Source organism: Bos indicus, chromosome 11 (genome assembly GCF_029378745.1).
Source record: "Bos indicus isolate NIAB-ARS_2022 breed Sahiwal x Tharparkar chromosome 11, NIAB-ARS_B.indTharparkar_mat_pri_1.0, whole genome shotgun sequence".
In the NCBI taxonomy this organism is placed as follows: Eukaryota; Metazoa; Chordata; class Mammalia; order Artiodactyla; family Bovidae; genus Bos; species Bos indicus.
In genome coordinates, this window is record NC_091770.1 from 93,194,039 (window position 1) to 94,347,471 (window position 1,153,433).

A 1,153,433-nucleotide genomic window follows, 5' to 3' on the forward strand; every position below is an offset into this window, starting at 1 on the left:
AACCACCTTCATATTTCTTCTTTCTTTTCTAGTGTTTTCCGGAGCTACAAATATAATGTTTCTCACGTTCAGTTTTAGTAAAGTCCAGAATGCTTACCTTCTCAATGCAGTATCTTGTTATAAATTACTTTTGATGGTTTGCTAAAACTGAAGTAAACTTTAATTTTACTGTGCTTCTGACAATAGGGAACCACAGAGTAGTCCATCAAAATACCATATTTCCCCATTCTAGGAAGACTATAATTTTTTCCCTCTAAATTGAATTTTTGTGTTGAGAACAGCCTTCAGCTGTCTGATTAAGTTTAGTCTGGGAAAATGAGTGTTGTCTTTTTCCCAAACAGAGGTCTCACTTCTAATAGGAAAAAATTAAATGCATAAATTTACAATTTTTGCACACAAAAATATTTACTGCATGGTAGTATATACCAGGCAATTTTCTACTTTCTGGGAATACAGATTTTAAAAAATTGATCCCCTTTTAGACCTTTTATTCCAGCCCTCCTGATTCTGCTCATCACACTCCTTTTTTTTTTTCCACAGCAGTTTTGAATTAACACACCATAAGCTTTACTTATTTTTTAACTGTTATTGCTTCTTTACTGGAATGTGAGCTCTATGGAAGGTGGTTTTTGCATCTGAAATAAATCCTAAGTTTTGCTTGTAGGCAAAAACTTCTGTGAATAATGGAGGCATAAAAAGGGAGGGCAAGCATGCTGGGGATGGGGTTCCTAATTTAACATTGTATGGTCCAGGAGGTAGAGCTTCTTGGAAAGATAACAAGCAAACAAGACATTAATGAGGACAGGTAAGCCAGCCATGGGGGTATCTGGTTAAATGTATTCCAAGCATGGACATCAGCACCTAGAAATACTCTGAGGTAAGAGGGTGCCTGGCCTGTTCCAGGGACATTAAGGGACCTGTGCAGCTGGACAGGCTGAGTTGGGTAGAGGTGGTAGGCAATAAGCTTAGAGATATCAGAGGGTCAGATTTGTAGGGCACTTAAGGTTATAGCAAGTGTATTAGTCAAGGTTCACTAGGGAAATAGAATGAATGGTGTGTGTGTGTGTGTGTGTGTGTGTGTGTGTGTGTGTAGAAAGAGTGTTATTGGAATTCGTTCATGGAATTGGCTCAGAGGTTAAAGCGTCTGCCTGGAATGTGGGAGACCCGGGTTCAATCCCTGGGTCGGGAAGATCCCCTGGAGAACTAAATGGCAATCCCCTCCAGTATTCTTGCCTGGAGAATCCCATGGAGGGAGGAGCCTGGTAGGCTACAGTCCATGGGGTCGTAAAGAGTCGAACAAGACTGAGCAACTTCACTTTCACTTTCATGTAATGGTAGACACTAGCAAGTCCAAAGTTTGCAGGGTCGGTTGGCAGTCTGGAAACCCATGGAAAAGTTACAGTTTGAGTCTGAAAGTAGTCTGAGAATAGACTTGCCTCTTTTTTTTGGGGGGGGGTGGGGGGTCAGTTTTTCTCTTAAGGCCATCAGCTGATTGGATGAGACCCACCTACATTATGAAGGACAATCTGCTTTATCAGTGTCTGAGCACTGAAATGTTAACCTCATCCAAAAAATAGCTTCATGGAAACATCTAAAGTTGTATTTGACCAAATATCCAAGTCCTGCAGCCTAGCCAAGTTGACACATAAAATTAACCTTTATAGTAGACTTTCTGGTTTTCAGTCTGAGGATTTGAGAACCCTTATAAAAAGGGATTCAATAGAGAAATAACAGGGCCACACTTTTTAAAAATTGTTTCTTTAAAAACACCCAGATTTGAGGAGGGGGTGTTCTTGCCTGGAGAATCACAGGGACGGGTGGGCTGCTGTCTCTGGGGTCACACAGAGTCGGACACAACTGAAGTGACTTAGCAGCAGCTGCAGTAAGTGATAAACAATAAACTTTGTATATCTAATGTACACTATTTGACTAGTTTTAAAACTATCACTGCAGATCATGAAGATCATGAATTCTGGCAGCTACCCTACTTTTCTCTCTGCTTGTCTCATCTGTACTCAGGGGAAACACTGATCTTTTTCTGTCACATGGATTAGTTTGCATCTTCTGGGCTTCCCTGATAGCTAGGTTGGTAGAGAATCTGCCTGCAATGCAGGAGACCCCGGTTCAATCCCTGGGTTGGGAAGATCTGCTGGAGAAGGGATAGACTACCCATTCCAGTATTCTTGGGCTTCCCTTGTGGCTAACCTGATAAAGAATAAGTCTGCAATGCAGGAGACCGAGATTCGATCCCTGGCTTGGGAAGATCCCCTAGAGAAGGGAAGGGCTATCCACTCCAGTATTCTGGCCTGGAGAATTCCAGGAGCAGTATAGTCCATGGGGTCACAAAGAGTAGGACATGATTGAATGACTTAAAGAAAAAAGAAAGAAAAAAAAAAAAAAGAAATTAATTTAAGTGGAATCATACAGCTTGTATTTATTTCTTGCTGCCTTCTTTCCCTCAGTGTAAGTATTTTGAGATTCATTCATGTGGTACTGTTTATCAACAGTTCATTTATAAAAATTGGTAAATAGTATTCCATTGCATGGATATACCACAGCTTTTTTTGATGGATATATGGGCTATTTCCAGTTTTAGCTATTAAATAAAGTTGTTGTGACCATTCTTGTATAAATCTATGTATAGATGTATACATTCTTTTTCTCTGGAAAAATACCTAGTCCCATGCTGGGTACAATAACCTCAATTGCAAACTTCCAAAGATGCAAATGTGTCCCTTTGTGCAAGTTGTTATTTGTAGTATTGCCCTTTTCAAGGTACTGTTCTAGAAGATTAAAAATGTTTTCTTTGCTTTTTTGTGTTTGTCTTTTATGTATTATTTGTGTGAAAAGTATTATAAACCTATTATAGTATTGTACTCTACAGCTGATTGTGTTAGTTGGGTATCTAAGCTAACTCTGTTGGACTCGTGAGCAAATTGAACTAATAAAGGCACTCTCAGAACAGAACTTGTTCATATGTAAGTAACTTACTGTATATTTTAACTTTTTTCCCCACTTCACTACTTTTATTTTTTTAATTTTTATTGGAGTATAGTTGATTAACAATGCTATATTAGTTCCTGCTGCATAACAAAGTGAATCAGTTATACGTATATCCATTGCTTTAGATTCTTTTCCCATATAGGCCATCACAGAGTATTGAGTAGAGTTCTCTGTGCTATGCAGTAGGTCCTTATTAGTTATCTATTTTGGTATATGTTTAGCTTTTTTTTTTTTAAACTTTACAATATTGTATTAGTTTTGCCAAATATCGAAATGAATCCACCACAGGTATACATTTGTTCCCCATCCTGAACCCTCCTCCCTCCTCCCTCCCCATACCATCCCTCTGGGTTGTCCCAGTGCACCAGCCTCAAGCATCCAGTATTGTGCATCGAACCTGGACTGGCAACTCGTTTCATACATATTATACATGTTTCAATGCCATTCTCCCAAATCTTCCCACCCTCTCCCTCTCCCACAGACTCCATAAGACTGTTCTATACATCAGTGTCTCTTTTGCTGTCTAGTACACAGGGTTATTGTTACCATCTTTCTAAATTCCATACATATGCATTAGTATACTGTATTGGTGTTTTCTTCTGGTTTACTTCACTCTGTATAATAGGCTCCAGTTTTAACCACCTCATTAGAACTGATTCAAATGTATTCTTTTTAATGGCTGAGTAATACTCCATTGTGTATATGTACCACAGCTTTCTTATCCATTCATCTCCTGATGGACATCTAGGTTGCTTCCATGTCCTGGCTATTATAAACAGTGCTGCAATGAACATTGGGGTACACGTGTCTCTTTCAATTCTGGTTTCCTCGGTGTGTATGCCCAGCAGTGGGATTGCTGGATCATAAGGCAGTTCTATTTCCAGTTTTTTTAAGGAATCTCCACACTGTTCTCCATAGTGGCTGTACTAGTTTGCATTCCCACCAACAGTGTAAGAGGGTTCCCTTTTCTCCACACCCTCTCCAGCATTTATTATTTGTAGACTTTTGGATTGCAGTCATTCTGACTGGCGTGAAATGGTACCTCATAGTGGTTTTGATTTGCATTTCTCTGATAATGAGTGATGTTGAGCATCTTTTCATGTGTTTGTTAGCCATCTGTATGTCTTCTTTGGAGAAATGTCTATTTAGTTCTTTGGCCCATTTTTTGATGGGGTCATTTATTTTTCTGGAGTTGAACTGTAGGAGTTGCTTGTATATTTTTGAGATTAGTTGTTTGTCAGTTGCTTCATTTACTATTATTTTCTCCCATTCTGAAGGCTGCCTTTTCACCTTGCTAGTAGTTTCCTTTGATGTGCAGAAGCTTTTAAGTTTAATTAGGTCCCATTTGTTTATTTTTGCTTTTATTTCCAATATTCTGGGAGGTGGATCATAGAGGATCCTGCTGTGATGTATGTCAGAGAGTGTTTTGCCTATATTCTCCTCTAGGAGTTTTATAGTTTCTGGTCTTACGTTTAGATCTTTAATCCATTTTGAGTTTATTTTTGTGTATGGTGTTAGAAAGTGTTCTAGTTTCATTCTTTTACAAGTGGTTGACCAGTTTTCCCAGCACCACTTGTTAAAGAGATTGTCTTTAATCCATTGTATATTCTTGCCTCCTTTGTCAAAGATAAGGTGTCCATATGTGTGTGGATTTATCTCTGGGCTTTCTATTTTGTTCCATTGATCTATATTTCTGTCTTTGTGCCAGTACCATACTGTCTTGATGACTGTGGCTTTGTAGTAGAGCCTGAAGTCAGGCAGGTTGATTCCTCCAGTTCCATTCTTCTTTCTCAGGATCGCTTTGGCTATTTGAGGTTTTTTGTATTTCCATACAAATTGTGAAATTATTTGTTCTAGCTCTGTGAAGAATACCATTGGTAGCTTGATAGGGATTGCGTTGAATCTATAGATTGCTTTGGGTAGTATACTCATTTTCACTATATTGATTCTTCCAATCCATGAACATGGTATATTTCTCCATCTATTAGTGTCCTCTTTGATTTCTTTCACCAGTGTTTTATAGTTTTCTATATATAGGCCTTTAGTTTCTTTAGGTAGATATATTCCTAAGTATTTTATTCTTTCCGTTGCAATGGTGAATGGAATTGTTTCCTTAATTTCTCTTTCTGTTTTCTCATTATTAGTGTATAGGAATGCAAGGGATTTCTGTGTGTTGATTTTATGTCCTGCAACTTTACTATAATCATTGATTAGTTCTAGTAATTTTCTGGTGGAGTCTTTAGGGTTTTCTATATAGAGGATCATGTCATCTGCAAATAGTGAGAGTTTTACTTCTTCTTTTCCAATTTGGATTCCTTTAATTTCTTTTTCTGCTCTGATTGCTGTTGCCAAAACTTCCAAAACTATGTTGAATAGTAAAGGTGAAAGTGGGCACCCTTGTCTTGTTCCTGACTTTAGAGGAAATGCTTTCAATTTTTCACCATTGAGGATAATGTTTTCTGTGGGTTTGTCATATATAGCTTTTATTATGTTGAGGTATGTTCCTTCTATTCCTGCTTTCTGGAGAGTTTTTATCATAAATGGATGTTGAATTTTGTCAAAGGCTTTCTCTGCATCTATTGAGATAATCATATGGCTTTTATTTTTCAATTTGTTAATGTGGTGTATTACATTGATTGATTTGCAGATATTGAAGAATCCTTGCATCCCTGGGATAAAGCCCACCTGGTCATGGTGTATGATCTTTTTAATGTGTTGTTGGATTCTGATTGCTAGAATTTTGTTAAGGATTTTTGCATCTATGTTCATCAGTGATATTGGCCTGTAGTTTTCTTTTTTTGTGGCATCTTTGTCAGGTTTTGGTATTAGGCTGATGGTGGCTTCATAGAATGAGTTTGGAAGTTTACCTTCCCCTGCAATTTTCTGGAAGAGTTTGAGCAGGATAGGTGTTAGCTCTTCTCTAAATTTTTGGTAGAATTCAGCTGTGAAGCCGTCTGGACCTGGGCTTTTGTTTGCTGGAAGATTTTTTATTACATTTCAATTTCCGTGCTTGTGATGGGTCTGTTAAGATTTTCTATTTCTTCCTGGTCCAGTTTTGGAAAGTTGTACTTTTCTAAGAATTTGTCCATTTCTTCCACGTTGTCCATTTTATTGGCATATAATTGTTGATGGTAGTCTCTTATGATCCTTTGTATTTCTGTGTTGTCTGTTGTGATCTCCCCATTTTCATTTCTAATTTTATTGATTTGATTATTCTCCCTTTGTTTCTTGATGAGTCTGGCTAATGGTTTGTCAATTTTATTTATCCTTTCAAAGAACCAGATTTTGGTTTTGTTGATTTTTGCTATGTTCTCCTTTGTTTCTTTTGCATTTATTTCTGCTCTAATTTTTAAGATTTCTTTCCTTCTACTAGCCCTGGGGTTCTTCATTTCTTCCTTTTCTAGTTGCTTTAGGTGTAGAGTTAGGTTATTGATTTGACTTTTTTCTTGTTTCTTGAGGTATGCCTATATTGCTATGAACTTTCCTCTTAGGACTGCTTTTACAATGTCCCACAGGTTTGGGGTTGTTGTGATTTCATTTTCATTCATTTCTATGCAAATTTTGATTTCTTTTTTGATTTCTTCTGTGATTTGTTGGTTATCCAGCAGCGTGTTGTTCAGCCTCCATATGTTGGAATTTTTAGTAGTTTTTCTCCTGTAATTGAGATCTAATCTTACTGCATTGTGGTCAGAAAAGATGCTTGGAATGATTTCTATTTTTTTGAATTTATGAAGGCTAGATTTATGGCCCAGGATGTGATCTATCCTGGAGAAGGTTCCATGTGCGCTTGAGAAAAAGGTGAAATTCATTGTTTTGGGATGAAACGTCCTATAGATATCAATTAGGTCTAACTGGTCTATTGTATCATTTAAAGTTTGTGTTTCCTTGTTAATTTTGTGTTTAGTTGATCTATCCATAGGTGTGAGTGGGGTATTAAAGTCTCCCACTATTATTGTGTTATTGTTAATTTCTCCTTTCATACTTGTTAGCATTTGTCTTACATATTGTGGTGCTCCCGTGTTGGGTGCATATATATTTATAATTGTTATATCTTCTTCTTGGATTGATCCTTTGATCATTATGTCGTGTCCGTCTTTGTCTCTTTTCACAGCCTTTGTGTTAAAGTCTATTTTATCTGATATGAGTATCGCTACTCCTGCTTTCTTTTGGTCTCTATTTGCATGGAATATCTTTTTCCAGCCCTTCACTTTCAATCTGTATGTGTCCCCTGTTTTGAGGTGGGTCTCTTGTAGACAACATATGTAGGGGTCTTATTTTTGTATCCATTCAGCCAGTCTTTGTCTTTTGGTTGGGGCAATCAACCCATTTACATTTAAGGTAGTTACTGATAAGTATGATCCTGTTGCCATTTAATTTATTGTTTTGGGTTCGAATTTATACACTGTTTTTGTGTTTCCTGTCTAGAGAATATCTTTTAGTATTTGTTGGAGAGCTGGTTTGGTGGTGCAGAATTCTCTCAGCTTTTGCTTGTCTGTAAAGCTTTTGATTTCTCCTTCATATTTGAATGAGATCCTTGCTGGGTACAATAATCTGGGCTGTAGGTTATTTGCTTTCATCATTTTAAGTATGTCTTGCCATTCCCTCCTGGCTTGAAGCATTTCTATTGAAGGATCAGCTGTTATCCTTATGGGAATTCCCTTGTGTGTTATTTGTTGTTTTTCCCTTGCTGCTTTTAATATTTGTCCTTTGTGTTTGATCTTTGTTAATTTGATTAATATGTGTCTTAGGGTGTTTCGCCTTGGGTTTATCCTGTTTGGGACTCTCTGGGTTTCTTGGACTTGGGTGATTATTTCCTTCCCCATTTTAGGGAAGTTTTCAACTATTATCTCCTCAAGTATTTTCTCATGGTCTTTCTTTTGGTCTTCTTCTTCTGGGACCCCTATGATTCGAATGTTTTAGCATTTAATATTGTCCTGGAGGTCTCTGAGATTGTCCTCATTTCTTTTAATTTGTTTTTCTTTTATTCTGTCTGATTCATTTATTTCTACCATTCTATCTTCTAATTCACTAATCCTATCTTCTGCCTCTGTTATTCTACTATTTGTTGCCTCCAGAGTGTTTTTAATTTCATTTATTGCATTATTCATTATATATTGACTCTTTTTTATTTCTTCTAGGTCCTTGTTAAACCTTTCTTGCATTTTCTCAATCCTTGTCTCCAGGCTATTTATCTGTGATTCCATTTTGATTTCAAGGTTTTGGATCAATTTCACTATCATTATTCGTAATTCTTTATCAGGTAGATTCCCTATTCTTCCTCTTTTGTTTGGTTTGGTGGGCATTTATCCTGTTCCTTTATCTGCTGGGTATTCCTCTGTCTCTTCATCTTGTTTAAATTGCTGAGTTCGGGGTGTCCTTTCTGTATTCTGGCAGTTTGTGGAATTCTTTTTATTGTGGCGTTTCCTCATTGTGTGTGGGTTTGTACAGGTGGCTTGTCAAGATTTCCTGGTTAGGGAAGCTTGTGTTGGTGTTCTGGTGGGTGGAGCTGTATTTCTTCTCTCTGGAGTGCAATGAAGTGTCCAGTAATGAGTTATGAGATGTCTATGGTTTTGGGGTGACTTTGGGCAGCCTGTATCTTGGAGCTCAGGGCTGTGTTCCTTTGTTGCTGGAGAATTTGCTTGGTATGTCTTGCCCTGGAACTTGTTGGCCCTTGTGTGGTGCTTAGTTTCAGTGTAGGTATGGAGGCGTTTGATGAGCTCCTGTCAATTAATGTTCCTTGGAGTCAGGAGTTCCCTGGAGACAGGGTTTGGACTTAAGCCTCCTGCTTCCAGTTATTGGTCTTATTTTTACAGTAGTTTCAAAACTTCTCCTTCTATACAGCACCGTTGATAAAACATCTACGTTAAAGATGAAAAGTTTCTCTACTGTGAGGGTCACCCAGAGAGGTTCACAGCATTACATGGAGAAGGGAAGAGGGAGGAGGGAGTTAGAGGTGACCCGAATTAGATGAGGTGGAATCAATAGAGGAGAGAGTGGGCTAGCCAGTAATCACTTCCTCATGTGCACACCACAACTGGACCACTCAGAGATGTTCACGGAGTTATACAGAGAAGAGAAGAGGGAGGAAGGAGACAGAGGTGGCCAGGAGGATAAAAGGGGGGAATGAAAAGGAGGGAGACAGATCCAGCCAGTAATCAGTTCCCTAAGTTTTCTCTACCATCTGGAACTCACAGAAATTCACAGAGTTGGGTAGAGTAGAGAGGGGTTAGGGAGGAGACACAGGTGACCTGGTAGAGAAAAAGGAGGGTCTAAAGGGAGAGAGAGCAGTCAAGCCAATAATCTCGCTCCATAGTGAAAAATGGGTACTGAAGATTGGATTCTTAAAGATACAAAATTGGTAACAAATACATAAAAGCAAAAATTAAAAATCTAGAGTAGAGTTTGGAATTTCAAAAATAAGATGTTAAAGAAAAGAAGAAGGAAAAGAAAGAAAAAACGAACAAACAAGGTTGTGAAAATTATAAAGAAAATATAGGTACAAAATTGATAACTAATACCAAAAAGCAAAAGTTAAGAATCTAGAGTAGAGTTTGGAATTTCAAAAATACAATTTAAAAAAAAAAGAAGAAAAAGAAAGAGAGAAAAAAACAAAAACAAACAAAGTCGCAAAAATTATAAAGAAAATACAGGTACAAAATTGATAACAAATACCAAAAAGCTAAAATTAAAAATCTAGAGTAGAGTTTGGAATTTCAAAAATACAATGTTAAAGAAAAGAAGAAAAAAAGAAAAAAAAAACAAGGTCAAAAAATTATAAAAAATATATATATGAAGTTTGCTGTAAAAAAAAAAGTCTTTTTTTTTTTTGCAAAGTAATAGGTTATAAAAGTGAAAATTAAAGGAATAACAGAGGACTTAGAATTTTTTTTTTAATTTAAAAAAAGAAAGAAAGAATGATCGTAAAAATAGTAAAAATATATCTAGGACTTTCTCTGTTTTTTTTGTGAGTATTGTGGATTCAGTTCATTTTTGGCTAGTTTCTTGGTCTGACTTATATTTCTCAAGATCTATAGGCCCCTTCCTAGGTAGTCGGTAGTAACTACCTACTACCTAGGGTAGTAGGTAGGGTTTTAATCTATTGCCTGTAGCTTCCAAGGCGGTTCCCTCTGTTATAGCTTCTTCTTTTTGCTGGTCTCTTCAGTGTCTGATTTCCACCCTGACACACAGGGGACGGTGGAGGGCACTTTTTTTTTTTTTCTTTTTGGGCTCACTTGTTCAGTTGCGCTGTGGGGAGGGAGGGAGGGATGCTGCAAACAAATAACACTGGCGTGTGCTCACAGTGCCTCAGCCACACTGGGTCTGCCCCCGCTCACGGCGCCTGTAGCCTCCCTGCCCACACTGCTCAGGCTCTAGGTTGTTCTGCAGGGAACCATCTGTGGCCGGTCCTGGGCTGCCTGCACCTCCCAGGTCCAAGCCGCTCAGGTTCAGGCACTTGGGTAGTCCTCAGAGGCACAGACTCGGTTGGGCCTGCGCTTTGTGCCCTTCCCAGGTCCGAGCAGCTCAGGTGATGAGGTGTTTGGTGAGCACGATTGCTGCAACTTATCGCCTCCCCACCGTTCGGTTATCTAGGTGTACAACCGGCGCACCTTCTCAGGCAGATGTTGACCGTCCAGACCCCCAAGAAGTTTTAGTTAGCAAAGAAGCCTGCTTACAGTTTTATAGATAGTGTTGCTCTGGGGCTGCGATTGCCCCCTTCCGGTCCTGGCTGCCTGTCACTGGAGGGGGATTGTCTGCAGCCAGCTATCTCTGTTCAGTCCTTTGTTCCGTGCAGGGGCCTGGCCGTGTCTTAGGTTAGGGCTGGCTTTTCGCATGGTAGATATCCCACAGTCTGGTTTGCTAGCCCAAATTATTTCGGTCAGATAGCGCTCAGGGTATTCAGGCCAGGTCCTCACTCTAAGCGATGCAGCCCGCGCCGCGCCTCCCTGCCCAGCCCCTGCTTGCTAATGGTGTGTGCAGGTGTCTGCGCTCTTTCTCCGCCTGGGGAGTTACCGTAGGGCTCACAATCTGCGGGTTTTAATTGTTTATTTATTTTTTCTCCCTGTTATGTTGCCCTTTGTGCTTCCAAAGCTCGGCACAGATTCGGCAGTGAGAAGGTTTCCTGGTGTTTGGAAACTTCTCTCTTTTTAAGACTCCCTACCCGGGACGGAACTCCGTCCCTCCCTCTTTTGTCTCTTTTTTTTTTTTGTCTTTTATATTTTTTCCTATCTCCTTTCAAAGACTTGGGTTGCTTTTCTGGGTGCCTGATGTCCTCTGCCGGCCTTCAGAAGTTGTTTTGTGGAATTTACTCAGCGTTTAAATGTTCTTTTGATGAATTTGTAGGGGGGAAAGTGTTCTCCCCATCCTACTCCTCAGCCATCTTGGCTCCTCCTCCTATGTTTAGCTTTTAAAGAAAATTTCAAACTGTTTCATACTCCCATTAGCAGTGTATGAGAGTTACAATTCTGTCATACCTTCAGTGACACTTGATAGCAGTGGTCCTTTCCATTTAGCCATTTCCATTGTAGCCATTCTAGTAGGTGTGCGATGGTGTAAACGAGTTTACAGATCTGGAGTCACTTGATTGAAGGGATATCTGGGCTTCTGTGAAAAATAACCCTGTAACACTGAAAAGACATGTAACACTAGGTCTTTTCTGAACTTCTTCATTCTCCCTAACTCTGCCTGATTTTTATCATGCCCCAGCACTTTTGACCATTTATCTGCTATTCATTTTGCATTGGTTTTTTTTCTGCACCACTCCTACTTGGGTGTGTATTTCACAAAAGGGATATCTGTTGATATTATTCACTGTTATGTCTCCAGAGCATACATTAGTGTTTACTTTTATGAGAGCCTTAATGATCATTTAAGCACATGAATGAAAAGATGAATTCATTCAGTGATTATGTGTGTGTGTGTGTATCAGGCGCTCAGTCTTGTCCTGGACTCATTGCTACCTCATGGACTGTGGTCCGCCAGGCTCCTCTGTCCATGGGATTCTCCAGGCAAGAACACTGGTTTGGGTTGCCATTCATATCTCCAATTCAGTAATGACCAGGTGTCTATTGTGAGCCATAGCTGATCCCTAGTGACAAAAAGGGATTTCACAGGTAGCACTAGTGATAAAGAACCTGCGGGCCAATGCAGAAGACTTAAGAAATGTAGGTTGGATCCCTCGGTGGGGAAGATCCCCTGCAGGAGGGCATGCAATCTGCTCCAATATTCTTGCCTTGAGAATACCATGGACAGAGGAGACTGGTGGGCTATGGTCCATAGAGTTGCAAATAATTGGACATGACTAAAACGACTAGTATGCATGAACTCAGTGATAAAGACATTGACAATAAACCTTAACATTTGTCAAGCTTTCAATAAAACTCATTTACACATCCTTCAAATTGACATGAAGGAAATGATTATTACTTCTACTTTGAAGAAACTGAATCCGAGCTCTCTGATAACTTGCTCAGTCATGCTCTCTTACTAGGGGGAGAGCCCTGAGTCTTTTTCAAAGTTATAGATTCAGTTCCCCTACTCCTGAACAAGGCACAGACCTTACCCTAGAGAACCTCACAGAAAAGTGAGAAGACCTGTACATTTTAAGGGACTTTGTGTTCTAACATAAGCCTGTGTAGATGTTAGGAAGCCTGCAGAAAGAAGCTTGCTGAGATCATAAGGACTGTGTGTACCATACATTGGTAGAGAGAAGCTGAACGCACGATGCAGAGGCCACAGGGAATGGGGGAACCTCTGCCTCCCAGCTGAGTCTTGACCAGAAGCCCAAGGTACCACTGACTTTAGGGACAATTTCTCCTGTGGCTGCAGGTATAGCTCAGCCCCACTGCACTCCAAGTATACTCCTTCCTGAGGGGCCAGGAGGAAGCTGGGCAATTAGCCCCAGTTGACTGCTTCTCTAGTCAGGGACTGGGGGCTGTTTCTCTCTGGGGTTTCTTTCTCATGAGTCAAAGGAGACCTTCTTGCCTGTTGTTTTTAGGTTGCTGAACAGACATGAGAGTCTGTAAAGGTCCTCAGGCCACCAAGGTTTGCTTTTTTTCTTTGGATGCTGGGTCTTTTGGGCAGAAAGTGAGGATTCAGGTAACAGAAAGAAGAGGAAGGTATCTGAACTCATATCACTGTTATAGCTCAGGAGGAGCCCAGAAATCATGCATGTGTGTCGTGTGTAAACGTGTGCATCTGTGACCATGAGGGACATTGAATGTATTTGTGTGTGCATTGTGTTGTACAACTATATGTGTTTTTGTAACTGGATTTCCAGAGAAGCTGGAAATTTCCTATCAGTGTGTGCTCACTTGACTTGCATTCTTTGCTTGTGTGCTGTGTGTAATACCTTCTGCATGGCTCATGATTCAGATATGAATAACCTCTTGGACTGCAGTATCTGTGTAGAGGATGCTTGAGCGTTCTCTGTGTGTAGTTGAATTGTACACGTACATTTTGTTTGTGAGTTTTGCTGACACACATCCTGACTGTATTCACCTATTAATAGTTTGAGTATGTGTGTATGTGTGTGTGTGTACAATTGTGCTCAGTCATGTCCGACTGTTTGCAACCCCATGGACTGTAGCCTACCAGGCTCCTCTGTTCATAGGATTTTCAAGGCAAGAAAGTTTTCTCTGCTTTCCAGATATAAATAAACACTGATGGACTGAACAAAATTGAAGGCAAATAAAAGCCATTTACAGGCTAAAGGACTTCAGGAATATGAGTGTTGACAGTTATCTGAGTAGAAGACTCCATCAGATCTTGAAATAACACATCTTAAGGTCCTGACTATTTTCTCTAACAAAAGAGAGACAGAGAAAGAGTAGAGTCATAGGAATAGACATTCCAATAAATTAAAAAAAAACACAAGAGATGAATGTGACTATAGAAGCTACTGTATGAACATGCTAGCTTCCTACTCTTTCTGAGTATGTTGACAGTGAATAATAACACCTACCTCTTAGGACTGTTGAAAAAAATTAGTGAAGCTATTATCCAAAAATTTATTAGTCTGACATAGTGTTCATTACATGTCAATAATTATCCAGTGTGAAGATCAATATTGGGGAATCATGAATGATCAATCAGGCAACTAAATTCTAATAAACCCTTCCAATCCTTCAGTATCTCCTAGCTCTCAGATCCCAGATCTCAGGTGTCTTCCTACCTATGAACATCCAGATCTGAGTCAACATGAAGCACCAGAAATGTTGGAGATACACTTACAGAAGGATGGTTTATTTCTTGACAAGAAGATAAACAAGACAATTAATGATATAAAAGGAACATTTCAGGCAAAGATGGGCTCAAAAAATAACAGAAACAGTATCGACCAAACAGAAACAGAAGATACTAAGAAGAGATGGAAAGAATACACAGAAGAACTGTACAAAAAATGTCTTAATAACCCAGATAACCATGATGGTGTGATCACTCACCTAGAGCCAGACATCCTGGAGTTGAAGTCAAGTGGGGTTTAGGAAGCATTACTCTGAACACAGCTAGCAGGGATGATAGAATTCTGGCTGAAACATTTCAAATCCAAAAGATGATGCTGTTAAAATGCTGCACTCAATATGTGAACAAATTTGCAAAACTCAGCAGTGGTCAAGGCACTAGAAAAGGCCAGTTTTCATTCCAATACCAAAGAAGGATAATGCCAAGTAATATTCAAACTACTGCACAATTGCACTCATTTCATATGCTTGCAAAGTCATGCTCAAAATCCTCCAAACTAGGTTTCAACAGTACATGAACCAAGTACATGTTCATTTGGATTTAGAAAAGGCAGAGGAACCAGAGATCAAATTGCCAACATCCGTTGGATCATAGAAAAAGCAAGAGAATTCCACAAAAACATCTACTGCTCCTTCATTGCTTACACTTAAGCCTTTGACTGTGTGGATCACAACAAGCTATGGAAAATTCTAAGAGAGGTGGGAATACCAGACCATATTACCTGCCTCCTGAGAAACCTATATGCAGGTCAAGAAGCAACAGTTAGAACTAGACATGGAACAATAGACTGGTTCCAAATTGGGAAAGGAGTATGTCAAGGCTGTATATTGTCACTCTTCTTATTTAACTTTTATGCAGAGGACATCATGTGAAATGCCAGGCTGGATGAAGCACAAGCTGGAATCAGGATTGCCAGGAGAAATATCAATAACCACAGATAGGCAGATGACACCACCCTAATGGCAGAAAGCAAAAAGGAACTAAAAAGCCTCTTGATGAAAGTGAAAGAGGAGAGTGACAAAAAGCTGGCTTAAACCTCAACATTCAAAAAACAAAGATCATGGCATCTGGTCCCATCACTTCATGGCAAACAGATGGGGAAACAATGGAAACAGTGATGACTTTATTTTCTTGGGCTCCAAAATTACTGTGGACAGTGACTGAAGCCACAAAATTAAAAGACACTTGCTCCTTGGAAGAAAAGCTATGACAAACCTAGACAATGTATTAAAAGGAGAGGCATCACTTTGCTGACAAAGGTATGTATAGTCAAAGCTATCATTTTTCCAGTAGTCTTGTATGGATGTAAGAGTTGACCCATAAAGAAGCCTGAGTGCCAAAGAATTGAACTTTCAAACTGTGGTGCCTAAGAAGACTCTTGAGAGTCCCTTGGACAGCAAGGAGATCAAACCAGTCAATCCTAAAAGAAATCAACCCTGAATATTCACTGGAAGGACTGATGTTGAAGCTCCAATACTTTGGCCACCTGATGCAAAGATCCAACTCATTGGAAAAGACTCTGATGCTGGAAAAGATTGAGGGCAGGAGGTGAAGGGGGTGACAGAGGATGAGATATTTGGATGGCATCACCAACTCAGTGGATATGAGTTTGAGCAAACTCTGGGAGATAGTGAAGGACAGGGAAGCCTTGTGTACTGCAGTCCATGGGGTCACAAAGAGTCGGACATGACTGAGTGACTGAACAACAACAAAGATATGTTCCCCTAGGGAATTTATCCCACTAATAGGATCCAAACTCAGAAGTTCACCTTAAGAGTGTGAGAGCTCAGATAGATGCAAATTTTAGCCCAGTTTCTTGGTCCTTGTGCTGATCATCTCATAATATTGTTTTATTAAGTCCCTGAATTTGATACTGGGTTTTTGGATACTTATCCTATCATAAAAGTAATCAATAAAATTTTATATGTGTTTTATGCAGGATTCTGCTCTTAGATAATTAATTAACTAATTAATGCACATTGAATTAGAACCCTCTGATTAACTCTATGAATGTGTGATGTGTGATATTGGTATCTCAGCGTTACAGAGGCACAACAAGAGGCTAAGAGAGATTTAGCATCCCAAGTCATACAGCTAGAAAACAGTGGGGCCAGGATTGCAGCATGAGGAATCTGGCTTCAGATCCATAACGTTAGTCAGTCCTTTGGCAGATGTTCCTTAGAAGGTTAGTATCCAGACAGAAGAGGCCCTGTGCGCCTTGTTTATTCCTATATCTTGAGTCAGCTGATAAAGAATCCACCTGACAAGTGGGAGACCTGGGTTCGATCTCTGGGTTGGAAAGATCACTTGGAGAAGGGAACAGCTACCCACTCCAGTATTCTGGCCTGGAGCATTCCATGAACTGTATAGTCCATGGGGCCACAAAGAGTCAGACTCGACTGAGAAATTTTCACTTTCTAGTCAAAAGCTTAGTTCCAGAAACATGGTTAATTAAAAAGAAAACCAAAGAATGAATGTACTGTGGTCTCTATCCAAATTAATCTATCGAGCATTGAGGATTTGTCACTTGCTCTAATAGTACTAGGTGATAAAAGAAATTTAGGAGAAAATTCTTCTTCTCTATGAGTACGTTAGAGACCTTAGTGTGTGTGTGTGTGTTAGTCACTCAGTTGTGTCTGACTCTTTGCAATGCCATGGACTGTAGCTTGCCAGGATCCTCCATCCATGGGATTTCCCAGGCAAGAATACTGGAGTGGATTGCCATTTCCTTTTCTAGGGTATCTTTCCAACCTGGAGACTGAACCCAGGTCTCTCGCATTGCAGGCAGACTCTTTATTGTCTGAGCCACCAGGGAAGCCAGAGAGACCTTAGTGTGGCAGCCTTAATTACAATATCAAAGCTTCTGACATTTCCCCCTCTCCTTCACCCCCAGGAGACATGAGCAAAGCATGAGGAAGGAGAACCAGAGCAGCGTGTCCGAGTTCCTCCTTCTGGGGGTCCCCATCAGGCCAGAGCAGCAGGGTGTGTTCTTCGCCTTGTTCCTGGGTGTGTACCTGACCACGGTGCTGGGAAACCTGCTCATCATCCTGCTCATCAGGCTGGACCCTCACCTGCACACTGCCATGTACTTCTTCCTCAGCCACTTGGCCTTCTCTGACATTTCCCTTTCCACTATCACAGTTCCAAAGATGCTGATGAACATGCATACTCAACAACAATCCATCCCCTATGTGGAGTGCATTTCCCAGATGTATTTTTTCATACTTTTTGGCTGTTTTGACAACTTCCTTCTTGCAGTGATGGCATATGACAGGTACGTGGCCATATGTCAGCCACTTCACTACACCACTGTCATGAGACAGGAGCTGTGTATCTCACTGGTAGCTGTGTCCGGGTTCTTTTGTTGTATCCATGCCCTGTTGCACAGCCTCCTCTTGGTCCAACTGTCTTTCTGTGCTGAAAATACTATCCCCAACTTCTTCTGTGATCTCCCTTCCCTCCTGAAGATGAGCTGCTCAGACATTTCCATCAATGAGCTGGTCATCTTTACTGAAGGAGGAATGCTGTTCATCTTGCCTCTGAGTATCATCTTGGGCTCATATGTTCATATAGGGACCATCATCCTGAGGGTCCCCTCCATTAAGAGACTCTTTAAAGCCTTCTCCACCTGTGGCTCCCACCTCTTTGTGGTATCTTTGTACTATGGGACACTTGCTGGTGCTTACTTTTTCTCCTTATTATGGGACTCCAATGACAAAGACGTAATTGCTTCAGTCATGTATACAGTGGTTACTCCCATGCTGAATCCCTTTATCTATAGCCTCAGAAACAGAGATATAAAACAAGCCCTAGAAATATTTGTCTTTAGGGGTAACTTCTTCAGATGAGAATAACTAAATCCTCTGTTTGCAGTCTTGAGCACAGTGATACATATCTTCTAAAATTATTATATGGTTGGCAACTCTGCTTAACTTCAAATGAATATGCATTCTGCTTTCATGTTTTTTAGTCATTCAGTTGTGTCCAATCTTTGCAACCCCATGAAGACCAGCATGCCAGGCTTCCCTGTCCTTCACTATCTCCCAGAGTTTGCTCAAACTCATGTCCATTGAGTCAGTTCTACCATCCTACCATCTCATTCTCTGTTGTCCCTTCTCCTCAATCTTTCCTAGCATCGGAGTCTTTTCCAATGAGTTGGATCTTTGCATCAGGTGGCCAAATTATTGGAGCTTCAGCATCAGTCATTCCAGTGAATATTTAGGGTTGATTTCCTTTAGGATTGACTGGTTTGATCTCCTTGCTGTCCAAGGGACTCTCAAGAGTCTTCTTTAACACCACAGTTCAAAAATATCAGTTCTTCAGCACTCATTCTTTACAGTCCAACTCTCACATCCATATGTGACTACTGGAAAAACTACCCCACTCCACTACTCTTGCCTAGAGAATCCCATGGACAGAGGACCCTGGCTGGCTATAGTTCATGGTGTTGCAAGAGTCAGATACGACTTAATGACTAAACCACTCCCAGCTTTCTTTTGGTTAGTGTTTACATGGTATTTTTTTCCATCACTTTGCTTGAAACTTTAAAAAAAATTAATTTATTTATTTTAAATAGAGGCTAATTACTTTACAATATTGTAGTGGTTTTTGCCATACATTCACATGAATCAGCCATGGGTGTACATGTGACCCCATCCTGAACCCCCCTCCCACCTCCATTCCCATCCCATTCCTCAGGGTCATCCCAGTGCACCAGCCCTGAGTGCCCTGTCTCATGCATCAAACCTGGACTGGCAATCTAATTCACATATGGTAATATACATGTTTCAATGGTACTCTCTCAAATCATCCCACCCTCACCTTCTCTGTTCTTTGTATCTGTGTCTCTTACTGTCTCGCATATAGGGTCATCATTACCGTCTTTCTAAATTCCATATATATGCATTAATGTACTATATTGGTGTTTTTCTTTCTGACTTACTTCACTCTGTATAATAGGCTCTAGTTTCCTCCACCTCATTAGAACTGAATCAAATGCATTCTTTTTAATAGCTGAGTAATATTCCACCATGTATATGTACCACAGCTTTCTTATCCATTCATCTGCTGATGGACGTCTAGTTTGCTTCCATGTCCTAGCTATCATAAACAGTGTTGCAATGAACATTGGGGTACACCTATCTCTTCCAATTCTGGTTTCCTTGGTGTGTATGCCCAGCAGTGGGATTGCTGGGTCATATGACAGTTCTATTTCCAGTTTTTTAAGGAATCTCTACATTGTTCTCCATAGTGGCTGTACTAGTTTGCATTCCCACCAACAGTGTAAGAGGGTTCTCATTTCTCTGCACCCTCTCCAGCATTTATTGTTTGTAGACTTCTTGATAGCAGCCATTCTGACCGACGTGAGATGGTACCTCATAGTGGTTTTGATTTGCATTTCTCTGATAATGAGTGATGTTGAGCATTTTTCCATGTGTTTGTTAGCCATCTGTATGTCTTCTTTGGAGAAATGTCTGTTTAGTTCTTTTGCCTCTTTTTTTATGTCTTTATCTGTAAAGTGTTAGTTGCTAGTAGTGTAAAGTTGAGTTTTGCTTTTTTTACATGGATTGACAATCATTGTATTTCTGGAGAATTTATCTCTTCAGTTCAGTTGCTTGTCGTGTCTGACTCTTTGTGACCCCATGGACTGCAGCACACCAGGCTTCCCTGTCCATCGCCAACTCCCAGAGTCTACCCAAATTCATGTCTACCGAGTAGGTGATGCCATCCAACCATCTCATCTTCTGTCATCCCCTTCTCCTCCCACCTTCAATCTTTCCCAGCATCAGGGTCTTTTCAAATGAGTCAGCTCTTCGCATCAGGTGGCCACAGTATTGGAGTTTCAGCTTCACCATCAGTCCCTCCAATGAACACCCAGGACTGGTCTCCTTTAGGATGGACTGGTTGGATCTCCTTGCAATCCAAGGGACTCTCAAGAGTCTTCTCCAACACCACAGTTCAAAAATATCAATTCTTCAGTGCTCAGCTTTCTTTACAGTTCAACTATCACATCCATACATGACTACTGAAAAAATTTATCTATTAACATCTAATAATAAATGATAGAATGTATTTGAATTTATATTGCCTGTTATTTCTATATGTTTTTCTTTTTCTTTCTTTTTTTTTTTTTGCTGCATCGTGTGTCAAAGTAGGATCCTATTTCCCCAACCAGGGATCAAACCCATGTCCCCCACATTGGGAGCAGAGTCCTAACCACTGGACTGCCAAGGAAGTCTCTGTATTTCTACAAGCTTTCTAATTAAGACATCTGATTTCCTATTTATTGTCTCTTCTCTTACTCCCTTTTGATTAATTAAACATATATTTTATTTCATTCCCTCCTCTATTGAACAATTAATCATATATTATTACTATTTTACAATTCCTTTTCTCTGCTTTACATTATGTAGAAATTATGTCTTACTTTTCCCTTAAATTTTTTTCATTGTAGTATAATGTGTGTGTGTGTGCTCAGTCACTCAGTTGTATCCAACTCTTTTCAACTCCATGGACTGTAGCTTTCCAGACTCCTCCGTCCATGGGATTTCCTAGGCAAGAATATTGGAATGGGTGCCATTTCCTTCTCCAGGGGATCTTTGTGAGCCACAGATTGAACCTGCAGCCCCTGAGTCCTGCATTTATTTGCAGGCGGATTCTTTACCACTGAACCACCTGGAAATCCCATTGTAGTATAATAACACAACATGAAATGTACCATTTTAACCATTTGAAGTACACAGTTAGATGGCATTTGGTACATTTATCACTGCTATCCCATTCTAGGGCTTCAAAAGAAAACTCTGTGGAACATCAGTGCAATTGAATACTTCGCAGCTATGAAAAAGTAATGACAAAGATACCTATGAATCAATGTGGAGGGATTTCCAAGCTATATTATTAAATGGAAAAAAGAAATGTAAAAGAGCATCTATAGAATGCTACTTCTCATGTGAAAATGAAGGGAAGCTAATATCGGGTTGGCCAAAATATTTGTTTGTGTTTTTCTATTAAATCGTGTGGAAAAACCAAATGAATTTCTTGGCCAACCCAATATATACATGTAACTTCTCACTGAGCAAGAAGCACACAAAGAATAAATCAGAAACTAATGAGCCTGTTTACCTACAGGATGTGGGTGGGAATGGGATAGAAAAAGATGGGGAGATGAGTATATCCATTTGTATAATTTGACTATGTTATCTTTTACCTACTAAAAACTAAATAGAAGATAATGGAGAATAGAGCAAAGTAGAATAAACCAAAAAATGAGCTTAACTATATTTCAAATTAATACCCAAATCAGACTAAATTGGAAAATAAAATAAGTAATTATCAAACACAGAATTTTGTATATAAACACTAAGTAAGTGTTTGAGGGGAAGTTAGTTTGTCATTAACAGTGGTTTGAGTTCAAGATTCTGAAATTACTTATATTCAAAGCTTTAGCAAATAAATAAACTTATTCTGGAAAAGGGAGTAATTCATCAGTTGGGGAAAGATGCCATGTACATGGAAAAGGAGAGGCTGGAAAGAACTCTTTGGTGTCAAGCTAGAACTGGATATACATCAACTTGAGCTCATGAGTTTTAATATATCTAAACATGCTGAAATTTTATAATCCATAAGAATATTGGTTCCCATCCCACACTCTTTCTGTCCCACTCCTGACCTATCTCCTATTCCTTTAGTTCGTTAGACCCTAGTTCATTTTTATCAAGGTTGTTCTGGATTTTGTGGGTCTTTGTGGTTCTATATGGATGGAATAAATGGTAACAGTGGAATGTGTGCTCTAATACAATTTGAGATCAGTGGTGTGGGACTCTCAAAGGTTAATACTGCTCTGTCTGGACCTTACTGTGATACATGAGGAAGCATTGCTGAGTTCACTGCTGAATTCTTCAAAGGTCAAAGGCATTCACCTCTCCTCCTCCTCATGAGCAGGCAGAGGGGTGGCTAACATGTTAGTGACATTAGGGACACCTTTTCCCGGGACTCCTGCGGTTCAGCCCTTTGGCCTCTGCAAGGATCCATCTCAAGAGGAAGGCAAGAAATTGGCCAATTAGCTCAGCTGGTTTCTTCTCTAATCAGAGGCTTGAGCCTGAGTTCCCTGGGGCCTTAGTCCTATTGGTAAAAATGAATCTTTCTGCTCATTGTTCTAGTTCTTGTAGTCAGACATGGAAGGTGCTAAAAATTCTTAGGTCATAGAGATCCAAGAGATGGGTATTTAGGGAGCAGCCTGGACCAGCAAGAATCAACAATGATCTGAGCAAGGTGGGAGACCCTCTCTTTTCCTGGATGTGTGCACTGACTAGGAGAAAGAGAGAGAAAAGGTGTGTTTATGTTACTTGTACAACTATGTGTTCACTGGTGCACACACTGACTCAGTGGTGCTACCAGCCACACAAGTGGCCATAAAGTTAAAATGAGTTAAAATTAACTAAAGTTAAAAATTTGGTTTCTTGTTTGCACTAGCTCTATTTCAAATCTTTAGTAGTCACATGAGGTTAGTGCTACTGTATTGGACAAAGCAGATGTAGAATATATCCACCTTTGTAGACAGTCCTATAATGGGGTGATACAGACCATGGAGGGCTGGAATTCTCATGCTCTGCATGGATGTGTGCTTATGTGAGTGTATGTTAGTTATTTATGTGTTGGGTTTGACTATGTGTGATTCAGTGTGTGTAGTGGAGTTTCTCTATGTGTGTGTACTGTTTGTGAACTGTCTTGGTGAATGGATGTGGTCTTGGCATATTTTTTTAAATTTGCTTTTGCAGTGTGATTATTATAAAAGACTTTACATATCTAATGTATACAGTTTGAGGAGTTTGGACACACACATGTGAAGCCATCACCACAATCAAGTCATCGACATGTCTATCTCTTCTAAAAATTTCCTTGTGTCCCTTTATTGTGGTAGGAAACTTAACAAGGACTTCACTCTTTTAAGGAGATTTTAAATGCACAATATAGAATTTTTGACTCTAGGCAATATGCTGTATAGCAGGACTCTAGAATTAATTCATTTTGCATAACTGAAACTTTATATTGATTGAATAACACTATATTTCCCCCCCTTCTTCTCTCCAGCCCTTGATAATCTTCATTTATTCTCTGCTTTTATGAATTTCTTAAACTGAAGCCATTTCTTAAACTGAAAACTGAAATAAAAAAAGTATTTTTCCTTAAAGGACTGGTTTATTTCACTTAGCATAATATCCTCCAGGTTCATCCCCACTGTCACATATGTCAGAATTTCCTTTTTTTAAAGGCAAAATGATATTCCACTGTATATCTATGCCATATTTTTTTTTATCCATTCATCTGACAATGGACATTTTGGTTGTTTCCATAACTTAACTATTGTGAATAGTACTGCAATACACTTGAGAGTAGATATATCTTTGAGATCCTGATTTCTATTCTTTCTGATATATACCCAGAAATGGGATTGCCAGATCAGATGGTAGTTCTGTTTCGAATGTTTTGGGGAAACTCCATACTGCTTTTCACAGCAGCTGCACCATTTACATCCACATCAACAGTATAGAAGGGTTTTTGTTTGCATGATTTTTAAGTTGTGTAATGACAAAGTACTTCATTTTAAAGGTGTGCGTAAGTTGGTCTGAATCCATAAAAAGCTAAAAGAAGCACTTTGTTACTCTCTGTGTCTGTTTTTGTGTACAGCACCCTCACAATCTAATTCTCTCTTTGAATGGGTGTAGAGCAGAGTGGGCTAAGTGAGTGACTTAGAAACACGTGTATGCATTTGACCTGGGAGACAGCCTCGCAGCCTGACTCTTCTCTTGTCTCAGCTCTAGACATAAAAGGAAGCTCTAAACAAAGTCCTCTATATGCCAAGTTGGTGGCAATTTGTTCTGGTGGCTTGAAGGTTGCTGAAGTTCTCTAGGATTTTTTTCATCAACATTTAATTATTTCCACACTTTGGGGGACATGGTGGAGTCAATTCTGGCAAACCTTGTCTAGTTAATCCAATGACTGTTAATTCTGATACAACTTTTTGGTCCTACAGCATCTGTAATGTCCTGGCTCTCTGACCACACACACCATTGGGTAAATTCTCATGTCACTCATTTTGCGAGTATGCTCAGAACTCACTCAGCCATTTTAAAACACTAGAGATGGAAAGGAAGAGAGAGGCAGTGGCATACAAGAAGGCAATTACATGTGTCATGGTCAGTCACTCAGTCATGTCCGAGCTTTATGACTTTATGGACTGTAGCCCGCCAGGCTCCTATGTCCATGGGATTCTCCTGACAAGAACCCACTGGAGTGGGTTCCCTTTCCTCCTCCAGGGAATCTTCATGAGCCAGGAATGGAACTGGCATCTCCTACATCACCTATATTGTCAGGCAGATTTATGAAGGCAGTTACTAATATTTATTCCAAATTTATTAAAAGTTCAGTGAGTCAAGGGCTATGGCGTGCTCATCTTTAGGGACCATAGTCTGGGCCCTGGATGTGAGGGGAGACCCCATAAGTCAACACACATTTTCAGGAAGCTTCTTGATCTTGCTTGATGGTCACCTCATATCTTTGTTATATTTAGTTTATGATCTGGAATCTTGGTCACTCACTCTGCCTAAATAATGAATTGATTTATTTAGTTTTTGGGTCACTCTCCTTTTGACTGCTTCTTTTTAGTCAATGCTTATTAACCCTTGTGACATATTTCTAAATTAACAAATTTTTATTGTGCTAAAATGCATATAAGTGTTACCATTTCAATGATATTTAAGTGTACAGTTCTGTGGCATTAAGTACATTCATATTGTTGTACAGCCATCACCATCATCCACTCCAGAACATTTTTATCTGGAGCGTTTCCAAAGCTGAAACGCTGCATCCACTGAATAATAACTTCTCAATTTCCTCCCCCATGCAAGGCCCAGCAACCACCATTCTATTTTTTGTCTCTATGAATTTGACCATTCTAGGAATCTCATGTAAGTGGAATCATGCAGTATTTACATATTTGTGACTAGCTGATTTTACTTAACATAATGTCCTCAAAGTTTATCGATGTTGTAGCATATGTCAGGACTTCTTTTCTTTTTAAGGATGAGTAATATTCCATTGCATGTAGAGACATTTTGTTTATCCATTCATTTGTCTGTGGATACAGATTCTTTTCATCTTTTGGCTATCGCTTTAAACATGGCTATTCTCTTGTGGCTCAGCTGGTGTAAAGAATCCACCTGCAGTGTGGGAGACCTGGGTTCAATCCCTGGGTTGGGAAGATCCCTTGGAGAAGGGAAAGGCTACCCACTCTAGTATTCTGGTCTAGAGAATTCCATGAACTGTATAGCCGACGGGGTCGCAAACAGTTGGACACGACTGAGCAACTTTTACTTCACTTCACTTCAAACATGGTTATGCAAATCTTTTAAGCCCCTGCTTTCAGTTCTTTGGGATATATTATCAGAAGTGAAATTCTGAGGTGTTAGTCACTTAGTTATGTCCTACTGTTTTGTGGCCCCATGGACTATAGCCCACCAGGCTCCACTGTCCATCGAATTCTACAGACAAGAATACTAGAGTGGGTTGCCTTTCCCTTCTCCAGGCAATCTTCCCAACCCAGGGATTGAACCTGAGTGTCCTGCATTGCAGGCAGATACTTCACCGCTGAGCCACCAGGGAAGTCCTGAAATTTCTGAATCATATGGTAATTCTATGCTTAATTTTTTGAGGAAATGACATAATGTCTCCTTACTTCCTTTCTCCCTTCCTCTCTCCCTCCCTCCATTATTTCCTTTCTATGTCATTCTAATGACAAGAGGTGAGTTTATGGGTTGAGTGCTTATTTTGTACATGGTGTATTACTTTTACAATAACGCCTTAAGTGGTATCTCTATGTGTGTGTGTGTGTTTGTGTCTGTGAGTGCGCAAGACAGACACAAGCACATAAGCAGTCTGGTTGTAAAGCCATGAAAGGGACTGTATCTTATTTATTCAGTTCAGTTCAGTTCAGTTGCTCAGTTGTGTCCGACTCTTTGTGACCCCATGAATTGCAGCACGCCAGGCCTCCCTGTCCATCACCAACTCTCGGAGTTCACTCAGACTCACGTCCATCGAGTCAGCGATGCCATCCAGCCATCTCATCCTCTGTCGTCCCCTTCTCCTCCTGCCCCCAATCCCTCCCAGCATCAGGGTCTTTTCCAGTGAGTCAACTCTTTGCATGAGGTGGCCAAAGTATTGGAGTTTCAGCTTTAGCATCATTCCTTCCAATGAAGACCCAGGGCTGATCTCCTTCAGAATGGACTGGTTGGATCTCCTTGCAGTCTAAGGGACTCTCAAGAGTCTTCTCCAACACCACAGTTCAAAAGCACCAATTCTTTGACACTCAGCTGTCTTCACAGTCCAACTTTCACATCCATACATGACCACTGGAAAAACAATAGCCTTGACTAGACAGACTTTGTTGGCAAAGTAATGTCTCTGCTTTTGAATATGCTATCTAGGTTGGTCATAACTTTCCTTCCAAGGAGTAAGCGTCTTTTAATTTCATGGCTGCAATCACCATCTTCAGTGATTTTTTCTATTGTCGTGTCTCCACTACGTTTAAAAAAGAATGAGGTCTTCCTGATTTCCATTGAAGAGTTTGACTGATGTTCATTCATTAATGTGTTATTGGTGTCTCCAAGTGACTGTGTCAGTGTTCAGACAGATCACATTTTCATTGTTCTCACCACACTGGATGAGGCATCAATGTGTGAGTGAAATTCAGTGATATTTGTCTGTACAATGACACAGCCACTGGGAGAAAGTATGTAACCATATGGTAATTGCTATGTTCAATATGTCTAAGTTCCTGACATTTCCCATTTCCGTTCATCCCCAGAAGAGATAAGAAGAGCATGAGGCCTGAGAATCAGAGCCACATGTCTGAGTTCCTCCTCCTGGGACTCCCCATCTGTCCAGAGCAGCAGGGCATGTTCTTCGCTCTGTTCCTGAGCATGTACCTGACCACAGTGCTGGGCAACCTGCTCATCCTCCTGCTCATCAGGCTGGACCCTCGCCTCCACACACCCATGTACTTCTTCCTCAGCCACTTGGCCTTCACTGACATCTCCTTTTCATCTGTCACCGTCCCTAAGATGCTGATAAACATGCAAACCCAGGATCAATCCATCCCTTATGCAGGGTGCATAGCACAGATGTATTTTTTCCTACTTTTTGGCTGCATTGATAACCTTCTTCTTGTAGCGATGGCTTATGACAGGTACGTGGCCATCTGTCACCCTCTCCACTACACCACCATCATGAGGGAGGGGCTGTGTATGTTTCTGCTGGCTGGATCCTGTCTCCTCTCTTGTGTCATTGCCCTGTCCCACACCATCCTCCTGGCGCAGCTGTCCTTCTGTGAAGACAACATCATCCCACATTTCTTCTGTGACCTTGCTGCCCTGCTCAAGCTCTCCTGCTCAGACACCTCTGTCAATGAGCTGGTCATATTCACTGCAGGGACTGCAGTTGTCATTCTTCCACTGAGTGGCATCCTGGTCTCTTATGGTCTCATTGGGGTCTCCATCCTGAGGGTCCCTTCTACGAAGGGGATCTGCAAAGCCCTGTCCACCTGTGGCTCCCACCTCTCTGTGATGTCTCTATTCTATGGAACCATTATGGCACTGTACTTTTCCACCTCATCAGGCAAGTCCAAAGACAAAGACATGATTGCCTCACTGATGTACACACTGGTGACCCCCATGCTGAACCCCTTCATCTACAGCCTAAGGAACAGAGACATGAAATTGGCTCTGGGATTTCTTTTCAAAAGCAATAATCTTCTCATCAAGTGAGAATCACCTAACTATGTTCTTATTTAAACCCACCGACTTTGTCAGAAACGCTCTCTTAAAAAGTTGCGTGTTGACCATCCATGTCTCTAGCATCATCCCAGTTATTCTTTATTTTTTTAACTTTATATTTGTTTATTTATTTAGAACATTATGAAGCTTGATTAGATGAATAATTTTGTTACTGAGAATTATATATTATTGGTTACTATTTTTTTTAACTTTTTATTTAAATATTTATTTTAATTGGAGGCTAATTACTTTACAATATTGTATTGGTTCTGCCACACATCAACATGAATCCACCATGGGTGTACACGTGTTCCCCATCCTGAACCCCCCTCCCACCTCCCTCCCTGTGCCACCCCTCCAGGTCATCCCAGTGCACCAGCCCCAGGCATCCTGTATCAAACCTGGTCTGGTGATTTGTATCTTATATGATATTATACATGTTTCAATGCCATTCCCCCAAATTCATCCCACCCTCTCCCTCTCCCACAGAGTCCAAAAGACTGTTCTATACATCTTTGTCTCTTTTGCTGTCTCCCATACAGGGTTATCATTACCATCTTTCTAAATTCCATATATATGCATTAGTATACTGTATTGGTGTTTTTCTTTCTGGCTTATTTCACTCTGTATAATAGGCTCCAGTTTCATCCACCTCATTAGAACTGATTCAAATGTATTCTTTTTAATGGCTGAGTAATATTCCATTGTGCATATGTACCACAGCTTTCTTATCCATTCATCTGCTGATGGACATCTAGGTTGCTTCCATGTCCTGACTGTTATAAACAGTGCTGCGATGAACATTGGGGTACATGTGTCTCTTTCAAGTCTGGTTTCCTCAGTGTGTATGCCCAGCAGTGGGATTGCTGGGTCATAAGGCAGTTCTATTTCCAGTTTTTTAAGGAATCTCCACACTGTACTCCATAGTGGCTGTACTTGTTTGCATTCCCACTAACAGTGTAAGAGCGTTCCCTTTTCTCCACACCCTCTCCAGCATTTATTGCTTGTAGACTTAAATGGTCACTATGTTACTTGGCCAATTCCTTTTATTTTAGTCATATCTGTTTTCCATTCATTCTTCCATTGCCCCACAACACACATGCAACTTGTAGTCTTCAAAGCACCAAACTCCATATTAGTGAGATATGTGATTGATCATTCTAAATACATTGTGCTATTTTTTTTTTTTTTTTAGTATTTATTTATTTGAGTGTGTTTTACCTGCAGTACACAGGATCTTTGTCGCATCATGTGGGATCTTTCTTTGCAGCACATGGACTCTCTGGTTGTGGACCAGGGGCTCAGAAATTGCTGCACGCAGGCTTAGCTGCTGCATGGCATGTAGGATCTTAGTTTCCCAACTGGAGGTCAAACCTGTGGCCCCTGCTTGCAAGGAAAATTCTTAACCCCTGGACCACCAGGAAGGTTTCATGAATATGTTGCCCTATTGTTTTAACTTCCTGAAGAGAGAAAGACTTGCTAAAACAACACCACACATCAACCACCTCTCTTAAAAGGAAAACATGACAGTGGCATTTGTGCTTCCCTTTTAATGATGAAGCCAGGCTTGTTTTAAATTTAGGCTAAGATTAGAGGTGTGAAATATGGTTGTATATTGGAACAAGCTGTACCTTCATGGGCTTCCTTGGTGGTAAAGAAACTGCCTGCCAATGCAGGAGATGAGGGTTAGATCCCTGGGTCAGGAAGATACTCTGGAGTAGAACATGGCAACCCACTCCAGTATTCTTGCCTGGAGAATTCCATGGACAGAGGAGCCCGGCGGGCTACAGTCCATGGGGTCACAAACAGTCGGATTGAAGCCACTTAGTAGCATGCATGCATGTACCTTCTCATATCCTGGATTTCTGATACTCAGGTGGTCAGATCAGATCAGTCACTCAGTTGTGTACGACTCTTTGCAACCCCATGAGTCACAGGACACCAGGCCTCCCTGTCCATCACCAACTCCCGGAGTTTACTCAGACTCACGTCCATCGAGTCACTGATGCCATCCAGTCATCTCATCCTCTGTCGTCCCCTGCTCCTCCTGCCCCCAATCCCTCCCAGCATCAGAGTCTTTTCCAATGAGTCAACTCTTCCCATGAGGTGGCCAAAGAACTGGAGTTTCAGCTTTAGCATCATTCCTTCCAAAGAAATCCCAGGGTTGATCTCCTTCAGATTGGACTGGTTGAATCTCCTTGCAGTCCAAGGGACTCTCAAGAGTCTTCTCCAACACCACAGTTCAAAAGCATCAATTCTTCGGTGCTCAGCCTTCTTCACAGTCCAACTCTCACATCCATACATGACCACAGGAAAACCCATAGCCTTGACTAGACGAACTTTGTTGGCAAAGTAATGTCTCTGCTTTTGCATATGCTATCTAGGTTGGTCATAATTTCCTTCCAAGCAGTTAGCATCTTTTAATTTCATGGCTGCAGTCACCATCTGCAGTGTTTTTGGAGCCCCAAAAAATAAAGTCTGACACTGTTTCCACTGTTTCCCCATCTATTTCCCATGAAGTGATGGGACCAGATGCCATAATCTTCATTTTCTGAATGTTGAGCTTTAAGCCAACTTTTTCACTCTCCACTTTCACTTTCATCAAGAGGCTTTTGAGTTCCTCTTCACTTTCTGCCATAAGGGTGGTGTCATCTGCATATCTGAGGTTATTGATATTTCTCCCGGCAATCTTGATTCCAGCTTGTGTTTCTTCCAGTCCAGCGTTTCTCATGATGTACTCTGCATACAAGTTAAATAAGTAGGGTGACAATATACAGCCTTGACGAACTCCTTTTCCTATTTGGAACCAGTCTGTTGTTCCATGTCCAGTTCTAACTGCTGCTTCCTGACCTGCATACAAATTTCTCAAGAGGCAGATCAGGTGGTCTGGTATTCCCATCTCTTTCAGAATTTTCCACAGTTTCTTGTGATCCACACAAAGGCTATGGCATAGTCAATAAAGCAGAAATAGATGTTTTTCTGGAACTCTCTTGCTTTTTCCATGATCCATCGGATGTTGGCAATTTGATCTCTGGTTCCTCTGCCTTTTCTAAAACCAGCTTGAACATCAGGAAGTTCACAGTTCACATATTGCTGAAGCCTGGCTTGGAGAATTTTGAGCATTACTTTACTAGTGTGTGAGATCAGTGCAATTGTGCAGTAGTTTGAGCATTCTTTGGCATTGCTTTTCTTTGGGATTGGAATGAAAACTGCCCTTTTCCAGTCCTGTGGCCACTGGTGAGTTTTCCAAATTTGCTGGCATATTGAGTGCAGCACTTTCACAGCATCATCTTTCAGGATTTGGGATAGCTCAACTGGAATTCTATCACCTCCACTAGCTTTGTTCATAGTGATGCTTTTTAAGGCCCACTTGACTTCACATTCCAGGATGTCTGGCTCTAGGTGAGTGGTCACACCATTGTGATTATCTGGGTCATGAAGATCTTTTTTGTACAGTTCTTTTGTGTATTCTTGCCATCTCTTCTTAATATCTTCTGCTTCTGTTAGGTCCATAGCATTTCTGTCTTTTATCGAGCCCATCTTGGCATGAAATGCTCCCTTGGTATCTCTAATTTTCTTGAAGAGATCTCTAGTCTTTCCCATTCTGTTGTTTTCCTCTATTTCTTTGCATTGATTGCTGAAGAAGACTTTCTTATCTCTCCTTGCTATTCTTTGGAACTCTGCATTCAGATGCTTATATCTTTCCTTTTCTCCTTTGCTTTTCACTTCTCTTCTTTTCACAGCTATTTGTAAGGCCTCCCCAGACAGCCATTTTGCCTTTTTGCATTTCTTTTCCATGGGGATGGTCTTGATCCCTGTCTCCTTTACAATGTCACGAACCTCAGTCCATAGTTCATCAGGCACTCTATCAGATCTACTCCCTTAAATCTATTTCTCACTTCCACTGTATAATCATAAGGGATTTGATTTAGGTCATACCTGAATGGTCTAGTGGTTTTCCCTACTTTCTTCAATTTAAGTCTGAATTTGGCAATAAGAAGTTCATGATCTGAGCCACAGTCAGCTCCTGGTCTTCTTTTTGCTGACTGTATAGAGCTTCTCCACCTTTGGCTGCAAAGAACATAATCAATCTGATTTTGATGTTGACCATCTGGTGATGTCCATGTATAGAGTCTTCTCTTGTGTTGTTGGAAGAGGGTGTTTGTTATGACCGGTGCATTTTCTTGGCAAAACTCTGTTAGTCTTTGCCCTGCTTCATTCTGTATTCCAAGGCCAAATTTGCCTGTTACTCGAGGTGTTTCTGACCATCTACCACTCAGGTGGTAGATGGTCAGAATTCTCCAATGTGTTACAGCACTTCACTTTCTATAATGAAATGAGCATTTTGGAATCTCAGGTAAAGTCAAATTAAGTTTTATGGAATATTCTTTTGATAAGTTATAGAACCCTCCTTAGTAATAGGTGATATAACTTTTCATTATAACTTAGAGTTTCTGTCTGCTGAAATAAATTAGATATAACCCTTTAGAAATAAGTCCTTTATTTCTCATTTCTTGTCTAGTGTTTTCCAGACACAAATATTCAGTTAAGTTTCTAATTTTTACTTTTAATTAAGTCCAGAATGCCAGCTTCTTACTGCAGAATCTAGCTAATAAAGTACTTTTGATGGTTTGCTAAAACTGAAATAGACTCTAATTTGATTGTACCTGTGACAGTAGTGGACCACAGAGTAGTCAATCTGATTACCAAATTTCTCCATTCTAGGAAAACTAAAATTTTTCCATCTAAATTGGATTTTTGTGTTGAGAACAGCCTTCTGCTGTCTAATTAATTTTAGTATGGGAAAATAAGGGTTGTCTTTTACCCAGATATCACACTTTTAATAGGAAAAAACTAAATGCATGAACTTACAGTTAATGCACACAAAAATATTTACTGCATGACTACTATGTGTCAGGCAATTTTCTACATTCTAGGAATATAAGTTTAAAAAAATTTTCATCCCCTTGTAGAGTTTACATTCCAGCATGCCTGATCCTGCTCATTATGCTCCTTTTTTTTTCGGTAGTAGTTTTGAACCTTCCAACACACCATAAGCTTTTTACTTATTTTTTGTCATTGTTACTTTACTGGAAAGTAAGCTCTACAGAAGATGGGTTTTTGTCTGATATAGATAAATTCTAGGTTTGTTGGTAGGTAAAAACTTCTATGAATGACTATGCCAAAGCCTTTCACTGTGTGGATCACAATAAACTGTGGAAAATTCTGAAAGAGATGGGAATACCAGACCACCTGACCTGCCTCTTGAGAAACCTATATGCGGGTCAGGAAGCAGCAGTTAGAACTGGACATGGAACAACAGACTGGTTCCAAACAGGAAAAGGAGTTCGTCAAGGCTGTATATTGTCACCCTGTTTATTTAACTTATATGCAGAGTACATCATGAGAAACGCTGGGCTGGAAGAAGGACAAGCTGGAATCAAAATTGCTGGGAGAAATATCAATAACCTCAGATATGCAGATGACACCACCCTTAAGGCAGAAAGTGAAGAGGAACTCAAAAGCCTCTTGATGAAAGTGAAAGTGGAGAGTGAAAAAGTTGGCTTAAAGCTCAACATTCAGAAAACGAAGATTATGGCATCTGGTCCCATCACTTCATGGGAAATAGATGGGGAAACAGTGTCAGACTTTATTTTTTGGGGCTCCAAAAACACTGCAGATGGTGACTGCAGCCATGAAATTAAAAGATGCTAACTGCTTGGAAGGAAATTATGACCAACCTAGATAGCATATGCAAAAGCAGAGACATTACTTTGCCAACAAAGTTCGTCTAGTCAAGGCTATGGGTTTTCCTGTGGTCATGTATGGATGTGAGAGTTGGACTGTGAAGAAGGCTGAGCACCGAAGAATTGATGCTTTTGAACTGTGGTGTTGGAGAAGACTCTTGAGAGTCCCTTGGACTGCAAGGAGATTCAACCAGTCCATTCTGAAGGAGATCAACCCTGGGATTTCTTTGGAAGGAATGATACTAAAGCTGAAACTCCAGTTCTTTGGCCACCTCGTGCAAAGAGTTGACTCATTGGAAAAGACTCTGATGCTGGGAGGGATTGGGGGAAGGAGGAGCAGGGGACGACAGAGGATGAGATGACTGGATGGCATCAGTGGCTCGATGGACGTGAGTCTGAGTGAACTCTGGGAGTTGGTGATGGACAGGGAGGCCTGGTGTGCTGCGATTCATGGGGTCTCAAAGAGTCAGACACGACTGAGTGACTGAACTGAACTGAACTGAACTGAAAAAGGGGGATCAAGAGTGCCAGGGGTGAGGTCTGACTCTTTGCAGCCCCATGGACCATAGCCTGCCAGGATCCTCTGCCCATGGAATTCTCCAGGCCAGAATACTAGAGTGGGTAGCTGATCTCTTCTCCGACAATCTCCCCAGCCCAGGGATCAAACCCAGGTCTCCCACTTTACAGGCAGATGTTTTACGGTCTAAGCCACCAGGGAAGCCCAAATTTAACAAAAAGGGGGTTCAAGAGTGCTAGGGGTGAGATTCATAATTTGATTCCACGTGGTCCAGGTAGAGTTTATTGAAAAGATAACATCCAAGGTTGTTAGTGAGGACAGGTAAGTGAACCATGGAAGTATTTGGGCAAAAGTATTTGAAGCATGGAAATTAGTACCTAGAACTTCTCTGAGGTGAGATGGTGCCTATCCTGTTCCAGGGACACTGAGGGGCCTCTATAGCTGGACAGGGACAAGTTGGGGAGGGATGGCAGGTGGTAAGTTTAGAGATATCAAAGAACCAGATCTGTAGGGTACTTAAGGTCATAGCAGGTGTATTAGTCAAGGTTCTCTAGAGAAATAGAACGAATAGGCTGTGTGTGTGTGTGTGTGTGTGTGTGTGTGTGAAAGAGAGAGAGAGATTCACTGGAATTGGCTTGCGTAATTGCAGATACTAGCAAATCCAAATTTGGCAGCGTGGGTTGGCAGCCTGGAACCCATGGACAAATTGCAGTTTGAGTCTGAAAGTAGTCTGGGGACAAAAGTGCCCCTTCTTTAGGGGAATCGTTCTTCTTCTGGTGGCTCAGTCAGTAAAGAGTCTGCCTGCAATGTGGGAGATTTGGGTTCAATTCCTCGGTCAGGAAGATCCCCTAGAGAAGGGAATGGCAACCCACTCAAGTATTCTTGCCTAGAAAATTCTGTGGACAGAGGAGCCTGATGGGCTACAGTCCATAGGGTCACACGGAATCAGACACGACTGAGTGACTAACACTTCCTTCAACTGATTGAATAAGGCCCACCTACATTATGGGGGACAATCTGCTTTAATCAGAGTCCAGATTGCAATGTTGCTGCTGCTGCTGCTGCTGCTGCTGCTAAGTCGCTTCAGTCGTGTCCAACTCTGTGCGACCCCATAGACGGCAGCCCACCAGGCTCCCCCGTCCCTGGGATTCTCCAGGCAAGAACACTGGAGTGGGTTGCCATTTCCTTCTCCAATGCATATGAGTGAAAAGTGAAAGTGAAGTCGCTCAGTCGTGTCCGACTCTCAGCGACCCCATGGACTGTAGCCCACCAGGCTCCTCCATCCATGGGATTTTCCAGGCAAGAGTACTGGAGTGGGGTGCCATTGCCTTCTCAGGATTGCAATGTTAATCTCATCCAAAAATACCTTCATGGGAGGGAGGAGCTAAGACGGCAGAGGAATAGGACGGGGAGAACACTTTCTCCCCCACAAATTCATCAAAAGAACATTTAAACACCAAGTAAATTCCACAAAACAACTTCTGAAAGCCGGCAGAGGACATCAGGAACCCAGAAAAGCAACCCATTGTCTTCTAAAGGAGGTAGGAAAAAATATAAAAGACAAAAAAAAAGAGACAAAAGAGGGAGGGACGGGGCTCCATCCCGGGAAGGGAGTCTTAAAAAGAGAGAAGTTTCCAAACACCAGGAAACATTCTCACTACTGAGTCTGTGCCAAGCCTTGGAAGCACAGAGGGCAACATAACAGGGAGGAAAAGTAAATAAACAATTAAAACCCACAGATTACGAGCCCTACGGTAACTCCCTCAGCGGAGAAGCAGCGCGTACGCCTGCATCCGCCATTAGTAAGCAGGGGCTGGGCAGGGAGGTGCAGCATGGGCTGCATCGCTTAGAGTAAGGATCTGGCCTGAATACCCCGAGCACTACCCAAGTGAAATAATTTGGGCTAGCAAACCAGACTGTGGGATATCTACCACGCAAAAAGCCAGCCCTAACCTAAGACACCGCCAGGCCCGCGCATGGAACAAAGGACTGTACAGAGATAGCCAGCTGCAGACCGTCCCCTTCCGGTGACAGGCAGCCAGAGCCAGAAGGGGGCAATCACAGCCCCAGAGAGACATTATCTACAAAACTGTAAGCAGGCTTCTTTGCTAACTAAAACTTCTTGGGGTTCTGGACAGTCAACATCCGCCTGAGAAGGTGCGCCGGTTGTACACCCAGATAACCGAGCGGCGGGGAGGCGATAGGTCACAGCAACCACGCTCGCCAAACACCTCATCATTGAAAGACAAGTATATGTCTTGTCTTTTCTTGTCTGAGCTGCTCGGACCTGGGAAGGGCACAAAATGCAGGCCCAGTCGAGTCTGTGCCTCTGAGGACTACCCGAGTGCCTGAACCTGAGCGGCTTGCAGCCCAGGGCTGGCCATGGATGGTTTCCAGTGGAGCAATCTAGAGCCTGAGCAGTGTGGGCAGGGAGGCTACACGTGCCATGAGCGGGGGCAGGCCCAGTGTGGCTGAGGCACTGCGAGCACACGCCAGTCTTATTTATTTGCAGTGTCCCTCCCTCCCCACAGCACAACTGAACAAGTGAGCCTTAAAAAAAAAAAAAAAAGTGTCTACCACCGCCCCCTTTGTATCAGGGCGGAAATCAGACACTGAAGAGACCAGCAAACAGAAGAAGCTATAACAGAGGGAACCGCCTTGGAAGCGACAGGCAATAGATTAAAACCCCATGGTTAGTACCGACTACATAGGAAGGGGCCTATAGATCTTGAGAAATATAAGCCAGAACAAGGAACTAGCCAAAAATGAACTGAACCCACAATACCCACAACAATATCGGAGAAAGTTCTATATATATTTTTACGATCATTCTTTCTTTCTTTTTTTTAAAATTTTTTTAAAAAATTTTAAGTCCTCAATTACTCCTTTAATTTTCACTTTTATAACCTATTATTACTTTGCAAAAAAAAGACCCCCCTTTTTTTTTAAAAAAAAAGCAAAGACCCTTTTTTTTTTTAAAAAAAAAAAGCAAACTTCATATATATATATTTTATAATTTTGTGACCTTGTTTTTTTTTTCTTCTTCTTCTTTTCTTTAACATTGTATTTTTTAAATTACAAACTCTGCTCTAGATTTTTAATTTTAGCTTTTTGGTATTTGTTATCAATTTTGTACCTATATTTTTTTTTATAACTTTTGTGACTTTTTTTTTCTCTTTTTCTTTCTCTTCATCTTTTCTTTAACATTGCATTCCTGAAATTCCAAACTCTACTCTAGATTGTTAATTTATGCTTTTTGGTATTTGTTATCAATTTTGTATCTATATCTTCTTTATAATTTTTGTGACTTTGTTTTTTTTTTTTCTCTCTCTTTCTTTTTCTTCTTCTTTTCTTTAACTTTGTATTTTTGAAATTCCAAACTCTACTCTAGATTTTTTAACTTTTGCTTTTTGGTATTTGTTATCAACTTTGTACCTATATTTTCTTTATAATTTTTGTGGCTTTTTTTTTTCTTTTTCTCTCTTTCTTTTTCTTCTTCTTTTCTTTAACATTGTATTTTTGAAATTCCAAACTCTACTCTAGATTTTTAATTTTTGCTTTTAGGTATTTGTTACCAGTTTTGTACCTTTAAGAACCCAATCTTCAGTACCCATTTTTTACTAGGGAGCGAGATTACTGGCTTGACTGCTCTCTCCCCCTTTGGACCCTCCTTTTTTTCCACCAGGTCGCCTGTGTCTCATCCCTAACCCTTCTCTACTCTACCCAACTCTGTGAATTTCTGTGTGTTCCAGACGGTGGAGAACACTTAGGGAACTGATTACTGGCTGGATCTGTCTCTCTCCTTTTCATTCCCTCCTTTTATCCTCCTGGCCACCTCTGTCTCCTTCCTCCCTCTTCTCTTCTCTGTATAACTCTGTGAACATCTCTGAGCAGTCCAGTTGTGGAGTGCACATAAGGAAGTGATTACTGGCTAGCCTGCTCTCTTCTCTATTGATTCCACCTCATCTCATTCAGGTCACCTCTAACTCCCTCCTCCCTCTTCTATTCTCCATGTAACACTGTGAACCTCTCTGGGTGACCCTCACTGTGGAGAAACTTTTCATCTTTAACCTATATGTTTTATCAATGGTGCTGTATAGAAGGAGAAGTTTTGAGACTACTGTAAAAATAAGACCAATAACTGGAAACAGGAGGCTTAAGTCCAAACCCTGACTCCAGGGAACATTAATTGACAGGAGCTCATCAAATGCCTCCATATCTACACTGAAACCAAGCACCACACAAGGGCCAACAAGCTCCAGGACAAGACATACCACGCAAATTCTCCAGCAACACAGGAACACAGCCCTGAGCTCCAATATACAGGCTTCCCAAAGTCACCCCAAGACCATAGACATCTCATAACTCATTACTGGACACTTCATCGCACTCCAGAGAGAAGAAATCCAGCTCCACCCACCAGAACACTGACACAAGCTTCCCTAACCAAGAAACCTTGACAAGCCACCTGTACAAACCCACACACAGTGAGGAAACGCTGCAATAAAGAGAACTCCACAAACTGCCAGAATACAGAAAGGACACCCCGAACTCAGCAATATAAACAAGATGAAGAGACAGAGGAATACCCAGAAGGTAAAGGAACAGGATAAATGCCCACCAAACCAAACAAAAGAGGAAGAGATACAGAATCTACCTGATAAAGAATTCCAAATAATGATAGCGAAATTGATCCAAAATCTTGAAATCAAAATGGAATCACAGATAAATAGCCTGGAGACAAGGATTGAGAAAATGCAAGAAAGGTTTAACAAGGACCTAGAAGAAATAAAGAGTCAATATATAATAAATAATGCAATAAATGAGATCAAAAACACTCTGGAGGCAACAAATAGTAGAATAACAGGCAGAAGATAGGATTAGTGAATTAGAAGATAGAGTGGTAGAAATAAATGAATCAGAGAGGAAAAAAGAAAAATGAATTTAAAGAAATGAGGACAATCTCAGAGACCTCCAGGACAGTGTTAAATGCTACAACATTCGAATCATAGGGGTCCCAGAAGAAGAAGACCAAAAGAAAGACCATGAGAAAATACTTGAGGAGATAATAGTTGAAAACTTCCCTAAAATGGGGAAGGAAATAATCACCCAAGTCCAAGAAACCCAAAGAGTCTCAAACAGGATAAACCCAAGGCAAAACACCCCAAGACACATATTAATCAAATTAACAAAGATCAAACACAAAAAACAAATATTTAAAGCAGCAAGGGGAAAACAACGAATAACACACAAGAGAATTCCCATAAGGGTAACAGCTGATCTTGCAATAGAAACTCTCCAAGCCAGGAGGGAATGGTAAGACATACTTAAAATGATGAAAGAAAATAACCTACAGCCCAGATTATTGTACCCAGCAAGGATCTCATTCAAATATGAAGGAGAAATCAAAAGCTTTACAGACAAGCAAAAGCTGAGAGAATTCAGCACCACCAAACCAGCTCTCCAACAAATACTAAAGGATATTCTCTAGACAGGAAACACAAAAAGGATGTATAAACTCAAACCCAAAACAATAAAGTAAATGGCAACAGGATCATACTTATCAATAATTACCTTAAATGTAAATGGGTTGAGTGCCCCAACCAAAAGACAAAGACTGGCTGAATGGATACAAAAACAAGACCCCTACATATGTTGTCTACAAGAGACCCACCTCAAAACAGGGGACACATACAGACTGAAAGTGAAGGGCTGGAAAAAGGTTTTCCATGCAAATAGGGACCAAAAGAAAGCAGGAGTAGCAATACTCATATCAGATAAAATAGACTTTAAAACAAAGGCTGTAAAAAGAGACAAAGAAGGTCACTACATAATGATCAAAGGATCAATCCAAGAAGAAGATATAACAATTATAAATATATATGCACCCAACATAGGAGCACTGCAATATGTAAGACAAATACTAACAAGTATGAAAGGAGAAATTAACAATAACACAATAATAGTGGGAGACTTTAATACCCCACTCACACCTATGGATAGATCAACTAAACACAAAATTAACAAGGAAACACAAACGTTAAACGATACATTAGATCAGTTAGACCTAATTGATATCTATAGGACATTTCATCCCAAAACAATGAATTTTTTTTCACCTTTTTCTCAAGTGCACACGGAACCTTCTCCAGGATAGATCACATCCTGGGCCATAAATCTAGCCTTGGTAAATTCAGAAAAATTGAAATAATTCCAAGCATCTTTTCTGACCACAATGCAGTAAGATTAGATCTCAATTACAGGAGAAAAACTATTAAAAATTCCAACATATGGAGGCTGAACAACACGCTGCTGAATAACCAACAAATCACAGAAGAAATCAAAAAAGAAATCAAAATTTGCATAGAAACGAATGAAAATGAAAACACAACAACCCAAAACTTGTGGGACACTTTAAAAGCAGTCCTAAGGGGAAAGTTCATAGCAATACAGGTATACCTCAAGAAACAAGAAAAAAGTCAAATCAATAATCTAACTCTACACCTAAAGCAACTAGAAAAGGAAGAAATGAAGAACCCCAGGGTTAGTAGAAGGAAAGAAATCTTAAAAATTAAGGCAGAAATAAATGCAAAAGAAACAAAAGAGACCATAGCATAAATCAACAAAGCCAAAAGCTGGTTCTTTGAAAGGATAAATAAAATTGACAAACCATTAGCCAGACTTATCAAGAAACAAAGGGAGAAAAATCAAATCAATAAAATTAGAAATGAAAATGGAGAGATCACAACAGACAACACAGAAATACAAAGGATCACAAGAGACTACTATCAGCAATTATATGCCAAAAAAATGGACAACGTGGAAGAAATAGACAAATTCTTAGAAAAGTACAACTTTCCAAAACTGGACCAGGAAGAAATAGAAAATCTTAACAGACCCATCACAAGCACGAAAATTGAAACTGTAATCAGAAGTCTTCCCGCAAACAAAAGCCCAGGTCCAGACGGCTTCACAGCTGAATTCTACCAAAAATTTAGAGAAGAGCTAACACCTATCCTACTCAAACTCTTCCAGAAAATTGCAAAGGAAGGTAAACTTCCAAACTCATTCTATGAGGCCACAATCACCCTAATACCAAAACCTGACAAGGATGCCACAAAAAAAGAAAACTACAGGCCAATATCACTGATGAATATAGATGCAAAAACCTTAACAAAATTCTAGCAATCAGAATCCAACAACACATTAAAAAGATCATACACCATGACCAAGTGGGCTTTATCCTAGGGATGCAAGGATTCAATATCCACAAATCAATCAATGTAATACACCACATTAACAAATTGAAAAGTAAAAGCCATACGATTATCTCAATAGATGCAGAGAATGCCTTTTACAAAATTCAACATCCATTTATGATAAAAACTCTCCAGAAAGCAGGAATAGAAGGAACATACCTCAACATAATAAAAGCTACATATGACAAACCCACAGCAAACATTATCCTCAATGGTGAAAAATTGAAAGCATTTCCTCTAATGTCAGGAACAAGACAAGTGTGCCCACTTTCACCATTACTATTCAACATAGTTTTGAAAGTTTTGGCCACAGCAATCAGGGCAGAAAAAGAAATAAAAGGAATCCAAATTGGAAAAGAAGAAGTAAAACTCTCACTATTTGCAGATGACATGATCCTCTATATAGAAAACCCTAAAGACTCCACCAGAAAATTACTAGAACTAATCAATGATTATAGTAAAGTTGCAGGACATAAAATCAACACACAGAAATCCCTTGCATTCCTATACACTAATAATGAGAAAATAGAAAGAGAAATTAAGGAAACAATTCCATTCACCATTGCAACGGAAAGAATAAAATACTTAGGAATATATCTACCTAAAGAAACTAAAGAGCTATATCTAGAAAACTATAAAACACTGGTGAAAGAAATCAAAGAGGGCACGAATAGATGGAGAAATATACCATGTTCATGGATTGGAAGAATCAATATAGTGAAAATGAGTATACTACCCAAAGCAATCTATAGATTCAGTGCAATCCCTATCAAGCTACCAACGGTATTCTTCACAGAGATAGAACAAATAATTTCACAATTTGTATGGAAATAAAAAAAAACCTCGAATAGCCAAAGCTATCTTGAGAAAGAGGAATGGAACTGGAGGAATCAACCTGCCTGACTTCAGGCTCTATTACAAAGCCACAGTCATCAAGACAGTATGGTACTGGCACAAAGACAGAAATATAGATCAATGGAACAAAATAGAAAGCCCAGAGATAAATCCACGCACATATGGACACCTTATCTTTGACAAAGGAGCCAAGAATATACAATGGATTAAAGACAATCTCTTTAACAAGTGGTGCTGGGAAAACTGGTCAACCACTTGTAAAAGAATGAAACTAGAGCACTTTCTAACATCATATACAAAAATAAACTCAAAATAGATTAAAGATCTAAATGTAAGACCAGAAACTATAAAACTCCTAGAGGAGAACATAGGCAAAACACTCTCCGACATACATCACAGCAGGATCTTCTATGACCCACCTCCCAGAATACTGGAAATAAAATCAAAAATAAACAAATGGGACCTAATTAAACTTAAGAGCTTCTGCACAACAAAGGAAACTATAAGCAAGGTGAAAAGACAGCCTTCAGAATGGGATAAAATAATAGCAAATGAAGCAACCGACAAACAACTAATCTCAAAAATATACAAGCAACTCCTACAGCTCAATTCCGGAAAAATAAATGACCCAATCACAAAATGGGCCAAAGAACTAAATAGACATTTCTCCAAAGAAGACATACAGATGGCTAACAAACACATGAAAAGATGCTCAACATCACTCATTATCAGAGAAATGCAAATCAAAACCACTATGAGGTACTATTTCACGCCAGTCAGAATGACTGCGATCCAAAAGTCTACAAGCAATAAATGCTGAAGAGGGTGTGGAGAAAAGGGAACCCTCTTACACTGTTGGTGGGAATGCAAACTAGTACAGCCACTATGGAGAACAGTGTGGAGATTCCTTAAAAAACTGGAAATAGAACTGCCTTATGATCCAGCAATCCCACTGCTGGGCATACACACTCAGGAAACCAGAAGGGAAAGAGACACGTGTACCCCAATGTTCATCGCAGCACTGTTTATAATAGCCAGGACATGGAAGCAACCTAGATGTCCATCAGCAGATGATGGATAAGAAAGCTGTGGTACATATACACAATGGAGTATTACTCAGCCATTAAAAAGAATACATTTGAATCAGTCCTAATGAGGTGGATGAAACTGGAGCCTATTATACACAGTGAAGTAAGCCAGAAAGAAAAACACCAATACAGTATACTAATGCATATATATGGAATTCAGAAAGATGGTAACAATAACCCTGTATACGAGACAGCAAAACAGACACTGATGTATAGAACAGTCTTTTGGACTCTGTGGGAGAGGGAGAGGGTGGGATGATTTTGGAGAATGGCATTGAAATACGTATAATATCATATATGGAACGAGTCACCAGTCCAGGTTCGATGCACGATACTGGATGCTTGGGGCTAGTACACTGGGACGACCCAGAGGGATGGTATGGGGAGAGAGGAGGGAGGAGGGTTCAGAATGGGGAACACATGTATACCTGTGGCAGATTCATTTTGATATATGGCAAAACCAATACAATATTGTAAAGTTAAATAAAATTAAATTAAAAACAACAACGAAAAACACACACAAAAATACCTTCATGGAAACATTTAGAGTTGTGTTTGACCAAATAGCTGAGTCCTGCAGCCTAGCCAAGTTAACACATACAATTAACCATTCTAGTAGACCTTTTGGTTTTCATTCTGAGGTTTTGGGAACCCACTGAAAGGGATTCAATAGAGGAAAAACATGGTCATACTTGATTTTGTTATTGTTTCTTTAAAAGCACCTGGATTCGGAGGGTTATAATTGGCATACAATAAACTTTGCATATCTAAAGTACACTACTTGCCTAGTTTTGACGTTTGTATAGCTCTTAACGATTATGAATTTTCATAATGCCTACCCTACTGCTCTCTCTTTACTCCTCCCATCTGTCCGCAGGGAAAACACTAATCTGTTTCTGTCGTATGGTTTAGTTTGCATCTTCTGTAAGTTAACTTAAGAAGCTTATTTTCGTTTATTACAGTGTGTGTTCTCTTCTTGCTGCTTTCTTTCACTCAGCATAAGCACTTTGAGATTCATTTGTGTTGTACTGTGCATCAGTACTTCATTTTTAAAAATTGGTGAATAGTATTCCATTGTATGGACATACCACAGATTTTTTTGATGGGTATGTGGGCTGTTCCCAGTTTCTGGCTATTAAATAAAGCTGTTATGAAAATTCTTGTGTAAGTCTATGTATAGGTATATGCATTCATTTTCTCTGGACAGATACCTAATCATGCTAGGTAGTATATGTTGAACTTTCCCCTCTTTTCACTACTTCTATTTTTTAAATATTTATTGGAATATAGTTTATGTTCAATGTTGTGTTAATTTCTGCTGTTCAGCAAAGTGAATCAGTTATACATATACACATATCCACTTTTTAAGATTCTTTACCCATATAGGTCATCACAGAGTATTGAGTAGAGTTCCCTGTACTATGCAGTAGGTCCTTATTAGTTATCTTTTTTGGTATATATTTATTTGGTATATATTTAAGTTGGTATATATTTTGGTATATATAAATAAATTTCCAAACTGTTTTATTGTCCTGCAAGCAGTTTATATGAGTTCCAGTTTGTCATAGCTTCAACAACATTTTATATCAGCAGTCCTTTCCGTTTTAGCCATTCTAATGGGTGTAAAGTAGTACAAACCAGTTTACAGACCTGGAGCCACTTTATTGGACAAATGTCTGGGTTTCTGAGAAAAAGTAATCTTGTAACACTGGCTATTTTCTGAGATTCTTGATTCTCCCTAGCTCCGTGCCTGATTTTTTATCAGACCCCGGAACTTTTCACCATTTACCTGCCATTCATTTTGCATTAACATTTTTTTTTTCTACACCTCCTCCCACTTGAGTATGTGTTCTACAAAAGGGATTTATTTCTGCTGATATTATTTGCTGTTTTGTCTCCAGAGCATAAAACAGTGTTTTCTTTAAAGAGAGTCTGAATGATTATTTAAGTGAACGAATGAATGAATAAATGAACAGATGAATTCATTCAACAATTACAAATCAGAATTGTCTATTGTGAGCCATAGCTGATCCTTAGTGATACAAAGACATTGACAACAAACCCTACCATTTGTTAAGCTTTCATTATGTGCTCACGCAAGCATCCTTCAAACTCAAATGAAGAATATGATCATTGTTTCCAAGTTGAAGAAACTAAATCTGAGCTCTTCGATAACTTGCTCAGGTGTGCTCTCTTACTAGAGGGAGAGCCCTGAGTCTTTTTTTCCAGAGTTATAGATTCAATGAAAGTGAATGTGAAAGTCGCTCAGTTGTGTCCGACTCTGCAACCCCAGGGACCATACAGTCCTTGAAATTCTCCAGGCCAGAATACAGGATTGTAGCCTCTCCCTTCTCCAGGGAATCTTCCCAACACAGGTATCAAGCCCCACTCTCGCACATTGCAGGTTAATTCTTTACCAGCTGAGCCACAGGAGAAGCCCTATTTCAATTGAAGTATGTACAGAGCCCTGTACATTTTTAAAATTAATTCATTAACTTTAATTGCAGGCTAATTATTTTACAATATTGTAGTGGTTTTTGCCATACATTGACATGAATCAGCCACAGGTGCTCATGTGTTCCCCATCCTGAACCCCACTCCCACCTCCCTCCCCATCCCATCCCTCAGGGTCATCCCAGTGCACCAGCCCTGAGCGCACTGTCTCATGCATCAAACCTGGACTGACAATCTATTTCACATATGATAATGAGAGAGTCATTTCCTAGGCAGGTTGATAAGAAGTCCAAGTGTCCCTAAGAAGAGAAGGATCTGGAATTCTCAAGGAGGAAGAAAGGACAAACTTTTTTTCCCCTCTACATTCCTTAGGATTATATAACAATAATGTATCCTGCTTGAGGACAGTCTCTAGAAAAAACCTTCTGGGTAATCCTGTTATCTTAAAATGTAAATTATGGGAGTAGGTCTCATGAGGTCTTTACAACCTCCAGACATTCTTTTGATTCACTGTAATAACTAATTCAGTTCAGTTCAGTTCAGTCCCTCATCGTGTCCGACTCTTTGTGATTCCATGAATCGCAGCACGCCAGGCCTCCCTGTCCATCACCAACTCCAGAAGTTCACTCAAACTCACGTCCATCTAGTCAGTGATGCCATCCAGCCATCTCATCCTCTGTCGTCCCCTGCTCCTCCTTCCCTCAATCCCTCCCAGAATCAGAGTCTTTTCCAATGAGTCAACTCTTCGCACGAGGTGGCCAAAGTACTGGGGTTTCAGCTTTAGCATCATTCCTTCCAAAAAAATCCCAGGGCTGATCTCCTTCAGAATGGACTGGTTGGATTTCCTTGCAGTCCAAGGGACTCTCAAGAGTCTTCTCCAACACCACAGTTCAAAAGCATCAATTCTTCGGCACTCAGCCTTCTTCACAGTCCAACTCTCACATCCATACATGACCACAGGGAAAACCATAGCCTTGACTAGACGGACCTTTGTTGGCAAAGTAATGTCTCTGCCTTTGAATATGCTATCTAGGTTGGTCATAACTTGCCTTCCAAGGAGTAAGCATCTTTTAATTTCATGGCTGCAGTCACCATCTGCAGTGATTTTGGAGCCCAGAAAAATAAAGTCTGACACTGTTTCCACTGTTTCCCCATCTATTTCCCATGAAGTGATGGGACCGGATGCCATTATCTTTGTTTTCTGAATGTTGAGCTTTAAGCCAACTTTTTCACTCTCCACTTTCACTTTCATCAAGAGGCTTTTGAGTTCCTCTTCACTTTCTGCCATAAGGGTGGTGTCATCTGCATATCTGAGATGATTGATATTTCTCCCGGCAGTCTTGATTCCAGCTTGTGTTTCTTCCTGTCCAGAGTTTCTCATGATGTACTCCGCATAGAAGTTAAATAAGCAAGGTGACAATATACAGCCTTGACGTACTCCTTTTCCTATTTGGAACCAGTCTGTTGTTCCATGTCCAGTTCTAACTGTTGCTTCCTGACCTGCATATAGATTTCTCAAGAAGCAGGTCAGGTGGTCTGGTATTCCTATCTCTTTCAGAATTGTCCACAGTTTCTTGTGATCCACACAGTCAAAGGCTTTGGCATAGTCAGTAAAGCAGAAATAGATGTTTTTCTGGAACACTCTTGCTTTTTCCATGATCCATCGGATGTTGGCAATTTGATCTCTGGTTCCTCTGCCTTTTCTAAAACCAGCTTGAACATCAGGAAGTTCACGGTTCACGTATTGCTGAAGCCTGGCTTGGAGAATTTTGAGCATTACTTTACTAGCATGTGAGATGAGTGCAAATGTGTGGTCGTTTGAGCATTCTTTGGCATTGCCTTTCTTTGGGATTGGAATGAAAACTGATCTTTTCCAGTCCTGTGGCCACTGCTGAGTTTTCCAAATTTGCTGGCATATTGAGTGCAGCACTTTCACAGCATCATCTTTCAGGATTTGAAAGAGCTCAACTGGAATTCCATCACCTCCACTAGCTTTGTCCATAGTTATGCTTTCTAAGGCCCACTTGACTTCACATTCCAGGATGTCTGGCTCTAGGTGAGTGGTCACACCATTGTGAGTATCTGGATCGTGAAGATCTTTTTTTTACACTTCTTGTGTGTATTCTTGCCACCTCTTCTTAACATCTTCTGCTTCTGTTAGGTCCATAGCATTTCAGTCCTTTATCGAGCCCATCTTTGCATGAAATGTTCCCTTGGTATCTCTAATTTTCTTGAAGAGATCTCTAGTCTTTCCCATTCTGTTGTTTTCCTCTATTTCTTTGCACTGATCACTGAGGAAGACTTTCTTATCTCTTCTTGCTATTCTTTGGAACTCTGCATTTAGATGCTTATATCTTTCTTTTTCTCCTTTGCTTTTTGCTTCTCTTCTTTTCACAGCTACTTGTAAGGCCTCCCCAGACAGCCATTTTGCTTTTTTGCATTTCTTTTCCATGGGGATGGTCTTGATCCCTGTCTCCTGTACAATGTCACGAACCTCAGTCCATAGTTCATCAGGCACTCTATCTATCAGATCTAGACCCTTAAATCTATATCTCACTTCCACTGTATAATCATAAGGGATTTGATTTAGGTCATACCTGAATGATCTCGTGGTTTTCCCTACTTTCTTCAATTTGAGTCTGAATTTGGCAATAAGGAGTTCATGATCTGAGCCACAGTCAGCTCCTGGTCTTGTTTTTGCTGACTGTATAGAGCTTCTCCATCTTTGGCTGCAAAGAATATAATCAATCTGATTTCGATGTTAACAATCTGGTGATGTCCATGTATAGAGTCTTCTCTTGTGTTGTTGGAAGAGGGTGTTTGCTATGACCAGTGCATTTTCTTGGCAAAACTCTATTAGTCTTTGCCCTGCTTCATTGCATATTCCAAGGCCAAATTTGCCTGTTACTCCAGGTACTTCTTGACTTCCTACTTTTGCATTCCAGTCCCCTATAATGAAAAGGACATCTTTTTTGGGTGTTAGTTCTATAAGGTCTTGTAGGTCTCCATAGAACCATTCAACTTCAGCTTCTTCAGCGTTACTGGTTGGTGCATAGACTTGGATTACTGTAATATTGAGTGGTTTGCCTTGGAAATGAACAGAGATCATTCTGTCGTTTTTGAGATTGCATCCAAGTACTGCATTTCGGACTCTTTTGTTGACCATGATGGCTACTCCATTTCTTCTGAGGGACTCCTGCCCGCAGTAGTAGATATAATGGTCATCTGAGTTAAATTCACCCATTCCAGTCCATTTCAGTTCTCTGATTCCTAGAATGTCGACATTCACTCTTGCCATCTCTTGTTTGACCACTTCCAATTTGCCTTGATTCATGGACCTGACATTCCAAGTTCCTATGCAACATTGCTCTTTATAGCATCAGACCTTGCTTCTATCGCCAGTCACATCCACAACTGGGTATTGTTTTTGCTTTGGCTCCATCCCTTCATTCTTTGTGGAGTTATTTCTCCACTCATCTCCAGTAGCATATTGGGCACCTACTGACCTGGGGAGTTTGTCTTTCAGTATCCTATCATTTTGCCTTTTCATATTGTTCGTGGGGTTCTCAAGGCAAGAATACTGAAGTGGTTTGCCAGTCCCTTCTCCAGTGGACCACATTCTGTCAGATCTCTCCACCATGACCCGCCCATCTTGGGTTGCCCCACAGGCATGGCTTAGTTTCATTGAGTCAGACAAGGCTGTGGTTCTAGTGTGATTAGATTGACTAGTTTTCTGTGAGTATGGTTTCAGTGTGTCTGCCCTCTGATGCCCTGTTGCAACACCTACCATCTTACTTGGGTTTCTCTTACCTTGGGCGTGGGGTATCTCTTCACGGCTGCTCCAGCAAAGCGCAGCCGCTGCTCCTTACCTTGGATGAGGGGTATCCATTAGAGAGTATATAACTCCATTGCTAACACTAGCATGGGGGTACTCTTTCTGCCCCCTTCTGATGCCTATGTCAGAAGATTTCTCTATCTCCTTTATACTTTAATAAAACTTTATTACACAAAAGCTCTGAGCGATCAAGCCTCATCTCTGGCCCCAGATTGAATTCTTCTCCTCTGGAGGCCAAGAATCCCAGGGTCTTTTCATGGTTCAGCAACAACCTTTCAGTAATATACATGTTTCAATGCTATTCTCTCAAATCATCCCACCCTCACCTTCTCCCACAGAGTCCAAAAGTCTGTTCTTTACATTTGCGTCTCCTTTGCTGTCTCTCATATAGGGTCATTGTTACCATCTTTCTAAATTCCATATATATGCATTAACATACTGCACTGGTGTTTTTCTTTCTGACTTACTTTGCACTGTATAAGAGGCTCTAGTTTCATCTACCTCATTAAAACTGATTCAAATGCATTCTTTTTAATAGCTGAGTAATATTTCACTCTGTATATGTACCATGGCTTTCTTATCCATTCATCTGCTGATGGACATCTAGGTTGCCTCCATGTCCTGGCTATTATAAACAGTGCTGCGATGAACATTGAAGTACATGTGTCTCTTTCAATTCTGGTTTCCTCAGTGTGTATGCCCAGCAGTGGGATTGCTGGGTCATATGACAGTTCTATTTCCAGTTTTTTAAGGAATCTCCACACTGTTCTCCAAAGTGGCTGTACTAGTTTGCATTCCCACCAGCAGTGTAAGAGAGTTCCCTTTTCTCTGCACCCTTTCCAGCATTTATGCTCAATATCACTCATTATCAGAGAAATGCAAATTAAAACCACAATGAGGTACCATCTCAATCCTGTCAGAATGGCTGCTATCAAAAAGCTGTGTATATTTTAAGGGGCTTTGTGTCTTAATGGAAGCCTGTGTAGGTGTTGGGAAGCCTGCAGAAGCTTGCTGAGTTCCTTACACTGTCTGTACCATATACTGCTGTACAGAGAACCTGAACTCATGGTGCAGAAGCTGTGGGCAATAAGGGAACTTCCACTTCCCACCCATAGATTTTACCAGAAGCCCAGTACCACTGACTTTAGGGACAATATCTCCTGTGGCCCCAGGTATAGCTCAGTCCCTCTGGATCCTAAACATACTCCCCATCAAGGGGCCAGGAGGAAGCTGGGCAATTAGCCCCAGTTGACTGCTTCTCTAGTCAGGTATTGGTGGCTGTTTCCCTCTGGGGTTTCTTTCTGATGAGTCAAAGGAGACCTTCTTGCCTGTTGTTTTGAGGCTGCTGAACAGACATGAGAGTCTGTAAAGGTCCTTGGGCCACCAAGGTTTGCTCTTTTTCTTTGGATGCTGGGTCTTTTGAGCAGAAAGTGAAGATTCAGGTGACAGAAAGAAGCAGAAGGTATCTGAACTTATAGCACCATTATAGCTCAGAAGAAGCTCAGAAATCTCCAAGTCATGCATGTGTGTCTGTGTGTAAATGTGTGCACATGTGACTATGAGAGACATTGCATGTATCTGTGTGTGTGTTGTGTTGTATGACTACGTGTGTATGTGTAATTGGAATTCCAGAGAAGCTGGAAATTTCCTATCAGTGTGTGCTCCTTTTACTTCCATTCGTTGCTTGTGTGCTGAATGTAAGGCCTTGTGCATAACTCATGAATTGAATACGTATGACTTCTTGGTCTACAATGACTGTGGTATAGGATGGTTGAGAGTTCTCTGTGTGTAGCTGTACTGTACATGTGCATTTAGTTTGTGAGTTTTGCATAGATTTGAAGCTGACTCACATCCTGACTGTATTCACCTATTAACAGTTTAAGCGTGTGTGTGTATGTGTGTGCAAAGTCATTTTTTACTGTTTTGTGACGCTATGAACTATAGCCCACCAGGATCTTCTGCCCATGGAATTTTCCAGGCAAGAATACTGAAGTGGGTTGCCATTTCCTACTTTAGGGGATTTTCCCAACCCAGGGATTGAACCTGGGTCTCCCGGGTCTCCTGAATTGGCAGGCAGATACTTTACCATTGTGACACCTGGGAAGCCCAAGTTAGAGAAAAATAAAATCCATTTGGCAGGTATTTGTCTGTGATACTGTGTGAGTGCCTTTGTGCAAAAACAAAAACAAAAACAAAAAAAACAAAAAAAAACCACCCACATCTTGACTTACTTCACACAGAAGATACAGGTGTGTGCATGTGTGTGCGTGTGTGTGTGTGTGTGTGTGTGTGTGTAATGGTCTCATATTTTAGCTCTCCATTTGGATGAGACCAGAATCACACAAGCAGCTCCAAAGGAAGCCCACTTTGAGGAAATTCTGGCATCCATTTGTCAGTGATGTAAATATTCCAACAGTACTGGAAACGCAATACTTTTGAAACACTTCTTCAATTTTGGTAATACATTTTAGAAACAAAATGCTCATTTCTGGTGTCACATATGTATACACTCAAATCTTTGTCTTTTCCCCACTTAATAGCTTTGGATTTGGCCTTGGTGCTGCTCAGCATCCTCTACTGTCAATGGAATCCTGATGATTGCTGAAAGATCTTGTGTGTAAGGTGCTTCAGACATTCTAGACACATTGCAAGCTCTTATTCAATAGTAAATTGTAGACTCATGGAGGCTGAGACAGCTGACCCTCCATTTCTCTACTTCTCAGGAGAAAAAATTTGGTTTGAAGACAGGAAAATTAGACCCATCCATAGGCTCTCTCCCAATCCTCTCCAGACTGCACTCCCCCAGATTGCCACTTCTCTCTTTATTACTGAGCAATTCCCTGGCCACCTCTTTCCACGTGGTGTTGATAGAATCATAGCACCACCTCTGTATTGTTCCCAGCTCCTTGTTTTCATTATGTGCTCTGGTTCTCCTCCAGGAGATCTTTGTGATCCTGGGTTAAGTCCGACCTACCAACTTTCAGGGAAAAGGCAGTCCTTGGCAGAATGGTCCACAGCCTGGACCCTTCTTCTGCCCTATGAACTGAATCAATTAATGACCTCAAGTAACTTCCTGGTCTGGAGCAAGCATCTAGTGAGAGATTCTTACACAATGTTAATGTTTATCTTTCTCTCCCAAGCATATGTTACCTTTTTACTTTAACTTGTCACATTTCACATTTAAATGTTGCCTCTCTACCACCCATAAAAATAAATGAGTGGGTTCTTGCTCTATTGAAAAGATTATCAGAAAATCAACCTTTGAGACCAGGCTCCACTATACAGGATCTCTGTGAGATTATTTAATTTATTTCACTACTCCTGTTAGTAAAATGATGGAAAAAAATTACTGTCTTCTCTATTTTCCAGATACAAATAAACATTGATGGACTGAACAAAATTGAAGGCAAATAAAAGCCATTTACAAACTAAAGGGCTGCAGGAATATGAGTGTTGACAGTTATCTAAACAGAGAGAATCCTTCAAATCTTGAAATAACATTTCTTAAGATCCTGCCTATTCTAACTAGAGAGAAAGAGAAATAGTAGAGTCACAAGAGCAGAGATTCCAATAAATTTTAAAGAGCACAAGAGAGAATTGTGACTATAGAAGTTACTATATGATCATGCTAGCTTCCTACTGCTTCTCAGTATGTTTACAATGAAGTTTTATAACACCTACTTCTTAGGACTGTTGACAAAATTTAGTGAGGCTATTTTCCAAAAATGTATTAGTCTGACACAGTGTTCATTAAGTGTCAGTAATTATCCAGTGTGAGGATCAATATTGGGAAATAGTGAACGGTCAGTCAGGTAACTGAATTCTAATAGACCCTCCAATCTTTCAGTATCTCTCAGCTCTCAGACCCCAGATCTCAGATCTCAGGTGTCTTCCTACCTACGAACATCCAGATCTGAGACATGAAAAACCAGAAATGGATGGAAATACATGTATAGAAAGAAGGTTTGTTTCTTGGCCAGAAGATCAACATGCATTAAGACAAGTTCTACCAGAGAATTGACCTCAGTGATACCTGAACTCAGTTCACCTTAGTGTGTGAGCGCTCAGATAGATGCAAATTTTAGGCCAGTTTCTTGGACCTTTGTGCTGACCATCTCATAATACTGTTTTATTAAATCCTTGAATTTAATATTGAGTTTTTTGGATACTTGTCCTATCATAAAAAATAATTGAGGAAATTTTGTATGTATTTTATGTAGGACATTGTTCTTAGATATTAATATGCCTTGAACTAGAATGCTTTTTTAGGCAATGGCACCCCACTCCAGTACTCTTGTCTGGAAAATCCCATGGATGGAGGAGCCTGGTGGGCTGCAGTCCATGGGGTCGCAAAGAGTCAGACACGACTGAGCGACTTCACTTTCACTTTCCATTTTCATGCACTGGAGAAGGAAATGGCAACCCACTCCAGTGCTCTTGCCTGGAGAATCCCAGGGACAGGGTAGCTTGGTGGGCTGCCGTCTATGGGGTTGCACAGAGTTGGACACGACTGAAGCGACTTAGCAGCAGCAGCAGCAGAATGCTCTTATTAACTCTATGAATATGTGATGTTGGTGTCTTTGCATTATAGAGGCACATGTGAGGCCAAGAGAGATTTAGTATCCCAAGTCATATAGCTAAAAAGAGGTGCAGCCAGGATCACAGCATGAGGAATCTGGCTTCAGGTCCATAATGTTAGTCAATCCTTTGGCAGGTGTTCCCTAGAGGGTTAGTATCCAAAGAGAAGAGGTCCTGTGTGACCTGTTTACTCCTGTATCTCCAGTCAAAAGCTTAAAGCCAGAAACATGGTTAATTAAAAAGAAAACTTAAGAATGAATTTGCTCTGGTTTTCATCAAAAGGAATCATATTGATCATTGAGGATGTGTCGCTTGCTCTGGCAACGTTAGGTGATAAAAGGAATTTAGGAGAAAATTCTTTTTCTCCAAGAATAAATTAGAGACCCTAGTGTGGTCAAAGCTTCTGACATTTTCCCCCTCTCCTTCATCCGCAGCAGACAGGAGAGGAGCATGAGGAGGGAGAACCAGAGCAACGTGTCCGAGTTCCTCCTCCTGGGGCTCCCCATCCGGCCAGAGCAGCAGGGCGTGTTCTTCGCCCTGTTCCTGGGCATGTACCTGACCACGGTGCTGGGCAACCTGCTCATCATCCTGCTCATCAGGCTGGACGCTCGCCTCCACACCCCCATGTACTTCTTCCTCAGCCACTTGGCCCTCACTGACGTCTCCTTCTCATCTGTCACTGTCCCTAAGATGCTGATAAACATGCATACTCGGGATCAATCGATCCCCTATGCAGGGTGTGTAACACAGATGTACTTTTTCATATTTTTTGGTTGTGTTGACAATCTTCTTCTTGCAGTGATGGCCTATGATAGGTATGTGGCCATCTGTTACCCTCTCCACTACACCACCATCATGCGAGGAAACCTGTGTATTTCACTAGTGGCTGTGTCCTGGATCTTCTCCTGTAGCAGTGCAATGTCCCACACTCTCAGCCTGGCCCGGCTGTCCTTCTGTGCTGATAACACAATCCTTCATTTCTTTTGTGATCTTGCTGCCCTGCTTAAGCTCTCCTGCTCAGACACCTCCCTCAATGAGTTGGTCATCTTCACTGTGGGGGCATTGGGAATCATCATACCACTAATTGGCATCCTAGTCTCTTATGTCCGCATCGGGGTCTCCATCCTAAGAGTCCCTTCCACCAAAGGGATTTACAAAGCCTTGTCCACCTGTGGCTCCCACCTCTTTGTGGTTTTCCTATTCTATGGGACAATTATGGTTCTGTACATTTTCCCATCATCAAACAACTCCAATGACAAAGACATAATTGCTTCAGTGATGTACACAGTGGTCACGCCCATGCTGAACCCTTTCGTCTATAGTCTGAGGAACAGAGACATGAAGGGGGCTCTTGGGAGATTTTCCAGGAGGGAGACCTTCTTCTCTAAGTAACAATACCTCACCTTCTCAGTTTCTCACTCCGAAGAACCAAATGGCACCAGTGTCAGAGATTCCCCTGTGGAAATCTGTGCCAAAGACCTTGCCTGTTGCTGGTACCCACCACACTTCCCTGTTTCCAGCCACTTGCTTTGCTTGTTTTTTTTCTGTTTGCTTTTCCTGAAACCAGTGAGTTCCAGACATGGACACAGCAAGTGCTATTTGTTGTAACCATCTGTGTTTTTTGAACGAACTTCTTTTTGCTTTAGCTTTATTTTATGTCTCTTTCTGTTTCATAAGCCTTGGAATTTGGCAATACACTAGAGCACCATCATCTTAGTTGTCTTCAAAGCACGAAAGGTCTTTTAAGTCATGAGTAGGAAGTGTCATCTTTTACAATTATACTATTGAGTTACAGTTATGAATAGGCAAAAAGATCCCTTACTTTGATACATATGTTTCTTCTTTAAAGAAAAAGAAAATTTGACTGCAAATTTATTTGCTCTTTGAATGTGTTAGAGCAAATAACAATTTTTAAATTTTCATATTATTTTTTAAAATAACATTTTTTAAAGCTGTATTTTCTCAAAGTTTCTAATGCATATATCAAGAATACTAGAACTGTCAGAACTAGACAGAAGTACTAGAATGGTTTTATAGTTAGTAATAATATATATTTTAGCCATCACTCCTTAGTTTCACTCTCAATGTTTATAATAATTTTTTTCTAGAGCTATAAATTTCAACTTCAAAGTTTAAGGTAAGGATATTCAAAATGCTGGCTAATCTAATGGAGAAGATGACAGAGAAATGCTTCTTATGGTTTTTCAAAATCTTAACAATAACACACTTTTGGCAGCTTATTCTAATGCACAGCCAAGATGACACTTGGACTAAAGTGATTAAGAAAAGCACAGGGAACTGAATCAAGATGCATATTCTAAAAATAAATGTCTATAATTACACTGGGAATTCTATAGAGAATTTATATGGTAGAATCCAGGAGAAAATTTTTGCCAAAGTTTTGCCACAGCTGAAAGAACATCTTGTCCTTGGGAGCCTTGTAGATAATGAAATGTCGACCAAAACCAAACACAAAGAATCATTGCTTGATGAGGCATTACAATACAGCAGATATAACTCTGAACTCTTTAGATAGTTCAGTTCAATTCAGTCACTCAGTCATGTTCAACTCTTTGCCACCCCATGGACTGCAGCACGCCAAGCTTCCCTGTCCATCACCAACTCCCAGAGTTCACTCAAACTCATGTCCATTGAGTCGGTGTTGCCATCCAACCATCTCATCCTCTGTCGTTCCCTTCTCTTCCCACCTTCAATCTTTCCCAGCATCAGGGTCTTTTCCAGTGAGTTAGTTCTTTGCATCAGGTGGCCAAAGTATTGGAGTTTCAGCTTTAGCATCAGTCCTTTCAATGAATATTCAGGACTGATTTCCTTTAGGATGGACTGGTTGGATCTCCTTGCAGTCCGAGGGACTCTTAAGAGTCTTCTCCAACACCACAGCATCAATTCTTCAGCGCTCAACTTTCTTTATGGTCCAACTCTCACATCCATACACTACTACTGGGAAAACCATAGCTTTGACTAGATGGCTGAGTGCAAAAGACAAGCTTCCAAAGGAATCTGCTTTGAAAAATGAAGATGGATAAAAATATATTTCCATGTTTAATATTTTTGTGAAATGTCTTTGTGTGGAAAGTATTCCCTAGTGTGAAAATTATGTTAATTAAGATAATGGCAGGGGGAGGTTTCAATGGAAAATATTTCTGTTGTTTGGGGACTCTGGCTTATTTCTTATTTCTTCATTTTCATTTACAGTTTTATTGGGGTGTAATTGACATACAGTTTTTTAAAGTTCAATTGAAGATATTTTTACATACACATGAACAGATGGCACCCTGATCTTTTACTTCCTAGCCTCTAGACCTCTGACAAAGAGGGGTCTACCAAAGTGGCTGTACCAATTTGTGTTCCTACTAGCACTGAACCAGGGTTCTTGTTGCTTCACATCCTCACCAGCGTTTAGCATTGTCAGTGTTTTGGATTTTGACTTAGCTTTGTTACTCCTTTGTCTGAAGAAAGGGAGCTGATCTACTGATTATAACAATTACTGAGCCCCTTCTATGTGGGCAGGCCTGTGTTAGGCAGTTGGACAAAGGAAAACATCAACCAAAGGGTCTTTGGCATAAATACAACTTTTTATGGTCAGAATAAATGAACCTCATCGTATTTGGAGGCAAATATGTGTGCCTCAAGGCTGATGATTTTGGAAGCTTTTTAAATTGATACACGGCCTTGAGCAGGACCTAGAAAATCATGCATTTTTGAGAGATGGAGAACACTGGAGGCAGCCATCCCAATGATTATGTTGGTGGCAACTGTGACTGTAGGTTGATTGAGAATGGCAAGGCAAAATGTAGATTTAGTATATTAGTCTATTCTCTACAGATTTAATAAATTATTTGTTGTAGTGTGAAGTTTCCTCCTCAGAAAGAAGTTTCCTCTTCCTTTCCTTAAAGGTTATGAAAACATTCTCATTTGAATCAACTATTTTTTATGCATATCTAACTTTCTCAGGATGCCTACTCTGACCACTTTGCTTAAGTGTATTTATAATCACTTCTCATATCCCTATCCTGATCTGTTAACACCATGATGCTTTTTACCAACTGCCAATTCATAAAGTGTATTATTTTGATTTTTTTGTGTTCTTGTTTTACTGTGTAGACTTGTTTTGTTTCTGGCTTTTGTTTGTTTCCTCCCCTTAAACTGTAAGCTATACCAGATAACATGGACTTCCCTGGTGGCTCAGTTGGTAAAGAATCTGCCTGCAATGCAGGAGACCTGTGTTCAGTCCCTAGATTGGTAAGATGCCCTGGAGAAGGGAAAGGCTACTCACTCCAGTATGTTTGTATTTTATTCACTCTGTGTTCCACAGCCTAGCTTGTCACCTTTATAAAGTCTTTAGTCAATATATATCAGAAAGAACAAATGAATACAGGAAGTTAATTAAATGTCCTGAGATTTAAAAATTATTGCTGATATCCCCTAACAATTACTGCACTTTTTCATGTACCAGGCACTGCGATAAGAATGCTAATGTGTATTATCTCATTTATGTTCACAACAACCTCTTGAGGAAGGTACGATTCATAACCCCAAGTTATATTTCAGACTGAATACTGTAGAACTGAATTATATCGTTTAGGAGCTCAAGTAAGTTCAGTTCAGTCGCTCAGTTGTGTCCGACTCTGCGACCCCATGAATCCCAGCACACCAGGCCTCCCTGTCCATCACCAACTCCCAGAGTTCACTCAGACTCATGTCCATCGAGTCAGTGATGCCATCCAGCCATCTCATCCTCTATCGTCCCCTGCTCCTCTTGCCCCCAATCCCTCCCAGCATCAGAGTCCTTTCCAATGAGTCAACTCTATACATGAGGTGGCCAAAGTACTGGAGTTTCAGCTTCAGCATCATTCCCTCCAAAGAAATCCCAGGGCTTATCTTCAGAATGGCCTGGTTGGATCTCCTTGCAGTCCAAGGGACTCTCGAGAGTCTTCTCCAACACCACAGTTCAAAAGCATCAATTCTTCGGCGCTCAGCCTTCTTCACAGTCCAAATCTCACACCCATACATGACCACAGGAAAAATCATAGCCTTGACTAGACGGACCTTTGATGGCAAAATAATGTCTCTGCTTTTGAATATGCTATCTAGGTTGGTCATAACTTTCCTTCCAAGGAGTAAACGTCTTTTAACTTCATGGCTGAAGTCACCATCTGCAGTGATTTTGGAGCCCCAAAAAATATAGTCTGACACTGTTTCCCTATCTATTTCCCATGAAGTGATGGGACTGGATGCCATGATCTTTGTTTTCTGAATGTTGAGCTTTAAGCCCACTTTTTTACTCTCCTCTTTCACTTTTATCAAGAGGCTTTTTAGTTACTCCTCACTTTCTACCATAATGGTGGCGTCACCTGCATATCTGAGGTTACTGATATTTCTCCTGGCAATCTTGATTCCAGCTTGTGTTTCTTCCAGTCCAGCATTTCTCATGATGTACTCTGCATATAAGTTAAATAAGCAGGGTGATAATATACAACCTTGATGTACTCCTTTTCCTATTTGGAACAAGTCTGTTGTTCTATGTCCAGTTCTAACTGTCGCTTCCTGACCTGCATATAGGTTTCTCAAGTGGCAGGTCAGGTGGTCTGGTATATCCATCTCTTGAAGAATTTTCCACGGTTTCTTGTGATCCACACAGTCAAAGGCTTTGGCATAGTCAGTAAAGCAGAAATAGATGCTTTTCTGGAACTCTCTTGCTTTTTCCATGATCCAGTGGATGTTGGAAATTTGATCTCTGGTTCCTCTGCCTCTTCTAAAACCAGCTTGAACATCAGGAAGTTCATGGTTCACGTATTGCTGAAGCCTGGCTTGGAGAATTTTGAGCATTACTTTACTAGCATGTGAGACGAGTGCAATTGTGCGGTAGTTTGAGCATTCTTTGGCATTGCCTTTCTTTGGGATTGGAATGAAAACTGACCTTTTCCAGTCCTGTGGCCACTGCTGAGTTTTCCAAATTTGCTGGCATATTGAGTGCAGCACTTTCACAGCATCATCTTTCAGGATTTGAAAGAGCTCAACTGGAATTGCATCACCTGCACTAGCTTTGTTCGTAGTGATGCTTCTAAGGCCCACTTGACTTCACATTCCAGGATGTCTGGCTCTAGGTCAGTGATCACACCATCGTGATTATCTTGGTTGTGAAGATCTTTTTTGTACAGTTCTTCTGTGTATCCTTGCCACCTCTTCTTAATATCTTCTGCTTCTGTTAGGTCCATTCCATTTCTGTCCTTTATCAAGCCCATCTTTGCATGAAATTTTCCCTTGGTATCTCTAATTTTCTTGAAGAGATCTCTAGTCTTTCCCATTCTGTTGTTTTCCTCTATTTCTTTGCACTGATCACTGAGGAAGGCTTTCTTATCTCTTCTTGCTATTCTTTGGAACTCGGCATTCAGATGCTTATATCTTTCCTTTTCTCCTTTGCTTTTCACTTCTCTTCTTTTCACAGCTATTTGTAAGGCCTCCCCAGACAGCCATTTTGCTTTTTTGCATTTCTTTTCCATGGGGATGGTCTTGATCCCTGTCTCCTGTACAATGTCACGAACCTCAGTCCATAGTTCATCAGGCATTCTATCTATCAGATCTAGGCCCTTAAACCTATTTCTCACTTCTACTGTATAATCATAAGGGATTTGATTTAGGTCATACCTGAATGATCTCGTGGTTTTCCCTACTTTCTTCAATTTGAGTCTGCATTTGGTGATAAGGGGTTCATGATCTGAGCCACAGTCAGCTCCTGGTCTTGTTTTTGCTGACTGTGTAGAGCTTCTCCATCTTTGGCTGCAAAGAATATAATCAATCTGATTTTGATGTTGACCATCTGGTGATGTCCATGTATAGAATCTTCTCTTGTGTTGTTGGAAGAGGGTGTTTGCTATGACCAGTGCATTTTCTTGGCAAAACTCTATTAGTCTTTGCCCTGTTTCACTCCGGATTCCAAGGCCAAATTTGCCTGTTATCCCAGGTGCTTCTTGACTTCCTACTTTTGCATTCCAGTCCCCTATAATGAAAAGGACATCTTTTTTGGGTGTTAGTTCTAAAAGGTCTTGTAGGCCTTCATAGAACAGTTCAACTTCAGCTTCTTCAGCGTTACTGGTTGGGGCATAGACTTGGATTACTGTGATATTGAATGGTTTGCCTTGGAAACGAACAGAGATCATTCTGTCATTTTTGAGATTGCATCCAAGTACTGCATTTCGGACTCTTTCGTTGACCATAATGGCTACTCCATTTCTTCTGAGGGATTCCTGCCCGCAGTAGTAGATATAATGGTCATCTGAGTTAAATTCACCCATTCCAGTCCATTTCAGTTCTCTGATTCCTAGAATGTCGACATTCACTCTTGCCATCTCTTGTTTGACCACTTCCAATTTGCCTTGATTCATGGACCTGACATTCCAGGTTCCTATGCAATATTGCTCTTTACAGCATCAGACCTTGCTTCTATCACCAGTCAGATCCACAACTGGGTATTGTTTTTGCTTTGGCTCCATCCCTTCATTCTTTGTGGAGTTATTTCTCCACTCATCTCCAGTAGCATATTGGGCCCCTACTGACCTGGGGAGTTTGTCTTTCAGTATCCTATCATTTTGCCTTTTCATACTGTTCATGGGGTTCTCAAGGCAAGAATACTGAAGTGGTTTGCCAGTCCCTTCTCCAGTGGACCACATTCTGTCAGATCTCTCCACCATGACCCACCCATCTTGGGTTGCCCCACGGGCATGGCTTAGTTTCATTGAGTTAGACAAGGCTGTGGTCCTAGTGTGATTAGATTGACTAGTTTTCTGTGAATATGGTTTCAGCGTTTCTGCCCTCTGATGCCCTGTTGCAACACCTACCATCTTACTTGGGTTTCTCTTACCTTGGGCGTGGGGTATCTCTTCACGGCTGCTCCAGCAAAGCGCAGCCGCTGCTCCTTACCTTGGAGGAGGGGTATCTCCTCACCGATGTCCTTCCTGACCTTCTCCGTGGGATAGCTCCTCTAGGCCCTCCTGCGCCCTTGCAGCCACTGCTCCTTGGACGTGGGGTTGGTCCTCCCAGCCGCCGCCCCTGGCCTCGGGGGTAGTAGCAGAGTCCAAAATCAATTCCAAAAGTGTCTTTGTCATGACCTATGGGGTCCATTCTTCTGTTCTTCAATCTTCTGATCTAGGCTCAGCCCCTGCTCTATAGGAGCCTCTCCAGGCAGTGGAGAGACCAGTGAACTCTAGGCATGGCTTGTGCCAGAGCTCCAGGAGCCTTGCTCTGACATGGGAGCAGGCTTACTTTATCTCCATGAATACTTATGAGGCCCAAGACTGACTTTGGTCCCTTTGCCACCCATTTGAAACAAGCAGATCAGACAGAAAGAGATCAAGGTATCACTAGCGTCAGAAACACTGTCCCCAGGGACTCCAGGGTTTCAGCCCCTCTGGGCCCTGCACAGGCTCCTCCCCTAGAGACCAGCAGGAATGTTGTTCAATTAGCCCACATTCACTGTTTCTTTATTGATGATCCTGGGTGTTTTTCCCTCGTTTCTTCCTTCTGCTATAAAATAAAAGCCTCCTGCCAGTTGTTCTGTTACTGATAAACAGACATGCAAGTCTGTGACAGCCCCTGAACCACAGAGACTGTATCTTGTCCTTTGGCTCCTGGGTCTGTTGGAAAGAAAGCAAGGACCAAGGTAATGTCCCAGAGCAGAAGGTATTTGAGCATATTGATAACAAACATAGGTCAGAAGGGGCTCGTGTAAACTGATGTGTGTATGTGATTATGAGACTGGGTGTGCATGTTCTGTGTTTTCTATGTGTGTGTTGCTGACTCATAAATGGAAAATCTCCACCTGGCATGTGCATTGACCAGGCATGGCTAGAAATCTATGAGCCGTATATGTGCTTTAGTGGTTAAGTCTATGTTGCCTGTGTAGTGTTTGTGTGACTCTCTGTGTTGTTGTGATTTGAATATTTGTGATCGTCTGGGAGTCCCTGTACATATGCATTTCTATTACATGTTTTTTGTCAGTTCTTTGTGGGACTCTTTGTATGTTATGTGTGCTTACACATTTATGTGCCTCTATGAGAGAACGCTTATGAACTTTCTGTGAAACAGATTTGTACCCTGATCATCTTTATCTATGGCATGCATATGTCAGAGAGAATAGGAAATTACCATTTAACAGTATGTGTGTTGTGAAGTATATGTGTGGGAGAAAGAGAGAAATTACAGGTGTAGTAATTACAGCCTGTACTATATTTAACAAACTCACATCTCTACTAAATTCACCTAGAAGTGATAGGGGAAATGTGAGGGCTTAAGTTCTAATAAAGCTGTGTGTGTGTGTGTGTAGGTATGTTTGTGTATATGTGCGCCTGTGTATAGGGCAGTCTTTCCAGTGTTCCTCTTGACTCAAACCAGAACCCACCAAGGCACTTTCAAATTGGATTCTCCTCAAGACCTATTGCTGCCATTGGACTTGGTGAGTCAACTTTTCCCAGAGCCCTAAACATGTCCCACTCTGGCCTTTGGTATTGTTCATATTGACATTTTAGGAGCATGGTAACCTGATTCAATGTCCAGGTTCTGGTGCCCTAGAAATCTGGTGGTGCCATGCAATAGCTTTCTGGGCTTACATTTGATCTCTCTGAGGTCCACAGCCTTAAATGTAAAATAAGGTAATAACAGCTGCTATGAGATATTCTCTGCATGTCAGGCATGTAGTAAGACCTAGCCAGGCTATATATTATTTCCCAAATGGAGGCTGATGTCCCTGACTCTTCTTCAGGTAACTCTAACATGGGAGAATATGTCATGGCAGTTAGAACAGAAAGTTCATGCAGATTCTCTCCCAAACATTAGGTTACATCTTCAGTCCTGAGTATCTCTCACATTGCCATTTAAACACATGATGAATGCTTCCTTTCTTCTGGTTCACCTCTTGATTCAGCTCTGTGCCTACTTCAGGCTTCCTGGTCACCCCATCCCTCACACTCCCTTCCAGAGAAGTCAGAGCTCTTGGTTGAGGTTTCACCCAAGAATTGTCAATAAGCATCCAGACCCCAGAGGGTGGGCGGTCACTTCCTTCCTCCTAGTGTCCTTGTGTTCCTGAGAATCACCTTGATCTGGAATAAGAATCTACGGTTATCAGATATGCAGTCCTGTGTGTTAATGTCAGTTTCCTCTTCTAGGCATGCATGCGTGCGTGCATGCTAGGTTGCTTCAGTTGTGTCCATCTCTTTGAGACCCCATGGACTATAGCCCACCAGGCTCCTCTGTCCCTGGGATTCTCCAGGCCAGAATACTGGAGTGGGTTGCCCTGCCTCCTCCAGGGGATCTTCTAACACAGAAATTGAACCCATGTCTCTTATGTCTCCTGCATTGGCAGGTGGGTTCTTTACCACTAGTACCACCTAGGAAGACCCTTTTAGGAATATGGGTATTTTAATTCCATTACCCACTCCTCCCACCCCCAAATGGGAAGTCTGTCCTTAATTAAAAGAGTATCAGCAGACTCTGAGATCAAGTTCTACCACCAAATACATTTTGTAAGTGACTCACTTCTCACATTAGTAGAATGAAAGAAAATAAATCACTGTTTTCTCTCCTTCTCAAACACAAAATATATGCTGATTGCATATAATTGAAAGCATATGGAAGCCATTTGTAGAGTGTAGGCTGTGGGAATCTAAATGGATATAGGTATGAATGATGGCAGATGGGTGAGCTGGTGGTTGAGGTCATATTGAGCATAAAAATCCTCTTTCAAAGACTGAAATAACATGTCTCAAAGGCATGGCTCTTCTGATCAATTAAATAAGGGGAGGGAGAGTATGTAAATAAGAATAGAGACTTAATAAAAACTTGAGTAAAGAGTGCTGACTTTCACAGTTACTGGCTATGTGATCAAGGGCTGGTTTCTTAGCATCTCTTAGCTTGAGCATCACACACACATGATGTGTATGTTAAAATCCGTTTATTTTGTCTGGTGAATAGTAGACCCCATGCTCAGTAAGTGTCAATTACATTAAGACTGATAGTGGGGACTAGCCATGGAAATCAGATAAATATTAATTCTAATAGGCATCACTTATCATATAGCACCTACCAGCTCTCATATCCTAGGGCAAATGTTTCAGTGCCTCCCTGCATATGACTACCTAGATTGAGGCAATTTGATTCACTAAAGGTAGATGCAGAGAACTGAACAACAATGGAGATGGTGAAATACAGTTTATTTCACTCCAAATTAAAATGCATCAAGTTAAGTTCTATCAGGAAATTAACCACAGGGTCTAGGGTGTGTGTGGCTCTGCATCTCCCGTGGGGCACTGGGAGCCCATGTAGATTAACACAGCTTTGAGATAAGCTACCTGGTCTCCTCTCATTCCTGGTGTAATGAATGGGTTTCTGAAGATTAATCCAGGATGCATCTCGATACCTACACTGGTGTAAAGATAATAAATGATGTATCTGTGCCCTTACTATGTGAACATTGTTCTAATATCGTTACTCACATTGAATCATTTAATTCTTCTACAATCCCTATGTGTAAGTGTTACTTTGAGTATTGGTAGAGGTTCAAAATGAAGCTGGGAGAGAGTAAGTTTATGCAAATAACTAGAAAGTCTTGGAGTCAGAACCCACTAGAAGTCTCATCACAAATACAATGAACTGAGCAAGTTTCTGAAGAGGCTACTCCTGGGCATATGAGTTCCCAGAAGGAAGGGTCTTTCTCTGTCTGTTTTCTCCAGCAAAGAGTCTCTTGATAGAACTATTTGTCTTTCATATTGTTAAACAAATAAATAAGTTTCCCCTGGTATACACTGAAGGACAAGTTTTGCTCATTGGAGTTTTGATAACTTCCTCCTGCTCCACTGGGGGAGGGTGGGGGTTGAGGTGATAGCATGTGAGGAATATCCTGAGGAATTCCTCAGTGGAAAATAGATAGCCCTACAGTGATTGTCGCTATCATGATTTATCATCTGGGACATTTCCAATCTAAGCAGAGAGACAAGGAGCATGAGGAGGGAGAACCAGAGCAGCATGTCTGAGTTCCTCCTCCTGGGGCTGCCCATCTGGCCAGAGCAGCAGGGCATGTTCTTCGCCCTGTTCCTGGGCGTGTACCTGACCACGGTGCTGGGCAACCTGCTCATCCTCCTGCTCATCAGGCTGGACCCTCGCCTCCACTCCCCCATGTACTTCTTCCTCAGCCACTTGGCCTTCACTGATGTCTCCTTCTCATCTGTCACCGTCCCTAAGATGCTCATCAACATGCAGACTCAGCATCAATCCATCTCCTATGTAGGGTGTGTAACACAGACATATTTCTTCCTCTTTTTTACTGATCTGGATGATTTCCTGCTCACCTCGATGGCCTATGATCGGTACGTGGCCGTCTGCCACCCTCTCCACTACAGCACCATCATGGGACAGGGGCTGTGCACCTTACTAGTAACTGCGTCCTGGATTCTCTCCTGTGCCAGTGCCCTGTGTCACACCCTCCTTCTGACCCGGCTGTCCTTTTGTGCTGACCACAGCATCCCCCATTTCTTCTGTGACCTTGATGCCCTGCTGAAGCTCTCCTGCTCAGACACATCCCTCAACAAGCTGGCCATTTTCACAGTAGGAGTGGCCGTCATTGTCCTCCCACTAGTATGCATCCTGATCTCTTATGGCCACATTGGGGCCACCATCCTGAAGGTCCCCTCCACCAAGGGGATCTGCAAAGCATTGTCCACATGTGGCTCCCACCTCTCTGTGGTTTTCCTATTTTATGGAACAATTATTGGACTGTATACTTTACCCTCATCCAGCACCCCTAATGACAAGAACATAATAGCTTCAGTGATGTACACAGTGGTCACACCCATGCTGAACCCTTTCATCTACAGCCTGAGGAACAGAGACATGAAGGGGGCTCTCGAGAGACTTTCCAGGAGAGAGATCTTCTTTTCTAAGTAGTAATACCTCACCATTTCAGTTCTTCCTTCAACGAATGGCACCAGTGTCAGACATTCCTCCATGGAAAACCATGCCGAAGACCATCCCTGTTGCTGGTACCCACCCCATTTCCCTGTTTCCAGCCACTTGCTTTTCTGTTTACTCCTCCTGAAAGCAGTGAATTCCAGGCATAGACACAGCAAGTGCTATTTGTTGTAACCATCTGTGTTCTTTGAACCAACTTCTTTTTGCTTTAGCTTTATTTTATGTCTCTTTCTGTTTCATAAGCCTTGGGATCTGGCAACACTAGAGCACCATCATCTTAGTTGTCTTCAAAGCACCAAATGTCTTTTAAGTCATGAGTAGGAAATGTCATCGGATAAGGCAATGGCACCCCACTCCACTACTCTTGCCTGGAAAATCCCATGGACCGAGGAGCCTTGTAGGCTGCAGTCCATGGGGTCGCTAAGAGTCGGACAGGACTGAGCAACTTCACTTTCAATTTTTACTTTCATGCATTGGAGAAGGAAATGGCAACCCACTCCAGTGTTCTTGCCTGGAGAATCCCAGGGATGGAGGAGCCTGGTGGGCTGCCGCCTATGGGGTTGCACAGAGTTGGACACGACTGAAGCAATTTAGCAGCAGCAGCAGCAGCAGGAAATGTCATCCTTTACAATTACACTATTGATTTATAGTTATGGATAGACCAAAAAAATCCCTACTTTGATACATATGTTTCCTCTTTAAAGAAAAGAAATTTTGAGTGCTAATTTATTTGATATTTAGATTTGTTAGGCATTTTAAATTGGAGAAGGCAGTGGCAACCCACTCCAGTACTCTTGCCTGGAAAATCGCATGGACAGAGGAGCCTGGTAGGCTGCAGTCCATGGGGTCGGGAAGAGTCGGACATGACTGAGCAACTTCACTTTCACTTTTCACTTTCATGCATTGGAGAAGGAAATGGCAACCCACTCCAGTGTTCTTGCCTGGAGAATCCCAGGGATGGGGGAGCCTGGTGGGCTGCTGTCTATGGGGTCGCACAGAGTCGGACACGACCGAAGCGACTTAGCAGCAGCAGGCATTTTAAATAGCTATGTCTTCTCACTCTTTCGGAGAAGGCAATGGCACCCCACTCCAGTACTTTCTGATGCCTATGTTGAGAATATTAAAAATCTCAAATGTGCTGTGGTTTGGAAATGTTTATCTTTTGTAGTGTTTATGTGAACCTCTTATATGTGTTTGTATCAATGTTTGTGAAACTTAGTGGTGTTAGTAATTAGATCACTCTTAAAATGGCTGTATAAAATTAATAATAATCCATATTTTAACAACCAGCTCCTTAGTTTCACTCTCAATTTTTATCATATTTTTTCCTATAGCTGTCTCAACTTAACTTCAAAATTTAAGAACAATCAAAATGCTGATTTAACTAAAGGATCAGCTGATCAATTAAATGCTTCTTATGGGTTTCCAAAGTCTAAACACAATACCAAACTTCTGGCAGTTGATTCTAATGCACAGTAGAGGTTGAGGACACTGGACTAAATGATTAAGAGAAGCACATAAAACTGAGTCAAGATTCTTGTCTTAAATACACCTGTATCTACATTGGACTTCTCTGGTGGCTCATTTGGTAAAGAATCTTCCTGCAATGCCAGAGACCTGGTTTTGATCCCTGTGTCGGGAAGATTCCCTGGGGAAGGAAATGGCAACCCACTCCAGTATTCTTTTTTTTTTAATATAAATTTATTTAATTGGAGGCTAATTACAATATTGTATTGGTTTTGCCATACATTGACATGAATCTGCCACAGGTGTACATGTGTTCCCCATCCTGAACCCCCCTCCCACCTCCCTCTCCATCCCATCCTTCTGGGTTATCCCAGTGTACCAGCCCCGAGCACTCTGTATCATGCATCAAACCTGGACTGACCAGTATTCTTGCCTGGAGAATTCCATGGAGAGAGGAGCCTGGTGGGCTACAGTTCATGGGGTCACAAAGAGTCAGACATGACTGAGCAACTAACACTTTCACTTTTGTACCTATACTGGGAATTGCTATAGAGAATGTATATGGTAGAACATGAGAGTAAAATTTTGCCAAAGTTTTGCAATTATCCTTGGGAGCCTTGTAGATAATGAAATGTGGACCAAAACCAAACACAAAGAATCATCCCTGGATGAGACGTTACAATATGGCAGATGTAACTCTGATCTCCCATCCTTTAGATAGTAGCTGGATGGAAAAAAAGCTTATTTTTTCCAAAGGAATCTTCTTGGAAAATGAAGATGGAGAAAAAGATATTTCTGTGTTAATTTTTTTTGTGAAATACATTTGTGTGGAAAGTCTTCCCTGATATTAAAATTGTGTTAATTAAGATAATGGGGGAGGGGGTCTCAATGGAAAATTTCTCTGTTGTCCAAATAAGACTCCTGCATGTCTTATTTCTTCATTTTCATTTACAGTTTTATTAGGGTGTAATTGACATATAGTTTTTAAATGTTCAACTGAAGGTATCTTGACATCCACATGTGGAACAATTATCATAATCAACATAACGATCATATCTATAATCCTCAAAGGTCACCCTGAACAGTTTCCTCATATGCTTTTGTAAGCCTGCCCTCACTTCATTTATACCTAATATTTTAATTTGTGTCTTTTTTCTTAATCAGCTTGGTTGACAAATTTGATTATTTTCTTCAAAGAACCAATTTTTGCTTTTATTGTTATTGTATATTGCCTTTTCTGTTTTCTATTTCACATATTTCTGCTTTTTTATTATCATTTTCTTTGTTTTGCCTACTTTGGGTTTTGGATTCATAAAAGACCCTGAATAGCCAAAGCAATCTTGAGGGGAAAAAAAAAAAAAAACACTTGAAGCAGCACATATCATGATTTCTAACTATATTACAAAGTTATAGTAATCAAAACAGTATGACGTTAGCTTAAAACAGGTGAATAGATTAGTGGAACAGAATAGAGAGACTGGAAGTATTTATAAACCTACACGCATATGGTCAATTAAATTTACCAAAAAAGTACCAATAATATACAATGGGGAAAGGACAGTCTCTTCAATAAATAGTGTTAGGAAAACTGGACACCCACATAAAAAAGTGAAACTGGACTACTATCTTATACTCCTAAAACAAGTACAAAAATTAGCTCAAAATGGATTAAAGACTTGAAACCATAAAAATCCTAGAAAAAGACATAAGCAACAATCTCCTAGACACTGTTTTTGGTGTGATTTTTTAAAATGTTGACACCAAAAGCAAAGGCAACCAAAGCAAAAGTAAACAAGTGGTACTACATAAGTTTATAAAGCTTCTGCCCAGCAAAGGAAACCTCCACAAAATGAAAAGGCAACCTAACAATGGGAGAAAATATTTGCAAATAATATATCTGATAAGGGATTAAAATCTCCCCAAATTATAAACAATTTATACAACTCGATGACAATCAGGCAATCCAATAAAAAAAAAAAATGAGCAGAGGATATGAAATGGATATTTTCCCAAAGAAGACATATAGGTGGCCAATAGGCACATGAAATGATGCTCAACATCACTAATCCTTGGTTTTGTTGCTAAGTTGTGTCCAACTCTTGTGACCCCATGGACTATAGCCCACCAGGATCCTCTGTCCATGGGATTCTCCAGGCAAGAATACTGGAGTGGGTTGCCATTTCCTTCTCCAGGGGATCTTCCTGACCCAGGGATAGAAACTGGGTCTCCTGCATCGCAGGTGGACATTGGGAAAATGCAAATCAAACCATAATGACAGATCACCTCACTCCTATTAGAATGGCTATTATAAAAAAGACAACAGTAATAAGTGTTGGCAAGAATGTGGAGAAAAGGAAATGATTGTGTACTGTTGGTGGGAATATAAATTGGTGCAACTGCTGTGGAAATAAGTATGGAGGTTCCTCAAAAAATTAAAAATGAAGCTACCATATAATCCAGTAATTTCACATCTGGGGTGTTATCCAAGTAATATTTATTTGAAAAAAATTATATAAATTTATTCCATAGAAAATGAAAACACTAATTTAAAAAGAGATATACACATCCAAATATTCATTACAGCATTATTTACAATAGCCAAGATATGGAAGGAACCTAAGTGTCCATCAGTGAGTGAATGGATAAAGAAGATAATTGTATATATATCTGTGGGTGAAATGGGTAAAAGGCATCCAAGGTGTAATTTTCCAGTTTTAAAATAAAGAAGTCTTGAGGGTGTAATGTACAGCATGGTGACTATAGTTATTAATAATAATACTATATTGCATATTCAAAAGTTGCTAAGACTGTAAATGTCCACATCACAAGAAAAAATATTTTTGTAACTATGTATGAGGACAAATGTTAACTACACTTATTGTGGTGATTATTTTATAATATATAAATATCAAATCATTATGTTGTACACCTAAAACCAATATAATATTATATGTCATTATACCCTAATTCTAAAAACTCTTATAAAAGTATAAAACAATTCTGATAAAGAACATCTCTTTTTAAAAACCTAAAGAGCATATTATCTTTCATGGTAACATTTTACGCTTGCCTTGAGAACCCCATGAACAGTATGAAAAGGCAAAAAGATAGGACACTGAAAGATGAACTCCCCAGGATAGTAGGTGCCCAAAGCTGTGAAAGATTGAGGGCAGGAGGATAAGGGGATGACAGAGGATGAGATGGTTGGATGGCATCATCAACTTGATGGACATAGGTTTGAGTGGACTCCGGGAGTTGGTGATGGACAGGGAGGCCTGGCATGCTGCAGTTCTTGGGGTAGCAGAGTTGGACACGACTGAGCAACTGAACTGAACCAAGATTTTTAATGAGACAAAGATTAATAATTTTTACTGTACTTTCCAACCAGAGCCTTTATACTAGTATGATAAAACTGGCAGTGCTCAGATCAGATCAGATCAGATCAGTCGCTCAGTCGTGTCCGACTCTTTGCGACCCCATGAATCATAGCACGCCAGGCCTCCCTGTCCATCACCAACTCCCGGAGTTCACTCAGACTCACGTCCATCGAGTCAGTGATCCCATCCAGCCACCTCATCCTCTGTCGTCCCCTTCTCCTCCTGCCCCCAATCCCTCCCAGTATCAGAGTCTTTTCCAATGAGTCAACTATTCACATGAGGTGGCCAAAGTACTGGAGTTTCAGCTTTAGCATCATTACTTAATCTATGAACATTACAATCTCTACAACATAGTTTTGGTCAGATTCTCAGTCACGGCTACTCTGCAAACACCCAAGGTAAAGGGAAATGCTTCTATTTAGGGTGCTCTAAGGGCACTCTGATGCTTGTACTTATATTTAGGTCTTTGGGTTTCTTGCTTGCTTGTACATACTCTTTGGGTAGTCAGAATCAGCAATCCCACCCCATAAACATTGTGATTATTGTGTTACATTAATGACTCTATGCCATAGTGAGTTGATCTCCCAATGCTTTGTCCTCCATCTCTGTTATGTATCCAGCCACCACCAGTGATAATTTGAACAATCAGGATGCTGCTGCTGCTGCTGCTAAGTCGCTTCAGTCGTGTCCTACTCTGTGCAACCCCATAGACAGCAGCCCACCAGGCTCCTCCATCCATGGGGTTTTCCAGGCAAGAGTACTGGAGTGGGGTGCCATTGCCTTCTCCGAATCAGGATGCTACCATATCCCAAAGGTTATCTACCACTTCTTGTCATGAAGGTGACTCAGGTGCTTTTCAAATATATGAGCAACCCAATCTCAGAATTCTGGTTTTAGTCTGTCTGTCCTTTAGCATGGACAATGAGTGCTATCAATTACTATTTTATGTAGTGTCCTGACAACAAACAATTATACACTCAGTTGGTGAGGAGATACCATTCATAGTTATGAACACAGAAGATGTGAAAGCACTGTCAGCATAGTTAACGCACTTAGTCATATCCAACTCTTCATGACCCCGTGAACTGTAACCTGTCAGCCTCCTCTATCCATGGAATTTTTCAGGCAAGAATACTGGAGTGGGCTGCCATTTCCTACTCCAGGGATCTTCCTTACCCAGGGATCAAACCTGCGTCTCTTGCATCTCCTGCATTGGGAGGCAGATTCTTTACTACAGCACCACTCTTAGTATAAGCCATGAGTATTCTAGCTGTGAGCAAGAGGCTACTTGAGATGAACTACAGCCTATAGGTACAGGACAAAGGCAAAACACACCCTACTCTGGCAGAGAAGAGGAAATCTCAGCCTCAAATCTCCTCCCGTGGGTTAACCCTACAAGAATTCAGAGGCCCAAGAATATCAGAAACAAGAAAACCTAGGTTTGAAATGACACTGAGATAGAAGGAAATAGCCCTAAATGTTATTGTTTTGAAAAATATAGAAAATAACCAAAAATTCAGAGAAAAGAAAAATAGGTAAGTCACCTTGGGGCATGTATACTAAGTAGCTTCAGTTATATCTGACTCTTTGTGACACTATGGACTGTAGCCCACTAGGCTCTTTTGCCTATGGAATTCTTCAAGCAAGAACACTGGAGTGTTTTGCCATGTCCTCCTCCAGGGGATCTTCCCAATCTGGGATGCAAACCTCTATCTCCTGTGACTCCTGCATTGCAGGTGGATTCCTTACCACTGAGCCACCTAGGAAGCCCCAAGTCACCTTGGTAGCAGTGTTAAATAGTTTAACTTGAGATGGAAAATCAGTCAAAGCAAGTGAAATAAAGTGAAATGTTCAGAGGGAATTGTTACAATCTACTGCATAAAGAAAGGCAATGCCAAAGAATGCTCCAACTACCACACAATTGCACTCATCTTACGTGCTAGGGGCTTCCTTGGTGGCTCAGAGGTTAAAGCATCTGCCTCCAATGCGGAAGACCCGGGTTCGATCCCTGGGTCGGGAAGATCCCCTGGAGAAGGAAATGGTAAACCATTCCAGTATTCTTGCCTGGAGAATCCCATGGACAGAGAAGCCTGGTAGGCTACAGTCTATGGGGTCTCAGAGAGTCAGACACGACTGAGTGACTTCATCTTCACCTTCACCTTCACATGCTAGTAAAGTAATTGCTCAAAATTCTTCAAGCCAGGCTTCAGCAATATGTGAACTGTGAACTTCCAGATGATCAAGCTGGTTTTAGAAAAGGCAGAGGAATCAGAGATCAAATTGCCAACATCCACTTGATCATCATAAAAGCAAGAGAGTTCCAGAAAAACATCTATTTCTCTTTATTGACTATCCCAAAGCCTTTGACTATGTGAATCACAATAAACTGTGGAAAATTCTGAAAGAGATGGGAATATCAGACCACCCGACCTGCCTCTTGAGAAACGTGTATGCAGGTCAAGAAGCAACAGTTAGAGCTGGACATGGAACAACAGACTGGTTCCAAATGGGAAAAGGAGTACGTCAAGACTGTATATTGTCACCCTGCTTATTTAACTTGATGCAGAGTAGATCATGAGAAATGCTGGGCTGGAGGAAGCACAAGCTGGAATCAAGATTGCTGGGAGAAATATCAATAACCTCTGATATGCAGATGACACCATCCTTATGGCAGAAAGTGAAGAAGAGCTAAAGAGCCTCTTGATGAAAGTGAAAGAGGAGAGTGAAAAAGTTGGCTTAAAGCTCAACATTCAGAAAACAAAGATCATGGCATCTGGTCCCATCACTTCATGGCAAATAGATGGGGAAACAGTGGCTGACTTTATTTTTTGGGGCTCCAAAATCACCGCAGATGGTGATTGCAGCCATGAAATTAAAAGACGCTTACTCCTTGGAAGGAAAGTTATGACCAACCTAGATAGCATATTCAAAAGCAGAGACATTACTTTGCCAACAAAGGTCTGTCTAGTCAAGGCTGTTGGAGAAGACTCTTGAGAGTCCCTTGGACTGCAAGGAGATCCAACCAGTCCATCCTAAAGGATATTGGTCCTGGGTGTTCATTGGAAGGACTGATATTGAAGCTGAAACTCGAATACTTTGGCCACCTGCTGCGAAGAACTGACTCATTTGAAAAGACCCTGATATGGGAAATATTGAGGGCAGGAGGAGAAGGGGATGACAGAGGATGAGATGGTTGGATGGCATCACTGACTCAATGGACATGAATTTGGGTAAACTCTGGGAGTTGGTGATGGACAGGGAGGCCTAACCTGCAGCGGTTCATAGAGTCGCAAAGAGTTGGACATGAATGAGTAACTGAACTGACTGACTGACTGCGTAATTAGTATTTACTTGTGTCCCTCCAAAATTCATACATTGAAACCTATTCCCCAATATGATGGTATTTAATGTTAATTAGGTTATGAGGGTGGAGCCCTCATGAATTGTATCAGTGCCCTGTAAAAGAGACCCCAGAGAGCTCCCTTTCCCCCTCTGCCCAGTCAAGACACAGCAAAAAAGATGACTGTTTATGAACTAGGAAGCAGGCTTTCACCAGACACCAAATCTCTAGCATCTTGGTCTTGAATTCCCCAGCCTCCAGGACTATGAGAAAACAATGTTTGTTGCTTAAGCTCGCCAGTCTTTGGTATTCTGTTATAGTAGCCCAAACACATTAAGATATGCTTTTATCTACAAAAAGAAGAAAAAAGATGCAAGGTGGCCAAGATGGCAGAGTAAGAAGACCATGAGCACCTCTTCTCCCACAAGCACACCAAAATTACAGCTATTTACTGAGCAGCTATCTAAGATAATGACCTGAAGATTAGCAGGAAAGATTTTCCACAACTAAATATATAAAGAAGGAAACAGTGAGACAAGAAGGAGGGGTAGAGATGTGATATTGTCAAAATCCATACCTCTGGAGAGGTGACCCACAAAAGGGAAGATAATCACAATTGGAGAAGTTCTTGCCTAAAAGCCAGGAGTCCAAGCACCACTTCAGGCTTCCCAGCCTGGAGGTTCTGCACAGGGAAGACAGGCTCCCAGAACGTCTGGCTTTGAAAGCCAGCAGGGCTTGCATGTTGGAGAGGGCTGTAGGAAACAGAGACTCTACTTTGAAAGGGCACATGCTAAATCTCACATGATCTGAGTCCCCATGCAGAGACAATAATTTGAAAGGAGCCCCTCAGATCCATTTGTGGATCTTGGAGAACCTCCCAGAGAGACAGGACTCCATCTGGGAGCACAGAGGCTGGCAGCAGCCATTCGTAGAAGCTTGTTCTACCATAAGAAGACCAGTGCTGGCAAGTGCCACGTGGGGGTTCTCCCTCTAGTCCATTAGCACCAGAGGTTTACCCAACCACCAGTCTCAGGTCCCCCAACAGCCAGTGGCCTAGTTACCCCCACCAGTGGGCTGGCAGCAACCCAGGGATGACAGTAGTTACACCAGACCTGGCCCCATCCAGCCCCACCCAGTTGGAGCCAGCAGCCAACATATGAAGTAGAGCCAGGCAGCCACCTGGCTAAGGGAACAGTCTTACTTACCTACAAGTTCCCTCAATAGCCAGTCCTTCCACAGCAGAAGGACTCACACAGCCCACATAGGGGGCATCCCTAGAACACATAGCTTAGATGGCCGGGGGGTAGCATGCTGTTAGGCACTTAGTGCATGTGGATAGTCCTATGTAGTATTACTTCTCCAATACTTGGAAGCATAACCAATGTACCTAATACATAGAAATAAATACAGAGAATTAGGCAGAAGAGGAGAAAGAAGAATATATTCCAAAAAAGGAACAAGACAAAGCCCCAGAAGAAGAACTAAGGAAAGTGGAGATAAGCAATCTAACAGATAGGGTTCAAGGCAATGGTCACTGTCATTTAATCACTAAGTCATGTCCAACTCTTTGTGACCCCATGGACTGCAGCATGCCATGCTTCCCCGTCCTTCACCATCTCCCAGAGTTTGCTCAAACTCATGTCCATTGAGTCAGCAATGCCATCCAACCATCTCATCCTCTGTCACCCTCTTCTCCTCCTGTCCTCAATCTTTCCCGGCATCAGGGTCTTTTCATATCAGATGGCCAACGTATTGGAGCTTCAGCATCAGTCTTTCTGATGAAAATTCAAGGTTGATTTATTTGAGGATGGACTGGTTTGATCTCCTTGCAGTCCAAGAGACTCTCAAGAGTCTTCTCTAACACCACAGTTAAAAAGCATCAGTTTTTAGGCCCTCAGACTTCTTAATGGCCCAACTCTCACATCCATACATGACTACTAGAAGTGCCATAGCTTTGACTAGATGGACATTTGTCAACAAAGTGATGTCTTTGCTTTTTAATACACAGTCTGGATTTGTCATACTTTTCTTCCCAGGAGCAAGCGTCTTTTAGTTATGTGGTTGCAGTCATCATCGACAGTGACTTTGGAGCCCAAGAAAATAAAGTTTGTCACTATTTCCTTTTTCCCCATCTATTGGCCATAAAGCGATGGGACTGGATGCCACGATCTTAGTTTTTTGAATGTTGAGTCTTAAGCCAACTTTTTCACTTTCCTCTTTCACCTTCATCAAGAGGTTCTTTAGTTCTTCTTTGCTTTATGCCATTAGGGTGGTATCATCTGAATATCTGAGGTTGTTGATATTTCTTCCAGGAATCTTAAAGATGATCAATGAAATTAAAAAAAGAATAGATGAACATGGTGAGATGCTTATGAGTTAGAAAATATAAAGACGAGAAAAAAGAATACAAAACAGATCTCAAGAGTACAAAAACTGAAATAAAAATACACTAGAAGGAATCTATAGATCAATAGATTAGATAATACAAGAAAGTGGAAATTACCAAGGTAAACAGAAAAAAAAAGAAAAAGAATTTTTTAAAATGTGGATGAGTTAAGAGGCTTCTGGGACAACTTAACGTTCACATTATAGGGGTCCCAGAAGGCAAAGAGAGAGAGAAAGAGTCGAGAACTTATTTAAAAAAATAATTTCTGAAAACTTCTTTTACCTGGGGAAGTAAACAGATATCTAGATCCAGGAAGTACAGAGACACTATACAAAGACACATTATAATTAAAGTGACAAGAATAAAAGATAATGAGAGAATGCAAAAAGCGATGAGAGGGCTTCCCTGGTGGTTCAGTTGTTAAGAATCCACCTTGCAATGCAAGGGACACCAGTTCGATCCCTGGTCTGGGAAGACCCCACATGCCTCAGAGCGACTAAGCCAGTGCTCCACAACTGCTGAGCCTGTGCGCCAGAGCCCATGCTCTGCAATAAGAGAAGCCACCTCAACAAGAGCCCTGTGTACCGCAGTGAACAGTAGCCTCCCTCAGTGAAACCAGAGAAAGCCTGCGTGCGGCCATGAAGAACCACTTACAGTCAACAATCATAAAATAAATAAATCTTGTTTTAAAAATCAGGAAGAGAAAAGCAGCTAGTTATGTATATAAGACTAGCAGCTGATTAGTCAGCAGGAGCTTTGCAGACCAAAAGGAAGTAACATGACATATTCAAAGTTCTGAAAGAGAAAACTACAACCAAGAGTACTATATTCAACAAGTCTACCATTCAGATTTGAAGGAGAGACAAAGAATTTCACAGACAAGCAAAAGCTAAAAGACTAAAATGGCTTTCAAGAACTGATAAAGGGACTTCTCTAAGCAGAAAAGACCATAACTGGAAAAATGAAAATGACAAAAGGAAAAATCTTGTTGGTAAAGGCAAACATAAAGTAAAAAAAAAATATGTAAAATGGGCAGCTAGTGACACCTGTCATTAAGCACAGGAAGCTCAGCTCAGTGTTCTGTAACACCTAGATGGGCGAGAGGGAGGTGGGGGGGAGGGAGGCCCAAGAGGGAGAGGATATATACATATATATATGTATATGTATATATATATATATATACACACATATGTATATATATATGTAGCTGATACACTTCATTGTACAGCAGAGGCTAACACAATATTGTAATGCAATTCTACTCCAATAAAAATAATAAAATCACCAGACATAAAGCTGGTAGAAAGAGTAAAAGAAAAAGCAATAGAATCATCTATAGTCACAATAGGTAGTTCAGGGATGCACAAAATACAAGGATGTAAAATATGATGCAAAAAATTAAATGTATCACATATGATATTACACATGTTTCAATGCCATTCTCCCAAATCATCCCACCCTCACCCTCTCCCACAGAGTCCAAAAGACTGTTCTATACATCAGTGTCTCTTTTGCTGTCTCGTATACAAGGTTATTGTTACAATCTTTCTAAATTCCATATATATGTGTTAGTATACTGTACTGGTGTTTTTCCTTCTGGCTTACTTCACTCTGTATAATAGGCTCCAGTTTCATCCACCTCATTAGAACTGATTCAAATGTATACTTTTTAATGGCTGAGTAATACTCCATTGTGTATATGTACCACAGCTTTCTTATCCATTCATCTGCTGATGGACATCTAGGTTGCTTCCATGTCCTGGCTATTATAGCCAGTCCAGGTTCGATGCACGATACTGGATGCTTGGGGCTGGTGCACTGGGACGACCCAGAGGGATGGTATGGGGAGGGAGGAGGGAGGAGGGTTCAGGATGGGGAACACATGTATACCTGTGGTGGATTCATTTTGATATATGGCAAAACCAATACAATATTGTAAATTAAAAAAAAATAAAACTAAATTAAATTAAAAAAAATTAAATGTAGTTGGAGGGAGTAAGAATGCAGGGTTGTTAGACTGTATTCAAACCTAAGAGATCATCAACTTAATCATAATGTGTAAACGAACTGTAGTCCATTCCCCAGGGTCCAGTTGTGGTGACAAGACATAAAATCCCTCAATCTTTTGTTCAGAGAACAAGAATATTAAAGTGTTTCTGGTGTTCTTGAAATAACATGGAATCCAGAAACAAGAGACTTCAGTTAACTCACTCAAGCTCCAGTTTGGTTTGTTATAGACTCTGAAAAACATTTTCCCCAATGTCAACTGAGAAAGCAAAAAGCTCTGTGAATCACCAAGTTCCTAAAAGTTGGTTTGTGGTTATTATCCATTATACCTCTGGGGTGAACTTTCCTATTTCCTGCTGTCAACAGACAGTTCTTCCCTCAAGGGAACCAAAGACAATGAAGGAATTATTTCCCATTTGTCTCTAGCCTGGAACTAGCAGTGGGGTTTCCCCTCCCATCCCCAATCTGGTCCTCTCCATTATTCATAAATTTAAAAGCCACTCCCATTGCTCAGGGGATATAAGAAAATGTGTGTCAGCACGTTTATCTTATTTGGTTTTGAACTCTGAATTCTTCCCTTTGCAAGGCTTCTTCGATATCCTTAGAGCCTCCACTGTCTCAGTGTACAGTTTGTCTTCTAGAGAGAAATGGAAGAACATTCCCATGCCTTGTAGCTGAAGGTATATGTGCTAACCACCTAAGAGGCAAGAGTAGGAGCAGAATTTACTCAATACTGTGATACATGTTCAGAGAAGGCAATGGCACCCCACTCCAGTACTCTTGCCTGGAAAATCCCATGGACGGAGGAGCCTGGTAGGCTGCAGTCCATGGGCTCGCTAAGAGTCGGACACGACTGAGCGACTTCACTTTCACTTTCATGCACTGGAGAAGGAAATGGCAACCCACTCCAGTATTTTTGCCTGGAGAATCCCAGGGACAGAGGAGCCTGGTGGGCTGCCGTCTATGGGGTCGCACAGAGTCGGACACGACTGACGCGACTTAGCAGCAGCAGCAGTGATACATGTTTGTGTGTGTGTCTCCAATATGTATTATTGATCCCTCTTGTAGTTCTACCACTTTTCTCACCAGCATATAACAGACAGTTCCATGTAGAATAATCTATCTCAAACTGATCCTCTAGCCAATCTTTGAGAGGGTAGGGAAAACTGTATCTCTTCTTACTTATCTTTCTTCCTCATTGTTGTCTTTTTGGCTTTTCCTCTAAATTTTATCCTAAATCTGTGATGATCTTCATTTCTGCTGTTATGATTCAGGTGTAAGTAGGTATTCTTTTGTACCTGAACTACTGCAATAACCTCCTGTTAAAATTTTTGCTAACACTCTTGCCTTGCTGTTAATGTAATCTGTTCTCTATCCAGTAGCCAGCATACAACTTAGAATTTTTCATTACCTCCTTTACTTAAATATTTTCATCGGTGTCTATTGCTCTGAGAATAGAATCAAAGCTTTCAATTACAGCAGAAAAGGTCTTAAATAAGCTGACTCCTAGATAATTCTCCAACCATGTAAGTTTCCTGTGCTTACATTGCTCCTGAATTTTACCTATTCCTCAAACACCACAGTCCTGTATTATCCAACCTAACTACAAAGCCTGTTTTTATAAGCTTTATTCAACAGGATTTTTATTATCTAGAATTCACTTTAAAGAACCCGTAAGAACAGACTTCCTCACCACCTTAGCTTGTAGTTTAACAAAATCACTGCAGATGGTGACTGCAGCCATGAAATTAAAAGATGCTTACTCCTTGGAAGGAAAGTTATGACCAACCTAGATAGCATATTCAAAAGCAGAGACATAACTTTGCCAACAAAGGTCCATCTAGTCAAGGCTATGGTTTTTCCAGTGGTCATGTATGGATGTGAGAGTTGGACTGTGAAGAAAAGTGAGCGCTGAAGTATTGATGCCTTTGAACTGTGGTGTTGGAGAAGACTCTTGAGAGTCCCTTGGACTGCAAGGAGATGCAACCAGTCCACTCTAAAGGAGATCAGTCCTGGGTGTACTTTGGAAGGAATGATGCTAAAGCTGAAACTCCAGTACTTTGGCCACCTCATGCGAAGAGTTGACTCATTGGAAAAGACTCTGTTGCTGGGAGGGATTGGGGGCAGGAGGAGAAGGGGATGACAGAGGATGAGCTGGCTGGATGGCATCACCGACTCCATGGATGTGAGTCTGAGTGAACTCCGGGAGTTGGTGATGGACAGGGAGGCCTGGCGTGCTGCAGTTCATGGGGTCACAAAGAGTCGGACATGAACTGAGCAACTGAACTGAACTGAACTGATTACTATCATGAATTTATGTAGCCTCCAATAGCATTTCTAGGAATTTATCCTACAGATATATAAGCTAATGTGAGAAAGGCATTTGAACAATGTTACTAATGAGGTATCATTGGAAATAGTAAAATATTAGAAACAATCTAAATGCCCATAGACAGCTAGTTAGCACTTTTATTGTGATAAACTGATTAGTATTAGCGTAGTAATAATTAGCAACACTGAATGTGTAATTCATCTAAGGTAATAATATTAAGTAAATAGGATTTTTTAATGCAGTAAATTGGGGAATATAGAAATTGTAGAGATAACTTGAGTCAAATTGGGAGAACTGGTAGATAATGCAAACTTCAGTTAACCCCCAGCAGAAAAGATGAGTTCTGTTGTGAGATACTTTCTCAGCTCCCAAAGAGAGAGAGAGCTTTAGAATAAATGTGCTTATATAGTATACAGATTCTATTTTTCAGTCAACAGACCACCATGTTCTCTTTCTCTATTATTTCATGAGCATTCACATGAACAAATCTAATTGACATGAAGAAGAAAGAAAAATGATAATGTTAACATAGTGTTAAAAGTGTTAGAATACAACAAGGAAATATCAGTTATGAATCACTGGCATATAACTTAGGTTAGGACTGTGAAAGTTATTCAGTAAATTATATAGGCCAGATACTTAAGATGAGCTTTTTTTTTTTTTTGGCAGATCCAGGACATGATTGGAAAAAGCCAAAGCATTTACTGGTGTTTTGAAAACTTGAATAAAATGATCTGGTTAGAACTGAGAGAATAAATTTGGAATTTAAAAGGGAAACTGTTTTTTTCCTCCATGTCCCATGAAAATCTCTCTACAAAGAATGATGGCAGATTGAAAATGTTGAGGAATGGAAAGGCATTTTCTTAAGAGAAGAACTGATTATATTACATGGTGTGTCACTTGATCTTTTATGTTATTGACAAAGACTTCTGTTTTTAGTGCCTTCATTTGATCAGTTACATGTTTTCACCAAGTCTCCAAATCCCAATTTCTAGGCAATACAGAGCAGTCCATTGGTTTGTCTCATCTTGATCCAATCCAATCAAAGTATAAGCTAAAGTGTGTGAGAGGCATGTGGAAGGTTAAGAAAGGCCAACAGACCAATTGTAGAGTCTCTACTAGTATTTCTAATAACTGGTTACTGACATAGCCATGCAGGCTAATATTCTATTAATAGTCTCAGATTTCTGTTATAAACTTCTGAACTCCTCAGGTTTGAGCCTGATTTGATATAATAATAATACTAATGTTATGTGGTTTCTCCAAAAGAAATAGTGCTGGTTTCTAGGTGGACATTTTTATCCAGACCATCACTAGTCCATAGTGGAGCAAAGAGCATGAGCCATTCAGGTTAAGATTCATGTACTGACTTGTTCCAAAGTATGTTTCATTATGTGATAGTCATAATGATTTCTCATGCTTCCACATTTTTGTCTCTTTTTTTCATCTCCAGCAAAAGAGACCATGGGGAGGGAAAATCAGAGCAGCATGTCCGAGTTCCTCCTCCTGGGGCTCCCCATCCAGCCAGAGCAGAAGGGTGTGTTCTTCGCCCTGTTCCTGGGCGTGTACCTGGCCACGGTGCTGGGCAACCTGCTCATCCTCCTGGTCATCAGGCTGGACCCTCACCTTCACACCCCCATGTACTTCTTCCTCAGCCACTTGGCCTTCACTGACATCACTTTTTCATCAGTCACAACTCCAAAGATGCTCATGAATATGCAGACACAGAGTCAATCCATCTCATATGCTGGGTGCATTTCCCAGGTGTATTTTTTCTTAATGCTTGGGTGTCTTGACAGCTTTCTTCTCACCTCAATGGCCTATGACAGGTATGTGGCCATCTGTCACCCCCTCCACTACATCACAATTATGAGTCAGAGCCTGTGTTTCCTGTTAGTAATTGTGTCCTGGGTCCTGTCCTCTGCTAGTGCCATCTTACACACCCTCCTCCTGGCCCATCTCTCTTTCTGTGGAGACAATCTTCTCCCTCACTTCTTCTGTGACCTTGCCACCTTACTTAAACTGTCCACCTCAGATACCACAGTCAATGAGCTGTTTATCCTCACTGTGGGAGTGGTGGTCATTACCCTGCCATTTGCATGCATATTGGTCTCTTATGGTTGCATTGGGGCAACCATCCTTAGGGTCCCCTCCACCAAGGGACTCTACAAAGCCTTGTCTACATGTGGGTCCCACCTCTCTGTGGTGGCTCTGTACTATGGAACAATTATTGGACTGTACTTTTTTCCCTCATCTAATAACTCTAATGACAAGGATGTTATTGTGGCCATATTGTACACTCTGATCACTCCCATGCTAAATCCTTTTATCTACAGTCTGAGAAATCAGGATATGAAAGGAGCTCTGGGAAATATACTTAGTAGAGGAACATTTTCTTAAGGATAACCTTTGTTTCCCTATTAATTGAATCCCACACACACGATGTGAGTATCCTTTCCTCTCTGATTAGTTATTTCTTAGTGAGTCTCGATGTGGCCTTCTATCTTCAGTCTCTGCTTCAGCTTGGACATAGCTTTCTTCTCTGTTTAATTTTTTGCTCATTATAGAGAGGGAAAGATTTTACAAATATACCTGCACAACTACCATTTCCTTCCCCTCTCCTTTTTTCTGTGGTATTCATTGTTCCACAAACATTGAAGAAAAAATTTTGTAGTCACAACTCTCACTATTTTGGTGAAGGGGTGTGGATAATTTACAGACCTTATGTAACAAAGCATTTTTCCCTTCTCAAGATAACAAAAATATTATTTCTGGTTGGCTTGTGATTTTATTTTTAGTTTAATTCCATAATACATTTATAAGTTCTCTTTTGAGTGACCTTAATTAGAAATCTAGTATTAATTCTATCTGTAATTTCTTATCAAATTATTACTATGGACTCTGTGGGAGAGGGAGAGGGTGGGAAGATTTGGGAGAGTGACATTGAAACATGTAGAATATCATGTAAGAAACGAGTTGCCAGTCCAGGTTCGATGTGCGATACTGGATGCTTGGGGCTGGTGCACTGGGACGACCCAGAGGGATGGTGTGGGGAGGGAGGAGGGAGGAGGGTTCAGGATGGGGAACACATGTATGCCTGTGACGGATTCATTTTGATATTTGGCAAAACTAATACAATTATGTAAAGTTTAAAAATAAAATAAAATTTAAAAGAAAAAAAAATTATTACTATATTTTTACTTTTAAAACAACCTCCTGTTACATTTTTAAAATCCCTATCTTTTAAGCTTTCATTGAAACATTTCTTTTTCTGTGGCTATCTTTTTTTCACAAATATAATTGTATATATTTAAAGTGTACAATGTGAAAATTTGATAAACCAGACAACAATAAATGCTACATGGCATCACTTATATGTGGAAACTTTTTTAAAATGCTGATTTCATAGGAATAGAGAATAGAATGGTGGTTACCAGGGGCAGGGAGTAAGGGGAAGTGGGTAACGTAGGTCAAATGGTTCAAAGTTTTAGTCTGAAGAAGAGTAAGTTCTGAGGACCAAGTGTAGTGTGATGACTAGTTAATAACATGGAATTGCATACTTGAAAGTTTCTGAAGATAGTTCACAAGCATTATCACTACACACATGAAAAGATTAACTAAAGGAAGTGATAGGTGTGTTAATTATCTTAATCTTGGTAATCATTTCACAATATATATGTATTTCAAATCATCACATTGTGTACTTTTGTTTATAATTTCTTATAAAAGAAACATCTGTATTATTCTCTATGGCTTTTTTTGTTTATTTTCAGCATTATGTTATTATGAACAATGTAGCAACAAATATTTTTGTGCATTACTTATTGGTATAAGCAAGAGATTATGTACATTATATACTCAGAAGAAGAATTATTGGATTGTAGATGTGTATGTTCAACTTAATTATCACTGCTAAATCTTCTGGAATAGTTGTACCAAGAAGTCAATTTGAAAAGACTACATACTGTAGGATTCTAGCTATATAAGATGCTAGAAGAGGCAAACTGTAGAGAAGACAAAAATTTCAGTAGTTACCAGAGGTCCAGAGTTTGAGGTGGGAGAAAGATAAATAGAAGAGAGGGGATTTTTAGGGCAGTAAACTATTCTGAATGATAATATAATAGTGCATACATGTCATCATATATTTTCCAAAAATTTTAAAACTGTACAACACAAAGAGTGAATTCTAAACATAACTATGAACTTTAATAAAATGTATCAATGATGGTTCACTCATAACAAATGTACCAAATGGATGTAAGATGTTTATAATTTTCTCCCCACATAAGGGTGGGGGAGAAGTTCCTGGACATTTTCTGCTCAATTCTTCTTAAACCTAAAACTACTCTAAGGAATACTCTATTAATTTTTTTAAAGTTATACTAATTTAAAACTCCATTGTCTGAGTATGAGAGTCCCTAATATTTTACTTCTTCAACAATAAGTGAAGTGAAGTCGCTCAGTCGTGTCCGACTCTTTGCGACCCCATGGACTGTAGCCTACCAGGCTCCTCCCTCTATGGGATTCTCCAGGCAAGAGTACTGGAGTGGGTTGCCATTTCCTTCTCCATTCTTCAACAATACTTGATACTAATAAATTTCTAAAGTTTTTACAATTCTGGTGAGTAGAAAATTATATCTCATTGTAGTTTTACTTTCTATTTTTCTGGTAATTGATGACATAGAGCATCTTATCTTATGCTTATTGAATGTTTGTGGCAGAGATGGCTAGCTGTCCACCAGAATTTCTGATCTCTTTCCCAACTGTGAAGCTGGCTCTGGGAGACAGCTGCCACATTTCCTGCTAATCTGGGTGTGGCTCCGTGGCATGTCCTCCCCATTGGAAAAGAATGTGTGCTATTTCCTGGCTGGAATTTTAAAGAAGGATGTATGTCTTCTCTATTGTCTGGAAGCAGATTTATCTGCAGTCCTGAGAGATGGGTGGTCTTGGTCCCTCATTTACCACATAGTGAAATGCCATCTACCCACTAGAAAACCCACTTTGCAACATTTGAGCAGCCATCATTGTCCCTACTGGTACAAGATTTTCTTCTGTGAAATAAATGATTATGTCTTTTCCTGCTTTTCTGTTGAGTTATTTCTCTTTTTTAATTGCAGTACAGATGGACTTCATATAATCTTGAAATTAATCCTTTGTCACATTTGTATATATTGTAAATGCTGTCCATTATTGGAAGCTTGCTACTTTTGCTTCTTACTTTCTATCCATGTCTTAATTGTAAAGTGATTAAAGTTATTAATGTATCATTTTGTGATTTGTGTTATTGACTTTAAAGTGCTTCCTTGAGAAAGTCACCCTGAAAATGGCAACTGTTGTATTTTACAGACAACAAGAAAGGGATGTGACATCAGAAAAAATGTAGGGTCTGAAGAAAGGTGGACTCAGATTTTTTGTCAGCATCATGAACGTGCATGCTGCTGCTGCTAAGTCACTTCAGTCATGTCCGACTCTGTGTGACCCCATAGACGGCAGCCCACCAGGCTCCTCTGTCCCTGGGATTTTCCAGGCAAGAACACTGGAGTGGGTTTCCATTTCCTTCTCCAATTCATGGAAGTAAAAAGTGAAAGTGAAGTCCCTCAGTCATGTCTGACTCTTACTGACCCCATGGACTGTAGCCTTTCAGGCTCCTCCGTCTATGGGATTTTCCAGGCAAGAGTACTGGAGTGGGGTGCCGTTGCCTTCTCCATGAATGTGCATAAATAGTAGGAATACCCCACTGTAATATCCTCTAATACAATTTACTATAGGTGGGTTCAACATTAGGTGGGTCTACCTTGTACAGGGTAGAGTTTTTAGCAAGATAATCTACAACAAGACAGTTATGGTATGTGGGTTAACTGACTGTCACAAACATCACTCCGGTGGGGGATGTTGAGAGTCAGGGGGGCTGTAGGTGTGCTGTGACAGGGGTATATAGGAACTCCATGCTTACACTCAATTTTGCTGTAAACCTAAAACTTTTCTTAAACAGTAAGATCTATGATTTTTTTTAAAAAAGACAGTTATGGTACTGCAGTGTCAGTGTCAATGTCTTTCAAACTCAAATATCAATTAATATCAACTGAATACACATGGACACTGTATGACGAACAGCTGTTATGTGCAAGGCATTGTCCAGAGTCCAGGGGAGGTTCGTGACTTTGGAAAATAGCAGCAATTGAGTGTCTAGAGTAAAATCCACGCCCCTGATCTTGTTAATACAGCACAAGAGCCTGAGCTAGGTGTCATCAGAATAGAATAATAGAATATCAGTAGTATATCTCTTGCTAACAATTGAACAGGCTTCAGTTTTTGTAGCACTTTGGACATCCATGCCTCAGTAGTGTTTTGTTCTAGCATTTGGTAGTATATTGTGTGATGTTCAGTGTGGTTTATATGAAATATATCTGAATTTTTTAAAAGCAAAAAAGGACTTCCCTGACTCATGTACATAAAGATAGTGTGACATTTATGTAGAAATTAAAAACTTTGCCTCTGGTTCTTGTTATTTTTTGGCTATATCACATGGTTCGTGGGATCTTAGTTCCCTGACAGAGATCGAACTGTGGCCCTGGGCAGTGAGAGTATGGAGCCCTAACTACTGGGCACCCAGGGAATTCCCTGCCTTTAGTTCTTAAAACACATGGAGTTGTTTTTAATGCAGTAGGAAATAACGATTTAGTGTAATGTTTCTTCATAGTAATAAGGAACTTCTAAAATTTAATTTTGAAAGAGTTCATCCTTTCTTCACTACTCTACGATAGATGTCCCTGACTAAAATTGAAAGTATTTCAATCTGGCAATTTCATCTCTATACCATAAAATAGACTCAGATAAATGGTGAGTAATTTTGATGTGAAGTATTCCATAAGGATTTGCTCAGAAGAGCAGAAGAAAGGTGCTCGCCTAGCCAACTATGGCAAAGCTGGAGAACGAAGGTCAGAGGAGGCCCTTTAAGGTTAAAATATCGACAACTAAAGATTTCAGCCTAAAATGCAAAATAGATGGTTTTAAAAGTTTGATGGTTAGTAGCTGAAAAATCTCAAGAAATACTGACAAACTCCTCAAAATGTCTCAACCTGCTGCAGCCATGCAGGCAGCTCTTAGAAGCCCACTGGGAAATTTCTGTGCACTTCACTTTTGCCTGTTTCTGCCTGTAATGTAATTACCTCCAGAAAGTAACGCCTTCTCCTTTTCTGCCTTCTAAATTTCTCATGAGTTCTCATTGCGAAGCATTAAACTTGAACAATACAAAAAGGAAAAATCTGGAAATGTTTCCAGCCTCACCACTACAAGGAGGGGAAGACTTAGCAATGGGTGATGATGATGCTAAATTCGCAACAGACAGTCTAGTAGTGCATAAGGACAAGAAAGGTGGGGTGGGGTAGGAGGCTGCAAGTCCTAGGAAGAAGGTGAGGGATGTGTGATTCAAAACCACCCCAAATGAGCCCATTTTAGATCAGCTAACCTTGTGTCTCAGCTGGTAAATAATCCCCCAGCAATGCGGGAGACCTAGGTTCGATCCCTGGGTTGGAAAGATCCCCTAGAGAACGGAAAGGCTACCCACTCCAGTGTTCTGGCCTGGAGAATTCCATGGAGTATACAGGTTTCAAAGAGTTGGACACGACTGAGTGACTTTCACTTTTCAAACTGCAGCTGGCCACAGAAGCATGAGTGAGACCAGCCACATCCAGAGAAACCGCCATTCTGAACTGAATCAGCCAAGCCTCAACCAACCCTCAGAATCATAAGTAACATAAACATTTTCTCCAAAAGAAACATCTTTACAAAAACCTCTCATGTCCTCCTCTTAGCACTTTTAGGATCTAACAGTCGAGATCTTTAGCCTCCTTCTAGTTTGGGAGTCTCAGGGGTTATGAAATTGATTATTGGACATTTCCTATAAACATCTTCACTTTATGTCTTCCAACTCACTTTGGTACCTGGTGTCTATCAGATCTTGGTTCCTCAGTTGAAACAGCCAGTTTATTGTCCTGAAACACATTGCCCCCTCTACCAGTGATCATCAGGGTGAGATAGAATGTGTACGTCTGGATAATTCTGATTTGTTAAGTCTCAAGTAAAGAGACATCTTCTCTAGGAAGCTTTTCATGTATCCTCTGCCACTAGGCTGAGCTAACTATTCCTCCTCAGGACACAGTGTCCCGCATACATGACTACAGTCCTTGACAATTCCAATGCAGGAGATGCAGGCTCAATCCCTGGGTCGGGAAGATCCCCTGGAGAAGGAAATGGCAACCCCCTCCACTATTCTTGCCTGGAGAATCCCATGGACAGAGGAGCCTGGCGGGTTACAGTTCATGGGGTTGCAAAGAGTTGGACATGACTGACCAACTAAACAATAACAACAAACCACTCTGGAGTCAGACAGCCAAGTTTCAATCCTTCTTTTCACTGTGATCCTAAAGTGTTCTCCACCTCTTTGAGCCTGAGTTTCTCAATGTGTCTCTGAGGGTTGCTGTCGGGATGAAAGGAGAAGATTTTATCACATAGTAAATTCTTTGACTGGCACCTGAAACAATAGAGGTGACATTTATTTTGTTGTTGATTATCTGCAAGGGTCTTGGAAGAAAGTAAGTGTGGGTTATATTCCTGAAGGACAAGAGAAGTACATTTATTATGTGGGAAGAGAAAAATCGAATATGTTCTGGGGAACTTCCCTGGTGGTTCCACTGCAGGGGATGTGGGTTCGATCTCTGGTTAGGAAACTTAAAAGAGCCTGCATGCCTTGCAGTGTGGCCAAAAAAAAGTAAAATAAAATTATTTTTCTTTCCCTGCAAGTTTTAGCAGGACTCAGGGTCTCTGGATGCCTAGGTGTCTGGGTGCAGGAGGAACCATATTCTCACCAAAATGGAAAATTCTTTAGATACAGGGATGTGAACATTCAAGCACATTTTATAAAACTTTAAAATCTGGGGAAGAGATTTTATGTCCAATTAACCAAGAAAAGAGCAAATTAAGTTCTATAAAGCATATCCCACCTTATTATTCCCCCCAAAAGTATAAGAATACTGTCAATAAAGATTTCTGAGTGACAGCTAAGAAAGGAAGACAAGGGAGCCATGTTTTCAATAATTTATATTTACATATAAAAATAGAATCACAGGGACTGTTTATAAAGGAAGAGTAAATATCAGTTGGAAGAATATGTTCTCTTGCTCAAGAGTTTTCTCAAGGCCCCTTTCATGTCTTTATTTCTCAGGCTATAAATAAAGGGGTTCAACATGGGAGTGACCACTGTGTACATGAGTGAAGAAATTATGTTACTGTCATTGGTGCTGTTTGATGATGGAAGAAAATATACACCAATAATTGCCCCATAGTAGAGAGTCACTACTGAGAGATGAGAGCCACATGTGGACAAGGCTTTGCAGATGCCCTTGGCAGAGGGTACCCGGAGGATAGTGGCCCCAATATGGCCATAAGAAACCAGGATGCATACAAATGGAAGCATAATGGCTGTTAACCCTGCAGTGAAGATTACCAACTGGTTGAGGGAAGTGTCTGAGCAGGACAATTTGAGTAGCGCAGCCAGATCACAGAAGAAGAAGGGGATAGTGTTGTCAGCACAGAATGACAGCCGGGCTAGGAGAAGGGTGTGCAAAAGAGCACAAGCACAAGCAATGACCCAGGATCCAAGCACCAGCGTGACACAGACACTCTGGCTCATGATGGTGGTATAATGCAGAGGGTGGCAGATGGCCACATACCTGTCATAGGCCATTGTAGTGATCAGGAAGCTGTCCAGATCAGCAAGGAGTATGAAAAAACATGTCTGTGAAAGGCACCCTGCATAGGGGATGGATTTGCACTTAGTCTGCATGATCACGAGCATCTTAGGGACAGTGACAGATGAGAAAGTAATATCAGTGAGGGCCAAGTGGCTGAGGAAGAAGTACATGGGGTTGTGGAGGCGAGAGTCCAGCCTGATGAGCAGGAGAATGAGCAGGTTGCCCAGCACTGTGGTCAGGTACATGCACAGGAACAGGGCAAAGAACACGCCCTGCTGCTCTGGCTGGATGGGGATCCCCAGGAGGAGGAACTCGGACACGCTGCTCTGGTTCTCCACGGTCATCTGCTGGAGGGGATTAGTAGGGAAAGTTGAAGGGAAAAGGTGAATGTCTTGGGATACTAAGGTGATCATCGTGGCAGAGCATGATAAAGATGTTCTTTTGATTTAGGGAAGGTCTTCATTGATATTTTCTTATATTTGTACCATATTTTGCTGGATAAATGTAGCAAAAGTGTAGGTTTCTTTCTCAATCTGGTGCCAGACTCTGCGAACGACAATATTTACAGTTAATTTTTGTTAAATACTATCCTTATTCACTGTTCTTATAGCTTCCGTGTAGTAACTGATGTAATATTCTTCAGAATGGGAGCTAGGTAGGCACTATTAATATTATTATTTACACTTTCCAGATGGGGTACCTGAGGCAGACAGTCTCACAGACCCTGAGGTAAGAAGGGAAACTGGGATTTGGACCCAAGCATGTCACTAGGAGTCGGACACGACTGAGCGACTTCACTTTCACTTTTCACTTTCATGCACTGGAGAAGGAAATGGCAACCCACTCCAGTGTTCTTGCCTGGAGAATCCCAGGGATGGGGGAGCCTGGTGGGCTGCCATCTATGGGGTCGCACAGAGTCGGACATGACTGAAGTGACTTAGCAGCAGCAGCAGCAGCAGCATGTTGACTTCAGAATTTGTTCTCTGGAAGCAAAACAAATTATTTGACATCAGAAATCTCTTTGCCCTTCATAATTTTGTATGTAATAATATGTTTAATTCTGCATCCTCTTCTTTTGTACACCCTCCATGATTACTTCTAATTTGTTCATTGGTTGTAGACCCAGAATCTATCAAAGACAATTAATGCATACACATTGTAAGTTTGTTGATCAAATACAAGATGTCACATCCAATTAAAATTTAATGGCAGCCTCTTTAAGAAAATTACATCAAGGATCATTGGAGTGCATGTGTCTTTTTTTTTTTTTGATACAATATTTAATCCAAATTAAAAGTTTCCATGTATTTAGAATATCCAGTTTTCTTTCTTTCTTTTTCTTTTTTTTTACTTTACAATGGAGTGCATGTGTCTTTTTGAATTATGACTTTCTCAGCATATATGCCAGTAGTGGGATTGCTAGGTTATATGGTAGTTCTATTTCTAGTTTCTTAAAGAACCTCCATACTGTCTTCCATAGTGGCTGGATCAATTCATATTCCCACCAACAGTGCAGGAGTGTTCCCTTTTTCCCCACATCGTCTCCAGCACTTATTGTTTGTAGATTTTTTGATGATGGCCATTCTGACCAATGTGAGGTGCAGATATAGGGAACAGACTTGTAAACACAGCAGGAGAAGGAGAGGGTTGGATGAAACTGAGAGTAGCACTGACATATATACATTAGCATGTGCAAAACAGCACAGGGAGCTCAGCTTGGTACTCCGTGATAGAGCGGTGGAATGGGGTGTGGGAGGAGGCTCAGGAGGGAGGGGATATATGTATACTTACAGGTGATTCATGTTGTTGTAGAGCAGAAACTAGCACAACACTGTAAAGCAGCTATCCTCCAATTAAAAAATAATAAATACATTTTAAAATACTAGTGTGAAGGAGGAAACAGATCAGCAACAGGGCTGCCACTGTTGGGGAATTGGGTGAGGAGCGTGCTGTGATGGGGGAAGAATAAACAGTGGTTTGGGAACAACCAGCAGGTTGTTAAAAGGTTGGACAAGAAAAAAACCAGAAACTTACATAAGGTCTTGTTCAAGACCCAGGCTTAATCCTAATCATTCAGGGGCCCCATGTTATTTATTTGCTATACAGTATGACAATCAAATAACACTCTAAAAGCCAAATGTAATTTTTAAAAGGAATTCTAGTCTTTTCCAGTGTCTCTAAAATACCCTATGAGATATTTATCTACTTACCCAAATCAGTATTTATTCAAATTTCTATGAATATTTTAAAAAGAGAAGGTAAAAATTCACTACAGCCTATCAAACATTATTATAAAGCTATACCAGTTACAACAAATGATATACCTTCAGAAGCACAGATCAGTAAGGCAGTGGAGAGGAACAGAGAGTCTAGAAACAAAGACACATTTATAATGAGGACATGGCCTCATCATCGCTCTGTCAACTGGATTCCAAAGGACACCATGTACCACCACTTCCCCACCACCAGCTGAGTGAAGGAACAGTGTATTAACAAACCAACCTAATCCAGTAGCTGAAAATCCATGTCAAATGATGTGATTTCAATGATTACAGCAAAGGAGCCAATGATTTCCCAATAATGTGGGAATGAGATGTCAGATTACCATATCTAAGAATTCTTTACCTTTAAGTCTCTTGAGAAACCTATATGCAGGTCAGGAAGCAACAGTTAGAACTGGACATGGAACAACAGACTGGTTCCAAATAGGAAAAGGAGTATGTCAGGGCTCTATATTGTCACCCTGCTTATTTAACTTATACACAGTACATCATGAGAAACACTAGGCTGGAAGAAGCACAAGCTGGAATCAAGATTGCCGGGAGAAATATCAATAACCTCAGATATGCAGATGACACCACCCTTATGGCAGAAAATGAAAAGGAACTAAAAATCCTCTTGATGAAAGTGAAAGAGGAGAGTGAAAAAGTTGGCTTAAAGCTCAACATTCAGAAAACTAAGATTATGGCATCTGGTCCCATCACTTCATGGGAAATAGATGGGGAAACAGTGGAAACAGTGTCAGACTTTATTTTTTTGGGCTCCAAAATCACTGCAGATGGTGATTGCAGCCATGAAATGAAAAGATGCTTACTCCTTGGAGAGAAAGTTATGACCTACCTAGATAGCATATTTAAAAGCAGAGACATTACTTTGCCAACAAAGGTCCATCTAGTCAAGGCTATGGTTTTTCCAGTGGTCATGTATGGATGTGAGAGTTGGACTGTGAAGAAGGCTGAGTGCCGAAGAATTGATGCTTTTGAACTGTGGTGTTGGAGAAGACTCTTGAGAGTCCCTTGGACTGCAAGGAGATCCAACCAGTCCATCCTAAAGGAGACCAGTCCTGGGTGTTCATTGGAGGGACTGATGGTGAAGCTGAAACTCCAGTACTTTGGCCACCTCATGCGAAGAGTTGACTCATTGGAAAAGACTCTGATGCTGGGAGGGATTGGGGGCAGGAGGAGAAGGGGACAACAGAAGATGAGATGGCTGGATGGCATCACTGACTTGATGCACATGAGTTTGAGTGAACTCCGGGAGTTGGTGATGGACAGGGAGGCCTGGCATGCTGCAATTCATGGGGTTGCAAAGAGTTGGACACAACTGAGCGACTGAACTGAACTGAACTGAAGTCTCCCAGAAACAGATGAAATATAGTTTGCTACTTAGTCCTAGAGGCAGAAGCTTTTCTGGCCAGATTTCTAGCACCTCGGACCCAACCCCAACCCCCAAATCTTCATGGAGTGTGGGAAATGAGCAGTGCAGTACTCTTTCTAATATTCCCAAGATTCAGATTTTGGGGAACAGTTTTTCTTGGGGGAACATGCAGAGTTATGCCTGTGTAGTGTGATTTGCAGATCAACATTGAAACTTCTGTATCTCTACCCAGAATTCCACCCTTCACAGGCTGCTGGTACCTAAAATTCTTTCAGTTAGATAAAAACTTAAAGGTTCCAATTATAGATTAGGTTTAGAAATAAGTAATCCTGGGAGAGAGAGCCATAGGGATTCATTGAGACAGAATGACTGGAAATTGTTCATATTTGGGGGCCAGATTTGGGTGGCTGAACAAGGGCACTGACCTCTTCAGACAAACTGAGGAGGGATAAAGTGGGGAAGTGTAGGAAGAATAAGAGTAGAGGCTGTAGACACTGAGGGTCAGTTTACTGTCTTTCCAGTTTGGCTGAATGTATACCATAGGGCTAGAGATAGCCAGATTGTTAACAAAATCTGATCTGGCACTTGATTTGCACCAGGTGATTTTCAAATACTCTTTACTTCTTCCCTAAACTTTTCAAAATAGGTATTCAGATCCTCATTAGAGAGGTGAGCATTGAATACAAAGGTATTCAGATCCTCATTAGAGAGGTGAGCATTGAGACTCAGTGATAAAACTTGCCCAGTCTTATAGCACTAGTATATGGTGACCCTGGGATTTGATCCCACGTCTACCTGGCTTCAAAAATCATATTCTTCCCACTGTATTACATGCCTTCATTAACTATATCCTCAGATAAGACAGTACTTGCTGTCTAAGAATATTCAAGAATACCGGGAATTAAATCAGGAAGTTTGAGGATGAGTAGAAGATTTGTGGTTTCAAGATAAGTGCCTAGATGATCATGTCAACGATACTGATAATAAAATTATAATAACAATCATCTTTTAGCCACATACTTATATAAATATAGATCTTATATTTATAAAAATAATCATCTTATAGCCACATATCTATGTAAATAACATGGACCAGCTGCTGTGATGTACTTTATATCGCATCATATCTAAAAGGACCACAAAAAGGCATCATTCTCACTTAACAGTTGGAAAGTTGGACTTACAAGTGTAAATAATTTGCCATAAATCATTCAGCAAGAAAATGATGGACAGATCATTTGGTTCCATATTTATCTGATTTCAAGCACGTGTTCCCAGTCACCATGCTACAATGACTCCAGAAAAGTCAACTGACAGAAAGGAGACATCTGGATGCATATTCCTCAGTAAAGAGAAAAATGTGAGATCTGTTATTTCCCCCAAAGCTTTTGAGTGGATATACTGCATCAGTCCTTACATAAATAATCAGAAGTGAATAGAGAGACTAGAAGACCAGCTACTGAATTTATAAAGACAACTGCTTATAAAATGAATTTCTCAGGGTCCCAGTACAAAAGCAGATCAAATTCTGATCAGCATTTTTCATAGACTACCTAATTTCTATCAATAAGTGAAAGGTTAAGACAATTATGGTAAACATCTATTGGAAGTAACATCCTGTGGCTGATAAAATGAATTCATTAAACTTATAATATGATTTTTGAAGGAACATAATAGAAAGCTTCCCAGGTGGCACAGTGGTAAAGAATTCATCTGCCAGTGCAGGAGACACAGGACACTTGGGTTCGATTCCTGGGTTGGGAAGATCCCTTGGAGTAGGAAATGATAACCCACTTCAGTATTCTTGCCTGGAAAATTCCATGGACATAGGAGTCTGGCGGGGTACAGTCCATGGGGTCACAAAGAGTCAGACATGACTGAGTAACTGAGCACACACACATGTTTACTACTATTTGCAAAAAAAAAAAAAACAACTGATTATATTATTATTATTAAACCTGGAAGGTTTTGCTCTCAACTTGCATGCATGCCAGATATCCATTGTGAAAAAGAGAACAATTTATTAAAGGGCAAGGTATAAATGCCAAGGAATTATGGTTGTTATGCCTAACTAAGTTATTGAGATGACACAACAAAATTATTAAAGTGCTAAGCACAGTATAATCATCTTCCAGATTTTGTACCAGACCATTCATTCATTCACACACACACACACACACACACACACACACACACTACTGAGTGAAATCTATAAATACCACTCTTACCTAACTCAGGAGTGATGAATTCAGATACTCTGAGCTCAAAGGTATGACATGACCAAAGTGACTTAGCATGCAGCATGCAAGGGTATGAACTAATTTTTAATTTTCTGTCCAAAATACTTTGATCTGGAGAAAGGAAAAAGTCACGCACTCAGTCTTGAAGTGGGAGGAGGTACACTCTTCTTTTCACCAGATCCAAGGCAATGACAAAGGTATCCATTTTTAACAGCTAGGTTGGGACCTAGGAGAACAAGGGTGTCAATTTCTCGCAAGGAATAATTTGGGAGTAATAAATGCACTTTCCTTAACCATTCCCAGTAGACGTATCTTCTCCAGATACTACAGATAGTCGATTCCTTTGGGAATACAAATGAGGACTCATTATTTCAGATTCATTTTAAGAATGTTTGCATCTAGGAATTTATTTAACCCTCTCAATCATTTTTGAGGTAGATAGTAGCTTTCCCATTTTATTGCAATGCATACGTTCTTGGTCGCTCAGTCATTTCTGACTCTGTGTGGCCCCATGGGCTGTAGTCCACCAGGCTTCTCTGTCCATGAGATTTTCCAGACAAGAATACTGGAGTGGGTTTCCATTTCCTCCTCTAAGGGATCTTCCCGACCCAGGGATCAAACCCGCATCTCTTATGTCTCCTGCATTGGCAGGCGGATTCTTTACCACTGAGCCACATGGGTAGCCCTTTATTGAAATGACAGTGGCTCAAAAGAAAATGATCAAATGAGGATTCAAACACAAACAAGCTAACTTCACATCTAAAGCCCTGTTCCATTGCACCATGATGCCTCTCTTCTCACAGTGGGCTCTGAATAGTGTGAATTTCTTCCTTCCACATTCAGTCTGGCACTGGGAGGAAAGTTGCTATTAATACTTGTCTCTGGGGAATAAAGACATTTAACAAAGAATCATTCGTTTCTTCTTCTCAGAAATAGAATTTTTCCTTCTTATAAAAATAATTGTACACCCGTGGCGGATTCATGTTGATGTATGGCAAAACCAATACAATATTGTAAAGTAATTAGCCTCCAATTAAAATGAATAAATTTAAATTTAAAAAAAGATATAAATTATAGACTCTTGACTCTTTTAGAAGAGTCAAGTTCACAGGAGAAGCTGCAACAAGATGGAATGATGGTTCTCAGGGGCTGAGGTTCAAGTGAAATGAGGAGACATAAATCAATAGACATAAAATTTCAGTTAAACAACATGAATAAGTTGTAGAGATCTATAAAATATTGTATCTGTACAACAATATTACACTGTATACTTTAAAACACATTAAGAGAATAAGTCTCATGCTAACTGTTCTTATCACAATAAAATAAACATTAAAAATTAAAAAAAGAAAAAGAAATAATTGACTCCATACAGGGATTTTTGGGTGGTCAGTTGTGACAAATAACAGTAGTTGGCACATAATTAGGGCTTAAAATATATTCTTTAGCCATAAGTATTAGTGTGAGAAGCCATCAGTGTCAGAAATCTACTCCATTCAGACTGGCAAAAATAAAAAAAAAAAAAAAAGAGAAGAGATACAGAATCAAGTGGAGGAGATAGCATTTTACTCAATATTTTCCAACAGTGTTTGTGTACTCATTGATAAAAATATCGTGTAACTACTATGTGTCAAGGGTTTTGTGAGGGACTCTGAATAAAGATTTGAAACCACATTTCTTTTCTCTAGAAGAGCTCCCGATCTACTGAGCAGGAGAGACAAAACAGTGCGTGTCAAGTGTTGTAACAAAAGCAAGTGATGAGAGTTATGGGAGCACAGAGGAAGGGTGCCAAATCCAAATTCAAGGAGTCAAGTAAGGTAGGTTTTAGGAAGTTACAGATAAGCAGAGACCTAAGACAAAAAACAAGTAAAAGATGCCATGAAAGCGTGAAGACAGAGCACTTCAGAGAGAGAAAAATAGAGGAACAGGAAAAGGCATGGAAAAGAGAAAAGGCAAGAAATTCAGGAAACTATTCAGGAAAATTGAAAGGCTGAAATGTACACCTCATCAGGGGATGAAGTTCAGGATGTGGCAAGAGAAATTAGCAGGAATGAATGGTGCAGAACCTTGGAAGTCATGTTGAATTATTTGCACTTTTCTACTCTTTGCCCTGTACTGAAAAAAGCTTTCCTTAGGATTATAATTAGGAAAATGTCGAATTGTGGTATAGTTTTAAAAGATAATAAGTAGTTATAGCTTAGTTTCTATCAACAAGTGAGGGGTAAAAGTCACTGTGGTATACTCCCATTGGAATATTATGTAACTGTTAAACTGATATTTATGAAAATCTTATATGTCATTTTTGAAATAACATAATAGAAAATTTGTATATAGGCATATTTACAACTATTTGCAAAGATGCAGAGTATTATTTTCTTAAAACTAGAATCATGTGCTCCAAAATGTTAAATAAAGTATTTTGTTGTTGAGAGCAGAGACATAAATGTATTTTAAAAATACTTCTGGCCATAATATTTATATAACCCTGCCTTTCCTTTATAAGTATTGAAAGTGTTAGTTTTGTGAACATGGGAAAGGGAGAGTCCAGGAAGAAAAATCCATGGGTTGAGAAACTTTAAGAAGCGGAGAGGGACTTCCCTGGTGGTCCAGTGGTTAAGAATCTACCTGCCAATACAGGGGACACAGGTTCAATCCCTGGTCCAGAAAGACTTAACATGCCACGGGGCCATTAAGTCTGAGAGTCACAACTACTGAAGCCCAAGTGCTTTAGAGCCCGTGCTCTGCAACAAGAGAAGCCGCTGCAATGAGAAGCCCAAGCACTGCAACAAGAGAGTAGCCCTTGCTCACCACAACTAGAGAAAGCCCATATGCAGCAGTGAGGGCCCAGAAGAGCCAAAATTAAATAAGTAAACTAATACAATTATGTAAAGTTTAAAAATAAAATTAAATTAAAAAAAAAAAAAGAAGAGAAATGCAGGTTGAATAAAAGACCGTCAAAGATCATCTCAAGCTGTAAACACCACTTTGTCCTGCGTACCTCACTCCTAACGATCGCTAGTGGCACAACAAATGATCATCTTCTTCAAAAAGTCAATTTCAAAGAATCTTAAGCTGTTAAATTTTGAGTCAACTTTTCTGGGTCGTGTGTGTCAACATCCTTTCCCATTTCCAAGTTTGTTTCTGTTGCGGGTTATGTTTCATCTATTTTCTTTCCTTCTTCCCCTCCTTCCTTCTTTCTTCCCTTCTTTTTTTCCTTCCTTGAGAATTGTTTTTATTTGATGTAACCAAACCTAAGTTTGTCAAGAAAGCAACAAAACCTCTAAAGAAAAAACTGCCTCTTGCCAGTTTGCATTGCATGATGACCACTAGAGAGATTAAACACAAAATCATTTCCTTTGGGTTACCTGGTGGGTATAGCCCAATAAAAGCCTTTTGAGTGGGATAGAGTTCTAAGTTCTCAGACACCACTTGGTCATTTGGCTACCTGGACCTCACTGGAACCAGTAATTTTTTTAAAAATAACTCTCTGGAGTTTATCTTACACCAAAATGTGAATAAAGCTGGGAAACAGAAGCTGAAACAGAAAGAAGACTGAGGGTGCCTGAGATTCTTCCTCCATTGGTTCATTCTATAAGATTCCAACACAAACATCCTTCCCATGGGACAGATTTCCTAGAGGAACCAAGGGGGAAATTGGGCAATTAACCCAAGTCTGACGGACATCTTTAAACTGTAAACTACAAGTTCATTTCCCCATCCCCTAGGGTTCCTTCCTTGGCTAGTTATACTTCTCAGTTCATAAATGTGGGGCTGGTAGACAGGAGTGAGAGTCTGAGCTTATAGCTTTTGTTTTTGATGCTCAAGAAATGTTGATGGCTTTGGAAGCTGATATTCAGGTCCCCTAAAGACAATCTCAGGACATATTTATCCACCTCACACTGGGTCATAAATGCACTTAAGGTCAGTACTGGGGACAGAATGGATATTTTTTTTTCTATGCAATACGTAAGTTAAAATATGGGTATGGATGAGGAGAAATCAGAAAGCTGATTTGGGCATGGAAAAGGGAAAGAGAAAATAAGAGAGAGTATGGAGAAGGAATAGAGACTTGGAGTGTCAAAGAATGAAGATGCAGAGGCAGAGAGAGTAAGAACTGAGAGAGAAAGTAGGAGAAAATGAAAGAAAAATAAAGTGAAGGTGGGAACAGGAAGAGAGAAAAAAGCAAAAGGAGAAAAGTGAATCAAGAGATAAAACAGAGATTCAGAGAAGCAGAGTCTTTCAGGAGGAATTCTACTTGCTTTGGGTCCTGACAGAGTCCAGTTGCTGAATGCAGGAGAACGGATGTTTCTGAGTCGCCATTGTGACCAATGGCAAATGCTTCCAATGAGATAGTAACCTCATGTCCTTACATACTAGGTAGGAGTTTGTTCTGTGAAGCTATTGTTTTTTGTGGTATACAAGGTGAAAGTTAGGGAAGGACCCAGGGATTTTGTTTCACTTTGGTACCCAAATAACCAAAGTATTTGAGTATGTTTGAAATCCTCCCATTATTGGTATAACTGTTTCTTATTTCCACTCAAAGAAATTGCCACAAATTTAGTAACTTAAAAAGCCCACATATTTATTGTCTTACAGCTCTGAAGGTCTTTGACTTGTTGGCATTTCTCCTGAAGACTCTAAAGGAGAATTGTCTCCATGCCTTTTCCAGCTCCCAGAAGACACTTGCATTCATTGCTTGTAGCCCTTCCTCCATCTTCTATGCCAGGAGCATAATGTCTTAAAATCTCTGACAAACTTCAGCTTGCCACTTCTACATTTAAAGACACCTGTGGGCCCACAAGATAATCCAGGGTAATCTTGTATTAAATCAGATGATTAGCAGCCTCAATTCCACCTGTAGCTTAATTCCTCTCTTGCCATAGACACAGGTTCTGGGTACTAGAACATGGACATCTTTGCAGGTTACTATTTCTGCTTACAATCACCAACTAGAAAGTGTATTAAAAGACAGGACCATCTAATAAGGAGATGAAAGTTTGGGATACAGCTAATATTTCACTTATTTTGGCATCTTTTGATAATAGTCCTTATTTTTTAATGAGATGTTATTATGTTGCATAGAGAGGAAAGGGAATGTATTAAAAATGATATACTTTGTATATATAGGGCTTCCCTTATAGCTCAGTTGGTAAAGAATCCACCTGCAATCCAGGAGACCCCGTTCAATTCCTGGGTTGGGAAGATCTTCTGGAGAAGGGATAGGCTACCCACTCCAGTATTTTTGGCCTTCCCTTGTCTGCCTGCAATGCGGGGGACCTGGGTTTGATCCCTGGGTTGGGAAGATCCCCTGGAGAAGGGAAAGGCTACCCACTCCAGTTTTCTGGCCTGGAGAATTCCATGGACTGTACTTTGTACACTTTGTATATATGATGCTACATCATCCCTTAGCCTTCTGTCTAGAAAATAAACCGTAAATAAATTTGCATTAAATATTTGCTGGGAGTCCGATTGGTCTTTGATTTCTTAACATAACATAGGATCCCAGAGAATGTACAAGCACCAAAGAGGAGGGAGTCTAAATGACATCAAATGGAAATCTGTCTTTCCAGGAAACATGGAACAGAGATGTCAGCAAGGTTGAGGATGATGGGGATGAGGAAGAAGAGATTGGAAATGTAGGAGACACACATAGATTTCTTAGGGTCTCTAAACCATATTAAGGTTGTTTCACTTCATCATAAGATCCATGGGAATCCTTTGAGAATTTTTAAACAGGGGAAGTCATCTAGGTTTTCAAAAAAGGAATATAGGTTTTTAAAAGAATCTCTCTTTGGCTGCAGGAGGGAGAATGGATTAACATAATCCAGAGTTTCTTAAGGACGCTCTCTGAATTGAAAAAAATACAAAATATGTGTATATGATGAGTGCTCTTTAGCAAATACAATACTTTTTTTATCCTTTCATATGAAAAAGATAACTCCCATACAAAATTTAACAGTGATTGTTGAAGTCAATTCTTCTAAAGGTTGCTGTGCAATGGTTGATGATCCTCACCACAGAGCACTCATGGGGCAGTAAAATGGCTGTGTCATCATGTACTCACCCTCAGCGACACAGATACATGAATGCTATTTTGCTAGTGAATCAAGAAAAGATGGCTCTCTTTAACGTCCCTCGTCGGTAATTTTTTCTAATTCCCTTATGTGTCAACGTATAAGGAGTATATAAGAAATATGTTGTTTCCTACTTCCCAAAATCAGATATATATTTTTTACATGACTGATAAAATTATTTCAGAGACCTTCATATTCTCAACCATTCTTCATCTGCAGCAGACAGGAGAGGAGCATGAGGAGGGAGAACCAGAGCAGTGCGTCCGAGTTCCTCCTCCTGGGGCTCCCCATCCAGCCAGAGCAGCAGGGCGTGTTCTTCGCCCTGTTCCTGGGCATGTACCTGACCACGGTGCTGGGCAACCTGCTCATCCTCCTGCTCATCAGGCTGGACCCTCGCCTGCACACCCCCATGTACTTCTTCCTCAGTCACTTGGCCCTCACTGACGTCTCCTTCTCATCTGTCACTGTCCCTAACATGCTAATGAGCATGCAAACCCAGGATCAATCCATGCCCTATGCAGGGTGCATAGCACAAATGTATTTTTTCATATTTTTTACTGATCTGGACAGCTTCCTTATTACCTCCATGGCGTATGACCGCTATGTTGCTGTATGTCGCCCCCTTCACTACACCACCATCATGAGGCAGGAGCTGTGTGCCTTCCTAGTGGCCGGATCCTGGATCCTGTCTGGTGCCAGCTCCCTTTCTCACACTCTCCTCCTGACCCAATTATCCTTCTGTGCTGACAACACCATCCCCCATTTCTTCTGTGACCTTGGTACTCTGCTCAAATTGTCCTGCTCAGACATCTTCCTCAATGAGTTGGTCATGTTCACAGTAGGCGTGGTGGTCATTACTCTGCCATTCACATGTATCCTGGTATCTTATGGGTACATCGGGGCCACCATCCTAAGGGTCCCTTCAACCAAGGGGATCTGCAAAGCATTGTCCACGTGTGGCGCCCATCTCTCTGTAGTGACTCTGTACTATGGGTCAATATTTGGGCAGTACCTCTTCCCAACACTGAGTGATTTCATTGACAAGGACATCATTGTGGCTCTCATGTACACGGTGGTCACACCCATGTTGAACCCCTTTATCTACAGCCTTAGGAACAAGGACATAAAAGGGGCCCTGGGCAAACTCTGCAGTAGAGCAATGTTTTTCTTACAGTGACACCCAACTTTTATTTAAATCAGAACCTCATTTTGATTCATCTCTTGTATTGGATTTTTCCATTTGAATATAACTCAAAGCTTTAATGTCGCCAAACCCTAAGAAAAATGATGGCATGTTGTATTTACTTGACAAATGTTCATTGACCAGAATTTCATTCCCTTATTAGCAGTACTCTCCTGGTGTGGAGAAAAAGGAAACCTCTGCACTGTTGGTAGAAATGTAAGTTGGTTCAGTAAGTATGGAAAACAGGATGGAGGTTTCCCAGAATTTCCATATGATTTAGCAATCCCACTCCTGGGCATATATCCAAACAAAACTGTAATTCAAAAAGATATATGCACCCCTGTCATGTTCATAGCAACACTATTCACAATAGCCAAGACATAGAAACAACCTAAATGTCCAGCAATGTTTAGATGAAGGGATAAAGAAGATATGGTATATATATATATATATATATATATATATATATATATATACATTGGAGTACTACTCAGCCATAAAAAGAATGAAATAACACCAGTAACAGCAACATGGATGGGCCTAGAGATTATCAATTGTACTTACATGAAGTAACTCAGAAAGAGAAAGACAAATACATATGCTACCTTTTATACATGGAATCTAAAATATAACACAAATGAACTTATTTATGAAACAGAAACAGACTCGCGGACATAGAGAACAGACTTTTGGTTGCCAAGGAGAAGAGAAATGGGGGGAGAGATGGACCAGAGGGTTAGCAGATGTAAACTACTATGTATAGAATGGATAAACAGCCATGTCCTATTATATAGCACAGAGAACTATGTTCAGTACCCTATGATAAACCATATAGTAAAGAATATTTTTTTAAATGTGTATCTATGCATAACTGAATTACTTTGCTGTACAGCAGGGATTAACGTGACATTGTAAATCAACTATACTTCAATAAAAAATTTTTTAAAAACCCAGTACTCTCCTTTGGAAACAACTTTTGATCAGAAAATGCTATATTAATTTTATTACTTATTTCTACAACTTGGGGGCATTAACAATACAAAAATATACAGGTCATTTAGTTATCTTTTATTTGAGGAGAATTTTGGAAACCGATATATTTTAAGCCCATAGTTTCAGGATTTCACACCCCAAGAATCTAAAGAATTACCTATATTATTACACTACACTCTTATGCAGACAATGCAGGATTTTCTTTTTGTCTTTATGGGTCTATTAAATCATAGAACCCAAACTGTCACTTAAATAAAAGGAAATGCATAACTTTCTGCCTGTGGTATAAAATGTTACAAAAATAACTCTGATGATAGGGGAACCTGGAGGAGATCCAGACTGGCCAGGAAGTTCCCCTTTGCCAGCACAGTGTGGTTGACATTGATTAGCCCCCAAACACAATCAGCAATGAAAGCACACTTAGTGCTGGCCTCCTTTGTATGTATACTGAAATGCACTAGATTATCCCAGTGCATAATCTCTGAAAACATCATTGACTTTTGTTAATATCACTGCAGATTCAGCACTCTCTATCCTTCCTGGACTTCTTGCTTTCCCAAATAAAGAATGAAAGCAAGGCTTTTCAAACTTTAACATGCCTAAGAGTTCCTGAAAAGCTTGTTAAAACAGAGATTCTTGAATCTATCTCCATGAATTTCAATTATGTAGTTGTGGGACGAAATCCAAGAATTTGCATTTCTAACAAGCCCCCACACGATGTGGACACTGCAGATTTGTGAACAATGATTTGAAGATCAGTGAAAAACTAAACTATGAAAGTGTGGGATGCAGGTTTATAACATCTTCCAAGAATTCTTTTTTTTTTTTTATTTAATTTTATTTAATTTTATTTGGGTAGAGTGAAACAAGAGAACACTTGGATTTTTTGGGGAATAGAGGAATCAGTGGTTCATGGTGATATTTTCAGATTAATTCTAGCTAGAGTAAATTCCTTTTTTCAATTTCTAATAGAAGAGGATCTTTCCTGAGCTATCAGATTCTCTTCTCTCTTTCACACTCACTACAGACATATCAGACACTGCTGACTGTATATTCAATGAAAAAAACCCAAAGCTTTGAAAAAAATTGCATCCTGTGTTCATTGGTAGCTTCTTGTTTACATTAAGCTACGTGGAATTTCAGTGTGACTTGCAACTTTGCTAATGTCACTCAAAAACATTTTAATATTTTATTTTTTAATTCATTTTTCATTTGGAGGAACACTGCTTTACAAGGTTGTGTTGGTTTCTGCTGTACAACAATGCTAATCAGCCATAATTATACATGTATGCCTTCCCTCCTCTACCCCATTTTAATATTTTAAACTAACAGCTATTTCACGTATGCTGCCAAAAACCGTACATCTGTTATAAAGAATTAGTTGATTTCAGAGCATCTGTACCTCCACAAAGGGACCTTTGAGTTCTTTTTTAATAATTAATTATTTTTGGCTATGCTGGGTCTTCATCGCTTTGCATGGGCTTTCTCTAGTTGCAGCAATCAGGGTCTATGCTGTAGTTGTGGTGTGCAGGTTTCCCATTGCGGTAACTTCTCTTGTTGCAAAGTACAGGCTCTACGCACATGGGCTTCAGCAGTCGTGGCTCAGGTGCTAAGTGGCTCAGGAGCTTAGTTGCTCCAGGGCAGGTGGAATCTTCCCAGACTAGGGATCAAACCAGTGTCCCCTGTATTGGCAGGCAGATTCTTATCCACTGGACCACCAGGGAAGTCCCATTTGAGTTCTTGACAGGACACTAAAAATGTTTTGTTGTATGATGCTATTCATGTTTAAAAGCCCTCATCTACCTTGCCATGTTTCTTTTTTTTTTTTCCTTCTTTTTATTTATTTTTTTAATATATTTTTTTAAATTTTATTTTATTTTTAAACTTTACATAATTGTATTAGTTTTGCCAAATATCAAAATGAATCCACCACAGGTATACATGTGTTCCCCATCCTGAACCCTCCTCCCTCTCCATACCATCCCTCTGGGTCGTCCCAGTGCACTAGCCCCAAGCATCCAGTATTGTGCATCAAACCTGGACTGGCATCTCGTTTCATACATGATATTTTACATGTTTCAAGGCCATTATCCCAAATCTTCCAACCCTCTCCCTCTCCCACAGAGTCCATAAGACTGTTCTATACATCAGTGTCTCTTTTGCTGTCTCGTACACAGGGTTATTATTACCATCTTTCTAAATTCCATATATATGCGTTGGTATACTGTATCGGTGTTTTTCCTTCTGGCTTACTTCACTCTGTATAATAGGCACAGCACAAAGGATAGGACTTATCTTGAATCCAATATTACAGGCATTGTAATACCTGTAATACCCATCTTTTCCTGTTCTCTTTGTGTGTATGTGTCTGCCCTATGTAAAATGCAATATGTTTATCCAATTTTGTACATAAATATAAGACTAATTAGTATGTAACCAGCATCTGGAGTGACATTTAAGGCTAAGGTGATGTCCCCAACTCTAGTCTGAGGTATGAAGATGGAAGTCAGAAATTTTGGTAGAAGCTTAATATTTGATACACATTAGTATATTTTGATATTTCATTCTTTAAGCTCTGATTTAGGTAATCCCTTAGGTGAATGGGGCTTCCCTGGTGGCTCAGAGGTTAAAGTGTCTGCCTGCAATGCGGGAGACCTGGATTCAATCCCTGGGTCAGGAAGATCCCCTGGAGAAGGAAATGGCACCCCACTCCAGTATTCTTGCCTGGAGAATCCCATGGACGGAGGAGCCTGGTGGGCTACAGTCCACGGGGTCACGGAGTCGGACACGACTGAGCGACTTCACTTTCACTTTTAGGTGAATGAAGACAATCTGGCTTTGTTGTCTCTCTTTCCAGGGAGTTCAACCTAGACTTCCATTCTTCATGTATTTTTATGGATATTTTCTTTTTTTTAATTTAAATTTATTTATTTTAATTAGAGGCTAATTACTTTACAATATTGTATTGGTTTTGCCATACATCAACATGAATCCGCCACGGGTGTACACGTGTTCCCAATCCTGAACCCCCCTCCCACCTCCCTCCCCATACCATCCCTCTGGGTCACCCCAGTGCACCAGCCCCAAGCTTCCTGTATCCTGCATTGAACCTGGACTGGCGATTCGTTTCTTATATGGGTATTTTCAAAGTTCATGCTTCTCTTTTCAAATGAGCAAGCCACAGGCACTGGGGAACTAAGACAATGGAGCTCTTTAAAATAGATGCTTTGGAGATATGAAAGTAACCTTGATCAGACAACTGACACAAGACATTTCAAGTGTAATATAATTGTTAATAAAGTTTCACAATGAATCATTGTGTTAATTCAATAAGAGATCAACTAAAACTTAAAAATTTTAAGTGGATTGATGTATTGATGCTGTGTACATTCTATGTATTGATATGTATAGAGGCAGAAATGTAGATATTACAATACAATAAAACTAAATTATTATAGAAAAGGAAAGCTATAAAATACCATGTAAAATAAGTCCCATTTATGTAAACATAAAATGTTATGAATAAAAACCATTTTAGAAGGATAAAAAATGAATAACAGAAGTGTGAAGTACTTTGTATCCTTTGTTTTCATGTCTATGTTACTATATTTGGATTTCCATCATAAAGCAGATTTAATTTTAAAAGCAGCAAATCAAAAAAGAATTTCCACTTAGGAGAAAAATCCCTCTTCACTTCCCAAGCTGTGACTTAACTAGGAGAAGCAGTAAGCTGGAATAAATACTCAGAAAATATATGATGGATTGAATTGCATTTGTTTCTAGTTATTCTCTCGTCCTAGTGATTCTTTACATAAATAGTGAATTCTAGTTATTATTAATGATAGCTCTTGTGTATTAAAATGAGCAATTAACATCACTAGTAGAACTTAAGTTTCTAGTCTTATTTCCTGAGAAACTATTAGTTCTTTTTTAAACAGCTTTATTGAGGTATATTTGACATATAAACATTGTATGTATTTAAAATGTACAGCTTGATATTTTGGTAGGTATATGTTGGAAATCGTCACCATAGTCAAGTTAATTAATGTATTTATCACCTCCATATAATGGCCATTTTATTTTTGTATGTTTGGTGAGAAGACTTAATTCAAGAGCCACCTTCATAGTACATGACAAGCGCACAATACAGTGTCATTCACTATAGTCATCTTGCCGAATATTTGATCTCAAAAAACTCACTCATCTTGCATAACTGGAACCTTGTACATTATGCTAGGTGAAATAAGTCAGACACAGAAATACAAATACTGTATGATTTCACTTCCTTGTGGAATCTAACACGGTCAAATCATAGAAGCAGAGAATAGAAGGGTGGTTGCCAAGGGCCCAATGAAAGAATGGAAATGCCTTCTTTGTTAAACACCTAATTTTTTAATGTCTTGATAACTTTCCCTTAAGTCAGTCTGAAACTAGTGGAGTCATTCAAATGATGGAGTTCAGTTCAGTTCAGTCGCTCAGTCGTGTCCAACTCTTTGCGACCCCATGAATCGCAGCACGCCAGGCCTCCCTGTCCATCACCAACTCCCAGAGTTCACTCAGACTCACGTCCATCGAGTCAGTGATGCCATCCAACCACCTCATCCCCTTCTCCTCCTGCCCCCAATCCCTCCCAGCATCAGAGTCTTTTCCAATGAGTCAACTCTTCGCATGAGGTGGCCAAAGTACTGGAGTTTCAGCTTTAGCATCATTCCTTCCAAGGAAATCCCAGGGCTGATCTCCTTTAGGATGGACTGGTTGGATCTCCTTGCAGTCCAAGGGACTCTCAAGAGTCTTCTGCAACACCACAGTTCAAAAGCATCAATTCTTCGGTGCTCAGCCTTCTTCACAGTCCAACTCTCACATCCATACATGAACACAGGAAAAACCATAGCCTTGACTAGACGGACCTTTGTTGGCAAAGTAATGTCTCTGCTTTTGAATATGCTATCTAGGTTGGTCATAATTTTCCTTCCAAGGAGTAAGCAACTTTTAATTTCATGGCTGCAGTCACCATCTGCAGTGATTTTGGAGCCCCCAAAAATAAAGTTTGACACTGTTTCCACTGTTTCCCCATATATTTCCCATGAAGTGATGGAGAGCAGGGGCTAATTCAGATACCAGGATTGGCCATCACTGTCATGATAAAAAGATGGTTTTCCCACTGCCGAAGAGTTTACTCAAAGCCTCATTCATATCTTTATTCCTCAAGCTGTATATGAAAGGGTTCAGCATGGGAATAATCACCATATAGAGAATGGCAGCCTTGCTCTCCCTCTCCGCAGAGTGAGTTGATGGAGGAAGTAAATACACACCCATAAGAGACCCATAGAAGAGCAGGACCACTGTGAGGTGAGAACTGCACATCGAGAAGGCCTTCCACCGCCCTCCAGGAGATGAGATGCCAAACACAGCCCAGGAAATGCGGACATAGGAGAGGACAATCAGCAGGAGGGGAGCAGTGAGGAACATGAGGCCCATGGTGATGATCATCAGCTCGTTAATGCGGGTATCTGAGCAGGCAAGCTTCAGGAGAGCACTGGGATCACAGTAGAAGTGGGGAATGGCCTTGTGGGCACAGAAGGCCACACGGGTCAGCAATAGTGTGTGTGTCAGTGCAGGACAGTTGGTTAGCGCCCAGCATATGCTCAACATTAGTGCACAGAGCTGGGGACTCATAGCTGTGCTGTAATGAAGTGGCTGACAGATGGCCACATAGCGGTCATATGCCATCACTGCCAGAAGTAAGTTGTCAAGGCCACCAAACACGAGGAGAAAATACAGCTGTGCAAAGCACCCAGAATAGGAGATGCTCTGACTCTGAGTATGCATGTTGACCAGCATTTTGGGGATGGAGGCAGAAGTGAAGCAGGCGTCTGTTATTGATAGGTTGGCCAGAAAGAAGTACATGGGAGTATGGAGGTGAGGGTCAGAGGTGATGGCCAGGATGATGAGCAGGTTTCCCATCATAGTGACCAGGTACATGCCCAGGAAGATGACGAACAGGAGAGTTTGCTCCTCTGGCCGCTCAGAGATCCCTAGAAGGAGGAAGTCTGAAAGGGTGGTTTGGTTCACTCTGCTTGGTTTTCCCATCCTTTGTAGTTTTGCTATCTGTGCAGATAAAACCCTTCCACGTGTCAATATTTAAGTATTAGATCAATTCACAGATAATATCTGTGTAGCCCAAACTGTTCCAGGAAAAAAAGAAGTGGTCCTTGCCCATGAGAATCTCTGGATGCCATTATGATGTGAGAGAAAACACACATGGGACTTTAGAGAACAGGCAAACCAATACCCATGCAAACTGAACCATGCCTTCATAGCTGTATATAATAGGGTCCTTAGGAAAGTGATCAGTTTGACCAGAGAAGTCCATGTTGGAAATTGGAGGAGATAAGAATTGAGCATATCCTTAAAGGCAAGATTGGAAAAGTCACTTTTGCTCACCAAGTAAAAAGGAAATGCATGATCTTCCTTGCTGCCCCTCCCCCAACACCCACCCCTTGACATACACCATAGACAAGATAATCTATTTCTACTTGCCTCCTCAATCCCTAGAACTTGACCTCACCTATTTAGCTCCACTCCCTGTACTCTTACCTTACTGGAAGCACAGATATATGGGCCGAGGCCAGGGAGCGTCTGTGATGTTCCATTCTCTGTATCCACAGTAGACAAACAGGACAGGGCTGCCAACCCTTGACCCTCATCACTCTCTCTCCTTTTTCCCTGAACTCTTCCCCTATTGCACATCTAGACATTTGATAACTGATATTTCTCTCCCCCTAGCCTCTTGGACATGAACATGATCAGTAGCTGTTTGTAGATGCTTGCTATGTTCCAGCCAACTTGATGGCACTGTTTTGTTCTTTCAAGTCTGGTAGGTATTATTCTCCTCCACAATTCTGCAAATGGTGCAATTGAGTCTTAGAAATATTTGATGTACTCAAGATCAGAAAGCTAATGAATGTGATTCAACAGCAGGTGTGTCTGGCTCCAGTGTCTGTGCCTTCCATTGACACTTGTACTCTAAATCTCGGATGTTTCTTTTCAGCAAAGGGAAGGTAGAAGGAATCAGTGTCTGGTTCTCTGGGCTTAAAAATGGCCACTCTGATCTTCAGTTCTCCTAGGATTTAGAGAAAGCTTGTATAAGATGTCATTTCATGTCCTCCCTAACCTTATTAGATTTTGTCACTGTATTAGTACTCCATTTGTTCTTGGTTTATAAAGAGGCTTCTAATCCTAGGCAGACATTTAGATCGGCTACCCTAGAAACTTTTGCCTGGTACTTGGGCTGGAAAGGGAGGTGTTTGTACAAGTGTGTGTGTTTGTCCCCTACCCTTCCAGATTCTCTCACCTATCAGAGCATAGGTTGGTTTCAATCATTTTCAGATTCTCCAGTTCCCTCTTGTGGGTGGGAAGTTCACAATAAGGAACTCCTTGAGACCTTTCTGACCTTGTAAATCTGGGGTCTATTGAGTCCAGGGGTCACCAGGAATACCTGGAGTGTATAATGCATTTTTCAGACCTGGCAAGACAGGAGCCTTTCTTACGGTTTTAAAGATCCCTAGAACATCATCCCCAAAGTGCTCATTAGAGCCAACCTCAGTGTCCCTTTTCAGCCTATTCTCTAGCCATCTCTGCTGGGGTCCTGGGAGAATAGAGGACATCTCTTTCCCAGGGGTTAAGCTCTCAGATGGGGAACTTGGGGGGTGAGATTCTGAGGCCTTTAGCTGGGATGCTATGCACTCCAGCCTGACCAGCAGTCCTCCTGGGAACTCTTGCCTCTGCCCTGGACCATTTAATGCCTGTCCCAGGTTCTAGGTTAAACTGGATTGAGGGAGACATTAAGAGCTTAAAATATAATGGTCCTGCTGGTGATTTCTCTAAATGGACTGTAGCCTGCCAGGCTCCTCTGACCACAGGATTATCCAGTCAAGCGCACTGTAGTGGGTTGCCATGCCCTCCTCGAGGGGATCTTTCTGACCCAGGGATGAACCCACATCTCTTATGTCTCTTTCATTGGCAGGCAGGTTCTTTACCACTAGTGACACCTAGGTATTACCTCTCTAAACAGAGTAATGCTAAGAAGCAACTCCCCTAAGTCCTAAACTTTCAGTTACATAAGGCAGCCTATGTAGAACACACCAGCCATAATATCTGATACATAACCACAGCAAAAATGTAACATCTTCAGTATTGTCATTAATACTAGTAGTACTGGGACTTTCCTGCTGATTCAGTGGTTAAAACTTCACCTTCCAGTGCAGGAGGCATGGGTTTCTCCCTGGATAGGGAGTTAAAATCCCACAAGCCTCAGGATCAAAAAACCAAAGCATGAAACAGAAACAATATTGTAAAAAATTCTGTAAAGACTTTAAAAATGGTCCATATAAAACATCTTTTAAAAAATACTGTAGTCCTTACTGCACACTTTCATTAAATGATCTCAAGTAATACAAGTTTATTAGGATAAAGAAATATTGTTATCCCTACTTTACAGTTGAGAAAACTGAGGCCCAGTGAAGATAATGACTTGACTAACTAAATGGAGAGGATGGAATTCCAATCTAGGTCTCCACAACTCTAGAGCTCACATTTTTTTTTTTTTTTTTTTTTTTTTGAGACAGATAGTGCAGGCTGTAGTGTTGGCAGACTGGAAAGGAAAGAGAAGTAGAAAATCAGAACTTGGATGGAGACCTAGAGATGGAGAGTGTACACAGGGAAAGGAAAGAAGGAAAAAAGGATGGAGTGGCTTCAGTCCATGTATTTAACCGCCGTAGTTTGTCCCAGTATCATTGTTGATTTTTATTTCAGTTCAGTTCAGTCACTCAGTCGTTTCAGACTCTTTGTGACCCCATGAATGCCAGCATGCCAGGCCTCCCTGTCCATCACCAACTCCTGGAGTTCACCCAGACTCACGTCCATCGAGTCAGTGATGCCGTCCAACCATCTCATCCTCTGTTGTCCCCTTCTCCTCCTGTCCCTAATCCCTCGCAGTGTGAGAGTCTTTTCCAATGGGTCAACTCTTTGCATGAGGTGGCCAAAGTACTGGAGTTTCAGCTTTAGCATCATTCCTTCCAAAGAAATCCCAGGGCTGATCTCCTTTAAATAGACTAATTGGATCTCCTTGCAGTCCAGGGGACTCTCAAGAGTCTTCTCCAACACCACAGTTCAAAAGCATCAATTTTTCGGTGCTCAGCCTTCTTCACAGTCCAACTCTCACATCCATACATGACCACAGGAAAAACCATAGCCTTGACTAGATGGACCTTTGTTGGCAAAGTAATGTCTCTGCTTTTGAATATGCTATCTAGGTTGGTCATAACTTTCCTTCCAAGGAGTAAGTGTCTTTTAATTTCATGGCTGCAATCACCATCTGCAGTGATTTTGGAGCCCCCAAAAATAAAGTCTGACACTATTTCCACTGTGTCCCCATCAATTTCCCATGAAGTGATGGGACCAGATGTCATGATCTTAGTTTTCTGAATGTTGAGCTTTAAGCCAAATTTTTCACTCTCCTCTTTCACTTTCATCAAGAGGCTTTTTAGTTCCTCTTCACTCTCTGCCATAAGAGTGGTATCATCTGCATATCTGAGGTGATTGATATTTCTCCCAGCAATCTTGATTCCAGCTTGTGCTTCTTCCAGCCCAATGTTTCTCATGATGTACTCTGCATATAAGTTAAATAAGCAGGGTGACAATATACAGCCTTGACGTACTCCTTTTCCTATTTAGAATCAGTCTGTTGTTCCATGTCCAGTTCTAAAAAAGTGTTGCTTCCTGACTTGCATATAGGTTTCTCAAGAGGCAGGTCAGGTGGTCTGGTATTCCCATCTCTTTCAGAATTTTCCAAAGTTTATTGTGATCCACACAGTCAAAGGCTTTGGCATAGTCAATAAAGAAGAAATAGATGTTTTTCTTGAACTCTCTTGCTTTTTCCATGATCCAGAGGATATTGGCAATCTGATCTCTGGTTCCTCTGCCTTTTCTAAAACGAGCTTGAACATCAGGAAGTTCACAGTTCACGTATTACTGAAGCCTGGCTTGGGGAACTTTGAGCATTACTTTACTAGCGTGTGAGATGAGTGCAATTGTGTGGTAGTTTGAGCATTCTTTGGCATTGCTTTTCTTTGGGATTGGAATGAAAACTGACCTTTTCCAGTCCTGTGGCCACTGCTGAATTTTCCAAATTTGCTGGCATATTGAGTGCAGCACTTTCACAGCATCATCTTTCAGGATTTGGAATAGCGCAACTGGAATTCCATCACCTCCATTAGCTTTGTTCGTGGTGATGCTAAGGCCCACTTGACTTCACATTCCAGGATGTCTGGCTCTAGGTCAGTGATCACAGCATCATGATGATCTTGGTCGTGAAGATCTTTTTTGTACAGTTTTTCTGTGTATTCTTGCCACCTCTTCTTAATATCTTCTGCTTCTGTTAGGTCCATAGCATTTCAGTCCTTTATCGAGTCCATCTTTGCATGAAATGCTCCCTTGGTATCTCTAATTTTCTTGAAGATATCTCTAGTCTTTCCCATTCTGTTGTTTTCCTCTATTTCTTTGCATTGATCGCTGAGGAAGGCTTTCTTATCTCTCCTTGCTATTCTTTGGAACACTTCATTCAGATACTTATATCTTTCCTTTTCTCCTTTGCTTTTTGCTTCTCTTCTTTTCACAGCTATTTGTAAGGCCTCCCCAGACAACCATTTTGCTTTTTTGCATTTCTTTTCCATGGGGATGGTCTTGATCCCTGTCTCATGTACAATGTCATGAACCTCCGTCCATAGTTCATCAGGCACTCTATCAGATCTACTCCCTTAAATCTATTTCTCACTTCCACTGTATAATCATAAGGGATTGATTTAGGTCATACCTGAATGGTCTAGTGGTTTTCCCTACTTTCTTCAATTTCAGTCTGAATTTGGCATAAGGAGTTCATGATCTGAGCCACAGTCAGCTCCTGGTCTTGTTTTTGCTGACTGTATAGAGCTTCTCCATCTTTGGCTGCAAAAAATAGAATCAATCTGATTTTGGTGTTGACCATCTGGTGATGTCCACGTGTAGAGTCTTCTTTGTTGTTGGAAGAGGGTGTTTGCTATGACCAGTGCATTTTCTTGGCAAAACTCTTTTAGTCTTTATCCTGCTTCATTCTGTATTCCAAGGCCAAATTTGCCTGTTATCCCAGGTGCTTCTTGACTTCCTACTTTTGCATTCCAGTCCCCTATAATGAAAAGGACATCTTTTTTGGGTGTTAGTTCTAAAAGGTCTTGTAGGTCTTCATAGAACCATTCAACTTCAGCTTCTTCAGCGTTACTTGTTGGGGCATAGACTTGGATTACTGTGATATTGAATGGTTTGCCTTGGAAACGAACAGAGATCATTCTGTCATTTTTGAGATTGCATCCAATACTGCATTTCAGACTCTTTTGTTGACCATGATGGCTACTCCATTTCTTCTGAGGGATTCCTGCCCGCAGTAGTAGATATAATGGTCATCTGAGTTAAATTCACCCATTCCAGTCCATTTGAGTTCGCTGATTCCTAGAATGTCGACTTTCACTCTTGCCATCTCCTGTTTGACCACTTTCAATTTGCCTTGATTCATGAATCTGACATTTCAGGTTCCTATGCAATATTGCTCTTTACAGCATCGGACCTTGCTTCTATCACCAGTCACATCCACAACTGGGTATTGTTTTTGCTTTGGCTCCATCCCTTCATTCTTTCTGGAGTTATTTCTCCACTGATCTCCAGTAGCATATTGGGCCCCTACAGACCTGGGGAGTTTCTCTTTCAGTATCCTATCATTTTGCCTTTTCATACTGTTCATGGGGTTCTCAAGGCAAGAATACTGAAGTGGTTTGCCATTCCCTTCTCCAGTGGACCACATTCTGTCAGATCTCTCCACCATGACCCGCCCATCTTGGGTTGCCCCACGGTCATGGCTTAGCTTCATTGAGTTAGACAAGGCTGTGGTCCTAGTGTGATTTGATTGACTAGTTTTCTGTGAGTATGGTTTCAGTGTGTCTGCCCTCTGATGCCCTCTTGCAACACCTACCATCTTACTTGGGTTTCTCTTACCTTGGGGCTTGGGGTATCTCTTCACAGCTGCTCCATCAAAGCACAGCCATTGCTCCTTACCTTGGACAAGGGGTATCTCCTCACCACCGTCCGTCCTGACCTTCAGTGTGGGATAGCTCCTCTAGGCCCTCCTGCACCCGCGCAGCCACAGCTCCTTGGACGTGGGGTTGCTCCTCTCGGCCACCACCCCTGGTGCCAGGAATGGGGTAGCTCCTCTTGGCCGCTGCCCCTCGGACATGGTGTCCTCCCGGATTCTGCCCCCGACCTCGGACGTGGGATAGCTCCTCTCGGCAGTGCTGTGTGCGCTGGCGCAGCCGCCCACACTATGTTCATTAGCAATATCACTGGTACAGAATAATCTAATTTTCTATGTGAAAATCTCATTTTCTCTGTGTGTGCCTTTGGTTACTAGCAAGATCAACTGTTTTTGGGGTTTTTTTTTTTAATTTTTAACCATGAGTAATTATTCTTCAAATTATCCTGTTAATATATTTGTCTTTTTCCTACTGGGATGTTTGTGCTTTTAAAATGGATATTAAATGCAATAAAACAAAATTAAAACATTTTATTTGGGGTGTTTTTTATGTCCTTGCCATTGAATATTTATAGAAGTTTTAAAAAATTAATTAATTTATTTTAATTGGAGGCTAATTACTTTACAATCTTGTGGTGGTTTTTGCCATACATTGACATGAATCAGCCATGGGTGTACATGTGTCCCCCATCCTGAACTCCACTCCCAGCTCCCTCCGCATCTCATACCTCTGGGTTGGCCCAGTGCACCGGCTTTGAGTGCCCTGTTTCATGCATCAAACTTGGACTGTTCATCTATTTTTATAGAAAATTTTTAAATTATTTTTTAGTCAAAATTGACAGATTTTTAGCTTTGTATTTTCCCCATTACTTTTATACTAAAAAGTACTTTCCATCCTGTAGATCAAGGAAATTCCATTTAGTTCTTTCTTCTAGTTTTGAACACTACACTAAGTTTTTCATTTACTTGCAATTTATGTTGCTGTGGAGTGAGAAAAAAGTATCTAGCTTTACTTTTAATTTTTCACACATAGCTAGTTTGATTGAGGGCATGAGAAGCAGGTGACAGAGGATGAAATTGGATGGCATCATAGATTCAATGGACATGAGTTTGAGCAAACTCAGGGAGATACTGAAGGACCGGGAAGCCTGGTGGGCTGCAGTTCATGGGGTCACAAAGAGTCAGCAGTCATGACTGAGTGACTAACAGCAGCAACAGTTTTATCAGTACCACTTTTTAGTAACTCACACATTCTCCATTTGTTTGTTGGGTCTGAGCACCTATACCTGGCCTTTCCATATATGTCTGGGCTACTCACAGCACAGCAGCGGGCTTCAGAAGTGGGGCATTTTGAGAGCAAACCATCTAAGAAGTCATGATGGAAGCTGCAAGGTCTTCATAAAACCTAGCTTTGGAAACCTGAGAATCTCATTTTCACTGTCTTCTATAGAGCAATCAATCACTAAGGCCAGCCCAGTGACTAAGGGAAAGAAGTTAAGCTCCATCCCTCCATAGGAAGAATAGGAAAGAATTTGGGACCCTCTTTCAATTAGCACAGCCTGACTCAAATTATTTATATTCTTGACTCAAATTATTTATATTCTTCCCAGATTCAGAATAGACTTGTTCCTTCCAAAAAGCCTCAGAATCCACATGGACTACAGACTTGTCTAACTCAATGAAACTATGAGCCATGCAGTGTAGGGCCACCCATGATGGACAGCCACCCAAGATGGATGGTCATGGCGGAGAGTTCTGACAAAACATGGCCCACAAGAGAAGGGAATGGAAAGACACTTCAGTATTCTTGCCTTGAGAATCCCATAAACAGTAAGAAAAGGCAAAAAGATAGGAACTGAAAGATGAACTCCCCAGGTTGGTAGGTGTCTGATATGCTACTGGAGAACAGTGGAGAAATAACTCCAGAAAGAATGAAGAGATGGAGCCAAAGCAAAAACAACACCTAGTTTTGCATATGATTAATGATGGAAATAAAGTCCTATGCTGTAAACAACAATATTGCATAGGAACCTAGAATGTTAGATCCATGAATCAAGGTAAACTGGAAGTGGTCAAGCAGGAGATGGCAATGGTGAACACTGACATTTTAGTAAAGTGAACTAAATCAACTGGAAAGGGTGAATTTAACTCAGATGACCATTATATCTACTACTGTGGGAAAGAATCCCTTAGGAGAAATGAAATAGCCCTCAAAGTCAACAAAAGAGTCCAAAATACAGTACTTGGGTGTAACCTCAAAAACAACAGAATGATCTCCGTTCGTTTCCAAGGCAAACCATTCAATATCACAGTAATCCACACCTATGACCCAACCAGTAATGCTGAAGAAGCTGAGGTTTAACAGTTCTATGAAGACCTACAAGACCTTCTAGAACTAACACACAAAAAAGATGTCCTTTTCATCAGAGTGGACTGGAATGCAAAAGTAGGAAGTCAAGAGATATCTGGAGTAACAGGCAAATTTGGCCTTGAGTACAAAAGGGAGCAGGGCAAAGGTTAACAGAGTGTTGCCAAGAGAATGCACTGGTCATAGCAAACACCCTCTTCCTAAAGCACAAGAGAAGACTCTACACATGGACATCACCAGATGGTCAATACTGAAATCAGATTGATTAATTACATTCTTTGCAGCCAAAGATGGAGAAGCTCTATACAGTCAGAAAAAACAAGATTGGGAGATGACTGTGGCTCTGATCATGAACTTCTTATGCCAAATTCAGACTTAAATTGAAGAAAGTGGGGAAAATTACTAGACCATTCAGGTATGACCTAAATCAAATTGCTTATGCCTGTACAGTAGAAGTGAGAAGTAGATTCAAGGGATTAGATCTGGTAGACAGAGTGCCTGAAGAACTGGGAACAGAGGTTCATAATATTGTACAGGAGGCAGTGATCAATCAGTCCTAATGAGGTGGATGAAACTGGAGCCTATTATACAGAGTGAAGTAAGCCAGAAGGAAAAACACCAATATAGTATACTAACACATATATATGGAATTTAGAAAGATGGTAACAATAACCCTGTGTACAAGACAGCAAAAGAGACAATGATGTATAGAACAATGTTATGGACTCTGTGGGAGAGGGAGAGGGTGGGAAGATTTGGGAGAATGGCATTGAAACATGTGAAATATCATGTATGAAACGAGATGCCAGTCCAGGTTCGATGCACAATACTGGATGCTTGGGGCTAGTGCACTGGGATGACCCAGAGGGATGGTATGGGGAGGGAGGAGGGAGGAGGGTTCAGGATGGGGAACACATGTATACCTGTGGTGGATTCATTTCAATATTTGGCAAAACTAATACAATTATGTAAAGTTTAAAAATAAATAAAATTAAAAAAAAAAAGAAATGAAAAAAGGCAATATGGTTGTCTGAGGAGGCCTTACAAATAGCTGAGAAAAGAAGAGAAGTGAAAAGCAAAGGAAAAAAGGAAAGATATACCCATTTGAATGCGGAGTTCCAAAGAATAGCAAGGACAGATAAGAAAGCCTTTCTCAGGGATCAGTGCAAAGAAGTAGAGGAAAACAATAGAATGGTAAAGTCTAGAGATCTCTTCAAGAAAATTAGAGATACCAAGGGAACATTTCATGCAAAGATGGGCACAATAAAGGACAGAAATAGTATGGACCCAACAGAAGCAGAAGACATTAAGAAGAGGTAGCAAGAATACACAGAAGAACTATACAAAAAAGATGTTCATGACTGTGATAACCACGATGGCGTGATCACTCACCTATAGCCAGATGTCCTGGAATGCAAAGTCAAGTGGGCCTTAGGAAGCATTCCTATGGACAAAGCTAGTGGAGGTGATGGAATTCCAGTTGAGTGATTTCAAATCCTAAAAAATGATGCTGTGAAAGTGCTAGATTCAATACGCTAGAAAATTTGGAAAATTCAGCTGTGGTGACAGGACTGGAAAAGGTCAGTTTTCATTCCAGTCCCAAAGAAAGGCAATGCCAAAGAACACTCAGACTATGGCACAATTGCACTCATCTCACACACTAGCAAAGAAATACTCAAAGTTCTCCAAGCCAGACTTGAACAGTACATGAACCATGAACTTCCAGATGTACAAGCTGGTTTTAGAAAAGGCAGAGGAACCAGAGATCAGATTGCCAACATGGGTTGGATCATGGAAAAAGCAAGAGAGTTCCAGAAAAACATCTACTTCTGCTTTATTGACTATGCCAAAGACTTTGACTATGTGGATCACAACAAACTGTGGAAAATTCTTCAAGAGATGGGGATACCAGACCATCTCATCTGCCTTCTGAGAAATCTGTATGCAGATCAAGAAGCCACAGTGAGAACTGGTCATAGAACAACAGACTGGCTCCAAATCGGGAAAGCAGTACATCAAGGCTATATACTGTCACCTTGCTTATTTAACTTATATGCAGAGCACATCATGCAAAATGCCAGATGGATGAAGCACAAGCTGGAATCAAGATTTCTGGGAGAAATATCAATAACCTTAGATATGCAGATGACACCTTCCTTATGGCAGAAAGCGAAGAAGAACTAAAGAGCCTCTTGATGAAATTGGAAGAGGAGAGGGAAAAGGTTGGCTTAAAACTCAACATTCAGAAAATGAAGATCATAGCATCCGGGCACATCACTTCATGGCAAATAGATGGGGAAACAATGGAAACAGTGAGAGACTATTTTCTTGGGTTCCATAATCACTGTAGATGGTGACTGCAGCCATGAAATTAAAAGATGCTTGTTCCTTGGAAGAAAAGCTATGACCAACCTAGACAGCATATTAAAAATCAGAGACATTGCTTTGCCAACAAAGACCCATCTAGTCAAAGCTATGGTTTTTCTAGTAATCATGTATGGATCTGAGAGTTGGACTATAAAGAAAGCTGACACCAAAGAATTGATGCTTTTGAACTGTGGTGTTGGAGAATACTCTTGAGAGTCCCTTGGACTGCAAGGAGATCAAACCAGTTAATCCTAAAGGAAATCAGTTCTGAATATTCACTGGAAAGGCTGATGCTGAAGCTGAAACTCCAATATTTTGGCCACCTGATGTGATAACTGACTCATTGGAAAAGACCCTAATGCTGGAAACGATTGAAGGCAGGAGGAGAAGGGGATGACAGGGCTGAGATGGTTGGATGGCATCACTGACTCAATGGACATGAGTTTGAGCAAGCTTCGGGAGTTGGTGATGGACATGAACACCTGGCGTGCTGCAGTCCATGGGGTTGCCAAGAGTCAGACATGACCGAGTGACTGAACTGAACTAAAAAAGCCTCAGAATCTCATTCCATTGCAACATGAGGTCAAGGTCCAAGATCTTGTCATCTAAATGAGGTCCAAGTGGAAAAATGCCTCCTTAGATGCACCCCTCTATGTATTGTTCCTTTCAGTCTGAAGACCTTGGACTTAATTTCCTCTACACATATACCCAATACAAGAGTGATGCAGACATGGGATAACTACAATGGAAATCATCTGGAAGTGGGAGAGTAGACAGGGAAGCAAGCGGGAAACTCAAACCTGTGTTTCATTCATTCTCATTGCTGCTGATATTCATTAATGGAAATTACCATAATTCATCTAATCTATTGTTGATAGCTATTTAGGTGATTTTCAGTTTGGTATTTTATGAATAGTGCTGGTATAAACATTTTTATCCAGACCTTTCGAGGAATGTGTATACACATTTTGGTTGGATATATGTTTAATAGTAGAATTTGGGAATCCTAAGGTTTGCATGGTTCAGCTTTAGTTTTTCAGAGTGATTGTTCTATGGTGTTGACAGTGGTTATGAGATTCTGGTTGCTCCAATCTCACTAACTTTTGGTACAGTCTTTTTCATTTTAGCTATTCTGATAGATGTGTAGTAGTAACACATTGTAGGTTAAATTTAAGCTGTCCTGATGACTAATGAGGTTGAAAACATTTTCATGTGTTTTAAAAAATATTTGATATTACATTCTGATATATTTTTAAATGTATTTTGGAGTTTCTTTCTATTCCTTGATTTGAAAAGGGTTTTATATATATATATATATATATATATATATATATATATATATATACACACACACACACTGGTATACAATATTTTGTGAAATGCATGCATGACACATGTCTCCTTCTTGCCTGTGTGTTGAGTTTTCACTCTCTTACTGGAACCTTTTGAAAAATAGAAGTTCTTAATTTTATTTTTGTTTTATTTTATTTTTTTAGAAGTTCTTAATTTTAATATGGTCCCACTTATTTATTTACTTTCAGTTAGTCTGTTTGTGTCCTATTTAAGAGATAGCTGCATACTTCTTTTTTTTTTTTTAACTTTACATAATTGTATTAGTTTTGCTAAATATCAAAATGAATCCGCCACAGGCATACATGTGTTCCCCATCCTGAACCCTCCTCCCTCCTCCCTCCCCACACCATCCCTCTGGGTCGTCCCAGTGCACCAGCCCCAAGCATCCAGTATCGCGCATCGAACCTGGACTGGCAACTCGTTTCTTACATGATATTCTACATGTTTCAATGCATACTTCTTGATTAGAAAGATATTTGTGTTTTCATCTAAAATTGTGTTGCTTTGTCTTTTATTTGTATATGAATGTAGTTGGAACTGATTTTTTATACAGCATGAGGTCAAGATCAAATTAATTTTTTTCATTTGAATATCTTATTAGCTGATAATTTTGTGAAAAGCATATAAATTTGAAGTGCTAACTACAATGAATTTTGTACTGGAACTACCTGGAAGCCCTCTGTTTATAGAAGGAGCTGTCGATTTTGATTTTCACTGTAGGATTATCTGGCTGGGAAAACTTTCAGGGGAAGGCCAATGCCAGTATCCTTAGTTCTTTTCTGCTCAGCTACTTGAATGTCAAAGAAATTCTTTACTATTCTGTATTCACGATATAGGTCTTTAGGTTTCAGGATTCATCATTTGGTGTTATATAGACATTACTTTGCCAACAAAGGTCTGTCTAGTCAAGGCTATGGTTTTTCCAGTGGTCATGTATGGATGTGAGAGTTGGACTGTGAAGAAAGCTGAGTGCCAAAGAACTGATGCTTTTGAACTGTGGTGTTGAAGAAAACTCTTGAGAGTCCCTTGGACTGCAAGGAGATCCAACCAGTCCATTCTGAAGGAGATCAGCTCTGGGATTTCTTTGGAAGGAATGATGCTAAAGCTGAAACTCCAATACTTTGGCCACCTCATGTGAAGAGTTGACTCATTGGAAAAGACTCTGATACTGGGAGGGATTGGGGGCAGGAGGAGAAGGAGATGACAGAGGATGAGATGGCTGGATGGCATCACTGACTCAATGGACATGAGTCTGAGTGAACTCCGGGAGTTGGTGATGGACAGGGAGGCCTGGCATGCTACGATTCATGGGGTCGCAAAGAGTCGGACACGACTGAGTGACTGAACCGAACTGAACTGAACTGATAGTCATGTATATATTTTTCTGGGCTCCAAAATCACTGCGATTGCAGCCATGAAATTAAAAGACATTTACTCCTTGGAAGGAGCGTTATTAAAAAGCAGAGACATTACTTTGTCAACGAAGGTCCATCTAGTCAAGGTTATGGTTTTTCCAGTGGTCATGTATGGATGTGAGAGTTGGACTATAAAGAAAGCTGAACACCAAAGAATTAATGCTTTTGAACTATGATGTTGGAGAAGACTCTTGAGAGTCCCTTGGACTGCAAGGAGATCCAACCAGTCCATCCTAATGGAGATCAGTCTTGGGTGTTCATTGGAAGGAGTGATGTTGAAGCTGAAACTCCAATACTTTGGCAACCTCATGCGAAGAGCTGACTCATTGGAAAAGACCCTGATGCTGGGAAAGATTGAGGGCAGGAGGAGAAGGGGACAACAGACGATGAGATGGTTGGATGGCATCACCAACTCGATGGATATGGGTTTGGGTGGACTCCAAGAGCTGGTGATGGGCAGGGAGGCCTGGCATGCTGCAGTTCATGGGGTCACAAAGAGTCGGACACACTGAGCGACTGAACTGAACTGATAGTCATGTAAGGGCTTCCCACGTGGTGCTAGTGGTAAAAAACGCCCTGCCAATGCAGGCTAGGTAGGTTCCCTCCCTGGATCAAGAAGACCCCTTGGGGAAGGAAATGGCAACCCACTCCAGTATCCTTGCCTGGGGAATCCAATGGACAGAGGAGCCTGGCAGGCTATGTTATAGGGTTGCAAAGAGTCAGTCACGACTGAAGGACTTAGCGCGCATGCACGCTTCCACATGCGCACGCACACACCCACTCACACACACACACAGAGTCATGCAAAAGGCTTCCCTGGTGGTGTTAGTGGTAAAGAACCCATCTGCTAATGCCTGGTGGCTCAGACGGTAAAGAATCCGCCTGAAATGTGGGAGATCTGGGTTCAATTTCTGGGTTGGGAAGATCCCCTGGAGGTGGGCATGGCAACCCACTCCAGTATTCTTGCCTGAAAATCCCTATGGACAGAAGAGCCTAGTGGGCTGCAGTTCATGGTGTCGCAAAGAGTAGGACACGACTGAGCAACTAAGCACAGCACAGCCAATGCAGGAGACACAAGAGAGTTGGGTTTATCCCTGGTTGGGGAAGATCCCTTGGAGGAGGGCATGGCAACTCACTCCAGATTCTTGCCTGGAGAATCCCCATGGACAGAGGAGCCTGGAGGGCGACAGTCCACAGGGTTGCACAGAGTTGGACATGACTGAACTTAGCACGCATGCACATAGTCATGTAATTCTCTTTTTTGTATATGATTCACTAATCTGAATTTTATGTGACAACTCCTAGTCACAACTTCTCCAGAAAGTAAAACTACCAACTTCCACTGGGATAGAAGAAGACAGTATTCCAGTAGTGAGGAGTGAAAACTAGAATCTAGAGATTCAGTTTCTGAAATAGCTATCACCTCTGAGTTTATTTCATATGCCCAGAGCTCCCAGGTTCTGTTTTTTTGTGGATTCTTCAGTATTGACAAAATTGATTATTTTATTTCATCTACCACCAGCTTAGTATCTAGCTTCTTCGTGTCTGTTAACCCACTCACCACTGTCAAAGATAAATTACACATGTGGACTTAAAGAAGCAAGGAAGACTTTATTCAAGAATACTGCAATTGAAGAGACAGACTGAAGTCAATTCTGCTGAAACAAAAGGCAAGGGGATTTATGAGAGCTGGGATTATCTAGTTGAAAAGTATCGGAGGGTGTTATAAAGAAGGGAGGTCAGAGATATAGGCCATCTATTAATATGTTTGCTAATAGGCATCTATTGAAGTTAGGTTCCTACCCTTTCACAGAGACTGGGAGACAGGGGTGTTATCTTTATTGATAATTACATTTCAAAGGGATAGCTCCCAGAACCTTGAGAAAGACATTCCTAAGGTATAAGAACAGTATAACAGAAAAGAGCCTGGGAGATTTACAGCCCAAAAGGGCTAAGAAAGAATTTTAAAACACAATTTTTCTAAAGTTAGATGTTCTAAAAAATGGGAGGTCAGCAGTCTATAGTCAGGAAAAAACTGTCTAACATTTAGTCAAGTTGAGGAAAGAAAGAGCGTTTTGATCACCACTCACTCATCCCTTTGCTTTCCAACTTCTGAAATTTTACTACTGTTTGCTTTCCACTCTTCTCTGCCTTCATGAGTTTTATGTCTTTTTTTAAAACATCACTTAATATCATATATGAAACGAGTCACCAGTCCAGGTTCGATGCATGATACTGGATGCCTGGGGCTGGTGCACTGAGACGACCCAGAGGGATGGTATGGGGAGGGAAGTAAGAGGGGGTTTCAGGATGGGGAACACGTGTATACCTGTGGCAGATTCATGTTGATGTTTGGCAAAATCAATACAATATGGTAAAGTAATTAACCTCCAATTAAAATAAATAAATTTATATTAAAAAAAATTTTTTTTAAGTCACTTTATTTTTAGTAGGTTTGAGGGGACAGTAAAAGTGAATGCATGGCTCTAATATAACATCTTTAACCAGAAGTTCAAGAATTCTTTAAGTATGTCGTATGCCACTAAACTGCACATGTGAATACAGGCAGTTTCTGGATTTCTTTAAAGGAGGAGCTTAGGGGCAGGAATCTTGTTGCAAGGGGGCAGCTAGGAGACTTCTTTACATAGAAAGTGGCATTTTTGTCACGGACTGCGATTACAAATCAATACAAATAACACCAATCCTTAATGCTACCATTTAACAAGAGAAAGCAGTAAAGCTTCCAAGTTGTTTTAATGAAGCCAACACTGTACTAATTTAATCTATTATATGAGATACAGAGGAGAAACTGGGCAATTATGACTGTTCTAACAAGGCTCTGGGGAACTCTTTCCCATGACGCCCTGTCTACATATGGCCAATGTAGAGCCCTGTTCAGCCTCTTCCTGGTATAGTCTGATGAGTCCTCTCCATTCCTGAGTCCCTTGTTCAGGTTTCAAAATATAAAATATTTCAAAATTTCTGTAGACCTGAGTGGGGTCAGTGTACCATGTGCCGCTGCTGCTGCTAAATCACTTCAGTTGCGTCCAACTCTGTGCGACCCCATAGATGGCAGCCCACCAGGCTCCCCCGTCCCTGGGATTCTCCAGGCAAGAACACTGGAGTGGGGTGCCATTGCCTTCTCCGGTACCATGTGCCCCAGACAGTCTTAAATACTCTTCATTCTGGGCTTCTCTGTTCCAGATGGCAAAGGTAACTGTGATTGCTCTAACTTCCCCTTCACACCTAGCCATGGTTTGCCTTTGCAATCTTCTGCTGATTTCTTGGGCTTCTTACTGGGAATTCTGGTATTTCTTTCTCTCCCTTCCTCACCCTAAACTTGTTTATAACATCAGTTTAACAATCTGACTTATGTTTCTGGATATTTGTCAATTGTATTTATTATTCTTGATCCTAAATCCTGATTCCACATAATCCCATCACAAAGGTTGTCAGGAAGAATCTGAGCTCTTTCCTCCTTCCTTCCAAATTAAAGATAACCATAGTGCCTTCTCGGAGAAGGCAATGGCAACCCACTCCAGTACTCTTGCCTGGAAAAACCCATGGATGGAGGAGCCTGGTAGGCTGCAGTCCAAGGGGTCGCTAGGAGTCGGATACGACTGAGCGACTTCACTTTCACTTTTCACTTTCATGCATTGGAGAAGGAAATGGCAACCCACTCCAGTGTTCTTGCCTGGAGAATCCCAGGGATGGGGGAGCCTGGTGGGCTGCCGTCTCTGGGGTCACACAGAGTCGGACACGACTGAAGTGACTTAGCAGCAGCAGCAGCAGCAGCAGCAGCATAGTGCCTTTTTCCTGGTAACTGGTATAGCAGTAAGAAGAGAAATGAGACAAACAGTTGCAAACTAGTAAGCCCTGCCTTTGGAAAAATCCTCTCCATCAAGGTCAAGCCATCTTTTACCTGTTGGCAGACACAGTAGGTGAAAAAGCAGCAGAAGTAAGTAAAGGGAACTTATCACTTGGGTGACAAAGCCAGAGGTTGGCCCAAGGATCTGGAGCTTCTCTTTTTGTCTCTCAGAGCTGTAGAGTTTTTTGAGGTTATAGTCAGGATGAAGGTTGAGAAACTCTTTTAGGGAAAGAAGAACCAAAGAATAGGACAACAGAATCAAAGGGTAAGGCCCTTGATAGAAAAAAATAAAAAAGACAAAGGTAAAAAGCAGGGTTGACAATGCAGAGTTTTAGACCCTTTGTTGAGGATTTTGAAATTTTTCTGATGTTAAATGGTCAGTGCTATTGATGAAGAGAATTTGTATGCAGGTCAGGAAGCAACAGTGAGAACTGGACATGGAACAACAGACTGGTTCCAAATAGGAAAAGGAGTTCATCAAGGCTGTATATTGTCACCCTGTTTATTTAACTTATATGCAGAGTACATCATGAGAAACGCTGGACTGGAAGAAACACAAACTGGAATCAAGATTGCTGGGAGAAATATCAATAACTTCAGATATGCAGATGACACCACCCTTATGGCAGAAAGTGAAGAGGAACTCAAAAGCCTCTTGATGAAGATGAAAGTGAAGAGTGAAAAAGTTGGCTTAAAGCTCAACATTCAGAAAATGAAGATCATGGCATCCGGTCCCACCACTTCATGGGAAATAGATGGGGAAACAGTAGAAACAGCATCAGACTTTATTTTTCTGGGCTCCAAAATCACTGCAGATGGTGACTGCAGCCATGAAATTAAAAGATGCTTACTCCTTGGAAGGAAAGTTATGACCAACCTAGATAGCATATTCAAAAGCAGAGACATTACTTTGCCAACAAAGGTCCGTCTAATCAAGGCTATGGTTTTTCCTGTGGTCATGTATGGATGTGAGAGTTGGACTATGAAGAAGGCTGAGCACCGAAGAATTGATGCTTTTGAACTGTGGTGTTGGAGAAGACTCTTGAGAGTCCCCTGGACTGCAAGGAGATCCAATTAGTCTATTTAAAGGAGATCAGCCCTGGGATTTCTTTGGAAGGAATGATGCTAAAGCTGAAACTCCAGTACTTTGGCCACCTCATGAGAAGAGTTGACTCATTGGAAAAGACTCTGATGCTGGGAGGGATTGGGGGCAGGAGGAGAAGGGGACGACAGAGGGTGAGATGGCTGGATGGCATCACTGACTCGATGGAAGTGAGTCTGAGTGAACTCTGGGAGTTGATGATGGACAGGGAGGCCTGGCGTGCTGCGATTCATGGGGTCGCAAAGAGTCGGACACGACTGAGTGACTGATCTGATCTGATCTGATTGATGAAGAGAGCACTAAGGGAATAACCTGATTCAGGCTTACAGGCTGACAGATATAGTGAAACAAATGCAACTCCATCCTAAGATAACTTACAGTCCCCTTGAGAAGCTTTGTGGCGATGAGTGGACTTTCTCACTAAAGGCAAGGTCTGCAGTTAGGAAAGCATAAAATTGTCTAGTCACTCAATCTGTATCACTCTCCTCTCAATGAGATACACAATCATTTGGGTTTTAAGAATCTGTCACTTTCCAGAACATGATTATTAGAATGTGCCCAATCAGGGGAGTCCAATCTTTGTGAGGCATCATATTGTCCACGGAAAGATGGAGTAGGAGAAAAATAACTTAGTTTGTGGTTTTATGATGTCTTGGGAAAAGTTATATAGTTCTGAGATACATTCCTAAATTAGTATAGGGTTCAGGAATAAATAAATATGCAATAGTGTTCAGATATTCTTCATGTTCATGAAGTATTAACTTCAAAATATGAATAATGTTTCAGTAAATCTTCTTGTCCATCTATAGGTAACTTTTTATTTAAGTGTGGATTTTGAATAGAAGTTAAGAATAGGAACATATTTAGACCTGCAAGATACTGATAACAACAACAAAAAAAATAATGATAAACATAACTGCCTTAACAGAAAGGGCAATAGTCAGAGAGGCTGAATATCCCGGTTGTCATTCCATATCTTCCTCTAAAGCACAGTGTAAATTATTTCAATAACTTTATTTTTGAACTTTAGCTTATTCATGTGTGAATCAAATGGAAGAATTAAGCAAAATTATTTATTCTTAGTCTCTGAAAAAGTGAAAGTGTTAATCACTCAGTTGTGTCCAACTTCTTGTGACCCATGGATTGTAGCCCGCCAGGCTCCTCTGTCCGTGGAATTCTTCAGACAAGAATGCTGGAGTGGATTGTCCTTTCTTTCTCCAGCAGACCTTCCGGACCCTGGTATGGAATCCAGGTCTCTTGCATTGCAGGGAGATTCTTACCATCTGAGCCATGAGGGAAGCCCTTCTTAGTCTCTGATGAGCATTAAAATACTTGAGAATTTAGCTTTTGTTTTTAAATAATACCCAGTATTTAAACTGGGTAACCAGACTATATCCTAAAAAATTTAACTCAGTAAATCTGGGTAAGTCTGAAGAGTCTGTATTTTTTAAAAGCGTCTCATTTGGTTATGATTGTGACCAATGTTTGGGGATCTCTAGACCATGATCTTGTATGTGTGTGTGTGCTCAGTCACTCATTCATGTCCAACTCTTTGTGACCCCACAGACTGCAGCTCAGCAGGCTCCTCTGTCTATGGGACTTTCCTGACAAGAATACTGAACTGGGGACCATTTCCTCCTCCAGGGGATATTCTTGACCCAGGGATTGACTCTGCATCTCCTTCGATTCCTGTATTGGCAGGTGGATTCTTTACCACTGAATCACCCAGGAATGCCATATGATCCTGTAGGTTCTATCTAGTTCTTAAATTTCATTATTCTTCTATGAAAAATAAGTATGTAAGATAGAAAAACCACAAGGTGAGGTTAAAGATTCTAAAATAAAAATACTTCTGGGTCATCCCAGTGCACCTATGGTGGATTCATGTTGATGTATGGCAAAACCAATACAATATTGTAAGGTAATTAGCCTCCAATTAAAATAAATAAATTTAAATTAAAAAATAAAATAGAAATACTTAGAGATAAAATATAAATATAAAGTATAAAGATAAAATATAAAATAAAATATAAATAGAAAACCACTTTCTATCTATATTGATTTACTATTCAGTCTCTGGCATCTAGTGCATGGGTTTGAATTCTAGCTCCAATATTTGCAAATTTTTGGTGCAAATGATTCAAGTAATCTTAGCCTCAGTTTTCTTCAACACACGGCCTTAAGCATAACAATCTCTCCTTCCTTGTTTTGTTTAAGGGCTAAAGCAGACAGTCTGTATGAAGTGCTTAGTTGAGCACATGACATGTAGCAAGTGGACGCAAATGTTAGCTGCAGGATGACCCTATGCCAATGATGAAAACTGAAAGGCAGGCGAAAAATGCGCTCCATAGTTTCTATTTCAGAAGAAAAGATAAGAAAATAATGCCCTTCAGTTTAAAATGAGATATTGTGAGGGCTTTAAAAACAATTTTTTATGGAATTCAGGAGCTATCAACAAAGTATAAGATTTAGCTCACCTCCACCTACGCATGTATCCATGCTACTAAAAATGATGACACTGATACAGGGCTGCAAAAGTAGACCAAAACTTTGTAAGACTGAAGCTGAATATGCCCAGAGACTCCCTAAAAGAATCATTTCTGTATAAAAGATTGACCAGAGGGAAGAGAGAGGAAAGAAAAAAAGCTATGATATTCATAAGGAGGAAAGAAAGAAGTATGGTCAGATTGGAGATGAAGTCCAGATTGGGGATGAAAATGAAATAAAACGGAGATTTGGGAGTTGGGAAATTTGACAGACAGCACAGGCAGAGTTCTAGAAGAAATCCAGCATTCTAACTCTCCTCCTACCTTCCAGGTGCAGCAGTCATGGAAAACCAAACCAGAATTTCTGAATTTTTCCTGCGAGGAATACCTGGCTCGCCAGAGCAACGGCAGTTACTCTTTGGAATTTTCCTGTGTATGTATCTTGTCACCTTGATGGGGAACGTGCTCATCATCCTGGCCATCAGCTCTGACCCACACCTCCACACCCCCATGTACTTCTTTTTGGCCAACCTGTCTTTTGTTGACATGGGTTTAACATCCTCCACAGTAACCAAGATGCTGGTAAATGTACAGACACAACTTCATACCATCTCCTATGTTGGCTGCCTCACACAGATGTACTTCTTTCTGATGTTCGGTGATCTGGACAGCTTCTTCCTGGCCGTGATGGCATACGATCGCTACGTGGCCATTTGCCGCCCTCTCCACTACTGCACGGTTATGAGTCTGCGAGTCTGTTCCCTGCTGCTTGCACTGTGTTGGATCCTCACCCACATTGTTGCCTTGACTCACACCCTCCTCATGGCTCGGCTGTCCTTCTGTGTTGTTGGGGAAATAGCTCACTTTTTCTGTGACATAATTCCTGTCCTGAAGCTGTCCTGTTCTGACACCCACATCAATGAGTTGATGGTCTTTGCCTTAGGAGGCACCGTGCTGATGGTCCCCTTCATATGCATTGTCATCTCCTACATTCACATTGTATCTGCCGTTCTGAGGGTCCGAACGCCAGGTGGGGGTAGCAAGGCCTTTTCCACCTGCAGTTCCCATCTCTGTGTCATCTGTGTCTTCTATGGGACCCTGTTCAGTGCCTATCTGTGTCCTCCATCCGTTACCTCTGAAGACAAGGACATTGCAGCAGCTGCAATGTACACTCTAGTGATCCCCATGCTGAACCCCTTCATCTACAGCCTATGAAACAAGGACATGAAGGTGGCCCTTAAGAGGCTCCTCAGTCATAGGAGAATTACTGCTTCTTAGCTCTAGTGATAGTAACTTTCAGTGAAAAGACATAGACTTGAAGTCAAACTTGGCTTCAGTTTTGATCTGCCACACAATAGTCATAAAAGTTACCTAACCTTGCTGAAACTTAGACTTCTCATCAGTAAAATGGAAATGTAATCTCTATTTAATAATGTGACTTGGAGGATTAACTAAGATAAACTAGAAAATGTGTGTAGTATACTGGCTCATAATAGGATGTTTTTAATAAATGATGGCTATTATTATTAGCATCATTCTCAATCTTCATCCCTCTTTCACTGAAAAGGTATAAAAATCTTTTCTTTGAGATCCATTCATTAAACAAATATACACCAGACACCTATTATGTGGGGGGAGGTTTAATAAGTTCTGGAAATAGAACCCTGAACAAGACACTGACCTTGCTTTCATGACACTTTCATTCCAGGTTGTTAATTTGTCAATCATAAAATTGGTGGTCATCTCTATGTTTATAGCACTAAGTGGAGGTTTGAACAAAAGAAATAAAGAGTAGAAGTCCATTCTAGGAGATGCAAAATAGGTAAAGACTTCCCTGACAGAAGACTGATATTTCAATGTTTAGGTTTCCATGATGGTTACTTTATATTCCATGGTTTGCCAAAATTTCAACCAGGAATGATGATTGAGTTCCATGGGCTGCCTCTTCACCCTACTTATGGGCCAAAATGTTCAATGCCAAGCATCTTTTGTGTGACCTGAAGGAGTGACACTGCAAACTTTTCCTTATTTACTTTCAGGTTTGTTGTCAGATCTAAAAGGGGCACCAAAGCTTAAACAATTGCAGAGATAGGGGAAAAACCAATCTTTTTATGGGCACGTAAGTTTCCTCTGCCTTTAAGAATCTTAAACACATTAAAAATATTATTGTTAAAAATAAAGACCATAAAATTTTGACTCCTCACATCCTCCTGGTGTGATCAGGAGTCTACTGGCTACCTAAAACCCCTCCCCAAAGCAGTTTGTTTCTCATACTCAGTCTGTCTTAAAATGTCTCACAATACCTATATGTGTAAATTAATTTTCATTACTGAGCATCCTTCATGGAATTAAACTCTCCCAGCCTTCAGCAGTGGAAGGCACAAATGTGAATCATTTCAAGCAGCACGCCTCATTTTAGTACTTGACGATTCCATTTGTTTGCTGATTGGAGGTGGGGCTTCTGTTCCCTCGAGATCTCCTTTCTGGATAGTCTCTCTAGGGTCCTTGACTCGGTGAGAGGGGCTTTCTTTTTTTCCCTTTTTAGTAATGAAGCATGATTACTCTGCAATGTTGTGTTACTTTCTGCTATATAATGAAGTGTATCAGCTACATGTATACATATATTCCTTTCCTCTTGGACCTTCCTCCCACCCCTCTAGTTCATCACAGAGCACCAAGCTGAGCTCCCTGTGCTACACAGCCTGTTCTCACTAGCTACCTATTTTACACATGGTACTGTATATATATGGGAGAAGACAATGGCACCCCACTCCAGTACTGTTGCCTGGAAATCCCATGGATGGAGGAGCCTGGTAGGCTGCAGTCCATGGGGTCACTAAGAGTCAGACATGACTGAGCGACTTCACTTTCACTTTCCACTTTCATGCATTGGAGAAGGAAAAGACAACCCAATCCAGTGTTCTTGCCTGGAGAATCCCATGGACGGAGAAGCCTGGTAGGCTGCAGTCCATGGGGTCACACAGAGTCAGACACAACTGAAGCAACTTGGCAGCAGTGTATATATGTCAATCCTAATCTCTGAATTCATTCATTGCAGCACAATTTACAATAGCCAGGATACAGAAACAACCTTAATGTTCAATGACAGGTTTATGGGTAAAGAAGATGTAGTACATACATACAATGGAATACTACTCGGCCATAAAATGGACAAGACAGGGGCTAGCCTGAGATTACTGAACACAGCATCCAACCAACCTTGCCATCCATGACCCTTCTGATACTCTGAACCTGTTGCTCACACTGGCCCCCATCAGTTCACCTTCTCTACTCATTCTGACCCTCAGGTAATCTTAATCCAGTAACAATGCAGTGCACATAGGAACCCTGTTGGGTGGCTGGATTTACATCTATCCTACAGGTCCCAAACAGACTAGATGAGACTGGGTTCCCCACAACCAGGATAGTTATCGCTGTATTTAAATTTCCAAACTTATTTATCTCCTGTTACATCCTATCATCCAGACCCCCATCTCTAAATTCAACCTTCAATTATTTTAGGTCCCCAATTCAAATAAGGTTAATGTGATATTGACATTAAAACAATTCACACTGGATTACAAGTCACTTCTAACTCTGCATTTTGGTAGTGTCATCTGAGAAAGAAGTGCTTTTGATTGGGATCTGTTCATGGGTGGGTGATGAAGAGTTTCTGGTCACCCCTTCACTATTCAAGGTACTTGCCTTCCTCTTGCTTGGAGCCCTTTTATAAAAAAGCAGGTAGTCAGAAACTTATTCTCTCTCCCACTTAAGACTATTACAGTGTAGACAGCCCTGGCATGGCTGAGGGAAAATGCTTCAAATAAAGTTCATACTTTCAAAGAGATTTTCAGAAGTTTTATATACATAACCAAATCAATATGGTGAATACCAGCTTGCTTTGGACTGTTCACAACCAAGGAAAGCCAATCTAGCATAGCAGGTGGTGATAAAACTCTTCCCAACAAACAAGTGCCTTTGACATTTTTTGAGAAAAATCCACTAAGAGCACTGTCACCCATCCATGACCAAAAATGTGAAGAACAGCAATGACCTCTTTAGGGAATGAGCCAGAGACAACCAGGTAGATGATCAGGGATCCAAAACAGAACTCTAGTGCCAACAGGGATGCTGAGCCAGGCACTCATGGGTGTGTCCAGGCCAAATATGCTGTGTGTCCACAGCATATTTTCTCTAGGACAGCACAAAAGGCTTCAGCTCTGTTCAGGTTTGGGTTCTGGAACTGGAGGATACTAAGCCTGCAGACACAGTAACTCCATGTCTGTAGCTTAGTTGTTCAGGGTTGGGGTAGGGGACAATTTTGTCCTTCCACAAAGTCAACTGGGATGTTGAATAGCAGCTTCATCAGCTCCAGGGGCTTCCCTAATGCCTCAGCTGGGAAAGAATCTGCCTGAAATTCAGGAGACATAGGAGATGCAGGTTCAATTCCTGGGTTGGAAAGACCCCCTGGAGAAGGAAATGGCAACCCACTCCAGTATTCTTGACTGAAAAGTCCCATGGACAGAGGAGCCTGGTGGGCTACAGTCCATAGGCTACTCACAAAGAGTCAGACATGACTGAATATGAGCACATCAGCTCCAGGTCAAGGATCACTCTCTGAGTGAATGTCAAACAGGTAGAGAGTAAGATACTCTTCTGATCTCTTTCCTCATCTACTCAGCCACCAACTTATCCATTGCTTCTTGGTCATTTGGTTCTAGCCTCATCAGCCGAGATGTGTAACTGTGTCCTTAGGAGTGCAGATTACCTTTGTATTGGGAATATAATCTCTATTCTATGATTCCAAGTTGGCATAATTCAGGAATATTTATGCAAATTTTCCTCCAAAATTCACCTCTGATGAATCAGTAGGGAAAGCTAATATTGATTATTCTTGGTCAATTGTAATGCTGACCAAATTTAGTATTTAATTTTTAAATCAAAAATACATTAAATGTTTTATAATATTTTAATTTACACAAGAGAAATTGATATTTAGAGGAGTTAAGTGAGTTGTCTGAGGCCGTACCCTATGGCAGATACAACTTACTTGAGCTCTGTCTTTCCCACATGCTCTTCTCTTACAGCTATGTGGTGCTGAGCCTCAGAAGCAGATTTGATCATGGTTGTCCTTAAATGACTGCAGCCTGAACAAAGAAAACTATGTGATCCTTCACTGGATGTCAAAGAAAATAGATTACTTGGCTTATAACACAAACCTAGGTTCCCTAAACTGAGTACAAATGAGTTTCTGGGAGACATATTTTGACATTGAATGTGACATGCTCCAAATTCAGTGTGGGCAACAGAAGACTCCAGTCCCAGTCTGGACTGAGCAGGTGTCTCCTTGAAACTCATACATGCAGTCAGAAAAATCCATAGACTTTGTTTCAGTGTTTCTAAATCAAGAACAAGCTTTGAGTCCTAAAGTGGAGGAACTGAACTCATATCTGTAGATTGTTTCCTGAAGCAATAAAGGCTACTATACAGTTTCTTCTCCTGATCCACCATTATTACCACCACCAAGAAAAACTGAAAAGAACGCTGAAGGGAAAGTGAGGAAATTAAAGGAAATACATTACAAATCCCAAGCTTTCTACGCTGTGGGAGCCTTGTTAGACAGTATCTTCCAGCAGGTCATAAGAACCCCATTTCTTTCTCTCCATCCTCTAGGAATCACCATTCTGGTCTCTGCTTCTATGAATTTGACTATTTTAGATTCCATTTATAAGTGAGATCATGAAATGTTGTTTTTTTTTTTTAATTTGACTTATTTCACTTGGCATAATGTACAAAGTTCCAGTTATGCAGATGTATAACTTCTCGGGAGGTCCAAAGTATGGCAAGAGGACTATAGTTAAACATACTATATTGTATGGCTTTTCTGGTGGCTCAGATGGTAAAGAATCTGCCTTCAATGCAGGAGACCTGGGTTTGACCCTTGGGTTGGGGAGATCCCCTGGAGAAGGGAATGACAACCCACTCTAGTATTCTTGCCCGAGAATTTCATGGACAGAGGAACCTGATGGGCTACAGCCCATGGGGTCACAAAGAGTTGGACATGACTGTTTAACTAACACACACATACTGTATGCTTGATATTTACTAGTAAAGTGGATAATAAATTACATCTTCTCAACAAACACACACACAAATGGATTAAACTGATAACTATGATGATGAATATGTGAACTTGATTGTAGTGGTTATTTCACAATGTATATACATCAAAATATCAAATATAAACATTAAATATTTACAATGTGTATATGATGATTTTAGCTCAACAGATATGTTTTAAAAAGAACTAATAAATTCCTGAGAAATAAGACTAGAGACATAAGTATTACCAGTTGTGTAGTTTCTCAATCTAATACACAAGATCAAAAATCAAGAATATCGACTCAGAATCCATAATTTATACTAATAAATTGTAAGGGAACAATAACTGTAAAAGAATGCAATCAAGTGGTCAAACATTCACTGAGTATTCATTTCTTGCCAGGCTCAAATGTAGCGATGTAGGATCTGGGGTTTGTGTGAACACACGTGGCTGTTACAAAGATGAGCAAACACCGAGACAAGACTTTCGCCCTGTGCAAGAGTCTCTCCAGGGCCTCCTTCATGTCCCTGTTCCTTAGGTTATGAATAAAGGGGTTCAGCAGTAGAGTGACCACTGTGTACATCACAGAGACAACGGTGATCTTGTCCCTGGAGGTGCTAGATGAGGGGAAAATATACAGCCCAATAATTGTTCCATAATACAGAGACACCACAGAGAGGTGAGAGCCACATGTGGACAATGCTTTGCAGATCCCCTTGGTGGAGGGGACCTTCAGGATGGTGGCCCCGATGCGGCCATAAGAGATCAGGATGCATACTAGTGGGAGGACGATGACGGCCACTCCTGCTGTGAAAATGGCCAGCTCATTGAGGGATGTGTCTGAGCAAGAGAGCTTCAGCAGGGCACCAAGGTCACAGAAGAAATGGGGGATGCTGAGGTCAGCACAAAAGGACAGCCGGGTAAGGAGGAGGGTGTGACACAGGGCACTGGCACAGGAGAGAATCCAGGATGCAGTTACTAGTAAGGTGCACAGCCCCTGTCCCATGATGGTGGTGTAGTGGAGAGGGTGGCAGACGGCCATATACCGATCATAGGCCATCGAGGTGAGCAGGAAATCATCCAGATTAGTAAAAAATAGGAAAAAATACATCTGTGTTACACATCCTGCATAGGGGATGGATTGATCCTGAGTCTGCATGTTCACGAGCATCTTAGGGATGATGACAGATGAGAAGGAGACGTCAGTGAGGGCCAAGTGGCTGAGGAAGAAGTACATGGGGGAGTGGAGGTGAGGGTCCAGCCTGATGAGCAGGAGGATGAGCACATTGCCCAGCACCGTGGTCAGGTACATGCCCAGGAACAGGGCAAAGAACATGCTCTGATGATCTGGCCGGATGGGGAGCCCCAGAAGGAGGAACTCGGACATGCTGCTATGATTCTCCCTGTTGATGCTCTTCTCCTGTCTGCTGGGAATGAAAGGACAGTGAAAGAAGCACATTTTGATTGCAGCAGACATATATAAATGAGTCCTTTCTCTTGGTGAATATGTCAGTGTCTGTCTGCATTGCCATGTCCCTGCAGAAACCCCTAAGATGAATGGTATTACCATGTATAATGAGGGAATTTACCAACCAAGAAGAGTTTGATACAAAGGAGATACTGGCCCAGTGGCATTTTTCCATCACCTCAGTAAACAGAAAGTGTCACACTGTCTTAGCAGAGAAATAGTAAGTTAAAAACCTCCCTAATTTCTCTTCTATTTCTGTACATATAATCAGAGGGTTTAGACCTTCAGGCTGTGACATATTGACGTATTGAAATCTGACTTCAAAGTCCTTTCATATATCAAGTATAAGGAGGATGTTTCATCAACAAATTCTCAAAGGAAAGTGGGTCAAAAATACACAGCCAAGGAATTTCCTGGCAGCCCAGTGCTTAAGACTTCACCTTGCAAGTCAGGGAGTGTGGGTTCAATCCCTGGTCCATGTATAAAGATATCACATGCCTTATGACTAAAAACCAAAACATGAAGCAAAACAATGTGGTAACAAATTCAGCAAAGAATTTAAAAAATGATCCACAGGAAAAAATTTCTTTAAAAATAAATAAGCAAATATAGTCAGTTCCATTATGTATAAAGGCTGAAGAAAGAAGCTTAACTGTCAACTGAGCTCAGAGTATCTTAGAGCTCAATCTTGCAATATCACTGCTCTATGAAGTAAAAATATTACTGGCAGTTACAGTACTTTATAGCAGTTTCACTTCAGTTCAGTTCAGTTGCTCAGTAGTGTCTGACTCTTTGAAACCCCATGAACTGCAGCACGCCAGGCCTCCCTGTCCATCACCAACTCCAAGAGTCCACCCAGACTCACGTCCATTGAGTCAGTGATGCCATCCAACCATCTATCCTCTGTCGTCCCCTTCTCTTCCTGCCCTCTATCTTTCCCAGCATCAGGGTCTTTTCAAATGAGTCAGCTCTTCACATCAGGTGGCCAAAGTATTGGAGCTTCAGCTTCAACATGAGTCCTTCCAGTGAACACCCAGGACTGATCTCCTTTAGGATGGAATGGCTGGATCACCTTGCAGTCCAACGGACTCTCAAGAGTCTTCTCCAACACCACAGTTAGACCCAGAGGGATGGTATGGGGAGGGAGGAGGGAGGAGGGTTCAGGATGGGGAACACATGTATACCTGTGGCGGATTCATTTTGATATTTGGCAAAACTAATACAATTATGTAAAGTTTAAAAATAAAATAAAATTTAAAAAAAAGCATCAATTCTTCTGTGCTCAGCTTTCTTTATAGAAACTCTAACATCTATACATAACTACTGGAAAAACCATAGCCTTGACTAGACAGACCTTTGTTGACAAAGTAATGTCTTTGCTTTTTAATGTACTGTCTAAGTTGGTCATAACTTTCCTTCCAAGGAATAAGCATCTTTTAATTTCATGGCTGCAATCACCATCTGCAGTGATTTTGGAGCCCCCCCAAAAATAAAATCGGCCACTGTTTCCACTGTTTCCCCATCTATTTGCCATGAAGTGATGGGACCAGATACCATGATCTTAGTTCTCTGAATTTTAAGTTTTTTTTTTTTTAATTTTATTTTATTTTTAAACTTTACATTATTGTATTAGTTTTGCCAAATATCGAAATGAATCCGCCACAGGTATACCTGTGTTCCCCATCCTGAACCCTCCTCCCTCCCCATACCCTCCCTCTGGGTCGTCCCAGTGCACCAGCCCCAAGCATCCAGCATCGTGCATCGAACCTGGACTGGCGACTCGTTTCATACATGATATTATACATGTTTCAATGCCATTCTCCCAAATCTCCCCACCCTCTCCCTCTCCCACAGAGTTCATAAGACTGATCTATACATCAGTGTCTCTTTTGCTGTCTCATACACAGGGTTATTGTTACCATCTTTCTAAATTCCATATATATGCATTAGTATACTGTATTGGTGTTTTTCTTTCTGGCTTACTTCACTCTGTATAATAGGCTCCAGTTTCATCCACCTCATTAGAACTGATTCAAATGTATTCTTTTTAATGGTTGAGTAATACTCCATTGTGTACATGTACCACAGCTTTCTTATCCATTCATCTGCTGATGGGCATCTAGGCTGCTTCCATGTCCTTGCTATTATAAACAGTGCTGCAATGAGCATTGGGGTACACGTGTCTCTTTCCCTTCTGGTTTCCTCAGTGTGTATGCCCAGCAATGGGATTGCTAGATCATAAGGCAGTTCTATTTCCAGTTTTTTAAGGAATCTCCACACTGTTCTCCATAGTGGCTGTACTAGTTTGCATTCCCACCAACAGTGTAAGAGGGTTCCCTTTTCTCCACACCCTCTCCAGCATTTATTGCTTGTAGACTTTTGGATGCAGTAGAACATAGGCAAAACACTCTCCGACATACATCACAGCAGGATCCTCTATGACCCACCTCCCAGAATATTGGAAATAAAAGCAAAAATAAACAAATGGAACCTAATTAAACTTAAAAGCTTCTGCACAACAAAGGAAACTATTAGCAAGGTGAAAAGGCAGCCTTCAGAATGGGAGAAAATAATAGCAAATGAAGCAACTGACAAAGAATTAGTCTCAAAAATATACAAGCAACTCCTACAGCTCAACTCCAGAAAAATAAATGACCCAATCAAAAAACGGGCCAAAGAACTAAATAGACATTTCTCCAAAGAAGACATACATACAGATGGCTAACAAACACATGAAAAGATGCTCAACGTCACTCATTATCAGAGAAATACAAATCAAAACCACTATGAGGTACCATTTCCCGCCAGTCAGAATGGCTGAATTTTAAGTTTTAAGCCAACTTTTTCACTCTCCTCTTTCACTTTGATACTAGTACTCAAATTTATCATTCTCCAATATCCTCCAATATTCAACAAAATCCTCTTGTTGAAGAGTTCCCTAATCCAAAATAAAAACAGTTGCTGCCAAGAGGTGTCAAAGAGATATGCCCTGATATGCTTTCTCCTTTCATCTTTAAGAACTAGTAGTAAAGGTATCATAAGCAAGAGCACAGAGAAGTGCTGAGCACCTGTATACACACACACACACACACACACACACACACACACACACACACACACAAATACACACCTGCCATTGGTGTAGGAGACCCAGTTCTTCTCTGAACTTTATGCTCAAGTAATGGAGCTACCTTGGGTAAGAACTGGTTTCGCAGACTCTTTGTAGGACACCTGGAGACTAGATTTATCCACTTCTGTGGTCCTGAACCACTCACCAGCATCAGAGAAAAAAGAGCTAGACCCTCAATTCACCAACATCAGAAATGGAGATATAAAGACTGCTCTGTCCACCAGGGAGTGGACCCAACTGGACAGGGCTCAAAGCTCTACGTTAGAGACATGCATTAAACATGTATTTATTGCTCAGTTTTCTTGTTTATCCCTCCAGGACACATGCCCTAGGGCAGTGGTTCCTAAACTTTGATGTTCCCTAGAATGTGCTGAGGAGCTTATTAAAGATGCAGATCCCAGTGCCATCTCCAGTGACGCTCATTCTTGAACTCTATGGCCAGGGAATTCTGACACACATTGTCCTATGGGCCGACACTGAGAAAGCGGTGTCCTTACGAAGCATGTCATGATGATGCCCTGTGGGTGTGAGCCCAAAGGAGATGTGGAAAGACCCCCTTATTGACCCTTCTTACAAGCTTAAAGTTTCCACTAGTTAAGTCAAAGCTTGGGATGTGAGGATGGAATTTTCTCCCAAGCCGAGATGCCTTCTTAGTTTGTTGCCTTCTAAGTAAATCTGCTTCATGGTAGAGATCCAAATACAATATGAGAAAGTCAAAGTATTTCCCTTGTCTTTTTATTCATTTTTTATACTTCTAAAATGGTTTTTATTCACAAAACTTTATATTTACATTTGTTGTTGTTCTATCAAAGTGTTAGTTGCTCAGTCATGTCTGACTCTTTGCAACCCCATGGACAGTAGCCCACCAGGCTCCTCTGTCAGTGGAATTTTCCAGAGAAGAATATTGGAGTTGTCGTTCAACTCCATTTGTTGTTTTCAGTTGCTAAGCTCTGTCCACCTCTTGCAACCCCATGAACTTCACCATGCCAGGCTTCCCTGTTTTTTGCTATCTTCCAGAGTTTGCTCAGACTTATGTTCATTGAGTCAGTAATGCCATCCAACCATCTCATCCTCTGTCATCCCCTTCTTTTCCTGCCCTCAATCTTTCCTAGCATCAGGGTCTGTTCCAGTGAGTTGTCTCTTCGCATCAGGTGGCCAAAGTATTGGAGTTCAGCTTCAGCATCAGTCCTTCCAATGAATATTCAGGGTTGATTTCCTTTATGATTGACGGGTGCAATCTCCTTGCAGTCCAAGGGCCTCTCAAGAGTCTTCTCCAGCCCCACATTTCGAAAGTATCAATATTCGGAACTCAGTCTTCTTTATGGCCCAATGCTCACATCCGTCCATTACCACTGGAAAACCAATACTTTGACTAAATTACATTTTTTAGAATAGTGATGTCTCTGTTTTTTTTTAATGTTCTATGTAGATTTGTCATAGCTGTTCTTCCAAGGTCAAGTGTCTTTAATTTTCATGACTAGTCACCAAATGAAGTGATTTCTGAACCTAAGTAAATAAAATCTGTCACTGTTTCCACTTTTTCCCCATCTATTTGTCATGAGCAATGGGACAGGATGCCATGATCTTTGTTTTGTGAATGTTGCATTTTAAGCCAGCTTTTTCATTCTCCTTTTCCACCCTCATCAAGGGGCTCTTTAGTTCTTCTTTGCTTTCTGCCATTAAAGTGATGGCATCTGCATATGTGAGGTTGTTGATATTTCTCCCAGCAATCTTGATTCCAGCTGGTGATTCATCCAGTCTGGCATTTTACATGATGCATTCTGTATATAAATTAAATAAGCAGAGTGACAATATACAGCCTTTATGTACTCCTTTCCCATTTTGGAAACCATCAGTTGTTCTATGTCCCATGCTAACTATTGCTTCTTGACCTGCACACAGGTTTCTCAGGAGACAGGTAAGGTGCTCTGGTATTTCCTTCTCTTGAAGAATTTCCCACAGTTTGTTGTGATCTACATAGTCAAAGTCTTTAGCGTACTCAGTGAAAGAGAAGATGTTTTTCTGTAATTCTCTTGATGTTTCTATTATCCAACAGATGTTGGATAATATGTGATGTGATCAGATGTGATTTGATCTCTGGTTCCTCTGACTTTTTATAAATCTAGCTTGGACTTCTGGAAGTTCTTGGTTCACATACTGCTGAAGCCTAGTTTGAATGACTTTGAGTATAATCTTGCTAGCATGTGAAATGAGTGCAGCTGTACTGTAGTTTTAACATTCTTTGGCCTTGCCTTTCTTTGGGATTGAAATGAAAACTTCCATTTTTTAGTCCTGGGGCCACTGGCGATTTTTCCAAATTTGCTGGCATACTGAGTGTAGCAGTTTAAAAGCATCATCTTTTAGGATATATTTGCATAAATGCGATTTATTTTGCATGGTATCTTAGAGCTTTCTTTTCCTAAAATATATTTATTGCAATAATATTTGCAAGTCTACTTCTATGCTTATCAGTGCATAGGATATATATAACATCAATACATTAATCTTATAAATTTTCAAATTTTTAGTTCTCTCTTGCTGAGTTAACTGAGTGATTCTTTAACAAAGGTTCTCTAATTCTTCAATAAGGTAAAACTTTTAAAAATATTATAGTACATCCTGAAGTCTTCTCCTGTGTCAATTGTCTGATCAAGATTACTTTATTATCTCCAAAGCATCCATTTTAACAGGCTGCATTGTCTGAATTCCCCCATGCCTGTGGCTTGCTCCTTTGAAGAGAGAACAACCGAACTTTGAAAATGTCCATGAAAATACATGAAAAATGGAAGTCTAGGTGGAAGCCCATGGAAAGAGAGGCAATAAAGCCAGGCTCTTTTAATCCACCTAAGGAATCATCTAAGTCAGAGCTTATGGAATGAAATAAATAATAATGAGGAAAGTTGCATCATAATATTTTATACATGTATCAAATATCCAAGTCTTTCAAAATATTGTGATTTCCATCTTTATACCCCAAACAGACTAGAGTTGTGGACATCACCACAGCCTTGCATGTCACTCCAGCTACTGGTTACATACTAATTAGTCTTCTGCTTCTGTATAACGTTGGTAAACATATCACATCTTGCATAGTGCAGGCACACACACACACAAAGGGACAAGATGAAAAAACAGGGTAAAAACCTGATGCCAAAAAAGGACACATATGTAGTATGTCGATAAGAGAGATAAAATGAATAGTATAAACTAATCTAAAAGAAGGCCAAAAAGAGGGAAAAGAAAGCAAAAAATCTTTCTCCAAATCTATTTGTACTAAGTGAGCTTTGCAAGGTAGCAGGATTACAAAGTTGATGAATAAAGAACAAAAATCAATGATACTTTATATCCTAGCAGTGAGCACTGAGAATTGAAGTTTTAATATACTAACTAAAATAGTTTAAAAAGCAAAATATGCTTATGGATGAATTTACCAAAATACTTGTATGTTAAAAACCACAAACTCATTCATGGTAAATTTAAAGAGGATGCAAATGAATACAGATACACTTTACACATAGACTGGTTAACTCAATATCATTATGGAGCCAGGTCTCTCCTCCAATTGATAGGGTCAGTGCAATCAAAGGCAGTATATCAGTAACCCATTTGCAGAAACTGATTCTTAATATTACATGGAAGCAAAAGGGAAGACAAGAAAATCTTAAAATGAAAAGGAAACTGTCATACTTAGTTTACCTAATTTCAAATTTTTTATGCTCCATAGCAAGCAAAATAAAAATAATTGCATGAGAATAGGAATATAGATGAATAGAACAGTGAATATTTTGAAATAGATCAATACACAAAAGGTCAATTAATAGTTTTCAATGCACCAAGGCAATTAATGTGGCAAGCATAGTGTTTCAAGAAATGGTACCAGCATGCTTCAGTATCAATATGTCTTAAGTGCACATGGACTCTTGTGCTGCTCTGCATGCAAAACATAACTGAAAATGGGTCAAATGAGTAAGAACTATAACTATAAAACTATTTTGAAGAAAACTTTGGACAAAATTTTGGTAAATGTAGGGTAGGCAGTATATTCTTAAATAGGACACAAAAGTCATGAACACTAAAAGGAAAAGAGAAGAATCTTGATTTCAAAAAAATAAAATGTATTTGCTATTCCAAAGAAACTTTTTAATAAAAATTTATTGGGCTACAGTTGCATAACAATGCTGTGTTATTTTCTGATCTCAGAAAAATGAATCTGCCATATGTATATATATCTATAGCCCTGTTTTTTGAATTTCCTTCCCATTTAGGCCACCACAGAGCTTTGAGCAGAGTTCCCTGTGCTGTACAGTAGATTCTCATTAGTATTTATTTAATGCACAATAGTAAATGTCCATTGACAGAGGAATAGATACAGAAGAAGTGGCACATATATACAATGGAATATTATACAGTCACAAAATGCAACAAAATTGTGCCATATGCCAGCATGTGGATGGGTCTACAAAGTATCTGGGTCTGACATACAGAGTAAAGAGAAAATTAAATATTGTATGTTAATGTCTATACATGGAATCTAGAAAACTGGTAGTGAGAAACTGATTAGACAGGCAAGAATAGAGATGCAGACATAGAGAATGAATTTCTGGACACAGTTGAAGGAGGAGTTGCTGTTATTCAGTCACATGTCTGACTTTCTGCAAGGCCATGGACTGCAGCATACCAGGCTCCCCTGTCCTTCACATAGTATGCTCACAGGAAAGGAGAGGGTGGAAAAAACTGAAAGAGTACCACTGACATACGTACACAACCATGTGTAATTAGATTGCTAATGAGAAACTGCTACATAGCACGGGAAACTCAGTGCGGTACTCTGTGATGACATAGAAGGCTGCAAAACATGGGGATGGGAGGGAGGGAGGCTCAAGAGGGAGAGAATATATGTGCTTATACCTGTTTCACACTATGGTATAGCAAAAAAAAAAATTGCAGAGAAATTATCCTCCAATAAAAAATAAATAACAAAGTAAATAAATTTTTGAAAAAGAAATAAGTTCCCAGGATATAAGGGGAGAGACTAAGTACTACCAGCTATATATTCTCAGCCTTATAGACAAGATCAAAAATCAAGAACATAAACTCAAAATTCACAGTTTATGCTAATGAACTGTTAGTAAATAGACAATAATTGTAAAGGAATGCAATTCAACTATCAAACATTTACTGAATATTTATTCAATGCTGGGATCAAATCTAGGGATATAGGATCTGAGGTTCTGTGAACACACGTGTCTGTTACAAAGACAAGCAAACATCATTGAGACAAGACTTTTGCCCTGTGCAAGAGTCTCTCCAGGGCCCTCTTCATGTCCCTGTTCCTTAGGCTATAAATGAAGGGGTTCAGCAGTGGAGTGACCACTGTGTACATCACAGAGGCAATGGTGCTCTTGTCCCTGGAAGTGCTGGATGAGGGGAAAAAATACAGTCCAATAATTGTTCCATAATACAGAGACACCACAGAGAGGTGGGAGCCACATGTGGACAATGCTTTGCAGATCCCCTTGGTGGAGGGGACCTTCAGGATGGTGGCCCCGATGTGTCCATAAGAGATCAGGATGCATACTAGTGGGAGGATGATGTCGGCCACTCCTGCTGTGAAAATGGCCAGCTCATTGAGGGATGTGTCTGAGCAGGAGAGCTTCAGCAGGGCACCAAGGTCACAGAAGAAATGGGGGATGCTGTGGTCAGCACAAAAGGACAGCCGGGTCAGGAGGAGGGTGTGACACAGGGCGTTGGCACAGGAGAGAATCCAGGACACAGTTACTAGTAAGGTGCACAGCCCCTGTCCCATGACGGTGGTGTAGTGGAGAGGGTGGCAGATGGCCATGTACCGATCGTAGGCCATCGAGGTGAGCAGGAAATCATCCAGACCAGTAAAAAATATGAAAAAATACATCTGTGTTATGCACCCTGCATAGGGGATGGATTGACCCTGAGTCTGCATGTTTATCAGCATCTTAGGGACAGTGACAGATGAAAAGGAGATGTCAGTGAGGGCCAAGTGGCTGAGGAAGAAGTACATGGGGGTGTAGAGTCGAGCGTCCAGCCTGATGAGCAGGAGGATGAGCAGGTTGCCCAGCACCGTGGTCAGGTACACGCCCAGGAACAGGGCAAAGAACATGCCCTGCTGCTCTGGCCGGATGGGCAGTCCCAGGAGGAGGAACTCTGACATGCTGCTCTGGTTCTCCCTCTTCATGCTCCTCTCCTGTCTGCTGGGAATGAAAGGACAGTGAAAGAAGCACATTTTGATTGCATCAGGTGTATATAAATGAGTCCTTTCTCTTGATGAATATGCCAGTCTGTCTGCATTGCCATGTCCCTGCAAAAAGCCCTAAGATGAATGGTATTACCATGTATAATGCAGGAATTTACCAACCAAGAAGACAGTTTGATACAGAAAAGAAAATGGCTCAGTGGCATTTTTCCATCATCTCAATAAAGAGAAATTATCACAATGTCTTAGCAGAGAAATAGTAAGTTTAAAACCTCCCTAATTTCTCTTCTGTTTCTGTACATAAAATCATAAGGCTGAACCTTCAGGTTGTGACATACTGACCTACAGAAATCTGACTTCAAAGTCCTCTCGTATGTAAAGTATAAGGAGGACATTTCAACAATGTGTATGTTTCAACAGAGTATAAGGAGGATGTTTCCTTCGAATTCTTGAAGGAAAGTGGAGCAAAAATGCACAGCCAAGGAATTTCCTGGCGATTCACTGCTTAGACTTCAACTTCCAAGTCAGGGGGTGTGGGTTCAATCCCTGTTCCAGGTATAAAGATATCACATGACTTACAGCTAAAAACCCAAACAGGAAACAAAACAATATGGTAACAAATTCAGCAAAGAATTTTAAAAATGATCCACATAAAAAAATTCTTTAAAAATAAATAAGCAATAAATAGCCAGTTCCATTATGTATAAAGTTGAAGAAAAAGAAGACGCTTACCCATCAACTGAACTTAGAGTATCTTAGAGTTCAATTTTGCAATATCACTGCTCTACGAACTAAAAAATATTACTAGCAGTTGTATGTATTTTTACTGGTACTCATATTTATCATTCTCCAATACCCTCCTGATTCAACAAAATCCTCTTGTTGAAGAGGTCTCTAACCCAAAATAAAAACAGTTGCTGCCAAGATGTGTCAAAGAGATATGCCCTGATATGCCTTCTCCCTAGTCTTTAAGAACTAGTAATAAAATGTATCATAAGCAAGAGCACAGAGAAGTGCTGAACACCAGTATACAGATACACACACACATACCACACACATACACACACACACACACACACACACACACACACACACACACACCTGCTATTGGTGTAGGAGACCCAGTTCTCTGAACTTTAAGCTCTAATGATCTAGCTGCCTTGAGTAAGAACTGGATTCTCAGAATTCTGTAGGACAACTGGAGACCAGATTTATCCACTTCTGTGGTCCTGAATCACTCACCAGCACCAGAGAAAAAATAGCTTGATCCTTAATTCACCAATGTCAGTAATGAAGACGTGAAGTCTGTGCTCTGTCCACCAGGGAAGGGATGCAAGGGAACAGGGCTCCAAGTTCTTGGTTAGAGACATTAAACATGCATTAAACATGTATTAATTGCTCAGTTTTCTTGTTTCTTCCTCCAGGACACATGCCCTAGAGCAGTGGTTCCTAACTTTAATGTCCCCTAGTATCCCCTGGTGAGCTTATTAAAGATGCAGATCACAGCTCCAGCTCCAGTGACATTCATTCTTGAACTATGTGGCCAGGGAATTCTGATGCAAGTGGTCCTAAGGGCCGATGGTGAGAAAACTGTCCTTAGGAAGAATGTCATGATGAGGCCCAGTGGCTGTGAGCCCAAAGGAGATGAGGAAAGAACTCTTTACTGACCCTTCCTACTAGTTTAAAGTTTCCCCTAGCTAAGTCAAAGCCTGGGATGTGAGGATGGAGTTTCTCCCAAGCGGAGATGCCTTCTTAGTTTGTTGTCTTTCAATAAATTAAAGCTCAACATTCAGAAAACTAAGATCATGGCATCCAGTCCCATCACTTCGTGGCAAATAGATGGGGAAACAGAGGAAACAGCAGCTGACTTTATTATTCTGGGCTCCAAAATCACTGTAGATGGTGATTGCAGCCATGAAATTCAAAGATGCTTACTCCTTGGAAGGAAAGTTATGACCAACCTAGACAGCATATTAAAAAGCAGAGACATTATTTTGTCAACAAAGATCTGTCTAGTGAAGGCTATGGTTTTTCCAGTAGTCATGTATGGGTGTGAATGTTGGACTGTAAAGAAAGCTGAGCGCCAAAGAATTGATGCTTTTGAACTGTGGTGTTGGAGAAGACTCTTGAGAGTCCCTTGGACTGCAAGGCGATCCAACCATTCCATCCTAAAGGAGATCAGTCCTGGGTGTTCATTGGAAGGACTGATATTGAAGCTGAAACTCCAATCCTTTGGCCACCTGATGCAAAGAGCTGACTCATTTGAAAAGACCTTGATGCTGGGAAATATTGAGCACAAGAGGAGAAGGGGACAACAGAGGATGAGATGGTTGGATGGCATCACTGACTCAATGGACATGGGTTTGGGTGGACTCTTGGAGTTGGTGATGGACAGGGAGGCCCAGCATGCTGCGGTTCATGGGGTCACAAAGAGTTGGACATGACTGTGTGACTGAACTGAGCTGAACTGAAATCTAGTTCATGGTAGAAATCCAAATACAATATGAAAAAGTCAAAGTATTTCCCCTGTCTTTTATTCATTTTTTATACTTATAAAATGGTTTTTATTCATTAAATTTAGTATTTATATTTATTGTTGTTCTATCAAAGTGTTAGTTTCTCAGTCATGTCTGACTCTTTGCAACCCCATGGACAGTAGCCCACCAGGCTTCTCTGTCAATGGATTTCTCCAGGCCAGAATATTGGAGTTATTGTTCAACTCCAGTTGTTCATTTGCTAAGCCGTGTCTGACTCTTTGCAACCCTATGCCAGGCTTCTGTGTTTTTTGCTATCTCCCAGAGTTTGATCAGACTCACGTTCATTGAATTAGTAATGCCATCCAGTCATCTCATCCTCTGTCATCCCCTTCTTTTCCTGCCCTCAATCTTTCCCAGTATTAGGGTATTTTCTAATGAGTTGGCTCTTTGCATTGGGTGGCCATAGTATTGGGGTTTCAGCATCAGTCCTTCCAATGAATATTCAGGGTTGAGTTCCTTTAGGATTAACTGGTGTGACACATTGCTGTCCAAGGGATTCTCAAGGGTCTTCTCCAGCACATTTGGAAAGTATCTATTTTCTGCACTCAGTCTTTTTTACGGTCCACCTCCAGCATATGGACATGACTACAGGAAAACCATAGCATTGACTAAATTACCTTTGTTGGAGAAGTAATGTCCCTACTTTTTAATATGCTATGTAGATTTGTTATAGCTGTTCTTCCAAGGTCAAGTGTCTTTAATTTTCATGACTGCAGTCACCGAATGAAGTGATTTTGAACCCAAGAAAATAAAGTCTGTCACTGTTTTCAATTTTCCCCCATCTATTTGCCAAGAAGCAATGAGGCAGGATGCAAGGATCTTTGTTTTGTCTATGTTGAGTTTTAAGCCAGCTTTTTCATTCTCCTCTTCCACCCTCAACAAGATGCTCTTTAGTTCCTCTTCACTTTCTGCCATTAAAATGGTGTCATCTGCATATGTGAGGTTGTTGATGTTTCTCCCAGCAATCTTGATTCCAGCTAGTGATTCACCCAGTCTGGCATTTCACACGATGCATTCTGTATATAAATTAAATAAGCAGGGTGACAATATACAGCTTTATGTACTGCTTTCCCAATCTAATCAGTCGGTTGTTCCATGTCCCATGCTAACTATTGCTTCTTGACCTGCACACAGGTTTCTTAGGAGGCAGGTAAAGCGGTCTGGTATTCCCATCTCTGAAGAATTTTCCAGTTTGTTGTGATCTACACAAAGACTTTAGCATAGTCAATGAAAGAGACGTAGATATTTTTCTGTAATTCTCTTCTTTTCTATTATCCAACAGATGTTGGTGATTTGATCTCTGGTTCCTCTGCCTTTTCTAAATCTAGCTTGGACTTCTGGAAGTTCTTGGTTCACAAAGTGCTGAAGCCTAGTTTGAATGGCTTTGAGTATAATCTTGCTAGCATGTGAAATGAGTGCAGCTGTACTATAGTTTTAACATTCTTTGGCCTTCCTTTCTTTGGGATTGAAATAAGAACTGCCCTTTTCTAGTCCTGGGGCCACTGGCAATTTTTCCAAATTTGCTGGCATACTGAGTGCAGCAGTTTAAAAGCATCATCTTTTAGGATGTATTTACATAAATGGGATTTATTTTGCATGGTATCTTAGAGCTTTCTTTTCCTAAAATATATTTATTGCATTAATACTTGCAAGTCTACATCTATGCTTATCAGTTCATAGAATATATATAACATCAATACATTAATCTTAAATTTTTAAATTTTTAGTTGCTCTCTTGTTGAATTAACTGAATGATCCATTAACACAAAATCTCTAATTCTTCAATAAGGTAAAACTTTTAAAAATATTATAGTACACCCTGAAGTCTTCTCCTGTGTCAGTTGTCTGATCAAGATTACTTTATGATCTACAAAGCATTAATTTTAACAGGCTGCATTGTCTTAGTTCTCCCGTGCCTATGGCTTGCTCCTTTGAAGAGAGAAAAACCGAACTTTGAAAATGTCCATGAAAATACACGAAGAATGGAAGTCTAGGTGGAAGCCCATGGAAAGAGAGGCAATAAAGCCAGACTCTTCATTCACCAAAGGAATGATCTAAGTCAGAGCTTATGGAATGAAATAAATGAATAATGAGGAAAGTAAAATCATACTATGTTATACATGTATCAAATATCAAACTCCTTCAAAATATTGTGATTTCCAACTTTACATCCCAAACAGACTAGAGTCGTGGACATCACCACAGCCTTGCATGTCACTCCAGCTACTGGTTACATACTAATTAGCCTTCTGCTTCTGTATAATGTTGGTAAACATATTACATCTTGCATAGTGCAGGCACACACACACAAAGGGACAAGATGAAAAAACAGGGTAAAAACTAGATGCACAAGAAAAGACATATATGTAATAAGTCGATAAGTAGATGAAATAAATAGTATAAACTAATCTAACAGAAGACCAAAAAAGAGGGCAAGAAAAACAAAAAATCCTTCTCTAAATATATTTTTACTAAGTGAATTTTGCAAGGTAGCAGCATTATAAAGTTGGTCAAAAAAGAACAAAAATCAATGATATTTTATATCCTAGCAGTGAGTACTGAGAATTGAAAATTTTAATATACTATTCATAACAGTTTAAAAAGTAAAATATGCATATGAATGAATTTACCAAAATACCAGTAAGTTAAAAACTACAGACTAATTCATAGTTAATTTAAAGAGAATACAAATGAATAGAGATACACTTTGCCCATAGACTGGATAACTCAATATCATCATGGAGCCAGGTCTCTCCTCCATTTGATCTATAGGGTCAATGCAATCAAAGGCAGTGTCCCTCACTGTGAAGAAACTTTTCATCCTTTACCTAGATGTTTTATCATCAATGCTGTATAGATGGAGAAGTCTTGAGGCTACTGTAAGAATAAGACTGAAAACCAGAGGCAGGAGGCTTAAGTCCAAATCCTGAGAACACCTGACTCCAGGGAACATTAATCGACAAGAGCTCATCCAAAAGCCTCCATACCTACACTGAAACCAAGCTCCACACAAGGACCAACAAGCCCCAGGGCAAAACATACCACGCAAATTCTCCAGCAAGACAAGAACATATTCCTGAGCTTCAATTAACAGGCTGCCCAAAGGGTGATGGCACCCCACTCCAGTACTCTTGCCTGGAAAACCCCATGGACAGAGGGGCCTGGTTGGCTGCAGTCCATGGGGTCGCGAAGAGTCGGACATGACTGAGTGACTTCACTTTCACTTTTCACTTTCATGCACTGGAGAAGGAAATGGCAACCTGCTCCAGTGTTCTTGCCTGGAGAATCCCAGGGACGGCGGAGCCTGGTGGGCTGCCGTCTATGGGGTCGCACAGAGTCGGACGCGACTGAAGCGACTTAGCAGCAGTAGCAGCAAAGTCACTCCAAACCCACTGACATCTCATAACTCATTACTGGACACTTCACTGAACTCCAGAGAGAAGAAATCCAGCTCCACCCACCAGAACACCAAAACAAGCTTCCCTAATCAAGAAACCTTGACAAGCTACCTGTCCAACCCCACCCACAGTGAGGAAACTCCACAATGAAGAGAACTCCACAAACTGCCAGAATACAGAAAGGCCACCACAAACACAGCAATATAAACAAGATGAAGAGGCAGATAAATACCCAGCAGGTAAAGGAACAGGATAAATGCCCACCAAACCAAACAAAAGAGGAAGAGATAGGGAATCTACCTGATAAAGAATTCCGAATAATGATAGTGAAAATGATCCAAGAACTTGAAAACAAAATGGAGTTACAGATAAATAGCCTGGAGACAAGGATTGAGAAGATGCAAGAAAGAGGGTCGGACATGACTGAGTGACTTCACTTTCACTTTTCAATTTCATGCATTGGAGAAGGAAATGGCAACCCACTCCAGTGTTCTTGCCGGGAGAATCCCAGGGATGGGGGAGCCTGGTGGGCTGCCATCTATGGGGTTGCACAGAGTCGGACATGACTGAAGTGACTTAGCAGCAGCAGAAGAAATAAAAAGGAGTCAATATATAATGAATAATGCAATAAATAAGATCAAAAACACTCTGGAGGGAACCAACAGTAGAATAACAGAGGCAGAAGATAGGATAAGTGAGGTAGAAGATAGAATGGTAGAAATAAATGAAACAGAGAGGAAAAAAGGAAAACAAATTAAAAGAAATGAGGACAATCTCAGAGACCTCTGGGACAATGATAAATGCCCCAACATTCGAATCATAGGAGTTCCAGGAAAAGAAGACAAAAAGAAAGACCATGAGAAAATACTTGAGGAGATAATAGTTGAAAACTTCCCTAAAATGGGGAAGGAAATAATCACCCAAGTCCAAGAAACCCAGAGAGTCCCAAACAGGATACACCCAAGGCGAAACACCCTAAGACACATATTAATCAAATTAACAAAGATCAAACACAAAGAACAAATATTAAAAGCAGCAAGGGGAAAACAACAAATAACACACAAGGGGATTCCCATGAGGATAACAGCTGATCTTTCAATAGAAACTCTTTAGGCGATGAGGGAATGGCAGGACATACTTAAAGTGATGAAAGAAAATAACCTACAGCCCAGATTATTGTACCCAGCAAGGATCTCATTCAAATATGAAGGAGAAATCAAAAGCTTTACAGACAAGCAAAAGCTGAGAGAATTCAGCACCACCAAACCAGCTCTCCAACAAATGCTTAAGGATCTTCTGTAGACAGGAAACACAGAAAGGGTGTATGAACCCAAACCCAAAACAATAAAGTAAATGGCAACGGGATCATACTTATCAATAATTACCTTAAACGTAAATGAGTTGAATGCCCCAACCAAAAGACAAAGACTGGCTGAATGGATACAAAAACAAGACCCCTATATATGTTGTCTACAAGAGACCCACCTCAAAACAAGAGACACATACAGACTGAAAGTGAATGGCTGGGAAAAGATATTCCATGCAAATAGAGACCAAAAGAAAGCAGGAGTAGCAATACTCATATCAGATAAAATAGACTTTAAAACAAAGGCTGTGAAAAGAGACAAAGAAGGACACTACATAATGATCAAAGGATCAATCCAAGAAGAAGATATAACAATTATAAATATATATGCACCCAACATGGGAGCACCACAATATGTAAGACAAATGCTAACAAGTATGAAAGGAGAAATTAACAGTAACACAATAATAGTGTGAGACTTTAATACCCCACTCACACCTATGGATAGATCAACTAAACAGAAAATTAACAAGGAAACACAAACTTTAAATGATACAATAGACAAATTAGACCTAATTGATATCCATAGGACATTTCATCCCAAAACAATGAATATCACCTTTTTCTCAAGTGCACATGGAACCTTCTCCAGGATAGATCACATCCTGGGCCATAAATCCAGCCTTGGTAAATTCAAAAAAATTGAAATCATTCCAAGCATCTTTTCTGACCACAATGCAGTAAGATTAGATCTCAATTACAGGAGAAAAACTATTAAAAATTCCAACATATGGAGGCTGAACAACACGCTGCTGAATAACCAACAAATCACAGAAGAAATCAGAAAAGAAACCAAAATATGCATAGAAGTGAATGAAAATGAAAACATAACAACCCAAAACCTGTGGGACACTGTAAAAGCAGTGATAAGGGGAAGGTTCATAGCAATACAGGCATACCTCAAGAAACAAGAAAAAAGTAAAATCAATAACCTAACTCTATACCTAAAGCAACTAGAAAAGGAAGAAATGAAGAACCCCAGGGTTAGTAGAAGGAAAGAAATCTTAAAAATTAGGGCAGAAATAAATGCAAAAGAAACAAAAGAGACCATAGCAAAAATCAACAAAGCCAAAAGCTGGTTCTTTGAGAGGATAAATAAAATTGACAAACCATTAGCCAGACTCATCAAGAAACAAAGTGAGAAAAATCAAAGCAACAAAATTAGAAATGAAAATGGAAAGATCACAACAGACAACACAGAAATACAAAGGATCATAAGAGACTACTATCAGCAATTATATGCCCCAAAAATGGACAACTTGGAAGAAATGGACAAATTCTTAGAAAAGTACAACTTTCCAAAACTGAACCAGGAAGAAATAGAAAATCTTTACAGACCCATCACAAGCACAGAAATTGAAACTGTAATCAGAAATCTTCCAGCAAACAAAAGCCCAGGTCCAAACAGCTTCACAGCTGAATTCTACCAAAAATTTAGAGAAGAGCTAAGACCTATCCTACTCAAACTCTTCCAGAAAATTGCAGAGGAAGGTAAACTTCCAAACTCATTCTATGAGGCCACCATCACCCTAATACCAAAACCTGACAAAGAGCCCACAAAAAAAGAAAACTACAGGCCAATATCACTGATGAACATAGATGCAAAAATCCTTAACAAAATTCTGGCAATCAGAATCTAACAACACATTAAAAAGATCATATGCCATGACCAAGTGGGCTTTATCCCAGGGATGCAAGGATTCTTCAATATCCGCATATCAATCAATGTAATACACCATATCAATAAATTGAAAAATAAAAGCCATATATTTATCTCAATAGATGCAGAGAAAGCCTTTGACAAATTCAACATCCATTTATGATAAAAAAAAAAAACCCTCCAGAAAGCAGGAATAGAAGGAACATATACCTCAACATAATAAAAGCTATATAAACCCACAGCAAACATTATCCTCAATGGTGAAAAATTGAAAGCATTTCCCCTAAAGTCAGGAACAAGACAAGCGTGTCCACTTTCACCATTACTATTCAACATAGTTTTGAAAGTTTTGGCCACAGCTATCAGAGCAGAAAAAGAAATAAAAGGAATCCAAATTGGAAAAGAAGAAGTAAAACTCTCACTATTTGCAGATGACATGATCCTCTACACAGAAAACCCTAAAGACTCCACCAGAAAATTACTAGAGCTAACCAATGAATATAGTAAAGTTGCAGGATATAAAATCAACACACAGAAATCCCTTGTATTCCTATACACTAATAATGAGAAAACAGAAAGAGAAATTAAGGAAACAATTCCATTCACCATTGCAACGGAAAGAATAAAATACTTAGGAATATATCTACCTAAAGAAACAAAAGACCTGTATATAGAAAACTACAAAACACTGGTGAAAGAAATCAAAGAGGACACTAATAGATGGAGAAATATACCATGTTCATGGATTGGGAGAATCAATATAGTGAAAATGAGTATACTACCCAAAGCAATCTATAGATTTAATGCAATCCCTATCAAGCTACCAACGGTATTCTTCACAGAGCTAGAATAAATAATTTCACAATTTGTATGGAAATACAAAAAACCTCGAATAGCCAAAGCAATTTTGAGAAAGAAGAATGGAACTGGAGGAATCAACCTGCCTGACTTCAGGCTCTACTACAAAGCCACAGCCATCAAAACAGTACAGTACTGGCACAAAGACAGAAATATAGATCAATGGAACAAAATAGAAATCCCAGAGATAAATCCACACACCATATCTTTGACAAAGGAGGCAAGAATATACAATGGAGAAATGACAATCTCTTTAACAAGTGGTGCTGGGAAAACTGGTCAACCACTTGTAAAAGAATGAAACTAGAACACTTTCTAACATCATACACAAAAACAAACTCAAAATGGATTAAAGATCTAAACATAAGACCAGAAACTATAAAACTCCTAGAGGAGAACATAGGCAAAACACTCTCTGACATAAATCAGAGCAGGATCCTCTATGACCCACCTCCCAGAATATTGGAAATAAAAGCAAAAATAAACAAATGGGACCTAATTAAAATTAAAAGCTTCTGCACAACAAAGGAAACTGTAAGCAAGGTGAAAAGACAGCTTTCAGAATGGGAGAAAATAATAGCAAATGAAGCAACTAACAAAGAATTAGTCTCAAAAATATACAAGCAACTCCTGCAGCTCAACTCCAGAAAAATAAACGACTCAATCAAAAAAAAAAAAAAAAAGGGCCAAAGAGCTAAGCAGACATTTCTCCAAAGAAGACATACAGATGGCTAACAAACACATGAAAAGATGCTCAACATCACTCATTATCAGAGAAATGCAAATCAAAACCACTGTGAGGTACCATTTCACGCCAGTCAGAATGGCTGCTGTCCAAAAGTCTACAAGCAATAAATGCTGGAGAGGGTGTGGAGAAAAGGGAATGCTCTTACACTGTTGGTGAGAATGCAAACTAGTACAGCCACTATGGAGAACATTGTGGAGATTCCTTAAAAAACTGGAAATAGAACTGCCTTATGATCCAGCAATCCCACTGCTGGGCATACACACTGAGGAAACCAGAATTGAAAGAGACACGTGTACCTCAATGTTCATCGCAGCACTGTTTATAATAGCCAGGACATGGAAGCAACCTAGATGTCCATCAGCAGACGATGGATAAGAAAGCTGTGGTACATATACACAATAGAGTATTATTCAGCCATTAAAAAGAATACATTTGAATCGGTTCTAATGAAGTGAATGAAACTGGAGCCTATTATACAGAGTGAAGTAAGCCAGAAAGAAACACAGCTATACAGTATGCTGCTCCTACTGCTGCTAAGTCGCTTCAGTCGTGTCCGACTCTGTGCGACCCCAGAGACAGCAGCCCACCAAGCTTCCCCATCCCTGGGATTCTCCAGGCAAGAACACTGGAGTGGGTTGCCATTTCCTTCTCCATTGCATGAAAGTGAAAAGCGAAAGTGAAGTTGCGCAGTCGTGTCCAACTCTGAGCAACCCTATGGACTGCAGCCTACCAGGCTCCTCCGTCCATGGGATTTTCCAGGCAAAAGTACTGGAGTGGGGTGCCATTGCCTTCTCTGCCAATACAGTATACTAATGTATATATGTGGAATTTAGAAAGATGGTGATGATAACCCTGTACGCGAGACAGCAAAAGAGACACAGAGGTATAGAACAGTCTTTTGGACTCTGTGGGAGAGGGCGAGGGTCGGATGATTTGGGAGAATGGCATTGAAATATTATAATATCATATGTGAAATGAATTGCCAGTTCAGGTTCAATGCATGATACAGGATGCTCAGGGCTGGTGCACTGGGGTGACCCAGAGGGATGGTATGGGGAGGGAGGTGGAAGGGGTGTTCAGGATTGGGAACACGTGTACACCCATGGTGGATTCATGTTGATGTATGGCGAAACCAATATAATATTGTAAAGAAAAAAAAATATTGAATCGGGAGGAGAAGGGGATGACAGAGGATGAGACAGTTGGGTGGCATCACCATCTCAATGAGCATGAGTTTGATTAAACTCTGGGAGTTGGTGATAGACAGGGAGGCCTGGCGTGCTACAGTACATGGGGTCACAAACAGACACAACTGAGTGACTGAACCGAACTGAACTGAAAAGGGAAGACAAAAAATGTTAAAATGAAAAGCAAAATGCCATACTTAATTTATCTAATTTCAAAACTGTTTTATAATCCAAAGCAAGGAAAATAAAAATAATTACATGAGAATAGGAATATAAATCAATGGAACAATGAGTAATTTTGAAATACATCAATACATATAAGGTCAATTAAGAGTTTACAAATGCACCAAGGCAATTTAACATGGCAAGGATAGTGTTTTAATAAATGGTACCAGCATGGTTCAGCATCAATATGTCTTAAGTGAACATGGACGCTGCTGCTACACCCCATGCACAACATAACTCAAAGTGGATCAATTGTTTAAGATCTATAACTATAAAACTATCTTCCAGAAAAACTTGGACAAATCTTAAAACGTGGGGTAGGCAATATTTTCTTAAATAGGACACAAAAGTCATGAACACTAAGAGGAAAAGAGTAGAATCTTGATTTCATAAAAATAAAAAGCATTGCTCTTCCAAAGAAATTTTTTTTAAAAAGTTATTGGACTATAGTTACTTAACAATGTTGTGTTATTTTCTTTTTTCAGAAAACTGAATCTGCCATATGTACCCCCTCCTTTTTTTTTCATTTCCTTCCCCTTTAGGCCACTGCAGAGCTTTGAGTAGAGTTCCCTGTGCTATACAGCAGGTTCTCATTAGTTATTTCTTTTATGCACAGTAGTAAATGTCCAATGACAGAGGAATAGATACAGAAGAGGTGGCACATATATACAATGGAATATTATACAGCCACAGAACGTAACAAAAGTGTGCCATTGCCGGAACATGGATGGGTCTATATATTATCTGGGTCTGCAATACAGAGTAAAGAGAAAAATAAATATTGTTTGTTAATGTCTATATATGAAGTCTAGAAAAATGGTAGTGATGAACCGATTTGACAGGAAAGAATACAGAGGCAGACATAGAGAATGAATTTCTAGACACAGTCGGAGGTGGAGTTGTTATTCCATCACTAGGTCTTGTCTGACTTTTTACAACCCCATGGACTGCAGCATACCAGGCTTCCCTGTCCTTCACAGAGTTTGCTCAGAGAGAAGGAGAGGGTGGGACAAACTGAGAGAGTACCATTGTCATATATACACTTCAGTTCAGTTCAGTTCAGTTCAGTTGCTCAGTCATGTCCGACTCTTTGCAATCCCATGAATCGCAGCACACCAGGCCTCTCTGTCCATCACCAACTCCCGGAGTTTATCTAAACTCATGTCCATCAAGTCGGTGATGCCATCCAGCCATCTCATCCTCTGGGGTCCCCTTCTCCTCCTGCCCCCAATCTCTCCCAGCATCAGGGTCTTTTCCAATGAGTCAACTCTTCATGAGGTGGCCAAAGTATTGGAGTTTCAGCCTCATCATCAGTCCTTCCAATGAACACCCAGGACTGAGCTCCTTTAGGATGGACTGGTTGGATCGCCTTGAAGTCCAAGGGACTCAAGAGTCTTCTCCAACACCACAGTTCAAAAGCATCAATTCATCGGCACTCAGCTTTCTTCACAGTCCAACTCTCAAGTCCATACATGACTACTGGCAAAATGATAGCCTTGACTAGACAAACCTTTGTTGGCAAAGTAATATCTCTGCTTTTCAATATGCTATCTAGGTTGGCCATAACTTTCATTCCAAAGAGTAAGTGTCTTTTAATTTCATGACTGCAATCACCATCTGCAGTGATTTTGGAGCCCCCAAAAATAAAGTCCAATGCTGTTTCCACTGTTTCCCCATCTATTTCCCATATATACACTACCATGTGTAAATTAGATTGCTAATGAGAAACTGCTCCATAGCACAGGAAACTCAATGTAGTACTCTGTGATGACCTAGAGGGCTGCAAAGCATGGGGAGGGTAGGGAGGGAGGATCAAGAGAGAATATATGTATACTTAGAGCTGATTCACATTGTTATATAGCAAAAACCAACAAAATATTGTAAAGCAATTATTTTCCAATAAAAAGTAAATAAAAAATTAAATACATTTTAAAAAGAAATAAATTCCTAGGAAATAAGAGGAGAGATGAAGTACTACCAGCTATATAAATGCTCAGCCTTATAGACAAGATCAGAAATCAAGATCAGAACTCAAAATTCATAATTTATGCTAATGAACTGATAGGAAATAGACAATAATTGTAAAGGAATGCAATTCAATTATCAAACATTTACTGAATATTTATTCCATGCTGGGCTCAAATCTAGGGATGTAGGATCTGAGGTTTTGTGAACACTCATGGCTGCTATAAAGACTAGCAAATGTGATTGAGACAAGACTTTTGCCTTGTGCAAGAGTCTCTCCAGGGCCTCCTTCATGTCCCTGTTCCTTAGGCTATAAATGAAGGGGTTCAGCAGTGGAGTGACCACTGTGTACATCACAGAGGCAATGGTGCTCTTGTCCCTGGAGGTGCTGGATGAGGGGAAAAAATACAGTCCAATAATTGTTCCATAATACAGAGACACAACAGAGAGGTGAGAGCCACATGTGGACAATGCTTTGCAGATCCCCTTGGTGGAGGGGACCTTCAGAATGGTGGCCCCGATGCGTCCATAAGAGATCAGGATGCATACTAGTGGGAGGATGATGACGGCCACTCCTGCTGTGAAAATGGCCAGCTCATTGAGGGATGTGTCTGAGCAAGAGAGCTTCAGCAGGGCACCAAGGTCACAGAAGAAATGGGGGATGCTGAGGTCAGCACAAAAGGACAGTTGGGTCAGGAGGAGGGTGTGACACAGGGCATTGGCACAGGAGAGAATCCAGGACACAGTTACTAGTAAGGTGCACAGCCCCTGTCCCATGACGATGGTGTAGTGGAGAGGGTGGCAGATGGCCATGTACCGATCATAGGCCATTGAAGTGAGCAGAAAATCATCCAGACCAGTAAAAAATAGGAAAAAATACATCTGTGTTACGCACCCTGCATAGGGGATGGATTGACCCTGAGTCTGCATGTTGATCAGCATCTTAGGGACAGTGACAGATGAAAAGGAGATGTCAGTGAGGGCCAAGTGGCTGAGGAAGAAGTACATGGGGGTGTGCAGGCGAGGGTCCAGCCTGATGAGCAGGAGGATGAGCAGGTTGCCCAGCACTGTGGTCAGGTACACGCCCAGGAACAGGGCAAAGAACACGCCCTGCTGCTCTGGCCGGATGGGAAGTCCCAGGAGGAGGAACTCGGACATGCTGCTCTGATTCTCCCTCTTCATGCTCCTCTCCTGTCTTATGGGAATGAAAGGACAGTGAAAGAAGCATATTTTGATTGCAGCAGGCATATATAAATGAGTCCTTTCTCTTCGTGAATATGTTAGTGTCTGTCTGCATTGCCCTGCAAAAACCCCGAAGATGAATGGTATTACCATGTATAGTGAGGGAATTACCAACCAAGAATTGAGTTTGATACAGAAGAGAAACTGGCTCAGTGGCATTTTTCCATCACCTCAGTAAAGAGAAAGTATCACACTTTCTTAGCAGAGAAATAGTAAGTTAAAGACCTCCCTAATTTCTCTTCTGTTTCTGGACATACAATCATAAGGTTTGACCTTCAAGTTGTGACATATTGACCTATGGAAATCTGACTTCAAAGTCCTTTCACATGTAAAGTATAAGGAGGACTGTTCAATAACGAATTCTTGAAGTAAAGTGGGTCAAAAATACACAGCCAAGGAATTTCCAGGTAGTCCTGTGGTTAATACTTCACGATGCAAATCAGGGGTTGTGGGTTCAATCTCTGTTCCATGTATAAAGAAATCACATGCCTTATAGCTAAAAACTGAAACATGAAACAAAAATATATGGTAATAAATTCAGCAAAGAATTTTTAAAATGATCCACATCAAAAAAATTCTTTAAAAATAAATAAGCAACTAAATAGCCAGATTCCATTATGTATAAAAGTTGAAGAAAAATAAAGGAAGCTTACCTGTCAACTGAATTCAGAATTTCTAAGAGCTCAATCTTGTAATATTGTGCTCTATGAAATAAAAATATTACTGGCAGTTATGTATATATTTTTACTAACACTCATATTAATCATTCACCAATATCCTCCTGATTCAACAAAATCCTCTTGTTGAAGAGTTCCCTAATCCAAAATAAAAACAGTTGCTGCCAAGAGGTGTCAAAGAAATATGCCCTAATATGCCTTCTTCGCTCATCTTTAAGAACTAGTTTAAAAAAGTATCATAGCCAGAGCACAGAGAAATGCTGAACACCTATATACAGACACACACACACATACAAATACACACCTGCTATTGCCATAGGATACACAGTTCTTTTCTGAACTTTATGCTTGATTGATCTAGTTACCTTGAGTAAGAACTGGTTTTGCAGCTTCTCTGTAGGACACCTGGAGACAAGACTTATCCACTTCTGTGGTCCTGAACCACTCACCAGCATCAGAGAAAAAAGAGCTAGACCCTCAATTCACCAACTCAGACATGAAGATGTGAAGACTGATCTGTCCACCAGAGTGGATCCAAGGGGACAGGGCTCCAAGCTCTTGGTTAGAGACATGCATTAAACATGTATTAATTGCTCAGTTTTCTTGTTTCTCCCTCCAGGACACATGCCCTAGGGCAGTGGTTCCTAAACTTTGATGTTCCCTAGAATGCCCTGGGGAGTTTATTAAGGATGCAGATTCCAGCTCCAACTCCACTGATGCTCATTCTTGAACTCTGCAGCAAGAGAATTCTGATGTACATGGTCCTAAGGGCCGACACTGAGAAAACAGTGTCCTTAGGAAGAACATCATGATGACGCCCCATGGGTGTGAGCCTGAAGGAGATGTGGAAAGACCTCCTCACTGACTCTTCCCACAAGCTTCAAGTTTCCCCTAGTTAAGTCAAAGCTTGGGATGTGAGGATGGAGTTTTCTCCCAAGCCAAGATGCCTTCTTAGTTTGTTGCCTTTTAAATATATCTGCTTCACGGTAGAAATCCAAATACAATATGAGAAAGTCAAAGTATTTCCCCTGTCTTTTATTCATTTTTTATACTTCTAAAATGTTTTTTATTCATAAAACCTTACATTTGTTGTTGTTCTATCAAAAGGTTAGTCGCTCAATCATGTCGGACTCTGTGCAACCCCACGGACTGTAGCCCACCAGGCTCCTCTGTCAGTGGAATTCTCCAGGCAAGAATATTGGAGCTATTGTTCAACTCCAGTGTTGTTCAACTCCAGTTGTTGTTGTTTAGTGTCTAAGCCATATCTGACTCTTTGCGACCCCATGAATTGCAACATGCCAGGCTTCGCTGTTTTTTGCTATTTTCCAGAGTTTCCTCAAACTCAAGTTCATTAAGTCAGTAATGCCATCCAACCATCTCATCCTCTGTCATCACCTTTATGTCCTTCCCTCAATCTTTTCCAGCATCAGGATCTTTTCCAGTGAGTTGACTCTTCACATCAGATGGCTAAATTATTGGAGTTTCATCTTCAACATCAGTCCTTCTAATGAATATTAAGGATTGATTTCCTTTAGGATTGACTGGTGTGATCTCCTGTTCAAGGGACTTTCAAGAGTCTTCTCCAGTACCACATTTGGAAAGTATCAATTTTGCCACTCAGTCTTCTTTCTGGTCCAACTCTCACATCCATACATGACCACAGGAAAACCACAGCTTTGGCTAAATTACCTTTGTTGGAAGAGTGATGTTTCTGCTTTTTAATAGGTTGTATAGAAATGTCATAGCTGTTCTTTCAAGGTCAAGTGCCTTTTATTTTCATGACTGCAGTTACCAAATGAAGTAATTTTGAACCCAAGAAAATAAAATCTGTCACTGATTCCACTTTGCCCTCCATCTATTTGCCATGAGCAACAGAACAGAATGCCATGATCTTTGTTTTGTGAATGTTGCATTTTAAGCCAACTTTTTCATTCTCCTCTTCCACCCTCATTAAGTGGGTCTTTAGTTCCTCTTAACTTTCTGCCATTAAAGTGGTGTCATCTGCTTATGTGAGGTTGTTGATATTTCTCCCAGCAATCTTGATTCCAGCTGGTGATTCATCCAGTCTGGCATTTCACGTGATGCATTCTGTATATAAATAAATAAGCAGGGTGACAATATACCTTTATGTACTCCTTTCCCAGTTTGGAACCAGTCAATTGTTCCATGTCCCATGCTAGCTATTGCTTCTTGACCTGCACACAGGTTTTTCAGGAGGCAGGTAAGGTGCTCTGGTATTTCCATCTCTTGAAGAATTTTCCACAGTTTGTTGTGATCTACATAGTCAAAGATTTTAGCATACTCAGTGAAAGAGGAGTAGATGTTTTTCTGTAATTCTCTTGATGTTTCTATTATCCAACAGATGTTGGTGATTTGATCTCTAGTTCCTCTGTCTTTTCTAAATCTAGCTTGAACTTCTGGAAGTTCTTGGTTCATATACTGCTGAAGCCTAGTTTGAATGGCTTTGAGTATAATCTTGCTAGCATGTGAAATGAGTGCAGTTGTACTGTAGTTTTAACATTCTTTGGCCTTGCCTTTCTTTGGGTTTGAAATAAGAACTGCCCTTTTCTAGTCCTGGGGCCACTGGGGAGTTTTCCAAATTTGCTGGCATACTGAGTGCAGCAGTTTAAGAGCATCATCTTTTAGGATATATTTACATAAATGGGATTTATTTTGCATGGTATCTTAGAGCTTTCTTTTCCTAAAATATATTTATTGCATTAATACTTGCAAGTCTACATCTATGCTTATCAGTTCATAGAATATATTTAACATCAATACCTTAATCTTCTTAAATTTTTAAATTTTTAGTTGCTCTGTTGTTGAATTAACTGAGTGATCCATTAACACAGAATCTCTAATTCTTCAATAGCACTGGGACAACCCAGAGGGATGGTATGGGGAGGGAGGAGGGAGGAGGGTTCAGGATGGGTAACACATGTATACCTGTGGTGGATTCATTTTGATATATGGCAAAACCAATACAATATTGTAAATTTAAAAAATAAAATAAAATAATAAAAAATAAGGTAAAACTTTAAAAAATATTATAGTACACCCTGAAGTCTTCTCCTGTGTCATTTGTCTGATCAAGATTACTTTATGATCTCCAAAGCATTGATTTTAACAGGCTGCATTGTCTTAGTTCCCCCATGCCTGTGGCTTGTTCCTTTGAAGAGAGAACAACCAAACTTTGAAAATGTCCATGAAAATACATGAAGAATGGAAGTCCAGGTGGAAGCCCATGAAAAGAGAGGCAATAAAGCCAGATTCTTTTCATTCACCTAAGGAATCATCTAAGTCAGAGCTTATGGAATGAAATAAATGAATAATAAAGGAAAGTTGCATCATGATATTTTATACATGTATCAAATATCAAATTCCTTCAAAATATTGTGATTTCCAACTTTACACCTCAAACAGAGTAGAGTTGTGACATTACCACAGCCTTCCATGTCACTCCAGCTGCTGGTTACATACTAATTAGTGTAATTAGTGTTTATGTATAATATTGGTAAACATACTACATTTGCATAGTGCAGGCACACACACACAAAAGGACAAGATGGAAAAAAGGGGTAAAAACCTGATGCTCAAAAAGAGTCATATCTATGTTGATAAGAGAGATCAAATGAATAGTACAAACTAATCTAAAAAAGGCCAGTAAAGAGGGAAAAGTAAAGAAACAATCTTTGTCCAAATCTATTTGCAGTGAGTTTTGCAAGGTAGCAGCATTACAAAGTTGGTCAATAAAGAACAAAAATCAATGATACTTTATATCCTAACAGTGAGCACTGAGAATTGAAAATTTTAATATACTATTTATAACAGTTTAAAAAGCAAAATATACATATGGATGAATTTACCAAAATACCAGTACATTTAAAACTACAAACCCATTCATTGTAAATTTAAAGAGAATGAAAATGAATAGAGATACACTTTGCACATAGACTGGATAGCCCAATATCGTTATGAAGCCAAGTCTCTCCTCCAACTGATCTATAGGGTCAGTGCAATCAAAGGCAATGTATCAGCAGCCTACTTGTAGAAGGTGATTCTTAATATTATATGGAAGTCAAAGGGAAGACAAAAAATCTTAAAATGAAAGCAAAATGCCATAATTTACCTAATTTCAAAACCTTTTTATAATCCATCGAAAGGAAAATAAAAATAATTGCATGAGAATAGGAATATAGATCAATAGAACAACGAATAATTTTTATTTTTATTTATTTTTTTAATTTATTTTTATTTTTTTTAAATTTTACATAATTGTATTAGTTTTGCCAAATATCAAAATGAATCCACCACAGGTATACATGTGTTCCCCATCCTGAACCCTCCTCCTTCCTCCCTCCCTATACCATCCCTCTGGGTCGTCCCAGTGCACTAGCCCCAAGCATCCAGTATTGTGCTTCGAACCTGGACTGGCAACTCATTTCATACATGATATTTTACATGTTTCAATGCCATTCTCCCAAATCTTCCCATCCTGTCCCTCTCCCACAGAGTCCATAAGACTGTTCTATACATCTTTGTCTCTTTTGCTGTCTCGTACACAGGGTTATTGTTACCATCTTTCTAAATTCCATATATATGCATTAGTATACTGTATTGGTGTTTTTCTTTCTGGCTTACTTCACTCTGTATAATAGGCTCCAGTTTCATCCACCTCATTAGAACTGATTCAAATGTATTCTTTTTAATGGCTGAGTAATACTCCATTGTGTGTATGTACCACAGCTTTCTTATCCATTCATCTGCTGATGGACATCTAGGCTGCTTCCATGTCCTGGCTATTATAAACAGTGCTGTGATGAACATTGGGGTACACGTGTCTCTTTCAATTCTGGTTTCCTCAGTGTGTATGCCCAGCAGTGGGATTGCTGGGTCATAAGGCAGTTCTATTTCCAGTTTTTTAAGGAATCTCCACACTGTTCTCCATAGTGGCTGTACTAGTTTGCATTCCCACCAACAGTGTAAGAGGCTTCCCTTTTCTCCACACCCTCTCCAGCATTTATTATTTGTAGACTTTTGGATCACAGCCATTCTGACTGGTGTGAAATGGTACCTCATAGTGGTTTTGATTTGCATTTCTCTGATAATGAGTGATGTTGAGCATCTTTTCATGTGTTTGTTAGCCATCTGTATGTCTTCTTTGGAGAAATGTCTGCTTAGCTCTTTGGCCTGTTTTTTGATTGGGTCATTTATTTTTCTGGATTTGAGTTGTAGGAGTTGCTTGTATATTTTTGAGATTAGTTGTTTGTCAGTTGCTTCATTTGCTATTATTTTCTCCCATTCTGAAGGCTGTCTTTTCACCTTGCTAATAGTTTCCTTTGATGTGCAGAAGCTTTTAAGTTTAATTAGGCCCCATTTGTTTATTTTTGCTTTTATTTCCAATATTCTGGGAGGTGGGTCATAGAGGATCCTGCTGTGATGTATGTCAGAGAGTGTTTTGCCTATGTTCTCCTCTAGGAGTTTTATAGTTTCTGGTCTTACGTTTAGATCTTTAATCCATTTTGAGTTTATTTTTGTGTATGGTGTTAGAAAGTGTTCTAGTTTCATTCTTTTACAAGTGGTTGACCAGATTTCCCAGCACCACTTGTTAAAGAGATTGTCTTTAATCCATTGTATATTCTTGTCTCCTTTGTCAAAGATAAGGTGTCTATATGTGCGTGGATTTATCTCTGGGTTTTCTATTTTGTTCCATTGATCTATATTTCTGTCTTTGTGCCAGTACCATACTGTCTTGATAACTGTGGCTTTGTAGTAGAGCCTGAAGTCAGGTAGGATGATTCCTCCAGTTCCATTCTTCTTTCTCAGGATCGCTTTGGCTATTCGAGGTTTTTTGTATTTCCATACAAATTGTGAAATTATTTGTTCTAGCTCTGTGAAGAATACTGTTGGTAGCTTGATAGGGATTGCATTGAATCTATAAATTGCTTTGGGTAGTATACTCATTTTCACTATATTGATTCTCCCAATCCATGAACATGGTATATTTCTCCATCTATTAGTGTCCTCTTTGATTTCTTTCACCAGTGTTTTATAGTTTTCTATATATAGGTCTTTAGTTTCTTTAGGTAGATATATTCCTAAGTATTTTATTCTTTCTATTGCAATGGTGAATGGAATTGTTTCCTTAATTTCTCTTTCTGTTTTCTCATTATTAGTGTATAGGAATGCAAGGGAATTCTGTGTGTTGATTTTATATCCTGCAACTTTACTATAGTCATTGATTAGCTCTAGTAATTTTCTGGTGGAGTCTTTAGGGTTTTCTATGTAGAGGATCATGTCATCTGCAAATAGTGAGAGTTTTACTTCTTCTTTTCCAATTTGGATTCCTTTTATTTCTTTTTCTGCCCTAATTGCTGTGGCCAAAACTTCCAAAACTATGTTGAATAGTAATGGGGAAAGTGGGCACCCTTGTCTTGTTCCTGACTTTAGAGGAAATGCTTTCAATTTTTCACCATTGAGGATAATGTTTGCTGTGGGTTTATCATATATAGCTTTTATTATGTTGAGGTGTGTTCCATCTATTCCTGCTTTCTGGAGAGTTTTTATCATAAATGGGTGTTGAATTTTGTCAAAGGCTTTCTCTGCATCTATTGAGATAATCATATGGTTTGTATTTTTCAATTTGTTACTGTGGTGTATTACATTGATTGATTTGCAGATATTGAAGAATCCTTGCATCCCTGGGATAAAGCCCACTTGGTCATGGTGTATGATCTTTTTAATGTGTTGTTGGATTCTGATTGCTAGAATTTTGTTAAGGATTTTTGCATCTATGTTCACCAGTGATATTGGCCCGTAGTTTTCTTTTTTTGTGGGATCTTTGTCAGGTTTTGGTATTAGGGTGTTGGTGGCCTCATAGAATGAGTTTGGGAGTTTACCTTCCTCTGCAATTTTCTGGAAGAGTTTGAGCAGGATAGGTGTTAGCTTTTCTCTAAATTTTTGGTAGAATTCAGCTGTGAAGCCGTCTGGACCTGGGCTTTTGTTTGCTGAACAGCGAATAATTTTTAAATAGATCAGTACAAATAAGGTAAGTTAATAGTTTACAGTGGACCAAGGCAATTTAATGTGGCAAGCATAGTGTTTCAATAAATGGTACCAGCATTGTTCAGTATCAATATGGCTTAATTGAACATGGACTCTTGAGCCACACAACATGCAAAACATAACTCAAAATGGGTCAAATGTGTAAGAACTATAGCTATAAGACTATTTTGAATAAAACATTGGACAAAATCTTGGTAAAAGTGAGGTAGGTAATATTTTCTTAAATAGGACACAAAAGTCATGAACACTAAAAGGAAAAGATAGAATCTTGATTTCATAAAATAAAATGCATTTGCTCTTCCAAAGAAACTTTTTTTTAAAAAAGTCATTGGACTATAGTTGCTTAACAATGTTTTGTTATTTTCTGATCTCAGTAAAATGAATTTGCCATATGTCAAGGCTATGGTTTTTCCAGTGGTCATGTATGGATGTGAGAGCTGGACTGTGAAGAAAGCTGAGCAATGAAGAATTGATGCTTTTGAACTGTGGTGTTGGGGAAGACTCTTGAGAGTCCCTTGGATTGCAAGGAGATCCAACCAGTCCATCCTAAAGCAGATCAGTCCTGGGTGTTCATTGGAAGGACTGATGCTGAGGCTGAAACTCCAATACTTTGGCCACCTCATGTGAAGAGTTGACTCATTGGAAAAGACCCTGGTGCTAGGAGGGATTGGGGGCAGGAGGAGAAGGGGATGACAGAGGATGAGATGGCTGGATGGCATCACCGACTCTATGGACATGAGTTTGGGTGAACTCCGGGAGTTGGTGATGGACACGGAGGCCTGGAATGCTGCAATTCATGGGGTTGCAAAGAGTCAGACACAACTGAGCAACTGAACTGAACTGAACTGTATACCCCTCTTTTTAAAATTTCCTTCCCATTTAGGTCACCACAGAGCTTTGAGTAGAGTTCCCTGTGCTATACAGTATATTCTCATTAGTTATCTATTTTATACACAGTAGTAAATGTCCACTGACAGAGGAATAGATAAAGATGTGGCATGTATATACAATGGAATACTATACAGCCACAAACAAAACTGTGCCATTGCTGGGACGTGGATGGGTCTACATAGTGTCTGGGTCTGACATATAGAGTGAAAAAAGTCAGAAAGAGAAAACTAAATATTTTATGTTAATGTCTACATACGGAATAGAGGAAAATGGTAGTGATGAAGCGATTTCACAGGCAAGAATAGAGAGGCAGACATAGAGAATGAATTTCTGGACACAGTTGGAGGAGGAGTTGTTGTTACAGTTGCTAAGTCTTATGTGACTCTTTCCAAGACCGTGGACTGCAGCATACCATTCTCCCCTGTCCTTCACAGAGTTTGCTCAGGGGGAAGGAGAGGGTGGGAAAAACTGAGAGAGTACCACTGACATACATACACTACCATGTGTAAATTAGATTGCTAGTGAGAAACTGCTCCATAGCACAGGATACTCAGTGTGGTACTCTGTGATGACCTAGAGGGCTGCAAAGCATGGGGAGAGTTGGAGGGAGGATAAAAAGAGAGAGAATATACGTATACTTAGAGCTGATTCATGTTGCTGTATAGCAAAAACCAACAAAATATTGTAAAGCAATTATCCTCCAATAAAAATAAATGAATGATTAAATACATTTTAAAAAAGAAATAAATTCCCAGGAAATAAGAGGAGATACATAAGTACTAAAAGCTATATAAATTCTCAGCCTAATAGACAAGATCAAATATCAAGAACCTAAACTCAAAATTCCAAATTTATGCTAATGAACTGTTAGTAAATAGACATAATTGTAAAGGAATGAAATTCAACTATCAAACATTTACTGAGTATTTATTCCATGCTGGGATCAAATCTAGGGATATAGGAGCTGAGGTTTTGTGCACACACATGGCTGTTATAAAGACAAGCAAACATCATTGAGACAAGACTTTCACCCTGCGCAAGAGTCTCTCCAGGGCCCCCTTCATGTCCCTGTTCCTTAGGCTATAAATGAAGGGGTTCAGCAATGGAGTGACCACTGTATACATCACAGAGGCAATGGTGCTCTTGTCCCTGGAGGTGTTAGATGAGGGGAAAAAATACAGCCCAATAATTGTTCCATAATACAGAGACACCACAGAGAGGTGGGAGCCACATGTGGACAATGCTTTGCATATCCCCCTGGTGGAGGGGACCTTCAGGATGGTGGCCCCAATGCGGCCATAAGAGGTCAGGATGCATATTAATGGCAGGATGATGACGACCACTCCTGCTGTGAAAACGGCCAGCTCATTAAGGGATGTGTCTGAGCAGGAGAGCTTCATCAGAGCATCAAGGTCACAGAAGAAATGGGGGATGCTGTGGTCAGCACAAAAGGACAGCCGGGTCAGGAGGAGGGTGTGACACAGGGCGTTGGCACAGGAGAGAATCCAAGACGCAGTTACTAGTAAGGTGCACAGCCCCTGTCCCATGACGGTGCTGTAGTGGAGAGGGTGGCAGATGGCCACGTACCGATCATAGGCCATCGAGGTGAGCAGGAAATTATCCAGATCAGTAAAAAAGAGGAAGAAATACATCTGTGTTACGCACCCTGCATAGGGGATGGATTGATTCCGAGTATGCATGTTTATCAGCATCTTAGGGACAGTGACAGATGAAAAGGAGACGTCAGTGAGGGCCAAGTGGCTGAGGAAGAAGTACATGGGGGTGTGCAGGCGAGGGTCCAGCCTGATGAGCAGGAGGATGAGCAGGTTGCCCAGCACCGTGGTCAGGTACACGCCCAGGAACAGGGCGAAGAACATGCCCTGCTGCTCTGGCCAGATGGGGAGCCCCAGGAGGAGGAACTCTGACACGCTGCTATTTTTCTCCCTCTTCATGCTCCTCTCCTGTCTGTTGTGAACAAAAGGATAGTAAATTTTCACTACAGAGGCAGATAATAATGAGTCCTTTCTGCTGGTGAATGTCAGTGTCTGCCTGCTTTGCCATGTCCCTGCAAAACCCTAAAATGTATGGCATTACCACATAAAACAGGGAATTTACCAACCAAGAAGAGGTTTGATACAGAACAGAAACTGGCTCAGTGGCGTTTTTCCATCTTCTAGGAGAGAGGCCACCTTTAAGTCATAATTTGCAGCTGTGTCTTTTCAGCAAAGAGAAAATGTCACAGCATCTTAGTAGAGGGATAGATAGTAAGTTAAAATCTCCCTAATTTCTATTCTGTTTCTGTACATTTAAGAACAATCCTATGGTTTGACCTTCAGATTGTGGCATAATGATTTTTTGAAATCTGACTTCAAAATCCCTTCCTAAGTAAAGTGTAGGGAGGAAGTTTCAACAACAAATTCTCACAGGGAAGCGGATCAAAAATACATTGCCAAAGTTTACATTATGTATAAAGGCTGAACAGAAAAGAATCATATCTCTTGATTGAACTCAGAGGGTCTTAGATCTCAGCCTTGCAATATCACTGCTTTACAAACTAAAAATATTGCTGTCAGTCACATATTTTTTTTACTAGTACTCATATTTATCATTATCTAATCTTCTCTTGATCCAACAAACTCTCCTGACCCCATGAATAGGCACACCCATAATAAAAAGAGTTGTTATCAAGAGTCAAACTGATAAGCCATGATATGCCTTCTCCCCTTGTCTTTAGGTACTAGCATGAGAACTGACATAAATAAGAACACCTGTGTTCATACACACACACAAACACTCACACAAATACACACCTGCTATAGGGAAAGGAAACCAGTTCTGCTCTGAACTTTATGCTAATGTGATCTGGCTGCTGAGAGTAAGGACGGGTTTCTCAGTTTCTCCTTAGGACACCTGGAGACTAGATGTGGCCAATTCTGTGGTCCTGAACCCCTTACCAGCATCAGAGAGAAAAAATCCATAAGCCTTGGAGTTCGTCTCCAAGGAGTTCATCTCCAAGTTCAGAAATGGAGTGTGAACACTATCATCTGCCCAACAGGGAGAGGACTCAAGGGGCCAGACACCGAACTCCTGGTTAGAGACATGCATTAAACATAGATTAATTGCTCAGTTTTCTTCTTACTCTCCCCAAGACAGATGCCCTCGGGCAGTCATTCCTAAACTTTGATGTGCCACAGAATCCCCTGGGGAGCTTGTTAACATTGCACATCCCAGCTCCACCTCCAGTGATGCTCTTTCTTGAACTCTGCAGCCAGGGAATTCTGACGCACATGGTCCTAAGGGCAGATTTTGAGGAAACATTGTCCTTAGGAGAAGCATCATGGTGATGCCCTGTGGATATGAGCCCCCCAAAATATGTAAAAGACCTCCTTACCCTTCCCTACTAACTTAATGTTTCCCTGAGTTGAGTCATAGCCTGGTATGTGAGCAGGGATTTATTTTCCAAGTGGAAATTCCCTTTTGATTTTCTGCTTTTAAAATTAATTCTTCTTCATGATGGAAACCCAAATACTATAACATAGATATGAATGGAAAGAAGTACGTCAAAGAACTTCACCTTTCCGTTATTCATTTATCCTTCTAAAGTGGATTTTATTCAAGAAATTTTACATTTACATAAACAGGATTTATTTTATATGGTATTTTATAGCTTTCTTTTCCTATAAGAATATATTGCAACAATATTTGCATATCTACTTCTATGCATATAAAGAATACATATAACATCAACATGTCAGTGTACTTAAATTTTTAAAATTTTAGCTGCACTATTGCTGAATAGTTCTGATGAACCAACTCATTGCAAAAGACACTGATGCTGGGAAAGATTGAGGGCAGAAAGTGAAGTGGGTGACAGAGGATTAGATGGTTGGATGGCATCACCAACTCAATGGACATGAAAATTGAAAGCAAGTGAAAGCCCTCGGTCGTGTCCAACCTTTGTAACCCCATGGACTGTAGCCCGCCAGGTTCCTCTGTCCATGGAATTCTCCAGGCAAGAATACTAGAGTGGGTAGCCGTTGCCTTCTCCAGGGGATCTTCCCAACCCAGGTATTGAACCCAAATGCCCTGCATTACAGGTGATTTTTTTTACCACCTGAGCCACCAGGGAAGCCCAAGAATACTGGAGTGGGTATCATATCCCTTCTCCAGTGTATCTTCCTGACCTAGGAATTGAACTGGTGTCTCCTGCATTGCAAGCAGATTCTTTACCAGCTGAGCTACCAGGGAAGAGTTTGAGCAGCTGTCAGAGATGGTGAAGGACAGGGAAACTTGGCATGCTGCAGTCCATGGAGTCACAAAGAGTTGGACACAACTTAATGACTAAACAACAAAATTGTTGCATTAACTCAGTGATCCTTTAATAAAAAATCTTGAATTCTTTAATAAAGTTAAACCTTACTAAAGATTATACTATGCCTTGAAATCTTCTCTGTGTGAGTTGTCTGACTTTCACATCTCCAAAGCATCCAGTTTTACAGGCTCCATTATCATGGTTCCCCCATATCCGTGAGGAACTTCATGCTCCTTTGGAAAGAGAAGAACCTAACTTTGAAAATGTCCAGGAAAAATACATGAAGAATGGAAGGTTAAATTGAACTCTGTGAAAAGAGAGGTAATAAAGCCAGATCATCTTCACTCACCTAAGGGATTGCTTAAGTCAGAGCTTATGGAATGAAATAAATAAACAGTAAAGTAATTTGCTATTGTAATATTCTATAATGTATCAAATATCAAACTCCTTCCAACATTTTGATTTCTGTCTTTACACCCAAACAGAATAGAGCTGAGGACATACCACAGACTTAAATGTCACTCCAGATACTGGTTACATATTGCTTAGTGGTATGTTTATATATAAAGTTGGTAAAGATATTACATTTTGCATAGCACCAGCACACACGCAAAATGACACGATAGAAAGACTGGGATAAAAACCAATGCTAAAAAAGAGATATACCTAATAAGATAATAATAGAGATAAAATGAACAAGTAAGAAATAAACTAATCTAAAAGAAGGCAGAAAAAGAGGGGAAAGAAAATAAAAAAGAATCGCCCTCCAAATCGGTTTGTACTAAGTGATTTTGCAAGGTAGCAGGATTACAAGGCTGATGAACAAAAACCAAAAATCAATGGTACTTTATATCCTAGCATGGAGAATTGAAAAAAAATTTTTTTTTCAATTTTTTATTTTTAACTTTACAATATTGTATTGGTTTTGCCATATATCAACATGAATCCGCCACAGGTATACATGGGTTCCCCATCCTGAACCCTCCTCGCTCCTCCCTCCCCATACCATCCCTCTGGGGCGTCCCAGTGCACGAGCCCCAAGCATCCAGTATCGTGCATCAAACCTGGACTGGCGACTCATTTCATATATGATATTATACACGTTTCAATGCCATTCTCCCAAATCACCCCACCCTCTCCCTCTCCCACAGAGTCCAAAAGACTGTTCTATACATCAGTGTATCTTTTGCTGTCTTGAAAAATTTTAATATACTATTTATAACAATATAAAAACTGAAAAATACATATGGATGAATTTACCAAAATACCTGCAATACTAGTACATTAAAAACCACAAAATATTTATGGTGAACTAAAGAGGATGCAAATAGAGATATACCTTGCACACAGACTGAATAACTCAATATTATTATAGAGCTGGTTCTCTCCCCCATTTGACCTACAGGGTCAACTCCCTCAAAGCCAAAAACATTAGCAGCCTACTTTTTGAAGATATTTCTTAATTTTACACAGAAGTGAAAGGGAAGCCATAATAATTTAAAATGAGAAAAAAACTGTCAGACTTACTTTTCCTAATTTCAAAACTTTTATAATCCATAGCAAAGAAAATAATAATATTGGCATGAGAATAGGAATATAGATCAATAGAATAGTGAATAATTTTGAAATCAGTCAATACACACAAGGTCAATTAATAGTTTATGAATGCACCAAGGCAATTTAATGTGGCAAGGATATTGTTTCAGAAAATGATGTCAGCATGATTCAGTATCAATATGTCTTAAATGAACACGGACTTTTGGCTGCACCATATGCAAAACGTAACTTGAAATGGAGCAATTGTGTAAAACCTATAAGTATAAAATTATAGTGTAGGCAACATTTTCTTAGATAAGACACAGAAGTCATGAACTCTAAAAAAAAAAAGTAATCTTGACTTCGTAATAATAAAATGCATCTGCAATTCAAAAGAAACTCTTCTTTAAAAATTTTTATTGGAGTATAATTGCAATGTTGTATTAGTTTCTGCTCTTGAGGAAAGTGAATCAGTCATATGTATACATTTCTGTTGTTGTTCGGTTGATCGGTCATGTCCAACTCTTCGAGACCCGATGGACTGCAGCATGCTAGGCTTCCCTGTCCCTTACCATCTCCCGGGGCTTGCTCAAACTCATGTCCACTGAGTCAATGATGCCATCCAACCATCTCATCCTCTGTTGTCCCATTCTCCTGCCTTCAATCTTTCCCAGCATCAAGGTCTTTTCCAATGAGTCAACTCTTCATATTAGGTGGCCAAAGTATTGGAGCTTCAGCTTCAGCATCAGTCCTTCCAATGATTATTCAGGATTGATTTCCTTTAGGATGGACTGGTTTAATCTCCTTGCAGTCCAAGGCACTCTCAAGAGTCTTCTCCAACACCACAGTTCAAAAGCATCAATTCTTTGGTGCTCAGCTTTCTTCATGGTCCAACTCTCACATCCATGTCTGACTACTGGAAAAACAATAGCTTTGGATGGACCTTTGTTGGCAAAGTAATGTCTCTGCTTTTTAATACACTGTCTAGGCTGGTCATCGGAGAAGGCGATGGCACCCCACTCCAGTACTCTTGGCTGGAAAACCCCATGGATGGAGGAGCCTCGTAGGCTGCAGTCCATGGGGTCGCGAAGAGTCGGACACGACTGAGCGACTTCCCTTTCACTTTTCACTTTCATGCATTGGAGAAGGAAATGGCAACCCCCTACAGTGTTCTTGCCTGGAGAATCCCAGGGATGGCGGAGCCTGGTGGGCTGCCATCTATGGGGTCGAATAGAGTCGGACACGACTGAAGCGACTTAGCAGCAGGCTGGTCATAGCTTTTCTTCTAAGGAGTAAGGGTCTTTTAATTTCCTGGCTGCAATCACCACCTGCAGTGATTTTTGAGCCCAAGAAAATAAAGTCTGTTATGGTTTCCATTGTTTCCCCATCGTGATCTTAGTTTTTTGCATGTTTTAAGTTGAGTTTTAAGTCAGCTTTTTCACTTTCCTTTTTCACCTTCATCAAGAGGCTCTTTAGTTCTTCTTGGTTTTCTGCCATAAGGGTGATGTCATCTGCATATCTGAGGTTATTGATATTCCTCTTGGCAAAGTTGATTCCAGCTTGTGCTTCATCCAGCCTGGCATTTCGCATGATGTACTCTGCATAGAAGTTGAAGGGTGACAATAAACAGCCTTGATGTACTCCTTTCTCAATTTGGAGCCAGTTCATTGTTCCATGTCCAGTTCTAACTGTTACCTCTTGACCTGCATTCAGATTTCTCAGGAGGCAGGTCAGGTGGTCTGGTATTCCCAACTCTTGAAGAATTATCCAAAGCTTGTTGTGATCCACATAGTCAAAGGCCTTAGCGTAGTCAATGAAGCAGAAAAGAAAGTAGAAAGAAAGTGAAGTCATTCAGTCGTGTACGACTCTATGAGACCCTGTGGACTGTAGCCTATCAGGTTCCTATGTCTATGGGATTCTCCAAGCAAGAATACTGGAGTGGGTTGCCATTTCCTTTTCCAGGGGATCTTCTTGACCCAGGGATTAAACCTAGGTGTCCCGCATTGCAGGCAGACACTTTACCCTCTGAGCCACCAGGAAATGAAGCAGAAGTAGATATTTTTCTAGAATTCTCTTGCTTTTTCTATGATTGAACGGGTGTTGGCAATGTGATCTCTGGTTCCTCTGCCATTTCTAAATCTAGCTTGAACATTTCCAAGTTCTTGGTTCATGTACTGTTGAACCAGTCTAGCTTGGAGAATTTTGAGAATTCCTTTGCTAGCATGTGAAATGAGTGCAACTGTGCAGTTGTTTGAAAATTCTTTGACATTGCCCTTCTTTGGAACTGGAATGAAAACTGACATTTTCCATTCCTATGGCCACTGTTGAGTTTTCCAAATTTGCTGGCATATGGAGCTCAGCACTTTAACAGCATCATCTTTTAGGATTTGAAATAACTCAGCTGGAAATCCATCACCTCCACTAGCTTTGTTTGTAGTGATGCTTCCTAAGGCTCACTTGACTTTGCACTCCAAGATGTCTGGCTCTAGGTGAGTGATCACACCATCATGGTTATCTGGGTTATTCAGATTTTTTTGTATAGTTCTTCTGTATTCTTGTCATCTCTTCTGAATATCTTCTTCAGTTAAGTCCATACCATTTGTGTCCTTTATTGTGCCCATCTTGGGATGACATGTTCCATTGGTATTTCTAATTTTCTTGAAGAGATCTCTAGTCTTTCCCATTCTATAATTTTCCTCTATTTCTTTGCATTGTTTACTTAGGAAGGTTTTCTTATCTCTCCTTGCTATTCTATTTAATATATAGTAGTATTTAACACAATACTGGGAGAAGGCAATGGCACCCCACTCCAGTACTCTTGTCTGGAAAATCCCATGGTGGAGGAGCCTGGTAGGCTGCAGTCCATGGGGTCAGGAAGAGTCGGACACAACTGAGCAACTTCACTTTCACTTTCACGCATTGGAGAAGGAAATGGCAACCCACTCCAGTGTTCTTGCCTGGAGAGTCCCAGGGACGGTAGAGCCTGGTGGGCTGCCATCTATGGGGTCGCAAAGAGTCGGACACGACTGAAGCGACTTAGCAGCAGCAACACAATACTACTATGTATTAAAATATAAAACTTTAATATAACACTACTATATTTTAAATATAACAGTTTAGCACAGGGAACTGTATAGCACAGGGAACTCTTCTCAGTGCTCTGTGGTGGATTTCCTTTCCATTTAGGTCACCACAGAGCACTGAGAAGAGTTCCCTCTGCTATAAAGTAAGTTCTCTTAGTTATCTTTATAATACATAGTACTAAATGTCTGGTTGCTTTTTTTTTTTTTTAATCTCTGGTTCCTCTGCCTTTTCTAAACCCAGCTTGGACATCTGGAAGTTCTCAGTTCACATAATGCTGAAGCTTAGCATGCAGGATTTTGAGAATAATCTTACTAGTATGGGAGATGAGAACAAATGTCTGGTGGTTTGAAAGGAAAGGAGTAAGACAAGGCTGCTTATTGTCACCCTGTTTATTTAACTTATGGGCTGAGCACATCATGAGAAATGCCAGGCTGGATGAGTTACATACTAGTATCAAGACTGATGGAAGAAACATCAACAATTTCATATAGGAGGATGATACCACTCTAATGGCAGAAAGCAAAAAGCAAAAAAAAAAAAAGAACCTCTTGATGAAGGTGAAGGAGAGAGTGAAAAAGCCAGATGAAATCTAAATATTAAAAAAACTAAGATCATGACATCCAGCCCCATCACTTCATGGCAAATAGAAGGGGGAAATGTGGAAGCAGTGACAGATTTCCTCTTCTTGGGCTCTAAAATCACTGCTGATGGTGACTGCAGCCATGAAATTAGATGACTGCTTCTTGGCAAGAAATTTATGACAAACCTAACATGTTAAAAAGCAAAGGCATCACTTTGCCAACAAAGGTCCGTATAGTCAAGGCTATGGTTTTTCCAGTAGTCACATATGGTTGTGAGAGCTGGATGGTAAAGAAGACAGAGTGCCGACCAATTGATGTTTTCAAACTGTGGTGCTAGAGAAGACTCTTGGGAGTCCCTTGGACAGTATGGAGATCAAACCAGTCAATCTTAAATGAAATCAACCCTGAATACTCATCAGAAGGATTGACGCTGAAGCTCCAATACTTTGGTCACCTGATGTGAACAGCTAGCTCACTGGAAAAGACCCTGATGGTGGGAAAGACAGCAGAAGGAGAAGAGTGAGACAGGGGTAAGATGGTTCAATAGCATCACTGATGCAATGGGCATGAACTCCGGGAAACTCCAGGAGATGGTGAGGGACAGGGAGGCCTGACATGCTGCAGTCCATGGGGTCACAAAGAGTCAGACATGACTGGGCAACTGAATGACAACAACAGTAAATGTATATGACAAAGGAATAAATAAAAATGTGGCACATAACTGTTAGTGGGAATGTAAATTGATACAGCCACTATGGAAGATGGCATGGAGATTCCTTAAAAAACTAGGAATAAAAACACCACGTGACCCAGCAATCCCACTCCTAGGCATATACCCGGAGGAAACCAAATTTGAAAAAGACATATGTAAACCCAGTGGTCATTGCAGTATTTGCACTATTTACAATAGCTAGAACATGGAAGCACCCTAGATGTCCATTAACGGATGAATGGACAAAGAAGATGTGGTACATATACACAATGGAATATTCAGTTCAGTTCAGTCACTCAGTCTTGTCTGACTCTTTGTGACCCCATGAATCGCAGCACACCAGGCCTTCCTGTCCATCACCAACTCCCGGAGTTCATTCAAACTCATGTCCATCGAGTCAGTGATGCCATCCAGCCATCTCATCCTCTGGCGTCACCTTCTCCTTCTGCCCCCAATCCCTCCCAGCATCAGGGTCTTTTCCAATGAGTAAACTCTTTGCATGAGGTGGCCAAAGTATTGGAGTATCAGCTTCAGCATCAGTCCTTCCAAGGAACACCCAGGACAGAGCTCCTTTAGGATGGACTGGTTGTATCTCCTTGTAGTTCAAGGGACTCTCAAGAGTCTTCTCCAACACCACAGTTCAAAAAATCAATTCTTTGGCACTCAGCTTTCTTCACAATCCAACTCTCACATCCATACATGACCACTGGAAAAACCATAGCTTTGACTAGATGGACTGGACTTTTGTTGGCAAAGAAATATCTCTGTTTTTTAATATACTATCTAGGTTGGTCATAACTTTCCTTCCAAGGAGTAAGCGACTTTTAATTTCATGGCTGCAGTCACCATCTGCAGTGATTTTGGAGCCCCCCAAAATCAAGTCTGACACTGTTTCCACTGTTTCCCCATCTATTTCCCATGAAGTGACGGGACCAGATGTCATGATCTTCGTTTTCTGAATGTTGAGCTTTAAGCCAACTTTTTCACTCTCCTCTTTCACTTTCATCAAGAGGCTTTTTAGTTCCTCTTCACTTTCTGCCATAAGGGTGGTGTCATCTGCATATCTGAGGTTATTGATATTTCTCCCGGCAATTTTGATCCCAGCTTGTGCTTCTTCCAGCCCAGCGTTTCTCATGAGGCACTCTGCATAGAAGTTAAGTAAGCAGGGTGAAAATATACAACCTTGACGTACTCCTTTTCCTATTTGGAACCAGTCTGTTGTTCCATGTCCAGTTCTAAAAAACTGTTGCTTCCTGACCTGCATAAGGTTTCTCAAGAGGCAGGTCAGGTGGTCTGGTATTCCTATCTCTTTCAGAATTTTCCACAGTTTATTATGATCCACACAGTCAAAGGCTTTGGCATAGTCAAAAAAGCAGAAATAGATGTTTTTCTGGAACTCTCTTGCTTTTTCTGTGACCCAGAGGATGTTGGCAGTTTGACCTCTGGTTCTTCTGCCTTTTCTAAAACCAGCTTGAATGTCTGGATGTTCACAGTTCACGTAGTGCTGAAGCCTGGCTTGGAGAATTTTGAGCATTACTTTACTAGTGTGTGAGATGAGTGCAATTGTCCATTAGTTTGAGCATTCTTTGGCATTGCCTTTCTTTGGGGTTGGAATGAAAACTGACCTTTTCCAGTCCTGTGGCCACTGCTGAGTTTTCCAAATTTGCTGGTATATTGAGTGTAGCACTATCACAGCATCATCTTCCAGGATTTGAAAGAGCTCAACTGGAATTCCATCACCTCCACTAGCATTGTTCATAGTGATGCTTCCTAAGGCCCACTTGACTTCACATTCCAAGATGTCTTGCTCTTGGTCAGTGATCACACCATCGTGATTATCTGTGTCGTGAAGATCTTTTTTGTACAGTTCTTCTGTGTATTCTTGCCACCTCTTCTTAATATCTTCTGCTTCTGTTAGGTCCATACCATTTCGGTCCTTTATCAAGCCCATCTTTGCATGAAATGTTCCCTTGGTATCTCTAATTTTCTTGAAGAGATCTCTAGTCTTTCCCATTCTGTTGTTTTCCTCTGTTTCTTTGCACTGATCACTGAGGAAGGCTTTCTTATCGCTTCTTGCTATTCTTTGGAACTCGGCATTCAGATGCTTGTATCTTTTCTTTTCTCCTTTGCTTGTCACTTTTCTTTTCACAGCTATTTGTAAGGCCTCCTCAGACAGCCATTTTGCTTTTTGGCATTTCTTTTCCATGGGGATGGTCTTGATCCCTGTCTCCTCTACAATGTCATGAACCTCTGTCTATAGTTCATCAGGCACTCTATCTATCAGATCTAGTCCCTTAAATCTATTTCTCACTTCCACTGTGTAATCATAAGGGATTTGATTTAGGTCATACCTGAATGGTCTAGTGGTTTTCTCCACTTTCTTCAATTTAAGTCTGAATTTGGCAACAAGGAGTTCATGATCTGAGCCACAGTCAGCTCCCGGTCTTGTTTTTGCTGACTGTATAGAGCTTCTCCATCTTTGGCTGTGAAGAATATAATCAATCTGATTTCAGTGTTGACCATCTGGTGATGTCCATGTGTAGAGTCTTCTCTTGTGTTGTTGGAAGAGGCATCTGTTATGACCAGTGCATTCTCTTGGCAAAACCCTATTAGCCATTGCCCTGCTTCATTCTGTATTCCAAGGCCAAATTTGCCTGTTATTCCAGGTGTTTCTTGACGTCCTACTTGTGCATTCCAGTCCCCTATAATGAAAAGGACATCTTTTTTGGGTGTTAGTTCTAAAAGGTCTTGTAGGTCTTTATAGAACCATTCAACTTCAGCTTCTTCAGCATTACTGGTTGAGGCATAGGCTTGGATTATCGTGATATTGAATGGTTTGCCTTGGAAATGAACAGAGCTCATTCTGTCATTTTTGAGATTGCATCCAAGTACTGCATTTCAGACTCTGTTGACCATGATGGCTATTCCATTTCTTCTAAGGGATTCCTGCCCACAGTAGTAGATATAATGGTCATCTGAGTTAAATTCACTCATTCCAGTCCATGTTAGTTCACTTATTCCTAGAATGTCGACGTTCACTCTTGCCATTTCCTCTTTGACCACTTCCAATTTGCCTTGATTCATGGACCTGACATTACAGGTTCCTGTGCAATATTGCTCTTTACAGCATCGGACCTTGCTTCTATCACCCATCACATCAACAACTGGGTATTGTTTTTGCTTTGGCTCCATCCCTTCATTCTTTCTGGAGTTATTTCTCCACTGATCTCCAGTAGCATATTGGGCACCTACTGACCTGGGGAGTTCCTCTTTCAGTATCCTATCATTTTGCCTTTTTATACTATTCATGGGGCTCTCAAGGCAAGAATACTGAAGTGGTTTGCCATTCCCTTCTACTGTGGACCACATTCTGTCAGAACTCTCCACCATGATCTTCCTGTCTTGGGTGGCCCCACACGGCATGGCTTAGTTTCATTGAGTTAGATAAGGCTGTGGTCCATGTGATCAGATTGGCTAGTTTTCTGTGATTATGGTTTCAGTGTGTCTACCTTCTGATGCCCTCTCGCAACACCTACCGTCTTACTTGGGTTTCTCTTGCCTTGGATATGGGGTATCTCTTCATGGCTGCTCCATCAAAGCACAGCCATTGCTCCTTACCTTGGACGAGGGATATCTCCTCATGGCCACCCCTCCTGACCTTGGACGTGGAGTAGCTCCACTCAGTCCTCCTGCACCCACGTAGCCACTGCTTCTTAGACATGTGGTAGCTCCTCTCGGCCGCTGCCCTGACCTCAGGAGTGGGGTAGCTCCTCCCAGCCAGTAATGGAATATTACTCAGCCATAAAAAGAAACACATTTGAGTCAGTTCTAATAAGGTGGATGAACCTAGAGCCTATTATACAGAGTGAAGTAAGTCAGAAAGAGAAAGATAAATATCTCATACTAATGAATATATATGGAATCTAGAAAGATGGTACCAAAGAATTTATTTGCAGGGCAGCAATGGAGAAACAGACATAGAGGACAGATTTATGGACATGGGGAGAGGGGAGGAGAGGGTGAGAGGTATAAGATGTGGCACATATATACAATGAAATATTACGCATCCAAAAAATGGATCAAATTGTGCCATTTTCCGAGATGTAGACTGACCTACAGACTGTTATATAGAGCGAAGTAAGTCAGAAAGAGGAAAAAAAATATCGTATATTAATGCATATGTATGGAATCTGGAAAACAGTACTGATGAATGTATTTCTAGGTCAGGAATAGAGATGCTAACAGATGCAGAGAACAGACATATGGACACACCAGGGAAGGAGAGGGTGGCACAAATTGGGAGATTAGGATTGACACATATACACTACCATGTGTAACATAGACAGCTAGTGGGAAGCAGCTATACAACACAGGGAAATCAGCTCAGTGTTCTGTGATGACCTGTATGGGTGGAAAAGCTGGGTGGTGGGAGGCAGACTCAAGAGGGAGGGGATACATGTATACTTACAGCTGATTCGTGTTGCTGTACATCAGAAACCAACACAACATTCTAAAGCAATCATCCTCCAATTAAAAATAAATAAAAAACAAAATTAAATAAAATATTTTTAAAGGGACTAATAAATTCCCAGGAAATGAGAGGAGAGACATAAGTACTGCCAGCTATGCAATTTCTCAACTTAATACACAAAATTTATAATCAAGAATATCAACTCAAAAATAACAATTTATTCTAATGAATTGTAAGGAAATAGACAATAACTGTCATAGGATGCAATCCAAGTTATAAAATATTAACTGAGGATTTATTCCATGCTAGGATCTGGGGTTCTGTTAACACATGTGTCTGTTATAAGATGAGCAAATGTCATTGAGACAAGACTTTTGCCCTGTGCAAGAGTCTCTCCAGGGCATCTTTTATGTCCCTGTTCCTTAGGCTATAAATGAAGGGGTTCAGCAGTGGAGTGACCACTGTGTACATCACAGAGGCAATGGTGCTCTTGTCCCTGGAGGTGTTGGATGAGGGGAAAAAATACAGTCCAATAATTGTTCCATAATACAGAGACACCACAGAGAGGTGGGAGCCACATGTGGACAATGCTTTGCAGATCCCCTTGGTGGAGGGGACCTTCAGGATGGCAACACCGATGCATCCGTAAGAGATCAGGATGCATATTAATGGGAGGACGATGACGGCCACTCCTGCTGTGAAAATGGCCAGCTCATTAACGGATGTGTCTGAGCTGGAGAGCTTCAGCAGGGCACCAAGGTCACAGAAGAAATGGGGGATGCTGTGGTCAACACAAAAGGACAGCCGGGTCAGGAGGAGGGTGTGACACAGGGCACTGGCACAGGAGAGAATCCAGGACACAGTTACTAGTAAGGTGCACAGCCCCTGTCCCATGACGGTGGTGTAGTGGAGAGGGTGGCAGACGGCCATGTACCGATCATAGGCCATTGAACTGAGCAGGAAATTCTCCAAATCAGTAAAAAATATGAAAAAATACATCTGTGTTACACATCCTGCATAGGGGATGGATTGTTCCCGAGTATGCATGTTTATCAGCATCTTAGGGATGGTGACAGATGAAAAGGAGACGTCAGTGAGGGCCAAGTGGCTGAGGAAAAAGTACATGGGGGTGTGGAGACAAGCGTCCAGCCTGATGAGCAGGAGGATGAGCAGGTTGCCCAGCACTGTGGTCAGGTACATGCCCAGGAACAGGGCGAAGAACACACCCTGCTGCTCTGGCCGGATGGGGAGCCCCAGGAGGAGGAACTCGGACACACTGCTCTGGTTCTCCCTCGTCATGCTCCTCTCCTGTCTGCTGGGGGTGAAAGGACAGTTGAAAGAAGCAGAAACTAACAATCAGGCAGATCAAAATGAATCCCTAGCATAGCAGAGGGATGTTAAGCTAAAATCTACCTCATTTCTATTTTGTTTCTGTACCTTTAAAATCAGTCATAAAGTTTGACCTTTAGGTTGTGACATATGAACTTTTGAAATCTGACTTCAAAATCCTTTAGTAAGTATAGTGAGGAAGCTTCAACAACAAATTCTCAAAGGCAAGTGAATCAAAAATAAATAGTCAAAGTTTCCATTATGTATAAAGATTGAAGGAAAAATAAGCTTATCTGTTGATTGAACTCAGAGTGCCTTAGAGCTCAGTCTTGCAATATCACTGCTTTACAAAGCAAACTTATTACTGGCAGTTACATATTTTTTACTAGTAATCATATTTTCCATTCTCCAGTCTCCTCCTGATCCAACAAGTTCCCATGACCCCTTGAACATCCACAATTCATAGTAAAAAGGGCTGTTGTCAATAGGTGTCAAAGAGATAAACCATGATATGTCTTCTCCCCCACTGCCATCTTTAGAAACTAATAAAAAGAAATGACATAAGCCAAGAGCACAGAGGTGATGACCACCTGTGCACACACATACACACACACACACACACACACACATACACTTGCTTTTGGTTAAAAGAGACTAAGTTCTACTCTGAACTTTATGCTCAAGTGATCTAGCTTCAGGAAATAAGGACTGGTTTCTCAGCTTCTCTGGGCCTTCCCTGGTGGCTCAGATGGTAAAGAACCTACCTGCAATGCAATGGGGGAGACCCAGGTTCGATTCCTGGGTTGGAAAGATCCCCTGGAGAAGAGAATGGTAACCCACTCCAGTATTCTTGCCTGGAGAATTCCATGGACAGAGAAGCCTGGCGGCTACAGCCAGTGGGGTCACAGAGAGTCGGACAAAATGGCTTCAGCTTCTCGGTAGGATACTCCAAGACCAGATTTAGCCACCACTTCTGTGGTCCCAAACCTCTCACCAGGGACTTCCCTGGTGGCTCAGATGGTAAAGAGTCTCTCTACAATGTGGGAGACCCGGGTTCGAGCCCTGGGTTGGGAAGATCCCCTGGAGAAGGAAATGGCAATCCACTCCAGTACTATTGCCTGGAAAAGCCCATGGACAGAGGAGCCTGGTAGGCTACAGTCTATGGGGTTGCAGAGTCTGACACAAGTGAGCGACTTTACTTTCACTTACTTTCTGTGGTCCTGAACCTCTCACCAGCATCAGGGTGAAATAAGCAGACTCCTCAATCCACAGTTTCAGAAATGAAAATATGAAGACTATGCTCTGCCCACCAGGGAGGGGACCACAGGGACTGGGCACCAAGTTCTTGGCTAGAGACATGCATTAAACATCTATTAATTACTCAGTTTTCTTTATACTCCCTTCAGAGAAGATGCTCCCAGACAGTGGTCCCTAAACTTCAACATTTCCCAGAATCCCTTGGGAGCTTGTTAAAGATGCAGATCCCAGCTCCACCTCCAGTGATGCTCATTCATGAGCTCCAGGGCCAGGGAATTCTGAGGTACATGGACCTAAGGGCCCATTGAGGAAACACTGTCCTGAGGAAGAACATCAGGGTGATGCCCTGTGGGTGTGAGCCCAAAGGAGATGTGGAAAAATCTCCTTACTGCCCCTTCCCCACGGCTTAATGTTTCCTCTAGTTAGGTCATAGCTTGGATATAGGGATGGATTTTTTTCTCCCAATTGGGAATTCCTTTTTGATTTGATGCTTCTAAAATTAATTCTGCTTTATGATGGGAATCCAAATACAATAACATAGACATGAAAACAAAGGAGAAAGTCAAAGTACTTCACCCATCCATTATTTATTTATCCTTCTAAGATGGCTTTTTAAATTAATTTATTTTAATTAGAGGATAATTACTTTACAATATTGTGATAGTTTTTGCCTTACATCAACATGAATCAGCCATGCTGCTGCTGCTGCTGCTGCTAAGTCACTTCAGTCATGTGTGACTCTGTGCGACCCCATAGACGGCAGCCCACCAGGCTCCCCCGTCCCTGGGATTCTCCAGGCAAGAACACTGGAGTGAGTTGCCATTTCCTTCTCCAATGCATGAAAGAGAAAAGTGAAAGTGAAGTCACTCAGTTGCGTCCAACTCTTAGTGATCCCATGGACTGCAGCCTACCAGGTTCCTCTGTCCATGGGATTTTCCAGGCAAGAGTACTGGAGTGGAGTGCCATTGCCTTCTCTGTGAATCAGCCATAGGTATACATATTTCCATAAATGAAGTTTACTTTATATGGTAATTTATAGTTTTCTTTTCCTAATGTAATTTATTATAATAATTGTATATATATTTCTATGCATTTCAATACATGATAAAATGCATCTGTTCTTCAAAACAAACCTTTTTGAAAAAAATTTTATTGGACTATAGTTGCTTTACAATGCTGTGTTATTTTCTGCTATATAGGAAAATGAATCAGCCATATGCACACATACACCTCTCTTTTTTTGGATTTCCTCCCCATTTAGGTCACCATAGAGCATTGAGCTGAGTTCCTTATGCTCTACAGTATGTTCTCATTAGTTATCTATTTTATACATAGTAGTAAATGTCCATCAAGAGAGGAGTAGATAAAGATTTGGCACGTGTATACAATGGAATATTAATCAGCCATAAAATGGAACAAAATTGTTCCATATGAGGAGACATGGATGGACCTACAGACTGTCATACAGAGTGAACTAAGTCAGAAAGAGAAAAACAAATACTGTATATTAACACACAAAAAAAGGGAAGGACTGATGCTGAAGGTGAAACTCCAATGCTTTGGCCACCTGATGCGAAGAACTGACTCATCAGAAAAGACCCTGATGTTGGGAAAGATTGAAGGCAGGAGGAGAAGGGGACAACAGAGGATGAGATGGTTGGATGGCATCACCGACTCAATGGACATGAGTTTGAGTAAACTGAGGGAGTTGGTGATGGACAGGGAAGCCTGACATGTTGCAGCCCATGGGGTCCCTAAGAGTCAGACACATCTGAGTGACTGAACTGAACTGAACTGAACTGAACTCAAAGGAAATTCAAAGTAGAAAGACAGGCTTCAGACTGGCAGAAAATATTCTCAAAATGTATTTCTGATAAAGACTTGAATCCAGAACATATACAAAAGACCAGCAATCCAATTATTTGAAAAAAAAATGTGAAAAAATGTGAACAGATATCTCACCAAAGGAAGATATATAGCAAATTAGCATATATAAAGACACTCAACCTCATTAGTCATTAGATTAATGGAAATGAAAACCACAATGATATAGCACAACAAACCCACTAGAATGGCCAAAATTCAGATAAATGGCAATTCCTAGTGGTAGTGAGGATGTTAGAACTCTCATACATTACAGGCAGTATTGCATAATATAGAACTGTTTAGGAAATAGTTTGTCAGTTTCTCCTGAAATTAAATACACCCTTGGCCCTGCAATTCCACTTAGGGATTTATGCAAAAGAAATATAAATTTCTCACACAAAGATTTGAATGTACAGCTATGTGCACTGTGCTGTGTTTAGTCAGGCAGTCGTGTCTGACTCTTTGCGGCCCCATGGACTGTAGTCCACCAGGGTCTTCTGTCCATGGGGATTCTCTAGGCAAGCACATTGGAGGGGGTTGCCATGCACTCCTCCAGGGGAACTTCACAACCCAGGGATTGAATCTAGGTCTCCCACATTGCAGGCAGGTTTTTTACTGTCTAACCCACCAGAGAGCCCATGAACACTGGAGTGGGTAGCCTATCCCTTCTCCAGGGATCAAAAGCGGGGTCTCTTGCATGCCCGCAGATTCTTTACCAGCTGAGCTACCAGGCAAGCCCACACAGCTATACACATATTCATATATTATACATGTGACAAAGGTGATCCTGAAACGCCACAAAGAAAAGATGGATTTTCAACAAAGGGTGCTAGGGTAGTTGAATATTCATGGAGAAGAAAAATGAATTATAATTCACACCATAGACAAAAATTACTTCCAGAAGATTATAGATCTAAAAGTGAACGGTAAAAAATAAAAGCTTCTTAGAAATAATATACAAGGGTATTTTAATATATTTGGTCATATTTTTAAAAACACAAAAAGTATAAATCATAAAGGAACTAATCAACAAACTTGACTACCTTAAATTTATGATCTGTTGTTCATCAAAATATATCATTTAGATAGTTAAAAGGCAACTCACAGAGTAGGAGAAGATTCTATCTATCCATATATGCACCTGTCTGTAAAGCTAGCTACCTACCTTTCTTCAACAAAGAAATCAGATTCAGACTATATAAAAAATTCTTTATATCAATGGGAAAAAAGGGGGATAAAATGCAATAGAAAAATAAGTAAAATATTTGAATGACTACTTTACTTAAGATATCCAAATGAACAACATACATAACAAAAGGTGTTCAAATTCAATTTTTAATGTCAAATAAATACAAATTAAAACCACCATGAGATATTGTCACACACCCATCAGCATGACTAAAATTTAGAAGACTAACAATCTGAGTCTTGCTGGGGTTGTGGAGCAACTAAAACCATCTTATGCTACAAATGGGAGTACATACTCTGTACCCTCTGGACTACCATTGAAAGCTAAAGTGAAGTTGCTCAATCGTGTCCGACCTTTTGCCATTTCCTTCTCTAGGAGATCTTCCCAACCCAGGGATTGAACCCTGGTCTCCCGCATTGTAGGCAGATGCTTTACTGTCTGAGCCACTAGGGAAGTCCAGGACTACCATTGGGTGGTATCTTTTCACGTGTTCCCTGTAACCTGGCATTTCCATACCTGGGTATGTGCCCCCAAAGAGTTACATATATATGCATATTAATAGATTGTTACAAGAAAGTCACAGCAGCCCTGTTCATAATAGTCCCAAACTGGAAAAAAAAATCTTAAATGTCCATCTACATTGTGTGTGTGTGTGTTAGTTGCTCAGTTATGTCCAATTCTTTTGACCCCATGGACTATAGCCCACCAGGCTCTTCTGTCCATGGAATTCTCCAGGCCAGAATACTGGAGTGGGTAGCCATCCTCTTCTCCAGGGATTGTTCCCAACCAAGGGATCAAAACCAGGTCTCCTGCACTACAGACAGATAGATTCTTTACCATCTGAGTACCAGGGAACATTACATCAATGTTACAATGGATTAAAAGTTGTAGTATATTTGTATAATGGAATTGTAAACAGAATGAGAATAAATAAAATACACACTAAACAGTGATGAATCTCACAAACAAAATAAATCTGGTGAACAAAATAAATCAAACAAAACTGATAAATCGGTCTACATTAAACTAAAGAATTTCTGTTCCTTAAAAGACACCCTAGTTGCACTTGATGAGAAGAATAACATATAGAAGGGTTGAAATATTTGTCAAGATACTTGGGCTAAGACCATGTCAAGTCCAAATGAAGAACTACATTATGCCCAGACTGTTCACCCAAGTTCTTCCTCTGAGTCACAGATATGAGAGAACAGGGCAACAGTAGCAAGCCCAGAACATTGCCTACCCAGGTGATGGACAAGAGGAACGCTCTCTAAGAGCATGCATGTAGAACAGGAATCCCAACTGGAAAGAGCAGTGCTCCTCATCTCTTTAGGGATTCAGAGACAGTTAGTCTTTATTCCCACTAATGAGGTCACTGGGGTCTCCAAACCTGGAAAATATTCCCAGCATGAATCCCCTCAGGCCCTCTCAGTTCCATTTATTGTGACTCTAGAAATCTACTCCATAGTGGCCAAAAACACTGGGTTTCATTTCCATTACACAAGGAGAAGAGGCTGAGTCTCCTAATGGGGCTGTGATGTGAATTTGCCACTGTCCAAGGAGAAAGTGTTCGAGTGTAGAACTCCATGCTGAGTAACAGCTGAGGTTGGCTTGAGATCAGCTGGGTAAGTGTTGAATCAGATACCCTGCAGTTCAAGTCTGGGTTTTACTACTCACCTGCCACCTCATCTGGGACAAATTGCTTCACCTCTTTACATCTCAGTTTCCTCATCTGAAAAATAGAGAGTTCATCTAATCAGAGTGAAAATACCACAGTGAGAGAAGCAAAGCACTTTAGTTCAACATCTGGCAGGATGAATCAATACTTGTTATTCTTGCTATTGCTGTTGTTGTGATCATTGAGATATTTTGTAATTTATCCCTGGCTCACAGATGAGAGAAGCAATTGATTGCCAGGTCCATTGTACCCTAGAGTCTGCCCTCTTGAGCACTAAGTCATTCTGCCTCTCATTGAGGGTTGGGGTGGGGTGGGAAAGACTCAGAAGAGTGAAAATAAACTGGAACATCAGTTTATTTTCAGTTTGCTTTTGTTATGTCAATGAGGTGAATTTTGGACCCCACCCAAGGTAGGATGCTGGTTGTCAGGTGACCTCCCATGGAGGGGAGGGGCTGGAGGTTGAGTGAATAGCCAGTGGCCAATGATTTAAATCAATGATTCCAGTGTAATGATGTGCTCAGTTCCTAAGTCTCGTCTGACTCTTGGTGACCCCGTGGACTGCAGCACACCAGGCTTCCCTGTCCTTCACTCTCTCCTGGAGTTTGCTCAAACTCACATCCATCGGTCAGTGTCCTATGTAATGAATCCTATATAATGGGCTTCCCAGGTGGTACATAGTAAATAATCTGCCTGCCAATGCAGAAGATGCAAGAGACAGGTGTTTGATCCCTGGGTTGGGCAAATCCCCTGGAGTAGGAAATGGCAACCTCCTCCAGTACTCTTGCCTAGAAAACTCCAGATGGATGAACATATTTCTTGAGAGTATAATTACTTTACAATGTTGTGTAATGTCAACTACAAATTGGCACTTGCCAAGAACATTGTCCAGTAACTCAACAACAACAAGGGCATTTGTCATCTGCGGTGGCACTGGTGGTAAAGAATCTGCCTGCTAATGCAGGAACTGCAGGAGAAGAGGGTTCGATCCCTGGATCAAGAAGATCCCCTAGAGGAGGGTATGACAACCCACTCCAATATTATTGTCTGGAGAATCCCATGAACAGAGGAGCCTGGTGGTAAAAAAAAGAGTTAAAAAAAAAGCCAGACAAGACTGAGAGACTTACACCCCCATGAACACACAGGGATTTATATTTTAAGAGCCCAAAACTAATGGTTCAAGTCTCTGTATCACTAACTCCGAGTTTTAAATGACAATTCTCCTGACTCAGTTTGACTCATCCAATTCCATGGTTCAACCACCTGTGGCCAAAGAGGTTGTATTACATGCAGCTCATTGCCTGCTCACTATACTCCAGTCACACTGCTTTTCCTCTACCGACCAGTCCTTTCCCTCCTCCAGACCACCACATGTGCTGGAAAGTTTTCCTCCCCTCCTCTTCTTTCTTCTACTCCTGGTTTTCTCAAAGAAATTTTCCCTGAACTCCTTTCTCAATTAGGTCCTCTAATTATATGTTCTCAGTGTCACCCCTGTATGTCTCCTTTTCATACTCAGCAGAGTTTTGACTATGTATTTTCTTGTTCACTTGTTTGTTGTCAGTCTCTCCAATCAGACTGTACATGCAGAGACTGTGCCTGCTTCAAATGACTTTAAATATCTCATGCCCAGAGGCATTCCTGGTATAATGCAGGCAATCAATAAATATTTGAATACATGAAAAATTACAAACATGGCTCCCCAGACCCAATGTGGAGGTATTCTAAAGGTTGGATTTATTTCACATGATTACAAAGTAGTTAACAAATATCTGCATGTTCATTCACCCAGTCACGTTGGACTCTTTGTGACCCCGTAGACTGCAGCACACCAGGCCTCCCTGTCCCTCACCATCTCCCGAAGTTTGCCCAAATTCATGTCCATTGCATCGGTGATACCATCCAGCCATCTCATCCTCTGATGCCCTCTCCTCCTTCTGCCCTCGATCTTTACCAGCATCAGAGACTTTAGTCCCTCTCTAGTACCCATGAGAAAATAAAGGCCTGCCTTAGGAGGTAGAATTGCATGATGGACCAATTTCCAGATTTGGTTGAAGAGAGATCTTAGTTTGAATACTGACTTATTCCCTTATAGCTGTGTGATCTTAATCTGGTCCCTTAGCCTCTCTGAGCTTTCCTGATCTGGAAATGCAGGGTAAAGATGCATGGCATACAGGTGGTATGGATTAAATGATAGAAGTCACTGTCACATAGGAAACACATCAGAAATGATTTATATATCTATCCACAGTCCTGCAAATGGTCCCTGAAGCCTTTGCCTTTTTAATTCTCTCTCTTCTGGGAATAATTCAGAGTCATCTGTATCACTGGAACTCTGTTTTTCTTTTCTTTTCTTTTTTACTTTAAAAGATTTCATCGCAGCACTGTTTATAATAGCCAGGACATGGAAGCAAGCTAGATGTCCATCAGCAGATGAATGGATAAGAAAGCTGTGGTACATATACACAATGGAGTATTACTCAGCCATTAAAAAGAATACATTTGAATCAGTTCTAATGAGGTGGATGAAACTGGAGCCTATTATACAGAGTGAAGTAAGCCAGAAAGAAAAACACCAATACAGTATACTAACGCATATATATGGAATTTAGAAAGATGGTAACAACAACCCTGTATGTGAGACAGCAAAAGAGACAAAGATGTATAGAACAGTCTTTTTGGACTCTGTGGGAGAGGGAGGGAGGGATGATTTGGGAGAATGGCATTAAAACATGTATAATATCATATAAAAATAAATAAATAAAAATAAAAATTTTTTAATAAAATAAATAAAAGATTTAATTAAAAAACAAAGTTTGAAAACAAGTCAGTGATCACCTTAAAAAACTAGAAAGTACTAGAAGTAATACAACTAAAAAGCTTCACAGAATACAATCAGTAAAGACAAATGCTGAGACTAAATAAATACAGAGTAAAAGAGTAAATATTGCTGGCTAAACTGTAACAATAATAATTTTCTCAAGAAGGGCAAAGAAAACTAACAGGAAATTTCCATTAATGTTTCCAGGTCATTACAGGGATTTTTGCCATTTGAGACCATGTCTTGGATATTTTAAGCTATATAAATTTTAAACAGATTCCATTGATAAAAGAAATCACCTTAATCCTTTCCTGTTTACTTCAGAGAATTTTACCACTTGTACCTCTAAGAGTGCAGCTGGGGGAGTGAAAAGCCTTAATCTACTCCATATCTCTGTCTACCACTTCTGGTTTCATCACCAACTCTAAATCATCACCCAAATCCAGCTACTTCATCCTGTCTCTATACCTGGCTGGGTCCTATATGAATTTTTTCTTAAAAAAAAAAAAAAAACTTATCTATCTACCTATTTATTTATTGCTGCTTCTGATCTTAGCTGCATCATGTGGGATCTTTCATTGCAGCATGTAGGGCTCAGTTTTCCTGAGGCACGTGCAGTCTAATTCACCGTCCCCTGCATTTCAAGGTGGATTCTTAACCTCTGGACCATCAGGGAAGTCCCTGAATTTTCTAACTGGCCTCCTTGTACTATATAGTCATTATTGCCCCTACAGTCCTTCTCCCCACAGTAGCACAATGATCCTTCCACAGATCCCATGATTGATCCTGTCTGCTGTTTTAAGAGCCACCCATGCCAGCAGGTCTCCAATGTTACTGGGAATCTTCACTCCATGGTGTACATGCTCTGCCTACCCCTATACACCCCTCCCACCCCTCATCCCCTCTCTCAACCCTCTCCCTTCTCCTACCCCTCTCCACCTACCATATTTGAGCCCCACCTGCCCTCCTTCTGCTCCTCCAAATATATATGCTCCTGCCCTGTTTACACTTCCTGCAAACACTCTTTCCCACAATTCTTTACTTGGTTGAGTCCTTTTTAATCATTCATGGTGAGTTATTTGCTGACCACAAAATTTAAAGCAATCTGCTAGTGATAGCTATATTCTGCTTCATTTTAATTCTTCTTTGTTTTTTATAAAAGTCTTTGTATATTACAGGACTCCTTTGACTAGCATGCTATCCATAGAAAGGCAGGAACCATTGTTTCTCTGGTAGTTAGTTATAGTCAGTACTCACTGAATATGTGGAACGAATAAATGAATGAGTTCTGGGTACCAAATCAGAGGGAGACTGGTAAGGAGGTTAAGATCACAAACTCTAAAATCAGAATCTCCAGGTTTAAACTTTACCTCTCTTTCAAAGAAACTCATTCCTTTATCAACAAAATGAGTATAACAATAACAATCTCACAGATCTGTTTAGGTTTAAATGAGATAATGCACAGCTATTAATATCCTGATTCCATCTTTGTTTTATACTTTTGTTTACATATAGACAATATGAGAGCAAGAAAAGTTTTGGAAGCATCATCCTTCATTTTATTCCTTAGTTTACACCAGTGAGATGAAACCTGGAAACCACACATTCAGTGTCTCTGAATTCCTCCTCCTGGGCCTGTCTGAGCACCAGACACAGCAGCCTCTTCTCTTTGGCATCTTCCTGAGCGTGTACCTGATCACCGTGGTGGGGAACATCGCCATCAGCCTGGCCATTGTCTCTGACCCTCACCTCCACACCCCCATGTACTTCTTCCTGGCCCACTTCTCCCTCACTGACCTGGGTTTATCATCCACCACGGTCCCCAGGATGTTGGTGAACATCCAGGCTCACAGGCATACCATCACCTATGCTGGATGCCTGTCTCAGATCTACTTCTTCCTGTGGTTCATTGGTCTAGATGTTTTCCTCCTGGCAGTGATGGCATATGACTGGCTGGTAGCCATCTGCCACCCTCTTCACTACACCTTGGTCATGAGTCCCAGATGCTGTATCCTGCTGGTAGTCATGCCCCTAATCCTTGCTCAGGCTTACTCTCTAACCCACACCCTTCTCCTGGCTCAGATATCCTTCTGCACTGACAACATCATCCCCCACTTCTTTTGTGAACTTCTCCCCCTGTTGAAGCTCTCTTGTTCTGATACTTATGCCAACAGGTGTGTGCTGACATACTGGGGAGGGGCATTAACCATCTTGATCCCCTTGCTGATTGTCATTTCCTATGCCCGCATTGTGGCTGCCATAGTGCACATCCCCTCAGCGAGTGGCAAGTGGAAAGCCTTCTCCACCTGCAGCTCCCACCTCTCAGCAATTTGCTTGTTCTACGTGTCTGCTATTGGGGTGTACTTCATTCCCTCCTCTGCAGATTCAGCCAGCAAGGACAGGATTGCAGCAGTGATGTATGCCGTGGTGACTCCCATGCTGAACCCATTCATCTACAGCCTGAGAAACAGAGACATGAAGAGTGCCTTGAAGAGATTCCTGAGCAGAAGGGCACTGCAATCTCCATGAGGTCAAACACATCATTTGGGGGAATTCAGGGGAAATCAACTTATAGAGTTATCTTGGTGCCTCCATTCAAATTCTGTATCTGCCACTTGCTAGCTTTCAAACCCAGGGCAAATTAAATAACCTTCAGTTTAGTTCAGTTCAGTCATTCAGTCATGTCTGACTATTTGTGACCCCATGAATTGCAGCATGCCAGGCCTCCCTGTCTTAGTGAGACACAATTTCCTTACTTGCAACTTTTAAGTCACTTCAGTCCTGTCCGACTCTGTGCAACCCCATAGGTGGTAGCTCACCAGGCTCCCCTGTCCCTGGGATTCTCCAGGCAAGAACACTGGAGTGGGTTGCCATTTCCTTCTCCAATGCATGAAAGTGAAAAGTGAAAGTGAAGTCACTCAGTCGTGTCCGACTCTTAGCGACCCCATGGACTGCAGCCTTCCAGGCTCCTCCGTCCATGGGATTTTCCAGGCAAGAGTACTGGAGTGGGGTGCCATTGCCTTCTCCCCTTACTTGTAAAAGGAGGTAATAAAACATTCTCTATCATGCAGGGTTTCTGGAGAGGTTACAAGAAAAAAATGTGTGCATATGCAAATTCATTTTTTATGGTAAACTCTTAGGAAAGTTCATTATTATGTACATCATCATTTGAGTTTTTTCATTTTTATTTTATAATGGAGTACAGTTGATTTACAAAGTTGTATTAGTTTCAGGTATACAGCAAAGTGATTCAGGTATACATACACATTTATCTCTTCTTTCTCAAATTCTTTTCCCATTTAAGTTATTACAGAATATTGAGCAGAGTTTCCTGTATTATACAGTAGGTCCTTGTTAGTTATCTATTTTAAATGGGTGGGTGTGTACAGTTGCTCAGCCATGTCCGAATCTTTGCGACCCCATGGATTGTAGTCTGACAGCCTCCTCTGTCCATGGCATTTTCCAGACAAGAATACTGGAGTGGGTTGCCATTTCCTTCTACAGGGATCTGCCCAACCCAGGGATAGAACCCGCATCTCCTGCATTGGCAGGTGAATTCTTTGCATATATCAATCTCCAAGTACTCTGTGTTGTGTAAATTTATTTAGATCTTCATTATTTTCAGCAATAGACAATATGAGACTTTGAGGCAAATATTGTGCAGAAGAGAAAGCAAAAGTTCAAACAGGCTAAATTATATACCTGAAATAATTAATTATTACCACAGGAAGTGGCAGAGTCAGAATTTGAACTGAGATATCTGATTCCAAAATGCATACATTTGGTTCAATGGACATGAAATACACATATTCTTCTCAGTTTCTAGCTTTCTCTTTTTTTTTCTTCCTTCACATTGTTCACATACACAGTTCTAATCAACAACTTCTCCCAATACGAGCAAATGATTTGAAAACAAGGTAAAGCAAATAAGAAGCTGGAGAATGAGTGTGAAACAGGCCCAGAGATTCTCTCTCCTCGGGGATGCACACCCTCTGCTTAAGCATAAGCCCTTACTTAGATATCCTGCAATGACTTGTGAATCAAGCCACATGATCAGAGAGAAGGGAACTTGGGACCACATTGTTTGAGACTCTTACCAAGTTTCTTTCATGAAACCATCATCTTTCTTCAGCAATATGGCAACAGTCCATGTTAGATCTGCTTTAAAATGTAACTATCAATTTCATTATTGCATCCCCCCTAAGGATGCTGCTAAGGATATATCCTAACAATGTGCAGAGGACTTTTTAATAAAATGTATGCGGAAGTTTGGAACCTGTATTGCACTCTGTATTTCTTCCCCACATAACTCAGATTCTACTGAAATCTCACTGATAAACTCAGGTTTTTAAAATAGTTTTTAAATGAAAGTAAAACTTACATTAGTATCAGAAATACTTGGGTTTGTAAGTTAGATTTACTGTTCACTGTCTGTGTGACTTTCAACAAATTCTCAACATCTCTGAGTCTGCTTCCAAATATAAATTCATGAATAGTATTTGATAGCAACTACAGTAACTATCATCTAAGGCTTCTGTGACAATCCATATAAATGATAACACATAAAATGCTTACCACAGTGATACTTATAATCTGAAAATTCTGTGTAAAATACAAATAATATTGAAATATGGTTGTCATTTCCTATGATATTTCTCCCGGCAATCTTGATTCCAGTTTGTGTTTCTTCCAGTCCAGCGTTTGGAGTGTGTCTTAAATGCAGTAATTAAAGAGTGTGGAACTAGTGAATGAATCAACAAGTAGGCAAGTGAATTGAATAGAATACTCAGAAATAAAAATTTAAAATATATACAGATAGAACTTCAGAATAGGCAAGTGAATAGAACAAAACAGAGTAGAATACTCGGAAATAAAAATTTAGAGTACATACAGATAGAACTTCTATGCTTGTACAAAGATGCATTGTTTAATAAATGTCCTAGAATAAGTGAATTGCCATTTGTCATACAGGTGCTAGGAAGACACATGGTAAATTCCTCTTTAACATCAATATTGAGAATAACTTTCATTCATAATCAAGAGGTAATACAAATTGAATAAATTTGATCATATAAAAACTTAAAATTTTCATGACAAAGAAATCCTATAAACAAAGTAAAAGACAGTTGACAAACTGGAAAAAAAAAGAAAGATATTTACAATGTCTGTCACAAATAAAGACAAACAGCATTTAAACTGAGAGAGAAAAGCATACCAACTCTATTCACTTCCTGATAGGATGTAATAAGGAGACACTTGCACTTTTGTGATATGTCAAAGTGGTATCTGCTCAGTCCAATCATGAAGAAACATCTAATAACTCCAAATGAGGGATAAAATTCTACAAAATAACTGTCCAGTAGTCTTCATATATATCAAGGACATAAAAACAAAAGAACTATACAATATTAAAGGAAATTTAACAGTGAAATATAATGTGTGACCCTGGATTGGCTCCTAGCTTAAAAAGGATATTACTGGGATAAGTAAGAAAATTTGAAAAAAGTCTACTGATTATTTAATAGAAGTTTATCAATATTAATACCTTGATTTTGATAAGCACTCTAGAGTAATTGGGAAAACTGGTTATCAGGTATATAAGAATACTGTTCAGTATTTTTGCACTATTTTGAGAGTCTAAAACTATTTCATAATTTAAAAATGTAAAATAATTAAACACAAAAATTTTTTAAATAATAAATAATAATGAAATATGTAGGAACCCATAAATTAACCACCATACTTCTAAAAAGAGATCACCAGTCAAAAAATAAAAGAACAAGGGAAATAAGATAATATTTTAAGTTGCAAGATGTAGAAAAGACAACATATCAACAATGACAAGCTTCAGATAAAGCAATGCTTAAGGGGAAATTTATCACTTTAAATACTTACACTGAAACAGAATAAAAAACATCAACAAAAATAACAAAATGCTCTACCTTAGAAAGCTATAAAAGGCAGGATAAAAGATACCAGAAGTAGAAGGAAGACATAATAAAAATAAATACAGAAGTACTGGAACACAGTATTGATAAGGGATAGAGAAAATAAAAAGAAACAAGTTGATTCTTTGAAGAATCAGCAAAACTGATAAACAGCTACCAGATAGTTAGGAAAAATGAGAGAAAGCAAGTTGAATATATCATAGGAGGAGGAATTCTCACTAATCAGTGGTAGTAAATTTTATATGGACAAAATTGTCCAACTGGATGAAATAGACAAATTCTTTGAAAAAGAATAGCTAAGTCACTTGCTATACAGTAGAAAATCAAGCACAACATTGTAAACCAACTATACTTCAATAATTTTTTTTAAAAGATAAATGCCAAAGGTAAATCTGAGGATTGTGAATTTAGTTCACTTTTGCTCCCTTTTCTCATGCAAAGATGGGCTCAATAAAGGACAGAAATGGTATGGACCTAAAAGAAGCAGAAGATATTAAGAAATGGCAAGAATACACAGAAGAACTGTACAAAAAAGATCTTCACGACACAGATAATCACAATCGTGTGATCACTCACACTCACCTAGAGCCGGACATCCTGGAATGTGAAGTCAGGTGGGCCTTAGGAAGCATCACTACAAACAAAGCAAGTGGAGGTGATGGAATTCCAGTTGAGCTATTTCAAATCCTGAAAGATGATGCTGTGAAAGTGCTGCACTCAATATGCCAGCAAATTTAGAAAATTCAGCAGTGGCCATAGGAATGGAAAAGATCAGTTTTCATTCCAATCCCAAAGAAAGGCAATGCCAAAGAATGCTCAAACTAACGGACAATTGCACTCATCTCACACGCTAGTAAAGTAATGCTCAAAATTCTCCAGGCCAGGCTTCAGCAATATGTGAACTCAAGCTGGTTTTAGAAAAGGCAGAGGAACTAGAGATCAAACATCCACTGGATCATCGAAAAAGTAAGAGAGTTCCAGAAAAACATCTATTTCTGCTTTTTTGACTATGCCAAAGCCTTTGACTGTGTGGATCACAAGAAACTATGGAAAATTCTGAAAGACATGGGAATACCAGACCACCTGACCTGCCTCTTGAGAAACCTATATGCAGGTCAGGAAGCAACAGTTAGAACTGGACATGGAACAACAGACTGATTCCAAATAGGAAAAGGAGTACATCAAGGCTGTATATTGTCACCCTGCTTATTTAACTTATATGCAGACATCATGAGAAACACTGGGCTGGAAGAAGTACAAGCTAGAATCAAGATTGCAAGGAGAAATATCAATAACCTCAGATATGCAGATGATATCACCCTTATGGCAGAAAGTGAAGAACTAAAGAGCCTCTTGATGAAACTGAAAGAGGAGAATTAAAAAGTTGGCTTAAAGCTCAACATTCAGAAAACTAAGATCATGGCATGGAAAATAGATAGGGAAACAGTGGAACCAGTGGCTGACTATTTTTCTGGGCTCAAAATCACTGCAGACAGTGATTGCAGCCATGAAATTAAAAGACACTTGCTCCTTGGAAGAAAAGTTATGACCAACCTAGACAGCATATTAAAAAGCAGAGACATTACTTTGCCAACAAAGGTCCATCTAGTCAAGGCCATGGTTTTTCCAGTAATCATGTATAGATGTGAGAGTTGGACTATGAAGAAAGCTGAGCACCAAAAAATTGATGCTTTTGAACTGTGGTATTGGAGACGACTCTTGATAGTCCCTTGGACTGCAAGGAGATCCAACAAGTCCATCCTAAAGGAGATCAGTCCTGGGTATTCATTGGAAGGACTGATGTTGAAGCTGAAATTCCAATACTTTGGCCACCTGATGCAAGGAGCTGACTCATTTGAAAAGACCCTGATGCTGGGAAAGATTTAGCACAAGAGGAGAAGGGGACGACAGAGGATGAGATGGTTGGATGGCATCACTGACACAACGGACATGGGTTTGGGTGGACTCTGGGAGTTGGTGATGGACAGGGAGGCCTGGCGTGCTGTGGTTCATAGGGTTGCAAAGAGTCAGACACGACTGAGAGACTGAACTGAAGTGAACCGAACTAGATATACTAATGAAAGACAAGAATGGACAGCATGGGCAGCTAGCCACTAAAGGCATGATATTAAAGCCAAATGGCTCCACATAAGTATTTAAAGAAACCAGCCAAAGCACAGCATGTACTGGCAAATCACACCCACTCCTGTTCTGAATCCACGGTTCTGATGGGAAAGACTAGACTCGTGGAGCAATATTTGCCACCCCAAAGTATCTCTTTGACTTGTCATTTAGTTCAAGTTGATGACAATTAAGGCCTAAAGGACTCAGGAAGAACCTCGACCTTTCCCAGAACTCCCTAAAAGAAAGTAGACAGAGGACCTTTTCCAGGAGGGGAGCCATCACCATAGATCACCACGGTTTGAACTAGTGGTAGTAAACAGAGAGGAACCTAACAAAGTCTGTTAAAATTTCTCTCTGTGCCCAATGTTTATAAGACATTCATAAAATACACAGATGATTCACATTGTAGGATTTGGGGGCTTAAGTGAATGATTTTGAGATCACTTTTCTCAAAATGTAAGTCAATACAGTAGGGGATGGTATTCCTTTATAAACACATGGGTTCTACAGAGTGAAACTGCAAAATATGGATTTAGGATTAAAGTCCCTGAGAAGACAGTGTGTGAATTTCCAAAAGCCTGCCCAATGCCACCTTCATATCCTTATTCCTGAGGCTGTAAATGAAGGGGTTCAACATCGGTGTCAGTACAGTGCCTATACTCACCCCCAGAATGTGATGAAGGAGGACACAGGTAGACCCCAGTAGCCATGCCATAGAACAAGAAGACCACCATGAGGTGGGACCCACAGGTGGGGAAGCCCTTTTGCCTGCCAGAGGCAGATGGGACCCTGAGGATGCTGGAGATGATATGTGTGTGTGACAGGATGATCAGGGAGAGAGGACCAGTCAGTATCATGGAGCCCACAGCGAACAGGGTTACCTGGTTGATGCTAGTATCTGAGTAGGAGAGTTGCAGCAGAGGGATCACGTCACAGAAGAAGTGATGGATAGTGTTGTCTGCACAGAAAGCAAGCTTGGCCATGAGCAGGATGTGTAAGAGGGCAGCGAGCTTGGTGAGAACCCAGCACGATGCCAAAAGGAGCACGCACACAAGAGGACTCATGAGTGTGGAGTAGAGAAGGAGCCGGCAGATGGCCACATAGCGGTCATAGGCCATCCCCCTCAAAAGGAAGTCATCCAGTGCCCAGAATGTCATGAACAAGTGCATCTGGGCCAAACATCCCCCACAGGATATGGTCTGACTGTGAGTCTGAATGTTCACCAGCATCTTGGGAACCATGGTGGAAGAAAAGCCGGCATCAGCCAACGAGAGGTTGGCCAAGAAGTACATGGGGGTGTGGAGGTGGGGGTCAGAGCCGATGGCCAGGATGATGAGCAGATTTCCTAGCATGGTGACCAGGTACATGGCCAAGAAGATGCCAAATAGGAGAGGCTGCTGCTCTGGCCTCTCAGAAAGACCCAAGAGGAGGAATTCAGTGGCACTGGACTGGTTGTTCTGGTCCATGCCACCACACCTTCTGAAGGGAGAGAAGACGGACATGTCAGAGACTATACAAAAGGTGGTACTTCTAACTCTCTTTGAAAGAGACCCCGCTCATCCAGTTCATATATGCGCACATCCCAAGTCCTGGATCTTCCCACGTGGTGCCTATTGTCCCCTCTTCATCTGATTTAGGCCTCTTACTCAGGCTTCTCCTTATAATCTAACTTGCACTATCTGCATTTTGGGTTCCTGCCCATAAACAAAGCTCACCAACCAGCTTCTCACCACCAAGTATGTTATATTCTTGCCAACTGCTTTATTCTGCTGACCACATGGGGGTCACCAGTGTTGCTGTGGAACCCATAATATTGCACAACAAAATAAAATAATCAATACCAACCAAGAAATATCCAAAATAATATTTGAATATACTGTTTGCCTGCCACCACCCTTGAAGCCCTGACTGAAAGGCAGTGCTCACTGGCCACTGTGGTTACTGACAATCCCTTAGATTATCTGCCGTCAGCCAAGCGGGCATTTGTCCCCTGAAGGGTACATGTTGCAGTATGTGAATACACAACACAGAGTTAATCAGAGAGCACAGCACATGGTTTGTCCTTCCAGCAGAACATTTTCCCCCCTCCCACTCCTTAACCACTGAGAGTTCCCAAACCCTCTCTCTCTTTTGTCAAAGCCAACCTGCTTGCTCACACCCAGCTCTCCCCAGGAGTCCTTTAGTGTGAGTAATACACTTTCTCTTAAATTATCTTCCTGTCCTGAGTTATTCAGATGTCTCTGACATCTGAACGGAATCATATGCCTTCTGATACATGTGCTGTGTATACCTATCAAAGATTTGCAGTGTGAATATTTGATACACACACACGTATTAATAATAAAGCAAAACATGGTAAAATGTTAGTCTTTCTGGAATGTGGGCAAAGGGCATACAGGAATTCATTTTATCACCTTTACACACATTTTTCTAAGTCTGAAATCATTTAAAAATTAAATTAGAAAATTCTGAGTCCCAGCTGGAACTCTGCCCAAGGTAAGTTTGAGCTTGGAACCATGCCCAAGAAGGAAGGAATGCCAGTCAGCCTTGGCATTAGAGACACTCTCCCCTGTGACTCCTCCAGTCCCCTCTGGCTCCTGGACATGCTACTCCCAAAATGGTAGTAAGAAATTGGCCGATTAATCCACAGGAGCTCCTCCTGTACTATGAAGAGAAGCTGAGGATTTAAGCAACAGTCTGAAAGAGGTGTCTGAACTCATGACAAGCACAGGTCAGAAGGAGCTGGAAATCCACACTTGCCGAAGGATCTATTTGGGTTTGAGTGTGAGTATGTCTGTGTTCATGAGTGTGTATGTGTGTATGCTTGTGTACAAGTTGTCTGATAAGCATGTGTGTATCATGTATGCTTGTGTATTTGTTGCTTGGTAGTTTGTGTGTGGGGGCTGTGTATGATTGTGTATGTGTTGTTTGATAGTCGTGTATGTGTGTGTCCTCTGTACCTGACTCAGCCTGATTCTCTTCCTGAGTTAGACCCAGTCCAGGCCTGTTTTAGCACACAGAGATCTAGTTGTCAGCCTCTTAATGTGCAATTAGCAGCTCCTGAGTGGTGCCCATCATCTTAAATATCTGCCTCCTGTTGTCATGATGGGGCATGTCCCCCAGCAGGCAGGCATTACAGTTCAGGGTGAGGGTTCAGCATCGGGGCTGCTGGAGCAGATGCCCGACCTCACCAAGGAACCAAGGTCAGACAGGGCTCAACCTCCACTCGGCAGCCAGAGCTTAGTGTGTGTCCAACCTGTGTTTGTGGGTGACACACTTGAGAGTGAGAGCAGGAATGTGTGTTGTTTGCTTCTGTCTGTGCGTGTGTCACGAAGGGCACAGGTTGGTGGTGGTGGTGAATAGGCTTAGCCTACCCATGCTAACTGCCTTCACCTCGCAAGGATTTGGGGCATAAGCAAACCTCAATTAAGGGAGTGTGTGTGCTGCTTGTTGTGAGTGCACGACTGGGTGTGCTTGTGTGTTGTTGTTGTGTGTCTTGTAAGATTTTTGATTTGTAGTTGGCCTTGTATGTTTTTGATGGTGTGTATGTATAGTGATGAGCTATGTGTATGCAGTGTGTTTATGTATTTTATAAGGTGTGTCCTGCTGTGCCAGTGGTGTGTTGTGAGTGTATGGTTGGATGACACATGATTGTGCATTGTATATGTCTTGCTTTGTGTGTTATTTATGACTTGTACATATATGAGTGTTTATGATCTGAACCACAGACTGGTTATCCTTCCCCTGGAATGAGTCTCAGACACAGATGACAGGAATCCTCAGATCAGCAGGGTGTGTGTGTGTGCATGAGAGAGAGAGATTTCTATGTGTGTTTGAGGACTCCTGATTGTCGGGAGAAATATCAATAACCTCAGATATGCAGATGACACCACCCTTATGGCAGAAAGTGAAGAGGAACTCAAAAGCCTCTTGATGAAAGTGAAAGTGGAGAGTCAAAAAGTTGGCTTAAAGCTCAACATTCAGAAAATGAAGATCATGGCATCTGGTCCCATCACTTCATGGGAAATGGATGTGGAAACAGTGGAAACAGTGTCAGATTTTATTTTTCTGGGCTCCAAAATCACTGCACATGGTGATTGCAGCCATGAAATTAAAAGACGCTTACTCCTTGGAGGAAAAGTTATGACCAACCTAGATAGCCTATTGAAAAGCAGAGACATTACTTTGACAACAAAGGTTTGTCTAGTCAAGGCTGTGATTTTTCCAGTGGTCATGTATGGATGTGAGAGTTGGACTGTGAAGAAAGCTGAGGGCCGAAGAATTGATGCTTTTGAACTGTGGTGTTGGAGAACACTCTTGAGAGTCCCTTGGACTGCAAGGAGATCCAACCAGTCCATTCTGAAGGAGATCAGCCCTGGGATTTCTTTGGAAGGAATGATGCTAAAGCTGAAGCTCCAGTACTTTGGCCACCTCATGGGAAGAGTTGACTCATTGGAAAAGACTCTGATACTGGGAGGGATTGGGGGCAGGAGGAGAAGGGGACGACAGAGGATGAGATGGCTGGATGGCATCACTGACTCGATGGACATGAGTCTGAGTGAACTCCGGGAGTTGGTGATGGACAGGGGGCCTGGCATGCTGCGATTCATGGGGTCACAGAGTCGGACACGACTGAGTGACTGAACTGACTGACTCACTGACTTGCATCCATGATCTCAAGTATCTTCTTATGTGACCTTCTTCTAGGGTAACATCAACTGATATAACCAATGCTCCAAGTGACTGTTTCCTGTAAAGGAACCGCCCTCATTTTCAGACACCTGAGAGTGACTGAGTGTCTCAAAGTTTTGTATCTCTTTGCTTCATTTAATGTCCCAGCAAAGAAACACTAGGCACCCTGCTGTGTGAAGTTAGAATGCAGGAGCCCCCCCCCCCAAAAAAAATGGGTGCAATACCTTGGAAGGCCACTTAATTCTTTTATTTCAGTTTCAGTTCAGTTCCGTTCAGTTCAGTCGCTCAGTCGTGTCCGACTGTTTGCAACCCCATGAATTGCAGCACACCAGGCCTCCCTGTCCATCACCAACTCCCAGAGTTCACTCAAACTCATGTCCATCGAGTCGGTGATGCCATCCAGCCATCTCATCCTCTGTTGTTCCCTTCTCCTCCTGCCCCCAATCCCTCCCAGTATCAGAGTCTTTTCCAATGAGTCAACTCTTCGCATGAGGTGGCCAAATATTGGAGTTTCAGCTTCAGCATCAGTCCTTCCAATGAACACCCAGGACTGATCTCCTTTAGAATGGACTGGTTGGATCTACTTACAGTCCAAGGGACTCTCAAGAGTCTTCTCCAACATCACAGTTCAAAAGCATCAGTTCTTCGGCGCTCAGCTTTCTTCACAGTCCAACTCTCACATCCATACTTGACTACTGGAAAAACCATAGCCTTGACTAGATGGACCTTTGTTGGCAAAGTAATGTCTCTGCATTTGAATATGCTATCTAGGTGGTCATAAATGGAAGCTCACAAATTCTCAATAATTATCGATGGCTTAAACATAAGCTATGGAGAAGGCAATGGCACCCCACTCCCAGTATCAGAGTCTTTTCCAATGAGTCAACTCTTCCCATGAGGTGGCCACAATATTGGAGTTTCAGCTTTAGCATCATTCCTTCCAAAGAAATCCCAGGGCTGATCTCCTTCAGAATGGACTGGTTGGATCTCCTTGCAGTCCAAGGGACTCTCAAGAGTGTCATAATATCAGCAGCAAACATAAGCTAATGTATGTGAGAACCTTTTGGCATCTGGAAAGTATAGAATTATGAATGAAAGGAATTATCTAGACAGAGCACTAAGAGAATTCAGGACAGCTTCAGTTTCCTTGCAGCCCTCAAATAACACAGAGTGTCTGGCGTCCATGACAATGAAAGGAGATGCTTCCATATTAAAGGCACAGAATCTGATCACATGAATAGTATTAGACTGAACTACATGAAGTAACTAATAGTTGATCATTTTTAACCTACAGAAAAAGGCAATTTTATATGTGTAATACATATATATTCTTATATATTCTTATTTGTATATTCCTATACATATGTTCATGTGTATGTATGTATATGAATATAGTTCAATCTATATCTGTATGGGATATAAACACATATGTATATGCCCCAGGTTCCATATATGTTTTTATACAGTTCATCTATGTATGTATATATAAACACACATTACCATATATATGTGAATATATATGCATCCCATCTCTGACGGCTACATCAGCTACATGCCTGTGAAATTTATATCATTTATGTTGTCATTTCCTAAAAGCTTAAAAGCAGAAAGAACACTAATTCTTAATACCATAAAGATTTTGTTATAAGGCTGACATATTAATTTAATTAGTAAATGTATATAAAGTGTTAGTTGGTCAGTCGTGTCCAACTCTTTCCTACCCCATGGACTGTAGCACACCAGGCTCTTCTGTCCATGGAATTCTCCAGGCAAGAATACTGCAGTGGGTTACCATTTCCTTCTCCAGAGGATCTTCCCTACCCAGGGATCAAACCCAGGTCTCCTGCATTGCAGGCAGATTCTTTACCATCTGAGACACCAGGGAAGGCCAATAATGTATGAAAAACCCTTAGCATAGTGCTGGTAACATAGTATAATCCGCTAAGTGTTCACCATCATTATGAAAGATAGTCTGTGGACCATTTTGTTTGGGGAGCTATCCTGGCATCAAGTGGTGTTAAGCCATTTCTAGAGGACCAATGAGTTTATAGCTATAGGTCAACGGCACTAACCAGGGTCCCAGGAGGTGTTTCACAAGGCTCCAACACCACCACCTCAGCCCAGAAACACCTGAGATCAGTTTATAGAGACTCATCTACTATTTCTGCCACAGTGAAGTATTATGGTTTGGCTCCATCTCATTGGCATAAACTATCCCAGCATGTTTATAGAAAATATTCTCACAGAAGAAAGGGACCTTGCCTTTCTTCTTCACTGCTGCGTTTTCAATCATGAGTAGATGGCAGGGTTCAGACTCAATGTTCAATAAATAATGGTTGAATGAAACAGCAAACATCCTCTGGCCTTTGTGCAATGAGGTCTTGTTGGCTGCTTCTGGGTGTGATGTTTCCTGGATCCAGACTGGGATAGAGCAAGGATGCATGCATCCACAGGGGCTAGAAATGAATAGGAAGATAGTTAAAAATTCATTGTTTTCTCAGAAAATGCAGTTCAGAATATATCCCTACCATTCGTCCTGATGTTCCTAAACCCTCTTTATCCCCAGCACGGTATGAGACCTGAGAACCAGAGCAGCGTGTCCGAGTTCCTCCTCCTGGGACTCCCCATCCGGCCAGAGCAGCAGGGTGTGTTCTTCGCCCTGTTCCTGGGCGTGTACCTGACCACGGTGCTGGGCAACCTGCTCATCCTCCTGCTCATCAGGCTGGACCCTCGCCTCCACACCCCCATGTACTTCTTCCTCAGCCACTTGGCCCTCACTGACATCTCCTTTTCATCTGTCACCCTCCCTAAGATGCTCATGAACATGCAGACACGATGCCAAGCTATCACATATGCAGGGTGCATTTCACAGGTGTATTGCTTTATATTCTTCGGTTGCCTTGACAGTTTTCTTCTTGCCGTGATGGCCTATGACAGGTACGTGGCTGTGTGTCACCCTCTCCACTACACTGCCATCATGAGGGATGAGCTTTGCGTCATCCTAGTGGCTGGGTGCTGGCTCGCCGCTTGTGCCCAGGCTCTGTTGCACACCCTCCTTGTGGACCAGTTGACTTTCTGTGCAGGGACTGTCATCCCTCACTTCTTCTGTGATCTCGCTGTTGTGCTCAAATCCTCCTGCTCCGACACCTCCCTCAATGAGCTGCTCATCCTCACTGAAGGAGGACTGATCTTCACCTTGCCTTTGGGTGGTATTCTGGGCTCCTATATCCGCATGGCAGCCATCATCCTGAAGGTCCCCTCCTTCACAAGAATCTTCAAAGCCTTGTCTACCTGTGGTTCTCACCTCTTCGTAGTGTTTTTATATTATGGGACAATTGCAGGTGTGTACTATTTCCCCTCATCAGGCAACTCCAAAGTCAAGGACATAGTTGCTTCATTGATGTACATGGTGGTCACCCCCATGCTGAACCCTTTCATCTACAGCCTGAGGAATAAGGATATGAAACATGCTCTTCAGAAATTTTTCAGGACCGTGGGCACCCCTGGCTATTGTTAATTCCTTCCCTATGTCATGGGCACTTATGAGGCTGTAAAATATGTTTCCTTTAGAAGTTGTAACTTGGACAAATCTTATTGCTGACACCATTTTTCTCTCAGTCTCATTTTATATTTTCTCTCATCTTTTTCTTAACCTGATTTTTTCCCCCTATCTGCTCTCTGAATTCTATGTATTAATGTTTCTGCACTGAAATTCCAACCACTCCTATGATGGTCACTGCAAGCTGTGAGACTTTGAATCCACTTCCCTGAGATTTTAGTTTTCTTGTCTCCATATTTTTCTTCAGTAATCTTCTTGTCTTGTACTGATATCAACACATAGTCATATGAATTTTCTTAATACCACCAAATTTCTCTTATTTCATGTGTGAGGAATTCAGAAGAAGTTACCAAACTGGTTTATCTATGGAATGGTATCAATTACAGCTGGCATTAATTAATATACAATTTTAACGTGCAATTTATTTAATCCTCAGCACCATCCTCTTATAAGGATGCTAACATTTTCCAAATTTACAGAGAAGCAAAGAAAAGTCCAGGCTTTCCAGATGGCACTAGTGGTAAAGAACACACCTGCCAATGCATGAGCCATACAAGACAAAGATTCTATCACTAGGTGGGGATGATTCCCTTGAGGAGAGCATGGCAACCCACTCTACTATTCTTGCCTGGAGAATCCCATGGACAGAGCAGACTGGCAGGCCACAGTCCATAAGATTGCAAAGAGTCAGACACACCTGAAGCGAATTATCACACACACACACACGCAGAAGTCCAGAGAAATCAAGTAAGTAACTGCCCTTACTTACATGTCTCAGACACATATGGCTTTAAAACCATGTGTTTAATCAGATTATTTTATTGCCATTATCTTGATCTCTAACGCTGTTTACCAGTTTGGATGTTTTTGTCCTTATATAAAGTATACAATAAATACTCTTTTGTGGTCCACTTTTTTTGCTTCAGTATCACTATGGCTGGAGAAGGCAATGGCAACCCACTACAGTACTTTTGCCTGGAAAATCCCATGGATGGAGGAGCCTGGTGGGCTGTAGTCCATGGGGTCGCTAAGAGTTGGACACGACTGAGTGACTTCACTTTCACTTTTCACTTTCCTGCACTGGAGAAGGAAATGGCAACCCACTCCAGTGTTCTTGCCTGGAGAATCCCAGGGACAGGGGAGCCTGGTGGGCTGCGGTCTCTGGGGTTGCACAGAGTCGGACACGACTGAGGCGACTTAGCAGCAGCAGCAGCAGCAGCACTATGGCTAACTCAGTCTCAAGGCTTTGTAGTTTTCTAATGTGTCTATATGCCTTCATGTACTCATCCATTCTAGTTTTCACTGATATTTGGATTGTTTCCAGCTGGGACTTGTGTATATACCTAAGAATGGAGTTTGGGGTTCACAATGAATGCATATTTTCAGCCTTAATAGTTTGCATCAGAAAATGAAAGTGTTTGTACCAATCATCCTTGTAACATGTGAAACACTAGTCTACTTCCTCACCACATTTATACCATCCGTCTTTTCCACTGCATACATTTTTATGGATTTGCAGAACTGTGTTATGATTTTAATTTACATTTGTCTGATACCTCCTATAATTTGTCCCCTTTGCCTCTGCTTGTTAATCATTTGGGTATCTTCTCTTACAAAGGACCTCTTCCCAGTTCTTTGCTGCTGTTTTATTGGGTAGTCTGCTTTTATAAATTACTTTCCAGGAATTCTTTAAATATGATAGTTATGACTCCTTTTTTGGATATATATATATATTTATAGAGAGAGAGTTTTTTTCTTCCATTATGTTGCTTGTTTGTGCACTGTATTAATGATTCTTTTGTCAAACAGAAGTTCTAATCTTAATGTAATAGATATTTTTCCAATCTAGTTAATTCTGTTTGTGTTCTGTTGAAGAAATTTTTGTCTATCCAAAATTCAAGATATTACTCTAAGATTTTTCCTTTTAAATTTCTTGTTTTAATATTCTTTGATATCTGTATTTAAAATCCATCTGGGTTCACTTCTTATATATGTTTTGGATATGGATTCAGATTAATTTTTTTCCATATGGATATACAATAGATACACAAGAATTTACTGAAAATTACATCCTTTCTCCACTAAAACTACAAAATCATTATATCGTTTTTATCATAAATCAAATGACTGAATATGCTGTCTTAATTATTTTTTCCTTTCATTTAAATTTTAGATTCTGCTTGACAGAAACCAAAACCAAATTATTGTTATTTTATTTGGGAGGTCATTGAACATATGAAACAGCTTGGGGAGAACTATCATCTTTAAAGTGAGAAAACTGTAGCATACAAACAGTATTACATTCTTTTTCATGGACAAATAATATTTCATTATATGGACAAACCATGTTTTATTTATGCAGTCTTCAGTTGCTAGACATTGAATTCCTTTACAATTTTTTTGGATATTCTGAATAATGCTGCTCAGAACATTTGTGCAGAAATTTTTGTGGGCCTGTGTTCATTTCTATTGGATATATACCTAAGATTGGATGTTGAAGGATTGTATGGTGAGTCTATATTTAACTTTTGAGGAACTACCAGACTGTTTCCCAAAGTAGCCACACCATTTTACATTCCCACCAGAAATATAAGAAGGTTTCAATTTCTCCATATCCTCACCAGGACTTGAAATTGTTTTCCTTCTTGGTTTTCATTATCCTAGCAAGATTGAAGTGGTATCTCATTGTAGTTTTGATTTTTAGTTTTCTAAAGATGCTGAGCATCTTTTTCATGTGCTTATTGGCCTTCTTTATATCTTCTTCAGAGAAATGAATGTGCAGATCCTTTGTCCACTTTTAAGCTGGATTTTTCTAACAAGTTGTAAAAATTATACATATATACTTTAGAAGCAAGTCCTTTATCAGATATATAATTTGCAAATATTTTCCCATTTCTCACCCCCATGAAAAGTAAGCTGACTTTTCATTTTCTTGATCATATTACTTTAAGCATGAAGGCTTTAATTTTCATGAAATTTAATTTTTTTTTCTTTTGGTACTTGTGTCAGGCCTAAAAAGGTTTTGTCAAACTCAACATCTTGGAAGTTTAGTCTTATGTTTCTTGTAATAGTTTTATAGTTTAGCTCTAACTTTTAGGAATACAGTCCATTTTGAGTTAATTTTGTGTATATAGGGGAAAAGGAGCTCAAATTTATTCTTCTGTATATGTTCAGTTTTCCTAGCACCATTTGTTAAGAAGGCGTTTCTTTCCCACGCTGAATTGTCTTGACACCTTATCAAAATTCAAATGTATATAAATGTAAGGGATTACTTCTGGGTTCTCAGCTCCATTCCAGTGATCTACACATCTATCCTTATACCTGCATCATACTATCTTGATTACCACAGTTTTATATAAAGTTTTAAAATCGGAAATCAGAACTTATGAATCCTGGCACTGTTCTACTCTTTCAAGATATTTTTTGTTAGTTTGGATTCCTTAAATTTGCATATGTAGATTGAGATCAGCTTGTCATTTTCTGCAAAGAAGCCAGCTGAGATTTCGGCAGAAATTATATTGAATATATAGATCAGTTTGGGGAGTCTTGCTACCTTAATAATATTAAGCTTTTAAGCTATGAACATAGGTATATTTATACCTTTAATTTATTTCTACAATACTATGCTGTTTTCAGACAATGAATTTTGCACTGATTTTGATAAATTTATTCATAAGCATGTTATTCTTTTGGTGCTATTGTAAGTAGAATTGTTTCATCAGTTTCATTGTTCCTTGCTAATGTGTAGAAAATACCATTGATTTTTGTATATTGCACTTTGCAATCTTTTGAACTTATTACTAGTTCTCATAGTTTGTTTTGGGATTCTTTAGAATTTTTTTTTCTAATTTTATTTTATTTTTAAACTTTACATAATTGTATTAGTTTTGCCAAATATCAAAATGAATCCGCCACAGGTATACATGTGTTCCCCATCCTGAACCCTCCTCCCACCTCCCTCCCCATACCATCCCTCTGGGCCGTCCCAGTGCACTAGCCCCAAGCATCCAGTATCGTGCATCGAACCTGGACTGGCAACTCGTTTCTTACATGATATTTTACATGTTTCAATGCCATTCTCCCAAATCTTCCCACCCTCTCCCTCTCCCACAGAGTCCATAAGACTGTTCTATACATCAGTGTCTCTTTTGCTGTCTCGTACACTGGGTTATTGTTACCATCCTTTCTAAATTCCATATATATGCGTTAGTATACTGTATTGGTGTTTTTCCTTCTGGCTTACTTCACTCTGTATAATAGGCTCCAGTTTCATCCACCTCATTAGAACTGATTCAAATGTATTCTTTTTAATGGCTGAGTAATACTCCATTGTGTATATGTACCACAGCTTTCTTATCCATTCATCTGCTGATGGACATCTAGGTGGCTTCCATGTCCTGGCTATTATAAACAGTGCTGCGATGAACATTGGGGTACACGTGTCTCTTTCCCTTCTGGTTTCCTCAGTGTGTATGCCCAGCAGTGGGATTGCTGGATCATAAGGCAGTTCTATTTCCAGTTTTTTAAGGAATCTCCACACTGTTCTCCATAGTGGCTGTACTAGTTTGCATTCCCACCAACAGTGTAAGAGGCTTCCCTTTCCTCCACACCCTCTCCAGCATTTATTATTTGTAGACTTTTGGATCGCAGCCATTCTGACTGGTGTGAAATGGTACCTCATAGTGGTTTTGATTTGCATTTCTCTGATAATGAGTGATGTTGAGCATCTTTTCATGTGTTTGTTAGCCATCTGTATGTCTTCTTTGGAGAAATGTCTATTTAGTTCTTTGGCCCATTTTTTGATTGGGTCGTTTATTTTTCTGGAGTTGAGCTGTAGGAGTTGCTTGTATATTTTTGAGATTAGTTGTTTGTCGGTTGCTTCATTTGCTATTATTTTCTCCCATTCTGAAGGCTGTCTTTTCACCTTGCTAATAGTTTCCTTTGATGTGCAGAAGCTTTTAAGGTTAATTAGGTCCCATTTGTTTATTTTTGCTTTTATTTCCAATATTCTGGGAGGTGGGTCATAGAGGATCCTGCTGTGATGTATGTCGGAGAGTGTTTTGCCTATGTTCTCCTCTAGGAGTTTTATAGTTATATAATCACCTGGAAATAAAGTTTTTCTCTCTTCTTTCCAATCTTGATGCCTTTTACTTTCTTGCCTAATTGCACTGGCTAGTTCAGTTCAGTTCAGTCGCTCAGTCTGTCCAACTCTTTGCGACCCCATGAATCACAGCATGCCAGGCCTCCCTGTCCATCACCAACTCCCGGAGTTCACCCAAACCCATGTCCATCAAGTCGGTGATGCCATCCAGCCATCTCATCCTCTGTCGTCCCCTTCTCCTCCTGCCCCCAATTCTTCCCAGCATTAAGGTCTTTTCCAACGAGTCAACTCTTCACATGAGATAGCCAAAGTATTGGAGTTTCAGCTTCAACATCAGTCCTTCCCATGAACACACAGGACTGATCTTCTTTAGGATGAACTGGTTGGATCTCCTTGCAATCCAAGGGACTCGCAAGAGTGTTCTCCAACACCACAGTTCAAAAGCATCAATTCTTCAGCGCTCAGCTTTCTTCACAGTCCAACTTTCACATCCATACATGACCATTGGAAAAACCATAGCCTTGACTAGATGGACCTTTGTTGGCAAAGTAATGTCTCTGCTTTTAAATATGCTATCTAGGTTGGTCATAACCTTCATTAAATATTGATTAGAAACACTGTTGTTTCTGAACTTACAGAAGAGAACCTAGATAGAGGTGATGGCTGTACAACACTGTGAATATACTTAATGCCACTGAATTGTGCACTTTAAATTGGTTAAAATGGTAAATTTTATGATATGTGTATATATAATGAAATATTACTCAGCCATTAAAAGGAACAAAATAGGGTCATTTGTAGAGACATGGATGGACCTAGAGTCTGTCATACAGAATGAAATAAGTCAGAAAGAGATAAATAAATATCATATATTAACACATATATGTGGAATCTCAACAAATGGTATCAATTCAGTTCAGTCGCTCAGATGGACCTATTTCCAAGGCAGCAATATAGATGCAGAGAACAAACATTTGGATACAAGAGGGGCAGGGGAGAGTGGGACAAATTGGAAGACTGGGATTGACATATACACACTACCCTGTGTGAAATAGATAGCTAGTGGAAGCTACTACAAAGCACAAGAAGCTCAACTTTATGTTCTGTGATGATCTAGAGGGGTGGGATGGGGATGATGTGAAGGAGGTCCAAGAGGGAAGAGATATATGTATGCATAAGTCTGATTCACTTCATTGTACAGCAGGAACTAACACAACATTGTAAAGCAATTACATTCCAAATTTTTTCAAAAAGTACAATTTATTCCATAGGGAAAATAAAAGAAAGAGTAATTAAAAATGTAATATGAATCCTAGAAGAACAAAAAATAAAATTGGAGAAAAAGATTTAGAAAAATAATGGAGGCTGCGCTGTAGTGGCCTTGTTCTCCACTTTTCGCTGTTGCTGTTTGACGACGTTGCCCTGCTCACTTCAGCCTCCGGCCCGCCATCTCCTTGAGACCTACCACCATGCCTTCAATTAAGTTGCAGAGCTCTGATGGAGAGATATTCGAAGTTGATGTTGAAATTGCAAAACAATCTGTGATCATCAAGACTATGTTGGAAGATTTGGGAATGGATGATGAAGGAGATGATGATCCAGTCCCCTTGCCAAATGTTAATGCAGCAATATTGAAAAAGGTCATTCAGTGGTGCACCCACCACAAGGATGATCCTCCTCCTCCTGAGGATGATGAGAACAAAGAAAAACGAACAGATGATATACTTGTTTGGGATTAAGAATTCCTGAAAGTTGACCAAGGGACACTCTTTGAACTTATATTGGCAGCAAACTATTTAGACATCAAAGGTTTGCTTGATGTTACCTGCAAGACTGTTGCTAATATGATCAAGGGCAAAACTCCTGAGGAGATTCGAAAGACATTCAATATCAAAAATGATTTTACTGAAGAAGAGGAAGCCCAGGTACGCAAAGAGAATCAGTGGTGTGAGGAGAAGTGAAATTTCGTGTCTAACGCTGTAACACTGTAAGGATTATTCCAAATACTAGTTGCACTGCTTTGTTTATAATTGTTAATATTAGAAAAAGAGTCAACAAATGCAGCAGCAAGTCAATTGTATCAGCAGAATGTTGTCCTCATTGCATGTGTAGTTTCAGTACAGTTCCCAAACTTAAGGCCCAGTTTCTTCTAGTGTGATTGAAAGTTTCTTTTCTTTGCTCTGAATAAAATTGAACTGTGGGTTCCCTACAGAAAGTGGCATTTTGGGCTTTCCCTTTCTGTAAAGCAATTTCTGCCTAGTTTATTGTCCAGTTAATTTTAGTTCAGTGACTTTTAAAGTTGGCGTTGTAAATAAAGCAACTTGCAAAAAACCTTCTGAAATAGAATTTAACAACGTATTATCTTTATTCAACTGGAAACTGGATAAAGGCTACTTGAGGTAAATGCTTTGAGTGGGGTTATCAGAGTGTCTTTAATCTTCCTGGAGGAGTAAGTACCCCTGGTATTCATTAGCCTGTATGTAGCAGGGCTTCCTTAATTGGGTCTGAGGGCTTATTTTTGCATTTTTAATCCTCTCAGCTTTGAAGGCCCAGTTACTACTCAGTTAGTGGTTTGGGAGGAGATATAATAATTAGTTTGCTAGCTTTTCAGTTAAAAAAAGATAGCCTATATGGTGTGTCATCTTTTTGTAATCAGTGATCCCATGTGGGGAAAACTATTCATACTACTTGCATGTAGAAAATAATTTAACCTTTAATGTTAAAATGTGTGGCATAACCCAGAAAGCATCTGTCATGAATGCAAGATACTTTCAATAAAGTTACCTAGTAGGTAGTAAAAAAAAAAAAAAAAAAAAAAGAAAGAAAGAAAAATAATGGAGACAAATTTATTCAGAGTTAAATATTAACAACTTCATATTTCAAGAGTCTGTAAAGTAGCAAAAAGGAGAGAAAACAAAACCTCCATAGGCTTAATAGATTTTAAGAATTTCAAAGTCAAAGAGAAGATTCTGAGAGAAAAGGAAGTTTTCCTACAAAGGAACAGTAATCATATTCACATCAGACTTCTTAATAGCTACCCTGTATGTAAAAATTTGGAAAACTCAGCAGTGGCCACAGGACTGGAAAAGGTCAGTTTTCATTCCAATCCCAAAGAAAGGCAATGCCAAGGAATGCTCAAACTACCACACAATTGCACTCATCTCACACACTAGAAAAGTAATGCTCAAAATTCTCCAAGCCAGGCTTCAGCAATACGTGAATCATGAAATTCCAGATGCTCAAGCTGGTTTTAGAAAAGGCAGAGGAACCAGAGATCAAATTGCCAACATCTGCTGGATCATAGAAAAAGCAAGAGAGTTCCAGAAAAGCATCTATTTCTGCTTTGTTGACTATGCCAAAGCCTTTGACTGTGTGGATCACTATAAACTGTGGGAGATTCTGAAAGAGATGGGAATACCAGACCACCTGACCTGCCTCATGAGAAACCTATATGCAGGTCAGGAAGCAACAGTTAGAACTGGACATGGAACAACAGACTGGTTCCAAATAGGAAAAGGAGTACGTCAAGGCTGTATACTGTCACCCTGATTATTTAACTTATATGCAGAGTACATCATGAGAAATGCTGGGCTGGAAGAAGCACAAGCTAGAATCAAGATTTCTGGGAGAAATATCAATAACCCCAGATATGCAGATGACACCACTCTTATGGCAGAAAGTGAAGAGGAACTCAAAAGCCTCTTGATGAAAGTGAAAGAGGAGAGTGAAAAAGTTGGCTTAAAGTTCAACATTCAGAAAACGAAGATCATGGCATCTTGTCCCATCACTTCATGGGAAATAGATGGGGAAACAGTGGAAACAGTGGCTGACTTGATTTTGGGGGGCTCCAAAATCACTGCAGATAGTGATTGCAGCCATGAAATTAAAAGTCGCTTACTCCTTGGAAGGAAAGTTATGACCAACCTAGATAGCATATTCAAAAGCAGAGACATTACTTTACCAACAAAGGTCCATCTAGTCAAGGCTATGGTTTTTCTTGTGGTCATGTATGGATGTGAGAGTTGGACTGTGAAGAAGGCTGAGCGCTGAAGAATTGATGCTTTTGAACTGTGGTGTTGGAGAAGACTCTTGAGAGTCCCTTGGACTGCAAGGAGATCCAACCAGTCCATTCTGAAGGAGATCAGCCCTGGGTGTTCATTGGAAGGCCTGATGCTAAAGCTGAAACTCCAGTACTTTGGCCACCTCATGCGAAGAGTTAACTCATTGGAAAAGACTCTGATACTGGGAGGGATTGGGGGCAGGAGGAGAAGGGGATGACAGAGGATGAGATGGCTGGATGGCATCACCAACCAGATGGACATGAGTTTGAGTGAACTCTGGGAGTTGGTGATGGACAGTGAGACCTGGCATGCTGCAATTCATGGGGTTGCAAAGAGTCGGACAGTACTGAGCGACTGAACTGAACTGAACTGTATGTAAAAAGACAATGACATGTTTTTAATGCATAAGGAAATACAGCTTTGACCCCAAATTTTTATATCCAGTGAAGTTGCTATTTAAAATGTAGAGATGTTTTCGATTATTTTTACTTTTATTATTATTATTATTATTTTACTTTACAATATTGTATTGGTTTTGCCATACATCAACATGTATCTGCCATGGGTGTACACGTGTTACCCATCCTGAACCCCCCTCCCCCCTCCCTCCCCATACCATCCCTCCGGGTCATCCCAGTGCACCAGCCCCAAGCTTCCTGTATCCTGCATCGAACCTGGACTGGCAATTCGTTTATTAGATGTATAAATCCTCAGGAGTTTTGTCACACAAAGAGACTTGTGGAGGAAATACTCAAATAAAAAGAAAGAAAATTTTTAGGAAATTCTGAAAGATGTGTGAAATGCAGATGTGGAAGCAATTTAAATGTCTGTTGACAGAGGAAAGGATAAAGAAGATGTGGTACATATATACATTGGAACATTACTGTCGTTTGAAACCATGATGCCATTTGAGCAACATGGAAGGATCTAGAGATTATCATACTGAGTGAAATAAGTCAGGCAGAGAAAAACTATTACCATATGGTATCACTCATATGTGGAATCTAATTTTTAAAAGATACAAATGAATTTATTTACAAAACAGAGACAGACTTACAGATACGGAAAACAAACTTGTGGTTACCAAAGGGGAAACATTGGAGGAATGGGGGGAGATAAATCAGGATATGAATATACATACAATGCTTTATATATACTTACATACTGTATAGAAGATAGATAACCAACAAGGATCTTCTGTATAGCATAGTAAACCATAAGCAATATCCTGTAATAACTTATATGAGAAAAGAATCTTTAAAAAAATGAACCAATATATGTATATGTATAACTGAATCACTTTGCTATACACCTAAAACTAATGCAATACTATAAATCAACTCTACTTCAATAAAATTAAAATTAAAAAAACACTCAAAAAATCAAAAATATCCTTTTTTTTAATTTTTTTTAAATTTTATTTTCTTTTTAAACTTTACATAATTGTATTAGTTTTGCCAAACATCAAAATGAATCCACCACAGGTATACATGTGTTCCCCCTCCTGAACCCTCCTCCCTCCTCCCTCCCCATACCATCCCTCCAGGTTGTCCCAGTGCACCAGCCCCAAGCATCCAGTATCGTGCATTGAACCTGGACTGGCATCTCGTTTCATACATGATATTTTACATGTTTCAATGCCATTCTCCCAAATCTTCCCACCCTCTCCCTCTCCCACAGAGTCCATAAGACTGTTCCATACATCAGCATCACTTTTGCTGTCTCGTACACCGGGTTATTGTTATCATCTTTCTAAATTCCATATATATGCGTTAGTATACTGTATTGGTGTTTTTCCTTCTGGCTTACTTCACTCTGTATAATAGGCTCCAGTTTCATCCACCTCATTAGAACTGATTCAAATGTATTCTTTTTAATGGCTGAGTAATACTCCATTGTGTATATGTACCACAGCTTTCTTATCCATTCATCTGCTGATGGACATCTAGGTGGCTTCCATGTCCTGGATATTAGAAACAGTGCTGCGATGAACATTGGGGTACAGGTGTCTCTTTCCCTTCTGGTTTCCTCAGTGTGTATGCCCAGCAGTGGGATTGCTGGATCATAGGCAGTTCTATTTTCAGTTTTTTAAGGAATCTCCACACTGTTCTCCATAGTGGCTGTACTAGTTTGCATTCCCACCAACAGTGTAAGAGGGTTCCCTTTCCTCCACACCCTCTCCAACATTTATTATTTGTAGACTTTTGGATCGCAGCCATTCTGACTGGTGTGAAATGGTACCTCATAGTGGTCTTGATTTGCATTTCTCTGATAATGAGTGATGTTGAGCATCTTTTCACGTGTTTGTTAGCCATCTGTATGTCTTCTTTGGAGAAATGTCTATTTAGTTCTTTGGCCCATTTTTTGATTGGGTCATTTATTTTTCTGGAGTTGAGCTGTAGGAGTTGCTTGTATATTTTTGAGATTAGTTGTTTGTCGGTTGCTTCATTTGCTATTATTTTCTCCCATTCTGAAGGCTGTTTTTTCACCTTGCTGATAGTTTCCTTTGATGTGCAGAAGCTTTTAAGGTTAATTAGGTCCCATTTGTTTTTTTTTTTTTTTTTTTTTCGAATTGACCTTTTATTTTTTTTTTTTTTTTATTTTTAAACTTTACATAATTGTATTAGTTTTGCCAAATATCAAAATGAATCCGCCACAGGTATACATGTGTTCCCCATCCCGAACCCTCCTCCCTCCTCCCTCCCCATACCATCCCTCTGGGCCGTCCCAGTGCACCAGCCCCAAGCATCCAGCATCATGCATCGAACCTGGACTGGCAACTCGTTTCCTACATGATATTTTACATGTTTCAATGCCATTCTCCCAAATCTTCCCACCCTCTCCCTCTCCCACAGAGTCCATAAGACTGTTCTATACATCAGTGTCTCTTTTGCTGTCTCGTACACCGGGTTATTGTTACCATCTCTCTAAATTCCATATATATGCGTTAGAATACTGTATTTATGTTTTTCCTTCTGGCTTACTTCACTCTGTATAATAGGCTCCAGTTTCATCCACCTCATTAGAACTGATTCAAATGTATTCTTTTTAATGGCTGAGTAATACTCCATTGTGTATATGTACCACAGCTTTCTTATCCATTCATCTGCTGATGGACATCTAGGTGGCTTCCATGTCCTGGCTATTAGAAACAGTGCTGCGATGAACATTGGGGTACACGTGTCTCTTTCCCTTCTGGTTTCCTCAGTGTGTATGCCCAGCAGTGGGATTGCTGGATCATGAGGCAGTTCTATTTCCAGTTTTTTAAGGAATCTCCACACTGTTCTCCATAGTGGCTGTACTAGTTTGCATTCTCACCAACAGTGTAAGAGGGTTCCCTTTTCTCCACACCCTCTCCAGCATTTATTATTTGTAGACTTTTGGATCGCAGCCATTCTGACTGGTGTGAAATGGTACCTCATAGTGGTTTTGATTTGCATTTCTCTGATAATGAGTGATGTTGAGCATCTTTTCATGTGTTTGTTAGCCATCTGTATGTCTTCTTTGGAGAAATGTCTATTTAGTTCTTTGGCCCATTTTTTGATTGGGTCGTTTATTTTTCTGGAGTTGAGCTGTAGGAGTTGCTTGTATATTTTTGAGATTAGTTGTTTGTCGGTTGCTTCATTTGCTATTATTTTCTCCCATTCTGAAGGCTGTCTTTTCACCTTGCTAATAGTTTCCTTTGATGTGCAGAAGCTTTTAAGGTTAATTAGGTCCCATTTGTTTATTTTTGCTTTTATTTCCAATATTCTGGGAGGTGGGTCATAGAGGATCCTGCTGTGATGTATGTCGGAGAGTGTTTTGCCTATGTTCTCCTCTAGGAGTTTTATAGTTTCTGGTCTTACGTTTAGATGTTTAATCCATTTTGAATTTATTTTTGTGTATGGTGTTAGAAAGTGGTCCAGTTTCATTCTTTTACAAGTGGTTGACCAGATTTCCCAGCACCACTTGTTAAAGAGATTGTCTTTAATCCATTGTATATTCTTGCCTCCTTTGTCGAAGATAAGGTGTCCATATGTGCGTGGATTTATCTCTGGGCTTTCTATTTTATTCCATTGATCAATATTTCTGTCTTTGTGCCAGTACCATACTGTCTTGATAACTGTGGCTTTGTAGTAGAGCCTGAAGTCAGGTAGGTTGATTCCTCCAGTTCCATTCTTCTTTCTCAAGATCGCTTTGGCCATTTGTTTATTTTTGCTTTTATTTCCAATATTCTGGGAGGTGGGTCATAGAGGATCCTGCTGTTATGTATGTCAGAGAGTGTTTTGCCTATGGCTATATATGACAAACCCACAGAAAACATTATCCTCAATGGTGAAAAATTGAAAGCATTTCCTCTAAAGTCAGGAACAAGACAAGGGTGCCCACTTTCACCATTACTATTCAACATAGTTTTGGAAGTTTTGGCCACAGCAATCAGAGCAGAAAAAGAAATAAAAGGAATCCAAATTGGAAAAGAAGAAGTAAAACTCTCACTATTTGCAGATGACACGATCCTCTACATAGAAAACCCTGAAGATTCCACCAGAAAATTACTAGAACTAATCAATGACTATAGTAAAGTTGCAGGATATAAAATCAACACACAGAATTCCCTTGCATTCCTATACACTAATAATGAGAAAAGAGAAAGAGAAATTAAGGAAACAATTCCATTCACCATTGCAACGGAAAGAATAAAATACTTAGGAATATATCTACCTAAAGAAACTAAAGACCTATATATAGAAAACTATAAAACACTGGTGAAAGAAATCAAAGAGGACACTAATAGATGGAGAAATATACCATGTTCATGGATTGGAAGAATCAATATAGTGAAAATGAGTATACTACCCAAAGCAATCTATAGATTCAATGCAATCCCTATCAAGCTACCAACAGTATTCTTCACAGAGCTAGAACAAATAATTTCACAATTTGTATGGAAATACAAAAAACCTCGAATAGCCAAAGCGATCTTGAGAAAAAAGAATGGAACTAGAGGAATCAACCTACCTGACTTCAGGCTCTACTACAAAGCCACAGTTATCAAGACAGTATGGTACTGGCACAAAGACAGAAATATAGATCAATGGAACAAAATAGAAAGCCCAGAGATAAATCCACGCACATATGGACACCTTATCTTTGACAAAGGAGGCAAGAATATACAATGGATTAAAGACAATCTCTTTAACAAGTGGTGCTGGGAAATCTGGTCAACCACTTGTAAAAGAATGAAACTAGAACACTTTCTAACACCATACACAAAAATAAACTCAAAATGGATTAAACATCTAAACGTAAGACCAGAAACTATAAAACTCGTGGAGGAGAACATAGGCAAAAATATCCTCTTGATAGCCAAAAAAAGGTCAAATATTTCTTTAAAATTTAGGCTTTTTTATAGTTTCCTTTGTTGTGCAGAAGCTTTTAAGTTTAATTAGGTCCCATTTGTTTATTGTTGCTTTTATTTCCAGTAGGCTGGTGCACTGGGATGACCCAGAGAGATGGTACAGGGAGGGAGGTGGGAGAGGGGTTCAGAATGGGGAACACATGTATACCTGTGGCGGATTCATGTTGATGTATGGCAAAACCAATACAATATTGTAAAGTAAAAAAAAAAATTAGGCTTTTTTAAAAGGGCTGAGCTAAAAGAAAAATTATGAAGTATATCCCTTATAAATAGTATTAAAATTTCTATACATCATTATCAAAAGATAATCAACCCAATAAAAATAGGCAGACTCTTCTAAAAAGAAGATTTAAGAATGACTAATAGGCATATGAGAATGTGTTCAACATTATTAAGAATTGGAAGGATGATAAGTAAAACCAAAATGAGGTACCACTTCATGTACTTTTATTACAGAATGGCAAAAATGTACTTCTATTTTGGGAGACTATTTTATGAGGGGGAGAATATTTTTGACTTATTTACCTGAAAACCAAAGTTCAGAGAGGATAAGAGAATTTTGAGTCACAGAGTAAGTTAATTTAGAGTTTGAGGATTGGGACTGGGCAAGGAACCAAGGTTTTTCCCTCAATGGGTATTTTAGGGACCGGTATTCCCAGATGTCTCTGCTGCTTCCAACAGGCAGCTCTAGGGATTGTGACAGACACTACACGCAGATAACTTCTCTTTTCCTGGGCTTCTCTTCAGTCTGGTTGACTAAGGATCTGGAGTGGCCTGCCCTCCTTTCTCCTTCATTGGAGCAGATGAGGGCTCCCTGTCCCCTCCTTAAACAGAGGGGAGGAGGCTGTCTTTTCATCTGGCCATCACATATGGCTTCTCCACTTTTGACAAGGGAGAACTGAGAGCCCAAGAGTCAAACCTCTGTCTTAATGTGAGAAATGATGACCCTTCCTGGCCCACCTCGGGACAGACAGTAAGTCATTGGCCATACGTCCCCTTTCTTGGTCAGTTGAGGGAAACAGAGTGGTCTGCTGGAAATAGTTGTAGGAAACCTGTTTCTGGTACCAGTTGTAGTGTGGGTCTTCAGCAGATTACAGCAACTTTTTAAGAGTCTATCATTTTCTCATTCATAAAATGCGAGTTGTATTAGATGGCTTATTGGGCTTTAACATGTGCTCTTTCACTGTTTTTACTCATATATCAACATGTGTGTTTCAATTTTACAAAAATAGTTATAAATACACATGCTATTCTGAAATTCTACCTTTTAAAATTGGTAATTAATTATATAATTATTTTATTTATAACTATTACATGTTATTGTGTTATAAACATTATTTTAATTTTTTTGTTAAGTTAAATATTGTTTGCTTGATTGTGCTACTACTCAGTGAAAAAAGCAAAGTAACATATTAAAAAAACAAACGCAAAGTGCAACTCAAAGAACACTTTCACATGGTACCTGACATGTTTCATGGGGATGGTTGAAACAGTTCAAAGGAGCTTTGGATATCTGATCAAGTGCTGACATCCATCCATAACTTTATAGAGTCTAATCCAAATTGTCTTTTTAAATGTGCACAATTATAAATCTAAGCTTTACCAAAACAGAATTGTCAAACCATGTTTATTTTTTTAAACAGGGGTTCAGAATACTTCCGACACAGCATTATTTTACTTTCTTGCTATTTATAATAACATTTATTTCATACAGAATTCCAGACTTGGACAGAGGAAACCAGACAGGCACGTATGAATTTCTTCTCATGGGCCTCTCTGAGCACCCAGAGCAGCAGCCTCTCCTGTTTGGGCTCTTCCTGGGCATGTACCTGGTCACCGTCTGGGGGAACCTGCTTATCATCCTGGCCATTGGCTCTGACGTGCACCTCCACACCCCCATGTACCTCTTCCTGGCCAACCTGTCCTTCTCTGACATTGGTTTTATCTCTACAGTCATTCCCAAGATGCTCAGTAATATTGGCTCAAGAAGTAAACGGATTTCTTATGGCGGGTGCCTGACACAACTCTATTTCTTTGGCCTGTTTGCAGATCTGGACAACTTTCTCCTGGCTGTGATGGCACTGGATCGCTACATGGCCATCAGCCAACCTCTCCATTATGCCATTACCATGAATTCCCAACGCTGCATCCTGTTGGTGGCTGGGTCATGGGTGGTCACTACCTTCCATGCCCTAGTGCACACCCTCCTGGTGACCAGGCTTTCCTTCTGTGGCCCCAATGTCATCCCCCACTTCTTCTGTGATCTGGTCCCACTCCTAAAGCTGGCCTGCTCCAGCACTCATGTCAATGACCTGGTGCTCATCCTTGTGGCAGGAACACTGTTAATTGCACCCTTTGTCTGCATCCTTACATCTTACTTTTACATTGCATTGGCTATCCTAGGAATCGATTCCCCAAAGGGTAAGCAAAAGGCCTTCTCCAACTGCACCTCGCACCTCTCTGTGGTCTCTCTGTTTTACACCACAGCTATTGGGGTCTATTTATGTCCTCCATCATCCCCTTCAGGTGGAAAGGACCAGGTCTTCTCAGTAATGTACACGGTGGTGACCCCTTTGTTGAACCCCTTCATCTACAGCCTGAGAAACAGGGATGTAAAGGGGGCACTGGGGAAAATACTGAGAAGAAACATGTTTAACACTCTTTCTTGGGACTGAAAGGTCCAAGTCTCCAAGACTCGGAGCTGAGGGCTGAAAAATGGTCTCTTAAGGGCCTAACCACTATAGTGTCCCTGAACCTGAGACTTCTCTTTTCCTCATATTTACATTTCAGGGAAGGGACCACTGACACCTGTAAGCACTAATCATCCCTGTGAAGTGTCCATGCTCTGAGCAGTTTACTACTCACTTTCAAAACGGTTCTTGCTTATTTTTACTAGATGCCTACCTGAAGTCCACAGGTAGGGGGCTTGTGTGTGTGTGTGTGTGTGTGTACATATATATATATATATATATATATATATATATACATTTGTATATGTATGACATGAAAATGAAAGTGAAAATCTTATTTTGCTGAAGTCACAAAGGAACTATGGAGGATATCTCTAGTCCAAGAATACAGGAGTGATTGTGGTTGGTAGAATGAAATACAAAGGATATAATCTTAAACAAGCTTTATCTTAACCAAGCAGTGATCTATAGAAGAATAAGGATGGGGCTATAAGTTCTGGGTTCCATTGCTGGCTTTGACATTATATATTGTATGACAGCTGGATAATCACTTGACATCTCTGAGCCTTGGTTTCCCTTTTTGTAAAATAAAGTGATTGCGTTATATGAGCTGAAGCCTCTGCATACATGTTCCCAGTTCTAATAATATGTAGTGCTAGAGTAACAAGAATGCAAGACCACGTCAGAAGTTACAAGTCAGAACCAAAGTCCACCACTTTACACTGTATAACTTTAGGAATATTCTTTCTCTGAGTTTTGCTTTCAGGTGTACAGCAAAGTGATTCAGTTTTACTTATATACTTTTCTGATTCTTTTCCATCATAGGTTATTGCAAGATATTGAATATAGTTCCCTGTGCTATACAGTAAACTTCTATTAATTATTTTATGCATAGTGGTTTGTATGTTAGTCCCATACTCCTAATTTATTCCTCCCCTTCTCACTTTGCCCTTTGGTAACCATAAGTTTGCTTTCTATGTCTGTGAGTCTATTTCTGTTTTGTATAAAGATTCATTTGTATTACTTTTTAGATTCCACATATAAATGACATCATAAAATAGTTACCTGTGCCTCTACCAAAGTGCTACTCCTCTCTTCCCCATAAGGGTAAAAATTATTCTTTGACTTTTTATGTCAATTACTTCCCTTCCTTGCTTTCTGTTTAATTTTTCCACATACACATGTGTGCTTAAACATTATAGTTTGGTTTTGCCCATTTTTAATTTTTTAAAAAAATTTTCCAGTGCTATTGATGTATAATTGACATATAATGTTTGTGGAAGTTTAAGGTATAGGACTTGATGATTTGACATACACCCATGGTGAAATCATGGCTACAATAAAGGTCAGTTAACGCATCCATCACCCCACATAGTTATGCTCTATGTGTGTGGGTATGGGAGTTAGGAACATTTAGCATCTACACTGTTAACAACTTTAAAGTATATGACACAGAATTGTTAACTACAGTCACCATACTGTTCATTATTTACCCAGAACTTATTCGTCTTATAAATGGAAATATATAGCATTATCCCAAACTCTCCCCATTTCACCCACACCCTGGACATCACTTGTCACACCTGGACATCAGCTCTTTGTTTCTATGAGCCTGGTGTTTTTGGATTTCACACGTAAGTGAGATCATACAGTATTTATCTTTTCCTGTCTGACTTATTCATTTAACATCATGCCCTCCAAGCCCATCCGTGTTGTCACAAGCAGCAGAATTTTCTTCTTTTGTATAACTGAGTAATATTCCACTGTTTATATATACCTCTTTTTCTCTATCGACAGTCATTTAGGGTTTTTTTCATATTTTGACTATTGTGGATAACGCTGCAATGAACATGAGGGTAATTAATGTAGCTGCTGAAAGGACTGAATGATATAAAAACATTTGAACACTTTAAACAGAATGCCTGGCACATAGTGAACACTCAACATATATAACCTGTTATTATTGCTAACTATATGCATTCAGTTACGTCTGTGTCCATGTGAGTCTCAGATTTTTGAGAGCTGACAAAAATGAAAGATGATAAGAAATGTTCTGTTTCATGTTCTAGGGAAACTAATGATTTATGTTTCCAGAATGAACAGAAAGTGTAAGTAAAAGAGAAAATGTCTATTTGAGCTGGACATTGAGAATAATTAGAGTTGTAAGTTAGATCAAGAAGGAAAACCTGAGAATATTTCATAATCAAAGCATAACTCCTGCAAATCAATAATAAAAGCATAGCAACGACATAGGGAAAAGGAGGCAACAATATAGCTGGAAATTTTTTTTTAAATAAGAAACTCAAATGGTTGAAAAGTATTTTTTAATTCCTCCATTAATACTTCCATCTAGCATTTCCATTTCTAGAAAATATATGTACACAAAAATGCCTGTAAAATATCCATGCAGCATCGCTTTTGTAATAACCATCCCTACCCCCCGAAAAAAAAAGGAGATAGGTAAGTGGCATGAGTAGGGAAATGTGTATTACTAATGGTACATCTATTAGTCTATTAAATACTTTAAAAAATAATGAGGTAGATCCCATGGTAATATAGGAGGTCCATGATATATTGATGAGAGAAACAAAGAAAGCTCCAGAACAAATGATCCCATTTTTGTAAAATCAAAATTCTACATATATGCTGCTGCTTCTAAGTCACTTCAGTTGTGTCCGACTCTGTGCGACCCCATAGACAGCAGCCCACTAGGCTCCCCCATCCCTGGGATTCTGCAGGCAAGAATACTGGAGTGGGTTGCCATTTCCTTCTCCAATGCATGAAAGTGAAAAGTCAAAGTGAAGTCGCTCAGTTGTGTCCGACTCTTAGCGACCCCATGGACTGCAGCCTACCAGGCTCCTCCGTCCATGGGATTTTCCAGGCAAGAGTACTGGAGTGGGGTACCATTGCCTTCTCCGCTACCTATATATGTATGTGCATAGAAAAGTATCTGAAAGTGTACAGGTCAAAACTCTAACAGTGATTACCCCTGGAGAGAGATGGGAAGGATGAGAAACAGATTCTCACTTTTCATTTGATACATGTCTCAGTGCTGAGTACTTTTCCCTACTTCTTTATTTACTCGGCTGTGTTGGGCCTTAGCTGCGGTGTCTGGGCTCTTTGCTGCTTCTCTCAGGTTGTAACACGAGGGCTCAGCAGTTGTAGCACGTGGTTTACTTGCTCCAGGGCCTGTGGGATCTTAGTTCCCTGACCAAGGATCAAACCCATGTCTCCTGCATTGGAAGGTGAATTCTTACCTACTGGACCACCAGGGAGGTCCTTAAATATTTTTAAAAATAAGTGTGTGTTACCTGAAAGAAATGTAAAACGTGAGGCTACATTCAAGAACTCAGGGCAAGGAGACACCCATCTGTGCCTTGACCATACCTGGGTTTTTCTGAGATTCCACCTCACAGTCGAATTTTGGAGTACAAATCAGAGAACTCCATGTCCAGGATGATCCCCTAAGTTCTGGCCTCCCCTCCTGGGATTAACCAAGCTGCCAAGCAACAGTCACTAATGCTAATATTCCCACTAATCCTGGAAGCACTGCTTCATGGGCCCCAGTCCCCAGAGAAGGCAGTGAGTTTGGACGATGATGCACTTGGAACTATGAGGTGGTGGGAGCCATGGAATTCATCCAAAAGCATGCAATAAAAAAACCTCCCGACGCCTTTCCCAGATGTGCCTTCCTGCCCCTGCCAAGCAGAAGCACCCTCCCAGGAGTCTTGGTGCTCAACCCCGTCAGCCCTTCTCTAAGGTCTTTCTTCCTTCCATGCTGGGCAACTTGCTCTGTCTTCCCTGAGCAGACAGATCCGAGCTGCTGTCACAACAGGACAACACACGTCACCTGAGGGTTGACGGAAGTGCCAAGCCCAGCCCATTCTAGCCCAGAGCGGGTCCACAGTGAGGTGAGTGTCTGCTGAGGGTTGATGGAAGTGCCAAGCCCAGCCCATTCCAGCCCAGAGCGGGTCCACAGTGAGGTGAGTGTCTGCTGAGGGTTGATGGAAGTGCCAAGCCCAGCCCATTCCAGCCCAGAGCGGGTCCACAGTGAGGTGAGTGTGTGCTGAGGACCCCACACTCACACAGCCCCTCAGACAGTTCCTACACAGGCTCCCTGTAAATTCTGGAGGGAGGATCATCTTTCTCAAATTTGATCCTTCACGCAGCGTTGTGTGCATTGTGATGTTCATCTTTGACTCCGCAGGTCATCTTTGCCCTTTACTTTCCCTTCACGGTGTCTCTTCCCTATACCATCCTCAGATATTCTGGGTCTTGGTGAACTCTCTCTCCTCCCCTCATTAAAACAGAACCACAAAAGTGAATGGATTTACATAGCCAAAAGTGTTTCCTTTGAGGAAAATTTTCTTGAGTGAAAAAAGAAACTATCTAATGGAATTCCAGAGACCTCAATCAGGTAGGGAAGGATTGTAGGTAATTACCCTTGAGTGACCCAAAAACCTGCCCCTGTTCAAGGCTGTCTACTTTGTCTTGCTTAACAACTGACTCAGACATTTCTTTTCACATCTGGGCGTTAATATTCCAACAGAGAAACTCAAAGAATAGACGGTCACATTATCCAAATGCTTAGGTCTCTTTAGAATGAAATGCTTTATTATCACCAAAGTCCGTGGATCAGACTGTCAGAAGTTATGGGGATCTATGCTAGACAGAAACCAAGTTCCAAGTAGAAACGTAAAACAAACTTCTCCCTGTCTCATAAGACTTGTTAAAGGACTTGTTATGTCCATAGTCTCCTCTGTTATTTTACAGAGCTTCTGCATGAAAAGCAGGTATTATTCATCCCATTTCGCAGGTGAAGAAACTGAGGTCTCCAAGAATGAAGTGATTTTTTCCAAGATCTCAGAGTGTTCATAGAGACCTGGGACCAAAGCCCAAATCTTTCAATTTCTGACACCAGACCCATTCCCGCGCCCCACCCTACTTTTTCTTTGTCTACATCTTTCTCTATAAAGCAAGACATTTCACTTGTAGTTCCCCAGTCTCAACTGCACAGCCCCATGCCCCACACCACATGTCAGGAGCTCACATGCTGCACTGTGGGTCAGGCAGAATGACTTTTGCCAGCCAGAGGAGAGCAAGGACTCCAAGGCTCCAGGAAGTCCCTCCGCCCCCACCTCTGGGGCTCTCTCTAGCTTCTGAGCAGCTGTCACAGGAGCTATATGGACATTGCCCCAGGTACCGGCCATAGCTTGCTGACTGTCAAGTACAGCTCAGTCCCTTCTCCAGCCCTCCCCTGTTTCCTAAGTCATGACTCAGGACCACTGATTCAATCTGGAGAGTTCAATTACAGTGACAGACTAACAAAAGGGACCCAAATGCAGGAACAGAAAAAAAACATAGGTGTAAATGGGTGAAGTGGGGTAGAGAGAGCCTTGCTTTTGAGTGGGACAGATCTATAATCAACCTGACTCCAACCCTATGCCCTGTGTCCCTGGGAAAGCAAATTCATCCCCCAGCCCTTATTTTCCTGATCTGAAAGTAGGAACAGTAATATCTACTCCCAAGTTCAATAATGAGGATTAAACTAGAAAAAAAAGGGGGGGGGGTAGACATTTATCACTGGCCAAGTGCATAAGACAGCACAGTGGGAAAGGAAGGAACAAAGAGAAAAGTGGGAATTGAAATGGGAAGATGACATTTAAGAGATGGCACAGCCCAAGGTTAAGTGCATAGACATTGAGGTCAGCTAGAACTGAATTCAAATATCTGTTCTACCGCTTACTAATTCGATGTCTTTGAGCATCTCACAGAATCCCTCTGAGCTTCAATTGATCATAGACTTGCTGTGATCACCAAATGAGAAACACACATATAAAGCTCTCAGATCACTTCCTGGTTTATAGTTAGTGCTCAGTCAATGTGGCTACAACTTGCAGTTCTCATTTATCATCATATCCTATTGAAACCAATTCAGGATGATTCAATGGCATATTATGAATTTCCACATTTTTGTCATTGAAACATCTAAAAGTTTACTTTCTTGAGTGCTTCCATGGTGACATCCTTTAATTTGGGATATGAAAGCAGATAGACCAGGAGTGATGAATAAATCCATTTTCATGGGGCAGAAGCTTAGGCAATGAAAGGGCGGTGTGGTAGAGCCTTACACATATGAGCACTCAAGGTGTCCAGACACAAGTATAAAGTCCAGTCGAACCACTTAACACTGAGTGATGCTGAGCAAATTGTTATACCTCTCTAAGCCTTGGTTTACTCATCTGTGAGATGAGGATAATAAATGACTGGTGTGGCTACAAGTATGTTGGGATTACTATATGTTACATGTGATAAAGCATGTGAAAGTGCCTTCCACCAGGCAGCTCTTAACTCTTTGCACTTTTTCTCCCAACAACTGAATTGTGAAGCTTAAAAATTCATGGGCTAGCCATGGACACAGCTAGCTTGTGGACTGCCAACTTTGATCTCCACCCAAAAAGCTATGAATGATGGCCAGACTGAATCATTATGTTTACCCTGTGATGAGAATCCAGACTCATAGAATTTTGCTCAGTTCTGGAAACCACACTTTGAAGATAGTGACAGAGACTTCCCTGGTGATCCAGTTGGCTACACTCTCCACTCCCAATGCAGGGGACCCAGGTTCAATCCCTGGTCAGGAAACTATATCCTACGTGCCACAACCAAGACCTGGCATAGTCAAATAAATAAATAAATATTAAAAATAAAATAAAACAAAGACAGTGACAAAGTAGAGTAGGTTTAGGTAGAGGGACCCAGTTGGCAGCACACTGTCCTCCTAGAAAAATCCATTGACTCGGCGCAGAACAAGTCTGAAAAATTGATCAGAATAATTGTCATGATTTACTGAACACTTGCCAGGGACCGGAAACTATCATTTAATCCTCAGAACAATTTTATGAGTAATGTGCTATTACCATTCCCCCCATTTTACAGATGAGAAGAGTTGGCTCATAGAGGGTAAGCAAATTCCTCTAGGTCATAGAACAATTAAATGGAAGAGCCAGGTTCTAGTCCAGTGGCTTTAAAACCCACCATGCAGTGCTTCCTCTGTTAACTCATGTTTAGATTTCTTTTTTTTTTTTTTTAATTTTATTTTATTTTTAAACTTTACATAATTGTATTAGTTTTTAGATTTCTTAAGGACTTTTTGTGTCAAAGAATAATAGACTTGTTCTTTGAGATTCCAGAGGACTAAACGCTGTGCAAGTAATATGACAGAAGTTAGTGTCACATACTAACAAAAAAATTTTTTTTTGAGTCAGAAAAGTTTTATTTTCTTACATCATAGGGAGATATGGTATGCTTATGAAGGGTTATTGATTTTTTATTTCACTTCTGGTAATATCTTTCTCTGATAGGTATTAGGATAATGCTGTCTGAAATTCAGCTGGAAAGTATTTTTTCCTCTTCTATTTTCTGGAAAAAGATTGTATATTATAGGTGCTATATTTTGACTATATAAATAAAGGATGAAGATTGTTGAATTAAAATATTCATTTATAGTTTTGTTTAAAAACAAAAGTTTTATTTTCTTCATCTCTATTCTGGGTGCCTTATTTCTGCTTTGTTGTTATTTAGTCATTAAGTTGTGCCCAAATCTTTTGGGGCTACACAGACAGGAATACGGATGGACCTAGAGACTATCACACTGAGTGAAGTTAAGTCAGACAAAGGCAAATGTTATGTGACCTCACTTACATGTGGAATATAAATATACTTATTTCTGAATAAGAAAACAATACTGAAAGAAATGGAAAAATTATTTTAAATGGTGTGCTGACAAGTAGATTAGGTCTCCTTCAATATCTCTCCTTTTTTAATTTTTTTGAGAGCAAAGAACTGGAAGCTCCCTGATCTCAAAATAGACTCGCTATCTGGTCCAAAAAGCCATTCATTTTCTTAATATTGCTGACTATTGCTTCATTTAACTTATTTGAAGTTTTTATTTCCTGAGTTAATACATCTAATAAGATTTGTGATGGATGAAAGTAAGTCTTTTATTTGGCAAGTGAGAGACAGGATAATGCATGAGGTGACATATTGAAGACAAAATGATTTTAGTAAAGAGAATAAGTTGGGCATCTAGAAATTGATTCTCCTAAAACCATGTCTGTGTACTCTGAGAAGTTTGTGGGTACTACCAAGGGTATGCATTACCCATAGTAGACACTACTTAACCAAATGCCCTTTGAAATCTCTTTTAACAAGATTATGTAGCCCATTAGCAAGTTCTATTGCCATGAATTAGATGTCTTAGTTTTTTGTTCTTGTTTTTTTAATTTAATTTTATTTTATTTTATTTTTAATTTTATTTTATTTTTAAACTTTACATAATTGTATTAGTTTTGCCAAATATCAAAATGAATCCGCCACAGGTATACATGTGTTCCCCATCCTGAACCCTCCTCCCTCCTGCCTCCCCATACCATCCCTCTGGGTCGTCCCAGTGCTCTAGCCCCAAGCATCCAGTATCGTGCATCGAACCTGGATTGGCATCTCATTTCATACATGATATTTTACATGTTTCAATGCCATTCTCCCAAATCTCCCCACCCTCTCCCTCTCCCACAGAGTCCATAAGACTGTTCTATACATCAGTGTCTCTTTTGCTGTCTCGTACACAGGGTTATTGTTACCATCTTTCTAAATTCCATATATATGTGTTAGTATACTGTATTTATGTTTTTCCTTCTGGCTTACTTCACTCTGTATAATAGGCTCCAGTTTCATCCACCTCATTAGAACTGATTCAAATGTATTCTTTTTAATGGCTGAGTAATACTCCATTGTGTATATGTACCACAGCTTTCTTATCCATTCATCTGCTGATGGACATCTAGCTTGCTTCCATGTCCTGGCTATTATAAACAGTGCTGCGATGAACACTGGGGTACATGTGTCTCTTTCCCTTCTGGTTTCCTCAGTGTGTATGCCCAGCAGTGGGATTGCTGGATCATAAGGCAGTTCTATTTCCAGGTTTTTAAGGAATCTCCACACTGTTCTGCATAGTGGCTGTACTAGTTTGCATTCCCACCAACAGTGTAAGAGGGTTCCCTTTTCTCCACACCCTCTCCAGCATTTATTATTTGTAGACTTTTGGATCGCAGCCATTCTGACTGGTGTGAAATGGTACCTCATAGTGGTCTTGATTTGCATTTCTCTGATAATGAGTGATATTGAACATCTTTTCATGTGTTTGTTAGCCATCTCGGATGTCTTAGTTTTAATTTGGGAAGTCGTATTATATTTTGTCACTAGCATACTCTGGAGTGAGACAAATATGACTTTAAGTTCTGATTTTGCCCTTTATGAGTTTAAATATTCTATGCCTCCATTTTCTAGTTTGTAAAACTGGAATAATAATGAATATGATAATAATAATATTTGCCTCATGGGGTTATTGTAAGAATCAAATATGATAATGTAGCAAAGTCCTTGATTCAAAGTAAGTGCTCTATAAATGTTATCTATGATGATAGTGATCTTGATACTGATAATGAAAAATCCAAATCTCATTATTTTGGAAAATAATTAAGCACTTGATCCTGTTATCAATACCAAGTTACTCATGTGTAGTTTACCCTGGAGCACAAAACTAAAAGTAACTAAACAGACTGCTTAGATATCCAGGTCTATAAAAACAATTCTTTTTGGAAAATAGTATGTAGTCTCCTTTAAAAATTAAAAATACTATATCATTCAGCAATTCCACTTCTGGATATTTATCCAAAGAAGACAAAAACCCTAATTCTAAAAGATATATGCAGCCTCCAGGTTCATTGCAACATTATTTGCAGTTGCCAAGACATGGAAACAACTTGGTGTCCATCATTGAGTAAATGGATAAAGAGGGCATAAACACATGCACAGTGGAATACTATGCAGCAATAAAAAAGAAAGAAATCCTGCCATTTGCAACAGCATGAATGAAGCTTGAGGGTATTATGATAAGTGAAACAGTCAGACAGAGAAAGACAAACACTCTGTGGTCTCACTTATACATGGAATTAAAGAAAAAACAAGCTCATAGAGAAAAGATTGGAAGCGGGGGAGTGAGGGGATGGACAAGGTGGGTGAAAGGGATTCAAAGGCTCAAACTTCCAGTTAATAAAATAAATAAATAATAGGCATGTAATATACAGCTTGGTGACTACAGTTAATAACATCATGTTGCATATTTGAGAGTTGCTAAGAGAATAAATCTTAAAAGCCCTCATCATAAGAAAAAACAAATTTTGTAACTATGTATGGGGATGGATAATAACTAGACTTACTGTGGTGATCATTTTATAATGCATGCACTTATTGAATCACTATGTTGTACACCTGAAACTAATATAAAGTTATATATGAATTACATCTCAATAAAAATAATAATAATCCTGTTTGTTTAATGGTAATAGATGGACAATACCACCCGGACCAGTGTATCCCATTTTGTTCTCTTGGGCATTTCTCCCCACCAGGAAGAGCAGATCCCTCTCTGTCTTCTTTTTCTGTTCATGTATACCATCAACATTTCTGGCAACTCTGTCATCATCATCCTGATTATCTCTGCTCCACGCCTCCAAACTCCCATGTACGTCTTTCTCAGCAACTTGGCCTTGGCAGACATCTGCTTCACCTCCACCACAGTCCCCAAGATGCTGCAGAACATTTTCTCTTCTACCAAGGCTATTTCCTACATGGGTTGCTTAACACAAACTTATTTCTTCATTTGCTTTGCAGCCATGGAGAACTTCCTCCTGGCTGTGATGGCCTATGACAGATACATCGCCATCTGCCACCCTTTCCACTACTGTATGATTCTGAACAGGAAGCTGTGTTCACACTTGGTGGTCATGTGCCACATCCTCTCCCATCTTCATGCCCTGCTGCACACCTTTCTCGTGAGCAGACTGATCTTCTGTGCAGATAACAGGATCCCCCACTTCTTCTGTGACCTCTACCCTCTGATGAAGATCTCCTGCTCCAGCACCCACCTCAACACCTTGATGATTCACACGGAAGGAGTCATTGTCATCAGTGGAGCCTTGGCCATCATCATGGCCTCCTATGCCTGCATCATCTCAGCAGTCCTCCAGAGCCCCTCAGCCAAAGGCAAGTGGAGAGCCTTTTCTACCTGTGGCTCCCACCTCACTGTGGTGGCTATATTCTATGGGACCCTCACATGGGTCTACTTCCGGCCCCTTACCAGCTATTCAGTGCCCGGGGGTCGTATCCTGACTGTCATGTACACAGTAGTGACCCCCATGTTGAACCCCTTCATTTATAGCCTAAGGAACAAGGATGTCAAGGGAGCCTTCAGGAAATGGATGAACAGGATCTGGACCTCTTCATTTAGATAAAACCCCAAAACACAGTTTCATCTATGAGTTCAAGCTTTATCTATGAAAGATTTTCGTCCTTCAAATGTCTGTTTCCTTTAGAACTTCCCAGAAATATTAGGTATGTATCACAGTTTTCTCAATGGATATTGCCTAGAAATATTTCTTAAACCCAAAGTACATGGAGCTATGTATTTAGTGTAAATCAGTGACATGATTTTAATTACAGCTGATGGTGTTCTGTGGGCATGATATCTAACACCAGGATTGTAACTTTCAGAGTTCTTAGATGCAGGCAACAGAAACTAATTTTGGTTATTCGTGGAGGAAACAAGTTTATTGAAAGCATATGTGAAACTCATGAATTTCCAAGAAGGCTAAGCCAATAAGTTCAGCAAAATGGACAAGAATAAGAAAGGTCACACAGGCAGAACCATAGTCAAAATCACATCCCAGAACTGGTATGATGAGGTCACCACTGTAGCTACCGAACTCTGTTCAATGCCACTTGAATCCCCACCAACATTACCAGAAATAGTCACTGGCCTAGCCCTTAGGGGCCTGAAAATCAGATGTGATCACCTCCAGAAAGAGCATTCACTTCCTATTCTCTGCATCAACACCTCTAGATTCAATATAAAGTGGTGCGTCTGACTGGCCAAGTCTTGGTCACTCACCCAAGCTCTAATTCCCGAGGGAACTGGAAAAACAATACTGCTACTTTTATTTTCCATAAAAATAAGGGAGGTTCTGCTTCCCACCAAGACAAAGGAAATGGGGGAACTCCTCTGGAATCGGAAGAGGGACGTAGTGACAAATGTCCACTGTAGGGCCGGGAGTTACAGTTGCTTCAGAACTGATCACCTGTCACAGCTCTCCAACTTGCACTTCCTTAACCTTGATGAGCTGCATTATTCTGGGATTACTTAACCTCTTTCTGTCTCAGGGTTCTCCTAATCTTTTCTGTAGTTGAAATGTGGAATTAGTCTATTACTATGTATTTGCTGTGATCCATGAAGGGGTTGCTTCATGGATCATGGGGTTCTTGAGGCAAGAATATTGGAGTGGTTTGCCATTCCCTTCTCCAGCGGATCACATTTTGTCAGAATTCTCCACTATGACCTGTCCATCTTGGGTGGCCCTACATGGCATGATTAATAACTTCACTGAGTTATGAAAAGCCCTTTGCCACAAGGCTGATGATACCACTCTAATGGCAGAAAGTGAAGAAGAAAAAGAGAGATTCTTTATGAAAGTGAAAGAGGAAAGTGAAAAGGCTGGCTTAAACCTCAACATTCAAAAAACAAAGATAACGGCATTCGGTCCCATCACTTCATGGCAAATAGATGGGGAAACAGTGGAAACACTGACAGATTTTATTTTCTTGGGCTCCAGAGTCACTGCAGATGGTGACTGCAGCCATGAAATTAAAAGATGCTTGTTCCTTGGAGGAAAGCTATGACAAACCTAGACAGTATATTAAAAAGCAGAGACATCACTTTTTTTTTTATCTTAATTACAGGCTAATTCCTTTACAATATTGTATTGGTTTTGCCATACATCAACATGAATCCACCACGGGTGTACATGTGTTCCCAATCCTGAACCTCCCTCCCACCTCCCTCCCCATACCATCCCTCTGGGTCATCCCAGTGCATCAGCCCCAAGCATCCCGTATCAAGCATCAAACCTGGACTGGTGATGCATTTCTTATATGATGTTATACATGTTTCAATGCCATTCTCCCAAATCATCCCCCCTCCCTCTCCCACAGAGTCCAAAAGACTGTTCTATACATCTGTGTCTCTTTTGTTGTCTCGCTTACAGGGTTATCATTACCATCTTTCTAAATTCCATATATATGTGTTAGTATACTGTATTGGTATTTTTCTTTCTGGCTTACTTCACTCTGTATAATGGGCTCCAGTTTCATCCACCTCATTAGAACTGATTCAAATGTATTCTTTTTAATGGCTGAGTAATACTCCATTATGTATATGTACCACAGCTTTCTTATCCATTCATCTGCTGATGGACATCTAGGTTGCTTCCATGTCCTGGCTATTATAAACAGTGCTGTGATGAACTTTGGGGTACACATGTCTCTTTCAATTCTGGTTTCCTCGGTGTGTATGCCCAACAGTGGGATTGCTGGATCATAGGCAGTTCTATTTCCAGTTTTTTAAGGAATCTCCACACTGTTCTCCATAGTGGCTGTACTAGTTTGCATTCCCACCAACCGTGTAAGAGGGTTCCCTTTTCTCCACATCCTCTCAAGCATTTATTGCTTGTAGACTTTTGGATCACAGCCATTCTGGCTGGCGTGAAATGATACCTCATTGTGGTTTTGATTTGCATTTCTCTGATAATGAGTGATGTTGAGCATCTTTTCATGTGTTTGTTAGCCATCTGTATGTCTTCTTTGGAGAAATGTCTATTTAGTTCTTTGGCCCATTTTTTGATTGGGTCATTTATTTTTCTGGAATTGAGCTGTAGGAGTTGCTTGTGTATTTTTGAGATTAGTTGTTTGTCAGTTGCTTCATTTGCTATTATTTTCTCCCATTCTGAAGGCTGTCTTTTCACCTTGCTTATAGTTTCCTTTGTTGTGCAGAAGCTTTTAATTTTAATTAGATCCCATTTGTTTATTTTTGCTTTTATTTCCAATATTCTGGGAGGTGGGTCATAGAGGATCCTGCTGTGATGTATGTCAGAGAGTGTTTTGCCTATGTTCTCCTCTAGGAGTTTTATAGCTTCTGGTCTTATGTTTAGATCTTTAATCCATTTTGAGTTTATTTTTGTGTATGGTATTAGAAAGTGTTCCAGTTTCATTCACTTTGCTGACACAGGTCCATATAGTCAAAGTTATGGTTTTTCCAGTAGCCATATACAGATGTGAGAGGTGGGCTATAAAGAAGGCTGAGTGCTGAAAAATTGATGCCTTTGAATTGTGGTGTTGGAGAAGACTCTTGAGAGTCCCTGGGACCACAAGGAGATCAAGCCAGTCAATCCTAAAAGAAATCAGTCCTGAATATTCACTGGAAGAACTGAGGCTGAAGCTGAAGTTCCAACACTTTGGCCACCTGATGAGATCAACTCATTAGAAAAGACTGATGCTGAGAAAGATTGAAAGCAGGAGGAGAAGGGGGTGACAGAGGATGAGATGATTGGATGGCACCACTGACTTAATGGACATGAGTTTGAGCAAACTCTGGGAGATAGTGAAGGACAGGGAAGCCTGGTGTGCTGCAGTCCATGGGATTGCAAAGAGTCAGACATGACTTAGCAACTGAACAACAACAATGTTTTTGCTGACCAATCAATGCTGGACATGGGGAACAGGTCCAAGAGCCAAGATGTCTACCAGTATGTTGATTCTTGGGCTTCCCAGGTGGGCCAATGGTTAAGACTCTGTGCTCCCAAGGCAGGGGGCCAGAGTTCAATCCCTGGTTGGGGAATTAAGATCCCACATGATGCATGGTGTGGCCAACAGTAATATTGATTCTTCAGTTTTGTGGGTATAGGATCAAAAGGAAAAGTGAAAATGGCCTCCCATGACATGAAGCAGATGTCACAAATACAAGTCAATTTAATCCATCTGTCTAGATAAAGTTTCTATCATAGAATATGGATTGTTATAGGCACAAAGTCAAGAAGGAAATAAAATTGTAATAATTTTTGTGTAATGAGCTAGAATAAGGGCTTCTTATTAAAAAAAAAATATATATATATATATATATAAGGCTTGGTCAAAACTTACACCATTGAAATGGGATGGAGAAGGTATACCGCCTTAGTCTTTGCACCAGGATAATAAATCTTCCAAGGTAATGGGAGCCATCAGTTCAGTTCAGTCACTCGGCTGTGCCTAACTCTTTGCGACCCCATGGACTATAACACATCAGGCTTCCCTGTCCATCACCAGCTCCCGGAGCTTGCTCAAATTCATGTCCATCAAGTCAGAGATGCCATCCAATCATCTCATCCTCTATTGTCCCTTTTTCCTCCTGCTTTCAATCTTTCCCAGCATCAGTGTCTTTTCCAATGAGTCAGTCCTTTGCATCAGGTGGTCAAAATTTTCGAGCTTCAGCTTCAACATCAGTCCTTCCAATGAACACCCAGGACTGATTTCCTTTAGGATGGACTGGTTGGATCTCCTTACTGTCCAAGGACCTCTCAAGAGTCTTCTCCAAAACCACAGTTCAAAAGCATCAATTCTTCAGCCCTCAGCTTTCTTTATAGTCCAACTCTCACATCCATACATGACTACTGGTAAAACCATAGCTTTGATTATACAGACCTTTGTTGGCAGAGTAATGTTTCTGTTTTTTAATATGCTGTCTAGGTTTGTCATAACTTTTCTTCCAAGGAGCAAGCATCTTTTAATTTCATGGCTGCAGTAACTATCTGCAGTGATTTTGAGAGCCGTGGCACTTATAAAATGATAAAAGATAAAGCCAACTTGTGGTTAGTTAACTAACATTTGCCAGTAAGTATCTTATATACCCAAAAAATTTTTTTCTGAATTCCATTTCCTGCCTTCCAGCCCCACCTTCCTCCTTCTCTGCCTTTAGTTTTGTTACTAATCTCCATTCTTTACCCATGGATTAGCCTCACTTTTTAGCACTCTAACCTCTTCTAAGAATCCCCCCTGCTCCCATGGGAAGAATTTTCTTAAGATGAAGAGATGGTCAAGAGAGTAAATTAAACAATATTTTTGAAGAAATGGAGAGAATTGAGCAATTCCATCAAAAATTTTGTATTTAGATATCTTCCTCTTCTAGGAGTTTATCACACAGATAAGCATATGTAATGAATAAACATATATTTTATGTGTAAATACCCACATATATTTAGGTTCAGTATATTATTATCTATGATAGTAAAAAATTAGAAACAATCTTCATGCATACTAATGGAATTTTTGGTTTGTCATGTCCAGTGTTGTCATTTAGTCGATAAGTCATGTCCGACTCTTTGTGACTCATGGATTGTAGCAAGCCAGGCTTCCCTGTCCTTCACTATCTCCCGGAGTTTGCTCAAATTCTTGTCCACTGAGTCAGTGATGCCATCCAATCATCTCATCCTCTGTCACATGCTTCTCCTCCTGCCCTCAGTCTTTCCCATCATCAGGGTCTTTTCCAATGAGTTGGCTCTTCACATCAGGTGTCCAAAGTATTAGAGCTCCAGCTTCAGCATCAGTTCTTCCAATGAATATTGGGGCTTCCCTCATGATCCAGATGGTAAAGAATCTGCCTGTAATGCAGGGGACCTGGATTCGATCTCTGGTTTGGGAAGATCCCCTGGAGAAGGGAATGGCTACCCACTCCAGTATTCTTGTCTGGAGAATTCCGTGGACAGAGGAACCTGGTGGGCTACAGCCCATGGGGTCGCAAAGAGTCAGACACAACTGAGCAACTAACAGTAACACTATCATGTTTAGTAGTTAGATAGTATCTATCTCTTCTTCCTTCCCTTCATATCCTTGCCTTGGCTTCACTGAGAACCAAATACACGTCTCCATCCCTTTGACTATGGACTTACTTTAGCCCATAGTTTATGAACAGGGATAACAAATGCTTCTTCAGATAAAGAGCTTTGAATGGGTTTAGAAGATTTGGTTTGCCCTCTTGAGCTCTGGCTTTCATCATGAGAAGAAAAGCTCACCCTGTGTAGTTAGGGCCACTTAGCTTGGATCTCAGGATAAGAAATAAATTGAACAGACCTGAACTTGACCTGGGGTCTAAAGCATGGTTGGCCCTTTCAGCCTCCAGACTTTTGCCTGGGAAATAAAAGCCTGTTGTTATAAGCCACTGAGATTTAGGATTGTTTCTTATTTAGGACTTTGAAGGAAATCCAAACTAATTCAACACATATACTATGAATTGCTGTGCAGTCTATAAAAAACTGGAGCAGATTACTTTCTGGCCTTTCTCTCATTTCATAAAGTCTTTGGATACATACAGATATGCAAACCCTTATCTAGCCATTCTTTGTCCTTTTCTCCCATCATTTCTTCATGTGTATGCTATTAATAATAAGTAATAATAATAATGATAGAAAACCCGTATGTGGTAGTTAATGTGGACTGGTCCTTGTTATGGTGTTTTACATATATTGTACTCATCAAATCCTTATGAACCCTAAACCTTAATTATACATACTATTTCTCTCTTTATAAATGGATAGCTGAGGCAGAGAGTAATTGAATAATTGCCAAAGATGATAAGCATTTAAACCCTGTGTTTCAATGGCATATTACTGAGCCATTAAAAAGAATACATTTGAATCAGTTCTAATGAGGTGGATGAAACTGGAGCCTATTATACAGAGTGAAGTAAGCCAGAAAGAAAAACACCAATACAGTATACTAACACATATATATGGAATTTAGAAAGAAGGTAACAATAACCCTGTATGCAAGACAGCAAAAAAGACACAGACATATTGAACAGTCTTTTGGACTCTGTGGGAAGCGAGAGGGTGGAATGATATGGGAGAATGGCATTGAAACATGTAAAATATCATATGTGAAATGAAACGCCAGTCCAGGTTTGATGCTTGATACAGGGTGCTTGGGACTGGTGCACTGGGATGACCCAGAGGGATGGGATGGGAGGGAGGTGGGAGGAGGGTTCAGAATGGGGAACACATGTACACTCATGGCAGATTCAAGTCAATGTATGGCAAAACCAATACAATATTTTCAAGTAAAATTAATTAATTAATTAATTTAAAAAAACAAACAAAAATAAACAAATAAATAAACACTGTGTTTTTCTTTTTGTGATGCAAGAGCCTGACATAGGCTTTGATTGAGGAAGCATGCATTTCAAAGGCTACCTGACACATTGCCAGCCAAACCCACCTCCTTGGTTTAGAGATCTTGGTTGATTCAGATTAACTGTTTGTTTGGGCCACTTGATTTTATTCTTCCTGTGATTGAAATTCCAACTCTTGGGTTTTAAATCCATCCATTAAACAGTGAACCTTGAAGATGAATCCCTTATTTTCATCCACAATAAAAGCAGAACTCCAAGCCCACACTCTCTCCCTCTATCCACAACCTCACTGGGTGGCCCAAGATGTGCTTGTCCTTTCCAGGACCTGTGAGTAATAAACATTTCCTCTCCCCAAATTTCCCCAAAGAGCTGCTGAGGGTGCCTTACAATCCTAGTAAGAATCAAAAGGGCCTGACCAGCTCACTGGTTATCATAGGCACAAAACAATCCCACAGAAGTAATGACAGAGCTGAGACACAAATTCACTCTGTCTCCAAAATCCACTCCCTTAAGCACTTACACTATACTACCTTCGAACAAGCCCTAGCATTTTCCCTTGGGCTTTTGAACTCTATTTCATTCTGACTTCTTTAAGGAAAATAATTTCTGAGAGATCCTAGGTTTGCACAAAAGAACTCCTTGATTCTATTGTTTCAGTGTAATTATGGATACTACCTCCTTTATCTCTCAAAGGGATGTGTATCTTTACAAGAGCAATCTATCTGAAAAGAAAAACAAGAAAACAACCCCATTTATAATAACAACAAAAAGAACCAGCTACTTAGGAATAAATTTAGCTAAGGACCTGAAAAATCTGTACAGTAAAACCATAAATCATTGATGAAAGAAAACAGACACAAATCAAAGGAACAACCTCATGTGCATGGATTGAAAGAATGAATATTGTTAAAATATCCATACTACATAAAGGGTTCAGGAGCTGTGCTGCCATTCCCTGTTTGCCTGGGAACCAGGCTGGAAGTTGCTGGGGATACAGAGCTTCCTGAAAAGCCTTCGCAGGGCACCCTTCACCTCCTGGTTTCTCAGGCTGTAGATCATTGGGTTTAGCATAGGGGTTACAACTGTGTAGAAGATGGCCACCTGACGCTCCTGGTCCAAGTCGTGGCTGGAAGATGGCCGGAGGTACACGCAGATCACAGAGCCGTACAGGAGCAGCACAACCAGGATGTGGGAGCTACAGGTGGACAGGGCTTTACGCAGGGCAGCAACTGACTGCATGTGCGTTATGGTCACACCAATGCGGGCATAGGAACCTAAAATAAAGAAGAAGGGGCTGACCACCACGGCTACCCCCTCAGTAAATATTAACATCTCATTGACCACTGGCCGGGTACAGGAGAGCTTCAGCAAGGGTGTGATGTCACAGAAGAAGTGGGTGACCTGGTTGCCACAGAAAGTTAAGCGGGTGACCAACACACTATAAAGAAGGCTGTTGAGGCTGACGACCACCCACGAGGTCAATGTTATGCGTAAGCAGAGGCGATGGCTGATGATGGCAGAGTATCTTAAGGGGTCACAGATAGCCACATAGCGGTCATAGGCCATGGCAGCCAACAGTGGCCTTCCATGCTGCCCACAGCCATAAAAAAGAAGAGCTGGAGCATGCAGCAGTTAAAGGAGATGATTCTGTTCACAGACAGTGTGTGCACCAGCATCTGGGGAACAGTGATGGTTGTCAGAGAGATGTCAATGAAGGAAAGTTGGCTGAGCAGGAAGTACATGGGGGTCTGAAGCTTAGGGTCTGAGAGGGCAGCAATCATTAACAGAGCATTGCCCATAACTGCCACGAGGTACATGGGAAGGACGGTCCCAAAAATGACTGGTTGCATCTCTGGCCAGTTGGACAGGCCCAATAAAACAAATTCTGTTACTTCTGTCCTGTTTCTAGCGGCCATAAGACTCAATCCACATCACCCACAAAGAGCAAGTGTTAAGATCAGATAAGGTTGAAATTTACTCAGAGATAGCTTGCAGGAAACATCTTTTCTTGTGCAGATGTCCCTAGTTTTCCAAAACGAATTTTTTTCTCTTTAATTTTTTTCCCAGGCCATTATTTCTTATTCATCCACTCACCTACCCATTCTTTAGTGTATTCTATGTTCATGTATTGACCACTTACAGTCTCTCAATTTGACTAATACTAATGACAACAGGATAACTCACACACAGTCCTGGACTTTTTGAACTTCACTGTATAACAAGTAAGTCATCACTGAACATATAATGTCTTTGGTGCTTGCTGTGTGCATTCTAAATATCAGGCAATTGATTCTCACAACAGTCACTCATGGTAGAAACTGCTTTCAGCCACTTAACTACAGGTGAGAAAGTTAAAGCCAAAAGAATACTCTACTGAAGGTCTTATGTGATCTAAAGCCTGGACTTAATCCTGTACAGTAAGCCCCTTATATACAAACAAGTTCCCTTCCAAGAATGCATTTATAAGTTCAACATAGCCTAGATACCCAACTAACACAATTGGCTACCTAACACTGCACTGCAATAGGTTGGTAATACATTAAAATAAATAAATAAATAAATAAAACATTTTAAATCTTACAATACAGCGCCTTAAAAAGTGTAGTAGTACAGTACAACAGCCAGCATACAAGGGCTGGCATCAATTGAACAGGAAGAAGAGTTACTGGCTTGAGGAGGCAGATGAGGTGGGAGATGAAGAACAGAAGGATCATCAGCAACAGGAGATGGAGGGCATGCTGCAATTTCACTCACGCCTGACATTGATGGCCCAAGTTCCGGTTCCTTGCTGGAACCAGATGCACATTTGCATCTTTGAAAGTTCACAGCTTGAAGGTTCATATGTAGGGAACTTACTGTGTAGTTTTATCAGCCTCAACACTTCATTTCTCAGAGTTGGAAGGAGAAGGGAAAGATCCTCAGACCCTGGTCAGATGTCTGAGTCTCTACATCTTTGCTGGGGCACTGAAGTTAAGATCTGGTCCTAGCTTTGCATGTCCAGAAACCCAACTTTTCCCCTCCCCCGCCCCACAGGAGAGCGCTTATTCCATTAAGTCAAAGGAACTTACCTGGGATGAGATGCAATGATAAATATAATTGTTGATTTTGTTAATGATTTATTTTCAAGGAATAATATAATCTGCTAGTGGATGAGATTTTTGTGACTTTTCAGCTGAGGTTTTTCCTATAGGTAGATTTATGCAGTACATCAAAGAGGTAACATTTTGAGGTTGTTTAGGAGGCAAGGATATATTTATATATTTTCAGCATTTTCTCATGAATGTGAATAAAATAATTTTAAAATAGTAGAGTGCAAGAGAACATATACTAAAAAGCAGAGGTCTCTTACCCTATATTTACACACATGTGTATTTAGTTTGACCTCTTCTGGTGATTCACACCTCTCTGCTTCTAAATAAAGTGGTACATAACTTATGTGCCAGTTTTATAATTAAAGATAATCTTTTGGCTTTTTATCAGAAAAGACAAAGTTTTATCTTATTTACATTATTACCACTCTTCCTTCTTTTCCTCGATTTTTTGATGATATTTTAGCTCTTCAATTTGTTGCTTTTCTGCTTTTAAATGATTTGCTTCAATCTACAGTCCATCAACTTCAGACTCCACTTATCTTCCTCACCTCTGCACCCCTCTCCAAACTTTGGAAAGCTATATCTTTATTTGCATATTGTCAAGATTGAAAACATACAAATTATGGGTTGTAGGCATAGTTAAGTCTTCCAAAAATGCTAAAAATCAGTATCAACATTAAGATTAGTATAACTGTGTAAATATTTATCATGGCAGTGCCAAATCATGTGTAATGGTTTCATTTATTCTTTAGTGAGTCCAGTGTCCCATGCACCAAAAGATAATATCCCTAACATTAAGATAAAGAACCAAAACCATTTTAAGGGCATCTCTCTTGGTGCTTTCTTTAAAGAAAAGCTCACAGGAGCTTAAAAGATAAAGAAAACTTATGTTTTCCAGTGTCTGTTCTTTTGTCTTTATTTATTCATTTATCCTTTTCCATGTCAGTGATATGGCTCAAACTATATGCTCTAATAATTCTATTATACATTCAAGCCAGTGATCACACATAGACATCTACTAGAGGTATAGAAGAAGGTGAGAGAAAAAAAAAAAAAAAATATGGGAAGGAAGAAGTATTGAAAAAGTCCCTTCATGGGGAAAGGGTGACAGAAAATCATCTTTGAGAAGGAAAGAGTGTCAAAGAGTATAAATTTATCCATCATGAGGATTAAAATGTAATAATATAGAGTCCATTTTCTCTCAAGCAAAGCAAAACTGTATCTGAAAACCGATTATATGCAAAAATAGTCATAAGCAGTGGTAGTATTCTTCTGACTTTTTCAATACTCATCTCTATATCTTGGTTATTTTCCAGTATTTTAACATTATTCTCATCAGAATCTGAGCTCTGTGGATCCTGTTCAGACAACTTGGAGATATCAAGGATGCTGATTCTAGAAGACACAGAGAGGAGTAGTTTGTTTAGGAGAGAGGTGAAGAAATACACATATATAGATTTAAACAACTCAAAACCAAACTAAACTGAAGTTTGGGAGAGAAACAAAACAAAAGGGAGAATTCCTGGAATGAGACAGAAAAACATCTCAGATTTCCCAGTTCCCACCTGTACTTTAGGAACATACAGAGTCCTGAAGAAAGGAGAGAGCTAGAGTGTCAAACTCCAATTGTGCTATTCTTGTCTTTCTTCTTTAATGAAAGTACCAAGGAACATATAGTCTTCCCTGTTTTATCAACATCTGAATGTTACAGATATGTTTTACATAATATCTTCTTGATTTAAATTCTATTTCTAGTCTTTTCCCCTGTGTTGAATCACAAAGGTTGAATCTGAGATGTATAAATCTGAACCTCTTTTTCTCTGTCCCAAGAATATATCTTCAATATTCTCACAAAATAAATTAGGTCCCCTGTCCCACATTTCTTGCACCTGGGGGCTGAAATGTCTGTCCATACCCTCTCCAATTACATGACTATATTCTCCATCTAAGTCTTATTGCTGCTGCTGCTGCTGCTGCTAAGTCACTTCAGTCGTGTCTGACTCTGTGCAACCCCAGAGACGGCAGCCCACCAGGCTCCCCCATCCCTGGGATTCTCCAGGCAAGAACATTGGAGTGGGTTGCCATTTCCTTCTCCAATGCATGAAAGTGAAAAGTGAAAGGGAAGTCACACAGTCGTGTCTGACTCTTCGCGACCCCATGGACTGCAGCCTACCAGGCTCCTCCATCCATGGGATTTTCCAGGCAAGAGTACTGGAGTGGGGTGCCATTGCCTTCTCTGCTAAGCCTTATTATTTTCACTCAAAAACATATCTTTCTGTGTCATCATTGTCAATTCCTCCATCTCATTGCTTTTTTTGACTACGACATTTGAACCTCACTCTATTCTTGGGTATTTGGGGTATCAGAATCACATTGCTTTCTACAAGAGGATTATGTGTTTACTTATTTCCTATTCTCTTTCTGTTTACTCTTAGGGCACAATGTAACCTAAATCTCACCTTTTCTCTGTACCTAATGTACACTCAGGTTAGAAAATTTGGGTGAAACTGTGTTTCTTCTCCACATTCTCATAAAACTAGGGATTCCCTTTTTGTCATTTTTCATAAAAGCTTTTCTATAGAACAGCTCATCCCAGTGAGGCAGCACCACTTACATGCACTCATTCTGGGATTCTGCCAACCCCAGGAGACTCCAATTTTGTTCAGATGAAATATTATTTAGAATGGGCTGAGCCCTTGTATCTCCCTTTATCAACTGGGATGGTAGCACAGGTGGCTCCTCCTTCTTCCTTATATCTAAATCTCACTGAGGCTAAGACCATAAAGCATCTAAAAACAACTGTGTCTGTAGGGAAGGTCTACCCCTTAGGGGGCACAGTAGCCTTGTATCACATCAACAGTTAGACAAGGAAAACCTTAAGGGGAACTCGATTCCCATATCAGCATCTCAAGAAGCCATCTCTCCTAACCTAGCCTCTCTATAATTATCGAGTGTTTGTTACTAATTCCAACATTTTAACTCAGCTGAATTAATGGCAAGACATGAGGCTTTATGATACAGCAGTGGGACAACTTCAATTGTTATAATGGCTCCATTCTGCTCATCAATGACTTTCTCAGTTCCTGCCCTCACCTGATTGCATTCTTTTGATGGATTTCATTTAGCCACTTTGCTCTCTGTTTCAGAATTCTCAGCCTCAGAATACTTGATTTGAACACATTTGTGTGTACAAAAAAACAGAATGATGTAGAGCACCATAATGGAAAGTCTGAGGTGAATACTGGGGAGATTCTTGGGAATGCAGACTGTTGAGACCAAGACCAACCATGGGTTGGGTTGGGAAATTTATAAAATTCCATAAAGATCTTCTATCTTGTTTCAGTGATTTTTCTCCTGGTGATGTGTTTTTGTTGATGTAAACCTTTACCTATTCGGGGCTTCTCTGATAGCTCAGCTAGTAAAGAATCTGCCTGCAATGCAGGAGACCAGGGTTCAGTCCCTGGGTTGACAAGATCCCTTGTAGAATGGAATGGCTACCCACTCCAGTATTCTGGCCTTGATAATTCCATGCACTATATAATCTATTGGGAGTTGGACACGACAGAGTGACTTTCACTTTCATTTTCACCTATTCAGTCCAGTTCAGTTCAGTTCAGTTGCTCTGTTGTGTCCCATTCTTTGTGACCTCATGGACTGCAGCACACCAAGCCTCCCTGTCCATCACCAAATCCCAGAGTTTACTCAAACTCATGTCCATTGAGTCAGTGAGGCCATCCAACCATCTCATTCTCTTTTGTCCCCATCTCCTCCCTTCTTCAATCTTTCCCAACATCAAGGTCTTCTCAAATCAGTCAGTTCTTCATTTCAAGTGCCCAAAGTATTGGAGTTTCAGCTTCAACATCAGTCCTTCCAATGAACACCCAGGACTGATCTCCTTTAGGATGGACAGGTTGGATCCCATTGCAGTCCAAGGGACTCTCAAGAGTCTTCTCCAACACCACAGTTCAAAAGCATCAATTCATCAGTGTTCAGCTTTCTTTATAGTCCAACTCTTACATCCATACACGACTACTGGAAAAACCATAGCCTTGACTAGATGGACCTTTGTTGGCAAAGTAATGTTTCTGCTTTTTAATATGCTGTCTAGGTTGGTCATAACTTTCCTTTCAATGAGTAAGCATCTTTTAATTTCATGGCTAAAGTCACCATCTGCAGTGATTTTGGAGCTCCCCAAAAATAAAGTCTGACACTGCTTCCCCATCTATTTGCCATGAAGTGATGGGACCGGATGCCATGATCTTTCCTTTCTGAACGTTGAGCTTTAAGCCAACTTTTTCACTCTCCTCTTTCACTTTCATCAAGAGGCCCTTTAGTTCTTCTTCACTTTCTGCCATAACGGTGGTGCCATCTGCATATCTGAGGTTATAGATATTTCTCCCAGCAATCTTGATTCCAACTAGTGCTTCATCCAGCCCAGCATTTCTCATGATGTACTCAGCATATAGCTCTTCTTGGCCCTCCTGCACCCGCACAGCCACCGCTCCTTGGGGTGGGGTAGCTTTGCTGGAGCAGCCATGAAGAGATAACCCCATATCCAAGGTAAAAGAAACCCAGGTAAAATGGTAGATGTTGCAAGAGGGCATCAGAGGGCAGACACACTGGAACCATACTCACAGAAAACTAGTCAATTTAATCACACTAGGACCACAACTTTGTCTAACTCAATGAAACTAAGCCATGCCCTGTGGGACCACCCAAGATGGGCGGGTCATGGTGGAGAGGCCTGACAGAATGTGGCCCACTGGAGAAGGGAATGGCAAACCACTTCAGGATTCTTGCCTTGAGAACCCCATGAACACTATGAAATGCAAAATGATAGGATACTGAAAGGGGAACTCCCCGGGTCAGTAGGTGCCCAATATGCTACTGGAGATCAGTGGAGAAATAACTCCAGAAAGAATGAAGGGATGGAGCCAAAGCAAAAACAATACCCAGCTGTGCATGTGACTGGTGAAAGAAGCAAGGTCCGATACTATAAAGAGCAATATTGCATAGGAACCTGGAATGTTAGGTCCATGAATCAAGGCAAATTGGAAGTGGTTAAACAGGAGATGGCAAGAGTGAACGTCGACGTTCTAGGAATCAACGAACTAAAATGGACTGGAATGGGTGAATTTAACTCAGATGACCATTATATCTACTATAGGCAGGAATCCCTTAGAAGAAATGGAGTAGCCATCACGGTCAACAAAAGAGTCTAAAATGCAGTACTTGGATGCAATCTCAAAAACGACAGAATGGTCTCTGCTCATTTCCAAGGCAAACCACTCAATATCACAGTATTCCAAGTCTATGCCCCAACCAGTAATGCTGAAGAAGCTGAAGTTGAACGGTTCTATGAAGACCTACAAGATCTTTTAGAACTACCATCCAAAAAAGATGTCCTTTTCATTATAGGGGATTGGAATGCAAAAGTAGGAAGTTAAGAAACACCGGGAGTAATAGGCAAATTTGGCCTTGGAATACGCAATGAAGCAGGGCAAAGACTAATAGAATTTTGCCAAGAGAATGCACTGGTCATAGCAAACACCCTCTTCCAACAACACAAGAGAAGACTCTACACATGGACATTACCAGATAATCAACACCGAAATCAGATTGATTCTATTCTTTGCAGCCAAAGATGGAGAAGCTCTATACAGTCAACAAAAACAAGACCGGGAGCTGACTGTGGCTCAGATCATGAGCTCCTAATTGCCAAATTCAGACTTAAATTGAAGAAAGTAGGGAAAACCACTAGACCATTCAGGTATGACCTAAATCAGATCCCTTATGATTATACAGTGGAAGTGAGAAATAGATTTAGGGGACTAGATCTGATAGACAGAGTGCCTGATGAACTATGGAATGAGGTTCGTGACATTGTACAGGAGACAGGGATCAAGACCATCCCCGTGGAAAAGAAATGCATAAAAGAAAATGGCTGTCTGGGGAGGCCTTACAAATAGCTGTGAAAAGAAGAGAAGTGAAAAACAAAGGAGAAAAGGAAAGATATAAGTATCTGAATACAGAGTTCCAAAGAATAGCAAGAAGAGATAAGAAAGCCTTCCTCAGTGATCAATGCAAAGAAATAGAGGACAACAACAGAATGGGAAAGACTAGAGATCTCTTCAAGAAAATTAGAGATACCAAGGGAACATTTCATGCAAAGATGGGCACAATAAAGGACAAAAATGGTATGGACCTAACAGAAGCAGAAGACGTTAAGAAGAGGTGGCGAGAATACACAGAAGAACTGTACAAAAAAGATCTTCACGACCCAGATAATCATGATGGTGTGATCACTCACCTAGAGCCCGACATCCTGGAATATGAAGTCAAGTGGACCTTAGAAAGCATCACTATGAACAAAGCTAGTGGACGTGAAGGAATTCCAGTTGAGCTCTTTCAATTCCTGAAAGATGATGCTGTGAAAGTGCTGCACTCAACATGCCAGCAAATTTGGACAACTCAGCAGTGGCCGCAGGACTGGAAAAGGTCAGTTTTCATTCCAATCCCAAAGAAAGGCAATGCCAAAGAATGCTCAAACTACTACACGGTTGCACTCATCTCACACACTAGTAAAGTAATGTTCAGAATTCTCCAAACCAGACTTCAGCAGTACGTGAACTGTGAACTTCCAGATGTTCAAGCTGGTTTTAGAAAAGGCAGAGGGACCAGAGATCAAATTGCCAACATCCGCTGGATCATGGAAAAAGCAAGAGAGTTCCAGAAAAACATCTATTTCTGCTTTATTGACTATGCCAAAGCCTTTGACTCTGTGGATCACAAGAAACTGTGGAAAATTCTGAAAGAGATGGGAATATCAGACCACCTGACCTGCCTCTTGAGAAACCTATATGCAAGTCAGGAAGCAACACTTTTTTAGAACTGGACATGGAACAACAGACTGGTTCCAAATAGGAAAAGGAGTACGTCAAGGCTGGATATTGTCACCCTGCTTATTTAACTTATATGCAGAGTACATCATGAGAAACGCTGGGCTCGAAGAAGCACAAGCTGGAATCAAGATTGCTGGGAGAAATATCAGTAACCTCAGATATGCAGATGACACCACCCTTATGGCAGAAAGTGAAGAGGAACTAAAAAGCCTCTTGATGAAAGTGAGAGAGGAGAGTGAAAAAGTTGATTTAAAGCTCAACATTCAGAAAACGAAGATCATGGCATCCGGTCCCATCACTTCATGGGAAATAGATGGGGAAACAGTGGAAACAGTGTCAGACTTTATCTTTTGGGGCTCCAAAATCACTGCAGATAGTGATTGCAGCCATGAAATTAAAAGACGCTTACTCTTTGGAAGAAAAGTTATGACCAACCTAGACAGCATATTGAAAAGCAGAGACATTACTTTGCCAACAAAGGTCCATCTAGTCAAGGCTATAGTTTTTCCAGTGGTCATGTGTGGACGTGAGAGCTGGACTGTGAAGAAAGCTGAGTGCCGAAGAATTAATGCTTTTGAACTGTAGTGTTGGAGAAGACTCTTGAGAGTCCCTTGGACTGTGAGGAGATCCAACCAGTCCATTCTAAAGGAGATCAGCCCTGGGATTTCTTTGGAAGGATTGATGATAAAGCTGAAACTCCAGTACTTTGGCCACCTCATGCGAAGAGTTGACTCATTGGAAAAGATTCTGATGCTGGGAGGGATTGGGGGCAGGAGGAGAAGGGGATGACAGAGGATGAGGTGGCTGGATGGCATCACCAACTTGATGGATATGAGTTTGAGTGAACTCCTGGAGATGGTGATGGACAAGGACCCCTGGTGTGCCGTGATTCATGGGGTTGCAAAGAGTCAGACATGACTGAGTGACTGAACTGAACTGAACTGACTCTGCCTATAAGTTAAATAAGCAGGGTGACAATATACAGCCTTCACATACTCCTTTTCCTATTTGGAACCAGTCTGTTGTTCCATGTCCAGTTATAACTGTTGCTTCCTGCATACAGAGGCAGGTCAGGTGGTCTGGTATTCCCATCTCTTTCAGAATTGTCCAGTTTATTGTGATCCACACAGTCAAAGGCTTTGGCAGTCAATAAAGCAGAAATAAATGTTTTTCTGGAACTCTCTTTCTTTTTCAATAATCCACCGAATGGTGGCAATTTGATCTCTGGTTCCTCTGCCTTTTCTAAAATCAGGTTGAACATCTGGAAGTTCACAGTTCATGTATTGTTGAAGCCTGGCTTAGAGAATTTTGAGCATTACTTTACTAGCATGTGAGATGAGTGCAATTGTGCAGTAGTTTGAACATTCTTTGGCATTGCGTTTCTTAGGGACTGGAATGAAAACTGACTTTTTCCAGTCCTATGGCCACTGCTGAGTTTTCCAAATTTCCTGGCATATTGGGTGCAGCACTTTCACAGCATCATCTTTTAGGATTTGAAATAGATCAACTGGAATCCCATCACCTCCACTGGCTTTGTTCCTAAGGCCCACTTGACTTCACATTCCAGGATGTCTGGCTCTAGGTGAGTGATTACACCATTGTGATTTTCTGGGTCGTGAAGATCTTTTTCACCTACTAGAGTTCTGAAAAGGTCGATTCTGATGGCATTGGGTTGGCCAAAACGTTCATTTAGGTTTTTGTAACATCTTATTGAAAAACCCAAATGAACGTTTTGGCCAAATCAATATTTGCCAGTTTTTTCGTGTTTTGAAGGAGAAACTGCCCCTGGAGATTCATCCTCTTTCTTTCTTTCTTTCTTTTTTGTTGTTGTTGTTCCAAATGCCTCTGTTAGCATTCAAAGTCTCCTGGCTTACAGTGCTTGTCCTTCATCGCAACCTGACCCATCGTCCAACGAATTATGCAATTTTATTCAAGTCTTCACAGATTGGCTTATAAAATCAATGATAAAAATCTCAACAGACTATTTTGTAGAAATGGAGAAAAGCAAATCTAATATTCATATGGACTTGCAAAGAACCATGGGTACCCAAAACAATCTTGAAAAAAAACTAAAGAACAAAGGCAGAGGAGTCATGTGTTCCTATGTCAAAATTTATTTTGAAACTACAGCAATGAAAATAATATGGAAGTCCAGTGGTTAAGACTTCATACTTTCACTGCCAAAGGTCTGGGTTTGATCCCTGGTCCAGGAACTAAGATCCCAAACAAGCCACCTGATGCAGCTAAAAATTTAAATAAATAAACACTTTGTGAAAAATACATTTAAAAAAGAATATGATACATACAAAATGATAGACATATAAGCCAATAAAATATAGTTGAGAGTCTAGAAAAGACCTATTTATCTTTTCAATTGATTTTTTTTTCCTTTCGTCTGCATGCATCTTAGGTGCAGCATGCAGGGCATTTTGATGCAGTACATAGACTCTCTAGTTGTGGCACATGGGCTCAGTAGTTGCCAAGAGCTTAGTTGCTCCCGTGGCATTTTGGATCTTAGCTCCCCAACCAGGAATCAAACCCATGCCTGCATTGCAAAGCAGATTCTTAACCACTAGACCACTAGGGAAATCCCTGTCAATTGGTTTTTGACAGGAGAATGAAGAATACTCAGTGGAGAAAGGATCATTTCTTCAACAAACGATGTTGGGGAAACTGAACAAACACATATTAAAAAATAATAAAGCTGAAGCCTTATCCTACACAATGCACAAAAATTAGCTCAAGTGGATTAAAGGCTTAAACATAAGACCTGACACCGTAAAACTGCTAGAAGAAAATAGGGAAGAAGGTCCTTCATTGATCTGGGCAACTGTATATGACAACAAAAGCACAAAGAGCAGAAGTAAAAAATCAAGTGTGACTGCATCGAACTAAGAAGATTATGTGCAGCTAAAGAAACAATGAAAAGTCAATGTACAGAATGGAAGAAAATATTTGCAAACCATAATCTGACAGAATTCAATATCAACAACCAAAAACATCTGATTAAGAAATAAGCATAAGGTCTGAGTAGATTCTTTTTAAAAAGACATCCAAATGGCCAAAAAGTACATGAAAATGTGTTCAACATCACTAATCATTGAAAGTGAAAGTGAAAGTCACTCAGTCGTGTCCGACTCTTTGTGACCTCATGGACTATACAGTTCATGGAATTCTCCAGCCCACAATACTAGAGTGGGTAGCCTTTCCCTTCTCCAGGGGATCTTCCCAACTCAGGGATCGAACCCAGGTCTCCTGCATTGCAGGCAGATTCTTTACCAGCTGAGCCACAGGGGAAGCCCAAGAATACTGGAGTGGGTAGCCTATCACTTCTCCAGCAGATCTTCCTGACCCAGGAATGGAAGCAGGGTCTCCTGTATTGCAGGCAGATTCTTTACCAACTGAGTTATCAGGGATGCCATTGGGGAAATACAAACTAAACCCACAACGAAGCAGGACTGCACACACGTTTGAATTGCTATCATCAAAAAGACAAGTGTTGGCCAAGATGTGGAGAAAAGGGAAACTCCTGGGCACTGATGGTGGAAATATAAATTAGTATAGCCACTATGGAAAACAAAAAAAAAATTTAAATATAACTACCATGCAATCCAGCAATCCCACTTCTGGGTATATACTTGAACTCCCATGTTTATTATAGCATTATTCGACATAACCAAGATAGGGAAACAACCTAAGTGTCAATCAATGGATGACCAGGTAAAGAAAATGTGATACAAATATACAGTGGAATATTACTCAGCTATGAGAAAGAAGGAAATCCTATTTGTGGAAACACAGGTGAACAATGAAGACATTATGCTACATTAGATAAGTCAGAGAAAGACAGTGCTGTATGATACCACTTATTTGTGGGATCTAAAGAAAATAAAATCACAAAAACAGAGTAAAATGGTGGTTACCAGGAGTTGGGCGTAAGGGTAGAATTGGGAAGATGTTGCTTAAGGGTACAAACTTACAACTAGTAGATAAATAAGTCTTGGAAATAATGCACAGCAGACTAAATATAGACAATACTGTATCATAAACTTCTAAATTTCTAAGCAACTAGATCTTAATCGTTCCCACCACAAAAAAGAAATGATAATTATATGCTAGAGGGGTTAGCTGTAACTATACTGGTAATCAAACTACAGTATATAAATGTAACAAATCAACACATTATACACCTTAAACTTACACAATGCCATATGTTAATTATATATCAATTTTAAGTGTTTTGTTTATCACTGTAAATTTAAGAGATCACAAAATAGAGGTCAATGTCTAGTTCTCAAAAATCTAAGTACAACCAATTTATTTTATCTATTGTTGAAATAGTTCACTGTTTCTTGTATTATGCAGCAAAGTATTTAGCTTGCATTTTCTTCATATATTTTACTTTAAGAAATGTAAATTAAAATTAACTGAAAATATTAATATACAGAACAGAATTCACATACATCAGAATAAGACATTCATACCATGAGAAGCCCATGGAAACTGGGGCTCACGTGTGGAATAATAGAATCATGGCCCCCGTTTCACACTCACTTCTGGGCATATATTTGCTCACTTAATGAAAAAGGTAAGAAATTGATATCTCTATTTACCTAAACTTCTCTTCCACTAACTTTCTCACATACACCAACCTACGCCCCACAAACCAGCTCACGGAATTCAATGTGACTATAATTAACTTCACTGTCTTTGCTTTAGCTCAGAATTTCACAACATTATTCCCATATTTCTGCAACTGGAATTACATAACTCAGGCTTAGTGACACATTTCTATCCTCTGAAGATAAATGGCCAGAAGGAAAATTCTGGAGGTTTGCTGATGAGGAAGCCCTGAGCATGTGTGGCATGAATGTGGGAGTTTTCACAGCTGTCAGAGCATCAGACCAATAAGAACTAAAACTGGAGTTCCGTAAATTGCCCGGGCCACTCCCTGCTTTCAACTCCAAAAGCAGCCCTGCTCAAATCTGCCCACTTCTTTCCTCATCTAATCAATACGGCTCTTTGTTGTTGCTGTTCAGTCACTCAGTCGTTTCTGACTCTTTGCAATCCCACTGACTGCAGCATGACAGGCTTCCCTGTCCTTCACCATCTCCCAGAGCTTGCTCAAACTCATGTCCATTGAATCAGAGATGCTATCCAACTATCTCATCCTCTGTTACCCCCTTCTCCTCCTGCCTTCAGTCTTTCCCAGCATCAGAGTCTTTTCTAATGAGTCGGCTCTTCACATCAGGTGGCCAAAGTATTGGAGCTTCAGCTTCAGTATCAGTCCTTCCAATGAATATTCAGGGTTGATTTCCTTTAGGATTGATTGGTTTGATCTTCTTGCAGTCCAAGGCACTCTCAAGAGTCTTCTCCAATACTGCAGTTCAAAAGCATCAGGCTAATCAGGAGGCCACCCTCTCTCCTCTAAGCAGCCTATGGAATGCACTCTTGACATCCTTGTTGCGAAGGCTGTACACAAAAGGGTTGGCCAAAGGCGTAATGGACGTGTACATCACAGCAGCCACCGTGTCCTGATCCTGAGAGTTCTGGGAAGGAGGCTGGAAGTAGACCCAGATGATGGTGCCATAGAAAAAGCCAACCATGGTGAGATGGGACCCACAGGTGGAGACTGCACGGTGGCGACCAGCTGCTGAGGGCAAACGTAGGATGGTGGCCCCAATGCAGATGTAGGAGAGTACAATGAGGGCACAAGGGCCCATCATGAGGAAGCCTCCCTCCAAGAATATGGCCAGCTCATTGGGATGGATGTCAGAGCAAGAGGCTTGCAAAAGTGGCCGGTGGTCACAAAAGAAGTGGAGAAGGCGAACGTTGCCTTTGGCATCCGCAGCCCAGGAGAGAGGCAACAGGAATCCCACATGCAGCATGGTGTGCACCACAGACACCACCCAACAGAAGGCCAGTAAGCGGGCACAGCATTGGCGATTCATCACTGAATGGTAGTGCAGAGGGTCACAGATGGCCATGTATCGATCCAGAGCCATGACAGAAATAACAAGTGTGTCTGTAACGCCAAACACATAAAAGAAGAATAACTGGGCCAGGCAGCGGGCAACAGGAATGGCTGGGTCATGAGTGACCAGATGGGCCAGCAACTGGGGCAGAATGACTGTGGACAGCCCCATGTCTATAACTGAGAGACCACGGAGCAGATAGTACATAGGTGAGTGGAGCCTGGAGTCCCGGGAGATGAGCAGCACTAAAGTCACATTCCCCATCATAGTGGTCAGGTAAATAGCCAGGAACAGGACAAAGAGGACAATGGGAGGGACTTCAGCTCCTGAGAACATGAGAAGCAAGAAAACTGGAGAATGTGAAGCATTAGGGGCACAGCCCATGATGAATGACAAAGAGCCCACCTGAAAGAGTTTGAATCAAAAACCAAGTCGTGGGTCATAGGTTACAGCTCATAACAATTTTAGTTAATTTATGTACATTCTTCAAGCTCCTTAAGGACTTAAATTCAACTGAGCACTATAGCCCTTACTAAATTTACTCCCTGAATTTGTTATAGCATTTTTTCCTTTACTTCTTCCTTGCCGTCCACTCTAATGGGTTCTTCTACGTAATCCACATACCCTGATAAAGTTCCTTGTACTATAAAAACCCTTCATTCAATATTATCTTTTCATCCAACTACTATTTATCTCCTTCCAGTGACAAACTTCACAAAAAAATTTCTATACTCACTGTCTCTAGCTCCTCATCTTCTAGTCACACTTCATCACCTGGCCATCTTCATGATTTCTTTGTATGAACCTGTAAGGAACATAATGTATTATTTAATATGTAACATATAAAGAAATGAATCTTTATAAGTAGTTGGTTTTTGTAGCAAAATTGCTTCAGGTTGTCATGAACTAACTTGTTTTTCCCTTTTATTTGATTTGGTTGGTTAACAGCATCATCATTTTCATCCATTTGATGGACCAAACCAAAAACAGGGGGACTCTCTCCATCATCTCCCCATATCCAATCACTCCTTGACTTCTTTTCCCTTACAGTAATCACCTACCTATAAAATCTTCCTCTTGGAGCATCATATGAGCCCACTGGAGAGCACCCACAGGTAACGATTGCTGCATTCTTCCCAGAAAAGACTAATTCAAACCCTTGCTCATCCCTTGGAACCCCCCCTCAGGACTGACATCAGACTGTACCCCTCCAGACTTAATAGTCTAAGATTGTCTAATCCAAACTAGAAGCCTTTCAAGATAACACAGCTCATGCACCCTCCTTGGATCCAGTTGTCCCAAGAAAAACTCATAATCTCATTCCAACATATTCTGGAAATACAGCCTTCTCAAATTGTTCTCCATGCACTGGCAGGAATTGCACTTGGACCCTCCCCAAATGTTCATTAAGGCCTTAAATAACATTTTTAGATGTATCTTCATTTCCAAACTTGTTTTCTTAAACTATCTTTTCATTATCGATTTTTAATATAACATTGTGACCAAATAATTAAATCTCTATGAGATTAGTTCTTAGAAGCATTTTGAGACTCACTTTGTGAAATAAAATGTGGCTAAATGGACCTATGGAATACAGAAAGTGGCCCCAAAACAAACTCATAATTTTTAGAATTGAAAAGGCATTCTCAGTGAATGATGGATTATTCAGCTAAATACTGTACTATATGTATATATATTTTCAGTTCAGTTCAGTCACTCAGTTGTGTCCGACTCTTTGCGACCCCATGAACTGCAGCACGCCAAGGCCTCCCTGTCCATCACCAACTCCCAGAGTTCACCCAAACCCATGTCAATTGAGTTGGTGATGCCATCCAACCATCTCATTCTCTGTCATTCCCTTCTCCTCCTGCCCTCAATCTTTCCCAGCATCAGGATCTTTTCAAATGAGTCAGCTCTTTGCATCAGGTGGCCAAAGTACTGGAGTTTCAGTTTAAGTATCAGTCCTTCCAATGAATATTCAGGACTGATTTCCTTTAGGATGGACTGGATGGATATCCTTGCTGTCCAAGGGACTCTCAAGAGTCTTCTCCAACATCACAGTTCAAAAGCATCAATTCTTCGGTGCTCAGCTTTCTTTATAGTTCAACTTTCACATCCATACATGACCACTGGAAAAACCATAGCTTTGACTAGACAGACCTTTGTTGACAAAATAATGTCTCTGCTTTTCAATATGCTGTCTAGGTTGGTCATAACTTTCCTTCCAAGGAGTAAGCGTCTTTTAATTTCATGGCTGCAGTCACCATCTGCAGTGATTTTGGAGCCCCCCAAAATAAAGTCAGCCACTATTTCCACTGTTCCCCCATCTATTTGCCATGAAGTGATGGGACCAGATGCCATGATCTTAGTTTTCTGAATGTTGAGCTTTAAGCCAACTTTTTCACTCTCCTCTTTCACCTTCATCAAGAGGCTCTTTAATTCTTCTTTGCTTTCTGCCATAAGGGTGGTGTCATCTGCATATCTGAGGTTACTGATATTTCTCCCAGCAATCTTGATTCCAGCCTGTGATTCCTCCAGCCCAGCATTTCTCATGATGTACTCTGCATATTATATATATATATATTTTTTTAATTGTGATCTACTCATGTTACACAGCACTTGAAACCAAAACCCATGCATCAATAAGCTTAAGTCTTCAACATGTATTAACTGAAAACTGCCAGTTCCGGATGTTAGAAAAGTATGGCAGATATGAATTTTTCAAAAGTGAAAATACTGTGTTATTTTTTTAAAACAGATATAATATATATTATGACTACTTTATTTAGGATAGTGGGTGCCTTGTTTGGGGAAGGAGGAAGGATAGAGGATAACATAAACAAGTAGTATGGGTTTTAATTGTATCCATAACAGTTGATATTTTCAAAATAAGAACTGAAACCAAAAAGGGAAAATGTTAAGCTTTGTTAAAGTTAGATATTAAGTGTATGTACTTCATTGCCTTGGTCTCACTATATTTTTCTATATTGTGAAACTTTTCCAATTGAAAATATAGAGAGTAAAAGCAAGGATAACAACTGAGATATGAGAGTATTTTCCTATATTTTCTTTATTCATTCCATCGTAAGACTAAGCACATCATTCTACTCAAAATAACATCCACCGTAGTCAAATCATACACTCAGCATCAGGACATTCAAGCCAGTATATCATGGAGAATCCAAAACTGGGTAATATTCATCTTAGAACTGGGAGACTCAGGTTTAGCTTCAAAATAATTTTCCAAAACCTTATGGAAAAAAAAGATGTCACAATACATGTGCACTATAACTGTCAGACCTACAATAAGCCAATGAACCACAAAGTTTCCCCAAATTGTTTTTCCCCAATCTAAGGTATATTCTATGTTTCCAATTACCATTCCTATTTCTCTTCTCACTCTAATAAGTTCTACAGTGATTTTCTGATCGAAGCTCTTTGTTTAGAGTTTGATTCTAGAGATCTAGAGTGAGAGAAAATTTTTAGGCAGGACTCTTATAATAGCGGGGAGAAATCTTTAGCCAAATCGTAAGAAACTCAGGTAGAGGAATCATCACTGCCTATGTTCGTCTGGCATCAGGAACTCAGGACTAGGTTAATCATAACATTTGGTTGATGCTATAGCCTATTCATTGGTCTGAGCATCACATTCTTGCTTGCTCCTTTGGCTTTGAGTATGATTAAATGAGCATTAACTTACTATTCAACACAGCAACTAGAATATTGATGATGAATCATACTTACTTCTATGAACATTATCCATCACCTCTTCTTGTCACTCTTCACCTAAGATAACCAACCTCCTGAATCTCAACTCCAAAGCAGCCTGCTCAAATCTGCCCACTTCTTTCCTCATCTAACCAACATGGCTTTTGTTGTTGTTGTTTTTCAGTCGCTCAGTCATGTCTGACTGTCATCCCGTGGACTGCAGCACACCAGGCTTCCCTACTCTTCACCATCTCCCAGAGCTTGCTTAAACTCATGTCCATTGAGTCGGGGGTGCCATCCAACCATCTCATCCTCTGTCACTCCCTTCTCCTCTTGCCTCTTTCTTTTGTTAATATATGCTTATATTTGCTATATATCTGCTATAGGTATTCCAGGAAGAATATTATTAAGTTTCAGATGATCTGAAATTGGTAAAAGAGTAAAAACCTTTAAGTAAGTTGTGGCTATCTGATTTTATGCCTCAATATTATATTACTTAGATTCACCAAAATTATTGGCTATAGCTGTTCATTTGTCTTTCATTGCTACGTAACAACCTTTTGTGTGGATACACCACGATGCATTTAACCATTTGCTGTGATGTGTATTTGCCTCTGCTATACAGAGTATGGGCCTAGGCTGACAGAAGTTTATATTGCTGTGCTCCAAGTTACTAACTCTTTTACATGACCAGGTGTCTTGACTTGTCCAAGTCTTGTCCAAGTCTCAGATTCCTTTACCACAAAATAGACATAGAAACTATGTTTGCACAGTTGTTAGAATACGATAAAATGCCAATTAGTGTTTTTAAATTGTAATTCATATCTTATGCTCTATCAACTATTTGCTCCATGTCATACATTTAGTATAATTATAGTCTACCTACAAAATAATTCAGTCAAAATTTTGCTGCCAAGGTTATCAGTGAACAATCTTCACCATATACAATGATATTTAACAATGTTAGTGTTAGTAGTAATAGTGGGAATAATAAATAACATGTCTGGAGTCCTTGCTATATGCCAAACAGCACACTGCACTCTACATGTGTGATTTTATTAAATCTGTACTGTATTAGACACTATTTTATTCCTCACTTTACAGATGAGGAAACTGAGGCAGAGAAATTAAGTAAACTAGCTTTAATGCTCCACAGCTACTCAATGACAGAGCTGAAATTTTAACACAGAGAATTGGACATCCTGACTATTGCTTCTCTCAACTCTTCTTCATTTTCCTTCTCTACTTATGGCATTATTAACTACTATCCATCCCCCATATTCTTGGCATTTGTTCTCTTCTAATCTTACTGCTGCAAAACTATGAATTTCATCTTGCTTCTCTCAATGGTTGGTTCTTTTCTATCTACTTGTTTTCTCTTTTCCCATTCCCTTCACCAGAAAGGGTCCCCAAGAACAAACCTGAAAAAACATGTCTAGTCCTAGAGCCTTATTGACCAACTTAATACTGACTATTCATAAATCCATGTCTCCAAACCTAGCTGACCTCACTGCTACAGTAAAGAGCTAGAGGAGCCATGCTATAGTTCTGATAAAAATAAAGTTCATAATGAAGCAGAGTATATAGGGAGGACTAAGAATATAGATGAAGGAACTAGAGAGAACAGTGAGGACTGGAAGAGAACATGAGACACAAGAACCATCCAAAAAAAGCACAAAATGAGGGGGTATATGGAACAGGGAATAAAATACAGGTCAAATTACTACAAATCATCCACACTGGAGACTTTTGATAATTTATAAGAGCAATTGCCAAGACTACTTTTCTCACAAAGCACAGTTGTTACTTTAAACAATGATGGGCAACTGTAATCTGTGTCTTTGGAAATGTCTGAGAAGAGAGAGAACAGAAGAATTGGGTTTTAAGATTCATCTGAATACCTGAATTTTCCTGTAATTCCCAGGAAATAATTTTGGCTAGATCAAAGGAAGAAGGTAATCACATGATCCAGAAGATCATTTACTTATCATCCACTCATTGATTAATTTGGGTATTATAGAAATATTTCTTTGCTCTGATGGGACATTAAGACAAGCTACACAGGCTCTGTCATGAAGAAACCACAGTATGGAAAGGAAGTAAGACCAATATTGGATGAAAAGCAGTGTGATAAGTGACAAACATAAGCAAAGGGGCTTGTGGTGCTTATTTGGAGCAGGTCCGGTCTCAGCCTTAGGTGAGGTCAGGGATGGGCTGAGGTGAAGAAGAGATTCTTAGGAGTTAGCAAAATCATAGCAGGGTGTAACATAAAAACTCTTCTGCATGCTGCATTACTTCAGTCATGACTGACTCTGTGCAACCCTATGGACTGTAGCCTGCCAGGATCCCCTGTCCATGGGATTCTCCAGGCAAGAATACTGGAGTGGGTTGTCATGCCCTCCTCGGGGGATCTTCCCGACCCAGGGATAGAACCTGTGTCTCTTATGTCTTCTGCACTGGCAGGTGGGTTCTTTACCACTAGCACCACCTGGGAAGCCTCTTCTAGTTGATACCAAAACTGTCCTCCATTTTACTCAGTGAACAGCTGGCATTCTGTATGAATAAAGTGAATGTGATATAAGTAACTATGTGTGTGCATGTGTGGGTACATACATGCATGTTGTATATAAGCTTCATGTATGTGACAAAAAGTCAGAACATAATTATTGAAAAGCAGAATTTACTCTCAAATTGGAGTTTCTTCTAAACTTTTGTTCCTTGACGTTCCATAGTTCTAAAAATAATTTTTTTTTTTTCCATGAAGAGATGATTGAAAGGAATGCCAAGTGTCAGAGACATAGAAATGAAAATGCAATAGAGGAAAGAATTAATGGGAATGGAAAACAAAGTAAGAATGCAAAGTAGTGGGAAAGGGAGGATGAAAACATAAGATGGAAAGAGTGTACAGAGTGAATGGGTGAATGGAAAGAAAATGAGGAAATAAGAGGAAGAACTTTTGAAATGAGAAGAGAGAAACACAATTAAGGAGGGGAAACTTTTTAATGATTGGGACAGAGATAATGAGCAAAAATAAAGATTTGGAGAAAGGAGGGAAGACATGTGGATGACCACTAGGAGAAGGGTGGGAATGTGAAAAGAATAGAAGAGCAGAATGGAGGGGGGTCATGAAATGGTTCAAATGAAAGAGAAGAGTAGGCAGGTGTGAGAAACGGAACATCAAGTGGGAATGAACAGAAAGGAGGGCCAGTGAGAGAGATTGTCATGGTGAGGAGAGAAGGGAATGGCTGTGAGAACATAAAGGAAAAGGGATGATGTTAAACAGAATGTGTCCAGAGTAAGAGAGGGGTTATTGATATAGAAAGATAAGAATTGATCAGGAGAAAACGGGCTAGTTTTCCCGCTCACACAGTCACCTGGCAAGAAAGGACTTTGACCCTGGACTTTGTGGCTTCTGCCTTCTGTCAGAGATCAGGGATCTGGCCATGGTGCTGAGTAACAGATCAGTGTATGGGGCTGGAAGTCAGGAGTAGGGAGGTGAGGTGGGATTTAGAGATTGTGGGGCCCTAGAGACCTCTCCTCTAGAGCCACCTGGGGGAAGCGAGGTATATTCCCTGCCATTGCAGAGAGCAAGAAAGTATGGACATACTCTCAAGGGAAGGCTAAATGCACTTCAAGTCCCTGGCAACAACTTCATGCCACTGATCCTGATGGGATGGGAGACAACTTGATCAATGTTCAGGCAACACAAACGGCAGACTCTTGTGTCTCATCACCCAAATCACTCACTCAGTCATCACTGTATTTTCTTCCTGTGATATAATAAGCATGATGTAAGGGCCTAAATTGTAGCTCTGGAGACAAATCAGATCAGATCAATCACTCAGTCGTATCTGACTCTTTGTGATCCCATGAACCGTAGCATGCCAGGCCTCCCTGTTCATCACCAACTCCCGGAGTTCACTTAGACTCATGTCCATCGAGTCAGTGATGCCATCCAGCCATCTGATCCTCTGTCATCCCCTTCTCCTCTTGCCCCCAATCCCTCCCAGCATCACAGTCTTTTCCAATGAGTCAACTCTTCGCATGAGGTGGCCAAAGTACTGGAGTTTCAGCTTTAGCATCATTCCTTCCAAAGAAATCCCAGGGCTGATCTCCTTCAGAATGGACTGGTTCGATCTCCTTGCAGTCCAAGGGACTCTCAAGAGTCTTCTCTAACACCACAGTTCAAAAGCATCAATTCTTCGGTGCTCAGCCTTCTTCACAGTCCAACTCTCACATCCATACATGACCACAGGAAAAACTATAGCCTTGACTAGACGAACCTTTGTTGGCAAAGTAATGTCTCTGCTTTTGAATATGCTATCTAGGTTGGTCATAACATTCCTTCCAAGGAGTAAGCGTCTTTTAATTTCATGGCTGCAGTCACCATCTGCAGTGATTTTGGAGCCCAGAAAATAAAGTCTGACACTGTTTCCACTGTTTCCCCGTCTATTTCCCATGAAGTGATGGGACCAGATGCCATGATCTTCGTTTTCTGAATGTTGAGCTTTAAGCCAACTTTTTCACTGTCCACTTTCACCTTCATCAAGAGGCTTTTTAGTTCCTCTTCACTTTCTGCCATAAGGGTGGTGTCATCAGCATAGCTGAGGTTATTGATATTTCTCCCAGCAACCTTGATTCCAGTTTGTGTTTCTTCCAATGCAGCGTTTCTCACGATGTACTCTGCATATAAGTCAAATAAACAGGGTGACAATATACAGCCTTGACGTACTCCTTTTCCTATTTGGAACCAGTCTGTTGTTCCATGTCCAGTTCTAACTGTTGCTTCCTGACCTGCATATAGGTTTCTCAAGTGGCAGGTCAGGTGGTCTGGTATTCCCATCTCTTTCAGAATTTTCCACAGTTTCTTGTGATCCACACAGTCAAAGGCTTTGGCATAGTCAATAAAGCAGAAATATATGTTTTTCTGGAACTCTCTTGCTTTTTCCATGATCCAGCGGATGTTGGCAGTTTGATCTCTGGTTCCTCTGCCTTTTCTAAAACCAGCTTGAACATCAGGAAGTTCATGGTTCACATATTGCTGAAGCCTGGCTTGGAGAGTTTTAAGCATTACTTTACTAGCATGTGAGATGAGTGCAATTGTGCAGTAGTTTGAGCATTCTTTGGCATTGCCTTTCTTTGGGATTGGAATGAAAACTGACCTTTTCCAGTGCTGTGGCCACTGCTGAGTTTTCCAAATTTGCTGGCATATTGAGTGCAGCACTTTCATAGCATCATCTTTCAGGATTTGGAATAGCTCAATTGGAATTCTATCACCTCCACTAGCTTTGTTTGTAGTGATGCTTTCTAAGGCCCACTTGACTTCACATTCCAGGATGTCTGGCTCTAGGTCAGTGATCACACCATCGTGATTATCTGTGTCGTGAAGATCTTTTGTGTACAGTTCTTCTGTGTATTCTTGCCATCTCTTCTTAATATCTTCTGCTTCTGTTAGGTCCATACCATTTCTGTCCTTTATCGAGCCCATCTTTGCATGAAATATTCCTTTGGTATCTCTGATTTTCTTGAAGAGATCTCTAGTCTTTCCCATTCTGTTGTTGTCCTCTATTTCTTTGCATTGCTCGCTGAAGAAGGCTTTCTTATCTCTTCTTGCTATTCTTTGGAACGCTGCATTCAGATGCTTATATCTTTCCTTTTCTCCTTTGCTTTTCACTTCTCTTCTTTTCACAGCTATTTGTAAGGCCTCCCCAGACAGCCATTTTGCTTTTTTGCATTTCTTTTCCATGGGGATGGTCTTGATCCCTGTCTCCTGTACAATGTCACGAACCTCATTCCATAGCTCATCAGGCATTCTATCTATCAGATCTAGGCCCTTAAATCTATTTCTCACTTCCACTGTATAATCATAAGGGATTTGATTTAGGTCATACCTGAATGGTCTAGTGATTTTCCCTACTTTCTTCAATTTCAGTCTGAATTTGGCAATAAGAAGTTCATGGTCTGAGCCACAGTCAGCTCCCGGTCTTGTTTTTGCTGACTGTATAGAGTTTTTCCATCTTTGGCTGCAGAGTATAATCAATCTGATTTTGATGTTGACCATCTGGTGATGTCCATGTATAGAGTCTTCTCTTGTGTTGTTGGAAGAGGGTGTTTGCTATGACTAGTGCATTTTCTTGGCAAAACTCTATTAGTCTTTGCCCTGCTTCATTCTGTATTCCAAGGCCAAAGTTGCCTGTTACTCCAGGTGTTTCTTGGCTTGCTACTTTTGCATTCCAGTCCCCTATAATGAAAAGGACATCTTTTTTGGGTGTTAGTTCTAAAAGGTCTTGTAGGTCTTCATAGAACCATTTAACTTCAGCTTCTTCAGCATTACTGGTTGGGGCATAGACTTGGATTACTGTGATATTGAATGGTTTGCCTTGGAAACGAACAGAGATCATTCTTGTTGGGGGCCAGCGTGAGGCACTCCGCCCGTGGCAAAGGTCATGAGGAAGGAGGCTCGACATACGCAAAGGTGGAATCGAGCCTCAGGAGTCCCCCTGGAAATTCTCAAGCATCTACCCCCATAACCAGAGCCTGCCTACTTTACTACTTTGTGCTCACCTACACCTCTGACTTTACGGGGGGCTGTCCCCCACCACCTCTTTTGGAGAAGGAGTTAACTTAGAGCTCCAGTTAATAATAATTCCTGGGTGTGATAGGAGTGTTTCAACCTACAAACTCCTCTGAAGGTTCTCTAGCCTGCCTGACAGGCTTGTCCAGCCACATGTGGTTGCTCACAGCCTCCCAACTGTGAGAGGCATGAGATGCTTTAAACCTTCTAAAAACAGGTTCTTTAGAGAAGTTAGAAAAAATATTAGTATAAGTATAGTGGGCTGATTAGAAATTGTATTGGTGAAGGGTTTTTCATTTGTTGAGCCAATGTTTACTGCTAAGTCTCCACATACCCTGCCCTTATACACAGTAATGAATATATAGAAGAAATAAGTGTTAACCTTTGATATTAATCACGTTGGACCTTAGGCTAAGTAAATTATTTCCTTAATTAAAACCCACTACACCCTCACCCTATAGGAATGTAACTTTATTTGGGTGGCATCTGTTTTAAGAATAATCACCCCTGGAGAAATAAGTGTCCTGGTTGACTGACTGCTGTCACAAGGAGAGGGTCATAAATTGTCAGCAGGCCCGCCTGGCCAGAAGATGATGTAACACCCCTAAGACCTCTGTGTACATTTGTATGAAGCACCTGACTTTAATAAAAGTCAGGACTGCTGTCCCTGCATGACTTTTGTGTAACATCTCAGTGTATAAAAACAGACCCTGGAAAATAAAGAATTGGGATCAGTTCCTCGAAATACTGGTCTCCCCATGTCTCTCTCTCTCAAACTCTGGCTGAGTCTCCATCTGGAGCACAGAGCCCACCATGCTTACTAATTATGCCTGGGCTTCTAAGATCCGACCAGGGATGCCTCAGTGTCTCCACTCCTTCAGGAGAATGGAAGGACGCCTGCGGCCTACGTAAGTGGTGCAAGCTTCTTGTCTTGAAGTTTTATTGGTTTCCTGCGTAAACCAAGCTACTCAGCCTCTTTTCTCCACTGAATTTTCCTGCTGAGCTATCCTCATTCGACTACTCTTTATATCTCTAATTAATATCTAATTAAAGCCAGTGTATTCGCTGATGCCGTCCCCACTTCGAACTCCCTGGATCAGCCAGGGCTGGACCTCGGCACATTCTATCGTTTTTGAGATTGCATCCAAGTACTGCATTTCGGACTCTTTTGTTCACCATGATGGCTACTCCATTTCTTCTGAGGGATTCCTGCCCGCAGTAGTAGATATAATGGTCATCTGAGTTAAATTCACCCATTCCAGTCCATTTCAGTTCGCTGATTTCTAGAATGTCTACATTCACTCTTGCCATCTCTTGTTTGACCACTTCCAATTTGCCTTGATTCATGGACCTGACATTCCAGGTTCCTATGCAATATTGCTCTTTACAGCATCGGACCTTGCTTCTATCACAAGTCACATCCACAGCTGGGTATTGTTTTTGCTTTGGCTCCGTCCCTTCATTCTTTCTGGAGTTATTTCTCCACTGATCTCCAGTAGCATATTGGGCACCTACTGGAGACAAATAGAAGTAACTATATTTCTGAGATATACCACTTACAAACTTTGTGCATTTGCAGTTATTAACACTTCTTAACTCTAGTCTGGGCTTCCCTGATAGTTCAATTGGTAAAGAATCTGCCTGCAATGCAGGAGCCCTCAGTTTGATTCCTGAGTTAGGAAGATCCACTGGAGAAGGGATAGGCTACCCACTCCAGTATTCTTGGGTTTCCCTTGTGGTTCAGCTGGTAAGGAATCCAAAAATATAGGAAATTCACAAAACCTAGTAGCAAAACCCCAAAATAACTCAATTTTTAAATTGGCAAGAAATTTGAATAAGCATTTCTTCAAAGAATGGGCTTCCCTGATAGCTCAGCTGGTAAAGAATCTGCCTGCAATGCAGGAAACCTGGGTTAGATATCTAGGTTTGAAGATCCCTTGAAGAAGGGAAAGGCTACCCACTCCAGTATTCTGGCCTGGAGAATTGCATGGACTACAGCCTACGGGGTCACAAAGAGTCAGACACACCTGAGCGACTTTCACTTTACTTCACTAAATCTAGTCTATTTATGTAGAAAGTGCTGCTACTGCTGCTAAGTCATTTCAGTCATGTCCGACTCTGTGTGACCCCACAGACAGCAGCCCATCAGGCTCCCCAATCCCTGGGATTCTCCAGGCAAGAACACTGGAGTGGGTTGCCATTTCCTTCTCCAATGCATGAAAGTGAAAAGTGAAAGTGAAGTCGCTCAGTCGTGTCCGACCCTCAGCGACCCCATGGACTGCAGCCTACCAGGCTCCTCCATCCATGGGATTTTCCAGGCAAGAGTACTGGAGTGGGGTGCCATTGCCTTCTCTGTAGAAAGTGCTAATAACACCCAATTTTTAAGTAAGTGATTGCTTTAAAGATTGAAATATTATATATAAAGTTCTGATTATAGAGATTGTCATGTAGTAAAAAGCTCAAATAATAATTGTTCTTGTTGCTGCCACCACCACCACTGCTACAATCACTGTGGGTGTTACACAACCAAAGTGAATTCAGGTTTTCCATGCTGGTAGGATGTACTTTGAAAACCTCAGTTCCTCCATTTGATTTTGTGCTCCTGGAAGGACAGGGCTGTGGTTAATTCACCTCTGTATCCAGTGTCTAGCATGGTATCTGGCACAAAACAAGTACTCAAGAAAGAGTGGCTGGATAAATGACCAGCCAGTGACAATTCTTCTCTCATTCACCCTGGTTCCCTACACCCTCCCCCCCGCCTCAAAAAAAAATGCCCTATCTTGCCTGTCATTCTCCAACAGAGTATTTACCAAGAGTAAATATTGATGGGACTAAGGAATTTTTTTCTCATTACTTCCTCTGCCTTCACAAAGAATTAGTTAACTCATTCTCCAATCTTATTACTAAGTTACTTAAACATCCATAATCCATAAGAAAGAGGAATCAGTGTATTATTGAAGCTTTTATAATAATAAAATACACAGTCACACACTTTCATGGTGCTTTAATCTTTTTCATGTAAGTGAGACAGAACAGACACAATGCCCACTTGATTAAATCATTAGAGTCGGGGACTCAGGACTGGGCTTTGATCTCTGGCAGCAAGCAACGTACAGGACTCTGGAGGCCCCTTTTTAGAAGCCTAACTAATGAAATTCCAGAGCTTGTATTCATATATTTGTTTCTAATGGCAATTACAACAAAATAAGATAAAAATGAGGTCACCCAATTTTGATGTTGTTAAGTAATTCTACATACCATTAAAATGGCTTGTCCCAATGTAAGCATAAAATAATTGCCCAACATCTTTAATAATATGGCTGTTGAACAATTTAAGTTTAAAGACTGAACTATTGGAATTGAAACACATTTTATAAAATAAGTCCTTAATGTCAACTTTTTTTAAGTCATTCAAATTTTGATTTAGCATTAAGAAAGCAATTTAGAGTGACAGAAATTAATTCACAACTTTTACTCTTCTGAACCTATTAGTAAAAAAGGTATTTCCTAGTTTACACATTCCAATTTAAAGAAAAAGGGAAATAATTATAAGAATTTTAATTTGTTATGAGTTAATTTTTGTTACCATTTCTAATATTTATTTATTTCATTTGAGAGTCAACTAGAAAATTTTATGTTGAAATTGAAAGTGTTTTTCAGTATCTTCCATAAATAAAGATAAAACCAGATGCTATTTTCTGTGATTTCAGAAATAACTAGATTGGATACTATTTAATGTGGATTTATGTAATAGTGCAACCCATACCTACCTTCCACTAAAAGTTGTCGATTGACCTTCATTACAACTGATTTTATATGATTGATTACTAGAAAGTTTAATTAAGCACCTGGTTTTATCTGAAACTAGTATAAAGATTTGAAATTATTAATATCATTTTGTCATATAAAAATCTCTATCTGCATTTACAGTATTGGTAAAATTAAAAACCAGGAAGATTTAAGTTCAGAACCGTACTTGAATTTAAGACCCCACTGATAATGCCACTATTATTGATGTAGTTTCACTTAAATAACACATCATATGTCTTTTAATTAGTCCTTTTATTTTAAATGTATCTACAATACTTGGCTTAAATTTAGTTTGTATCTGTGTTGAAGTTTTAAAGTTAAAACTGTATATTAGTATATTTATTAAGGCTTATCAGAGAAGGCAATGGCACCCCACTCCAGTACTCTTGCCTGGAAAATCCCATGGACGGAGGAGCCCGGTAGGCTGCAGTCCATGGGGTCGCTGGGAGTCGGTCGCGACTGAGCGACTTCACTTTCACTTTTCACTTTCATGCATTGGAGAAGGAAATGGCAACCCACTCCAGTATTCTTGCCTGGAGAATCCCAGGGACAGGGGAGCCTGGTGGGCTGCCGTCTACGGGGTCGCACAGAGTCGGACACGACTGAAGCGACTTAGCAGCAGCAGCAGCAGCATTAAGGCTTATAGTTTTCTGTTCATTCATATGATGCTGATACAACAAAACATGTTAACCCAGGGATTCCAAGAGAATTTTTTCATTTGAAAGGAATTTGTATATTGCGTAAGTTTGATGACTACTGTTCTGGATGATTTACCAAAAAGTGATCCAAAAGTGACCATCAGTATATTAATGTATATTGCTTAAATCCCTGGGGACTGGAAAGATATCAGGGGCTAATATACATTTCTTCTTTCCTCAAGTTGTAGAACATGCTATATAGCTTGTGATCACCATGCAGAAGTCAAAAACTTGCTCCAAGTGAAAATTACACTCGGTGTCCATTACACTAGGCTGTAATTTCCACAACTGGGACTCACTTTGAGTCCAGCATTCCTGTGGTCAAAACAGCCAGAAAGAAACTCAGAACTCGGGCAAGCTAGAGGAGACTGATCATCAGGTCTGTGAAGGATGGGTGCTAGAGAAGAGTTGGTTGATGACATGTTGTAAGTTGACCAAGGTGAAAAAGGAACATATCTCTCAAGGACAGAAAAGGCTCTGTGAGAGGATAATAATAACATTGAAACTGAAGCTCCAATACTTTGGCCACTTGATGCAAAGAGCTGACTCATTGGAAAAAATCCTGGTAAAAACTGAAGGCAAAAGGAAAAGAGAGTGGCAGAGAATGAGACGGTTAGATAGTATCACCAACTCAATGGACATGAATCTCAGCAAACTCCGGGAGATACTGGAGGACAGAGGAGCCTGTCTGCTGTAGTCTATGGGGTCACAAAAAGTTGGATATGACTTAGGAAATAAACCACCAGAATAATAACAAAATACTGGTTAATATGTTGGGTATTGATTATGTGACAGACACCATGCTAAACCATTACGTATTTTGTTCATTTTGTACTCACAATAGCACTTTGGGGTTAGTACTATGAAAGGTAGCTTAGTGTTTAGGCTAATAGACTGGGAACTTTTAACCCCACCTCTATCCCTTACCAACTATGTGATCTTGGGCAAATGTTCTAACCTATACAGACTTCAGTTTTCTCAACAGTAAATGAGGGTAATAACAGTTCATACCTCATGAAGTCATTAATTAGTAATCAATGAGATTATGTAAAGTGCTTAAAACAAGTCCTTAATCACAGGAAGCAGTACCTAAGAATTCTTATTCCTGTTGAAATACTTCAAAAGTAGATAATTGAGGTTCTCCACAGTCTTCACAGACATTCAGAACTGGACCTAAATTTAAAATCTCCACTATTAGTGCCACCATTTTCATTTGGTTTCATTTAAACAACATCATATCAATAACCTCAGATATGCAGATGGCAGAAAGTGAAGAGGAGCTAAAAAGCCACTTGATGAAAGTGAAAGAGGAGAGTTAAAAAGTTGGCTTAAAGCTCAGCATTCAGAAAATGATGGCATCTGGTCCCATCACTTCATGGGAAATAGATGGGGAAACAGTGGAAAGAGTATCAGAGTTTATTTTTTGGGGCTCCAAAATCACTACAGATGGTGACTGCAGCCATGAAATTAAAAGACGCTTACTCCTTGGAAGGAATGTTATGACCAAACTAGATAGCATATTGAAAAACAGAGACATTACTTTGCCAACAAAGGTTCGTCTAGTCAAAGCTATGGTTTTTCCAGTAATCATGTATGGATGTGAGAGTTGGACTGTGAAGAACGCTGAGCACTGAAGAACTGATGCTCTTTAACTGTGGTGTTGGAGAAGACTCTTGAGAGTCCCTTGGACTGTGAGGAGATCCAACCAGTCCATCCTAAAGGAGATCAGCCCTGGGTGTTCCTTGGAAGGAATGATGCTAAAGCTGAAACTCCAGTACTTTGGCCACCTCATGTGAAGAGTTGACTCATTGGAAAAGACTCTGATGCTGGGAGGGATTGGGGGCAGGAGGAGAAGGGGACGACATAGGATGAGATGGCTGGATGGCATCACCGACTCTATGGACGTGAGTTTGAGTGAACTCTGGGAGATGGTGATGGACAGGGAGGCCTGGCATGCTGCAATTCATGGGGTCACAAAGAGTTGGACATGACTGAGTGACTGAACTGAACTGAACTGAACTGAAACACCATATGTCTTTTAATGAGTGTTCTTATTTGAAATGTGTCTACAACTCTTGGTTTGAATTTAATTTGTAGCTCCATTAAAATTGTAGAGTTAAAATAATATGCTAATAAATTTACTAATAAACTTACTATTAATTATTTCTTTACTCTTTGCTATATAAATAAATGTCTTTGTTAAATTTTAACAATTCAGTTCTTAGCATATCTGAAACCAGACCTATCTTCTTAACCACCAACTTTAGCTCTTTCCTATGACTGTGCTAAGTGAAGTTGTAAGAACATATTTCTCCAATTTCCCAATCTTTCTCTTACTAATTTGTAAAGGAATCTATTCTTGTTAAATATAAAGACTTGGTCATAAGGACATTATTCAACTTACTCATGCTCAAGATACTCTTGGAAATTAGGGAAAAAGCAGCTCTCATTTATCTGAAAACCTACTTACTTCGACTATGGACTAAATGATTCACTCATCTTGACATTTTGTTTTCAATTTTATTGAAGTATAGTCAGTTTACAATGTTGTGTTAATTTCTGCTGTACAGAAATTTGACTCAGTTATAAACATATATTTTTCGTATTCCTTTTCATTATGGTTTATCACAGGAAATTGAATATAGTTTCCTGTGTTCTACAGTAGGACCTTATTGTTCATTCTTGTATTTTTTTAAATTGATAACCTATTATGTGTAGGGATGAGCTTCCCTGGTGGCTCAGCTGGTAAAGAATCCACCTACAATGCAGGAGACCTGGGTTTGGTCCCTGGGTTGGGAAGATCCCCTGGAGAAGGGAACAGCTACCACTCCAGTATTCTGGCCTGGAGAATTCCATGGACTGTATAACCCATGGGGGTCACAAAGAGTTGGACATGACTGAGTGACTTTCACTTTCACTTACGTGTAAAGCATTCTGATGAGTATTAAGGATATACCAGTGAAAAATAATGAATTGTACCCCTAATAGATCCTCCATTCTAGTGAGGATTAAAGATCAAACATAATGTCAAGTGTCATGTAATTAAAAGAGAAGTACAGTTACAAATGAGGGGAGTTTCATTGGCATTATTCTACATCATTGGAAGGACTAATGTTGAAGCTGAAACTCCAGTACTTTGGCCACCTGATGTGAAGAGCTGGCTCATTTGAAAAGACCCTGATGTTGGGAAAGATTGAAGGCAGAAGGAGAAGGGGAGGACAAAGGATGAGACAGTTAGATGGCATCACTGATTCAATGGACATGAGTTTGGGTAAACTCTGGGAGTTGGTGATGGACAGGGAGGCCTGGTGTGCTGCGGTTCATGGGGTCGCAAAGAGTCAGACACGACTGAGCGACTGAACTGAACTGAACATATGGATGTTTGAAACTATAAAAAGGAAGAGGTTCATTCCTGCCTCCCAGTTTGGAGACAGTATGCTGATACTAGCTCAAAACGTCAGTCTGAATCCAATTTCTCCACTAAATCATTATCTTCCACATGGGAATTCAGTGTCCTGCTAGTTCAAGAATATTCCTTTTCTCTCTGCTCTAACCAGACAAGGTCAATTTCTTGGGGTTCTGACAATGTTTTTGTTCTGAAATTCCACCAAATTCCTTATATATCTTACAACTATATCCTTCCTGGAAATACATCCTCAGAGAAGGTACCAATCCCTCTTATCTTCCATAAAATCTCTTCATCTTTCCAAGTCCTCCACTGCTTTTCACTTTTATCTCCTAGGCTAATTGTTTTGAAAACACTGAAGAAACTTTTTCAGCTCTTTTTGTATATAAAGTACAATAGGGGATCAGGAAGGAACATGTAACTGTAACTTGAGCTTCCGAGAGCTCAGACTGTAAAGAATCTGCTGGCAATGTGGGAGACCCAGGTTTGATTCCTGGGTCAGGAATATCCCCTGGAGAAGGAAATGGCAACCCACTCCAGTATTCTTGACTGGGAAGTCTCCTGCACAGAGGAGCCTTGTGGGCAACAGTCCATGGGGTCACAAAGAGTTGATTATGACTGAGCAACTAACATTTTCACTTTCAACTTTAACTTAAATACATAAATGTGAGATAGCTAGATATATATAGCATTTTCTTTTTCTATTCATCCATCAACGGACATTTAGTTTGTTTCCACATTTTGGCTATTGTAAATAAATCTGAAATGAACATGAAATGTTCATTTGTGATGAGTCATCTCAGAGATTTTGATTTCTTTTCCTTTGGCCATATACTCAGAAATGAGATTGTTCAATCTTTTTAAGGGACTTGCATGCTGTTTTTCATAAAGACTATATCAATTTACATTCCCACCAGAAGTGTTTTGGGTTCCTTTCTCTCCACATCCTCACCAACACTAGCTGTCATTTGTCTTTTGGATAGTAGCCATTCTAATAAGCATGAGGTAATATTTCATTGTGCTTGTTACCTGCATTTCACTGATGATTATTGTAGTGGAGCGCTTCTACTTGTTGTCTATTTGGATGTCTTCTTTGGAGAAATGCCTATTCAAATCTCTTGCCAATTTAAAAACTGGGTTATCTGGGGGTTCTACCACTAGGTTCTGTGAGTTTCTTACATTTTTTGGATATTAATTCCTTATCAGATATGGCTGAAAATGCTTTCTCTCATTCCATAAATTGCCTTTCATGTTGTCGATTGTTTCCTTTTCCAGAAAAGTACAGGCATGCCAAGAATTTTCAGAAACATGGGCACAGACAGGGCTACTTGGAGAAGAAGGCATGAAATATTCACTTGGTTCCTTAGAGGAATACCTTACTTTCTCAAATATAATTGAGAAAAATGACTGCCTTTTACTTGTTTTCCAAATTGAACTCCAGGGACTTGAAGACAGGGCACAGGACAAAGGCACGGAGCTTGTCACTATAGTTCATCAGATGGGAAGAGCCCTGCAGATACCCGCAAAGGAATCACTCAGATTCAAGAAGTGTTTCTTAATGATCAGGTAAGGGCGTCTGCATCTATGGCTGATGTAGTTCTAGGGACAAATTCACACTTAAAAATAAATAATTTGCACATATACAGACAACAATGTTAGAATCCACAAAGTGGAGGCCTAGCATACAGTAAAAAATATAAAATAAAGAAGTTCTCCGTCCATGTCACGCTGGATCTGTGTCTCTGTTTCCATCTTCTCTTCTCAAATAATAACTTGCTGAGGCAGGAAGGATATATGTACAACAGTAATGGGAAAGAAAAGCTTGTATGATAATATCAGAATTCAGCATCCAAAGTCCAGGATGAGTGATGGAGGAATCACACAAAGTACAGATAATTCAAAAATGGACAAGTAATTACCCAGAAAAATTTGTCCACTAAAATTTCTAAACAAAGACTTTTTCCTGTGCCCCAAACTCTGTCCAAGCCCTACTACAATGAACCATGTTTGGCAGAAACCAACAAAATTCTGTAATGCAATTATCCTTCCATTAAAAAATAATTTTTTTATGTTAAAATATCTATTTATTTATGCAATGGTGATAGTCAGTGATGATTTTTTTTGCATATTTCCAACTCTAATTTTTTTTATGTTCCCTAATTCTTTTTTTTTTAGATTTTATTTATTTTTTTTTACTTTACAATATTGTATTGGTTTTGCCATACACCATGGCAGATGCATGTTGATGTATGGCAAAAAATAATTTTTTTTTAAAGAGTGAACTCTAAGGTAAACTATGGGCTTTGGGTGATTATGGTATGTCCACGTAGATTCATCCTTGTTAAAAATGTTTCACTCTAGTGAGTGATGTTGATAATGCACAAGGTGATGAATGTGTGGGAGTAGGGAATATATGGGAAATCTCTGTATCTCCCTCTCAATTTTGTTATAAACCTAAAACTGCTCTAAAAAATATGATTACTGAAGAATGCAGATGTTAAAAAAGGAATTCTCTATCTCTGTCCATTTCTCTCTCTGGTCTTACTACCCCTCTTACAACCCTATTTTCCCAATGTCTCTAAGTAGCTCAGAAACTAAAAAGGAGGTGGAAAAATATATTTCACTCTGAATTCTCCACATTATTGGAGGAAAGAAACATCACAGGTAAATACTGTACTTACCATATCTCAGTGAGGATAAAGCTTAAATGTACTAGGAAAATGCATGCTTCAGATAAAAGGAGAATCTATTAATTTATATTTTACTTCTCTTTAGCAAAATTAAAACCATGAGATGGGACAACATATCAAGTCCTTCTGAGTTTATCCTACTGGGGCTCTCCTCTAGGCCTGAGGACCAGAAGCCTCTATTTGTCCTCTTTGTTACTATCTACCTGGTCACTCTGATGGGAAACCTGATCATTATCCTGGCCATCTATTCAGATATTCATTTACAGACCCCCATGTACTTCTTTCTGAAAAGCCTGTCCTTTGTTGATATTTGCTACACAACAGTTATTATTCCAAAGATGCTGATAAACTTCTTATCAGAGGCAAAGACCATCCTCTATAGTGAGTGCATGACCCAGGCATACTTCTGCCTCTCCTTTGGAAATGTAGATAGTTATGTCCTAGGGGCCATGGCCATTGACCGCTACGTGGCCATATGCAAACCCTTTCATTACATCACCATCATGAGCTATAAATGTTGTGTCCTTCTACTGATAATCTCCCTCACCATCCCATTTCTTCATTCACTCCTTCATGTCCACTTGCTGAATCAACTCACCTTCTGTGCCTCCAACATTATCCATCATTTCTTCTGTGAACTCAAGGCAATGCTGAAGTTGTCCTGCTCATCTACATATGTCAATGAGATAGTGATAAAGACAGAAGGACTGTCTGTGGTGATGGCCCCCTTTATGTGCATCGTTATCTCTTATCTGAGGATTCTCACCACTGTTCTGAAGATCCCTTCAACTGCTGGGAAGTACAAGGCCTTCTCTACCTGTGGTTCCCACCTCACCGTGGTGAGCCTGTTTTATGGGAGCATCCTCTATGTCTATCTCCAACCTCTGAACAGCTACACCGTCAAGGATCAGATAGCAACAGTTATCTACACTATGTTAACTTCCATGTTGAACCCTTTCATCTACAGTCTGAGAAACAAAGATTTGAAACAGGGTTTGGGGAAACTGATAGGTAGGATAAAGTCACAATGACATGGGTTTTATGCTAAGTCTTGGGCAATTCTGCAGATTCATATTGCCTGATTGCAAGTTCTTGGTGTTTGTGATCAACTGAGAAATATTAGTAAAGGTGCTTTGTGAATGATGGGAAAATATTAACTGAATATAATGTTTCCCCTGACATTTCCTACATTGAACCCAATGATATCCATCATTATTGCTGTTTAGTGGCTAAGTCATGTCTGACTCTTTAGATTATTATATAGGAAAACATCAAAGTATGTGATAGTTTAACAGTATTTTGAACTATACTGAGGTAGGGAAATTAATGAATACATACATTGTTTATGATGGAAAATTGATACAAGGTCTTTGAAATGAAATTTGTCAATATATATAAAGTACACCCTTTGACCAGAAATGCCATCTAAAATTTTAGTCTGCAATTGTACTTGTGGAAGCCAAACAATAGTAGCTAAATGTCTATCTACTTTTTTCTTATTATAAACACATACAGTTGAATGCTATAAAAAAAAGAAGCTGTTAAAATGAGTGAACCTATATTCATTCATCCAAGAAATAACTGTATGTGCTTATTATGTTCAAGCAGTATTCTAGGTGCTAGGATACAACAGTGAACACAGAATCCCGTCATGGAGTGATGCTCCAGTGTGAAGTTTAAGTTTTCCGTTTACTGACATAGAATATACACAATATACTCACAATATATTCAATATATACTGTGAATTGAAAAAACTTAAGGAACAGAACCGTATGCATTTTTAGATATGTGGGTGAGTGGATGTGAATGATTGTAGTGCACAGACTGTCTATTTTCTGGATGCTTACCCTAAAAATTGCTATTTGGTCACCTGCCTCTGGATAGTTCCAGGACAAGAGAAAAACTTGTTTATCACTCTTTAGTCCTCAGCGCTATTTGAATTTTTATTCATATATATTTTTAATACATATATTTTAAAAAGTTTTAAATAGCTACTTAGCTACCTAGGCTTTTTATGTGTGACTGATTTCAGACCAGATCATCATGCCCAGATTTCTCTTCCATGAAGATATCTTTCATGCAGATTTGGACTGACACAGACTTCCTTCCTAAAAGTTCATGGTGATGGTCAGGTGGTCACATTGCATGCTTTTTTATGTTGTAAATGACATCACGTCTTCCTCCAAGACATCATCATAACCATTGGCAAAGGTCATACAGAAGTTGTAGGATGTTGAGATATGAATAATAGATATTTGTCATATTTTCAAGATTCTGTCGGATATAGAGCACTCAAAAATTTTAATAGCTATTATTGTTGTATTAGTGGCTAGATTTATTTACCTATCTGGGTACACTCTACTGCATATTTCAACATGCTGTTTTTCAGTCCTGAAGTTGTGTCTGACTCTTCATGACCTCATGGAATTGCAGCACACCAGGCTTCCCTGTCCTTCACTATCTCCCTGAGTTTGCTCAAACTCATGCCCATTGAGTCAATGATGCCATCCAACCATCTCATCCTCTGTCACCCCTTCGCCTCCTGCCTATAATCTTGCCCAGCATCAGGGTCTTTTCCAGATCCCAATGCTAATCCAAGTGTGATCAATCTGAGTCTTTTTGGCCCCATAGACTATAGACCACCAAGCTTCTCTGTTCATGGAATCTTCCAGGCAAGAACACTGGAGTGGGTTGCCATTTCCTACTCCAAGGGATCTTCCCAACCCAGGGATTGAATCCCCATCTCTTTCATCTCTCCTGCATTGGCAGGCAAATTCTTTACCACCTGGGAAGCCCATGCTAATAAAACCTTCAAAGAAACAAAACAGATATATGAAGCTATCTAGAAACAACTCATTAAAATTGGCATTTATGAATTGTTAGCTAGCAGAGTTTTGATTTATTATAATGTTTTAATTTTTCTGCACCAAAAACTAAATTCTTCATTTTATTAATGGTTGCTTTTAGTGGCTCAGAGGTTAAAGCATCTGCCCGCAATGCGGGAGACCTGGGTTCAATCCCTGGGTAGGGAAGATCCCCTGGAGAAGGAAATGGCAACCCACTCCAGTATTATTGCCTGGAAAATCCCATGGACAGAAGACCCTGGTAGGCTAAAGTTTATGGGGTCGCAAAGAGTCGGACACGACTGAGCGACTTCACTTTACTATCTCCTTATGTAAATGGACATGATCTTCATTAGCATGGTTGAAATTCCAATATGAAAAAAGATTAAATAAGGAACTGGATTAAAATTGTATAACGCCAATAAAGGTAATTCATCTCATCAATGTAACATTATTCATCAATTACTTTATTTTCTTTACTTTATTTTTATTTAATTTTTTAGTTTAAATTGTTAGTATAGTTTACATGACATTTAATTTGTAAAAAACTTTATTTTCTGTTGTTTGGAGAGCTGGAGTTTATAAGCAATATAAGAATTAAGAGTAAAGCTTGTTTTAAATTTATACATATTAGGTAACATCACAAAAATATACCTACATAAAAATAAAAATGTACATATATTTGTTGTAGTTATTTGTGCTCTCCCTTTAAAACAGACATTCTAATTGTGTGAGCTTGAGAGACTCTGTTCTTTCACTTCGTTCGGATCTCCGCTCAAATGTTCCTCTTTCAGAGAGCTCTTCCCTGACTGTGCTTTCTGAAATACCACTTCCCCTGTCACACTGTGTTCACTTGTACGTTTTTTTAAAATGCCCCATGTGGCTTTGGGGTGTATTATATTTTTATTTGTTTAATATCTGTCTTTCCTCACTAAAATTCAAACTCTGTGAGTACATGTGCTTTATTTTATTTACTGATGTATTTCTAGAACTTAATAAAGTCCCTGGTACACAGCAGACCTTCAGGAAATATTTACTGCATGAATGAATGGAAACGTTCCTTACAGTTCTGGGTGGAGCTGGAATTCAATGAATTCTTCATTTTGGACTCCTCACGAATAGCCACATGCAAAAGAATGAATTTTTACCCTAATCTTATACCATATACAAAAATCAACTCAGAATGGCATAAAAACTTAACTGTAAATCCTGGAACTGTAAAACTTCTAGAAGAAAACACAGAGAAAATTCTTTGACATTGGTCTTAGCAATAATTTTTCTTTAGTATGACATTAAATGTGTAGAAAACAGAAGCAAAAATAATTAAGCAGGACTGTTTAAACTAAAAGGTTTCTACACAGAAAAGGAAACCATCAACAAAATGAAAAGGCAAGCTACATAACATGAAAAATATTTGCAAACCATACATCTGATGAGGGATTAATATCCAAAATATATAAGGAGCTCATACAACTTTGCGGAAAAACAAGTAACTCAATTAAAAATTGGGCAAAGCACAACTGAATAGACTTTTTATCCAAAGAAGACATACAAATATCCAAGAGGTACGTGAAAAGATGACCAGCATCACTATTAGGGAAGTGAAAATCAAAACCATAATAAGTTATCATCACATACCTGTTAGAATGGTTATTACTTTAAAAAAAAAGAAAAACGTTTTTTTAAGATTAAAAAAAAAAAAAGGAAACCCTTGTACACTGTTGGAAGAAATGTAAGTGGGTAAAGAATCTGCCTGGAGAAGGCAATGGCACCCCACTCCAGTACTCTTTTCTGGAAAATCCCATGGGCGGAGGAGCCTGGTGGGCTGCAGTCCATGGGGTCACTGGGAATCGGACACGAGTGACTTCACTTTCACTTTTCACTTTCATGCATTGGAGAAGGAAATGGCAACCCACTCCAGTGTTCTTGCCTGGAGAATCCCAGGGACGGCGGAGCCTGGTGGGCTGCCGTCTATGGGGTCGCACAGAGTTGGACACAACTGAAGCAACTTAGCAGCAAAGAATCTGCCTGCAACGCAAGAGACATAGGAGTCTCAGGTTCAACTCCTGGGTCGGGAAGAGTGGGCATGGTAACCCACTCTAGTATTCTTATTTGAAGAATCCCATGGATTGAGGAGTCTGGCAGATTACAGTCCAAAGGGTCATAATGTTTGACAGAAAACAACAGAATTCTGTAAAGCAATTATCCTTCAATTAAAAAATAAATAATAAACTATAAGCAAGGTGAAAAGACAGCTTTCAGAATGAGAAAAATAATAGCAAATGAAGCAACTGACAAAGAATTAATCTCAAAAATATACAATCAACTCCTGCAGCTCAATTCCAGAAAAATAAGTGACCCAATCAAAAAATGGGCCAAAGAACTAAACAGCCATTTCTCCAAAGAAACATACAGATGGCTAACAAACACATGAAGAGATACTCAACATCACTCATTATCAGAGAAATGCAAATCAAAACCACAGTGAGGTACCATTTCACACCAGTCAGAATGGCTGCGATCCAAAAGTCTACAAGCAATAAATGCTGGAGAGGGTGTGGAGAAAAGGGAACCCTCTTACACTGTTGGTGGGAATGCAAACTAGTACAGCCACTATGGAGAATAGTGTGGAGATTCCTTAAAAAAACTGGAAATAGAACTGCCATATGACCCAGCAATCCCACTGCTGGGCATACACACAGAAAACACCAGAATTGAAAGAGATACGTGTACCCCAGTGTTCATCGCAGCGCTGTTTATAATAGCCAGGACATGGAAGCAACCTAGATGTCCATCAGCAGACGAATCGATAAGAAAGCTGGGGTACATATACACAATGGAGTATTACTCAGCCATTAAAAAGAATACATTTGAATCAGTTCTAATGAGGTGGATGAAACTGGAGCCTATTATACAGAGTGAAGTAAGCCAGAAAGAAAAACACCAATACAGTATACTAACGCACATATATGGAATTTAGAAAGATGGTAACGATAACCCTATATGCGAGAGAGCAAAAGAGACACAGATGTATAGAACAGTCTTTTGGACTCTGTGGGGGAGGGAGAGGGTGGGATGATTTGGGAGAATGGCATTGAAATATGTATAATATCATATATGAAACGAGTCGCCAGTCCAGGTTCGATGCATGATACAGGATGCTAGGGGCTGGTACCCTGCCATGACCCAGAGGGATGGTATGTGGAGGGAGGTGGGAAGGGGGTTCAGGATGGGGAACACGTATACACCCATGTCGATGTATGGCAAAACCAATACAATACTGTAAAGTAATTAGCCTCCAATTAAAATAAATTTATATTAAAAAATAAAATAAACCACAGATCATAAACTAAAGAAATAAACAATAAATAATTTTTTAAAAAATAAAAAAAATTTTAATGTTAAAAAAAAATGAGTAGGACATTGCTAAGCAACTTGGTACAAGCACCACTATGAAAACCTATATGGAAATTCCTCCAAAAATTAGAACCACCATGTGATATAGCAATCCCCTTCTTGGTTTATCTAAAGGAATTGAAATCAAGATCTCAAAAAGATACCTGCTGCACTCCCAGGTTCCATGCAGCATTATTTATAATAGCCAAGATATGGAAACAACCGAAATGTCCATTGACAGATGAATGGATAAATAAAATGCAGTATATACATACAGTGGGATATTATTCAGCCTTAACATCTTGTCATTTGTGACCGCATGAATGCAAGAGGACATTATGTTAAACGAAACTATCCAGACACAGAAAAAAAATATTTGCATGATCTCACTTAATGTAGGTAGACTCTAAAACAGCCAAACTCAGAGAAGCAGAGAGTAGAGTGGTGGTTTCAGGGGTTAATAAACGGGAGATGCTGATAGGTAAAGGTCAAAGGATAAATGTTTTGGATATCCACTGTAGAGCATAGTACCTATAGCTAACAGTACTCTACTGTATGCTTAAAATTTTCTAAGGGGGTAGGTGGATCTTATGTTAAGTGTTCATCAACACCATCATCCTAGATGGTGTGGGAGGAAACTTCGGGAAGTATAGAACATGTTTATGGCCTTGGTGTTGATGGTTTCACAGGTGTGTGAAAGTGAAAGTGAAAGTGAAGTCGCTCAGTCGTGTCCGACTCCTAGTGACCCCATGGACTGTAGCCCACCAGGCTCCTCTCTCCATGGGATTCTCCAGGCAAGAGTACTGGAGTAGGGTGCCATTTCCTTCTCCAGGGGATCTTCCTGACCCAGGGATCGAACCCGGGTCTCCCACATTCCAGGCAGACGCTTTAACCACTGAGCCACCAGGGAAGCCCCTTAACCCCAAAGTCATCGAACTGCATACACTAAATGTCTAAAGCTTGTACATGTTAATCGTACCTCGTCCCTGACAGTACTGTGATAAGAATCTGCCTAACAATGCAGGGGAAACAGGTTTGATCCTTGATCCAGAAAGATTCTACACGCTGAGGAGCTAAGCCCATGTGCTGCAACTTCTAAAGCCCACACACCTAGAGCTTGTGCTCTGTCAAGAAGGGAAGCCACCACAATGAGAAGCCCGTGCAGAAGAGTGTAGGGAATATGCTATGCACAAGCCTGTACTATAAAAACAGGGCTTCTTTGAAAAATAAGAATGACTTTCTCATCACCCCCAGGCGAAGGGCTGGAAGCAGTAAAAAGTACATCATGGAAAGACATCTTGAAAACAAGATGTTGAAGTATTGATGTGACCAATGGAAAACCATTAGTGACTCTTCCCATAACCAGAGACTCGAGGGAGTTGCTGGAAAAGGGCATCACTAGCCGAAGAGTCATGAAAGGCTTGAAGGTTTGACATTGAGGACTGTGCATTGTATATATTTAATCCTGATCTGAGATTGTAAAGAACAGATATCTCTAGAGCACTGATAAGGAAGTAGATGTTAACAATAAAAGGCATGCAAGGATTAGGATCTGGGCTTTTGCCTGCGAATGGCAACTTTATTTCTGAGTCTTCTTTTTCTTTTCTCTTCGGCGGCGCCGCTCCCTCAGGTCGGTTCGTTGTTGGGCTGGTCCCAGCAAAGAGAAGCCCCCATTCACCACAACTACAGAAAGCCCGTATGCAGCAGTGAAGACTCATTGCAGCCAATAAATAAATAAATATTCATACCTCAATAAATTGCTTTAATTTTTTTAATTGAAAGATAATACCTACCTTATTAGTAGGATAAAAATGAGTCAGTTCTTAGAAAGCAAATGAAACAGGTCCCATAATAAGCACTTTATCTATAAAAATTTGTGAATAAATGAATTTTTTTAAAGACTGAAAGAAAATAGGACAAAATGTTACTGTAGTCAATCCTTTTGGGTGATGGGAACATAGATTATTTTCCCATTTGTACTTTTATATATTTTATTTCAAATTACCACAAACAAAATAATGAGGAAATACCGTGATTGTTTATTGAGGAACTGCTATCTTGGACAAAGAAAGGTATTGGGTGACACAAAAGTTGGTAGAAACTGCCTCTGTTTTATATTCCACTGTATCTCTAGCATCTAGTACAATTCCTGACATATGGTAAACCTTCAAGAAATATTTATGAATTAATTGATTGGAGCAATCAGATGTTAACAGGCATAATTACTGATCTCAAGGAATATTCAGTCTAGTGGGATATAGCTTAAACTTATAATGTGCTTTTTAAACCTTAATAAGAAATAGTTCATATTTTTTGCAATATGATTTATTTGAGAATTGTTATTCAGCAAACTATTTTTGCTAGCATCATGAATAAGCAGTAGAGTGGCTGGTTAAGAGCATAGTGTCAAGTATGAGTCAAATAAACTCATGAGAAATTTTAAAAATTTATTCAGTCACTTCCTAGTTGTGTTACATTGGGCAATATATTTCACCTCTCTGAGTTCAGACTCCTCATCTTCAAAGTAAAGAAAATAAGGCCACCTACCTTATAAAAATGATGTAGTAATTAAATGAGATACTACATTTGCTTCAGTTAGGGAAGTAGATAGCACAGAGAAAGTACTCACTAAGTTATTAATTTGTGACATTTCTCTCTTTTTTGACTGTGCCATGAGACTTGTGGGATCTTAGTTCCCCTGACCCGTGATTGAACCTGAGCCACAGCATTGAAAGCACCAAGTCATATCCACCAGGCCACCAGGGGATTCCCTAATTTGTAACTTTTTAAATTAATGTATAAGCAGTCAGGGACTTTCCAGGTGGCTCACTGGTAAGGAATCTTCCTGTCAATGCAGGAGACACAGGTTTGATCCCTGGGTCAGGAAGATCCCCTGGAAAAGGAAATGGCAACCCATACCAGTATCCCTGCCTGGGAAATCCCATGGGCAGAGGAGTCTGGCAGGCTACAGGCCATGGGGTTGGAAAAGAGTCGGATACAACTTATCAACTAAACAATAAACTGTCAGACAAAGAGACTGAGTTCTTACTTAGAATGGAGGGCCCAAGTGTTAAAAGAGGACAGAAGACAAGCCCAGTCCAACGGTAGACCACCAAGCAAAGTGTCCTGGAAGAGGCCAATTTTAAGCCTCCCAGGTTAGGCGTAGTAGATGAAGGTCAATAAACAAAGGCATGATAGTATAAATGGGTAAGGGGGCGATGAGTCATGAAGAACAGGATATTCTTGGGTGATGGTTGTACTCGGAGAAGGTGTAATTTGGGTCCTACCTTGGGAATTCTGCAGTGCACACAAAGTGAGATGGCCCAAATGGAACATGGAACTCAAGGTTCCGTAAAGCGTAAAATATATTCACCCGGTGGTTTTCCTGACTGGAAAACCAAGGGTCATACATCAGTATTTTACAAGTAGACCTGGGAACGGAAGAGTAAAGAGTAAATTCTGGCATCTAAAGTCTTCACCTTATGAATTTTTATGTTCTGAAGTTCTGGGAACATTACCCAACCAGGGGCTTCTTCTAAGCCTGAGAGATGGGAAAATTACTGATGGCATCAGACGTTCAAGTCTTTATAATCTAAAGCCATGTGGACCCTGAAAAAATGCCCTCCCACCTTATATATTGTCTTTTGGTGTGAACAGTACAGAATGATACTAAGGATGATTCTCAGGAAGTTTGGGAGAGCCAGTCACTGTGGTCTCTTTTTGGCCTGAAGAAGCTGAGTCAAGAGGATGATTTCCAGGAGAGAATGAAAGTACTGACACTCCCCAGCCTCCTTGGGGAAGAAACTCCAAAACTTCAGTAGCTGTTGCCTTGTTTTCTAGTGTCTCCTCCATCTGAACTTCAGGGACTTCCTGAAAGTCTCAAAGGATCCTCCCTTGAGAGAGGGTGAAGTCTATGAGTGTCTACAGTGCCCTTAGCATGTGGAGGGCCCAGAGGAGGCAAGAAAGACACCTTTCAGATTCATGAGGGTTGAAATCCTGTCTAAGATCAGGTGCCTTTCCTGTAGTTTTTCTGGGAGGCCTGTAACTAAGACAGCTAAGACAGGAAACTGGAAAAGAATTGCACCAACACAAACAAGCACATGCCGTTTTAGATCAGGGGTTGGGCACCAAGAATGGGATTGATTTTATCGTTAAAAAGAAATGTTTTTTATTATTCTATGATCTCTGTCTGCCTATCTTTTATGTCTTCCTGCTTATTGTTTCACTCCAATAAGGTTTCACCGAAGAGTGAAGAGCATGGAATAATTATTGGGTGATCTCCTATTTTGATGTCCTTTTCATATGATTTTCAACATCCAGAATCATTGACGCAGAGAGAAACATCTGAATTAAAGAAAATCATCATTCTGTCAGCTGGCAATTAAACAGGAGAGCAAACTACTGACCAAGATTCCATGAATTAGCTCCTGAAAATCCTCAAACAGAAAACAATTTTTCCACTCTCATTCCCTCTCCCTGTCTCTCTTCTCTTTCCCTTTTCTGTAATACTTTTGCATTACAGTAGAAAACTGAAAGGAGGTTAAAGTATGTATTGATTTCTGAATTTTCAACATTAATAGAAAGAAGCTACAGTCCAGGTAATAGTAATATTCTTAGTTGTTCTAATTGCTGATAAGAAGAACAAATAGAAAAATTCTTAGAATGTATCATATGTTGGAAGAGTCTTTCATAATGATGACTTGTCTTTAGGTGAACCCAAGACTATGGGAAGAACTAACATAACACGGCCCACAGAATTCATCCTCCTGGGACTCTCCTCTCGACCTGAAGATCAGAAGCCACTCTTTGTAATGTTTCTCCCCATCTACCTCATCACAATGATAGGAAACCTGCTCATCATCCTGACCATCCGCTCAGACACTCGCCTCCAGACACCCATGTACTTTTTCCTGAGTGTCCTCTCCTTTGTTGACATCTGCTATGTGACTGTCATCATACCCAAGATGCTAGCAAACTTCTTATCAAAGACAAAGACAATCTCTTATGGTGAGTGTTTGACTCAGATGTACTTCTTTATTGCTTTTGGAAATACAGACAGTTACCTCCTGGCAGCCATGGCCATTGACCGCTATGTGGCCATCTGCAACCCCCTCCACTACATCACCATCATGAACCACAGACGCTGTGTCTTGCTCCTGGTCCTCTCCTTCTGCATTCCACACCTCCACTCTCTCTTGCATATTCTCTTGACCAACCAACTCGTCTTCTGTGCTTCCAATGTCATTCATCACTTTTTCTGTGATGACCAGCCAGTGCTAAAATTGTCCTGTTCCTCCCATTTTGTCAAGGAAATCACAGTCATGACAGAAGGATTAGCCATCATAATGACCCCCTTTTCATGCATCATCATCTCTTATTTGAGAATTTTCATTACTGTTCTGAAGATCCCTTCAGCTGCTGGGAAGTACAAAGCATTTTCCACCTGTGGCTCTCATCTCACAGTGGTGACCCTGTTTTATGGAAGCATCAGCTATGTCTATTTCAAGCCCCAGTCCAACTATACAGTCAAAGATAGAATAGCAACAGTTGTCTACACCATATTGACTCCAATGCTAAACCCATTTATCTATAGCCTAAGAAACAAAGACATGAAGCAGGGCTTGATGAAACTCATGCACAGAGTGAAAGATCAATAAAAGGAGCTGAGGTCTTAGTAGAATCCTACAAATCTCTTGCTCCTGACTGCAGGTTTTTAATGTCTGTGATTAGATTCTTAAGGATGGTATTTTCAAAAGTGGTTCATTCCTGATAAAAAGAATGCTTATCGCATGTGTTGAAGCTAGTATGTTGAAGCTACTCCTGAATATGATGCCTCCTTCCCAGTGGTCTCTAATATTATCTGGCTGGGACAAAGACTACCTGAATCTTGTTCTCTGTGCCTGGATCTAAATCTCAAACTTTGATTCTCCTTTCAGAAGGAGAATCTCTTTCACTTAATCCTGTGCTCAGTCACTCTGTCATGTCCAACTCTTTGAGATTCCATGGACTGTAGCCTGCCAGGCTGCTCTGTCCATGGAATTTTCCAGCCAAGAATACTGGAGCAGGTTGCCATTTCCTGCTCCAGGGGATCTTCTAAACCCAGAAGTTGAACCCCCATCTCCTGCATTGACTGGCAGATTCTTTACCACTGCACCACCTGGGAAGCCCCTCTCTGAACTCTAACCCTGCCAAAATCCCTCCTGGACTTGAGTTTCATCACTTCAAACTCCTGAGTATTGTTATTCATGGGGCTTCCCAGGTCATGTTAGTGGTAAGAACCCACCTGCCAATGCAGGAGACATAAGAGACGTATGTTTGATCCCTGGGTGAGGAAGGTCCCCTGGAGGAAGGTACAGCAACCCATTCCAGTATTCTTGCCAAGAGAATCCCATGGACAGAGAAGCCTGGCAGGCTGAAATTCATAGGGTCACAGAGTCAGACATGACTGAAGCAACTTAGCACACACACACATCCTTATTCCTAAGGCTGAGTTTTCTTATGTAGTCATTTAAATCTGAGTGTTTTTGTGTGTGCATGAGAGAGACTTCAGCACATTAGTCCAAAGGCTCCTCAATAACAAGATCTCTGTCTCTGATTATAAAGATCAGAATTACTCCTTCCTCTGCACCACCTCAAAGCTCAGGATCTGATTTCTAAAAGTATTATATTAAAAAAAAAAAAAAAAAAAAACAGCCTACCAGATGACTCTTGATGAACCAGTTCCAAGTCACATCCTCAAGTACCCATCATTTCAGTGTTCTTCTTCCTGCTCTCCACCGGGCACAACTAAAGAAACATTATGCCCTTCCTTATTCATTTCATTTGACCTGAATTCAACTGCACCATTTTCCCAGGCAGTAAATATCAGGTACCAGTTACTCTAGTAGTAGGTGTTTTCAACTACTGGGGATTCTTCTTTCTCAACAAATTTAAGCCAAGCTACAGAAATTATCAAATTGGGTAGGAGAAAATGCTCTTGTTCATTTGTAAGTTCTGAAAAATATTAAAGTCACTGCTAGTCCATACATTTTTGAATTTGGAAATTTAGAGGTTTGTGAATTCACTTGTCTGTTCAACTAATTTCTGTTTCTTGTCCACCATATGCCAGTCTACCAGACTTGGAAACAAAGATTATGTGCTAGTTCATAAGTCAAAAATCTGATGGCCAAAAATCTGTGGGATCCTGAGGAAACAAAATAACAGACAATGCAAGCATTTGGAGCAAAATGTTGTACTATTTGGGTTGTTTGAGTTTACAAGGTATAGAAGAACACACACTTTTTTTAACTGAAGTATAATTTTAATTGAAGTTTTATTATAGTGTATTAGTTTCAAGTATACAGCAAAGTGATTCAGTTCATATATATATATATATATATATATATATATATCAGATTCTTTTCCATTATAGGTTATTATAAGATATTGAATATAGTTCCCTGTGTTACACAGTAAATCTTTGTTTTTTGTGGACCACAAATACTTTTAAGGAACAGGAGTCAAATTAACTAATATCTTCAGACTTAAGGAAGAAGAGACTTTATTTGAAAGGATTATTGCAAGAGGGAGGAAAGACCTAGGGCAATAGAAAGGGAGGCTGCTATTTCAATTGGGAGGAACCCCCACCATGAGATCTGCAGGGGTCTCAAAGGTCAGAAAGAAAATGACTTTTTTAAAAGGGAGAAGAGAATGAGGCTAGAAAGCACCGTGCATAGAAAAGTGTGATGAACCGGTGGCCGCGGTGAGATTGGATAGTTGATCAGGGTAAGTTTTTCCCTGAGGTCAATGGATGCTACAGAGGAGTCACTAAGGAGGGGTTGTATTCTGACTCTGGCTGAGGGTGGGTCAAAGTTCAGCCATTTTCCAAGACACAAAAGGATGAATGGGTTCTTCTAACTTTGTCTTCCAGGAGCACAGGACTTGAGTAAAATTCAACATAGCCAAGGGGATTTTTGTAAAGGGTTATTGTAAGGATTCACAAGGCAAAAAAGTGAGATATAAGTCTCAGCTGCACAAACACAGATCTAAGACAATAAATCTAAAGTGTTTTCATCATACACACACAATAACTAGGTGAGGTGACAGATGTGTTGACTAACTTTATTGTGATAATCATTTCACAATATCTAAATATCTCAAACCATCACACTATACATCTTAAATCTACACAATGTTGTCAATTATGGGCTTCCCAGATGGCTCCATGGTAAAGAATCTGCGTGCCAATGCAAGAGCCACAGGAGACTTGGATTCAATCTCTGAGTCTGGAAGATCTCCTGGAGGAGGAAATAGCAACCCACTCCAGTTATTCTTGCCTGAATCCCATGAACAGAGGGGCCTGGTGGGCTACAGTCTATGGGGTCACAAAGAGTCAGATATGACTGAGTGACTGAGCTTGAGCACGAGTATTTGTCAGTACTCCAAAGGGAGCTGATAGCAGAGGGCTGTCTGTCAGCAGCTCCCCACCCTGCAATTACTGGGGCAAATAAGTCCTTCATTCCTAAGGGAGGATCCGGGAAGTGCATGACAATATCCATCACAGGTACTTAACACAGCAATTGCTCGTCAGCATTGTTTACTGTCATTTTTATTAGCAGCAGCAGCAACATCAATATCATCCATAGGTTCTTGTTTTTCCTCCAGACACTGAGGATCACTTCCCTCTGCTTAGTTGAAAAAATCATATATACTGTGATCCCTCTCTTCAATCTTAGCCCTATCCCACTGGTGCTACGTGTATGTCAATCATTGTTAGGCCATAATAGGTACACATTGAGAAAAACCACTGGGCATCTACCATACACCAGTCTCTGTCTTAGATGCTGGTGATCCAGTTATAAATGAAATGAAATATGTCCCCTCCTTCATGGGTCTTTCAGACCAGCTGATATGGAAGAAGTCATTACAAGTAGGATGAACATTGTAAGAAGAAATTAAGGAGATCTATATAAGCAATTCTTTACTTTTACCATGTGATCTCATTTAATGCTCACAATCCAATGAGGTCGACCTTATTAATTCTGTTCTATGGATTAAATATATTGGGGCTCGAAGAGAAATGCCTTGCCTCAAGTCACTCAGCTCGTAGGACAGGGAGCAGGAATTCAAAGACAGATACGCTGCCAATAAGATCATGCTCTCTCAGGTGCCTGGGTTTGTTCCCATGACAGGAGGGGAAATGCAAGTTGCTGGACCCTAATTAAAGCACCAAGGTATATTTAGGTTTAGAAACAGAGTCATTTAATTCAAAATGTCTGCCTTAACTTCATCAGAAGGAGTACACTGACTTGTGATTCTATCTCTAAACTAAAAGTTGCTCCACTCATTTATAATTTGGGGAGAAAGGATGACCCAGGAGAGTAGAAAAATAGTTTTTAAACCAAAGACTTCATCTACAGTTTAGTTATACTGGCAACAATGAATGAAAATGCACTGTATAACCAACCGGCCTACACTGTTAAGAGAATGTAATTTGGCACAGCCACTAAGGAGAGCAATATGGAGGTTCCTTAAGAAACTAAAAATAGAGCTACCATATGATCTAGCAATCCTACTCCTGGGCGTATATCTAGAGAAAATCATAATTCAAAAAGATACATGCACCCCAGTGTTCACTGAAGCACTATTTACAATAGCCAAGATATGGAAGCAACCTAAATGTCCACCAACAGATGAATGGATAAAGAAGATGTGGGGTATACATACGTATATTCAGTGGAATACTACTCAGCCATAAAAAATAATGCCATTTGCAGCAACATGGACAGACCTAGAGATTATCATACCAGGTGAAGTAAGCCAGACAAAAACAAATATCATATGCTATTGCTTAAATGCAGAATCTTAAAAAAAATACAAATGAACTTATAAGCAAAACAGAAATAGACTCACATACATAGAAAATAAATGTGGTTCCAAAGGGGAAGTGTGGGAGGAATAAGTTAGGAATTTGAGATTAACATATACACACTACTATGTATAAAATAGATAACCAACAAGGACCTACTGTATAGGACAGGGAATTGTACTCAATATTTTGCAATAACCTATAATGGAAAAGATTCTGAAAAGGAATATATAATTATGCATATATTCAGATATAGATATATAGATATATATATCACTTTGATGTACTCCTGAAACTCACACAGCATTGTAAATCAACTACACTTCAATTTCAAAAATGTACTTTATAAACAGTCATTATCTCTTCTCCTAGACGTGTTTGATGACTTTTTACAGTTATCTCAAACAAATTTTCACTTTTGATGACTGAATAAAAAGCAATTTAAGAGCAGAAAAGTCTTACCTCTAATATTAACTGGAAAGAAAAGGCAACAGAGTAAACCTGCATTTATGATAAACATAGTTAAGTCTAACTGACATTGAGACCTTCATTTCAATATGATTAATTGGTTAGCAAAAGACCTTCATTTAGTTCTTTCTATTTTTATCATTTTATAGACCAACATCTGAAAAATGCTTTTTTAAGTTCAAAGGATAAATTTCATAATCTCCTTCTGATTAGAGCTAATTATCTCCTTACAGAAAAATTTTTCTGATATTATTTTTTATTCTCTTTTTTATGTTCATTAAAACTTTTACTTTCCATATTTTTCAGAGAAAACGATATTGGTCTGTATACAATATTGGTCTGTATAGGTTAATTTCCCATCATTTATTCATTAAAATACCCACTGTAGTTGAATACACTGAAATTGAGACATGACTCTAAGGATTATTTCCATCATGCTTTACTGCTTGATCAGGAAAGCGTTTGACAGTGGGGTAAATAAAAATTCAATTTTCTTCTAAGTGCTACACTCTGTCCATATGTTGTAATACGATGTGGCTGTTAGTGGAATTTTTAATCATATTTAGTAAAGGAACACAGGGTGTCTGTATCTTGCTCTGCTACAATAAAACTTTCTCCACGTTGGCTTTTGTTGTTGTTGTTCAGTTGCTAAGTCGTATCTGACTCTTTGTGACCCCATGGACTACAGCACACCATGCTCTTCAGTCCATGGATTTCCCAGGCAAGAATACTGGAGTAGTTGCCATTTCCTTGTCCAAGGGATCTTACTGACTCAGGGATCAATATAAGCATATTCATTGCCAACTCTAATCCTAACCTAGTTTATCATGTAACAGGGAACAAAGAAAAAAGTGTATTTCTTAGGCTCTACAGAAGAGAGAACCTTATATGTGTATCAGGTTCTGCCAACAGAGGCACCAGGAGCAAACCTAAGGAAGAAAATGTGAAACATTTCATAGTAGTTGTTTTCTACCAAAAATTTTTTATTCTCAAAGAGGAGCCTTAGATTAGCATGTTTCCACATTTTCCCTTTGATAATTTACTCTGTCTTATTATGACTTGTCAAATTCAATTATTAAGAATTTTTGTGCAGCTTTTTTCCACTCTTCCTTTAGAACTCTGTTATATGAGTATTATCCCAGTATTTATATCTTCTTGAGGTATTGACTCTTTTACCAATAAATAATGTCCTTTTTTACCCCTTGTAACATTTTTTTGATTTAAAGTCTATTTTGTCTGATAATTACCAAAGCCATCTCAGCTCTATTTTGGTTAATATTTTCACTGAGTATCTTTTTCTACCCTTCCACTTTTATTTGTGTCCTGGGATCTAAAGTGAATCTCTTGTAGACAGTTAATGTTTAGATCACATTTGTTTGATTTAATCCAGTTAGCCAATCACTGTCTTTTTAATTAAATAGTTTAATTCATTTATAATTAAAGTAATTGTAGCTAAAGAAGGATTTAACTTCTGCCAATTTATTATTTGTTTTCTACATGTCTTATGTCTTTTTTGTTCTCCAGTTCCCCATTACTTTGTTCTTTTGTATCTAATTTATTTTTTTAGTTTACTGTTTTGATTCTCCTCTTATTTCCATATATATATACATGTATATATATTTAACTATTTTCTTCATGCTACCCTGGAGATTGCATCTTATATTTATTACACCCTAGTTTGAATTAATATCAATGTTCTGGTATTTAAAACTACTCAATAACAGTAGTAATTAGATAAAGACATATCATTTTGATAGCTAAACCTAATTCATAGGTTTAACAGACTCCATAGCAGTCTGTTTCTTCTTCTCTAGAACAGTAAAATATTTTCTTTAGAAATGAAACCTACTAATTACACCATCTAATTACAGTAGAGTTCTCAGGAGAAGCAGTGACTAGCAGAATGAGTGCTAATTACAATGACCTAGTGGTTTTTATTTATTTAGGTCTCTACGTTGACACAAATAGGATAAGAAAAATGAAAATTTTACTTTAAAAAATATAGTCCTGTTTTATAGAAATAAATATTGACATTTTAGAATTGGAATGAAATGAGTAAGAAAAATGTTAAATAACTGTAGAACCAAAGAACTAAGGGAATTTTCTTCTAACATTGGAAAATATTGCTTAAGCTGTTAGCTTAGTCCATGCTTAGGTCAATATCATAAATATTTACTGAGCATTCCCTGCAGTAAGGGCTTCCCTTATGGTTCAGCTGGTAAAGAATCTGCCTGCAATGTGGGAGAGCTGGGTTCAGTCCTTGGGTTGGGAAGATCCCCTGGAGAAGGGAATGGCTACCCACTCCAGAATTCTGGCCTGGAGAATTCCATGGACTGTATAGTCCATGGGGTCGCAAAGAGTTGGACATGACTGAGTAAATTTCGCTTGAACTTGAACCTCTGCAGTAAAGGATGGGTGCTAGGTGCTATGGGATTCTAATGTGTTAGAGCCAAGGGAAAATTATGTCTCTTTTACTTGGAGCTGTATATCCTCAGTGGATAACAGAGTGTATAGCTCATGGTAAACACATAACAAATACTTATGGACTGATGTGCTCATAGGTGAACTGAACATCATTTTTACCTCCTTAACTCCAGATTATTGTATTTAATTAAATCTAAAATACCATCTATTGTAAAATACATTATTTTAATATACCATTGAGAAAAATGCTCCCAATTATTTGTGACACGCCATAAACTTAAATGAACCTCAATATGAGATATTAAAGTATAAAAAAGTGTCTTATATTAATAAAATATGGATTTACTGATAAGATATCTGGATCATGAACAATATATAGCACATAGTGTCTGGAATAAGAGACTTCCCAGGTGTCTCAGTAGTAAAAGGATCCTCCTGCAACGCAGGAGACATGGGTTCGATCCCTGATTTGGGAAGATCCCTAGGAGAAGGAAATGGCAACCCACTCCAGTATTTTGCTGGGAAATCCTGTGGACAGAGGAGCCTGGCGGGCTACAGTAGGGGTTGCAAAGAGTCCGACATGACTGAGCGACTGAACACACATGCTCATCTGGAATAAGGCCTGGGTTTGATTCAGGGCTCCAAAAGCTTTCATGTTTAATCTGACAAAGAAAAAAAATAAGGCAATATTTTAGCTCCCTTAGTAAATAGAAGGCTGTGTCTTAACATAAAAGTTTTAATTTTGTCAAAGAAAAGAGAGAGGTCTTTCAGGGGAGTAATTCAACTATACAGTTTGGCTTCAAAGAGTCCCTGATTCGAGTTATATTTTGTCAACTACCTTATTTTTTTAAGTCACTATACAATGAAGAAAATAAATGTACATGTTATGAGGCTGTTGTGTGGTTTGTGTCAGAGAGACTTATAAATTCCTGAGTACATAAATGTTAGGTGCCTTCCTTTAAGTGAAAGATTATGTTACAATAAACATGATTTGTGTTTAATGGAAATTCATGTACTGAGGGAGCAGAGACGACAGATATATCATTCTAATCAGGTCACCAAGGAATGCTCCCTATAGGAGGCTGCATTTGAGCCTGGAGATGCAGGTGAAGGGAGAAATGCAAGACAGTGAGGTGGTTGAATTGTAAGATGTGATCAGGAATCACTAAGTAACAGGAAATGAGCAACATGTATTTGGTGGGGCATGTCGAGACCCTGATGTAGGGATTCTGTGTGCTTTTGTGAGTTGAGAAGAGTCAACAATCTGAAGCTGGTAGTTTTCCATAGTGGTGGCAGCAAGGAATGGTAATCAAATATCTGAGCAGACTTGAGGTCACCAGGGAAGGGTGATCTAAGGTTAGTTTCAAAGGCTATGATCCTCCCTTTTGTTAGAGGATAGTGACATAAAGCCACAGCTACTGAACTGTCACACGAGTGTATGTTCCTCGGTTCTTTGTCTCATCACAACAAAGATTTGGAGCGACAGACATTAAAGCCCTCGGTGCATCACAGCTCTTGGGTCTTGGACAAACCGTGTTATAGCACTTAAGCAAATCAGTGTTACAGCTCTATTTTATTTAGAAGATAGCAGGAGAATCCATCCTCGAAGTGTGAGGGCATGCCAAGTCAAAGACTCGAAGAGAAGAGAGTGGAGGAGTGCATGGGGAGGGAGAGAGAGAGAGAGAGAGAGAGAGAGAGAGAGAGAGAAAGCGTGTGCATGCACGCAGGAGAGAGAGAGTCTGTGAGAAAGTGCTTTGGCTCCTCCTTTTATATGTTTTCCCTATTCTACCTAACAGAACTAACAGCTGTATCTAAATTTGGGAGAAATGGAGAGACAGTAGTTGTCCTTTGTTAAAATGGAGGCATTCAGAGAGGCCAAATGGAGACTTTATAGGCTCAAGTGGGATCCTGAGCCCAGATATCCCTGCCTGGTACTCCATCCTCGGTGCTACATGGGACACCGCCCAGGTAAGCCCTCAGAGGGGTTGAAGAGCCAGGGATGGAAAATTATTGTCCCTCTTGGATACCTATGTCAAGCTAAACAGAGGTTACACTAGACCCACAGGTTTGAAGAAAGGGACTTGGGGCCATACTTGGAGGCAGAACATGTAATTCTCCTGGATCCATGGAGATGATCCTGCACAAAATTAATGGATGTTTGTTTCCTTACTCTCTCCTCCACCAAACACCAGGGACTTAGTGACACAGTATTAGAGGATGCTCCCAGGAGGGAAGCAGGAGCTGTAAGTATCTGCAGGTTGTGAAGGATGAAAAGAATCCAGGGAAGGGAGCATCAGATTGAAGAAACATTAGGAAATGGTCTGCAGTCAATCAGGTACCTTTTCTGTATGCTATCTCTTGGCACAGTTTTGTCTTCTTTTTGACAAGTCATTCCGCGGAGCATAAGTAAGGGAAGAGTGGAATAAATAGATGAGGCAAGACTTCAAAGTTCTTCCCAGGTAAGAAATCAACTTTGAGAATGCCTGGCAAGAAGGTGTGAATATCTGATCTCGGAGAGATAATTAGTCATCACTGGGTACTAAATAAGTAATTAGTCATCACTAGAGACTAAATATGTTCATGAAAATGTTGAGTTTTTATGTCTATACTCCAAAGTTGAATCTTCCTTTACCCATCTGTCTGTGAGTCACATTCCTCTGGCCTCAGGACATGAATTATCAGTCAATGAACAAGGAGATTGGGGAGTTCATTTTGTCGTGCTAGTTCACTCCCTCTTTCTCACTTCCCCTTCCCCATCTCTCTTTTCACTAAAACTGTTTACATTCAATTCAGTGTGCTTTAGATGACTTCCTTGCTCCATTATATATGATGTGGAAAGAAGCATCTTGATTCAAAAAGATTCACCAACTGCAAACTAGATGAGATGACTATCTCATGATTATCAAGATGTGGATTAGTCACTGATAATCCTTAATCAGAAGCTGACCTGAACCTGATTCACAGACTGCATCTGTGGTTCCTGTGATTATGAGCCACAGAGTAGGAAAGAGGGAAAGGAAACCAAGCTCTCAAAGCCCTTTCTCTCTCTCTCTGTCTCTCTCTCACCAATGCCACCCCGCATCTGTTTTCTATAGCTCTCCATCGCAAAGATTTTTTAAAAAACAAGTGAAAACATACTTTGACCTCAATTTCTCCATATTCAGGGGGAAAAAACATTACATTAAAAACTCTATTTATTAATAACCACTCAGTGTAAGAACTAGATGGAAAGATGCATGTCCCAGGTGACAAGAACCATCCATTGACCTTATTGTTTATCTGCAGGTGCATTCAAGTCCATGGGGATGTCCAACCTAACAAGACTCCCTGAATTCATCCTCTTGGGACTCTCTTCTCGCCCTGAGGACCAGAAACCACTCTTTGCCCTCTTTCTTATCATGTACCTGGTCACTTTGATGGGAAATCTGCTCATCATCTTGGCTATCCACTCTGATCCTCAGCTCCAAAACCCAATGTATTTCTTCCTGAGCATCTTGTCCTTTGCTGACGTTTGCTACACAACAGTTATAGTCCCCAAGATGTTAGTGAACTTTTTATCAGAGAAAAAGACCATTTCCTATGCTGAATGTCTGGTGCAGATGTATTTCTTCCTAGTCTTTGGAAACATGGACAGTTACCTCCTGGCAGCCATGGCCATTGACCGCTATGTAGCTATCTGCAATCCCTTGCACTATGTCACTGTTATGAACCATGGACGCTGTATGTTGCTACTGGCCTTCTCCACAGCTTTCTCCTGCCTTCACTCCCTCCTGCATGTCCTCCTGGTGAATCAGCTCACTTTTTGTGCATCAAATGTTATCCATCACTTTTTCTGTGATGTCAACCCAGTTCTGAAGCTAGCCTGCTCTTCTACCTCTGTCAATGAAGTTGTTGCCACGACAGAAGGAGGGGTTTCTGTGATGGCCCCATTTGTCTGCATCATCATCTCTTACCTGAGAATCCTCATTGCGGTCCTCAAAATTCCCTCAGCTGCTGGAAAACGCAAAGCCTTCTCCACCTGCAGCTCTCATGTCACTGTGGTGACTCTCTTTTATGGGAGTATTTGCTGTGTCTATTTCCAGCCATTGTCCAGCTACACTGTCAAAGATGGAATAGTAACGGTCAACTACACTGTGCTGATACCAATGTTGAACCCATTTATCTACAGTTTAAGAAACAAAGGCATGAAACAGGGCTTAGAGAAATTGATAAGCAGGATGAAGTTTCAAACGAATAGGCTTTCCACTACAAATTCCAACAAAATCCATGGAGCCTGATTGAAAGGTGTCTGTGTGGATGTGTGTGCACATGTGCACACTCATGCACACACACTTCAGCATCTGAGGGAAGTCTTTTATGGAGAAATACTCTTTCATCAACTGGGTGGACAGTTTTCCACCCTGTGGTCTCTATCATGCCGTGGTTGGATAGTTCTACCCATGTCCTGGTACCTATGCTAGAACTGTAGACTCACTCCATGATACCTCTCCATTCTAGGAAAATCACGTCCCCTTTATTCCTTCTATATTTACTTGGAACTGTCCATTTTTCCATCTATTTATAACTTCAGCCAAGTTTAGGCATTTGAATTTTTGTACACATCTATCGAGAAATCTATTCGTGCACAAAGATATTTATGCATACATAACCACTCTGTTCTATTTAAACTTTCAGACATTTTTTGCAGGTGTGTCTGTGTGTGTGTATTTGGAGTGGGGGGCGGTGACCTCCTTATCAGACCAGACTCGGGGTCTCCTTACCTGTGTGTTTTTCTCTCTGAAAATGCCTATATTTCCATGTCTTTTTTATCTGTTTATTTTTTCAGAATGAAGGAAGATTTATTTATTCTATGTAATCAGAAATGTTTCCTATAGCCCCTGGAGGCAGAATAAAAAATCAATGGATGCATTTCAATTTAAAAAAAAGATAAATGGATGTAAACTAATAGTTACAAGCATTTGGTTTAGAATGCCTGATATGAAAGAGCCTTTCAATTTAGGTGGGGAATGAATTATATAGAAAAGCAGAATCAGAGAGAGGAAGACAAACACTCTAGCCTTCATTTATATGTTGAATCTAAAAATCAAAGCTAATGAATACATAAAACAGAAACAGACCACAAATACAGAGAACAAACCAGTGGTTGCCAGAGGGGAAGGGCAGTTTGGGGCAGGTAGGAATGGGAAAAATAGGTGAAAGGGAATAAGATCTCTTATTAATAAGTGTCAGCTATAAAATAAAGTCACAGGCAAGGGATGTAATGTACAAAATGGGAATATAGTCAATAACATTATAATAACTTTGTATGGTGTACAGTCTATCAATTCAGTCACTCAGTCATGTCCAACTCTTTGCCACCCCATGGACTGCAGCATGCCAGGCTTCCCTGTCCATCACCAGCTCCCAGAGCTAGCTCAAACTCATGCCCATTGAGTCGGTGATGCCATCCAACCATCTCATCTTATGCTGTCCCCTTCTCCTCCTGCCTTCAATCTTTCCCAGCATCAGTGTCTTTTCCAATGAGTCAGTTCTTTGCATCTGGTGGCCAAAGTGTTATAGACTATAGTGTATAATCTATAAAAATATCAAATCACTGTTGTTCACCTGACACTAATATAATATTATAAGTCAACTATACTTCAATTTAAAAAAAGCAAAAGAAAGCAGTCAGATGAATTACTATGCATTATGTTGTTATGGGTAAGGACAGTTTAGGGTGACTTTCTCTCCTGGTGTTTGTACTTTAACAAATGGAATTGTTTAAGTCAAACAAATTAATCTCTCATGGTATGTTACACAAGGAATTAATGGATGACCTCAAAGTTTTAAATGATAAAATAAAGAGTGCTTAAATCCCTTTGATTTTGCTTCAATCATCCCTTATGCAGGTAAAATTTATGAAATTCTTAAGTTGAAATTATAATAATCCCCAGGATCTCAGAATGTGACTTATTTGGGGATAAGTTCTTTAAAGAGGCAATTAAGTTAAAATACAAAGAACTGACTCATTGGAAAAGACCCTGATGCTGGGAAAGATTGAAGGCAGGAGGAGAAGGGGATGACAGAGGATGAGATAGTTGGATGGCATCATCGACTCAATGGACATGAGTTTCAGCCAGCTACAGGAGTTGGTGATGGACAGGGAAGCCTGGCATGCTGCATTCCATGGGGTCACAGAGTCAGACACAACTGAGTGACTGAACTGAACTGAAGTTATAAGGATGTCATTAGGATGGCCTCTACTACTATATGGTGTCTATAAAAAGAGATTAGAACACAGATACACACAGAGGGAGGACCATGTGAAGACACAGGGACAAGACGGCAAGTCAAAGAAAGAGGCCTCAGAAGAAACCAACCCTCCCAATACCCCGGTCTCAGATGTCTGTGGGTGCATGCTAAGTCATTTCAGTGATGTCCGACTCTTTGCAACCCTACGCACTGTAGCCCACCAGGCTTCTCTGTCCAGGGGATTCTTCAGGCAAGAATACTGGAGTGGGTTGCCATGCCCTTCACCAGGGGATCTTCCCGACCCAGGGATTGAGCCCACATCTCTTACATCTACCTGTATGGGCAAGCAGGTTCTTTACCACTAACACCACCTAGGAAGTCCCAGAACTGGGAGAAGATAGATTTCTGTTGTTTAAGCCAGCCAACCTGTGATACTTTGTTATGGCAGCCCTAGTGGTAAAGGACCTACCTGCCAATGCAGGAGACATAAGAGATGTGGGTTTGACCCTGGGTTGGGAAGATCCCTTGGAGGAAGGCATGGCTACCCACTCCAGTATTCTTGCCTGGAGAATCTGATGGACAGAGGAGCCTGGCAAGCTATAGTTCATGGGGTCGCAAAGAGTTGGACACAACTGAAGCAACTCAGCACACACAGCAAACAAATAAAACACCTTTGATGATCTTGCTGGTGATAACTGAAAAGCACATGGCACTCATTGTCTCAAATATTTAATCCACAAGTACTCCACATGTCTTTCATTCTGGCTATTCCATTAGTTTTCAAAACCTGAAAGTCTATTTCCAGTTTTTTAAGGAATCTCCACACTGTTCTCCATAGTGGCTGTACTAGTTTGCATTCCCACCAACAGTGTAAGAGGGTTCCCTTTTCCACATCCTCTCCAGTATTTATTACTTGTATGATCCAGCAATCCCACTGCTGGGCATACACACCGAGGAAACCAGAATTGAAAGAGACACATGTACCCCAATGTTCATCACAGCACTGTTTATAATAGCCAGGACATGGAAGCAACCTAGATGTCCATCAGCAGATGAATGGATAAGAAAGCTGTGGTACATATACACAATGGAGTATTACTCAGCCATTAAAAAGAATACATTTGAATCAGTTCTAAAGAGGTGGATGAAACTGGAGCCTATTATACAGAGTGAAGTAAGCCAGAAAGAAAAACACCAATACAGTATACTAATGCATATATATGGAATTTAGAAAGATGGCAACAATAACCCTGTATACAAGACAGCAAAAGAGACACTGATGTATGGAACAGTCTTTTGGACTCTGTGGGAGAGGGAAAGGGTGGGATGATTTGGGAGAATGGCATTGAAATACGTATAATATCATATATGAAACGAGTTGCCAGTCCAGGTTCGATGCACGGTACTGGATGCTTGGGGCTGGTGCACTGGGACGACCCAGAGGGATGGTATGGGGAGGGAGGAGGGAGGAGGGTTCAGGATGGAGAACACATGTATGCCTGTGGCGGATTCATATTGATGTATGGCAGAACCAATACAAAATTGTAAAGTTTAAAAATAAAATAAAATTTTTTAAAAAAAGAAAAAAAAAAAAAAAAACCTGAAAGTCTCTGATTTGTGGGTAAATCCAGTGGAATATAAAACTAGGAAATTTCCATAACCTCTAGCTTGCTTGGGAATAAGACCTAAACTTAACTAGTAAGAGATGGGGTACAAAAGTCAGAGCAAATGATCAGAATGATTAATAGGTTCCCCACTAGAGCAATGAGGTATACAAAGAGAAAAAGGACAAAGAGAGGCCTCTAGTACTCAAACCAGAAGAGTCTCTGGAGGATGAAATCAAACTGTATAGTTGAGATTCACTTGTAGATACATAAAAAAATTTTAATAAATTCTGCCAGATTAGATTCTTAGCAATTCACAGTCTCCAGAAAAACATAAAGGCTGCATTTCTCCATATCTCCACCAATACTGTATGCTACTAATTTATAAAGATTTAAAATCTCAATCTGATGATGGACAGTGGCATCTTAGGCATTTTTCCCTACTGAAGCAGGAGAGCAAATTTCCTATCATTATTGAGCTTTTGCACCATCTCTTTAAACTGGACATCCCAAGTGGCTCAAGTGATAAAGAATCTGCCTGCCAATGCAGGAGACACAGGTTTGAACCCTGGATTGGAAAGAACCTCTGGAGGAGAAAATGGCAACACACTCTAGTATTCTTGCCTGGAAAATTCCATGGACAGAGGAGCCTGGTGGGCTATAGCCCATGGGGTTGCAAAGAGTCGGACACAACTTAGTGGCTGAACACAGCACACTTCCTTAAATTGCCTAAGTATTTTGCCCTTTGGGGAGATTGTTGTAATTTTCTTATCAACTGGTAGGACCTCTGTAAATTGAGAATGTTAAAAGTTTGTTTACTTATGTGTTTACAAGTATTTTCTTCAAATGTCCTGTAGTTTCACTTTTAAAAATCAATATTTTTTTTATTTTCAACATAGACTAGTTTATTCATCCTTTCTTTTACATTCTGAGTGAGAAGGTAGGCTATGTAAATAATAATAAAATTTGTTCTAGTATTTTGTAAGTATTCTTGATTTGGCCTTATATTTTTAATCAAGCTGGAGTACAGACTTTTGGAGGGCACAAACAAAACTTTGTGTGCATCAGGAGCCAGGAAAAAGGAGCAGTGTCCCCACAAGAGATCAAACCAGTCAATCCTAAAGGACATCAGTTGGAAGGATTGATGCTGAATCTGAAGCTCCAATACTTTGGCTACCTGATTCAAAGAATTAACTCATTGGAAAAGACCCTGATGCTTGGAAAGATTGAAGGCAGGAGGAGAAGGGTATGACAGAGGATGGGATGGTTGGATGTCATCACCGACTCAATGGACATGCGTTTGAGCAAGTTCCAGGAATTGGTGATAGACAGGGAAGCCTGGCATACTGCAGTCCATGGGGTCACAAAGAGTCAGACGTGACTGAGTGACTGAACTGAAGAGTGCAATTTTATATGACCCTTATAAATCTATCTTTCTGATTCCAGAATTATCTTAAAACACCCTTTCTCACTAAATTAAAAAGTCACCAATATCATATGCCTAATAAGATCAGTGAACTAAAATGGGCTAGAATGGGTGAATTTCACTCAGATGACCATTATATCTACTACTGTGGGCAATAGCATTGAAACATGTATATTATCATATGTGAAATAGATCGCCAGTCCAGGTTGGATACATGAGACAGAGTGCTCAGGGCTGGTACACTGGGATGACCCTGAGGGATGGGATGGGGAGGGAGGTGGGAGGGGGGTTCAGGATGGGGAACACATGTACACCCATGGCTGATTCATGTCAACATATGGCAAAAACCATTACAATATTGTAAAGTAATTAGCCTCCAATTAAAGAAAAAAAGAATCCCTTAGAAGAAATGGGAATAGCCATCATAGTCAACAAAAGAGTCATCCCCAAAATGACAGAATGATCTTGGTTCCTTTCCAAGGCAAAGCACTCAATATCACAGTAATCTAAGTCTATGCCCCAAACAATAATGCTGAAGAAGCTGAAGTTGAACAGTTCTATGAAGACCTACAAGACCTTCTAGAACTAACACCCAAAAAAGATGTCCTTTTCATTATAGGGGACTGGAATGCAAAAGTAGGAAGTCAAGAAACACCTGGAGTAACAGGCAAATTCGGCCTCGGAGTACAGAATGAAGCAGGGCAGACGCTAATAGAGTTTTGCCAAAGGAACCCACTGGTCATAGCAAACACACTCTTCCAACAACACAAGGGAAGACTCTACATGTGGACATCACCAGATGGTCAACACCAAAATCAGACTGATTATATTCTTTGCAGCCAAAGATGGAGAAGCTCTATACAGTCAGCAAAAACAAGACTGGGTGCTGACTGTGGCTCAGATCATGAACTCCTTATTGCCAAATTCAGATTAAATTGAAGAAAGTAGGGAAAACTACTAAACCATTCAGGTATGACCTAAATCAAATTATGATTATACAGTAGAAGTGACAAACAGATTCAAGGGATTAGATCTGATAGACAGAGTGCCTGATGAACTATGGATGGAGGTTCATGACATTGTACAGGAGACAGTGATCAAGACCATCCCCAGGGGAAAAAAAAAAAATGCAAAAAGGCAAAATGGTTGTCTGAGGAGGCCTTACAAATAGCTGTGAAGAGAAGAAAAAGGCAAATGAGTAAAGGAAAGATACAGCCATTTGAATGCAGAGTTCCAAAGAATAGCAAGAAGAGATAAGAAAGCCTTCTTCAATGATCAATGCAAAGAGATAGAGGAAAACAGTAGAATGGGAAAGACTAGAGATCTCTTCAAGAAAATTAGAGATACCAAGAGAACATTTCATGCAGAGATGGGCTCGATAAAGGACAGAAATGGTATGGACCTAACAGAAGCAGAAGATATTAAGAATAGGTGGCAAGAATACACAAAAAGACTATCCAAAAAGATCTTCATGACTTAGATAAACACGATGGTGTGATCACTCATCTAGAGCCAGACATCCTGGAATGTAAGTCAAGCAGGTCTTAAGAAGCATCACTACGAACAAAGCTAGTAGAGGTGATAGAATTCAAATCGAGCTATTTCAAATCCTGAAAGATGATGCTGTGAAAGTGCCACACTCAATATGCCAGAAAATCTTGAAAACTCAACAGTGGCCACAGGACTGGAAAAGGTCAGTTTTCATTCCAGTCCCAAAGAAAGGCAATGCCAAAGAGTGCTCAAACTACTGCACAATTGCACTCATCTTACACGCTAGTAAAGTAATGCTCAAAATTCTCCAAGCCACGCTTCAACAGTTCATGAACTGTGAACTTCCAGGTGTTCAAGCTGGATTTAGAAAAGGCAGAGGAACCAGAGATCAAATTACCAACATTCATTGGATCATCAAAAAATAAAGAGAGTTTCTGAAAAGCATCTACTTCTGCTTTATTGACTATACCAAAGCCTTTGACTGTGTGGATCACAACAAACTGTGGAAAATTCTGAAAGAGATGGGAATAACAGACCACCTCACCTGCCTCCTGAGAAATCTGTACGCAGCTCAAGAAGCAACAGTTAGAACTGGACATGGAACAACAGACTGGTTTGAAATTGGGAAAGGAGTACGTCAAGGCTGTATTTTGTCACCGTGCTTATTTAACTTATTTTTTTTTATTTTATTTTGTTTTTAAACTTTACAATATTGTATTAGTTTTGCCAAATATCGAAATGAATCCGCCACAGGTATACCCGCGTTCCCCATCCTGAACCCTCCTCCCTCCTCCCTCCCCTACCCTCCCTCTGGGTCCTCCCAGTGCACCAGCCCCAAGCATCCAGTACCGTGCATCGAACCTGGACTGGAGACTCATTTCATACATGATATTATACATGTTTCAATGCTATTCTCCCAAATCTCCCCACCCTCTCCCTCTCCCACAGAGTCCATAAGACTGATCTATACACCAGTGTCTCTTTTGCTGTCTCATACACAGGGTTATTGTTACCATCTTTCTAAATTCCATATATATGCGTTAGTATACTGTGTTGGTGTTTTTCTTTCTGGCTTACTTCACTCTGTATAATAGGTTCCAGTTTCATCCATCCCATTAGAACTGATTCAAATGTATTCTTTTTAATGGCTGAGTAATACTCCATTGTGTATATGTACCAAGCAGGGTACATCCTGAGAAACGCTGGGCTGGATGAAGCACAAGCTGGAATCAAGATTGCCAGGAGAAATATCAATAACCTCAGATATGGAGATGACACTACCCTTATGGCAGAAAGCAAAGAAGAACTAAAGGGCCTCTTGATGAAAGTGAAAGAGGAGAGTGAAAAAGTTGGGTTAAAACTCAACATTCAGAAAACTAAGATCATGGCATCTGGTCCCATCACGTCATGGCAAATAGATGGAAACAATTGAAAACCGTGAGAGATTTTATTTGGGGCGGGGGGGGGGGGGGCCTCCAAAATCACTGTAGATGGTGACTGCAGCCATGAAATTAAAAGACACTTGCTCCTTGGAAGAAAAGTTATGACCAACCGAGACAGCATATGAAAAAGCGGAGACATTACTTTGCCAACAGAGGTCCATCTAGTCAAAGCTATGGTTCTTCCAATAGTTACGTAAGGATGTGAGAGTTGGACTATAAAGAAAGCTGAGCACCGAAGAATTGATGCTTTTGAACTGTGGTGTTGGAGAAGACTCTGGAGAGTCCCTTGAACAGCAAGGAGATCAAACCAATCCATCCTAAAGGAAATCAATTCTGAATATTCATTGGAAGGACTGATGCTGAAGCTGAAGCTCCAACACTTTGGCCTCCTGCTGCGAAGAACTGACTCATTGGAAAAGACCCTGATGCTGGGAAAGATTGAGGGCTGGAGAAGAAGGGGACAACAGAGGATGAGATGGTTGGATGGCACCACCGACTCAATGGACATGAGTTTGAGTAGGCTCCGGGATTTGGTGATGGACAGGGAAGCCTGGCGTGCTGCAGTCCATGGGGTCACAAAGGGTTGGACACGACTGAGCAACCAAACTGAACTGAGCTGAACTGTCTATTTCTGGACTCTCTATTCTGTTCCACTAATTTAATTGTCTCTTCTTGTGTCAAGCCAGAATGTTTAATGACCATAGCTATGTTTAATTCATACTAAAGTAATTCCTTCTTTGAATATGATATTTCAAAATTATTTTTGACAATTCTCACACATTTATTTCTTTATGTGAACTTTCTAAAAGTGATAAATTCTACGTTTTTTCTCTTAACCAATCCTTCTCATGTGTGGGATCACAAACAAATCACAGGATTAAGTGGACTGTATGTAAAGTGCTTAGACCAGTAGCTGGCTGTTAATAAGCATTCAATAAATGTTAATTTTGTCATTACTGTCACTTATCTGTTCTTTTCATAATGCCAAATCAGATGGAACACTCAGATTTGATCACAAGAAGACAAGAACTTGCTTTTTTTTAAAGCTATGTAAACAAAACTAGTTTAGAAACAGTGGTGCAGCAGTAAATGACAGCTTGCAGCAAAGAGCAGTGAGCAGTAGCTGGAAGCAAGATCTTAGTTTCCCAGACCAAGAGTCCTAACCGCTGGATCACAGGTGCCAGCAGTTAGGAGTAGGGTCCCCAGTCCTTGGCTTCCTCGTCAAGAACAAATGCAGGCAAGGAGGCAGATGGTAAAGAGTAAAGTAAAACCTTTATTGAAAAGAAGAATACATGTGGAAAGGCACATGGGCAAGCTCAGAGAGAGAATCACACCTTTGGGAAGCTTAAGTCCTTTACAATGGGGCATTTTTCCGGATCTTTGTCTTCCCTCACGCTAATCATCGTGCTTTGTCCCCCACCCCCACCTCCCTCCCGCGCCTGGTTAATTTGCCTCAGGACTTTCCCCTGGGGTGCGCACTCACACCTTAGCCGAGATGGATCTCAAAGTGAAGGCTCTGGGAGGAACAAGACTCACTATGGCCTGGAACAAGACTCACTATGGCCTGGAATTATCCTGACTTTTGATTCCAGGAAGTCTTTATGCACATGTATAGAGTCTCCCTTATCCTTTACTCAGGGTTTTTGCCTCTCTTTGTCCCTGCCATGATTATTCCCTTGAGATGTTTACAAGAGACCAAGACTGGCTATTTACCCTGTATCTGTTGTTACTTCCATTTTGGAGGGCAAACAGGAGGCAGGTTGTAAGTTCTTCAACTGGAGCCCACCTATCTCTTGCCTCAGGAAGTGCAAATAGGAGGCTGGCTGGTTGTAAATGTCCAACCTGGAGCCTATCTATCTCCTACCTCAACAGAATATTCAGTTAGCTGTCCAGAGTCCTCTGCATTAGGATTCTATGCTCAAGATACAAATAACAATAACGTGTTACTTTGCTTCCACTTTGCCATTTTTCTTTGGGCAGCATTTTCCTTAGCAACCTCATGGAAAGAGGCAGCTGGACCTTAGAGTGAGATTCACATTTTCCCAAGTCCCTTGCCCATAAGGTCCTCTTAATAATTTCCACCATCTGGTGAGCTAGCATATACTTTTAATCATTTATTTTAATAAATTTATAGGTGCTAGTTAGATCATCATAGTAATGAAAAGTAACCAGCACAAATCAATCACCTACAACTCTGACTGATAGGAATTAATCACCTCATTTCAAAGATGAGGCCAAAGTTCAGAGGTGAAGCGACAAAGTCATGAACAGGTAAGTGGTCACCACAACTCAATCTCAGAATTGATTAACTCTAAATCCCAACTGCCTCCCCAAACGTTATGGGGAGAAATGGTAAATGTCTAAGGCCACGTCTTAATCTGCATGAGGATGTAGTCAAGGCCATTCCCCAGAGTCCCTCCTGAGTTTCTTTCTGGAAGAGTTCTGAACCAGATGAGCCAATGTTCTGATCAGATCGACATTTCTGCCCTTGAGGAAAGGTATATTTTTCTAACTAGGCAGGGGGATGGATGAACCTGGGTAGTCTGTTTCTCTGACTGACAACTGTGTTGGAATCAGTTGTGACCAACGTTACAGTGAGACTGACTTGCTGTGCTAAGAGGCTCCAGCCTTAATTCCCAATCAACAATTCACAAGGAGAAGCCAAACTTCTACCTCTAGACTTTATTTAATTAGGCTGCAAGGAGCTGCCCTGAGTGGTTAATTAGCATCAGAGTCAAGATGCCTAGAGGTTCACTAGCCAAATCTCCCGTGAGTCTTGTTAAGAAAGCTGAGAGTGTGCCCGTCCCTCTGAGGGAGCTTCTGCAGTGATAGTGGCTCAGAAACTTTTCTGACACGTTGTCAGAAAAGACCTGGTTTTTCTGGTTTTCCTCCTGGGCTGCTCTCAAGGGGCCATATTCTGCTTTAATTCTAGAAACAGGAAACGGGATGCCTTAACTCAGAAGATTTGCCTCCTCCCATCTGACACCAATCCCCCAGGGCAACATTGGAGGGAGCTACTAGATAATCGTTTTTAGAGGAAGGGTAGTTTTTAAAGGGTAGTCTTGGCATGGCCCTTGCCCTTGTATTATTTGAATAACATTATCCTTGAGACATCCAATTCAATTCCCCCATTTTTTGGTCTCCTTATTAAAAACCTTTGTTAGAGTGTCTACTTTTATCTAAAGCAGTGATTCTCTACCTCCCCTGCATCATTAGCATCATCTAGGGGAGTTTTTAAAACAATCCTGAAGCCCAACACCATACCCCAGACCAATTAAATCAGAATCTCTGAGTGCCACCTAGATATCAGTTTTAAAGCTTCCAGGTGATTCCAATAAACTGCCAAGGCTGAGAATCACTGATCTCTTTGCTGCTGCTGCTAAGTTGCTTCAGTCGTGTCCAACTCTGTCCGACCCCGTAGACGGCAGCCCACCAGGATCCGCCGTCCTTGGGATTCTCCAGGCAAGAACACTGGAGTGGGTTGCCATTTCCTCCTCCAATGCATGAAAGTGAAAAGTGAAAGTGAAGTTGCTCAGTCATGTCTGACTCTTAGTGACCCCGTGGAGTGCAGCCCACCAGGCTCCTCCATCCATGGGGTTTTCCAGGCAAGAGTACTGGAGTGGGTTGCCATTGCCTTCTCTGACTGATCTCTTTAAAGGGCTCCAATTGTCTTATGAAATTTGTTAGAGCCCTCATTGTGAGTTTAGGTTTCAGTAAATTAATAACCTTCTTTCCCAGTCTCCAAGGTATGTTTTTTATATCCTAAGAGTTTTCAAAAGTTTTTTATATGTCAATATTTGATGCTGAGAGACGACAGAAAGAAGGCTCTACATTTAAAATATTAATTCTATGTTTCTGATCTTTCATATTTCTAATTGCCATTTTAATCTCCTAGGTACACTGATAAATAAGTTTTCCTGGTGGGTCAGTGGTAAAGAACCTGCCTGCCAAAGCAGGAGATGTAGGTTTAATCCCTGGGTTGGGAAGATCCCCTGGAGAAGGAAATGGAAACCCACTCCAGTATTCTTGACAGGAGAATTCCATGGACTCAGGAGCCTGGTGGACTATGGTCCATGGGGTCAAAAAGTCTGACACGACTTAGTGACTAAACAACAACACTGATAATACATGAATACAATCTGAAACTGAAATTCTCTTTTGAGTCCTACCCACAAATGCTACATGTAGAAATATATCTCCACATAGGTAAATGAATATAAAGATTAACAACATTGAAATCACACTACATAAATATATTATCTTACAACTTGAATTTTTGTCTAACAAAATATCTTAAAGATAGTTCCAAGTAACCAATATCTGCAATCTACACGATTGTTTTTAACTGTTCTATAGTATTTTAATAACATTTTATAATATAAAACCACCATAATTTATTTACTCGTTTCTTTATTGCTGGACATTTAGACTTTCTATTCTCTGTTGTCTCTATTACAAACAATACTTCTATGAACACCTCTACATATATATTTTTCAAATGTATACTATGCCATATATACATAAAAGTGTTCATACCAACTTCAGGGTCTGGGAAATTTAAGTTTCATATGGAATGTTTCGTAAACATCATTGTCCCTGCCATAATTGGAATAATTGTCATTTTCTGATTGATTTATTGGAATCCTTTGTATTTTATGGATACTACATGTATAATATTGTATGGATATATTATATTGTATGTCTACCATATAGATAATATTTCCTACAAATCCTTTGCTTCTGTTTTAGCATCATTCATGGCATCAGTTACCATACATCATTTATCACACATGTTTTCACTTTTATGTAGTAAAGTCAGTCAATCTTTCCCTTTAGAGCTTTAGGATTTATTTTATATTTACATTTTGTGGAAGGTTTAGTCCATCCCTGAGAATATAAAAATATTCTCCTATATTTTCTCATTATTTTATAGATTTTTGCCTTTTAGACCTCAAATCCATCTGGAATTTATTTTTATATGTGGTATAAAGTAGAAACCTAAACTTAGATTATTTATATATTTTTATGCTGTGAAAAGAAGAGAAGCGAAAAGCAAAGGAGAAAAGGAAAGATATAAACATGTGAATACAGAGTTCCAAAGAATAGCAAGAAGAGATAAGAAAGCCTTCTTCAGTGATCAATGCAAAGAAATAGAGGCAAACAACAGAATGGGAAAGACTAGAGATCTCTTCAAGAAAATCAGAGATACCAAAGGAACATTTCATGCAAAGATGGGCTTGATAAAGGACAGAAATGGTATGGACCTAACAGAAGCAGAAGATACTAAGAAGAGATGGCAAGAATACACAGAAGAACTGTACAAAAAAGATCTACATGACCCAGATAATCACGATGGTGTGATCACTGACCTAGAGCCAGACATCCTGGAATGTGAAGTCAAGTGGACCTTAGAAAGCATCACTATGAACAAAGCTAGTGGAGGTGATGGAATTCCAGTTGAGCTATTCCAAATCCTGAAAGATGATGCTGTGGAAGTGCTGCACTCAATATGCCAGCAAATTTGGAAAACTCAGCAGTGGCCACAGGACTGGAAAAGGGCAGTTTTCATTCCAATCCCAAAGAAAGGCAATGCCAAAGAATGCTCAAACTACCGCACAATTGCACTCATCTCACACGCTAGTAAAGTAATGCTCAAAATTTTCCAAGCCAGGCTTCAGCAATATGTGAACCATGAACTTCCTGATGTTCAAGCTGGTTTTAGAAAAGGCAGAGGAACCAGAGATCAAATTGCCAACATCCGCTGGATTATGGAAAAAGCAAGAGAGTTTCAGAAAAACATCTATTTCTGCCTTATTGACTATGCCAAAGCCTTTGTGTGGATCACAATCAACTGTGGACAATTCTGAAAGAGATGGGAATACCAGACCACCTGATCTGCCTCTTGAGAAATTTGTATGCAGGTCAGGAAGCAACAGTTAGAACTGGACATGGAACAACAGACTGGTTCCAAATAGGAAAAGGAGTACGTCAAGGTTGTATATTGTCACCCTGTTTATTTAACTTATATGCAGAGTACATCATGAGAAATGCTGGACTGGAAGAAGCACAAGCTGGAATCAAGATTGCTGGGAGAAATATCAGTAACCTCAGATATGCAGATGACACTTCCCTTATGGCAGAAAGTGAAGAGGAACTAAAAAACCTCTTGATGAAAGTGAAAGTGGAGAGTGAAAAAGTTGGCTTAAAGCTCAACATTCAGAAAACAAAGATCATGGCATCCGGTCCCATCACTTCATGGGAAATAGATGGGGAAACAGTGGAAACAGCATCAGACTTTATTTTGGGGGGCTCCAAAATCACTGCAGGTGGTGACTGCAGCCATGAAATCAAAAGACACTTACTCCTTGGAAGGAAAGTTATGAACAACCTAGATAGCATATTCAAAAGCAGAGACATTACTTTGCCAACAAAGGTTCGTCTAGTCAAGGCTATGGTTTTTCCTGTGGTCATGTATGGATGTGAGAGTTGGACTGTGAAGAAAGCTGAGGGCCGAAGAATTGATGCTTTTGAACTGTGGTGTTGGAGAAGACTCTTGAGAGTCCCTTGGACTGCAAGGAGATCCAACCAGTCCATCCTAAAGGAGATCAGCCCTGGGATTTCTTTGGAAGGAATGATGCTAAAGCTGAAACTCCAGTACTTTGGCCACCTCATGCAAAGAGTTGACTCATTGGAAAAGACTCTGATGCTGGGAGGGATTGGGGGCAGGAGGAGAAGGGGACGACAGGGGATGAGATGGCTGGATGGCATCACTGACTCAATGGATGTGAGTCTCAGTGAATTCCGGGAGTTGGTGATGGACAGGGAGGCCAGGCGTGATGGGATTGATGGGGTCACAAAGAGTCGGACACGACTGAACAACTAAACTGAACTGATATATGGAAAAGTGCTAAATTCATTCATTAAAGATGTCTGGTTTTCTTCAATTAACCACAATCTTTTATGTTTTGAGTACCTGATTTTTGTTGTAAAATCTCCTGTGTATCTTGGCTCCACCTTACTTCTTCTGATCACTCTCTGAGCTATTGGAGAGACTGAGTTCCAGGCTTAAGTCCTCAGTTTTGTCTGCTGAATAAAATAAAATTCTCAACAAGAAGGTTGTACATTCTTTTCAATCAACATCAGGCAGCAAAACAAATTTGTTTGTATTCTCTGAGTACAATAAATAATCTCTAGCTACTTACAAAAAGATACATTTCGTTAGGTGAAATAACCTATGGTGCATCCAGGCAATGGGATATTATTCAGCAATTAAAAAAAAAAAAATGAGCTGCCAAGCCATGAAAACACATGGAAGAAATTTCAATGCAAATACTAACTGAAAGAAGCCAATCTGAAAAGACTACAGTGTATTTTAACAGTGTATTCCAGAAAAAGTAAAACTATGGAGACACTAAAAAGATCAGTAATTACCAGAAGTTGGGGAAGGAAAGAATGAAGAAATGGAGCACAGGAATTTTAAAGCAGTAAAAATTTCCTATGTGATACTATAAAGATGGATACACGTCATTTTATTTTTGTTGAAACACCTAGAAGGTACACCACCAGAATGAGGCTTAATGTTAACTATAGACTTTGGGTGATAATGTATCAATATGGGGAAGGGTAATCCTGGGGGAGCTATGTATATGTAAGGGCAGGGGAGAGAAGAAAACTCTCTGTACTTTCTGATGAATTTTCCTGTGAACCTATAACTGCTATAAAAAATAAAGTACATTTAAATGGAAAATATGAAAGAAAAAACTACAAAATATAACTGAAAGTCCTCATTGTTATGCCAAATATACTTGAGGATAGTGTGGATTAGAGAAGCTAAATAAGTTGCCCCAATTCACCTACTTTTTCCCTATAAATTTCAATGAGCCCTGACTTTTGTATCTTTTTCATCTGGATTAAGAAGCTGAAGCAATAAAATGTTTAAGGAAGGCAAACAAAAAGCAATTGAAAAATGAGGCTCAAAAAAGTTAACCCTTGCAAAACCTCATACAGCTTTTAAGAAGCAGAGCTAGTATTCAAATCCATTCAGTCTGACTCCAGATCTTGTACCTTATTCCCTTCCCTGTAACAATAACCTGCACCTAGATACAATCATCCATGCAGACACAGAACCTCAGAGATGTCAGAGGCCATCCCCTTTCCTTCCAGCCAAAATGCTGACATGCACAGGAGAACAGGTATGAACAGAGAGCACATAGAGGGTATCAGCACACACATGTACATAGCACACATACACGTGCACAAAAACACTTCCACCCCTCCAGCACCACAGTCCTACTTCCCTTCCCAGGTGTAGAGACTATACCTCCAGAGCTCAGATTCCCCAGTCTCTTGGGCACAGAGCTCAGTGAGGGCATCAGGACTGTTCTCTCCTGGGAAGGCTTCAGGGATGATCCCCTGAGGGCTCTGGCTTGTGGGGGTTGTGGGGGAGGACACACCTCTGGGTCTCCCTTCTATCAACAGTTCCCACTGTAGGCAGAGAGAAGAACCAGTGCAGTTCTGAATGTAGATCTCACCTGCCTCCTTCCTCAGAGGTTCAGAGCCTGAGCATAACCTGCTGGCAGGACCCCAGGCCTGACCAGGACCCTGAGTCTCCTCTGTCAGGTCCACAGGTAGGCAGCATGATGGACCTTTAAGAACAGAGACGAGGGGTTAACATCTTTACATGACATTTTCCTAATCCTTTCTTCTCTCCTTCATCTCAAAGGCCAGTAAACACTGCCTCTTCTTTTTTTTCCCCTCTCTCTGCTTTTCATCACATATCACACATTTTTGGAGAAGCTTCTCTGTGTAAAGTGCTGGCCCCTGTCTTAAAGGGCACAAAACGGAGTCAGCAGGAGAACAAGTGAATGAGACAGTTAAGATAGTGCAGGTGCTAAGGGGATACATCCTGAATCCAGCTTCCACCACCACCTAGCTGTGTGGCCTTAACCAGGTCACTTCAGTTCCCTCTGCCTCACTTTCATTACCTATAAAATGAGACACTATAATGACTAAATGTCTTAATATGTGTGAAGTGCTTAGAGCAGTGTCTGGCATGTATAAGCACTATGGAATTGTTAGCTATTATATGACCGTGATGGAGAATGTACATGGAAAGGGGCCGCAGTGACGTGGGGGTCTCAAGGTGGAGGCATCTGGGGAAGGCATGGCCAGCTCAGTGGAGGAACAAGAGATCTGTTTTCAGAAGTCCCACTTTAAGCACCTCTGGTGGATCAGTATGTTGAGACAGAGGGAAGACAATACAGAAAGGAATCCAATAGGCATATTTGAAAAGTCCACCTGCCTTGGCATCTAGAATGGAACAGCTGGGAAGGGCTAGGTAAAGCTTTAGTCTGCTATAGGAGTGAAAACTAGGCAGAAAGGAGAGATTTCAGAAAGTTGGGGAGGGAAAGTCCATCCTGAAAAGCACCCTGCAGACCCTTATGTAGGTTATATCACTGCAGGAGACTATACACTCATGTGTCTTACTGCTGGTAGTGGGAACAGCCCAGGGGCGGGGGTGGGGGTGTCCAGGAGAAATTTTAAGATCAGGTTCTGATGGTGGGAAAGCAGAAAATCAATTTTCACTCAGAATCTGCCAGAGCTGCAGTCCAACCATTCCTCTCCAAAGAGAAGGGAGAAAGCTGAGCATAAAGATTTATGGAATGAGAGGTAGAAATGGGTGCAGGAAGCAGGGGAAATGACAGGATCCCAATGTGTGGGAGACAAGGATGGAGGAGGAGGAGCAGGTGAGCAAGGATGCTGAAGGCAGTTTGCAGGAAGAAGGACTGCTGCCTACAAAGGACTGGCCACTGTCGCTCTCTACGATAGGATGATGGTTTGGGGAAGAAGTCTGATAAAGTAGTTTAAAACATGCGATTTGAAATCAGACATACCTAGATTTAAGTGTCAGATATACTAGCTTTGTGACCCTCTGAACATCAGTCTCTCAATCTATAAAAAAGCGTTGATAATGCTACTAACATCACAGTGCTATTGTGTGGATTACGAGACAAGTGCTAAGCACAGAATCTGTTCAGTAAACGTCCAGTAATTTTCTGCACTTTTCAGCTGTCCTTGCCTACTCATGGGAGCAGGTACATGGATATTGGGTAATTTTGCACCAATGTATTGCCTGGTGACTCAGACACAACTTAGCGACTAAACTATCGCCACCATTGCCTGGTGGCTCAGACCGTAAAGAATTTGCCTGCAATGTGGGAGATTCAGGTTCGAACCCTGGGTTGGGAAATCCCCTGGACAAGGGAATGGCTGTTCACTCCAGTATTCTCGCTTGGAGAATTCCATGGGCAGAGGAGCCTGGCAGGCTACAATCCATGGGGTCGCAAAGAATGGGACACGACTGTGACTAATGCTTATTACCTACCAAACATGTTTATTTCCTATTTGGGAAGTGCATTTTGTGTTCCCAGTTCCTATTCTCTGGTCAGGTGGGCTGGTGCTGAAGAAACTGACCTAGCATAAGTGGTTAGGAATCAAAGAAAGGAAAATCCATCTGAGATGGCAACTATCCACAAAGTAGAAAATTTCAGTGGAGAAAGTAGACCACTAAAGAAATAGTCTTTATTTCCCAGTTATCAAGGAAGGGAGCAAACCTTTCAAGTATGGATAGTGTGATATTAAAGGCTTGCAAAAGTTCTGTCCCTCCTGGTCTTTCCCAGTCACAAACTGATGACAAACCCTGTTATTTAAATGTCATTTTTCTAGCTTATTGTATGAGCAATGAAAGTAAACACCTGTGGGTGGCTCAGTGGTAAAGAATCCACCTGCCAATGCAGGACATACAAGAGATCTACGTTCGATCCCTGGGTCAGGAAGATCTCCTGGAGGAGGGCATGGCAATCCACTCCAGTATTATTGCCTAGGAAATCCCTTGGACAGAGGAGCCTGGCAGGCTCCAGCCCATGGGGTCACCAAGAGTCAGACACGACTTAACGACTGGGCACACACAGCCCATACAGAAAGCTTTACCAAACACTCACTCAACTATCTTTTTTCTTTTTTTACCAGTAATACAAAATGTTTTATTACTAACCACAATCAATTCCATTTATATAGTACTTTACCATATGAAATCTGTTAGCATAAATTATCTTAAATAACAGGAAGATGGTGAATGAATGTAGGGAATTAATAAGGAACTTATACATAATCCAATCAAATCACAGAACTATGCTTTTGAAAGAAATGAAGTGCTTCCATTTTTACTCTTAAATTGACTGTGAATCAAAACCCCATGTTTCTTCATAATCATCAGAAAGCCTTGATAAGGCAGCATCCTACCTCTGCCTCATGTGGGTCATGCGATACCAACACCATGGGAAAGAGGCTAAATATTTGGGAAGGGGCACAGGCAGTTCATTTCTGAATTCTAACATGCTCAGTCTCTTTTTTCCCTGTCTTATCTTTTATTTTTTTATTGTTATTTTCTATTGGAGGATAATTGCTTTACAATGTTGTGCTGGTCTCTGCTGAGCACTAACTTAAATCAGTCATAATTATATATATATATCCATCCCTTCCTCTTAAGCCTCCTTCCTCACCCCACCCCTCCACCCATTCCATCCCTCTAGGTCATCACAGAGCACTGGGCTCCCTATGTTATATAGCAGCTTCCTGATAGTTATTTATTTTACACATTATAGTGTATATATGTCAATGTTACTTTCTCAACTTGTCCTAGCCTCTCCTTCCCCCACTGTGCTTATAAGTCCGTTCTCTACTTCTGCGTTTCCATTTCTTCTCTGTAAATAGGTTCATAACAGAGCCTCAGAATACCATTGGTAACACAAGTTTACCTCCTTTATCTGTGCTGTGGTGGCAGCAAGCAGGTATTGCAAAGAAGTGCAATTGTCTTTTACCCATGACACTCAACCAACTACAGTCAAAATCACTGAATTCATTTCAGGTCTACCTTAGAAAAGTATTTAGGGACAGTCAATAGGGCAGGGTCCTATGTGTATTAAGTCGACAAACCTTCCAGGCTCTGTAATGCTGGGTTTTGGTTTCGTTTTACAGCTTTAATGATTGTATAATTGATATATAAAATCTACACATATTTAATGTATACAATTTGATAATTCTCAGTATATGCATATGTCTAATGTTATTTGAGTCTCCAAATGACAGAAGTAAGTGGGTAGAATGTTGAAAAACCCCATTTTATTGGTGGGTGCACTGAGGGGAAAGGACCTACCCAAAACATGAGGAAATAAACAAAGTTATCAATTTAAACTAAACGGGAAGGGGACTAACTACCACCCTGAAAAACGTCACATACATCTGAGGAATCCAGGTGCAGGACCAAGGCAGGTCAACCCTTTACCACTGGGAAAACAAAGTCTTAGACTGAGAAGGACGAGTCAGAGGGAGAGGAGGTGGATGAGGATTGAAACTCGCGGCTTCCTCCCTTACGGGCCTCCCCACCCCACCACCGTCTCCTTGGCTAGAGAACTCCCCTTCCTGTTCATCCCCAGTGAGCTAGTGGAGGGGAAGCAAGGGAGGCCCCAGAGGGGGAAAACAAAATTTTAAATAATATAGTTAATTAAGAGAAATAACCATAAGAAAACAGTCAGGACAATTAGAGAAAAGCAGTAAAGTTCCAAGGAATTGACAGTAATCTGCAAAGAGAGGACAACAGCGTCTCCTCACCTGAGCAGAAGTCTCAGCTTCTCTTCCTTCCCAGCTAAGGTTCCTAAATCCATCAGGATAACCCTAGATGGGATAGATCCTTGTACGCTGGCCAAGGAACACCTCATCAGTTACCCAGACCCGTTGATGACAGCTCAATTTGTGTTATATTTTGGTAACTTGATCTAAAGATCTTTCTAGACCTCATTGTTGCAGTGTCTATCCCTTCACCTCCGTTGAAATCAGCATTTTGGATCTAGATCTTCATGGAATTCTTGTGAAGAGAGAGGCCTTTGCAGTTACCCAGTCCTGAGGGTACAAGTTTCATGAAAAGGAATGCAACTTTACATAATCATAGACAGGGCAAAATAAGCATTAAAGAAGCCACCAGGGACAGAAACAAATTGGATCCATTTTTAAATGGTTTTACATAGAACCTGGACCAAGGCCCATGTCTTGTCTTTGCAGAATTATTTTCCGGGATGCAAATGGATTCAGATGTCAATCCTTGAACTAGAATCCCTTACTATAATGTTTTGGAAGTTGGCAGATTTTTTTCAAAGATAAAAGCAGTTTTACATTGGGGGTTGCTGAGGTAGGCACAATAAGAAATCAGGCATAAAGCACAAGGAAAACTGTTTGAGTGGATTGGTTGCTACTCACTAAAGTTCTTCCCCGATCTCCAAATATGGAGGTCATGGCTTAGATATGAATGAGAGCCAGATACCTGTGGCTCCACCGTGTGAGCCAGTGAATTATGGCTAATTCGGCTGTTTCGGCCACTGGTTGGCTGGATTTTAAACCATAAAACTTGGACATCTTTACAAAAGGAACATTGTGGCTACAAGCCTGAGCTTTAATGGAATATAAGTCCACACAGAAAACTTGAAAGTAACCAAAACTGAAGTCATCTACCTTCAGTTTAATCTGTGGATTTGTTCAAATACTAAAGATCCTCAGGTCTAGAATTCCAGCATCATTTATTCTTTTAAAATAAAATTTTAAGAACTTGGTCCATTGTATCAGTACCTCACAATCAAAGTTGGCAAATGATGGATGAGTGATTCAAGCAGCGTGCCCTTTGAAGGTGAAATCCATTTGAATGGAGCTGAAATGAACGTGAATATGCTGACTATATCCTGGAAGCATTTTTATACCATCTTGAAATTTCAACAAACTGGCTTTTGCCAGTTTATCCAGCTGTCTTTCAAGAATAAAAGTTGGGGTTTTCAAAAAAAAAAAAAAGACCCAGTGAAAAACACAGGGGAAAAATCCAGAGTCAAATGAATACATTGCCCAAGAGTGAGTCTCAGATTAGGAGTATCTACTAAAATTTTCTGTGCTCATATTCTCCAACTTTGCATTCCATCTCTTAGAATGTATTCTGTATCATACAAACTCTCTCATGAGTGCAAAATATTTATATAAAAAACATCCATTGTAACACTGTCTATGGAGGAGAAAAAGTATTATGAATAATATGACCCCATTTCTGAGTATGTGTGTATAGATAACTGTGTGTATAAAGTAACTGGAAAATATGCACATATCTCTAGCTCTCTGGGAAGTGGAATTTTAGGGAACATTCATCTTTAATTATAAAATTAATAAAAGAAACATGTGTCCCTTATTTTTTAATGTGAGCACATAATGTAAGGTGAAACATGGAAGGAACTCCACATTTCATCCCTTCATTCTCACTTCAGGAGGCAACTACAATACATACCCACACACACCACAACAAACACAACATATAAAGGAGATACCTTTCTTTACAAAAATAAGATTACTCTGTCTCCAGTGTTCTGCAACTCGCTTTTGTCACTTAACAAATTATCACAGACAGCAGTGTAACAGTGATAACACAGTTTAGCAATGAATAGCTCCTGCCAACTGCCATTGGACTGCCTGAATTCACATCTCAGCTCTACCACTTACTAACTGTGGGACCTGGTAAGTTAATTGACTTTGCTAAACTATATTTTAATCTGTAAAGTAGGAATAATGGTACATATCTCTCAAGATTTGGAGACATCAAAATGATAAGAGTCAAAGTACCTAGCATGTAGCATATATTGAGTGTTGACTAACATCAGTCATCTACATTCTTTAGAGACTGTGTGATAGTAAGTAATGCAAACTCATTATAATTATTACAATAATTCAACTATCTATGAATATTTAGGTTGGGTTATCATTGTCTTTTGTTTGTTTTATCATACTGTTTTATCTGGTATTATAAGCAATATTACAATAAAAAATATGTGTACATATCCTTGTGCTACACATATGACTATTTTAAAAGGATAGCTTCCTACAAGTGTAATCATTGGATAATGAGATGCAGGTTTTCAAATCTGATGGAGACTACCAAAAGGTTTATACTGATAATTGTCTCACCATCAGGTATGTGGAGGTCTTTTTCCCTTTGGATATTGTTCAAACAATTTTATGGATATTCTGATAAATGATAATTGTACTTAAGTCTAATTTCTATTTATGATTACCAATAAGGTTGAACACCTTACATGTTTTCTTTGGTAAATGTGTTGTAGATATTTCCTTTGAATCAATAGTTTATATTTTAGCCATTCTTGTGGTCTCTTTGGGGGCAATGTTCATATTTTTGAGTATGGTATTTTGTCATTCTTTTTTCTTGCCTGGAATGGCATCCCCATCCTGAGACCATAAAAATGTGCTCCTTTATTTTTTCCTAATTTATATATTTTATGTTTTTGATTTTTAATGTTTAGATAATTAATTCATATGGGTTTGTGCAGGTGAGAGAGAAATCCAGCATCATTTTTACCAAATGTTTAGCCAATTATCATAAATGTCACTTGATAGTCCGTCCTTTCTCCATTACTACGAAATGAATCCTTATTATATATTAAGTTCCATATAGATCTAGATCTATGTATACGTATAAATACAGGTATACGAACTTCTTTATTGGTCCATTGACTTTTTGCCGCTATATATACCATTACCTTTTTGTTTTTCATTTCTATGTCCTTTGATTTTCAGGTAAGAAAATTCACTGTCATTATCCTAATATTTTCAAAATTATCTCATCTTTTCTTAGCCATTTACACATCTAGATGACTTTTAGAATGACCTTCTCAATTCCATGAAAAACTCCCTTTCATATTGGGATTGGTATATATACACTATTGATACTGTGTATAAAATAGATAACTAATGAGAGCATACTGGATAGCACAGGGAAGTCTACTCAATGCTTATGGTGACCTAAATGGGAAGGAAATCCAAAAAAAAGGAAATAAATGTATATAGACAGCTGATTCACTTTGCTGTACAGCAGAAGTTAACACAACATTGTACAGCAACTATACTCCAATAAAAATTAATTTTAAAAGATAAAAAATATAAATCCTCTTGGGGTGTTGTTATAGGTGCATTGAATCATTAATTTGAAATTTTTTCAGATTTATTGAGATATAATTAGCATGTAATATTGCATAAATTTAAGGTGTACAATGTGATGTTTAATACACTGATATAGGGCAAAATGATTGCCACACTGGGGTTAATTAACACCTTGATCAACTCACACAATTACCTTTTTGTATGTGTGTGTGGTGGGAAGATCTAAGATCTACTCTCTTAAGAAGAATAATGGTCACCAGGGATGGGAGTTGGAAGAATGGGGAAAATGTTGTTAAAGAGTACAAAATTTGCAATCATTGCTAGAACAATAAGTGCAGGAGATCCAATACACAGCCTAACAATTACAGACAACAATACTAAGCTATGCATGTACCTCAAAAGTAGCTAAGAGACTAGATCTTAATTATATCCACCACACAAAAAGAAATGATAATTGTGTGTGGTGATAGAGGTATTAGCTAATGATATGCTGGTAAACAATTTTTAAAAAAAGATTAAAGGAGCTAGATTATAATCTGAAAAAAATGTATCAAATCAACAAATTGTACACCTTAATTTACATGTTATATGTCAATTTTATCTCAGTTTGAGCAATGTAGCTGAATAGTAGTAGCCAGAGGCCATCTGTGCCTTCTCTTCCATGATATTGGTGGGGATGGGATTCATATTCAAAGTTTTATATTCCTGCAGTAATTGAATGTTTAGTATGAGAACTTCAAAATTTTCAATTGGAAACAAATATTTATTTAAAGGAATAAACTCAGTGACATAGGCTAATCCTGGGGTAGAACAGTTGACTCTTGAATAATACAAAAATAAAGGACATTGACCCTTCCTGCAGTCAAAAATGCACATATAACTACACAGCATCCCATATCCATGGGTTCTACTTTCAAGGATTCAACCAACCAATACATCATGTGGTACTGTACTACATATTTATTGAAAAATCTACATATAAGTGGATCTGCACAATTCAAGCCCATGTTGTTCAGTGGTCAACTATACTCCTATTTTGAATGGCATCCCTGACCCTTAGTGCAGGAGACCCAGGTTCGATCCCTGGATTGAGAAGATCTCCCAGAGGAGGAAATGGCAACCCACTCCAGTATACTTGCCTGGAGAATTCCATGGACAGAGGATCCTGGTGGGCTACAGTCCATGGGGTCTCAAACAGTCGAACACGACTGAGTAACTAACACATCTGAAAGAAAAACTTAGATTTTAAGTGTCCAGATCATTGTAACCAAACAGAAGTGCTTAAGTAGATATTAAGCAGGCTTTTCTCTGAGGATACAACATTCTCAACTGAGCTCTGTGGAAAATGGGGAGCACTGATTAAATCTGATTCACACTTCTGTCCTACCCCCACCACCACCACCCCCACCTCTGCATATATGAGTAGGAAAGGATCTGAACGAGAGGACATCCAGGATGGGAGCCTCTTGTGTGAAAGCATCCTGATTCAGATTAGGACCCAGCAGTTTCTTCCCCTATTTTACAAGAAGAAAGGGAGGGGCATTAGGGAGTTGGTCAGGAAAGAACCTAGGAAGAATCTTTAAAAAGGGAACTGAGAACTCAGATAGATTAGGCTATATAGAACTCCCTAGAAACACATGGGAAATTTTTAGTTCTCGTTTATGAAGCAGCTTAAAATTATTTAACTTCCCCCTCATTGAGTTATAACTCCTTGTTTCCATAGTTTCTTGAAGAAAATAATCTAACAAAATGTGGTAGACTTCTTTTATTTTTTTTTCAATAGGCTGGAGATTAGGAAAGAAGCCATCCTCAGATTGCCCTTCGCATCTCTCCCACACCACCTTCAAACTCTGACCAGGGGTCAAGGACATGGAGCTGAAGAATGACAGCAGCAGCACTGAGGACTTTATCCTCCTGGGCATCTCTTCCAACCCCCAGATGCAGAAACCCCTCTTTGCTGTCTTCTTCGTCCTGTACCTGGTCACCCTGGTGGGGAATGGACTCATCATCCTGGCCATCCACTCTGACTCCCGGCTCCACACCCCTATGTACTTTTTCCTCAGCAACCTGTCCTTCATGGATATCTGCTTCACAACAGTCATTGTCCCCAAAATGCTGGTGAACTTACTCTCAGAGACAAAGTCTATCTCCTATGTGGGGTGCCTGGTCCAGATGTACTTCTTCATGGCTTTTGCAAATACTGACAGCTACCTGCTGGCCTCGATGGCCATTGACCGGCTGGTAGCCATCTGCAACCCCTTCCATTATGATGTGGTCATGAGCCCACGGCGTTGCCTCCTCCTGTTGCTGGGTTCATGCACCATCTCTCACCTGCACTCCATGCTGCGTGTGCTACTCATGTCCCGCCTGTCTTTCTGTGCCTCCCATGTCATCAAGCACTTCTTTTGTGATACCCAGCCTGTGCTCAAGCTCTCCTGCTCTGACACTTCATCCAGCCAGATTGTGGTGATGACCGAGACCCTGGCTGTCATCGCCACCCCTTTCCTGTGCATTCTCTTCTCCTACCTGAGAATCATCATCACGGTGCTCAAAATCCCCTCTGCAGCTGGGAAGTGGAAGGCCTTCTCCACCTGTGGCTCCCACCTCACTGTGGTGGTCTTCTTCTATGGGAGTGTCATCTATGTGTATTTTAGGCCACTGTCCATGTACTCAGTGGTGAAGGACCGGGTAGCCACAGTTATGTACACAATAGTGACACCCATGTTGAACCCTTTCATCTACAGCCTGAGGAACAAAGATATGAAGAGGGGTCTGAGGAAATTAAGAGACAGAATTCACTCATAGAAAAACATCAAGAGTGATTGTCATCTTTGGGAGATGACCTAAGAAATGATCAGGTTATCCTTCCTGTGTATCCATTTTTCACATGGTACCCAAAGAGGTGCTGTTGAATCACAGTAAGATCACTGATCTGAAAGTCAGATCATTTAGCCTCTATCAATGACCTTGAACAAGTATACGTTCAATCCCTGACCAAGTATTGCAAGAAATCCAGATTTAGGAAAACAGTTTCTGCCACCCATATGGTGGAATAATAAAACTATCCCAAAAGAACTCTTTCATGTGCTTCACACTGGCTGCTGCTGCTGCTGCTGCTAAGTCGCTTCAGTCGTGTCCGGCTCTGTGCAACCCCATAGACGGCAGCCCACCAGGCTCCCCAGTCCCTGGGATTCCCCAGGCAAGAGTATGGGAGTGGGTTTCCATTTCCTTTTCCAATGCATGAAAGTGAAAAGTGAAAGTGAAGTCTCTCAGTCATGTCTGACTCTTAGCGACGTCATGGACTGCAGCCTACCAGGCTCCTCCGTCCATGGGATTTTCCAAACAAGAGTACTGGAGTGGGTTGCCATTGCCTTCTCCAGTGCTCAAGAAATCATGAAGTCCTGTTATTTTAAAAATATGAAATAACATGGGTTTGATAGAAAATAGGGAAAGATTTCTTGGAATAATGACCTAAGATTGTCCTTAAAAATAATTTGAATTTTGAAAAGAAGATTCAATAGACAAGGAGATGAGCAGAGTATTTCAAAGAATGGGAACAATTTTTCTCAGTATATAAAAATAGACCCTAAGGATTAAAGATCTAAATGTAAGACCTGATCCATAAAACTTCTAAAGCAAAACATAGAACAGCCTTTGACATAAATTGTAGTGATATATTTTTTCAGATCTTTCTCCTAAGACAAAATAAATAAAGGCAAAAATGTTTTAATGAAAAAGTTATGACCAACCTAGAGAGCATATTGAAAAGCAGAGACATTACTTTGCCAACAAAGGTCCGTCTAGTCAAGGCTATGGTTTTTCCAGTGGTCATGTATGGATGTGAGAGTTGGACTGTGAAGAAAGCTGAGCGCCAAAGAACTGATGCTTTTGAACTGTAGTGTTGGAGAAGACTCTTGATAGTCCTTTGGACTGCAAGGATATCCAACCAGTCCATTCTAAAGGAGATCAGTCCTGGATGTTCTTTGGAAGGACTGATGCTAAAGCTGAAACTCCAGTACTTTGGCCAATTCATGCGAAGAGTTGACTCATTGGGAAAGACTCTGATGCTGGGAGGGATTGGGGGCAGGAGGAGAAGGGGACGACAGAGGATGAGCTGGCTGGATGGCATCACCGACTTGATGGACAGGAGTTTGAGTGAACTCCGGGAGTTGGTGATGGACAGGGAGGCCTGGTGTGCTGTGATTCATGGGGTTGCAAAGAGTTGGACATGACTGAGCGACTGAACTGAACTGAAGTAAACTTAAAAACTTTTGCACAGCAAAAGAAACCATTGACAAAATGAAAAGATAACCTACTAAATAGGAGGAAATGCTTAGTTGTTATCCAAAATATATAAACATCTCATACAACTCAACATCAAAAAACAACAGTACAATTAAAAAATGGGCATAAAACCTGAACTGACATTTTTCCAAAGATATACAGATGGCCAACAGGAATTTGAAAAGATACTCAACATCTCTAATCATCAGAGATTACAAATCAAAACCACAATGAGATATCCCCTCATACCTGTCAACAGGGTGATCGTCAAAGTCTACAACTAAGGAATGTTATCAAGGCTGTAGAGAAAAGGGATCCCAAGTACACTCTCAGTGGGAATGTAAATTTGTGCAGCCACTGTGGAAAACAGCATGGAATTTCCTCAAAAAAATAAAAATAGAAATACCATGCATGTGTAGTAAGTCACTTCAGTTGTTTCAGACTCTGTGTGACCCTATGAACTGTAGCCTGCCAGGATGCTCTGTCCATGGGATTCTCCAGACAAGAATACTGGAGTGGGTTGCCATGCCCTCCTCCAGGGGATCTTCCAGACCCAGGGATCAGACCCATGTCTCCTGCGTCTCCTTCACTGCAGGCAGATTCTTTACTACTGAGCCACTGGGAAAGCCCAGAAATAACATATAATGCAGTAATTCTACTCTTAGGAATAGATCAAAGAAGTAAGAACACTAATTTGAAAAGATGCATGCACCCCCAATGTTCACAGCACACTATTCATAATAGCCATGATAGAAGAAAAAGCTAAGCATTCCTAAAAAGATGAATGGATAAAGAAGATGTGATACACACACACACACACACACACACACACTTTTCAGGTGGCTCAATGGTAAAGAATCTGCCTTCCCATGCAGGAGATGTAAGAAACACAGGTTCAATTCCTGGGTCAGGAAGATTCCCTGGGGTTCCCTGGAATAGGAAATGGAAACCCACTCCAATATTCTTGCCTGAAAAATTCCATGGACAGAGGAGCCTGGTGGTCTACAGTCCATGGGGACTCAAGAGTTCAACATAACTGAGTGACTGAACACACACACAAACATACCTGCATACACAATGGAATACTACTCAGCCATACAAAAGAATAAAAACACTGCCATTTGCAACACTGTGGATGGACCTATACGATGGACCTTAAATAAGCCGAGCAAAGAAACAAATATTCTGTTATCACTTCTGTGTGGAATCTAAACATAAAATGAATGAATATTTTAATAAGAACAGAAACAGACTCAAAGATATAGAAAACAAACTAGTGGTTACCAGTGAACTAAGCCAAGTGGAGAGGGGCAATATAGCGGAAGAGACTCAAGAGATATAAACTACAATGTACAAAAAAAAAAAAAAGAATATATTGTACATCACAGGGAACTATAGCCATTATTTTTATACAGTAAACTCAGTATAATTTGCAAAAATATTGCAAATTATGAATCACTATGTTGAACACCTGAGACTAAAATAATAGAATAAATCAACTATACTTTAATTTAAAAAAAAAAAATAGTGGAAACTAGCCAAGCAGGTAAAAGCAATAAACCCTGGGATGTACTTGAGAGGCCGAGAAAAGCACTGTAGAGCTTGTTCAATTTGAGAGCAGGGAGACTAGGATGAGAACACAGAGGTTGCCACTAAGCAGTCAGTCACTCCAGCTGCCCCCAGCCATGCACCCCGAGGAGACTCAGGATGAAAAAATACAGGATACTGGCCCCAGATAGCTGAGTGCACAGCAAAGGAATGACTTCCTAGAGTCCAGACTTTGCATCTTCCCATCTGGTCCCACTTCATGGCAAATAGATGGGGAAACAATGGAAACCATGACAGACTTTATTTTCTTGGGCTCCGAAATCACTGCAGATGGTGACTGCAGCCATGAAATTAAAAGACGCTCACTCCTTGGAAGAAAAGCTATAATCAAACTAGACAGCATATTAAAAATCAGAGACATTACTTTGCCAACAAAAGTCCATCTAGTCAAAGCTATCATTTTTCCAGTAGTCATGTGTGGATGTGAGAGTTGGACTATAAAGAAAGCTGAGCGCCAAAGAATTGATGTTTTTGAACTGTGGTGTTAAAGAAGACTCTTGAGAGTCCCTTGGACTACAAGGAGATTCAACCAGTCCATCCTAAAGGAAATCAGTCCTGAATATTCATTGGAAGGACTGATGCTGAAGCTGAAACTCCAGTACTTTGGCCACCTGATGGGAAGAACTGACTCATTGGAAAAGACCCCAATCCTGGGAAAGATTAAGATAGGAGGAGAAAGGGACAACAGAGGATGAGATGGTTGGATGGTACCACCAAATCAAAGGACATGAGTTTGAGTAAGCTCTGGGTGTTGGTGATGGACAGGGAAGCCTGGTGTGCTGCAGTCCATGGGGTCGCAAAGAGTTGGATGCGACTGAGCTACTGAACTGAACTGATACACAGAAAAGTGAGGGTCTGAGAGGCTGTGTTCCAGGCTGAAGTCCTCATTTTGTTCTGCCAAATAAAATATAATTCTCAACTTTTAGGTTGTGCTTTTTTTCCTGTCAACATCAGGTAGCAAAATTAATTTTTGGCATTTCCTGTGTACAGTAAGTCACATCTCAGTTCAGTTCAGTCACGTCTAGATACCCACAAAAAGATATATTTAGATAGGTGAAATAAACATCCAGGCAATGGAATATTATTCAGCATTAGAAAGAAATGAGCTGCTAAGCCATGAAAACACATATGGGGGAGCTTGCAAGTATGTACTAACTGAAAGAAGCCAATCTGAAAAGGCTACATTCTATATGATTCCAACACTGTATTCCAGAAAAATCAAATCTACAGAGACAGTAAAAAGATCAGTAGTTGCCAAGAGCTGAGGGAAGAAAAGGATTAAATGGAACACAGGAATTTTAAGGCGATAAAACTACTCTGGATGATACTATGATGATGGATACATGTTGTTATATTTTTAACACTCATCAAAGGTACAACATCAAGAAAGAAGCCTAATGTAAACTATGGACTTTGGGTGATGATGTGTCTATGTAGGTTAATCAGTTATACCAAATGTACTCTGGTGGGGAAGGGTAATTGTGGCAGAAGCTTTGTCTATATAAGGAGAAGGAAATGGCAACCTACTCCAGTATTCTTGCCTGGGAAATCCAACGGATAGAGGAGCCTGGAAGGCTACAGTCCATGAGGTCGAAAAGAGTCGGTCATGACAGAGTGACTAGACAACAACAAATATACATAAGGACAGGTGTGACGGGGACCTCTCTATACTTTCTGATCAACTTTTCCATGATTCTATAAATGCTCTGAAGGATAAAGTCTATTTAAAGGAAAAAAATTGAAAGAAGAGAAAACAAAATGCATATCTAAAAGTTGTGATTGCTATATCACTTATACTTGAGAAGAGTGTGGATTAAAGAAGTTAAATAACTTTCCCCAGTTCACTCATGTAGTGATTGCTGGAAGTGAAATTCCAAAATAAGTAGTCTGGCTTAAGATCTTGAAGTAATAAAGTGTTTAAGAAAGACAAACAAAAATCAATCAAAAATGAGTCTCAAAAAGTTAACTCTGGTGGTCCAGTGGTTAAGACTCTGCACTTCCACTCAGGGGGCGTGAGTTCAATACCTGGTCAGGTAAACTAAGATCCCTCATGCCACAGAGCACAGTCAGAAAAAAAAAAAAAAAGATTAACTCCTACAAAAGTTCCCACACCTTGTAAGAGACAGAGCCAGTATTCAAATCCATTCAGTCTGACTCCAGAGTGTGTACCTTAAACTCTTTCCTGTAACACTAACCTACACCTAGATACAGTCATCCCTGCAGACATAGAAGTTCAGAGATGTCAGAGGCCATCACTTCTCCTTCCACCCAACATGCTGACATGCACAAGAGCACAGGTGTGTACAGAAAGCACATAGAGTGTACCAGCACACACCTGTAAACATAGCACACATACATGAACACACCTCCACCCCTACGGCTCCATGGCCCTACTTCCCTTCCCAGGTGTAGAGGCTACACCTCTGGAGCCCAGATTCCCCAGTCTCCTGGGCACAGAGCTCAGTGAGGGCATCAGGACTGTTCTCTCCTGGGAAGGTTGCAGAAATGATTCCCAGGGCTCTGGCTTGCAGAGGTAGGTCGGGGGGAACACCCCTGGGTTCCTTTCTATCAACAGTTCTCATTGCAGATAGAGAAGAATCAGCACACTTCTGAAGTTAGATCTCATTGCAACCTGCCTCCCTCCTCAGAGATTCAGAGCCCGATCATAACCCCCTGGCAGGACCCCAGGCCTGATTAGGACCCTAAAGCTCCTCTGTCGAGTCCACAGGTAGGCAAGCTGAGGGGTCTCTGGGAATAGAGCCTGAGGTTTAACATCTTCATGTGACCTTTTCCTAATCCTCTCTTCTCTCCTTCATTTCAAAAGCCAGGAACCAAGGCCTCTGCTCTACTTTTTCATCTCTCCAGTTTTCATTATGTATTACACATCGGTGAAGAATCTACTCTGTGTGAAGCACTGGCCCTTGCCTTAAAGGGCTCAAAATGATGTCGGGGGGAACAAGTGAACAAAAATCTTAGGATAATGCAGAGTTTAGGAGCATTTGGCTCTGAATTTGGCTTCGACTATCACCTAGCTATGTGGCCTCCAACAGGTCCCTCTGCCTCACTTTCATTATCTGTAAAATGAGGTGCTATAAAGACTAAATTTCTTAATATATGTGAAGTTCTTAGAGCAGTGTCTGGCATATTTTTTAAACACGATGGAATTGTTAGCTATTTTATGACCCTCACAGAGAATGTACGTGAGAAGGGCTGCAATGGCAGTATTAAAGTGTAGACATCCCGGTGAGGCATGGCCAGCTCACTGGAGGAACACCAGAGATCTGTTTTCAGAAGTCCCACTTGAAGCACCTTTGATGGATCAGTATGTTGAGTGAGAGGGAAGACAATTGTACACAAAAAGGATTCCAGCGGGAATATTTGAAAAGTTCACTTGCCTTGGCATCTAGAATTGAACAGCTGGGAAGGACTAGGTAAAGTTTTAATCTTCTATGGGAGTGAAAACTAGGCAGAAAGAAGGGGAGTAAACACCTTTTAAGGAGGGATAGAAAGTGAAAGTGAAGTCACTCAGTCGTGTCTGACTCTTTGTGACCCCATGGACTGTAGCCTATCAGGCTCCTCCGTCCATGGGATTTTTCCAGGCAAGAGTGCTGGAGTGGCTTGCCATTTCCTTCTCCAAGGGATCTTCCTGACCCAGGAATCGAACCGGGGTTTCCCGCATTGCAGGCAGATGCTTTACCATCTGAGCCACCAGGGAAGCACAAGGGGATAAGGAGAGATAGTGTGATTTAAAAGGCTTGGAAACATTCCCAGGGCTTCCTGGTCCTTCCCAGTTACTACTGGATGAAAGCAACATCATTAAAAATTTCATTTTTGTAGGTTATTGTAGGAACTGTAAAATTAAACACCTATAGAAAGAATTACCAAACTTTTACCAAAATATATCTTTAATTTTGTAAGTAACACAAAATGTTTTATTGCTAATCAAAATCACTTTCCTTTACAAAGTCCTATACCACATAAAAAATGTCTTAGCATATATTATTTAAGTAATTGGAAGGTAGTCAAATAATTTGTGTAATTAATCATAAACTTAAAAGTGAAGATAATCTAATCAAATTGCTATAATGTTGCTTTTGAAAAAAAAATGAAAAGTGCTTCAATTTTCACTCTTAAATTGGCTGTGAATCAAAAACCCACACTTCTTAATTATCACAAAGACTTGTAAGGCAGCATCCCAGCTCCACCTTCTGTGGGTCATGTTAAACCAACAGCATGAGAAAGAGAGGCTAAATATCTGGAAGTGGGCACAGGCAGTCCACGTCTGATCTCTAACATCTCATTCATTGATACTGCATTTTCCCATCAAGAGTCTCAGGATAGGTAACACATGTAATGATCTGGCATCAGATAACACAAGCTTCTCTCCTCTAAGTGTGCTCTGGGGGCAACACACAGGTATTGCATGTACGTGGAATTGACTTTTACCCATGAGACTGCTCACCCAACTGCAGTCAAAATCACTGAATTCATTTTAAGGCTAACTCTGAAAAGTTTTCAAGGACAAATAGGCAGGATTCTCTTAAGAGTGTAGATTGAGTCTGCAAATCTTCAAGGCTCTGCAATGTTGCTTGCCTCTTTTTTTTTTTTTTTTTTTTTTAGCTTTAATGAAGTCTAATTGATATACAAATCTGACGTATTTAATGAAACAATTTGATGTGATGATGGCACACGGTAATATACAAATGTCAAATGTCACTTGAGTCTCCACATGACAAGAGCAGGCAGTCAGAAAGTTTAACCACGCCCCACCCTCATCTTTTTGATTGGGTACACTGAAGTGAAAGGACCTGCCCAAGGCATGAGGAAACAGACAGTCTTACCAGTTTCAGCTAAATGGGAAGGGGACTCACTACTGCCCTGAGAAATGTCACGTAGATCTGAGGAATCTGGGTTCAGGACCAAGGCAAGCCAGATAGTCCTTCACCACCAAGGAAAACTGAGGCTAAAAAAAAGAGAGAGAGACAGTGAAGGAAAGCAGGAAAGAGTCCAGAGTCAAATGAATATTTGCCCAGGAGTAGGTTGAAGACTAATTGTCTCAGATTGGGAGTACCTACTAAAACTTTCTGTGTTCACAAGCTCCAACTCAGCTTTCCATCTCTTAGAATATATTCTGTACCATACAACCTCTCTCATGAGAGCAAAATATTTATATACAAAAATATCTACTGCAACACTGTCTATGGAGGAGGAAAAGTATTCTGAATAATATGACCCCATTTCTGGATATAATATGTGTGTGTGGATCCATGCAGAGAAAGCAACTTAAATATATGCACACATCGCTAGTTCTCTGGGAAGTCGAATTTTAGGGAACTTCCACTTTTTAATTATAAAATTAATTGAAGAGACATGTGTCCCTTACATTTAAATGCAAACACATAAAGTGAAATATGGAAGGAACTCCACACTCCATACCATCATTCTCACTCCTGGAGGCAACTACACTAGGTAAACACAGACGCCACAACAAAGAAAACATATAAAGGAAGTATATCTCTACAAAAACAGGATTACTCTGTATCCGCTATTCTGCAAATTGCTTTTATCACTTAAAATATCATAGGCAGTAGTGTAACAGTGACAACACAGTTTAGCGACGAATAAATACCTTCTGCTTTGTGATCAAACTGCCTGAATTCAAATCTCAGCTCAACCACTTACTAACTATGGGATCTGGTAAGTTGGTAAACCTTGCTAAACTGTAATTTTTTATCCTGTAAAATATGTATATCAGTTCAGTTCAGTTCAGTCACTCAGTCGTGTCCGACTCTTTGCGACCCCATGAATCACAGCACGCCAGGCCTCCCTGTCCATCACCAACTCCCAGAGTTCATTCAAACTCATGTCCATCGAGTCGGTGATGCCATCCAGCCATCTCATCCTCTGTCGTCCCCTTCTCCTACTGCCCCCAATCCATCCCAGCATCAGGGTCTTTTCCAATGAGTCAACTCTGTGCATGAGGGGGCCAAAGTACTGGAGTTTCAGCTTCAGCATCAGTCCTTCCAATGAACACCTAGGACTGATCTCCTTTTTAGGATGGACTGGTTGGATCTCTTTGCAGTCCAAGGGACTCTCAAGAGTCTTCTCCAACACCACAGTTCAAAAGCATCAATTCTTCGGCCCTCAGCTTTATCCACAGTCCAACTCTCACATCCATACATGACCACTGGAAAAACCATAGCCTTGACTAGACAGAGTTTTGTTGGCAAGGTAATATCTCTGCTTTTCAATATGCTATCTAGGTTGGTCATAACTTTCCTTCCAAGGAGTAAGCGTCTTTTAATTTCATGGCTGCAATCACCATCTGCACTGATTTTGGAGCCCAGAAAAATAGTCTGACACTGTTCCCACTGTTTTCCCATCTATTGCCCATGAAGTGATGGGACCAGATGCCATGATCTTAGTTTTCTGAATGTTGAGCTTTAAGCCAACTTTTTCACTCTCCACTTTCACTTTCATCAAGAGGCTTTTGAGTTCCTCTTCACTTTCTGCCATAAGGGTGGTATTATCTGCATATCTGAGGTTATTGATATTTCTCCCGGCAATCTTGATTCCAGCTTGTGCTTCTTCCAGTCCAGCGTTTCTCATGATGTACTCTGCATAGAAGTTAAGTAAGCAGGGTGACAACATACACCCTTGACGTACTCCTTTTCCTATTTGGAACCAATCTGTTGTTCCATGTCCAGTTCTAACTGTTGCTTCCTGACCTGCATACAAATTTCTCAAGAGGCAGGTCAGGTGATCTGGTATTCCCAGCTCTTTCAGAATTGTCCACAGTTTATTGTGATCCACACAGTCAAAGGTTTTGGCATAGTCAATAAAGCAGAAATAGATGTTTTTCTGGAACTCTTGCTTTTTCGATGATCCAGCACATGTTGCCAATTTGATCTCTGGTTCCTCTGCCTTTTCTAAAACCAGCTTGAACATCTGGAAGTTCACGGTTCACCTATTGCTGAAGCCTGGCTTGGAGAATTTTGAGCTTTACTTTACTAGCGTGTGAGATGAGTGCAACTGTGCAGTAGTTTGAGCATTCTTTGGAACTGCCATTCTTTGGGATTGGAATGAAAACTAATAAGGCCTATATCTTATGATTTGGAGACAATAAAATGCTAACAATAGGCAAAGTACTTCTTACATCAGTGTGTGGTATATATATATATTGAGTGATAATAAATGTTGACTAATAGTAGTCATTGAATTTCTTTAAAGACTGTGTGTAGATATTTAGGTTGTTTCCTTTGTAGGTTGTTTATTCCTATTGTTTTATTTGGTGTTGTAAGCTACTAAAATCAAAGTGTTATTTATAATACCGAATTTTCCCTGCTAGATCAGGTAGTGAAGAATCCGCCTGCAATTCAGGAGACCCCACTTCAACTCCTGGGTGGGGATGATACCCTGGGGAAGAGATAGGCTCCCCACTCCAGTATACTTGGGCTTCCCTTGTGGCTCAGCTGATAAAGAATCTGCCTGCAATGCAGGAGACCTGGGTTCAATCCCTGGGTTGGGAAGATCCCCTGGAGAAGGGAAAGGCTACTTACTCCAGTATTCTGGCCTGGAGAATTCCATGGACTGAATAGTCCACGGGGTCGCCAAGAGTTGGACACAACTGAGTGACTTTAACTTTTCAGTTTAATCAGTATTGTAAGCAATGCTAAAATCAAAATGTATGTACATATCTTTGTGCTACACTTAGATGACTATTTTTCATAGATAGGTTTGTATAATATCCTTGACTATTTTTCAAGGATAGGTCTTCTTCCTTTTCTATATTGCTAAAAAATATATATTTACAATAATGGGGAAATTTTCTATCCTGTTTGAAGACTCTTTCCAATAGTCTAATAATCAAATTGACATGAGACAAATTAATGGGAGAAAATCAAATTTCACTTTCTTTGGGAACTCCACACACATGACAGGGCCAGAGACCTTACAGACATGGGAGGTTAAAAGACAGAAAGGTCCAATGAAATCTATTGCCATCTCAAGCTAAGGGTTAAGCTAAGAGCCTGAGGCTCTCGAGGACAGAAGGTTTATCCACAAACGATAAGAAGAGCAGATGCTGGGTGGTGGGATGTTTGTCCTGCCATACAGATGGGGCCACTTAGATAAAATTTTTCTCTGGTAATAATTACCTTTCCATTTCAACTCTGTGAATAAAGGGAGAAGCAGCAGTTTTTGTTGAGCCTGATGGGTCTCAATTGCTTTGAAATCAAACTAATCTACAGGCCATAATGACACATCCCAGGGAAGCCTGTTCTGAACCTTTATACAATCTCACAGGTATAAATTGCAATGCAGCCTAATTTCTACTTTCTGATTGCCAGTGTGGTTGAACATCTTCTCATATGTTTACTTTGGTAAATGTGTTGCAGATATTTTCTCTGAGTCAATAGTTTATATTTTAGCTTTCCGTATGATCTCTTTCAGAGTAATGTTCACATTTCTGAGTACAGTATTTTGTCATTCATGCATCTATATTTTACTTCTTCCTTGTGATGGCATCTTCATTATGAGACCATAAAAATATGCTTCTTTATTTTTTCCTAATTATTTCATTGTTTAGAGTCTTTACTTTTAAGTTGCTCATTCATACGGGCTTTACTTCTATGATGGATTAGATAGAAATCTAGGCTTATTTTTTCAAATCATTGAGCCAGTTGTCATAAATATCATTTTTTAAAGAGTCCATCCTTTCTCCATTGGTATGAAATAAATTTTTACCATATATTAAGTTCCATTCAGATCTAGCTGTATCAGTTCAGTTCAGTCAGTTCAGTCGCTCAGTCTTGTCCAACTCTTCACGACCCCATGAATCTCAGCACGCCAGGCCTCCCTGTCCATCACCAACTCCCGGAGTTCACTGAGACTCACGTCCATTGAGTCAGTGATGCCATCAAGCCATCTCATCCTCTGTCGTCCCCTTCTCCTCCTGCCCCCAATCCCTTCCAGCATCAGAGTCTTTTCCAATGAGTCAACTCTTTGCATGAGGTGGCCAAAGTACTGGAGTTTCAGTTTCAGCATCATTCCCTCCAAAGAAATCCCAGGGCTAATCTCCTTCAGAATGGACTGGTTGGATCTCCTTGCAGTCCAAGGGACTCTCAAGAGTCTTCTCCAACACCACAGTTCAAAAGCATCAATTCTTTGGCGCTCAGCCTTCTTCACAGTCCAACTCTCACATCCATACATGACCACAGGAAAAACCATAGCCTTGACTAGACAGACCTTTGTTGGCAAAGTAATGTCTCTGCTTTTCAATATGCTATCTAGGTTGGTCATAACTTTCCTTCCAAGGAGTAAGTGTCTTTTAATTTCATGGCTGCAGTCACCATCTGCAGTGATTTTCTAGCTGTATATACGTGTATAAATACAGGTATACAAAATTCTTCATATTGAACCATTGATTTGTTTTTCTGTGTATTCCATTACCTTATTGTTTTTCATTATACTGTGCTATATTTTTGGTTAGAAAAGTAATCTCTCATTATTCCATTTTTCCACTTTTCTTTTTTCTTGACCATTTACCTCTCTAGATGAATTTTAAAATGGATTTCTCAATTCCCATTAAAAAAATTCCCTGGGGTGTTATTAACGGTGAAAGTGAAAATGGCTCAGTCAGTCCTGTACGACTCTTTGTGAACCCATGGACTGCATAGTCCATGGAATTCTCCAGGCCAGAATACTGGAGTGGGTAGCCTTTCCCTCCTCCAGTGGATCTTCCCATCCCAGGAATCAAACCAAGGTCTCCTGCATTGCAAGCAGATTCTGTACCAGCTGAGCTACCAGGGAAGCCCTTAATTCTACCTATTTGAGAACATTTGACTCTTTTTCAGCTTTATTGAGATATAATGTACATATAACATGGCATAAGTTTAAAGTGTACAAGATGATTTGGTAAACTTGGATGTTTCAAAAGGACTAACACAAGGGATAATCACATATCCATCACCTCATATAAATTAGCATTTTTATTTTTTGTGGTCAGAATAGCTAAGATATACTCCCTTAAGTAGAATGGCTGTTACCAGGGACTATGGGATAGAGGAATTAGGAAGATATTTAAGAGTATAAAGTTGCCACCAATAGTTAAGCAAATTTTGGAGATCTATACACAGCATAGTGATTATACACAGCAATAATATATTATAAACCTTCACAGATGTTATTAGACTAGATCTTAATTGTTGCCACCAAAAAAGAAATAATTATATGATGTGATTTACTGCTGCTGCTGCTGCTGCTAAGTCGCTTCAGTCGTGTCCGGCTCTGTGCGACCCCATAGAGGGCAGCCCACCAGGCTCCCCCGTCCCTGGGATTCTCCAGGCAAGAACACTGGAGTGGGTATGATGTGATTTAGGTGTTATCTAATGATACATTGTTACTCATATTGTAATATCTAAATGCATCAAATAAACATACTGAACACCTTAAACTTACTTAATTCCATGTCACTTATATCTCAATAAAATAAATAAGAAATAAATGAATGCATTCCCTCTCAGCACCTTTCAAGTATATAATACTATATTGTTAATATTAGTCACCAGTTGTACTTTAGATCCTTGAATTTATTCATCTTATAATGGAAATTTATATCTTTTGATCAACATCTCATTTCCCTCACCTCCCAGCATCTGGAAACCACCACAAATCTCTGTTTCCATAAGTTAGTCCTTTTTAGATTCAACCATTAGAAAAAAGGAAACTCTGCCATTTACAACCTGAATGGAACTTGAGGGCATATTGCTAAATGAAAGAGACAGAGAAATACAAATACTGTATGATAAAACTTATAGGTGGAATCTAAGAATTGACATTTTAAAATATTGACTCTTCCATTTTTAGAAATATTTCTAAAATTTACTCTATTTATTCAGATTGCTCATTTGTGGTCTGTTATAGTTTCTTCATATAGCCCTTTACCATTTCGTTTTTCCTTCCTCAGGTATATCCTAAGTATGTTTCAGACTTTCTTACCATTGTCAGTTGTAATGTTTTGCTCCAACATATTTTTTCTATAGGAAGAATGTCAATATTTGTATCTCAGTTCCAGTCCAGTCTCTCAGTCGTGTCTGACTCTTTGTGATCTCATGGACTGCAACACACCAGGCTTCCCTATCACTAACTCCTGGAGCTTTCTCAAACTCATGTCCATCGACTGGTGAAGCCATCCAACCATCTCATCCTCTATTGAACCCTTGTCCTCCTGCTTTCAATCTTTCCCAGCATCAGGGTCTTTTCCAATGAGCCAGGTCTTCGCATCAGGTGGCCCGAAGTATTGGAGCTTCAGCTTCAGCATCAGTCTGTCCAATGAAAATTCAGGACTGATTTCCTTTAGGATAGACTGGTATTTGTATATTTATCTTATATTTGACCATTTTGCTGCAATTTTCACAGGATTCAATTAAGTCACTTAATAATGACAGTATCAACTTTTCTAATGTTTATGCTTTTTGTTTCTTTCACTTTGCTTTTTCACTGAGTAAGGCTGTCAACTGAAGAGCGTAGCTTAACAGTGGTAACAGAGATCATCCTTGCCTTGTCTTTCCAGTGCCATTGGTGAGATGGAGTCCTTACACACAGTGTTTTAATTTCCTGTAATATTTGAAATTAAAAGACGCTTACTCCTTGGAAGGAAAGTTATGACCAACCTAGATAGCATATTAAAAAGCAGAGATATTACTTTTCCAACAAAGGTCCATCTAGTCAAGGCTATGGTTTTTCCAGTGGTCATGTATGGATGTGAGAGTTGGACTGTGAAGAAAGCTGAGTGCCAAAGATGATGCTTTTGAACTGTGGTGTTGGAGAAGACTCTTCAGAGTCCCTTGGACTGCAAGGAGATCCAACCAGTCCATCCTAAAGGAGACCAGTCCTGGGTGTTCATTGGAAGGACTGATGCTGAAGCTGAAACTCCAATACTTTGGCCACCTCATGCGAAGAGTTGACTCACTGGGGGCAGGAGGAGAAGGGGACGACAGAGGATGAGATGGCTGGATGGCATCACTGACTCAATGCACATGAGTCTGGGTGAACTCCAGGAGTTGGTGATGGACAGGGAGACCTGGTGTGCTGTGATTCATAGGGTCGCAAAGAGTTGGACATGACTGAGTGACTGAACTGAACTGAACTGAATATTTGAATATTTAGAACAAAAACTTACTACTTTCTTTTTCATTTTATTTATTTATTTATGTCTGTGCTGGGTCCCGTTGCTGCATGGGCTTTCCTCTAGTTGTGGCTAGCAGGGCTATGGTGTGAGGGCTTCTCATTGTGGTGCCTTCTCTTGTTGCAGAGCATGGGCTCTAAGGTGCATGGGCTTCAGCAGTTGCAATTTCCAGGCTCTAAAGAACAGGCTCAGTAGTTGTGGCACATGGGCTTATTTGCTCCCTGGGAGGTGGGATCTTCCCAGACCAGGGGTTAAACCTGGGTGTCCTGCAACGGCAGGTGGATTCTTAACCACTACACCACCAGCGAAGCCCAAGATATTCATAGTTTCTTAATCAGAAAAATCAATATATCAAGAGAATAAATCTTAGTAACATTTCTGATAATGTGACTATTTGGAGGAGCACTCATAGCTCAGTTGGTAAAGAATCTGCCTGCAATGCAGGAGACCCTGGTTCAATTCCTGGGTTGGGAAGATCTGCTGGAGAAGGGATGGGCTACCCATTCCAGTATTTTGGGGCTTCCCTTGTGGCTCAGCTGGTAAAGAATCTGCCTGCAATGCGGGAGACCTCAGTTCAACCCTTGGGTTGAGAAGATCCCCTGGAGAAGGGAATGGCTACCCACTCCAGTATTCTGGCCTGGAGAATTCCATGGACTATACAGTCCATGGGGTCTCAAAGAGTCTGACACGACTGAGTGACTTTCACTTTCACTTTCCTGAACCAAAAACCTAGAATCTGAGCATCTAGAACATGTGACCCAAATGGAATTGCTTAAATAAATCTTTAAGAACAAACTACTCTGAGACTTAGGAAGTCTCAACTGAACTTTGTGGCTACTGAGGAGCACTGATGAAATCCAATGCTCACTTTTGTCCCACCACCACCACCACCACCTCTGGACAAGTGAGCAGGAGAGGATCCTGATGAGAGAACCTCATTCATAGCGACCCCTTGTATGGAAGCATCTTGATCCATGAGGGAACCCAACAGCCTCTTCCCTTTCAAAATAAGAAAAAAAGTAGGCAGAAGGGGAATTAACAAATTTGATCAAGAAAGAACTTAAGAGATATCTTCCCACAGAGAATTGAGAAGAGCTCAGACAAATCATAAGTTCCTAAGAACACAAGGGAAAAGTTTAGTTTCTCCTGTAGGGAGTGGCTTGGACTTCGTTTACCTTTCTCCTTCTTGGATTTTATCCCCTGATCTCTGTAGTTTCTTGAAGTAGATATTCTTTAAAATCCTAATAATGGCAATGGGCTTCTTTTTGTTATAGGCTAGAGATTAAGGAAGGCGGCATCTTGGTCAAATTGCCCTTCACATCTTCTCCCACGACTCCTCCAAACCCTGACCAGAGGTCAAGGACATGAAGAACTATAGCAGCAGCATCTCAGGCTTTATCCTCCTGGGCATCTCTTCCAACCCCCAGATGCAGAAACCCCTCTTTACTGTATTCCTCGTTATGTACCTGGTCACCCTGGTGGGGAATGGACTCATCATCCTGGCCATCCACTCTGACTCTTGGCTCCACACCCCTATGTACTTTTTCCTCAGCAACCTGTCCTTCACAGACATCTGCTTCACAACAGTCATTGTGCCCAACATGCTGGTGAACTTACTCTCAGAGACAAAATTCACCCCCTATGTGGGCTGTCTGGTCCAGATATACTTCTTCATGGCCTTGGGGAACACTGACAGCTACCTGCTGGCCTCAATGGCCATAGACAGGCTGGTAGCCATCTGCAACCCCTTCCATTATGATGTGGTCATGAGCCCACGGTGTTGTCTCCTCCTGTTGCTGGGTTCATGCACCATCTCTCATCTGCACTCTATGATGTATGTGCTACTTATGTCCCGCCTGTCTTTCTGTGCCTCCCATGTCATCAAGCACTTCTTCTGTGATACGCAGCCTGTGCTCAAGCTCTCCTGCTCTGACACGACTACCAACCAGATTGTGGTCATGACCGAGACCCTGGCTGTCATTGCCACCCCTTTCCTGTGCATTCTCTTCTCCTACCTGAGAATCATCGTCACTGTGCTCAAAATCCCCTCTGCGGCTGGGAAGTGGAAGGCCTTCTCCACCTGTGGCTCCCACCTCACTGTGGTGGTCTTCTTCTATGGGAGTGTCATCTATGTGTATTTTAGGCCACTGTCCATGTACTCAGTGGTGAAGGACCGGGTAGCCACAGTTATGTACACAATAGTGACACCCATGTTGAACCCTTTCATCTACAGCCTAAGAAACAAAGATATAAAGAGGGGTCTGAGGAAATTAAGGAGCAGAATTTAGTCATAGAAAGAATAACAAGAGGGAATGTCATAACTGGGAGATGACCTAAGAGATGATCAGGTACTTAGATGGTACTAAGAGATGAGTACCATTTTTCACATGGTACTCAAAGAGGTAATGAGAGCTGGGCTTGAATCACAGTAAGAGCATTGACATGGAAGCCAGATCACTTGGTCTCTATCAATCACTTTGCACAAACGTATGTTCAATCCCAGGCCAAATACTGCTAGGAATCTAGATGCAGGAAAACATTTCCTGCCATTCATATATTGGATAAAACTATCCCCAAATAACTCTTCTATATGCTTCACACTGGCTAGTGTTCCAGAAACTATAAAATTTTGCTATTTTTAAATAAGAAATAACATAGATTTGATAGAAAATTATCAAAGACTTCTTGGAGGGATGACGTAAGATTGTTCTTCAGGAGTGTTTCAATTTTGAGAATTGAAGATTCAATAAAAGAGGAATTAGGCAGAATATTTCAAACATTAAAAACCAGTTTTCTTAAACCATAGAAAAAACATATTTGAATTAAAGACCTAAATGTAAGGCCTGAAACAGTAAAACTTCTAGAGGAAAACATAGGCAGACCACTCTTTAACACAAATGGTAGCAATATTTTTTGAGATGTGTCTCCTAAAGCAAAAGAAATGAAAGCAAAATTTTTAAATGAGACCTAAGTTAAGTCAAAAACTTTTGCACAGCCAAAGAAACCATCTACAAAATGAAAAGACAACTTACTAAATGGGTGAAAATATTTGATTAACATCCAAAATACATAAATGGCTCATGCAATTCAATATCAAAAAACAAATAATACCATTAAAATGGGCATAAAACCTGAATAGACGTGTTTCCAAACAAGATACACAGATGGCCAACATGCACATGAAAAGATGTTCAACAGCTCTAATCATCAGGGTATGCCAATCAAAAACACAATGAGATATCACCTCATACTTTTCAGAATGTCAATTATCAAAAGGTCTACAAATAGCACATGTTGGCAAGGATGTAAAAAAAGGATCCCTAGTACACTGTTGCTGGGAACATAAATTGGTGCAGCCACTCTAGAAAATAGTACAGCATCTACTCAAAAACCTAAAAATAGAACTCTCATATAATCCAATATTTCTATTCCTTGAACTATATCAGAAAAATAAAAACACTAATTCAAAAAGAAACATCCATCTCAGTATTCACAAGAGCACTATTTACAATAGCCATGATATGGAAGCACCAAGTATCCCTAAACCAATGAATGAGTAAAGAAGATATGGCATATATATACAATGAAATACTACTCATCCATAAAAAAGAAGAAATGCTGCCATTTGCCACAGTGTGGATGGACCTATATGGTATTATGCTTAGTGAAATAAGCCAGGCAGACAAAGACAACTACTTTAAGTTATCACCTTTATGTGGAATCTAAAAAATAAAACAAATGAATGAATATAACAAAAGAGAAACAGACTCACAGAGAACAAACTAGTGGTTACCAGTGGAGTAAGGCAAGGGGTAAGGGGCAAGATAGGGGTAGAGGATTAAAAGATACAAACTACAATGTATAAAATAAATAAGTAACAAGGATATTTTGTACAGCACAGGAAACTATAGCCATTATTTTGTAGTAACTTTAAACTGAGCATAATCTATAAAAAATACTGAATGTTGTACACCTAAAACTAATATAATAAATCAGCTAAACTTTAATAAAACAAATAGTGGAAATCATCCAAGCTGGTAAAAGCAATAAACATTGGAATTTCTTTGAGAGACAGAGAAAACCTCTTATTGGGGCTTTTTAAACTTGAGAATAGGGAGGCTAGGATTGGAAAATAGAGGCTACCATCAGCAGACAGCCACTACAGTCACCCCCAAGGATGAACCCTGAGCAGACTCGGATGAGAAAGCACAGGATACTGGTCCCAGATAGCTGAGGTTCATAGCAAAGGAATGATTTCCAAGAGCCCAGACTTTTGCATTTTCCCATACATAGAAAATGGGATTCCCAGGTGGCTCAGTGGTAAGGAATTCACCTGCCAATGAAGGAGCCTCAAGAGACGCGGGTTTGATCCCCGGATCAGGAAGATCCCCTGGAGGAGGAAATGGTAACCCACTCCAGTATTCTTGCCTGGAGAATCCCATGGACAGAGTCCAAGCGGTTACAAACAGTGGGACACTACTGAGCAACCGAGCAAGATACATAGAAAATGGTAAATCCATTAACTCAAGATGCCTTATTTTCTGTAATTAACAGTAATCTTTTGATATTCTGAAAACCTGATCTGTGTTACAAAAGCTACTATATATCCTGAGCTCCCAGTTGCAGTTTTGGAGCAGTCTCTCTGAATGATCTGAGAGGCTGAGTCCTGGACTTAAGTCTTCAGTTTTGTGTGCTGAGTAAAATATAATTCTCAACTTTCAGGTGGTGCATTTGTTTCAGTTGACATCAGGCAGCAAAATAAATTTTTGCCTTTCCTGTGTACAATAAGTCATCTCTAGCTACTTACAAAAAGATATATATTGATAGGTGAAATAAACCATGATAAATATAGTCAGTGGAATAGTATTCAGCTATGGTGGCTCAGACAGTAAAGAATCTAACTTCAATGCAGGAGACCAGGGTTAGATCCCTGAGTCAGGAAGATGCCCTGGAGAAAGGAATGGCTACCCACGCCATCATTCTTGCCTGAATTCCATGGACAGAGGAGCCTGGCAGGCTACAGTCCATTGGGTCCCAAAAAGTCGGACACTACTGAGCAACTAATACTTCACACTTTCACTTTTTACAAGAAGAAATGAGCTACCCACCCATGAAAACACATGGAAGAACCTTCAGTGCAAATACTAACTGAAAGAAGCCAATGTGAAAAGGCTACATTCTAGATGATTCCAACAGTGTATTCCAGAAAAGGCAAAACTACAGAGACAGTAAAAAGGATCAGTAGGTGCCAGGGGTTGGGGAAGGAAAGAATGAATAGATGGAGCACAGGAATTTTAGGCAGTGAAATTATTCTCTATGATACTATAATGAAGGATACATGTCATTATATTTTTGTTAAAACCCACAGAAGGTACACCACCTAGAACAAAGCCCAATGTAAAACTATGGGCTTTGGGTAAGATGTGTCAATGTAAGTTAATCAGTGATACCAAATACACCCTGTGGTGAGGAAGGGTGATAATGGGGGCTATATGTATATAAGGCCAGGGGATACAGGGGACTCTGCATACTTTCTGATGAATTTTTCTGTGAACTTATAACCTAACCTATAAAGTCAATTTAAAGGGGAAAATTGGAAAAAATGTATCTAAAAATTGTGTTTGCTATGCCACTTATACTTGAGAACAGTGTGGATTAGAGAAGTTAAATAACTTGCTCCAATGTGCCCATATAATAACTGATGGAACTGGAATTCAAAAACGATAGTCTGGCTTAAGATAATGAAGCAATAAAATGTTTAAGAAAGGCGAACAAAATCAAAATTAGACTCAAAGGAGATTAACTCTTGCAGAGTTCACATAACTTGTTAGAGGCAGAGCCGGTATTTGAATCTATTAAGTCTGGTTCCAGCTTCCCTGGTAGCTCAGATGGTAAAGAACCTGCCTGCAGTGCAGGAGACCTGGGTTCGATCCCTGGGTTGGGAAGATCCCCTGGAGGAAGGCATGGCAAACCACTCCAGTATCCTTGCCTGGAGAATCCCATGGACAGAGGAGCCTGGAGGGCTAACAATCCATAAGGTTACAAAGAGTCGGACATGACTGAGCAACTAAGCACAAGTACAAGTCTGGTTCCAGAGCTTGTAGCTTAATCTCTTCCCTATAACATGACACCTGCACCTAGACACAGTCATCCATACAGACGAAAAAACTCAGAGATGTCAGAGGCCATCACCTCTCCTTCCAGCTACATGCTGACATGCACAGGAGCACAGGCATGTACAGAGAGCACATAGAGTGTACTAGCACGCACATGTACATAGCACACATGCATGTGCATGAACACGCCACCACCTCTATGGCTCCATGGTCCTACTTCCCTTCCAGGTGTAGAGGCTACATCTCTACAGCCAGGCTCCCTAGTCTCCTGGGCACAGAACTCAGTGAGGGCATCAGGACTGTTCTCTCCTGGGAGAGCTGCAGCACCGATGCCCACAGAGGTCTGGCTTGAGGGGGAGGATACTCCCTCTGGGTCTCCCTCTTATCAACAGTTCTCACTGTAGGTAGAGAGAAGAATCAGTGCACTTCTGACGTTAGATCTCACTGAAACCTGCCTCCTTCCTCAGATTCAGAGCCTGATCATAACCCGCTGGCAGGATCCCAGGCCTGATCAGGACCCTGAATCTCCCCTGTCAAGCCCACAGGTAGGCAGGCTAAGGGGTCTCTGGGAACAGAGACCATGGGTTAACATGTTCATGTGATCTTTTCCTAATCCTTTCTTCTCTTCTTCATCTCAAAAGCCAGGAAACACTTCCTCTTCTCTATTTTTTCCTCTCTCTCCTTATAATTGCGTATCACACAGAGTAGAATCTATTCTGGCCCCTGCCTTAAGGGGCATAGCCCATATACTACAATCCAGAACCACAGAGTTATCTTTTTCTGGAAAGGAGTCAGCAGAGGAACAAGTGAACAAAAAGTTAGGACAACACAAGTGTTAAGAGGATACACCCTGAATCTGGCTCCACCATCACCTACCTGTGTGGCCTTTAGCAGGTCACTTCAGTGCCCTCTGCCTCACTTTCATTACCTGTAAAATGGGGTGCTGTAAAGACTAAATGTCTTAATGCACGTGAAGTTCTCAGAGCGGTGTCTGGCACATGTAAGCACTGTGGAATTGTTAGCTATTATATGACCATGATGAGAATATACATGGGAAGAGGCTGCAATGACTTGGGGGCCTCAAGGTGGAGAAATCTGTGGGAGACATGGCCAGCTCAGCAGGGAAACACAAGAGATTTGTTTTCAAGAGAGCCACTTTAAGTACCTCTGATGGATCAGTATGTTGGGACAGAGGGAAGACAGTTACACACAAAAAGGATTTCCATAGGCGTATTTGAAAAGTCCACTTGTCTTGACATCTAGAATTGAACAGCTGAGAAGGACTACATAAAGCTTTAACTAAGAGTGAAAACTATGCAGAAAGGAGAGATTTCACAAAGATGAGGAAAGAAAGATCATCCTGAAAAGGGCCCTGCAGACCCTCATCAGGACTTCCCTGTTAAGGAGACTATACACATATGATCTTCATGCTGTCAGTGGGAAGGTGCAAGATAAAGAGAAGCTGAATTCAAAAAAAAAAGTGGGTTCTGGAAAGATTCTAAAATCAGGTCCTGGTGCTCCAAGAGCACAGAGCTGCTGTTGGCTTAGAATCTGCCAGAGCTGAGGTCCAGAGTCTCCACAACCATTTCCCCATAAAGGTGAGGAACACACAAGCCTAAGGCTTTGGAACTGGAACAGCAGGAAGGAAGGAAAATGAAAAGGTCCTGATGTGTGGGAGCAAAGGATGGAGGAGGAGGAGGAGCAGGTCAGCAAGGAGGCTGAAGGCAGTTGGCAGGCAGAGGAGGGCTGCTGACAAAGGACAGGCTGGCTTAGCTCCCCACCAAAGATATGGAGAATTCCAGGTTCAAGACCAATAAGGATGGTTTGGGGAAGAAGTCTGATAAAGTACTTTGAAACACACAATTTGAAATCAAGCATACCTGAGTTTGAATTTGCTTTATACCAGTTGAGTGGTTCTCTGAAATTAAGTTCTTTATAAAATGGGGAAATAATACTACTAACATCCTAGTTCTATTGTGAGGATTACATGAGACAAGAGCTAGGTGCAGAACCTGTCCAATAAATGCTAACTGAATTTTCCCCAGTTTAGTCACTCTTCAGCTGTCCTTGCTCCTTCTGGGGAGCAGCATGGATGAGGTATAGCTTGGCACCCAAATATTACTCACTAAACATATGTATATTCTGTTCATAAAGGGCATTCTCTGCTCCAACTTTGGACTCCCTGGTTTCATGTGGCTGATAGCTTGGAGACGGGTACTGTTTTAGCAAGGAAGAGAAATCAACCAGTAATGACAAATGTCCACTAAGTAGAAAATGCTAAGGAAGAAAAATTGAAATGTATAGAAATAGTCTCTTTGTGCTATCAAGGAAGATAGTAAATACCTTTTACGGGTGGATAGTGTGATTTCAAAGGCTTGCAAAGTTTCCAGTCCCTCCTGGTCCTTCCCAACTAGTACCTGATGACAAGCCCTACCAATCATTAAAATATCATTATTCTAGCCTCTTGTCACAGCAGTAACATTAAACACCTGTGGAAAGAGTCACCAAACTCTTCTACTCAACTATATTTATTTTGCCAGTGACATAAAATGTTTTGTTACTAACCATAATCACTTTTATTTACAAAGTCCTATACCATGTAAAAGTGTGTAAGCACATATTATTTTGTTTAAATAATAAGCAAGTAGTGGGGTCGCTGAGGGTCAGACACGACTGAGTGACTTCACTTTCAATTTTCACTTTCATGCATTGGAGAGGGATATGGCAACCCACTCCAGTGCTCTTCCCTGGAGAATCCCAGGGACAGGGGAGCCTGGTGGGCTGCCATCTATAGGGTCACACAGAGTCGGACATGACTGAAGTGACTTAGCAGCAGCAGCAGCAGTGAAATAAGGTATATAATTAATAATAAAATTGAGTGTGCATAACCTAATCAATTTATTACAGTTGTGCTTTTGAAAATAATGAAAAGTGCTTCCATTTTTATTTTAAAACTATGAATCAAAACCCCATGCTTCTTAATCATCACAACGCCTTGATAAAGAAGCATCCTGCTGCTGCTAAGTCACTTCAGTCGTGTCCGACTCTGTGCGACCCCATAGATGGCAGCCCACCAGGCTCCCCCATCCCTGGGATTCTCCAGGCAAGAACACTGGAGTGGGTTGCCATTTCCTTCTCCAAGAAGCATCCTACTTCCACCTTATGTGGGTTATGCAAAATAATCAGCGTGGGAAAGAGGCTAAATATCTAAGAAGGGACATAGGCAGTTCATGTCTGAATTCCAACATCTCATTCATTGACAGCATTTTCCCATCAGAGTCTCCAGATATGTAACATATGTAATGATCTGGCATCAAATAACACAAGTGTCTCTCCTCTAAGTGTGCTCTGGGGGCAAAAAACAGGTATTGCAAGTAAGTGGAATTGACTTTTACCCATGAGACTGCTCAACCAGCTGCAGTCAAAATCACTGAAATCAAGACTCTGCAATACAGCTTGCTTTTTTTACAGCTTTATTGAAGTATAATTGATATACAAATCTGCACATATTTAATGCAAACAATTTGATGTGGGAATGGTGTGTGGTAATCTACCTATGTCTCCAAATGACAGGATCAGGCAGGCAAAAAGTTAAACCACACCCATCTTATTGATGGGTACACTGAGGTGAAAGGTCTTGCTCAAGGCGTGAGGAAAATACACTGTTACCAGTTTCAATAAGATGGGAAGGAGGTTCCCTACCGCCCAGAAGAAAGTCACCTAGATATGGAGAATTCCAGGTTCAAGACCAACAAGGATGCATTAGTCCTTCATCACCAGGAAAAACAGTGCCCCAGGAATGAGGCTGAAAGATACGGTGAACAAAATGGGGAAAGAGAACAGAGTGAAATGAATACATTTCCCCAAAATGGGATGAAAGGACAATTGTCTCAGACTGGGAGTATCTATTACAAATTTCTGTGTTCATGAACTCAGCATTTCATCTCTCAGAATGTATTATACACTGTAGAAACTCTCTCATAAGTACAAAATATTTATATACAAAAATATCCATTGTAACACTGTGATAAGAGAAAAATCATTATGGATAGTATGACCGCATTTCTGAATATAATATGCATATGGATCCATGTAATGAAAAAACTAAAATACGCACACAAGTCTAGGTCTCTAGGAAGTGTAATTTTAGGGAACTGTCACCTTTTAATTATACAATTAATAAAAGAAACATGCACCCCTTATTTTTAAATGCAAACACACAAAATTAAATATGGAAAGAAATACCCACTACATCCATCCATTCTCACTCCCGAAGGCAACTACACTATGTAAACACACACACCACAACAAGCACAACATATAACGGAGGTAGTTTTCTTTACAAAAATGGGGTTATTCTATAGCCATTGTTCTGCAACTTGCTTTTGTCACTTAACAATATCATAGGCAGTGGAGTAACACTGATAACACAGCTTACCAATGAATAGCTTCCACTCTGCCATCAGACTGCCTGAATTCAAACCTCAGCTCTACCATTTAGTTACTATGAGATCGGAAAAGTTACTTAACTTTGCTAGTCTATTTTTTTATCTGTAAAATAGGGATATATTGCGTTGGCCAAAAGGTAAGTTCGAGTGTGTTTGTAACACCTTACATAACCAATCTTTTGGCCAATCCAAACAATAATGCTTATCTCTTAGGATTTGGAGACAATAAAAGAGTCAAAAGATACACAATGTCCTTAACTAACTGGGTATGGTATGCATACACTGAGTGCTATTAATCATAAATGTGACTAACATTGCATGTCTGCTCAGTCGCCTCTGACTCCATGGACTGTAGCTCACTGGACTCCTCTGTTCATGGGATTACCCTGGCAAGAATACTGGAGTGGGTTGCCATTTCCTTCTCCAGGGGATCTCCCTGACAAATGGCTCCAACCTGCATCTCCTGAATCTCCTGCATTGGCAGGAGGTTTCTTTACCACTGTGTCTCCTAGAAACAGCAACAGTAACACCTAGGAAGCCCTGACCAACATTAACCATCTAGTTTCTTTAAAGACTGTGAGATATTAAGTAATGCAAATTCACTAACACTTGTTTCATTAACTCACCTATTGTGAATATTTAGGTTGATTCCTCTGTGGTTTGTTTTATTTGTATTGTCGTATTTGGTATTAGAAGCAATGCTACAATCAAAACGTGTGTACGTATCTTTGTATAGATGACTATCTTTAATGGACAGACTTGTATAAGTGGATTTACTGAATAAAGACATGAAGATTTTCAGTTCTTATAGAGTTTACCAAAAGATCTATACTGATTACCCTCTCACTCTCAGAGTATGTGTCTTGTTTATATATATATATATATATATATTTTTTTTTTTAATATTGTAGAATTTTCCTGTACTCTTCAAAGGTTCCTTCAGCTGCTCTAATCATCAAATCAGCGTGAGATAAATTAATGGGAAAATCAAATTTAATTTCATTTGTATGAGAACTTCACATCCAAGACAGGGTCAGAGACCTCACACACATGGGAGGTTAAAAGATAGAAAGGTCCAGTGAGGTCTATGTGCCATCCTGAGCTAAGAATTGCTATAGAAGCCTGGGGCTCTCAAGAACAACAGAGTCATCCACAAGACATTATGAAGAGCAGATGTTGGGTGGCTGGATGTTTGTCCTGCCATACAGATGGGACCACTTAAATAAAATTTCTCTCTGGTAATAAATCTTCCATTTCAATCCTAAATAGTAAAGCAAGGAACAGCAGTTTTTCTTGAGTCCAGTGGGTCTCAGTCGACTTGAGTTCAAATTAATCTACAGGCCAAAATGATCCGGGAAAGGCTGTTCTGAACCTCTACACAATCTCACAGGTATAAATTGCAATTAAGTCTAATTTCTATTTTCTGATTACCAATGAGGTTGACATCTCCTTACAAGTTTTCTTTGGTAAATGTGTTGCTGATATTTTCTCTGAGTCAATAGTTTATATTTTAGCTTTCCTCATGGTCTCTTTTCGGAGAAGGCAATGGCACCCCACTCCAGTACTCTTACCTGGAAAATCCCATGGATGGAGGATCCTGGTAGGCTGTAGTCCATGGGGTTGCTGAGGGTGGGACACTACTGAGTGACTTCACTTTCACTTTTCACTTTCATGCATTGGAGAAGGAAATGGCAACCCACTCCAGTGTTCTTGCCTGGAGAATCCCAGGGATTGGGGAGCCTGGTGGGCTGCGGTCTATGGGGTCGCACAGAGTCGGACACAACTGAAGTGACTTAGCAACAGCAGGAGCAGCATGGTCTCTTTTGGAGTAATGTTCACATTTCTGAGTACGGTATTTTGTCATTCATGCCTCTATATTTTATTTCTTTCTTGGGATAGCAACCCCATTCTGAGACTATAAAATATTCTCCTTTATTTTTAGCTAATTATTTTATGGTTTAATTTTTTTTACTCTTAAATTGTTCATTCATATGAGTTTTATTTATGTATAAGTGAGATAATGTAGAAATCTAGCCTTATTTTTTCAAAACATTGAGCCAAAAGTGATAAGCATCACTTTTTTAAATAGTCCTTTCTTTCTCCATTGCTATGAAATAAATCTTTATTATGTATTCATTTCCACATAGAGCTAGCTGTATATATATGCATAAATACAGGTATACAAAATTCTTTATGTTGAACTATTGATTTGTTTTTCTGTGTGTATAATTATCTTTCCATTTTTCATTATGCCATGCTATGATTTTTGGTTAGAAAAGTTCTCCATCATTATTCCATTTTTAAGTTGTTTTTCTTTGTCCATTATACCCCTAGATTAATTTTATTTTTTCCCTCTTTTTTTTAAATTTAAATTTATTTATTTTAATTGGAGTCTAATTACTTTACAATATTGCATTGGTTCTGCCATACAGCAAAATGAATCTGCCACGGGTGTACATGTGTTCCGCATCCTGAACCCCCCTCCCACCCCCAAATGGCCTTTTCAAATTCCATTAAATATTTCCCTGGGGTGTTATTAGTGAATTGAATTTCCTTGGCTTGAGAAAAATTTACTTTTTTCAGCTTCATTGAGATTTCACATATAACAATGTACATTTAAGGTGTACAACATGGTGATTTGATCCACTTACATGTCTCAAAATGATTAACACAGTAGGGTTAGTTAACATACCCATCACCTCACATAATTACCATTTTTATTTGGGGGATCAGAACATCTAAGATCCACTCCCTTAAGCAGAATGGTAATTACCAGGGGCTGAAGGGTTGGGGAATTGGGCATTAGCACCTTTCAAGTATATAATACTATAGTGTTAACTTTAGTCACCAGGCTGTACATTAGATCCACAGCTATTTCATCTTGTAATTGGAAGTTTGTACCTGTTGATTGACATCTGCCATTTCTCTCAGCTCCCAGCACCTGGCAACCACCACAATACTGTTTCTATAAGCTTGTGCTTTTTATTTTATTTTTTTTTTTGGCATTAAAAAAATCATAATTTTATTTTTGCAATGACTATGTGATTTAAAAAGATAGTATCTAAGATTAAATATTACACACTGCTGCTGCTAAGTCGCTTCAGTCGTATCCGACTCTGTGCGACCCCATAGACGGCAGCCCACCAGGCTCCCCGGTCCCTGGGATTCTCCAGGCAAGAACACTGGAGTGGGTTGCCATCTCCTTCCCCAATGCAGAAAAGTGAAAAGTGAAAGTGAAGTCGCTCAGTCATGCCCGACTCGTAGTGACCCCATGGACCACAGCCCACCAGCTCCTCCATCCATGGGATTTTCCAGGCAAGAGTACTGGAGTGGGTTGCCATTGCCTTCTCCGAAGCTTGTGCTTTTTAGAGTCAGCCGTTAGAAAAAAGGAAACCCTGCCATTCACAGCATGAATGGAACTTGAGGGCATTTTGCTAAATGAAAGAGTCAGAGAAAGATAAATAATTTTATGATAAAACTTATATGTGGAATCTAAGAATTAGCATTTTTAAATAGTCAATCTTCCATTTTTAGCAATATTCCTAAAATTTATTCTATTTATTCAGCTCCTCGTCTTGTGTTCTGTATAGTTTCTTCATATAGCTCTCCATCATCTCTTTTTCCGCTACTCAGGTTTACCCTAAACATTTTTCAGATTTTCTTACCATTGTCAGTTATAACATTTTTTTCCGTTACATATTTCTACCATAGAAATAGAAATTTATCTAATAACCATTTACTGCTGAATAAAGAAATAATAAGAGCTACATTTGGTTTATTTATTTATTTTTGGCTACTTGGGGCTTCGCTGCTGTACACGGGCTTTCTCTAGTGGTGGCAAGCAGAGGCGACTCTCCAGTCGCCGTGCACAGGTTTCTCATCGCGGTGGCTTCTCTTACTGCTGAGCAGGGCCGCTAAGGCGCACAGGTTTCAGTAACTGCAGCAGGCGGGCTCAGTAGTTGTGGTGCATGGGCTTAGTTGCTCCACAGTATGTGGGATCGTCTTCGACCAGGGATGGAACCTATGTCCCCTGTATTGGCATGCAGATTTTTAACCACTGACCACCAGGGAAATCCCAGGAAGAGTATTAATATTTGTATATTTATTTGGTACTTGGCAACTTTGCTGAAATCTACACAGGATTCAGAAGTTTTCAGATGACTGTCTTGGATTTCTTTAGATACACAATAAAACTACTTAAAAATAATGACAAGTTTAATTTTTCTAATGTTTATGCCTTCTGTTTCTTCCATTTTGCTTTATTTATTTTATAACAGTGTAGCTTAATAGTGGTAACACAGATCATTCTTGCCAGTCTTTTCCATGACACTAGTGAGAATGGGGCCCTTACATACAGCATTTGAATTTCCTATAATATTAGACTGTTTAGAACAAGAACTTCATACTTTCTTAATCAGAAAATTCAATATATTGAAAAGATTAATCTTGGTAATATAGGCCATTCCTGATAATATAACTATTTGGAGTGGCATCCCTGAACCAAAAACCTAGAATCTGAGCATCAAGAACATGTTAGACAAATGGAAATGCTTAAATAAACATTAAGCAGGTTTTGCTCCAAAGCCATAAAAAATTCTCATCTGAATTCTGTGGATACTGAGAAGCATGGATGAAATTCAATGCTCACTTTTGCTCCACCCCCACTACCACCACCACCTCTGGACATATGAACAGGAGAGGATCCAAATGAGAGGACCTCATTCACTGGTACCTCTTGAATGAAAGCATCCTGATTCAAGGTGGGACCCAGAAGACTTTTCCCCTACAAGAAGAAGGAAAAAAGGCAGGGAGGGGTGAGAGAGTTGATTAGGGATGTTGGCTGAGCAAAAACGTAAAACAACCAAAGAATCTTTCAAAAGAGAACTCAAAAAAATTATGCTCCATAGATGTTTCTAAGAACACCTGGGAAAATCTTAGCTTCTCATTTAGGGAGTAGCTTGGAATTGTTTACCTTTCCCCTTGTTGGGTTTTATCCCCTGATCTCTGTAGTTTTTTGAAATAACTATTCTTTAAAATCCTAACAAAAAGCAGTGGGCTTCCTTTTTTTTAATAGGCTGGAGGTTAGGAAAGAGCCATCTTCATCAAATTGCCCTTCACATCTCTCCCACGGGGCCTCCAAACCTTGACGAAGAGGTCAAGGACATGGAGATAAAGAACTACAGCAGCAGCACTGCGGACTTTATCCTCCTGGGCATCTCTTCCAACCCCCAGATGCAGAAACACCTCTTTGCTGTATTCCTTGTCATGTACCTGATCACCCTGGTGGGGAATGGACTCATCATCCTGGCCATCCACTCTGACTCTCGGCTCCACACCCCTATGTACTTTTTCCTCAGCAACCTGTCCTTCATGGATATCTGCTTCACAACAGTCATTGTGCCCAACATGCTGGTGAACTTACTCTCAGAGACAAAATTCATCTCCTATGTGGGCTGTCTGGTCCAGATGTACTTCTTCATGGCCTTGGGAAACACTGACAGCTACCTGCTGGCCTCAATGGCCATAGACAGGCTGGTAGCCATCTGCAACCCCTTCCATTATGATGTGGTCATGAGCCCACGGCGTTGCCTCCTCCTGTTGCTGGGTTCATGCACCATCTCTCACCTGCACTCCGTGCTGCGTGTGCTACTTATGTCCCGCCTGTCTTTCTGTGCCTCCCATGTCATCAAGCACTTTTTTTGTGATACTCAACCTGTGCTCAAGCTCTCCTGCTCTGACACGACTACCAACCAGATTGTGGTCATGACCGAGACCCTGGCTGTCATCGCCACCCCTTTCCTGTGCATTCTCTTCTCCTACCTGAGAATCATCATCACGGTGCTCAAAATCCCCTCTGCGGCTGGGAAGTGGAAGGCCTTCTCCACCTGTGGCTCCCACCTCACTGTGGTGGTCTTCTTCTATGGGAGTGTCATCTATGTGTATTTTAGGCCACTGTCCATGTACTCAGTGGTGAAGGACCGGGTAGCCACAGTTATGTACACAATAGTGACACCCATGTTGAACCCTTTCATCTACAGCCTGAGGAACAAAGATATGAAGAGGGGTCTGAGGAAATTAAAGGACCAAGTTTACTCATAGAAAAAACAAAAGGATTACAAGTCATAACTGGGTGATGACCTAAGAGATGATCAGGTTATCTTTGCTTTGTACCCATTTTTCACTTGGTACCCAAAGAGGTGATAGGAAGTGGTGTTGAATCACAGTAAGAGTATTGAACTGGAAACCAGATCACTCAGTCTCTATAAATGACCTTGACCAGATATAGTTCAATACCAAGCTAGTACTGCTAAGAATTTTGATTTCAGGAAAACAGTTTCTGCTACCCATATAGTGGGGGAAAGTTATTGGCAAGTAATTCCCTCTTAAGCTTGACAATGAGTGAGTGAGTGAAGTTGCTCAGTCATGTCCAACTCTTTACAACCCCATGGACTGTAGCCCACCAGGCTCCTCCATCCATGGAATTTTCTAGGCAAGAGTACTGGAATGAGTTGTCATTTCTTTCTACAGGGGATCTTCCTGACCCAGGGATTGAAGCTGGGTCTCCTGCATTGCGGGCAGACACTTTACTGTCTGAGCCACTAGGGAATCCCTTATAGTGGGGGAAAGTTATTGGCAAGTAATTCTCTCATAAGCTTGACAATAGTCAGTACTTAAGGAACTGCAAAACTCTATTACTATTTATAAGACATTACCCAGACTTCATAAATTTGGACAGAAGAAATTTAATAGAAAGAAGAAATGGACAGAGTATTTCAAACAGTGGAAACCATTCAAGCAGGTAGAGGCAAGAAACATTGTTAAAATGTCCATAATATATGAAGTGATCTACAGATTCACTGAAATTTCTATTAAATCCTAATATTCCAATTACTCTCTTAAAGAAATAGACAACAAAATCCTAAAATTCATATGGAACTTTTATAAAGGACTCAAAATGTCAAAAACAATCTTGAGAAAAAAAAAAAAAAACAAAGCTAGAGGCCTCACTTCATGATTTCAAAATATGTTACAAAGCCACAGAAATCAAAACAGTATAGTATTGGCATAAAGACCAATGGAACAGAAGAGAGAACCCAGAAATACAACGAAGTATATACCATCAACTAATTTTCAACAGAGTCATCAAGAATATAGAATAAAAAGAGGGGAGTCTCTTCAATAAACAGAGTTGTTCTAGTCATGTTGAAAATGCCATTGGTATCTATATATTGCTTTGGGTAGTATGGGAATTTTAACAGTATGAGTCCCTGAGTACCATATATCTTCACATTTGTTTGTGTCATCTTTAATTCCTTTCATGAATGCTTTTCAAGTACAGGTCTTTCATCTTCTTGGTTAAATTTATTCCTAGGTATTTTATTCTTTTTGATGCAATTAAAGTAGGATTATTTTCTTTTTTTTTAATTTTATTTTCTTTAACTTTACAATATTGTATTGGTTTTGCCATATATCAAAATGAATCTGCCACAGGTATACATGTGTTCCCCATCCTGAACCCTCCTCCCTCCTCCCTCCCCATACCATCCCTCTGGGTTCGAAGCAGGGACGGCATCGGTGAGGATCAGGAAACAATTGCTTAATTAAACTTTAATTAAGGATATAAAGAGTGGTTAAATAAGGATAGCTCGGTGTGGAAATTCAGTGGAGAAAAGAGGCTGAATAATTCAGCCAGAAGGTGAGAGAAAGAACGACATGGGGAGACCAAGTTTTGGTGAACAAGGCCCGCACTTTATTTTCCAAAGTAGTTTTTATACCTTAAGTTATGCATAGAGGACACTGGGGGAAGGGGTGGAGTCATGAAGTAAGCCAGGCTTTCTTCCTGCAAACTTATCATATGCAAAAGTTTAGGAGATTTGCATCATCTTCTGGCCCGGAGGCCTGTTAACATTTTAAGACCCTTTCTTCAGAAAACTTATTTTTCTCTAAAGGTGATTAGTCAAGTGTACCCTCCAAAAGCATTAGATACAGTTGCATTCCTATAGGGCAAAGGTGTGGTGGGCTATAACAAGAAAAAGAATTAACTCAAGGGTCCCAGGTTACAAACATTAAAGCTACTACTTACACCAATTATATTAATCAATTCACTGCCAGGGACACAGCAGGTGAGGAATATGGAGACTTAGCAGCAAACATTGGCCCAAAAAGTGAAAAACCCTTCACCAATACAATTTCTAATCAATCTTTTAACTGCTCAAAGGAATCTGTATTTAGACAGTTTAGAACATCTCATGCCTCTCACAGTTGGGAGGCTCTGAGCAATCACACGTGGCTGGAAAAACCTATTCAGGCAGGCTAGAAGACTTCCAAAGGAGTTTGTAGGTTGAAACACTATCACACCCAGGAACTTCATTAACTGGAGCTGTAAGTTAACAGTTTTTTCAGAGAGAGGTAATGGGGGACAGCCCCCTGTAAAGTCAGAGGTGTAGGTGAGAGCACAAAGCAGAAAGTAGGCAGATTCTGGTTTTGGGGGTAGATGCTCGAGAATTTCCAGGGGTACTCCTGAGGCTCGATCCCGCCTTTGCGTATGCCAAGCCTCCTTCCTCATGACCTTTGCCACAGGCAGAGCTCCTGCTCCTGGCAGTCCCAGTGCACCAGCCCCAAGCATCCAGTATCATGCATCGAACCTGGACTGGCGACTCGTTTCATATATGATATTATACATATTTCAATGCCATGCTCCCAAATCACCCCACCCTCTCCATCTCCCACAGAGTCCAAAAGACTGTTCTATACATCAGTGTCTCTTTTGCTGTCTCGTATACAGGGTTATTGTTACCATCTTTCTAAATTCCATATATATGCGTTAGTATACTGTATTGGTGTTCTTTCTGGCTTACTTCACTCTGTATAATAGGCTCCAGTTTCATTCACCTCATTAGAACTGATTCAAATGTATTCTTTTTAATGGCTGAGTAATACTCCATTGTGTATATGTACCACCGCTTTCTTATCCATTCATCTGCTGATGGACATCTAGGTTGCTTCCATGTCCTGGCTGTTATAAACAGTGCTGCGATGAACATTGGGGTACACGTGTCTCTTTCCCTTCTGGTTTCCTCAGTGTGTATGCCCAGCAGTGGGATTGCTGGATCATAAGGCAGTTCTATTTCCAGTTTTTTAAGGAATCTCCACACTGTTCTCCATAGTGGCTGTACTAGTTTGCATTCCCACCAACAGTGTAAGAGGGTTCCCTTTTCTCCACACCCTCTCCAGCATTTATTGCTTGTAGACTTTTGGATCGCAGCCATTCTGACTGGCGTGAAATGGTACTTCATAGTGGTTTTGATTTGCATTTCTCTGATAATGAGTGATGTTGAGCATCTTTTCATGTGTTTGTTAGCCATCTGTATGTCTTCTTTGGAGAAATGTCTATTTAGTTCTTTGGCCCATTTTTTGATTGGGTCATTTATTTTTCTGGAATTGAGCTGTAGGAGTTGCTTGTATATTTTTGAGATTAGTTTTTTGTCTGTTGCTTCATTTGCTATTATTTTCTCCCATTCTGAAGGCTGTCTTTTCACCTTGCTTATAGTTTCCTTTGTTGTGCAAAAGCATCTAAGTTTAATTAGGTCCCATTTGTTTATTTTTGCCTTTATTTCCAATATTCTTGGAGGTGGGTCATAGAGGATCCTGCTGTGATGTATGTCAGAGGGTGTTTTGCCTATGTTCTCCTCTAGGAGTTTTATAGTTTCTGGTCTTATGTTTAGATCTTTAATCCATTTTGAATTTATTTTTGTGTATGGTGTTAGAAAGTGCTCTAGTTTCATTCTTTTACAAGTGGTTGACCAGTTTTCCCAGTACCACTTGTTAAAGAGATTGTCTTTAATCCATTGTATATTCTTGCCTCCTTTGTCAAAGATAAGGTGTCCATATGTGCGTGGATTTATCTCTGGGCTTTCTATTTTGTTCCATTGATCTATATTTCTGTCTTTGTGCCAGTACCATACTGTCTTGATGACTGTGGCTTTGTAGTAGAGCCTGAAGTCAGGCGGGTTGATTCCTTCAGTTCCATTCTTCTTTCTCAAGATAGCTTTGGCTATTTGAGGCTTTTTGTATTTCCATACAAATTGTGAAATTATTTGTTCTAGCTCTGTGAAGAATACCGTTGGTAGCTTGATAGGGATTGCATTGAATTTATAAATTGCTTTGGGTAGTATACCCATTTTCACTATATTGATTCTTCCAATCCATGAACATGGTATATTTCTCCATCTATTAGTGTCCTCTTTGATTTCTTTCATCAGAGTTTTATAGTTTTCTATATATAGGTCTTTAGTTTCTTTAGGTAGACATATTCCTAAGTATTTTATTCTTTCCGTTGCAATGGTGAATGGAATTGTTTCCTTAATTTCTCTTTCTGTTTTTTCATTATTAGTGTATAGGAATGCAAGAGATTTCTGTGTGTTGATTTTATACTCTGCAACTTTACTATATTCATTGATTAGCTCTAGTAATTTTCTGGTGGAGTCTTTAGGGTTTTCTATGTAAAAGATCATGTCATCTGCAAACAGTGAGAGTTTTACTTCTTCTTTTCCAATTTGGATTCCTTTTATTTCTTTTTCTGCTCTGATTGCTGTGGCCAAAACTTCCAAAACTATGTTGAACAGTAGTTGTGAAAGTGGGCACCCTTGTCTTGTTCCTGACTTTAGAGGAAATGCTTTCAATTTTTCACCATTGAGGATAACGTTTGCTGTGGGTTTGTCATATATAGCTTTTATTATGTTGAGGTATGTTCCTTCTATTTCTGCTTTCTGGAGAGTTTTTATCATAAATGGATGTTGAGTTTTGTCAAAGGCTTTCTCTGCATCTATTGAGATAATCATATGGTTTTTATTTTTCAATTTGTTAATGTGGTGTATTACATTGATTGATTTGCAGATATTGAAGAAATTTGCATCCCTGGGATAAAGCCCACTTGGTCATGGCATATGATCTTTTTAATGTGTTGTTGGATTCTGATTGCTAGGATTTTGTTAAGGATTTTTGCATCTATGTTCATCAGTGATATTGGCCTGGAGTTTTCTTTTTTTGTGGCATCTTTATCAGGTTTTGGTATTAGGGTGATGGTGGCCTCATAGAATGAGTTTGGAAGTTCACCTTCCTCTGCAATTTTCTGGAGGAGTTTGAGTAGGATAGGTGTTAGTGCTTCTCTAAATTTTTGGTAGAATTCAGCTGTGAAGCCATCTGGACCTGGGCTTTTGTTTGCTGGAAGATTTCTGATTACAGTTTCAATTTTCGTGCTTGTGATGGGTCTGTTAAGATTTTCTATTTCTTCCTGGTCCAGTTTTGGAATGTTGTACTTTTCTAAGAATTTGTCCATTTCTTCCACGTTGTCCATTTTATTGGCATATAATTGCTGATAGTAGTCTCTTATGATCCTTTGTGTTTCTGTGTTGTCTGTTGTGATCTCTCCATTTTCATTTCTAATTTTATTGATTTGATCTTTCTCCCTTTGTTTCTTGATGAGTCTGGCTAATGGTTTGTCAATTTTATTTATCCTTTCAAAGAACCAGCTTTTGGCTTTGTTGATTTTTGCTATGGTCTCTTTTGTTTCTTTTGCATTTTTTTCTGCCCTAATTTTTAAGATTTCTTTCCTTCTACTAACTCTGAGGTTCTTCATTTCTTCCTTTTCTAGTTGCTTTAGGTGTAGAGTTAGATTATTTATTTGACTTTTTTCTTGTTTCTTGAGGTATGCCTGTATTGCTATGAACTTTCCCCTTAGGACTGCTTTTACAGTGTCCCACGGGTTTTGGGTTGTCGTGTTTTCATTTTCATTCGTTTCTATGAATATTGTGATTTCTTTTTTGATTTCTCCTGTGATTTGTTGGTTATTCAGTACCGTGTTGTTCAGCCTCCATATGTTGGAATTTTTAATAGTTTTTCTCCTGTAATTGAGATCTAATCTTACTGCATTGTGGTCAGAAAAGATGCTTGGAATGATTTCAATTTTTCAGAATTTACCAAGGCTAGATTTATGGCCCAGGATGTGATCTATCCTGGAGAAGGTTCCATGTGCGCTTGAGAAAAAGGTGAAATTCATTGTTTTGGGATGAAATGTCCTATAGATATCAATTAGGTCTAAATGGTCTATTGTATCCTTTAAAGTTTGTGTTTCCTTGTTAATTTTCTGTTTAGTTGATCTATCCATAGGTGTGAGTGGGGTATTAAAGTTTCCCACTATTATTATGTTATTGTTAATTTCTCCTTTTATACTTGTTAGCATTTGTCTTACATATTGCGGTGCTCCTATGTTGGGTGCATATATATTTATAATTGTTATATCTTCTTCTTGGATTGATCCTTTGATCATTATGTAGTGACTGTCTTTGTCTCTTTTCACAGCCTTTGTTTTAAAGTCTATTTTACCTGATATGAGTATTGCTACTCCTGCTTTCTTTTGGTCCCTATTTGCATGGAAAATCTTTTTCCAGCCCTTCACTTTCAATCTGTATGTGTCCCCTGTTTTGAGGTGGGTCTCTTGTAGACAACATATGTAGGGGTCTTGTTTTTGTATCCATTCAGCCAGTCTTTGTCTTTTGGTTGGGGCATTCAACCCATTTACGTTTAAGGTAATTATTGATAAGCATGATCTGTTGCCATCTACTTTATTGTTTTGGGTTCATATTTATACACCCTTTTTGTGTTTCCTGTCTAGAGAATATCCTTTAGTATTTGTTGAAGAGCTGGTTTGGTGGTGCTGAATTCTCTCAGCTTTTGCTTGTCTGTAAAGCTTTTGATTTCTCCTTCATATTTGAATGAGATCCTTGCTGGGTACAATAATCTGGGCTGTAGGTTATTTTCTTTCATCACTTTAAGTATGTCTTGCCATTCCCTCCTGGCTTGAAGAGTTTCTATTGAAAGATCAGCTGTTATCCTTATGGGAATTCCCTTGTGTGTGTGTTGTTTTTCCCTTGCTGCTTTTAATATTTGTTCTTTGTGTTTGATCTTTGTTAATTTGATTAATATGTGTCTTGGGGTGTTTCACCTTGGGTTTATCTTGTTTGGGACTCTCTGGGTTTCTTGGACTTGGGTGATTATTTTTTTCCCCATTTTAGGGAAGTTTTCAACTATTATCTCCTCAAGTATTTTCTCATGGTCTTTCTTTTTATCTTCTTCTTCTGGGACCCCTATGATTCGAATGTTGTAGCGTTTAATATTGTCTTGGAGGTCTCTGAGATTGTCCTCATTTCTTTTAATTCATTTTCCTTTTTTCCTCTCTGATTCATTTATTTCTACCATTCTATCTTCTAATTCACTAATCCTATCTTCTGCCTCTGTTATTCTACTATTTGTTGCCTCCAGAGTGTTTTTGATCTCATTTATTGCATTATTCATTATATATTGACTCTCTTTTATTTCTTCTAGGTCCTTGTTAAACCTTTCTTGCATCTTCTCAATCCTTGTCTCCAGGCTATTTATCTATTTATCTGTGATTCCATTTTGATTTCAAGATTTTGGATCAATTTCACTATCATTATTTGGAATTCTTTATCAGATAGATTCCCTATCTCTTCCTTTTTTGTTTGGTTTGGTGGGCATTTATCCTCTCCCTTGGCCTGCTGGGAATTCCTCTGTCTCTTTATCTTGTTTAAATTGCTGAGTTTGGGGTGTCCTTTCTGTATTCTGGCAGTTTGTGGAGTTCTCTTTATTGTGGCATTTCCTCGCTGTGGGTGGGTTTGTACAGGTGGCTTGTCAAGGTTTCTTGGTTAGGGAAGCTTGTGTCAGTGTTCTGGTGGGTGGAGCTGGATTTCTTCTCTCTGGAGTGCAATGAAGTGTCCAGTAATGAGTTATGAGATGTTTATGGTTTTGGGGTGACTTTGGGCAGCCTGTATATTGGAGCTCAGGGCTGTGTCCCTGTGTTGCTGGAGAATTTGCTTGGTATGTCTTGCCCTGGAATTTGTTGGCCCTTGTGTGGTGCTTGGTTTCAGTGTAGGTATGGAGGCGTTTGATGAGCTCCTGTCAATTAATGTTCCCTGGAGTCAGGGTTTGGACTTAAGCCTCCTGCTTCCAGTTATTGGTCTTATTTTTACAGTAGTCTCAAAACTTCTCCTTCTATGCAGCACCATTGATAAAACATCACGGGGTTTTAATCTATTGCCTGTCGCTTCCAAGGCGGTTCCCTCTGTTATAGCTTCTTCTGTTTGCTGGTCTCTTCAGTGTCTGATTTCCGCCCTGATACAAAGGGGGTGGTGGTGGACACCTTTTTTTAAATTTTTTTAAGGCTCTCTTGTTCAGTCGTGCTGTGGGGAGGGAGGGACGCTGCAAATAAATAAGACTGGCGTGTGCTCGCAGTGCCTCACTCACACTGGGCCTACCCCCGCTCACGGTGCGTGTAGCCTCCCTGCCCACACTGCTCAAGCTCTAGATCACTCTGCCGGAACCATCCACGGCCGGCCCTGGGCTGCTTGCACCTCCCAGGTCTTAGCCGCTCAGGTTCAGGCACTCAGGTGGTCCTCAGAGGCACAGACTCGGTTGGGCCTGTGTTTTGTACCCTTCCCAAGTCCGAGCAGCTCAGACAAGAAACACAAGACATATAGTTGTCTTTCAATGATGAGGTGTTTGGCAAGCGCGGTTGCTGTGACATCGCCTCCCCACCGCTCGGTTATCTGGGTGTACAACTGGCGCACCTTCTCAGGCAGATGTTGACTGTCCAGAACCCCAAGAAGTTTTAGTTAGCAAAGAAGCCTGCTTACAGTTTTGTAGATAATGTCTCTCTGGGGCTGTGATTGCCCCTTTCCGGGTCTGGCTGCCTGTCACCGGAGGGGGACGGTCTGCAGCCGGCTATCTCTGTCCAGTCCTTTGTTCCATGCATGGGCCTGGTGGTGTCTTAGGTTAGGGCTGGCTTTTCGCGTGGTAGATATCCCACAGTCTGGTTTGCTAGCCCAAATTATTTTGCTCAGGTAGCGCTTGGGGTATTCAGGCCAGATCCTTACTCTAAGCGATGCAGCCCACGCTGCGCCTCCCTGCCCAGCCCCCGCTTGCTAAATCAGGATTATTTTCTTAATATCTCTTTCTAACAGTTTGTTGTTAATGTATAGAGAAGATACTGATTTCTGCATATTGATTTTGTATTTAAAATAAACTCAGTTTGGTTTTAGTACTTTTATGGTTTTATTAATTTTGTTTATATACCATATAATCTCTCTAACCTCATTATCATCTAATAAATTGTTGTTTCGAAATCTGGTATTTTTTGTTGCCCGTATATGGAAACCCAGTAAGAAGGAAGTACACTTTACCTTGTTTGATAATAATGTTAGTATTTTTTAATTTTTCAAAATTTCTCTGTTTCAAAATCTTATTGAAATCTCTAAGTATTTTATAATTTAAGTTTTTAAAAATATTTGTTAGATTTTAATATTCTATTTGCATTTTTCTTATATTTTCTTATACTTAACAGTTGGCTGAAATTGGACCATTGGCTCAAAAGAAGGAGATACAAGAAAATTCACTTTCTCAACCCACACTGCACTATCTACATTTAAAACTACTAAAACAAATGAAACTGGCATATTAGAAGTTTTCTGAATCATGAAAGGGAGAAGTCTACCCCAGAGAAATTGGGTAACCCTGTAAATAAGAAATTTAAAAATGACAAAGCTATCTGTTCTTTGACTTTATAAATATGAATGACTTACATTATTGTGCCATATAAAGCAAATAGTATTTTGATGTCAGTTAAGTTGTAACATTGTTTTAAGTCCAACTGTTTGGCATTTAAAGAAAAAGGAAGTGAATATTTTAAACATGAATATTAGGAGCACTCTGGGTTAAAAATTGTATTATGTATAATTCACTACAATAAAAAAATAAAAATTGCTTTTTCTAGTCCTTAAAATTGGAAATGAGGAAGACATCAAGGCATCTTACAGGCTAACTAAGCTTCTTCCTGGGTAAGTACACACAGCAGTTGAGAAACAAATCCTGTTCCAGTTGACATGGCTGAATGCCTGCTGGATGAAAAGCCAGTAGAAAGAACCGCAGCTCTGTCATTCTCTGATACAGTAACTCATCAAATTAAAGATTTTGCTGCAAACATTAAGACTGAGGTTCTATCTGGACTGCAGAATTGCACTTTAGCCTCAAAAATGGATGAAACAAATATGCTACAAGATGGATGAACCTTGAAGATGCAAAAGGGCCAGATGCAAAAGGGCAAATACTCTATGATTCCACTTCTAAGAGATACTTAGAATCATCAGATTCATAGACAAATGGTAGAACAATAGTTTCCAGGGGCTGGAGACAGGGAGCAATGGAGAGTTCTTGCTCAATGGGTACAGAGTTTCCATATAGAATAAAAAAGCTCTGGAGATGATGGTGATGATGGTTGCATCACAGTGTGAATGTACTTACTGCCACTTAATACATTTTAAAATGGTTACAATGGTAAACTTTAAGTAATATATAGTTTTTTAAGTGTTTGTTTTAATGGATGGATTGATAAGTGTGGTTATGTTAGCACCAACTAATCTGCAAAGAACTTTTATATGAAGATCTGAACTCTTCTCTTGATACATTCTCCTCCACATCTTGGGAGAAGCCCCAGGCTTTCTCTATGCATTTGCCTGTCTCCTTAAAAATCACTAGAACAATAAGCAACTAATTATCTGGAACACTAAGAAAAACACTGCCATGGTAGCCTGAGTTTCCTTGGTTTCCACTGAGAGGTCCTACTTCTCTCCAAACATAGTGTTTAATGAGCTCCCTGGAGTTGATAACTGGGGAGGCTGCCTGGCCTCTTGGGATGAAGTCACGTGCAGGACAGTCAGGTACTCCCAGGTCCCCATCCTATCCCTTAACATCTGAGGAACCTGAAGGAGTCAGGTGGTGGATAGTTGGGGATTGGAGAAAGGTTCATGATTCCAGTGCCAGGGGCTACACAGAGGAGTCACCTCTTAGGAAGGAGAAGTATAGCCACTTCAGGAATTCATAACTTCATCTCTAGGCTGAGGCAACTATCACAGGCACTCAGTATTGCCGGTCTTGACACCTCTCTCCAGAATATGGGGCTTTTTCCTTTTATTAACCTGATATGAACATTCCTTCTATGCCTCAAGCCCTCCAATCCACCTCTAGACATCATGGTCAAGAGGACTAAGGAGAAGCTACTGAGACCTCCCACACACACAAAGACCACCCTGGAGGTCACCATCCCTTACCTGAGTAAGTAGCTTGTAATCTTCAACCATATTCAACCTAGAATATGTCTACCTTAGAGGGTCAGAAACATTAAAGCCTTCCTATCTGATACACTCATTTTTACAGAGAAGGAAAACAAGTTGCCCAATTACATGCAGCAAGATAATGCCATAGTTGGGCTACAAGACAGGTCATCTGCTCCGCATCAAACTGCATCCCTTATTTCTTTATCTGAGAACCTCAAACTCCTCCACACACCTCTGTCTCCCTTCTCCATTCACAAAAAGGAGGAGGACTGGCTATGAGTGAGTGAAACTCCAAGCAAAGGGATCAACTCTTTCAGAGAAAGAGTAGCTGTGCTGAAGCTGATGGGCCAAAGTTCAGCTTCCATCATTCCAGCCTGCCTTCAGAATGTCCCCAAAGCCAGTCTTGTATCAAAGAAAAGTCTACCTCAATGGCTTTACCACAGCCTCAGAGCAGCACGGGGACACCACCTCAAGAGCTTCCTGGATGAAATCTGAAACCAGCCCTGCCCCAACCCCCACCCATACACAGAGGGCAGGGAGAGAAGAAAGAGGCAGATGGGTAGGAGGGATGGGTAGGTGGCAGTTTTAGTAAGCCAGGGAACTTACAAGGTTTTCTTGCATGGCCTTAAGAGGAGGAGATCTCCACACCTGCCTGCCAGAATCTTAACAGTTTATACAGAGACCTTAACTGGTTCAGTCCGTGTATCAACAGATGATCCCAACACATCTTATTCTCTAAGGCTGTCTCCTTGGAACAGCTTCTATTGTGGGAACAATAGGCAGAGTGTAATTGCCAAGGAAAGGTTGGGGAAGGAGCCTTTGACTGCCCAGGTTCAGCTCCAAGAGCCAAGCAGTCATATCCTCCCAATGACCTTTTCCAACTCCTGGACTGTCACACTAGTCCTGCAGCTCACTGATGGTACAGCACTAAATGACCAACTTTGTTCTTGAGGCTTCAACTGTTGTTGTTCAGTCACTAAGTAATGTCTGACTCTTTGCAATCCCATAGACTATAGCAGGCCAGGCTTCCCTGTCCTTCACCATCTCCCAGAGTTTGCTCAAGCTCACGTCCATTGATTCGATGATGCCATCAAACCATCTCATCCTCTGTCGTCCCCTTCTCCTCCTGACCTCAGCCTTTCCCAGCATCAGGGTCTTTTCCAGTGAGTGGGCTCTTCACATCAGGTGGCCAAAGCATTGGAGCTTCAACTTCAGCATCAATCCTAGCATCAATTTGCAGAGGCTTCAGTTGGCTCTCTGCAAATTGATCATGTAGAGTAGAATTTGATTTTGAAACTTTTCTTTAGCACTGAAAGCTTATCTTCAAAACTATCTATCCTTTGTAAAAGAAACTGTAAAACACATGAAGGAAGAATTTTTCTAACTAAAGAGGAAGAATCCTCGGACCCCTGGGTCTGTTCATACTATGCCTCACCAGTGACCTATCTGTTCACATGGGAGTGTCAACCATGGGGTAAAGGAAGAACAGGATGAGAAGTGGAGGGAGGATTTGAAGCTGTGTCCTGGGGAAGGCCAGAGGAGGCAAGAGAAAGATGACATGGAAAAGGGAAGCTGTCCTCTTTCCCATCCCTCCCACTATCTCAGCTCAGAAACAGCCTGCCTTGGTATCAAGGCGGATGCATAGAAATAATGAGAAGAGCTGGGGAACTGATAGTCTATTATACCACATCAGATGGCTTTTGAATAAGCGAAAGATATTGCATGAAGAAAGGTCATCTGGCTTTGCTGAGCTATCTGAAACCACACTCAGTGACCATCTGATCCTGGGCTGGCTGTCAGTACCAGGCCCCTTAATTTACCTGTCACTGCCGCAGGAAAGACCCTACAAAGCAGGAAGCCCACTAGAATCTCTGTTCCTTCCCCTTCTCTGACCAGGAAATTCTCATACATCCCCATTCTGCAGCTCTCCGTGCTTTGATCTTGCTCCCCTTTCAGTGGTCATCTCACTATTTTACACACAATCACACTCTTCCTCACTTTCTTTTACCTTAGCCAGCTTAACCAGTTATTATATATTTACGAGAATTATTGCGCTTCCCTGGTGCTTCAGTGGTAAAGAATTCACCTGCCAATGCAGGAGAAGCAGGTTCAATCCGTGAGTCAGAAAGATCCCCTGGAGAAGGAAATGGAAGCCCACTCCAATATTCTTGCCTGGAAAATCCCATGGACAGAGGAACCTGGTGGGCTACAGTCCATGGGGTCACAAAAACAGTCGGACATGACTTAGTGACTGAACAACTTGAGAATTGTGATTTTTCATTGTTTCTTATATTACTTCTATCATTATATATTATTTATATAATTAGTACAAATTTTATAGCACACAGTCTTTAACAAAGCACTTTTCACTCCTTTTCAAAGATATGTTCACCCATTTGATGCCCACGACATTCTGATGGAAATAGGCATTGCACTTCCATATTTTCATGAGAAAAATAAACTAGGCACAAAGACTTTTCAGGGGAAGCAACTGGTAAGTAACTAAACCAGGGATAGAACCCAAATCCTATACTATTTCCACTAATTCTCCTGATCCAAAGAATCTGATTCAGGTCCCTATGCAACACGTCCCAGTCATTCAAGTAGCTGTCAAAGTCGCTTATTCTAATTTTGTGTGCACTCAGTCACTAAGTTGTGTCAGAGTCTTTTGGGACCCCATGGACTGTAGCCCACCAGGCTCCAATGTCCATGGGATTTCCTAGGCAAGAATACTGGATTGAGTTGCCATTTCCTTCTCCGTGGTATCTTCCCAACCCTGGGATCAAACCCGTGTCTCTTACGTCTCCTGCATTGGCATGCAGAGTCTTTATCACTGAGCCACCCGGGAAACCCATTCTGAGTTTACTCTGCAAATGAAGTCTGCAAGTACTTCATAGGGAGAGAATTAGTATAGTTTAATAGCTAAGAACAGGACCCTGAAACAAAACTGCTCTGGGTTGGAATTATAACCACTTACTCAGTGTATAATCTTGGGCAAGTTATTGAACATCTCTTAATTGTTGTGTAATTGCTTCTTCATCTGTATAGTGTGGGAGTTCTTAGGTGGATTAAATCATCATACAGTGCCTAGCACATGGTAACTACTTTCATTGTGTTCAGTATTTTTTTTCTTTTAAAATCTGTTTATTTTTTTTTTGAAGGATAATTGCTTTATAATATTTTGTCATTTTCTGTCAAACCTCAACATGAATCAGCCAAAGGTATACATATATCCCCTCCTTTTTGAACCTCCCTCCCATCTCCCTCCCCATCCCACCCCTCTAGGTTGATACAGAGCCCTGTTTGAGTTTCCTGAGCCATATAGCAAATTCCCATTGACTATCTATTTTACATATGGTAATGTAAGTTTCCATGTTACTCTTTCCATACATCTCATCCTCTCCTCCCCTCTCCTCATGTCCATAGGTCTATTCTCTAGGTCTGTTTCTCCACTGCTGCCCTGTAAATAAGTTCTTCAGTACCATTCTTCTAGTTCCATATATGTGTGTTAGAATATACTTATCTTTCTCTTTCTGACTCACTTCACTCTGTATAATAGGTTCTAGGTTCATCCACCTCATGAGAACTGACTCAAAGGCACTCCTTTTTATGGCTGAGTAATATTCCATTGTGTATATGTACCACAGCTTCTTTATCCATTCATCTGTTGATGCACATCCAGGTTGCTTCCATGTTCTAGCTATTGTAAGTAGTACTGCAATGAACAATGGGATATATGTATCTTTTTTCAATTTTGGTTTCCTCAGGGTATAAGCCTAGAAGTGGGGTTGCTGGGTCATACTGTGGCTTTATTCCTAGTTTTTTAAGTAATCTCCATACCATCTTCCATAATGGCTGTATCAATTTACATTCCCACCAACAGTGTAAGAGCATTCCCTTTTCTCCACACCCTCTCCAGCATTTATTGTTTGTAGACTTTTTGATGATGGCCATTCTGACTGGTGTGAGGTGATATCTCATTGTGGTTTTGATTTGCATTTCTCCAATAATGAGCTATGTTGAGCATCTTTTCATGTGTTTGTTAGCCATCTGTAAGTCTTCTTTGGAGAAATGTCTGGAGAAATGTTTTTCCCACTTTTTCATTGGGTTGTTTGTTTTTCTGGCATTGAGTTATATGAGCTGATTGTATATTTTGGAAATTAGTCCTTTGTTAGTTGTTTCATTTGCTATTATTTTCTCCCATTCTGAGGATTGTCTTTTCACCTTGCTTATAGTTTCCTTTGCTGTGCAAAAGCTTTTAAGTTTAATCAGTACTTTTTAACCACAAGGATACAATGGTGAACTGGGGAATACAGTGTTGAATAGCCAATAAGATCCCTGGAAGATGTCCTTGGAGAAGTAATACCCTGGCCTTCTCCTATGTCAATCAGGTCTCCTAATAGGAGAAATCATCTTGATCCAAAGCACATTGGGGAGAAAAAGATGCTATAGGAATCTATGCCATTGTATCTTAGGAAAGTGCCAAGATGCAGACTGTGGCGATCCTTTCCAATGATGCAGAGAATTTCATTTAAGGGCTTGAAACATTTAAAAAAAATTAGTTCTCAGTGTCCTTGAGTGTAGACTTCTTCTCACTCATCTTTTATATATCTTTTCCACTCTTTATCAGCAATCACTGAGAGACATCTGCAGATTACTTCCTGTGTTCACTTCTGGAAATAATTCTGATTGCAGGAAAGGTGGACAGTAGGAACCCAAGTCCAGGCACAGAATGACTGACTCAGCCTCAGGTAGTTCTGGCTGATAACCAGGATCTGATCCTGGGTGTGAGGGCTGATAGTTGATTTCTGATCTTATTCCACTACAGCTCAGTCTCCACCTTTATAATTGCTGAGCAGAGGGACAATTCCTTTCCGACAGGGGTCCTGCTTTGTTCTCTGGATCCTCTGTGCCAGTTTTCAGATTAGAATCCAGCTTCTGAAGCCCAGAACCTTGCTATCCAGTCCTCTCACTGTTATCTGCCAGCCTACTTACTCCATTTATATAGTTCTTATGCTCAGGTTACAATTTATGACTCAGCTCTGATCTACTGTCAATACACTCACCTGTTACTTCCATGATGACTTCCTAATTACCACCCACCTGAATGAAATAAATTAACCCAACCAAACAGGTGCTCTCTCCTGATGCCAGAAAGTGGTCTTCCCTCATGCCACACAACTCCAGAAACTGGTTCTGTCCCTGTACCATAAAGTTTCATCTCCTGGAGGGTTGTAGACTTTCCAATTTCATGGTACTCATAAAGCGATTGTTATTCAAACCCCCAAATGCATTTCACAAACTTTTTCCAAAGAGAGTGGAGCTAGGAAAACCATCTGTAGGATGTATATGTTTTCTTATGGAGAAGTTAAGGTATTCTGATATTTGTTTTGAGGAAACGAAAAAGAATTCCTGTCCAAAACAGAATAGCCTGAGGAGGTAAATTTCATACTTTCTGTCTTTATGGATTAAGGTAATGAAAGTTCAGGAGGTGACTTTGTGTTTTGTGTCAGTCAGTGGCAGAGACAAGATGGAAAGCCAGACATGTGTGACACTAAAATCCATGTGCCTGTCAACTATACCAGCCACTCATCAGAATTCAGAACTGGAGATTCCAAGCCAGGACTCAGGCCTAGCATTCCTTTAGATTTTCCACTTGGGGGACAGCAATGACAAGAGGAAACCAGAGCCACATCACTGAATTCCTCCTTCTGGGACTGAGCAGTGACCCCAAACAGCAGGTGTGGCTCTTTGCCAGCTTTCTGGTAATGTACCTGGTCAATGTGGGAGGCAACTCAGTCATCATTGCAGCCATCCAAGGGGATGTCCACTTCCACACCCCCATGTACTTCTTCCTCTCCAACCTATCTTTTGTGGACATCTGCTTTACAAACGTCATTGTGCCAAGGATGCTGGCAAACATGCAGAGCAAGAGCAAGAAGGTCCCCTTCACCCAGTGCCTGACGCAGATGTATTTCTTTGTGGCCTGTGCAATCACTGACAGCTTCCTCCTGGCTGCCATGGCCTTGGACCGCTATGTGGCCATCTGCCACCCACTACGTTACACCACCACCATGAACCCCAGATGCTGCCTCCAGCTCGTGACAGTATCCTGGCTGGTGTCCCACCTCCACTCCCTCACCCACACCATCCTTATGGCCCGCCTCTCCTTCTGTGGGCCCAACATCATCCACCACTTCTTCTGTGATGTCCAGCCTCTGCTGATGCTCTCCTGCTCTGACACCTCTCTCAATGAGCTCTTGGCCTTCACAGAGGGCTCCTTTGTGATCATGAGTCCCTTCATCTTCATTACTGTCTCTTATGTTTATATCACCCGTGCTGTTCTGAGAGTCCCGTCTGGGAGAGGCAGGTACAAGGTCTTCTCCACCTGTGGGTCCCACCTCACAGTTGTGGCATTATACTATGGGACTGCCATCTCAGTGTACATCCGCCCCTCATCCACCTACTCAGTGACAAAGGACCGGGTGGTCACTGTCATTTACACTGTGGTAATCCCCATGCTGAACCCTTTTATCTATAGCCTTAGGAACAGGGACATGAAGCAAGCCTTGAGAAAGCTGGCTAGGAGAAAAGAACAGAATAAGCATTGAAGACAGAATGGGAAGATAGCTGAAATTGCATAAATATCTCATCCCTCATCAAACTTCTTCCCATCTATTCATTTACTTATATTGGTATAGAGTTACGGTTTCCGGCTTTGTCCAGTGAGTTATAAGCTATTACTTCTGTGCCTGTTGATGTTTCCACCATTCTCTGAACACTTTCTTGCCTTCTATCACATCAAGATATTCCAGACTCATCTTGCACTTTCTCTGCTCCAGTCCTGAAATCATCCATTTCTCTAAAAGCCAGGTTTCCCAACATGGATGTCAGCTTCACTCTGGGAAGACTCTCATAGTGAAGCAGGGGATATATGGACCCCAGGCTGAGCCGCTGAAATCTATCCCTTGTGGACAAATACTCAAAGATAAAGATAATGGCGGGAGCAGTTCAGTTCCATTCAGTTGCTCAGTTGTGTCCAGCTCTTTGTGACCCCATGGACTGAAGCACACCAGGCTTCCTTGTCCATCACCAACTCCCAGGGCTTACTCAAACTCATGTCCATCAAGTCAGTGATGACATCCATACAACCATCTCATCTTCTGTCGTCCCCTTCTCCTGCCTTCAATCTTTCCCAGCATCAGGGGCTTTTCCAAGGACTCAGTTCCTCACATCAGGTGGCCAAAGTATTGGAGCTTCAGCATCAGTCCTTCCAATGAATATTCAGGACTGATCTCCTTTAGGATCGACTGGTTGGATCTCCTTGCAGTCCAAGGGACTCTCAGGAGTCTCAAGAGGAAGGAGAAGCTGAATCCTGCTTTGATAAGAAATAAAGAGACCACACATTTCTCATTCTTGAGGTCAAGGAGACCTTCCAAATTACACATGTGCAGAAAGGTTCCTCAGGGGTCAGAGAAGGGAGGGGACACCAGATAATAACGTTTTGTTAATGTCCCAGAAACCCTTGTGCTGGAACCATCTTGGCTAAAAGACGCATGTGCACACAGAAGAGGGCCTTGAGTCAGACCAAATATGGACTCAGAGCCAGATAAAGTAAGATGAATGGCCAGAGGAAATGTGAAGAACTGCCCCCATGTAAGTGATTTAAACCACCCCAAAGGCACAAAACTCTCCGATCCAATCTGTGTGTCTCTCCACAGCCACTTTTTCCTCCTAATAAACACTTTACTTGTTTCACTACTTTCCATCTCTTTGCTGAATTCCTTCCTCAATGCAGACAAAGAGCCAGAGCCCTAGTCCTATCTATTGATTCTGGTCCCTGGTGATATAGTGACTAAGATTCACCATCAAGGCCTTTCTGCTTCTCCCACTTCTTGATTATATGAAATAGGCTTCATTCAGCCTCCCTGACCTTCCCCGATTTCTAAGGAGAGGAAAGGAGGGGATGCAGAGACAAGGGAGGAATAGTCAAGAGAAATGATAGTGCAGCCTTGGGGCAAAGTCCTGGTTTCCCATAAAGGGGTATCCATAACAATTATTGCCAAATTCAGACTGAAATTGAAGAAAGTAGGGAAAACCACTAGACCATTCAGGCATTACCTAAATCAAATCCCTTATGATTATACAGTGGAAGTAAGAAATAGATTTAAGGGCCTAGATCTGATAGATAGAGTGCCTGATGAACTATGGAATGAGGTTCCTGACACTGTACAGGAGACAGGAATCAAGACCATCCCCATGGAAAAGAAATGCATAAAAAGCAAAATGGCTCTCTGGGGAGGCCTTACAAATAGCTGTGAAAAGAAGAGAAGCGAAAAGCAAAGGAGAAAAGGAAAGATATAAGCATCTGAATGCAGAGTTCCAAAGAATAGCAAGGAGAGAAAAGAAAGCCTGCCTTGGTGATCAATGCAAAGAAATAGAGTAAAATAACAGAATGGGAAAGATTAGAGATCTCTTCAAGAAAATTAGAGATACCAAGGGAATATTTCATGCAAAGATGGGCTCAGTAAAGGACAGAAATGGTATGGACCTAACAGAAGCAGAAGATATTAAGAAGAGGTGGCAGGAATACACAGAAAAACTGTACAAAAAAGATCTTCACGACCCAGAGAATCACGAGGGTGTGATCACTGACCTAGAGCCAGACATCCTGGAATGTGAAGTCAAGTGGGCCTTAGAAAGCATCACTATGAACAAAGCTAGTGGAGGTAACGGAATTCCAGGTGATCCTCATCGTTTGAAAGATGATGCTGTGAAAGTGCTGCACTCAATATGCCAGCAAATTTGGAAAACTCACCAGTGGCCACAGGACTGGAAAAGGTCAGTTTTCATTCCAATCCCAAAGAAAGGTGATGCCAAAGAATGCTCAAACTACCGGACAATTGCACTCATCTCACACACTAGTAAAGTGATGCTCAAAATTCTCCAAGCCAGGCTTCAGCAGTACATGAACTGTGAACTTCAGCTGTTCAAGCTGGTTTTAGAAAAGGTAGAGGAACCAGAGACCAAATTGCCAACATCAGCTGGAACATCGAAAAAGCAAGAGAGTTCCAGAAAAACATCTATTTCTGCTTTATTGACTATGCCAAAGCCTTTGACTGTGTGAATCACAATAAACTGTGGAAAATTCTGAAAGAGGTGGGAATACCAGACCACCTGACCTGCCTCTTGAGAAACCTATATGCAGATCAAGAAGCAACAGTTAGAACTGGACGTGGAACAACAGACTGGTTCCAAATAGGAAAAGGAATACGTCAAGGCTGTATATTGTCACCCTGCTTATTTAACTTCTATGCAGAGTACATCATGAGAAACGCTGGGCTGGAAGAAGCACAAGCTGGAATCAAGATTGCTGGGAGAAATATCAATAACCTCAGATATGCAGATGACACCACCATTATGGCAGAAGGTGAAGACGAACTCAAAAGCCTCTTGATGAAAGTGAAAGTGGAGAGTGAAAAAGTTGGCTTAAAGCTCAACATTCAGAAAACTAAGATCATGGCATCTGATCCCATTGGTTCATGGGAAATAGATGGTGAAACAGTGGAAACGGTGGCAGACTTCATTTTAGAGGGCTCCAAAATCACTGCAGATGGTGACTGCAGCCATGAAATTAAAAGACACTTACTCCTTGGAAAGAAAGTTATGACCAACCTAGATAGCATATTCAAAAGCAGAGACATTACTTTGCCAACAAAGGTCCATCTAGTCAAGGCTATGGTTTTTCCAGTGGTCATGTATGGATGTGAGAGTTGGACTGTGAAGAAAGCTGAGTGCCGAAGAATTTATGCTTTTGAACTGTGGTGTTGGAGAAGACTCTTGAGAGTCCCCTGGAGTGTAAGGAGATATAACCAGTCCATCCTAAAGGAGACCAGTCCTGGTTGTTCGTTGGAAGGACTGATGCTGAAGCTGAAACTCCAATATTTTGGCCACCTCATGCGAAGAGTTGACTCATTGGAAAAGACTCTGATGCTAGGAGGAATTGGGGGCAGGAGGAGAAGGGGACGACAGAGGATGAGATGGCTGGACGGCATCACCGGCTCAATGGACATGAGTTTGAGTGAACTCTAGGAGTTGGTGATGGACAGGGAGGCCTGGCGTGCTGCGATTCATGGGGTCGCAAAGAGTTGGACATGACTGAGCGACTGAACTGAACTGAGAACAATATCTGAGCTCTTTTGCAGATACTGAAACCTCCACCAGGTAAGAGAAGTTAACAGTATGCTGCTCACAAGCACTTAGACCTCAGGCCAGTTGAAACCAGAAGGTTGATGACACTGTCATTTACCTCACTACCAACCAATCAGAAGAATTTCCGAGTTGATCACCTCCTCTTTGAATTGTCAGCTTAAAAACAATTGCAACCTAAAAGCTGAGAGTTATGTTTCATTCAGTGGACATTTTTAGGACTCCAAGCCTGGAAGACAGCATCTCAGGTAACCCTGAGAGCACTGCTCCAAGATGGCAAGTGGAGGAATCAGGTTATATAGAAGTTTGCATCAAAGGGAAGGTAGTCTGATCAAAAGAATATTGCTAATTCAGGAAAACCAGATATCTCAAGTTAAGGAATGTAGCACTTTCTATGTATGGGAAGATGCAAGAGTCTGGGCTCACTGAAATCATTCCTTACATATGCCTCTCAGATATCTGGGGCCAGTATCCTGTTTTTCACACCCCCCTCCCCACAAGCTTCTCAGTGCTCACCATAGGAAATGGCTGCAGCCTGATATCTCCCAGATAACAGGTATTATTCTCCTTCCTGGGTGCTCACGGGGCTCAGAAATTCAAGTTTGGAGGACTGGAAGTGCTGATATCTGTGACAGCCTAGTTTATTGATGTGACAGGAAATACTCTATTTCTCAGAACCATTACTATAAAACTCCTCACTACCCCTTCCAGGTTGACACACAGTCCTGAGGGCCTTATCCCACTGTGACCCCTTTTGCCTTGCAAAGCAATAAAGCTATTCTTACCAATTTCACTCAAAATTCTGTCTCTGAGATATAGTTCAGTGTCAAGTACAGAGACCAGATTCTGCTTCAGAAAAGTGAAGTTGCTCAGTCACGTCTGACTCTTTGTGACCCCATGTGTAGCCTACCAGGCTTCTCTGTCCATGGGATTTTCCAGGCAAGAGTACTGGAGTGGGTTGCCATTTCCTTCTCCAGGGGATCTTCCCAACCCAGGGATCAAACCCGGGTCTCCCACATTGTAGGCAGACGCTTTACCCTCTGAGCCACCAGGGAAGCCACTGCTTCTTCTGGGAAACCTCTGCTTCAGAAGCAAGACATTAGTGTGAGAAGAGGAAAGGGCCAGAAATTAAGAAATATAGGTGGTCTCTGGGAACTGCAAAAGGCAAGGAAACAAATTCTCCTCAGAAGATTCCAGAAGGAATGCAGCCTTACTATTACTTTAAATTTAGACTTCTAACTTTCATAAGTATATAAGAGAATACATTTGTATCACTTTAAACCACTAATTTGTTAGAACAACATCAAGAAAGTAATAAAGTAGTCAAGAGCCTGAGCTCTGGCTAAAAAGCTCTGTGTTTGAATCTTAGCTCTACCATTGACCAGCACTTTGATCTAAGGAATGTCACTTCATGTCTCTGAACTTCAGTCTCTTCACAAGTAATATGGGTAAAATATGCAAATGAAATGATTGATTCAGGCAAGAGTCTTTCACCTAAAACTAAGATATAACCATTAAGTAGAAAGGTGTTAGGGGGAAAAAAATGGATAGTCACACAGTTTCAAATACCCACCATTGCTGCTGCTGCTGCTAAGTCGCTTCAGTCGTGTCCAACTCTGTGCAACCCCATAGACGGCAGCCCACCAGGCTCCCCGATCCCTGGGATTCTCCAGGCAAGAACACTGGAGTGGGTTGCCATTTCCTTCTCCAATGCACGAAAGTGAAAAGTGAAAGTGAAGTCGCTCAGTTGTGTCCTACTCTTAGCGACCCCATGGACTGCAGCCTACCAGGCTCCTCCGTCCATGGGATTTTCCAGGCAAGAGTACTGGAGTGGGTTGTCATTTCCTTCTATGATACCCACCATTGACTTCTTACTAATTAGAAAAGAGAAACTTTGCCTTTACAATGAAACATCTGCTGGTCAGTAACTTAACAAAGTAATCAAACTTTCTTGAACAATAGTGGACCTGACCCTCTTTCCCGACTGATGCGATGGAACCAGAGGTACACAATATCTCCCTTGTAATACTCTGATCAAATATTAAATATAAATCTAATCATGTGCAAACAAACAGATAATGTTAAACATTCAGCAAAGCAACTGACCTGCACTCTGCAATGTCAGGAAAAATGAATAAACCAAAAAAAGAAAATTAAGGGGGGAGATATTTTCCCATTATTAAAAGAGACAAAAGAAATATAACCATCAAATGCAACACATTTACCTTGATTGGGGACTAGATTGAAAAAATTGGACCACAGGTTGGATATCATGTAGGATCTGTGTTTATTTTCTCTTATACAATTATTATTCTGGGGTTTTGTGGAAGATGCCTGCTGAAGTATTTAAAGGAGAAGGGCATGTTGTCTTCAACTTACTTTCAGCTAGTTCACCAAAAAATAAATAGTAGAAATTTATAGAAAGGGATAAAACAAGTGTGGGAAAAAAGTTAACAATCTGTGGACCTATGTGAAGGATAGATAAGAGTTCATTGTTATCTTCTCTCCATTTTTATGTGAATTTGAAATTTTTCAACCTAAAACTTTGGAAGCAAAAATATAAGTTAGATCATGCTCTTCCACTGCTAAAACCTGTGCAATGACCCAAGGCTTCCTACTGCACTCAGAGAAATAGCCAAAGCCTTGTCATAGCCACCAGATCCTACATGATCTGGCCCCTAGCTTTCTGCCTTCACATATTGTTGTTTGCTCTCTAATGTACTCCTGCACAGAAACATTGATCTCTGGTATTCGTTAAATAAACATGGATTGCTCCCACCTCAGGACATTTGAATTGACCATTTTCACTGTCTGAAATGCTTTCCCTCAGACACTTGGGCATAGCTACACTTCTGTTTCTCTTCATGTTCAGGCTTTAATGAAATGACACTCAAAACCCATGACCTTTTCATCTTGAGTACACAAATGGCCCATATTTCCCAGCTTTTCTTATAGTTAAGTGTGGCCATGTAACTGAGCTCTAGTCAAAAGAATGTGGATGGAAAGGATACACATCACTTTTCAGCCTGATCCATTCAAGTCTCCTCACCTGCAACCCTCTCTCTTAATAAAAATACTAGCTGAAGAGATGCCCCTGAGGAAATAGATGGGGTAGAGCTGCAAGAAGGAGGAATCCTGGGACCCTGAAGGACTGCATGGAAGTCACATTCACATTGAACTTTGTGTCAACAAGAGGTAAACTTTTATTGTAGAAATAAAAAATAAATAGGTGTAATTCCCTGATGGCTCAGTGGTAAAGAATTTGCCTGCCAATGCAGGAGATGCAGGTTTGATACTTGGGTCAGGAAGATCCCCTGGAGAAGGAAATGGAAACCCACTGCAGTATTCTTGCCTGGGAAATCCCATGGACAGAGAAGACTGGTGGGCTACATTTCCTGGGGTTGCAAAAGGGCTATACGTGACTTAAACACAAAAATAAATAAATAATAGGACATCCCTCAGTGTGCTATTGTAGAGACTGAAAGCAATGATGACTAGAAAGCAATCAGCACAAAACCTCAGAATGTACTCAATGCATATTATTTGTGGTAGTGAAAGATAGTGTATGAAATTATGAGAAAATAATATCTGATATGCATTAAAAGTGCCTCAATTGGTAATGTCTTAATTGTTAAGAATTATGCAAAGTTTGCCAAAGAGTACTAAGTTTCAGTTAACAAAGTGAACTCACTCAGTCGTATCTGACTCTTTGCGATCCTGTGGACTGTAGCCTACCAGTCTCCTCCGTCCATGGGATTCTCCAGGCAAGAATACTGGAGTGGGTTGCCATTTCCTTCTCCAGGGGATCTTCCTGACCCAGGGATCGAACCTGGGTCTCCTGCATTGCAGGCAGATGCTTTGCCCTCTGAGTCACCAGGGAAGCCCAAGTTTCAGTTATGTCAGCAAATAAATTACAGACATCTAATGTAGAACATGGTGACTAAAGTTAATGATACTGTCTTGTATACTTGAAATCTGCTAAGAAGGTAAATCTTAAGTGTTCTCACCACACACAAACACACACAGACACTAAAAGTTACTAAAAGTAACTATATGAGGTGATGAATGTTAATTAGCTTGATTGTGGTGATCATTTCACAACCTACACATATATCACAACATCAAATAGTACAACTTAAACATACAGTTTGTATTTGTCAAGTATAACTCAACAAAGCTAAAAAAATATGCATCTTAGATCAGTCTCCCAAGGCAATAGAAATAAAAGCAAGAATAAACAAATGAGACCTAATCAAACTTAAAGCCTTCTCACAGAACGTGCTGTGTGCTAAGTCAGCTTCAGTCGTGTCTGACTATGTGACCCTATGGACTGTAGCCCACCAGGCTCCTCTGTCCATGGAAGTCTCCAGGCAAGAATACTGGAGTGGGCTGCCATTTCCTTCTCCAGGGGATCTTCCTGACCCAGGGATCAAACCAGCATCTCTTATGTCTCCTGCTTTGGCAGGCATATTCTTTACCACTAGCACCACCCAGGAGGCCCTCTCACAAAAATTAAGCCCTTGTCAGTCACATCTTTGGCATTTTCTCCCAGTTACTTTGGTATTTTCTCCCAGTTGCCATAAACAAAATGAAAGACAACCTATGGACTGGGAGAAAATGCCAATGATGTGATTGACAAGGGCTTAATTTCCAAAATATACAAACATTTCATACAACTCAACAATAGTAACAAGAACAACAAAACAACTCAATAAAAAAATGGGCAGAATTCCTAAATAGACCTTTCTTCAACGAAGACATATAGATGGCCAACACATATAGACACATGAAGATGCTCAATGTCACTAATTACTAGAGAAATGCAAATCAAAACTATAATGGGATACCACTTCACAACAGTGAGGGAGTCATCACAGACATTCTCAGGTGTAGTTTCTGCATGACAAAGTAGAGGAAGTGTGGAATTTAGGAGCAACACCCTTGAATTTGAACTTAGCTGCAGTACTTCCAACCTATGTGACTTTGGGCAAATTATCTGGTGAGATTGAGTCTCATTTCCCTCATTTGTTAAAACAAGGGTACTGCACTTGAAGAGCTGTATATAAAATGCCACATAATTGTTCAATACGTGGTTATTACTATGTGAACATATTCTCATTCTTGAGCTTATGTAATTCTCCAATCAATACTCTCTGGTACACAAGTACTAAAAAACCCATAAATAACGAACCTAAAATTCAGAGAGGCTAAGAGTTTGCCCCAAATCACAACTAATTGGCTGATGAAAGCCCAGGAATCTGCACTCTCAAGATCCTTTCTATGGTACCACACATCATTCCTCCATCCCAGGGATGGCCCCAGGTCCAAGCCTTATCTAGTTATCTACCTCCACACCCTTAAAGTCATAATAATAATAAGCCATTAATTATCAAAGATTTGAAGAAACTTGTCACCCCAGAATCCTAAGTTTCCATAGTCTTTACTCTTCTCCCAAGCCTTCCTTCTTAATGAGCTCCCTGGGGGTGGTAGATTGCTAGATGGAATGACTGTGTGTCTCCTTGGGGTGAAGTCATGTAGAGGACAATCACCTCCTTTTGGGTCCCCACTCTTACTCATCATTGGAGTAAATCTTCAGAGGCCAGTGGTGGTAGCTAAGGAGGGGAGACAGCCTTGGGTCCCAGATGCCTGGGGCTACATTGAAAGATTACTTCTCTAAAGGGAGAGAGAGAGGTGTCTGAGATGACAACTACACTCACAACAATTCTCAGGGTCTAGTGAGTCCCATCAGCTCCCGCCTGAAGCCTGGAAATTTTATTTCCTCACTTGATATGGGAGCTCTACTGACCTCCATACCTCCGTCTTCCTCCCCTAATCATCAAGGCCAATGAGACTGAAGAGAAAATGCCTGGACTCGTTAATGGCCACACAAAAGATCATCATCCCTTTTCTGAGTAAGTAGCCATTATATTGAACCTCATCATTATGTCCAAATCCTACAAATTCTTATGTATTAGAAACTGAGAGATCATCTTGCAAAATACCCTCTTTTTACAAGGACATAACATGAGGCTCAGCATGGCTGAGACCACAAACCAGGTCCAATGTTCTCCACACTTCTCTGTTTCTCCTTCCCCATTTATATAAACACAAGAAGGATTTGTTCTTGGTGGGTAAGACCCCAAGGAAAGAAGCTCTGTACTTAAGATGGGATAGATGTAACTGCCCTGATGCTGTCACATAGAACCCAGCTACTGTTGACCCAACCTAGCCCCTGGTTGTCCCCAAAACGAGGGCTACTGAGGAAGACTCCAGATGCTATGGCCTCTGAGCATCTTCAGAATAGCATGGGCCATAAGTTGACCCATGAGACTAGTAAAGGGATATTGAGCAGTGTTAGTCTTTCAGTCATGTCCGACTTTGTGACCCCATGAACTGTAGCCCACCAGGCTCCTCTGCCCATGCGATTCTCCAGGCAAGAATACTGGAGTGGGTTTCCATGCCCTTCTCCAGAGGATCTTCCTGACCCAAGGCTTGAACCCAGGATTGAGGTATTGGGTGAATCACTCCTTTCTGAGCCTCAAGTTCTGCCTACATAAAGCGAGTATGTTATTTTCAAATACGTCTTCCTAATATTTCTTGAAGTAATGCAGTGTGTAAAACACTAGATAGAAGAATTTCTCCAGTGAAAGAGGAAGAGACCTAGAGTCTCTCCCATTCAGAATTCCATTCAGCTTCTCAGCCCCTCCTGGTGTGGTCTCTGAGTCCCCCAAGAAAGCACAGTTCAGAAACCTATGAACTGCATAACTTCTTAAGATCATTTTCATCATCAGCAACCTAAAATTTTACAAATATCCCCCAGAAATTTACAGTCTAAAAGGAAATACTTGGCCATCACATAGGGAGCTTCAGCCATGCCAACCAGTAGTTCAAAAAGGTGACTATAGACAATGGAATGATGCCAAGTCCTACTGGGTAAGGTTTGGAAGAGACTGGGGAAAATTTCACCCAGAGAATAAGCCTGGGGACATGTTGCTATTTTCAAACATCAGAATGGCCATAGTGGTTCTTCTGAGCTCCGTGGTTGGCATGCAGTGAAAATGTGCTGAGTGAATTATGAATTGGTGAAGCAAACCATGAAGGAAAAGCATAACTAACATCACTAGCAAAGAGTAAAGTCAGCTAACAGAGGATGCTGGTACTGCCAGGCTTAGTAGAATCTTTGGCTCTGGCATTTCAATCCAAGACATAGACGTAATCCAGTTTTGTTTACAAAGGATCAAGGGACACAGTTTAGGAGGTGGTGGGCACTGTTTACCAGAAATGCTGCAGTTGGATAACCTGGCATCTGTGTTCCTGATGGGTTCATGCTCCAAGAAGTAGAAGGAAGAGAAGTTCCCTGAGTTCAAGTTAAGACTTGATACAGTATTCTTTTCCTATGATACAGTATTCATAGAGTTCAGATGCAAAGGAGTAAATTAACCACACACCTCAGTTCATACTGCCAACACTGGGCCCCTTTCTTATTTGCTTCCTCAATCACACATGAATTTATATACCAACACCCCACTCCCCCTGCCCTCATCCATGGTGACATGCTTAATGTTTAACTCTGTGTATAGACAGACGTTCTGATTTGTTGCATTTTGAAATATTTTAAGCTATATCATGTGATATTTTGATATACACTATGAAATGAGTATCACAGTGTTGCATTTTTAATGTATATAAACCATTTTGTGTTATAGATCTCATTTATTGTCTTACTTTTTCACTCAGATTATGTTTTCAAAATATACCAGTGTTGCTATCAATACTTCTCATCAGTTGCTTCTAAACAGCTGCATTGGGGACTTCCTTAGTGGTACAGTGGTTAAGACTTCATCTTTCAATGCAGGGGACACAGGTTTGATCCCTGATGGGGGAGCTAAGATCCCACATACCCCGTGGCCTGGCCAATAAATAAAATTAAATAAATAAATAAACAGGTGCATTGTACCCCTCAGTACTCTTCTGTCACATTTGCCATCCCAGTGATGGACACCCAGATTGCCACAAGCTCCCCATGACCATGAATGAGTGTACAAGAATATCTTCATCCATAAGCTTTTACCTGCCTGGATGGAAATTTCTCCAGGATATCCATGTAGGAGCAGGATTACTTATCATGAAATGTTCTTGAAACTTTGGTATAATTTACCTTAAAACCATTTGGGACTGAGGTTTTTTGAGAGGAAAATGGTTTTGATTACCATTTCTATTTTTTCAATTAGTTAATACCTTGTTTCCCTGGAAAGACCAATTTAGTCCTAGGTATGCACTCTGTTGTTCTTTCCTCACCTCCTTAGTACTTATCTGCCTTCCAATGACCACTTCAGTCTCCTCCCCCTAAACACACTAGCCCCCTTACCTTCTGCCTGGCTCCCTCTAGACTGCATCTACTATTTTTTAGCTGTACCCACTTTGGTACAGAATACTAGAAAGAAATATTAATAGTAGTATAAATAATATTTGCATAGAAACTTGTAGATTTCACTCAGTAATGTCTGACTCTTTGCAACCCCATGGACTATAGTTCACCAGGCTCTTCTGCCCATGGGACTTGAGTGTAGATCTCAAACACTTTTCAAATATGCCATTTTTTTTGGTAACAATATATTCTTTTTTATTATGGTAAGATATATGTAGCATAAAATGGCCATTTTAATCCTTTTTAAGTGTGCAGTTTAGTGGTATTCAATACATTCATAATGTTGTACAACCTCGCCACTATCAAATAAACCATCTTATTTGAACTGAATAATAAACTTATAGAAATGATATTTTATTTTTCCCATTTTTCAGGTGAGAAAATAGATGGAAACATAGAAATATTCCCAGGGGAAGTAGCAAGTATCTGAACCAGAACCAATTCCCAAATCACCAAATTTTCCCATCGACTCTACTGATCCCTGGAGACTAGTCTCCAAGTTGCTAGTGTAAAACCCACAATCTTGCAAGGGGTGATCAGGGGTGATGTATCTGGTTCAACCTGTCAGGATTCATTATGCAGCTACCATTAGCCAAGTCCTATGCAAGTCACTTAAAACAATGGGGAGTGCAACAGACTTGAACCCTGCCTTGGTAGTGCTTTCATCATAAAACTCTCCAGGTGGTGTCCCTGTCCTCGTGGTCCCTTTCAATTTGGACCAAGCACTAAGTATCTCAGAGAGAAAGGAAATGCTTCAGAAAACAATGCTACTGTATGCACCTACGTGTTAGTGTACTAAAGGAGAAACTAAAAGTCTGAGTTCTCCTAAGCAGGGCAGGGACTTTTATTCAAGATCACTAAGCGTCAAAAATGTATCATTAGTACTTCTGTTTGCTTTTGACCCTTCAAAAGGATCAGAAAGATTCTGAGAACACAAGGCATACAGGATGTGTCATGCATGCATACTAAATCGCCTCAGTCGTGTCCGACTCTTTGTGACCCCATGGACTGTAGCCGGTCAGGCTCCTCTGGCTATGGGGATTCTCCAGGCAAGAATACTGGAGTGGGTTGCCATGCCCTACTTCAGGGGATTTTCCCAAACCAAGGATCAAACCCACGCCTTTTACCTGCCTTGACAGGCGGGTTTCTTACCACTAGCACCGCCTGGGAAGCCCACAGGATGTGGACTTCCTCTAACTCAAAATCTGCATCTCTAACTCTGTCCTCTCTTTTCTGGGAGTATTTGACCACCACTTGTAGGCTTTCCTTTCTGCTGTTTTCTCTGAAGATAATCCTGTCCCTAGAAAGGGTGGACACAGGGAGTGTGTGTTCTGTAACTCAGTGGTCCCAGTATCGACCCAGATGGCTGCTGGCTGCTTCAAACTCTATGTCCCAATCAGTTCTGGTCTTGCTCCCTTTTAACTGAGTTCCAACTTGGTAGATAGACAACTAGGGCATCAGTTCCTGCCAGACTGGAGCCTTGGCTCAGTGTCCCCTGTTCTTGCCTTTGGGGGACAGAAATGACCTATTCCTGAGGCTCAGCATCTTCCTAATAAGGTCACTGCTTTTTGCCAGAATGCTGCATCTTCTCACATTTCCGTGGCCCACACTACCACCCTATGGATGCTTCTTGCCTATAAGAGCACTTGCCTCTTAGTTCCTCTATTTCTTCTTTGATGTCCATCCACCTGCATAAATCACCAAATTTAATGTTGGTTAAATAGGCTCCCTCTGCCAGAAACATTTCTCCAATTTGCCATTCACCCTGACAGATCCCCATGCTGATGGAACTGAGTGTCCATCACCAGAATCATCTGGCCAGGAGGCAGCTGAAGATTAGCATACTGATTAATAACTGAGGCCAGACACAGCAAAACGATATCTTAGATACAGCTTTGGAAATCAAGCAAACGGATCCTTTCTGAACACTTTTTTTAGACCTTTACCATTTAACCAAAGGAGATGGATATTACAAGTTTTATCTTTTGGACAAGGAACAGGAATTGAAGCATCCTGTTCAAGATGAGTCAGACACAAAGTTGGAATTGAAATCAAGGTATGCGAAGACCAACCATATGAAGTTATATCATAGAATATATGATGGTCTACATGAATAATTCCCTTCATGGGTTGCACAAGCTGGAATAAATTATGCAATATCTCCTCTAGCAGACTGAAGACCCCAAGCCACACAACACACACCTAATATTCCCTTATATTTTTTATTTGCAGGAGATCAATGATGAGGGGAAACCAGAGCCACATCACTGAATTCCTCCTTCTGGGACTGACCAGTGACCCCAAACAGCAGGTGTGGCTCTTTGCCAGCTTCCTGGCCATGTACCTGGTCAATGTGGGAGGCAACTCGGTCATCATTGCAGCCATCCGGGGGGATGCCCACCTCCACACCGCCATGTACTTCTTCCTCTCCAACTTGTCCCTGGTAGACATCTGCTTTACAACTGTCATCGTGCCACAAATGTTACTGAACGTGCTGACTCAGAGAAAGGCCATCCTCTTCGCCCAGTGTCTGGCCCAGATGTATTTCTTTGTGGCCTTTGGGATCACTGACAGCTTCCTCCTGGCTGCCATGGCCTTGGACCGCTATGTGGCCATCTGCCACCCACTACGTTACACCACCACCATGAACCCCAGATGCTGCCTCCAGCTCATGACAGCATCCTGGCTGGTATCCCACCTCCACTCCTTCACCCACACCATCCTTATGGCCCGCCTCTCCTTCTGTGGGCCCAACGTCATCCACCACTTCTTCTGTGATGTCCAGCCTCTGCTGATGGTCTCCTGCTCTGACACCTCTCTCAATGAGCTCTTGGCCTTCACAGAGGGCTCCTTTGTGATCATGAGTCCCTTCATCTTCATTACTGTCTCTTATGTTTATATCATCCATGCTGTTCTGAGAGTCCCTTCTGGGAGAGGCAGGTACAAGGTCTTCTCCACCTGTGGGTCCCACCTCACGGTTGTGGCACTATTCTATGGAACTGTAATATCTGTGTACATCCGCCCCTCATCCACCTACTCAGTGACGAAGGACCGTGTGATCACTGTCATCTATACAGTAGTTATCCCCATGCTGAACCCTTTTATCTATAGCCTTAGGAACAAAGACATGAAACAGGCTATGAAAAAACTGATGAGGAAGACCAACTAGCATAACTTCTAGAGGTACACCTCAGCATTCATTCATTCAATGCGAACTTATGAAACAGGGACTTCCCTGGTGGTCCAGTGGCCAAGACTCTGAACTCCCAAAGCAGGGGACCCAGGTTCGATCCCTGGTCAGAGAACTAGACCCCACATGCCACAACTAAGACCTGGTGCAGCCAAATATAAATAAATAAATATTTTTAAAAAAGAATTTATGAAACACCTGCTCTGTGCTAGGAATTTTATTCAGTTGCAAAATGGCAAAATATGAAAATATTGCTAGGATATATCAATGGTAGCTCCTGTCTTCAAAATTAATCACAGCTCAGTAAGGGAAAGGAGACACCTGCAATACGAAGTTATTATACTTTGGTAAAAACAAGTAAGACATGAGTATTGATGACTTACTGCACTGCACATAGTTTCCTTCTTTTTCTTTCACAGTCTCGGGCTCTTGTGTGACACATACATGACCAGGACTGGGCAATACGTGTCCTGATGGAAAGCAAGGAGAAACTTCCTGAGTCAGGTGTTTTAAATGTTAGTTACACAGGTCAACTCGCAAATCTTCCCTTATCTCTTTGAAACAGTCCCTCAGAGCTACCTAAGAAGATGCCTCCCAGGCTTAAGTTCTCTGTATCCTAGCTAGTGGTGAAGAATCCGCCTGCCAATACAGGAGATGCAAGAGATGTGGGTCAACCCCTAGGTCAGGAAAATCTCCTGGAGAAGGAAATGGCAACCCACTCCAGGATCTTGTCCAGAAAATTCCACAGGCAGAGGAGCCTGGGGGGTTACAGTCCACAGGGTTGCAAAGAATAGGACACAACTGAGCAACTGAACACACACATACACATTTCTGCCCAATTAAACATAATTCTCAACTTTTGGGTTGTGCTTCTTCCTTTTTTCAGTAAACAGCACAAGCCATGCTTATACAGGCTTCTCCTAGCCAATGATTAAGCATGCCGGGGTACCAAGGCAGGCTTATCTCCAGAGAATTACAGGACTCTTCTGCTGGATAATTTTGATTCTGGGACACCTTCCCCACCACTCAACCCTGCATTGGCCTAGTCAAAACTTTCTTGGCGTTTTGCTGCAGTCTGAGACTCTTCCTATCCCATCCTTTTTTCTTTTTTTTTTTAATTTAATTTAATTTTATTTTTAAACTTTACATAATTGTATTAGTTTTGCCAAATATCAAAATGAATCCGCCACAGGTATACATGTGTTCCCCATCCTGAACCCTCCTCCCTCCTCCCTCCCCTACCATCCCTCTGGGTCATCCCAGTGCACTAGCCCCAAGCATCCAGTATCGTGCATCGAACCTGGACTGGCATTTCGTTTCTTACATGATATTTTACATGTTTCAATGTCATTCTCCCAAATCTTCCCACCCTCTCCCTCTCCCACAGAGTCCATAAGACTGTTCTATACATCAGTGTCTCTTTTGCTGTCTCGTACACAGGGTTATTGTTACCATCTTTCTAAATTCCATATATATGCGTTAGTATACTGTATTTATGTTTTTCCTTCTGGCTTACTTCACTCTGTATAATAGGCTCCAGTTTCATCCACCTCATTAGAACTGATTCAAATGTATTCTTTTTAATGGCTGAGTAATACTCCATTGTGTATATGTACCACCGCTTTCTTATCCATTCATCTGCTGATGGACATCTAGGTCGCTTCCATGTCCTGGCTATTATAAACAGTGCTGCGATGAACATTGGGGTACACGTGTCTCTTTCCCTTCTGGTTTCCTCAGTGTGTATGCCCAGCAGTGGGATTGCTGGATCATAAGGCAGTTCTATTTCCAGTTTTTTAAGGAATCTCCACACTGTTCTCCATAGTGGCTGTACTAGTTTGCATTCCCACCAACAGTGTAAGAGGGTTCCCTTTTCTCCACACCCTCTCCAGCATTTATTATTTGTAGACTTTTGGATCGCAGCCATTCTGACTGGTGTGAAATGGTACCTCATAGTGGTTTTGATTTGCATTTCTCTGATAATGAGTGATGTTGAGCATCTTTTCATGTGTTTGTTAGCCATCTGTATGTCTTCTTTGGAGAAATGTCTATTTAGTTCTTTGGCCCATTTTTTGATTGGATTGTTTATTTTTCTGGAGTTGAGCTGTAGGAGTTGCTTGTATATTTTTGAGATTAGTTGTTTGTCAGTTGCTTCATTTGCTATTATTTTCTCCCATTCTGAAGGCTGTCTTTTCACCTTGCTAATAGTTTCCTTTGATGTGCAGAAGCTTTTAAGGTTAATTAGGTCCCATTTGTTTATTTTTGATTTTATTTCCAATATTCTGGGAGGTGGGTCATATTTTTTTCTTCTCTCTTTTCTTCCACAGGTCTCAAGGCTTGAAAGCTCTCTCTGATTTCTCCTGCCACCTCCTCAACAAATATCTCGCACACCATATTGTACCTTGGCATCTGCTTCTCAGAAGACCCAGACTAAAGCATTAACCAATACCTTGCAAACAATTCTACTTGTTGGTATGGAAAGTTGAACAGGCACACCAGGAGATTGTACAAGAATTCATGAGTGCAGACATTCCAAATGGAATAAATTGATGTTCTGACCTCATTTATTGTGCTTTTCCTGTCTCACCTATGAAATAATCTAACAACTTAATACAAAAGGAGGAAAATTTCAGTTCTCTAGTCTTTTCTGCTAAAATAATAAAGGTTAGGCTGTCACTAAAATATCAGTAGTAGAACAAAGGAATGATAGATGATTGTTATTGTGGAGTTGTTCTCTTTAGAGGATGGTGGTCTGAAAGTTTCCCTGCAGAAATGTTTTTAAGAAAAAGTGAACAATGGAAAATGTTATTTTTTTTCTCATTTTTTAATGATAAAAAGAGGAGTTCTACTTGAGATGAAGAATCTTTGGGCAGGAAATGCCAAAACCTGTAACAAACTCAAATGTCCATTAAGATTAGAATGGAGGGATTCCCTGGTGTCCACTGGTTAAGACTCCATGCTCCCACTGCAGGAGGCACATGTTTGATCCCTGGTCTGGTAACTAAGATTCCACATGTCTCATGGTGCAGCCAAAAAAAAAACAAAAGATCAGAATGGATAATACAGTACAATCACACAATATAATTAGAGTCCACATTCCCTTAGCTGCAGTCCTAAAACTCAACTGAATCACTTTGCTGTACAGCAGAATTTAACACAACATTATAAATCAACTGTACTTCAATTTAAAAAAATACGACCTATAGCTACAAGCACTAATATAAATGAGAAAGTACTAATATAAACAGTTCAGAAAGAAAGTGAAAGAAGCAAAATGATTCCAGTCATGCGAAAGACAAAAATAGGGAAACAATACACAATTCATGCATATGTGCAGAGTTGCAGCTGTGTGTGTGTGTGTTTGTGTGTGTACGCTCAGTACCGTCTGACTCTTTGCCATCCCATGGACTGTAGCCCACCAAGCTCCTCTGTCCCTGGAATTTTCCAGTCAAGGACACTGGACCAGGTTGCCATTTTCTACTGTAGCATAGCAAAACTATAAGAAAACTATTCCTATATAGTTTATAAACTCTTTTTCATATATGATGTATTTCACAATTTAAAAAATATAAAGAAAATCCTGTATACAGAAGTGTCTCTATTATTTAGCAGATTTTTACAAATGAGCTTCATCTACCCTTTGAGTCACAGGGAACAACTGTTCTATGTATTGAATGGTAGAAATTTGAAGACTATGATTGTGTGGCCCACACTTCATCAAATCTCTTCAGTTTCATTTGTTACTGTTTATTTTCTGGGACACGATAGGTGTTCTTTATAAGGATTTGGGTTACAGCGTGTGAACTCCACGGTAGGTTAGGGTTTGGGGTGAGGCAGTCCTCTCCCTCCTGTGCCAGGGGAAGGGCATCAGGTAGAGTGCTATCCAGATTCCCAGGCCTGGTCAGTCTGACACTGCCAAGACTCAGGTCTCCAGGGCCCCAAGGGGACAGCTGAGAGGCTGGACTTTTGCCCCATCTTGTCTCTAACTAAGAGATCAGGGAGTGAGTCCCAGGAGATACTCCATATGAAAAGCCCACAGCTCCGCCTAGCCCCTGTGCCTGAGGACAGACTGCTCCAGCCCTGGGTCTTTAGTCTGTGCTGCTGTTACAGGGAAGGAAGAAAACTGAGGTTCTAGCCAGTCCTCTTTAGGAGAAGACAGGTAGGCAAACCAAACAAGTGAGGCAGACGAAACGCCTGATGATGGTGATGAGATCTGAGGATGGTCGCAATTTCCAGGTAAGACCTGAGTGGTAGAGGTGGGAGACATTGGTCAACACAAACACAAACACACACACACACACACACACACACACACACATTTCCTCCCCTATTCCTTATTGCCCCTTCCTTGCTGCTGCTGCTAAGTCGCTTCAGTCATGTCCGATTCTGTGCAACCCCATAGACGGCAGCCCACCAGGCTCCCCCATCCCTGGGATTCTCCAGGCAAAAACACTGGAGTGGGTTGCCATTTTCTTCTCCAATGCATAAAAGTGAAAAGTGAAAGTGAAGTCGCTCAGTCGTGTCCGACTCCTAGCCACCTCATAGACTGCAGCCTACCAGGCTCCTCCGTCCATGGGATTTTCCAGGCAAGAGTACTGGAGTGGGGTGCAATTGCCTTCTCCAGCCCCTTCCTTACTCTCAGCCAAATACTTCCCTGGTGATTCAGACGATAAAAAAATCTGCCTGCAATGCGGGAGACCTGGGTTTGATCCCTGGGTTGGGAAGATCCCCTGGACAAGGGAACAGCTACCCACTCCAGTATTCTGGCCTGGAGAATTCCATGGACAGAGGAGCTGGCAGGATACAGTCCATAGGGTTGCAAAGAGTCAGAGCAACTTTCACTCAAATACAATCTGGCTCTCTTATCCATCATGAGGAGGGTCTTGATTCAATATTCATGACCCTCTACAGAGTCTAGCCTGAAGTCACTGTAGATTAGTGGTCCCCAAGCCCCTGGCAAAGGCCAAGACATTGTAGCTATAATAACAGTGCTCAGGATCCCTACATGATGCTGGACAATTCACTCACAGCTCACTCTACCCTGAGTGACTTTCAGAATCATTCTTTGCCACCACCCAAAGACAGTAACAATCCCCACACCCACTGATAGTTCAGGAAGCCTTAGTCCATCTTCTTAACTTCAGTCCCGGAATGACGTGAAGTAGGCTTATTTAGGCTCATTTCACACCTGGGGTTCTTATAAGTTACATGTTTTCCACCAAGATGGTACAGCTGGGACTCAAACCTGGGTCTGCACATGTCACAGTGGATGCTTTGTTATGACTCCTAGGTCAGACCATTGCCACCCGAGGTGATGATGACACTGTTGGCAGTAGCATGTACAATTCCATATATGAAACCTTACAGGTTTCAAAGCCCAACTTCTCACAGACCATGACCAAGTTCAACTTGCCCAGGACTGAAGGAGTTTCCTGGAAGTGGGATGTTTCATTTTGAAAGCAGGGAAGTCCTGGACAAACACAGAGGACTAGTTGGTTGCCCCAGAAAGCATCCTCCTTTTGTTAACTCCATCAAGAGGAAACAATATCAGAGGAAGCTATATTTGAGGATCATTTGATATGAACCATTGTTCTAGCTCAGTGCAATCCTTATCTAATTCAGTCCTGACCACAGTATTGTTAATTATCCTCCTTGAGCAGATACAGAAATTGAGGCCAGAAAGACTGAGAAAACATGTTCAAGATTACAGTTCACAAGGGGGCTGGTGGAAAATAAAGGTGTGTCAGACCCAGAAGGGATAACCACATCAAAGAGCATGACATTGGCCTGGCTGCCACTGCCTGTTTGCGTGCTCATCTTCCCACACCATCCAAATGCAGGAACTGCATTTGGTAGTTTCCACTGCCTATGTGGTATTTTAATACCATATGTAGTATTTAATACCACTGCATATGTGGTATTTTATATCACAGGTTCTGAGAAAACCTTTAAGTGATCCTAGGGTTTTGATATTCTCAACAGTCCTGTATGGTCGGTTTATGTCCATATCTTATAGATGAAGAAAATGAGACTGACAGATAGTAAATCATTCCCAAAAATATAAGATTCAGTGAGGGTTTACAGTGGGGAGGCATGTCCTCTAATATTTTCTGGTGTATCAGGACACCAGGCTCCATTTTATCTACTACTGATTCTAGCAATATTAGTAACTATTATCACAGTTTATTGAAGACCTATTCTGTGCTACTGCTTTGAATATGTCATCTCATTGATGAGCTACAGTAAGTATACAAAGTATGCACATAATTTACAGATGAGGAAATTGAAGCAAAAAGAAAATAGGATGTGGAGTTTGCAAAGGATTACACAGCCAGAAAAGAAGTCCATCCAGTCCATAGGACATCAAAGCCAACATTCCTAAGGACTGAAGATGTTGACAATGCTGATGATGATAACTCTTGTTTGTCAAATACCTTTGAGCTTATAAAGTAATTTCATCCACTTTAGCTTATTTGATGGATCTTCAAAAGGAAAAGAGGATATTCCCATCATATGAAGAATATCTAAGTGACAGTTATGATCTTTCTATATAATTAGTATCCCTTCTCTACTCCTCAACAAAACACAGATACAAGACACAGAGAGAGAAAGAGAGAGAACTATCCTTAAGAATTTTCTAGTGACTCAGAGGTTAAAGCATCTGCTCCAAGGCCGGAGACCCAGGTTCGATCCCTGGGTCGGGAAGATCCCCTGGAGAAGGAAATGGCAACCCACTCCAGTACTCTTGCCTGGAGAATCCCTTGGACAGAGGAGCTTGGTGTGCTACAGTCCATGGGGTTGCAAAGACTCGGACACAACTGAGCGACTTCACTTTCACTTTCGTGATATCTTACTCAAATTTCACAAGCCTGTGAAACTGATAGCTTTCCTATTTGAAATAGGCATGGACTAAGACTTGGGAATTTTCTTTTTTTATTTTATTTTATTTTTTAACTTTACAATATTGTATTGGTTTTGCCATATATCAAAATGAATCTGCCACAGGTATACACGTGTTCCCCATCTTGAAACCCCCTCCCTCCTCCCTCCCCATACCATCCCTCTGGGGCATCCCAGTACACCAGCCCCAAGCATCCAGTATCCTGCATCGAACCTGGACTGGTGATTCATTTCATATATGATATTATACATGTTTCATTGCCATTCTCCCAAATCATCCCACCCTCTCCTTCTCCCACAGAGTCCAAAAGACTATTCTATACATCAGTGTCTCTTTTGCTGTCTCATATATAGGGTTATTGTTGCCATCTTTCTAAATTCCATATATATGCATTAGTATACTGTATTGATGTTTTTCTTTCTGGCTTACTTCACTCTGTATAATAGGCTTCAGTTTCATACGCCTCATTAGAACTGATTCAAATGTATTCTTTATAATGGCTGAATAATATGCCATTGTGTATATGTACCACAGCTTTCTTATCCATTCAACTGCTGATGGACATCTAGGTTGCTTCCATGTCCTGGCTATTATAAATGGTGCTGCGATGAACATTGGGGTACACGTTTCTCTTTCCCTTCTGGTTTCCTCAGTGTGTATGCCCAGCAGTGGGATTGCTGGATCATAGGGCAGTTGTATTTCCAGTATTTTAAGGAATCTCCACACTATTCTCCATAGTGGCTGTACAAGTTTGCATTCCCACCAACAGTGTAAGAGGGTTCCCTTTTCTCCACACCCTCTCCAGCATTTATTGCTTGTAGACTTTTGGATCTCAGCCATTCTGACTGGCAATTTTCTTCCCAGCTAATCTCCTGTTCAACCCTCAACCAGAAAGTCTACAGGACAACCTAGAATACAACTAAAATGCAGAGTCTCCCAACAAGTCTCCCAATCACTGTGCTTAGTTCTCACATCTGTACATGTTTACATGCCCACCAGCAAGAGACACCTATACATCTATGTGACCTTTGAAAAAAACACAGAAAACAGACAAAGGCTTTGAATGATATAAGTTTTTGAAGCAATATTTTCCTTGCATTTTTCTCCTTTAAATGAGCATTACAAATGAAACCAGCATCTCTGACTTCCTGCTCCTGGGCTTCTCTCAGCACCCAGAGCAGCAGACTCTCCTGTCCAGGCTCTTCCTAGCCATGTACCTGGTCACCGTGCTGGGGAACCTGCTCATCATCCTGGCCATCAGCTCTGACCCCCGCCTCCACACCCCCATGTACTTCTTCCTCACCAACCTGTCCTTCACTGACACCTGCTTCTCCTGCACCATCATCGCCAAGGTGCTGCTCAACATCCACACACAGCACTACGCCATCTCCCACACTGGGTGCCTCGTGCAGATGTTCTTCTTCATGGAATTGGCCCTGCTGGATGACTTCCTGCTGGTTGTGATGGCCTATGACCGCTACGTGGCCATCTGCCTTCCTCTCCACTACACCACCATCATGGGGCCCCAGCGCTGCCTGCTGCTGCTCGCTGCATCCTGGCTCAGCTCCCACCTCCTGGCCTTCTCCCTCTGTCTCCTCATGTCTCAGTTCTCCTTCTGCGCCTCCCATGCCATCCCACACTTCTTCTGTGACCTTCTCCCGCTCCTCAAACTTGCCTGCTCAGACACTCACATCTTTCAGGTCACCATGTTAACTGAAGCTGTTCTTTCGGGTCTGATTCCTCTCACCTGTGTCTTAGTGTCATATGCCCACATCGTTTACACTGTCCTCAGGATCCCATCTCCTAGGGGGAAACACAAAGTCTTCTCTACCTGTGGCTCTCATCTAACAGTGGTCACTCTCTTCTATGGGACACTCTTTCTGGTGTATTTCCAGCCCTCAGCCTCCTACTCAGCAGACACTGGGATGGCAGCATCTGTGGTGTACACGATGGTCACCCCCATGCGGAACCCCTTTATCTACAGCCTGAGGAACAGACACATGAAGGCAGCTTTGTGGAGATTCTTCAGCTGGGGAAAATATTCTACTCAGTAAAAAGCCCTGTCCCAGATTAGAAGCTCAGGCTCTGTGACGTGTTTTATTCCTGGAGTCTTCATTTGCAAAAGTTTGACAAAATCAGATTCAAGGCAGGATGGTGCTCAGCATCACAAGCAGATTTTAAAGATGGAGAATGCCTGACTTGGTGGGACTGGAATACCATCAACTAACCAAGGACAGAGCTAAAGCCTGCAAGAGAAGTAACCAGCAATCTCTGCAAGGTGACTTGATTCCTGGATATAGGTGACCAAGCAGATTCAAACCACAGATTCAAATATCAAAAGATGACATCAGACAGAATACAGGTTCTTGGAGGAAGCTAACCTGTCCATTCAACTACAAGAAATGTTGACAATATCTAGAAGGGTCAAGTGTCTGAGTTTCAGGGTTCATTTCCGAACCCATCTTTGGAAACAACTCAAAGGGATTTAGCTACACAGGCAGAAAGCTGAACCAAAAGACATACTATTTGCTGGGAATAAGCAAGCGAAACTAATTCTAGAAGAAACCTGGCACTGGTAGGTGGGGGCTGGTCCAAAATCATACACCTGGGATTAGAACTGGCCTGTGACCATGAGTGATAATGAATTACTGGAGTACATTCATAACTTTTTGACTTTTTAAGCTGTGGCTTAGTTCATTTTTCTGTTAAAAAAAAAAAAACACTCAGAGGAAATTTGTAAAACATACAAATAGGAAAAAGAAGAAAAAGAAACACTCACTATTCATACATTTAAAGACAACCACTGATAATATTTCACATCATTTCCCTCCTGTCTCCTAAAATTGCTTTTTGTTTTTTACTGTGTTGAGAAAGTACTGGACATACAATTATATAGCGTTTTTGCCTAACTTCATAACATAAGTTGTCTCCACATTAATGCCTCCTGAACATTTGGCTCTCTGAGATGACAGAAGGAAGGATGTTTCCCCATTGCCAGATGATTAGGAGATTTCTATGTGTTCACTATTACAAATAACAGTGCAACGGAAGTCTCTGAAAAGAAATGATTCTTATGTTCATAGTCTGTAATTTTAATATTTTCAAAAGTAGAACATCAAAGGGTAACAATTTGGGGGCTCTTTTATCCATGCTGCCAAAATGTCAAACAAGAATGTTCTTTTGTCTCTATCCACTCCATATGTTGATGTTCACATTTTCCCTTAAATGTAAAAATACGGTAGTGAAATGGTATCTTCTTGCCCTGGTTTTAAATTTCTTTGTTTATTAATAAGGGGACTATTTTCCAGCATCCATTAACCAATTTTTAAAATTCTCTTATTAGTTGTTTATTCATGTCATCTACCTATTACCTTCTGGGATTTTTTTATTGACTTGTATGGGCCTTTTTATATTAAAGACATTATATCCCTGTCTTCATCACCTTGTTCGTAGTTCATTCTTTATCTCTTAACTTTGTGAATTTTTTTTTTTTTTTTTCGCTATTCTGCAATAGCATGTGGGATCTTAGTCTTGTGACTAGGGATAAATCCTGTGCCACCTGCATCGGAAGCACGTAGTCTTCAACACTGGACCACCAGGGAAGTCCCTTAACTTGGTGATTATTTTAAGTGTAAGGAAGCTTTTATTTTATTATCAAATCAAGAAATATTCTTTGTACCTCTTTTTACTACAGTTAAATTTGAAATCCTGCCTTCTGCAGAATTCATGCAAATATTCAACTTTTTTCACTTTCTTGTGTAATACAGTATTTTTTGTGTAACCATACGTTAGTTTAGGATGAAATCATATTGTTAAAGTGGGAATAACACACAATGAGTTTGAGTTTGAGTAAACTCCGGGAGTTGGTGATGGACAAGGAGGCCTGGAGTGCTGCGGTCCATGGGGTCATAAAGAGTTGGACACAACTTAGCGACTGAACTGAACTGAACACACAATTATACTGCTGATGTCAAAGAAAAATATCATAAACAACTCATCAAAACAATTTAGTAAGAAATATACAACCTCAATAGACCTAAGACATATGAGGAAATTGAATCAGTAGCCAAAAACTTCTTCAAAGAAAATTTCAAGCCCAGGTGGTTGCAATAATTTTATAAACACTTCAAGAATTCTACTTTGCAAAACTCTATCAGAGAATAAAAATAAAGAAACATTCACCTATTCTTTTTTAGACATTAGCACAACTTTGTTACCTAAAGCTAATGCTGCTGCTGCTGCTAAGTCGGTTCAGTCGTGTCTGACTCTGTGTGACCCCAGAGACGGCAGCCCACCAGGCTCCCCCGTCCCTGGGATTCTCCAGGCAAGAACACTGGAGTGGGTTGCCATTTCCTTCTCCAATGCATGAAAGTGAAAAAGGAAAGTGAAATCGCTCAGTTGTGTCTGACTCCTAGTGACCCCATGGACTGCAGCCCACCAGGCTCCTCCGTCCATGGGATTTTCCAGGCAAGAGTACTGGAGTGGGGTGCCATTACCTTCTCTGAAAGCTAATGAGAATATTGCAAAAAAAAAAAAAGTACAATAAGCTGAAGAAAATATGTTATCATTACCAAGTTGAGTTTTCCCAGAATGCAGAGTTGGTTTAACATTCAAAAGTCAACCAAAGTAAGTCACTATTTTACAAAACAAAGGACAAAAAAAAAAGGACAAAAATCATATGATTCAAGAAAGCAATACTTTTGAGATGCAAGAAAAATTTGAATATAATCCAACATACACTTATTAAAAAGTCAGGCTAGCAAATAGACATAGAAGCAAATTTTCTTAATATGAAAAGAGTTCTTTTTTCAAACATATAGCATATAATGTGTCATAATCATACATTAAATCCTTCCTGTCCACATGAGGAACAAGACAAAATACCAACACTCAGTGCAACTATACCACATTGTACTTGAAACATCCAGTGCAATGGGATAAGAAAAACAAATAAAAGATATATATTTTCTAATGGAAGAAACAAAACTGAATTTTATTTACACCTGATAGGTTTGATAATATTGAAATTCAAAGGAGTCTAACATTCAAATTATTAATTAGGTGTCTTGAGGCAGAAACAAGTAAAACATAGACACCTTAGTACTCAGTTCACAAAATACACAAAAATCTATTTAAGAGTGACTAAAGCAGTAACTGTAAAAAAAAAAAATTCTAAGGATTTTAGAAGAAAATGCTGAAATATACTTTCCTGAACTAAGGGAACAATGGACAGCATAAATCAGATACTAGTAAAGCATTAAGAAAAAAGGAAAGAACTGAAGAATTCAGTAAATTAAAAATTAAAATATTTATTTGGCAAACAGACTGTAACAAGAGTGAAAAGACAAACCATAAAGACAGAGAAAATATTTGTAATACATATAATGCACAAAGGCATGGTATCTAGAATATTTAAATAGTTCTAGACTGTGTGGATCACAATAAACTGTGGAAAATTCGGAAAGAGATGGGAATACCAGACCACCTGACCTGCCGCTTGAGAAACCTGTATGAAGGTCAGGAAGGAACAGTTAGAACTGGACATGGAACAACAGACTGGTTCCAAATAGGAAAAGGAGTACGTCAAGGCTGTATATTGTCACTCTGCTTATTTAACTTATATGCAGAGTACATCATGAGAAACGCTGGGCTGGAAGAAACACAAGCTGGAATCAAGTTTGCCGGGAGAAATATCAATAACCTCGGATATGCAGATGACACCACCCTTATGGCAGAAAGTGAAGAGGAACTAAAAAGCCTCTTGATTAAAGTGAAAGTGGAGAGTGAAAAAGTTGGCTTAAAGCTCAACATTCAGAAAACTAAGATCACGGCATTTGGGCCAATCACTTCATGGGAAATAGATGGGGAAACAGTGGAAACAGTGTCAAACTTTATTTTGGGGGGCTCCAAAATCACTGCAGATGGTGACTGCAGCCATGAAATTAAAAGACGCCTACTCCTTGGAAGGAAAGTTATGAACAACCTAGACAGCATAATCAAAAGCAGAGATATTACTTTGCCAAGAAAGGTCCGTCTAGTGAAGGCTATGGTTTTTCCAGTGGTCATGTATGGATGTGAGAGTTGGACTGTGAAGAAAGCTGAGTGCCAAAGAATTGATGCTTTTGAACTGTGGTGTTGCAGAAGACTCTTGAGAGTCCCTTGAACTGCAAGGAGATCCAACCAGTCCATACTAAAGGAGATCAGTCCTGGGTGTTCATTGGAAGGACTGATGCTGAAGCTGAAACTCCAATACTTTGGCCACTTCATGGGAAGAGTTGAGTCATTGGAAGAGACCCTGATGCTGGGAGGGATTGGGGGCAGGAGGAGAAGGGGACAACAGAGGATGAGATGGCTGGATGGCATCACCGACTCGATGGACATGAGTTTGAGTGAACTCCAGCAGTTGGTGATGAACAGGGAGGCCTGGCATGCTGTGATTCATGGGGTCCCAAAGAGTTGGACACAACTGAGCGACTGAACAGACTGAACTGAATAAATAAATTATAATTTTAAAAGTTAACTAAAAAAGAAAAATGAACAAAAATTTAGATAAACAGTTGCAAAACTAAGCAATACAAACACTAATAAGTATATCAGGTGTCCAATCTCATTATTAATTACCAAAAGATAAAGTCAAGCCATTGGGAGATGCCCCCAACACACACACACACACACACACACACACACACACCAAGTGACTACAATGAAAGAAACCAACACCACCAAGTGTTATCAAGAATGAGCTGCCACCACAACCTCACTTATTGCTGATGGAAGTGTAAAGTGGTACAATCTATTTGGAAGACAATTTGATATTGCATAGTAAAATTAAAGATGGAGATATCCTAAAACCATGAAATTCCTCTCCTGGGTATGTATGAAAGAGAAGGAAATGCATGTGTATACAAAGAAACATATATAGGAATGATGAAAACAGTACTGTTCCAAATAACCAAAAAAACTATTCTTTCAAAAATAGTTTGCATGACTAATGTGTCGTATTATACAATGTAGCAACTCACAGCAATGGAAGTGAACAAACACCCACCACCTAGAGCTGTCTAGATGATCTCACAGAGAAACAACTGAACTAAAGAGCCAGAAAAGAGAATACATAGTGCATGAGGGCATTTATATAAAGTTCAAAAAGAGGCAAGACTAAAATCAAGTGTTAGAAAGATAACAGGAATCATTTTCCTTCACGAAGGAAGGAAGAGTGATGACGAACCTGCTAACACAAAAGGAATTTCAGACAAGCTGGCAATGTCCTACTTCTGAATCTGGGAAGTGATACATAGGGGATTGGTTCCCAGTAATTTCTTGGGAAGTATGCTAAGAGAATGTCAGACAGAGAAAGACAAAGACTGTATGATATGACTTATAAGCAGAATCTTAAATAGTGCAACAATCCAGTGTGTGAAACAAAAAGGAAGCCAAATCACAGACACAGAGAACAAGCTAGTGGTTAGCCATGGAAAGGGGAGAAAGAGGCAGTGTGGAGGATGGGGAATGAGAGGTACAAACTCTTGGGTGTAAGATAGGCTCCAGGATGACTAATACAGGACTGAAAATATACCAATATTTGTAGCAACGGTAAATGGAAAGTAACCTTTAAAATTGTATTAAAATTTTTTAATTCAAAATAAGCATAAATTTAAAAAAACTATCCTGGAACAATAAGTAAATAAAGTATTGCTGCTGCTGCTGCTAAGTCGCTTCAGTTGTGTCCGACTATGTGCAACCCCATAGATGGCAGCCCACCAGGCTCCTCTGTCCCTGGGATTCTCCAGGCAAGAACACTGGAGTGGGTTGCCATTTCCTTCTCCAATGCATGAAAGTGAAAAGTGAAAGTGAAATCGCTCAGTCATGTCCAACTCTTAGCGACCCCATGGACTGCAGCCCACCAGGCTCCTCTGCCCATGGGATTTTCCAGGCAAGAGTGCTGGAGTGGGTTGCCATTGCCTCCTCCGAAATAAAGTACTGACCTGTATACTCTTTAAGCAAAGTGATGGGGGAATAGGCATTAGTTTTATTAACATTCTTAAGAGAATATGGTATGCTATGCTATGCTAAGTCACTTCAGTCATGTCCGACTCTGTGTGACCCTAAGAAGGCAGCCCACCAGGCTCCCCTGTCCCTGGGATTCTCCAGGCAGAACACTGGAGTGGGTTGCCAGTTCCTTCTCCAATGCATGAAAGTGAAAAGTGAAAGTGAAGTCACTCAGTCATGTCCTACTCCTAGTGACCCCATGGACTGCAGCCTACCAGGCTCCTCCGTCCATGGGATTTTCCAGGCAAGAGTACTGGAGTGGGGTGCCATTGCCTTCTCTGTAAGAGAATATACATGTTTTATATATTCTTTTTATGGAAGATACATTAAAATAAAAACAAACATATCCATAAATTGATTTATTTTTAGAAAAAAAGTATATTAGTCACCATGTGTCCAATAGAGAATCTAAATATTATTCATATCTCTGTTCTCTGAGATCATTAAATAAGAATGTGTCCTCATCTACATGACTTCTAAAAGCAAAGATTATGACCTCTGATCTATTCTGTCTTTATTTTTACTTATTTACTGGGACATACTGTATTATATCCATAGGGCCAGGGCTCTAATAAAAAAGTAGGGACTCCAGGACTGAGATGGACCAGTTCAGGGTAAAGGCTGGGAGGAGAGATCCATGCTGTACCTCACCCGAAGGAGAAACCAGGGGTGCTGCCCATGGAGCCTGGTCCATCTGAATGGAGTTATCACTGATGGTGCAGTGACACATTTCTTCTTCTTTTCTTTAACATTGTATTTTTGAAATTCCAAACTCTACTCTAGATTTTTAATTTTTGCTTTTAGATATTTGATACCAATTTTGTACCTTTAAGAACCCAATCTTCAGTACCCATTTTTTACTAGGGAGCGAGATTACTGGCTTGACTGCTCTCTCCCCCTTTGGACTCTCCTTTTTCTCCACCAGGTCGCCTGTGTCTCCTCCATAACCCTTCTCTACTCTACCCAACTCTGTGAATTTGTGTGTGTTCCAGACGGTGGAGAGCACTTAGGGAACTGATTACTGGCTGGATGTCTCTCTCCTTTTCATTCCTGGCCACCTCTGTCTCCTTCCTCCCTCTTTTCTTCTCTGTATAACTCTGTGAACATCTCTGAGTGGTCCAGTTGTGGAGTCCACATAAGGAAGTGATTACTGGTTAGCCCGCTCTCTCCTCTATTGATTCCACCTCTTCTCATTTGGGTCACCTCTAACTCCCTCTTCCCTCTTCTCTTCTCCATGTAATGCTGTGAACCTCTCTGGGTGACCCTCATGGTGGAGAAACTTTTCATCTTTAACCTAGATGTTTTATCAATGATGCTGTATAGAAGGAGAAGTTTTGAGACTACTGTAAAAATAAGACCGATAACGGGAAGCAGGAGGCTTAAGTCCAAACCCTGACTCCAGGGAACTCGACTCCAGGGAACATTAATTGACATGAGCTCATCCAATGCCTCCATACCTACACTGAAACCAAGCACCACACAAGGGCCAACAAGTTCCAGGGCAAGACATACCAAGCAAATTCTCCAGCAACACAGGAACACAGCCCTGAGCTCCAATATACAGGCTTCCCAGTCACCCCAAAACCATAGACATCTCATAACTCATTACTGGACACTTCACTGCTCTCCAGAGAGAAGAAATCCAGCTCCACCCACCAGAACACCGACACAAGCTTCCCTAACCAAGAAACCTTGACAAGCCACCTATACAAACCCAAACACAGTGAGGAAATGCCACAATAAAGAGAACTCCACAAACTGCCAGAATACAGAAAGAACACCCTAAACTCAGCAATATAAACAAGATGAAGAAATAGAGAAATACCCAGCAGGGAAAGGAACAGGATAAATGCCCACCAAACCAAACAAAAAAGGAAGAGATAGGGAATCTACCTGATAAAGAATTCCAAATAATGATAGTGAAATTGATCCAAAATCTTGAAATCAAAATGGAATCACAGATAAATAGATAAATAGCCTGGAGACAAGGATTGAGAAGATGCAAGAAAGGTTTAACAAGGACCTAGAAGAAATAAAAAAGAGTCAATATATAATGAATAATGCAATAAATGAGATCAAAAACACTCTGGAGGCAACAAATAGTAGAATAACAGAGGCAGAAGATAGGATTAGTGAATTAGAAGATAGAATGGTAGAAATAAATGAATCAGAGAGGAAAAAAGAAAAATGAATTAAAAGAAATGAGGACAATCTCAGAGAATTCCAGGAGAATATTAAATGCTACAACATTCGAATCATAGGGGTCCCAGAAGACAAAAAGAAAGACCATGAGAAAATACTTGAGGAGATAGTAGTTGAAAACTTCCCTAAAATGGGGAAGGAAATAATCACTCAAGTCCAAGAAACCCAGAGAGTCCCAAACAGGATAAACCCAAGGCAAAACACCCCAAGACACATATTAATCAAATTAACAAAGATCAAACACAAAGAACAAATATTAAAAGCAGCAAGGGAAAAACAACAAATAACACGAAAGGGACTTCCCATAAGGATAACAGCTGATCTTTCAATAGAAACTCTTCAAGCCAGGAGGGAATGGCAAGACATACTTAAAGTGATGAAAGAAAATAACCTACAGCCCAGATTATTGTACCCAGCAAGGATCTCATTCAAATATGAAGGAGAAATCAAAAGCTTTACAGACAAGCAAAAGCTGGGAGAATTCAGCACCACCAAACCAGCTCTCCAACAAATACTAAAGGATATTCTCTAGACAGGAAACACAAAAAGGGTGTATAAATTTGAACCCAAAACAATAAAGTAAATGGCAATGGATCATACCTATCAATAATTACCTTAAACGTAAATGGGTTGAATGCCTCAACCAAAAGACAAAGACTGGCTGAATGGATACAAAAACAAGACCCCTACATATGTTGTCTGCAAGAGACCCACCTCAAAACAGGGGACACATACAGACTGAAAGTGGAAAGGGCTAGAAAAAGGTTTTCCATGCAAATAGGGACCAAAAGAAAGCAGGAGTAGCAATACTCATATCAGGTAAAATAGACTTTAAAACAAAGGCTGTGAAAAGAGACAAAGACGGTCACTACATAATGATCAAAGGATCAATCCAAGAAGAAGATATAACAATTATAAATATATATGCACCCAACATAGGAGCACCGCAATATGTAAGACAAATGCTAACAAGTATGAAAGAAGAAATTAACAATAACTCAATAATAGTGGGAGACTTCAATACCCCATTCACACCTATGGATAGATCAACTACACAGAAAATTAACAAGGAAACACAAACTTTAAACGATACCATAGACCAGTTAGACCTAATTGATCTCTATAGGACATTTCATCCCAAAACAATGAATTTCACCTTTTTCTCAAGCGCACACGGAACCTTCTCCAGGATAGATCACATCCTGAGCCATAAATCAAGCCTTGGTAAATTCAAAAAATTGAAATCATTCCAAGCATCTTTTCTGACCACAATGCAGTAAGATTAGATCTCAATTACAGGAGAAAAACTATTAAAAATTCCAACATATGGAGGCTGAACAACACGCTGCTGAATAACCAACAAATCACAGGAGAAATCAAAAAAGAAATCAAAATTTGCATAGAAACGAATGAAAATGAAAACACGACAACCCAAAACCTGTGGGACACTGTAAAAGCAGTCCTAAGGGGAAAGTTCATAGCAATACAGGCATACCTCAAGAAACAAGAAAAAAGTCAAATCAATAACCTAACTCTACACCTAAAGCAACTAGAAAAGGAAGAAATGAAGAACCCCAGGGTTAGTAGAAGGGAAGAAATATTAAAAATTAGGGCAGAAATAAATGCAAAAGGAACAAAGGAGACCATAGCAAAAATCAACAAAGCCAAAATCTGGTTCTTTGAAAGGATAAATAAAATTGACAAACCATTAGCCAGACTCATCAAGAAACAAAGAGAGAAAAATCAAATCAATAAAATTAGAAATGAAAATGGAGAGATCACAACAGACAACACAGAAATACAAAGGATCATAAGAAACTACTATCAGCAATTATATGCCCAAAAATGGTCAACATGGAAGAAATGGACAAATTCTTAGAAAAATACAACTTTCCAAAACTGGACCAGGAAGAAATAGAAAATCTTAACAGATCCATCACAAGCACGAAAATTGAAACTGTAATCAGAAATTTTCCAGTAAACAAAAGCCCAGGTCCAGATGGCTTCACAGCTGAATTCTACCAAAAATTTAGAGAAGAGCTAACACCTATCCTACTCAAACTCTTCCAGAAAATTGCAGAGGAAGGTAAACTTCCAAACTCATTCTATGAGGCCACCATCACGCTAATACCAAAACCTGATAAAGATGCCACAAAAAAAGAAAACTACAGGCCAATATCACTGATGAACATAGATGCAAAAATCCTTAACAAAATTCTAGCAATCAGAATCCAACAACACAGTAAAAAGATCATATGCCATGACCAAGTGGGCTTTATCCCAGGGATGCAAGGATCTTCAATATCTGCAAATCAATCAATGTAATACACCACATTAACAAATTGAAAAATAAAAGCCATATGATTATCTCAATAGATGCAGAGAAAGCCTTTGACAAAATTCAACATCCATTTATGATAAAAAAAAAAAAAACTCTCCAGAAAGCAGGAATAGAAGGAATATACCTCAATGTAATAAAAGCTATATATGACAAACCCACAGCAAACGTTATCCTCAATGGTGAAAAATTGAAAGCATTTCCTCTAAAGTCAGGAACAAGACAAGGGTGCCCACTTTCACCATTACTATTCAACATAGTTTTGGAAGTTTTGGCCACAGCAATCAGAGCAGAAAAATAAATAAAAGAAATCCAAATTGGAAAAGAAGAAGTAAAACTCTCACTGTTTGCAGATGACATGATCCTCTACATAGAAAACCCTAAAGACTCCACCAGAAAATTACTGGAACCAATCATTGAATATAGTAAAGTTGCAGGATATAAAATCAACACACAGAAATCCCTTGCATTCCTATACACTAATAATGAGAAAATAAAAAGAGAAATTAAGGAAACAATTCCATTCACCATTGCAAAGAAAAGAATAAAATACTTAGGAATATATCTACCTAAAGAAACTAAAGACCTATATATAGAAAACTATAAAACACTGGTGAAAGAAACCAGAGAGGACACTAATAGATGGAGAAATATACCATGTTCATGGATTGGAAGAATCAATACAGTGAAAATCAGTATACTACCCAAAGCAATTTATAGATTCAATGCAATCCCTATCAAGCTATCAATGGTATTCTTCACAGAGCTAGAACAAATAATTTCACAATTTGTATGGAAATACAAAAAATCTCGAATAGCCAAAGCTATCTTGAGAAAGAAGAATGGAACTGGAGGAATCAACCTACCTGACTTCAGGCTCTACTACAAAGCCACAGTCATCAAGACAGTATGGTACTGGCACAAAGACAGAAATATAGATCAATGGAACAAAATAGAAAGCCCAGAGGTAAATCCACGCACGTATTGACACCTTATCTTTGACAAAGGAGGCAAGAATATACAATGGATTAAAGACAATCTCTTTAACAAGTGGTGCTGGGAAAACTGGTCAACCACTTGTAAAAGAATGAAACTAGAGCACTTTCTAACACCATACACAAAAATAAACTCAAAATGGATTAAAGATCTAAACGTAAGGCCAGGAACTGTAAAACTCCTAGAGGAGAACATAGGCAAAACACTCTCCGACATATATCACAGCAGGATCCTCTATGACCCACCTCCCAGAATATTGGAAATAAAAGCAAAAATAAACAAGTGGGACCTAATTAAACTTAGAGGCTTCTGCACAACAAAGGAAACTATAAGCAAGGTGAAAAGACAGCCTTCAGAATGGGAGAAAATAATAGCAAATGAAGCAACTGACAAACAACTAATCTCAAAAATATACAAGCAATTCCTACAGCTCAATTCCAGTAAAATAAATGACCCAATCAAAAAATGGGCCAAAGAACTAAATAGACATTTCTCCAAAGAAGACATACAGATGGCTAACAAACACATGAGAAGATGCTCAACATCACTCATTATCAGAGAAATGCACATTAAAACCATTATGAGGTACCATTTCATGCCAGTCAGAATGGCTGCGATCCTAAAGTCTACAAGCAATAAATGCTGGAGAGGGTGTGGAGAAAAGGGAACCCTCTTACACTATTGGTGGGAATGCAAACTAGTACAGCCACTATGCAGAACAGTGTGGAGATTCCTTAAAAAACTGGAAACAGAACTGCCTATGATCCAGCAATCCCACTGCTGGGCATACACACTGAGGAAACCAGAATTGAAAGAGACACGTGTACCCCAATGTTCATCGCAGCACTGTTTATAATAGCCAGGACATGGAAGCTACCTAGATGTCCATCAGCAGATGAATGGATACGAAAGTTGTGGTACATATACACAATGCAGTATTACTCAGCCATTAAAAAGAATACATTTGAATCAGTTCTAATGAGGTGGATGAAACTGGAGCCTATTATACAGAGTGAAGTAAGCCAGAAAGAAAAACACCAATACAGTATACTAACGCATATGTATGGAATTTAGAAAGATGGTAACAATAACCCTGTATGCTACTGCTAAGTCACTTCAGTCATGTCCGACTCTATGTGACCCCATAGACGGCAGCCACCAGGCTCCCCCATCCCTGGGATTCTCCAGGCAAGAACACTGGAGTGGGTTGCCATTTCCTTCTCCAGTGCAGGAAAGTGAAAAGTGAAAGTGAAGTCGCTTAGTGGTGTCCGACTCTTAGCGACCCCATGGACTGCAGCCTACCAGGCTCCTCCATCCATGGGATTTTCCAGGCAAGAGTACTGGAGTGGGGTGCCATTGCCTTCTCCAATAACCCTGTATATGAGACAAAAGAGACACTGATATATAGAACAGTCTTTTGGACTCTGTGAGAGAGGGAGAGGGTGAGATGATTTGGGAGCATGGCATTGAAATATGTATAATATCATATATGAAACGAGTCGCCAGTCCATGTTCGATGCACGATACTGGATGCTTGGGGCTGGTACACTGGAATGCCCCAGAGGGATGGTATGGGGAGAGAGGAGGGAGGAGGGTTCAGGATGGGGAACACATATATACCTGTGGCAGATTCATTTTGATATATGGCAAAACCAATACAATATTGTAAAGTTAAATAAAATAAAATTTAAAAAAATAAAAAAGTAGTAATAATAGGTCATATTTATTAAGCATTTACATTTATGTCATTCTTGATCTAAAACAGTCTTTTTGTGTGTGTGTGCTGTGCTTAGTCACTTAGTCATGTCCAACTCTTTGTGAGCCTATGGACTGCAGCCCACCAGGCTCCTCTGTCCATGGGATTCTCCAAGCAAGAATACTGGAATGGGTTGCCATGCCCTCCTCCAGGGAATCTTCCTAGCCTGGGGATCAAACCCAGGCTTCCCACATTGCAGGCAGATTCTTTACCACCTAAGCCACCAGGGAAGCCAGGGTGTCTATAATTATTATCAAACAATCTATAACTATTATCAAACTTAATCCTCATAACAACTCTGTATAGGAAACTCTATCATTATTCCACTTAAGGCAATGAAGAAACTGAAGCTGAAAAAGTTAGATCTCATCAAGAGTAAAGAGTGGAAAAATTCTGTCAGACTCCAGAGTGTATAATGCTTTTATTCACGACCCTAAACAAACATGACATTGGCCCCTGCTGCCACTGACTGACCTGGCATTCTTCTTCCAAACCATCATAGCTCCTTCGAATTTCACATCTTGGCAGCATATCATGAATCCTGAAGAAACCGCAGCCAATTCCAGCATTTGGCCTCGTCAACAATCCTATCAGGTAGGTTATTATCTGCATCTTGTAGAAGAAAAGCAAAGGTCAATGGGAGTGAAAATATCCCAAAGATTAAAGGCACATGAGGAGCTCAGCAGTAAAGCACATCCCCCAGTAATTTTTCACCACATCCTGGGGCCCAGGTTCACACTGTATCACCTGCTACGCTACTAACAATGACAGTAACATCATTGCCCTTAGAAGCAGCCTGCCCACCACATATGTTATCTCAGTTATAACCTCAAGGAGTCTATGAAGTAGTTGCACATGGTACAAAGCAGGACACAGCGATTCAGGGGACAGTAATTAATCAAAGGCAGACTGAGCATAAGGAACAGAGAAAAAATTCTTATCCCATGTCCAGATTCCAAAGCTCAGAGGTTAAAACATAAGATATTGATGGGCAGGTTGATGATGAGAATGAAAATGCTGTGCCCTTAATGAAAAGGTGCTTTTCAGTTCACAGCGTTCTCATAGCTACATGAATGCAAGGAAATGGTTCAAAGCAAAGAGAGCCAGAACACTCCCATCAGAGATTCCCTAAATCTCAGTGAGCTCCTCTCTGAAGTAACTAACCCTCCTTCCATCGTCCTCAACATGTCCTCAACACTCACACACTTACACACAGAGCTCCTTGTTTTGCCCCCTAAATCCTAGTATATGCATGACCCCAAAATGATCTCCACAGTAAGACAGTGAAATTTAAATGGTTGTTCTAAATTAGGAGTTTGGAATTAACATATACATACTACCATATATACCTGGAGGAGGGCATGGCAACCCACTCCAGTATTCTTGCCTGGAGAATCCCCATGGACAGAGGACTCTGGTGGGCTACAGTCCATGGGGTCACAAAGAGTTGGACATGACTGAGCAACTAAGCACACACACACACACACACACACACACACTACTGTATATAAAATAAGTAATCAATGAAGGCCTACTGTATAGCACAGGGAACATGCTCAATGTTGTGTGGCAGCCTGGATTGTTGGGAAGTTTGGTGGATAATGGATACAGGTATATATATATATATGGCTGAGTCCCTTTGCTGTCCACCTGAAGCTATCACAACACTCTTAATCGGCTATACTCCAAAGTAAAAAAGAAAGTTTAAAAAAACAAGGACCTACGTATAGCACAGAAAACTCTACTCAATGTTATGTAATCAACTATATGGGAAAAGAATCTGAAAAAGAATGGAGATATATATATATATATCCACACACATGCATGCATAACTCATCACTTTGCTGTATAGCTGAAACTAGCACAACGATGTAAATCAGCTATACTTCAATATAAAATAAAAATTAAATCACAAACAAAAACGATTGTTCTGCAGTTTTTTAAAAAGAAAATTAAATTTGAAGAGATTTTTCCAGCTGAATTCCAGTTCAGTCTCATTTCCCACCTATGGGGAAAGCATGCCCCATTACAGGATTCTAGAACCCAAACTGCATCTCTACCCTGATGCCATCTCATCAGAGTTCACAGTCCTATTTGTACATATTTGCAAACCATCATTTACGCCTACTAATGGAACTCAGTGACCTCTTCAAGGAATAGAGAAAAGCAAACCACAGTCCATGGACTCTGTAACATTGAGAGCCTATCTTTATTTAAATAAGATCTGCTCTAATTTCTCTGCTTTTGAAGGAAATTGGAAACCAAACCAACATCTCTGACTTCCTGCTCCTCGGCTTCTCTCAGCACCCAGAGCAGCAGCCTCTCCCGTTCGGGCTCTTCCTGGCCATGTACCTGGTCACCATGCTGGGGAACCTGCTCATCATCCTGGCCATCAGCTCTGATCCCCATCTCCATACCCCCATGTACTTCTTCCTGGCCAACCTGTCCTTCACCGACACCTGCTTCTCCTGCACCATCGTCCCCAAGGTGCTGCTCAACATCCACACACAGCACTACACCATCTCCCACACTGGGTGCCTTGTGCAGATGTTCTTCTTCATGGAATTGGCCCTGCTGGATGACTTCCTGCTGGCTGTGATGGCCTATGACCGCTACATAGCCATCTGCCTTCCTCTCCACTACACCACCATCATGGGGCCCCAGCGCTGCCTGCTGCTGCTCGCTGCATCCTGGCTCAGCTCCCACCTCCTGGCCTTCTCCCTCTGTCTCCTCATGTCTCAGTTCTCCTTCTGCGCCTCCCATGCCATCCCACACTTCTTCTGTGACCTTCTCCCACTCCTCAAACTTGCCTGCTCAGACACTCACATCTTTCAGCTCATGATGTTTGCAGAAGCAGCCCTCTCGGGAGTGGTCCCTCTCACCTGTGTCCTGGTCTCTTATGCCCACATCATCCACACCATCCTCAGGATCCCCTCTGCTGGGGGGAAGCACAAAGTCTTCTCTACCTGTGGCTCTCACCTGACAGTGGTCACTCTCTTCTATGGAACTGTCTTTCTGGTATATTTCCAGCCCTCATCCTCGTACTCAGCAGACACTGGAGTGGTGGCATCTGTGGTATACACGATGGTCACCCCCATGCTAAACCCTTTTATTTACAGCCTGAGGAACAGAGACATGAAGGGAGCTTTGTGGAGACTCCTTGGCTGAAGATGGAGTAGTGTAGTCTTAGTCACTTCAGTCATGTCTGACTCTGCGATCCCACAGACTGGAGCCTACCAGGCTCCTCTGTACATGGGATTCTCCAGGCAAGAATACTGGAGTGGATTGCCATTCCCTTCTCCAGAGGATCTTTCCAACCCAAGTATGGAACCCGGGTCTCCTGCATTTCAGGAAGATTCTTTACTGTTTGAGCTACAGGGAAGACATTCCACCCTGTAAAAAATCCTTCCCCAGAGTAGAGCTCCAGGCTTTTCAATGTGCCTCCTTCTCTAGATTTGCCCATTATAAATTTGAAAGACTCACATTCAAACATAATATGCTGAGTTTTCAGAGCAGATGCATGAAAATAAAGACTCAGATTTGCAGAACAGCAATAAGGGCAATTGGAGAGAGAAAGGGGGACCAGCATTCCCCACAGGGTGACTTGATGTGTGGGTATATGTATCCAGGCAGAGTCAATCGAGAGTTGGGAACATCAAAAACACCAGTGAACACTTTGCTTCTAGGAGGAAAGCCAATAGGAGCAGTGTAGGTTACAAATTCTTCCCCAGCAAAAAATTCTGGCAAGACTAGACAGGTCAGGACATCACTCAACTCACTGGGATGCAGGGACCAATTCTGACCCTACCTTGGAAGAAACTCATTCATGGGGACTGGACTCGACATGGCGAATGTCATATCAAGTAGGAAGAATCTGTATGTTGCCTGAGTGTGTATGCTTATGTTCAGTGGTTCAATCGTGTCCAACTCTTTGCGACCCTTTGGACTGTAGCCTGCAAGGATCCTATGTCCATGGAATTTACTCAGCAAGAATACGAGAGTGGATTGCCATTTGGGTTCAAACCCATGTCTTCTGCATTGCAGGCAGATTAGTTTACTGCTGAGCCACCGAGGAACTCTATGTGATTGCAAGGGCAAAAATATTCTAGAAAAGGGAGCTAGGCACAAAAAGAGTTAGAATTTGTCCAGTTTCATACATCTGGACTCAGATCTTTGTCTCTGGTAGGTGATTTGGTTTTTTGTTGTTGTTCAGTTCAGTTCAGTTCAGTCCCTCAGTCATGTCCAACTCTTTGTGACCCTATTGACTGCAGCACACCAGGCCTCCCTGTCCATCACCAACTCCTGGAGTTTATTCAGACTCATGTCCATTGAGTCGGTGATGCCATCCAACCATCTCATCCTCTGTCATCCCCTTCTCCTCCCATCATCAATCTTTCCCAGCATTAGGGTCTTTTCAAATGAGTCAGCTCTTCGCATCAGATGGCCAAAGTATTGGAGTTTCAGCTTCAGCATCAGTCCTTCCAGTGAATATTCAGGACTGATTTCCTTTAGGGTGGACTGGTTGGCTCTCCTTGCTGTCCATGGGACTCTCAAGAGTCTTCTCCAACATCACAGTTCAAAAGCATCAATTCTTTGGCACTCAGCTTTCTTTATAGTCCAACTCTCATATCCATACATGACTACTGAAAAAACCATAGCTTTGACTAGAAGAAGGACCTTTGTTGGCAAAAGTAATGTCTCTGCTTTTTAATAAGCTGTCTAGGTTGATCATAACCTGTCTGCCAAGGAGCAAGCGTCTTTTAATTTCATGGCTGCAGTCACCATCTGCAGTGATTTTGGAGCCCAAAAAATTGAAGTCTCTCACTATTTCCACTGTTTCCCCATCTATCTGCCATGAAGTGATGGGACCAGATGCCATGATCTTAGTTTTCTGAATGTTGAGCTTTAAGCCAACTTTTTCACTCTCCTCTTTCACTTTCATCAAGAGGCTCTTTAGTTCTTCTTCACTTTCTGCCATAAGGGTGATGTCATCTGCATATCTAAGGTTACTGATATTTCTCCCAGCAATCTTGATTCCAGCTTCTGTTTCATCCAGTCCAGCATTTCTCATTATATACTATGTACTTAAGTTAAATAAGCAGGGTGACAATATATAGCCTTGACATACTCCTTTCCCAATTTGGAACCAGTCTGTTTTTCCATGTCCAGTTATAACTGTTGCTTCTTGACCTGCATACAGATCTCTCAGGAGGAAGGTCAGGTGGTCTGGTATTCCCATCTCTTGAAGAATTTTCCCAGTTTGTTGTGATCCACACATTCAAAGGCTTTGTCATAGTCAATAAAGCAGAAGTAGATGTTTTTCTGGAACTCTCTTGCTTTTTTGATGATACAATGGATGTTGGCAATTTGATCTCTGGTTCCTCTGCCTTTTCTAAATTCAGCTTGAACATCTGGAAGTTCACAGTTCACATATTGCTGAAGCCTGTCTTGGAGAATTTTGAGCATTACTTTGCTAGCATGTGAGATGAGTGCAATTCTGTGGTAGTTTGAGCATTATTTGGCATTGCATTTCTTTGGGATTGGAAAGAAGACTGAGCTTTTCCAGTCCTGTGGCCACTGCTGAGTTTTCCAAATTTGCTGGCATAAACTGAGTACAGCACTTTCACAGCATAATCTTTTAGGATATGAAAGAGCTCCACTGGAATTCCGTCACCTCCACTAGCTTTGTTCGTACTGATGCTTCCTAAGGCCCACCTGACTTCACATTCCAGGATGTCTGGCTCTAGGTGAGTGATCACACCATTGTGATTGTCTGGGTCGTGAAGATCTTTTTTATATAGTTCTTCTGTGTATTTTTGTCACCTCTTCTTAATATTGTCTGCTTCTGTTAGGTCCATACCATTTCTGTCCCTTATTGTACCCATCTTTGCATGAAATTTTCCCTTGGTATCTCTAATTTTCTTGAAGAGATCTCTAGTCTTTCTCATTCTGTTGTTTTCCTCTATTTCTTTGCATTGATCACTGAGGAAGGCTTTCTTATCTCTCCTTGTTATTCTTTGGAACTCTTCATTCAGATGCTTATATCTTTCCTTTTCTCCTTTGCCTTTCACTTCTTCTTTTTTCCATAGCTGTTTGTAGGGCCTCCTCAGACAACCATTTTGCCTTTTTGCATTTCTTTTCTTGGAGGTGGTCTTGATCACTGCCTCCTGTACAATGTCACGAACTTCCATCCATAGTTCTTCAGGCACTCTATCAGATCTAATCCCTTGAATCTATTTCTCACTTCCACTGTATAGTCATAAAGGATTTTATTTAGGTCATACCTGAATGGTCTAGTGGTTTTCCCTACTTTCTTCAGTTTAAGTCTGAATTTAGCAATAAGGAGTTCATGATCTGAGCCACAGTCAGCTCCTGGTCTTGTTTTTGCTGACTGTATAGAGTTCCTCCATCTTCAGCTGCAAGGAATATAATCAATCTGATTTGGTATTGACCATCTGGTGATGTCCATGTGTAGAATCTCCTCTTGTGTTGTTGGAAGAGGGCGTTTGCTTTGACCAGTGCGTTCTCTTGGCAAAACTCTGTTAGCCTTTGGCCTGCTTCATTCTGTACTCCAAGGCCAAATTTGCCTGTTACTCCAGGTGTTTCTTGACTTCCTACTTTTGCATTTCAGTCCCCTATAATGAAAAGAACATCTTTTTTGGGTGTTACTTCTAAGAGGGTATTTTAGGTTTTCATAGAACCGTTCAACTTCAGCTTCTTCAGCATTATTGGTTGGGGCATAGACTTGGATTACTGTGATATTGAATGGTTTGCCTTGGAAACGAACAGAGATCATTCTGTCGTTCTTGAGATTGCATCCAACTACTGCATTTCAGACTCTTTGTTGACTATGATATGGCTACTCCACTTCTTCTAAGGGATTCCTGCCCACAGTAGTAGATATAATGGTCATCTGAGTTAAATTATTGTTGTTAGCTGTGAGGCTATTTTCATTTTTTAAACTGTTTAGTTTTTCTCCAATTGAAAAATTATTTGTGTCATTATGCTGCTGCTAAGTCACTTCAGTCATGTCCGACTCTGTGTGATCCCACAGACGGCAGCCACCAGGCTCCCACGTCCTGAGATTCTCCAGGCAAGAACACTGGAGTGGGTTGCCATTTCCTTCTCCAATGCATGAAAGTGAAAAGTGAAAGGGAAGTCACTCAGTCGTGCCCGACTCTTAGCGACCCCATGGACTGCAGCCTACCAGGCTCTTCCATCCATGGGATTTTCCAGGCAAAGTACTGGAGTGGGGTGCCATTGCCTTCTCCGTGTGTCATTATAGTAAATGTCTAAAATATAAGGAAAATTTTTCAAATCCTTTCCTGAAAGAATGTGTTATGCAAATTCTTACAATCCTTTTCTCTATACATTTATTCTACATTGTTAAGAGATGATTTTTCATGTAATTTTAAAACATGAATGCTTTCCACACTGTTGTTAAATTTATATAAGCATTCTCATAATTAATATTATAGCAGAAGCACCTGCCATGTTGTCGTTGTTCAGTTGCTCAGTCATGTCTGACTCTTTGTGGCCCCATGGACTGCGGCACACCAGACCTCCCTGTCCCTCACCAACTCCCGAAGTTTGCCCAAGTTCATGTCCATTGTATTGGTGATGCCAGCCAGACATCTCATCCTCTGATGCCCTCTTGTCCTTCTGCCCTCAATCTTTCCCAGCATCAGGGACTTTTCCAATGAGCCAGCTGTTCACATCAGGTGACCAAAATACTGGTCTTCAGTATTCAGCTTCAGCATCTGTCCTTCCAATGAGTATTCAGGGCTGATTTCCCTTAAGATTGATTTGCTTGATCTCCTCGCAGTCCAAGGGACTCTCAGGGGACTTCTCCAGCACCACAGTTGGAAGGCATCAATTCTTCGGCTCTCTGCCTTCATTACTGTCCAGCTCTCACAACCGTATGTGACCACTCGGAAGACCATAGCCTTGACGCCGAGTAGTGTCTGATTTTCAACACACTGTCTGTAATCTTCCATTTAGGGGTAATTAGTCCCTGGTGGCTTGGACAGTAAAGCGTCTGCCCACAATGCAGGAGACCCGGGTTCGATCCCTGGGTTGGGAAGATCCCCTGGAGAAGGAAATGGCAACCCACTCCAGTACTCTTGCCTAGGAAATTCCATGGATGGAGGAACCTGGTGGGCTATACAGTCCATGGGGTCGCAAAGAGTCGGACACGACTGAGCGACTTCACTCACTCAGTTCTGTTAATTATTTTTAACTTTACAAATAATAATGCAATGAAGATCAGTGTGAATAAACCATATATGTATAGATTTTCCTATGCCCTTCCAATAAATTTTAAGAAGTGGAATTGGTGTGTGGAAATTTTTTCAGGCTCATGAAATATGTTGCAAAAATAGTTTACAAGGACTTCGCTGGAGATCCAGTGGTTCAGACTCCACATTTCCACTGCAGGGATCATGGGTTACAACAAAGATCCCACATGCCACATGGCATGGCCAACTAAATAGATGGATGTTTTAATGAAGAAACTATCTATAATAAAAATAAAAATTTGCCAAACTGTTAATTATTTACATCCCAACTGATGGTTCTGTGAGAATGTTCCTTTCTCTGCATTCTTTGTTCCAATTTTTTACTCAATTGTCACAAATTGAAAAATGGTACTTCTTTTCTTTGAATGTTTTGGATTACTGATTGTTTACTTAAATCCATAAATGCATTTTATTTATTCTCCTGTCAATTATTTCTTCATGTCATTTGACTATTTTAAAAACTTGCATAAGTCTTTTTTATATTAAATATTTAAAATTTACACTTTCCTACTCGTATTGCAGCCTTTTTCCAATCACCATTTTATCCTTTGATTTTCTTTTTGATTTTTTGACATAAATAAGTTTTCAATTTACATACATGAAACTAATAAAAATCATCTTCTTTGTGACTCTTCAGGCTGTGTTATCATTGGAAAATTCTTCCCTATGTAGTTCATGTGAATAATAAATTGTTTTTTATATTTCAGTACAATGCTATTTTTAATAACAGTTTATTGAGATATAATTCATATTCTATAAAATTCCTTTTTATAGTTTGTAATTTAGTGGCTTTTAATAGGCAGTGTGGGTTTTTTTAGTGAAACAGTATATGACTTTAGAATGATACTAAGTGTTGAAGTGGCTCTCTCCCTCACATCTCTCACTCTTTACAAAAGTTTCCTCTCCATTTCCTGTCCCATAATTATTAAAAAAAAAGATGCTGACTATGTCTGAGCCCTCGCTCACTCACATATATCATACACATTTCCCCTCAGGGCCTTTCTTTCTAGCATTATTTTCCCCTTTGTGGCTTCTTCCTTTACTCCATGCCCTGGAACACAGGGTAAGTTTCATGTCATGTGCAAAATGTACCTTCTCACACTAGCCCACTCTAATCATCTGGATATGATCTGTTTTTCTTATAAGCATCACTATCCATTTATCTAATCTTGCTACTTCTGCCCTTCTAAGGTCAAGAATGACACAAAGATGGCCACTCCTCCCGTTTCCATTCAGTATTGTACTAGAGGTTCCACTCAGCACAATTAAGTAAGAAAAAGAACTAGAAAGCAATTGGACTGTAAAGAGGACTTCCCTGGTGGCTCAGTGGTAAAGAATCTGCTTGCCAATGCAGAAGATACAAGTTGGATCCCTGGGTCAGGAAGGCATGGCAATCCACTCCAGTATTCTTGCAAATCCCATGGGCAGAGGAGCCAAGCAGGTTATAGTCCATGGAGTCACAAAAGAGTTGGACACAACTTAGTGACTAAAACAACAGCAGCAGCAGATTGTAAAGAAGTAAAACCATTTGTACTTGCAAATGACAGATGCTGTAGATTTTTGAACTCCTAAAACATCAACCAAAAAAACTATTAGAATTAACAAACAATTTGAATCCAATGTAATCTCTATCAAAAGCTGGACAGGGAAGCCTGGCATGCTGCAGTCCACAGGGTCACAAAGAGTCAGACATGACTGAGCAACTGAACACCAACACCTTTTTTGCAGAAAATGACAACCTGATCCAAAAGCTCACATAGAAATGCAAGGGAACCAGAATAATCAATACATTCTTGAAAAAGAAGAGCAAGGTCAAAAGACTCACACTTCATGATTCCTAAACTTACTACAAAGTTTCAGTAAATAAGGCAATTAAGTAATTAAGGCTATACTTCATAGGAAAAGATGTTCAACATCGCTAATCATCAGGGAAGGCAAATCAAAACCACAATGAGATACCACCTCTCACTTGTCAGAATGGCTATTATCAAAAAGAATACAGATAACAAGTGTTGGCTAGGATGTGGAGGAAAGGCAGCCCTTCTACACCTTTGGTGGGAATATAAATTGCTACAGCCATTATAGAGAACAGTATGAAGGTTCCTCAAAAAACTGAAAATAGAACTACCCAGTGATCCAATAATTCCACTCCTGGGTACAAAACACTAATTCAAAAAGATCTGTGTACCTCAGTATTCATAGCAATGTTATTTACAGTTGCCAACATATGGAAGTGACTGACCTCAATGTCTGTCAACAGATTAATGGATAAAGAAGATGTGGTATACACATACAATGGAATAATATTCAGTTATTTTTAAAAAATGAAACTTTACCATTTGCAGCAACATGGATGGACATTGAAGGCATTATGCTAAGTGAAATGTCAGACAAAGAAAGACAAGCATCATATATCACTTGGATGTGGAATCTAAAAAACACAAGAAACTATTAAATATAAAAAATGCAGACTCAGATATAGAAAACAATGTAGTAGTTTACAGTGGGAGAAGAAAGGGAGAATCAACAGGCACACACTATCAGGTACAAAATAAGCTACAAGGGTATGTTGTACAACACAAGGAATATAATCAATATTTTATAATAACTGAAAATGAAGTAAAACCTTTAAAATTGTGAATCACTATATTGTACATCTGTAACATAATATCATATAGCAACTATACTTCAATTTTTAAACGTACAATGCCATACAGCATAAGGCCAGACACATATATAGACCAAAGGAATACAGCCCAGAGTCCACAAGTAAACCTTCACATTTATGGGCAATTGATTTTTAATAAGGCTGCAATTCAGGACAATTCAGTGGGGAAAAAATATTGTTTTCAACAAGCAGTGCGGGGTCAACTGGACAACCAAATGCAAAAGAATGAACCTGAACCTTTACCTCACATACATATAAAAATTAACTCAAAGTCAAAGCTAAAACTACAAAAGGTTTAGAAGACAGTGTGAGAATGAATCTTTGTGATCTTAGATTAGTCAATGGTTTCTTAGGTATGACACCAAAAGCATAAGCAGTCATATAAAAAAAGGGATAAATGGGACTTCATCAAAATCACCAAGTTTTACATTTCAAAAGATACCATCAGGAGAGTGAATAGACAACCCACTGAAAGGTAGAGCATCTATACAAATCACATATCTGATAAGATATTTGTATAAGAATATATAAAGAACTCTTACACCTCAACAATAAGACTAATAACCCAACTATAAAACTGCTAGAGGAGAACAAGGGCAAAACACTCTCTGACATAAATCACAGCAGGATCCTCTATGATCCACCTCCCAGAATATTGGAAATAAAAGCAAAAATAAACAAATGGGACCTAATTAAAATTAAAAGCTTCTGCATAACAAAGGAAACTATAAGCAAGGTGAAAAGACAGCCTTCAGAATGGGAGAAAATAATAGCAAATGAAGCAACTGACAAACAACTAATCTCAAAAATATACAAGCAACTCCTGCAGCTCAGTTCCAGAAAAATAAACAACACAATCAAAAAATGGGCCAAAGAACTAAATAGACATTTCTCCAAAAAAAGACATATAGATGGCTAACAAACACATGAAAAGATGCTCAACATCACTCATTATCAGAGAAATGCAAATCAAAATCACAATGAGGTACCATTTCACGCCAGTCAGAATGGCTGCTATCCAAAAGTCTACAAGCAATAAATGCTGGAGAGGGTGTGGAGAAAAGGGAACCCTCTTACACTGTTGGTGGGAATGCAAACTAGTACAGCCACTATGGAGAACAGTGTGGAGATTCCTTAAAAAACTGGAAACAGAACTGCCTTATGACCCAGCAATCCCACTGCTGGGCATACACACTGAGGAAACCAGAATTGAAAGAGACACGTATACCCCAATGTTCATCGTAGCACTGTTTATAATAGCCAGGACATGGAAGCAACCTAGATGTCCATCAGCAGACGAATGGATAAGAAAGCAGTGGTACATATACACAATGGAGTGTTACTCAGCCATTAAAAAGAATACATTTGAATAAGTTCTAATCAGGTGGATGAAACTGGAGCCTATTATACAGAGTGAAGTAAGCCAGAAAGAAAAACACCAATAAAGTATACTAACGCATATATATGGAATTTAGAAAGATGGTAACAATAACCCTGTGTACGAGACAGCAAAAGAGACACCGATGTATAGATCAGTCTTATGGACTCTGTGGGAGAGGGAGAGGGTGGGGAGATTTGGGAGAATAGCATTGAAACATGTATAATATCATGTATGAAACCAGTTGCCAGTCCAGGTTCGATGCACGGTACTGGATGCTTGGGGCTGGTGCACTGGGACGACCCAGAGGGAGGGTCGGGGAGGGAGGAGGGAGGAGGGTTCAGGATGGGGAACATGGGTATACCTGTGGCGGATTCATTTTGATATTTGGCAAAACTAATACAATATTGTAAAGTTTAAAAATAAAATCAAATTAAAAAAATAATAATAATAAAAAAAGAAAAAAAAAAGAAAAACACCAATACAGTATACTAATGCATATATATGGAATTTAGAAAGATGGTAACGATAACCCTGTATGCAAGGCAGCAAAAGAGACACAGGTGTATAGAACAGTCTTTTGGACTCTGTGAGAGAGGGAGTGGGGGGATGATTTGGGAGAATGGCATTGAAATATGTATAATATCATATAAGAAATGAATCACCAGTCCAGGTTTGATGCAGGATACAGGATGTTTGGGGCTGGTGCACTAGGATGACCCAGAGGGATGGTACAGGGAGGGAGGTGGGAGGGGCATTCAGGATGGGGAGCACGTGTACACCTGTGGAGGATGCATGTTGATGTATGGCAAAACTAATACAATATTGTAAAGTAATTAGCCTCCAATTAAAATAAATAAATTTAAATTTAAAAAAAAAAAATAAATAAAATGCACAAAGGATTTAAATAAATGCTTCCCCAAAGAAAAAGATACAAACAACCAATAAGCACATGAAAGTTCTTTAACATCATTAATCATCAGAGAAGTGCAAATCAAAAACACACTGAGGGGTTTCCCTGGTGGTCCAGTGGTTAAGACCCTTCACGCCCACTATATGCTGGAGCCGCAGGTTGAATCCCTCATGCCACATGCCACAACTTAGACCTGGCTCAGCCAAATTAAATACACACACACACACATACAATGATATACCACTTCCACTAGAATGGTTTAAAAAATGGACAATATCAAAATGTTGCCGAGGCATGAGAGAAGGGTGAACCCTTCTACATTGGTGAAAGTGAAAGTTGCTCAGTCATGTCCGACTCTTTGTGACCACATGGACTGTAGCCTGCCAGGCTCCTCTGTCCATGGAATTCTCTAAGCAAGAATACTGGAGTGGGTAGCCATTCCCTTTTCCAGGGGATCTTCCTCACCCAGGGATGGAACTCAGGTCTCCTGCATTTAGTGGGATTTTAAAATAATGTAGCCACTTTGGAAAACATCAGCAGTTTCTCAAAAACTTAAACATAGTGTTTCCATGCTGCTACTGCTAAGTCACTTCAGTCGTGTCCGACTCTGTGTGACCCCATAGACGGCAGCCCACCAGGCTCCCCCGTCCCTGGGATTTTTCAGGCAAGAACACTGGAGTGGGTTGCCATTTCCTTCTCCAATGCAGGAAAGTGAAAAGTGAAAGTGAAGTCGCTCAGTCATGTCCGACTCTTAGCGACCCCATGGACTGCAGCCTACCAGGGTTCTCTGTCCATGGGATTTTCCAGGCAAGAGTACTGGAGTAGGGTGCCACTGCCTTCTCCAACAATTCCATTCCTTGGCATATAACTAAGAAAATGTATGTTCAGACAAAAGCCTGTACATGAATGTTCATAATAGCATTATTCATAATAACAAAAGAATAGAAACAACCCCAAAACACACAACTGTTTCAAATTTTTTGTTAAGTATAGTGTTGGTTCAAGGCCTATGACAAACAAATGCCAAAACATAATTAGTGGAAAAAATATATTAGGGAAGATGCTTGTGAAAGATAAAGGGGAATAGGAAAGTCCCACAAGCCTCCCCCGCACTTACAGAAAGCATAGTTCAGCTGCCGCAGAGAAGGACAGGAATTCCCTGAATAAGCAGGGGAACTTGCTTACAAGGCTTGTCTTAGTAGCCACAAATAGATACCCACCCACGCTGGCCAGGATCTTAGAAGTTTAAACAGTGGGTTCAGACACGCACACCGTTCAGATGCTCTGAACAACACATTGTTCACTCACTGTTGTTTACTTGCTAAGTTGTGTCCAACTCTTCATGACCCTGTGGACTGCAGCACGCCAGGCTTCCCTGTCCTTCACTATCTTCTGGAGTTTGCTCAAATTCATGTCCATTGAATCAGTGATACCATTTAACCATCTTATCCTCTGTTGCCCACTTCTTCTCCTGCCCTCAATCTTTCCCAGCATCAGGGTCTTTTCCAGGGATTCAGCACTTGACATCAGGTGGCCCAAGTATTGGAGCTTCAGCTTCAGAATCAGTTCTTCCAGTGAATATTCAGGGTTGATTTCCTTTAAGGATTGACTTATTTAATCTCCTTGCAGACAAAAGGACCCACAAGAGTCCTCCAGCACCACAATTCAAAAGCATCAATTCTTCGGTGCTCAGTCTTCTCTCATTGCTCTCTTGAAAATGGCCCCCACTTGAGCAGAGTGCATATTTCAAGGACAGAGGAGGAGATGAAGTGCTTCCGATCAGTCAGGTCCGATTCACAGGTCAATCAGAAGTCATGCCCTCTCTGAGCTCCCAGTGTACCTGAGCAGTGTACCTGAACAGGCCCTCCAGGGACAAACTCCCGCCCAGCCACATCCTCCTCCACAAGCCTGCTTCTTGTTGTAGAAAATCTTTAGACTCCTAGGCCTTCCTCAAGATCCAAAAATAAATTGAATCAGAGAAGTGAGAAAATGCAGAAATAAAACAATCAAGCCAGACAAAATGATAATAATTCAACCATTCACCAAAGTCAAGGATCTTTAGTTCCTCCTCAAGGGCTATAGATAATATTCTGAGCCATATCCTTTAAGTTGTTTTGCAGACACGGAAACCCCCACCAGGTGTAAAAAGTTAACTGTATGCCACCCACAAGCACACAGAGACTCCAGACAGGTTGGACCCAGAAGGTTGATGATGTTGACTCCTCATTACCTCATCACCAACCAATCAGAAGAATACCCACAAGCTGATCACAGACACAGCAACCCTCTCCCTCACCCTGTCTTTAATATTTATTTTTATTTTTTATTTATTTGGCTGTGGTGGGTCTCAGTTGTGGCATGTGGATTCTTTAGTTGTGGCATGTGGGATTTAGTTTCCTGACCAGCAAACGAACCCAGGCCCCCTGCATTGAGAGCACAGAGTCTTAGCCACTGGACCACCAGGGAAGTCCCCTCACCCTGTCTTTAAAAGTCTTTCCCTGAAAGCCATCACAGAGTTCAGATTTTATGAGCATTGGGTACCTTAAACACTTTGCAAGGGTCCAGCAAGGGGCTTCACTGCATGGAGGTGGTTCCTATCTGGCTGTTTTGGGGGCAGATGTCACCAAAACAGTATAGGCACATGCAAGAGAGAACACACATTAGGATAATGATTCCCAAAATAAGGAACAAATTTTTCCACCAAAACCCCCGTGATCTGAACTACTGATTTATTAAGTCCCCTAAGCTTGACATCAGCTCACTAGGGCCACTCACTTGTGTCCTCCTGTGATTTAATGAAATGATACACTAGTAGACTCATCAGGTACACACACACAACACTCTGGATAACGTCACAGGTGTTTCCTTGCAAGGCAGTCATAATGTCCAGGCCATCGTATTTTAGATGATTGCTTTTCTCATTAGATTCAGTGACCAGAAAAGACAGATTTTGCCAGCTACCATTTAACACTTGTTGGGAGAATTTAGGGAGAAGGCAATGGCACCCCACTCCAGTACTGTTGCCTGGAAAATCCCATGGATGGAGGAGCCTGGTAGGCTGCAGTCCATGGGGTCGCTAAGAATTGGACACGACTGAGCGACTTCACTTTCACTTTCCACTTTGACGCATTGGAGAAGGAAATGGCAACCCACTTCAGTGTTCTTGCCTGGAGAATCCCATGGACTGAGAAGCCTGGTGGGCTGCAGTCCATGGGGTCGCACAGAGTTGGACACGACTGAAGAGACTTAGCAGCAGCAGCAGCAGGGAGAATTTAGTAAAGGCTTCTATGTGTGTTATAATGACCTCCAGGCCAATGGAGGGGGAAAAGATGGTGGCCAAATAATTGTACCAATGGAAAACAGAATGTGTCCCTGTGGCCTTGAGAAGAGGGAGGTTGGCAACTTTTTTTAACTCTCTGCCCAGGTAAAACCCAGGGTGCAGCAGCCCGATGACCCAGGTAGAAGCCACAGCTGAAGACTTGTGCCACACAACCACTGGGTCCCACTGGGGGTCACCCAATAAACACCTGAGTGGTGCAGTCAGTGCCAAGCAAGTCACTGTCCTTTAATGTGACAGAATGACTACATGGTTCTGATGATATCCCTGATGCAATTGTGTTAGTTCTAACTCCTTGCAAGCTCCAGGGAAAAGGGGACTATGGCTCTTTGGTTCATCATTAAGACCTTAAACTTAAGCCCAGAACACAGTAAAATGCGATAGATATTAATTATGTGAACTAATGAACACTTTGCTAACATGAATGACAGATTAGCTGTAAGACACGCCATAGAACTGAGGTGATTCCAGACTGCTCTCACCCCATAGCCATCAACTCTCCATAGACTGAGCTACTCAGCTCTACCTTCAGACTCAGCCCCCTTCTCACCCATTAGGAAATGGTTCTCAACCCTATATGAACACTGAAAGCAGTTTTCAATCCTGAGGGTTTTAAAAATCACCAGTGCCTGGGTCAACTCCCAAGAGTTCTGATCTAATTCCAGAGAGCTGACATCATGTCCAGTCCTGGCCCCGGGTTGCTTCCAGCCTGGCACAGCATCAGCCACAATTGATAGCTTACGGTGAACGATGTCGGATTCCTGATCTCCGAAGAAGATTTAGCTTTGGGACCAGGGACCAGGCTTGATCACTCAAGAGCTCTTGTGTAGCAGAGTTTTATTAAAGTATAAAAGGGACAGAGAAAGCTTCTGACATAGACATAAGAAGGGGGACAAAGTGTGCCCCCCTCGCTAGTCTTAGCAAGGCTTTATATACTTTTATCAGACCCACTCCCACAACATACATCTTACAATAACAGGATTTGAACAAACAATAGAAAGATCTTACCAGACCAACGCCCACAGTACACAAATTTTAAGATAACAAGATTAGTCAGGAGGTTCTTGTTCAGTTCAGTTCAGTTCAGTTCAGTCGCTCAGTCGTGTCTGACTCTTTGCAACCCCATGAATCGCAGCACGCCAGGCCTCCCTGTCCATCATCAACTCCCGGAGTTCACTCAGACTCACGTCCATCGAGTCAGTGATGCCATCCAGCCATCTCATCCTCTGTCATCCCTTTCTCCTCCTGCCCCCAATCCCTCCCAGCATCAGTCTTTTCCAATGAGTCAACTCTTCACATGAGGTGGCCAAAGTACTGGAGTTTCAGCTTTAGCATCATTCCTTCCAAAGAAATCCCAGGGCTGATCTCCTTTAGAATGGACTGGTTGGATCTCTTTGCAGTCCAAGGGACTCTCAAGAGTCTTCTCCAACACCACAGTTCAAAAGCATCCATTCTTCGGCACTCAGCTTTCTTCACAGTCCAACTCTCACATCCATACATGACCACTGGAAAAACCATAGCCTTGACTAGATGGACCTTTGTTGGCAAAGTAATGTCTCTGCTTTTGAACATGCTATCTAGGTTGGTCATAGCTTTTCTTCCAAGGAGTAAACATCTTTTAATTTCATGGCTGCAGTCACCATCTGCAGTGATTTTGGAGCCCAAAAAAATAAAGTCTGACACTGTTTCCACTGTTTCCCCATCTATTTCCCATGAAGTGATAGGACCGGATACCATGATCTTCGTTTTCTGAATGTTGAGTTTTAAGCCAACTTTTTCACTCTCCACTTTCACTTTCATCAAGAGGCTTTTTAGTTCCTCTTCACTTTCTGCCATAAGGGTGGTGTCATCTGCATATCTGAGGTTATTGATATTTCTCCCAGCAATCTTGATTGCAGCTTGTGCTTCTTCCAGCCCAGCGTTTCTCATGATGTACTCTGCATAGAAGTTAAATAAGCAGGGTGACAATATACAGCCTTGACATACTCCTTTTCCTGTTTGGAACCAATCTGTTGTTCCATGTCCAGTTCTAACTGTTGCTTCCTGATCTGCATACAAATTTCTCAAGAGGCAGGTCAAGTGGTCTGGTATTCCCATCTCTTTCAGAATTTTCCACAGTTTATTGTGATCCACACAGTCAAAGGCTTTGGCATAGTCAGTAAAGCAGAAATAGATGTTTTTCTGGAACTCTCTTGCTTTTTCCATGATCCAGTGGATGTTGGCAATTTGGTCTCTGGTTCCTCTGCCTTTTCTAAAACCAGCTTGAACATCTGGAAGTTCACGGTTCACGTATTGCTGAAGCCGGCTTGGAGAATTTTGAGCATTACTTTACTAGCGTGCGAGATGAGTGCAATTTTGCAATAGTTTGAGCATTCTTTGGCATTGCCTTTCTTTGGGATTGGAATGAAAACTGACCTTTTCCAGTGCTGTGGCCACTGCTGAGTTTTCCAAATTTGCTGGCATATTGAGTGTAGCACTTTCACAGCATCATCTTTCAAATGATGAGGATTTGAAATAGCTCAACTGGAATTCCATCACCTCCACTAGCTTTGTTCGTAGTGATGCTTTCCAAGGCCCACTTGACTTCACATTCCAGGATGTCTGGCTCTAGGTCAGTGATCACACCATCGTGATTATCTGGGTCGTGAAGATCTTTTTTGTACAGTTCTTCTGTGTATTCTTGCCACCTCTTCTTGATATCTTCTGCTTCTGTTAGGTCCATACCATTTCTGTCCTTTATTGAGCCCATCTTTGCATGAAATGTTCCCTTGGTATCTCTAATTTTCTTGAAGAGATCTCTAGTCTTTCCCATTCTGTTGTTTTCCTCTATTTCTTTGCATTGATCGCTGAGGAAGGCTTTCTTATCTCTTCTTGCTATTCTTTTGAACTCTGCATTCAGATGCTTATATCTTTCCTTTTCTCCTTTGCTTTTCGCTTCTCTTCTTTTCACAGCTATTTGTAAGGCCTCCCCAGACAGCCATTTTGCTTTTTGGCATTTCCTTTCTGTGTGGATGGTCTTGATCCCTGTCTCCTGTACAAGTAAGATGGTAGGTGTTGCAAGAGGGCATCAGAGGGCAGACACACTGAAACCATACTCACAGAAAACTAGGCCATCTAATGGTATATGTAATAATAGTAAGGGCTTTCTAGGTGGCGCTAGTGGTAAAGAATCCGCCCGCCAATGCAGGAGATGCAGGTTCAGTCCCTGGGTCAGGAAGATTCCCTGGAGGAGGAAATGGCAACCCACTCCAGTACTCTTCTAATCACACTAGGACCACAGCCTTGTCTAACTCAATGAAACTAAGCCATGCCCATGGGGCCACCCAAGAAGGGCAAGTCATGGTGGAGAGGTCTGACAGAATGTGGTCCACTGCAGAAGGGAATGGCAAACCACTTCAGTATTCTTGCCTTGAGAACCCCATGAACAGTATCAAAAGGCAAAATGATAGGATACTGAAAGAGGAACTCCCCAGGTCAGTAGGTGCCCCATATGCTGCTGGAGATCAGTGGAGAAATAACTCCAGAAAGAATGAAGGGATGGAGCCAAAGCAAAAACAATACTCAGGTGTGGATGTGACTGGTGATAGAAGCAAGGTCCGATGCTGTAAAGAGTAATATTGCATAGGAACCTGGAATGTCAGGTCCATGAACCAACGCAAATTGGAAGTTGTCAAACAAGAGATGGCAAGAGTGAATGTCGACATTCTAGGAATCAGCAAACTAAAATGGACTGGAATGGGTGAATTTAACTCAGATGACCATTATATCTACTACTGTGGGCAGGAATCCCTCAGAAGAAATGGAGTAGCCATCATGGTCAACAAGAGTACAAAATGCAGTACTTGGATGCAGTCTCAAAAACGACAGAATGATCTTTGTCTGTTTCCAAGGCAAACCATTCAATATCACGGTAATCCAAGTCTATGCCCCATCTAGTAACGCTGAAGAAGCTGAAGTTGAACGGTTCTATGAAGACCTAGAAGACCTTTTAGAACTAACACCCAAAAAAGATGTCCTTTTCATTATAGGGGACTGGAATGCAAAAGTAGGAAGTCAAGAAACACCTGGAGTAACAGGCAAATTTGGCCTTGGAATATGGAATGAAGCAGGGCAAAGACTAATAGAGTTTTGCCAAGAAAACACACTGGTCATAATAAACACCCTCTTCCAACAACACAAGAGAAGACTCTACACATGGACATCACCAGATGGTCAACACCGAAATCAGACTGATTATATTCTTTGCAGCCAAAGATGGAAAAGCTCTATACAGTCAACAAAAACAAGACTGGGAGCTGACTGTGGCTCAGATCATGAACTCCTTATTGCCAAATTCAGACTTAAATTGAAGAAAGTAGGGAAAACCACTAGACCATTCAGGTATGACCTAAATCAAATCCCTTATGATTATACAGTGGAAGTGAGAAATAGATTTAAGGGACTAGATCTGATAGATAGAGTGCCTGATGAACTATGTACTGAGGTTCTTGTTAAGGAGAAACAAACCCTTGAGCAAGATACATTGTTATATTGACTAAGACAAAGCAATATAGAAAAAAATGTTTGTCTTTTTCTCCTCCTTGAGAGACTCGGACCCCTTTCTCCTTCTCAAGGGCCCTGGACCCCTTTCTCCTCCTCAAGGACACTGGACTTCTTATCAACCTTCCTAGGAATTGACTCTCTCACAATCATCTATTTCCCTGTCTGTTTTGGATTAGTGTTCTTGCATGCACATATTGGAGAAGGCGATGGCATCCCACTCCAGTACTCTTGCCTGGAAAACCCCATGGACAGAGGAGCCTGGTAGGCTGCAGTCCATGGGGTAGCAAAGAGTCAGACACGACTGAGCGATTTCAGTTTCACTTTTCATTTTCATGCATTGGAGAAGGAAATGGCAACCCACTCCAGTGTTCTTACCTGGAGAATCCCAGGGACGGGGGAGCCTGGTGGGCTGCCATCTATGGGGTCACACAGAGTCAGACACAACTGAAGTGACTTAGCAGCATGTGCATCTCAGCTGCATGGAGGGAAAGAATGGTTCCATCACAGAGGCAGGAAGGCTTCCTGCAAAAGGTGATGGGGTATGTGAGCTGATTCTGTAACTAAAAGGGTGAGTTTTTCAGGTAGACGAGAAAGAGGGTGGACAATCCAGGCAAGAGGAAAATGTGACATGTCAGGAGCCCCACAAGAAGAATTTGTGTTGGTGTAGAAGACCAAAAAGCATCATAAAAATACCGAGTCTCAAAGAAAAGAGGGGGAAAACTCCCCTAAACAAGCAGCGTGAGTGTCTTCCCCACACAGAGCCTGGGGACCCACTCAGTCAAACTTTTCCAAATTCCCTAGGCTCTAAAGAGTGAGTCATCCCTGGTATTCCCCTGCCACCAGCTCTCATGGAGTCCCCAAAGGATGTGGAGAGGGAGTCCCCATGGAGACCAGGACAGCAGAGGGGAAAAGAGGAGTCAGCAGAGGGGGAACGAGGCGATTCCCCCAGGGTCCAAAAAGAGTATAAGTCCCCCTGTTCCTATGTCTGGGGTGGGGGATGTCCCTGCTACCTCCCCTGCCATCATCACCCAAAGGCTGGACTGAAGTCACTCCATCAGAACTACTCATCCATCTCCACCTTCCAGGTATGTCTTACCAAGCCAATAACCACTCACCAACACAATGACAGCAGCTGGTGTCTGGAACAAAGCATATAAACTGTCTGTGTGCTGAGGAGGAATGATCTAAGAACTGGGCCTTGTTAGAAAATGGGGAAACCACAGCTTGAAAAGTGCCAGGACTCTAGCCTTGCCAAATGTAAATGTGTTCATGCGTACAGTGGGGCCTGGAAAGAGAAAATGAGTCAAAAACAAAGTGTTCAGCAGAGAGAAAGGGGCAAGCAGGAGGAGGCAAAAAGAACCCTCCAGAAAGCTAGAATCTTAAGATGTCAGAGCCTGGAATGCTGTCCAGTAGGACACAGGCTCTTGCTACTCAGAGCGTAGTGCCCAGATCAGCAGCATCAGCGTCACCTGGGTGTTTGTTAGAATGCAGATTCTTAGGCCCCTCCCCAGCCCTTCTGAGGCATAACCTGCATTTAACAAGATCCCTACATGATTCATATGTGCATTCAAGACAGAGAGGCTCTGATGCTCAGGGTTCCAAATAGACCTGCATATCAGAATCAGCTGAACATTTTTTACAGTACAGGTTTCTGAGCTCTGCTCTAGATAAATTAGAATTTCTGGGCACTGTGTATAGCCATATATTTTTTTTCACAAAGCTCCATTGGTAATTCTAATGACAGAGGTCCACAGAGCAAACTGGGAACCCCTGATCTGGTTCAGTCTGCTTAATCTTAAGCTGAGAAAACTGAGGCAAGACAGTGACAACTAGCTTGGTAATCTATTATGAGACTCAATTAATATTTCTGCCTAGAGACCAAAAAAAAAAAGGGGGGGGTGGAATTAGATCCAAACTCTAACTCAATACCTTAATAGCTGAATATCCTGTCTCCTCCCATCTTTGGAGCTCCATTTTCTTACCTTTAAGGAAAAAAAAATGAATGTCCCTGAATGTCAGGATTACTCCTCACGGGCAGTACACAACAGAGAGAAATTAATGGAGGATCCACTCTATGTTTTGTGTATACACACACACACTCACACTCCATAGTAATTGCTTAACTGAGGTTTGGGGATCCTTGCATCCCAGAATTTCAAAGCAATTTAAAAGCCCTGAAGTCTCATTGTCCCCATTTTACAGATGAAGAAATGGAGAGGCGCTCGAAGCAGCTGTGCTCCTCACTTTGTAAAGGTGAGTAGTGTCTGCTTTCCACCTGGACAGACAGTAACACGGAAAGGGTTTGCCACCAACTGGGTTCTGGATGCAGAACTTCAGCCAGCGAACCGACTTCATTCATGGGGAACATGTAGTTGGGTGGGGCTGGAACCCCACAGTTCTCTATCCCTGGAGGCTGTCTGACCTCTCCCAGTGACCCCACTAAGAAGGAGGGGAAGATCCCTAAAATTCTGTATCCCTAAGGATAAAGGGAAGAATTAGGCATGGTCCCAGTGAGGGAAAAGATCATTTAAGTAATTATCAAATGATAGAGTAGGGTTATAATATAGAGAGCTCAGTGAACAGAGTTCCAGAATGAGAGATTCGGTGGTTGGATGTCAGATAAAGCTTCCTGGGGAAAAATTGATGATCCCCGAACAGAGTCTTAACAGATAAGAAGGATCAGTTCTGGTTGTGTAGATGAGCCAAAGGAGATAAAAAACCTTCTGAGATGTCCCAGGATCCTTTAGCTGGGACCCAATCTCTTGTTGAAGGAACCAGCATTTGATATGCATATAAATAAAAACATATATTATTGTTTTGTTTTTCTTTAATCTGTATAGTTTTCCACAAATTATGATTTTAATCTCAATATGGTTTTAAGATTTCTCTACATTGATATATATAAGTTAAATCTATTCCTTTTTAAACTCCATGAGCCTATTAACATTTAGGTTTGGCTAATGTTAGTCCAGTGCAAATAGCCCAGGAGAACATGCACCCTTGGGCATGTCTCCTTGTGTGCATATGGGGGAGTTTTTAAAACACTAAGAAGTGGAATTACCTAGCTGTCATGGACTGAATGCTTGTGTCCCTTCAAAATTTATAAGTTGAAGTCCTAATCCTGAATGGAATGGTATTTGGAAGTGGGGGTCTTTGAAAGGCAACTAGGTTTAGATCAAGTCCTAAGGGTAGGGTTCTCATGATGGAATTAATGCCTTTATAAGAAAAGACTAGATAACCTGCTATCTCTCTCACTTCACTATATGAGGATAAAATAAGAACACAGTTCAGTTCAGTCGCTTAGTCATGTTTAACTCTGTGACCCCATGGACTGCAGCAGGCCAGGCCTTCCTGTCCATCACCAACTTCCGGAGTTTACTCAAACTCATGCACATTGAGTCAGTGATGCCATCCAACCATCTCTTCCTCTGTCGTCCCCTTCTCCTCCCACCTTCAATCTTTCCCAGCATCATGATCTTTTCCAATGAGTCAGCTCTGCACATCAGGTGGCCAAAGTATTGGAGTTTCAGTTTCAACATCAGTCCTTCCAATGAATATTCAGGACTAATTTTCTTTAGGATGGACTGGTTGGATCTCCTTGCAGTCCAAGGGACTCTCAAGAGTCTTCTCCAACACCACATGTCAAAAGAATACAGCCATCAGCGATTCTAAAAGTGGGCCTTCACCAGAATCCAACCATGCTGGCACCCTGATCTTGGACTTCTCAGCCTCCAAAATTATAAGAAATAAGTATCTGTTGCTTAAGCTACCCAGTCTATGGTACTTTGTTACAGCAGCCCAAGCAGACTAAGATACTGAAGTGTGCATATTTGTGGGTCCTCCAATTTTCTCAGTTTACATTTACACCAGCACATTTATTGCCTCTTAGAACCCTCCAAGAGAGGTATTACATGTACTTTATGAAAAAACAGTCTGAGAGAGGTGAAGTGACTTGCCCAAAGTTGCACACCAGAAAGTGTGGAAGCCAGACTTAAAACCAAGTCTGTATGCTGATAAAATTCATATTCTTTTCACTGTTTTAGACATTCAGCCGGTATTTATTAAACACTTATTACGTACCACACCCTGGAGGTACAAAAATTAATCACAGAGTCATACTGAGCACATAGTAGGACTTAATAAATGTTTGTTGAATGAATATTGAATCAAGGTGCTCAAAGCCCACAGGAGAGACAGACACACAAAAAGAACATACAGTAGCTTTTTGGCTTTCAGATTAATTTGTGTTTTAACATTTTTGAACTTTTTTCATGTAACATTATTATATCATGTGCTTTTTCCATATCATTAAAAATTCTATAAAAATAAAACAAAAATTCATGCAATAGAATAGTGATGCACTGTGATGGATGTAAGCCCCGGTGCAGCCAGCACACAGTAGGGAGAAGTACAGTTTCCTCTGAGTCATGTGAGTCGGGAGGGAAGGCTTTACATACGAGATAGTTTTGGTCAAACACAACAACTGGAAATGGGTTCTTAGCAAAGGGAACACATGAAAAGGGACAGGAGTGTAAACAATATATTTTCTGGAAACTACACTACTTCTGGTTGCCTTGAAGTTACTTCCTTCCAATATCAGGGCTAGGTATCAATAAACTGATCCTTCAGTAAATATCTGCCATATGCCAGGCTTTGTGTGAGATGTTTTACATGCTTTATTCCATTGAATCCTTGCAGCATTTTTTCCTCATTACACATAGAGAAAACTGAGGCTCGGGGTGGTGAAGAATCCAGCCCTGGAATATATTCAAGTTTTCTATTCTTTCCACTCCCTGTCGTCTCCCTCAGATGCCAGCCACTGCTGCACTCTCCTGTCCCAGGTTTTACTCCAATGGAAGGACGTCCTCTCAGCAAACCTAGCTAGCTACCCTTTGGATCAGGAAACTGTGCCCATTTCACTGCCTCTTTTTCTCCTTGGGAAACTGGAGAGGAAAATGCATATAGAGTCACGGAGTTTTCAATCCTTGTCCAGACACAACTATGATCCTATTCATCATCCATGCATTTAATAAATTCAGGCATACTTCATAGATATTGTGGGTTCGGTCACAGACAAGCACAATAATATAGCCAAAATATAGCAATGAAGCAAATCACCCCAAAGTTTTGGTTTCCCAGGGCATATAAAAGTTATGTTTACACTATACTGTAGTCTATTAAGTGTGCAATAGCATTATGTCTAACAAAGCAATGTACATACCTTAATTTTAAAACAGTTTATTGCTAAAAAATTATACCCGTCACCTAAGCCTTCAGTGAATCATAGTAGTAACATCCAAGATCTCTAATCATAGATCATCATAACACCTATAATAATCATGAAAAATCTGAAATATTGTGAGAATTACCAAAATGTGACACAGGGACACAAAGTGAGCAAATGCTGTTGAACAATTGTGCCACAAATCTTCAATTTGTTTAAAAACAAAAAACTACCATCTGCAAAGCATGATAAAGTGCAATAAAATGAAGTGTGCCTTTATTTATTGAGCAATTATTATGTGCCCAGCAATGTTCTCAGTACTGTGGATTCAAAATTGAGTAAGCCAGGCAAGTGTCCCATTCGCATGGAGGTTAAGTAGTAGCGTGTGTGTGGTAAGTTGCTTCAAGTCATGTCCATCTCTTTGCGATCCTATGGACTATAGCCAGCCAGGCTCCTCTGTCCATGGCATTCTCCAGGCAAGAATACTGGAGTGGGTTGCCGTGCCCTCCTCCAGGGATCATCCCTACCCAGAGATTGAACCCTCATCACTTAAGTCTCCTGTACTGGCAGACAGGTTCTTTACAGCTGAGCTACCTGGGAAGTGGCAGGGACTTAGCACTAAAGAGATAATTTTAAAATTACCTCTTTATATAAATTTTAAAATTTTATATATTTTTAATTGAAGGATTCTTTTTTAAAATTTTATTTTATTTTTAAACTTTACAATATTGTATTAATTTTGCCAAATGAAGGATTCTTTTAAACACAGGTTTTGAGAAGTGCTGTGGTTTGTCCACACACATCACACTTTTATTACACAGTTAGGACTCACCCAAATCTGTTCCCAGTACAAAGTGCGTTCTGGCTGGTCATGGTCCTGACCTTTTCCTCACCTCCCTCCTGCTTTGTCTCTCCTCAGACTCTGTCCTGCAAAATGACACCTGAGAACTTCACCTGGACCTGGGGTTCCCCTGCTGAGTTCATCCTCCTGGGCATCACAGACCGCTGGGACCTGCGCCTGACCCTCTTCCTCATCTTCCTGCCCGTCTACCTGGTGAGCTTGCTGGGAAACGCAGGCATGGTGCTGCTGATCCACATAGACGCCCAGCTCCACACACCCATGTACTTCTTCCTGGCCAACCTCTCCCTGCTAGATGCCTGCTATTCCTCAGCCATCGGCCCCAAGATGCTTGTGGACCAGCTGTTGCCTCGCACCAGCATCCCTTACGCAGCCTGTGTTCTCCAAATGTTCCTGTTCACAGGGCTGGCCGATGCCGAGTGTTGCCTGCTGGCAGCCATGGCCTATGACCGCTACGTGGCCATCGGAAACCCTCTTCTCTACACCACGGCCATGTCCCGGCGTCTGTGCCTGGTCTTGCTGGGAGCCTCCGGCCTGGGCGGGGCAGTGAGCGCCGTGGTCCACACGACCTTCACCTTCCGCCTGAGCTTCTGCGGCTCCCGGGAGGTGAACAGCTTCTTCTGCGATATTCCCCCCCTGCTGGCCATCTCCTGCAACGACACCAGTCTCAATGAACTCCTCCTCTTCGCCGTCTGTGGCTTCATCCAGACAGCCACCGTGTCGGCCATCGCCGTGTCCTACGGGTTCATCGCCGGCGCTGTGATCCGCATGCGCTCGGCCGAGAGCCGGTGGCGAGCAGCCTCGACCTGTGGCTCCCACCTCACGGGTGTGGCCATGCTGTACGGGACACTCATCTTCATGTACCTGCGTCCCAGCTCCAGCTACGCCCTGGACACTGATAAGATGGCCTCCGTGTTCTACACCCTTGTCATCCCAGCTCTCAACCCGCTCATCTACAGCCTCCGCAACAAAGAGGTCAAGGAGGCGCTCAGAAGGACTTGGAGCCGATGCTGCGGTCCACGGCGGAGGCACCAGTGAAAGGGCTGCAGGCTGGCGTTAGGACTGACTCTGGAGGGATGAGGTGGGCTCTTCCCGGCCCCTGGCACGGGCTGGGTGTCCCTTGTCCTTGTTTGAGGTGGAAGAAAGGGGAGAAACTGAGGTTTACAGACAGCAGACAGGAACCTGAGGTACTCTAGACCCAGCCAGAACCAAGATCAAGTGAATTTGCTGTTGAGTTTGCCTTAGGCTCCTCCATGTTCAAAGCATGTTACCAGGTGCAGTAACTATTTGCCACTTGAATTTCCAAGAGGCTGATACCCAGAAACACCAGATAAGGTTTGTGCTGGCCGCAAGTGTTCTAGAGCCTTGCTTTTCTAACGTCCTTTGTGACCAGTGAGTCACACTTCTCACTTTGAGCCCAAGAGAGCAACTTCAGAACCCACTTATGCCAAAGACTGGGATAGGATCTGGGTAGGCAAATATCTTTCCCTATGAAGCCGCATATTCCATCTCTCAGGATAACTGAGAATACACATGATCTCATTCCTAAAATCCCACAGTTGTGTGAAAATTCGACCAAGATTAGGTTACTTCAGGGCTGTGACAGAGATTAGGAAAGGGTCTGAATTATGGTTATGGTTAGAATAGGGTTAGGATTCCTGTTATGGCTAAGACTAAAGTTAGAGTTAGGGTAAAGCCAGAGTTAGGTTCAGAATTTAAAAGCAACTGGACAAACTTAGGACTGAATTAAAATTATGTAAATTGTTCAATTTGGATTGATTGTAATGAATAGTAGATTTGGGGGAAATATAGGAGTCAGGGTTCAAATAAATTTGAGCTCTTCTTAGAAATATTAGAACTAACATACACACACTGCTGTATATAAAACAGAGCACCAACAAGGAGCTCAGGAACTACACTTACTATTTTGTAAGAGGGACTTCCCTGCTTCCACTGCATGGGGCACAGATTCGATCCCTGATTTGGGGAACTAAAGATCCCACATGCTGTGTGGTGTAGCAAAGAAATAAATTAAAATAGAGAAGTTTAAAAATATTTTTCTTATAACCTATAAAGGGAAAGAATCTGAAAAAGTATTCTTGTCTGGAGAATTCCATGGACAGAGAAGCCTGGCAGGCTATAGTCCATGGGGTAGCAAAGAGTCAGACATGACTGAGCAACTAACAATTAATTAATGACTGAATCACTTTGCTGCACACCTGAAACTACCATAACATTGTAAATAAACTATACTTCAGTTTTTAAAAAAGAAATATTAAAACTATTTTATTGCTAGTGTTAAAGGGAAAGACTACTTAAGATTAGAATTCAGGTTTTATTCCCACTGGTAGATTAAATTTGGGTTAGAGCTTAGTTCCTGTTAGAGCTCTGTTAGATTTAAGTTAAGCTGGCATGTGAATAATGTTTGTGACAAGTTTAAGTCACAATCTAGTTATTATTACAGTTAGCCTAGGTTCAGAACTAGATGAGAATTAGGCATAAGAAGAAGAGTATTTTGAGTATCAAACTGACATGTTTGGGGTGACTTCAATTTGAGATATATTTAGGGTTACGGAAATGGATAATGTTCCTTAAAACATAAGAGTAGGAGCTAATTATTGGTGGATTTAAGTTTCACTGAGAGTTATGAGCTTGCTTAGATATGCACATGGTCAGGTATGGTAGACTGCTTTGTGTTAAGACTATAACATCTAGAGACAGAGTTGGGGTTAGGAGAGGGAATGCCATTACCTCTTGGGCAAAGGCAACCACAGTGCTCCAAGCCTTAGGTCTTTCTGGGCCCTTCAGATCCAGCATTCTTGAGATTTTTATCTACCCAGAGTTTATAGTTTTGACAGATTTTCTTTATCTAATTAAGTTACACATGAGCAAGGCCCAAGGCACTGCATTCTGCTGGGAAGCCCCTCTATGCAGGAGCAGGACAGGAGTGGACCCCAGAAGTTATAGTAGGTGCTTCCAAGGAGAGATGGAGCCTGGCCAGAGTATATGTCAGCTACTGTCTGTTCCCCTTTCCAGTCCTCCCTGATTATGGTTGAGATGAGGCCAGGGGTGGCTCAAGCAAAGCCTCATTGTTTCCCCCATATAGGTGCCCCATGGAGTGTGTTCCTTGGGCTTCAGCCAGGGCTGGTCTCACCACTCCCGACTTCCTTTCAAGGAGAAATCAGCTGCTGGAACTTAGACTGCAGGAAGGCTGGAGGTTCATCCCAGCTCCCTGGGGAGGTGATACCCCCTGATACCAGAACCAGGTCTCTCCTTAGTAACTATAGTCTTCTTGGAGGTCCCAGACTAATGGAGAGAGAGAGATGTGAACTATACTGTCTCCTCAAACCATAGAGAATTTTATAGGTTTCCTGACAGGGTCACCAACTTGTCCTGATTTTCCCAGAACTGTCCTAGTTTTTTAAACTTTAAATCCCATGTCCAAATAACCTCTTCTGTCCTGGACAAACCAGGATGGCTGATCACCCTACTTCCTGATGACCCCATCTGTTGACAGCAGTGGGCACAATAGCCTAAACTTAGCACAATTTGACAAAGGCTTAAATGAATTAAGAACTGAGACTTCCCTGGTGGCTCAGATGGCAAAAGCGTCTGCCTACAATGCGGAAAACCTGGGTTCGATCCCTGGGTCGGGAAGTTCCCTGGAGAAGTAAAAAAGGCAACCCATTCCAGTACTCTTGCCTAGAAAATGCCATGGACGGAGGAGCCTGGTGCCCATGGGGTTGCAAAGAGTCGGACACGACTAAGCGACTTCACTTTCACTTTCACTAACTGAATTAAAGCCCCTTCTCCCACCACAAGGTTTTATAATCCTTTCCCAGTTCTTGCCTCCTATCACCATGACAACTCACATGCCATGACAATGGTTGGGGACATTGTCAGAAGAGTTGGCACCTGTGGGAATGAGAATAGAAGGTTTGCCCCCAGCTCAGTGGTTTATACTCAGAGACATCCTCTGTGGTCTTTTCTTCTTTGGGGGGCTCTCATGACATATAGTTCCCACCACAATTAAAGGAAAGTTTCCAGAGGCATATAGCCCTTCCATCATCTTGACCATACAGGGTGTCCATGGGTCCTTCCACATTTTTAGCATCCTTGGAACAGCCAGATACGATAATCACATCAATCCTATACATCCACTGGAGGAAACATGAAGTTTCAGACTGCTATGCTGGGCTAACTTGATAGATAAGAAAATAATGGGTTTCCCTGATGATCCAGTTTAAGAATCCACCTTGCAATGCATGGGACACCAGTTTGATCCCTGATCCGGGAAGATCTCACATGCCACAAAGCAACTAAGCCCGTGTGCCACATCTACCAAGCCTGAGCTCTGGAGCCTGAGAGTCGCAGCTGTTGAGCCCATGTGCAGCAACTACTGAATCCTGTGTGCCCTAGAGTCTGTGCTCCCCTAGTAGAGAAGCCACTGCAATGAGACGTCCATGTACCACAACTAGAGAAAGCCTGCACACAGCAGTGAAGACCCAGCACAACCAAATTAATTAATCAAATAGATAATTTTAAAAAAAAAAGAAAAGAAACAAGAGGGAAGGGAAGGCATTGGAAGACAATAACAGAGCCCAACCTGGGGGATAACGGTTGAAATACAGTCAGATCCTCGTTCCTAAAGTGAGATGCCCAGGAAAGTTCCCCATTTCTGATCAAATATTGATATTTCCTTTTAAACTTTCTTCAACACCATCTACTAAGACAAGCAATTAGGATAAAAGCAGGTTTGGGGTGGGGAAGACTGATTAGGGCACCTACTGCACAAAACCAGCTGGGCCCTGCAGCATGGGTGGGAATTGAGGGAAAGGGACATTCGATGGGGGGAAACAGGCGCGCACAGGGCAAAGAGGTAACACAAGCTCTGCATGCACAGGAGACTCTAGGAGACCGGTTTAACTGACTAGAGATGGGTTGTTGGAAAAGAGGTGGAGAGAAGTCTGAAGACTGAAGATCTGGGGATGGGAAGGATGCCCCACAGGCTGGGTATCAGGCAGGGGAATTTGGACTTTATTAATAGGTAGTAGGGAACCATGGAAGATGCTGTGTTCAAAAGGTACAACCCTTCATGGTTGTTCCAGTGCTGAGTCATGCAAAGCCATTCCCATCTGGAAGGCTATAAACACACACAGAAACACATGCCCCCTCCAACAGAGAGCCAGTTCCCTACCAGAAACCATTATGCACCAAGAAACACTCTCAGGTGTCACTGCCCTCCGCAGACACACGTACAGTGGACATGCGGACACACACTCAAGCTCATGGACACGTTTCATTTGACAGAGACCTGGTCACTCTGTCCACACACAGGCATACAATCCTATACACACACACACACACACACACACACATGTCACAGTCACTCAGGTGTACAACTGCCGCAGTCCCCAGAGGCACAATGCTCCCACACTCCTACACTTCCTACAAGAAGCCCCGGCAACAGCTGAGGGGACAAGACGTTTAGCTCCAGAAGCTGCTGCTGCAAACCCCAGGCTTGGGGCTCTGGACCCCACAAGACAAAGACTGGGGAGCAGCAGCTTCACCATGCACAGGACTCCTGGGGTCCCCCAAGTTAGAGGTGGCACCAACAACTCCTTCCCCAGTCAAATTGGGCCCCAGAGAGGAAGGAAAACAAGCCCCAGAGCTGAGCTGCCTCTCGGCCCAGGGAGGGGGCCCAGGGGAAGGGTGTTTTCTCTGGGAGAAGCTAAGGTACTCCCAAGGCCCCAAACCTCCTAAATGTGGCCAATAACTCCCTCCCCAGACCCTTCCGTGTCGGGCTACACCTGGTCCCCGCTGCTGCTCCTCCTGTGATGTGGCGAAGCCAGATGGTACAACTGGGCAAGGGCCAGGCTGGAGAGCACGCACCTCTGTCCTCTTGAGCTTGGCTGGGGGCATGAGCTGTTCGTGTGACTGTGAGAACAGGTGCTGTTGGTGTGAGACTGAGACTGTGCGTTACCATCGCTGCCCTACCGTGTCATCGTTGGGGGAGGGGAAGCGGTGTGTAGGTGAACATGCCCCTCTAGGGTGGCACATCTCTGCTGTGCCCAGCAGGAGACTTGAGTGGGAAGCTGCGAGGCCCTGGGCCTCTAGGGCTGGAAGCAGAAGATGTGACTGTGTGATGGGGGGTGACCAGGAGGCGTGGACAGACAGTGGTGGAGAACTGACACAGACCACTTGGTCAGTGAAAGCATGAATGGGCATCGTGGGTCCTGGAGCTGTGTGTGGTACCAGCAGCCTCCATGAACAGGAGGCTGTGAATGAGCGTCACCCTCTGGCCTCAGCACTATTTTGTGATTGCACCGGACCCTCGGTTTATGTTTAGGATGATCTGCATCTATGGATCTGGTGGTTACACTCATCTCTTAGTTAGATGTCTGTGTCCACATTTCTGTACATGATCGGTCATGCCTATGTGTTTGCAGAGCATAACTAGAGGCCAAACATGCCTGCATGCCTGCACCAGTGTGTTTGTAATTATAGATGAATGTTTCTGCCAACAGCTCAGTGTATTTGAATGCTTACTGAGACCCATTTAAACTCAGGTTAGAGGGCTTCCCAGGTGGTGCTAGTGGTAAAGAACCCATCTGCCAATGCAGGAGTCGTAAGAGGCATGGATTCTATCTCTGGGTCAGGAAGATCCCCTGGAGGAGGGCATGACAACCCACTCCAGTATTCTTGCCTGGAGAATCCCATGGACAGAGGAGCCTGGCAGACTACAGTCCCTGGGGTGTCAAAGAGTTGGAAACAACTGAAGCGACTTAGCACACACGCATGCATAGCTCAGCCTTCCTTCAGAGAATACCTGAGAAGAATAGACTGGGTAGCTTAAACTTGGGTCAGTTCCCAAGTTTAAGTAGTTCCAGTTTCCGAAAAAGCCATTTCATAAGCAGGCTTCCCCTCTCCATCCTTTCCACTCACCTTGATCCTCTTACCTTCATGGAAGGTGGGACATAATTGAGGGGGGAAAAAACCAATGTTCTCCAGGAATCCAAAGCCAAAGGATTCTTCTTATTCAGTGGAGGAGAAAAAGGAAGACAATAGGGTAGGTAGGGTCTTTATTTTCTTTTAATGGATAAGGATGCAGAGCTGGTCTCAACATAGCCTTCAGGAAACCTGTCCTAAAACCCCTCTCCTTTTAAGACCCTTCTTGGAGAATCATCCAAGATTTCTGCAGTGAGATTCAGACAGGAAAAAAATGGAAGCATTGAAATGTCTCTGTCCTTAAGAGTCAAGTCTCTGCATCTGATAGGTGTATCCACCTATCTGCACGAGTTTCCCATAAAGGGCTGTGCATTTTCTTGATGCTGTATGTGTTTGATTTCATGGGAAGAGTTTTCCAGGAATACTGGGAATCATTTAGATTCTTTGGTTCTTTTTTTTGCAAGTCTCATATTTTCTTTCTTCTTTTCTCACTCTTGATTAAAAGTGCAGAGACTCGGGTTCAATCCCTGGGTCGGGAAGATCCCGTGGAGAAGGGAATGGCAACCCACTCCAATATTCTTGCCTGGAGAATCCCATGGACAGAGAAGCGTGGCAGACTACAGTCCACAGGGTCGCAAAGAGTCGGACAGGACTGAGCACGCACATGCATGAAGTTAAGCTAGCATCCTAGGTTCAAAATCTTTTTTCTTCAGAATTTAATGATATTGCTCAGCTGTGTCCCATCACCTACTATTGAGGACACAGTGGATGGCAGTCTGGGTATCTCAACATCATCAGTGGAGAAGGAAATGGCTACCCACTCCAGTATTCTTGCCTAGAGAATCCTGTGGACAGAGGAGCCTGGTGGGCTGCTGTCCATAGGGTCGCACAGAGTCAGACACGACTGAAGCGACTTAGCATGCATGCATGCATTGGAGAAGGAAATGGCAACCCACTCCAGTATTCTTGCCTGGAGAATCCCAGGGATGGAGGAGCCTGGTGGGCTGCCATCTATGTGGTCGCACAGAGTCAGACACGACTGAAACAACTCAGCAGCAGCAGCAGCAGCAACATCATCAGATCCTTACATCCCTGCCCTTGGGAGGGACAGGTTCTTCTGTTGATCCTTAGTGCTCTAAAACATCATGTTTGCATTCAGGTGCTATCGATTTATATTCATTTCAATACATATATGCCCTTCATGTTTGGAATTTTATTTCTTAGATGAGTTCCTCACTTCCATCTTGGTTTTCTTGTCCACTCTGACTTTCCCCCAAATAAATACCCATTGGTCAAATCTCTCCCTGATTTTGATCCTCTCTCTCATCTTTCCTTTTGTGTTTCTTCCTTCTTTGGTCCACATCCTGGGCAATATTTTTGTTCTGTTTTTGCTGCAAATCACAATGTATTCAAGTTGGAAGCAGTTTTCAAGTTCACCTGATTCAGCTCCCTTACTCTACAGATGGAGAACCTAAGACCTGGAGAGGAGGGAAATTGCTCACAGTCACATCTGTGTGTAGCCATAGGGCTATCATGACTTCCCTCGTGGCCAGAAAGCCTTGAGCAACTCAATGGCCCTTCACCCTTTACCTTTGACACTGAGGAGATGACTCAGCAATGGAATGAAACCCCTGGGGTTCCAGGTGAAGAAGCAGCCTAGCCATGGATGCTGCCAATGAGTCTTCAGAAGGAAGCCCTTTCATCCTACTGGGACTAACAACAAATCCCAGCCAGCAGCGACCTCTTTTCATGCTCTTCTTGGTCCTCTATGTGGCGGGCATCCTGGGTAATGGACTCATCGTGGCCGCCATCCAAGCCAGTCCAGCCCTTTACACTCCCATGTACTTCCTGCTGGCCCACCTGTCCTTTGCTGACCTCTGCTTTACCTCCGTTACGGTACCTAAGATGCTGGCCAACCTGCTGGCCCACAACCGCTCCATCTCCCTGGCTGGCTGTCTGACCCAGATGTACTTCTTCTTTGCCCTGGGTGTAACTGACAGCTGCCTCCTGGCTGCCATGGCCTATGACCGCTACGTAGCCATCCGGCACCCCCTCCACTATGCCACAAGGATGTCCCGGGCCATGTGCACAGCCCTGGTGGGGACAGCATGGCTCGTGTCCCACGTCCACTCCCTCCTGCATATCCTGCTTATGGCCCGCCTGTCCTTCTGTGCCTCCCACCAAGTGCCCCACTTCTTCTGTGACCACCAGCCTCTCTTAAGGCTCTCCTGCTCTGACACCCGGCACATCCAGCTGCTCATCTTCACCGAGGGCGCCGCAGTGGTGGTCACTCCCTTTCTGCTCATCCTCGCCTCCTACGGGGCCATTGCAGCTGCGGTGCTCCGGCTGCCATCAGCCGCGGGGAGGCTCCGGGCTGTGTCCACCTGTGGCTCCCACCTGGCCGTGGTGGGCCTCTTCTACGGGACAGTCATTGCAGTCTACTTCCAGCCCACGTCCCGGTATGAGGCCGAGCGGGGCCGTGTAGCCACCGTCATGTACACCGTGGTCACGCCCATGCTGAACCCGGTCATCTATAGCCTCCGGAACCGTGATGTGCAGGGGGCACTCAGAGCCCTTTTCACTCAGCGAAGGATCTCAGGGGCTGACTCCTGAGGCCTGGACCCCACCAAGGGTGGATTGCATCGCCCACGGCGACACTCGTGACTGCCATTATCAGCTCTGTGCTTTTTCCAAAACCATAATAATGGGGATCCCTTTCTGAGTGCTACTGTAGTGCAGGTCCTCACCTGACCTGACATTATGCCACAACAACCAGTGAAGCAGATTTTTATGACCCAGTTTCACAGATGAAGAAACTGGGGCTCAGAGTAGAAGATTTGACTTTACCAAGTTTACACCATTTTTAGGTGTCAAAACCTAGGCCCTTTCAGCAATACCAAGCCCTCTTCTAAGAGTCACTTCCAGGCATTTAGAGGGTGCATTCAACCATTTTTTTGTTGTATTTGGGCTTAAAGCTATATGGAAGGCTGTGCTACCCAGATCTTGCTTGGGGGGTGGGTGGGGGTGGGGATTGGGACTGTGTTTTCCATCACATCACCATGTTTTCTCAAAAAACTGACTTCTTATCTGTCTGGGACAGAGGCTAAAATTCACAGACTCATGTGTCAAGGACTGACCTAACCCAGTGAACCCAGTTTGGCACGGAGGAAGTACTCTGGGCATCTGAGATGAATAAATGAGTGTATTTTTTATGTTTATGAGCACTTAGAAGCTGTCCATTTTTCTTACCCTTTGTTCTTGTACTTGTTTGCTATGATCCTGCCTGTTCAGCTCCCCCTGGCATTCTGTAGTAGGAGAAGGCAGTAGGCATGCAGTGTAAATAGATAAATTAACTTAAGCAAGACAGACAAGGGACAGGGTAGGCATTGGTGCAGATGGAAGAGGTATTTTTTTTTTAGTTTTTTTCATATGTCAGCACTACACATATTTTTTTTAATTCTAGGGGTTTTGTATTTTCTTCCCTCGCTTTGGCTGTGCTGGGTCTTCGTTGCTGCATGCCGGCTTTCTCTAGTTGTGGTAAGCAGGGGCTCTGCTTCACTGCAGAGCTCTGGCTTCTCACTGCAGTGGCTTCTCTTGCTGCGGAGCACAGGCTCTAGAGCGTGGGCTTAGTAGTTGTGTCACACAGGCTTAGTTGATCATTGACATGTGGGATCTTTCTGGACCAGGGATCGAACCTGTGTCCCCTGCATTGGCAGGAGGATTCTTAACCACAGGACCACCAGGGAAGTCCGAGCATGGGTATTCTTATAGCTACTTTACAGATGAGGAAATGGAGGCTCAAAGACGGTGAGTTAGTCCATAGCAGAGTCAGAGCAAGCACTTCTGCTGCTCAAGCCCTTCAGGTGCATTTTAACTGGGTCCCATAGAACCCAGATCCCGAGTTCGGTGGCCTCAGTGAAAGAACTTGCAGGCTACAGCAGTCCTAGGGCTGGATTATCCACGGGCCCTTCCAGTTCCCACTAATGAGTCGGCCACCACCTGATCCTAGAACTGCTATCCTATGCCATTTTATATCTAAAAGAAAACTTAAAGGTCTTTGGACCACTGGCTTTAGAAAACCAAACCGTAAACCACAACTCTTTTTTATTTTCAATGAAATCTTACCCAGAAACATACTATCTAAAATGAAGGGGAGAAAGCAGGAGTAAGGGTCAGAGGGACCCTCTAGGGAACCCATCTTCTCAGCCTCCCCAGTGCATCTTCCTCACGGCCCTGAGGGGCCCCTGATCCATTCCAAACCCTTACTTTGATAAACTGGGAAACTGAGGCCCAGAGTGTTTAAGGGACCTGCCCGGGTCACACAGAGTCAGTGGTAACCTTCAGGCTTCCTGGCTTGGCCCTCCAGCACCCTGTCACTTGGCCCTGCAGTGACATGAGAGCACCTTCATGTCCACCTGACCCACCGTCCTCCCAACCCCGAGGCCCAGGTTGATGCCATATCCTTGCTCCTCTATCAATAGCCCCACAACCTGCTTCCCCCTCACTCGTCTCTGAAGTTTCAGAAAAATACTGGTGGTGATGCTCATCACCCAGTCCACACCTCAGCCTATGACATAAGGTATGAAATCTGCTGGCCATCAGGGACCTCACCTGAGTTCTGCCAGAGTCTCGAGAACCTGGCACAGAGATATACACGTGCTCTGCTGTCATCTCGTCTGGCCTCTCGTCTCTTTTCTTCAGCATAAGGGGAGAGGGGCCCTATGGGGCTCAAGGGATCATCGACGCTTTTTCTGGGCCACCAGCCTTGACCTGGTCATCCTGTTCAGCCCCCCAAAGAGGCCCCATCCCTGGACGAGTGGTCCCCACCACCCACATTGTAGCACAGCCCAGCTTCTGACCTTGGTCTCTGACCAAGGCATTCCATCTCTGCCCCAGCATGATCAGTTCCTTCTCCAGGATGACCATAACCAGTGTCAAAGTGCTTTAAGGTCTCATGAACGCCCAGGGAGAAACCCCCACTATGCATGTAGGAAAACTGAGGCTCAGAGAAGAGAGGAGGCTTCTCCTGGTTGGCTCCACCAGCCAATTTCAGCCCCAGTTCTCCTAACTCAGTCTCAGGCTCTTTCAACCACACCACAAACCATCACTCAATTCAAGTTAATAAATAGTTATTGACCATCTTCTATGTGTCAGGTGCTGGGCTGGATGATGCCTGATCTACTTCCAGACCCCCAGTAAGACAGGCAAGAGAGGGGGATGGGGGGCACATAAGTAGCCTCAGTCAGTAGGCCTATCGGTCCCTGGGCCCCATTCCCATCCCACCCCCCACCTAGATCAGGTTTCTTGTTTTACTTCAGGAAGCCCTAAAAGATGATATTGACCAGGAGATAAGAGTATGAAACCTTCCCCCATCCCCAACCAAGAAAAGCCACTGAGTTCAAAAATCCACCAAAGAATTCTCCCTGCATCCTTTTCACATGAACTACAAAGAACAGTTTTTAACACCATAAGCAAACAAGCCTATGCAAATTGACTCACTTCCAAGCAGTTCCCTTGAAAGAGATGGTACCCAGGGAGGCTGCTTCAGCTTCATGGGTTTGCAGTCACCCCTCAGAAGGACTTTGAACTGCTTCTCCTTACCCACTGTATTCCCTGACTTTGTCCTGAAATGACTTCTGACCATTTCAGAATCAATCTAGCCCACCCTCCTAGCATGGGTTTTCCCTGATGGCTCAGATGGTAAAGAATTTGCATGCAATGCAGGAGACCCAGATTTGATTCCTGGGTCAGAAAGATTGCCTGGAGAAGGGAATGTCTACCCACTCCAGTATTCTTGCCGGGAGAATTCCGTGGATAGAGATACAGTCCTTGACCACTGAGTGACTTTCGCCCTCCTAGCATCGATATTACTAACCCTTCATTTATGCCAATACTAGGTAGTGCTAGGAACCACGTCACCCAGAAAAAATAAACAATTGCATTTCAAGAAAAGAACTGAGTCTGCCTCTCCAGCCTCTCTTCCAGTGCAGGCTTTCTGCATCATAATGTAAGGCCACCTTCATTTCAAAGGTAAAACAACTGGAGAGATCTTAGTTGTGAAAGAGTCTCTGATCATAAATGGCAAACTGATTACTTCTTCTAAGGGACCAAAACAATTTCTATAATCCAAGTCTTCTTTCATGCAAGGGCAGCCACAGGGAAAATGCAACTATTAGACTTGAAAAATAAAAACATGAAGACTCTTTCTAAATGTGAAAATGACTGCTTTAGAATATGAGGAACGGATCAGTATTTTAAGAAGCTGTTTATCAGCAAGCAGTTTCTCTCACTCTAAACCAGGGATGTTTCCCTCGCTCATCCTTTTCATGTCTCTTATGTGTCTGCCCCGTTCTCTCTTTTCAGTTGCTTGTGTTTCTACTCTCTTCTTTTCTTTGCTCTCTATGCTCTCTGCATTCTCTGTTATGATTATGTACTGGGCAGGAGGACAACAGACAGCACTTGCCTTCACTTATGTTTTTTTTTCCTATGATGGTTTTTTTTTTTTAATTTCTTTTTTTTTATTTTCTTTATTTATTTTTTTATTGTATTGGTTTTGCCATACATCAACATGCATCCTCCATGGGTGTACACGTGTTCCCCACCCTGAACCCTCCTCCCATCGCCCTCCCCATACCATCCCTCTGGGTTATCCCAGTGCACCAGCCCCAAGCTTCCTGTATCCTGCATGAAACCTGGACTGGCGATTCATTTCTCATATGATATTATACATGTTTTAATGCCATTCTCCCAAATCATCCCCCCCTCCCTCTCCCACAGAGTCCAAAAGACTGTTCTATACATCTGTGTCTCTTTTGCTGTCTCGCATACAGGGTTGTCGTTACCATCTTTCTAAATTCCATATATATGCATTAGTATACTGTATTGGTGTTTTTCTTTCTGGCTTACTTCACTCTGTATAATAGGCTCCAGTTTCATCCACCTGATTAGAACTGATTCAAATGTATTATTTTTAATAGCTGAGTAATACTCCATTGTGTATATGTACCACAGCTTTCTTATCCATTCATCTGCTGATGGACATCTAGGTTGCTTCCATGTCCTGGCTATTATAGCCTTCACGAATTTAATAACAGGAACACAGATTATGATCAAAGCCAGGAAAGATGTGTGGAAGCATCAAAGAGGGAGCAATGAATGGAGATAAGGGTGATGTGAGGAGTCTGATGGATCACAGTGGTGATTAACGGCCCCAGTTCACCCATCCCTGAATCCTTGGCCACGTAACTTTGCCCTTCATCTGGATTTGGGGTTCAGCCATCCAACTTGCTTTGGCCAACAAGATATTGGGAGGCATGACATAGACCTGAAAAGAAGCTCAGATATTGGGTTTTTTCTCTTGTGTTTTTCTCTTTGCCATGAGAAGGACATGCCCAGCTAGCCCACTGGCCCCCAGCAGAGAATGAAAGACACACTGAGCAGAGCTTTCCCAGTCCTCAAGGCGATCCAGGAAGACCAGTGCAGAGCAGAGCCTCCAGCTGACCTGCAGACACAAGAACAGAAACCCAGGCTGTCTCATTGACACAAGAGTAAAAATATTTTTTAATTAATTTTTATTGCAGTATAGTTGCTTTACAATATTGTATTAGTTTCTTCTGTACAGCAAAGTGAATCAGCTATATGTGTATATATATCTCCTCTCTTTTTTGGATTCCTTTCTCATTTAGGTCATCACGGAGCACTGAGTAGAGTTCCCTGTGCTATATAGTAGGGTCTCATTAGTTATCTATTTTATACATAGTATCAATGGTGTATATACATCAATCCCAATCTCCCAATTCATTCCACCACTTCCCCTTTCCCCCTTGGTATCTGTACGTTTGTTCTTTATGTCTGTATCTCTGTTTCTCTTTTTTAAATATTATTATTTAAATATTATTTATTTTTTGGCTGTGCTGGATCTTTATTGCTGCATGGGCTTTTCTCTAGTTGCAGCAAGCAGGAGCTACTCTCTACTTTCAGTGTGCTGGCTTCTTACTGCAGTGGCTTCCCTTGTTGCTGTTCACGGGCTCCAGAGTACTCAGGCTTTAGTAGTTGCGGTTCCCAGGCTCTAGAGCGCGAGCTCAGTGGTTGGGTACACAGCTTAGTTGCTCCATGGTATGTTGAATCTTCCCAGATCAGGAATTGAACCTGTGTCTCCAGAAAGGGCAGGCAGATTATTTGCCACTGAGTCACCAGGGAAGCCCTGCTTCTCTTTCTCTGCTTTGCAAATAAGATCACCTATACCATTTTTCTCAGAGAAGGCGATGGCACCCCACTCCAGTACTCTTGCCTGGAAAATCCCATGGACGGAGGAGCCTGGTGGGCTGCAGTCCATGGGGTCGCTAAGAGTCGGACACGACTGAGCGACTTCACTTTCACTTTTCACTTTCATGCATTGGAGGAGGAAATGGCAACCCACTCCAGTGTTCTTGCCTGGAGAATCCCAGGGATGGGGGAGCCTGGTGGGCTGCCATCTCTGGGGTCGCACAGAGTCGGACACGACTGAAGCGACTTAGCTGCAGCAGTATACCATTTTTCTCGATCATACATGTATTTGTTAATATATGATATTTGTTTTCTCTTTCTGACTTACTTCACTCTGTATGATGGTCTCTAGGTCATCCACGTCTCCACAAATGACCCAATTTCATTCCTTTTTATGGCTGAGTAATATTCCATTGTGTATATGTACCATATCTTCTTTATCCATTACTCTGTGGATGGACATTTAGGTTGCTTCCAGGAATGAAAACATTAAGCCACCGAGTTTTGGGGGTGACGTGCTACACTGTAACAGCAAGTTGGTGAGGCTCCCATAACTGTTTTCTGATACTTGTCTTTGTCTCCAGCGGAGCACATCCTGGCCCCTTCAGTGTCCTGAGGACTGAGCTTTCAGTGAATGCTTGCTTTCTCTCTTTGCTTTGGGGGATTTACATTCTTGTTCTGAGCACATTTCTGCCCCCTACCATCTCTGCCAATCTAACCAGGATTCTTTGAGGGAATGAGTTATGTCACCAGGGGAGGAGCTCCTGGAAGTAAAAGCCATGGCCCCCACTTCTAGATCTCACAACCAGATCCATTTTCTCTTTGTAGAGAGTCAGGGTCATTTCTTGGTTGCCTTTTTCAGGGACTCCGTAATCAAGCTCAGATTCAGTGTACACTGAAACATTTTCGGCTCTCCCTTATGGGAAGGGAAATTGAAATTGGCAAAGGCTGGAAGGATGAAATGAGCAAAATTCATCAAGTCAGCCGATTTGGCAAGTAGCTGGACCCGACACACATACAGACAGCAGCCCTGCCTCTCTCCAGGGACCACAGGACAACTGACAGCTGGTGAAAGCATGGCCATCACCACACATATCATGAAATCAAGTAACCACAGACCTCAGAAACCACAATGACAAGGTGGGAGGTTGAGTAAACACAGGCCAGATTTGGTGCTTGTGGGTTTGCACTCATCCTCATTTTATGAGGATCACTTGATCCTCATAAAAACTTTGTGCAGCACACATTATGATGCCTATTTAACAGATGAGGAAACTGCAGCTCAGGGGAGTAACTCACCCAAGGCTCCAAAATAGAAAGTGGTGGAATCAGTATTTGAGCACAGATCTGTCTCTAGGCTGAAATGAGGACTAGTAAAACCCCTCACCTGCTTCTTATCCAAATCTACTGACTATGCATCAGAATCACATGGCCTGCTTATTAAAATGCATATACAACTCAATGCAGGGCCTGCATTGTGAATAACCACCCTATATGATTTTGAGGCAGATGGTCTTTGGGGCATATCAACAGGATGACTGACCTAAATCATATAAAACTTGAGATTGCCAGGACTTCCCTAGAGGTCCAGTGGTTAAGAATCTGCCTTCCAATGCAGCAGACAAGGGTTCGATCCTTGGTCAGGGGTCTAAGATCCCACCTTCCGTAGAGCAGCTAAGCGCCACAACTTCAGAGCCCACGCTCTGGAGCCCACACGTTCCAACATCTTAGAGAGATGTCCTCACGCCACAACAAAGAGCCAGTGCAGCCAAAAATAAATTTAAATTAAAAGTCTGAGCTGGTTGGGAAGTGTTCAGAGGTAACTCGAAGGCTGAAGGCAATATACAACTCTGGAAATAATGGACAGTTATGAGGAACACTGGAGGGAAGAGGTTCCTATGATTCTGTTGGAGGACACAGATGGAACAAAAAGTGCCCAGGAAACTGAGAAGGCATCTTGAGACTGAAAAATGAGGCAGGCAGTTCCAAATAATCAACAAATGAGTTTATTGTAGGGTAACTTACTCACCGGGTGTGATTGGCAGAAAAGGATCCAGAAGCATTCCAAGCTGAACCCTGCACCATGCAGGGGGCATTGGGACAATTTTATAGTTAACCTAGAGCATGGGAGCCCTGGAGGAGGGCGTGGCAACCTGCTCCAGTGTTCTTACCTAGAGAATCCCCATGGACAGAGGAGCCTAGTGGGCTACAGTCCATGGGGTTGCAAAGAGTCAGACATGACTGAGTGACTAAGCACATAGGGCAAGGGAGCAGGTACTGGGAAACAGGACATGCATTTCTAGGATTTATGAATGAGCAAAGAGTCGGACACAACTGAGCGACTTCACTTTCACTTTTCACTTTCATGCATTGGAGAAGGAAATGGCAACCCACTCCAGTGTTCTTGCCTGGAGAATGCCAGGGACAGGGGAGCCTGGTGGGCTGCCGTCTATGGGGTCGCACAGAGTCAGACATGACTGAAGCGACTTAGTGGCAGCAGCAGCAGCAACCAGCTTCATAGGTCCTGGGAACTTGACAAGTAAGGTTTTCATTATTGTTTAGGGGCTAACAGAGCACAGAGGCTACCTGGTCCTAATGATTATGAAACAATATCTATTACATACAAAGCCCTTGACAACAGAGAAGTGATTCATTGAACAATTGAGTCCTGGGTAGGGTCAGTGGAAGGGCAGGAGAGACTGTAAGGGCCCAAGCCTACCAGGCTTCTCCATCCATGGGATTCTCCAGGCAAGAATACTGGAGTGGGTTACCATTTCCTTCTCCAGGGGATCTTCCCGACCCAGGGATCGAACCTGGGTCTCCCACATTGGAGGCAGACGCTTTAACCTCTGAGCCACCAGGGAAGCCCTTGGCTATGCTAACAGCCATATACTTGCCAACTCTCCTTTGAAATAAGTCTGAGGAATCCTATTTCTCTCTTCTTTACTGAATTTGTAGAAATCATGGGAATCAGTGTCTTAGTTTTGGCTACTATAACAAAATACCATAGAGTGGGTGACTTAAATAGTAGACATTTATTTCTCACTGTTTTGAAGGCTGGAAGTCCAAGGTCGAGGTTCCATCAGGTTTGGTTTCTGGTGAGAGCTCTCTTCCTATAAGGACACCAGTCCTCTCAGATTAGGGCCCCACCCTTTGACCTCATTCAACCTTGACTACTTTCTGTAGTCTCCAGCTACAGTCACATGGGGTGGCGGGTGGCGGGGGTGTGGGTAGGAGCGGTTTGGTTAGGACTTCAACATACTAATTTGGGGTGGACACAATTCAGCCCATAACACCAATTGCTGGACAGGCATCCCTCATCTCTTTCCAGAAGTCTTTTTGGGTGAACCACTATTACAGCGTACTAAGATCCTGACTCCTGAACTCCAAGTTCTGGGTTTAAGTCCTGACTTTACTAGATGATTGACTTTAGGAAAATTGCTTAACTATAAAATGAGAATGATACTATCTCCCTGGGGTTGTTATGAAAATTATCTAAGTGCTCAGCACAATGATCTGGCACAAAGTAAGTCAAAACGCATGCTGGTAACTCTCATTGCTACAGGCAGGGGAGGCAAGACAAGAAGTCACGGGGTTTGTGATCTGGACATGAAGGCTGTTCCCTGAGCTCAGATGCTTAGGACTCCGGACTTGGGGCTGGCAGGAACCCACTGCTCCCTCTTCTCTCCCTGGCCAGACTCTCCCTCAGCCTTCACTGACCATAACGTGAAAATTAAGTGTATGTATGTTTATTCCTGAAACAATTATTTGTTTTCTTTGCTACTCATTAATAAATCATGTGAATGTAATACTTTCTGCTTCTCTTTCCTAAAAACAAATTCTGTAAAATGATTCACGGAGTCCCCTGGTGACCTGGTGGTTAGGATTCCCGGTTTTCACTGGTATAGTCCAGGTTCAGTCCCTGGTGGGGAAACGGAGATCCCTCAAGCTGCTCAGCCTGCCCCCCCTCCGAAAAAAAAAAAGAAAATAAAATGATTCGTGTATGGTGCCAGACATCTCCCACATCACCCAATCCAAAGTCTGTGCTCTTCTTATTAAACAGGAAAACAAAAAATGATTCATTCCCTCTCCTCTGCTGCCACCATGCGATTGTACTGGGTTATAACCAGTATTTCTACAGGCTTTGGCAGGGCTGAGGGCTTGATTTGAACTATCTGGGTCTCAGTGAGCACAGGTAGTACATCTCTGATTAAAAATATATAGCATGTCTGCACCAAAAGTTATATAACATATAGTCTTCTAGCCCACTGTGGTGAATTCCAGCCTATTCCAGCCTTGGGGATTTTCCCCACTTAGAGAGAAATATCAATAACCTCAAATATGCAGATGACACCACCCTTAAGGCAGAAAGAGGAACTAAAAGGCCTCTTGATGAAAGTGAAAGAGGAGAGTGAAAAAACTCAACATTCAGAAAACGAAGATCATGGCATCTGGTCCCATCACTTCATGGGAAATAGATGGGGAAACAGTGGAAACAGTGTCAGACTTTATTTTGGGGGCTCCAAAATTACTGCAGATGGTGACTGCAGCCATGAAATTAAAAGACACTTACTCCTTGGAAGGAAAGTTATGACCAACCTAGATAGCATATTGAAAAGCAGAGACATCACTTTGCCAACAAAGGTCCGTCTAGTCAAGGCTATGGTTTTCCAATGGTCATGTATGGATGTGAGAGTTGGACTGTGAAGAAAGCTGAGCGCCGAAGAATTGATGCTTTTGAACTGTGGTGTTGGAGAAGACTCTTGAGAGTCCCTTGGACTGCAAGGAGATCCAACCAGTCCATTCTGAAGGAGATCAGCCCTGGGATTTCTTTGGAAGGAATGATGCTAAAGCTGAAACTCCAGTACTTTGGCCACCTCATGCGAAGAGTTGACTCATTGGAAAAAACTCTGATGCTGGGAGGGATTGGAGGAGAAGGGGACGACAGAGGATGAGATGGCTGGATGGCATCACTGACTCAATGGACGTGAGTCGGAGTGAACTCCGGGAGTTGGTGATGGACAGGGAGGCCTGGCGTGCTGCAATTCGTGGGGTAGCAAAGAGTCGGACATGACTGAGCGACTGAACTGACCTGAACTGAAGTAGTGACCACTTATGTCATCTCAGACCAGACAACAGAAATGATGAGATGCAGTCCCTGTCCCCAGAGACTTCATAGTCTAATGTGTAAACAAATACTTAGGCAAGTACATACACTGAAGGTGGGGTGGTCCTGTGGGAAAAGGAGACAAGGTCATTTAAGTCACCAGGACTTTCCATGTTTCACAACCTAGGAAAAACATTACATTGTTCATTAAATTAAACCAAATGCAATATGATAGCATGATGGTGACAGTAGATTTCTTAAAAATTCATTGATTCATAAAATCTGAGAGCTCAACGCATCTTAAAAAAAATCATCTATTGCAACCCCTCATCTTACAAGAGGGGAAACAGAGGTCCAGAGAGAGGAAGAGACTTATCTAACAGCACACAGCTGGTCAGGGAGAGGACTGGAGTTCATGCTGACTGTACTGCTGATCGTTGCCACTCAGCCAGAACGCGGGTGGCAGTGTGGTCAGGGGTGTAACGGGACTTGGGAAGGACTTTTTGGAAGAAAGGGGGACACCTCAGGGGCTACATTGCTGGTCACAGCCACAGTCCAGATGGAAAGGTTGTTTTTTTGTTTTTTATTTGGTTGCTCTAGGTCTTAATTGTGGCATGTGGAATTTTTAGTTGCGGCATGTGGGATCTAGTTTCCTGACTAGGGATCAAACCCAGGTCCTCTGCATTGGGAGCACGGAGTCTTAGCCAATGGACCACCAGGGAATTCCCCAGAGAGGAAAGGTTCTGACATGAAACACAGGTAGGCCTGGAAGACCCAGCTCTCCACCCAGCTTCATATTCTTCTCTCACTTCCTAAAATTATTTTCCTGTTTTCCTTCTCCAACCTATTCTCTCCACTCTCTTTTTTTCTAATTGATCATTTTATTGACATTTGATCATTTTGCTTTCTTTGCTAAGAACAATACATTTTGGAATGCCACAGACCTGAGTTTAAACCTTGCCCTGCCCTCTAGCTGTGTAATTTGGAATTGTTACTTAACTCTGCAAAGTCTTGGTTTCTTCATCTTTGAAATATTACTACTTCTTACCATGAAAAGATGTGGCCTTCAATGAGCCCTTATATTCATTATTAAACACTCAATTCTTACCAAGTGCCAGGCACAGTTGAGGGTGCTGGGGATCATAAAAACAGCACTTATTTGAAGGCTGACTAGGTATTTTATGAATCGACTCATGTTACTCATCCCCACTTCTCAGATGAGGAAACTGAGGTATGGAAGGATTCTTTATCTTGCCCACAAAGCTGTAAATGTCAGCCTAGTTCCAGAATGAATAGAGGCTATGCCATACACAGGGAGGAAAATAAAGTCCATGCCTTCATGGGATTTTCATTCCAAAGGAAAGTGGAATCTGGAAAACTACTAAGACAGTTTGTAATAGACAAGTATTGGTTTCTCATTCCTTCTCCCAAGTCCATGACCAAAAAGGAGGATTGTGTAAACAAAGAAGAGAAGTGACCTGAAGGCTCTCCTATTTCAACTCCTTCTGCCCCTTACGCAAATAAAAAAAGACAGCAGTGAACTCTTGTTTTGACAGCTGCTGTCACTCACCTTAATCAACAGGTTGGTGATCCTTAAACTTGAACCACCTGGAGGGCTTGTGAAACGTGTGCTGGGCCACTCCCAGAATTTTCAATGCAGTTAGTCCAGGGGGGTGCCTGAGATTTTGCATTTCTAACAAGTTCCCCAGTGAGGCTGACACTGCAGTCCTGGGATCACACATGGAGAACAACTGAACAATCCATGAAGCACTGATGTTCCCATTGCCAAGCTGAGGAAACTGAGTTTCAAGAAGGCTAGGTGCCTCACCAGAAGTTCTACCACCAGTGAGGAACAGACAGGATTTGATCTGGCTGGCTCCAAAGCCTGTGCTGTTTCCACTTCCCCTGGGACAGGATTTCCCCATTCTATGTCTATTCACTTTATCCCAGAATTTCTGTTCTTGAAAGGCAAAGTCAAGGTGCTGGGAGAGCATGTTTTCATTTCCAATGAGAACAGAAGACAGCTTATAAAAGCTTTTAAAATATTTCTATTACCCAATAATTCCTCTTCTAGAAGTCTATACTATGAAAATGATCCAAAATATAGGCCCAAATACAAAGATACTACGTGTTTTAGCCCAAAGCTAGGAATCTAAATATCCAATATCAAGGAACTAGTTAAATAAAGTTTGGTCTATCCAAATGATGAAATATTATGAGGCCATTAAAAATTATTTATTTAAAATTTAACACGTCAAAGCATCATTTATGATACAATATTAAGTTAAACAAAACACTGAACTAAATTCAATAAGCTCTCAATGTTATTAAAAATATTGAAAAAGCTGGAAGGAAATAAACAAGAACACTGACAACAGCTGTCTCTGTTTCTAATTTCTATACTTCCCAAATACTTTCTACAGTAAGCTTTTTTTAATTAAAAAAAAACAAACAGACATGCAGTTTCTTTTTCTGGTTAACTGCAAGTGATACTGTCAAGACCCCATTACAGTTAGTTGATTCCTAAAAAGCCAGGAAAAGCAAAACTGAACTTTAAAGCTAGCATTTAACTACTGATTATATTTTTCCTGACCCTACAATGTACATAGTTCAAAGTAAAAAAATAAGAGGAAAAAAACTCAAAAGACAATCATTATCATAAACATAAAGAAAGAAGACCAGAAAGATACCTGTAAAATGATAACAGGGATTATTTTTGGTTGGTGGAATTACAAGGCTTTTTAAATCTCTTTTTAGTTTAATAATTATTGTTACATTTTCTATAATGAACATCAATTACTTTTTGAATAAAAAAAAATCTTTGCTGCTTTCCTTTTTAAAGAGGAACTACCTCTTAAAAGGTTGTTTTTAAGAGACAACCACCAAGCAAATCACAGCACATCTATACAAAGGAATAAACAGCAACTTTAAAATGTTGTAAAAGAGTATTCAGTAACACAGAAAAACATTTGATATATTAACTGACCATACTATAAAACAGTATGTTCAGAATGATCCCACTGTTTTTTTAACAACAAGCACACGAAATGTCTGTTTATACAAAGAAAACACTTTGGAAGGAAATATCCCAAAATATTAATAGTGTTTTATCCTAGGTAGTAAGATTAGAGATTATTCTAATTTTCTTTTTTTTTTTTTTTGCTTCTGTATTTTGGTAAATTTTCCTTTCTTGAATATTGGTTACTTTTCCAATATTAAAATAAATTAACAAAAGCTACATTAAACAACAAAAAAAATTTTACCTTGTTAAATAAAAGAGAAAAAGAGAAAAGGTGAGCAGGGGTATCTTACTCAAAGATCTTTCTTTAAAAAGGCTTCCCAGCTCCATCCGAGCTCTAATTTTTAAATCAAGCTGGTCTTCCAGCATCAAAAGGGAAGTTCGTCTCCATCCTTCCTCCTACTGTAGACTTAACAACACTTGAGCAGGACATCGACTCCAGCAGCAAAGGTCACCCCTGTTGATGGGGCAAACATATGTGGTCCAGAACCTTTAAACAAGACCCTAGGGAGAACAGGGTCTCGGGGTTAAAAAATTTAACTGCCTTCTATGGCGATGAGTCTGATTACACGTGAATATAATATGATCATTGATGAAGGAAATGTAGTATTTATGTTGCAAATAACACACTAACTATAGGATTATACTCCCGGACCTGGCAGAGACCTCTGAGACCATCTGAAGACAATTTCCAGGACACTGTCTTTAGGATGCTATGTAAATATTGACTAGAAACAATAACAGAGATGTCACGCTAGAGGATCTTAAGTAAACAGTTCAAAAGCCTGGCTTCCTGTTTATACAACGTTAAGTCACTTCATGGCTAACCACAAGGTGATTCAGCACGCTGATTTGATCAGAGAATTTCTTGACCTGACATATCATAAAAGAAACTATGAAGAACAGGGGGAAAAGCCGGAAGATCACACAAAAGAATGAAAATAAACACGCGGACATGTGTCTTCCAGCCCAAACCATGAGGGGTCTATGCCACCGGCCCAGATGGTCAATCAATTTCCAAATCACTGTCCTCACTGTGGCAGGTGGCAGAGTTACGCACAGAGGTTCGCAACAACACTTCCTTTTCCGGGAGCAATCCAAACTCCTGGAGGAAAGCCTCAAGGTCCACAGCAAAGAAATCTTCCCCCAGCTGGTCAGTGACTCGGACAAAGTTGCCAATCAGTTCGCCCCCCTTGTAGATGAGCAGGGCAGGGAGGGCATTCCTGGTGAAGCGGCTGCTGGCCCCGATCACTGAGCTCCTCACCCGGCAGAACTTGACGGCCGGGTACTCTGCTGCCAGGCAGAGCATGCAACCGTTCATGGCTTCGGTCCCTGGGATGCCGTCCTCATAAATGTGGACCATGATGAGGGTGCTCCTCTGCTCCTTGTCAATCATGTCCAGGAATCCTTCTCCACTGGGGATCTCAAAAACCTGCTTAAACTGGGGCCCCTGGTAGAGCTGCTGCCGCATCTCTTCCATCCTCTGCTTCCGGTACTGCTGCAGGAACTCCTCATCATCCTGGTCCTCGTTCATCACCGCCAAGTCCTTCAGAGTCATCTGCGGGGGGACCAGCAGTGAGCGTAAGAGATGTAAACCCGACAGCGACACAGGTTACACAAGACGTGTGAGGCGCCATGCTAATAATGCTGGCGATCGGGGGCAGCTTCCGAGCGAGGCCTGGGTGCTCCTGATTACCTTCCCGCTGATCTTCTCCTGGAGGTCCTTCTGCTTCCGCTGCTCCTCCTCCTCGTCCAGATGGGACCTGCAGCTCAGGGACAGCTTCTTGATCAGCCTCTCCATCTCCCGGCACTGCTCCTCCCGCTGCTCTGTCTCCAGCTGTTTAAAGCGGCGCCAGTCATTGATCACGCCTTTTGGACCTGAGTTGGGGGTGAATGTGGAGGTGACCAAAGATGACCAAGGGATTAGGGGCCAGTGCACATCTGTCCAGAGCTGGCTCCATCAACGGCACAGGGATACTCACACAGGGCAGCGTGGTCCACACACAGGCACATCCATGGCAGGACGGTGTGCGAGAATTAAAGGGCTACACTAAGACCCAATGTTAGGAGATGAGTGAAATGAATTCAGACTCATCTACTCAAAGGAAAATAAAGCAACTCTTAGAAACAATAAGGTAGCTATAGGTTCCCTTCCATGAAAAGTGTCTAAACATACTAGGTCAAAAAAGAAAAGGTAAAATGCAGAACAATACCATGGTATGATCCTTCAATTTTTAGAAAAAGAACTATATGTTCATGTATAAATATTTACATATATTTGTATATGTGCATGTATATTTGTATGACCTCTATATTTGCATGTAGAAAAAGGGCCAGAAAAATAGGTAAACTGTTAACAGTGGATATGTCCAGGAAGTAAGGAGACTGGTGAGAGAGAACTTTTACTTTTTTCTTTCCACACTTCCTTATTATCTGATTTTTTATAACAAGATTGTGGCAGGTTGTCCTGTTATTCAAACTAACCCCAAACCTCCCGGCCCCCATGCTATATAGCCCTGCCCCTTACCAAGTGACTTGTAATACCACCTCTGGGATGAAAACATGTATCCCCAGCCCACTGATGCAGGGTTTGGCCATGTGACTTACTGTGGCCACTAAATTCTGAGCAAAAACTTAACGAGCTGTTATATGTCTCCAACAGCCCTCTCTTTCTCTACACTTGGTCAGGAGAACAGTGTGTCCCCAAAGGGGCTGCTCCTTCAGCCTTGTTCCTGGAATGACAGGACATATGAAGCAGAAGCAAGCTGGTGATCGATACGGGTAGCAAGTAACATGACTGAGAAATAAACCTTTGTCATCACAAGACATGAGACTGGGAGGTCAAGGTTCATTTGTCGTCACTAGAAAAAATATATAAATATCTGTATGAAGAAAACTTTAAAATGTTGCCAAGAAACACTAAGAAGGACCTGAATAAATGGAAAAGCAATACCATATTCCTGACCAGGAAAACACAACATCACAAGGGCATAATTATCCCTAAATACATCCATATATTTAATGCATTTCTGATGAAAATATGTGATTACACACGTATGCATGCTCCTTTGGAAAAATAAGAAAGCGGGAGTTAAGAAAATAATGACATAGAAGAGTTCTGTATGGGGACCAGGCTTACCAGATACTAAAGCATGTTATAACGGAATAATTAAAGCAGTGTGGGAGGACTTCCCGGGTGGCCCAGTGGTGAAGAATCCGCCTGCCAAAGCAGGGAACAGAGGTTCAATCCCTGGTCCGGGAGGATTCCATGGTCTGTAGAGCAACTAAGCCCGTGTGCCACAAGTACTGAAGCCCACGGGCCCTACAGCCTGTGCTCCACAACCAGAGAAACCACTGCGACGAGAAGCCCAAGCACCGCAACCAGAAGCCCCCGCGAAACGACGAAGACCCAGTGCAGCTATAAACAGGTAAGTCATTAAAACAGAAAAAAACACTGTGATATTAAAAGACAAATCAGTGGGAGAGACTACCAAGTACAGCCAAAGACGCAAATACAAGCAGAAATTCAGTAAAAGATGGAACTGGCACTTCAAACAATGGAGAAATGGCCATTCCTGGTGTCTGAGTGATTCCCTGGGCCCAGCAAAGGGACCAAGTTTCCAGAGCCTTGAAGACAAGGGGTAACACCCCAAAATACAGACTCATTTTCCACTCTACCTTCACTGGCCAAGCAGCTGCCAAGAACAAGGTCGCATCTCCTGATACCTGGCAAACAAATGCAGTATTGCCTCACGAATTGATTGCTTCTCTGAGGTGCCCACCAGTGTTTTGGGGGAGAAGCTTCGAGAACAAGTTGAGGAGTGGCTGTCCTTCTATGAGATTGGAGAGATTCCCTGAAAGAATCTGGATGTCATGAAGGACGCAATGGTTCAGGCAGAGGAAGTGGCTGCCACGATTACTAGGAAGCTCAAGAAACAGGAGAAGAAACACTTGAAGAAGGAAAAGAAAAGGCTGGCTGCAATTTCCCTGGCTTCTTTAGAAAATAGCAGTGCCCCGGAGGAGTGTGAGGAGACAAGTGAAAGACCCAAAAAGAAGAAAAAGCAAAAGCCCCAGGAGGCTCTTCGGGAGAATGAAATGGAAGACCCATCTGTCTCTTTTTCCAAACCCAAGAAAAAGAAATCTTTTTCCCAGGAAGAGCTAGTTAGTGGTGATCTTGAAGAGACAGCTGGTACTGGAAGTCCTCCCAAGAGGAAGAAATCTTTTCCCAAAGAGGAACCAGTTACTGACCCTGATGAGTCAGAAAACAAGAGGGTCCCCTAGAAAAAGCAGAAATTGTCTTCCAAGGAGGAGCCACTCAGCAGTGGACCTGAAGAGGCTGCTGCCAGCAAGAGCAGCGGCTCCAAGAAAAAGAAAAAGCTCTGAAAGCTATCCCAGTCAGTTAGAATGGACATCTTCCTAGTGGGGCATAACTTACAAAGGTATTCTCCATCCCATCCCCTAGAGCCCAATAAAAATAAAAACAAACAAACAAAACAAAACAAAACAAAAGCAATGGAGAAAAGATGGCTTATTCAGTAAGTGATATTGAAATAACTGGGTAGCAATATGAAAAAAATTAAGTTGGAGTCCTACCACTTAACAAAATGAATTCCAAATAAATCAACAGTTAAGTGTTAAACAAACAAACAAACAAACAAACAAAATCATAAAAATACTTTTTTTAAAAGGCATGGGAGTCTTTTAATAATCCTGTAGTGGAAAAAGGCCTTTTACATAAGAAATAAAACTAAGAAACTATAAAATAATGCTTTCAAGCACATAACAATTAAAAAAAAAAAAAACACTTTCTGCCACAAAAAGAACAAAAACCAAGAGAAAAACAATAAAATAGAAATATTTGCAACTCAAACCACAGATTAATTTCCTTAATATATAGCTTCCTAAGAAGAAAAAGACCAAGTACCCAATTTTGAAAATGAGCAAAGGACATGAACATATCCTTTAAAATTAGAAAAAAAGACTCGTCACTCCCAACCTAGAGGAGTGGAATAGAGGTTCAAGAGGGAGAGGACATATGTATACCTATGGTTGATTCATGTTGATGTATGGCAGAAAGCAACATAATATTGTAAAGCAATTACCCTCCAATTAAAAATAAATAAAATTTTTTAAAAAAGACTTGTCCCTTCTAAAAAGATAAAAATTAAAACTACAGTGAAGTGCCATTTGCCATCTATCAGGATGGCATTACGGTATCAAAAAAGTTTGGTAACACAGCAGAATGTCATGTATATGGGAACTGTCACACTCCTGCTTAAACTACAAACCAGTACCAGCTCAACTGACAGCAATTTGGAAATAACAAAATGTAGAAATGTAAATATCCCATAGCTAGGAATTTATACTACCAATATACTCATACCCATGATTTATGGGATATCAAACACCTATTCATTTGAGAAGCCAGACTCAAAACACAGATCGGGCTATTTGAATCATCAGCACACTGCCATGCATACATGTTAGTATTGCGCAGTGCAATGGCTAGAAGCACCGTGAAATGGTAACACTGGGTTGTCTCTAGATGTGTGACTGGAATTACAGAGAAGTGATCATGAGACTTCTGATACATTTTTAATGATCATGAGACTTCTGATACATATTTAATGGACATTTTTTAAACCTATTCCCAGAGCCCAGGATTTCCAGTACCTGTGTTAACTGAGATGCCTTCACCTGCCAAGTCCGCATCTGCGGGCATGGAACTGCCAGCCAGGGCACCTCTGCCTCTGTCCTTGTCCTCGTGGTCGCTGTCCTCCTCCTCACTGCTGCTGTAATAGTACTGCAGCTTCTCTCCCAGCAACTTATCATCCAGGGTCGTCATCGTGCCTGGGAGAAGGCGACAACAGCAGGCTGTTAACTGGCTTGAATCAGACAGACATGAATCTGAAGAGTTGGGGCTCACCTGCGCTCAGATCCTACTATTTATAACACCCTAAAAGTGACTGTTTTCATAAGCAGGATCTCAGCAAATCCACACAATGATCCTGTGACAGGGCTTATCATGCTCTTTTTGTAGAAGGTAAAACTGAGGCTCAGATGAGGAAAGTTTCACTGCTGAAAGTTTATAGCAAACAGTTGAGCTGGGCTCAGATCCCGGGGGTTCCTCACTCAGACAGACTCAAGGGGTGGGTCACTGCCTTCTGAACAGTATACCCAGTGTACACACAGTATACCCTGAAGTAGGATGGTGGCTTGGAGCAGTCTACAGAGTGACTTAGGATTTTTATCTACACATACTTTTTGGTTTACCTACCAAGCAAGACTGCTGGTAATTGAAAAACTGGATAAGAATTCTCAGGAAAAAATCCAAAAAGCAGCACCAAGAGTGGGATGCTGAGACATTGCTTGTCTAAGCCCATCACTCATTCATCTCTTGCCTTCCACGTCCCAGTGAGGGCTAGAAAGCCCTACCAACTTTGGTTAAAAGAGGGGCCCATGACAAGGTTTAATAATTCCCCGGTGTTTTAAGTTTCCTAATGTGGCTTGGTCGGCAAAGAGACCACCTGCAACGCAGAAGACACCTGTTCGATCGCTGGGTCAGGAAGATCCCCTGGAGAAGGAAATGGCAACCCATTCCAGTATTCCTGCCTGGGAAATCCCATGGACAAAGGAGCCTGGAGCGCCAGTCTATAGGATCGCAAGAGTTGCACACGACTTAGGGTGGTGAGAGCCAAGCTTCTGCATCAGAAGAAGCCTGGGACATCTGGGGAGAAAAGTACAGCTTAGTCCCTCACAAGTCTGCCTGAGGATCTCTCCAGAAGGGGCTGTAACTCCAGCATGCCTTCCTTTGAACATTGCAATATCGTGCTTCCTAGATTACAGGCATCCACGCCCCTGTTAAGACTCCGTAACAAAGTGACTTCTCCCACCGGGCAGGGAGGTCTTGAAAACAAGAGATCGCCAATGCCCAGCACGAGGCCTCTGCACAATTTGCCAGGTTCACAGAGACAGCCCGGATCTGTGGGGATATCCAGGGACCCGGGCAGCCAGACGAAGCGGGGGCGAGGGGGTGCAGAGTGGCAGGGCTGAAAAAAAAAGATGCAGGAACAAAGCCGGGATCGGGGGGCGGTGAGAGAAATGGAACCAAACCTAACTTAAAGAGGCAGAGGGGCCCTGGTGGTGCAAGGTGAAAAGATAAGAGACTCGGCAGGGATGCGTACACGGTGAGGGCGGTGCCTTAGGTAGGCGGCTGCAAGGGGATGGGGAGCAGGCGGGGCCTTTAAGGGGAGGGGCCGAAGGCGGGGCCCGCGGGAGGTCTCCCGGAGAAGGCGGGGTCTTTAAAGGAAGGGGGGCCGAGGGCGGGGGCCGCGGGAGGGCTCGCGGAGGAGGCGGGGCCTTTCGGGGGAAGTAGTCGAGGGCGGGGCCCGCAGAAGGGAGGCAAAGAGGCGCGGAACCTTGGGGGATCCCGAGGGAGGTGGGGCCAGCGGAGGGAGCCGGGAAGCCGCAAAAACCCTGTGGGTCCGGGGGCCGCGCCAACCGGGCCATCTCGTCCTGGCTTGCCGACCACCTGTACTCTGCCACCTCTCACCTCATACCCTATCCCTGCCGCTTCTTCCCGGCTGACCTTAGTGCAGTTCCCCGGCCTCGTTCAATCCAATCCTTCAGGCTGGCACTTCGGGAAGAAGGGTAACGCTCGGCTGGAGGAAGAGAAGTGGCTCGGCACCTTGAGCACTAGGAGAAAAGCCGCCTGAGTCCCGACTGCGCGGACCAATAGGGCAGCCTTTCTGCGTCAGCGCGGACACACGCTGCCCAATTAGAGGAAGCGCATCCTGGCCGGCCTAGCGGAAAGCTACGGGTCCTACTTTAGGACAAACTTCTCGACAAAAGTAATACTCTTCTATTTGCTTTACTTTTGTTTTAATTTGAACGAATGGCCACGCTAGATATGCCCAGCTTTGAGCAATAAGAACAATTTCGTTGTCTTTGACCTGTCCGAAAACATTCTACATGTATTGTTATTGATTGTTAATCACATCACGTCTAGTAAGACAGAAGAAAGGCTTGGACATTAATTTTGCCCAAGAACACACAGCCACTTTGGATTAAAAGAAGAAAGTCAAGTCCGAGACAACTAAACGCAAAGTGAAATCCTGTATTGGATTCCGGAACAGAAAAAGGACTTGAATGAGACAGTTGATGAAATTTGAATAAAGTGTATCAAGAAACAATAGTATTGTTATCAATAGTTCTGATAATTGAGCTACAGTTTTGTAAGATGTAAACTTAAGGGAATTCTGGGAGAAGAGTATAGGGGAACTCTATACTATTTTTTGAACTTTTTGGAAACGTAAAATGATTTCAGATTCTGAGCCCTTATTCAGGCACCGAATACACAACATGAAGTAGCTCCTAGAAAGCTTTGTGTAAATTGAATCATTCAAAATATACTAAAACAGTACACTGTTTAAAATATAGGTAAGTTTTATTTCCCTAAAATTTGAGATTCTTTATTTGTGATTCTAACCCACCTGCATTTGTCTGCAAATTTGTATATGCGCATGTTTTTCTGAGAAGCTGTTTGTCCAGGCTATCAAGAGTCAAAACGCCCATCCCCAAATTTAGGAAAAGTTCATATAAAGAGATCCTATGGTAACTTTTTGTATTTTTGTTTGCAGAGTGAATAATCTTACCGTAATCAGATTTTGTGAACAGCCAACTTAAATATGCTTGTGATCTGCTCTAAGTGACAAGCCAGGAACTTCCCTGGTGGTTCAGTGATTAAGACTCTGCATTCCCAATGCAGGGGACCCCTGGTTCCTTCTCTGGTCAGTTAACTAAGATCCCACACTTTGTTTGGTGGCCAAAAATAATAAAAATTTTAAAGTAAGTGACAAGCCAGCACCCAGCAATAGTCTCTATATAGGAGAGTCCGCCAAAATATTTGTTAAATACTAGATAAATGCTTGGGCTTCCTTCATAGCTCAGTCAGTAAAAAATCTGCCTTCAATGCAGGAGACCCAAGTTTGATTCCTGGGTTGGGAAGATCCCCTAGAGAAAGAAATGGCAATCCACTCCAATATTCTTGCCTGGCAAATCCCATGGACAGAGGAGCCTGATGGGCTACAGTCCATGGGGTTGCAAGAGTCAGACACGACTTAGTAACTAAACCACCACCAGATAAATGCTTTACCTTTTTTTTTTTATTTCCTCTCACATCTCCCTGAAGCAGTGGTCTTCTTCATGCACGGAGGCTCCTTTTCCTTCAAAATTCACTTTCAGTTTAAGGCTTCAAGTCTTGAGGGAGCCTTCAGAGCTGCTGAACAATCCTAGTTGCCCTGGGCAGACTATTCCCCTACCCTCTAAGCAAAGCAGTTCACACCTGGTCTTTCACATCTTCGACACTCTTCCCCTGTCCTGGCTTATTACCTTATGACCTTGATTCTTATTTCAAGTGAGAAACAGAAGCAATCAGTAGAGACTTGTACCCTCAAAATGTACCAACAACCCCCTGCATCTGGGTCTATGAAATGAATCACCAGTGCAGTGAATTCTGCTCCTCCAGCATAGAAAAGGAATCTTCTGCAGGTTCTTGCCCTCTCTCCCCTGTGTATTCAGGCTTTCTTTCTGTTTTTCTAGTTTTCATCTCTAAAAGAAAATCCTCTCAGATACCATTTTCCACTGTTCAGATTGTTAAAAATCAAAAAAGTTTGATAGCACTCAATGAGACTGTGGGGAATACATGGCTGATAGGAGTGTAGTTGATACAGCTCTTTCGGATGGCAACTGAGAAATATCTATCAGTGTGCCTTTAGCATATGCAATCCCACTCCGGAAGGTTTATCCTATCAATATAGTTGCATGTATGTATTGTTTACTTAAAAAAAAAAAGGAGGGAACATAGAGGACATTATGTATGTATTAGTTTCTTGCCTTTTGCAATGAAAATACAGACAAATAATACCATTTTCTTATGTGTGCAGGAAGTAAAGCATTGAAGAATATACAAGAAATAATTCAAATGGGAATCAGGAGTGGGAGAGAGACTTTTTATATATAATGTTTTATTTGTAATTTTTAATCATCTGAAAGTATTATCTATTATGTTCCAAAACTTAATATTTTTTTGCCAGTCAACCTCACTTTCCTCCTTCACCATGCCTCGCCAACCACATTTCACTTCTCTGATCTCCTTTACAGCCAGAACCAATAGATCCCTCATTCTCTCCTCATCCTACTTCAGTTAGGCTTTTGTTGCCCCCAGTCCACTGAAACCACACCTGTGGGGGTAACTGGTGACTTTCAAGTTACAAAATCCTAGATAGAACCACTCAGCAACATTTGACAGTTATTTCAAGAGAAACGCTTTCTTCTCTTGGTTTCATGAAGAGTGGGCTTCCCTAATAGCTCAGTTGGTAAAGGATCTACCTGCAATGCAGGAGATCCTGGTTTGATTCCTGGGTCAGGAAGATTCCCTGGAGAAAGGATAGGCTAGCTACTCCAGTATGCTGGCTTTCTTCTCTTGGTTTTCTGAAGGATACCTTCTCCTAGTTTTTCCAACTTCATTGATACCTTCATTAACTGCTTTGCTTCTGATCTCTAAATAAGGGAATGTCCCAGGTTCAACCTTTTGACACCTTTTCGTAGATTCCTTCTATGTATACCCCTGTCAAAGAATGATATGGAAGAAGTTAATTATATGCAAACAGATTTACTCATATGAAAGAGAATCAATAGGTGCTTGTCAACAGGGCTTTTAAAAGAGAGGATTTATAAAAGAGAGCAGGGAGATGCGGGGTGTCTGGAAACCATGAGTCTTGTCTGCTTTTCTAGAGGGAAACTGACAAGCTGCTGCTGCTGCTGCTGCTAAGTCACTTCAGTCGTGTCCGACTCTGTGCGACCCCATAGACGGCAGCCCACCAGGCTCCCCCTTCCCTGGGATTCTCCAGGCAAGAACACTGGAGTGGGTTGCCATTTCCTTCTCCAATGCATGAAAGTGAAAAGTGAAAGTAAAGTCACTTAGTCGTGTCCGACTCTAGCGACCCCATGGACTGCAGCCTACCAGGCTCCTCCATCCATGGGATTTTCCAGGCAAGAGTACTGGAGTGGGGTGCCATCGCCTTCTCCGACTGACAAGCTAGCATTTTGCAAAGCAGTCAGTCTAGGCAGCCTGCCGTAGAGCTGGCTGGCTCAAGGCATCAAGGAAAACAATGTTAGCTATTTATAGATTCTTCAGAAAACTGTGAAGTACAGGGAACAGGTTGTCTCTGTCTATTGTAAGCACCTCTACTTGGCTGAGCCAATTTCCTCATCAAAATTCTCTCAACTTCTCATGTCAGGATTTTCCAGAAAAATATATTCAAAATACAGGTCATATTTTGATGTTGTAAGCATGCATTTTCATTTATGAGAATTTTAGTCCTGAGGATGTGCTGGTAAGTATTAATTATTGCCTGAATTTAATTGGTCTAAGCTTTAAAACCATGCAACAATTCCTATCTAAATGTATGAGAAAATAATAGGGCCATAGTTTGTATTATGAATCCCATATTTTATTCCTTTTTTAAAAATATCCCTTGGGTTTCCTTAAGGTTCCAAGAAATGTGAATAAGTGTAGTGTAACTGCCTTAGTTATCTATTCAGTTCAGTTCAGTCACTCAGTTGTGTTCGACTCTTTGTGACCCCATGAACCGCAGCACGCCAGGCCTCCCTGTCCATCACCAACTCCCAGAGTTCACCCAAACTCATGTCCATTCAGTTGGTGATGCCATCCAACCATCTCCTCCTCTGTCGTCCCCTTCTCCTGCTACCCTCAATCTTTCCCAGTATCAGGGTCTTTTCAAATGAGTCAGCTCTTCATATCAGGTGGCCAAAGTATTGGAGTTTCAGCTTCAACATCAGTCAATCCAATGAACACCCAGGACTGATCTCCTTTAGAATAGACTGGTTGGATCTCCTTGCAGTCCAAGGGACTCTCAAGAGTCTTCTCCAACACGACAGTTGAAAAGCATAAATTCTTCAGCGCTCAGCTTTCTTTGTAGTCCAACTCTCACATCCATACATTACTGCTGGAAAAACCATAGCCTTGACTAGATGGACTTTTGTTGGCAAAGTAATGTCTCTGCTTTTGAATATGCTATCTAGGTTGGTCATAACTTTCCTTCCAAGGAGTAAGCGTCTTTTAATTTCATGGCTGCAGTCACCATCTGCAGTGATTTTGGAGCCCCTAAAAATAAAGTCTGACACTGTTTCCCCATCTATTTGCCACGAAGTGATGGGACCAGATGCCATGATCTTAGTTTTCTGAATGTTGACCTTTAAGCCAACTTTTCACTCTCCTCTTTCACTTTTATCAAGGGGCTCTTTAGTTCTTCACTTTCTGCCATAAGGGTGGTGTCATCTGCATATCTGAGGTTATTGATATTTCTCCCGGCAATCTTGATCCCAGCTTGTGCTTCTTCCAGCCCCACATTTCTCATGATGTACTCTGCATAGAAATTAAATAAGCAGGGTGACAATATACAGCCTTGACGTACTCCTTTTCCTATTTGGAACCAGTCTGTTGTTCCATTTCCAGTTGTAACTGTTGCTTCCTGACCTGCATACAGGTTTCTCAAGAGGCAGGTCAGGTGGTCAGGTATTCCCATCTCTTTGAGAATTTTCCAGTTTATTGTGATTCACACAGTCAAAGGCTTTGGCGTAGTTATCTATTGCTGTAGAACAAATTACCCCAACATTGAGAAAACAGAACAGTATTCATATCTCCTAGTGTACGTGAGTCAGGGCTCTGGGCATGGCTTAGCTTGGTGCCTCTGGCTCAAGATGTCTTATAATGTAGCAGTCAAACTGTTGGCTGGGACTGAGGTCTTATTCTCAAGTGGGGCTGTTGGGGCAATAGAGATCCACTTTCAAGCTGATTTCCATGGTTGCTGGCAGACTTCTGTTCTTTTCCACCTGGGTTGGGTTCCTAAATGCCCTTGTTATTATCTAAGATAACAAGATGAGAGAGAGAGAGAGGGACAGAGAATCCAAGACTGAGAGAGAGAGGAACAGAGAGAGAATCCAAGACCAAGATAGAAATGAGTCTTTTATAACCTAACCTTCAAAATTACACCCATCACTTCAGTTGTATTATTTTCATTTGAAGTGAGCCAGTGAATCCAGCCCACACTCAAGGGGAAGGGATTATACAAGAACTTGAATACCATACCAAGAGGCTGAGGGGTCCACCCTGAAAAGTTCTCCTTAGGGGGACTGAAAGCCAGTTAAGTATGGAGACATACTTAGGTTGGTAATATTTTAGAGGATTTTGAAAGTTAGATAACATAATTAAAAGCCAGAAAGAATAGCTATCATTGTAATTTTTTGCAAAAAGTAAATTAGACAGCTTAAAGAGTTGAGCGGACAGAAAACAGGAATCAACAAAAGGTAAAAAAGTGAGAAAACTAATAAAATGTTTAAGTATAAATGTAAGTGTACAATTTTAATACTGATTTTCATTGATCTCTTTTGTTCTCTTGTGTATTATAGAGGGGTTATCCACTTGTATGCTTGCTGGGAATGTCGTTTGCATCCATCAGGAATATGACTGTGTACCCGAGTCAGTGAACAGTATTCCCCAGGACCACTCAGTTTATCTTACCAGTATTCAGGGGTGATGTGGAGAGTGACATTTCCTTTTAATGAGAGTACCATGTGTAATTTATAGTTTTTGAAGTATTTTACCTGTAATGTAAGGTTTTTGTTTATTCATAGAGAGTACTGAAGGTTTTTCCTGGTGGGAAAAACAAAACCCATGAGCTGTTAAAGCATTTGCCTTTTATCAAGGGAAAAATCTTGATCCAACCAGATTTGCCAACTATTATTAAACATATTTAAAGTTTTGAAGTAACTGAAATACTTCAATGCCTCGAGGCTGGGTTCCCAGGCTTACCATTTTTCCAGATTATAATCAACTGGAGATAAAACAAGACTTGGTCCTCTACTGAGTTTCCCAGATAAAGTTTTTCAACCAATATTTTTGTAAATTTAGAACAAATTTGTCCCTGTTGTTTGGATTATTTTTGTTATAAAAGTATTAAAGGTCGAGAAATATTAATAGTTTTGGATAACATCAACCAGTGTGAGAATTATTTCAAATAACCTTTCTCTTTACCTTCCTCTGTCAGTATGGGGCCAATTTGTGGCAATTGAATATGTCTTTCTTATTTACAAATTAGACTAAACAACTTTTAATTTTTGTATTAATGAATGTAAAACCAGTGAGGGCTACTTCCTTATAATAGATACTTTTTTTAAGTTTTAAAAGTGGTATCTTTAGTGTATGCTTTAATTTTATAAATTGAAATTTGCTTTAGATGTTAGATTGTCTTTAAGAAGCAATTAAATTTCTTTTTAAGGTTTTGGTTAGAGCATCTGAGAAAACCTCTTTGCTTTCATAGCTTTGACAACAATATTTTAGTAGCAATATTTTTCTTTAAATAGTCCAAATATTTAAAATGTAAGAAACAGAATACTTTCTCTTTTTTAGAAATATTTGGGTTTCTCTTATTTACATATACATTTTTAATCTTTATAAGCCAGTCAGGACAGAGCTTCATTAGATTTTGAGAGTATGTAATAACAGATACTGGGCTTCCCAGGTAGTATAGTGGTACAGAATATGCCTGCCAGTGCAGCAGATGCAAGATATGTGGGTTCCATCCCTGGGTGAGGAAGATCCTTTAGAGGAGGAAATGGCAACCCGCTACAATTTTCCTGCCTGGAGAATCCCAGGGATGGAGGAGCCTGGTGGGCTACAGTCCATGGGGTTTCAAGAGTCAGACACGACTGAGCACACATGCAGTAATAGATAAAACCTGTGTTCTGATTCACATGGTGGATTACACTGATTGATTTTCAAATGTTAAACTAGTCTTACATTCCTGAGATAAACCCTATTTGGACATGATGGATTATAATTAACATACATAAATATCTGGATTTGCTAAGATCTTAAGGATTTTTGCATCTGTGTTCACAAGGGATATTGAGCTGTAATTTTTTGTTAAGTTATTGTCAGGTTTTGATGCCAGGGTTTTACTGATCTAATGAAACTAGTTAGGAAGTTCTCTCCATTTTCTGAAAGAGCTTCTGTGAAACTGACATTATTTTATCCTTAAATGTTTAATAGAATTCACCTGGGAAACCACTGGGAGCCTGAAGTTTCCTCTGTGGGAAGCTTTTCATAATGAATTTCATTTGTTCAGTAGATAACACAGCTACGGCAGGCAGCTTCTAAAATGGTTCCTGTAGCAGTAAATAATCTGTCTCCTAGCTCTCAATTCACTCTTCTTGGCTTTTTAAGAATGGACAGAATTCCTTTATGCATCTCTCCTTTGCAGTGAGCACAATGAACTACTCAGTAGTGGGCACTGGAGGAGGAGGGGCTGTGGTCAGTGGTACGGCCCTAAGGACATCCAGTGGAGTTCTTCCCTAGACATGGGCCCAGCACATGTGGTTATCCTGCAACCTCCCTCTGGTCTGGCACTAAGAGAGCCTGCAGCCGTCTCAACAGGGAAGTCAGTGCCCTGAAGGGCTCCTGCCTGCATTGGCAGCCAAAGGCTTCCTGTCTGCACTGGCACCAGTTTTCCTCTGCAGGCTCACTTGCAGTCCAGAACATTGCTTTTTGCTTGCCAGTAACCAATCCCAGGCTGGGCAAACCAGCAAACTTCTCTTCTGCCCAGCGGGCTGAACTTCACGGTCTCCAGTGAGGTCTGGCCCCCAGTCTCCATAAGAGATCCCCTTTCCAAGTTTGTCCTTCCTTTCATTTTTTCCGCCAATACATGCTCACCATTTTATTCTTAAAAACAAACAAACAAACAAAAAAAAACCTGGGACTTCCCTGGTGGTCCAGTGGCTAAGACTCCATGCTCCCAATGCAGGGGACCTGGGACTAATCCCTGGCCAGGGAACCAGATCCCACATGCTGGAACTAAGAGTTTGCATGCCACCCCGAAGACTGAAGATACCATGTGTCACAACTAAGAGCTAGTGCAACCAAATACATGAATAAACATTTTTTAAAAATCTATTTGGAAAACCTAAGTAAGATTAAACTAGGAGGACAAGTTTGTCCTTCCTTACTCTCCCTAAGCCATAGTGTACCATATGGAATTTTCGTTAATATTATACTCACTCACGGACTAGATTGTAATAATTCTTTTGTATCATACAGCCCCCTATGGTTTTTACCTCCCAATGGGAGTAGAGGAGTCACCAGGTCTGGTGCACACAGAGGTGAGGGGATCACACCAGAATATGATTACCAGGAGGTATGGGTCTTTGGGAGCTATATCAGTTCCTGAGTGTGGTCTGGACCTAGTGATTTGTTTCTAAGGAATAATGACAAAACTGATGGGATGTTGCTTCCAAGATTCAGTTCAGTTCAATTCAGTTGAGTCCTTGCGACCCCACGGACTGCAGCACACCAGGCTTCCCTGTCCATCACCAACTCCCAGAGCTTGCTCAAACTCACGTCCATCGTCAGTGATGCCGTACAACCATCTCATCTTCTGTCGTCCCCTTCTCGTCCTGACTTCAATCTTTCCCAGCATCAAGGTCTTTTCTAAGGAGTCAGGTCTTCGCATCAGGTGGCCCAAGTATTGGAACTTCAGCTTCAGCATCAGTCCTTCCAATGAACATTCAGGACTGATTTCCTTTAGGATGGCCTGGGTTGATCTCCTTGCAGTCCAAGAGACTCTCACAAGTCTTCCCCAACACCACAGAGTTCAAAAGATCAATTCTTTAGCACTCAGCTTTCTTTATAGTCCAACTCTCACAGCCATACATGACTACTGGAAAAACCATAGCTTTCACAAACAGATCTTTAATATCTCTGCTTTTTAATATGCTATCTAGGTTGGTCATAGCTTTTCTTCCAAGGAGCAAGTGTCTTTTAATTTCACAGCTGCAGTCACCATCTGCAGTGATTTTGGAGCCCAAGAAAATAGTCACTCACTGTTTTCTGTTGTTTCCCCATCTATTTCCCATGAAGTGATGGGACCAGATGCCATGATCTTAGTTTTTTGAATGTTGAGTTTTTAAGGCAACTTTTTCACTTTCCTCTTTCACTTTCATTAAGAGGCTCTTTAGTTCTTCGCTTTCTGCCATAAGGATGGTGTCATCTGCATATCTGAGGTTATTGCTGTTTCTCCCGGCAATTTGATTCCAGCTTGTGCTTCATCCAGCCTGGCATTTTGCATAATGTACTCTGCATATGTTAAATAAGCTTCCAAGATTAGGTTATGAAAGATTGTGACCTCACTGCTCCTTCCAAAATAGTTGGAATAATGCTCCTATTATTAGCCTATGAAATTACACAGCCCATAAAAACTAACCATGCCTTATTTTGAGGCCTCTTGCCCTTCTGAGATGGCCCACATCATCTGTGGAGTGTGTTTCTCTCTAAATAAATCCACTTCTTACCTATCAAAAAAAAAAAATTGTGACTTCTTTATAGCTCATGCCACCTGGCCCCACCTCCTACTTATTCCGGGCTCTTTTGGTCTGCTGAGCCAAGCTACCATTTGATTGTCATCTCCCCTACAGAGAGGCTCAAGAGGCAGAAAACTGAGGGCCAAGCTTCAGCCAGTGAAAAGCTGAGGCATCATTCCAACATTCAGGAGGAACTGAACCCTACCAACAATAAGCGGAGGGAGCTTGGAAGCAGACCCTTGATCAGGAGAGTCGTAAGGTGACTACAGAGCCAGTTAAGACCTAGACTGCAACACCGAGGTTGTGAGAGAGATCCAGAGCACGGTGCTTCTCTAAGTTACGTGCAGACTCCTGACCTACGGAAACTATGAAATAATGTTGTGTTAAGCCACTAAATTTGAGGATTCTCTTGTTATGTGATAACAGGTAACTAATAAGAGTTGTTCCAGTTTTCTTTTTTCATCCTGTATCTCTTTTGGTAAATTAGGAATTTGTCCATTTTTAAGTTAAAACCATATAGTTTAATTTATTCATTTCCTTCAGAAGTAGATCAAGTACACTAATCTACTTGGTCAAGAAATACTTCAGAAACAGGAAAAAAAAAAAAAAAGTCCACACAAAGACATGTACACAAATGTTCATAGCAGCTTTATTTGTAATAGTGAGAAAATCACCCAAATGCTCTAAAATGGGTGAATGTTCAAACAAAATGTGCTATGTCCATACCATGGTATACTTACTCAGCAATAAAAAGAAGAAACTAAGACATGCAGCAATTTGGATGGTTTTCAGGGGAATTAGGCTGCATGAACAAAGCCAATCTCAAAAGGGTACATTCTGCGTAATTTCACTTATATATATATAAAGGGATAGGTCACATGAGGGACCACTGAGATGACAGAATAATTTTTTTTTCAGTTGTTATCAAGAACTGTGGTGGTTCCACAGACCTACATGTGATAAAACTGAATAGAACTACACACACACACACACACACACACACACACAACACACACACAAAAATGAATGCATGTGAAAGCTGGTGAAATTTGAAAAAGTTCCATAGATTGTGACTAACATCAATTTCCTGGTTTTAGTATTATAGTCTAGTTACATAAGAGACTACCATTGGGGGAACTGTATGAAGAGTACATGGGTACTCTATTATTTTTGCAAATTCCTGTGAATCTATAATTATTTCAGGATATCAAGTTTAAAAACAAACTAGCAAAAAACTTCAGTTGATCTCATCCAGTCTCTTGGGTTAAAATATGTTTTAAATAGCACTCTGACCCTCTACCCCCATTACTCTTCATCTCATTTTCAGTGAGGTTGACTTTTAAGCAAAGACCCGATGAAAGCGAGAGATCTAGTGAAGATTCTGACAGGGGTCGGGAAAGCCTTCTAACCTTAGGGGACAGCATGGGTAAAGGCCCTACGATGGGAGCAGGCCTGGATGGCCTGTTGAAGAAATCAGTAGCCAAAGCGGCTGGAGCACAGTGAGTAAAATATCAAAGAAAAGGCTCTGGCTTTCACCCTGAGTGAGATGAGCAGCACTTGGAGGGTTTTGGGCACAACAGTGAAGAGATCAAGCTGACATTTTAACTGATTTCTCTAGCTGCTGTGGGGAGAACAAACTGAAGGGGAGGCAAGAAGCAAGGAGAACAGGAGGCTGTCACAGTCCAGGTGAGCGATAACTGTGACTTGGACCTCTGTGGTGAGAAGTGGTGAAATTCTGGGTATCTATTTTGGAGGCAGGGCTGACAGGTTTTGTGAGATATTTACTAGAGATCTAGTTAAGATGTTCAGGAGATGGCCCTATCTAAAACTGTTCACATAACTTAAAACTATAATCTAAGTTTCATGAAGTAAGGGACTAATTCAATCCTGTATCCCTAATGCCCAGTTTTTAGAAGATTCTCAAAAATGTATTTGTTGCATGAGTCTATCCGTAAACTACCTGAGCCTGAACACTTGATGATGGATATTTATCAAATGCACTTGGGCTAAGACAGGCTCCAAACCCATTTCATTCATGATGGCAGTGGTTCCCAACCGTTCTGCACACTGGCAACACCTGGGGAGCCTCAAAAGTACCAGTGCCTTGATCCCACCTCCTCAGATTGTTTCAATTGGTCTGGGGTGTGTTCTGAGCTTTGGGATTTATTTAAAGACACCCAGGTGACTGCAATATACAGGTAAATTTGGAACCACTGCACTATGGACTTCTCAATTATAAAAAAAAAAAGTCTTTGTTAAACTGCATAATTACTTCAATAGGTGTCAATTATAAAGAAAATAAAATCTTCTTGGGATTTCATTTCCTTCACTAAGTTTCCTCTCCTTTCCTCTCCTTTGAGTCAACTATCCATGGTTCTTTCCCTTCTTCCTGACTCAGTGATCACTTCAGGGCTTATACAAAATCACCTATTTCACAAATACTGATGTTTTCAGCAATGAGGTCTGGGATTCTAAGCCAGATTTAATCCATGACAATGTGGAGATGTTCTACTTTTCAAATCCATCTCTTTTCCTCCATCCTTGCTTTGGCCATGCTCTAAACCCTTCTTACCTAGACTGTTGACTTGCTTCCCTGCTGGTCAATCTCCAGCTTCACCTAACAATACTGCCAAAGTGATCTAAAACCTCAAATGGATCAGATCATCTAACTTCCAAGACTCCCTAAGAGTCTCTTTAGTATTCAGTGTCCTTCACAGAGGTCTCCAATTACCTCATCTAGCTATGTGACCGTGGGCAAATTCTCTAAGATCTCTGCCTCAGTTTTCTCATCCGTAAAATGGTGAAAATAATGGTCCTAGATGATATTATACCTATAGCACTTAGAACTGTGTCTGGAACATATTAAGTGCACCAAGAGTTGGTTAAGCTATTCCTCAAACACTCCTTCCACTGTTTAACACTTATGGCTGCAACAGGTTCCAACCATCACCACCTCTGGAAGGTAGAATAAGACTTGAAGCAGAATTCTGACTCCATTACTTTCTAGTTATAAGGTCTTGGGCAAGTTTAACATCTCAAATATAAAACAAGGCTCATAATATTTACAGTGAAGGATTATTAGGATACAGAGTGGGTTGGTGTGAAGGTAAGAGTAGGTACTTGGGTGTTTTCTCCCATTTAGGTCTGGATGGTGAAATATTATTCAGCCTGTGAAGTCTAGCCTGAGGTAATTTCTCAAAGAAGCAATTCCTCTGGCTCACTATCACTACCATTCACCCCATCATTTCCCTTCTGGAGTCTCCATATACCTTATACTAGAAAATAGCTCACTGAGCTGGTTATTCAGATTTATTTTTCCCATGTTCCACGCTGAGAGCTTCAAGAGAAAGGGCTAGTTTGTTTCACTGACATTCAACCTTACTGACCAGCACAGACAGGGAGTTAAAATTCATCAGTTGAGTCAATGAGTAAAACTATTCAAGGCCCAGTAAAAATGGTGTCTTGATCCACTGAGGCCATTCTCTGTTACATTCTGAGGTCCCCCTGGATAGTCTTCATACTTCTTTAATACACTATTTCAGAATCATTATTTGTGTATTTAGTCTATTTTCTCCACTAGATTGTGAACTGCTGGCATTATCTATGTCCTCATCTTCCATATAGAAAATACTCTACATTGAATGAATAAAGTGACTGATCGAATTAAGGAGTATTTCAACCTCCCTGGCCTATCTACTTCTTTCAGATCCTTACCAGTGATGAATGCATGAGGCAGGTGATTATTTAAATCTCAAAGAGTATCCTGGTAGCTTGGTGAAACCAAAAAATTTGCCAAGGAAGTCAAGGTAACTAAAATGCACTATAAACTTAATATTGATACTAAACAAACAACTTTTAAGGTGGACAAATAATTTTATTTTGTGCATGCAAATACATGTCAAGTACTGCAAACTTGTTCCATCAATTTTCTCTCAAACACTGGAAATCATGATGCTCTATTCTGTGAACAGCCAAAGCTAATATCTCTTCACTTCAGTGCTACAGCAAAAACACACAGAATTCACTCTTTGCTATTCACTATCATCACAACCCTCATTGTTCCATCTCTGCCCTCCCCCCATATACAGGCCTTATGAATCCTAGCCTTCCCCTGTTTAATCCTATTTCTATAGCACAAAGGGAAACATTACAATTTGGAAAATTCAAATTGAAATAAATGGAATAGAATTTATTCCCATATATATTCCCCATTTCATTGTACAGAATTATTTTAAATTATAGTTTTAAATAGAAGCTGAGTATATGCCTTAAAAATGAGCATTAAATCCATCTTAGAGATGGTGCCTGCTTTTTACATGATGGGTGTACACCATCTTTTAATTTCATTTACATTTCAATCGAACAATAGATTTGCAAAGAAAATGTCTAATACAGACGTAAAAATATTCACACTAGAGCTTCACAATCGGTTGTACAATTGACAAACAGGCCTCTTTTCCCAAACTTTCCAGCTAAGCAAATTTATAAAATGTAATCAATGCAACAAGAAAAAACATTTCTCTTTCACTTCCAGGGAAAAGAATATGCAATAAACAGTATAAATGCAGACAGCAGTTGCTGCAAGCTAACCACGATACTCCCAAGTGGCTGTACAGTGGATATGTGCAGTACAAATAAAAGCCACATGTGTTGTATCACAACTACAGTATAATTGTTTGCCCAGCTAAGAGAATGCATGCACTTCCATGCCTTGGGTTATAAAGTGAGGCCTAATTCTGGACAGATTGATGGAATATATGCAAATGACCTTGGCTTTTGGCAGTACTAAGTGCAGCCAGTGTCTGTGTTCCACTGGTTTAAGGAGATTTAAAATTTTTTTATTTAAAAAAAGAAAAAAACTGCCAATTTCAGACTTCGGGGGAATAACTGCTCTTGGAGTAAAAATAGGACTCCACTCAAATGTGGGGTGTTCTGATTGGTGGCCTTGACTCCTTGTATTCCCTTGCCAGCAAAGGGATACAAAGAAACCGCTAGTATAAAGGAATGACTAGCAAATTTATTCAATTTATTCAGAAGATGAGATACTCCTTGAGCATGTGCATTTGTGTTCTGCTTGCAGAAGGGGTTCTTATGTAGGAGTTACAGCAAGTGATCCCAACAACACTCTTCATTCACTAAGACACAAGGAAATTTCTTCCAGAAAAGCAATACACAGTTGCAAATGCAACTTTCCCCTTGAATGATTAGTCACCAATACTAGTGACAGTCTGCTCAGAAAATGAATCTAGCAACTAGGGAAGAAATATTCAGATTCAAAGCTGAAATCACATGCTCAATCTGATCATTACAAACTCCACGCCTGTTAACAAGACAACAAGGGCTTTAACATCTAAAATGTACAAGCAAGCTAGATGGTTTTTAAAACAAATTTTCAAATGTTTAAATGATCCCATTTTAAATTCCTACAAATTACTGTGCATCCTGTAATTTTCTCAAAGCAACATACAAAACTGAGATGTGCTTTATAAACTTAGAATCAACTTGAAATGTGAGTTGAAAGTGACCAGATCCACACAAATAGAAAATTTCATTTCTAGCATAGGAGGTTTCATTTATTATTCTGAGAGTAAACAGCTACTAGGAAAAGTATCAGTGCTACTGACCCACCGAAGTACCTCCTCTTAAAAATTACGATCCACAACTTTCACGCATGACGCTGGTTTATGAGATGGTATTGAAAGTCATGGCAGGAAAGCAAAGGAATCTGCTTTGTTCAGGTACCAACTAGACAAAATACTTCAGTAACTTTCTCAGGATTCATGAGGTGAGATGGGACCATAAGGAAAGAACTACTGATGCTACATCATAGTATCTGAATGAGGCACATGAACTTCAGAATGTGACTCAGAAGTTTTACAAAACACAAAAAGTCAAAACAAAACAAAAACCCCCCACCATTTTCCCACTTTTCAGACCTCAGACTACTTTTTCCTAATTAGACCACACACCACATATGCAGTTTAGTTGACATTACAAACTTCCTCTCCTATTGCTTTATATCTTTTGATTTCAAATATATGTACATCATGAACATGTTGGTAAAAGGGTCAAATGACAGGGAATAACCCCACTATAAAAGTCACACTCTAGGTCTGATTTGTGATTTTCTCCTCTATGATACCATTAGGTACCTTTCAGAAGAAGGATCAGATAAACTGCTCTTTCTTCTCAAGTGGCAGAGAACCAATGTCTTTACTACACATTTACTTCACGCCATGAGAAACAGAAGATGGTCACTACATAAAGGATGCAATACAGAATCATCCCTACACAGAAACAATTCCTATGCTGTTAGTGAGGAAGAGAGTAAGTTTTTAAGAACAAGGAATTATTGTTTTATGGGATCACCTGCTGCAAGACAAGCATTATTTTAATATAAGTGTTCTGAGACATACCAATAAAGTTGGCAGGTATATACATACACTGATGCAAATGTAATTTCACTGGACAAGTAGGCAAACACCTAAGCAGTTTATCCCAACCCCCTCCAGCAGAGCACAACCAAGTTTCAAAACTTCAATTTTAAAATTAAAAAGATAAGGTTAAATACACAAGATCAATTTATGTAGTATATATTCACCCTCAGAACGTGCTGAAGATGTTTTGCGTAGTTCTGTTGCACAGAGGGTTCTTTCCCTGAGGGCACATAAGGAGCTCTCAAACTGTTAATAGGTCTCTATTTTGTAACAAAATAGCAATTTTAAAATCTTAAAAAAAAATACATTACCTTCAACATGGAAGATCTCACTATTTAAATATCCATGAAATAGACATACTGGTTTGCATATCCTTTTTGGAAATACAAACAGCAAATAAAGTACATTGGAAGCATTTCAAATGTAATAAGCGCATATTTTATAGAAAGGTTCTGATATAAATTATATAACAATCACGTTCCTGTAATATCCTAGGCTAATTCATAATGTTGGAAATAAGTTAATGTAACATGGTTTAAAACTCTTGTTCCTATTCATTTCAGGTTACAGAGTGAAATAAATAAAATGTCTTTGCAGGGAAAGGGGCACTGGCCATGGCAAAAAGGTACAGTACTAACCAAAGGAAACTAAGTCAAGGCTACTGTGCTGTTATGCTACAAACAAACATCTTCATACATCTGAGTATTAAATAAATGTGTAAGATCTTCCATACTGACACCAGAATATCAAAACTACCCCTTTGTTTCTCAGGTATATTTACAACTTATCAGTCACCTTATGAGCATGTTCATTAAGACAGGTATCAAACACCAGTATTTACTCATTCTGATCAAGAAATTTCAGGGAAATGTCAACCCTCCCGCCCCTGGAAATGTGCACAAAACTTTTTATCAAAATCTTATCTGATACAATGCTGTGGTTTTGTAAAACAACTAAATAGCTCAGACGACCAATAACATGATCCTGTTTAAGCATCTTGCTAGCAGGAAAAGCCCTTACATACAGTACACCTGGTGAAAGATCAGCTTGGCTTAAAATATTCCAGTACAATTTTCAGAGTAAACAACTTCACAGAAGTTAATTAAAAAATAATAATAAAAGTCAAACTAATCTTAAAGAAATAAGGGGGGGGGGGAAACAAAGACACAAACTATAGGTAAGATCACCAGGAAGGAATGCCCAGCTTTTGTTTTCAAATGTTGACTGAAATTTAGGTTTCAGTAAAATATCTCCCACAAATCTGGAGCACAGCTGGTTGAACATACTGCATACTTTCAGATGCCAAGTCAAAACACTTTTCAGTCACATTTTAGCAGGGCAGCAATCATTCATGTTTTTAAGTATGAATAAAGGTTAGCCAATATTCTATTATTACATGGTTCATAGTCTTATCAACCTAACAGAAAACAAAGAAAATTAAACCCCAACATGAAGTAACAATAAACAATATTTAACCAAGATAATGCAATGAACATCCAAATTAATTAAATTAAAAACCCAGCAATACCATCTTGTTAGTCAGTGCAAACGCTACATACAGGGTTTTCTCAAAAAGCTGAAAGCACCTGATTCTTTTGCCAAGTCATCAGATTCAATAATGTACAGGCTTAAATCTGCATTTTAAAAAACTGCCATTACATTAGTGCATAATTTATCAAAATTGTAAAAACGATTCTGCATAACTTAGGAGAATTTAATATCTAGTACATCAGCTGAAAGACTTAGGCACTTGGTTATATATTTAATTACTTACTTCAACAAGTAGCCTGTGTATAAATATTAACAAAGCAGAAACTATTCTTGAAAAATGGAAAACTGAAAAAAAAGTTAAATGCTACAGATAAAAGCACTGCACCACACTCCTACATATAATGCAGTAAAGAAACCTAGTATATAACCCTGTAAAATTCTATGGTAAGAACGTCTAACTCCACTCTTCAAAATTTAAAAAAAAAAAAAAAAAAGGAAAAAAAATCCATGCAAAGTCCCATGAAAAAGATAAATAAAGCAGCTGGAATGAGATGGAAACTTCTCTCAGTGAAACATAAAATAGAAATAAATAAGTTAATTAAGTCTACTTTCACTAGATGTATCATTGTAGGATCCTGCTAGTTTAATAACTGAGTTGTTAATTTTCTATAGAAGCCATTTAAAATAGGAAATGGCTCAGTTACTGCACCGGATTGCTACAAACTCATAAAAAGCTGCTTGAAGCTTAAGTTAAATGTCCAAATTCCAATCACTTCTGGAAAGTGAACGTGTTACCCTAGTAAAGTAAATTTTCTTTTTTTTCATAATGCTAATGCAAGAGGGCTTAAAGTATCAAAGAGTCCACAGGAAATGGATGCCCCCAGTAATATCTTTTTTTTAAAAAAAATATACATTATATAATATATATTATATATATAAAAAGCTAGTGTAAATGCTTCCATGGTATGGTCACAAATTTGAAAGATGAACCTCCTTTCAGCTATTAACCATCTTCCCATTTGCAACGGATTTTAAAAAGTCGTTTTTATCTTCAGACATAACATGAGTTTTCAGAATGAGGTTGCCAACACTGACAGATGTGGTGATGGGTAGGCCACTCGCATTGCTGATGGACACTGGGAGTGGCTGGCTAAAGCAAGAAGTTACCGGCAGAATTGTTTTTTGCTCTTCCCTGGGAGAAAATAAATGACATTGAAAACAAATTAGCTTTAAGCGAAAACTTTTAGGAGTAACCATGCATGCTGAATAAAAGCTATAACACACTTTAAGAGCCCCTAGAAACAGCATATCTTTTTTTTTAGTGACTAAAAAAAAATCCCATTTTTGAAAAATTATAATAAAAAATTAGAAGATTGGTTAGTTTAAGGCCAACAAACTATCAAGTTCATGATAAACCCATATTTTTGGCAGTAATTATACTAACGATCGAGAATATCTTAACATGATTTTTTTAAAGGGAAACCCTTTATTTAGGTTTTCATTCTGCATTTTGTAGTTTTGATGCTTGCCTGTCAGACAGTGAAAGTATAACCTGATTGTTGTTCAGTCGCTAAGTCATGTCTGACTCTTTGTGACACCAAGAGCTGCAGCATGCCAGGCCTCCCTGTCCTTCACTATCTCCCTGAGTTTGCTTAAACTCATGTCCAGAGTCAGTGATGACATCCAACCATCTTATCCTTCTGATGCTCAAGTATAAAAATAAACATTGATCCCAATAAAAAGCACGTTTGAGGCTACTAGCATGGAGCACTTTGACAGTTCAAATTTACCTCTGCTCTCCTAAAAATCCAGACTGACCAAATCATTGCCTTATTACTATGAGGTTTTCCCCTCATAGGATAAAATCAAAAATGAATTTAATGGTGTATCTATTTCTCTTTAAATATTCATGGCTTATGCCCAGTGGTTATGAATCTTACGTCTAACACTCACAGAATCACACGGTCTTCACCTAAACTCTGTCTCTTCTGCTCCAGAGGCTCCTCTTGGTGCTGCTGGACTGGATGCCCATTCTCTACTGCTGTTCCATTCAGCAACTGATCATTTTGAGAACTGATACCAAGCTGTATGTCCAGGATCTCCTACGCAAATAAAATGTTAATCCTTCGGGAGGAACATGTTGTGTACTTTAATTTCCAGTGGAGTAAAGCCTCCTGGATATCTAATTGTGGTACTTACTTCAATCTGTTCACCTTGTCCATCAGGTTCATCAGTATCAAGTGCTGACAGCTCTAACTCAATATCCCTATCAGGCTTAGTATCAGCTGCATCTTCTGTATAATCACTCTGTAATTAAGAAAAATACTGATTTCATATCTGTGGAAACTGGGGCTTCCCTTTTAAATGAAAATGCGAATCTCAATGACTGATATAAGAAAAGAAATCTGGGATTACAATTTTATTGCTACTGTTAAATTTTAAAAGCAATCATCTACCAGAAAAAGCCATGCTAAGTAATGGCGTAAAATGCACTAAACAATGGATAAAACAACATGCAGCAGCAGCAAACAGCAAATATACCAGGGATGAAGCTGAGAGGGTCAGTGTCCTTACCTCTCCATTTCTCAGTTCAATTTCCTTACTTAGAAGATTTAATGTGAGGTGACGGCCTTCATCCAGGGAATTCCACTTCTGTTGCATAGCCAGAGCATTGGCCTCCCTCTGAAGAAGCAATGAGTTACTCTTGGCCTAGAGGGGAAAAAAAAAGAGAGTCAGGTTCCAGCCTTTAGCTTTTAAACATCATTCTTTTTTTAAAAATAAACTCAAAGCTGACTGACACAGAGCCTACCTGCTGAAGTTCAATGCTCAAAAGGTCTCCAGTACTGGAATGCTTTCTATGACCAGATAAATCGGTAACAATGAATCTGTCGCTTTAAAGAGAAATTTGTTTACTGTTACAAAATGAAGCAACTAAAGAAGTAATGACTATATAATAACTATATACTATATATGTTTTACATAACAGATCAACCCTGAAAGTTTCAATCATTATTCCAGATGTAAACTTTTTTCAGAAATTCATTATATAGTTAACACTAGCAAAACACAGTTCATGAATAACTGGGACTTCGATCTGTACTTTGGGAATATAGACAAGTCTGAGAATAGAGAATCCTAAAGAATTAAGAGCAACGTTACCGTTCAATATAATGTGCTGATGATGTAGCCTCATTACCATATGAACTCCACCTTGAATCAACAGCATTGACATAAGGTACATAATCTGTAGAAAGAAACAATGACCAGAAAAGTGAAAAATTAGATGCAGATGTGAATGTATACCTTCCCCCAAAAATCCACTTTTATCTAAGTAGCCATGCTCTCCTGGCTAAGCTGTTTAACTCTAGGTTTACAGTGGTTGTTAAATGGAGAGACATGTTCTATACCTAACAGAGTGAGGATTATAAAGCACAGTGCTAGACCATACCAGGTGAAGTACTAATGATATGGATTACCTGATACACTGATGGGCTTGGTTGCACTTCCTTGGGAAGCAGTGGCCTGGACAGGGTCCGTGGTATGGTAACCAGTACGGGAAGATCTAGAAATCGCACCCCATTTTGAGATGATGGGTCCATCACTAAAAGGAATTATTGGATCTTCTTCTTTTGTCCTTCTCTGAGTTTCAAATAAATGCACTCTTCTCTTAACATCCCCACTGTCCAGGTCCTGTATAAACAGAAGAAAATAAATAGATCGTGGGCAATTATTTCAGCTAATAATACAAGTAAAAGCTTTCAAAAAAAACATGAAATTAGGTTCTCTGGTAAATTTAATATTAACTGTATATCTCAGTCATAACCCAACATCTATTTTTAAAACACTATGTTCAAATAATTTAAACACTGAAAAAAATAAAATAAAATAAAATAAACACTGGCTGCAATTTATTTCAGACTTACCTAAATATATCTGCTGCTTACAGATGAGTTACTGTATATAGCAACAAAATGAAGACGAAAGCTTTCAATCCTTCTAAAATTTGAATCAACATGCATAACCCTTGCCCCCCAAATCATACCATTAATACCGCATTTGAATTAGCAATCACATCTCTGGGCTCTGAATCAATGGCATTTATACAAGAACCGATGGTGCCACAAGACCAGGGAGAATAATGGGAAAGATGATCATCTTCAAATTTTGTGCCACTCACATTTTCAGAGAACTGGTTAAAAAAAGAACGAAAAATAAAAGCAAAGGCAATTGATAAGAAATTTAAATTACAAACTTGTAACTAATATACAGTAACTATTATAGAATTCACAGCACTTTATAGTGAATAATTAAACATTCAATAACTAATATAAAAACTGTAAAAAGTTATAAATAGTACGTATTTATATTACATCTTAACAGAAACAGAATGCCTTCTCTTTTTCACTTTGTCCTTTAAGAATTCATAAGGAACCCCAGAGTGACACTACCCAGAATAAAAAACAATTTACAGCATGCCTCTAACATGGTACAAAGTGCTCCAAAAAATGAAAAAAAGCAAAAAAAACACACACATACATAAACACATACATAGAAATACATTTTCGTATTAAGCAAGTGGCAACACTCTTCTCAAGATGGTTAGCTGCTTTGAAGAAGTCTAATTTTGATGAGATAAATTTGGATCGGGATTGGTTCAAGATGGCAGAGTAGAAGGACATGCGCTCATCTCCTCCTGCGAGAGCACTGAAATTGCAACTAGGTGTTAAACAAACATTGACTGGAGGATGCTAGAACCCATGAAAAAAAGATACCTGACACGTCCAAAGACAAAGGAGAAACCACACTGATGTGGTAGGAAGGGTACAATCACAATGAAACCAAATCCCATACCAGCCAGATGAGTGACCCACAAACTGGTTAACAATAATACCAAAGAAGTTCTCCCACTATTGTGAAGATTCTGAGCCCCAGGTCAGGCTTCCCAGCCTGGGGATCTGACAAAGGGACTGGGAAGATGAATTTAAAAATTCAAATTTATGGATGGAAAAATATGCTATCTAGGATTTTTAAAAAAATATGTCTATTTTAAAAATTCAACAGTTACGGATGGAAAAATATGATGTCTAGGATTACTTCCAGGATTATTTCAAAATAAATCAGTAGGAAGAAGGGCTACAAATGAAACAAGATTGGCTGAGTTGATAACTGTATAATGGATACATGAAGTTTATTACTATTCTCTTTTTGCATATGTTGAAATTTTGCAAATTTAATGAAAAGGTTAGAAAAAAAATTTATATTAGTATATCTAGGGATAGGGAATAAACCAGATGAATCAAAGAAAAATTAACGGTTTGCTCTAAATATAACAGTATGGAAAACAGGGTACATTAAAACAATCCTGGTACAAAACCTGTCTTGAAATGATAAGAACAATACTTAACAGTGATTTAAAACACCATGAATAATAGTCATTTCTGCACTTCTTGTGAAGTAGGGAAGAAACGCCTCAGACAGACCAGAATTCAAATCCAAGCTATTTATAGGCTCGATTTATTACTTGGGCAAATTACTTAACTTCTCTGAGTAGGATTCCTAACCTATAAAATATGGGTAATACCTGCCCCCTAAGGATTTTGTAAGAATTAAATAACATGTAAATGCTTAGCACAGTGCCTGGCCACGTAAGTGCTCAATAAATGGTGGGTATAAATCTTATTTATCAATAAAATCTATAAAAATAAGGAGAACTATAGTGCTGAAAAGACTTGAATTCTTGGTGGAAAAGGACTGTGATTTGTTAGCAGTCTTCAGTGTCACAATGCCTGGCCATAGAGCTTACATACTCAATGTTTATTGAATTAAACTCAACTGCCACCAAACCAATGCAAAATATCCAACACAGCTATCCCTAGCTTGAATGAGTGCTCTGAAGTCAGTCGTCTGACCTGTCCCTGCAACATCAAGTGATTAAAACCTTTCTTTCTTACATCAGTGCGAAAGTCTACACTGAATAGAGGAGAAGGTGGTGTTGGTGACTGTGTTGCCACAGGAAGAGTTGAAGAGACAAGAGGTGCTTTCTGAGTGTGGTACTGTGCCCACTGCTCTGGCTTTCTTCTTATCTGCTCCTCGCAACTGGTCTTCAAATGACCACAAGGTTCCTAAGGGGGGACAAAAGAAACAATCTTAATCATCTAGGGAGCAGTAAATAAATTTAACTATGCTCTGTGGAAATAATGTGAACATTTATTATACTGTTGGGACAAAAAAGAATACAGAAGGGAAGTCCCCCTAGCCTATTCTCCATACACTTAAATGAAAGGGTTTAAATAATGTTAAGAGTAAAATCTGAGCACTCACTTTTCTGGTTTAGGAAAATCGTATGTATATATGTGGGGATAGTAAAAAACAGGCCCTGTCTTTGTATCTTGAAGATTTCTTTTTACTTTCTGATCACTTTCGTATCCAAACATAACATTTATTGAGCATGTATATGCATCAGGTCCAAGTCTAAGAGCTTTTTCTGATTTAATCCTCACAACAGCCTTATGAGGTAGGTACTACTATTATTTCCATCAAAAGTGAAAAAACTGACATAGAGAAGTCAAGTAAATTCCATTAAGTTACACAATTAGTAAGTGAAGGAGCCAGGATATACCCAAATGTTGTAACATCAGACACTAGACTCTTAACCACTGTGCTGTACTAGCTAGCATTCCTAGTTCCATTATCACTTACCCTTGGTAAAGGCACAGTTGTCCTTGGCTCACTTGGTGGCTGACAAGCCACTGAATAATACCCATCTAATGAGTTATATCTTTCCCGCAAAGACGTCTGATACACTGACGAGTGCATCACATCCATTGGAGGTAAAGAATTGCTTCTAATAATGTCATCTCGTTGGTACATAGGTGGGCGCCAGATGCGCCTGCTGTCGTACACAGGAGCATACATTCCAGAAGGTACTGGGGGAACTGGTCCATACGGCTGCGGAGGAGGAGGTTGGTAAGGAGAAGAATTCATTCGATCTCGAGGGGAAAATGTACTGTAATGATCGGCATATGGCATGGAAGCAGGTGGGAGGGAGGACTCTGGAACATTATTGGACCTCACAAAGCGAGGAACACAGGGAGCCACACCAGCTGGTACCGTTGGAGGTGGTGGGTAGTATCCTTGAAAATTGGAAAGAGGAATATTTAATGTAATTTTAGTAATATTTAACATCTTATAATGGTTTAAGTCTAAAGCAGCCTTTAATGTGGGAAAATAACATAAGTTTTGAATTTTAGTTACCCCTGGATTACAAAGATACTACATGCTTTCAAGACACCACTATATCAAAATCCTTAACATTCAACATTTTGTTAAACTGCTCCTTAAAAACATACAATGAACTATTAACAGATGCCTGGTAAATTTCCTTCGAGGGCCACAGGTTTTGGTTTAAGTAATTAGTTAGATCATTGATTCTTAATCTTTTGGGGAGCAGAGTTTAAAGACATCCTTCTTAATCCATATAAGCTGTGTGCTGTCCTTTCAAAATTATACTTTAAGTGTATATACACCAAACACTTAGTATATTATTTCTGAGGATATACAAAACTCACTAAAGCTCATCATGAACCCCATATTTGATTCATAGGACTGAAAAATATTAAAACTATTGGTAGGTAGAATCATAGATTCTTAAGACAGGAAGAAAATTTAAGGGTCATACAGTCCAAAGGATTAATTTTTTTAATGTAGATATTCTAGATAGCTATAAATGACTCAATGATTTACTACAACAAATGTTATATTGTAGTTTCTTTTTCTTAGAATTATCTAAAATCACTTACCAGTCTGTGGGTACTGTGGGACTTCAAAGGGTATCTGAGTCCTTGGATCTTGAAAATACTGAATGTTTTCAGAATGCTGAGGATATACTGGTACTCTAGTGATAAATGGGCTGGATTTTGGAGGCACAGAATTCAGCTCTGTTCCAGCACTAGTGGGCCCAGCTGAGGTAGCCGCTACATTACTTACAGGAGTCTTGGGTGGAGAGCCAATTTTACTAGAGGAAAAATTTAACAAATGGAAATGATACATCACTGCCTATGTCCGTTAAGTCTTCATCATTAGGAATTTTTCATAAAATTATATAGTGACCATTGACAGACAATGCTTCAGGTTTTTCAGGTGACAAATAAGGCAATGAATTTTACTGCTACCTTCTACTATTAGTTCACAAGATTATAGTAAAAGATATCATATTTTGGTGAGGGTGAAAAAAAAAAACACAAATTCCAGGTAGGACTGTTCTATTAAGAGTTAAGATTAATTGAAATGTAAACTCAATGAAGAAAGGCGATTTTCGTCCATTTTGTTAACTGCTATATCCCTAGGACTGTAAACGTTTGTGGCATATAGAAGGCACTCAGTAGTATTTGTTGGACAAATGGAAAAGTTCCTGCCACACAGTAGGTAGTCAGTAAATATCTGCTGGACAAACAGAATACCAATAAAATGTATTACTCATTAAACTGATGAAAAACACATAAGCTTTCTTTTATTTAAAAAAAAGAAAACACAAATGACTTTTTGTTGAGTCACCACGCAATCACTTCCAGAGGATCTTACCGTGGCTTCTTACATCCTCTGAAGAAGTCAAACTCTGGCAGAGAGAAGATATGTGGTGGTAACTGAAGAAAAAGATCTTGTTAATGATGCAGGAATTCAATACACTGCATCTCAAACTAAAGAAGCCCTTATTAAAGCAACAGTTTTATAAACAACAAGGAATATGGGGTGCCTTTAAGTCTAGCTGAGATTAATCTAGAAGATGCTTACTTTTATGTGTATTTGTGTATCAAAATGTAGAAAATAACTAAGAAATTGTAGATAAGAATAGTAAGTACAAACAGCTTAGACATTAAAGGTATTTTAGTGCTGGGCTTACTCTTTGAAGTTCAATAAAGGCAAGAAGGAAAATAATTAGGATTTCCTCATAACAACAGTAAGTCAATTCAGTCACTCAGTCGGGTCCGATTCTTTGTGACCCCATGGAATGCAGCACGTCAGGCTTCCCTGTCCATCACCAACTCCAGGAGCTTACTCAAACCCATGTCCATTGAGTCGGCGATGCCATGCAACCATCTCATCCTCTGTCGTCCCCTTCTCCTCCTGCCCTCGATCTTTCCCATCATCAGGGTCTTTTCAAATGAGTCAGTTCTCTGGATCAGGTGGCCAACGTTTTGGAGCTTCAGCTTCAGCATCAGACCTTCCAATGAATACTCAGGATTGATCTCCTTTAGGATGGACTAGTTGGATCTCCCTGCGGTCCAAGTGACTCTCTAGAGTTTTCTCCAACACCACAGATCAAAAGCATCAATTCTTTGGCGCTCATCTTTCTCTATAGTCCAACTCTTACATCCATACATGACTACTGGAAAACCATAGCTTTGAAAAGACGGACATTCGTTGGCAAAGTAATATCTTTAATATCTCTGCTTTTTAATATGCTGTATAGGTTGGTCATAACTTTCCTTCCAAGGAGCAAGAGTCTTTTAATTTCATGGCTGCAGTCACCATCTGCAGTGATTTTGGAGCCCAAAAAATAGTCTGTCACTGTTTCCATTGTTTCCCCATCTATTTCCCATGAAGTGATGGGACCAGATGCCATGGTTTTAGTTTTCTGAATGTTAAGTTTTAAGCCAACTATTTCTCTCTCCTCCTTCACTTTCATCAAGAGGATCTTTAGTTCTTCGCTTTCTGCTGTAAGGGTGGTATCATCTGCATATCTGAGGTTATTGGTATTTCTCGCAGCAATCTTGATACCAGCTTGTGCTTCATCCAGCCTGGCATCACGCATGATGTATTTTGCATATAAATTAACTAAGCAGGGTGACAAAATACAGCCTTGACGTACTCCTTCCCTGATTTGGAACCAGTCTGTTGTTCCATGTCCAGTTCTAACTGTTGCTTCTTGACCCGCATACAGATTTCTCAGGAGGCAGGTGAAGTGGCCTGGTATTTCCATCTCTTTAAAAATTTTCCACAGTTTGTTTTAATGTACACAGCAATTACTAAGCTTATTCTAGGCAATATGCTAAGTGCTTTACACAGATTATCTGCTTTTCCGTATCAGAATGTCACATACCATAAAATCTGGATAAGTACTTTTTGAATGGCAAAGTCTTAGACTGCAGGAAAAAGGCACTCAAATTCATGACAAGGTTCAAGTTCAGGTAAGTTCAGTCATGCAGTCATGTCTGACTCTTTGCGACCCCATGGACTGCAGCATGCCAGACTTCCCTGTCCATCACCAACTCCCGGAGCTTACACAAACTCATGTCCATTGAGTTGGTGATGCAACCATCTCATCCTTTGTCATCCCCTTCTCCTCCCACCTTCAATCTTTCCCAGCATCAGAGTCTTTTCAAATGGGTCAGTTCTCCACATCAGATGGCCAAAGTTTTGGAGTTTCAGCTTCAACATCAGGCCTTCCAATGAATATTCAGGACTGATTTCCCTTAGGATGGACTAGTTGGATCTCCTTGCAGTCCAAGGGATTCTCAAAAGTCTTCTCCAACACCACAGTTCAAAAGCATCAATTCTTTGGCGCTCAGCTTTCTTCACAGTCCAACTCTCACATCCATATACGATTACTGGAAAAACCATACCTTTGACTAGACGGACCTTCGTTGGCAAAGTAATGTCTCTGCTTTTTAATATGCTGTATAGGTTGGTCATAACTTTTCTTCCAAGGAGCAAGCGTCTTTTAATTTCATGGCTGCAATGACCATCTGCAGTGATTTTGGAGCCCAAAATATAAAGTCTGTCACTGTTTCCCCATCTATTTGCCATGAAGTAATGGAACCGGATGCCATGATCTTAGTTTTCTGAATGTTGAGTTTTAAGCCAACATTTTCACTCTTTCACCTTCATCAAGAGGCTCTTTAGTTCTTTGCTTTCTGCCATAAGGGTGGTGTCATCTGCATATCTGAGGTTAATGATATTTCTCCTGGCAATCTTGATTCCAGCTTGTGCTTCATCCAGCCTGGCATTTCACATGATGTACTCTGCATGTAAGTTAAATAACCAGGGTGACAATATCCAGCCTTGAAATACTCCTTTCCCAATTTGGAACCAGTCTTGTTCCATGTCCAGTTCTAACTGTTGCCTCTTGAACTGCATACAGATTTCTCAGGAAGTAGGTAAGGTGGTCTATTATTCCCATCTCTTTAAGAATTTTCCACAGTTTGCTGGATCCACACAGTCAAAGGCTTTGACGTCGTCAATGAAGCAGAAGTAGACATTTTTCTGAAACTCTCATCTCTGGTTCCTCTACTTTTTCTAAATCCAGCTTGAAAAATCTGGTAGTTCACAGTTCACATACTGTTGAAGTACGGCTTGGAGAATTTTGAACATTACTTTGCTAGCATGTGAGATGAGTGCAACTGTGTGTTAGTTTGAACATTCTTTAGCATTGTCTTTTTTGGGGATTGGAATGAAAACTGACCTTTTCCAGTCCTGTGGGCACTGCTGAGTTTTCCAAATTTGCTGGCATATTGAGTGCAGCACTGTAACAGCATCATCTTTTAGGATTGAAAAAGCTCAACTGGAATTCCATCACCTCCACTAGCTTTGTTCATAGTGATGCTTTCTAAGGCCCACTTGACTTTGCATTCCAGGATGTCTGGTTCTAGATGACAAGGTTCAAAGCCATATGAAATCATGCAAGCTATCCCAAAAATTCAGATTTAAGGAAAAAATCTAACTTTCCATCTCATTCTGGCCAGATAGCTAGATTACTATAGCTACACTCTAGATGAATTTCAGGATTCCAGGCCCTCCTTCACAGTAGACCCTCCTCAGTTCACTTCAGTTGCTCAGTTGTGTCCGACTCTGGCCTCCCTGTCCATCACCAACTCCCAGAGCTGGCTCAAACTCATGTCCATCGAGTCAGTGATGCCATGTAACCATCTCATCCTCTGTCATCCCCCTTTCCCTGCCTTCAATCTTTCCCAGCATCAGGGTCTTTTCCAATGAATCAGTTCTTCACATCATGTGGCCAAAGTATTGGAGTTTCAGCTTCAGCATCAGTCCTTCCAATGAATATTCAGGACTGACTTCCTTTAGGACTGACTGGTTTGATATCCTTGCAGTCCCTCTTACCTACATGCTTTTGTCTGAGCTGCTTTTTCCGTTGACAAGACCCTTCCTTCCTAACTAGTCATAGTTTTGGAATAGTTCAGGTGTCATCACCTTACTGCTAAAAAATTTTCCACAATTAACCTCAGACAGAATTATTGCTATTTTTCGTGTTTTAGTTAACACTTGGAACCCAACTCTGCTGCAGTACCTTTCAGCATATATTGTATCTGTTCATATCTGTTTCCCAAGCTACACTGGAAGACACTGAGAGGTAGGGAGTATATTTAGTTCATTTTCATTAACTATGCTAACTGGTCTGATATGTAGCACAGAGCAGAAGATTTACAATTTTTGAATCAATGAATAAATGATTTACTTAGATTTTCTTATTTTTGAAAGTTTTTAAACACTGAGATATAATTTACACTTACAAAGTGTACAATTCAGTGATTTCTGGTATATTCCCAAGGTTGTGCAACCATCACCATTATCTTATTCTGTAGAAGCATTTTCATCACCTCTCAAAGAAACCTGTATTCATTAGCATCTATTTCCCATTCCCTTGTTCCCCCAGCCACAGCCTCTAGCAACTACTTATCTACTTTCTGTCTCCTATGGATTTGCCTATTCTGGACATGCACATAAACGGAATTCTACCATAATGGCTTTTGCATCTAGCTTCTTTCACTTAACATAATGTTTTCAAGGTTCATCCATATTGTAATACATACTAGTACCTTAGTCTTTCATGGTTGAGTGACATTATGGTTTTACAACTTTACCTTGCCAAAATCTTTCAAAAGCTCATTTCCTTAGCATGTTTAACACAAGGCATCCATTATCTGGTGCCAAGGTACACATCTAAATTTTCTTCCAATACTTCTCCCAGCAATATAATATTTCCCTGTTCTTTGATCCAACTGCAATATTGCTTCACTTATGTAAATGCTGTCTCCCCCATTATGTCATAAGTTTCTTAAAGGCACAGATATACATCTCATGTATTTTCAAGAGTGCCAAAAGCAGAGCTCAGAATTAGTGTATAAGCAACATTTGCTAAACTAGACAATGTTCTCTATCTCTTCCAAGACCTCTCTGAGGGAAGACCATCAGATCAGATAAGATCAGTCGCTCAGTGGTGTCTGACTCTTTGCGACCCCATGAATCGCAGCACGCCAGGCCTCCCTGTTCAACACCAACTCCCAGAGGTCACTGAGACTCACGTCCATCAAGTCAGTGATGCCATCCAGCCATCTCATCCTCTGTCGTCCCTTTCTCCTCCTGCCCCCAATCCTTCCCAGTATCAGAGTCTTTTCCAAGGAGTCAACTCTTCGCATGAGGTGGCCAAAGTACTGGAGTTTCAGCTTCAGCATCATTCCCTCCAAAGAAATCCCAGGGCTGATCTCCTTCAGAATAGACTGGTTGGATCTCCTTGCAGTCCAAGGGACTCTCAAGACTCTTCTCCAACACCACAGTTCAAAAGCATCAATTCTTCGGCACTCAGCCCTCTTCACAGTCCAACTTTCACATCCATACATGACCACAGGAAAAACCATAGCCTTGACTAGACGAACCTTTGTTGGCAAAGTAATGTCTCTGCTTTTGAACATGCTATCTAGGTTGGTCATAACTTTCCTTCCAAGGAGTAAGCGTCTTTTAATTTCATGGCTGCAGTCACCATCTGCAGTGATTTTGGAGCCCCCCAAAATAAAGTCTGACACTGTTTCCACTGTTTCTCCATCTATTTCCCATGAAGTGATGGGACCGGATGCCATGATCTTCATTTTCTGAATGTTGAGCTTTAAGCCAACTTTTTCACTCTCCACTTTCGCTTTCATCAAGAGGCTCTTTAGTTCCTCTTTACTTTCTGCCATAAGGGTGGTGGCATCTGCATATCTGAGGTTATTGATATTTCTCCCGGCAATCTTGATTCCAGCTTGTGTTTCTTCCAGTCCTGCGTTTCTCATGATGTACTCTGCATAGAAGTTAAATAAGCAGGGTGACAATATACAGCCTTGACATACTCCTTTTTCTATTTGGAACCAGTCTGTTGTTCCATGTCCAGTTCAAACTGTTGCTTCCTGACCTGCATACAAATTTCTCAAGAGGCAGGTCAGGTGGTCTGGTATTCCCATCTCTTTCAGAATTTTCCACAGTTTATTGTGATCCACACAGTCAAAGGCTTTGGCATAGTCAATAAAGCAGAAATAGATGCTTTTCTGGAACTCTCTTGCTTTTCCATGATCCAGCGGATGTTGGCACTTTGATCTCTGGTTCCTCTGCCTTTTCTAAAACCAGCTTGAACATCTGGAAGTTCACAGTTCACATATTGCTGAAGCCGGCTTGGAGAATTTTGAGCATTACTTTACTAGCGTGCGAGATGAGTGTAATTGTGCGGTAGTTTGAGCATTCTTTGGCATTGCCTTTCTTTGGGATTGGAATGAAAACTGACCTTTTCCAGTCCTGCGGCCACTGCTGAGTTTTCCAAATTTGCTGGCATATTGAGTGCAGCACTTTCACAGCATCATCTTTCAGGATTTGGAATAGCTCAACTGGAATTCCATCACCTCCACTAGCTTTGTTCCTAGTAATGCTTTCTAAGGCCCACTTGACTTCACACTCCAGGATGTCTGGCTCTAGGTCAGTGATCACACCATCGTGATTATCTGCGTCATGAAGATCTTTTTTGTACAGTTCTTCTGTGTATTCTTGCCATCTCTTCTTAATATCTTCTGCTTCTGTTAGGTCCATACCATTTCTGTCCTTTATCGAGCCCATCTTTGCATGAAATGTTCCTTTGGTATCTCTGATTTTCTTGACGAGATCTCTAGTCTTTCCCATTCTGTTGTTTTCCTCTATTTCTTTGCATTGATCACTGAAGAAGACTTTCTCATCTCTTCTTGCTATTCTTTGGAACTCTGCATTCACATGTTTATATTTTTCCTTTTCTCCTTTGCTTTTCGCTTCTCTTCTTTTCACAGCTATTTGTAAGGCCTCCCCAGACAGCCATTTTGCTTTTTTGCATTTCTTTTCCATGGGGATGGTCTTGATCCCTGTCTCCTGTACAATGTCACGAACCTCATTCCATAGTTCATCAGGCACTCTATCTATCAGATCTAGGCCCTTAAATCTATTTCTCACTTCCACTGTATAATCATAAGGGATTTGATTTAGGTCATACCGGAATGGTCTAGTGGTTTTCCCTACTTTCTTCAATTTCAGTCTGAATTTGGCAATAAGGAGTTCATGGTCTCAGCCACAGTCAGCTCCTGGTCTTGTTTTTGCTGACTGTATAGAGCTTCTCCATCTTTGGCTGCAAAGAACAGAATCAATCTGATTTCGGTGTTGACCATCTGGTGATGTCCATGTATAGAGTATTCTCTTGTGTTGTGGGAAGAGGGTGTTTGTTATGACCAGTGCATTTTCTTGGCAAAACTCTTTTAGTGTTTGCCCTGCTTCATTGCGTATTCCAAGGCCAAATTTGCCTGTTACTTCAGGTGTTTCTTGACTTCCTACTTTTGCATTCCAGTCCCCTATAATGAAAAAGACATCTTTTTTGGGTGTTAGTTCTAAAAGGTCTTGTAGGTCTTCATAGAACCGTTCAACTTCAGCTTCTTCAGTGTTACTGGTTGGGGCATAGACTTGGATTATTGTGATATTGAATGGTTTGCCTTGGAAACAAACAGAGATCATTCTGTCGTTTTTGAGATTGCATCCAAGTACTGCATTTCCGACTCTTTTGTTGACCATGATGGCTACTCCATTTCTTCTGAGGGATTCCTGCCCGCAGTAGGTAGATATAATGTTATACTTATAAGTAGATATAAAATTTCCCTATCACATGCTAACTGCACAAATAAACAATACAAATGTCTACCTATCCATTTATTATTTGAAATCACTAGTGATTTACTGTGTGCCTAGCATAATGCTTTTTCCCTATATGGCATACAATAGATACTGACAGACTATGGGCAACATAATCTGAGTATGTTTTACCTCAGACTTTAAGACACTAAAAGAATACAAAAGCCTGAGACATTAGAGGTGAAAGTAACTTTTCAGATAATGTGGAAGTTTTAAAACTTTTTTCTTAAAGTACCAAAGCTTTTCTACCAAAGTAAGTCTTATGCTGAAATCCCAAACAATAGTAATAGATGCAGATATTTAGTGAGTGCTATGTGGCAGGCACTGAGCAAAGCATACTGCAGTATTAAGTCATTCAGTTCTCACAATCAACATACCAGGTAGGTAGTATCATTATATCAATTTTATGGATGAGTAAACTAAGGAAGACAGATTAAGTAACTGGCCTAAGATCATACAGCTAGAGAAGGGTGAGCCAAAATGAACCCACAGAATTTGGCTTCAAAGATTTCTCTCTTAACAACTACCCACCATTACAGAGCACAAAGTGGAGCTGTTCTAATCAAAACAGGGGCTGGAGGCTCAAGCATCTCACCTGCTTACGTTTCTACTTAGTTCCTTTCTGGCACCTCTATGGACTCATTCCTAAAGTTCAAGGAAATAAGGTGTGAAAAACTCAATTCTGGTTCAACTTCTTCAGCTTACAGTTGAAGAAAACACCCATAGTTGAAGTGAATTTCCAAGGTCAGAGGGCTATTCAATTGCAGAGCCAGGACTAGAATTCAAATTTTTTTGGTATTTAGTGCTATCTCTACTACATGAAATAATCTGCATAAAAATTCTGATTACCTGCTTTCCCTCGGGATAAATAAAAATACTCAGGCAATTATAAACAGACTAAATTACTTATGTAAACATTTTTACCTACTACTTACTTTTCAGTTACAGACTCTACAGAAGGCCCAGCAGCATTCTGACCATTGGTGCCAACCTTCCCCACTTTCTTCACAGTCTCCAGAGCTCTTAATGTACTGTCAGTACTACGTGGAATTAGCTGGGAAACACTGTTTTCTGCATTTGAAATTCCATTTGTACTTGGAACAATTTTCCCCGTTGTTTCAGTACTTCCTATGACAGAAATGACATTTCCGGCTGTGGTTGTGACAGTGTTGTTTACACCAACTTTATTTAGAAGAGGAAACGTTCTTACAGTTGCATTGATCTTTTTGTTCCTTAATCGATACCTGTTTCAAAAACAATAAACATATCAGTAAATATTTCACTAACTCTTACCCTAAGTTAAAAAAAGGGGGGATGGGCGGGGAGGTGGGCAATGGGAAAAAAATTTCAAGGAAGGAATAGCTTTGAAAAAACCTTTATTCAGCTAAATATCAAATACTATCAAACTCAATTATAATAGCTGGCACATTAGAATGTATCTCTCATACACATATGTATACACACAACACTTATAATATTTAGGCACACAATTAATATAGCAAAAAAAGTACACATGTATTCAAAAAGCATTCTGAGGGAGTAGGAAGAGATCTTTCTGAAAAACTCTGTATACCTGGAATACAAAGTACACTATGTAAAAAATGAAAGGAACCAGTATCAAATTTAGTTGGGAATGTAGATGAAAAGGTATGCAAGATATGAAAGAATTCTCTATTGTTACCAAGTTGTTAAAGCATCAGATAATTTTAAAGAGATTAAAAAATCCAAAACTCATTTTTAAACTCCAAGATACATAAATTTAGTATTATATTTTTCAGATTAGTTTATGACTAAAGTATAAAGTATTTGGGTTAAAGATTTTTCTGATTTTAAGATCTTTCTTGAAAAAAGCTTTCCTGATACTAAATTTGGGGCTGATATAACACTCTAATACATAAAGCAATTTGATCCTGGATTCAATTCAAGAAAATTTATATCCATTTGTCCAACGAAAATTTCATTATAGTCTTAGTCAATGTTCCTGCCAATACTTTAACATGGTAAACAACAATGTTACATGAATAGAAAGATGACTATACACATATGGGGTCATAATTACATATAACTAAATTAATCTGATACCAATGTTATACATAACCAAACATATGGTAATTAAATATAAACAGTGTTGGTGATGAGCAATACCTTCACAATAGTTTCCCTTTTAGTCTTTCAGTATCTATAAACAGCTTCATTATTCAATCCTTCTCCCCCTCTCTCCCATACACACATGCTGACAGAAAAAGCAAAGCTCAGTAAAGACAAGTATTCCCAGACCAGACTGGCTAAAGATGGAGTGACAAAATACAAAGTTAAAAAAAAAGCAATAGGTTATGGCCAGTTTACACATATCACCTTACAGATCTGGGGAACCAATGATTACTTCTTGAAGAAGGAGGGTTAACAGGCAGACCTATATTTTAAAAAGGCAATTTGGTGGCATGGAGGGGCCTGTGCTTTCCTTAACATACTGTTCTGAAACCTGCTCTGCATTCTTCACCTCAAAGGTTCCTGCACAAAATGCCCAGCTGCTCCTTGTTTTCCTTTCTCAAAGGATAAAGCTCAGATATCCTTAACATTGCTCTTGCAGGTGAAAAATAAAGTTTTAATTGTGGGTCTCCTAAAAGAAAGAAGTGATAAGAAGTAAAATCTTAACAAAAGAAAGTAAAGTAAAAGATAAACAAATAACCTAACTCTACACCTAAAGCAACTAGAAAAGGAAGAAATGAAGAACCCCGGGATTAGTAGAAGAAAAGAAAATTTAAAAATTAGAGCAGAAATAAATGCGAAAGAAACAAAAGAGACCATAGCAAAAATCAACAAAACCAAAAGCTGGTTCTTTGAAAGGATAAATAAAATTGACAAACCATTAGCCAGACTCATCAAGAAACAAAGGGAGAAAAATCAAATCAATAAAATTAGAAATGAAAATGGAGAGATCACAACAGACAACACAGAAACACAAAGGATCATAAGAGACTACTATCAACAATTATATGCCAATAAAATGGACAACGTGGAAGAAATGGACAAATTCTTAGAAAAGTACAACTTTCCAAAACTCGACCAGGAAGAAATAGAAAATCTTAACAGACCCATCACAAGCACGGAAATTGAAACTGTAATCAAAAATCTTCCAGCAAACAAAAGCCCAGGTCCAGACGGCTTCACAGCTGAATTCTACCAAAAATTTAGAGAAGAGCTAACACCTATCCTGCTCAAACTCTTCCAGAAAATTGCAGAGGAAGGTAAACTTCCAGACTCATTCTATGAGGCCACTATCACCCTAATACCAAAACCTGACAAAGATCCCACAAAAAAAGAAAACTACAGGCCAATATCACTGATGAACATAGATGCAAAAATCCTTAACAAAATTCTAGCAATCAGAATCCAACAACACAGTAAAAAGATCATACACCATGACCAAGTGGGCTTTATCCCAGGGATGCAAGGATTCTTCAATATCCGCAAATCAATCAATGTAATACACCACATTAACAAACTGAAAAATAAAAACCATATGATTATCTCAATAGATGCAGAGAAAGCCTTTGACAAAATTCAACACCCATTTATGATAAAAACTCTCCAGAAAGCAGGAATAGAAGGAACATACCTCAACATAATAAAAGCTATATATGACAAACCCACAGCAAACATTATCCTCAATGGTGAAAAATTGAAAGCATTTCCTCTAAAGTCAGGAACAAGACAAGGGTGCCCACTTTCACCATTACTGTTCAACATAGTTTTGGAAGTTTTGGCCACAGCAATCAGAGCAGAAAAAGAAATAAAAGGAATCCAAATTGGAAAAGAAGACGTGAAACTCTCACTATTTGCAGATGACATGATCCTCTACATAGAAAACCCTAAAGACTCCACCAGAAAATTACTAGAACTAATCAATGACTATAGCAAAGTTGCAGAATATAAAATCAACACACAGAAATCCCTTGCATTCCTATACACTAATAATGAGAAAACAGAAAGAGAAATTAAGGAAACAATTCCATTCACCATTGCAACGGAAAGAATAAAATACTTAGGAATATATCTACCTAAAGAAACTAAAGACCTATATATAGACAACTATAAAACACTGGTGAAAGAAATCAAAGAGGACACTAACAGATGGAGGAATATACCATGTTCATGGATTGGAAGAATCAATACAGTGAAAATGAGTATACTACCCAAAGCAATTTATAGATTCAATGCAATCCCTATAAAGCTACCAACGGTATTCTTCACAGAGCTAGAACAAATAATTTCACAATTTGTATGGAAATACAAAAAACCTCGAATAGCCAAAGCGATCCTGAGAAAGAAGAATGGAACTGGAGGAATCAACCTACCTGACTTCAGGCTCTACTACAAAGCCACAGTTATCAAGACAGTATGGTACTGGCACTAAGACAGAAATATAGATCAATGGAACAAAATAGAAAGCCCAGAGATAAATCCACGCACATATGGACACCTTATCTTTGACAAAGGAGGCAAGAATATACAATGGATTAAAGACAATCTCTTTAACAAGTGGTGCTGGGAAAACTGGTCAACCACTTGTAAAAGAATGAAACTAAACACTTTCTAACACCATACACAAAAATAAACTCAAAATGGATTAAAGATCTAAACGTAAGGCCAGAAACTATAAAACTCCTAGAGGAGAACATAAGCAAAACACTCTCCAACATACATCACAGCAGGATCCTCTATGATCCACCTCCCAGAATACTGGAAATAAAAGCAAAAATAAACAAATGGGACCTAATTAAAATTAAAAGCTTCTGCACATCAAAGGAAACTATTAGCAAGGTGAAAAGACAGCCTTCAGAATGGGAGAAAATAATAGCAAATGAAGCAACTGACAAACAACTAATCTCAAAAATATACAAGTAACTCCTACAGCTCAACTCCAGAAAAATAAACAACCCAATCAAAAAATGGGCCAAAGAACTAAATAGACATTTCTCCAAAGAAGACATACAGATGGCTAACAAACACATGAAAAGATGCTCAACATCACTCATTATCAGAGAAATGCAAATCAAAACCACTATGAGGTACCATTTCACACCAGTCAGAATGGCTGCGATCCAAAAGTCTACAAATAATAAATGCTGGAGAGGGTGTGGAGAAAAGGGAACCCTCTTACACTGTTGGTGGGAATGCAAACTAGTACAGCCACTATGGAGAACAGTGTGGAGATTCCTTAAAAAACTGGAAATAGAACTGCCTTATGATCCAGCAATCCCACTGCTGGGCATACACACTGAGGAAACCAGAAGGGAAAGAGACATGTGTACCCCAGTGTTCATCACAGCACTGTTTATAATAGCCAGGACATGGAAGCAACCTAGATGTCCATCAGCAGATGAATGGATAAGAAAGCTATGGTACATATACACAATGGAGTATTACTCAGCCATTAAAAAGAATACATTTGAATCAGTTCTAATGAGGTGGATGAAACTGGAGCCTATTATACAGAATGAAGTAAGCCAGAAGGAAAAACACCAATACAGTATACTAACGCATATATATGGAATTTAGAAAGATGGTAACAATAACCCTGTGTACGAGACAGCAAAAGAGACAGTGATGTATAGAACAGTCTTATGGACTCTGAGGGAGAGGGAAAGGGTGGGAAGATTTGGGAGAATAGCATTGAAACATGTAAAATATCATGTATGAAACGAGATGCCAGTCCAGGTTCAATGCACGATACTGGATGCTTGGGGCTAGGGCACTGGGACGACCCAGAGGGATGGTATGGGGAGGGAGGCGGGAGGAGGGTTCAGGATGGGGAACACATGTATACCTGTGGTGGATTCATTTTGATATTTGGCAAAACTAATACAATTATGTAAAGTTTAAAAATAAAATAAAATTAAAAAAAAAAAGATAAATAGGGATGAATACTGGACTTCTAACATCCAGGCAGCTAACGACTTAGACTTGGAATCTGGACCTCACAGATGAAAAAGTTAACTACTTTCTATTCTTTTAAAGTCATCAAGAAGCCCCCACAAGCATTTGTTCCCTGCCTTACCAAGTTTAGAATCCATTATCCACCATTAATTCCTACCTTAAACTCTCTTGGCCCAATTACCTTGTTGAACTCACCTGGTAAAGCCCCAATCCAATCTGTTACTTATTCTCTTATTCTGTGCCTGCTCAAGTAGGTGACTGTTGCTAGAGAAAAATCATGCAGTCATGCTGAGTAGATTCATTTCAAAATTATGATCACTTAAAATGGCCAAGCAATACATTAATATACTTCTCTACTAAATTAACTTTCATATGTCTAACATCCTCTTCCCTTTCACTCTCCATAGCCCCATTATAGCTGATGATACTGCCTCCCACTTAACACAGAAAAGATGACACCAGAGGAGCGTTACTTAACTTTCCACCACTAATTCCAGCAACCCTCCTGCTTCTGTAACTACACATTCCACATAAAATAAGGGATGAAGCACTACTGTTCTGAACTCAGGTCAATCTTTCCACTCACACCCCAGGCCCAAGCCCATCTGCCTTCTCCAAGACTTTACTCCTTTAATCATCTTTTCTTCTCCAGTGCATCAACGTTTCATTCAGGTGTCTGATTAAATGTCATAGTCTCTGGGATCCCTTTCCAGACAATCTCATCTAAAATTCCTCCCCTTTTCAGTCATTCTCTTTCTCCTTACTTTGTTACTTTTCTTCACAGGACCAATCAATACCAGGTATTATGTTTTCTATTTATTCACTTTACGTTGATCTTCTCTACTACAGTGTAAGCCCCATGAGAGAAAGGATTTTGCCTTTTATATTCATCTGTCTTTAGCACAGTGCCTGGTGCACACTAGGTGTTCTATAAATATTTGCTATACGAATGTGGAGTAAGCCTTAAACTTCACATGGCCAAGAGAGCTACTGATTTTCTACCCCCAAGCATTTCCTATCTCAGTAAAAGACATCACTTAGTATACAAAGGCCCCAAACCTTGGAGTCATCCTTGCTTCTCCTCTTTTCTTTATACCTCACATTCGATCCATTAGTCAAATCAGGTCTACTTCTAAAATATATCCCAAGTCTGGCTATTTGTCATCATCTCAATTACTATAATCCTAGGACCAAGCGACTAATCTCATGCCTGAACCACTGCAGCAGTCCACCATGTAGTTACCAGAGTAACATTTTTAAGACAAAATTATAATCCCATTGTTCTATTTGAATAAACCACTAAAATGGCTTCCAAAATAAAAGGCAAACTCTTTGCCAGTGTCCACCAAGCCAGTACGATCTACTCTTGCCTAGCCTCTCCAACATTATCTTTCTCCATTCTTCTCATTCTCCATCCTCCCAACACACTGGTCATCCTTCTGGTTCCTGAACTTGTTTCCACCTCAGACTTTATAGCATTTTATCAGTAGCTGAAATTATCTGTTTACAAGTTTAATGTTCCTCTTTCACCACTAGAAGTACCTCAAATAAGTACCTAGCACTTAACAACCATTTTTAAATATATTTGTTGAGATGGATGACCTCAGGCTTTTGTCACTCTCCAGAATGCAGTAATCCTTGGGAAAAGGATTCTGATACCCTATACTCTAAAATATATTCATACAAATATTAAGAGAGATCTGGGGCATTTGTTTGGTTAGAGATATGTACAATAGAGAAAGCAGGCCAGAGTAAAAAAATTAAGTTAAACATCTGCATTCGAATTCCTCCTGGTACATTATCTGAGTTAAGAAAAAGGATCCATCCTCAAAAAGTCTGAGTTGGGTAGCAACATGCATTTTTTTTAACCAACGGGATGATGACATCTTCCACTTCCTCAATCCTTTGTATTATCCTGTTTCTCCTTCTTTTTATTTAAGAGCAACAGAGTATGAAACTGGTTGGAAATATAAACTGTAGATTATCTACTCTTTCAACATAAATATACTGAGTTTACATGTCAGATACTTTTTAGGTTCAGAAAATATAAAGATGAATAACCCATAAATAAATGAAGTCCAGTGAAAATACACACAGTAAGTAAATAACTGCAACACAGTAAGCAAACTGGTAGTTATAAAGTTACCAGGTATAGGGTACTACAGAAGCACAGTGAAGGTAGCAACTAACACTGGCTGGAAGTCACAGAGGTTTTCAGGTGGAAGATGCTATCTGAGTACAATCAGGACTGGCAGCTCTCCAAACAGAGAAAAGGAGAATATAGGATATAAAGTGAACACACATACAAAGGAAAGAAGAATGAGAGAAAGTGTATAGTAGTAAACTGGATGTACCTTAAAAAAGTAACACAAAAGGTGGAATAAGGCTGGAAAGCAAGACTGGGCCCAGAACCAGCAATAATATACTGAGAATCAATTAAGAATTTAAAGCAGAAGATGGACAAGTAAGTATACACTTACTTGCAAAATAAAATCTTGGTTGAGACACAGGGAGATGCATGTAAAAAGCTACATAGCGCAAAACGGACAAACTGGGTAAACATACACATGTAAAACATTAAACACTGCACCTGGCACAAAATCTGACCAATTAATTTGGCTCATTTTTACTACTACTATTATAAGTTCAGGCAAGAAATAATAAAGTTCTAAAGTAGGACTGGAGATAAAGAATAGGAAGCCAATTTGAAGATATAAGATGGAAAATGGATTTTCAGGTGGGCACCAGTTGTGAGTATAATGGCAATGAAATCACACAATTTCTTCTCCAACTTTTTTAAGTTTAAGGGCTTCCCAAAGGAGGTCTCCTAAATGGGAAGCACTGCGAGATGAAGTAAAAAAGGTAGGCCAGGGGACTTCCCTGGCTGTCCAGTGGTTAAAACTCTGTGCTTCCAATGTAGTTGGCACAGGTTTGAACCCTGGTTGGAGAACTAAAATTCTACATACAGCGTGGTGTGGGGCTAGCCACCCCCCAAAAAAGTAGGCATGAAGTAGATGACACAGAGACTTGCAGGCCACAGAGTAGACTTTATATCTTTATCAACAGGGATTCCTAAGCTTCTCATTATCTGCAATGAGCCTTAAATGCAAAGTTCCCCCTATTTTGTTGGGAATAATGGGGTTGAGGGTAGACAACCACAGCTATACGATAACTAATTAGGAGGCAACTATGAATCAAGAAAAGGGGATGCCAGGTTAGACTACAACGACAGAAAGAACAAGAGTCAAGAAATATACAGGAAGCCGAACTGACAGACTTGACTAAGACAAGCAAGTGAAAGCTGACAAAAATTATTCCAATAGCATGGAATATATAACTGACTGGACAGGGTACACCTGGGGAGAGTAGGCAGATGGTGTATACAAGAGAAGACATCAATATATGAGGAGAAAATTAGCTCAAATTGGATTTAAAGTATCTAAAAACAAAAGAGAGATGTCCATTAACAGTTGATATGCAGGTGAGATATTCAGTAGAAAGGCTAGAATCAATTTTTGGTGAAATCTCAATGATGAATGTTTTGGTTAAAAAACAGAACAACCAAAACTTTGACAACATTTATTACAGTTTATCTCCATTTACTTTTATGTCTGGGATAAGTGGACATAGAAAAAGGGATTACCTATAGGACAGGAGAGAGGGAAAAGAATGTTAAAAAGACCAAAAGCCCATAAAAAGAAAATGTATCTGCTTTACCATTTTACCTGAGACTCAGCTGTTACCTTCAATAGAACCTGAGTAAATAAGACTCTAAGCATAAGAATATTTTCATTCTGCACAGGTGCTTAGCAGAAACATGAATTCTAGCTCTACAATGGTCTAAAATTAGATTCCTGAATAAGGTTTTAAATCACTTGTTAACTATGCTGCCAGAAGCAACAAGGTATGGTTTCAAAAGTAAAGGTTATTTTTCAATCTAAAGAATTCCATGATGTGGACTTAACTGCATCTTTGAAACTCATCACAAACTTTGACTCTATATGACTCTTTCATGATGACCAAAATTAAATCCAAATAAAATAGAGTTCTCTTAACTTACTTTTCAAGCTCTTCCTGAGAATGGGCAAAAGTACAATTTGTTCCTCGTGGACACCCTCCTTGCTGTCGCAAATCTCGACACATGCTGGTCTTGTATTTGCTGTTTGGCTGAGGCTACAAAAAGAAAATCAGTATGTGGATAAATGAAGATTTCAGTTCTCACTCACTCCTTGTGACATCAGAGTTCTATGAGGACACCTTTAATTCCTTTTCACATTAGACAACTCTTGTGCTGACGTAACTACCACTGCCCTGTTTCCTGTTATGAGTTACATGGCATAATCATGAGTTGACATTTTAGATACTCCTTCTGAGGATCATCAGGAACTAGTTCAAAGCTGCATTACTTATCTGTCAACAAAATGTCCACAAAAATAAAAGATTTTTTCATCAAAATTCATTGATGTCTCAAAATTATGATATCAAATCAAGCAAACAATGTCAAAAAGCATTTAAAAAGCTGTAAGCTTTGTCTACTTAAACGTTCTCAGGAAAAGGAAGAATACAACTTACTCTAGAAGTTAAAATTTAAGAAACACTAATTTTACTTGTCAACTTCAGAGTATAACTTTCTTCCAAGGGTCGGTGCTAAGTTTATACAAATAATGAGGCAAAATATAAAAACATCATGACTGCTATAATTTGCATCAAACTCTAAGACATCATTATTTCTGTGACCTTAAGATGAAACATTCATCTTTTAGCTAATTTTTGAACATTATAATGTCTTCTAATAGAATAAGGACAGAAGAGTGGAAAGATCACTTTGGAGTAGACTTGATCCCAGTTCTGTCACTTACTGCCACCGTGATCTTAGATATGTTATTTAACCTCTTTCAACTTCAACTTGGAGACAGCAACTGCCTTGCAGGTGGCTGGGAGGATTAGAAATAATCTATGTAAAATATTGAGACTGGCTCATAATAACTTAATAAATGGATGTTATTATTAGAATAAATGGTTTTACCTTAAATAACTCCTTCAAAAGTACATTGAAAATACTTTATTTCCACACATTTACAAATATGAACTCACTGGAATGGCAACAAATGAGAAAAAAGTGACAATTTCCCCAAATTAAGAAAAAATCAGGCAAAATATTTGGATAGAATCAGATCTACAGCCAGTCAAAAAAACTTGCAGTGAACTCATATTCAAGACACTCCCCAAACTATTGCTGTACTATGAATCAGGTACACTATCAGGTACACTAAAACTCAGGTTTCTCTCAAAAGAACAGAGAATAAAAACTTATGTGACAGGGCTGTCAAATAAGGAGTCCATTAACCAAACAGCCTGTTAAGATGTTCAGCATGCTTCATTAGAAATAAGAGCAGTCAGAAGAGAAATAACTTTACTTACCTGAGGTGTCTCATGGCCTTTTCTACTATAATTTTGTATGAAGTCTACTAGGCCATGAACCACTGTTTTAACAGCTACCATTGCATTTTCTAGCTGCTCCCAAGTTGGTGAAACAGCATCTAAAATAGTCCGCCAAGCGGATGAGATGAGGAAAAAAAAATTCATTAGCGATAAATCTCTTGTGTATAGGAAATCATTTTTTAAAAAGCATAAGCAATTATATTCTCACATACCTGGATTAGGGTCTATATTTGCAAGAAGCTCTAAGTGAGGCCTCAATCTATTTAAGTTAGCTGGGTCACCTGTTCGTTGCAAAACAATTGTCAATTCCTGAACACTCTTTGCAAAGGATTCGGGAGACTGCAGCTAACACAAAAGAGAAAATGAAAAGGTTTTTACAACACATCTATATTCAAATGCTTTTATTCAATCAACATACTGAATAAGTTTTCAAGTGTCTTCAGATTCCATAGTAGAAGTATCAATGATGAATTAAATTTTCACCTCAGAATCTGCCCTATGAAATTCATCATTAGACACTTAGAAAACTTATTTATTAGCTATGTGGTGTCAGAATCTAGATAAATGACAGACTTGGTAAGCTAGGCTGTTTTTATGTCAATACCCGTATTTGTTTCCCTATCGCCTCCTTTAGTTTATTTTGAAAATTAGAAAATAATAAAAAAGAGAGAAATGATATCTATGAGATATTTACATGTAAAAACAGGAATCTCCCAACTGGTTTTCTCTTTAGTTCCTTCAGAAGATTCAAATATTCATCAAGATTAACAACGATACAAAATTAGCATCTCTAGTTTCACAAACCTTATCAATGATAGACTGCATGTGTGATTTATGCGCCAAGTCACCATACAGAAGTGAGGACCATTGCTCAGGTGAAATACGGAGTCCTGCTTCCATAGCAATATGAACAATTTGGGCATCATGTTCTCTGCGTAAAGCCTCATAACTGCGGAATTCCTCCTTTAGCTGCATCAGGGAAGAGTCTTCATCCCTTTTGGTAACCTAAAAATAGAAAGGAGAAAAAAAAAAAAAAAAACATCAGATTTGCTTTGCTCTCACCACTCCCCCAACCAACTTTTTCTTTATTTTAAAAGGGGGAGGTACCTATAGCCTATCAGATACAACATGAAGAAGGTACAAAAAAATAATCTACTTACTAAAAATTCTAAGAAGACACTCTAGGACTTTCACAGTCAGAGAGAAGTCAGGACCTGTCTTCAAAGCTCAAAGGACAGGCTGACTCTTCTGTGAGGGGCTAATGTAACTGGTGATATTAAATTGAGGCCAATCCTCATTTTGGAGACGGAAATGGCAACCCCCTCCAGTATTCTTGCCTGGAAAATCCCAGGGACAGAGGAGCCTGGTGGGCTGCCGTCTATGGGGTCGCACAGAGTCGGACACGACTGAAGTGACTTAGCAGTAGCAGCAATCCTCATTTACCTCCCCCAAAATATTAGGTCCTTAAGAACTACACTGAATCTACTCTGCCTGTACTCTAGAAATGGAATAACAAAACCCAAATAACAGCACATCTGTTTACAATATGGTTTACTGGGAATTTTAAGCCCACTGATGAGACCTACTGCTTAGGAAAAAAATTCCTTTCCAAATATTACTGCTCATTGACAATGCACCTGGTAACTCAAGAGTTCTGATGGAAATGTACGAAAAGAGTAATGTTTTCGTGCCTGATAACACAACTTCCACTCTGTAGCCCATGGATCAAGGAGTAATTCTGACTTTCATGCCTTATTATTTAGAAGATACATTTCGTAAGGCTATCACGGCCATAGATAGTATTTCCTTTGATGGATCAGGGCAATGTAGACTGAAAACCTGTTGGCATTCTAGATGCCACTAAGAACATTTGTGATTCATGGGCATAGGTTAAAATATCAACATTAACAGGAACTTAGAAGATTTCAGCTCTCATGGATGACTCTGAAGGACTTATGACTTTAGTGGAGGAAGTAACTGCAGACATGGTAGAAAAAGCAAAAGAACAAGAACTGAAGTGGATCCTAAATATGTGACTGAATTATTGTAATCTCACAATAAAACCTTAATGGAGTTGTTTAAAGATAAGCAAAGAAAGTTGTTTCTTGAGATAGAATCTATTCCTGGTGAAGATGCTGTGAAGATTGTTGAGATGATAATAAAGGATTTAGAAAAGTACATAAGTTTAGTTGATAAAGCAGCAGCGAGGTTTGAGAGAATCCACTTCAATTCTGAAAGAGGTTCTGCTGTGGGTAAACTGGATGCCACAGAGAAATTATCTGCGAAAGGAAGACTCAATTCATGGGGCAAGCTGTGCTGCTGTTTTAAGAAATTGCAACAGGCACTCCAACCTTCAGCAAGTACCGCCTTGGTCAGTCAGTCATCAACAATGATGTAAGACCCTCCACCAACAAAAAGACTAAAGCTTGCTGAAGGCCCAGATGACAGTAAGCATTTTTAGCAATATTTTTTAATTAAAGTATGTACATTTTTTTTCCAATTTCAATTTTTTTCCAATTTCCAGTTTTCATTCCAATCCCAAAGAAAGGCAATGCCAAAGAATGCTCAAACTACCACACAATTGCACTCATCTCACATGCTAGTAATGCTCAAATTTCTCCAAGCCAGGCTTCCGCAATATGTGAACCGTGAACTTCCTGATGTTCAAGCTGGTTTTAGAAAAGGCAGAAGAACCAGAGATCAAATTGCCAACATCTGCTGGATCATGGAAAAAGCAAGAGAATTCCAGAAAAACATCTATTTCTGCTTTACTGACTATGCCAAAGCCCTTGACTGTGTGGATCACAATAAACTGTGGAAAATTCTGAAAGAGATGGGAATACCTGACCACCTGACCTGCCTCTTGAGAAATTTGTATGCAGGTCAAGAAGCAACAGTTTGAACTGGACATGGAACAACAGACTTGTTCCAAATAGGAAAAGGAGTACATCAAGGCTGTATATTGTCACCCTGCTTATTTAACTTCTATGCAGAGTACATCATGAGAAACGCTGGGCTGGAAGAAGCACAAGCTGGAATCAAGATTGCCAGGAGAAATATCAATAACCTCAGATATGCAGATGCCACCACCCTTATGGCAGAAAGTGAAGAGGAACTCAAAAGCCTCTTGATGAAGGTGAAAGTGGAGAGTGAAAAAGTTGGATTAAAGCTCAACATTCAGAAAACAAAGATCATGGCATCCGGTCCCATCACTTCATGGGAAATAGATGGGGAAACAGGGGAAACAGTGTCAGACTTTATTTTTGGGGGCTCCCAAATCACTGCAGATGGTGATTGCAGCCATGAAATTAAAAGACACTTACTCCTTGGAAGGAAAGTTATGACCAACCTAGATAGCATATTCAAAAGCAGAGACATTACTTTGCCAACAAAGGTCCGTCTAGTCAAGGCTATGGTTTTTCCTGTGGTCATGTATGGATGTGAGAGTTGGACTGTAAAGAAGGCTGAGCGCCGAAGAATTGATGCTTTTGAACTGTTATTCTGGAGAAGACTCTTGAGAGTCCCTTGGACTGCAAGGAGATCCAACCAGTCCATTCTGAAGGAGATCAGCCCTGGGATTTCTTTGGAAGGAATGATGCTAAAGCTGAAACTCCAGTACTTTGGCCACCTCATTCGAAGAGTTGACTCACTGGGAAAGACTCTGATGCTGGGAGGGATTGGAGGCAGGAGGAGAAGGGGACGACAGAGGATGAGATGGCTGGATGGCATCACTGACTCGATGGACGTTGAGTCTGGGTGAACTCCGGGAGTTGGTGATGGACAGGGAGGCCTGGCGTGCTGGGATTCATGGGGTCGCAAAGAGTCGGACACGACTGAGTGACTGAACTGAAACGAACTGAACTGAGCACTACGGTTGATGATTAAGAAATTGAGAAATTTCCTGCCACCACAATAAAGATTATTAGGGTATTTTTCGGAGAAGGCAATGGCACCCCACTCCAGTACTCTTGCCTGGAAAATCCCATGGATGGAGGACCTTGGTAGGCTGCAGTCCATGGGGTCGCTACGAGTCGGACACGACTGAGCAACTTCTCTTTCACTTTTCACTTTCAAAATGGCAACCCACTCCAGTGTTCTCGCCTGTAGAATCCCAGGGACGGGGGAGCCTGGTGGCTGCCGTCTATGGGGTCACACAGAGTCGGACACGACTGAAGTGAGTTAGCGTAGCATAGGGTATTTTTACAGCTTTAATCTATACTTAAGTGACAAAAAACAAATTCAAAGGTAGAGTTTTACATGTCTTACTGAAACTAATTATCTAAAAGTATGTAGCTAGTTAATTTTCACAATAAAAAATACACTTATTCCTGAACCATAAAATCTACTAATGGCCATGTGAAATCTGATACTTGGTTAGAATTCAGACAACCTAGGCCTAGTACAGGCTCTGAAACTTAGACTGAGCACATTGTTCAAACTCTTCAAATTGATGATTTCCTCATCAGTAAAATGGAAATATCCCCAGACCACCTCACTGGCTGTTTCAATTGCTACCGGTGGCACAGGAGACAACAGTAATATGACCTCTAGAACATAAAGACTGGGAAATCAATCTGAGAGTTAACTTAATAGTATCAATTCACAATTCTCTTTGAGAATATATACATTATAGAAAAGTATGGGACCCAAAATTCTAATCAACATGATCTTACATTTAATTTAAGAAAGAGCAGAGTATAACTTCGAAATCTCAAAATAATATACTTAAAGAAACAAAAGCAAGAATTATTAATCTAAAACATACAAAAAAGAAACCTAAAAAACCAGAAGGTGGTTAACACTCATCCAACCACAAGGGTACAGGGTGCTCTTGGGTAGTATGAACATCTATCCACCTGAACTGTAAAGATGTATGTATTATAGGCGGCTTGCAAAGCCTGGCCTAGTCAAGTTCTAATAACAGGTATCAGAATCACCCATGAAGTTTTTTTTTTTTTTTTTCTCACCCATGAAGTTTTGAAAATTACAATTTCAAGTAATCAGAATCCGTGGCTTCGAAGACCACATAATTAAAAAGTATGTATGAATGTTCAAGTTGCACTCATGTATTTTTGTTATCAGATAAAATATCCAGGGATGGGACCAGGAATGTATGTACACTCTGCAAAATCCCATAGGCGATTCTGATGTGTATCTTCATTTTGGAACCACTGCATTAAACACTGGAATCATCAACTCCCTTTGCTCTGACTTCATGCTAAGCAAGCAAAGGTTTGATAATCTTCTACTGGAAAATACCTACAACATGAGAATTAAAGTCATTTAAGAGCTGAACTTCTAATTACAAATTAATAAAATTGATAACATGTAGTATGTGACCTTGTTTGTGATTCTGCTCCTGAGGAATGCCCAAAATTCAGGTCTCTAAGTCTAGAGTCAAGGAAAATATCTTGACTCACTCACAGTAGTTTACTAGAGTAAATGTCCCTGGAGAGAGGTCTTTCAGCAACTGTCAGCATGATACCCTTTTATTCACCAAAACACTGCTTTTAACATTTTAAACTATAGGGCAGTAGTATAGGATGAAATGAGAGCATGATACTGAAATCTCTTTCTAAACTTAGTGTTATTCAAATGTCAGGTATTAGGAGCAGTTGTAGATGTATGACAATTATGAACCACAAATCTGTATGATACTGTTGAGGAAAAGAACAACATTAAATCTGTAAGGCACAGTGTAAGAACCTAGGTGGTCACTTCAGGATGATAAATGAGCTCGGTCATCTGGACGCTTAGCCAAAAGCATTGTTTGAAGAACCAGAGATTGGTTTCAGTTGTTTCCCTAAGGACACAATCAAGCACTGTAACTAGCAGGCAGAGAGTGTCCAACTCTCATTTGTGAAGATAACTCATTTGAACATATTTTCATCAACAATTAACCTGTTACCTCATACTAAGCAGTGCACACACAAAAAAAACCCTCTTTCTGCTTATATCGTTATCACTCTTGAGCTATAAAATCAGCAAAATAGCTTAAATAAGCCTTGGTTTCAAATCCAGAAGTTTTACTTTTATAGAAGCCAATGGGCCTTTCTATTCCAAGACGTGGTCCCTTTGCTCAAGACCTCACCAGCAACTTACATTCCTGTATCATGCAAAAACTTTAAGGATTCAGCCTTCTTTCCATGTCTCTCAGTACCTGTCATCACCCATAAGCCTATCTGACAAGGAAACTACATTTTGAAATAGCTTAGGGTTCATCCCTACCCTCTTTGACAAAAACCTTATTATCTAAATGCACAGTGGGCAATCCTCAACTTTTACTCTCCTGTTGTCCCCAGGACAACATACGGGCTACCTTCAGTTTAAAGGCTTTAATCTAATCACAACAGAGAAAGAGATAAAAATAATAATGGGGAAGTTAAAATATTTGCCTTCTTTTATTAAGTTTTCAGTATGGTTCCCGACTCTCTTTTAAGGTGGTAAATATAAATGAATTAGGCTTCTTCAGTTCATTTTTACTATTCCAAGAGTCAAGTTCACCAAACTTGTTTCCTCATAGTGTTACTGACACCTTCACATTATGTGTTCTTACACCCACGCATAGCAGTATTATACATCTACAGTGTTAACAGATGCATTAAATACAGAAGGAAAAGTCTCCTTTATCTCTTTTATTTCTGGGGCCTCTAGACCAGGTAACACCCATTCCAGGCATGCAATGTTCAGATGGTTGCTTGCTACTTACCTTAAAACAAGAAGCTCGATACAGTAGTTGCACAACATGACCAATACTTGTTTTTGATGCCTGAGGAAATCTTGGTTCTAGTCTTTGCACAACAAAAAGTACCAGAACTTTCCTTGAGAGAGCAGAACCATCTTCTAATGCCAGTAACACCAACTTCAAAGCTTCTTCCTGCATAGCTATAAGAAAAGAACATGAGTTCATGATAAATGAGGAGCCCTGCAGATCACATCTGTCAGTCTTCTTTGGATATTAGTTTATAGTGGTTCATTATCTCTAGTACTCAAATACTTAGCACAAAAAGAGAACATCATACATACATAAATATAGTTTACTTAGAAAGTAATCAAGCAAAAGACGTGTCCTACTGAACAACCAATCAAAATACAAGTAAACAGATTTTAAACAAAATATATCCTCTATAGCTTTGTAATAGTCAACTAGATAATCATAATGTTGAAGTGAAAAAGGCCCTTGTTTATAAAACTCACAGAGCTACTCTGACAAATAACATGTGAAGGACACACAGTAGTCTTAAAATAAATGGTAATTTTTTTATGCTTGAGACTGTTGCTTTGCCTGTCAGAATTATTTTGTATATAATTTAAAAGTAGTATTAGCCACTGGATGCAATACCTAAAGGCATCAATTTGTGTTGCTTTCCAGTCAGGGAGGTAAAAGTATAATCTGAATCTAATCATAAGGGGATATCAAAAAACCCCAAATTAAGAACATTCTATAAAATAACTGCCTGTATTCTTCAAGAATAGCAACATTAGACAAAGAAAGACTGAAGAATGGTACTATGTTAAAGAAGACTAAAAAGAGGTATGACAGTGTCTTCCCTGGCAGTCCAATAGTTAAGACTCTGTGTTTCCACGGAAGAGGGTATGGGTTCAATCCCTGATAGAGGAATAAAGACCCTGCATGTCACATAACAGCTGTGACAAATAAATACATGACATCATCTTAGACTCAATCATAAAATGAAAAAAATTAATGCCATAAAAGATATTTCTGGAATAACCAACAAAACTGGAATATAAGTTTTAACAAATTTAAATTTTCTGAATTTGATGAATGTATTCTTTTTAATTAAAAAAAGACTTAAGTGTAAGCAGTAAAGGAGGCATGAAATAGGCAACCTACTCTTAAATGGTTCAAAAAGATGAGAAAGTGAACTATATAACAAATATAGCAAAATATTACAAATGAGTGAATATGGATAAAGAGTACAAAGGAATTCTCTACATTATTCTAGTAACTTTTTGGTAAAAATATACTGGTTCTCAATGAAAACAATGGAACTGAAAGATCATCTAGAATCTAGATTAAAAATCAAATCCCTTCTTTTTCAAAGTGGGACATCAAGACTCAGAAAAGTTAAGTGACTAGGCCAAGTTTCACAATCAGTAAGCAACAAAATAATAACTAGAAACAAGGACTTTTTAAAAATTGAGGTAAAATTCATATAACATAAAATTAACCATTTTAAAGTAAACAATTCACAATGGTATAAAACCATCAACTCTATCTAGTTCTAGAGACATCTTCATTATCTGACAGGAACTCAATAACCATTAAGCAGTCACTCCTCATACCACTGACCCCTGCAGCCTCCAGCAACTACTAGCCTGATGTCTGGTTCTATGGACTGACATTTGTGTATGCAGAATATGTGACCTATTCCCTGACTTCCTTCACTTAAAATAACATTTTCAAAGTTCATCCACATTGTGGTATGTATTGGTATTTCAATCCTTTCTATGGCTAAATAATACAGTATTTATAAATATACCACATATTGGTTATCCATTCATAAAAACTGATGGGATTGCTTCCATCTTTTGATTATTGTGAGTAACACTGCTATAAATATTCATGCACAAATACTAGTTTGAATACCTGTTTTCAGTTCCTTTGGGTATACACCTAAGAGTGGAAATGCTGGATCATAAGGTAATTCTACATTTAACTTTCTGTGGAACCACCAAACTGTTTTTCCACAGGGGCTCCCTAACATCCTCGATTAACACTTTTATTTTCCACTTTTTAAATTACAGACAACCTAGTGGATATGAAATGGTATCTCACTGTGATTCTGATTTGCATTTCTTTAATGACTAATGACACTAAGCATCTTTTCATGGACTTTTTCACCATCTATGTATCTTCTATGTAGAAATATTTATTTAAGCCCTTGGCCATTTTTAAACTGTGCTATTTATTATCTTTTTGTCATTGAGTTTCAGAACACAGGATATTTGATAACTAGTCTAGTGCTTCTTAGGCTTCCATGGTGGCTCACTGTTAAGAATCTGCCTGCAATGCAGGGGATGCAGGTCCCTGGGTCAGGAAGATTTGGAGAAGGAAATGGCAACCCACTCCATATTCTTCCTGGAGAATCCCATGGACAGAGGAGGCTAGTTGGCTATAGTCCACGAGGTCACAAGAGTCAGAGACAATTTAGCGACTAAACCAACACACCACCTAGTGCTTCTTAGATAAGGTAAATAAACATGAGGAAATATCCACAGGCGGCATTCTCAAATTATATATAAATATGGAAGATTCTCTGGAGAAGGAAATGGCAACCCACTCCAGTACTCTTGCCTGGAAAATCCCATGGACAGAGGAGCATGGCAGGTTACAGTCCATGGGGTTGCAAAGAGTCAGACACAACTAAGCGACTTCACTTTCACTTTCTATGGATTTTCAAAATTATTTTTCAATTTAACTTTGTATTATGTAAAATAAAACATATACAAAAGTAGAAATAACATGCATTCCTAATACAGCTCCTGCCAGTAAGGGTTCATCTACTCTTTATCCACTTCTCTAGTTTGTTCTAGCTGGAGTGGTTTGAAGTAAATCCAAGATAACATAGCACTTTATCCTTAAATAATTCATTATGTATTTCTAACAGGTAAGCACTTAAAAAATTAACATAACACTATTACCATGTCTAAAAAAAGAAATATATTTCCTTGATATCATCTAATATCCAATCCATGCTGAATTTTCTCCCACTGTCTCAAAATTTCCTCTTACAGTTGGTTTCTTTGAGTAAGCAGCCAAAGTCCATATGTAGCTTTTGATTTGTATGTCTTCACGCTTAACAAGAAAAATCTATACTAGTTTCTCACCACTCTCCCACCCTCCCAATTAGAACAAAATAACTGGTTGCAGAAACAATCATTTTTCTAAACAATATCCCACATTCTCAATTTCGCTAATTTTGCACTTTTTTTTATGGTATGCCTTTATCCTCCTTATTTCATGTAAACTAGAGACTTGATTAGATTTGAAATAAGATTTTAGCTTTTGGGGGTTTTGGGCAGGGCAAGCATACTTCTTATTTTGTATATCACATAGGTATATAAGACCTAGATGTCTCACTTTTAGTAATATCAAGATTCATCAGTGGGTTCAGGCCTTTTGCATTTACTAACCTTTCATCTGGGCTTCCCTGGTGTCGCAGAGGTTAAAGCGTCTGCCTGCAATGCAGGAGACCCGTGTTCGATCCCTGGGTTGGGAAGATCCCCTGGAGAAGGAAATGGCAACCCACTCCAGTATTCTTGCCTGGGAAATAACATGGATGCAGGAGCCTGGTGGCCTACAGTCCACGGGGTCACAAAGAGTCAGACACAACTGAGCGACTTCACTTTCACTTTCAACCTTTCATCTATTGGTTTTAACAGCCAATAGTAATTCTTACCTAGACCCATTAATTCACCTGATGTGATTTTTCTAACTTTAACATTTTTTTTCCTATATTTATTAGCTAGAACTCTGCTAAAGGAAAAACTTACCCTCAAAATTCTGAGAAACTGTCCTTGAAAGTAACTTAAAAAGGCAGAAAAAGCATGCTTGATTTTTTTCTATTCCTTTTCCAATTTTTAGCATAATGTGTTGGTGTTGTAGTAACTGACAAAGATAACCAATTAATTTTTTCTGTACTAACATTACAGGATCACGGATTTTTACACATTTTATGTTTTTTAATTCATTATAGTCATTATTCATTTGGAAGTTCAAATTGTCCCACTTTTATCCAGTGGGAGCCTTTTCAAATTCTGTGTCCTTTTGACAAGATTCCGACGGTCTTTAAAAGCTTTTTTACTTTCTAGCACAAGACTTCCCAGGCTCATCTTGTACTTTTTCTATCCTAGAACTGGCATAAGACATTTATTCAAAGAGCCCTACTTCTTTTTAGTATGAAATGTTATCTGGGTGCTATGGCTATTCATTCCTTTCAAGCCTTTACAGTGGACAGTTAGGAAATACTTATTTTCTAGAAAAAGAAAATTAAATGAGTCTGTACTTATTTGCCAATTAAAATTTAAGGATGCAGGCTTTTTACATAAATTCTTTGATTTCATACTTATATCTCTTTTTAAATGTCAAAAATTTTTGTTTCCGATGGCATTAATATAACTACTTACTTGCTGTATCCTAATTCATTTCAAAATAACAATATCAGTAAGACTAGTGAATATAATCTATTATATATCACACCAGGAATATAAAAATCAAAACACTGTGTTCTAGTCACCTGAATTAATTCATTCCTGATGAATATGCTGCCAAAATAATGTTTAGCTTTTTGTTTTTAGGCATTTTTTTGTTCTATTCATTTTATTTAAATTTCTAAAACTCATATTTACTAAAAATTGTTTTAAAATTACATAAAACCTTTACACAGGTTCAAAGTACAAATCAAGGTACACTGAGAGAGGTCTAGCTTCTGGTCCTGTCTGGTTTCCCTCTGTTCTTCCTAACTACATGTTTATTATGTTGTAACTTTTCCTACCAATGTTCTTTTGAAAAATATAAACAAATAATTTGAAAATGGTTGTTTCTTCCTTTTCGAGATAAAAATTTGCTTTCCTACAATAAGCATATTATTCTGCACCTTGCTTATTTTCTATCGTAATGTATATTACATTATCATAGGCAGCAGACTATACACATTTTCCTCATTCCTTTCAACAGTTGCAGGGCAATCCACTGGAAAGATAGATAGCAGTTTACTAAGCCAGTCTCCTATTCAGACTTTCAAGTTCATTCTAGATGTCTGCTATTATAAATAGTGCTTTATTAAATTTATGCATTCTATATTTTTCACCATATTTATACGACAGATTGCTAGAAAAAGGACTGCTGGGCCAAAGAGTAGATGTGCAGATGATTTTGCTACATACTGACAAATTCCTCTCTCTATACTTTGCCCCACTTTGCATTCCCACTATTACTGGATGAAAGTACCTGTTTTCCCACAGGCTTGACAACAAAGTTGTCAGACTTTTGAATCTGGCCAATCTGACAGGTGAGAAATGGTATTTCAGTGTAATTTTAATGTATATTTCTCTTAATATGAGAAATACTGAGTATCTTTTTATATGTTTGAGGGCCATTTACATTACTTTTTCCCTTGAATTGTCTGCATTTTTGGTCAATTTTTTAATTGGGTGGCTGGTATATTTCTTCTGAGTTTTTTTACAAGTAAATATATTGGGCTTTCCTGGTGGCTCAGACAGTAAAGAATCTGCCTGCAATGCAGGAGACCTGGGATCAATCCCTGGATAAGGAAGATCCCCTGTAGGAGGGCATGGCAACCCATGCCCACTCCAATATTCTTGCCTGGAGAATCCTCCTCATGGACAGAGGAACCTGGCGGGCTACAATTCATGGTGTTGCAGAGTCAGACATGACCGAGCAACTACGTACAACACAATTATATATTAGTTATATAAGCCCCTTGTACGTGATATTATATAAATATTTCCCCAAGTTTCTTTTTTTTTTTTAATTTTCTTCAGTTCAGTTCAGTTCAGTCGCTCAGTCGTATCCAACTCTTTGCGACCCCATGAATCACAGCATGCCAGGCCTCCCTGTCCATCACTAACTCCCAGAGTTCACTCAAACTCACGTCCATCGAGTCAGTGATGCCATCCAGCCATCTCATCCTCTGTCGTCCCCTTCTCCTCCTGCCCCCAATCCCTCCCAGCATCAGAATCTTTTCCAATGAGTCAACTCTGCGCATGAGGTGGCCAGAGTACTAGAGTTTCAGCTTTAGCATCATTCCTTCCAAAGAAATCCCAGGGATGATCTCCTTCAGAATGGACTGGTTGGATCTCCTTGTAGTCCAAGGGACTCTCAAGACTCTTCTCTAACACCACAGTTCAAAAGCATCAATTCTTCAGCGCTCAGCTTTCTTCACATGTATCTCACATCCATACATGACCAGTGGAAAAACCATAGCCTTGACTAGACGGACCTTTGTTGGTAAAGTAATGTCTTTGCTTTTGAATATGCTATCTAGGTTGGTCATAACTTTCCTTCCAAGGAGTAAGCGTCTTTTAATTTCATGGCTGCAGTCACCATCTGCAGTGATTTTGGAGCCCCCCAATATAAAGTCTGACACTGTTTCCCCTGTTTCCCCATCTATTTCCTATGAAGTGATGGGACCGGATGCCATGATCTTAGTTTTCTGAATGTTGACCTTTAAGCCAACTTTTTCACTCTCCACTTTCACTTTCATCAAGAGGCTTTTGAGTTCTTCTTCACTTTCTGCCATAAGGGTGGTGTCATCTGCATATCTGAGGTTACTGATGTTTCTCCCGGCAATCTTGATTCCAGCTTGTGTTTCTTCCAGCCCAGTGTTTCTCATGATGTACTCTGCATAGAAGCTAAATAAGCAGGGTGACAATATACAGCCTTGATGTACTCCTTTTCCTATTTGGAACAAGTCTGTTGCTCCATGTTCAGTTCTAACTGTTCCAGTTCTAACTGTTGCTTCTTGACCTGCATATAACTTTCTCAAGAGGCAGGTCAGGTGGTCTGGTATTCCCATCTCTTTCAGAATTTTCCACAGTTTATTGTGATCCACACAGTCAAAGGCTTTGGCATAGTCAATAAAGCAGAAATAGATGTTTTTCTGGAACTCTCTTGCTTTTTCCATGATCCAGCGGATGTTGGCAATTTGATCTCTGGTTCCTCTGCCTTTTCTAAAACCAGCTTGAATATCTGGAAGTTCGCAGTTCACGTACTGCTGCAGTCTGGCTTGGAGGATTTTGAGCATTACTTTACTAGCATGTGAGATGAGTGCAATTGTGCGGTAGTTTGAGCATTCTTTGGCATTGCCTTTCTTTGGGATTGGAATGAAAACTGACATTTTCCAGTCCTGTGGCCACTGCTAAATTTTCCAAATTTGCTGGCATATTCAGTGTAGCAGTTTCATAGCATCATCTTTCATCTTACTTTTCTTATGAGGCTTTATTATGATATAATTTTTAAAAATTATATAGTCAAATATCAATCTTTTCTCTAATTGCTTCTGGATTTGGAGCCAAAGAAAAGAGTGTTTCCTACTTCTAGGTTATAAAGAAATTCACTCTTATGTTCACTTTTGTTGTTGTCGAGTCACTCAGTTACACCTGACTCTTTTTAACCCCACAGACTGCAGCATATCAGGATTCCCTGTCCTTCACTATCTCCCAGAGTTTGTTCAAACTCATGTCCACTGAATTGGTGATGCCATCCAACCATCTCATCCTCTGTCATCCCATTCTCCTCCTGCCCTCAATCTTTCCCAGTTCAGGGTCTTTTCCACTGAGTTGGCTTTTCTCATCAGGTGGCCAAAGTATTGAAGTTTCAGTTTCAGCATCAGTCCTTCCAATTCAGGGTTGATCTCCTTTAGGATTAACTAGTTTGATCTCCCTGCTGTCGAAGGGACTCTCAAGAGTCTTTCTCAGCACCATGGTTTGAAGGCATCAATTTTTATGCACAGCCATGGTCCAACTCTCACAGTCATCCATACGTGACTACTGGAAAAACCAGAGCTTTGACTATATGGACCTTTGTCGGCTAAGTGATGTCTCTGCTTTTCAATACACTGTCTAGGTTTGTCAAAGCTTTTTTTACAAGGAACAAGCATCTTTTAATTTCATGGCTGCAGTCACCATCCACAGTGATTTTGGAGCCCAAGAAAATAAAGTCTGTCACTGTTTCCATTTTTTTCCCCATCGATCTATCATGAAGTGATGTAGCTAGATGCCAAGATCTTAGTTTTGTGAATACTGAGTTTTAAGTTTTTATTACTTATAATTTATTTTTTAATCATTAGTATTTCTAACCTATTTAAAATTTATATAGCTAAGGAATATAAGAAATACATTCATGCAAAAAAAAAAAAAAGAAATACATCCAATTTTATGTTTTTCCACATGTCTATCCAGTAGTCCCAATGCCATTTAAAAAGTTTCATCCACACAAATAAATTCTTCATAGCCTATATAGTTCTAAATCAGAAAGGTAAAACAATACGATATCACAGAAAAGTACCTCATAACCTTGGTATAGGTAAAGATTTTTTAAAAAAAGAATGCAGTTGATGGTAACTACAAAAACTCTGGTGATTCTCATTTTTTCTAATCATTTTTCTGTTTCCCAATTTTAAAGACAATCATGAACTTCTAATTTTCTTCATAAAAAGAAAGTTTATTTTTCCTTTACTTACTACGTGTGCAATATTAGGCCTCTCTCTAATTCAGTTTTCTGATTTGTAAAGTTGGGTCTGTGTCACTTAAAGACTGTTGAGAATTAAATAAGAAATTTATTCAAAGATACTATAGCCCTGTTCATCATATAAGTTATGATCAATAAAAACTAGTTGGGACTTTCCTGGTAGTCCAGTGGTTAAGAATCCACTTTCCAGTGCAGGGGACATGGGTTCGATCCCTGACAAGGGACTAAGATCCCACATGCTGTGGGGCAACTTAAGCCCATGCTGCACAAGAAAAGCCTGTATGCTACAACTAGAGAAAGCCTATTTGCTGCAATCAAGAGCCAGTGCAGCGAAAACAAACATGTCAAGCACCCCAAGGTAGGGTGGTTATTATAAAAAAAAAAAAAAAAGTTTATCTTTCATTAGGTTAAAATTTGTATCCATAAATCAGAGCATTCTCACCTATTCCTAGAAACTGGCACCCTCTAGCCCTGATAGCCAATAAGACAGTGATCTATCTTACCTGGCCCTAGAAACTGGCATCCTCGAGCCCTGACAGCAGCCCATAGGTTGGCAGACAACTGCTGAGGGTTCTGGTGCTGTAATATTAGCTCCGTTACAGTCCTTTCTCCAAGTGAACGGGCTGCGCGTATGGCTCTTACACGACCTTCTTCCTCCACCAGCTGACAGTTTACAAGTGTCACTAGTTTCCTTTGCATTGGACGGCTCAGTGCACTCTGGTTCAAACTAGCTACACCTTCAAGAAAAAGGAAACTACAGTTTTTTTCAATTAAAATAAAAAAGTCAATTTCATTATCTATTTAATAAAAATACCTAGTATTCAACTATTAAGCCACAATTCCTAATGAGTTCCTTATAAGGTACTTTCACTTTTTGACAATCAGTGTTCTGTCCCTGTTTATTACTATTCTGTGGTAACTGGAGTCTAAATTTTAATTACCTCAAATTTTATTTGGGTATCCTGTTCTCTGGGTTATATGTGTCCCACAAAAGACAGCAATTTGGGTTTTTTTAAGTCTATTCTTCATCTTAACTAAAACCATTGAAGATAAATTTGGAGATAAATAAATGAAAAGTTAAATCTAAAAGTAACAATTAACAACAGTTTTGTTTTACTGTACACAAGACATTTAGAACACAGCTCCAGGACAAGATCTTAAATCCAATTCCCTTTTCAACTAAAAGATACTGCTTCAGCAATTCTTCCCTCTCTCCTACATCAGTTGTTCCCTTTCTACTTGATCATTTGCATCAACATACAGTAAGAACAGCATGCTGTTATTTTATACATCTTAAAAACAAATCTTTGTATTCATCCCTTTACTACCCCTCTGCACCCTTTCCTCCGTTTTGTAGCAAATCCTCTAGTGTTGCCTATATTCACAATCTCCAAATCCTTGGTTTACAATCTTTAAAACCTACTCCAATCATGTCTGTGCCACCATCACGTGACTGAAACTGCTCCTCATGACAAGACTTACCTCCACCTTGCTACATCAGGGGTCAATTCTCAATCCTTACCTTATTTAACCTTTCAACAGGACTCAACACAGATCACTCCTAACTCCTTTAAAAACATTCTTTATTTGGCTTCCAGAACACCACTTTCTCTTATTTTTTCCCTCCTTCATCTTTTCCAGTCTTCTTTGCTGATCTCAACTTTTCTTCTTGACTTCTTAATGTTAAACGGCCTAGGACCCAGTTCTTGTTTTCTATATCACTACTTATGTGATCTCATTCAGTCTTATTGGTTTAAATACTATTTATGCTAATGACTCCCCAAAATTACAGCTGCTATACCTAGTCCTTAACGTACATTTACCGGTTACCCAATAGCATCCAAGTGAAGATTTGATATAACCAAATTCAACATAACTAAGACTGAACTCTTGATCTCCTTACCTAAACCTGACTGACCTGCATCCTTGTCTAAGTTGATGGTAACCTCTCTTTCCAGGTGCTCAGGCCCCAAAACTCAAGAATCACACTTGACTCAGATCTTTTTCTCATGCCCCTCATCCAATAATTTAGGAAATCCTTCTGACTCTACCTCAAAAATCATCCAGACTACCTACTTTCCACTACCTCCACTGCTACTAACCCTGTCCCATTAGCCTATTAACCAATACCCTGGTCCCAACCCTGCCCTTCTGCACTGAATTCTCAACAGAGCAGCTAGGGTGACCCTTTCACCATTAGTCAGATCATGTCACTTCTCTGCTCAAAACCCTAGAGTAATTCCCCAATTTCACTCAGAGTAAAAGCTCAAGTCTTTAAAAAGGGCTGCAAGTCTGTACATCATCTGGTCTCACCATTTCTTTTCGTCTACCCCATACCCTCACACACTCTGCTCCAAGCACACTTTCCTATTGTTGTTCTTTGAAGACAATACGCATGTCTTGGGGACTTTGCTATTTCCTCTGCCTGGAACAGTCTTTTCCCAGGAACCGACATGGTTAACTGCTTCATCTCTTTCATCTCAAGTTCAGAAGCTACCATCTTAACAAGGTCCACACTAATTACCTTGTTTAAAATTGCAACCCACCCTTTTCCCCTCACTCTGACATTTCTGATCCACTTAACTGTACTGTTTTCTTTCAACAGCAAATATCATTTATAACATACTATTCAATGTTTTTATTATGCTTTTTGTTTATTATACTTTCTTTTTCCAAAACATAAGTGCTATAAGGGCAGACATTTTTACTAAATGTTTTTATAAGTGCCTGGTACTGAGTACATGCTCTTTAAGTATCTGCTCCATGAATGAATGAGGTAGACAGGATATACTTCTCAAGGAAGTCACTATGTCCAAAATATCCAACAGTGCAAAACATAGAGCACATGCAAAATAAATATTTCATTAATTCATTCACTCAACTTTGTATTACATTTATGACCTGCTAGTTACTGAAGATGCAGTGATAAAATAGAATTCCATTTCTGTCACAGCACTTACTGAACTTCTTTCCCCATCTAATCAATGGACTGTGGGGTCCAGGAAGACCCTAGCCACTGCAGGTGCTCCTAAAATTTAATAAATGACTGAATAAATACATGAAATTGTCTTAGTAGGATTCATTAAAGCTAATATTCTGCTATAGCAACATTAGTTTAACATAAACAATGTATAAATCTCAACATATCTGATGAATTCTTAAATTAATAGCAATACTATCTCCAAAAATATATATAATGTTCTCAATCAAAAAGACATCTATGATCTCTCCAAACAATCTCATTTTTCAAAACTAAAAATTATTTAATAGGGTATCAACACCAAGTATTTCAAAGGTAATGTATTACCAAGGCCTACTCACCCACAAAAATACTTACCTTTACCTCCACTTAGTGGTTTTAAGTAGAGCGCCAAATCTTCAACACATTTCTTTGCAACCTCATAGTGTTTGTTCTCACCTAAATTACTTAACTTTACTGACTGATGATCTGGTACCTAAAAACAAAAAAGAATGAAGAAATACATTCATCTAATTCATGCAATTGTTAACTTTACATTTGATGATAATCTTATTGAGTATGAACTTCTAATACAGACACAATACATCAAACAAGTTTAAGTAAAATTAAAGCCAAGTACCTAGCCAAACTGCTTTCTAAGAACCAAAGATATCATACTTAACAGTATGGATTGGGTGAATTACTAAGAGGGAAAAAAAGGTGGTAACTAATTGTACTGTATCCATGTTATTCCTTGGGGATAACAATGCTATAACTCAGAAAAGTGCTAACATTAGGAGAGGCTACAGAAAGTCATACAGGTTCTCTGTGTACTGCTTCTTGCAATTAAAAAAAAAAAAGCATTTCAAAATAAAAAGTAGGTAAAAAGGGAGAACATTTCCCCCTTAACACCTTCTTCCCATATAACTTACTTACTATAATTTTTATGATCTGCCCCACCTTGTTCTAAATGCAAGGTCAAAGTTTGGGTAAAATATTGGGCAGCTCTTCAATTTCTACAAGTAATCTTTAATAAATTATTTAACTGTTCCAAGTCATGGTTTCTCTACCTGCAATATGAAGATGAAAATCCCTATCTAATTGTGCCATCTCAAAACTCAGTTTAATCCAACAAGTATTGATATTCACGGAGTGCTTACCATGTGCCAAGCAGTTTTAGGCACTAGGCATCTATCAGTGAGCAAAACAGGCAAAACATTTCTTGCCATAGCTTACATTCTAGTAAAGAGAACACATGGCTGATAAATAAAAACAATTAAATAGCATGATAGAAGATGATCAGTAAAAATTATACAGCAAAGGTAAGGGGGATTTGAGAGTATTGGAGGGGGACTGCAATTTGAACAAGGATGGTCAGGATAGGCTTCCTTGTGAATCTTGACATGTGAATAAAGAAATGAGTATCTTAGTCAAAACAGCACTCAGTGCAAAAGCCCTCAGGTGGGAGTATGTTTGGTGTAGCTAACAATTGGTTAGCAGGCCAGAGCGGCTTAAGCAGAAAGACTGAGGATAGTACAGGAGCTGAGGCTGAAAAGGTAATGCAAGCTACGTAAAGACCTGCAAGATAATTTAAGGACCAACTGAGAGAACATTTTTAAGTAAAAGAAAAACACTATGTCTGACCTATGTGCTGTGTGCTTAGTCGCTCACTCATGTCCAACTCTTTGCAACCCCATGCACTGTAGCCCACCAGGCCCCTCTGTCCATGGGGATCCTTTAGGCAAGAATACTGGAGTGGGTTACCATGCCCTCCTCCAGAGGATCTTCACAACCTAGGGATCGAATCCAGGTCTCCCACACTGCAGGCGGGTACCATCTGAGCCAGCAAGGAAGCCCAAGAATACTGGAGTGGATAGCCTATCCCTTCCCCAGGGGAACTTCCCAACCCAGGAATTGAATCGGGTCTCCTGAATTGCAGGTAGATTCTTTACCAGGGAAGCTCCACCTGATCTATAGCAGATGCTAAATAAATGATAGCTTAGTATTATTACAAATAATCTACAGTATTGTATTATTGGATCTAAGACGCCACTACCTGCAAGAGACACCATTATTTGACGCACCCTTAAGAAAAAAATTGCTAAATTATGACACATTGTTGAATATAGACTTGTCTTGATTTCACAGCCTAACTGGATTATAAACAGTGAAAAGAAATTGCTTTAAAAGAAAAACCTCAAGTATCAAGACACTAAAAGAATGGAGTATTTTAATTCACTGAATTTTCTAAGAAGTGATTAATCAGAAAAATCCTTACTTTCTTGCTTTCATATGCAGTACTAAAATTGTAGTATTAAAATATGTAGTACATGATGTACAGAATTTCATTTTCCTCCTCACCTGTAAAATGGGGATAATAACTACCTGAAGAGCTATGACAAGATAATAATAGATGTGGACTGTTTACCAGCATACCTAAAACAAAGTAAGCCCTTATTCAATAGAAATTATTGTAAATCTAGGGTCTTGCTGATTCAATAAAATAATAAGAAATGTTATTTTTATAGCATATGCACATAACCAGAAACTGCAGAATTTGTTACTGACACTCTAAAAATTAGTTTTCTATATATCCATCTTATATATGTATACATATCTATATAGATCTATTTTCTTATTATAACATCATCCTAAAAGTCAAGTGAAGTTTTAAGGAAAATCAAAAAACCTCCACTTAAGGGTTCTATCTAGATGGTTGATCTCTGGCTAAAGCTTTGATTATATTCATTTTCATATCACCTAATGACTAAATATTTATACATGCTTATACAAAAATGTTTCTTATCCACCAAAATCACTTAAAAACATAAGTAGTGTTGACACAGTAGTGAATACAAAGACATATATAACTAAATGGAATTTCTAGTTTTGCATAAAGATTTATGACATTATCTAAAGAAAATCTTTTATGGAATAATGCAAATCAGGTATGTGGAGTATTTTTTATGCCTTGAATATCCCTAAACATATTTTGTATCCCATAATGAACAAAGTTCTATAATTATTACTTATTTCAAATAAGTAAAATCCTGAAAGGTTACCTGGGCTCCAACTAACTGGAGAAGTGCGAAGTTGACAGGAAGCACATCAATGTCTGTGTTGATGGCAGTCTGGTCAAAAGGACAAGCTTTTCGGTGAAGTTTATTCAAGCAGGTCTTACAAACAGTGTGTGAACAACCTAAACTGATGGGTTTGTGCACGTTCTCATCAAATTCATTATAGCAGATTGGACAGGACAGAAATTCTGTCCATTGAGCTGCCTGCACAGGCATTGTGGAAGCTGGATGCTCGGGTTAGCAGTCTAGCAGATCATTATTTTGCTGTGTAGTGTTTTGTAAGCTGGAAATGGACAAAAGTAAGAATTAACCACATATTCATCATTCACCTTTCAAGGGTTAACTGCTTAAGTCAACCATCACAGCTTCAAAACGTAAAAAAACACTTCTGAACAATTCTATACACTTTTAACATCTTTTCTTTAAGTCTATTTGCTGGATTAATTAAATTTCTGAAAACTTTGTGGCTAGAAACAATATCCTAACAGTGTTCCTTTCAACTAAACGTATTTGTATCAGTTGCTCATCAAAGCTTCCATGTATTTTTCTTAAACACCACATCAAATAAGCAGATTAACTTTCTATTAATACAATTTCATTTTTAGAATTTCATTTTGTAAAAATGAAATTTTACAATTTTAGAATTTTTACAATTAATTTTTTTAAGTGTTTCCCTTGGATATCTACTACCACCAAACGTATTATGATCCAAGAGTTAGTGAACTCTGGAAGTAGAGATCCAAACAAAATCACGATGAGTCAGGAGTGAAGGACAGCTGTGACACCTGAATGACCAAATCAGGGAGGATTCAAGTTGGCAGCGTCACAAAAGAGGAACTCTCTGGTAAGGACTTCACTATGGGGCTAAGGCACTAAAAAATATGAAAGAAAACTGTAATGACAGTTATTTGTCCACAAATGAATAATGCCAACCTTAAAATAATAGTACCAAAGTTAAAAAAAAAAGAAAGAAAAGAGGAAATGACAAATCTTGAATCGAATGTGAAGTGAAATGAAGTGGCTCAGTCATGTCCGACTCTTTGCGACCCCATGGACTGTAGCCTTCCAAGCTCCGTCGTCCATAGAATTTTTCAGGCAAGAATACTGCAGTGGGTTGCCATTTCCTTCTCCAGGGAATCTTCCCAACCCAGGGATTGAACCCAGGTCTCCTGCATTGCAGGCAAATGCTTTACTGTCTGTGAGCCACCAGGGAAGTCTGGTGAATTGAATGTAGTTCCCTATAATATTTTTGACAAAACCTACCATTCAGTGATACACACACACACATACACACACATACAAAATCAAAAACCATCAGGTCCAGGGAGCAAGATGTAGAAGAATAAAATAATATTCTTATCTAATAATTCTAAGTAGAAAACCAGCAAAATACAGTTGACCCTTGAACAACACAGGCTTGAACTACCCAGGTCCACTTACACATAGGTATTTTTCAACGGTAAAACCTCAGTACTACATAGTACATCGTTGACTAAATCCACAGATGCAGAAGAACCAAGGATAGGATGGACAAATATAATTTATATGTGGATTAATCCCAACATGATTCAAGGGTCGACTGCAAAAATTTCTATCTTTATATATACATATGATTAAAAGGTACATGGGGAAAAAAAATGACAGTGATTCTTCTTTTCTTATTCCTAAGATTAAAATGCTCTATAATTTTTAATAAACTAAACTATCCAGTATCAAAACATCTAACTTAAAATCTTTAGATATCTAACTTGAACACTACATTCACAAATTTTCTGCATCTTCCAATTCAAAACTTACATAAGTCTGACAGAGGCTCTCTGGTGAACAAGAAATCTAGGTATTTAGGGCAATTAAACAGCCAATACTTTCATTTCATAAGAATGTTTACCAACACAAATATATGAGTACCACAGAAATTGTATATTTAAAAATGCAATAAGATTCAGGATAGAAAAGTATGTAACTGATTCTCAAATAACCTCACGCCCAAATGAAGTATTCTATTAATCTTTATTGTGCCTTTTATGTTCAAAAAAACTAAGGTTTTAAAATGTATCTTGGTAAAAATGGAAGACCGAAGTTGCTGAGTAAAAAGCCCCCTACACAAACTTTTCCTCAAATAGCTCCAATGTAAAGTATCTAATAACTTTATTTTCAAACTAGCCAAATCATGCAAGTTATATTTATTTTACACATTACACTCTCACATTTCCACATCTATCAATGTCATCAACCTGAAAAACAGTTTGCTTTCAACTTTAGAGATGAAGACTAAGCAGGTGAACACATCACACCTTGAAACTAGTCAACATTTTTAATGTTCAGTTCTGGACTGTGGAATTGTACATGGAAAAGGCCTGTAAGGGAAGATGAATTTTATGTTAAATCTAGTACTGAGAGTCCTAATCTAGCTAATAACTTGAACTGATAAAATGTTTACCAAAGCAAGACACCGCATCTATTTTTTTCATAATGGCCACCTGTTTGGAAATGCTAATTCTGTGGGTTAGGGTATCATGGGCCACTGGGTAATAGGAAACTAGCAGCAAATACTCTTTCCTTATTTAGTTTTCCAAGATTATCCTGAAATGCTTTACATTAAAGTTAGTGGGGGGGGGGGGGGGGGTGAAAAGCCATTAAGTTTGAACTGAACATAACAATGCCATCTTGCATATTTTCACCTACTAATTTTGAAGTGTTTCAAATTATTCCAGAATACACTTTATAGTTTTATAATATCCCATATGTGTTACTAGGTTTAAGAACACCAAATGTTTTTATATAATACTGAGAAATTTAATTTCTGGTAGAAATCAAATTAGTATCTTTGAAAGAAAAAGAAAAAAATATGCCAAATTCTCCTTCTGTTACGTGTCAGATTCTTTCTGACAGAAAAATTAAAACTGAACTTTCCTTATAAGAAATGATTTGACCTTTTAAAATGTTTTTCCTCAGTACCACTGTAAATATATTCTAGATGTCTCGATTACAATAGACAAAATTTTGTCTAAAACACTAAAATGTTTAGTGATGACAAAATTGGCTTTTCATTCCTTTCAAAAGCACTTAGTAAATGTCTACCTAGAAAATATTTTTATAATTATCAAAAATGATAAAAAGCCTACTGTTTTTATAATTTATTTTTAAAAAGTATCTAAATGAACCAATGCAAACTAAGATATACATAGCAATTTATTTGAATCTGTGGAAATTTAAATTGCTAATAACATTTATATTTAATAGTAAAGTAAGTATCCATCCTAAAGATACTCCCCAAACACCTCAAATTGAGATAAAATAGCTTTAAAAGCCCATACCTCTAGATATATAAAGGGACTACTTAAGAAAAACAAGTTAAATTCAAATTAAACTATTTGTATTAAGTAATTTCAGTTACTAAAACTGAAGAAGAATAACAAGATAAAGCCTAGGAGTGAGAAACACTAAGAGAGACCTTAAACGGATTTTTACTCAAGTAAGTTTTCAGGCTATAAGTTCCTTGCTATGAATACAAACTTATAAAAAAGGAAGAATAATAGACATCTCTTATATGATGCAAATTAGAAACTGCTTTATTAAAAGCAAACTGTTTATCAGCTAAGTACTTTCATTTTCTGTTAACTAGTCTACCATGTTATTATGCAAGTAGTCCAGGACTACGAAACTTGATTTTAAAATACCAGGTTAAGGTTTATGCCTCATTCACTACTGTATAATAAAAAAATAAAGCATTTTACAATTCTCTTTATGAAGATGTAAACATTAGGGCTCAGATATGTTAATTAAAACATTCATTGTTTTCATTTTAGTTCACCCATGTGAGAAATTCAAGCTACTTTAATGGACTGTAATAGCACTTCTCAATTCAGAAACCTTAAAAACAGTAGTTCTGGACTTAAAAAATTATATTTAAAGCATCATAGGTACAATTTAGATCTTACTCTATAAAACTAACAAAACCAATGAAAATAATCTCTAAATTCTAAAACTCAGCATTCAAACATACGAAAAGGACTGGAAAAAAGGAACTGTATTACCATTTTAAAGACTGCTATTATATGTGCTTTAGTGTATGTTAGAAAAGACATGACCCAAGTTTTACTTCTAAAATCCATTGTTGTTGAACTCAGTTTTTTAATAAGTATGATATTTCACTTTCAATTCCTTCTATTAGAACAGTAAAGGCATAATTTTCTATTTTAATTAATATAACCAATAAAGTTTTACTACTTTAGTCATGACAACTTGAAAAATACTTTCTTGTGACAGAACTTACTCACTTATGCCTATTAAACAATGACCACTGGATAACTTTACTCGTCATATCATCAAAGTCTTTAGCCTTTGGGTTATTCTGATTCTAAGAAGATAATCTACCAGGAAATTTTTGGCTTTCATGTGTCTACTTCTATTCAGATGATTTATTTCTTGGAAGAGTAGGGATATTCTAGAACAGTACTGTCCAGTAGAAATATAATGTGAGTCACAAGTAACTTAAAATATCTAGTAGTCACAATAAGGCAGGGAAAAACACGTGAAATTAATTTTAATGATAATTTGCTTAACCCAATTTATCCAAAATATCATTTCAACATGTAATCAATGTAAGAAATTATAAATTCTTTTTATTTTTTGGACTAAGTCTCAAAACATAATATGTATTTTACATTTATGGCACATCTCAATTCACACCAGCCACATTTCAGGTACTTAAGTGCCACATGTAGCTAGTATTGGACAGTGCAACTGTAGAGTATTTACAATTACAAAGTATTAATCAAAACTAACTTTTATCAAAAATGTGAGATTAAAGCGATATCTACACTTAGGAAGGTTTTCATAAAACTAAAAAACTTGAGGATCATAAAGATGTTACTTAATATTTATGAAGCTAGGTTTACAACATTATTTTAAATTTTCAGCTAGCTTTATTTTACTACATGCTTCCATTTTCCCATCAACAGAAAATGAAACTTTAATCTATTTCAAACAAAACTATAAACAAGTACTTATTATAATGAGATCTGATTGTAAGTTTATTTAGCCTTCTTTGATATTGCATACAATGCAAGTTTTATTCCTGAATATAAAATTGCATGGAAACAAAAATGCTTTCCCTCCCAAAAGAATTTTTTTTTTAACTTTCTCAAACTGGAATACACAGCAAATTACAAAAGCACAAAGTGAAATAATCAAGACATATGAACAAAGGACATAAGTCTTACATGTCAGGTTAACCCAACAGTAATAACAGATCAAGAATAACTCAAAGAATCCACTAACGAATATGACTGCAATTAAGTTCTCAAATAGGTGCAAATTTGAATTATAACATCTGCTTTTTCTAAACATGTCTAAAATATATGTTTAATGTGTTATCCTTCCAGCTAGTTTCCAAACTCTAAAAATTTGGAAAAGGTCAATTTCCAAATCAACAAAAATGGCAATACTGAAAGATGGTCTTTGACAGGATGTAATGGCATCGACTTCTTCAAGAACTGAATGTGGAAGTAAACAACATAAGAAAAGGATGTTATGCTAAAACAGTGGTGTAGCTCTTTAAGCAGATTTTTAAAAATCCATGAACTTGTCTTACTGTTTCAAGAACCCACAACTAAATTTCTATGCTTAACTATAAACAGGCTGCACAAAAGCTACCTAAAATCTTTCTTTCTCTGCTTTTGAGTGTATCAATTTAGTGTAGCAACATTAACTTTCTCAGGTTAATCAAAAGTTCCTACCGGAACTTAAAGTTTGACAAATACAAAAATGGAAAAAAGATTACTTAAACACTTTATTTGGGATACAAAGTCATTCTAATCACAGCTAGTGGGAGGAGAATAGGAATTAAAAAGAAGGGGCCTAGCTAAGGGGAGAGTAGGAATTAAAAGGGAACCTAGGTGGTTATTTAAAAAAAAAAAAAAGGAGGGTAGGGATCATGAAATGAGATCTACTTTATGTCAGTGATTACTTGAGACTATTTTGATGTCAAGGTTCTGTCTGCCGGTATCTTAAACTGTTCTGTGATTCCAAGGATGGAAATGACAGCTACCTACCCCCATCTTCTCCCTTCCTGAAAGCTAAGAAGAGAGAAAAGTAGAGCTGCTTCTGAGAAACAAAGATGCTTTCTACCATTCTTCTAAGATGGTGGAAGAGTCTCCTTAACAGGCTTCCCCAAGAAGGAAAAATGAAACAGGGCAAGAAGAAAACCATAGCAGAATTCCCTGGCTGTTTCATGCCATTGCTCCGTCACCACCACTCTGCAACCACTTAGGTCCGGCCCTCTCCCTCCCAGGAGGTTAAGCCCTCCCAGGGCATTGTTTGGCCGGGGTCCCTATTTAACACTCAGTCGCTTCCACCATCCCTGCATCTCGGGAAGCCCCAGGGCAGAGAGCCGAAAAGATAGGAGAGGACTTGGTTTCGAGGACCACCTCCAACCCCACTCTTACTAACTGGTGTAGAAAAGGGAGAGGGAAGCCTGCCCTTTGCTTGGATGGGTTCCTTAGGGGCTGAAGCGTCCCCCCGGCCGCTGTCGACGGGAGGTGGCCATTTGCGCCAGGCGCTCGGTACTAAAAAGCCCTACCGGGGCGAAGGGCCTCCTCCTGCCCAAGACTCCGGGCCCCGTTCGGGTGTCAGGTGCGGCCCTCAGTTACCAACCCTCGGAGCACCGGAGACAACAACACAGAGGCCACGGGTTGAGACCAGTCTCCCGCCCGACCGCCGGGGACCGAAGACCCGGGCTGGGGCCCGAGCCGCATCGTGCCCGCCCCCGCCCTACCTGAGGGGGCCCGGGTGGGGTCGCTAAGGGCCGCTCCCGGGGGCCCCGCGACCGCGCGGCTCGGCGACGGAGGCGCCTCGTCTCGCCGGGGCAGAGCTCGGCGGCGGCTTCACGGCCTCAAACTCCATCGGGAGCTACAGGGACAGCCCCGTTGGCGGCGGCGGAGGCCGCGACGGGGCCTCCTCCTCCTCCCTCCGCCTCCGCCTCCTTCTCCTCCTCCCCCTCCTCACCACGGAGGCGGACCTGGAGGGATCCCGACCTAGCTCTCGCGAGAAGATACTCCCCACCTCACGCGAGATCACACATGACCGGGAGTTGGGGAGGTGGAAGAGAAGTGTAGCAACCCCCGCCACCTGGACTGCGCATCCGCTTTCCTCTTGTCGACTGAACCACCCCTATCACGTGACCAGGGAACCCTGGAGGACTGTGGGAGGTGTTGTTAGCAGACCTGGCAAGCCAAAGGGGTTGATGGGAAACTCCCTGCACATTAATATGCACCTCGAGCCAGCCTCGAGACTCTGGTTTGAGCCAGAGTCTGACTCACCTTGTGGAAGGTGTAGTATATGGATTGAGCATAATCTGATGCATCTATATTATATTGTACTGACTCTCCCATAATAAAATGCTGACCGAATCCCCCAGGCGCTGCACCGAAGTGTTAAGCAAGCTCCCTATTTAAAAAATAAAAACAAGCATTCGTTTGCCTGGCATAACACTTATTTCTTTTTTTAAACAGAAAATTCTGAATCCTTCGGAGAAGGCAATGAGACCCCACTCCAGTACTCTTGCCTAGAAAATCCCATGGACTGAGGAGCCTGGTGGGCTGCAGTCCATGGGGTCGCTAAGAGTCGGACATGACTGAAGCGACTTAGCAGCAGTAGCAGTTAGAAGCTGGCAGAAGTCAAAATTCAATCAGATTCTGGCATTACTATCTCAAATATTTGTTGAAGGATTTGTTCATGGTAAACTGTAAGGGAGAATTATTGTTTTTATAGATGAAGAACCAGGCTAGGAATAGAGATCAGGGAAATAACATTAACAGACCTGTGGCTTTAGTACCATGTGGCAGGTCCTGAGTTAGGTAATAAATATTTTAATCTTACTATTTTGTTTCATGTGCTCATCAAAATATTCCTAAAAGATACAATGTACTCTTACTGTTGAGAAACTGAAAAACAGATTAAGAAAATGGCTGTGAATTTTAATTAAACTCAAGTCACTTTACAATGTGAAACCAGACGTCCAACAAAAATGTTTATGGAAGTGAATCCCCACAAATTAGAAGACATATGGAAAAGAAGTTTATAAACTATAATGAGTTTAAATATATATCATTATTATTGCCCAGATGACCAAAAAAATCAGATCATATCAGATCAGTCGCTCAGTCCTACTCTTTGCGACCCCATGAATCCCAGCACGCCAGGCCTCCCTGTCCATCACCAACTCCCGAAGTTCACTCAGACTCACGTCCATCGAGTCAGTGATACCATCCAGCCATCTTATTCTCTGTCGTCCCCTTCTCCTCCTGCCCCCAATGCCTCCCAGCATCAGACTCTTTTCCAATGAGTCAACTCTTCCCATGAGGTGGCCAAAGTACTGGAGTTTCAGCTTTAGCATCATTCCTTCCAAAGAAATCCCAGGGCTTATTTCCTTCAGAATGGACTGGTTGGATCTCCTTGCAGTCCAAGGGACTCTCAAGACTCTTCTCCAACACAACAGTTCAAAAGCATTAATTCTTCGGCGCTCAGCCCTCTTCACAGTCCAACTCTCGCATCCATACATGACCACTGGAAAAACCATAGCCTTGACTAGATGAACCGTTGTTGGCAAAGTAATGTCTCTGCTTTTCAATATGCTATCTAGGTTGGTCATAACTTTCCTTCCAAGGAGTAAGCGTCTTTTAATTTCATGGCTGCAGTCACCATCTGCAGTGATTTTGGAGCCCCCCAAAATAAAGTCTGACACTGTTTCCACTGTTTCCCCATCTATTTCCCATGAAGTGATGGGACCGGATGCCATGATCTTCTTTTTCTGAATGTTGAGCTTTAAGCCAACTTTTTCACTCTCCACTTTCACTTTCATCAAGAGGCTTTTGAGTTCTTCTTCACTTTCTGCCATAAGGGTGGTGTCATCTGCATATCTGAGGTTATTGATATTTCTCCCGGCAATCTTGATTCCAGCTTGTGTTTCTTCCAGTCCAGCGTTACTCATGATGTACTCTGCATAGAAGTTAAATAAACAGGGTGACAATATACAGCCTTGATGTACTCCTTTTCCTATTTGGAACAAGTCTGTTGTTCCATGTCCAGTTCTAACTGTTGCTTCCTGACCTGCATACAAATTTCTCAAGAGGCAGATCAAGTGGTCTGGTATTCCCATCTCTTGAAGAATTTTCCACAGTTTATTGTGATCCACACAAAGGCTTTGGCATAGTCAATAAAGCAGAAATAGATGTTTTTCTGGGACTCTCTTGCTTTTTCCATGATCCAGCAGATGTTGGCAATTTGATCTCTGGTTCTTCTGCCTTTTCTAAAACCAGCTTGAACATCAGGAAGTTCACGGTTCACTTACTGCTGAAGCGTGGCTTGGAGAATTTTGAGCATTACTTTACTAGCGTGCAAGATGAGTGCAATTGTGTGGTAGTTTGAGCATTCTTTGGCATTGCCCTTCTTTGGGATTGGAATGAAAACTGACCTTTTCCAGTCCTGTGGCCACTGCTGAGTTTTCCAAATTTGCTGGCATATTGAGTGTAGCACTTTCACAGCATCATCTTTCAGGATTTGGAATAGCTCAACTGGAATTCCATCACCTCCACTAGCTTTGTTCGTAGTGATGCTTTCCAAGGCCCACTTGACTTTACATTCCAGGATGTCTGGCTCTAGGTCAGTGATCACACCATCGTGATTATCTGGGTCGTGAAGATCTTTTTTATACAGTTCTTCTGTGTATTCTTGCCATCTCTTCTTAATATCTTCTGCTTCTATTAGGTCCATACCATTTCTGTCCTTTATCGAGCCCATCTTTGCATGAAATGTTCCTTTGGTATCTCTGATTTTCTTGAAGAGATCTCTAGTCTTTCCCATTCTGTTGTTTTCCTCTATTTCTTTGCATTGATCACTGAAGAAGGCTTTCTTATCTCTTCTTGCTATTCTTTGTAACTCTGCATTCAGATGTTTATATCTTTCCTTTTCTTTTTTTGGCCACAACAAAGATTTTCTTACATGCATTTTTATCCCTTTCATTCTCTTCTCTTTATGAAATATATGCCAAACCAAGAGAAAGGTTCCCAACGATGATTCACTTGGCTCACTGTTTTCCATTCAACCAGATATATATGTATATATATATATATATATATATATTTTTTTTTTTTTTTTTAATGCCACTGGTCAGTGGTATGTGATAATGTGGTGAGATTTTTCACAGGTGACCTGATCACAATCAAAATTTCAATTTCAATTCTCCTTCCCTAGCACCACCTACACCTGCTCTATTTTCTCCATTTTTAAACTCTGACATACTATATTGGTTTTAATTATTTGTTTAGTGTCTGTCTACCTCTGAAACTCCAATACTTTGGCCACCTGATGCGAAGAGCTGACTCATTGCAAAAGACCCTGATGCTGGGAACGATTGAGGGCAGGAAGAGAAGGGGACGATAGAGGATGAGATGGTTGGATGGCATCACCGAATCAATGGACATGGGTTTGGGTAGACTCCGGGAGTTGGTGATGGACAGGGAGACCTGGCATGCTGTGGTTCATGGGGTCGCAAAGAGGTGGACACGACTGAGCGACTGAACTGAACCTCCAGTACAATATAAGTTTCATGAGAGTAGGGATTTTGTCTGTATACCTAACTTCTAATACAGGTATACGTTGTAAAGACTAAGTATTTGTTGAATGACTAAATGAATACCCATGAAAAACAGTTTCCTTCTTTAAAATTCACAGATGAGACAAAAGACAAAGCTCCCCATTCCCATTTCCAGTTTATTATTTCTTCTGTAAACATATAGAATAGTTACATCCAGGGGAAAAGGGCACGGATTTTCTTTTACACCAAACTAACAATTGTCTCTCCAAGATCTTTTATACATAAATCCAGTAAATGAAGAAGCGGAACCAAAACATACTGCATACTTTTCCCATCATACCAGAAACCACAAAGAACTAAAAGTGAATGTTTTCAATGAATAAATTCAACATTTTACTTTGCCATACATTACTTTGCATTTTAAAAAACGATTTCATTTTCCTGAAATTGTTTAGATACATCATGCAAACATATACTCCCCCAGGAATGACCTGAGATCACTCTGTGCTAGTGAACAGGAATAAATAATAATAAATAACAACCAGCACTTTCACAAAACAGCCCTGCCCCACAAGCAAGTCTCAAAGAGCTTACAAAAAATTTCACAAGAATTTTACAAGGCACACATAAAGGAAAAACATAGTACAACCATAATTTTTTTCAATCATCAAAGATAGATACCAACTCCCAAAAAAGAAAAAGTTTATTTCTATTCTTTTACTCTCCCTCCCAACTCCATCCCTCCCCCACAAAACTTCATTCTAGGAAGCAAAAATAAGAGTACTTTAATCATAAAGTATTTCTGAAAGGAAAATGTCCTTATGCCTAAAAATGTCCAATCATAGGTCAAATGGGAAAGAAAACTGAACGTTGTGCTATCAAATTCTCGAGTGGAAGAAAAAGTTTAATTCAGAAAAATTCTGCCTCCAATGGAGTACTCAAGGAGCAACATTCATAAAGACACAAAACTATCCTCCCTGGCTTTTCCCTCTTCTCTGTCCTTAGAAATTCAGGAAGATTTACATATAAAATCAAAGAATTATAGACCTTGAAATGATCTTACTTTGTCAAAATTGAAGTTGTCATTTTACATATAAACTTATGAAAAGCTCAAGGAGAGGTGACCTACCCAATGTCACTAACTAGTGACCTGGGTGTTATGAAGTTGTTTTTCTTACCCAGTATGAGAGCTGGATTATTTAAAATCTCTCCCAGAGTTAAAAATCTATAAAGAATTTATTTTTCACAAAGCATCACAAAAAGGGTATTTAACACTTATACAATCAACATGTGATTCATCACAAAATACATTAAATGGTACAAAGTATATTACATTTTAAAATGTGAAAGGGCTTCCACAGAAACTAAAGTGAGTGAAGTCGCTCAGTCGTATCCGACTCTTTGCGACCCCATAGACTATAGCCTACCAGGCTCCTCCGTCCATGGGATCTTCCAGGCAAGAGTACTGGAGTGGGGTGCCATTGCCTTCTCCAGAGGATCTTCCCGACCCAGGGATCGAACCCGGGTCTCCCGCGTTGTAGGCAGACGCTTTACCATCTGAGCCACCAGGGAAGCCCTACAGAAACTAAACGTAACAGAAATTCTAAATAAAGCTGAGGTGAGTGGAGGAGGAACAGAACATCTTGAAATAAGATATATCCAGTCGGGCTTCTTTACTAAAAGTAGTTCCTGTGTTTTAGAAGATATGATTTGCCCTGCAGTATGTTTAAATCTTGTTATAACAACAAAACATTTTGTATTACATGCAGACAGGGATATTAGAAAGCCATGGCTCGTTAACACCACCTTAATATTACTCTCGGTAAAATAACCACACATCCTGGTTTTGCTTTTGGTACATTTCTGAAAATATGAAATGAAACTCTTAAGCAGGGCTTCTAATGTAAATTTGTGCTGCATGGTACCCTGCTATACTTCAGGCTGATGTGGAACCCTCCAGGGACCTCAAATCCCAGCACCTGGTCCTCCGCCTCAAGTAAATCAGATGTTGCCATTACTGCTATGATTTATTCCAGGCCTGAGTGCCTTATTCTCCTCTTCTTATATAGTGGAAAGTTTCTTGGCTGGTGGGACCTGTTTCCTCACCAGGAATTGAACCTAGGCCATGACAGTGAGAGCCCAGAATCCTAACCACTCACTAGGCCACCAGAGAACTCCTGGGCGAGCCTGATCTGAAGGGAAGTGTCGGAAACCTCACTTGTTGGTCTCTGTGAGGGAGTTTGCTGTGCTGAATCCCTCTTGTGACTGTGGGCAGCAGAGGACTGTCTATTCCACATGGTGAGGTCATCCATGTGTGGTTATGGCACAGGAAGGGGTATGCTGATTCTAAGCAATAAACAACATCTTTCAAACTTTCAAGATAAATTTCCAAAGACTCACGTGGCCTACAGAAAAGGAAAGAACTGGAGTCTGGAATGGCTTTTTCTCAGGAACGGTTGACCTTTGAGGACATGGCCATTGAATTCCCTCAGGAGCGGGAATGCCTGGACTCTGCTTACAGGGCCTTGTACAGGGGTGTGATGGCAGAGACCTGCAGGAACCTGATCTCTGTGGAGATCTATTGATGGTTCTCCTGAGGACGACCCCGCTATATTTACGGAGCTCTAGGAAATGACAGACAAGTAGTCAAAAGGGAAGAGCCAGATGAGGGAGCGCCTGGCAATCCTCTCAACTCACGTGACAGAGCTGGAAGAAGATCTGTACACAGCCAGAGAAGACCTCATCAAATCTAAGGAAGTGAGCACAAAACTGCAACGAGGTGTTTGTGAAATTGAGGCTGAAAACCACCAGTTGCAGGAACTCCTGGAAGTGGCAGAGCAGAAGCTGCAGCAGACCCTGCAGATAGCAGAGATGCTCCCCAAGGGGGAGGCAGAGTTGGTCAGAGGGTGACCGTGCTCTCCAAGGCAAGGCAGAGAGAAAAAATGAATGAGGAACATAATAAATGTTTGTCAGAACTGTTGACAAGCTTTTTTCAGAATCTAAAAAAAGGCTTCAGCTTTATCTCAAAGACAGAATGGCGGCTCTGGCATAGAAGTCTCCTAGGAGAAGTGGAAAAAAGCAGTTAGAAGAAAGGCAGCATGATAGGGATCAGCTAAGACTAAACCTGGAAACCTTGAGAGCTGAACAGGACCAGATGAGGCTGAGGGCTTTCCCTTCATGACCTGACTTGTGCAGGGTCCTAGATGCCAGGTTCCTCATGGCAGACAAGCCTGCAGTGTGGAGATGCCCCCAGAAAAGCCGGCTGCCAGGGCTACACGAAGAGCCTTCCATGAGCCTTCCTCATGAAGCTTACAGTTTCATGAGGTACAGGATGACAGGAAGGCCATAAAGTGTGGAATCTTGGCTCCCTCCTCCCCATGGTCTCTTTAGCTGAACCAGCTGCACAAAGGGGCTCTGCTGGTCACAAGGACATCAAGGACATGTGTAACTCAAAAGGCTTGCAGGATGGCCCTGAGCAACCCCAGCAATAGTTAACAGCAGCCACGACTTGCTGCCCAAAGCCCCCAAGAAGAAGGCGTCAAGTCCTACTATCGGCCTCTAGTCCGGCAAGGAAGAAAAAGGCTAACCTGGACATCTTGGCAAGAAAGTCTATAAATATACATACTATAACTGAGGATTCTGCATGCCACAACCAACACTCCACATGCCACAACTAGAAGGTCCCATGTGCCTCAAATAAGACCAGGTGCAGCCTAAATAAATTAAGAAGAAAAAAAAGAACACTAATAGCTTCAGTTCAGTTCAGTTGCTCAGTCATGTCCGACTCTTTGCGACCCCATGAACCGCAGCACACCAGGCCTCCCTGTCCATCACCAACTCCTGGAGTTTGCCCAAACTCATGTCCATTGAGTCAGTAATGGCAGCCAACCATCTCATCTCTGTTGTCCCCTTCTCCTCCTGCCCTCAATCTTTCCCAGCAACAGGGTCTTTTCCAATGAGTCAGCTCTTCGCATCAGGTGGCCAAAGTATTGGAGTTACCCATATTTAAACCGTTCATCTAGTGATATTAAGAAAACTAATATATACTGCCAATTCAAGATAAAAAAATATGGAATGAACTACGGATCCAGCAACATGGATGAATATCAAAGGCATTAAAGTGAGTGAAAACAGCATCTCAAAAGGGAACTATAAGATTCCATCCATGGTATTTCAGAAAAGGCAAAATTATAAAAATGGAGAACTGGCACTCGGGTTTAGTGCTAGGAGGAGGAGTGACTACAAAGGTGAAGCATACACAAGTGTTGGAGGGTGATGGAATGTTCTGCGTCCTGAGTGCAGTGGTGGCTGCATAACTCTGTACATATAGAAACATTCATAGAACTGTATACCAAAAACAAGTCAATTTTACTGTATGTTAACTAACAAAATAAATTTCAAAAAGAAAACATAACAAATACCTTAGAGCTTCATGCCATTGATATAATTTTACTGGCCACTAAATTATTAAATGTCACCATATTAAATAAAATCAAGAAACCTGGGCCTAATTAATCATTCTAAAATATATATACTAACAACTCATAGATACACTATTGTAAGGAATATTACCTTTATGTATAAGGAAATTCTGCTACTTCCAAGTGAATTTGAATGGTGTTCCTTTACAGTTTAAAACAACAGGTATCATGGTGTTTAGTTTAGAATTTCCAATACAGTTCATTATAAAAAATTAACTAGTCCTACCTGTTGTTAAAATGACTAATGAATAATAGTATGCTTTAAATTTTTTTTCCTCTTCTCAGTATCCTAATTTATTAAAATTATGGTATGGTTGGATTGTACACCTATATCCATCATCTAGGGATCTGAAATCAGAATCTGGAAATACTGCTGGATCCTCTGTCAATAGAATCAAGAATATTTAAGAGGAACACTATTTCTTGAGATAAACCACTGAGACTCATATATAATGCATGAGACAAGATGGCATCCTATCAGCTTTATCATGTCTCCCACACTTTGGAACTGGTAGTACAAGTTCAGAAAGAATAACATGTGTAGGTAGACCAAAAATAAGATCTAAAGATGGGGGTGGAAATGCAATATTACAAATGCTGCATTTCTATAGAAAGACTTGCCCAACAGAATGATATACAGCTTACATAACAAGGTGTGATTCTAGTTACAGTAGGTTTTGCCTTTCCAGATCATGCCTGGGTAGTTTTTCACCACTGCTTCTGCCATGGAGAGAGGTTAAATGCTTTTTGAGGGCAGATTTGTGCTTGAAATCCATGTCACAACAGTGGCATTTGTATGGCCGATCCCCACTGTGTATATTCAAGTGGTCCTGAAGTGTGCTTTTTGCAGTAAATGTCTTCAAGCACACAGTGCACTGAAAGGGCCGTATGCCCATGTGCCCTCGAATGTGCCTGTTCAGATTTTTCTTTTGTGTAAATGTTTTCCCACACTGTAAGCACAAGAACAGTTTATGCATCTTAAGGTGGCGCAGATAGTTCTCAACATGAAGAAACCCTCGAGGGCACCGGGGGCACTGGTGCCTCAGGGAAAAAGCATCCTCTAGATTCTGAATCTCATTCACTGGACCATGACTTCCTTCAGTGTTCTCACAAAATAAGCCTTGATCTTGATTCCCAGGAACTTCTGCCACTCTGCTCTCAACTGTAGAATTGATCAGTGAATGCTGTGTTTCTGAGAAATACATGCTTGCTTTTGAAGAGGTACAAGGCTGTGAAAACTTTCCATTTTCTACACCCCCAGTACTGATAGATTCCACATGGAGGATACGAATTTCATTGTCTTTAAAACTCATGTCTACTGAAGACAGCTCTGGCGATCTCATTTCCTCTCTCTCTGTGGTCAAGCTCTCTACTGTAGACTGTAAAACGTTGCTTTCCTCTTCTTTAACATGGAAATCTATGTTTACAGGACTATCTTCTGAAATTTCAATGATCTCACAGTCTTTATCTGAATTTTCATCTTCATTCTTAACATCTCGATCAGAGGATTGACAGAGGTCAACATGCTGATTGTTATTTTTCATAGAAAGATCAATTTCCAAATACTTTGACAAAGCTTCTGTGCACTTTTCCACAATGTGAACCATCTGAAGGTAACTGGCAGCAGTCAAATATTTCAAAAGCTCTTTCCTTTTAACTTCAAGTGCTCCAGTGTAGCAAGAGAGCAACAATTTTCTGCCAACTTCTGCACTCTGCAAGATGGTGATTCTGACATGTTTTGACTGAGTGAGTAAAAACTGATCTCTCATAAAGGTGGAGCAAGCAGCTAAAATCACCTTGTGCCCCTGGAACTCAGTGTCATTAATATAAATTGACACATCACAAAATAAATTCTGCTGCCTCAAGAGATTCATTTTCTGCAAGACTACATCTCCTTGTTGTTCAAACTGGAAGTGCAGAACATCAGACTCAGCAGCCATGGTCACAATCTAAGCAAAATAAAACATAAACACGGATGTAAGGATCGGAATTGTTTTACTACATTGTGATAGCAAAAATAAATCATCCCCAAATCCTAAACCTAAATTAGGTAGAAGATAACTCAAATTCTAATCTGTGTGCTAAGACTGAACCCCTAGGGTAACCACCTCAAAATCCAAAAAAAATAAAATGCATTTCTCTATGAGCTTGTGGCAGGTAACCACCTCAAAATCCAAAAAAAAAAAAAAAAGCATTTCTCTATGATCTTGTGGCACATTTAAAAAAAATTTTTTGTTACAGCATTTTTTTTGTTCATTGTTCTACTTTTATTTGTACATTAAACATTTTTCATGGCAGACTAGTTATGTTACATACAGCATTTATTACATTGAATTGTCCTCAACAGTTTTTATGTTTTTCTCTTTGACTAAACTCTATGTGCCTTGTGGACAAGGACATTGTTAGGGGCCACTACTAAGTGGACTTAACAGTTTCCCAAATTAGAATCCTTAATATAATCACCAAACTTCCTAACTCCTCATCACCTGGACCTCCAGGTAAGCAGGTCCTTCCTTCTGCATACCTGGACCACTGCAGCCTCCTTGATGCCAGTCTCCTACATTACAAACTACCCTCCTAAAACCCATCAGAATAACATCTTTTAGAACTTTAAAAAATTTTCTATTTTTCTTTTCTGCTTTAAATCTTCCACGATTCTCCTCCATCTCCAGGACAGTCTAACCTTCTTAGCGAATACAAGATCCTTCATTATTTGGCCTTCACCAACGTTATGGTTGTACCTTTCCTCAATCTCTTACATTGAAGCTGCTTTGATATTTAGATTTTCACCACTGCCCAGACAAGAAGACCCAATTACATCTTTGTACTAAAGTTATATTCGCGCTTCCAGCTAGTGATCTGGCATAAGGCTCAAATCAAATAAGATTTCTCCTCCAGTATCCCGACAGAGTCAGTACTTTCTAGAACATCATGAAAAGGAGCCTAGTTCATTTGAGGTCCTTCAGCGAGCATGGTGGCCGGAACAGAGCAGGGGCAGCTGCGGGAGTATCTGTTGAACTGAATTCGGATCACACCGGCCTGGATGATCCTCTAGTTCGTGACATAGGTCTTCCCGAGCCAAGCCCGCCAGGGCCAAGGTCCTGACGGCCAAGTGCCTGCAGCAACATTTCAGCCACTCCCCGGCCGCGCCTCACTGCTGCCCTCCTGCTCCCCTGCTTCCGCCTCAGGCTTCCCCACCCGCGAGACTCCAGGGCACTCACTCACCGACTCAGAAACCAGAGTCAAGCTTTCCGCGGTAGCGGCGGCTCCGGCCGGAAGGTGGGGGGGGGGGGGGGGGTCAGCCTGGGGAGGAAACACATCCGGGGTCAACCAGCTTCGTTCCTCACTGGGGCCCTCTGGGCGTCCCGGAAGGACATTCTGAGACAGTCTTCCTTCCTCACTGCCCCCGCGACTGGGATGACAGACCCTGGAATTCCCTCGAATCCCATCTCTCCTGTCCCACTTTCGGCACTCGATCCGGTTTGCTCCGTGAGTTCTCAACATCCGAATGGCAAACGGGTTGTGAAGTTGTAGTATAGCGCATCTGTCGGAGTACCCGGCGCAGGGATCCCGGGAGACCCTCCTGGATTATTAGGGGACCGGAGCCTATGCTTACCGGCCATATAAAAGGTGGCGGAGAGGGGGGTTGGGAAAAGAGGAGGGTGCTATTGGAATCAGTATTGGAGATTACTTAATTAATGCCCCGTCAGGATATGGATCCCACCTCACCTGTCAACCTATGGCTTCCTCCCTACAGCCCTACCCTTCTCAGTTCCTTGGGAAACGCAGGCATCTATCTAAACCTTTAACCTGGCTCTTTCCTCCAACATAGGCTGTTTCCTTCTACTGTAATAGAACGTGGTTCAGCAGAGGTTGCTGCGGGCCATTACCCGCCCCCCTGCCTCCCCGTTACCAGGGAACGGTTACCAGACCACTAATGGTTGTTCAGCTATTGGTCTGTGCACGGCAATCCTACCCCCTAGAACCCCCAACCTGGGGGTGGGGTGGGAACCCTGAGGGGCATTTGGGTTGGGTGCCTGGCTGCCTTAGGGATGAGAACTGGACAGGGTCTAGGGACCTGGCCCTAAGGGAGCAGACAACTGAAATCTGCCTCTCTAGCCAGGACTTGGTCCTCAGATTGTGAAAGCTGTGCCTTGGGACCTTGCCCTTTCTTGTCAGAACAGAGAATATTTACCTGGTGGAGATTTACAGAAACATCGATACCTGACCATGACCGGACCTCCAGAACAAATACACCAGGAAGTTTGCAACAACTAACGTTGTGCCTCTCTCACCTTTCCTACCAAATGGCTTTGCTGAAAGCTTTTGGGGAGTTTCTCTGATGGGTCAGCTGGTAAAGAATCCGCCTGTAATATGGGAGACCTGAATTCAATCCCTGGGTTGGAAAGATCCCCTGGAGAACAGAATGGCAACCCACCCCAGTATTCTGGTGTGGAGAATTCCATGGACAGAGGAGCCTGGTGGGCTACAGCCCATGGGGTCACAAAAAGTTGGGACACGACTGAGCGACTTTTACTTTTAGGGAGTTGGGGGTTTTAAGGCAAGAGTCACCCACCTCCTTGCATGGCCCTGCAATAAACTTTTCTCTGTTCCAAACTCCCAACATTTTGGTATTGTTTGGCTTTTCTGTGCATCTGGTGCATGGAGTAACACTACCACTCATCCTTCAAAATCCCATTCATCGTTCATAAATCACATCATCCCTAAAGCCATCTTGAATTGCCATGAATTACTTTGCTCCCACTTGGGGAACCAGTAAACCCTTTGGCTGCCTTAATGACTGTAATTATCATACCTGAATTGAAATCTATGTCCCACCTAGGCAGCGGTATTTAGGACAGTGACTTACTGATCTTTGCATTCCCGGAAGTCTAGCACTTAGTAGGAATCAAGTATTTGCTAAATGAAGGAAACGTCACAACCGATTCTTAAAAGCAGTTGCTCCATCCCCTCAATCAACGGTAGAGGAAGAAGTAACTGACCCTGATAACAATTTTTTGTTAGCCCAGATTTGCTTCTGAAGCCAAGCTCAGCATGTTTGATTAACATGTCTTCAAGAATAAGAGTGAGAAAACATTCCTGTATTCAAATTCAAGCAACTGGAATGGGAAGCAGGAGGAAAAGAGAGAAAATAAACCACTGACACCAGAGCTTTAAATTGTCACACTTTTATTAAGGAAACTTCCCCATAATAAGTGAAGAGGTAGTTCACAGTATGTCTAACATACAACAGATTTAGAACAGCTATTCACCAGCTGAAATAAAATGTTCTGGGTTGTTTGTTTAGGACATTATTTTAGAAGTAGTGATGGTGATCACCCTCCATTTATAGATCTTCTAATAAACTAAAACAAATTAAAACCACATCTGATTTACCTCAGAGCCACTTCAGTTTGGAGTTTGCCTTTAAAATTAAATAATAAATAAATAACTGTGACACGGTGATTTTTTAAAAAACCAAACTAAGGAAAACAGAACCCTCTCATTTTTAGTTATCCTGGGGATCCATAAAATACAAATGCTGAATGTCTACAGTTTTAAAAAATCTTCCTCCACTACAAGAATACAACTAGTTTTGAAAGTCATCTTCCTCTGTAAAACATATTCAATATCAGTAAATTGATCACTTTGCATATAATCTAAGAAACATGTATAAACAAAAAGTCAAGTACCACCAAAATTAAGAAAATGTCTCACAGAAACAGAACACCTCTCCAGCCAAGAAATGGGGGAGACTGTAAACCACTTCAGTGGTTTGCAATTGAAAAAGGTGAGAACTACAAGTTTTACTCATACAAAACCATCAAGAGGCTGATTTTAAGTGATCAAAGAAAGCAAGGCAGTTTTCTTTATTCTTCCTAGGATAAAACCAAATTGATACCTTATCTCACTAAGACTACATGAGACTGTAAGCTCTGTGAGGGCAGAGACCATAACAATCTTATCTTCAAATTCTCAGTATCTAGCATAGTGCCTAACAATAATATGTGTTCAATAAATGTCTCCTGAATGCTTGAATGAATCCGGAAATAGTCTCCAACCAAAGAGACCAGTTTTATTTGAAGCCATGCCTTTTAGTCTTCAAACCACTAACAAGACATGAATTTACGCAAAGCAAGCACCCCAACTTGAAAGTTCCCTGTGATAAAATGATGTTTAGAGAAAAAAGTGAAACAGTGGTTAACATATTAGTGTCTCACTATTGCATAGAATTGGTACTCTTTGGCTGGATCATATAAAAACCAGAATGCTAGGTAGCATCATTAGATTATATAATGAGTGACATTAGGCATAAAATACCTATTAGTCTTACCACTCCATTTTATTCTCATTTAAAACCTTTTAACAAATGGTAGAAATTATACTTCAAATCAGATTCACATGTAAATGCATCAAATTCTAACAACTTTAAGAATACCCTCTGACTACTCAAGTTAAATTGGAGAAGGAAATGGCAACCCACTCCAGTATTCTTGCCTGGAGAATCCCAGGGATGGGGGAGCCTGGTGGGCTGCCGTCTATGGGGTCGCACAGAGTCGGACATGACTGAGGTGACTTAGCAGGACTCAAGTTAAAATTAATTTTTGGTTCATCTATACATGGGACTCTCACAGCTCAGAAACAAAAATCAGGAAATCCTGATGGAAACTAAACACTGTTTCCAGAAAAAATTAGTTTCACATTTGGATCCTTCTCACACTGTTATCTGTCCTTTCTGTTCCTAATCAACACCCAGCAAATCAGTTGCTTGCTTAGGAAGAATGTAATATTCATCCTAACCAAAAAATAATTACCTTACAAAAATAAATCCTTCTATGGTGTTCTGTTTGCAAAACTGAGGCTGTCTTAGAACGCACACAAGGATGCACGGAGGGGAAGCACAAACTAGGAACTTTTTGCTAAAGTATTCTTGATCATGTACTAAATCTTTTTAAGCCAAGGGACAGTGAGAAATGAGGAGACCTTAGCTCATATTTAGCCTACTCAGTCTACTTTGGCCACCTTGGCCAGGCTACCTCTTTGGGCTTTGGATACCCCAACTTAAAAAACGAGAGGCAGGCTAAATGATTTCTTAAGATTCTCTATGGACTCAAACACTCCTATTATCTACATCTAACTCATGGTTCAGAAACAAGTAAGACAAAATTTTATCTCTGAACATGTGCTTAGGAAAAACAGTTGTTTTGTTTTTCCGTAACGGAAAATCAACTTTGTATTTGATCTGTCAAAGGGGATGAGGTGGGACTGTGTACCATTATAGGAACATCTAAATGCAAAAATCTGACTGCTCCTGACCCACTTTTTTCATCCACTTTAGAAATTAAGGTACACAAGGAAATGAGAATTCAAAGACTATTACAATATGCTGGACAAAACTGAAGGCCAAACTCACCTTAGCAATAGCAAACTTCTACAGCAAAGTCTAGAGACTGACTCCAGATAGCCCCTTTTTAAAGAGAGACCATTATATGTTAGCACACTTTAAGTGTACCTGGAGCAATCCTGATTCCGAAAGCATCACCAAGTAAGCTACAGAATAATTATAAGCATTTGACTTCTTTCGGGGGAAGACCTCCCAAATAAGTACTGTTGTACAACTACTACCCTTTGTTGGTTATGCTCCCCAATGATGATTCCTGTCTGCAGGTATTGATGGAAATACTGTACTCTGGTCTATGTCAACTTCAATCACATGAAGCTGGGCCATAAACTGTTGAAAAGAGTACAGAATAATCTAAAATACTTCTTTATAGCCAGCTCCAGGATAAGTAGATTCATTCATTTATCAGACATAGATGAATTATCAGTGGTTGTGATAGAACTAGAAGTTCTATCACATATTCAGGCTGATAGCAATATCACCTTATATCTCAGCTTATTTCCTACCAAAGAAAAAGATTATTTGCTTCCCTTAGCATAGCATCTATTGGTGGAGTGGAGTTGATGTTATTAACTTCTTGGTACCTTCAGAATGTGCCCAGTGGAAAGTCTAAAATAAGTGTCAGTCTAAGACATAAGTTGATGTTAGGTAGACAAATGGAGTACTCCTTGGGAAAGGAAAACAGACATCACAGGATAAATAATTCAAAACAGAACATAGGAAAGGGCAAAAGGCAGGCAAGACCACTCCAAGTGGCAAGTTGCCTGGTCTGTTAGTGCTTTGACTCACCCCTACGACCTGCACAGAGGATCTGGAGAAGTCAAATTAGCGAAATGACTCCTAAAAAGACTCGGACTATTGCCATGTTTGTTGTAGTCAGTTCTAGTTAGGAGCACAAAGGCCCTGTTTAATTCACGCAAGTGCTATCGTTCCTTAAGTTCAGGACAGCTTGGGCCAGTTTACCGGCATCCAGGACCTGTGTCGCATCAGGCTGCGGCTGACACCCTTTAGAGTCTGTGACTGTTGTACACGCAAAAGAATCAAAGTCCACAGTGAGGTCTTGCACATTTCTTTCATTGGCATTATCAAAGCTGTTTTTGCCATGCAGCTGTTTAAGGTGCTTCCTCAAAACTGGCTTATGTGCAAAAACCATGTCACAATAGTTACACTTATGGGGCTTATCTCCACTGTGAAGGTTAAGATGATCCTGTAAGGAACACTTCTGAGAAAAGGTTTTCCCACAGATTTTACACTGGAAAGGTTTAATGCCGGCATGCACACGCATGTGTCGATGAAGGTTGCCTTTCTGAGTAAAAGTCTTGCCGCAGAGTAGACACATAAAGAGTTTGTGCATTTTTAAATGGTTGGCGTAGTTCTCCAGGTGACGAAACACCCTGGTACACTTTGGGCACTGGTGATGCCACTGCAGGCCTTTGTCTACACCTCGAATATTAGGCCCAAAGACATCTTTCGCGGCCATGATGATGTTATCACTGCCTGTGTAAGAGAGGGCATAATTGTGGAGATGGTTTTGCTCTATTTCACTTACTCTGTTTTCCACAGTTGAATTTATCAGAGAGTGCTGGGGCTCGGATGAATGTAAAGCAGTGGGTTCAGAAGAAATAAACTGGTTCTGATCTTTTTTACTTCTAACCTCTGATACATCCCCAATAGATTCTACCTTAACAATCTGAATATCACTGTCCTCTATATCCATACTGTCTTCAGATGGGTGAATACAAGGTGAGTCCTGCTTTGGGGAGCCTCTGGCATCTCCCTGATGTTCTTTCGACTGGGGAGAAGCACTCTGTGGTTCACATCCCTCTTTACTTTCCATTGGCTGTTTTGGCTTTATAAACTTCCACAAGGCCTGCGTGCACCGTTCTACAATGTGACTCATCTGAAGAAAACTCGCAGCGGTCAAGTAATTGACCAGTTCCATCTCGGGGAATTCCAGCACACCACTATAGCACGACAAGAGCAATTGTCTCCCCACTTCGGAACTCTGCAATATGGAGATTTTCACCTCTCTCGAATCGTTCAGTAAAAACTGGTCTCTTAAGAAGGGGGAACCTGCAGCAAACACAATTTTATGCCCCTGTACCTCAATATCATCTATGAGAACTGTAACATCACAAAATTTATTCTCTTCTCTTAATTTGTTCATTTTTTGTAACATTGAATCTCCATAATTTTCAAACTTGAAGTGAAGGAGATCTGATCTTTCAGACATTTTGGCAGACCTAAAGAACAGAAATGTAAAAAGGATGAATTTAAGAAAATTCAAACAATTAAGAAAACCTGGATTTTCCTTCCAAAAACAAATCTGTGTTGTCATACCTGTTCATATGTATCTGAATGAAATTTCCCTTGAAAGAGGAAGCTAGTATAACAGCTTTTGAAGGCTGTTAAAAATGACTCCTCACCAACATCAAGTGTCAATTGCAGCTAAAGGAGTGGACTTATATTAGTGGAAATTGCTTGGCATTCATTCAGCTTTTTAAGACGCTTAATACAAGAACAGTGCTTGAGTTATTCCAAGGGCATTCTTTTGCTTCTCAAATCAGAATTCTGTCAGGTTTCATGAACTACCTAAAACATCCCAACAAGTAATAAAGTAATAAGTAACGATTTTATTTTGCATGATACTGTGAACCTGCTTCTTCAAAGACAAAACACTATTTTCCTTTGCTTTGAATTTTACTGTAATGGCACTGCTTGTCCCATTCCTGGGTAAACCCTCTTCTGTCTAAACTGATGTGAATTTACTCATACAAGTATTTTTGCAGTAAAATGAAAGTCACATGTTTAAAGGGACAACTTTTAGACAGTGTCAAAGGCACAGGTCTTTGTTCTTTGCATTTTGGACAAACCTAAATCCTTTCTTAAGAAACATTTGTTGATACATGAAGTAAATATTTGATATAGAAAAACCAGATGAGTCACTTGGTGGGAATCTGAGTAAGAGTACAGTGGATCTAGTTAATCCCTATTAGATGCTTGCTTTCTTCTTTATCCCCATTCATCCATCATTACTCATCAACTGGACTACTCAAATTCATTCATAAATGCCCATTGGTTCCAGTTTCTATTACCTCTAAACCAACTCCTACACCACCTCATGTCATCTTTCAAGAACATAGATCTGTTTATATCAATCCCTGCCTAAAATCTTTGTGACCTCCTGTCATCTCCTGGATGAAGACGAACCTCTCCAATATAAACTGATCAAGTAAATTTAATAATAATTAAGGTAAACATTGGCAAAAACCAACCAACCATGGAGACGGTTTCTTTGTAAAAACTGCGTATATGTCCTGTTGTAAAGCAATTTCTTTGGAGAAACTCCTCATGTTCTGATTCCATACTCTTACTTGGCCTCCCACGTGTCACTCTAAAGGGAACGATGAGTTAGCCATGTCAATGTGACACCGTCAACATATTATTTTTACGATGACAGCCCATCAGTCATAGTAAAAATAAACACCTTGTCTATATACCAATCTTCTGTGAAATCAGTGGGTATATAAGATCTACCCGTGAGAAGTAGCTCCACAATTTCAGTACATCAGTAAGTTCACCTTGAACTTTGTATCTCCATCAACTCCATAGTTGAGAATCACAACCAACAGTTCCTAGTGACATCTGGCTCCTGAAGCCCAATCTTTAGTTTTATGTTCTAGACCACTGAGTTACAAAGGCCCATAGAACACCAGCTTGTGACAGCAGAATATAGGTCTCAATCATAATGCTCAGCACCTACTTCATAATAGTACTTTACTGACTCCAAACCTTACTACAGGTATTTCTTTAGTCCAGAACACTATTCTCAGCCAATTCTGACTCTCTTATTTCCTCTGAGACCCTTCTCTAACCCCTTAGATCAGAACAGTTGTCTCTACTGAAACTGTAACCTCAAAATACTAACAGTAATATCCTTCAAACTGCAAGCTTCATGGCATTAGAATAATCTCTGCCCCATTCAATAGGGCTAATGCTGGGAATCTGCATCTTCTAGGGTGAAACACTCTTTCCTTTGGTTTCAAATTCAATAGTAACGCATCCACATTGCTGGCAAACCCTATTCTGTTCAAACTGGTGTGTATACCCATCACCTAATATAGTACTAAACACACAGCAGGTGCTCAGTTTGTATCTGTTGAACCTTTAAGATTCATTTGACAGTAATAGGAAGACTTGCTGTTAGGAAGACCAGTGCAGTGTCTGCATAAGCATTACAAGTCTGAGGCTATGAGAGCATACAAATGAATGGGTACAAGGAGCAAGGGGGAAAAAAAAAGACATTTCAAAAAAACTTGTGGGAGACACGAAAAAAAGCAATATGCAAAGGTTCTAAATTTAGGAGTTCACCTGAATTAAAATGTCACTGAAAGAGAGGTGAGACTTAGGAGGAGGGACTGGTATGGCACAGGTATATTTAAACACATTTATACATAAATTTGGAGAAGGAAATGGCAACCCACTCCAGTGTTCTTGCCTGGAGAATCCCAGGGATGGGGTCGCACAGAGTTGGACACGACTGAAGCAACTTAGCAGCAGCAGCATACATAAATTACAAGCATCTTCTTTGTATGGCACTCTGAGTGTACAGATAAATTATAATCACAATGAAGATGAGAGAGGAGGGATGTAGAGAAGCATATGTAGCATCAGAGAAGAGATGGTAAATACCAGATGAAAAGGAAAAATCTTGGAGACATGGGAATATATTAGTAAAGAAAGTGGCGCAAAAGTATTATCCATCACAGGTCAATTTTAGCAATTATGGTTGCTTGACATATTTGATCTGGCAGTGGTGAATATCCCAATTCGTAACTAGAAATTATACAAATGACTGTTGTTCAAATAGCCAAACACAAGGGGCACTATTTCTTAGAGGTTTAGCTTGTCCTGAATTTACTGGCAGGTCAGCATTTTGATCTGTGGTGCTGGAGAAGACTCCTGGGAGTCCCTTGAACAGCAAGGAAATCAAACCAATCCATCCTGAAGGAAATGAACCCTGAGTATTCACTGGAAGGACTGATGCTGAAGCTTCAATACTTTGGCCACCTGATGGGAAGAGCTCACTCACTGGAAAAGACCCTGAGTGCAGAAGGGCAGGAGGACAACGGGGTGACAGAGGATGAGACAGTTGCATGGTATCATCAACTCAATGGACATGAGTGTGAGTAGGCTCCGGGAGATGGTGAAGGACAGGGAGGCCTGGCGTGCTGCAGTCCATGGGGTCACAAAGAGTGGGACAAGACTGAGCAACTGAACGACAACGGCACTTTCCTACTAACACTGAAAAATAAGTACTAATTGCTTCCATCTATACCAGGATAGTACTCGAATTGCTTTAGGCAACTTTCCTCAGGGATCATTGTTCCTTGAAGCTCCAAAGACAGGAGTTGGAATACAGTTTCATTTACCTCCTATTCATCAGTCTCAAGCGACTTACCAACAGGAGCAGTCAGGTATCTCAGGGACGTGCTTGATTTGTCTGCTGTAGTCCAAGAATGTGAGGAAAAATTATTATTTCTCCTTTAAGAAGTTTTCCTTAATGTGTCAGCCCACTCTATTGTCTCTCTTTAATAAACTCTTATTTCCAGGCCACAGAGTTCATCTGTTAATTGTTTCCTGTCACTAGTTTCTCTTTCCATCAGAGGGTTAGTTATTTGAGGTCAAGAACCAACTGTTATTTTGTACACAACTCATTCAATAATAACTGTAACTAACTCTTAATGTTCCCTATGAAGTTACTATTGAGCTATGGTAGAGATGCCTTTCATTATTAATACTGTTTTTGAGTGCCCTAGAAAATTTCTGTCTAGGGTTTGTTTCCAAAAAATAGTTTTGACAACATAAAATGAAATTTTAAACAGAAATTTAAAAATGTTCAAATAAAAAGGAGTACTTGTTTCATATGAACTAGTTTAATTTTATTTAAAAATAAGAAAAAGGATGCCTAATCTTTACTGAACCCTTGCTGAGTACCAGGTATACCCAAATCGACCCATTTAATCTTCAAAATTTCTATGAGGTAAGTATTATTGTCATCTCCACTTTGCTTATGAGGAAATTCAAGCTTGGTGAACATAAGTCACTTGCTTATTTAAGAAAGGTGGAAAGTATTAAATGTTAGAGGTAGAAATTATGCCTGAGCGACATGATGCCAAAATTCATGTATGACAGAACTAGGCTAGCTGAAGTTTTATCTTATGAACATTAACTGTCATCTCCATTCATATCCATTCAACTATACCCTGATGATTGATATGCTTTTGTATAGTTAGTTATGCTTCAATAAAAGACTTATGCTTAAAAACAAAAAATACAAATTGAAGCCAAATTTTTGTCAAGTCTAGAGGGCTTTAATAGTAAACCATTCATGTATTATCCTTGTCTTACCTTTCTCACCTATTTTAACTTTATATTATTTTTCTATCTTTTGTGCATTCATCTTTGTCGGATGAAACTTAATGCCATTTATAAAGAAAACAATAAAAATCATGAATATATTTGATTTTTAGACTCCCCAACTATAGTTAACTTCTAGTAGCAATTATTCATTATCATCATAGAAATCACTCACATAATTCTAGATTATAGCAGACCTTCTAGGAACTGAAAGTACAGAACTGATTAGGTAGACTAGAGACTTGGTCACCACATTCTGCTGATTCTTTTCAAAGAATGATTTCCAAATTCTCTATATTCTTACTACCATTGGCATAGTTCAGGTCTTTATCAACTATTGTCTGGGTTACTGTGATTAAGTCTGAATACTGCTGAGTTTCTCTTAGCAAGTTTTAAATGACCCCCTTTCCAAACATCAATGAAATAGAAATAGCCTCACTTAAAATCACTTTTTCTTTGTTTATATTTACACAATTCTTCTATAATCACTATGTTGCAGCTGATTTGAAATTTCCCTTTGTTCAAACAGGAGTAACCCAAAAGGATCAGTGAATATTTTAGGTTGAACAATGTTCACTGTTAAGCAAGGGACAGTGTGAAAATATCCACGTTTCTTATCTCAAATGCCTCTAATGATACTGATAAGGAAAACTTTCAGTCTGTTTTCTCATCTACCTCATAAAAGTACCTTTATCTTTCAACTTAGCATGCACAACTACTTCGAAATCTTTCTTCCTCTTTCATTAACACCATATGCCATTTTTCAAAGAGGCTGTAATATACTACAGCCTTTCTATAAAACTCAATCCTTTTCTTCTTTTGGGTAACTTTCATGACACTACATTCTCCAACTGCTCACTCTTTTACTTACAACATGTTTATACAATCTGTAAGTAACATTACAGAAATATACCGTTCCTGGAAGAACTTTTGAATATAGGTGAAGTAAAAGTCCGCTTTCTCAACCTCCTTCCATTCAGTCAGTTGATTCTCAGTTTCTTCCTTAATGAATCTCCTTCCCTCTCCATTTTACTATGTATAACACTCCCAGCCACAGAAAATAAAAACTAAAATTACTTTCAAACTATATATATTGCTTTGCGACTTTTTCGTTTATTGCTTTTAAGAGTTATTTATGTTGAATAAATCTGGTTATTTATGTTGAATAGATCTAGCTCACTCTTCTTAAACTGTTGTACAGAAGTGGGCAAGTGACTTAACAACTGGCCTCAGTTTTCCACCATTCTTTGGCTGATCTGTTCCTTAAGGATTCTGTAAATTGTGAAAAGGTAAGTATATTCTTCAAAGCTTAGTCCTTAAGTTTTTGCTATTTTCTTGAGGCTGACTTCCTCAGAAAACCTGTCTTGGTTTCTCAATGTTTTATTACCTTCTCTATTTAAGAAATTCCTAAATCTCCATCCTCCCTGCACATGGTCCTTCCTTGGCCAGGCAGGGATGCAGCGGTTCACAGGGCTCTTCCCTGCTCCTGACTTGGGACCCCTAACTTGGCTTGCATGCACTTCTCAGCAGGACGCTGTGGGGAGGAGCCCAGGCAAGCAACAGGGCCTATGTGGCCCATGACCCCTGGGCCTCTGAGCTCCTGGCCCAGAGAGGTGATGTTAGAAAACTGGCTTAAAACTCAACATTCAAAAAAATAAGATCATGGCATCTGGTCCCATCACTTCATGGCAAATAGAAGGGGAAAAAGTGGAAGCAGTGACAGATTTTATCTTCCTGGGCTCCAAAATCACCGCTGACAGTGACTGCAGTCATGAAATCAAAAGATGCTTGCTCCTTGGAAGGAAAGCTGTGACAAACCTAGACAGTGTATTAAAAAGGAGAGACATCATTTTGCCAACAAAGGTCCATATAGACAAAGCCATGGTTTTTCCAGTCGTCAAGTACAGATGTGAGAGTTGGACCATAAAGAAGGTTGAGCACTGAAGTACTGATGCTTTGCAACTGTGGTGCTGGAGAGTCCCTTGGACAGCAAGAGCAAACCAGTCATTTCTAAACAAAATCAACCCTGAATATTCATTGGATGGACTGATGCTGAAACTGAAGCTCCAATACTTTGACTACCTGATGCAAAGAGATGATTCATTGGAAAGGATTCTGATGCTGGGAAAGATTGAGGGCAGTAGGAGAAGAGGGCAACAGAGGATGAAATGGTTGGGTAGTATTACCAACTCAATGGACGTGAGCTTGAGCAAACTGGGAAATAGTGAAGGACTGGGAAGCCTGGCATGCTGCAGTTCATGGAGTTGCAAAGAGTCGGACGTGACTTAGTGACTAAATAACAACAACATGGCTAACTTTAACCAAACTTAACCTCAATTCAGATTCCCTTGTAGCTCAGTCGGTAAAGAATGTCCCTGCAATGCAGGAGACCCAGGTTCAATTCCTGCAAAGGAGAGATCCCCTGAAGAAAGAAATGGCAACCCATTCCAGTATTCTTGCCTGGAAAATCCCATGGACAGAGGAGCCTGGTAGGCTACAGTCCATGGGGTCGCAAGTCGGACACAACTCAGAGACTAAACCACCAACCACCACCAACCTCAGTTCAATCTAATAAAAAATAACTGCCCTAGGCTATTACTCTATCATTTGAAATGCATGTTATCTAAACTCTTGCACCAGCTAAAACTCAATAAGTCAAAAATAAAAACTTGTGGAGAATACTTCTGAGAACAGTGGATGTAGAGACAAGGAAACCTGTTAGTGTTATTTTAACAGAGCGATATAGAAATAATGAGGGCCCAAATAATATAGATCAGTCCTGGGTGTTCACTGGAGGGACTGATGTTGAAGCTGAAACTCCAATACTTTGGCCACCTGATGCGGAGAGCTGACTCATTTGAAAAGACCCTGATGCTGGGAAAGATTGAGGGCAGGAGGAGAAGGGGACAACAGAGGATGAGATGGTTGGATGGCATCACCGACTCAATGGACATGGGTTTGGGTGGACTCCGGGAGTTGGTGATGGACAGGGAGGCCTGGTGTGCTGCGGTTTATGGGGTCACAAAGAGTCGGACATGACTGAGCGACTGAACTGAACTGAATAATATGAAATTGAGAAGAAATAATATGGATTTATTTTAACAGATTCCAGAGATATCTCAAAGAATTGATGGACTTGATAACCAAGGTAGGGAACAAGGGATGAAACGTCACGATGACTCCTAGGTATTTGGTTTGAGAAACTGGATGTCTGACAGAATGTCATTCAATAAGCAAGGAAATGCTGGGGGAAACGACCATGGGTCAGGTTTTAAAATGTTTAACCAGAGGAGCCTGCATGACATTAAGGGGAAGATCGATTAGCTAGCTGATACGGCTCTGAAGCTAAAGAGAAGACCTGATTTGGATAAGTTAATAAATGAAAGCATGACATACCTAACTATGAATGAAACTGACCTAAAATGGCACATATTGGAAGAGAATCTAAGGGAAAAGAAATGAAAAATAAATCCGTAACAGAAACATAAATCCATCACTTACCTTCTTCTCAATCTGGATCTCTTCCAAGCCTCTCCATTTTTTTTTAATCAAGAGTCTATCTTTGCTTAAATTTTCCCCTTCTTTTGACTCCCATGTTCAATCACTGCTTAGTACAGTGGATAAAACCAGGTTTCCAAGAATCAAAACGCTGCCCCACCACTTTCTAGTTGTATGACCTTGGGCAAGTTACTTAATTACTTTTGTTTTTTCAGTTGTCCCATCTGTCAAAGAAATAACAGTACTTAACATAATATTAATATTTCCATAACAATAGGTTGTTATGGAAAATTAAACTAATTTAAAAGTAAATTAATGTTTTAAATTCAGTTACTTTTTAAAAGAACTTAGGATAGTGCCTGGAATTGTGCTCTGTAACCAAATGTTAGATCAATAATACAGCCTGTCAATATCCTTTGTGAAGTCCTTTAACGTGTGGCATTTCTTTCATTCTCATTTGATACCAAACCACCTGAGGTCTCTCCATTATTTCACATATTATCACCTCATCATTCTGCTAAAATTGCTTTGTAAAAAGTCACTCATGATCTCTTGATAAAGAAATGCAATCTTTTTTTTTTTTCTTTCTCATTCTCCAAAGGCTCTGCATCCATTGTCTCAGTGGACCCTTCTCAGTGTTCTCCTCTCTTGACTTCTGAAACTTCTTGGTTGCTGGAATCCTTACGTTTTATCATTATATTTTATCATCTACTTCTGTTTCTGCTACTCTATCAACTACTATTAACTACTCCCATTTCCCCAAATATTCCCTTCATTGTCAATAACCCCTTCCTGATACCAACTATTTCCATGGCTTCCTACCTCTGTGCTTTAAGATGATTCAAACTTTTACCTCAAGCCACGGCATTTAGGCTGAGCTGCAGATTTGTCTTTCCAACTCTATACTGGACAGTTTCATGTGGCTATCCCATCAGGCCTTAAATTCAAATATCCAAAAAATGAACTGGTCATCTACACTATGCTTATGGTTTTATTGCTGATAATGGCATTAACATTCTTCAAATTTCACAGGCCTGAAACCTAAGACTCAGCTTTGATATCTCTTTCACCCTCAACATCCAATTCATTATGGAGTCTTTACAGCATTTCCTACAGCATGTGTGTGCTTAGGCACTCTCAGTCATGTCTGACTCTTTGCAACCCCATGGACTGCAGTCTGCTAGGCTCCTCTGTCCATGGGATTCTCCAGGCAAGAATACTGGAGTGGGCTGCCATGCCCTCTTCCAGGGAATCTTCCCAACCCAGGGATCGAACCCAGGTCTCTCACAATGCAGAGGATTCTTTCCTGTCTGAGCCACCAGAGAAGCCCAAAATACTGGAGTAGGTAGCCTATCCCTTCTCCGGTGGATCTTCCCAATCCAGGAGTCAAACAGGGGTCTCCTGCGTTGCAGGTGGATTCTTTACCAGCTGAGCTACCAGGGAAGCCCTTCCCTTCAGCATACCTGCTTTCTTTCTGATAATACTATCATAACTTGGTTTTGGGATTCCGTTACTTCTCACTAGGCTGATCCCATTACACCTTCAAAAGAATCTCCGATAAGAACATCTAGAATTTAGCTAAAGAGTCCAGAATCAGTTCTTAGACATTCCTATCCTATAGGCTGACCTCCAGAACAAGATGATTTTCTACAATGCAAATGTGACCACACTAGTCTCCTGCTCAAAACTCTTCAACAAGTACCCACCTCTTTTAGTTGTAAATCTTCACTATCTGGACTTCCATCTACTTTCCCAGCTTCATATCTCATGCTTCGCACAAGAGCCCTGGAACCCTCTCCTGCTCTTCCCACACAAGTTATGCTCACACACTGCAACTGCTCAGCACTGCAACTGTTCCTCTGAGGGCAAAACCTCTTCTCCACCTTATCCGCAAGTAAAACTGAAAGTCTCTTCAGCCTCCCCGGCAACAGCCCCTTGAACGTTTCATACATATACGACTGATATGCATATCGCAGGAGCACTCATTTGTTTTTATCTGGTTCCCAAACTTGACCCTGAAAATTAGAACAATGTCTTACGAATTCCCAGTGCCTGACAAGGCGCCAGATATAAAAAAGGTGTTGTAGCCAGTGGCAAAAGGGTAAACTAGCTGCACTCCACAGTGATCCTCGCAGGCTGGCACTGAGGCCTTGCCCTGGCCGAGAACTGGCACTTCTTAAAAGATGCCAGAGTCGGGTTAAAGCCAACTGCTTGGCCCTCGGCTGGGGTCCCCGGAGGAGGTCCCTGGGGGCATCCTTAGGCTCCCCACTCCAGACTCAGGGGAGGGAAAGGGGCGGGGCATAGCAGGGGCCGGGCCAAGGGCTCCGTAAGCACCCCCAAGCCTAGGCCAGCCCCTCGGCCCCCATCCCGGTGCAGGTCCCGGCCAATCCATGGCCCCAAGGGGGCTCGATTTTGAGAGACCTTGTACCCCTACCCGGCGCTCCGGCCGCCTCCGCACTTACAGACCCGGGGGAAGGCCACCGTCAGGATCCGGCACCGCCAGGAGCTCCGGCCCCTCGGGGCTCCGGGAAGGGGGAGGGGCAGGGAACCCGAGCCAAAGGGGGACCCAACGGAACCGGAAGGGCAGCCCTCGCCGGACAAAGACAACTTCCAGGTCCCATGGTCCTCTCCGCCAATCGGAAGGCTGGGAGGGCGGCGGGCCAGGAGAGGGATTCTCCGTGCCGTGGGCGAGATGATCGGGTACCCCGGGCTCCCGCTAGCTTCTCCGCCCGCGTGAGCCGACGAGCAAGTGCTGTGGCTTCTTAGCGCCTGGGGCTCAGGCCCCGCGCACTTCGCTCCTTCTCAGCCGCTCCTCTCTAGCTACGACTCGGCCGTCTGCCGTCTGCGTGGGCCTGAAAGGCGCAGCTGCACTTAAAGCGTCGGTAAGCTCCTCCTGCCTAGGGTATGGACTCGCCTTCTTGGGACCCAGAAGCGGAGGGAAGGACGTTTACCTCACTCGGTTTTTGCATGTTGGTGTTTCCCAGGGATTTGCATTCTCCGTTACCTACAACTTGCTGATTGTTCACAACTCTCTTTCGCCTGACCATCAGCTCTCTTGCGCCAGGGCCAGCTGCCGAGAAGACATGTCCAATTGGTTTTCCACTGTTAAGGTAGCTTTGAACTCAAGTTCATCGGCAGACCTGCTTCTTACCTCCTATAGTCCTTGTGTTGGTGAATGGCATCGTCCACGCAGTCTTGCCCACCAGAAAACTTCAGTATCATTCTAGAGCCACTTTGCATCTTGCCAATTCAATGGTTCACTGGGTTCTCCTCGTTTTTTGGGGGGATGGGGGAGCGAGGATATTGTGGTAAAACATACATAGTATTTATTATTTTAATAATTTGTAAGTGTGAAGTTCCATGGCATTAAGTACTTCACAATATTGGGTAACCATCACCGCTGCTGTAGCCAATTTCATTATTTTACTTGTGGTTATCGTTTTTCCGCCATTTTTGAAAAGTTTGTCCTTTTCCCTGGTGACTCGGTCAGTAACGAATCCGCCTTACAATGCAGGAGACCTAGGTTCCATTCCTAGTTGGGGAACATCCCCTGGAGAGGGAAATGGCAACCTACTCCAGTATTCTTGCCTGGGAAATCCCATGAACAGAGGAGCCTGGCGGGCTACAGTCCGTGGGGTCACAAGAGTCGGACAGACCTTAGTGACTAAGCCACCATCATCGTTTTTCCAACACCATTTTTGAAAAGTTCCTCCTTTCTCTGTTGAATGGATTTGGCACCTTTGTTGAAAATTGACTGACCATGTTTGTGTGAATTCATTTCTGGACGCTCTATTCTATTACATGTGGCTGTATCTCTGTACTTATACTGGTACATATTCTTCTACTGTAACTTTGTAGTAAGTTCCTAAGTGATGAAGTTATTAGGACTTCAACTTTATTTTATCCAGATTGTTTTGGTTATGGCAAGCCCCTTGAAATTCCGTATGAATTTGAGGATCAGCTTTTACATTTCTAAGAAAAAGGCTGTTGTAATTTTGATAGAGATTGTGTTGAGTCTGTAGATCATTTTGGGTAATATTGCCATCTTAATTTTAAGTCTTACTGTCTGAATAAGAAACATCTTTTCATGTACTTAGGTCTTTATTTTCCTTCAGGAGCACTTTTCAGGGTATTTAATTCATTCTGATAACATAAATGAAATTGCTTTCTTAATTTCCTTTTCACACTGTTGCTGGTGTGCAGAAACCCAACTGATTTTTGGTGTTGGTCTTGTACCCAGCAATGCTTCTGATTTTTTTTTTTTTTTGACCCCATAGGCTTTCTTGTGGATTCTTCAGGATTTTCTGTATATATGACCACGCTGCCTGTAAATATAGTTTTACCTCTTTACAATTTGGATGCCTTTAATTTTTTCATCTTATAGTTCTGGTTAGAGCTTTCAGTACAGTGTTGAATATCAGGCATCCTTGACTTGTTCATGACTTGTTCTAAGAGGCATAGGTAAATGATTGCATTTGATTTAGATACGGGTTTTTGGGTTTTTTTTTACAAATACTTTTATCATGTTGAGGAATATTCCCTCTATAACTACATTTTCTGAAAGATCTTATGCAAAGGCATTGTACTTTGTCAAATAACTTTTCAACGTTAATTGAGATGATCATGAGTTTCTTCCTTAGTTCTATTAATGGAATATTTTAAATTGATTGATTTTATGTTGAACCACCCTTGCATTATTGGGATAAATCCCGCTTGGTCATGGGGAATAATTCTGTTCATATGCTGTTGAATTTGATTTCCTTTTATGTTGTTGAGGATTTTGGCATCTGTATTCATAAGAGATATTGGTATATAATATTTTGTGATGCATTTAGTTAGCTTTGGGATCAGAATAATGAGGCTTCATGGAATCAGAAAGCATTCCCTCTTCCTCAGTTTTTTGTAAGAGTTTGAGGACTGTTATTAATTCTTAATTAAGTATTTGGTACAATCCCTTGCCGAAGCCATCTGGTGCAGGACTGTTCTTTTTGGGAGGTTTTTGATTACTCACTCAGTCTCTTTACTTGTTATGAGTATGTTGAGATTTTCTAATTTTTCGAGAATCCGCTTAAATAATTTGTATGTTTCAGGGAATTTGCCCGTTATATTCTAGGTTGATTTTGTTGATCTTTTCAAGGAAACAACTTTTGGTTTCATTGATTTCTTTTTCTCTCTTTTTCTTTTCTCTTGGTTTATTTCCATTCTATTTCCTTCCTTTTGCTGGCTTTGAGTTTAGTTTGTTATTCTTATTTCATAAGGCATAAAGTTAGGATATTGTTTTGAGATTCTTGTTTTTTAATGTAACCATTTACAACTGTAAATTTCTTTGCTTACTGCTTTCATTGCATCCTGTAAGTTTTGGATGTTTTTATCATTACTCATTTTCAGGTATATTCTAATTTCCCTTTTAAAGACTTCTTTGACTCATTTGTTCTTTAAGAATGTGTTTAATACCCACATATTTTGAATTTTCCAGTTTTCCCTCTTACTCATTTCCAACTTCATCCCATTGTAGTTGGAAGATACTTTGTTTAATGACCTCTTAAAATCTTTTGAAACTTGTTTTGTGGCCTAATATATGGCCTGTATTGGAGAATGTCCTATGTGAACTTGAAAAGAATGTACTGCTGTTGTGCAGTGGAATATGCTGTATACCTGTTAGGTTCAGTTTATTGTGATGTTCAAGTCCTTTAATTCTAATGTATCTTCTGTCTGGTTGTTCTATTCATTATTGAATGTGGGCCATTAAATTTTCTAACTATGATTGTAGAACTGTTTGCTGCTAAGTCACTTCAGTCGTGTCCGACTCTGTGCGACCCCAAAGACGGCAGCCCACCAGGCTCCCCCGTCCCTGGGATTCTCCAGGCAAGAACACTGGAGTGGGTTGCCATTTCCTTCTCCAATGCATGAAAGTGAAAAGTGAAAGTGAAGCCACTCAGTCGTGTCTGACCCTTAGCGACCCCATGGACTGCAGCCTACCATGGGGTTTTCCAGGCAAGAGTAATGGAGTGGGGTGCCATTGCCTTCTCCAGTAGAACTGTTTATTCCTCCCTTTAATTCTGTTCATTTTTGCTTCAAATATCTTGAGAGTCTATTACTAGTTATGTGAAATTGAAAGTTGTTCAGTTCCATCGGACTCTTTGTGACCCCGTGGACTATATATAGTCCGTGGAATTCTCCAGGCCAGAATACTGGAGTGGGTAGTCTTTCCCTTCTCCAAAGGATCCTCCCAACCCAGGGATCAAACCCAGGTCTCCTGCATTGCGGGCGATTCTTTACCCGCTGAGCCACAAGGGAAGCCCAAGTATACTGGAGTGGGTAGCCTCTCGCTTCTCCAGTGGATCTTCCGGACTCAGGAATAGAACCAGGGTCTCCTTCATTGCAGGCTGATTCTTTACCAACTGAGCTATCAGGGAAGCCCAAGGTAAAAGTGAAAGTCGCTCAGGTGTCTGACTCTTTGCAACCTCATGGACTGTAGTCCATGGAATTCTCCAGGCCAGAATACTGGAGTGGGTAACCATTCCCTTCGCCAGGGGACTTCCCAACCCAGGGATTGAACCCAGGTCTCCCACATTGCAGGAGGATTCTTCCCTGATAGCTCAGTTGGTGAAGAATCTGCTTGCAATGCAGGAGACCCTGGTTTGATTCCTGGGTTGAGAAGATTTTCTGGAGAAAGGGATAGGCTACCCACTCCAGTATTCTTGGGCTTCTCTTGTGGCTCAGCTGGTAAAGAATCTGCCCCAAATGTGGGAGACCTGGGTTTGATCCCTGGATTGGGAAGATCCCCTAGAGAAAAGAATGGCTACCCACTCCAGTATTCTGGCCTGGAGAATTCCATGGACTATAATCCATGGGGTCGCAAAGAGTTGGACAGGACTGAATGACTTTCACTAGTTATGTAAATGTTTAAGTTTTTATAATCTTGCTCTATTGAACCTTTTTTTAAATATATAATGACTTTGTCTCTTGTAATTGTTTTAAAGTCTATTTTGTATAATCTTAATATAACCACCTGAAGCTCCATTTTGGTTAGTACTTGCATAAAAATGCATAGAATATCTTTTTTTTTTAAACCTATTAATGTCTTTGGATCTAAAGTGAGTATTTTCTAGATTGCATATTGCTGGAACATGTTTTTATTTTATCCATTCTGCCCATCTCTGTCTTTTGATTAGAAAGTTTATGCCATTTACATTTAAAGTAAAGACTGATAATGAGGAACTTATTTCTGCCATTTTGCTACTCATTTTCTATAGGCTTATAGCTTCTGTGTCTTTCATTTCTTCCATTACAGCCTTCTGTTTTTATTTTTTGTAGTGAAAACTTTTGACTTACCTCTTATTTCCTTCTGTGTATATTCTATAGATATTTCCTTTTTGGTTACCATGGGAATTACATTTAACAGCTCAAAATTGTAACAATTAAAATGGATACCAATTTTAGTAACAAACAAAAACTGTCCTATACAGTTCTGTCTCCCCTTTGTTATTGGATTTTATAGATTACATCTTTATACATTGTGTGTGCAATAAATTAGACTAATATTTTTATGCATTTTCATTAAAATCATAAATTAAGTAAAATGGAGGAAAATTAAAATGGAGGTAAATAATTACACTAATGATTCTGTAGTTGCTTGTATATTTTTCTTCACCAGAGAGATCTTTATTTCTTCATATGACTTTAATTATTGTTGAGCATCCTTTCATTTCAACTTGAAGGATCCTCTTCATCATTTCTTGTAAGATAGGTTTAGTGGTAATGAATTCCCTTAGCTTTTTTTTTTTTAATCAGAAAATGTCTTGATTTCTCCCTCATTTTTGAAGGACAATTTTGCTAGATATAGAATTGTCCACCAAGAGTTTTTTTCATTCATACTTTTAATATTATCAACCCACTGCCTTCTGGCTTCTAAGATTTAAGATGAGAAATTGTCTGATAATCTTACTGAAGATCCCTTGTATGTGATGAGTATTCTCTCTTGTTGCTTTGAAGATTCTCTTTTTTCTTTGGCTTTCTACAGTTACATTATTATCTTTTCTTCCCTTTCTCTCTCCTCCTTTTGGGATACTTATAATGGTACATTGTTTCCCTTAATAGTGTCCTGCAGACCTCTTAGGCTCTATTTAGTGTTCACTTTTATTTTTCTGTTCCTCAGATGGAGTAGGAAGAACATGGAATCCATCTCTACCTAGGCAACAATTATACTGGCAGACTGTCTGAAGTAACTATTTCGGAACTCTGGAATCTATTTGAATGCTTGCATGTTCCAGGGGAAAATCTGGTTGGTCATCTGAGGTTAATTTCAGTCAAGGTGAGCCTTTAGTGTGAATAGGTAGGAAACTATTTGTTCCTACCCCTCAACCCTGTTTATATTGCAGGTATGGCTTGCTGGAGCCAGAGTGGGAAGTAAGAACCTTGTTTTCCTAGAATGTAGGAAATGTAGGAACCTAGAGTTCTACATTTTATTTTATTTATTTTATTTTTATTGAAGTATAGTTGATTTACTATATTGTGTTAGTTTCAGGTATACAGCAAAGTGATTCAGTTTTATATATATATATATTTTTTATTATGTTTTATTGCAGGATATTGAACATAGTTCCCTATGCTATACAGTAGGACTTTGCTGTTTATTTATTTTATATATAGTAATCTGTATCTACTAATGCCCAATTCCTAATTTATCCCTCCTGGACCCCTTTTCCCCTTTGATAAACATGTTTTCTATGTCTGTGAGTCTGCTTCTGTTTCATTGATAAGTTCGTTTGTGTCATATTTGAGAATTCACATATAAGTGATATCATATGGTATTTAGACAATTACTAAAACAGCTGTCTTAGAGTTGCTCATCAAGCTAAAACATGGATGAAGTCTGGAAAATAATGTACAAAAAATGCAAATATCATTAAAGAAATAGAAATTATAAAAAGGAACTAAAATGAAATTCTGGAGTTGAAAAGTACGACAGAGATAAGGAAAAAAAATTCATTTAGAGGGGATCAAAATATACTTTGGCCACCTGATATGAAGAGCCAACTCATTGGAAAAGGCCCTGATGCTTGGAAAGATTGGAGGCAAAAGGAGCAGGGGGCAGCAGAGAGTGAGACGGTTACATAGCATCATCGGCTCAAGGGACATGAGTTTGCACAAACTCCGGGAGATAGTGAAGGACAGGGAAGCCTGCTGTGCCACAATCCATGAGGTTGCAAAGAGTCATACATGACTTGGTGACTGAATAACAACAAAATCAGACTTGAGCAGGCAAAAGACAGAATCAACAAACTTGAAGATATTTCCTTCAAACTCAGTCTCTTTTTCCCCCCCTTTCTTTTGCCTTAGTTCAGGTGTTTATAATCTGCATAAGATCAGAAAGTGATATTCAAAGTGTTCTATTTACTCCCTGTTTTGCCTTTTCTACTCCTACCAGAATGAAATTTTTTAAAACCCAAATCTGTTGTTGGCACTATCCTTAGAAACTTCAAGGGCACCCTGTTTATAGATTGAACTTCATTTTCCATATTTTAGCATTTACGGACTTTCCATTCTGGTTCCAGCTTACCACATCAATCTACTGAGCTTGAGATATAAATTCCATTTTCCAGGAAATATAAGGTCTAAGGAAACAAACTCAGTGACTTCTTGAGGAAACAACTTTTCAGATCCAGAAGATAGGAAATTTTGTACTTCAACTGGACTGATTTCTTCAATAAGCCAGTGTCTTTCAATTTTTTTTCTTAATTACTAGATTAAGAAATACTTAAGGGACATCACAACCAGACATAGTGTGTGGGCCTGGACTGGATGCTGATTTGGGAAAATTAGCTGTAAAAAATTTATTTTGGTCAATGAAAAATTTGATTATAGTTAGGTATTAGCTGAGAGGAAAATTTACTAAAATGATATTACTGATTTGGAAAAGCCCGCTGTAAAAATACTTTTAGGTTGTTAGAAAATTTGAATGAGATCTAGGAATTAGATGAGAGGAAAATTTAGTGAAATGCTAAGGTAGATACTGTTAGTTGAATACAGCAGACTGTTTAACTATGTGAGCTCATTTTGAAAAACAATATATAGACACAAAGAAGACTGTGTTTTAAACTGTTAGTATTTGTAGTGGGAATCTGATATTTTTGTTTTATTTGAGGTTGTCCCTGTTTTGGATTTTTCTTCAGGACATACTCTAGTGATTCTGTAATAAAATTTTATTTAAAAGATTATGTTAAGATTTATGTATATATTGGGGAAATATATATGAATCAAGAAATACATGAAATGTATCGTCACCAAACTATTAAAAGTGGTTTTGTCAGAGTGTCAGGATTTCAGGAGATTTTGCTTTCTTCGTAATGTTATATCTGTTATTTAAATACTTTAAAATGGGTGTGTATTTCTGTTACATAACTGTGTAAGGAGAAGGAAGAAAGCTATTTTACTGTGGGAGTGCAGCCAAGTCTATTATAATAGACAAGTCACAAAGAGGACTGCAACAGAGCACAGCTTTTTTTTTTTTTGCTGTGTCTGGTTGATTTAGATGCACTATCCACAGGAAAACTTTGAGAATGACTCATTTAGCCGGAAAAGAGTATACACAATTTGAATCAAGAAAATGAGGGAGAGGCTTTAGAATTACTTCATAAACTGTCAAGACTTAATTAGCACTTTTAATAATCATTACTTTTGTTTACTACTACACTGTAAATTCACTCAGGAGAGGGACTTTCAACTTCATTCTGTTGCTGCTGTTCTATCACTTTTGTATGGCTTTTAAATAAAATCCCAGCCCTATCTTTGAGTAGTACTCTGGAACAACCTAGTTCATTTTGTTCTCTTTTGTGTGTTTCAGATGTCTCAGGGTAGTTGTGTTGTAGCCAGTCGCCCTTGATTTCAAAGTTAGAAAGTTTTGACTTCTACACGGAATCCTGTTCCTTAGGCTGGATTCCTTTACAAAATTAGAAAAAAAAAAAATTATCATTCTCAAGGTTTGTAGTAAAGCCAAGTGACATACCTGTAAAGGAACCTACCTGTCGACAATCCCTGCCACTGTCTGCGCCCTCAATAAAGGCCAGGTGTGTTGGGTTAACATCATTAAGTGCGACTTTAGAAACAGCTTTTAAACGTTAAAGGGGAGGAAGGGATTCCTTGCTCTAGCACCAGTGACTTTGAGGTTGGACCCACCTCAGGTGCAACAGGTACTACCCAGCCTGCTACCCCCGCCAATCCTGCTCCCAGTCCCTGATGCAGGCACAGAGCCACTGTTAGCCAAAGCGCGCACACTAACCAGAGACGAGTGCAGCTCCCGGAGAGCAGACTCCGCGCAGGCGCAGAATACGGAGGCGGGCCAAAAGCCCAGGTGGGGTCCGCGGAAAGGAAGTACGCCCCCGCCGCCTGTCGTTGAGCCAATAGGGCGACTCGGCTTTGCCAAGGGCCTATGAAGCAGGGCAGGAGGCGGGACGGAGGACGGAAGGAGCGCTCTCACGTGAGTAGGGGGCGGGGAGGGCGGGGGCTGGGCGGCTGGGGAGGCCCAGGCGGCGGAGCCTCCGGGACGGCGAACGGCGGGCGGCGGAGGAGGAGACGGCGGGTCGGGTAGGGCCGCGTTTCCCCTCCTCCTCCTCCCACCCACCAAGCCCGGGGGGGATCTTCGGACGGTCCCTGCGGGGAGCCATGCCGTGTTCTTATCCCGCGGGGCTGGGCAGGCGAGACTGCGTTCAGCTCCCTCGACGAGCCGGGTTCTGAGGGGAGCAGTGATTGGGGGGAGGGGGAGCAGCGGCCCTGGGGGCGGGGGGAGGACGCATGCGCAAGCGGGAACGCTCGGACAGCCCCTGCCCAAACCGGTTCCCCCTGTCTGGGTGGGTGTATGCCTTCCCGGTGGTGCACTTGTGGCCGTCTCCCTCGCCCCCGCTGCAAAGCTGGTTTGTCTCTTGACTTTTTATGTTTGGAGAGAGGTCCTGTTTGAGAATTTGGCTGCTGCCTCAGCCTCAGTTTCTCCCCGTTGCTCGCTGGGCCTGTACCTGTGACTTAGGCTGGCTTCGGCCTCAAGCTAGCTTCCTGGGCTGCGCCTGATTTGAAAGGCTTGCTTTATTCTAGTGTCGGTGTTCCTTCTCGTGTTGGCCATTCCGTCTCATTTTCCCAGCTGCTATCTAAGTGTCCCCAGTAGCCCCGTCTTCCCAGATTCTTTTAAGTGTCTGCCCCCAGTACCTCATTGTTGTATCGTGATTCCCAGCAGCCTAAAAAGCTTTAGGTGTTGAACCCGAGGATCACCCTAGACTTCCAGGAGTTCGCTGTCCATTGCCTGGTGGTACTTTGGTGTCCTTTCTCTTCTAACATTCGGTTTGTTATCTGCAACTGCCTTTACAGTCATCTCCATACTTAGGGTTCCTTTATCTTGGAAGCAAAAGCCCTAGCAGACCATGCTGTTGGTACGCTATAAGTGCCCCATTAAATCGTCATCCGACTTGAAGAATTGGAGATCTTTTGAGGGTTTTTTGTTTGTTTGTTGTCGGGGGCGGGGGTGGGGAACAGGGTTTTACAATTCACTTGATATATTCATTCAAATAAACACCTGTATTCACATACGTGGGACTGGACTAGTAAGTCGCGAGTGTGTGTCTGTATCCCAGCTGCTTTGTTTAGGAGGGGAAAAAAAAACCGAAGAAAGTGAATTGAACTGAGTTTGTCACATTAAAACTGAGGTTTAGAAAGTTGAAAAACTTAGGTTCCAAAGGAGTGCACGTTTTCCTTTTTAAACGAAGGACCTGTTGGCCTTAATTCTAGCGTGTATAAGGTGCTATTTTAATGTATATTCAAGGTTTTATTTGAGTTTACTTATTAAAAATTGAAAATGAGTAAGGGACAGAGTTGTCTTCCTTTGTAGACCTCAGTTTCTATTAATAAAATTTGAGTCCACGATTGATTTGTATTTATTAATAATGGGTTCGGTACGTATTATCAATTCAACTTTGTCATTAAAGTTGAACTATTGCTATGTTATGGTACACAGTTCCTTTTCGTTTCAGGTTTATAACTTAGTTTACAGTTAACTAGCTCAGCTCATCGGTATTAAGGTATATATTTGGGTACTTATTAACTGCATACAGTTTGGCATTTTTTTGCATAATTTTCTTTTTACTTTTAAATAATGTTAAGTATAGTTGATTTTGGCATAGTGCTCTATTAGCAGTTTGCAAGTGCTTAACCTGGATAAAATTGTAGTTTAGTAGGACTGTAAAAGTGAAGGCACTTGTTTCCTATCTCTTCTACTGCATATTGAAAGAAGTGTATTATGCACATTATCTACATAAGGGAACATGGTTTTTCATAAACATATCTCAAACTACACAGCCTTGATTCATTGAAGAAGTCGTTTTCTATTATGGAGTACGTTTCTAGCTAAACTTTACAGCCCAGATTCTTTTATTTAGAGAAGTCATTATCTTTTATTGAGCACATTTTCAGTTGAAGTGTTTCCAGCTGACATGAAGCCTACTTTGAAGGTCTCGCCATTTCCCAGTGATTATTTTAACATGTGCCCTTTGAGTACCGGCTTCAGAAAATAATTAGTTTAAGTCAGTTCTACTGTGGTGTGTCTTTATAGTTGCTGATGTGCTGAGTTTCTGACATGGGCTGCGCAAGTGTTATCTTTGTAGTGTCAGTATAATCAGATACTACACTTTTCAAGCATGTGAAATAAGTGTACGTAAAACTTAATCTTTCTTAGAGCTAAAACTCAAACATTAAAGAAGTACTAATTTAACCAGTGTTCATAAAGCAAGGTTTGGCATGCATTTGGGTGCTTTGTATGTAACTACCTTGTTTTATTGATTTTCCATAGTTAGTAAAAAAAGAAAATCCAAGGCTAAGGACTTGGCTATCCATGGGTATACCTGATAAAACATATAAATTTAACAGCTGTTTCTATTTGCATAAATTACCTGGTCTCCCTTCCCAGTCTGTCCAGTTTTTTGTTGATCCTAAGATCCTTATTCTTCAGAAAACTTGTAATCCAAAACAATACTGGATAGACACTTAAACTTACATTATAACCACTCTTGTTGACCCCTAACTGCCTTGTTTTTCTCTTCATGTGTAAAGACTGACCAAATATGGCAGTTTGCAAGTCATGAACAGTTTAGTTTATAGAGTTTAGCTTGGAAGTTTCCTCTTGCCAGAACAACTGTATTACTCTGAGGTAATCACCAGAACTTTTTGAAGGTTTTATATTTCTATCAAGTAGAGTTCTATAAGGCCTAACTTTTCCCCCAAATCCCTTTTTCTGTGATCATAAAATAGTATAAATAAAGCCCTAAACTTGTTTTTAAGTTCATGCTTCACATTGAATGGTATATATTACCTTGGATCTAAAACATTTGAAGTATATTTTCTCAGTTGTGTGGCCTGGTGCTGAATTTGGAGGTTTAGGCTTCTTTGGAGTTAATGCATGGCTGTTACCTATCTCCAGTTAGTTGCATCAGCTTTTATGTAATAAGTCCCAACTCCTTGTCATCTGTTAATCTTTGTGGCAATAATTTTTTTCTGCCTAATAAAATATGACATCTCTTAAGGTACATTAGCAAATTGCTTTCTGTGATAACTTTAATAAAATGTTATTAACCCTTAAAGCTTAACAATGTTTAAAATTTCTTTTCCTCATTTTCCCTTATTTATATACACTTTGGTAGTTATAATCAAGAATCTTTGGTTATCTTATTTTCCAGCTTCTGAGGGCGGCCCTTGTGTCAGAAAAAGGAATTGATGTACAGAATATTTATTTGGGAATGTATTTTAAATGTTGTCATCGGTATTAAGAGATAGTATTTAAGGCTAAATTGGATTAAATGTTGGGTGTTTGTATAACACTACTGCTAAGAACTATGAATTAATCATTTTAATATTTTTACTGTAGATTAATAAACTTTCTTATGCCCTTAAAATATGCTGATGAACGGATTCTGGCAAGGTGAGAATAGAGATATGTCATGTAAATCTCTTTTGCTGTGATACATGATTTCCTCTGGTATACCTGCAAAAGAGAAATGGCTACATCTTTATCATAGTTACCTGTTGAATTCTCTGTGAATTGACGAAAAATCTGATTTTGTAACCTCAAAAGCGAATTCTTAGGTTAAAAAAAACTGTTCCCTAACAGAAACATCTATTTGTTATTTTTACATTTTTGCTTTTTGGTTGTGAGGAAAGATCTTTTTAGACAGGTTTAAAAGCATCTGTGAGGAGGAGGAGAGAGGAAGGTTCAAGAGGGAGGGGACATACGTACTCTATGGCTGATTCATGTTGATGTTTGGCAGAAACCAACAAAATTCTGTAAAGCAATTATCCTTCAATTAAAAAATAAAGTTAAACAGAACTTGTAAACTATCCCCTAATAAAGAGATAATATATATTAAATTAAAACAGAAATCTCTGACACTAAATTGAGTATGTGTGAATTCTTTTATTTTCTTACATGGTGCCTATTCCATGCTGTGAGTGAAAGTGCTCAGGAAATGTTTTTTGGTTGTCCACCGCCCCCATTCATCCCAGGGACGGCGGAGCCTGGTGGGCTGCTGTCTATGGGGTCACACAGAGTCGGACACGACTGAAGCAACTTAGCAGCAGCAGCAACCCCCCCCCCGCCATTCAACACTCTTAACAAATGCCCCACCATCCTTGTATAAGTATGGACTAGGGCACTCATACATCAAAAGATTCAGAAAACTTGTGTGTCTTCTGTTAAACATTCATGGTTTGTCTTCACACATTCCCCTGAAAATCAGAGGTCATGGAAAAGAGAAACCATTTTACTGCATTAATCTCAGGCTTTGGTCATCTAGCAAATGACTTGTTTGCTTGGCATTAAGTTCACCTGGTTTAAACATTTCAGATCCAAATATAGACAGGTTGGTATTCTAAATGGAATAGATTGATCGTTTTCACTATGTGTGAGAAGGAACTATATTGAGTAATTTCCTAAAAACAGGAAAAGTCTTTAGAAAATCCTGTATTGCTTAAAAATATTAGCTTTTATTTACAGAACTGGTGTAAATTATATTATGCTTGGGAAATCCACTCCAGAAAAAGTAAATACAGTTCAGTTCGGTCACTCAGTAAGGTCCAACTTTGCGACTCCATGGACTGCAGCATGCCAGGCTTCCCTGCCCATCACCAACTCCCGGAGCTTGCTCAAACTCATGTCCCATCAAGTCGGTGATGCCGTCCAACCATCTTATCCTCTGTCATCACTTTCTCCTGCCTTCAATCTTTCCAAGAATCAGGGTCTTTGCCAGTGAGTCAGTTCTTTGCATCTGTTGGCCAGAATACTGGAGTTTCAGCTTCAGCATCAGTCCTTCTAATGAATATTCAGGATTGATTTCCTTTAGGATTGACTGGTTTGATCTCCTTGCGTTCTAAGGGTCTTTCAAGAGTCTTCTCCAACACCACAGTTCAAAAGCATCTATTCTTTGGCACTCAGCTTTCTTTATAGTCCAACTCTCACATCCTTATATGACTACGTGACTACTGGAAAAACCATAGCTTTGACTAGACAGACGTTTGTCAGCAACGTAATGTCTCTGCTTTTTAATATACTGTCTAGGTTGGTCATAGCTTTTCTTCGAAGACGCTTGTCTTTTAATTTCATGGCTGCAATCACCATCTGCAGTGATTTTGGAGCCCCAAAATATAAAGTCTGTCACTGTTTCCGTTGTTTCCGCATCTGTTTGCCATGAAGTGATGGGACCAGATGCCGTGATCTTAGTTTTTTGAATGTTGAGTTTTAAGCCAACTTTTTCACTCTCCTCTTTCAGTTTCATCAAGAGTCTCTTCGGTTCCTCTTTGCTTTCTGCCACAAGGGTGGTATCACCTGCGTATCTGAGGTTATTGATATTTCTTCCCACCATCTTGATTCCAGCTTGTGCTTCATCCAGCCTGCCATTTTGCATGATGTACTCTGAATATAAGTTAAATAACAGGGTGACAATATACAGCCTTGACGTACTCCTTCCCTGATTTGGAACCAGTCTATTGTTCCATGTTCGGTTCTAACTGTTGCTTCTTGACCTGCATACAGATTTCTCAGGAGGTAGATCAGATGGTCTGGTATTCCTGTCTCATTAAGAATTTTTCACAGTTTGCTGTGATCCACATAGTCAAAGGCTTTGGCGTAATCAATAAAGCAGAAGTAGATGTTTTTCTGAAATTCTCTTGCTTTTTCTATGATCCAAGGGGTGTTGGCAATTTGATCTCTGGTTCCTCTGCCTTTTCTAAAACCAGCTTGAACATCGGGAAGTTCACGCTTCGTGTACTGTTGAAGCCTGGGTTGGAGAATTTTGAGCATTACTTTACTAGCGTGTGAGATGAGTGCAATTGTGTGATAGTTTGAATATTGTTTGTCATTGCCTTTCTTTGGGATTGGAATGAAAACTGACCTTTTCCAGTCCTGTGGCCACTGCTGAGTTTTCCAAATTTGCTGGCATGTTGAGTGCAGCACTTTCACAGCATCGTCTTTTAAGATTTGAAAGAGCTCAACTGAAATTCCATCACCTCCACTAGGTTTGTTCATAGAGATTCTTCTTAAGGGCCACTTGACTACATTCCAGGATGTCTGGCTCTAGGTGAGTGATCACACCATCATGATTATCTGGGTCGTGAAGATCTTTTTTGTATAGTTCTTCTGTGTATTCTTGTTACCTCTTAATATCTTGTGCATCTGTTAGGTCCATATCATTTCTATCCTTTATTGGGCCCATCTTTGCATGAAATGTTCCTTTGGTATCCCTAGTTTTCTTGAAGAGATCTCTAGTTTTTCCCATGCTATTGCTTTCCTCTACTTCTTTGCATTGATCACTGAGGAAGGCTTTCTTATCTCTTTGCTATTCTTTGGAACTCTGCATTCAAATGGGTATATCTTTCCTTTTCTCCTTTGTCTTTAGCTTCTCTTCTTTTCTCGGCTGTTTCTAAGGCCTTCTCAGACAACCATTTTGCCATTTTGTGTTTCTTTTTTTTTTTGAGGATGGTCTTGATCACTGCCTCCTGAACAATGTCACGAACCTCCGTCCATAGTTCTTCAGGCACTCTATCAGATCTAATCCCTTAAATCTATTTGTCATTTCCACTGTGTAATCATAAGGGATTTGATTTAGGTCACCCCTGAATGGTCTAGTGGTTTTCCCTGTTTTCTTCAATTTAAGTCTGAATTTGGCAGTAAGGAGTTCATGATCTGTGCCACAGTCAGCTCCTGGTCTTGTTTTTTCTGACTGTATAGAGCTTCTCCATCTTTGGCTACAAAGAATATAATCAATCTGATTTTGGTATTGACCATCTGGTGATGTCCATGTGTAGAGTCTTCTCTTGTGTTGTTGGAAGAGGGTGTTTGCTATGACCAGTGCATTACAAGCCAGTTCATGTAATTTCACTACTTATATGGATTACTTCGAGTAGTCGGATTTATAGAGACAGAAAGTAGAATGTTGGTTGCCTGGGGGAATAGGAATTGGAATTTAATAGGTACAGAGTCTCAGTTGGGAAAGATGGAAAAGTTCTAGGGATAGGTGGTGATGATGGTTGCACTAAATGTAAAAGTCTTTAGAAAATCCTTCATTGCTTAAAAATATTTGTTTTTATGTTTACAAAACTGGTGTGAGTTATATTATGCTTGAGAAATCCATTCCAGAAAAAGTAAATACAGGGATGCTTAAAAATGTGTACTACTGTTAGAAATATAATATGACCTTGTGAATGAGTAGTATGTTAATATTAACTAATTTTCCCTGTGTTCCCACAGTTGGATTTCTTTTGTGGTCATGGCATCCAAGTAACTTAAATATTTAGTCACAGAGGTATTGTGTTGAAGGGGCATAAAGCCAGCATTCCTAGAGTTCTGGAAAAAACTAGAGTGCTGGTTCCTAAAATAGCCATAGGAACATGGAAAAACCACTTATATGGTTTATTTTTTCAGGTGTCAACAGTGTTGTACTTGATAATCAACTCAGTTAAAGAATGTTTTATGTGCATTTCATCCCCACCTCTTTTTGTACCTTTCATTAAAATATCAAGATATAGAGGGGAGACTGTGAACTTTGGAATCAGAAAAAATACAGATATCCCAAGTCTCAAACTTACTTAATATATGACTGAAGGTAAGATACTTAATGATGCTGATTCTCAGTTTCTTTGTTTGTAAAAATGACACTTAAAATGCCTGCATCATGGATTAGGATTGGGAGGCACCTGATATTCCTGCCCCCCTTCCCTTTCCTGGATGTTCTCATTCACAAAAGAATTAAAAGGACTTGGCCCCCTCATTTTATGTGTTAAAAGAACTGGAGCTATCACATGGTCCAAGTCAAATCACAAAGGACTAAGGAGTTCAAATCCCAGTTGGTTTTTCAGTAGAACACCAGACTGTTAACTTTGAATAAAGTCTTATTAAAGCTCGATTTGTCAGTAAGAAAGGGAAAAGTATAGTACCTCTGAAATCATTAGCTGTGGTGTTTAGGCATTTTTCTGTATTGATTTTGTGAGTTTTATCCTAAAGGTCCATAAAGTTACATTTAGGCTTTTAGAACTTTTATTGACCAGTGAATGGATAAACAAAGGGTGGTATATTCATACCATGGGATGCTATCTGACCATAAAAAAGAAAGGAAATTCTGACAAATGCTGCAACATAGATAAGCTTAGGAAACATTATGCTAAGTGAAATAAATCAACCATAAAAATACAAATACCATATAATTTCACTGCTTACATGAAATACCTCGTAGTCAGATTCTTAGTGACGGAAAGTAGAATGTTGGTTGCCTGGGGGAATAGGAATTGGAATTTAATAGGTACAGAGTCTCAGTTGGGGAAGATGGAAAAGTTCTAGAGATAGGTTGTGGTGATGGTTGCACTAAATGTAAATATACTGAAAGCCATGAAACTATACACTTAAAAATGGCTAAAATGGTAATACTTATGTAGAAAGATTGAATTTTTTAAATTTTTATTTAAATTAAGAAAGCTTTTGACTGAGTTATATTTCTTTAAGGTATCCTTAATGGTTCATCTGAAATCAAGCTCGAAGAGTCACTTCATAGTTTAAAGAAGTTAATTGTGACAGACGTGATGGGTTAAAATTTGCCTAACAGTGACTTTTTTGTAAGCTGGTTTTTCTTGCCTATATGTGCTGTAGGCCCACGATGGTTAAGTTTCATTTTCTTTTTGGTTTTTAAAGCTAAGCTAAAATTATTTGGAAGGCTTAAAGTAATAGGTTCTCTAAGCTCACTAAAATAATTCAAAGAATCAGTCACGAAATTCAAAAGTCAGACTTCAATAAAGACACCTCAATTGTTTAGCAATTAGTAGTGGTGGAACGGAATTTATTTTTCAAAGATGCGATGATTTTCCATGGAGTTTTGTTAGATTCATCCCACCCTTCCCAGGGATATGTTGTGAGAAGTTCATATGAAAACCAGTGCAGGGCAACAAACCTCAAATCCAGGAAAAAAGCTGAGATTAATATCATATGATTTTAAAATACAACTTCTTTGTAGTTGTTTAATTTTATTGAGCTACAAGCCCATAGGAATTGGCCTGCTAAGCATGTTTGGGACTTGACTGTCTTGCTGCTTTCTGACTTGTCCTTTACTGAACAGAGAGTAATCTTATCAGATCTGTGTTTTAGAAGAGTACAACTGGGAACAACATAGAAGATGGATTGGAATGGGTAGAGAATGGTGACAGAACACCAAGGAGGAGAGATGGCATTCCTGAAAAGGACAGGCGCCTAGATCCCTGGGATTGGATCAAGTTCTACAGTTGTCGCTCTGAACTTAAGCATTATTGAGCCATTCTAAGCCTCAGTTTGTCGTATGAAGTTCATACCTATCTGGGAAGGGTAGTATGAAGATTAGTAACAATGCATGTAAAGCTTCTAAGTACTATGTGGGGCATACAATTGATACTTAGGAACTGGTAAGTAGTGTTCTTTAAATTCAGCAAGATTATTTAAGTATCGTCCGTGTGTGTGCATGCTAAGTCACTTCAGTTGTGTCCAACTCTTTGCAACCTGTGGTCTGTAGCCTTCTAGGCTGTTCTGTCCATGGGATTCTCCAGGCAAGAATACTGGAGTGGGTTGCCATGCCCTCCTCCAGGGAATCTTCCTGATCCAAAGATCGAACCTGTGGCTTCTGCATTGCAGGCTAATTCTTTTAACACTGAGCCACTGGGAAAGCCCAAGTATTGTCTTTAAGACTCCCTAAAGCTGTACTCATTTTTTTCACTGGTGGAGCAACAGAAATGATGGAGATTGGGAGGGAAGTGATGAGAGAATGTTTGGGTTCAGAGGGAATCCAAGATTTGGCTCAATGGTGTTTAACTGCTTTTCACGGTTGGAAACCTAAAAGAAGAGTTAGTCAGGCACAGTCAAAAGGTAGTTGTGGTGGTTTTGTTGTTGTTGTTGTTGTTTTTAGCCTCTATCCCAATCATTCATATCTGCACCCCCAGAAATGCTTGTAGTGTAGCATATTTGTCGTTCGTCCATCTCACAGTCTATAAACCCTGTTACTTAAACACTGAACAAGTATTAGCCATCCAGTCACATTTACTGAACACTGCTATAAGCAAGCATATGAAGATAATATAAGCAAACCCTTAAAGATCCCTGTCCAAAAGTAGTTAGTTCAAAGGGACTATGTGTGCTCATTGTATTCCCAGTGTTTACTGTGGTGGTTTATACTAAATAATTGTTTCCGAAATGAATGATCAATATAGGAGAAAAGAGGTATAACATTTTACTGTGTGATAAATGTAATTCTGTGATAGAATTAAAAAGCAAGCAAACAAAAAGCCTTAGGAGCCCTAGAGGGAAATAAGGATTATTTCAGAAAGGAAGAGGAGGTTAAATATTTGATTGTATCACTGCATTGCTTGTGGGGGAGTAGGACTAATTGGAGAAATGAAAACACACTCCAAGCTTAAGAAATGGCATGAGCAAAGGTTTGAAAGCATAAAAATGCATGGCATAATTGGAGTTCCCTGGTATGGTTTCATAGAGGGAGATCAGACTAGAATGAGAGATTGGCTCCAGATTTTTAAGAATTAATGATTTAAGGAATTTGGATTTTTCTGTTTTCAGTCAGGAGCAATCAAAGGAAGGGGTCGGATATGTGATCAAATCTGAATTTTAGAGATTAGCTATGAGGCCTTGATAATGACTAGAGAGAGTCTAGAAAGAGAGACTTATGTTGTAGCAAAGTTGAAAGAGAATAAAATGCAAGAGAGTGACATGAAAGATGGCAAAGAAAGAGCAGATTTGGGATATGTTTTGGAACTAAAATCTATTAGAATTCCAAGGGAGAATGAGAAAAGGAGTCAGGGATTGCGGGAGCGGTGGGGGGTGGGGGGGGACATTTCCATCTTGAATCAGTGGTTGTTAACCACTGATAAGGAAGCTATGAGGAAGAATATGCTTGTGTGAAGATGGGCTCTGCTTTGGATATATGGAGTCAATTTTGAGATGGGTATGGGATACGTGTAGCAGATCCCACCTGTGTATTCTCATAACACCATATGCATACCTATTACTATCAGATCAGAGTAGTCGCTCAGTCGTGTCCGACTCTTTGCGACCCCATGAATCGCAGCACGCCAGGCCTCCCTGTCCATCACCAATTCCCGGAGTTCACTCAGACTCACGTCCATCAAGTCAGCAATACGATCCAGCCATCTCATCCTCTGTCGTCCCCTTCTCCTCCTGCCCCCAATCCCTCCCAGCATCAGAGTCTTTTCCAATGAGTCAACTCTTCGCATGAGGTGGCCAAAGTACTGGAGTTTCAGCTTTAGCATCATTCCTTCCAAAGAAATCCCAGGGCTGATCTCCTTCAGAATGGACTGGTTGGATCTCCTTGCAGTCCAAGGGACTCTCAAGAGTCTTCTCCAACACCACAGTTCAAAAGCATCAATTCTTTGGTGCTCAGCCTTCTTCACAGTCCAACTCTCACATCCATACATGACCACAGGAAAAACCATAGCCTTGACTAGACGAACCTTTGTTGACAAAGTAATGTCTCTGCTTTAGAATATGCTGTCTAGGTTGGTCATAACTTTCCTTCCAAGGAGTAAGTGTCTTTTAATTTCATGGCTGCAATCACCATCTGCAGTGATTTGGGAGCCCAGAAAAATAAAGTCTGACACTGTTTCCACTGTTTCCCATCTATTTGCCATGAAGTGATGGGACCAGATGCCATGATCTTCGTTTTCTGAATGTTGAGCTTTAATCCAACTTTTTCACTCTCCACTTTAACTTTCATCAAGAGGCTTTTGAGTTCCTCTTCACTTTCTGCCATAAGGGTGGTGTCATCTGTATATCTGAGGTTATTGATATTTCTCCTGGCAATCTTGATTCCAGCTTGTGTTTCTTCCAGTCCAGCGTTTCTCATGATGTACTCTGCATAGAAGTTAAATAAGCAGGGTGACAATATACAGCCTTGACGAACTCCTTTTCCTATTTGGAACCTCTTACTATACCAAGCACTATATTGTAATTACTTGTTTGTTTGTCCATGTTCTCTACTATAAGCCTGTCAAGGGTAAAGAGTACCTTTCCTCACCATTACACTCTACCTAGTGCCTGGCACATAACAGATACTCAATACTGAATAGGTAAAAAAAAAAAAAAAAAAACACACACACAGAACAAAACACAAGCGCCCACATGAAATTAGGGAGAAAAACAGGGCTACAGTATCATCAGCATACAAAAAAGTTACAACACAGGAGGTACTGAGATAGCTAGGGGCAGATATGGAAGGAGGAGGAGGACAGATGAACTTACAGTGGGCAGGGATTTTCCTGGTGGTCCAGTGGTGAAGACTCCACACCCCCAATCAATGCAGGGGTAGTGGGTTTGATCCCTGGTCAGGGAACTAGATCTGTACAGCCAAATTTTTCTTTAAAAAAATAAGGAGTGGGCAGAGAAAAGGGAACTTGAAGGAAATGGTAAAAGGTGCTAGAGGTAGAAAATGGAAGCAAAAAGAGTTTCACAATAAGGAAATGATAAGCATTTTCATTTATTTCAGCCAGTGGAAATAAGATGAGAACTGAAAAGAATTGTTTGAGTTTTTAAGTTTTGTATTGTTGATTTTTATTTGTTTATATATATGTATGTGTGTCTGTACACATACATACACACACACATACATGTATTTTTCCTTTTTGAATGGATGCTCAGAGTGTTAAAAACACCCAATGTCACATAGACAAGGTTTGAATTCAGTTTTTAAAAGAAGAGGTTTAGTAAGGGTTGGTGAGAGTTACAGTAGCCAGATTTTGAGAGGGACTGCTCGGTGAGACAGAGAAGGCAGTGGCACCTCACTCCAGTACTCTTGCCTGGAAAATCCCATGGATGGAGGAGCCTGGTGGGCTACAGTCCATGGGGTCGCCAAGAGTCAGATATGACTGAGCCACTTTCACTTTCACTTTTAACTTTCATGCATTGGAGAAGGAAATGGCAACCCACTCCAGTGTTCTTGCCTGGAGAATCCCAGGGACGGGGGAGCCTGGTGGGCTGCCATCTGTGGGGTTGCACAGAGTCGGACACGACTGAAGTGACTTAGCAGCAGCAGTTTGGTGTGAGTGGGGAGTCCTATTGAAGTGGCTGCTGCTGGTAAGTCACTTCAGTCATGTCCGACTCTGTGTGACCCCATAAACAGCAGGCCACCAGGCTCCCCCGTCCCTGGGATTCTCCAGGCAAGAACACTGGAGTGGGTTGCCATTTCCTTCTCCAATGCATGAAAATTTAAAGTGAAGTCGCTCAGTTGTGTCTGACTCTTAGCGACCCCATGGACTGCAGCCTACCAGGCTCCTCCATCCATGGGATTTTCCAGGCGAGAGTACTGGAGTGGGGTGGAGGAGGAGTTAATACTCCTTCAGGAAGAATGTCAGGAAAACCAAGGAAATAAAGATGAACTGGAGTGCTTGGACTAGTGCCAGAAACAAGCACCTTTTACTTGTCTCAAGTATGTCAAGTTCAATTACAAGTATCACTCATCTCTCTTATCAGGTTCGGTGGGTCACTTATTGGGAGGTGATTTTTGCTCTACTAATTGCACATTAGCAAATCCATACCACTGCAAGTTCACTGTTTATGTTACTGCTCTGAATAATGTTAGAAAAATACAAATATCTGATGATACTCTGTCCCAAAGTTCAAGTTTTTAAAAAGTAAGCACTGCTTTTGAAGAACTATCAAAAGAGCTCTTATCATGGCTAGTTCTTTACCTTTTCACTCTCCTTTAACAGGTTTATAGTTTTAAGAGGAGATTGAGAATGAAAATGAATCTTTGTTCATTCAACAAGATTGAGGCACATTTTATACTACAATCTTTGCAAAAGTGTGTGGTTGAGCATAGAGTTGTCACTGTGGTACAGATGGGACTATAATATAACTGAGCCTTTGGTTTTGATGCATGAGGTTGCGTAATTAAAATTACTTATCATTTTAAGTTACTTGACTTATTAAAGGAGATAGAATGAAGCATCCCTGCACTAGTAGTCACCAACCTGGCCCTGTCGGTAACTGGACGTGTTGTAGGGGTCTAGGCTCATCACTTATATAAAGGGAGACAAACTGAGTGCCTCCCAGATACAGAGTTGTTAGGATGATAAAATGAGATGAAGGTGTACATTTTAGTAATCTGTAAACTTTCACTTTTCACTTTCATGCATTGGAGAAGGAAATGGCAACCCACTCCAGTGTTCTTGCCTGGAGAATCCCAGGGATGGGGGAGCCTGGTGGGCTGCCGTCTGTGGGGTCGCACAGAGTCAGACAAGACTGAAGCAACTTAGCAGCAGCAGCAAAGTGTTAACACAGAGATACAAAGTATTCTTTTATGTTTACTTAAGTATAAAAAAGTTAGATACTGACCTAGTGGCTAAGATGGTAAAGAATGTGCCTGCAATGCAGGAGAGCCGGTTCAATTTCTGGGTTGGGAAGATCCCTTGGAGAAGGGAATGGCAACCCACTCCAGTATTCTTGCCTCTTGGGCTACAAGAGTCGGACACTACTGAGCGACTAAACACTTTCACTTTCAAATAAGACTGGAACTAGAAGTGTTACATATATTTTGTGCTAATATTGTTTCCTAAATTACCAAAATCTGTTGATATTTGTTAAAATTGGGAGTTGGTTTCACTCTCCGGTTAATGAAAGAGTGAAATGGAAAAGAACTGGCCATAATCAAGGCTCTTGACCATCCTTCAATAGCAGTTGGCTCTTGGATATACATATATCTATTTCTTAGTGTTTTTTAATTGGAAGATAATTGCTTTACGGTGTTGTTCTGGTTTCTGCTGTACAACATGAATCAGCTGGAAGTATGCATATATCCGCTCCTCCTTCAGCCTCTCTCCCACTCTGTCCCATCCCCTCATCCCAGCCCTTCTTGGTTGTCCCAAAGCAGGAGTTGAGCTCCCGTGTTATACCAGCAGTTTCCCACTAGCTGCTTTACACATGGTAGAGTATATATGTCAGTGCTACAGAGAGTAATTTTTATAATGACTCTGTGAGGTAGGTAGTACACCATTTTCATTTACGGAATCTGAGGCTTGGTATGACCAAGCTTACACTATTATTCAGTGGTAGAACCAGCATACTAACTTGTATTTTTTCCTAACTCTTAACTGTTTGCTTTACCATCATAAATAATGACTTCTATTCTTCCTGTCAGTTATAAAAGCTGCTCTTGCCTTTTTCATTGGGTGACTCTTGTTATCTTACGTCTTTTATTTGCCATTTATCCTATTTCTTTAGTACACATTTGAGCACCTACTATGGCCAGTTATTCTTTCACTTGTTAGGGCTACCGCAGCTCATGAAACAGGCAGAAATCCCTGCCCTTATGCTTACATGATATTTAAAAACAAATTATGATGACAAGGTAAATGTGTCAAACAGTGATAGGTGGTATGGAGAAAAATAGGAAGAGGGATGGTAGTGTAGGGTGTTTATGGGGAGGAAATTTGTACTTTAGTGTCCATGAGAATTAGAGTAGGGGCTTCTTGTGGTAGCTGGTGTAAGAAGGGATGAAGAACAACAAAACTAGTTCTTATGGTCTCAAGACAGAGATTGTGAATACTCTAGAGTTTTTCCAGGAGTATATGAAGTTCTGGGATGCCTCTTGGTTGTGGAGACCAGGGGAGGGTGGGGTGATCTTCTCTAGAATCCTTGGAGCTTGTGGACTGACTCTTCACTTCTGCCCACGGAGGCTGGAGAAGGGGAGCCTTATTACATAACTCCTCCTGTACTGCTTAGTGTTTTGATAAATCTCATTTCTACTGAGTGATTCAGTTACTTTCAGGGCCAAAACAAACAGTAAAGTATCTTATAAAGTGTACTTTCCTGTCACTTCCTCAAAGAAAATAGGTTGAACTTGGAGCCTGCCAAATCTCAGTTCCGTAGTGTAGATACCAAAGTATTATTTTTGAGTCTAGAATATTGTAGAAAGTTGTTAATGTCTCTGAGATTATCGTTTTAGAAAACTTTTCCAGGCCCTCTGCTATCTTCGGAGAAGGCAGCGGCACCCCACTCCAGTAGTCTTGCCTGGAAAATCCCATGGACAGAGGAGCCTGGTAGGCTGCAGTCCATGGGGTCGCTAAGAGTCAGACACGACTGAGTGACTTCACTTTCACTTCTCACTTTCATGCATTGGAGAAGGAAATGGCAACCCACTCCAGTGTTCTTGCCTGGAGAATCCCAGGGATGGGGGAACCTGGTGGGCTGCCATCTATGGGGTTGCACAAAGTCGGACTTGACTGAAGCGACTCAGCAGCAGCAGCAGCTGCTATCTTACTATTAGTAACATTTTTAAAAACATGGGAAAAAGACTAATTAAGCATGAAAACCTTACCTAAAGGACAAGTTCTAAAAAAGATGGAGATTCCTTTATCTGATGCTGAGTGTTGTGGAACAAGGCCCAGATGTGTCACATGGGAAAAGCATTGCCATCTAAATGAAAGCTTTTGACTTTGCTTCTAACCAGTTAAATTACAACCGTTACCTTGAACAAATTATACCATCTCTCTAAGCCTCAGTTTCCTAATCTGTGAAACAGATATGTGAGTATTAAGTTTGATGTTGAGGGAACTCAACATCAGATTTTAACACAGTATAATAGGTACTGTTAAAATGTAAAACTGCTGTGGGAACAGAAATGAGGCGGGCAGTGCTTTTGACTCTGGGGAGAGACTGGGCAGGCTTCTTGGAAAAGGAGGGTTATTAGGTCAAGAATGATTATTTGGAGTTGACTGAGTACTGAAGCAAGGGAAGCACTTTAGGAAGAAGATCCTGTGAGGGCAGACACCTCAAGGGATTAAAATATATATCCTCATCCAAGACATATCCTCCTTGACTATATTTCTTAATTCTTCAACATGTTTCCATAGTTTTCTTTACCCTAAATCAGTACCTATTAACTTGTTCAATATCCCTCTGTTCTCTACCAAATTATAAATTGCTTTTGGGAAAGAATCTAATTTTTCTTGTTTAGCATATTTTGTTATTTAGAAACTAGAAACTTGGGAAATATTCATTGCCTGAATGAAGCAGGACTGCATTTTTAAAAGTTTTCAGACGTACATTTGAAGCATCTCTATGCTACACTATGCATTTAGATAAGGTCCTATGAAATGTAGAGCCTTTAAACAAGCAAATCAGCTTAAATAGAGAGCAGCAAGGAGTCCAGGGTTTGAGCTTTAATTAAACCTGATTAAATGACCCTACAACTCTTGGGGTTGCTATTTCATTATCTGTTTAACAGTTTTGATAACTGCTAAGTTTTTTTCCAACTATAGTATTCAGAGATTGTGTAGTTTTTGCTGCCAGGTGCTTAGCCAGATGTTAGCTTTTGAGGGAAAAATAGTGCTTGGCATATGGTGTATTGCTCAATAAATATGTGTTCAGTTAAAAATCCAAAACATAGATCTGGACCTCTTCTTTAATAAACAAATTCTCAGAATTTTTACCTCTGAGGTATATAAGATGAGCATACTGTGAGAGCAACTTTTTTAAAGAGTGAGTTTTGTTTATTGGCTAAAGCTGAGTGTGCTGCTGCATAGTGTTATATTATTTGTTCTGTGGTTGTTTTGGCGACCAAATGGGAACATTCCCACAAAATATGCAGAACCAGATTTTTAAATGACAGATGAGTTTGAATTTTATTCCATGAGTCAATAATTGAATGGATTTTCGTAAATGACACATTTTTTTCTGCTCCTTGCTGGAAATTTTTGGCCTGAAACTTCTTTATTGATAATGTTCATTTTGAGTTGGGTTCTAAGAAACTGTGGGATGGGATTATTGAGTTTTTAATAGACCTCTGATTTCGTGCCTCATACAGTATTTCCCTGCTCTAAAATTTATGCTTGCCCTGAATTTATTTTTCTTTGGGGTTAATATGAAATTTTGTTTCTTAAAACAGGTTGTTAGTACAAGTATCAGCAGTGTTAGGGAAAACCTTACTGTCCTGCATGCATGTTTATTGTCCTAAGTGCTTTCAATTTCATTTGTTTGTGCAGCTTTACAAAGAAAAGGATAGACAGTAAGTTTAGTACTTTTTATGTTCTCTAAAAAGAATAGAGTTACCAGAATGTCGAAGAAATCAGTGTAGATAGCCAGAGTTATTCTCAAGGAAATGTTTTTATTTATTTTTTTGAAATGTGATCTACCTTGGCCCTTATATATGGAATAAATTCCCTTATATATGGAATAAAAAAGGCTAACCTGTAAGTAGTGAAAGTCTTTGGAAAATATTTTGAAAGTTTGTTTTGTTTGTTTTAATTTAAGTTTTTCCATATGTAATTTGTAAAACTTAGAACATAATTGAATATCTAGCAGACATTCTATATGAGTATCTTTATGGTTTTTGTTTTTCAGGCATTTTTAAAATATTTAATCATTCATGAGTTGAGCTTCATTCTTGAGTCATGGATGACAAGGCTTCTGTTGGAAAAATCAGTGTCTCCTCAGACTCTGTGTCTACTCTTAATAGTGAAGATTTTGTCTTGGTTTCCAGGCAAGGAGATGAGACACCATCTACAAATAATGGAAGTGATGATGAGAAAACAGGACTCAAGGTAATACTCCATAACCTAAGTTCCTTTTGCTTAGCCTTGCTAAGTCATTGCAAAACTTGGCCTTAATAGGAAGGTATATGGAGTGATAGTGAGAACATGGAAATAATATCTTTCTTTTAATGCTAAAGAGTTTTATTTACAAATATATCTGATTAGGGATTTTCAATTTGATTAGCTTCTAAATCTGTTATCTCTAACTGTGTGAAAACTACTGATCATAGTATAAGCATTTGTTATTTTAGTTTTGTTTTCGTGTTACCATTGAGTTAGAGGTGATTCTTTGGGGCCTTTTATATGTAGTGTAAAGGCAGTGGCAGGTCAGCACTGCTATTTATAAAAATAAGTTTTAGAATTACTAAAACAGGACTTAAAATTCCTAGCTTTTGGCCATTTCTGTTTGTTTTCTCAGCAAAATAGATCACTGTTACATCTTCTTCCATACTCTGTTACTGTTTCTGCTCTTTTTGGATATAAATAAAAACAGATTACCTGTTAATGTCATTTAAAATGTAAGTAGCTTTAAAAATACTTTGATTTCTGTTTGTTTTTTATACCACAAGTATTTATTGAGTATTGACTTTGTGCCAAGTACTGTTCTAAATACTAGACATACAGTAGCAAATAAGACAGGCAAGGTCCTCTGCTCTCCTAGAGCTTTTAATCGAGTGTGGGAAACAGACCTTAAGCAAATAGGAAAGTGAATGTTAAGTAAATTTAGGTGGTTTGAAGAAAATCAAAGCAGAATACATTGGTAAAGCGTGAGTGGCAGGTATACTATTTTAGAGAATGTCTTGAAATGACATTTGAGCTGAGATCTGAATGAAATGAGAAAGAACTTGTTCATGGAGAAATGTGAAGAAAGAGTTCTCTACAGGGAACAGAAAATAAAAAAGATCCTAAGGAAGACCACCCTTTTTAGGACAGAGTGAGTAAAGTAAATAAAAGTGCTAAAGTGTGAGATACATGTGTGTAGGAACTGGATCCTGTAGAACTTTGTAGAGCTTAGGAATTTGGACTGGGAGAGATAGCATGGATGGCGTGAGCTCTGGGCCCATTCCCCAGCGAAATTGGTAACACTTTTTTTTTTTTAATTAATGTCTGGAAATGTTCTAAAGGCCATGCAGCAATTAAACATTTATTCAAAGTGTTTTTACTAAACTTTGGGAAAGAATCTGTGGTATTTGAACCAAGACTTGTTTTTCCGTCTCCTCTCCTACCTGAGGGCTGCTCTGGTGGCTCAGATGGTAAAGAATCTGCCTGCAGTGCAGGAGACCCGAATTCAATTCCTGGGTCTGGAAGATCCTCTGGAGAAGGCATCGGCTACCCACTCTAATATTCTTGCCTGGATAATTCCACAGACAGAGAAGTCTGGTTGGCTACAGTCCATGGGCTTGCAAAGAGTCAGACAGGACTGAGCAACTAACACTTCTCCCAACTGAGCAAGATGGTAACTCCATTCTAGATTGGTACTATCAAGAAAATAGGGTTTCCTTTCCCCACAGTTCAGACAAAGAGTCAGACACAACTGAGTGACTAACACTTCGCCCAACTGAGCAAGATGGTAACTCCATTCTAGATTGGTACTATCAAGAAAATAGGGTTTCCTTTCCCCACAGTTCCCCTGGAGTAGGGCTGTCTTCCAGGGAAGAGCAGTATGAGAGCATTCCTCATCCTGCCTCTATCTGCCTTTTGCTGGTCAAGTGTGGCTGAGTGGTAATGGCTGCCTTCTTTTGCCCACACCTTGCTTCTGGGATGAAAACTCTACTTAGGGCACAGTGCTGCTGAGAACACTGAGAGCCCAGTTGCCCTTAACCTGGCTCTGGCATGTAAGGTAGTGGTTCCATATAATGGAATAGTGGCAAGTTAAGAACACCAGAGACTACTGTACTACCTCCCACACCTACCAAATACTCATCCTTTGGAAATGGAGTGTTGCTCAGAAGTATGCCATTGTCCACACTCCCAAATTCATAGCTATAGCTCAGAGATTTTGCCTGCAATGAGGAATGGGCCACAACACAGCTCGTAATCTCTGCCCAAAGGAGCTGACTTTGTTTACAACAGAGTGTAGAGAAGTTCAAGCCTAAGGGTACTCAAAAACAGTGGAGGTGGTAGTGAAAAGTAATTGGGAGGAGATTGTTAGATTAATTGGACATACAGTTTTAACTACAGGCTTGCTGGGAGGAGACCACCTATGATAGGGAGGGCCAGATCTCAACCACTGACCTCTAGAACTCTCCCATCAAAGTAACCTAATTTCATTGGTTTATTCTGTGGAGCAGTTTATTGCCTGAGAGGATTGTTGAGAATTATAGAGCAAATCAGCCACAGTTAGTGGAGCTTAATGTCTACATGCAGTCATAGAGACAGAGCATCTTACCAGAGCTGCTACCCCAGGATGAATGAGGGCAAATCACCCCAGAGGAGCAGCATCAAAGGTTTAACACCGTGGGAATTAGGGGAATAAAATATACTAAAATAAGTCAGCCAGTCACTAAATAAACAAGCATAAAAAAAATAACAAGTCTTAGAGCATGGAAACCAGTACCAAGAACTGGAACAACATATTTTCTAGAATAATCTAGTTTCCAACACAGAATTGTGAGACATGCAAAGAAAATATTACCCATACATCACTTTTAAAAGGCAGAGTGACATGTTGGATCTAATATGCAAACTCTGAAAGTAGCCATTATTAGAATGTTCGATGAACATCCTAAGGAAACCATGCTTAAAGAAATAAAGTATGATGGCAATGGCAAATCAAATAGAAAATATCATGAAGAAGATAATAAATTACAAATTGAAAAGAACCAAATGGAAATTCTGAAATGGAAGAAAACAATAAGTGAAATGAAGACGTCACTAGAGAAGCCCAACGATAAATTTAAACTGGCAAAAGGAAGACTTAATGGAGAGAAATGTTATCAAAATGGCAGTACAAGAGTTTCTACCATCCTGCCCTCGAAGAACACCAGTGTAGACACTAACGGATGCACATGCCTTCATGGACATTCAGGAATCCAAGGGAGAAGTTCCCACACATTGTTGGGGCAAAAGCATCCAAGATTGGACCCCCTGAAGATGATGAACAGTTTGATTTTATGTGTCACTTCACCCCCACTTGGGTGGCACAGCTCAGTGCCAGCGGATAGTCAGCTCATGATTTCTTCCATGGGGGAAAGTGAGAGTGTGTGATGGAGCACCTGACTTCCCTGGCTTTGTGAGACACACCGAAAAGGCCCATTTCTTTCTCACATCATCCAAAATACTCAGTCATAAACTATACAACCTGGGAATCGACAGCTGTACTGGAAGAACAGCAGCCAGGGTTGGGAATGGAACATATCAAAGGGGCATGGATGCCACTAACTGCTTTGGGGACTCTATCAGGAGACCCACCCATGAGCCATGGGGGTTGACTCCTGTACAAGTTCTCCAACTGGCTCATGGGCACCGCTAAACTCCACACACCTCACTCAAACATGTCCTTACCCTGTGACTGCCTCCCTGAGCAGCCCTGAAGGCAAGAATGGTAAGTGTGAGTCTTTGCAAGTAGCTAGTGAGCACATGCCAAAAGTCAACCAGATTATGCAGGATTGGAAGAACCTACACACTGGAGCATTCATCATCTTAGGGAAAACAAATGCAGTAGAGAGCATCAACAGACGGATCACACAGAAGAAAATACTGTGTAGTACAAGACAGATTGCTTGAAACTATCTGTCTGAAAACAGATAAAATGAAAACAGTGAGTGAAGAAAACCTGTGTGAAGTGTCGCATTATCACTAAAATCATCAACTTATACATCACTGGAGTCTCAGAAGGACAAGAAAGGGAGAAATGTGCAGAAAGCTTCTTTAGAGACATAATGATTGAAAATTTCCAAAATTCGGGGAGAGGTTTGGATATCTGAATTCATGAAGTTTATAGGCTCCCCGCATATATCAACCCCAAGTGCCTCTCCAAGATACATTACAATAAGGCTTTAAAATTAAAGCCAGGGACTTCCTTGGTGGTCCAGCTGTTAGGATGCTGTTCTTCCAATGCAGGGGGCCTGGGTTCGATTCCTAGTCAGGGAACTAGACCTCACATGCTGCAACTAAAGATCCTTCATGCCACAACTAAGACCCCGTGTAACCAAATAAATACCTTTAAAAAGAAAAAAGTTTAAAGCAACTAGAAGAAAAAAAGCTTCTTGTATTATAAAGGAAATAGCCCAGCACCATCACCACCAATAAGGTTTTTAGCATATTTATCTGCAGAAACCTTGCAAGCTAGAAGAGAATGGGATGATACACTCAAGGAAATAAGCTGCCAACCAAGAATACTTTAGTTAACAAAACTGTCCTTCAGAAATAAAGGAAAGGTAATTCCCTAATGCTCTGATGACTAGGATTTCATGCTTTCACTGTCCAGGGTGCAGATTCAGTCCCTAAGTTGGGGAGCTTCGATCGTGCAAGCCACATATCATGGCCAAAAAAAAAAAGGGGAGAAGGATGACAGGTTTCCCCCCTATCTGAAAGTAGGATGTTCCTATGAAACTTTGTAAGCTGAAATGGCATATAGAGAAGGCAATGGCACCCCACTCCAGTACTCTTGCCTGGAAAATCCCATGGACGGAGGAGCCTGGTAGGCTGCAGTCCACGGGGTCGCTAAGAGTTGGACACAACTGAGCAACTTCACTTTCACTTTTCACGTTCATGCATTGGAGAAGGAAATGGCAACCCACTCCAGTGTTCCTGCCTGGAGAATCCCAGGGACGGGGGAGCCTGGTGGGCTGCCGTCTATGGGGTCACACAGAGTCGGACACGACTGAAGTTGACTTAGCATAGCATAGAGTATCCCCTGCTTTCTAAAAGTTTGTGTTTTACCACTTTTCTTATATAAAGGGTCTACACTAGTACAGTAGTTGCTTTTTTCATAAAAGCAAAAGTCATCTTCAGATTTCTTTCAGTTAGCAAAAACAGGTACTAATGTAGGCCTTCTAAGAAAGCAAAGTGGCATAATTCAAAGTTTTGGTAAGTAGGAGATACTTGTAATGGAGAGAGTTGATCATTATACCTTAATAAGGTGCTAAACGGAGTTCTTCAATCTGAAATGAAAGGACACTAGTTAGTAATATGAACATATAAAATACACTGGAAAAGGTAAGTATATGCTCAAAATCAGTATAGTCTTAATACTGTAATGTGGGGTGTTGATTAAGTAAATCTAGATTAAAAGTTAAAGGACAAAGGTATTAAAAATAGCTTAGCTACAATGCATACATAATGTAGAAATTTAAATTGTGCTATCAAAACCAATGTTTGGGGAAGTAAAAGGTAGAGCTTTGTATGGGATTAAAGTTAGGTTGTTGCCAATGTAAAATATAATTTTATATCCTGTAAAATGTTATATGTAAGTCTCATGGTAATTACAAATTAATAACCCACAATAAACACAAAAAAGATTAAAAGAAGGGATACCACTCTAGAAAGTATACCACTATAGAAAATCATGAATTCACAAGGGAAGATAACGAGAAGAAGAAAGGAATAAGGGACCTATAAAACAGCCAGAAAACAATAACATAATATTAGTAAGTTCTTATTTATCAGTAGTTATTTTAAATGCAAATGAATTAAATTCTCCAATCAAGTGACAATATCAGAATGTATTAAAAACAAGAAAAAGACCACACTGTATGCTACCTATAAGAGACTCATTTCAGCTTTAAGGACACACATAGACTTATCCATGTATCATGTAAAGAGATGAAAAGTTATTCCATGCAAATGGAAAGAAAAGCACCATTTCAAAACAAGTATATGTTAGGTCGCAAAACATACCTTAGCAAGATTAACAAGACTGAAATCATACCAGTTATCTTTTCTGACTACAGTGGTATACAATTAAAAATCAACAAAATGGGGAAAACTTGAAAATCTACAAATATGTGGAAATTAAACAACATACTTCTAACCAACCAGGGGTTGGTCAGAAAATACATGCAACCACTCAAAAAATAAAAGGGAAATCAGAAAACATCATGAAAGAAACAAATACGGAAACACAACATATTCCACATTCCATGACTTTTGTGTGGAATCTAAAAAAGCCAAACTGTAGAAACTGAGTAAAATGGCTTTGCCCAGAGGTGGGCATTGGTGATGGAAGAAAAGGAGAATTTGGTCAGAGATTACAGACATCCTCCCCTCCATAAATAGAAGCACGAACTATATACTTCATTTATATATAATTTTTAAAAATGCAAAGCTAATCTTCAAAATAAAAAGTGGGACAGTGATTGCCTGGGGGAGGGACAATGAGACGGGGAAGAAGAGTAAGAACCCAAAGGTGCACCGCTACAGTGGTGTGCGTGCATGTGTGTGTGTATGTGTGTTTACACATACATATGCGTATATATATAATGTTAAAGGAGTGTCAGTGCTACATTAGGAAGTTATTGTCTAAATAAAACAGTAAAAGAATAAAGGAACAAAAAATATATGAGACAGATAAATAAAAAGTAAAGCAACACACCTAAATTGAACTCTTATTAGTTATATCAATAATAACATTAAATGTGAATGGATTAGCAATATGATCAAAAAGGAGGAATTGTCAGCATTGGATAAAACATCCTGGAGACCATCTTAGATTCAAAGATACAGATAGATTTAAATAGATGGGAAAAGTTGATGTTAACAGCAATCAAAGAAATGATTACAGTGATGTTAGGCAATATAGACTCTAAAACAATGTTACTAGAGATGAACACTTTATAATCTTATAAGGGTCAGTCCACCAGGAAGGTCTGACAATGTATACCCAATAAAGGAACTCCAAAATACATGAAAGCCTTAGATTTTACAGAGATGTGTTTTGGAACTGAGATTTCCTTTATAAAGCACCGTCAGGAGATACATCCTAAAAAGGATATTACTTGAAATATAGTTAACTGCTTACAGTCACAGGAAGAAAATAAGACACAGAAGCGTCTATGTCTTAACTGATTTGGAGGTGAGTCTTGTTGAGAATTTGTACCCATAGGCTAACCTTCATGTATATTTGGGGCTTGAATTTACACTACCTTCATGTTCCTAGGTTAAGAATTCCTTTTGGGCACCTGACAGGATCAATTGTAAAACTGTGGAGGGACTTGCTTACTACCCAGGCTGCATAGTATTCCCACAGATAACTATGATAAAGAATAGTGCACAATTCAGAATTTACAAAGGACAATTCATCACAAGCAAGAGTTAGCAAACCAAAACTGGCATTTGAATTATTACCTGTAACCTTAAGGTGGGCATGATTAAAATGACTAAACATTTAAAGAAAATTTTGGAAACATTGGAAAAGGACAAAATTACAAAAGATTTTAATATTCCAAGCAAACTAAAAATAGAACTTCTACAAATGAAAATTAGACTCAGTGAAATTAAAGGTGCAACAGATACGTTACCCACAAAATTCTGAGAAAATTACAGAAAATAGAATTGAAAGATGGCAAAATAAGAAAAAGCAATTAAGAAATATGGAGACTGGGATACGAAGGACCAGCAACTACCTAAGTGTTCCTTAAGAATAGAATGAGGGGAAAAAAAAAAGAATGAGGGAGGGGGAATTCCCTGGTGGTCCAGTGGTTAGGGCTGCACTTCCATTGCAGGGGTCATGGGTTCTTTTCCTGGTTAGGAAACTGAGATCCTGCACACTGTGCAGTGTGACCAAAAATAGAATGAGGGAAAGGAAATTAACGTAACAGTGGAATATTTTCCAAAAGTGATGATATATAAACTCACAGCTTAGAAAATCAGAATGAATCCCAACCAGTATGACAGTGTTTGGCCACCTGATGCGAAGAGCTGACTCATTTATTTGAAAAGACCCTGATGCTGGGAAAGATTGAGGGCAGGAGGAGAAGGGGACGACAGAGGATGAGATGGTTGGATGGCATCGCCAACTCAATGGACGTGAGTTTGGGTAAACTCCGGGAGTGGGTGATGGTCAGGGAGGCCTGGCGTGCTGCAGTCCATGGGGTCGCAAAGAGTCGGACACGACTGAGCGACTGAACTGAACTGATAACAGTAAAACTGCAGAACATTAGAGCCGAAGAGTAGGTCTTAAAAGGCTGAATGAGAAGATGAATAGGACCTAGTTCATGTCCTCAAGGTGGTTGCAGCTTAGGGTAGATGACAGTGGTTAAAAATGTTCCAATCATTTCTACTAGTCTTTGTAACAAATAACTCAAAAATCAGTGGCTTGAAAAACAATTTATTCTCATGATTTTGTGGGTTGACTGGGTGTTTTGCTGGCCTTATTTGGCTTCCCTGGTGGCCCAGATAGTAAAGAATCCGCCTGCAATGTGGGAGACCTGGGTTCGATCCCTGGGTTGGGAAGATCCCCTGGAGGAGGGCATGGCAACCCATTCCAGTATTCTTGCCTGGAGAATCCCATGGACAAAAGAGTCTGGTGGGTTACAGTCTGTGGGTCACAAAGAAGTTGGACACGACTGAGCGACTAAGCACAACACAGCACATTTGGATTAATGTGACTTCATTCAGCTGGTGTGTTGGCTGGGCGCTGGGCTTGACTGGGTCTCTCTTTCTATGTGGTTTTCAATTTAGGCTTCTTCCCAACAGATGTGAAAGCTGTAAGGCCTCTTTTAAATCTGAAGCTTATAAGTTACATGGTGTCACCTCTACCACATTCTTTTGTGGTAGAAAAGCAAGTCACAAGGCCAGCCCACATTTCATGGGTTTAGAGAACTAGACTGTAGTTTTCGATGAAGGAGGTGAGATTTTGTAGCCATATCTAATTTTCAACATCAGTTTAATTAGGTCAGTACCATGGTATAGGTTAACAGAAGGATGCTATAGAACAAAGCAGGCAGAAAGTTATTCTAGCTTGGGGGAGGAGTCAGGGAAGACTTCTTTAAGAGAATAAGTCCTTTAAAGGAAAGCTGTATGTGATGGTATAGTCATAAAAAAACACAGGTATTTTTCTTTATGAAATTTTCTGACAGCTCACATCAAAATCTGAGAATTTTCCATAAATTCAGAAAATGTTGCATTTCTCTACCTTGTCTTGTGTAGGAATCCTGCACCCTTTACCTCTTAGCCAAAGATACTCTTTTTTTTTTTTTTTTTTAACTTTAAAATGTTGCTTGAGGGTACATTGATGAGCTAGTACTTTTGAGGCAGAAAGTTCAGTTAGATAATTTTTTAAGCTTTTGAATGTTCATAGAGTTTTCTTCTTGAAAAATCCAGCTGACATTTTGGTTGGAAAAGAGTTACCAAACTTTATTAGTTAGCAGGTACAAAAGTCACTGCTTACTTAGTATTGCCTGAATTTATCTTCTGACTCAGTTTCTGAAATTGTCTTAGAGTCAGTTGATCATGTCCTCTGAAATGCAGATCTTTTATTCAAGCAAAGTTACTAAACCATGAACACACAGTTTAATTAAGGGGATCAGAGTGGTGGTTGGATAGACACGGAAGTAAATATGTCACCATGACAAAATTCATCAAGTGCTAGAATATAGACATAAGCAGAGTTATATGAGAACGTAATTGTTACCTGAAGAAGAAGAAAAAGTTTTTCATAGAGTAGTTAACAATTCAGCAGAGCCTTAAAGAGTGTTTAACAGTTTCTCAAAGAAGAGAGTCTGTGGCATGTGGAAAGATCAAGAAGCATGAAGAGTTTGGAGTTAGGGCCACTGCATGCAGTAGAATTGAATGTGCATGCTTTTCTTTTTCTTCCTAGATGCAAATGCAAGTAGCCTTTTTGTCACTTTTTTTTCTCTAATCATAGAAACAATGTATGTTTGATGTAGAAAATTCATACCATATGAAAAGTAAAGCCTAGCCTAGCCTTAATCCTATTATTTAGCACAAACTAAGTAGTTGGGGTCCTTCTTCAGTTGATTTTTAAAGATGAATGCACAAGGTTCTTTTTCCCTTCCTTTTTAAAATTAATGTCAGTAATTCCTAGTGATAATATTAGTTTGTTTTTCTGATCCTTCCTTTATATAGTAAAGTAAAGACATCAGTAATCAGAACAACTGCAGTTTATAAGTGAGGCACAAAGTGATTTAGTGATTCATCCAGGATCACAGAAAGGATGTATCATGAGCAGATTTGAGATGAGTTACTATACTTTTCAGTATCCAAACTGGACTTCTGCTTCTTTTGTGCTTTGCTTTATGACAAGCCTGAGATTTATATACTTGTTTTGAAATGGCTCAGCTGTTACCATGAAGCTGAGCAAAACTACTTGGTTTGAACCGTTTTCATTTGTATTTTTCACTGCAGTATGACACAAGTAGTGGGAACTGTAGATCATCATGAATTTATCTTTAATTTCTGATTTTCTGTGGATTTTTCCAGCACACTTTCATTTCCTAAGCATGCTTTATTGAAGACATAAAATGTCCACTGGAAAAGCATCTCACACTGTGTAAAGTAGCTTTGTATAACTGGCAAAGCGAGTAGAGCCTGGTTGGTACTGTTGCAGTGAAGGGAAACAGGAACTATTAAGTTAGAAGTAGAAAATTAAGACCAGGAAAGGACTCTGGATATTGCCTTTGGAACATTTTGTCCATAGGTTCCCTAATGCAGTTTTGCTCTCAAGGAAATACACTTGTAGCCAATTCTGCCACTTAAGTTACTACCTTTATTTGATATTATTTAGAAATGACAGATGTTATTCCATTAATGCTTCTTTTGCACATAGTAGGTGTGTTCTTAGTTTCCTTCAGACCAAAGAAAGTGGAAGAACTATTAAAGTTATTATTTGCTTTTTTTTTTTTTAATCTCACCTCCAGTAGGTGGACCAGAGTTTATTCAAAAATAGCTGAAAGTTGAGTAGGGAGATACTTATTGGATGCTTACTAGTTGGCAGGTACTGTGATGTGAGAAATGAGACATTCCCTATAAAAATCACATGATTCAGTGGTTCTGATGTATATAATGAGTGTCCAGAGATCATATCATTGAACCACAGCAGTCTTGTGAGATAGGTATTAACATTCTCATTTTACAGATGGTGCAGTTGTGGCTCCCAGGGATTAATTTGCCCATAGCCACTGGAGATAGTGTCAGAGGCATGTCCCCAACTCAGATTTGTCTTACTGTGGAGCCCAGGTAGGACTCCTGAGTGTAGCTGCATAGGCTATACCCTGTGCACTCCCAGGCTGATACTGTTCACACAGACTGTGATGTGAATGGTGCCCCCTGGAGCTGTGCCACAAGCCAACTCTTGGTCCAGTTTTTTCCTGTACTATATAAGTAGAATTATAAATAAATCATTCACTGAGCAGTCTCTGTCCTCGCAAACATCTGTGTCTGTGTTTGACTACTTTATGCTTAAATGTTTTTTTCCTCTCGATTCAGGAATGTTTTAAACAACTCTCCCCTCCTCTACTTAAAGATTACATGGAGATGAACACAAACCAGTACGTGACCGTTAGTTATCTATGTATATCTGCTTTGCTTTCTTATTTTTGTATTTGGGCTAAATTAAGTTAGAAGTGTTTTTTGGACTTCAGATAATTGTGTTTTGTTGTTGTTATTCAGTCGCTATGTCCAGCTCTTTGCAATCCCATCAACTGCAGCATGCCAGGCTTCCCTGTCCTTCACTGTCTCCCAGAGTTTGCTCAAACCTCATGTCCATTGAGTCAGATGCCATCCAGCCATCTCATCCTCTGTTGTCCCCTTCTCCTTTTGCCCTCAGTCTTTCCCAGCATCAGGGTCTTTTCCAGTGAGTCAGCTGTTCACAACAGGTGGCCAAAGTATTGGAGCTTCAGCATCAGTCCTTCCAATAATATTCAGGGTTGATTTCCTTAGGATTGACTGGTTTGATGTCCTTGCTGTCTAAGGGACTCAAGAATCTTCTCCAGCACCTTAGTTCGAAAGTATCAATTGTTAGTGCTCAACCTTCTTTATGGTCCAACTCTCACAACTGTACATGACTACTGGAAAAAATAGCTTTGACTGTATGGACCTTTGTAACATGCTATTAGTATTTGGTCCTGCCCAGTATTCTTACAGTAAATGTAAAACCTTAATGACATTCATAATTATAGGAAATGATGATATTTGTTTTTAAGTAGTTAACAAAGCTAAAATAAATCATTCAGATTTGCTTAACTGTCACAAAAACCAAAATTTATAGACTATCCAGATTAGATAAAATAATACTTTGGTTTTTATTTTTGGCATTTATAAAGTTCATTTCATTAAACATGTATTGTAGATACACTTTGTACCTGTCACTACACCAGGCTTTGGGAATATAAAGATAATTTAAGAGAGTCTCTGCTATCTAATAATGCCCAGTCTGGCCAAAGGGGCTCACTAAGCAGATATTCACTAAAATATGTAGCAATGCACGCTCTAAAAAGGGAATGATTAAAGCCCATGTATGAGGCTTAAGGTCTCCCAGAGGAGGTAAACAAATTTAAGCTTGGTGTTTAAGAGTAGAAAGGCAAGCGAGAGGGTTTTCCAGGAAAGGGAACAATCTATGCAAAGCTTCAATGTTAGAAACTTTGTGATGTGTCTTGGGGAATTTGAGTGGCTTGATGTGACTGCTAAGAGATGAGAAGGTAATTAGGGTTGTGAGAAACTCATAGGACATAGAAATGATATTGGGCTTTGTCTTAAGGACATTGAGGAAACTTGGAAGAGGTTAAAAATCAGGCAGTGCTTGATGAGAAGTAAAATTTGCAGTTGTAGCTTGACTGGCCAAATGAATGATAGATCAGAGAGGAGAAAGAAGGCATGGAAACCACTACCTTTCCAATAGGCTGATGTAAATCCAAAGAGGTTCCTATGCTGGTAACTATGCAGAGACATGGAGGAAAAGGCCCAACTGAGCAAGGATCAGTAGGATTTGTGAGTAGCGTGTGAGTGAGAGGGATGAAGGATGACTGTAATCCTTCATTTGGTTGCTGAGTGGATGGATAGTAGTGCAATTCATTTATTAAAAAAAAACAGAGAAGAGGATTAGTTTTGACACAGTAAGTTTGGAGTATCTGCCTGAAGGTGTCTGTCCAGTAGAGGGTGAGGGATTGTAGATGCATATTAGGGGTTGTTTATATATCATTGGAGTGCATAAAATGGCATTGGGAAATCTGTAAAATGAAGTTATTGCCAAAAACAGAATCCTGGATGAACACCTTTTGAGGGCTGTTGTAGGGAAAAGGAACAGTTGTGTTCTCAAGTTTCATCTTTCATAGAAATCACATTTTTTCCAGATTTTAAAAAAATAGCCTTTATTTTGAAGAGCAGTTTTAGATTCACAGCAAAATTAAGAAAAAGGAACAGAGATTTACCATATAACCTCTGCCTCCATATTGCATAGCCTCTCCTATTATCATTATCCTCTTTCAAGTTTAAGTCAAGTCTGTTGAGAAATTAGACTTCCCTGGCAGTCCAATGGTTAATACTCTGAGCTTCCAAAACAGGGGGCGTGGGTGTGATCCCTGGTTGGAGAACTAAGGGCCCCACATGCTGCAGGGCATAGCCAAAAGGAAAAAAAGTATTGAGGTAAAATTTACGCACAGTAAAATACGGCCCTTTTAGGTATACAATTCTATGAAGTTTAATTAATGTAAACTTTTATTATGTAATGACTACCATAATCAAGGTACAGAATATTTTCATTACTCTAAAAAGACCCAGCCTCTGTCAGTCAATCTGATTTCTGTCTCTGCTGCTGCTGCTGCTGCTCCTGCTGCTAAGTCACTTCAGTCGTGTCCGACTCTGTGTGACCCCATAGACGGCAACCCACCAGGCTCCCCCATCCCTGGGATTCTCCAGGCAAGAACACTGGAGTGGGTTGCCATTTCCTTCCCCAATGCATGAAAGTGAAGTCACTCAGTCGTATCTGACTCGTAGCGACCCCATGGACTGCAGCCTACCAGGCTCCTCCGTCCATGGGATTTTCCAGGCAGGAGTACTGGAGTGGGGTGCCATTGCCTTCTCTGGATTTTTATCTCTAGCTTTGCCTTTTCCAGAATGCCATGTAAATTGAATCATACAGTATATAGCCTTTTTGTCTGTTTGTTTTATTTAGAGTATTTTGTGTTATCCGTGTTGTTTTAATATTAGTAATTCATTCCTTTTTATTGCTGAAAGTGAAAGTGAAGTCGCTCAGTCGTGTCCGACTCTTTGCCACCCCATGGACCGTAGCCTACCATGCTCCTCTGTCCATGGGATTTTCCAGGCAAGAGTACTGGAGTGGGGTGCCATTTCCTTCTCCACAGGATCTGAACCTGGGTCTCCCACATTGTAGGTAGATGCTTTACCGTCCTAGCTGGTATTCAATTGTATAGCTATATGGAAGTTATCCATTCATCACTTGATAAACATTTACTTTGTACTCAGCTTTTGGCAATTATGAATAATGCTGCTGTAAGCATTCACAAAGGTACACTTCATTTTTTTTCTTTTATGCATGCTTTCTGTGTCCTAAGAAATCTTTGTGGCCCAGGATCACAAAGACTTTGTCCTTTGTGTTTTCTTCTGTAAACATTATAGTTTTCAGATTTACATTTAGATCTGCAATCCATTTTGCATTAATTTTTGTATGTCATGTAATGTTTGCATTTGTTTGATGTAAGGTTAGTTATTTCAGCACCGTTTGTTTTAATTTATTACCTTTCTCTTGAGTTACCTAGCCAACTTTGTTGAAAACAATTGGCCATGTGTGTGTAGGTCTATTTCTGAGTTCTGTTCTGTTTTGTTGGTCTGTATACCTGTCCTTTCAATAATACCAGTATTTTGATCTGCTTAAGCTGCAACTACACTTATTTTGAAGATGATCATGGTATCTGTTAAGAATGCTGTTGGCAGCAAGAAACAGAAAGCCCTGCTGAAAATGAGTTTATTTTTCTGTTATAACAGGAAGTCAGAGATAAACAGTTGCTGGTTTAAGCTCTTCATTTATAGGATGGGTGAACAAAACTGTACCCTGCTGGCCTCATCTGGCCTGACAACTGTTTCGTAAATCACCTGTGAAGGTTCTTTAAAATGTATATGTCAAGGCTTTATCTCTGAGACTAACTTAGTTGCTAGGGTAGGAGGTAAGTGAATAGAGGGACGATCAAGTATTTTAATATTAACGTGCTTCCTGGTGATACTGGTAATTGTATTGTGCAGTCATGAACCATTAATCTGAGGTTGGTTCCCAGACTAGCAACATCACCATCACCTGGAAACTTTAAAAATTCTAATTATCAGTCCTGTGCCAGCCTTGCTGCTGCTGCTTCTGCTAACTCACTTCAGTCGTGTCTGACTATGTGCAACCCCATAGATGGCAGCCCACCAGGCTCCGCCGTCCCTGGGATTCTCCAGGCAAGAACACTGGAGTGGGTTGCCATTCCCTTCTCCAGTGCATGAAAGTAAAAAGAGAAAGTGAAGTCACTCAGTCGTGTCCGACTCTTCGAGACCCCATGGACTGCAGCCTACCAGGCTCCTCGGTCCATGGGATTTTCTAGGAAAGAGTACCAGAGTGGGTTGCCATTGCCTTCTCCAGGTATTCTTCTAGGGCTCAACAGATTGTATTTTACCACGTTCTTCAGGTGCCAAAGTCCAGTTCACTTTAGTCGCTCAGTCGTGTCTGACTGTTTGGGACCCCATAAATCGCAGCATGCCAGGCCTCCCTGTCCATCACCAACTCCCGGAGTTCACTCAAACTCATGTCCATTGACTCGGTGATGCCATCCAGCCATCTCATCCTCTATCGTCCCCTTCTCCTCCTGCCCTGAATCCCTCGCAGCATCAGAGTCTTTTCCAGTGAGTCAACTCTTTGCATGAGGTGGCCAAAGTATTGGAGTTTTGGCTTTAGCATCAGTCCTTCCAGTGAACACCCAGGACTGGTCTCCTTTAGGATGGACTGGTTGGATCTCCTTGCAGTCCAAGGGACTCTCAAGAGTCTTCTCCCACACCACAGTTCAAAAGCATCAATTCTTCGGCATTCAGCTTTCTTCACAGTACCAACTCTCACATCCATACATGATCACTGGAAAAACCATAGCCTTGACTAGACGGACCTTTGTTGGCAAAGTAACGTCTCTGCTTTTGAATATGCTATCTAGGTTGGTCATAACTTTCCTTCCAAGGAGTAAGCGTCTTTTAATTTCATGGCTGCAGTCACCATCTGCAGTGATTTTGGAGCCCAGAAAAGTCAATCCGACACTGTTTCCACTGTTTCCCCATCTATTTCCCATGAAGTGACGGGATCAGATGCCATGATCTTAGTTTTCTGAATGTTAAGCTTTAAGCCAACTTTTCCACTCTCCTCTTACTTTCATCAAGAGGCTTTTTAGTTCCTCTTCACTTTCTGCCATAAGGGTGGTGTCATCTGCATATCTGAGGTTATTGATATTTTCCCCAGCAATCTTGATTCCAGCTTGTGCTTCTTCTAGCCCAGCGTTTCTCATGATGTATTCTGCATATAAGTTAAATAAGCAGGGTGACAATATACAGCCTTGACATACTCCTTTTCCTATTTGGAACCAGTCTGTTGTTCCACGTCCAGTTCTAACTGTTGCTTCCTGACCTGCATATAGGTTTCTCAAGAGGCAGGTCAGGTGGTCTGGTATTTCCATATCTTTCAGAATTTTCCACAGTTTATTGTGATCCACACAAAGGCTTTGGCATAGTCAATAAAGCAGAAATATATGTTTTTCTGGAACTCTTTTGCTCTTTCCATGATCCAGCGGATGTTGGCAATTTGATCTCTGGTTCCTCTGCCTTTTCTAAAACCAGCTTGAACATCTAGAAGTTCATGGTTCACGTATTGCTGAAGCCTGACTTGGAGAATTTTGAGCATTACTTTACTAGCGTGTGAAATCAATGCAATTGTGCGGCAGTTTGAGCATTCTTTGGCATTGCCCTTCTTTGGGATTGGAATGAAAACTGACCTTTTCCAGTCCTGTGGCCACTGCTGAGTTTTCCAAATTTGCTGACATATTGAGTGCAGCACTTTCACAGCATCATCGTTCAGGATTTGGAATAGCTCAACTGGAATTCCATCACCTCCACTAGCTTTGTTCATAGTGATGCTTTCTAAGGCCCACTTGACTTCACATTCTAGGATGTCTGGCTCTAGGTGAGTGATCACACCATTGTGCCAAAGTTAGGGAACCTTAAAAGGCATTGCTGAATGTTTCCCATATGGAAACATTCAGATTAACTTACTGTCTTTAAAAAAAAAAAAAAGACTTAATTGAGATAAGTATTATTAAATAAATTATGTCACATATGGTTAAGTTTGAAATTGGATTGAAGGTGCACAAATGATCTAAATGGTAAGTGTTGAGTATTATATTGAAACTAATTATTCACAGCATAAGTTAGGTTGCTGTTTTTAAGCAGCTTTTAGAAATCAGCATTGTTGTGTCCTGCATTAGTTTTCCTATCTTTAAGGAAGTGTTAAGGAAATAGAAGCCAGTTCTTATGTTTGTAGACTTTATAAATAAGGGAAGAATACAAGATAAACATGTATAAACACGAAAGACAAACACATAAACATGTTTCTTTTTGTGGTATGTTTTGTGAATATATTACAATGGAGGTAGCCTATCTAAAAGAAAACTTGTTTATTTATCCTATATATCAAAGAAAAAACAGTACCTCATAGCATGTGAAATATGTCTTCAGTTTAGCTTGCTCTTTAATTATAGCCTTCCCAGTTAAAATTACTATTGCTTAAACATGGAGTCTAATATCTTCATCAGTTATAGGACGCTCTAGCTATCCTACTTATTTCTCCTTCCCCTTGGAAAATAGTTTAGGTTCAGTTCGGCTATCGTTTATTTATTGCATGTGATACAGGATATCTTACCTAGTTCTGAAAAAAATAGATTAATTGAAACTAAGTACTAGATTGTTTTTTATGTGCTTTAAGAAACTTCTGAAAGCAGACTTCTGAATAAAAGAATTTGATTGCACTTGTGATGTGTAGAATCAGGTTTCAGTTCAGTTCAGTCGCTCAGTCGTGTCCGACTCTTTGAGACCCCATGAATCACAGCACGCCAGGCCTCCCTGTCCATCACCAACTCCCAGAGTTCACTCAAACTCATGTCCATCGAGTCGGTGATGCCATCCAGCCATCTCATCCTCTGTCACCCCCTTTTCCTCCTGCCCCTAATCCCTCCCAGCATCAGAGTCTTTACCAGTGAGTCAACTCTTTGCGTGAGATGGCCAAAATACTGGAGTTTCAGCTTTCGTATCATTCCTTCCAAAGAAATCTCAGGGCTGATCTCCTTCAGAATGGACTGGTTGGATCTCCTTGCAGTCCAAGGGACTCTCAAGAGCGTTCTCCGACACCACAGTTCAAAAGCATCAATTCGTCGATGCTCAGCTTTCTTCACAGTCCAACTCTCACATCCATACATGACTACTGGAAAAACCATAGCCTTGACTAGACGGACCTTTAGGTATAGCAAAGAGTTAAAAATATTTGACTGAATTGTAGTTCCAATAGCAGTAATTCTGAATATAGAAGGAAGTTAAAAACAGACTCTTAAATTGCAGCCAGAGACTGAATACCTCTCCAGTCCTTTTTTCTGAGGCAAGAATAGCTGACATATTGGGAAAAGGTAGCAATAAAGACTCAATCATAGTTTACATCGAAAGGGGCTTGACTTTATAGAGTTACAAAAATGTTTGAACTGGGATCCTTGGTAGGTAGTCCAGAGTACTGCTGCTATTGGAATTTTGCTTCCTAACTTGTGTCTTCAATTTTACTGTGAAGACCTCTTTGTCTTCAACAATCTCATAGCCCCACTCATTTAAATTTTTGTCTGGTTTTGGTCTTTAGAAACTTGCCTAAATCAGTACTTTTTTTCATCATGATTTCCTTTTCCTGCATTAATTCTCTGCTAATTTTTCTAGTGTTTCTTGAATAAGCATTTAATGATAATACTGGGTTTTGTCACTTGTGGTTTTCCTTAGCATTGGGTAGTCTTCATTTGATCTTTTACTTGTTTACTTCCTTGTTGAGCAACAGTAATAAACCATCATGACTCTAGAAAAATCCTTGACATTGAAATGGAGTGCTTCTGTTCTTCGGGTCATTTTCTACTTACGTCTCCCCAGCTTCATTCAAGTGTTGAGAACTTTAAGAACTGTTTATGTCAGAGAAGTCTCCCTTAAGAGACTGCCTTATAGCAACAATGGTAAAGTGCATGTGATGGTTTATTACCTAATATATATGTTTGCACTGGTCATTTTTGGAAGCAAACACATTTTCCCTTTTCCTTAAGGATAAGAGAAGCTTCTCCTCTTAATAAGCTTTATTTCTTAACAGACAAGTAAAATTTTAAAAATTTTAGTTGTTGTGATTTTAGAATACTGTAGAAAACTTTCAATAAAATTGACAGATTATAACATGTATTTTTGGGTATTAGTCTCAAATTCACTGTACACTTTTTCATGAATATTTGTATGAATTAAGAGAGCAGCTGCAGCTCTTATTTATTGCAGATCTTGCTTTATTTTTTTAAAACATTCAGAAGATATCTATATATCAAAAGAATTGCTAGTGATTTTCTCTAGATGTGGACCCATTTTAATCAGTATTGGCCTCTCTCTCTCACTTCGCTGACTGCATGTATTTGTGACCCTTAGATTATAGGGAATGGAAGTGAACAGCAGCTGCAAAAAGAGCTAGCAGATGTGCTGATGGATCCTCCAATGGACGACCAGCCAGGGGACAAGGAGCTTGTGGAAAGGTCACAGCTGGATGGCGAAGGAGATGGGCCTCTTTCTAATCAACTCTCAGCTTCATCCACCATTAACCCTGTGTCATTAGTAGGGCTCCAGAAACCAGAGATGAGCCTGCCAGTGAAACCTGGACAAGGAGGTTAGGATTGCTGCATTGCTTGCATAACGGAAGGTTATTGTTTTTAATATTTGAGTGTCCATTTTGTACTAGGTTTGATGCAGAGGAAGCAAAAATCGTATCTATATTATCTAGAAGCTTCCAATACGAGATTGAGGGGGATGTGAGAGGAATAAATACATGTACCATTCTGATTTCCCTTTAAATGTATGTCATTAAAAAAGTTTTTTTTATTGGTGTGTAGTTAATTTACAATGTTAGTTTCAGGTGGAAGGCCCAGTGAATCAGTTACACATATGTCGACTCTAAATGTATGTCATTTATAGCAAAGGAAAAAAACCAGTTATATAACAGTGAGGCAGTGTTAGAGTGCTTAAAGAATTTTTTCAGGAAAAAATAATTTGAGTATGGTATTGGGAAATTGGATATTGGCTGAAGGAGAAGGGGACAACAGGATGAGATGGTTGGATGGCATCACCAACTCGATGGACATGAGTGTGAGTAAGCTCCAGGAATTGGTGATGGACAGGGAAGCCTGGCGTGCTGCAGTCCATGGAATCACAGAGTCGGACACGAATGAGCAACTGACTGATTGGGGAAATAGAGAAGTAATTCTTGGTGAAGAAAATGTTTGCCTTAGGCCTGCTTGGTGGGAATAGTTGTCAAATTGAAAAAAGGGACCTGAAAGACAAGGAAGAAAAAGACAGTTATGAAGGTTCTTTGAGGAAAAGTAGAATATTAAAACTGTAAATGTTTATTGGGAAAGGAAAGGCAGGGGGACTGAGAGAACATGATAAAGTAACTAAGATGATGAATAAGAGAAATCATTATAATAGAACAGATAAGAAAGAAGAAAGAGGATTTTTCAGGGTGGTAAAATACTAAATGTATTACTGACCTAAATGTAAATTATAAAGTCAAAACAAATTATAAGAGATAAATCAGATCTGAATCTCAGGTCACCATTTAGGTTAAGGATTGAAACTATAGCCATACCTAAAAATTTTAGTGTTGGTGACAAGTTCTGGTGTGAGATTTCTGACTTTAATTTTCTTCTGGGAAAGTGACGAATTTAATTTTAGAACCTAAATGTAGCTTGTAGAGTTTTACTTAATATTCATGTTAACAAAATATCAAAGTGAAAATAATCACTTCCTTATTGTTTCTTTCAGATTCTGAAGGGTCAAGTCCTTTCACACCAGTGGCAGATGAGGACAGTGTAGTTTTCAGCAAACTAACTTATTTAGGCTGTGCCTCAGTAAATGCTCCCAGGAGTGAAGTGGAAGCCTTGAGGATGATGTCCATCTTAAGGGGCCAGTGTCAGATCTCACTAGATGTAACCCTGTCAGTGCCGAATGTATCTGAAGGAACTGTGAGGTAAGACCAGCCTTCTAGAAATATTTGTAACATTTGATCAGATTTCTCACCTACAGTTTTATAACAAAGCAAGAGTGAACAAAATACATAATTATTTTATTCTTGTAGTGGTTAATTCTTTTGGCACTTAGTTTTCATGTCTTCCAAGGATTGTGACCTTTTATGAAAAATAGTCACTTGTTTGAGCAGTTTTTTATACTCTTCCTCACCCTAATTCTTTGTAACACTAGAAATTTAAGTGTTTTGGGGATTATTGAAATATGTTGACCTAAGAGTCTGCCTAACAATTTACATTTTCCATGTGCCCCCCAATAAAAATACTAGCTTGACACATTAGTTGAAAAGAAATTTCATACTGACTTTGGAAATTACAGAAACCTGTTGGTAAATATTAACTATTTCAGTGTTCAGTTCAGTCACTCAGTCATGTCCGACTCTTTGCGACCCCATGAACCGCAGCACACCAGGCCTCCCTGTCCATCACCAACTGCTGGAGTCCACCCAAACCCTTGTCCATTGAGTCAGTGATGCCATCCAACCATCTCATCCTCTGTCGTCCCCTTCTCCTCCTGCCCTCAGTCTTTCCCAGCATCAGCGTCTTTTCAAATGAGTCAGCTCTTCGCATGAGGTGGCCAAAGTATTGGAGTTTCAGCTTCAACATCAGTCCTTCCAATGAACACCCAGGACTGATCTCCTTTAGGATGGACTGGTTGGATCTCCTTGCAGTCCAAGGGACTCTCAAGAGTCTTCTGCAACACCACAGTTCAAAAGCATCAATTCTTCTGCTCTCAGCTTTCTTTATAGTCCAACTCTCACTTCCATACATGACCACTGGAAAAACCATAGCCTTGACTAGACAGTAGTTCCTAAATTTTTAAGATGAGGATACTGAAGCTCAGAGAAGTCTCTTGATAGGGCTATTGTTTATACTAACTGAAACAGGTCACAGTGTTTAAATGTAGTCAGATGTCTGTATCAGCTAACTAAATACAAAACTAGCTTTGTTGTAAAAAAATGCGTACTTATTTCAGAAAAATCAAAGAACACAAATAAGCAAAAATTTAGAAAATTACTCTTAACTTTTTTACTGAAGTATAGTTGATTTATAATGTTGTGCCAATCTCTGCTATATAGCAGAGTGAGTCAGTTATGCACATACAGACTTTTTTTCCTTAATTTTTTTTTTGTGGTTTATCACAGGACATTGAATATAGTTTCCTGTGCTATACAGTAGTACCTTGTTGTTTATCCTATATATGATAGTTTACGTCTGCTAATCCCGTACTCCTAGTCCTTCCCTCCCTTGCGCCCCTGACCCCCAGCAACCACAAGTTTATTCTCTATGCTTCTGTTTTGTAGATAAGTTCATTTGTGACATATTTTAGGTTAGGAAATGGTCTTAATTCTACTCTCCCATTGGTAAATAACAGTTAACATCTTGGTTTATTAAGACCCTTTTTGTGTAGTTGTAGGTATATTTGTCTATGTGTATATACCTACATATATATGCAAGTATAATTATACAACTCTTAGAATCAGCATTTTTAGCATCAGTGGAATTACATAATATATAACATGCTTTGTTATATGGTGAATCTTTCCATATCAATAAATATGCTTAATTATTATAATTTATGATGGCACATGATGGGCTTTTCAGAGATAACCAGTCTAATGTTACATATTTTAGTTGTTTTAATGATAAAAGTGCTACTAATAATAGCTAATATTAAACTTTTATTATATGGGCATGTAAGTTGGGCTTCCCTTGTGGCTCAGCTGGTAAAGAATCCGCCCGCAATGCAGGAGACCTGGATTCGATCCCTGGGTTGGGGAGAGCCCCTGGAGAAGGGAAAGGCTACCCACTCCAGGATTCTGGCCTAGAGAATTCCATGGACTGTTTAGTTCTTTGGGTCGCAAAGAATCAGACACGACTGAGCAACTTTTACTTACTTACTTAAGTGCTTAACCTGTCGTTTTCTTATAAGTAGTATTTTTGAGCTAAATTTTAATGTATTTTTAAATTTCCTTAGAATTAGTTCCTAGAAGTAGATTCACTGGTGGGTCAAAGATTTGCCCATTTTTATGGTTTTTGATATATTGCCAAATGGCCATCTAGAAATACTGATCTAGCTTGTACGTTTGTGAGCAGTGTATGAGAATATCTGTTTCTCTGCCCTCAAGCATTTTGGATTTTTATGGTAGTAGAGTTGTAGCTGCATATGGATAGTAGTAGTAGTAAGTTAATTAATATTCCAATGATCTGCATATGTAATTCTTCTCTTGAGTGTTTAAAGAACTATTTTGCAAAGATTCATGAATATTAATTTTAATTGTATTTATTAATGTGAAGCTTAGTACCATTTATTTAGCCTTTTTTTTTTTTTTCCTTTTGCCATGATGTGACTTGGGCAACTTCAGTGAAAGCACTAAGTCCTAACCACTAACTGCCAGGGAATTCCCTAAAACTCATTTTTATATGATTCTTAGTCAATAGTCATTCCCCTGACTGAAGTTATACTTTGTTCTAATATATTTTAATTCTATAAAGACATGAGAAAATTAGTCTCTCTTACCTCATGTTTTCAGAGTCTTTATCAAAGTGCCTTTGAATTTGAATTAGTTCCCCTTCTTAGGTATTTCCATTATCCCCTAGGCTTTCCCATTGATGGCTCTGCCCATTCTGTGTTCATAATTTCATAACTTCATAATTTCAGTTTTTTGTATTGTCAGGGCCCAGGATGGAGCCTGGGATGTTGTGTAGGTATCACATAAATATTTGTTGAATGAATACATTTTTGAGTGAATGATATCCATTTAATTTTCAGTGAGTGGCATCCTTTTGATTTTATTAATGAAGTTTTTTTTCCTTCGGTGTTAATGTTTTGTAAGTGTCTCTTCCTTATTTGCCATGAAGCAAAAGAACATGTTTCACTCTGAAAAACTACATCATTATTTTAGTTTTTAAAATAATAAAGCAGCTTAGGTCATTCTGTTAGGAGATACTGAGAAGCACTTTAGTGATCTATTTTGGTAGTCTAATTTACCCATTATTTTTTATGTAGTTATAGACTATTTAAGAAACATTAATATTATTTATGCTTTCCTGATTGCCTCCCTAAAATAGGGGATTATGTAGTTTTTAGTACTATGGAATTGTGTAATCAGTTATTTTAAGACCCCACATATAACTTACTTATCAAGATTGAAGATTAATATGATTTCTGTGTGCTCAGTCATTTCCAATTCTTTGTGACCCTTTGGACTGTAGACTGCCAGGCTCAAGAAATGATTTATATGATCTTTTTGCTAGAAAGATGAGTCTTGAATCATAATGTGAACATAGTGAAAATTGTCCACAGTAGCTCTAATCTCTTTATGTATATTTTTTCTGAACAGACTCTTAGATCCTCAGACAAACACTGAAATAGCAAACTACCCTATCTACAAAATCCTTTTCTGTGTCAGAGGGCATGATGGAACTCCTGAGAGTGACTGTTTTGCTTTCACTGAAAGTCATTACAATGCAGAGCTCTTCAGAATACATGTCTTTCGGTGTGAAATACAAGAAGCTGTAAGTACTGAAGAGGGAAATGTCTACAGATGAAACTTCATCTTCACCCTTGAATCATTGAAATGATTATAGTATTTTCTGTGGTCATTTATAAGCCAAATTAAATTCTCTGCTACTGTTTTATTTGTTCCATTTTGATGGCCTGAAATATGAATAAAAGTTTGGTTAGCCAGAACCTTGTTGTTGCTAAGAGTGTCAGAGGAGACCAATTGACCGCTGTTTAAATGCATTAAATCGGCATCTTGCTTCTAGCAATGACATATTTGCAAACTATTCTTATAGAATTAAACTTGGAGGATTATTCTTTATTACAATAAATATATTCAAGTAATTCCTAACAATTTTGGAAATCATCTTTCAATTGGATTTCTAGTGTTCACAGTCATTCCTTTTTTACAATCTCTACTCTGGTCATTTTTAGTGTTGTTTGCTTTATAGGTCTAATAAATTTGATAATTTATTAAAGAAATGAGTGAAGGAAAGGTGAACTACCTCCGTCAAACAACGTAGGTCACCTTCAGCCTTAACAAAAGTATTTTACTTTTTTAATAACAGCCCATCTCCTAACATTTTTGGTTGTAGGTGAGCCGGATACTTTACAGTTTTGCCACTGCCTTCCGCCGTTCTGCCAAGCAGACCCCACTTTCAGCAACTGCTGCGCCTCAGACTCCAGACAGTGACATCTTTACCTTCTCTGTGTCTCTAGAAATAAAAGAAGATGATGGTAAAGGTTATTTTAGGTAGGGCATCTTACTTTATTCTTTTTATTTGAGTTTGTATTAACATGCTAAACTATCTGTGCTTTTACGGAAATTCTAGGTCAGATTACCTAACCTTTATATTATATATTATATAATGATTGCTTTTATAGGTAGAGTTTTTTTTTTTAATGTAAGTGATAAAGGAAAATAAATAGGCAAATTGCCAAGGCAAGATTTAAAGAATTTTAATTAAAAAAATTATTTCATGTAGGGAAATATGTTACCATGTTCTTTTAGTAAGACTAAAAGTAGCTGGCTGACAGCTGTTATTAAACATAGAGCTACATCACCTGGGTCTATAGCTGGATTTGTTTTGCTAGAGTTTTTTTCTGTTTTGTTTTTTGGTTGGTTGGTGTATTTGTTTTAATAATCTAAATATCTTAAAGCTATTGAAATCAAGATTTATCATTAAAATTTAATGGAGCACATTGGGAAGGGAGAAATATGGTGTGTATCTGAAGTGTGACCTTGCATATAGGGTCAAAAATAACTTGTTCTGGTTTTTAAGTAGTAAAAATAACCCTGGAATAGAAATTAAAATTTAGGATTAGTTTACTTATTGCTACCATTACACTGTGACCTTTTCCAAGTTTCTTTACATTTCGTGACATTCAGTTCACTGAGTTCAGTCGCTCAGTCGTGTCTGACTTCTTGCCACTCCATGAATCGCAGCACACCAGGCCTCCCTATCCATCACCAACTCCCGGAGTTCACCCAAACTCATGTCCATTGAGTCGGTGATGCCATCCAGCCATCTCATCCTCTGTCGTCCCCTTCTCCTCCTGCCCCCAATCCCTCCCAGCATCAGGGTCTTTTCCAATGAGTCAACCCTTCGCGTGAGGTGGCCAAAGTATTGGAGTTTCAGCCGCAACATCAGTCCTTCCAGTGACTTCCAATGAACACCCAGGACTGATCTCCTTTAGGATGGACTGGTTGGATCTTGCAATCCATGGGACTCACAAGAGTCTTCTCCAGCACCACAGTTCAAAAGCGTCAATTCTTTGGCGTTCAGCTTTCTTCACAGTCCAACTCTCACATCCATACATGACCACTGGAAAAACCATAGCCTTGACTAGACGAACCTTTGTTAGCAAAGTAATATTTCTGCTTTTCAATATGCTATCTAGGTTGGTCATAACTTTCCTTCCAAGCAGTAAGCATCTTTTAATTTCATGGCTGCAATCACCATCTGCAGTGATTTTGGAGCCCCAAAAAATCAAGTCAGCCACTGTTTCCACTGTTTCCCCATCTATTTCCCATGAAGTGATGGGACCAGATGCCATGATCTTCGTTTTCTAATGTTGAGCTTTAAGCCAACTTTTTCACTCTCCTCTTTCGTGACATTAGTTTCCTTATTTCTAAGACGAAGTGGCTAGAGTCTAAAAATCCTTTCTAAGTTTATTATGGTTGCAAGATGACTGACTTTTTTTTTTTTTTTTTTTGATGACTGACTTTTTTTTTCTCCACAGCTCATATCACAAAACGGTTGCTTCTTGGTATCACAATCAGTAGTTGCATGTAGAACTTTCTTTCCTTCATGACTACTCATAAAATAGATAAAATGAAAATATAAATGGTTCTGATATTTTGCTTTTAAATTAAAAGGCACAATGATTGTTTCATTTGGGAAACTGATAACATTGCTCTCCCTTCAAAGACTTTGGAATTCTCATGCCATCTGGTGGCAAGTTTAGTATACAATGCAGCTTCAACCTTGATTTGTACAATAAAGTATAAGTCATTGTACTTTATGCTTTCTTATTTATATTTCTATTTTCACACCAACATTATTATGGTGTTTTCTGCAATATGCATTCCTATACTGGGAAGTAGAAATCATAATCTATAAACCTTATAATAATTTTTTTCCATTTTAAGAAACAGAATAGTTTAAACTTTTTTCCTTTATTAAAAATAAAGATTGAAGATTGTTTATAAATTCCAAGTTATAAATAGGAAAGGTTTCTAAGATCTCTCAGAAGTGAAGCACTAGGGTAATTTCTCCTTCTGAGATTAGGCATTTTCAAGGTAGAAAGGTTAACAATCACAAATATCCCTTTTCAACTGTGTATCAAGGAAATGCTGTACAGAAAACCCCTGGATGGTCAGATTTCTTTACACATTTGTTAGGGCTCTGTTATCTTTTTGTTGCATGTTTTCCTGAATTTATAATAGAAAAGAGTGTTGTAGAACCTAATACAGTGATGAAATTATTGACAAGGATGCCTTTGTCAAATTTGAATTTTTCAAACACAGTTCCTTTCTTCCAGTGATTCTGTAGTAATTGAGATGCCAAGAGAGTTACCAGCATGAATGTTCCTCTTAACACAATATTAGCAAAATTAAAAAGTGGAAATTAAATGTTGACTGTAATACAATGGTTAAAATACTATGCATTTCACAATAAATGCAAATATAAAATCATTATGTTGTAAACCTGAAACTACTATGTTGTATGCCAGTTATACCTAAAGCCAAATACAGTGGTATACCCATATGACTTATTTGAAAAAGTGGTATACCCATATGACCTATTTAAAAAATATATGTGTATATAGTTAGCCATAGCACAAGATAAATTATGATTTTACCATAGCATAGATAGTCACGACCCATATAATCATGATGGTATGATCACTCACCTAGAGCCAGACATCCTGGAATGTGAAGTCAAGTGGGCCTTAGAAAACATCACTATGAACAAAGCTAGTGGAGATCATGGAATTCCAGTTGAGCTATTTCAAATCCTGAACGATGATGCTGTGAAAGTGCTGCACTATAGCCAGCAAATTTGGAAAACTCAGCAGTGGCCACAGGACTGGAAAAGGTCAGTTTTCATTCCAATCCCAAAGAAAGGCAATGCCAAAGAATGCTCAAACTACCGCACAATTGCATTCATCTCACACGCTAGTAAAGTAATGCTCAAAATTCTCCAAGCCAGGCTTCAGCAATACGTGAACCGTGAACTTCCAGATGTTCAAGCTGGTTTTAGAAAAGGCAGAGGAACCAGAGATCAAATTTCCAACATCCACTGGATCATGGAAAAGGCAAGAGAGTTCCAGAAAAACAACTGTTTCTGCTTTATTGACTATGCCAAAGCCTTTGACTCTGTGGATCACAATATACTGGAAAATTCTGAAAGAGATGGGAATACCAGACCACCTGATCTGCCTCTTGAGAAATTTGTATGCAGGTCAGGAAGCAACAGTTAGAACTGGACATGAAACAACAGACTGGTTCCAAATAGGAAAAGGAGTACATCAAGGCTGTATATTGTCACCCTGTTTATTTAACTTATATGCAGAGTACATCATGAGAAATGCTGGACTGGAAGAAACACAAACTGGAATCAAGATTGCCGGGAGATATATCAATAATCTCAGATATGCAGATGCCACCACCCTTATGGCAGAAAGTGAAGAGGAACTAAAAAGCCTCTTGATGAAAGTGAGAGAGGAGAGTGAAAAAGTTGGCTTAAAGCTCAATATTAGAAAACTAAGATCATGGCATCTGGTCCCATCACTTCATGGGAAATTGATGGGGAAACAGTGTTAGACTTGATTTTTTGGGCTCCAAAATCACTACAGATGGTGACTGCAGCCATGAAATTAAAAGACGCTTACTCCTTGGAAGGAAAGTTATGACCAACCTAGATAGCATATTAAAAAGCAGAGACATTACTTTGCCAACAAAGGTCCGTCTAGTCAAGGCTATGGTTTTTCCAGTGATCATGTATGGATGTGAGAGTTGGACTGTGAAGAAAGCTGAGAGCAGCAGAATTGATGCTTTTGAACTGTGGTATTGGAGAAGACTCTTGAGAGTCCCTTGGACTGCAAGGAGATCCATCCAGTCCATTCTAAAGGAGATCAGTTCTGGGTGTTCTTTGGAAGGACTGATGCTAAAGCTGAAAATCCAATACTTCGGCTACCTCATACGAAGATTTGTCTCATTGGAAAACACTCTGATGCTGGGAGGGATTCAGGGCAGGAGGAGTAGGAAACGACAGGGAGGAGATGGCTGGATGACATCACCGAGTCAATGGACATGAGTTTGAGTGAACTCCGGGAGTTGGTGATGGACAGAAAGGCCTGGCGTGCTGCGATTCATGGGGTCGCAAAGAGTCGGACACGACTGAGTGACTTAGCTGAACTCAATTTTCACAGCAACAAAAAAGAAAAAAAACTAAAGTTACATTTCAGGAGACACGAGTGGTTTTGTAGCTTTTATGAGTGGTTTATAAAATGGTTTAGTGGTTTACATACAGTAATGATCTTTTCACATCAAGGGGCAGATGATAATATCTGTTATTTGACTATCAGGCATAGAAAATTCTTTTTAGTGCCTGATTTTCAAATCATAACAAAAGTTATTCTGGTGTATATTACAAGGAAATGCTTTCCAAAATTGATGAAACATGTTGTCCCACAGCGCAGTTCCTAAAGATAAAGACAGACAATGCTTTAAACTCCGACAAGGAATTGATAAGAAGATTGTCATCTATGTGCAACAAACAACTAATAAAGAACTTGCCATTGAAAGGTAAACGTTTTTAGTAAGGTTGGCTTCAGTATAAATTTTATTTCTTGTCAATCTACTGAAACAGTCATATACTGTATTCAAAAATTTGCAAACTGTTTTGCTCCCTGGGGAATTCTTTTGGTTATTAAAGTGTATATTTCATTTTTTTTGAAGTATCTCTATATCTTCAGCTCGTATGTTGACTTCAAGTATGTGAAAATAAAAGGCAAACATAAAATTTCTTGATCTCAATTAAAGAAATAGATTTTGATAATGCTAATTTACTGATAATTTCAATATGTCCTTTTTTCTGTCAGCATTTTTTTCAGTGATCTAACTTAAACATCTTTGCTGTAGTCTTTTTCCCAAATTTTATATTGGTTCTTTTTTTGCAGATGTTTTGGTCTTCTCCTTAGCCCAGGGAAAGATGTACGAAATAGTGACATGCACTTGTTAGATTTGGTAAGGATAGCTTTTTTTTTTTTAAGTTTGTATGCTATCTCCTCTATAAAGATTGTTACACCAAATCTAATGTTAAAACACATTTATGAAGCAATAAGCAAAGATAAGGGTATTTCCTCCTTGCTTTTTACCAGTCTGACCTTATACCTACTTAGTCTCAGTTTCTTGACTGCAATAGTGTAGGGTTGATGTTGGAGTCAAAGACATTTTGTCAGAGAGTTGTTTGCAGACTGTTATGAGCTTTAGAAAAGTATGCAGTATATATACGATTGCTATTAAATGAAAATCTTTATTTTAATAACTAAAATTTATGTAGTAATTGTTCACTTGACAGAAGAATTCAACATAGGTGTAAGTAGTAAATTTTCCTGATGTCTGTACAGTTTGATATGATTTGTAAGCATTCACTTTATATATAACTTCAGGAGCAGTTGCATAAATAATTGGCACATTTTTAGCTGTAATCCATATATACTCTTGACTTTTTGTGTGTGTATATATATATATATATATATATATATATATATATATATATATGATCGTATTTTATAGTCTTATATTTTTACAACTTTTTTTTAAGGCAACAGAATGAGGATTAGCTGTTATTTTTTTGGCATTAATGTTGTTGTTATTCTTTTCTTTAGGAATCTATGGGCAAAAGTTCAGATGGAAAGTCCTATGTTATTACTGGGAGCTGGAATCCAAAATCCCCACATTTTCAAGTTGTAAATGAAGAAACTCCTAAAGGTGGTGCAGATTGGTGACATCATGAACAGAAATTTTAGTCCCAAGAGGATACCCAAATCTTAGTTCTACTTATTTGAGAAATATTTAGTGTGTATCTAATTCTGATGAAACCAAGGAATTTGAATAGTTCTTTGAATTTATTATTAATTTTAACCTGTAAACAAAGTATTTTTTCCTCCCTCTCCTTTCTTCAATTTTTCTTTTCCTGCTTCCTTTTCTATTTACATGCTTATTTATTTACAGGCTTCTAAGTATGACTTTTTTGTGGAGCGATAATATATTTATATATCATTTCAAATTCAAAGGATATATAAGGAAAAGGAAAAGTCTGCCACAGTTCTAGTGTCCCACCCTAAAGGGTACCACTGTGACTAATTTCCTATGCAGTTTTTCAGATATGCTATGCATAAACTTTTTTCAAGCTGTTCATACTTTTTCTGAATGTCATTTAAAACTTGTAATTTAATTATGTGAGCAAATATATTTCCACTTAAATTTGCTTCTCCCTTCTCTCTCCCTAGATAAAGTGCTGTTTATGACCACAGCTGTTGATTTGGTAATAACAGAAGTACAAGAGCCTGTTCGCTTTCTTCTAGAGACAAAAGTCCGAGTTTGCTCACCTAATGAAAGATTATTCTGGCCCTTCAGCAAACGTAGTACTACTGAAAATTTCTTTTTGAAACTAAAACAGGTACTATACCTTCCTATCAATATAGAGGGGGAAATGAGAGAAGTCACTTCTGAGGCTGATTTATCATTAATACAAGCTATTAGTTAGATCTTTAAATGATCATGTGTATTTTAAATATATTAAAGAGGAAAGTTGTCTTTCATTTTTACCCACCTGTTTTTTGTTTTCTGCTTTTCATTTCTTCCTGAAGAGCCAGGTTTCTTTCTGGTCTCATTTGCGTTAAACCTGAGCAGCTTCTTCTAAAGGAATTTCTTTAGTGAACTGTCAGATTTCTTTATCTAAAAGTCTTTATTTCAGTTTTATCCCAGTAGGATATTTTCTCTGGATATAGGGTTCAGTTTTTTACTTTCAGCACTTATAGATGTCATCTCACAGTCTTGTGATTCTCACTGTTTTTGAAGAGAAGTCAGCATGCATTTATACTTGTAATGGGTCATTTTCTCTGGCTGCTTTTGATATTATTTTGTATCTTGGGTTTTTAGACCTTTAACTATGATGTGCCTAGGTGTGGTTTTTCTTTCTGTTTGTCTTCAGGTTTGCTGGGCTTCGTGAATTTTTAAATTTATTTATTTATTTTCTTTTCTTTTACCATTTTTTTTGGAAAATCTGACCCATTATTTCTTCCAAATTTTTTCTCTGGCACATCTCTCTTCTCTCTCCTTAAGGGATTCCAATCATACGTATTTTCTACCTTTTGTTATCCCACAGACCTCTGAGATTCTTTTATTTTTCCAAATATTTTTGTTTGTTGTTGTTGTTAGATAGGATACTTTCTGTTGACCTAACTTAAAGTTCACTTGACACTTTGTTTTATCATTTCCAATTTGTTGGTAACCTTATTCAATGAGTTTTTTTTTAATTTTGGATCTTGTTTTTTTTTCCGGGAATGTCCCTATGGTTTAATGGTTTCTGGTTTTTTATGTGATTACCTCCTTGATCTTTATTTTAAGCAGATCTTCTTATATATTCTTGAGCATAACTTTAATTACTTTAAAAATCTTGGGCTGCTAAATCTGAGTCTGGAGAGACATATTTTCATGTTTCTTTGTCTAGTATTTTGGGATTATATATTAGACATTTTAAATGCTTAAACTATAGAGATTATGTTATGGTCTTCTGAGTATTGAACTTTAAAAAAAAAAAAAGTTAATTCGGTCAAACTCTATACTCTGTCATTCCTGTGGTGAGCAGCAGATAAAATTTCTGTTCCCTTCTTTTAGCCTTTTTTTTGGGACCCCAGTTGCTCCGCAACTTACTGCTCCTTTCTTTGCTTTTCGTTTGTCAGAACTCCTCGAAAGTAATCAAGTTCATGGTGACCTGAATTGCTGAATCCAGTGGTCAGTCTGAGTTTTCATCTTACTTAATGTGTCAGGAGCATTTAATACAGATAATTACTTCCTCCTCCTTAAATACCACTCTTTGACTTAGCCTTCAGAATATCTCAAATTTACCATGTCCAAAAAAGATGTCATTATTTCATCCCTCACCCGTAAAATACTCTGCTTACCTGTCTTTACCATCTCAGTTTATGGGCATCTTGTCCTGGTAGTTACTTTGACCAAGAATTTTACTCTCTTATTTTTTCACACACCAAATCCTGTCTGTCAAGAAATTCTGTCTATTTTTAAAGCATACCTAAAAGCTGACCATTTCTTACCACCTAGATTACGTTAACTTCATCCGAATCATTGTTTTTACTTGGATTATTGGAATGTCTTTTTCACACATCTCTATTTCTGTTTTTGTGACCTTTTGATATATTATATTCTTAATATAGCAGCCTAGTGTCAAATTGCATCATTCTTCTGCTCAAATTCTCTAATCCTGTTTTACTCCATAAAATCCTGAGTCCATGTAGTGGGTTATATGACCCTATCTGATCTGCTGCCTATTGTAAACTAACTCCTCTTACTTCTTGCTTCCTCTGCTCTAACCATGCTCTTAGGGCCTTTGCTATTAACTGTTCCTTTTACTTCAGATGCTCCTCCCTGGATTCCACTGGCTATTATTCACCTCCTTCAAGTCCTCAGGTCTTCGGTTAGATTTCTTAGCAACTCCTCACCACCCCCATTTAACACTGCAGTTTGCCCAGTTATCGACTGGTACTGCCAATTCCCTCTCTGTTGATAAAAAAGTGTTTTTTAATTTTTTTACATACAAGGGTGTTAGCTTCTAATATACTGCAAAGTATACTTTGTTTTTGGTTTATTAAGTGTTTTTAGTGTTAGAAACCTCCTAAGGCAATATTTCTGATCTCTTCACTGATACCCCAAACATCTTGAACATAGTTCTCCAAAAAATTTATGAATTTTATTTCATGTAACATTGAAATTCCATTATACAAGATTATAATATTATATGTGGATTTACCCAAATATACTTTTCTGTAGCAGTAAGTATTTTAGTTCCAGTGTGTCCAAGTTAGGCCTTTTGGTTATAGTTAGAAAAAGGTAACAAGCAGAACAGGAATTTCTTTTCAGCGTTATCTTAAGACACAAAGTAAACCTGGGTCCCAGATCTTCACTGTGACAGGAGCAAAGGATTATAGGATTATCATCTAGAACTTGGCTTTTGAGTCACAGTACATGGATCTTACCATTGACTAGCTTTAGGACTTTGAGCAAGCTCCTTCAACTCTCTGAGCCTCAGTTTACTCAGCTTTGAAATGGCAGTGATAGAATCTTCCTGAGAGCGTTATTGTGACAGTAGATGAGAAACTATATAACGTACTTGGAAGAGTTCCTGGCACATACATGTTCTTCATGCATTTTAGCTATTGGGAGGGATATCACTGGGACAGAAAAAAACACTTAAGTCATGCAATCAGAACAGCATTTTTGATTATTTAGTGGTTAGCTTCAGGGAAAGAATGCTTCAGAAAGAAAACCAATTTACAAGCATTATTTTACAAGTTTAAAGAGTGGGTAGAAATGATTCTTAGTAGTTTCTAGAGTAAGCATTTGCCAGCAAATTAATTGTATATTTTTTAGTATAAATTTGTATATAAAAAATTCTTAAACAGGATTCTGTTTCTTTTATCTTAGTGAATATAAATAAGATTACCCTGATCTTGCTTTACCTTGAGGACGTATATTATACAACTTTTGATTCAAAGATTGCATAAGTTTACAGGAATATTTTTTCTGTGGTTTGATCTAGAATAATGTATCTAATGAGGCTAACAAATGCTAGCCAAAAATATAATGTATGCCTAAGACTTAGGCTGATAGACTATTCTAGACTCATTGCTAAAGTTACAAGCTAAACATAGGCTGAGTTGTCAATATTTTCTTTGCGAAAAGTTGAAGTTTATATGTGGAAGATGGGAGGACAGCAGGGAATTCCTAAAAATAATCTCTCATTTTTCTCCTTATTTGGATGTCTTGAGGGTAGGTATGAGGGGTAGTCAGTTGAAGGCAGAAGAGAGAGAGTATGAAGAATTTGAACAGTTTTTTTCCTGTCTTAGCGCACTTAGGACACTCTTAATTCTCATTTATTCTAACATAATCTAAGTTTGTTAATTTCCGCTTTTACATTCTTTGCTTCAAAAATTCATAGCAGCTGCCACTAACTGAGGCCCTCTTGCGGCAATCATTGGACTAGCTACATTATCTGTTTCGTAATTTCCATCAGATCAGATCAGTCGCTCAGTCGTGTCCGACTCTTTGTGACCCCATGAATCACAGCACGCCAGGCCTCCCTGTCTATCACCAACTCCTGGAGTTCACTGAGACTCACGTCCATCGAGTCAATGATGCCATCCAGCCATCTCATCCTCTGTCATCCCCTTCTCCTCTTGCCCCCAATCCCTCCCAGCATCAGAGTCTTTTCCAGTGAGTCAACTCTTCGCATGAGGTGACCAAAGTACTGGAGTTTCAGCTTCAGCATCATTCCTTCCAAAGAAATCCCAGGGCTGATCTCCTTCAGAATGGACTGGTTGGATCTCCTTGCAGTCCAAGGGACTCTCAAGAGTCTTCTCCCACACCACAGTTCAAAAGCATCAATTCTTTGGCGCTCAGCCTTCTTCACAGTCCAACTCTCACATCCATACATGACCACAGGAAAAACCATAGCCTTGACTAGGCGAACCTTTGTTGGCAAAGTAATGTCTCTGCTTTTGAATATGCTATCTAGGTTGGTCATAACTTTCCTTCGAAGGAGTAAGCGTCTTTTAATTTCATGGCTGCAGTCACCATCTGCAGTGATTTTGGAGCCCCCCCAAAAAAAGTCTGACACTGTTTCCACTGTTTCCCCATCTATTTCCCATGAAGTGATGGGACTGGATACCATGATCTTCGTTTTCTGAGTGTTGAGCTTTAAGCCAACTTTTTCACTCTCCACTTTCACCTTCATCAAGAGGCCTTTTAGTTCCTCTTCACTTTCTTCTGTAAGGGTGGTGTCATCTGCATATCTGAGGTTATTGATATTTCTCCCGGCAATCTTGATTTCTTCCAGTCCAGCGTTTCTCATTATGTACTCTGCATATAAGTTAAATAAGCAGGGAGACAATATACAGCCTTGACGAACTCCTTTTCCTCTTGGGAACCAGTCTGTTGTTCCATGTCCAGTTCTAACTGTTGCTTCCTGACCTGCATACAAATTTCTCAAGAGGCAGATCAGGTGGTCTGGTATTCCCATCTCTCAGAATTTTCCACAGTTTATTGTGATCCACACAGTCAAAGGCTTTGGCATAGTCAATAAAGTAGAAATAGATGCTTTTCTGGAACTCTCTTGCTCTTTCCATGATCCAGCGGATGTTGGCAATTTGATCTCTGGTTCCTCTGCCTTTTCTAAAACCAGCTTGAACATCAGGAAGTTCACGGTTCACATATTGCTGAAGCCTGGCTTGGAGAATTTTGAGCATTACTTTACTAGCGTGTGAGATGAGTGCAATTGTGCGGCAGTTTGAGCATTCTTTGGCATTGCCTTTCTTTGGGATTGGAATGAAAACTGACCTTTTCCAGTCCTGTGGCCACTGCTGAGTTTTCCAAATTTGCTGGCATATTGAGTGCAGCACTTTCACAGCATCATCTTTCAGGATTTGAAATAGCTCAACTGGAATTCCATCACCTCCACTAGCTTTGTTCGTAGTGATGCTTTCTAAGGCCCACTTGACTTCACATTCCAGGATGTCTGGCTCTAGGTCAGTGATCACACCATCGTGATTATCTGGGTCGTGAAGATCTTTTTTGTACAGTTCTTCTGTGTATTCTTGCCATCTCTTCTTCATATCTTCTGCTTCTGTTAGGTCCATACCATTTCTGTCCTTTATCAAGCCCATCTTTGCATGAAATATTCCTTTGGAATCTCTGATTTTCTTGAAGAGATCTTTAGTCTTTCCCATTCTGTTGTTTTCCTCTCTTTCTTTGCATAGATCGCTGAAGAAGGCTTTCTTATCTCTTCTTGCTATTCTTTAGAACTCTGCATTCAGATGTTTATATCTTTCCTTTTCTCCTTTGGTTTTCACTTCTCTCCTTTTCACAGCTATTTGTAAGGCCTCCTCAGACAGCCATTTTGCTTTTTTTGCATTTCTTTTCCATGGGGATGGTCTTGATCCCTGTCTCCTGTACAATGTCACGAACCTCATTCCATAGTTCATCAGGCACTCTATCTATCAGATCTAGGCCCTTAAATCTATTTCTCACTTCCACTATATAATCATAAGGGATTTGATTTAGGTCATACCTGAATGGTCTAGTGGTTTTCCATACTTTCTTCAATTTCAGTCAGAATTTGGCAATAAGGAGTTCATGGTCTGAGCCACAGTCAGCTCCTGGTCTTGTTTTTGTTGACTTTATACAGCTTCTCCATCTTTGGCTGCAAAGAATATAATCAGTCTGATTTTGGTGTTGACCATCTGGTGATGTCCATGTATAGAGTCTTCTCTTGTGTTGTTGGAAGAGGGTGTTTGTTATGACCAGTGCATTTTCTTGGCAAAACTCTATTAGTCTTTGCCCTGCTTCACTGCATATTCCAAGGCCAAATTTGCCTGGTACTCCAGGTGTTTCTTGACTTCCTACTTTTGCATTCCAGTCCCCTATAATGAAAAGGACATCTTTTTTGGGTGTTAGTTCTAAAAGGTCTGTAGGTCTTCATAGAACCGTTCAGCTTCTTTGGCATTACTGGTTGGGGCACAGACTTGGATTACTGTGATATTGAATGGTTTGCCTTGGAAACGAACAGAGATCATTCTGTCGTTTTTGAGATCGCATCCAAGTACTGCATTTTGGACTCTCTTGTTGACCATGATGGCTACTCCATTTCTTCTGAGGGATTCCTGCCCGCAGTAGTAGATATAATGGTCATCTGAGTTAAATTCAGCAATTCCAGTCCATTTTAGTTCGCTGATTCCTAAAATGTCAACATTCACCCTGGCCATCTCTTATTTGACCACTTCCAATCTGCCTTGATTCATGGACCTGACGTTCCAGGTTCCTGTGCAATATTGTTCTTTACAGCATCGGACCTTGCTTCTATCACCAGTCACATCCACAGCTGGGTATTCTTTTTGCTTTGGCTCCATCCCTTCAGTCTTTCTGGAGTTATTTCTCCACTGATCCAGTAGCATATTGGGCACCTACTGACCTGGGGAGTTTCTCTTTCAGTATCCTATCATTTTGCCTTTTCATACTGTTCATGGGGTTCTCAAGGCAAGAATACTAAGTGGTTTGCCATTCCCTTCTCCAGTGGACCACATTCTGGACCAGTTTCCATAGTGATCCATATTCCATAGTGAGGATAGTGTTTATATTTTATAGATCCAAAGATGTAAAATAGATTTTATGGGATGTCATTTGAACAAGTTTTATACCATAAGCCTTCTAAGACTGTTAGCCAAGGTTCTTCCCATAGATATGTACTTATTTTGTCTTTCTTTCTATAAGAGAATTTTGGGGATTTAAGTCAAATTAAACATAATTTGAAATTTTAACCTCTTTGCAGTTTTCATTAGACAGAAAAGGAAACACTGCTACAGACAAAATTTCTTAAATATTCAATATGTAGTTTCTGGTTTTTCCCATAAGTATGGGAAAACATGGAGAAGGAAATGGCAACCCACTCCAGTATTCTTGCCTGGAAAATTCCATGGACAGAGGAGCCCAGAGAGCTACAGTCCATGGGGTCGCAAAAGAGTCTAACACATCTTAGCTACTAAACAGCTTGGAAAAACAATTATAGAAACGTTATTAAAAATGCATGTTTAAAAATTTATTCTTTTTCCTTTCCCTAAAATTATCTGGTGACTCAGTAGCTCCTTTTTAGCCTGGAACCCTTCCCAACTGTGGGAATTCCTATATTAAGATGGCATCATATTAGAGAAGAAACTTTTAAAATTAGTGAGGAAAGAAAGAGGAAGAAATGGTCCAAAGACTAGATTTTCCAACAGTAACATAAGGTGAATAAAAGACCAACTAATCATTCTTAAATTCTTAAAATTATAGAATTACAGAATTTGCATTGCTAAAGACACTGAAAGATATAAACGTCTGAATGCAGAGTTCCAAAGAATAGCAAGAAGAGATAAGAAAGCCTTCTTCAGCGATCAATGCAAAGAAATAGAGGAAAACAACAGAATGGGAAAGACTAGAGATCTCTTCAAGAAAATCAGAGATTCCAAAGGAACATTTCATGCAAAGATGGGCTTGATAAAGGACAGAAATGGTATGGACCTAATAGAAGCAGAAGATATTAAGAAGAGATGGCAAGAATACACGGAAGAACTGTACAAAAAAGATCTTCACGACCCAGATAATCACGATGGTGTGATCACTGACCTAGAGCCAGACATCCTGGAATGTGAAGTCAAGTGGGCCTTGGAAAGCATCACTACGAACAAAGCTAGTGGAGGTGATGGAATTCCAGTTGAGCTATTTCAAATCCTGAAAGATGATGCTGTGAAAGTGCTGCACTCAATATGCCAGCAAATTTGGAAAACTCAGCAGTGGCCACAGGACTGGAAAAGGTCAGTTTTCATTCCAATCCCTAAGAAAGGCAATGCAAAAGAATGCTCAAACTACTGCACAATTGCACTCATCTCGCACACTAGTAAAGTAATGCTCAAAATTGTCCAAGCCAGGCTTCAGCAATATGAAGAATATGAAGAATATGAACCATGAACTTCCTGATGTTCAAGCTGGTTTTAGAAAAGGCAGAGGAACCAGAGATCAAATTGCCAACATCCGCTGGATCATAGAAAGAGCAAGAGAGTTCCAGAAAAGCATCTATTTCTACTTTATTGACTATGCCAAAGCCTTTGACTGTGTGGATCACAGTAAACTGTGGAAAATTCTGAGAGATGGGAATACCAGACCACCTGATCTGCCTCTTGAGAAATTTGTATGCAGGTCAGGAAGCAACAGTTAGAACTGGACATGGAACAACAGACTGGTTCCCAGTAGGAAAAGGAGTTCGTCAAGGCTGTATATTGTCTCCCTGCTTACTTAACTTATATGCAAAGTACATCATGAGAAATGCTGGACTGGAAGAAACACAAGCTGGAATCAAGATTGCCGGGAGAAATATCAATAACCTCAGATATGCAGATGCCACCACCCTTATAGCAGAAAGTGAAGAGGAACTAAAAAGCCTCTTGATGAAGGTGAAAATGGAGAGTGAAAAAGTTGGCTTAAAGCTCAACATTCAGAAAACGAAGATCATGGCATCCGGCCCCATCACTTTATGGGAAATAGATGGGGAAACAGTGTCAGACTTTTTTTGGGGGGGCTCCAAAATCACTGCAGATGGTGACTGCAGCCATGAAATTAAAAGACGCTTACTCCTTGGAAGGAAAGTTATGACCAACCTAGATAGCATATTCAAAAGCAGAGACATTACTTTGCCAACAAAGGTCCGTCTAGTCAAGGCTATGGTTTTTCCTGTGGCCATGTATGGATGTGAGAGTTGGACTGTGAAGAAGGCTGAGCGCCGAAGAATTGATGCTTTTGAACTGTGGTGTTGGAGAAGACTCTTGAGAGTCCCTTGGACTGCAGGGAGATCCAACCAGTCCATTCTGAAGGAGATCGGCCCTGGGATTTCTTTGGAAGGAATGATGCTAAAGCTGATACTCCAGTACTTTGACCACCTCATGCGAAGAGTTGACTAATTGGAAAAGAGTCTGATGCTGGGAGGGATTAGGGGCAGGAGGAGAAGGGGACGACAGAGGATGAGATGGCTGGATGGCATCACTGACTCGATGGATGTGAGTCTCAGTGAACTCCAAGAGTTGGTGATGGACAGGGAGGCCTGGCGTGCTGCAATTCATGGGGTCGTAAAGAGTTGGACACGATTGAGCAACTGATCTGATCTGAAATACACTGTAGGGGTCTTAAAATGTTTTATAAATTTATTATTTTATAAATGAAGAAGCTAATGTCTGAAAGACTAATTGATGTGTCCAGTGTTCATAGACAAGTAATTAGTATAACCATCCATGTTGGAAACCCAAGCTTCTATCTGTGCATGTACTTGCTGTGTGTGTGTGTGCATGCGCATCTGTGCGTGCATTCAATCACATCTGACTCTTTGTGACCCCAGGGACTGTGGCCTACTAGTTTCCTCTGTCCATGTAATTTTCCAACCAAGAATAGTGGAATGGGTTGCAATTTCCTACTCCAGGGAATCTTCCCAACCCAGGGAGCAAACCCAAGTCTGTTGCATTGGCAGGCAGATTCTTTACCACTGTGCTGCCTGGGAAGCCTGTGTGTATGTATTCGTGGGCATACTCACTCATATGCAGTATTTCACTGTACCTCTCAAGATAGAAAATGATTTCTGTGCTAGAACTCTTGAACTGCTAGATCAGGACCCACAGGTTACTGAACTATTCCTGAGATGTATGATAACTTGTTAAGATGGTACTACTAGGTTTCTCTTTTGTAAAAGTAGATTTTTCTTTTTGTATTTAACAAATCATCTTGACTCCATATTTATCTGACTTCCAATGGACAGGATTGCTCTGGTCACTATTACTCAAAGGGGAGTTCAAGGTGAAGTGCAGGGGTTGTTAACGTTTATATAGTTTCTGGGGAAAAAATTTTTTAAGGTAATAAGTTATGTTGATCTTTGAACTATTTTAGAAAGAAATTAAGTAATGTTTTAGAGAATAATTTAAGCAAAAACAAAAGTAAATCCTTTGACCAATCTAAGCAGAATATTTGAAAGTTAAAAATCATAATTGCAAATTTAGAATGAACATATGTCATAGATTTTAATATAATTCATTAAGTAATGAGGGAACCAGTAAGATGGTAAAACTGGTTCCAAGTATTTGAGGAACTTGAATTTATATAGTCTTTTCTTAGGAAAAAAAAATTAGAACAAGATTGTTGGGATAGAAACAAAACTGTTTAATGTACTGTAGGTAACCTTTGGGTTATCTTTTCTGTTGTACAGAAATTATTTGTTTAGCTATTGGTCACAAACCTAGAGGTTAATATGTAATTTCACAGAGTCTGGGTCCTTTAATTAATAGTAAGTAATTAAGTCATTTGTTCATCTTGAAAATTTAATAATCCTTTGTACATGTTAAAACAGTCAGCACATCTGATCTGTGGGTCAAATCTGGCCTGACTGGTTGGTATAAAAAAGTTTTGAAACATAGTCATGCTCACTGTCTATGACTGCTCTTGTACCGTAATGGTAGAGTTGAGGAGTTGCAGCAGAGACTACTGGCCCACATAGACTAAAATATTTACTGTTTGGCCCTTTACAGAAAAGTTTACCAACTACTTAATTAAACAGTGCTTCAGGATGCTGTTGAAAGGACCTGTTGCTACTATGTTAGCCTTCTAGGATTGGGGTAGTTTTTCTTAAGAATCCAAATAAACATTAAGAAGATGGTAATATCTGCTCTCTGCCTGATATTTCTAATGAACCTCTTATTGCCCTCCCCCTTCTGTATCTTTAATTCATGCATGTGTATCTTTCTCTTTGGTGTTGCTGCCTTTCTGTTCTAGTTTTCTCTCTTTATTTTCCTACAGTTCTGTCTTTTCATCCTGCTCTGTATTTCACTCTTTTTTTCCTCCTCCTTAAACTGACTGTAATATGGAATATTAATGTATGTAAATATTGTACTGGTAAAATTTTGTATTCCCTACTCTTAATTTTTTTTAGATCAGTTTAAAATGTTATGTGCTTACCTCAAGATAAACCCAAAATACAAAACAATTTCAGTTATCAAAAATTTTGTGAACTCCATTGATCTCTTTTCTGTCATTTACCTCTCCTCCCACCACTTGTAGCTTTCAGTTGGAAGAAAAGTTACCTATTCTGTTATCACTAGGCCAAAGGATTTGGTGGTAGGGGCATGGAGATAAGACATTCTTAGTTTTAAACTGTGTGTTTTAGATTATTTCTAAAACATTTTTAATATACAGTTTTATATAGGAAACCTTGAGCAAAATTTTAACATAACTGGGAAGCTACCGAACAGTTAACTTTTTAAGTTAACTTACTAAATATTGGTAGTTGGATGTTTGATGATACAGTCTAAATACAGAAAATAAAATTGCAAAATTAGAATCCTATTCAGTAAATATCCTATTTTCTTAAGGGTTTTAAGCCTAAACATATGTTTTTCTGCTTAGAAAAGGTTACATTTAGTTTAAATATTAAAAGTAATACCTTTTTATTCTCAGATCCTATGTAAAATCAGAAGTAGTGCTCAATTTAGAAAAAATTTTTATCACTTGATAAATAATGTGTTTTCCTCTTTAAGATAAAGCAAAAGGAGAGAAAGAACAATACTGACACTTTATACGAAGTTGTATGCTTGGAAAGTGAATCAGAGAGAGAGAGGAGGAAAACTACAGCCAGTCCCTCCATTCGCCTGCCACAGTCAGGATCTCAGAGTTCAATGATACCTTCTCCTCCAGAAGATGATGAAGAGGAAGGTAAATTGTAGGGAGAACTTAATTTCTATTTTGGGTGGTGTACACAGACCATTACAGTTTTATCAGGGAAGTGATAAAGTGACATAGTGTTTTGAATACTTTTAAAAAATGTTTATGAGAGTCTATGCAAAGGACTATGGGAGATAAAAAATGATTGCCATTGGACTTTCTTTGAGGTAATTATAGCCAAGTTAGAAAAAATGAGATTTATAATTAGTGCTTTTTTTAAAAAGAATCAGTCTCTGCTAGCTTAGTGAATTAATACAGCACATTTTTAGAGCAAATTTGACACAGCTTCTGCCTAAATAAATGTTTCCATCTCAACTGATTTATACATTATTGGATTTTCACACTGATAAATACTAGGAATCAACCAGTTCTTTTTTTTTTTTTCTCCTCCCTCTTTTTCATGATTATGTCTGTGAATTGTTCTGTCAGTTCTGTGTCAGAGTGAGAAATGGAGGGAAGGAATACAGGAAAAATGAAAGTTTGGAAGGCATTTTGTACCAGAGCTTTATTTTTAAGGGCAAAACCAAGCTGATTATGAAAAGTCGTAAGAGGTATGCATCTATGTGAGGTTCACAGGGAGTGTTCTGGAAATTCATAGGAGAGAATTCAGTTTTCATTGTGGAGTATGTGGTGGAGCACCGTGACTCTTTTTTTAGCTGGAACTTTCAAAGTGCAGGGAGAATTCAGAGATAAATGTGCTGGTTTGGACACTTCTGGCTAAAAAAAGTACATTAACAGAAGCATCAGGGTGATAGGAATGTTTGATTGGGGTAGAAGAAATATGTGTCCATGATTATATGTACTTTTTCCAAGTTTAGAGCAAGTGCTGACTTCCCAATTCCTGTTCTTCCCCATAACTTCTACTTTTCCTATAACTAATCAACTTAGGATCATTTATTGGCAATGTTAATGGCCACCAGTTGCTAGATGCTTAGTGTGGTAGACAGACACTTTGTTTATGAAGTAAGATAATACTTTGTTTATATAATCCACACAAATTCCTGAAAAATAAGACTTATTTTGAACATAAGGAAAGTGAGTTTGCCTAATGTCGCAATATTTAGAAATTGGCAGGGAGGATTTTAATCCAGGTTTGTGAATTAGCAGTCTGAGCTCTATTGTGTTATCATCTATGAGCATGCATTCACATAAAGCATTTTGAAGTGCAAAGAAGGCACAAATGTTTTTGAAAAGTTAGTATACAGTTTAGAGTCTCCTGCAGAGACAATTTAAGTCATGTTTTAAGTCCAGGAAGGGTCAAATTGTTCCTCCTGTTTGAAATTGACCATATAACTGGTTCTGGAGACTTGGAGTTTTCCTTTGTGTCAACATTGCTTAAGATGCAGAGCAAATAAAAATTTACAGAACTTTCCTCCCTTTAAGACTTGGCAAAAGTTCAGAAAGACACACCATTTATTGTGAAACCAGAGACTGTGCAAATCTCCATATTATAGGTGTTAAAGGATATCTACCAGTTAAAAAGAAATTTGGGCCCAGCTAATAGATAACATCAAGACTGAGATGTAGTTCTAGTCTATAATAGGCACGGTGTTTTTAATATAATTGAGGGGATTCAGAAGGCCTCTGCTGACAGCACTTAACTGGGGAGAGAGAAGGACTAAGGGCAGGTGGCAGTCCATGGGAGAATCAGGATCATTAGAACAGAAGCTCTGTAAAGGAAGAGAGTGTATCCCTTTCTGTTCCATGTTGTTTCCGTGGTGTGTAGTCCAATTCCTGGTATATAATAAATGCTCAGTAAATATTAGCAAGATGAGTAGCCTTCCTAGATCCATTTCCATAGTGAAAAGTTAATGACGAGACTGCAGCCATACCATCTCTTCATTCTATCTAATCCAGTGTACAAACCAGGGAACTTGGTCCTGTTGTGATGTTTGCTCCCTGAAAAGAAATGGCTATAGTCCTCTAAAGAGCCTCCTTATCCATTGGCCATTTGTGCTTACAGGGCAGGAAGCCAGCAGTTATAAAGGGGAGGTGTTCAGAGGCAACATTCTGAACACATCCAAACAATAAAAGAGTATTTTGTAAGATAAGTCTTCCTAATCTCTTTAAAGGAATTATCTCTTGTAAATTTTAATACATTTTAAAATAGCTGCCATCACCCAAAGACATTGTGTTATATTGACATTTTTAATGAGTGGAGAATTACTTGAGGCATTTAGAGTACGGCCAGCTCTGGAAAGTAGTGAAGCAGAGGGACATTATCTCAGTGCCCTTGAGCCTTTCTCTTTTCCTTATTCATCTGCGGAGGTCTCACTTATATTCAGTCTGTCTTCTTCCCGAACTCATTGTGAAAACTGCTGATAATGTTCAAGATATTATAATGTAAATAAATTTAGTAATAAATATCCTGGATTTCTGAACCTTTAAAATCAGTACAGATATACTATCACTAAAGGGATGCCAATTCATGATATAATCATCAAGCGATGTTAAGATCCAAACTTTTTTTTTTTTAAGATACAAAGTTTTTAAAGGCAGGTTAAACAAAAACATTTAGAAACAGCATTGATTGAGTTGACATGGAAACAAGTACTGTTTTACCCAACTAGTGCAAATGTCAGTTGGAAAAACCATTTTGGGAGGCAGTTGGTCATAAGTTTCAGAATCCTTAAAAGCATACATTTTTTTAACTCAGGAAGTTCCCTTCTGGGCATATACCCAATAAAAACAATGAGATCTGTTCATCCTAATACTATTTGTAGCAAAAAGTTGAAAACTCCCTAAGTGTCCAACAAAAAAGATTAAGTAAATCTTATTTTCCCACTACTTTCATTACTTTTTTCATTTCTCTCACATTCCTTTATTATCATTATCACTTTTTTTCATTGTCTTTAAATCTTATAATCCTTAAATTTGTATTCAGATTTACATTTCCTGATTACTTGAACAAAGTTTGAAATGATTCATCTTGGTCCTTTTTAGAAAGTATTTTTATGCTTTCTATTAATCCATGCCAGTATAGAAAATTTAGAAAGTCATAAAAACATAAAAGAGGAAAGAAAAAACCATAGCTCTATAAGATTTAGTTCTTATTTTAATTTTATGTGCACTTAATATTTTGCCAAATCATTATGTTAAAAAGTGTCAACACAAGTTTGGATTGTAAACGTACATCAAAATTTATTCAAATACTCTCTGCTTTTCTATTTTGGAAGCTTATGCATGTGTGTTTTGTGCTTTTAGCTGTTATACGTAAGACTGCTATATATTTTCATGTGTGACATTGTTTGCTGTGAAACAGGTAAGAGAACATACCATACTTTGAGTCCTATCATTTTATAGTCATATGGCTCTTTTTTCAGTTGACATTATGTAGGCATATATAAAAAGGAAGAGAATTAAAGAGTTTCAGCAACATTCCACCTAGGGCCACTTTTACTTTTCTTGTATTTATGACTATATGCTTAGAGAGAAGTTATGATACTGTGCTCCCAATGAAATCTTTCAAATTTGACTGTTACATTTCCAGGTCATTCTTCTGGCTAGCATAGCTACCTCTATTATCCTTTTTTGTGTGTTTTGTTTATTAAAGATAACGATGAGCCTCTCTTGAGTGGATCTGGTGATGTATCCAAAGAATGTGCAGAAAAAATTCTTGAAACATGGGGAGAACTGCTGTCTAAATGGTAAGTTGTGATAGAATAGTTCTCCTTTCCAGTTCTTATGTTATGGGTAGGGAATTTTGCCAAACATTTTTCAGTTTTGGAGCTGATAATAAAAACCTAAGTATGAGGTTCACATTCGAGAATCTCTGTTGGTAGAGGTTTATAAGGGTAATGAAGTCGTGAAGATCTGAAATCAGCTTTCAAAATATCAGAAACCTAGTAAGCTTTCAGTGCTGCAGAAATATTTATGCAAACATGGAATCCATGGAGAAAATAATTAAGGAAAGAAGTCACTTATATTGAAGTGGGTAGGAATTGCTGATTGGTTAAGATAATACACAGTAGTTAAGGCAATACACAGTAATCAGGAAAGCTTAGAAGATACACAATGCATAGAACCATGATAGAGACTGCAGTGGGATTTTTCCCTATCTCTGTTATATGCCTCAAGTGACAGAGCAGAATGTTATAAACATGGTATATATTTATTGCTCTACCAATTAGTAACACTTGTAAAATTCAGGAATTTCTCATCAGCTCAAGAGACAGTTTGATGACAGTGTTAAGAAATATCCTATAGACTGTCTAAAAAGAGTACACTTGCTTCAGGTAATCTATTAGTGAAATCAGAGACATTCTGGTAAATCAGGTTGGTGAGACGTTTATGTCGTTTACTTTCCCCACTGTGTAGGATGCCAGTATATGCTGAAAAGAGCTGAACTTGAAAATGATCTGAGCAGTTTTCTGTTTCTGACTTTCTGGTTCTTAGGGTTATCATACCAACTCCCCCATGGACCTGCTACTTGGAGTCTGATTTTTCTCTGAAGTTTTAACTATTGAAACCTTCACTCTGCTCTTAGTAAAATTGTGTCTCAGCATTAAAAACAAACTTCATGCCCTTAAGGGCTGGGACTATAATGGGCATCATCTGCTTCTAGCACTCTCACAAAGCTTTACACTTTCGGTAAAACACTCTCCAATTGGGAAATGTCAAATATGTACAGGAGGAGAATGCAAACCAAAGCATGGTTTGTCTTTACACAAGTGGTTTTAATAAATGACATCTGCAGAAGCCCCCCCAGGGGAATAGTTCTCTTTTATTTTTTTACATTCCTTCAGCAATCAGGAGACAAACCTGCTGATGCTCTCATCACAATATATTTTCAGTTCAGTGAATTTGGAGTGTTTGGACTGCTGCTGGCAGAAATTTCATCTGTATAAAAAGATTTCTGCTCTAAAATAGAAACGTAATTGAGTCTTGACATGGGTTATATAATAGTGTATGTAAAATTATATAGATACAGCATTTAGACTCTAAATGCTCTAAGTTTTATAAAATGAACCCACCAGCGTTTTATACAATTGCTTGGAATTTGTTTAGTTATCAGGCTTTTGTTTATCCATATTGTTATTCTTTTGATAAAATGATATCCTTATCGTACTCCTTCAAATACGTTAACTAACTTTCCATCTGTCTCACCTATCTTCAGGATGTTTATAACTGTTTTTTTTGCTGATTCAGTCATGTGTTTAGAAGTAATAATATTTCTTCAATTTATTTTGTCATTATTTTTTCATCATTATTATATGTGTTTTACGATAGGAATCATCACCGTGTCATGGAATTTTAGAGCCTAGTAGACCTGGCTTCAGGTCCTACCTCTCCTGTTTCTAAACTGTATGATCTTGTGCAGGTCACTTAACTCTTGAGAATCTGTCTTCATTTGCAAAATATAAGTCTGTAGAACCACCATGCAGGATTATTGTAGATTAAGAATAATAGATGTTGCGATGGTAGTAATCATAGTAAGAAGTAATAGATTTACTCTGTGCCCAGTACTGTGCTAAGTTATGTGCTCTATTTCAACTATAATAACCTTATAAAATAGTATCCATTTTTATAGATGAGGAAACTGGCTTAGAGATTAAGTCAACAATTCTAGTTAGTAAACAGCAGGCTCAGAATTTTTAACACATTCAGGTCTGATTCCAAAACTGATTTAACTCTACATTAGATTTTAGTGTCAGTGTTTATAATAAATATACCTTTGTGCTCTAATTCTCCAGGTTCATTTTGATAAGAATTTTAGTGGTTAAGAGAACTAATGTCAGTAATAGTTGGCTGAGTTATCATCAGTGACAAAATTATTCTGAAAATGATTTTACCAATATAAATCAAGCTTGTGTTATCAAATAATTCTTGGGTTAGTTTTTTTTTTAAGAGCCAAATATAAATATTTTAGGTTTTGTGGTCAATAGACTCTGTTGCACCTACTCACCTCTACTGTTGCAGTGTGAAAGCAGCCATAGACAATACATAAATAAAAATGGCTTGTGTTTCAGTAAGAGTTGGTTTACAGAAACACATGGTGAGCCAGATTTGTCCCATAGGCCATAGTGTGCCAATCCTTGGATTAGATAATGGAACTACTTTAGTCCTTTCTACTTCCAACTCTTCAACTTATATATATGTGTGTGTGTGTGTGTGTGTGTATATATATTTTTTTCCCCCAAGCAAAGCCAAAACTGTGTTAAACTGTCTATAGCTCTTGTATTAAGGTGCTAGCATCATCACAGAATTAATAACTTTTAATAACTTTTAAATGTACTGTGTTTCATTCTGCTGGAGTTCTGGGAGAATTTTGAGAGAAGTCTCAAGACCTTTCTGTACAATATTTTGATAGTGGTCATTTTGTACCAGTAAGTGAAGTCGCTCAGTCATGTCCAACTCTTTGTGACCCCATGGATGGTAGCCTACCAGGCTCTTCTGTCCATGGAATTTTCCAGGCAAGAGTACTGGAGTGGGTTGCCATTTCCTTCTCCAGAAGATCTTCCCGACCCAGGGATCGAACCCACATCTCCCTCATTGTAGGCAGACGCTTTACTGTCTGAGCCACCAGGGAAGTCCTGGTAAGTTGTGCTTAAATCTGATAGCCACAGAAATTCCTCCATGTCAGAATCTTGCTTTATTGACTCAGTAATGGTGGCTCTCAAATCACAAAGCACCTGTGATGTAACAGATAGAGCATTCATTGAGCTTGAGTCTACCTCAGTCTCTTAATCAACTTCCCTGAACTTCTTTCTCCATCTGTAGAACTGGAGATACTACCACATACCTCAAATGGTTGTTGTGAGGATCGAATAAAATTAAATGCAAAAGCACTTTGTAAGTTAATACCAACACTTCTAAAAATTCTTTTTCAAGATGTTTTATTTCCCCCAGTAAAAGTATTTTAGGGAATTCCCTGGCGGTCCGATGATTAGGACTTCGGGCTTCCACTGCAGGGGGCAATGGGTTTGATTCTGGTCTGGGAACACTTGCCTGGAGAATTCCATGAACAGAAGAGCCCAGCAGGCTGCAGTCCACAAGGTCACAAAGAGTTGGCCACAACTAAGTGACTTTCATCATCATCTGAAAAATAAGATCCTGCATGCTGCAACCCCCCACCAAAGAGATGTCTTATTCCCCCCATTTTGTAGATGAAATAAATGAAGCTCCAACACTTTAGTAACTTGTTTTGACAATATAATAGTACAGTAGAAACTTTTATCCATCATAGTTATTAAAAATTTATTTAAAGCACCATAAAAACTGCTGAAAGCATTTATTTTTATATTCTTACTTAGAACAAATCTTTACCTAAAACATAAAAATATACAGTTTACTTATTAATTTTGATGCAGAGCCAAGCTCTTATCTTTAGCTATGTGTCCACTATTGAGAATTTTGCTTTGTTTTTCTTGCACAAGTCACAACCATAAAGCTGTAGTTTCCAGTTCTGATTTTTTTTTTAATTAGACCAATAATTTAGAGATACATAAGACACAGTCTGACTTCAGAATTTTTTTCTCCACCCAATCTTTTACAGTTATATTGGCCACGTCTAGTTCTAGGCTTTTTTCTTTATTAATGTTTTTTATTAAGTCTTTATATATCGTTTAGTTTAGCTTTCCTAAAAGTAACACTCTTTTAAAAGCTCTGTCTTTTATGCACTTACAGCTTATGGCTTTGTTTTTAGGCATCTCAACTTGAGCGTGAGGCCAAAGCAGTTGTCATCCTTAGTAAGAAGCGGTGTTCCTGAAGCTCTTCGAGGAGAAGTCTGGCAGCTCCTAGCAGGTTGTCACAACAATGACCACCTGGTAGAAAAATACCGAATTCTCATCACTAAGGTAAGGGGATGATAATTCAGCTTCAGCATTAGTTCCTTTAGAATTCTATTCATAAAAGATTATTCTGTCTATTCACTTACCAAGAATTTTATGTAATTCCTTTAACTAACATAAGAATAGAACTTTCAGACTTCTGGCTCAGTTATTTCCAGTGTTGGCACAAAGGAGAAGGCATAGGTTTTCTTCCTTCCTTTTCACCTCAGAGGCAAAAGATGGCCTCTGCCCTTTGTGTATAGGTCAGTTGTGCTGTGCTGTGTGTAAAAACTTTCCTTTATTTATTTTAATCCTTTTCACCCTTCCCAGAAATGTGCTGTTTGTAAGTAATGGCCTAGTCCTATTTTTTTTTTTTTTTTTTTTTTTTACAATTGGAAGAACATGGTTCTATCATCTTAAACCATGTTTCCTTTCAGTTCATTCCTCTAAACTGAATTCTCAATTTTTATGGTATCCCCTTCTCAAGTTGATGAATTCCTCAAGGTTTTGCAAGTGAAGCAACGCAACTATTCTTTGTATAGGCATGCAGAAATTTAATTTTCTGCTAGGTCAGGCAGTGGTTTGCGCCTTTTGCACCCATGTTAACTGGTTTTAAGCTTTGCTTTTGTTTTCCAAAATTCTTAAAATCTTCATCTTTAGGAAGCGGTTTCTTTGATGGTATAGAAATTTCAAACCTGAGTTATGAATGAACTGCTCAGAATTCTCAATAATATATGAGAATTTTTCAGTGTGACAAAGTAATAGGACTTCTTTTAAAAATATACTAAACCTTATGAGAAGTGAATAATACTGATATAAAACTACTTTTTCTTTTCTTTTAGTACTTTGTAGGTAAGGATAGAATTCGAACATGAAGTCAGATCTTTCCTCACCAGAATAATGACTTTTATTTGCTCAAAATATTTTTCGTCAAGAAAAATGTTCTCAAGAACTAACGTTCTGATTCCCTTGATTGTGTCAGTGTAATTGTTTAACCCACTATATTGAGTGCCTATTACAATTGCAGTGTTGGAGCTATGAAGTCAAACAAAAGCAGTTAACATAAGTTGTGTGGTAATCTGGAAAAGCACAGTAGAAACCATCAAAAGGAGTGACTAATTCCGCATGGGGGGATAGGAAGAGTGTTTATCAGGAATATAATGTTTAAGATGGGTTTCAGAAAAGACCTTACCAGGCATGAAAGAATGACAGAGTGTTGTACTCATAGTATCATTGGAAACATGGAAGAACAGGGTACGCAATGTGTGAGAGACTAGCAAAGGTACAGCTAGTTCATTTTTTTCTTTTATTTGCAAGTCCTGTTAGGTAATTGTAACATTTTGAAGTCCTTTGAAATGTTTGGCCAAAAATTATTTCTTAAGTATTTTTGGTGTGGCTACTCATACAGATAATTTAAAGACATGGAATATTCTCTTTTTGTGGTTCCATGAAAATGGTGATACCTGTTTCTCAAAGAAGAACCTGGTAGTTAGATGATGTGTTAAAAGATCAGCTCTTAACAATATCTGATACATTTGATTAATGTTTTATATATGCTGGTGTCATGTCAAGTTTATATTTCACATTAAACTTACTGTGGATGATAGAAACCAGAAAGCTTTCTAAAAGATGTATATTAAATTGCTGACATGTAATCAGAATGTACAAGTCATTTAACCATCATAATATTAGTTGATGCTGTTTTGTTTTATTCTATAGTGTTACATAGGTTAAATACAAGATATATATTGGCTATATCTATCAAACTAGGTTTTTCTGTCTTCCTAGAAATAGTTATCACTGTAATTGACATTTTAAAATTTGCTCTGATTTTTTTTTTGAGTCGTAAAACTACATATTTTTAAATTTATTTCTACAGCAAGCTGTGATTTACATAGGCTTAAATACACAAATTGACAGCTCGATGACATTTTACATGTTAATACACTGCTCTGATCACTACCAAAAGAAAGAATATGTCCACCACTTCAAAAAGTTATTTTTGTCCCTGTCTAGTTGTAACCACCCCTACTCCACCCCTGAAAAACCAATACTGTGTTCTGACTTCTCTTTCTCTAGATTAGTTTTGATTGTTCTTGAACTTCATTTAAAAACAATGATACAGTCATGTAGCATGTACTTGTTTGTATCTGACTTTTTCTGCTCATCCATTTTGGGAGTATATCAGTAGTTTTTTGTTTTTTTTTTTAAGATTTTTAAAAATTCATTTTTGGCTGCACTGGGTCTTCGTTGCTGCATGCAGGCTTTCTCTAGTTGTGGTGAGTAGGGCTACTCTTCTGGTTGTGGTGCTTGGGCTTGTCGGTGGGGTGGCTTCTCATTGTGGAGCATGGGATCTAGAGCACAGGCTCAGTAGTTGTGGCCCACCGGCTTAATTGGTCCAAGACACATGGGATCTTCCCGGACCAGGAGTCAAACCCATGTCCTCTGCGTTGGCAGGCAGATTCTTAACCACTGGACTATCAGGGAAATCCAAGTAGTTCGTTTTTTATTCGTTTTCATTTTTTTAGTTGCTGCAAATATTCCATTGTATGAATAAATCACACTTTAAAAAATCTATTCTGGTATTATAGATGTTTTGTTTCTTGTTTTAGCTTTTATAAAGTTGCTGTGAACATTCTTGCATATAACAGGTGCTATGATCTGAAGGTGTCCTTTAAAATTCATGTTGGAACTTATCCATTATACCAAGGCGATATTGAAAAAGTAGGGCCTTTGGGAGGTGACTCGATCGTGAGGGCAGAATCCTCATGCTAGGGTTAGCACCCTTATAAAAGAGTCAAGGGAAAGCTCCCTCACCTTCCACCATGTGAGGACACAACTAGAAGTTGGCAGTGTGCCACCCAAAAGGGAGCCTTCACCTGAGCCCAACTGTGTGGCACCCTGATCTTAGACTTCTAGCCTCCAGAATGGTGAGCAATGAAATTCTGCTGTTCATAAGCTGTCCATTCTGTGGTATTTTGTTATAGAAACCCAGATAGACTAAATCAGTGCAATTTTTTATTCAGTCATTGTGCTATTGCTAGGCATTTATTTTGTTTTCAATTTTCAGTCTCTAAATGATGTTTACTAAACAACCTTACACAATGTTCCAAATCTTTGACTTTTATGGAATAGTCTCAGTAGTGTGGTTACTGGATCAGAGGGTAATACGTTTTTTAAACTTGCTATTTAATTTTTGTATGTAATTTACTTATATCCAGCTTGCTTCTCTGAAAGGCTGTGGCAGTTCATGGTTTCACCAGCAATGTAGGAAAGTGCCTATTAGCCCATATCCCAGACAGTATTTGATATCACTATAATTTTTGCTGTCAGTGGATGTAAATGATGCCATTATGTCTTTAGTTTGCAATTCCCTGACTACAAGTAAATTTGAGTGATTTGCTCTTCCATGAATTATCTCTTTGTATTCTTTGTATATTTTTCTATTAATTATAAGATGTCAGTTCATAAGTACTTTATATGATTACCTATATTAATTCTTTGTAACTTCATTATATACTTTTCTAGAATTTGAGATTTATATTGACTTTATAGTTTTATGCCATACAAAACATTTTCAATTTTTATGTAGAAAATTGTGTCTTGGTTGAGGTTTATCCTACCTCGAGATTTTGTAAATGTACTTTCCAGCATTTCCTTGTGAAATTTTTATTGTATGTGTTACATTTGTACATCTTTAATCCATCTGAAATTTATTTTTGTACATGGCATATGATAGCAGTCCAATTTTACTTTCTCCCAGATGGCTAACCAGTTGTGCTACTTCTATTTTCCTACTGAGTAGAACTACCATCTTTGTTAATCTTAAATTCTCATACATGCTAGGATTAATCTCTAGCTTGTTCAATTTGATGTTTATGTGTTCCTATACCAGTATGGTTTTGGTTTTGGTTAAAGAGACTTTGAGTTATGTTCTATTATCTGGTAAAGCAAGTCTTTTTCTTCATTGTTTCCCAAATAATTTTCTTACCTATTTTTGCATATGTAATTTTCCATATAAACTTTAAAATCATTTTCTCCAGTCTCACCATCATCCTGTAAGGTTATATAAGGATTCTAGTTTGAATTACATTTAATTTATATATTAATTTACGTTACAAGTTACATTGTTATAATATATTTACATCTGGGAATATAGTATGTCTTTCCATTTGCCCAGATCTTATGTTTGTTAAGACTTCTTTCATATATGTTTTATTCCTCTTTAGTTAAATTTATTCCTAAGAATTATCTTAGAGTGTTCTTGCTATACCAAATGGAATTTTTTTTTCTGATTTCCATTTCTAAATAGCTAATTGCTACAATAGAGAATAGACTTTTTAAAATTCTCTATCCATGTACTTCTTGATATTTTGATTAATCCTCCTGTTTATACTAGCATCCTTTGAGATTTTCAGATATATGATAATAGCAAAAACAGTTTCACTTCTTTTTTCACTATTTATGCAGGTTGCTAAATTTTCCTATTTTTCTATTTGATAGAAACATTAAGACAGTGTTTAATGATGATGGTGATAAGTAGCATCACTATTGAGTTCCTGATTTTAATTAAAATGATCTTAGTTTTTCAGACTTCTGGAAAGCATGCTATTCACTTGGGTTGCTTTTTTTATTGTAAGTACTTTTTATTTGATTTAAGTGATTTATTCTATCCAGAGTTTGCTTTTTTTAATTAGGAATGTCTATTGAAATATCTACCAGGCTTCCCTGGTGGCTCAGATGGCAAAGAATCTGCCTGCAATTACAGGCGACCCAGGTTCCATCCCAGGGTCGAGAAGATCCCCTGGAGGAGAAAATGGTTACCCACTCCTGTATTTTTAACCTGGAGAATCCCATAGGCACAGGAGCCTGGAAGGCTGCAGTCCATGGGGTCTCAGTCTAACATGACTGAGTGACTAACACACACACTGAAATTTTATGAAGGAATTTTTCAGCACTTAAATATGATTTTCTTTAATTTGTTGATGAAGTAGATACATTATCAACATATAATAGACTTCTTGATACTGAACTACCTTTGGCTTCATGGAATAAATTTCTGTAGACCAAATACTCCTGGATTCTTTGTTTTCTTTTCCTACTGGTCTTGACAGAGGGTTTCTCAACCATAGTCTCTAGTTAGAGCTTGTCAGACGCAGGGTGAGGAAACTAGTAAATAAGCCACTCATATGGCCTCATACATACAGTGTCAGACTTTATTTTTTTGGGCTCCAAAATCACTGCAGATGGTGACTGCAGCCATGAAATTAAAAGACGCTTACTCCTTGGAAGGAAAGTTATGACCAACCTAGACAGCATATTCAAAAGCAGAGACATTACTTTGCCAACAAAGGTCCATCTAGTCAAGGCTGTGGTTTTTCCTGTGGTCATGTACGCATGTGAGAGTTGGACTGTGAAGAAAGCCGAGTGCTGAAGAATTGATGCTTTTGAACTGTGATGTTGGAGAAGACTCCTGAGAGTCCCTTGGACTGCAAGGAGATCCAACCGGTCCATTCTAAAGGAGATCAGTCCTGGGTGTTCTTTGGAAGGAATGATGCTAAAGCTGAAAGTCCAGTACTTTGGCCACCTCATACGAAGAGTTGACTCATTGGAAAAGACCCTGATGCTGGGAGGGATTAGGGGCAGGAGGAGAAGGGGATGACAGAGGATGAGATGGCTGGATGGCATCACTGACTCGATGGACGTGAGTCTCAGTGAACTCCGGGAGTTGGTGATGGACAGGGAGGCCTGGCGTGCTGCGATTCATGGTGTCTCGAAGAGTCGGAGACGACTGAGCGACTGATCTGATCTGAACTGATGGCCTCTCTTACTCCCAGCTATAAGATTTACAGCTCCTTGGTTCTGATGAGTCAAATAAATTGGAATTTAGAATGGAGGAAAAATAGGGTACTTTCTGGTTTCCAACTTCCAGAATCATCCTCTGGTCTGTCTTTATTTTGGTTATTTTTTCACCTTTTATATCAATGACTCTATTTTGTTTTGCTTTGTACCAGAAATTTACATCAAAAGGCTGCCTTAAAGGATTCTTTTAATACAACAATGAAATAGCAACCTATTCTAATGTTTCTCTTTCCTTCTGTTAGTTAGCTTTGTCTTCTCTGAAGTCTATTTGCATTGTTTTCTCTAGTTATTTTAGTGGCAAGTGTTTTGCCGTGAATTTCAGGCTTTTATCCAGAACCTAAACTATTAGTAAGCCCAGATAATCAGTATTTATGTTTCTAATTGTCCAAAGGAAGTCTTTGGACATTTTACCAGTCTGGAAAATTTTAATTTGAATATCTAACTATAATTTCATTATTTTGCAGATTGTTCTAATTAAAAATCTTTCTAGTGGTTTTGGTAATAGTTAAGGATTAATAGTCCTGGGTGTACTTTGGAAGGATTGTTGCTAAAGCTGAAACTCCAGTACTTTGGCCACCTCATGCAAAGAGTTGACTCATTGGAAAAGACTGATGCTGGGAGGGATTGGGGGCAGGAGGAGAAGGGGACGACAGAGCATGAGATGGACAGGGAGGCTTCTTGTGCTGCAGTTCATGGGGTCACAAAGAGTCGGACACGACTGAGCGACTGAACTGAACTGAAGGTTTCAATAAGCTTTAATGATGAGAACCTCCTGTTGATACTAAACAAAAAGGTAGCAAGTTAGCAAATAAAGCACTGGCCATGAAGTTAGGCAGCATGAGTACTAGTGTCAGCTCTGCCACTGGCTTATATGAACTCAAATGAAGTTCTGCACCTGTGACTATTAATTTCCTTTTCTGTGAAATGAAGCTGCTGAAGTAAATGGTTGAGCTTCTTTTAAGCTTTAACATTCTGGAAAAATGAAATACCATGTTTGAGACCTGCCCCCAAAATAGCTCATGATTCTACTGTTTCACAATTCAGTGCTCTTGCTATGTGATTTTGTAAGAAAACAGATTGTCGGGGGACTTTCAGAACTTTATTATCTGTTCCCATATAGCAGTTGCTGTAGTAGGTCTGCTGTAGTTTTGAATGTTCATGTCTCCCCAAAGTTCATATATTGAAATCCCTAACACCCCGTACCCTCAACAGTGTGATGATGTTTGGAGGTGGGACCTTTGAGAGGAAATAGATCAAGGAGGTGGAGCCCTCATGAATGGGATTAGTATCCTTATTAAAAAAGACCCTAGAAAGCTCCCTTGCCCCTTCTGTCCTATGAGGACACAGTATAAAATATCTATGATACTCAATCTGCCGCCACCTTGGTCTTGGACTTTTCAGTGTCCAGAACAATGAGAAATAAATTTGTTGTTCATAGGCAGTTCAGTCTGTGGTATTTTTGTTATAGCATTCTAATGTCTAAGACACTGTTCCTTTAAATTGTTCTTTGTGAAAGTAATTTTTAAGTCTCCATATCCCGTCTTGGTAAATTCATGTATCCTCTTTGAGTTTCTGTAAGTCATATCTGTCCAGGCAGTTTTCAAGATCTTTTTATGTTATGAGACTATAATTCAATTTATTATGTATCAACCTAATAATTACCAGTGAATTAAGTTGTTGTCATACTAGAATTTTACTTGAAAGGTCTTCATGTCCAAAAACAGAATTGCCTGTTGTATTATAGGTATTTCTTATTCAGTCAGTCAGAAATACCTTTGAAAGCCTGCTGTGTGTCAGCCTGTGTGTTAAGGTCTTACGGATATGCCCATAAATAAAATGTACCTGTTTTTTGGTTTAGGGGAATCTACAATCTAAAGTAGACAATTAACTAACCAATTGCAATAAAGTTGCATGAGGGTTATAGATAAGAAAATACATATTGTTGTGCAGCAAATGACAAGAACTTTTCATCTAAGAGTTTCATCTATGAACTCGTGTTCGTAAATTATCGAGAGAGGGTGATTATTGGGATAGGATGGGACTGCATGGCATGTGTGATGTTAAAAGTTGAAAACATGTTCTCAAGGATGAGAAAGAGCTTGGCAGTTTCAAAGTGTATGAAAGTAGGTGGGTAGGAGCCAGATCTTAGAAAGCTTAAATAAGGCATATTTAATACCTCAGGCAATAGGAAGTCATTTAAGCATTTTAAGAGGCAAATCATATATTCAGGTTTGGAAGGCACTATGCAGAGTGATTTAGTGTCCACCTAAAGGTAGATTGTCTCGATTCAAATCCTGGTTCTGTATTTAGGCCGTTGACATTGGGCGATTTAGCATTAAACTTTTGTTTACTGTGTGTAAAATGGTATAATAATAATATTTTATTTGTTGAGTTGTTAGTTTTATGTACTTAATAAACCACTTAATACAATGCATAGCCCCTGGTAAGTATAATCAATCTGATTTCAGTATTGACCCATCTGGTGATGTCCATATGTAGAGTCTTCTCTTGTGTTTTTGGAAGAGGGTGTTTGCTATGACCAGTGCGTTCTCTTGGCAAAACTGTTAGTCTTTGACCTGGTTCACTTTGTACTCCAAGGCCAAATTTGCCTGTTACTCCAGGTAGCTCTTGACTTCCTACTTTTGCATTCCAGTCCCCTATAACAAAGAGGACATCTTTGGGGGGTGTTAGTTCTAGAAGGTCCTATAGGTCTTCATAGAACTGTTCAACTTCTTCAGCATTGCTGGTCGGGGCATAGACTTGGATTACTGTGATATTGAATGGTTTGCCTTGAAAATGAACAGAGATCTATCATTTTTGAGATTGCATCCAAGTACTGCATTTCAGACTCTTGTGATCTATGATGGCTACTCCATTTCTTCTAAGGGATTCCTGCCCACAGTAGTAGATATAATGGTCATCTGAGTTAAATTCACCCATTTCAGTCCATTTTAGTTCGCTGATTCCTAATATGTCATTGTTCACTCTTGGCCATCTCCTGTTTGACCACTTCCAGTTTGCCTTGATTCATGGACCTAACATTCCAGGTTCCTATGCAATATTGCTGTTAGAGCATCGGACTTTACTTCCATCACCCATCACATCCACAACTGGGTGGTGTTTTTGCTTTGGCTCTGTCTCTTCATTCCTTCTGAAGCTATTTCTCCTCTCTTCTCCAGTAGCATATTGGTCACCTGCCAACCTGGGGAGTTCATCTTTCAGTGTCATAACTGTTTGCCTTTTCATACTGTTCACGGGGTTCTCAAGACAAGAATACTGAAGTGGTTTGCCATTCCCTTCTCCAGTGGACCATGTTTTGTGGCCCTACACGGCATGGTTCAGTTTCATTGAGCTAGACAAGGCTGTGGTCCATATGATCAGTTTGATTAGTTTTCTTTGATTATGGTTTTCATTCTGTCTGTCCTCTGATGGATAAAAGCTTCCTGATGGGAGAGATTGACTGAGGTGGAAACTGGGTCTTGTTCTGATGGGTGGGGCCAAGTTCAGTAAATCTTTAATCCACAATTTTCTGTTGATGGACGGGGCTGTGTTCCCTCCTTGTTGCTTGGCCTCAGGCCTCCTTGAAGTGAAGTGAAGTGAAGTCCCTCAGTCGTGTCTGACTTTTTGCGACCCCATGGACTGTAGCCTACCAGGCTCCATCCATGAGATTTTCCAGGCAAGAATACTGGAGTGGGTTGCCATTCCTCCTCCTTACCTGAGGCCAAACTATGGTGAAGGTAATGAAGATAATGGCAGCCTCCTTCAAAAGATCCCATTCAGGCACTGCTGCACTCAGAACCCCCAACCCTGCAGCAGGCCACCACTGACACTCATGGGCAAAAGTAGATGTTTTTCTGGAACTGTCTTGCTTTTTCGATGATCCAGCAGATGTTGGCAATTTGATCTCTGGTTCCTCTGCCTTTTCTAAATCCGACTTGAACATCTGGAAGTTCACGTTTCACGAACTGTTGAAGCCTGGCTTGGAGAATTTTGAACATTACTTTGCTAGTATGTGAAGTATGAAGTGAAGTTGCTCAGTTGTGTCCAACTCTTTGCAACCCCATGGACTGTAGCCTACCAGGCTCCTCAGTCCATGGGATTTTCCAGGCAAGAGTACTGGAGTGGGTTGGCATTTCCTTCTCCAGGGGATCTTCCCGACTCAGGGATCGAACCTGGGTCTCCCGCATTGTAGGCATGTGAGATGAGTGCAATTGTGTGGTAGTTTGAACATTCTTTGGCATTGCCTTTCAGTGGGATTGGAATGAAAACTGACCTTTTCCAGTCCTGTGGCCATTGCTGAGTTTTCTAGATTTGCTGGCATATTGAGTGTGTATCACTTTCACAGCATCAACTTTTAGAATTTGAAATAGCTCAACTGGAATTTCATCACCTCCACTAGCTTTGTTAAATATTAACAATTTTACATGTTTCATCAAGTTACATTGTCATTCTGTAAGAATTTGTCACTGAGGCCATCAGAGTCCATTATGAATAAATTGAGTACCAAGGACTGTCTGAAGGCATGTTGCAGTGATGACATAAGGCCAAATGGAGCTGAGCCCTGTGAAGCAGGTGATTTAACCTGGCATTGTCTGTTCAGCTTGGCTCTGGGAGGACATCTATACAGCCAGGTTTTTTTGTTAGTTTTACCAAAAGGACATGTTATATATTACTTTGGCTGTCTTTTTTATCTGTGTATAAAAATAGTACATAGAAATTAGCAAATTCACAAAACATAAAACCACAAAGAAAAAAAAATCATTTGTAATCCCATTATCCAATGAAAAGTAGAATTGATTTTTAATGTATTTTCTTTCAGTCATATATACAGAAATACTCTTACTAAATACATCATACAACTACATTATTTTAAAAGGGAAATGTATGGATGAATTTTTGTGAAGACACAGATTTATTGCTTTCCCTTATTAATAATTTCTGTCCTCTAAAAAAAGTGGTTTGTTTTAATCCAAAATAAAACATATAACTCTTAACTAATTATTTTTATTTAGTTTCTAGTATGAATATTTTGAGGGCTTCCCAGGTGGCCATGGTAAAGAATCTGCCTGCCAATGCGGGAGACGAAAAAGATGCGGGTTCGATCCTTGAAGTAGGAAATGGCAACCTGCTCCAGTATTCTTGCCTGGAGTATTCCATGGACAGAGGAGCCTGGTGGGCTTCAGTTCATGGGGTCACAGAGTCAGGACACAACTGAGTGACTGAACACGTGTGCTCACATACACACAAATATTTTGATTATAGCTGCTCCTAGAGTGGTTTTATTAAAACAGAAACAAAATTGAAAGCACTACTGTTTTACTAATGGTATTGTAACAGCTTGTTGGTTTCATTGCATTTTTATAACATTTTAAATTCTTTAAAGCTATCAGTTAATGTAACAGCTGTTTATATCAGCATAACTACCTAATTTTATATATGAGAAACCTGAGATGGAATAAGAGACTAAGTTACATGCCCAAATTACAAGTAGTTAGAAAAACATGGACTCTTAGCTTTGGCAAATGGTTTTGCCATTTATTGAAATGTAAGTCTCAGAAATTATTCTTTTTTAAGTCAATATTTATTAAGCACTGAAAATAGGAAGATCAGAAATAAAGTCTACGTCAAATGTAGAGGGTAATGAGTAATCTGGTTTGGCTGGAGGGCAAGGTATTTGGGGGATTTGGACTAGTGAGATCAAACTGGAAAGTCATTGGGAACCATAGACTCTTCTTGCATAATGGAGTTCATAATAACCCTAATAAAGCATGTGCTGATGGATATTTAACAAGCAGAAATGAATAGATTATAAAAATGAACAAGAAGTACAGAAAATATTTAATGATAGCCCCAAATATTAAAAACTAAAAGGGGAAATGAATTTGAGAGCCATTATAGAAATAGATTCCCAAGATATGGTGAGTAAGAATGGTATATTAAGGGAGAGAGTGGTCAAGATGATTCCCGAGTTCATACCTGAGTGCTTGGGGAAATCTCAGGGGAAAAAAGAGGTTTATTTGGTAGGAAAAATGTATTTAATTGTTGGATGTGCTATGGTTGAAGTCTCTATAAGACATCCAAGTAGAAGATGTGTGACCAGTAGGCAAATTGTGGATGGAAAAGAGAACTCAGGAGTGAAATCAGATCTGGAGACATACGCAGAGAAGTTACCTGTCTAATGGGAATAATTTTTAATGCCATATCATCATTCCTTCTTGCCTACGTATATACAGTCTCAATGTATTTGAGGAATGCAGGGCAGCAGTGTATCCAAATGACTGTTGTTACCACCCTTAGAACTAGGCAGTCACAGTGAGAGAGGGCACCTTAGGATTCAGAAGAGCCCAAGCCTCAAGCAGCACAAGGTGACTAGTGGGAAAACACAGACTAGGAAGGCTGTTTGAGTTGTATGAGAAGAAAATAAAGTTATATACCTCCTGTTTCTTAGATGTTGGTAAACCTTTTGTGTACACCATCTGCTTTATTTCTCAACAATCTCATGAAATAGAGAGTATGATCTTCATTTTGAAGGTGATGAAACTGAAGCCAAGAGAAGCTAAGTGATAATAGAGCAAGGAAGCAAGGATTTGAACCGATGGGAGTTCAGTGTCACGGGTCCTTTTGACATACTTTGCCATCTTTTCCAGTAAGACCTGTCGATTAAGCTATCAAACTTATGCTTAATAGGCTTTTTTAGTTCCTTGCCTTTGTGTAATAAGCACAGTGCTTCAGATCTTAAAATGTAATTGAATTCTGATGGTGAGTAACCATTGCCTGTAGTGAGAAAGCATGTGTGGGAAGCAAACAAAAAATGAAAGTTGGATCTCATAATATACATCTCCATCCCGGTATGCAGCCCTTCTGAAATGTTTTCAGATGTCAACATTTGTTTATTTTACTCTACTGAGTTATGTGAAACTTAGAAGAATGAACTGAGAGTCCAAAGATACCTGGGAGAAAAGATACTAAAAATACACAATTAACTAAAAATTGTCATAATTTGACACTCCCAGTTAGCTGAAAATTGTGCTCATTTGACATCATCTGAAATGCCACAGTACAATCCCAATTTGTGTTAGTAGGCACAGACAAGATTGTGTGTTCTAGGATACAAAGCTAGTTTGTACCATGAAACTTCCTGTAATTGTGGGTGCATTTACTTGCCCATCTTTTGTTTGTATATATACCACTTCACAGCAAACTAGAAGCAAGTTATGACATTTCAACCAGACGATAGTGTTGAATATAGGAACAGTGTAATTCTTCTTTGTGTGTGCTGTTTCTGCAGTATTTGAAATGGATGGGATTTTCTTTGTTTTTTTCTCTTAAAGACCTAATTTTTAAATTTGCTTGTTATTTTGGTCATGTTTCTTAAAACTGATCCATATATAGTGAACCATGAGAAGAAATTAATGCCAAATATGTAGTCTTCTAGCTAGAACTTCTGGTGCTGGATTTTGATTCTTCAGTTGTCATGCACTGTTAACATACTTTCATTCTTTAACATTGCTCTTTGTTCTGTGGGAAATGCTACAAGAAAATAGGAATTTCCTCTCACCGTTAGCCCTCTGGCAGTGTTTTTCAGTCTAATTCCCGGCTTGCACTCAGTCCTGGTTACTACCTCCTCTTCTTACTGGCAGTCTAAATTCCGCTAATCTACGAAGAGGGGGGTTCCAGACCGACGAGGAAACAGCTTTCAGACGCTGCACTGCAGGCATATTAAGTTATCCCCTCACTGTGCAGTCTGGAAATCGGGGAGCATTTCTCTGGCAGTGAATTCTAATGAGCTGCTAAAGATGCCAGAGCCTGTGTGCGCACCCGGGCGTTTTCTTCTTTCCCCTCCCCCGCCTCTTCCTTTTCCCAAGCCCCCTCTTCTCCCTATTTCTCCTCCTCCTCCTTTATCCCCTCCCTCTGTGTCTCAGTTCTGCAGTAAACGAGGCTGAGGCACATTCCTGCTTTGCAAGGCTTTCAGCTAAGGATGTTCTGTGGCTTTTGTTTGGATTGCAGCATGCAGAATTACAGGTAATACTCGGAAATTGAGCTAGACAGATCAATGCTATTGAAATGTTTTCTAAGAGGCAAAATATTGGAATCAATAAAAAAAATTAAGTTATCTTGGCTAATTTTATTAGTGGTAATTAAATGGTATAAGTAGATTCCTTTTCTCCCCTGAAAAGCTCAAAAGAAAGGAAATGGGGTTAGATTGATCTGACTGGCGATTGATTTTGCTTTATGTTGGTCATGAAAGACTGCTGTTGCTGCACCTCCCCTGTAAAGTAAGAACCATTTATGTGGGGGTGCTGCTGAGGGTAGGCGTGAATAGTTGACCTGGGTGGGGTGGGATGGAGTGGGAGGTGGGATACCAGCTTGAGCTAGCCAGGTTCTTGATTAGGGCATTGGATACAAAATGTAAAACGCTCTCTCCTTTTCTTCTGTCAGCTGTTCAGAGGAGACTCATTACAACTCTTGCTGAAGTCCTAGCCTTCCTCCCTTCTCTTCTGCCCCTGCCCCCCACCCTCACTGGCTGAAGACCTTGTACCCAGAGTTTGCCTTACTCCCCTGGTGCTATGTGTATGGTAAACCTGGTACTATGGCCGCATCTGGGACTGGCCAGACAACTGCTGCTGGTTCTCCCTATTCCAAGAAGGATTTAAAGGGGAATTACACTGCAGGCAATGCACCAGAGCGGCAGCATCGCGAGCTTGGGGACTAAGGCTCCTCGGGCATTATTGCAGACACACAGAGCTGACCGCAATGACAGCAGCTGCTCCTTTGAACTGTTGGCAGCAGCCAAGCGGCAGCATGAAGTGAAAGATCACTCCTGAGCTCAAGATGAACTCTACCTTGGATGGTAATCAGAGCAGCCACTCTTTTTGCCTCTTGGCATTTGGCTACTTGGAAACTGTCAATTTTTGCCTTTTGGAAGTATTGATTATTGTGTTTCTAACTGTGTTGATTATTTCTGGCAACATCATTGTGATTTTTGTATTTCACTGTGCACCTTTGTTGAACCACCATACTACAAGTTACTTTATCCAGACTATGGCATATGCTGACCTCTTGGTTGGGGTAAGCTGCCTGGTCCCTTCTTTATCACTCCTCCACCACCCGCTTCCAGTAGAGGAGTCCTTGACTTGCCAGGTATTTGGTTTTGTAGTATCAGTTCTGAAGAGTGTCTCCATGGCCTCTCTGGCCTGTATCAGCATTGATAGATATATTGCTATCACTAAACCTTTAACCTATAATACCCTGGTTACGCCCTGGAGACTACGTCTGTGTATTTTCCTGATTTGGCTATATTCCACTCTGGTCTTCCTGCCTTCCTTTTTCCACTGGGGCAAACCTGGATATCATGGAGATGTGTTTCAGTGGTGTGCAGAGTCCTGGCACACCGACCCCTACTTCACCCTGTTCATCGTGATGATGTTGTATGCCCCAGCAGCCCTCATTGTGTGCTTCACCTATTTCAACATCTTCCGCATCTGCCAACAGCACACAAAGGAAATCAACGAAAGGCAAGCCCGCTTCAGCAGCCAGAGTGGGGAGACTGGGGAGGTGCAGGCTTGTTCTGATAAGCGTTATGCCATGGTCCTATTCCGAATTACTAGTGTATTTTACATCCTCTGGTTGCCGTACATCATCTACTTCTTATTGGAGAGCTCTACTGGCCACAGCAACCGCTTCGCATCCTTCTTGACCACCTGGCTTGCTATTAGTAATAGTTTCTGCAACTGTGTCATTTATAGTCTTTCCAACAGTGTCTTCCAAAGAGGACTAAAGCGCCTATCAGGGGCCATGTGTACTTCTTGTGCAAGTCAGATGGTAGCTAAGGACCCTTACACAGTTCGGAGCAAAGGCCCTCTTAATGGATTTCATGTCTGAAGTGGTTCAAATATTGAGTTGCTGTGTGTTTTGTGTGTGTGTTTCCTTTTTATCTTTTTGTATCTCTAGTTCTCCGGGAAATATGGGACAAAATAATTTAATAATTTGATTCTAAGCAATAGCTGACAAGTGATCCATCCAAAATACCTTGTTAAGTTTGCAGAAATGATTTTTTTAAGTGCTTTTGAATTAGAAAAATCAGGACCACGAGGATAAATTGCTGTTCATAATGTCATGGAAGTAACTGTATTTCTCAGACTTAAAAATGAATAAAGCCATATCTAACACCTCTCCAGCTGGCATGACTAAACCTGGTTGTGAAAAGCGTCAGCATTTTTCAAAGTCTTTGTTTTCTTGTTGCTTTTTTGGGTTCTTTCTAGCTGTTTAGGCTTCATGTACAATTGATTTAACAGGGAATATTAAAATACAGTGATGAATTAACTGTATAGTAATTCAGTGATGAATTCCTCATGTATGTCACAGTGTAACTATGCTGCAGGTTTCCATACTGCCATTCAGAAAGCCGAATGTTTTGTCTTATTCTCTTGAGAAAATTCTCAATGCAGTGAATAATGTGAAAACTTAAGCATGAATTTTAAATTTGTGTGTTGAATCGTGAAGCAAAAGTGCAGTCAAATTATATAATTTATATAAAAAACTAAAATATATTTTGTGCCATCCTTCACTGAGACCTAAAGAGATGTATGTACTAAAAGTGATTGTGTTCTAGTATTCTTGCCCATGCCTTTGTGTATGTGTGTGTTAAGAATATTTGAGTTAGATTTTTCCTTTAGAGCCAAATGCATTTTAATAACCTGAAAAATAATTAAATGACAGGCTGATGGCCTCCACTTTTATAATGGTGAAAATACATTAAAATGTATCTTTAGTTTCTCTGCTCTTTTTATCTAGAGACCTTTTGAAATATTAGAATATCAGGAAGAAAAGCGTCCTAAGCAACTTGAGTCAGAAAATACACTATACATTTAGCTAGTACTTTTTTTTTAAATAGAAGGCGTTGATTGAGGTGTTCTCTTTGTAGTTAAATGGAATCATCTAATCAAATAGCAACTAATTCTTTTTAAAAGCATTCTTTCAGCTAGTGTTAAGAAATCCATATTTAGTGTTAAGGAATGAGAGAAGTTCTGATTAAATCTCCATTGCTATTCTCTTTCTGGGAAAAAAAACAAACATCATTGGGTTACAGTTCATTTGCTCAAATAGGCTTTTTTTTTTTTTTTCCAGTCAAAATACTAGCAAAATCTATAGAATTAGTAATTGAGAGTGCTGTGTATTTGTATGTATAGTACTGTTTTGTTTCTCAAAGTGGTTATGTTTAGAGCAAGAGGTTTATTTTTCTAAAAGGAAAGAAGGGTTTCCCAGCAGCTCCAGGCATAAAGTATTTCCTCTGCTTTCTGCTGGTTTTAATGTTTTGGAAGTCTTCAGGGAACTTACATGATCTCTGCCTTTGGCTAGATGTTGTAATAGGGATGTGACAATAGTGTGCAGTGAGATGGAAGATAGAAGAAAACGAAGGGAAATGGGTTAAAGTGGATTTTTGAGTCCAGGGAAGGACATGGATATTTATAAAACAGACAGATGTGGTTTGGTTTTCCATCATTAAGTTTAAATGTTTATGCTAATACCTGTTCTCTTAAAAATAAAAACGCTTAAGTAGAATGATTTTGAGGTTAAATCTCTAAAATCTAACAGATTTGAAATAAAGGATAGTATTTTACGATGTTAGATTTTAGAGATTTGATTTAACCTCAAAATCATCCTACTTAAGCGTTTTTATTTTTAAGAGAACAAGTATTAGCATAAACATTTAAACTTCAGATTCTGAGTTCTTCCCAAAAGCTTGAAAATTTGGTTCTGAATTATTTCAAAATTTAGAACTCATATTGAAATTGCGAGTTATGTTAACAGTGGCTTTAAGTTGCCATTTGAAGTAGAAAACCTTTTCTGTTAGATTCTGAAAAATAGCTGTATATAATTTCCCTTTATTTAGGTGGCACAGATTTTTTTTTTATTTCCCTTTTTCATGTATATATTAAAGAAACTGTTCAAATTGGCACAGTTTGCTTGTCAGTTTTTAGTTCTACCAATATGGTAATCATAAAGATTAATTTGTATAGAAAACTGATGTCAAATCTACTAATTAGTCAGTTAGCATCAGTTTTTACTTTTGGGAGGACTCAGCCCTTTTAATTTTTTCTTGCAGTAGGGTTCTGTCTTAGAGAAACAGGTTTTTGGTAAAGATTTTGTGGAAATTTCATGGAGATGAGGAAATCTGTTTAATTTTCTGGAAACGGCTAATCACGCTGATATTTTAATGACTGGAAAGGCAGCAGTTCTTTTAATAAGAGCTTTTGTTAATAGATTTTTATATTTTTTCCCTAATATCAAATTTAGATGTTGTCAGAGGTCCCCCCTCCCCCAGATTAGAACCTCTATCAATGACCCAGCCTAAAACTAAAGTAGAAATTAAGTAGATTTAGTAATTTTAAAGAAAAACAAAGCACCACCACCACCACCCCCCACCCGCCATGAGGCTTGCTTAATATCAGGTGTCTTTCCAGTTGGACCTTGTAAAGGCTAAGGTTTCTTCCAGGTATCAGTTCTGTTCTCATATTCGTTATCTATACTGCTTTTAAATTTTTGTTTTCTTGTGGTATGTGCATGCTGGGGAGAAGAGATGTGTCTGGATACAATCATACAGTCTTGGGGCAGTTTCTGTGTGATACATTTGCAGTTCATATGTATTTATAAGTAACCTTTTCATCCTGGCCTATTTATTGCAACATTTAATGACATTTTGTTTAAATACCAGTCTTAACTGGTTGAGAATGATAAAAAGTATTAGAGTCAGTCACCCTAGGCTTTGGCAAGACAGCCTATTTAACTTTATATGGTATATGACTAATACCAGAGGAAGTGTAAGCTTTTTGTGATTGTGTTGAAATTATTTCATAGGAAATTTAAAAATGAGACTATACTAATTATATCTGTAATTAATTGTGTTTTTAATACAATGATTTCACTGAAAGTGTGTTTTTTGCTCTTAGAGTGGAAAAGCAATTACAAAAGGACAATTATTCCACTTAAATGAAAAAATTGTCTTACAGCAGAATGGCTATTTGCATTTTTCATGGACCAGTTAATTCTTACCCTAAATCACATTTTGAAAAGAATTTTCTTTAAGGTTTATTGCTGGCTAAATACTTTTTTGAGCCTTTTAAATGACTTTTCCTTTTTACTTGAATAATGGTCTCAGTATTTTAAGGATTGGGAAAACTTGAATTTTTTTGTACTATTAAATGCATTTACTCTTCACCTCTTTGAACTTGAAAATGAAGCAACAGGGTTATGAGTTCCCAGGTAGTATAGTGATTTCTGGGAGTTTCCTCAGCTTTTAATCAAAAGGTTTGATTAAAACATCAGCTTTTGATGATGTTGTAGGAATTTTACTGACTTTGTGTTTTTGTATCATAAAAGACTTGTGAAATAAATTATTGACAAACCAGAATTTATTGCTGTATGAGGAGATTTGGGGAAGTTTAAGGATGGGGAGAATCATGGAACTATGAAAAAATTTTAAAATTTTACGAATGACTTCGTAAGTCATTTGTGTTCATTTTTGTGTACTTTTTCCATTTCAGGTTAAAGTTTTATATTAAATATACATATTATTAATATATTTTGCAGACGCAAGGAATGTTCTAGACTATAAATGAGTCATTTGGCTTTTCTTCAAAATTTAGGTAATAAGGGAATCATGATATGTAAAATGAACTCTGAACAGAGAATCTGTGATTCTGTTACTAATTGACAACATTTTGTAAGCGCTTAGTTTCTTCTATTTATAATAATCCCTTCATCCTTCACAGGGTTACTTTGAGGACTGAATTAGATAATGGATGTAAAAGAACTTTGTAATATGTAAAGTGCTTTGCAAATAAAAATGAATACTATTATTTATCTGCCATAGTTTTATATCTAAGGAAGTTTTACATATTGGTGTGGTATTACCCCACGTAAGATCTTTGAAAGCCAATCCCACATTTAAGTAGAGAGGCATGATAAATTCTCACCTTTCTAAAACGACAGTAGCTTTTAACATAAAATTCAACATAAAACTATTCCATTTACTCCCTATACTTGTTTCTAAAGTCTCTAAAGCTAGGTTCAGTGTCTCTTCATACCTTTATCCCCCAAATCTAACATGGCACCTGGCTTAGTGTGGAAGTTTTGTTAAGTTTTACAGAACTAATGAATGACCCTTTGTAATGATCACTTCTAGTCACTATTATAACTTCTTGACATTATAGAGCAGTGATGGTCAAAGGGTATTCCGAAGCCCATTAGCAGTTTTTCATATGGTCAAGGCCATTCTAGACTCTAAATAGTAAACATCCTTCTTTGTACCAAGAACTAGTGTGGGAATGTGTGTGATTTATATGCTAGGTAACTTTACTCCTGGAAATTCAGTAGCCTTGGCCAACGGACTATTTGTTATTGTTATTTAGTTGCTAAATTGTGTCTGACTCTGTTAGGACCCCCATAGACTGTAGCCCACCACTAGGCGCCTGTGTCCATGGGATTTCCCAAGCAAGAATACTGGAGTGGGTTGCCATTTCCTTCTCCAAAGGATCTTTCTGACCCAGGGATCATACCCACATCTCCTGCATTGGCAGGCAGATTCTTTACCACTGAGCCACTAGGGAAGCCCCAGGGAATTTAACTGTCAGACTGCCAGTTTCTCACAGTATGTACAAGATTTTGGCTTTAGATCAACATAAGGTATGCTGTAAAAATCAGCCACAATGAAAAAAGCACAATAGAATAGGACAGCTTGGTGAAAGAAATTGTTCTGATTCTTTGGTTTTGCTTTTTTTTTTTTTCCTCTTAGTCTTTATCACTTTTCCATCTTTCCTTCCTTTCTTTTCTTAACACACTGTTGGTCATGTATTCAGACTGAAGTGCTTATGGTACTGCTATTGTTGTTCAATCGTTAAGTCATGTCCGACTCTGTGACCCCATGGACTGCAGCACAAAGGCTCCTCTGTCCTCCACTGTCTCCCGGAGTTTACCCAACTTTATGTCCATTGAGTCGCTGACATATCTAAGCATCTCATCCTCTGCCACCTCCTTCTCCTCTGGCCTTTAATCTTTCCCAGCATCAAGGTCTTTTCCAGTGAGTCGGCTCTTTGCATCAGGTGGCCAAAAAGTATTGGAGCTTTAGCATCAGCATCAGTCCCTCCAATTAATATTCAGGGTTGATTTCCTTTAGGATTGACTGGTTTGATCTCTTTGCAGTCCAAAGGACTTTGAAGAGTCTTCTCCAGCACCAGAGCCTCAGTTTTTTGGCACTTAGCCTTTTATGTGGTCCAGCTCTCACGTCTGTACATGATTATTGGAAAAATAGCTTTGACTTTATGGATCTTGTCAACAAAGTGATATCTCTGCTATTTAATATGCTGTCTAGGTTTATCACAGCTTTTCTTCCAAGGAGCAAGCGTCTGTTAATTTCATGACTACAGTCACTGTGCACAGTGATTTTGGAGCCCAGGTAAAGAAAATCTGTCACTGCTTCCAATTTTTCTTCTATTTGCCATGAAGTAATGGGACCAGATGTCATGATCTTAATTTTTTTAATGTTCAGTTTCAAGCCAACTTTTTCACTCTCTTCTTTCACCCTTATTAAGAGGCTCTTTAGTTCCTCTTCACTTTCTGCCATTAAAATGGTATCATCTGCATATCTGAGGTTGTTGATATTTCTCCCAACAATCCTGATCCCAACTTGTGATTCATCAGCCTGGCATTTCACATGATGTACTCTGCATAGATGTTAAATAAGCAGGGTGACAGTATACAGCTTTGTCGTTCTCCTTTCCCAATGTCAAAGGAGCCCATTGTTCCATATCTGGTTTGAACTGTTGCTTCTTGATTCCCATACAGGTTTCTCAGGAGACAGGTAAGGTGGTCTGTTACTCCTGTCTTTTTAAGAATTTTCCAGTTTGCTGTGATCCATACCGTCAAAGGCATCCACGTAGTCAGTGAAGCAGAAGTAGATGTTTTTCTGGAATTCCCTTGTCTTCTCCATGATCCAACGAATGTTGGCATTTTGATCTCTGGTTCCTCTGCCTTTTTTAAACCCAGCTTGTACATCTGAAAGTTCTTAGTTCACATACTGCTGAAGCCTCGCTGGAGGGATTTTGAGCATAACCTTGGTAGGTAGTGTGCGAAATGAATGCAATTGTGTGGTAGTTTGAAGCTTCTTTGATATTGCTCTTTTTTGAGATTGAAATGAAAACTGACCTTTTCAAGTCCTGTGGCCACTGTTGAGTTTTCCAGTTTGTTGACATATTGAGTGCAGCACTTTCACAGCATCATCTTTTAGGATTTAAAATAGCTCAGCTGAAATTCCATCACCTCTTCTAGCTTTGTTCGGAATAATGCTTCCTAAGGCCCACTAGACTTTGTACTCCAGCGTGTCTGGCTCTAGGTGAGTGATCACACCATTGTGGTTATCTGAGTAATTAACACTTTTTTTGTGCAGTTCTTCTGTATATTCTTGCCACCTCTTCTTAATCTCTTCTGCTTCTGGTAGGTACTTAGCCATTTCTGTCCTTTATTGTGCCCATCCTTGCGTGACATCTTCAATTTTCTTGAAGGGATCTTTTAGTCTTTCCCATTCTGTTGTTTTTCTCTATTTGCATCGTTCATTTAAGAAGGCCTTCTTATCTCTTCTTGCTGTTCTCTGGAATTCTACATTCAGTTGGATAAATCTTTGTTTCTTCCTTGCCTTTCACTTCTCTTCTTTCCTCAGCTATTTGTAAAGCCGCCTCAAACAACCAGTTTGCCTTCTTGTATTTCTTTTTCTTTGGAATAATTTTGGTCACTGCCTCCTGTATAGTGTTAGGAACCTCTGTCCATAATTCTTCAGGCAGTCTATCTACCAGATCTCACCCCTTGAGTCTACTTATCACCTCCACTGTATAATCATAAGGGATTTGATTTAGGTCATAACTGAATGGCCCAGTGGTTTTCCCTTCTTTCTTCACTTGAAGCCTGAATTTTGCAGTAAGGAGCTCAGTCAGCTCCCGGTCTTGTTTTTGCTGACTGTGTAGAGCTTCTTCATCTACAAAGAACATAATCAATCTGATTTCAGTATTGACCATCTAGTGATGTCCATGTGTAAAGTTGTCTCTTGGGTTGTTGGAAAAAGGTGTTTGCTGTGACCAGCATGTTTTTTTGACAAAACTGTTAGCCTTTGCTTGGCTCCATTTTGTAATCTAAGGCCAAACTTGCTTGTTATTATGGGCTATCTCTTGACTTTCTACATTTGCATTCCAATTCCCTATAATGAAAAGGACATCTTATTTTGGTGTTAGTTCTAGAAGGTGTTGTAAGTCCTCATAGAACCAGTCAGCTTCAGCTTCTTCATCATCAGTGATTGGGGCATTGACTTGGATTACTGTGATATTGAATGGTTTGCATTGGAAACAAACTGAGCTCATTCTGTCATTTTTGAGATTGCACCCAAGTACTGTGTTTTGGAATCTATTGTTGACTGTGAGGGCTGTTCCATTTCTTCTAAGGGATTCTTGCCCACAGGAGTAGATATAATGGTCATGTGAATTAAATTTACCCATTCTGGTCCACTTAGTTCACTGATTCCTAAGATGTCAGTGTTCAGTCTTGCCATCTCCTGCTTGACCACATCCAGCTTGCCTGGATTCATGGGTCTTACATTCCAGGTTCCTATGCAATATTGTTCTTTACAGTATCAGACTTTACTTTCACCATCAGATACATCCACAACTGAGCACCTTTTCCACTTTGGCCCAGACACTTCATTTCTTTCTGGAACTATTAGCAGTTGCCCTCTGGTCTTCCCCAGTAGCATACTGGACACCTTCCGACCTGAGGAGTTAATCTTCAGGTATCATATCTTTTTGCCTTTTCATGCTGTTCCTGGGGTTCTTGTGGCAAGAATACTAGAGTGGGTTGCCATCTCCTCCTCCAGTAGACCACGTTTTGTCAGAACTCTTCACCCTGACCCATCCATTTTGGGTGACACTGCATGGCATGGCATTTTCATTAAGTTACATAAGCCCATTCACCATGACAAGGCTGTGATCCATGAAGGGGATGATAACTGCTGTAGGGTTTGGAAAATTGTATTGTGCCATAACTGGCTTTTAGGGAAAGTTTAAGAAGCAATCAAGAACCTCAGTAGCTAGCTCTATTAAATGCCAGTATTGCTAGCTGGCCTCAGGGATTTAAAGAAGGATCACATGATTACTTTCTTACAGAACTTCATAGTTTTTACATGTTTCATATGGAAAAATTCTGTGATCCGTTTTTCAAAAGGCTTCACAGAGTGACTATCTGGGTAAATTTACCAAGCCTACTGGTTGGACAGTTGGCGTACCATGGATCTGTTTCTTGGGGTGGGTCCGTGTGTGTGGATACATGCGCACGTCTATGGTCAGTCATATCCGACTCTTTGCAACGCCATGGGCTGTAGCCCACCAGGGTCCATGGCATTTGCCGGGGTTTAAAATCATGTTACTTCATTAGTTTAAAATAAGAAATCAGTGCTGGCAATAGGGAGCAATCTTTCTCTCTTGATTGGTCTTCATGGGAAGCCAGACCATATTCAGAGTGTTGCTTGGTGAGAATGAAATCTCAGAATATGGTTCTGTAACATGAACATTTCCTGATGTAAGACTAAGCCTGATATTCCACCTCTGTGATCTGAAAACCTGGTCATTGGGATCCTGATGAAAGTTGAAATCATTTTACTTCTAGCACTGACCTTCTAATTGACATATTCTTTAGTTAAATTAACTTCTTTTGTTACTTAGCTTTTACTATATTTCCTTGCAAATTTACAGTCTTACTTCCTAACTCATTCTTTTGAGGTGGTTGTATACCATAAAATTTTGTTTTCTGATTTAATATTCAAAGAGTGGCCTCATTACTTTGTTAGCTTGGGGAAACAACTCATCTTGGTTTTCATAAAGCAAATACATACTATCTAGTGGGAAAAGCAAGATACATGAAAATACCTATAAAAATTAACAGTATCAGACAGGTAATTAGAAACATTGAATTTTTGAAAGTCATATTATCCCCAAAGGAGACAGGGAACATCATTTGAAAAAAGACGTAGATCATTTGGTCTGATTCTCTCTTTACCAATAGGAAAACAGTCCGGTGGCCACATATCCATTTGCGACAATACTCAGACTGCATACTTCCTAATTCGTTGTCCTTTCCTATTATATCTTGTTGTTTTTGCAGAGAAGTTGGAGTTTGGCTTTCTTCAGCCAAGTCCTGAAGAAGACTTAAATAGGCTGATATACGGTGTGTATATGTGCTCGGGTGTGTAATTTTAGGTGTATAAAGCATTATGGGCAACAATATAATTGTTAACAGAGTCGTCTTATGCTTCAGAAGAGTTTTATAAACTTTGTCTTATTTAATCGTTCCAACAGTCTGTGAGCTAGTGACTCATATTATTAACCCCGTTACAAAGATGAGAAATGTGAGATTTGGAGTTGCCAGAGTCAAGCAGTTAATAATAGAAGATATGGGATTCAAACCCAAGTCTTTCTGACTTCAGAATCTACATTGTTACCTCATGTAACTGTCACAGAAACCTATCGGGTAGGGGTTATTTTTTGTTTTATATATGTATGTGTGTGTGTGTGTGTATATATATAGATTTATAAAACAGGTGAGGAAACTTAGGTTTAGAGAGATTAAGAAACTTTTATCAATATATCAACTAACTTCTATACTTGGAAAACATGTGACAGACTTCTACTAAATATTAGCAGATTTAGTATGTATGTTTATTTCTGTTAACTCCACAGTCAGTTCAGTTGCTCAGTCATGTCTGACTCTTTGCAACCCCGTGGACTGCAGCATGCCAGGCTTCCATGTCCATCACCAACTCCCAGAGCTTGCTCAAACTCAGTGTCCATCCAGTCAGTGATGCCATCCAACCATCTTATCCTCTGTCGTCCCCTTCTCCTCCTGCTTTCAATCTTTCCCAGCATTAAGGTCTTGTCCAAGGAGTCAGTTCTTCGCATCAGGTGGCCACAGTATTGGAGTTTCAGCTTCAGCATTAGTCTTTCCAATGAATATTCAGGACTGATTTCCTTTAGGACTGACTGGTTTGATCCACTACAAAAACAGCAGAAGTATAATACATATGGACAAAGAGAAGAGGAGCAGAGGTATTGGCAGATGAATGAACCCCCCAAAATTTGGGGTTATAGATACCCAGCAGACAAGTGGTAACTGACTGCAGAATTGACAAAGCCGAATTCTAAAGTCATGGAGGAGGGACAAAAAGAGTCAAACTAATCTGCCCATAAAACCCAATAAATAGGTGGAAATTAGATTCTTGATATGCCCCTACAGGCAGAGAGTAGCATGAAGCTGAAAATGAAACAATTGTTAGAAAGTTTATTGAAAGCACTGTCACCCACTACCTTGATCTCCATCCCAAGCTGGCCCTAGTAGACAATTGGTTTTTCACCATCCCAGCAGAAGACGGGAAAGTTACTCTTCAGAGATTGAACCACAGATGTTCCAGATGCCAGGCCTAGCTGAGAATGTGCCTAAAACACCTTGTTGAAAACCTTAGTGTCAAGAGAATGTCTGCTTGTTAAATAATCAGTATCCTCTTCCTGGGCTTCCCTGGTGGCTCAGTGGTAAGAATATGCCTGCCAATGCAGGGGACATGGGTCCAATCCCTGAGTTGGGAAGATCCCCTGGAGAAGGAAATGGCAACCCACTCCAGTTTCCACTCTTGCCTGGGAAATCCATGGACAGAGGAGTCTGGTGGGCTAGAGTTCAGGGGGCTCACAGAAGAGTCATACACAACTGAGCAACTAAACAACAAAAACATCCTCTTCCCATTATACTTCTAGAATGCTCTTAGTCAACCTTAAACTTTCTAAAGCAGGAGATAAGAGGAGTCCAGCCTGGGGGCCAGTATTTGAAGGCTCTCAGTTCAAATGGACTGGGCAGGCCCATCACTTTAAGTTGATGCCCATCAGTCAGTGAATCCCACTCATGCATCTAAGGCTTCCAGTTGATTTTTATTCCTTATATTTTAATATCAGTAGTCAACCAGAGAAAGTCTTATGAATAGATTTGAGAATATGTATATTAAATGTGCAAAACCCAAAACAAATCCGAGGAAGCAGAAGCAATGCAAGTCATAGAAGAAAACTTCCCCCCCGCCCCAAAATCAAATATTTATAACTAAATATTTTCAGAGATGGTTTTGCTTCCATTAAAGAAAAGTGAAAGTGAAGTCTCTCAGTCGTGTCCGACTCTTTGCCACCCCATGGACTGTAGCCTACCAGGCTCTTCCATCCATGGCATTTTCCAGGCAAGAATACTGGAGTGGGTTGCCATTTCCTTCTCCAGAAGATCTTCCCGACCCAGGGTTTGAACCCGGGTCTCAAGCATTGTAGGCAGACGCTTTACCGTCTGAGCCACCAGGGAAGTCCAAGCATTAAAGAAAATAGGATGCCATTTAAAAAAAAAATAAGAAAGCTCTTGAGATTAAAAATATAATCAGACATTTTTTTAAATTAGAGAAGTTGGAAGATAAAATTGAGATAGACCAAATAGTGAAACAAAAAATAGTAAAATAGATGAAAGCCAGACAATTAGAGACGTGATCGGGGGTCCAATATCTGACTTCTTAGTCTTTCTTAGACTTTCAGAAACAGAGAAGAATGGAGACATCCTCAGATAACACAAAAGAAATTTATCAACTGAAGGATATGAGTTTACATAATGAAAAGGAAGTAGTCACTTACGGATGTGGGAGTTGGACCAGAAAGAAGGCTGAGCACCAAAGAATTGATGCTTTCAAACCGTGGTGCTAGAAAACACTCTTGAGAGTCCCTTGGACAGCAAGATCAAACCAGTCAATCCAAAGGGAAGTCAGCCCCTGAATACTCTTTGAAAGCCCTGATGCTGAAGCTCTTAATACTTTGGCCACCTGATGCAAACAACCAGCTCATTAGAAAAAACCCTGATGCTGGGAAGGATTGAAGGCAAAAGGAGAAGAGGGCAACAGAGGATGAGACGGTTGGATAGCATTACTGATTGAATGGATGTGAACTTGGGCAAACTCCGAGTGTTGGTGAGGCACAGGGAGGCCTGTTGTGCTGCAGTGCGTGGGGCTGAAAAAAGTCTGACATGACTTAGCAACTGAACAACAATGAAAAGGACCAACCAACTTAATGTAATAAAAAAGACTGTAATGGCAAATCATAAAATTTCAGAAAACTGAGGATAAAGAAAACCCTAAAGGGATCTTGGTCTTGAGTAGGGATGGGGCTGTAGAAACATCCTGAGTACAGAGATCTGAATAGCATTGGACTTCCTACTACATTGAAGCAAGAAAATAATTGGGAATAAGTTCAAAATTTTAAGAAGTGATTTTTGACCTAGAATTTTATGCCCAAACTTTCATTCAAGTGTAGGGTAAAACCCATTTTGAGATATTTGGGGTCTCAAAATATTTACCTGCCTTACAAATACAGATACATAGAACACTGAAGGAAAGAAAAAATCTCATAATTAGTAACTTTAGAAAAGGTAGAAAGGTAAAGAAGGAAATTTGATCATGATATATACTCTGTGATTCAGTTATGAATAATATTGATTTAGCCAAAATGTTGAGTGTCATGATGAGGATAGGGAAGTATGTTGGAGGGTGGGTTGGGATGAGACTGTAACAGAGCCATAGTATCACCTCCCATACTAGAAACTCTGTTTTTCAAAAAAGCCAAAGAGTTGCAATTACGCATTTTCTTCAGAAATAAAAAATAGCTAAAAGTATGTGAAGTATGAGAGGTCTGTTCTTTTTCTTTGTAGGCTTTGTGCTGTTTGACCTTTACAAGTATGTTTGTATATTATTTTTTATGAAAAGCATAGACCACATTTAGGGAGCAGTAGGTAAATTTTAACAGAATGGAATCAGGAAGTGTAGGTTTAGAACATATCACTAAAGTAGAAAATGAGGGTTTGATAGCACTGTATTACCTATGGTCCTGAACTGAGCAGTTCCTAGTTATCATCTGATTTCTTCCTCCTAGAAGACAGGCAAGAAGGATGTTATCCCTCTTTGACGATTGTGAAAATTGAATTTTGAGGCTCTAAGACCTTTTTGATTTCTAATCTGTTACTATGCCTCAAACATAAGTATGTTTGAATCTTTCTAAATTAATTATTATTTTTTTCTACCAAGAGAAGATAGCAGATATTAAAAAGCTTCTACTTTGACATCATGGGAAGGAATATATGGAAAAAAATGTGTGTGTATATGTAATGAGTATATGTGTACTGGTATACAAGTATCTGTAATGTAAGACCTGGCATTATGAGAGTACAAGGTAAGAAAATGCGTGTTAGATAGATTTTCTCAGAAGGCAGCATATGGAATGGGTACTCTGGGTAGAGTACGATTTCTGTAGTCTTCTCTCTCCATACCCCTTGAAAGAGATTGGGATAAAAAAATTTAGCTGGACAGGATTAAAGGAACCCAAAGAATCAATAGACAAAAGTGATCTACAGTTATCAAACAATATATGACATGAGAAAGCCTTTAGGGAAGTAAAAAGCACATAATGTTAAATTATCATGAGTGTAGTCACTTGATAAAAGTTTTATTGGCTTGTTAGAAAAAAAATCATATTGGCTTTGATCAAAATACGAAAGAGTCTTTTCAAAGTAAAACTTTAATTTGTGTCTCTTAGCTTTCAGTAAATATTTATTGAATTAGTGAGACATTACTTTGGGGAGAAAGCAAAAGTTACAACATTAAATAGCATGATATATTTCTGAAAATTCTTCCGGTAAGACTGGGGAAACCCCCACTGCCAAAGCAGTTTATTTATAGCTAGACCAAAAAAAAAAAAAAAAAATCCATTTGTGTATCTCCGTCTTCATTGGTCCCTGAGGAGCAGAATTTTACTTAAAAGGCATTTTCATTTTAAAACATTCTCCCTTGTGACATGGTATTTGTAGGAATTAAAAACATTCCTACTTAGATTATGTTAATGTCATGTATAGTTAGTGGTCATTATATTACAGATATATGTGTAGCCTTAGCCTACAGAGCACTGGAAATAAGACAGAATTTAAATCCTAGTTCTCAGTGTGTTAGGTAATATAATCTGTCAGAACTTCAGAAGGATACTTACCTTTAAGTGAAGAAGACTCTAATATAGGAGTCAATTCAAGATCAGATGCATGTTGCATTGATGTAAAACTCTTCACATTGTTACTGCATTTATTTTATAAATAAAGTGTTTGGATCACTTTTTATGAGATAGGTAGTGAAAAGAGCATGGATTTTGGAATCTCTGGCTCTTGGTTCTCTACTCTGTAAAATGGAGTCCCTTGGACTGCAAGGAGATCCAACGAGTCCATTCTGAAGGAGATCAGCCCTGGCATATCTTTGGAAGGAATGATGCTAAAGCTGAAACTCCAGTACTTTGGCCATCTCATGCGAAGAGTTGACTAATTGGAAAAGACTCTGATGCTGGGAGGGTTTGGGGGCAAGAGGAGAAGGGGATGACAGAGGATGAGATGGCTGGATGGCATCACTGACTCGATGGACGTGAGTCTCAGTGAACTCCGGGAGTTGGTGATGGACAGGGAGGCCTGGCATGCTGCGATTCATGGTGTCTTGAAGAGTCGGACACGACTGAGTGACTGATCTGATCTGATCCCCTTGTTAGCATTATTGTGAAAAAATGATGCTGTCACATCTTAAGTATATAGATACAGAATTGTGCATGATGGCACCATAGAAACTCAATGAAAGATTGCCACTGTTATTTTCTTGTTGCAAAGAGTCAGTCTCCCAGTAACTTAACAGGGCCTGCTGGAAATGAGCTTATACCCTCAAAGGAAAGACCTGGGTGACTGTGGAGGAGCTTGGTGAGCCTCTTTCTCTCGGGGATCATAACCCCCTAAAGTCCTGCCTTGATGGTTTACTCCCTTATATTATTGCCGTTTTATGTATTTTGTTCTGCCTTTTTTTTTTTTAGTTTTATTTTATTTTATTTTTAAACTTTACAATATTGTATTAGTTTTGCCAAACATCGAAATGAATCCGCCACAGGTATACATGTGCTCCCCATTCTGCTTTTATAATATGTTCCACAGGAGAATTAGTCCTAAAGTTTTCCAACATTAAGATACATATATTTAGATGTACTTTATCAAGGAACAAGTCACTGGGGATTACAGTAAGAGCTTTACTAGTTTAGAGATTGAAAAGAAATAGTTTAGGGACTGAAGTGGTAAAGAGGTATCATTTTAACTGAACTTTAAAAACGAGTTTTATTAGGAAAAAATAAAACTATGACAAAGTATTTTAAGCTCCAAAGGCCTAAATGTTGTTGTTCAGTTACTAAGTCATGTCCAACTCTTTGTGACCCCATGAACCGCTTCCCTGTCCTTCACTGTCTCTCAGAGTTTGCTCAAACTCATGTCCTTTGAGTCAGTGATGCCATCCCACCATCTCATCCTCTGTCACCCCCTTCTCCTCCTGCCTTCAATCTTTCCCAACATCAGGGTCTTTTCCAATGAGTCAGCTCTTCGCATCAGGTGGCCAAAGTAATGGGAGTTTCAGCACCAACTCTTCCAATGAATATTCAGGGTTGATTTCCTTTAGGAATGAGTGGTTTGATCTCCTTGCTGTCCAAGGAACTCTCAAGAGTCTTCTTCAGCAGCACAATTCAAAAGCATCAATTCTTTGGCGCTCAGCCTTCTTTATGGTCCAACTGTCACATCCATACATGACTGGAGAAGCTATGGAAAAACCATAGCTTTGAATATTAGAGCATTTGTTAGCAAAATGATGTCTCTGCTTTTTAATACACTGTCTAGGTTTGTCATTCTTCTTCCAAGGAGCATTTATATACTTAATAGAGACCATGTCAGTTCAGTTCAGTCGCTCAGTCGTGTCCATCTCTTTGCGACCCCATGAATCGCAGAACGCTAGGCCTCCTTGTCCATCACCAACTCCTGGAGTTCACTCAAACTCACGTCCATCAAGTCGGTGATGCCATCCAGCCATCTCATCCTCTGTCATCCCCTTCTCCTGCCTCCAATCCCTCCCAGCATCAGATTCTTTTCTAATGAGTCAACTCTTCACATGAGGTAGCCAAAGTACTGGAGCTTCAGCTTTAGCGTCATTCCCTCCAAAGAACACCCAGGGCTGATCTCCTTCAGAATGGACTGGTTGGATCTCCTTGCAGTCCAAGGGACTCTCAGGAGTATTCTCCAACACCACAGTTCAAAAGCATCAATTTTTCGTCGCTCAGCTTTCTTCACAGTCCAACTCTCACATCCATACATGACCACAGGAAAACCATAGCCTTGACTAGACGGACCTTTGTTGGCAAAGTAATGTCTCTGCTTTTCAATATGCTATCTAGGTGGGATATAACTTTCCTTCCAAGGAGTAAGCATCTTTTAATTTCATGGCTGCGGTCACCATCTGCAGTGATTTTGGAGCCCAGAAAAATAAAGTCCGACAGTTTCCACATCTATTTCCCATGAAGTGATGGGACCAGATGCCATGATCTTTGTTTTCTGAATGTTGAGCTTTAAGCCAACTTTTTCACTGTCCTCTTTCACTTTCATCAAGAGGCTTTTTAATTCCTCTTCACTTTCTGCCATAAGGGTGGTGTCATCTGCATATCGGTGGTGTAATATGTAGTAATTAAAAGTATGTGCTTGAGAGGCAGGCAGTTACTGTGAGACCTTGGACAAGATTCATAATCCCTCTTAGTTTCTGTTGTGAATAGTACGTCTTATACAAATATTGTAAAGGTTACTGAGCTAATGCATGTAAAGCTCAGCATAGTGCTTGATCTGAAGTAAGCATTCAGTATATGTTAGCAGCTGCTGTTAGCTTCCTTGTGAATAGGGCAGTATGGTTTCAATTTGAGATATAATGGAATAAGGTCAGAAAGATAAATTTGGGGCTACCTGATCTGGAATTAAAGGCCAAGGGATGTGATTTGCTTAGGAATTGGAGATGGACTTAAGGTTTTTGAGTAGGTGAATAACATCAATATAGAATCCTCAAGTGACAGAGCTACAGGATCCCTTAGAGTTCATAATCTAGATTCTTCCTTTCTCAAATGGGGAACGGGAGACCCAGAGCAGTAATACAGTTAAGTTAGTTGCAGAACTGGGACTAAAGTCCAGGTCTCAGACTTCCCTGGCTCAAACATGACAAAAAATAAGTCCAAAGGATTGTTCAGCATCGGTCAAGTGCTTAGAAATTGGGCATTTCCAGCAGCTTTGGAAAAGTGTTCAGATTTTGATGTGGATTAAATAAAATAAAAAGTCTTTTCATTGGTGCTTTCAACCAAACAAATTAAGATTTGAAAAATCTTAATTAGTTAACAAGTTTTCTTTATCAGTAGCAGTCACTTCGTTAGGGGAAATAAAAATATATGAAACATATGACTTTAGAAAGCTTTCATTTGTATTTACATTATTTGTACTGCTAGTGAGATTGGAGGGTGAAGTTTTTGCTTAAATAAAATTGAATATCATTGCTTATTGTTTTAAAGTTGCTGTTTCCCAGGAATTTTAAATAGGAAAACATAAAAAATTTAATTCCAGGAGGGCCCTTACTACCTACGTAATAAGCCATTACTACATAGATACTAATAGAGCTTGACTGACTATATTTCTCTATGCTGTTAAGTTTTTAGGTTAGTAGACAAAGATCTAACTGATTATAGCTTTATACATTAATAATATAATAAGATAACTTTTAAATCTTGAATTATTTCTTGTTAGTTGTTTCTTAGGTAGCCTAATGGTTCAGACAGTAAAGAGTCCGCCTGCAATGTGGGAGACCTGGGTTCAATCCCTGGGTTGGAAAGATCCCCTGGAGGAGGGGATGGCAACCCATTCCAGTATGCTGGCCTCGAGGATCCCCATGGACCGAAGAGCCTGGCAGGCTATAATCCATGGGGTCACAAAGACTTAGACACAGCTAAGCGACTAAGCAGGATTGTTTCTTAAAATTAACTCTTTACTTTGGAAAATTAAAATCTTAAACATGAATTTTCTTCTATATTGAGAGTGATTTTGAAAAGATTTTATTTTTAGCATGTAACAGTTTATAAAATCTTTAGATGAATGATATCAGTCAAATAATACAATCTGTTTTAAGAAGTATTAAAAGGGCATTTGATGTGTACTTTTGCTCAGTAATAATAATACAGTTGAAATATTTGGTATTCATCACAGTTATCAGAAACATATTTGAAATGTGACTTTATATAAAATAATTTTGTCTTCTAATTTAGCTGACTCATAAATTACTACCTTGACACCTTTTACTCATAGTGACACTTACTGTCTTCACTTTTGTCAGATGAAAGTTCTTGAGCATTTTCTGCGTCTTGGGTCTTTCCATGATGGGGTACTGTGAAGGAGAATCAACAATAACAAAGCAGGAAAAGATTGATGGTGCAGTTAGCAGTTGTGCCTTATCTATACATGATTTGGGACAGTTTTGCCAAGCACTGAATAATTTTCCTGTGGGAAACTTGAGCCCTAAAAGGAAATGAACACAGCTAAAAGGCTGAATCTCACATGGGACTTAGATTTATTTTTAGAATGGCACTATGATGCCATATTTGGATTGAAACAATGATAACCATACCTTATTTTATTAAAAAGTCATGTTTTTTGAAGAAGCCATTTAATTTTCTATTACACTGTGTATATAGATCCAACATAATGAGTATGTAACTGTTTGGCTGGTAACCATGCTAAAGTGTTTTAAAGTTAGAGGCACCTAGTTGGCAAACATTTCTGGAGGCTGCTTTTCGAGTCTGCTTTCTGCAATAAAAGATTGTTTGGCACGTTCATTAATTATAGAATATAGTTGTCTTTTTGCTGTGTTATGTTTGGGGGAAGTCGTTTTCTTACTGGAAGGGAAGCAAGAGGAAAGAAGAATCAGTAGCACTAGGTGTGGGTAGAGTTAGTTGATTGTCTTGAAGTAAATGAAGTCTTTACTAAATGAGTCAGTAGAGAAACCCAAATGGATTTTTCCTCTGAGAAATGATGTTTTTGAAAGATAATCAGCAAAGGTGTTTTATACTGAGTTCTAGAGTGTTCTGCTTAGCCTGGATCATAGGTTTGAAAAAGTTATTGCACTATTTATATTTTGCATCAGCTTTTCTGCTACCTTTATTATTATCTTCTTTAATTTTATTTGGTTAAAATAAATTATGATGTCGATAATATATATTGGATTTCTGAATTGGATGCTATCTAAAATTGCAGATCCCTCACAGTTCACTGAGTTTCAAATATGGGAAAATTTGCCAAATACACATTTTGCTTTTGGCTTCTCTCCCAAGGTTGGAAATACGCCAGCATCATAAATCTCAAGTCTGATGGGAAAAAGCTGTTACTGATGGACAAGGCTTAATGCTACCTGCTTCCCATGCAGTATTTAATTTCCTTCTCATAAACTTTGTAAGACAGTGAGCATTGCATAAGTTTTACAGATACTGATATTAAGGCTCACACTAGTTAAGTGACTTGTCCGAGGTCACACAGTTAGCAAGTAGGAGAGGCAGTTTTTAGCGATAGAACTGCTTGACTCAGAGTCAGTATTCTATGGCATTGTGTTCTGTTACCTGGTGTGACCTCGTTATAGCACCTAAAATCTGTCTTTGGTATTTGTCAGAGGTCCAACTCCAGTCTTCACATAGTTGTGGCCAGATTATGAAATGCCTTCAGTTACTTCCATGTTTGCGGAAATCTAGTTACACTTTGTTATGTGTATGATGTGTTTGGAGTGGAAATTTTGAAACATTAATTACTGAATGTGTTAGGCTCTCAGTCATGTCCAACTTTTTGCAAGCCCATGGACTATAGCCCACCAGGCTCCACTGTCCATGAAATGTTTCAGGCAAGAATACTGAAGTAGGTTGCCTTTTCATTCTTGAGAGGATCTTCCTGACCCAAAGATCAAACCCGTATCTTCTGTATCTCCTGCACTGGCAGGTGGATTCTTAACCACTGAGCCACCCGGGAAGCCCCAATTACTGAATACCTATACAGTATTTCAGTTATTTAAATATGTTAAAGATTAATTTCTTACCTTCTTTGGTTGAGCTTTTAAAGTGTTTTATTAAATGTTATCCAATGAATATTTTACTAGAATTATGAGTTTTGTATCTGAGAGTAAATCACCAGGATAAATACACAAAGCAGTGTCTACCCACCAATCTGGTTTACACTGAAGTTCCTGCTTACTGCACTGGTGTGGAATAACAGCATTGCAAGTTGAAAGAAAACTAATTTGAAGATAAATGGTGCTAGTTACATAGGGACAAGTAAAATGATGTTTGCACAGATATACATTTTTATGTTCTTGAAATCTGAATTTAAGATAAAAATGTACACTGTCGGTGTTAAGTGAGCCCATCAAACAGATATTTATTTCTAGAATTCTTGTTGATTAAACTATAAATGGAATTGAGGAGCTTTAATATGTTTTATGGGTTTCCCAGGTGGTGCAGTGATAAAGGAATCTACCTACCAATGCAAGAGACACAGGAGACACGGGTTCAATTCCTGGGTCAGAAAGATCGCCTGGAGTAGGAAATGGCAACCCGCTCCAGTATTCTTTCCTGGAAAATTCCATGGACAGGGGAACCTGGTGGGCTACAGTCCATGGGGACACACAGAGTGGGACACAGCTAAACATGCTCACACACACCATTTGTTTTTTACAAATACACTGTACCTCGTATTACTGAGGTATTGAGGTCTACCGTCTTAGAATATTTATAATTCAGAGAAGTAAGAAAATGTAAATAAGAAAGAGATTTGGGAAATAGAACATTAAGAAAATGATTTTACCTCAAGAAGGTTTTTGGTCCTTATTTATTCATTTTTAGGCATAGTACTTCTTAAATTTCATTTTCCTTCTTTTGAGTTTTTATCCTAAGGAATTTAAAAAACTAAGTCTTTAAAATCACTTCTGACAATCTGTAGCTGATTTTTAAAGAGCAAAATGTAGCCAAAAAATTATTTTGTTTCTGTGAAATATATTGTGAAGATAAGATATAGCATGGTGGATTTGAGTGGACTTGTTTTGTTTTCTTAAGTATTACATGATGGCTTTTAACAAAGCATTTATTGCATTCCAAATAATCTTAAGAAGATCTAACTTTTTCTTTAAGCAACAAGTTACTTTGGAAATAATAATCTTCTCTATGCTGGTTATTTCTCATGGCAGCCTTCCACTGCATTTTCTTTGTTTGGGTACTTTCTTTTTCTTCCTGCCATTCTTAGCTTTCTATTTTTCAACTTGAGTTTACAAAGGGTGTGTATTCAAAGAGTTTCCGTCAGTTCCCAGTACCTTGTTAATCCTGAGAAGTTACTCATTGAGCCAATTCTCACAGTAAGGTATAAAAATAGTCATCCAGAAAAATTACAGAACTTGGTACCACTGTGATTTGAACTAATGGATGACTTTCAAAACCAAGATGGGACCAAAAAACAGCACAAATGTTATTTCCTTAGATTTTTGTCTGCACGAATTATTTTAGACAAGCCTTACACTTTAAGAAAGTAACAAAGCCTCGCTGGTGCTTTCTCATATACACTAAAAAGAGCTTAGGAACTGGGGACAAGAAAGAAATCACCTAAAAATTAATTACGTGAACAGAGACTCTTTTTTTTTTTTTATTACTATTGAGCTTGTACCCACAGCATTCATTTCAACAGTTTTATTCCACAGATTCAGTGCAGCATTTTATTGAGTGCCCAAGTAAGTGCAAATCTTAACATGATACGTTTGTTTCAATTAGTGAGCCAGCGTTGATACATTACTGTTAAGCAGAGTCCATGCTTTAGAGTTCCATCATTTATTCTTAATGTCCGTTTTCTCTTCCATAGCCCATCTAGGATACTACATTTTGTTTAGTCCTCCTCTCTCCTTAGGCTTCTCTTGTCTGTAGCAGTTTCTTAGACTTTCCTTGTTTTTGATGACTTTGATGGCTATAAGGAATGCTGGTCAGGTATTTATAGAATATCCCTCGTTTGGAATTTGTCTGGTGTTTTTCTCCTAAGTTTTTGAGTTTGGGGGAAGAAGAATACGTAGCCAACCCCCGTTTTCATTACCTCAGATCGAGGGTACGTGCTGTGCTGTCAGCATGACTCGTCCCTGTTGGTGTGCACCGTGAGCATCTGACTGAGGCTGTGTCTGTCAGAGTTCTTCAGTGTTGTGACTTTTTCGCCCCGTTACCATCCTGTACGCTTCTGAAGGAAGACTCTGGGCACAACCAGCAGAGGAGTGGGCTCCCTCCATGAGGGCACGATGGTTACAGAAATTATTTGGAGCTCTCTCTGGAAGATTTGCCTCTTCCCCTCTGCCCCCATTTATTTACTTATTTGTTCATTTATTTATATAAGCATAGATCCATGGATATTTCTTTTATACTTTAGCTTATAATCTAGTATTACTACATTAATTTTATTGCTCAAATTGTTCCGGCTGTGGCTACTAGAAACTATGTTTGGCACATACTTCACTTTGACATGTTCCCATGGTTATGGGTGGTTTTCTTTGTGGTGTGAGTTGGGGGGAAGTGCTTCCTTATCCTCTGCCAATTCTCGATGTTCTGGGATTATCTTGTGTATCTCCTGCCCCAGTCCTGGAATCAACCGTTTCCAAAAGGAGCCTAGTGCCTTCTATTGGTAAATGGTATTGGAAACCAAGATTCTGGCACCAGATGTGTTCGTTGCTTGCTGACTGACAATGTACTCAGTCGTGTCTGGCTCTGTGATCCCATGCACTGTGGCCCGCCAGGCTCCTCTGTCCATGGGATTTCCCGGGCAAGAATCCTGGAGTGGGTTGCCATTTCCAGGTTGCCTCTTCCAGGGGATCTTCCTGACTCAGGGATCAAACCCATGTCTTCTGTGGCGCCTGCATTGGCAAGACCACTGAGTCACTTGGGAAGCTTCTCAACTGACAGAATGAGGGAATGTTTGCATGATAGTGCCTTTCTTTCCCCTCTATATTTGTCAACATGGGTTCAGCAAAAAATGCATTGGAGTTAGAATGGGATGGAGTCTGTAAATTTTATATGCCATTCTCTGCAACTTTAGAGACAGTTCTTATATACAGACCAGAAGGAAGCTGAGACAAGTATATAAGTGACAGTTCCAAAACAGGAGGGCAGTTATGTAAAGGTGATACCAATGTCGTGTGTGAATTGGAGTGTACAACTTTTCTGGAGGACAGATTGGCACTGCAACTCAAATCCCAAAACGTAAGAGTTATGCTGGATCTTTTAGGGAAAAGATAGATTGCACAAATCATCTCTTCCCCTTCAGAATCACAACTCTGCTTCACAGCGTTGTTTATAGCAAAAGTAGTAGAACAGCCTGAATATACCAGAGTCTGAGATTCAGCCTAGTGAATTTTGGTATGGCCATGTTACTGTCCACTAAAAATGCTAGGATAGGATAACTGTCAAATAACAGAAAAAGAGGCTCATGACATTTTACAGTTAGTAAAAGTTAATTTTCAAAACAATATAAACTCAATTTTAAAAATAATTTTATAAAAGCTAGGCATATGCTCACCAAACATAAGCTACAGTTATTTGAGTTATGAAATTATCTCTTTTTTTCCCCAGTATTATAATTGTAAGGAAGCAGAAATGTTTTACTAAAATAAGAAAACAAAAAGGGCTTGTTATTATACTAAGAAAATTAAAGGTTAGATTTGTCTTTTTAAAATGCAGTAAGGTGTAACATTGAACTTCCCTGGTGGCTTACACAGTAAAGAATCCGCCTGCAATGCAGGAGACCTGGGTTCGATCTGGGTCGGGAAGATCCCCTGGAGAAGGGAATGGCAGCCCACTCTGGTATTCTTGCCTGAAGAATTCCATGGACAGAGGAGCCTGGCGGGCTACAGTCCATGGGATCGCAAAGAATCAGACACAACCAAGTAGCTAACACTTAAAGCTGTATCATTAATTTGGGGTTATGTTTAGGGAACAGTGACTAGTCCCATTTTATAAGAGTATGGGAACAGGAAATAGTCAGATTTTAGTGTGAGGTGTTAATTCTCTGTATTTGTTTAGTGAGTACATTTTTAAAGTGCTATTATTTTATAGTATTTTAGTAAAATTATTTCCAGCAATGTATGTACACATTCCATTATATGAATGGTAATATGTTTGTCTTTTTTTTTTCCCTGTTAATGGACATTTGAGGTTTCTAGTTTTGGGCCATTGCAAATAATATTATTATAAACATTTTTGTGTATGTTTTTTCCTCTTGGATACAAGGTTTTGTTTATCCTGTGTGAAACAAAATGAAATTTGGAATAAAATTGCTGGGTCTTTGTAAATGCCTATTTAACTTTACAGGAAACTGCCTTGTAAGTCACTGAAGTGGTTGTATCATTTTATATCTCCACTAGCAACAATTAAGAGTTCCAGTTGTCTCATATCCTCACCAACATTTGGTATTGTCTTTTTATTTTAGCCAGTATAATATGTTTTAACGTGTATGTTTAGAATTTCCGAGTTTTGTATACTGTTTGTGTTACTGCTTGAAATATAAGGGACAATATGCCACTATAATTATAGGGTTTCATTTAAATCTTTATTGCATTGCTGCTATAGAACTATACACTTTGGAGAGTTGACTTTTGTAAAATACAGCAAATATTTTTAACATTCATTATTACATGGGGAAAAAGTGTTCAGAGGCATATACATTTCAAGTTGTAGTATCTTGTTGTAAAATTTCTGCAAGTAAAACATATAAAGTTAATCAACAGTAACATGTCAGTGTATTCTAAATCATTCCAAAGATCTTCTCTCTGGTCATGTTGCTGGTGACAAGTTATCATGTTGTATATTTAGAGGACTTGGCAAACTTCGGCAAATCCAGCATGCTTCTTGTTTTGAAAATAAAGTTTTACTAGAATGAAGAAATGCTTATTCATTTACATTTTGTCTGTGGTTACTTCTACTGTGCAGAGGGAGAGTTGAGTAAATATTTGCCATCTGGCTCTTAACAGAAAAAGTTGGCAGAATGTTACTAATGCACAATCGTATGGTAGTTTTGTTTTCTTCTGGACAGTAAAACTGTTGTTTTCTTACAATAAATGAAGCAGCCAAAGCATAGAGCCAGTTGATTAAAAGAACTACATCTGCCATGACTTCAGTAACTTTCAGGACATATCACCTTACAATACTTTTGCCATTTCTTGTTCCTATAAGGTTTAATTGTTCTTCATGATTGCCTTAAGTACATTTGTAAGCTCAGTCGCTCAGTCATATCCAACTGTTTCTGACTCCATGGACTGCACCACGCCAGGCTTCCCTGTCCATCACCAACTCCCAAAGCTTGCTCAAACTCATGTCCATCAAGTCGGTGATACCATCCAATCATCTCATCCTGTGTTGTCCCCTTCTCCTCCTACCTTCAGTCTTTCCCAGCATCAGGGTCTTTTCCAGTGAGTCAGTTCTTCGTATCAGGTGGCCAAAGTATTGAAGCTTCAGTATCAGTCCTTCCAATGAATATTCAGGACTGATTTCCATTAAGATTACTGGTTTGATCTCCTCACAGTCCAAGGGACCCTCAAGAGTCTTCTCCAACACCACAGTTCAAAAAGCATCAATTCTTCAGTTCTCAGCTTTCTTTATAGTCCAACTCTCATATCCATACATGACTACTGGAAAAACTGTAGCTTTGACTAGTTAAAAACTTTCACATTTGTAAAAGCTTTACTAAGTACAGTCTGCTGAAAAGATGTACTTGGCTGATGTAATTTGGCTGTGAATATTGTCATCCAGTATACTTTATGCTAACAAGTGCCCTGTATCAGCTATGTCTGTGTTTAACTGCTTAGAAATAAAAGGACTGTGTATCATGGTATAAATCTTAATTTTATAAGCACTTGAGTTTAGATGGTTTACAAAAGCTCTTTTCTGTGTTCTCTTAGGAAAGAATTGTCCAAAATGTTACTGTGATTTGTTTTCAGAATCTTTTCAAATTTAACAATGTCATTATTCTGATAGGAACTTACTAAATCCATCATCGTTAGAATTTTTGGATCATTTTTGTACAGGTTGGCTTCTGGCAAGTCAAATGGATTTATTCCCAAGTTCTTCAGCATATTTCCTAAGACCAAATATTTTAAGCACGTGATTCACATAGAACTCCTCGATTTATTATCATTCTTGAAGGCTTCAAAAATGCAGTATGTGAATTTTCAAAGTCACCTTCTCTGAAGGGCATTTTACCCCTTACTTACCTGATGACTTCCATGATCAAACAGTTAGAGGGAAGGCAGATGGATGAGAACTAACCAGTTAGAGTTTTTTCAGAGAAGTGTTTTATGTTTTCCTATTCTATGTACATTTGAATTTCTAAATTATCCCTCTCATAACTGTGTATCCATTTTCAAGTTATCTTTATCGTCGGTCAGTCTGTTATGACTGACACAACTGGCATAGAATGTGCTGAAGCTTTTTGTACTTCTGTCATTCTTCATATAATTTTCTAACCTTCCTGTTTGTCTTAAGCCACAATCTATCATTCATAGCCTATTTCAGAGCTTTCATTTCTGTTTCATAAAATTCCAGAGTGATTTCATCTGACATTTTAAAAAAACAGAAATCTCTTTTGGAAATACAATTAGAGTGGAGATATAATTCAAGAATAGAATTTACAACTTTTTCAGAATAATTTATTGTAGCTGAACTTCAAATGTAGCTCAATAACATGTCTAGTCATCATTTTTGAAAAGTTTTGTCAATGTGGAATTTATTTTAATTATTGTTTTAGTGCTTTAAGTCCTCTTCCTCCTTTTTGTTTTTAAGTTCCTGAACCTTTCAGAAACTACTTAGTGCTGCTTTGGGTCATCTTCTTCAGTGCTTTAAAATTATCATTCTGATTTTCCAGATCTCCACTTGATTGAATTATTCTCTACAGAGTGTTCCAGGTAGTACCTCTCCCCTCATCACCAAAAACTCATTCTTTTTAGTAGAAGCTCTGACTAACTTGCTCATTGTGGTTTTAATTGGCATTGTCCTGGTAACTGCCTTTTCATTTACTTATCTAATGTGTCTGCTCAAATTTTTGCCCATTTTATTAGGTCATGTCTTTACATTTTTATATATATTCTGAATATAGTTCCTTTTCAGATACATGTACTACTGGCCTATATCTTCTCTTAATGACACATTTTATAAGCAGAAAATTTTTAATTTTGGTGAAATCCAATTATTTTTCCTCTAAATGACTCTAGGGGTGCAATAAGTTTTTGAGATGCTGCAGTTTCACAATTGAAGCAGATAACAACAATCTGTTGTTGTTTGAGCTATTCATGAAACAGTTTTATTTCAAAGATTTCTTAACTCCCAACATGCCTGTAGTTTTCTCTTTGTGTTGCTATTTTATATTCTATGTGTTTGTTAAAATTAAAACTGAGTTTTAATTTTAATTCAAGGGAATTCCCTGGCAGTCCAGAGGTTGGACTTGGCGCTTTCACTGTGGGGTCCTAGGTTCAATCCTTGGTTGGGGAACTAAGATCCTGCAATCTGCACAGTGTGGCCAAAAATACATACATAAAACTGAATTGAAGAGAATTCATATATCCTAGGCTAAATAAAAACTATTAACCCACAGTAATATATATTAATATAGACTCCTTTTGTATCATTCTCTTGATAATTGCAGGATGATTTATTTTGCATTTTGAGCTGAAGGACCCAGTCTTTACTCTGTTCTATTTCTTTCTCTTTTTTGTTTTGAGAAGACGCATGAATCTTTATTATCACATTGTAGTGGAAAATGTTGAAATCATCTAAATGTTTATCCACAGTAGAATAGATAAATAACTCTATACATAAATAACTACATAGTTATACAGTTAAATCCACTTGAGCTATGTTTATCACCATAGATTAATCATTAAAATATCATCAGATCATCAGTCGCTCAGTCATGTCCGACTCTTTGTGACCCCATGAATCGCAACACGCCAGGCCTCCTGTCCATCACCAACTCCCGGAGTTCGCTGAGACTCACGTCCATTGAGTCAGTGATGCCATCCAGCCATCTCATCCTCTGTTGTCCCCTTCTCCTCCTGCCCCCAATCCCTCCCAGCATCAGAGTCTTTTCCAGTGAGTCAACTCTTCACATGAGGTGGCCAAAGTACTGGAGTTTCAGCTTTAGCATCATTCCTTCCAAAGAAATCCCAGGGCTGATCTCCTTTATGATGGACTGGTTGGATCTCCTTGCAGTCCAAGGGACTCTCAAGAGTCTTCTCCAACACCACAGTTCAAAAGCATCAATTCTTTGGCGCTCAGCGTTCTTCACAGTCCAACTCTCACATCCATACATGACCACAGGAAAAACCATAGCCTTGACTAGGCGAACCTTTGTTGGCAAAGTAATGTCTCTGCTTTTGAATATGCTATCTAGGTTGGTCATAACTTTCCTTCCAAGGAGTAAGTGTCTTTTAATTTCATGGCTGCAGTCACCATCTGCAGTGATTTTGGAGCCCCCCAAAATAAAGTCTGACACTGTTTCCACTGTTTCCCCATCTATTTCCCATGAAGTGGTGGGACCGGAAGCCATGATCTTTGTTTTCTGAATGTTGAGCTTTAAGCCAACTCTTTCACTCTCCACTTTCACTTTCATCAAGAGGCTTTTGAGTTCCTCTTCACTTTCTGCTGTAAGGGTGGTGTCATCTGCATATCTGAGGTTACTGATATTTCTCCTGGCAATCTTGATTCCAGCTTGTGTTTCTTCCAGTCCAGCGTTTCTCATGATGTGCTCTGCATATAAGTTAAATAAACAGGGTGTCAATATCCAGCCTTGACGTACTCCTTTTCCTATTTGGAACCAGTCTGTTGTTCCATGTCCAGTTCTAAGTGTTGCTTCCTGACCTGCATACAAATTTCTCAAGAGGCAGATCAAGTGGTCGGGTATTCCCATCTCTTTCAGAATTTTCCACAGTTCATTGTGATCCACACAGTCAAAGGCTTTTGCATAGTCAGTAAAGCAGAAATAGATGTTTTTCTGGAACTCTCATGCTCTTTGTATGATCCAGCGGATGTTGGCAATTTGATCTCTGGTTCCTCTGCCTTTTCTAAAACCAGCTTGAACATCAGGACGTTCACGGTTCACATATTGCTGAAGCCTGGCTTGGAGAATTTTGAGCATTACTCTACTAGCACGCGAGATGAGTGCACTTGTGCGGTAGTTTGAGCATTCTTTGGCATTGCCTTTCTTTGGGATTGGAATGAAAACTGATCTTTTCCAGTCCTGTGGCCACTGCTGAGTTTTCCAAATTTGCTGGCATATTGAGTGCAGTACTTTCACAGCATCATCTTTCAGGATTTGGAATAGCTCAACTGGAATTCCATCACCTCCACTAGCTTTGTTCGTAGTGATGCTTTCTAAGGCCCACTTGACTTCACATTCCAGGATGTCTGGCTCTAGGTCAGTGATCACACCATCGTGATTATCTGGGTCGTGAAGATCTTTTTTGTATAGTTCTTCTGTGTATTCTTGCCATCTCTTCTTAATATCTTCTGCTTCTGTTAGGTCCATACCATTTCTGTCCTTTATTGAGCTCATCTTTGCATGAAATGTTTCTTTGGTATCTCTGATTTTCTTGAAGAGATCCCTAGTCTTTCTCATTCTGTTGTTTTCCTCTATTTCTTTGCATTGATCCGTGAAGAAGGCTTTCTTATCTCTTCTTGCTATTCTTTGTGACTCTGCATTCAGATGTTTATATCTTTCCTTTTCTTCTTTGCTTTTCGCTTCTCTTCTTTTCACAGCTATTTGTAAGGCCTCCCCAGACAGCCATTTTGCTTTTTTGCATTTCTTTTCCATGGAGATGGTCTTGATCCCTGTCTCCTGTACAGTGTCACGAACCTCATTCTATAGTTCATCAGGCACTCTGTCTATCAGATCTAGTCCCTTCTCACTTCCACTGTATGATATAGTATTGAATAAAAGAAGCTACTGAAGAGGACATGGATTATAATGTCATTTAAAGAAAATACTTTAAACATTCTGTAAAGAATATATATGGTTTGTAGATACTGTATTCATATACATATATTAATACATGCATCTACACACATATATGTACATAACATATACATTAAAATATGCCTGGCAATGATAGCAAAATCAGGATAGTGGTTAACTATAAAAGGAGGAAGAGGGCATATCAGATTCGAATTAGGTGTACAGAGTTGTATCTATGATGTTTGCTTTCTTAATCTTGATAATCACATGTGTATTCATTATATGTTGTCTATACTTTTGTCATTACTGAAATATTTCATAATAAAACCCCTGAGGAAACAAATTTTCAGTTTTGGGATGGCTTGGTAAAATCAATATACTTCCCTAAAGGTACTGATAAGGCACTTAATTTTTTAAAATAACCTTACTTTCTTATTTTGTTAAAAAATAAAGAGAAGGCACAAGGTGGGGCTCTGTTCTATGTCTCATCACAGTTATTCTCTTGCCTGCATATGACACAATTTGAAAGTCACTAATGAATCAATCATCATAGCAGTCTTGGTTTTTTTTTCAGGTATTTAGTCAGAATGTCTTTAATTATTAATAAGGTTCTCTTCTGATTGGTCTGATGCCTCTTTCACATGATTCTTGAATTAATAAACATTAGCATTAGAGATTGTGGTTTGGGGAGAGCTGTTGATCACATGAGCATTGTCATCACTCAATTTTAAGGAAGCTTTTGGATTTTTCTTTGATATATTTATCAGGCACTAAGTGTGTGTCATGATTTTGCTAGGCTCTGGAAGTTACAAAACTAAATCACAGTTTCTAACCCTATGTAAATAGTTTTATAGGAAAATAAGATATTCAAAAGTAAAAACAAAAAAAAAAAAGTAAAAACAATACACATTCTGTGAACCATGTGCGTGTGTGTACTCTATAACAGTGTGTGTGCACACGCACATTTGTGTGCATGAGTATGTGCTTATTTGTGTGTGGATGTGCGTGTGTTTAGAGGACAGCCCCAGCTCTCAGGGTGCTGGACGCTGTGCTTGCTTTCACTTTTATCAGGTGCTTTATATATGTGTCAGGCAGTTCTGGAAGCTCTTTGTTGTTGTTTCAGTCACTAAGTCATACCCCACTGTCTTATGATCCCAGTGGATTGTAGCCCACCATGCTCCTCTGTCCATCGGATTTCCCAGGCAAGAATACTAGAGGGTTGCCATTTGCTCTTCCAGGGGATCTTCCCAGGTGAGCTAACCAATTTCGCCTTCATTGCAGGCAGATTCTTTACCACTGAGCCACCAGGGAAGCCTTGGAAGCTCTTTACATGTTTATAATTTATAGATTATTTAAAGTGACCATCATTACAACTTTATAAGGTAGATTATATTAACCAGAGAAGACAAGCTTACCTTAAGTTTCTCAGCCAAGGAAGAGAGTAAGGCCAGCTTTTAAACCCAGATACATCTGACTCTAAGCTAAGCCCCTGGTTTTAAGGCCTTAAAGATGAATTGGCATCATTTTCATTTTTTAGGTACATATAGCTAAACTAGTTGGAGAAGGTGATGGCAACCCACTCCAGTACTCTTGGCTGGGAAATCCCATGGGCGGAGGAAGCTGGTAGGCTGCCGTCCATGGAGTCGCAAAGGGTCAGACACGACTGAGCAACTGCACTTTCACTCTTCACTTTCATGCACTGGGGAAGGAAATGCAACCCATTCCAGTGTTCTTGTCTAGGGAATCCCAGGGACGGGGGAGCCTGGTGGGCTGCTGTCTATGGGGTCGCACAGAGTCGGACACGACTGAAGTGACTTAGCAGCAGCTAAACTAGTAGTGGGAATTCTTAATCTAAAGGACCTGAATCATCCAGAGACTCTTGTTTGGTTGTATGTGTATCCTCTCTTGTTTGTTTTCCATTTTATTTATTTTTTTTTCATTTGCACAATCCGGGTCTTTATTTTTACACCCATCAGGCCATGAATTCATAGGGAATGGGCTCCAACAGTTTGGGTTCCTTTCCATTGGTCCTCACAAAGTGTGCTTCTCTGGGTGGAACAGGCTGGCGCTTCAGCTTAACCCAAGTCCCTTTCTCTTTGGCTTCCTTCTTTTTCTGATCATTTTCCTTCACACGTTTCAGGAAGCTATCTCGGCTCTTAGAGTGCTTAATATGCTTGATATGCACATTAATTCTCTTGGCAAGAATCTTGCCCTTAACTTGTTTGTTTACAATGATGCCAACAGCATGCTGGGTGACATTGTAGACTCTCCCAGTTTTGCCATGGTAACACTTGTGGGGCATTCCTTTTTGAACAGTAACCATTCCCTTGATACCTACAATATCACCCTTCTTGTAGATTCGCATGTATGTGGCCAAAGGAACACCTCCATGTTTTCTGAAAGTCCTGGAGAACATGTAGCGGGTGCCCCGCCTCTTTCCCTTTGTGTTGGTCATCTTGGCGAATCACTGGAACATGGCCGTTCCGGCCGAAAAGCTGTTTTCCATTTTAAAATCACCTTATTTAGATATGATATATGTACAATAAAATTCACCAGCTTTAAGTGAACAATACAACATGTTTTAATTAGTACCATGGATGTGATGGATAATTCCATCACTTCAAAAATAATTCCATCACTTCCATTCACTCTTACTTCAGTTCAGTTCAATTGATCAGTCATGACCAACGATTTGCAACCCCATGGATTGCAAGCACACCAGGCTTCCCTGTCCATCACCAACTCCGGAGCTCACTCAAACTCAGTCCGTTGAGTTGGTGATACCATCCAACCATTTCATCCTCTGTCATCCCTTTCTCCCGCCTTCAATCTTTCCTAGTATCAGGATCTTTTCCAGTGAATCAGTTCTTTGCATCAGGTGGCCAAAATATTGGAGTTTCAGCTTCCACGTCAGTCCTTCCAATGAATATTCAGACTGATTTCCTTTAGGATGGACTGGTTGGATTTCTTTGCAGTCCAAGGAACTCTCAAGAGTCTTCTCCAGCACCACAGTTCAGAAGCATCAGTTCTTTGGCGCTCTGCTTTCTTTATGGTCCACCTCTCACATCCATACATGACTACTGGAAAAACCATAGCTTTGACTAGAAAAACCTTTCTTGGCAAAGTAATGCCTCTGCTTTTTAATATGCGTATTAAAAAGTTGTCTTCGCTCTTTTTTTTTTAATTTTATTTTATTTTTAAACTTTATAATATTGTATTAGTTTTGCCAAATATCAGCCTTCTCCCTTGAGCCCCAGCCACTTCCAAACATTGATCTGCTTTCTGTACCTTGTGATTTGTCTTTTGTAGAATTTCATATACATGGAATTATAGAAAGTGGTCTTTTATGTCTCTCTTATTTCATACAGTCTCATGCTTTTGTGATCTATCATGTTGCATTATCACTGGGTTTTTCCCCTTTTATTGCTGAGTAGTATTCCATCACTATATGCATGTACCACAGTTTCTTTATCCATTTACCCACTGGAGCCCAGTTTGGGCCATCAGGAATCACACTGCTACAAACATTTGAATTCAAGTATTTACATGCATTTTTATTTTCATTTCTCTTGGATAACTATGTAGACATGAGTCACTAAATTGCATGATAAGCATATGTTTAACTTTATAAGAAACTTCCAAATGGTTTCTATAGTATTTGTACCATTTTGCATTCCCACCAGCAATGTATGAGAGTTCAAGTTGTTCTTCACCCTTTACTAGTCCTTTATATATTGGGTACTTTTCATTTTAGCATTTAGTGACCATGCAGAGAAATCTCATTGTACTTCTAATTTACATTTTGCTGATAACTAATGATGTTGAAATTTTTCATGTGCTTATTTGCCATCTCTGTGTCTTCTTTTGTGAAACATTTATTCCATCTTTTACCACCATTCCCCTCCTCCCTTTAAATCAGTTGTTTGTCGCCTTTTATATGCTTCAGATATAAATCACTTATCAGATAGATTGTATAGGTGATTTATCCTGTTCATGGCTTCCATTTTTCATGTTTTTAACAGTAAGTTTTGAATATTAAAGATTTTTAATTTGATGAATTCCAGGTTATCATCTTTTTCTTTATGATTTTGTGACTCATAGGGACCCCTCTAGGTAGCTTTGCAGACCTCCTTCTGTTCAGCTTTTCTCTTTGGTACTCTGAGCTGCAGAGTCTAGCTACCTTGCCCTCCCTGAATTCTGTTGTCTGTTTTCTCAACTCAGGGAAGTACTCCCTATCCCCAGCTCTGTTTCCTCTCCGTGTGTTACAGCCTAGAAGCTGCCACCAGGCAAATAACAACTGTAGTCTTTAATTCTCACCTTGCATTTTGTGCTGTCAGGGATCACCACAGCTCAGAGCTGCCCTGACTGTTGTTAATGATGCATTAAAAACTAGTAGTCAGAAAAATAAAAAAATCCTGGTAGTCTGCCAGTAAATCTCTTTGGAAAGCAGTTTGGCAGTGTCACTGTAGGCTTAAATAGTTTGCAGGTTAAGAAAGAGCACAGGCTTAAAGTTAGCTCACTAGTGATGGAGGTTGAAAGGATAAGACTAGTTTTTAAGCATACAAACTTTGTAATGAGTAGTAATAATGAGTAGTAAATAAGCCAAAAATCTTAATGCACAGTATGTATGTAGACAGCAATACTGAACTACAATGTGATACTGCTATACTGGCAATCATTTTACAATACAGTATAAATGTATCAAAGTGAAAGTGTCACTCAGTCGACTCTGCGACTCCATGGAGAGTAACATGCTCTACACTGTAAATTTACATGATGTTAACATGTCAAATTTATACGGTAAAAAATTTTTTTAATGTAAAGTTATTTTAGATTGCACAACTGTAAAATATTTACGGCCCTGGGAACCTGATTACCTAAAAGGCTAGAAAAATTACAAGACCCCCAAAAAAAAATTACTAATTTTTCATTTGAAACAAGAGTGTCAGGCTCTTGGATGGTGTGCTGAATATAATGCAGTCTCACTGAGGAGAATCAAGTCTGTTGTCTTAGCTATGAGGACAATGCGTTGTTAAAACAGAAGGTCATGTTTCTGTGCTCCAATTCTTTAGCACATGAGCAAATAAAATTTAACAAAGGGAAGCTATTAGAAATAGCTGGGTGTTTGGCATATTTTGTGCATTACTGACATTCATTTAGTTTTAATTACTTATTGTAGAAGAGGAAACAGTTTTTCTCCATTGGTAAAAAAGCAAGGGATATTTTCCCATAGCCCATTTGAATCCCTTGGCATTTTTTTTTTCTTTTTTCCCTTGGCATTTGATAGTCTAGTTTCATATTGAGTTGACGGCTATGTGAGTTTTTATGCCATTTGCCCCTGGGTAAGTTCCAATCCGGGAACTTGTGTTTTCCCTTTGAGAACCTGGCCCATTAGTTTTGTGCCAAAGGATCAATTAAAGCAGCAATTTTTGTACCCAGTTTTTCTAACAGGAGCATTTTGCCTCTTTCTTTTGAGGTTAGATTGAGTGTTTTCCTATGGGAAATCCGCTTTGAAACACATTTTCCTTCTTAACAATAGAAAGGTTATCACCTGCACTTCCTTGCAGCAGAGATGGAATATACATGAGGTGTATACAGTGAAACGGGTCTCTTTTCTTTTTTTTTTTTTCCCCTCTTAGTATTTACTTTTCCTTCCCTGAAGACGCAGGCATGCATGTGTGTATGTATGTTCCTGCAGCATTTTAAAGCAGGTAAATTAGAAGACAACCTTGTTGTATTAGCCTAGACAAGTACATCCATCACTGACTACTGAACCTTCTGCTTCCTGGTGTTTCCACAGGAGTCTCCCCAGGACAGTGCTATCACTCGTGATATTAACCGGACATTCCCAGCCCATGACTACTTTAAGGACACAGGAGGAGATGGACAAGATTCTTTATATAAAATATGCAAGGTATTTCATACTGAAAAAAAGCCTGTTTTAGGTGGTTATTCTGTTCCTTTGGAATTATGCAAAAGATAACTGCAAAATGTAATTTGTATTTTATGTCCAAGAATGCAAAAAAAGAGAATAGTTTTTGTAAAACCAAAAGTAACAACACAATTTTAGATTCATGGTGAACAGGAAATAATTTAAAATAAAATGGTAGGATTTCTTTTAATCAGGACTTTCAGTCAATAGTTCCCTGGCACCACATTTAGACTCACGAGTTGGTTTTATGTTAAAAGCCTCTGAATCCTACAGCATTACAAACTCCTTTTTAGTACTCACATTGTAAGTGATGAATTTGACTTTCTTGGTCCTCAGAACTAGGCTTTGGTCTATTCCCCCTAAAACTAAGCAAGTACCTATGTAGCACCTACTATATAGAAAGTATAAGACACAAGACATACCTTCAAGGAATTTGCATATTACGGTTGAGAAGGCAAAACCAACAGCTAGTTGTAGGACAGACTAGCAATAAAAGACAATGTCTCCAATGATAAATTGGAAGTGTTAGCCACTCAGTCATGTCTGACTCTGCGACCCCATGAACTGTAGCCCACCAGACTCTTCTGTCCATGGAATTCTCCAGGCAAGAATACTACATTGGGTAGCCATTCCTTTCTCCAGGGGAAATCCTGACCCAGGATTCAACCCGGGTCACCTGCGTCGCAGGAGGATACTTTACTGTCTGAGCCACCAGGGAAGCCCCAGTGATAAACCAGATGCTTTAAACTATAAAGACGCTTGGAACTTAGCGAACTATTCCTTGGGGTTAATTTCAGTTTCCTCATAGAACTTACAGAGCTATCATTTCTGTTGTGATCCTCTTGTCATCATCCTTTTTAAACCCTTCTCAGTTGTGCTTCCCATTTAAGGAAACAATCTAACTATCCCTCACCTTCCTGAAAAATGTCCCAGAAGGAAACCCTGTTCTCACTGACTCTGATCCCATACTCCTGACCCCCTACGCTGTGGTTTCTCTCTCATGATTATCTTAATTACAGCTCTATCTGCTCCTGATTTCTCCTCCTCCTGGTTAAGCTCTCACTTCTGTAACAATTTCGTTGATTCCCTCCCACATGACTTTTTATCTCACGCGCGTGAGTTCCTAAAACAGAGGCCTTCCTCTAGGTGCTCAGCCGCTGGTTACTGTAGCTCTCCACTGTCTCCCTGGGTGACTCCTTCCACCCTACAGCCTCAGCTGTCACCACTGCATAAGTGTTTCCGAATCTACATTAGCTCAAGGCCTGAATTTCCAGCTGCTTTTTGATCTCCTTGCGGAAGTCTGTCAAGTATACCAGAAAAGGTATAATAATACGGTCCATTTAAAAACATACTTCATTATGAAAATTTTCAAACATCCATAAAAGTTGAATAGTGTAAATGAGTTTGTTTATATCCCTACCCAGAATTTATCAGCATATTGCCACAGTTGCTTCATCTTCCCTAAAGTGCTTTAAAGCAAACTTCAAACATTACCACACATCAAAAAAATAAGTCTTCACCGCACATCAAAAAATAAGATCATTATCCACCTGTGGCATTAATGAGCAGTACCATCCAGTTGCTGTTCCATAATCAGATTTCCCTAAATGTCTGTACAGTTTAGTTAGAATCAGGATCCAGCAATATTCCCACTGTGGTTAGTTGTTACATCTCTTTTAATGAAAAATAGTCCTTTTACCCCCATGCTGTTGTCTTGCTGAAGATACAATCATTTTTCAGTTTTTTTTCAGTTCCTTCCTTTGGCCACGTTCAGTTTGATATGATTGTTGTCTCTTGCAGCAGTACTTCCCTCTCTATTCACTGCCCTGGTACAGGCCACTATCATGTGTTGCTGGCACTTACATAAAAGCTGCCTTGCATTAGTCTCCCTGCCTTTGGGTTCAAGCCTATTTATTATTTTCTCTGTGTTGACCCTAGAACAGGATCATTTTAGTGGCCTCCGTTAAACCCACAGAATGGAATCAAAATTCCTTAGTTTATTTCCTGTTCCTAAATCCATTAGCTTAGTATTAAAGGCATTCTGTAATATATCCTGGCTTATTCCCTAAATATTTTATGCTTCAATCATATTGAACTTCTCACTGTACTCTGGTTGATTTGCTTGTCAGACTTCCCAACTGAACTGTGAAATTCTCAAGGGCAAGAATCATTTCTTACATATATTAGCATCTGTAGCCCTTGGCACGGTGCATGCCATATTATAGTAGGTGCTCACTAAATGTTGATGAATTAATGAAATGCCTTTTCTTCCCCATATTTCCTTACAGCCTCCGTGAACCTTATATTCCAAACATTTCCCAAATGTGTTACGTACTTTCATGTCTGTATGCATTCCTTCAGGAATGCTCCCCTCCATTCTTTACCTATAGAAAATGCTCCCCTCCATTCTGTACCTATAGAAAATTCAATAGGTTTTTATCCCAGGACATAATTGGTAAAGCCATACACTAAGTACTTTACTTGAGGGGACTGAGAATAATACATCAGCTCTATTATATAAATACTGTGATTATTCTCATCATACAAATAAGGAATGTAAGTAGTGGGCCTAAGAGCCAGACCAGACATTAGCAGTTGTGGAGTTCCAGCACAACTATTAACTGTGAAACCTTTATTCTTTCTTTACTAATCAAATGTTGATTAGTACCTTCATCCGTATTGTCAAATAGCTTTCCACAGACCTGTGTTAGCATATGTTACTGCTAGTTTTTAACAGCCTTAATGAAACTGGTTTTAACACTTGTTAGTTTTTACTGATTTGATAGGTAGAAAGTTGTCTCATTAAATTATAAAAGATCATTTCTAAATCTCTCTGTGCATCTTGTCTTTGGAAAAGATGGGTGTTTCTTGTTCTGTAGGCCCTCTCATCAGATAAAATTTGACAAAGTGGGGGATGTAATGAGATTATATTGAATTTCACCTGAATTTATGAAAGCATGTTTACACATATAAACATTGACAGTGTTTGGTGAGTGCCTGGTATGTGTTGATGTGCTGCTAGGTTGAATAGGGCACCACCCCTGCCCATATGAAGTTAGTAGTCTAGTAGAGAGGAGGGACCTCTAAAATGCAGTATGTTAAGTGCTGTAATAAGCATACATTTGTAGTAAGTACCATAGACCTGCCGAGGAGAGAAAGAATCCTGGGAAAATGGGATATGTTTGGAACCTTAAGGAAGAGCACGTTTTCCAGGCAGAGAAGAAAGAAAAATGTGAGCAAAGACAGACAGAATGACAACCTTTTTTTTAGTGCTGAAATAATTTTTGCTTAACCTTACTGCTCCCTGGCTACAAGAAGTGGCGTGACAGGTTTATGTATTGTAAAGAAAAGTTGGAATTGAAGAGAAATGTTTGCATCATTCAGTGACCATCAGAATGCCATAGTGGAGTGGGGGTAGCATTTTTGGGGTTCCTGTGTTCCGAGTTTCTATAAGGCAACTATGACTCAAGAGTGACTGCATTTGGGACTTCCCGGGTGGTCCGTTGGCTGAGACTCCCAGCTTCCAAGGTAAGGGGCCTAGGTTCGATCCCTGCCTGGTCAGAGAACTAGATCCCCTGTACAACAACTCAAAGACCTCACATGCTGCAACTAAGACCCAATGCAGCCAAATAAATAAAGTTTTGTGTTGTATTTTGTTTTTAAGACTGGCTACATTCATTTACACTTCCTGTGGTTTTTTCCCCCCAGGCTTATTCTGTGTATGATGAAGAGATTGGCTATTGCCAAGGCCAGTCATTTCTCGCTGCTGTTCTGCTTCTCCATGTGAGTAATTAGGTCTCTGTGTATTTCTTAACACATGTCCTGCCTCAGACTTGATCACGGCTTTGTATTGCCTTTGGGCAGACTCTAGTGCATGAGTGTTAACTCCTATATCCGGAAACCTTTTTCTTAATATAATGTCATCATGGGAGAGAAACATGGTAAAAATAAATGACAGTGTTGAAAATTGGTACAAGGGCAGAACTTTTTTTATTACTAGGATAATTGGATAGACTTTAGTCTTGGTTAAACCCTTTGAGGACGTTTTATCTTCTCTAAAGTAGCCGCTGTCATCAGTCTTTGCTTTGAGATTTATGTATTGGGCTAGAACGGCAAAGTTGGCTTGCTTCCGTGCCATTTTATTCATTCATTCAGCAAAGACCTTTATCCTCCCTCTTCTTAGTGTTTCTTTAAATCCACAACAGAATTGAAAAATTGTTAAGGTGAACACCTGTATACACTTGACTTAATTTATCAGTTCATTATTCTTCCACACTGCCTTCTCTGCATCTCTTTTCCTTCCTTTTTCACACACACAGAACCACGGGTGTTTTATATTTTTATGGAAGAATTTTTTGAAATTACTTTTGGATAATATAAGTAGCAAATATCAAAGTATTCCACTCCTAAATACTTGTGTATGTGTCTCCTGAGGACCTAACCAGAGTATCACAGGCAGATCTGACAAGTCAGCATGTCTTACCCACAGTCCACATTCAGTTTCCCTGTTCACTCAGTGAAATCCTTTTAGCTCTTTTTTCCCTAACCCAGATCAGTAAAGATTCAAACATCGCATTTGATTGTCATTGCTTTTTATTTTTAATCTAAACTGTCCTCTTTGCCTTTTTGTGTGTCCCATGCCATTGACAATTTGGAAAATTCAAGCCTTGTAAGACATCCCAAATTCTTGATTTGTCTGATCATTTCCTCATGATTCAAGTTAAAATGTTTGGCAAAAATACCCCATAGATGATGGTAGGGGAGTTTTTGAGCACCTGTTATGGTTTGAACTGTGCTAGATAGACATCAGGAGTGAATCAAGTAACTATGGCCCAGTCCTTGTGGATGCAGAGCTAGTTGTAGGCAAAAAAGCAGTGCATGTATGTCATTGTTAATTTCAGTGGCTCTGTGAAGGTACAGTGAAAAGTGTGATACAGGATAATAACAAGGAAGCCTCATTTACAGACTTCTCTGGCAAGGTACCTCTAACAGGAACCCTGAAAAAGGAGAAGGGGCATCCATTCTCTTTTGTACTTTTCTGTATCATTTAACTTTCTTTAAACATTGTTCTAAAAATAATAGAACTATTTTGAGAACTAGAGTGGAGAGTAGCGCATTCCCGGCAAAGAGAATAGTATAATATATGCTGCTGCTAAGTCGCTTCAGTCATGTCTGACTCTGTGTGACCCCGTAGACGGCAGCCCACCAGGCTCCCCCGTCCCTGGGATTCTCCAGGCAAGAACACTGGAGTGGGTTGCCATTTCCTTCTCCAATGCATGAAAGTGAAAAGCGAAAGTGAAGTTACTCAGTTGTGTCCGACTCTTAGCGATCCCATGGACTGCAGCCCACCAGGCTCCTCCGGCCATGGGATTTTCCAGGCAAGAGTACTGGAGTGGGGTGCCAGTGCCTTCTCCGAGTATAGTATATAGAAACCCTGCAATGGGGAAAACTTGGCATCTGGAAAGAACTGAAAGAAGGGCAGTGTGACCGGAGCATCAGGAGCCATGGGGAGTGGGGGGGAGGGAGCTAGAGAGGCCAAGACCGATTTGAAGGAGAGCTGTGGAGGCCAGGCCACGCAGTCTAGATTTTGTTTCTCTAAGGAGAGGAAGTTGTTGGAAGAGGTTTAATCCATTTTGTGTAGGTTGTAATACAAGTGTAACAAAACCACTTTACATCTTCTTGCTATGAACCTAGCTGCTTGGTATTGGTAGGCATGCAAAAATTTGACAAAGCTATGACATTGATAAAGAAAAAGTCAAGTTTTTTTCCCCCAGTCTTATTTACATGTAATTGACAAATTAAAATTGTGTATATAAAGTGTAAAATGTGATGATTTGATATACTATGCATTGTGAAATGATTCTCACCTTCAAGCTGATTAACACTGCATCAGGAGGTCAAGTTTTAAATTTTTGTTTTGTTGTTTTCATCATACTTTAATATCTCAGAGTCTCACCAAGTCTGTATGGTTTGTCTTTGTTCTCAACTTTAGTGCAAGGACATTTATCCCCATTTAAGTACCACAACACTTTTAAAATGAGTTTCCCGATCAAATCCCCAGTATCTTGGTTTGAACTCTATGCTGCTTGCCATTGTGTTTAAAATAAGTGTTTGATTCAGAGCAGGGGCACATGTGCTGCGTAACATCAGAAATGTCACTCTAGGCAGGCCATGTCTCCCTCAGCGAGTGAAGAGTGAAGTTGTCTTGATGATAAAGACCTCAAAGGTCTGGTCCTTTGCCCCTGAAGCCCTTACCTTTCCAACAATGATTTGCTATCCTTTTCTCATTTCACTACTTAGTCTGATTTGCTCTTTAGCTTTGCTTTATTCCCAGTTTCTTTGCTCAGCCCACCGTCGTCGTCGTCTTCAACAGAAACCCATTCACCTTCCTGACATTTGAGAAGCTTGCTGTGGTCACATCATGCCTTAAATATTTCCAGTGTTCTTTTTATATTTTGAAAACTAGACATTTGCCAAGTTCTCAAGAAGATATTTTTCCGTAAAGTTACGGAAGATATATAAGTGGTAGCGTTTGTAAATAGAAGTGAAGTGAGGGAAGCTTTTTGTAGTATCTTAAGTGTTACTGCAAGCGTTACTATAATACCTGAAGCATTACTCCAAATATTAGAATACATAAGGTTCTTCTGTAACTAGCCATGTTTTTAGCAACAATGAGGAAGAAGAACATTTTTACTGAAATGAATTCACAGTTAAGGAGGTAAAATGATTTAACAAAGGTCTCGTGATTTGGGGAAGGTGAAACATATACTCGTGTAGTAGGCCTATTCTTACTCAGTTCAAATCCTGTCCTCCCTCTAAAGCCTATTCCTAGCTCCCTCTGGAATACTCAGTCTTTTTTGTTCTTGTGTTCCCACTGATCTTTCTAATTCATTTTAGTTATTGTAGGAGATTTAGTTATTAATTGTATGAGAGGCTCCTCAAGGACAGCAACAGTGTCTGACATAGAGTAGGCATTATTAAATATTTCCTGGTTGAAAGAATGAATGTTATAAAACATAACACAACTGAGATCTGAGTTACTGCATACCACTAAATTTCCTAGTATTCAAATAAGAGAGTTTAGGGATGAATTTTACATACTGAGAAAACTTCTGTATGTATTTTTGATCCTCCCACCCATTCCCTCTTTCCCTGTTACAGATGCCTGAGGAACAAGCATTCAGTGTTCTGGTCAAGATCATGTTTGACTATGGTCTCAGGGAACTTTTCAAACAAAACTTTGAAGATTTGCATTGCAAATTTTACCAGTTGGAGCGCCTCATGCAGGTAAAAAGAGAATCCAGCTTGCATTTGCCGATAAGGGTGCAGGACTGGGAAGAACAGGATTGAGGAAATGGTGCCAAGGAGCAGTAGTGATTCCTTAGCCATCCAGGATCAGGTTTAGTGTATTTCATTTCTCTCCATGTAATAATGATGCCAAGATTAATAAGGTGTTAACCTGATGGGTGTGAGCCAGGTTTTCAGTCTCATAAACACCCAGAAGATCAGATGGGTGTAGGAGCCTTTATTTTAACACAGCAAACTCAGTCTAGAAATACTTACCAAGGCTCTGAAGCTGACTGGTTGGGAATCTCCTAACAAAAGTGAAACAAACTTTGCCAAACATTTCATAACTTAGAAAAACTGTCCTTTCAGATACTTGTCACCAAGTGGGGATTCCTCTTCAGAGCTGCTTTGTGAACTGAAAATGAGAGTCCAGTGCCAGTCTCATACCAGATGATAAGTGTTCTTCTGAGCACTTTTTCAGTTTTTATAAAAACACAAATATATGACATTTTTGACCTATTGTTGGCAGATTTATGAGCCTCCTGAGTGAGAGTTAAACAGCTGCATATGTGCATAAAGCTAATCAGTCTGCTGTTTCAGGAGTACATCCCTGACCTGTACAACCACTTCCTGGACATAAGCCTTGAAGCGCACATGTATGCCTCCCAGTGGTTTCTTACGCTCTTCACTGCGAAGTTCCCTCTGTACATGGTCTTCCATATCATCGACCTGCTTTTATGTGAGGTGCGTATCAGAGGCCACAGCACTTAAGCTTTTGTTGGTGGTTTCCCTCCTGTGTCACAGGCAGTAACTGCCTTGCCCAGAGTGCAGCTCTGTTCTGTATGGCTGATGAGTGGTCCAAACACTATCTCTTTATTTAAGCTAGGAAGTTTAGGGGTTCGGAGGAGGTGTGCCCCCTCTTTTAAAAGACACTTCCTGGAATTTCCACCTGCATTTCCACTTAACCTCTTGTTGGCCAGAACTTAGGTACATGACCACATATCCCTAGCTGCTAAGGATAATTTTTTTTTAAGCTGCCTAGAAATTTTCTTAAACTTGAGAGTCTATTACTAAAAGAAAATAGATGTTATAGTAAATAACAGTCTTTGCCACAGCTTAGTCTTAGGTTTTGGAGGGTGTGCCTAAGAAGAAAAAGCTAATTTCAAAAATAATACATGTTTGTTATAGAAAGTATAAGCAAAATGATGTGAAAATACTTCTGATCCCAGTCTAAAGGAAAACTACTTTTAACATTTAATGTGTATTCTTTCAGCCTTTTTTTGTGTGTTTTCATATATGTGTATGTGTAAGTTCTGTGTGGAACAGTTTTTTCATATGGTATATATATTATGACTTTATATGCATATAAAATATGACTATGCTTATATGCTATTCAGTAACTTATTTTTATCTCATACTTGAATATCTATAGACACATACATCTGTACCATCCTCCTTTTTGTTTAATTATCCCATATTTAAAACATACAAAAATCCATTTAAAAATCTGTATCTTCTGTCTAGCTTGAAACATAAGAAAACAGCATTCCAGAAATATACCATTACTCTTACTTACTGTCAGATATTCCATTCTTTGGATAGATCGTAATTTATGTAACCAATTCCTAATCGCAAACCTTTATCTAGTTTTTCACTGTTATAAACAACTATTAAGTAATTACTGTGGGTCTGGTGACAGGCTGAGTAACTTAAACTTTCTGAGCTAATTAGCTCAGAAAACCATTGGGAGACTATTAGTTATAGAAACTGAGGCCCAGAAACTTTTAAAGTTTAACTTGGTCAGCAGATGTTGGTGCCTCCCCTCAGCTGTCCTTTGCCCCAGCACTCCTAGAATGATTAGATGAAGAAAGGCAGGTTGGAGGGAACCCTGAGCAGATTCATTTCTGGGACATAGGACTCCTGGACAGGGTGATTGTTGTCCTTCGAGTGGGCAGTGGAAGAGACACCAGGCGTTATTTCACGAGGGATCACAATTTTATGACTAATCTTTTAGTTTGGAAGCATAGTATACTTTGGAAAGCATTCTTGAACTGTCAAAATAGCTGTAGAAAAGCCCTTCTCTCAGAAGAATGGGAAACTGGGTCTACCTTTAGTTTTTCATTGGTGGCCCTGTAATTTTTATTTTCCAAAATATTTTCAAGATACTCCATTTCTTTATTCAAGTTTTTACAATCTCTCTAAAATTGCGGGCTATTCTGAAGACAAATAGCTTAATAGTTAGTCCAGTTCTAAACACTGAAAATGTTTTCTCTGTTTTCTCTTTTAGGGAATAAGTGTTATATTTAACGTCGCCCTTGGGTTATTAAAGGTACAGTGCACACTTGTTTGTAAGCTGGGCTATCTGGCATTTCTGATCTCATCGTAAGTAGCCGCTGTGCTCTAGCACTGTCCCTGACAGTGGACACATGCACGCAGCTCTAGCAAAGGCTACAGAGTTACCTTCTGGGGATTATAAAGGTGCTGGGATTATGAAATACTTCTTGAGCATCTTTATAGCAAAAAAGCTTCTTTTCTGTACATGGTTGTGTTTTCTTCTTTCTTCAAGACTTCCAAAGATGACTTGCTACTGACAGACTTTGAAGGTGCCCTGAAATTCTTCAGGGTTCAGCTTCCTAAGAGATACCGCTCAGAAGAAAATGCAAAAAAACTAATGGAACTAGCTTGCAACATGAAGGTAAAGTCATTTTTGCATTAATGTAGATTATTTTGTTAGTGTCTCACTCTTCCTGATAAAACTGTCAACATTTATAGCACATTAATAATGTTTTCCTTTGTATTGTATAATTTTCTAAATTGTTTCATATATATTACAGCCTATGAATTAATCTCATTGCTTTCCCCATTTTGAACTCTAGGGAAAGAATTATTATTCCAATTTTGAAGACAAACCAAAGCACAAAGCCCCCTAATTTTGTATAGCTAGTTAGTGGCAGAACTCAGGTTTCATGATTTGTATTGTGTCATCCTTTAACTTTCAGTTTTTGTTGTTGTGGACATAAATTCCCTAAAATGAAAATAATAATACATGAAGGAAACCCATTCACTGTTTATCGCTTCCAGTGGAGCATTTATGATTTGTATTATTTTAAGGTTTGAAAAAAAGGAATCTCCTCGTGTTCATGTTATGAAAGTTTTGTTTTTAAAGAAGAAAAAATAATTGAGGGAGTTTAGTTTGGAATGTGAAGGATGGAGGCAAATGGAAGACAGAATAAATAGCTGTATTGAGATGCTTATAGGGTGCATAAAAGGCTGACTGTCACGTTTATTTGGTGTGACTCCAGAGGGTAAAACTGTAACCTCTGTGTCAGGAGAGAAGCTTCACTGTCTGCTGCATAGAGCACAGACCTATTTAAGGCACCGTTTCCTCATCTGTAAGGTATTATTGGACTTCTGGTTCTGGTTATATGTCATAGTGAGCTAGTTCAGGCTACCCTTCTTTAAACATTCGGAGATGCCAAATAAAGTATGACCCAAGAAATGTTTAAATACCTGGATGAACTTGAAAGAAAAAGGAGAAATGTCCAGGTGCCTGAAACAAAGTTGCTTAAAGCTCATGTGTGTGATAATAAAAGAGCATCCCAAGGGAATGTGGGACCAAACTGTGTGTTAGGATTATTAATGCTCATGAAGTTATGACATGATTTGGGGCCTTCCGGAGGCAGCTGAAACTGAGTCTCTGCATAAAGCTAGGACTTTGGAATGGCCTGTTTATAAAAGCAAGAATACGTAAAACTACCTGTTAGACTGAGAAATGGTAGGAATCCTGATGTAAAGTGAATGGGGGATTTGAACAACAAAAAAAGGAAATAGAACTTCCAGAAATCAGTCATTAAAGTTATTAAATTTAAATGCTACATACTTAACAAGTCCCATGGTTAACATGTAGTGGTATTTTACCATGTGCCAGGTGCTGTGATGAGTGTTTTCACATGTGAGGATTAACACAGTGTGTGTACAGTGTTTACCTTCATGCCAGGTGATGAGTAAGGGTTCAAGAAACAATGGCGACTACTATGAGTATTCCCTTCTTGGATTTTCCAGCAGACAAACTCTTTTCAGTAACACTGATGATGGCTTTGTGGAAAGGACAGAGCCACGTGAGCTCTGAACTTCTTAGAGCTACTCTTTCTACCTGGTTTACATACAGGAAGGTGCTGCCTCTTATTTGCTTATGATTTCTTCCCCTCCCCTCCAAAACCTGCTCCTTTCTCAGTGCCCCTGTCTCCTGTTTGTAGGACCTGGTTGCTCAGACCTGAAAACGTGATACCAGCCCCTCCTACTCTCTTTCTCACACTTTACATCTTCGTCCTCCACATCCAAGCTCTGCCATCAGACTACATCCTGAATCTGATCACTTCTCAACTCCTTCCTTACCCATGCCCTAGTCTAATCATCTCTTCCCTTCTCTTCTGGCATTTTTCCAGTAATTTCCTTGGTCCTCCTGCTTCCACAGTGGTTTCTACCTAGACTCTTCTTGATCTCATCTCTCACATGCTTAACACTCTAATGGCTTCTTATCTCAGAATAAAATTCAAGAGTCCTTGAGTTGACCTGCAAGACTTGGCCCCATCTCCCCTCCGACAGGCTAGTTTCAGCTGCTGCTGCTTTTCCCCCTTATGCTTTCCACTTCAGACACCCCAGCCTCCTTACATGCGAAGCTTGTTCCCTCCTCAGACCTTTGCACTGGCTGGTCTCTCTGCCTGTAATGTTGTTCTCCTTGATGCCCACATGGCTTTACCCAAACCTCTTAAGTCATAGGCTCAGTGAACGTGTCACCAGAGAAGCCTTCTCTAATTACAGTGTCTACAGTAGCACTCCCCCAACTCTTTCCACCCTATCTCCTATCCTTTTGTATTTTCCACAGTTCACTTATTTCTCCTTAACATTATTTGTTTGATTATTGTCTGCGTTCCCCTCTACCCATGCTGGAATTAAGCCTCTGACAGAGGGCACTTTCTCTTTTTTGTTTATTGCTGAATCCCCAGCACAAGAACAGGATCTGACATATAAATATTGGTTGGACAAGTGAATAAGTGACTTTTCTGTTGAGTTTCTTCCAAGTGTTTTACAAAGAAGTGTTAACATGGATATTTGGGCAAGTCTTAAAAATAGATCTAGCCGAAGGTTTACCTTTTGTGTTTTCATTAGCTTGAAACACATTAATAATATATGGATTCTTTATTTCCCAAGTCCAGATGGGAGGTGTCTGATGTCTTTTTTTCCTTGCCTATGCTTCCAAGAAATTAAAGTCAACAAGCCCGCACAGCTCACATTATTATTTGCTTAGATACAAAATTCCTTTTGGTCCTGGAAAGCTCTCTACATGGTTAGGGTACACTTTGGATGATTTTCCCTACTTGCATATGGCTTCAGGTGAGAAGAATAGTAATTTTTTCTTGAAACTGACTTATCCTGGAAAACCTGCAGATTCACCAGGACATGAGAGAATGAGCTTTTCTGCTAAAAGGTGGGGTATGGTATGTACAGTTGAGTTAGTGATGATTATTAGTTTTACTCTTGCAGCTATACTTAATACCAAATAATATTAGAGCAGATACAGGCAATAGCCAATTATTGGCAAAAGACTTCAGTCACAGTGATAATCTGTGTACTCAAAAATAAAAAAAATCATTGTCAAGTTCAGTGATGAACCCTGCATTGTGTGGACTGCATGACAGGGAGGGCCTGGGGTGGGGGGCACAGTGAGTGAATAGGACCTTTGGGCAGTTTAGAGACCCTCTGGACATAGGAAAGGGGATTCCTACCATGTGAATGGTTTGGAAACTAGCTTTTGAGTTTCTTGGTATAAATTTAGAAAGGAAATATTGTCTCTGTAACTCATTCAATCCCATTCCATTATTTTTTAATGTAAAAGCAAAGTTGTGACTCCCTTTTCTCAGTTGTACTTCCTGATTAAGATGGGAATTGGGAATGCTTTACCTCCCATGCTAGTCCAGGAGACTCTTGTTGTCTTTTGTGTTTTAGCAGTTGCAATGTTGTAATTTCCAATATTTGTATAGATTCTGTAAGAATATCATTGGTTCCTCACAGTACCCTGTGAGGTGTGAAGGGCAAGTCAAGCATGGAAACAGGCTTATAGAAGCCAAGTGACTTACCCAACTGATACTGACTGGGCAGTGACAAAAGCCCCATTGGAACTAGGGTCTTCTGACAGCCAGTTGCATGGCCTCTTTTTGCCAAAGGCGACAGGAACGGAGTTTGGTGTGGCAGTATCTTAAGTGGCCACAAGGTGGGTCTGCTGCCCACACAGTCTGCATTCTCTGTGCTCTGTGTCTTCCTTGTCTCTGTAAATCTTGCTCTGTATCTGTCTTTACTTGCCTCTCTTTTTTTCTTTCTTTCCTGCCCTTTCTTCTTTCTTCTTAGTTTATTATGAGACTGAATTTTTTTAAATTTCTTGAGGAGTTATAGATCCCCTGCTCTTTATCTTAAATTTAACCACATACATCAGCTCATTTAACTGTCTATTGAATTTCTCTCCCTCCATGGGTCAGTGAGCTGAGACAGAAAAAATTGCTTCCACTTATGATACAAGATCTAAAAGCAATTTCAATTTACATTGTTCCAGAAGATCGAGAATGGTCCTAGGAGCCTGGCAACCCATGCATCATATTTAGCGGGGGGAAATGGGAAAAAAATAAATTAGGTCTTTTAAGTTTTTGACTCCAGAAATATGTAGGAGCAACTGTTTCTTCATGTGTCTATAATGGAATTTTTTAAAATAAGTCCAGTAAGTGAGGCTTAGAAGAAGCAAGAACCATGCCAAAAGAGATGGCTCTGTGGGTTTCTTAGATCAAGAAGAAAGACTTGATCCTTGTTCTGTAGAATCCTGCCTAATGTGAAATGGAATTTCTGAACCACTGCTTCATTGAAATTTGTTGTTTCAAACATAAAGTGAAAATGCTAGACTTCAAACTACCTGTGAGAAAAGATATTATTGCAAGTAGTAATATCTCTCAATTATATAATCCTAACCATTTGCCATTTGGAGAAACAGAAGACTCTTTGGCATTTAGGAGTATTTGCATTCAGGGTGTGTTTTTAATCATGAGCTAAAAGCAGTATTTAGTTTGAACTTCATTCTCTGCTTAAATCATTTGTGTAGTTAATGTGTGTTTGGGTTTTAAGATCTGTGTTTATAGTGACTTTATTGGTCTTTTTTCTTGATATGTTCACAGAAGCCTTGCATAGTATCTACACATCGTGAATTAATCCTTAGAGGCCCTATGTGAGGTCATTTTATAGATGTGTATACTGAAGCTTAGAAAATTGAAGAAAACTCCCAGCCAGCACAAAGTTAGTAAGGGATGGTGTTGAGATTAGATCCCGGGAATTTCAGACTCTGAAGTCAGTGCTTATCATCATTGTGCTTTACTGTGCCTGGGGGAGTGAATGAATGAGTCAGGAGCCACTTCTGTAGGTCCATTTTTGGCGATACTTGTCATATCATGATGAATAACTCAGTCTCTGTGTCAGTGTTGAAACTTACCTTTTGTACACGGTCGCTGAGTGCCATTTTCAGTGTAACTCGACCAGGCTAGTTTTATGTCTTTGCTTGTTCTACCTTTTAGAATTGGATTTCATGAGGAAGCTTCTGAGTGGTTACTCTTTCTCTGCAGTGAACCCTGAAGTTTGCTGATTATTGAAAGGGTAGCAGTGGTTACCACCTTCTTATTTTAATAAGTTTCTCTCCTTTGGTACTTATCTATGTTTGAGTCCTCTGCTAATAACTTGCTGATTGCACTTTAGAAAAATACTCTGATGGTAGAACAAGGATGCCTAATTCTATTTAGTAATTTTTGAGGGAGTTTGAGTCTAAACTGTTTGAACAAATTAAATAAAAAGGCTCAGAAATTAAATAGAATGTTGATTTGTTTCAAGTGGTTTTAAGTGCAGGCATTGGAGTCCCACCGACCTTGGCTGTCAGCCTGGTTCTGCCTCTGCTTTGTCTTAGGTAGGTTAGCACAAGGGGTTGTAGAGAAAGAAATAAGGTGATGCCTTTAACATCGCAGCTGCTCTGTGACACACCAGTGCTCTTCTGGCCCACCAGGTTTTGATGTCCTCTGCCCAGGTATCTGCTTTCCTTAAGTCAGTTCATATCAACAAGCATTTGTAGATTGTCTTCTATGCCAAGAATACACTGAGCTCAGCTACAGAGAGGAATAAGAAACAAGAACCACCCCAGATTTGTTTTCTTATGCTGGCACTGCGACTGAACAGACTGGGTCTTTTACTTCAGACAAGTCACTTTACCTGAGTAGGGCTCCATTCCCCAGGGCGTGCAGTGGGGGGTCCTCACTGCTCCCTACAGCAGTGAGGGTGAGGATCCCTGCTGCACCCATCTCAGAAAGTTACTTGGAGGATTAAAGAAAATAGTAGGCGTAGAGGTTAGGTTGAAAGTCCTACGTAAATCTCAGGTTCTTTTATTCACTAACTGAAAAGGGAAGATGGGCTTGTGTCAGAATTCTTTGTTTAGCAGTGAGGACTCTGGGGTCAGGAGCTCCTTCATGTACCAGACTCTTCCTGTGTACCCACTCACCCACACAGCATAGCTCCACCCCTGTCGTGCAGAGCTGCTAGCCTCCAGGCTCTCTCCTGCGCTGGGTTTTCTGAGTGCAGCCCAGCAGGGATTCTGACCTTTGCAGGGGCCTCTGAGCCGAACTTTAAACTGAGCTCCTGTTTCCCACAAGCAGCCTGTTTCTACTCTTCTGTGTTAAATGGACATTGTTTGAATGGCTTCCTGTTTGCAGCACATGTTCAGAAGGTGGCTGCCTCAGATTCAGGGCAAGGATGCAGATGATAATAAGAAGTCATAGCAACTCTTTATTTAAAAGACTTCACTGTGTGCCAGGTACTCTTCTCAGCTCTTTATGTGCATTATATCATTTGATCCTCACAACAGCACTTCTCATAAGGACAGTTGGGGTTTTCACAGATGAGGACGCTGAGGCTGAGATAAGGTAGCTTGCCCTCAGTCACACAGTTAGTCATCGGTGGAGTCAGGACTCAAGCTTGCTCAGTACACGCTCTAGGTGCCCAGTAGTTCTGTCTCCCTCCCACCCAGGCCAGCAGCATGGGCCAGGACATCCCTGCCTATTCCAGGGGCTGGTCAGGGGCCAGCTTTCCCAAGGCAAGTAGCACGTGTTTTAAGAGAGAACCTTATCCACTTCCTATGACAGATTAATGACAAGTGAGTGACCAAGGAAAAGGTGTTTTAGGCTGAATTTTTTTTTTTTTTTTTTTTAACTTCTACCAAAATATCCAACTGGCATGTTCCAAGTGTCCACCTTCTCTCTAATTCAGGGTTTCTTAACCTGGGACTATGGATGGGCCTCAGGGGAGCCCATGAGCGTTCTGAAATGGTATGTAGAATGTTTTGTTGCTGGGAGCAAGGTGGGGGTGGAGTTAGCATCTGTGCTTTTTAGTGGGAACCTTGGCTCTCAGGGGATATTAAAAGTGATGCCGTCTCAAACAGTGTTAAGAATCTTGTACTAATTGAGATGAGGTATACAGTTGGTTTTACCTAAATTGCAGATTTAGCCTTAGCCCAGGAAATGATTAGAATTTTTTCCTCCTTGAAAGTACATTTAAATAGATTTCAAATTTAACCTTCTTGGAGGGCAAATGTGTGAAACTGTGACTTCTACAGCCTTCTGATGGGAGTCAGCCAACAGTGGGTGTGATTTGGAGCTCAGGGGCTTATTCCATCACTTCTGTTTTTCTTGAATTTAGTTAAAACTGCAGTGGTGGAAGTAAGAGACAGACAAAATGAACCCTGGACTTTTAAGGGTGGGAGCTGTGTCTCTTCATTAAGTATTTTCATGCTTCCTGTGTGCCAGGCATTAGGAGTTTCACAGTGCACAGAGTTCCTGCCCTTGTGGAGTTTGCATATCCTGATCTGTGTATATTTTTGTATCATTAAAGCCTAGCAAAGAATACTGCACATAGTGAGGCTCAACTACTGGATAAATAAATGCCCCTTCTTGCATCCTTATTAGATTTAAAAAAAAAAAAAGGAAGGCCTTTGGCTTTGATTTGTTCAGCAGCTGACTATTAAGTTCTGATTATGTTCCAGGCATTGAGCTGGGCACTAGAGATGCTGGTAAGCAGAACAGATGTGGCCTCTTTCCAAGTGGGAAGACAGACAGTCATGTAAGCACATAAATAAATAATCGTGGACTTGGACAGGTACCATGGAGGATTTGGCTTTATGCTATGAGAATATAAAACGAAAGACTTAGCCTGATGGGGAAAGAGGGTGTCAGGAAGGGTTCACTAAAGAAGTGATCTGGAGCTCTGATCTCAAAGGTGAACAGGAGTGATCTGGACACCAGGTTGCACAGGCCAAGGGACCAGGCTTGAAGCGTCTGTTAGCTTTGGTTGCCATTTCCATTTAGAAGACAGGTCAGTGCTAAGGGATGGAGTGAGGGGTCGTCTCTCGTTCATTTAGCAAGCATGCCTGGGCACTCTCTCTCTGCAGGGCAGGGACAGCAGCAAGTGAGGCCTGTCTCTGACCTGGAGAAGGCGCTAATGATGGGGTATGCAGGCTGAGAGGCACTGGTCTGTCCTGGGTGCAGCCTCATAAGGACACTGGAGTTGCTGCTTTTCCTACTGATACTTCTCATTCCTCACTCAGTTATCAAGCATCAGTCTTTCTCAGCAAGTCTCTGTCTCAGAGGCAGCTTGAGCCAGTTGGCCATATAGCCACACACTCTGGAAGTCAGAGTCAGCTGTGAACCCACTGTGAGCAGCGTTGTGTTTATTTTGTGTGTGTGATGGGGTTGGAGTTAAGGCATTTAAGGGAAAGAGGGAGGAAGAGAGAGACCGAGAAGTGAGGCTGAAAATTAGGAAAGCAGTCAGAGTTCCGGAGCAGCGCAGTCCGTGGAAAGAATGCCAGAGCTCTGTCTCAGAGGAGCCCAACTTATGAGCATTGTTTTTAAACAGCAGTCACATTGTTAACTCAGTTAGAAATGTAATTCGTCCTCAATGCAGAAAATGTGAAAAACCTAGTAAACACACAGAGCCATGCCCATGTCCTGTCACAAAAATGTAAGAACCAGGTGAGATAACACATGTACAGGGTCTGGCACTCACAGGGCACTCACTACACACCAGCTTCGGTTATATGCTGAGGGGGAACCCACCCTTTTACTCTAAGAATGAGACATTTATAATAAGGGATAAGGAGATGTAGAAGACATTATTTTGTAACTAACCAAATGTATGGTTATGGGGGAAATGTTCATTCTTTGTTACCACAGCATGAGAATGAAAAGTCGAAGGATCCTGAAGACTCGTGAGAATGTTTTGTAGGGTTTGGCATCAGGTTTCTTTTTTACAAAGCACTTGAGGAGCCTTTTATCTCTGCCCGCCCTTGTCATTTACACAGACTGACAGCAGAGAGTACTGGGAGGAAGTGTTGACCACCCACAAGCCTCAGTTTTCTGTTCCTCTACTATTGATTTGTTCAGATTGTTTATGAATTTACTGATCACACAGATGTTTTATTTAGGTGCTTTCTTTGTGAATCAGTTACACACATAATAAAAATTTGCCCCAGCATTAGCCTTAACATAGAAGATCTAGGCTTAGGGATGCCACTTTTCAGCTTGCAGCCTCACCCCATTGGTGTTTAGTGGGCGTCTTTATAGACTGCAGCGAGGGCATAGTGCTGGTAGGTTCCTGGCTGCCTCCCTTTGCGCAGCAGCCAAACTCCAAGAGTAATCTCTGATTGGGGCATACCTGTAAACAGCCGACTGGGGCATGTGTCCGCAGAATCAATGGTAGAGGAACACCAGGCAGCTCAAGGGAAAGGGAAGAATGAGCAGGGACTAGGAGATGCTGACATGAGCCTGCTGCAAGCTTGGGCCTGTCCTATCCCCTTTCTGCACCTCAGTTTTTTCATCTGTAAAATAAGGAAATTGGACTAGACTAGCTCTGAGATGCCTAATTAGCCTGGAAAGTGTTAGTCGCTCAGTCATGTTCAGTGCTTTCACAACTCCATGGACTGTAACCCGCCAGGCTCCTCTGTCCATGAAATTCTCCAGGCAAGAATACTAGAATGGTGGCCATTTCCTTCTCTGGGGGATCTTTCCAACCCAGAGATTGAACCCTGGTCTCCTGCATTGCAGGTGGATTCTTTGCCATCTGAACCACCAGGAAAGCCCAATTAACCTGAAACTCGGGGCTAAAAGTTAGGTGTATGAGTCAGCAGTATAGCGGTTTGCAGTAGTTGGTAAGAAAAAGCTTGAGAGAAAGAGGACAGTAGTTTAATGAGATGGAAGAGTTTAAGGGCAGAGAGAAGTATGCCTGTTTGAAGGCAGCACAGAAGGTGCTAATGGAAAGGAAAGTGGTAGGAGGTAGATAGTGAGGTGGCTACAGCTTGGACTCGGATGGTGTCTAATGGCCTGGCGCAAATCCTGGATCTGCCAGTCCCTAACTGAGTGGCTGTGGTCAAGTTACCTAACTTCTTTACTTCTCAGTTAAGTTGCCTATAAATTGAGGCTATTAATACCACACCTTATGGAGAGGTTGTGAGGTCACAGAATGGAAGCCCCTGCAGCGTTGCTGGTATGTGCTGAAGAAAATGGTGTGTGAGGAGGAGGGAGAGGACGGATAATCAGACCTAGAACTCAGACAGGAGGGGTCATCTGTTGGATGTTCATTCTGACACCCTTGGTAAAATCTTCAGGAACCAATTATCCCCCCACAAACCCCTAAATTTGAGTAAGAATTTTAGTTTCTGAGCTTATGTGCAGGAAATACCACTTTGGTGGTTAACTTGGGATGCCAAGGTCAGTAGAGATCTTGGTCTTCAATGCAAGCCTTGAAGCACCCACCTCTTCCTGATGCTTTTTAATTTGTGCTGTGCTCTATCCTACAGATTAGTCAGAAGAAGTTGAAAAAATACGAAAAAGAGTATCACACCATGAGGGAACAGCAGGCCCAACAAGAAGACCCCATCGAGCGATTTGAGGTTTGTTTATGGCCTAAGTGATGTGAAGTGCCTTCAGCCTTTCACTTCAGATAATTGTGCCTATAATTAGTTTTAGTGAGCTCTGCTTAAAATTTAGTTTCACTGTTTCTAGGTTCCAGTTTCAGTTTTGAGTTTGCAAATGAGAAAGCAAGACTTGTTTCACTTCATGCTAGTTGTCTGGTTTGTTACAGTTCCCTGGGCTTTTGTCACAGTAACAAGTAACTGCCTGACGGTTAATTGAATCAGTGGAGACAGCAAGGAAGGAACTGTTGCTTGGCAGCACATTGGGGCCAGCCACATCTCCCCAGATTCCCGTCGGTCTCAGCAATTAGTTTTGAGAATTAACCTGAAAAGTTGTCGTTTCCATCTGATCTTTATGTCTACAACTGGTTTCTCCCCACCCATCAGCGAGAGAATAGGCGCCTACAAGAAGCTAACATGAGGTTGGAACAGGAAAATGATGACTTAGCCCATGAGCTGGTGACCAGCAAGATTGCACTGCGAAAAGACCTGGATAACGTAAGTCTCCCTTGTCTGAAAAGATGCTTATGTTGAGACACTTCTCCCTTAATCAGGTGAAATCCTGAAGTTTTTGTGTTTATTCTAGTTAGTGTTTCCCTCTCATGAGGACCTCCTCTTGTCGGTACAGTTCCTTCCTTTCCTTCAGGGGTCATTGATGGTCTCATTAAGCCCTCCTTTGCACACTCTTCTCTCATTATACATGCAGTCCCTGAACACCTCTCCAGACATTGATTGAAAGACCTCTGTGGCTGATTCTTCAGCTATTACAGTTGTCAGTAGCATTTAATCACTGTTATTTCCTTAACTTACCCCTAACACAAGAACAGATTTTGTCATCCTGGATACCACGTGCCTTTTGCATAATCACTGCCAGTTGTAATAAAGCCCAGTGCCTCCACCGCTTGCGATTTCATCAGGAATCTCTGCTGGCAGATGTTCTGTTTTTCTTTGCTTCTCCTAATCTTGAAAAGTTTGAGCTGATGGCATTCCTGGCAGGGTGTCGTCCATTTTCTGTACTGCAGGCTTCCCATAGCGCACTCTCTCGTTCATGGTTGAGGTCAGACGTTGGCAGGCTTTTTCTGTAAAGAGACAGACATGACTTGGTGGGCCATATGGTCTCTGTTGCAACTATGTAACTCTGCCATTGTCACGGAAGGGAGCCATAGACAATAAATAAACAGATGAGCTTGGTGGTGTTCCAGTAAAACTTTATTTAGGAGAATAGGTGGCAGGCTGGACTTGGCACTTGGACAGAGTTTGGCAGCACCTGACTTAGATTTTCCTGTCACTTTTCTGCTCATTGATTTTTCCAGAGACAGGCTTAGGCTGTTGAGGGTTTACAAGGAACTTACATAATATGTTGAACACCATAGGATATATGAATTTCACAAGATCTTGACATCTACCAAACATGTATGAAAATCCTGTGTGCTACTGTATTTCTTCAGCAGTCTATGCTTTCATTAGATTCTCCAAGTGGTTCACGCATCAGATGAAGAGAAAGAGATGCGGTATCTACTGGTTCATATTCTCTTAGAGAGGAAGGCACCCAGGAAGAAGCAGAGCCAGGAATATAACCCAAGTGCATCTAATTGGAATGTCCAGGCTTTATCTGTGATGCCACACTCCCTCCAAAGTAAATACGAAACAAGAAGCTGTGATTTGATGTCATAACTACACCAAAAATATACTACTTTCAGAATGTTTCCCAAACCCTTAAGGAGTTCTAGGTGCTGCACAGTACTTTGTACTTAATGTTAAACTCTCCAGGAAACCCTGTACAAGGGATACAGTTTCACTGAGGAGGCCAGAAGAGGCTAAATGTCTTACACAGTCCCAGTGTTAATCAGTGGCAGAGCCCTTAGATTGAAACCCAGTTGGCCTGACACTCTTGGCTCAGAGGAGCAGGACCCCTGCTGCCTCTCGGGCTCAGAAATAGCAAACTGAGGTCCCATGTCCAGCCATCACCAGTGCTGAGAAGATGGATGTTTCTGCACTAAACATTGAGTCCCTTTCCAAGTTAGTTTTCTCTCATTTCTATTGGATCATCACTGAAAATCAGCTAGGTTCTGAAGTGAAGAATGTGCGGTCTTTTCACCATTATTCGACTTCAGGGTGTTAGATTTTTGAAAGAACTTCTTCATGCCTTTTCATACTTCCCTTTCTGTATCCCAGAGAAAAGCTCTGGTTTGTGGCTTATAGGATTTCCAGAACCCTCGTTGTATTTCCAGTTAATTTTATGTCATTTTTGTTATTCCTCACCTGTCACTTCTGTGACTTGTCCATCACACAGCAGCTATGGAGAAATCCCCAGTCACCCAGTGAGTCTGTAGGTGACCCCACCCAAGCTTTGTCCTCTATGAAATGGGGCCTGACATTGTTGCTCAAGACTGAGAGGGAGCCTGTGTAAGGCCCCGTCTGTGTCCTCTCCTGCATGGCTGCTCTCTAGACTAAGGGGAGAGCGGTGGAAACAGACTTGGTGGCAGACCTGCTGGGATTGGAATTCTGGCTCTCCTGCATTCTAGTTCTCTGACCTTGAGCAAGTTGCTAAGCTTTCCCCATTGAATTACTTGGGCCTCTATCAAAAATCGATTGGCCCTGTATGTACGGGTCTCCTTGATTCTATATCTGCTCCATTGATGTCTATGTCTATCCTTATGCCAGTACCACACTGTTTTAATTACTGCAGTGTTACCAATCTTCAGATCAGGTCATGTGAATCCTCCAACTTTGTGTTTTTTGTTTTTTTTAATAGTTTGGCTATTATAAGTAAGTTGTATTTATATATACATAAGAGAATCAGTCTCTCAACTTCTAAAAATAAAAGCCTTCTGGGATTTTGAATGGGGTTGTGTTGAATCTATAAATCAGCTTGAGGAGTACTAACATCTAAACAATCCTTGAACCTTCCAATCCATGATTATGGTACAATTTTCATTAATTTAGATCTTTTTTAGTTTCTGTTTACAAGACATGCACAAAGTTTGATCTGTTATTACGGGCAGTTTTCTTCACTGAATTTTCCTATCGCTAGTCTCTAGAAATACAGTTGACTACTTGACTTTGTATCCTGTGACCTTGCTAAATTCACTTACTGTAGTAGCCTTCTTCTTTCTTTTTTAGGATTTTCTACATACATAATCATATCATCTCTGAATAAAGACAGTTTTGCTTCCTTTCAAGCTATTCTGCCTTTTTCCCCTTGCCTTCCTGCACTGACTAGGACCCTGGGAACAATGTTAGATGTGAGAGTGGGCCTTGTTCCAGATGTTAGCTCCAGGTTTTCTGTAGATCAAGCAAAGGAAGTTCTCCTTTCTTCCTATTTGCTGGAAGTTGTTATCATGAGTGGGTGTTAAATTTGGTCAAATGTTCTTCCTGTATCTGCTGAGGTGATTATTTGCTGTTTTTCACTGTATGCAAACTGTGCATTCCTATGTAATTTGGGGTTTTCTTTTTTTAAAGATTTTTATTTGTATTAAAGATTTTTGTGTTCCAGACAAATATTTGTCTATAGAGTTTCATTAATGTTTTAATATGGGTTTGATATCAGGGAAATGCTGGCCTTCTAAAGTGAACTGGGAAGTGTTCCCTTCTATTTTTTTAAGGATTTTATGTGGGATTGTTCATTGAATCTTTGATTTAATATCCTAGTGAGGGCACATGAGCCTGGAGTTTTCTTAACCAGAAATTATTTAATTATAATTTCAGTTTATTTTCAGATACAGAGCTATTCAGATTTCCTAAATCTTCATGTGTAGATCCTTATAGTTTGTGCCTTTCTAGTGATCTGTCCATTTCATCTTAGTTGTCAAATGTATTGGCATAAAAAATCGTTGATATCCCCTCATTCTTTTGATGTTTATAGGATCTGTTGAAGGCTTCTCTCTTTTATTCCTGATATGGGTAATTTCTGTCTTTTCTCTTTTTTTTCTTATCTAACTAGAAGTATATCAATTGTGTTGATCTTTTTAAAACCCAGGTTTTGGTTTTGTTGACTTTTTTCTTTTTGTTTTATTGATTTCTGCTTTTTATTATCTCCTTCTCCTTTTCTTTTGGTTTAACCTGCTCTTTTTCTAGCTTCTTAAAGAGGAAACTTAGTCATTGATTTGGACCTTTAGTCCTTTTAAAAATAGGTATATAAAGTTAGAAGTCTCTCTGAGGCACTGTTTCAGCTACATCTCACACATTCTGATGTGTTGTGTTTTTATTTTCATTCAATTTTTGTGATTTCTTTGATCTCTGAGTTAATTAGTAGTGTGTTGTTTAATTTTTATCTATTAGGGATTTATCCCAGAAGTTTTTCTGTTTGTTGATTTCTGATTTAATTCATTTGTCATCAGGGTACATACTTTTCCTGATTTTAATACTTTTAAAGCATACTTTTGCCAAAGAATGTTCAAACTACTGTATGATTGTACTCATTTCACATGCTAGCAAGGTTATGCTCAAAATCCTTCAGGCTGGGCTCAGCAATACATGAACCAAGGACTTTTAGATGTACAAACTGGGTTTAGAAAAGGCAGAGGAACCAGAGATCAAATTGTCAACATTGATTGGATCATGGAGAAAGCAAGGGAATTCCAGAAAAAAACATCTACTTTTGCTTCATTGACTGTGCTAAACCCTTTGACTCTCTGCTATACCAGGGTCTGTGGGTCTGTGGGTCACAAAAAACTGTGGGAAATTCTTAGAGATGGGAGTACCAGACCACCTTACCTGTCTCCTGAGAAACCTATATGCAGGTCAAGAAGCAACAGTTAGAACTGGACGGGAAACAACTGACTAGTGCAAAAGGAATACAACAGGGCTGTATATTGTCTCCCTGTTTATTTAAATTATATGCAGAGTACATCAGGTGAAATGCCAGGCTGAATGAATCACAAGCTGGAATCAAAATTTCCAGGAGAAATATCAACAACCTCAGATATGTAGACGATACCATTCTAATGGCAGAAAGTGAAGAGGAACTAAAGAGCTTCTTGAGGGTGAAAAAGGAGAGTGGAAAAGCTGGCTTGAAACTTAACAGTCAAAAACTAAGATCATGGCATCCAGTTCCATCAGTTCAGTTCAGTCGCTCAGTCATGTCTGACTTTTTGCAACCCCATGAATGGCAGCACAGCAGGCCTCCCTGTCCATCACCAACTCCCGGAGTCCACCCAAACTCATGTCCATCAAGTCGGTGATGCCGTCCAGCCATCTCATCCTCTGTCGTCCCCTTCTCCTCTTGCCCCCAATCCCTCCCAGCATCTGGGTCTTTTCCAGTGAGTCAACTCTTCACATGAGGTGCCCAAAGTATTGGAATTTCAGCTTCAGCATCAGTCCCCCCAATGAACACCCAGGGCTGATCTCCTTTAGAATGGACTGGTTGGATCTCCTTTCAGTCCAAGGAACTCTCAAGAGTCTTCTCCAACACCATAGTTCAAAAGCATCAATTCTTTGGCACTCAGCTTTCTTCACAGTCCAACTTTCACATCCATACATGACCACTGGAAAAACCACAGCCTTGACTAGACAGACCTTTGTTGGCAAAGTGATGTCTCTGCCTTTTAATATGCTATCTAGGTTGGTCATAACTTTCTTTCCAAGGAGTAAGCGTCTTTTAATTTCATGGCTGCAGTCACCGTCTGCAGTGATTTTGGAGCCCCCAAAAATAAAGTCTTGACACTGTTTCCACTGTTTCCCCATCTATTTCCCATGAAGTGATGGGACCGGATGCCATGATCTTCGTTTTCTGAGTGTTGAGCTTTAAGCCAACTTTTTCACTCTCCACTTTCACTTTCATCAAGAGGCTTTTTAGTTCCTCTTCACTTTCTGCCATAAGAGTGGTGTCATCTGCATATCTGAGGTTATTGATATTTCTTCCGGCAGTCTTGATTCCAGCTTGTGCTTCTTCCAGCCCAGCATTTCTCATGATGTACTCTGCATATAAGTTAAATAAGCAGGGTGACAATATACAGCCTTGACGTACTCCTTTTCCTATTTGGAACCAGTCTGTTGTCCCATGTCCAGTTCTAACTGTTGCTTCCTGACCTGCATATAGGTTTCTCAAGAGGCAGGTCAGGTAGTCTGGTATTCCTATCTCTTTCAGAATTTTCCACAGTTTATTATGATCCACACAGTCAAAGACTTTGGCATAGTCAATAAAGCAGAAATAGATGTTTTTCTGGAACTCTCTTGCTTTTTCTATGATCCAGCAGATGTTGGCAATTCACTTCATAGCAAATATAAGGGGAAAAAGTGGAAGCAGTGACAGATTTTATTTTCTTGGGCTCCAAAATCACTGCAGACAGTGACTACAGCCAAGAAATTAGAAGACACTTGCTCCTTGGAAGGAAGTGAAAGTGTTAGCCATTCAGTCATGTCCAACTCTTTGCAGTCCCATGGATTGTAGCCCACCAGGCTCTTCTGTCCATGGAATTCTCTGGGCAAGGATACTGGAGTGGGTAGCCATATCCTTGGAGGAAAAGCCATGACAAATCTAGACAGTGTATTTAAAAGCAGAGACATCACTTTGCTGACAAATGTCCTTATAGTCAAAGCTGTGGTTTTTCCAGTAGTCATGCACGAATGTGAGAGTTGGACCATAAAGAAGGTTGAGCACTGAAGAATTCTTGCTTTCAAATTGTGGTGCCAGAGAAAAGACTCTTGAGAGTCCCTTGACAGCAAAGAGATCAAACCAGTCAATCCTAAAGGAAATCAACTCTGAATATTCATTAGAAGGACTGTTGCTAAAGCTGAAGCTTTGGCCACCTGGTGCAAAAAACCGACTCATTGGAAAAGACCCCAATGCTGGGAAAGATTGAGGGCACGAAAAGGGGGTGACAGAGGATAAGATGGTCGGATAGCATTACCAACTCAATGGACATGAATTTGAGCTGACTCTGGGAGATAGTGAAGTACATAGGAGCCTGGCATGCTGCAGTCCTTGAGGTCACAAAAATTCAGACGGGACTTAATGAGTGAACAACAACAAGAAAAGCATACTTAGGCTTTATTTTGGGACTTTCCGTGATCCATTTGGGTTGAATGTACCACATGTTCTTGGAAAGTACATCTATCCTGCTGTTGTAGGTGGAGCGTTGTGTAAACATCACTTTGATCAAGCTGATTCACTGTTGGTTAAATCTTCCGTAGACTTGCCACTTTTCTCTTTATTTATTCCATCACTTACTGAGAGAACAGTGAGGAAATGTGTAACTCTGTGCCCTAATCTATTTCTCCTTTATTATGTCAGTTTTTGTTTCTTTTAATTTGACTTTATGAATACCTTTCAAGTTTCAAGGAGTGACTCTTGGTGTTATGTAATGTCCCTCTTTGTCGTTGGTGATACTCTGTTCTGAAATCTACTTTGTCTGATATTAATATAGCCATTCCAGCCTTCATAGTATTGCATGGCATATCCTTTTCCATTCTTTTTTTTAATATATCTATGTCTTTATATTTAAAATGGGATTTTGTCACCAGCTATAGTTGGATCTTGCTTTTTCAAATTCAGTCTGACAGTCTCCTTTTAATTGGAATGTTTAGACCAGTTACATTTAATGTAATTATTTATATGGTAGATTTAAGTCTACCACCTTGCTGTTTGTTCTTCATTTGTTGTATTTGCTTTTTCTTTTTTTCCCCTTTTCTGCCTTCTTTGGTTTAATTGGGTATTTTCATGATTTCATGTTCTCTCTTCTGCCACCCTGTCAGTGGTTCTGGAGCTCTCTCATCTCCAGAGCTCTCGCCCACAACTTTCAGTTGCCACAGCCTCTCTGAGCCCCTGGCTCTGTCTCCGTAACCCTTTGAGGCATGCTCTGTGTAGAACCCCTCACCTGCTCCTTGGTCCAGAGGCAGACACCCAGAGTGGTGGGAGGACCTTGCTTGTCTCCTTTCTCCCAGGAGCCACAGTTCTGCATTGGTTTTCAGGGTCAGCAGACGGTAGCTTTATATACTTTGTCCAGTGTTTTGTTTATGGGGGTGGGTGAGTCTGGTCCTGGTTAGTCCTCCATGACCAGAAGTGGAACTCTAGATGGTGCTGATCCCACACGTTCTCTCCTCATGCGCATACGTAAGTAGAGTGGCGCGTGTGGCGCCCTCAGGACCACCGTCAGCCGCCCGGTGGCCTCTGCGCACTTTCCCGTTGAAGGGGCGCAGCATTGCAAGTCAGCTCCTGTAGCAGGGATTCCAGCTCTGCCACACGCACTGTGCAAGCTTGGGGGAATCACTTGCCCGTCTAACATTTTTCTAAATTTTGGAGTCAGGGTGGGCAAGGAAGACTCCTGGGTTAGAAGACCCCCTTCGTGGTGAGCCAGCTGTCCTGTACTTGTTAAAATCAGTCTTACCTCCCATGGGAGTGATGATGAGTAACAGAGAATGTATGTATGTGCTGTAGGTTACTGCTCAGGGGCTTTACCCAGGTCCGAGAGAGAGAGGCAGAGGTGACAGGATGTTCTCTTGATTCAAGTAAAATAAAATCTTTAACAGGACTTCATTCTCCATATTATTTCCTCTGTTGTTTGAGTCTCATTTCCCTCTCACTTGCTGCTTGGGTTTGAGCTAGAGGAGAAGATAAGCCACTCCCCAGCAAGGACAGGCTTAAATCCAGGACCCCATTTAATCACAGGTATGTGCATTTTCCCAGTAACTAATGGCTTAGAAATAGAGGAAAACAATAGAATGGCAAAGACTAGATAGAGATCTCTTCAAGAAAATTAGAGATACCAAGGAAACATTTCATGCAAAGATGGGCACAAAAAAAAGGACAGAAATGGTACGGACCTAACAGAAGCAGAAGATATTAAGAAGAGGTGGCAAGAATACACATAAAAATTGTACAAAAGAGATCTTCATGACCCAGATAATCATAATGGTATGATCACTCACCCAGAACCAGACATCCTGGAATGCGAAGTCAAGTGGGCCTTAGGTAGCATCACTATGAGCAAAACTGCTGGCGGTGATGGAATTCCAGTCGAGCTATTTCAAATCTTTAAAAGATGCTGCTGTTAAAGTGCTGTTCTCAATATGCCAGCAAATTTGGAAAACTCAGCAGTGGCCACGGGACTGGAAAAGTTCAGTTTTCATTCCAATCCCAAAGAAAGGCAATGTCAGAAATGTTCAAACTACCACACAGTTGCACTCCTCTCACACGGTAGCAGAGTAATGCTCAAAATTCTCCAAGTGAGGCTCCCAACAGTACATGAACCGAGAACTTTCAGATGTTCAAGTTGGACTTGTAAAAGTCAGAGGAACCAGAGATCAAATTGCCAACATCTGTTGGATCATCAAAAAAGAAAGAGAGTTCTAGAAAAACATCTACTTCTGCTTTATTGCCTACTCCACAGCCCTTGACTGTGTGGATCACAACAAACTGGAAAATTCATCAAGAGATGGGAATACCAGATCACCTTGTCTGCCTCCCGAGAAATCTGTATGCAGGTCAAGAAGCAACAGTTGGAACTGGACATGGAACAACAGACCGGTTCCAAATAGGGAAAGGAATATGTCAAGGCTGTATATTGTCATCCTGCTTATTTAACTTATATGCAGAGTACATCATGCAAAATGGCAGGCTGGATGAAGCACAAACTGGAATCAAGATTGCTGGGAGAAATACCAATAACCTGAGATATGCAGATGACACCACTCTTATGGCAGAAAGTGAAGAGGAACTGAAGAGCCTCTTGATGAAAGAAGAGAGTGAAAAAGCTGGCTTAAAACTCAACATTCAAAAAACAAAAGATCATGGCATCTGGTTCCATCACTTCATTGTAAATTGATGGGAAAACAAGGGAAACGGTGACAGACTTTTATTTTCTTGGGCTCCAAAATCACTGCAGATGGTGACTGCAGCCATGAAATTAAAAGATGATTGCCCCTGGAAGAAAAACTATGACCAACCTAGACAGCGTATTAAAAAGCAGAGACATTACTTTGCCAACAAAGGTCTGTCTAGTCAAAGCTACTATGGTTCTTCCAGTAGTCATGTATGAATGTGAGAGATGGACTATAAAGAAAGCTGAGTGCCAAAGAATTGATGCTTTTGGACTGTGGTGTTGGAAAAGACTCTTGAGAGTCCCTTGGACTGCAAGGAGATCAAGCCAGTCCATCCTAAAGGAAATCAGTCCTGAATATTCACTGGAAGGACTGATGCTGAAGCTAAAACTCCAATACTTTGGCCATCTGATGCGAAGAACTGACTCATTGGAAAAGACCCTGATGCTGGGAAAGATTGAAGGCAGGAGGAGAAGGGGACAACAGAGGATGAGATGGTTGGATGGCATCACCAATTTGATGGACATGAGTTTGAGTGAGCTCCAGGAGTTGGTGATGGATGGGAAGCCTGGTGTGCTGTAGTCCGTGGGGTCACAAAGAGTCAGACACAACTAGGCAACTGAACTGAATGGCTTTTTGAGTTGCATGGTGTGCCATTCTCAAGTCTCCACTTAAGGCCTCAGCCCCCAGCCCCCTGGGACCTATGCCTCCCAAAGAAAATGTGTCTCAGGAAGTGACGTGGTAGCAGGCGCAGGGACTGTTATACACTTAGCTCCGTGACCTCAGACATACTGTTCAAATTCAGGGAACTACCATCCATTGTCAAAGGAAGCTGCATGTGAGAAGCTTGCAGAGATGCTCCATGTCTAGCTGTGCCCCTGTTCCCCGCCTGCCTTCTCACGTGCTGCCGTCTCTCACTCTTCGGTTATCACTGGACACTCAAGGGTAACGGACCCTGTGGTCAGGGCGGGTGCACCGGTGTCGCTTGGCCCCGTAGATCTGCCCGCCAGGCTTCTGTGAGCTTTAGAAAAACTCGGGTGGAAGATGGCCATTTCAGGTAAGAGAACGAGCGTGCCTGGAAGGAGGTGCCTGCCTTTGTCAGATGAGAACAAGAGCAAAATGCAGAACGTGTTTGATGAAGCAGAGAAAATCCTGAGAGTTCAGAGAAGAAAACCAGAATTCTGAGTCTTCATAATAATGATGGCTGCCTTTTATTGAGTGTCGGCTACATGTTAGCAGAACTGCGCAGAATCCTTTCCATGCCTTCCCTCAGATGAAAACCCTGAAGCTCCGATAGGTTCTCTGTGACTCCTCCTAGTGGCACAAAGTCAGGGAGCGATGGGAGTCGAGGCCAGGCTATCTGATGCCAAAGGCCAGCTCCTAGCCACTGCCCCACACAACACTGGGCAGGAGACGGCCTGGCACTCATGCACGAGTGTGCTCTCGGTGTGACCTCGAGCATATCACAGCCCCTCTCTGGATCAGTTTCCTCCTCATCCTAAAGTTGGGCTATGCTGCATAATTCAGACCCTTTCAGTTCTCACTTTTTCTGTAACAACATCTCTCAAACCTTTCAGGCTGAGGAAAAGGCAGATGCACTGAACAAGGAGCTGCTTATGACCAAACAAAAGTTGATTGACGCAGAGGAAGAGAAAAGAAGGCTGGAAGAAGAGTCTGCTCAGGTATAGGGGGCATCGCCCCTCCCACACTCCTCTATGTCTTGCAGATGCTTGAGAGCTGGGATTTCACTGCTGGCTTCCTCTTGGCCCTGGAGAACTCTGGAGACAACTGGCTTCAGTTTCTCTCCAAAGGCCTTTTTTACTTACTAGGTAAAGCAACATAATGGTTCTTAATAATTAAAATGTAGAAGGAGACAGTGAGGCAAAGCCCACCCTTCCACTGGGGCAGAAGTTCCTGTGTGCCAGCATCTGAGCGTGCCCAAAAAGGTTAGCATTTCTGCGGAAGGAAAGCAGACGTCTCATAATGTGTGGTTCCTCCCCTACTTGCCCTGTCCACAGCTATCTCCCCACAGAGCCAGCTCTGGGAGGCTTGTCCTCAGCACAGCCCCTGGGTAGGAAGAGCTTCAGGTGCTGCGCCCTGGGCAGGCTGGTTCTGCTTCACTGTCCACCTGCTTCTCATCTCAGTCAGGCGACCCGAGGTGAGAGGTGACGGGCATGTGCCACGTAACCCCCGAGGCGCTGAAGGAACAGCCGTGGTCCCATCAGCTTTTCCTCGACCTTTGCTCTGTTACCTCCTCCGCCCAGGGCCCCAGTGTGGGCTGCACTGACAGGGACTTCAGCCAAAGGCCCACCTGAAGCAGGATTTGATGTAGTCGGATGTTCCGACTTCCATCCCGGCATCAGTAGGGTTCGTACTGCTGAGAGAATCGGGAGGAGACAGGAGCGCCCCCTGGGACTGTGGGGTCAGCGCAGCACGACACAGCTCCTGCTGGGGCTTCCTGTCTGTCTCCCTCAACCATCAGTCACCTTTGCTTTTCTTACTGTGCACAGTTAAAAGAAATGTGCCGTCGGGAACTGGACAAGGCAGAATCCGAGATTAAAAAAAACAGCTCTATCATTGGCGACTACAAGCAGGTGGGTCTGTGCCCTGGAAGTGGGCCACACGCTCTGGGCGCTCTGCTCGCCTGCGTGAGAGGTTTCCTTTCCACACCCCAACGTGTGCCCACTCGGCCACTGGCCCTGCAGGAGTCCCTGTGCTTCTGGTCGAGTTACCGTGCTGATTCAGCTGTAAAACAGGGGGACTCGTGACTCTCCCAGAGAATTGTTGTGAGGAGTCCAGAGATTATGTTTGTGGCCCTGGCCTAGGTCCCTCACGCAAGCAGGCACTTAATCCCTGGAGGCCACCCTAGTTCTTGGGAGCACTTCAGACTCCGGCTGCTCGTGTGTGGTCCTGATGGGGAACCACCTGTCCCCCAGCTGGTCCATTCTGACAGCATAACTGAACTGGTCTTGTGCCTTCAGTCCTGGGCTCTCTTGCTGGCTCTGGAGTCTGGCGTGTTTGTGACATTGACCATCGAGTGCACTCTGGCACTGATGGGTTCTCGCAGGTCCTGGGCCAATGGATGCGGAGGTGACAGAGCCAGGGCACCCTCTGCCCACCTGTCATCTGCTCCCTCCCGCTCAGTACTGTCTCAATCCATGGTCCAGCCTCTACTGTGGAATACACCACGAGCCCAGACTGTGCAGATTATGACACTGCTGAAGAGGCTGTCATGTGAATACCATGTTTGTTTCCTTAGATTTGCTCTCAGTTGAGTGAAAGATTGGAGAAGCAGCAGGCTGCTAATAAAGTGGAGATTGAGAAAATTCGGGTAAGTCTTCATTTATCAAAGAGATTTTATCCCCCCTAGTTAATTTAATGGCTGTATTCACAAAAGATTTGGGGAGGGGAATATTCCACCTGGATTTCAAAAGTGAGAGAGGCTGATGCGTGCCTGACGGGGCAGCTGTCGGGGCCTGGCTCAGCAACTGACAGCTCCTGTCTGCCTCTTTCCATTGGGTAGGGGTACAGAGCAGACCAGAGGAGTCCTGACGTTAGACCTCAAGGTGCAGGTGTCCCTGTTCTTTATAAATCCGTACAACGTCCTCCTCTGGATTACTTCACTTTTTAAAAAAACCACATGCAAGAGCCCCTTGACTGGAGGTGTTGTCTGTGACTCCTGCAGCAGCACGCTGAGGCAGAAGGGTCCTGGGGGTGACAGGTCTCACTTGAGGGTGGCAGCTGCAGAGGCCAGGCCACTGCCCACGATTTTCTGTAGCTGGGAACCACTCCCCACGATTTTCCGTAGCTGGGGACCACTCCCCAGGAGTTTCCGTAGTGCGGGGACATCTGCCTCCTACTATAATGGACCCAGATACAGTGAGAACCGGAGTTTGTAAATGTTTTGTTGCCAGTTTCAGAGGTTTTGTTCCTTGATGTTTCTTTATTATTAGACTACTTGTCAACTTTTACTTGTGAATAATTTGCTGAATAATTTGAAAAAGATGAACAATTTACTGAAAGATACTTTACTAACATATTTATAACTGGGTGGACAGAAATGTGGGAGAGTTCGTGACCATGTTTGCATGAAGCAACATTTTACCTGGAACAAGGTGATACTTGGCCTCTATCATAAGCAGTGTTTAACCAGCAGTACCAATTTTTTAAGCAAAATTCATTTTCTGATTCTAAAACTAATAATGTTCATTAAAGAAAATTGGAAAATACGAATAAAGGGGCAGGGGAAGAAAGCCTTATAATCTCACTACCCACAGACTACACCACCATTAACACTTTGGTGTGTGTTCTTTCCATGTTTGTATTTCCTCTAACATACAAATTTTCTTTCAGTCTAAGATACGCATTTTTTTCAAATTTACATCTGAAGTTGGGACATATTTCATAACTAATGGCTTTTGTGGTTTCACTGGCAGAATATTTTCTTAGAGGAAAATGAAATGATGTTTCTTATAGTCATTGCTCTTATTTTCGTGAAATGTAGTGTGTATTTGTAACTAAGCTTTAACGACATTTTCGTGTCCTAGTTCACCCAGCACCATAGCATTTTTACCAAATTATGAAAAATTCCTCAAAACCTTTTCCGAGGCTGCATACTTCCTTGTATAAATACAGCACATCCTATGTAATTTCTTCCAGGAGCTGGATAGTTTATCTCCCTACCTCTTTTCTGTGTCTCTGATTCTGCAGTGAAATTCCTTGTACATAAATCTTTATCTAGTTGCTCCTTTTTCATTTTTTTAGCTAAGATTCCTAGATGTGAAATGACTGGATCAAGACATAACAATATTTGTATTGCTTTTGGTATGTAACGCCAGGTGACTTTTCCAGTAGGTCATCTAACAGTTTACAAAAAGAACGTAGTTTTTCAGAAGCTATAGTGCTCAGCCAGGCTCCCCAGAAAGGAGATGCTTACACCTTCATGTCTCCTTTGTCTCTTCACATCTCACCTTCAATTTCAGCAAAAAGTAGACGACTGTGAACGCTGCCGGGAATTTTTCAACAAAGAAGGGCGCATAAAGGGCATGGGCTCAGCTAAGGAAGTTGTGGATGAGGATACAGATGAGGAGAAGGAAACACTCAAGAACCAGCTGAGAGAGATGGAGCTGGAACTGGCACAGACCAAGCTGCAGCTGGTGGAAGCGGAGTGTAAGATCCAGGTAACAGTTGCAGCCTCGCATTCCCAACCAGCCCTCTGCCCCTGATGCAGGGGGCCCAGGCCTGCATGAGGGTATGATTTTCTGGGGCTAGAAACCCCAGAAATGATATTGACGGTTTGGGGTTTTTTTCCCTTTTATACTTGGACCATAATCCTCCTGGGAAGAAGCCTGTTACTTGTTATTTACTAGTGGATGTTTAATTAGTATTTAGCCTGTCCTAAGAATTGGGCTTTCTCATAATGAGAATTATCCATCTAACTTGGAATCCTTCTGGTGGAGGAGAGAACATATGATTTGAACTCGCAGCTGTACCAGCAAACCCTTTGACATTGGGTTAGTAACCTCCTTACACTTCAGGTTCCTCATCTGCCAGTGGACGTGATGAGGGTCACTCTGATTGTTTGCTTTGAAGACTAAAAAAGCTAATGCACACAAGGGGCTCAGCATGCTGTCTGAGGGCTTCACAATACCAGCTTTTATGTCCCAGCTCCTGTCACTTAACCAGCTTTGTGCCTTAGGACTTATTACCTAATTTATCTGAGCCTCCTTTCCTGAAGAAACTGGGACTTATTTTGGTCATCTTTATACTGCACGGCTAGTTCCGGCAGCACCGTGCTGAGCACAGGGCAGGCGCTAAGCACAGAGCATGGAGGAACCCAGTTTAGGACTAAAGCTGAAGACCTGGTCTCCCCATCACATTCATCACTGGACACCTGCTCGCCCAGGCCCAGTTTCAGCTGCTGGCGCTGCAGAGCTAAGACGCGGCTTGGGCGACTGTCTGGGTAATTAGGAAGGGCCTCACCAAGGGCGGTGTCTGATCAGAGAATGGACAGAGGTTGCAGCTGGTGAAGGGGAGGAGCGCTGAGCCAGCACAGGGCATGGCATGTCCTCTGTGCTGTGCGCCCACAGCACAGAGGGCGCAGTGGGCCTGCCCGAAAGGTCCAGATTGTGAAGCATCTCACATGTCTTGCTAGCAGGTCTAGACTTCTAAGGTGCTTGCTGGAAATTAATGCTGCGTTCTTAGCTAGAGCGTTCGGCTGACTCCAGGTGTGCAGTGGGTAGATGGAGGGTGAGATGTTCAGATGGGAGGCTGTTTCAATAAAAAGATGAGGTCTTAACCAGAAAACGTGCCAAAGCTTTTGGCCCTCCAGATCTTTCTGTGCCAGTTTTGAGAGCTGGGGTGGGGAGCGGGGGTGGTGGCTGTTCCCAGAGTTGTCTCAGGAGGAGACAGACTACACTTGTTGCCTTGGCTCAGCTCTGGGGAGGCAGCGTCCTTTGCACAGGAGACCAGCATCCTCATGTCCATTGTTGCTCTTCCAGGACTTGGAGCACCATTTAGGCCTTGCCCTCAACGAGGTCCAGGCAGCCAAGAAGACGTGGTTTAACCGAACACTGAGCTCCATAAAGACAGCAACTGGGGTTCAAGGGAAAGAGACTTGCTGAGAGCAGCTGCTGCCTCCAGACCCTTCGGAAAACATGACACCTTTTGTTGCCTTCTTTGGCCAGATGTGTGATTCTGTGACATGCCCCAGGACAGAATGTCCGCAAGTCAGATCCATAGAAGCCTGTCAGGAGGTCACTGTGGACCAGAGCTCGTGAGGCCCTCCTCACTGCTGATACTAACAGGCCCGCTGACTCGCCTGCCGCTCTGGACACTCCGAACGTCACTCCTCCATGTGACCTCCGGCCTCTTCCCAGTTAGGTCAGCTCATATCCAGCCCAGCATCCGAGTTGACGTTATCAGAGTTTGGGGATCTTCAGGCTGTTGGTTTTTTTCTAAACCTTTAATTTTTTTTTAAAATACACACACACATACAAATATATATATATATATAAATATATATATATATAGGGGGACGTAGAGCAGGGGATCAGTAACTCAAGTACCTGCTCCAGTGCCAGCAGAGGGTCCTCTGTGTAGACATGGAGAAGCACTTTGTTTAAATAGGAGGGTTTCATGCTTGTAGTTGAAGCCACCTAGTTTTGTTAAACTCTACAATGCACAGGTTTTGGTTCGGCATCACTCACGTTTCTGATCAATTCTATGCAACTCTCATAGTTTCTGTTGTTCTTATTGTTAGCTGCCAAATGACTCCACAGCGCTGGGGCGGGTGACTTGACCGACTGTGAGACTGGGTTAATCGTAACATGGACAAATCTTATTTTGCTTCATGTGTCTGTGTGTGTGTGTGTGTGTGTATAGATATCTTTTTCCCAATGCACCCAACTGACAGTGTTTAAATCCCAGACTAGGACTGATCTGCACAAGTTAATTACGTGGTTATTTGGGCACTTACTGCATTCAAGGTTTGTCGGGCTCTGCTCTCTACCCTGCTGGTGTGAGAGCTGTGAAGAGCACCTTCACTTCAAGGTTCCTAGTGTTTTTGCACAACAGGTTGTACAAGTGAGAAAGACTTTGAGTTCTGTATGTGTGTGAGAGAGAGAGTGTGAATGTAAGGCTGTGCAGACACATGCCAAGAGGCCCGCGTCCTGCTGGCCTGTGTCCCCGCCTGCCTGGGCCCTCCCTGGGGTGAGGCCAGTGCAAGCCTTGCTCTTCGGATGGGCTGCAGGTTCTCACTTCAAAACTATAGAATGGGGGTTTTAGCACCTTTTTTAAAAAAATAACTTTAGACTTTTAATTTATATAGTGATAACGCTGACAGGCTGTCTCGCAGATGATTCTGCCGTCTTCTGTGCGTGCAGTGTGGAGTAGCTGGTTACAAGAGGCACTGGTTTGTATATAAAGAGACTTGGGTGGTTTTGTATCTCTTTTTTCCTGTTGGCTGTATTAACACTTGCTGAAGTCATCTGTGATAAGGGAGGTAACAAGCGGCAACCCCTGATCCCCCCAGACCATCCCCTCCACTGCTGTCTGTGTCCTTGTTCAGTTACCAAAACAGCTATGCGCCCATCTAAAACTAGGTGTGTGGACATTGTGCTAGGGTAGTTTCAGTGTGTCAACTTTATGAATTGAAATATAAACCAGTAAAATTGTATTACTGTTTCTTTTGTTGGTTTTATTTTAACAGCATATTCATTAAATATTTTGGTACAAACAGCATCACTTTGTAAAAACCAGTTTTATCATTACGTGCTCTTGCCCACTTCCTCCCCCGCTCCCGCTCTGGGCTGAGATGCGTGTGAGCAGCCATGCATGCCAGGCCCGTGGCGGGTGGCGGGGTTGGGGGAGAAGACACAGGCTTTGTTCCCCGGGGGCTGCTGCCGGCACCTTCCTCGTGAGCACTGTCCGTCCTGGAGAAACGAAGTGCTATGGTGATGGGTGAGATGCGACTCGTGTGCTACAGGTTTAGGGAAGTCTTAATGGAGGTGAGCGAGTGGTAAGACCTTGAAAGACAAAAGCATCTTACCAGGCCGAGATGGAAGAGGGCACTGCGGGCCCCAGATGTGCACATGCAGGGCAAGCGGCCGAGGGGCAGAAGTGGTCAGTACCCAGACTCTCTGGGAAGAGTGCTCCTTCCGACCACTGCTGGTCTTCCTACGCTGCAGCCCCCCAGGAGGAGGCTCCCAGACGGGCCGTCCTTCACCACCTCACCCACTTCTCTGCAGCAGGAAGAAGAGAGCAGTGCTCCCCGCACCCGACGGCCCCTGCTTGCTTGACCTGCCCTCCACGACCCCGACACCAGTCTCTGGATGAAGCAGGCTGAGCTGCAGGCCCCGGAGAAGGGAAGGCGGTGAGTGAGCCCTGCCCCGTCTTCTCTCCACAGCCCAGATGCAGGCCTGGTACCTGGCAAGTGGCCGGGCTGTGACAGGAGCTCTGCGAAGGCCGGCACAGGGACTCTGGAGGACAGGTGGGATCCCTTTGCTGCTCAAGGCCAGAGGGCACGTTTCTGGGGTCCATGTTCCCGGCCAACCAGGTCGAGAGTCCAGAAGGGCTGGCCTGCCCCTGGCTTTTCCCTGCCCCAGAGTCACAGTGTGAGGAGGATAGGGGCTTGCAGAAATCATCCACTCAGCGGCTGTGCCCTGTCAGGAGAAAGGCACCCCCTTGGCCCATCAACCTTGGCACACCTAAAGTGACCAGGGTCATCCCGAGAGAATGAACAAGCTCCACCTTGGGTGAGGGTGGGCCTGGATGAAGTGGTTTGGTGGTTTGGTGACTGGGAAACGGCTGGAGCTCAGAGTGGGAGGAGGTGCAGAGGTGGTCGCGTGCAGCAGAGGGGCCAGACTAGCCCCCCAGGAAGCTGAAGCAGGGTGTAGGTTTCAAGAAGCCTGGCTGTGAAAGTCAGTTGAGGGGAAGGAGGGTGGTTGGAGGGAACCGTGGTAGGAAGAGCAGTGACTTCGTGCTGGAAAACTGGCATCCTGGTACTGACCACGTGACCAGGGCTCCACTTCCTCCCCGACTGCAAGACATGAGACAGGCTGAGTAGCTTGTTGAGCAGATCTCCAGGGGGCTGCTCGCTGTCAATGCGGGCTGAAGGCAGCTCATAACAAAGGCAGGAGGGATCCACCGCCCGGTCTCCAGGAGTGCCGTCTCCATCTGTTCTGGACTCCAAGTCCTGGCGGCAGGAGAGCACCATGCAGGGAGTGAAGAAAAACCCTCTAGAACTAAACCCCAAACAGCACTCTCAGCTCTGAACTGCCCAGGAGCTGTGCAGAAAGAGGTGGTGCCAGGGGGAGGTGCCAGGCCTCTCAGACCTTTTGGTTCATCTGGATGATGGATGTGTGAAGGGCTGAGGTGCTTCACTTGCTCAGAGATGCATGATTCTGACCCTGGGATTCAGGCCGCCTTCTCAGCTTCATTCGGACAGAGAGTGAGGAGAAGCAGGCAGAGGAGCTCAGAGTGGCTGGGGCACTCAGTTCCAGAACAAAAGGACTGAACGCTCCCTAGCCCTGCCCTTCCCCCGTTGCTGTAGGTGTAGGAACCTGGCCCATGGAGAGGTTTCTGGCCCAGACCCTGCGGTGTCTCAGCTCCCAGCGACCAGCAGGGCAGCTGCTTTAAGATGACCACGTGGGCCGCAGGTGGGAGTAAACTCACACTGCTTCACTGCAGGCACACCGGGGCTTCCCAGTGGCTCAGTAGGAAAGACTGCCTGCAACGCAGGAGATGCGGGTTTGACCCCTGGGTTGGGAAGATCCCCTGCAGCAGTGGTAACCCACTCCAGCGTTTTTGCCTAGAGGATGGACTGGTGGGCTGCAGTCCATGGGGTCACAAAGAGTCAGACACAACTGAGCACGCACGCATGGGCACAGCTGGACCAAAAGCCCTGGGTTCAAGCCAAGCCATGACTCTGGATGCGCGCCTCAAGTGGGAAGGTCACGTCTCCCTCCTGAGTTCTCTGCCATGGCCTCAGCGCTCACCTCTATCTTATGTGCTCCTGTTAAGCTCGGCCCTTCCCCTGTGTTCTCCCTCCAGTTGATGGAACAGCCCTATTAAGTGATGCTGTCCCCAGATGTGAAGGTGAAAGGCTTGCCCGTGGTGACAGGATCTTGGATTTCAGTGCTTTCTACCAGGTACCACCACCACCACCTTCTCTGACCCAAAGCCAGGCAAACAGTGCTCCTCCCGTGAAACCCTGGCTTCAGGGTGGGAGCAGGGCCCCCAGGAGAGAGCAGCAACTGGCTGGCTCCCCTTCTCATCAATGCGCCCACCCATAGCTTTCGTCCACTCACCTGGAGGGCAGCAACAGGCCCTGGCCTGGCTCCCCCAATACCCCTCCCTGGGCTGCCAGGGCATCTTTCTCATTCTTCCGGGGGTGAGCCGAGACCTTAGAGTTACTGGAGCAGTTACTGCAGAACCTCACACAGGGAGCAATGGGAAGAGCGGTTTTTCAAGTTGCTGCCACCATTTAGAAGTTCTCCCTTGGGCAGCTGTCTTTACCTCTCTAAGCCTTAGCGTCAAGTGGGAAACCAGTCAAGAGTAAGACTGAGGCAGGTGTGCGAGATACCGACGCCTAGTCGAGGCAGTGGCCAGAGCTCAGCACTCCCTGTGCCAGCTGTGGGTCAGAGGCTCAGGCAGCATAAACTTGCATCATTAGCAAAGAAGCAGAGTTTCAAGGACTGTAAACAGGAGTAGGGCTGAGGCCTGGCCCTCTGGCAATGGAGGGAAATCCTTCTCCTCAGGTGCTGAGCTGGAGGGTCAACGTGGCTCTGCACTTGACCCTTTCATCAGAGCCAGAGTAAATCCTGCACAGAAAAGTCCAGCCCAGTGCTGTTGAAGACAGAAGCTTTTATTTTTATTCATCCAAATGAGGAAAATGCAACATGTCAGGGCATTATAGACAAGCTGCAGCAGCCAGACAAGAGGGTCAGTCAGTCTGTTAGAGTCCAACACAGTCAGTGTGGAGGAGCCGCAGTGTGGACGCTGCCTATGGGAGTCGGGGTGCAGAGAGTCCCTGTGATGAAGGCCAGGCATCTCTGGGCGAGGCACTGGAGACAGTCCACACGTGCAGGCTGCTGCCTCAGCCTTACAGCTCAGAGTCCTGCGTGTACTCGCCGCCCCAGAGCGGGGACAATCCACGGTGCTCGTATTCGCCAATGTTTTTTTAATATAATACACAACATAGTTATTGCCAAGGACTTTGCACTGCAGTTATACTATGTACACTTTTGTATTCAGAAAAAAACACAGTAAATAGATAACACAGGTATTTTATATAGATTTCTTAAAAGCTATCTTCATCACCAGACCAGAGTGAGAGCAAGTTAGCCAGAAGTTCGACGTCCTACGTGTAACTGTGCAGTAAACCAGAAATGTCTTCTACCCACAGCTACATTTGGCGCCGCCTGAACCCCTGTCCTGGCTGAGGGAGGGCTAAGACTGAGCAGGACCCCTTCCTCCTCTGTAAGGGACAGATGCCCCTTCAACAGCTCAGGGCTTCAGGTCTAGACTGGCTGCCTCCTTCCCAGTGAATTCTGCTCGGGATGGATGAGCAGCAAGTCTCAGCGGCCACCATCCGGGAACCCTACTACATGGCAGGCAGACCAGGGTGCCGGGACTGGGGGGCCAAGAGGCCCGGCCCACCTGCCTCCCTCCTGCACGTGGCCTGGCCCCACCTAGAGCTCCTTTAGGAGACCTGCCTTTTCCTCAACATGTGGCCGGGCCCCAGCCACTTAGACAAAGATTCAGCACAGCTGGGCCACCCGGTCCCCAGTCAGCTGAGCTCACAGGTACCGAGGGGACAACAGGCTCCACCACTGCTGAGAGCTGTAGTTAATGACGTCTGCCTGAGGCAGGTGGCTCACGACTCATTCAGACATCACGAGAGACAAAGGCGCCCCCTGACCAAGCATTCCCTTTGCGGCCTCAAGACCCTGGAAAGGAAGTCTGTCTGGAGGTTGACACCAGGTCATGAGACATCGGAACCACCCTTGATCCCTGGGACATGTGGAAAGGCCCCTGCCTCCTGAGAAGCCACCACAGTAAGGAACAAGGGGACCAGTGGTACTCCATGTCCGCATAGAGAACCCCACCGCACCACATAGGGCCGGCCTGGCAGGTGAAAGAAGAGGTATTTCAGGAACCTGACTGAACTCCCAACTGTCCCTCACGCAGGGGCCATCATCACTACCTGGGCATCAGGGCCGCAGCTGAGGGAGCCGGTGAGGTGAAGAGTCAAGGAGGCTCAAAGGTGCAATGCAAACAAGGAAAGGAGTGTAAGCTGAACCACAACTTAAGCCCGAGGGTGTTAGTGAGGAGAGGTGCTCATGCCATCCTGAAGGGAGCAGAGAAGAGGCTGGATACTGGGAATTAGGTTCAGCGTCCTTGATAATAAAGTACAAGTGGAGAAGACAGTCTTCTAGCTGTCTATGACTCATTTCCCTAAACAAAAATTTTAAAAAGTCTTCCCAGAACAAATATTTAGGTTAGATTCAAAAAAGAACTTTAGACCATCATCTGTTTCCCTAAGCAGGAAAATGAGACAGATGGTATCAAGGTCAGGACCATGGGCTAGGACAGGGCGACTCCACAAGGGTCTGGGTGCCCCGACACGAGTAAGCCTCCCTGTGAGGCCAGAGCTGCCGTGCAAGGATACGCCTGGTGCCAGAGCCAGCTGCACCTCTGGAAGATACGAGCCACATGCGTTGGAGTTACCTACTGGCATCCCAAGAGACCCACCAGGAGCCAGATGAGCCCAGCAACAACAGCGTGTGTGCCCTGCAGCCATGACTTCACAGCGACTATTTCCACCACCCTCACCTGATGCCACAAGCTCACTCAAGCGGGCAGTTCCTTAAAGTCCCCCACCAGTATGAGGCCTTTCCCACATCTGCCCAGCAGCTCAGGCAGCACCAAACCCCTCACCTGCTGGCTCCACCCCCAGAGGACCCACAGGCCACGTGAGGCTGGCCACACCCCCTCTCAGCTGGGGGCCTTGTCTCCTGAGCTGCAGGGGAGCCTCACCTACTCCCACAGGCGTCCACGCAGGCACTCATGCGATTCTGAAGCCAGCACCCTCCTGACTTCCATCCACATCACAGGAGAATGCTGGCAGCTCATAGCTCTGAACGTCACCTCGGTGCTCAGTCAACAGCTGTGCCCTTCGTTTGCCTAGAAACATCTCTGAGGGAAAACACCGTGGCCAGTAGAAAGCACTTGGTTTTTTTCATTGCCCCAACTTCACAGAGCACCTTGGGGCAGGCACCGTGTCCGATTTGCAGTCGTCCCTGGCGTCTGGGATGCACCTGAGCAGTGACTGCTCCAGCCTGTGCATCCCGCCTCAGCAGTTCACAGGCTTCATCTCCCTCCCACTCCTGCATAAGGCTTTCTTGCCAGGTGACTCCATTATGAAGCGAGGGAAGCCCGTCCCTAGCATTTTTCACCCTCATACACCAAGGCCCTCAGCCAGCATTAGACTAGAGACAAGGTTTCACTGATGTTGCCCTTGTAAGGGACTTCTGAATAGCAAGAGAGAAGCAGCACAAAGGTGGCAGACGTGGCCATGTCAAAAACTGGGCCCCTCATGCCACCGGCAGTCAGAAAAGCTGTCTGACTCGCAGGCCTCCCCTTCCCACTCGAGTTCCAACACGGTAAGCAAACTGGGTGAAAGTCCAGACTGTAACAAGCCTGATCTTCCCCAAGCAGAAGATCTTTCTAAAACATGTCTGTCATCATGGCACCGTCCTGAGCACAGCCTCCACACGGCTCCCTAGCACCCTTAGCTCACACGTTCCTCTCCGGAGCTGGTCACCGTGGCTTTCCCTCGTTTCAGCACCCGCTCCCCAAACAGGACCCACCTGAGCTCAAAACCTGACGTCCTTCTGGGCAAGAGCTACACACCTAACACATGCAGGAAGCCTTGTGGGAAGGTGGATGGGTCCAGGCAGCAGATGTGAGGAAACTTCCAGTCATGATTATGCCAGAGGGACTGGAAAGCAGGAACTGGAGAAGTGTGGCCCACAACTGTCTGTACACTGCTCAGCTGCTACAACGGCAGCACGGAGTGGCCATGACCACCGAACAGGCTATACAGCCTGAAAGACTTACCGACACCAAGCCTAAGGCAGCGTCCACGTTGTGACAACGTGGAAAGGCCCACTGGGCTGAACAGAGAGACTCCCGAACATCCCAAAGGCTTGATGGGCTGTGTCTCAGTGAACATTGACCTTTAGGGCTCTGACAAGTGCTCAAACCACCACTGCCTCTTGCTCCCCAGCAGAGCTACGGAACTGCAGACGTGCAGAAGCACCACCCTCTCCCCACCAACTCCTCCGAGCTCCCTGCCCACCTAGGCAGAATGAGCCAGAGTTGGCAGAACAAAACAGGCCCAAAGCAGATTTACTAGTAATCTTTAAATCCCACCTTTTCCTCTTTAAAGTACTTGTAGAACAACTGCATACCTCCCCTGGCTAAAGGCCTTTCTCTACAGATGCTGAATCCAAGGGACTCCACCCCTTGCCAGGTGAAGAGGCCTAAACATTACTTTAAAAAGCAGAAGCCCCTGTACCAATCAATGACCATCCAGTACCTGCCACTCCCTTGATGGGCAAACTCAGCAGAGCCGGCTACAAACCTCTCCATCCATCACCAAAAAGCTTCCCAGAGAGCACAGGAGGGGCATGGGGCGCCACGCCCACCAGACTCCCACTTCCTGGCCCAATGGAGGCAGTCTCTGCCACCCCCCATTCCTATGTTAGTCTCAGGCATCACCATCGTCCGTCACCTACTGCAGAGGGGCCCCTCGTGCCCTTGCTGGGTGTGGGTTCCTGTGGTTCCCTGGCCCCACAGCCTCCAGCCCAACCCAGGCAAGGAGCCTGGACGTGAAGAAATGCCCTCCCTGCCTCTCAGCCCGCTGGCTGCCTCCCTCAGCCAGCCGCCATCCTTCACCAGAGCACCTGCATCAGCCTCTCCGTTCAGTCCGTCCTCATCCAGCTGTCCAAACTGACCTCCAGAGTCCTCTCACCATCCTGGAGGATGGTTATCACTGAGGGCAGAGCACCTTTCACAGAGTGGCCCCAGACTGCACACCCATGTGCCACATCACCTTCCTCGCCATCCCAGTTCCATTAACAAGCACCTCCATGCTGTCCCTTCTGCACACACCACACGGCCCTCGAGACCTGGCTGCCCCACTGGGCCCGTGGATGCCCGTCTCTGCAGGAAGCCTCGGCTACCTCCCTAGAGCCCCTCAGTTCTCAGTCTGCGCAGGCCTGGCTCTGCTCTGGGATGGAATGGGAGTCCCTCTCGCAAGCATCCCCCTGCCTCCTGGGCTCCTTGGTCGGGTTTCACCTTCTACTCGGCTAAGCCGAAAATCCTGACATTTTCTTCAGCGGCTCCTTCTGCCCCAGCACAGCGTGATTAGGAGGAGGAAGTGACAGTGGATGTTTCCATATATCCATGTGCCCAGGACGGGAGACATGGTCCTGGGAGTGGCAGCAGTCTCATCAGCCTTCTGTGCTGACTACACTGAGGACCGGGCTCCACGTGGCCAGGAGACCAGGACTGTGTGGGCAAGAGGCCAGCTGTGCAGGCTGTCAGTTTGCAAAGAACACGGATGTGATCGGTGACACTCCCAAGACCACTTCTCCCCTCTTGGGCACATGCATTTATTGGAAACACTCACTGCCACCTTAACTGCCCAAATGGCTGCACCAGAACCACCTATCCCCTTCTGGAGCCACATACGACAAGTAAACAGAAGCCATCAGAATACCTGGCAGAGAGGTCCACAGTGTCTCCACATCTGCCCTTCACCAGCCTCATCTCTCTCTCTCGAGGTTCCTTCCGCTTTTCTGAGCTCCTCAGGGACCACCTTCCAGTTGATGTGGGAGAAGGGACTCCCCTCGAGGGTGATGGCACAGCCACCATACTTTCCATAAAGCTGCCTCCACAGATGTCAGAGAGCTGAGCAATTTCTGAGATCAGCTACAGGCTAGAAGGGCCCAGTGAGACCCTGGCCCCAGAACTCTGGAAAGGTGACTGAGGACGACCCCTTTAGTTAGAGCAGCAGAGAAGGCCTAGCCAGAAACAGGACTGCAGACAACCAGAACGTGGATGAAGCTCAACAAAGAAAAAGCACCTGTCAACAGCATATCCCTTCCCCTCATCCAGTGCCTGGGGGGCCTCTCCAGTGGCAGTTACTGGTTTGCACGTATCCCAGGGTTCTGTTATGGTACAAAAGTGGGTCTGTGGAAACAGCGGTGCAGCTGACAAAACGAGGACAACGCGCAGGTCGCGGGGCCCAAGGATGGGTGTCAGCCACCCTGCCCAGGAGCCAGCTGGCATGTCTGAGCAGCCAGAGAAGAAAGAATCTGAAGTCTGCTTTCCTTCTTCTCCCCTGGTGGGGAGGAGGCAGGAGTCAGGGAGAGCAAGCTACACAGGATATATTCCAGAAGTCTGGAAGAAAGATAAGTAGGATGAATGCATCACAAAGAGGAGAGGAAACTGTTGCCAAATGGTTTTGGAAAACAGGACAGGCAGCAGACTGGACTGCCGACACCAGCCCTAGTGTGAGCACAGTGCTATCGGAATGGGTGGCCCGGGACACTTACCAGCTATGTGATTTTGGGCAGGTCGTTTTGTGTAAGCCTCTATTTCCTCATCTGTCAAAGGAGAGAACTTCTAGATCCCACAGTTGTGGTGGTGTTCAGATCTCCTCCCTAAGAAAGGCTTCTGTGAACTCTAAAAACAGAAGAAACGGCCTTGCCTCCGTGTGGTGGAAACTCACTTATTAGGAGCCGCAATGCTTTGCCACAAATAAGCTGGGTGGTTTTCAGAGTCTCTTGGCTTCAGTTTTCTTGTCTGTGGAGAGGGAACCACATCCCTGCGCTGCTGCTGCTCCGAGCGGGACCATCAGGGCAGGGCATGGTGGCAGCCAGGAGAGGACTCTGCTGCTGCCACACACACGGGGGCCAGTCTCTCCACAGGCCACGGCTCGGGGGCTCCTGCAGTCTGGGCTGAAGAGAAGGTTCTTCTCCCTGATCCCCTCCAGGATTATGGCTCATGGCTCAGAAAAATGGCCAGCTGTCAAGGACAGCAGTGACTTGGGGTCAGGGAAGACTCTCTCCCTGAAGAGGATTCTGTATCCATCCCCATACCCCCCGGACCCTGAGCAGAGATCCAGCCGGCACTAACCTGCTGAGGAGCTAGTGAGGGGCCCATGGCCTTCCCTGAAGCCAAGTCCAGGGGCCACTCCTGGTGGGCAGAACAGGCCACTGCAACCTGTCCCCACCCCCACCTCTGCCCAGCACTTGCCCAGGGCCACCGCTGCCCCAATGAGCCACACCTCGCCAGCTCTCCTTCAGAGTCTGGCTCCGACATCCCCACCTCCAGTCTCAGGCCAGACAGCTTGTACTCAGAAAGCATTAGCTGAATGAAAACATACACCTCAATTTCTCACTAATATTCAAACAGAAAAACAAGCCTCAAATACAAAAGCTTCCTCTGTTTATACAGCCACACCTCAGCCTTCCAATCTATCTTTCCAGTCACTCTAAAAGAAAATAGCCCTATTTTCAGCCAGGATACTGGTCTAAAATGACCTCAAGTTAAAGCCTAGCCTCCAGCACAGATCCAAGGATTGGCCTGAGCCTGTGAGCTCCAAAGACCCCATGACAGTGAGGCCCTGGCTTGTGTTCAGGCCCTTCACAGGCGCTACGTGGCCCTGCCTCGCTGCCCACACACCACCTTCCTGTCACCCAGCATGCTTTCTCACTTTCTTTTAATCCACAGCTTGGTGCTGCAGAAAAAGGCATGGCACTTAAAGCCTCTGGGTTTCAGTCCCGACTCTAGCCCTTCACTCTGAGCATCAGTTTTTTTCATCTGTAAAATATACCACCTTGAAGAGGGTTGAGAAGAAAAATGTCCAAGTGCCTGGCACACACAAGATACCAATTTTAGCGTCTTTCCTCCTGCTCGCTCTTCCATCCACTGCTGCCCAGAGGCCCCCCAGATGAACTGACTTGAGGGCTACCAGTAACTACTTGGGACATTCAGCTAACATGTGAATGCAGAGACTGTTCTTCCATATGGCACAAAAGGATCAAGGGAGGAGAAAATGAAGCAAAGCCTAGAGAAACCAGGCGCCTAGGCAGCGCCAAGAGAACACCCTCCCGGCAGTGGCTCATTCCCTCACCTCCTTGGGGCCATGAGCAGCGAAAAGATGACTCGAGACCACATCTCCAGTTAGGAGACGTGATCTGACTCTCAAGCAGCCCGGGCAGATGGTGGCAATCCCCATGCTACCCACCAGCAGAGACAGCAGAGTTCTGCCAAGAAAGACCCTCCTTAGAAGGGCCTTAGAAGTAATTAAGGTGTTACCTACTGATTGGTCAAGACAAGACAAAACAAACAAAACCCCGAGGGCTTCCCACAGAGTTTATTAATGAGGCAAGGATCCCACTCAACAGCCACAGCAGTGGAGTGGGGTCACTTCTGCCAAGGCATCACTTACACAAATATTTCTTGAATTTAAGAAAAACCTCCTGACTGCAAATCTATCTTACTTGCCTTTAGAAGTAACAGTTCTGTCTACACAGTTTTTTTAACCTCAGAACATCACCAAACTCAGTCTGCATTCCCCACTCAGCTCACCTCCACAGGCAGAGAGGTGCGGCCACAACCTCCAGAGGCTCCTGAGGTTCAGTGCGGACACATGTGAACCAGAGACACGAAGATGCTCACCCTTTATTCAGTCCAGCCATCTATATCTATATCTATATCTATATATATCTGCTGCTGCTGCTGCTAAGTCGCTTCAGTCGTGTCCAACTCTGTGCGACCCCATAGATGGCAGCCCACCAGGCTGCCCCATCCCTGGGATTCTCCAGGCAAGAGTACTGGAGTGGGGTGCCATTTCCTTCTCCGGTGCATGAAAGTGAAAACTGAAAGTGAAGTTGCTCAGTCGTGTCCGACTCTTAACGACCCAATGGACTGAAGCCCACCAGGCTCCTCCGCCCATGGGATTTTCCAGGCAAGAGTACTGGAGTGGGGTGCCATTGCCTTCTCCGATATATATATCTATATATATCTATATATAGATATGTATTTTTTTTTTTTTTTTTTTTGCTGAAAAGCAACTTCCCAGCTGTGTCCAGATAGATAAATGGGTAGAGAGACAGATGTGTAACAGGTAGAAGGGAGGCCTTATGTGGTGATAAGCACAGGGTTTTTTAATCCCCAGAGTGTTGCAGGAAACTGTAGAGAGAGAAGCGCAGAATGCTGTTTAGAGAAGCATCTGCATCGACAGCCTTCTAAGCCTGTCTCCCAGTCTCCTTTTTCTTTTCTGTGCTTTATGATAACTTAGTTTCTACCTGCCAAATAAATGGTGAGCTCTGAATGTCAGATTCTGGGGCTAACTGTAGTCACACAGTTTTTTTCTTACTAATGCAAAGACAGGGAACTTGGAATCAGCTGGCTGACATTGTAAGCTCAGCCCCTTTGAAGTTCCAAGCTCACCTAAATCCCAAAGCAAGTATTACAAACTCCTGGCAGCAGACTGTCCAGTGACTGACTACCACGCAAAAACACAAGCATCTTTATCCAGCGTGGACCTGCAGCCACCTCCCAAACCACATCTCACCAAGTGTTCGCTCTGTGTCTATCTGACCCTAAGATGCTAGGAGTCCTTTCCCAAAGCCAGGGAGCACCCCAAACCTGCGTACACGAAGCAACCCACACAGTTCCATCCAAGCGGACCACGCACCTGCTTCTCCACTCCCTGTCAGCACAGCCTGGCCAACCACGGTAAAAGCAGTCAACATTTACTGAGCACTTCCTATGTACCAGGTACCATTCAAAGCACTCTGTGTATTAACTCATTTAATTCCAAGACCCTACAGGAATTTGCTGGAGGGAGAGGAATATACTCTGGCCCAGAGTCCCACATGGTTTCTATTCTCTATTTCTAGCTGTGCTGTAAAGCTTACATAACCTAATTTGCATTACAGTGCTATTTTTAAAAATCTCCAAAGATCACTGCTTCAAGCATCAATGGAAGCTGTTAGCTCTTACCTAAAATGATAATGTGGAAAAGGATATCTATTCTTACAACTAAGTCAACTTCAATCCTTGACTAAAACAGACTTTCTGGAAGATGCTATTAGGAAAGGAAGGAACTTACATAAGAAGTACTAGCTCTGTAAATAGCTGCTAGAGAGGAACACATCAAAAGTGAACTCGCTGCAGCGGTAGGTAGTTTCTTGGCTCTGCAGGTGGTTACTCACCACCCATCTCCCTTCTTGGCCTCCTAGTAACACTGAGAAGTCTCTGGTCACTGAATGGCATGGCCTCAGATGGTTACAGAGAAAAGTCTGAATACAACAGAAGCTTTCTTGTTCTGGGCAACCTCAGAGGGACCACCCCCACCCCAGCACCATCACCAGGCAGGCAGGGCATACGCTGAACAGGAGTCATTTCAGGAGGCCGTTCACAGAGCAGGCGGCTGGTTCTCAGATGAGGACTCTAGGTTGCTAGAAATCTAACTTTTGGGGAAAGGGGAGCAAATCTCCTTAGTTCACTCCTCTCTCTCACTACTAAAGATTTACCTCCCATTGCAGTTATTAATGAAACCCAAGACAGGGAAATAATAATGAATGACTGATAATAAGAGTAAAATTCCCCTCACTTGTCACTGAAAAATGATTAGTGCTTAAATTAACCACTATTCTTTGCTACACTATAAAAACTGCTTTAAAAGGACTGGGCTATTTGTTATTCATTTCCTCATTTATGTGGATAGAGGTGCATGAACATAAACCAGAGTACGTTTCAGGCTCTCAAAACTGTCAGGGAAATATTTTAAATGAATCAGTTTCCAAATGATGTCCATTTCAATGATATCAGAGGGCCCATATTATTAAATAATTTATAAATGAACTATTAACTAAGTTAATTTTCTCCTGACACTGCTAATGTGTTGTCTCCCAACCTAGGAGATTTACAGTAGGCCCAACTCCATCAAAAAGACACCCTCTGACCTAAAAGGTCCCCAGTGGGTGGAGCCTGTGTCACCAGAATCCAGAGAAGAACCTGGTACGTAGGGGCTCTCGGTTGCTTGTTCAGGACTGGAATGTTCTTGGTACTAGTCACCTAGGCCTCATACAAACTTTTACAGATGCCAAAGCCACATTCAACATACATACAGATTCTGTATGGGAAAAAAATTGTCCCAGCAACCTTCAAAGTTAGTAGGAAAAAGAAAACTGCTACTTAGAGACAAATATAAAACATAAGCTTCATTTTAATCTATATATATATATATGTATATATCAAATACAACCTTAGCACAGAACATCTAATACAAATGAAATGCATTTATGGAATACACTAAATGAAGCAAATCCTTTTCAAAATATTTGGCCTAACCATATTTTTTAAATTAACCCCATGATGGTGAATAGGTAGGAAATAAATCATCTATCTAACCTGGAAAAGATGGAATTCCTTACATCTATTTGGTCTCTGCACACCAGGTATTCACCACTCTGAGTCTTAACATACTTGGTTCTGGAAATAGTTTAACTCAGTCAATTATATATTTTTCCATAGTTACCTTAATATTTTGGTTTTTTCATTTTCTATTGCTTTTTTTTTATGGCTTCTTGCTGCTGTTGTATTAGGGCATACAACACAGATCAGAGATATTCCTTTCTCAGAGAACTCTCTGAGAAATTGGCACTTTGAGCCTCAGCTTCTGTTGCAGCTACACATAAATGGGTCCTGCCGGCACTGCTCCCAATCTCGCTGCTTACGAAATTCTAGCACTTTGGCTGAAAGAGTGCCCTGACGTTAAAATCTTAGGTGAACACATCCCACCACCAAATTCTTTTGTTTAAACAGATAAGTGTGTGTAATTCGCATATATGTTATATCATAATTTCTATACACATACACACACTTAGTGAAATGTCTCTTGAATACAAATTACAAGGGTATTATTAAAAAACAAAATGCTGAAAATAACTCTTTTACATTTAGATCATAAAAAATTTTAAAGTAATGTGATGACAGAAGACCCAAGAGATCAAATACATCATATATGATTGTCATATATGCATGTTGTGTTCATTGATTTTTAATTTTCTCTTTAATCAGAAAATAAAAGAGCTTACCTTTGTATACTGAGACCACAGCTTACAGTCACTATATCTCAGCCTATTTTATACAAGTGATATGGCTACGAAGGTCCGAGGAGAACGAGAATAAAGTGAGATAAACGTGCTGAAAACTGCTTAAAAGTATTAACCTGAAATACACAGAGGGTCCAACACCAGTTTTAAAAATACATTAACGAGGTATTCCCAGCTCTTCAATTAATAACGGTGACTGACTGATTCATGATTTTCAAACATTTCACCAAAATTGTAAAAAAGAAGAAAAGGCTAATACCAGCAAAATCTATCAGTGGTTTGTTCCCCAGGTTAACAATTTGAGAGCCTACAAACGACTCAAGGAGCCCGCGCATTCCCGCACCGTGCGCTGCGTCTAGTCAGCGTGAGGTATGTCGGGAATCTATTGGACCGATTACCTTGCACAAGATACGGGGCGCACCCGCAGCCTCAAGAAACATGGCTGCAGGCTACCTCCCTGGCTGGGTGCCAGCCCCCATGCAGAGAAATATGGCTTCAAGGAGGACCCCTACCTCTGAGGAATTATAATAGCACTAACTGACGCAGTCAGGAATGCAACTATTCACTTTATGTGCTAAAAAAGTTTAAAAATTGTCAGAAGATAGCACAGCTCATACACTAATTCTAAGTTCTACACTGGTCTGTAGACTCCCTGACCAAAGACTAGGCTAGGAGGGGTTAAGTATATCCAGGTATTGCTAGGTTTCCAAAGGAAAAGTTTTCAAACAGACACCGTGGCTTTGAATAAAGTATTGCTCTTCTTTAAAATGCTCAGTCACTGCTTTCCAAAAGGAGGTGTCAAGAGTGCTGTGTCTGAAAGCTGGAAAGCCTCAGGGGGTCACATTTCTCTTAAGATCAAGACATAGAAATTGCCATTTCAAGCCAGACAACCTGATGGTTCTAGAAGTCAGAGAAGAAATCTTGAGGGCCCAAGTGAATAATAAATGGTGCGACGCTCAGAGGCTGGCAATAGGGGCTGTCAATGAAAAAACCACCTACAGTGGAGAAAAGAGCAGAGAAGCAAAACTTGGTGTTAATGTCACAGAATTTGGTGAAGCCAAAAGCTTCATTTGTATTTCTCTGCTCTTTCAGCTGTAAGTGGAATTTTCATTACAAAATGAAGGGGTGGGACGGGCAAAGGGGGGTGGGGGTGGGGGAGGACACTTAATCCATTACAAAATTTAAACAGTTGAACTTGCATGGTTACCACTTCTAACAAAGGACTGACAGCTCGATTATTTTAAGTAAAGCAGAGAAATGTCAAAGTTTGCAGCAACTGGGCAGGTTTACAAAACATGGTTAGTAACTTCCAACAAACAACAAATTAAAAATTAAAAAAAAAAAAGACTTGGTAGAAACCATTTGAAATGACTGCCATCATGGTGGAAAAGAGCACAGCTCCCTTTGCACCGTTACAGAGGGGTTACAAGTCAGCTACTTTGAAAGAATTTTCTAAAGAGAAATCTCCAGAGAGATTCCAACTTGGAATGCAAATTTGACAATCAATTTCAAATAACAATACAGCTGCAGCTGCCAATTAATAGTATTCCATAAACAAAGAGGGCTGTTGTAAATAATTAAGAAAAACTGGACACTACCAGCCATGCTTTTTCTTCTCAGTGATGGCTCTGTTTCATCCATGGGTCAGCAAAACAAATCAATGAAACATGAAAACTCCCAGCTGAGATGGGCCCTCTTGTGTAGGTCTAGCCACTAATGCACAGGATGAGAATGGTAAGTTCACAGCTACTTCCAGCAAGTGATGAGGTTTTATTAAAGTATCACCCACCACTGATACAGACAAAAGGTCAAGGAGCTGAAGGAACAGACAAGCTGTGGTGTAAAAATCAGATATGTGATTAAGTAACACTAACATTTATTTTCAACTGCCTGTTTCATGCTTGTTTAGTGGTCCCAGAGAAATTGGGTACATAAATTTGCCATATTTTGAAGCCCACTCTCAGCGATGAGCACTATTCAGCTCCAAAAGACAGAAATGAAGAAAGAGGAGGAAAGCTAATTCAAACTAAAAATGGACAATTTTAAGACACAGCAACTTGTAGATATCAACACGGAACCACAATGTTGCCTTCATGGGGGTGAGTACCTTAATGAAACCATTACCTTCTAGTAACATCATAGGCTTCCAAAGGAGGTGAGAATGCAAGTGGAAGACTTAGGTCTGCACCCTTATAGAACAGCACAGTGTTACCGACTGATCATTTTTCACCAGCTTAATCAGGTGTCTTAAAAACTAAATGCTGACCCATGGCTGAAACGTGTCACTTTTCACAGCAGCACTCAACAAGAACTGGGACAATCGAAGAGCAAGTTTTTATGGGGACCCTGTTGCTGCTTTAGATTCTGATGTAATTGAAGAGGATAAGAGACCCTTCAATGAATTCCAGAAAAATTGCTAATCTTCTATCTACATGAAAAAAGCCAGGGAGTGAACACAGTATCTTACAGAGTGAAGAAGGCCACAAGAACGAGAGGGTCATTGATGGATTAATTTATTATTTTTTAAAACTTGGAAATTCGGAAACTAAAATAATCACATTCCTCCTTCCCCATCTCTGGGTAGTGCCATCATTTTAATAAGCCATTGTCAGATAACAGAATAAACCTTTATCGGGGGATGCCCTTGTACAGCAGGAGTACAAAGGGCTTACAAAGTAAATAGACGGGCTCAAACTAACAATCGTCTTTGCTTTGTTTTATCAGTTTACTTACAAATGAATGGGTTTCTAGGGCTAAGTTATTAGTTTTCAATTCTTTATAATTTGATACCAAAACATATCAAAAATAATAAGCTAAAACAATATTCAAACCCATATTTTATTGGCTTTAATTACACACTTCAATATTTACAAAGTTAAAGTTTAAATGAAAAGTCTCTATTGTATTAAAAAAAATAACTACAGCCCGAATTAAAGTGCCCTGGGGCAAATACAGATCAATCAGCTAAGCATCAGTGACTGCGTCAGGAACCAGGCAGTACTCTTGTGTTACAACAAAGCAGTTTATTTGTGATCAGTGTTTGAGACTCTATACATCCTTCACAAATTTAATTTTACATAATCTGATATTCCTCTTAAAACTTAAACTTTGAACTGCTAGACTTATTTCCCTAGAACAGAAGGGCTGGTATAAGTTATTTTCCGGAAATGAGGTACCGTTTCACAGAACTAGTTTCTTTTTTGTTTGTTTTCAAGTTTTAGAGAACTAAATTTGCATTTGTTAAAATCAAAAAGTAGGAAAAGATGTTCTTTACAAATAATTTTGATCAAGTATGTGTTCAAAGAAAGCAGGATAAAAAGGCTTTTTCGCTAACATTCTGTATGTACTGGGTTGTTGTTGGAATAGGAATTAGCTTCTGTCATTTGCTAAAAGAATGAGTAGTGGGGAACAGGATATGTTGGGAATTTCATAACGGGTAACAGAACCATTCTCTTGGGTAAACCTACAGAGAAAAGAAACGGAGAGGACTCCAAATAAGTTTAATAATCCAATAAAAATTTCAGGTTAAAAAAAAGAATCTTACAGAGATTATCATTAACCTTTTCCAGATTAGTCAGTCAACATGTACCATTATGAAAGAGGCCCACAAACTTTGAAATTACTCTTAATAGTGTGATAATATTTGCCACTCAAAATTAAGATGGCTACATCACAGGAAGAATGATATCCAAAAAGGGATTTCATTTGAGTGAGCTGCCATCAATTACAAAGCTCAAAAGCAATGCCATTGATATTCTAAAGTGACTCTCAGTTCGGCACATCACATATTACAGGAGAAACAGGGATTGTCAAGATTCAAACACAGCTTTCTGTGCAGGCCTCAGCTCCCCAGAAAGACAGTTCCAACTGGAGTTGTGACCAGGTATTTATCTTAATGGCTAATGCCAATATTGGCATGGCAAATCTGGAAAGATTAATTACTTTCTTAATTTTGTAATTAACGAGTTCTTGTGGCCTCACAAACTTCTGCATACTCGAGCATGATTTGAAATCTGCTCCTTGTTTCTGCTCTAACGTTTAACCTATGGAGAAATCACAAAGCAGCAACAGCAGGTATCTGAGAGCACCAGATGATCAGAGGGAAACCACCCCACATGCAACAGCTTTACGAAGGCCAGAGACATGTTTACCTTACAGCCAAAATAAAGCATCGTTTTAGTAGGTTGGCATCACAGTAACATTTAAAAACCATATCTTTTATGTGAAAAATGGGGGCATTAAATTTCACCAGCTTTGGAAGTCAGTTATATGACACATGGAAGAGAGGAGCCTTCTGAAGAGCGGGCTCGGAGGCCGCAGGGTGGAAGTTTAATGTTAGAGGAAAGGGAAGAACAAGAGAGAAATTAAAAAGACTGAGGAAAAACATGAATGTACCTTAGAGCCTAGATAGGTAAGTGTTTTAAAGAAAAAAAGCTCTTGCAAACCTAAAGAACATGGGTCTTACTATGTCTAAAAGAAAGGCACCAACTTAAGGACCTGCCCTAGAAGGCAGATGCTTTGGCTTTCACACAAGACATATCACAATGAGTCCAGTGAGTCAAAATGTATTTGGATAAACTGACCAGACCTAATTCACAGGAAGGAGAGGTGGTCGAGATATGCAGAAGTTGGCTGAATGGTAAAAGCAAATGGCCAAATCAAAAGAAGCTAGAGAGTTTGAATTTAAAATAAATTCTAAAAGACAGCATATTCCTAAATGAGCCCCCAGTTCCTAACCCCCTCCTCGTATCTAAGAATAAACAGAATACGGGGAGCCCCTGGCCACAGCTGAGTATGCCAATGGAGACATGCAGGTAAGGCTGAAACTCCAGACTCTGTTCTCAACCTTAGAGAAAACCTACCCCAAATGTCAGTCTTCCAGCTTCCCTACATCTTTCCAGGTTGTAAAAGATCTATCTTAATGGGGCAAGTGCTCAAATTGTTCACTTTCTACTTATTTCTATAGTTATGAAATCAAATGAAGCTTCAATTTAGCAGTGTCTTAAAGACCCATAATTTCCATCCAAACAAAAATGGGAAAGCTGATGCATGAAGAGAAAAAGCACAAGGAAAGGCCTGAGGCTCGTGTGAAGGACCACCACCACAAGTAGCAGCACAGGCAAGGTCCTTCTCTTCCGTGTGCACGCACGCCCAGCCTAGGGTCGCACTGGGGCACACGCACTCGTGTTGCTCCACACGCACGCTCTCACACACTCACATGAGCACACACACACTGGCGCTCTTTTTGCTCTAAGTGACAAACATTCTGCAGATGGCTGATTCTATACCATGTAGCACCCAAGACAGGAAAGATGTCTAAGAGAGCATATCACTGACTCCAAACCTACTGCCTCCATTGCCACATAAACCTCATTCAAAAGTTATCCAAAGGGCCACTGAGGTTCATTTCTGCATTTGCCTTTATTTTTATTTTTGAAGGGAGAAGAGAGATTCCTATGATTTTCTCACATGTACTACACAGACTTTCTGCAGTAAGAACTTCGGTAACACTGCTGTGGATAACCCTGCATCACTCTCTGGGACCTGTTCCCTTCACCTCCACAGCAAAATTCACAACAAAGCATAACACTACCAATGTGAAGTGAGTATTTCCTATCCCTAACTCAAATCACCTGCAGTTCATACAGTTTCTAACCAGAAACTTAAATGTGCCTCTGTTACTGGCAGGCAGCCAAGCTAGGAACTGGGTATGGCCCTTCAGTAGCCTTTGAATGGAGTGTAAGTTGGCTGTAAGAAGAACTACTTAGAATATTTAATTTCAATATGGTCAGAAACAGGCAATTAGAACAAGCAGTCCTTCAATCAGGCAAAGCAGAGAGAAGAGCAACTCCAACCAAACCAAGAACCACAAGGTTGTGGCATTTTCAAAGGGAATTTAAGTTGGGTCACTAGAATGAGTAGGTCTGAGATCCTCCAATTCATTTAAAGAAACCCTAGATACAAACTGTGCTTTGGATTGCTGTGCAGAGAGGCTAAAAGGAGAAATCAGTAAGACAGTGTACATACCATAGGCAGGGGCAGCTGTGCTGTAACCATAGGGTGTTCCATAGCCTGGTGCAAAGAAGGAGAGAGCAGATCAGTCAGGACAAAGGGCAGTCAGCGCTGGCCCGATTCACAAGGAACGCCGCCCGACACCTTGGGCCCTGCCTGAGGCCTTCTTCCAGGTGTGGCTGAACAAGAACCCTTCCCAGGATGGCCCTAGTCCACCAATCCCTCCATGCCTACGCAGATTGGAAGCTTTTTATTATGGCCTACCAGACACTGGGTACACTTACTTCTCACTACACTTACCACATTACACTAATTATCAACTCTACCTGCATTCCCCACTAGAATGGCAGAGACTCAAGTCTTATACATCTTTGTATCACCGGAACCTAGCAGAATGGCATGTAGTAACCACTCACTAAACATAATTTGTTCAACAAAACAATACTCAGAACCACTCAAATGACCAATTTCTCAAAGTTGGATAATAGAAATTTCCAAGTCTTTTTTCAGAAAGCAGTAACAAGAGCAGACTAAAGCCTCAAATGCCAGTAAAGAGGCACACACATCAGGCTGCAGGCTTGAGGCCGAGCTCCATGCCTTGCTTATATCCTAATTCTGGGCCCCAGCACGGGGTCTCTCAATAAATGTTGCTAAAATTGACATTAGCATCTGGTGCCTATGAAAAGGCTCATACTGTCAACATAAACTAGTACAAAGAACACGTTTTGAACCAGTTAGTTCTACCACTAGTTTCTTCTATGTCCTCAGATATCTAACTTTGAGCTGCCACCTTCATCTATAAGATGGGAAACCCTCCAAGCTACTTTATAGTTGTATAGGGGTTAGAAACAGTATGTTAACAGAAACAATCTTTAACCTTTCAGTAAAATGACTTTAAAACATATAAATATTAAAACACTTGGGTAAATCTCTAGGAAAAACAGAATAAAGGCACAAAATCTACATGGGCCCTTCACCTTGTACCAAAAACAAATCCAGCCTTTTAACCTCACAGCCCCTTTTCCTACAATCATTTCTGCTGCTAAAATGATTTTTTTCCCTTCTTCTTTAGCTGATCAACTCCAACTCATCCTTTGGGAATCACCTCCTCTGTGAAGTCCCCTAGGCTTGCGGTTCACTCGGTCCACCCCATATCATCGCTTATATTGTATTTCATGGTGCTTTCTAAAGTGTCTGTTCCCATCCCAAGTGACCCCTAGCATTCCCTGGGGCAGATGCTAAATCTTAAGTCATCTTTGAATGCTCAGTTCCAAATCTCTCATTTGAGACAAAATATTCAAGCATACGTTGAAAAAAAAAGTAAACTGCTTTTGGGGACTAATTGAAACATTTTCATAAGAGATAAAATTTTTCACTTTTTAGTCTACACTTAAGTCATAAACCTAGGGGCTGTACAACTGAGTCTTTAGTGCTCACTACATCACATATTTCAAGAGGACAAAAGACAGCTGAAATAAGCAGTAGGAAATGAACAGTAGGAAAAGTATCAGAAGCCAAAAAAGAAGTTAATGCTTAAAAAAGAATGCTGTATACCAGATTTATTCCAGGAAAAGGCAGTTGGTTGGCAAAGGTTATATAGTTTCAAAGGCTTGACTAAAATCTCCTTAAAGAGAGAAACTATAACTGCTGAGCTGGCCAGCAGTTGTGCTCCAGTACAGGCCACGAGCTTCTAATCCTGACTTCCCGTCCCACTAAGCAAGGTGACTTTGAATTGCACGCACTATTTAATATTTACCCTCTCAGAGCCTCAGTCTTCTGCAGAAACCGACCGCAGAGGAATGCATTTAAAAACATATGTAAAAATACTACAGTCCCTGCTGCAAGGAATACGCTCTGCAAAAGGCATATAACCTATTCATAATCTAATCTGACCTCTTCTGAATGTTCTCTAGGCTATAAAAGAACTTCCTTTTGAAAGCCTTCAGGAGACAGGCCTTTGCAGAGCTCAGGGCAATGATGTAAGAGAGAAGCTACTCGGATTCCCTCACAATCACTGCTACTAGCAGATGGTGGCTGGCCACCTGAGTGAGGAGAACATTCCATGACCCAGCAGCTGGACACACCCGGACAAGCACATCACCAAAGGCAAGACAGTTCACCTCAAGCTGCCTACTACTGTTTAATGAAAGCCGCTTCCTTTAACAAGACGTTAAACAAGGCAAAAAAAAAATTTAAATTTCCATAAAATAGTGAGATGTACAGAAAAAGGTCTTAATTTTGGACACACAAACTGTATCAAACTGTAACCACCCTCCTTCCTCCCCTGGTCCCACTGCCACGGGTCTTTCAGCGTCTGTCTCTTTCAATGGCACCACCTCCAACCCACCTCCTGCAGCTGAAGATCCTGCAGGGACACTTGAAATCTCACTCTGTTTCATTCTCCACAATAAACCAATCAATTGCCTCTTAAGTTGTTCCATCTGCTCACTTCCTGCCACCCTTCTACTTCCCTACACTCACAGGAGGTGCCTCCACTGCCTCCTATCTGGGCTCTGAGTTTACAAAAACCTTCTACTGTGTCTTGGCATGCCAACTTCTGCCCCTACAAGTCATCTTCATACAACAGAGAGTGATTTTTACAAATAAAGTCTGATCTCATCCCTTCTCTTAGAACCCTTCACGACTTCCCACCGCACTTAGGTTCTAAGACCAAAACCCAAACCAAGACCTCCAGGACTTGGACTAAACATCCAGCTTCAGCTCAAATCCACCCTACCCACTCCCTGGGCTCTCCACACTACAGACTGGTCTCATCCCAGTTCTTCAAATGAGTTAAGTTCCCTCCCACCAGCACCACAGGGTGCTGACATGCTGGTCCCTCTGCAGGCAGTGCTCTTCCATCTGAATCTACTCTAACTCCTACTCATTCTTCAAAGCTCAGTTCAAGTGTCACGTCTTCAGGAAAACCTTTGAGTCCCCAACAGACTAGACCAGGTTTCCCTGTCACGTTCCCTCACAGCACTGTGCCTTTCTCCTTTATCACAGCAGCTTGGTCAGTCGTGAGCATTCCATTAGTATATCTCATCTTTATGCCAAACACTCCAGGAGAACAAAATGCCATCCTGCTCTGTGTCAGAGCAGGCACACAATATTTGAATGAGAGAGGACATTCTTTATATGACACATTTTTGAGCTAAGCCCCTAGAGGATCAACTTCTAGAAGCTTAACTCCAAAGCCACATTATCCACAAAACTTCCCAAAAAGCCTATCCTAATTCTTTCTTGGGGCAGGGGGGAAATAACCCACAATCTAAGTGAACTTTTTATGAGTGTCACACAGTTACACAAAAAATAATGACAAGACCCAATCTTTACGACAATTTATCTGATCAACAACTACAAGAGGTTTACTTGTCAAGTTCAAAGTTCCATGCTTGCACGATTACAGGAATTTAACTTAACTTCAACAAGACAGCCGTATAGCTACTGCTAAAATGATATAAAGATTGGAACAGAAGACAGAAAGAAGGCTTCTTTCCCCATCTTCCTCAAGCCATGTTGTGAAATGGAAATAATACAAACTTTGGAACTAGAAACTCTTACATTCAGATCTCTGCTCTGCTGTTCACAAGATGTCTCACACTGAGCTCACTGCCTCACCTCCCTAAACTTTAGTTTTTCCTCATCTGGAAAAAAACAGAAATAATTTCTACTTGAGGAAACACTGTAAAGACTAAAATCAAGTAACTGAAATCATTTATATGTAAGTATCTACTGAATACTGAGCACTGAATAAGAAAGCTCCCCCTTTCTTTTTTATGTAATTCTACAGCCCTTGATGATTCACCAGACACTGAGTTAAAGAAATGCTAACACCGTCAGGCTTCACCCCAACTGAGCAGCCTCTTACCAATCGTTTTTCTCACCTGTGATACCCAACCTGTCATCTGTGTCCCTAATGAATACACCCTGCTCAGTATCCAAACTCCCCAGTGTGTGGAATATCTCTGAGCTTTCTCATTGTCAAAATATGACCCCTCCACCAAGTGCAATATTCTTCATCTGTCACCTCCCTCCAAAAGGCCTCTAGTCATTCAGCAAATTCCAGGAGAAAACCTAATAACATTCTATAGACTCTCTTCTTTTAAATTTCAGTGCACATGCATCCTATACCTGTATTATGTTTCCAGAAACCCTGTGTAACCCTGGAAAATAAAGGAGAAGCTATTCTTGGAAACTGTGGCCCAGAAAAAGGAGGCAGACATCTCTCAGGTTGTACTATACCTGGAGCTATGTAGCCGGGAGCAGCTGTGGCCCCAACAAAAGCCCCCCTTGTTAGAGTTCCTCTTCCTCTGCCCCGAACAGCTTGGACTGCTGCGGACACAGCTGTATTCACAACACCCTTTGCCTGTTAAAAATAACACATTTCATTACTGAGAGAAATAAGATCATCTCATCAACTCTGTAATGTATATAACCTCTACAAGAAACTTAAGCCTGTACATGACACAAGTCATCTATGCCTTTGATGACTTCAGTTTATCATCTGTAAAATAAAAATGACATATTAGAGTTAGTCCAGAAAATATGCTGACATATAGTAGTATGCTGGGCTTCCCTGGTGACTCAAATAGTAAAGAATCTGCCTGCAGGAAACTGAGGTTTGATCCCTGGATCAGGAAGCTCCCCTGGAGAAGGAAATGGCAATCCACTCCAGTATTCTTGCCTGAAGAATCCCATGGACAGAGGCTCACGGAGGGCTGTAGTCCATGGGGCTGCAGAGTTGGACACGACTGAGCGACTAACACACACACAGAAGTATGCAGATAAAGTGTTCTTATCACTTGAAGGTTATCCAGAAACAGTTCATTTTCTACACACACATTTCAGCAGTCAGATTACATCCAAAGTTATTTTAGGCCTAATTAAAAGTAATTACAGACACCTGATATCTAGGTTCAAAATCCACTAAATTCTCTTCCAACAAACCAAAAAATACAGCAAACCTCCTACAATTAGCTATGAACCTGAGTCAGGTTTAAACAGAAAGAGGTGGGGAAGATTAAGACAGGAAGACCAAAGATGTGAATGCCAGTCCCTGCTCTAAGTAGCTGAGACCTCAGGAAGAAGATTCCTCTAGCAGCAGGGATGGGGGCTGCGGGGTGGGTGTGGGTGTGGGTGTGTGTGTGGGTGTGGGTGTGGGTGTGTGTGTGGCAGCAGGGGTGGGGGCTGCGGGGTGGGAGTGTGTGAGTGTGAGTGTGTGTGTGTGTGTGGCAGCAGAGGTGGGGGCTGCGGGGTGGGAGTGTGTGAGTGTGTGTGTGAGTGTGAGTGTGAGTGTGTGTGTGTGTGTGTGTGTGGCAGCAGGGATGGGGGCTGCGGGGTGGGAGTGTGTGAGTGTGTGTGTGTGTGTGTGTGTGGCAGCAAGGGTGGGGGCTGCGTGGTGGGAGTGTGTGTGTGTGTGTGTATCATCTCTAAAATCCCTTCTTGCTCTAAAATGCCACAGGACTCTGGTAAAGTCGCAGAATCTCTATGGCAGTCTCCCCTCTAATTGTAAAATGGGGATTATGACATCTACTTTGTTTTCCTTACTGCAGAGTAGAAAGAGCAACTGAGAAAACAGACATAAAACTGAAATGTAGACAAGGAGTAACAGTATACAGGAATGCAAAAACATTTCTTTCGGAAATTGAAATTTTAAGAAATAAGAAAACATCTAGATTTAAATTAAATATTGTTTAGTTTTTAATATAATAATGCAACAAAAACTCAAGCTCGGGAAATTAAGAAACTAGTAACATTCCCTGCTATAACCAAGCTTCAGGGAAGGAGGTTCAGAGCCTCAAAAGCGTTGCAGAGCAAGTCAGCAGCACTACACACAGTTTAAACAGTCAGTGCATACACACGTTTATCTCTCACTGAAAAATCCCCACCTTTTTTCCTCCTAGGATAGCCTCTATCGCTAGTATGACTGAATAGAAGACAGCTTCAAGGTCAAACGTATCATGAACAGAGAACAGCCATCTTCCCTTCTGGCTGAAAAAAAAAATCCAACCCACAAATCCAAAATAGACTGCTTCTTGGCTGTCAAGCACATTGAACACATGAGTTTTATATCTTCTAGTATGGAAAATTTCTAAAAATGAGTGAACTTCATGCAGACTTTTTTTTTAAACACAGCTTAGTCAAATGCAGTCAGGAATTAGCAATCTGGCGGCAGCACAGTGACTCCACACAAGTCAAACTCCTGTCTCCTAGACCCAAACCTAATAAGTTATCTGCACACAGGCTTTATAAACACTAAAATTAAGTGACCATATACAAGATGTATGCACAAGAAAAACACACCAAAACAAACAAGGTCACAATTATCTTTCTACTAATTTAGAACATCTTATAAAAGATTTTCAAAAAAGAAAATCCATTTATCCTTTCTCTACACGTGTACCAGTACAACTTAAATGCTTTATTTGTATTTCAATTCAGTAATAATTTTCTGTTTATATTTTGAATTCTAGAATATAAGCAGTGTTTATTATAATAAATACAAAAAATGTAAATGAACACAAAACATATTTCTAAGATGGATATCATATACAACAGGAGCATGCCCACAGTCTTTGGAACAAGAAAAATCAGGTTTCGAAGGGAACCTTTACTGTCAGCTGCGTTACTACAAGCAGTGTCAATGCGTTCAAAGTGTTCTATTGTGATCTATTCTACCCTGTTAACAATGGACTTTGCATATGCATACTTAACACAGAATCTTAAATAATCTATGCTTCCTTCTATTGGTCTAAAGATTTTCACTTGACTTTTCCCTATCATGTAATATATTCAGATATTATTATACCAGTATTCTCCACCAGAGAGAGAATGTGTCTTATAGTTAGTTACATGTCTCTTTTCCCCTCACAATCATGCACATAGTGTATGTCTAGAAAATATTTTTGAATATGTAAATGAATGCATGGGAGAATCTGTTATTCAAAAGCGTGCAATTAGGAAGCCATCTTTTCTTACTGCAATCCTTGCTACAATCCTGGGCTTTCTGTAGCTCTGACATTTCCAGTGTCAGTAACGAACAAAAGCAACACAGGGTCAATTTCCACTGTGCTGCCCTCAAAGAAACCCCAAAATAAACAATGTAAAAGGACAAAACTGGAAAGGAAATAAAACAACTGCGGGCTGGGATGAGAATAAGCCCAACACTCTTGGCAGCTTCCCTAAACAAACGCAGGATCTCATTAGAGTCCCAGCCCTTCAACACTGCTTCATCAAGAGGACTTGAGGCCCCAAATATTTAAAGCCAATGGTCTCTTTTTAACATAGGATCTGCCTGAAAGACCACAAAACAGGGGACCAGTAATCGTTATTTCTATTATGCATGATCAACCCAACAGAAAAAGTTGCCAAGTCCAAGCAAGAAAAATAAATAACTTCAGAAAAATCTCAAGTGGCACAAAGACATGAAAGGAGATTTCACTCTGGTGGTATCTTTCCAAGGTTTAATGCTTAACTCATACCTGAGGGATAATCTTCTTTTTCTTATTATTTGCTGCATTGGGTCCAGAAAACAGCTTCTCCAGGGCAGCTAAAGCTGCACTTGCCTTTGCCACTTTCTTATTTGGACCTGCACCTCTGAATTTTTGTCCATCCACTTCTACCTAAAATCAAGAACAACACTCTGCAGTTATCCCATGTAATTCCTCTGTGTAGTTTTAATTTAAATGTATCATAACACAGAAAACAAAAACACCAAAAGTCAAATAGTACCATAAGAACTGACTGAGTCTAACTCTTTTTTTAAAAGTAAGCTCAGAACAACCTATGTCTTTGAGGGGAAAAATAAGGTTGGCTTGTATCTAGGTACATACCTCCATCACAAAGCGTTTGTCATGGCTTCCACCAGTCTCCGAGATGAGTTCGTACTTGAGACCTCTTCTTTTTTCATTGAGCTCCATTACAGGATTTTTGCCACTTGCTGTGAGGATAGGGCCCTGAGTTCTTACCTAAAAGGAGGTTCAATCAAGGAAGATTTTAAAATATTAGATTTCTTATTAATACAAGTATACTATATCTCTACTGAAAAAGAGGCTCAAAAATTATACTTGAAAGCATTTGGGAGCTAGGATGCATTATTACTTCTACGTATGAATGACAAAACATCTCTAAAGGGACAGAAATCCTACATACAGTGAACACTGCAGGAAGTCATCTCGCCAGCCTGTCATGGAAGCAAAGAGGTCTCCACAAAGCAGGATGCTAGAGCAGTGGAGCCTGGCCATTACCTGACACTCCAGGCTCTGATCTAGTGTGTTCAAGATCTAAGAACAAAACTATAAATGACTGACAGTGTAGGTAGAAGAGTAAAGATTCACATTCAATGTTTTTTACCTTTAGGATAAAGTTTAAACAGCTCTCAATTTGGGAGATGGAAAGAAAATGTGCCTACACACCTCTCAGTCTCTAAAGAGATTTGAGGGAACCAACAGTAAAAACAGCAGGCTATAGACTATGAATTCTGAAGTTTAAAAATAATAAAAGCAGTCATTCCCTGCCCTCAAGGATCTAGAGTACAGTGGGAGGGACTGATCTAATCACTACGAAATAATGAACACTATAGAGCAGGTGCATGCTATGGAAACACAGTACAAGTAATCATTTTCTAGGGCAAACAGGGTAGTTTTCCTAGAAGTGCCATACAAAACTGATCTTAATAGGTAAGTAGTACCAGGCCATGATAAGGAGGAAACATAGAAGAAGGGCATTCTGGACAGAAGAAACAGCCATGCAAAAGCCCGAGAGAAGGAAAGAATATTTGTTTGGGAAACGTAAATAAATTCTATTTGGCTATATTAAGGGAGTGAGGAGACAAAAGCAGAACCAGATTAGAAACACCCTTGATGAAGCCAAGCCATTAAGGACTTCAAATGTCATGCAAATGAGCTTCGACCTTATTATGGACAACAGGGAGCCACTGGAGGATTTAAATCTGAAAAGCAGAGCCATTACTTTGCTGACAAAGGTCCATATAGTCAAAGCTATGAGTTGGTTCATTTTCGTATGCCCTTACTATCAACCACAGTACCAAATACAGAACAGATGATAAATAAGTCTGCATTTACTAGTAAATCTCTTTATCTTAAACTAATCCTCTTGGTGTATCAGTGAGATGTCTTTTTCTTATTTTATATTTGCCCTTCTTTAATATAGGGGACAATAATGACAAATCTAGATAGCGTATTAAAAAGCAGAGACATCACTTTGCCCACAAAGGTCACATACAGTTTAGTTTATGGTTTTTCTAGTAGTCACGTATGGAAGTGAGAGCTGGACCATAAAGAAGGCTGAGCATCGAAGAATTGATGCTTTCAAACTATGGTGTTGGAGAGGACTCTTGAGAGTCCGTTGGACAGCAAGGAGATCAAACTAATCAATCCTAAAGGAAATCAATCCTGAATATTCATTGGAGGGACTGATGCTGAGACGGAAAACCAATACTTTGGCCATCTGGTGCGAAGAGCCAACTCACTGGAAAAGACCCTGATGCTGCGAAAGATAGAAGAGAGGAGGAGAAGGGGATGACAGAAGATGAGATGGTTAGACGGCATCACCTACTAGACAGATATGAGTCTGAACAAGCTCTGGGAGATGGTGAAGGACAGGAAAGCCTGGCATACTGCAGTCTATGGGGTCTCAAAGAGACAAAATCATGATTAAATTAGAAAACAACTCTAGGAGTGATGGAAAGAATTGACACAAAGATAAACTAGCAGTGAGGAAGAGAAGTAATTCATGTAAGAGTGCGAAGCTTAGGACTGAAAATAAATCACAAAATACCACATAACTACAATTTTAGAAAGACCCAATGATTGAGCACTTTTTGAGGTTAGAGATCATGTCTATAATTCTGCCACAGTAATTGCTCAAGAAATGGTGAACAACGAGTATATATAATAGGATTTTAATGTATATAAACCTAACGGACAGCAAGATTCTCTTAAAATACTCTATGTTGATTCAATAAGGAGTTGATATTATCAAAGTGGAACACTGGACAATTTTAAAAGATAATGTTAATAAACATTCCTGGATCATTTTGTTAAAAACATCATTTCTTGAAGAATTTTAAATAATCTACATTTTTTTAAGTTTCAAGGCAAAATTCTGGTCTCCGTCTTTTAAAGGTAATGAGTAATTTCTGAAATTTTTCTATGTGGTAATCACTCTCTGTTTTCAAACCTGAAATCACTTTTTAAAAATATGTAATTATTTTTTTATTTGGCTGTACTGGATCTTAGTTGAGGCATGCAAGATCTAGTTCCCTGATCAGGGGTTGAACCCAGGCCCCCTGCAGTGGGAACGTGGAGTTTTAGCCACTCGACCAACAGGGAAGTCCCCTGAAATCACTTCTATAAAAATGAGTCAAGACAAAAATAAAAGTTCCATTACTACATTTTACGGAAGCAAAGCAGAGATGGATTCACTACCAGAACTTCCATATACTCTCTTGCTGCTGCTGCTAAGTTGCATCAGTCGTGTCCAACTCTGTGCAACCCCATAGACGGCAGCCTGCCAGGCTCCCCCGTCCCTGGGATTCTCCAGGCAAGAACACTGGAGTGGATTGCCATTTCCTTCTCCAATGCATGAAAGTGAAAAGTGAAAGTGAAGTCGCTCAGTCGGGTCCGACTCTTAGCGACCACATGGACTGCAGTCTACCAGGCTCCTCTGTTCATGGGATTTTCCAGGCAGGAGTACTGGAGTGGGTCGCCAGTGCCTTCTCCAATATACTCTCCTAACTGCTACTAATTCAGCCCACAGTGCTCTGCTCTCTTAATTTCCTTTGAACAGTCTGAACCTTATAATTAATGAGCTTTTTTTCTCTTAGTGAGCTTCCCAGGTGTGCTGTGGTAAAGTAAGTAAAGTCACTCAGTCGTGTCCGACTCTTTGCGACCCCGAGGACTGTAGCCCACCAGGCTCCTCCATCCATGGGATTCTCCAGGCAAGAATACTGGAGTGGGTTGCCATTTCCTTCTCCAGGGGATCTTCCCGACCCTGGGATCGAACCCACGTCTCCTTCATTGCAGGCAGACGCTTTAAACTCTGAGCCACCAGGGAAGCTGTGGTAAAGAACCCACCTACAAATGCAGGAGGCATAAGACACTTGGGTTCAATCCCTGGGTCAGGAAGATCCCCTGGAAGAGGGCATGGCAATCCATTCCAGTATTCTTGCTGGAGAATCCCGTAACAGAGGAGTCTGATGGGCTACCGTCCAAGGGGTCACAAAGAGTCGGACACGAGTATTTGTAACACTGCCAGCAAACCATCTTGGCCTGCCTGTGACAACCACTTATGAATGACTGGTCCTCTCCAAAGGCAGGTGCCAATCCACCACATCACAAGAGGGATCAGGAATTGCTTTCACAGGCCTCAGCCCTAATCAGTTCCCTCCATACAGGCCTACGTGGTACTTCTCAGACATCTACTTTCACAATTCCAGATCTCTGGTGGCCCAGATGCTAAAGAATCTGCATGCTGTGCAGGAGATCGGGAGACCTGGGTTCGATCCCTGGGTCGGGAAGATCCCCTGTAGAAGGGAATGGCTACCCACTCTAGTATTCTTACCTAGAGAATTCCATGGACAGAGGAGCCTGGCAGGCTACAGTCCATGGGGGTCACAAAGAGTCGGACATCACTGAGTGACTAACATTTTCACTTTCCTTGTCCAAGAATGTCTTCTTTCTATCTCTTCCCCACAGAGCAAATTCCTCTTCATTATCTCAAATCAAGCTCATATATTACTCTGATTTTACATGTGTGTATGTTTCATTTTGCAATCATGGTGCTTATCACATTATATCATAATCTTTAAGGCTCTGGACACAATTTTTGTAGCATCTAGTAATATGCAGACACTAAAAGGAGTTTAGTATCCTCCCTCATAGCTCAGTGGGTTAAGAATCTACCTGAAAGGCAGGTAGGAGACCTGGGTTTGATTCCTAGGTCGGGACAACCCTCTGGAGAAGGAAATGGCAACCCACTCCAGTATTCTTGCCTGAGAATTCCATGAATAGAGAAGTCTGACAGGCTACAGTCCATGGGGTCCCAAGAGTTGGACACGACTTAGTGACTAAACCACCACCAAAAGGAGTTTAGTACTAAGTCCTTGATAAATATCATTCTTACAAAAGACAAATTTTAAAAAAATGTCATATAAGCTCTTGCTAAGTTAATTTTCCTTATGTAAAATGCCACAAGCAAGGGCCCCTTGAATTTCCAATTAAGCCATGTATCATTTCTACTTGGATTTTTGTAAAATTCTATTATCTGTGACAATGTGTCATAGGTCAGGACTACTCAAGAGTCTGAGGAACAGGCTATGCCCTCTTTAGGGCTGGACCAACTCAATGATGACCTGACCCCCACATCTTAGAACAAATTTCAAATAATCCTAAATTTCCCTCATTAGCTTTTTTTTTAAGTTTACAAACATACATAAATACATTCATTCATTGATAGCCCAGCAGCCTGCAGGATCTTATTTCCCCTACCTGAGACCAAACCCAGGGACCAGAGACTGAACCTAGGTCCCTGCAGTAGAAGCATGGGGTACTATCCACTGGACCAGGGAATTCCCTAGATCTTTTTGCTTTTCATGCTTCAGTTATTGTTGACATTCTTGATATACTGTAATTGTGAGATGCTGGACATGACTCCCATGGCCAGCAAAAGAGAAACGCTAGTTAAATTAGGATACATCCATACAGTACACAGTTATGCTTACAAATATTTTTAGAGTTAAGTGAAAAAAACGAGATGTAAAACTGTATGAAAGTATCATTACCTTCTATAAAAAAAAATAACCAAAGAAAAAAGGCTGGATAGAAATAAACAAAAATATTAATAATGGCTGCCTCTTAAATACATACACCTGTATATGCTTTTGATTATCTCATTGGTACTTCTCCGGAACTCTCAAATTTTTGACATTAAATATACATTACTTTTTTTCTAAGAAAAAAATATATAAGTATACCTCTAAGGTACTGGAGGTTTCAGTTGTAGAATTTCCAGTATTATTGCTTGAGTTTGAAGACACTGTTTCATTTTTGCCTTCGTTATCTGACTTTTCATCGGAACTCATACATTCAATATCTGCATCAAAGCCCGTTGGGTATCCCATTGCCTGCAGTACCTGTAAAAATTACATTAAGATTCAGTTTTATTCAAATACCAGACACCTCAGAGAATAGATGAAATACTGAGAACACCAGTTTCAAACCCAAAGCATTTGAATCCATGAAACGCATTGCAGGGAAAAGCAAGATGTTGCTCATCTACAAATCCTTGGTTAAACGAGCTTTACCTACCAGGGTATCACCACAAAAAAATGGAGGAAACCTCCTCAGAGTAATTAGGTTTAAATAACAGATAACAGAAATGCAAACCTGAGGCTACTCTGAGTTCACTTAATTTGGAGATGAGGACTTCTCTGATGGCACAGTGAATAAGAAATCTGCCTGCCAGTGCGGGGGACATGAGTTCCAGTCGCGGTCCAGGAAGATTCCATATGCCAAGGAGCAACAAGGCCTGTGCACCACAACTACTGAGCCCGTGCACTGCAACCAATGAAGCCCACACACCTGGATCCTGCGCTCCACGAGAGAAGCTACCCGAGTGGGAAGCTTGCTTACTGAAATGAAGAGTAGCCCCCACTCACCACAACTAGAGAAAGTCCACGCAAAGCAATGAAGACGCTGTGCAACCAAAAATTAATAAAGTACATAAATAATTTGGAAATGAGAGATGGAGAAACAGAATAGCCAAATTCAGCCAATGAGGTAGCAGTAATTAAAAGTAGGGTGGCACACTATGAAAAGTACACTGGGCTAGAAAGGAGAAGACCTGATGCTCTAACCCTCTTCTCCTCTGATCCTCAATTTTCTAATTTGCAAAACAGGAAGGCTGATTAATTGACCTAAGTTTTATGACTCAATGCAATAGAGGAAATTAGCACAGAAAGGAAATCAAGACATTTTCTTTACCTTGGAGCCAGTTTGCCTGTTAGTTACGAAATTACAGCTGTAGCTTCCTACTATCCATTCCTTTGGCTTCCATCTTAAAGCATAATTAAGACTTGAAAGAAAAGATTCAGTCCTTGGGTTCATCCTCTGCTGCTAAGTGAACCAGGAGCAAGTCTAGGCGTGTATCTCCAGCCTCCTGTCAAGGAGCGATTACTCTATGGCTCCCTCCCATGTTTATTCTTGTGTATTTCCATTCATGTTTGGCACTTCTCATCTTTTTTAAAATAGTTTTCCAAACAGTGTATGTGTGTGCATGTGTGTGTTTGCAAGCCTTTTAAAACCTCCTTCCAGGTTAAACTGCTTTAGATGTTTGCAAAAGAATACGTTCGTGAGCACTTTTATAAGCCTCTTTCAAACAGGCTGACACTGAATTGTCAGTCACTGACTTAAAGGTCTGTACCAAAGTTAGGTTCCTGAAGATCCCTGTATTTGTCTCGGCTTTTGACTATGTTTTAAGTTGCTTGAGTGTAAAAGCAATGGCATATTTCTTTATAACCTCAACTAAACCTAATAGCTTTCTCAAAAACCTGTAATGGTCGCCACACAAATGAGAAAGAAGTCAAACAGCCTAGCCTTTATAAATGACGGCATCCTGTACAAAGGATTTTGCTAACATACATGAAATTACGCTAAACAAAAAATGGGCAGAAGTAGAATTCTAAACCAAAAGAACCTGAAATTAATTCACCCAGTTCATATGGAGAACGTGGCATTCTGTTGAACATTTCCAAATTGTAAATAAATTCTCTGTATTCAATGGGAGTAAGGCCAAGAATACTTTAACATCCTAAGTTCTAAAAGGACTCAAATAGTACTTCACACTAAGTACACTAACGTCACTCGGTTATATCCTCACCATTATTTGTAAAAAAAACACCTCTCTACTGCCCAAGTCCTGCAAATACGCTCTCTCTGAGAAATTCCGTCTCTGAAAGAGCAGTTACCAGTCTGGAATTAATACCAGGTTAACACAGGCTGCAAGTCAAAAGCCAAGAGTTCCAAAGAAATTTGATTTGTTAAAAAAAAAAAAAGAGAGAAATTTGATTTGTTTACTCCAATAAAAACTAAAGACATGCAGTTTCTCCAAATTTAATACAGATAGTTAAAAGAGAATAATGTAAATTATTTAACACCACTTCTCTCTGCCCTTTTTTCACATATCAGATTCATTTGTTGTTGTAGCAACATACTTCAATACATTTATAAATATTTCATATAAACGGATGGATAATCTCAAAGGATTGCAAATGTACTTACAACACAGCACAACAAAAACATTTTCAAATTAAGTCATATTTCTATGAACACATTCTGAAATTATTAACTAGCATAAGCCACAAAAGTAAAAAAAAAAAAAAAAAAAAGGTATGGAGTTCTTGGAACTATAAAAACAATTTGCTTGGAATCAGTATTAAGGTAAAAAAAAAAAAAAACTGGTATACCAAAGAAAAGTGAGTTTCAAATGTCTGGCAAACAAATCAAACCTAATAAACAAATCAATTGAACTGAAAATCACAAGATAATCCCTGGAAGAAAGGTGAATAGAAAATCAAGGGTAATCATGCCTGTTCTCTTCTGGCAGGGGGTTAAGGCTGAGACGGCTGACACCCTCAAAGATGAGGGACCAAGAGTGAAAACATGAAACACCCTCTCCATGGCTCTCCACTCAGGAGAAAGCCATACGCACAGCTTACACTGGTAGAGAACTGATGGCTCCAGAACTTCTGCAGAGGGGCTTTATTTCTTGCCCCCTTCACCTGATCTTTTGCCTACAATGACTAAGATTCTTTTGGTGGAATATAGCTGATTATGTCCATAACAATGTCTTTTGTGAGGGATTGTCAGGAAAAAGAGGAAGAAAGGGAAGATTGGCCAATAATCTTCATTACTTTAGGGTATGTGCTGCTAGGCAGCCAGGCTCCTTGAGCAAAGCTCCTTGAGCAAAACTGGTTTATTCTTGTCTCATTTTGATTTCAGTGCTGTTCTTAACAGGTACAGAGGTCTACCAAGTTACCGAGTAAAGAATTCAAGGATTTTTATCTAGTGGAACCTACTTTTATAAACACATTACATATAAAACACACTCCGAAATTCACTTATAACAGAATCTATAATGTGATATAACCTTTACAGAAGGCAATTTAGCAATACATGCCTGACATTTAATAAGAAATCCTAATCCTTTGCTAAAGGCAAGGGAGAAAAGGAAAGATATACCCATTTGAATGCAAGTTCCAGAGAACAGCAAGGAGAGATAAGAAAGCCTTCCTCAGTGATCAATGCAAAGAAATAGAGGAAAACAACAGAATGAGAAAGACTAGAGATCTCTTCAAGAAAATTAGAGATACCAAGGGAACAATCATGCAAAGATGAGCACAATAAAGGACAGAAATTGTATGACCTAACAGAAGCAGAAGATATTAAGAAGAGGTGGCAAGAATACACAGAACAATTATACAAAAAAGATCTTCATGACCCAGATAACCACAATGGTATCATCACTCACCTAGAGCCAGACACCCTGGAATGCAAAGTCAAGTGGGCCTTAGGAAACATCACTATGAACAAAACTAGTGGAGGCGATGCTATTTTAAATCCTAAAAGATGATGCTGTTAAAGTGCTGCACTCAATATGCCAGCAAATCTGGAAAACTCAGCAGTTGGCCACAGGACTGGAAAAGATCAGTTTTCATTCCAATCCCAAAGAAAGGCAATGTCAAAGAATATTCAAACTACCATACAATTGCACTCATCTCACATGATAACAAAGTAATGTTCAAAATTCCCCAATCCACGCTTCAAAAGTACGTGAACCATGAACTTCTAGATGTTCAAGCTGGATTTTGAAAAGGCATAGGAACCAGAGATTAAATTGCCAACATCTGCTGGATCATAGAAAAATAAAGAGTTTCAGAAAAACATCTGCTTTATTGATTACACAAAAGCCTTTGACTGTGTGGATCACAACAAACTGTGGAAAATTCTTCGAGATGGGAATACCAGATCACCTTGTCTGCCTCCTGAGAAATCTGTATGCAGGTCAAGAAGCAACAGTTAGAACTGCACATGAAACAACAGACTGGTTCCAAATCGGGAAAGGAGTACCTCAAGGCTGTATATTGTCACCCTGCTTATTTAACTTCTATGCAGAGTACATCATGTGAAATGGTAGGGTGGATGAAGCACAAGCTGTAATCAAGACTGCCGGGAGAAATATCAGTAACTTCAGATATGCAGATGACACCACACTTAAGGCAGAAAGCAAAGAATAAAGAGTCTCTTGATGAAATTGAAAGAGGAGAGTGAAAAGGTTGGCTTAAAGCTCAACATTCAGAAAACTAAGATCATGGCACCCAGTCCCATCATGTCACAGCAAACAGATGGGGAAACAAGGGAAAACAGTGAGAGACTATTTTTTTGGGCTCCAAAATCACTGAAGATGGTGACTGCAGCCATGAAAGTAAAAGACACTTGCTCCTTGGAAGAAAAGCTGTGACCAACCTAGACAGTGTATTAAAAAGCAGAGGTATTACTTTACCAACAAAGGTCCGTCTAGTCAAAGCTATGGTTTTTCCAGTAGTCATTTATGGATGTGAGAGTTGGACTATAAAGAAAGCTGAGTACCAGAGAATGGATGCTTTTGAACTGTGGTCTTGGAGAAGACTCTTGAGAGTCCCTTGGACTGCAAGGAGATCCAACCAGTCCATCCTAAAGGAAATCAGTCCTGAATATTCATTGGCAGGACTGATGCTGAAGCTGCAACTCCAATACTCTGGCCACCTGATGCAAAGAACCTACTCATTAGAAAAGACCCTGATGCTGGGAAAGACTGAAGGCGGGAGAAGAAGGGGACGACAGAAGATGAGATGATTGGATGGCATCACCAACGTGATGGACATAAGTTTGAACAAGCTCCAGGAGTTGATGATGGACAGGGAAGCCTGGCGTGCTGCAATCTATAGGGTCGCAAAGAGTCAGACAGGACTGAGCTACTGAAGTGAATACATGTTTAATGAATTAACAGATCACTCAAATGTGCTTTCTTCTTATTATTTATTTTTGGCTCTAATGGGTCTTTGTTGCTGTGTGGGCTTTTCTCTAGTTGTGGCGAGAGGGAGCTACCCTCTTGCTATGGTGTGCGGGCCTCTCACTGCAGTGCCTTCTCTTGTTGTAGAACATGGGCAATAGGGCTCAAGGGTTTCAGCAGTTGTGGCTTTCGGGCCCTAGAGCACAGACTCTATAGTTGTGGCACATGGGCTTAGCAAGGTTATAGCATCTTCCCAGATCAGGGATCACACCAGTGTCTCCTGCCTTAGCAGGCAGATTCTTTACCACTGAGCCACTAGGAAAGCCCTGTGCTTTCTTCTTAACCTAGCAATTCCATCTCTTAAATGTATCATAAAGGATAATCAGACTAGTTCACAAACATGAAAAGCAATCAACTCAATGCATCTAAATCTAAATGGATTAGTTACATTATGGCAGATTGATACTAATAAAATATTATACCATCACTAAAAATTAGAGCAAACTTTGTTGTTATTAAAAAAAAAAGCCTCATAATAAATTTTTAGATACACAAGAAAGCCATGGCCCTTATTTTAAATATACATTTTTGTATATACAGTATGTTGGTCCCTCCATTCCTTATGTGAAACCGTTGGAGCCAGATTGTTTTCACAATTCCTAATGATGCAAAGTTTATAAAGCTAAAACAGTACATTTACCAAATATTTTCCAAATCCTCAGTGGACTCTCAGGTGCCACCCCATGTGTGTGCATCAAACTTAGGGAAATATTTTTCATTTTCAATACTTTTTTGAAATTATAAATTTAAAAACAAAAAGCTTAGAAAAATACATACCAAAATATTAATGGTTATTATGAGAACAAACAACACCTAAATCTTGTCGTATTGCAAAATTTGCCACTCTACTAACTCCCCCAAATTTGCCTAAGTGAAATCTGCTATGAAGCCACTAGCTTATATTACAGGTTATTATAAGAAATAACCCACAGACTGTCACAGCATCAGAGGTGCCTCTGAAGACATCACTGCTTCATGATATTGCTTTGACTCCTTTTTATGAAGACCCACCCAAGGGGAATGCCAAGTGACCTTTAGACCAAAACAACTCTTGACTCTCATAATCAACTGTCATAGACAAAGAACTGATGTAGATATTTCAAAAGCTTTCTGGGTCAGATGTTAGAGAACTTCTATTCAAATTTCTGACTCATTCACAGCATACTTTACAACTAAACTGTATTTTTAGCCTTATTCCTAAATTCATTTTTCCCTCATTCTTAGTATTCTTTTTGTCTCGTTTTAAACTCATACTATTTCGACATACTTAAAAAGTACTCCCTTTTAAACAACATACCCTATTGTTCTATAATTTTATGGCTAAGTTGTTATTTTTCTGAATTATGCTTATTACCACTTAACAAATAACTGACCCATGTGTCTAACCACTGTCTTTCTCCCCATCCTATCCTCATTAGAATGCAAGTTCCAGGAGGGTGGAGACTTCGTTCTGGTCACTGCTATATTCTTAGCATCCATGATAAATGTTTACATTTACATTAATAAATACCTGCAAACTGGAATGATTATGAAAACAGACCAATTACATCTTATGTCATACTGTTACATAACAGAACTTTTCTGAAGTTAAAAGTTATCTTCTATCTACATGATCTTTGACATTTTCATATTTCTCTGCAAGAGGCCAGATGTACTCATGGATAGAGTCTAGTATTTAGCAACTTTCTACAAACTTATATGCATAACTGACTGGTTCAATCCTGGATCTTATTCTTTATGAAAATATTTCAAAATACAGAAAAAGCACCAGTTGCAAAAAAAAAAAAAATCATTAATTTATGATAGAAAAAATTCTGCAAATAACAAAATATCCAATGACGGGAATGTTTAAACAAGTAACAGTATATCTATTATAATCATTATAATAACACAGCCATTAAAATACATTTATAAAGATTTTAATAACATGGAAAAATACTGATGACATGTGAAATGAAAGAGGATTAAATTACACATACACTGTGAGCTCAACATAAAACAAACAAAAATACTGTTGTATATACTATATAAAATATTAATGAACTGCCTCAGAGATAAGCAATTAACATAGATTTTCTTTACTTTTTTCTGTGTTTTGCAAATTTTGTATCATCAATACATATTATTTTATAATCAAAAAAATAGTTTTGTGATTCAGAGGTAACAGAAGTCTATACGCTATTGTCATTAAACTCTTGAAAATTCTGTTAATATACCATAGATAAACAAGCACCTTATTTACAACATAAAATAACAAAGCATTTTTAAGAAAAATAAATAGTGTACCTTCACTGCTACGTGAAGCTTTGCTGTTTTCTTGGATGGTCCTGAGGCTTCATATGTTGTACCATCCACATCTACAGACATTGTGAAGACTGGGGCATGGACAGGGCCAGACTGAGATAAAAGCTTATACTGAAGCCCAGGCCTGATCTGATTCAGCCTCATTAGTGCATTCATGAGGTCTATTGCTTTACTATCCAGAACTGCAAGAGAAAGAGGAATGAGATCAGAAATTAGACCACTTGCTTTAATCTATGTTTTTGTAGGTTCCTAGTAATAGTAACCACTATAAACTCAGGTTTTAAAAAAGCAAGATTTTCAAAATGCACACATAAATTCACTTCATAAATAATTCTAAAATTACTGCTTAAATACTTACACTAACATCATTGTAAAAGTAACATGCATTAACATCTTTGTTGTTGTTTAGTTGCTAAGTCAATTCCAACTCTTGGTGACCCTATGGACTGTAACCTGCCAGGCTCCCCTGTCCATGGGATTTCCCAGGCAAGAATACTGGAGTGGGTTGCCATTCCCTTCTTCAGGGGATCTCCTCACCCAGGGATCAAACTAGTGTCTCCCGCAATGGCAGGCGGATTCTTCACCCATCAGGGAAGCCCATGCATTACCATATTAATTAATTTTAGTTTGCCAATATTAATATATCTTAAGCAAATGGTGCTTGAAAACAGAAGCTATTCATGTTCTTCAAACTCGAATTCAAATCAATCAAATTCTTCACTTTTTAATTTTTATTTTCCTGGGACATAAATCCTTTCTAGTTCACATCTATAAGAATAAAGATTTTACACACTTTTCCTTAAGTTTCGTTTCATCTTCTTATTGGGATCTTTATCATCCCCTAATCCATCTTCAAATGGCCTCTTCAGAGCTGAAGACCCAGCACCTAAAAAAAGGTACAAGAGATTATCAGTTAAAATAGTGATTTCACTTACTCTACCAAATGTATTTAATATGTTCAGGAAGGAAAAATCCTAGGAATCACAAAAGAACAATAAGACCCTTTCACTGATCAACTGAAAATGTAGGGACTTCGCTAGTGGTCTAGTGGTTAAGACTGCGCTTCCAATGCCGGGGACGTGGGTTTGACCCCTGACTGAGGAACAAAGATCCCACATGCCACATGGTGTGGCCAAAATACAAAAAATTTTTTAAATTTTAAAACATACATGTGTTCAGTCCAGTTCAGTCGTGCCCAACTCTTGCAACCCCACGGACTGCAGCATGCCAGGCTTCCCTGTTGATCACCAACTCTCAGAGCTTGCTCAAACTCCTGTCCATTGAGTGGGTGACGCCATCCAACCATCTCATCCTCTGTCGTTCCCTTCTCCTCCCACCTTCAATCCCTCCCAGCATCAGGGTCTTTTCCAATGAGTTGGTTCCTCGCATCAGGGGGCCAAAGTATTGAAGCTACAGCTTTAGCATTAGTCCCTCCAAAGAATTTTCAGGACTGATTTCCTTTAGGATGGACTGGTTGGATCTCCTTGCAGTCCAAGGGACTCTCAAGAGTCTTCTCCAAGACCACAGTTCAAAAGCATCAATTCTCTGGCGCTCAGCTTTCATTATGGTCAAGTCTCACATCCATACACGACTACTGGGAAAAAGCATAGCTTTGACTAGACAGACCTTTCTTGGCAAAGTAATGTCTCTGCTTTTTAATATGCTGTCTAGGTTGATCATACCTTTTCTTCCAAGGAGCAAGCGTCTTTTAATTCCATGGCTGCAGCCACCATCTGCAGTAACTTTATAATCTTGTAATAGCAAAAACTATTAACTGAATCTTCATGAAACAATATTAACCCTTCTTATATTTTTTTCATTTATTCAAATATATTCATACAAATATCTATGCATATATTCACAACTGTATATGCATAAACAGAAAAAAGTTTGGAAAGATATATATCAAAATGTTAAAAGTACTTATCTCTGGTAGTAAGATTTATTTTCACTTATGTCTTTTCAAATATTTCTCTAAGTTAACATTTATTACATAAATTTTTAAAGTCAACATGTTAAAATCTCATGCTTTTGGAAATCTGATTATTTCTCATACTGCAAAGTAATTCTGCCTGCCCATTCAAACTCCTATTCAAGATTTTATTTACAGCTCATCTCATTAAGTTTTCTTCAGCTTCTCTCATCTCAGTTTTTTATAAGAGTTTCTATGATATCAGAAACATCAAGTGTCATATGGAGTCTTGTGTCATTGTCTACTTCATACATAGACACCTTGTGTTTCCTTAGTGCTCTAGGAAGGTCAAAGATATTTTCTCCTTATCTTGCATCTTATAAACTATCTAACATAAGACTTAGAAACAACATAATGGGTATGGAACAAAAACTAAAAACTAGTATCAATTTCTTAGATAAAGCAACTAGTTAATAATACTGGCAGACATAAAGCAGGAGCTTTATTGTCCAAAACAAAAACAATCAGAGAAAAGCTTATCAAAGCAATCATTAAGTTGCATTAAAAGCTGCTCTCTGATTGCCTGGAATTCACTAGCTGGCTTAAACATACAGATCTGTTCTCTAAAATCTCCAGCTACATGAACAGTTTGCATGGATTAAGCTTCATTCTACCATCCCTGCTACTGGACAAGGACTGTAAAATCTGGAGCTAATCATAATAGTAACGGGGGTGGAGAGCATGCCTTACAAAAAAACAAGCTGTTCTCAATACATACAGTACCTAGAAACAAGAAGTGGTCATTTGAGAGGTAACAATTTTTAAAAACAGGTGAGGGGGGTTCAGGTTGGGGAACACGTGTACACCTGTGACGTATTCATGTTGATGTATGGCAAAACCAATACAATATTGTAAAGTAATTAGCCTCCAATTAAAATAAATAAATTTATATTAAAAATAAATTTTTAAAAATTGTTTTAATTAAAATTAAAAAAAAAAACAACAACAACAGGTGAGGGCTTACCATATGCCTGGCACTGTTCTTAATACCTTATATGAATCAATTTAATTCTCACAAGCATCCTATGAAGTCTGTATTTCATCATTCTCATTACAATTTCATTCATGTATTTATTCAGCAACAAATATTAATAGAGCATATTTCTATGTTCAGGACAATTTTAGATGCTAGACACTGAGAACAAAACAACTTCCCTGTTTTTAGAGAGCGTGTGCGCACCTGGTGGTGGAGACTAAGCCCAGCATGTCATCCAGTCCAGGCACAATGGAGAAAAGTAAGAGACTTACGGGAGAGCAGACACTGCCATTTTTTTAACATGTGGTACCCATCAGAAAAGTATCACTTATAGATAAGGTCATTAACTGACAAAGACTTGAAGCAAAGAAAATTCAGCTATTTGGGGAAAGAGCCCCAGGAAGAGAAAACTCAACTACAAAGGTCTTCCAGCAGGAACATACTAAGAAACAGCATAAAGGCCTGAGTGGTGGAGTAGCGTGAACAACAAGGGGGCAAAAGAAGACAGTGAGCAGGAGCAGAAGTTCTCAACCTTAACTGCCACTAACTCACCAGACAAAATTTTGGAAAATACAAAAGTTCCACTTCTAGTATGAGAAAGTAAGTCAAAGGAAACAGACTTCCTGACGAGAGTAATTAGAAAAGCTGGACCAAATGCAGAATAAATATCTGCTTCTGTGCAATAATGAACTATGGAGTCAAGGTCCAGGAGATGAAGGAAGCCTTGCGCTGGGGGCCACATTATCTTTGGAGGTATCTTCTACCCCCAGAAGAAGCCACTAAGAACTGAACAGAGCACTTCTTAAAAAACTTTATTATGGAAAATTTCAAACACTCACAAAAGTGTAAAGAGTAGTATAATAAATTCCCACGAATCCATCAATTAGCTTCAAGAATTATCAATATGTGGCCGATCTCATCTCATATTTATCATTCTCTCGTCCTCTACCTTTTTGTTAAACAATAGATTCTTGTTGGTTATTTATTTTTAAATATAGCCATGTGTACATGTCAATTCCAAACTCTGTAACAATCCCTCCCCTTCAGGTAATGGTGAATTCTGAACAGAGTCCTTTTAATAGCACCCAGGTCTCAGGGACCAAAAACTGAACTTCAAGGACCTCCAAAAGAGGAAGGACTGGTGAATTTCCCACACTGTGGGGTAGCACTCTCCAGTGCCATATATGGGAAGTAAATGAAGTGGAAATAGTCTGGATTTCACAAGGATTGAGGCCCAGCTTCAAATCACCAGAATGCCCAATTCCATTAGGATGATCCAGATTGCCAATTCCACTAGCCCAGAAAGAAATATAAATCCTCCCTGAAGGACGGCATCATTACTCTAGTCTTTGAATTCTAAAAGGTTTTCAATTTACATCTCCAGGACTCAAAACAAAAACACATGAAAAGACAAGATATTCTAACAAAAATCATGAGAATCAGCAGAAAATAGAAACAGATCCCCAAAAGACTCTGATGATGAAACATCCTTTCAGAAACAAACTGTATTAAAGAGAACAATCAGACTTCTCAAAAAGAAAAGACATCAAGAAGAATTTCTGCCACAATATCTAAAGCTAGAAAAGCCAAGATTCTAGAAATTAAAAACTGAAAGACCTACAATAGGAAACAGACAATCCATAATTGAGGGGAACTGACATACCTACCTCAATAATTAAGACAATAAAGTTTTAAAAAATTATACTACAGATGTATAAGATTTAAACAACATGACCAAATGTGACCTAACATGTAAAGAATATTCTGACTCTACCAACTGCAGACCATACACACTTTTTCAAAGTATGAATCATTTATAAAAACCAACCATGTGCTGAGCCATAAACTAACTTTCAAGAAAAACCAAGTTCAGTTCACTTCAGTTGCTCAGTCGTATCCGACTACTTGCAACCCCATGGACTGCAACACGCCAGGCATCCCTGTCCATCACCAACTCCAAAAGCTTTTTCAAACTCATGTCCATGGAGTCGGTGATGCCATCCGATCATCTCATCCTCTGTCATCCCCTACTCCTCCTGCCTTCAATCTTTCCCAGCATCAGGGTCTTTTCCAGTGAGTCAGTTCTTCACATCAGGTGGCCAAAGTATTGGGAATTTCAGCTGCAACGTTAGTCCTTCCAATGAATATTTAGGACTGATTTCCTTTAGGACTGAATGGTTTGATCTCCTGCAGTCCAAGGGACTCTCAAGAGTCTTCTCCAACACCACAGTTCAAAAGCATCAATTCTTCAAAGCTCAGCTTTCTTTAGAGTCCAACTCTCACATCCACACATGACTACTGGAAAAACCGTAGCTTTGACTAGACAGACCTTTGTCAGCAAAGTAATGTCTCTGTTTTTTAATATACTGTTTAGGTTGGTCACAGCTTTTCTTCCAAGGAGCAAGCGTCTTTTAATTTCATAGCTGGAGTCAACATGTGCAATGACTTTGGAGCCCAAAAAAATAAAGTCTCTCACTGTTTCCATTGTTTCCCCATCTATTTGCCATGACATGATGGGACCAGATGCCATGAACTTAGTTTTTTGAATGCTTAATTTTAAGCCAGCTTTTTCACACTCCTCTTTCACTTTCATCAAGAGGCTCTTCAGTTCCTCTTTGATTTCTGCCATAAGGGTGGTGTCATCTGCATATCTAAGGTTATTAATATTTCCCCCAGCAATCTTGATTCCAACTTGTGCTTCATCCAGCCTGCCATTTCACATGATGTACTCTGCACAGAAGTTAAATAAGCAGGGTGACAATATACAGCCTTGACATATTCCTTTCCCAGTTTGGAACCAGTCCGTTGTTCCATGCCCAGTTCTAACTGTTGCTTCCTCACCTGCATACAGATTTCTCAGGGGGTAGACAATGTGGTCTGGTATTCCCATCTCTTGAAGAATTTTCCACAGTTTGTTGTGATCCACACAGTCAAAGGCTTTGGTATAGTCATTAAAGCAGAAGTAGATGTTTTTCAGAAACTCTCTTTCTTTTTTAATGATTCAATGGATGTTGGCAATTTGATCTCTGGTTCCTCTGCCTTTTGTAAATCCAGCTTGAACATCTGGAAGCTCATGGTTCACAAACTGTTGAAGCGTGGCTGGAGAATTTTGAGCATTACTTTGCTAGTATGTGAAATGAGTGTAACTGTGCAGTAGTTTGAACATTCTTTGGGACTGGAAGAAAAACTGACCTTTTCCAGTCCTGTGACCACTGCTGAGTTTTCCAGATCTGCTGACATATTGAGTACAGCACTTTCACAGCATCAACTTTTAGGATTTGAAATAGCTCAACTGGAATTGTATCACCTCCACTAGCTTTGTTTATAGTGATGCATCCTAAGGCCCACTTGACTTCATACTCCAAGATGTCTGGTTCCAGGTGAGTGATGACACCACTGTAGTTATCTGGGTCATGAAGATCTTTTTGGTATAGTTCTTCTGTGTATTCTTGCTACCTCTTCTTAATATCTTCTGCTTCTGTTGGGTCCATACCATTTCTGTCCTTTTTTGTGCCCATCTTTGTATGAAGTGTTCCCTTGGTATCTCTAATTTTCTTGACGAGATCTCTAGTCTTTCCCATTCTGTTGTTTTCCTCTATTTCTTTGCATTGATCGCTGAGGAATGCTTTCTTATCTCTCCTTCGTATTCTTTGGAACTCTGCATTCAGATAGGTATATCTTTCCTTTTCTCCTTTGCCTTTCGCTTCTCTTCTATCCACAGCTATTTGCAAGGCCTCCTCAGATAACCATTTTGCCTTTTTGCATTTCTTTTCCTTGAGGATGGTCTTGGTCACTGCCTACTATACAACGTCACAAACCTCTGTCCATAGTTCTTCGGGTACTTTATCAGATCTAATCCCTTGAATTTATTTGTCACTTCCACTGTATAGTTGTAAGGGATTTGATTTAGGTCATACCTGAATGGTCTAGTGTTTTCCCTACTTTTTTCAATTTAAGTCTGAATTTGGCAATAAGGAGTTCATGATCTGAGCCACAGTCAGCTCCTAGTCTTATTTTCGCTGACTATATAGAGTTTCATCATCTTTTGCTGCAAAGAATATAATCAATCTGATTTCAATGTTGACCATCAGGTGACGTCCATGTGTAGAGTCATCTCTTGTGTTGTTGGAAGAGGATGTTTGTTATGACCAGTGCGTTCTCTTGGCCAAATTCTTAGCCTTTGCACTGCTTCATTTTATACTCCAAGGCCAAACTTGATGGGGGGTGGGGAGCAACGGAATCACACAAAGCATGTTCTCAGATCACAGTAGAATAAGTGAGCTCAAAAATAGAGATTAACTAGAAAAATCTTCATTTGTCTGGAAATTAAACAATGACATTTAAATGGCTTATGTGTCAAAAAACTGGTAACAAGGGAAAATTAAAAAATAGTTTTAACCAACTGATAATAAAAATACTAATGTAAAAAGAGTACAATGCACATAAATCTGGGCATAAAGGAAAACAGTCTTAATAGTGTATATGATAATATAAGAGGCTAAACACTAATAATGTATTCACCTCAAAATTTTTCTTAAAAGAACAGCAAATTAAACCCAGAGGACGTAGTGAGGAAGAATAAAGGATAAGAACAGAAAGCAATGAAATAAAATACAAGCATATGCCAGGAGATAATCAACAAACTCAAAAGCTGATTTCTTTTTAAAAACTGATACATCTGTAGTGAGAATGATCAGAAAAAAAGGTACAAAAATGTATAAAAGAGGACATCAATATTGCAGACACTAAGAAGAGGATTTTATAAACTATATTTATTTTTTGTTGTTGTTTTTTAAATTTTATTTTATTTTTAAACTTTACATAATTCTATTAGTTTTGCCAAATATCAAAATGAATCCATCACAGGTATACATGTGCTCCCCATCCTGAACCCTCCTCCCTCCTCCCTCCCCATACCATCCCTCTGGGTCGTCCCAGTGCACTAGCCCCAAGCATCCAGTATCGTGCATCGAACCTGGACTGGCATCTCATTTCATACATGATATTTTACATGTTTCAATGCCATTCTCCCAAATCTTCCCACCCTCTCCCTCTCCCACAGAGTCCATAAGACTGTTCCATACATCAGTGTCTCTTTTGCTGTCTCGTACACAGGGTTATTGTTATCATCTTTCTAAATTCCATATATATGCGTTAGTATACTGTATTGGTGTTTTTCCTTCTGGCTTACTTCACTCTGTATAATAGGCTCCAGTTTCATCCACCTCATTAGAACTGATTCAAATGTATTCTTTTTAATAGCTGAGTAATACTCCATTGTGTATATGTACCACAGCTTTCTTATCCATTCATCTGCTGATGGACATCTAGGTTGCTTCCATGTCCTGGCTATTATAAACAGTGCTGCGATGAACAGTGGGGTACATGTGTCTCTTTCCCTTCTGGTTTCCTCAGTGTGTATGCCCAGCAGTGGGATTGCTGGATCATAAGGCAGTTCTATTTTCAGTTTTTTAAGGAATCTCCACACTGTTCTCCATAGTGGCTGTACTAGTTTGCATTCCCACCAACAGTGTAAGAGGGTTCCCTTTTCTCCACACCCTCTCCAGCATTTATTATTTGTAGACTTTTGGATCGCAGCCATTCTGACTGGTGTGAGATGGTACCTCATAGTGGTCTTGATTTGCATTTCTCTGATAATGAGTGATGTTGAGCATCTTTTCATGTGTTTGTTAGCCATCTGTATGTCTTCTTTGGAGAAATTTCTATTTAGTTCTTTGGCCCATTTTTTGATTGGGTCATTTATTTTTCTGGAGTTGAGCTGTAGGAGTTGCTTGTATATTTTTGAGATTAGTTGTTTATCAGTTGCTTCATTTGCTATTATTTTCTCCCATTCTGAAGGCTGTCTTTTCACCTTGCTGATAGTTTCCTTTGATGTGCAGAAGCTTTTAAGGTTAATTAGGTCCCATTTGTTTATTTTTGCTTTTATTTCTGATATTCTGGGAGGTGGGTCATAGAGGATCCTGCTGTGATGTATGTCGGAGAGTGTTTTGCCTATGTTCTCCTCTAGGAGTTTTATAGTTTCTGGTCTTATGTTTAGATCTTTAATCCATTTTGAGTTTATTTGTGTGTACGGTATTAGAAAGTGTTCTAGTTTCATTCTTTTACAAGTGGTTATAAACTATATTTAAATTTAGATGAACAAATTCCTAGAAAAACACAATTTACCAAAACTCTCATAAGAACATAGCTTGATACACATAAAGGAAATTAGATCCTTAAGTTAAAACCTTTCCACAAAGAAAATCTCACACCCAAATGGTTTCACTGATAAATTCTTCCAAATATTTAAGAAAGAAATAACATCAATATTACACAATCTCTTCCAAGAACAGAAAAAGAAGGACGGATACTTCTCAACTCATTTTAAGAGGCCCGTAAAACCTTAGAGCCAAAATTGAACAAAACACTGCAACAAAGGAAAACTGCCGATTAATTTAACACACAAAAATCTGTGTTTCTATGATCTGCTCACAAAAACCCCCACAAGGTTGTTCACAGCATCTTTATTTGTAATTGTCAAAAACTAGAGACAAACAAAATGTCCTACAATAGGTGCATGACTTAACCAAACTCTGGTTCATCTGTGGCATAGAATCCTACTTAACAGTAAAAAGGAATAAACTATTGACATGTGCCAACAACTTGGATGGGTCACAAAAGTATCAGGCTAAGTAGGGGGATGAGGATCTCAAAAAATCACATAATGATAACTTCATTGATATAAAATTCTTGAAGTAACAAAATTACAGAGATGGAGAAAAATCAGTAGTTTCCAAGGCTTGAGGGCTTCCCTTGTGGCTCAGCTTGTAAAGAATCCGCCTGCAATGTGGGAGACCTGGGTTCGATCCCTGGGTTGGGAAGATCCTCTTAAGAAGGGAAAGGCTACCCATTCCTACTTGCAAAGAGTCAGACACGACTGAGTGACTTTCACTCCAAGGCTTTAGGATGGCTGAAGGAAGAGGAGTGGTATTGCTCTAAACAGGCCGCATACACGAGTTCTCTGTGGTGATGAAATCATCTGTGTCTTGTCTGCCATGGGGTTTACACAAATCTATACATGTGATAAAGTGGCATAAAACCTATACCCACATTGTATAAATGTCAATTTCTTGGTTTCCATATTCTCCTATAGTTACACAAGATGTAACCACTGGGAGAAACCAGGTGAAGGTTCCATGGGACATCTCTGTACAATCTTAGCAATTTCTTATGAATTTGTAATTATAGATAATAAGGGGAACAACAAAAAGAAAACTGCTGCTTTATTGAGAACAGATAAGGAAGGCAAGGAAGACCAGGTACAGCAGACAGACAATAACAAAGGCAAGAGATGACAAGGGCAACTTAGGCCAGGACGGCACCAGTGAAGAAGTTAAAGAGCTGAATACCAGACACACTTTGAAAGTAAAACAGCCAGGTTTGCTGATGATGTGCATGTGGGTGAAAGAAAGAGAAGATTCAAGGGTGAAGGTTTTTGGCCTGAGCACGGAGATGGGTAGTTTCCAACGTCTAGGATGGCGATAACAATGGGAAGAACAGGTGAGAAGGAGATTAAGGACAGGACATCTGAAGTGTGAGGTGTCTGTGAGACATCCATGTGGAAACACTGAGAGGGATTCAGATAGGGAGGGCTGAGGTCAAGGGCTGGGAGTCTAGAGTGAAAACGTAAACTTGGGAATCTGCAGTGAATAGAAGGTATTTCAAGACAAGAAACATCTCTGAAAGAGTCTAAATGGGTGTAAATAAAGAAAAATGGTTTGAGGTCTGCACCCAGGACACTTTAATATTCGAAATCAGGAAGATAAGAAAAAACAAAGACAGCTGAGGAAAGTACAGTCGTATAAAGATCCATGACAAAGTAATGACGTGGAAGTCAAATGAAAAGTAGTACTTCATGTCAGAAAAAGTGTCTGACAATAGCAAATGTTGTTGAGGATATAAAACAACAGGAACTCTCATACACTTCTGGTAGGAATATAAATTGCTATGTGTACAACTTCCTAGATCTTATACTGGTCTACAGTAACTCCTGCATCTATACTCCAGAAGGCATATATAAGTAAGCTCCCAGCAACAATGTGGGTGGCTGCCAAAAAATAAAAAGAAGCCTAATGTCCTTCCAAAGTACAATGGCTAAGCTACAGCATATTCATAATGGACACTACATAAGTATAAAATGAACTATGACTATGTGCAGTAACATGAAAGTATTCCAAACAACACTGGACATAAAGACGCCAGTCACGGAAGATTAAATTCAGTAGGATTTTATTTCTATAAAGTTCTAGGCAATAGCAAATTAAATTAAGAAAGCATACAAAAGTGGAAAAGCTTTAAAGAAAATCAAAAATATTATAAAAAATCAGTAGTTTAAGGAGCAGGGAAGTGATGTGTTAGGATAAATAAATGTTTCTGAGAAGCTGACAATGTTCTGTTTCTTAACTAGGATGGTGATTATATGGAATTTTTAAATAATTACTTTTTTAATGACATGACTGAGAGACTGAACTGATCTTATACTTTTCTATATATAACTAATTATAGCAGAGAAAGTATTCACCTGTGTCCAGTGTTGCTGAAAAGGTCACAGGAGAGACTCAGAGAGATGAGGAAGAAAGTCTGGTTGGAATAAGCTTTAAAGAAAGTGAGGAAAAGGAAAAAGAAACATACTCCTATAAAAGGGAGCAGCTTCTTCCTGTTGGAGAAAGTTGCAGAATCAAGGGGGGAGTTTAGCTTTGTTTTTCAAATGAGAGACATTATAGCAGGTTTTTATGCTGATGAGAATGGTTCAGCAGAAAAGGAGGAATTCATGCTGATGAGAAAAGAAAGAATTGCTGGATGATGTTCATCTATAGGCAAAAGGGGATGTGATATAGTGAATGAGTAGAAAGGCTGGGCTTTTCCCAGTCAAGGGAAGGAAAGTTAAGTGCAAGGGGACTTCAAACAAACAAGGTCATCAGTTGAGAAGGAGAGCTGGGGAGAAAAGTATAAAGTGACAGAAGATGTTCAACAGTTGTCTAGGAAAATTGGAGAACTCTACAACTTACAAGAGAATTTCCAGCCAACACAAATAGTCTACTTAAGGTTAATGTCTGAAACTTAAAGGGAAAAGAGTTAAGATGTCCAAGTATTTTTTTCTTCAATGATGTCTGACATAGGGAAAGAGTTGGATTTCAACCAGAGCTGCTGGGAAGAGAGGATCAACAAAGAAGGTATATGCTACGGAGTGATCATAATGACAGACCACGTGACTATAAGCAGAGAAGTGACAGAAGTGAGAACATGAGGAAGGTGAAGCACTATCAGAAGTTAACAGAATCAATGATGAGTATCAAGAATTGGAGCAGAAGTACTAGACATTATGACAACTAGAGGCAGTTACAATGTGGGATTTTTGAGAATGAATTAGGGAGAGGGCACAAGTATACATACTGAAGACAAGATCTAGGATATGTCCTCAAAATGCACACCTGAGACGAAGTAGAAAATATTTGTGAGAGAGGATGTCAAGGAATTAAGAAGTCAGAATTCTAAAGAAAAAAATCATCTAAATGCATATTGAAATCACCAAGAATTCTAAGAATAAAGTTTAAAAGCCAGGTGCTAAAAACATGAAAGCATGAAGAATAATGCAGCTCCTGTCTGGAGGCAACAGCCTTGACTCCCTCATCTTACGGCCAAGCCATGCAGCTAGTAGTAACTGATAGGACTCAAATGGAAACACCAACTGTCTGGTTCTATTTTAAGCTAAAAATTGACAGACCAGTAGTTCCCAAACTCTTGAGAACTTTAACTTAAAAGTTAAAAGAAGTCTAAGTCACATAACAATAAACTTTTACTATCCAGTAAAAGACAAAACACAAAACCAGAAGAACTACTACGAATTCAGTGACTAAAATAAAAATTTTCATTATTAACTCTGCTGCTGCTGCTAAGTCACTTCAGTCTTGTCCGACTCTGTGCGACCCCATAGATGGCAGCCCACCGGGCACCCCCATCCCTGGGATTTTCCAGGCAAGAACACTGGAGTGGGTTGCCATTTCCTTCTCCAAGGCATGAAAGTGAAAAGTGAAAGTGAAGTCGCTCAGTCGTATCCGACTCTTAGCGACCTCATGGACTGCAGCCTACCAGGCTCCTCCATCCATGGGATTTTTCTAGGCAAGAGTACTGGAGTGGGGTGCCATTGCCTTCTAGAATCTACAAATATATATGAAATTTCTATTCAGTCATTAAATCTAGAGACATGGTTATGTGAATCTCTTTCAAAAATGCTGCTGAGTGAGCACTCTCTGCAAGAAAATGGCCATCATTCCACAAACATTTATTGAGCATTGGTTTGTAATAGCTCTGTGGTGAGCTCTGGAGGATTCCTTACCCCTGAGGAATTTACAGAAGAAGGCAGTGATGCTCATACTTTTCAGTCTCAGGACCACTGTATCCTCTTAAAAAATTGAGCACCCAAAGAACTTTGTTTTGTGGGTAGTGTCAATCAATAGTTAGCATATTAGAAATTAAAACAAAAATTTTAATACAAAAAATTCATTAGCATCAGAGTGACGATGCCATCACAAGTCATATGCAGCTTCTAGAAAACTGTAAACACATGAAAGAGCAGAAATGGGTGAAAAAAAAAGTTTTAGTACTATTATGAAATAATTTTGATTTGGTAGACTCCCTGAAAAGTGTTTACATACACTGGAATTCTGTTCTTTTAATAAACAGATTGGGCCACTGCACTATTTTTGTCATTCAAAAAATTATTAGAATAGTATCATTCGTGGTAGATGGGATGCCACAGGTAAAAATAACTGGTGTTAAACATCCCACCTTCTAGTATAATAGCAGAGAGAGGGAGGAAAAGAGGGAGGGAGGTTTTTTGTGGCATAATGAGAATAAGAAGATTCATATTTGCGTATCTACTGTTTCCAAGCACTGAGATGGGCATATAATCTGACAATAGCTAATAAAGTGGGAGTAATACCCACAAGGCAAGAGATGAACTAAGTGTTCAAGGCCTAAAGCTAGTGAGCATGGGCACTGTGAGGGGAACCAGGTCATACTGACCCTAAAGCCTGTGCTCTTTCTGCTGAAACTCTGAGTTCACACAGACTAGAACAAATGGAAGACAGTTCTGAATTTTCCAATATATTTTTCTCCTATATTATGCATATGTTTTCTCTTTCTTGGTTACATAACACTTCCAAGCATGACAAGATCATCAAACTGATGAGTGACCCTGACATCTCCCCCTAGCTTGTGACTTTTCTCTTCACTTCAGACCAAGGGTTCTCAGAGTGCCGTCCCTAAGTCTATGCCGTAATGGAATCTGATCAACAATAGCCAAATGAGTTTGTCACTAGAAAGAACAAATGAAAGCAAGTTGATGTCACTGATGAGACAGAAGAAAATGAAGAAAAGCAGTAAACGCTCTTATATATGACTTGGGTTAAAAACTTCAAATGCTCTCAGCTCTAACAAGATAAACATTTCACGACCATCTCCATCACTGCCCACACGCACCCCAATACAAAATATTTATACTCACCTTCTTTATCAGTAACTGACCAGGAATATTTCTGAAAAGGCTTACTAGATGGAAGGGGGTCCATCTCCAGCACTTTATAAATCTGACCAAAGGCTGATAGTCTGAGTGCATGCTAAAGAAAAAAATATTATATTTATTAAAATTTTTCATTCATAAAGCCCTTAGAACATCTAGCTAAAAACACATTCATCAAATGCTATTATTATGATGACAAAAGTCCCCAACAGAAGGCAAGAAAAAAGTTTTTAAATCAATTACATGATATCATTCTTTCTAAGAGACCACAGTCATTGGGCCCATCTCCTACCTGTGCACTGTGGGTAATATCTTCTTTTTGCTGGATGGTCATATAGCTCAGAGCATCTGTTGGATCTCGCTCACAAGGATCATGAAGACCAGGACCCCCTTTGGCAAAGGCAAAAAAAAAAACAAACACAAGTACCATTCAGAACTGAACTTAGAATTCAGTAAACTAACACAAAATAGAGAGAAAGAAAAGAATGGAGAGGAAAAAGAAAAGAAAAGGAAAAAAAAAAAAAACCTAAAAGAACAAGGTTAAAAGTCTGCTGAATTAAATGGAGTAAAATGGACACTTATTTTCAATGTTAGCATTTAAATGTCCTTATTTTACTAGAAGTCATTTGTATATCTAAGGTCAAAATTGGGTCTTAACTCTGAGAATTTAGAAACAGCATGATGAATCACCCCAAATCTTTTAAGGGATTATATATGGAAAAAAGGACCAAATTTAATTTTTCCAAATTAAACACCAGACTGCAAACAGAATGAACATCATACATTTTAACTTCACATAACCATTTTCAAATTCAGAGTTCTGGGTAAAGCAACTTCATAGCAGACACAATATCTTATTAGTACCTTTTATGTTAGTATATATAAAACATAAATTACAATTATTGAAAGAGAGTTTTATGACACTTCTAGTTGCTAAAATTCAAAGCAAAACAACTCCTACACATCATTTTCCTGTGTAGAGGACAAACTTAGCACATAATAGAAAACTATATTTAAATGAAATTGTTGATTCTTCTGCCTCCAGAGTTTGAAACCCTTACCAGGAAGTAGAATTCCAGATGCCAAACACTCCATTACTCGTCTCAAGGCCTCCCCAGCGCCCAAAGGTCTATTACAAGTACCTATAGACTTTTCACATATAAGCTCTAGTGGCTAGAAGATATTAAATTACAAATTAGTACATGCACCAAGTGTTAAAAGGTTTCCAGTTAAATGTGAGCTGACATTTCTATCTACAATGGAGGCCAAAAGGTTAAAGTCCATTTAACATTTAGGGCCCAATTAACTTTTTCCCACTTGATTATCAAGTTTTACCCCAGCCAGAGTGCTTAAATCAACTCTTTTTGAGAGTACATATTCAGAAGACTTTTTGCTACAAAAAGTTTATTTTCAGTTACCCTGAAAGGATTACTAAAGAAACTGCAGTCATCTAACTTAACAAAGATTTAACAAGCCTTCATGTAGGTTAGTAATGGCCAATAAATAATCAGTGTTCAAACCCAGCCCACCTATCTCCCACTTTACCTAGGATGGACTCAAACCATAATAAGACTTCATTCCAGACATCCTGCCCCAAGTAGTACAACTGGAATTAAAAAAGGACCAAATCTCCATATTTAATAAACTAAAAGGTTCATAATGCCAATATCAAAGTAATAATTGTTAAATTAATCTAAAATAACCCTTTATAACTTCACTTGTTTTATAATGTTCTTTACTGGATCAAGCATAATAATTTCCAAATTAATTAAGTTTGGCAACATACATTTTAAACTACGGTTAACTGTACTATTCACCTAACTTTAATTACTAATATGAACTTATTTTTAAATGTCTGTACTCAAAAGAGAAAGGAAAACAAGATATGGGAACCTTATACTGGTATACCAGGTAATTTTTATTTTAAATGGAAGCAGCACTGAAAGAGAAATGTGCCAGTCAAGCATCTTTTCCAGGCAGTAGGTCAATAATAATCAACCATCAGTGGAGAGTAAAAGTGCAGGAAGACACTCACTTTTAACAGGTAAAGAACCTTTTGTCAGAAAAATTATCTCAGTCTCTATAATATGAATATGATGAAGTAAAAGAGACATTTTTCATATATAAGCTCTAGTGGCTAGAAGATATTATATTACTTATTAAATTTACATATTTTACAAATTAATGTAAATTTATAAATATAAATGTATGTATAATACAAATTAAATTCATAAAAAAGAAATCATATAAAAACCTCTATAATTTTTTCCCAGAACAAAAATAGATAAATGCACACCTTAGCTAATTCAGAATACAGTAACATATAATTTCTACAGGATTTCCTCTGACTATAGTTTCATAATTTGCTTTTAATCATATTTAAGTACTTACCCATCCTTTTAATGGTGCCCATGTGGGGACTCTGTTGCACAAATCACGGAGAATGCGGAGGACAATTACACATGACTTTAATCCATTTGCCCTTGCCTAAAACAAACAAAATGATTCCAATATCCCTGTTGAAATCCATTCTTCATTTTCAGGACACTGATCATGGACAGGTTATTTAAAATGAATACTAATTGGTCAATCTTCATAAGTTGTCAAGCAAACCGAAAACTCAAGTTATTAAAAGTAGTAAAATTATGGTTTAGGAAGGCAGAGTTTAAAGTAAAGGAAGTATATTATTAGAATTGGTTTTATAGCCTCATGGCAACTCCATTTTTAGCTTTTCTCACCCATGTTTGCATTTTATAAGCTGTCATTTGAAATTCAGAGTACTAAGTCCAAAAGGATTATATGACAATTAAACATCATTAACTATAGTAGAAGCTATAGTAGGCACTACACCTAAATTAAATCATTTACCCCTACAATAACACTAAGAGGTAGAGCGCACCCCATTTTATATATTACACAGAAACCATTAAGTGACAGGTGTTCCAAATGAAACCTGCAAAAGGTTACAGTAACAATAAGAGAATAACAAAAAGCCAACCTGAAACCATTTGGCATGTCGAAGAGACGCCAAGGCGTTCAGGCATTTCTGCCTGTCCAGTAAGTCCGGAGGATCTTTCATCGCAACTTTTTCTAATGGGAAAATGGAATAAAGAGAGACAGATACAATTTGACCAAGGGATTCCTGTCAAATTACCAAACAATAAAAATAAAAAGAAGAGCAGCATATGAGTATAACTAATAAGACTCCCAGAAGATTTCAGGTTTTGGCTTTGTTTTGGCTTTTAGATTATGTGCACTATCATTACTTGGGTAAATCATCAATAGAGCCATTCTGCGCCCAAGTACAACAGGAGCACAAAGGCATTCGCTCAGTCAGTAAACAAATCAATGATCACTGCTACATACAGTCTGGGATCTTATTAAGCATGTATGTAACATCACAGGGCACAAAATAGGTACATAGCACTTTTCCTTTGACAAGGTACAAAGAGTAGAAATCTGGGACCAACAGCAATAACAACTTTTCTTTATAGAAGAAGGGATTTTAATCACTAATCAGTTCTTAAGGAAAATTAGGGCTTAGGTCATCAATTTGAGATATACTAACAATACACTGAGCATGGCAATTTTATTTTACAACAAAATTAACTCATCCAACAAGATAACCATTAATAGAAACTTTACCCCACTGAGGAGAACTCTTCCAGTGTAACCATGGAGCTCTCTGTTTCTTCTCTAAACCAAAATTATTAAAACTAAAATATGAAATATGGTGAAATACATTTCAAGTTTTGCATACCTTTTTTTCCCCAAAAAGCAGCAAAGAATACTATTGAAGTACAACTATCTGACTTGCCTTAACATTTCAGAGTTGGACTGGATGGCCAGGAGCAGCAAAATTAAGAACTCAAACATGTGATTAGTGACAAATATTCATATTTGAGAAGATGTCACAAGATACTAAATCCATGTTTAGATAGCCAAATTTATTTCCTCTTAGCCGCTAAAAAGTGGGTTTTTAAACTTTTGAAGAATCGCTGCATTAATTTAAATGCATATAACATACCAATGTTTCTTGGAGAAGTCTTTGTCTAATCCAATTAAGTCGTATTTACCTTCCTCTTTTAAGAACTCACAGAGCCCACCAACACTTCCTGGTACAATCAGACAGTCACAATCTCAGCAGTATGTTTATGAGGGCTTTCTTTATTGGCTTCAACATGTCAAGGCTGAAGTGCTACACACTTATTTTCTGACCAGGTGAGCCCTACAGCAGATACTTGCATTGTTTCACATTAATATCTGCCAACAAATTCACAATACAGGGTCTCATTTCATTACCCCTTTTTCCTCATAAAATGGAAAGCCTCAAAAAGAAATGATAATGTGCTTTTATTTATAAACATAAGCAAACACACTATAGGTATTTACTTCATAGGCGACCTAGTTCCTGTCTTTGCGTAATTCTTTTGAATGACACAAAACACAGAAGTAATTCATTTTCGTGTTTACATGTCAAAATGTTTAACTGTGGTCAATACAAGCATCTGTGTAAAGCTCACATACAAAGCAGAACTACTATAAATGAACAGTTAGAATCTCTTAGAAGTTAGACATGACAAAGGTTGACTGACTGCTAAATAATGTAATCTCAAGAAAAGGAATAGACCATGCTTATTTTTTAGGACTTTTAGAGTAAAGCAAACTATGTTTCATTCTGTCATTGGATCAAGTAGGAGTATCAGGAAAGGCTAGAGGGCAGGAGAGCGGCAGGGGGCAAGATCAGTGGAAGAGGGGAGGGGTCAGAGGAAGTCTGGGTAGGAAGAGACAAGGCCAAAGAGCTCCGTTTCAACTTTCTGATGCTGCTGTCTGGTGAACAGCTTGTAATTAACATCTGCTCATCACCACACAGACAGTTTTACAGGGGAACAATGGCAAAAGTGTTTAGATAAATTCTCTTATTCCCAAAGTCAAATTATATTCATTAATTCTTATTTTAAAAAACTAGTGACATCAGCTTGCTACAGACAGTCAACATTTGGAGGCAGTAGATTCTACTAAAAAGAGATGAAAGGAACAGGCAATGAACAGAAGACTTGACTGAATTCCCTTTAACATCATCATCAGCATGACCAGGTTTCTTCATGCTCTGATAGTCAAAAAGTCAAAAGATCCAAAATGTTTCAATATTCATGAGGTGAGAACAGCAGAGTGGATGTAATAATTCATCTCATTTTACCTTCTTCAAAGCTTATTTTAAAACTATATAAATTTATGTGGCACTGTAGTGCTACTTGTAAGCCTTGCTTGCCTATTTCTTTTACATAATTAATAACAGTTTTATATATTTTCATTCATTAAAAAATGTGGCAATCACAGAATTGCTGCTGGAAAAACACCGCACTTCTCAAAGTAGAACCTCGAATTTAACATTTCTGTATAAACTTTAACATAGGTGTTTCAGTTTTGTAGAGAAACAAAGCTTTTCTAGTAAAAAAGGTATCTTGGTGTCTTTAAATCAGAAACAATGGAACTATGAACCATTTCATTTTTTTCCTATAGTGACCAGTATAACAGATTTAAAAAAAAAAAAAAAACATAGGGGATAGTAACAAAAATGCCAAAAGCAAAGAAAAACAGCTTTTAAAAAATTCACTGCTCAATAACCTGGCATCAGAGCACGAAGGTACATAAAACATTCTAAACAATGGAAGCACTGAAAGGAAGTCTATTATGCCTAACTTTTATTTGGTTAGGGGTTAGATCTGTGACCAGAAACACACCGTCCTGCAGGAAATGTTGGTCAGTTTCTCTCCATCCCTTACATGCAAGCTAACTCTGCCTGTTCACAAAAACACTAGCCTGCAGATGGGGCAGGGAAAAGCCAGAACATGATTGTGTTAAATAGAATTTATGTGTCTGGAACCTGAGTTCTTCAAAGATAAAACAATCAAGCTGGGTTATCATGAAGACCTCCCTGACATTTCAAAGTTGGAATGAAGCTGAGCTACTGAGTGCATACTGACAGAATCTCCAAGGTAGCCTGAAGAGATCCGAGCAGTCCTTCTCTCAATTCCTTGAGGCTGTGTGAAGAGCAGACATTATGCTTCAAGTCACTATCCATGAGAAACCTCAGGCTACAATAATATGAACAGGTAAATGTAGCATGAAGGTAAAACAGAGCACTGTTATCCTAGTTTATGACAGAAACATCACTAGATATGACTTTTCTGCAATGCCTCAGTAGGCAGTGGGCCACTGGAAAGATAGTGGCTACAGGTTTACACAGGACAAGGCAAGTCAAGCAGCTGGGGAAGGCAGGAGAATAAAACTGCAGCATTGTTAGAAATCCTCGTTGTGACCTTTGGACTAGGCCTCCACCTAACAGGACTCACACTAGTGAACTTCTGACAAACCGCACTGGAAGTTCACACTGGCAACTAAGGGGCGCTTGGGCAACTTTTTTGTGACACCCTGAGAATCTCCCCTAATATTGAGCACTGCAGTTTATCTCAGTCTAAGTTATCACAAGTGCCTTTGAAGTTTCCCTATCCACTTGGTTTCAAAGTATGGTAAATACAGTAAGCAGATGGATTTATCACCCTCAGCAAATATACTTCTGGTTTAAAATCACAAGCACCAAAAGCAGCTTGGACCATGGGACGCTCAGAAAAACTAAATCAGCTAAGATCTCCTACGATCATCCTATATAGTAACTGGACTTGAGAGTCAGAAGAGATGGGTGAAACATCAGACTTTCTTCATTATAAAACAGGACAACTATCTACCTCATAGCTGCTGCTGCTGCTAAGTCGCTTCAGTAGTGTCCGACTCTGTGCGACCCCATAGACGGCAGCCCACCAGGCTCCCCTGTCCCTGGGATTTTCCAGGCATGAACACTGGAGTGGGTTGTCATTTCCTTCCCCAATGCATGAAAGTGAAAAGTGAAAGTGAAGTCACTCAGTCGTGTCCGACTGTTTGCGACCCCATGGACTGTAGCCTACCAGGCTCCTCTGTCCATGGGATTTCCCAGGCAAAAGTACTGGAATGGGGTGCCATTGCCTTCTTCACCTCATAGCTATTGAGAGTTAAATCATATATGAGAAAGTGCTTATAACACAGTAAGTTATAAAATACCTTAGCAAAGCAAAATCTTTAATATATATATATTACTTGAATTCTGAGATGTCCATTGTTAATGCTTCTTACACACCAAACAGTTCTATTTGATCAGATAATATGCTAGCTACAAAAATTAATTTAACAGGTTTTAATTGCCTTCTAAGTATTAGGTACCACTCAAGGTGCTATGGATAAAGGACATGGGTAGGGAAAAAGACATCTGTCTCAATGAACCATAAACTTTACATTAATAGTAAGTCAGCTCATTACTAGCACTGCAGCAAATACAGTATACTGATTTCAGTACTACACATCAATGGGTATTTAACAGTTTAACTCTGTTTATGTTTACTACTTCAAACCTATTATTACACATTATTCTCACTGTAAATTCAAGGCACTTTGAGTAGATGAGTTTGTGCTGTGACTTTTTGTTTACTAAACTAACTACCACTGTTTACTAATCAATCACTTTGTGCTGGGTATTATACAGGTCATATTATTACATAAATTCTCTCAAACAACTTCTAAAGTATTCATTACCCACATTTTGAAGTGAAGACATATGTCCAAGGCACACAGTAACAGTTAATGGAGTTAAGGGTCAAACACTTGGCTGCCACCAAGGTCTGTGTTCTTTTTGCTATGCCTTCTTTAGCAGGAAGCATGTAGTAATGCATGTATGTGCATGTTAGGTCACTTCAGTGTGTGTGATTCTTCGGGACTCCAAGGACTGTAGCCTGCCAAAGTCCTCTGTCCACGGGATTCTCTAGGCAAGAATACTGAGTAGGTTGCCATGCCCTCCTCCAGAGGATGTTCCCGACCCAGGGATCTAACTCACGTCTCTTATGTGTCTCCTGCATTGGCAGGAGGTTCTTTACCATTAGCGCCACCTGAGAAGCCCCATATAGTTATAGGGAATGGTTATTCTACAGGGCCTTCAAGTAAAGGGTTAGAATATAGAAAGAAGGCTGACAGCACAGGAGGACTCTTACCTGTGAAACAGTAAATAATACCAAAGAAATTCACTATAGTCTGGCCACTGAAAATCCAAACAGCAATAGGAAATGAGTAATTAGCTAGAGCCACTTCTGTAGAAACACACTGAGAAGAAAAGTGTGGTGCTCTCACCAGATTCAGTCCTCCAGTTCTGCCTGCTCTCAGACATTTTTCCTTTTTGATTTTACCCAAATATGTCCCAAGGAAAGGGAAACACATGAGGTATATACTGTGAACAGCCGGTTTGTTCTGTGGGAGAAGAGAAGTTGATATTCTGCAGGAAAATCTCTCCCCAAAAAGTATTTACAACGCGAATTTTTTTAAACTTTGAGAAAGAAAATGAGTGCATATTTTTTTAAAGAGATTTCTCTCAAACTTAGAAATTCCTGGAACCCAAATGAATCTGTACTTTGACCCCATGCAGCTGAAAAGAACTGCATCAAGGCAAGAGGAGTTATCTGGTGGGATGAAAGAAATCCTATAGAACTGTACAGCTCAGGTCTTAAACACTTACACTGGATCCTCAGTTACCCAATAACACACAAAACTGCTAGCACAGATCTAAAAATTTCGACAAAGTCTAAATTAGACAAAACGAGCAAATTATGAGAGATAACAGGTGAGTGGGCAGGGCTGTAAGGTTAAGGAAAACAGCAAAGCAAATCTTGCTGCCATTCAAAAGGAGAGGAAGTAACGTGTAAAAAATTAGATTCAAGCTGATTCTTTCATCTTATCTGATCCCACGCAATTATGTTAACATCAGCTGATGAGATTGAGCTTATAAAGAGGTCTTGCAATCCTTTAATAACCTGAACACCTTGAACAGACTATGACTCCCCTACTCCACTGCAAATTCCATTCTGCAATAACTAGTCTTCTAGTAAGGGTATAACATACTAAGATCTGTTTTCAGGTCCTCTGAACCTAGTAATAAAGGCAACAGACTAAGCTTAGAGTTATCACTGAAACCATAAAATCCCATGTAAGTGCACAAAACCATGGAGGGAAAGAAGCCTGTTGTTCTCAATGCTTTCAAAGTAATGGGAGAGATGTCTCCAGCTGCAAGCAAACATTATTTAGTCTTTGGCAACTTCAAATCTAGACAAATTTAGCCTCTGGCAACTTCAGTCATCTTCTCATCTCTCTATACTCAAATAATTTTTAATAATATCTATAACTATACTTAGAAATGGTTAGTTTTACACTAGAGGGTCAAATAGAACACAGCTTACCAGAATTAACAGAATTATCTTGATACTTCAGAAATCATTTTATAGTTCTACAGTTAATGGTGAACTGTAATGCTGTTAAAGAAATTAAGCCATTTAAGATTGGTTCTTCAGAGGTGTTAGAGATACTATATACAGCCCAAAAGAAAAAGTACAGGGATAAACCCAATTACAGAGTGGATGTACTTTAATTTTAAACTATGATTCATAAATGCACCTAGTTTCTATCTGTTGGGTATGGTATAGCTGGTTTTAGTACCCAAAGGACTTCTTTAAAAAGGAAGTCTATCACTTTTACTTTAAGAAATCCTATGAGTCATGCCTTCAAAACTTGAAATTCTAACATCTCTGATAAAATGTGTCTTTTTCTTCCTTTATCGTCAACTTGAAATAAATTAAGAAACTGACCAATACTTCTTGCTGCACTGGTATTTCAGGTAGGGGAGTAAACAATGGAACTTGCTGAATATCTAGTGATGAAAAACAGCAACAGGGAGTCCTTGATGGCCCAGTTAGGCCACACTGCCTCTAAACTGTCATAACAGAGAGGCCAGTTGGTCAAAGGTCTGACACAGGAGAAATAGCACACGGCAAGTTTCTAGAGACAGGACTAAGAGGCAGAAACAAGCTGATGTGAAAGGATAAAAATATTTAAAAAGAAATCCAGCTCCAAAAGTACTTCTTAAAACGGAATAGATTTCTCACTCCACTTTTATTTGACGGCATTGCTATGCAGAAATTCTTTTTAACTTCAGAAGAAAGTCAGATTAAAATTCCCACATATATAAAATCCTAAATGTTAAAAGGATCACACACCTCCTAGAAAAAAATTTTTACTAAAGATTATTTTAAAAAAAAATAAAAAGCCCCCTAATTTATCTCTCTTACATTACAAAACACTTAGGCAATTAAAGCATAATTCTTAAAAAGTTACGGAGTTACTACATGTAAAATTGAAAACAGTACTGTTTTGAACCACATTTAACCCTAAAATCAGACCTAATAACCAAGCTACCCAGAACAGGTTAGCTGATACCAATAGCAATGCAAAACTAGACAAAGTAAAACAGAACACCGAAACAGTATAAAAATTAAAGTGGATTTAAAACCAACATAAGCACAGGTTTTTCTGAATTAACATATTTTAGGTTGAATATAAACATTTTGAATATAAACATTTTTGCAAAATACAGAGATCGTATAGGAATAAATCTGCTTAAAATACTCTGGCAAAAAACAAAAGACAGATTATTTCTTAAATCCACTGAACATAATTAGTGCAGCATTTAAGAGAGGTCTTATGTGAACAAAACAAATATGTATTTATATATACACATCTATGTCTCTCTATATATACATATACATATATATACACATGTGTACCTCCGTCCTTCTTCTCCAATTCGTCTCTAATTAGAGGGGAAGTAAGTATCACCTTCAAAGTTAGCGTGGGTTCTTTTGTATTCCGAATTATAATAGATGCCTCATCTACACATTGTTCCACTTGATATTTCTCTTCTGTGAGTTTCTGAAAGTCACCAAGATTTCAAATACAGCCAATTAATTAAAATTTCAAAAAATGAATGATTCCCCCCTTAGTCTTGGTTTTCAAAAGTTATTAACGATTAGTTTTTACTGTTCTGAAAGAGTAATCTTTAGTTCTTTAGGGTGGAAGTAACATTTCTCTCTCCCAACTTACCGGCGAATCCTCTTTCTCCATCCCTCAAAAAGCAACCTCAAGGTCAATCATCTATTCAATTATCAAACAACATTTAAAATCATTCTTTCTAATATTTGAAAGTGAAAGTTACCAAAAGCATCATTATACAACAAAAGGTAAATTATTGTTCTTGAAATTATTACAAAGGACTTATATAGAATAGTAAGTTGCTGGGAATGCTCTCTAAACCAATATCTTTTTTGATAGGACAACCTAAACAGGAACTCCTACTTGCTAATAAAGATTTATAAATATAAGATTATCTAATCTTTTATGTAAGATTATGTAGATTTTTAAAGAAAATCAAGTAAGAATAAATGCAAATGGATCTCTGCACAATCACTCATCAGTAGAAAGGTTAATACAAACAAGTAACTAACTTCCCGTCTCTAACAAGAGGTGTCAGAAATCACTCCAGTGAGACCTTCTCTGGGACAAGTCATCTGACATCCACACGGAAATGTTCACTGCTTCTTTTAACAATTATACAAAAAATTATCACCAACTAGGATTGCTTTTAAGTATACATTTAATGTATTGCTATACATTAAATATATATAGTTTAGTTACACAGGGCCTTTCTTGGTGGTAAAATTTAATATATATTACCTAATATAAATAGTTGAACAGAAACACTACTGGGTCTCTCTACTCATCAACTGTGCATTAAGGGAACTCAAAGTCATTTATATAAGAACAGCATTTTACCATTAAACATCCAAAAAAAGACAGAAAACTGAAAATTCATTACCCTAATTTTGAACAGAGGAAACCAAGAAAGGGAAAGGCCACATAGTGGCTGGAAAAGCCAGAACTAGAGTACAGAGAAAAAAGCAGGAAACTGCTCACATTCACTGTGCATAAGAGCAGTAAAGATGTCTCAGAGAAAAAGCACAGTCAATTTTTCAACTGTACATGCAGATCACTCTTTAAGACACATCCAGAGTAATGAAATATGATATGAGTATTGGGCTAGACTAATTCTAAGTGACTCTGGTTTTGGTCATCCTTCTTCCTCTGCTCAAGGGAAGTTCTAAAATCACCATAGAAAAGAGTACATAGAGAAAAGGTCTGATACAATCCCAATTAATTAAGGTACCCTGATAACTCAAAGTTTTGCTATGATAAGTGTTCAGGGAAACAGTTTTTCATTCATAAGGAAATAAGTTCGTATTGTATCAGAGATTGGTTTTCCAAACGAACACCAAGAAAAAAGGGGTAGGCACGGAATAAATGCAAAAATCCCATTTTAAATGATTTTCTAAACATTTTTGTATTAATAATAAGATGTCCATGCTTGTGTGTACATATAAAGGCATAGCAAATATGTGTACATATATAAATTAATATAAAGTGAGTATACAATTACATCCCCATTTATTTGGGTACCTCTACCCAAACAGCTACAGTCATGGATCCCAACCATCACACAAAGCCACTGGTTTCATTGCTGGATAACTCTATTGGCTATGTTAAAATCAGATATGTTTCTTAAAATGTCCACCACTGGTCTTAAGAGTTCAGGCCACTTTTGCTCTTCAAAGATGTGAAGATACTTGTATCTTTTTTCAGCTTCTCTAGTGTAAAAAGCCCTAGTCTCTTCAAATTTGAAACAGTTTACACAGTCTGCATTCTCTCCCAGGCCCTTCCCTCAAACACTTGCTAGCCTGACAAAAAGTTTAAAACTGTAGTGCCCAGAAATAGAAAATACAGAGTTCACACAGTTGTGAACTACACTGAGAAAGCTCTATTAGTACAACTGAAGCTCCAATTTCCTGCATCTTCAATACTGAGAAATACAACAGATCTTCAATTTCTTACAGCTGATTTTCAACCCTTTTCCCATCCTGACACACTGAAAATATGACCACTCATATAAAACAGAACTCACTAAAGAGAACAGAAAAGGAGGTGAGATGGTTGGAAAAGCCTCCATATGTCCAACTCTTTGCTGATTACTCTAGTACAAATTTAAGAATAACAATGTTCACTATAATAAAAGCAGAAATAAATGTAAAAATGGAAAAAAGATGGATTTTACAACATTAACATTCTAATAACAAAAAGTATAGTCAGAAACCCGTTACTGAACTTTCTTTACTGTACTCCATGTTGCTTACCACTCTCCCTTCTCAAATGATCACACAATGATTTAGTCTTTAATCTTTTATATCTTTCTTTAAAAGAAATGAATTTAACCCTTGAAAGAACAGAAACTTTCCTTCAATCAGAACTGAAAATGGAAAAATCAAATATATTTGCTCACTTAGAAAGTAAGTGTTAAGATCTAAAAATGATTTTTTTTAAAAAGTGCTCCAGAAATTAATATAGGAGAATGTGTCAACAAGTAACACAAATTTGAGTTTCAGGAACGGCAGATTAAAGTCAGGAAGATGGTTCTGAAAATCAGTTGGTGAATATGAAAGAAAATGATCCAGTAACAAAGCTAATAAAGACAAATTTAGAATTCATTTTACTTTGGGGGGAAAAAGGTCTCCACAGAAGAAATACAAATAAAGGAAACCAACTACAAAAAAAGAGAGCATTCAACAACTCACAGTTCAGCCTTGTGTACTGATATCTATTTATGCAACATGGATTGAAGGACTAACTGATATAAAATCATCAAAAAGATGTAATCTAATTATACCAAAGGTAACATATCTGAAAATGAAAGGTGATCACAGTTTTCAACTGACCCTTGGAGCAGGCTGGTAGAGCAAGTCCTAAAGTGACCACAGCCCTGGACCAACCAGTTGCCTTCAGCCCTGGGGAGCCTTCAGCCTCCGGCAGCATCCTCCAGGAAACATGACAACAGTAAAATTCTCTAAATGCATCCCAATATGAAAAAGGCTCGAAAACAAGGAATTAATAGTGAGTTTCTATTAACAGAATGAATGAATGAAATGAAATTAACAGAGTCGTCAATTTAAAAAATTAGCATCTATCAAAGTTTCCAGTTGTCCAGGCTCTTTTTGTTCTTTTCCACCCTATATCAAACCTTCTAGAGAGTTTTATAACATTGAGGGGCCTACTCTGGAAAACATGAAGACTCTCAGCAACATACGTCTGAAAAATTTAAGACTGTACTTTGAATACTAATCACCAGAAGTTTGCCTTAGATGTGATGGATGATGCACAGACCCAGAGTAGCCGTCTGTACCTACCTTTTACGTTATCAATTTCTTTTTATTAAATTAATGAAGATCACTACCTATTTTTACCTTTTCACAAATTCTCCTAGAGGTACAATTAAACTGTACTCACCTGAATCTGAATAGGAAGATTATCTTTGACTGTATTTAACAGGGTCTCTGTGGGTTTGTCTTTGCACATTAAAACCAGCTCCAAGTCCATATCATCTTTAATCAGCAAGCCTTTTGCAACCAGGCCAATCCTCATTACACCACACAATGTCCGACCACCTTGATCCCTAAAAATAAAAGTCTGAATGATTACTTTCACAGCCTACTTCTGAAACTATAACTTAATCATCACTTGGTTTTCTGGATATCCATATGAATTGATAAGGGAGAACATAAATCCAGATATCCAAAATTCCACAAAAGTAAGTCTCAGATTTAAGGCTCATAAACTACCTTACACAAAGAACCAGTAGGGAGACTGTTTCAAATGATAGATCTCTCAATTCTTTATTAAATCTATACTGCTTAGGAAAATCCAAAAATACTGTATCCCCTTAAATATCTTTTCAATTATTCAAACTTCCTCCTTTTACCTTTTAATTAGCAAGTAAAGAATTGTGACAAACATGAACACCGTGGTATACTAAGAAAGAGCATCAGAGTGGAAATGAAAAGACCTGACCTCTGCTCCTAGCAGTGCCTTCTGGCTCAGTATCTGTAACTGTAAAATGGCTATTGGCTGGGTAAGCCTTAGCTCTCTCCTTGTAGCTGTAGCATTCTAGGAATCCATAAAAGTTTATGGGGAAAGCAGAATAATGTGATAAAAGTGAAGAGCTGAGGAACCCAAAGATGATCTGCCAACACACACATTCCAAATCCAGTGGTAACCAGAAGAACGCACATTCAAAGAATATCAAGTCATGAATGGTGCATAAGAATAACATTAATATCTATCCTTGATTTTAATACCTAAAGCTTATTAGTTCATTCCCCTCAATTACAAATGAAAATGTAACTCAACTTAATGGTCATTCAACAAATAAGCAAGTGTTTGAATATGGAGAACATACTCCAAATTCTCCTGCTTCAGAGGCTCACACTGCAGATTAAGTACAAAAGCTGTTTAAAACCTGCTTAAGAAGGAAGACAAATGTGACATCTGAGAACAAACTGCATGCCACAAATCTCATTTAGACCTAACAAAGAGCCTGCATTTGAAAGACAAGGAATGAGAATCTCAAAACTGGTGATTAATTGTTCAAGTTCACAGAGAGTAAAATGGTTCTGCAGTCCATGGGGTAGCACAGAGTTGGACATGACTGAACAAGTGAACAACAGATTCAAACTCAAGATGATATGACCACAACACTCAAGCTCTTTACGTTATGACTGCATCATAATTTCAGAAAAGAGAAAGATCAAAATTAGAGACTTCAAGCAAGGCAAACTTCAAGAGTGACTTCAGCAGAGTCATGATTTGGTTAAAGAGAAAAAAAAGGTCATTCTAGCTGAGGGCAGAGTCAGTAGAGTTCAGCCCAAGTTAGCAGAGTTGGAGAATGAACTGGAGAAAAGAGAAACAGAATAGTGGCAATGGAAACAAGACAGGAAATCATAAATAACTCAGCCACAGCTCAGTGCCTGGCACACCTGAGTCAATAAACATTAAAGCAATGAAAAATTATAAGGGTGGTACAAGTATAAAAAGAAATAAAAATCATTTTGAAGCAAGTAAACCAAATATAGGGCATTATTTGATATTAAGAATAGAGTCTGTCATCTTTGATTATTTTTTCCTCTGTATTCCTATTCTTTCATCTTTCTCCGAAACCTAGTAACAGTTTATAAATTCTCCCCTCATAATCACTCTTAAACCCGTCTTCAAACTAGCTTCTTTTCAGGCTCTTACTACGTCTCACCTAACTCCTAGCATCTCATCTACTGTATAGAGTATGTTACAACCAGAGCAGTCTTCCAAAGGCACAACAAGGACGGAACTCTGCCTGCGTCTTTCCTGGTGTCCCACTGAACACTTAGACATGGGCTTATTGGGAAGCAATTTAGGAATGAGCATGACTTCCTGTTTCGAATCCTGGATCTGCCACTTACTATATGACACTGGACAAATTACAAATTACTTGACTTTGAGTCTATTTCTTCATTTGTTAAAAAAAAAACAACAGAGTAATACCTTCCTCAGAGCAGTACTGAGAATATCACTTATTAATAATTAGCATAAGTAATGAACTTAGCCCAGAGCCTGGCATATATTAATAGCTCAATAAAAAATAGCTATTATTCTTTAAACAGTCCCGATACTTTTTCCTGATACTTTTTCACACCTAGATCCTTGCTGATATTTATTTTTTCTTCTACTTTCACTGTCTGACAATTACAAATTGTCACTCTCTGGAGAGCCAACTGCAAATGCTACCTCCTTTGTGAGGATTTTTCTGATCCCCAGACCCCACACCTAGTCTTTCCCTGCTCTGTACTTTCACGTTTTGGTCATGGATAATCAAAGTGAAGATGTGAAGAAAAGTAGATCTGAGTCTGACAGACTTGAATGTGAATCCTGACTCCACCACACACTCAGTGACCTTAAGCAAGGTAAATTTGTTATCAATTCTGAGTCACTCTTTCTTCATAACCAAATATGAAGCACTGGAAATTTAAGTAAAATGGGGGTGGAGGACAGGCAACAGTAATAGAGACTAGCAGATTTGTTGTAAAATAATGTGAAAAGTAATCTGATACAGTAATTGGCACTCAATAAACAGTAGATGTTATTAACTAGCCCTTATTAGCTTGCTTATTACATTCTATACCATAACTATGATATACTTGGTCTTACCATGTAGAAGACAGCAAGACTGAGCAGAGAAACTAAGTCTTAATTCAGTTCTAAATTTTAGTAATGAATTTGAATATGAGGTATTATAAAGCAAGTGACCCCAACAGGGAATTAATTTAAATTAAGCTAAATACTTAATATTTCTAAAATACATATAGTGGGAACTTGTGAGTCAGTTTGTAAAGAGGTAAAACACGAGCACACAGGTAAAAGCTGTCTAACAGTGCCTGGCAATAGAAGGTCCTTAATAAATACAAACAAGCCCTCCCTGTCTCTGGGCCCTCTGCAGTGCTTAGCACACATCAGGAGCATAATTTGTGTCTATGACCACAACAGCTCTGTCTGGAAGCCATGCCTGCCTCTTTTTTTTATATAAAATAGGGACACAATCATTCTACACCTTAAGCTCTACTACACGGGAAGAATCACACCCAAGGGCTCAACCCAGGAATGTTTCACAAACTGGAAACACTTTACAGAGTTCACACAACACTATTTAAAAATTCAAACAAAGCACACAGTACATCATGTTTTAAACACCTTGACAACTCAGCAACCTGATCCAGTTCAGCAAGTGTCTACTGGAGCACTTTCCAAGAGTCTGTTCAGCCTTGACAGCATAGAGATGTATTTAAAAGGACTGACTTCACTGAAAAATACTTAGAATGGTAAAAACAGCAAATCATAGAAGTTTTACCACAATAAATGGTATAAACACATTCCGACATGCAACTTAAACATGGAATGCAGGAATTCCCTAGTGATCCAGTTGTTAAGACTCGGCACTTTCACTGCCTTGGCCCAGATTCAATTCCTGATTTGTGAACTAAGATTACACAACCCCTGCAGTGTGGCCAATCAATCAGTTAATCTTTTTTTTTTTTTCTTTAATAGAAAATTATTTAATTAGTATACATGTGTTCCCCATAATCTATAAGTAAGGAATTTATGACTATTTAACTTGTGCGGGGACTAAGATACAAAGAGCTTCATTATTGGATGATACTACTAATTACCAATGAACTGTATATTTTGACAGTATCTTTTTTAAACTTATCATATGCAAGAAAAAGTGAATTATATTGCCAAGAAACTTCAAGCTGACAAATCTATAGCTAATGTATATATTACCTGTAATAAGTTAACGAAGTCAAGAAAATATAATCTTCAGCTAAAAACGGATACTGATTTTCTTTCATCTGAAGATGGAAAGGTTACACTATCTTTCAGTTAAAGAAATCAATTTATCAATACTTTCCCACTATTCTTTATCTACTTATCATACTGATATAGAATTGAAAGGCTGAGAAAAAAATTCTGTAACTTCTATCCTCAATTTACCAGTTGTAGTCAAAGTAATGTTCTTAATCCTACGAATACAATGCAGTCAAATGAGCTTCCTCTTTCAAAGTAAACTATATTCTTACTCCAATCATAGTGACATTGCTCAAAACAGTAACTCTAAGTTTAGCAAGGCATAAATAGTTTCCTAGTTCTCACTCAGCTTTATCTCACTCATAACTCACTTTTGCTGCAGCACTGGAAGCACTGCTGTAATAGCTGAAGGGTCTGGTTCCCATTAGGCCATTCATTCAATACCCAATGAGCATGTACTACATGTAAGACACTACACTGGATCCTGGGAGTCGTCGAGGAAGATTCAGTCAAAAATACCTTTGGAGGACATTCTCCTGCACTCTTTCTTCTACATCAGAATTTTTAAACACCTGAAAAAATGACATTTTACGACTTCCCCAGAGACCAAAAAAAAAAAAAAACTAGTGTTTACTTCTGAATTTAGGAAACTAAACCAACACATGAAAAAGATGACATATCACAATCTCTGAAACAGAGGGGTTTTTTTAAGGGCTTATATCCCTTTTTAAAGGGATCCTGAACATCTCTATCCTGTTTCTCTGATCTAATCATTATTCCTCTTCTACTGTCCCTTCAAATTTAACTCAGAAAAATTCCACAATTACTTCCTTGTTTACAGTCATATAAACGAGAAAACCCAAAGAACACCACATACCAAGTGTAACCCAGTGGGATGGGACCCTGGACTTTCTGGGCACTACAAGTAAAGTGTCACACAAAGGTCAGGTCACACTTACTTGGAATAGGTGTCTACGGCCTCTTCCTTCTTTACTTCGGTCTCACCCTCTGCTTTTGTGCCTTTACTTGTTTCATCCAGCCAATCTGAGACATGTTTAAGAGCACACTCAACAGTAGATACCATATTCTGAACAGCTTCAAGTTCCTCCGGAGATGGATAAATTGTCGAATGTTTCACCATAACATGGCGATCATCATTGGCAAAAGATCTGATAGATCTCTGTCAGAAGATGAAAGAAAACTATTACTTTGATAAAAGAAATGGTACCTGAAAAGGATGACTTACAAATATATTTTAATCAAGTCACAGCTAATAACTGTTGTGATTAGCTATGTCAAACTGTTGTGAAACAGTTAACATTGAAACAACAAAAAAACTGCTCAAGAAAGGAAGTAAAAACCCACACCAGAAAACCTTAAATCTTTCATTCATGTTTTGGAAAAGTTCACACACATCACATTCAGTATTATGTATATTCCACCTTTTAGCTGAATAGATGTGTTTTCAATATCACATCAAAAAAGGTCATCCATATCACACATCATTGGCAAGAAACAGACACTTCCTATTTTCGGCAGAGTATATAGAAATGCATACAGGTGACTCATGATACCCAGTCACTCCTATCCAAACTGCTGAATATTTCTGCACTTTGAAAAATTGAGATTTTGTAATATAATAATATAAAATACAAAGTTATATGTGAACAAGACAGTAAAACTATGGGCCACATCAGAATCTTACTTACTTTTTGGCATTCAAACCTTTGGTGTGATGCTTTAATTTTTAAAATAGATTAGTAGGAGATATTCCAGCTTCCAAAATGGGGAAAATAAATATTGTAAAAGAATTAATTTCCCAAACTAATTTACAAATATGTACACATTCTCAATCAAAATTCCCTCAAGATAGATTCATTTTAGTATTTCACAAAAATAATTTTAAAGCTCATGGGGGTGAGGGGAGGGATCAATGACAGCATTAAGAACTATTCTACAAAGGTGGATGGGTGGTACCATTATGCTAAAATAAAATATCAAAAATTTAAAAAGCAATAATTAAAATGACATGCTGGCCCAGAAATCAGTGGAGCAGATTAGCACCTAGAAATAGAATGAATTTCATGAAATTTTAATAGAGTAGATCCTTCACACTCATGAGTCACACATCCAAAAACCTTTGAATATCTCCAAATTTACAAATACCATTAAGACACTTGTACCACTACACAGCAAAATGAACAAGCTACATTTAAAATGAATAAACTAGGAAAAGAATTTTCACCAACTATGACAAGTGATATATATGAAGTATTTAAGCAGTAAGAATATCTAGACTGCAACAGATAAATAAGCTGAAGAGGCAAATAATTCATTTCATATGAGAAGAAATACAAGTTATAGTGTCATTCATCACAGCTCACCATAAAACTAAATGACAGAGAAAATCCATCCCAAGTTAACATTTTTCCCCACCATTCACAATTAAAATATTAGTAGAGTTCCTTCTTTAGAGACCAAGTCAACTAAGTTGCTAGAACAAACCCAGAACAAATTTTTTTTTAAATAAAATCTTTCTTAAAGAAATACCTTCAGACTTGCTAAACAACATATTTCAAAAACACAGATGATTAATATTTTGTGCTTTTCCCCACACTTATCTTTTTTAAGCATTTTCTTGCTTACACTTAGCGGTGGGGGGGTGGGGGGGAAATCACATATCCTTCAGAACCAAAATAGGAGCAAAATATTTCAGCATATTTTACCAATTAAAAAATTAATTCAATTTAAGTATGAACTTTCCACAAAAACTAAGGTTTCTAGGATATTCAGTTCAGTATCCTCAATACACTCAATATTTGACCTTATTATTTTAAAATCAAAAGCACGTGGAAAAAAAAGTTTTGTTTTGTTTTGTTTTCAGTTAAATACACACACATTTTACAAACTGCAAAACCTTCAAATCATTACTTAAAGAACTGGTTCAGGCCTTTAAAACACTGAGCTTCAGGTAGAAGGCTAGAGAAAAATTACATAATTTCAAGTTCAAGGTCACCTTAGCCATTTGTATCAGTTTGCTAATACCAGTTTTATTAGAAAATATTATTTATGAGCATTCTCTCCTTTGTATTTAATAATTTATGGACTGCAGGCTCATGGGGCTCCATCTTGTGGTTTAAAGGGCTCGTAATAAATCTGAACTCATTCGCTTTGCTTAAATAGTAGAATGGCATCTTCAGCTGATGCACTGGAGCCAAAAATTAACACCACTGTTTTTACTTGCCTTCACTGTTAATAGTTTCAACTTTAAATAACTGAGCTCTTCGGTAACTAAATTAAGGAATTATAAATGATAACCTACCATGGTTTTCTATAGTATTTTAGCTTCTTCTTCCGATCCTTTCCCCTCTTTCTTGTCGTCTTCACTAGACACTGCTTTGTGTGACAGTACCTCCTCATAAGCCTGAGTCCCCTGATGGCTCAGAGTCAATATGGCAAAGATATCTGAAGGCTTGTTCTCTAGAGTACACTTGCAAGAGAAAAAGAAAAACAACTTTTCAAAAATGCTTATTTATGATTAGTTTCATATCAGAGGGTGAAACCCATAAACATATTACTGAATAAAACAGAACAATCTTCATAGTGGAAAATTACTTATTTTATTTTTTTTTTTTTTTTTTCCAAAAAGTCAATTTTAATTGGGGGGGGAGGATAAATAACATTTTGCGGTACACCTGAAGCTAACACAACATTGTAAATGAACTATTTTTTTTTTTTTTTAAATTACTTATTTTAAACAAAAGCTAAAACATCCTTTGAAGGCCTGGGCCCAAGAGCCTAAGTGATATGACCAGAGAAATAACTAGTTGTATTCAATGAGATGAATGTATTAACAAACACAGATTCAGTAAAGAAATACAACCAGAAAATGTAATACTACTATTGGTGGGGAAAATGTTGCAATTAACCATGAGATTTTCAACAGAAATTGGCATCAGTCAGGCCTATCTGAAAAGTAGATAAGGACACCTGGAAATATAACACTTTTGCTTGTAACCAAGAGGCTTTTCCATTTGACACTGCCATCAGACTTACAATATATGTTGGAACAATATCTCTTCTTTAATCATTTCAGGCCTAAAATTCAGCATGCTTTTTTGGCTCTCCTCTCCTAACTCCCTAGAGACCTTACTGCCCTCTCAACCTATATGCAGTGCTATGCCACACTGCTGAATATTCACTCAATCCTTATTTCATTACCCATGAATGGCTGTCACCAGAATCCCACGCATATTTCTGCCCAGAGGCCTAAGACTCATTCTATTACCCCTATGTTCCACTTTTGAGATTTTATTCCAGGTAAGGTAAAAATAAGCTTTTCTGAACACTGCTGAGGTCCTTATATACAAGCCAGCTGTAAAAAATAAAAAAAGAAAGAAAAAAAACTAGAGACTATTAAAATAGAACATATACATTACATGACTATCAGGAGAAACACACACACAGAAGACATGAACACCCACGAGAAGCAGCTTCCTCTTCATCGCAGTGTTCTGTGTGTTGTGCTGTGTTGTGTGTTCAGTCGTGTCTGACTCCTCGCAACCCCATGGACTGCAGCCCACCAGGCTCCTTAGTCCATGGAATTTTCCAGGCAAGAATACTTCCTTTAAATTTTCCCTTAAACAAGGAAATCCCCTTTTTACTTTCATCTACAATAATTTCCTAACAGTTACTCTCTTAAAGAAAAAAAGATCCTTTTTGAATTTTTAGGACCAGCAAAGTTAAAGGTGACATTTAACTCTACCCAATACTACAAATGAAAAAAACAGATCCACACTCAGTCAAATGATACTAAGTTATGACCTACATGCAACACAATTCACATCTTATAACCAACTTCCCTGACTCTGACTTACAAAATCCACCTGAAATAAGCCAGTGAAGATTGAGTTTTTTATGTTACATAACAACTAATTATGGAAAGATTGAGGGTAGGAGGAGAAGGAGACAACAGGATGAGATCATCATCAACTCAATGGACATGAATTTGAACAAACTCTGGGAGACAGTGAAGGACAGGTAAGCCCAGCATGTTGCTGTGCATGGGGTCACAAAGAGTCAGACATGACTAAGCGAATGAACAAAATAGATGGAACTTAGATTATTCCATATATCAAATCAAAGAGGGAACATACATATACTGCAAATCACAGGGCCCTTTTGTACAACAAAGTTAAGACACAAACTAAAACATGATCAATGGTAAGAGACACTTCAAAGACCACCCTGTCACTAGAATTTTATCTTTTGTATAAAGATCAAACTATACTATTTAGAGTTTTTTGCATTTCCCATTTCCAACCTTACTCCATTCTAGAGGATTCAACCATTCAGTACTTGGCTGTGAATCCTGCAGCCAAAGACTGCTGTACATTTACATAAGAACTGAAAACAAAATCCACAAGCTGCTCTCTATAAAAAGGTAAAACCAGTAAGTCAAACATATTATGAAAGTTGGCTGAAAACAGAAAAAGAGAGAAGAATGCTAAGTAAAAGTTGATGTAGTGGGACTTGCCTGGTAGTCTAGTGGTTTAAGAATCAACCTTGCAAAGCAGGGGATGCAGGTTTGGTCCCTGGTCAGGGAACTATGATCTCACATACAATGGAGCAACTAAGCCCAAGTTATGCAAGTACTGAGCCTGGGTGTTCTACCCATGTGCCACAACTAAGAACAAACACAACCAAAAAAAAAAAAAAAAAGCTGACATAGTGGAGAAATTATGGATCACCAACAGCACTTTTCAGTCATTAGTATGGAGAGTAAACACCCTACCCAAACATCAAGCTCTGGGCCCTATTTGCCACTGTTATTCAACAGTTTTAGAAATCCTAGCCACAGCTATCAGAGAAGAAAAAGAAATAAAGATAATTCAAATTGGAAAGGAACAAGTAGACCTGTCACTATCTGCAGATGGCATGGTACTATACATGGAAAAGCCTACACACATCACCAGAAAACTATTTTGTTGTTCAACCACTCAGTCATGTACAACTCGCTGGACTGTACATGGAACCCCACGGACTGCAGCACCAGGCCTCCCTGTCCTTCACCATGTCCCAGAGCTTGCTCAAACTCATGTCCATTAAGTCGGTGATGACATCCAACCATCTTTTTGTCTGTCGTCCCCTTCTCCTCCTGCCTCAGGGACTTTTCCAATGACTCAACTCTTCACATCAGGTAGCCAAAATACTGGAGCTTCAGCTTCAGCATTAGTCCTTCCAATGAATATTCAGGGTTGATTTTCTTTAGGATGGACTGGTTTGACTGACCTCTGTGCAGTCCAAGGGACTCAAGAGTCTTCTCCAACACCGCAGTTTAAAAGCATCAATTCTTCTGCACTCAGCCTTCTTTATGGTCCAACTCTCAAATCCAAACATGACTACTGGAAAAACCATAGACTTGACTATATGTGACCTCTGTGGGCAAAGTGATATCTCTGCTTTTTAATACACTGTCTAGGTTTGTCATTATTGTTCAGTATATTAAAGATAGACAAATACAAAATAAGAAAAAGATATCTCACTGATACACCAAGAGGATTAGTAAATACAGACTTATTTATCATCTGTTCTGTACTTGGTACTGTACTTGATAGTACAGGGCATACGAAAATGAACCAATTCAGATACATTAAAAGAAGAGCAAACACATATAAATTCAATAATTCTTCCAAATCCCTTCAAATAAACTTTTCCTACATGGTGGCATTAAGTTTCTGTACAATACTAACTTGAAAAAAAAAAAATACTGAATTTCAGTATTTTCCTCTGGAAATTTCCTTTTATTTTCTATATTAAAAAAGCACATATGAGAAAGCTAAACTGGATAACCCATAAATTACATATACCTACTCCAAAAATCCAGCTTTTCATTCCTACCTGGAAACACCTATCATGATGAAAAAGTTCAATCCCACCACATCATTTGAAGCCTTGCAACACTGGACACAGGCAAAAAGGTCCCTACTCCACTAATAAATAGTGTACACAAAGACGGCAGGAAAGCTGCACTCCTAACATAAGAGGCACTGCGCAAGCCGGCTAGGTCAATCAGAAAGCTTTCTGAGCACTTACTGTCAGTGAGCAGAATGGAAAAGATGTTCTTAAGTAACCTGTTCAAGGAAGTGGTAACTAGAAAACACATCTCCTCACCAAAGGCACACACACTAGCCCTTCCCCATTCCTGACAACAGGGACAGAATGACAGAGCTGTATCCCCCAGTCAGATGACTCATTTGGTTAAAGAACCAATAATTCAGTGCATCTCAACAAGTCTTCATTGAACATCTATAATAATCCAGCCACTGCTCTAGGCGCTTAGACTGGATCAGTGAACAAAACAGACAAAAATTCCCACTCTTCTAAGTCCAGAGGGTGGGAAACAACCAAAAAACAATAAATGTAAAAATAAATAATCTAAACAGTATGTGAGAAAGTGTGAAGCCCTATGGGGAAGAAAGCAGGGGACAGCACAAATACGTGCAGATACTACACACAGGAGGGTAGGATTGTGGTTGGTCTTCATTGAGAAGCTGATGCCTGAGTAAACCTTGATGGGGAAAGGGCATGAGCCATGCAGAGATCTCAGGAATGAGTATTCCTGGCAGGGGAAAAACAGTGTACCTGGTCAGATGGAGACACAACAAGGAGACCACTGTGGTTGGAAGGCTGAAGCAGGGTGAGTGAGGAGAGAAGGGCAGTGAGGACTGCGGGTGGAAGTAAGAGACCAGACCACACAGGGCAGAAGATGGCAAACTTTTTCTTTAAAGGACCAGATAAAAAGTACATTAGGCTTTGGAACCAGAAGGTCTCTACTACTCAACTCTGCCTCTGCACTGCAAATGTAGCCATAAGACAGTATGCAAACAATTGGGTGTGGCGGTATTCCAATTCAACTTTTATTTATAGGCACTGAAATTTCAACTTCATCTAATGTTATTTCACAAAATACCAGGTTTTTTTTAACAATTTAAAAACATAAAAATCACTCTTAGCCCACAGCTCATGCAAAAACAGGCAGTGGATCAAAGAGGTCCCAGGGCCATAGTTTGTCAACTCCTAATACAGGAGGTCTTTCTAGTCACTTTAAGGATTATGGCTTCTATTGAGTGAGACACCCTTAGACTGCTTTGAGTAGAGAAATGACAATATCTGACTACGTCTTAAAAAGATCACCATGATTGCTATGTTGAAATACATAGTAAAGAGGGCAAGGGTGGAAGGAAGGGTATATCACTAAGAGTTTAGCAATCAGAGTATGGATACATTCTGAAGGGAAAGATGGTAGGTCTTCTTAATAGAATGGATGTGGAGTGGGAGTGAAGTGGAGGCCTTAGGACTGACTTCTAGGTTTTTGGTTTGAGCAACTGAGTTATGGAAGGTGCATGCAGAGGCAGTTTTGGGATGAAGATCAGGAATTCAGTTTTGGACATGTTGAATTTGAGATAATTATTAGATAGCCAAGGAGGTAACTGGATATGAACCTAGAGTTGAGAAGAGAGGTCTAGATCACGATACAAATTTGATGCTTTTCAGCATATAGGTAGTATGTAAAGCCACAAGATCACCAAAGGATGATGATTAATGAACATGGAAAAGGAAAAAGAGGCACAACTAGAGTCAGCAAAGTGGCCTGAGAGATAGGAAAATGAAGACTGTGCTCTTCTAAAAGTCAAGTAAAGAAAACATGAAGCAAGCTCCTGATATAGCATAAGAATGGAAATCCTAAGTCTGACTCCTTCTTTTACTACTAAGGATGTTTATAATTCAAAGATTTGGAAGTCTTGTACACTACTGTGTATCAGTTCAGCTCAGTCACTCAGTTGTGTCCAATTCTTTGCGGCCCCATGAATCGCAGCACGCCAGGCCTCCGTGGCCATCACCAACTCCCAGAGTCCACCCAAACCCATGTCCATTGAGTCAGTGATGCCATCTAACTATCTCATCCTCTGTTGTCCCCTTCTCCTCCTGCCCTCAATCTTTCCCAGCATCTGGGTCTTTTCAAATAAGTCAGCTCTTCGCATCAGGTGGCCAAAGTATTGGAGTTTCAGCTTCAAAATCAGTCCTTCCAATGAACACCCAGGACTGATCTCCTTTAGGATGGACTGGTTAGACCTCCTTGCAGCCCAAGGGACTCTCAAGAGTCTTCTCCAACACCACAGTTCAAGAGCATTGATACTTTGGCGCTCAGCTTTCTTTGTAGTCCAACTCTCACATCCATACAGGACCACCGGAAAAACGATAGCCTTGACTAGACAGACCTTTGTTGACAAAGTAATGTCTCTGCTTTTTAATATGCTGTCTAGGTTGGTCATAACTTTCCTTCCAAGGAGTAAGCGTCTTTTAATTTCACGGCTGCAATCACCATTTGCAGTGATTTTGGAGCCCAGAAAAATAAAGACAGCCACTGTTTCCCCTGTTTCCCCATCTATTTGCCATGAAGTGATGGGACCGGATGCCATGATCTTAGTTTTCTGAATGTTGAGCTTTAAGCCAACTTTTTCACTCTCCTCTTTCACTTTCATCAAGACACTCTTTAGTTCTTCTTCACTTTCTGCCATAAGGGTGGTGTCATCTGCATATTTGCTGCTGCTACTGCTAAGTCGCTTCAGTCGTGTCTGACTCTGTGCGACCCCAGAGATGCCAGCCCACCAGGCTCCCCATCCCTGGAATTCTCTAGGCAAGAACACCGGAGTGGGTTGCCATTTCCTTCTCCAATGCATGAAAGTGAAAAATGAAAGTGAAGTCACTCAGTCATGTCCGACTCATCGAGATCCCATGGACTGCAGCCTACCAGGCTCCTCCGCCCATGGGATTTTCCAGGCAAGAGTACTGGGGTGGGTTGCCATTGCCTTCTCCACTGCATATCTGAGGTTACTGAAATTTCTTCCAGCAATCTTGAGTCCAGCTTGTGTTTCCTCCAGCCCAGCATTTCTCATGATGTACTCTGCATATAAGTTAAATAAGCAGGGTGACAATACACAGCCTTTACGTACTCCTTTTCCTATTTGGCACCAGTCTGTTGTTCCATGTCCAGTTCTAACTACTGCTTCCTGACCTGCATACAGGTTTCTCAAGAGGCAGGTCAGGTCGTCTGGTATTCCCATCTCTTTCAGAATTTTCCAGTTCATTGTGATCCACACAGTCAAAGGCTTTGGCATAGTCAATAAAGCAGAAATAGATGTATTTCTGGAACTCTCTTGGTTTTTCGATGATCCAGCGGATGTTGGCAATTTGATCTCTACTGCGTATAGTTTTGCCGTGTTTTACTATTTACAAGAATTAATCCTCTCCTAAACTATTCTATTCCTGCTTCAGCCCATCTTTGGTGAAAACTCTGAGAACATCAAGCTCCCCTTTAAAACCTTCAATGACTACTCATTAGCTAAACAACTGGTATCCACTGAGATACTGGGTGTCACCAAGGCCCTTCATAATACAACACAGATGCAATTCTGTCCCTGTTATTTTTCTCATCATTATAGTTTCAACCAAAAAGAAAATAATGAATCTTCCCCAGAATACCATGCAACGTGCTAACACTAAACTTCACATTAACCCTTTCCCTTATCTGGACTGCAACCTCCACTCCACCATGATCTGTCCTTGTTCTAGTCATCAAATGTCCATCTCAAATCTACCCTTCCAGGAAGCCTTACTTAATACTTGAGGTTAATATAATATCTTCCTTGAGTCATCCAGTCCTTTTTCATTTATGACACTTCTCTTACTCAGTTTTCATTATTTTTATCATAAGCTCCTTAATGAAATTACTTACCTTTATCTCCACAGCATCCAGTACCATGCCCTGCACTCAGGAGAGGCTCAAAAAAATTTTGAATTTAACCCTAGATTTCTCTTTCCTTAGAGAGAGCCATAACTTAGAAGCCTCCATTTGAAAGGTCGCCTTCTCTTCCCACACATTTGCATGGCTGTCATCATTATAGTGACTTACAGGGAATTTTAGACTCTTCGTCCATAAGCACAGTTTCTACTATTTATTTGACTTATTTCACCCATCTTGGATTAATCCCCCAAACTCTCCCACTCCTTCAGGACTTTATTAGTACTTAACTTACCTCTAACTCCTGGCATAATTTTTCATAATTTCCATAACCAGATAAATGATCCTTCTAAATTCTGGACTCTCCATTGCTTCTACTCCATTCCTCCGATGTTTTCATCTCCTTTCCTACCCCAGGCACCCACTCGCCACCAGGGCTCACAAACTACTAACCCCAGCACTTTTCAGTCCCTCCATCTTTTGCATGCTCTCATTTTTGTCTTTATCTAATTGAAGTTACACAATCCATCATTTATCACTCACTTTCACCAGCAATCCCCTTTGTTATCCTATCCTGGCAAAATCCCAACCCTTTTAACTATACCCCACCAGTAACACTGGAAATTGGGGCAGGGGGTGGGGGGAATCACACAATAGTGTTTTTTTTTTTCTTCCAAATTCATGATCTAACCTTTAAAGGAATAACCAACAGTTTCCAATCCAAGCAGGGGTGGTACTGCAACCTTCAGGGATTTACAAATGTGAGGTAAAGTGTTCTGGCTGTCACAAGGTAGAACCCTGACATTTGCTAAACATCCTGCAATGTCCAAGGAGACTCAATGAAACCAAATATTTACTTCCCACTTTCCTAAGTATAATTTCACATCTTCTTTCATCTCTTTACATCTATATCTTCTTCCCATATCCTCAGATTCCTTCTGCTTCCTTTACTGTTGTTCTTCGGTCACCAAGTCGTGTCCGACTCTTTGCGACCCTATGGACTGCAGCACACCAGGCTTCCCCGTCCTTCACCATCTCCTGGAGTTTGCTCAAACTCATGTCCATTGAAATGGTGATGCCATCCAACCATCTCATCCTTTGTCGCCCTGTTCTCCTATTGCCTTCAATCTTTCCCAGCATCAGGGTCTTTTCCAATTAAGTTCGCTCCTCACATCAGGCAGCCAAAAGTATTAGAGCTTCAGCTTCAGCATCAGTCCTTCCAATTGAATATTTGGTGTTGATTTCCTTTCAGACTGAATGTTTTGACTGCTTCCTATTTCAAGCAAAATATCAACCTTGCTATATCTTTTCCCATATATTATTCTTTCCTTCCTGTTATTACAAATAAATTGTCCCTATTCCTATCTAGTGGAAATCTCTCTACTCAAATCCTCTAGACCCCATCCCCTCAAGAATATCACTCCAGGATTTCCCCAGTGGTTCAGTGGCCAAGACTCCATGCTTCCTCTGAAAGGGATACAGGTTGAATTCCCTAAGGGACGTTTTGCATACCATGCTAGTTCTGCATGCCATGCAAGTGGTCAAAACAAAAAATCAAAAAAGAGTATCATTCCAGTCATCATCCCTGTCCTCTCGAATAACTTCTTTGATTCTTGCCTCCCCATGGCCTGTTTCTCTGCCCATCTTAGGGCATAATTCTTTGAGTTTACACTTTGGTTTCCATTTCCTCTTCTCCCATTCTCTTAAACTCACCTCAATCAGCCTCTTACCCCAATGCTTCACTCGAACAGTTCTTGTCAGGTCCCAGAGGATTTCCATGGTGTTTAGTGCCGTGAACAATTCTCAGTCCTTGCCTTTAGTCTACCTTCAGCAACGGGTGACATAGCTGACTTCTCCACATTTAAACCTTTTACCTCCCTTGGCTCCCACCCAGTACACCACTCTCTTCCTACTTCATAAATTACTCTCCTTTCTTTCTTATCTCCACAATCTAAATGTTAGAATGCCTCTGGACACAGATCTCACCTTTAATCTCTTTACTCATTCCCTTGGCAGGATCATCCAGGCTTGATGTTTTAAATACCACGTATACACTGAGGACTCTCCCAAATTTATACCTCTCTGGGTTCCAGACTCCATTCAAGTACATAACCAACATACCCACCTCAATATCTAATAAACATCTTAAACTTAATGTGTCTCAAACCAACTCCTGATCTGTCCCTCAAAAAACACACAACAAAAACAAACTTTACAAACAAAAAAAACTTTACCACTCCTGGCTGCGCCTCTCTCAGAAGCCTACTACCCCATCCTCCAAAAGCTCAGGCCAAAAACTTAGGAGAGTCATCCTTGACACCTCTTTTCCTCTCACACCCACATCTAATCCATCACAAAATCCTTCACCTTTACCTTGTACTCTTGCTTCCTCACCTTAAGTTCATTCTCAGTAACAGCCAAGACAAGGAAGCAACCTAAATGTCCCTCGACAAATGGACAAATAAAAGAAATGTGGTACATATATACAATGGAATATTGCCCTCAGTTGTTCAGTCGTGTCCAACTCTTTTGAGACCTCATGGACTGCAGCCTGCCAGGCTCCTCTGTCCATGGAATTTTCAGGCAAGAACACTGGAACAGATTGCCATTTCCTACTCCACAGGGTTTTTTCCACCTAGGAACTGAACCCACATCTCTTGCATCTCCTGCATGAGCAGGGGGAGTCTTTACCACTGCACCACCTGGGAACCCCACAACAGAACATTATTCAGCCAAAAAAAGAATGAAATAATGCCATTTGCAGCAACACTGATGGACCTAGAGATTATCCTACTAAGAGAAGTCAGACAGGCAAAGACAAATATCATATGATATCACTTATATGTGAAATCTAAAAAAATCATACAAATGAACTTACTGTAAAACAGATACAGATTCACTTACTTGGAAAACAAACTTATAGTTACCAAAGGAGAAAGGTTGGGGGGGGAATAAATTAGAAGGTTGGGATTAACCTTCTAATTTATCAGATCAGATCAATCGCTCAGTCGTGTCCGACTTTTTGCGACCCCATGAATCGCAGCACGCCACGCCTCCCTGTCCCTCACCAACTCCCGGAGTTCACTGAGACTCACGTCCATTCCTCCCCCTAAATAGGAAAAGGAGTACGTCAAGGCTGTATATTGTCACCCTGCTTATTTAACTTATATGCAGAGTACATCATGAGAAATACCAGGCTAGATGAAGCACAAGCTGGAATCAAGACTGCCGGGAGAAATATCAATAACCTCAGATATGCAGATGACAACATCCTTATGGCAGAAAGTGAAGAGGAACTAAAAAGCCTCTTGATGAAAGTGAAAGTGGAGAGTGAAAAAGTTAGCTTAAAGCTCAACATTAAGAAAACGAAGATCATGGCATCTGGTCCCATCACTTCATGGGAAATAGATGGGGAAACGGTGGAAATAGTGTCAGACTTTATTTTTTTGGGCTACAAAATCACTGCAGATGGTGACTGCAGCCATGGAATTAAAAGAGGCTTACTCCTTGGAAGAAAAGTTATAACCAACCTAGACAGCAGATTGAACAGCAGAGACATTACTTTGCCAATAAAGGTCTGTCTAGTCAAGGCTATGGTTTTTCCAGTGGTCATGTATGGATGCGCGAGTTGGGCTGTGAAGAAAGCTGAGCACCGAAAAATTGATGCTTTTGAACTGTGTTGGAGAAGACTCTTGAGAGTCCCTTGGACTGCAAGGAGATCCAACCAGTCCATTCTAAAGGAGATTAGTCCTGGGTGTTCTTTGGAAGGAATGATGCTAATGCTGAAACTCCAGTACTTTGGCCACCTCATGCGAAGAGTTGACTCATTGGAAAAGACTCTGATGCTGGGAGGGATTGGGGGCAGGAGGAGAAGGGGATGACAGAGGATGAGATGGCTGAATGGCATCACAGACTTGATGGACATGAGTTTGAGTGAACTCTGGGAGTTGGTGATGGACAGGGAGGCCTGGTGTGCTGTGATTCATGGGGTCACAAAGAGTCGGACACAACTGAGCAACTGAACTGAACTGACTGTTTATAAAATAGATAATCAACAAGGATCTACTGTATAGCACAGGGAAATCTACTCAATGTAATAACCTATATGAAAAAAGAATTTGAAGGATATATGTATATGCATAACTGGATCACTTCGCTGTACATCTGAAACACAACATTGTAAATCAACTATATTTCATTATAAAATTAAAAGTTTTTTTTTAATTAGGTCATGTCATTTCTCTGCTCAAAACCTTCCAATGGCTTCTGGTTTCTGAGTAAACACCTAATAAGTGAAAGTGAAGTTGCTCAGTCATGTCCAACTCTTTGCGACCCCATGGACTGTAGCCTACCAGGCTCCGCCGTCCATGGGATTTTATTGGCGTGGGCTGCCATTTCCTTCTCCAGGGGATCTTCCCACCCCAGGGATCAAACCTGGGTCTCCTGCATTGCAGGCAGACACTTGACCGTCTGAGCCACCAGGGAAGCCCCAAACACCTAATAATGGCCTACAAATCTCCAATAATCTGATTCCCATTAACTTCTTGGTCTCACCACCCCCCCAACTGTTTGTGACCCATGCCATGGACTGTAGCCCCCAAGGGACCCTCTGTCCATGGGATTCTCCTGGCAAGAATACTGGAGTGGGTTGTCATGTCTCCTCCAGGGGATCTTCCCAACCTAGGGATTGAACCCATGTCTCCTACATTGGTGGGCTGGTTCTTTACTACTGAGCCCTTGGGGAAGCCCTCTCATAACAATGTCTATGGCCAAATCTAGATCTTCCTATAGCAAAAGCTGATAAGACAAATCTACAGGGGTGACAGAATTTGGAGGCTGAGTTCTGCCAGGTTAGAGAAACTTGGGAAGCACCTTAGACTTGCCATAGATACCCCAACACAAGTATTACTTGCCTTTTTATTTAAAATTGGAATGTTTCTGAGGAGTATTGCCTCCTGCAGTGCTTTGGGACCTTTCTAACAGTGACAGTGGCTTCAGCTTACACACTCTGATACTTTGAAAGTCTTTGGTTGTTCCCCTAGTCAAACTCTATGTAAGAATATGTCTCATTCCACTTAAAAAAAAAAAAAAACTTATAATCTTTCTTGATGAGGGAGCTTCCTAGGGTCATATGTCCAACGTCAGTATTTAGTTTAAATTGAAAAAGTTGTTACTCCCCAAAGGCTAGAGCTAGAGCTAAGGTACTTTCCTGTTTAAGAGGACCAAGCAAGATTCCTTTTGTTTCTGAATATTTTAAATTTAAACAATATTTTGAATTTACAAAATAAATTTACATTTCATGCATACAAAATAAAATGTTAACAAAAAAAACTGTATACTTACCATACACAGCTTTTCTTACATATTAATGTTTTGCCAAATTTGCTTCAGATTGTTTTTCTAAGAAATAGTATCTCAGATAAGTACTGTGTGTATATCCCTCCTTGATCCCTCTTTTCCCAGGGATAACTACTCTTGAATTTTTTGTGTGTTGTGTTGGATGTTTATACTGAAAGAAGTGTGTGTGTTTCTATCTATAAATTATATGGAATATTTTATACATTTTCAAGATTAAATAAAAGCCATTATTTTGTACTTATTATTCTGCAACTTTAACCTTTTCACTCAACCTTGTTTTGAATTTAGATGGTAAAATGTATCACTGTAGTTCATTTACTGTATAGCTTATATCTTCATTTTCTTGCTGATGGACACTTAGGTTTCCAGTATTTTGTGATTATGAAAACTGCTGTAGTGAGTATTATTGTTATCTTACTGTGTTTTATGTATTGGAGTTTCTCAGAACAGTATTGTTGCTTGTAGTATTTCCACATTTTTTACTATCAATTATTACTGAATTGCTTCCTTCACTGGTTTTATCCTTTTATAATTTTACCTGCTTTGGTTTGCACAGTTACATCATGGATTCTCTAAAGCAGACATGTTTGTTGTACTGAAGAAAATATGACATATGACAATCTCATTTTACTACAGATAAGTTGAAATTTGTTTGTTTAGATTCTTGATAAATTTCTTCCTGTTTAAAAACCTTATTACAGAAATGTTTAAACCTCTACAACTGGAGAGAACCCTGTGAAATACAGAGAAAATATCTGTCATCAGTTTTCAGTAATTATTAACATATGGCCAGCCTTACTTACTTCACTCTCTCTCATCTCCTCAACTAGATTATTTTAGAGAAGATCCCAGATTTTCACTTAATTTCATCTGTAAATACTTTACTATATACACTAATCTCTGTATAGTATATATCAACCACTCTCCCAAAAGAAACCCACACTTCATTATCAACCCCCAGAAATAATTCCATGTTATCAGCTTTTCAGCATTCAAATTTTTCAATTATGTTTTTTTAGTTTTAGCTACACTATTTTTATTTATTTTTAACTGAAGGATAATTGCTTTACAGTATTATATTGGTTTCTACCAAATATCAACATGAATCTGAACTATTTGACTACACTGTGAAAATATATACTTTTAAGGAATACATTTAAGCAGTGTCGTATAAAATATACTTGTAGATTTCCGATTTATCATGGAATCATGTTTTAAACAGATGGTACCTAAAAAGTAATCTAGGGGTAGTCTAACCCTTTTACTTTTGTAAATGAAAGCATTGAGGCTCAGAGAGGTTGAAATTTATTTAAAATTGGACAGCTTACTGTAGCAGAGTTGGAATTAGAAGGCACATCTCCTGACCCTAAATCCACTGCTCTTACACTAATTACACTGTGTTGCCTGTGTCATGTTTTTCATCAGTTTTCTAAATCTAGCATTTTAGTATTTTTTCCATTGGCTTTTCATAAATATTAGACTACGGTATTGTCTGTGCAGTACTAATCTTGTGATTTACAACAGGTTGTATTTTAAAAGGAGTTTGTGAAAGGGTTGAATTATAATATCAACACTTGTGCCAAAGATATTGAGCTGTTCTGAAAAGCTGCTTGTCTCTTCTGACCTAGATACACAGTTTCCAACTGTGGCAGAGTATGCCAGAAAGTGAGAATGAGTGCTAGCAAAAGGCTGGAAATTAAATTATATTATTGAGGAATCTGATATATTTCTTCATTTTTAGCACTGTTGTATATGAAAAATTTTCTATATTGATATAAGTAATACTTGAATTTATGCAGTTTTTTACATTTAAGACTTACTGTTTATTTTGCTAAGGTGAAAACAAAATGACTTGTTTTAAAATTGGTTGTTTTTTTTTAAACATTACTCCTTATTTATAACTAGATTGCAGGTTCTGAAATCATTTTGCAAACCTAACTAAGGGAAATACTCTTGTCCATTCTGTCTCCAGATATGGTTTCTTTGTGATGCTCTGTTCTGTAGAATAACAAAAAGTCTTTTGAAAACCAAAGACAGTGTCTGAACCTTGTTTATTACCAAGGTGCCAGTTTACACTAAAGTGTGCTGTCTTGGGCACAGTAGGGCAGAGAATACTGCTTACTGGCACATTCATTCCCCCGCACCCCTTTGTTTTTTGATCAGAGTTGTCCCAAGATCTGTAAATTCTGAAGATACTCTGATGACCTTCTATCACAGCTGCTCACAGCCGCTTAGTGAGAAGACAATAAATAGGTAATGTGACACATATATTTCAGCCTTTACTTCATGTTTGATCATGATTTAAAGAACTAGATCTTTTAAAGATCACTCTGCAAAATTAAATATATACCTGCTCTTTAGACGTAGTACTATGAATTGTAAAATTGCTAGAGACCCAGCCCAAATTCTAGGGATAGCTCTAACAATGTGTGATCACAGACAATATTTAACGTCATTTAACGTCTTTGGATATTTGTGCTTTAGCATTTTAGAAGTTTATAAAAAAATTTATACCATTGTATTTTTTCACTAATTTTCAGGGTTGTTTTAAGAATAGAACGTGATGGTGTATGAGAAAATATTTTGAGAAATTCATTTGCGTTTCTCCTTGGCTGCCAGAACTGCTCTATACGTCCAAAACAAAGATTAAGCAAAGTAAAGATATCAAATGCCAGTAGTAAATCCTATATGGAGACAACAGGATCAGAGGTGTTTTGGAGGAGGGGTTGCTATTTTATATAGGATAATCAGAGTTGGGCTCATAATGAGGTGACATTTGAGCAGGCACCTAAAGAAGCAGAGGAATTGTGTGGATGTCAGGGATAAACTATTAACAGCTAGGCTTCAAGGGTGGGGATTGTGTGCATTGTTCGAGAAACAGCAAGGATAGTAGTCTGGATGGAACATAGTGAGTGAAGATGGGAATGATGGCCACATCACTTGGTCACAACAGTTGGCCACAACAGAGCACACGCACACATATTCTAATATGCTCCTCATTTTAAGTTCATTTTTCTAAACTATATTATTTCACTGTTATTCTATCATTGCAATCTCAGGACTTTAAATGTCAGCTGTAACATGAACAGATATTGGCATATGAAATGAAAAAAAGGCAGAGGATTCCTTAAAAACACAAAAGTGCTGACTACAAAATATGAGTATATTAAAATCTAGAACTTCTGTTCATCAAAAAAAATGCCCCAAAGAAAGTTGAAAGAATTAGCTACAAACTGGAAAGACTTCTGGAAAACATACATCCAACAGAAGTATCAAAAATATAGAAAGATGACTTAAAATCCAAAAGAAAAGCACAGACAACACAGAAGAAGGGGGAGAAAAAAGTCATAACCTTTTCACAAGGGGGGGAAACCACAAGACCAATAAAAATGAAAACCACTTTATATCCACTAAAGCTGTAAAAATTAAGTCTGGCAATATTAAGTGTTGAAAAGGAAATAGATCCATAAAGTCTTTTATAGACAGATGGGAAAAAATGTTTTGCATAATTTCCACAAATCAAATAATCCCATACTCAGGGATTTGACTCCTAGGTATACACAAAGAGAAACTTACACACATACAGAGACAAGACATGCACATTAACATGTTCATAGCAAAACTGCAAAAAAGCAAAATCCTGGAAAACATGCAAAATGCCCATTCACAGAAGAATAAATGAATACACTATGGTATATTAATGCATTGGATTGTTATTCAGCAATGTGAAGGAACTATAGAGACATATGGCAATATGGATAAACCTCAGCAATGCAATATTAAGTAAAAATACTATGTCCCAAATGGCTACATATAGACTATCTTTTCCAAATAAAAAGATACACTATCTAAGAATCTATAAAGATATGATAAAGCTATACACAAAACCAGAAACAAGGGAATGGTGAATACAGAATGCAAGCTGAGAATGCTATCACGGGAAGGCACTGGGATAGGGGTAGCTGGGAGAACCAATGAAGGGAGACTTCATAGGGAGAACCTATGAAGTCAGATGTAGGTTATTAAGGTTTAACTTTTGTTCTGATGGTGGGTTCACAGAAGCTTATTAAATTTTAAAAAATAATACAAAAACAGGGACTTCCCTCAGTGGTACAGTGGATGAGAATCCACCTACCACAGCAGAAGACACTGTTTTGATTCCTGGTCCAGGAAAACTCCACATGCCACAGGGGAACTAAGCCCACGCGCCACAACTACTGAACCCTCAGTCTAGAGCCTGCAGCTGCACCTGCTGAAGCGTACAGCTAGAGCCCGTCTCTGCTACAAGGAAGCCACTGCAGCGAGAAGCCACGAGTAGCAGAGTAGCGTCCACTCGCTGCAACTAGAGAAAAGACGACGCACGCAGCAATAAAGACCCAGGCCAGCCAAAAATAGATAAATTATTTTTAAAATAATAATACAAAAACAGACTATCCATTGGCAAATGAGAGCATGTCATAAACAAGGTTTATGTCTAATCCATTACCCAATTCGGTGCACTTATCCAATTTTTAAAAAAGCTTCTTAGCCTATGTTAAATTTTTTACTAAATTGAGTTTTGATCTTCCTAATTGGCGTATAATTTTTTTTATCTAAGTCAAATCCACTCAAGTGCAAACATTTATTAAACTGTTTTCCTCATGTGGATAATAAAACATATAAATTTCTGATACAGTATCCTAAGTTATTCTATTACTATGGCTAAGTCACGTAACTACGCCCTGACTCATGGTATACTCAGCACAACAGCACTTGTGAAACTGCAATGTAGTAAGTGCTCTTAGTTTGCCACATAACTAAAGGGAACAAAAACGTCCATGACCCACAGAAAATATCCGTACTTTTCACAGGATGACTTCTTGCTCACCTACCTCTTAAAATATAGATGCCAAGTAAAAAGAGTCTTCTTACTAATAAATAGCACTTTCAAGTTATTCTCAGTAATTTTACCCAACCTATCATACAGAAAAAGACAGGTAAAATGCAAAATTTCTTCCTTAACACAGATTGTCTCAGTTATCAGAAAACTTAAAATTAGGGTTTTCATAATAATTCAACAACTTAATAAACAAATGCATATGTATATATTTAATACTTCAAGGAAGAATAAGAGTATAAAAATAATTTGTTCTACTTAACCTCTACTCTGTCATGCTGCAGTCCATGGGGTCACAGTCAGATACAACTGAGCAACTGAACTGAACTGAACCTCTACTCTACATTTTGTAATTTCCAATTAATATGGTATTTATAGAACAATATATTCACCTACCTCTGACAGAGGTTCACAAAGACAATATATAAATAACTGATAAACACTCATGAACAAATGATATTCAGATGTAAAAAGCATCCCCTCATATAAATTTCCAATGGGAAACAAACTTCAAACTTCTAAAATGATGTATTTTGTTATTAGCTGAAAAGGTTTAAAGCATTCAACCATCTGAGTAATATTAAGCAGAGAGACAGACACACAAAAGGGAAAGACCAAGTAAGGCAACACAAGTAGTGATGTGAAAAATGAATTCAGTTGTTTTGTGAAGTGTTATTATTCATCCATCCAAACACTCCCAGATCTCCTACATTTTTGCAAGATGGAGTCTTCACATCACTATCAAAGATATTATCCTTAAATAAGCAGGATAACAACATAAAAAGCAACACTGAATTAGGAATATTTCCTACTGACATTATCACTAGGCAAATACACTAATTAATGAATAAAGTTGCATCTTAATACACATTCCCCTACAACATTATACAAAGTAACTTTTTTTAATTGAAGTATAGTTGATTTACAAAGTTGTGTTAATTTCTGGTGTACAACAGGGTGATTTAGTACATCATGAGAAACACTGGACTGGAAGAAGCACAAGCTGCAATCAAGACTGCCGGGAGAAATATCAATAACCTCAGATATGCAGCTGACACCACCCTTATGGTAGAAAGTGAAGAGGAACTCAAAAGCCTCTTGATGAAAGTGAAAGTGGAGAGTGAAAAAGTTGGCTTAAAGCTCAACATTCAGAAAACGAAGATCATGGCATCCGATCCCATCACTTCGTGGCAAGTAGATGGGGAAACAGTGGAAACAGTGTCAGACTTTATTTTTCTGGGCTGCAAAATCACTACAGATGGTGACTGCAGCCATGAAATTAAAAGATGCTTACTCCTTGGAAGAAAAGTTATGACCAACCTAGACAGCATATTCAAAAGCAGAGACATTACTTTGCCAACAAAGGTTCGTCTAGTCAAGGCTATGGTTTTTCCTGTGGTCATGTATGGATGTGAGAGTTGGACTGTGAAGAAGGCTGAGCGCTGAAGAATTGAAGCTTTTGAACTGTGGTGTTGGAGAAGACTCTTGAGAGTCCCTTGGACTGCAAGGAGATCCAACCAGTCCATTCTGAAGGAGATCAGCCCTGGGATTTCTTTGGAAGGAATGATGCTAAAGCTGAAACTCCAGTACTTTGGCCACCTCATGCGAAGAGTTGACTCACTGGAAAAGACTCTGATGCTGGGAGGGATTGGTGGCAGGAGGAGAAGGGGATGACAGAGGATGAGATGGCTGGATGGCATCACTGACTCGATGGACGTGAGTCTGGGTGAACTCCGGGAGTTGGTGATGGACAGGGAGGCCTGGCGTGCTGCAATTCATGGGGTCACAAAGAGTCGGACACGACTGAGTGACTGAACTGAACTGATATACTTTTCATATTCTCATTATAGGTTATTACAAGATACTGAATATAGTGCCTGGGTGATACAGCAGAACCTTCTTTATTTTATACATAGTAGTTTGCACAAAGCAAGTCTTATAAAGCATTACACAAAGTAAATTCAGCATCACAGATAATCCTGTGTGGTTCAAAGTCTCATCATTTGACAGATGGAAAACAGAAGACTCAAATTAAATAACTCTGACAAGGACATGTCAGTGACTAAACACAACTCAGGTTTGCTGACCGACTTCTATTCACAGGAAACTAAAGAAAAAGCGGCAGCGTGTGAGTCAGGAGACCAGGGCCAGAATGCTGGAATGGCCACTGACAGCTTAAAGGCCTTTCCCCAGTCCTGTGGATTCTGCTTCCTGAAATCCTCTTGCCCAACCTGCCCTACATGCCTCACAAGGCTACTGTTAGGATCAACTGACTAACAGTTGTGGAAGCTGTACTCTGTAAAGTACAGAGTTATATAAAGAGGAAAAGATTATCCTTCCAACCTAATGACAATGAGTCCTGAACTCAAGGGATAGCAATACAATACCATGAGCTTGTGACTGCTGTTCTGTTGGGTTTTTTGGTTTGTTTGGGGGTTTTTTTGCAACAAATTCTGCAAATCACAAAATCTAAATCACAATAATTCAATGTGTGATTCATAAATGGAAAATACAACTAGGCTCATTTATTAAAACGGTATTTTATCAAGTCAGGACAATGGAAAAGACAAAATTTTCTCTGCCTGAAAAGACTTCCCCACCAATCCTTATCAGTGTTAATGATGATGCCACAGTAATAACAGCAAGAACTTTATGTATGCCAAGCACTTGGTTAAGCATCTTAAATGTATTACTTCATTCAATCCTCAAAACTCTCTAATGGAAACATGATCATATCAATTTTACAGAGGAAACAATAGTCCAAAGGAGTGAAATAACTAATTTGCGATCAAGCACTAGTCAGTGGCAAAGCCAGGACTGGCCAGACCACCGATCTACAGAACTGGAGCTCTTTGTGGCTATATATCATCTGCCAAAAAGGCCCACTGATCTCAAATGCTACCTCTCCAGGAAGGCTTCCTTCATCCCAAACAAAGTGTAAAACTAATACTCCCTCATATGCATCTGTGTTTGTGTGTGTGTGTGTGCATATGCACTCAGTCGTGTCCAACTCTGCAACCCCATGGACTGTAGCCCCCCAGACTCCTCTGTCCATGGGATTTCCCAAGCAAGAATACTGGAGCTGGTTGCCATTTCCTTCTCCAGGGGATCTTCCCAACTCAGAGATCAAACCCGTGTCTCTTGTGTCTCCTTCACTGGCAGACAAATTCTTTACCACTGGCACCACCACTGGCATGACCTGGGAAGCCTGCCATATACATATATACATATATATATATACACACACATACACACAGTTATACAAACACACATATAAAAAAATAAGCATGTAATTCATCTAAGTCTTGGGTTCCTCATACTTGAAGAACTATCTGCTTCAACAAGACTTTTTTGAAACTAAATAATAATGTCAGAGACATTGAGACAGAGACATGAAGTTATCTGGCCAATCCCACAGGGTAAGTGACAGAGCTAAAACATGAATTCACATTTATTTATGCGCTTAATAACTAATGTTATTAAGCCAGTTGCCTGATTCCAAAGCTTAGTGCTCTTGATACTATTTATTAGCTCACCCAATCTCTGAGCCTCTCAGATATTAAGTCTTAAGGCTGGAGTGGGTTAAATCATGCCAATCCCATCTGCTATTCGGTCAACAAATATTTACTGTAACAAAATTTTTAAAACTCAATACATACACTGCTGATAATGTTCTAAAACTCTAAGAACAGAAGGCCCTCAGCTTCCTAGAGTGATCCTGGACTCCTGTCTTCCAGAGCACAAAGTAGATCTAGTCCCCAAACTCCATAATACTGAGAGAAAGAAAGGATCTCTGAAATTTTATTTCCCACCTCTCTGCTAGAAATATCAACCAAGCCCAATGAGTAACCTATTTTCAGAAATAAGATGCTGAACTCTTGGAATGAAGTTTTGAAAATACCATCCCTAACTTCGTAAACCCTCTACTCTCACTATACATTCAGCTTAAACAGCACCTCGTGAAGGAAATCCTCCCCAATCTTGACTTCCACCTCTGCTCCTTCTCAACCCTTTGCCAAGCTTGGACTGATTACACTGCACTACATTACAGTAGTTTGCCTCCTGGCTCACCACTTGGCTATTTTGTAACTATACATTCCTTGAAGGCAGATATCCTCTGCTGTATTCCTAGAGTATATCATAGTGCTAGATAGTAAGATCTCAAAGATTTGTCAAGTAATAAATGACTAATGACGCAATTATGATTCTCAGTACTTGTGGTGGGGCATATGAACAGCTCCCCATCATTCTCCATAGCTGCAGCACAGCTAGACTGCTCATTTAAAACAGACAACTTGCCACAGGGCTGTCTCTCTAGCAGGCTCTAGGCAAGCAGCTGCTAAGACCACAGCTACTATGCACCCTTTGGTTGCTAAGACTTAAATCCAAGCTCTTAAGAGTGTGTTTCAACTGAAATGCTGACACTGATTCATACCAGGTGCTTCATTCCCAGATAATTCATTTAAGGAACTATTCATATAAATTATAGGGGCTTCCCTCATAGCTCAGATGGTAAAGAATCTGCCAGCAATGCACCAGATCTGGGCTCGAACACTGCTACTGTATCATATGCAATTACATAACCAATCCTCTAAAATCATCATCTTGACAGTTAAGCCTCCATTTTTGATCCCCTATGTGCCACAGACTGTACAAAGGCACTAATCATATACTTTAACATTTATTTCAGCCCTACAAGGTAAAAAGCATATGATCAGTCTCCATTTTAAGGTTGAGGAACTGAGACTGAGATGGTTAAGCAAATTGTCCAACAGTATCAAAAGGCAAATCTACAGTTTAAACTCAAATCTATTAGGTGCACCCAAATCTATGGGTCCCTAAACTAAACCACCCTCAAGTAAAAGATAACCTGCTTTATCTGCTTCACAAGGTACTGTCAACCAATGAAAAATTAAGCTAAGGAGTCTGGAAGATACAAGTGCAGGTAGGCTCTCCATCCCCTATTATATATAGATATACACTCAACCCAAAAGACAAAAGGTGCTTCAAAGATCAAAACTCTCATGATGAATAAAAGTTATATAATTCTAAATGACACTGTCATGAGAAAATTTAAGTCACTGTTACAAGGTGGCCTTTTTCAAAAACAGTTATTCAAAATGACAGAGCAGAAGGATAAAATGAACATCTGTTAACAGAGTGGTTAAAGGTTAGGGAAGTAGACCAGAAGAGAAAGAAGAGAGGAAAAACAGTCTTATTCCAAAAATAACAGACCACATGCAAAATTAGTCCCTTGCCAACTCATAAGAAACACAAAGAATAAGGAAAATATAACAATCTTTACAGGAATTCTCTTTTTATGAAAAATTGTCAGTTAAAACAAAAAGGTTCAAATTATTAGCAATTAGACCACAAAATATGTGAAATACAATCTAAAAAACAACACCTTGTATGCAGTTCCCCTAGACTTACAACACCTATCAGCACAAGTAATTTTTCTAGTCAAATCATTCCAATCAATGCATCTGTTGTTGTCATTTAGCTGTTCAGTCGTGTCCAACTCTTTAGCGACTCCTTGGACTGAAGCCCTCCAGGGTCCTCTATCCATGGATTTTCCAGGTAAAAATACCGAAGTGGATTGCCATTTCCTCCTCCAAGCGATCTTTCCCACCCAGGGATTGAACCTGCATCTCCTGTGGTGGCAGGTGGATTCTTAACCACTGAGTCACTGGTGAAACTCTCAATCAACATGTAGCAACATAATCGTTTATAATAAAGTCACTAGATAAAGTTCAGTTCAGTCGCTCAGTTGTGTCCGACTCTTTGCCATCCCATAAATCGCAGCACACCAGGCCTCCCTGTCCATCACCAACTCCCAGAGTTTACCCAAACTCATGTCCATCAAGTCAGTGATGCCATCCAGCCATCTCATCCTCTGTCGTCCACTTCTCCTCCTGCCCCCAATCCCTCGCAGCATCAGGGTCTTTTCCAGTGAGTCAAATGTTCACATGAGGTGGCCAACGTATTGGAGTTTCAGCTTCAGCATCAGTCCTTCCAATGAACACCCAGGACTGATCTCCTTTAGGATGGACTGGTTGGATCTCCTTTCAGTCCAAGGGACTCTCAAGAGTCTTCTCCAACACCATGGTTCAAAAGCATCGATTCTTCGGCACTCAGCTTTCTTCACAGTCCAACTCTCACATCTATACATGACCACTGGAAAAACCATAGCCTTGACTAGATGGACCTTTGTTGGCAAAGTAATGTCTCTGCTTTTGAATATGCTGTCTAGGTTGGTCATAACTTTCCTTCCAAGGAGTAAGCATCTTTTAATTTCATGGCTGCAGTCACCATCTGCAGTGATTTTGGAGCCTAGAAAAATAAAGTCAGCTACTGTTTCCACTGTTTCCCCATCTATTTGCCATGAAGTGATGGGACCGGATGCCATGATCTTCGTTTTCTGAATGTTGAGCTTTAAGCCAACTTTTTCACTCTCCTCTTTCACTTTCATCAAGGGGCTTTTTAGTTCCTCTTCACTTTCTGTCATAAGGGTGGTGTCAGCTGCATATCTGAGGTTATTGATATTTCTCCCAGCAATCTTGATTCCAGCTTGTGCTTCTTCCAGCCCAGCGTTTCTCATGATGAACTCTGCATATAAGTTAAATAAGCAGGGTGACAATATACACACTTTACATACTCCTTTTCCTATTTGGAACCAATCTGTTGTTCCATGTCCAGTTCTAACTGTTGCTTCCTGACCTGCATATAGGTTTCTCAAGAGGCAGGTCAGGTGGTCTGGTATTCCCATGCCTTTCAGAATTTTACACAGTTTATTGTGATCCACACAGTCAAAGGCTTTGGCATAGTCAATAAAGCAGAAATAGATGTTTTTCTGGAACTCTCTTGCTTTTTCGATGATCCAGTGGATGTTGGCAATTTGATCTCTGGTAAGACGGTAGGTGTTCCGAGAGAGCATCAGAGGGCAGACCCACTGAAACCATACTCACAGAAAACTAGCCAATCTGATCACATGGACCACAGCCTTGTCTAACTCAATGAAACTAAGCCATGACATGTGGGGCCACCCAAGACGATGGGTCATGGTGGAGAGGTCTGACAGAATGTGGTCCACTGGAGAAGGGAATGGCAAACCACTTCAGTATTCTTGCCTTGAGAACCCCATAAACAGTATGAAAAGGCAAAACGATAGGATACTGAAAGAGGAACTCCCCAGGTCGTTAAGTGCCCAGTATGCTACTGGAGATCAGTGGAGAAATAACTCCAGGAAGAATGAAGGGATGGAGCCAAAGCAAAAACAATACCCAGTTGTCAATGTGACTGGTGATAGAAGCAAGGTCCAATGCTGTAAACAGCAATACTGCATAGGAACCTGGAATGTTAGGTCCATGAATCAAGGCAAATTGGAAGTGGTCAAACAGGAGATGGCAAGAGTGAACGTCGACATTCTAGGAATCAGCAAACTAAAATGGACTAGAATGGATGAATTTAACTCAGATGACCATTATATCTACTACTGTGGGCAAGAATCCCTTAGAAGAAATGGAGTAGCCATCATGGTCAACAAGACTCCGAAATGCAGTACTTGGATGCAATCTCAAAAACAACAGAATGATCTCTGTTCGTTTCCAAGGCAAACCATTCAATATCACTGTAATCCAAGCCTATGCCTGAACCAGTAACGCTGAAGAAGCTGAAGTTGAACGGTTCTATGAAGACCTACAAGACCTTTTAGAATTAATATCCAAAAAAGATGTTCTTTTCATTATAAGGGACTGGAATGCACGAGTAGGAAGTCAAGAAACACCTGGTGTAACAGGCAAATTTGGCCTTGGAGTACGGAATGAAGCAAGGCAAAGGCTAATCGAGTTTTGCCAAGAGAATGCACTGGTCATAGCAAACACCCTCTTCCAACAACACAAGAAAAGACTCTACGTATGAACAGGACCAGATGGTCAACACCGAAATCAGACTGATTATATTCTTTGCAGCCAAAGATGGAGAAGCTCTATACAGTCAGCAAAAACAAGACTGGGAGCTGATATGGCTCAAATCATGAACTCCTTATTGCCAAATTCAGACTTAAATTGAAGAAAGTAGGGAAAATCACTATTCAGGTATGACCTAAATCAAATCCCTTATGACTATACAGTGAAAGTGAGAAACAGATTTAAGGGACTAGATCTGATAGACAGAGTGCCTGATGAACTATGGATGGAGGTTCATTACACTGTACAGGAGACAGGGATCAAGACCATCCCCATGGAAAAGAAATGCAAAAGAGCAAAATGGCTGTTTGAGGAGGCCTTACAAATAGCTGTGAAAAAAAGAGAAGCAAAAAGCAAAGAAGAAAAGGAAAGATGTACCCATCGAATGCAGAGTTCCAAAGAATAGCAAGGAGAGATGAGAAAGCCTTCCTCAGCGACCAATGCAAAGAAATTGAGGAAAACAACAGAATGGGAAAGACTAGAGATCTCTTCAAGAAAATTAGAGATACGAAGAGAACACTTCATGCAAAGATGGGCTCGATAAAGGACAGAAATGGTATGGACCTAACAGAAGCAGAAGATATTAAGAAGAGGTGGCAAGAATACACAGAAGAACTGTACAAAAAAGATCTTCATCACCCAGATAATCACAATGGTGTGATCACTGACCTAGAGCCAGACATCCTGGAATATGAAGTCAAGTGGGCCTTAGAAAGCATCACTATGAACAATGCTAGTGGAGGTGATGGAATTCCAGTTGAGCTATTTCAAATCCTGAAAAATGATGCTGTGAAAGTGCTGCACTCAACATGCCAGCAAATTTGGAAAACTCAGCAGTGGCCACAGGACTGGAAAAGGGCAGTTTTCATTCCAATCCCCAAGAAAGGCAATGCCAAAGAATGCTCAAACTACCACACAATTGCACTCATCTCACACGCTAGTAAAGTAATGCTCAAAATTCTCCAAGCCAGGCTTCAGCAATACGTGAACCGTGAACTTCCAGATGTTTAAGCTGGTTTTAGAAAAGGCAGAGGAAAGAGAGATAAAGTTAAGCCTCACTTAAAATTACAATTAGCTACTTGTTGGGTTATCATCACTGAAGACTTCTGATTTAATGCTAAACTAGTCTAAACTTAAAAGAAATATGTAAGTGGTGTCCAGTCTTAAATCATTTCCCATTCTCTTTTATGACAATAATTGAAGACACTGGCATTTTAATATTGCAAATCCACACTACTTCTCTGACACATGTTTGCTTTTCTTCTTCTTAAAGACTAATGAGCCTTCACTTAAATGTATTTCTAGTCTGTCAGTCCTGATGCTTGAATGGCTTTATAATTTCCCTTGGAATAAAATTTTAACAGAGAAGGCAGTTTTTTATTCTTTATACCTGTGGCAGAAGCTTAGTTAGCACCCTCGGGTTACACACAATTTCCTGAAAAAACTAAGTCAAATAGATCATGTTTCTAAGTTCAGCAACAAGCACAATTCCTGTATCTTTCTTATGTATCTTTATAGCTTCTTTCTACGATATACTGTTTCATCAGAGGTTTAACTAACACTGTCTCCTCTCCTCTCTTCTGACTACAGATTCTTAACATAGAATGTTTTCTTCACTCTCATTTTTAGTGACAAAATGAATTAACTTAGGAGTGGATTAGGAATGATATACATGTAATCAGAAATGATACAATGGGAAAATGACCTAAGTGAATTATATTGTTCATCCACATACACGGATATAATTCTAAAGATTTTATGTTCTCTATATCTAGGTGCATGCATGCTCCATCACTCAGTCGTGTCCAACTGGAATGTAGCCCACCTGCCAGACTCTTCTGTCCCTGGAATTTTCCAGGCAAGATTACTGGAATGGGTTGCCATTTCCTACACCAGGAGATCTTCCTGACCCAGAGATAGAACCCGGGTCTCTTGCACTGGCAGGTGGATTCTTTACCACTGTACCACCTGGGAAGCTCCTATATCTAGAAGCAGAGGTATAAAAATACAATGGTATTTATCCTGGGGAATTCTCTGGTGGTCCAGTGGTTAAGACTCTGTGCTTCCACTACACGTGGAGCGGATTCAACCCCTAGTTGGGAAAGTAAGATCCTGCATGCCATGTGAGGTGACCAAAAAAATTAGTAATAATATTTATCCTATACACATTCTACTGATGACTAGACTTGTGATTAACCCTGTGCTAGGCACTGGTTACTAACATACATAATTTCATTTAACAATAACAATATTAATAAAATCACACTTAAAACTTAAATCATGTTTACTGTATTTCAAGTACTGTTCTAATAAATACATTGCACATATTTATTTAATCCTCAGGACAATCCTATGAAGTACTATTATTCTTTCGAATTCACAGGAAACTGAGGCTTTAAAAAGTTAACTTATTCACAAGTGTAAGTGAGGAAGTGACAGAGCCATAGTTGAAATTTAGGTTAGAACTTGGAATCAAGCCAATCTCTTATCCTGTAATAATATTTTCTACTTTCCTTGTATTACCCCACCCCAAACAACTCTTCAGAGATTCTCTGTGACCTAAAAGATAAAGAACACAAATTTATAGCTCTCCATAATGAGGCACCACTTTACATACAACCTTATCTCCAACAATATTTATAAACTTCAGCTAGAGTCAACTCAACCTTACTGCCATCTCCCAAACCCATCATTCAGCCCTCCAAGCCTTTTTTCATGTGATTTACCCCTGATTAAAGCAGCCTCTACAATCTCTACCCTCAACAATGTTTACCCTCTGCCCAGAGTTCAGGCAAAGTTCCACCCCCTTCATAGGACCTGACACCTCCAGTGAATTGTGAAATTTCCTTTGCATAAAATCTTGCAGTAATTATTGCAAGCTATCATCATTTTAGCTATTAATCATTTACTATCTCACATTGCAAACTGAATGTTTTGGGCATAATTTTCTATGAACTGAGGATCAGAAATAATGTCTCAAAAATCTGGTATTCACCTTGATTCCTCACATAGTATTATACATGTAACAGCAACACAATAAATACCACTGAAAAGGTAAATATGTACTTTTATTTAGTGAGAGGCGGTAAGACAAAGTAGAAAAAAAACAGATGTTGACACTCAACAGACCTGGATTTTAATCTACTACTTGCTAGCTGTTTGACGCTTGCAAGTTATCCTGAGTTTCTAGTCTCATCTAGTCTTCATCTCACAGGGTTGCTATAAAACTTAAAATGAGATGGGAAAAAAGGACAGATCACCTTCAAAGGAGAGACAGACTGACAGCTCTCAATATCTATAATGGAAACCAGAAAACAGAGGGAAGTATCTTCAATGGGCTTAAAGAAAATAATTTCCAATACAGAATTCTATACCCAGGGAATGTATTCTTCAGGGATGAATGCAAATAACAGTACTTTCAGAAAAACAAACACCAAGAGACTTTGCTACCAGCAGACCTATACTAAAAGTAATTCTAAAGGCTGTTCTTCAAGCAGAAAGCAAATTACCATAGATACAAGACCAGAGATCGAGACATGAAAGGAGCAAAGAAAGTGATAAATATATGGGTAAACACAAATGAGTATCAACCATAACTAACTTGTGGGGCTTTAGCATACAGCTACAGTATCATATAAACCGAGATGAGGGTAAAGAAAGTTCAAGTGTTCTAAGATGCATACATTGCCAGGATAAAGGGTTCAGTTCAGTTCAGTTTCTTAGTTGCGTCTGATTCTCTGCAACCCCATGGACTGCAGCACGCCAGGCCTCCGTGTCCATCACCAACTCCCAGAGTCCACCCAAACCCATATCCATTGAGTCAATGATGCCATCCAACCATCTCATCCTCTGTCGTCCCCTTCTCCTCCTGCCTTCATCTTTACCAGCATCAGGGTCTTTTCCAATGAGTCAGTTCTTCACAACAGGGGGCCAAAGTATTGGAGCTTCAGTTTCCACATCAGTCCTTCCAATGAATATTCAGGATTGATTTCCTTTAGGATGGACTGGTTGGATCTCCTTTCAGTCCAAGGGATTCTCAAGAATCTTCTCCAACACCACAGTTCAAAAGCATCAATTCTTCGAAGCTCAGCTTTCTTTATAGTCCAACTCTCACATCCACACATGACTACTGGAAAAACCATAGCTTTGACTAGATGGACCTTTGTTGGCAAAGTAATGTCTCTGCTTTTCAATATACTGTCTAGGTTGGTCATAGCTTTTCTTCCAAGAAGCAAGCGTCTTTTCATTTCATGGCTGCAGTTACCATCTGCAGTGATTTTGGAACCCCCAAAATAAAGTCAGCCACTGTTTCCACAGTTTCCCCATCTATTTGCCATGAAGTGATGGGCCCAGACACCATGATTTAGTTTTCTGAATGTTGAGTTTTAAGCCAACTTTTTCACTCTCTTCTTAATGGTATCAATTAACAATAGGCTCTAAGAAGTCAAAGATGTATGACTGAATTTTCTAAGAAAATCACAAAAAGAACTGGGGGGTGGGGGGTGGGAAACACTGTATAACTTCCAGAGTAACCAGGGAGAAAAGTGACTTATAAAAATATCCCAGCCCTCATCTTTCTGTTTTTCACGTCAGTGTCTTTTTTTAGAAGTCCAGGCCAAATGTCTTATCAAGTACCACATATTACAATTTCTCTGATTATTTCATTTCTGGCAATAACACAACCAGAGGTGATGCTATGTAATTCCTACTGCACGAGCAAAGGAGAATCTGATGTCAGCTCAGTGATCTTAAGTTTAATCACTTGGTTAAGGTGGTGAATGCCATACTGTAAGATTATTTTCCCTTTTGTAAACAGTTTCCCTTCTTGGCCAATGTAATTATTCTCCCACCTTAGCCAAAGAAGACTTTCCTCTCTCCCTCTTCCTTTTCCCCTCCACGGTATGAGCCTTCAAAGAGAAGAAACTTCAAGCCACTTTATAAATGTTTTATTTTTTATTTTTGACACAGAGAGGAAAAAAAAACAAAGTTCCCACTGCAGAAGAACAAGGCAGAAGAGAAGGTGGACAAGTCACTCTGGAGACACTATAGTCAGTCAAAATTCCAAATGGACTGAAATTGGCAGAAGGTGAATTTCCTCTCTCTCCTACATTATACTCTACAACATATATTTTAAAAATTCTGACCTATTGTATAGCACAGGGAACTATACTCAGTACCTTCTAAAAACCTATAATGGAAAATAATCTAAAAAGAATAGATATGCATAACTAAATCACCTTGCTATACATTTGAAACTAACAAAACATTGTAAATCAACTATATTCAATTTAAAAAAAATTTTAAGAAAAAGAACCCAATCTGAATGTTTAAAAAAAATTTTTTTAACTGACTGCCATATAATAAATCATGCAGAAAATAAGCAAAAAAAATCTACTCACATTTTTATATTAGCTCTAATGTTTATAAGAACAGGTGAGTTACATTTATGAAGATACTAAGAACTAAGAGATAAAGCTAACCAAATAAACACCAACCCATGCTTTGTCTAATCTGTGTCCAATCACAGACCCAAATCTTTTCTTTTAACTGTTCTCTAAGAGCAGAACACACCAGAAAAACACAATTCTTCATTCACAGAACAAAATAACTTTCATTAATTCCTTCCAAGTCCAGGAACCAAAAAGGGCTATTTATTAACTACAGAACCCAATGAGCTTCCACCTGACTTAATTCTACACTATCACCACTGTTTCCAATATACCATTATTCATTGCTAATTCAGAAAACTAAGATCATGGCATCCGGTCCCATCACTTCATGGCAAATGGGGAAACAGTGGAAACAGTAGCTGACTTTATTTTTCTAGGCTCCAAAATCACTGCAGATGGTGACTGCAGCCATGAAATTAAAAGACGCTTACTCCTTGGAAGGAAAGTTATGACCAACCTAGACAGCATATTCAAAAGCAGAGACATTACTTTGCCAACAAAGGTCCGTCTAGTCAAGGCTATGGTTTTTCCTGTGGTCATGTATGGATGTGAGAGTTGGACTGTGAAGAAGGCTGAGTGCCGAAGAACTGATGCTTTTGAACTGTGGTGTTGGAGAAGACTCTTAAGAGTCCCTTGGACTGCAAGGAGATCCAACCAGTCCATTCTGAAGGAGATCAGCCCTGGGATTTCTTTGGAAGGAATGATGCTAAAACTGAAACTCCAGTACTTTGGCCACCTCATGCGAAGAGCTGACTCACTGGAAAAGACTCTGATGCTGGGAGGGATTGGGGGCAGGAGGAGAAGGGGACGACAGAGGATGAGATGGCTGGATGGCATCACTGACTCGATAGACTTGAGTCTGAGTGAACTCCAGGAGTTGGTGATGGACAGGGAGGCCTGGCGTGCTGCAATTCATGGGGTCTCAAAGAGTGGGACACGACTGAGTGACTGAACTGAACTGATTAATCAAAAACTGGAAGTAACACATATGTCCATCAACAGACTGTTATATCCATACAATGGGACAATGTGAAACCAACTCCTGCCATGCACAAGAACATCAATGAAGCTCACAAATACTTACAGAAATCACACAGACAAAACAAAGCATGCAGCTTTGGTTACATAAAGTGTGAAAACAGGCAAACTAGTCAAAGTTAGGATAGTGGTTACCCAGATGGGGCAGGGAGGTAGAAGGAAGTGGGCAGTTTCCAGGAGGGCAATGAGAGATTTCTGGGGTGTTGGTAATGTTCTATTTCTTCTTCTGGATGTTAAAAGGATGAATTCATGAAAATTCATCGACCTGTATATACTTATGATTTATGTACTTTGTTTGATTACACCTCAATTAGAGTTTACCTAAAAGTTTACCTAAAAAAGACAGATGGGGAAAGAAGTAGGCTGCGAAGCAGACTAACATTTACAACCTACTAAGTAGGAAGCACATATTAAGTTCTAAAAACTGTATGCAAATTATCTAATCTAATTTGCGTATGTGTGTCATTACTTTTAGCAGCCCCATATCTGAACCCTCTTTTCATGTTTATGGAATCTCCCACCTGATTAGACAGAGCCCACCTTCAGAAGGTGATGCAAAAATAGTGACTCAAAGAAACTGAGTCCTCGGAGAATCCATTCTGACAAGTGCTAGCATCAGAGCAGCTTCATCTGGCTTTTAGAGACTGCAGTTCTATTTATAGAGTCCAGCACCCCCCAAAAGTGCTGGCAGCTAAAACCCCTGTATCTGTGCCTGGGATACACAACTTCTGAGCCAGTCTCTCCATTCCTCCAAGAGATTTTATGGGCCAGCTAAAAATATTTTATTCTTAAGTTCCCTGCCATTTGCCGAGTCACTTCAGCCATGTCCAACTCCTTGAGACCCTATGGACTATAGCCCACCAGGCTCCTCTCTGTTCGTGGGATTCTCCAGGCAAGAATACTGGAGGTGGGTTGCCACCCCCTCCTCCAGGGGATCTTCCCAACCCAGGGATTGAACCCACATTTCTTATGTCTCCTGCACTGGCAGGCGGGTTCTTTACCACCAGCACCACCTGGGAAGCCCCAGAAGTTCCCTAGTCAGAGTCAGCTTCTATTGTTTGGAACTATGGCTTCTGACGAATAGATTCTCAACTGATAAAAGTGAAAAAAGATTCAACACTCTAAAAAACAGTTTGATACTTTTCATAAAGTTAAAAGTCACTTACCATACAGTCCTGGCTTCCCTGGTGGCTCAGCAGTAAAGAATCTGCAGGAACCACAAGAGATACGGGTTGGATCCCTGGGCCGGGAAGATCTCCTCAAGGAGGAAATGGCAACCCACTCTAGTATTCTTGCCTGGAAAATTCCCTTGGACACTGGAGCCTGGTGGGCTACAGTCTCTGGGGTTGCAAAGAGTTGGACACAACGGAAGCAACTTAGCACACACGCTCACACCATACAGTCCAGCAATCCCACTTCCAGGTATTTACCAATGAAGACTTATGTCCACCACCACCCCCCCAAAAAAAGATATATATATATGTAGATTTAGCACAGATATAGATATATATATGATACATCAGAGGATGTGTCAGAGGGTGAAATGGCAGGATGGCATCACCAATGCAATGGACATGAACTTGGGCAAACTTTGGGAGATGGTGAAGGAACTGGAGGCCTGGCATGCTGCAGTCCATGGGGTCACAAAGAGTTGGACACAACTGGGCGATTAAACAATAAATGATACATGAAAACGTCTACAGCAGTTTTACTTGTAATGACCAAACATTAGAAACCGAAAAACCCACCAACTGGTGAATGAATAAACAAACTGCAGTACAACCATACACTGGAATACTATTCAGCAGTAAAAAGATATCAACTCCTATACTTGTATGTGGAATCTAAAATATGGCACAAATGAATTTATCTATGAAACAAAAACAGACTCACAGATATAGAGAACAGACTTGTGCCTGTCAAAGTGGGTGAGTATAGACCGGGAGTTTAGGATTAGCAAGTGCACACTGTTATATATAGGATGGCTAAGCAACAATGAACTGGGCATCCCTGGTGGCTCACTGCCAAAGAATCTGCCTGTCAATGCAGGAAACGTGGGTTCATTCCCTGGATCAGGAAGATCCCCTGGAGAAGGAAATGGCAACCCAGTATTCTTGCCTGGGAAATCCCATTGACAGAGAAGTGTGGCAGGCTACAGGTTCACGGGGGGGCGGGGGGCGGGGGTTGAGGGGGTTGGTCACAAAAGTCAGACACAGCTTAGTGACTAAACAAAAACAACAACAAAGCAACAAGGTCCTACCATATATATAGCACAGGGAACTATATTCAATATCCTACAACAAACCATAATGGAAAAGTGTGTGTGTGTGTGTGTGTAACTGAGTTACTTTGCTATATAGCAGAAATTAACACAACACCGTAAATCAACTATACAATAAAATAAATTTTAAGAAAAATCAACTCCTTGGTTCAAGATGACAAAGTAGAAGGATGTGAGCTCATCTCCTCCTGCGAGAGCACCAAAATTGCAACTACCTGTTGAAATACCATCAACAGGAGGATGCTGGAACCCACCAAAAGAGATACCCTATGTCCAAGGACAAAAAAGCAGCCGCAGCAAGATGGTAGGAGGGGCGAAATCATGATAAAATCAAATCCCATAACCATCGGGTGGGTGACCCACAGACTGGAGAACAATAATACCAAAGAAGTTTTCACACTATTGTGAAGGTTCTGAACCCTGCATCAGACTTCCCAGCCTGGGGATCCGACAAAGGGACTGGGAATCCCCAGGGTATCTGGCCTTGAGGAAACAGTGGGATATGATTACAGGCCTTCCAGAGGACTGGGGAGACAGACTCCAGTCTTGGAAGGCAAAAACAAAATTTTGAACGCACCAAGACGCAGAGGAGAGAAGCAGTGACCTCACAGGAGACTGAACCAAAACTGCCTGCTAGTGCTGGAGAGCCTCCTGTGGAGGCGTGGGTCGGCAAGGGCTCACCACAGGGACGGGCGCACTGCAAGGTCCTTCTTGGCCTAAACCCTCTTGGAGTTTGCCATCAATTCTGCCACAGAGCTGACACACCCCAGGGCTCAGTAACCTCAAGCCAAACAACTACCAGGGAGGGAGAGAAACCCCACCCATCAGCAGATAATTGGATTAAAGCTTTATTGAGCAAGGTCCTGCCCACCAGAGCAAGACCCAGTTTTTCCCATCCCTCCCATCAAGAATCTTACACAAGCCTCTCAGCCTCAGCCATGAGAGGACAGACAGAAGCAGCAGCAGTCTCACAGCAGCTAAAACAAAAACCATATTACAGAAAGTTATATTCCCAATGAAGGAACAAGATAAAATCCCAGAAAAACAACTAAATTAAGTGGAGATAGGCAACCTCCCAGAAAAAGAATTCAGAATAATGATAGTGAAGATGATCCAAGATCTTGGGAAAAGAATGGAGGCAAAGATTGAGAAGATGCAAAAAATGTTTACCAAAGACCTAGAAGAACTAAAGAACAAACAAACAGAGATGAATAATACACTAAAAGGAATCCATAGCAGAACAGCTGAGGCAGAAACACAGATAAATGACCTGGAGGACAGAATGGTAGGAGTCACTGCCACAGAACAGAATACAGGAAAAAGAATGAAAAGAAATGAAGACAGCCTAAGAGACCTCTGGGACACTACACACACCAATGTTCTCATTATAGGGGTCCCAGAAGGAGAAGAGAGAAAAGGACCTGAGAAAATATTTGAAGAGATAAATGCTGAAAACTTGCCAAACATGGGAAAGGAAATAGTCAAATTCAGGAAGCACAGAGTGTCCCAGGAAGGATGAGCCCAAGGAGGAGCACACCAAGACACAAAGTAATCAAATTGACAAAAATTAAAAACAGATAAAATATTAAAAGAAACAAGGGAAAAATTGCACATAACATACAAGGGAACTCCCATCAGGCTATCAGCTGATTTTTCAACAGAAATTCTACAAGCCAGAAGCAAAGGGCATGATACATTTAAAGTGATGAAAGGGAAGAACCTACAACCAAGAATACTCTACCCAGCAAGACTCTCCTTCAGAAATCAAAAGCTTTCCAGATAAGCAAAAATTAAGAGAACTGAGCACTATCAAACCAGCTTTACAACACATGCTAAAGGAACTTCTCTAGGCAGGAAACACAAGAGAAGGAAAAGACCTACAGAAAACCCAAAACAATTAAGAAAATGGTAATAGGATCATATATATCAATAATTACCTTAAATGTAAGTGGATTAAATACACCAACCAAAAGACATATAGACTGACTGAATGAAAACATGAGCACGTATGCACTTCCACTTACCACATCACTTTGCTTGACACTCTCCCCCCAAATTGTACAGAATTATTTTCTATTATTAAGTTAATCATGTTCCCATTATGGCTTCCAATTATAATTTATCTTTTAATTTTTGTCTGGCTATTGATTGTGAAAACTGATAAACATCTTTCATTATGGCGATTATGTAACTATTGCTCACTTAATACCACTGTATCATGACTGGTCAACAGAAAAATGAATAAAACTCTGTATCACCAAAACTAGGATGTAATAAAAACACAAAACCTGTAACCACTTTTGAAAATCCAGACGCATATCAGAATTACCTTGGAATTTTTTGGAAAATAGAAATACTCAGATACTCCTTTTTTTCTCCAGGTATGTTTCTAATGAGCTTCCCTGGTGGCTCAGAGGTTAAAGTGTCTGCCCGCAATGCAGGAGACCCGGGTTTGATCCCTGGGTCGGGAAGATCCCCTGGAGAAGGAAATGGCAACCTTCTCCAGTATTCTTGCCTGGAGAATCCCATGGAGAGAGGAGCCTGGTAGACCACAGTCCACGGGGCCCCAAAGAGTTCTAATGAGCAGTCATGTTTAAAAACAACCGGACTATATGTAAAAGGTTAGTTTTACTAACCTTTTATCTAGTTTGTTTCAAGTTTTCTATTTCATATTCAGTGCTCCCATCCCCTTTAGTTTATGTTCTCCAATTTCTCCATCTCTTCCTTTTTTATGTTCTTTCTCAAGGCTTTATCAAGGGCTGTAGAAAAGCCTTCATATACATATATATAAATATGTATAATATATATTTTAGAAGCTTTAAGGATTTTTGCCTAACTAAAAAAATTGACATTTTGATTCCACTTGTTTGACTTAGTATGAATAGAATGCTAGATTTCTAATTAAAAAATAGATATGCAACAAGCAACACAGGTTTACTGTATAGCATAGGGAACTAGTCAATATCTTGTAATAACTTATGATGGAAATAACAAAACTAATATTATGTGTCTGTATAACTGAATCACCTTGCTGTGCATCTGAAATATTGTAAGTCAATTATACTTCAATAAAACATATATATATTTTAAAAATCAATTCCTGAAGTATGCAGTAACATGTATGAACCTCAAAAGCATTAGGCTCAATGAAAGAGACTCAAAAGGAGTCATACTTGGAACTTTCCCTAGTGGTCTAGTCATTAAGAATCCACAGTTCCACTGCAGGGGGCACAGGTTCAATCCCTGGTCAGGGAACTAGGGCCTCACATGCCACTCAGCACACTCAAAAGAAAAAAAAAAGGAGGCATACTTAAATGATTCCATGTATATGACATTCTGGAAAAAACCTAACTATAAGGGACAGAAATTAGATCAGGCTGTCAGGGGCATTAGATGAAGGAAGGGAACCAACTGCAAAGGAACTTAAGCAACTTCTTGCAGAGATGGAAAACATTTTATATCTTGATTGTGGTGGTGGCTACATGACTGAAACAGTCTGTCAAAATTCATAGACCTGTATACCCAAAAAGGATGAATTTTACTCTATGTAAAAAGTGAAGGTGTTAGTCACTCAGTCAAGTCTGACTCTCTGTGACCCCATGGATTGTAGCCCACCTGGCTCCTCTGTCCATGGATTCTCCAGGCAAGAATTCCCTTCTCCAGGGGATCTTCCTAACGCAGGGATCAAATCAAAATTTTCAACACCTGTCTCAGACACGACCCTCCCCATAAAGCTATCCATTTTTTGCTCATTTCACAAATATTTCTTGAATGACTAGAATGCGCCATCCCCTGTTCTAAACACTTAAGACACAACAGTAAACAAAACAAAAATCACTGCCCTCATACAGCTACACCCTAGCAGAGGGGTTGGGAGGGAAAGCAATATATCATTTGTTACTCAGTCTCTAAGTCGTGTCTGACTCCCTGCGACCCCATGAACTGCAGTACACCAGGCTTCCCTGTCCTTCACTATCTCCTAGAGTTTGCTCAAATCCATGATCATTGAGTTGGTGACACAACCCAACCATCTCATCCTCTGCCACCCCCTTCTTTTGCCTTCAACCTTTCCCAGCATCAGGGTCTTGGATTTCCAATGAGTCAACTCTTCATATCAGGTGGCCAAAGGATTGGAGCTTCAGCAACAGTCCATGCAATTAATATTCAGGACTGAATTCCTTTAGGATTGACTGGATTAATCTCCTTGCTGTCCAAGGGACTCTGAAGTCTTCTCCACCATCACAGTTCGAAAGCATCAATTATTCAGGGCTCAACCTTCTTTATGGTCCAACTCGCACATCCAAACTTGACTACTGGAAAAACCATAGCTTGGACTACACAGACCTTTTCCAGCATAGTGATGTCTCTGCTTTTTAATACGCTATCTAGGTTTGTCACAGCTTTCCTTTGAAGGAGCAAGCATCTTTTAATTTCATGGCTGGCATTCACTGTCCACAGTGATTTGGGAGCACAAGAAAATAGTCTTTCACTGTTTCCATTGTTTCCCCATCTATATGCCATGAAGTGATGGGACCAGATGCCATGTTCTTAGTTTTCTGAACGTTGAGTTTTAAGCCAGCTTTTTCACCCTCTTTCACCTCCATCAAGAGGCTCTGTAGTTCCTCTTCACTTTTTGCCATTAGAACATTATCATCTGCCTATCTGAGGTTGTTGGTGTTTCTCCTGGCAATCTTGATTCCACCTGATTCATCCAGCCCAGCACTGAAAGTCCAACTCTTTGTGACCCCATGGACTGTAGCCTGCCAGGTTCCTCTGTCCATGGAATTCTCCAGCCCAGAATACTGGAGTGGATAGCCATTCCCTTCTCCAGGGGATCGTCCCAACCCAGGGATCAAAACCAGGTCTCCCACTTCGCAGGCAGATTCTTTACCATCTGAGCCACCAGGGAAGTCCCCAGCCCAGCATTGGTCATCTGAATATATCATAAACATCCTGTATAACCAAATAATGTAGTCAATGTCACAGTCAAGTGCTATGCAAATAAAAAAACAGCAGAGTAAGAGGAGCCCAGAGTGTAGGAAATGCAAGTTACAGAATTAAAAAATTAAAGTCAGCTAACTGACATGATAAATTTTGAGCAGACTTGACAGTGACGAATATTTCAAGTAGAAGGAACAGCAAACGCAAAGGCCATGAGTCTAAAACATGTCTGGCCTGCTTGAAAACCAGCAAGGAGGTGAACAGAGTGATCAGGGAGAACGGTGGATGAGGCCAGACAAGTAATAGGGTTAGATGACATAGGGCCTTGTTTGGCTATCACTCTTGGACTGCAAGGAGAGCCAACCAGCAGATCCTAAAGGAAATCAGTCCTGAATATTCGTTGGAAGGACTGATGCTAAGGATGAAACTCCAATACTTTGGCCACCTGATGCAAAGAACTGACTCACTGGAAAAGATCCTGATGCTGGTAAAGACTGAAGGCGGGAGGAGAAGGGGATGACATAGGATGAGATGGTTGGGATGGCATCACCAACTCAATGGACTTGAGTCTGAGTAAACTCCAGGAGTTAGTGATGGACAGGAAAACCAGGCGTGCTGCAGTCCATGGGGTTGCAAAGAGTCAGACACAACTGAGCGACTGAACTGAGTGAAACAGGCAGCCAAAGTAGGGTTTGGACAGTAAATGATGATCTGACATATTCCAGAAGGATTCTTCTGGCTATTGTATTGAACTAGACTGCTGGAGGCAAAAGTACAAACAGCTGAGGGTCTGATAGGATTAGGACTTTTTCTACAAAGATCCAGGGGACAGATGATGATGGGAACAAGATGGCGGCAACAGGGGCAGTGGGGAGAAGTGTTCCAACTCTGCATGTACTTTGAAGGTAAGACCAAGAGGACTTCCTAGCAGACTGGATGTGGCATGTGAGAAAGGAGGAATAAAATTAATGCCAAGGTTTTTGCCCTGAAAAACTGAAGGATGAAATTATCTTCATCAAAGACAGGGCGATCTGGAGGCAGAGCATATTATAAAGAGAAGAGAAGGGGTTTGGCTTTAGACATGTTCCATTTAAGATGTTTACCAGACACCCCAGTGAGGTTGAGTAGGTAGTTGGGTATTTGGCTCTTAAGTACAAAAAAAGAGATATCAACATGAAAGCCAGTATAAGAGAGTATTAAAAGATATAGAAGTACTGATATGATCCCCAGGGGAAACTCCTATTCTAAAAAGTAGGGAGAAAGAAAATAATAAAAGAAACTGAGAAGGATTGACCAATAAAATGGGAGGTGGCGGGGGAGGGAGGTATGAACGTGTGGTATTCTGGAAGCCAAAAGTAAAAAAAAGTATACCAAGGAGCAATGAGTGATCATGTGTCAAATGCTATTTATAGGTCAAACACAACGATGACTAACAACATACTCTGAATTCTGGTACTTTTATGTTATCGATGACAACCTTGTCAAAGGCAGCTGTAGTCAAGAAGGAGGGGAAAAGCCTAACTGAATCAAGCTGGCTTAAGTGAGAATAAAATGGAGAAACTGGAACCCTCATACACTGCTGGTGGGAATGTTTTCATGCAGTCCTTTTGGAAAACGGTCTGACAGTTCCTCAAAATGTTAAACATAAGGTTATCTTATGACCAGCAATTGTCCTCCAAGGTATGCACCCAAGAGAACTGAAAGCACATTCTCCCAAAACCTGAATATAAATGTGTCTGATCAGCATATTTCATAAGAGCCAAAAAGTGGGAACAATCCAAATGTCCAAAACCTGAAAGATTAACAAAACGTGGAACTCACCCAAGGAATGGAATGTTACTCAGCCATAAAAAGGAATGTAGTGTTACAACATGGTAAACCTTGAAAACAGGTTAACTAAGTAAAAGCAGACAGACACAAAAGGTCACATATTGTTTGGTTCCCTTTATGTGAAATTTCCACAAGAGGCAGACCCACAGAGACATAGGTAGATTCCAAGAGAACAAGCAGAGCTACAGACTGAGGAATAGAGTGCCTGCGAAGGGATAAAGGGTTTTTTATGGGATAATGAAAATGTTCTGTAGATAGTGGTGATAGATGCACAACTCTGAATATACTAAAAAAACCACTGAACTGTACACTGATGGTGGTGAATTTTACAGTATGTGAATTATATTTCAATAAAAGAATGACAGAGGAAGAGATAGAATCAGTTCAGTTCAGTTCAGCTGCTCAGTCATGTCCGACTCTTTGCAACCCCATGGACTGCTGCACGCCAGGCCTCTCTGTCCATCACCAACTCCCGGAGTTTACTCAAACTCATGTCCATTGAGTTGCCAACCATCTCATCCTCTGTCATCCCCTTCTCATCCCACCTTCAATCTTTCCCAACATCAGGGTCTTTTCAAATGAGTCATCTCTTCGCATCAGGTGGCCAAAGTACTGGAGTTTCAGCTTCAGCATCACGCCTTCCAATGAACACCCAGGACTGATTTCCTTTAGGATGGACTGGTTGGATCTCCTTGCAGTCCAAGGGACTCTCAAAAGTCTTCTCCAACACCACAATTCAGAAGCATCAATTCTTCGGTGCTCAGCTTTCTTTATAGTCCAACTCTTACATCCATAAATGACTACTGGAAAACCACAGCCTTGACGAGACGGACCTTTACTGGCAAAGTAATGTCTCTGCTATTTAATACGCTGTCTAGGTTGGTCATAACTTTTCTTCCAAGAAGTAAGTGTCTTTTTATTTCATGGCTGCAGTCACCATCTGCAGTGACTTTGGAGTCCAAAAAAATTAAGTCTGCCACTGTTTCCCCATCCATCTGCCATGAAGTGATGAGACTGGATGCCATGATCTTTGTTTTCTGAATGTTGAGCTTTAAGCCAACTTTTTCACTCTCCTCTTTCACTTTCTTCAAGAGGCTCTTTAGTTCTTCTTCACTTTCTGCCATAAGGGTGGTGTCATCCGCATATCTGAGGTTATTGCTATTTCTCCCAGCAATCTTGATTCCAGCTTGTGCTTCTTCCAGCGTTTCTCATGATGTACTCTGCATATAAGTTAAATAAGCATGGTGACAATAAACAGACTTGACGTACTCCTTTTCCTATTTGGAACCAGTCTGTTGTTCCAGACTGAGACAGAATGTGAGGGAAGAAATTACAAACAATTGAATAGAGACAACTTTCTAAAGTTCTGCTACAAAGGAGAGCAAATATACAGGACAGTACCTAGCAATGAAGGTAGGGTCAAGAAAAAGTATTTTTTAAACTGGGGGTATTTGAAATAACATGCTTTATACACTGATGAATGACCTAATAGACAGTAAAACAGTGATATAGGGAACTGGCTGGCAGCAGTGATTCTTGGACTAGTATCCTTGAGTAGTTCAAAGGGGGTGGTATTCGGCATACAACTAAAGATGCACAGATGCACTGATAGTTCATCATGTTAAAAGGAGGGAAGGCAGAATGCACAGGCAGAGTGCCTCAGTCTTCCTAGTGAAGTAGGAAGTTTCTTAGGAAGCAAGGTCATCAGTTGAATGGGAGAGATGTTATACCTTTAAAGAGAAAGGTGATGGTACAAAAGAGCTGTCTAGAAGAGTGGTAACACACTAGGTACATATATGACTGCCTGGCAGTATTAAGGACCCTCTGAGGTTCAAGGGCGTGAACTTAAGATCAGTCAGCACAGCTGTGGGAGTGTGCATGTGCACACATATGTACACACATGCACTTTCCAGCTGTGTTCAGATGCACAGGTACAAAGTAGAAGAGTCAGCTTAACCAGGATTACAAATTTTGCCAAGTAAGTATGATAAAGCAAGAAGGGCATGGTAATTGAGGGTATATGAAGAGGAGTTTGTAAAATGACTGGCTATGGAATTTACACTGGGTGAAGAAGGAAATGAGAATGTCAAGAAGGTAAAAGACAATGAAAAAAGTGGTAAGATCATGGGCCTGAGGTCCAAGGAAAACAAAATCACTAGATGAAGAGAGTCCAAGGAACTAGAGGCTGGTGAGTGAGAATAATCATCTATGGGTTAGGTCATACCTAAATGCTCAAACCCAAGAAATCATTCCAGTTTCTGAACAGTAAAGAAAGTCTTATAATTATCAAATAATTTTGCATCCTGCCGCCCTTTATATGCCATCCAAAATGGAAATACTGGCACGCCTGGTGCAAGTCCCTACATTTTTATCTATATTTAGTAACTTACATAAATTTACCCCTGGCATATTTCAGGTACTAATAAATACTTAGTGATGGATACAGGACCCTGATGAGTTACAAAGCTATGTAGTGAAGGAAAGTAAAGACCAACGAGTGAGCAACTGTCCTTACCATATCACATATAACAGAGACAATTTCACAGCATTTACAGCTGTCTGCCTTTCAGACTACATCACACAAACAATTAACATTTACCAATCATTGTCCTTCATATTTACTATTCAAAGACACTGCAGCCGATGAGGCAATTTTCTATGTTTGGCTGCAAAGCCTATACATTATTAATAATTAAAATTAGAGAAGACACAGCCATTTCATCAAAAGAAATCTGTTTTAATACTGTTTTAACTGAAACAGCTTGCATCTTCCACATGTTTTTCTTTAGGAACACACATACATTGTTATTTTAACCAAATACATTCTTTTTTAACTTCAGGTAATAATGGGGGGAAAGTGCTCACTTCAGCAGCACATATACTAAAATTGGAATGCTACAGAGAAGATTAGAATAGCCCCCGAGCAAGGATGACACGCAAATTTGTGAAGTGTTCCGTATTTTTATAAAATTCATTCTAATCCAAAAAAAAATAATAATAATAATGGGGGGAAAGCACAAGGCTTAAGAATTCTGTCCTAGAACTTCCCTGGTGGTCCAGTGGTTAAGAATCCACACTTCCACTGTTGGGGGCCCAGGTTCCATCCCTGGTCAAGGAATTAAGATTCTACATGCTGCACAGTGCAGCCAAAAACAAGAACAAAAAAAAAGAATCATCCCTCCCCCCCCAAATATGAATTATTTTGAATTTTAAAGCAATTACAAAATCCTCTCTGCTCAACTCTATCTCTTCATCACAGAATGCAGGAAATGAGCAATTTTCCAGAAACGTAGCGGTTCTCATCTCTGCATCAGAGTAAGGAGCACAGGAAGCTCTGTGAACTAGACCTTGTGCGGTTATACCACCAAGGACCAATTTAATTGGTTTGGGGTGGGATGTAGGTTACCAATAATTTTTTTTAACTCTCCAGAAAATCCTAACATACAAACAGGAAAGCGAACTACAAACCTAATCTAATCCTTTCATCAGCAGCCCATACTTCAGATTTCATGTCCAACTTACTGCCTTCTACATATCTCCATCTGGAAGGTTGCATGCACACCCCAAATGCAAATGTCCAATCCTAAAGTCAGCATCTTTTTCCCAAAGCATATTTTTTGTGTTTCTTTTTGTTCTGTAACATTTCTGATTACGAAATATAACTTAAATGCACAAAAATGCATAAAACATATAAGTACAATTTAACAGTCCTAAAAAAGTACATCTGTGATTATCAGCCAGATTAAGAAATACACAACTAACAGCAAGCACCTCAGTATCCTATATATCTCATCTTGGATGGTATCCCAACTCATCCAGCCACCATCAGAATATGGGTTATCATCGTAAAATTTATCCTTCTCCCAATCTTCAATAAACCCCAAGTACTGAAGATTTTACTGCCTAAATATATCTCCTGTTCTTTTTCACTTCCATTTTCTTAGTCCAGGCTCTCATGAGTTTGAACTTGTCTCCAGTTTAACCAATGAAATGATATCTTAAAATAAATCTGATTGTGACCTACTCTTGCTGGCTTCCCATATGTTAGCAAGATAAGATTCTCCTCTGAACTGGCCCTGATATATATCTAAATATCTATCTACCTACCTACCTATTTCTCTCCCTCTCGCTTTCCCATCACTATGGAACTTGCCCCACTTCAAAAATTATACTGCAGATATACTAACGTGCTTACAATTTCCTAAACACACTATGCCATTTCCTGTCTTTCTACCTGTTCTTCTGCAGCACACATCCTTCTTTCCCACTGCTGAACTTGAATTTACTTTCAGACCCAACCCAGCCACCAATTTCTTCAGGAAGTGGTCTCGGACCACCACTCTATCCCTAAATAGTGATTCATTCTCCCTCTATGCTATTTCTGTACCCTGTTCTTGTCTATAGAATCATTTATCAAACTCGTACTTAGAAACAATTTTCAGTGGCAGCCTCCTTTCAACAGCCCCACGCCTGCTCCAGGAACTGTCCTTTCTCCATCCACAAAGGCAGGCTTCCAATAGGAGATCCAAACTTCAAAACCTGCCCTCAAGCATAGCTGAACCAGACTGGGCCAATCAGACTCCCTCCCAGGAACCTGGAATTCAAATTAAAATAGAAAATTGGTATCTCCATGTGGCTGAGAACTATTAGTTTTAAAAGAAAGGCTATGGGACTTCCCTAGTGGCTAAGACTCCACAACGCAAGGGGCCAGAGTTTGATGCCTGGTTAGGGAACTAGATTCCACCTGCTGCAACGAAGACTCAGCACAAGCAAATAAATATTTTTGAAAAAGAAAGAAACAAACTTTATGAAGCAGCCATATTCTAACCATATGTACTAAAAAGAGGAGAAAGCAAATCTTCAAAGAGAAAAGAAAGAATAGATGGGCAGAGTAAAACAAAGGTAAGAGGAGACAGTCCTATGGGCCTTCCAGTTATTCCTAGAAGCTGCTCTGATTCCTTCCTGTTCTTGAGTTTTAAAAGCAAGACCTATATACTGAGATACTACAGATTTCTATTACTTGCAACAAAAAGGTCCAAGTAATACTGGATTAACTTTCTTACACATTATCTCTATTAGCATCCTGAAGGCAGAGGCTGTCTCTTCTATGTGCCAGACCAACACAGGTCCTGAAAATGTCAGTTCAGTTCAGTTGAGTTGCTCAGTTGTGTCCAACTCTTTGCGACCCCATGAATGGCAGCATGCCAGGCCTTCCTATCCATCACCAACTCCCGGAGTTCACCGAAACTCATGTCCAAGTCAGTGATGCCATCCAGCCATCTCATCCTCTGTCATCCCCTTCTCCTCCTGCCCCCAATCCCTCCCAGCATCAGGGTCTTTTCCAATGAGTCAAATCTTCACATGAGGTGGCCAAAGTACTGGAGTTTCAGCTTCAGCATCACTCCTTCCAATGAATACCCAGGACTGATCTCCTTTAGAATGGACTGGTTGGATCTCCTTGCAGTCCAAGGGACTCTCAAGAGTCTTCTCCAGCACCACAGTCCAAAAGCATCAATTCTTCGGCGCTCAGCTTTCTTCACAGTCCAACTCTCACATCCATACATGACCACTGGAAAAACCATAGCCTTGACTAGAAGGACTTTTGTTGGGTACTCATTAATTAATATCATCCATGGCAGACTTAAGAGCTGTGCATTTTTCCATATGTAAATTTTAATTTTAAAAAAGTGTAACAAGTTTGAACTCCAGCTAATTATAATTAACATGTATGTCAGTGTTTAGAAATAAACTGTAAGAATGTCTGCAACTTACTTTGTAATACATCAAAAAAAAAAAGATTGATAGATAATGGGATAAATTGATGGATAAACATGATAAAGCAAATAAAAGAAAATGTTAATTGCTGGGGTTGAGCTAATTGTAGAATATGTAGGTGTTCACTGTATAATTCTTTCAAATCTTTTGCATTTTTAAACTTTAATAATAAAACGCTTAGAGAAAAATGTACCAGCGATACATCTACACTGACTTATATGGACAAGGTCCACACACATAACTGATTGTACTACTCTCTGCCTTAAAATGAAATTTCAAAGGACTTTAACAGATACACTAGATAACTCAGCAACTTCCTTTCACTGATTAATAAATTTTAAAACTGTTTTGTCCGTCTTTCCAGTTCATATGAGTTTTATAATGACAGCTGTTAGGCACAATTAAAATGTAAAACTAAATACTTCTAATTTCATACTTCTAAACTCCTTTAAAACTAGTTTTAGAAAACATAATAAAGTTAGATGGGGAAAATTCAAATCATGTTTTCTACTATCAAGACCATTCATCAAGACAAAAGAGCTGGCAGCTTTATACTGTAAACCTCCCCTTGACAAGACAGAAAAATACACTAGGAGAATAAGAAGAATCACAAAATCACAAAGTGCTGAAACTGGTCAAAAAGACTAACACAAGATTGTTATTTGTCAAAAAGAAAATTAAGACCCAAAGAAGTGATATATCTTGCCTGATGATGATGTGAAAGTCGTTCAGTCGTGTCCAACTCTTCGTGACCCCATAGAATATACAATCCATGGAATTCTCCAGGCCAGAATACTGGAGTGGGTAGCTGTTCCCTTCTCCAGGGGATCTTCCCTACCCAGGGGTTGAACCAGGTCTCCCACTTTGCAGGTGGATTCTTTAACAAGCTGAGCCACCAGGGAAGCATCATCTTGCCTGAGGTCACCAACAACTTTTTAGGAAGGCTCAGACTCAAACCCTGGACTCATGACTAAAGTCCAGCGCCCTTTCCATACTCTCCTGTGGTTCTATATCTTTTTTTTTTTTTTTTGGAAAAGTAATATTACATAGGGCTACCCTGGTAGTTCAGTGGTAAAGAATCCACCTACCAATGTAGGAGATGCAGGTTCAATCCCTAGGTCACAAAGATCCCCTGGAGAAGGAAATGGCAACCCACTCCAGTATTCCTGTGTGGAAAATCCCATGGACAGAAGAGCCTGGTGGGCTACAGTCCACGGGGTCACAAGAGTCGGACTTAGCAACTAATCAACAATAAAATATTACATGAAGTGCCTCATCTCAGCTTAAATATTTAATATTTTTCAACTTGTTTAATTTTTTTGTACCACATGTTCAAATTCTAAATACAAGTGAATACAGGAATCACATTACAACCAGGATTCAAATGATATACCTTATCATTCACTGTAACTAAACTTCATTAAAACAGCCTGAAAGTGCTATTCCACTGTTTAGGCAAATAAAGACACATTGACAGAATTTTAGCAGTAAATGTGCCTGCATTCCTCGTATGTAGAAGTTCAAAATTTAACATGTACTTTCCCCAAAAATGAGTAACTCAAAGCTACAAAAGCTAGAGAATAAGCCTTAATTCAGCCTATTTTTTGGTCTTTTTTTTTTTTTAATTCAGAATGTATTTTAGAGTATATTTACTAAAATAATGGATTACAGATCTGGATAACTGTATTTTTTCTTGCAAAAGCATTCAAGAAATGCTAGTCTGTGTTGTATAAAGAGTGTGGTTAGGCTTCAGTGAATTATGATGCAATTACTGTATTTCTACTGAGATTTCGTCAGACAACTGAAAATCAAAGCAAAGACTAGACTCCTAAGATACAACTTCAGCAGAATACACTGTTATCCCACAGAGCCATAGGTGACCAGTCAGATGCAAACAAAATAGTGTTTCTTTTCCTATCTCTGTTTCACAGCAAAACGAAAGTTGTAAGAAATGTTGAAAGGGTAGCTCTCTATATGCAAAATACATTTAAATCATGTTACTTCTATTTAATAAAAGACACTTCTGAAATAATTTAGCAATAGAACGCTCAACAAGACAGAGTTCCAAGAAAAATAACCAAAAGTAAGTCAACCAGAATGAGCTTGCTGTCTGTTATATTACAATGGAGATATGTAGAAGTATCCAGCTTACTCTCTGATTAATAATCCATCTGTACAAACACTTAACATTCTGCCATAGTCCACAGCTTTCAACCCCTAAATCAGATTCCCACAAGTGCTGTTGCTGAAAACACCTCACCAAGAACACCTCAACATTGATGAAACACTCAAAATACTACAGAAGGGCATCATACTTCTAGTATGTCAGTAAGGAAGGACCCCTCTGCTACAAAGCAGAATATGTTCCCAATTTCTTGAGCAGCATGCACTAACATGGTTTTTTAACACATGGTAAGTACAGCAAAATTATCTGTGAAATTACACAGATAAGCACTTGTATTTCAAAAAGAATATATTTTTCCTGAGAGAAAATGTAACTGCCGCAATTATTTTGTTTCTTACTTCCTTTACTCATTTTACACATCATTTTATCTACCAAAAGCAAGGCTAGAAAATGTAACTTCTAAACAGAATAAAACCTCTCTTGTTTCATTAACTGACATACCTGAAGTAGGATGTCATTTACAAATGTAATGATGACAGTGAAGCAATGCAAGTTCTTGATGAACTTTCTGAATCTTCAAAATAAGACCAAGTTATGCCAGTAATTTGTTAGTATATTATATTGGACATCAGTAATACTGTATTGGACATATTGTTAAGGAAAGATACATTTAAGAGCAGTGATAATAGTAAGCATAAAAAATGCTGAATAGATTTTCTGCCCCAAAAATTGTGTGTTATACAAATTGCACTTTGATGCCATGAGATCTGCATGTAAAAGTCCCAGCTCTACAACTTCTTTGAAGTTCTCATTTGCAATGGGAATACCACTACTTGGCTTTATCTGTTGATAGTTACCTCACAGAGCTGGTACAAGAAGCAAGAGCTGAATGTGTATAGTCACACTTTGTAAACATAACACTGGGTTGCTCTGGCATTCCTACTGAAATCTACAGCATTACAGCTGTGGAGGAGGCAGCTAACTATCCACCAAAAGCCACTGTTTCTTCCAAAGTAAGAGAGTTGTAATGGGGACAAGGTTCGCCACCCTTCACATTTTGTAGCTGAAAATGAACTCCTCCCAAGAACATTTCAACACTGATGAAATAACTCAAAATACTACAGAATGGCATCCTACCACCCAGTCAGCAAGAGAAAGGACATGACATTTCCCAATCCCTCTGCAACTAGATAAGGCAATGAGACTAAGCCCTCAGCAACCAAAGTGAGCAGAAATTGTACTTGCAACTTCCACCTCTCTTAGACAATGTGTCCAACAAAACAACCGTGGAAGCCAGGTACTAAAGATAGTAGGATCCCCATCAGCCCTATTGCCTGAGCTCCCTAAATGCCTTTTATGGAGAGCCATAGGCTGAGGCAGAAAAGGCAATGGCATCCCACTCCAGTACTCTTGCCTGGAAAACCCCATGGACAGAGGAGCCTGGTGGGCTGCAGTCCATGGGGTCGCTCAGAGTCTGGCACGACTGAGCGACTTCCCTTTCACTTTTCACTTTCATGCATTGGAGAAGGAAATGGCAACCCACTCCAGTGTTCTTGCCTGGAGAATCCCAGGGACAGGGGAGCCTGGTGGGCTGCCGTCTATGGAGTCGCACAGAGTCGGATACAACTGAAGCGACTTAGCAGCAGCAACAGGCTGAGGTGGACACCTGCTCTGGACTATTATGCACAGGATTTAGGCATTTTAGCTGATGTATTTCAGGGCTCTAATTCAGCAGCTGGGGTTACTTAACTAATATAATAGCCAACCCCTCACACAAGGTAATGGGTACAACTTAAAAATCCCTAACAAGCTTAACAAGCTTGTTACAACTTAACAAGCTTCCAACATCTTCCCACAAAGTAACACATAAAAGATAAAATTCCCAATGTAAGAGTTTCCCGGAAGGACATTATCTGAGAAGACTGTTTAAGTTTTAAAGGTAAGAGAACTGGCCCTGAAATCAGACTGCCTAGGTTCAAATCCCTGCTCTATCACTTGCTAACCGTGTAACCCTGGATGGAAATTAACCTGTCTCACATGTAAAGTGAGAATAAAAACAGTACTCACCTTATTATGTTGTTGTGATGTTTAAATGAAAAAAAAGAAAAAAAATTCCATGCTTAGCAGAAAGCATGGCATAAGAACACTCAGTAAATGTTAGCTTTTATTATTAAAACTATAAAAATCATGATTCTGTAAAATTTCACTGAGCTGATCATATACCAATAGGAAAGTTACTGGAATGCTATCAAGATTCTCTATAGTCTAGTTACTAGCGCAAAGTATTCTAGTAGATATGCAGTTAAACCTAGATTCCCTGAAAGGCAAATTAAAAGGAGTTCACTCTCAGTATTCAAGAAAGACAGCTGCATTGAAGAAGTATGACCTAGGGTCTGGTCATTTGCAAACCATTACAGTGACCAAGAGAGAACAGTGCGTTGTATTAAAACAACCTAATTTCAGGACAGGCTGTACAGGACTCTAATGGCACTGGTTTTCTAAAACAGAGAGTCATCCTAGCATCCCAAATAGGCACAAGGATTTATAAACAGTTGAGAAACAATCTAAAGATGTGAAGGGAGATTACCAAGGAAACTTCAGAAATTTGTCCTGCCTTTGGAACAATAATCTTATAGCATAGTTTTGTGACTTATACACCTACAGGAGAAAATCCATAACAGACTTTAAACCTATGTGTATCATAAAAGCAATTCCATATTTTTAAAAAACACACTCCAAAAATAAATTCTACACTGTAATACCATCTGGAGAGAAGGCACAAGTTCAATAAATTTACAAGGAGAAAGGTAAACTCAATTATAACATTATACAAGTTTTAGAATGAGAATCTTTAAGTGTTACTAATGATTTCCTCAGCAGTAGCAGTAACATTTATGCTTTGGTATCCCTAAATATATTTAAGTAAATAAAACAAAATAAAATATTGGGTTGGCCAAAACTTTGTTTGGGTTTTTATGTAAGATAACAGAAAAGCGCAAGTAACTTTTTAGCCAACCCAAAGCCCTGTTAGTACAGAACGCCTACCCTGCCCTCCCTGCCTATCCAAATCCTTTTTTCCAGGGCCACATTTACTCACACTGCTCCAATGAGGTCTAGAGAAGGACATTTACCCTGATCTCTTTTATTTGTACCTGTAGCACAAATTTAGACTCCAGGGCATTGAATACCTTACATTCATATGAGTATAACTTAACACCAAGAGCAAAAACTCCTGAAGGGCAGAGACTGTCATCCTGTTTTGCTATGCCTGTTTTACTCAGCCTGAGCTGACTAAGAATGATTAACACCTACAAGTCACTGAATGGCTCACACTGAGCTAGGCACTCTAAATATTTTTAATGGAAAGTTATAAAAGATTTGATAAATACAAATTACTAAATGACATCTGAATTTATGGAACATATTAATGCTGCTACTAAGTCGCTTCAGTCATGTCCGACTCTGTGCAACCCCCTAGACGGCAGCCCATCAGGCTCCCCCGTCCCTGGGATTCTCCAGGAAAGAACACTGGAGTGGGTTGCCAATTCCTTCTCCAATGCATGAAAGTGGAAAATGAAAGGGAAGTCTCGCTCAGTCACGTCTGACTCTTAGTGACCCCACGAACTGCAGCCTAGCAGGCTCCTCCATCCATGGGAGTTTCCAGGCAGGAATACTGGAGTAGGGTGCCAGTGCCTTCTCCGAAGTGTTAATAAGTATCTGCAAACCAGTCATCTAACAACAAAACTAGTGCAATCTCGTTACAGTAGAAGCAACCCATACAGTCTTCATCTTCACAGCAGCCCTATGAGAAGGCAGGGGAGACAAAGGCTCAAAGGGACCCAACCAAAGTCACAAAGCTATTAAACGCCAGAGCCAACATTCAAACCAGGTCTTCTGACTAAGATGCCAATTTTCTTTCCACCGTATCTATTCTGTTACTTGGATTTACTCTTCTCCTCTGCCTGCCTAAGTCCTACTATTACTCTTTAAGCTTCAACTCCTCCAAGAAATCCTCTCCAACGACCACAGGTTACACTTTTTTCACCTCTCTTTTCATCAAAGTTCAATGAAAGAAAGGCCTAAATTTTACACTTCCTTTGTTGTTGCCCCCAGTTTTAGCACAACACCTGGAGCAGTTACTTAATTGCTGTGTGTGTGTGTGTGTAAATATATTTGCCACATATCTGAATATATACACATTTATGTATGATAAATGTATACATAATATAAACTCCTCACCCAGGTTACAAAGTCTCAGCTGATCTGGCCCCTGCCTACCTCACCAAACTCTCATCTGTATCTCACTCTCTGGCTCTTCCTCTCTCTCCCTCCTGGTTATACTCCAATCACTCTGTCCTCCTTTTTGGCTCCTCCCACATACCAACTGTGTCCCTGCACGGCACTAGCAGTCCTCTCTGGCCGGCAGAGTCTTGCAGCCAGAGAGACTCTTAACCTTCGGATCTAACTATAAATGAGATCTCTTCAGAGGCCTTCCCCAATCATCCAATTAAGTAGCCACCCCCATCACTCTCCTATCTTAATATCAACCTATATTTTAATTATCTGCCTAGCACTTAATGGTGTATTTCTTGATTACTTATTCTCTACTTCAACACAGGAACATAAGGTCAACAAAAGTAGGGACCTTGCCTGTCTTATTTACCACTGTATTCCAGTGTCTAGAACACTGCCTGGCCCACAACAGATATTCACAAGGGTGTTGAGTAAATACATTTATGAATAAATTAACAATTACTTCCATTCCAATTACTCAATTAATGGTTTTAGCACCAAAGTGGGGAGGGGGGCTTAAAAAGTTAACATTTTGCTAGCTATAAATAAATCTCTCCATCTATTTGAAGTAGAATACTTTTTCTACAGAATTCCTTCTCTAATCTCATTCCAATCTCTAATTTCATTCTCATCTCAAACCAATGGTAAAGATGCACCACAGTAAACCTACCAATTTCCCCCAAATTGATCCACTGATTCAATGAAATTCCTATCAACATTTTTCTCACACAAACTTTTTCTAAAATGGCAAGTCACAAGATCTAGAATTGCTAAAACAATTTTGAAAAAGAATAAAAGATGAGGAGTCACTCCCCACCCAAGTTAAAGACTTACTATACTGCTACTGTAATCAAGCCTGCTGGTACCAGCAGAAGAGTACACTTAGATCAATGGAACAGAATAGAGACCCAGAATTAGAATCACACAAAACTCGGTTCAACTGGATTTTGAAAAAGGTGCCAAAGTAATTCAATGAAGGAAGGATAGCCCTTTCAACCAATGATGCTGGAGGACTTGGACATTAATAGTCCAAAAAAAAAGAAGCAAACAAAAGAAAAAAAATAAAACTTTGACCCAAATCTCATAGCTTACATAAAAAACTAATTCAAACAGATCACAGACTTAAATGTAATACTACAGAAAATCTTCATAACACAGAGCTGGGTCTACAGTTCTCAGATTTGACATTTTCAGACTTGACATTCTCAGACTTGACACCAAAAGCAAGACCCATAAAAAGAAACTGATAAACTGGACCTCATCAAAGTTAAAAACTTTTCTTCTATGAGATCCAATTAAGATTTTAAAAAAAAGAAAGTTAAAAACAGAGAGAAAATATCTGCAAACCATATATCCAACAAAAGACTTCTGGCTAAAATACTGGGTAGCCAAAATGTTTGAAGAACATATATAAAGAACGTTCAAAGCTCAACAGTAAAATAAAACAAAAACAAGCAATCCAATTAGAAAATGAGCAAAAGACATTTCACTAAAAAGGACATATAGATGGCAAAAAACACTTTAAAAGATGTTCAATATCATTAGCCATTAAAGAAATACAAATTAAAGCCAAAATGATATATCACTACATATTGATCTGAATGGCTAAACAAAAAATAATTCATTGCAAAATAGTACAGCCACTTTGTTGGGAAGATCCCTTGGAGAAGGGAAAGGCTACCCACTCCGGTATTCTGGCCGGGAGAATTCCATGTACTATATAGTCCACAGGGTCGCAAAGAGTTGGACCTGGCTTCATGGGAAATAGATGGGGAAACAGTGGAAACAGTGTCAGACTTTATTTTGGGGGGCTCCAAAATCACTGCAGATGGTGACTGCAGCCATGAAATTAAAAGACGCTTACTCCTTGGAAGGAAAGTTATGACCAACCTAGATAGCATATTCAAAAGCAGAGACATTATTTTGCCAACAAAGGTCCATCTAGTCAAGGCTATGGTTTTTCCTGTGGTCATGTATGGATGTGAGAGTTGGACTGTGAAGAAGGCTGAGCGCCATAGAACTGATGCTTTTGAACTGTGGTGCTGTAGAAGACTCTTGAGAGTCCCTTGGACTGCAAGGAGATCCAACCAGTTCATTCTGAAGGAGATCAGCCCTGGGATTTCTTTGGAAGGAATGATGCTAAAGCTGAAACTCCAGTACTTTGGCCACCTCATGCAAAGAGTTGACTCCTTGGAAAAGACTCTGATGCTGGGAGGATTGGGGGCAGGAGGAGAAGGGGATGACAGAGGATGAGATGGCTGGATGGCATCACGGACTCGATGGACGTGAGTCTGAGTGAACTCCGGGAGTTGGTGATGGACAGGGAGGCCTGGCGTGCTGAGATTCATGGGGTCGCAAAGAGTCGGACACGACTGAGCAACTGAACTGAACTGAGCTCCTTTCACTTTGGAAAACCATTTGGCAGTTTCTTACAATGCTAAGCACAGTCTTTTATCATATAATACAGGAATCACACTCCTAGGTATTTATCCAACGAGTTAAAAATTTATGCCCACCTAGATACAGATGTTTATCGGAGAAGGCAATGGCACCCCACTCCAGTACTTTTGCCTGGAAAATCCCATGGACAGAGGAGCCTGGTGGGCTGCAGTCCATGGGGTCGTGAAGAGTCGGACACGACTGAGCGACTTAACTTTCACTTTTCACTTTCATGCATTGGAGAAGGAATTGGCAACCCACTCCAGTATTCCTGTCTGGAGAATCCCAGGGACGGGGGAGCCTGGTGGGCTGCCGTCTATGGGGTCACACAGAGTCGGACACAACTGTAGTGACTTAGCAAAAGACACAGATGTTTATAGCAGCTTTATTCCTAATTTTCAAAAGACTGGAAACAAGATCTTTCAATAGGTGAATCAACAAACTAATATATCCACACAGAGGAATATTATTCAGGAATTTAAATGATGAGCTATCAAACCACCAAAAGACATGGAGGAACCTTAAATGCATATTGCTAAGTGAAAGAAGCCAATCTGACGGATTCATTTTGATATTTTGCAAAACTAATACAATTATGTAAAGTTTAAAAATAAAATTAGAGGAACAAAAAAAAAAAAAGAAGCCAAAAAAAAAAAAAAAAGAAGCCAATCTGAAAAGGCTATACATGTATAATTTCAATTACAGTCATCCCCTGTACTCAATCCACTCATCTGCGATACTCAAATTCATTGGTATCCATAGGTTCCACATCTGTAAATTCAACCAAATGAAGACTGAAATTCCAAGGTTAAAGACCCACAGATATGGAGGGCTGATTGTATATGACACTCTGGAAAAGGGAAAACTATCACTGGAAAAAGATCAGGGGGTAGGGGAGGGATAAATAGGTAGAACACAGGGAGAATTTTTTAGGATAATGAAACTATATCCACCACTATGATATGGTGGATATAGATGTACTTGTCAAAATCCACAGAACGAAAACACAAATAGTGAACCCGATTCATGGGGTCGCAAAGAGTCGGACACGACTGAGCGACTGAACTGAACTGAACTGAATGTAAACTATGGACTTTAGATTATAATGTATCAATATTAGTCCATCAAATTTAACTAGTAAAAGATATTAATAAAAGGGGCAACCAGTGAAGGAGAAAGATATATATGGGAACTCTGTATTAACCTGAAGTTGAACTCTGCTCAACTTTCTGCAAACCTACAACTATCCTAAATAATAAAGTCTGCTAATTTTCCTTAAAAAACAGTAGTAACATCAAATGCTAGTAAAGATGTAGAGAAATTGAGCCACTCATATATTGCTGGTGGAAATGTAATGCTACATCCTCTCTGAAAAAGTCAGCAGTGTCTTATTAAAACTACTGTATTCACCATACAATAAAGCAATTGCACTCTTGGGCATTAATCCCAGAAAAATGAAAATGTATATACAAAAACCTGTATACAAATGTTCACATTAGCTTTACTGGTAACAGCCAAAAACTGGAAACAATCCAAACGTCCCCCAATTAAATTAAGACATTTCTATCTACCATGAAATACCACTCAGCTATAAAAAGGAACAAACTATTGATACACACAACTACTTGGATGGATCTCAACAAAACTGTGCTAAGTAAAAAAAAAAAAAAAAAGCCAATCTTAAAAGATTACATACTATATGATTCCACTTTTATAACATTCTTGAAAGACCAAATTATACTAATGGGTTTTTATTGAATATATTATTTCTTAACAACAGCAAGAGAATCTACAATTATCTCAAAATAAGAACTGTTCTACACTCCAAAAGTTAAAGACATAGTCTCCAAAATCAAGTATTTCCCCTGGGGGGGCTGACAAATTTCCCAGAGGAGTGGGTCTCAGTCTCAGATGCACATAAGAATCACCTCTATGAATTTCGATGCTTAGGCAGTATCCTAGACCAATTCAATTAGAATCCCTTGAGGTTAAAAGGTGATCCGCACTTTTTTAAGCTCTTAGATATTCCAATGTGCAATTAAGATTGAGCATCAGTATCTGCCAAAGTAAGAGAGTCTTTTCAAAAGCAACCCTTATTGCATGCCAGGATTATTAACAAGAGTTAAGGATCTGGCCATTAACAGTTTGCTAAAATCTTAGTTACAAATCTCACTGATTTGTACTCACCCAAATCTCACTGATAAATCTCACCCAAATCTCACCCATCTTCCAGAAACAGAAGACTCAAAAAATTAATACAAGAAAGATAACAGTTCATTATGATCTATTTTTAAATAACGTCTTTCCTTGGTAATGGGAGTTTGAATCAGAAGTTGGGAATACTAGGTTCATTTTCATCTGTGAAACTTCTATAAATATAAAAATGGAACCATTAATCTGGCTTTCCAAAATCTTTCAAGCAAAAAGGTTACCATATTCCATTTAAGGTTTAACCTAAAATCAAAAGGAAGGATTTGAAACAATCTCAGGACTTTCACAAATTTAACTACCTACACACCATGAAGCTTTCCTGGTGGTTCAGCAGTAAAGAAGCCGCCTGCAATGCAGAAGAGGCAGGTTTGATCCCTGGGATGGGAAGATCCCCTGGAGAAGGAAATGGCAACCCACTCCAGTATTCTTCCCTGGGAAATCCCATGGACAGAGGAGCCTGGCGGGCTACAGTTCACAGGGTCGCAAAAAAGTTGGATGCACACACACACACACACACACACACACCCCATGAGAACAAGGCAAAGAACATGAAACATTTCAAATGAACTGCTCTTTTCCACCTGCATGTAAAAAAGCAGCAGTGGCAGCATCACAAACACACAAAAAAAGATTTAAAACTAAATGTCATGTAGGAACACTAAACACACCCAAACAAACCCACATACCACATAATTCAACACATCCGGGTAGCAGTGGCTAAGAAATGGAACAGCATGGAGATTGCAAGGATTTGGCAGACTGGTTTAGAAGAGATTCACGTCTCCTTTGCCTTTAATTTTGCCTGTTACATTACCCAAATAGTTTTTGGTTTTAGGTTTATCTGGAGTTTGGAGCAGGGGGGGATGATTCCACTGTATAAATTATCAATTTAAAACAGATTCTTAGTCCAGGTAAATTAAATAAAACACACAAGAATGCTATAAAAAAAATTTGACACCTGTATGTTGCTTAAAACATTAAAGTGATAAGGTCATTTTTAAATATGTGTAATCTTTTTACAAGTTCAGAAGAACCACAAATTATGGAGCTACAAACCACCAGCTATTCAAAAGAAAATTGTAGCTTATAAAATGTTGGCTGACTGCCAGTACAAATGAATTTTTTTTCCCTCAAACCAGCTTTGTAAGCCACAATACTCTTTCAAAAGTGACTATAACCATATTATCCAATCAAAGAGTAATGTATTAGACAGTAAAGGTAAGTTAATTCTTGGCCTAAAACAAACTGTGAAGTCCACAAATTGTTCACCAACATAGTAAAATGCCACCTTAGAAAATTTCAATTCATTACTATTTTACCATAATTTAATCAAGTAACTAAGTAAAAATTACAATAAAAAATAAATTTGGAATCCAAATACCAATCAACACCTTTAAAAGGAGAAGAATCACCACCATCCACCCTCCACTTAAAATAGTCATCCTTTGAAAAATCGCAAAATTCCCCACTACAATCCAAAAATACTTCCTTAAAACTCACTGACCAAACAGAAACATAAAAGAAAACACTGTGGAGACAGACAAGGGTTCAAATCCCAGCTATACAACTTCTTAGCTACTAAGTCAATTAACCATTCCAGGCCTCACTTTTCTCCTTTATAAAATGGCAACACCACTGTTCACCTCACAGTGAAACTGTTTCAAAGATCTAAAGATAGGGCTAAAGATGTAAAAATACTGGAAACCATACAATTCTACAAAAATAAGGTATCAATGTGAGAATAAAAATATATATTACAATTTAATTTTGCAAGCCTAGATTAATTACTCTATATGAATTATCCAGTCTAGCTTAACTGACATAACGACTATCTGAATTAAGTATCGCACTTTTGCCTCGTAAAGACAATGGCCTCCTCTCTCCCTCACCTACTTAAATAAAACTCATTCTACCCAACACGGTAGATGTCACACTTGTTACAGAGAACACTGCATTAGTTATCTTTTCATGAGATTATACATCTAACCTCTCTCAGTAGACTACAAACTACTGAAGAAAAGGAATCCATTTTCATAATGTACATCTTTTGCTCCGTTTAGTCACTGAGTCCTGTCTGAATCTTTTGCGACCCCATGGACTGTAGCACATCAGGCTCCTCTATCCATGGAATTTCCTAGGCAAGGATGCTGGAGTTGGTTGCCATTTCCTTCTCCAGGGAATCTTCTCGACCTAGGGATGGAACCCATGTTTAGTAGTACCTTAACACAAAGTGTTATCTATAAAAAGCACTTAAATATTCAATGACCAATTCACTGCACTTCAAAATTAGCCCACTTTTTATTTCAAGGAATATATCAGATAGTTTCTGAGACTGAGACTTACACAACAATCCACTGCATTTTAATTTCCAGATTACCCATTATTAAGCTGCAGTCTGCTTATCTGGTCACTACCTTTACTTTGTCTAATGCCACAGTTTCTCTAACTGTGATCCAGGGACCTCTAGAGGTCTTCAAGACACTTTCAAGGGTCTAAAAGGCCAAAAGTATTTTCACAGTAGTACTAAAACATTACATGCCACTTTAACTCTCATTTAAACTCACAACCGTAGAGTTTTCCAGAGGCTACAGAATGTATGGAGATATTATAAAATGAAATATATCATGTCCAGAAGTTCAATATAATTTAGCAAACCAACATTTTCCAAATGACCAACATACGATGTTACAAAATCACGTATGGATAAAGATCCATTCAAAATGCAACAGATCAACAAATTTTAACGTGACAAATGTAAAAAGCTCACTGATCTGGTTTCAAATTCCATTAAGACACTACCATTTGTCAAGTTCTAGTATAGTATTAAAGAAGAATACCCAAAATTATCAGAAAAAGCTATTAAAATACACCTCCCTTCTTTCAAATTACAATCTGTGTAAAGCCCAATTCAACTAGAACAACATACAACAGATTAAATGCAGAAGCACCTATCAGAATGCAGCTCTCTTCTATTAAGCTATACATTAATGAGATTTGCAAAAATGTAAAGCAATGCTACTCTTACTATTTTGTGTTTTGGAAAACAGTTATTTTTCAATAAAAATACATCATTTACAGGAAGTGGGGGAAATGGGTAGATGTTGGTCAAAGGGTACAAAGTGGCAGTTATGTAGGATGAATAAGTCAATTAATCTAATGTCAAGCATTATGGCTATAGCTAATAATACTGTACTGGATACTAGAAATTTGCTGAGACAGAAGATTTCAGGTGATAGCACTACCAAAAAAAAAAGAACTACACCAAAGACGGATATAGTAATTAGCTCAACTATGATCATAATTTCACTAGATATATGTTTATCAAAATATCATGCTGGGTACCTTAAATATATGCAATTTTATTTTTTAAAAAGTCACCAAACAACATTTATAGTATGAGAGAGAGAATTTATAACTGCATAGAAATAGTTCTAGAAGAATACATGCTAAACTCTTGACCACAGGCGTTGGAGTGTGTATATGACAGGAATGAAATAATTTCATTTTTTATTTTGATTCTATATTACTTTAATTTGCATGCATTACTTTTGTAACTTGAAACGAAAAATTTAAAACCTAAAACTTAAAACATTTACTTACACATATATAATTTAACATTTCTTATTTTAAATGAATAATTATATACATTTTATCAGGTATAATTTCTAATAATATAAATATCAACATATAAAACTCTCATAAACAAGAGATCCTTGGGGTCCTCAATAATTTTTAAGTGTATAAAGGAATCTTGAATTCAGAAGTCTGAGAATTGCTAGCCTAACTAAACGTAGGTGGATTCTGCTGTTCCCCATTCTATTCCCATTTTCCTTGGGAAATGCCAAACATTTGCCAGGAAGGAGCAACGTCAACACTGTACAACTTGGGGCAGCTCTGGAGCGCAAGATGAGTTTTACTCTCATTTTGCAGTAAACAGTCCTCTTACAATGAGCTACTATATTTTTCAGTGAAAGGATTTGGCAAAAACATTAACCATTCTCACTGATTCCCATTTCATAAAGAATACTCACTTAACCATATGATCTGTTTTAAGTAATCAAGAAAAACAGTACAACGTAACACAGCCCTTGCGTCCACAGCCTATGCCAGGCACCGTGCCTTACTTACATTACCTCACAATCCTCACGGCCCCACAAGGTGTAACAGGGCAGGAAAGAGATTCAGATGCTCTTGACAAAGGTCATACTGTTAATAAACGGTGGAATCAGAACACAGAATCAGGACTGAGCGATTTCAAAGTCCAGGGCTCTCTCCACTCTACCAGGTTAGCCCTCAGCACTAGACCGGAAATCAGACCTGTCACCTGCTCTCCTGTCCTGAAGCAACTCACAACTTCTCTCAGCCAGTTTTCTCATCTACAAGATAAGCTAGCTGATCTCCAAAGTCCCCTCCATAGCTAATATTCTTGGATTATAATTCATTACAACTTCAAGCCTACAGTTTAGAGTAAAAAGCCTTTTGTATGCTTTTCTGAACACAACAAGAAAAGCGAAACAAGTAATGGGGAAGTAATGAGTAAAATTAATAGACTAGGATATAGATTTTCATGCTTTAATATTAACAGTCATCATAAAATATACTATAAACGCTAAGTAGGCACTTGGTACTTCTTTCACTCCAGGCAACCAGTACTTTCTTGTTTGACATAAGCTTGGGCATTCAGCCAGCAGACATCTCTGAAGGTGGTAAGAACCTGTCAGCATGCAACACATGAACACCTCACCGAAGGCCAGCTATGAGGAGCGAATGCCTCATCATTAGCTTGTACAGGGAGCACCTTCTAATCTGTGAGGTAAATTATACAATAATCAATGGAGATATTTGCCAAGCATTTCTGAGAAAAGGAGAGCAAGCTGCAGGAAGTAGTGAAAACTGACACACGGCACTTCAAAAAAAATAATAACAAAACAAAAAACCCAAGAAGGAATGTATTGATTTCAGAATGTGCACTTTACTGTGAGGCTGTGCTGTATTTGCACTGCACTGATATTTGTCTGCTGCTACTGCTAAGTCACTTCAGTCGTGTCCGACTCTGTGCGACCCCACAGACCGCAGCCCACTAGGCTCCTCTGTCCCTGGGATTCTCCAGGCTAGGCTACCAAAATTTAGACCTCTTTCTACAACAATTACAATCTGAACACAGTTTAATGTGTGCCGGACACTGTACTGAGCCCTTTAGAGACATCACTCTTTAATCCTACTTGGTAGAGTTATGAGGTATTATATTATTTTTAAAGGTGAGACAATGTCTTAGAGCTATTAAGTGGCAGAGAAAGGATTTGAAATCTGACCAACTCCAAAGCCTGTACTCTTTATGATATGTTTTTACTGGTTCCAGAGTGAAAAAACTCATCCTGGTCAAAGGAGAAAAATGATGCATAATATCTGAGCCAAGTTATTATATAAGGGCATTTTAAAATTTTTAAATAAAAAGTTTTTAAGAGTTTGGAATCCATTTATGTAAGTACCTACTGTTTAGATATTAGCAAAAGTCACAGGGTCACTGTCCGAAAATCTATACTTCTTTGGATAACTATCAATACACTTAAACTCAGGACATTTGAGATGACCACTGTTGTTTCAGCTTATATTATGTTTACATAACCATAAAAAAAAATTATTTTGTCCAAAATAGCCAGGAAGCTATCTTTTACATCCTTTTCACTCAAAACCCAGCATATCAAAGCAAATTACTCCAGTGCCTATTACTCAGGAGAAAAGAAGTCATGTCATTCAAAACACAGTAAAAAGTGACAAGGTTTATGAGGTGATTTACTGGCCCCTTTGAGGGGAATAACTGAAAATTGGCCTACTAAAGTTATTTCAAATTTTTTAAAAAAGATATAATTAGGGTTTTTTTCAACAGGGGCAAAAGTATAATTATAAAATCCTTCAACAAACACAATTTGAGTTATTCTTTGGAAGTAAACCACCGCTTTTTAAAAGTATCTAAAATGGAAAAGTCAATCAAGTTCCAATACTGTTATGACCAGTCATTACTCAAGCAAATCAATTTACAACTTTAAAAAGAAAGTAACAATTCACAAAAAATTAATGAGAAGGCAAAAAATAAATATAAATTCCTAAGAACACACCTCAGAAGCTACACTGCAATTTCTTCTAATTGTATATATATGTCCATTAAAGGGTTCCAAAGATTATTTCCTATTTTGCTTTTCCTGTATGGAATACAGGTATTAATTGCTCAGGAGAAAGTAGTTATTACTGCAGACACTACGAAGACCAGTAAACTACTCCCCTTTTCTTATACACCTTCCTGCTAAAATCGTCCTGGCCCACCCCCAAACACCACCCTTATGGCAGAAAGTGAAGAGGAACTCAAAAGCCTCTTGATGAAAGTGAAAGTGGAGAGTGAAAAAGTTGGCTTAAAGCTCAACATTCAGAAAACGAAGATCATGGCATCTGGTCCCATCACTTCATGGGAAATAGATGGGGAAACAGTGGAAACAGTGTCAGACTTTATTTTTTGGGCTTCAAAATCACTGCAGATGGTGATTGCAGCCATGAAATTAAAAGACGCTTACTCCTTGGAAGGAAAGTTATGACCAACCTAGATAGCATATTCAAAAGCAGAGATATTACTTTGCCAACAAAGGTCCATCTAGTCAAAGCTATGGTTTTTCCTGTGGTCATGTATGGATGTGAGAGTTGGACTGTGAAGAAGGCTGAGCACAGAAGAATTGATGCTTTTGAACTGTGGTGTTGGAGAAGACTCTTGAGAGTCCCCTTGGACTGCAAGGAGATCCAACCAGTCCATTCTGAAGGAGATCAGCCCTGGGATTTCTTTGGAAGGAATGATGCTAAAGCTGAAACTCCAGTACTTTGGCCACCTCATGCGAAGAGTTGACTCACTGGAAAAGACTGATGCTGGGAGGGATTGGGGGCAGGAGGAGAAGGGGATGACAGAGGATGAGATGGCTGGATGGCATCACAGACTCGATGGACGTGAGTCTGGGTGAACTCCTAGAGTTGGTGATGGACAGGGAGGCCTGGCGTGCTGCAATTCATGGGGTCACAAAGAGTGAGCGACTGAACTAAACCCCCAAACAAGACAATCCCTTACGTTTGTTGCTATTAGCCAACTTTTGGAACCAAACCAACATGGATTCAAAAAACAAGTTCACAATTTACCAGTTAAGTAATGCCAGAGTTACTGAACAAAGCTTTAGTTTTCTTATCTGAAACAGAGCAATCTTTCTGAACTGCTAGTGTAAAGATCAGAGGTAATATGTATAATGCATGTCGGCTAGTGTTGTTAATCATAATGTGACTGACACTTGCTTTGGAATGCTGCTGCTGTTATAAACACAATATGTCCATTACTAAATAATATGAAAAAAGTTCTCTCTTTCTGGCAAATCAGAGATGGGTGACCTCTAATACAAGCCTGCTATCGCTGACCTGGTCAAAGTAAATATATTTATTTTAATTATTTAAAAATTTTTATTTTAATCACTTAAATTTTTTTTAAACTGCTTAATTGGTCAGCGGTTTCACTTTGGAATGACAGAAATGTTTTGAACTAGTTAGGGTGAATGGTTGCTCAACATGTGAATAAACTATATGCCACCAAATTGTTTACTTTAAAATGATAAACCTAAAAACAATAATTGTCAAAGGAGACAAGGGAAAAAAACCCTAATTGTTCTTATTGAACATCATTAGATGCCAGAAATGTGACAAGTTAAACTAAGTTTATTCCAAGTTTTCTGGTCTACATTTCTAACACGGCAGCTTGACACAGTGGAAGGAGTCCACACCTGGAGATCAAGAAACCTATTTCTCATCCTAACTCTGCCACCAGTGAGGTGTGTGATTTTGAACAAGTGCCTTAACCACATCTGTCAAAGAACAAAGCAAGACTAAAAAGATTCTTACAGGTTCCTCATAATATTAAGATGGTACACTTTATATTCTTGGCAAACAAATTAAGTGAAAATTGCCTACGGTCAAAAAAATTATAATATATGCTACATCTGCTCAATTATGGTAGTTAATTTAGCAGATGTAGCATACATTATATGGACTTTGGACTGAAAAATGTAAGTTATCCTAAACAGGAAAATTTCCTTTCATTTCAGGGTAATTGGGTCCTATAGACTCCTATTCACTGGGAAGTAAGAACAGACTCTATAAGGACAGTGCCAAAACCATATTCACTGACATTATGATCTAAGCACAAAGGAGAGATGACTATGTGGTAAACTCAAGGTCACCATTCCAAACCAAGCTGGTGAAGCTGCAAGTTCTTAACAAGCTCAACGATGCCTTTTTATTCAACTATTTAAAAATGCACCAAATATAAAATTACAAATATCATGCATCATTAGACAGTCTATAAATAAAAACTGTATACCTTAATCAACATTATTTTGCAAATAATTCTTTTTTCCTATAAATAACCTTGGGGTTAAAAACACCTCCTGCTACAAGGCTCATGAAAATGATATAAATCTAAAAAGACCTTATTCTGTTTTTGAATTTGCCTGGAATAGAAGCTAAATCCTCTTGTTATCTTCTGGTATTTTGTTAAGTGTAGGTTGTTAAAGAATTGTTTTGGCAACTAACACCTTAACTACCATTAATTAACATAGAAGGCTTGTCTTCCTCTCCCTCTCCTATGCCTCTAAGTCCCAAGGCGAAAGAAAAAGAGCGGTATGGCCTGATCCTACAAACCTTTTCACTCAAAGCAATCTCAACAAAGTGATCAAGGTAACGAGTTGAGAACTCTGTTGTTTTCACTGCTAAGATATCCACAGCCAATGAATCAGCAGTAAAGGGACATTCAAAGGGTAACATTTAAGTTGTTTCGAGCTGCTAAAGTGCTTTACAACTTAGAAAAGCTTATCTAACAAACTTTGTGAAACAAGTGGCTGCTGCTGCTGCTAAGTCACTTCAGTCGTGTCCAACTCTGTGTGACCCCATAGACGGCAGCCCACCAGGCTCCCCCGTCCCTGGGATTCTCCAGGCAAGAACACTGGAGTGGGTTGCCATTTCCTTCTCCAATGCATGAAAGTGAAAAGTGAAAGGGAAGTAGCTCAGTCGTGTCCGACTCTTCAAGACCCCATGGACTGCAGCCCACCAGGCTCTTCCGTCCATGGGATTTTCCAGGCAAGAGTACTGGAGTGGGGTGCCATTGCCTGGAGCCACTCACAAATCAAAAGAAAAGTTTGGATGAATTGAAGTTTCCCAAATCAATTATCAAGATTCAGACCTCAGGAACAGTTTCAGCAACTGAATCACTACTCTGTCATTAACTGTATGAAAATAAAGGCACAAAGCCACAGATGCACATCCTTTCTAAAGATTCCTGATTTTCAATCAGAACAACAATCACCTATGATGTCACCACCACACTTGCAAACTGAATATCCAAACTAAACTAAAAGTGTGCCCTGATCCCATCTCTCCTGGTTCCCAACTTCTCTTCAGGGCACCCCAGCCTGGCCTGTCAACTACACCTGAAACCTTGCAGGCTTGGAGCTCAGTCCTCACGTCCAGCTACCAAGTTTCATCAGTTCCAAGGCATCCTTTTTATACCCATTTGCACTACCTTTATCACATGTTTCCTCAAACTGTTATAATGGCATCGTTAATCACTATATGTGCTCTGGCCCCTCTTTTCACATAAAGTTGTCAAATTCATAAAGAAAGCTCTAATAATGTCATCCCTCCACTCTTGCTCAAATCAAAACCTTTCACTGAAGCCTTAATGTCGACAATAAAGTTTGAATTCCTCATTCTTACACTCAAGACCCCTATCAGTGACTCCAATATTCCACTGCAAACACACTCCACCAATTCCTTTCATATTCCCCTATCTTTAACTAATTGAACCACTTTGTTCTTTTGCACAGAAATCATTCTTATTTTGCCAGTGCCATCCCCTCCATATGGAATTCTCTCCCCCTTTATTTCATAATCTAATCCCAATTTTTACCTGTGACTCAGCACAGGTACCACATACTAGAAGTCTCTCGCTATTCCCCTTAGCAGAAGTAATTTCTTGCTCCTTTAAATTCCTCAGCCATTTTCTCTCTTAAGTACTTACTTTAAAAAATTTATCGATATCTCAAAATCATACCATCACCTCCCCTCATAGACTAAATTTTTGAAGGTCAGGGTCAATGTTTTATCTTTGTATCCTCCAATGTAACTAGTACATAACAAGGACTCAAAATTATAATGAATAAATAATAAAGCCTATTAGCAGTCTCAAGAAAAGATATTCATGAAGAAGACAGAAATACATCATAAAAATTTAAAGGTACACAGTATCCATGGGAAAAACCAAAATCCCAACTATAGCATCCTTTACAAAGTGACAGACTATAACTAAAAAAAGAATAGTTCACTGAACAAATACTCAAGTGCTTGCTTAGTGCTAGGCACTATTCTAGATGCTTTCAAATCTACAGAACACAAAGACAACAGTAATCTTTGGTTTTATGGAGCTTACATATACTAATGAAGGGGAAAAGGCAATAAACAAAATAAGCGAGAAAAACATACCATAAGTTAAATGGTTTAAGTGGTATGGAGAAAAAGAAGGTGGGAAAGGGAGGACAGGGAGGGCCAGAAACAGACGAACCGCCACTTCAACAGCGTGGTAAGAGAAGGTCTCTGGTTTCCTAGGTGGCACAGAGGTAAAGAATCTGCCTGCCAAGACAGGAGACACAGGAGACAATCCCTGAGTTGGGAAGATCCCCTGAGTTGGGAGTAGAAAATGGCAACCCACTCCAGTATTCTTGCCTGGAAAATTCCATGGACAGAGGAGCCTGGCAGGTTATAGCCCTGGGCGTTGCAAAGAGTCGAACACACACACGCACACACATGTACACACACACTAAGGCCTCATGGAAAGGGGAGACAGGCACAAAGACCTGAAAAAGATGAAGCCACCCATGTATGTGAGAAACAGTATTCTAGGCAGGGCAAATAGCAAATACAAAGGACAGGAGACAGGCATGTGCCTCTCACGTGAGAGGAACAAGAAGGCGACTGTGGCAAGAATGGAGTAAGCAAAAAGAAAAGTTCAAATGTCAGAGAGGAAAGAAGGGATCCAATCACTTACAGCTTTAATAGAACCTAGCCTTTTACTCTGAGAAAAGATATGGAATCCCTGAGGGTTCTGACCAGAAGGAGACAAAAATGACTTAGCTTCTTGAAAGAATCATTCTTGCTGGAGTATTGCAAACAGACTATAAGAAGGCAAGAGTAAAAAGGGTCACTGTAGTAATTCAGAGGAGTTGATGTAGACTTAAACCAGTAGCACTGATGAAACTGCTCAGAGTCTGGATATACTTTGAATTAAGGACTGGCAAGGTTTCTTGAGGAGTCAGATGTGTGTGAGAGGAAGAGAGGCAAGGATAACTCCAAGTTTTGGCCTGAGAAACTGGAAATATGGAGGAAGCTGCTATTTACTAAAATAAAATGTGGAAGACCACGAAAGAGGCAGAGGAAATAGGGAGTTTGGTTAAGACAAGTTCAGTATGAGATGCCAATGAAATATCTAAGTGGAAGTGTCAAAATACGCAGTAACCTGGAGTTTCAGATAAAAATTTGGAACTTACTGGCATATATATCATATTTAAAGCCATGAGGTTGAAAGAGATCACCAAGAGAATGAGAATAAAGAGCAGAGATCCCATGGGACAGTCCAATATTAAGAAGCAGGAGTGATAAGAAAGAACCAACAAAGGAGACAGAGAAGCCAAGGAGGCAGGAGGAAACCAGAGCATAAAGCATTTGAAGGAAGGAGGCACCTACTGCACCCAGTGCTGCTAACGGGGCAAGTGAGAATTAAACACGGTGGTTTTGACAACAGCAGTGACGGAGCTGAAGTTTCACTGTAGTAGGTTCAGGAGAGGACAGGAAAACTGAAGATGAGCAGAAACAACCTTTTCAAGAAGCTGAAAAATTGAGTTGTAGTTAGAAGAGACAGTGTGGTCAAGAAAAGGTCATTTTAGAAAAATAATAAATGAAATAATAGTGTATATATGCTGACTGGAATGAGCCAGTAGGAGAATAATGTTGCTACAGGAAGGAAGGAAGAATGGATATGATTTCAACTGTTACAGAATTTTACCAGAAGAGTCAGATAGCTCGATGAAGAGAAATTTTACTAGGTTGGTGGGCAGGAATTCCAGAGTACTGTTACCCCTTGTGATACTCGAGAAGGGAGGAGGCCACCCCTTAATTCTAATTCACACAGCACAGGAGGCTCAGAAGAGAGGTTGGGCCATTTACTGAGAATCTTCATGTTAAGTATTTTATATGTTATTTCATTTAAGTCAAAATAACTTCATAAAGCATTATCTTTATGTTACGATAAGGGAACCAGAAGCTCAAAGAGAACTAGTAATTTGATTAACACACAAAGCTGGTGAGTGGTAGAGCTACGTTTCAAATTCAGCTCCTTCTGAGTATTAGATAAGGAATAATTGTTAATTTAGAGGGTTAAAATAGTTTGTGAGGTTCTTTTTAAGTTTCTGATCTGTTAGAAATACACACTGAAGTATTTATGGACAAAAGCACATGATGTCTAAGATTTGCTGTAAATACTCCAGCAAAAACAATGACAAATAGTAACTGTGAATGAGGGATTGATGAAACAAGAGCAGCATCTTGCTGCTAATTGTTGAAGTTAGCTGATGGGTATATGGACATTCACTGTACTGTTCCTTTTTATGTACCTCTGAAAATCCCATGATAAAAAATAAAAATCCAGGACCTCCAAGTCAAACTGCTCATTACTTCAAAGCCTGTCCTTAATTTCTGCTCAATCTTCCCTTTAAAAAAAAAATGCCATATGCTTCAGAGCTTACAATTTTCTTATTTTCTTTAATTCTCACTATAATTCTGTAAATTAGGGGTTTTATTCCAATTTTATACATGAGAAAAGAGATCTACGACTAGTAAACAGCAGGAGCAGATCTCTGGGCCAAGCCTTTCTGTGTCAAAAACACTCTTCTACTACTCGATCCAGCAATTGAGCTTGCACAGGGTCATCTCTGTGCCCACCTGTAAAAAGAGTCCACCCAAGTCTAGCCTTTTCCCTCAGATTCACTGCTACTGCATCATCCTAGGACCCTACGCTTCCTAAGACGGACAAGCATTACTCCAAGTAGACCTTAAAAAGACACTAAAAGAGGCAGGTTTCAAATTTGCTCAGCCATCAACCTTCCTTGCAAAATGTGGGGACTATCAGGAATTTGATATACAGCTTCATAAGGAGTGCTCTGAAAGTCTATCTCTGCTCTAGGGTCAACTCTTGGTTCCTCCATTTCTTTAAACGTAATACTCTGCTGTTCACTTACACAGCTATCACAGGGACCAAAGTCCAGGTATGTGAACCCTGAGCTCTAAAAATAAACGACACTACTAAACAATAATGCTGACCAATTTCAAAAGCCTGTTTTGTGTAACTCCACATTTACCCCAAAGCTGGCTTATCAGAAAGCATCATGGTTAATACTCATTTTTTAAGATACTATCTTTTAAAAAGCCTCATCACTAGTATGGGTATCTGTTCTTCCATGCAAACTTTGGCATTATAAGCTTATTTACAGCTTACATCAAAAACAACCAAAAATATGCATACCTACGGTGCCAAATGCTTATTTTGTCTAGCTGCTAACCTACACTACCAAACTACAACACCTTTCCCCTCCAGTTCAATAGCTTCACTAACTAAACCTGAGCTGTCCAGGGTTAAGAGCTACCCAGTATCCCATGGTTCCATTAGATTAAAATGTAGATTGCCTAAGCTCTAGAAGCCTAATCACTGCATAATTAGATGCAATGTTTGAGATTTATCTGGAATTATAAACATCTTAAGAATGAACTGCCTTCATCTTAACTTTCAGAAACAAAACACTTCATCAGGTCACCACTACCCAGCTGTCTTAAAATATACTGATTTTCAGGCAGGCTGACTGAACATAGGTAACCACAGTTATAGACTTCATTCCCATGTTTAGGACCAGTCTATCTAGGAAAGGATCTGTTCTTTACTGAAAATAATATTATTGAGCCCTACTAAGAAATCTCAGGTCTGGCACAAAACATGCCTTTAAGCCAAAAGTCAGCACGTGCTTGCTGACTTAAATGGACAAAACAGGCAAGCAACACAAAAAATTAAAATAAATCTAGACAGTCTTTAGGACAATTACTTTCTGCTTTATGTCCATAGTATTAACTGTTAAATTCAATTCATAAACAAAATGCTGATCTAACCAACTGGATATTGTGTTTCCCAGCACCTGGAAAACTGCAAAGAACAAGAAAATCTGCAGGTGGAGGAAGAAACTCCATCTTATCCATGACCCAGAAATTTAGACCTTAGAATTTATCACACAACCTGCTACAGAATTCTCACTTTTCAAATGGAAATGAACCATGAAGTCACACAATGCAAAACTGTGATTTTATTACTGATATAATCAACTGTACCCTTTCGAGTTGTGCTAAAGTTAACTAAAGAAAGCCGATGTTCTACATACTGTTAGTTATGTCAGAAGTTAAGAGAATTTGAATACCAAATAACTAAAATTTAAAGCTGCTTCATTCACTCTGCAACACACATATTGTTGAGATAGACATCGTAATTCTCAAAAATGATACATTTATAAGGCAGAAAACCAATACAACACTGTAAAGCAACTTTCCTCCAATTAAAAATAAACTTATAACACCAATACAATATACTAATGCATATATATTGAATTTAGAAAGATGGTAATGATAACCCTTTATGTGAGACAGCAAAAGAGACACAGATGTATAGAACAGTCTTTTGGACTCTGTGGGAGAGGGCGAGAGTGGGATGATTTGGGAGAATGGCATTGAAACATGTATAATATCATTTTGAAACGAATCACCAGTCCAGGTTTGATGCATGATACAGGATGCTCTGGGCTGGTGCACTGGGATGACCCAGAGGGATGGTATGGGGAGGGAGGTGGGAGGGGGATTCAGGATGGGGAACATGTGTACACCCGTGGAGGATTCATGTTGATGTACAGCAAAATCAATACAATATTGTAAAGTAATCAGCCTCCAATTAAAATAAATTTATATAAAAAATAAATAAACTTTTTAAAAAATGATACACTTAAAGGACCCTCAAGAAATAAAAAGCATGAAAGTGACAAATCAGGTCCTTTGGTCACCTTTTTATTTAATGTATGACCTAAAAGTTAAAGAATTGCAAATCTTTCAGGCTCAAACCATTTAAGTATTCAGCTCACCACTAATCTGGTCTCAGTATTTTATTCCTTTCTATTTTAACTGACATATAAGTTTAACATACATCTCTCAATAAACAGTTTTCTAAAATTAGACTGAATTATGAAGCCTCTCATAATTACCTGTCAGAAACAGTTTTTCTACAGCTGAATAAATTTTTAAAAACAAGCAATTTTCCAATAAAAGGATCCATGCAAAACAAACAGAAGAGCAGTAAGATGGGTAACGGTGTCCAAAATGTTATAAAAGGTTGTAAACTACTAAGAATAGATCAGTTAGCATAGAAAGACTATTGTCAGGGCTTCACATATTACCAAGCTCAAGCAAATTAATGCCTAATAAAGCAACTTAATATTTACATTTTTGCAATGTCAATCAGGACCAAAATCTGGAGGTTTTTTACAACTAATAAACCAAATAAAACATTTAAGAAGCATTTAAAAATTATTCCCTCACAAACAGAGCATAAATGTCAAATAGATTCGGTAATTATTTGCTAACTAAAAATTTAAAAAGGAAAAAGTATGCAATAAATCTGAAAAAGGAGGCTTAATGCCACTAGAAGCAATAGCTCCATTTTCCTGTTCAAATCACCCCAAATTAATCAATTTTCTACAAAAAACCATAGGGAAATGTATTACATGTATTATTTCTGATTTAGAAATCGAATTCTCTGAGACATAAAAAACATCCTGTCCCTGGAAATTCATACTTAGAACTCAGAATGTCTCTCACAAGTTTCTGCTCAGACTCAAGAATTCAAATCAGCACCAATACTTAGCTGCACAAATGAGCCAGGAAAAATTAGTAGACAGTAGAGCAAAGGATGAACAAACTTCAATTTGCAGATATCTCTAATATTCACAGAAGTTTCATCTCTATCCAAGTTTCTCACTACAAATTAACCCACCTAATGCCAAATTATTACTTGACCAGGCTAACACGAAATAAAGAGTCAAAGAAATAATAGCTATTACCCCTACTTACATAGTGCTAACCTTCCTGAAAGGTTTAAACTTGTTTTATATAAACCATCTCAATTCTCCTGGGAGGTAGATAAAGAGTCAGGTTTCTGGAGGAGAAACAAGCACAAAGGGATTAAGTATCTTGTCCAGCAAGTCACAAGTGAAAATAAAACCAGACCCAATTATTTAGCCTACAAAGTCTAAACAACCTGCTTGCCTTGGTTCATAAACTTAGGATAATATTTTAAAGTGCCTACAAATTATCCCAAACCTTAGAACTTCACGGAACAATACATATAAACAGAACACTAAACCAGAATTGAGTATTTTGAACAAGAAAGTACTGCTTGCTCCAAATCAATTAAATGAACCAACACAATGGACTTAAAAAATACAGAGAGAAAACAACAGTCAAATGGGAAAGAAATTTCAAAGGTCACTCTATTCATCTTATATCCTACTGCTCAAATTCTCTGCCAGGAAGCCAAAGGGGTCAAACATGTTCATTATAATTACATTAAATACATGTATCAAATCTCAAAACACTGCTAAGAGTTTCAAAAAAAGGCATTTATATTTTTAAAAACTTTGCCCTCCAAAAATAAAATCTTATAGCAATGCCTTTAGAGCATTATTTTTCTGCTTTCATGATACACTTCAAATTTGGATTTTAAAAATGACTGGTTTCCAGTTTATTTTTAAAATATTTATACTTACAGATAGAGATTACTTAAAATGTGGTGTTCTGTTCAGCCTCATTATGTTTAGGCAAGATTCCCACTTCCACTCAAACTTATTTGAACTCACAATGGCTGCATTATTCAAACTAACAATTTAGATACTTCCTAAATGGACAAAAGAAGAAAACTAATCAACCCAGAAAGCTTCCCAAGGTACCAAAGAGGACCTTTCATGTGAGATCATACTAGGTACCACATTAAACACTACCCGAAGCCCAGAAAGCAATAATTGAAGTTACATCTGCAACATGATCAAATAATTTTTTTTTTTTTTTGCAAAATCTGACAAGACTGAACCTTCAACTGTCAAAAAGGAAATCGCTTTCCAAGATTCTAGAAAACACTGCTTACTGAGGCAGTCTCAAAGCAGTTTCCTTAATCCTTCCAAATCCCAAAGAATCTAACACAAGCCACAGAACACTGAACGAGACCTGCTGAAAAGTCTGTGTTCAAACACCTAAAGGTTACTTCATAACACATAACCCCCAAAGTCTTTCCACAATAAAGCTAACACTGCACTCCCCAACTCAAATTAAAATAACAGAAAATCCAAAAGCCTCTATTAATAAATTTTACTTGAACTATTCGGGAGACAACCGAGGATCTGTTATCTCCACCTTGAAAGAGTCAAAGCTCCATTCCTGCCACTTTTAGAAGCTGGATGTATTTAATACATTACCTCTGTCTGCCTCTAGCATGGGACTGAGATATTACATCACCCAGATGCCTGAAAACTGCCCTATTACCCAGAAAGCACCAAGGTATCTGATACACCGCACCAAGGTATCCTTTCCTCCCTCTGATGCACAGCCCTCAAACACGCTGGGCCCTGCCCTCTTGCAGAATCTTCACAAAGAAACCTGCCCTGAACCTGCTGTAGTTCTGCTTCTATTCACTCCAGGTGCGCTCCTCTTGACCCTGCATGGCTCCTCTATTTGCCCACTCATCAGGCCAATGTGCCAGAATGACTCCACCCACAGCTCCTCCAACCAGGGAGTGTGTGCTCAGCTCTCCCTTATCCCATCCCCATTCACTGGGTTCTGGAACTAAAATCAAGGCTTCCTGATCTCTCTGATCCTAGAAGCATGAACTTTCATATATGGTAAAGGGCTTAATGTCCTCCATTTTCCATAACATCATTCCAGAATCCACACACACCCTCACACACTCTCCAGTTCCTCTAAGGCAATAATTTAATCCTCTCCTTTTAGGGTTTTTTTTCCCCCAAATTCTACACTCTGCCCTTCCACATACTTTCACTGACCCAAAACATGGTGGCTCCTTTAGTCTCTCAAGACCCAAAGTTTTCCAGGCTTTCCTCACACTTCAGCACCCACTCCTTCCACACTCTTTCAAGCAACAGTTTTCCTAATTCTCTCCAGCCTGAATAGTCATTTCCTGCTCTAAACCTGGGCATCCCACTTCCCCCACCACCACCCCAAACCCAAACCCAACCTACCACATTCTAGTCACAGACATGTCTACATACATACCCACCTTACCCTTTCCTTACCCCACTACTGCTGGCACTAGGCATTTTTCAGCATCCTCTACCCAAAAATATCCTATCTTCCCCCTTTCACTCCCTTTGTTCCCTCCTACCCACTTCTACCATAGCCCCCAAACCCATGCTTCTCTCCCTCCCACACTGTACACAGACCTGTACACTTCTTTGAACCTACCCCTACTGCACCCCTCTACTCATCTCCCCTCAGCACGCACCACCCACCCCCCCTCTTTCCTTCTCCCCAACTTCCCTCCACAGGTCCTGCCCTAGAAACACTTCCATCTGTCCTCACACCTCACCTGCCACTCCAAGAACATTTCCCTCCCCCCACACACACCTCTGGCCCTCCACACTGCACTCCACTGGTCCCCTCCCAAGTCTCCCCAACCCTTAAGTCCCCCCTCTTGATACTCCCCACCTTCATTCATACTTCCTCGAGAACACCCTCCGTTTCACTCACTCTGATCTCTACTAAATGCCCCAGTACTTCCTCTCGTCCCCACCACCCTTCACTACCGTCAGGACTTCTCTCCCAAACCCCTCAAACTTAGGCCCTGCTCCAATCGCCCGCCCTCTACTCTTCTCCCCTGAGCGCCTCACCAGATCAGATACCTGCTTCTCCTCTCACATGCTCTTCCCTGGCAGGGCCCATCTCTCCAGCCTCAGACCCTCCTGCCTCTTTCCTGGACAGACCCTGTCCTCACACCGCTCACCGGGTCTCCTGAAGCCTCTGGGCCTACCCTTCCGTTCCTCCTGCCTGAACACTCTCCATTTCCCTCCCCATCACTCCAGAGACCCTCCTTCCACCCACCCCCACAACCTCTTTCCACGCTCACCCTGCCACACTGCCCCGAGCCGGACACCTTCTTCCACATTTCCCTTCACATTTTTGTCCACGGTCTTCCTGCTATCTGGCCCCACTCGTTGCCCCTCACACGCAGCCCCGGCCGGGACATCCGCCTCTTCCATGCCTCCCTCGATTCCTTCCAATCCCATCACACTCGCCCCCTGTCCTCCCTAAGCCTCCTTCACACCCTCCCGAACCCCCACAGGCTGCCCCCACTCGCTCCGGCCCCCATGGATCTCCTGAACCTGCCCGAAGGGCCTCACCCTCCAGTGGGCCAGATCCCTCTACCCTTCCTTCTCACCCAAATCTGCCCACACCCTCCAGCCGCCCCCCGCAGCCTCTCCCCCAGCCCCTGCCCCCAACGTCCTCCAACACCTGCCCAGAGCCCTTCACCCTCCATCCTACCCAGAGCCCCCAGCGCCGGGTCTCCTCACACAGCCCACGCCCTCTCCCCGCTCGGGGCCGGGACCCTGCCCCCCCCCCCCCCACCCTCCACGAAGGTGAGGAAGACTGCCCGCTGCCCTTGCCCGAAGCAGCCAGGGCACCGCAACTGCGGCGGCGGCGGCGGCGGCCACAATGCCGGAGCCACGGGGGCCGGGATTGCTCCCTGCTCTCCGCCCCGGCCGCCGCTGCCGCCACCGCCGCCGCCGCTGCTAAGGACGCACAACAAACAATGCGGGGCCCGGGCCGGCACCGCCAACCGCCTCAACCGCCGCCTCAACCGCCGCCCGCCCGGGACAGCCCGCCGCGCAGGCGCCTGCCCCTCCGCCGCAGCCTACCCGCACCGCCGCGCTCTGCCCGCGCCCGGTCCCTGCTCCCGCTCCGCCGCCGCCGCCACCTCGTCAGCCTGCGTCTCCGGCTCCTCAGCCCAGCGGCGGCGGCTGCGGCGGCTGCTGCCCTGGTGGCGCTCGCGGCTCCGGTCTCCGCTTCGGCGGCGGCGGCGGCGGCGAGCACGTGACGCTGCCGAGCGCGCCCATTGGCCGGGCCAGGGGGCGGGCCCCACGGCTGCCGGGGAACGGAAAGCCCGCCCCCTCACTCGTCGCGCGCCCCCTCCACGCGCGCTCTGCCGCACCTGAGAGCGCCGGCCAGCGCCCGCCGCCGCCGTGCCGCGCCGCCGCCTGCGCCAACTGCGCACCTGGGAGCGCGCAAGGAGCACACACTGTGGCGGCCGCATGCACCTGCGAGGAGACGCTTACGTAAACTGCGTCGCTGCCTCCCTCCCGGAGGCAGGCCCCCGCCTGCGGCAGCACCTGAGCCCTGCTGCGCTAGCGGCGTAAGTGCTGCGGAGCGGGGACGAGCTGCGGAAGGGAGGCGAGCGAAATCCACGGAAACTTCGTAACGTCCGAATCTGGGAGCGGCTCCCGGTCGCCACTAGGGCGAGCCGGCCTCTCCCGCCCCGCGCCCCAGAGCTCTGTACCCCCGACCCCAGCGGCTACGCAAATGGAGTAGGTGCCGTAACGCCTCCCCAGGTGGAGGAGGGGGAAGTTAATGAGCTTTGACTAGTTAAAAGGTTGAAACACAGCCTCCACCCCGCCAGCACCAACCAGCTGTGTGACCTTGACCAAATTACAGAACCACTCTGATCCTCAGTTTCCTGGTCCGGGAAACTGGGACAGTAATTCTGATTTAGGAGCCGTTGGAGGGATGGAAGAGAAAAAAAAAAGAGAGAGACAATAGGTGAAAAGACTGTAGGTGCAAATTCTTCTAGCACGTTGCAGGTACTGAGCAGAAGTTGCATTTTAGTCAACAACCTCCTCTCCTCCCACCCCTCAGGGACCTCCCTGGGACTGAGCTGGGGGCCAGGGCTTCTCTGACCTCCTTAGAGTTAGGTCAGATTTTGGCTGAACCCTGGCCCGGCACTGCTGAGGAAGAAAGGAAGATTTGCTATTTAGTCACTAGCTGGCACCTTCTTGGCACCCAGCATTCTGCCAGCGATGTCGGACCTCTATCTGAGTTCCTCCTGCATGACAGGTCCTGTGCTAGGGGGCTGGGATGCGCAGGTGAATGAGATAGGAAATTACCTGCCCTAAAGGAATTTCAAGCCTAGAGTGGAGACGACCTGACCACTCAGTGCCAAGGCTTGGAGAGCTGGGGGTACAGCAGGGATCTCCCACAGCAGCCCCATCGGGGGCCCTTCCACCTTTTAAACATACTAGGCCCAAACATTTTAACACTTTGCTTCATTCACAGAATAAAGTGTAAACACTCTAAATCAACTTAAAAAGCTTGAGTGATCTGACCTTAAGTTTAAGTCCCCTTTACTTTCCCTCCTCCTTTAGGCCAACTTGACCCTCCAGTCACATTGAACTTAAGAACTGTAGTTGACATAGTATGGCACTTCTGAGCCTCCTGAGCCAGGTGCTAGGCCCCAAATCATTTTCAACACCCTCTCCCCACCCCCAACCACCATACCTTTATTTATCCTCCTAAAAAACTCCTTGGCGTTCTTATCAGCCATCTCAGAATGTATTCACCCCAGAACTCCTTAGCTGCCTCCAAGGCACTCTCTAAACTCCCTCCACTTGGCACAACAGCCTCATGAAATGATGAATTCTTATAGCACTAGACTGTATTTTTTTTTTTTTTGCTGTCTGTTGCCTTCCTGGACTATATGCACCTAGAAGACAGAGTCATCTCTCTACCTGGGTGGGATAGGGAACACATGAGATGAGATCATTAAAGCTAGGCTTTTTAGGAAGAACATGAGTCTGCTAGGGGAAGGAGGGACAAGCTGCAGTGAAAAAATCTGGGTTCAGGGTATACTAGCTGTGTGACCTTGGAAAATCAGTCTCCCTGGGTCTTACTTATCTATCAAGTGAGATAATAATATTGCATACAGAATATGGTTGTTGTAAGGATCCAATGAGAAATATATCTCAAGCACTAAGTATGATGCTTGGTACTTGATAAAATGTAAAAATGTTCTTAAATGGAGGACTGGACAGCATTAAGTATTCAATAGTATCTCTTATTTCAGTATCTTTTTTGGGGGGGGGGGGGGGGCGGGCACAAGGGGCAGCATGGTGGGATCTTAATTCCCTGACCAGGGATCAAACTGCCTTAGCAGTGGAAGCAAGGAATCCTAACCATTGGACCGCCAAGGAATTCCCTCCAATATCTTTTTTAACTTAAGTATAACTGATTTACAATATTGTGTTAGTTTTAGGTGTACAGTAAAGTGATTTCAGTTCAGTTCAGTCACTCAGTCATGCCCAACTCTTTGAGACCCCATGGACAGCAGCACACCAGACCTCCCTGTCCATCACCAACTCCTGGAGCTTGCTCAAACTCATGTCCATCAAGTTGGTGATGCCATCCAACCATCTCATCCTCTGGTATCCCCTTCTCCTCCTGCCCTCAATCTTTCCAGCATCAGGGTCTTTTCCAATGAGTCAGTTCTTAGCATCAGGTGGCCAAAGTACTGGAGTTTCAGCCTCAGCGTCAGTCCTTCCAAAGAATATTCAGGCCTGATTTCCTTTAGGATTAACTGGTTTGATCTCCTTGCAGTCCAAGGGACTCTCAAGAGTCTTCTAACACCACAGTTCAAAAGCATCAATTCTTTAGCCCTCAGCTTTCTTTATGGTCCAACTCTCACATCCATACATGACTACTGGATAAACCATTGTCTACACGGACCTTTGTTGGCAAAGTAATGTCTCTGCTTTTTAATATGCTGTCTAGGTTGCTCATAGCTTTTCTTCCAAGGAGCAAGCATCTTTTAATTTCATGGCTGCAGTCACCATCTGCAGTGATTTTGGAACCCAAAAAAATAAAGTCTCTCAGTTTCCATTGTTACACCATCTATTTGCCATGAAGTGTTGGGATCAGATGCCATGATCTTAGTTTTTTTAATGTTGAGTTTTAAGCCAGCTTTTTCACTCTCTTCTTTCACCCTCATCTTCAACTAAAGGCTCTTTAGTTCCTTTTTGCTTTCTGCCATTAGAGTGGTATCATCTGCATTATCTGAGGTTGTTGATATTTATCCTGGCAATCTTGATTCTAGCTTGTGATTCATTCAGTGTGGCATTTCCCATGGTGTACTCTGCATGTAAGTTAAATAAGCAGGGTGACAATATACAGCCTTGACGTATTCCTTTCCCAATTTTGAACCAGTCTGTTGTTCCATGTCCAGTTCTATCTGTTGCTTCTTGACCTGCATACAGCTCTCTCAGGAGGCAGGTAAGGTGGTCTGGTATTCCCATCTCTTTCAGAATTTTCCACAGTTTGTTGTGATCCACACAGTCAAAGGCTTTGGTGAAGTCAATAAAGCAGAAGTAGATGTTTTTCTGGAACGCTCTTGCTTTTTCAATTTAGTTTTATATATATATATATATATGTGACTTAGTCTTATATATATATATAAATTTAGTTTTATATATACATAAAAGTGATTTATATATACGTTCATATTCTTTTTAAAATTATTTCCCACTATAATTTACTAGATTAGATTAGATTAGATCAGTCGCTCAGTCGTGTCCGACTCTGCGACCCCATGAATCGCAGCACTCCAGGCCTCCCTGTCCATCACCAACTCCCAGAGTTCACTCAGACTCACGTCCATCGAGTCAGTGATGCCATCCAGCCATCTCATCCTCTGTCGTCCCCTTCTCCTCCTGCCCCCAATCCCTCCCAGCATCAGAGTCTTTTCCAAGGAGTCAACTCTTCGCATGAGGTGGCCAAAGTACTGGAGTTTCAGCTTTAGCATCATTCCTTCCAAAGAAATCCCAGGGCTGATCTCCTTCAGAATGGTCTGGTTGGATCTCCTATAACTTATTACAAGATATTAAATATAGATCCCTGTGCTGTATAGTAAACCCTTGTTATTTATCTATTTTATATGTGGCAGTGTGCATCTGTTAACCCCATACTCCTAATTTACCACCCCCTCCCCTCCCCTTTGGTAACCAAAAGTTTGTTTTCTATGTCTGTGAGTCTGTTTCTGTTTTCTCTTATTCCAGTATATTTCCTGGTTTCCAAAGTACTTGCCCTGAGAGGTACAAGTCAGTCTGGTGTTCCAATTGTTTCCCCACCCCTCCCCCAACCCTAGGCCACTGTAGAAAGAAGCTGGAAACATAAAGGTGGCCAATCTGACCTAAGTGACGGGTGGGACCTAGGGGATGGGACATCCCTCAACTTTGTGCCATCATCTTTCTAAATCTACATGTAGCTCCAGCCATTCTCTCATCCTCCCCTCTTTGTACAAAAACTAGCTCTTCTCACCAAGACCAGGTCCTTCCCCTGTGCCTGGATGCCCTCCTTACCTACCCTCTAAGGAACTTCACCCCTTAATGGGCCTCTGTCGTGGTCAGCCTCTTCTTCTCTCCTGGATTCTTTCCACTGTTTTCCAAACAGTCTCTTCTATTCTTTAAAGAAAAAGAAGAAAAGAAACAAGATCCCCAGGTGATCACATGCACCTTGCTGTTTGAGAACCATTGACCCAAAACCAACAGCTTCAGATGCCAACTGGAGGAGACTTGAACATCACAGCAAAATTGTGGTTGCTGACATGATTTTCTAAAATGGTGAATAACCCTTGGTAGAGTCTGAACACAAAAAGGTGTAATCTTCATTCACTTTGCATAGTATTTGCCTCCCTGGAATATTAAAATCATGCTAGAATGTACTTTGTCTTTGTTTGAAAAAAGGGAGTTAGTCATTAGGCTTAGATAATTGTACACAGGACTTTCACCTATGTAAATGCCCAGTGTGACATTCAAAAAATCATGATGCCTAATTGTCCATACATTGCAGGATATCTAGCATTCTTCACTTCCCTGTGATAAATGCCATTATGACTACCAAAACTCCATCACAAATGTCTAAAAGCTCCAAGTGAGTAAATTCTCTGGCGTTCCAATGGTTAGTACTCCACGCTTCCACTGCAGGGGGCCCAGGTTCAATCCCTGGTCAGGGAACTCAGACCCCACATGCCACGAGGCCAAAAAAAATTAAAATTTCTTGAACTGAAGAAAAATGAAAATGCAACATATCAACTTAATAAAAAAAAAAAAGATTAAAAATAAAAGCTCCAGGTGAGAACTATGGCTCTAGACTCTCATTCAACAGCCTATTCAGGATATCTATTTGGACTCATACAAGCTATGAAACTGTTCATAAGTGCTGGATCTCTTCCCCGAAACCCTGAACCTATTGCCCTTCCTGTTCCCCATTTCAGTTCTCTCATTGAGGCTATGATAGTTATTGATATTGAATGACCAGTAGACTGAAGGTTTCACGTGGGCAGAATATTTCTTTGATTTGTTCTCTTTGTATGCCTTAGAATAGTGCCTGGCATAGAGTAGGCACTTAAATATTTATTGAATGTATGCCCAGCAGACTTTCCCAGCCCTAACAAACCTCAAAAAAGACAAGAAAATACCAGGAATTCCAGGTCAGAAAGCCCCCACTTTCCAGAAGGACTTCTAATATCCCTGATACTTCTATCAGTTAAAGATGCAAAACAGCACAGATCTACTGCTGACACTTTCCACCAAAGTTCTCTCACAGGAGGTCTGAGGATAAAGCCCAAATTCGTCCACCTCAAGCATAACATTTCTTTGAAGTCTCACCTTTTATCTTTTAAATTCATACACATCTCACCTTTTATTCCCATGTTTAACATGAAAATAATGTTTTAAATTACTTCCCTTTAGGAGAAAAATTCAAAGCCTGGGACTTCCCTGGTGGCACAGTGGATAGGAATCTGCCAACGCTGGGAACGTGGGTTTGATCCCTGGTCCGGGAAGATTCCACACGCCGTGGAGCAACTAAGCCTGTGCACCACAACTACTGAGCCCAAATGCTGAGACTACTGAAACCCATGCACCTAGAGCCTGTGCTCCGAAACAAGAGAAGCCACCGAAATGAGAAGCCCGTGCGCTGCAACTAGAAAGCAGCCCCCATTTTGCAGCAATTAGAGAAAGCCTGTGCAAACAGTGAAGACCCAGTGGGACCAAAAATGAAAGTAAATAAAGAGTTAAAAAAAAATTTAAACCCATTTTTCCAACTCTTCAAGAAGAAATTCACTCTAGAAGATACTCCTCATCTATCAAGTGGCTCTGAATAGTCCCTGGCACACCACCACCTAGCCCTGACGGTAATTACACTAACAGCCAACATTTATTAAGCACTTATTATATTCTAGGCAGTACATTATGCACTTAACATGCATTGTCTTTTTTTTTTTTTTGGCACTCAGGATCATAGTTCCCTAACTAGGGATTCAAACCCACACCCCTTTTAATGAAAATGTGGAGTCTTCAACCATGGGACAGCCAAGGAACTCCACATCATGTCTTTAATCCTCATAACAATCCTATAAAGTAGGATTTTAATTTTCATTTTAATTTAAGGCTCCAGGAAGGTATGTAACTTGTACTAAGGCACAGAGCTGACAAGTTAAAGACCTGGGATTCAACTTGGTGTTTTCAATCACTGTGCTGTCCACTCCAGTTTGAAAAGCAAGTTTCTTGACTTTTAGGATAAGATTACTTTCAGACATCAGGAATGCCCTAAGAAATCATCCAACCCCGGTACTTTGCAAACTAGGGAAAGCACTGCAGTGTCTGGATCTCTGGGTGCACACACTTTTAGGGTCCAAAAGTTCTAAGAGAAGTTTCTAAATTATGTATCTTATAACCTACAAATAATAATAATATAAGCATATTTTGAATGACTGGGACAGCCATCTTATGAGTGATTCCTGATGCCCTAAATTTAGTGCTCATGTTGGTCCAAAGGGGTTGCCTAAAATGATGGGTTTAACATAAAATGCAGATATTTTAGACTAGGGGTCAAATATTCAAGCCAGCAAGAAATCATTTTCCTTACAACAGTGACTCTTAACTAGGTGTAATTCCTTCCTCATCCCCTCAACCCCTCTTCTAGAACATTCAGCAATGTCTGGAGGCTTTTTTTTTTTTTGGTTTTTATAACAACTGGCATCTAGTGGGGAGGATCCAAGGATGATGCTAAATATCTTACAATACACAGAATAGCTCTCTTTCCCCCCATAACAAAGGATAATCCAGCCCAAAATAGTGGTGCCAAGGTTGAGAAACCAAGCTTTAAAAGGAGTTCTATGGGGGAGAAAGAGAACAGAGTAGAAGGAAAAATATTGGAAGTGAGGCTTCTCTAAATGAGCCTTGTTAAATAGCTTTGACTTTGAAATCCCATAAATAATTTATGTAAATATTTAAATCATTAAGTCATATAAATTTTTAAATAATCCCTAATATGAAAAACAAGTCAAAACATGAACATAACTTTATATGAGGTTGATAACATGCCCACAGGAAAAAAAAAAAATTACCCCAATTGACCTTAAAAGAAAGTACTTTTTGACCATACATCTTCAATGAGATATATTCTAAGCATAAAGGGGAAAAAGCAGTAACAAAGAGATCTTGAATTTCTCTCAATAATCTTATTTGTTAGGAATGATACTAGCATTGTTGTTTTAAAATGTCTATCTTGGAATAAAACAGAGTAATTATTATCTCTCATGGTCTGATAGGTTGGCTGGGCTTCACTGAGTGCTTCTCACTTGGGGTCCCTTATGAAGTTGCAGTCAGAGGTCAGTTGGGGCTGAACTCAGCTGAAGTGGTCTGTGGGGCTGAACATCCAAGATGGTTCACTCATGCTCTTAGCTGGGGAGCTCAACTGCAATGTGAACTGGACTACTTATATGCAGCCTCTTTGTACGTCTTAAGATTCTCACAACAGTAGCTCTTAAAGCTAGTCCTACAACTGGCCCAGCGTCATCGTCCCTGGGTTCAGTGGATCACGGTAGTCACAGGCCCGACCAGACCCAAGTGGGTGGAGATACAGACTCCATCGAGGAGTGTTACATATGCTCAGGAGGGAAGAACTGATGGCAAAGACAGGCCACCCATACGAGATTAGTACAGCGCCACTGTGGGAAATGGCCTTGCCTCTGTTTAAACTTCTCTCAAGGGACTTCCCTGGTAGTCCAGGGGTTAAGACTGCAATGGCTGTGGGTTTGATCCTTGGGTGGGGGGCGGGGTTGGAGGGAAGAGAACTAAGATCCCACATGCTGCAGCGTTTGGCAAAAAAATAAAAATAAATTTCTCTCAAATCCAGCCTATTCTCTCCATCCTCCCCTTCTCCCCACTATTATCTTGGTCTACCTCTAAGAGTGGAGGCCTCATCTCCGCTCATTCTGTTACTGGATAATTATTGCATACTCCCTGAAAGTTTTCCAGAAGACCAGATAGCCAAGATAAAATGCAAGCCTTAGTAAGGTGAAGCTCACTGAAACATTTAAAGGAAAGAACTGCCAGGAGGTCCTCTTATGCTGCCACCGCTGGTCACTATGCTCCTTTCAAAGGCTCACTTCTTAAAAAGAGGTCACAGAAATCGTCCTTGCTGAATCCCAGTGAGTTTGGATTTCTTTAAAAATAGCTTGTTCTTCAAGTACAAAAAATAACATCTGAGACGTTTGTTTAAGTGTGAAACACACCTTTGTCATGACTCAGTACAGGCTGAACGGAAGTTTATTAAACTTTCCAAAAAAGAAAAATTTCCTCTTGAACCAAGAAAGCCTGAGAGACAACAGCTTGGGGTGAGGGGTTGGGTGGGGGGGCGGCGGGGAGGGAGCGGTAGGAAGAAAAGAGACAGACAGGTGGAGCAGGGAGAGAAGCAGTAGAAGGATCTTGCCCATCCTGTGAAAGCAGATTTCACATGATGTTCCTTCCACCTTGAATGACCTTCCTCCCCTCAGCCAGCCTGATAATATTCCAGTCCTCCTTGCAGCCTCATTTAAATTTCACCTCTGAGAAGCCTTCTCTGACCCCTCCAGGCAGAGTTACTCCCTCCCTCTTTGTTCTCAAAACACTTTGAATGGGTCTTTATTATTAGCACATTGTATTGAAGTTGTCGGTTTACAGGTCTGTCTCCCTTCTTAGGCTGTGAACTCCTCAGCATCTCCCCGGCAGAGGCACCCAGTGACTCATCAGAGAGCCCCTCTGCCTGGCGCCAGGCCGGGCGCAGGCGGGGTGTTGGGAGAGGTTGTTGATAAGAGATGGTCTTGCTGGGAGCCGCCTTCCATCCTGAGGTTGCAGCTTTCATTCCTTGTTCTACTTTCCAAATGCCTCCTGACTCTCCACACCCTCCAAACACCAGATCTTTCAATCTACCTGCCTCGGAGCCCTTTCCAAGCTCTGCCCTCACTCTGGATACAAAGGAAGAATTGTGCTTGCTGCTACCTGAGGCCTGCTGCTGCCCTTGTCCACCGGATCATGTGCTCTTTGTTTCTGCAATTGACCCCCTTTCATGCCTGCATCATTGATAATTTTCCCTTTCTGGCAAACTATTCCACCAAGATACAAATATTCCACTTTTTCACAACTAAACACACACACATACACACACACACACACACACACACACACACACACACACACACACGACTTTCTCTGCAATTATCCTATTCTATCCTCACCCCACTGTACTCTGCTCCACTTAATCTTATCAAGGTCATCTGTGTCTTTCATGTTGTTGAATCCCAGTGGTTAGTTCTTTCTCTGCCTCAGTTTAGCTCCTGTCTAATGCACCCCACTCCCTGCCTCTTCCCCACTGCCTTGGCACTGTGACTCTGCCAAGCCTCAGCAGCATCCAAGACCACTGTTCTGCTCTTTTCTGGAAAATCTTTCTTCAAGGGCTTCCAGGACTTTCTGGGAAATCTTTCTTCCAGGACTCCACGAGCTCTCCTTATTTTTCCACCTCACTGGCCACTCCTTCTCAGTCCCTGTTGGGCTGCATCCTTTCCCTTAATCCTTCTTCTGTTGGGATTGGAGTGCCCCAGGGCTGGATCTTCAGACCTCCTCACTATCACACCTACTCCATAAGTGATCCATTCCAATCTCAAGATCTGACATAGCCCTGGAGACTGCTCAGATTGCCATCTGCAACCCCAGCCTGGACTCCAGACTCAGTGGCTAACTGCCTGTGTCTTGGACATCTAAAAAGCATCTCAAGCTTCACATATCTAAAATCAAACATGTTACATAGAGAACAGATATGTGGACATGAGGGGGGCACAGGGGGCAATGAACTGGGAGAGCAGCATTGAAATATACACACTGCTATGTGTAAAATAGCTAGCTGGTGGGAAGCAGCTGTAGCACAGGGAGCTCAGCTAGATGCTCTGTGATGACCTAGAGGGGTGGGAGGGAGGCTCAAGAGGGAGGGGATACATGTATGTTTCTACTGATTCCTGTTGTTGTAGGGCACAAACTGACACAACATTGTAAAGCCATTATACTGAATAATAAATAAATACATAAAACCAAACTTGTGCTTTCCCCCCAACTCATCTATTTCTTCACCAGGGACCCCGCATCTCAGCAAACTAAATGGCACGACGATTGACTGAGCTGCTAAAGCCGAAAGCTTACGACTTTATTTTCTCCTCCCTCACCTCATATCCAACAGTTCAGGAAAGTCTATCAACTCTGCCTTCAAAATGTACCTGGAATCTGATGTTTATTCCCCACTTTCTCCACTACAAATGTTGTCCAAGCAATAGCCTCTTAACTGGTCTCCCAGATTTCAATCTTTTCAACGCAGCAGCTAGTATCAGCCTTTGGGAACAGAAGATTATGCTCTTATATAAGATGCCAAAGGCTCTCCCTTTCCAAAAATTCATCATGTCCTACAAAGTCTCACAGTCTCTGACCCCTACTGGCCTCTCCCACCTTGTCTCTCAATCCCTCCCTTGCTCACTGTCTCCCAGCCACATGGGACTCCTTTTCTCAAACAGATGAAGAACGCTCCTGTCTCAGAGCCTTTGCACTTGCTGGTCTCCTCCCAACCTCCAAATATCTGCATGGTTTACTCTCTCACTCCCTTCAGATTTCTGCTCAGATGTTACTTATTCAAAGGGGCTTTCTGGACCACCCCATCGAAAATAGTTCTCTCTCATTCCTTATCCTACTTTATGTTTCTTCATAGCACTTTTCAATTCCACATTGAACCATAGTATATTGATTTGCCTTTTAATGCCTATCTCCCCTGCCCCGAGCTAGCAAGTTCCATGAGAGTAGTACTCGCTCATCATCAGCTACAGCTTTATCCCCCTCAATGCCCCTGGTGGCTCAGATGGTAAAGAATCCATCCACCTGCAATGCAAGAGACAGGGGTTCAATCCCTGGGTCGGGAAGATCCCCTGGAGGAGGGTATGGCAACCCACTCCAGTGTTCTTGCCTGGAGAATCCCACAGAAGAGGAGCCTGGTGGGCTAGAGTCCATGGGGTCGCAAGGAGTCAGACACAAATGAGCAACTAACACACACAGAGCCAGACATACAGGAAGTGTTCAATCAATTCTTATTGAATGAATGGCTAGCCACCTGACTGACTGAATGAATGCATTCACTTCTTTTTACTGCCCTGCCCTAGGCCAGGCTTCAGCATTTTCCATCTTTGTGGTAGACTGTGAAATAAGTCTACAAATTCCTCCTATCACATGCACACCCCTTTGCAACGTGACTTTGTCTTGCCTCCTACCAAAAGGTGGAGCCTCTCTCCCCACCCCTTGAATCCAGGCTGGCCTTGTACGTTGCTTTGGCTGGTGGAATCAAGCAGAAGGGTTAGTGTACAACTGCCAAGGCTAGGCCTTAAGACATCTTGCAGTTTCTGTCTCCAGTCTCTTAGAACACTGCCCCCAGAGCACCATGCTGAGAAGAAGTCAAGGATGAAAGACCATCTGGAGAGAAGTGCGACTGCTCCAGCCAGCCTGGCTCCCAACCAGTCCACCAACTGAAGGCCGCTGTGTGAGGGGGTACCAGTGAGGTCTGCAGAACTGCGCGGCCAATCCACAGAATCAGAAGAAATAACAAATCATTGCTTAAAGCCAGGAGATTTGGGAGCTGTTTTGTTACGCTGTAACAGATAATCATAGAATCTGCATAGTTGCAGTGGCCTCTCCTCTAGGTCCTCCTCCTCTTGTCTTAACTCCAGGTCATCCCCACAGGTCCCCAGAGTGGCCATTCTAACTTGAATTCACACCAGATGAACAATTTTGTTAAGTCTTCAGTAACTCGCCATCTTACAGAGTAACACTGAGCCTGTGTTGTGTTGTATGAAACCCTCCGAGATCCAGCCTCTACAGACCTCTTCAACCTCATCTCCAAACACAGTGGCAACCTCTGCTGGGAAGAGCAGTTCTCAGACTCTGTGCATCAGAATTACTTGGGGAGCTTCGAAAAATTCCAGTGCTCAGGCTCCTCCCTCAGAGACTCAGAGATTTAATTGGTTTGAAATGGAACCTGGGCAACGGTATTTTTTAAAAGCTCCCCGGGGGATACTAATGTGTAGTCAGGATTGAGAATCATTGAGTTAGAGGATCTAAAAGTGTATTTTAAAATTGCTGATCTTGCCTTCAAGGAAATTCAGAAGCTTCAAGGAAAGATTAAATTATGCCCAGCGCTCTTTTAGCATTAAGTAAGCAATATTGTGTTCTAAGTTTTGGGAAACTGGTACCAGACTCTATGAGAACATTCTTTAATTATTTGAAACATTGAATTATCAATACTTTATTTCTTCCACTCTAAGACACACCCTTTTCATAGTTTAATATTTCTGAAATCAGGCTCCATCTCATCACTAATATGTACACTTAACGTTATTTTGCTTCACCCAAAAAGCCTGTAATTAGATTAAGGGTGTGTCTCATTGCCTGTGGTGATCACAATCAAGGAAGTCCCTTTCTGCGACGTGGCACAGTGCAAGTGCTACAGCTTCTTTGATCCCAACTGATTCTCCCACCAATCTGGTGAGGCAGAGTTTTTAACTATGTTTCATAAATAAATCATTGCTATGGTTTTTTGATCATTTCCTTTGGGCCAGATACTGTTCTAAGTATTTTGCAAATACTATCTCATTTAAACCCCACAGTGACCCAAGATGTGCGCACCTTTTATGCACAGGGAAACAGGGCTGAAGATGCTTAGTAATTGCCTGGGGGTAACACAGCTGGGAGGCTTATGGACCACAGTCCAGGGGATTCTGAGTGTGCTGTGGGGTTTTCAGGAGATGGTCCTCCCTGCTTGTTTCATAGAATAAAGTGCAAATGCCTTTACCATCTGTCCTCAAATTATATTTCAATGGTAATGAAAAATCCAGAACTTCCAGGTAGAGAACAGTCATCAACTGAGAAGAATCCCAGTAACTAAGAGCCCACAATGTGCCAGAACTTTGCTCATATTATCTCTGATCTTCCTAACATCTGAGAGTATTTGCCGGGGGCTTGGGTTGGTTTTGCTGCTAAGCCCCGCTCCTCTTTCTTCAGGCTTTTCCTTTGGGTATCGCCTGTGTCCCTTAAGGCTTCCCTGGTGGCTCAGATGGTAAAGCATCCGCCTGCAGTGTGGGAGAGCTGGGTTCGATCCCTGGGTCAGGAAGATCCTCTGGAGAAGGAAATGGCAACCCACTCCAGTACCCTTGCCTGGAAAATCCCCTGGACGGAGGAGCCATAGTCCATGGGGTCACAAAGAGTCAGACATGACTGAGCGACTTCACTTTCCTTTTTTTTGTCCCATAGCCTGCAGTTTTGGCAGGGCTGTCAATTAAGATTTCCCATCCCTGCCTGGTCAAGGAATAGGTGAGTGACCTGAGTTAGACCCATCACCTTTTCTAGGGATCTGAACCTTGAACAGAGTGAGGCATGGTCAGAAAAACTGTGTCAAGTTGAATCATCCCAGTAATAAGGCCCTGTCAATAACAGTAATATTTATTGAGTGTTTACAGTACAAGGTACTAAGATAAGTGTTGATGGACATTAATTCACTGAACCCTCACAAGGATCTTACAAAGGAGGCCTGATAACCCTCCTCTCTTCCCTGTCTAGCAGCTGAACAAACTGAGCCAACAGAGCAAGGCCACACAGCCCTTCTGGGCAGAGCTAGATTCAAACCCAGACAGCCTGACTCCGGAGCTCCAGGCTTCCCCAGTAACTCCATCGCTCCTCTGTTGTACTCTTCTTTAGATTCTGTCCTTGGGCCTTTTCTTTCTAAGCCTAGCTCTTTGTCCTTGCCTCAAAGTCATCCACATTACAGCCTTCCAATAAATTCCCTTTATACTCATGAGCCAGAGTAGGTATCTGTGACTAAGAAACCCTAACTAATTAAAGGAATATCACTCCTGCTTGTCGGTGAGCAGTCAAGCCCTGAGGAGGTTAAGGAACTAAAAGCAGGTTAAGGAACTAAATAATACCTATCATTTAGAAATAAGAACAGTAATCACAGTAGCTAGCATTTTAAAAAGGCAGGCTACAAGGCGCGCTCTGTTATCTCCTTTAAACATCACAACCCTCCACCCTCCCTCGCCGTGAGATCGAGTTGTGTTTTTTAATTGAGATATAATTTACATGCCACAAAATTCCTTCTTTTAAAGTGTACAATTCAGTGGTTTTTAGTATATTCCTAAAGTGGTATACCCATCACCACGATCTCATTCCAGGACATTTTCTTCACCCCAAAAGGAAATCCCATACCCATTAGCAGCCATTCTCCATTCTTCTTTCTGGCAACCACTAGTCCACTCTCTGTCTCTATGGATCTGCCTATTCTGGACATTTCATATCAGTGGCATCACACTATGTGATCTCTTCGACTGGCCGACTGGCTTCCTTCACCGAGTACAGTGTCTTCAAGGATCATCCTCACTGCAGCATGTATTAATACCTCACTCCCTTTTATTGATGAATCCATTGTATGTATGTACAATCCATCCACTGTATGGACATACTGCATTTTTTTTAATCTAGTTATCAGCTGATAGAGATCTGAACTGTTTCCACTTTTCCATCCTTAAGAATAACACTGCTTCAGGACTTCCGTGGTGGTCCAGTGGTTAGGAATCTGCCTTGCAATGCAAGGACTGCAAGTTCAAGCCCTGGTTGGGGTACTAGGATCCCACATGCCACAGAGAAACGAAATCCGTGTGCCACAAGTACTGAGCCCCTGTGCTTCAGAGAGTGTCTGCTGCAACTACCGAGCCCACATCCCACAACTAGAGAATCCATACACCGAAACGACAGAGGTCACGTGACACAGCAACGATCCCGTGTGCCACCGCCAAGACCAGATGCAGTCAAATAACAAGTAAAAATGATGAATAACACTGCTGAGAAGATTCATGTACAACTTTTTTGTGGATCTCTGTTTTCATTTGTCTTGGGTAAACACCTGGGAGTGGAATTACTGGGGTCATATGGTAACTCTACATTTAGCCTTTTAAAGAACTGGGCAGGGCTATTATTATCCTCACATTATAGGTAAGAAAATGGTGCTCATATTGGTTAGGGCATTCAGAACCACAAGGCTTAAAAGTGGTGGCTGGGCTTTGAGTCTGGTCTGGCTGTCACAAGCACAGAAAGGAAAGAAGCCTTTGTTCTAAAAAAGATCACTAGCAGTGTGGGATTTTTCAGGAATTTAATGCTGCTTCAACCCTCAGCAAAACACATCTTCATCATCATCACCGTGATTACTACTCGCTTCTATGTGTTGAGTGCCTGCTATGTCATTGGTATTTTATATATTATTTGAGTGCCTGCTATGTCATTTGTATTTTATATACTATTTGTCTTAAACGTTAAAACAGGGACGCCTTGTGAGGGTCAGACAGCTCCCAGTTTGTTTCCTGCTCTGCCACTTGGGCAAGCAACATAACCCCTCTGAGACTCAGTGTTCTTATCGGTAAAATGGGAACAATAGGGATAACTGTCTTATAAAATGATTATGAGGTCTTATAAAATGATTATGAGGTCACATGAGTTAGCACGGTAGAGTCAACAAATACTAGTTTTAACAAGAGCTTGTAAAGACCTAAAACCCGTCTCCTACACACATTTTCCAGTTGAGAAATGGAGACATTTGATGTAGCCTTCACAGTCATGTCCAACTCTTTGTGACCCTGTGGACTATATAGCCCGCTAGGCTCCCCTGTCCGTGGCAAGAATACTGGAGTGGGTAGCCATTCCCTTCTCTAGGGGATCTTCCCAACCCAGGGATCAAATCCGGGTCTCCAGCATTGCAGGCAGATTCTTTACTGTCTGAGCCACCAGGGAAACCAGGAGTGGAAAAGGTGATGCTTTTTCATCTTTCCACTATTGCTCCATCCTCGGCTCTCCCCCACTCCACCCAGGGACCACTCAGACATCTTGAATTTCTCCACTCTGCCCTCTTGACCTAGTAAGTGCCAACCTTTGGGGCCCCTACTGATGCCCAGCCTACCCTCCCTTTCCCTCCACATCGGACCGTGTCTCCCAGGATATCCCCTCCTCCAGGAGCTCTGGCTGGACTTTAACTTCTCAGGACCTGGGCATGCACCAGGGAGACGATCTTGTGGAGGGAAAGAGTATGGGCTTTGAGTTCGAATTCTAGCTCCATCCCTTAGAGATACGGCTTCATTCCCCTGGTTCTTAGCTTCCTCAAACGTCAAATGGGAAAAACGGTTATACTTTGCTGGGCTGCTGCATAGATTTGTGAATGCATGTCAAGCATCAGGTGCCTAGTGCACCACAGGCATCAATACATGCTCACTACCTTTTTCTATCCCTGTTTCGCTCATGGGGTGATGAGGAGAGGTGGAGGCTTCCAGAAGACAAAGCTCAAAGAATCTGCAGGGCTGAGGAAACAGCTTGGCAGCTGGACTGAGAGCAAAGGAGGCTTGGGGGTGGCAGAGATCAAAGGCTACATTATGCAGATTATTCCTTTGTTCCTTGTAGTTTGCACTTGCCTTGGTGCCTCCTGGGGCACAAGGAGAAGCAAGCTCACACCATATGCACACAGATACACAAAAGCACACATGTGCAAACATGCACACAAACCCAGATGCACGTGGAATATATCCTACTGCACCACACCAAACAAGCACATGGTCGTGGGCACCCTTGTCTGCTCACAAGTGCGTGTGTGTATATACTCCAAACACATACCCATCCATGCGCTCACCCAGTCATTCGGGAGCTCATGTGCCCATGAAAATGGGTAAATGGACAACCATGTGGGTCCATGCAAGCACATGTACGTGCATAGACACCCGTGTGTTCACAACCCCACAATTCAACACTAGAATGCACACAAATTCTTGTCTACGTGTGTGCACCCTCTCAAATTCCCAACTCTAAATAGAAGCATAAGCTGCAACATATGTGCCTCCCTGTCGTGAAGAGAGAGGAGGCTGTAGAAAGACAGCTTTGCAAGATCACGTAGAGAAACTGGCAGGGGTTCCAAGCACTGCAGAGAAGGTTGAAGGGATGGGGGTTGTCAAACAGTGGACTGGAAGAGGACAGAGGATGAGATGGGTCTCTGAGGCAGAGGAGATGACCCCTGAAGTCACCCGCCTTCAACTTGAATCCAAATTGACCAAAGGTTTATACCAGGGGCTCCCAGACTTATCGATCACCAGGGCTATTCACAGCCAAACAAGGCTCAATAAGAACACTTAGCATCTCCAATAGGTCAGGCACTGTTCTAAGCTGTGTGCTTAAATCATTTAAACATCAACAAAAATAATGCTTAACATTAATATTATCATTATTGATATTATAATTCTCCTCGATTTTCAGACTGAGGAAGCTGAGGCAGACTATCTGGCATACCCTCAATGATGGGACACCCAGATCTGGCTTGACCTCCGACTTATCTCTGGTAAGGTAAGACCTCTGGACTTGCCATCTCCAGATTTCCTACTGTGCCCCTTCCTCCCTCCTGGAGTCTCCACCATCCTCTGAACACAGGTTGGCTCTCCTTTACCCTCAATCATTCATTCATCACCATGCAAAATGTGAGTCATTTACTCCTACTCATGGTACAGACTAAAGAAGGTTAATATAGTTGGGGTATTGGAGGTGGGGACAGAAGGAGTTCAGACCTACCTTACTTGGGAAATGACTTTTTTCAGCTTGCTGAAGTATAATTAATATGTAATAACTGCACATATATTGAAAATACACATTTGTTACATTTTGACATATATTGATACTTATAAACCATCACCACACTCAAGACAGTAAATATAACTATCATATACAAAAGTAGGAGATGACTTTTCAGATGAAACATGAAGCAGAGTTGACTCTTCCAGGTGATGGAAAAGTAGGAAGGGAGAGGGAAGAATATTTTAGGGAGCAGAGACCCTTCCAGCTAAGATCTTCTGGAAAGGAAAAGCAGGTTTCATCTGAGAAACTCAAAGAAGCTTGGAGATCCCCTGGAGGAGGGCACGGCAACCCACTCCAGTATCCTTGCCTGGAGAAACCCATGGACAGAGGAGCCTGGCGGGCTACAGTCCACAGGGTTGCAGAGTCGGACACAACTGAAGTGACTTAGCATGTACACAGCACACACACTCAGTGGTGGGGAGCAGGGAAAAGTGGGAGGAACAGTTGCCAGGGGTTAGGTGACAGGAGCCAGCACTGGCCCCGCCCTGAGGTTGAGATCTCTACCAGGGTCCTCATCATACTACAGGTTGGGACCACCCTGGGAAGGAGGCAAATTGGAAGCATTTCCTCCATGGACTAAGAGAGCAGGGCTCTCACTCATCCAGGGAGGTTCCTGTAGCCTATTTCTGGAGGCTGACCCTGCAGAACCCATGGTAGCACTTAGCTCTGAGCATTCAGCCTGCTTGTTAGCTGGGACATTTTAAAATTTTTAATTTGTATTTCAAAATCTGTAAAAGTTTTTAAATTATTTTGAAGTTTTTGTTTGTTGATAGCTCAATTGGTAAAGAATCTACCTGCAATGCAGGAGACCCCAGTTTGATTCCTGAGTCGGGAAGATGCCCTGGAGAAGGGATAGGCTACCCACTCCAGTATTCTTGGGCTTCCCTTGTGGCTCAGGGGTAAAGAATCTGCCTGTAATGTGGGAGACCTGGATTCAATCCCTGGGTTGGGAAGATCCCCTGGAGAAGGAAAAGGCTACCCACTCCAGTATTCTGGCCTGGAGAATTCTAGTCCATGGGGTCCCAAAGAGTCAGACACTTTCACTTTCACTTGTTGTCATTTGGGGTTTTTTTTTTTTTGGTCTTACTCATGCCCTGCAGGATCTTAATCCCTCTACCGGGGACTGAACGATCCTCAGTCATGAGAGCACGGAGTCCTAACCACTGGAATGCCAGGGAAGTCTTGAAGGTATTTAAAAATTACCATAATCCCACCTGCCTGGATATGACCAATATTAACATTTTGGGGTATATTCTTCCAGACGCTTTTCCATACCTAATTATTACATATATGTACATATAATTTTTAAGGGACCACACCAAGGGCAGGTTTTTATCTATATTTTATTGCCTCAGTCACATCTGACTCTTCACGACCCTATAGACCATACCCTGCCAGTCTTATCTGTCCGTGGGATTCTCCAGGCAAGAATACTAGAATGGGTTGCCATGCCCTCCTCCAGGGGATCTTTCCTGACCCAGGCATCAAACCTGTGTCTCCCACATTGGCAAGTAGGTTCTTTACCACTAATGCCACCTGGAGAGCCCAAAATTTAACAATATGTTATACATGTTTCCATATCTATAAATATAATACTAAAACAAACAACTCTTTATTATTATATATTTTAAAAGTGCTGTGATAGGCTTTCTTGCTTATATACTATACACACTTCCACAATTATTTCCTTAAGCTATCCAAGGACTACAAATACATATCTTCAAAATCAACTCTATGGAGAAATTATATACTGTTAATAATTTTGATATATATTGCCAAACTGCTCTTCAGAAAGCCTGAAGCAAATTACACTCAAATTATCCGTATATGAGTGTTTCTCTTACCAAACTGTTGCCAAAACATATTGTGAACTAGCAGGTTTTTCTTCTAAAGTTGGTCAGTTAAACCAGCATCACACAGCTGCTTTAATTTGCATTTTTAATAGCTAGCAAGGTTGAGCTAGCTATTTTTTATTAGTCATTTATATCTACTTGCATGGGTTTCCTTTCCCTTTTTTTTAATTGTAAAGAATAATTTCATGGCTTCTTCTAATTATTAAAGTACTACATTCTGACTACAGAAAATTTAGAATATAATAACAATAAAGAAGAAAATAAAATTTAGCCAGAAACCCACAATTAATCATATTGTAGATTTTTTTCCAGGTAGAGTTAGAAACAGATCACATATTTAGAAAACCCAAATAGGATCATGCTCTATATAGCTTTACATACTGCTTTTAAATGCATTATAGAACAGTAATTTTCCCATGTTATTAGGTATTGATTTAAAAACATGATTTTAACATGTGCAAAAATGTATTTATAACCATAATTTACTTAACAATTATCCTAATTTAGACATTTAAGTCCTCCCAATTTTCTCTGGTAATAAATAACAGATTAATAAATACCTTTATTCTCAAGTTTTTTTCTTTTTTATTATCTTTAGCATAAATTCCTGGAGGCAAAATTTTTAGATAAAAAGGTACATATTATTTTTTTAAAGGCTTCTCATAACTTAAACTCTGTTTCAACATATACTGCCATTACCATATTTAAGGAGTACCTGTTTCTTGACACTCTTGCCAATATTAGGTGAAATAAGGCATCTCATTATTATTTTCAGTTTTGCTCATTTGATTACAAATGAACCTAAGAAATGAACTGATGGTATGTCTTATTTTTGCAATCCAACTAGTGGTGACAGAGGCTGGAGGTAGTGGGTCTTCCTCCACCACTTACCAGAGAACTAGGCACAGGTTTTTAAAAATCATCTTTGTTGTTTAATTCACATTTTAAAAGAATTTTAGTAATATGAATAGCTTTAGTTAAAAACTTACTGGTCTTAGGACTTCCCTGGTGGTCCAGCAGCTGGGACTCCAAGTTTCCAATGCAGGGGTCCCAGGTTTGATCCCTGGTCAGGGAACTAGATCCCACATGCTGCAGCTAAGACCTGGCACAGCCAAATAAATAAATGAATATTTAAGCAGTGCTACTTGCTCAGTCGTGTCCGACTCTTTGTGACCTCATGGACTGTAGCCCATCAGGTTCCTCTGTCCATGAAATTCTCAGGAAAGAATACTGGAGTGGGTTGCCATTCCCTTCTCCAGGGGATCTTCCTGACCCAGGGATTGAACCTGGGTCTCCTGCATAATAAATAAATAAATAAATAATTTTAAAAAATGAATATTTAAAAAAAACACACAAAAAACCTTACTGGTCTTCTCTCCCTCTAGGTTTTTTGACTCCCTCTGGTGAGTCACTCTCCATATATCACCAGAGTGATCTTTCTAAAACATAGGTCTGGGCTAGGGTATTTTAAGTGGTGGTTGGGGTGGGGGTGGCGCACAGAGCCTTCTTGAGTCGTCCTCAGAAACCCTGCTCAAAACAGCAGCAGTGATGCAGCTTTTATAAACAGTAGCCTCATTCATAAAAGCTCACCTGGGCACTGGGAGTATGATAAACCTGGAAGATAGATAGTACTTCATGCCAGGAGTATCACACATTGTAGAAAAGGAAGGAACCACAGCTACACAACAAGGACAAATCCCAGAGCATAACGAGCAATGAAGCGAGTTAAAGGACACCATTTCAGAAGGCATGAAACTAAACATCACATGGTTTTTCCAGTGGTCATGTATGGATGTGAGAGTTGGACTGTGAAGAAGGCTGAGCGCCAAAGAATTGATGCTTTTGAACTGTGGTGTTGGAGAAGACTCTTAAGAGTCCCTTGGACTGCAAGGAGATCCAACCAGTCCATTCTGAAGGAGATCAGCCCTGGGATTTCTTTGGAAGGAATGATGCTAAAGCTGAAACTCCAGTACTTTGGCCACCTCATGCGAAGAGTTGACTCCTTGGAAAAGACTCTGATGCTGGGAGGGATTGGGGGCAGGAGGAGAAGGGGATGACAGAGGATGAGATGGCTGGATGGCATCACCGACTCGATGGACGTGAGTTTGAGTGAACTCCGGGAGTTGGTGATGGACAGGGAGGCCTGGCGTGCTGCAATTCATGGGGTCGCAAAGAGTCAGACACGACTGAGCGACTGAACTGAATTGAACTGAAACATCATAAGGTTACATGTTACACGTTACAAGCTGTGACAAGAAATGGTTTTGGTGATAAAATGACTTAAAAAATAAAATAGGGGTGTAATAAATACAAAAATCAAGCTGGTAATTATAAAAAATAAAGCACGAGTCTGGGACTTCCCTGGTGGTTCAGCGGTTAAGACTCCACCCTTCTACTGCAGGGAACAGGGGTTCGATCCCAGGTTGGGGAATAAAGTTCCCACATGCTGCATAGACTAAAATAAAGAACTTCTTAAAATAAATAAATAAAAACAAATAAATAAAACACAGGTCTAATGGTGTCAGCCCTGCCTAAAACCTTCAGTGGCTCACTATCTCTTCCAGGATAAAGTGTAAGCCCCTCGACCTGAAATTTGCGGCTCCTTGTGGTTTTGCCTCAGTCTTCCTTTCCAGACTCTTCTCCAATGGACAACCCCCACACCCTACCTCCCTGACCCTACAACTAATCTCCTAACCACATCAGACTCCACTTTGCAGCTTCCTATTCAAATTACAAAAGGAGGGCCTTTATCCACCACTGCTCCCCTTGCCCGGAATCCCTTCTCTCTTTCTCACCTGGCAAAGGCCTCCTGAGCCTTTGAGATCCAGCTGAACATCCACTTTCCATATTCCCCAAAGACAGAGCAGTTTGTTCTCTCCCCTGTGCCCCCATGATCCAACGACCACACCTTGTCGTCATCCTTGACCTGAGCCCCCAGCCCCTCCACTGCACTCTGCATCCTTAGGGGCCAAGACTTAGTGCCCACACCTCCCTCCCCAGGAGTCTGGCAGACAGTCTGGGCTTCACATGTGTTTGCTGTTGAAGAACAGTGTCTCTCTGATCATTTAATATTTGGTTATAGAGCGCATATTCTGACACAAAAGCTGTCATCGAAGATGTATAAATTAAAACACGAAACTTCTCATCAGGATGTCTCCCAGGAATGGCTGGGTCAGAGCGGTTGGCTAGCTGGGAAGGTGTTTAATAAGAACCCCAGTTAATTAACAAGAGAAACATTCCTTTGTGGTTTGCTTCAAGGCAGAGGACAGCCAGAAGCTGGTGCTGGAGACAGATTCCAGCTTCACTTCAGGTTTCTTTCAGAACTTTTAGAGTTAAAAGAGCAACTTGACAGTGTGACAATGTCTAACCACTTTGACCTCCCATCCCACTGCCAGGAACCCAGACTAGAGAGATACCTGCTCAGTCATGCAAGGATACGCATGTGAGGATGAGCTGTTATTGCATTGTTAGGGAGAAAGATAAGCAAATCATGACTTACCCAGCCGTGGAATCCAAACAAAAGTTTAAAAGTGTAAGGTAGAGCTGTCCATCATGAGATGACAGTGAAATCCTATGTAGGATTCCATTTTGCAAAACAACAACAAATTACACACACACACACACACACACACACACACACACACACACAGAGAGTTTATAAAGGTCTGAGAGAAGATCTAGGGGCTATACATCTAATCTCTGGGGAGAGAATTGTGGGGAAAGGAAGGAGTACTTTCACTTTTTTTAATATCATCCCAGCTGTGGGTTGTTTTGCTTCTTACAAGCATATACAAATTTTGTAGTTAAAGGGAAGATAAACAGAGTCAGTTCCAAAGCTGGCTTCCAAGTTATCTTCTCAACCTTGACTCACAGGGCTTCCTCATTCCAGGGATAATCAAGTGACAAGAATCACTAACCACTGTGTGAGTTGTGTGTTCTTTCTTTCTTTCTTTTTTTTTTTTTTTTTTTTGAAGTCTTTATTGAATTTGTTACAATATGGCTTCTATTTTATATTTTGTTTTTTTTTGAGGGGGAGGGCAGGAAGCCTGTGCTGTCTTAGCTCCCTGACCAGGGATGCGATCTGCAACCCCCTGCATTGGCAGGTGAAGTTTTAACCACTGAGCCACCAGGGAAGTCTCAGATACGTTTTCTTCTCAAGCATTTTCTGTCTACTAGGTGCTTTGACTATCGCAACAAATCCACGATAGATACCATTATTATCACTGCCATCTTACATCTCAAGAAACTTGGATCCATGAGTATCTTGAATTTATCAAACTCACACACACAAAAAAAATCATCAGTGTTAGTGGAAATGCTAGAATGGCCCCCTTATATTCTCCTAGCAAGACTATAAATCGGTACAAGGTTTCCAGGGAGCAATTTGACAATACGCATTAGAATTCTTTAAAATCTGCATCCCTTTATCCAAGCAATTCCTTTTCTAGAAATTTATCCCAAGGATATAATTAAGGGACATGCACAGAGTTTCAGCCACAAGGATGTTCATTTAGAAGATGCTTATGATATTGAAAAGTTGGAAACCACTTCAATACCCAAGAATAGAAAATTACTTAAATAAATTATGTTTCATTCATATGAGAGAATATGATAAGGCCATTAAATAGTGGTGAAGAAGAATATTTAATGACAGGGAACATGGTTCATGATGCATTTTTAAAAGCAGGTCACAAACAGTATGTATTATATTAGTCCATTTTTCTTTAAAAAAAAAAAAGAAAGAAAAACATCGGTAATATACACGCATAGAGAAACAGCGGAAAAAAGCACACAAAATGTTAGCACCTCTGGGAAGTGAGACTACTGAAGGTTTTTTAATTGACTCCTTTTCTTAATTGTATCTTTTTATTTCTCCCTTGCTAAATGCCCTATGATAAAAGTGTACCATTCTAAATTGTATTACACTTTTTAAAGGAGATTCATCTCCTTGCTCTTTCCCCTGCAGCCACTTTTGTGGTCCTGCCTTTGTGCCGTTCTCCCTCCAGATCCTGCCCTCTCTACTCCCAGCAAACACTGCTCATTCTATGAGGACAGCTCTTCCAGGAAGGCTGCCATGATCTCTGCTGGCTTCTGGGTTCCCCAGCTCACACTCAGCTTTCAGTTCTTGCATGAGACACACGTATCATGCGACACTGCCAAAGTGTACTGGGAAGTGGTTCATCAGCCCGGGAAGCTTAAGGCATCTCCAAAGCAAGCGCTCAGCCCCTGGTACTTTAAATAGATCTGACTGGTATTTGGGTGCCTAAAGCCCAGCAGCCCTCAAAGCCCCACCCTTGGGCTTTCATGGGGGCTCTCCCATTCAACCGGCCTCACTCTCTTCTTCATGCTTGGCTCACTAATCTCTTGGTTCTCCCCACATTCCCAGCACCCTGTGGGCTTGCCTTGCTCTGACCACTGGTCTGCCCATGCTTTGGAGTTCAGCTTTTGGTTGCATTGATGTCTGCATAATAAGCAAGATGTCTGGTCCTCAAGCCCTTCACCAAGCACCTGCACAAAGTCAGGGGTCAAACACAACCATAGCATTTATGTGCTAAGTATCTTATTATGTGTTAGGCATTCTGCCAGGTGCTTCACTGGCTGGTCGCCTTTATTTTCTGCATAATAATAATAACCATAGCTGTCCTTTACTGAGTCCTTACTCAGCTCCTTACACGAATCCCCATTCTCCCAAGCATGGATGAAACTCTCAAAGAAGTAGGGTGAGTTGCCCAAGGCCACAGAGCTAGTATGGAAGGGGCTATGCCCCATCTCAAACCAATCCTTGTCTGAGCGCCAACTTATCCCCTTACCTGGTACCTATGCCGCTCCTACAACTACCCTCTGGGATGGGTATGAGAGATAAGCAAACTGAGCTTTGACAAGGTTAAGTTATGGTTCAAGGTCATTCCAGCAAAGTATCAGAGGGGCCTGGGAGCTTAGCCCAGGTCTGGTCTTGGCAAGGTACTGGACAAATAGGAGGGTCACAAAAGGGGAGAGTCTGGTGGGGTTGAGGAATAGGGCTAAGGTCCCCACCAGGAGGGCAGAGGTCCAGGGCTGGGCTCCAGTCTCATCAGAAGAAGTAAAATCTGGGAAGAGAAACTTCCTGGGGCTCCCCTCCACCCCAGAGACACCATCCACATGTCTGGTACAGCACAATCATTTCCAGATCATATCTGAGTGTTAGTCACTCAGTCGTGTCCAACTCTGCGATCTCGTGGACTGTAGCCCGCCAGGTTCCTCTGTCCATGGGATTTCCCAGGCAAGAATACTGGAGTGGGTTGCCATTTCCTTCTCCAGGGGACATTCCTGACCCAGGGATCGAACCTGGGTCTCCTGCATCGTAGATGGCTTCTTTACCGTCTGAGCCACCTGTCTCACCTTAAATCCTCTCTCTAAGGAAAGGAACCTCATAACCTCCTTTCAGAGGAAATTGAGGCAGAGGGAGGTTCGGTAACTTACATAGCTTGGTGCTCCACAGGTACGAGGTCAGTGTGGACCCCACAGTTGCTTGTACCTCTTTCTGTGTCCAGTCTCTCTGTCCATCTCCCTCTCAAGGCCACAGGCGCCTGGGGAGCAGATGTTTTATCCTCGGACACCCAGCTCAAGGCCTGGCTCATAGATGTTTATTGGATGGGCAGAGAATTGTGCTATCTCTGCCCTCTCGGCCTGGTGTGGAGAGAAATCGACTTTGCACAAGAGCACAGCATCCACTGTGAAATCTCAAGGCTGCCAGATGCCCCTTTGCGCTTGCCCTGAGGTTGCTGAGAACGAGAGGCAAGAACCACCTCAAATCGAGACAAAATGCATTTGTGGTTTTGAAGGAAAGTTGTTAGAAGACAGAATCTGTCTTCCAAGGCCAAGGTTGCGCCAATTCCGTTTACTTAAAGTAGAAAGAAGACAATCCTGCCCCGGTGAGTCTAGGCCGGCTTGCAGGAAGGAGCGTTTTTGTTTTTTTTTTTTTTTTGCTGAGTATCCACCGCCGACCGCAGGAGAGAGCGGGCAGGAGGCCGTGGAGCCAAAGCAAACATTCTGAAGTCAGAGATAATGGGAGAAGGTGGGAGGAATGGGAATAAGTTTGGAGGCCAAGCAGGAAACAGGTCTGAAAGGAAGGGTGGGAAAGCAGGAAGCTTTCCGCGCTTTTATGAAAAGATGGCCCTCCTGAGTTTGGGGGGCAGGTCCGGCTGGAGCCGGGCTGGCTGACAACAGCACGAGCCCACCCTGCTCCGCAGCCTCTTCTCGGCCTGCCCCCTCCCTGCCACCCTGCCCGGAGCCTGAGGGCTTCTTCTAACAGAGAGCGCCCCATCCCCCAGCCTCTGTCTTCCGTGGCTCCCTGTTGCCAGTCTCGTAGAGGCTGGGGCATCTACGCTGGCCCAGCCCTCCACGCCCTTTCAGCTTTCATCGCCTCCTCTCTATAGCACCACCCTGGGATCCAAAGCACCCACCTGCCTGCTCTTCCCTAAATGAACTCTACCTTTCTCAGACCTTGCAGTTCTTTCTGCCCTCCCCCTCCCACCCCTACACCCCCTGCCCCCGCAGCTGTCTTGCCTCCTCAGATAGCATCTCAAGGGACTCTTGGCTCCACTTCTTGAATCTCCCTAAGTGTCTTCCGGGAGCCGGCCATGACCAAATGCTCAGTAACTGTCAGGAGAACCAATCAAGTGGCCAGAATGCTGGAGGACAGAGGGTTCTGGACAAACCCCCTGTCCGGTCAGCTCTTACACGGCTAGATGTCTTAGGCTGGGGTCCCGGGGAAGCAGCCTCTGAGAAAAGGATTGGGGTCCTAACTGTGCATGTGGGAGGTGAGTGTCATACAAGATGCCTTCAGAAGCAGGGCTAAGTCCCTCCAGGAACTTCTGGGAAGAGGGAAGAAACACCGCTTAAGAGTTGCAGCCACCCCAAGGGGCCAGGACACTGCGTAAGTGCCTGCCATCGCCCCTTCATCTTGACTGAGGGCAGTGCTGGGGTATTTGCCCTGGGCACCTGTGGCCAGCTCCTGGTCGCACAGCTTCTCACAGCAGAACCCCCACGGGCAGGCTCCAGGTGAGCGGGAGGGGCGGGGTGGGCAGTGAGCATCTTTGCCTCCAGACGTGGGCTCTGCTCTCCCTGCCTTTGCACCTTTGCACCTTTGCCTGTGCCAGTTCCACACCTGGACTGCCCCCTTCTGGGCCTCTCCCACCAGCAGGGGAATCCCTGCGCCCCCAACATGGCCCAACCAAAGGGCCTCCGGAGGAGGCTTCTCCTGACCCACCCCAGGGGAGTCAGTGCCTCTGTACAGCCCCACTCTCCTCATCGCGTGTGTAGTTCCCCCAGCACCAACCCTGTGTTATCACTGAGTCCAGTAGTGGCCCCGGGTCCCATCTGCCTGACCCAGGGGGCCCTGTGAAGGCGGGGTCTCCCTCTGGTTCATCTGCATCCCTAGCACCCAGCAGAGTGGAGGTGTCCAGTGAGTGAATAATTGAGTGAATAAGCAACAATAATTCATCGAGTGCTTACTATGTGCTAGACTCTGATCTAAATTCTTTACATGTGATGACATTTAATCCACGTGGCCACCTATGAGGGAGGGGCTGTGACTATCACCAACATCTGGAGGAGGCGCCCAACCACAGAGGACCTAAGGGACTTGCCCAGGGCCCTGCAGCTCTAAGTGGCCGAGTGGGGCATGAGTGGGAGACCTTCTCTGGCCCCTCATGAGCACCATGTTCCCACCAGCTGGGCCAGAATAGAGACCCAGCTGGCTGAGGGCTCCTCCAAGCCACCCCATGCTGGGTGGATGGTGAGACAGGGGAACAAAGGAGGCTGCAGAGAGGGGCCTGGAGTCCACCCTCCCAAGAGCCAGGAAACTGCCCAGGCCCTGATAAATGGAGCTGAATATGGAGTCCTCCTGTAAGGGGGAGCAGCCTGGGTGGGTGTGAAGGGTGTCAGGTCACATGATTTCTGGGAGGGCTGTTGTGACAACAGAGTGTCCCAGCCAGACGGCCCCTAACAGGCTTCTCAGCTGCTTCTTATCCACGATCCCGGGTGCCCCTCAGGACTCCCTGCTCCAGCCCCAGTGACGTGGGGAGATATGGGCTAGAGGGGTCAGTCCAGAGTCGCAACCAGAGTCAGCAACCAGAGCTGGGGCTTCACATGATGGGTGTGTGACTCTGACGGTGGCACTCTTTCCAACTGTGTCTCAGACCTCAGTCAGGGCAACCTTATCTTTCCTGGGGGTGGAGAGAGAGAAGAGGAAGAGAGAGAGTGCACCAGCATTAAGTCAGGCTCTCAGTACGTATCAGAAAAACATCATTCCATCGTCATCACAGCCTTATGAGAATAGGATCATTACATTCCTTTCAGATTTGAAGGAACAGAGGCCCAGAGAGGCTAGGCAACACAGCCAAAGACACACAGCAAGGGGCTGGAGAGCTAGAAAGGGGACCCAGTTTGAAATGGCCCCAAAGTGTAAAATCTAACAGGTAGATAGAAGAGGACATTGGAGGGATTGTAAATTCAGTTCAGTTCAGTCACTCAGTCGTGTCCAACTCTGAGACCCCATGAATTGCAGCACACCAGGCCTCCCTGTCCATCACCAACTCCCGGAGTTCACTCAGACTCACGTCCATCAAGTCGGTGATGCAATCTAGCCATCTCATCCTCTGTCGCCCCCTTCTCCTCCTGCCCCCAATCCCTCCCAGCATCAGAGTCTTTTCCAATGAGTCAACTCTTTGCATGAGGTGGCCAAAGTATTGGAGTTTCTGGAGGGATTGTAAATTAAGTTTGGCCAAATCAGATTCTGAGGCTGCACTGTTTACCTACAACCTACTAATCTATATGCACTTCATGCCAGAGATTCCTCACACCACAGGAGACAGGCTGCCTGAGAGACCTGCAACTCAGACAGTTCACCCTACAGCAGGCATGAAGTACACAGCCAAGGTCATGAATAAGAGGAGGATACACACTTCCTGTGGCCAGAGGCAGCTGATGGCTGGCCGCTGACACAGTGGTCCCTAAGGCTTGAGCCCTAAGAGATGCCAAGGGTCTGGGCAGCAACCCCTGGGGGTTGGGAGGAGGGCAGGGATGCACGAAGGCATCTCAGAGGACAAGACATGTTTCTGTTAGCCGCTGAAATCCCAACTGTTTCATGAAATTTTATCTGGCCTCTGGGGGAAGAAATAGCTATGTTCCAACAAGGGCAAAAGCGCAGAGGCAAAGGGGGAAAAAAGAACTAGTCTCTGAAAATGCAGAGGTTGGAAGGTGCTTTCCAGAGGCTTCCCGGAGGTAAACTCAGCGGTAAGAGAGACATCCGTTCAAGGATGACCGTTCCGTGGTCATCCCAGGGCAGGTCTGGGAAAGATGCTTTTCTCAATGATGTGACAGTGAACTTGCAGCAACTGCTAAGAGTCAGCTGTTAAGGAGAGCTGGAATTCTCTTTATTGCATTAGAAAGCTTTGGAATTAATAGGGAATCCACCATGCAGGGTGGAATGCACTTAACAAATACCAAAGGCATTTAAAAATTTAAAGACTAAGGGTTACAACTGTATTTTATCTTTGCAGAGTTTCCCAAACACTTTCACTTGCATTAAAACACAGGAGCTGCAGAATCTCAACAAGGCAGAAGAGTGGCCGGCATTACACGTTTTCTTTTAAAACAAAAAAACATTTTTTTGAGGGGGTGGAATTCCTTGGTGGTCTGTGGTTAGGACTCCATACTTCCACTGCAGGAGGCATGGGTTCAGCCAAAAAAAAAAAAAAACACCCCCAAAACTAGCTCTTTCGAGATATAATTCACATACCATACAGTTCATCCATTTAAAATGTACAGTTCATTAGTTTTTAGTATATTCACAGGCTTGTGCAAGTACCACCACTATCTAATTTCAGAACACTTTCAAAAATAAACCCTGTATCCATTAGCAGTCATTCCAAACTCCTTCTTTCTCCCAGTCCCTGGCAACCACTAATCTACTTTCTGTCTCCACGGGCTTACCTATTCCAGACATTTCGTATTAATGGAATCATACAGTATGTGGTATTAATGGGTTGAATTGTGTCCCCTTCCCTCAACACACATTGAAGTCCTAACGCTCAGGACCTCAGAATGTTACCCTGTTTGGAAAGAGGGTTGCTGCAAATGTAATTAGTCAAAGTGAGGTCTTGAGGGTGGACTAGTGACTGGTGTCCTTATAAAATGGGGAAATTTAGGGACCTCCCTGGTGATCCAGTGGTTAAGACTCCGAGCTCCCAGTGCAGGGGGTCCAGGTTCCATCCCTGGTCGGGGAACTAGATCCCACTTGCTGCAACTAAGAGCCAGTGCAGCCAAATGCAAACATACATACAGACATTTTTTTTTTAAAGGGGGGAAATTTGGATAAAGGGAGATGGTTATGTGAAGATGAAGGCAGAGATTGAGGTGATGTACCTACAAGCCCAGGAATACGGCAGATTGCCAGCAAACCACTAAAAGCTAGGAGGGGCATGAACAGATTCCCTCAGAAGAAAGCAAAACTGCTGACCCCTTGATCTTGGGCTTCGAGCCTCCCTCCAGAACTGGGAGGCAATATATTTCTGTTGTTTAAACCACCCATCCTGTGCTATTTTGTTACAGCAGCCCTAGCAAATGAATCGGAGAAGGCAGTGGCACCCCATTTCAGTACTCTTGCCTGGAAAATCCTATGGACGGAGGAGCCTGGTAGGCTGCAGTCCACGGGGTCGCAAAGAGTTGGACACGACTGAGCGATTTCACTTTCACTTTCATGCATTGGAGAAGGAAATGGCAACCCACTCCAGTGTTCTTGCCTGGAGAATCCCAGGGATGGGGGAGCCTGGTGGGCTGCCATCTGTGGGGTTGCACAGAATCGGACACGACTGAAGTGACTTAGCAGCAGCAGCAGATGAATACACAGGGTCTTTAGTATCCTGCTTCTTTCATGTGGAACCATGTTTTCTAGGGTCATCCATGTTGTAGCATGCGTCAGTGTTTCATTTCTTTGATGGTCAAATCATATATTCTTTTATTTTTTTGGCCACGCCATGTGGCATGTGAGATCTTGGTTCTGCAGTCAGGCATTGAACCCATCACCTCTGCATTGGAAGTGTGGAGTCTTAACCACTGGGCTGCCAGCGAAGTCCCCAAATCATATTCTACTGAATGGATTTTATTTATCCATTCACCAGTTGATGGGCTATGGGTTTCATTTGCTATTATGAAAAATGCTGCTATGAACATTCTTGTACACGTTTTAATGTGGACATATGTTTTCCTTTCTCTTGGGTATAGACCTGTATTTCTCTTTTCCAGCTGTGGATCCTAGGCCCCCATGAGACAACTTGCCCAAGGTTAGTGGCTAGACCATGGAAAAACTGTCCCTCCAACTTACATCTGTTTGATTTCGAACTCAGAGGTCTTTCACCTCTTATTAGGCTAGACACACTCACACTTGTGCAAATTTGTTGACATGTATACACGTTACACCCACACACAACAGACAGTCCTTGGAGCCTGCTGCTTTGCCCAGGGTACAGGAATTCAACAAAATCTATCATCAAACAGAAGTGATGCGATGCTGAGGGAGATACTGAGACTCCCAAAGAATAAATAAGTCAGGACATCGATTTGAATATTACCGAGGGGAAGACCAAAAACATTTAAAGGGGAATAAAGAGATTAGTGATCAGCCAATGGCTCAAATGTGGTCTCCCGTAGCACACACACAACTTGTATCGATTGCGACGAGGTTTCTGGAAACAAAAGCAATTTACCAGAAGAATAGTACACGAGTCAGAGATGTTTATGTGAAGAGAGCCTCATCTGAAATCTGTCCGGGGCTCTGCTCTCACCATCCAGTTACTCAGCGAGGGCGGGAGTAGCTTACATAAGCAAACTGGCCTCCGATGGGGCGAGCACAGGAAGATTTGATTTCACCGTTTCTGTGAGCGAGCAGGATCAGAAGCTATTCTGAGCGGCCTCAAAGGAAAAGCGCCAGAAATCATAAATAAAGAAGAAGTCAAGCGTGTCCAGTGGCCATATCAAATGTGACATTCCGGCAGAATGTGTGAACATGGTGTCTTTCAAGCTGCTGATTCTTTAAAAAAAAAAAGAAAATACCTTAATTCCCAGTGACAATAGCATTCGCTGCAGTTAAAACCTAACAGAAGGCAAAGCAATGTGGGGCATAAAGAAAAAAGTAATGCTTGGAGGAATGCAACATTCAGCCTTTCATTTATTTTCGATACCTTCTCTCTGCCTGTCCTTCTGGTCCCACTGTTCTCAAGTCAGTCGCCCTGCTTCATTTTTCCCCGTACTTTTTTTATCGCTCCCTGACCATACATTATTATATGTTTATTTGCTTATGGCCTGTGATGGCTAATTTCATGTGTCAGTGTGACTGGGTCAGGGGTGCCCAGGTATTTGGTCACATGTTTTCCCGGATGTGCCTGCAACAGTGTTTTTGGAGGAGATGAACATTTGAATCAATGGACTTTAAGTAAAGCAGGTTGTTCTCCCTAATGTGGGTGGCCCTCATCCAGTCAATGAAGAGCCGAGTAGAAGAAGAGACGGAGGAAGAGGGAAATCTGCCTCCCTGTTTGAGTGAGGACTTTGGCTTTTTCTGCCCTCAGGCTGGAATCTACACCGTATGGTCTACTGAATTTCAGGCCTTTGGGCTCAGGCTGGAATTATATCACAGGCTTTCCTGGGTCTCCAGGTTGACAAATGCAGACTTGAGGGGTTTTTAACCTCTATAATTGTATGAGCCAGTTCCGTACAATAAATCACTTGCTATAAATACAGATAGAGATGATAGAGACAGAGGTATAGATGTATATGTATATATATCCCGTTGGTTCTGTTTCTCTGGTGAACCCTAATACATGGCCCATCTCCCCTTGGAGTGTAAGTTATCTCACTTCCAGGTGATGACTCCAGCCTCCTAATTCATCTCTCTGGTTCTCTTTTAGCCTCCTCCTCAATTCATTTTCCACCAACTGGAAGGTTATTCTCCTGCTTTAAGTCACCAAGGTTTCCTCTGGGGTCCAGAGGGCCAAAGAGTAGACAGCAGGCCAGGCTCCCTGTTCTGGAGGCCTGACATCTGGCAGCCACAGATGGACACGCTTTCTGACCGGCTCTCTGAATTCAAGTGACTTGACTTTTCTCAGGTGCCCTCATGTCTCAGGGATGCTTACCCCTCTGATCACTCCCTTATCTACCTGTCTGCCAAACTGGGCCTCTCTGCTCCTTGCCTCCCTCCAAGAAGGTAGGAGTCACACGAATCCAGCTCAGGCTCCTCAACGGGTCAGCCTTGACCCTAAAGCCTGGTAACAAACTCAAGCATGTACTCAGCTCACTCGCTGGCACACCGAAAGTGCTCAAAGGTGGGTAGCACTTATTTGCTGCTACTGCTGCTGCTAAGTCGCTCTAGTCGTGTCCGACTCTGTGCGACCCCATAGGCGGCAGCCCACCAGGCCCCACCGTCCCTGGGATTCTCCAGGCAAGAATGCGGGAGTGGGTTGCCACTTCCTCCTCCAATGAATGAAAGTGAAAAGTGAAAGTGAAGTTGCTCAGTCGTGTCCAACTCCTAGCGACCCCATGGACTGCAGCCTACCAGGCTCCTCTGTCCATGGGATTTTCCAGGCAAGAGTACTGGAGTGGGTTGCCATTGCCTTCTCCAGCACTTAATAGCAGCTTTATTGAGATTATAATTCACACACCACAAAATTCACCCTTTAAAGTGTGAAATTCAGTGATATACTCAGAGTTGTGCAACCATTACCATTACCTGTTTTCAGAACATTTTTATCACCACCAAAGAAACCCTGTTACCATGAACAGTCCCCTGTTCTTTCTTCCCTCTTTCCAGTCCTTGGTAACCACTAATCTGCTTGCTGTCTCCATGGATTTACCTATTCTAGATATTTCATATAAAAAGAATCATACAACATGGGGTCTTTTGTGTTTGCCTTCTTTAATTTAGCATCATGTTTTAAAGATTTACCCATGTTGTGGTATGTCTCAGTCATTCAATCTTTTCTAATTGCCAAATATTATTCTATTGTATGCATAGATCACATTTTGTTTCTTCAGTCCCCATTTGACAGAGGTTGGGTTGTTTCTGCCTTTTGGCTATTACAAAAAATGCTTCTGCAAACATTCATGGATAAGTTTTTGTGTGGACAAATGTGTGGATGTGGGCAAGTACACAGTAGTGAAATTGCTGGATCATATGGTCACAAAGAATAGCAAGAAGAGATAAGAAAGCCTTCCTCAGTGATCAGTGCAAAGAAATAGAGGAAAACAGCAGAATGGGAAAGACTAGAGATCTCTTCAAGAAAATTAGAGATACCAAGGGAACATTTCATGCAAAGATGGGCTCGATAAAGGACAGAAATGGTACAGACCTGACAGAAGCAGAAGATATTAAGAAGAAGTGGCAAGAATACACAGAAGAACTGTACAAAAAAGATCTTCATGACCCAGATAATTACGATGATGTGATCATTGACCTAGAGCCAGACATCCTGGAATGTGAGGTCAAGTGGGCCTTAGAAAGCATCACTACGAACAAAGCTAGTGGAGGTGATGGAATTCCAGTTGAGCTATTTCAAATCCTGAAAGATGATGCTGTGAAAGTGCTGCACTCAATATGCCAGCAAATTTGGACAACTCAGCAGTGGCCACAGGACTGGAAAAGGGCAGTTTTCATTCCAATCCCAAAGAAAGGCCATGCCAAAGAACGTTCAAACTACTGCACAATTGAACTCATCTCACATGCTAGTAAAGTTATGCTCAAAATTCTCCAAGCCAGGCTTCAGCAATACGTGAACTGTGAACTTCCTGATGTTCAAACTGGTTTTAGAAAAGGCAGAGGTACCAGAGATCAAATTGCCAACATCCGCTCGATCATGGAAAAAGCAAGAGAGTTCCAGAAAAACATCTATTTCTGCTTTATTGACTATGCCAAAGCCTTTGACTGTGTGGATCACAATCAACCATGGAAAATTCTGAAAGAGATGGGCATACCAGACCACCTGACCTGCCTCTTGAGAAATCTGTATGCAGGTCAGGAAGCAACAGTTAGAACTGGACATGGAACAACAGACTGGTTCCAAATAGGATAAGGAGTACGTCAAGGCTGTATACTGTCACCCTGCTTATTTAACTTCTATGCAGAGTACATCATGAGAAACGCTGGACTGGAAGAAGCACAAGCTGGAATCAAGATTGCCAGGAGAAATATCAATAACCTCAGATATGCAGATGACACCACCCTTATGGCAGAAAGTGAAGAGGAACTAAAGAGCCTCTTGATGAAAGTGAAAGTGGAGAGTGAAAAAGTTGGCTTAAAGCTCAACATTCAGAAAATGAAGATCATGGCATCCGGTCCCATCACTTCATGGGAAATAGATGGGGAAACAGTGGAAACAGTGTCAGACTTTATTTTGTGGGGCTCCAAAATCACTGTAGATGGTGACTGCAGCCATGAAATTAAAAGATGCTTACTCCTTGGAAGGAAAGTTATGACCAACCTAGACAGCATATTCAAAAGCAGAGACATTACTTTGCCAACAAAGGTCCATCTAGTCAAGGCTATGGTTTTTCCTGTGGTCATGTATGGATGTGAGAGTTGGACTGTGAAGAAAGCTGAGCACCGAAGAATTGATGCTTTTGAACTATGGTGTTGGAGAAGACTCTTGAGAGTCCCTTGCAAGGAGATCCAACCAGTCCATTGTGAAGGAGATCAGCCCTGGGATTTCTTTGGAAGGAATGATGCTAAAGCTGAAACTCCAGTACTTTGGCCACCTCATGCAAAGAGTTGACTCCTTGGAAAAGACTCTGATGCTGGGAGGGATTGGGGGCAGGAGGAGAAGGGGACGACAGAGGATGAGATGGCTGGATGGCATCACTGACTCTATGGACGTGAGTCTGAGTGAACTCTGGGAGTTGGTGATGGACAGGGAGGCCTGGCGTGCTGCAATTATGGGGTCGCAAAGAGTCAGACACAACTGAGCTACTGAACTGAACTGAAGTATGAGCTTATTTGTGAGTTACATCTCAATAAGGCTTTAAAAAATGTGATAAGTGTAAAAGGTGTTCTTGGGACACAAGGTTTCTTAGTCAAATCTGGGCTTTGGGAAAGGTTCTCCAGAGGATGCGATGGAAGATGAGTTAGTGTCAAATGAAGGAAGATAGAAAGAGCATGTAGGCAGAGGGAGCATGGAGGTGTGAATAAGTATGGCCTGTTGATGAGCCTTGTTAGATGAATGGACAGATGGATGGACAGACAAGTGAATGAACAAATAGTGGAGGGAGGGTAGATGGATGGAGGTGGGTCAGTGGATGCAGTGGCAACTTAGGCATGCATAACCTAATGATCTTATCTTATCCAACAGTTATCTCAGCCTTTATGGCTTACTCCCTTGATGTTTGGGTCAGGAATTTAGGGAATGTCAAAGATGAAAGACACAGTATGGCCCCTGGGGAGTCTGCAGTCCTGAGTGCAGAGTTGTGGAGCCACATTACTCTTGGTAGGGGACTTCCCAGGAGAGCCACCAATGGTTACATTTAGGGGACAGACAGAAGGAGGAACTAGAGAAGAAGGTGGAATCAGAGAGCCAGGCAGGAACCAGCCTGGGGCAGCCTCACCAATCAGCTCTGCAGGGAAAAAGAAGCCATGGAACAGGACACCCTCAAGGTGGCATGTCGTCTGGGGAGGGCCCTAGCATCAGACTTAGGAGACCTACATCCTTGTCCCCTTTCTGCATTTGAATCCCTATATGACTACAGGCTGGACACTAACTCTCTCTGGACTCCACTTCCTTGTCTGTTTGATAACAAACTCACCACTTCATGGCAAAAAGGAGGAGAAAAAGTGGAAGCACTGACAGATTTTATTTTCTCAGGCTCCAAAATCACCGTGGACAGTGACTGCAGCCATGAAATTAAAAGACGCTTGCTCCTTGGAAGAAAAGCTATGACAAACCTAGATAATGTATAGGAGAGACATCACTTTGCCCACAAAGGTCCATATAGTTAAAGCTATGATTTTTCAAGTAGTCATGTATGGGTGTGAGAATTGGACCATAAAGAAGGCTGAGGACTGAAGAATTGATGCTGTTGAATTGTGATGTTGGAGAAGACTCTTGAGAGTCCCTTGGACTGCAAGGATATTAAGCCCATCAGTCCTAAAGGAAATCAACCTTGAATATTCATTGGAAGGACTGATGTTGAAACTCCAGTATTTTGGTCACCTGATGCAAAGAGCTGATTTATAAGAAAAGACCCTGATGCTGGGAAAAATTGAAGCCAATAGGAGAAGAAGGTGGCAGACGATGAGATAGATAGCATCACTGACTCAATAAACATGAATTTGAGCAAACTCGGGGAGACAGTGGAGGACAGAGGAACCTGGCGTGGTGCAGTCCACAGGGTCGCAAAGAGTTGGATACTACTGAGTGACGGAACAATACATGAATGATGATGAATGTGAGCTTGAAAGTTTCAAAGGCCCTTCGGTGAAACGGAGTTGGTGGGGTTTTGAGACTCAGCAAAGCAAGGGCAGAAACATCATTTCCAATCAGTGCCAGGCAGTGTGGTAGAGAGGAAAGAGCATAACCTCTGGCCTTGGATGGTACTGAACTCTCATCCAGCCTCACCCCTTACTAGATTCAACGTCTTGGGCTATCGCCATAACTTTCCAAGCCTAACTTCCCTCATTTGTGCAACAAGGCTATTAATGCTTATCTCGCAGAGTTCTTGGGAAGCCTTAAGTAAACTGAAAACTGTATGGACAGCACTCGACATTTATCAATTTTTTAAAAATGTTAGTTCCCATCCCCTGATTTTATCTCTCTGCTTAGTGCACATATTTTAGGTCTTAATTTGCACCCTGTTCCCTCTTCCTCCAAGAAGACCCAGCACCAGGGTTGAGCCCCGGGAGCCATGAGTATTAATAACCCTGGTCCCTTGGTCATAGTTGATTGGACTCTGCTGGATGCCTGAATCAGTGACACATTTGAGAGTCAAGTTTACTTGAGTAAACAAAGGACGGACAGAAGGAAGAAGAGAAGTTTCCTTTGTGTCTTGACTTAATTTGATCAGCTTCTCACTGACGCTTTGGGTACCTCTCTAGACTTATCCCTGAGGCTGAAGGCCTGACTGATGTCACCACATCACAGGTCTTCCCTGTGGTCTGCCCCTGACAAGGACCCCTCTGAAGAAGAGAGGGTACGGGGGCAGACAAGAGGAAGGACCCCGCTGAGATGTGCTGACCTTGGCCAGGAATGGCCTCCTCTGGCTGGGCCAGAGATTCATGGGTGGGTATACGAGGCAGCCTTAAGGACTAGCAGTGACTCAGGTGGTCCCTGAGGGTTCCTGATAAGGAGGCTCAGGACAACAACGAAGACCGCAATCTAAGCCTCCCGACTCCATTTTGTGCAGACAGGCCCTTGAGGGTCCAGTGCTTCTCTGGTGCCAGGCCACGGAGTGCCATCTGCCAAAGCTGGTCTGCTCTAGGGCCCCTCCAAGCTGACTCCCCCCATCTCAGCCGTCGTGCTCCCTGCTTCACCCCCCCAGTGCCTCTCTCCTACCTTTATCCCATCTCCTGGCTGCCGCCGCCACCACTTCTTATTCATTCCTGGCTTTCGATCTCTGTTCTCTTACTGTGTCTCTTGGCTTCTGGCCTTGCAAAAACAGAGCTCTGCCTCTCTCCGGAGGCTGCCTCTCAAACCCTGAGAGGGAAGCACGTTGGCTCCTTTGGTCACTGTTATCTGTGCTCAGTACATGGGGCTCAGCCAGGCTCCTCCCCAGGCCACTGGCCCACCTGTGGGGTGGCTACCTTTGTGTTGGGTACACACCTTAATCCAGTGTGCAAGGGTGGGTCAGCCAGGCAGCTTTACTCTAGAAGGGGCCTGGGCCTGGCAGCTCTCAGAGAATGCTACATCTTTCTCTAACATATCTGGGGAAGGAGCAAATGAGACTGTGGAGGTGACTATGCTTTGAAAAGTATAATGGGCCTGCTGGCACAGAATATCTACTCTTCACCACATTAACAAGGCCGTCACGTTGCTGCTCCTAGGGAACTTTTGCTTCCCTAGGACTTGTGGCCAAGGGCAGTGGGTACCAATGGCCCTGGTCTGTGATTTCCAAACCCCTCTCCAGGAAGTTGCTGGGACAGCCAGCCCCTCTCCACCTTCCCCCACTAGTGCTGCTTCTTCGAGAACCCTCCTTACCTGCTTCTCTGCTGCAGCTCCAGTCTCTCTGGGCTCTCCCGACAAGGTGCACAGAGCCCCACGCTGCCCAAGTGCTCCCAGGTGCTCGCACTTTACAGCTCCTTCCATGGGGACCTCAGAACATTCCCAACAGCTGGGGAAGCAGCGCCCTCTTCTTTTCAGCCTTACCCACGGGGAGTAGGGGGAGGAGGCTCGGCCCTTCACTACCTTCTAGCTCACGTGAGCTAGCCTGTTGAAGAGAACGCCTCTTCCTCTGTCAAGGTCCCAAATTCCAGAGAAAGGACTAAGGCTGGTTCAGCTGGGGTCAGAGGTCCGTACCTGTGCAACCAGCTGCAGCCAAAGGCCATGTTGGAACCATCTCCACAGACAGGCAGTGGGTGACAGTGGAGGGGGTCGTCCAGGACCAAGCCTTCACACCGAGGAACCCGCACATGTCACAGTCCTGTGCTACCAGATCTCTGATCTCTCCCCGGCACTTGAGCCAGTGACCCAGACTGGCATCGATCACCAGGACCCTCTGCTTCCTTGTGGAGCTTCCTACCCACCTCTGGCCTTGGAGATAGAGTTTCTTCTCTCCCCCTTTTTCCTTTGACTGTTATTCTTTGCACCTCAGGGCTGGACTCTCAGCCCCCAATTCCCTTCACTTGTTTTGGAATCCAAGGGACGAGGGGCGGGCAGGGTGGCCAGCTGATCAGATGGGTGATCCTGACATCTTGGAGTTTCCAGGCTGCTCTGCAGCTTAGGCCCCCTTCTCCTACCTCTAGATATATTCTATTCTTCTTCTTTGCTAATAGCTATCCTGAGATAATAATTCACATACAATATAATTCACCACCTGTTTAAAGTGTACAATTCAATGTTTTGTTGAATATTTTGTGTTCACAATTACAAAACCATCACTCCAATTTGCAACATCCCCCTCCAAATCCCTATTAGCATCATTCACTTTTTTTTTTTTTTGCACCAACTCCTCCCCCCACACCTATAGACAATCCCCCATCTACATTCTGCCTGTATATATTTTTCTATGCCTGACATTTCATAAATGGAATCATACAACATATGGTCTTTTGTCACTGGTTTCCTTCTCTTTTTATATTTTTTATTTTTATTTATTTATTTGACTGTTTTTGGTTGTCCCATGCAAGATTTTTGATCTTCATTGCAGCACGTGAACTCTTGGTTGCAGCCTGTGGGATATAGTTCCCTGACCAGGAATTGAACCCAGGTCCCCTGTGTTGGGACCACCAGGGAAGTCCCTTGGCTTCTTTCACTTAAGATTTTCAAGGTTCAATCACATTGTAGCAGATATCAGTACTTTATTTCCTCTTATGATGGAATAATATCCCATTGTGTGGACAAACCACGTTTTTATTTATCCGTTCATCAGCTGGCAGACAGTTGAGTTGTTTCTTCTTTTGGGAAATTATGAAGAATGCTGCTGTGAAAATTCATGTAAAAGTTTCTGCATGGACTCATTTTCATTTCTCCTGGGTATACAGCTAGGAGTAGAATGACTGGGTCATACAGTAGCTCTATGTTCAAATTTTTGACAACCTGCCAGGCTGTTTTCCAAAGCGAGTACACTATTTTGCATTTCCATCAGCAGTGTGTGAGGGCTCCAAGTTCCCCACATCCTCGCCAACACTTGCAACTACTTGTCTTCTTGACTGCAGCCTTGAGAAGTTCTTTCTGTCCATCCTTGAAGGACTTGCTCAGAGGCTGGCTCTTGTACGATCCCCTCCTCTCTCCCTGACTTCTCTCCTTGGACTCCCTGCCTCCTTATGATTCCATGTAACAGGACCTTTATAAAACTCCAATGATGCCAAGGGAAGGCCTCCTGCTTGGGCTGAGTCAGAACCAGTCCCCTCTGGCTCATGTGTGATTAGAATGGAGATTAGTGAAAGCCCAAGCGAAACCAGCCCTCCATAAGCTGCTGTCACAGGTGAAAGCTTCCATTAGAACCGTTCCTCTAGGACAAGGGACTAGCCCTGAGCTTACTCAGGGCTCCATTGATTTGTAAAACAGAAACTCACTTAACTCCATACAGAGACTTGTCAGGGGGCAGAGCAGTATTTGGCATTCAGTCTCCATTATTCTGAAAACAGTAATTAGATTTTTTAAGTCCATTCTTCACCCTCTCTTAGTCTATTTGGTTTAGGTGGGCCTGGACCCAGCCAGAGGTAATGGCCCCTGTTTGGCCAATCACAATAATGGTTTAGGGTCACGTGACCAATTCTGGGCCAGTAATAATCTGTCCTGGGACCTTTTCTAGATGAGCCAATGAATCAGCAGAAACACTGATCTGCAGAGGGGAAAAAAAGGAGATATGCAGAGAAAAAGCAGGAATGGGAGATTGTGTGGCCTCAGGGAGAGAGGTCAAGAGCGAGAGATGTGGAGTCAGAAGCAGCCTGTTCATTCCTTTGGTTTCTGGCTATGCTTTCTGCAGTGGATTCCATGACATTCCCCCTTGTTTTATTATACACCCCATTTTTAGTTGAAATTCTTCACTAGTCAAGATTCATTCACTTTTGTATTGATCTAATTTTGTATCAAATTAGCTTAAACAAGAAATGGGAGATCTCTGGGCACACAACATCGGAAAACTCAAGGGATAAATCCAGGTATGGCAGAATTTAGAACCTCAGATGACATCACTGAGAAGTAGTCTCTTTTTCTCTGTGTTGGCATCCTCATTAGGCATCCTCATTAGGCAGGGTTTCCCAAGAGGTAGACAAGATGGCCCCAGAAACTCCAGGCTGTATAGAGACCCCTGAAAGACAGCAACTCCTTCCCAAAAGTTCAGTAATGTTGGAGACAGATTCCCATTAGGCCCCAGATCTGCCACTGCTGTTAGTGCTGTTCGTACATGCCTTGGTGGTGTGTGCGTGCTCAGTCATGTTGGATTCTTGGTGACCCCATGAACTGTTGCCCACCAGCCTCCTCTGCCCATGGAATTTTCCAGGCAAGAATACTGGAGTGGGTTGCCATTTCCTCCTATGGGGGATCTTCCCAACTCAGGGATTGAACCAGCGTCTCCTGCATTGGTAGGCAGATTCTTTACCACTGAGCCACCTGGGAAGCCCTTAGTGCTGTTTACTTTCAGCCTTTTGGGGTTAGGGGAGGGGAGGAGGAGAGAAAGAGGAAGAAAGGCATAGGATTTGTTTAGTACCTATTGGCTTGGGGGTCACTGTTCAGCCCCTTTACCTGTGATGGAGCCCATTCACAACCTTGGCTGATTGCCAGTAAAGGAGGGCCAATCGTGTTCAAAGAACAGTCCTTCTGTGCCTGAGACTTCCTGGACTTGAATATGCAAAGATGGCAAGATTTGGGACAGGGCCTGAGAAGTTTGAATTGTTCTGTCTAGGAAAGTAGGAAAATTTTTTTTTTCCAATTTTATTTTATTTTTAAACTTTACATAATTGTATTAGTTTTGCCAAATATCAAAATGAATCCGCCACAGGTATACATGTGTTCCCCATCCCGAACCCTCCTCCCTCCTCCCGGAAAGTAGGAAAATTTGGAGGGGGTTAAAAATAATAATCGGTAGTGTGATCACTCATCTAGAGCCAGACATCCTGGAATGTGAAGTCAAGTGGGCCTTAGAAAGCATCACTATGAACAAAGCTAGTGGAAGTGATGGAATTCCAGTTGAGCTCTTTCAAATCCTGAAAGATGATTCTGTAAAAGTGCTGCACTCAATATGCCAGCAAATTTGGAAAACTCAGCAGTGGCCACAGGACTGGAAAAGGGCAGTTTTCATTCCAATCCCAAAGAAAGGCAATGCCAAAGAATGCTCAAACTACCGCACAATTGCACTCATCTCACACGCTAGTAAAGTAATGCTCAAAATTCTCCAAGCCAGGCTTCAGCAATACGTGAACTGTGAACTTCCTGATGTTCAAACTGGTTTTAGAAAAGGCAGAGGAACCAGAGATCAAATTGCAAACATCCGCTGGGTCATGGAAAGCAAGAGAGTTCCAGAAAAACATCTATTTCTGCTTCATTGACTATGCCAAAGCCTTTGACTGTGTGGATCACAATCAACCGTGGAAAATTCTGAAAGAGATGGGCATACCAGACCACCTGACCTGCCTCTTGAGAAATCTGTATGCAGGTCAGGAAGCAACAGTTAGAACTGGACATGGAACAACAGACTGGTTCCAAATAGGAAAAGGAGTACGTCAAGGCTGTATATTGTCACCTTGCTTATTTAACTTCTATGCAGAGTACATCATGAGAAACGCTGGACTGGAAGAAACACAAGCTGGAATCAAGATTGCCAGGAGAAATATCAATAACCTCAGATATGCAGATGACACCACCCTTATGGCAGAAAGTGAAGAGGAACTCAAAAGCCTCTTGATGAAAGTGAAAGTGGAGAGTGATAAAGTCGGCTTAAAGCTCAACATTCAGAAAATGAAGATCATGGCATCCGGTCCCATCACTTCATGGGAAATAGATGGGGAAACAGTGGAAACAGTGTCAGACTTTATTTTGTGGGGCTCCAAAATCACTGTAGATGGTGACTGCAGCCATGAAATTAAAAGACGCTTACTCCTTGGAAGGAAAGTTATGACCAACCTAGATAGCATATTCAAAAGCAGAGACATTACTTTGCCAACAAAGGTCCGTCTAGTCAAGGCTATGGTTTTTCCTGTGGTCATGTATGGATGTGAGAGTTGGACTGTGAAGAAGGCTGAGTGCTGAAGAATTGAAGCTTTTGAACTGTGGTGTTGGAGAAGACTCTTGAGAGTCCCTTGGACTGCAAGGAGATCCAACCAGTCCATTCTGAAGGAGATCAGTCCTGGGATTTCTTTGGAAGGAATGATGCTAAAGCTGAAACTCCAGTACTTTGGCCACCTCATGCGAAGAGTTGACTCCTTGGAAAAGACTCTGATGCTGGGAGGGATTGGGGGCAGGAGGAGAAGGGGACAACAGAGGATGAGATGGCTGGATGGCATCACGGACTCGATGGACGTGAGTCTGAGTGAACTCCGGGAGTTGGTGATGGACAGGGAGGCCTGGCATGCTGTGATTCATGAGGTTGCAAAGAGTCGGACACAACTGAGTGACTGAACTGAACTGAAAAATAATAATAGCTGACATTATTAACACTCTGCTAAGGGCTTCCCATGGATTGCTTTATGAAATCCTCACCACCAATCCTGTTATCTTCAGCTTTTATTATCCTCAGAGAAAGATGAAATTGATGTTCAGAGAGGTTAGGTAACTCTCATATTATCACATAGCTGATGAGATGCAAAGCCAGGCTCACAAAGTCAGGCCATATGGGAGCAGAACTCTTGCATTTAACCACTGGACTATTTTGAGTCTCAAGGAAGAGAGGTGTGAAAAAGAAGATGAGGAAGAGAGCCAGGATTATTGTACAACACAGGGAATATAGCCAATATTTTATAACAACTAAAAATGAAGTATAACCTTTAAAAATTGTGAATCACTATATTGTACACCTGTAACTTATATAATATTGTACATTGACCAGGTCGTTGCTGTTTAACAGCTAAGTCATGTCAAAGCCTTTTGTGACCTGATGGACTGTAGACTGCCAGGCTCCTCCATCCATGGGATTCTCCAGGAAAGAATACTGGAGTGGGTTGCCATTTCATTCTGCAGGGGATCTTCCCGACCCAGGGATTAAACCCACGTCTCCTGCATTGGCAAGCGGATCCTTTACCGCTGAGCTACCAGGGAAGCCCACATTGACTATGCTTCAATTAAAAAAATTTTTTTAAAGGAAAAGAAAAGAGCCAGGCTGGGGAACTGTGTGAGATAAAGGGGTCCATGAAAACTTCTCCGGGGTGAAACTTTAAAGAACAGGACTGTCCAATGTCTGTTTGAAGTTTTTATTGTCGCACTTGAAACCTTCCCTCTGACTTCCCGAAATCTCCCTCTGCCTGCCTTCCACACAAATACCTCTGCGGTGGGTTTCTGGTGGAAATAGCAGAAGGCGACGGCCACATTCCACATCTCAGTCAGGGCGCTGTGAAAACAAAACAGCAGACCTGGGTCAGAGGCCCGATCCAGACACTAAACGAATTTAGCAGAAGTCGCTGCTCTGATGCAGAAGGGAGGGAGAAAACATAAACCAGAGTGCTCCAAAGCATAGGCGGTATCTTTGCATTCCCACAGAGTGTGGAATATGGCTTTGAACTGATATTTTTGAAATCATAAAGGATTGGGGGTGGGTAGCCCAGCTGATACATGGGTTACGTACAGAGGGGAAACTGAAGCTGAGAGACGCCCCAGTTCCCCGTTCGCCTCCCCATGCCCCAAGCCTTGGGCTGGCTGGGTTTTGAAGATCGACTCCAGTTTACACAGAGCATGGAGTGGGCCAATGACTTAGGTGAGAAAGGGGCCAGGGAGGGACTTGGGTTCCTTGGGTCCGAGTGTCTGAGCCGGAGCATAAGCCCTCTTGCGGGAACTGACACGGATGAACTTAGGGGGAGTGGGCTGGCTTCGCTACCTTCGGTGGGGAGGGTCCCAGGCCTGGCATGTGTCTCTGTCTGCAAATGGGCCTCAACTGGCTCCTGCTGTAAGCCGAGGAGACGGGGGGCAGCGAGCCAGGCTGAACTTGGCCAGGGACTCCGGTGAGAGACTCAGACCTGCCTGGTGAACTCTGATGAGGGGAAAGCCTGGAACGCTGGGCCCTGAGGGGGAGGGGGTATGGGGGGCTGTCTCAGAGGCGGCCCTGAGAGGCAGCCAGAGCCGGAGGAGGGGCGCAGGAAGCAGGGAGGTAAACTTGACCCGCCGCCCACCTGGGCAGGCTCAAGGCTGTTTGGTTTCCCAGAGCAGCTGAGAGATGCGTCTTGTCAGTTGCCAGAGGGGCCAGAGCCCGGCCAGGATCTGGCGGCTGCCCAGCTCTCAGGCGAGTTCCCGCAGCTTTTCCTCCCTCCTGAACGTTCCATTGGCTCCTCCGAGGCTCCCTTCCCGTCCTCTCCCATCCTGCTTTCCCTCCGAGGCTGCAGCATCCCTTCTATCTGATGATGCTCAGATGTCCACCTCCCGAGAGTCCCCGACCTCATACCCACCCCTGCCCCCGCATTGCCACAGACCCCTCAGCCTCAGAGGCCCTGATTCACACTCCCCTCTGCAGCCCTAGGCCTGGGGAGCAATACTCCCTTCCGCAGTCCTTTCTCTCCTTACGTCCCCTGACCCCCAGGAGAGAGCTAGACCTTGAGGTCAGGTCCCCAACTAGCCCTGTTTACCAGTGGGTGGGCGCTGGGGGAATCCAATCCTGCCCATGCCTGTGTCTCTTATGTTGAAGCTCTGCTCTTCCTGTGCCTGCGCTCTCCTTCTGCTATCTTCCCACCCTGGCTGCAGAGGTGGTTGGCTAAGTGCGGCCTGAGCTCTCTGCTGCTAGGTGCTTCCTCTCTGGAAAGTCATCCACGTGACGCTGCGTCAGGCCTATCCCACCTGGCCCAGTGAAGGTGATGGGATCCTGAGATTTGGCCTCGGCCTTGGAGGAGAGGTCTCCTTGGTCCTTAAACCAACCTGGGTTGGGAGGCGGGCTCGCCATTGATCTGAAGGTGTTACCGGCACCAACCAATAACACGGTGACCTGCATTTCCTGAGATAGGCTGCCCCCAGACCGTGCAGAGAGGGGTGAGTGGAGAGATAGGTGTCCCGCTTCCTGGGTCCCTCTGCTTGATCCATTCAAAAAAGCCTCATTCTGTCCTGATTTCTAACCATCTTTCCCCTTCAAATCAGACCGTTTCCTGTGTTCCCCTCATAGACGGTTTATTAAGGACTTTCAGGTCCCTGGGTTACAATTATGGCACAGCTTTATGTTTTCAATAACAGCGACCAGCTGGGCTCTGCAAACCCCTCCACCAGTGGGGAGTTATGCACCTTTGATAGTATTTGGTCCAGTTTCAAACGTTCAGACAGCTTTTGATTATGAAAGCAATCTTTCTCTCGTTAAGGTCTGGTCATTTCAAAACTTCAGGCTCAAATTTGATCCCAAACTTTCTTCTTCCTCCACAAGGTAAGCTAAGCTGGGAGCTCTGGGGGCTGGAGGTGTGAGTGTGGGGTCTGTCAAACACAGTCACACAGTCACACACACACACACCCTTCCTCGTGTGATTGTGAGATCTGTCACACATACACACAAACACACACTTCTTCTGTGTGAGTGTGGGGTCTGTCTCTCTCTCTCTCACACACACACACACACACACACACACACACATACACACCCTTCCTCTGGGCTCACCCCCCAGGGTTGGGGTCAGGGGAGCAGAAGCAGGAAAATGGCCATCCCTCTAGCAGCACCTGGCCAGGCTGTGGTTCCCCTCCTGTGAGTCATGGCGGTGGTGTCTGCAGGTCTGGAGGTAGTAAGTGGAGGCCCCCAGGCCCCTCTGACCAGGGACCCAATCCCAGGCCTCTCCCCCAGGCACAATTGGTCCCTCCCAGACAAAGCTACACCTTCCAGTGACCCCTCAGCCACATCCCTCCAGTGCCGAGACCCCAGCCCCAGGCTAAGAAGGTTCCAGGGAGCCCATCACCTCCACCTCCTCCCAATTCCCCACATCCTGTGCTTGGCTTGACCTCTCTAACTCCCAGGTACCAGAATCCAAAGGACTCTATCCTGGCATTGTGTCGTCACGTCCCCCTGTGGTGGTCTTAGGGCAGGTGGCAGTCCATGGCTAAGTCCATACCATTCGGGTAAAGACATGTCAGTCTCCCCTTCTTGCAGTCACCCCCAGACTTTACAGTCAGTACCTGTGGGCTCCCATTTCTCCATGCTGGGGAGAACCACCAGGCACCTGCTCTCCTGCCCTCTCCCTGCAGGTCTCTGAGTGGGGGACAGAGGCATATTGCGATTGTTAGTTTCCTCAAAAGGCAAATTTCTCCAGGCTCTGATGCTCTCAGTGGTAAACCCACCAAACCTGTTGGGCCTCTCTCCTACAGGGGCCCAGAATCTCAGGGTGATTTCTGGACAAAGATTCCTATCAGGACCTCCCGCTGTGCTGTTCCACCTGCCCACGCTGGGCCGGGACCCCAGAGACCACGGAGTCATCCTAACCACCTTTCTCTTCTCACTGCCCCTGCAACAAACCTCTCCTAGACCATCAGATCCACCTCTCTGCTCCCTGTTCAGCGTTCAGTTGAGCCCATCTCTTCTCACCTGGACATGCCCTTCATTGCCTCCTCTGCCCCAGTTCCTCCCACCAATGGCAGTGACCTTCCTGAAACTCCTCAAATGTTAGTCTAGTTATATCCCTCCCTCTACCATCCTCTGCTGGTTCCCTAATACTAGGGAATATTCTAGCTCCTGCTCCCACATTCTAGGCCTCTCTCAACTTGAGCTCCAGCTTCCTCTCCAGCTAAGTCCACACTTGTTAGCCACTGCTGGCTTCATATAGTACACAGCCTGACCACTGGTCGTGACTGGCCCCTGGCTCTGTATCGAGGGCTGTGAGGATGAATCAGCAGGAAGGAGAGTGCTGTGATCGATTAGTGATGCCTGCCATGGGCCCGGCTAGCAGAGCTGCTGGGTGTTTGCCTCCCTGTTCTACCCAGGGATCCAACCTGGGTCTCCGGCATCGAAGGCAGATTCTTTACTGTCTGAGCCACCAGGGAAGCCCCAGTTCCAAACTGTCCACCTTTTCCTACCTGGAGGCCACCCTGGACTCTCCATAGCACACTGCCTCTGTAAACTCTCCACTTGTCCCCACCCTTCCATGACTTCACACATGCCATCCCCCCTGCCGAGACTCCCCTCCACTTGTCCTCCATTGTCAAGTCGCCCCTCACTTTTCCATCTTTCTAGACTTAACTGGGGCAACCTTGCATCTTTTTTGCCCAGGTTTATACTGTCAGTTCAGTCACTCAGTTGTGTCCAACTCTTTGCGACCCCATAATCGCAGCACGCCAGGCCTCCCTGTCCATCACCAACTCCCGGAGTTCACTCAGACTCATGTCCATCGAGTCAGTGATGCCATCCGGCCATCTCATCCTCTGTCGTCCCCTTCTCCTCCTGCCCCCAATCCCTCCCAGCATCAGAGTCTTTTCCAAGGAGTCAACTCTTCACATGAGGTGGCCAAAATACTGGAGTTTCAGCTTTAGCATCATTCCTTCCAAAGAAATCCCAGGGCTGATCTCCTTCACAATGGACTGGTTGGATCTCCTTGCAGTCCAAGGGACTCTCAAGAGTCTTCTCCAACACCATAGTTCAAAAGCATCAATTCTTCGTCGCTCAGCCTTCTTCACAGTCCAACTCTCACATCCATACATGACCACAGGAAAAACCATAGCCTTGACTAGACGGACCTTTGTTGGCAAAGTAATGTCTCTGCTTTTGAATGTGCTATCTAGGTTGTCATAACTTTCCAAGGAGTAAGCATCTTTTAATTTCATGGCTGCAGTCACCATCTACAGTGATTTTGGAGCCCCACAAAATAAAGTCTGACACTGTTTCCACTGTTTCCCCATCTATTTCCCATGAAGTGATGGGACCGGATGCCATGATCTTCGTTTTCTGAATGTTGAGCTTTAAGCCAACTTTTTCACTCTCCACTTTCACTTTCATCAAGAGGCTCTTTAGTTCCTCTTCACTTTCTGCCATAAGGGTGGTGTCATCTGCATATCTGAGGTTATTGATATTTCTCCCGGCAATCTTGATTCCAGCTTGTGCTTCTTCCAGTCCAGCGTTTCTCATTATGTACTCTGCATAGAAGTTAAACAAGCAGGGTGATAATATACAGCCTTGACGTACTCCTTTTCCTATTTGGAACCAGTCTGTTGTTCCATGTCCAGTTCTAACTGTTGCTTCCTGACCTGCATACAGATTTCTCAAGAGGCAGGTCAGGTGGTCTGGTATGCCCATCTCTTTCAGAATTTTCCACAGTTTATTGTGATCCACATAGTCAAAGGCTTTGGCATAGTCAAAGGCTTTGGCATAGTCAATAAAGCAGAAATAGATGTTTTTCTGGAACTCTCTTGCTTTTTCCATGATCCAGCAGATGTTGGCAATTTAATCTCTGGTTCCTCTGCTTTTTCTAAAACCAGCTTGAACAGGAAGTTCACGGTTCACATATTGCTGAAGCCTGGCTTGGAGAATTTTGAGCATTACTTTACTAGCGTGTGAGATGAGTAGCCCACCATAATTATTAGTAAGACCTCTTTACTCTCATACGAGTCCCAGTCTGCACTGTGAATTATGTACACTCACCCTGACTCTAGCACATATGATGCTAAAGGTGCCTCCTGTCATTTTTAGGGCTGTCTTGCCAGTACCCAGCCCAGTGTCTGGCACAGAGAGATATCTTAGACTGAAGTGGAATTTAACTGGCTGGAAGAAAGAGAGAAAGCAGTTGGAAGGGAGAGGCGGAGAGAGCTGGTGTTGACTGGCATTGGAGTGGCCCCAATGCCCAGTGGACCAGTCAGTTACCTGCATTACAGGAAGCCGGCACTTCCCATCGGCCCCTCAGCTCAGGACCCCGGGGGATGGGCTGAGATGCAGAAACCCGAGGTGGGAGACTATAAAAAAACTGACTGAGGGGGCCCAGATCCTGCTAGCCCACCAGTGTCATCTGAAAGTAAGACATCTAAAAATACAGCTGCAGACAAACAGGAAGTGGGTGCAGCCAGGAGGTGGCTAAGACACAGCTCTTGGTCTGCACTGCCTGCCGCCCTGAGGGTATCCTGGCGGGGGCACTGGCACCCCAGGATCTTCGCTCTGGTAGTGCCCCCTACTTGGAAGGTTCCTCCTTCCCTGGACTCTTCCCCTGTGGAACTCCCCTTCTGGAAGCTCTCAGCTTCAAGGACACTTCAAGAAAGCTGTCTCTGATCTGTCACCCCTCCCCTCAATCTGGATAGATTAGTTCTGATCTCTCCTCCATGGCTCTGTCCTTAGATCATTATTTCTGTGATCGTCTGCCTAACCCTGACCAAAGCCCCTCATACAACTTGGGTCAGAGGGCTTAAAGTCAGGCGCCTGGGCTCAGATTCCCGGGGCGTGACCTTGCGCTGCATGCTCTGCACCTCCTCTGTAAAATCTTTCCTTGCCTGTAAAATGGAGACAGTTCCAGCAGCCGCCTCCTCCGGGTGGTTATGTTGGTAGTGTGCTTTGAAGCACGTCACATGTCTAGAACCTTCCGTGACACCTTGTAAATCACCTTATTATCAGCATTCAGTACTATTACTTGAATCCTAAAGGAAATCAACTGTGGAATATTCATTGGAAGGACTGATGCTGAAGCTCAGTTCAGTTCAGTTCAGTTCAGTCGCTCAGTCGTGTCTGACTCTTTGCGACCCCATGGACTGCAGCACGCCAGGCTTCCCTGTCCATCACCAACTTCCAGAGCTTGCTAAAATTCACATCCATAGAGTCAGTGATGCCATCCAACCATCTCATCTTCTGTTGTCCCCTTCTCCTCCTCCGTTCAATCTTTCCCAGCATCAAGGTCTTTTCTAAGGAGTCAGTTCTTTGCATCAGGTGGCCAAAGTATTGGAGTACTGGAGCTTCAGCAACAGTCCTTCCAATGAATATTCAGGGCTTATTTCCTTTAGGATTAACTGGTTTGATCTTCTTGAAATCCAGGGGACTCTCAAGAGTCTTCTCCAACACCACAGTTCAAAAGCATCAATTCTTCAGCACCCAGCTTTCTTCACAGTCCAATTCTCACATCCATACATGACTACTGGAAAAACCATAGCTTTGACTAGATGGACCTTTGTTGGCAAAGTAATGTCTCTGCTTTTTAATATGCTGTCTAGGTTGATCACAGCTTTTCTTCCAAGGAGCAAGCGTCTTTTAATTCCATGGCTGCAGTCACCATCTATAGTGATTTTGGAGCCCCCCAAAATAAAGTCTCTCACTATTTCCATTGTTTCCCCATCTATTTGCCATGAAGTGATGGGACCAGATGCCATGATCTTAGTTTTCTGAATGTTGAGTTTTAAGTCAACCTTTTCACTCTCCTCTTTCACTTTCATCAAGAGGCTCTTCAGTTCCTCTTCACTTTCTGCCATAAGGGTGGTGTCATCTGTATATTTGAAGTTATTGATATTTCTCTTGGCAATCTTGATTCCAGCTTATGCTTCATCCAGCCACCATTTTGCATGATGTACTCTGCACAGAAGTTAAATAAGCAGGGTGACAATATACAGCCTTGATGTACTCCTTTCCCATTTTGGAACCAGTCCATTGTCCCATGTCCAGTTCTAACTGTTGCTTCTTGACCTGCATATAGATTTCTCAAGAGGCAGGTCAGGTGGTCTGGTATTCCCATCTCTTGAAGAATTTTCCAAGTTTGTTGTGATTTCCATAGTTTGTTGTGATCCGCAGAGTCAAAGGCTTTGGTGTAGTCAATAAAACAGAAGTAGATGTTTTTTTGGAACTCTGTTGCTTTGCTTTTTTGATGATCCAAAGGATGTTGGTAATTTGATCTCTGGTTCCTCTGCCTTTTTAAACCCAGCTTGAACATCTGGAAGTTCTTGGTACTATTGGAGCCTCGCTTGGAGAATTTTGAGCATTACTTTGCTAGTGTGTGAGATGAGTTCAATTGTGTGGTAGTTTGAACATCCTTTGGCATTGCCTTTCTTTGGGCTGGAAATGAAAACTGACCTTTCCCAGTCCTATGGCCACTGCTGAGTTTTCCAAATTTGAAGGCATATTGAGTGCAGCACTTTCACAGCATCATCTATTAGGATTTGAAATAGCTCAACTGGAATTTCATTACCTCCACTAGCTTTGTTCGTAGTCCCACTTGACTTTGCATTCCAGGATATCTGGCTGTAGGTGAGTGATCACTCCATTGTGGTTATCTGGGTCATTAAGATCTTTTTTGTACAGTTCTTCTGTGTATTTTTGCCACCTCTTCTTAGTATCTTCTGCTTCTGTTAGGTCTATACCATTTCTGTCCTTTATTGTGCCCATCTTTGCATGAAATGTTCCCTTGGTATCTCTAATTTTCTTGAAGAGATCTCTAGTCTTTCCCATTCTATTATTTCCTCTATTTCTTTGCATTGACCCCTGGGAAGGTTTTCTTGACTCTCCCTACTATTCTTTGGAACTCTGCATTCAGATGGGTGTATCCTTCCTTTTCTCCTTTGCCTTAAGCTTCTCTATTTTCTCAGCTATCTGTAAGGCTTCCTCAGACAACCGTTTTGCATTTCTTTTCCTTGGGGATGGTCTTGATCACTGCCTCCTGTACAGTGTTATGAACCTCTGTCCATAGTTCTTCAGGCACGATGTCTATCAGATCTCATCTCCTGAATCTATTTGTCACTTCCACTATGTAATTGTAAGGGATTTGATTTAGGTCATACCTGAATGGTCTAGTGGTTTTCCCTACTTTATTCAATTTAAGTCTGAATTTTGCAATAAGGAGCTCATGATCTGAGCCACAGTCAGCTCCTGGTCTTGTTTTTGCTGACTATATAAAGCTTCTCCATATTCGACTGCAATATAATCAATCTGATTTTGGTATTGACCATCAGGTGATGTCCATGTGTAGAGTCATCTCTTGTGTTGTTGGAAGAGGGTGTTTGCTATGACCAGTGCATTCTCTTGGCAAAACTCTGTTAGCCTTTGCCCTGCTTCATTTTGTACTCCAAGACCAAACTTGCCTGTTACTCCTGTGAAGAGTCAACTCATTAGAAAAGACACTGATGCTGGGAAAGCTTGAGGGCAAAAGGAGAAGGGGGTGGCAGAGGATGAGATGGTTAGATAGTATCACTGATTCAGTGGATATGAATTTGAGCAAACTCCCAGAGATAGTGAAGGACAGGGAAGCCTGGAGTGCTGCAGTCCATGGGGTTGCAAAGAGTTGGACACAACTGAGCGACTGAACAACAACATCTATTACTGGAGGGCAGGGCTGAACTGATACTCTTGATTCACCCTGGAGCCCCAGTAAAGTCCTTGACTTGTTTATCAAGTGAACACATTTTTTTTAAATGTACCACTTGGTTCCAAGAAAAAGACTTAAGGCCATGCGACAACACGTGCTATTGAGAGTTCTGCAATGTTAGAGCAAGCTTAAAATGTTAGTTATTTTTCCTAGGCAGCCCTGGTCTCTCCCATGGATAACCATCCCTCCCACCACAGCCTGGTGTGAACTAGCAGGAACCCACTACACTGGGGCTCCCTCCCTCCCAGAGTGCCTGCCTCTGGTCACAAGAAAAGTCTGTGTCCCAGGGCACTGAACTGAAATGTGCCTCAGGTCACTTCCTGCCACTGGTCCTGGTTCTGCCCTTCAGGCCTTGGCCTGAGAAAACCTGCAGGAGATTTGAGCACAGGGAACCTGGCAAATCCTGGATGTAAGTGTAGGGTGTGGGGTGGGGGGGTGGAGCGAGGGCCTGGGGAGATGCCCTGGGCTGGCTGGCCATCCCTCTTCAGGCCTCTGAGGGCAAGTTGGGCATGTGAGGACGACGGAGCTGTGTTTTAGTTAAACCGTTGTTCTTGCAGGAGTCCCATGGAGCCTGAATAATTGACAGTGTGGTCAGCAGCTGACCGCTACTTCCAAGCGTGGTGGAAATTGACTGGGTCAACATTTACTGCCCCAGCCCCAGGAGGCCCCGGGGGTCAGAGGTGAGAAACACTGCCACGTCCTGCGTCCTAACCAAGCAGTGGGACCCGAGTCAGGCAGACCCGTCTCTGTGCTCAGCCCCGTCCCTCGGCCAGTCTGCTTCTTCTCTTCTGTGGGGCCAGGAATCTGCTCCTCATGGCAGGTAGATGGGGAAAGTGTCCACAATCAGAACACGGATACAAACGATGGGCAGGAGGGGGAGGGTGAAGAGTCCTATTTGGGTCTGAGGGGTTTGCTGCAGTCTGGAGGAGAGGGGGTTCTGGAGCTGATGGAGCTGGAACTCCGGGAGGCTGCAGTACTAAGTGGTCCGCAAAGCTACAGGAGCTGATGAGGGCGTCCCGGGTGAGGGCGGTGCAAGAGGCCTGGAAGGCCACGGATAATTAAGGAATGGGGGTGGGGCTGGGAGAGGAGACCCAGGGGGACAGTGAAGGAGCTGCCAAGGAGCAGCAGTGTGGGGCAAGGTCAGAGTGTGGAAAGCTGCTCAGAGGTTAGGGAGGATCAGGACTGAAAGGGATCTGTCTTCCGGATCTGGGGGGCTTATCAGGGCCCCCTGTGAGGGCAGTTGTAGGAGTGTTGCTGGGTGGGTGGGAGGAGAACCAGGGCCATGAGTGGAGCTGAAGGGTGCCCAGGCACTCACTCACATGGGTGATACCCAGATGCACAGGGCCATGAGGGGAGCCAAAGGGCAGCCAGACACTCACTTACATGGGTGATACCCGGTTGCAGCTCTGGCATCATCAGGAATACAGGATTTAGCCCCAGATCAGCCCCTATATGTACAAGTCCTAAGTTTGTATCTGATATTAATTCTTTCTCAGCCTAGTCCCTGTTGTCTTCACTAACCTCTTCCCCCTACAATCGTCATCCAGAGAACTCCTATTCACCCTTCAAATCCCACTTAGAATATCTCCTCCCACCCCAGGCAGTTCCTGATGTCTGCCCACGTAGAGTTAACCCCTCTCCCCTCTGTACCTTGGACTTTCTTTCTTCTTTTGCATGTGCGTGGTTGTTCATTCATTCATTGACCGGGGTTGACTGCATACCTACTATGCACCAGGCACTGTGAGGACCCTGGAGGTTCAGTGGGAACAAGACAAATGGGGACAAACTCTGTTTCCAACCAGCTTAGGCCAAAAAAAGTGGGAAGCTCAAGCAGACAATGGATAACCAGATTGCTACTGGGCAGGGCCGCAGCTGGGCCAGGGGTCAGGATGCTGCCAGCTCCCTCCCCACCACCCCACCCCGTTTTACGCCTTTCCTCTGTCTCTTCAGCTTCCTTTCCTACTCAAATTTCCTTCCCCCACTTTGTGGAAAACAAAACTACTCTTAACTCATGAGTCCCCACCAGGGAGGCTGTAACAGTTTCCCCCAGTTCTAGTTTTAAAAAGACAACTGCGGAGAAGGAACTGGTTGGCCAGGTTTGGGTCAGGAGTCTTGCTTCCTTAATCAATGAGCTGATACTAGAGAGTGAATCATGTGACAATGACTTCTCTCTAGGGACTGCCTGGCTCTACAGAGTGGAGAGAGGAGCTCACCCCTGGAAGAACTAAGGACCTTCTTCCAATAAGAACCATGCAGGGAGGATGGGATGGTCCTCCAACCAGATCCTAAGGCGAAGGAGACCTACGTTGTAGATGAAGGAATACTGGTACCAGCAGTCTGGGGGCTACAGTTCAGAGGGTCCTCACCTTCTTGGTGTCCTGGACCCCTCTGGCATCAAGGGAAGAGTGTGGACCTCTTCTCAGGATAATGGTTTTAGAAGCACAAATGAAAATACATGGGATTACAAAGAATACCAATTATGCTGATTCTTAGGAACTTAACTGTTGAAGGAGTGTGAAAAGACATTGGAAATTTGCTCTGAAATCTCCTGGAGGGGAGAGATGGGAATCCTGGCCTTTCCCTTGAGGGTGGAGGCTGTTAGACCTGCCTGGGGCCTGGAATGGCCCTGAAGGAAGCTGGCAACCAAGGAGCTCCTTGGAGGGAGGGGGTCGGTGACCAGGTACAGCAGGCAGGGCTCTTGGAGACTGACTCTGGTTAATGTAAAGGAGGCATTTGGGAAAGTGTCAGGTGCGGCATTCGATTGATGGCAGACTGGAGAAACAGGTTTGACGGGAACCCAGAGAGTGCCCGCCCAGCCAGGATGCCACGCTGGAGTGTGCCGCTTGCCAGCTGGTCGCCACGGCTCCGGCTGGCACCTGGAGATGGTGCCATTCTGCAGCAGTGGCCTTTAAAGGTCCACCTGACGCTGGGCCTCCGTGCCATTCCAGCAATTCCCAGACCCAGGAGGGTGTGTCCAGACTTTAGGGCTTCCTTGGTGGCTGAGCGGTAAAGAATCTGCCTGCAGTTCAGGAGACCCGGGTTCAATCCCTAGGTTGGGAAGATCCCCTGGAGAAGGGAATGGCAACTCACTCTAGTACTCTTGCCTGGAGAATCCCATGGACAGAGGACTCTGGCAGGCTACAGTCCATAGCGTCGCACAGAGTTGGACACAACTGAAGCAAGTAAGCAGCAGCAGCAGTCCGTATTCCAGCCTCAGAATACATGTCCTGGTCAGCGTCTGCGGTGGCGGGAGTCTGCTCACCATCTGGGGATCCCTCAGATGGATACTGGCTAACCAAAGCGACAAACTTCTGCTATGCCCAGTTCTGAGGAGTGTGTGTGTGTGTGTGTGTGTGTGTGCACACGTGCACACACGTATGAGAACTGAGGCCCTGGGTCATCTTCTCAGTGCTGTTCTGTTGAGAGCCTGGACCTGGGGTGGTGTGAGGTGACATGTAGCCCTTGGGAGAGAGGCTGTTGCCTCCCTGGAAAAGGAGACACTGCTGGCCTGACCCAGAAAACAGGGCCTTTCAGGAAATGAACCCCTTTCCCCCATTTCTTCTCTGCAACCCTTTAGAGACAAGGGTTGCTGCTGACTCCTTCTGGAATGGGTTAGCCAGGGCCCTGGGATTCTCAGACTGATCATGGGCGGGGGTGGTCTCTCGAGAGACCAGGCATCCAGTGATCAATGGACAGGGCTCAAAAAGATGAGATCTTGGGGCTAACCCAAGTCCAGTGGTTAAGACTCTGAGTTCCCAATGCAGGGGTCCTGGGATTGATCCCTGGTCAGAGAACTAGATCCCACATTCTGCAACTGAGGATTGAAGATCCTGCATGCCCCAACTGAGACCCAGTGCAGCCAAATAAATAAGAACAAAAAAGATGAACTCCTACTGAGAACCTCAAACTGGGGGCATGGGTGACCTGCACCTCCATTTCAGTACTCTCTGCCCACGCAGCTTTCAGCCTAGACCGGGCCAGCTGTTCACCCATCTGTCTCTTCTTCCTCCGAGGCACACAGCCGGGCTACGCTTCCCAACCTTCCTTGCAGTTAAGTATTGAAGGTGACCTTGGATCAACTGATGCAACACGGACAGAGGTGGCCTGATCCACTTCTAGGCCCATGTTGTTGTTTAGCCGCTAGGTTGTATCCAACCCTTTTGTGACCTCATAGACTGTGGCCCACCAGGTTCCTCTGTCCATGGGATTTCCCAGGCAAGAATACTGGAGTGGGCTGCCATTTCCTTCTCCAGGGGATCTTCCTGACTTAGGGATCAAACCCACATCTCCTGCACTGTCAGGCAGATTCTTTATCACTGAGCCACCTGGGAAGCCCCAAAGTTTTTATAAAAATCCATAAAACCGTGCAAGCCTCCAAATTCTTCTCCCAGTCAGCCGAAAGCAGATGATTCTGAGGCTCTCGAGGAGGGTGTAGCCACAAGGAGGAGGGTGCCTGGGTCCCTGAATCACCGCGTGGAAGGCCCATCCACCCATCACCCACCACCACATCTGCCCCACGAGCTGGAAAGACAGCTCCTCTGTGCCACGGAGACCGGGGCACGGCTCTGCAGCAGTGGGGCTTCACTGACACACTCAGAAGATGACCGCTGAGCCAAGCTGCTCCCCGATCATGGATGAAGCACTGGCCTGTCCTGGGCCTCAGATTCCTTGATTACCAACAAACAGCCCAGGGAACTCTACCCAATAAATATCCTGTAATAACCTATATGGGAAACGAATCTGAAAAAGAATGAATATACATATATATATATATGTATAACTGAGTATACTGTTATACATGTATAACAGGTATAATATATATATATGTATATATATATGTATGTATAATGCTGTATACCTGAGACAAACACAACACTGTAATCAACTCTACGCCAATTAGCAAAGAAGTCACACTCACACAAACATCCCTTGACTAGATGAGAGCCCAGGCCAGGCAATCTCTAGGGAGGGACCTTTCCTTCTGGGGCAAGGCAGAATTTTAGCTGCACAGTTGCATGCATGCACGCATGCGCACGCACACACACACACACACACACACACACACACACACACACCCCTGCACTGTAAGGAGGCCCAGGAATGATTTCGTGACAGTATTTTTCTCAAGACCTAAATGAGGACAGCAACCTGGAACCTTGTTTCTAACAGACATAAATGTAACAAAACACACGCTGTAGATCAGTAAAATGCGAGGGCCAATTTCAGTGATAAAATGCGCTGTTTATCTGTATTTTTATACCTTCCAGGGTCATAAAAAGAACTACACTCTCGTCAGATGGTGTCCACGCACAGACAGCACTGCAGGGAGAGAGGAAGTGGCAGCTTTTGTTCTTATAACCTTGTGATCCTCTGGGACTGAACAGCCATCCCTGTTGGCCATTTTTTGACTCCTCCAGGGCTGGGGGAGGGCGTGGGGTGGGGGGTAGAGCAGAAAGGGAACAGCAGCAGATGCTGTGGAGGATGGTTCCTCCCCTGGCTCCTGCTTCTCCCCTTTCTCACACGGAGAACGGTACCAGTGAGGCTGCGGTCTTGTGCCGGTACTTTGTCACAAAGGTCCTTGATGCTAACGACGGCTCACACTTGTCTACCAGGCAGTGCTTATGTGCACATTGTACAAACTCATTTAAACCTCCTGATATAATTCGGCAGGGGGCATGTACAGATAGGAACACTGGGGCACAGAGAGGTGGAGAACTTGTCCAAGGTCACACAGCCAGCCAGTAAACAAGTTGATGTCTCACCTAGCCAGTTCTGGCTCCACGGCCGCCTCTCTAGGTTGGGAGAAAGAGGCTGATCCTTATTACAAAAGCCACCAGAAGCAGAGAAAAGGAGAAAGAAAGTGAACAGAAACTCGCTGCTGGGTGGCGGCCCCCACCGGACATCTGGCAATGTCTGGAGACATTCTTGGTTGTCACAAGTGGGAGGATGGATTACTTTCGTCTATCCATCAAGAGGATAGAGGTCATGGCTGCTAAACATCCTACAAGGCCCCGGACTGCCCCCACCTCCAACAAAGAATTATCCAGCCCCCAAATGTCAGTAGCAGCTAGGTTGAGAAAACCTGCTCTGAGGTCAGGCAGGCCTGTGACCTCTGCCATCTCCTAGCTGTGTGGCCTGGGGCAACGGGCTCACCCACTCTGAGCTTCACTGTCTTTAGGAGAACACTGGGTAGGGTATGAGTGAGGCAAAGCCTGATGCATAGGAAGTGCTCAATAGATGCCAACTCTTGTCTCCACCTTAGCCTTCCCTGCCCTTCCCCATCCTCACCCACCCCAGGACCTGTCACGTTTCTTGACAGAGAACCAGAACTGGCTCTCCCCAGTGAGCCTGGGAGACTTAAGGAGTTTATATTCCCCTGCTCACTCCTGGATGAGGCCTTCTTCAGTGCCTCTAATTACTTATTTAAAGGCTATCGATTCCTTGGCTGCTGCTCGGAGGCCTCACGGAATTGCCTGTCTCGCAAAGAGCAGAAGCGCCTCGGCCTCACGGTTGCAGCCCCAACCTGACATAACCAGGCAGGGGGTTATTTGCGCCGGGGATGCTCATGAAATATTCACGTACTGATTTAAATACCGAGGATGTGGAGCTGGAAAGAGCCAGAGAGATTGTATCAGCAAAGCGCGCCCTCACCCTCGTCCAGTAGGGGATGTGGTTGGGTTTGGTGGGGAGGGAGGCCAGCACGTGAGGATTCAAGACAGATACCCAAGCCTCGGGCTCACTATGTGACCTTGGGCAGGTCACTTGCCCATCCTGGGCCTTTGATTCCTCCACTGTCATGAGAAAAAGGGGGTGGTGAGGCTTAAATGAGGTGGATATACAAGAAAAAACGTAGCACATAGTTGGCCGGAAAGATTTAACTGTGTTTAAAAGTCAGCAGGCTTCATAACTGGTTCACTTTGCTGTGCTAGAGAAGCTAACACAACAGTGTAAAGCAATTACACTCCCAACAAAAATTAATAAAAAATAAGTAAAAAAAGAAAAAGTCAGCGAGCCTGTCTGAGCCTTAATTTCCTCCTCCAGAAATTTCCTGGGGCTTCCCAGGTGTCACTTGTGGTAATAAACCCGCTTGCCAATGCAGGAGATGTAAGAGACATGGATTGAACCCCTGGGTCAGAAGGATCTCCTGGAGAAGGGCATGGTAACCCACTCTAGTATTCTTGCCTGGAGAATCCCACGGACGGAGGAGCCTGGTGGACTATAGTCCAAAGTGTTGCAAAGAGTCAGAGATGACTGAAGCAACTTAGCACACACAGAGAAATTTCCTAGGGTTGTTAAAGCTAAATGAGGTGACAGATGTGATTACCTTATACTAGGCAGAGACAAAAGGTTGGCTGATAAATGTCAAGTGCGTTTAACTAACATGTATCAGTGCCCAGGTGCTGTGCTAAGTCCCAGGTACTGTGCTAAGGGCTTAACAGACACTAGCTCTCAGAATCTCCCAGCAACTACGGTGGAAGGTATTGTTGTCTGAGTTCCACTGTCCTGCTGATAAACTGACCGCTGGGGGTGGGGGCAGCGGAGTCCTGATTTGTAATGTTTGCCAATTTCCCTGATGTCAACAGTCCCACCTGTGTGACGGGCCAGTGTGATGTCACTGAATAGATCTGCGATGAGATGTACGTACCACTGGATCCCTGATTAGAGATGAGGAAACTGAGGCTCAGAGAGGTTGAGAGATTTGGCCAGGGTCACACACCATGATGGGTCAGAACCAGGACAAGGCCACACATCCTTTCTCACAGTCCAGTGCTCCTCTCAATTAATAAGAAATAAGTAAAAAGTAAAAATACTTAGGGCAGTGTGGGGGCCACCTTGTCCTCCCCCCCATCCCAAAGCTAGTTCAGGAAGCCAAGAGAACCACCATTCGTGGAGCACTGGCTCCAAGCTGGGCCCTGTGCCGGGTGATTAGAGATGACACCTTCTTACTGATTGATCCCAACAGCATGTGAGGAATTCTGATTGCCAATTAACGGAGGAGGCAAACAGGCCTAGAGGGTGCGGTGACTTGCCCAAGGCCACAGAGCAGGAATGAAGTAGAACTGGGAATTCGAACCCAGGCCTCCAATGACTCTGAAGCCCACGTAACTTCCTCTGCACCATCCAGCCAGGCCCTTGCCCTGGACCCCAGCCCCCAGACTACCTGATTCATGGAGGGATCCTTGTGGAAACCCCACTGGCACTCAGACCCATTTGCTCTCCAAATTCACCTTCTTTCTCTGTCTCAATGATGTCTATTTGAATCAACTAGGATTTAAAAGAAATCAGTCATTAGGCCCCAGGTCAGATCACGTCTCAGTGGAAGAGGAGCAAGGACCAAGTAGCCCTGGTGTTAAAAGCTTTCCAGGGCATTCTGAAGTGCAGCAGGTCCTGGGAATCACAGTCCTGTTATTTTGTTATCCCTGGTGCCCCTGGGAAGAGGCAGTGGCGAATGGGGACATGTGAGACCCTAAAGGAGTCCCCAAGTGCCAATGGAGGACCCCAATGGCCTTCAAGGATACCAAGGATGTGTTGGTGGGGGATTGTTTCCGCATCTTAAATGGACACACGCCAACTTCAGCCTCTTCCTGAATGAGTTCCCTTGTCATAGAACTGACCTCCGCGGACTGTGGGCACTGGACAAGCACACAGGGCAGCTTTTTTCCTCCCCCTGACTCAGCAGCCCACCACTCATTTATTCATTCACTCAGCACATGTTTACAGGGCCAAACACGGGACTGAGTGCTGGGGCACAACAGTGACCGAAGAGTGCACATGGACCAGTGCGTGCAACTGGACGAGAAAACCTGCATTCACAATTGCTGGGGATTTTCTGGCTTTGCTCAGAAAAATGAATCGTACTACAGAAGGGAATGGCAATCCACTCCAGTACTCTTGCCTGGAGAATCCCACGGACAGAGGAGCTTGGCGGGCTACCGTTCGTGGGATCGCAGAGCTGGACATGACTGAGTGACTAACACTACTAGAGGAGGCAGGACGGCCATGCTGATGTCTTGCTTCTGAAGAGGAAGGAGAGGAAGAGAAGGTGGGGCAGGAGGGAGAGAGGCTGGGTTGGGCTCAGGGGCAGGGCGATCAGAGCAGGGCAGCTGAGGAAGCGGGGTTCCCACAAGTCTGGGCCTCAGGGCTAGGTCAGCAGGCATCTCCCCAGTCACCCCCAGGGAAATCGTTAAAGGGTGTCAGGTCCATTGCCTTTGCGATAGAAAAAAGGAAAGAGACAAGGCAGGATCACAAAGACAGGGCTGCCTCCTGCCGAACTCCTCCCGTTTGGCTGAGTCAGCGATGCCGAGAGGCCTCCCTGGCCTCAGAACAGAATTGCAGGAATCTGCAGATATGCTAGGGTTTCTCTGAACAGGGACAGGGGAAATGAACTGCTGTTTTTCTCCTCTGGTTCTAGCTGCTGTCTTTACCCACTCCCACCCTGCGTCTTGCCCATGTCTCTGAAAGGCCACTTGTCTCAGACTTCACAGCACTCGACAGTCTAGAAAGCCCTTGCAAAGAGCTCTATGGCCCCTAAAGTGGTTTATGACGCTGAAGTGCTTTTCGGATTATAAAAAGCTAATCCACAACTGCTTCCTTAATGCGGCAACATTTACAAAACGCTCTGCAAGTCACAACGTGTTTTATAGTTTGCCCCGTCCTCTGCAGTCCAAAAATGCTTGCCTCTCCAGAGGGAACTTTCTAGTTTGCAAACCCTGGTCACACCCCTCACCGCATCTGAACTGCAGAATTAGCTCCATGGTGAAGGCTAATAATATCTATTCCTTGTACAGCACTTACAGTGTGCCCGGCAGCTGTGTGAGAGGTTTGTGTAGGTTAATAGGCTTCGTGGGCACAGCAACCTGGTGAAGCTGGTATTTCTATCATCCAAGTTTACAAATGAGGATGCTGAGGGCAGTGAGGTAAAGTGCTTTGACCAAGGTCACAGCACAGCAGAGCCTGCATTTGAGGCACTGAAGTTTCATGGGATGAAGGCACCTTTTGTATCCATTTTTCAGACGAGGAAAACAAAGGCCCAGCTCTGCCCTGCTCACTGTGTCTCAGCACATCTTTTGGCTTCCCTTTTCCTTCTCTGCCGAGTCAAGGGATAAGCCTGCCTTGGTCTGGTCTCCTCCCAGCTCTGAACACATGTGGGACACAGCGGTGACAGCGACAACTGGAGAAGGGCCAGGCCTGAGAAGCCATGTTGGCCCTGCTCCCTGTATGGCCACCGTGTGGCAGGAGCCCTGCCTCGGTCTCTCCCTCTAGGGTTCTGCTCTACTCTGAACAGAACCCAGAGACCTCCTGCCTCACAGATACGAGGAGGGAGGGCAAAGTGAGGGGTGTGAAGCACAGGGAACTTCTCTGGGGGCCTGACTCCAGGAAGGGAGCTGCAGAGAAGAGAGTAGGCTCCCCTGGAGAATCTTTACTGAGAGCCTGGCGGGGGGAAAATCACATAGTCCAATCGCAACCCACTGTACAGATGGGAAAACTAAGGCCCAACAGGTGAGAGACTCATTTGTGGTCATGCAGAGCACAGGATGCAGAGGTGGGACTAGGATTTATTTCTACACTCTTCCATGGCCCAAGAGGGCAACTGGCTTTTGATATAACAAGGCCTCAGACATTTGTTCATTCATTCATTCAGCTACTCAGTCAGCTAGTCATTAGACAAACGTTCTCCGTCTCCATTACATGCCAGACCCTGGAAACAACAGTGGTGGGTACAGTCATGGCCCCGATTCTCATGGAGTTCACAGTCTAGAGCCGAGCTGTCCAACACAGTAGCCACATGTGTTCTATTATGCACTTGAAATGCAGCCTGTCCAAACTGTAAGTGTAAAAGACACACTGGTTTTTGAAGATCTAGTAGGGAAAAAAAAGTTCTAAAAAAAACTCAGTTGTTTTATTGATTACGTATAGAAATATTTGGAATATGTTGGGTGAAATGGGCTTCCTGGTGGCTCAGATGGTAAAGAATCTGCCTGCAATGCAGGAGACCCAGGTTCAATCCCTGGTTTAGGAAGATCTTCTAAAGGAGGGAGGGGAAACTCACTCCAGTATCCTTGCCTAGAAAATCCCACAGACAGAGCCTGGCGGGCTACAGTCCCTGGGGTTGCAAGGAGTCAGACACAACGGAGAAACTAACACACACGGGTGAAATAAAACATTAAAATTAACTTCAGCTGCTTCTCTTATTTTTTTAAGTAACTACTAGAAAATTAAAATTAAAAATTACTCAAGTGGCTTGTATTATGTTCCTCTTGTGCAGCGCTGGTCTATAGGGAAAGTCTGAAAAGGAACAAATAACCCCATTGGCAGCCTTACCTTTATGCTGATACCAGCCAGAGGTGCAGATAGGCTCGGACACCTCGTGGAAAGCTGATCCAAGACACAACGAAGGTCCAAGAGCTGGAGCCAACTTATCTCCAGTTCTCGGCTCTTCTCCTCCTGAAGGCCCCAGAAATCCCTTTTGTCGTTCTCTTTCCTTCGTTTTCTTTCCTTCTCCTCCCAGAATCCAAGGCCAGCTCCCCTTCAATCCCATTTCACGCCACCACCTGCAGCTGCAAGGCTGGCAGAGAGGCGCACGTGCGGCAGGTCCTGACTGCCCCCCTCCCGGCCCTCACAGCTGCGGCCCATCACCAGTAGTGACTCACCTGATTGCGCAGGGAGAGCACAGGAGGATCTGACCATGGGGGAGGCCAGGAGGAGGCAGCATTTGAGCTGAGGCCCGGCTGCAGGCAGATGTGACTTCAGGGGACAGGAGGTGACAAGACTGGCTGTGCTGGGCTCTCAAGGGGTCCTGAGAGCAGGCCAGCATTGCCTGGCTGGGACTCAGAAATCCAGGGCCGTGGCGGGAGGTGGGCTCTGGGAGTGGGCAGAGGCTACATCACAGGGCCGTGACAGCCTTGAATTAGGTCTTTATCTGGAGGGCACTGGGGAGCCCTGGAAGGTGTGTAAGCAGAGTTGTTCCTGGAAGCCTGATGCTTTCCCTGCCCCGGGGCGAGGATCTCAGGAGGCAGAGCCTGAAGCTGGCTCTCTTCTTCTGAAAGCTGGCCCTGCTGGAATGCTAGCTCTACTGCTTCCCAAGGTCCCCTGCTGTGTGACCTTGACCAGACTGACTTCTCTGTGCTTTGGCTCCCAGGGGAGCCGGGATGACAGTGGTGATTCTCTGGGAGCGTTTTTGCAAAGATCCAGAGATGTGCTGCCTGCGAGGTGCTTGGCACAGAGTAGGTCCACACACGGCTGTCCCCTTTCGCGTTCCCAAGTTCCCATCCCACCTGCCACATCCGTGCCCCCGCGCCTCAGGCAGCAGGAAGCAGGATGGGGGAACGTCTCCGAGCCCGCCAGAGTATTTATAGCTGTGTTCTGTCAGCTCGTTGTTGTTTTTCGGTTGCATATATATTTTTACATTCTCCTCCGTCACACATGGCTTCTCAGTGGCTGAGAAACAGTGCGGGTGGGTGGATGCAGAGGGTGGAGATGGAGGAGGTGGAGCCAGATGGCCCGGACAGCACCTGGGCACCTGAGGACCAGCAGGGGTCAGTGCTCTCCAGCTCAGCAACCATCACTGGTTGCTCCTCCTGTGGCGGGAGGAGCCCCCAGGCTTCAGGGCATTTCTCTCCCTTTGCCCTCTCTGCTCCACCCCGCGAGCGGCCTGCTTCCTTGGACAAGCACAAAGCAGGAGAAAGCACGCTGGACTCAGCCCTGCCACTCACCAGCTGCGCCACCGGGAGCAAGTGCCTGTCCCTCTCTGAGACAAATTTCCTGTCCTGTGAAACCGCAGCAGTGATTGCACCCTCTGGAGCTGCTGTGAGGACTAACGGCAAACCTGAATGCGCAGTAGCTGTTACCGACTGGATGCGCTCGTCTTGTGCCCCCAGGCCTTTGCTTGGGCTGTTCCCCCGACCCCTGTCCCCGTCCCCGGCCAGGAATTCTCTCCTCCTCCCAACCCGCACCTCCACTTGGAGAAGTCCTTCAGGGTCCACCTCTTCCAGTCCTCCTCCAGGCGCCCTGCAGAGCATCCCATTCTCTCTTGGAGCAACTCTGAGAGTTCTTTGCCCCAGTATTCTTTCTCCTCTGAAGATAGTTTACACATTCCTTGCTTATAAAAACAGCCTGCACCCACCCAGTGCAAAGCTTTCTCATGGTTCCATCCTGTCTTTGCACCATCCCCCGGGGATTGGGCACCGCGTCACCATGCTGCCGATAAGGAAGTGGGTTCAGGAAGGAAAGTGAGTCATCCAAGATCTCCTCCAATCAGGACTTCCAACTCAGGGCCTCACAGTCATTGCCATGAGCAGTCATGGGCATCTGCTCCTGCCCTGTGGCGGGCAGGTGCCCTCAGAATAAAGGTTGGTCCAAACAGCCCCTTTTGTACAGGACTTGGGGCTCTTCTCCCAGTCTAGGAGCCCATCAGGGCCAACTTTCCAACCTCTGAGCTTTTTCCCCTCCAACAAGGGACCCCCCCCCCCCGCCAGGCCTCACCTCCAGCTCTGAAGTGGGGTGGGGTGGTGGTGGGGAAGGAGAGCACCATTGCTGGGCAGCAGCCTGGAAAGGATTCAGACCTTTCTGAGAGAGGGGAAGGGGCCTTTTCCTGGGAGCCAGAGGTGGAACAGTGGCGATGGCCTCCACCTCTCCACTCTGCAAGACCAACCTCTCAGCTTTGCTGCTGTTTCTCTCCTTCAAAACCTCCTTACTTGGGACTTCCCTGGCGGTCCAGTGGCTACAACTCAGAGCTCCCAATGCAGGAGGCCTGACCATCCCTGGTCAGGGAACTATTATTAATAGATCTCACATGCCGCAAGAAAAACAAAAAAAACTTCACAAACTTACTCACCTTTTCTCTCCTGCATTCACCCATCCTAAATCATTTATTCATCAATTACTTAGCTAACTCATGCACTTGCTTACTGCCTGGTGAATCACGGCTTCCCTGCCTACCAGCTGTGTCTCAGTTTCCCCATCTGTGAAATGGGGGTAATAATAATACCCACCTCAAAGGATCGTGCTGACATAGCAGCCGGTGTCTAGCAGGCACTTTACAAGTATCTGCTCTTAGGATGATTTTTCATTGACAGCATTTTCTAAGCACCAATTCTGTGCCTCATGTCACATGGTGACCAAGGTTAAGAAGCTCTGTTTAGAGGGAGAGGCAGACAAGACCAAGGGGGACGCCCACATGGCCTTGCCTATTCTGTGTCTGGATGTCTTGCCTTAGTTCCCTGGCACATCAGGGGAGCGGGAAGAGCACAAGCCGACCCTCTATTTGCTAACTCTGTGCTCTTGGGTGGCAGATTGAACCCCTTCTGACCTAATTCTTTTTTAATTAATTAATTTTTATTTTTTGGCTGTGCCACGAGGCATGTGGTATCTTAGTTCCCCCACATTAGAAGCACCGAGTCTTAACCACTGAGTTGCCAGGGAATTCCCCGTGACCTCAGTTTTTCTATCTGTAAAGAGACCCAGCAGTAAGAATCTGGGGAGGAGGAAATGAGCTCATGTGTGACCCTCCTGGGGCTCACAGTAGTCCGCTTCCAACAATGGCAGCAAGTACTGTTTCTGGTGTCTGGTGGGACTCGAGGCTCCCCAGGGTGCTGTGGAATCCCTGGGGGCTGAGACCCAGTTTCTTCCCCTTTCCTCCTCTTGCTCCCCCACCCTGGGTCCACCTACTGTCTCTCACCTCCACTCGGATGTTCATGCAGTTCCTCCCTCCTGAAATATCCTCTCTCCTGTCTCCTAGAGCTCTGATTGCAGTTCTTCGCGGCTTCCGGCCCCATGTAGCATGGCTTGCAAAGCAAATCTGGGGGAAGACCCACACCCTCCATTCACCTCCAGACTTACTTCCTGCTGCAGCCACGCCTCCAGGAGCCCACCTACTGGAGGGGCCGGTTGGGCTGGCTGCAGCCTCACCAAACTAGCTGGCGGTTGGGGCGTTATTGAGCTCCTGTGCCCTGAGGCTAAGCCCGTAGGGCCATCTCAGCGTCTCCCGCCCACCAGCTCCCAAGGCCCAGAGAACACTCCCTAGAGAGATGGTCCTGTTACACCCACTCACAGCATCCTGGATTGCTTCTTCCCAGCGCTAAGCACAATGGTGATGCATTTGTTTTTTGGTGGATGTGTTTTTCAATACGTGGCTCCTTTGCCAGCCTGTACATGCCACATAGGGTGGGCCCTGCCCCCCGTCCCAGTACCCAGGCCACACGTGGTACGTAGAGGATACTCACTGTACAGCTGTGGATGGATAGATGGATGCATAGATGGTTAGGTGGGTACATGGATGCGTGGATGGATGAGTGGATAGATAGAAGGATCAACAGTGTGAGCAGATAGGGAAAGTGGCTGCCTTAGCCACTTAGTCCAATTCATGCTGCTATAACAGAATATCGCAGGCTGCTGGAGGGGGTGGGGTGGCTTTGAACAAAAGACCTTTTTCTCACAGTTCTGGAGGTTGAAAAGTCCAGGATCAAGGTGCTGCCAGATTCAGTGTCTGGTAAGAGCCCACTTCCTGGTTCGGCCATCTTTTTGGTATAACCTCACAAGGTGGATGGTATCATCAACACAATGGACATGAGCTTGAACACCCTCCGGGAGATGGTGAAGGACAGGGAAGCCTGGTGTGCTGCAGTCCATGGGGTCACAGAGAGTCGGACACTGAACCACAATACAAGGTAGAAGAGAGAAGGGAAGGATCTCCCGGGGGCCTCTTTTAAAGGGCAGTATCCCATTCTTGAGGGCTTCACGCTGGAAGACCTCATCACCTCCCAAAGGCCCCACCTCTAAATACCCTCACACTGGGGGGTTAGGTTTCAGCACATCAATTTTGGGGGATCCAAACATTCTGTTAGCTACGGCCTTCACTCTTTCATACAGATGAAGAGAGGACAGGAGAACAAGTGTCAGGAACTCTCAAGGTGAATCCCAGCTCTGCAGGTCTGGGCAAGCTTTGTCCCCTGCCCGGGCTGTTTCCTCACCTGTGCCGTGCCCACCACCATAGTGCCGTGCCCACCACCATAGTGCCAACCTCGAGGAGATGGTGTGGGAATCAGAGCATATGAATTGGAGGGCCCTGAGAGGAGCAGTGTGCTGCCTGAAGCAGGGGCTGACTGCAGTTACTTACTCAAGGACCGCCCACCCCTGTTCCTCACTCCCTTGCTGCCCTGCAGGCGTGGGGACTTGGTCAGCAGCTGGTTCAGGTGACCCACGGTGGGGGCGGGGAAGCCCCTGGGTGGCGTTTCTTTGGGAGACCAGCCTCTGCTTGAGCCTAGATACCACAGAGGCACAGACCGGTCCAGGGTCTGAATGGTTCTGCCACGGGTGAGGCTTCCTCCTCTGCCAAATGGGTGACAAGAGAGGCCCCCAGGGCGGCTCCCAGGAGACAGTAGGGTCATTCTGTGGAGCCCAGGACCCTCCCTGCTTGAGAAACGGCAGCTACGATGATGCTTCTCGTTCCCAGTTCGTATTGATGTTCCATAAAGAAGCTCTCTGGTGGTCCAGTGGCTAAGACTCCGTGTTCCCACTGCAGGCGTCCCGGGTTCGATCCCTGGTCAGAGAACTAGATCCCGCACGCCGCAACTAAAAATTGCACATGCTGCAATGAAGATCGAAGATCCTGAGTGCCGCAACTCAGCCACCTCAGGATCCAGCCAAGAAAACAAATAGTAAAAAGAAGAAGTAGGTCCCAGTTAGTCGTTTTTGAAAACACCTCCCTGAGAGGTGAGATTCTGCGACTCTGCGGGCATGGCTGATGGGGTCGTCAGCCAGCCTCCTCCAGTGAGGTTTACTCTGCTCCTACCCTCGGTCTCAGTCAGACTCCCGTCCCTTCCACTTACTCTCCCTTAGTTCTGTCTTAAGTGTCCTCTGACTTCCATGAGCTTCTTGGGCTCAGCCTGCGGCCACGCTCAGGCCTCAGCCTGGGACCAGGACTGGGGCTCAGTCTGTGCTTAGAGTCAGGGCTCAGCCTGTGGCTGACACCGGGGCTCAGTCTGGGACTAGGATCAGAGCACGCACCGGAGCTGAACGTAGGCTCTGCCCTTAAGCAGTATTGAGTCCAGTTGGTGACCTGGACTGGATCTCAGTGAGTGCCAAGGTTGGGCTCTGACTGTGACGAGAACTGCAGACTGCAGTCCTGGAAAGCGACTCTGAGCTGCAGGTTTACTGGAGTGTGTCCACCTGGAAAGAAGTGGGAAGGCAGGACTGGGCAGAGGGAGAAGCTTGCAAGAGAGGCCCCTGCAGGGTTCCCTGGGGCTGTGACGGTCCTTCTGCGTCGTCCCAGTTGGGGCGAGGGAGCTGGGCCTTTGCAGCTCCCCAACAGTCAGACACTGGACTCCAGCTGCCCCGGGCAGGGGGCATTAACTCCGTGAACCAAGAGCTGCCAATGGTCCCAGCAGCTGGGGTGGGTAATTGACCTGAGGGGGACTCTGGAGCCCCCAGGACCCCTTACAACCAGCTTCGGGGCTCTGGCTCAGACCAGGGTCTCAGCCAGATCCTGAGAATAGAAGACACATGGAGGCTGGACGTCCCCACAGACAGGCTGTCTGTGCCTGGCTTCCAGGACAGGGCCTGGGCTGGGCAGCACAGGCCTCAGCTCACACGTGGAGGAGGAAGAGAAAGTAAGCAGAACCATCTGGTCAGCCTCCCCGAGGCCCAGAGAGGGTCGGCCACCTGCCTGAGGTCACACAGCCACCCAGAGCAGAGCCAGGCCTGGGGCCCAGGGCTTCTGAGACCAGAGCTTATGTTCTCTTGACAACACCAGACTGTGAGCCTGTTAGAAAGCAAAGGCTGGGGATGGGAGGAGGAGAGGTTCTCCACCCCATTCTTAGTCTGCCAACTCTGCTGCCTCTGGCTGGCCCACCAGTACCCATGCCCAGGGGAGGGAGTGGCATCTTGCGGGCCGGTGGCCCTTCTTGGGTAATGAGGCCCAGCCAGCGGTTTACAGGCCTTACAACGTGAATAATTTATTTGAAACCAAGTCTGGGAACACTGGATGATTTATTTAACAGGGGCTGCTGCTGGGGAGAGGGGAGGGCGACTTTGAACTACAAGAGGAAAGTGGTGCCTTGTGGATGGATTTAGAGAGGCCGATAGACCTGGATGGGGCTTCCCAGGTGGTAGTAGTGGTAAAGAACCCACCTGCCAAAGCAGGAGACATAAGAGACACAGGTTTGACCCGTAGGTCAATCCCCTGGAGGGTGGCATGGCAACCCACTCCTGTATTCTTGCCTGGAGAAGCCCATGGACAGAGGAGCCTGGAGGCCTACAGTCCATGCGGTCACAAAGAGTCAGACACGACTGAAGCAGCTTAGCACATGCCCATGTAGACCGGGTTCCAGTTCTAGTTCTGCCTCCTGCCAGCTGTGACTTCACCTCTACGTGCTTCAGTTTCCTCAGTTGTAAAACAGGGATAATAGAGTTGTTAGAAGGATAAAATGAGGCAGAATTTGGAGAATGCGTCAAATCATGTCTGGCTCACAGTAGGTGCTAGTAGGTGACCGAATAAAGGAAAGCTTATACATAACAGGAACTCAATTGACCATCTGCTCTATGCTGAGCCTTATGCCCAAAACATTACAGGCACTATTCCTACATTACAGATGAGAAAGTAGGAGCTCAGATAGGTTAAGTAACCTGCTCAAGCTCACACAGCTAGTCCTGGAAAAGCAGGGATTTGAACCCATAGGGCCTTCACACTTAACCACATTCCCATATCGAGGACCTGGCACACAGCTGGTGTTCAGTGAATGACCAACTCTTATTTTACTGAAACTTGTCCTTTCTCCCCTCACCTGCTATTAAATTTGATTCTAATAACCAATCTAACAGGTGGTCAGGAAGATCGTGGTCCCCGTTTCTCAGATGAGACGGCTGAGGCTCAGAGAGAGAGGTGAATCTTTCTCAGGGCCCCACAGTCCCAGATGGAACCCAGGTCTCTCCAGACCTTGCAGCCGCTGTCACAACTGTGATGTAACCGTTCAGCTGCGGGTGTGCCCGCTCGCCCCTGGGCAGCAATTCTGGGGGCAGAGCCTATGTCTTGGTTTCGCTTGATTCACAGAAGGTCCTCATTAAACATGAGACAAAGGGGACTTCCCTGGTGGTCCGGTGGCTAAGACTCTGTGGTCCCAACGCGGGGCTCCCTGGTTTGATCCCTGGTCTGGGAAGATTCCATATGCCACAGCTAAGATCCAGCACAGCCAAATAAATAAATAAAATATTAAAAAATAAAGCAATGATTTATATATATACATATAAACCCCAGGCAGTAGATGAGCTTTCTCCTTCCATCCTTGCATTGCCGTGCCCTGCCCCCGTAAGACACGCTGGAACACCCCCACTCATGCACTCCCATGGGGTAAGGAGGGGGTGGGGGGTGTAGCTGGGGCTGGGGGACATCGCGGCTCCCCGAGCTACCTGCCCACTTGCTATGAACCACCCTGGCTCTTCCGAAGGGTGTGGTCCTTGGCCTCCCACAAGGGGCAGCACTTCACCCATCTCAGATTCCCGGGTCCTTGCCAAGGCATGTGGGGAGAGGGCGTGTGCCCTCTCCACACTGACCTGGATGTCGGCACCGCCTGGATGTGAGCAAGGGGATGTAGCTGTTCAGCCCAGAGTGTCAGCCTGTGGCCACAGGGCTCTGTGTGTGTGTGTGAATGAATGGGAGTGCGTGTGTCTGTTATGTGTGAGTGGCATGTTTGTATAATAGGTGTGCATTGAGGATATTTCTGAATCTTGTGTCCATCTGTAGTTATTTGCAGGGGGTGTGTATGTTCCATGCAGCTGTCTGTACATAGTTGAGCTTCAGATCTGGAAGGATCAGATGTACGTGTGTGAGCACCCGTGTATGAGCATGAGCGTGTTCGTGTATGTATTGGGGTGCTCTGGGTGGCATTGTGGGGACGTCTGCATACGTCTATCCAGGCAGGTGTAGGTCTGTGTGAGTGAATCTGTGAGCCTGTGGAATCTTGAATGTGTCCAGGTATTTGCATATCTGTGGGATGTGTGTGTGTATATGTGTATTTGGTGTGTGATGTGTGCAGACACACAGGAGTATACAGAGAGAGCCCCAAGCTTTGGAGTGGGGAGTCTTTGTTGCAGGTCCAACTCTGCCCTGTGACCTCAGCTAGACCGCACCCCATCTAAATAGCTGGCAACCGGAGCTTGGTTATTTATGAGGCCTCGACTCGGGGCTCCTGGCCCAGAAGAGGCAGCTGGAAGTGCGCTCTAATGGTGTTGTGGGCAGGTTTTGTTACAGGTTATTAAAATCCTGTTAGCATTATTTTGGGCTTGGATATGCTCTTTCCATCCGACTGAAAAGGAAATGGATTTCCTGTTTCTGTGTCTCTATTTGTTATTCATTCTTTGTTTTCATAAAAATTTAAAAGATTGCACTATTTAGACTCAACTCGAGAGACCAATCACTTTTCCAAAAAGTGTGATTCTGCCACTCCCTTCCCTGCAGCCGGAGCCATCCTTCGACCCATCCAAATGCCCAGCTGTCCTGGGATCGCTCCCTGGTGGCCTCCAGCCCTCCGAATGTGCCCCATCCTCCCGGTCACCTCTGGGCCACCCTTGCTCTCTGCACTCCTGCCACACTGCTCGCTGGCCCCTCCTGAAACCTGCCAGCCTCCAGGCCTCTGCCCATGGACCCCCTCTCCCCTCAGGGTGCCAGGAGATGTGGGAGGTGGTGCTCAGAAACCTCCCCCACACCAGGTTTCCGCAGGAAGGGTGGGGTGGGCACTGGCCGGTACTCCTCTAGTTTGAGAGCTCCTCTGACTTGGGGAGCTCTGCTCCGTTCCCCTCCCCTAGGTGGGGCTGCAGCGCTGGCCTGGATTGGTGTTGCCTCTGATAGTGGTGTGACCTTGGCAGCTCCCCTTCTCCCCGTGGGAGCAGGGGATGCGCACAGAATGAGACAGGATGTGCTCGCAGTACTCCTCACCCACAGTCCCTTAACCTCTGTCCTCACCTGCCTATCCCCCCAAATGCTCCCCCATCCTTACAAACCGGCGGCTGGAGGATGAGACAGCCCTGAGACAGTGAGCCACTGGACTTGGGCCAGGCCCTGGCAGTATCCCCAGAGCCTGCCTCTGAGCAGTGGGGTGGGTCCAGTCCCCCTTTGAGAAGGGGGTGGCAGCTGGCAGCTGGTGGGCGAGGGAAGTCTGGCCTATCTTGGAGCGCCCTCTAGTGTCTGCAGGGGGGGCCTGCAGCCCATCCTTCAGGGTGGAGAGAGGACTGGGTTTGTCTGGACCACCTTCCCTGAGGCATCTTGCCAGCCTCTGTCTCCACCCTCATCCATTCATCACTGGGGGTTCACTAGGCTGGGGTTCGGGCACCTCCTCCCTCTTTCTCAGCCCCAGCAAATATCACATTCTGTTGTTCCTGCTGCTCAAATGCCCACCCCCATCTCTGTCCTCTACCTTCCTCTCTCCTAATTCAGACCCCCTGGCCTTCCCCTGGAATACCTCTGCTCCTGCCCTTCTGCAGGGCACCTTCCTCACGCCTCCCAGAGGGCACTCTGCCACATACAAACCTGATCGCGTCACCCCTCTGCTTTAACCCCTTCTGTGGCTCCCCAGTGCCCCCAGGACAAAGCCCAGCTTCCTTGGCACCTTTCAAGTTCTGTGTGAACCATCCTCTGCTGATGAGACAGCCTCTGATCACAGCCGTTCAGGCAGTGTTTCAGCTGTCTGCCGTCCCGCAGGTACGCAGGTACAACGGCACGATGCCTTCTCCCACACCTGACCTCTGCCCACGCTGGGTCTCCCCCCAGATATGCTTTCTGCCTCCTCTCTCACCAGAAATCTCCCACCTCCTCTAGCAAGCTGCCCTCCAACAGCTGGCCTCTATGTCCCGGGGCTCCCACCAGGCTCTGAGCTACTGCCTCCCAGCACTCTCTGGGCATCTGTCTTTCTACTACAGCTGAGTTCCCCAAGGGCAAAGGCCGACTGGCTCTCACTTGTGTATTTACCACCTACTACACGCTCTTCCTCAGGAGGGCATAGACATCTTGGAGCAGGGCATGGCCGCTCAACGCTGGGGCTCTGAGTGAAGCTGTGGGGTGCGCCTGACCAGACCTGGGGGGAGACCGAGGCTGCTCTGAGGCGGTGATGTCAGAACTGGGTCTTAAAAGAATCAGCCAGGTGTCAGCACACCATTCAACCCGGGTGGGCTTTCCAGGGAGCAGATCCCGGGAGCAAAGACTAATCAGCCAAAAACCAGCTGGGGAGTGTGAGTGAGTGTCTATGTGTGTTCAACTGGGGGTCAGGGAAGGGGGCAGGTGGAGCTGGTGGTGAAGGTCCTCCTCTGGGGAGGGAAGCAGGCAGCTGCCTGTCAAGGATTCGGGCATCCTGTCCAGGAATTTAAACTTGGCCAGGGGGTAAATGGAGCCAAGGACTTGGGATTTGGAAAAGTCCCGCTGGTGGCTGGTGGCGAACCCAGGAACCTTCTGGGTGCCGTTCTGGGAATTTGTGGGGATACGTTCCGTTGTCGTGATGACTGGGGGCCCCACTAGCATTTGGTGGGTGGGCCCTGGATGCCAGCCACCCTGTGATGTGCAGGACTGTCCCCATCTTGGAGGATGTCCCGCAAGACTGTGACTTTCGAGTGTCTGGCCAGACATTCACGTGGAGGAAAAATATCTGTTTGTAAGTGTCTGAGCCCAGGACCCAGGTATAGCTTGCACTGAAATAAGAGCACTTTTGCAGGAATGCTCAGAGTTTTAACATATACTGAATTTGCTAGAAACACAACTTTCATGTAAATTGAAGAAAGACTGCTCTTTATTTTGTTCAGAACCTTACCCAGAGTTGTCACCATTTGGGAAAGTTACCTACTTAATGTCAACAGTACTTGTGGTATTTGAGTTGCTAATACATCATACTACATAGGTCTGCAAGTTGGGGCTGTTGCACGCAGGGGGGTTCTGCATGTAGGCGCAAGCTTCTCATTATTTTATCACGTCTTCCAGTGTAAATCAATTAAGAGTATTTACAACTAGAAAGATCTATCATCTTAAATTTAACCGACGCTCATTCTGTTCTTAACATGTGCCAAGCACTGTTCTAAATGCTTCATGAATAATTACTTATTTAATTCTGATAACAACTCTATGCAGTCAAGTGCTGCATAAAGGAAAAAAAAAAAACAAAACTTTTTTGACTGGGGAGCTAACTGAGCACAGAGAAGTTTTAAGTAACTTACCTAAGGTCACACAGCTGGGAAGTGGAGAAGCCAGGATTTGAACCAGTGTCTACACTTCACCGCCAGCCTACAAGGGCTCCCTCGGATATTTCAGTCAAGGCACTGGGATTGTTTTCTGCTGAGGAACTGCACGCACATGCACGTCATTTCATTTCAGGCTAATAAGGGGTGTTACAAGACATTTGTTATCAAGGGGGAGTTGAAACAAAGTTAAGAACCACAGGTAGAGAGCTTGGGAGAGAAGTGGGCTGCTCAGGATGCTCACCCGAGGAGGGTTGTGTGAGATAGGCAGGGGGCTGGGAGCAGACCCAGACACACCGCAACATTCTGTGGGGGGAAAGGGAGCAAGGAACAGCCAGGCAGGCAGGAGGGAAGCAGGGGAGAGAGTTCCAAGATGGAGGGAGCGGGTGACAGCGAGGAAGGCTTTGGAGAGACCCAGTAAGGCCAGGGCTGAAGGCGGCCCCACACTTGGCCCCAAAGAGACCTGGGTTACCTGAGCAGAGAGCGCCTCCAGCGGAGCTGCGGTCGGAAGTGCACCCAGGGCTGGAGGAAGGAGCCGGAAGCCCTCCGCCTCCCGCTGCCTCCCAGCGTGGGGGCGGGGACGGAGCCGTTCCGAGGGCCGCCGGCATCAGCGAGGCAGTGGGGGGCAGACAGTAACCACGCAGCCCGGGGGAGGGGAGATGTAGTGCCCTGCTGGGGGCGACCAGGGCAGAGGTCACCTTGGAAGAGGCCACCACCCCTCCCCCGCCTGCCCTGGGGGCAGTAGCCCTCTCTTCGCGGAGCTCGGAGGTAGACACTAGTATTGCTCCAGTTTACAGATGGGGAAACTAAGGTTCACAAAAGTAAAGACAGACCTACAAAGTTTTGCCTAGGGGCACAGGGCAGTCAGGATTCAAATGAATGGGGCCTGATGACAAAGTGGGAGCTCAGTTATGTCCAACTCTTTGCGACCCCCATGGGCTGCAGGCCACCAGGCTGCTCTGTCCATGGGATTTCCCAGAAAAGAATACTGGACCGGGTTGCCATTTCCTATTCCAGGGGAACCTTCCTGACCCAGAGATCGAACCCGTATCTCCGAACCTGTATCTGAGGGCAGGCACATTCTTTACCACAGAGCCACTAAAGAAGACACTAAAGTAGGAAGTACCGACCACTAAGTTTTATGGCTACATCTCCCTACTGTTGGTGGGCACCCACCCCAAGACTGGGTGCCTCTGACCAGGGTAAGTAAGTGTAAGTGTTAATTGCTCAGTCGTGCCCGACTCTGCAACCCCATGGACTGCAGCCCACCAGGCTCCTCTGTCCATGGGATTTCTTCAGGCAAGAATGCTGGAGTGGATTGCCATTTCCTTCTCCAGGGGATCTTCCCGACTCAGGGATCGAACCTGGGTCTCCTGAACTGCAGGCAGATTCTTTACTGACTGAGCTACAAGGGACGCTCTCTGAGCAGGGAGCAGGGAGCAGGCAGCCAACAACTCTTTGAGCTGAGTAGAGTGCAAGTAGTCACCCTCCAGTCAGAGGTATGGGAGGGGAAAGGGTCGATGACAGGGTGTCCTCACTTCGAAACCCGCAGACTGATTAGCCGTGGGACCCGGGGCGGCCAGTCTCACCTCTCGGAGTCTCAGTTGTCTCATCCGTAAAATGGGGTCAATGCTGACCTTGCAGTGTCCTTGAGGGGATAAAATTAGGTCATGTTGGCTTCCTTCTCCCTTCCTCAGTCCCACCCCCAAGTTGGGAGGATGGAGGAAGTGGACTCTCCCGAGGGACCATCCTCTCAGAGGGGCTGGCCTACTCCTACCGGATCTTCTCCGGATCCGGGCCGGGGACTGCGTCACGACGGTCGCCCGCGGGTAACCTCGGTCGGCCTACCGCCGGCCGCCCACTCCCAGGCCCTTGCTTCCTGCTTACTCGGGCTCCCCCTGCCGGTGCGTTGAGTTCTCGCATCCCTCCCTCAGCGTCCTCCTCGCCCGCCTCGGTGACCTCCAGACCTCGCAGGACACACCCCATTCTGACCACAAGGTGGCGCGGGGCGGCCACAGGACCCGGGCGTGGGGCAAGGGTGGGGTTGGAATTGTTCAGTCGCTAAGTTGTGTACGACTATGCGACCCCATGGACTGCAGCACGCCAGGCTTCCCAGTCTTTCAGTATCTCCGAGAGTTTGCTCAAACTCATGTCCATTGAGTCGGTGATGCCATCTAACCATCTCATCCTCTGTCACCCCCTTCTCATCCTGCCCTCAATCTTTCCCAGCATCTGGGTCTTTTCCAGTGAGTTGGCTCTTCGCATCAGGTGGACGAAATATTGGAGCTTCAGTTTCAGCATCAGTCCTACCAATGAATATTCAGGACTGATTTCCTTTAGGATTGACTGGTTCGATCTCCTTGCAGTCCAAGGGACTCTCAAGAGTCTTCTCCAACACCACAGTTCAAAAGCACCAATTCATCAGTGCTCACTCAGCTTTCTTTATAGTCCAACTCTCATATTCATACATGACTATTGGAAAATCATCGCTTTGACTAGACGGACCTTTGTCAGCAAAGTAATGTCTCTGCTTTTTAACATGCTGTCTAGGTTGGTCATAGCTTTTCTTCCAAGGAGCAAGTGTCTTGTGATTTTATGTCTGCAGTCACTGTCTACAGTGATTTTGGAGCCCAAGAAAATAAAATCTGCCACTGTTTCTACTTTTTCCCTATCTATTTGACATGAATTGATGGGACCTGATGCCATGATCTTAGTTTTTTGAATGTTGAATTTTAAGTTTTTTCACTCTCTTCTTTTACCCTCATCAACAGGCTCTTTAGTTCCTCTTTGCTTTCTCCCATTAGAATGGTATCATCTGCATTATCTGAGGTTGTTAATATTTATGCCGGCAATCTTTATTCTAGTTTGTGATTCATCCAGCCTGGCATTTCCCGTGATATACTCTGCATGTAAGTTAAATAAGCAGGGTGACAATATACAGCCTTGACATACTCCTTTCCCAATTTTGAACCATTCTGTTGTTCCATGTCCAGTTCTAACTGTTGCTTCTTGATCTGCATACAGGTTTCTCAGGAGGCAGGTAAGGTGGTCTGGTACTCCCATCTCTTTAAGAATCCACACACAGTCAAAGGCTTTAGTGTAGTCAATGAGGCAGAAGTAGGGCTTAGAATGGGAGCTCAGAAAGGCACCCTTCTGACCCCTGAGCTCACTGTAAAAATGTGGGTGTTTGTGTCTGTGTATCCAGAGACCCAGGGGGCTGTGGGAACCTTGGGGTCCTCCTGTTCTCTGCTTGGGGCTGCCTGGATCTCTGAGAAGCAGAATAAAGAGTACTTGCTTCAGCTCATTATCACCGCCATTTTATAGGTGAGGAAACTGAGGCCCAGGAAAGGCATTCACGAGCTGGGGTCACTCTCTAGTCAGTAGTAGAGCTGGGCTCAAACCTGGATCTGTTCAGCTGATGAGACTGTACTTTTCCCAACAGGTGGAGAAGGGCTTCCATGTGGAGCAGGGAGAGGTGAGAGAATTAAAGATGATTTTGGTGGGGAGCTCTAGAAACCGGGGTTTCCCTGGTGGCTCAGATGGTAAAGAATCGGCCTGCAATGCAGGAGACCCAGTTTGATCCCTGGGTCGGGAAGATCCCCCTGGAGGAGGAAATGGCAACCCACTCTAGTACTCTTGCCTGGAGAATCCCATGGACAGGGAAGCCTGGCGAGCTACAATGTATGGAGTCACAAAGAGTCGGACAGGACTGAGCAACTAACACTTCACTTGTAAAAACCAAGAAGCAACCCCCACCCCATAAGGACCAAGCCGGGAGGGTGGAGATGGGGCAGGGATTGGACAAGGGCCCGCCCAGGCCTTCAGTTCCCTCTCTGAGCACTTCCTGGCGCTGAAGGACAGCAGAGCCACTGCTGCCCATGACCTTCGTGACACCCACCGCTCCTTTCCCAGAACCGCTACGGACCATTGCCCATCCCTCCCACGCAGCCTGGAGCTCCATCAATTACTCAGGTCTGTCTCTCCAGACAGTGCCCTCGGGGTGTCAGGGACACATACAGAGCCCAGCAGAGGGCCTGGGAGGCCCGAGTCCATGGTCACTGAATTGGGGCATGAGGGGTGAGTTGGCAGGGGCCAGCTGCTCATTTCAGGAAGTCCTTTCAGTGAGGGGATTCTCCTTTCACTGCAGCTGAGGGCAGTGGAAGAATGGGCTGCGTTTTGATATTGTAGTGCCTTTGAGATGACCTAGATTCCTGGGTCCAGGTCCTCGAAAGAACTCCTCCTTCTTCACGCAAATAGATACTATTCCCCTCTCCAGCCTGGAGCAAGCAAACATCAAGTGCAGCAGGAGACTGTAAGGTTAGACAACAAGAAGGACTTCCCAGCAGTAGCGCAGGGAAAGCTTGCCGTTCAGAGCTGCTGTAATGGGCTGCCTTGGACTGTAAGGAAGCTTCTGGAGTCATAAACAGCAAAGGTGAAGATCTAGGCAAAGGGGAGAAATAGAAGAGACTCAGTTTGTCTGGTGAGGGGGTGGTGAGAATGGGGGCCTTAGCCTGGGGGCTGAGGTGAGAGGGGCTGTGTGTGGCAGTGTGGGAGTGCAGAGAAGGGGTGGGGGGACCAAGGGACTCTGAGAAGGAAGAGCTGCCAGGAGTTGGTGGTGGACTGAATGTGGGGAGGGGGGCTTCAGCGGCAGGGGGAAGGGTGATGGGGAGGGGGTGGGTGCCTTTGTGGGTGGGAGGGAGCCCTGGGAGGGAGCAGGATGGGAGGACCAGGCTGAGTGGTAGGGGCTGTGGCTTCCAGCAGAGGGGAGGTCTGGGAGGGGAGCTTGGCCAGGATGGGGAGGGAGCTGAGAGACGATGGGGAGGAGGGCAGGGTGGGATTGCTGGGAGGATTTGGGAGTAGCTGGATCCTCTGGTGAGAACAGTCCCCAGAACAGAAATGTCTCTGGGAGGCTGAGGCAGCAGGACCTGAGAGGTGGGAGGACAAGGCGGTGGGTGGGGGGGTGCGGTTCAGGAGGGAGAGACGGGTGGGCCCTGAGATGAGGTCAGACCCACGGGGGCTCCTGAGGCCTCATCTGGAGTCTGGGGCCCCGGGCCTGGGGGAGAGGGGTGGCTCAGACCCCTCCTCTAGAACGCTGCTCAAGGTGGAGCTGCCAGGGAGGGCAGGGAAGGGAGGAGGGGGAGGGGGAGGGGGAGGAGGAGGGGCGGGCGGGCGGGGCCGGGCCTCTGTCCACAGCATTAGTGCTGGTTGGAGGGAGAGGGGGGTGTGGAGCCAGCCTGGCCGCCTGTTCCCACAGCCGCGGAGCAGAGTGCTGCCATGGCGCTGGCCTGGCCTGGGACCCGGGACCCCAGGCCCTCGGCCCATCTCCTGCTGCTGCTGCTGCTGCTGCACAGGGCCCCAGTCCTCGCTCTACCGGCTGGTGAGTTGGGGTCCCAGGCTTGGGGGGCCTGGGGCTAGGTCTATCCACAAAGCAGACAGCCCAGGCCGTGGGGCTGTCCATGTGGGCGCCAGGCCCGACGGTGGGGTGCACAGGGTGTGCTGCTGTGGGGCGCTGGAGCTCATTCCGTCCAGGGGGACTTTCTGGGGTCCAGAAAAGGGCCAGCTGTGGTCCCTGTGGTCTGGGTAACGGGTGGGCTGTTGTACCCTGTAAGGCGGGGGGTGGGGGGTGTTGGGCTGGGGTGTTCTGCCTGTGAGGCCTGAGTCTGGGGAGTCTGATGTGAGCTGTGTGCAGGTTGTGGACGGTGGGTTGTGGGTGCATTTAAGTTGTGAGGTGGGACAGCTGTCCTGCACGAGCCAGCAGTTGTGTCTGAGGCTCTGTGGGTGTGATGGGCTATATCCCAGTGTGAGTTGTGGGGCATAAGTTATCGAGTGGGATGAACCATCTCTGCTCTTGACATAAGGACGTGGGGTGGGGGCCGCAGACCCCAGCTCAGTGGATTGCGGTGGAGAAGAGGGAAAGAGACGCAGGGTTTCTGCCTGCCTCGCTTTCGTGTGTGTGTGTGTGTGTGTGTGTGTGTGTGTGTGTGTGTGTGAGGGACAGGGCTGGGGATGCTCTGGGGTCCCTGGGGGGTGGCTGGGTACTGTTGCCCCCCACACTCCTGGCATTTCCAGATCAAGCTGAAAGGGCTTTGTGAAGCCAGACTGTTCACCAAGAGGTTTTTGCTTTTGTCCAAGTGGATTCACGTGTGCGCGGGCTGGAATTCTTCCTGGGGGGTCTGGGGACGCTTTGTCTTGGTCACTATAGCTACGGGGCCAGGCCTGGGAAGCCTTGCGCAGGAGGGTGGCCTGGCCTTTGCAGCCCAGCCACTGGGGGAGCCCCCACCTCCTCAGAGTCCCCCCCGAGGCCCCTACCTGTGACCTTCTTCAGCCTCTAACAGGGCCCAGCTCACAAAACCTTTGTCTCCGCTCCCCTCTGCCGGGTCCTTGGGGAGGATGAGGCCCCCCAGCCCCCACCGTGTGCAGCAAGGAAACTGAGGTGAAGGGAGGGATGGGGGCTTATAAGCTGGGCCCTGAGGCAAATCAAAAAGGAGCTGGGGCCTGCTCTCTGCTCTCTGCACGAGGGGCACGGAGCCCTGGTCTGGGGATCTGGTGTCTGTCCCCAACCCGACAGTGCACACATATAGATCACACACATGCACACACGCACCTGCACACACATGTGCACACATAAGCCACACGTGTGTGTGCACACGCACCCCCACCCCCACAGCAGCACAGTCAGGTGGCGTGCACCAGGGCACACACCACCACATGAACAGGTGTCCACAGGCACATGTAGAGCCAGCACACATGCACTTGAGCACACACACCCACCTGTGTGTGACACACACGCGTGTGCATTCGTTCGCTAGTGTGCCTTCCCGTGAACCTTGTGGCAGAGTGAACACTGAGTAGACGGGCGCTGCAGAAGGGCACGGACACTGATCCACACACTCACCCCCACCTAGCCCTGCTGGGATCCCCAGGGCCAGCCTTTCCCCCTTCGATTTCAGCACAGGGAGCCCCCTCCCTGGGGATCCCCAGAAAGCCTGGGTGGGGGTGCTACGGGCATGAATATTTCTGGAGACCAGGACCCCAGGGTCTGACTGCCAGGAGGGCAAGGGCAGGAGATGACGTCATTTGAAAAGTAATTTCCATTCCAGAGGGGATGGGGTTCTGGATGCCCTGGGCCTCTGGCTCTGCCGCCCACCCCTACCAGGCCCTGAGCGGGGCCCCTCCGTCTGGGCCCGCTCGGCCACAAAAGCCTGGCTGGTTGCTAGGAGAGCACCAAGCATCTTGGAGCACAGTGGGGCATGTCGGGCTCTCACATCCCTCCCTCCCTGCCGCCTGCTCACCCGGGGAGCCCGGCTGACAAAGGGGTGGCGAGTCCAGCCCTTAAACCCAGCTCCTCCTCCAGCCCGAGCTGCGAGGGGACCTGGAAGACAGAGGCGGGGAGAAGGAGCCACATGCTAGCACCCCAACGTCAGGATTTGTTGGATAGTCACTGCTTGCCCCATGTAAAGATACTGAATAAATAATACACCAGCCTTTATGTGGCAGGCACTGTGCTGCTGGATTTTTGTTGTTCAGTTGCTAAGTCATGGCCAACTCTCTGTGGCCCCCTGGACTGCAGCATGCCAGGCTCCTCTGTCCTTCTCCCCGAATTTGCTCAATTTTTCATGTCCATTGAGTCAGTGATGCCATCCAACCATCTCATCCTCTGCTGCCCACTTCTCTTCTTGCCATCAATCTTTCCCAGTATCAGGGTCTTTTCCAGTGAGTCAGCTCTTTGAGTCAGGTGGCCAAAGTATTGGAACTTTGGCTTTAGCATCAGTCCTTCCAGTGAATATTCAGTTGATTTCCTTTAGGATGGACTGGTTTGATCTCCTTGCAGTCGAAAGCTACTGGACTAGCATGATGGAATTTAATTCTCACAACAGCTCTGTGAGGTCAACTCTGATACCCCCAGTTTACACAGGAGGAAAGCGAGACCCTGAGAGGGTCAGTAACTTGCCCAGAATCACACCTGATATGTGGCAGGGCCAGGATTTCACAGCCGCCTATGGGACAAGTCTATGGACAGTCACCTCTCTTCTCTGTGCTTCTGTCTAAAGGCAGCAAACCAGCTCATGCTGAGAGCTGCTACAAGAATTCAGCAAGAAAATGCAGTGGTTCTGTAACTTAGGTTTGGCGTGAAACCCCATTTCAAAGGAAATTTTAGACAGAAGCCAGAGGCCACTAACAGTTAAAAGTGGCCTGTTGGGGTGGCAGGTCTGGAAACCCATCTGCTTCGCCTCACCCTCCTTCCAGAAACTGCCTGCCTCCATGGCCCCAGCCCTCTGAGATCGTGGTTTGGAAACACTGGGATTTGCCAATGAGGACAAAGGACAGGCAGTGGATCCATGACGGCTATTGTTGGGATTATCAAAATGCTGCCTTTTAACCTCAGGAGATAAACATTCTTGTAAAAGACTGTCCCGAACTCTCCTCCCTTGTTAGAGTCCTTTAGCCCTTTCCGGATGCTCTGTCTCAGTTGCGCTGCACTGTTTCAGCCCTGCCCTTGGGGCCTCATGCTGCTAGATGGATAGTTTTTTCCCTAGAAGCATGTCTTAAGGGATCTTGGGTGGCTTCTTAGATATATTCTCTTTTTTGCGTTGTCAAGATGAGAAGCTTCACAAAACCCACCTTCAGCAAACACTTCTCATGAGTTGGCAGTTCTCACTAGGCCTGTTACAAGTGCACATAATGTAGGCATTACTAGGCACCAGCGAGGCCTGGAACACCCTGGGATTGCTAGCAGCTGGGTTCAGGGTGGACAGGGAAGACTGCCCTCTCCGCCCAGGCTGATATTGGAAACTGCACTCTTAGGCAAACCTTCTGAGTCTCCAGTCTCTTTCAGTGCCTGGGGGAGGGCGGGCTAGAATGCTCTAAAGTGACAATACGTGGGTGGCAATTTAGAGTTTGCAGGATGGGAGTTTCAGAAGCACTGGGAGATGTGGACTTCTCACAAGGCTGGAAATGATCTGCTGCTTAGTTTTTCGAGGGGTGATCCTGGGCAAGTTAAACAGAAGTTTTCTTAATGGCCCCCATCCTTTCCAGTTTAACTCAAACTCAATAATGTGATAATAGATGTAAGACACGTAGCAGAGCTACACATGCACTCACGAACGGTTCCTGTTACTATAATCCTGTCCTTTGCGAGAAGAAGATTCCTTTCCGGGAGGTGGGTTCTGGGCCTTCCAGGGCAGGGCAGCAGGTCCGAGGGGAGGGGCGAGTGTCCGTTAATCCCTCCCTGGCCAGGTCGTCCCAGGCAGCCTGAGAGGTCAGGAAGGATTTGTAAAGATAAGCACAGGCCCCTCGTCACCCTGGCAACAGGCCACGCCCCTCCAGCCAGACCAGGAAGGCCCCGCCTCTGACCCGCCATCCTCACCTCTCCTCCGCTCAGCCCTGGGCGAGCCTGGCCTCCTGGGCTGGCTCCCTGAAGGCAGAGAGCCTAAGGTCAGTGCTCGTTCCCAAGCCTCAGTGTGCAAAGAACTCCCCAGGGAGCATGCTGCAGTGAAGATTCTTGGGCCCCGGAACTCAACAGTTCTGCATCTCTGGGTCTGGAGTGGGGCCCTAGCATCTGTATTCTTAATACAGGCCCTGGGGTGATGCTGGAACCCCCCAGGGTGGAGGCTCTGGAGCAGTGAGACCTGGGTTTGGATTCCAGGCCCTCTTGGGAAACTGTGAAGTCGCTTATCTCTGAGCGTCACTTTCCTCAACTGTGAAAAAGGAATGGTAGCACTGTCTACCCCCTAAGGTAAATGTGAAAACAGAGATTACACAAGAGAGATGGCTGTCCCTCTGGTGCAGACCGCCGCTCCACTGCATGCCTCCTGGGACAGAGGGCTCCCTCCCTCTCTGCCTGCAGGAAAACTCCTTCCTCAGTGGGGCCGGGCTCTGTCTCCTGGGGCCACCTGCTCCTTCGGGGACAAAGCACTTTCCCTGTCCCCCCAGGCGCTGTCTCTCCAGTCTGCTCTGAAATAGAGGGTTCTGAATCGGGGGGCAAAGCTCCAGATTGGGGTGGGATCCCTTAGGATGGTCATGCTTTCCTAGTGGCTCAGCGGTAAAGAATCCTCCTGCCAATGTAGGGTATTCGATCCCTGGGTCGGGAAGATCCCCTGGAGAAGGAAATGGTTACCCACTCCAGTAGTCTTGCCTGGGAAATCCCATGGAGAGAGGAGCCTGGCAGGATACAGTCCATGGGGTCGCGAGAGTCGGGCACGACTGAGTGACTAAACAACAACACCAACAAGAACCCTTGGGTCACACACACGAAGAGTGACACCTTGTCGGGATCAAATGAAGGGCCTGCTGGCACAGGACCCAGGAGACAGGGTTCCTCACAGTGGGAGCTGCGGGTGCTGTGCTGATCCTCCTGAGGGCGCTGGGTCCAGGGACCCAGGTCAAAATGGCCAGAGTTCTCACTGAAGGCTCACTGGTGCCCAGCAGGGCTTCACTCACGTCCCCTCAGTGGCTCCTCACAACACCCGCAAGGTGGGCACTGCTCACACCCCACTGTTCACACAAGCTGGTCTGATGCCCATCACAGCATCCTCCCCTCTCCTTCAGACTGTTTAGCCCTGGGGGACAAGGCTGACCAGCCATCATGGTTCAGGGCGGGAAAAAAACAAGCTGCCCATAAGCCCCTCCCAGAGGCCCAGAAGCCCCCTGTCCTCACCCATGCGACCAGGCTTGGGGGAGTGGGGCTGTGGGCAGAGAGGGTCGGTGAATCTCAGCGCTCCAGGTCGTCTTGGCCGGACAGTATTTCAGACCCTCTGTCCTCCTTGGCACAGGCCCGGCCCTGGGTGGGTGCTTGCCCCAACCCCCTCTTAGTGAGAATCTCCGGGAGTGAGCCCGGGCTGAGTTGTACCACGTGCTTTGGGAGCCGGGGGTGGGGCTGACAGCAGGTCTCTCCCTGGATCATTGGCTGGTACCTCTGTCTCCCTGCCGGTGGACCGCCCTGCCTGCTGGAATGTGGATGACGCCTGAGAGGCTGTCGAGCCTTATCTGGGGGTCTTTGCTGGGGAGGGGAGGGGAGGCACAGGGCTCGAAGCTGTGCTGGGGCCTGGTTAGTGTCTGGATGACAACCTGGGTGGGGGTGGGGCACCTTGGAGCACCAGGTGCGGGGGTGGGGGGTGGAGGGGGGTGGGGGTGTGCCTCCTTCTTGGGGGCCGCTCCCTTCCCCAATCACATACAGAGTTCTTTGAACGTGTGGGCACTTGACTGCCGTCCCAAGGCTTGCAATCTGCCCTCATCCTATCAGGCATGTACGTTATCATCCCTCAGTAGGAGAAACGACTTGCCCGAGGTCTCACAGCTTGTTTTGAACTAGGGTTTGAACCCAGGACTCTCTGCCTTCACAGCTTCTAAGTTCTTACAGGGGCTTCCCTGGTGGCTCAGACAGTAAAGCGTCTGTCTGTAGTGTGGGAGACCCCGGTTCGATCCCTGGGTTGGGAAGATACCCTGGAGAAGGAAATGGCAATCCACTCCAGCACTCTTGCCTGGAAAATCCCATGGACGGAGGAGCCTGGTAGGCCACAGTCCATGGGGTCGCTTTCACTTTGGGCTTCCCTGGTGGCTCAGACGGTCTTACACCAGCTTGACACTGACAGGCCCTTAGCAAAGGAGGGCGGGAGGGAGGCGGGCCGCAGATCAGGAGGTGACCCTCTAACAGAGGGAGCTCTGCCTCGTGGAGACGTGTCCAGTGGCTGGAGCTGGGAGTTTGGTCAGCATGTCTCACTACCTGCCCTCTACCCTGTGACCGCGGCCAGTGCGGTCGCTCACATTTACTGATGGCAGGTCCGGTGAGAAGTTCAGGGAGGGGAAGCAGGGTGGAGCGGGGAGAGGGGCCTTTGAAGTCCTCCATCTCCAGTTTCACGTAGGGATGGAATTACCAGACCCCCAGTGGGAGTGGCGGAGTGGGCAGTGGGAGGCCAGGGACCCCTCCCTAGGTGGGGCTGGAGCATTCGGACGGACCTTGAAGGCTGAGCCAGGACTCAGGCCAGAGACCTCACTTTCACACTTGAGCCTGGACCCGCTCTCCTGTAAAGTGGGCCCAATAGCGCCTGCCTGCAAGGGGTGCTGTGGGGATGTGCGGGCACTGGAGCACGGAGCTCACAGGGTCAGGGGGCGTCTGCTCACTAATCCTGCCTGGGGAGTCAGGCAGCCTGGGTCCTCCTTTACAGAGGAGACACTCCCCAAACCATTCCCAGATCTGGGTGCCTGTTGGGACCTTGTCTGTAGACCCCTTGGCCCTCTCTCCTGAGTCCCGACGACCTCCACTGCTCACCAACTCTGGGATCTGGGGATGGGCCTGAGTGTGGGGAGAGAGGTATCCCAGCAGCCCCTGTCCACCCTGCCCAGCCAGTCTCCTTTCTCTGCAGGGACGGTGCCTTCAGAGACCCCGGGTGCCTGCGCCTCAGACCCATGCGCTCCAGGGACCAAGTGCCAGGCTACAGAGAACGCTGGCTACAGCTGCGTGCCCCTGGAGCCCCGGGGCTGTGCCAGTCAGCCATGCCACCACGGCGCTCTGTGTGTGCCCCAGGGCCCAGGGCCCGATGACTTCCGCTGCTACTGTGTGCCGGGATTCCAGGGTCCACACTGTGAGCTGGACATCGATGAGTGTGCGTCCCGGCCCTGCCACCATGGGGCCACCTGCCGCAACCTGGCGGATCGTTACGAGTGCCACTGCCCGCTCGGCTATGAAGGTAACGCCCAGCTGCCCCAGAGGCGTGTAATGTCGGTCCTGTCAGCGACTCAGAGGTCAGATCGTGAATTTGGCTTTGGCCTTAGCATAGAGACCCGCTCTAGGCACCCTGGCAGTTCTGGGGTGTACCCACTCTTGGTCATGCTGCGGAACTGATGCTTCTCAGGCAGCTGGCAGCTCTGGATGAGAATGTGGGTGAGTGAGAACTAGCATGGTGCCTGGCACAGAACAGGCACTGGACAATGTTATTTCAGTCCCTTGTGGGGTTCAGGTGATGCTGGGGGTGGAGACACCCTTCGGGCGTCTCTGGGACTAGAGTACAGATAGGCCTGCTTTGGCTTTAATGAGGACACGTCTAGACAGTATTTCCAGTATCAATTCATTCCAGACCTGTCATTGGTGGCTCATCTGATGCTTCGAGAGCATGAACACCCCTGGTATGGTTCAGGTTGTCATGCAGAACCCCCACCCCTGTGGGCAGCCCCCCCAAGGCTCCTGCAGAGACACTGGTGGTCTTGCGCAAACTGTAATGTAGATGTACCCCCAGGGATCTCTGCTGTCTTGAGGGGGACAGTTCCTTCCTCCAAAGTCCCCGTCCCAGTCCCATTCAGGCTCCAAGTTGAGAGCAACCTGGAGCAACTGCATGCACATCAGGAAGGAGGGCACAGCTGGGACAGGTCTGGGGGTGAGGCTGGGTTTAGGGCAGCTGGGAGCCTGCACTGTGGACACTCTGGGTTCCTGAATTCAGATGACTCCCTCTGACTGCAGAGGGCAGTTTGAGGTCACTCAGAGTTAGGCATACAGACTGGGGGGCTGGCTCCAGGAGAGGAGCTGTATCATGGAGAGACATCTCGGCACACAGATGAAAACGAAACTTCGGAAGTGGGTTCTGTGTACCTTTCTCATCACGTGAGAGTGCAGGTGTCTGGACAGATTAGTTGTGGACGTGTGAGGAGGTCATGCAAAAGGCCTCTGTCTCTGCCAGCATCCACGGGTGTCTGGGCTCCCTGAATGCATTTGTGGGAACCGTCTGGGTGGGGGGCGCCAGCAGGTGTGTGCGTGCCCGGATGTGTGGTGCTGACGCCTTGGGTAATGCTTTCTGGGTGAGCTGTGGACGTGAGTGGGGGCAGCATCTGCTGTGATTCATTTCCTCCTCCTTCCGCTCTGAGCCAGGCGGGGGAGGTTGGGATTCCAGGCGGCCTGGGCCTGGCTCCCCCTGGCACAGAGGGTGGGAGTGGGGCTGGGTCACAGGAAGGAGGGGCTCTGTTTTGTGCTCACTGAGCCGGGAATGGGGGAAGGTTCCAGCTGGAGCCAGCTGGGTCCCTGGCCCCCCATGACCAATCCCACTGAGGGAGCAGAGGCAGGGCCACTGGAGTGTTCGAAGGCAAGTGGGCTCCACGATGAACTCTGGCAGCTCGTTTCCAACCTCTGAGCTCCTCTATCTCCCTTCATCGACACAGCCCCTCCCGCAAGAGTCTCCCAACTGATTTAATTTTGTCCAGGACTGACAGGGTTCCCAGGACACAGGACTTTCAGTTTTAAAAGCAAGACGGTAGTTTGGCAGAAACCAACACATTTCTGTAAAGCAATTATCCTTCAATTAAAAAAAAAAAAAAAAAAAAAGCAAGACGGTACAAGGGAAAACCCGAAGGAGCTGGTTACCTTGATCCAGCATCTTTCACTGGGGAGTGCCTCTCCTTGCTGGGGTCCCTCCTTACACCCTCCACAAAAAGCCGACAGAGTGAGCCTTCTAAAATGTAGAAAAGACCGTATAAGTCAGCCGCCTAAAACTTTTAGGATAAGGTCGGATCGTGTTACTTGGCCCCAAGGCCTGTCACCACCCGCTTTCTTGCCCCACCTTCTCCACTCTCCCCTTGTCTTCACCAACAGTCTCCCTGGAATCCAACTACCCGCACAAGCCCTTATCTTAGTCTAGCCAGTGCCTTCTCATCTTTCTCGATTCCCCAGGCTAAGACCCTGACTCTCGCCGTCACAGGATCTAGCACGTACCCACAGTAGCGCTTATCAAAATAGAAAAATCAATCCTCATTTACGTAATATTGACTAATCCCCCGTGTCCCGGGCTAGACTGCGGTGAGCTCTAGGGGGCAGGGAGGTCTGTGTTGTTTCCCTCTCACTGCCATTGCTGGCTCAAGAAACACCTGCTCTGGAAAGACGCACCAACGGATCCTCTCCGGATCCTGACATTCCGCTGCTGGTCACACTGTCTGGAGTGGGTCTGGGGTCAGCCTGGCTCGGCTTCTTCCGCCCTCCCTCTGGGCGTGCAGCTGTCCGTCTGTCTCGGGCCCTGTCCAGGCGTGACCTGCGAGACGGAGGTGGACGAGTGCGCCTCGGCGCCCTGCCTGCACGGGGGCTCGTGCCTGGACGGCGTGGGCTCATACCGCTGCGTGTGCGCGCCGGGCTACGGGGGCGCCAGCTGCCAGCTGGACCTGGACGAGTGCCAGAGCCAGCCGTGCGCACACGGGGGCGTGTGCCGCGACCTGGTCAACGGGTGAGCGGGAGGCCGTGCCCCCGGGCGGGGAGGCTGGGCGGGGAGGCTGCGCGGTGTGCCGGCGCGGGGGTACGGGGAGGGGCGCGAGGCAGGGTACGGTGGAGGCAGGGGGCTGGGGGCTCGGGCACGTCCTCAGCTCGGGCCGCGCGCCCCCTTCAGGTTCCGGTGCGACTGCGCGGACACGGGCTACGAGGGCGAGCGCTGCGAGCTGGAGGTTCTGGAGTGCGCGTCGGCGCCCTGCGCGAACAACGCGTCCTGCCTCGAGGGCCTCGGGAGCTTCCGCTGCCTCTGCTGGCCAGGTGTGTGGGCATGCGCGCGCGCGCTCCCAGGGGGCCGGGGGCACAGGGTGCGGCGGCCCGGCCTGGGATGCCAGTGCGGGTGTGCGCTGGTGCAGAGTGCGCGCACGTGACTGCAGCTTCTCTGCAGCTTCCCCGATCTGCGAAGCAGGGCTGATCATAGCACTTACCCCTGGGCTGTTGGGAGCCGCTGCTGCTGCCTGCTCGCGCAGTCCTGTCAGACTCTTTGCGATCCCACAGACTGTAGCCTGCCAGGCTCCTCTGTCCGTGGGATTATCAGAATACTGGCGTCCGTTGCCATTTCCTTCTCCAGGGAAACTTTCTCCGGATCCAACCCAGGTCTCCGGCTGGCTTGGCAGGTGGATTCTTTACCACTGAACCACCTGGGAAGCCCGTTGTGAGGAGAGTAAATGAGTAAAGCCCACGAAGCCTTGGCACAGGGCCCTGCAGGAGCAGAGTGCTCAGTGATACTAGAAATAGTAATGATATTAGTCACATGTTGCTGGTGAAGGCGGTCCCGGTCACTCCTGTCCCGTGTGCCCCTGCCTCAGAGTATCTGGATTGGTGTTCTGAGTTGCTGTCCCAGCCTGGCCCTGGTGGGCTGGGCAGCAGTGGGGGAGTGCTGCCTGGTGGCCCCGTGTGACCTGATGCCCATGTGTGTGTCCCTAGGCTACAGTGGCGAGCGGTGCGAGGTGGATGAGGACGAATGTGCGGTGGGCCCCTGCCAGCATGGGGGCCAGTGCCTGCAGCGCTCGGATCCAACCCTCTATGGGGGCATCCAGGCCACTTTCCCAGATGACTTCAGCTTTCGCCAGGCTGCTGGCTTCGTGTGCCGCTGCCCTCCGGGCTTTGAGGGTGAGCCCCCTGCCCCCCTTCTAGGGAAGCAGGTCTGTAGTGTCCAAGTGCAGGGGAGGGATGCTGGAGTTGGGTTCAAGCATTTCTCTCTGGTCTCAGTCTCCCTAGCCGTAAAAATGGGCCCTTTCCAGTCCAGCTGGGCTCTAAGGAGGCCGAGGGAACCACAACTGGGCCTCTTGCAGGGGATGACTGCGGCGAGGATGTAGATGAGTGTGCCTCTCGGCCGTGCCTCAGTGGAGGCCTCTGCCAGGACCTGCCCAATGGCTTCCAGTGCCACTGTCCAGACGGCTACACAGGTGCCCGGGGTCGGGTGGGCACTGGGGCAGGGCCAGGTCAGAGTTGGTGGGCCTGGGGCAAGAAGAGCCCTTCTGGCTGATGTGTGGAGGCTGGGTTGATGGGGTTAAGGACATTAGGGAGGAGGTAGGGGCAGTGGCCCAGGCAACAGGAGAGAGGGCTGAGCTGCGACCTGGGCTTAGGGGGTGGGAGTGGAGGGAAAATGTTTTGGAGTAGAGGTTGAGAAATACTTACTAGGGGCATGCTCCAGGTCCTGAGGGTTATTCCAGGCATGAGGGGGATGTGTCAGAGATGAGGGCTGAGTTTCTGCCCTGGGTGGCACTGGGTAGAGAGGATGGTGGGTTCAGTCATCCACCCTGAGTCTGTTTGTGGAGCACCCACGGGAAGGAGTCTGGGTGGGGGGTTGAGACTGGGGGTCAGGAGTGTCATCCTGGCAGTTGGGGTCAGAGGCAGCCGAGGTTGTCCGGGAGGAAGTGTGGGATGATGGGCAGAGAGAACTCTAGACACCTGACATCGAAGGGCTGGGCAGAGGCTGGGGCCTGCGGGGAAGGGGACAGAGGAGGTGGAAGCGGCAGGGTGGTGTGTGGGTGGAGGGTGGGGGGCGTGTTACGGAAAGCTGAGGGACAGTGTCTGGAGAAGGGTGGGCGGGAGCTGGGTCTGCAGAGGCCTCTCCCTGCCTCGGGTACGGCGGACACACAGACACACAGACATCCTTCCCTGCGGACACTGATGAGCCTGAGGAGCGTCCCTGCTCTTCTGGAATGCCTGTGGCACCTCCCCCTGCCCGCCCGCATTCCTGCTCAGAATGCAGGGCCTCCTCTCCCTGGCACGGTTCCTGGGCACTGGCTCCCCAGCCCAGGGGAAGGAGGGGGCGATAACTGCCATCCCTTCCACCCTCACCCACACACAGATGCTGGGGTTCAGCCTCCCACTCCCGGGTGGCCAACACCCCTGGGCACCCTGCAGGCCCATCTCCTCCCCGCCACGCCCCAGAGCTGGGGTTCCCTGAGTCCTGCCCCAGAGGCAGTGGCCTCGTGGGTGCCTGGCACACAGTGGGCCCACGGCAGCACGCCCTGCTCTGCAGAGCACTCTCTGCACTGTGCTTCTCCTCAGCAGGGCCCCTGAGCTCGGGCTCTGACCCCCCGGCCTTACAGAGGAAGCCGGAGGGGCTCTCTCGTGGGTGTGTCATCCCCCAGGTTCAGTAGGGTCAGCGGAAGCCCAGCTCCTCCCCACGCTGAGCTCAGCTGACGGGTGACAGGGAGGTCAGCCCTCTGAGGTAAGGGCCCGGGAGAGGGAACCCCGGCTGTGGGGCTGGGCTCCTTGCCATCCTCCCTTTGGGTTGTGCTGGGCGTGGGGGAGGCCAGTGCCTGGCATTCCAGAGTCCGTGCTGAAGGAGGAGGCGGCCGGCCAGGCGGGGAGCACGGCTCCCCAGCCTCGGTGCCTGCCCGCCATTCTCAGCCCGTCCGTGGGGACATGCAATGGGGCTGCGGGCTCTGGGGACCTTCCTGCGGGTGTTGTGGCTCCTGGCAGGTAGGCAGGGTGGGGCCCTCAGGCAGGCGGAGGTGGAGTGCTGGGGCTGGCCGTCCCCGGAAGGTGGCGGTGGTTTGTGGGCTGACTGGGGCCAGGACTCAAATCCTGCTGGCTTCTCCAAGTTTGGGTCCCCCCTGGCTGGGTTACGCAGGCAGGTCTGGCCTCAGTGGTTGTGTGGAGGTTGTGACTGAGCAGGGGTGGGGCTGTGGCTTCTAGATCCATTCTGGGGCCAGAGTACCTGACCTGGGGGCTCCTGGAAGGGAGGGTGACCCCACTGCCAGAGCGAGGGTCCTAGGGCAGAGGGATGGGGGTGGCATTAGAGCCAGGGCCTGCTCCAGTGCCACAGATGCATACACCCACCTCCGCTCCCTATTCCATTTCATTGCTCTGTTCACAAGGGCCATGTCATGTCCTTTGCTGGGCACCAAGGACGTACCCAGGCCCCTGGAGAAGATCTCAACTGTGTAAACAGATATTTTCAATCCAGGGTTCTGGGGAACTGTGCCTGGGAGTAGGCAAGGAATTGGGAGGGACACAGTAGCTTGCGGTTGAGGGCCAGGGAAGGCCTCCTAGAGGACTGGCCATTTGAATTTGGGCTTTGCTGGATGAGTAGGAGTTTGAAAGGCAGGGTTAGGAAAATGAGGCATGCCGAGCAGAGGGAGCAGTATGAGCGAAAGCCCAGAGGCAGGACTTCCAGGAAATGCTTGGAGGAACAGGCAGCTCGAGGTCTGTAGGAAGGCGGGTTGACATCTGAATGCTTGATAGTGCCCAGGCCATGAGGGATCAGGAGTGCCAGGGGGAGTGATGGGACATTACGCAGCAGAGGAGCTGGGCCAGGTCATGCGTTAGATCTCTGGCTGCTCGTAGAGGCGGATGATGGAGGGGGTTCTGAAGACTGGTGAACTAGAGGACGCTAGACTGTGGCCCAGAGAGTTCGTGAGTCCGGGAAGGCAAGGTGGGAGGAAAGCAGGCACTGGCGAGCGTGTAGGGGATGGACCTCACAGGGCCCGAAGACTCACCAGACGTGGGAACAAAGGGAGCATCCTGGATTCCAGCCTCTGGGGACTTCTGAGGACCTCAAGAAGTCCTTTGAGAACTGGGAATGGGTTCAGTTGATGGATACTGAGCTCCTTGTCCCAAGAGGCAGGTAGGCTCTGGGTCAAGACTGTGGTTCTGGCCTTGGTGCTGAGCCTTGGCCTGGTCTCTCCCGAAGGCCCAACGTGTCAGGAAGACATGGACGAATGCCTGTCGGAGCCTTGCCTCCATGGTGGGACCTGTGAAGACACCGTGGCAGGCTACATCTGTGGGTGCCCCGAGGCCTGGGGTGGATTGGATTGTTCTGTGCCACTCACTGGCTGCCAGGGCCACACTTGCCCACCGACTGCCACCTGCGTCCCTACCTTCGAGTCAGGGGTTCACAGTTACACCTGCCGCTGCCCACCTGGTACCCATGGACCTTTCTGTGGCCAGAATACTACATTCTCCATGGTGGCTGGGAACCCCTTACGGGCTTCGGTGCCAGCTGGCAGCTCCCTAGGTCTTGCCCTGAGGTTTCGTACCACGATACGTGTGGGTGCCTTGGCCACGTGCTCTGACACTCAAGGCAGCGTGGAGCTGGCGCTGGTGGAGGCCAGGCTTCAGGCCACACTCTGGAGCCACGGCAAGAATGTGCTCGTCCTGAGGCTGCTGGAACCACCCCTCAATGATGGCCACTGGCACCGAGTGGAGGTGACGCTCCGCCTGGGGGTCCTGGAGTTGCGGCTCTGGCATGAAGGCTGTCCCGCCCACCTCTGTGTGGCCTCCAGTCCCATGGCCACGGCTGCCCCGGCCCCCACGCCTGCTGGGTCCCGCTTCACCCAGCTGGGCGGCGTGGCCTTTGCGGGCTGCCTCCAGGATGTGCAGGTGGATGGGCATCTCCTGCTGCCCGAGGACCTTGGTGAGAATGTCCTCCTGGGCTGCTGGCACCAGGAGCACTGCCAGCCTCCGCCTTGTGCCCACGGAGGGGTCTGCGTGGACCTGTGGACTCACTTCCATTGTGACTGCCCCCGGCCCTACAGCGGTCCCACGTGTGCTGATGGTGAGGCACAGGCCAGGTGGGCCCCAGGGCAGCGGCTGTGCCTGCCGTGGCCTGCAGGCCTCACGCCTGGCACCCTCTCTCCCTGCAGAGGTTCCTGCTGCCACCTTTGGCTTGGGGGGCACCCTGAGCTCTGCCTCCTTCCTACTCGACCAGCCGCCAGGCCCCAACCTCACCGTGTCCTTCCTCCTCCGCACCCGGGAACCTGCTGGCCTTCTGCTCCAGCTCACCAATGATTCGGCCTCTGGCCTGACAGTGTTCCTGAGCGAGGGCCAGATCCGGGCCGAGGCACTGGGCAGTCCTGCTCTGGTGCTCCCGGGGCGCTGGGATGACGGGCTCCGCCACCTGGTGACACTCAGCTTCGGGCCTGATCAGCTGTGGGGTGTGGGGCAGCAGGTGCACGTGGGCGGCAGGCTCCTCCCTGGTGACGCCGAGCCCTGGGGTGGGCCCTTCCGAGGCTGCATGCAGGACGTGCGACTCAATGACCTCCACCTCCCCTTCTTTCCACCACTGCTGGGGAATTCCAGCCTGCCCAGCGTGCCCGGCCGCGGGCAGTCCTGGAACCTCACCATGGGCTGCGTCTCTGAGGACACATGCAATGTGAGTGCCAAGAGGAAGGGGTGGGTCCTTTTTCCAGGATCTTCCCTGCATCTCTGGGAGTCAGCATGCCCTTCTACTGGTCAGGGTAGCACCAGGAGGTGGGGCGTCTGCCCATAGTTCCAAGGCTGAAGACAGAGCAGGGTTCGCTTCCATTTCTTTTCTGGCAAGCTGATCTTGCCCTCTGGTAGTCCCCATACCTGCCCTCTCAGTTGTGGTCTGAGACAGACACCCTGGCCTGGGCAGAGGGCTGCCCAAGACTTTCTGCAGGAGTTGTTTGGTGGACAGAGACACCCAGGGTCATGAAGAAAGCACCAGCCCTAGAATTGGAATAGCCTGGGTGTGAGCTTGGGCTGCTCTGTTTACTGCCTTGGTGACTCAGGCAGTTGGGTTCTCCTGAGCCTCAGTTTCCTCATCTGAAAAATGGGAATGCTAGGTACTTTCCTATCTGTTTGTGAGGAGGTGATGTATCTGCAGTAGGTGCCCAGTGAAGAGCCACTGTAGGGATGTTTATGGTAGGGAGATGCCAGCCCCAGGCCTGAGCCAGTCCCTGTCCCGATTCTCCTGCAGCCTGAGCCCTGTCTCAATGGTGGGACTTGCCTCGTCACCTGGAATGACTTCCACTGCACCTGCCCTGCCAACTTCACTGGGCCCACGTGTGCCCAGCAGCTGTGGTGTCCTGGCCAGCCCTGTCTCCCGCCTGCCACCTGTGAGGAGGTCCCTGATGGCTTTGTCTGTGAGTGCCTGCCCTGGGCAGCCCACATGCGGGACACCCAAGCTGGCTTAGATCCGTCACCTGCCTCAGGGCTCAGGGACAGTAGACAGGATGGTTGCAGCCTGGAGGAGGAGAGCACTTGCTAGGTTTTCAAGGGCGAATAAGACCTTGGGCACAGGGAGCGACATATCAGCAAGGGGGCAAAGCACGTGCAAAGGCCTGTGAGGTTTATAAGAACTTGGGACTTTCTGGGGGAGCCATGGGGGCGCCAGCAGAAGCCCATGCTCAGCATTTTAAAAAGAAGACAGTTCAAAGGATTGCAGTGAAGAGCGAGTGGGCGGATTTTCTGAAGGGGTGTTACTGCCTGGTTTGTGACCTGGGGGGCAGCGTGGCTGCCCAGAGTTGGTTCTCTGGAGGTAAGAGAGTTCTATGAGGTACGGGGAACACTTCCTGGGATTAGATCCTAGGTGGGTGTGTGTGCCCCCAGGCCCAAACGGCGGGGGTTGGGGGAATGGAGGCGGCGAATGGTCCCCACATCACCCAGGTGTGCTTGGGTTGGGGTGGGGGCCGAGAGGCCGTCCTCCGACGCTCTCTCCCCTCGCAGGTGTGGCGGAGGCCACGTTCCGCGAGGGACCCCCGGCGGAATTCAGCGGGCACAACGCGTCATCGGGCAGCGCTCTCAGCGGCCTCTCGCTGGTCTTCCGCACTCGCGACCCCGAGGCAGGGCTGTTGCGCGCTGAGGACGGCCCGGCCGCCGTGTGGCTGGCGGTGCGCAACGGCTCGCTGGCGGCCGGCGTGCGCAGCGGCCCCGGTTTGCCCCGCGCGGTGCTGCCAGCGCCCGGGCCGCGTGTGGCCGACGGCGCCTGGCACCGCGTGCGCCTGGCCATGGAGCAGCCCGCGGCCGTCGCTTCGCGCTGGCTGCTCTGGCTGGACGGCGCGGCGACGCCGGTGTCGCTGCGTGGCCTGGCCGGCGACCTGGACTTCCTGCGCGGCCCGGGCGCCGCGCGAGTCCTGCTGGCCGAGAACTTCACGGGCTGCCTGGGCCGCGTGGCGCTCGGCGGCCACCCGCTACCCCTGGCGCGCCCGCGGCCCGGCGCGGCCCCCGGCTCCCGCGAGCCCTTCTCGGCCCGGCCCGGAGCGCCCGCCCCGCACCTCGGCTGCAGCGGCGCTCCCGTGTGTGTCCCCTCGCCCTGCCTGCACGGCGGCGCCTGCCGCGACCTCTTCGACGCCTTCGCCTGCGCCTGCGGCCCGGGCTGGGAGGGCCCGCGCTGCGAGGACCGCGCCGACCCGTGTCGCTCGGCGCCCTGCGCCCGCGGCCGCTGCCACGCACACCCAGACGGTCATTTCGAGTGCCGCTGCCCGCCTGGCTTCGCAGGCCCGCGCTGCAGGTGCGCTCGGCCGGCCGGGGTGGCCTGGGTCCGAGGGGTGAGGAGTTGAGGGTAGGCCCCCGGGGGCGGTGGATGGGACAGACTACACTGGAAGCCAGACTGGGGAAGCGCTGGTTCCATCGGCCAGCCCCGTCCCTTCTCTGAGCCACTTCGCTGTGATCTGTAACTTGGGAACAACAGCCCCCTAGCGTTGCCAGATAAAATACAGGACACCCGGGTGAATTTAAAGTTGAGATAAACAAAGCTGTCCTCTGGGAGTGGGGGTGGGGGAACCAGAGCTAGTGTTGGAAGAAAACTTAAGAGGCTCTCCTGCAGAGCTGCCCATCACGGACATCTCCCCCCTCCCTGAGTCCCGTGGGACAGGGGCAGAGAAAGATGCTCGGAGTCTTGGCCGCTTCCCATATTCAGTTTGGCTATGACTTCTAGCTCTTTCGGAGCCAAGCTTATGGAAGGGTGTCTGGCAGAGGTCTGACTCCCCTTCTCCCTGCAAAGAAGGTCAGGCTTTATGTCCAGGAGCCTGCTCTTACCCCGGGAGGGTCCTTAGCTTTCATCAGCTCCTCAAAGGTCTCTGAGCCGCCAAGGGTTCTGCCAGGGTCTAGCTGTGGTACACCTTGTTGGGGGTGGGGCTGGAGCAGTAGAGTGGCAGCCCGGTGTCCCACCCCTCCCACCCCAGACACTACTTCCATGAATTCCAGCAGGGTCTGTCGGAGGTGGCCCTGAATTCCTTGGATGATGATGCAGAAGGCTCAGGTTGCCTGAGTGACCCACAGGGCGTGGGGGTGGGCCAGGTCCCCTGTGTCCTGTCCCAAGTCCTGTCCTGTCCCTGCTTTCTCTCAGGTTGCCTGTCCCACCAGAGGGGTGCAGCCTGAACATCACCTGTCTCAACGGTGGCCAGTGTGAGGAGGGGCCCCAGGGGGCCAACTGCAGCTGCCAGGAGAGCTTTGCTGGGCAGAGGTGGGTCTGGGCTCCGTAAGCCTGGGAGGTGCGCTGGGGAGTGTGGAGAGTACAGATCCAAAGGCAGGGAGTGGACGTCCGGATCCCCTCCAACCAGGGTGGGTGAAGTGGGGTATGGATCCTTGCTCACCTACTCAGCCCTTACTGTCATCACTGCGCTAGACACTCCACCTCTGTCACCTGAGATCTTTCCTTCTGGGGCTTCCAAGACCATCATCCTCTGTTACCAGACACCTGCTGGAGAGTAGTTGCCTAGTGGTGTTTCTTAGAGCACCACACTCAGCATCAGGACCACGTGGGGATACTATGCAAATAGAGGCTCTGGGTCCTCCTGTCGGAGTCAGCATCCCTGGGCAGGCGCCTTTACACAGGCTCCCCTGTGCTTTCAATGGAGCGAGAGGGTCGTTCTTGGTCACGAGTGTTGGGGTGAAGGGGTCTGCTGCATAATGAGGGTCGTATTCAACTTAGGTCCCCCTGGCAGGGCCCAACCAGGTTGGGACCATGCTGGGGGCAGCGGGTGAGCGGCGTGGAGGGTGTGGGGCGGGTTTGAGGAGGTAAAGGAGCTGGGGGAGCTAGAGGCAGCCTGGGAGGGAGCAGCTTCCTCAGCCCCACCCTCTTCCCTGCCTCCCAGATGTCAGATCCCCTGTGAAGCCAACCCCTGCTTGAATGGGGGCACCTGCCGGGCAGCTGATGGGGTGTACGAATGTGTCTGCAATGCCAGGTTCTCAGGCCAGTTCTGCGAAGTGGTGGTGAGTGATGGCCGACGGGGAGGGTGGCCTGTTTTGGACTTTGTGAGATGATGTTGTGGGGGGCGGGGGGCGTGTGTACAGGGCCTGTGGAGCTATTCCTGGGCCTGTCACAGGGTGGGGAGTAGCAGGCCAAGGAGACAGGGCCCTTCCACACCCCTGCACAGGAGGTCTGTTCATTCTGGGGGAGCCTGGGGACCGCCCCCTCCTCCCCCACCGACCATTCCTCTGGGGACCGCAGTGAATTCTGGGATTTACGTTGGTGGCTATAGGAGCCTGTAATCTCTGGTGGTTTCTGAGCCAGGTTTGGAAAGTAGGAAGATTTGGGGAGCCCAGGACTCTAAGCCAGAGAAGGCTTGGCTGCCGTGAAGCCAGGCTCAGCTGAAGGGGGCGGTGGAGGGGGGGAATAGATGGGGGCCAGCAGGCAGCCTGAGCATGGACCTCCCTCTGGCCCCCTCCCCTCCAAGGGGGCAGAGCGGACTCTGCAGGCCCAGGCAGAAGTGAGCCAGAGTGGGCCTGGCAAGGGGGGGGGGCACGAAGCCTGGGGAGGCGCCTTGATCTCCACAGGCTTCTGGCGGGCTGGGTCATAAACCCCAATCCCCTCTGCTTCTGGGGAAATGCTTCCTTTCAAGTTGAACTTTACAGCCTCTGGCTCCCCCTCCCGCCCTCCTCCTAGGGAGGAAATGGCTTTACAGCTCCCCCAGGCTGGAGGCTGGCCTGCCCTGGTTGCTTCGGGGCTGGGGTGAATTTTTCTCTACAGCCTTGGGCACCTTCTTCAGAGCTGGGGGCTGAGACTGGGACCCAGGCTGCAGTGGGCTGAGAGGTCTCATGGGATGGAGGGAGGGCCGATGAATCTGAGACCCTGGGCCTCTGCCCCCTCCCCAGAAATCTGTGATTCTGGGGCTCTAGAGCTCCAGGTCTGTAGAATCTTTTGATGGGGCATCCAGGTGTCTGTCTGGGCCCCCCACAGCCTGGTCTGTGTATCTCCTGGGGGTGGGGGCCGGCTGGGGGACTCTGAGCTCACCATCAACCAGGTCAGCCTGCTCCACCTCATGCCCTGCATGGGCCCCCTGGCCCTGAGATGCCTCCCACTTGGGGCTTAGGCATGGTCTCTGCAGACCTTCAAAAAACCAGAGCGCCCTTTGGGGTTGGGAAGGATCAAGTCCCATCACTTGTTTGGGTGTCTCTTGAGAGAGGTGGGGTGGCAGGGCTGGGCGCTGAGGCCCACCTTGGCCAGCTGAAGGAAGGACCTTTGGCTGGAATTCGAGACTGCAGGATGGTAGTGTGAGCTGGGCATGGCATGGCATGGTGTTGGGGGTGGACAGAGGGCAGTGCCAGTCCTGGTTCATCAGCCCCTAGTCGTGTGTCTGGGGAATCTGGGCAGAGCCTCCGTGTTCTCCTCTCATACTTACCGAGTGTCTACTGAGCAGGCTGTCCTCTCAGTGTTTTGGGGATACACGGGTGGACAAAATAAACCAAAGATTCCTGTCCTCACGGGCGGCCTTGCTCTCACTTCATCAGATCACTGTGAGGTTTACATGAAACCCCACGCTTGGGGTTGAGCTCCTACTAGGCATTCAGTAAATGTGTTTCTCTTCTACTGGAAGTCCTTGGTTGTACAGGAATCCCCTTGCAGTGGCTATGATAGGTGGCTCCTTTGCTCGCATACCCCTGGGGCCAGGTCTCTCACTCGGTCTCAGGGAAGCTTCCGCCCCATGATGCTTTTTTCCTCTCCTCTGCAGGGCCTGGGGTTGGGGTGGGGTCTCCCCAGCTCCACTGTCTCAGGCCTCTTACTGCGTCTCTTGCAGAAAGGCCTACCACTGCCGCTGCCGTTCCCGCTGCTGGAGGTAGCAGTGCCCGCGGCCTGCGCCTGCCTCCTCCTGCTCCTCTTGGGCCTCCTCTCAGGGATCCTGGCGGCCAGAAAGCGCCGCCAGTCAGAGGGCACCTACAGTCCGAGCCAGCAGGAGGTGGCCGGAGCCCGGCTGGAGATGGACAGCGTCCTCAAGGTGCCGCCCGAGGAGAGACTCATCTAGGCCCACCTGGCTGCAGCTCCAGCCCCTGTGAGGGCCTCGATTTCTACCTGGAGACCCAAGGAGGCCACTTCTGGGAGCCTGCAGGGAAATGGCTGGCCACTTCTTAGCCTTGGAGAGCTGCTGCAGGGCTCAGGATACCTGCTGGGCAAGTGTCCCCTTTGCCAGGAGCCCCTGCCCCTGCCCCGTGCTGGGCTGAGGGGAAGGGGCACGCTCAGGGAAACAGAGGCGCCTGTAACGTTGTGGACATTCACTGTCCAGCCGCCAGGTCTCGCCTCGGCAGATGCACGGCTGTGCTGGGAGAAGCACCTGTGGGTGCACACGATGTATTTTGGGGTGTGTGTGTATACGTACATGTGTGTAAGTGTGTGTGTACCCGGGACTGTTGATTTGCAGATACCCGTGTGTTAGAGATGGGGTCGTGGGCATGTTGTCCTTGTTTGTGCGTGTGATCGTGTAGTGGGTGCAGCTGGCCCCACGGAGGAGCAGCTGGGCGGAGGAGACCACCTTCTCTGTCCTGGGACAGGGGCAGCCCGGGGCCACGAGTGCTCCTGGAGGCCAGGCCAGGGCTGGCCCAAGGACCAGAGCCCCAGCTCTGGCAGCTTCTCCCACCTCCCGTCTCCGGAGGCCTGGAGGCAGCTGGAAATCAGTGGAATGGGGGGCAGGAGCCAGAGGTTAATGTATGAGTTCCCGGTTCTCCAAACAGATGCTCCTGGAGGGAGATTTGACTGCCCTGCGCTGGAGCCAGGCGCTGTCTGGGATGTGGACTGCAGGGCAGACCTGCAGGAGCCGGGGGTGGAGTTGGGGGGGTAGTGTCTGGGCCCGCACAGTCTGCCTCCTGCGGGCCTGTTGCTCGGAGAACGCGGAAAGCAGCCCTGGCCTACCTCACAGGGCTGTTGTGAAGATGGTGGGTGACTATGGGGAAGGATGGGGCTCTGGGATTCGTTACAGTCCAGCCTGCTGTGGGGCTACCTGGGTCGTCCTGTTAGGTGTCCGGAAGGGAGAGGGAGAGCACGGGGAAGGGGCCTCCCTGAGGGGGCGATGAGGATGGAGGAGCCACCCTCCCTGCCCACCTTGTGCTTCTCCAGTTCCTCCCGCACCAGCGAGGCTGCTCCTTCACCTGCAGACCAGTCGCCTCCCTAACGGTCGCTGGGAGGATTTGAGGAGAGGATGCGTAGGAAGCCCTCAGGGTTGTTCCCTGAGGCAGGTGCTCAGCAAACATTGGCACCACCTCTGTGTCGGGGCTGGTCCTGTGGACACACAGATGAGGGGAAGAGCTGGCCGCTTTGCTTCCGGCCCCTTCCCTGGTGATGCTGCCACACTAGGATCTCTGACAGGCATCTGTCTGAGGGCCTGGCCTCTGAGCTTCAGAGTCCCTTTGTCCCTGACCTGGAGATGTGCCCTTTGGTCCTTCCTGTTTCCCAGGCCAGTGCCCCCTGTGCCAAGACCAGGAGACCCCTTTCCACTTCTCGATTGTAGGTGACCTTACCCAGCCCCCGCAGGGGTCTCATCCAACTTCCAGAGGCACAGGAATCAGTGGGAGGTGGAGCCATGTGGTGATGGGGCCACGGGATGGGGTGGGAGGGCTGAGGCTGGACGCTAGGCTCCAGGGGCTTGCTTGGTCCTTAGCCTGTAGGAGGTGGGACCAACTTTCCCTGGGGCTCCTGGGAAAGGCAGGGAGAAAACATCTGGTACCATGAGCTTAGCCAAGCTGCTGCCTTGATTAGTTCATCAAGTCAGAGATTTGGCAAACCTGTGTTTTTGCAGATTCCTAAGACAAGACATTCTGGGTGGAACCCCAGTGTATAAAAGCTGGGTGGTTCTTTTTTGTCCTCCTCTTGTTCTTGAGAGTTCTGAGAACTTGTAATTTTCAAGCACAGACCAGGGAGGGAGACACAGACAGAATGATGGGCAGGTGGGGGTGAGGGGTGGGGACAGTTAAGGGTGGGGACACCCTTAACATCCACTCTGGGTGCTTGGTTCAGGTATCCTCTCCAACCCAGCCAAGAGGTGCAGTTTCCCAGGCTCTGCCCTTGCTAATAAGAGGTGGTTCCAGGTATCCCCTTGAGCTTTACTTTTCCTGGAGCCAAGGTGCCTTTGACGTCATTGGTGACCTGGAGCCCTGCTGTGTGGGGCCCGGCAGCCCTGTGCCCAACTGTGACCAGCCTATCCCTCAGAGGCCTGAATGGGAACAGGCTTGGGGGTGGGCCAGGGTCAAAGCCTTCCTGACGACTACATGGGTCCTGCCTCTACCTCTACAAACGCAGATGCTGAAGGTTCCCCGAGGTGGAGTCCCCTCCCTGCAGAGCTTCCTCAGGACACAGAGATACCAGTTTCTCTCAAGATTTTATTGAACGCACACACAAAATTCATCCTTGGATTTGCAGACTCAGTCCAGCAAGGGAAGAGACAGCAGTGCTCTTGTGAACATGGTGCTCTTGCCACCGGCCCCAGCCAGGGAGACCATGGGGTGGGCTCGGCTTCCCTGAGGCCACCGAGCACCTCTTGCCTTAAGACTCTGCCCCCCGTCAGGACAGGGCTCGGGGGTCTGCCCAGGATGGATCTGCAATCTCTGCTGAAACACCTGAGTGTCCTAGAGGCACCCGTGTGGCCCAGGCGTGACACAGCGCCCTGCTTCCGGTGGCCAGAGGACATTGCGGAGACTGAAAGAGAGGACTTGCCCCAGGGGCCGGGACTGACGAAGGTGCTCGTGTGGGGCCAGCAGCCCTTCACACCCCATGCTGTTGGAGCAAACCTCAGGGTCGGGCCTCGCTCACTCACGGGTGGGGGTGATCTCCCAGTCCCTCAGATGATGACAAGGCTCCCTGGGGTTATAGGGGCCTCTAGAAACCCCCTTGCCCCCTCAGACACCCCTGAGACTGTGTGTCTGACCATTCACAAATAGGAAATGAGAAATCAGGTCAAAATGTTCACAATTTCCTGCATGTCTCAGATGGTTGTTTTCTTAAATGGTTGGGCCATATTTTAACTTGGTTTATTGAAACTAGTCAATTTCAAGATTCCATCAAATCAATAAAAGTAAAAAGGAAAAGAAAGATAAAAGAAATAATAACAAAACATTTCAATTCAGCTTTGGTGATGTTGGCCTCAGGAACTTCTATGCTGGCAGGAATCACAAGGTGGGCAGGGAGGGGGTGACTCCAAGCCCTCCTGCCTCCAGGCTGCCAGAAGCCAAGCCTGCTCACTCACCAGGGGCCTGGAGAGGGGCTTAGTGCCCTGCCCCCTCCTGCCCCAAGGAGCCAGGCACTGGGACCCTTGCATCTCTGTGGTGGTAAGCTTGGCCTTCCAGTGGGGGTCTGGGTGTCTGCTTCTCAGCTCTGCCCCCTGAGACCCACTCGACAAGAGTCTGAGCCTCATGTGATCATAACTGGAGACCAGGAGAACCTCTAGGGACCCAAGGGAGAGTGTGGACAGCGGCCGGACCCGTCCCAATGCTCTTGGGTTTGCCTGTTGCCGTCTTGTCTTCTATAATCAAAGTTGCTGGTGCTCCCGGCCCTCATGCAGGGCTGGCTGGGGCTTGGTTTGGTTACCACAAGGGATCCCGTGGATCCCTCAGCCCCCAGATCCCAACCAAGTCAGAAAAACGGAGGTGGAGGGGTTGGGGTGAAGACTCAGTAAAGAAAGAGTGTGCATATTGCTAGACAGGGTTTGGAAATGCCTCGCCAGGTAGATCCTCCAGCTGGGGAGGGGTGGGGGAGGGGGGTTCCTTACTTCAAACTCCAAACCACGTGCCTCTCGTGCAGACGAGCTGGTGTACCGCCAACACTCGTGCCCATCAAGGTGGGGTGTGCGGGCTGGGCTGCAGCTGGGGCAAGAGAACGGGGCTCAGGAGGAGACATCCTGAGGACGCGCGGGGCTCCTGGTGGGCAGTTTCCAGAGGGAAGGTGGGTAAGATGTGGCCTGGGGCAATCGCTGGCCCAGCTGACCTCTTTAGTGCAAAACCCAACTAGGGGGGCAGGGGAAGGGTCGGGACAGGACAGGCACCCAGGAGCTGGGTCGATTCCCAGGCTGGAACTGGCGCCATTCTCCAGAGATGGGCAGTGTGGAAAGGAGGAGGGGCGGCAGAGAGGGTTCCCATCCCTTCCCACCAGTAGAACCTGGGTAGAAACAGCAGCAGGGGAAGCAGGGCCGGCCGGCCTTGGCTCGCCCCACCCTCAGCGCTGCTCACTCGAAGGTCTCCCATTGCTTCCTGAGCTGCTCCACGGAGCCGGGGGCTGGGGCCGAGCTCACATCTTGCTTGGTTTTCCGTAACAAATCCTCAAAGGGGTCTCTGGCCTCTCGTGGAGCAGAGGGCTGCAGTGCTGGCTCCAGGCCCTGGGGGGGCCTGGCTGGGAGGAGTGGGGGTTCTCCAGGCCTCAGGGCCAGCCCTTGCTTGGCCTCGGCGGCCCTGGCACTTGAGCGGGCCAGGGGCAATGTTCGGATCCTTGAGGGGGCGACTGCTGGGGGACCCAGAGGCTGCAGGGAGTGGGTACCCATGGGCACTTGGCCAAAGAGGTTGGGCATGGAGAGGGCAGACAGGTTGGGCTGAGATCGATGTGGGGCACAGAAGCCAGAATTGGACAGCAGGAGGCTGGGGGCAAAGGCTGGCCCCAGGGAAGCAGGAGGGGCCCCAAAAGGCCCAGCTGGTGCAGAGACCAGGGGCATGGTGGGCAGTGTCGCTGGCAGAGGTGGGACAAAGGGGTTGAGTGATGGCTGTGGAAATGGGGTGGGGGTCCCCATGGGGGGAAAACTAAATTGGGGAGTAAATGGGGTGGCTACATTTGGGGCTGTAGGGCCTGGTGGAAGGGAGCTGCCCGACCAGGTTGTGTTAAGTGGATCCAGCAGGGCCAGCAGGGCATCACTGCTGCTGCCGGCAGCCCCTGGGGCCAGGCTGAGTGGCTGGAGCAGTTCAGTGGGGTCTTGGGGTGCAGCACTGGAGAGGAGCCCAGGGAATGGGGTTGAGCTGAGGGCAGCCCGCCTTTCCCGCTCAGCCGGCAGTTGTTCCAAGAAGTCGCCAAGGGCGATGCCGGGGGCCTGGAGCTTGGCTGGGCGGGCAGTAGGAGGCGGGGGCACGATGCCCAGCTCTGGGGTCTTCCTGCCCTGGGGCCGGGGGATAGTGATGCTGCCCAGGGTGGGTGTGGGCACCTCCTCCTTGTCGCTGGGGTTCAGGAGGCCATTCTGGTTCTGGGGCCTGCAGGGTGAGGCCAGGGAGTTCCCGAGCAGGGCTGAGGGCTTCTCGGGGCAGGCGGCGGGCGGCTTGCTGGGGATGGCCATGTCATCCTGGCCTAGGCTCCAGAGCCTGCTGTGCGGGTGGGCGAGCTTCAAGGCCCCTGGTGTCCCACGGCTCCTGTCACTTCTGCCCAGGTCCAGCCTCTGCCGGAGAGAGCGAGGGAGGCAATGACTGCAGCTGACCGGGGACAGATGGGCTCTCCCCACCCCCTCCTGTGCGCCAGGGGGACACTGGGGCTGTGGTCCTGGGACTGTGGCCAGCTAGGTCTCTGGGGCTCAGGGAAGTTGGGGGCTCGGCCCAGATCAGCAGTAGAAAGCAAGCCCAGGTCTGTCTGGACTCCAGGCCAGGCTTCTCTCACTAGGGTGGCACAAAGGGTCTCCAGAAAAAGCCCTGTCTTTTCAAGCCAGCGCTGCTAATTAGTTTTAGGAAAAGGACTCCATCTGCTGACCCTCTACTGGCCTGACCCATTTTACTTTTCAAAGCGTGTGGGCACTTTCAGCCACCCCTGAGCCCAAGAGGGCAAGTGAGGCTCGGGGGCTGGGTGAGGGCACACTGGCTGGGGCTGAAATAGGACTGGGCTCTGTCCAGCTCTGCCACCTGCTGGGCCACGACCTGGGTGTCATGTCCCTTCTCTTGGCCTGAGCTCCCTCATTTGCAGCCTGGAAATAGCAATTCCCTACAGATGGGCTTGTGTGAATCATCGGATATGTGTGCTAAGTTGCTTCAGTCGTGTCCAACTCTTTGAAACCCCATGGACTGTAGCCCCCCAGGCTCCTCTGTCCATGGGGATTCTCCAGGCAAGAATACTGGAGTGGGTTGCCATGCCCTCCTCCAGGGGATCTTCCTGACCCAGGGATCGAACCCTTGTCTCTTAACATCTCCTGCACTGGCAGGTGTGTTCTTTACCACTAGTGCCCCCTGGATACGTGGGAGCTTTGTGAATTCCACACTGTGACCCAGGGACTGCAGAGTCAGCAGCCGCCTGGCACAAGTGAAGAGACAGGCACAGGTGGTGACAGACTGAAAGTCTCAAGGAAGATCAGGGGTCACAGGTGAGTATCCAGAGCCCCAGAGCTCTGATCCACAGGCTCTTCAAGGAGCCTGGTGAGGTGGGGACAATCCCAGCTCCATCAGGGGTCATGGCGCCGCCCATGAAGCAGCGGGCAGATTTTCATCAGGCTGTAGCTGTTCTCCAGCGATCACTGTGTGCGGGGCTCTGGTCACTGGCCCGCCCGGCAGAGTTTGCAGTCAGAGTGACTCTGAGCACTGGCTGAGGGACTTGGAAAAGTGGCTCTTTCTCCCTTGGTGTCTCACTGTCATGTGGGAAAACCTGCCTCACGTGCAGAAAGTGCCCCCAGCCCGTGCCCACCTCCAACCACCATACCTGATAGTCAAAGGTCCCCGGCTGCTCCCTCAGGTCTTTGGGGGTCCGAAGGTCTTCCAAGCTTTTGGCCTGGCCCAGCTGCTGCAGCGGGACTTCCATGTCGAGGTTGCTGAAGACATCCTCCAGGAGGTTGATGCTGGCGGCCCGGTCGTGTGGAGCTGGGGTGGGGCCCACAGGCTCCCGCGCTCGCTGCTCCGGGCTTTCGGCCTCGTCCCCTGCACTGTCTGACTCCTTGAGTGTCCGATATGGCTGTGGCCTGGGGGGAGGCAGAGCAGGCTGGATTCTCCCACCCAGAGCCGTCCCGGAAGGAGCAAGCAGCCCCCACCCCGGAGAACTTCCAGGCCTCAAGGAGCACAGCTGGGAGCCTTGGGAGAGGAGAGTGTTCTGGGTCCCTGCGAGTGCAGGTGTCTGAACAGTGCCTGTCAGACAGGCAGACAGACCTGGGCTGATCTCGGGTTCCGCTCACTGAGGGGCCTTGGGCAAGTTGCTCTGGCTCTAGCTTGCACCAGGGAGCCCACTTAGTTTCCTCCAGACCACAAGACCTACCATAGAACTGGTCAGCAGGCTCCCACACCATTCACACAAGGCATGAGGAATGGGGCACGGCTGGAGAGGGAACCGGCAGGAGGACTCACTCCTGAGCCCGTTGTCCGTACCCTCACCCCTGCAGTAGTCGGGTCCTGGGCCCAGCCTGTGCGGAACTGAGCGGGGGGAACTCTCCCCCAGGGGGCTGCACAGTGCACCCCAGGATCCTCAGCCACGAACTACCTAGGCCTCAGCCTGTGCTGATCTCGGTTCCAGCCCTGGTGCCACCTCTTGCTGTGGGACCTTGGGCAAGTCACTTAACCTCTCTGAGCCTCAGCTGCTCCCCCGTTCCAGAGTGCACGTCCTTGCAACTGGTGGTGGAGATGACACGAGCAGACGTGGTGCCGGCTGTACAGCAGGCATGCTGAGGCTGTTAACACATCCTGTGCATTCATGCACCAAAATCTTATAGCCAACCCAGGTGCTGGGGACACTGGGTGCCTCTCGCTATCCTCTCTCACAAGCCTGAGCCCCAGGGTACGTGGAGAATGCTCCCCAGACCTCTTGTGAAACAAGGTCGGAGTAGCATCCTACCTCCAATCACAAGGCTCTGCCCCCTGGGTCAGGTGGAAACTGCTCATGGCTCTGGTAAAGTGGGGAAGGTCGCCACCTGGTGGTCTGAAGGCCCACTTGCATGAACCTGGGCAGGGGGACAGTCAGTAGAGGAAAAGGGGCTCAACCAACAGTCTTGACTCTGGCAAGGACTGCGTCAGACTGTACTATCTCCCTGAAGCCATACAAGCAGCCCATGAAGTAGGACTCACACCCTCCACTTTATAGATGAGGAAGCTGAAGCTCAGAGAGGCAAGTAACGGAACCTAAGTCACACAGCACCTGGCAAGAGGCAGAAGTGGAAGCCAAGTATGAGAAACTTCTAAAGTCCCTCACTTGCTCTAACTAAGCCATCTGACCAAGCTCCTTTAACCAAGTTTGAACACAGTGAAGGAGACAAAGAAAAGTCAGTGTGCTTTGTAGTTAAGGAAACAGTTTGTTTAGAAGGAATTCATTTTAAGATGGCCGTTTCCCTTTAAACACACACAAAACCCTATGCTTTTCATAGATCATGGTTCAGGGAGTGAGCATTATTTTAAATAATTAAGGCATCAATTAATTTAAAAAGAACGTGGCCAGCCAGATCCCACGGTGGGGGTCCTTGGCTGTTATCTGTGTGGGATCCTTTTACCAGCAAGGCAATTGTAAGTTGATACATGGCTGGACATTTCTTATTCCAATGATGCAATCTTTATTTTAATTAATAATAGAAATAATAACTGATACATTAAGTCTATGATATTATAGATACTATTGCTTAGGACAAGGCTTTTCTCCTAGTTTTAATGAAGGAGATTCACTGTACAGACCAGGCAGCACGCAAAACTTGGGCAACACTGGCTTAGGGCACTGCTCTCTAAGTGAGGACCTCAGGAGGGGGCTGACTTGCCTGCAGTCACAGGGGAGCTGGTGGCACAAAGGGCCAGAAGCTCCTTGCCTGTGGGGGCAGTGGCAGGAAGAGAGCTTTTGGGCTTGTCGGGTGCCCCAAGGAACCCACAGGCCCAGCCTTGGAGGAGAGAGTGGGTGCAGGGAGATAGTGAAGGGGGCTGACAAGGGGGGAGCAAGGGGAGAGCCCCTCTTCTGTAATCGGGCTGGAATGGTTCACTCCCCAAGGTCTGCTGTGGGTGTTCAGCAAAGGGCAGTTCCCTTCCCCTGAAGGCTCCCATTAGAAACACCATGCAAACAGATAAACACAGACCAGAGCTGGCCCTCTGCTCAGTCCCAGCTGGGAAAAGCCTGTGGGTGGAGAGGCAAGAAGTGGCGAAAAAAACAGGCAGCCACCAAAGCCCAGTTCCCGGGGTGGCTGTGTTGTGGTGAACCTTCTTTTTCTCTTTCTTTGTTGCAATTTGTAATTAGAAGGAGGCTTAGGCTATAAATAATAATGAGAAAAGTTATCTTAAAGTCAGACAAATCGGTAAGATCTTTGGCCATGCCATCATTAATATATATATATTCCATACCAGTAACTTTTTTTTGTTTTTTTTTTAAACTTTAAATCTGACGCTCCATCTCCATGGCTTCCCAAGGTGTGCTGAGATAAAGGAAGACTGGGCAGCAACAACCAGCCTATCCGCAGCCGACGCTGCAGTCGGCAACCCCAGTAACAGTCCAGTGCATTCTCCCTGTGAGGAAGGAGACCGATGTTCCCGTCTCACACCTTCACAGCCCAGTCACCCTTGTTACCTCACCCCATCGCCACAGGCCCTGTGGGGCTGGCGGAATGAACGCCCTGGGAGGAGGCACACGGCGGGCCGGGGGAGGTGCGCCGCCCTGCACGCAGGCGCCGGACGGCAGCAGCCCCAGGCACCCTCCCCACACGCAAGCACAAGCTGGCCACCCCCGCCCCTTCAAGTGGTCCCGGAGAGTCACCAAGCCGAGCTCAGGAAAACGGAAGAAGGAAGGAGAGACCATTCAAAGGGAGTGGAGAAGAAAAAGCTTTCGGTGAAGCCAGAGCTCGGGCCCTCTTCCCGCTGGCACTCATCGTCAGAGGAGTCTTCGGAGAGGAAGACAGCATAGTGTCGCAAGGGCCTTACGAGGCTGGGGCAGAGGGAGACAAGAGAGAAGACCGTTAGGAGGCACCTCAGGACCCCGCGTGGTGGGGAGGGAAGGAGGCCTGCAGGCCGGTGCCTGACCCTGGCCTCCCTCTGCCGGCCAGGGAGGAAGCTGTCCAGAGAAGGCCCGACAGGCCCCCACGGTGAGGAAGCTGGTCCCGAACAGAAAAGAAACTGTGGGTTTGCCACCTGTGTCAAGAGCCTTAAATGCATCTATGACCTCATGATTTCACTTTCATTTAGATACCCCAAACTGTAGCAACAGATTATGCACAAAGATGTCCATTACCGCTCTGTTTATAAAATACGAGACAATCTAAATTTCTGCAGTAGGAATCTGGTGAAGTGAATTATGGTACAGTTGGCTGAGTATTATCTTCTCATTAAACTATGTTTATAAAAACCTTCTGTCTCATTTGCTAATGGAAAAATGCATAGAAAAAAGACTGGAAAGGCAGGTGTCTAAATGTCAACAAAAGCTAGGGGATTTTGGGTAATTTTTTTTCCCTTCTCCCATTTTTTATTTTCGTGTCTTCTACATTTTCTCCAATGTGCATATCTACTTCAATAATCAGGAAAAAATAAAAAATGAAAAAGTTAAAGAAGAAAGTGAGCCACGTGGAAGAGCACTCGCAAGAAGGCCCTTTTCTGATTAGCGGCCGCTCTCTGGAGTCTCCCTCAGATGCCTCTTCAGAGAGTCTTTTTCATCTGTGATGTGGAAATTAAATATTCATTGTTATAAAAAATACATCTCCCTTGTCAGCCACCTGTGAGCTCTACCTCTATAAACACAAACACATACACAGCCCAGAGAAACTCCACGCCGGCTCCTATGAATTATACACTGACCAGGGCGCGTGAGAGGCGTGTGCTCAGGAGAGAGAGGCTGGACCCCACAGCTCTTGGTTCAAATCCTGGCCCCACGGCTGCTGCCCCAACATACAACTGGGGAGCCGGCAGCCCACGCCTCTACCCAGTGCAGAGGGCTGGACGCACACCGAGGGTCTCCTGGGCACTGGTGAAATTTGGAGAGGTACCTCAAACACAGGAGACACAGGGATACCTGATCGGGACTGTCTCCTCTCTCCCCAGACCCCAGCCAGAGCAGTCTCCTTTCTTTGCCTCATATGATGCAATTCCCTTCTGACTTCATTTCAGGAAGAGGAAACATGTCCAAAAAAGTGCATGGGTACCAGGGCTGGAGGGTAAGTGAGAGACAGCAGCTGTCCCTGGGGGGACTGGGCGAGTGGGCTGTGACCCACCATCCCCGGTGCTAAGACAGTTGTTACCCAAGGATATCTTGTTCTTTCAAATGTGGAATCAAAGCTGGCGCCCAGGGCTGAGGGCCCAGCACGATCACACTTGACCCTTCATTGCCTTGCACTGTCCCTGAAAGTTAGCCAGGCAGAGAGTTTTGTCCTCGTACTGAAGGGGAGGTTGAGGCTCAGAGAGGGGAATTCACTTGCCCAGGGCTGCACAGGGAGGTCACCACTCTCCTCTCCATTCCCAGGCCGCCTTCCCGGGTGTCAGGGACAAGATGCATGTCAGCCCACCAGGACTGGTGGCAGCATGGCCTAGAACGTGCATTTGTCTCTGCTCAGGAGAGAGGGCAGGAAGGTCTGACCCGCAGGAATGTGCCCTGGCCAGCACAGGGGCCAGACTGGGACATAAAATACAGCTCAGCAGAAGGGCCACTTTCCACATGGCGCCTGGAATGTTGCTCTGAATCACAGTCCTGGCCTTGCCAATCTCTTGATGGTGATTTCACCTCAGCTGGTCATGCAGTGTCTAAAGCATCAGCAGTACTGATGTTCAGATGTGTCTGGAATGACTTATTTATCTGTCTAAAGGTTAGGAGGACCCCTTCTTACTTGCCAGCACTGGACTGTTGTCCCGAGTGGGGTGGGGCGCAGCGGGGCAGGCACTCTGCCTTAGGCTGCACTCAGAGAACTCGTGGAAGGTGCTGGGCAGGCGGGAGGCTCTGAGCAGGGCGGGCGCTGCTTTGTGCCTAGCCCGCCATCTCTGTGCTGCTTTCCTGCTGCCCCTGCCACCTGCCTTTGCCTTTCCCTGCTGCACTGACTGCCCTGGCCTGCAACACTCAGCTCAAACCGCTCTCCTAGATGCCTTCCTGGAGCTCCCAGCGGAATTTTCTCCCTAGATGGAGTGGGCTTCTCCTTGGGCTGAGTGGTTTAGCGCTTCATCAGTACAGCTGTGTGTGTGCTGTGCTTAGTTGCTCAGCTGTGTCTGACTCTTTGCGACCCCATGGACTGTAGCCTGCCAGGCTCCTCTGTCCGTGGGGAGTCTCCAGGCAAGAATACTAGAGTGGGTTGCCATGCCCTCCTCCAGAATCATCAATAGAGCTGAACCTCTTGCAGTTCTGTTTGTGATGAGGTCCTCAAGGGCAGCAGCCTGGTGCATTCTCTCTATCCTCACACCCCTGGCACAGTGTTAGGGCAGAGGAAGTCTGCTGAGGGACTGAGCAGAAGCCAGCGTGCTGGGGAGACGAGGCCTCGCACGCGCCCATTTTATCCCTCTTTCTGGACACCCACCAGGCACATGATCCTTTCCTCAGCTTGAGGATGCAGTGTAGGAAGGTCCCCTCTCTGATGTGGAGAAAAGGGAACCCTCCGACACTGTTGGTGGGAATGTACATTGGTATAGCTACTATGGAGAGTCGTATGGAGGTGCCTTAAAAAACTAAAAACAGAGTTGCCGTGTGATCCTACAATCCCACTCCTGGGCATACATCCAGAGAAAACTCTAATTTGAAGGCATACACGCACCCAATATTCATAGCAGCACTATGCACAATAGCCAAGACATGGAAGCAACCTAAATGCCCATCGATAAATGGACGGATAAAGAAGATGTGGGACATGCATACACAATGAAATATTACTCAGCCATAAGAAGGGATGAAATAATGCCATTTGCAGCAACATGGATTGGACCTACAGATTGCTGTACTAAGTGAAATAAGACAGAAAAAGACGAATACCATAGGACATCATTTTTATGTGGAATCTAAAATGTGATTTAAATGAACTTATTTACAAAACAGAAACAGACTCACAGACAAAGAAAAACTTACGGTTACCAAAGGGGAAGGAGGGTGATAAATTAGGAGTTTGGAAATAGCAGATACAAACTACTATATATAAAATACATAAATATCAAGGTCCTACTGTAGAGCACAGGAAACTATAATATCTTACAATAAACCATAATGGGAAAGAATATGAAAAAGAATATTAATTTAAGAATGAATAGGACCACGTTTATGGATGAAAGTGTTATATATATACGGGGGCAGGTGGGAATCTCAGAAAAATGCTTACAATAGTATCCACAAGGAGGTACTGTGCCAGTGTCTTTACATAGGTTATTTCTACCACCCTGCCCCCACCCCCCAGCAGGAAGGTGTCACTGCACAGATTTTAGAGAGGACAAGACTGTCATAAGTCCATTCATCCACCTGTCTCGTCCAGTCACCCATGCACCCAATCGAAAAGCACAGCCTGAGTGCCGACTGAGAAGACCCAGTGCTAGATGAGCACTGGGGGTCATGGTGAAGAAGAAAGGTGTGATCAGGCCACCCAACCGGGAGGTGATGAGCAGGGACTCCAGTTCAGAGCCCTCTCCTTCCAGTCCTCTGGGCTGGTGGAAGGCTGTGTACATGTGGGCCTCGTATCTCTGCTTGAGTCAAACTGAATGAGGCTTTGGTGACGCTCAGATCCATCTTGAATGCATTCCAGAACCTGTCCAAGCACAGTCCCCTCCTCTGGCTTTGACAAGCAAGCAGAGAGCGCAGCTTGGCACATCAGCTGCATGCCACTAAAGCTGCCAGCAATATCTGGATTCATAGGAGAGCCAAGAGCCTTTGTGCTGGACTCTGCCTTGGTTTTCTTGTCAGGCTGCTGCACTTCCCATCATTGTCAGAATCCAGTGACTCCCGAGGGCAGATCACAGGTACTTGGGGGCGAGGTGGGGGACAGGGAGCCTCACTGTCCAGCTCAACATTTTCCTCTCCAGCTGGCTCTTTTGACCAGGCCAGGCTGGTCGGGCAGGGCTTCAACATGAGGTCCAGGGTGTCTCCTGGACACACTATCTGTCTCTCAAGAGTGATGGAAATACCCAGACAAGAACTCTGCCATGTGGTTTGATGAGAGTTTCTTCAGGGTAGGCTTTGGGCCACATGGATGACGATGCTGACACTAGCAGTATTTACAAGTGTTGGGCTAAATGCTGTCCGTACGGTTTCTGATTAATTACTCATCACATCATCCTTATTCTGCAGATAAAGCAGCCAAGGCTCAGAGAGGCAGAGTCACTTGCCCAGTGTCACACAGCAGCTAAGGGCAGAGCATGGAATTTGGATCCGCCTGACTCTAAAGCACTTTGTGATCCTGCCTCTTTAGTTCTGTGGATCTGAAACAATGAAATAAGGGGTTGTGTGTTTCTCCTTCCACTTTTGATAAAAGGTGAGATTTCAAAATAAACTTATTTAAATTCAGCTGCTCATGTTCGCCCATGAAACATACAGTCAGATATTTGTCAGAGATAAAGGATAAACCGTCGAATATGTCCAGGTTTAAATTTTTTATTAGCTTAAGGCAGAATATGAAAAAAAAAAGCATACCTCTTCCCTCATTAACCCAATTCAGCTACTACCCTGCAGTCTGCCACCCACCACTTGCCTGGATTTTATTACACACAAAGAGCTGTCTGTGAAAAGGCAGGTCGTGGCAAACTTGGCTACCCAGTGAGGGCTGCCGGGGTCTTGGCGAGAAAGAAAGGCCCGCTGTCCATCACATTCAGAGCCCAGCGTCTCCCACGGCTGCTCCCGCCTCTGCCCACCTCATCTCAGCGCGGAGTTCCCATGCAGATGACTCCCCGAACCCTCTCTAATGTTTGGTGTAACGTGTCGCTGGCTAGCACGCGCGTGTGACAGTGGTGACAGGCGCGGCTGTTCCTTTTTAAATACCATGTCAGAGACACGGCGTCAGGAAGCGGGGACGTGCTCTGTGGCTCTCTGCCGTGCCGGGATCGCACGGGCTTAGTTTTTAATGAGGAAGATCTGCATCTCGAGAGTTTTTTTCATGTGTCACATCGCGTGGACAAATCAGCAGCACGTCACGCTGGCCCACAATGAAATGCTGACAAATGTAGATATTTCAAATTTAATTGACATTTAAATATACTTGAGATAAAGAAGGGGAAAAAATCAGCAAGGACTTGGTCTCCAGAGGTAACGAATGAGGGGAGCTGGTGAACACGTTTTAAAGGATCATTTCATTCCAGCACAAAGGATCTTTACTTTACTGGATGCCGCTCTGGCATCCACTGATTACAAGGCTCCTGTTGGGCCGCTGGGCAGGGACAGGCCCCAAGACAAGGCCCGTCTGTCCACCCTCCCCCAAAGTGCCAGCCAGACCGACCTCGGGACAGTCATTGTACCTCCCTGAACCTCAGTTTCTTATCTGCAAAATGGAGATTCTACAGCCCTCTTGTTAGTCTTATCACAAGAGCTGAGTGAGGACACTCGTGAAGGGCTTCACACGGTGCCCAGTGCACACTCAGCTCCTGCCCAGATGCTACGCTCACCTGTCCACAGATTTTGCACCTCTCCACCCTGTTCAGAGTCTCCCCTGGGTGTTCAAGGACGAATAGAGTGGTCCTGCCTTCAAAGATCTCCCCAGTCAAGGTTGCTGGTCCCCAGCTGGGCACGTCTCAGCACATCAGAGTCACCTGAGAGCTCCCCCACCTGGAGGCGCTGCCATGCCTCCTTGCCAGCACTGCCACACAGGGCTGATACTCTGGAGGGCACCTTAGCACAGGCGTGGGTTAAAAAACAGAGAAAAAGGCTCTGAAGCAAGTCTCTTCTATGGAAGGGACGAGTGTGGTGGAGGACCCATAAGGGAAGCTCTGGAACGTCCACTGGAGCTATTCCATGTGCCTGGGGCAAGGCTAGGACTGCTAAACAGGAAGAAGAACTAAAGACAGATATGGGAACCTGCTGGACACGCGGTCTTTGTTCTCAGTGGTAGGTGAATATCCACTTAAGAACAGCGATGAGAGACTCGCTGCTGTGATGAGAAGGTGTCTTCCTGTCTCGTGGACTGGTCGAGGGTGGATGGTGAGTGTGAGGCCAGGGCCTTTCCTTCCTGTTGGGGACTTGCCCTGCCAGAGTGCAGTGGTGCGTGTGCCCAGCTCAGGGGCCCCTGGACAAGGCGCCACCTGGGAGGTGACATGGGGGCTGGGCTTTAATCGTGAGTCCAACAGAGGCTGTACAGTGGCCTGGAGGTGTCTCTGTGGAGGAGTGGGCACGGGGGCTTGAGGGTGGCAGGTGGGGTTGGCAGGGACCAGGTGGTGTGAGGTCGGGGTGGGGCGGTGGTGGCCTGGGGAGCCGGCACGGGGCACTTACTGGCTCCACTGCCCTCATCTCCATCTCCTGGGTTCGTTGTGCCTTTTACCTTTCTTTAGTATCTTGCTAATTGTCCACTTATTCATCAACCTGTGTCTGTCTATCTGCCTTCCTCCCACAAAGATCACTAGTGTGGACTCCCCATGTCCACACCCACACCCAGCAGGCTGAGGAGACCTTCCCTGGTGCCGGGTGGACACTCACGCAGGCGGAAAGGCCTGGCTCCACTCTCCCACCCTTCATGTTCTCTGCTGGAGGGAAGACGGGGAAGGGGACACCTTGGGGGCGCTCTCCTTACCCGGAAGAGAAATTATGTAGATGCTGAGAAACACCCATCCCTCATCCTGAGGACAGTCTCTGCCTGCCAAGAGCGCAAGTCTTTTCTAGGGACTGAGGCAGCAGTTGTGGGAAGGTGTCTGGTGTGGAAGCAGTGGATGTGGATGTGGGACCCAGTGGGCCTGGGTATACGTGCTGGAGCCAGGGCAGGTCATTCCACCTGACAGAGTCTTGGTTCCCCCGTGGCTGGGTGGGCTGACAATGCCGTCACTGTGAAGGCTTTGGGGGAGTAGGGGAGGCTAACCAAGATGACACATGTCAAAGTACTGGGCCCAGAACAGGCGCTTGGGAAATGGTGACATGGAATTTGGACTGGGGAGGGTGCTTGTTGGTGTGGCAGAGCCTTTCAGAGGAGACTGAGCTCAGTGACATCTTAAGGAGGGGGTGCTGTGTCTGAAGGCATCATAAAGGCTTGGCTTTTCAGTTGCATCTAATCCCCTACTGTGACCGCTCCTGGGAGAGTCCCTCCTTCCAGGTGGTAGGTGGAAGTGGTCGACATGAGGGGTTCCTGTGTCTTCCTGGGCTACTGTGTATGCCGGGGGCCCTGTGGCAGCTCCTGCTTTTCTAGTCTGGGCTCAGGCTTCATGCCTGGCTTCTGTCTTGGCTTTGTCTCTGGGGCCTAAAACTCACTGGTGGAGAGCGGGCAGGGGCCAAGTCGGGTCAGAAGCCTCTTGCCTCGCTAATTGAGTCTGCACCCACCTGCTTGATCTCCTGGCAGCTTGCCAGGCCGTAGTGCCCAGGAAGCTGCCCCTACCCCCTGGGTCCTAGGGCCCAGCTGGCACCCTGGAGATTGCTCCCGGGGCTGATTGCAGCTTCTAGCTCTTAGAGGGCCAGGCCAGGCAGGTGCTGCTAAGCCTCCTAATCACACCTGGCTCATAGCAGGTGCTCTTTACACATCTGTGGTTGTTAACTGACACCAGCCCTCATCTCCAGGACGCTGGGCTGTAAGCTGCCCGCGGGGATTCCTCCGTTCACTCATTCAGTAAATATCCCTGAGCAGAGCTGGGCCAGGCTCTGGTCTTGAAGTTGAAGAGTCAAAGCTGATGGTCACACAGCCCTGCCCTACTTACAGACTATGGGGGTCTGTGAGTGTGCGTGTGGCACGTGGTGATACATGACACGGTAGGTCATGGCTTCGTCAGGGGAAGTCCTGGGTGTTGTGGGCTTGGGAGGAGGCAGGCTGCAGCAGTCACGGCTGCTAACTGAGGATGCTTGTGTGGCTCCTATGGGCAGCTTCCCAGATTGTGTTCTTTGGGATGTTAACAGGTATTGCAAAAAAAAAAAAAAAGACGGCAAAGAGAGTTGTGCAATGTCTCGGACTGGCAGCTGGTGGGCCAGGATGCTGCCCAAGTCTGCGGATGCCAAGCCAGGCATGTACACCAGGCCCTCACTCTTGGGCAGCTCTGGGTCTGGACAGGAGGCAGAGGGGCTCCGGTTGTGATCCTGAGCCAGAGGCCGTGCTGAGCCCAAGGAGACTCAGCATGGGGGCAGGGGAAGTGGGGGTGAAGCAGACGTCATCTCCTGCCAGAGCATGTGTGCAACCAGCCTGAAGAGATACGACTGCAAAGTGTTCTGAGACCTGGTCTTTGGGCAGAGCTCTCACTAAATGCTTCTGGCAGCTTCTTCTGATCTTACTTTAATCTTTGGGGGCTTTGGGTACTGGGGTCATGCAGTGCAATTCAGATGAGCAGACTCTCCAATTCCTGAGCAGTGGGGGCTGGCCGTTTGGTGCACACACTGCCTGCCCAGCCAGCACCACCTGCAGAAGTACTCCTCGTCCAGAAGGATTTCTAAGGCCAGCCGCATGTCCCGATGGGTCTCTGGGACCCAGATTCCCGGGGATTCCACAGTTCTGATGGGAGTGTAAAGTGGTGTGATTCTTTCAGAAAGTTATTTAGCAACACAGAACAGAAATCTGTCTAAAAGACTGGTTGAGGACAGACTTTCCTGGCAGTCCAGTGGTGGAGACCTGGGGGTGTGGGTTCCATCCCTGGTGGGGAAGCTGAGATTCCATGTGCCTTGAATCTCACATGCCTTGAGGCCAAAAATCAAAGCAAAATAAGAAGCAGTAGTAACAAATTCAGTAAAGACTTAAAAAATGGTCCACATCAAAATATCTTAAAAAAAAAAAAAGACTGGTTAAGGGTTGGTCTTTGGTGTTACGGACAGCTCTGCCACTACCTAGCTTTGTGACCATGTGCAGCCAGCACTTCTTGGAGTCACAGCTACTACTTCTATACAACAGAGCTAATGACACCTACCCCTGCCCCCAGATTTCCATGAGGATTTAATGAAACAAAGTATGTAAAATGCTTAGCATGCCGTATTCAGTTAATGGTAGTTGTTCTTATAATGATATAAAAACTTGGAGGACAAGGACATTCACTTTGGCATTTTTCACATTTGTGAAAAACTGGAACAGTTTACAAATCCCATATAAGGGGTGTGGTCAGGCAGACCACACAGATACACACAGTGGGATCTTCCATTCCATGGTCACCACGGGGCTAACAAGGACGTGGGGATAGCGGCCTGTAAGAGTGGCTAAGGACAGACTTTCCTGGAAGTCCAGTGTACAATGGGATATTGCAAGGAAGCTGGCAGCTCTGCAAGATCCATCTAGAAAATCTGCAGAAATGCTAGTAAGTGGTGGAACTGAAGTAGTGGGATTCAGAATGAACTTGTCTCTTTTCCTTAACTTCCAGCTCACCTGTAAGGCTACTGGGTTATTTTTACAAACAAAGAAAATTACTGGTAAAGAGCAGTTTTTTTACATGGATCTGGCCAGAGAAATGACAGGGCAATGGCTTACAGGCCCCTGGTGGCTGAACATAGACTATTCTCACTTACTTATTTCGAACTCCAAATAACCAGCCTACAGCGGGTCAAGACTCAGGTGGCTGGAGGGTGCTCTGTGTCACCTTTAGCGGACAAGGTATGCACTGAAGGAGCTCAGTCTCTGCTGCTGGCAGGACTGGGCACACCTCAGATCTACAATGAGCACAAGCTCTGTCACCATTAGGACTCAGAAGACAGCCCTATCCTTCCAGGTAATTATGCAGATTTAAGAAAAGGTGGGGACTGCTCCTAACTGTCTCCCTCCCAACTCTCACAGCAGAATGAAATTTCGCGAATGAAAGAGAGGCACCTGGGGACCAGTAGGTCATCCCTTTCCTTTGGCCTCTGCTTGCTGTGTGTGGTCCTGAGGGGCGGGCAGTACTGAGCAGTGCTGCCTTTTACAGCTTGCTATCGACTCTTTCTAAGCCTTAGGTTGGATGCGAAATTGCCCCATATCTAGCAAGCCGGAGGGAAGATAAGGTGGGGCCTGGGAGCCATGCACGCTCCCGTTGAAAAGCCTACCTTTAATGGGGTGGGGAGCTGTGACCTCAGTGTGCCTACTGCAGCCACCATCATCCTCATAGTCATAATTAGGTTCTTAACAAAAAGGGCTGGATGCTGCAGAAGAAAGGACCAGGCCTGTCATCAAAAAGATGATCTCTCCATTTTCCAGCCCCCAGACCTTGGGCAAGTTATGGAAAGCCTCTCTCCGAGCCTCAGTTTCCCCATCTGTTCAATGGGAAAGCCACTACCCACCCTTCACCATCTTCAGGGATGTTCAGTATATGTCACTTCTCTTTCCTTCCCCAGATAGAAACACTCAGCCACCAGAGAACACTGCCTCCTGGGCTAGAAGAGGACTGAACAGCTCTGGTTCCCAACCCCAGGGAAGCAGAAAGGAAGGTAGCGTGCAGGATAAGACACCTCAGGACATGGAGCTCTCTGGGCAAAGCCAGGAGAACAATGGACCCCCTTGGGCAGCACAGTACAACCGAGAGAACGAAGCTGAGCAGCACCGGGAGTCCTGGCCCTGCCGCTTTCTAACTGGATGGCCTGGAACCCTGGTTCATTCCTTCCTGAGCCTGAGTTCCCATTCTGTGGGAAGGATGCCTAAGAGGGCCCAGAACACATCAGGAGCTCACTGTACTCGCTGCCAACTGGCCTCTGACCCACGGCCCATTCCGTCCGATCCCTCCTAATCCTAACTCTTACCCTAGGGGATCCTTGGGGCATACCATCAGTCCTGCTGTGAATAATAATGTAAGTAGCTAATACTTCTGGAGAAGTCATCACTGAATATTAATGAGCTAATGTTAACTGAAAAACAGAGGGAAATGTTATCCCCAGAAGACTTCCTAAAGGAGTCTTCCAATCGCCATCAAATGGTTTTGAGGGGCTAGGACACCTACTTTTCACTGGGGAAGAAAATTTAACATAGGAAACATTTTGCTTTGGGAAATTGCAAGTCAATAAAATTTAGCTGTGGGATTCCCCTTAGGGCACCCTTTAAAATCTTAAGAAGCTCACACCTGGTAGGTTTTTGAAGATGTTTGTGGAATGAATGGAGGCAAGAATGGACATAAGTTGGAAAGCAAAAAAATGGACTTCAGTGAAGGCAGTGGCCAGCAGTGCTGCGGCAGTGCCAGCGGCCTCGATGAATTCCAGATGCTGCTGCCGCAGGAGGCTGTGGAGACCGACTTATTCTGAATCAGCTCCATCTTGTGGTCCACACAGTTAATTATTTAATGTGCTTTTTGGAAGTGAAAGTTGGGGCAAGAAGTCAGGAGGACCGAATCCCGCCCTCCACTTCAAAGATCCTGTGTCTCCTTCTGCCACCAAAAATCCTCCAAGTTTCTGATGCACTCTGATATTCCCAGCGGAGACAAAGATTGTGATTCAAGAGAATCCAGGCCAGATTAAAGGGCCAGGCACCGAGTCCGCGTGCCCAGCACTGAACCACCCGCAACAAAGCCCCATTAGGATGTGGCTCCTGCCCGCCGGCTTGTCTTCTCGTGTCTCCCGACACAATGCTGACAGACTGGGGAGGGGCGGGTTCTTCCCCCCAAAACAACATTTTATGAGGAGTCTGTTTTATTAAAATATTTTCCGCTGGATGCTTCCTGTGTTTCAAGAAGTTGGTCTTGCCAGCTGGAGCTGATGACAGTTGAGAAAAACACATCCAAGTGCTGTTGTGACATGGCATTTGGAAGTGGAGCACAACAGGGGGTGGGGGCAGGGAGAAGGCAGCATGGGAAGAGACGCAGGGAAACACCCGGGTTACACCAGAAATGTCACTGGCGTTATAGGAATACAGCCCTGCCTTCCCTCACCCCATAAAAAAAAAAAGAAGTGAACAGAAACTCTTGGAATGATGTTCTAAAATGTACCTCCCTATCTCCTGGTGGGCCACTGTACGGTGGAGCACTGTTATGCGTGATCACAGAGAACCTGTCATTTGTCTTCTATAACTGCCAGTGTGCCAGCCCACTAAACTAGCCAACCCTGCTCCCACCGGTTCATTTCAACCTCAAATGTTTCCCCCAAAGAAATCCAGAACAAGGCATAATGCAATAAAACAAAACAAAACCCACACAAAGTGGTACCGACCCAGCTCTGGTAACCACCAGAATGATGGGGGTGCCAGACCCTGGCTCTTTGCATACACTGACGCAGCAATCTCCTATCACGGGGCTGGAAAAGCGACAGCATAAACACGTGTGGTGGGGAGGTCCAAGCTCTAATCGGGACTTGGCCACAAATGGGCAATGCTTTTCGGTAGACTGGCAAGTGTTGGTGTGTTTCTGGTACAATGCAAGGATATTCTGGATTTGCCTTTCAGTATCTCCAGGCCCATGACCCTCTATCCAGTACATAAATATTATGTACTGGATAATAAAATATTTAGTCCAGTTTTAAAGAGATGACTCTCAAGAAAAGTGACGCACTTCTTCCCCCTAAAGAGAAATCTTTGGGCTCTGAGGCACTCTGAAGCCACACTGCATTCTCTCCACAAGGGGGCAATCATAATCCACGGCAGGGAAACAATCCGCATTCCCTTTGTGCACAGCTCAAGTGAAACCTACACCCGACTTCTGGAGTCCTCTCTTCCAAATTCTCCATCACCACGCATCTCCCAAGACACACAGACACACAGGTTTGAGGGCCTCCTAGGCAGGCTGGTTCTGTAACCACACCGCAGTCTCCCGTGATACTGAACTATATACCAGAGAATCCTGGATGACAGGCAGGCTAGGCCACAGCCCGGCATCTGAGAATTTCTGCTTTCTTTTGGCTTCTATTCTTGCTAGGACCTGCCATCTCTCTTAACTTCCTTCTCTGAGAACTTTTCTGAAAACAGGGCAGCCAGGAGAAGCACTGCCCTCTTCACCCAAGGGACATCAGGGTCCCAGGGGCAATGATTTTGGCTCGCAAAAACCCGAGGTGGATTCATGTACTTTTCAGGGCGTCATGGGAAGCCGGCGTGTAGCTGCTGAGTTGTCTGGGCAGAGACCAGGGGCTGTGCACCTTGGGGACCAAGGGCAGACAGCATCCTCTGATGGAAGCAGTGCTACCTTCTCCAGACAGCGCTGAAGCCAGGAAGCCTCTCACATTCACACCGCTCACCTCTGGCCCTGGCGTTCCCCTCACCTACCCAACGTCCGCCCAGAGAATGACTCTAAGCCAGGTCCTCTGCTTGCTATGGGGCATGAAACCCAGCACCTGTCCTGAGGAGCTCTGGGCCCGAGAGCTAGAAAAGCAGACTCATGATGAGCTAAACGCTATGGCACAGGTGAGCAGAGGTGCTGGTGCGGGGGGCGGTGGATGAGGATAGCCCTGGGTGTACCTCCCTCGAGCAGCCCAGGCCTAGGAAGGTGGCGCGTGTGTGAGTCGCTCAGTCGTGTCTGACTCTTTGCAGTCCCAAGGACTGTAGCCCACCAGATTCCATGGGTCTTGGCCCTCATTAAATAGGCAGCCTCCTCAACTGGGTTCCTAACTCTCTCCTGCTGACCCTCTATTTTTAGCGTAAGAAAAAGCCGAGAACCACTTTCTGAGCTTGTCTGAGTACCCCGTGGGTGTCACTACTCAAAACCCAGCCTGGTGCCCGGCATCCTGGCCTCTGGGGCCTCCTGCTGGTGTGACAACTGCCAGCGGAACCGACACTGAAGATCAAGCCCTGCTCCCCGACTGACCTCTTTGTGAAACACCCGCTCAGGGCTCCGGGGAAGCCCTTCAAAGGCCAGGGCTGCCGCGTGGGCTCCACAAAGCACTGGCCCCCCTGGGCTCCTGCAGAGGGGAGGGGAGGACGGGGTACTCACTGGTCGGGGCTCGAGACGGACGTCCTTCGGGCTTCCACTGTGATGTTGCTCTTCGGTCTTTTAACGACGTGTGGACGGGGAGGGCGCACCTAGAATGGGCATGGGGAAAATCCCCAAGAAGGGCTGAGTTGGAAAAGCCATTCAAGGACATTTTCAAGATGTAGGTAAGCAGCCCTAAAACAAACGTTAAGGGATTTTCAGAGCACAGACTTAAAGGCTGTGCTTATGATGGAGACTTTTGAAGTGGTGGCGGATCTGTGAACTGGAATCTGTGGCCTACTCAAAGGAGAAAGGCTCTTCTGAAGGGCTGGGTGTCCTGATTTGCACCCAGCGGGTGGTTCCACCTGCTTCCTTGTGGGGCTGCCCTGAGGGCTCAGCGAGACACTGTCTGGGCATGACCCGGAACAAAGAGGCCCTAATAGTAAGTCCCGCTTGCCTTCTCCTGGAACCTGGAAACCAGTTTGTTAGAACAAGGAGGTTTCACTCAGACTTTGTGTTTAGGGCACACATGCCTATTTTGTTCTTTTTAACAGCTGAATTATAGGATGCTTGTTTTACTCTCTAAGTGGGAGGGTGGAGAAGCAAATACTAACAGCATTAGGGCACCAATTAAAGTCCTCCTTCTGCTCCCCTGGGCAGCCCTGTGCAAGGCTCGGTCTGGACCCTCACACAGTCCGTGTGGCCACTGCACTCACCACACAGACAAGCTCAAGGGCCGGAGCCGGGGGTATTGACGGTGAAGTGCACAGTCTCCTGGTCCACGGCCAGACTGCAGAGACACGGTGGTTTTTTTTTACTACCTACGGCCTCTGAAGGCTAAGATGAGGGATTGTATAAAAAGACACTTCCTTTTCCTACTAGAGCCGGTGATGACAGTTAGGCTAAGAATTTCTAGGTGTCCTTAGAAGAACGCTCGTTTGGGCCAGTCAACACTAACTGGCTTTAAATTTGGCACCACCATCTCTGTACAATGCCAGAGGAGGACTGGAGAGAGCCTATCTATGAATTTTGTTGCCAGTAAGAAGCACCGAGCAGCCCAGTGCGGGCTGCTCCTGTTCTGCAGACGAGGGGCCACTGCAGGCAACGCCACACTTGCCGAGGTTAGTGGACAAGACCGAGAAGGAGAGCACAGGCACGCTCCAAACCCCGCGCCCTCTCCTGGAACCTTCCCCAGCCCCAAACCCCGCGCTGCTGGGCGACCCAACACGATGGCCCGGAATACAGGTTACAGAAGCTGGCTGCATAAGAGACAAGTCTTTACTGAGTTTCATCAGGCCCTCAGGCCTCCTCACATCTGATCTAACCAGAGTTTTTCCTGTGGAACAGCCAGTCTGATCTCAGCCTGGTTTGGCAAATCAGAGATGTGGTAAAAGCCAAGTGCATTCCACTGAACTTGCTGTCTGCTATGGGGTTACTGTGACGCTCCAATGAGCTCATGGAGGAGAAGCGCTGGCATGGGGCCTGGCACACAGTAGGGGCTCAATACAAGCTCATCGTGCTTCCCTGTGACCTTATCAATAGCAGACGGAAGACAGGGGGCATCTCTGAATTAGAAGATGGATTTATGATGGTCTCATCCTTGCCTAGCACTCCGCTCCATGCCTGTATTAGTGACCCCCTCAGCTGGGTTTTTTGAAATGAATGTTGCTGCTTGGAATCTAAGAAGCGCGTAATAATGTTGCTGTTATTATCACTGCTATTAGAACAGTGCCTTCCACGGTGCAGACGGACGTCCAGTCACTGGCTGCTGAGCACACGAGTGGATCCACCCCACACCCACGCTAACCCTGAACTGGTTTCTGGCCCAGAGCCTGCCTCCTCTGGCAGCTGGTAAGCAGGATCACCTGGTTTGCACCTGACTTTGCACCACAAAGAGGGCATGCAGTTGGGGGCAACTGCTGCCTTGCCCCGGGGTCCTGGGGTGGGGGCTTCAGGAAGGTCAGACAGTAAGGCCCGTTCGCCTGTCCCTGCCCACAGCTGCTCCTCGTACAATAGAGGTGGGTTAGGAATGTGAACTTGTGGCTGAAATGGGGGGATTAAGTTTGTGGCAACTTCAACTGAACTTGCAACGTGGTGAAACATGGGGAAAAAGAACAACAGAGCTAATTAGACGAGCTGAGCTGTCAGAGTGCCGCTGAATGGCTCAGCGCCAACAAACAAAAGGAATGGGTTGGCAATCAGCAGGATCGATGGAGAAGACTGCTTCATTAGGGATGATAAACCAGACAGAGCGGGAGAGGGAGGGGTGGGAGGGGGAGGGCGGCAGCAGAGGCGGGGGAGGGAGAAAAAGGCTCGGCAGACCCAGAGACAGTCACCCGCACGGCTGCAGGCACACCCAGAGTCACACGCACGTCTGACTGGTGTGGACAAAGCAGACGCAAAATTATACTCACGGACAGACAACCACCCAGAGACATGCATGGAGGCATGGAGATGCCAACAGACCCACAGTCTCGCAAATACTCACAGAGGCACGCACAGGAGGAGAAGGCCCACGCACGGATCTCTCTTTCTCTCTCTCTCACACACACACACACACACACACGCACACACACACACACACACGGCCGTGGACGTACAGCTAGAGCCACACCAGACACAGACACACACAGACAAAATGGTTTAATTAAGCCCGAATCACAAGACGATGCAGACAACTGGCCCGTCATATTTCAGTGATCAGATGCATCTTTCCGGGGTGCTTAGGAAGGGTGGGGGCTGGGGATGAGGGAAGAAACCAGGCGAACACACAACGCGACTGGCGCACCAGCACTCCGGTCCCAGCCGCGCTGGGGAGAAAATGCTAAACAGGGATTTAGAGCTCTGTTCAAGGGGGACTTGAGGGGAAAGTTGGGAAACCAGCCAATTCCCCACTGGATTTAAAACCTGAGAAATCTAAGTCGGCAGGGTTAAATGTGTATTGAATACAAAAGCACCGAGTACATTTGATTTTAATGGTGAGCAAGAAATAATAAATACAGAGCTTATAAAGCGCTTCACATGCGGCCGACCACAGCCTGCCTCTCCCCTGCACGCCCCAGCCCACTCCCCTGAGTCCACAGACACTGGCAAGGCTTTCTTCTGCTCTTTTCTTTCTCTGCTTTTTACAAAGAAAATCTAAATCCTCTGGTCACATCTGAACTCCAGCGACAGGTGCCAGGCTACAAAGCTCCTTCCAAAAAGGCTGGATGCTGGCCCCCACGCTCCCACTGCCCTGGGCTGACAGCCATACTTCTGCCGAGAATGCCTGCGGCTAAGTGACCCAGCAAAGCCCGGTCAGGGGCCAGAGGCTCCTGACATGGGAGCTTGGCGGGCCGTCATCTCTGAGGCCCTTGAAGCCACGGGGCTCATACTCCACGTCTTCCAGGTTCACCCCTAGTGTGCAGGGGTGCCCATGGGAATGCTTGCGTGAGGGCACTCAGAATGAACAGACCTGGGGTACCGGCGAATGCAAGGCCCCGAAAGCACAGAACTTCTAGGGCTCCCACATTAGCCCCACAGTGACCCTGCTTTGGATGAAGGTATTTGGGTGGGCAGAACTGGGCTACGTGTGTCCACCTCTTGCCAGGGACTGTGCTAGGTACTACAAATATACGACCTCATAACCCCACCAGGTAGGTAGGGCAACCCATTTTATAAATGATGAAACTAAGGCTCAGAGAAGGTATGCATATGGCTCCACGTCACACAGCGAAGAAGTGTCCAAACTGTGATTCAAACTAAGACAGGCCTCTCTGGCTTCCAGGCCCAGGAGGATCAGTTCTGTTCGGCCACCTGCCTCTTCAGTGTCTCATAATCCTAGACCCCTGAATGCCAGGCCAGTCACCTCCCACACTAGGGCAGTGGCAGCAGCAGCTGCTACTCAGTGTTCAGGGCAGTATTTGCCTTCCCAAGTCCTCAGTCACTGGTGGATGTGGCTGGATTCCAGCCCTCCTCACCCCTACCCCCCAGGCTGTCCGGGTCCTCACACTGGCTACACAACCAGTCAAAAGTAGTCAAAAGTAGCTGTCTCCAGATTCTGAGTTCTTCCAAGGGGAGCAGTCCTGCCCCGGATCCTACTAAGAGATTCCCTGCCATCTTTGATCCTAGGTCCCTCCAGGCACTTCTTAGTGCTAGCCACTGGATGACTCTGACTTGAGAGAGGCTGCTTGGTGAGGAGTGAGGAGAGGCAGGGCAGAAGCAGGCCTGGGCTCAAAGGCCAGCATGGCCTCTGATTATCTCTGTGGTTTCAGCTGCCAGCTGGGGACATAGCATCTGCCTCCTCTGGGTTGTTGTAAGGACAGAGGAGCAGAGTCTGAGGCACATTAAAGGTGCTCACTAAATGTCATTTCTTCTCACCTCTGCATCCGTGCCAGGGCCTAACACTGCAGTAGTGATTCCATAGGAAACACAAGCTACCATTGATTAAATTTTTCTCACCTGAAGGTTCTCCCCCCATCCTTTGTACTAAGATGGACTCTGTAGAGATGGAGGGCCCAGGGAACTTGGTATGCATGAAAGACCACAGGTTCTAGAGTCTGGTGACCCCTTTGTGTAGTTGAGGGACTTGGGTTAAGTTACTGAGCGTCAGTTTTCTCATTTAAAACGGGTGGAGGAGATGCCTACTTCATACAGATTCTGTGAGGCTCAGCTGGGATGATATGACTAAGAATGATTCGCTGACTATGAAAATCCTAGGTGAATGATTAAGAAACTGGGTCATTCCTTAGAAGTTTTAAGACTGAAAAATCTATTAAGAAGAATAAGAACCACTACTGTGTCCCAGGCCCTGTGCAAGGAGCCTTACAAATGATGTCTATACTCATGCTCACAAAAAACCTCCATGAACAAGGGTGTATTAGAGAGAGAGAGGGGCGAGGCTCAGAGAGAGCTTCAGGACTTGCCTAGAGTCACACAATCCGGGTATCAAGCCTGGCTCTGTCTATTCCCCAGATCCACGTTGCTATTGACTGCACTGAAATTCTCACTAAATCACACAATACTTGACCCAGACATTGGCTTCCTGTCCCCCAGAGCAGTTTCTCTTTGCTGTTTGTGCCTCCCACCCAATGACAATAAGCAGAAACATTTCAGCCCCTCGACAGCTGTGCTGACCATGGTGTGACTGGGGTACGGGATGGCTCTGTCACGTGTGGAACCTCAGTGTCATGGCTGCCTCCACCCCAGCCCTGCAGCTCCCGTACACGGGAGGGAAGGGAAGGGAAGGAAGACAGTGCCACAGAATGTTCCAACATCCATGCAGAGAAGGCCACCCATCCGACATTAGGTACGTGCAACAAGGATTCAAAAGACACAGTTTGAGAGCACTCCTAACCACTTCTGGTTTGGTGCCATCTGATTCAAATAGATCTTCACTCTAATAAACTCTTAAAAAAAAAAAAAAAAAGCCAGACACAGCTCAGCCCAGTCACCTGCACCCCTCAGCTGCCACACTTTTCAAGATGGATGTGGACACCACAGCAGGGAGGGCAGGAGGGGCTGGGACTCGGGTTTGTGGGGAAACATGATGGCCACTGGGCTGGAACCAGACCCCTTTTGCTTGACTGCAAGAGTGGTGGCTGCTTTGAACAAGAAACAGAGAAACTCTTCTCTTGGTCAACAGCCCTCACTCAATGGTCCCAGCCAGTTTCCTTCCCACTTGAAAGGAAGCTGCTAAAGTTATCAGGCCTCAGCATGACTGAAGCCTTAGCTCACAAGAAAAGGACTTCACTGATGCTGAACACCGGATCTGCGCCCAGTATTTTCCCAAGGCGTTTCTCTTGAGAAGACATGGATGGGTCCCTCTCCCTTGCCTGCCCATTCCCAGGTGTTGGTGGGTTTATCACATCTCGTCCTGCTTTTCTGCCCATCCTCGGAGCTTTGCTTGGGAAGGTGGAGCCCCATGTGCGGCCCGGGAGAGGAGGAGACTGGTCTCCATCTGAGCCGGCTCGATATTCTCTGGGCGTAGCGTCCGCCCCTGGGAAGGCACATCAAGTGCATTTCCAAACCAAGATCTGGCACAACGAGACCCCTGCTGCCAGACTTCCGTTTCCTTTGTGAGGAAGAGGCGGCTGCAGCCTTTAAAGCTCACTGGCTCGCAACGTGGCTCAACCTAGGAGACGCGCTCAAACCAGGCACGCACGGCAGACACAGCACACAGCAGCCCCGCTACCTACAGCTCAGACCTGCAAGTTGCCAAACTGGTTCAGAAGAAAGAGACAGAAGCTCAGGAAATGCAAGTCCGGGTACATGCCACACAGAGGGAAGCTGAAAAACCCACTTCCTGGTTTTCCTTGGCAAGGCAGCTGAGTTCAGACCCCCGAGGTTTAGTCAGGCGGGGAGACGGCTCAGGCAGTGTTAGGTGAGAGGACAGAACCACTGGCTACTCACGGGCCTCGAGCGCTGTATCTTGGGAGGCGGCGGGCGAGTGGGACGGAGTCTCTGTGGCTGCATTAAAGTGGAAACTTAAGGAATCAGTACACACAGAGGTGGTTTGACGCATTTTCACACACAGCTCCAGGCATCCAGCCACCCAAGCCTGAGCCCAAGGGCCATCTTTGATGCCTCCCACTCCCATGGCTGGCTGCCGGCTCCTGCACACCCCATGTCTGAGGCCCTCTCCTCCACCTCCGGCCTGGATCACTATTATCAGCTGGGCCCCTGCCTGGAGCTCCTCAGCCATTCTCCACTCTGGCCGAGAGGAGTTTTCTTAAATGCAGTGTGACCTTGCCACCCCCAGCTTGGAGACTCTGCTGTCCTCTCCTGTCCTGGGGTGACAGTTCACCAAGGCCCTGGGCTGGCATTCTAAATCCTCTAAGACCTGGCCTCTGCTGTGCCCTACCCAGACCCCTCCCAAACTTCCCCCCGTGCTCACTCGAAGACCCTTGCATGGCCCGAGGCTCTCAGGCCTGCTTCATGCCTGCCCAGCAGGTGGAATGACCCGCCCCACCCTGATCTGCCTGGCAAACTTTGCTTGTCCTTCGAGACTCTGCCAAGGTGGGGTGCTGTTCCCCAGTGCTCCCACTCATCACCCAGTGTCGCCCCGTGTCTGCCCCTCTGCCCTCCTACTCCTTCAAACGTTCATTTCCTTGAGGGACTCATCCCTGTACCATGGGGAAAATGTATCTTCTTAATAAATGTCTGATGAATAAATACAATTTGCACAAAATGCTTGGCTTTTGAATAAAAATCAGTGGAGCACAGATCTCTTAGCTTGAACCCTCTGTGTCGAAAGTCAAGCTTTGTTCTCTCAATAGCCTGCCCAGATATCTAGATGCCCTGGACAGTGGGGCAGATGAACACAGTGGAAGGAGAGTAAAGTCCACACTAGACCAAGGTCACGGACACTTGGCAAGCCCTGGGAGGCTTCTGGTTGGTTCTTCCCATCAGCCTCGTGGTTCACAGAGGTCCGTCATTACGCCGCAAAGTCCAGACCTGCACTTCCCACGACAGGGGCCAATGGCCACACAGGGTGAATCCAAATTCAGATGTGCTGTTAAGTGTAAAATGTACACTGGGTTTTGGAGACTTAGTTTGAAAAAGAATGCAAGATATCTCAATAACTTTTTATACTGATTATATGTTGAAATGAAAATGTTTTGGATATTTTGGTTAAATATATTATTAAAATTAATCTCGTCTGTTTCTTTTTAATTTTTAATACAGTTACCAAAATATTTAGAATTCCATATGTGGTTCGCATGTGTGGCTCCTGTTACATTTCTCTTGGACAGCACTTCAGAGCTTCACTTGGTTGGAGTGGTCCTCCAGACAGCAAACCTGCCTTACAATTCCTTCTCCACACCTGACTCCTGCGGGGAGAGGCTGTGTCTCAGAGTCCCTGGATCCCTGGTGCCCAGCACAGGGCCAGTCGGAATGGCCTATGGAGAAAGTGGGCTGACGAACTTAGTGGAGAACTGGGGTCCCTCATGGCACACTAAGAGCACATCTGGATGGAAATCAGCCTGGCTTCCTGGATCCTGTGCTGTTTGGAGTGTGGGCAAACCCTCACTCGGAGACCCTTCTTCAGCTGGAGGCTGTCGAGGGTTGGGATGCCGCCCAGAAAGACGAGCATGGCTGCCCGCAGGCACATAGGCTATGGTCCTCGTCCAACCCCTCAACTCTCACAAACACCCTCTGCTCCCCCAATCACCCTCTGCTCCCCTTGCTCTTGGTCCCTCTGCTTCTGGGTGGCCTCCTTCTCGAGCCCCAGAGCCCTCACCACTAGTCACCTCTGACCTGGCCGGCAGGGGTGGCAGTGGGGCTGGGGGCTTAGGAGATGACCTCTGGGGTCAGACAGTCTCACACTGAACCCAAGCCTGCTATTTAACCATCCAAGCTTGACTTTCCTCATCTGTAAATGCAGGTAATGGCACTACCCACCCGAGGGGACTGTTAGAAAGTTTCAATGAGATGATGTTTGCCAAGATCTTTGGCCAGTAGACACCAGCAACTATCACCATTAGCAGCTTTCCCACCCTCCAGCTTCTTCCCCCTCCAACCATCTTCCATCTTATTTCAGAGTGGACTTTAAAACAAACAAACAAACATGCCCAATTATGTTCTTTGTCAGCCTAAATCATCCCAGTGGAAGGCTGGCATCTCCTGAGCTATCTTCTGAGAAATACCATCCTGGGAGATGCATTGTATGAAAGAAGAAAAGGGGGTTCCCCTGGCAGACATGAGAAGTGTTGAGTCTTGCTCTGTTTGGAGATTTACGATGCTGGTTAGCACAGCAAAGCCTGTCAACCCTTCTGATAAAAACTCTACCCTCAACAGGCAAAACAGTATTAACTCTTCCCTCCCCCCACCCTGCCCCATAAAAGTCCTGCTTCCCATATTTATTTGAACAGACTCACATCCCCTATAACACCTGTTAAATATTCCCTGGAAAATGCTGACTGAAGTGTTCAAAGCCCTCCAGAGTCTGGGCCCCACACGTAAGCCTCTGCAAACTCCTCTCTCCCTCCAACCCTGCCCCACTCACCCCCTTGCTCTCCCTGAAAGCTCAGGTGTTCTTGAAGCTGCTCCTGAAACACCTTCCATTTCCTTTTGTCTCACTCTTGGTGCCTCCGTTCATCCTTTGCTATCTGTCTCAAGCACCACCTCCCCCAGGGGGCCGGCCCTGCCCTACCCTGAGCGGCGAGGGTCAGATGCTCTGCCTGCCATGTATTCTTGGTACAAAGGTTGTAATTATCAGCTCACTCATCTAACTTCTCTGCTTATCCTGGGGTCTAGTGTGGTACTGGATAAATAGGTGCTCAGCAAGATTTCTGACTGAAGCTTCCTGGCACATGTAGAAGAAACACAACGGATGTCAGTTCTCCAGATTCTGTAATTATTTTGCTTTGATTGTCATCAGGAAGTATTAGCTCTTTCGCAACCGAATTTATAAATGGTGGGAAAAGCTGCCTCTTGACCACACCCAACCTAGAAACCAGGAGAGTAAACCAGGGGGATTTATAGACACTGAGAGAGGGTAATGCGGTAGGTACACATGTTCTGAGTGAGACACGGGGTGGATCACAGCAGCTTCCCGAGGGCAAGGCACTGCTAAGAAGCTTCTGCCTCTTGGAGGGGAGAGGGTGAGAGCGCTGCTGAGCTGTAGTGGTTGCTGTTCCCCAAATATGCTGGGGGGCATGACAGCGGGGGACACAGGCTGAGGAGAGATGAGTCCTCTGGGGACAATTAGAACAGGCCATAGCATGGAGTGGTGGTGACTTAGTGGGGAGGAGAGGGTGCAGAGGGAAGCTAGGAAAAAAATCAACTTAACACACTGTTTTCTAGAACATGGCTCCAGTGCTCGGGAAGCTGAATCAGGGAGTGACTGAATGTGGGGCTACAATAGGTTGAGGTAAGGCCCGGGAGGACTGCACATTGCTGGCCAGACTCCGTGAAAGTCATTTCAGTAAACTGGAACCCCCACACCAACCCCACCCACGCTCTAAGTCCCAGGTTCAGGTGGCCTTGTCTGCTTCTTCCATGGCTCTAGTGCCAGGAGCTTATCCTTCCATGGATAGGGACACAGACTGGAGGGAGGGAGAGTGGCCTGCTCTCAGGCCTCTTGACTGTAAATCCAGGGCCCCTCCCACAGCTGCACAAGAGGAGACCAAACCAGAAGAGCCTTGGAGCAGAGAATTGAGAGGTCCAGGCACTTTTACAGAGAAATCACGTCACGTGCGATCCTCAATTCCCTGGCTACATGGACGGCTGGTTCTTAAGTGAGTTTAAAAAGGCTGGGCCTTTGGCAATCTTTGGCTAAGAAGAGTTCTGTTCAGCAGTTGATCTGGCACTCCAGTGGGGGCACTGGAGGTTTCAGTGGCCAACATAAGCACCCGCCTTTCTGAAAGTCACGTGGAGTCCAGATGCAGATTCACTCTCCCAGAGTGCAAAGATCCCTTCCGTGAGCAGTGATGGAACAATTGTCTGGGGCCAGGGCCTGGGGATTCAGGAGAACAGGATAGAGTCTGTCCTTAAGGGGTGTATGATTCAATGGAATTTGACCTACTTCTCAGAAAAATACCTTTCTTAGAGTACAAAAAGCATTGCTAAAACCCCAAGAAATAGACTTTGGAAAGACTCATGTTCATGACTTGGCTCTGTAATTTTCTAGTTGAATTCAATCCTGGCTTTGCCGTTTGGCATGTTATTCAATCTAAGCCTCAGTTAAGTCTTCTGTAAAATGGAAATAACTCCAGAGTCACCAGCACTGGCATGAGGATGCTATAGGAGGGCATCCCGGCTGTGGGAGGCTCTGGTCCGGCAACCTGCTGATGAAATGAGAACATCCGATCCTCTGTCCCTCCCTTAAATCCACAAGTCTTCCCAGAAGAGTCTTGTGAACGCCAGGATGTTGGCTTTCGAAGGAAGCGTGCTTTGAGCAGGGCACTGTTGAAAGGGACTGGGTTTTACTAATCTCTTCTATTTACATGATGTATTTTCCTTTCAAAGCATTTCTATTTCTCTTCTTTCCTTTGAGCCTCACATTCCCTGGTGAGGCAAGTTAGAGGAAGGTTATTTCCCTGCAGAAGAGGCGGCCCAGAGAGGTTAAGTGACTAACATGAGGTCACCGAGCTATTAGCAGGAACTAAAACAAGCAGGTTTTCTTAGTTCATTGTACTATCCTTGTCAACCGAAACTTCCAAAGTCATCTGGAATCCTTTCTGATTTGGTTTTTCTACTCCATATCCTTTCTACTCTGCTGTTAGGAGATCTGTGCCTTAGAAAGCAGGCTGGTGAGAGAGTGACTGACATCCTCGCCTTCCTTCCTTATTTTAGCATCTCTTTCCAGTGCTTTCCAAAGAAGATTCTTGTCTCGATTCATTCAACAAACAATGGAGTATATTTTGTACAGGTGAAGGGCACAGTCCTGAATAAGACCCAGTCCTGCCCTCAGAGGGTTCCCACTCTGATGGAGGGGTTATAACAGAGGAGAGAGGGGTGCTGAGGTGTGTGGAAGCACCGGAGGGGCTCTTCTATCTGATGGCGGGGGAGTACAGAATTTAAGTGCACGAGACGGGAACCACAGCGATCCAGCAAGACTGAGGGTGAATATGAGGATGGGGTAGGTTGGGAGGAATGGCCTGTGGAGGTCACGTAATTTAAGGCCTTAAATGCCAGCTTAAGGAGTATGGGTTTTCTCCTGAGTGCAGTGGGAAGAATTCAGGTAGGAAGGGACATATCAGAGGCCTTTGGTGTTCTTGCCGTAGAAGATGGATGGGAGGAGGTTGGGTAGGCTCCTAAGGACAGATACTCTCTTCCAGCTGTGGCCTGTCTAGGCCTCCATGTTGTCAACTCACCAGCTGGCCACGTGACTGCTGGGAGATGTGGACATGAGCCGGTAAGCCCCAAAGTGTGACTGACACGAAGTCCCAGAGAAGAGAGGGACTCTTTGACCTCTGCCAGTCTCTGCCTGGCCCTCGGCGTTTATATCTGTCAGCTGTGGGGACCAGGTGAGTATGTTCATTGGCTATGAAACCCACATTGATGAGAACAGCATCTGATTTGCAGCTAATTTGTTGATGCAGCAAAACACATTGTTTCCAAAAGGTCAGGAGGGGAAGCTGTGTTGGAATATCAACTTAATTACCTGGGTGGCATGGACGAGCGGGCACCCAGCATGGGGCTGCAGGGTGGAGAACGCTTCACTGCTGGGCGCAGACCTGGGCAGATAGTAAAGCAGGAGGCGGGGGCAGCCTGCGAGGGGGCGCAGAGCCCAAAGCTGTTGTGGCCTGCTGTGAACTGACGCCTCGGCAGTGTACTACTTGCCAGCCCAGGAAGCCTCATGCCAGGAACGAGGGTCATGACTCCATCTCACAGACGAGGGGAGGCAAGACTTGCCCAGGGTCACACCGAGCAGTGGATGAGGGTCAAAGAGCTCATCTCACGTTAATCACGCACTGGTCCTGTGATGGACGTGGGAGGGGTCGGCTGTTCCAGAACCAATGCATGGATTTTCCCAGTCCCTAAGGAGGACACACCTTGGACCATCCCTTCAACATTCCTTCAAGGTCAGAATCAGTCTCCCCAATTCATTGCTGGGAAAGCAGGCTCAGAGAGGGGAGACACGTACTACCTAAGGCCATGCAAAGGTGAAATGTCAAAGTCAGTGAGGCAACAGGCTAGACTGCAAGCAGGGACCAGAGGTCTGGGGAAGGATGACCAGAGATGCCGAGCAGCTTCACTGAAGGCTGAGGGATATGCACGCAAAGCTTGGGGTAGGGCGGCAACTAGGGCCTCCACACTTGCTGTTCCAGGGGCCAGAGAAGGTGGGGTGCATGCAACGGTGGCTGGAGGCATAAGAATGGTGGCCTCCAAGGTCAGCCTTAAAGGGGGTCTCAGATCCTCTGGGTCTGAATGGTGTCCTGAATTGTCCCATTTCTGTCAGATTTTCCTCTACCCACCCAGAGGAGGCCCTGGCATCAGTGGGGAGGCAGGGGAGATGCTGGGGGCTTCTCTGTCCCGGGGACATGCCCCAACCACATCCGCTGCCAGCAATGGACAGGGTGAAACAGAAAATTCACAATTAAACCCCGTCACTGTTTAACGAGGCAAGAGTTCACCTGGTTAATTTTCCTGGCTAGTAGCTACATCAATGCTCTGACCTGTGCATGAAACGGCCCCGGCTGGGAGAGGAAGACAAAGCTTTCTGTGGCTTTACAAAGGGCCTCTGGGCTGAGAGCAAGGCTCCTCTACTCCTCGGGAAGGGAGAGCCACTATTATGCAAGGTATGGAAATAAAAGAGGGCTTCTTTTGATAGTCCTCCAGAAAGGAGTGTATTGAAGCTATATTTGTGTGGAGTGTCTCCTTTGAAATGCCCAACCAGCTCTCTCAGGCACAGCTCTCGCCTGTCCCCCAACTCCTGTCATTATCTTGAATCCTCTCGTCCACACTTGATAGAGCTGATCCTGCTTGTTGGGGAGGATCAAATGCTTGCCTCCGCTTCAGAGTGCCAGCGAGGGTGCCGGAGAAGACTGCGCTGGTGTCCTACAGCACGTGCTCTGTACCGACAGTGCTGGCCAGGCCCTGGGCCCTTCGGGGGGACCCCGGGGTCCTCGGGCCCTGCGCAATCTGTAGCAGTAACCCTCAGCTCCAGGCTCTAATCTGGGAGGGTGCTCACTGAAAGATGCTGTGTGGGACGGACTTCCCCGTCAGAGCTGAGTGAGAAGTCTCCATCCTGTTGCACACACAGTGAGGGAAGGTGCTTCTTCGTGGGAGCGGGAGGCGGGGCGGGGCCGCACCCTGGAGCACCCTCGACAGGCCAGGGGTTACCCAGTATATCCCAGTCAGTTCTAAAGCTCCAGACAGAGGTGCGGCCGTGACCTCTCCTGCCTGAGTCGGCACACTGCACTAGGAAGCTGGTGGGGCTGGCCTTCGAGCGCTGGTTGTCAGACTCTGGAGACAGGTCCCATGTGCCCGTGGCTAACCTTCCTCAGGCAGCCTCGATGGGGGGCTGGGGACTGAATGTGGCCCTCGAAGAAAAGCCGAAGCGCCTGCCGTTGGGTCTGGAAGCCGGTGTCCCTGGAGAGAGGCCGCCAGGGACTCAGCCACCTCAACAAGTCACCTTGCGAGGCAATTCTCTCCACCGGGCCCGTGAGTGAGAGCTGAGCTGAGAGACGGTTTCGCCTGGTCCTGAGAGCGAAGCATTCTTCCCCGATGTTGACAGGAGTAGTATTTTGTAGTGGTGCTGGTTAATTTGTAGTGGCATTTGTGGTTTGAAGCCTTGTCAAGATCCCTGATTACTTCCCGTGCAAGGAGCTCGGCTAACGGGGAAGTTCACATGCTGAACAAAAGCGGCGAGGCAGCTGGGAGGGAAGGCAGCGAGGGGGCCGAGTGACCCCGGCTGCTTGGGGGACAGAGGCGGGGGAGGGAGGAGGGCCAGCAGTGGGGCAGGGGAAGGGGGGGCCTTTTGTCTTTAGTCAGGTGCAGCTGCTCGGCCTCAATCGGTGGCATCCCTTGGCGGCCTGAGGTCGGGCAGCAGATGTGGCCGTGGCTGGGCAGGGGCCAGGAGCCTTGCTGACGCGTGCCATTCTCTGCCCAGACAGGAGCAAGGGGCGGGGGTTCCACTGCTACCCACAGCGGGGCAGCCATCTGGGATGCCATCAAGGGTGCCTGGGTGACATTCCCAGGAGGGGGCAATGCGAGGAGGGGCTTCCAGATGTTGGGAGGGAGAATCCCCCTCTGATAGCAGTGGCGGGTCGGGGGGTGGGTGGCTGTTTTGAGGCACTTGCTGTGTTCCAGGTTCTGTTCTAGAAGTTCTACCTGGAAGGTCTCTAGTGATCTCAACAAACCTGCAGAGAAGGTAAAACTCCCCATTTGGCAGATGAAGAAACTGAGGCTGCACTGCTCAGTGACTTGCCCAGGCCCCACCGCTAACAGGTGGCAGAGCCAGGCTCCAGACTCAGGTTAAGTCTGACCCCAAAGAAGCCCACACTCCTTCCATCAGACCTGATGCACAAATGGCAGAGGAAGATGCTGAAATTTACCCCTTGAGGATGAGGGTGCTCCCCACTCCTGGTGGAGTTCTTCCCCCTACCCCTCGTATCCTTGAGCTTTTTGCCTTGCTAGGTCTGTTCTGACCACACAGACATGTTCGTCTTTGCAGCCACCTACATGTCCCCAGGCTTGCATCCTGACTTGGGGAGGGTTTGCTCAGTACGTTTAAGGGCCAGGGCCCACTCAGCAAAACCAAGGCTAATTTATCATCTCAGGAATGATGTCTACCCCAAGCAGTACACTGCTAGGAAATTAAAATAAACATCTTCTCCTGATTCTGCAGTTGTACAGACAGAATTGCACAGAATCCTGTGATTCTCCAGAAAGGGAGTCCGGTGATTATGACAGCTTCCACATGGCTCACCCTGCCACCGGCAGCCCCCGTCCCAGCCCACCCACAGCTTGGGGGACTGGTCACATCCTGTAGGCAGTCCTCGACAGGCTATTCAAGATCCGGTCCCTGGCCCACCAGCTCCGTGTCCCATCATACCAAAGGCAGCCCCCCTGTCCAGCCCCACAAAGGGCTGCCCTGTGCTTCTGTGCCACAGCCCTTCCCAAGGCACGTGCTCGCTCTGTGTGCCCTCCCCACACCTGCCGACCTGGTGGGCTCAGCTCTTCCCTCAAGCCTCTGTCCCCTTCCCAGACGCTGTCCCTCTCTTTCTGACTGGATGCAGCTAGGCTTCTTTCTTCTGTCCCTCCGCTAAAGACAAGGGGCTCTTCACAAGTGCCATGGTTATCTTGGTCACGTCAGGATCCTGGGCTCTAGGTGCAAGGCCTGTGCATGGTCAGTGCAAAGTAGATGCTTGCCCAAGACCGCGGGACTAGCCTCAAATGGTCAGCAAGACCGTCGCCCAGCATTTGACCGATGTGGACCAACTGGCTGTCATCCTGTCACTGAATGCTGCTGTCCACTAAGCTGGCGATGTTTCTGATCAGGAACGGCCTGCTTCTGATCAGCAAAAACTCCCAACCTACAGGCATCCCGGTCTAACGGGTTGAGCCCAAGGCCACCCCAAAGAGCAAGACTTTCTGAGGAGAATGCACAGGTGGGAAGCTTAGATGTGAAATACCCCCCATATATTTCATGTCAAATTTCCCCCATGTCTGTTAAAGACAGTCAGGTTTGCCAGACAGAGATGGGTTTTTTTTTTCCCCTCTCTTCCCTCAGAACAAATGGATGGAGATCCTGGTTTTAAAATTCCTGGACCCTGGAATACATTTCTATCTGTGTCAAAGTCTAGCCCTCCACCGCCTCAGCAGAGTTTAAAATCCTAGCTAATAGGTTAACAACTGTTTTTCTTCAGCTTCAAATGAAGAATATCAGAAGGCTGGGGGGATATGCAGCTCTCCAATTTGTACGGACTGCACACAGCTCCCTGCAACGTGTGTTTGACAGGACTGACATTTTGTACCGCTGTGAGATGGGAAAACGTGTGACATTTTTATTCATGGTGGCGTACGCCCTTGTAATGATCAGCTCTGGTCGATGTGCTTACCGCAGCAGCCCCAGAGCCCTCGGAGAACAAACAGGAGCCCAAGGTGCCAGCAGTTCGACTGCCTTATTAAACACCGCCAGGATCCTAACGAAGACCAACTGCTGGAAAATCTCACTGTCAAATCCTCAAGGACATTGTCAGCGCACAGCTAACTGCATATATTTTTCATTTAAAATACTGAAATCCAGTCTTGTGCCATTACAACCAAGGGGAGGGGCACCCACTCCCGTGGCCATTCTGTCAGCTGCCTCTTTGGAGCTCCGGATGCTGGAGCCGGATGCCCAGTGGGGTTCACGACTCGAGAAGGGGGCAGTGGGAGATGGGAAACCAACCTTCTGAAAACGCAGCCCAACCTGAAAGTTTCAGGGCTCTGGTGAGAGTCCCTTGAAAAGTCGACCCACCAACTCCTAAGCCTGAGTGAATGTGCATAATGAGAAAATCCGATTCCCCCGCAAGCCGACTGTCTTCCTGGAGGTACAGCCCCTCACATCCCGCTCCTCGGTGCTCAGCAGCCTTCTGCTGGCGGCAGACCCTAAGCCAGCTGCAGGAACACACGGCCGTGGTAGGCTGCACACCTTGGCGGCAGAGCTGCGCGTCAGGGCGCCCACCTGCAATCTCACCACCTGCCTCGACTCCAAGACCTCGAGGTCAGCATGCAGGAGGACCTCCTCCCTTCGGTGGTCATTTCAAGTGCTGATGCACACTGATGGATGGCAGCCAATCACATGGCGGGCCCCGGAGCTTCTCCTGGTTGTTACGCAGGGTGGTTTGGTTATGGCTGTTCACGCTAACGTACTGATGTATTTATTTTGTAAGTATGTATTATTTATGCAGTGCCTCTATTTCCATACTCCAGCCCTGATGTACCAAGACACACTCTGCTATTTATTTATGGGGTCCTTGGCGTAACAAGCCTAACAAGACACCCCTGTGTGGTTCTTACGGGTTTGCAACAAACTGTAAGTGGTTGGCTAAACAACTGGATGTTCTCCATCCATCACGGGCAGAGGCTTGCATTTTAAGAGGCTGCCCATAAAGCTGGTTTAGCATAATATTGTACATCATCCTTGGCAGAAATGCCCTGGGATGCTGAAGAGCTGGCAACCCAGCGAGAAGGAGCTCTAACCTTCCTCGCTATGGGATGGGGCATGGGGTGAGAGTAAGCCATGGGTACCCTGGTTACAGGCCCCAGAGTGAGGGGGGAAAGGAAGGCGGATGGAAGACAGTCCCGCAGAAAAAGCAGGACAGTGAGGCTGGAGGTACCTTGTCTCTGCCCAGCTGGCCACTCTGTCTCTCCACAGAGCCTTTCCAGTGATCCCGTTCATCCTAACACACGCAGCTTTCACTGCAGGCTGCACCTCAAACCTCCCTTTAGAGCATGCTGGCTGGAGGAGAGAAATGCAGCCAGCAGCCAGCCTTGTGCCATTCCACGGTGAAGACAACAGCTCCCAGGGAGGGCATCCAGTGGACTGCGGTGTCTGTCTGTCTGGTCTCCTGGACCTCTTTCCCATCGTCCCCTCACCTTCACATCCATGAGCTCTTGCCAGAATGCTGGCAGTGCCATTAGTTGTCTCACCTGCTTCCTCCCCTTCCTGCAGCAGCTCAGAGTGGATCCTCCAGGGGCCATTCCCTCGAATATAAGCCCGCACTGGCTCCTGACACCCAAGAGATACCATTCAAGCTGCCCCAAGGCTTGGTCACCAACTACCTCTGCAGTCTGACTCCTGGCCCTCCCCAGCTACCTCCTGGCCTCTCCCTGCCCCACACTAGCCCCTGCTTCTCTGAAGAGTTGGGACTCTCCTCCTCTTTGCTATGTCATTCTCTTTACCTGGGATGCCCTCCTCCTCTGGCTCCACCTGATGTACAACTTATCTTTCAAGATTCAGCAGAAAAGTCACTGAGAAGGCACCCCTGGTCTCCCCAGACATTCTCAGGACTTCTCTCCAGTCAGAACACCTATATCCACTAGCTTTTCTCTTTGCATATGGCTTGTTCACTGTGTCTCCCAGACAAAGAGTGCCAAGAAGGCAGGACACACATCTCATGCCTTTGTGACCCTGGGGACTTGGACAGGGCTTGGAATCCAACATGCCTCATAGTACACTGGATAAGTGAAAGAAGGCGCTGAGGGCATAAAAAAGTAACTCAGGGTTCTGCCTGGCATCAGCTTTTTTAACCACAGAGACAGGAGGGCAGCAGGGGGAGAATTCTTAGCTGGTCATCACGGCTTGGGCAATGGAAGGTGTTTGGTAGACAGCTCAGGGGTGCAGGTGCCCCTCTGTCCTGGAGCACCACCGTCTCCTGCCTTCTGCTAATCGCTTTACCCAGCTGCCTCCTCAGGCACCATCTTGCCAAAGGTCAACTTACTGCCCCTCTGGAAACGTTCGCTATCAACCTCTCCAGAGAGTGAAAACAGGGATCCACCGAGAAGGGGTGAGGGACCAGGACATCCCAAGGAGGGCGACCAGGTGGCTGTGACCATGGAACCATATGGCTGATGGGCAGTAAGGTCTCAAAAATACAGTTTACATTGCTTCAAGGCAATGTTAATCCCCCAACACTTCGCATGTTAAGTGAGATATAATCAGCGATCCTTTAGGAGAAGTCCCTTTTACATATTCTCTTCTAGTACTTTTATTATATTTTAAAATTCTTTATAGTATAAACAAAATGATTTGATATTCCAGAAGACATGGAATTAAGCAGACCGACAATAAAACTAAGCCGGCAAAAACAATGGCCGGAGTTAGGGACACAGTCAGTGCCATCTCAGGTCGAGTGGGCAGGAGGCTGGCAAGGCCGCCTTTGCTGCTGTTGCCACCAAGCTGACCCAGGTCCAGCGAGCTGAGCGGTGTGGTGGAAGAAGGCGGGGTCCTGAATCTGAATCCATCCTGCCAACCAGGGGATTAGGGTAAGGTCCCGGACCCCAGTGAGAACTGGGGCAGTCATGGTCCTTCCTGCATCAGTCTGGGGAAGATGATGTGAGAAAATGCAAACACCCACCGATCACACTGCCCGGCACCCAGCAGGCACTCAGAAGGGCAGCACCGCTGGTGTTCTTACCCCTGTGTGAAGAAATTTGGGGCTCTGTTAGGTTTATTCTGGGGAGAAACAGAACAGTGACCTTGACCTCCTTAGCCACCCTAAGCCGCACTGCTGGATTCTAAGCATGTCCCAAACCACTGGCAGCCACAGCCAGTTACCCCAGGAACCAGAGAGATCTGAGGCAGAAGGCTCGATGAGAGAGGCACAGTGAGGGAGGGCCTGGGCTCCAGCGTCAGGGAGGCCTGGTTTGGAAGTCTCGCTCTGCCACGTACAGTGTGATCTCGGGCAAGTTGCTTGACCTCTCTGAGCATCAGCTTTCTGGGGATAATAACAACTGTACTGATGTCATAGGATGTTGAGAAGACTCAGGGAGGTGACACCTGTTGAGGGGGCTGGCTTCCACGAGTAGGTCTGCATGAGCATGAAAACCAACGTGACCCATCTGACCCCTCCTCATCCTGTCACCTCCCAGGCAGCCCTTGTCACACCACCTCCCATCCCACCCCCTCCAGCATGGCCAGGTTAATCATTCACTTCATCCCCAAAAGGGCTCAGGGATTGATGGGGGACAAGGCGACAGGGAGCTCTTGGCACAGCGCTCCCATGGCCGCGGGGTGGGGACCGCCAGCGACACTGAGCTGACTCTCCTGGAGGATCATGCTTGTGGGATAGAATTTATTTCCAATATATTATGTTTTATTTCCCCTTCCCTGCTGGGATAAACTCTCCACCTTTGGCACAGAGAATTCTAATCTGAGAAAATGCCTCCTCTGGTCTCGCTGAATCAGATTTCCTGCTCCTGTCCTGCTGGGCTCAGTCTCTCCCTGGCAGGGAGCTGCTCCAGCACAGACCTTAAAAGAAATGCTGCTTTTGGGCTCTGGTCAGTCCTCTGGCAAAGAGGCCCCGCTGTCACACTGCTGAACACAGACAGACTTGGGGGACGCAGGAGGCCTGTTGCACTCGCACGGCACTACACGCAGGGGTCCTCAAGTGAACACAGGCCTGCGGAACAACAGCTAGCCCTCCCCTCTTTGGTCTCTCCTGTTCTCTGAACTGACTGGCGGTTCAAGGGCATGGGGAGTGCACAGAGCTGCCTTCCCCTCTGCATGACTCAGGGCCTTCTGTGTAGTCAGTGTTCACCACTCAGTCGCTCCCTAGACTCCCTGGGCAACTCATCTGCACAGGCCCTAGGAGGCTGCTAAGGTCACGGGGAGGAGGTGGCCACTATTCGTGTCTGGGGACAGTGTGCCTGGCACAGGGAAAGTGCTGGTCCAGAGCCGGGAGGGGCTGGCTCTCCTGGGAGGAGTCAGGGAGCCTTGTGGGCCCTGAGAGGTTGATGGCATTTTGTTAGTTGGACAGAAGAGGAAGGACATTGCTGCACTGGAGACAGTAGGAGCAGATTTGTCTCTGGGTCCCCTAGCACCAGATCGGGGCCTGGACTGGAGCAGATACCCACAAACAGCGGGTGAAGGCATGAATATGGAATTGTGTTGGGCACTTCAGGAGAGGCAGGGACCCTGCCCCGGGTGGGGACACTTAGCAGAGTCTTGTGGGTGAGAAGGAACTGGCCTGACATCATGGACACAGGTGCCTCCAGCCCAGCAGGCCCGGCTGTGGGCAGGGTTCGGGGAGGGGTCTGGGGGACTGGGTACGTCCTCCTGATCATCCAGCATGTCCGTGCCTGGGGAGGGACTCCTGGAGAGGGACCCCCATTCCAGAGGGCTCAAGGGCTCGCCTATCTCACTACTTGCTGATGTTTCTGATGCCCCTTGTGCCTCCCAGATCAGCAGACGAGAGTGACGGGCAACCCCTGGGATATGACGGATGCATGGGCATAGTGGGACTGATGCCCAAGTGGAACCAAGGTGGGGCAGGTCTGGGGAAGGCCAAGGACAGCCTAAGACAGTGCAGTGAATGGAGCTTGTGAGACAGGAGTGGATGAAAAGCAGACACTGGAGCTGCCAGAGCAAAGAAAATGATGGAAACCACAGGGGTAGCTGGGTTCCCCGTAGAGTGGGGAGTCAGGGGACAGGCCAGAGCTGGGGAAGAGCTCGGTCCAAGGGAAGGAGGGCAACAGACAGCTCCCTTGGTGGGAAGCCCAGTTCAGAACTCCTGCCTTGTTGGACTCGAACTTCATCCAACCACCAGTTTCCTGCCAGGTGGCCTGATTTCCATTCCTTGGTGTGTTTCAGTTGGACCTTTCTGGAGGCTCTACCTTGGGCCAAAGGAACGGTTTAGAAGGCAAGAATCCTCTACTGCAACTGGCCAGAGAAAGCCATGGGGAGTGCGTGGACAAGGCATAGGGAATTCCAGGGCTTAACTGAAGTCAGTTGCTACCCCATTCTAGAACAGGCTACAACGGCAGCTGTGTTTGGTCTCTCAGGTTCAGAACCTTCACCAAGTATCTGAGACATGGCCTGAAGAAAGCTGCTCCACATAAACTAGGACAACGAGCTCTCTGCCCAGTCCTTGAAGCTGATGAAGAGCAAGGGTGTTCATTAAACATTGCGTCTACTCTACAGGAATCTCCAGCAAGTCAGCAGTGATGAGGTGATGGGCGCCTCCTGAGCATGTTGGCGGGGAGTCACCCCCCCTCAAACCAAACTGGTTGATGTTTAAAACAAACAAAAAGGAATTTTGAGACGGCCCATGACATGATCACACACCAGATGGATTCTGACCACAGGATGACGCTAAATCACTCACTGTGACACTGTGGGCCCCCTGAAGGCAGGGTATGGCCGTGTGATCATCAGCGTTTTCACAGGTGTGGAACAGAATGGGTATCCATGATTATCTGCTGAACAAGTGACCTTGGCTCCTTCTCCGCTCCTGGGCCCTGGTTGCCTGGCACACTCCACTCCCTGGAAGCTGTCACAGGCAACCGTGTCCATCTCTGTAACCTGTGAGCCCTGAGTGTACCCCTGTACATGCCTCCCTGCCATGCGCTCACTTGTCCCCTCTCTATCTGGTGCCTGGTTGACTTCTGACCTTGATTCTCTACCATGTATGCTCTTGATTTCAAGATTGCTCACTGCTCTGTGTATGAACTTTTCTGTCATCAGACAGGAGGACAAGGGCCTGGGACGATGGCTCCTGTTTGGCCTCTGTGCACACTTATCAGTTTAATCTGTTTGCCCTTTGGATAACAGGCCCCCTGATTTCCTTTCCAGGAACCACCCTTCCTTCACGTCTTAGTGTGTGTTTCAGGAAGAGCCCTACCCCTGGCACCCAGGGAACCCTTGGCCACGATGACGGACTCTAAGACCAGCATGTGACCCCATGCTTTCTGCGGCAGTCACTAGGAAGTGACTCTCTCCCACTGTCTTGCTCCTGGCAGGTTATGGCCAGGAGCTGCTGCAGCTACCTGGCCACAAGGAAGGGAAAGTCCCCTGAGAACGGCACCAGCAGAGGAGGCCAAGCCAAATGCAGCCAAATACGGGTCTGATTGATGAGATTTAATGTCTGGATCAAGCCATACTTGAAGCTGGTATGAGGAAACAATTTCTCTTTTGGGGTTCATGTCCCTTGCAAACAAAGTAACCTAACTGACATAGATTCCCTGGTCCTGGGGACTGGACTAGCTCCTGCCACCCCTAAGTACTAAGCCCTACACATGTCCAGTTTCTACCTTGCATGCAAACCCCAAGAAAGTACCCAGTTGCCTTTCGTGTCTAGTGATGGGTTTGGTGTGCAGTGTACACCAGGTGCAGGATACCGGCTTTCTTGTGTTGGTGTCAACTGAGGCCCAGAAACATTAAAGAAGGCCTGGGGTCTGGAAGGAAACTAGGAACAAGGATTACCTGTGGTTCAACATCCTGGGATCCTGGGTCACCTAGGCTGTGGCACAGACCCCATCACGACAAAACCAGCAGGAAACTGCCGGGTTTTTGGCACAGAGCTGGGGTTTGAACTTGAGGTCTATTAATAGACAAATGGCTTTGAATCTTGACTGTGCTTCTGAGTTGTAAACCTTGGCTAATCCCCTAACCTCTCTGGGCCTTGCAGAGGAGACAATACCTGAGACCCGGCCGTGGCTGAAAGGACTAAGTGGGCTAGCCTGTGGGAACTGTCCAGCCTGGCACCTGAACTGGGACACAGACCCACTTCTCCAGGTCTCAGCGAGGTGCCTGGCACATGGTGAGCAATTCAACATCACGGACGCCCTCCACTCCCTCACTGTTCTTCAACCATAAGAGGAGCTCCAACTGCTGTGAAAGTGCCCAAGACCTAGCAGAAGCGGGGTGGATACTACCCCCTAGCCCTCTGCAGTCCCCCTAACTTGTGCTGAATTGAAGTCAGGTGGTGGAGTTAAGAAAGCAAATTGCAATTTTGAACCTGGATTTTCATTTGGCTGCTGATATTGCTCAGCTTTTCCATGGCATGCCAGGAGCCCTTGAACTCCTTGTGGCAAGAGGAATACTATCTGAGAAGGCAACATCATATGTTTAATAAGAAATTGCTTGGATTTTCAACTCAATCCTTATGAATTTCCAGAATCTGACCTCCCTTTTTTGATTGGCAAGTTTTTCCTCTTGAAGTCGAACATGGCTGCTCACGGGAGCAAAGCCTGGCCTTGTTAATTCTGCATCAGAAAGCTGTCTCTGGGCTACCTGGACTTTTTGGGAAAGTGAGGCCACATGTGTCCCACCAGTTGCCCTCTCCAGACAGACGTGACAAACCCACAAGGGACCACACCGCTGTGGGTGATGGCAGAGAGTGAGTCAAAAGAGCTCTGCAGCCGCCTGCCGGCGCTGAGGGCACAGCTGCCCTCCAGTCACCCTGCCGCCGGCAAGCGGGAGCTGGAGGGAATGGAGCTGGAGACCACCCCAGACGTGCCTGCTTTTTCACACAAAGTCATGGCTGAAAGAGTGGAAAAAGGAGTGATGGAAAAGGGGGAAATATGATTTGGAAACAACAGGGATTGAAGGGGCAGCCTGCAGAGGGCTCTGCCTTGTGGTCTGTGCAGGCGCGGCTGGTAAGTCAGGCCAAGAAGGCACTCTGACCGGCAGACCACAGCGTTCACTTCTCACTCACGCCTGGTGCCCCAGCCTGCGCCCTGGCCCCTGCCGCTCGTGTGTCTGAGTCAGACTTGGGCACCGTCTCCTGGCTGTGTCCCCAGCGCCTCTCCCTCTGCCCCACGATGCCAGCCCTCCTCGGTTTAGTGCTGACTTTCCACAAGAGCGTAGGCACGTGGGTCAGTTACACGTGTGCGTGAGCTGGGGTGGCTGCCACTGAGGGGTGTATGTTCTGAGAGACGCCGGGTGACGGGTGCTGGGAAGACAGGCTGGCTGGGAGGCCCTGTCCGTGGGTGACTGACATCTGGCTCTGCTTCTGCTCCACTGGAGGAAGCGACCGATGTTTACTGAGCACCCGTGTGCAGCACAGAACCAGGCAGACAGCGCCTCACTTAATCCCTATAAGGGCCTGTGATGTGAATATTATTATCCCCACCTTCAAGCTGAGAAAACTGATCTCACCGAGGTTAAGTTACTGAGGGCAGGTTACCAGCTTGTTAGTGCCAGAACTGAAAATTTAAGCCCAGAGCTGCCTGATGCTTTATGTTCAACCACACTGCTTCCATCAGCTGATCAGCCTTTGCCTTTCAGCAGCTAAACTCCTGGGGGCATTGGGGTGGTGGTGCCATATTTACTTTCTCTCTCTTTCTGTGAATGGCTGTTACATATGTGTGTGTGTGTAATTTTTTGGCCATACCATTCTGAAAGCAAGTTTCAGACGTCACCTAAATACTGAAGTGTGCACCCCTGAGGCATAAAGATAAGCCCCTAAAAACCATGACATCAACAATAGCTCTATCATGTCACCTAACATCCCAGTCCATCTTCAGATCTCTGAACTTTTCAAAGAATATCTTTGATGCTTAAAAAAACAAATCCAAGTTCATATTTTGCATTTGTTTATACAGCTTAGTCTCTTTTACAGATGAAATCTTTGCTTTCTGGGAAGAATTCAAGGGGCACTGGACCTTCCCTTCCCTTGCCTGCTCTCTCCCCAGCTCTCCTCCTCTCCAGGTCCACTCATTTTGGGAGTCTGGGGTGTCCCAGAGCCCCCTCACCTCCCCTCTTTTCCTGGGGCATTTAGGACTAGCCCTTAGGAGCTCATAAAAACACAAAACGGAATGAGACAGGATCTAAATTCCTATAATACAAATCTGTCTCTACTTGGAAACAAAACCCTTATTTATGGAAAATGATTTGGAATTTGCTTTTGACCACTAATGGAATATTCATTTTCCTTTTTCCAAATGAATGGAATTATAAGCATAGCAACTGAAGTAAAACCAAATAACCTGGATACACAGAAAGTACTTAAACAATAATCAGTTATTAATCAGTTTAAAAATCCACATAAATAATAAAACCCTAAGACGTTTACTGAAGGCCAGGTCAGTGCCAAGCCCTGTGGTGGACATTCCAGGCTCACATTCTCATTGGGGGAGACAGGAAGGCATTAAAGATATGATTACAAAGCTGTGTGAGATGCACTGCATGTGCCAAGTTCTGAGGTAGGACAAAGACAGGAGCAGCCAACTCAGTCGGGAGGACTACACAAGGGACCGGCTCTGAGGGCAGACAGGCAGATAGATCATCACGGGCCTCATGGTCTACGTCAAGGGTGACGGGGAACCTTCAGGGGAGGCGAAGGGCAGGGAGGTGGCACGGCCACTGGTGTGTGGGTCAAGTGAGGCTGTATGGGGATGCAGCGCAGCTGAGTCTGAAGGTCAGTTAGGAGGCTGTGGCTCAGTCCAAGTGAGCGGTAACAGCCTGACCCACTGCTGTGTCAGAGGTGTGGAAGGCGAGGGACTGGGCAGTGTCAGGGGGCAGAAGGGAGAGGCTTGGCAGGGTGGTGGGGAGCAGACCCGGGTTCCTGGATGGACCTCACTGCGGTGGGAGGTGGAGGAGGAGGGGCCCGTGTGGGTGGGAGTGTACCCTCAGCCTGTGGGGTAAGGTGTCGGGAAGGATGAGAACCTCGGTTGGAGGTGTGTGGGAGGCAACGGTGGAGTTGAAGGGAATTGTTGTGTGACTTCTAAGCCCAATGGGGTGGAGGGGTTCCTCAGAGCTGAGGGTGCCAGGAAGGTATTCATTGGCAGGGCAGCTTCTCCAGCCCAGCGTGAGCCTGGCACTAAACAGCCTGGCTCACGCTTGTAAAGTCAGAACTCTCCGCATGCACAGACAACAGGCAACCGCATTCCAGGAGCAGATCCTAAGGGTGTATCCAAACCACTCCATCCCAGGCCTCCAGAAGCCATGGTAGCGCTTAGTTTGAGCTTTGGTTTAACTGGCTTTTCAAACTTTATGTTAAAGAGGTTTAGAAAGCTTTGCTCAACTGGGAGAACAGACACGTTTCAGTGCACATTTTTTTGGATTCTATCAGATTGGAAAGCAGGCAATTACTTTGTTTGTAGGATCAACCAGGGGTAACACAATGCAGCGGGTCCCAGAGTGGGTCTGCCCTGTCCTCCCAGCTCCTGAGAAGGCCCAGTCTCTGGCCGAGGCCCACGGCCCACAGCAGCACGTGCCCAGGACCAGAACCCAGTGTCCCTGGGTGCCACTGTCAGTGCGGTCCCCAAAGCCAGCGAGGGAGAGCTCAACTCAGTTGAGAGAAGAGGGCTGCTGCTGGTGGTGGAATAAGAATTAGCTCCTAATTCAAGCAAATGTCTTCTGGGCTTGTTTCCCCATCTGTACTATATTTATGAGACCATCTTCCTTACCACTTGACATCAAAGATTCAATTAAGGACTTGCCTGGTGGTCCAGACTTTGTGTTCCCAATGCAGGGGACCGAGGTTTGATCCCTTGTCAGGGAACTAGCTCCCACACGCTGCAAGGAAGATTCCGTGCCACAACTAAGACCCAGTGCAGCCAAAGAAAACAAAAGATTCAACTAAATTAGTACATAGGTCTTTTCAAAGAGGGGTGGATGGGACCAAAGCCAGGAGCCCTGAATGATGTGACCAAAGACTGAGTTCTCCATTGGATACAATAGTCACTCGATAGTGCCATATTTTCCCAATAGGGATACAAGCCACTCACACCCATGATTGGTGATGTGGGAAAGTAAAAATAAATGTAAATGTCTTCTAAGTTAAAAAAAAAAAATTAGATGAGTACAGAAGTGAATGAGTACCAAGTAGCCTGTCTACCTAATTAAATACAGGGAGCACAGCAGTTTCCAAGGGGTGCTCCCTCTGCTAATTCCTCAGAGGGGGAAGAGTTAAGGCAAGGTGTCTGGCTGAGGGGCACCAAGACCCTGCTGGGGAGGGCAGGGCTTCCTCACTCCTTCCCCAGCCACAGAGAGGAGAGCAGGCCTACTTCATACAGGAGAGAAAAGCATGGGGACACCTCAGGTTCTCTCTGGGCCCTCTGGCTCTCAGCTGCCAGGAGGGGAGAGCGTCTCCATTGAGTCTGGGAGATGGAACTGAGCATGCTCTGTGCTCCTGGTGCTCACTCCCCCGCCCCCCGCCCTGCTACACACACAGCTGCCAGTGCACAGGCACCCTGGGCACCACCTGAAATTGCCCACATTTCCTGTGGGGCATAGCTCAGTCTTTTCAATTCAGAGATGAGGTTTGAGCAAGCCCATTTGGCTTCAGGTCTAAAGCCATATTCTCTTTTTAGCTTCTTGGTAAAAAAACAAAAAACTGGCATCCTTATCTCATTTGACTGTCTCCCGGGCTTTCTTTCTCATTTGATTCTGAACTTGAGAGAAAAAAAGTTATTTACAGCCTCCTTAGACCTAAACATTTTCCAAGGTAGGAAAAGATATTCTCAAGTCAGAGACTTTTGAACTCTTTAAAGAAATTAGATAAGGATGCAGAGGCTAACTAAAAATCCATTTACTTGACCTTGTTTGGAACCATCGACATGGCTCATGATGAACTGTGAGTGGTGTTACATTATGTCTGCTTTAGAAAAGAAATGAAAGGCTAGAGAGTTCAGTTTGTTGTCTTTTAGTTACAGGGCCCAGCTTAGGTCCACAGACAATGGGCCTGCAGGGGAAGAGGATGTCCCTGTGGGGGCCCTCAGAGAGCCCTGAGCTCACCTCTCTCAGTGTTCTCGTCACTCTGGGTTGGGCGTCCATTTGCTGGTCTGTCACCCTTATTATATCCCACAAGGACTTATCTATCTATTTATTTTACACATGGATGAACAGATGCAGAATCAAAGGGAGAAACGGTCATAATCTTGAAAGAAGAAGCTCCAGTGAAGCAGAAGCAAGAAAGTACCTTTTCTCCCCTGAGGGCTCTGCAAAGGCCACCCCCTACCCTGCTGCAACTGGCCACAGGTCTCCATGGAGTCCCCTGGCTGGCTTCACTAACTTTGCAAGGTGGAGGGATGAATGTAATCAAGACCTCACTAGTCTCTGCCCCCAGTGGAAAGCTAACTGTTCTTAAAGAATGAAATCCACAGGAACACAGACTCAAGGCAAGGGTCTTTCTGAGGTTGGCGTGGACTGTCTGACTAGCTTAAATTATTTTTCTGGAACACAGTAGCTTTACTGGACATTTCAAACAGAAGCTGATGTCTCTGCTTGGTGAGGGAACTGAAGTGGGCTCTGGGGGTGAACCGTCCTGTGCTGGCAATATGGTCCTGGGAAGGTCCCTGAGCTCTGACTCTGGCTCGAAATACAGCTAAGGACCTCTTCCTCAGAGGGTATGGCAGAAATGACACAAGTTTTCCAAAAGGAGAATATGTACTATTAGGGCTATATGAGTAGTTTAGGTAACACATGGATGGACCTTATTTTTTTAGATAGACCTTATGAAAATATTGGGCCAGTATTGATAATCTGTGGGTTTATCAACATCACTGCTTAAGAAAGTAAAATGTCAGATTAGTATAAATGTCAGGTTGGAGTCTGTTTAAAGAAAAATATGAAATGAAAAAAAAAAAAAAAGTACAGATAGAACACAGAGGAGGGTGTGGCAAAAAACTCTGAAATGGAACTCAAAAGGCTTCTTTGAGAATGTACGGCCCCTGAAACACATGCCTGCCGGTAGAAGGTGCTCTAGAAACACTGCCTATTCTGGTCAATGGTTCATCAAAGCAGGTACCCAGGGAAGGACTGAAGGCCAAGCTAGCACCAGGGCAAAGCTGGAAAGAGTTAAAAGAAAGGGGTCTTGGGTTTCCCTGGCCCATCCCCCCTGCCGCTAATCTGTCACTTAATGAAGAAGCTGTGGCACAAGTGAGCTGGCTGGCAGTTCACTTACAGCAAACTGATTAAGAATGTTCAACCAACAGCAGACTGTAGACCTTTCCAGAGAAAATAAATAGAGTGTAGACTGTATGCAAATGTGTTTGTCACTTTGACAGCACGTCTCAATTAAGGCATCTCGCGGCTGTGGGTAGGCTCTGTGGCTGCAGCTGGAAGGGAGAGCCCGCTGCATGGCTGATACTTGGGGCTTGACCTTAATCCGCATGCATGCATTAAAAAAAAAAAAAACCCTGCCTTCCTGTACACTTGCATAATGCTGGCAGCCACGTGAGGGAAGTGACAAACGGGGAAAAAAAGCCACTTTCATCCTCTCCAGTTTACAGACCTGTGAAGGCACAGACAGCTCTTATTTCAACAGAGTTTGGGGTGGCTTTTTTAATTGTTTATCCCCCACCCATGCGTGCACACACTCTTATTCTGCATTTAGCTGGGAATGACATTAAAGCATCTCTACTTCTCGCTGAAATGGAAAGAAGGTCTTTCTCCATTTCAAATAGGGCCTCCTTTTTTGTGTTTCGAAAATGGAATGTTTAACACCATGAAATCCCTCTCCCCCGCCCCCTCTTTCTCTGTAATGGGCTCCAAACTCCAGAGAGGGGCTCTTTTCATGGGAAGGTTAGTGTGTGCAGGAATGAGGACAAAGGAAAGCAGGAAGCTGGCTCTGGAGTGCCATGCTGGCGACAAGCAACCGACCGGGGGCTGCGCTTTCAGCAAACACAGTCAGAGAACTAGGGTGCAGATTCCTCCAACAGGGCTTGAACCCCAGGAAGGGGCAGCTCCTTGGGGTGCAAACACTGATGAAATTTGAAGATACTCATTAATCAAGTGAGCACTGCCCTGTGGATGCCTCTTTCCTATACTACACTTCAATTTTTATAACGTCCCTTTAAAGTGTAAAATCAGAAAAGGGGGATGGATATCTCCAAGTTTAAGATGTATGAATGTATTATCTAAAAATATTGATCACAGAAGAAGATTCTTGTGTTTCAACAAACTCATCCCTCACCATAATAACCCACCACAACAGTTTCATTAGTTCCCTTCATTTCTAAATAGCTCAAAGTCTGGTACATAGCAGGCACTTGATAAATGTCTGTTAAAAGCAGGAACATTTTAAATGCACGCTTCTAGATCTTTTAGGTGATAACATAGCATCATATTAAAGATAAAATCATGAAGATTATTTTAATCACGCTTCATCTAATTAATGGTTAAGAATCAAGTGACTTAAGAATGAATAACCGTGCAAATTCTTATTATAGTCATAGCTTGCTAACAGAGCCATTTCTCACAAATCAAGAAATTATGACTTTGGCTCATCAAGAGAGTCAATTCAAGAGAAGAAGAGGAGGGTATACAATGTTTTTTAACCAAAAATATAACCACTGATAGGACATGGATAAGAAAAATTTCAGTTTCTATGTTTTACTTAAGAGGAAAAAAAAAAATCAAACAACTGAACAATGTTTTAAATGCTCAGGTTGAAAAAAGTTGGTTACAGAATCGGATCATGAGAATTATAGTGCGGGTGTTTACTCTGAGAAGCACGACCCCCAATATTGATTTTCAGGAAGTATATTAATAAAGAACTCCTAATTGATTTTTTAAGACTTCACTTGTTGTCTTTTATTTGAAGGTGCAAAGAAGGGCCTGGGATGCTGAAGCGTTCTAATGAGATGCTTAGCTAACAGAGGCACCTTAAACCGAGTGCCTTGGAATGGGGAGGCAGCAGCTGCATTTAATGACTTCACTTAACAGTTGAGCTGGTTTATGACCAGAGCCACACTGTCTTCTCAAAATTTCTGAAAATTCACCTTTTTGGAAACATGTTTCTACCAAGTGAAACTTTGACAATGTGCAGAACTCCATGGAGTTTTTTGTTTTGTCAGAGAGAGCTGAAATGAAAAACTGTTTACATGTGCTATATCGTCCGCTAAAACAACAGAAAGCCCAGGCCAGGCAAGGGGCCAGGTACATACCTGTCCAAAGTGGACTGTGATTGGCCGCCGGTCCTCTCGGAACTTGGGGTCCTTGGCCTCTACCAGTGGGGACGGCGCAGTCTTTGGCAGCTGCTCTTCTGTGGTGGGGGCACAGCCATTCTCAGTGATGTCCTGCAAGGAGAAGTCCCATGGCGGGGTTGGTGTCTGGGTTATGGCCCCTGCCATGAGCACAGGGGCTCTTTCCCACCCCACTGCTAAGACACCTGCCAGAGAACCCCCTCTCGGACACTCCTGCTAGAGATGGAGGAAATGGAAGGCTAACTTGGCCCTTTCACTTAGGGAAACCAAAATCATGCACATTATATTATAAAGACAACATAATAATTCACAATAGTGGGGAAGACCTTTCCTCCTGCTACCTCACACAGTTATTTTAATTTTTATATATTCACTCTGTCTGCATGCAGGCATTTAAAAATTACTTGCAATCACAACTCGTGCATAATTTTACATTCTGTTTCTTCTACTATAAACATTTCCATGGTACAATACAGTCATTAGAATGATCATTTTAATGGATGCATAATATTTCATTGAGCAGATACTCAATAATTTAATAAACCATTTTTACTACTACTGGGCATTTAGATTGCTCCTAATTTTTTTTTTAAACTTTTTTTTTAAACATCACAGGGATAAACACTGCCATCTTTCTTTCTTTTAGATTAATTCTTTAACAGAAATCCATAGGAATGCAACTGCTTGATCAAAAGATATACACATTATTAAGGCTTTTTATTCATTCTACCAAACTGCTTTCCAATTTACACCAACTACCAGCAATGGATGTATTATCAGTTTCACCATGCGTGTTAGCCATACCGTTTTAAAAATGTATTGCTAATTTAAGAGGTGAAAAGCTAGACCTTGTTGTTGTTTTAATTTGCATGACTTTGATGATTTGTGAGTGTGGACATTTTCTCCGCATTTGTTCACTGATGACGTTACTGTTTGTGAAAACCGTGTGTTCCTGCTCCCTCCTTAGCCTTAGTCTTTTCAGCAGAGAATGAAGAAAGACACTTAAGTCTGAGTTAGGATTCTATGACCTGGAGAAAATTTAGGGAGCCAGTGTCATCTTTTTTTTTAATTTAGAAATTCACATTTAATTTGTGCTTGTGATAAATAAAGTCAAATTTTAAGGTAAAGAAAAACCACAATGTGCAAAAAGCAGTGACGCTCCTTTCCCTAACGCTGGCAGCTGACCATCCCCGTGGGTTCTTCAGGACGTGGATAGTGCCGACTTGTGCAGTGAGGATCATATGGCTTTATTCAAGTCAGGAAAGTTGCTTAAATCTTCATTTAAGCAAGGCAGAGAATAAATGTACAAGTAAAAAACATTTAAATCGTTTTTTTTTTTTTTTACTAAGTAAAAATAACTCACAGCTAGAATAAAATAATAAATACAGACAGAGGATGAGATGGTTGGATGGCATCACTGACTCGATACACATGAATTTGAGCAAGCTCTGGGAGTTGGTGATGGACAGGGAAGCCTGACATGCTGCAGTCCATGGAGTTGCAAAGAGGCGACTGAGCAACTGTACTGAACTATTTTCATTGCAAAAACAAATACACATTTTGGTCAACAAGACACATACCCTTAGTACTCATTAAATTCTGCACATAAAAGACTTGACAATTGATTGTTCTCACTGAGTTAAATACAGAGAATGGTGGCACGTGGAGGAAAGTGATCCCTTACTAAATAATAATGCATTAAAGAAGAAACACAGAACATCTTTGAGCCTCAGTCTCCTCACCTGTAAAATGGAGCTATGGTAGCTATGAGGAATAAAGATGATTAAGCCACATAAATGTCTAGAACATTTTTCCTCAGCAGTGTCCTATGTATGGTACTCAATAATAATAACTGAGTACCTACTAAAGAGGCACTCAATAAACTATAGGGAGTAAATAAACCGTGGTGGTGTAGTCACTAAGCTGTGTCCGACTCTTGCAACCACATGGACTGTAGCCTGCCAGGCTCCTCTGTCCATGGGACTCTGCAGGCAAGAATACTGGAGTGGGTTGCCATTTCCTTCTCCAGGGAATCTTCCCAACCCAGGAATCAAACCCAGGTCTCCTGCACTGCAGGCAGATTCTTTACTGACTCAGTTACAAGGGAAGCCCCAAATCAACTATACTTTAATAAAAATAAATAAACAATAGGGACTGCTCCCCCACTCCTCCTCTCTATATATTCAACTCCATACACCCAGCTGAGTCTCTGTGCTGCTTGGTAACAACACATGGAGATGGTGACCTCTTGGTTTTGCTAGGCAGGGCTTGCACCAAGTGGCCCCTGAGTCTCAGCCGGGCCGAGGCTCAGTGATGAGAGAAGCTGCCGCCAGCCAATTAGAAACAGCTCTCTTGGAAAGGGGCTGCCCAAAGGTGCTCAGGTCAAGTGGAACAAAGAGAGGGAGGGACTCCTTCAGTGCCAGAAAGTAACAAAGGGCACAAGGGGCATTATAGATCCAGTGGGGTTACTGAGAGGACATACATAAGAGGTTAAATAAAGCCAAACAAAACAGTTCACTTTTAGTTCAGGAAAAGTATTGCACTGTATGTGACTGGTTGGGGAGAAAAATAAAGACATGAAGCAGTAAGGTAAGCTAGTAAGAAAATATTGAGAGTAATGAAAACTATAAGATGATAACTATTTTTTAAAATGTCTGTTGTAGTTTTGGGCAAAGCATCTTAGCTTAAATTTTTAAGTTAAAATTTCAAGTAAAAATGTCCTAGGTTTTGTTTTTACCATTAACTAGCTATCTGATCTTTCCAATTCACTCAACCTCTCTGTACCTATTTATTTTTACAACAGGGAGACCACCATCTGCTTGGCAAACTTCAAAGCTGCTAAGAGAATGGGTTAAATGAGATGAGATGTGAGGAAGCTTTGAAAAATGTCTAAGTCCTGTGCAAATTGAACATGAGACTTATTCCCTGCAAAATGGAAAAAGCACCATCTGAAAGGAAGAGCTTCCCTGTCCCTGTGCTGAGTGCCTACTACTTGCAGTCACTTCTCCAGGCCCTTGACCTTCACTATCACACTTAGCTTCCACAAGAACCACAAAGTAAATGGGATTATCACTCTTTTATAGGTGAGGAAACAGGGCTCAGAGAGGGCAAGTTACCCAAGACCACACTGCGAGAAAGCGGAGGAGCCCAGGGCGATGTGATTTATACCATATGGACCCATGACAACAGCACAAGAGAAGGTATTCTGAGTCAAGGAGGTGCTCAAAAACTCATCAGATGTGGCCTTGTCCTCAGAAACCCTATCACAACAAATCATTGTAAAGTTGAATAGGACATTTGGAAGCCAAATGTGTCCAGTATACACATGTGCTTGTGCATCAATATACATGTTAATTTTCTTTAGTTAGAAGACCCAAAGGTGCCCAAGATTTCTTACAAAGTCCTGGGGCTCGCCCCACTAATCTGTTAACTTCTTCACTATTTCTTTCACCTGGGGTAGGAAAACTGCTTCCTCCCAGGATCCTAGAGAACAGAGAGGGAGAAGTCCGTCAGGAAAGAAACAGGGACTCACACCCTCTCCTGCAGGTACCAGCAGAGATCTTACATACTCCATGGATCCAAAAACACAATACTTGGTACCTGTGATTAAAGAAATTGTCCTTTAAGAATTAACTGAGATGCCATCAGCAAAGAGAATGGTAAAACTCTCATACTCTTCTGGTGGGAACACAAACTGCAATTCCTATCAAAACCCTAAAAGAGGAAAGAGCCTCTGGCCCACTAAGTCTACTTTCAGAAATTTATCCAGATGGAATAATTAAGAATTCCTACAAGGTTTACCTATGAGGATGTTTGCCTAAGAAATACTGGAACTAACTAAAGCGTCTAGCAATGGGATTAATGAATGTATGTACATCTATCAGATAAAACTGTATGTGGCCATTTAAAACAACATGTGCAGGAAATATTTAGTGTTTTGAGAAACGGTCAGGATACAGTGAGTGAAAATACAGGTTATAAAATTCCCTTTTTTCCTTGTTGATTTGTTGAATTTTCTCCACAATTTTTTTTTTTTTTTTGGTAAATGCTCAAAATGTCCTTAAAAAAAAAAAAAATCAAGAAGGTAACAGGCAGGGTAAATCTGTTCCTTCCTGAAGAGTCACACAGGAGGAAGACACTAGATGGAGCTGCGGGTAAGAGGCCGCTGAAGGTTGGTAGATTTCTCCCATGGCTCTGTTCAGAGCTGGGAGATTGTTAGTTCCCATCCCTTGGTCAACAAAGGAGTCAGAAAAGAATACAATTTCTATCACCTTCCCCAGGCTGGAATCAGAGATCATGCCTGGGATCTAATCTCCATTTGCCTCTGGAGAAGGCAGGGACTGAGTCCCTAGGAGGAGTCCGGAGATGGGAACCCAGAGGAAGAAGGGAGCTTGGCGTGGCCTTGGGTGGGAACTGGGGTGAGGGAGCTGAGGCTATATGACTTCATGAGGCAGAGATTCCAGAACATTCCTGGCCCATGGGAGGCAGGGAGCAGGGTGCCTGGAAGACTACTCTGGTGGCAGTGTGGAGGACCAAAAGGGAGAGGCTCCCAGCCCGGCCATGCTCTCCGGGTACACGCACACGGGTGCGTGGGCAGACCAGCCGCTCCAGATGCGGGATAGAAGAAGACAGACAGGTTGGAATCTCCCATTTGCCAAACGGCTACTATGTGTTGCTGTTTAAACCCATTATTTCTTCTAGTCCTTACAACAGTCCAGTAAAAATCTCTATTTCCCATACTTTATAAATGAGAAAAACTGGCAGGACTGAATCCGGCTTATCTGTCTGCTTCAGAGGCCCCAATTCCACACCGCAGAGTGAGGGGTTTGAAGGCTCTCGTGGGTGTGAGGCTGGGGCCTCCCATCTCTGACTTAGCTTCCTGGTCTCCATGTTCGGATTTGTGCAGTGTCCTTTTCCAGTCTACTTCACGCTACAGCAAATGCAAACTACGGGATGAATATTGATAGCAAAATAGTATCCAGAGTTGGAATTTCTGTGATTTGAGGCTGCAGTGGAGACAGGGAGCTGACAGTTGTGTGATACAGTGTGAAAATGTCTGTCCCACAAGAGTCTACCTGGGTCTCCCAGCCCCAAAGGTGCTGCCTCACTCCCTTCGATACACTAGGAAATGCTTTGCCAGAAACTCAAGTCTTCACTGACTCAACTGTGAACCTGCTCCTTTCAGTCACACAGACTCTGAATCGACAAGCTCAAGGTATCTTTAAAAGATCAAATATTTAAAAAGGGCTGTGAGGGAATTCCCTGGAAGTCCACTGGTTTGGACTTGGCCCTTTCACAGCTGCAGCCTGGGCTGGGTTCAGTCCCTGGTCAGGGAACTAAGATCCCTCAAGCTGTATGGTATGGCCAAAAAAACCCAAAAAAAGGCTGTGAAACGGGCCCATTTGACTCAGTCATTTTAATTTTATACTGAAGAAAATATTATTATTTTTCAGGGGTTCTCCAATAGGCAAAAAAAAGAAAAAAAAAAAGGGACATCCTTACATAAATATTTTAATGTTCCTCATAGGAAAGAAGGAGTGTGGGAATAGCTACTGTTTTTAAAAGAGGGCATTTGGTGCAGCGGTGTACAACACTGCAATAGAAGGAGGTTTGTTGAGAGCCACAGCCCAGCCATGCAGCATCCTCCCAACAGGCCAGGTCTGGTGGGGAGGGGCTCTGGATGAAAGAACTGATTTTCCCTTTAGAAAGTGATGGCTGGGTAGCATTCCTTGCCATTTCTTCTTCCTAATTTTGAGCAAGTTAAACTTCAAAGAAGGCTAAGCTATAGAAGAATTTGACCACCTTGCTCCATTTATCCAGAGAAATGTGTTATCCATCCTTTTTTGTTGTTGGGCTAAAGCAGAGCAGGTATGGAATAAAAGGTACACTACAGTCTCTATTAACAATTATTTGCCAATGGTCACAGGGATACTTTGAAAGCTCTTCTTTCAGAGGCTTTGAAAGTCTGCAGCACAAATGAACGAGGGATGGAGAAGGGCCCTGCTCAGTCATATTAGAGATGGACCTCCACACACCATGTTGACCTCTCCACAGGTCGGCCCCACATTTTCTATTTGCAATTCAAACCCAAGGCAAGAGCAAAGAGGGCAAGGTTGGGTTCTTGATTATATCTGTGGGGTCACCATTGCTATGCAGAGTTAGAGGAGGCCAGGTGGCAACCCAGTACATTTGAAAATTAGGTCTTTGTTGGGAACAGCCTCGATTTTGTAGCAGAAACCAAACTTGAGATGTCTACATGGGATGCATCTGGGGAGCCACACATATATGTTGCCATGTAAAGGGAAGGTGGAGGGGTAAAAAAGCCAAGGAAATATTTTCTACTGCGGTGAGAGAGGTCAGACAAAGCCAGATCCTAAATTAGCTCAGGAAAGGGAGCTGGAGCCCTGTGGAAGACCTGGTCCTGTCTGTCCCGAACAATGCTAGAGTCTCAATTACAAAATGGCTCTTCCAAGAACAACTGCAAAATATCAAGTCTGCAGAAATCTGTAAGACCGAAGGGGGAAAAGTGAAAATTGAAAAGGGTGCACTAATAGATCTGTCAACAGTCCGGTGGTGACAAGCCACATTTCTATGAAATGCCTTCACCGTTTGTGTCACCTGAAATGTACTGACACTCTCTATAGAACATTATCTCCTGAAGCTATTCTTGAAAAGACTGGCAGGGGGAAGAGGAACAGGGGAGGGAAGACTCTGCCTCAAATGCCATCAAGGAGAGGAAAGGGAGATGGTAGGGAGGAGAGTGATCTAGATTGTCTAAGTGAACCTTTGAACAACATCAAAAGCCCTCAGTTTAACTGGTTATTTGCACAAATTTTACCCATCATAAAAAGGGGATTTTCTTAAGGCCTGATGCTTATGTGTACGAGGAAGGAGGCGATGGCCTGCAGAGAACAGATCTGACCAAGGAGGCAACATGTGTCCTCTGCCTGAGGAGGCAACCTTTCTCTGCTTACTCCAAGTAACCTTCTAATACCAGCCTGATGCGGTTATCAAGGAAGGAGAGCCTGGTGACAGCTCCACCCTCCCTGCCCCTCCATTTTACATCTGCAATCCAATTCAGTTACGCATGACTGGGATAGGAGATAAAAAGGTGTATTTAGGGACTTAAATAACATCCAAGTAAAGGATTCCACCTGCCAGTCTCTGGCAGAGTGCAACAGACCACAGTTAAGGTCTATCTGAATTTACATTAGCAGGATTTTTATTTCCAGGACTTGAATATCAGCTGCTAAAAATTCACTCCCAGCTGAAACTAAGAATGTGAATGCTTAGTCAGAGCAAATTATTTTGCAATTAGAGGATCAATTCCATTGGCCATTTCAAATTAATGAGAGGTCCTTTCTGACTTCTAAAATTAAAACTGCTTTCAATTTTTAAAAAAACTGCCAAGATAGACAAAGATCCTTATTACCTGGCACATTTTGGGGGTGTGGAGATAATGAAGTAAGTGATCCCAAACATCTTTTGGAAAACAAAACACTTGTTTCAAGAAGGCAGTATGAAATACTACAGTGATAAGAGCACAGACACTGAAGCAGATGAATCTGGAATTGAATCCTGGCTCTGCCAGGCTCCACCAGTGTGACCTTGAACAAATTATTTCACCTTTTAACTGGGGGTCTCCTTACACAGGATATGAGAATAATACCCCCCAGAGTGGCTCTATGGATTAAATGAGAAAGCTCCTGGGCTGGACCATCCTTAGAAAGTGCTTAATGAAGGGTAGCAATGCTAATACTGATGCTGATATTCATAATGATATAAAGATGCCCTCTCTGTTATAGCAACTTCCCTGCACAAATCTAGAGAATCAGGTAGGGGCAGTCTTAGTCAGGATGCAGTCTGTATGATTTTATATGACTTTACTGATGGTACATGAAGACAATCAGAGTCTTTCCCTGCCCCTTGGGTCTCACATATGAACTGCGAGCAGAGCCTGCAGTATCCTCCTCAAACCCACGTGCAGGCTGGAACCACGGCAGTCATTTCCCTGGAGGTGCTTCTGGATTTTGGTTACAACCAGCCCCAGGGCAGAGGTCAGCTGTAGGAGCTGGTAGTGCTGGGGTGGGGAGGCCGAGCCAATCTGTATGGACCCTAGTGAAGTGCGGGCCCAGGGGGGTGAGCAGGGGACAGACTAACAGTAGTAACTCTGAACTTGCTTGCCTTTGTGGGTTTAAGCCAGTCTTAATGTTATTTGAAGACAGTTTTTTGTCTGTGAATATTTATAACAGTGTGAAAACTCCCGGACAGCTGGTAATGCATTTTGAAGTGTGCTAACAACACTGTATCAAACAGCCTCTATTGATCACATCGTACTTTTTTGTGGCCACGCATTTCATACACGGTGCTTATACATTTTGAATAAGAACTTCAAGTACCTTTTGCTTCAAGCGGTTTTTCACCTCTTTTATTCCCATTTTTGCATGATCTTTTGCCTGCATGAAAAATTAATTTAAGTTAAGATTCCCCTTCTGTTTCCAGCAGGGACTGTGCTTGATTTCAGTCCATCGTGAATCACCTTCTCTGATTACTAGAAAAAGGAAGGAAAATGGGATCATCAAGTTGAAAATATAATGGCTATGAAAACAAATACAATGTTGAAAGGTTAAAAAAAAGCCCTTAAAGAGGCTACACAGATTTTGTTTTCTGCATTTTGATGGCACTGATTTTTCCCCACCTCTGAAGCTCTTCTTCTGCTCTCTGTAATTATTTATCTCTGCAGCCTGGCGACAGCTACCAGTAAGAGGAGAGCAGCAGCTTCTCCAGCTGCAAGGTTCAGAATATCCACTACGCTTAACCAGGGCAGGGCTTCAGGACCAATTTTCTGCCCAGGCCAAACAGACACATTGCTGGGTTTCTCTGATGCCATTTCTTAAATTTCATTTCAGCAGACACCCTGGCTTTGACTTTCTGTCATTCTACGACCTGTGCGGTTCTCTTGGCAGCTACCCACCCTATTAAAATAATTACTATTTAAGCACAGAAAGGACTAACAAAATTAAAAATGGAAATAAAACAAAACCACCCCAGGTAAGTGTCTCGGAGTCAAATTAGGAAGCAGGAGAAACCATGAGAAAAAATACTTGAGGCTCATAAAAGATGGAGCATCGGGAACCGGCGTGTTCTCTTATTTTCACTCTGCTGTGGGCACAAGTTTCACAAACAATGCATTTCCTATAGGGCAGTGATGAGAGAGATGATGAAGAATTTGGGACAAAAAAATGGGCATGTGTCCCACCACGAGCATTCTTCAGTAACCTGCAGAGCAGCTGCTTTATTCTGACATAATAGCGAGGATAAACACAGGAAAGGTCTACCAGAACACCCGACAGACCACAGCCTCTGGGTCTTCTGGATGGAGCACTGGAATTTTAGCCACCCCATCTACATCTGAAAAGCTAAAACAAGTAGCCGCCCATTTCTCTATTGCAGCCACTGTGTGCAGAAACATTTTAAATGAAAAAACGTCACTGACCTGGTCATAAAACATCAATGCTAAACAATTCTGAGAGTTTTGAGAGCTTTAGGAAATAACACAGCAGCCCCCAAATCAGCTCTGCAACATAGGGTTCAGTCTAAGAGTTTTGTCGTCATGCTCAGGAACAGATCTGTGTGGATCCTGAGACCAAGACCAGTACTTACGAACTTATAGACAGTCTTCATGGCCGGGTTTGCTTTCGTTTTTACAGTATTCAAAATTGCTCCACTTCCTTTCTATAATAAAAACGTCAGTTAGCAATTTGGACTGAAGATATAGTAGGCCAACAGCAACAAAGACCTCTTCTCTTTAATCAAGTTAAGCAACATTTCAAAAGTGTGTAACTTAATTAGAGGAACAGGCTTAGATGGTGACTGGTCCTGGGCAATTAAATTCCGACCACAGCAGAATCCCTATGGGTGGGTGTGGGGGCAGAGGGGGGATGGTGGGTGGTGACAGAATAGCTGAGGTGGGACCCCAGGCTCAGTATTGTGCTTGGCACCTGTCTGCTGGCTGGGAGGAAAGCTCATCACAGGGTCTCTGAGGCAAAGCTTTCTTTGGAGTGATCTACAAGGAATTCTACAAGAAATCTACAAGAATTTCTTCTCAAGAAATTCTAGTTACCACGGACAACACTAAGATAAGTTTAATAACAATGGATGCTAACACTGAGCTGGGGCAGAAAACTGAGGGCTGATTAGGCAAGGTTATCTGGCTACTGTGACTACCTTAAGTCACGCAGCCTCCTTTCTTCCCCCTGGTTTTCTGTGTTGTTTGTAAGGACTCACGGTGGGGATGCCCCGGTTTAGGTTCTGAGGGTACCAAGCCACTAGAGGGCAGGTCTCTGCCTTCAAAGACCCCTAGTCTGGGGGGAAACAAGTGCCACCCAAGGTGGCAAGAACCACACTGGCCGTGCGCACAAGGCAGGTGGCGGCAGCTCATTGTGTAGCAGGATGGGGAAGGCATCAGAGGATGAAATATTTGGCCCATGAAGGAAGAGTAGGCGCTTGCGTTGGGGACAGCGCGGATAAGGACATTCCAGGGACAGGAAGCAGCTCATAAACAAGCGCAGAAGCTGTAAAGCCATGGCATGTTCTGTGAGTAACAACAGTCAGCGCATCATAGGAGGACTGGCGAGTGGAACCGAGAGCCGGATGGGGTCAACCACAGAGGGCCAGCATGAGCAGTCCATACCCCAGAGGATTTTTAACCAAGTGCATCACATAATCAGATTTGTGGTGGTTTGGAAAGATATTGGGTTGGCCCAAAAGTTCATTCGGGTTTTTCTGCAACAATCCCAATAGATTTGAATGGAAAGAGAAATTGGATTCAGGGCATATACAAAAGAGTCAGACATACTATATAATTATTGGGATTAACTTTTAGCACAATTTTTGGTAACCGCCTGTATTAGAAACCTTGAGCTTTAATTAAAAACTTCAAAATTTGACCTAGAAAGCATTCTCTGTTGTAGGATAATAGGAAATTTTCACCCACTCATTTGTTCCATACTGCTTTCCAAAATTACTCTGTATCCTATTTCAATGGTCCTTTAGAGTATTAAAACTCCCTTTATCAATCAATCAACGAGTCCTTATTGCTTGTCTGTGATTTGCCAAGTGCCATGTTTGGCCATTCGAGAAGAACAAAAGAAACCTTTCATTGAGGAATTGCTTACTCTCGGCCAACTGCAGCCACTTCCAAGGGACCCGCCTTGGCAGCAGTATGCTTGGCCCATGAGCAGGAGCGCACACTTACCACACCGCGCTGGGGCTCCTGTTTATGCGCCTGCCTCCCCAGCAAGAGCAGGATCTCCCCCAGGGCAGGGCCTGTGTCCTGCTTCCCACTGGATCCCAGTACCCAGTGCGGCGCCCGGCACACAGAAAGCCTTTGGTACGTACTCACTGACGAACCCATTTAAGGAAAGGCAACATATGAATTCTTTAGTGGCTTTTGAAGCCCTAGCACCTGGCTTCTAACACAATCAAAAACTGCTTACAACAAGAGTGAGGGGACGAAAACCCTCAGTGATGCATTTTCCATCCTCCCAGGAGCCTTGTGCTGTGAAACGTATTTCAGAGCAGGAAGTGGGACCGATTTTTGGGTTTCTCATGAAAAGTTCCCAACTGGTCTGACCCTAGAAAGAGACCCCTGGAAATCCTCTGAGGAGGCAATATCCTTTCAACACGCCTTGGCCTGCTTCCTGAGGCAAGGAAGCTTCTCCTGCCTCTCATCACCCTCACTGAGGGCAGACTTTGGACAGTCTCTTCCTGCTAGTCTCCACCTGGCACCAGAATGGCCTGGCTTTACAAACAAAAGTATCTTCAGCTGGCACACACAGTGCCCTGGGCCGAATGACAGCACTGTGGGTGGCAGGGCAGGAGGAGGGCGGCCAGCAGCCAAGGAGGAGCCCAGGTAGCTCTGCGGGGGTGGCACTTACCCGGACTGTGGAGAGCCACTGGTGGTATAGCTTATCACTCCCTGGGGAAAGAGGAGGCAGAGAAGCTGGTATTTAGAGAAGTCATACATCTACCCTCAGGAGTTCCTCAAGTTGCTTTCAGCATGCAGGACTTGGAAAGCTCAAAATCTGGAGAACCACACGGAGGCTCCCACGCCCCCTCCCTGAAGGAGCTGCTGCCACAGGTTTCTTTCTCAGAGTGCTATCTGATCCTATCAGTGTCCTGAGTACAAACCCAAATCCTCCTTCTTGCCTACTGGATAGAGGTCAGACCCCCTAACAACCCTGCTTCTCTTCCTCCGTCTTGTCTTGGCACTGCCCACCATCTGCCTCTCCGTGCTGTACTACCATTCTGTACAACCTCAGGCTCCCTGATCATGCATCCTCCAAGCCGTCCATGCCCTCACAAATGCTGTTTCCCTTGCCTGGCTAACATTCCCTGCTCTCTCTGCTGCACACACTCAGTGACCAGCTCAGTCATTTCCTCTGTAGGCTTCTCCCACTCCTTGCCTTGAACTGGAGGGAAGGAGTTACCTATTCTTGTTACCTCTAGAATAGGTAACATCTATAGGTCTGTGCTCTCTAAAATCCTGAGAGTCACGCCAGGGCAGGAACCACAGGGCCGTGTGTCCAGTGTAAGCACACGTTCGGCCTGCCTTATGCTAAAGTAGTACCAGGAAAAGGAAAGGGGGGTGCTGTGGGGAACAGATTCATTTTATCTGGTGGGATATGGAGGTCTTAACAGCAGACAGCTTTTCTAGAAGACTGAATGACTTGACTTAGTTTATTAACACCTGAAGCCTGTCTCCTCCCCAGAACCCATAAATTCAACTGTTAGGACACTTCTCAAACCCGCCTCCGTTGTAAAGCTCTCATGTTACAGAGTGAGCGTTAATAGAGCCCTGTGCTACTTGCACAAAGACCTGTGTCTGCTCCTTTGCCTGCAATGGTTTAGTCTGTATTGTTTTTGGTTGTGAGTTTTCTCCTGGTAGTCTAAAAGTTCCCTGAGGGCAGAACTGGCCCCCTCTCATTCTTACTGTACAGAGTTGTGGTCACAGAAGAAGGCACTCAGGAAATGCTCCTCAGTGATTTCCACACTGGTTTTATTGTTTTTGATTACTGTGCTCTCCATGCAGCACAGGTTAGTCGGGCCTGACAAAGGGGTTCGTAGGTGAGATAATGCCTGGCTCTAAGAATTTATGCCCTGCCAGTTAGATTATCCAGCACAGTACAGACCAGACACATGCCCAGCAATAAGAGGGGGCCTGTAGCTGACTACCATTGTTTTGCATTTAGCTTTACTTTGCCAACAAAGACTGAGGCGCTGAGATTTGGAAAGGTGGACAGATTGGGATTCAGGAGGCAGGGTCAGCCTCTAACACTTCTCTGGGCCTCAGATGCCTCCTCTGAAAAAATGAGAGCCTGATTCCTCTGGTTCTAAAAGTCTACAGAGACACGGCCCCTGCGATGATCTTTACATCTTAAAGAAACATTTAGCGATCCTGTGCCAGGGTCTGTCCTGGGTGTCTGCACACACCTTTCCTCAGGGTCTCTGATTTCATCTCAACAGGACTCCTATGAGGTAGGCACTGTTACAGTCCGTGCACAGATAACACTTCAGTTAAAAGAGGTGAATGACTCAACCAAGTCCTCACTGCTAGGCAGTGAATCCAGGTCTCCTAATTCAGTACCTTTTGTGCTTTCCACTGCATTGTGGGGGCCACCACGTTATCTATACTTCACCCACCTGGCGGGAAGCAAGTGACCCCAAGATGCAGGACTTCAGTTGCACCAGTGCACATGTCATCAAAAAGGGAAGGGAATTCCTCCAACGTTTCAAGGCCAAGTTGGAAATCAGTCTCTCTTTCATCCCCAGTGAAGGAAAAAAGAAGTCATGCCCACTCCTTGTGAACACACCCCAATCCCACACACAGACCACAGCTCATAAAGAAAAATGAACTGCCCTTACCAGCATACTCGCTCATGTTGATCTCCTCTTCAAAAACATCACTGAAGCCCTCGCCAGAATTGAGAAGGTCTAATCTACCATCGATAAACTATACAAAGAAAGAACAAAAGCATATCAGCTTGTTCAAAGAAACAGGGGAAGGCCATTCAGCTGGGCTCCTTAGTATACGACCAAAGAACCAAGACAGGAAAAGGCCTTTGGAATTGTGAGTTTAAAAAACCGGCTGTGTGTTTATGATAACTTGTTAAACTGCATGGCATATTTGCAAAGGCACTGTCTGGTGGCTAAGCACCCTCCTTGCCCAGTCTCCCTCCCCAGACCCTGGGCCTTTTTGCACTGAGGCCTGAGTCCCACCCATGTCTTCAGCCTCAGTGCTTAGAGTGGAGGCGGCTGCAGAAACCCCACTGGGGCCCCAGACGCAGACCAGGCAAGGGAGGCTGGGCACCTGTTTAAAGAGCTGCAGCTGGGTGGCATTCTGCAGGAACTGCCTCATGGCTCCTGAGCGATAGTGCGACACGAAGGCTTCCTCGCAGAAGGTGATTGGCTCCTCCTGGGAGACAGAGATAAGATGGAGAGAGGAGGGTTAGAGGGAAGGAACGAGGCCATCAGTGCTTGAACTCTGGCAGGTGGCACTCCTACATCCGCTGACGTACCTCACTCTCACAGACCTGTGAAGTGGCTGTTATCCTGGTGGCATTCTACTCTACGGATGAGGAAGCTAGTTCAGAGAGGAGGAGACATCTCCCAAGGTCACAGAGCTGGTAGGAGGCAGGGTGGGAATGAAGGGCCCGATTCCAAACCCCGGCCGCTTCCATATTAGCCACAGTCATACCCCAACAGCAAGTTATGAGATATGTCCTTCAGTGGGATGATTCCCAAACTTTTCTTTGCACTTGTAGAAGAGGAACCTGCTCTTTGGATAGCACTTTATACATAAGGAGCCCTGCTACCTTCAACAGCCCAGATGCTCTGGGGGTGCTGGGGGTGGGGATGCTGGCTGGTCTTCTCTCCACCCTGTGCCCCTCTCCCCATCCCATACCTTTGCAGTCCCTAAGGCAGTGAACACAGTTTGAAAACCATTTATAGAGTGATCTTAACCAGTAGCAAGTTATAATTTTAAAATAATAAACAGGGATGATCAAAAATAAGATTTTATCACCCAGGTAACTTTGTGCTTATGCTGTTTGATAAGGAAGTTTGCTTTTACCGAACCACATTTTATGAGTCAAGAAAACGACACCCTAAGCTTAAAAAACCACCCATCTTTGTAGTCAACACCTCAATCCTTCTTTGAAGGTATTTGGAGTACTCATCTACACAGACAAGGCTTTAATTTCAACAGTGTATTCTCAATTCTGAAAGATCAGACTTCTACATCTTGAACTGAATTAAAGGTACCCCTCCTCTCACAGACTTGGTGGCAAACACAGACGTTTGAAGCTCCACTTTTATCCTGCTTTAATGAGTTAGGTGAGTGTTAAATTTACTGTGTAGGTGCTGTAAATTCCAAGAGTCCCTCCTGCTTAAATCCAGTCAATATTAGCTCAGCAACTGGGCAGACTTACTGCACAAGGATGATACTAAAGTAATAGAGTAAGGGGGATATTTATTTGTATACAGTTGTACCCCACCTAATTTTACAAAGGAACTGAGGCCCCTAAAACAAAGAAAAAAAAATTGGTGCTGGAAAATACATTAACATATAAAATGTATTTATTTGTGAAAAGAGCATCTGGATATGCAGGTCCTGTGTGGTTTCTAAAATCAAGTTACAGGGACTTTCCTGTGGCCCAGGGGCTAAGACTCAGTAGTCCCAGTGCAGGGTGCCCGGGTTCAATCTCTGGTCAGGGAACTAGATCCCACGTGTCACTGTATGCTTCAACTAAAGATCCCACATGCCACAGTTAAGACCTGACACAGCCAAATAAACAAACATTCTTAAAATGAAATAAAATAAAGTTACAAAATTAGCTCTGAGCTTCCCAGCTGCCAAGGCAAGAAGGGAAGAAGAATGCAAATATTACACTGTCTATGAGGAGAAAAACACACATCAGTTCCTCAGGGGAAAGAGTTTTCATGACATTTATTACTTTGGCATGAATTTATACCTTCCTTGCTGCAAAGTGGAAAGATCAGCCAGTGAGAGCCAACAGAAGCCCACCTGGAATTCCATTCCTGTGGTCTGGAAGTTTCTCACCCTTGGAACCACAGTAGGGCAATTAATTCTCTCTCCAGGAGGTCTCAACCATGAGCACAATGTCACTCATACACTGATCACTGCTAATAAACACTGTCAGTTCAGACTTCTCTCATTCCAAACTCATGTCTCAATCCCCACCTGGATGGAACCTCAAATTCAGAAGGGCCCAAAAACTGCCAATTACTATCCCATCTGGACTGCACTCTAAATCTGCTTTTCTTTCTGGAGTTATCATCATCCATGGCTGCTCACAGTAGACCTATCAGACTTCTGAGTCTGTCCCCTTTCCCCAGGGCAACGTCTCATCAGCCTGTCCCCTGCTCTCCATCCCTTGGCACAGGCCTGACTGCCATGGTAGGCGTTCAGCTTCATGTGGCTCTCCTCTTTTGTTCCTCCCCAACCACTTTAATTCTTCTGGCCAGAGAGATTTCTAAAATGCAAATTGGATCACGTCACTATCCTACTCAAGGACTGTGGAGATGTTACATTTGGGTGCTTATCTAGTCCTTGCACTAGACTATAAGCTTCATGCGGGCAGACGCAGTCCCCAGCTTTCTTTCCCAGAGTCCTTCTGTGTCACTTTCCTATGTTCTCCTGTACACCTGATGCTTCAAATGCATCTCCTAGTCACAGGCCAGGTCCTTTCCCACTTCCTCCTGTGCTTTTGCCAGTTCTGCTCCTTCTACCTGGGCTATCATCCTTTAAACACAGGCCTGTGTGTGGCAGTCACACACCCCTACTCAGTGCTCCCACAGTGCCTGGTACACCCTGCGTGCAGGGTAATCTTCACTGGTGTCCCCATGACCAGGAGCTCGAGAGGGCAGAGGCCCTGCTGGCCTCACTACTATACTCTCAGCCCCTAAGTAGAAACTCAGGGATACTGGTTAAAGAACCACAGAGTGTGCGTGGCCCTGGTTCTTGTCATAGGAGCCCTGCAGTCTCTGTGTGGTTGAGATACCGCTTAGCCTGATGGTAAGGAGGTCTCAGAGCACGGGGCCTGATGAGTGACACTTGTGTCCAGGGAGCTTAGAGCTGCTCAGAGGAAATGCTCATTGGAGCTGTGAGCATTCAGTCTTGGAGATTTGGCCCAGCATTGCCAGGAAGAAGTCTGCTGAGGGATCAAAAAATTCAAGTTTGCAATCAGATTTGTATGCAAGAGTAGCCTGAGACAGGCTTTAGCTGTAGGAGAGCAGAAAGAATCTCATCTTTGGGGAGATATGAACATGTTGGGGCTGTTGTCTATTTACTGGAGATGACAGCCCCCTGGTCAGATGTCTGTGTCATAGAAACAAACTGAAGGACATGGGCACGGATGGGAAGGACTTAGGGGAAATGTGACAGAGGGGGCCTTTCATGCAGAGAGCTCAGAGAACATTAGCCGTGTCAGCTGAGAATGGAAACAAGTACTGCCTATGGTGCCGGGCTGCTGGGCTGGGTGGTAAAATACCACCGGAGTCAGAGAGGAAAAGGCTAATCCTTTCGGGGCAGCAGGTGTGAACTTGGTAGAAGTGGACACGTTCAGTGGAGCCTGGGAGGGTAAGAGTCAGGTGAGCCGTTCCCACCCAACGGGCGACCGTCCTGCCCTAACCTGGTGCTATTACTAGAGGCACGTGTGAGGTCTGACCGGCAGCAGGCACAGAGGGTGCTTTCCCTTGCAGGACTCATCTTCTAAGGAAGTGAGCATACTCACGGTTCACCTGATCCTTACGGAGGAGCAGGTCACATGCCCTGCACAGGGCAGAGTCTGAGTTTTACACAAGGTGGCTTCCGAAGCCCAGCCCTCTCGTGTATGGTCTGCTGTAGACTCGGGCCTTTCTCGAAGGCCTCAATTCTGTCTGCCCTTGGACACCTGCTGGGGAGCACAAGCCTTCTCTTCAAAGGGGGAGCCCCTCACGTTCTCCGAGCCCCTCAGAGATGAACTGCTCCCAGGAGGGAGGAGGTAAGCTATGGTGAAGGTCCTTTCTGCCACAGGCCCAACTCAATGCCTACCCATTTGCACCCGCTTGTCCACCCCCTCCTGCAGTTGAAATGGCCGCCCCCATTCTGCTCTCTGCAGCGGTGGAGGGGAGTAGGTAAGCTGTCTCGTTAATTCCCTCCTTTGTAGGAAGTGCTGATTTAGTTCTCCTGTTAGGCTGATTAAACCTTTTGTCTTCTTGGGCGACACTCTAGGCGCTGGGGTTACTGACTGAGAGCGATTTTAATTCAGGCAAGTCAGGCCGTGAGCATTCAAGCTCAGATCACATTAGTGGAGTTTTCCGTCCCTGACCCGAAGGACAGATAAACAAAACTGCTTAACCCTATCAAGGACTTGGTTATGAAAAGACAAGTTTTACTCCTGGATTATCTTCTTGACACATGGAGTCGATAAAAAATTCCATTATTGATGAGTCCATCTTTGTTAACAGGTGAAGTTGGTGATTCCAAAGGTTTAATTCCAGAAATAAATGGCTTTTATCCACAGCACTGAGCGTACTGGCATAAAAATAAAATCTCCCATCAGATTCTTCAGCATCTTTCCTTGTTCTGCTGATGTATACTGAAAGCATCAAATTCTTATTTTTCTTCATAAATTTAATTTTTACCAAAATCTTATGTGCATATTTATCCTGAAATTTTAGGGGGAAAATGAGGTGCCCATTCTTTATGGACCTTCCTTAAATTAAAAAAGTGATAATTCTGGAAGATTCATCCATCCAAAAATTTTGAAACACCTACTGTGTGCCTGGTTCTGAGTTAGAGAAATACAAAGATGAATAAAATACAGTTCCTACAAGTAACACTAATAATCAAATGAGGGGTAGGGAGAGGATGAGGTATGTATGGATGATACAAGAATGGCAGAATGTTATGTTTATAGCAGCATCATTCACAAAAGTCAAAAGATGGAAGCAATCCAAGTGTCTACAGGCGAATAAACAAAATATACATACAATGAAATATTATTCAGCCTTCAGGAAGAAGGGCTTTTGGGCACAGGCTACAGTATGAATGAAACTTGAAAGTATCACGCTAAGTGAAATAGCCAGTAACAAAAGGACAACTCTCCTCTCTCTGGAGTTGTCATCTTCACAGGGACAGAAGTAGAATGGTGGCTGTCAGGGGCTGAAGGGGGAAGGAAGGGGAGCTGTTCTCTAAAGGACATAGGCTTCGTTTTGCAGGATGAAAAAAAGTTCTAGGGATGGCCAGTGGTGATGCTGTACGGCAAGGTGAAGCGTGAATATATTTCATGTTCCTGGGCTGTCCACCTAAAAATGGTTGAACTGGTAAAATTTATGTAATATATATTTCACCATAATTAAATTTTTAAAAATGATACAATACCTATAGTTGTAGAAGCAGTGCAATAGGTACATAGGAGTTGGTGTATTTTGTACATATTTGAAGTTTTCCATAATAAAAACAAAAAACCTCCTGTTACCAAGGAGTCTGGCTACTTGAGGGAACAAATAAGCACAGTACAGCGTGATGACGGGCACATCAGAGGGCTGGTTCTGGTTTTTCTGGGTAAAGCCATCTTTAAAAAAAAAAAACAAAACTTAAAAAAATTAAAGAAGAAATCTGATTCATTTGAGGTAACACAACATGGTGGAGAGAGAATATGTCCTGGGGTCAGAAAGTCCTGGACTTGAATCTGGACTCTGAAGATACTGGCCACGTGGTCTCAAGTAACTTGTCTTCTCTCATCTGCAACAATGACTCAAGGAAGGCCCATCTCTTAGGGTTGCTTCTAAGATTCAGACAGATGACAACAAATACATTTTGCACAAATAACTATTCTTGAGGGCAGAGACTGGGTTTTACTAAGACTGATAACATAATTTGTGGAAGCCAGTGTAAAAGAAATAAGCAGGAAAAAAGTGCTGTTGAGTACTAAAATATAAAGCTTTTTTTTCTTCATGATCTCTTTACGGTGCTTTTAAAGTTTGCTATTTAATGTCATTCCATGTAAAGAAAAAAATAAGAATTTAAATTATTAGCATGGCTTTAATTGTTCAGCTTTGTATTATGCAATGCCAGTTCTAAATGCTAACATATGTGGAATCGTATTTTGTAAATCATATATGCATTCGTGTTTTGTTCTTACCAGACAGTGGAAATGCTGCACAAAACTAACTCAACTGTTTTTTATTTCAATTCTTGATACACACACATTTTATTAACATTCTCTGTCTTTGGCTTACTGACGAGAAAAGAAAAGGGACGATGGTTGCTCCATCTTTTTCTCTCCTTCCTTGTCATCGAGGGAAGAGGTGGTTGGCTAACACAAGGATGAGTTAGGAACGTGACAGGTTTCTGCGGTCGTTATTGGTCTTCCTAGAACACCCCTGCCTTCTCTCAATGTTGAAGAACTTCTGGTTCTGACACAGAGTGTGGACTCTGGGGCCTGTCAGTGCCCCCTGTTGCGGCCGCAGACACTGACACGTTTACCCTGCCAGTGAGCTCCACGCATGCTGGATGAGCTGGAGCATGCTGTGCAGACCTCTGCTCCCGCGCACACCCCACTGCCCCTCAGCCTCCATCCACAGAGCACAAGTTCGAGGGTAAAATTGGTAAGGAAGTTTGAGATGGTGACAGAAGAGCATAAACCACACACAGGCAATCTGTGCACAGGGCTGCGGCTGCATACCGCACAACACACACCAGTGAGGCCTCCAGGCTTCACACTTCTCTTATCCCCCTCTCCCTTCATAGGCTAAATACTAATACTAATACTAAATAGCGGCTCTGGTTGTTGACTCTGTTTGCCATCTGGCTGGCCAGCGTAGAACAGCTTCAGGCAAGTGTGTAGGTTGACGGAGGTGGGGTTTCTAAACTCCTGAGCATGACACGCAAATCTCTATGTGACCTTCCCCAGCTAATGCTTCTTGCTTATGACCCATCTACCTTGTCCATAGCTCATTCCCTTCCAGAAAGTCTGGACTGTCGACCACCCACTGCTTTACACACTCTCACTCTTCTGGCTTCCTTCTTCATGTTACTTCCTTGTGAGAACCTTACCTGATGCCCTCAGGTAAAGAGAGCCTCCATTCCTCCTCCAAGCCCCTACACCTATGCCCACCGGCCTCTTCCCAGCCCAGGGCAGACTCCTAGAGGTGGGCTAGGACCTGGCATGCAATAAACATTAGCTGAGTCACTGCAGGAAGAGGCAGATGTGGCAGCGGGACGCAGAGCTCGGCTCCAGCCCCAGCTCTGCCCCTGCGCACACGGCTGCACCCTTGGATCCCCATTCTCACCACCTGCCACAGGGGATCGCTCGGGGGTTAAACAGGGGTGAGTGTGATAGTGTGTTTAGTAATGCTTGACCATGGCCATGCATTAGAATCACCCAGGGCACTTTCTTAGTAGTTCCTAAAACTCCCCACGTGACTCGAATATGGCCAAGGTTGAGAACCACGCGCAAGTGAAAGTGACCAGCACAGCACCCACACCAATCAACGTTCATGTTTTGAAATTTAAGAGTAAAGAAATATTATAGAGAAAGCCAGAGAACCTGGCCCTGTTTATCACCAGTAGTCCCAAATCAACTGCATTTTGTTGAAGTACCTCCAATTTCCTAGTAAAATACCCAAATCACTGGCCAAAGTGCAGGAGAGCCATATCTTGCTCTGAGGTTTGAAGGGTCCTTTTAAAGCCTCCCCTGAGCAGCCAGTACTGTTTGCTCCGGGTCTCAGCACCACTCTCAGCTGGGTCGCAACAGCTGCTCCTCACGGGGTTGGGCAAGGACCCTCGGTGAGTTCCCAGCAGACATGGAAAAGGCTGAGGATGGTGTCCAGCGTGCTGCTGCTGCTACTGCTGCTAAGTCGCTTCAGTCGTGTCCAACTCTGTGAGACCCCATAGACGGCAGCCCACCAGGCTCCCCCGTCCCTGGGATTCTCCAGGCAAGAATACTGGAGTGGGTTGCCATTTCCTTCTCCAATGTATGAAAGTGAAAAGTGAAAGTGAAGTCGCTCAGTCGTGTCCGACTCTTAGCGACCCCATGGACTGCAGCCTACCAGGCTCCTCCGTCCATGGGATTTTCCAGGCAAGAGTACTGGAGTGGAGTGCCATTGCCTTCTCTGGGTGTCCAGCCTAGTATATGCCAAATACTTACTCCTGGGAGGCAGGGAAGGAGGGAGGGAGAGTTGGGACAGAAGGATTAGACTCCAGCTGATTCAGGTTAGCCAGAAGCAGGCATGAGTATAGGGTGAGGAGGCTGAGGTCGGCTGAGCACTTGCTCTGGACCAACATGTGTTAATACCTTCCCCTCCCGGAATCCTCACCAGAATCGTGGGCACCCATGAATGACCCCCACTGTACAGATGAGGAAAGGGTGCCCCGGCCAATGAAATGCTTTGCTCAAGGTTCCAGAGCTGGTGGGTCTGAATGACTCCCAAGTGCAAGCAGCTCTCCCCGCACCCTCAGAGGCACGTGGTGGTACATGCCTGAGTGCCACCAGGGGTGGAGGGTGGTGGGAAGGTGGTCGAACCACAGCCACAGTCATGGCTCTGGCGGGGCTGGGCCGAGCCATGTTGGGGGATGAGAGGACCAAGACAGTCTTTCGAACCACGCATCTGGTAGCTCAGGCGCGCCAGGGACAGCCTCCCAGGCTGGGCCCCTGTGACTATAACAAGCCCTAAACAAAGAATCAATGTGTCACTGTGAAGGCGGCTCGCTGTTGGGATGATTTCAGTCAGGGAAATGTGGGTGCCCGACGAGAGCTCCTCAGATGATTTGCAGGGCCAGAGACAGCCGGGCTGACAGTATTTGCCCATTCGGGCGGGCCAGCCGCTTGGTATTGACAGGAGACCCCACACACTCTTGCTAGATTACAGTAAAGACATTCAAATCACAGGCGCGCGGCCCACACCCAGCTCCTCTGTGCCAGCAGCTCCTGCCTTCTGCATTAACCGAGACAAACAGGGGGAAGTCAGGAAATTCTGATTAGCAGATGAGCCGGGAGGCTGCGGAAGCCGAGGAGACACGACGAAGGGGGTCCGCGTGCATACCAGCTTAAGATTTCCTTCCCATAAGAAATGCAGATGGCGGCAGCTCGATGGGAGAGCAGGTGCCGTGATTAAACAGAGGCCGCTCACTGAGTGCCGCCTGCCCTGGGCGCTCTCCTGTGCATCGTCTCACTCTCCAAGGCCACCTGTGAGGCAGGTGTCGCCGAGATCTCCATTTGACAGATACAGCTACTGAGGCTCAGAGGGGTGAAGTCACTGGCCTCTGGCCATAGAGCTGGTCACAGACAGAGCCGGAGTCTGAAGCCAAGTCTGTCTGGCCCTGGCCTCATGTGACACAATATTATTTAAAATATAACACAGTATTTGTATCTCTCTCTCAAATACAGAGATAGTATTTGGTGTAGCAACTGCCACTGGGGCTCCTCTGGCAATTCGGGGTGATGGAGTAGAGGCAGTGAGGAAGGGTGGGCTCTGGAGAGATGAGTGAGTCTGGGCTCCACCCTGGGCTGGCAGGAGCCATCCAGCTGTGGAGCCCCTGTTTTCTTACCAAACATGCCGGTGACAACCCCCACCCTCATCCTCTGAGCACTCACACCATGACATCGGCAGATCCCAGGAGCAGCGGCTGGGTTAGTGAGAGCTGGTGACCACCCCTCATTGAGTGAACTGTCACGCTGTCCCCAGTAGGGAACCACACAGGGACACGCCAAGATCTCAGTGTCAAACACCTTCTGCTCAGCCACCGGTGGGCCTCGCTGTCACTGAGCGCCACATTCTTGGTTTTAACACAGTGACCCTTACATTCCAAAGTCCCAGGAAAGGATGTGCCGAACTGACTAGAGACGAGGATTTTGTTTCCTGAGAATGAGGACAAGACAGTTCAGGAGCACATACTGGAGGGGGGTGGGTGTGGAGGCCCTGGTGGTCCCCTGGGCAAAAAGCAAACCAACCTGAAGAGTGACCAGGAGGAGAACCAACGTTTGCTATGGCCATGGGAATACGGGACTCACAGATCAAAAGGCTTTTAAAGTGCACAAAAATAAAACTGGAGCAGCACAAAATAATTCTGTAGAGAGGAGAAATCCCAACTCTCTGAGTTAAGTGAGGGGGAGACAGACAGACCTCACCCAAGATACACCAGTCCTTAGTGACACAGCCTCCAGGGAGCTCATTCACGGTACTGTCCACATGCTGGATTATCGGGCTCACTCACAGGGTCACAGACACATGACCAGCCCTCTCCCAAATGTCATTTATTCAGGGCCAACCTCTGGTGTCTGGATGGGGTGTGCTGCCCAGGAGGCTCTGGCAGCAAGTTTTTAGTCTTGAGCAAATGGAAGCATTGTGAAGGGGAAAGGGGACAAGGAGAGGAGCCGAGATGCTCAGCTTGGCTTTGACTCCTTCTCCTGGCCTTCAATTTCTTCATCTATGAAATGGAAAGGGACTGGGCTAGAAAATCTTCAAGGTACTTTCAAATGTTAACATGTACCGTTTCTAGACACCCATCCAGGTCACTCTATAAAAGACCTTTCTCTACAAGGTCACCCACGCTCCCCACAGTGAATGTGTTTCTGTGCACAGCTCTCCATGCAGAGCTGGGAACAGGGAGAACACCGTGCCGCTTTCTGCACGGTGGAAGGCCCTGAGCTCTTGGAGACAGTCTTCTTATTCCCCAAATGGAAGATACATTTCTTACCTCATGGGACTATGCGGGGATCAACAAGTGATTCACATAAAATCAAACTCAGGCCTTGACTCCTAGAGGGGCTAAAAAATATTGGTTTTCTACCCCCAAATAATGGTCGTTCTCTGCCAGAGTGTGCTTCCTGTGACTTACTTCAGGGCCTGTGATGTGCACTCCCTGTCCAGGACACACATCGGGTCATTGGGGTCAGGACCATGATGTGGAGCGACAAGAAAAGTATAACGCCCACAGACACCTCTGCGGAGCCCCTGCCTGGGCTGGGCATGGCAGGCACGTGGAACCACGCTTGAAGGCTGGATCTGCACAATAACCCTATCAAGAGAGGCTCTTTATCCTCACCTTGCAGAGGGACACGACTTGCCCTAGGCCACAGCGCTCCAAAGAGCCAGGGCCGTATTTGAAGCCCTTTCTGTCTGTCCCTAAAGCCCAGACAGGCTCTTCCTGCAACACACCAGGGCACTCAGAGCATGCTTAGTTGCCCAAACTCTTTCCCACTCTGGGTTTCTGGGGGAACTTGAGACAAAGAAGATGATTTCTCACACATGAGCCCTTTCTCATGTGCTGGAGTCCCAGCCTAAGGAGACTGGAGTCTCTATATGGGGATTACGTACTGTCTGGGGACTCGAGAGAGGCTCAGAGCAGCCCAGAGCCCCGTGAGTGGGAAAGCCAGTGAGCCTCTGTGAGCCTGTTTCCTCACCTATAAACTGGGGATATTACCTACTTCATATCGAGAGGTTTGAGATGATACCATATTTGCCTAGATGCCAATTCTGAGGGGCACAGAGCAGTTGCACAAAGGCAGTTCAGGTCCTAACAGCTCTTTTCAGATGCCCTTTGAGAGCTGGGTGCTTCATCTTGTGTGGGGCCTTCTGCATCTTTCCCTCAACAAATACCTGTGATGGGGGCTGGGCGGGGTGTGGACTGTGAGAGCACAGACAGGGTGACTATGCAGGGCACAGCGGGGGGAGCTCCGAGAAAGGCCACGTGGTGGGGAGGGTGGGGGAACAGCAGCACTGATACAGAAACCCAGCTCCAAGGAAGGGCAGGCGTTCACTAGATCGCAAAGCAGAGGGGGCCAGGAGCAGCGGGGCGGCGACAAGGAGTGCGCGGTGAGGAAGTGCTGTCCCTGGGGCTCGAGGGGCACGCCACAGAAAGAGTGAGTGAGACAGAGATGTCACCTGTCTTCTTGAGAGCCAGAGATCTGAGGAGTGGTGAATGCTGGACCCCTATAATACACAACTGCCAAGAAAGGTGCAGAAAATAATTTACTCAGCACGCGCTAGCAGCTTGCCCCTGAGCAACCCACCCAGCCCTGAGCTGAGCCTCCCCTGTCCGAGGAGCAGACTTCATTCACAGGGAAAGAAGGGCTTCATTTTCTCAGAGCCTCATCTTCAAATCCACCCGCTATGGGCCAGGCTGCGGGCGGAAGTCCCCCCTCCTCGCCCTTCCTTCATGGATTAACTGGGGACAGCTGCCCTGGGACACCCCCGCCTTCCTTCTTCCTGCCTTGGCTGGGTGAGGCGTCCCTGCTCCGGGTTCCGCAGCCCCTGCGCCCTCCCACTGCAGCCCTTCCTGCCGTTTCTGTGCTCCTGGCCGCCCAGGCGTCCCTCACTAGATGCGGACTCCTCGTGGGCCCAGGTGGAGTCTTACGTGGCTCTGCCTCTCCTGTTCCTAGCACACTGCCTAGGTCAGCACAGGCACTCCGATGCTTGTTGAATGAATTATTCATGGAAGATAAGGCTACAGGAACACTTCCGAGAAAGAGGCCAATGGGGTGGAGAGCAAGACAGACAGACTGAGGATGCGAGCGTGAGGGTGAGCGAGAGGAAAGGAGGAGAGAACGTGGTGTGTGTGCTGGGAGGGGTAGTGAAGGGAGGCGGGAGGCTGGGAACACTGTCTAATTAGACCACATGTGCAGAGCAGCATCTGGCTCAAAGCGCAGCAGTTTACACCGCTCCTGGAGTTGTCGTGGAGACAACCACATGACCAGCCTGGAGCCGAGACTCAGGGGCAGCAATCCAGATGCACTCCTAACATATTCTGACAGAGAGCAGATGGGCAGCTATTTGCAGGGCCAAAAAATGCCAACTTCGCTCCCCTCCAGACCTGCGTGCCCTCACTGATCATTTTCATCTTGTAAAGTCATTCTTATCTGCCCTGGAACCACCAGTTCCTCCCGTGTAGGAATCAGTGTGAAAGCTGCTATTTCTGTAGTTCTCCGACCATCACAACTTCCGGCCTGCTCCTGTGGGCGAGGAAATGTCACCACCTTTAATGAAGGGGTCCTCTCCGCTGGGCTCCGCTGCTGCAAGGCTCCTCCCCCTTCCAATCTCTTTCTTCAACGTTAAAGTGTCTAAATTCCTCAGTCTTTAGGTCCCACTAAACAGATCCTGGATCAAGGGCAATGTTGAGCAAGTGTGGGGAGAAAAGAGGCTTTGTGGCTGAGCTCCTGCCAGGCCAGGTACTCACCTGGGCGTGCCCTGGGCCTTTCTCAGCTCGATTTACTTCTCTGCAAAATGGGCTTTGTAATATCTATTTTCATGGGGTTATTTCAGGATCAACGTAAATAATTATAGAAGATCCCTGAAAATAACAAAATCCTATAAAAATTTTTTCACCAGGATAAAAGTTCTTTATAAACCTCAAAAATTTTAGGTAGAAAGCTCATTAAAAAAAAAAGGACAAAGGATGACAGAAAAGTGACCAAAAAAAATCTTAGGTTCTACATGAAGCTTGATTACCCAGGTATGTGGCAAATTTCTTATATCTTTGGTGAGGGGGGAAAATATCTAGTGTTGGAGAGTCAGGTTGGGTTTGAATTCTGGCTCTGATGCTTACCGGCAGTGTGATTTTTAGGAAGCAACTTAAGAGTTCTGTAGAGCTGCAGGTTCTTTATCCATTAAATGGGAATAATCATTTTTACCACTAATGACCTAATTCAGTATAATGACAACATATATAGGTACTCAGTAAAGGTTTCCCTTCTTCCTGCCTGATCATTTAACAGAATCAAGTAAGACTGAGGATAAGGAAGAGCAGTAGAAAGTGTGGGTTCAGTTAGAGTGGACTGGAGTCACCCTTCCTGGCTGTGTGGCCTTGGGAAAGCACTCATCTTTTCTGAGCCTCAGTTTCCTCTTCTGGAAAAGGAGAATAGGACCTACCTGTCATGCTGCTGTGTGGTCTACAGGGAACAGTGAACATAAAGCAGTTAATAAAGGCCATCATGATTCTCCCCTCTCTTACTGGAGAAATCCTCAACTCTTTTGGCAAAAATTACACCTTTTATGTGGGTCTAGCCTGGGGTACATATGCCACACTGTCTCAAAAGAAATGAGTTTCCTTTTTGATGGACAGGGCATAAAGTGACAAAGTGAAGTGAGGACCGGGACCAGAGGTGTGGGCTGCTTTGGGCTCCCACCAGCGTGGCATCCTGGCCCAGCCTGCTGCCTGAGTGGCGTGTGCGGCGGGCTTGTCCAGGTGCGCAGAGGCTTATTTATAAAGCACCGCAGGGCTTCCCGCTGCCACACACGCCTGCCGTCGCAGGTGTGGGGAAGGCCTGGCTAAAAATACTGCTAACGTGGGTTTAATGTCGCCCAGCAGAGACTAATGATTGTTTTAAGTAAATATTAATTATAAGAGTCGCCTGGATAGAGTGGCATGAATATTCCTGCACCTACATACGCAGGCGAAGAGCCTATGTGGGGAGACAACTTCTTACATACCTCCTCCAGGGAGTTATTTAATGACTGGAGGACTCTAAATACTTGGGCCAATTCCTGGTTAAAAGAGTTGGGAAGTGTTTTAATATGTGAGATACAGGGATTTTCCTATCTGAGACAGATGATCTTCACCAGACCAAATAGTTGATTCGACTGGGCCCTTTACAATGAAAAATGATCACAGTGGTGCGCAGAACCCTGATTTGGTTCAGGGTCCAGCACGCTGGCCAGCCGATCGCGGGGGGCAAGTATCTGCCCAGGAGCCTGGAGGTGGGGACCACAGGTCTCTTCTGCTTCCAGTGCTTTGCTACTTGTGTCCCCTTGGGCATGCTCCCCCCGGCTCTAAGTCTCGGTTTCCTCACTCGTATGGGAAGCTAACATTGGGTGATCATTTTGATAGTGGTTCCTACATCTAGTATCGCAAGGAGAATCACCTAGGGATGGCCTTTTAAATGCAGATTCCTAAGCTGTGGCTCAGACCTTTACAAAGCTGCTCAGATGATTCTAACACATTTGGGAACCTGGGTGGGGTTCCCACTACTACAAGAGTAGCAGACACTTACATGTGCTTACCACATGTAAGCACAGACACCTTTTTAAGCGTTTTATGTGTATGTCCTCATTTATTTATTTTTCCTCATTTAATCCTTGTAACAGCCCCATGAGGTGGGCAACGGAGGCACAGAAATGAGTTAACTTTTCTAGGTTCAAACAGGCAGGATCTGACACCCAGGTGGCCTGGCTCAGGTCTGTGCCAGACCTAGACTGTAAGCAGCAGGGGGACGGTGGCTCTGCTCCTCTTCTCTACCACTGCGTCCTCAGTGCTCAGGGCAGAACCTTCTGGAGCAGGTGATGGACGCATTCATCCAATGTCCAAGTGCTTTTAGATAGCATATCTCACAACATCCCAAGGAAGATGCGATCATCACACCCTCCATTTTCAGACAAAGAAATCGAGGGCAGGACAGGGTGATAACCAACTTGAGGCCATTTCTGAGTGACGGGTGGGATGAGATTGGAGGCCAAGCTTGGCTTGCTCCTGTATCTCCTGCTATGTAGCCAGGCAGCACACAATGGCAAATTCCTGCTCCACAAGATGGATGCAAGGATTAAATGGATGTAAAACACCTCATATACTAAACTGCTTTCCAAATGCTCCTAGTAGACTACTTCTATTTCTCCCTAGTTGTTTACTTGAAAGTACCTGTTGCTATGACCCCACACAGTTTTTGGAAGAGAAGGTCCTCAGAGGGGTCTTTATACCTGAGCTCTTTTGCTGGGACGTGTGGACAATAACAGTTCTATGTAAGGCTAAGACATTCAATGGTCAGGGCCCCCAGACTCTGACTTTCTAGAACCTGGATTCATGATCTTCCAGCTCCTGATCTCTATGTCCCTGGGGTGTTGTTAAGTCCCAAAGTCCTGTCCAACTCTTTTGTGACCCCGTGGACTGTAGCCTGCCAATGTTCCCTGTCCATGGGATTTCCCAGGCAAGAATACTGGAGTGGATTGCCATTTCCTTTTCCAGGGGATCTTTCTGACCCTGGGATCAAACCTGCATTTCCTGCACTGCAGGTGGATTCTTTACCATTGCGCCCCTGGGGAAGCTCTGGTGTCCCAAGTCCCTACTGTAATAGACAAAGCTGAGGGAAGGGGGTGGGACCGCATCTGACCCAGCAGGACTTGGGAGGGACTCAGCCCAGATAACCAAAGCTGTCCTCTCTCTGTAGAAATTCCTTGTGAAAGTCTCAACCTCCACTGTCACAGTTGAGTTATTAAGTCTTCCAAAGGCTTCTGGAGTCTGTCAACGGGATAGGCATCAAGGGGATGGGCTGCAGTCTGTGCCAGGGCACTATGGTGGCTGTGACTTCAGCCATTTCCTAGTCCACAAACTAAGGGCAGTTCAGTTCCCAGGAAATGGCAGGCCCCTTCCAACAGGGGCAGGCAGGTGTCTCTTTTTCCGGAATATCAGATCACCATGACTGTCCTTCTTTCCTTAATAATAATAGTAGTAGTAGTAATAGCAGTAAACACTTACTGAGTGTCTGCCTTTCACAAACGGTGTTCCAGTTAGCAGTTAGCGTGCTGAGTTACTTAGAGGAAACTGTACTGATATCTGGGCTTCCCAGGTGGTGCAAGTAGCAAAGAACCCACCTGCTAATAAGGGAGACGTAAGAGACGTGGGCTCAGTCCCTGGGTTGGGAAGATCCCCTGGAGGAGGGCATGGCAACCCACTCCAGTATTCTTGCCTGGAGAATCCCATGGACAGAGGAGCCTGGCGGGCTAGAGCCATGGGGTCACAAAGAGTTGGACACGACTGAAGCCACTCAGAACATACTGGTATCTGCAACTTTCTCTGAAAATGCATCAAAAATAGGTGCAGTGAGAGACGGAAAGATGCCTGATGCAGCAGACATGGTAAGATGTTAATGGCACACTCCAGCTGGTAGGTGGAGAAGGCAATGGCACCCCACTCCAGTACTCTTGCCTGGCAAACCCCATGGATGGAGGAGCCTGGTAGGCTGCAGTCCATGGCGTCGCTAAGAGTCGGACACGACTGAAGTGTGTCACTTCACTTCACACTTTTTCACTTTCATGCATTGGAGAAGGAAATGGCAACCCACTCCAGTGTTCTTGCCTGGAGAATCCCAGGGACGGGGGAGCCTGATGGGCTGCTGTCTATGGGGTCGCACAGAGTCGGACACGACTGAAGTGACTTAGCAGCAGCAGCAGCAGCTGGTAGGTATGTGTGTGTTCACTGCAAAATTCTTTCAATTTGTATTGAAACATTTTAAACAAAATATTGGGGGGAAAACCCACAGAGGAACACAAAATATTAGGCTTCATGGGGCAAGGGTGGTGGCAGGCAGGATGTGTTATTCTACAATCAACTAGTTTTGAGGAGACACCGAACATGACATTGTGTTATCCAATTTATTGCTGATCTAGTGATAGGGAAGTAGTAAAAGTGAGTTATAAATGAAAAAAACAATCTATTTATTGCACATCTACTCCGAGCCAGGCACTGGAATAGTAATGGCTAACCTGGTCAGTCTCTCTCCCTTCAGAGTGTAGGGAGATCACTGCCCCTACCCCCACTACATATATGTGATGGGAACGTGAAGGCATCTACGCTCTTTTGACAGATCTGAAAATAAATCTCTGAAAGGTCAAGCAACTCACCCAAGACCGTCTCACAGGTAGGTGGTGGGAGGGGGTTCCCACCTGTGCATGTCTTAAGTGCAAAGGCTGGGTTCCTTCTTCTGCCACCTTGCAAAAGGTCACCAACACCGTCAAAGCTCACTTGCTCTGGAGGAGAGGAACTACACAGAAAACTGAAATCCCAAGATTATTTCCAAATTTCATTCCAGCCATTCTTTTCAACCCTGCCCCTCATCAGACTGATTCATAGATTACTAGCAGCCAACTTAATTGTCTTCACTTGGGAAATCTTTCAGCTTTGAAGGTGGCTCCCCAATCACTACCTTATGTAATGCTTGTGTTGCCCTGTAAGGTGACTCTGGGATTTCATCTGCCCTGTGACAGGCTGTCTGCTGAGTCCTCCCTTCCCTCTGCCCCAGAGCTAGTGGGGGCTGGTGAGTATGGCAGAAGGACAGGAGAAGCTGCCTAAAGAAAGCACAAGTTTGACAGAGTTTTGACCGGACAGTTCCAGGCTGTCTGCCTATTGGGCTGTCTGCCCCTTCAGGACCCCAAAGGCCTTTTGCCAATAACCTCTCCACAGGGACCAAAAGATTCTCCCTCTTGTTCTGGTGGTACACTGGGAACCTCTCACTTCTTGCTTCCTTTAGAAGATAACTGCAGGGTAATTTGAGGTTCCAGGCAGGGGGACTGTTAAAAGACCAACCCAAGAACCCCTGCAAAGAGCTTTTATTTAGTAATGATGAATGGGGAAAGCAAGTGTCACCTGAATTGTTTTACTAGCAACACATTCCCTGTGTCAGGACAGATAGAAAAAGAGAGCTGGTAATCTGAGTCACTTAGGAACAAAGTTGTTTTAAGAGAAACACAAGGTAACAGATTTCCTGCTGCAGGGTGACTTGACTTCTAAACATCCAATCCCCCGAGCCTTCCCTCTGACCCTGGGAGGCTATGCTGGTTGGTTTTCCCCTACTGTCGCCTCCCTGGGCCCTGCTTCCAGGCTCTCCGTTCCCTCTCCTGCCGACCGCCACCCGGAGGGATCTTCCTAACATGCCACTTCTACCATCTAGCCACATCACACCCACTCAAAGCGCTGTCCTTCTTGCTGCCCGTGAGGGCTCCGAGGCTCCTCTCTGTTGGCCTGTGAACGCCCCAAAGGCTCCTCCAGCCACACCTCCAACGCTTACCCCTGCAGACTGGAAGTGTCGATCACCACAAACTGCCTGCAGCTCCCCGCACCAACCACACCGTTTCAGACCACCCCACTCTTCTCGTTCCTCCCTTCCTCATCAGGCTAACTCCTACTCACCCCACAAGGCCAAGCTGAGGTGTCATGGCTTGTAGGAGTCAGCCCTGTCCCCGGGGCCCCCCTCTCTGGAACTTCTGTGGGCTCCCATGGCACCCCAAGCCAACCTCTATCACCTCATACAGTTCCCTCTTACACAGCCTGGCACACAAGTGGCACTGAACACCTGTGTGCTGAATCAATGAATGAGAGAATGAATGAACTGTCTACAGCCCCGTATGGGGGTGAGTCCCATGAAGTGAAGCTGCTTTCTGAAAAGTAAAAGAATACCAAGATAGTTTGAAACAGACCCACACCATCCCAGAATTTTTCCTGGAGCAGACGGCTGCACAGCAAGGCTGCAATTATAGACACGCACACACACACGTGCACACATTGTTTAAAAAAATTCATAGAATGTACTTAACGCTGACTTTTTTTTTCTTATTGGAAACCTGTTTACAATCTTGTCCACTGTCAGTCTTAAATGTCACTTTTCAGAAAGATGGCTGCTGCCAGGAGAAATTTATTTTCAAATTGAATCACAGCATGTTCATGCAGAGAAGCGCCTCTTTTGAATCTCTAAATTGGAGGGAATTCAGGGAAGAGAACGCGAGGTGATTAGAATCTGCAAAGGCTGATTCAGGAGGAAAAATTATGAGGCTAAAATATGCATGGGTGAGCTAAACAGCCGCTATTAGTTGGTGGAGATGGTGAAGGCAGGATAACAACTACCTAGAAACCGATCAGAAAAGCGAGGATGCACAGGAAGAAGTGAAAGCAAGGCCAAGGGAGTGGGAGAATGAAATGGGGGGCGGGGAATCTAAACAACAGGACGAAAGCACACGTCTACTGACTGCCCATCTGTGCCAGGGACTGTGCAAGGCAGTCTTACTGGTTCAGCTTTTGCCCATTATTATTCCTGTTGTAAAAGTGACGAGTCTGAGCTTCTGAGAGATGAAGAGACCCAAGTAAGGAAGTGGGGTGTGGGCGTCAGTGTCTACCAGCCACCCTCCCACCAGCTTAGGACTAAAACAAGTTTGCGGCAGGCATCACTGACCCTGCTATTTGCCAGAGGAGGGTGATCAGGGAGGGCTTCCTGGAGGGGGAACACGGTAGCTGAAGCTGATTATGCTTCTTTGTTCCTGCTCAGAAGAGAACTGTCAGCTTAGGAAGCTGAGCTGGACTTCAGCAAAGCTTCCTGAGCAGATCTCCTCCCTGGGGAGTGTGAAGTGCCTGTCCTTCATGGCAGGTTCTGTGTTCCTGCTCAGAAGAGACCTGTCAGCTTAGGAAGCTGAGCCGGACCTCAGCAAAGCTTCCTGAGCAGATCCCCTCCCTGGGGAGTGTGAAGTGCCTGTCCTTCGTGGCAGGTTCTGTGTTCTGCTGAGCCAGCCAGCAGGCACGGTGCAGATTGGCTCTTGTACCTTTACGCCAAATGAACTTGGGCCAGTCTGAGCCCAATTTCTTCCCCAAGAAAATGGAGCTGATGCTACCAGCCTCATGGGGATGTTGTGAGGATGAAAGAACCAGCACGTGGTCGGAACCCAGTATGAACATTATTTTTCTTTAACACAAACATTGCATATGCTGTTGATCATTCCCTTGACCTGGCAACTGTGTACTCATCCATTAGGACCCAGCCCACGAAATGATGCCTTTAAGAAGCCTGTCCCAAATCTGCACAGTTCCCCCTACACCAACCCCAGCCCCACCCCTCCCCACCCTTCTGAGAGTCCAGCAGAGGCCTTGAGTCAGGATTGTACTTTGCTCACTACTAAACCCCCAATCCCAAGGGCAGGGCCGGGCACACGGAAGGTGCTCCAGGGTCGCTGGTGAGCGGATGGCTGCGGGATTTGTTAGCCCCTCCATACGCTGTTGATGACCCCCCCGGCGGCCTCCAGGAACTCAGAAACCTAGTTCCAAGTACAGCAAAGGCTGGACCTTGTTTGCTGCTTCTGTGTGCAGACTCTTTCTATTTGGAAGGCCAGGGCTTACCAGCCCAGGCCCTGGGGCTCTGTGGGTTCCCCAGCCGTTAGTCAACCTGATGCTTGAAAACTGGTGTTTACTGGAGTCTCTCCTCGGCTCCACCTGTTGTGAAGGAAGTGTCCTGGGTTGACCAATGTGCCATTCTGATGGGTTCTGAGGGAGGGTGTGTTCTGGGTGGCTCGGGCTCCAGAGTGGGCTGGGCTGGGGATCTGGGCTCTGTTGTTCACTATCCACTTGACTGTGGGAATGTTTTTAAGCTAATCAAGCCTCAGTTTGTTGTTTGCAAAATGGGCATAATATAACCTACCTCACAGTGCTGTCAGGGGGACAGACAGATTTTATGCCTGACTCAGGGCGAGACGTGTGATGAAGACTCAGTGGCTGGTAACTGTTATTACAATCTATTCGTTCCATCTCCTTGAACTACATAGTAAACTGGTTATTTCCCAGTAATTGTGGTTGTCCAACATAAGCTATTACTTAATTCATTTAAAAACTTGTTTAAATCTGGTCATAGTGACTTGGTTCTGTGGAGTTGGCACCTCTGGTCTTTGAGAAGCCTGAGTGCCTATCCTAAAAGCTCTCTATCCAGTCCCCAAGGAGCCCATGCCAGAAAACTCTCTGTGTCCCCGGCCATCTAGTAATCCTATCTAGTGGGCCACATGGTGAAGGGAGAGAGCTTGGTTTCTGTAGACAGAGGGACCTGGGTTTGAATCCCACCCTGACTCCCAAGCCCCTGGGCAACTTATAGCAAAATGGCTCAGGTGGAGGCAAAGGGCTGTGGTGAGGAATTGATGTTTGGATCCCAGTGTCCTGTGATCCACCAGGGCACGAGAAGAGGGCTCCCCACCCGAGGGTTCCTCCAGCCAGCCCTCTGACACTGTCCGTCCCCTGCCTTTAATCAGTGATTGTCCTAACTTCAGGGTGGCTGTCTCTCGACTCACCAACACTGACTGACAACCTACTAATGTACTGGGTGCTTTCTAGGTCCTGGGGAAGGTGCAGTGGTCAGGAGGTCTGAAGTCTTCACCCTGCATTTGAGGGCCTCCTGCTCGGGCCCCTCCCTTCCCTTCTTGCCTCACTGACCCCCGCCCCTGCTCCCTACTCTGCAACAGTGCCAAGGGCCTTCGGGTCTGCGAATGTACAGGGCGTGCTCTCACCACTGAGTCTTTGCCCAGGTTCCTTTTGCTTGGATGGTTCTTGCTCACATCATCCACTGGCCTGATGGTGCCTCCTGCCCTCTCCCTGTCTCACGCACGAGCTTCCCGCAGTGCACGGTGTGGTGCAAGAGGGAGGCCCTGGGCAAGAGCAGGGAGTTCAATGGCTGTAGTGGCCCGCAGCCTTGGTCTTCACTGGCTGTAGTGGCCCGCAGCCTTGGTCTTGCCCAGCTCCATACCTTCCCACCTTGTCACCTGGGACAGGTGACACCACCGCTCTGCCCCCATTTCCTCTCCTGTAACACAGACATGGTAATGTCTGCCTCAAAGTTTCATTTCAAGGAATACAGGAGACTATGGCAGGCATGTGGAAAATGGCAGCTATTGTAATTGTCTCCATAGTTTCCTGCCTGTTCCTCTAACTAGACTGGGAACTCCCTAAGGGCAGGAGCCATGCCTCCTTCCTTTCTCAGGATGCCCCATGGGAGGTGCAGAGCCTGGTACACTTGAAATGAGCAAGTGACAAGTCTTGGGGAGACGTGTCTCTTGAAATCAAAAGCCTCTTTGGTGCTGAAGGAGTTAAAATCTGCTCGTGCTTATAAACAAGCCCCATTTCAGCTCAGCACTATCACTGGGTGTGAGTCACAAGGCTTAGCAGGTGTGGGCAATAATTAAAGGCTTCAGCAATCTACCTGGGCAAGGTATTTTTGCCTCTTATTCCAAAGAGGAAAGTCTCTCTATGGAGAGCAGAGGAGCTCATTAATGAGACTAATTAGGTGTAAAGGGGGTAGAGGCTGGCATCAGCTGCAGCTTGGAGAAGCTAATCATTAAGCTCTGTAATCTCCTCCATGGAACACAAGCAGCTCAGGCTCAGGGGCTGGAAGCAGGCTCCCACACCTGAGTACCTGACCATGGGCTTTAGATAGGCTGCAAGGCCTTACCTCCTCCCCCTGCCATGCTCCACCAGGACACTTCTCTCTCCCTCTCTCTCTCTCTCACACACACACACACACACACACACACACACACACACACGCGTGCATGCATGCGCATGCACCCATGTGGCATCGGGTCAGCTTCCAGCAAAGGATGCGGCTCATTCAAGAAGAGGATTTTCTCTTAGTGTTTCCTCACCCCTGAGGAGAACGTGCTGGGAAGTTGTGCCTTGGGTTTCATAAGCTTTCCTGGATACAAGGAATGGATCAAAGAATCTACTTCTTGACCTCCACATGTGGAAGATGAAACTCCATGCCTAGAATTCCAGATTGTCTAGCCCCCATTAACATTTACTTGGCACTGACCTGTGAGCTCAGGGACCTGTGGACTGGGGGCTGGTATCCCAAGATGTCCTGGATACACTGATGCATGGTAGGAAGGACAGGAGGGAGGGCGGTGGGGAGAGAACAGAGGGACCGACTGGGCCACTTTTCTCAACTCTGTGGCTTTGGTCAAATCACAACAACCCCAAGCCGTAATTCCCTCGTCTGTGAAAGAAGCATAAGAAGATCATGGGTGCAAGAGCATTTTCAAAAGTATAAACCACTTATAGAAGTAGTTCACTTATAATTATCTTGCATTAAAATTTCAGTAAAAGAAAGAGGCTGATCATTGAGGAAGTGGGAAAATAATTCCAATAATGTCTTCACTCAGGGCTTGAGCTCGCCAAGGGCAGATGTCCTTGACCAGGGCTGCGGAGACAGAGAAACTCACACCTGGAAATGGGCTCTCAGATGCTGGAGCCAAAGATACAGAGCTCGCATCGGCTTCAGCCTAGCTGCCTGCTGCTTGGGATGCTCTCCATCTCGGGGACATGCCTCAGAGACTCCTGGGAGGCAGGGAAGGAAGCAGCTCGGCTCCATATCTCCCCCGTGAGACCACACAGCCCCCTCTGACCTTCTATACCCAGAGCCATGTCCGACAGGAGCCAACACACCCTGAGGGGCAGTTTGCTGGGGACACCCTCCTTGCCTTTATAGCCTCAGCTCTGCCGTGAGCACTGAGGTGAAGCCTTCCCTGATACCCAGCTTCTCCCCTCCCCTTACCAATCTTCTGTAGTCCTTTCATCTTCTTGGCACCCTCCAACCCACCACTGACCACTTGTTTTCATGTTTGTCTTTTCCACCCCATTGCGAATGGGAAGTGAAAATCCTTCTTCTCAACGAAGCTGATCTTGCCAACCCCCATCCAACCACGGGGTGGGCATGTGACCTATGTCTGGCCAACTGAAGGCCCCATCGTCTGGTAACAGTGATGGGTTCAGGGTGGCCCAGATGTAGCCAAACTGCACCAAGTGGTCCCCCCTGAGAGCTGATGCACAGACGCCATGGGTGGAGACTCACTTTAAGCTCTAAAGACCACACAGGCCTTATGCTGCTACTGCAAGAGAATAGAATCTCTTGCCTCTAAAGCAAGAGAATGTTTGAAATAAAAACTAACAGGCAAGCCAAGCCAAGCCTAACAGTGATCAGTGAGAGATGAGACATCATTTGAGCTCCTGAATCCAGCCATGGCTGTAGCAAGAGATGCCTCAGGGTTCTCAGCTATGTGAGCCAAGAAATTCTCCCTCATGCCTTTTTTTTACCCAAGTTAAAGTTCTACCATCTACAGCTAAGAGAGGCCAAGCCAGGGGTTTAACCAGGTCTAAGGCCGTTTTAGTCAACTTGCAGGTTTTTTTCCTCCCCAATATTATCGTTGCTACCATCCTAACTAGAACAGTCTCCATATTTATCGCCTGCCCCCCTTGCTTTTTAATTATGAGCCAAGGTCACAGTTCTTGACCAGAGACAAGCAAAGACATTGCAGGACCCAAGGCTGCTCTCAGACCGATGCCTGTGGTCCCCAAATTGCTTTTCTGCTTGTAGCTGTCCTGTGGACATTTTCTGACCCCACATGCTCCTTATAAAAACCATGTTTGTTTCTCTAAGTTTTCTTCTGAGATCCCTTAGAATGTTTTCTATCATTTCCTTGATCTGAACAACAACAACAAAATCATGAAAATATCAATATACTCCATGTCCTATAAAATCAATAGTTTTAAAATAATTGGAATTAAAAATGGAAGCAGGGGAGCCCAAGACCTGCTCTCAATAACAGTACGAAGCACTCTGAAAGGGGTGCTGATATGTCTGGAGCTGTGATGCTTCATGTACATATTATAATCCCCATCTCACAGATGAAGAAACTGAGACTCAAGAGGGGGTGAAGTAAGCTACTTTCCATCACAGAGCTTGGCAAATGCCTATTCCTCCCTGTTTAAGGCCCAGCTTGAGTGCTGTCTTCCCTGTGACCTGAGCTGCCTTCCTGGCATCTCCAGCAGAGCCCCCCAGTTACCAAGCAGGGTCTTGCTGATGGTTACAGGTGGGCCACCATAGCAGGCAAGATCTCAAGAGAGAGACTTTTTCATTCATCTCCACATCCTGTCCATCAGCACAGGGCCTGGCCCTGGCTACAGTAAATCTTCACTGGAGTAAATAAGTGGCTGAGGGAGTCATGATTTGAACCCCGCCTGCTCAACTGTAAGCCAGGGAGAGCTTCCCCTCCCCCAGCTGCCTCCATGACTGCCTCTGGTTCTCCCTGGAGGGAGGCAGGCTGGGTAGAAGTGGTTACAAGACCAGAAGGAGCACGGACAATGGTAATAAATATGTAAAACCCAGAATTCATTACATCAAGCTAATTCCAAATGCAAAAGACACCACATCCTCTGAGACATATCCCAACGAAGGAGTCTGGTTTGTGGCTAGAAGAGCGGACCAGAATTGTTTGGTCTGACTTAAATGATTCTCTTCTTGATGGGCAAGGTATCCACAAGGCTCTCCATCCTCTACTAACTTTGTGCCCAAGGGATCATCTCCCACCCAGTCTCGGTTTTAATCCTTTAAAAGATCCTTCTTTTGGTCCCTGAGAGATCTCACCACTTGATGGCTCTAAACTAGAGACTCTCTGGTCAGGAATCTCAAAATCTGAGAAGCAGAGGATATAGTTCTCTCTCTCTTTTTTTTTTGAGAATGTAGCTCTCTTAAAGAGACAGTGTTACAGCAAGATGTTAACATTACACAAAGTAAACTGTGTCCTCTGAGGGGGAAATGCTCCACCAACCAGAAATAAAGTGAATATTCCTCATGCAGTGCACTTGAAAACAGGCACGTTCGTGTGGTGCCTGCCTTCATCTGTCAGCCCAAAGAAAGGGAGAAAGGGCCTGGCGAGCCACCCAGGAAAGACAGCTAATGCTTACAATTCAGGCAGGCAGGAGGTCTGCAAATGCTCCCCTCTAGCCTCCCACACTCGAAACATTTCCTGTAGTGAGGGCTTCAAAGGTAGAAAGGGGAAAAAAGATTTCCCCTCTGCCCTATGCCAGCCAAGAGAATATCCTTCTGTTCCCTCTGCCACACACACACACACACACAGAGCTACAGGAGAGAACCAAAACTATACACCTTAGCAAGAAAGGAGGGGATTGTGTTTGAGACCATAGATGAAGGTCATGCCAAAAGCACGTGATCTGAAGTGAGAGGTTCAATTCCTATTTCTGAAACTTATGAGGACTAAAGGAGATTAGGAGAGGGTGTGGGAAGAGGCACTCCACGTGAGCTGTTACACAACAGTGGGCACACACATCTACAGATTCTGGCACTCACTAGATGGTATTGATGGGGTCTTCATTACCAACCATAGGAAAGACTGTTCTTCAGTAAAAACTAATGAGCAAAGTCTTGAAGGGCACTGGACAAAGCCCTATTCCTCCCCACTGAAGGCCCCAAACTTCTTTTCTATTGCCTTTGCCTCAGTGGTAAAGCTCCAAATAAAGTTCTCTCTCTGCTGTGGTACTGAAGGTCCCAGTTAAATGTTGTATGATCTCTTTTAAAAGATAAAAGTCAAGTTCAGCCCTATTAATCACTAACACTTTACTGAAAACTAACTAATACACTTGGTGTCTAAAAGCAGAAGAACAAGTCACATCAGATTTTGTGTTAAGGTAGCTTGAGAAGGCAATGGCACCCCACTCCAGTACTTTTGCCTGGAAAATCCCATGGACGGAGGAGCCTGGTGGGCTGCAGTCTATGGGGTCGCTAGAGTCGACTGAGAGACTTCACTTTCACTTTTCACCTTCATGCATTGGAGAAGGAAATGGCAACCCACTCCAGTGTTCTTGCCTGGAGAATCCCAGGGACGGGGAAGCCTGGTGGGCTGCCGTCTATGGGGTCGCACAGAGTTGGACACGACTGAAGCGACTTAGCAGCAGCAGCTTGAGGGTAGGGTTGGGGCGGGAGGGGGAAGTGGCTACTATAGGTACAATACAGGCTAGTATTAGTGAGACACCTGGAAAAACTCAGTCTCCATGTGGGCAAAACAGAGAAACCTTGGCCGAACAACCATAGCTAAATGATGGGTTTGCAGCTGTTGTCAAACTGTTGACCAAAGTGCTTTGTGTGCTTTCTACTTTGTTCTGATCTAACCAACATCACCAATAGTGGCTTAGATAGAAGCACAGAAAATGCTGATCAAATCTGTAAAGGAGATGGTGATAGCAAGAATTAAAAAAAAAAAAAATTCTCAGGAGACAGGAACAATGGGCTGAAGCTAACAAGCTGAGATGTATTTGGGACAAATGTAAATTCCTACACTTAAGTTAAAAAAAATCAACTTTCAAGTACTAGTCAAGGCTGACCTGTTTTAAAAGCAATTTATATGGCAGGTGTAAAAGTGATAGAATTTTACGTTCAGTACATGTTCAGCAATGGTCAACAGTGTGATACGGTGCAAAAAAAGATAATGCAACCTGCTACATTCACAGAATGTAGAGCTGTACTAGAGCTGTACTCAAGTCCAATAAAGTCCAATAGAGATTTAATGCCAGTCACACATGCAATTTAAAATTCTCTAGCATCACGTTTAAAAAGTAAAAACAGAAACAGGGGAAATTAATTCTAATAATGTGTTATATTTTACCCAATAAATACAGTAATTATAATTTCAATATGTAATCAATATGGAAAATTATTAATGAGTTTTACATTCTTTTCCCATACCGAGTCTTAGAAATCTTGTTATATTTTGCCCTTTCAACCCATCTCCATTTGGACTAGCCACGTTTCAAGTGTCCTACAGCCACATCTAGCAAGTGGCTACTGTACTGGACATCACATGCCTTGAGTAAGAGTGGGGACAGGTCCTCCAAGTTTTACTCACATCAGACTACATGTGGATTTATTTAGGAAGGACAGTGATAGACCAGAGCCCTCCAGAGACTAGCTGAAGAACTCGGACGTGAAGGCTGAGTGCAAAAGGACTTCTAGGACTGAGAGTAAGATCGTAAGCAAGAGATACTAGTGTTACGTGGCTACAGAGCATAAAATTAGAACTAGAGGATGAAAACTGTGACAAGATTTGGCTCTTTAACAACAGGTTTTCCTGACACCAAGAGTGTGTAAGCACAGGCCAACTAACCTACAGAAGAAAAGGATGTATGTAGACAGGAAGACGGATGCCATCTAAGATCCCTGTCACTTCCAAGGTCTAAGTGTGACCACCAGGTAAAATGGCTGGCTGTCTAGCTGACAATCAGAACATGTACTTCAAAAGACATTTTCTCCATCAGGCAGTCTTTTTGGGGGATAGGTTTATTCTGGCTGTCCCTCACAGGCTGCCTGTGTGGTTCTGGTTCAGACAAAGGCACTGTGGGGCCTGAATTTGCATGATGTCTACTGTCAAGGAGTTTACAAGTGAAGGTATGCAGAGAACATTTCTTGCTAATGCTGTCAACTTGCTGGCTCCCAGCTGACTATGGTGAACAGAAGTGCCATTAGAAGGGTCTCTGTGTGAATGTTCCTTCTGCCATCTCATGGGAAAAGGACATTTCTAGTTGCTCCACAGATTCCAAAGACTGAGAGGCCTCTGGCCCCTAAGAGTTGCTGGGAAGCCCAGAGCTCTGTTTGAATGTGCCACAGACACCCCGATATCAACATGTCCCCAACTCAACTCTTTATCTCCTACCCCACCCTGTTCCTCTGTGACCTCGGGTCTGGCAGAGTTCTCTGTTGAGCCAGGAGGCCGTCTCTGAGCTGGGTACTGGCTCTCACAACCTGGTGGGAGGAGCACATGTGACCGATGTAAAGCAGACTGGCTGGGACAGAGGGCTTCCCCGGCGCCTGGGGGAGCCTGGGAAGACCTTTCAGAGAAGGGCCCCCTCCCCTCTCCCCCTGATGTTCATTGGGGAACATGTGTCAGCTGTGTGCCGTGCACTGACGACTGCCAAGGACTCTGATGGGGTTTTGGTCCTTGGGGTGCCTGCAGTCTTCTGGGAGAGACAGGCACACGAATAATGGAGATAAAGGGCTTAAGGGAGAGGACAGAAGCTTGCCTGGGAATAAAGAAGGTCTGAGAGAAGAAGGGGTGGATGCCACCTGGGCTGTCGTGGAAAAGCCAGGCAGAGGAACAGAGGGCGGGATGTTCCTGCTGTGCCTTGAACCTGGTTGGGTGGAGCCTGGAGGGTGTTGCAGGCAAAGAGAGAGCATGAGCCAAAGCATGAGCAGAGCAGCCTGGGGCCAGAGGCCCTCAAGCGAGGCCCTTCAGCCCTCCACAAGGGGACTGGAGAACAGAGGAGAATGTGAAGGGGAGTGAAAGGAGGCAATCGCTGGCCAGATCATGAAGGTCTTAGATGCTAGGACAAGGAGTTGAGACACTATCCTCTAAGACTTGGGGGGCACAGAAGGGTTTTAAGATCAGATCTGCCAGGAGTAAGTGTACATTTTTTAATACAAGAATTTTTTTTTTTGGTCCCTGCCTTCATTTTAGTAAAAATGAAGCATTATGGAGCTGGCAAATCATCTCTGCATCCCAAAGACAGTGCGACATGTGATAATGACTGTGAAGCGAGGCTGAGCCTGTTAGTAAGAATGACCGGGGAGTGAGAGGCAGGAGTGGTGCATTACCCTCCACCATCGTCTCTTTGTTTGAGCATCATTAGGAAAGGAGCCATTAGGAAAACGCCAGCCAGGTAATAGGAGGGAAACAGGTCTTGGCAGGGCTGTGTTACCCATAGAGAAATTAGCAAATAAAATTCAGAGAAGGCAGGGGCCTCTGTGCTTGCCCATGGAGTTTCTCAGGCAGTAACAGCACACAGGCAGCCACCTGAGAAACTTATGATGAGGCCACAGACTTGCTCAGCGCCCCACAGCAGGCTTCAGGTGGGCAGCAGCAGCCTTCCCAGGTGGGACCTTCATCCCCAGGCTCCTCGCAAGGGCTGCCCTTCACCCCCACACCGCTCTCCCAGTCACTGGGTGATGCACCAGGGATGGTGTGAGGACCCAGGAAGCCCACCTCCCTGAACTGACGGCATTGGAGCCTTGAGGGAGGCAGGGCGGGGCTGTCAGCCATATTCCACAACTGTGGGCAGCAGGGGAGGCAGGGACTCGGGTTATTCATGCATCTGTTCCTAGGCACTCTGCTTAGCCCCATGTTCCTCCTGTCGAAGTGATCACTCAGAATACAGAAAGCGTAAAAAAAGGTGAGGTGACTCCCTGGTCTGAGCGTTGGAACTGCCATTATGGCAAAGAGGGGTGACCCAGAGGGTGGCGTCATCACAGTAATAACTCTCTCCCCTTCCTAATTCTCTTAGGTTTCAGATATCCCTTCACCCGAGATTTCATGGAGCGCCTGGTACAAGCCGGGAGCCCGAGGAGAGTCTCTATGCTGTAGTCCAGTCTGGTGCTTCCAACAGGAATCCCTGAAGGAATTCGGCTGGGACCAGAGATCTGATTTCCAGGGGTTAAAGTTGGGCACTCTGCCTTAGGGGTACCTGAGAAGCACTGCTGGGTGATGAGGAACTGCTGAAGGGTTACAGGTGGGAGGAGGACAGGGTGTGGAAAACGGCTTGAGGCGGGAGAGTGGAGGCTGGGGGATGGGAGGATGACTGCTTGTACCACCATCACTTCATGAACAGCTTCTGGTTCTCTCTCCTGATGGCAGTTTAAAAGAGAAGGAGACATCCTGGGTGTGGTGAGGAGCTGGGATAAACTGTCTCTAAACGTGTTCTGCAAAGGTTTCTAGGGAAATCCCCTCCAATAGGGGTGCTACCTCCTGGGAAACAGGGGATCTGGGCAGGCAGCCAGGGGCTCTTCACCTCTCCTGGTGGGGTGGCAGAGCGCATTTGAGTGGGCCAGGCCTGAGGGTCTCTCAGCTGACAGCTGCTTCAATGCCAGGAATTTTCATGTCACCTTGTACTGTGGGAAGAGGTGCCAAAGATGAGGCTGGATCCCCAGAGCTTCCTACTTAGCCAGTAATACCAGCTTTTTTTTACTGCTGCTGCAAAGGAAGCTGAAGCTGCGTGGTGGACACAGGGCCTGGAAGCTGGCCTCCTGTGAGGGTGGCTCCTCGTTGTGATGCTCCCCGGCAGCTGGCGGAGCCTGGACAGACAATTACAGCTAAGAATTTGTCCTCAACAGGTCATCAAGCCAGATCCTCTCTACGAAGGATACACAGTTTGACAACCTCATTTCCTCGCCTCTGAACAGCTGCTCTCTCTCTAGAAGCTCCACCTCACCTCCTAACTTGTTAGCAAACTTCTACTTATCTTTTAAGATCCATCTCATATGTTACCTTGTCTTCTGAGAAGTCTTCAGACTTTTTTTAATACTTCTATACATCCATCTATCCCAACCCATCACTGTTTCATTAGCATATATATATTTATTTTTAATGTCTAACTACTTCACAGGACTTGAGCTTGGGCACAAGGGGCTGTACCTTATTCATCTTCTTATCACCAACAGGCAGCAGTGCTGGGCACACAGTGGGAGTCAGATGAGTGCTTCTCAAATGGATGGTCTTAGGTAAGCTGGGCATTCTGGGAGCTGGGAATAGCCCTCGGAGGATACACTTTCATGAATACTCTGCATCTCTTCTTTCCATGGGCAGACATTCGAATGGCCCATTGCCCAAGCACAACCTCAAAGACAAAGCCCCTTTTTCTTCTCAAAGAAATTATTTAATAAACCATGGGTGTTCGAAATTGCCACTTTCTCCACTATGAAAAACACCCTGAGGTGGGGGAAGCTGGGGAGGAGGCAAAGGAGAGGGACAAAATATCAGATGTACATGGTCAGAGATCATGACACTTACATACCCCTAAGAACTCCTGACCAGTAATAAGCAAGTAATGTCCCAACAGAAGGACAAGAGGTTAGACTTGGATTCTTTCTAAGCCAAGCCAGAGTCCTGCTATCAGAAGCCTCTCCAGTTCCTGTCCATTTCTTACCTTCTAAAGTCCCCCTCTGAGCCATCTTCTTGGCCCGTGACAAGTATGGAGAGTAATTTTCCGAGAGTTTCTAAGCACTATTTTTCTATTGTTTTAATGGCCCCACTAAGGGCACCATTGTTCCTTAGCGGTATACACGCTTCATTCTAGTAATTAGCTGTCAGAGAAGACCCGACAGCAGCCTAATGTTGTCCGCTCAAATCATATTAATGAAATGCAATCCACTCAAATGTCCTGGATGCATATCTGTAATTGCATTAAGCAGAGAGACTGGGGACATCAGGATCAAACTTCAGTCTCTGAACACAGCGTTACGATCAAGCACATTAATCCATTATTTCTTCAGAATCTGACAGCCAATTAATATACCAGGCCTTCATACACCAGGCAAAGGATTGATGTCCCTGTCATGGTTTTGTTTTTTAAAAAAATCATTAAAATGACTGTTTGTACTCAGGGATGTCAAAGTAAATGCTGGGTGTAATGCTTCTAATCAAAATCAATTGTTCAAAGGTGGAAAGGTAAGAAACAAACTTTAGAGAAGCACTGTCATCTCTCCTCCCCAAAAAAAGAAATTTAAAGATCTGAAAGCTTCACTGCTTTCCCTGGTGTTTTAAACAAAAAAGTAGCTAAAATTAAGTACTAGTCAGAGTTCAAAAAGCTCAGCTTCATCAAGTGATTTTGAACAAGACACATTCAGCATGGGTTCTTTTGATTTTTAACACAAACAGGACTTCATTTTAAGGATTTCACTAGTATTCACAGCTTAAGCACAAAAGTACACAGTGCGAGATGGCCCAGTCCTGAGTTTTCCCGCTTTACTCCATAGAACACATTTTGTTAATTACCAAAGCTGCCTAACACAAATTAGAACTTCTGCCAGCCCGGGAAGGCAAAAATGAGAATAAATACCTCTTCAAATCTGCAGAATTGCACAAATGTCCTATGAGTCAGACCCACTTGGAAGAGTGTGCAGGTCAGCGGTACATTCAGGACTGTGATAAAATTTAATTAGAAGCTGCTATTAGGACACCATTATTGATGCGCTGGAGCACATGGAGATAAAGCTGCAGCCATGTATTGTCCGTGCCCTTGGTGAGAACTGTCTTGGTGGGGCTGGCTGCACTGTGCTGAAATCAAACTCATTTTTGGGTGGAGGACCGTAATGTGCATCCCCTACCGCTCCCCTGCCTCCTCTGGTATGTTCCAGCCACACAGCAATGCACACTTCCATGGTGGGTCCCTTGACAAATATTCCTTGATTCCTGAGTGACACCTTCAACACGGAGTCCCAACATCCCTTTCCTGAGCCAGGGCTGGTAAGCTTCCTGTGTGGCTCCACAACCCCCACGCTTCCCTCTAGCACGGTACCCACCAATACTGCGATGGAAACGCTGTGCTGCAATAGGACTCCCAGGCTGACTTTCTTCACCTGAGCATGTGCACGGCCACCTCACGTAGGGCCCAGCAGGCAGAGTGACTCAAGAAAAGCTTGCTGAATCCAACAGAGCCTGAATATCTTTATGGCTCTTGATGTGAACTGCCACGCTGCTTCCATACTCTCTCAGCAGCATAGGAGAGTGCTTCGTGGGCATTATTCCAGTTGTAAAAATGAAGTGTGCCGATGCTGACTTCCATGGCTCACATACAAATATGGCTGTTTCTAGTTTTATTTACATAGACCCATCTCCCTTCCACCTAAAACAACAAAAACCAAACCAAAACAAAAAAACCAACAATTCCACTTCTCAAGTTAAGTCCCGCCCAAGCCTTGGGAAACGGGACATTTATTTTATATGCAATACCACAAAAGTAGCAGTTGCCTCATCAACCCGGACCTCATGCTGAGAGAGGGAGAGGTTGTAATTACTGTGCAAGGAGGCTTCAGTGGACAGAGAGATGTACAGGGCATGAAACATGATGTGTGCAATTTTAGGGTTCATGTCAGAAAGAAACTTTTAATAGAAGAATTTAGATGCTGACAACTAAGAGATGGATTAAACATGCAAAGCGTTGACTGCAATAACTGCTTGAAGTTCCTATTATAAAAAAGAGTTCTGCACAACACAGGAGGGTGGGGAAGGAGGACACACCATTGACAGTGCACCTACTATGTGACTTGCACAGGCTCACTTTACATGGATCTCACATTCAGTCTCTACCACCATCCCTGTAAGGCAGGAATGATTACCCCTGTCTTACTAAGGAGGCTCAGGGAAACAAGTGTTAGTTGCTCAGTCATGTCCAACTTTTCGTGACTCCATGGACTGTAGCCTGCCGGGCTCCTCTGTTCATAGAATTGTCCAGGTAAGAATATTGAAATGGGCTGCCATTTCCTTCTCTAAGGGATTTTCCCGACCTAGGGATCAGTGCAGGGTCTTCTGCACTGCAGGCAGATTCTTTGCCATCTGAGCCACCAGTAACCTGTTTAAGATCATCAGTGCGCTAGCCAGGAGCAAAGCTGGAGTTTGAGTCCAGGTTTCCCTTGTCCTCCTTTGTTTTGTCCATCTTTTCTCTCCATGCCATGTCTTACCAAAGGTCAACAATTTTTCTTTTGTGAAAAGAGTTTTAACTACCGTTAAAGCAAAGACTCTATTCAAAATATCCAGGAGCTTGGACACGGAAAGGTATTCAGTAAAGATGTGAGCAGAAGGTATAAATGAAGTGGGCCAGGGCTTTGTGGCCCAACAGGCTGGTGTTTAACTCCTGGCTCATTCATTTAACTAGATGTGTGGTTTTAGGCAAATCACTTAGCCATTTCTAATACTTGGTTTCCTCATCTGAATTATGAGGATAAAACCACAAACCATAAGAGGATCCTCTAATTTTATCTAACCATTTTCTCCTGCTTACAGGTTGAAGGATGGTGGTAATTCATCCCTCAAGCCTCAGCTCAGTCACCTCCTCAACAGAGTGCCTCAGGGTACTTCTTGTTGACAGTAAACACATCTGACTCCTCTACTCAACTCTGAGTACCAGGCCAAGCAGGATGCGGGTCCTCCCCTCTCTGCGCCCTCGGACTCCAGCACAGAGCAAGCATCCTCCATTCACACTTGGGCAAGCAAAAGTCCTACACTTATTCCAGTCAGTCTGCCTACACGGCAGGGGAAAGTTTAATTAAAAAGCATAAAACCTGGGAAGCCAAAATTGAAAAAGACACAAGTACTCCAAAGTTCAACTGCAGCACTATTTATAATAACTAGGACATGGAAGCAACCTAGGTGTCCACTGACAGATGAATGGATAAAGAAGCTGTGGTACATATATACATGGAATATTACTCAGCCATAAAAAGGAATGCATTTGAGTCAGTTCTAATGAAGTCAATGAACCTAGAGCCTATTATACAGAGTGAAGTAAGTCAGAAAGAGAAAAACAAACATAGTGTATTAATGCATACATATGGAATCTAGAAAGACTAGTGATGAACCTATATACAGAGCAGCAGTGGAGACACAGACATAGAGAGCAGACTTATGGACACGGGGCACGGGAGGAAGGAGAGGGTGGGATGTATGAAAGAGTAACGTGGAACCAGACACATCACCATATGTAAATTAGACAGCCCACGGGAATCTGCTGTGTGACTCAGGGAACTCAAACCGGGGCACTGTGACGACCTAGAAGGGTGGGCTAGGGAAGGAGGTTCAGGAGGGAGGGGATATAGGTATACCTATGGCTGAATTCATTTTGATATACGGCAGAAACTAATACAACACTGTAGAGCAATTATCTTTCAATTAAAAACAAATAAATTTAATTATAAAAAAAGCGGGAAGCCTAAACATTTACTTATTTTTTCCCCCTAGGTTTCATCATCTGTATGATTTTAAATGAAGCAGATCACCTGAATACACCATGGCGTCTGAATGAACAAATATTTGTAAATGACACTCAGAAAGGATGGGTGTGGAAGGCCTCTACAGGTCTCCAGGTCTCATGGTTCCAGTAGTGTCAAGTTGGCAGATAGGGTGGGATTAGATTTTCTTAAAAGCAAATCAAAGCACCAAGAGCACCAATTTCAAGCTCTACATGAATCCTGCTATTGTTCTTAACTGGATCATCAACATTCAAGCCAAGAAAGAAAAATAAACTCAGACATGTTTTCCCTTCAGAGTCTGGCAGACTCCTATACACCCTTTAAAACCCACTACAGTCACACTTCCTGTGAAGCCTGCCCTAACTCCTCTTCTGGGTTCCCTGAACAGGCTTCAGTAACTGCGCTTAACACGTTGTGCTGAGAGTTCCCCACACGTCTCTTCCACATGTAAGAACAAAGGCAGGGTTTCAACTCATGCTCAAGCCTCCAGTTCTGAGCTCAGTAGCAGGACTAGAATAAGGGCTTGATAACACATGCTGCGAGAAGGTAATGGCACCCCACTCCAGTACTCTTGCCTGGAGAGTCCCATGAACAGAGGAGCCTGGTAGGCTGCAGTCCATGGGGTTGCAAAGAGTCCGACACAACTGAGCAATTTCACTTTCACTTTTCACTTTCATGCGTTGGGAGAAGGACATGGCAACCCACTCCAGTGTTCTTGCCTGGAGACTCCCAGGGACGGGGGAGCCTGGTGGGCTGCTGTCTATGGGGTCGCACAGAGTCGGAGACGACTGAAGCGACTTAGCAGCAGCAGCAGCAGCAGTAGCAGCAACATGTGCTGAATTAAAGAAAAAACATCTTCACTCAAATGTGGGTTTCTCATTTTCAATAGCAAGGCCAGGACCTAACCATTAGGCTCAACTTAGGTCAGAGCCAGAGTATTGTTACACCAAAAATAAAGCCCACAAAATTTCTAAAAGGTCTATAGAGAAATACTTCTGAGCAATTTTTTAAACAACTTCCTTAGAATTCTTAACAGGGAGTAGTGAGAAGACGGACTGAAGTTCAGTTCCTGACTTTGCAATATCTAGTTGTGACCCTGGCTACTAAGCAAAGTCTTAGTTTGCTCATCGACTAAACAGGGACAACACCACTTACCTTGAGTTAAGTAATGCATGTAAGGTGACTTGTACAGTGCCTGGCAGACAGTCAGTGCTCTTAAACGGAGGCTTTCTGGGGCAGGCAGTATAGTTCAGTGTGAAGATAATGGACTTAGAAGCCAGTTGGATGGGTTTGAGGGCCATCAGCCATGTGACTTTGGGACAGTCAACCACTCTCTCCATGCTTCTTTCTCCTTACTCATCAAAGTGGAACAATTCCAATACCTGTCAGATGGTTTCAAGGACTGGCACATAGTAGGTCCCCAACAAATGGCTTCAGGGAACCAGGGAAACCTTTAGCATCAGTCTTCATCTTCTGCCTTCAACCTCCTAACCCCCAGCCCATCCTGTGTCATCACCAACTCTATCTGTGGACCCTGGCAAGGCTGCCAGGCGGATGACTTTGACTATTGGCATCGGCTGGTTTCCTGTTTGAAGGACTCCTGGAAGCCCCAAATGCATGGAGATGTGGACTGTAATAAGAGAGGGTTCTCCTTTTTTAAAAAAATTTGGCCATGCCACACGGCATGTAGGATCCTAGTTCCCCAGCCAGGGATTGAACTTGTGGTTCCTGCATTGGAAGCACAGAACCACTGGGTCCTCAGGGAAGTCCCAGAGCGGGGCTCTCCTTAAAACGCACCTTGAACACTTTTCAGATACTGGTGATGCTCCCTTTCACTCTCCCCCAGCTCTAGTTCCTTCTCCAGGCCAGACAAATCTTTCTAAAATGCTGACCAGATCTTATGTTTCTACTGACTGCAGCTCTGTAGTGGGACTCCCCACCTCAAGCTCTACATCCTAAAGTTGGATCCACAGCATCAGAAGGACTTCTGCCTCAGAAGGGTTTGATGGTTAAAGAAATCTGAGAAACACTGGGTTAAACCAAGTTCAGTATGAGTAATTGCTGAGCATGTGGAGTCTTTATTGTACACAGTGTACTTCCAAGAAGTGAATCGAGTCAACTATATTCCCAGTGTCTCTTGGCCACAGAACCCCCTTTATTAGAAGAACACCCATTACCAGTTTGAAAAACACTGGGCATGCTCCTTAGAATGGAACCAAGAGCCTAAGACTTTTCACAAGACTTTCGTTCTAGTTTTGTCCCTCCCTCTGGCCCCTCCTCAGCCTATTGCCATGTTTTAATAGTGTAGAACTCGTGGCTTTGCTCCAGTATGTTGCACCCTCTCTTCCTGCCTTCTCCATTTGGTGAAACTGTGCTTGCCTTTCAAGGTCCAGCCCAAATATCTCTTCTTCTGTGACAACTGCCCCTCATCCCATCTCATTTATCCTCCACCTCTCTCCAAAGAGTACGCTATAAGGATCCATTTTAACAAAGGGATGACCTCGGCTTGCTTTTCACATATACTCCAGCCCCCACCACAGGAGACAAGCCCCTACAGGGCAGGGCCATGAATGACCGACCTTTGTACACCTGGCACCAGGCCGTCACAGGTTAGGTGCTCAGTTATGCTGAGTAAATGCTTACCATTCAGTAAGAAAGAGCCATTGCATGCAAAGTAACAGGATTTTTTAAAAATGTGGTCTAAATGCCTTAGGTTTTATAGACTTAAAGACTTTTTATTTCTCAGAACATAAATCCTTAGCATCTGACTATAAATTCTTAGTGGATTTAAAAGCATCATGTACTTTCTGCTCTACTGACTACAGAATCTGAGAAAAGCAGGGCCAACGGGCCTTCAAAGATCTGCTGACCCTGCTCATCATTTTAAAGATGAAGAAACCAGAGCCCAGAGGAGAGAGGGGCTCTTCCAAGGGCAGCTGTCCTGATGCCCAGGCCAGCCCTCCTTCCCTGAAGCACTGTGGGCTATACAGGCTATCCCCAGGGGTACAGACATGACTGACCACCGTCTTGAGAGCCAACTGCCTCCTCATGCCTAGCTAAGCTGAAGAGAACTTCTCTGCATTGGCGCCAAAAGGTGCCGCCTGGTAATCATGGACTCAACAGTCACGAGCTGTGGCGCATACAGAAAAGGCTACAGAAAAGCAGTGACAGCAGGACACAAGGAAAGCCACGCCTACCCCCACCCCGCACCTCCAAAGAGCTGGCTGGTGTTCACACTCAGTGTTAAATGATGGCAGTCACATATTTCTTCAATATAACTCTGAAGGAACTCCGTGATAATTTGGCATCAATACGCAACTTATGTTACCTAACATATTTTAACGGCTACGACTCCCGCATGAGATATTCTATATGGACAGATCTATGGTGATTGGTAAATTACAATATGTACAAGTACAAATGCCTTTAAGGAAACAGAACTTTATGTAAATATGTGCTATTTTATACAGAATCCATGCTACCTACATACACAGGTTGCTGTAATAAATGTGTAAACAGATAATTGTTGGAGAAGATAATGTTTGCCTTCACAGTGACTTGGGTTTATCTCTTTAGACAATGGAGTGTGAAGTAGGATTTGTAAGTACCCTCCACATCTTGAGGCATGTAGGCACACAGCTTTAAAAGAGTTAACATGTCTCTACCAGAAGTCTTAACAAATTGAATCTTATTTAATTAGATATTGTATTTGGGGGGAAAAATGAAATAAAATTCTTTCATTAACTAAACCAAACTCCCTTAAAGGCAACAATATGTTCCTCTTTGTCAGGACAGAATGGAATGAAATCTTTATTTTAATTGGGGTCAGATGAGGAGCCATTTGGCTTCAGATGCTTTGTTTATCAGCCCTGAGCTTTATGGCTGAACCGGAACGTGAAATATTCCATTACACAACCGTTCCACTTAAAAGCCCACTTTCCCAGTGATTTTTCATATGTTAAACGCTGTAAATATAGCCCAAGCTTGCTTTGAAATTTAGAAATAGACTACTTAAAGATTCCCCAGTGACATGATGATCCCAGATGGCCTTGGGTCAGAGGTGCTAGTTCTTCTAGCCAGCAGCAAGCATGGCTTCCCTTAGACAAGGCCCTGTGTTGGAGAAGAGCAGGCAGGGAGCCATAATCATGCCACTGCCCCTCAGCGAGCATGAGTGTATGCCCTTCAGACACCTGAGCTGACAGGTTCCAGACTTATCAACAAGCACTTACTGCAAGCCAGGTTCTGAGTGACAGCACAGTATGGTGATTAAGAGCAAGGACTCTGGGCAAGTCATTTTAGTTCCCTCATCTGTTCAACAGGAAAAATAATACTGAATAGCCTCACCCCACAGGGTGTGAAGATAAATGAATAATATGTGTCAAGTGCTTTCAGAATGCCTGACAGAGTAAGGGCTATTATTATGATTACTGTTAATAAATTTTTCCATCTCTGTCCTCATAACAACTGAGGTAAGGATAAGCAAAGCCCTTTCATAAAGGACGAAACAGGCTCAGAGAGGGTAAGTTATTTGTCCAGGGTCACATAGCCTTCAATCCAGGCTTAAGTTCACAAAGAGATGTTCCTTTCAGGACAAACAAAATAAACACACATTTAAACTTTAGAACCCACAAATGGTTCAAAATTTCTATATACTCTTTAAAAAAGAAACACATAACATTTTGGTATGGGTGACCAAGAGGTGGATTATAAATCTGTAACCACTACCATTTTTTCCTATAACTTGTATCCCAAGGACTTCCTGTAGCCCAGACAGTAAAGAATCTGCCTGCAATGTAGAAGACCCAGGTTTGACCCCTGGGTCAGGAAGATGCTCTGGAAAAGGGAATGGTGACCCGCTCCAGTATTCTTGCCTGGAGAATCCCATGGATAGAGGACCCTGGCAGGCTATACAGTCTGTGGGGTTGCAAAGAGTCGGACACGACTGAGTGACTCAAACGACACTACTACACTGTGTCCCTAAGGGAATTCTAAAATAGATCTTATTATCTATTAGTACAGAAAGATGGCCTACCTATCTGGCCTACCAAATTTAAAAACTGGCATCTTTATTATAACTGAGGATAACATTAGTCACGATTAAGTGTATTATTAACTCATTATGTGTTTACATGCAAGGTTCTAGGCTGAGAGCCATTTAAGTTGATTATGTGAGGTTATGATTTTTCTCCCCCAAATGGATAAAGGCAGGAAAATATAAATATAGTATAACTATTTCTTTTCTCAAAAATATTGGAACTTAAAATAAGTGTCAGAGAGTCAAAAAACAGTTTCCATGTCCACTGTGAAGTTTCATTTGGCTTTATTTGCTTTCTCCATAAAACGTATTTACTCAGAAAACAACTCGCTTTTCGTCTTTCAAGTTCTAGCATCGAAATTCATCTAGAGTTTCTGCATTTTTTTGAAGCACATCGGCAATGGGTTAATGATGACATTATCTGACAGCTCCCAAATAACACAGGCTAAGAGGGATGAAGCTAATGAAGAAATTACTCTCTCAGCTAGATTTGGCAAGTCCAGAGCCAGCATTACACTCGACATGGCTCCTATAAAGAAACTGGGAAAGTGGCAAAGTTTCGTCAGAAGGCACAGTGTGCTTTCATTTTCAGCGCTGACAACGTCTGCACCTGAGAGGGGCGAGTCAGATTCCAGCACTGTCTTTGAAATTTGCATTCACAGAAAATACAGCCATTTCAAATTAAATGTATCATTCATGGTTCATAAATTCTAAGACAACATCCATATAGTTCTCTCTACATTTTCCCATCTTCTGCGAAATGTTCTGTTCTGGAAAATGTCATAAAATGAGCTGTTTCTGCAACTTCACAGCGGGTAATTTGATATGATGGTAAATCACTTCCCTTTACTATTTTCATATAATTGTGCCACAGTCTTTTGACACATAAAAAAGTGGACACCCACATACATGTAATTCACTAACTGTATATCTTCAGTGAGGTAAAACGATTATTTTAAAAGTTATTGATTCTCTTAACCAGAGATCAAAGCTAAGGTACCATGAATATCTGAATAAATACCAAGGAAGGGTCAAAGGTAACAAAAGTGGAATCAGGTGAAGTACGAAGTGTGAAATTATCTTGAAAAGAAAGAAACTGAAGTAGCTCAGTCATGTCTGACTCTTTGTGACCCCATGGACTGTAGCCTACCAGGCTCCTCCGTCCATGGAATTTTCTAGGCAAGGGTACTGGAGTGGGTTGCCATTTCCTTCTCCAGGGGATCTTCCCGACCCAGGGATTGAATCTGGGTCTCCTGCATTGCAGGCAGACGCTTTACCATCTGAGCTACCAGGGAAGCCCGAAATTATCTTTAAAAAGTTTAAAATAATAGAGAAAAAAAGACAGATATACTGAATTTCCAGTTATCATAATGTTGTCTTATTCTTAGCACATTCTCAAACTTGAAAAAACACTGGAACCAGAGGAATTCAGAGGAGAGTGCCCCCAGCTGCAACTGACAACTGCAGCTGTAGCAGCAGAGCAGTAGAAAGAGGCTCAGCTTCAGCACAGACCCAGCTCTGGTCCCTGCTTGGTTGCTGACAAGCTTTGGACACCGGGAAAGTCACCTCTTACATTCAATTCCCTGTCTCTTCAGTTGAGGAATGTAACCAAAACTGGTACTTGCACCTCTTCCCTGACAGTTGGCTGTGTGTGTTAGGAGGGCTTTGTGAACCGCAGAGCTCAAGCCAATGCCAGCGATGGATGCTGCAGGGTGAGGCTGGGACGTGGACAGGAGAGGCAGAGGGCTGTAGCGTGGCTGGGCTAGGGGTCTGGAGGTTGGCTGTGGTCTGGGGTCATTTGGCTCTCACAACAAAACCCAGCAGCTGTCGGGGCCTTGTGACTTGAGGGTCTCCACTTTGTTCGCGTGTGGAAGCTGTGTGCGGTCAATCACAAGGGAAACCAAAAATCAGAGAGGAAGATGACAAAGGGAGAGAGAGGAACACAGAGGATCGAGTAGGGCAAAGTGTTCCTGGAAAATAAAAGCGCCAAACAAGAGCCAGCAGAATGGCAAAAAGGCAAACAGACGATCAAAAGCAAGAGAACAAAATGCAGGCCGGGAAGTCAGTGCCGAAGAATTGATTAGTCAAACATATGAATCTCTCACACTGAAGCAGAAATATCACAGCCCTGGCTCCTCACTGTGGAGCCCTCTCGGCATAATGGGAGCTATGAAGAAACCGGGGAATAAAGCAACTTTCATTTTTCCTCTGTGAACGCAGAGGGCCTGGCCCCATGAGGACCTTGCCTTGTGCTGGCTTCGAGGGGGAGCATGGCCCCTGGCCACGGGAGTGGGGTGCGAGTGAATGGGCCGGCACTCGGCTCACTTCACTTGAAAGCTTGAAGGCCTATACAGACGCAGATCTCGGGCAAGAACAGCATCCTGGGATGTGGACTTATAGATTCAAATGAGGAAAGGTGAGTGTCCTTCTCAGCACCATGGGGACTAGAGTTCCTTCGCTTCTCTGTTCGGCACTCCTTCCTTGCTGCATAGGCCTAGCAGTTACTCCTGCAGCCGGGAATGACAGAGCTCTGCGGATTCAATAAAGCAGGAGCCAGAAACAAATGATGTGACTGGAAGACGCCCAAATGTGTGGGGTGGCCCTAGAAAGGGTATATGTAAGTTTGGTTGGCAACAATAAAGAACTGTAGGCAGCTTGGAACGGTGGAAGGAGCAGCAGATTTGGAGCCAGCAGACGTTGGTTCTAATACTAGCTTTGCCATTAACAGTTATGTGATCTTGGCCAAATTACCTCATCTCTCTGAGACTCGGTTTCTTAAGCTGGAAAATGGGGATAATGATTCATACCTTAAGGAATACTGGGAGGATTAAATTAAATGAGACGTGAAGATGCCTGGAAGTGTGTCTGTCTCACTGCTGTGCAGTTTAGGTGATTTGAAGAAGATATGCTGCCATATTTTAAAACATTTCTGGTATTTTGGAAACTAGAGAATGAGCTCCATATAACTTGTGGCTCTTCTCTGAATGAGCTACAGGAATTTGGGCCACTCAAGTTTATTTCCATTGAAAGTCACTCTGAGGCCTGTCACCTTTGGCCTTTCTTCTCTGGTGACCTCTGTGATGGCCCGGCCTGAACTCTGGATGGAAGAACTCAGGCCTTGCTTCTCTGCTGACTCTGATTCTCAGGGCAGCCCAGGCCTTCTTGTTTACTCCATACCCAGAATCAGCCTGGCACAGGGGAAACAGCTCAGGCTTTGGGGTCAGAGACTCAGGTGGGAAAACCACATCTACTACTGACTCAGTGGTAAAGTGTTTCTAAGTTCTCTATATACCATGTATGCATGAGCTACTGGAAATTTCAAGAAGGAAATACCTTTTTTTCAGAGTCGCTCCCAACGGGACACGTGAGATCCAACAGAACTGCTACAAATGGAAGATTTTCTACATACCTTGGTGCTACACTGTAATTTTTATCAAGATTCCCACCTCTTTATCTGCTTGCCAGGTGCCAACTAAGGCCTAGGGTCTGAGGACATCCGAGCTGGAAGATTCACTAGACTTAATCCAGCCCATCTCTTCCTTTTACTGCTGGAGAAATGGAGGCCCAAAGGGGTTAGACAATGTGCACCCATGTTACACAAGGAACTAGAAGTACTGCTTTCTGTTGCTGCTGCCCTGAGTTGGCTCCAGAGTTAACACACAGAGCACTGCTCTTGACCACTGGTAGGAAGGGACTAGCTGGCTGCTTCACGGACAGGATGGATCGGTCAGTACAACTGCGCTTGCTGCTGCCTGGAAGGCAAACGACTACAGAATAGAGGGACACACCCTTGCTGATAATGGCCTATACTGCCCACCAGGGTGTCTGCTTGAGATACACCTTAGATGAAAAGGCAAAACTGCTCATCTCATTGCAGCTTTGCCCAACATCTGTTCCCAAAGCCTCTATTCTCTAGGATAAAAAAGGTAAGAAGGCATCATCTAGAGACAAAGAGCTGCTATATACATGATATTCAAGAAATTGAAGTCAACAGCCATCTAGAAAATTCCCAGACTGAAAAAAATACTTGTAACCTATATCATGAACAAAAGGCTTATTCAACCCAATATATAAAAAGTTCCTAAAAATAAAGAAGAAAAAGAATAATTAACTAATATAAAATAGACAAAATCATATAGTTTATAGGAAAAAAAACTCCACAAATTACTCTTAAATGTAAGAAAAGATATTCAACCTCACTTGTAATAATATGGATGTATATAAAATTTAATTGAGCTATCACTTCTTACCCATTAGACTGGAAACAATCCATAAGTTAGCAATATAGTCTACTGGTGAAGCTATGGGGTAACAGGATAGGAATGTGAAAAAATGAAACCCCTATGGAGGGGAATTTGGCACTATCTAGCAAAATGATATATGCAATTACCATCTGACCTGACAACCTCGCTTTTAGGATCTATCCCAAAGATATATTTAGAAAAACACAAACCGACATATGTACAGGTTACTCATTGTGACCTCTAACAGCAACATCCAAAGAACATCAACGTGGTACTGGCTGGAAAACACCTGTGACACACAACCACTCTGTGGAGCAAGAGAGAGCTGTGGAAAAGAATGAAGATCTCTATACACTGGGATGGACTGATCTCCAGAAAAGATTGTGTGCAAAAAAGAGTAGGATGCAAAAAAAATGTATGTAGAAGCTTACTTTTTTAAGTAACAAAGAGAGGTTATGGGGGAGGGAAGTATAAGGGTAGAAGGAATGGGGATGAAAGTCTGATTCTTTAATGACAAGTATATCAAGAATCTTAAAGATGTGCATATCCTTTAACCTGGCACTGAAATTACTGGGAACTTAGTTTAAGGAAAAACTCAAATGCCAATGAATTTCTCTTTGCAAAGCTGTTCATATCAAACCACTACTACCAAAAATTTAAATTTCCCTCCAGGGGGGCACAGTTAAGTAAATTGTGGCAAATCTAGGCAAAGGAATTAATAGCCATTTACAAAGACACTATACACTATCTCACGACCTGAGGAAAATCTCTATGATGAAGACCATACACAAAAGAAGAAACAAATGTACATACATCCAATTATGTAAAAAGGCATAAAAACATTTGGAAAGAAATAGACCAATGGTGAATGCTGGTTGCCTTAGGGTGGTGGGAATGTTAAGAGACACTTTCCCCTCATGTTTGCTTGTCTTTTCCAAATTTTCTACAATGAAAATACATTATGTTCACAATCAGAAAAAACATTACACACTGTTATTTTTTGGATGTTGTTTCAACCTGGACCTTTGCCCTGGTGTATGTTTTTATGACTGCTCCTGTCATTACACCAAGAAGAGAAACATGGTAAGTGACTAGGTAGCCCCGAGTAGCATTAGGCGTTTACCTACGTAGGTCGGATTTTTATCTAGCACAAAGGACCCTATAAGTAGGAACATTCAAAGGCAATTAGTTGGTAACAATATTATAAATAGAAAAGGAGCCAAATAAATGTTTCCTGGATATCATTAATTTAGTTGCAAAATAGATTCAGAGTTACTCTGATAACCCCACATAAAGAAGGCACTCATTATAAAGACAGCCATGTGTTAAACAAGAAAATGTTAGATGCAGAGATGGCTCTGCTGTACACAACTAAGATATTCCCACAGAGACAGCAGTTCTCAAAATATCACCCTCAAAAACAAAAGCTTCGTCTAGGAAAACAATCCCAGCACAAAACTAATTGATTTGGTCCTGCCTACTTGTCTCAGAATCTGGCACACTCTTCCTCCTCCCTCCCTGCTCTGGCTTGGTCTGAATACTATGACCCAGTGCAGGCCACTTCTTGGAATGTTCTTATTTATAAAGTGAGCATAATAATTTACTTTACAAAACACTATTGTATAGGAGTACAGAGAAGACTGGACAAGAGGCACGGGGACACACTTAGCACAGTGCCGGGTAAGTCCTGTCGATCCCATCTCAAAGGAACGCATTCCCCTCTGTCTCCACTGCCACACGCAAGTTCAAGTCACCTCCATCTCCTGCCTGGGTGATCACAGTGATTTTCTATCTGCTCTCTGTGCTTCCCCTAAGGCCTCTCTCCCAGCAGCCAGTGTGATGAAACAAACAAACAATAACAAAAAAACCCCAAACTGACTGCATCACACCTGTCTTAAAAACCTTCACTGGATTTCCACTGACTTTGAGTAAAATCCAAACTCCCTTCCATGACCTTCAAGACTGTGTGATCTGGCCTTGCTTAAATGTCTAACTTTAGCTCAGGCCACATGCTTTCTCTCCTGCTACGTCCTGGGCTCCCTGGTTTGGCTCCTCCAAGTTGTGGTGTCATCCCTTCACTCTGTCTCATACATCTTGCCTCAACTCACCCTGGTTGGCTGATTCTCACTCTTCATCTCTCAGGTAAAATGTCAGCTCCAAGAAGACTTCCTCAGTCACTCCATCTGAAGTAGAAGCACTGACGTACAACTCAGATGAAACACTTAAAATGATCTAGCTGTCCACTTCCCTGTTTACTGTGTCTGTTTCACTAGACTGTAAGCTCCTTGAGGACATCTGTCTCTAGGTGCTACTATGGGCTGCCTCATTTCCTCCTTTCTTTCTTAACACAACCACAATTTGTTCATGCCCTCACCCTCCTCCGTGAGGACAAGTGTTTCAGGCCCCATCCCAGAGGCAGGGGGTGGGTCCTCACACTGAAGCCAAGCCTAGTGGTCTCAATTTCCTTGCCAGTGACTGCTTAGGGCATATGCATGCGACTCAATTCTGGTGAATGACGCATGAGCAGAAGTCACCAGGAGAGGTTCTGGCAAAGGTTTTCTGAATCTTAAGAGAGATCAGGAAGAGAAGGTCCTTTTTTCTGCCTTTTGAGACTGTTGTGAGGATGTAATGCCTGGAAGTGACACAGTCATCTTGAGACCATGAGGAAAGCCGTCCTAGTGGCATGGGTAGGAAGCTGAGGTCAGCAGATTCATGAATCAAAGAATGGGGTTCTTGACATCAATGAGTTGGCTCAATTAGCTAGACACAGAACTGCCTACCTCTGACCTATGATCGATAATAAAGTCATTATTTCAGATAGATTGTTGGCTGTAAGTTTCCCTGTATATTATTCTGTTCTCTTCTGCCTGCAATCCAGCACAGTGTCTAGCACATAGTACGTCTTCCATAAAACTTATTTGAATGAATGAATCAGAGTGTTAATTGTAAAGTATTACAAAAAAACATAAAATAAAGCCTTGATTTTAGAGTAAGATTCATGCCACTTCTATGAGAAAGTGTTCAGTTTTTGTTTCTCCCCTCTTCTACTTTTTTATTAAACCAACTACAGTAAAAGTAGTTTACTCCCACTTTCTCTGAGTGAAAGAAAAAAAAAAGAGTGGAAAAAAGAGAAAGAAGAAATTTTAAGTGCAGTTCTACCATCCTAATGTAGTGCAGGACTGGGCTGTTACAGTAAAAGTTCTCACTATAAACATAGACTCTGTGTACCAAGGTAGCTCGCAGAGATGCAGTTCCCCAGTTCCTTTATGCACTAAAGTGTGGGTTTAAATTATTTTACAAATATCTCAGGAATAGGAAGAAAAATTTTCCATTGGCCATTAAGCTTCCTGGAATAGTCACAGAAAAAGCTTTTCATGTATATGGAACATCCACTTCCAAAAAAGCAGCCTAGTGGTAAAGAGGTTTAGAATCAGACCTGGATTTGAATGCTGGCTCTGCAACCCCCTCGCTGTGTGACCTTGTGCAAGTCATTTACCTTCTCTGAGCCTCAACTTCCCCATCTGTAAAATGAGAATAATACCTAATTTATAGTTTATTTTTAAGTGTGCTACTCATATGGCCCTTAGCTTGGAGCTTAGTATACTGGTAAAACTCAAAAGATGCTATTATTAGGATGAAATTGTTCCTAAAATAATCCTTAAGTTTCACGATTTCTTAAAGAAGGGCCTTACATGTTGAAGGACACAGTGAAAAGTGTTAGTAGCTCAATAATGTCTGACTCTTTGCAACCCCATGGACTGTAGCCTGCCAAGCTCCTCTGCCCATGGAATTTTCCAGGCAAGAATACTGGAGTGGGTAGCCATCCCCTTCTCCAGGGGATCTTTCCAACCCAGGGACTGAACCCGGGTCTCCTGCATTGCAGGCAGATTCTTTATGGTCTGAACCACGAGGAGAGCCAGTTGAAGGACACTAGAGTTGGCTAAATGCCATGTGTTAATTGAGATCTGGCTTCCCAGTATTGCCAAAAGCCAGCCTCCTTCCTGGGAGACAGCGAGGGCAGTGAAAAGAGCAGAGGCCTTGGAATCAGTCAGAACTGGACTCCAGTCCCAGCCATGTACTCAAAGACTGTGACCTTAGGTCTGGCACGAAATCTCTGCTTTTCAGTGTCCTCGCCTGTAACAGGGGTCCTACTACGTACGTCCCCACCCTCTGCCCAGCATCTCTGTGGACTGAGTGACAGAGCACACGGATAGTGTCGAGCACTGTGCCTGGTGCACAGGAGGGATACAATACACACTAACCCCCATTTTTTCAATATCAGCTCTTCTTAATCATACTCAGGTTGAAACCAGAAGTTCTGACTACACAATGAACTGGGCCCCCATGGCAGGAGGGTGCAGGAATGGTAAAGCTGATTTGAAAAAGACGACTAAATTGCTCAACAATGGCAAATACATATAATAAATCTATCCCACAAATGTTTTATTTGGTTTTAACGCCTTGCTGAGCTGCATCCCGCTACCCTCTTGAACATGGGGGTCTCTACAGCTCACTCACACAGAGAAAATTGGCAGACCCCTTCCCTCTACCCAGAGTTGCTTCTTGTGCCCTCTGCCCGAGGATGGTAATGTCACAAGAGCAAGGGAGCTGCACAATGCCCAGAGATTTATGAAAATAAGCATCTGAAAAAGGGAATGCTGTGCAGAGAGTGGTCGTGTGGGCAGGCCTGGTGCATGGGAGCAATTAGAGCAGGTTTGCAACAACTCAGTGCTGTTCTATTCAATTGCTTAAAGAATTGCCATAGCAACAGCAGCCACACATAGTAAAGTGGCAGCAAGATGGAGCAAACACTTGAAAAAGACTCTCTCTTGTTAACCCTCCTCCCCTCCCCAAAATGAATAAAGGGTCATTTTTTCCCTCTAAAATAGTCTTCCAATCAATGTCCACACTTCATGCCAAAGTGGATGACTAGATGCCCATCTTTCTTCTTTTTTTTTTTTTCTGTTAATAACAGCAGCTGCCTTTTAATGATCTCCTACTATGTCCTGGGCCCTGGGCTGATGGAAACTTCACCTAATAATTCTAGCAACTGGTATTTACTAAGTACATACTATATCTGCAACTGGGGATGTGAGCTGTCCTGGACATTGTCTCTACCTTCAAGTGAGAGGGAGCCACACAAATCTGCTTATGAGATGGGGTGGCATCTGAGCCAAGTCTTGAATGAACACTCAGTGGGCACCCATTATGTGTTAGGGATCTACAGATGAATAAGAAACTCCCTTTTTGTTCAAAAAACTCTCAGTCTAATGTATAGGAGAAACATGGAGGTAAAGCATTTATGTGAGGCCATATCTAACTGCTAACCTATGGAGTTAGGAGAGCACATTGAGTAATTTACTTGACAAAATAAAACAGATTTTGGGAGGGGTGTATGGGGAAGGGCGAACATTTAGGGAGTGCTGCTTCCTGTCAGCCGATGGCCTAGGGCCCTTAGCTATGTTATGCATGGACAGTAATGACAACCCCCTGATGTGTTAACAGGCTGATCTCCAACTTCATGCCACGTGCTCTTCCTCATCCTGTGGCTGAGATGTTCTTCATCCTACAAGAACCATGGGAAGCAGTAATTCCTATTTCATGTGTACAGTAAGATGTGGAACCAGAGTTCAGCTAGCTGTGACTTGCTTTTAGGACCATATGGCTAGTAAGTTCGAGTTAGAGACTCATCCTGATTAAAAAATCTGTCTTGTTTACTTGGTGTGCTGAATAGAAACAGACTGACAGGTCACTAGTGGGAGACATCATTCACAGCCTGTTCGTGGAATAGCAGAGGTTGGGGCTGGAACCCAGACCAGTGGAGTGGCCTCTTTAGAGAGACTCTATGTAGAAAAGAGTTCTCTCCCCTGCTTTCAGGGCTGTTATTAGGCACAATCTACCCTGCTGGGAAGTGGGAAGGTGACTAAAGGAAGGAGCATAGCAAGAATTCCAGCTTCCTTTTTCTGAGGCCTTCCCTGAAATATGTGCTACCCACCTAAATTCTATGAGAGAAGACACTGTTTGAGAGTTTCCCTCAATCACCTGTGTACGTAGGTGGGTGGCAGACAAATGCCACAAGCCAGGGGGCAGAGAGAAGACTGCTTTAGCTGGATCCTTCTCTTTCTGATCGATAACTCACTGAACAATTGTCAGCTGGCATCATGACCCTGCTCCATAAAAGTCACAGGGGAAAAGAATTTAAGAACATGCTCCGAACATAGGAAAAAACAGGCGGACTGTGCAGAGTCCACTTCCTTCTCACTGATGGGCAAATTCCCAGCATTAGGTCAAAGAAAACCATACATCTTCCAGGTCCATCTAGTGAGTGCTCGCCACCATTCTCTATTCAAACCTTCTCCCCTTTCCCTAGCTGCTCACCTGTCCCTTTTGTCCCCAGCCACACACACAGACATACACACACATCTGCCTGGATGTTGCAGAGAAAACTAAAACCATTAGATGGACCCCTGCTCCAACCTCTTTTTTTCACCAGAATCCCTCCCCAACTTCAGGCTTCCTTCCCCACTGAAACTCAGACAGAGGGGCAGAGGGCCTGTTCTGTGTTCCAAGGCCAGTGTAACCACCCTGCTTTGCCAAACTCCCTGCTTCTCAGGGCCTCAGTTCTGTCAAATATCCTTACCTCCCCTTTCCTTCTCATCAGCATTTTAATGTGCTCATGTTTCTTCCAATGTTAAAACAACACACTCTCATCCCTGCTCCCCCACTCCATTTTTCTTCCTTCCTATAAAGCCACCTGGCTATCATGATTCCCTCTTTCTACTTCCTACCAGCCAAATTGTCCAGAGGAGTTGTCCAGTTTCACCCAAGATGCTGAAGACCTTCTTGTGGCTAAAACCCACAGGAGAATCTATGTCTTTATCTAATTAACCTCTCTTCAGTGGTTGGACACTGTTTACTAAGCACTCTTATCCCAGGCTTTGCTGTGTTAGCCTGGTTTTGTTCCCACCTCTCTGGATGTATCTTCTCTGGCTCCTTCACTGGCTCCCCCAATTTTTTGACAGCCTCTTACATACAGATGTTCTTTCTCTTATGCTCTCTTTACCTCTTATGCTCTTATTTCCCCTAGTTAAATATTTACCATCCATATATTGACATCTCTCAAATCTCTATCTCCATCCCACTCCTCTCTCCAGATTCATATTCAAAGTGGTTCTTCTTCCTTCATCTGAGGGGACAGGAATAGCCCTACCCAGTCACCTGGCTCAGTCTGACTTTTCTTCTCTCCATTCACTCAGTTACCAAGACCTGGGGATTTTACCTCATTGTGTTTCTCAAGCCCATCCACTTCTCTCTGTCTTTTCAGCCAGGTGGCCATCGTCTTTCCCCTGGGCTACGGTAACAGCCTCCAGGGTAGGTTCTGCCTCCAAGTTTGTCTCCCTATTAATCAGTTCTCCTCACACTACTACCACAGTCATCTTTAAAAATTGCCTGCATATTCATGTAATTTCCTTGCTTTAACAACTCTTCCATAGTGGTCCCAGTGATATCAGAATTCATCTTCAGCTTCCTGACTTGGCTTAAAAGGTCCTCCCTGATCTGGCCACACCTACCTTTAAATTTCACTTCTTGCCACGCCTCTTCCTATGCCAATGTCTGTTACCCTCAGAGGATGCTTCCCCCTCCCTGTTCCCTGGCTAACTTGTACTTCTCAAATTTCAGCTTGGGTATCACCTCTTGTGGGGCACCTTCACTGAGCCCCAGTTCCTGGTTGGGTGCCCCTACTAGGATCCATCCTCATCCTCTACTTCCTCTCTGGAGCATTCCTTAAATTGTATTATATTGATTATTTGCTTGTCATTCTCACCACTGGTCTGTCTCATTTTCAGTTGCTAACCTAGTGCCCAGTGTGATTACTGAGACAAAAGAGGAGCTATTTGTGGTTACAACAACAAACAGATGAGTGAAAAGAGAGCTCAAAGAAAGGTACACTTTTTTTTGTTTGTTTTTTAAGTTCATGCCACAAGAGTGGATGGCATAAGACGATAGGAAAATAACACCAGATTTTTAGTATGAATCAGTTCCTAACCTTGATTCTGCAAGTGACTTGCTTTGTGACCTGGATTGATTATTTAACGTCTTGGAATCTCAGTTCCTCATCTGTAAAACTGATGTTACCACCTTTCTCTCAGGTTGCTGTATTAAATGAGATGACATGTAAAAAGGACCTGCCATCATGCAGGGTGCATAACAGGCCTCAGAAATGTGTGTGTGTGTTTTTAATTAAGTGAAAAAGTCTAATTATTCAAAAAGAATATTTTGAGGTGCATGAGAATAGAGCTGACTGGTAAGACACATGACCAGCACTCCATCTGCAATGATGAAAGAAAGCTAAAGTCAGGAGTCACGAACTCAGTATCAAAGCTATTCTGTGCAAAGGAGAGGATTCCTCCAAAGATGCTAAATTAGAAGAACTAAGTTTCCACACGTTGTTCTCATTACCTTCCTAGAAAGTTGCTGAGAAAGTGAAGTCATTTTTCTTGGGCGGCTTCTCTAGTACACTGTTCTTACAAGAAAACCAACATTGCTGATTTCCTCAAGGACTGGGGGTTGCTTAAACAGAAATCAAGATGAAGAGAAATATTTGCCATATTTATTGCTGGAGCCTGATGGTGTGGAAAAAACTCTCCATACAGGCCCCCAAGCTGGAATCCTAGAAGTCACCCAAGACCAGTCCCTTTCTAGCCAGCCCTACATATTTTGACTGACTGATCCTATCTCTTAAATCTCTCTCAGATTTGTTCTCTTTGCTCCATTTCCACTACTCAGAGTTTTAAGTTCAGTTTTTCTTCTATGAACTACTAACAGCCTTCTCACTGGTCTTTGCTTTGGTCTCATTTCCTTCCAACCAACTTTCTGGATGGCATTAGAAAGCAAGTGTTCCCTGCTTCAAATCCCCAAGTAACTGCAGTACACCCAAAGCTCAAGTGAGGCAGTTAAAGGATTCCACAAACTGGCCCCTGCCTCCCAGTGTTATTCAAAATCACTCTCTCTAATCCAGCCATGCCTCAGGTGGAATGAATATGTCTTTTCTAAAGGGTTATTACTCTTACTGTCCCCTCTACTTAAAATCTTTTGTTTTCTGGAAAACTCTTTCAAGCCCATTTCAAGTGAATATCTACTCCTCTGAGAGCCATTCAACCTATCCTGGCAGATTTAAACATATCTTTTTTTGTGCCGTTCACTTATCTAGCACCTTCCTTCATTTTACTGCATTATAACTGTTTTTCATGTTTGTTTTCCTCATGGGCCTGTGAGCCCCCCTGTCAAAAAATATGATCAATATAGTATTTTTAAATGAATGAATGAATGATAAAATAATGTATGTGTAACTCTCATCTTTGGTTGTTATGCCCAAGCTGGGTGGTGTGAGCTCTTACCAAAATGTTACTGAGCTACTTGAGATAAACAACAGAGACTTCTGGGGTGGCTCAGACCGTAAAAGAATCTACCTGCAATGCGGGAGACCTGTGTTCAATCCCTGGGTTGGGAAGATCCCCTGGAGGAGGGCATGGCAACCCACTCCAGGATTCTTGCCTGGAGAATCCCCATGGACAGAGGAACCTGGCGGGCTGCAGTCCACGGGGTCACAGAGTCTGACACTATTGAGTGACTAAGCATGCATAATGTCACAAAGAAATTACAAGGTGTGTGATCTGCACAGAAAAAGTCTGTGTGTGTTTGGACCCTTCCTCCCCCTGCTATAGTGATACTCAACACCCAGCATTCTGTGGGCACTTAACAAATGTTGAATAATAACAGTAGACTTTTTATTTCTAGAATAACATTGTAAACATTTCGTCACTTCCCTGTGGCTAAAAAATTCTAAGTTTAACAACATCTGCCCAATAAAACAAAACCAAAATTCTGCTACTGAGAAAAGGTAAGTGGGACACAAACAAACCTTGGTGAACAGTCTATTTAGACAGCTGAAAGAATGGGAAAGATGGAAATTTTGTGTACCATGAAAGATAAAAAGGAACTAAAGTTCCATTTCTCAGAAACAACGTAGGACGAAAACGGAAAAGAAGCCAAATATAACTCCTGACACTTCTCAGGTCTTCTAGCATGTGGTACTTCACACAGGCTGAAGCTGAAGTCATGTTCATCCTCCCAGTTACATCCACCCACACGACAGGATAATGCAGTGATCTGAAGCTATTTTACTGTTCTGGGGTTTTAACTTCAGGGATGAACTCATTAAATAGAACCCAGATCAGAAGTCAGGAAGATATGGATTCAAATTCAGGCTCCTACTTCTTACTAGCTATTTTATATAGGGCAAAATCCAATTTTTTTTAAAAATCATAAAATTAGAAGAATATCACCTATTTTGGAGATAGTACTTAAGAGTTCAGCAGAACAAAGCAGAGACAGATTAAAAGAAGATAAAAGAGTAGCTGGATAATAGCTTGGAGGTACCAACGTATTTATATAGGAGATTCCAGAATAAAAAAATATCAAACAAAGGAAACCCTAGGTTTGGCAGAGAAATAATACTTAAAAAGATAAAGGTTGAGAAAATTCCAGAGTTGAGGAAAGAGGAGCCCTCAGACTGAAGAGACACTACAAGTACCAAGCAGCATGAATAAAAATAAAGAGATAGCTAGATACATTATAGTAAAATTGCAGAATAAAAGGTGAAAGAACTTCCTAAAGAAAAAAGATGGATTTTTTTTTTTTTTTTTTACAAAAGAAAGATAAGTGGGTTGATCATGGACTTTTCACCAGTGAAAACAGATGAGAAAAGACACATTTTCAAAGGAAGAAGGAAAACTGTTAATGTACAGTTTTATACCCAGATAAACTATCCTTCAAGAGTCACAGTGAAATAAAAATATTTCAGACATATAAAGATAAAAGGGATTGGTAGATTCTCATTGAACAAAATATGAAAAACATCATTCAGCAAGAAGAAAACTGTACACAGTGAAATGACAGTAAACACAGATGTTGGTAAGTTATAAAACCAGTCTTTTATTTATTTTTCAAAACAGTTAATATTCTAATAATGATAAGATTTGTACATGGGGGTGCACAATGAGTAAAGTATATTAAAATCCTCGTATTTTTTAGGAAGAGAATAAAGATGCTAAATAATTTAGAATTGTTGATGTATGTGATTAAATTGTTAATTTATGTGTTAATTAATTGTTATCTGGGCTAGACTCCCAAAAAGATCTTCCTGGAATAGCAAAATGTCTCCCTTTTCCATTCTGTAGACGTAGTTTTCCTATTATATTTCCTAAAAAGCCTGCCTTACACTAAGCTCAAGTTTCAAGCTACTCTGTAGAAAGCTTGTTTAGGCGCTCTTCCCTGTTCTGCTTTGGTCTTTTTCTCAGCTGAATCATTTCCATTCCCTGTGAATTTCTTTCATTTTTCATATTTGAACTTCAATTAAAAAAAAAAAGCTTTTCCAATTCTCTACTCTTTCTTTTTCTTTTGACATAATTTCAGATTTACAGAAAAATTGCAAGAATAGTATAATATAAAGAATTCCTATTTACCCACCACCCAGATTCCCAAAATGTCAACATTTTAACACAATGGCTTTATCCTCTCTCCCCACACACATATTACTATATTACATGTATGTTTTATCTGTATACAGGGTTTCTCTGAACCATATGGGAATAAGTTTAAGACATGATGTCCCTTTACCCCTACATACGTTAGTCAGTTCTGCTATAATGTGACATATATCTTCCTAAAATTCACCATACTTGGGCACAGTGCTCAAAAACTTTATCAGTGATATGTTAGAAATAAAATAGAAAAAGAAACCTCCTAAAAACAGTATGCCATTTTACACATGTTCAGCGGGTAAGAAATATATAAATACTATATGTCATTTTTACCTTGAAAAAGACTTGAAGTTCGCTGTGGAGATGGGTGTCAGAAGGACTGCAACATGTGGGTAGATTCTGAAGTGGTGGAAGAAGGATGGAGAACTGAAAGACTTGTGGACAGAAATATGTGGCTCGTCACTTTGTTCACGTGTGCATTCTGTGTATTCTGACACATCTTGGTTAATTTGAAATCTTGGTTAGTTTAGGTGCAGTTATCTACATTCGCCTAGTATTTCTCATGGATGATATCACACATAATCAAACATGACTGAATATATTATGCTCAAACTGTTCCCAAATATATCAATTGTATTAGAGCAATCTTGTGTTGTTAAAACAGGCACTATAGCAAACTGTAGTTCCTAAAATCAAGAACGGCATTTTACATAACCATGGTATGATGATCAAAATCAGGAAATTAACATTGGTACAGTAAAAATCTAATCTACAGGCTTTACTCAGAATTCACCAACTGTCCCAATGATGACTTTGTACAGTAAAAGAAAATCCTGGCTCATATATTGCATGCAGTTGTCCTGTTGCTGCTGCTGCTAAGTCACCTCAGTCGTGTCCGACTCTGTGCGACCCCATAGACGGCAGCCCACCAGGCTCCCCTGTCCCTGGGATTCTCCAGGCAAGAACACTGGAGTGGGTTGCCATTTCCTTCGCTAATGCATGAAAGTAAAAAGTGAAAGTGAAGTCGCTCAGTCGTGTCTGACCCTCAGCGACCCCATGGATTGCAGCCTACCAGGCTCCTCCGTCCGTGGGATTTTCCAGGCAAGAGTACTGGAGTGGGGTGCCATTGCCTTCTCCTAGTTGTCCTGTTAGTCTTCTTCAATTGAGAATAGTTCTTGGGGTCTTTCTTTTTGTAAGACATTAACATTTTTGAAGAGTAAAAGCCTGCTATTTAATAGAACGTGCCTCAACCCAGGTCAAACCCTGTACTCTTAGCTCAATCTATTACTGTTGGCTAAGGCACTATTAATGCCTGAAATCTTCCTGAATGTGATTCAAGTGCGGAGGTAGGGTCTGTATCTTTTATCATGACTTCCTTTGAAAAACTAAGTGAAATTTGCATTGGGAAACCTAGAAAATGGCAGTTACCTAACTGCCCTTAAAATAAAAGTCCCTTCTTTTAAGAAAATTAAAAACTAAAACACACACAGAAAGCCCATCTACCACAGAAGGTAATTGGCTTACCATACTCCAAAGTACAGAAGTACATGTCACTCACTAAACAGTCATTTTTAGAAGTCTGACATTCAGATTAATATTTTAGGAAGGCTATTGTGACTGGAGGAGGAAGGTTGGGAACTAACATTTTTAAAGCATCTACAATATGGTAATTATACACATTATGGTAATATGCATTTAATCCTCGAAACAGCTCTGTAAAGTTGGCGTTAATGTTCCAATTTTACAGATAAGGAATATGAACTCCTGCCTAGATTGCTCTAAATCGTATACTCTTTCTCCCATATCTCACTGTATCTTCTAAGAACTGCCAGGGTTCTCATGTGTATTAATCAACAAAAAGACAAACCAGCAAGGCTGCAGTCCAAGGCAGAACATGAATCAAAGAAGCTGAATTTCAGACATGGATAAACAACGCAGATAGTGGTTGTCACTGCTTTACCCAGAGCTAGCACTCACAAATAACGCTGTCATGCACAAGCATATCTAGGACAGGGTATGTAGAAACTGCAGGGTTACAAGTTAATATTTGGATGAATTATCTCATGTGGGGCTTCCTCAGTTTCTGCTATTTAAATGTTTCTCCTGAAAAAGGAAAAGCACATTTTCTACAGAGCCAAGCTGTGTATCTGATTCAACATTTGCCATGTGGTAGTTGAACACCAAGCTCTGTGTCAAGCAAATGGAAGGTGCTCAATATATGATTCAATAAAACATTTTGAAAATGCTTTTAATCAGTTTAGTGGTGGGCTTTTCTCCCCAACTGGATTCTTACCTTGACTAAAAAGAAAATGGCACAATCTAGTCATTTATTCATTCACTCTTCTGAGCACACAAAAAACAAGTCTAAGGAATCTACAAGAACATTCTAGTATCCTTTGTATCCTAAGGTTTAGAACAGGAAAGTTCTAAATAACAGATGAGAAGAAACACCACTTATCTCTCTAAACCATAGAGAGTTCCTCATAATTCTTCTAGAAGTACCACACTGAAGCGTGACTTTCTCAGATTCTAAAACTTGCCATTCCCTGTGCCATAGCTGGAGTTCAGAAAGGGTATCCTCTTGGAATTTGGGGGTTGGTGACTGTGATTTCTTTGTGTATACCCTTCCTGTGGGATATCTGGAGGGCTGGAAATTGGAGAGAAAACACCTTCTAACTAGTCAGGTAGGTTTTAGAATAGGGTATGTGATGCTGCTGCTACTAAATGTGACACATTAGATCATTCTGACACTCGTGGTTCACAGCTGCAGGAGGCAATTCACCTGTCCAACAAAGTTTCTGAAGTCTTTCTTCCTAGAAAGGCCAACAAAGGTAAAGGGTGTAAATTGAATTACCTGTGTTTAGTTACCAAAAACCTGGGAAAGAATGTTTACTTAAATTGAGACACCCTATCTCTTCCAAAGAAATCCAGAACCTCAACATATTGGGTGAAGCCACACTTCATGATCCTTAGGAAGTTGGGAATGTGTTACCCTAAGAAGGGTTCAGACCTTGCAATCTCTAGGCTGGATTTTAAATGTAATATTCTGAAATTATAAAATTATTAACACCTTATCTACTTTATAATTCCACTGAGCTGCCTTTAATTCACAATGTAATTTATATTTACACATGAAAGACTATATGTAACCCACATTAAGTTATGTAGCACAATAATAAAATGACCATCTGTGAAGCTTTCCCTAACTTAAGAAACCGACATTATCACTGCATTGTCTTGGTATCCTACCCTGTCTCTTCCTATCCCTTTCCCTAGACCCCACTAACTACTACTCTCAATTCTGTTTCTCATTCCCTAAAGTGTTTTTTTTTTTTTTTTAAATGGGTTTATCACACATCTCTGTGGCCTAAATAATATTTAGCTTGGCTTATTAGTGAGCCTTTAAAAAATTAGTACTGCTGCTGCTAAGATTCATTCCTGTTGTTGTTTCACTAACTCACTAAGTTTTATGGTTACGTAATACCACATAAATATACTACAATTCATCAATTATTCTTCAGTATATATTTGAATTATTTCCAGTTTTTTGCTGCTGTGAAATTTTTTGTACATATCTCCTAGCCTAAATGGACAAGAGCTTCAACTTTATAAAATAATGTTGAATTGCTTTCTAAAATTGAGGGGCCAATTTATATTTTAAGCCAGCAAAATAAGGACACCTATTGCTTTATACAGTCACCAATACAAGTACTGGCTTCCTAATTTTTCACAATTTAATGGGTGCAAAATGTAATGATGCTTTGGTCTTAATTTCAGCTTCTTTGATTTATTAGTGAAGTTGAGTATATTTTCAGAATATCTGAAATATCTGTTCATATCTTTCCTCTGTTTTAATTATTATTAATTTAAAGAAATTCTTTATAAAACCAGAAACCAAGTCTCCATCTATTAAAGTTGCAAGTATCTTCCTTCAGTCTGTGGCTTGTTTTTCAACCCTCCCCCCGCCCCCACCCCCACACACACCACTTGCCTTTATAGTATCTATTTGTTTAGGAGTAAAGCTCTAGGTGACTTTCTCTGAGAAATAAGATTCAAAAAGCTAAGAAACTGGAGGTAGACCAAGATCCCAGAAGACATCTTTGAGTCTTCTCTTTCCCTCATCTGGCACATTAGCAAGTCCTGTCATCAGGTTATACCCCAAATCTGACCACTGTTTTCCACACCCTCTAGGCCACACTGGTCTCTCCTCCAGTTCCCTGACTTCTCCTCTGGAGCCTCTAAAGTCCTTCCCCCACATAGCAGCCAAAACAGGCTTCTTAAAACTTCATTCAAACATGCTACTCTTCTGTTAAAGTTCCTCCAATGGTTTCCACTGCACCAACGTTAAAATCCAAACACTTCCTGAGCCCACAAGGTCCTTCACAATCCTTTGCCTACTTCTCTGACCTGTCTCCTAGGACTCTGCCTCAGACACGCTGCCTTACTTTCCCTCTCTCAAATGGGCCAAACTCTTTCCTTCCTCGGGTATCTGTATCTGCTGTGTGTTTTACCTGGAATGCTTTTACCCCAGGTAACTGTACACCTGTTATTTCTCATCATTTAGCTCTCTGGTCAGATGCCACCTCCTTGAAGAACACCAAAAAGCACCTCCACATTCCCCTCAAACCTATTACTCACTGTCCCTTCCATGTTTTCTCCTCTTTGTGGTACTTGTCACCATCTGAAGTCATCTTTCATTTTTTGTTCATGTGTATCACCTGTCTTCCTTCCAGTAGAAGCTCCACGAGAGGAGTTATTACATTTGTGGTTTTCTCAGGAAGAAATGGAAAAACAGAAAAGAAGGATTCTGGGAATTTGCTGGTCATGGTAACAGTAGTAGCATAGTTTTTTCAGTATCAAATCCTCACTTTTTTCAGTATCAAATCCTCACTTAAAAAAGGCAGAAAAACTAGAAAGCAAAACTTCAAACACACATGCAACATTTACAACAAAAACTGGTGAACAATGAACCCCAAAATACAAGCAGGTGAGTACAAACCATCAATATTGCAAATCACCAACAGACCTGCTTGGTGTCAGTGTCTGGAGACGTGAGAACAAGTGAACCTCCAAACAACCAATAGGGATTTGCAAAAAGCTCAGTAGGCCAATTTAAGAACAGCAGTTGAAACTGGGACCTGCTGACCTCTGCAACAGCTGAGTGCAGAGACCTACAATAAGAAGTGTAGGGGCTGGAGCAGCCTAGCCCCTGCAAGCCTCTATGAACTTGAGAGAATGTGTCTGGACTCTCTTCCACGGCAGGGATATACACTCTGGACAGAAGCTGCTGGGAGTGGAAACAAGACAGAGCAGCATAATGACAAGGAAGACGAATGTCTAGATCAAACTGGGAGATGGGAACACAGAAAGAAAGGTTCACAAAGCATCTGTCAAACTTTTGAATACTACTGAAAATGGCAAAGAGGGAGTTCTGTGAAGTCAGAAAAGCTTTCTTGAACTCCATCTCATCCTTAAGTCAGGAAAACTAATTTCACATAAAAAGGGATAATACAAAAGCACTGAGGTAAAATCCCCCACAAAGTTGTAAGAAATAAAAGAGTGAGATATATCCACAAAAAGTATCCTGAAAGATATGCCCACAAATAGATTAAAACTGCAATCTACTATTTGAAAATAAGCTAAAGACATTAAGAAAATTATACAAAGTATGCAAGAATAACATATACATGAACTGTAAAAACTCAGAAATGAGGGTACAGAACTTGAATAAGAATTAGAAATAAAGAAAAATCTTTTCTGAAATGAAGGCTAAACTAAAGGGACTATAAGAGCATATCAATATCAACTCAACAGATTAATGCTTTAAGAAAAACAAAAGAAAAAGAGAAAGTCTTTAAAAATAAAAAAAAAAGGAGAAATTCTATCTTAACAGTAATATAAAGTTAAAAAAGCAATTGAGATAAAAAAGATTTTAAAGACAGTGAAAAGTACTGAAGACAGGCAAAGAAGATTAAATATACAAATAATTGGAGCCCCTGAAGAAGAAAAATGAATACGAAGAACAGAACCAACGCTAAAACCTATCATTCAAGAAAATTTTTTTGAAACTAAAAAAAGACTCAAAATTGTATGTTTCACATATGTTGAATGTGTTAGTTGCTCAGTTACGTCCAACTCATTGCGACCCCATGGACCCCTTAGCCCACCAGGCTCCTCTGTCCATGGGATTTCCCAGGCAAGAATACTGGTGTGGGTTGTCATTTCCTTGTCCAGAGGATCTTCCTGATCTAAGGAGAGAACCAGTGTCTCCTGTATTGCAGGCTGATTCTGAGCCATATTACATACCTGAGATGACAGAACCAAAATGACCATCCAGGACTGCCTAATAAGATTACTGGACTTTAGGAGAGAAAAAACTCCTTAGCATCTAATAAAAAAGAACATGCAATTTATTAAAAAAGAAAATTAAGATAATCATCAGACTTTGATAAGAGCAACACTTTTTGCCAAAAGAAAACATAGCAATATGTTTAAGACATTCAAGAAAAGAAAGTATGAGCCAAGGATTTTACATCCAGGAAAACCGACTCATCTAGAAAGGACATAGAAAGATTATTATCCACCTTTAACAACAGAGGGAATATTGTTCTCATGAGTCTTCCTGAGGAATCTACTAGGGAGCCAGCTTCAGACAACCAGAATGGCCAAAAAGCTATCACCATTAGAACTGGTTATAGTAACCTAAAGCCTGAGGCTTAACAAGGGCTGATAGGGAGAAAGGCTAGTGTGTTATGGCTGTGTGTTCTAGCAAACCAAATACAGTTTTACAGACAAAATCTGCAGGGAGAATAGGGAAAGAATACACAAAGCAAAGTTAAAAGATACTCTAATCGTGTTGGTAGTAACATCTGTAGTGCTTTCTGAGGTTCCGTGAAAGTGAAGTTGCTTAGTCGTGTCCAACTCTTTGTGACTCCATGGACTGTAGCCTACCAGGCTCCTTGGTCCATGGGATTTTCCAGGCAAGAATACTGGAGTGGGTTGCCATTTCCTTCTCCAGGGGATCTTTCTGACCCAGGGATCGAACCCGGGTCTCCCGCATTGTAGGCAGACGCTTTACCATCTGAGCCACCAGGAAAGCCCTATGAAAATAAATGAGTAATTATGGGATATTGTAATTCTGTTATCCCCCATGCCCTTCAGAACCAGAATTCTCAGTATAGAAGAAAGGAAATATTAATGTGATAGAGAAGAAGTTAAGCAAAAGGTTTGTAGTCTTGAATTTGGGTGGGATGTATCTATCTATATGCACATGTACACATGTATTCGAGTGTGTGTCTCCCTCCTTTGTCCACTGAAAAGGCCTGGAAACAGTGACCAATCCAGTAGTAGTGAATATCCTAAGAACTCGGATGTTGGTTTTGAGATATTACTTCTCACTAAAAGAAACCAGTGCTTGCTGAAGAAATGTCTGATTCTAGGTTTGGGGCAGGAAAGGTATAAGATGAGTCTGGGGCATCTTGTAATTTCAGATAACAAGGGAGCTAGGGTCACGAACAACAACAAAAAATACTCAGTGCCAACCTGAACAAATTCTCAATGGCCAACATGAGATAGTTTGAGTTTCAATAACAATGATAACTTCAATGGGCCCAAACCTATCAAATATGTTTAAATCTATCAAGTTGTAGTAATACATATACAAAAGAACTGTCATGCTTTGAGGGTGTTAGGGAGTGAATTCTTTATACTAAACACTGATAAATATAGGAAAGAATCAGCATTTACCTTGTCTTTGCCATAGCAACTATGACACTGGATAACAATATAGTAAATGAAGCAAAGTGCCTCTTTATAAAAACATTCCAACTAATAAATCAAAAATAAACAATAAACTGAGAATATCCTCATTTTGCAACTCCCAATGAATAAACATATGTAGATATTAAGCGTCATTGGCTACTAAAAATCACTAATTACGATGCAACCAAACTTGATATGCCTCTCGTAGCCTTGTCAAACACCACCTGCAGTCTCACCAGAGGACTGAACCTTAGTCCATCCGATTTCAAAACTCAGTCACCAGTTATCAGGAAATATAGAGGACAGAGCCTGGTGGGCTGCTGTCTATGGGGTCGCACAGAGTCGGACACAACTGAAGCGACTTAGCAGCAGCAGCATAGAGGACAGAGGAACACAGTGAACAGCACCATGATCACGCAATTGGCATGAAAGGGGTGGAGGAGGAACCTATAATTTTAAAGAGAATTTTAAAAGCCATATAACTTTTTTTTTTTTTTTAATGGACAAGACTAAACTACAGCATCTAGGGACATACATTTGGGTAATAAAACTATTTTTAAAAAGTATTAAAGTCAGTATGATGGTTACTTTTGGTAGGAGGAAAAGAATTTTGATGAAAGGGGTTTCTGGAGAGGGTAGAGAAGAAAGAAAGTGAAAGTTGCTCAGTTATGTCCAACTCTTTGCAACCCCATGGACTAGACAGTCCATGGAATTCCCCAGGCCAGAATACTGGAGTGGGTAGCCATTCCCTTTTCCAGGGGATCTTCTCAACCCAGGAATCGAACCCAGGTCTCCCACATTACAGGTAGATTCTTTACCAGCTGAGCCACAGTAAAGTTCTATTTCTTGTTCTGAGTAGTGTTGGTCTTCAGCCATTTATTTGATTAAGGCAGTTTTCTTTATCTGTTTTACAATGGAGAGATTTTTTAAAATGTATAATGATACCTATCCAGTGGGAAATATTGTAATGACTGAATGTCAACATTTCTTTGTAAAGTGTCATTACGATGAGAAGTCTTACTATCTTTTCCTTAAATTATGTTGTCTTGACTTTGAAAAAGAAACCTTCATACTAACTCTATTGTGTCCTCATAGGATAGAATGTAGAGAAAACTCTGCTATAAATTAAGTCATTTTTAATCATCTTCAAAATTAATATTGTTGATAATGGAGGAAGTTGTGCATAAGTGCGGACAGGAGGTATATGGGAAACTCTATCTTCCATTAAATTTTTCTGTGAACCTAAAACTCCTCTAAAATATGAAGTTTATTTATTAAAAAAAAAAAATCCCTACCTAATATTAAGTTCGTTCCACGTATCAGGCACCATGCTCAGTTCAGTTCAGTCTCTCAGTCGTGTCTGACTCTTTGTGACCCCATGAATCACAGCACGCCAGGCCTCCCTGTCCATCATCAACTCCCAGAGTTCACTCAAACTCATGTCCATTGAGTCGGTGATGCCATCCAGCCAGCTTATCCTCTGTCGTCCCCTTCTCCTCCTGCCCCCAATCCCTCCTAGCATCAGAGTCTTTTCCAATGAGTCAACTCTTCGCATGAGGAGGCCAAAGTATTATCGTTTCAGCTTCAGCATCAGTCCTTCCAATGAACACCCAGGACTGATCTCCTTTAGGATGGCACCATGCTAAATTATCTCATCTAATCCTCACAACAATCCTATGAGGCAGACTACATTTGTTCTCCTTTTACAGATGAGGAAACCAAATCACAGAGCAGTTAATTAACTTGCTCAAAATTATATCAATAGAAAAGTAGAACCTAGGTCTATTTGACTTCTGTGGGCATTTCCATACTTGATCCATCTCTTAATGCCCAGTCTCTACTTTTGGAATTCAACTGATTTACTGAAAAGTAAAGATCAGGAAACATACATTAAGGTTACAGAAGCTACCACATACAGCACCACTTCTTGGAAACAGAGAGAAAAGAGGCATGAGTTCCTTTGAGCCCACTTGTCACAGAGACCCTCCTCTAGGACAAACTGATCTCTCCAGCACTAGGGCTTGAATCTAAGCTGGCAAGATGCTTTCCTGCATCAAGATTAAATGGTTTGGGAAATCAGAGAGAAGAAACAGCTCCATGCTGCTGACAGCAGGGAGTGCAGCAAAAATGTTTTCTGTACCCTAGGAATGCAAAGTCACCACCCTGACACATTGAATTATCAACTCTGGACTAAGAAGCAAGATGTTAGAGTTCACATTTCTTCACTCGATGCTGGAAACCATCACCAAAGAGAATCAGAAGCAGCATGGAACCAGTGGGTAAAAAGGTGAGTTCTAGACCCAGATGGCCCCGGCCCTCCATCCTGGCTCTCTCCTATCAGCACCTACCTCACCCAGGGGCCCTCTTTATCTCCTTCCTTGGTTTTCTTTTTTCAAATGACATTTATCACCACGTGACACAGTATAAATGGACTTCCATCTTTGTTTCCTGTCTGTGTCTCCCTAGACTACGAGATGTAAGGGCTGGGGCTTAATTTTGTTCACTGCTGCATCTCTAAGCACTTAGAACAGAGTCTGACATAGTAGGGTCTTGTTAAATGTTTGTTCAAAGTTATTGGTTTAAATTATTTCAACTCTCTTTAAGTTCCTTATCAAACCAGGGATACATACAATGCACATTTAACCATAAAAATATAAGTAAAGGGCAAGAAGTAGGCATTCAATAAATAATGGGTTCTCCTTGTATATCTTTTGCATAACATTCCTCAACAGAGGATAAAATTAATCAACTCAGGATAAAAGCTCCCCTTCAAGGGATAATGACTTTTTGAGCTGGCAACTAACTTGCTCAGTACACCCTCAAACCTAGAGACCATTTTTAAAGCTGTGAACATGAGAGTAAAAGTGTATCACAGTAGGAATATGGGCAGAGAAAATCTCAAGGAAATGGTTTATGAATAATGCCAGTGAGCTGTGACTGAGGAGAACAGGGTGAGTGGAGACCTGCCAGGTCACATCACTAACAGGGACCAGCAAACCAAACATGAATAATCTCCAGTTAAAGGCTTTCCAAAATTCCTGCCACACCTCCATGGAATGTGACTGCTGGTGAATTAGGCATTCACTGGATAAAAGGGAAGCTGCCCCTACAGTCTGTTGTGGTGAGCAGAGGCAATTAACAGAGAGCAAGTGCTTTATATCCACCACCTCATTTAATTCTGAAAATAATTTTTAGGAGGGTGGTATTTTTATCCCCATAAAACAAATTAGAAACCTGTGGTTCAGTGGGAAAGGGCTTCGGAGGTTTCACCTCTTGTAAGTGGTGGCTTTCCTGGAATCTCATCTTTCTTTAGCCTGTACTGAACTGATAACTACAATACATGGAGGGGTACCTCTCCAACACTGGAATATTCCATTGCACATTCAAGCTGCCCCTACTCCAATGCCCCCAGGAAGTGAATATATTAAGAAATTAGACATTACTAGATAACAAATGCTAGCTAATAAAGTGAAGTGAAAGTGGCTCAGTTGTGTCCAACTCTTTGTGACCCCCACAGACTGTATAGTCCATGGAATTCTCTAGGCCAGAATACTGGAGTGGGTAGCCTTTGCCTTCTCCAGCGGATCTTCCCAAGCCAGGGATCGAACCCAGGTCCCCTGCATTGCAGGTGGATTCTTCACCAGCTGAGCAAAAAGGGAAGAACTTCAGCCAATTCACTGAAGTCTGGAGTAGTCAATCAACATATGCGGATCTCTAACACTCCTGTTGGCTCCAGGCTAAGCCCCCAAAGTTTTAAATATCTTATTCTTGTTTCAGTTTAAGATAGGAATCAGCCAGACATGTCAAAGACACCTTGTGAAGGTATCACTTACTTATTCTCCTTCCTTACAATTCAGGAACTAAGGTTTAGGGAAGTATAATAACTTGCCTAGAGTCACATGGCTGGGAAGAGGCAGAGTCCAGGTTGGCACCAGGTTTAACTATAAATCAGGTGTTTGTTTTTTTTTTTAAACTTCACCATGTTGTTTATTATTTGCCAGGGGGGTGTGTGTCAGTAAATAGCCTTAATATCTGGAATCTGGGAGCGTTGGTTCTGAGACTGTCTGACCTCAGACCCTCTCTCCACTCTGCTCTATTCTGTACAGTGGGCAGGCTGAGTTCCCTGGTATCCTGAGTCAGCTGGCTTCCTGCTTGGTTTAGCACATGCAAGGTGCTGGTGGGAGATGAGAAGGAGAGGGAGGGAGAGGCTGAGTGTTTTCCCTCTCCCCTGCTGGGGTGGGCTGTCCAGCAGTGGTTCACCTCCATCTGACCCAAGCATCCACAGCACAGACCCACAGGTTCCAGCTTCCGTCAGGTGACCCTCGCCTCGGACTCAGGCACACCACCTCTGCTCTTGCTAATCTCTGGATTATCTTTGCTCCTCTGTCAGCTGGATAACCATTTACTGAATTGTTTTCCCTCCTGTAAACATATGAAGTGGTTCCTGTCATCCTGGTTAGATCCTGACTGATATATGGATCAAACTGCTGGCCGGAGGGGATGGGGACCGGTGGCCTGTGGCCCTGCACTGAGAAAGCCTAAGTGATGGCTGGGCTCCGTGTCTTACTTGTTAGCCACAATCTTCTGTCTGACTAGAAAAGCAATGCTCTGGAAAAGGAACATGCTTTTTTTAACCTGAGGCTCATAGCAGTGAGACTGGAGTGAAATGAACACAGTTGGTATCCCAACTCCAGGGCCTTACAGCAAGAAACATTCATAATCAATCTTTAGCTACAGCAGTGTTTCCCAAACTGTGGTGAGAAGTAGTTGATGCCTGGAATGTTAATAGGTAGTTTGTGGGGAAAAGCATTTGAAAAATGTTAACAAAGTTAATCAGGTTTCTTTATAACAGGACTGTAGTAAGGTACATTGTAAATATTTTTTTTTTTAAAGTATTACAGTATGCAACATGCAACAGTCACAAATCTTATGTGCTTAGGAAACATATCAATATCTTGTGGATCTAACATTTCAAGGATCATTGTTCTAGAAATGCTGGTTTATGGTATTAGCGCTAAACCCCACGGTAAAGAGTCTGCTTGCAATGCGGGAGACCTCGGTTTGATCCCTGGGTCGGGAAGATCCCCGGGTCGGGAAGATCCCCTAGAGAAGGAAATAGCAACCCACTCCAGTATTCTTGCCTGGAAAATCCCATGGAAGGAGGAGTCTGGCAGGCTCTTTGTGACCATGGGGTCATAAAAGTCGGACATGACCGAAAGACTTCGCTTAGGTCTTTCATGGACTGGAGCTCATGCTTTCTTCACTTCGTCCTCAGCCATACTCCTTCCTGTCTATGCTCCAGACACACAACTGCTCACAGTACCTGACCATGCCATGTAGTTTCAATGTCCCTCACCTCTGCAAGGGCTACTTTCTGCCCTTGCTCCTGGGGTACTGCTACTGCTTCTGCATGGCACCATCCCAGGGCATTCTTCCCCGGTGAGCTTTCCCTCGGTGTCCAGAAAGAAGTGACTGCCAGTGCCTTTGGATGTCCACCACCTTGTACAACATTTCACTATTGCAGTTACCAAACTTAGTGCAACTCTCTGTTTACCTTCTCTCTGCCCTGCATGGCTCTTAAGAACAGGACTGAATCTTTCTTGTCAGTGTGTGCAAGCCAGTGCCCTAGGCTGGGTGGTCACCAGGTCAGGTTTGTCGAGGGGAACAAGTATACTAAGATTTTAGGCCTTGTATTCACTTCCTGCTAAGGTTTGATTATACTCGACTTAAAAACATGTTAAGTCAAAGTTCCATTGTTATGATGATCCA

General features: G+C 42.1%; 41 protein-coding genes, 2 long non-coding RNA genes, 3 other non-coding genes and 3 pseudogenes across 74 annotated transcripts in view; 30 read left to right on the forward strand and 19 right to left on the reverse strand.

Annotated features, from left to right (window-relative positions):
* The first annotated feature begins 17,153 nt into the window (after positions 1–17,153).
* LOC109565873 (olfactory receptor 1J4-like) lies at positions 17,154–18,092 on the forward strand. The gene has a single exon (XM_019969837.2). The coding sequence runs from the start codon at positions 17,154–17,156 to the stop codon at positions 18,090–18,092; it is 939 nt and encodes a 312-aa protein (XP_019825396.2).
* Positions 18,093–27,098: 9,006 nt separating this feature from the next.
* Positions 27,099–28,067, forward strand: LOC109565625 (olfactory receptor 1J4-like). Its single transcript, XM_019969529.2, has one exon. The coding sequence runs from the start codon at positions 27,126–27,128 to the stop codon at positions 28,065–28,067; it is 942 nt and encodes a 313-aa protein (XP_019825088.2). The 5' UTR covers positions 27,099–27,125.
* Positions 28,068–54,853: 26,786 nt separating this feature from the next.
* On the forward strand, positions 54,854–55,801 carry LOC109565813 (olfactory receptor 1J4-like). Its single transcript, XM_070798147.1, has one exon. It carries the CDS (start codon positions 54,860–54,862, stop codon positions 55,799–55,801), a length of 942 nt encoding a protein of 313 aa, XP_070654248.1. The 5' UTR covers positions 54,854–54,859.
* A 10,617-nt stretch (positions 55,802–66,418) lies between these two features.
* Positions 66,419–67,360, forward strand: LOC109565814 (olfactory receptor 1J4-like). The gene has a single exon (XM_019969752.2). It carries the CDS (start codon positions 66,419–66,421, stop codon positions 67,358–67,360), a length of 942 nt encoding a protein of 313 aa, XP_019825311.2.
* A 16,397-nt stretch (positions 67,361–83,757) lies between these two features.
* Positions 83,758–84,693, forward strand: LOC109565626 (olfactory receptor 1J21-like). The gene has a single exon (XM_019969530.2). It carries the CDS (start codon positions 83,758–83,760, stop codon positions 84,691–84,693), a length of 936 nt encoding a protein of 311 aa, XP_019825089.2.
* A 6,736-nt stretch (positions 84,694–91,429) lies between these two features.
* On the reverse strand, positions 91,430–92,593 carry LOC109565627 (olfactory receptor 1J1-like). The gene has a single exon (XM_019969531.2). The coding sequence runs from the start codon at positions 92,456–92,458 to the stop codon at positions 91,448–91,450; it is 1,011 nt and encodes a 336-aa protein (XP_019825090.2). The 5' UTR covers positions 92,459–92,593; the 3' UTR covers positions 91,430–91,447.
* An 11,630-nt stretch (positions 92,594–104,223) lies between these two features.
* LOC109565628 (olfactory receptor 1J2-like) lies at positions 104,224–105,193 on the forward strand. The gene has a single exon (XM_019969532.2). It carries the CDS (start codon positions 104,252–104,254, stop codon positions 105,191–105,193), a length of 942 nt encoding a protein of 313 aa, XP_019825091.2. The 5' UTR covers positions 104,224–104,251.
* A 5,808-nt stretch (positions 105,194–111,001) lies between these two features.
* LOC109565630 (olfactory receptor 1N2) lies at positions 111,002–112,408 on the reverse strand. Its single transcript, XM_019969533.2, has one exon. It carries the CDS (start codon positions 112,280–112,282, stop codon positions 111,329–111,331), a length of 954 nt encoding a protein of 317 aa, XP_019825092.2. The 5' UTR covers positions 112,283–112,408; the 3' UTR covers positions 111,002–111,328.
* Positions 112,409–133,608: 21,200 nt separating this feature from the next.
* LOC109565925 (olfactory receptor 1N1-like) lies at positions 133,609–134,484 on the forward strand. Its single transcript, XM_019969909.2, has one exon. It carries the CDS (start codon positions 133,609–133,611, stop codon positions 134,479–134,481), a length of 873 nt encoding a protein of 290 aa, XP_019825468.2. The 3' UTR covers positions 134,482–134,484.
* Positions 134,485–139,620: 5,136 nt separating this feature from the next.
* Positions 139,621–141,586, reverse strand: LOC109565631 (olfactory receptor 1J4-like). The gene has a single exon (XM_019969534.2). The coding sequence runs from the start codon at positions 140,937–140,939 to the stop codon at positions 139,758–139,760; it is 1,182 nt and encodes a 393-aa protein (XP_019825093.2). The 5' UTR covers positions 140,940–141,586; the 3' UTR covers positions 139,621–139,757.
* Positions 141,587–148,930: 7,344 nt separating this feature from the next.
* Positions 148,931–150,747, reverse strand: LOC109565864 (olfactory receptor 1J4-like). Its single transcript, XM_019969819.2, has one exon. It carries the CDS (start codon positions 150,224–150,226, stop codon positions 149,237–149,239), a length of 990 nt encoding a protein of 329 aa, XP_019825378.2. The 5' UTR covers positions 150,227–150,747; the 3' UTR covers positions 148,931–149,236.
* Positions 150,748–164,246: 13,499 nt separating this feature from the next.
* LOC109565633 (olfactory receptor 1J4-like) lies at positions 164,247–165,599 on the reverse strand. Its single transcript, XM_019969537.2, has one exon. It carries the CDS (start codon positions 165,539–165,541, stop codon positions 164,279–164,281), a length of 1,263 nt encoding a protein of 420 aa, XP_019825096.2. The 5' UTR covers positions 165,542–165,599; the 3' UTR covers positions 164,247–164,278.
* A 9,347-nt stretch (positions 165,600–174,946) lies between these two features.
* LOC109565865 (olfactory receptor 1J4-like) lies at positions 174,947–177,277 on the reverse strand. Its single transcript, XM_019969821.2, has one exon. It carries the CDS (start codon positions 175,965–175,967, stop codon positions 175,026–175,028), a length of 942 nt encoding a protein of 313 aa, XP_019825380.2. The 5' UTR covers positions 175,968–177,277; the 3' UTR covers positions 174,947–175,025.
* An 11,589-nt stretch (positions 177,278–188,866) lies between these two features.
* LOC109565883 (olfactory receptor 1J4-like) lies at positions 188,867–190,640 on the reverse strand. The gene has a single exon (XM_019969845.2). It carries the CDS (start codon positions 190,008–190,010, stop codon positions 189,069–189,071), a length of 942 nt encoding a protein of 313 aa, XP_019825404.2. The 5' UTR covers positions 190,011–190,640; the 3' UTR covers positions 188,867–189,068.
* Positions 190,641–200,204: 9,564 nt separating this feature from the next.
* Positions 200,205–201,374, forward strand: LOC109565634 (olfactory receptor 1M1-like). Its single transcript, XM_019969538.2, has one exon. It carries the CDS (start codon positions 200,430–200,432, stop codon positions 201,372–201,374), a length of 945 nt encoding a protein of 314 aa, XP_019825097.2. The 5' UTR covers positions 200,205–200,429.
* A 4,328-nt stretch (positions 201,375–205,702) lies between these two features.
* On the reverse strand, positions 205,703–209,034 carry LOC109565635 (olfactory receptor 1N1-like; annotated as a pseudogene).
* A 5,065-nt stretch (positions 209,035–214,099) lies between these two features.
* Positions 214,100–215,126, forward strand: LOC139185960 (olfactory receptor 1J2-like). The gene has a single exon (XM_070799836.1). It carries the CDS (start codon positions 214,149–214,151, stop codon positions 215,124–215,126), a length of 978 nt encoding a protein of 325 aa, XP_070655937.1. The 5' UTR covers positions 214,100–214,148.
* Positions 215,127–221,639: 6,513 nt separating this feature from the next.
* Positions 221,640–222,615, forward strand: LOC139185841 (S-phase kinase-associated protein 1 pseudogene; annotated as a pseudogene).
* An 8,054-nt stretch (positions 222,616–230,669) lies between these two features.
* LOC139185961 (olfactory receptor 1f45-like) lies at positions 230,670–232,403 on the forward strand. Its single transcript, XM_070799837.1, has 2 exons — positions 230,670–230,701; positions 231,443–232,403. Exons 1-2 carry the CDS (start codon positions 230,670–230,672, stop codon positions 232,401–232,403), a joined length of 993 nt encoding a protein of 330 aa, XP_070655938.1.
* Positions 232,404–242,827: 10,424 nt separating this feature from the next.
* Positions 242,828–243,772, forward strand: LOC139185843 (olfactory receptor 1Q1-like). The gene has a single exon (XM_070799211.1). It carries the CDS (start codon positions 242,828–242,830, stop codon positions 243,770–243,772), a length of 945 nt encoding a protein of 314 aa, XP_070655312.1.
* A 2,583-nt stretch (positions 243,773–246,355) lies between these two features.
* Positions 246,356–252,216, reverse strand: LOC109565636 (olfactory receptor 1F1-like). The gene has a single exon (XM_070799213.1). The coding sequence runs from the start codon at positions 252,094–252,096 to the stop codon at positions 251,464–251,466; it is 633 nt and encodes a 210-aa protein (XP_070655314.1). The 5' UTR covers positions 252,097–252,216; the 3' UTR covers positions 246,356–251,463.
* A 2,809-nt stretch (positions 252,217–255,025) lies between these two features.
* On the reverse strand, positions 255,026–440,016 carry OR1B1 (olfactory receptor family 1 subfamily B member 1). 2 transcript variants are annotated; one of them, XM_070799210.1, is made up of 4 exons: positions 438,867–440,016; positions 424,968–425,105; positions 402,635–402,721; positions 255,026–267,304 (listed from the first exon to the last, which is right to left on the reverse strand). In XM_070799210.1, exon 4 carries the CDS (start codon positions 266,881–266,883, stop codon positions 265,930–265,932), a length of 954 nt encoding a protein of 317 aa, XP_070655311.1. In that variant the 5' UTR covers positions 266,884–267,304; positions 402,635–402,721; positions 424,968–425,105; positions 438,867–440,016; the 3' UTR covers positions 255,026–265,929. The 2 variants fall into 2 exon arrangements, with proteins under 2 accessions (XP_070655311.1, XP_070655310.1); XM_070799209.1 differs by lacking the exon at positions 402,635–402,721.
* LOC109565850 (olfactory receptor 1L1-like) lies at positions 287,484–288,489 on the forward strand. Its single transcript, XM_019969801.2, has one exon. The coding sequence runs from the start codon at positions 287,484–287,486 to the stop codon at positions 288,414–288,416; it is 933 nt and encodes a 310-aa protein (XP_019825360.2). The 3' UTR covers positions 288,417–288,489.
* On the forward strand, positions 298,340–299,281 carry LOC109565836 (olfactory receptor 1L1). The gene has a single exon (XM_019969784.2). It carries the CDS (start codon positions 298,349–298,351, stop codon positions 299,279–299,281), a length of 933 nt encoding a protein of 310 aa, XP_019825343.1. The 5' UTR covers positions 298,340–298,348.
* On the forward strand, positions 309,663–310,640 carry LOC109565815 (olfactory receptor 1L3-like). Its single transcript, XM_019969753.2, has one exon. It carries the CDS (start codon positions 309,663–309,665, stop codon positions 310,638–310,640), a length of 978 nt encoding a protein of 325 aa, XP_019825312.2.
* Positions 336,450–337,400, forward strand: LOC109565849 (olfactory receptor 1L4). The gene has a single exon (XM_019969800.2). It carries the CDS (start codon positions 336,465–336,467, stop codon positions 337,398–337,400), a length of 936 nt encoding a protein of 311 aa, XP_019825359.2. The 5' UTR covers positions 336,450–336,464.
* Positions 353,941–354,972, forward strand: LOC109565818 (olfactory receptor 1L4-like; annotated as a pseudogene).
* On the forward strand, positions 368,387–369,337 carry LOC109565851 (olfactory receptor 1L4-like). The gene has a single exon (XM_019969802.2). The coding sequence runs from the start codon at positions 368,402–368,404 to the stop codon at positions 369,335–369,337; it is 936 nt and encodes a 311-aa protein (XP_019825361.2). The 5' UTR covers positions 368,387–368,401.
* Positions 386,094–387,035, forward strand: LOC109565483 (olfactory receptor 1L4-like). Its single transcript, XM_019969417.2, has one exon. The coding sequence runs from the start codon at positions 386,094–386,096 to the stop codon at positions 387,033–387,035; it is 942 nt and encodes a 313-aa protein (XP_019824976.2).
* Positions 401,301–402,230, forward strand: LOC109565642 (olfactory receptor 1L6-like). Its single transcript, XM_070799839.1, has one exon. It carries the CDS (start codon positions 401,301–401,303, stop codon positions 402,228–402,230), a length of 930 nt encoding a protein of 309 aa, XP_070655940.1.
* Positions 410,265–411,206, forward strand: LOC139185842 (olfactory receptor 1f45-like). Its single transcript, XM_070799208.1, has one exon. It carries the CDS (start codon positions 410,265–410,267, stop codon positions 411,204–411,206), a length of 942 nt encoding a protein of 313 aa, XP_070655309.1.
* LOC109565645 (olfactory receptor-like protein OLF4) lies at positions 425,028–427,661 on the forward strand. Its single transcript, XM_070799840.1, has 2 exons — positions 425,028–425,087; positions 426,744–427,661. Exons 1-2 carry the CDS (start codon positions 425,028–425,030, stop codon positions 427,659–427,661), a joined length of 978 nt encoding a protein of 325 aa, XP_070655941.1.
* An 11,770-nt stretch (positions 440,017–451,786) lies between the features above and the next one.
* Positions 451,787–452,749, forward strand: OR5C1 (olfactory receptor family 5 subfamily C member 1). The gene has a single exon (XM_019969549.2). The coding sequence runs from the start codon at positions 451,787–451,789 to the stop codon at positions 452,747–452,749; it is 963 nt and encodes a 320-aa protein (XP_019825108.2).
* A 7,528-nt stretch (positions 452,750–460,277) lies between these two features.
* On the forward strand, positions 460,278–461,272 carry OR1K1 (olfactory receptor family 1 subfamily K member 1). The gene has a single exon (XM_019970809.2). It carries the CDS (start codon positions 460,322–460,324, stop codon positions 461,270–461,272), a length of 951 nt encoding a protein of 316 aa, XP_019826368.2. The 5' UTR covers positions 460,278–460,321.
* Positions 461,273–474,250: 12,978 nt separating this feature from the next.
* PDCL (phosducin like) lies at positions 474,251–482,814 on the reverse strand. Of its 2 annotated transcripts, none has more exons than XM_019970778.2 (4): positions 482,603–482,814; positions 480,724–480,900; positions 476,747–476,928; positions 474,251–476,608 (listed from the first exon to the last, which is right to left on the reverse strand). In XM_019970778.2, exons 2-4 carry the CDS (start codon positions 480,893–480,895, stop codon positions 476,057–476,059), a joined length of 906 nt encoding a protein of 301 aa, XP_019826337.1. In that variant the 5' UTR covers positions 480,896–480,900; positions 482,603–482,814; the 3' UTR covers positions 474,251–476,056. The 2 variants fall into 2 exon arrangements, with proteins under 2 accessions (XP_019826337.1, XP_019826336.1); XM_019970777.2 differs by having other exon boundaries at positions 482,639–482,812.
* Positions 482,815–496,339: 13,525 nt separating this feature from the next.
* Positions 496,340–556,052, reverse strand: RC3H2 (ring finger and CCCH-type domains 2). Of its 4 annotated transcripts, none has more exons than XM_019970779.2 (21): positions 555,809–556,050; positions 549,016–549,313; positions 546,332–546,449; positions 543,498–543,731; positions 534,469–534,644; positions 528,564–528,764; positions 527,972–528,104; positions 527,739–527,857; positions 526,378–526,490; positions 517,313–517,621; positions 508,214–508,428; positions 507,114–507,547; positions 506,366–506,536; positions 504,457–504,603; positions 503,891–504,104; positions 503,574–503,658; positions 503,224–503,305; positions 502,989–503,123; positions 502,614–502,721; positions 502,368–502,516; positions 496,340–501,606 (listed from the first exon to the last, which is right to left on the reverse strand). In XM_019970779.2, the coding sequence occupies exons 2-21, from the start codon at positions 549,244–549,246 to the stop codon at positions 501,411–501,413; spliced, it is 3,570 nt and encodes a 1,189-aa protein (XP_019826338.2). In that variant the 5' UTR covers positions 549,247–549,313; positions 555,809–556,050; the 3' UTR covers positions 496,340–501,410. The 4 variants fall into 4 exon arrangements, with proteins under 4 accessions (XP_019826338.2, XP_019826340.2, XP_019826341.2 ...); XM_019970782.2 differs by having other exon boundaries at positions 501,435–501,606; positions 502,387–502,516; positions 555,809–556,051; XM_019970781.2 differs by lacking the exon at positions 506,366–506,536 and having other exon boundaries at positions 555,809–556,052.
* On the reverse strand, positions 528,183–528,293 carry LOC139186007 (small nucleolar RNA SNORD90). Its single transcript, XR_011569584.1, has one exon. It is a non-coding gene; the product is annotated as a small nucleolar RNA SNORD90 (small nucleolar RNA).
* Positions 556,053–559,785: 3,733 nt separating the features above from the next.
* On the reverse strand, positions 559,786–567,393 carry ZBTB6 (zinc finger and BTB domain containing 6). Its single transcript, XM_019970783.2, has 2 exons — positions 567,334–567,393; positions 559,786–566,057 (listed from the first exon to the last, which is right to left on the reverse strand). Exon 2 carries the CDS (start codon positions 566,046–566,048, stop codon positions 564,774–564,776), a length of 1,275 nt encoding a protein of 424 aa, XP_019826342.1. The 5' UTR covers positions 566,049–566,057; positions 567,334–567,393; the 3' UTR covers positions 559,786–564,773.
* A 52-nt stretch (positions 567,394–567,445) lies between these two features.
* LOC139185636 (uncharacterized) lies at positions 567,446–568,732 on the forward strand. The gene is made up of 2 exons (XR_011569138.1): positions 567,446–567,597; positions 568,288–568,732. It is a non-coding gene; the product is annotated as an uncharacterized lncRNA (long non-coding RNA).
* Positions 568,733–569,281: 549 nt separating this feature from the next.
* ZBTB26 (zinc finger and BTB domain containing 26) lies at positions 569,282–584,015 on the reverse strand. 5 transcript variants are annotated; one of them, XM_019970791.2, is made up of 2 exons: positions 583,891–584,015; positions 569,282–573,753 (listed from the first exon to the last, which is right to left on the reverse strand). In XM_019970791.2, exon 2 carries the CDS (start codon positions 573,741–573,743, stop codon positions 572,418–572,420), a length of 1,326 nt encoding a protein of 441 aa, XP_019826350.1. In that variant the 5' UTR covers positions 573,744–573,753; positions 583,891–584,015; the 3' UTR covers positions 569,282–572,417. The 5 variants fall into 5 exon arrangements, with proteins under 5 accessions (XP_019826350.1, XP_070654226.1, XP_070654225.1 ...); XM_070798125.1 differs by having other exon boundaries at positions 583,863–584,008; XM_070798124.1 differs by having other exon boundaries at positions 581,432–584,000.
* Positions 584,016–584,111: 96 nt separating this feature from the next.
* Positions 584,112–753,294, forward strand: RABGAP1 (RAB GTPase activating protein 1). 7 transcript variants are annotated; one of them, XM_070798118.1, is made up of 28 exons: positions 584,112–584,310; positions 584,413–584,538; positions 589,587–589,742; positions 611,334–611,533; positions 631,157–631,391; positions 632,543–632,747; positions 636,147–636,321; positions 636,904–637,061; positions 641,511–641,621; positions 641,996–642,062; positions 642,707–642,809; positions 643,331–643,500; positions 655,217–655,391; positions 658,954–659,047; positions 663,046–663,196; positions 714,840–714,953; positions 718,680–718,754; positions 722,133–722,258; positions 722,859–723,002; positions 724,546–724,587; positions 724,825–724,953; positions 735,181–735,273; positions 735,682–735,792; positions 746,631–746,735; positions 747,564–747,647; positions 748,313–748,384; positions 750,036–750,233; positions 751,554–753,294. In XM_070798118.1, exons 4-28 carry the CDS (start codon positions 611,384–611,386, stop codon positions 751,674–751,676), a joined length of 3,210 nt encoding a protein of 1,069 aa, XP_070654219.1. In that variant the 5' UTR covers positions 584,112–584,310; positions 584,413–584,538; positions 589,587–589,742; positions 611,334–611,383; the 3' UTR covers positions 751,677–753,294. The 7 variants fall into 7 exon arrangements, with proteins under 7 accessions (XP_070654219.1, XP_070654220.1, XP_070654218.1 ...); XM_070798117.1 differs by lacking the exon at positions 584,413–584,538 and having other exon boundaries at positions 584,144–584,310; XM_070798119.1 differs by lacking the exons at positions 584,413–584,538; positions 589,587–589,742 and having other exon boundaries at positions 584,116–584,310.
* TRNAG-UCC (transfer RNA glycine (anticodon UCC)) lies at positions 615,544–615,616 on the forward strand. Its single transcript has one exon. It is a non-coding gene; the product is annotated as a tRNA-Gly (tRNA).
* Positions 665,477–687,721, forward strand: GPR21 (G protein-coupled receptor 21). Its single transcript, XM_019970792.2, has 2 exons — positions 665,477–677,053; positions 677,471–687,721. The coding sequence occupies exon 2, from the start codon at positions 677,864–677,866 to the stop codon at positions 678,911–678,913; it is 1,050 nt and encodes a 349-aa protein (XP_019826351.1). The 5' UTR covers positions 665,477–677,053; positions 677,471–677,863; the 3' UTR covers positions 678,914–687,721.
* LOC109566440 (large ribosomal subunit protein eL21-like) lies at positions 711,005–711,494 on the reverse strand. The gene has a single exon (XM_019970799.2). The coding sequence runs from the start codon at positions 711,492–711,494 to the stop codon at positions 711,012–711,014; it is 483 nt and encodes a 160-aa protein (XP_019826358.2). The 3' UTR covers positions 711,005–711,011.
* STRBP (spermatid perinuclear RNA binding protein) lies at positions 736,048–908,592 on the reverse strand. Of its 6 annotated transcripts, none has more exons than XM_070798122.1 (19): positions 908,434–908,588; positions 904,583–904,667; positions 830,239–830,406; positions 827,876–828,096; positions 823,032–823,197; positions 819,428–819,572; positions 811,732–811,823; positions 811,125–811,220; positions 809,795–809,906; positions 809,026–809,123; positions 808,719–808,830; positions 794,998–795,090; positions 794,187–794,386; positions 786,766–786,924; positions 781,604–781,738; positions 781,253–781,393; positions 778,014–778,137; positions 773,784–773,828; positions 736,048–736,373 (listed from the first exon to the last, which is right to left on the reverse strand). In XM_070798122.1, the coding sequence occupies exons 3-19, from the start codon at positions 830,239–830,241 to the stop codon at positions 736,252–736,254; spliced, it is 2,064 nt and encodes a 687-aa protein (XP_070654223.1). In that variant the 5' UTR covers positions 830,242–830,406; positions 904,583–904,667; positions 908,434–908,588; the 3' UTR covers positions 736,048–736,251. The 6 variants fall into 6 exon arrangements, 5 of the variants coding, with proteins under 5 accessions (XP_070654223.1, XP_019826344.1, XP_019826348.1 ...); XR_002181815.2 differs by lacking the exons at positions 736,048–736,373; positions 904,583–904,667 and adding exons at positions 756,398–762,309; positions 767,739–767,872 and having other exon boundaries at positions 908,434–908,592; XM_019970785.2 differs by lacking the exon at positions 904,583–904,667 and having other exon boundaries at positions 908,434–908,592.
* Positions 874,319–874,425, forward strand: LOC139186040 (U6 spliceosomal RNA). Its single transcript, XR_011569609.1, has one exon. It is a non-coding gene; the product is annotated as a U6 spliceosomal RNA (small nuclear RNA).
* Positions 908,593–981,527: 72,935 nt separating the features above from the next.
* Positions 981,528–988,700, reverse strand: LOC139185844 (uncharacterized). Its single transcript, XR_011569423.1, has 2 exons — positions 988,359–988,700; positions 981,528–987,438 (listed from the first exon to the last, which is right to left on the reverse strand). It is a non-coding gene; the product is annotated as an uncharacterized lncRNA (long non-coding RNA).
* A 3,279-nt stretch (positions 988,701–991,979) lies between these two features.
* Positions 991,980–1,016,523, forward strand: CRB2 (crumbs cell polarity complex component 2). Of its 2 annotated transcripts, XM_070798126.1 has the most exons (13): positions 991,980–992,146; positions 999,132–999,455; positions 1,001,771–1,001,966; positions 1,002,126–1,002,265; positions 1,002,932–1,003,117; positions 1,003,300–1,003,413; positions 1,006,155–1,007,018; positions 1,007,107–1,007,615; positions 1,008,183–1,008,348; positions 1,008,932–1,009,715; positions 1,010,553–1,010,669; positions 1,011,301–1,011,418; positions 1,013,224–1,016,523. In XM_070798126.1, the coding sequence occupies exons 1-13, from the start codon at positions 992,044–992,046 to the stop codon at positions 1,013,446–1,013,448; spliced, it is 3,846 nt and encodes a 1,281-aa protein (XP_070654227.1). In that variant the 5' UTR covers positions 991,980–992,043; the 3' UTR covers positions 1,013,449–1,016,523. The 2 variants fall into 2 exon arrangements, with proteins under 2 accessions (XP_070654227.1, XP_070654228.1); XM_070798127.1 differs by lacking the exon at positions 1,003,300–1,003,413.
* Positions 1,015,773–1,153,433, reverse strand: part of DENND1A (DENN domain containing 1A) — a 531,199-nt gene continuing 393,538 nt past the window's right edge. For 2 of the 8 annotated variants that reach the window (XM_070798129.1, XM_070798128.1), the window contains exons 14-24: positions 1,083,300–1,083,404; positions 1,082,855–1,082,942; positions 1,080,868–1,080,908; positions 1,078,592–1,078,663; positions 1,077,328–1,077,384; positions 1,068,890–1,069,021; positions 1,043,531–1,043,587; positions 1,037,162–1,037,250; positions 1,023,105–1,023,233; positions 1,020,060–1,020,315; positions 1,015,773–1,018,818 (exon numbers count right to left, since the gene is read on the reverse strand). In XM_070798129.1, the coding sequence (XP_070654230.1) occupies positions 1,017,631–1,018,818; positions 1,020,060–1,020,315; positions 1,023,105–1,023,233; positions 1,037,162–1,037,250; positions 1,043,531–1,043,587; positions 1,068,890–1,069,021; positions 1,077,328–1,077,384; positions 1,078,592–1,078,663; positions 1,080,868–1,080,908; positions 1,082,855–1,082,942; positions 1,083,300–1,083,404 (2,214 nt within the window). In that variant the 3' untranslated portion in view covers positions 1,015,773–1,017,630. Of the gene's footprint in view, positions 1,018,819–1,020,059; positions 1,020,316–1,023,104; positions 1,023,234–1,037,161; positions 1,037,251–1,043,530; positions 1,043,588–1,068,889; positions 1,069,022–1,077,327; positions 1,077,385–1,077,414; positions 1,077,480–1,078,591; positions 1,078,664–1,080,867; positions 1,080,909–1,082,854; positions 1,082,943–1,083,299; positions 1,083,405–1,153,433 lie in introns of those variants that run through there. The other 6 variants (XM_070798130.1, XM_070798131.1, XM_070798132.1 and 3 more) reach the window with 6 other exon arrangements.

What these genes read in the sequence shown, in the direction of transcription:
- LOC109565849 (XM_019969800.2), top strand. Translation starts at nt 336,465, where the DNA reads ATGGAGCTGAAGAATGACAGCAGCAGCACTGAGGACTTTATCCTCCTG.
- RABGAP1 (XM_070798118.1), top strand. Translation starts at nt 611,384, where the DNA reads ATGGATGACAAGGCTTCTGTTGGAAAAATCAGTGTCTCCTCAGACTCT. An exon ending in ATGAGAAAACAGGACTCAAG is followed by an intron (nt 611,534 to 631,156) that starts GTAATACTCCAT and finishes TGTGACCCTTAG; the next exon opens with ATTATAGGGAATGGAAGTGA. An exon ending in AAGCGGAGTGTAAGATCCAG is followed by an intron (nt 750,234 to 751,553) that starts GTAACAGTTGCA and finishes TTGCTCTTCCAG; the next exon opens with GACTTGGAGCACCATTTAGG.
- LOC109565625 (XM_019969529.2), top strand. Translation starts at nt 27,126, where the DNA reads ATGAGGCCTGAGAATCAGAGCCACATGTCTGAGTTCCTCCTCCTGGGA.
- LOC109565883 (XM_019969845.2), bottom strand. Translation starts at nt 190,010, where the DNA reads ATGACGAGGGAGAACCAGAGCAGTGTGTCCGAGTTCCTCCTCCTGGGG.
- OR5C1 (XM_019969549.2), top strand. Translation starts at nt 451,787, where the DNA reads ATGACACCTGAGAACTTCACCTGGACCTGGGGTTCCCCTGCTGAGTTC.
- LOC139185960 (XM_070799836.1), top strand. Translation starts at nt 214,149, where the DNA reads ATGTTCCTAAACCCTCTTTATCCCCAGCACGGTATGAGACCTGAGAAC.
- LOC109566440 (XM_019970799.2), bottom strand. Translation starts at nt 711,494, where the DNA reads ATGACCAACACAAAGGGAAAGAGGCGGGGCACCCGCTACATGTTCTCC.
- LOC109565864 (XM_019969819.2), bottom strand. Translation starts at nt 150,226, where the DNA reads ATGTGCTTCTTTCACTGTCCTTTCATTCCCAGCAGACAGGAGAGGAGC.
- LOC109565925 (XM_019969909.2), top strand. Translation starts at nt 133,609, where the DNA reads ATGGAAAACCAAACCAGAATTTCTGAATTTTTCCTGCGAGGAATACCT.
- LOC109565873 (XM_019969837.2), top strand. Translation starts at nt 17,154, where the DNA reads ATGAGGAAGGAGAACCAGAGCAGCGTGTCCGAGTTCCTCCTTCTGGGG.
- LOC139185842 (XM_070799208.1), top strand. Translation starts at nt 410,265, where the DNA reads ATGAGCATTACAAATGAAACCAGCATCTCTGACTTCCTGCTCCTGGGC.
- LOC109565627 (XM_019969531.2), bottom strand. Translation starts at nt 92,458, where the DNA reads ATGATCACCTTAGTATCCCAAGACATTCACCTTTTCCCTTCAACTTTC.
- LOC109565634 (XM_019969538.2), top strand. Translation starts at nt 200,430, where the DNA reads ATGAAACCTGGAAACCACACATTCAGTGTCTCTGAATTCCTCCTCCTG.
- LOC109565628 (XM_019969532.2), top strand. Translation starts at nt 104,252, where the DNA reads ATGAGGAGGGAGAACCAGAGCAGTGCGTCCGAGTTCCTCCTCCTGGGG.
- LOC109565636 (XM_070799213.1), bottom strand. Translation starts at nt 252,096, where the DNA reads ATGGCCTATGACCGCTATGTGGCTATCTGTGACCCCTTAAGATACTCT.
- CRB2 (XM_070798126.1), top strand. Translation starts at nt 992,044, where the DNA reads ATGGCGCTGGCCTGGCCTGGGACCCGGGACCCCAGGCCCTCGGCCCAT. An exon ending in CTGCCCGCTCGGCTATGAAG is followed by an intron (nt 999,456 to 1,001,770) that starts GTAACGCCCAGC and finishes GGCCCTGTCCAG; the next exon opens with GCGTGACCTGCGAGACGGAG. An exon ending in TGCCGCGACCTGGTCAACGG is followed by an intron (nt 1,001,967 to 1,002,125) that starts GTGAGCGGGAGG and finishes CGCCCCCTTCAG; the next exon opens with GTTCCGGTGCGACTGCGCGG.
- GPR21 (XM_019970792.2), top strand. Translation starts at nt 677,864, where the DNA reads ATGAACTCTACCTTGGATGGTAATCAGAGCAGCCACTCTTTTTGCCTC.
- LOC109565631 (XM_019969534.2), bottom strand. Translation starts at nt 140,939, where the DNA reads ATGGTAATACCATTCATCTTAGGGGTTTCTGCAGGGACATGGCAATGC.
- LOC109565633 (XM_019969537.2), bottom strand. Translation starts at nt 165,541, where the DNA reads ATGCCACTGAGCCAGTTTCTCTTCTGTATCAAACTCAATTCTTGGTTG.
- LOC109565630 (XM_019969533.2), bottom strand. Translation starts at nt 112,282, where the DNA reads ATGGGAAAACCAAGCAGAGTGAACCAAACCACCCTTTCAGACTTCCTC.
- LOC109565851 (XM_019969802.2), top strand. Translation starts at nt 368,402, where the DNA reads ATGGAGATAAAGAACTACAGCAGCAGCACTGCGGACTTTATCCTCCTG.
- LOC109565642 (XM_070799839.1), top strand. Translation starts at nt 401,301, where the DNA reads ATGATGAGGGGAAACCAGAGCCACATCACTGAATTCCTCCTTCTGGGA.
- LOC109565815 (XM_019969753.2), top strand. Translation starts at nt 309,663, where the DNA reads ATGGGGATGTCCAACCTAACAAGACTCCCTGAATTCATCCTCTTGGGA.
- LOC139185843 (XM_070799211.1), top strand. Translation starts at nt 242,828, where the DNA reads ATGGACAATACCACCCGGACCAGTGTATCCCATTTTGTTCTCTTGGGC.
- STRBP (XM_019970785.2), bottom strand. An exon ending in GAAACGAAACTTAAGGAAAA is followed by an intron (nt 794,387 to 794,997) that starts GTGTGTAAAATC and finishes TTTCTCTTGCAG; the next exon opens with TTCTGGATAGTAAAGCAATA. An exon ending in AAACCTCCAGTACCTTAGAG is followed by an intron (nt 781,739 to 786,765) that starts GTATACTTATAT and finishes ACCTCCTTTTAG; the next exon opens with GTAAGAACTCAGGGCCCTAT.
- RC3H2 (XM_019970779.2), bottom strand. Translation starts at nt 549,246, where the DNA reads ATGCCTGTGCAGGCAGCTCAATGGACAGAATTTCTGTCCTGTCCAATC. An exon ending in TCAGCACATTATATTGAACG is followed by an intron (nt 503,306 to 503,573) that starts GTAACGTTGCTC and finishes TTCTCTTTAAAG; the next exon opens with CGACAGATTCATTGTTACCG. An exon ending in GGTGAAGACCGTGTGATTCT is followed by an intron (nt 501,607 to 502,367) that starts GTGAGTGTTAGA and finishes ATTTTCTCCCAG; the next exon opens with GGAAGAGCAAAAAACAATTC.
- ZBTB6 (XM_019970783.2), bottom strand. Translation starts at nt 566,048, where the DNA reads ATGGCTGCTGAGTCTGATGTTCTGCACTTCCAGTTTGAACAACAAGGA.
- LOC109565626 (XM_019969530.2), top strand. Translation starts at nt 83,758, where the DNA reads ATGGGGAGGGAAAATCAGAGCAGCATGTCCGAGTTCCTCCTCCTGGGG.
- LOC109565483 (XM_019969417.2), top strand. Translation starts at nt 386,094, where the DNA reads ATGACAAGAGGAAACCAGAGCCACATCACTGAATTCCTCCTTCTGGGA.
- LOC139185961 (XM_070799837.1), top strand. Translation starts at nt 230,670, where the DNA reads ATGACCCTTCCTGGCCCACCTCGGGACAGACA. An exon ending in GGCCCACCTCGGGACAGACA is followed by an intron (nt 230,702 to 231,442) that starts GTAAGTCATTGG and finishes TATTTCATACAG; the next exon opens with AATTCCAGACTTGGACAGAG.
- LOC109565836 (XM_019969784.2), top strand. Translation starts at nt 298,349, where the DNA reads ATGGGAAGAACTAACATAACACGGCCCACAGAATTCATCCTCCTGGGA.
- OR1B1 (XM_070799209.1), bottom strand. Translation starts at nt 266,883, where the DNA reads ATGGGCTGTGCCCCTAATGCTTCACATTCTCCAGTTTTCTTGCTTCTC.
- LOC109565865 (XM_019969821.2), bottom strand. Translation starts at nt 175,967, where the DNA reads ATGAAGAGGGAGAAAAATAGCAGCGTGTCAGAGTTCCTCCTCCTGGGG.
- LOC109565813 (XM_070798147.1), top strand. Translation starts at nt 54,860, where the DNA reads ATGAGGAGGGAGAACCAGAGCAACGTGTCCGAGTTCCTCCTCCTGGGG.
- LOC109565814 (XM_019969752.2), top strand. Translation starts at nt 66,419, where the DNA reads ATGAGGAGGGAGAACCAGAGCAGCATGTCTGAGTTCCTCCTCCTGGGG.
- OR1K1 (XM_019970809.2), top strand. Translation starts at nt 460,322, where the DNA reads ATGGATGCTGCCAATGAGTCTTCAGAAGGAAGCCCTTTCATCCTACTG.
- ZBTB26 (XM_070798123.1), bottom strand. Translation starts at nt 575,120, where the DNA reads ATGGAGTTGATGGAGATACAAAGTTCAAG. An exon ending in ATGGAGATACAAAGTTCAAG is followed by an intron (nt 573,754 to 575,091) that starts GTGAACTTACTG and finishes TCTGTTCTTTAG; the next exon opens with GTCTGCCAAAATGTCTGAAA.
- LOC109565850 (XM_019969801.2), top strand. Translation starts at nt 287,484, where the DNA reads ATGAGATGGGACAACATATCAAGTCCTTCTGAGTTTATCCTACTGGGG.
- PDCL (XM_019970778.2), bottom strand. Translation starts at nt 480,895, where the DNA reads ATGACGACCCTGGATGATAAGTTGCTGGGAGAGAAGCTGCAGTACTAT. An exon ending in AGGCATCTCAGTTAACACAG is followed by an intron (nt 476,929 to 480,723) that starts GTACTGGAAATC and finishes CCCCCAACTCAG; the next exon opens with GTCCAAAAGGCGTGATCAAT. An exon ending in AGGAGAAGATCAGCGGGAAG is followed by an intron (nt 476,609 to 476,746) that starts GTAATCAGGAGC and finishes GTCCCCCCGCAG; the next exon opens with ATGACTCTGAAGGACTTGGC.
- LOC109565645 (XM_070799840.1), top strand. Translation starts at nt 425,028, where the DNA reads ATGAATCCTGAAGAAACCGCAGCCAATTCCAGCATTTGGCCTCGTCAA. An exon ending in CTCGTCAACAATCCTATCAG is followed by an intron (nt 425,088 to 426,743) that starts GTAGGTTATTAT and finishes CTGCTTTTGAAG; the next exon opens with GAAATTGGAAACCAAACCAA.